General features: G+C 48.2%; 5 protein-coding genes and 1 long non-coding RNA gene across 12 annotated transcripts; 3 read left to right on the top strand and 3 right to left on the bottom strand.

The window, feature by feature from the left end:
* Window positions 1-46,679: 46,679 nt before the first annotated feature.
* On the bottom strand, window positions 46,680-151,696 carry KCNK9 (potassium two pore domain channel subfamily K member 9). 2 transcript variants are annotated; one of them, XR_005240921.2, is made up of 4 exons: window positions 149,095-151,696; window positions 63,937-64,778; window positions 57,062-58,395; window positions 46,680-47,440 (listed from the first exon to the last, which is right to left on the bottom strand). XR_005240921.2 is itself a non-coding variant. In XM_008001619.3 (2 exons), the coding sequence occupies exons 1-2, from the start codon at window positions 149,759-149,761 to the stop codon at window positions 63,937-63,939; spliced, it is 1,509 nt and encodes a 502-aa protein (XP_007999810.2). In that variant the 5' UTR covers window positions 149,762-150,757; the 3' UTR covers window positions 62,798-63,936. The 2 variants fall into 2 exon arrangements, 1 of the variants encoding a protein (XP_007999810.2); XM_008001619.3 differs by lacking the exons at window positions 46,680-47,440; window positions 57,062-58,395 and having other exon boundaries at window positions 62,798-64,778; window positions 149,095-150,757.
* A 4,924-nt stretch (window positions 151,697-156,620) lies between these two features.
* On the top strand, window positions 156,621-160,285 carry LOC140712339 (uncharacterized). Its single transcript, XR_012093870.1, has 2 exons — window positions 156,621-156,734; window positions 159,936-160,285. It is a non-coding gene; the product is annotated as an uncharacterized lncRNA (long non-coding RNA).
* Window positions 160,286-183,205: 22,920 nt separating this feature from the next.
* Window positions 183,206-895,860, bottom strand: TRAPPC9 (trafficking protein particle complex subunit 9). 2 transcript variants are annotated; one of them, XM_073018375.1, is made up of 23 exons: window positions 895,433-895,860; window positions 887,987-888,580; window positions 873,578-873,723; window positions 869,632-869,760; window positions 854,360-854,386; window positions 841,222-841,343; window positions 832,406-832,531; window positions 812,761-812,977; window positions 801,783-801,926; window positions 753,056-753,182; window positions 742,518-742,663; window positions 734,214-734,299; window positions 730,925-731,051; window positions 727,278-727,410; window positions 719,090-719,253; window positions 697,734-697,886; window positions 667,765-667,889; window positions 464,425-464,567; window positions 435,050-435,160; window positions 355,977-356,130; window positions 330,966-331,056; window positions 184,819-185,042; window positions 183,206-184,087 (listed from the first exon to the last, which is right to left on the bottom strand). In XM_073018375.1, exons 2-23 carry the CDS (start codon window positions 888,568-888,570, stop codon window positions 183,920-183,922), a joined length of 3,447 nt encoding a protein of 1,148 aa, XP_072874476.1. In that variant the 5' UTR covers window positions 888,571-888,580; window positions 895,433-895,860; the 3' UTR covers window positions 183,206-183,919. The 2 variants fall into 2 exon arrangements, with proteins under 2 accessions (XP_072874476.1, XP_072874475.1); XM_073018374.1 differs by lacking the exons at window positions 183,206-184,087; window positions 184,819-185,042; window positions 330,966-331,056; window positions 854,360-854,386 and having other exon boundaries at window positions 355,887-356,130; window positions 895,433-895,859.
* Window positions 895,861-946,852: 50,992 nt separating this feature from the next.
* CHRAC1 (chromatin accessibility complex subunit 1) lies at window positions 946,853-952,236 on the top strand. Its single transcript, XM_008001632.3, has 3 exons — window positions 946,853-947,172; window positions 949,897-950,023; window positions 950,648-952,236. The coding sequence occupies exons 1-3, from the start codon at window positions 947,026-947,028 to the stop codon at window positions 950,767-950,769; spliced, it is 396 nt and encodes a 131-aa protein (XP_007999823.1). The 5' UTR covers window positions 946,853-947,025; the 3' UTR covers window positions 950,770-952,236.
* A 3,452-nt stretch (window positions 952,237-955,688) lies between these two features.
* AGO2 (argonaute RISC catalytic component 2) lies at window positions 955,689-1,075,472 on the bottom strand. 4 transcript variants are annotated; one of them, XM_037999843.2, is made up of 19 exons: window positions 1,075,289-1,075,472; window positions 1,023,126-1,023,321; window positions 1,007,949-1,008,069; window positions 997,002-997,183; window positions 994,906-995,042; window positions 994,047-994,181; window positions 993,126-993,213; window positions 992,332-992,479; window positions 991,406-991,525; window positions 991,135-991,257; window positions 986,786-986,919; window positions 984,291-984,475; window positions 982,631-982,790; window positions 979,388-979,478; window positions 976,360-976,554; window positions 974,852-974,986; window positions 971,023-971,124; window positions 967,953-968,152; window positions 955,689-967,692 (listed from the first exon to the last, which is right to left on the bottom strand). In XM_037999843.2, the coding sequence occupies exons 1-19, from the start codon at window positions 1,075,308-1,075,310 to the stop codon at window positions 967,584-967,586; spliced, it is 2,583 nt and encodes an 860-aa protein (XP_037855771.1). In that variant the 5' UTR covers window positions 1,075,311-1,075,472; the 3' UTR covers window positions 955,689-967,583. The 4 variants fall into 4 exon arrangements, with proteins under 4 accessions (XP_037855771.1, XP_072874478.1, XP_072874479.1 ...); XM_073018377.1 differs by lacking the exon at window positions 1,075,289-1,075,472 and adding an exon at window positions 1,055,912-1,056,061; XM_073018378.1 differs by lacking the exon at window positions 1,075,289-1,075,472 and adding an exon at window positions 1,043,770-1,043,888.
* LOC119624784 (uncharacterized) lies at window positions 1,073,952-1,087,391 on the top strand. Of its 2 annotated transcripts, XM_073018380.1 has the most exons (3): window positions 1,073,952-1,078,937; window positions 1,085,948-1,086,060; window positions 1,086,983-1,087,391. In XM_073018380.1, the coding sequence occupies exon 1, from the start codon at window positions 1,074,555-1,074,557 to the stop codon at window positions 1,076,073-1,076,075; it is 1,521 nt and encodes a 506-aa protein (XP_072874481.1). In that variant the 5' UTR covers window positions 1,073,952-1,074,554; the 3' UTR covers window positions 1,076,076-1,078,937; window positions 1,085,948-1,086,060; window positions 1,086,983-1,087,391. The 2 variants fall into 2 exon arrangements, with proteins under 2 accessions (XP_072874481.1, XP_072874480.1); XM_073018379.1 differs by having other exon boundaries at window positions 1,073,952-1,086,060.
* Window positions 1,087,392-1,093,333: the final 5,942 nt, after the last annotated feature.

Consider the following 1,093,333-nt stretch of genomic DNA (forward strand, 5'->3'; position numbering starts at 1 on the left):
AAGTGACTGTTTTTGTGGTACCATTATACAGTTTCTGTCCCAGACAACTAACTCATCCTACAGGGTGAGTGAATTCTTTTCCTTCTCTAGCTACGCAATATTGTCCAATAATTGAGGCTTTTAGGACCCAGAAATTACCAGGGTGATTCTTTTGAGCTGGGAATTCATCAGTAACTGGGTCTGTAGGTACTAATTATCTGACTTCCCATGGCCATTGATCTCCTATTACAGTTCCTCCACATACATAACGTGAAGTGATATTGAGAGACTGGGCTACATGCTCGGCTAATTGCAAAAACAAATTTGTTTTTCTTGGAATTTCTGGTACTGGTACATTTAGTTCATCATAGAAAGTTTGAAACACTGGCTCAAGAGAGCATTTGTAAACCTCTCCTCGAACCAAGATATTTACTCGAGGATCCAGTCCAGCCCCATCGATTCCTAAAGTCACACACTCCCCTGTTTTCCAGCGAGGATCAAGAGGATTGGTCATTACTAGCTCTAAGGGGTTACATTGTCCCTTAGTGCAGGAAGGGCCATTTTTTCCTTTCTGAAGGTAGACTGGATCCTTTTTTTTTATTCAAGTGGCCCAAATGACAGAAGACCAGTATCTACATCCATTTCCACACAGTCCTAATTAATGACAAATGTACTGATTTTCGGTCATGCAGCCTTTTCCCAACTGAAGAGCCACATCCCTTTCCTAACTTATTGCTGTTAATGATGGCACAGGCATCAAATTTCAAGATTATGCATTTGGGGTACCCCTTTTTCTTCTGGCTTAATATTTGTATCATTTGAGTCCCTACCAATCTTCAGTCCTTAATCTTCTTCCAAAAACTGGACATGGGAGACTCAGAGGGGGGGTCATAACACACCTGGTTGGTCGTTTCCTGGGCTACATACCTCGTCCTGAGTGTCATTATATAAACATGTTCCTTTTAAAGTTCCTAGGCACTCGTAATCACTATAGAACAGAAAGATTGTTTTAACTTGTTGCCCTACCTCAGTAACCTGATGTATACACTGACAGCAGTCTTCCATGCAGGGAAAATCAGTGGAAGTTTTTACTATACAAGTCCAAATTATAAGGAAAATGAGTCCCATCATGATTCTCCTTGTGTTTTGGCCATGCATAGAACAGTTAGCTTCCAGGTGTGACTGGAGCAGGGCTTGTCGTTCTCAGTCACTTTGCAGGGGTTGTTTGGGCTCGGTTTTACCTCCTAGGTTTCAGTGGCTGCAGGTTTCATATGGCTCTGGTGGATCCAGGCTGGGATTCCTTCTACCTTTTATAGCCGTGGGGGTGGTCAGGATGATGGTCTGAGGTCCTTTCCACCATGGCCGCAAAGGGGCTACGTTCCAGTCCTTGATCCACACACGATCACCTGGAGAGAAAGGGTGAACTGGGGAGAATAAGCTGATGGGACACCTCTCATTTACCCAAGTTGAGATAGTTTGTGTAATTTTTCCTAAAGCCTGTAGCTATTGCTGTGATTCAATGTCACTTAACTCTTGGGGAGTGTCTGGAAGCTCCCATAGTATAAGAGGAGGCCTATGATACAGTATTTCATAAGGGGAGTATCCTATTTTCTTAGAAGGAGTGTAACTAATTATAAACAAGACCATAGGAAGGGTCTGTATCCATTTTAATCCTGTTTCCTGATATACTTCCCCTAAACTATTTGACAGTCTGATTCATTCGTTACACCTTTCTGGAACTCTGAGGTCTGTAGGTGGTATGTAGCTTCCAAGTGATTCCTAATGCCTTTGTCTTCTGTACCAAGTCAGCCACAAATGCTGGCCCGTTATCTGAGCACATTCGTAAGGGCAGTCCAAACCCGGGAATAAGATCTCAGAGAAGCATATGGGTTACCTCGTAGGCCTTTTTAGTTCTTGTTGGATAAGCCTCCACCCACCCAGAGTAAGTATCCACAAGAAACAGCAAATACTTGTTACCTCCACATTTCGGCATTTCTGTGAAATCCACCTGAAGATCCTCAAAAGGAGCCGCTCCATAAGCTTGTATGCTGGGTGGAACAGTGGGGCCTTGCCTCGAATTGTGCTGTTGGCAAGTAATGCATCGTTGTTCTGCTACTGCTTTGGCAAGAGCTGGCAAGTGTGAGACGTAGAAGTACCAGCCTAAAAAGTTTTTGACCTAGGTGAGTGGTTTCGTGCATGGCCAATATGACTGTGGCTGCCAGCAACTGTGGCACAGCTACTCTCCCATCTGGCAGTCTGATCCATCCTCCTTTTATTAATTGCCCTCCTTCTGTGTGGAAGAAGTCTTTTTCCTTAGAATAGGTAGGTACCAGGTCAGGTGTTTGAGGGAGTAAGGGGGCTACTACTGATGCTCAATAAGGGGTAGACACTGCTTTTTGAGCTTCTGAATCAGCTCAAGAGATTCCTAAGGCCACTGAGGTGGAGGCTTCCTGGTGTCCCCTGCAGTGCATGACTGCCACCCTGTAAGGTTTCCACACTGCCTCTAATAATTGTAGAATTTCTTGTTGAAAATTTATGTCCTTTTCCCCCAGAGTTTAAAAGACTCCTTTCCTTATATAATGTTCCATGCACTTGGAAGGTTGGAAAGGTATATCAAGAGTCAGTGTAGATGTTTATAGTCTTACCTTCATTGAGTTCTAGAGACCGAGTTAAAGCAATGAGCTCAGTCTTCTGGGCTGAAGTGCCCTGTGGCAATGGTTTGGCTTCAATGACAACATCCAAAGTTACCACCACATATCCTGCACATCTTTCTCCTTGTGGGTTAACGAAGCTGCTCCCGTCCATGTATAACTCCCAGTCTACTGATGCCCATGGCTGGTCCCGAAGGTCAGGTCTGCTAGAATAAACTGAGTCCAACACCTCTACACAGTTATGCTCTACCGGGCTCTCTGATACTGGGAGCAGGGGGGCGGGATTTAGGGTGTTACAGACTTCAATAATTATGCGGGCATTTTCACACAGCAAGCTTTGGTACTTGGTTAATCTAGCATTTGTTAGCCAATGATGTCCTTTGGTATTCATCAAAGTGACCACAGCATGGGGTGCCTTTATATTCAGGTTTTGCCCAAGGGTTAGTTTATCTGCTTCTTGTGCTAACAGGGATGTTGCTGCCAGGGCCCTTCGACATGGTGGCCAGCCTTTGGAAACCCCATCTAGTTGTTTTGAGATAGGCCACTGGCCTTGGCCAGGGTGCCACAGTCTGGGTTAAAACTCCAACTGCCATTTTTTCTCTTTCTGATGGAGTGTAAAGGGCTTTGTCAAATCTGGTAGTCCTAGGGCTGGGGCCAACATAAGTTTTTCCTTTAACTTACAAAAGGGTTGCTGTTTTAGAGGTCCCCATTCAAAAGCCTCCCGGTCACCCCACTTTGTAACCCTGTACAAAGGTTTGCCTAGTACTGCAAAGTTTGGAATCCATAACCTGCAAAACCCACAGCTCCTAGGAATTCCCTTACTTGCCTTCTGGTTTTAGGTTCCGGTAGGCTGCGGATAACCTGCTTTCTTTCTGATTCCAGGCTGCGCTCCCCTTTCCGAATAGTGAACCCCAGGTAGCGTACCTGCTGTCTGCATATCTGAGCTTTCTTCTTGGTACACCTTATACCTACAGTCCTCCAGGTGCCGAAGCAGGGCATCAGTTCCTTTTGTGCACCCAACTGCCGTGGAGTGTCCCAGCAGAAGGTCGTCCACATACATGGAGCAAGACGCAACCTAGGTCTTTAGCAGGAAACTTTTGCAAGTCTCGAGCCAGGGCCTCCCCAAAGATAGTAGGGGAGCTCTTGAACCCTTGAGGAAGCCAGGTCCAAGTGTACTGACTGACACTTGACTCTGGATCTTGCCACTGAAAGGCAAATAGCTTCTGGCTCTCAGGAGCTATTCTGTTGCTAAAGAAAGCATCTTTTAAGTCCAGACAGGTAAACCAGCTGTCCTCAGCCAGCAGCAGCCCTAACAATGTGTAAGGGTTAGGAACTGTTGGGTGCAGTCACTGTAGCTTGGTTGACCAAGCGCAAGTCCTGTACTGGTCGGTAGTCCTTGGTCCCTGGCTTAGGGATAGGCAGGAGTGGGGTGTTCCATGGAGACTGGCAAGGAACTACAATTCCATAGGCTTTCAAGCACGTGAGATGAACCTGGATTCCTTCGAGAACTTCTCTGGAAACCAGATACTGCTTTTATCTAATTGGTTGGACCCCAGGCTTAACTTCTATATGAGTATGGGGGCTTGGTTGACCGCCAGTCCTGGAGGATTATCCTCTACCCATACTCAGGGACATCTCTTAGCTAGAACTGGTTTTATCTCTTGGCCTGGCTCAGTTAGAAAAAGTCTCCATTCTTCCCAGGGGACCGTAAGGGCCATGATAACTCCTGTTTCCAGTAACTTCAGCTGTAAAAGAGCCCTGCTTTGTAAAAGAGATGGTGGCTCTCGGCTTGCTAAGCAAGTCTCTTCCCAGCAAGGGACAGCCAGGCATGTGCAAGAAGTGGTGAACTATCTCATGTACCCCTCACCGAGCAGGTCCGTGGTAGAGAGAAAGCCTACTTAGCGGAAACTCCTGTTGCTCCGATTATCAGTGGTTTTCTTGGATAAGGGGGTGCCTGGGGGTGGTCACTACTGAATGTTCAGCACCAGTATCAACCAAAAACTTAATGTCCTTGCCCCCAATTGTAATCCTGATCGTGGGCTCCTTGGGGGCACTTGGGCCCAGTCCCCTTTAGTCCAGTAGCCCTTCAGCCAAATCAAACAAAGCTCCCTTGTCTTTATCTGAGCTCTTTTGTTCCAAATCACCTTGCTTTTCCTTCAGTTGGGGACACTTGTCTTTCCAATGTCCTATTTCCTTACAATAAGCGCATTGGTTACGTTGCAAGCGTGGGCGATTAGACTGGGTATTCTTTCCTGAAGCCCCCTTTCCCTCTCCTTTCAGTGGAATTCCCTTAATGGCCGTGGCCAGTAAGTCGGCATTTGGCCTAGCCTGGCGTTCACCTTCCTTACGGGTTTCTCTGCACCTTGTTACATCTCTATTCACAAACACTGGATTGGCTGTTTCCAGTAACTGAGGTATTCATACTCACAAACCCAGCCTGTTTCTGCAATTTTCTCCTGATATCTTCTGTGTTTTTACTACAGCCATGTTAATCACACGCTGATTTTTTTCAGGGATATCTGGATCTAAAGGAGTTATACATACGGTAAGCCTCACACAGTCTTTAATAGAGTTGCGCTGGACTCTTTTCCTTGGATGACCTCAGAGACCTTATTTACATTTGTAGCCTTTTGAGCCCCTTTCTTTAGACCTTCTATTAATGTCTCACGGTACCATCTTAGCCTCCCCATGACTGGTCCCTTGTTTGGGTCTCATTGGGGGTCTATTCCTGGCAGTTGAATTCTTATATATTCTTGGGGGTTTTGGTAATCAACTGGGACATGCTCCTCTAACCACTTAGTTGCTACCTGGAGCACCCTTTGCCTTTCATCTGTATTAAAGAGGTACATGAGTAGCTGGTGGCAATCAGCCCAAGTAGGGTTATGAGTCTGTATAATAGTTTGGAGCAAGTCGATTAAAGCTTGAGGCTTTTCAGTGTAAGATGGAGTATTATTTTTCCAATTGAGGAGGTCAGTAGAAGTGAAAGGTTGACATACAAAGGCATGCCTTTCCACCATGTGTCCATCCTCATCTACCCTAGTATATCACTGCTCTCTCAGGGGCATTTGGATTCCAGTCTTGGGCCGTAAGCAAGCTGCCAAGGGAAGAGTTTCACGGCTTCACTTCCTCTCTTGTCTACTCTGGGTGGTCTAGGGGTGTGGTTATCTGGTGGAGCTGTAGGTGCTGTGGGCTTGGGTGGGGAGCCCTTCCTCCCGATAAGGAAGGGGTATTGCTGGTGGTACCAGTTTCTGCCATGATTCTTCTGGTGTTGGGTCGGATAGGACTTTTGGTGCCAACTTCCCTCAGTGGGTGGAGCGAGGACCTTCCTTAACTGTCCCTTTGCTACTAGTACTGCTGCTGCCTGTCCTCTTAACCACTGTGGAGGGTCAAAAACTAACTGTAACCAAGAATCTATATATGGGAACTGGTCTGGGTTCCCTGGCTTACAGGTTACCCTGTGCCATACCTTCAAGACAAGGGACCTGTCCAGGATTCCTTCTGATGGCCAACCCACCTCTAATGCTGGCCAGTCTATCTCACACAAAGTTCTAAGTTTTCCTGGTGTCATGGTGACTCCATAGTCTCCCTTAAATCCCTTTTTGAAATTTTTCAATATACTTCCTAGTGGAGTGGGCTCACTTTGCGCCTGACCCATGTTTCCTCAAGACAAAACAACATGCTCACACCACACGCACACCACAAAACAAAGAACGGGTAAAAAGGGCGCATATACACTTTCATAGTTTATGCCAAACCAGAATCAAAACCAAAATCAGAGTATCAAGAAATGTAAGCCAGGTCAAAACCAAAACCAAAGCATCAAGTAATCCAAGTCAAGTCAAAAACAAAAACCAAAGTGCCAGTACAGGCACACTGGGTGATCAGGTCACGCTTCCACTCGAGTGGGCAAGTTCCCAAGACCGGTCCTGTCAAGCAATTCAAGTCAAAACCAAAACCAAACCAATGTGCTGATAAAGGCATGCTGTGGGTGATCAGGCCACGCCTCCACTCAAATAGAGTGGGCAAGTTCTCAAGACTAGTCTTACCAAGTTTCAGATGTCCAGACTCCAAGTGCCAGTTCCTTCTCGGTGTTCAGCCACTGCATTGATCCTCCACAGGGGCCTGCCACACACTGCTCTGGTGGTGTCCCACTGGGGCAAATGCCTACCCAGGAGGCTCTCAGGATCCACATCACTTGGACTGGTCAGAGTCCCCCACAGGGATTTTTCACAGGGCAGGCTTAAGCCACCTAAGGAGCTGCCTCGACCATCTGCCAATAACCTCACTTCCCGGTCAGGGAACCAAGAAATGTAGCAGGACGAGCTGCAGACAAAACTCCTCAGACACCGAGTTATAGAAGGAAGGGGTTTTTTCCGGCTGGGGGCATCAGCAAGACTCCTGTCTCAAGAGCCGAGCTCCCCGAGTGAGCAATTCCTGTCCCTTTTAAGGGCTCACAACTCTAAGGGTGTACGTGTGAGAGGGCCGTGATTGATTGAGCAAGGAAGAGGGGGTATGTGACTGGTAATATGAATGCATGCACCAGTAATTAGATCTGAACAAAACAGGATAGGGATTTTCACAGTGCATTTCTAAACAATGTCTGTAATCTATAGATAACATAACCAACTAGGTCAGGGGTCGATCTTTACCAGGCCCAGGGTGTGGTGCCAGGCTGTCTGCCTGTGGATTTCATTTCTGCCTTTTAGTTCTTCTTTCTTTGGAGGCAGAAATTGGGTATAAGATATGAGGGGTGGTCTCTACCCTTACTAGAAGCTTTAGTTTTGCATCTTGCTTTTAGAGCTATGATCTATTTTAAATTTTGTGAAAGGCATAAAATCTGTCTAGATTCATTTTTTTGCATATGGACATCAAAGTATTATAGCACCACTTGTTGAAGACTTTTTTTCCTTTGTGAGAGATGAGCAACATATTTGTGTGACTCTATTTCCAGGCTTTCTATTGTTCCATTAATCTATGTGTATTCTTTCACAAATATCACTGTCTTGATCACAGTAGCTTTTATAGTAAGTCTTGAAAGTGGGTAATGTCGGACCTCCAACATTTTTCTTCATTGTGTAGGCTATTCTGTTCTTTTTCACATAAATTTTAAAATCACTTTGCCAATATCTATAAAACGCCTTACTAGAATTCTGGTTTGGAAGTACATGAAAGTGATATTTTAAATGAGGTAGAAAAGAAAACCAAACCATACATTTCTACTGTCTTTATATTCACCTATGTAGTTATCTTTATCAGTGTTCTTTATTGCTTCATGTGGATCCAAATTACTGCCTAGTATCTTTGATATCAGCCTGGAGGACTACCTTGGTATTTCCTGTGGGACAGGTATGCTGGCAGCTCTTACAGGTTTTGTTTACCTGGAAAGTCTTAGCCTCTCCTTTTGTGTTTGGAATATTTTTCTATCCAGAAAAATATGAATTTTTGGCTGATCAACCTTTCAGCATTTGAATGTGCCATTCAATTGCCTTCTGGTCTCTATGCTTTCTGATGAAGTCAGCTGTTAATCTTATTGTTTCTCTTACTGCTTTTGAGACTTGTACTTTCTCTTTGGCTTTTGACAATTTTGTTACAATGTATCTAGGTATGAATGTCTTTGAGTTTATTCAATGTGGAGTTCATTAAGCTAATTTACATGTGCAGATGAATGTTTATCAAATTTTAGAAGTTTTCAAATGATTGTTTCTGTCCTTCTCTCTCTCCTATTCTGCTGCTCCCATTATTCATATGATAGTTTTGATAGTGTCCCACAGGTCTCCATAGCTCCTTTTCTTTAACTGGATAATCTCAAGTGATCTGTCTTCAAGTTTGCTGACTCTTGTCTTCTGCCAGTGCAAATCTTCTGTTGTGCTCATTCAGTAAATTTCATATTTCAGTTATTTTCTCCTAAATTCCAGTTTTATTTGGTTGTTTTTCATTATTTTTGTGTCTTTATCAATATTCTCCATTTGGTGAGACATTATCTAAAGTATTAGGATACCCAACATGTTTGCTCTGAGACAGTTTCTATCAGCTGTCCTTTATTTCTACCTATATGGGCATACTTCCCTATTTCTTGTGGGTCTTGTAATTTTTGTTGAAGATTGGACAATTTAAAAATTGGATCTCCCTTCCACTACCCTCTGCCAGGTTTTTACTGTCTTTGCTGCTGCTGCTGTTTTTGTAACTTTCCTAAATTGTGTAAGATTTTTACTTCTTAGTGGTCATGTACAGCTACTGAAGTCTCTGCTGAGTGTAGTGATCCCTTCGTAATTAGAGTTCCTTAAATGCCTTAATCCAATAACCCTTCTAGCCTTTGCCAAGGGAATCTGTGCATGTTGGCAGATAGTTTACCATTCTTCCTCAGTCTTTACCTCCCGTTTTCAAAGAACTTAAAAATCAGAAGTGAGAGATTTAGGACTTTAAGTCTTTCCTGGGCATGCAACATCTTAGCACTTGTATGTGGCCATCTAGATTGACAGGAATATGTTGGAACTTATCACCATATAGACATCTCCACTTTTCCTTTTAAACTGTAGGGTTGGCCTCTTGTTAGCCCCAACTGGTAATGCTGCCTTAGATATCTGTGATGTTAAATAATTGTCTGATTATCAGCAAACACCTTGACACATAGGGGTGGTTACACAGGCAAAATAATATCCCTGAGGCTGGATCTTGTCATGGAGGTTTTCAGATTAAATAGTGGAAAATTCTGAAAGTGGGGCGACTAGGGAGCTCTGAATTGTTCTGCCTTTTCCAGTGGCTTACCAGGCTGCTAATTTTTAGAGCTACTGTAGTTGCAAAGCTGTTGTAGTTTTCAGGGTTATCATGAAGCTGAGAAGGAGGAGGATTGGAATAGGGCAAATTAAAATGCCCCAAAGTTCACTGATATTACTTGAAATCCATCCATTTTCCTTGAACATACACTCCTCAAATTGTTGTTGTAAGCCTTTAGACTGATTTCCAGGGTTTTGAAAGTTTTTTTGACAAATCGTGCCTGAATCACCCCTGGTTTTTATAGAGTAGATTTTCTTTTTTTTTTTTTAATTTATTTTTTATTATTATACTTTAAGTTCTAGGTACATGTGCATAATGTGCAGGTTTGTTACATATGTATACTTGTGCCATGTTGCTGTGCTGCACCCATTAACTCGTCAGCACCCATCAACTCGTCATTTACATCAGGTATAACTCCCAATGCAATCCCTCCCCCCTCCTCCCTCCCCGTGATAGGCCCTGGTGTGTGATGTTCCCCTTCCTGTGTCCAAGTGATCTAATTGTTCAGTTCCCACCTATGAGTGAGAACATGCGGTGTTTGGTTTTCTGTTCTTGTGATAGTTTGCTAAGAATGATGGTTTCCAGCTGCATCCATGTCCCTACAAAGGACACAAACTCATCCTTTTTTATGGCTGCATAGTATTCCATGGTGTATATGTGCCACATTTTCTTAATCCAGTCTGTCACTGATGGACATTTGGGTTGATTCCAAGTCTTTGCTATTGTAGGTGGTTGTTCAGCCTTTGGAAAAGTGCTTATTTTTTGTCTCTTGATATCAAATGTTTTCATTGTTCTCAAAATGATATCCATATCTTCTCAAGTGTCTGGGTCAATTACAGATTATTCCCCATTATGAACAAAATCCAGAACTTTTTATTTCCAATATGATTTCTTTTCCACAGAAAATTCTGGTATTAAACCACAACTTCTCAATGTTCTCTGGAAAAACTTCTCAATGTTCTCTGGAAAAGGGAGGTTGAGGAGATAAAACTATCAAATGTTTAATATGAAGTTTTCAGGGGAAAAAAACACATCTTGCCATTTAAAGAATTATTCAAACTTCATGTGGAACATGTCCATTTACTATTTACTCTATCATAATGATCCCCAAAAGTCAAATGTTATAATACAACAGCATTTGTAGTACTAACAAACAAAACATCACGGAAAAGCCATGTTATATTTAACACTAATAACAAGCCAAGTAATTGATGCCTATAAACGTGAGCTTCTATTGAAAAGAAATTCACATACATTTTTAAATATGCAACCAGAGGAAGTTATCTCACCTTTAGTATGTGCATTTAAAATTTTGCATAGTTTATAATAGAATATGCCTGAAATTCTTAATTTTGTAACTTTTATTTGCTTAACTGTTAAAATAGCAAATACCATGAGAAGAGAAACTTCAGAAGAAAGAAAAAAGCTTTTTAGTGTCAACCACAGAGGTGAAACATGTAATAATGGTTAAATTTTTGAAGTCCACTAGCACTTTACTACAAAAATAAATGTTTACCCTAACCCAATTAGCAAACTGATAAGGAAGTTACCCAAGTGAAACCTTAAATTTCCCACTTACATGATACTATATAATATCACTTTCTAACTTGTTTAAATTTGTGACATTTGATATTTTCATAGTCACTTTATTACAGGACTTAAAAATTAAGGAGAACCAGACTAGCCAACTCCTACTTTCCACTAAGGCAATAGCCTCAACTGAGTTTCAAGACAAATGTTCTCGTTTTTCTCCTTTTATACTGAGCCTAAAAGCTTTTAATGTCATGTTTTCTAAGTTCATGGAATCATTCAAGACTGATTGTTCCATAAAAGCATTCTTTCTCAAATGGGAAATTAAATTAGAAATAAAAGTTAAATCATACTTCATATTTAATGTGTTCAACTATTCAGTGTATTTTGCTGTAGAATACTTGGAAGCCATAAATCAATTTTTTTCTGAGCAATTAAGAAACTCAGATTTATCAAACACTCAGCTTGGCAAAGATGCAAACATATTATAAATAGGAGATTCTAAAATAAGCATCTGACAAATTTAGCAGTAGAAATTTCATGTATCTAATTAAGTATCATAATTGATTCTTGAAGGCATCTTTCCAAACAATTATTCTCAACTTTGCAAATACTGAACACTAATTTTAACCCAGTTATCTCTATACATTTGAACAAAGCCCAAGATCCAGAGTTCTCTAGTAAATTTTTTCTATCAAAGGCTCTTGCCAAAACTGGGAATTCTTTTTTTCTCTATTTCAGAACCTGCACATTTCAAAGCCAAAAAACTGGAACGTATTTTTGTATGTGCACTGGCTATTCAAGTTCATTTGTGCGAAGAAGAAACCACTATTTTGCTCTCCCCTGTACCATGGGGCTAGAAGTCTAACAACTGTATCTGCAGAGTCCCTTACCTCTAAGGTCCTAAATACAATCTGCATTTTGCTAGCAAGTAACACAAAAAGCCTGGAAAGTGGAATTGAAACCACTCCCGTTTCTTCCTCTCCAGCATGTGTGCCTGCCAAATGGGAGCTTTAGCAGCCTCCAATTTCCTTTGTAATCCTGCCTCCGGCCTGTAGAAGAGCTGTAAAACCTGCAGTGAGTTCCTTAAGGACCTAAACCCTGTGTAGCAGCTGCAGCCTGCCTCTCTAGCAGTGAACCTGGAAGTTGTTTGGTCCTTCTAACTTTCACTCCCCTAGTACTGCTGGCAGTTGATAAATGTGATTCCCTAAGTCAAACTATTTCTGCTTGAAATACACAGTGACTTTTTGTTTTCCTGTAACCTGGATTTTATGGTATTTGATGCCCCCAAACAGGGGGCAGGCTGGCAACTTCTGAAGCTCCTGAAGCATTTACAGAGTGAAGCGTCTCCTCCTCAGCCTTCATTGCCACTGCGAGGCATTGTCAGAATCAGAACAACTGAGACTTCCCTAATTTCTCATCTCATAGCTATGGGGTCGGTGTATCATCAAGCCAAACCCAGATTTTAATCCTTCATATTACAAAATAATCACAAAAGTTAGCTTAATATCTACGTCAGGGATCTTATATAAAACTCTAATTCATTCTCACCATCCCCATTCTCAGGATACTATCACTCTCAAATCAATCAACAACTCCCAAATCCTACTGAGCTCCACTGCTGCAGAAGCATCCAAGCCTTACCTGTCTGAGGATTCAAACTTTCCTTGGCTTGGCCGGGCACGGTGGCTCAAGCCTATAATCCCAGCACTTTGGGAGGCCAAGACAGGCGGATCACGAGGTCAGGAGATCAAGATCATCCTGGCTAACATGGTGAAACCCCATCTCTACTAAAAAATACAAAAAAAAAAAAAAAAAAAAAAAAAAAAGCTAGCCGGGCGAGGTGGCGGGCGCCTGTAGTCCCAGCTACTCGGGAGACTGAGGCAGGAGAATGGCATAAACCCGGGAGGTGGAGCTTGCAGCGAGCTGAGATCTGGCCACTGCACTCCAGCCTGGGCGACAGAGCGAGACTCCGTCTCAAAAACAAACAAACAAACAAACTTCCCTTGGCTTAAAGATCCTCTATTGACTTCACCCAAGAAAGGTACCTTGCAAGGGGACTCTGAATCTCTCTACAAAGCACACCTCTACCACCTCTCATTTCTTTTAGACCAGTAACTAAATAGTTAGAGACACACACCCAGGGGACAGAGTTGCACATAGAAAGCGATAGCTTACACGCTGTCAGAATTGCAAACTTTGGTTGTTATATCAGCAGAAACCTAGGGGTGTGTCTAGAAAGACTATAAAGGTATTAGTCCAGGGAAGAAGAAACATAACATTGTACTGGTTTCAAATTATCAATAGAGCACTTACTATAAAAGTCTAGACTTAATGTGTTAAGCAGCTAGCATCAGTTGTTTGGTTTAAACATGAGTTCAGTGTTGGCCTGCATTAAGTGAACTTAAGATGCTAGAACTGCTTTAGTAAAATATAGAAGTAACCCAAAGTCTTAGGTGTAGATATCAGAGCATGGGCTTAATCTTTCATGCCTCATCCCTCATGCCTTGGCCAACCACGTTCTAGAGTTGCTACAGCAATTAGATAAGAGTAGTCGAACAATGCCCCATCTTAATTGTACCACATCTGCCTTGTTTTCTGCCCAGGACTTCTCTCTTGCTGTCCCATGAACGCCTGTGGGGGAGCCCTCTTCTCCACTTTTGGCTCGGGCACAAACCTGAAATTGCAAGGTAGCTACTACCATCTGGCCAAAGGATAATGAAATACAGAACTAGATTCCTATCCCATGCCTTGTGCAGCACGTTCTATGTACTGAGAAGGCTCCAGAAAAGCTTAGTTAGCCCCAGTTTTCAGTAGTGATGAGAACTCTCATTATTCTTCCCATGCCTTGTGCAGCACATTCTCTGTGGTTGCTCAGAAGGTTCCAGAAAAGCTGAGTTAGCCCCAGTTTTCAGTGATGATGAGAACATAACCTCTGCTGCAGTGAATATCAGAGCCCCTTTCTGCCTTTTCCTGTAGTGCACATGGTGACCACCACCCTCTTGTCCTCATTGAGCACTGTTTGCAGCCACTGCAGCCTTCTGTCCTTGTACACACCTCAGACCTCAGGCACCCAGAACTCTGCACCCCTAAAAGTCACCCAATCTGAGGACTGATGGAAAGTCTTATATAAATACTCCAGCCCAATTGCCACTCGGGTGGGATAATCTCGACCCTCTGGTTCTGAGTCCTCCCACAGGGTTAACTTGCTTGACAATGTGCCCTTCATTCAGAATAGGATACTAGGAAATGCTAGTAAAGGAATAGGGAAATAAGGAAAAAGGAAAGGCAGAAAGTTAGCACTTGAATTGAGACCTGCTCCGACCAAAACTTTAAGACGTCTGTTACTGGAAGCAGCTTCAGGAAGTGGATGATGAGAAGGGAGATCTAGACTCGGGTCCCTTGCTGGCCAGACTGCAACTAGGACCCCATTACTGGTAGTAAGTACATAGTGACAACCGCTGGCATGCTGGAGACCATGTTACCAAGGCCCTTCCTGCAGTTAACTGGGACGGACATCAGTAGAACAGAACAGGGTGGACTGTCCTGTATAGTAACTTTAGCACAGGGAACATCTGGCAATGTCTGAGACAGTTTTGGTTGTCACAACTGGGCAGGGGGTCTTCTGGTATCTAGTGGATAGAGGCAAGAGATGCCACTAGACATACCATGATGTACAGGACAGTCCCCCACAACAGGAACAATTAGGCCCAATATCACCCAGTGGATCAGAACCCCAGGTACCTGTCTAATCTTTTGATTATGCTAGTCTCCAAGCTTTTACACTTCCTCTTTACATTAAAACATTTAATTTTATTTAAAATGCAAATGAATCTAACAATAAGACTATGTACTAATCAAAATACCTAACTTTTTAAGTGTTCGTAAATCAGTAAGAGATTCACACGTTAAAATCCCCAAATAGAAAGCAAAATGACACGTGCAGATCTCTAAATGACCATGACCAACAAATATGCGAGAAAAGATCCTCATTAATAACCAACGAAGTGTAAATGTATCAGGATTCAGTTAGGTAAACAAACTACTCGATGTTTCCAGTAGGCAGAGACTTAAAACAGGGTACCTGGCATGGTGGCACCTGTAATCGCAGCTACTCTGGAGGCTGAAGTATGAGAATTGTTTGAACCCAGGAAGCAGAGGTTGCAGTGAGCCAAGAACACACCACTGTACTCAAGCCTGGGTGACAGTGAGACTGAGTCTCAAAAAATAAAAGTAAATATAAAATAAACAGGGGGTGGGGGTGGGGTGGAAAACTAGGTGTTTACAAAACATCTGGGAAAGCTGGCTAAGAAGGTGGTCCACTGCTAGCTCTCAGATGTTGCTCAAAGTTGCTACTGCCACCCAGGCCAGGGGTAGCAGGAAGTCCCTGTCAATGGTGGTATTTACAACCAGCAGCAAGGAGACAGATGCTTCAGGGAAGATACCAGATCAAGGGCCCTTCAGAGCCCTTCCTCTCTCTACTGCCAGAAGATGGCTGTCGCTTCCCGGGTTGCTTCTGAATCTTGCCTGAAGGCTCTTGTGATGGGGTCTTAAACCAGCACAGTGCTGGAAAGGGATTCCAGAAAATGTAGCTTCCAGGTAGCAGTCCCTGTGAAATAGAATAGAGGCGGGTCGGGGTGGGAGGGAAGGAAAGTTGCTGAATGCAACAGGTAAGGTTGCACCTTAAAACAATGACACAATGCCAATCACAGCTCACTTACAAGACGCTGAGGGCTGTCAGTCAATGAGACTAGTTCCCTCTAGAAAGGCAGTGCAAACTCATCCTCTTACTGGCAGGATTTCCACTAAGATAAGACGTGATCACTGAAAATCTGCATATCAATTGACTGACCAACCCAACTCAAGGAATTTCTTAGCATAATGTTGACACAAATTTGCAAAACTATATACAGATATTCCTCACATTAAGATGCAAACCTGATACAGCTTAACTAGGATTTTGATTAGTTGTATGTCAAAAGCATGCAGCCATACGTGTAAGGTGTGTTCGTATTTGACAAAATATTCTATTTACTTCTACGTCTTTTGCCCTCAAGATAAAATCCAAAATCCTTACCTGCAGTAGGGATCTCTGGCCCCTGCTTGGCTGACCAACCTCACCTCATGCCGTTCCTCCTCATTACCAACTATGCCTCAGCCACATGGTCTACCTTCCAGGACCTCTTCCCTTCTGGGGGCCCTCATTCACACAGTTCCTCTGCTGGAAACACTCAATATGATGTATGTCATCCTGCAGAGGCACTTAGGTAAAAGTACATATAAATATGTGCATTAAAAAATGGATTTTTTGAAAACATTCTTGTATTTCTGTATCTGGTTATATTTGCAACTCTAAAAAAGCTTATTAAATTACTTTGCAACTCTGATGGTTAATTTGAAAATCTAGATAAAATTTATACATGAAACTGCAAGAGATTTGAAATTCTAGTGGAAACAGATGCTTTCCTTATGAAATGTTTTTAAAAGAATGACTTGCCAAGAAGGTGATTTGACCAACCCCACAACCTAGAAAACCTTTGAGTCACTAAGTTATGAACTTCTCTCGAAATACCCTAGAGGTAGATTTTGTTTCATAAATTAGCTTCAATATGGTCTTTTTTTTTTATAGTGAAAATGTGTCATCCACATAGAAGGGTTTATAACATGAGTGCTTTTTCTTTAAATACACATTGACTGTCCAGGGTAAACTATAAGCTGTTCGCTAGTGTCTTGAAAGCTTTCTATGTGCCTCCCTTATGAAATCTTCTTTTCCTTCCAGCACCCAAGGAATAAACACAAACGTTAGCACACTGATTGTGGCTTATTTCTGTAATAAATGTAAATCCTCAATAGGGATAACAAAACATACAGTAAAGCTTTTTAAATGAAGAACAAGCACAAGCCTAGATAAGGAAAAGGTACTGGTACCTCTGTTAGACAAAGAGTCCTGTGAGAAGATAAACCAAATGGACTCCTGGGTCCAAGGCCAGCATGACCTTCTGCTTACAAGGATCAGTTTGGTACAGAGTGGACAAGCTGAGTGAGTTCTGGGAAAGAAGGAAACGCCAAAGTTGCATTTAGCTGACTGCAAGAAGGAAGAGGCTGCTCTGTATTTTCAGCTTCTAAGCTTTCCTTGCCTCCCTCCCGTTCTGAGAAATGTTTCTGAACAGAACTCTTCTGTTTTGCCCTGAGTATCCTCTAGGGATTCCAGCATCCAGACCTGAGGGGAGAGCAAAAACTTCAAGAGCTTAACACAAACCAAATACTAAAAAAGGTGGGCCACGCTGACCTGGGGGATTCTGTCCTCTGATTAAAGAGATGGGTCTCTTGGATGGCTCATTGCTGAGACACTGAGAACCCAGAAACCAGGCTGTGAGAAGTCCAAGCTCCAGGAAGAGATCTTGTGAACTCAGCTAGTGTTTACCCCAGCTGACAGCTGAGCACCCAGCATCAACTGCTAATCATGTGGGTGAGCCGGGATCGTGTCCCTGCCCAGTGGAGCCTCCAGGTGACTCCAGACTGTGAGACAGTTAATCTTACGGGTCAGCTCAATTGGGCTATGGGGCTCAATTTGTTTGGTCAAACACCAGTATAGATGTTGCTATAAAGGCTTTTGTATTATGTGATTAGCATTTACATCGTATAAATATATACACAATCTATGTGTATATATACATACATGCACACACATACACACCATATTGGTTGTTTTTTGCAGAGAACTCAGTCCAATACATACACCCGCATTAATCACAACTACAAATGCAGACACAAAAATAAAACCACAATCGCACAAGTAAGGACCACCCAGCTGAGCCCGATTTCTGCAGAACCATGAGGAAGTTATGAATGGTGGCTCTAAATTATTAGGGTCCAGGCACAGTGGCTCATGCCTGTAATCCCAGCACTTTGGAAGTCTGAGGTGGGTGAACCACCTGAGGTCAGGAGTTCAAGAACAGCCTGGCCAACATGGTGACACTCCATCTCTACTAAAAATACAAAAAATTAGCTGGGTGTGGTTGCAGAGACACCTGTAGTTCCAGCTACTTGGGAGGCTAAGGCAGGAGAATCGCTTGAACCTGGGAAGCAGGTTGCAGTGAACCGAGATTGTGCTGCTGCACTCCAGCCTGGGCAACAAGGGTGAAACTTCGTCTCAAAAAAAAAAATTATTAGGAACTGGTGGGGCTTGTTATACAATAAGAGATCATGGGAAGACTCAGATAAAGTGGGTTTTCTTGCTCATAACTGAAAACATCTTCAGAATACATTGTCCACCCTCTTAACTTACTTTTCCTGTGAGGTCTTGAAAGTTGAGGCTTATTTTGTTCTCTCCAGTTTCCTCTTGGAACTCTACTTCATTGGAGAATACTTGCTTTGTTTTTCCCAGACTAATATTCTCTTTTGACCTTCTAAGTACTCTAAATATCTGTAGAGGATCTTGATCGATCAGGATGAAAAGACAGGAAATTTCCTTTCAACCCTGATTCTGCAATGATTCCTGATGTAACCATTAGAAGTTCAAAACAGGACTTTTCACAAGAATACACTAGCACTGAAAACATTTCACCATTCGATTGGTCATTTTAGCAGGACTTGGGGATGGTCACATAAGCATAACTGGTCATCCTTAGGGCTTAAAATGTATTTGTATTGTGAATCTCTACTAAGCATATTCATATCAACTATTGTGCCTTCACTGTGAGTTGGATCACTTATAAACACAAACTAGCCCTTCGTTTTATTTCATACTGTGTCTGAAATCAGTATGTCCCTCCCAGTTTTGTTCATTTGCATTCCCCTGGAATAAAAAGGACGTTAAAGATAAAAGGATAAACAAGTTTGTGAATCTCTTGTAAGTAATATATAGATGAATTTAAAACTGAGTTAGGTGTTTTGTTTAATGAGTTTAAATTGTTTACATTCTTTTCTACTAGGATAGTTATTTTACAACATTGTGTAGTGCTTTCAATTCTGGTGGTTCACGTATGAAAAAGCAAGATAAGTTTAGTTACGGGTAGCCTTCAAAGTTATTTCAGAAAGCTTTTTTCAAAACAATGACAGTATGTAAGCCTGGTAAGCAACGCTATAATTGGGTTAATTATAGCATCTAAGTCATAGAATTTTTGCAAGCATTAGATAATGTGCGTATATAACCTGTGACTCCACATATTATGAGTTAAATCTAGATAGTTTCAATACTGGAATTCCACTCTTAACTATATGCTTGTACAGGGAATTTGTTAGATACTTAATCTGGAATCTAAGAAATCATCTAGATCAAACTATTGCAAAACTTGAAGTGTGCAAAAGCAAACTAAGTTATTTGAGTGCCTTAGTCTATGCAGGCTGCTACAATAAGACCAAAGACCTGGGTGGCTTATAATCAGCAGAAACATTTCTTACACTTCTGGAGGCTGGAAGTCTAAGCTCCAGGGTGCCAGCATATTAGAGCTCTGGCGAGGGCCCTGTTACAAGCTGGAGATAGCCAACTTTTTCTTGTAACGTCACATAGAAGAAAGAGGGCTGGAGAACCCTCTGGCTACCCCTTTGCTAAGGGGACAAATCCCATTTAGGAGGGCTTTACCACCAAAAGGTCTCACCTCCTAACACCATCACCCCTGGGATTAGGTCTCAACATGTGAGTTTTAAGGGGACACAAACATTTAATCCATTAAAGACGGACTTTGAAGGAACCAAGCAACCTAATACGTCCCACCCTTCCATTCCCCACTGGTTTGGGAACGCGTTTGGAGAGTTTATAAAACACATAGAATTCTAATGTGTCAGCCCCACTGCTGACAAAGGCAGAGCGGGAGGATGTGACTTCGTGTCAGAGTCAAAAATTAAGCCACAAAATTAAGCGAACACTCTCCATGGAAGTGTGGGATGGGGACTGGCCCTAAAGGAGCAGAGGAAGAAGGCTGTTCCCCTTCGGCAGACTGGGACTCCCAGGGAGGAAGGGAAGAGTCTGAGCTGAGTGTGTCCAGTTCATTGTTCCAAAATTCACCAGTCAAGTCATTCTCCCTTGATGCAAAAGGACAAGCTTGGTCAAAGCCAGGAGTTAACATTAACAGATTTTTCCACCTAGGAGGAAATGGTGCAAGTGGAGGAGCACCATCACGCTCATGGTCACCTTTCATAGGGAAGTCAAATGACAGCTGCAATGGAGCCTCTGACATGCAAACTCGCCTGGGGTTCTCGGGCCTCACCTTCCTCTTTGCCTCCTTCACCATGTCCTTTTCCCTCACTCAACCTGTCCTGGAAAGTCCTTCAGGGTTCGCTCTTTGGTCCTATTCTCCATTTCCCTCACCTTCCTAAGTGAGCTTATTGAGAGCCTTAAATACCAGAAACAGATTGAAAACTCCTCACTTAATTTTCTATATCTAGTGTAACTTTCATATCAAAATATACTGGTTATATTTATGAATATAAATGCAAAACATGGAACACACGAGCGTATCAAAATACCAATTGTAGGCCGGTCACGATGGCTCACGCCTGTAATCCCAGCACTTTGGGAAGCCAAGGTGGGCAGATCACCAGAGGTCAGGTGTTTAAAACCAACCTGGCCAACATGGCGAAACTGTTTCTATTAAAAATACAAAAAAATTAGCTGGGCATAGTGATGTGTGCCTGTAATCCCAGGTACTCAGGAGACTGAGGCAAGAGAATCACTTGAACCTGGGAGACGGAGGTTACAGTGAGCCAAGATCACACCACTGTATTCTAGCCCGGGCGACAGAGCAGGACTTTGTCTCAAAAAAATAAATAAATAAAATTGTACACATTGTAGTGTCCCACAAGGTCTCTCCCCACTCCTTTTATTATTGACTAAGTGACTACTAGATGATGGGAGTACTGGTGACTGAGAGCTGTTAGCTGACTTCCTCTCTGGCCATTGATCTTGGCTGATGAGAGCCACTTTACCCACAGTCCAAAGGTAAACCCCCTTCCTTGCAGATGCAGAGGTACAAAGACCCAGCCACTGTGCCCCAGTCCAAGGCAACTCTGAGCCATCCAGTTCCAGAGTTCCCTGGGGGATTAGGAGTTCAATTACTCCATCGTTTCACCCTGCCTCTCCCATTGCCCCAGGGTTGTGCTGCTCATAAATTTCCATATGATAATGCTTCCATGGAACCCAATCTGCAACATCACCAGACAATGACCAAGTCAACTTAAATATGATTAGTAAAATACTTTTGGTTTTACAGACTTTTCCGTTTAATAAACTCCTGTGCAACGATTTAACATAAAGCTGCTGCAGGATACGCTGCGACAGAGGAAAGGGAGAGTGCAGTGAAAGTGAAAGATGGAATGCATGAAACACATGAGAAACTTGAGGCAATATCTAAGATGCCTGCTGTGCACCAAGCAATTAGTCTGAATTAGAGAAGAGTGAATTGGGAACAAACATTTTAAAGGCTGCTGTTACCGAGACCCACCGCCGCTGTTAGTAAGATCCAGGACTGATTTTTGTCTGTTTTTATTCAGACATCACATAGGATCATTTTGCTGGGTATAGAAGACAAAGTTGTGAATTTTTCTGTCCAATCTTCCGATAAGCCGAAGTGGGTAGATCACTTGAGCCAAGTTGGAGACCAGCCCGGACAACATGGAAACAACCCTGCTCTATTAAAAACACACAAAATTAGCCAGGCGTGGTGGCATGCACCGGTAGTCCCGGCTACTCAGGAAGGCAAGGTAGGATGACGTGAGCTCGGAAAGTTGAGGCTGCAGTGAGCTAAAGTCATAACACCGCACTCCAGCCTGGGCAACGGGAGTGAGACCCTGTCTTAAAAAATACGATAAAACGCAGGGTGCAGTGCGCAGAGCAAGTGTAGCTTTAACTGAAAATGTTACGACCACTGTTCATGCAAATATTTTCTGACTTTCTTTCCAAACTAAAGGGCATGCCTGGCGGCTAATCCAGTGCTGCATACGCTCAAAGCATTTAGAAAGAGATTCCTGGTGATAGTTATTTTAAGGAGGTATTCTCATTAATTCTTAGAGAAGTCTGGGAGTCTATGGTTTCTATCAAATTTTGACTAAGGTGAAATCAAAGAAATTTAAGGCTATTTCTACCAAAAGCAAGAACATGAGATTAGCTATGAGTAATTGCAAGAGAACGCTAATATATTGGTGTCTGTGATGACATCAGAACTCCTGAAGTCAGATGCACGAGGTTTGGATGTTTTATACTTCCTAGAGTGAGACAGAGCGACCTTTCTACCCCTCTTTAGCCCTTTGACGGTCACAGGATTGAAGATCTGCAGAAACTCCCTACTGTCTTCTCCCACTTGGGCTACATCCATAGCTGCCTCAGTGATCTAAGATTATTGAAGTTTGTGTCCCAGGTTCCTCCTTAGGGTTGATTATTATCCACAGCACTCTCATGGTTTCTATGAGATTATGTATGCAAAGCACTTGAACCATGCCTGGCACACAGGAAGTGCTGCAGACACTTGCTAGATAAGAAGTACAGAAGCAGATGTCCCATAAGACTTCGCTTGATTCCACAGAGGATGATTCCCCAACTGTCTATTTTCCTCTTCCAAAAGGGGGTGATACTTGTTGCCTGCTGTGTGGTAGGTACCCTGGTGCTGGGCACTGAAAGTGTACCAATGACAAAGGCTCTTTCTGCTCCGAGTGGGGAGATAGGCATATGTAGTCGATCGATTCTTAACGTCCTACAAATGTTGACAAATTTGGAGACAGTAGGATGATGAAGTCAAAGTTGCTAGGGATTGTCCTGGTGTTCACGTGGACAAGGCTAAGACAGGGCATTTCACACACCAGACCATGGGTTCCCCCAGAAGTGACATGTATTGCTTCTGCTCATCTATCTTCAGCCAGGAACATCTTTCTCCTCCTCATAAAACCCCTTCCCTCTACCTGACCAACTCCCACTGAGCTTTTGGGCTCTCTGAAGGGAAAGGCTTTTGAAGGCATTGTGAGAAACTAGAGGAACATAGGATATACGTGGCAGGGGCTGGGTGGGGGATGGTCAATGAATCCCCCGCTGAGTCCAAAGGATGAGAAAGTGTTGACCAGGCCCCAGGACACGGCATTCCAAGCAGACCAAGGATCAAGCGCCAGACCCTGAGTAAGGAGGACACTTGGTGCCCTGAAGAGGCCAAGAGATGATTGTGGCCAAGGGGCAGAGAGCCATTGAGGAGCATGTTGGAAGGTGAGGTGGGGTGGCTGGGCCAGGCCTCACAGCATCTTGTAGTCTCTGTGAAAGGATTCAGACAATAGGCTTCCTCTGCCCACCCCTGGCTTCTTGTTGGCTGAGGATACCAGTATCCTGGTCGTGGTGGGAGCTATCGTGGATCAGAGAACGTGGAAGCTGGTGTTGTCATCACCCAAGCAGAGAGGGTCCAGATTGGAATCACAGCAGAGATTTCAGTCCTTACTCCCAGAGTTTGGCACCTCCAATCCCCCTGTGAAGCCCCAGGGTGTAGGCCCCAAAGAGGGTTTGGGGTAAGGGTTTACCTGTAGGATATTGTTACAACAGGTCTGGTTCACCTAGGTGCAATGGGGAGGGCAGGTGACAGATGGGCGGGGGCGGGGCACCTGGGAGCTACCGCTCTACATTGCTGGTCTTGTCCACTGTCCTCTGCCCAGCTACTGGAGGATGCCTGATGCTGAGTGAGCATGCATGGAAATGGGCTGTTGAGCCAGTGAGGGGAGGCATGCCCAGGCAGAGGGAACAACAGATGCAAAGGCAGTTTCCTGTAACCTGCATTCCCTGCCTGACATAACTGATTAAACACAAACTGTTGCTCATTCTTCCCTATCCGGACTTCAAGGGGAGGTGGCCCGTGAGTTGACCTTGCCATTACAGCAAATAAGCATGCTGAGGGGATTGCAGACTGTGCAGTGAGAGGCAGGGAGGAGGAGCACTTCTCTCGTTGTATTTGAATGATGATGAAACACTCACTAATTGTGCTGGGGCCTCCGGATATAATCTCCAAGCAATTATACCCAGCCAGGCCTTCCCAGATAGGCTGTTGGAGGTGGGTGGGAATAGCATTTCTAGACCACCCTCCAGGTGAGGCGGGAACAGACAGGGGGACTGCCTGGTGTCCCTTTCCCTCTGGGCTTTGGTCTCTGCAGGGTCAGTCCCACCTGCCTCCTTTGTGAGGCCTAGACCAGAGCTCCTGGGAGGACTGTAGGCATCTTCCAAGGATGGAGCATCCACCATGGCAACAGCACAGTGATTGACTCTAGGGTGGCTAGCTGTGCTAGTCTTCCTGGGACTTGGGGGACAGAGAATGTGGGATCTTCGATGTTCACACCAGGACAACCCCTAGCAATTTTGACTTCATCAGCCTTTCTCCCGTACACATTCAATGGTGCCAGGCCTGGCTGAGCCTTTCAAAGGCTCATGAGGAATGGTGGGTTTTTGCAGGGACAGGGATGCACTGTCTATGGCACACATTTTATCTGAGTCTGTGTTATAGATAACTGACGGCAATACAAACATCTTGGGGGAGGTTGTTTTCACGTACACATTGATTTTAACATGCCTGATCTATAAATGTCTGTTCTTTGGACTCTCCTTTGAACTAGTTTTAACACTTCATCAGTTTCCTCGATAATTAGATAAAAAGTTTAAATAGAAGTGATGGGAAGATTGGGCATCCTTATTTGTGGTCTTCAAGGAAAAGCCTTCAGTACTGGAAGTCCTAGCCAGAGTAATTGGGCAAGAAAAAGAAAGCTCTGCAAAGCAGCAAGGAAGAAGGAAAATTGTCTCTCTGCAAATGACACAATTTGATAGAGAAAATCCTAAAGACTGCACCAAAAAAAGCTGGTAGAATTAATGAATGAATTCAGTAAAGTTACAGGATTCAAATTCAACATAAAGGTACAAAGTTGCAGTAATGTTGGATAAATAAGTCGAGATCCTAATGTACAGCATGGTGTCTTCAGTTAATACTGTAGTACATACTAGGCATTTGCTAAGTGTAGATTTTTAGGTACTCCTACCATTTTGATAAAAAGACTACTATGTTTTAAAAATCATATTTTCTTGATAGTAGAAATCCTTTCAGTGTATATGTAAATGTATATCAAAACATGTTGTGCACTTCAATATATACAATAAAAATGCAAAATTGGCCAGGTGCTGTGGCTCACACCTGTAATCCCAGCACTTTGGGAGGCCAAGGTGGGTGGATCATGAGGTCAAGACATAGAAACCATCCTGGGTAACACAGTGAAACCCCGTCTCTACTAAAACTACAAAGAAAATTAGCCAGGCATGGTGGTGGTTGCCTGTAGTCCCAGCTACCCCAGGAGGCTGAGGCAGGAGAATGCTGTGAACCCAGGAGGCAGAGCTTGCAGTGAGCCGAGATGGCGCCACTGCACACCAGCCTGGGTGACAGAGCGAGACTCCATCTCAAAGAAAAAAAAAAAAGTAAAAAAAGCAAAAGTCATAATCAGAGTTAGAATGGTAATTGTCAGGAGTCATAGAGGGTAGGGAGCATAGGGAAAACAGGGAGCTGTTAGCCAAAGGGACAATATTCCAGTTATGCAGCGTGAATAAGCTCTGGCGGTCTAATGTATACAGTAACTGCTGAGATATCCAGCTCTTTTCCTAGCTCCAACCTGGGCAGTCCAGCCTTGGTCCTTCAGACAGGAGTGGAGAAGCGTAGTCTCTTGAGAATCTGACCACCACCAGGGAGTCTTCCAATGAAGGCTCTGCTAGAGCAGCCTATACTGAAATTCAATCAACAAGTATTATCCTTAGCAAATTAATGCAGGAATAGAAATACAAATTCTACATGTTCTCACTTATAAATGAGAGCCTCATGATGAGAACTTGTGGACAGAAAGAAGGGAATGACAGACACGGGGTTCTACTCGAGGGTGGAGAGGTGAAAGGAGGGATTGGAGCCGCAAATATAACTATTGGGTACTGGCTTTTAATACCTGGGGGATGAAATAACCCGTACAACAAACCTCTGATATCTCAGACACTGCATCCATGAGATTAAACGGGATGCTATTTTTTAAGAGGAAAATGTTAGACACAGAATAAAAAATTAGTTTTTAGGATTTGAAAACAAATACATGTGAAAACCTCAATAGAAATAAAGTCAATAGAAACTTTAAAAACAGCTTCCTGAAGACATCCCCAAGAAGAAAAATAAGAAACCTAAGAATAGGAAAAGATTATCTCAGGAGAAGTCAGTTCTGGATCCTAGGAGTTCCAGAAAGGGAAATCAGAAGATGACATTGTGAATACATTTTCAAATATGTTCCCAGAAGCGAAGGACATGACTTGTTAGACTGAAAGGGCATAACCAAGTACCTGCATATCAATGCACATCATCTTCCAATTACAGAACAATACAAGCGAAGGGATTGCATTCCTTCCAGAAGAAAAATGAACTCCCATACACAGGAGCAACAATCGGATGCCTTTTAGATTTCCCGATAGCTGTGCTAGATTCGAGAGCAATCTTCGTTCATGAATGGAAGGAAAACTAGTATCTGACTTGGAATTCTATTCCTATTCAAAGTGCTAGTCAAATATGATTAGTAAAATACTTCAGGTTTTGGAGATTTTTCTGTGTAACAATCTCCCGTGCAATCATTTTCCATACAGCTGCTGGAGGATATGCTGTGGCAGAGTAAAGTGCAAGTACACAGTGAATGTGGAAGATGGGATGGGTGAAACACTAAGAAACTTAAGACAAGATCGAAGATGCCTGCTATGCACCAAGAAATCAGTCTGAATTAGAGAAGAGTGAATTGGGAGCAAACATTTTAAAGACTATTGTTACCAAGAGACCTTCTGCCGCTGTTAGTGAGATCTAAGACTGATATTTGTCCATGTTTTGATTCAGACATCACATTGGATCATTTTGCTGGGTATAGAAGACTAAGTTGTGAATTACTTTTTTTCAATGTTCTGATAAGCCGAGGTGGGTAGATCACTGGAGCGAAGTTCGGGACCAGCCCGGGCAACATGGCAACCACCCAGCTCTATTAAAAACACACAAAATCAGCCAGGCGTGGTGGTATGCATCAGTAGTCCCGGCTACTCAGGAAGGTGAGGTAGGAGGATGACATGAGCTCGGAAAGTTGAGGCTGCAGTGAGCTAAAGTCATACCACCACACTCCAGCGTGCGCAATGGGAGTGAGACCCTGTCTCAAAAAATACAAAATGCAGGGCGCAGTGCGCAGGGCAAGTGTAGCTTTAATTGAAAATGTTACGACCACTGTTCATGCAAATATTTTCTGATTTTCTTTCCAAACTGAAGGGTATGCCTGGTGGCTAATCCAGTGCTGCATACTCTCAAAGCACTTAGAGATTCCTAGTGAGAGTTATATTAAGGAGGTATTCTCATTAATTCTTAGAGAAGTCTGGGAGTCTATGGTTTCTATCAAATTTTGACTAAGGTGAAATCAAAGAAATTTAAGGCTATTTCTACCAAAAGCAAGAACATGAGATTAGCTATGAGTAATTGCAAGAGAACGCTAATATATTGGTGTCTGTGATGACATCTGAACTCCTGAAGTCAGATGCACGAGGTTTGGATGTTTTATACTTCCTAGAGTGAGACAGAGCGACGCTTCCTACCCCTCTTTAGCCCTTTGACGGTCACAGGATTGAAGATCTGCAGAAACTCCCTACTGTCATCTCCCACTTGGGCTATCTCCATAGCCGCCTCAGTGATCTAAGATTATTGAAGTTTGTGTCCCAGGTTCCTCCTTAGGGTTGATTATTATCCACAGCACTCTCATGGTTTCTATGAGATTATGTATGCAAAGCACTTGAACCATGCCTGGCACACAGGAATTGCCGCAGACACTTGCTAGATAGGAAGTTCAGAAGCAGATATCCAATAATGCCTCGCTTGTTTCCACAGAGGATGACTCCACAACTGTCCATTTTTCTCTTCCAAAAGGGGGTGATACTTGTTGCCTGCTGTGTGGTAGGTACCCTGGTGCTGGGCACTGAAAGTGTACCAATGACAAAGGCTCTTTCTGCTCCGAGTGGGGAGATAGGCATATGTAGTCGATCGATTCTTAACGTCCTACAAATGTTGACAAATTTGGAGACAGTAGAATGATGAAGTCAAAGTTGCTAGGGATTGTCCTGGTGTTCACGTGGACAAGGCTAAGACAGGGCATTTCACACACCAGACCATGGGTTCCCCCAGAAGTGACATGTATTGCTTCTGCTCATCTATCTTCAGCCAGGAACATCTTTCTCCTCCTCATAAAACCCCTTCCCTCTACCTGACCAACTCCCACTGAGCTTTTGGGCTCTCTGAAGGGAAAGGCTTTTGAAGGCATTGTGAGAAACTAGAGGAACATAGGATATACGTGGCAGGGGCTGGGTGGGGGATGGTCAATGAATCCCCCGCTGAGTCCAAAGGATGAGAAAGTGTTGACCAGGCCCCAGGACAGGGCATTCCAAGCAGACCAAGGATCAAGCGCCAGACCCTGAGTAAGGAGGACACTTGGTGCCCTGAAGAGGCCAAGAGATGATTGTGGCCGAGGGGCAGAGAGCCATGGAGGAGCATGTTGGAAGGTGAGGTGGGGTGGCTGGGCCCGGCCTCACAGCATCTTGTAGTCTCTGTGAAAGGATTCAGACAATAGGCTTCCTCTGCCCACCCCTGGCTTCTTGTTGGCTGAGGATACCAGTATCCTGGTCGTGGTGGGAGCTATCGTGGATCAGAGAACGTGGAAGCTGGTGTTGTCATCACCCAAGCAGAGAGGGTCCAGATTGGAATCACAGCAGAGATTTCAGTCCTTACTCCCAGAGTTTGACTGGCACCTCCAATCCCCCTGTGAAGCCCCAGGGTGTAGGCCCCAAAGAGGGTTTGGGGTAAGGGTTTACCTGTAGGATATTGTTACAACAGGTCTGGTTCACCTAGGTGCAATGGGGAGGGCAGGTGACAGATGGGCGGGGGCGGGGCACCTGGGAGCTACCGCTCTACATTGCTGGTCTTGTCCACTGTCCTCTGCCCAGCTACTGGAGGATGCCTGATGCTGAGTGAGCATGCATGGAAATGGGCTGTTGAGCCAGTGAGGGGAGGCATGCCCAGGCAGAGGGAACAACAGATATAAAGGCAGTTTCCTGTAACCTGCATTCCCTGCCTGACATAACTGATTAAACACAAACTGTTGCTCATTCTTCCCTCTCCGGACTTCAAGGGGAGGTGGCCTGTGAGTTGACCTTGTCATTACAGCAAATAAGCATGCTGAGGGGATTGCAGACTGTGCAGTGAGAGACAGGGAGGAGGAGCACTTCTCTCGTTGTATTTGAATGATGATGAAACACTCACTAATTGTGCTGGGGCCTCCGGATATAATCTCCAAGCAATTATACCCAGCCAGGCCTTCCCAGATAGGCTGTTGGAGGTGGGTGGGAATAGCATTTCTAGACCACCCTCCAGGTGAGGCGGGAACAGACAGGGGGACTGCCTGGTGTCCCTTTCCCTCTGGGCTTTGGTCTCTGCAGGGTCAGTCCCACCTGCCTCCTTTGTGAGGCCTAGACCAGAGCTCCTGGGAGGACTGTAGGCATCTTCCAAGGATGGAGCATCCACCATGGCAACAGCACAGTGATTGACTCTAGGGTTGCTAGCTGTGCTAGTCTTCCTGGGACTTAGGGGACAGTGAATGTGGGATCTTCGATGTTCACACCAGGACAACCCCTAGCAATTTTGACTTCATCAGCCTTTCTCCCGTACACATTCAATGGTGCCAGGCCTGGCTGAGCCTTTCAAAGGCTCATGAGGAATGGTGGGTTTTTGCAGGGACAGGGATGCACTGTCTATGGCACACATTTTATCTGAGTCTGTGTTATAGATAACTGACGGCAATACAAACATCTTGGGGGAGGTTGTCTTCACGTACACATTGATTTTAACATGCCTGATCTATAAATGTCTGTTCTTTGGACTCTCCTTTGAACTAGTTTTAACACTTCATCAGTTTCCTCGATAATTAGATAAAAAGTTTAAATAGAAGTGATGGGAAGATTGGGCATCCTTATTTGTGGTCTTCAAGGAAAAGCCTTCAGTACTGGAAGTCCTAGCCAGAGTAATTGGGCAAGAAAAAGAAAGCTCTGCAAAGCAGAAAGGAAGAAGGAAAATTTTCTGGGTACAAATGACACAATTTGATAGAGAAAATCCTAAAGACTGCACCAAAAAAAGCTGGTAGAATTAATGAATGAATTCAGTAAAGTTACAGGATTCAAATTCAACATAAAGGTACAAAGTTGCAGTAATGTTGGATAAATAAGTCGAGATCCTAATGTACAGCATGGTGTCTTCAGTTAATACTGTAGTACATACTAGGCATTTGCTAAGTGTAGATTTTTAGGTACTCCTACCATTTTGATAAGAAGACTACTATGTTTTAAAAATCATATTTATTTTCTTGATAGTAGAAATCCTTTCAGTGTATATGTAAATGTATATCAAAACATGTTGTGCACTTCAATATATACAATAAAAATGCAAAATTGGCCAGGCGCTGTGGCTCACACCTGTAATCCCAGCACTTTGGGAGGCCAAGGTGGGTGGATCATGAGGTCAAGACATAGAAACCATCCTGGGTAACACAGCGAAACCCCATCTCTACTAAAACTACAAAGAAAATTAGCCAGGCATGGTGGTGGGTGCCTGTAGTCCCAGCTACCCCAGGAGGCTGAGGCAGGAGAATGCTGTGAACCCAGGAGGCAGAGCTTGCAGTGAGCCGAGATGGCGCCACTGCACACCAGCCTGGGTGACAGAGCGAGACTCCATCTCAAAGAAAAAAAAAAAAGTAAAAAAAGCCAAAGTCATAATCAGAGTTAGAATGGTAATTGTCAGGAGTCATGGAGGGTAGGGAGCATAGGGAAAACAGGGAGCTGTTAGCCAAAGGGACAATATTCCAGTTATGCAGCGTGAATAAGCTCTGGCGGTCTAATGTATACAGTAACTGCTGAGATATCCAGCTCTTTTCCTAGCTCCAACCTGGGCAGTCCAGCCTTGGTCCTTCAGACAGGAGTGGAGAAGCGTAGTCTCTTGAGAATCTGACCACCACCAGGGAGTCTTCCAATGAAGGCTCTGCTAGAGCAGCCTATACTGAAATTCAATCAACAAGTATTATCCTTAGCAAATTAATGCAGGAATAGAAATCCAAATTCTACATGTTCTCACTTATAAATGAGAGCCTCATGATGAGAACTTGTGGACAGAAAGAAGGGAATGACAGACACGGGGTTCTACTCGAGGGTGGAGAGGTGAAAGGAGGGATTGGAGCCGCAAATATAACTATTGGGTACTGGCTTTTAATACCTGGGGGATGAAATAACCCGTACAACAAACCTCTGATATCTCAGACACTGCATCCATGAGATTAAACGGGATGCTATTTTTTAAGAGGAAAATGTTAGACACAGAATAAAAAATTAGTTTTTAGGATTTGAAAACAAATACATGTGAAAACCTCAATAGAAATAAAGTCAATAGAAACTTTAAAAACAGCTTCCTGAAGACATCCCCAAGAAGAAAAATAAGAAACCTAAGAATAGGAAAAGATTATCTCAGGAGAAGTCAGTTCTGGATCCTAGGAGTTCCAGAAAGGGAAATCAGAAGATGACATTGTGAATACATTTTCAAATATGTTCCCAGAAGCGAAGGACATGACTTGTTAGACTGAAAGGGCATAACCAAGTACCTGCATATCAATGCACATCATCTTCCAATTACAGAACAATACAAGCGAAGGGATTGCATTCCTTCCAGAAGAAAAATGAACTCCCATACACAGGAGCAACAATCGGATGCCTTTTAGATTTCCCGATAGCTGTGCTAGATTCGAGAGCAATCTTCGTTCATGAATGGAAGGAAAACTAGTATCTGACTTGGAATTCTATTCCTATTCAAAGTGCTAGTCAAATATGATTAGTAAAATACTTCAGGTTTTGGAGATTTTTCTGTGTAACAATCTCCCGTGCAATCATTTTCCATACAGCTGCTGGAGGATATGCTGTGGCAGAGTAAAGTGCAAGTACACAGTGAATGTGGAAGATGGGATGGGTGAAACACTAAGAAACTTAAGACAAGATCGAAGATGCCTGCTATGCACCAAGAAATCAGTCTGAATTAGAGAAGAGTGAATTGGGAGCAAACATTTTAAAGACTATTGTTACCAAGAGACCTTCTGCCGCTGTTAGTGAGATCTAAGACTGATATTTGTCCATGTTTTGATTCAGACATCACACTGGATCATTTTGCTGGGTATAGAAGACTAAGTTGTGAATTACTTTTTTTCAATGTTCTGATAAGCCGAGGTGGGTAGATCACTGGAGCGAAGTTCGGGACCAGCCCGGGCAACATGGCAACCACCCAGCTCTATTAAAAACACACAAAATCAGCCAGGCGTGGTGGTATGCATCAGTAGTCCCGGCTACTCAGGAAGGTGAGGTAGGAGGATGACATGAGCTCGGAAAGTTGAGGCTGCAGTGAGCTAAAGTCATACCACCACACTCCAGCGTGCACAATGGGAGTGAGACCCTGTCTCAAAAAATATAAAATGCAGGGCGCAGTGCGCAGGGCAAGTGTAGCTTTAATTGAAAATGTTACGACCACTGTTCATGCAAATATTTTCTGATTTTCTTTCCAAACTGAAGGGTATGCCTGGTGGCTAATCCAGTGCTGCATACTCTCAAAGCACTTAGAGATTCCTAGTGAGAGTTATATTAAGGAGGTATTCTCATTAATTCTTAGAGAAGTCTGGGAGTCTATGGTTTCTATCAAATTTTGACTAAGGTGAAATCAAAGAAATTTAAGGCTATTTCTACCAAAAGCAAGAACATGAGATTAGCTATGAGTAATTGCAAGAGAACGCTAATATATTGGTGTCTGTGATGACATCTGAACTCCTGAAGTCAGATGCACGAGGTTTGGATGTTTTATACTTCCTAGAGTGAGACAGAGCGACGCTTCCTACCCCTCTTTAGCCCTTTGACGGTCACAGGATTGAAGATCTGCAGAAACTCCCTACTGTCATCTCCCACTTGGGCTATCTCCATAGCCGCCTCAGTGATCTAAGATTATTGAAGTTTGTGTCCCAGGTTCCTCCTTAGGGTTGATTATTATCCACAGCACTCTCATGGTTTCTATGAGATTATGTATGCAAAGCACTTGAACCATGCCTGGCACACAGGAATTGCCGCAGACACTTGCTAGATAGGAAGTTCAGAAGCAGATATCCAATAATGCCTCGCTTGTTTCCACAGAGGATGACTCCACAACTGTCCATTTTTCTCTTCCAAAAGGGGGTGATACTTGTTGCCTGCTGTGTGGTAGGTACCCTGGTGCTGGGCACTGAAAGTGTACCAATGACAAAGGCTCTTTCTGCTCCGAGTGGGGAGATAGGCATATGTAGTCGATCGATTCTTAACGTCCTACAAATGTTGACAAATTTGGAGACAGTAGGATGATGAAGTCAAAGTTGCTAGGGATTGTCCTGGTGTTCACGTGGACAAGGCTAAGACAGGGCATTTCACACACCAGACCATGGGTTCCCCCAGAAGTGACATGTATTGCTTCTGCTCATCTATCTTCAGCCAGGAACATCTTTCTCCTCCTCATAAAACCCCTTCCCTCTACCTGACCAACTCCCACTGAGCTTTTGGGCTCTCTGAAGGGAAAGGCTTTTGAAGGCATTGTGAGAAACTAGAGGAACATAGGATATACGTGGCAGGGGCTGGGTGGGGGATGGTCAATGAATCCCCCGCTGAGTCCAAAGGATGAGAAAGTGTTGACCAGGCCCCAGGACAGGGCATTCCAAGCAGACCAAGGATCAAGCGCCAGACCCTGAGTAAGGAGGACACTTGGTGCCCTGAAGAGGCCAAGAGATGATTGTGGCCAAGGGGCAGAGAGCCATTGAGGAGCATGTTGGAAGGTGAGGTGGGGTGGCTGGGCCAGGCCTCACAGCATCTTGTAGTCTCTGTGAAAGGATTCAGACAATAGGCTTCCTCTGCCCACCCCTGGCTTCTTGTTGGCTGAGGATACCAGTATCCTGGTCGTGGTGGGAGCTATCGTGGATCAGAGAACGTGGAAGCTGGTGTTGTCATCACCCAAGCAGAGAGGGTCCAGATTGGAATCACAGCAGAGATTTCAGTCCTTACTCCCAGAGTTTGGCACCTCCAATCCCCCTGTGAAGCCCCAGGGTGTAGGCCCCAAAGAGGGTTTGGGGTAAGGGTTTACCTGTAGGATATTGTTACAACAGGTCTGGTTCACCTAGGTGCAATGGGGAGGGCAGGTGACAGATGGGTGGGGGCGGGGCACCTGGGAGCTACCGCTCTACATTGCTGGTCTTGTCCACTGTCCTCTGCCCAGCTACTGGAGGATGCCTGATGCTGAGTGAGCATGCATGGAAATGGGCTGTTGAGCCAGTGAGGGGAGGCATGCCCAGGCAGAGGGAACAACAGATGCAAAGGCAGTTTCCTGTAACCTGCATTCCCTGCCTGACATAACTGATTAAACACAAACTGTTGCTCATTCTTCCCTATCCGGACTTCAAGGGGAGGTGGCCCGTGAGTTGACTTTGCCATTACAGCAAATAAGCATGCTGAGGGGATTGCAGACTGTGCAGTGAGAGGCAGGGAGGAGGAGCACTTCTCTCGTTGTATTTGAATGATGATGAAACACTCACTAATTGTGCTGGGGCCTCCGGATATAATCTCCAAGCAATTATACCCAGCCAGGCCTTCCCAGATAGGCTGTTGGAGGTGGGTGGGAATAGCATTTCTAGACCACCCTCCAGGTGAGGCGGGAACAGACAGGGGGACTGCCTGGTGTCCCTTTCCCTCTGGGCTTTGGTCTCTGCAGGGTCAGTCCCACCTGCCTCCTTTGTGAGGCCTAGACCAGAGCTCCTGGGAGGACTGTAGGCATCTTCCAAGGATGGAGCATCCACCATGGCAACAGCACAGTGATTGACTCTAGGGTGGCTAGCTGTGCTAGTCTTCCTGGGACTTGGGGGACAGAGAATGTGGGATCTTCGATGTTCACACCAGGACAACCCCTAGCAATTTTGACTTCATCAGCCTTTCTCCCGTACACATTCAATGGTGCCAGGCCTGGCTGAGCCTTTCAAAGGCTCATGAGGAATGGTGGGTTTTTGCAGGGACAGGGATGCACTGTCTATGGCACACATTTTATCTGAGTCTGTGTTATAGATAACTGACGGCAATACAAACATCTTGGGGGAGGTTGTTTTCACGTACACATTGATTTTAACATGCCTGATCTATAAATGTCTGTTCTTTGGACTCTCCTTTGAACTAGTTTTAACACTTCATCAGTTTCCTCGATAATTAGAAAAAAAGTTTAAATAGAAGTGATGGGAAGATTGGGCATCCTTATTTGTTTGTGACCTTCAAGGAAAAGCTTTCAGTACTGGAAGTCCTAGCCAGAGTAATTGGGCAAGAAAAAGAAAGCTCTGCAAAGCAGAAAGGAAGAAGGAAAATTTTCTGGGTACAAATGACACAATTTGATAGAGAAAATCCTAAAGACTGCACCAAAAGAGCTGGTAGAATTAATGAATGAATTCAGTAAAGTTACAGGATTCAAATTCAACATAAAGATACAAAGTTGCAGTAATGTTGGATAAATAAGTCGAGATCCTAATGTACAGCATGGTGTCTTCAGTTAATACTGTAGTACATACTAGGCATTTGCTAAGTGTAGATTTTTAGGTACTCCTACCATTTTGATAAAAAGTATACTATATTTTAAAAAACATTTATTTTCCTGATAGTAGAAATCCTTTCAGTGTATATGTAAATGTATATCAAAACATGTTGTGCACTTCAATATATACAATAAAAATGCAAAATTGGCCAGGTGCTATGGCTCACACCTGTAATCCCAGCACTTTGGGAGGCCGAGGTGGGTGAATCATGAGGTCAAGACATAGAAACCATCCTGGGTAACACAGCGAAACCCCGTCTCTACTAAAACTACAAAGAAAATTAGCCAGGCATGGTGGTGGGTGCCTGTAGTCCCAGCTACCCCAGGAGGCTGAGGCAGGAGAATGCTGTGAACCCAGGAGGCAGAGCTTGCAGTGAGCCGAGATGGCGCCACTGCACACCAGCCTGGGTGACAGAGCGAGACTCCATCTCAAAGAAAAAAAAAAAAGTAAAAAAAGCCAAAGTCATAATCAGAGTTAGAATGGTAATTGTCAGGAGTCGTGGAGGGTAGGGAGCTAGGGAAAACAGGGAGCTGTTAGCCAAAGGGACAATATTCCAGTTATGCAACGTGAATAAGCTCTGGCAGTCTAATGTATACACTAACTGCTGAGACATCCAGGTCTTTTCCTTTCCTAGCTCCAACCTGCGCAGTCCAGCCTTGGTCCTTCAGACAGGAGTGGAGAAGGGTAGTCTCTTGAGAATCTGACCACCACCAGGGAGTCTTCCAATGAAGGCTCTGCTAGAGCAGCCTATACTGAAATTCAATCAACAAGTATTATCCTTAGCAAATTAATGCAGGAATAGAAATCCAAATTCTACATGTTCTCACTTATAAATGAGAGCTTCATGATGAGAACTTGTGGACAGAAAGAAGGGAATGACAGACACAGGGCTCTACTTGAGGGTGGAGAGGTGAAAGGAGGGAGAGGAGCCGCAAATATAACTATTGGGTACTGGCTTTAATACCTGGGGGATGAAATAACCCGTACAACAAACCTCTGTGACGTGAGTTCACCTCACGTCAAAGAGGGAAAAAATGTCAGTCTGATATCTCAGACACAGCATCCCGTTTAATCTCATGGATGCAATTTTTTAAGAGGAAAATGTTAGACACAGAATAAAAAATTAGTTTTTAGGATTTAAAAACAAATACAGATGTGAAAACCTCAATAGAAGTAAAGTCAATAGAAGCTTTAAAAACAGCTTCCTGAAGACATCCCCAAGAAGAAAAATAAGAAACGAAAAAATAGGAAAAGATTATCTCAGGAGAAGTCAGTTCTGGATCCTAGGAGTTCCAGAAAGGGAAATCAGAAGATGACATTGTGAATACATTTTCAAATATGTTCCCAGAAGTGAAGGACATGACTTGTTAGACTGAAAGGGCATAACCAAGTACCTGCATATCAATGCACATCATCTTCCAATTACAGAACAATACAAGCGAAGGGATTGCATTCCTTCCAGAAGAAAAATGAACTCCCATACACAGGAGCAACAACCGGATGCCTTTTAGATTTCGAGAGCAATCTTCGTTCATGAATGGAAGGAAAACTAGTATCTGACTTGGAATTCTATTCCTATTCAAAGTGCTAGTCAAATATGATTAGTAAAATACTTCAGGTTTTGGAGATTTTTCTGTGTAACAATCTCCCGTGCAATCATTTTCCATACAGCTGCTGGAGGATATGCTGTGGCAGAGTAAAGTGCAAGTACACAGTGAATGTGGAAGATGGGATGGGTGAAACACTAAGAAACTTAAGACAAGATCGAAGATGCCTGCTATGCACCAAGAAATCAGTCTGAATTAGAGAAGAGTGAATTGGGAGCAAACATTTTAAAGACTATTGTTACCAAGAGACCTTCTGCCGCTGTTAGTGAGATCTAAGACTGATATTTGTCCATGTTTTGATTCAGACATCACACTGGATCACTTTGCTGGGTATAGAAGACTAAGTTGTGAATTACTTTTTTTCAATGTTCTGATAAGCCGAGGTGGGTAGATCACTGGAGCGAAGTTCGAGACCAGCCCGGGCAACATGGCAACCACCCAGCTCTATTAAAAACACACAAAATCAGCCAGGCGTGGTGGTATGCATCAGTAGTCCCGGCTACTCAGGAAGGTGAGGTAGGAGGATGACATGAGCTCGGAAAGTTGAGGCTGCAGTGAGCTAAAGTCATACCACCACACTCCAGCGTGTGCAATGGGAGTGAGACCCTGTCTCAAAAAATATGATAAAATGCAGGGCGCAGTGCGCAGGGCAAGTGTAGCTTTAATTGAAAATGTTACGACCACTGTTCATGCAAATATTTTCTGATTTTCTTTCCAAACTAGAGGGCATGCCTGGCTAATCCAGTGCTGCATACTCTCAAAGCACTTAGAAAGAGATTCCTGGAGAGAGTTATTTTAAGGAGGTATTCTCATTAATTCTTAGAGAAGTTGACAGTCTAAGGTTTCTATCAAATTTTGACTAAGGTGAAATCAAAGAAATTTAAGGCTGATATTTCTACTAAAAGCAAGAACATGAGATTAGCTATGAGTAATTGCAAGAGAATGCTAATACATTGGGGCCTGTGACGACATCTGATCTGAAGTCAGATGCACGAGGTCTGGATGTCTTATACTGCCTAGAGTGGGACAGAACGACCCTTCTACCCATCTTTAGTCCTTTGACGGTCACAGGATTGAAGATCTGCAGAAACTCCCTACTGTCTTCTCCTACTTGGGCTATCTCCACAGCCTTCTTGGTGATCTAAGGTCATTGAAGCTTGTGTCCCAGTTTCCTCCTTAGGGTTGATTATCACCCAAAGCACTCTCATGGTTTCTATGAGATTATGTATGCAAAGCACCTGAACCATGCCTGGCACACAGGAATTGCTGCAGACACTTGCTAGATAAGAAGTTCAGGAGCATATATCGAATAAGGCCTCGTTTGTTTCCACAGAGGATAACTCCCCAACTGTCTACTTTTCTCTTCCAAAAGGGGGTCATACTTTTGTTGCCTGCTGTTTGGTAGGTACCCTCGTGCTGGGCACTGAAGGTGTACCAATGACGAAGCCTCATTCTGCTCCGAGTAGGGACATAGGCATATGTAGTCAATCGATTCTTAACGTCTTACAAATGTTGACAAATTTGGAGACAGTAGGATGATGAAGTCAAAGTTGCTAGGGATTGTCCTGGTGTTCACGTGGACAAGGCTAAGACAGGGCATTTCACACACCAGACCATGGGTTCCCCCAGAAGTGACATGTATTGCTTCTGCTCATCTATCTTCAGCCAGGAACATCTTTCTCCTCCTCATAAATCCCCTTCCCTCTACCTGACCAACTCCCACTGAGCTTTTGGGCTCTCTGAAGGAAAGGCTTTGAAGGCATTGTGAGAAACGAGAGGAACATAGGATATACGTGGCAGGGGCTGGGTGGGAGATGGTAAAGAAATCCTCCTCTAGGTCCAAAGGATGAGAAAGTGTTGACCAGGCCCCAGGAGAAGGCATTCCAAGCAGACCAAGGAACAAGGGCCAGACCGTGAGTAAGGAGGACACTTGGTGCCCTGAAGAGGCCAAGAGATGATTGTGGCCGAGGGGCAGAGAGCCATGGAGGAGCATGTTGGAAGGTGAGGTGGGGTGGCTGGGCCAGGCCTGACAACATCTTGTAGTCCGTGGCAAAGGATTCAGACAATAGGCTTCCTCTGCCCACCCCTAGCTTCTTGTTGGCTGAGGATACCAGTATCCTGGTCGTGGTGGGAGCTATCGTGGATCAGAGAACGTGGAAGCTGGTGTTGTCATCACCCAAGCAGAGAGGGTCCAGATTGGATTCACAGCAGAGATTTGAGCCCTTACTCCCAGAGTTTGACTGGCACCTCCAATCCCCCTGTGAAGCCCCAGGGTGTGGGCCCCAAAAGGGGGTTGGGGTAAGGGTTTATCCATAGGATATTGTTACAACGGGTCTGGTTCACCTAGGTGCAATGGGGAGGGCAGGTGACAGATGGGAGCTACCGCTCTGCATTGCTGGTCTTGTCCACTGTCCTCTGCCCAGCTACTGGAGGATGCATGGTGCTGAGTGAGCATGCATGGAAATCGGCTGTTAAGCCAGTGAGGGGAGGCACAGAGGTTGTCACCAGTGAGGTGAGGGATGCCCAGGCAGAGGGAACAACAGATGCAAAGGCAGTTTCCTGTAACCTGCATTCCCTGCCTGACATAACTGATTAAACACAAACTGTTGCTCATTCTTCCCTATCGGGACTTCAAGGTGAGGTGGCCTGTGAGTTGACCTTGTCATTACAGCAAATAAGCATGCTGAGGGGATTGCAGACTGTGCAGTGAGAGGCAGGGAGGAGGAACACTTATCTCATTGTATTTGAATGATGATTAAACACTAATTGTGCTGGGGCCTGGGGATACAATCTGCCAAGCAATTACACCCAGCCAGGCCTTCCCAGATAAGCTGTTGCAGGCGGGTGGGAATAGTATTTCTAGACCACCCTCCAGGTGAGGTGGGAATAGAGGAGAAGGCTGCCTGGTGTCCCTTTCCCTCTGGGCTTTGGTCTCTGCAGGATCAGTCCCGCCTGCCTCCTTTGTGAGGCCTAGACCAGAGCTCCTGGGAGGACTGTGGGCATCTCACAAGGATGGAGCATCCTCCATGGCAACAGCCCAGTGACTGTGTGCTAGGGTGGCCAGCTGTCCTGTTCTTCCTGGGACTTAGGGGATGGAGAGTATGGGATCTTCAATGTTCACACCAGGACAACCCCTAGCACTTTTGACTTCATCAGCCTTTCTCCCATACACTTTCAATGGTGCCAGTACTGGCTGAGACTTTCAAAGGCTTATGAGGGATGGTGGGTTTTTACGGGTTTTTTTGTTTGTTTGTTTCATTTTTTTCCTCAACAGCTGGAGGGGCCCTGCTCATAGCGGCCTCAGTTCCTGTAAGCTACCCCCCATCACTCTAGGCAGACCCCCAATTGACATTCCTCCAGGCCTTGCAGTTGATAAGGGTTCTAACAGGAAGCAGATGGACGTCCAAGTGTTTCCTTCAAGAGAGTTCCTGAAGATACTATTAATAGACATAAAGTCAGAGTTAAGGGAACCAGGAATGGAGAGTGGGGCATCCGGGGTCTGGGAACCTTGGAAGCCTCTTTCCACTTTGGAAGCTGTGGGGTCTTAGGATGGGGGTCTTGCTAGACCCCAGAAAGTGATGGACCACTCCTTGACAAGGCAGCAAGGGACTGAGAGTTCATAGGTATCTTGGTATCTTTCTCTCCACCCTCCCATCTTGTATCAGTGTCTCCCACTGACCAACTCCAAAGGGAAGCCAAAAGTGGCCTGGAAGATGCCATCCTAGAATCAGCTTCCCAGGCATAGAGCAGGAAAAGGTGGGCAGAGAACAGATCTAGAGAAAAGCCAGTACATACACCAGTAAGGTAACCCCAGAGCTGAGCCTTGGAGCCTGAGTTCGAGTGCCAGGGCCAACCAGTTACTTTCTCCAAAGATGCAAAGTATCGAAGAATGCAGGGGCCTGGGATCCTCCGATCTTGGCTTGACTCCTTGCCTGACCTATAGGCAAGTCTCCTCTGTGTCCTAAGCTATCACACAAGGATAATGTCACCTATTGTATGGGGGCACTGAGGAATAAAAGAGTAGAGCATACTGGTATGTGTGTTGGGGAGAGTGGTCTGTCACCTGTTTGGAGAATGAGAGTAGGATTTTTTTCTACCCTTATCAGATTGAATTTGATTCTCTCACAACACATGTAAATTACCTGGCATAGCACCTAATATGAAATACCGTTTTTGGTTTCTGGACCCTGTTGCTGCTTGTGAGATTTTAGACTTAAATAATTTGACTCAACCTCCCCTTTGGTAAATAAGGATTGTTATTTAAATCTACCCCCCAAAATTCATGTGTTAAACTTAATCCCCAACACAATGGTATTGGAAGGTGGGGCCTAATAAGAGATTGAGCCATGAAGGTGGAGACCCCAGGAATGGATTAACTCAAAAGTGAGTCTTGAGAGTGTTTTAAAAGCAAGCTTGGCCCCTGGTGCCATCTCACACACTCTTGCTTCCTCTTTCCACCCTTTAGCCATAGGATGACCCTTACCAGGCAACACCATGCTCTTGGACTTCCCAACCTCCAGAACCATGAGCTAAATAAACTTTAATCCTGTATAAATGACCCAGTTGGTAGTATTCTGTTATAGCAACAGAAAACAGACTAAGACAAGGATCAAAATGGCACCTGCCAGATAGGTTCATTGTGAGGATTAAAGAGATATTTAGAACATGCCTGGAACCTATCAAGCACCACATAAAGGCCAGCTGTGGCTATCACTTTTGTTGTTGCTGCTAGTATTAGGTTTAAATGAAATACCTCATGTAGGTCACTTAGTAGCCTCCCAAAAAACGACTAGCTCCATTTTGCAGAGGAGGCACTTGCATAGCTTTTTTATGTGTTAAACTTAGCTAGACTACAGTCCCAGTTATTCAATTTTCTGGGAAGGTACTTCGTAGGTGTGATTAAAGGTCATAATCAGCTGACTTTAAGTAAGGAAGATTGTCCTAAGTAACCTAGGTGTGCCTGGTTCAGTCAGTTGAAAGGCCATAAGAGCAGAGCTGAGGCTTCCTGGATGGAAAAGACATTCCACCTAGGGATACCACTTTTGGCCCATGCCTGAGAGTCCCAGACTGCTCATCCTGGAGGCCAGCCCTGCAGATTTCATACTTGCCTAGATCTCACAATCATGTAAGTCAACTCCTTCCAATAAATCGCTTAATATATGTTTCCTAATGGCTCTGCTTCTCTGGTGGGATACCTAGCTGATATAACCTCTGAGCCCTTGAGAGGGTGTAAGAAACTTGCCTAGGACTTGTTCTGCAAGAGGTGGAGAGCTAGAATTAGGATTCAGGCCTCCTGACCCCAAGCCCTGCTCTCTCCCATTAACTATAGAAGACTGGCTGTGTGGCCAGGGGGTGGCCTGATCTCCAGGGCTCACAGGTGAGCAAATATTAATTACTTCCCTGCCATTACCCCAAATGCTCCTGAACTTCATACCTCATTCCCTTTCCATGGCCAGCACTGTGAGCTGCCTTCCAGAATAAAAGGCAGAGCCATTGGCTGGCAGGACAGGAGGAAGGGAACAGCCCTCAAGGGCACCAAAGCCCCTGATGGTAGCCCAGGCCCCTGCACCTGCCTGCTCAGAGGACGCCTTCAGGAAAAATCCTTACCCCCAACATGCTAACTTTTCTTTAAAACAAGATGCCACGTGCCCCCACTCCCTTTCAAAAACCATCTATTCCTGGTGTCCCACTGGGGCGTTGCCAAGGCAACAGTAAAAGCCAGAGGCCCAGCAAACAGGGCTACTTTTCTTGATGGTTCTTTGGGGACTTCACTGCTCTCAAAGGCTATGCAAGCCAGCTTCATCTTCTCTGAGCACCAGTGAAAAAAGACACTCTTCCTTTTCTCTTTACCCCAGACCCAGACCCTGGGGGCTGAGGATTCTAGCTGGAGGAGCCAGAGAAGAATTGCGGAGAATCCCAAGTTCTGATTGTAGGGTCAAAGCCAAGAGTGGATTCAGCACCCCCTTTGCAGTTTGGGCCAAGAGTCAGGATAGTGAGGTTCCCCAAGAAAGAATCCAGAGCTGTTAACTCCTTGAAGGTAAAGGTAGGTGATTCTTCCAAGGGGAATGGTAAGAGCTAAGAGCTGCTGTGTCTGGTCACATCAGCAAACCACATTCGAGCCAGCCATTCTGTAATGCTAGGAAGTTAGATCACGGGACAGCTAGGGGTGGGGACTCTCATTCCACTCCAAGGTTGCACGTATCAACAGCAATCACCACCCTAGGGTCCAGCCCTTCTCCAACTCATCCCTATTTGTCAGTGTAAGTTGGCATCTGTACTAGGTACTACAGCATGTGATGGCAGGTCAGGTGAGTCTGCAGTGGATGTGAGAGTGGCTAAGAGGAGCAGAGGGGACACATGGACTGCACATTTCATCCTTGTCATGCTTTATTGACCCCACAGAGCAGGCACGTCAAGTCTGCGCCAAAGCCCCAGTACCTTATTGTCTCACCATTATTAGCCATACTGCAAGAGAGAAATCGAATGAGATCGCTGCATGGGGTATGCGTTCTAACTCCTGGCCTCACAGACCCTGGGATCCTGAAAAAGTGGGGAGGGCCAGCAGGCAGGAGTTTGTTCCCTCTTCGTGCCCCCCACCTCCATGTGCCATTCTACAGATGTCCAACCTGCCTCCTGATTCCGCCGGAGACCTCGGACTGAGCCAGGCTCAGCTGACCTAAGGCAAAGTCCAGGAGGATAAGGACAGCCCAGAGGGGTGAGAGCATCACAGGGTCTGTTGCTGGGTGTTGGGAGGCCTAGGGAGTAGAGGCCATCTTCACATCCGAAGAACATAGCAGGGATTCAGTCACAAGGGCCTCCTGGGCCGCAAGCTCAGATATATTTCTGCCTGAAGCCTCAGCGCTCACCCATCAGCAGCTGGAATGTTCTTCCTGCCCCCGTCTGCTCAAGCTCACTTTTCCAGTGGAGAACGGTCCTGACTGCCAACTGTGTACAGCCACCTGTTTCCTGCCGGGCTCCAAATCCCTTACTGTTTTTCTGTGTTCTATGACACTACTTCAAACATATGGTATAATTATCTGTTACGGCTTTTTCTCACCCCATGATGGACTATAAGTTCCTCAAAGGCACTTGTGTATCTAATATTCACATCCTGAGTCCCTAGAGTATAGTATCTGGCTTATAAGAAGCTCTCAATAACTTTCCTAAATGAGGTGGATCTTTAAGAAGTCTCAAAATTGAGCCCACCTTAGATAAATATGGTTTTGTGTAAAAGGGACTAGGCATGTACTAACCATACCCGTAGGGCTCATCTGCCTTCCATCAAGGTAATACTCCAGCCTATTTGGGGTACAACTTTTGGTTAGTACCAAGGTCTCTGATTTGGCCTTTCCTGCATGGCCTTTGGCATAATAACTTTTAATTTATCTGGTGTTCAAAACAAAGGCTGCCGTACATTGTTGTACCGGTTGTACAGTGCACAGGTGAGCTCAACTAAGGTGACACAAAGAGGTAGAAATAGGGCCAACCCTCCCTAACCTGTGCTTCTGTGACCTGAAGCTGTGCCAGTGCGTAAACGAATGACTTTGTCTTCCACGAAGGTGCCACTGCTCCCCGGACCCTGTGCCCACTGGACAAATCTCAATAGAGGTGAATGCTTCCAGAGTGTATGTCATGCTTCAATAAAAATTAAGTTTTGATTGGGGGCAGTGGGCGGGAAACTTGGATCTAGAACTGCTTCCAGGAAAGGGATGAGTTGATGTTGAATGTACCATAAAAAAATGGGGTATGGGGTGACCTGTAGATTTCTTCCCTCATAGTAGGGCCATCCTCACTTGCTGAGGAGGCCCTTTCCTTGGAGTGGGGGGATTGTCCCAGTAGGAAACCTGGCATCAGAGGGTGCCCAGCGCACATTGTGCGGTGATAGAGCAATGCTCACTCCTAAGTTAAGAAAATACTTTCCTTTCCTAGATCGCTTACATTATCTTTCCCAAGATCTCTGCCTGGGCCAAGACTTGTACCTCGTTCTCCTGATGAGATGCTCTAGTGATGATCATAATGACATTTTGTCCACGTAGTCTAGGCTGTCTGGGTGCAGTGTGTCCAGCAGGCAGGGTCCACCAGGACACAGATGGCAGAGTCTGGCTGGGTAATTTGTGGATGCTTTAATGAAGGGACTATTTTCCAAAGCTCAGCAGAGTATAAGGAAACAGTAAAGGATAGGGCTGTACCCAAGACTCACTTCCTTAGGCCAGGAAGAAAGGGCAGTTCAGAACCTGGAAACCAGAGACAGTGTGGAGAGGGCCTCCTGGCAGAGGCTGAGGCCCTTGCTTTAGAAAATATCCAGACCACAGAGTTGCCACAGGGGAAAGGGAATAAATCCTCCCTCCCTCTTTCCTCCAACCTCCTAACTTCCTGCCAGAGCTCCGCATTGACCAAGCCTACATGGAAGCCACACAGGTTTGTTTCCATGGACACAGGGCAGAGTGGATAAAGGCGGAGAGGGATTTGGAGGGGAGAATAGAAGATTCACCCTACAATGAGTCAGGTTGCTAGAGTCTGTCATTGCATCCAAGCTCACCTGGTTTATTAAAAACTGATGAGCTTGTATTATTAGCCAGTAGAAGGGACAGGAGTGGATCTGGCCATGGGGGTGATTTCACCCAGGACTTAAGGACTCTTAGACCTTGCAAGATGCTTGAATGCTGGCTTCATCCCCTCCAGCCAGCCTGCCTCAGGGACAGAAAGCTCTTCCATCCAGTTCCTGTTAGGAAAGAATAGGGAGAGCTCCAAGTGGTCAATTTGTGAGTGGAGTCTGTCCCCAGAGCCACCCCAGGCCCAGAGGACACATTGCCATAATTAGCTCAGCCTGTGTGAAGGTCCACCCTCAGTCCTGGCTGGGGGTGAGGTCTATTACCAGTGTACAGGTACTGCCCATTGCTGAGTGTCTATTCCAATGATGCATTCCATTACTTGGTCAGCAGCCACAGGATGAGTTGGGAGACCCATGATACCCACTTTGAGATGGACCTGAGCTACAACTCCATGGATCACCTCACTCCATAATCACCTCCTCTGATTGCTAGATTCCAGGTCTCCTGGAATCAGTGTCAGTTCAGAGCCAGGGTCTGGCAATCCCCAAAAAGTCTGATCTTTCTCCTACTCCCAGTGCACTGTGTCCCTAGTAAATAGCCTTTCTCGAAGGCAGCTATGGCCATGAGAAAAATTCACAGGATAAATGTGTGGCAGTGTACCAGGGTCCTTCCTCAGGGACACCAGGTCTCCCTTTCATTCAAGGGGTTCTGGGTCTGTACTCTGGCTAAGTCTGGGCTATTGCAAGGAGCAGCACAAAGGGGCAGGTGCCAGGCAAATAAACACGCTAGAAGCCACTTTCCATGGTAGACGCACAGCCAACAGGAACACGTTCCGGCACGCATACAGCTGAACTAAAAATAACCACAAAGGCAGTGTCTCAGAGTGCCTGGCACATAGCTGCATTTATTACAAGCATTACATACATTATCTCAGTAGGTGCTTTGACTCACAGGGAGATGTTAATAATTCCTCAAAAGCGCCCTGTTTACACGAGAAGCCTGAGGTTCAGCAAGGGTAAGTAGCAGGACCACCTGGCATGTGTATGACTCGGAGGCACTGAGCCTGGAAACAGACCCAGTCCCCGCCCCAGGGAGCACTGACCTTCCCCAGTCCCCGCCGGGCCCTGCAGGGGGGCCAGGTGAGACAGTTGCAGACGGGGGGAACCCCACGGGGCGCGGGCTCTCTGAGTCTGTTTATCAACGCGATTCTTGGTTGGTGAGGCTGACTCATTTGAGCTGCCAGGCAGTGGACTTGAACTTCTCAGGCGATTTCCCCAACTGAGTGACAGACCTTCTAGCTCTGCGGCCCGGCCTTTAAGAGGTTGTCTGGGCTATGCCAGCGAGCCATGCACCTTGAGCTCCATCCAAACCGTTCTCTCTTTGGATGAATGAGTCGGCTCTCAGGCTGACTTGGCAGGATTAGAATCACAGCTGAGGCTTGATTGGTTCCTTACAGCCACCAGCTCTAGACACGTTTTGAAAAACGAGATCCGGATTTTTATCCGAAGCTGGAGCCATTCTAATTCAACCTTTGCCACTGCTGGTTAAGAGATGCTGAGGATCCAGGGAAGGATGAGACTGCCTCACTTACAGAAGGAGAGAGCTGTTGCCATCCTCTGATGGGGCTGCCCACACAGTCCTGTTTTAAGGAGGAAACAAAAAGAATTGAAAGTGAAAATCACATTTAAAATGGAAAAGGCTCTATGGATTAAATATTTCACCCTGGAGTGGGCAATATTTAACCCAGATAATTAAGACCCCCTGCTCCTGATGTAAGATTTTATTGCATGTTGGAGTCTATAGAGACTCCTCTTATTGTTTGGGAAGATGATGTCAGCCAGTCATTAACTCATTTATCATGAACCTGCATGCGCCAGGCACTGACTGCCTGAGGAACGGTGTCCCCAGGAACAAACGTGGAGCAATCAGGATAGGCTGACAACCGTTACAACATAGTGGCTTGAAGGTTTTTTCTCACCGTGTGAATCCAGCGTAGGCCAGCTGGGGAGTCCCCACCTTACCTCCTCTCTTCAGGACCTGGGCTTAGCAGCCACTATCTTGAAACTTGCCTGTCAGTGCAACAGAAGGAAAGAAAGTCCTGGAGGCTCTCTCACAGTTCAGGTTGCAGCCGGGAAGTGATCTGTGCCGCTTCACCTGTGATTCATCGGCCAGAACTAATTACATCACCGCACCTACCCAGGGGACCAGGAAGTGCAACCTTGACACGCCTGGAGGGTGCAGAGGTGGGAGGGGCTGCTGCACAGCTTTGCTGACCACAGGCATACAGGATGGGTTGGTGATGAATGCCACCAGTGCTCCGGGGAAAACGGATTCATCAGATTTGCTCAGGAACCCCCTAGGTTGGCAAAGTTCAAATTTTTCTTTAAGACAGTAAATGCTGTGAGATATCTTGTGGTGTGGGTTGTAAATCTGCACAAAAAGGACTTAGAACACAGCAATGCCTGTTACATTTTTTTGGAGGGTGATGGAGGACCCTGTAGGACCAGCATGCTATGGAAAGCATTTTAGGAGATGCTCTGAGGATTACCAGAAAAGAACTTAGCACACAATGCCTACCACACGATGATAGGAACTACTTAGCACAGGTGATCTCCTATGTCTTATTTGATAACGTCTACTTGACCATTTATTTGCAGATAAGCCAAGTGACCAAGGACACAGGGATACTAAATAGTAGGGCTCACGCCTCTGGGTTACTTGTGAGAATCATAAAACAAAAGTTCTGATACTGCTCATTCTAGAGCATAACACAGAGGTGCTCACATGCGAAGGAGCTCATTTGAAAATTGGCACCTGCAAACTGGAACATCTACTGTTGTGGCTCTTAATTGATAGGATTTTCCACTTGCAGAAAGGGAGAGTAAAACCTTTGAAACCTCACATTCTTTACATGGTGGTGTATCGCTTCCAATCACGACCTCTTTGTCACCGTGGTTTCAGTTGCCCTAGAGCATAACTGCTTTTTCCTCAAGTGTCCTGTTCAGGGATCTCACAACAAGTATGCTGTGTATTCCTGCTGTGGTGTGCTCCTACAGCTCTCATCAGACCATCCCAAATGTAGCCTGCACAGAACGTAGTAAATATCTAACCACATGATGGAGGAACAAATCAAGATATGCAGAAAAGTATTTTAAGTGGCCATTATTTCCCTTAACAGGTGCATGGTGATAACAATGATGACGGTGATGAAGATTCCCTGGAATATGCTCCAAAGTCTCCTGCCTGCCCACTGCCCCCCATTCCTCATTTGGGCAGCAGCACAAGCCCCTGTGTGTTTGGATTGAATGACCCAGCAGTAGGGGGATGGTGGAGAGAGGGGAAGGCGCTGATGTGGGGTTAGAATCTCAGGTGTCCTGATCAGAGTTCTCATTAGGGAGCAAAAGGAAGTTGTGGATCCTGCACTGATTAGCCAGGGACTCGAAAATGCCTCATCCACGACTGCCCTGGGTGTCCCTCTGAGCTGAGTGGGCCTTGGCTAAAATAACAGAAAAGACAAGAAAGGAATTCAGCCATATTATCCCTTGAAGATTCTGGAAAGCACAGAGTTCTTAGGAAGCACTAACCTGGTTCACTGAGGATAGAAACTCTTCCAAAGAGAAGAGAAATAGAAATTGCCTTAAGTCATAAACCAAGAGCCAGCCCTGCTGTGGATCCCCCAGTTCACATTCTTAGAGCCACTGGACCCCAGGATGCATTTTAGCAACAGGCCCTGCCTGAGTTGGATGGTCCCACAGCCTCTCTGAGCTTGTGTCAGGGTGCTGGGGACCTCAGATCCATCTCTGAGCCAGGAAGTTCTCCTTCAGGGCCAGTGCAGGTCATGAGACTAATGTTTGGGGTAGGAGGAGCAGAGGAAGAGAAGGATGCAAGAGCCTCACTGGCTCTCCAGGGCGCAGACTCTGACTTCATCCCATCATTTAGGTTTTTGGGGAATGCTGGAGGACTATTGTCTGCAGACGTGGCTCTGGGGTAGAGCCATGAATGAATAAAGCAAGTGAAAGTCCCTGCCCTCTGCCCCGTGGGGCTCATGCTCCCCTGGGGGAGACACAATAGACATGTCAAATGTTTAGTAGTGGCAGATGGTGATCAGTGCTAGAGGAGAAAGCAGGCCGGAGAGGCACCCGCCAAGAAGGTCACATCTGAGCAGAGACACTGGGACGGGAGAAGGTGGGGTGAAAAGAGCTGCTGGTAGAAGGAACAGCAGGTGGGGGTGCCACGTGGGCACATCTGCACACCATGGAGAGCACAAGCCGGGCACGCACATAGGAGCAAAGCTGACCGGTAGGAAGGACCTGGCTTCTAGCCCAGGCATCCACAGAAGGGTTGAGGAGAGAAAGCAATCTGTCCTTATTTACATTTTAAGAGGATTTAAGACCCCAAGTCACAATGCAGAGAACGGAACACCCCGGAGTAAGTTTTTCCACATGTAAATTAAGCTTCAATCACTAAGAATTAAAATTCTTACCAGGGCTCTGGCCCATCTGTTTCCTGGATGAGCCCTGGGTAGGCGCCCTGGGGGAAGCCAAACAGAGCTGAGCAGGTAAGCAGGGAAAGAGGAGGCATGGCCTCCAAGACAGGCAAAAAGCAACCTGGCTTTGTGTGGCCAGGTTCAGGAACATGACCTGTGGCCATGGTCTGCTTTTGACCAGCATCTCCCATTAATCTCTGGGACAGCTGCTGCAGCATCACCTGAGTGCTCTTTAGAAATGCACCTTCTCGGCCCCATCCTAGATCCAGACTAAACCTGTCTTCATGAGCCTTCCAGGTGGAGCTCGGGAGCCCCAATACTTGGGCAGCTCCTATGGAGCTGGAGGGAGCAGATTTGCCTTTGATATAAAGAACACTGAGCACCTGCTAACTGCCTCGTTTTCCCTTATTGTGTCCATACACACCGGTGAAAAAGGGCAGCATGGTTTCTCATTTTTAACTCAGATTCCTTGGCCATGAAAGAGAAACAAAAATCAGCAAATCTGGTCTCGGTTCAGTTGAGATCAAACTCTTGGTTTGGTTTCATTGCCTTCTGGAAATGGTGTTCATCTACTTTCTGGTTCCTGGATCCTATTCAAGCTGCACAATATAACTGAGTCAGCACATAAAATCCAAGAAGGATAGTCTCGTATTTTAAGGCAAATTCCTTACTTGACCAAGGTTGTTAGGGGAACGGCCTCCGAGCAGGCCTGTCCACAATGAGGAAGACCAAGAGCAAACAGGGTATACGGCCAGGACTGTCGACCTTGCTCTCTGCTTTCAGAATGTGGTTTACAGGCAGGAAGACGAGGCATCAAAGCAGGTCTTGTCCAACCTTTCTCAGTGAAGAAAGACCAAGATACATTTGTAAACGTGCCATAGAGATTTTAATGGAAAAAATTAGAAAAGTGCATTGTACAACACCACATTAAATGATTTTTTTTCTGTAAAGACATTGTAAAATATATACAGGGCTGCGTACCACACTCGTTACAAAAGAAAGATGCAAACCCTTGTGTAAGTTACATACTCTACATGGGCTGGATGTCTACTGGGACTTGTAAACATTGGTGACTAGGTTTTTTAAATATTAGGTAAGCTGTGACAATAATAAATACATCTGATATTTGATGGTTGTCTCATTCTGTTGAAGTTCAGAATGGCATTCTAAGGCCATTTGTGAAGGTGTGCCGTCTCCGCAGACAGAGAAGGCCAGAGAAGATGAACAAAAGAAAACAAACAGAAGCAGTAGGCTCCTTTTGAATTTGGTTCTCTGTGGATGAGTTTGAACCGCTGATTTTTGCCAAATCTGATACAGCTTCCCACCAAAGGCCTGACACCTTGACCACAGTAGGGCCTGTTCAAATCCCACTCACCAAGGTAGGAAGGTGGGTCCCTGCTAAGTGTCCGGGACCAACCATTTCATCCTCCTGGAATGTGAACACATAGTCCCAAGGTGATTAAGCCCATTTCTGCTAGAACTTTCCTGATTTCCATCACCCTCCCACAGGGGGTGCTCTGGCAGGCCTCTGGTAGCATCTTCACAAGAACCAAATCCAGGTCCCGTTACTGCACAGTCACAAAAATGCCCAGCAATGCTGGGGGCTGAAGAGGAGGAACACAAATCCAAAGACCCACAGATATCCAGTCAATGCACATGCACACACATACCACAAATGGATGCACGAGGGTCCATATCCCCATACCGCACCCTCCCCAGGAGGCACCCTATGAGTATATGCCAATCATTTTGACGGGTGTGAGTTCGGGACTAATTCAAGCTTAATTTCTTCCATGCCTGGAGTCACAACAAGTTTTCTTTTTTTGATGTTTTAAGGTACAAGGATACACAGTTGGCTGAAGTCAAAATTACTGTACATCTAAGAAGGATTATCAGCAATTTCTTGGCCTGCTGGGAATGGACTAGAAGTTTTTTCTCCTTAATTCAGTGGTTTAAATTCTACTCATCTTTGATAGCTCTGTCCCGTGTCTGTTTAACTGCAAGCTGCCTCAGCAATGTTTTTGGATATACCTGATATCTTCAAATCTCCCAAGTGGGGCTAACCTGTTTTCTTATTTAAATTTTAATCAATGAAACCAACAGTTTTGCCTAACTGAGTAAAATGTCTATCTAGTGGACATTTCTGATAAAGCAGAAGGTGGACTGAGATGATCTCACAAGGTCCTTCCCCCCCCACCACCCCCCACCACCCCCCACCACACACACACAAAACGGCTGTCAAAATGCTATTTGTGGGCTGAACAAACAAATATATAATTAGCCTTTTTCAGGAATGTGTTCCTCTGAGGAGCTATCAAATTATAGAGAAATCGTGTTAATTGTGGGTTCTGCTTCACTGGGTTCCCACTAATCGTGTTTTTCCTTTCATCATATTTTTCCACCCAACTTCTAAAATTCCAAGTGAGAAAGTAAAACAGTTGCTGAGACTTGTTCTGGTTCCCATTCCTGCTCCCTGCTCCTTGCTCCCTGCTCCTCGGCCTTGCTTCTAGACTCCATGCACTAGGGAGGCTGTGGTGCGTTGGCATCTTAGTCCTATGAAGGTAAGGACTTGATTGTCTAGCTCACCATCCTGGTCCCCTCTGAGGCTGACAGGCAGCACATGCTCATCATGCTCAGTATATAGTGGCTGGAGAAATGGCTGAATCAGCAGCCGGAGTTGCACAAAGGGGCCCCCGGGAGCTGCCGGGCCCACTGTTGCAGCAGCTCATGCCTCATAGATGTGTCATCTGGGAGAAGTGGACTTTGGTTCCCTGGATCATGCTTTCACCCACACCACTGTCCAGGCATCTGTTTCACTGGGGACTGAGTGCTGGGGTCATCAAGGAGACCCCATCTGATGGGAAAGTCAAGGAGACCCCATCTAATGGGAAAATCCATCAGAAGTGCTCTGTGGGGACAGTCTCCCGTGAGAGGAGAGGGAGTCTACAGAACTAATCTACCTGAAACAGGTGATGTCCTTGGGGGAGAGGATCTGGCCCCTGTGTAGGAACCCAACCCAGTGCTGGAAAGACTGGGCCCTGTCTCTCCAAATTCCCCCACTGAAATGTCAGTCCAGTATGTGACTACACTCACTTCATCCTCACCAGTATCTGCCTGGAAGGCACCTGCCTCTTATCTCACCTGGCCATTTCATCTTTTGTAGGAGGGGAAAAATGACTTGCCAAGGCCAAGTGGTCCTCCTACAAATCAGGAGGGAAAGGAACCAGGGTTGGGTGCTTACGAAGGCCCCCGATGTCTACACCACCCAGTGCCTGAGTGGCTAGAAGAGGCAAGGCTGAGAGCTCAGATTTTAAGAGGCAAAGACTCATGGCTGAGGCTTACAAGACCTCCCTCCTCAAAATCAAGCACTGCTCTCTGGATGCATAGAGGTCTCCAAGGAACTGACTCCCCCTTCTGTTTCCCAGCTGGACCCTTCAGGTGCCAGGACCAACCATCACCACATTGAGGGAGGTGCTGGTGACAAGAAGGACAAGCCCTGCTTCCCCACCAACTCCAGATTCCCTGCCACCCTGTGAGTCCCACACAAAGCTTCAGACAAAACCCAGGCACACCCTGGGGGCAGATTCCCACCCAGTGTTTTGGATGTTTTATCACAGCAGCATCTGCAGAACAGGGGTTTCCACCCCCAGTCCTTCCAGAACAGTCCTGTCTTCCAGATCCTTCTTTCACAGATGGGGAAATGAAGGCTCGGGGAGGGGGGCATGTTTGCCAGATGTGTTTGAGCATCGCTGTTGCCTCTCCAGCTCCTTGTCAGATATACCTCCCGGGACAGGCGGCCAGCCTGGGTCACACCACAGTGTGGGAGGGTTCAGCAGAGGCTCTTCCACCCCCGTCGCAGAGCCCTGTCCTGTGCAGGGGCTGCTGCAGGCTTTGTGGGGCGAGGTGGGGGGATGCCTGCGCCCTCCAGCCACATTCTACTACACAATGTACTGCATGCCGTACCCAGCTCAGGTCCACCAGCCCACCCTTCAGGCCAGAGACCCCGCTACTGTTGGTCTCAGATCTGCCCTCTGAGGGCCACTGTTATAGAAAAAAGACGGACAAAGCTCTGTGTGATTAATAATTAACAAAGGCTTCATCTGAACATGGCTCTTGGCTTATGGTTTTGTCTGTGGTGCTGAGCCCAGAGCTGGGCTTTTGAACCGGGTGAAGGAACTGGCAGACTCAGCACATCTTTTTCTGGCTGACTTGGTGCTCCTTCCTCTCTGATGCCTGCCCATGTGAGATGCCCACTCCCCCCACCCCCGGGTATATATTTGATTGACCTGGAGATGGCACCCCCCTCCCTCTTTCTCCTGAGACATGCCCCCCCCCTCCCTTTCTCCTGAGACATGCCCCCCCCTCCCTTTCTCCTGAGACATGCCCCCCCCCTCCCTTTCTCCTGAGACATGCCCCAATCTATGTCCCTTCCTTATGGCAATCTGAGCGACCTGCCCCGCCCCACCCCACCCCCACCCCACCCCACCCCACCCCACCCCACCCCGCGAGCTTCAGGAGAGGTACCTGGAAATGTACAGTCAGGACACCTGACTTGGAGTTCCAGCTTTGCCACTTTTCTGAGCCCTGTTACCCCATATGCCAAATGGGAGTGCTCTGCACCCCCACACCACCACCACCACCCCCCCCCCCCCCACCACCACCACCACCCCCCCCCACCACTGAGCATGAAGAGTGAGAGTGTGCCAATGGGAAGAAACATCTTCACTTGCACAGTGCTACACTATAGGCAATTCTAAGAGGTTTGGGCCCCAGCTGAGCTGAGCTGACCGGAGGCAAGGCCCTTTGCTGGGCCAAGTGGCCCTCAAAAGGCAGTGGGGGGACATATTCTCCCATGAAGCAAAGAGAACCCTGGAGTGAGGACAACCCAGAGGAAGACACAGCAGGGTGGAACAGCTGCTTCGGGCCAAGCCCAAAGGTAAATGCTGGGCAGGAGCAGGCCCTAATCTCACCAGGAAGGGGTGAGCTCCAGGGGCCAGGCCTGTGGGCTGCTCTGCAAATACTGATGACTCATAGCTCAACTGGCTAAGGCCCTCTTCCTTTAGAGCAGGGTACCTCATGTGGTGAGGACGGGAGGAGAGCCTACCAAGAAATTAAGCAAAGATTGCAAAGGGCTGTTGGTTAATTAAGGATCCATATGTCATTAAAAATAAAGCATCTGAGATTCACTTGCAACAGAAAGTGTCAGGGGACAGATTTTCCAATGCAGCTGAAGTCAGCCCAGCTAGTCCTCCCAGTCTGTCCTCCCCAGACCGGCGTTCTGTCCACAGTGGACACTGGGGCGGGGTGAAGTGGGCCTTGGGAGCTTGGCCAGACCCTTTAGTTTAGAAGTTAGAAAACTCAGGCCCAGAGGAGTGGGGTGCCTTGCCCTAGGTCACACAGCAAATCACAAAGAGAAAGTCTGAGTTTTGATTCCACCCACGTTCCCTAGACTTGACTTCTTTCCTGTATATCATCCCACCCTCACCCCAGCCTCTGCCCTCCCTCAGCTTCCGCCACCCAAAGGCCTCATTTCAAAATCAAGCTCATATTTCTAAGTCCTGATGGGGACAGCTTTGTACCCAGAGCTTCTTACCAGGAGCTGCTACCTCTGGGTCACCAGCACTCACCATGACAGTAGGCACTCCTGGATCATCTGACACCCTCAGAGGACCCTGTGCTGGGTGACAGACCCACAGAGAGGTCTCATCTCCTGAGTGTGGGGGGAGCAAGTACCTACAAGGCCTTAGCCAGCTTCAGTCCCAGAGGGCACAGATGCAGGGGGTCATGATCACTGTTGTTCATGAAATCAATCAGGAAACAAGTTCCTCATGCCAAGTAAGCGTAAGAACTTATTTTATACCATGTTTTCCTTTTGTTGGTTTCATACTAGTCTTTGGTAAAACTGGCAGAAGACTTCGTCAGGACAAGACCCCAGGATGCTTAAGTGAAAGACCAAGATCTTCTCCAGAAAGTTCCCCATATGCAAATTTGAGCTAATGTCCACCACCTGTCAAAGAAAAACAACCCCACCCAACCAAGAGGCTACCACAGAATTCAAGTTTGGTGAGACTCCAGGATCTATTTTACGAATTTTATGATGGGAGGACCTAGGAGGGACATCTAGATGGACAGTGCCTCCTGGAAAGCCTGAGACTCAGGCTATGGTGGTTAGAGTGCAGGACCTTAACATAAACTAACTTTGTGGGCACTAGGGAGCCAGGGAAGGTTCTTGAGCAGAAGAATGGCTTGAATGACTTAGGATGTGGCCAGCTTGTGGAGGGCCTTGAGATTTATGCTGTCTGATCTCTCCCAAGAGTGGCAGGATTCCACTAATGGTGGGATGGAATCTGTGCCCCCTGTACTGTCGCACTCCCGGGCCTTGGCCCATGCCTTTGCCTGTGCTGTGTCTCTGCCTAAAAGAGCACCCATTTGGTCCTCTAAGGCTCACCTCAATGATTTCCGAATCCCATTTCCCCCGTGAAGCCCTGCCTGAGTTCCTCAACCAGACTTGATCACTTTTTTTTTCCCCCCATAGTTTGATTTCAAGTCCAATGCCCCCAGAGTAACTTCCTCTGGGAGACATGGGCCTTGCTTTTATGGGAAATGCAAACATGTATAAGAACACTGGCGGGGTGCTTGGCACAGAGCAGGTGCCATTAAATGTCATCACATCACATCTAGTCTTCACAGGCACCCTTTGCAGTAGGGGTTATGTATAATCTCCAATTTAAAGGTGAGGAAACTGAAGCTCAGAGAGGCAAAACCACCACCCACCTGTGAATGGCAGAGGCTGGTCCCAGGCGTGCGAGATGCCAGGGCCTGAGCAGCATCCACACCCCTACGCTGCTCTCTGGAGGCGAGAAGAGCGTGTGCTTGCCTCTCTCAAGGCCCCAGAGCTAGGGGTGGGCAGGAGCCAGGCCACAGAGGCTGGGGGTCCTGAGTCACTCATGGTGCATGTCCCAATCCCCTCGCAGCCTCCACCAGAAGTGTTGCCACAAAAAAACAGTGCAGACCCAGTTTCCTGATGACATTCCCATCACGGGGCCCAACTTCTTCAGAGTGACATCGCAAGTATGCTCCTGTAGTCTGGTGCCATCCCTGTCAGCCGCCTTATGAGAAACGCCTGGCGTGGCAGCTTCCGGCCCTGTTGTATGGGGCACACTCCACTCTGCCGGGCAGGTGCTGTTGAATCACCAACGCTATGATGACCAGTTTTCTTCTCATAGATCTGGATTGGTTTCCAGGGATGGTGCAGAGGTGTGCATTGAGTTACCCTGTTTCCACTTCAGCAAGTTAAGACATGCCTCAATCACGGTGATGAGTGGCCATTTGGGCAAGATGCCAGACATCTCAGTGCCTTTATTCTCGCGATGGTCCTTGCCTCTGGGGCACTGCCCAGTGCTTGCTGCTCCTGTGGCCGGGGCCACAGAAGGTTTGCTCCCCAGTGCGGTCGCTCACGACCAAAACAAGGACTAGGGGAGCCCAGAAGAGGACATTGCCAAGTCCAACAGGGAGCAAAAGGGTCAGGAGACACCAAAAGGAGGTGTGAGATGCTCTGTCTCCACCTCAAAGCTGGAGAGCAACAGGGAGACCTTCCAGGTAGTGGGAACGGCACGGGCAAAGGCGCAGAGGTAGGAGTCTGCACGGACAAATCTTGATCAAAACGAAAGGTTACTTAGCCACAGCAGGGGGACTGCATCACGATAGCAGCACTGAGAAGGCTATAGAACTTGCCAGAGCAAAGATCTCAAGGACAGAGGTCACAAAGTATAGCCCTTAATGGCCAAGAGGCTGCCATAGCAAGTTACATTTTTATGATGACGAATGAGTGGAAGGGCTTGGCAGTCTCTGCTCCTCAATGAGCTTTGGGGGGCGGGTGCCGAATCAGCCCAACTGGCTTGCGGGGACCCTCACATCGAGCATTTCTCTGGGCTTCCCATCTATGTGTAGCTGGACCATCCCCACAGGTGTTTAGGGGAATGAGTAGTGGCATTCGCCCAGCACAGCAGAGGTCCACGTGAGAAGGCAGAAATCCCGAAGCCGTGTTCGGCTTTGGCAGTGAGACCCAGCATCCACGGACGCCTCTCTTGGATGTGCAGTTAGTTCCCCTGACAGAGGAAAACAACATTTAATACGACTTATTTATCCACACTGAAAGCAGTTACCACAGAGGTCCCCAGAGAGCCAAACATCAAATGCATAAATCACGGCTGCTTGACATCAACTGGTTTTTTTTTTTTTTTTTTTTTTTTTGCCAAAAGTGTCTTAATCTGAGGAAACAAGCAGAGGAGATCACGGGACATTATTCTACAAGACCCTGGCCAGGACTCCTCAAAAAGGCCAACATCGTGAAGACAGAAATGGTGACGGGGACGTCCTATTCAGGGGAAGTCTGGAACGAGACAAGCAATTGTGAGAGGCGGTCTTGGGTTGTATTTTAGACTCAAGCTCTTGACATTTTTGGGACAATTGGGGATTTACATACAGATTGTTCCAGACAATAATATTGTATGAATGCTATGTTTCTTAGGCGTGACAATGGCACCATTAGGAAAGTGCACTTGTTCATGGCAGACAATTTCTTCTCTGGCTGAACCACTGAAAACTTGCAGACATGACAACACGTCGTCCAAACATCTGAGTGAGAGCTGGGGAGCAGGGTGGCAAAGTATTGAGGCTGGGGGCTCTGGGCGAGAAGTCTAGGAAAGCTCATTGGACCATTCTTTGTAATTCTGGGATCTTCACCATAGGTCAGTGTGGGGGACCGTGGTCATAGACTTCCTGTTTTCCTGAATCAGCAGCCTCTATCGGGTGTGGTCGAGAAAACCACATAAAATGGATTTATGCTCAGCGCTTTGGGGAGCCCGGAATGCACGTGGCCTTGGTTTATGATAACCATGGTGCTCTCTGCTATTGCCGGTCCCTCTGCATCTTCCCAGCTCCCCATCCCCTGCCAAACAAAGTGATTTTTGGCTTTCTTCTGGGTGGCTCAAGCTTCAAGTGTGCCCAGGGATCAGAACATCCCGGCCAAATGCTTTCGTGGGTCAAATTGGTTTTGTGCTAAGTGCCCATAAATCTTGCCCAAGCTGTCTTGTTATGTTGATGGGGAAGCCCCAGAGGCCCCGGGAGTGAAATGACTTCCAGGAGCTCAATGGAGCACAGCACAACGACAGGTCCCCTGCCTGCCACCCTGTCCTCATCTAGGGTGTTTCCAGGGTCCTGTGCCGGCCACAACTCTGGAGGAAACCCACTTTAGACCCCCAGGCAGCTGGCCCGCATGGGACAGACCCCAAGTCCATACCACTTTCAGAACAAAGTCACAGTTTGCCAGAGTGCCTCACTGATGACAGGGCCAGTGCACTGATAGGACGGGGGCATGTGCCTCTGCAGAGGGCTTCAAAGGGTATCTTGGGGCCTGTCATTTAAAAAAAATTACAAAAAGAAATGGAGCCATAAGCCTCAGTGATGGTGGTTTTTTGGTCATTTTCTCCTTGCTCACCTCCCTCTCCCGGCCAATGTGCACAGACAAGGGAGGCCTCTGAGAAACCCTGTTCTTCCCTCCAACTTCCAGCTGTAAGTGACTGTCAGTGAGAAACAGGACCCATTGGCTTCCAGATATGGATGCGGCAGAGAAAAACGACCTGCCTAGGCTTATCTGTGAGCTTCTCATACTGTCCCGATGTTCTCTTAAGGCCCTGTGCACAGATAAGGAACAGGTGAGCTGAGATTCATCAATCTCCCTCTCTTTGATGGGTGGGGTTTTAATGAGCACCTCCCAAGGAGGCTTTTGTGGGCAGTGGTCTAAGTCTATTTGCCACCTCTCCTGAAAGGATGATGGACCCAGGGGGAATCCTGGGCTGCAAATGAGCTGCTGTGACCATGCCTGAATGCAGGTATTCCCCTCCCAATAAGCCATGCACAGTGGGAGCGTGCAGATGCTTCCAAGAGGGTTCACATTTAGAGCCAGGCAGCCCCCTGTACTTAAGGGGCTGTTGCCAGGGTTTCAAGATGAAGCAGTGCAGGTGGAAAGAGCAGATCTGATACTAGCTGTAGGGATAACCAAGTATCTCAAAACCCAGAGGGGTTCAGTCCTACATAAGAGTCTAACAGGCGGAAGGCCAACACAGCACTTTCCACCCAGGATGGGTACAATGAGGATTATAGCAGGATGGTCTCTAGCAAGTGTTGCCCCCAGGGGTCTTAGAGATATTACTCTCACTTGACTTCTTTTCAACTAAGAGCTCTCTACCTTCTGTCCACTCCAAATAAGAGGAAGGTGGGCAGTGGTACTGATGATCCCTAAGTACCTACAAAGTATGCTGATTTCTAGGTACTGGATGGTGGGCTGACCATGGTTGATTCTGGTAGCACGTGGCTCTTCCTGAGCTCATTCTAACAGAAGTTGAACCCTACATCCAAACAGCCTGCTGTGACTTCGACCCCCTTGCTGAATGGGCATGGTTAACTGGGAGAAGGGTATGAGAATCACTTGGATGAATGAAAGAAATTACTAGGTGCAAGAGGGAGGAAGACCTGGGGCTAAGAAACTAAAATCACCCAGCAACAACAGATCTTCAGAAGGCTATAAACAGCAACAGAATTAGCCAGGAAAATGGTAGAGAAATCAGTGGGAAGACCTAGATTCTACCTCTGTGACCTTTAGGTAAGTGTTCACCTTCCCTGGACCTCAGTGTCCTCCTCTGAAAATAAAGGCTGTTCAGTGAGATGACTTTGGACCAAGCTTCCTCCTGGCTTTGAGGATCTGATTCTAATGCTGATTGAGTGGTAGAAGTTGGGCATCTCTGTTTAGTGCTGTTTTATTAAGAGAAGAAAGAACCTTAAACCTTTAACTCGGCCCCTGCCCTCCCTACTCTGAGATCATTTCATGATATACCTAGATAACTCCTTGGCCAGACCACAGTAGGGAAGAGATGGACCATCTGAGCAAAAGATGAACATCACCAAGCAAACCAAGGTTTGCCTCCATCCCCTAAACACTGACCATAAACAAGGATGTTTAACTTTGAAAGAGAAGACTCAGTGACCATCCTTCAAAGGGCTAAACCAGTAGCAAAGAGAAGACATAGGAGGGAAATAGAGCCAAGATAAATTACAAGTTGCCTCAGATACTTATGTCAGTGGTCATGTGAGGAGAAAAGACTTCATGCTATAATCCTTACTCCTATAGAATAGAGAATGTTTTCTACAGTTCTTGGGAATAGAGAAGCTCGTTACTTGAGGCATTCAAGCAGAAGTAGGGCTCCTATATGATCAACTTGACACAGATAGTGTAGTGTGGAAACCAGCTCTGTATGCGGGGTAGACTCTGTGTCCCTTTAATTGGCTCCAAGGGCCTGCTGCATGCCCCCAGTGGGGAAACAGGCAGGCGCCCTCTTCCGAGGGCTGAGTTAGGACATGGTGGTGTAAAGTCAGCTCCTTGGACTCTCCTGGGCTCCAGACTGAGACACCTGTCTCAGTTCTGTCAACAGCCAGCCTGTGACACTGAGCAAATCACCCTCTCAGTGCCTTGGTGTCATCATAGATCAGATCACACCCCCCCAACCATTTGAAGGCACCTCTTACAAAGGTTTTCATGAGAATCCCACATGTATTCCAGGTACACTCTTCTGAAGCAAAGCCTTCTGCAAATGCATTAGGGCTTTTATACCTCTGACCCCCTAGAGTCAACAATCTCATCCAAGAGAAAAAAAAAAACGTGAAAAGAACTGCTGCTATTCTCTGGACAGATTTTAGAGCCCCAAGTTAGGGCCTCCCATCAAACAAAATCTTAAAACAAGTAAATCAATAAAGACCTTGAAGGTTGAGAACTGTCAACTTTGGCCTAGAGAATCTGAGGTTCGCAGACTCCTTCGAAGGCCCTGTGTCCTGGACGAAGGGGAAATTTCAACATGGGATGTAGCATTAAAGTACATGCACAGCCTTTTCAGAGGAGTCTTGAATGCTCCAGTGTTTCAGCCCATTGGCCCAAATGCTTGGGACTGGTGGCATTCAGATGTTGTCTCCTTTAAGAAATCCTGTAGGTCTACTCTTTCTAGGGAGCAAAGCCTCCTTTCTGGGAGATCTCGTTGGGGCCTTGAGACAGGCCAGTAAACGTGTTCCTTCTGAGTACAGCCAAGGTCCATTTCCATGCAAGAGCCATGAACTTCGTTTACAAAAGAGGAATGGGAGGATGGATGAATGGGTGATTTTTAGAAAATGGCAGGGATGGTAATGAGGGAAATTAAACTCCCCTCAGTGAATCTGGAGGTCAAACTGTCCTTAAATCCTGTTACTATAAGAGCCTCCAATGTGCCATATTCTACAGCCTGATGACTTTGGGGTCATCCCCTATTGAGAGCAGGGAGGAATTTCTACACTACTCAGACAAAATTGTCCCCTGAGATTGGCAAGTTCCCAGTAGGCCAAGACAAAGCTCCTTGCCTCTAAACTCTTCCTGAGACCAATGTGAACTTTCCCCTATTTACAAATCAAATGCAATTAGAGACGATATTTCTTGAAATAGATATGTATTTTTAATGAGGAATGCCCTGTCACTTTTCATTAGGAAAAGGAAACACAGCCACATACTAATACCCATTCTCACCCAAGCATTCCAACACAATAATTATTTATGCAGGTAGGTGCTGCACAAAATCATCAATAAGAGGAAAATAAAACAGATACTCTAGGGTTCCAACAATTTTCCCATTTCCCCTGACGATTCCAGTTGCACGGTAAATTGTTGGAACTGGAGGTGACAAAATTAAAAATGTCTTTTACAAATTAATGTTACTGGCTTTGGATTATTCCATTTCTAGTTTTCTTGTTGATAGTGCATACCAGTTTAACAAAGTGCATGCTTTTTAAAAAATGTTTGAACTGGCAAGCTAAAATGATCTGGGTTTTCTTGCCCACCCGCCCCCAAAAAAAAAACCTTAATATAATTTAGAACCTAGCATTTAGAAAACATGGCCATGACACATCAGGGATAAGGACTGCTCATGAAACATGCTTGATTTGGCAAAAGACGATAAATCTAAAACCTTGTGGGTTTGTCTTTGTTTTTGTTTGGAAGCAGCCAAAAGCAGGCTATGATATATGATGGGAAAGAAAAAGGAATACCTAATACTTCCCGTTTTGTCACAACACATGTGCACACAGAAGCACACACAACACACGCACACAGCCACTCAGTCCTTAGGGAGGAAAAGAGAAAGGAGTTAGGTCAGAGACACCACTAAGGGTGGGCGATTGAAGGCTCTGAGCGTGGTGTGCAGCTTTGGGGTGGGTATCCTCTCAGCTCTGTCTCCGTGGTCTTGGTCTCACATCTGTCCTGGGAAAACCACTGCAGAGATGGGGCAGGTGGGGTGAGAACTGTAAGGCATAGTCTGCGGGGAAGGAAGGAGGAGATCCATGCTTCATGCTCAGATGTGAGTTTCAGAGGAGGATGGGCCTGTATTTCCCTTTGGCCTGCTCTGTCTGGCTGGAAAGGTGGGGGAAAATGAGACCAAGAGACCAAGAAAGGAGGAAGGAGAGAAAGTAATAATGATGACAATAATAATAAATAAATAAGAAAAGACGAGTTGGACCAATGGAAATTAACACCAACTATGACAAATGACTTTTCTGTCCCATTTCCCTCCCCACACCTAAACGGACTTCCGGCGTTTCATCAGCCTCTGGTGGTCGGTAAAGCTGTGTAACCCAGGAGAGATGGAGCTAATAGGAGATGGGAAGAGGCTGTTTTTTAATGTGCTTGGTGAGATCTCCTCGATCTTGTAAGAGATGGAGTGGAAGTAGTGGGGGGCAAGCTTGGCGCTGAAGGAGTTCTGAGGAGCCGCTGAGCGGCCGCCATAGTCCTGCGAGCGGTAGCAGGTGCAGGAGCACACAGACTGCAGGTCCGCGACGTCCGCCTTGTACCTGGGCCGGCTGGGACGTGGCTCCTCAGGGATGTGAATGACCATGCTGTTGCGGTTTCCGGCAAGGGATGCCCTCTCTTCGGCATCCCGCCGCTCATCCTCACTGTTCATGGTCAAGAACCTGAGGACGACCAGGTTGAGGAAGGCCCCGATGACCGTCAGCCCCACCAGGATATACATAAAGCTAAAGGCCACGTAGAGTGGCTTCTTCTGCAGGGCACCCTTGGTCTGCAGGGCCACGTAGTCCCCGAACCCAATGGTAGTCAACGTGATGAAGCAGTAGTAGTAGGCGTGGAAGAAGCTCCACTCCTCACACTGGGAGAAGGCAGCCGCCCCGATGCACAGCGTCCCCATGCAGGAGAAGAAGCCCACAGTCACCATGTTCTCCATGGACACGTCAGTGTTGCGCATGCCACAGCACTTCTTGATGCGCTTCAGCAGGTAACGCACGAAGGTGTTCATGCGCTCGCCCAGGCTCTGGAACATGACCAGCGTCAGCGGAATGCCCAGCACGGCGTAGAACATGCAGAAGGCCTTGCCCGCGTCGGTGCCAGGTGCAGCGTGCCCATAACCTGTGGGGAGGGGACAAGAAGAACAGGGAGAACAAGTGAGGAGGGGTCTAGAGGTTGGGGGAAGCAGGGGTCGACTTGGTGCAGTGCAGTGCAGGGGGACGTGGTATGCTTCAGTTGGGCTGGAACTGGGGGAATTTCCTCTGCAGGGTAGAAGGGCATGGCCATATCTTGGAGGGAGGAGAACAAAGGAGAGCCAGTTTCTTAGAAGTCACATGAGGTTGGGGGATGGCAGTGGGGGTAGGAACATTTCAGTAGGGAGGGGATTGGGGATGTTATAACCTGGGATGGAAGGGAAGAGAAAAACAAGGAAGAATCAATGTCACTTGTGATATGCCACTGAGAGGGGATGGAGGGGCATTCCAGTGCCACCTTGGAGCAACACAAAGGCTTTAAAAAGATAAAAGCAGATTCACTACTAAGAGAACTCCAAAAGTACCAAGCCCAAGGGAGAAACCTCTCTATGTCCACTATGGATTGGCATGAAGAGTAGATTTTCAAAGAATGATACCCGCCATGGACCAGGCACAGTGCTAAATCCTCTTACACACATCACCTCATTCTAGCCTCTAAACAGCCATAATGATTCCAACCTCACTGACAAGAAAACTGAGTTAGTTACTTAATAGCAGGGTAGCTTGATTTCTTCAGAGTTGGGATTTCAGCCCAGAGTTTTCAACTGCCAAGAATGAGGCTCAAAAGCAGAGACTTTGAATCAAGAGAGGCGATTGCAGAGTGAGACATAAATGCCACAAAGGCATATTTTTAAAATGTTTTGTTCGCTGCTGTATTCCCCCATACCTAGAAAGTAAACTATTTAATAAAGGAATGAATACATTTGCACTACTCTATGAATGGAGCCTGGATAGAAATCAGGAAACAACCCTTAAAGACCTTATGTATGTAAGTACTTTTGAAATTCTTGATGCAACTTCATTGCGTGGTTGCTGCAGGGAATCCAAGTGAAGCCTTTATTTTCTCACATTCAAAATGAAGGCAATGATGTTGAATAGGTGAAGTCAGCTGCAGGGTCACCCAGCTGGTCAGTGACAACGTCAGAACCAGGATGGGCTCTTCCCAATACAGCAGAAGTAACAAGGGACTCAGTAGGTTCAAACTGTGGCACTAACACTACCCAGAATAAAAACCTGGATCGTGGACAATATTTGGACTGAAATTTTGAGGGATGTACCCGGTCTTCCAACATCCAAAATCCTGCCCATCGAGACAGATTTCCCTGACGTAACCCTGTCACATGTTCATGGTCACTTAGCTTGCTTCTTTACCTTGGGTTCCATAAGCTTTTCCAAACCCATGTGTCTTTATCTGTTACATGGGATTGGTGGCATTGTATGGATCTGCCGAGATCAGACAGCTCCTAGCCCAGAGTCTGATACACAGTAGGGATCTACCAGACCCCAGGATCCTCTACCACTGCCTCTTGCAGGAAGCTGCCTCTGACTGCTCTAGCTCATGTTTCTTCATCAGGGTTTCATTGCCTGTAGCTCAGTCTGCCTGTCTCTGGTGGTGCGAATATGTGCCATGACCTACCTACCCCCATGGGCCAAACTCTCACTTGAGAAATAACATCACATATTTGCCTCCAGAAGGCCTTCTCCCCATCCTCTCTGGCCCTCAATCCCAGCTAGCACTGAGCTCTGACACCCCTTAGTCCTTACGAAAGAAGAGATGATGTGACAAAGTTAGGCCAGAAAGGACAGGGTGGGGAAAGAGAAAAGCTGAAAAAAAGAGAATATATATATCAATTGAAATTATCCAATCTGAAAAGCAGAGAGGAATAAAGCCTTGGGGGAGCTGCAGGGCAATATCAAAAGGTGTCCCAGAAGGAAAGAGAATGAGACAAGAAAAAGAAGAAATATTGGCCAAAAGTAGCCAAATTTAGGCCGGGCGCAGTGCTTTACACCTGTAATCCCAGCACTTTGGGAGGCCAAGGCAGGGGGATCACTTGAGGCCAGGAGTTTGAGACCAGCCTGGCCAACATGGTGAAACCCCATCTCTACTAAAAATACAAAAATTAGCCAGGTGTGGTGGCATGTACCTTGTAGTCCCAGCTACACAGGAGGCTGAGGAAGGAGAATCACTTGAACTCAGGAGACAGAGGTTGCAATGAGCCATGATTGCGCCACTGCACTCCAACCTGGGTGACAGAGCAAGACTTCATCTCAAAAAAAGCTAAATTTGATGAAAGACACAAACTTATAGATTCAAGAAGCTCAGTGAACCCCAAGCAGGACAAATACAAAGAAAACCACACGCCAGAGTCGAGCTGCTTAAAGTCAGAAAATAATGAAAGCAGCCAGAAAAAAACAATTATACAACATACAGGGAAACAGCAACATAATATTGCTTACTTCTAAACATAAGCAACAGAGGCCAGGAAGCAGTGGAAGCACGGCTGTAAAGAACTAAGACTGCTCACTGGGAATTCCACATCCAAAGACATTTTCAAATTAAGCAAAACCAACAGAGTTCAGTACCAGCATATCTGTACAACAAGATTACTGAAGGCTGCTCTGTCTGGGGAGAAGGACACCAGATGGAAAGTTAGGTCTTCAGGAAAGAAGGCACATCTTGGCAAACAAGTAGGGTAAATGTAAAAGATTGCAGGGGTGGGAATCCTACTCTATCTCCATATAGCTCACCCGTAGAGCTGATACAAAAAAAGCCAGCTGGAATGCTGGAGAATAACAGAAGGTTGTTGGAAACTTAATAAGTGGAAATGTTCCGTATGTGATATATTTACTAGAAGAAGTCAACACAGCATTTTCTGGGTCAAAAACTGCATACCAGGTGCCACAGTCCCCCACCCTGACTTCTGTTCCTGCTAGTAAAAATAAGAAGCAGTTTGCCTTGGCAGGGCTTGGACAGCAGTACACTGGTATGTCCTGTCTTAGGCTTATGTCAATTCTCCTGCTGTCTTACTAGAGCATGAAAACACTTGATCATTGACACCCCACGTGTTTCTCACTGGTCCACTACATCGATGACATCCCTTGGTAAGATACACGCATGAGAGAGTATGGGAGATGAACAGCACTGAGGTTCGGGGGTCTTCCACATTAACACATTTCCTGGGGGCCCAGTGGTCTGGGGAACAGGACCATTCCCTCTAAAGTGAGAGACAAGGCCTTCCAGGAAAAAGGCAGTGCAGGGTATCCTCCCCAGTCCTGTTCAGGTGTTGCCAGCCACAGCCTGCTCTCTACCGTGGGAGCTACAGCAAGTGTCCCTTTGCCCTCTGGTTTCCAGTTGGGTCCATCCAATGGACGGTCCCAGTAGGTCAGAGGAAGGGAAGAAGAGGACTTCGGCAATTAGCTGCATCTGCCAGCAGGCTCACGGCAGCTACTCTCTACAAGTTCCAGGAACTGCACCCTTGGTGTGTTAATAGCTCTCCACTGGTGTTCCACATACCCCTCATTGCTGCCCCCCAACCCTGCCTATGTGTTCAAGAGGAATTTATCAATAGCCCGTTTATTAATCATTCAGTGTGAGAGCTGTATTTCCTGCAGAGACCCTGTTATCCCCTCTGTTCTCTCCTGGGTCTGTTTCACAAATCTGTTTATGATAGAACACTGCAGGTACTGTGTACAAACAGGTCTGCAAATATTAAGTCCACATGTCAGATGTTCCCAAATACCTGTATAGAACACACATACACGGCATCCATGAAGACTTCATACAGAATACACACAGTGTATACTTAGAACCTAATGTGTAGAATAACAGCACATGTGACAGTATATACAGATAGATTAGACCAAGAGGCTCATATAACTACAGCACACCCATATTCACCAGCAAATATTGTCTATGCAGCGTGTGTGCCTATAGAACACACATGACACAGGCTGTGTATGTGCCACACCTATGTGTATGCTGCCGACTGCACACATGTACGTTTTAGTAGCACGCACCATGTCTACAGGTTATATGTAGAAGATACAATAAAGAACATAGAAAATGCATGTATGCTGGATACATGACAGAAGAAGGCCTCTAAGCTCTTCCTAAGGGGAGAATGAGGTACAAATCTAATACATTCCCCCAGCACCTGTGTGACAACTCAAGTCTTGAAAGACTATTTGTTCCCATCTGCAAATGAACATATCCCAATACCTGCCGCCCGGGGGTCAGAAGACGTATTCATTCATCAACTCATATGTTACCCGTTCAGACAACTCCAGAGACTTGACTGTGCCCTGGGACCTGCTCTTGGCACAGGGGATTCCTGCAAATCTCCCAAGGGGCTCCAGCCAGCCTGTACCCAACACGAGCAGGTGCAGATAGAGGCTGGGACATGGATGTAGAAAGGCCACAAGTGACCCCTGGGCTCTGGTCCTGGTCACCTCCCACCCCACCTGTGAGTTCAGGAACCACACATGCCCATATGGATTTTCCCCCTAGGACTCCAGGCTCCTATAATACCCCACACCCACCAGGCACTACAAGGGGTGACCTTCTCCATCTGAGGACCACAGAGGTGGCAGAACCTCAGAAGTCCCACCTACCGCTGGCCACCCTTCCCTCGTCATAAAGGGATCACTCGTCCCTTTGGCAACAAGACTTCTGAAATGGATGTGCACAAAATTCAGGAGGCACACATACAGCACCAAAGGTAGAGATAACGAAACCAGGACTCCCAGAGCGGCGCCGCAGCCTGCGGGCGAGGTCCAGCCAAGCAGCCTCAGTCACCCGAACCACTTTACAGATGTGGAAGATGAGGCTACAGGAGGGAGATTGGATCAACTCACAGCTGCCCTGCAAGAGACCACATCATCCTTACCCAACCCAATGCCTGGCACCCCCTACAGGCACCCAGCCAACAGCAGGGCCCTAAGCCAGAGCCCCAAGCCAGAGTCCCACCAACTGAGGAATGCAAAGGCCACACACAGGGTACAAAGCCCCTGCACACAAGGGACACAGCCAGCCCACACTGCTCATCTCCAGAGCTTCACCGCCTGTTTTGCTGATGTCTAAGGGGATGCGGAGTTCGAGACATGCCTGCCTTTGGGACCTGGTACTGGTCCGGATGGCCAGGAGGCAGGCCTCTGGGTGTGAGGTTAACCACAGTGGCGCTGGTGACAGAGACAGCACTGACAGCCTGAAATCCAGCCTCCAGCACTGCTCGCGCAGCAGCAGCATCCTTGACACCATCCCCTTCCCAAGACTCCAGGATGCCGGCACAGTTCAGGGACCCTGGAGGGGCTTACAGTCAGTTCCGGTCGAGTGCCTGTCCCAGCTTCCTCAGCCCGGCTGGCCCCCCGCATCACTCAGTGCTTCAGGCTCCAGGGTCCTGCTCTACCCACCCACCTGTCCTTCCATGGCCTGCTCAGCTTTGCCGAGAGGTGGCAGTGAACAGGACCAGGTAGGGTAGGTAGATGTGAGTAGTGAAGGAGATTCAGGAAGACCCCCAGCTCAGCCCAGCCCCACGTCCCAGCACACGGAACCAACTCCTTAAGTGGCGCCCCACCTAGGGGTCTGGAGCATCCTAGGTCACCTGCTAAGTGAAGCCAGTACTGAAAGAGAACCTCCAGTTCACCTGACCCACCTCCACAGTCAGAGGCCACTGACACCCGGGGGCCGGTGATGCCCAACTCCACAGGGCAGGCTGGTGATGGGGTTCCTGCCCGACAGATCTGGAAAGGGGACAGTCATTGTAAAAATGACAAAGCCCACTTAGAAAAGCTGACTCTGCGCTGTGCACTATGACTCCTGAGCACTCTGGAAGGACCCCTCTGCTTCCTCATCTGTGAAACGGGGCAGAGGACGTGCATCAGAGAGGAATGAGAATCAGCCCCTCACCGGGCCCCACCCAGAAGTAACCAAATTCATGGGTCCCTCACCGAGAGCTGGGCCCTGCAGCCTCTGAACTGAGCCCCACCTCAGGCTGGTGCGCAGCCCTGGGGGTCAGGTCTTCCAGCCCTGAAGTGCCCATATGGATCCGCAGCCAACGATGTCCGGGCCCAGGGGGACTGACAGCCTGCCTGCTGCCACAGGGCCTTCTCAGCTGGTTCCTAGGTGCCTCTTCCAGCCCCAGACCCTGGTGGAAGGCTGGCGGCTCCCAGGACAGCACCCACAGGCTGCACTCCTCACGGCCCTGCTGGGGAGTCACAGCCATGAGCTCCCGAGGAGAGCAGAGCCCACTGACTCAGCTGTGCAGATCCCAGGGCCCAGCATGGAGGAGAAGGCAGCACGTGGTGTCCCCAGTCACCTTGCTGTGCAATCGACTTCCATCTTCCCAGGCCTGCCTGGAAGTCCCAGCCAATCCCTAAGCCCAGGGCCCAAGGTGGCTGGGGGCAGCTTTGCCGAAGACACGGCATCGCCCAGCCTGATTTTCATGGCCTCTTTAATATACTTAGTGGGTCTCTTTGATCTGTCCTGGGAGAGGCTTTGCAGAGAAGCAGCCTTCATCTCTCTGCTGCAGCTGGCTAACAACACAGAAAAAAGAAAAAAATGAATAGGCTCCATCTTCCCAGAGAGGAGACAGGCAGAGGAGAAAGATCATAAAACTAATCATTTCTACTGGGTCTGGAGCTCCCCAAACCACCAGCTGTGGCTGGAAGGCAGCACTCACTTCAAGATGCCTGTCACTCCCTACTGGCTCTGCGAGATTTCCCAGAAGCTGTGGCGGCCACCAGGTACCAGAAGCTTCCCAACTTCTCCTGTTCTGAACAGCATATTTCACTTAAAGACACTCTAAGCACATGGGACATAGTAGCGCAAGATGCATACTATATACATGTAGAGTAGACCATAAGAGGCACCTATTCTGAGCTCCATATTTTAATTAGATACTCAAAGTATCCAGTGGGCTGTCTCCACTGGAGAAAGGCAAATAGGGCAGCCTGGGCCAAGTGGACTGCAGACCAGCCTCACTCCTGCACTTCAGCGCTCAAGAGCTGTCTGTGGCTCCCCATGTCCCCTCCAGCAATCTAGGTACATCCACACCTGACCATGAGTGACTTTCACAGACTTAAAGGGTAAAACCCCTGCCCTCCACTGTGGAGCTTATTCAGGAGAGAGGTAGGTAGAACAGGGCCTTTACCTTCCTGCCTCTGCAGCATTACTACCCCTCTTCTTTCCACTTGGGAATGCCCAGGCCATTACCCCACTTACCTGATCCCTTCACCAGAACCCATCAAGCTGAGCTTTGAATTCCTACCACAGTGGGGTGGAGTGCAGGAGCTTAGCTCCTGGTGTCAGGCCAGCCCAGGTTTGAGCCCTAACCGTGCCCTTGTAGGGACTGTGGATGGTCACATCCCTCCCTGGGCCTCTTTCTCTTCTGTCACTGCAACCCCAGTCTCCCAGGGAGCCTGGCTGTTCCAGGAGCTGGGGCGGCTGTCCTGAGGGTGAGGGGGTGCCCATGGCTGTCTCCCCCAGCCCACAGCTCCCCGGGACAGACTGCCCAGCACTGGAAGGAGATGGCCATACAAGTATTTAGGCACTGAGAAACTTCCCGCTGAAAGAGAATAAAATATAAAGGACATGCAAAGATTTGTGCTGGTAGGAATTAAAACAGCCACAAATTCCATTAAAGAATGACTCGGGGTAGGTTGGAGGAGGAGCAGGCTGGAGAGGTGAGCTGCCCTTGGGCTTCCTGGCTGGCTCCCACAGAAGTCTGCGGCAAGCATCCCACTCATCCTCCCACGAGCATCGGCCCCGCTCAGGCCCCCAAATGAGCTCAGCGTGATTTAAACCCAGGCATCTGCAAACAGCAAAAGCAAAGTGATGCATGGGTCACATGTAGGGTAGGCAAGAATCAATGGGTCCCAAAGTCTGGGTCTGGCTCCATCTCCTACCTGCTAACCATGACCTTGGACAAGACACCTTAGATCCTCTAAGACTTAACTTTCCCTTCTGGCAAAGGCAATATGGAGCCTCCTCCAGTGGCATGGCACTTTACATCCACTCGACAACGCTTTTCCCAACTCGTTCTTTCATGGATAAGGGATATCTGTGCTGGTGTGTCAAAGGCTCTTGCAACATAACACAACCCCAATCTCTACTGGGTACTACACGCAGGCTTGGTCTCCTGTTCGGTCCAAGAAGGGAATGGTAGTTTGCAGGCAGTCTGATGGTTTCAGCAAAAGCCTCAGGGTTTGGGGCTTGACGGGTGACTCAAAGGCATCTGCTTTTTCCTGCCAGACGTGAGGGTGAGGTCCGGAGCGCCTGCAGTCATTTCACCACCAGGAGGATGAACTCAGCCTCAGAAGATAACATCCCGTCCCCGATCTCAGAGATGGGAAGCTGTACAGGGATGTTTCACGCTGCATCTAAACCTGTCCTACCTGGAGTCAGCCCAGCTCACAGGCAGTTCATTCTGTCCCCGCTGTAAATGTGTTGGCTTTAGCCAGGGTTTCATTGTAGGTGATTAACACCCAACCCAGAGTACACATCCTAATACCCTAGCAAGACTACAAATAACCCACAACAGTTTTTTCAACAAAGCACTTTGCAATTCACACTCCCCTGTGTCTCTTGCTTCCAACTTTCTCTTGGAAGCTACTGCTGATATATATGTCCTGGGGAGAGGGGCTGGAAGGTGACAGGGCTGAGCAGGCAATGGCCAGCTGGCAGGCCAGGGCCTCTCAAAGAGCAGCCGCTCCCGTCCTGGCCCCAGGATGCTGGGCCAGGGTGACTCAATTCTGAGTTTTAAAGAGAAGCTGAAAATATGGATTTTTTAAATGTGGTATCTAATTAGTGTCCAATTAAACATTTGAAAACATGGCACAGGCCAAACAAAATAAGATGAAACAGACCATCTGTCTCAAACGGAGGCCACACATGCTCCAGAAATGGTGAATAAGGAAGAGCGAGAACGGAAGAGACCTGGGGTTGTGGGGGAGGAGGGCAGCAGGAGAGTGAGGCGAGTTGGGGTAAGACCCACAGAACGCACGGCTCCCCATTTTCTTTGCCTTCCCTCTCTCGTGGCGAGGCTGCCTGGGACAAGAACCATCAGTTGGCTCCATTTCACAGATGCACAAATAAAGGTGACATAGAAGCACCTCCCACACTGGGCTGAGGTCAGCCCTGCCCTGCACAGAGAGACGAGGAGCCCCCACCCTGGCAAACATGGTAGTTCTGGGTAATCTAAGGCCCCTTCCCACAATCACCATGGAGAACTTGAGCCCCAGGCCCTGGCCCCTCCCACAGATGGGAATACTGAGGCCCTTGCTCATGCTGTTCACGCAGGGCATGGCCCCCTCGTCTTCCACATCCACCCATGCCCCAGGATTCCAAGGCCCCGACCCTGAGCTGCCCTCAGAGCCCTGGCAACTGGCTTATTCTCAGGCTTGGCACCCTGTGTTCCCTAAAGGAAAATCTGGCAGATTTGGTGTTTTATTTAATGAAACCAATTTCCTCATATGATTTGTTATTAATTCTCAAAAAGAACTTCAGTTCCCTTTTGGTTTCCCTTCATTTGATGCCTTAAGGGGGGAAATGGACTAAATATATATTTCTAAAACATGAGCTTGCAAAGCACAAATTTCCAACAACATTTATGAAGGCCTTTCTCTTCCTCTGCTCCATGTAGGGCCTTGGGTGAGGCCCCCTTGGGAGAGCCCTAGGGCCCCTTCCTGAGGAAGGCCAGCAGCCTGAGGGAGCCCCGGTGCCTGGCCCAGGGTTGCACTGGATGGACATCTCGTCCCTGGTTGACCCATGGTTATCACTGACCCAGCACCTCCCGCAGTGGCCTCGGCCAGCCTGGCTCCGACTGTAGTCAGCCACTTTCCAGCTCTGCGGCTTCACCTCCCATGGGCCCTTGTCCCTTCTCATTATGAGGACACAGCCAAGATTAAATGAAGAGTCTTCATCCCCATTCTATGGATTGGGAGGCTGAGCCTCGGTGCACATCAGCTGTCATGGTTACATGTGCTTCTCCTTTAGTCCCCACAGCGACCTCACCAGGTGGCATCAGGAAACACCCTCTGCTGGCCGGGGCCTCGATGCCTGGCGGGGGCACCCCTGGGGAGGGCAGGAAGGCCTACATGGTGCACCCCGAGATGTCCTCCATTCCTGGCTCATACCCAAACACCAAAGAAATCCGTTCTTAAAGCATTTTTAGCAACTTCACACCTAGGTGTGTCACTAAAACCTAAACAAATACTTGTACCCACGTGTTCACAGCCTAGCTTCACAATAGTCCAAACATCTGTCGATGGACACCTAAACAAATGTGGTCCATGTGTATGACGGAACGTGTTCAGCCTTAAAGAGAGATGCAGTCCTGATGGGCGTTACAGTGCAGATGAACCTTAGTCAGCTCGGGCTGGGCTGCCATAAGAAAATGTTATACCACAGCGCTGGGCAGCTTCAGCAAGGGACACTGATTTCTCCACAGTTCTGGAGGCTAGAACTCCACAATGAAAGGGGGGCAGATGAGGTTTCTGGTGGGGGCTCTCCCAGGCTTTGTCCCCAGATGGTACACAGAGAGACGGTGTCCCCGTATCCCTTCCTCTTCTTAGGAATCCTAAACCTGCTGGATTAGGGCTTCACTCATATGACCCCATTTAACCTCAATTACCTCTCCTAAAGGCCCCATCTCCAAAACCAGTCAGGTTGAAAGTTAGGGCTTCAAGGTGTGAATTTCGGGGGGACACAGTTCAGTCCATAACCTTGAGTGACGGAAGCCAGTCATGAAATAACAAGTATTGTAGGAGTCCACAAACACCAGAACAGGGACGCCTATGGGGACAGAAAGCAGGTTAGTGGTTGCCTAGGGGTTGCAGGGGGAGGTGGTGTGGTAGGGAGGGGCCGTGAAAGGGTAAGGGGTTTCTTTTGGGGGTAATGAAAATGGCTTGGAACTCAGTTCCAGTGGTCGTATAACACTGCACTGTCTTTGAAAGGGGGAATTTTGCCACGTGAATTTTACCTCAATTTTGAAAAAGCATTATTTTTAATGCTTCTAAGCTTTAAAACTCTTAAGCTGAGCCTCAGAGGATAAGGAAGTGGTGGCGGCGAGGCTTTGTGGGTGCTGGAAAGAAAGGGTCTGCTCGCAGGGGCTTGCTACGGGCCTGGAAACGCTCTGTAGAATCCTGGGCGCTGCCACCACCGCCCCTCCCTGGGGCCTCTCTCTCTCGGAGGATGCAGGCTTAGGCCAGCCCCCAATCTTAGAACCAAACAGCAGCACCACCCAAGGCTCCAGGCTCGATCGTCCCACTTAGCCACCTACCCTTCCACCCACTCCAGCCTCCAGGCACAGGCTGCAGACACCAGCCCGAGCCTGCACCGTATCTGCCAATGGAAGGCCCTTGGAGTGGCTTTGGGGTGGCAGCTCGGAGAAGGTGTAGGTGAACTTCTCAGGTCCGGGGCCTTGGGCCTGCCCAGGGACACAGAGGGGAAGACAGCTGCCTAGAAGGCCTTCCGCTATGAAAGAGCCACACAAGCGCACTGCACAGCGTGTGTCCTGAGCAGGAGGCTGACAGCAGAGTGGGTGGAGAAGGCCGGGGTCCAGGCACACCTCTTCTCAGTCCCCAAAATATCGAAGGCTGGGAAATACAGAAGCCTGCAATCACACTCTTGCAAGAGGCTGGAGGTCATCCATCCCCCAAGCGAGTCAGCTTTTGAAAGAGGCTCCTAGAAAGTGTTGCCAGGAAAGAGCCGAATGGGCCACAAGGACAGAGAGCCTCTGCCTCAGGGGCTCCGCTCCCTGCAAAAGGCGCCCTGCGCAGCGCCGGCCACCGGAGAGGCAATGGCGCCCTCTGGCGGTCGCTTGGGCGACTGCAGGGACACGGCCGTGGGTGCGGGTCGGCCGCCCACGATTTCCGGTGACTGCGTCCAGAATCCAGAAATCATCTGGGAAAAGTCGCTAATCTATCTTTCTCATAGATGAGATGTCATGTGATGAATCTTAGAAGCTGGCATCCATCAATGGCCTTTTAGCATTGACAAAAGATAAATAACGGTAACAATAACGACCACCAGATATTGCAGGCTGGTGCTGAGCCAGGGACTGCGCTAAAATATTTCTCCCCTTCCTCAACCCACTGGTTCTGGGGAAGGGGATACCCTTTGCAGGGTCAGTGGTATTCTTTCTGTGGCATGGGTAAGAAAACTCCCCCTAGCCCTGCGCAAAGCATGTTGCCTTTGTAAGTCCCCAAGCCAGCCTGATGTGATCTTCCGCCTCTGCACTCAGAGCCTGGCCCTGGCTGCAGGCCGGGTGCCCACACCTGGTCAGGCACTCGAAAGAAACCTGCATTTTCCTGCTGGCCGCCTCCATCCCTTTCCAGCAAAATTCTCCTCACTCCCTTCCGTTCTACTCTTCCTTCCCACCACTAAATAATTCCTCTCCCACTCCAAAAAAATTTTTAGAAATACTACAAGAAAATGTGGGGAAACAAGCCTAAATTTAAAAAAACAAAGTACAGAGGGGAAAAAATATATAAAATGTGGCTGACTTTTGAAAAGTCTGTGATAGAAGAACTGAAAATCAAGCTAGGCCCTAATACTATCTGTAAGTAATAATTGATACATTTTGTTTTAAAAAAGTGAAATCAAATCAAACTTTAATTCCTGCTTTGTTTCTGCTGGATTCTCATTTAGGGCTAATTCACCTTATTGCAGGGTCTGAGAGGGAACAGGCAGAGTTCACCCTGGAAGGATCTACAGGTCAAAAGAACAAGAGCTTTGAATGCCGAGTTACTGGGAGCTGTAAGTTCCGGTCAAATCAGACCAGGTGAGAACCACAAAACCCGATGCCTCCTGGGAGGTCTGACAGCGGAAATGAAGGTAAGACGTGTTGCATGTGTGATGTCTAAAGCATTGCTTCCTAATAATGGGATCGCCTGGGATTTGCTGCAATGCCCATTCTGCATGGGAGGTGGGGGGTGGGGCCTCTGCATTTCTAGCAAGTGTTTCATTGACACGAGTCACCACAGACCCCACATCATGCAAAAAAAAAGGCCTCAAAAAAGCAAGAGCAGGTAAGATCTGTGGGGTGCCCCAGTCCTTGTTCCTAGCACGTTTTCACTGTTAACACTGAACTCAGTGCACGCTGACAACAGAGTCAGCCCACGCTAGAGTCTGATGGCAGCAAACTGACTTCCACCAGGGCCTCCTGCGTGGAAGGATGCGCATTTTGTCAGGAAGCAACAGAAGCAGGTGGGTTCTAGCAGAGACCGTCAGTGTCCACCCACATATGTGACCTCTTCGTGCTCCTGGGCACACAGCTGGGCCAGAGTCCCTTGCAAGTAGACATGGCTGTGTGACTCAGTGCTGGCCAGCAGGGTTCCAGGCCTGGCCCACTAAAACCTGCCATATGATTTTCTCTCTGACCCTCCCTGTCTCTGCCTCTGCTTCTCTCTCCCTGCTCCCCATTCCCCCTGCTCCCTCCCTAAACATAGAAGCCTCAGAACCTAAGGTGGGATGGCGCCTCCAGCTGTTAGGAGCCTGGGTTCTGAGTGACCTAGAGCAGAGCCCCTGCTGAGAAACAGTGGCTGTGATGCAAGAGAAGAAGTGACCCGTGATGCATGAAGCCAGTGGCATTTGGGGGTACATCTGCTATGCACCTAGCTCATAACATGTATTTAAGATGATTCTGTACCAGCACAGAAGTTGAACTTGGAGAGCAAAGACGTACAGACAGGCCCACCCTGCTTATTGTTCAACGAAATGCGAGAAGAACCTCTCAGTTTGGTACAGTCGTGTCCATGAAACAGGTGAGAAAACTAGGGCTCAGGGACACGAGTAGCAGGGGGGCGATCTGGCAGGGTGCAGCCTGCCGTGTGACACTGACAGGCCATGTGCACATGTGGACACATGCAGAGACACAGATGCAGACAGGTACATACACACAGGCACTCATATAAACAGATACACATGTATCAGACACACATGTATACAGAGACAGACATGCTCACATACACGAATATAAATACATATGACATGCTCACATACAGACATGCTCACACACACATCTGGCCTGAGGCATTTGCCTGGGGTGGAATAGAAGTAATATTAACCTGAAGACTTGAAAGCCTTCCTCACTCCTTACCTAATTATAGTAAACATGCAATAAATGCGAACACTTGTAAAAGGCCTAGAAAGCTGCCTGGCACATAGTCACTCAGTCTCCTAGTTGGCCAAACAATGACAATCAGGACCTCCTGGAGCTGTAAGGATTAAATGATTTCAGCCAAGTCCCTTGCCCGAGGACACACGACTAATAGGTGGCAATCTTGGATTGCTGCACAACTACTGTACTGACCTCCTTCCAAACATGCTGCAGGCACACACACACGCAGACACATGTATACACTCAACAGGCACACTCGGTGACACGTACATACGCAGCCCAGAGCCCCAGCTCTCCCAGGCCCTCCCTTACATAACAGCAACCTGAGGTGTCTCCAAGTCTGCAGAGCAGAGTGGAAAAACCCAGGCTGCGAGGCTCACCAGCTCAGCCCAGCTGCTCTCGGTCTGTGCAGCCTCAGTACCTTGTGTCCTGGTCTCCCATCCCAGACAACCACCACCACCCCAAGGCCTGCAGTGAGCGTGAAGATGACGACACACACAAAGCAAAGGGCATGGCCTCCCTAAAGGCAGGGGCCTCTCCCTGGAGCCTGCAGCCTTTGAATCTGCCCTTTGGTTCCCTAGAAGCCCTTTAACTATTGGCATCGAGCTTGTCACAGGCATCCGCTTCTTGTTTCTTCTGCTCTGCCCCAGGGCATTTGTGCCTGCCACACACAGGCCTTATATATACCAGCAGTACTCCTGACACGCCACATCTCACTTGCTGGTTCACTCCCATGTCCCTCAACCCAGGGCTGGGAGAGCTTAGCACAGCGGACTCATGGGGCTGAGTCAAGGAGCCCCTACTACTTGGTTTCCTTAGGTTGTTGGGTCTCAAGTTGAAATGGCTTCAGGGACCAGGTAAGTGCCAGTCACGGGGAAGGTGATTCCCTGATGAAGAGATCATGTGCCCACCTAAGGGGGCAGCCGACAAGCAGCTCCAGTTACTGGCTTGAGGGAATACGGCTCAGGGAGGCCTGACCTAACCCTCCTGGGAAAGGCAGGCATACAGATGCGCCTGTGGATGGGCCGTGGTGCCCCATGGCCTCCCTAGCTTCTTGTCTGTCCTCCAGATCCACCTTTCCTGAAGCCCCCACTGCCTTCAATCCACCAGTCTGCCAGTGCTGGCGCTGCAGGATGGCACATCCCGAGATGCCCCCAGCCGCTCACCTCTTCAGGAGCCCTTTTATGGAAGCTGCCTGGATTCTCCATGAGGGCAGGGCCCGCTCTGCCCTGCTGGGATGGACTGTCCTGCCCAGAGCATTGAGGATGGCTCAGACCCCAGTTTGTCTCCAGGTCCCCAGGGCCAGGCCTGGCACTTAGTAAGTAACCATCCCCCAAACAGCTGGACATGGGAGGCTCGCACCAGTGCCTCCTCCCGAGATCATTCGCCCTTGATTGAAAGTGGGGGGAAGGGGAATCATTGGGTGAAGGGGAGCAGGAGGAAGACAATAGCCATCAGCCGAGGCCTGCCCTGAGAGCCTCTGTGAGGGGACAAGGCCCCTCCTTGGGTGTTTTACAAAGAGCTTCTGGGGCATCATCTAAAGGGTGTTGCCTGAGTGATCAGTGGGCAGGGACAGCCACCTCCACAGGTGTGGTGCGAGATGTCTAGGGCCAGTGTCAGTGGATTCTCATGGATCGCTGTCTGGGTCGTTCCCCTGCTGCATGAGGACCCCTGAAGGGTAAGGTGAGCAGGCAGTCCTGTCTGAGAACATTCTAGAGCCTGTTTTACTGCCATGCACAGCTCCGTTGCCTGGTACATAGTAGCTCCTCATCAAAAATTGTTAAATAGATAAATGAACAAACAGAAGTGTACAACAAATGTTAGGGTGCCAGGCACTGTTCTAAACAGAGTAACAGGTACTATCCCATATCATAAACAAGAAAACGGAGGCCAGGGTGTCCGCCACCTGGTGACTTGGCAAAAGGTGGATGCAAACCCAGAACTCCATCCCTAACCCGTCACCCAGGCCACCTTGTTGCTAGGACAGAGTCAGATTTTCTACATATGACACAGCAGCACTGCTCACTGTCCCCTGAGGGAAGCCTAGCCCTGCCCCAAAGGGCCAGCGGAGGGGACCAGGGCCAGAAGGAGGACAGCAGCCTTCAAAGAGGAAAGTGGGAATGTCAAAGTAGACAACACAGCTGAGGGCTCTGACACCAGGGTCCTGTGGCTTGAGACTCTCCCAGGGTGTATACCTGCCTCCACAGGAACAAGGGTGACAGTCCTGGGTGGCGGGGGCAGCTCCTCCCCTCATGTCTGGGTGGGTGAAATGGTGTCTGGCATTGCCTGGCACATACAGGCACCTTATCTCAACAGATCATGACTGAGCACCTACCATGGGCCAGGCACTGTGGTGGGTGCTGGAGAGTCAGGACCACGATGATAAAAATGATAACAGTGACAACTTGATGCTAACATTTCAGGCATCACCGTCAGCTCAGGGGAGCCCAAGACAGCTTTAAATCAGCTGCCTCGTCGTCAGAGGGCACAGCGATCATGAGGGTGTAGCGGGGCTTGGGGAGAAAAGCTCTGGGGAAGGCCTTTGGTATCCTCAGTCGGCAGAGGAGAAACAGGCACAGCGAGGCAGCCACTCACCTGGGGCTCACAGGCTGAGCCCCCTGACCAGCATCAGGCTGTAAATGGGAAACCTGGCCCCGGGCTCAGCACCCAGAGAGAAGGGGAGGGGGGCCCACCCACCCAGCTCTGAGGAAGTGGAGAACCGGCCCAGGCACCTCCAGCCCTGTGGGAGGATGCGTTTACAAACAGGAGCTGGCCCCGATTCATCTCTCCAGAGCCATGGAGCCCTTTTAATTAAAGTGGCTGCCCGGCTGTCTGAGGATGAGGAATGGACCTCGGGGCGTGAGAGCAGCCCCGCATCTGTCTTGTTAGTGGTTGGGTGTCCAGGAGCTGCTTGTGCAGGGCTGGGAGACAGCCTGGGCCCAGGGAGCTGGAGGGAGAGGGCTACCCCATCCCAGAGCTGAGCAGGTGGCTGCTCTCAGGGCCACACACTCTGCTCTACCCCTGCCCGAGGCCTCTGCCCCAGGAAGAAAGCGCAGAGTGGCTCAGCTGCACGGGTGCTACAGGGGCAGTCCCTGCCTAGCTGCATAGTGCTTGTCTGTGGCCACCTGATGCTGGCCCGAGGAGCCTGGCCCAGGGAAGTTGGCCTTCGACGGACCACCTGGGAGGAGCACTGGACTCAGAGTCCAGCCCTAAGGTCACATTACAGCAGGGACACTGTCTCCACTGGGGACTCAGTTTCCCCTGTCACAGATTGTCCTGCCATGTGATATAGCTGTGAGGGTGCCACACTGGGCCAGCTGGCAAAGCACTGAACTCTGTTGAGCTGTGCCAGGCATATAGGCATCACTGCCTTTACACTCAGAGCCCTCACTGGTGACCATCTTCCTGAGAGCGCCATGGTGGATATTAAATGAAATCACAATACCAAGCTGTAGGAAGCTGTCCATAGATGTTAGTAGAAGCTGAGTCCCTTCCCTTGACCCCATGGCTCTTCCGATCAAAACCTGTCCCCCAGAACACCACTCCTCCTAGGAGGATCCATGCACAAAGCTGGGGTGGCAGCATAGCATGAAGGTCCCTCCAACCTTTTTCAAACGGGATGAAGGGGACACTCGGGGAGCTCTGGCCCACCTGAGGGCAGCTCGCTCAGCCTCTCCGAGCCTCTGGTTTCTCATCTGTCAAAGGGAAGGGTGTCCCTGCCAGCCTCAGTGGTGACTGTCTTCTCTCCCAAGCCAGCCCCAGGTGGCCCTATGTGTCTTTCTGCAAAATCCCATGTCCCTTTACTTTTGATGCCCCCCAACCACTCTCCCAGGTCAGGGTTTCTCAAAGCATGGCTATAGATCCTTCATGGGAATCTGTCAGGTGCTGGTCAAAATGAAGAGTCCAGGCCCTGGCCCTAACCCTAACCCACTGAATCAGCCCCGTGAGAGCAGGATGATGACACCACATCACACAACAAGCTGGCTTGTGAGAGCGGCAGCTGTATCATGCACTGGGGTTTGGTACACATTTCTAGGCCTGTGAGAGGGAAAGTGGGAGTGCCAGGGGTCCTGCAGTTCAGAAGGAAGCCTATGAGGTCCCCAAGGACCAGTCCCCACAGATTCGAGCTTCTTGGCCCTCTCTCTGCTGGGAGAAAACCATGCCCTGTCAGCACATCGCCCTTGATACCCTTCCCAAAAAAGCCAAGGGTGACAGCTGCTGGGTGGACACTCTTCTGCAGCTGTCGCTGCTGATTCCCATCAAGGCCAATGCCGGGCAGCACCAGTGTGGGAGGCAGGCTGGCACCTCCGGGAGGGACACTTTATGGTCATAATTACTCTAATAACAGGGAAGACCCAGGTCCTGCTGAGCCCACCTCCTGTCTCAACTGTTTGACCTTGGGCAAGTCACCTAACCTTGCAGAGAGTCAGAGACCTAAACACAAAACCAAAAAAGAAATGGAAAAAGCCTGCTGCTGCAAATCCTGATTAATTTATCTCCTGGACTCCCAGCCACTTCTCTTTATTTTCTACTATTTAGATTTTTCTATTTTGTATTTTGTGGATCATAGGAATAATACTTGCTCACTGAAGAGAATCACAAAGTTGAAAGAAATCTAAAGCAGCAGGAAAAAAAAAAATCACCCACAACCCCACCACTCAAGAGGCAGTCTGGGAGCATCTTATAGTCCCTGCTAGTCCTTTTCCTGAGTACCTCTCCTCTATGGCTGAGAGGAGGCTATACAGAAGCAATTATGGAACCTGCTTTTTTCCTACTTATCAGAAAATGTGTATGCTATCATATTTCCGATAAAAATTCTTCATAAACATTTTTAATTCCTCATAAGCTTCAAGTAGATGTGGCATGCCTTCACCTTAACGGGCTAAATAGGGAATCTGTTGGACCCCTATTTACGTTTTAGCCGAAAGCACACTGTTTCTGGCCCCTGGAATTATGTTCGTTCCACGTACAAAGACCAGAAACCAATATGGTGGCCAGGATTTGGGCTGGGCATTGCAAGAGTTTCAAACATGAAGACCACCCTTTATTGGCCCAGCACCAATGATATTCTTCTCATGGCATGCCCAACTGCTAGAGATGATGACTCTCATTTTCCTGGATGAAGGAACTGGCTCAGAGAGGCTAATTACCCTGTCACAGTTCACACAGTTCTCGCATGGTGACACTGAGATGCCCACCTTCTTCTCTGACCCCCAGTACCTCAGCTGTTCTCATGCTGACGTGCTGATGGTCATGGCCAGGTTGGGATGAATGGGCCCTGCCAGTTCCCCTGCCAAAGGTAGAACCACTTCTTAAGCCATTCACCTGGCCAGATGCAGAACCTCTTTTCCCTATGTCCCTTTCCTTTCAGCAGAGGTAGACCCAGCTCCTGACCTAATGCTAAAAGTGCTTTCTGAGGTCACAAAACTTCATCCAACTTCCAGAAGGCCAGAGCAAGGACCTCCAGGAACTCAACTCTTCCAGAAAAGCAATGAGAACACTGGCAAAACCATCAAATCAACTTTTTTGAATTCTGGAAGTTAGCTGAAGTCTTGTAACAACTGGAAAAGTGTTTACATAAGAAAAATGACTAAATTTCAGGAAGAAAAGAAAGTTTTATGGCATTTGAATCTGCCCTGGTCCCATCTCCCTGCCTCCGCTCCAAGGTGACCTGGAACACCCATAGCTCAGCAATCATAATAGCTGTGAAAATAGCATCCTGGTGGCCATGGAAGGGCCACTCCTGTCTGGAAGCTCTGTCCCCAGAGCTCACTCAGTGAGAGGGCAGCATTTGTTGAAAACAATCAGAGGCAATGTTTTAACACAGCAGCTGTCCAAAGTACCATGACCATGTAGGTCTAACAAGAGGCTAACCAAAAGACAAAAAGGAAAAATGGGAATAGGAGATTCAAAGGAGGCTTTGGAAAGCTATGACATACTCCTGGGAGCCTACAAGGCCGTGTGCATGTGCATGGCAGTGCAATTGACATGGCCCCAGTATCTCACCTCCAACTGACCTTGAGGCTGTGCCCAGGCAGGAAGGGAAGGTGAAGACGGAATCATGAACTGCATGTCAGAGTGCTGACTGCATACCCCAACACACATAGGCTTCCTTGGCAGAGATCACAAGACATTTAAGGACATCTGTCCAGTCATCAGCCAACCACTAAGCTGACCAAGTGCCATAAGGATGTTCAAAGCACTAAAAGAACCATGTCTGAAGAATTAAAGGAAAGTATGAGACCAATGGCTCACCAAAGAGTATCTGTAAACAGAAATTTTTTTAAAAAGAAGAAGAGAATCTTGCTCTTTGTGACTAAATAGATAAACCTGGAAGAAATTATGCTAAGTGCAATCAGCCAGAGACAAATACTAAAAGATGTCATCTAAAACAGTCAAACTCATGGAAGCAGACAATAGTGGTTAATAAAGGGCAGGGAAACAGGGAGGTCACAGTCAAAACATACAAAGTTTGTTACGCAAAAAAAACCTTCTGGAGATCTGTTATATAGCACAGTGCTTACAGCTAGCAATACTGTGTTGAATACTTAAAATTTGCTAAGAGGATAGATCTTAAGTATTCCTACTCTACACACACACGATAATAGTAAGGGAGGTGGGAGGAAACCTTGGGAGGTGATGAATATGTCTAAGGCCTGAACTCAGCAGCAGACCTCATCCCCTGGTATTCCCCACACTTCACTGGGCCACTGATGCCTCCTCCACACCCCTCTTCCCAGCCTTGGCCAGACAGAGGGAGAATGTGAGGAAGTTGTGCTAGTACCAACACATGTGCAGGTCAAACACATTTCCTGACCTCACTGAGCACTCACTGCTGTGACCTCCACAGGGATGTGTCCTCGTCTGTGGAATAAGAACAGGAAGTATGTTAGACCACATCCCCATACCTTTAGCTGGAATCTCTCTAACAAGCAGACAAGGAAGAAAGAAGGAAGACATCAAGCTCCTATTCATCCTTCAAAACTCAACCCAAATGTCCCCATCTCCAGAAACCTGGGAAGACATGACATGGATAAGTTGTTCCTCACCTGTACATCCTGTTTATTTCACACTTACAGACATGAAAACAAACAGCTGCAGATGATGAGACCACACAGGTCATGAATTACCAAGCCTAACATAATCAGAATTCCCAATGCCCAGCAAAAAATCTGGCACCCAGCAGGTGCCAAATACAGGTGACTATATGAACGAACAGGAGCTATGGAAGACTTGGTGGGAGAGCCGTTCTTCCAGAATATTTGGCCATGATTAGGCCATGCCTTCACTGTTCAACACCTTCCATGGTGGCATTTAACTCAAACCAGAGCAGGACACAGGGCTGGTGAGGAGAGGGGCACACGGGCTACTGCAGGACCAGGAGCAGAGAGCTTTGGTGGTCCCTTTGACTTTCCCTGAGCCAAGTGCCAGCTGCTTTGCCTGGGGATAGTCCCTACCAGCCTCCCTGGATGCCTCTAATCTAGGGCACCTGCACCCACCCCAGGCTCTGGGGTCAGGCAAAGTCCCAGCTGGGAGTGCAGTTTTCCTTATGAATCAGCTGGCTCAGCACCCGCTGGGGGGGTGGCTTCCCTGGGAGTCCCCAGGTTCCCCAGCCTGAACACATGGTACACAGAGGCATCATCCACTCTGCCTGTTTAATTAGCTGAGAACGCAGGAGGCCTGGAGCAAGTCCACCAGCTCTCTCTGGTGAGTTGCCCCTTCTCCCATTCACCAGTCCAACTCCTGCTGGGCCTCCAGCATCAGCCTCCAACTGATCCCCACTCTCGTGCCTTTTTCCTACCCATGTCCCTCATCCCACCCTCCCCCAGGCCCACGCTGCAGCCCACCCCTGTGCCCCTCACCGCTACCTGCCACAGTCACTCCTGCCCCGCCCCTTCCTGCAGTCTCTGCCACTGACAGGTTCTGGACAAAACCTGAGCTTTGGAGCCCAGGAGCCAGCTGTGCCACCTTCCTCATCCATAAAGCATCAGCTGTTACCACTCACTGAGCACTCGCTCCATGAAGCAGCCCATTGACTCTCACCAGAATCCCCTGGGATGGTTCAAGCATCGTCCCCATTTTGCAGAAGTGGAAATGGAGGCATGGAAGGTGGAGACCGCTAGCAAGTAGTGATGCCAAGATGTGGCCCTGGGTGCTCTGCCTGCATCTGCTCATTTTGCAAGTGTGTCTGGCACGCTGTCTGGTGGGGAATAGTGACCAACACAAGCTAGGTGTCTCCCTTCTCTGTCCCAAAGCACCCATGGAGCCCCAGGACCACAGCCAGAGAAAGTCCCCTGTGCCAAGGAACTGATGAAGGATAAGGACTGGGGCTCAAAGCCATTTGCCCTGCAGTAGCCACGGCTCCCCAGCCCAGCACTGGGGGTCTGGAGTCTGGGCCCAGCATGTGACACAAGAAAAGGCTCAAAAAGCACATTCGTGTCAGGACTTGAAGCCTCCTGCTACTTCTGAAGCCCAGTCTCTGGGTGACAAGACCCCAGCTTCCCTAAGGTGTCAGACTTCATGGCAGGGACCAGGCTGAGGACCCCAGAACAACCTCCCTAGCCTACCCACCTGCTAACTGCAGGGGCATGAGCCAGCCCTAGGAAGACCAGCCCCACTACACAGCTGGCCCTTAACCTTTCTGGGCTCAGTGTCTGCCTCTGCAAGATGTGCTAAGGACCCTAGCTCTACATCATCAGACGAGTGCGTGACTGTGAAGGCCAGGACCCAGCAACAGTGGGGGCCTGTCTGGTTCCCATACCAGCTGCCACCCACTTCCTGCCAGGCAGCCCCAGTGAGCCAATACCTGCCTCACACCACACCCAGCCCTGGCTCATCCCCGGCCTCCCAGGCCACGCTCGGATGGATTTCGGGCCCCCTGGGCTCAGGGCCCTCTCCAGCCCCAGCCAAAACGCCCTGTCTGTCCCCCAGACACCATGCTAAGCTCTGTGAAGTTCTGAGGACGTGATGCATGCGACCTTCCCATCTGTAAAGCATCCCAGCTCAGGCACATCAGCAGCAGGGCTTGTGACTAGAATCCTGGTCTGCCACCAGACTTACCTGCCTCTCATCCTACCCCAAAACACCTCCTGAGCCCCTGACACACTGTACATCTAAGAATGAGCCAAATTGAGTAAGACTGCTGGGATGTGAATGTGCTCGTTCCACAGCCTGTGACACCCCACACCCCTTTCTCCAAGAGAACAGTCCAGGGGTCCTCTCCCTAGCCACCCTAGATTGGGTTGGGGTCCTCGCTGGGCTCCACAGCCCCCTTGCTCATCAGCATCAGAGCCCTTAGCATGGAGCACTGTACTTTCTTTGCTGTGTCCCAGTCACATACCTGCGCCCCAAGCCACTGGGGCCTGTGCATCCTATAACCACAGCCCCCCTTGCCCTGTGGGGCTGGCCAAGGACGAGCCTGGACAGGGCTCCTGAACCTTTGGCAGCTCTGAGTAAAATTCAGGAGGGTCCAAGAACCTGGATGGGGAAAAACCCACCATTTTCATTTCCACCACCCTCTGGCTGAAATTTAGCATTTCTTGTTGCTGCGTCATCCACAGACACAAGCTGTATTTTCATGCCACGTTCTGCGGTTGCAGACGTCTTGAGCGTTGCAGACGTGCACCATCACTCGGAGCTCACTGGAGGTGCCAGGCCCACCAGTAGCTCTCATTATTGAATGCATCAGTCAGGAAGCATATTTTTCACTGAATCACAGGTTTTTAAGAATTATTTTCATACCTGTGTTTCAGTTTCATTGGTGTCTTAGGACCAAATGAGATCACCAGGGAATTGCCCTGCCCAGGGCCTGGCATCAAGAAGGGGTCTAGCACGAGGAGGTGAGGCAGGTTCACTATCCTCTCCATCCCTGAGGCCCTGATCAGGGTGCCTTCCAGTGGGTCAAGGGGCCCAGGGACCTGTACTTTTGGGGGTAGCAGTGGGTGCTGTGGTGAGAACCCTGGGCCCAGACCCTGCAGGAACAGTTCATTCAGCTGCCCCCAGCACCCACTCTCGGGGTGCCCTCACAGCACGGGGCTGCTGTCTGTGGGGCTCCCATCCTGCCCTCCTAAAAGTCATCCCAGCACTTTCCCACCTGCAGTCAAGAGCCTACCCTGGCAGGACACAGGGCTCAGCCCAGACAGTCAAGCCAGCAGATGACTGGAGAGACCTGGGGCCCTGGATCCTGGCACTCCTTAGCCCCCTGAAATGGGCATCATGACCTTTGCTGTTTTGGAGGTGGAGCAGGGTGGACAGCGTCGATGACCAGAGCCTGCTGACATGTGCCCAGCAAAGGTGTGGCACACGGCGGGCCTCTCCAGAAGCTGGTGGCCTCCGGCTCTGCCCCAGTGCTCCAGGCTGCCCTCATGTTCTCTGCAACACACCCAATTTCCAGGATACCTCACTGCCACCTCTTCACTGACTGCTCTGAGCCTTCTCTCCCTAGGAGCCCTTGTCCCTGCCGTGCCCACTAAATGGCTGCCCTCCTGGGGGAGGACCAGCCGACTTTTCTGGTGAGTCCAGTGCAGCTGCCCTGACACTGCTGCAGTGTGGCTGAGGACTGGGCCACACTGGTGTCCAGCAGGAGATAGAGTGAACACTCAGGGAGTAGTCACTGGAAGGGCTGCCTGGCTGGCAGAGCTCAGCTTCTGTGATGCACAGGCCTCCTCTCGGGCTCTGCCATACAGATGTCCACCTCAGCTCAGGAATGGGGGCCAGCCAGCCATAGCCTGGTGAGGTAGGGAGCTCCCCATGACTGGGAGCATGCAAGCTAGGGACAGATACGTACTCATCCAAGATAGTCCAGAACAGATTCCTGCATCAGAGAAGGGAATTTGAAGTGTCCTCCTGTTAGCCACTTCAGCCACTCCTATAATCCCAAGTTACATGTGTGACACAGGGGCAACCCTTCCCGCACCTAAAATTATAAAGCAACTAAATTTCATTCCCCACCAAGAGCAGCCTGTGCGAATGTAGTGGCTCCTCCAAAGAGAACTGCTGAGACTTGGGAGAGGCGAAGAACATGGCTGGGACCAGGGGTCATTGCACGAAGACAACTCTACCCCCACAGAAAAACTTGGAAATGGCACCAAAGCAATAAAATTAAAAACTTAAATTCACTCGTTTGTTGCAATCAAAAACAATACACAATTTTAGTGAGCTCAAAAGCAATAAATGCATGCTTTACAAAAAATGTCAAGCCTTCCCACACATCCTGCTTCTGCCTGGCAAGGGGACAGTCCCTGGAGGCTGCCCACAGGAAGTCATCCTGAAACCCCCGAGTCAAAATAGGAGGACGCACTGCCCTGGAAGGCTCCTCCCCACACACCTGACCAGGCACACCTGGGCAAGGAGCACAGATGCAGGGATTCAGTGGGGAGCAACCACTTCCACCGCTGTTTCTCCTGAGACCTGCACCCAGTCCTGGGGAAGGAGCCGTGGATGGGCCCCCTCCAGCCCCCACAGGGCCTGCTCAGGCCAGGGCAGGAGGGGACAGTACTGTTTGTATGGCTTCATCTAAAGCAAATTCTGGAAGAGGGGATGCCAGGAGAGTGGCGGCCCCCACGGGGAGCCTGAGCAGTGGGGGGTGTTTTTGTTGTATCTGCTCAGGAAACCCCAGAAAGTATTGCTGTTGGCAGAACAAGATGGGGGTAGGTGGCCAAGGAAAAGAACTCGTCTCCTATGGTCAGATAGCTCCTGTCCCCTCCCATGCTCAGGACCCCTCCCTCCACCGAGGCCCAGCCTCTGCATCTGATAAGCCAGTACTCCAAGACCCATGAGCCCATGTGGTCCCCCTGCCTGACCTCCTTGGCCAGGCAAGGAGTAAACCCGCCTGCAAAGGACATGGGCTTCCTCACGAGCCAAGTGGGATTGTCACTCCCCTGTTCCATTCCCATCACTGCTCCACAAAGCAGGGGCTGCACACCAGCACCAGGCTCGGTCACAGCCTAAAATCCAAAAGGCCAGTGAGCCAGGTCCCCTCTGAACGTCCCCCACCATTGGTCTCCACCCTCTGCTGGCCGCTACCCCCACCTCTGTCTGGATCTCCAAGCCATTTCTATGCCCCAACATCTTTCACCAGACTGGGGTGTTCCAGGTGGCTCTCTGGAGGAAATGACCTGAAACCTCTCTCCCCCCGTTCAGGACTCAACTGCAGCAAGACCAACCCCAGGGATCCCAGGACTCACTGGGGAAGGGGGCTGTAGGGACTGAGGGAAACAGGAGCATTCTGGATCCTGAAGATTTCCCTCCTGGGCCAAGGTCACCATGCATGGATAAAAGGGGCGGGCCCAGGGCTTGATGCCTGATGCCAGCCGTGATGCCAGCCCTCAGCAGGGCACAGGTGTCCCCTGGCAGTTGCCGCCTGGATGAGCCCACGGCTCTCCGTTCTATGGCTCAAGTCTAACCAGGCTGCTGGCAGCCCCCACCCCACTGCTGAGATGCATGGGGGTCTCAGGGGCCTCTGCTCCCTCTAGTCTGTGCCTGAAATTCCTCCCCAGGACCCCTGGCCAAAGCCTCTCCCCAGTCTACAAGCCCTGGTTCAACCGCTGCCACCTTCACGTAGGCCCCCAGGTTCAGCTGAGCCACAGCCCCCTTCCTCTGTACCATGGAGGGGAGTAAAGAGGGGCTCTTCCCACACCTGCCCTGGACTCCAGCTCTCTGGACCTGGGGTGGTGTCTGCCTAGATCCAGGCCCCATAAGGGCAGTGACTGTGGTCCCCACCTCTGCCACGATGGTCAGGAACTGGTAGCTGTTGCTGAAATAACTGACCCATGGTCAGGAACTGGTAGCTGCTGCTGAAATAACTGTAACTCTGGTTTGATTACCGTGCTTAGGAAGGGTCAGACCCACGCCCATTGCAGTAAGGGCTTTCCAGGCACTATGGAATATAGGTGCCATTATTGTCCCTATCATCCCTGTCCAACCGATGTGGAAAGAACCAGTGTCCACAGCTTGTAGGAGGCAGAGTGGACATCCAAACGCAGACAGGCTGAACCTGACCCAGAGCAAGAAATGTCCTTAGCATCCTGTCTCAGCAGCCATGGATATTCAACCAACGTCCTCAGAACATTTCTCCTTCCAGCAGGCTCCCATTTTTCCTCCTCTATTATCTGATTCCATTCTGTTCTGTTTCGTTTTTTAATATTCTAGCTGTGACCCACTAACTTGATTTCATGACCCATTAATGGATCATAGCCCACTGCTGAAACCATATTCCAGGGCAGGGTTTTTCAGCCAGAGACAGTTCGGGGTGGGCTCCCGCATGCGCGGGCTTAACATACTGAGTGGGTTCTGAGGCTCAGATCCACACCCTAAGGTGGGTGTCACTTCCTCCAATTCAGAGATGAGGAAACTGAGGTTCTAGGAGCCCACTCAGTGAACCTGGGTAGCACAGGTGGTTTCGCAACCAGGGCCACTCAGGCGCATGGCATCAGACCAGTCAGCCTGCTCCCTGGGGTGCTCCTGCCCTGTCCTCCCCCAGAGCCTCCCGCTGCCCTCTGGCTGCTGCAATCCCAGCATGCCTTGCAGCAGTGCCCACTCAGGCACTGACCAGGCTTGAGGGTCACCTCCGCCGGGCCCTGGCACTGCCAGTGCACCTCTGCCAAGAGCCCTGCCTCCCCCGCGGAGCTGTCCACCCCCTGTTCCAGAGGCTGCTGCCATCTCTGATCCATTTGTGCCTCCCCCCCCACATCCCCGCCCACAGTGCAGACAGACACAGGCTGGCCAACCAAGCCCCCAGAAGGTTAGCGCCAGGCGCGAGGCGGCTGCAGAAGCCCTAGGCTGGTGTTAGACCCACGCATGGGGTGGCTTCCCTCCCGCACCGTGGAGGCTTTTGTTGTCCCAGAATTAATAAAGAGAGTACAAGCCACAGACCACAGTCCCTTCTAGCAGGGGCTCCCACCAAGTGCTCCAGAGTCCAGAGTGGGGCACAGGGAGGCATTCTCCAGGTGCTGTGGGCCCAAGGAAGACCCGGGGCACCTCATCATCTCGGGGCCCCAGCAGCCCCACCTGCAAGAAGGGGTCAGGATCCCTTCACCTTCTGAAGGCTCAGACCGGCCCGGGGAGCCCAAGGCCCACCAGACTCAAGGATTCAGTTCTAGAGGGCAGGCTGCCCACCCATGCCTGCCCATGCCCACCTGCCCTCAGCATGGTCCAGGGAGGGGACTTCAGGCTCCAGGTAGGGAGGAGGGGAAGTTGGCATAGTTGGGCAGTGGAAGAACTGGGACCTTCTCCAGCCCACGGCTTCCCTGTCTGTACATTGAGGCCGGTGCCATCTCCCCACAGGGCTGCAGAAAGGTCTACAAGACAAGGCATTCTTGAAAACCCTGAGCCTGACACAGGGCCCAGAGCAGGTGCTGGGTGACAGTCCCTTCCCTCCTGCCCATCCCCCACACTCTAGGGCCCTGGACCTGCCCCAGCAGCCTGGCACAGCTTGTTTTGCAGACAGCTTCAGCCAGAAGGCTCTCAAGGCACCTGGAGCCAATTAGCCATCTATCCTGAGCACCTGCCCCGTGCAAGGCCCTGAGCGGTGCACAGGAGGAATCCGCCATCGCCTGGCCCCTCCTCCTGCCTGCTCTCTGCCTCCACCCAGCAAGAGGGAGCTTTCCAAGCCTCAGACCAGACACTGCCCTGCAGGTGCCAGAAGCCCAACCCCGAAGACTCCCCAACACTAATGAGATGGTACCCCACCTCCTTAGCCCAGTGCCCCACATCCATCCTGTGCTTCCCCATTCCCAGCAAGCTCAGACACTCCCTGGGAGTCTGACACTCCCCAGGGAGGATGACCACAGCTTCCCCAGGGCCCATGCTCTCTGGCTCCCTCACCCCATGCCCAGTGGCTTGCTTTCCCAGAAGTCTCCCTGCCCCTCTAATTGTCAAGTTGGAACTGGATCCAGTGTTCAGAGACTGAGCCAGATGTCGCCTGCCCAGGAAGCCCTGCCTGTCAGCAGAAGCCACAGGGTCACAGCCCTCAGGAAACACTGTGGGCGCCACCCTTCTTAACTTCGGAGCTCATGGAACCACCTTTCTCTCCAACCAGCCGTGTGCTGGTTCCATTTTGCAAAGCCCGAGGCCAACAACGGACACATTGCCAAATTCCCCCATTTCCGAGTCTCTTCCAGTATCCCGTAGAGAAGACATGTGATCACGGGCAGACGACAGTCAGCCCTGTGGCTTCTGAACGTTGATAAATAAGCAGGACAGAGATTCTAGTGGCCAGGTCAGCATGGAAGGAGGCCTCCAGGGGTAAGCCCCAGGGCTCCTAAAGGACTGTACCATGTTTTTATTGCTGGGAAAAACAGGGATTCCAGGGACTATTTGCTGACTGACTGAATTAATGAATGCATCCTATCTTAGATGAAAGTGCTGGCCATCTTTCCAGGCTTTTGAAATCTTTTAAAATCTTGAATCTAGCAAGATGAAATAAGTCATAACAAACATGAATTCCTACAAATGGACTCAAAATACCCATAGCAGAAACAGAGAGAGCACCAACCAGTACCTCTCAGTTTAACACAATAAGCAGCCAGCTGTGGCTCCCTAAAAGGAATGGCCGTGTGCAGCTCTATCATCTCTAATGAGGCCCCCTGGCTCTCTGTCCTAACACTGGCCGCCAGCCCAAACACGTGCACAAGGTGGGGCGTGCAGTGCACACAAAGGTGGGCTGGGTCCGTCTGGGCACTGGGCTCCCAGACCCTACACAAGGGACCTCTCCCTCCCTCTGTTGGTGGCAGGAGGCTCTGCAGGTCTGAGGCTGGAAGACAGGAGCAGAGAGGCTCAGGCTGGGCTCCGTGAGCATGGGCTTTTAGGGGAGCACCCACAGGGTGGAGCGGTCCCAGGATGGCGACTGGGAAGAAGACATGGGGGAGCTGGGGTGGAGCAGCTCCGAGGGTCCCAGGCTCCCCATCACCAGGAGCCTGGGGCGGTTGGTTGGAGGTCTACGACGGGAGCTACCCCAGCCGTATCTTCATTCAGCCATTCAACAAACAGCCCATGAGCATCTGCTGCTTGCCAGGCACAGCTGTAGACATGTGGGATTCTTAGTGAACAAAACTAGGTCTTTGCCTTTGTGCAGCTCAGATTCTTGTGTGGGAAGGGGCAGGGCAGGAGACAGTGCACACCCAGCATGATGAACAATGAATGATATGGAAGGACAGATGGCTGAATGTGCACGTGCACGTTCCTCTGCAGTGACCCCTGTGGCTAAGGGACAGCTGTGCAAAGGCCCTGAGACACTTGCATGCTGGCCAGATGGAGGAGGGCATAGAGGCCAGGACAGTCAGGTGCAGCTGGAGAGGAGGTGGCAGTGATGATGGCAGGGAGGTCACAGGGACCTGGTCACAGGGTCTTGGGGCCATCATAAGGGCTTTGGCTTTCACTCAGAGAGACAAGGAGTTTCCAGGGTTCTGAGCCCCTAAGGTACTTAAGTTCCACCTTAAAGAAGATCTCAGTTCTCCCCGTTCCACCCTTACCCCCTCTCAGGCGGCCACCCCAGGATTGAAAATGGCGCAGCTGCTGTGGAAGGTACTGTGGTGGTTTCCCAAAAGGTTAAACCTAGAATTGCCACGTGACCCAGCAATCCCATTCCTAGGAATATGCCCAAAGGAATGGAAAACAGGAGTCAAACACACACCTGTCCACCAGCGTGCATAGCAGCACACTAGCCGAAAGGTGGAAACAACCCATCTCCTTCAAATAAGACATGGAGGTTTATCCCTACAATGGAATATCATGTATTCATAAAAACGAAGGAGGTACGGACACACTGCAACATGGATGAGCCTCGAAAACCTAATGCTCAGTGAAGAAAGCCACACACGAAAGGTCGCCTAGCACAGGATTCCACTGATAGGAAATGTCCACACTAGGCAAATCCACAGAGACAGAAAGTGGATCACTGGTCACTAGGGGCTGGGGAGGAGGGAATGGGAGTGACTGCTACTGGGAATGGGGTATCATTTTGGAGTAAAAAAAAAATGCTGTTTTGGAACTACACAGAGGTGATGGTTGCAAGACACTGAATATCCTAAATGCTACCGAATGTACACTTTAAAATTGTTAATTTTGTAAAGCGTATTCTACCTCAATTAAAATGAGGGGAGGCTATTGCAACAACCCATGCAAGATGGTGATGGCTGCCACGTCACCCTGACGTGGCCCTCCAGCCTGCCTCCTGTCCCTCTGGACTGAGAATGGGCCACTAGCCCAGCACACACATTCAGGAACTTGCCAGTCCCTGACTATTGATCATAAAACCCAGCCCCGTCACTGAGCAGCTGTGTCTCAGCCTAGAGCCTGGTGCAAGTGAGATTAACCAGTAGCAAATGCTTCCCCAGCTGACAGATGGGTAAGGACGCGACCCCTGCCCTCAAAGAGCCCACCACCAGGCCCCTGGACTCTTATGGGCAGAGTCGGCTGGCACTGGGTAGTACCAGCCGCCAATGATACGTGCCGTGGGCAGATGAGGGCTGGAGTGCAGCCTCAGGGCTGGATGGGGTGTCGTTCCCATCCCCCCACTGCCTTTCCTGGATTTTAACCTGCAGCTTACATCTTCTCTGTGACAGGTAATCATCTTAGCACACGAAGGGGAAGAAAGCGACTGGACGCCTAATAAATTACTTCTGTTGATTTTCATAATTCACTTCTATAAGCACTCTTTCAAAACCAAACCCAACCCAGCCCAACAATGCAGAGCTAATATTTATCCTCCCAGGAGCCTTCTCTCCATCCCCGATGCTGTGGCCTCCCCTCCCACACCATTTGCTCCATATTTCAGGACCTTCAACTACAGACGGGCCGGAATTGCTCACTTTCACTGAAGATGGATGGACTCCGGTTAAATTATCCTTTTTCACAGTAACTCAGCTGGTGGAAAATGACAGGATTTTCAAGTAGATGAGATCTGGAAAATTGGCCTGAGTGGCGCATCAAAAGTGTGTGTTTAATTATGTAAGCCCTGAAGCCTGGGGCACCGGGAGGCTCCAGAGATGAGCGTGGACCTGTTGATTTGGGGGCTGGCTGCAAGTGGATACTGGGGGTGTAGAACAAGGAAGGATTTAGCAAAATCAGAATCATCGGGTTGGGTTAAAGTCACCCCGAGATGTGCCTTGCACACATGCTGTCCCTCACTGGGTCCCTGCCTCTGTCTTGACTACTGTGGACCTTACCACCCTCCCCTGGGATAGCCACATGCCTGGATACGGTCTTTCCATGCCCGGTCTGCTCCCACTCCTGAGCCCTTCCTCCTGCACTGTGCAACAGATGCACTCCCCTGCTCAAAAGCCTTCAATGGCTCCCCAGTACCTGCAAGACAACAGGGTGTGGCTCCAGGGCAGCACTGCCTGGCTTCCAATCCCAGCCCTACCACTTCTCAGCTGTGTAACCCTGGGGGAAAAAAATTGCTTAACCTCTCTGCCTTAATCATTCATTTGAAGAATATTTACTGAGCACCTAACATGTTCTTAGGTCTGGGGATACGGCAAAGAACAAACTGGTACTGCCCGAAAGTCAATTAATGCTGGAGCAGAGGCTCCTTGGACAAGGAGGAGCAGGAATTCTGCACTCCCCAAGGAAAGAGGTAGGTGTGGGAGGGATACCTAGGGAAGACCCTTCTGTGTCATCTCCCTGAAGGCAGTGGGGGAGCAAGCCAGGCAGCTACCTGGGAGAAGAGAAGTGGCAGGTGCAAAGGCCCTGTGGCAAGAGAGCCTCCCAGGAATGCCAGCCAAGTTAAGATCACGTGGGGCCTGTGGCTGTGGGAAGAACTTGGCTCAAAACTCTCCTGGGGCTTCTCATCTCCCCCAGAGTAAGATCCAAAGCAGAGCATCTGGGGTGGATTTTCAAGGGATCACGCTGGCTGCTGTTTGAAGAACAGACTGTAGGGGTGAGGTGGGAGCGCCTTCTGCTAACCCAGCAGAGCCTTAGCTCACTCACGTTACTGCACAGCTCGGAGTTACTGGCAACATTCCCATCCCTGTGAGCCTCCGTCACATCTCACCCTGAACACGCATCGACCTGGCACACACAGGGGTTTATTAAGCACCTACTATGATGACGAACAGAGCAACAAAGAACCTGAGGGTGGGTGCCGACTCAGGACGGGGACAGGAGCTGAGCAGAACTGGGTCCCCTGTGTGCACCTGGGTGTCTGGCTGCTGCTCCTCTCCCTCCTCCCTCATGCCCGTGTCCCCCGCTATCTGAGGAAGTAGACCCCAAGGAGGGGGAAGGAAGGTACACACAGGGACCCTCTCCCCTCTCCACGCCAGGGTCCCAGAGCATCTGACTCCTGTGCAGGCAGTGGCTGGCACTGAATTGGATAGAGACGGAAGTTTACATCTGCACCAGAGGAAATTCCAACAGCCACACACCTCTGAGAAATGAGAAGTCTTCTCAAGATGTGGCTGCAGGTGCTCCGCCCGGCGGGGAAGGCAGCACGTGGGAGAGAAGTGGCAGCCCCATGGCCTTCAGAGAGCTGAGCCTGGCCATCCTCATTCAGGGATTCTGGAGCAGAGGCCCCCAGCCCCTAGACACCCTCGGAAGTGACGCTGCCATGGTTCAGAATGAGCCTGGGGGGCCTTCAGAGCCCCTCCCAACCCTGATAATATTTGCTCCTATGAATGCTGAAAGTCCCAGAACATCGGGGTGGATGCAGAAGAGTACTGGGCTGCAGGTCATGGAGTGCATTTTCCATCCCCTTCTGCTTCTTCCCAGCTGTAAGCCTAAGGCCTAGGAACTTCCCTCTAGCAGTTCACATGCCAGGTGGGGCTGGAGCGAAGGCACCTTGAAGATGCATTCAACCTGCACGGTCAGAAACATGAGCATGTGTCCCACGCAGCACTGCTCCTCCACCTGTGGGAGTCCCCCTACCCCCACATATCCTCCTGTTCTTGGTCCTGGTGGAGGCTGCTGATCACAGTCCCACCCCCTGACCACAGATGGGCACAGCAACCACACCTGGCCACCTGTGGCTCCTCCCCCTGTAGTCACAGGAGGGGATAAAGTCATCAATCACACCTAGGGTGCAGATTGCTGTGAATAGAGTGGTGATAGCTCCTAGACATAATGTGAGGGTTTGGAGCATTGTTTTCTATTGAAGGGTAGAACCAGATAAGTAGGAAAACTCCTGCAATAACTATTGTGCTAGAATGGAGTAGGGTGAGACTGATGTTGGACCTTCTGTAGCGGATGGACGGAAGTCAAGGATGGAGGCCGAATTGGGCTGACTTCCCAGCTGCTGCCAGAAGAAGACTAATTAGAGGAAGAGTACTGGGGTTGGGGTTTAAAATAAATATTTGTTGAAATTCTCATGTGTTGGAGAATAGGAGGAATCATGCTATTGCTAAAATAAAGCCAATATTGCCAACACAATTATACAGGATTGCTATATTCCCCCTGACCCAAGTCCTTCCCTGCTATTGCTCTAAGGGACTCTTTGATCCGGAGTCATTATCTCCAGATCTGGAGTGGGTACCAAATGCTGTGGTCTGAGTCCTAAGGAGACTCACCCAGTCCTCCCTGCTGCAATGAGAATCACCTGACCTCCCACCCTTGGCTGGCTGACATTCTTTGTGCACCTGGAGCCATAAGGACCTGAAATGTGATCTCCTCCTGAACTTCCCCATCTTGTGAATGCCTTGTGTTACGAGCCTGAGTCTCAAATGTCCTCCTTTCAACACTCCAAAGAGCTGGGGCACAGGATCCCCAGCTTGCAGAGATTATAGAGATAGCACAGCAGAGACAGTAGAAAACACCCATCCCAGTGCTTCCACAAGACGCCGAGCCCTCCCTCCCAGCAGACAGGTGGCCCCAACAACCCTGAATCCCACACAAGGGCCGACTAGGAACTGGTTTTCCCAAGACCGTGCTCCAAGAAGATTCTCTTCCAGGTCTGCTGACTCCAAGTGCAGTGCTCACGCCTGAGCCCATCATGGCTCTGGGATTCTGTGTCCTTGTTCTCTGCTAAGGTGTTGAAGGAGCAACACCTGGGCATCCTAAGGCACATATGGGGGGCTGTGGGCATGCATGTGGGGTCCTTCCCTCTCTGCCTCGTACCTGCACCCCCTCCCTGTAAGCAGAGGGGCCTTCCGCCCATGCTCTGGGGGTGGGGGCAGCCAGCCTGCCCTGGCACTCCTCCAAGGGCTGGATTCTCCTGCCGGGAGCTGAAGGCTGATTCAATGGTTATTTGCTCTGCCTTCCAAATGGGGGAAATACGGACCTTAAAGGCCTTTCAGGAGAAAAAGTGCTGCGTGATGATTTTTTAATATTTTATGGGTCCATAAATACACAGAGCACCATGCAGCCACACGCTGTCAGCTACCACTGCGGGAGCACCCCTTGGCAGGTGGCACACTCCGGGTGCTCCTAGGGCCTAAATTCTGGGGGCCCTCAGCCGCTGAAGCTGCAGGGGCCAGACAGGGGCAGGATCATGGTCCCAGCTTCCTACAAGAGCTCCATCCTCCCCTGTCCTGAAGTCAGAATTCACCATCTTGGGGTCGGGGGCTGGTGCATGCACAAGCATTGTGTGCAGTGCTGACAATTTGCTGCTGTCCCTAATGATGCACCGCGTAGAGGCCCCCCTTCCGCCCCATGCCAGCGCCCCAGCACTCCTCAAATGCTACCAGGCTGTAAATTTGACAGGGTGCAGTGCCAGGCCCAGTCCAGCTGCTCAGGGGTTTACTGTGAGGCTGAAGAAGCATCACGGATGCCACCAGCCCTGTCAGCCTCTGGTTCCAGACTGAAATTCCAAATGGCCGAGAGCCCTCTTTTTAAATGAATTTTATGATAAGATGCCACAGATATATGGCCAGGAATAGAAAATGTTATGAATATATTTACACACACTTGGTTTTATCATAACATAATCAAAACAGTACCTAAAATTTCTTTGTGATGTATTTGCTTAAGCCTAAGCAAAACTGAGGTCCCCTACCTGGAGTGCCTGCCTGATCTAGTCCTCCCCAAGCCCCTGCAAGAGCCTCCGCCCAATTTCCGGGTCCATCGTTCCAGTGTCTGCACTCAGGACTCCCCCAACAGAGAACCCCCTTTCCTCTTGTTCTCTCCAACAGCTCCGGGGTGTGGCTGAGATGCTTCATGGGAATTTGAGCCCTGGAGGGGAGCGGGTCCAGCCCCACCCCCTCCCTCACCCCAAGGGCCTGGACCAGGCTCCCACTGCCTGCTATATGCAAACACTTGTTTAATAGATATTCAAACGCAAATCAGACAACACAAGGGAAAGTGCTTTCAAAACCCATAAATCGCTCTACAAACAGGAGGCGGCATTATCAGCTCAAGAAAAATCCATCTTCCACACTGTCCAGAGGCCCACGCGGAGCTCACTCCTCCCACCAGCCAGCTCAGCTCTCGGGCAACACCCTCCCAGGAATTTTGCTTGGGGCAGCCAGGGACCTCACCAATTCCAAGTCCCTAAACCCCAGAGCCTCAGAGCAGAAGGGGCTGGAGCTAAGGCCCATGTTCCTTTCTTCCACCCAGGGGAAGTAGAGGCCCAGGGTGGGCAAGTCCGTGGCTCAGGGGCCACACAAGTGGGTGCTCAGCCTGGACTCTGACCCCATCCCCTGCCTAGGACCTTGTTAAGTCAATTGCCTCAGGAACAGAGCTTTCCAGTTAGGAAAAGAACGATGCTGTTATTTAAGGAAAAAGAAAACTGTAAATAAGACTGAGAATCACCGAGGAATAGCTGAGGTTTGTCTGAATTTTCTGCCTGTATATCCAGCGAAGGCTCTGGGGAGCGTTTTTAATATTAACATGGAAAACGCAAGCTGCCAGATCGCTGGGTGCCCTGGTGACCTGCAACGTTCGGCCCCTTTTGTCTGGAGATGGCTCTGCCTGGTCAAAGAGCAGAGATGCTGAACAGGACACTGGCCTCGGAGCGCGGCCAGACCCTGCCAGGCCTTCCAAGGACCACAGCCAAGGAGCAGATGCCCTGACTGCTCAGGCCCTGGTATTGTCTGACCTGTCCCCGCCCCGTTCCTGAGCTCCAGACCCTCTGGCTTTCTGGCTGATCCCCACAACCAAACAACAGACCCCTCCCCACCTCAAAGCCCCCTGCGAGGCTCTTCCCTCGGGTAGATGACAGGCAGATTCTGCGGTAGCCCCCAGGCCACAGCTGAACTGTCACCTTCTCCAGGAGCCTTTCACGTGGGTCCCTACGCAGTTCCCTGTGCTAATCCTTCCAGGCACCTGAGGATACTGTAAGATCCACGAAGACGCGCATTACATGCCACACTGGTTGCTTACTCATAGCCTCTGGGCGGGGGAAGGCACATCAGCGGCTTGATCACCATGCTACCCCGGGGCCTAGCTCAAGATGCGCAGACACCCTGTGGCATCAGCTGCAGTGGGCTGCTGGGGCTAGAGGATGGCTGGGTGGGTGCAGAGGAGGGCGGCTAGAGTGGGCAGATAAATAGGTGAGAGAACGGCTGCAGGGGGCAGTGAATGGAAAGATGGGTGATGGACGGACAAATGCACGATGGATAGGTGGTCAGCTAAAGACACAGTTCCAGTGCACAGAGATGGATGGCAGGGGGTGGGCGCTGGTTTAGGTGGCAGAGCTGGAGATAAAAGTCTGGTGTCGAGATCCAAATGGCCTGGTTTCTCCAGGCTCCTCGCCCCCACTCCCCTCCCTCAGATACTGCTTGGGACCAAGCTGACAGTGACGAGGGAATGGGGTCAGGCTGCAGACCCATGTGGCCTCGGGTTGTCAAGAAGCCTGACAGTCCATCTCAGAGAAGTGCCTCCCTCCTTCCCTCCCCAGCCCTCACCCAGACCTCACTCAGTGCCCAAGAGCAGGAGCAGGACTCTGCCACCTCTTGTAATCACGAGGAGCAAACAAAACAAAACACTCCTTCCCCGGCTTGTTCCCAAAATAGCCTTTCTCGCCACCCAGACATGCTGGCTGGCTGGCTCTCTCCCATTCAAACCTGACTAGGCAGATTTTCTGGAGCTCTGAGCTGGGGCTGGGGGAGGAAGGGGCATGGGAGGCTGTGACCCCCATCAGGTCCAGGTGAAAGAACGCCAAGGGCAGTGCCGCCCCAGGAGGGAGGCAGGAAGCTGAGTGGTACCCAGCTCTGGATGGGGGGCGAGTCCCACAGCCACCTTGTGAGAAATCCCCATTTCTCAGCTGAGTAAACTGAGGTTCAGAGAGGGGCAGTGACTCCTTAAGGTCTCACACGTCTGACTCCAAGCAGATGTGGCCAACTCCAAACTGGGCTCCTCCCACACCCCCGGGCTCTCCCTACTCAGGGGCTCTGCCAATCAGAGCCAGAGGAAGAAAGTGGACATGGTGGGCACCCCTAGATCGTCAGGGAAGGCTTCCTGGGAGAGAAGACAGGATTTAAGAGAGGATTTCTGCCTACAGCAAGGGGGAGACAGAGCAATGCCGTGGAGCCTTGGGAACATCCCTGGAGGCCCCCAAGCCTCAGCTTCCTCCTCTGCACAATGGGAAGAAGAGCTCTGCCCCTGCAGGGGTCAGGTGAAGTTCAAATCAGACAGAGGCTGGGGCAAGCAGAGTGGCCCTCTAACGTACACTCAGCCATGAAGCTCCGGGACACTCAAACAATTCAGTACTCCCTCTGTCACCCCTCCTCATGGGAGCAGCAAAGGAGGTATGTATGAGCCAGGTTGGGGTACAGGCTGATGCCCCCAGGTGCAGGTAAATACACCCCACCTAGTGCCCAGACCTGAGTGGCAGCTGTCAGGCCCTCCCTGCAAGCAGCTTGGTCCTCAGGAGTACCAGGAAGAAAAAAAAGTATAAAAAGCCAAGAGCAGCCTGAGCAGAGAGCCCATCCAGCTGGGGCTCAGCCTGGGCCACTAACTCTTTGGCCCCTCCAGCCCACATGCCCCTGAGGTCCTGTGCGCTCGGACACCCCTGCTGTCCAGATGCAGCAAGCTCTTACCACTTCTGGGGCTTCCCCACACCGCTCCCGCAGCCTGGAGTGCCCTTCCCCACTGTCCTGGGCACGCTTTGCCTCTCCCTCACAATCTGTAGACAGGACCGGTCAGGTGCAGACAGATGAGTGAGCAGCTTGGAATGCTGAAGCTTGTCAGATGACACCTGCCCCGGGAAGCCATCGATTCGCCCCAACCTTCCCTAACTGCTTCCCTGGAAATGACTGATGATTTTCTTCTTTACACCAAATTTTGGAGGAGCTCAACCCCACACAGTGCCCCATCTATGCCACAAATGCTTCTTCAATGACCATGGTTGTCTCCTAGGCCTGCAGTTTCTCCTAGTTTCCATGCAGAAGCCTGGCCCAGGCCACCGTGATCTCTCACCTGGACAGAGACCACAGCCTCTCAGGGCCTCCCTGGGGTCACTCTTGGCCCCACAGGCCACACCATCCACAAGAATCATCTTCTCCAACACAAATCAGATCCTGCCCTGGCCCTGCTCACCCTCCCAAGATAGGGCTCTCCCTTGCAGGCTCAGCCCTCCCCAGTGCAGCCTCACCCCCCTGCAGCCCCTTGGCCTCAGTATCCATTCCAAACCCACCACTTGCCCCCTCCACACCTTTGCAGGTACTATGTCCTCCAACAGGAACCACCCTTTCTCCTGCCTGGTCTACCTGGTTGAATCCAGCTCTTCCTTTGAGGCTCAGCTCCAACTTTGCTGGCCTCAGGAAGCCTCCACTTGTCTCTCTTGGGGAAGTGAGAGTGGTGGGAAGGCAGGTGCTAGCTTGAGCCAGGATTGGAATCAAGCATCCTGGTGCCCCTAACTAGCTGTGTGACCTTGGGTGGGTTGCTGAACCTCTCTGAGCTTAACTTCTCATGGGGTCTGGCCAGAAAACCACCACCACTTGAGAGAATTTAGAACAGAGGGAACTCAATTCACAACATGAGTCATGGAGGTGATGAGGAGAGCATAGGAAGCTGCCTTTACCCTTAGGCAGTGGGAGAAGGCAAGTTAGGATCAGGTCACCTGGCCAGAGCAGGAGCCATGGAGGACCTGTGGCAGCTGCCAGGGGCACCACAGTGCACCCTGTCTGCCTGTGGATCTTATCATCCTGCCCTGTGAGCTTCCGGCACTGGTTCCCTGAGCTAAAATCCCCAGAGCCAGAGAGCAATAGAGCCTAGGAAACTGAGTTTCCCACCATACATTGCAAGAGAAGTAGGGGATGGATGGATCTGAGCATAGGGCGTTGACTGGGACACTCCCTTTCCCCACAGACAGAATGGAGATCATTGCTAAGCTGCACCACATGGTCACTACTAAAGAGGCCCCATTTTATTCATAAAAGCTTTGCATGAACTAACTTCCTGTTTCCTCACAGAGGAGGGACATTATCACCCTGGTGGGTAGGGAGGCCTTTCCGGGACTCACCTCTATCCCAGCGGTCCCCACCCCCATCACCCCCGTCCAGGCAGAGAATGTGGCTAGCCCCTGCTCCCAGGACTCTCCCTGTCCGACGGCAGGTCTCCCCGACAGGACAGGTAGAGGAAATGCCACGGTGGGGTTGGTGGAGATGCGGACACATGGGCTGTGGTTTCCTGTTGGGTTTAGAATAAAATCTCAAGTCCTTGGCTGTCTCAGGTCAGGGTCATGGCATGAAACAGGTCATGGCATCCACTCAGATGGATCAGATCAGGGCAAAAACTCTTGTCTTCAATGAAGAGAGAGTTTTCAGAGGCAAGGAAAGGTTGAGGGCACCAAGTAGGGCAGTGAGACACAAGGGGCTAGCAGGGGGCAGCTATTACCACCCACAGGCCCTAAGGGCAGAGGGGAGCCCCGTGAGCACTGCAACCAGGGGCAAGGACCACCTAGTGGATGCTATAAGTCATGGGGGAACCACCTCTGTTGGAAAAGCTGAGCAGGGAAGGTGCACCCATCCCAAAGCCCCATGGCTGGACCCACCTGGAGGCCCGCCCCCAGCTCTTTCCTCCAGAATGCCCCACAACATTGCTGAACACAAGGAAGCCGGATGGCAGCCTCAGGCTACACAGGCCACACCTGACTTCCCTGATGCCCAGCAAGTCCCTGGCTACTGGTACCCCTTTCCTTTTCCGCAGCTCCCCCTCAATCCAAGCCTCACTACCTCCACTGTGCAAGAGATACCAGGGAGGGGAGAGCCCAGTCCAGCCCCTGCCTTCCGGGGTTCAGTCACGCCAAGAAGCAAGATCTGGGTACTGGATGCTATTCTCACAGACCAGATGTGTCCTCAGGGACCAGCTCTGTGAAACCGGCAGACTCCAGAGCCCCAGCTTTGCAGCTGTCAGGCCTGGACTTCCCCACAGTCACACTGCCCCCAAGTGCAGGGCCACTGTCCAGGAAACGAAGTGGCTCTCCTTCTGGGCTGTTCCCTGCTCATGTCCTGAGTCTGTCACTGCCCTGGGACCTGGCCTCTAGAGTCCACCTGCCCCGGGCGCTGTCTGAGGTGCTGACCACTGCTGTGGCTCAGGGTACACGGGGAGGACTAAGGTTTGCTGAGGCAGTTGTGGAAGGGGCACCCCAGGAAAGCTCCCAGAGGGTCTGCGATCAGAGGCGAGTGTGAATACAAAAATTCAAGTTGGGGGGAAAGACAAGTTAGCCAGAAAGGCATTCTGGGAGGAAGAAACAGCCTGCGTCAAGCCACTAAGTCTTCAGGGCCTTGTGAGTATCAAATGAATTCATAGGCAAGAAACCGCTCTGGGACCTAAACACCTGCGTGGATGTGACCCTGACTCTTGGCCGCTGTCAGGGACTTGGTAAAGGTCCCCTGCTTGCTAGGGGTGGCTCCAGGCTGGAGTCCTGACCCCCTGAGACCTGACCCAAGGCTTTCCCTACCCACTACAAGAGCCGCCTTCAAATATTTGAAACAAAGCTCATGCCTAGGACTGAGGGTTCAGGCTGACTTTCCCTCTTCTCTTTGTCCTTTGCCTCAGACATATTGATTAAAAATAGAGAATACTCCCCTCCCCTACCCTCTAGCAGCAGGTTTTAGACCCCTGACCTCTCTCTGGCTTGGACCCTACTCCCTGTATTGGTATGGAAAGACCTCTGGGATTTTATTTTATTTTTATTGTTGTTGTTATCGTTGAGACGGAGTCTCACTCTGTCTCCCAGGCTGGAGTGCAGTGGTGCAATCTCAGCTCACTGCAAGCTCTACCTCCCGGGTTCATGCCATTCTCCTGCCTCAGCCACCCGAGTAGCTGGGACTACAGGTGCCCGCCACCATGCCTGGCTAATTTTCTTTTTTTGTATTTTTAGTAGAGACAGGGTTTCACTGTGTTAGGCAGGATGGTCTCAACCTCCTGATCTCATGATCCACCCGCCTCAGCCTCCCAAAGTGCTGGGATTACAGGTGTGAGCTACCACACCAGGCCTATTTTTATAAGAAAAAGCAAGAGACAGAACAATGATCAAGTATACTGCCTTCTGTGCAAGAAAGGGGGGGATAGGATTATATATATTTGTGTGTATACCAGAAACAATATATTGATTTTTAAAACAATCTCCTATTTGTGATAACAGGAAAAAGTGGGAGGGATGGAGATGGGATGGAAAGAACAGAGTGGGGTGGGAGTCTTAAGGAGCACCTTCGGATTCTTTCTCCACAGAAGAACTATGTAAATGTGTTGCCTATTCAGTAAAATAGCTGGTCAGAACTATTGTATTTGTTTGCTTATTTTTCTGTGACCCCGGGCACATTTCAGAAGGTACATGTTGAGCCTCAACCTCTCTGGAATATTATATTGATTAAATGGAAGAGCCTCTAAAAAGCACTTAGAGCACCCCTTCACAGGCAGCAGAAGCCCCCTGTAATAACAGCCCACAATGAAGACTGACAATGGGCCCGCCGCCCCATTCCTCCACACAATGCATTAAAAATAGGATAGACCCAGCATGGTGGCTCACACCTGTAGTCCCAGCACTTTGGGAGGCCGAGGTGGGCGGATCACCTGAGGTTGGGAGTTTGAGACCAGCCTGACCAATGTGGTGAAACCCTGTCTCTGCTAAAAAAAAAAAAAAAAAAAAAAAAAAAAAAAAAAAAAAAAAATTAGCCGGGCGGTGGTGGTACAGGCCTATAATCCCAGCTACCCAAGAGGCTGAGGCAGGAGAATCACTTGAATCCAGGAGGCAGAGGTTGCAGTAAGCCAAGATTGTACCACTGCAATCCAGCCTGGGCGACAGAGGGAGACCCTGTCTCTAAAAAAAAAGAAAAAAGAAAAAAAAAAAGTCTGGATAAAACTGACAGAGATGTGCTTTTCATTGAGTCGACAAGCATTTATTGATTAACAATAATGCATACTGGCTGTCATTAAAGGACTTAGCCCAGGAGACAGCCCCTCCTGGACAGGTTGTTACGAGGAGATGTGTTTTGCAACCATTCCCATTTTACAGACGGGAAAATTAAAGCTCAGAGAGGTCACGTCATCTGCCTAAGGAGGCCTAAGAACTAGCTGATAGAGGAGCCCAGTTTCTTCCACTTTGAAAGCCCTTATTTCCCCTGTCCTCTGGCCAGGGGAGCATCCTCAACCCCCAGCTTGTGACAGGCACCAGCACCGCTGTACATCATTGACAGAAAAGCAGTGAAAATGCCCAACTCAAAATAACTTTCCTGAGGCTCGCTTGAGAAAGTGGCAAAGCCAGACCTCAAACCCAGTGGGGCTGGATATCAGGGCACCAGCTCTCCAGCCACTCCCAGGCCAAAGTCGCTGCAGTGGGGTCCGATCATGCAGACAAGGTAGAGAGCTTCTACTCCATGCTGACCCAGTCTTAGACACTGAAGATGCTGAATTGGGCCATGTCCCTCTTGCTGTGTGACACACCATATGCCCCACATCCCAGTCTCCACCCACACAGAGCTTACATTCCAGTGTGGGGATCCCCCTACCCCAACTCAGCACTTTGGGCCATTTCCATTTTCCAGGTGGTCAGGCAGGGGCTGCAGGCTCAGACCCCCAGCACTTTCAGGTGGTCAGCGCTGGCCATGGCTCAGGGCTCTTCCCATCCCAGCTGTTTAGAAATGGCCCAAAGTACCCAAAGTAGGGTTGTGGGTGTCCCCTCCCAGGCTTGCCCTCACCACAGCCCTGGGAAGCAGGCAGGGTCCACAGGAAGGGCATGCCCTCCCCTCTGGGGCCTCAGCTTCCCAGTGATAAGAATCGCCTGGAACAAGGTGTCCTGAGTGTCCCATCATCCAGCCCCCAGCACCAGCCCAGGCTGATGACCCAGCTCCAGGGAACTTGGAGTTTCAAGGGAGGTCCCAGGAGAGGCCAACAGAGACTGGAGTCTACAATTCCAGGGCCGAGGCCTGGCTTTGGAGCCTGACACACAGGAAATGCAGGCTGTGTCACTTTGGGACCAAGCTCCCGGACCTCTGAGGATGTCCATTTCTGGGCTGCAAAGGGGACCATTTGACCCGCCTGGGTGGGATGTGGTGAGGCCTAGCCCCAGGAGGTGAATAGAGGCTCACTCCCCTTTCTCTGTGAGGGCCGGCCTCCTGTTCCTGTGGGGAGGGACTGCTGGCTGCTGGTCCACAGTCGGTCCTCAAGCAGTGGCTTGGGGACCAAGGTGTGTCGAGAGGGGCTCAGGTCAGGGTGGTGCTGATGGGACAGAGGCAGCCTCAAGGCCAGGCTGATCTTCACTGAACTTCCCCAGTGCCTGCCTAGCCTGACTGCAGTCGGGGGCCCGCCTCTCCACACTGCTTGAGGAGGATCCTGTAGCCGTCCCACTCCCTGTGGGTCTCTGGGCCTCCCCCTCCTCCTGAGGCCCCACATCCCACTCTACTGCAGGCAGATGGCAGGAGCAGGCCATGGGGTGAGCTGGGAGACGGGTCCTTCCTGAGGCCCCACATCCCACTCTACTGCAGGCAGACGGCAGGAGCGGGCTATGGGGTGAGCTGGGAGGCTGGGGTCCTTCCTGCCCAGGGCTCTACAAGTAAAGCCACATCAGGGACTCAGATGTGCCGAAGGCCTGGCATGCTAGGGGTGGGGTGTGGCCAGGGTGGGGGATGACGGGACACGCAGGTGGCCAGGGCAGTGTGAGAAGGGGACTAGGATGAATTCTTTATGCTGAGCTGTACATGGCATCGACCCTGCTCCCTAGTGGCCACTATATTCATAAGACAGGAACATGTAAAATAAGGAGGCTCAAGTTCTGTGCCACCACCAGCCACTGGCCTAACCCCAAGCACCAGGTCCTACCAGGTCCAGGCTTGGACCCTTCTGCTGGCCTGGACTGGACAGGCCTAGGCTGCTGGGTTAAGGCCTCAGTCAGCCATACCCCAATCCCTGCTCTTCCAGCTGCTCCTGGCCTTGAGGGAGGATCTAGCCAGGGTGGGCAGCCACAGCCATTTTCAACCCAACTCCACATTTCATGAGCGCCCACCCTGAGCAGACACTGTGCCGGCCTGGAGGATTTACCAGGGAATCAAAGAGACACAGTCTGGCCCTCCTAGTGAGGTGCAGGGGACAGAGTGGGGTGCAGGGGAAAGGGAGGAGTGGGGTAGGGGCAGAGGAGGGGAGAAGGGGAGCGGGGCGGCAGGGGTGCTGGAGGACAGATCTCAGGCTAGGAGCTTCCTGACCCTGCAGTCGGTAGATGCCCCTTAGTGTGCAGGGGCTTAGTAAAAGGGAGCAGGGAGCACCCCTGCCTTCACCCCCAGCTTCTCAAAGCAGGGCAGCAAACCTCCAGCCCCACAAAGTGCCCCGGTGCTGTTCTGAGCCCGTCAGTAATCTATGGCATCTCCCAGACACAACATGCTCCCTGGGAGGAAAGGAGGGACTGTGTAGGTCTGAAGAGGAAGAGACCCACCCAAAGCCTCTGCTGAAATGGACTGAAGCTTCCTCATGCACACATGTGCACATGCCCGACATACATGTGCACACAGTGTCCCGGGGAATCCTCCCAGGCCACCCAGCATCAAAACCTGGGAGAGTCCAGGTCTGGAGACAAAAGGAAGACAGGTCAGCGCAAGGGCAACACAGCAAACGTGTTCCTCCCATCCCTTCTGGGGGGACCACAGGTGGTCACACGCTCTCAGCCCCCGCCATCAACACAGAGCACCTCCTCTAGACCCCATCTAGACCCTCACATACCACCACCTTAGCCTCAATCCCTGTAGCAAAAGACAGTGAGGCGACAGTGATGTTTGGTGATGACAGCATTGCTTCCCGCCCGCTCGTTCACCCTGAGGACGCACCTGTGCAGGAGTCCAGCTACTCTGAAGCCACTCTGCAGAGAGACCACAGAGACAGAGGGAGCCCCAGGCATTCACATTTTCCCCCCAGGAACAGACGTGTGTGTGTGTGTGTGAAGGTGCTTTCATGCCGATTCCAGCCTTAACTCAGTGTCACTGCAACCGCCTGAGAGACCTCGAGGAAGCACTGCCTGCCTGAGCCCAGCCAGCCTCCAGAAATGAAAGAGAACGTTAGCAAACGATTGCTGTCGCTTTGCACCACGGAGGTGGAGATGTTTGTTACGTAGCCACAGATAAGTGGAACAAGCTCTTACACAGGAAGCGTGAAGTCAGTCAAGGAAACGAGAAGAAATTGAGAAATAACACATCGGGGCCTGACACCCTGTGCCAAGTCCCTTAACACTCCGGAGAGCCCTGTGAGGGCTTGCGGTTTTCCTACAGGAGAGGAGATAGAAGCAGGGAGAGATCAAGCTGCCTGTCCAAGGCCATACGCTAAGATTTGAACCCAGACAGGACAGACTGACCAGGAGGGGCAGGAACCAGGACTCTGATGTCTGACATTGGGTGACCTTGGTCAAGTCTGTCCTCTTTCAGGGCCTTCGTCTCCTCACCTGCAAGATGGGTATGCTGTGTTTAAAGATTTCTCTGCAGTCCTTTCCCCGCCCTGAATCTCCTTGAGAGCAAACCCTGCTGGTTCCACTCTTCCGCATGAATCCTGCTGCTCCAGGGAGCTGCTCTGTCTCCCGCCCTAGCCCACCCAGCCTTCCCAGCCGGGCAAAGCCCTCCAGAGCCCGCCTCCTCTCCCCTCCACAGCCTCCAGGCCTTCACGTATCACTGCAAGCTGCCTGCATTTCAAGCTATGCCCAGCTTCCTTTATTACCTAAATATGCTCCCCCAAATTCAAGCCCCCCAACAAACCTAGTTTCACCAAATTGAGAGTCCAGAAGAGGCTTAGCCACCAGAGGCTGGCAGCTAGGAACCGCCATCACGTTTGTCAGGTGCCAACCACAGACAGGGCACAGACCCCAACCTCCACTCTACAGGCATATCCTGACCACCAGCAAGTCCAGCCTGGTCAGGCTGGGAGCCGGAAGGCGTGTGACCACATCCCAGACTGCTGTCATGGCCCTCCAGGGTCTTGCCCAGTTCTCCTTGGCCCGAGTCCCCAGTCACTGGGAACTTCTGGTTCCCGAGAGCTAGCTCCTCCAGCCATTGCAGAGGCTCCCTCTGGCTTCATTTCTGGAGCTCGGGCTGGGTGGGGCCACGGCGTGGCTTTTGCAGAAGGGAGGGAAAGATGACCCTCCTCCAGCAATTAAAAAAAAAATCAAACCTGAGGGGTCTGGAGGGGATGTCTCCTTCCTACGACAAGCACAGCAGGCCCAGCAACAGTATAATTCTACACAAGGTAACGGGCCAGGCAGCCACACAGCCGTTGCTACTGCATGTTTGAGTTTTCTGAGTCTGCCGTCACAAATTGCCACGAACTCGGTGGCTTAAAACAACACATTTTCTCTTGCAGTTCAAGAGGTTAGAAGTTGCAATGGGCCTCACTAAGCTAAAATCAAGGGGTTGCAGGGCTGCCTACCTTCCGGGGGCTGTCCGGGAGAGGTCACTCCCTGCTTTTTCTAGGTTCTAGATGCTTCTGCACTGCGTGGCTCATGGATGACCCCTTCCTCTGTCTTCAAAGCAGGGCTGTAGTCCTTCTCACAGCACACCCCTCCAACCTCTGCTTCAATCATCAGCACTCTCCGGACTCTACCCTCCTGCCTCCCTCTTATAAAGACCCTGATACCACATTGGGCCCACCTGGACTGATCCAGGAGCCTCGTCCTTTCTTAAGCTCAGGTGATCAGCAACCTGAGCTCCATCTGCAACCTTAATTCTCCCTTGTTGTGGAAGGTAACAGCCACAGATTTGCGAACATCTTTGTGGGGGTGAAGGAGAAGACATTATTCTGCCAACTGTTAGGTGTCTACTTTGCCCTGGCTCTGTGCCCACCTGCCCAAAGAGCTTCACAGGTGTTCTGTGGACCTTAGCTCCTTCACCAACCACCCTACTCCTGACAGCTAACTCTGTAAAATGAGGTGGTCACACACAAAGGGCTGGTGTCAGATCACCCCACAGCCTGCTGTCCAGACCAGCCCTTCTCAAACTTGAATGTGTACACAGTGCCCTGGGGTCTTGTCAGAATGCAGCTTCCGACATGGTAGGTCTGGCAGGGCTGAGCCTGCACCATCCACCCTGCTGCCAGGTGAAGCTGGCACTGCTGGCCTACAAACGGCATCAGTGTGGCCGAGCCTGAGAAGCTCAGCCCCAAAAACCACCTCGAGAGAGTTAAATGCCTCAACGCCCGCCATACAGCACAACTCCGTCACACAGCACCTGGGAAGTAGTGAGTGCTCCTAAAGCAAGCCAAGCACCCCTGGAGCTGTGTCTTGTAAGGGAAGAACGTGGGTCCCATCTGGGATTTGATCCCAGCTACCCGGTCACCAGCCATGGGCCCTGTGGCAATTAGGTCCCTGTTCTAAGCAGAAGAGAACTGAGAGGGGAGTCACAGTAAATACCTACTAGGGAGACAGCTGCAAAGCCTGGCTTTCCAGTGCACTGGCCAGGTGACAAGAGGCAAGTTCCTAATATCCCTGAGCCTTGGTTTCCCCATCTGTACAGTGGAAGTCATTCTGTTGTGTAGGGTGGGGAACACAATATGTAATCCCGTTACCATGTACTAAGCACGGCACTATGTCAGTGCTGTGTGAGGTGCTTTCTGTCTAGTAAGTGCTAATACAAACACCTAGCAGGAGCCTACTGGGTGTAAATGAGTCAGCCGTCCGGTGGCACTCTCCAAAAGTGCTCAGGACACTGTGGTCATCCCCATTTTTACAGATAAGGAAACTGAGGCAAAGAGGATCCATCAGTCACTAAAAGCTCACAGGCCACTGAGCAGCATGGTCAGGACTTGAACCTAGGCCCGGCTCTGCACTCGCAGCCGCCACGCCATTGCTGAGGCCAGGCTGCTGAGCCCAGGCTGCAGAGCCCAGCACTGTGCATACAGCAGGTACTCAAATCCCTGTCGACTGAACAGAGAAGGTGCTTGGCTGCATGGAAAGCTCTAGATCCATGTCTAGCAGTATCCACTAGTTGGCATGTCACCAGCTCTTTACCAACATTTTTGTCATTTCTTTCTGCTTTTCTTGATTTTTGTCATTTCTTTCTGCTTGATTTTTTCTTGATTTCTTGATTTTTGTCATTTCTTTCTGCTTAACATTTTCCTCATCCATTTTTCAACCTTAAGGCACCTGCCCCCTTCAAGATAAGACCCAAGCTGGACACTGATGCCCTTGGCCTTACCCTGGCCCAGAGGGCTGAGTTTCACCCTTCAGCAATGGTGCCATCCTTCCTCCAGTGCCTATCCCTTACAGCAGCATTGTCACGGCTGCATCTGAGGCCCTGCCCAGGTGAGGCCTGCCCCTCCACCCTGCCCATTTCTCACAGGGCTCCCACAAGGCTTGGTGCAGACCAGACAGCCCAAGGGGAACATTGCTATGATGCAAACCTGCATGCCCAGGACGCAAAGTGGCCCAAGGCCACACCATCTCAGAAGCGCCCGAGTGGGCTGGGATTCTGGCCCTGATTCCCCAACCAATCAGACCAGTTCCCACAGGGATGCACTCCCAGCCGCCTGCTGGCCTTAGCTCCATCCTTGCCGCCCAGGCAGCTCTGTCCCTAAAGCCCTCTTCCATCAAGATGGAACTGAATGGGCTTGTAGAAGGTGTTTGTGACCCTGCCATTGCACTTCTAGGGATTTATCCTAAGGAAAAAATTGGACAAGTGTGGAAAGGAATGTGCATAAAAACGGTCCTCATGGCCAGGCGCAGTGGCTCATGCCTGCAATTCTAGTACTTTGGGAGGCCAAGGTGGGCAGATCACGAGGTCAGAAGTTCGAGACCAGCCTGGCCAACATGGTGAAACTGCATCTCTACTAAAAATACAAAAATTAGCTGGGCATGGTGGTGCGTGCCTGTAATCTCAGCTACTCAGGAGACTGAGGCAGGACAATCACCTGATCCTGGGAGGCGGTGGTTGCAGTGAGCCAACATCATGCCACTGCACTCCAACCTGGACAACAGAGTGATACTCCATCTCAGAAAAAAAAAAATGATCCTCACAACCTTCCTTATAACAGCAAAAAATGAAATAACCTACACCTCCAACACAGGAGAACAATTCCTGATGGCTGACTAAGATTCCATTGCACAGGTGGTTCACGCAGAGTGCTGCACATCCACTTCACTCCACAGCCACACCGCCTTTTACTGTTCCTTGCTTTACTATACTTTGCAGATACTGTGTTTCTTATCAATCGAGTTTGTGGCAACCCTGCAGCAAGCAAGTCTATTGGCACCATTTTTCCAACATGATGTGCTCACTTCGTGTCTCTGTGTCAGCATTTTTTAGCAATAAAGTATTTTTCAATTAAGGTATGTGGTTATGAGTTCAGTGATTTTGCATTTGCTGAGGAATGTTTTGGAGGGTGCAGGGTGAGAGAGGAGGGAGAGGAGCAGAACAATTAGCTCATGGCTTAATACTTGGATGATGAAGTAATCTGTACAACAAACCCCCATGACATGGGTTTACCTACTTAACAAATCTGGACATGTACCCTTGAACTTTAAATAAAAATTTTTAAAAAATTAAGGTATGTACACTATATTTTTAGACACAATGGTACTGCACACTTAACAGACTGTAGTATAATATAAACAATACTCTTTTTTTTTTTTTTTGAGACAGAATTTCACTCTTGTTGACCAGGCTAGACTGCAATGGCGCGATCTTGGCTCACTGCAACCTCCGCCTCCCAGGTTCAAGCGACTCTCCTGCCTCAGCCTCCCAAGTAGCTTGGATTACAGGTGTGTGCCACCACATCCAGCTAATTTTTGTATTTTTAATAAAGACAGGGTTTCACCATGTTGGCCAAGCTGGTCTCGAACTCCTGACCTCAGGTGATCTGCCCACCTTGGCCTCCCAAAGTGCTGGGATTACAGGCGTGAGCCACCATGCCTGTCATGTAAATGGAACTTTTATATGCACTGGGAAACCAACACATTTGTGTGACTCCCTTTATTGCAATCTTCACTTTCTCACGGTGATCTTGAACTGAGCCTGAGTATCTCTGAGGAAGGGCTGCACATGTCATTTCTGTTTGATCTGAGGCTCAACCTTGTCATATTCAGCTGCTTTCTTTTCTAGCTCACATCTATTCTCCATACCTCAGAGACAACGCAGGTTCAGTCTAAGACACCACAACAAAGCAATAGCAATAAAGCAAGCCACACACATTTTTGGGTTTCTCAGTGCGTATAAAAGTTCTGTTTACACTATACTGTTGTCTATTAAGTATGCAATTGCATTGCGTCTAAAATGAAACAATATACATACCTCAATTAAAAGTACTCTATTGCTGAAAAATAAAAGAGTTAATGATCATCTGAGCCTTGAGCAAGTTATAATTCTTTTGCTGGTGAAAAGTCTTGTCTTCATGTGAATGGCTGCTGATGGATTAGGGTAGTGGTTGCTAAAGGCTGGGGTGGCTGTTGCAGTTCCTTAAAATGAGACACCAATGAAGTTGGCTGCATAGAGTGACTCTTCCTTCCACCAAAGATTTCTCTGGAGTATGCAATTGCTGCTTGATAGCAATTTACACAGACTAGGACTTTCGAAACTGGAGTCAATCCTCTCAAACCCTGCTCCTGCTTTATCAATTAAGTGTATGGAATATTCTAAATCCCTTGTTGTCATTTCAACAATGTGCACAGCATCTTCACCAGGAGTAGATTCCATCTCAAGAAACCACTGTCTTCACTCATCCATGAGAAGGAACTCCTCATCCATTAGTTTGATCATGAGATTGCAGCAGTTCAGTCACATCTGCAGGCTCCACTTCTAAATCTAGTTCTCTTGCTATTTCCACCACATCTGCGGTTACTCCTTCAACTGAAGTCTTGAACTCCTCAAAGGGTTGGAATCAGCTTCTTTCAAACTTCTGTTCATGTTGATATTTTGACTTCCTTCCACGAATCACAAATGTTTTTAATGTCATATAGAATGGTATATTCTTTCTAAAAGGTTTTCTATTTGCTTTGCCGAGATCCATCAAAGAAATCTATCTATGGCAACTATGGCATTACAAAATGTATTTCTGAAATAATAAGACTTGAAAGTCTGAATGACTCCTTAATCCATGGGCTGCAGAAAGGATGTTGTGTTAGCAGGCATGAAAACCTCATTAATCTCCTTGTACATCTCTGTCAGAGCTCTTGGGTGACAGGCGCATTGTCAATGAGCAGTCATATTTTGGAAGGAATCTTTTTCTGAGCAGTAGGTCTCAACATTGGCCTTAAAATATTCAGTAAGCCACGATGTAAACAGATAGGCTGCCATCCAGGCTTTGTTGTACCGTTTGTAGAGCACAGGCAGAGAAGAATTGGGGAGAATGGCTGGTGGGTGGAGCAGTCAGAACACACAACATTTATCAATTAAGTGTGCCCTCTTGTATAGATGTGGTTTATGGTGTCTCCAAACAATTACAATAGTAACGTCAAAGAACATTGATCACCATAACAGATTTAATAATAATGAAAAAGTTTGAAACATTGTGAGCATTACCAAAATGAGATGCAGAGACCCCAAGTGAGCACATGCTCTTGGGAACAAATGATGCTGGTAGGCTTGATGACATGGGGTGCCACGAACCTTCAATTTGTTAAAAAAAAAAAAAAAAAAGCAGTATCTATAATATCTATAAAGTACAATAGAGTGAGAAGCAATAAAACAAGACCTGCCTGTGCATTGTGCTAGGTATTGGAAGTAATCTGGAGATGACTTAAAGTATATGGGAGGATGTACATAGGTTATGTGCAAAGACCGTACCATTTTATATCAGGGACTTGAGCATCCATCAATTTGGGGTTCAGAGAGAATCCATTCTCCCACAGATATCAAAAGACAAATATATCTGAAAAGGAAGAATATGGGCCAACAACATCCTGAGTCTCAGAGCCATTGATTTTGGAGGGCAGGAGATCAGATCTTTCTTAACTCATCTGTATTTTCTTATATTTCTTACAATAATTATATAGTATTGGTATGATTAAAATGTTTTTGTTTTTTAACATTAAAAACAATGCAGCAGGTCAAATGTGGGTGGCCTGCCTACCCACCAGCCTCTTCTGCAGCTCTAGAATTTGATGACTACCCGGAGACACTCTCATCACAGGGCAGGACAGGGCCCCAAGCTGGCCTGCGACACACACCTGCAGCTGCATCCCCTCCACCGCTGCCACCCCCAAGCCATGTGGACAGCCCCACTCTGTTCTACATCCTACTCTTCCTATGGTCTTCCTTCCCTCGCTCCTTCCTGGAACCACCTCTATTCTAATAGCAATTATCAGTAACCAGAAGGAAGCATAACCACAATAGCAACCACAGGCCTGTCGGGTGTCACTGGCCCTTCTGCTCCTAGAAGCTCATGTGCAGAGGAGGCGGGGGCTTCCGGCTGCCCGGCCTGAAGGCCAGGGCTTCTGTGGCAGCAGGGCACATCCTCGTCTCTTGCCTGGCTCAGCCCCCATCACTCACTGATGCGCCCTCCTAGGGGACGCCCTTTTGGAACCCTTGGGCCAACATCCTCACCTCTTTATGCTGTGCTCACAGTGGAAGGAACCAAAAGCCAGCCCAGAGGAGGTGAGAGACACCTAAGCCATGAGCTCCCACCAGCAAGAGGCGGGAGGATGAGTCCCTGCGTGGCCGGCATTGAGCCCGTGCCCAAGGCCACTTGCTGACGTTCATTCTTCTTTTTTTAGTTTTTATTTTTCTTTCTTTTTTTTTTTTTAAGATGGAGTCTTGCTCTGTTGCCCAGGCTAGAGTACAGTAGCACAGTTTTGGCTCACTGCAACCTCTGCCTTCAGGGTTCAAGCAATGAGCGATTATCCTGTCTCAGCCTCCCAAGTAACTGGTGTTATAGGCACGTGTCACCACACCTGGCTAAATTTTTTTGTATTTTCAGTAGACTGTAATTTTTTTTCTATTTTCAACAGAATTTTTTTTGTGTTTTCAGTTTCAGCATGTTGGCCAGGCTGGTCTTGAACTCCTGACCTCAAGTGATCCACCTGCCTCAGCCTCCCAAAGTGCTGGGATTACAGGTATGAGCCACTGCCGCACCCAGCCAATTCTTCTATTCATAAGTATTTATTCAAGGCTCCCTTGAGCATGGCAGGAGCACCACTGGCCCTCACCTGTCCTCATGGGGTCTGTAGTCCAATGGGAGAGGTAAATGTTAAAATATTAACGCACTCGCAGTTCCTGTTGTGATGAATGTGATGCAGCAGTGGCTTGAGACTAGGAGAACAAGGGCAGCGGTTAGATCCTTCCTCAGGCCGGGCAGGTGGGGCTGACCCTAGCAGCCACTCAGCAGGTGCTCGCCAAGGCTCGAGGCCAGGTTCCTCACTCCAGTCCCTCGCTTAACTCCCTGCAGCTTGGAGGTGGCTTTCTGGGTTCCACCTCTCTAGGAGAGGACACACACCACCACCTGACTTCACCCAGCTGCCCAGAGGAAGGAGCGGGACCAGGGAAGGGCCTCGGGGCTGGTACAATTCCTTCCTGGGACTGTATCTAGTCACCTGCCGGCCACACTTCGTGGTAGCAGGCTAAGCCCAGTCTTTAAGAGGGTGCTCTGGGGCCCCTGTCACCTGCAATTAATTGTTCAGACAATGTTCTGGGTAACACCACATCTGAAGACAAAATCAGCTCAACGCTTCTGGTCAGTCAAAATCCATTCACTTGGGTAAATGTAGAAAACCCAATAGCCAACACCAGGCTGTATTAAAAATCACACTACAAGATGGTCTCAAAATAGACTCCAATACACAATTCCCATGGCAATGGTCCCTCACCTCAGGCTGTCCCCAAGGGATCCTGGAGCAGAGGGGCATGGCTATGGGGCAGGGTCGGCCCAGCCTATCCAGACACAGCCCCCATGGGGGAGCCTCTCTGTCCACAGCAGGCTTAGGGCCAAGAGCTGGGTCTCCAGTCCTGTTTCCTCTCCAGAGACAGGAGCCGCATGGGAAGGAGCTTGAGGAGTGGAGTGTTTGGGGGTCATCCCCATCCTAGGGCGTGCAGGCTGGGAAAGGCCACAGGCAGAAGGAGTCCCAAGCCCTGGGGCACCTGTGTGGGTTCCTCCCTGCCCAGACCTTCCCTGGCATCACAGTGCAGAAGGCGCTGCGCCAGGTGGGAGAAGGTGGGAGCATGCTGGGAGCAGCCAGTGTTGGGGAAGGACTAGAAGGCGGGAGGAACAACTAAATGAATAACCAGAGGCTTAACCCACCTACCACGTGCAGAATGGGATTCGGGCAAGGAGAACGAGAGGCAAGAAAGTCCTCAATCCTTGGATCTGGGGAGCTAATTGCCCCCTTAGTTGACAAATGAGTGCCCAGCAGAACTGGGCTCAAAACCTTGTGTGATAGAGACAGAAAGTAGGTTAGTGGTGGCACAGGCCTGGGGGATGGAGGGCTGGGGGTGATGGCTACAGGGCACAGGGTTTCTTTCTCAGGTGAAGAAAAGGTTCTAAAATCGACTGTGTCGATGGCTGTGCCTATCTGTGAAAATGCTCAATACCACTGAGTTGCAGAGTTTAAATTAGGGGATTGTATGCTATGTGAACGAAATCTCAATAAAGCTGCTACAAAAATGAAAAAATCAAAAGCCTTGCCAGACCTATGCCAGGAATTGTGAGGGGCAGCTTAGCAGCACTGGATGGGAGCAGGTGAGCAGTGGGGATGCATGCAGCCCACCCGTCCCCTTGACAGGTGTCACCTCACTTAGCATCCCTGACAGTGTGGCTGGTAAAACACCACTGGCCCATTTTACAGATAGGGACAGCAGAGTTAGGAGAGCTTCAAGGGCTTGCCAGGGCCGCATAGCTCGCAAACAGACTGCAAAGAGAAAGAAAATGTGAGCAAAATATCAGCTCTACACATTTGGGATAGTGAGTTAAGCCCCTTTGCAGTTCGTAAAAATGCCACCAAAGAGATGATGGGCCCTCTTCTGCTGCCGTCAGGAGCGGGGTGGGGCCTCTCGGGGTGCTCTTGGATACCAGCCCCTCCCCACCCCTGCAGAGAGGAAAGTTTTCATCCCAGGATCATGCTCAGCCAGCATCCCACCTGCTCCCTGGCTCCTCCAAGGCCAGATTCAGGGACCCCTCCTCCTCCTGGAGCCAGAGCTGATGATGCCTGCAGCCACAGCGGCCCCACCCCTGCCTCACTGCCCTGGCCTTGTGTTGTTCCCGTCTGCCTGAGCCCTTCCCTTCCTTAGACCCTTCCTTCTGGCTCTAACCCCCAGCAGTGTGCCAGGGCAACAAGAACCCCAAGCTTGTTTCTAACAGCCAACCCATGTGGGGTGTGTTGTGGAATGAAGGTTTGCATTCCCCCAAAGTTCACATGTTGGAGCCCTAACCCCTAATAGGATGGTGCTTGGAGTTGGGACCTTTGGGGGTGATCAGGCTTAGATGAGGTCGTGAGAGTGGGGCCCTGTGATGGGCTGAGGGCCCTCACAGAAGAGGAAGGGGATGACCTCTTCTCTTCCTGCTGCCTGCCATGAGAAGACACAGCAGGAAGGTTGCATGTACAGCCAGGAAGCGGGCTCCCTAGAACCAGGCCCTGCCAGCACTCTGCTCTCAGGCTTCCAGCCTCTATCCTGTGAGAAGTCCATGTCTGCTGTCCGGGCCGCCCCGAGGGTAGCCCGAGCTGATGAGTATAGGGGGCCAGGGCCAGGTGGGCGGGCACCAGTGTCTCCCGCAGTCCTCTCTGAGGGGCAGGGACCCAGCTCTCCAATTTCACAGCTCAGGAGCCTGGGGCTCCTTCATGCCCAGGTCACACAGCTAAAGGGAGGAGCCGGGACTCCAACCCAGGCCCCCAGGCCCCAGCCCCCAGTTCTGCCCTCATGCCTTTACAGTGCCTCACGGGGCCAGACGGCCTCTCCCCTCTTCCGTGCTGCCTACACACGTGTGAGAGCCACTGGTGCTGTGACAGGGCCCAGGCTGTCAGTCACTAAAGCCAAGCACTCCAGTGACCCTGAGACCTAGCAGCAAGACAGCGACTCAGCCCGGGGTGGGGCCTGCAAGGCCCACGCCCAGCAAGCACTTCCCTGAAAGCCACACCTACAGGCCATGTTCCCCTGGCCTGGCACCCCAGGGACATGGCTCTGACTCTTCCTCCCCACGAAGCCTTCCCCACTCTGGATCCCCTCTCCCTACCCCTCTTAGCCTCACTGACAAGAGACACAGTTCCGAGTGTCTGCTGTCACCCCCAGAAATAACACTGGCCTTAGAGTCAGCCACAATGGATTCAATCCTGGCTCTCTACTTTTTTGGCTGAGTGAGCTACAGGAAAATTACTTTCTCTTCCCAAGCCTCGGTTATCCACCAACCCCAAAAGGAGCAGCCAGGGAGGAGCGAATGAGGTAATAAGGTCCATGGCAGGCCCTACTCTAGGCAGTGGCTGACCTGGCAACATTCGGGACATGGGGCCGCATGAAGAGGGTGGGAGAGGAGGAGGGGAGACATCCCAGCACCTCTTTGCTCACCCTTCCACCTGCCCCACTGCCTGGGCATCTTGTCCTTCCCAAAATGTATTCCATGCTCTGCAAAGGACTCAGTGTGTCCCATAAAATCCATATGTTGAAATCTTAATCCCAATATGACAGCATCAGCATTAGGTGGGGCCGGTGGGAGGCAATTAGGTCCTGGGGGTGGAGCCCTCATGAATGGGATTAGTGCCCTTATAAGGACAGGCCCCAGAGAACCAACTCACTCTCTGTCCACCACATGAGGACACAGGAGAAGTCAGACATCTGCCCATCTGCAACCGAAAGAGGGCCCCCACCAGAACCCAGCCAAGCTGCCACCCTGATCTCAGATTTCCAGCCTCCAGAACCATGAGAAATCAAATGCTGTTGTTTCTGTGCTCCCCAGCCCGTGAAGTCTTGTTATAGCAGTCAGAAACAAGACACTCTCAGTCCTTGCTTTGCCCAAGCTGACCCCCTGCCTGGAGAGCTTATGTGTCCCCCACTCTCACTTCCCATTCATTCACAACTCAAGTCAACCTTAAGGTCTCCTAGAAGCCTCCTGTGACAAAACCTGTTGGTGTTCACCAAATGTCATAAACCTAGTGCAATTTCCTCCTGGGCACACAGATAAACTACACTTCCCAGAATCCTTTGCACTTAGGTATGGTCATGTGACCAAGTGCTGGCCAATGGAATGTGGGCAGAAATAATACACTGCTTTTCCAAGTCTGAGGCATGACAAATGTCCCACATCTTCCCATGGGCCTCTCCTTTTCTATTGGCTAGTTGAATTAAAGAATGCCAAAGCCCTAGAGGAGGGCAGGGCCACAAGATGGAAGGGGCCCTGAATGACCAACTGGAGCAGAGCCTCAACTCTGACCTGCATTAATGTGAAAGCCAAATAAATTTGTATTGTGTTAAGCCAGTGAGAAGTGAGGGTAGTTTGTTACAGCAATTAGCCTGTGCTGACTACTACTACACATCTATACATCCTTCCCTCTTCTTCCAACAATGAAGTGTCCAGTGGTGGATTCCCCCAAGCCACTTCTAGCCCTTGGTTTTCTGGGCTATCATCAGCTAGGTACTTGTCATCTCCTGCTCTGGTCTATGGGCTCTCTGAGGACAGAACTACAACTTGTGAGTTACTTATTTCTGTTTCCCAGCTGGGGCTGGTACAGTGCAGGCACTCATAAATGTTATCTGATGAACACACCAGGATGTCTCAGAATAGGGCTACCTGGAAAATGAGAAGTTTGTCCTCAAAAGGCCTTCTAGACCCAGCCTGCCCCTGATTCTGAGAGGAGGCACTATATGTGTGTAAGCCATATGCCAGGCACCATCCTAAGCTCTTCTCAAATATTTGCTCACTTTGACCTTCACGACATGGAGGCACAAAATAGGTGAATCATGGCTAAGCACGGTGGCTCACACCTGTAATCCCAGCACTTTGGGAGGTCAAGGCAGGTGGATCACATGAGGCCAGGAGCCCAAGACCAGCCTGGCCAACACAGTGAAACCCATCTCTATTAAAAATACAAAAATTAATTAGCTGAGTGTGGTGGTGCATGCCTGTAATCCCAGCTATTTAGGAGGCTGAGGCACGAGAATCATTTGAACCCAAGAAGTGGAGGTTGTAGTGGGCTAAGATTGTGCCACTACACTCCAGCCTGGGTGACAGAGTGAGACTCTGTCTCAAACAAACAAACACAAAACAAAACAAAACAAAAAAAGGTGGTGAATCACTTGTCCACAGTCTTAGAGCTAGTAGGTTGCAAAGACGGGATGAAAACCTGGCCTGGCCAGCAGGCTGCAGAATGTATGCACCTCCCCCAAAGGCATGTTTCTGGACCTGCCTTTAGTTGCTGGCCGCAGGGGACCCTACCTCCTCCGGCCACCAACTAAAAGTTGATGCTGGGCACAGCAGGTGGTGCAGCAGCTGCACCTGTGCCTGTGCTGGGTGTTAGATGCTTCTCCTATCACCTGTGGGTGTGTGCACCCCTGGGTCACAGATGAGGAAACTGAGGCAGAGGCACTGAGTCACACCAGGAGAAATGGACAATGCTGGACTTGTTTGGGCTCATCCAACCCCGGGGACTCTTTCCACAACACTTGTCCCAGGGGCTAGTCCGACCCCAAATGCCAAGAAGTATTCATCACCCAGTTCTCCTGGGTTGCTGGTTTGTTTAAACCCCAAGAAGCAGCTCAGGGCCAAGAGAGAATACTCTAAATGCCAAGCATTTGACTGAGGGTGAAAAGGTGGACTGGACACTCTTACAAGGAGGAAGAAAAACAAAGGAGGTGTTCCCTGACTCCCCACAGCTGCAGAATAATATCATGCACCCCAGCCCAACAAGACCCCAGGGCTGCAGAGTAATACCTCGCATCCTAGCCTGGCGAGTCCCCAGGACTACAGAGTAATACCTCGCATTCCAACCCAATGGGTCCCCGCAGCTGCAGGGTAACACCTTGCATCCTAGCCCGATGAGTCCCCGTGGCTGCAGAGTAATGCCTCGAGTCCCAGCCCAATGGGTCCATACAGCTGCAGAGTAATACTTCACATCCCAGCCCAACGGGTCTCTACAGCTGCAGAGTAACACCTCGAGTCCCAGCCCAATGGGTCCCTAGAGCTGCAGAGTAATACTTCACATCCCAGCCCAACAGGTCCCCACAGCCACAGAGTAATACCTCACATCCCAGCCCAACGGGTCCCCAGGGCTGCAGAGTAACACCTCACATCCCAGCCCAACGGGTCTCTACAGCTGCAGAGTAATACCTCACATCCCAGCCCAACGGGTCTCTACAGCTGCAGAGTAATACTTCACATCCCAGCCCAATGGGTCCCCAGGGCTGCAGAGTAACACCTCGAGTCCCAGCCCAACGGGTCCTCACAGCTACAGAGTAATACCTCACATCCCAGCCCAACAGGTCCCCACAACCACAGAGTAATACCTCACATCCCAGCCCAACGGGTCCCTAGGGCTGCAGAGTAACACCTCACATCCCAGCCCAACGGGTCTCTACAGCTGCAGAGTAATACCTCACATCCCAGCCCCACGGGCTCAGTCCCACAGCCTGTTCCAACCCATCCAGACCCACTCAACTGCAGCTGGCAGACATCTGCACCCACTGGCACCAAAGGCTGCCCCCTGCTTGGCCCTGGAGCTGACTGGACTTGTGTTCCACACAATCCCTCAGGTTTCTCAGGGCCATAAGAACTCCTTGGAAGCCACTGGAATCAAGATTCTGCCCAAGGTGCAGGCTGAGGCCGCTTTCTCTCAGAGGTGAAGGGATTCCAGGGTGCCGTGGAAGTGTCTTTCCTGATATATATGCCTTGCAGGCAGCTCCCTGCAACTCCACAGCCAGTTTCAAGGTTCACAGGTACCTTCCTCTTTGGGGGTCAAGGCCTGTGGGCTTGGGTGTGCTGTTCTGGCCCCCAGACCTCACCTGGACAGGGTTGAAGACCATCACTGGGCCCCTGATGCCACGTGGGCTCCCATTCTCAGACCAAGATCCTAGGTCTACAGACAACACAGCAGTAAATGGCCTCTCTCCCCAGGTTTTAAACGGGTAAGAAAAATGCAACCTTCATCCACAGGGCACAGCTAAATCCAGCTTTTACATCTACACAGTGGCAAGACCAGGCAGTCCTGCAGAGGCTTGGGTCTGCCCTGGCTGAAAGAACACTGGCTGAAAAGATGCATTTGCGGGTCTGGTTTTGGGGCGTTAGGGTTTGCTTTGTTTTTTTAAAAGCCCACTTCATAGTCCTAAGCATCAGAGGCAGGGTGGGCTGTCCCCTCAGCCCCTTCCCTTCTTCCTCACTAAGAGAACCCCAGTTTTATTTAAAACAACAACGGGCCCAGCTAAAAATACCAGGAGTGGCCATGTGACCCAGTTCCAGCCAATGACAGCCAGCGGGAGTGATGTCAGGTGGGTTCCCGGAGAGCACCTGTGTCCCTGAGGCACAGGTGCAGGCCCAGCTGGCACCTGCCTCTGCTCTCCCCTCCTCTCGCAGAGAAGGCAGGATGCGGAACGGCAGGTGAAAGGCACTCCCTGAGCACAGGGGTGCGGGAGCTGCACGGGCCCAGGTCTGTGATGACTTCCCCAAGGGGCCCTACCAGCCGGGCCTGCTGACACCCACTTCTTGTCACAAGGGAAACCCGAAGTGGTCAGATTTTTCTGAAGTCAACACAGTCTAGCGATCATTCAGCCCAAGGCCTCTGGGTGTGCACGTCCTTGGATAAAGCTGACGGGAGCTTAGCAGGAATCTGTCGAAGTCACCGAGAGCTTAGCACGTGCCAGCATCTCCTCAACTTGTTTGCTGGATGGATGGGAAGACTGCTCAGAGAGGCTACAGAGCTTGCCCAAGGTTACACAGCCTGTGTGAGAGGGTCAGGATTCAAACCCAGGTCTTTTCAAAGAAGCCCAGGTTCTGCCTTCACGGAAAGAGAAGCTAGAGAGGGAAACCTGGGAAACACAGGGGTCCAAGCCAATTCACTCAGCAACAAGCAAGTGTTTACGTCACCAGCCCTTCCTGTGATCCAAGGCTGTGGTGTCCCCAACCCCCACCTCCACTCTGCCCGGCAGCCTGTGCTTCCCTCAGCCTGGGTGCCTTTCTCACACGCACCTTGTAGTATGTCACAGCTGTGTCGCTCCGGAAAGATGGGGCATCCTGGGTGAGGTGAGCACACTCTGTGTGCTAGGCATAGGCCTTCCTGGGTGCATGGTCTGGGGACCATGGCTCCCACCCCCACCAGGTCTCTTCCCCTGAACCACCTGCTCCCACCTCATGCCTACAGGGACTCAGGAGTGGTGCCCAAGGCCAGTGAGGGCTGGCAGCATCCCTTCCGGCTGGCAGCGCCTCTGCCCAGAGCCAGCCAAGTGCAGGCTCCAGGCTCAGCCTTGGCCAGCAGCGGCAGGCACAGGGACCACCAGTTCCAATGTCTGGGTCTTCTGGGGGTGGCAGAGGGGGCAGGCGGGGCCCAGCTTCAGGAAGGAAACTTCCCCAGGGCTACGGAGGCTCACTTTCCACCTCCCCACCCGGATCTGCCCTTCACCTTCCCCAGGAACCACAGCCATTATCCCAGGCCTACAAGTAGCAGCTTGGGGGCTAGCTGGGTCCTACACGCCTCCGGAGGGGCAGTGATCCTGGACAGCAGGAGGGCCACCTCAGGGACAGTCCCGGGCTGGAGGAGGGACAGGAAGACAGATCCTTACCCATGGAGGAGATAGGAGGAGGAGGCTGCCCTAGGCTTCTGTGGCTTCAGTATCTCAGATCTACCCCTGCCCCATGCAAACCCTCCACCTACACAGCTGAGTGAGTGTTCACGGTGTCAGGCACTTCCCCTGCATGCTCCTCATCCCTGAGCCACACTCAGCCCCCTGAGGCTGACACTCTCAGGATCCCCACTTGGCAGGAGAGGAAACACAGACCAGGGAGGGTGCTTAGCTTCTCTGGGGCCACCTACTATTAAAGGCCACACTAGGATGGAACCCAGCTGGTCTCATTCTCAAACTGCAGAGCCATGCCACCTCTCTCTGATCCCAAGGTCTAGGGTGCAAAATCTAAACTCCTCCTTACAGCCTCCATGGTCCTGCCCAGCAGCCTGGGGCTCTCTCCAGCCTCACCCCAGCCTCCTGTCAGCCCCTCTCCTCCCACAACTTAGAGCTCCAGCTTTGTAACTGTCTCCTCAAGCACACATGTGGCTTTCGTGTCTGCTCTCTTTGCCTCGGAGCCAACAGCCTCTAGCACAGCATCTAGCATGGCACCGAACAGGCAGATGAGAACACTAATCATAGTGCCCTCTGTGCATTCATCCTGTGCCATGTGGCCCAGCGCCTTCCCCATGTGATCTCATTTAAGCCTCACAAAATCTCCAGAAGGCAGTCATCATTCTACCCATTTCACATATGGAAATATTAGGCTCCAAGCTATGTCCACTGAAAGTCACACAACGAGAAAGAGGCAGGGAAGGAACCATCGGGCTGTGCTCCTCTCCCCAGCACACCGCCCACCGAAGTTCACCAAATGAAGAAATAGCAGAGTGGCCTTGAAAGACGCCAGCAGATGGAGTAACCTGGGCCAAGGTGTGAGGCAGGAGGCAGGGACCATGTCGAAGGCACCAGCAGCCAGTGCCCAGAGTCCCATGCCCACAGTTCCAGGGGAAGGAGCAAGAAGCTGGGAGAGCAGGGCAGAGTCAGGTGGGTGAGGTCCACACATCTCCTTACTTTGAACTTGACCGGGCAGACTTCCTGGTGCCCCCGAGTGCTTGGGAGCTGGAACAAGGGTTGCTGGCTTTAGGAGGTCACCCCATGCTGAGGGGCTGCAGGCGGCACAGCAGCACAGCAGGCAGCAAGCTGGCTGCTCCCTCTGCCACAAGGAACAAGAGTCTCCGAGGCCGCTGGGGCCAGCTCCCTGGGGAGGCTGGCAGTGGCCAATCTCACATCATGGTGTGGGGCTCCAGGCAACCTGGAGTGGACACCCGGCCTCAGCACTCTACTTGGAAAGAAGATGTCAGTGCACAGACACTGCTATTTAACCAACTGGCATCTTATGTGGCCTGGACAGTCACAGCCATACCTGGAGCTCAGGGAGACACCATGAAAGATGGCCCAGCCCCAGGTGGGGCAGAAGGGCTCCCTTCCTGTGGCCCACCCCGTGGAAGCTTCCGGTGGCACCATGGGAACCAGGCCAGGACCTGCAAGTACCCTGGGATTTGGAGGAAGAACAGCAAGGTCAGCAGGCACCTCGGACTGAGCGGGAGCATGAGGGGTGCAGGGAGAAGCCCGGCTCCATGGGAAGCTCTCCCAGTGGGACCACCCACCTCTTCTCACAAACACCTGCCATTCAGATTCGTGGGCTGCTGTTTTTCAAGGATTTGCTTTTCTGAAAAATCTAGAGAATATTCTAGAACAGTTAAATATAGCTCTCGTGAAAGCTGTCCCATTTCCATGCCTATGTTCATTCAACAAACATTCTTGGAGGGCCTGCTTAGTGCCAGACACGGGCAGGTGGGGGCCTCAGCCCCTGGGAGATGAAGAAGAGGGTCCCTGCTGAGAGGTGCTGGGGGCAAGGGATGAAGACTGGCTTGGAAAGAGCTGAGCATGACACAGGGTGGCAGGTGCTGAACTGGCAGGAGCCCTGGAACTTCAGGGACACATAGGAGAGACATCTCACCTGCCTGGGAAGGCCGCACAGAGGAGGCATCTTCAGTAGCTAGGGATGCCCCACTCTAGCCTGTGACTCGGTCTGCATGGGACAGAGGTGGAGAAAGGGACAGGGGTGGAGAGAGGGACAGGGCTGAGAGGCAAGCAAGAGCTTAGACTTCAAGGGCCATGGTAAGCAATGCATTGCAGGTTGTGGACCACAGGGAGCCATGGATGGCTTGTGAGCAGGGCAGTGACTCGATCTCCTGTGGCTAGCTTGATGCACATCAGCACAAGCCCTGGGCCATCTCAGAAATGCATGCAGCTTAGAGAAGGCCGAGTGGGTGATGTTGCTGTAGTGCAGTGTTGCATAATGCCTGGTGACCCCCCCACACCCGCCCTTTAAAAACAAATGCTTAGGTCATCCCCAGAGGAAGCCAAAAATTAGAGAGGGCTCCTCTGTGTGCCCAGAATGGATCTAGACTGAGCTGGAAAACAAAACCCAAAGGAAAAAAACCAGAGCATTTCCAATGTCCAGGTCTCCTGGGGTGGGGAGGGACTTCAACCAGAGGCAGTAGGGGCCAGGGAAGAGGGCATCTACAATTCCTTTCTAAATCTAAGAAGCAAGATCCCAGCTTTCAGCAAACATCCACCTGATAGGAAGAAGGAAAGGGTCAAAGCACTGACACTCTGCCTGTACGGGAAGATTCTGGTCCCAGAACGAAAGGCTCAAGGAGATAAGAGCAGTGACCCACCAGCTCCAGATATCTCCCCTGCCAGATGAGGGTGAAGAGCAGGTGCCCTGGAAGCCAGACAGAGAAGGAAGCAGCCAGAAAGAAGAGCACCCGCCCCGCCCCTGCCGGCAGCTTCCTCCTGCTCCCTCCCTCCTCCCCTCTGCTGTTCTCACTCTCAGGTGCTCTCCTGCCAAAAGCATTCCCCATTTCAGCTCCATCTCCTCTTCTGATTCTTTTATAGGGGACTCTTGGGACATCCCCAGATGCCAAATGAAGCAGCTAGTGGCCTCTTCCTTCAGTAGCAGTCTGAGGGTTTCCATCACCAGCCAGTAGACTTCAAAGCCAACCTTGTCCATGGGCTCACTTACACATGGGGAGACTAAAGCCCAGACCAGGAAGCCAGGTCTGCCCGAGGGGTTGCAGTTGACCACATGTTACCAGGTCCCATCCAGGATACGTGGTAGCTGACCACAGCTGAGGGCTCAGAGGGCTGTCCCTGTCACAGGAGGTGTGTGGGCAGAGTGTGAAGGGCTGCTGAACAGGCCACCAGAAGGTCCATTTCTTTCCAGGAGCCCAGATTGGATGTCCCCTATGTATTAAGGCAGGCATGAGATGGGAAATGCCGCCACACCTCCTTCTCCCAGTCATCTGCCAATGATGGGTCTAAGTGTGGCCATGCGGCCCACCCTTGGCCGATGGGGTAGAGGAGCAAATTGCTGAGTGGGGCTTCCCGGAAAGTTTGTTAAAAGGACAATCTCAACAGGCGTAACCCTTCCAACCTTTGCCCCCTCCTTATTCCTGCCTGGAACAGAGATGTGATAAACCCAAGTACAAATGCCAGCACACTAAGGGAGACAAAGCCAAAAAATCAAAGAAGCCCAGGTGCCAGGTGGCCCTGGACAGTGTACCCCAGAGACCACACCATCACTTACCAGACATCACACCCAGACATGCCCTGAGAACTCCATGGCCCTGGATGTTTCCAAGTCAGCCACATTTCAGTGTAGTCCTCTTTGATGTTCCTCACACTAATACAACGTTACTTGGTGAACATTCAGTGAAGGCATGAGAGCACATTCTTTTGTGCAATTTAGCGCCACACATTTCTGATAGCAGTTATAATTTTTGACATATTTTCTTTCTGTCTTCTCTCCTTGTAAGCCACAAGTAAATGTGAACCTGTATCACAGCCAATATGAAGGTTAGTATACATGAATCACACACACAACTCATATTTTGGGACTAACTTTATACCTTATTTTTATGTCTTTTGTTATAAGCCATGTCCAAAACTTTCCTAGAAGAAAAACGGTAAAAATAAGCTAAAAATATGAACATGTATATAACAAATGCTAATTTAAAAAAAAAGCAGGCACAGCAATAAGATCAAGGGAAAAAAAAAGGCAAAAGGATCAAATATAATAGAAAAGCTTGTTTTACATAGGCAAGCTTATCTCTGCCAAGAAGAAATAACAACAAACATAAACCTTTATGCATCCAACCACATAGCTTCAAAAAACATAAAACTAAAATTGTCAGAAATACAAGGAGAAACAGACAAGCTACAGTGACCAAGCACTGGTAGAGATACTAAGGGATCTCCCTCAGAAATTAAGTAGACCGAATAATAATTATAGTCAGGTTATAAAGCAAGAGATACACATCAAAATGCCTATAGAGTGAGGCACCTAAAGCAAATGAGTGAGATGACCTGATATAATGATGCTAGGGACTATGGTGAACTAGACAGAGCACATGCTCCATTTAAGGCATAAAAGTTAATAAAATAATGATAATTTAAACACTGTATGTGCTAAACCCAATATGTGTGCAAGCTGATTTAGCCAGGAATCACCAGGTTTCAGACTTTGAAAAGGATTTGATTAACATAACAAATATGTTTGATTTAATAGGTTTGTGTAGAACTTTATACACAAAAAAGAAATAAATGTTCTTTTCAAATGTTCACAGAACTCAACAAAAATTAATCATTGCACTACAAAGAAAAAGTCCTGTAAATTTTAAAATATAGAAATTATGCATTATAAATACGCCTTACAGATAGTGAACACTTGAAAGACATTAGCTATTTTATTTTTATTTATTTATTTTTTATTATCATACTTTAAGTTCTAGGGTACATGTGCACAATGTGCAGTTTTGTTACATAGGTATACATGTGCTATGTTAGTTTGCTGCACCCATCAACTTGTCATTTACATTAGGTATTTCTCCTAACGCTATGCCTCCACCAGCCCCCAACCCCTCAACAGGCCCCAGTGTATAATGTTCCCCTCCCTGTGTCCACATGTTCTCATTGTTCAACTCCCACTTATGAGTGAGAACATGCGGCGTTTGGTTTACTGTCCTTGTGATAGTTTGCTGAGAATTATGGTTTCCAGCTTCAGCCAGGTCCCTGCAAAGGACATAAACTCATCCTTTTTTATGGCTGCATAGTATTCCATGGTGTATATGTGCCACATTTTCTTTATCTCATCTGTCATTGATGGACATTTGGGTTGGTTCCAAATCTTTGCCATTGTGAATAGTGCCGTAATAAACATACATGTGCATGTGTCTTTATAGTAGCATGATTTATAATCCTTTGGGTATATACCCAGTAATGGGATTGCTGGGTCAAATGGTATTTCTAGTTCTAGATCCTTGAGGAATCGCCATACTGTCTTCTACAATGGTTGAACTAATTTGCACTCCCACCAACAGTGTAAAAGCGTTCCTGTTTCTCCACATCCCCTCCAGCATCTGTTGTTTCCTGACTTTTTAATGATCGCCATTCTAACTGGTATGAGATGGTATCTCATTGTGGTTTTGATTTGCATTTCTCTGATGACCAGTGTTGATGAGAAAACTGGCTAGCCATGTGTAGAAAGCTGAAACTGGATCCCTTCCTTACACTGTATACAAAAATTAACTCAAGATGGATTAAAGACTTAAATGTAAGACCGAACACCATAAAAACCCTAGAAGAAAACCTAGGCAATACCATTCAGGACATAGGCATGGGCAAAGACTTCATGACTAAAACACCAAAAGCAATGGCAACACAAGCCAAAATGGACAAATGGGATCTAACTAAACTAAAGAGTTTCTGCACAGCAAAAGAAGCTTTCATCAGATCGAACAGGCAACCTATAGAATGGGAGAAAATTTTTGCAATCTATCCATCTGAGAAAGGGCTAATATCCAGAATCTACAAATAACTTAAACAAATTTACAAGGAAAAAACAACCCCATCAAAAAGTGGGCAAAGGATATGAACAGACACTCCTCAAAAGAAGACATTTATGCAGCCAACAGACATACGAAAAAATGCACATTAGCTATTTTAAATGTGCAAAATGCAAGAACTAACTTAATTTTCTCAACAACCTTGAGGTCTATTATTGTTGTTGTTATCATCCTCATTTCATAGATTGCAAAAGCCAAGGCACAGAGGGGCTGAAATGCATGTCCATGTAATTACATTATAATTAGTAAATGACCAAGACAGAATAATACACAAGCAGTCTGGCTCCAAAACTCATTCTCCTACCTAATCATTTTGCTAACAAAAGTGTGTGTGTATGCATGTGTGTTTTGTGTATAACTTTAAAACACACACTTCAAATAACCCTTGGATTAAAGAAAAAAAACTCACTTGCAAATTATTTACAAACAAATGATAATGAGAGACCTATGGGATGCAGCCAAAGGCGCACACAGAGGAAAACATATAGCCTTTAGTGAATTTATTTGTAAAACGAGAAAGCCTAGTAACTATCAGTGCACGAAGGGAGGAAAAAAATAAATAAACCTAAAGAATGCAAATTAAGTGTGTAATAACAATAAAAGCAAAAAATCAATAAAATAGATAACCTCCTATAATAAAACCAAGAGCTGGTTCTTTTAAAAGATTAATAAATGTTGACAACTAATTCCAAATATTTTCAAAGAATGTAAGAGCCGAAGAAAACACATGTGCATGCCAGAGCCTGCAACAGAGCCAAGTATTTCATCCTCTTCTATGCAGCAACCTGCTGCTAGTTGTCACCTCTTAGATGTGGGGCTAAGGGGCTGGACCATGACAGGAGGCTTCTACTTCTATGCTATGTTTGGTTTTTCTCAAGTTTTCACTATGTAGATTTTCATACATAGCATATATATATATATATATACACACACACACACACACATCGAGGTATAGAAAAATATAACTCCCAGATATGAATACTTAAGCTTCAGCAATCAACAACTCAAGGCCAATCTTGTTTTATCTAAACCCCCATCCACTTCCCCATGTGATTCAGGTTATTTTAAAGCAAATCCCAGACATTTCATTTATACATGCATCATTATCTCTTAAAGATAAGTACTCATTTATTATATATAGTCATAATAATAATCACACCAAAAACCTAACATTAATGTGTTTGTATGTTTAAATTACAGAGGTGTTATATGTTACCAGTTTTTAAATCCAGTTAAGAAAAAGTTTAAAAGCACAGTAGACTTCATAGAACTGAAAACATGCTAAAGGAGATAGGATCACCCATACCCTACAAATAAGGATGCTGAGGATGAGAGCAAAAAAATGGTTTACTTGCTGTACCCCAGCTAATAAAAGGTAGATGAGGGATTTGAACTCAGGTCCCTCCATGACTGCCTTAATCTGTTCTCACACTGCTATAAAGAAATACCTGAGACTGGATAATTTAAAGAAAACAGGTTTAATTTACTCACAGTTCCACATGGCTGGAGAGGCCTCAGAAAACTCACAATCGTGGTGGAAAGGGAAGCAGACACCTTCTTCACAAGGTGGCAGAAAAGAGTGAGTGCAAGAATGAGGAAGTGCCACACTTTAAAACCATCGGCTCTAGTGAGAACTCATTCACTATCATGAGAACAGCCTGGGACTGCTCCATAATATGATCACTTCCCTCCCTTGACACATGGGGATTACAATTTGAGATGAAATTTGGGTGGGGACACAGAGCCAAACCATATCAATGACTGATCCTGGGTTGGATCCACTCCACCGTGGTAGGCTTTCAGCCTAGCAGATGGTCAGATTTTGATAAGTAACAATAGATTAATTAACATGTTTGGACAACAAAGTCTTCTTGACCATAGTAAGATAAACTCAGATTCATACATGGGATTTGGCAGAAAAGCAACATGTGCTGAGTGACTTCTATGTGATGGGCCCTGAACTAGGTGCTTTCATCTCCCTGATCTCGCTTAATCCTCACAGCAGTCCTAGGAGGTTACTGTGGGCTGAATCATGTTGCCTCACCCCAAATTCATATGTTGAAATCCTAACCCCGAGGACCTCTGGATGTAACTGTTTTTGGAAAAACTAAGGTAAAATGAGGCCCTTTGTGTGAGCCCTAATCCAATCTGACTGGTGTCCTTATAAGGAGAGGAGATTAGGCCCACAGACATGCACAGAGGGATGGCTGTATGAAGACACAGGGAGATGATCATCCACAAGCCAAAAAGAAAGGTATCAGAAGAAATCAACCTGCTGACACCTTGGTCTGGGACTTCAGGCCTGAAGAACTGTGAGAAAAAATATTTGCTGCTGCTTAAGTCAACCTGTCTTACTTTGTAATGGCAGCCCCAGCAAACTGAAACTAATCCAAAGGTAGACTGTGGACTGTCTATTTTACAGATGAGAAAACAGCACATCATCTGAGAGTTATGCAATGGGCAGAATTTGAACCCACTTGGAAACCAAAGCTATGCCCTCCACTATACCAGGAAGGAAATCATGGTGACGAGCGGATGGCAGGAGGGACTTGGCAAGAGGCATGGTCAGACGGCAGGCTGAGACACTGTACCATTACTTTGGGCTCATTGTGGGCAGGATGTATTTCCCACCTTTTGACTTTGGCCTTCATCACATGACTTGCTCTGGCCAATGGTATGTGGGAGAAGTGACATCATCACAGCAGTGTCTTGGCATAAAAGTCATCACTTGCTTTTGCTGCTCTCCTGTGCCTTTGCCATCATTGAGTGAAAAACATGCAATGACTTGAAGCAGAGCTTCCCCTATCAGCCTGCAGACCAGTAGTGGGTAAAAGTTGCCTAGCTGAGCTTCAGACTGTGAACAGTGATAGACGGTGGTTGTTTTCAGCCTCTGTGTTTGTGGATGATTTGTTACACGTCACTAGCTAACTGATGCAGGTGAAAAGACACTGTATGTAACAACATAGCACAGACTCTGAAGTCAGACTTCCTAGGCATAACTCCTTTCTGCCACTTACTAGCTACATGACCCTAGGCAAGTTGCTTACTCTTTCTGATCTTCTAGGTCCTCATCTGTAAAATGGGGATACATGAAAATATCTATCTTATAGGGTTGTTGAGAGGATGGAATTAATTGAGATAGTGGCTGTAAAAAAAACAGAATCCCATGGGTGTGCCATAAACAATAACTCTTTGGTTGTGGTAAGAGAATTGAGGTCACACTTATCCTGGGGAGCTCTGGTCAGGAGAACTAAGACAAACCAGTGAGAGTCATTTTGACCTTTTATTTTAAAACTGTTGCCACATCTGCCTTTCCCTATGAGTGAGGCAGTGAACTCCTTATCACTAGAAGGTTCAGTGATGCTGCCATCCTGAGAGGGTGGGACCAGATGACTTCTGAGTTATCTTGACTGTCAGGTGATAATCACTGAGGCTGATCCTTCCTGTATCCCAGCTCTTAATTCCAGGCAGAGGGACAGTGTCTGGGACCACACCCTGGACAGTCTGTGGGTGTAATGGAGACCACATCAAGCTTGAGGACAGATTTGGGTTCAAGTCCTAAGCTCCACTTCATGACCTTGGGCAAGTCACCAGATCTCTCAGAGTCTCATCAGCATAACCAGGTAACCTGACCCTATTTCATAGTCTTGTTAATGGATGAAAGATAGTTGTGGATGGGAACCTGTCTTGTAAACTAGATCACACCCAGGTCAAGCAATTATCCATAGTGATATCATTCCTGGCATAGTGATGAAAAGGTATCCATCTCTGAAATTCTTCCACCAGCCCAGGGTGGGCATATGTGGCAAACGCGCTACCACTGCCTGACCCATACCCATGTCAGACATGACTAATCAATCACAGATGGCACCCTTCCCCATTGAGACTGCTTCTTGGTACAATGTTCCAGTGACCAGAGCCAGTCAGCTGGGCCAGACTGACAAGGCAAACTGTTTCCATCCCTGGAGCTGAACTGGGTCTACAGTCTCCCTTCTCTTCCCCCTCCTCATTTCATGTGTCCACAAGTACACTGCAGATCCCCCTGGACTGGCTGTGTCTGGGGTGAGCAAGGATTTCACTGTGGACACCAGCTTTCCAGCTCCACATGAGCTTGTCCCAGCTGCCTTTCCAAGGCCACCTGAAGACCACTAGGAAAACATTCTGAAATAGTAAGAACATCAAAAACTTTTTTGACATTGCCGAGGGCGGCTGAAGTTGCAGTGAAGCTAGAAGACCCACCCCTGCTTGTACAGCTGTTGATGGAAACAACATAATAACACAACCGAGTGCTGTGCCCTCTGATGTGCTGATCCCACTACAGCCAGCAAACCCTTAAAGGAGGACCTCACGGAATCCACACACACAGAGATGTCCAACAAAGCATTATCAATAGTTAGCCTAAAAAAAGAAAAAATACATTAAATCATTACAAATAGAGGCATGGTTCAATAGTTAAGTGTCCATTCATTCAGTGGATATATAGCCATTAAAATCATTCCCCTTCACTCTGTGGAAACTCAAGGTAATGTGTGATGTAAACTTAAAGAGAAAAGGGGCTCTGAAATGCTGTGCATTATCACCACAGACCCCGTGGGTACCTCCCAACACCTGACTCCACCCCCTCCTCACCAGCCACACCCCACCTTGCTTTGAGAAGCAGAAAGCCCCATTTTCCAGGTTCTCTTGCAGCTAGAGTTGGTCATAAGACATAGTCCTGGCTGATGAGATATAAGTAGAAGCCGTTGGGTGGGTCGTCCAGGAAGGTTCTTTAGAAAGGAGCAGGCTCAGCTGGTGCATGCCTTTGACTTGTATTCTTCCTCTTCTTCCTGCCAGGAGGGATGCTGGAGAGGATGCTGGAGGTGGAGTAGCCACCATGGAACCATGAGACACCAGCCAGAGGACAAAAGCCAAGCTAAGATGACTGAGCAGAAAGCTGGAAAGAACCTGCTCTCTCAAGGCATTGTGGAGCCACCTGTCAGCCCGTCTGCTTGCCCCACACTTTGCAACCAAGAAAGAGAAAACAGCTGTTTGCTCAAGTCCTTGTTACCTGGGTTTTCTGCTAGAGGCACCTGAACACGATCTCTACACGATCTACTCTAATGAAATGATAAAGTCAGCAAGCACCTTTGGGAAATGACAAGAAGGTGAACATGGAATGCCGAAGCCATTCTTGGATGTGATCACGGGGGTCGCAGGAGAGTCATGGGGAATTTCCTCCCTTTCATGAAACACTCTGCCGTGGCTTGCCAACCTTCCCTTTCCCATAGTATGAAAGTTATTTGGGGAATCAACACACATTGGCTTCCCCCTCCCTAGTGTTTGGATACTTATGGCCTGAACATTGTCCCAGACAGACACCAGACCAATTTCCCCAACTGCAAGAGCTCCTCAGCACTTGGGTGCTGTCAAAGAAGTTATCTCCAGGAAACTGCACAGGGAGAGCCTCTCATCAAGGCCAGACTCACTGGGGAACCTTCTCCCAGGCCCCATGGCATCCCTGTGCTGGGCCCTTCTCTGCGGCCCAAGTAAGCTCAGCCTAGGGCCACCCGGTATCAGCAGCTCCCACCCACGCCCGACTGAATGCCCACACCCTGGCACCCATGAGTGGCCTGGCACTGCCTGTTTCCAGACCACACGGGGCAATGCACCCATGCTGCCCTGACACAAAATGCTGCCTAGAGCTTCTGCTTCAAATGTAGAAACCAAGTGTCCACCCCACAGTTCTCAATATCACACAGCTCACCCTGCTCACCTGAGCAGACCAGCCCAGCCCCACCTGAGCAGCTCGCCCTGCTCACCTGAGAGGCTCACCCCAGGCCCACCTGAGAGATTTACCCCAACTTCACCTGAGTTTTCAACCCAGCCCCACCTGACAAGCTCATCCCAGATGTATGCCTACTTTCCACACCTCTGACAAACACCACAGGTGCACTGTGTGCCCATCAGCCGCAGGTAAAGTCCTCTCACCTTCCTGAGTGGGCTGCACCTCACATGTCTGACAGGGCCAGTGACAGCCAATGTCCTTTCACAAGTAGGCATCTCTTCCTGCCAGATGCCCTGCAGACTCACAGAGGCCTGGCGCCAGCAGGTGGCCTTGGGGACCAAGATCACACATCTAAGCCTGAGTGAGAAGCTCCCCACTCAGCAGGATGGATCCCTAACCTGTCGTCTTTCATTAAAAGCAACAGCTTTAGTTCAAAAGGCTGCAGCCTGTCCTGCACCTGCCCAGTGGTCCCGAGGCACAACCAAGCAGAAAGATGTCACCCTAAACTGCTCAGCTCTCAGCCGCTCCTGCTCTCAGGGAGCCAGGAGTACAAGCCAGCATCCAGCCAGCCTTCCCTGAGCACCTGCTATGGGCCTGGCCAGGTGCAGGGGAGCCTGAGACCAGCAGCCCCTGGGGAATCCGGATGTCTACTCAGGAGACTGAGGCACAGTGGGCTGGGGAGCAAAGAAACAAGTCCTTTGCTCAAGAGGATAAAGGACAATTGGGGAAAAGAGGAAGGCAGAGCCGGACACAGGGCAGAAGTTTTGGTCACAGGGCCTGGGCGGGGCTGGAGGATGAAAAGGGCTGCGAGCTAAAGACCTGGGTCTGACTCTGCAGGGGACGGGGAGCTGCTGGGGTCTGGGGCAGGGGGAAGATGGCAGCCATGGGCTTTTAAAGGTCATTGCAGTGGTGGAGTGGAAGGTGATGTCCCAGGAAGCCACAGTATCCCAACAGAACTGAGTTGGGGAAGTCTTACTCCTTGAACGAGCCAGGGCTTGTATTCGAGTCCATACCAATCCAACACAGAGACACCTTGAATGCAGCCTGTGGCCCCCAAAGCCCCCGGCTTGACACCATCCCAGCCCCTGTCCACCGGATGGTAGCAGCATTTCCATCTCTGAGGAGCATTTCTCAGTCAGAGGGGGCCTCAGGTGGCCCCTTGCTAGGACTGGGGCCATGAGATTAGGATCAGGGGTTGGGTGGCAGCAGAAAGGGGGGTGGTGGGGAAGTGGTGAGGGGAAGTTGAAAGTGAATTTGCCAAGAGTGGACAGAGCACAACCAGACCCGGGTGACTGTCCCCTAATGAGCATGCCCAAATGACCACTGTCACAACAAAGCTGCCACTCGTCAGCTCCTGGGTGGAGGAGGCGAGGAAACCTTTCAGATACATTTCCTCCCATCCTTACAAGGACACAAATTCTGAGCTCTCAGTCCCCATTTCACAGATGAGGGAGCCCAGGCTTAAGGAGTGTGCCTGGGATTGGGCCTCCGGGATGAGGCACAAGCCAGATGTGAACCACCCTGCAAGGCACTGGCACCCCAGGCCTGCCTGCTTCCCAGCTGTGTGCCTTCACAAGAGAGGCCACAGAGGAGCCCCTGAAATCCTGCCCAGGCAACAAGTGGCATCATGGCCCATTCACTGAATGGCTGACCAGGGGTAGGGTAGGGACCTGCCCCCCAGTCTCCAGATGCCTGGCCCAGCATCCCTGACACCAACATTCCACCCACCACCTGCCACCCCAAGCTCCAGCCCACTCTACTCCGGCCCCCTCCCTCCACCCCACTGCCACCTACTGGTCCCTCCCAGGGCTCAAGTTGTGATAAGGATGAGGATGACTCAGGGCAGGTCCACCCCACTCACCTAGTACCACCTTCGAGCAGCCACTCCTCGGCCAGGGTCTTCCATCACTCAGGGCTGGTTGACTCCAAGACCCCATGCAAGGGCATGGTTGGGCTGAGGCCAGCAAACTGTGAGCTGGAGGGACTTTCAGGCCCTGAGGTTGCCATCCGCCCATGGTGTCCCGACAAGCCAGGCCAACACACTCACAGATGCGCCTGAATTTTCTCATCTTCCCTGCCATGAATTTTTCCATCAACCATCTCTTCCTTTCTTGGTCCCTAGCACATAATTCTGCTTTGTGCTGAGGTGTCAATGGCAGGGTTTGTATTCGGGACCATACCAATGCAAGACAGGGACACTTTTGCTTAGTAGCACAAAATGGAAGTACATGTGCTCAAAACAAGTTAATGCAGGAAGGGGCTACCCAGAAAAGCTAGTATACCAACTGAGGACATTAACAGAAGTATATTGTGTAGACAAGAGGAGATGATGGTCAGCTCTCCCTGAATGCTTAGACTGGACTGGGAAAGCACACACAGGCTAAAATTGCTCAGAGGAGAGGAACTGGCTACAAATGGCACTATTGGAAGAAACTCGGGAGCCCAGGGCTATCCCCAAATCCCTACAGGCTGTTACAGAACAGGAGGCAGGCCAAGCTCCACTCAGCCCTCCCTTCGAAGGATCATAAGCTACACAGTGAGTGCCCTGACCTAAAAAGGGAGAGCTTTCTATAGGTGGAGTCCCCAGGTGGGGATGGGAAGAAAAAGAGACCCTCAAGACAAAATCTCTTGAGGAAAGGGACCCCAGAGTCCAGGCTCCTTCAGGCTGGCCATGGCAGGGTGCTCCACCTGGAGGTGGGAAGGACCCTCCTCCAATTCTCAGGTCCCAGAATTCCTCTGCCTGTGGGGCTTTCTCAAGAACGCCCACTGCCTTTCTTTTATCAGCCCAGCCTACCTGGGCTGGTTGCCTCCTAGTTCCTGGGGCTCTGCTGAGAACCAGCATTGTATTTCTTTCTCCATGTTTCCCTCATCCTCTGGGTGGCTGGTGTACACACAGCCCGGAGCTGCTTGCTACAGTCTGAGTCAGAGGGGCCAACCCTCTGGGACCAGCTCCCTGGGCCACTGTAGCATGCCGTCCCCACTCCAGGCTCAGCTTCGCATCTGTGGGCTAAAATCCCTCTCATTTTCCAGGTTTAAGCCCCCCATGTTCCAGTTTCTAAATGTACATCTGCTGGTTCCTCCTCGGGTGACCACTATAGAGACAAGCAGCCCCTTGAAGAGAAGCCACCCCAACCCACATGCACACACCGCTCCTCACCAGATCAGAACCCCACAAGAGATCATCTCAACATTCATCTAAACACATCCACCACCACTTCATTATGTGTTACATAATGAGCTCTTTACCACTGGAGGCATTCGAGATGACTAGTGTGGGGGGTTCTGGGGTGCTAGTAATGTTTTGTCTCTTGTTCAGAGTGCTGGTTACATGGACAAGATTTCCTTATGAGAATTCACTGAGCAATACATTTGTGAAATGTGCACTTTTCTATAAGAACGTTATACTTAAATAAAAATGCTTAAAAATCACAAGTAATTGGGATTGGGTCACCATTTACAGGAAGGAGATGGGGCTAGAACATCTTGGAGATCCTTCATGGAGGCCACTGAGGCATTAACACTGAGGCTGTAGTCAGGGTACTGTGCCTGCTCACCACTGTGTGCCTCCCACCAGCACAGGGCTCCCACCCAGCACATGGAAAGACAGGGGCAGAAATCCATCCAATAAGCAAGTGAGTTGAGGACCCACTGAGCACACAAAGGAGAGAGGGAAGGAGGGAGGGAAGAAGAGAGGGAATACACAGAAGGATGAATGGGTGGATAAATAGACGGATGGATGGATGGGTGAGTGAGTGGGTGGATGGGTGCGTGAATAGATGAGTGGGTAGGTGGGTGGGTGGATGGATGGATGGATGGATGGATGGATGGATGGATGAGTGGGTAAATGGATATAAATGGGTAAGTGGGTTGGTGGGTGGATGAGTGGATGGATGGATGAGTAGGTGAATGGGTAGATGGATGAAGGAGTGGGTGGGTGGGTGGGTGGATGGATGGATGGATGGATGGATAAGTAGGTGAATGGGTGGATGGATGAAGGAGTGGGTGTTTGGATGAATAGATGGATGGATGAGTAGATGGGTAGGAGGATGAATGGGTGGATGGATGGATGGTGGATAGATAGATGGGTGGAGGGATGCATGGTGAATGAATGGATTGATGGATGTGTGGACGGGTAGGGGAACAGATGGATGGTGGATGGATGGGTAGGTGGATGGATAAATAGTGGATGAATAGTAAATGAATGGATGGATAGATGGGTGGGTGGACAGATGGATGGTGGATGGGTGGATGAGTGGGTAGATAGGTGTATAGATGGGTGAGTGGGTAGGTGGGTAGATGGGTGAATGGTAGATGGATGGATGGGTAGATGAATGGTGGATGGATAGATGGATGGTGGGTAGATGAATGGTGGATGGGTGAGTGGACAGGTGGATGGATGGATGGATGGATGGATGGATGGATGGATGGATAAGTGGGTGGATGGGAGGATGGATGGGGATAGATGGATGGATGTATAGATGGGTGGATTGATGGGTGGCAGATGTATGGTAGATAGCTGGGTGGGTGGGTGGATGGATATGTGAATAAGCAGGTGCATGGAGGACTAGGTGAGTACACTGTAAATGGAGAGATGGAGGTGTGAATAACCGCTGCATGGAGGAAGAGGTGTATACTGAGGCCTGTTTCACCTACTACTCTGACCTCCTTAGACTCCACTGATGAAAGTGACCCAGGAGAGAGTAGGTGAAGGCAATGGGTATCTCCAACTCCTGGGTCTCACCTGATTCCCACCCCTCCTCGGAGCACCATGCTGGGTGTCTCTGCATACCGAGGTGTCTCTTTGATGTACCCCAGAATCAGAAGAAACCCCACTTCTGCCCCATTTCTTTGCCTCATCCATGAGATCTATAAAGAGGCAGTGCTTCCTACAGGGCCCAGGGCTAAGTGAGCCCAGGTCTGAGAAGGGTCTGGGGGAGAGGAGCTGCCCACAGGCATCTCCTGGCTCACCAGCGTGGCCAGCTACCCTGCTGGACATTACCAAGGAGATCCCACTCCTCTGGGTCCACCCCACGGAGCACTGGCAGGCCCTTCATCTGGGTCTGCTGGGCAGTTTTACCGAAGGGTAGAGCTAAAAAGGGAGAAGGAAAAACATGATGGACTACTCCACAAGCCCAGCCCTGGCCCCAGGGAAAATACCACGGTTGGAGCCTTCGGTAAGGAGATCCCAACTGCATCACAGAGTTCAAGACCTTCTGCCTTAGTGTGTGTGGCCTTATCTGCCTCAGTTTCCTGATCTATAAAGTGAGGGAGGTGAGTGCATGTGTGTGGAGGCTCCGTGCTCCTCTGGCACCAGCCTGTGGGGTCTGCTTGGGGCCGCTTGTATTCTGCAGCCCTTCCAAGAAGCCCACTCTGGCCCAGGCATTGTCCTGGCCCTGCAGGGAAAACACACAGTTAGGGCCTGGAGCAGTAAACATAGTGTTTATTAAAGAAAAAGGCTGGGACTGAGGGAGGCAGTGAGAGCAAAGGCTGGGAAGACTTCTTGGAGGGCAAGCACCTGTAAGATGGGTTCGAAGAGCCAACCAAGGAGCACACCCCCTGCATGTGTTAAGCAGGATGGCAGGGAATGGGTTCAAGCAGCCACTGGGGTTAGCTGCCCCTGGACTGCACCCTGGACTGCAACCAACTGTTTGGGTTTCCAGCTCCCTCCTCCTTGCTCGAGGCCAGACCTTATCTTGTCATCTAGACTGTCCCCAGAGCCTCAGAGCCTTGGAGCAGCACAGGCCAGGCAGGGCCAGGTGCTCGCACAGAGTGTGAACCGTGTACCAAAAACCACACCAAGAGTGCCAGGAAAAAAATGGAAAATGCTGTCTGTTTCACAAAAAGTCTGTTTAAGGTGCCGTTTATGAATGAGAAAAGGAAGCTCCCAAGGCACTCTGTTTCCAGCAGGTACAGGCCTAGGGGCAAGGTACCTCCAGGAGCCCCAAAGCTGTTTCTCAGAATGTACCATGCCCCCAGCCAGTCAGCTCAACTCCCACAGCAACCACTCCTAGCTTCAGCTGGGCCTGAGGTTCTGGGGAAATACTGCCCCTGATGTACGGCTCCCCTTCCTGCAAACTGTAGCAAGAAAAGGAAAAACCCACCTCTCTTTCCCTGCCCAAACCCGATTTTAAATTGTCCTCCACACTCTGCAGATGAGACCTGATTTCTAAGCATGGTTTCTTCTTTTTTAATGATCCTGAAGGTGATAACAGCTCAGGTCACAGGTGTTAGATTGGAAAAAGAAGCGTCATGGAGACTCCAACTCTGATAGATCGTGGGGAGAGGCTAAAGCGCCTACTGTAGGAAGTTCACACGTATGTTCCCGGGGTCCCTTATACAACTGAGCCTTAGCCCCAAGCAGGCCAAATCCAAATAAAACTCCTCCACCCCGTCCAGACCCTGGCCCAGCACTCCTGACTTCCATCACTTCCACCAACAGGTGGTGGGTCGGGGGTTGGGGGGCAGCTCAGACTGAACCCCTAATCAAAAGGAAACTACAGGGTACATACGAGGGTCTCCCATGCAAAGGTTTAGCACTTCACAAGTTTAGAACTAAACATAATCTCTGCGGAAATAGCTACAAGTGACACAGACATCAAAGGAAGCAAATGGGGAGGAATGGAAACACAGCCTGATAAATGATGTAACTGAGTTTACCCTTTGCGGGGCCCAGCTGGACTCCTGTTCTTCCCTGGTTATGACAGTGGTCACCGTGCCCTGGGATCCCCGGAGAGCTGGGGCGGAACTCAGGGTAATATCCCTCCAAAGCCTTTTAGGAAAGCGCGGCCACAGATTCAATGCGAAGTGGTAATTACATACGTTTTAAAAATCCATCTCACAGAGCAAGCTAATAGCTGCATCTGAAAAGAAGCCTTCATTCGTGGCTGCCCAGCACCAGCGGCTCCCGTCCCAGCCTTGGAGACTTGGACAAAAAGTTAAAGCACGCTCAAGAAATAGCTCAAGGTTAGATTAAAAATCAGAACGCCCATGAAGATTAACCTGACTCATTAATATCACTGCCCAATAGGAGACAAATCCTTGGAGGGCAAGGCTTGGGACCGGGTTTTGTTCTAGGCCTAGGAGCACCTTAATTTGCATTTATATTAAAAAAGAAAATAACAGAATTAACTGGAAAGGTGTTTTGTTTCCTGTAAATTTGAGCTCTTCTGCTACACAGCTTCCTACGGCAGAGAGCGGAGGCTCAATCAGGCTCCGTCCAAGAGCGCAGATTCCATTCCTACTAAGCACCAGCCACACTGTGCCTGGTAGCTGCAGCCGACGGAATCTCACCTGGACCTTAAAAGTCAGCCTGTCAGGTAGTTATTGTGAGACATCCCTTCTACAGGTGGGGAAACTGAGGTCAGGAGTTGGGGAATGCCCTCCCTATGGTCTTTACACTACAGCAGAATTCAGATTCCAAGTCAGGTCTGTGGGTTCCAAGTTGAATGTCTTTCCACAACAGGATAGCTATGTTAGTGTGAGAGCTGTGTTTTATTCACACACACACACACACACACACACACAATTTTTTCCCAACCTTTCTTTCCAGAAAATCAGTGGAAAGCCCAAAGAAGGAAGCAAGGAAAATCAGCGAATTCCTCAGATGGCCTCTGGTCCCTTATTCGTACAAGTCCCACAGCCCTGAGCGAAGCCGACAGCCTCCATTTAGCTACACTTCCCTTGACAGCTTCTCTTTGGAGTTTTAACCATGACAGGCATACACCCAGAGCTACCAATCAGAATCAATCACGGAAACAGACCTCAATAAAAACTTCATCAGTCTCAACAATGTATTTCTTAAGGAAAACTGGCACATTTCAGGGTTTGCTTTTAACACCAATCCTCTCCTCAATGTTGCAGCTCAACTCTCGGGATCAGCCAAGCATTTTATGTGCCTGTTTTACTACTGGAAGCCAGCATGCTAGCCAATTTCACCTGTCTTCCATCTTCAACCCGAAAGGCATGTTTAAGGGGCTTGGGGCTTTCTCCTCTCCCCAGGGGTGGCCAGTTTCAGAGGCATATTTCTTATTCTCCAGCTCTCCAGCACACAGGCCCCTGTCCCCTAGAATCACTGCCCTGTGCATCTGCGTGCCACTGCCACAGTTTAAAGCCAGAGATGATGGGAATGACTGGCCCTCTCAGATGCTGGAAACACAGTGTGGGAAGGGAAGGAGTCATCTGTATTTGGGGTGCTGGGCAAAGGGCGTGGGGCAAGCAAGAGCCAAGCTGATTATGTAGATAACAGAAGGACAATTTCCTTCACAAACAGAAAAACCTGCACCAATGAATTAAACATTTAAAACAAGATGACTCTCTAAAAAGTATTTTCAACCAAGAAGGAAAGACAAGCCGTCCTGTGCTGGCGCTTCCTGTTGCATATGGCACTGAGAAATCCTGTTTTTTCAGTATGCAGAGATTTCCAGACAAAGAAAAATATCAAGAGGGAAATTAGAAGAGGAGGTCCAGAGAAGGGAGACAGGAAGAGCTGGGAAGAAGGGAGCGGGGAAGGAAGAAGTCCCTGCCCAGGGCACAGGAGTGTCAAGCCCTGAGGGGTGCAGGAAACAGACCACCCCCACTAACACACTGGTCTTGGCAGGTCCAAGGAGATGGCCCTAGAGAGGCAGCCTGCCTCACTGGGGCAAGTGAACCACAGAGAAACCACCCTGCCTCCTGCCATGCAGGGTATCCACAGCGTCCACCCGGATGAAGGGACCTGCCCCAGCTCCCACAGGTCTCCAAGTATAACGTCTGGGAGTCCTCCCAGCCCCCAGCCCTAAAGGGGACACTGCCCTCGGGACCCACCAGAGACCCTACTCTGTGAATAGCGCCCTTGGCAGTGGGGCTGGCAGGCATCCCTGCAGTTTACCAGCTGGACCCCTCTCGTGACTGAGGCTCAAGTTCCCTGGTTTGTGGGCAATATCTAGACTGGCCTTTCCCATTGTCACAGCCTAGGGAGTGGGCAGGTTCTGCCCTGCCCCCACTCTCCACCTCTACTGAGAGCAACTGAGGGGCTGCCACCCCCACCGCAAGCACCAGAGAGCAAACTCTCTCCTCCCAGGGGCCTGGAAAGTCCAAGCTCCAGAACTGGAACTCAGGGAAAAAAAGGACCCGGGGAAGAAAGATGAAATCTGAGCTCAGCGAAGCCTGCAGGGGGGTCCAGGGGTTGCGGAGGGTCAGTGCCTCCCATGCCTCAGGCGCACTCCCCTGCCACCTGAGTCCCTCTAGGAGCCATGGGTGCCAGGCCAGCCCTCTCCAACTCCCAGAGAGGTAGTAAGTGTAAGGCTCAGAGCCCCGCGCAGCCCAGCCCGCGCCGGGGCGGTGGGTGGGTGGGTGTCTGCTATGGGATTATTCTTAGCGCTCCACTCTCTTCGCAAAAGTGGCGCCTCCGCCCTCCCGGCTCAGGCACACCCGCTCGGGGCTCGCACGCCCGGCCCAGACACCAGCGCGGTGGAGAGCACCGGGTGGGGGTCCCCGAACGGTGAGGCTCGGAGGCGCTGCAGAGGTGGGGGCTCCCTAGAGAGGAGGGGGCGCTGCAGGAAGGCCCCCAAGGGAGGCTGCGTTTAACCCTCGACGCCCTGCACCCATCCCTGCGCCGCGCGCTCAGCCGCCTCCCCGGACTCCTCCCGGGGCGCGAGAGCCCGGCGGCGCGCCCAGCCCTTACCTATGGTGGTGATGACCGTGATGGCAAAGTAGAAGGAGCCGGCGAATTTCCACTGGACGCCGGCGCGGTGCGGCTCCGACTGCAGGATCACCAGCTCCAGCTGCCGGTAGTCCTCGCTGCTGATGTTGTACTTCCCCTTGATCCGGATCTCCTCGGCTTTGAGTTTCTCCTCCTCGCGCATCTCGTGGTCCGACTCGAGGGCGTCGAACACGGCGGCGCCCACCAGCAGGTAGGTGAAGGTGCAGACGATGAGGGACAGAGTCCGCACGTTCTGCCTCTTCATGGCCGCCAGCAAGGAGCCGGCGCGGGGGGCATGTCCCGCAGGCTCACAGCCGCGCGCGTCCCACTGCAGCGCCCGGCGGCCGCCGCCGCCTCCTCCTCCGCCGCCGCCGCCGCCGCCTCCAAGTTGTAAGCGGCGGCGGCAGCAGCAGCAGCAGCAGCGGGGAGGCGGGGGGCGGGGAGGCTGGGGGGGGCCCCCTCCGCTGGGGCCGCCACAGCCACCGCCACCGCGAGGCGGCTGGCGGGGCAGGGGCGGCGCGGGCCCGGGCTCAGCCGAGAAGGCGGACAGGCACAGGAGGCTGCTAGAGCGCCGGGGCCAGGCGTCCGGGAACCCCGACACCCTGCGCCAGACCCGGCCGAAGCAGCCCGCCCCACTGCGCAGGGCCATGCAGGGCGGCCCCGCTGGGTACCGCGCGGGCCTCGCTGCCCTCCGCACCCCGCCCCCCGCTCCCGCGGGAAAAGCAGGGACGGGAACCGGAGCCAGAAAGCGGCCGGAGGGCGGCCGCGGGGCCCGGTACCCCTGTGGGTCCAGCTTGCGGGTGGCGGCGCCCAGCAAGGAGCCTGCAGGTCCGCGCGCCCCGCGGGACCTGCTTCCCCTTTTACCCCTCCTCGCCCCCTCTCGGTGGTGGGGAGGAAAAGTTTGCGAAGTGGCGGTGTCTCTGGAGTCCCCTGCAAGCGGGGAGGGGGCCGAGCAGGTGCAGCGGGCGGGGCAGCCGGCTCCCCAAAGGTCCGCGCGCCTAGCGCCCACCCGGGCGCGCGGGTGCGCAGCGGGGTCCCCGCCGGGCGTCGGCCGGTGCGCGAAGTTTGCTCGGCTCAACCCCTAAGGCACGGGAGCGGGGCGCGGCCCCAGGGCAGCAGGGACCGCGATGGAGCGGCTTCGGGGGCTGCCCGGGGACAGCGCGGTGGCGGTCGGCCAGCCCGCTCCTCCGGGGGCGGCGGGCGCGGCGGCGGTGGCGGGAGGGGTCCCGCGGGCCTCGCGGAGCAGCGGGGCGGACGCGGGCGCATGAGCCGCGCGCGAGTCGGGGCCCTCCGGCGTCCGGGCGTCCCGGGAGGCGGCCGCGGCGCTGGTCTGCCCCGGGCGCTACGTGCGTGCGCGCCGTTGGGAGCCCGAATGTGTGTGTGCGCGTGTGTGTATGTGCGTGTGTGTGTGTGTGTGTGCGCTTGGCAGCCCCGCTCCGGCGGGAGGGCCTCGGGGAGCGGGGGCCGGGCTACGCCGAGGCCGGGCCTCCCTCCCTCCCTCCCGCAGCCTCCAGGGCGCGCCACCTCCCGCCTGGTCCCCAGCCAGTTGGCGAGGCTGCTGTGGCAGCTCCCGCTGCAGACCCAGCGCGGCGCAGGGCGCACGCGGAGGGAGCCCGGGAGGGGCGGCCTGAGCCGCCAGGGAGGGGGCGGGGGCGGAGCCGCCGGCGGGTTTTGGCGGGGGATGGGAGGATAAACGAGGCTGCTTGGGTCCTTCTAGCCCCGCTCCCCAAGAGCGCGAGCAGCCCTGGAGGGTGGAGAGTTTGAGGGACTCGGGGTTGGGGGAGGAAAATGGGATTCAGCCCGAGATGGCAAGCTGGCAGCTTCAGGCAAATCGGGCGGAGAGTGGGGAGCAGAAGGGGAGGGGGCCATGGGCACACAGGAGCGCGGCGGCAGCGGTGCACGAAGTCTCCCGCACCCCCCACACCCCACCTAGCCACCCGGCGCGGGAGCGTGTCATTGGCCAGGGACATGGCCTCGTGGAGTGGTAGGGTCCCGAGGGCTGCCTCGGACCCCTGGCCTCCCAGCGGCACAGCCCGCTTGGGCCAGCACCTGCAGACCTGAGTCGTTTCCCTGGAGAGAGCTAAGGACAGCATGGGCGGACAGTTTTGGAGTCAGGACAGCGGGGAAAGACATCGCAATCCCCCGACCCAGTACCCTCTCTGTTGCTTTACTGAAGAAAAAAAAAAACAAAAAAACAATATATATACACACACACATATATATATATAAATAAAATCACTCTTTGGTTCCCCACAGCTGGGCGCAAGGTGCGTCCTGGATGCAGCCCTGAGCTACGCAGAAGCCCCCTCAGGACCACCTAGGGTAGGAACATGAGGCTCGGGCCGGGGCGCACCTATTCCCTGCTTCCAGATGAGCCCTCTCCAGGCTTTATCTCCTTCCCATTTCAGCCTCCTTTGCCTCCTCCCCCTCCCCGCCCTCTCCGTTTAGGCTATCGAGGGGCTTTCCCTTGACCACCGGCTTCCTGAATCCCGCCTGGAGCAGTGGAGCTCCAAACTGACAGACCCAAGCCTCAGAGACCCCGGGGCTCCCCTTCCTCTCCTGACCCCAGCCAAGGAAGGGATGGAGTGGGAAAGGGTCGCCTGGCGGCGGGTTAGCAGCTGGCCAGGGGGTGGCTGGCTGGGGAATCAGACCTAACCCTCGCGCACCTCGCGGGCTCCAGGAGACCAGCCCCTCTGTGGGTCGCCCTCTGGAGTGGTGCTCCGGCTCCCCGGCCTCAGGGACCCTAGGCCCAGCGGGTCTGGGACCCCAGTGCTTCACCGAGGCCCCCCAGCTTGGACTCTCTACACCCCACTTCCAGGGCTCACGGGTGCCCACCAGGGAAGGGGAGCCCGCGCTGTGGGCTACGTCTGAGCCGTCAGGTCCTCGCTGGGTCTGCGGGCGCGGGGCGAGGGAGCGGGGAGCCCCACCCCGAGCAGGCACTTTCCCCAGATTCATTTTGGAAACCAAGGCCCCCGCGCTCGGCAAGTGAGCCTGGCTGCCGGGTGAGTCACCGCGAGCGGGCGACAAGGATTCCCAGCAGCTGGTAATTAATTGCGCCGTGGCTCAGCCCACGACGGAACCCCAGTCAGGCCTCCCGCCGCCCTGGCAGCGGCGCCACCCCTGAGTCACAGCCGTCGGGCCTCCGCGCGGTCCGGAAGCCGCCTGCCCGCCTCGGCGCCGCCAGGGGGCACTGGACTCCGACCCACGGGGCGGCCGCGCAGCCGGTCTCGCTGCGGGGAAGTCCAGGCTGTCCCCGCGGCAGCGCGGGCGGGGGAGGGGCGCGCCGGCAGACGCGGCGCTCTGCAGAGCCACTTCGATTTGGTTTACGGAACTCTATTTGCATACAGCCTTTCAGGAAAGCGCAACCGCTGTGTGCGTACTGGAAGGACCTCTGAGATGAATTACTCCAAACCCCTTGTTTTACAGATGGGAAAACTTCCAGCAAGACAGGATCACGTGCCCAGGATCCCACAGTGATTCCGATGTGGAGCCAGTCCTGGAAGCTTCTCCCTGGCTTCTGTCTAGCGCTCCTTCGAGGACCCCCGCTGTTTTATGGCCCCAAGCTTAGAGTGCCTTGAGGGGCCACCCACCAGCCCCCAGACGCTGGTTCTTCCTCTCTTCCACCTGTGGGAATAGACCCGTGGACTCAGGTCCTCCCAGGCAGTGTCTGAGCCTTGAAAGCAGAGGGTTCCTGGTCCGCCCGTCCACACCCCGCATGTGCCACCTTCCAAGGCTCTGGACCTGCGGGTGGAATGGGAGCTCCTCGGAGCAAAGCCTGGGGCTCAATCAAGTATCTTCCCTACATCCCCGGCATCCATCCCGGATGGTGTGTGCCACACGGCAGCCCAGAGAGTCTGGCTGGGGGCAGTGCCTCTGGATGCCTGCCTCCCTCGCAGCCCCTGTGGGTCTGGGTGTCCCAACTCTAGCCCCACCTGGAGAAGGATGTGGAACTGAGGTATGGCCTGAGTCCAGAATTCCCCAGGGCCACGATGATTGGCTGGACTTGGACGTGTGAAGGTGCGCCTCAACAATCAGAGTCCTCCTCTGGTTGGTTATAAAGCTGTCAGCAGATAGGTGACCTGAAAAGGGAGGCGGGTCCTTCCTGACTCTTTGAGAACCCCAATGCAGGCACGTGGCACACATGAGAGCCACCCAACTGGGGTGAGCAGGTGTATTCTCTTGTGGGCTTAAGCCACCGTCAGTTGGTCCCAAGCCTGCCAGGTGCTGCTGGTGCCCTTGTGCTGTGTTCACAGCCTGTCTGCGCCCTCCAGCAGCCCCAACATGGGCCTCCCTTGGACCTCAGTTTCTGTGAAAACAGATGTACCTTATTAGCTAATAAAGAACATCATGGTTTTATAACTATGTGCTTGCTGCCTACTTGTTTGCTTCGTTCTTTACACACAGTGGGTGTGCCTGCAGCCCCTGTTCTTACCCAGAGAGGCCCACCAGTTTATCCTGGTCCCACACTAAGGGAGGACCCAACTCCCAGGTCAGTGTTTCTTCCACATCACCGCAGTGCATCTGAGCCAAGGCGGGCTGTCTGCTTCTCCACAACATCCTGATTCCTTGGGTATATTTAACGCTTTGTCACATTAATGCCCACATCTTTGAAAAAGGTAGGGGTGCCCATTTTACAGATGGGGAAGGCTAGAGAGGCGAGTGGGGCCATAGGTGGGTTCACTGATCCTGGTGTACAGCCTGCCCTTCCCTCCACCTCTGCCTGGGGCAGACATTGCTCATTGACCCCAGCACTGTCTTTGGCTGGGGTCTATAACAGCTGAAGAATCTTTCACACAGGGGTATACATAAGGCCGTTCCTGGACTTAACACTGACCTGTTTACTTTCAAGGAAGGTGAGGCACCAAGAAGTCCAGTGGCCTCAAATCACAGAGAGAGGCTGTAATGAGTCTCCCCTTCCTCAGTGGCCTCCCTGCCAGATGTAGAGATTCCTCACTCTGCTCCTAGCTGATTTCTCAAGGCCAGTGACATTTGCACAGTTGATGGTACAGTTGATAACTTTAGACTTCCAGTGTCAGATTCCAGAGAAAAGCACTTCCAAGACAGGCAGCCATGCTCATCCAGGGGTTCCCAGCCTCCTCTTCAGAATGTGAACAAGTGTGTTCTGTGGTTATACAGTTTGAGAAACACTGGGTTAAATAGGGGCAGGTGCAGGACTTCTCAGAGCCTTTGTTCTGCTAACAGGCATGGTGACCCCTAGACGCTGTGAGCAGCGTTTCCCAAACTCATTCAGCTGCAGCATCAGGTCCTGAGGACTGTGCTTTGGGGAATTGCTGGCCCAGCCCAGATACCTTTACTGGGAGGCAGGAGGTCTTGGTTCCGCTTCTGGCTCTGCATAGACAAGCCCTGCACCAGTTCTAGTCCTTCAGCCACCTCACTGGCCCTGCTGCCTGCAGCTGAACCTCCTGCTATCTTCTCCACCTGCCACCAGGGCCACCTTCTTAACAGGCTGACTCTTGGTGAAAACTGTCCAGGAGCCTGTGGGTCAAGTCTAAGCTCAGCGTGGCATTCCCATCCTGATATCTGGCCTCCATGACCTCTCTCACCCAGCCCCTCTTCCCCATCTCTTAGGATTCAGCTCTGGCGGTCTCTCCTCCAGAAGTTTCCCTGCCCCTACAGGCTGGACTAGACCCCTGTGTCCCTGCATATACTCCTGGCAGAACACTTCTATCACAATGACTCATTTGGGGACTGCCACTCTCCCCCAACAGACTGTCAGCTCCTTGAGGGCAGGGGCCACATCTGACCCAACCTGGCCACAAAGGGCCTGCCACACAGTAGGTGCACAATGAATATTTGATGAGAATGAAAGAACAGGGTTTGGTTCAATCATCAGTCATCGTTCCTTGTGAGAGCTCTCACAGGAAGGCAGAAGAAGTAGTTGCAGGAGAGCCAGGGAACACAAGGCTGTGCATATGGCAGAGATGGCCCAGGCCATGACTGAGAGAGTCCCCAAGGTTAAGGCCTTGGCTCTAATGTCTGTGGGTGTCCAATATAGTGAGGAGGGAGGAAAAGGAGCAAGACAGATAGAGGTGGAAGAGAAATAATAAAGCAAAGAGAAAGAGGCTCAAATGGTGAAAAGAGAGGGGAGTGGGACTACAGGTGGGCTCACTGATCCTGGCATACAACCTGCCCTTCCCTCCACCTCTGGCCAGAGTAGACATTGCTAATCAATCCCACCACTGTCTCCGGCTGGGGTCTATTACAGCCTGAGAATCTTGAACAGGGGTACACATAAGGCCATTCCTGGACTCAGCACTGACCTGATTCCTTTCAAGGCCCCAGCTGAGAAGGCAAAGAAGATTTTAAACCCAGTGTGAGAGAAGAGAGGAGCCAGGAGGGCGTGGCAGTGATGGTGTATGCGGCACGGAGAAAGGAGGCCCCTGTGTGCTGATCCAGGTGAGTACATACGTCTCAACCACCTGCTGGATGTGGAGCCAGAGCTGGCGCATTCCCTGCTGTAACTTGAGTCTTCAGAACAAGACTCAGGATAAGACTTCAGGATAAGACTGTGAGACTGTCATTATCATTCCCACTGGCCAGTGACAAAGCCAAGGGTCTCTGAGCATACAACAGTTGCTGTGGGAGGAGTCCTTTGAAAGGCACTGCCTCTGCAGGGCCAGGAGTTGGGGAAAGGAGTGTCCTTCTTCACCAGGCACGGGCCACAAGGGTTTGGGCCAGTGTGGCAACCAGAAAACTGAGATGGAAGACGGAGGAGCGACCCAGGCCCTGGTACACAGTAGGTGCTCAGAACTTGTTTCATTGGCTCCCTGATAAATCCAAAAATGGCAAGAGGAGTCCCCAGGACTCAGTTAGTGATGAGGTGAGCGCCAGGAGGAAGGGAGGCAGGAATCTGGCTCAGAACTTCTGAGAGACAAGGGGCAGAGCCAGCAGTGGAAGAGGGGAACCGAGGCCAGGCCTGACTGAGCTCAGGTGACCTTTGAGTTATTAGACCTCCAGCTGCCCAGGAAGTGAGCGGGTGACTTGTGGACATGAGCCCAAACTGGATGGGGTCTCTCCCTTAGATGCCAAGCCCTGGTGGTCTTCCTGGGCATTTTCAAGCTCAAAGCTTCTTGGTGTGCCAGGGGGTGTCCTTGTGGCCACATGGGCAAAGGTGCTGGCATGGCTGACGCCCACACTGCACAGTAAGAGGATAGGAGGTGGAATTGGGCCCAGAGTGGGGTGGATCTGCCCCAGAGCTAGGGAACTTTTAAGAGCAGGGATTTCATTTGAATAGATGATGAGCAGATCAGTCCCAGACTCAAGATCACATAGCAAAGGAGGGAAAAGCCAGGCCAAGCCCCCCTCCTTCAAGGCCCTCTCCGCTTAAGCCAAGGACGCCCCCCCACCAAGCTGCACACATGCACTTGCCCTTGCTTTATTAGAGGAAATCTGATTAGCGGATATCAGGCTTCTTAATGCAGCCTGAACCACTGCCCATCTCCACGCCTGATCCATAAATAGCTACATTACATTCCCCACGGAGCACAAGCGGCTGCCAGGATCAATCGGACAATCTGCAGAGGCTCTTCTGGCCAACACATCCCAAGAGGGGCTGCAGTGGGTATGAAACCTACGTCGCCATGAGGGTCTCATTAACTGAGGTGAGGCAGGGTTGATACTCCGGGGATACCCTGCTGTTCCAAAGCAAGGGGGTGGGAGGGCGTGGGAGGACAGTGTGTGTCTCTGCCCACAGGCTCTCACTGCGATCCAGGGCTGGGATAAGAAGCTGGGCCTCTTGGGCAGCAGGGAACACGTCTCTGTACCCAGCTCTCACTCTGGGTGCCCTGGGCACAAAGCAGAGGCTTCCAGGCATTTGTTGCTCTGATTAATAAAATAGATGTGGAGACAGCATAGTGACTGGTGGCCAGGAAATGGCATTGGTCACCTTTCCCTCAGTCACCTACCCCCACCCAGTGCCCAGAATAACAGGACATTCGTAGTAAGGGGATGTTTGTTGGACCCAGCTCTCCTGTCTTCTTAAAAATAAAGATAAAATAAAAATGTGCTCTTAAAAACAAAGATCACAGCGTGTTGAGACCTCACTAGCTGTGAGGCCAGGAAAACCACCCAGTCAGGTCTCCTTGTCTTGCACTTGGAGATGCGATGGGATTCGCCTGCAGGGCTGCTGAGGTTATGGAGCCGGAACACCTGTAAAGTGTCAGCACAGGTGAAGAGCCAAAGCAAGGCCTGGACCCTGGGTCTGAGGACTCTCCCTCCACAGCACGAGCCTGTCCCTGAAGCACACGCCTGGCATCCCCAGCTTCTCTATCACCAGAATCCTTGGCTTTCCCCAGATGATCTCTGGAGCCCCCTTGGGCTGTGGGATGAGCATGGCTTCCCAGTCAGGCCCAGTCCCAAACTCGATGTGGTCACTTGTGCCCTGTATGACCTTGGGCAAGTGAGGGACCCTTTCTATGCCTCTTTTCTTGTTGGTGAAACAAGGAGAAAGAGCCGGTCCCCTGCCGGGTGAAGTCAGGATACGAGGCCGCACAGCTCTGGCAGAGGCCCGGGTGCCCAGTGTTGCACTCAGCCAATGTTGATTCTCTTCCGAGTGTAGAGGGCATGCTGCCCTCCTCTCTCCACCTAACTGCCCGCCAGCCAGGGAGTGCTGCCAGCCGCCACACGCTGACGGTGGAGACGCTACTACACAGCCAGCTCCCTCCCTGCGGGAGCTAACTTTAGCCCAGTCACGTGGAGCATTCGTTGTGCCTATGCCGAGAGTTTACAGATCCCTGTGGAAGGTGTTTAAATATTTTTCCTTTTCAGAAGCCTGGTTGTCGCCTCTGCCATTTTCACCTTTGTGTGGCAGAAGGTATTTCTGCAAACGCAGCCGAGGTGGCAGCAACTTCACAGCGTGATGCGGCGTCCCTGCACACGCCGTTGCTATTTCAGGGACGCACAGGTGTATCATTTGTATCATTACAGGCGCTGTCAACTCCCAGAGAAAGGGAAGAGAGGACTGGGTGCATTCAGAGGCCCTCAAAGGCCCCCCCAAGCACTGGCGCTGTCCCAGGATGCCTTCCTGGACCCCAGGCTGTTCTGAGCCATGGCCTTAAGAGCTCTCCACTGCAACAGCATCTGCCCTCAGCACTCGTCACTGTCACCTGGAGCTTCCTAAGGGCAGGGCCTGTATCCGATCCATCTGTGTCCCCCGGCATCCAGCACAGCACCCAGCACAGGGCCGGATGACATTTACCAAACTGAATTACCTCCTGGTGGCCTCTGGAAGTACACGGGCTTCAGAGAGCCTTCACTGCTTCTGAGCTGCTCTCTGCTCCCTTCACTTGCTGGCAACATGAGGTTGATGGGAGATGGCAGGTTTGGGAAATAGAGGCCCATGGGATCATGTTGGGGCTGAAGGAGCCCTGGTCAGCTCAGGCTGGGAGGTCCCAGCAGGCTTCCCGGTAGAGGGTCTGGTATTGGTCCCCAGGCAGGGAAATGGGCGAATTCCCGGCTCACACAGTTGCTGTGAGCATTGAGCCAACACAGGCGATGCCTCTACGATGTGCCTGGCTCACAGCAGGGGCTCATCCAAGTTTAAGTCCCTTCCCATAGCACAAGAAGGCAGGTTGCCAATTAGGCATCTTCCTCATTTGACAAATGAGACTCTGGCACAGAGAACTCTAGGGACTTGCCCCAGGTCACGGAGCTAACTATCTGTAAAAGGGGACACCACGCACCTTCCGGGTCCCCAGAACCCAGGTCCAGGCCATCCTGAGTTCCCCAGGGAGTCTGATGCAGCTCAGAAACCCAGTTCTTCCCACTGGTATCTACAAGGGGTACTGGGGACCAGGCAGCAGAACCTGCAAGGTCCCTTCTCGCATGGAGCAGATATGCTTATGGCACAGATGTGCAACGAGTCAGTTAACCAGCAGGATAAGCTGAGAGGATGATTGCAGGGAGATGATCAAACAGAAGGCAATTATTAGGAGGCAGTGTGTGGTGTAGGGGGAGACCTTTGGGATGCACCTGTCAGGGAAGAGTCCCCAAGGAGATGGGATTTGAGCTGAGGCCTGAATGACAGAGGGAACAGCGAATGCAAAGGCCCTGAGGGCGGAAGAGCTTGGCATGTTCATGAAAGAGCAAGGTGGCTGATGTGGCTAGGGTGTGGGCAGCCAGGAGAAGTGTCACAAGACAAGATCAGAGGTCAGCTTTCCTTGGCCCCAAGGAAGACAGGAGGCAGGGCTAGATTGCAATGGTTCCTGAAGGCACAGGCAGGACTGGACTGGACTTGTGCATTCGCAGAAACGCCCTCTGTGCTTTGTGTAGAGGAGGGTGCTGAGGTATGGAACACCTTGTTGGATGGGTATGGGATCTCAGCACCCACATCCCTGCTGGCCTCTGGGGCACAGGGACCTGGGACCTAGGGAGCTCTCTGATAGTATTTCTGATTCTGGAGGGACAAAGACCCCCAAGAAATGAGTGGCCAGTTCAAGCCATCATGACGGCATCACTGATGACTGTAAATATGTGCAGGTTATGGTGTGCATGGCTCAGGTTCAGCTGGGCAACAACTGAGCGACAGCTGAGCCTCCTTGGCCACACTGACCACCTTCACAGTGTCAGGGTCCACTCACAGGGACCAGGGGCTGCTGGGGTGAGTTTGGTGAAGTTCCCACAGCTGCTTCTGACACCAACTGACACCAGCTGGCTCCCAGTACCTTGGAACAGAAATGGAGAAGTGTCCCTATTTCTCCAGACCTCTCCCATCACCACTCCGATGCCTGAAATCTCTTTCATGGTGGCAGGTTGAGTCATGGACCCTTTTAAAAAAATATCATGTTCCTTTTCTTCTTTTTCAGATGGAATTTCACTCTTGTCGCCCAGGCTGGAGTGCAGTGGCACAATCTCGGCTCACTACAACCTCTGCCTCCCTGGTTCAAGCGATTCTCCTGCCTCAGCCTCCCGAGTAGCTGGGATTACCACCACACCCAGCTAATTTTTGTATTTTTAGTAGAGACGGGGTTTCACCATGTTGGCGAGGCTGGTCTCAAACTCCTTACTTCAGGTGATCCACCCACCCAGGCCACCCAAAGTGCTGGGATTACAGGTGTGAGCCACCACACCCGCCCCTACCCTTCCTATTTTTGATCACAAAATTAATACCTTTTAACACAAAAATTTGAAAAATAAAGTATACATTTAAAAATGACTCCAAATCCTACGGATTTTGCCTCTGGGGAAGTCTGGCAGTACCATTTTAGCGGTTGTGGGGGCCAGCTTCAGGAAACATAGACTTCACAGCCCCAAGTCAAAAGCTGAGTTCAAGGGAGCCATGGCAATGCAAAGGCAATGGAGCATTCAGGGGAGGAGGTCAGAGGAGGCCCCAGAGAGGAACAAGAAACACTGATGCCCCCACCAGCCCAGCTGAGAGGTTCTGTCTGGGCCCAGAACCACCATCCTCTCCAGCAAGCACATCTTGAGTGGTGCTCCTGTTTTGGGGGCACTTCCTACATTCCAACAGTACAGCCCAGGATGGGACCAGGCAGAGATTCCTGTCTCCATTGAACACAGGGCTCAGCCCAAGGCCAGAGACTGGTCTGGGATGTGTCAAGAGCAGAAGCCCATGCAACCAGTCCAGGCCCCATCTGTCCCCAACATGGTCAGCCTCCCTGGGCAAGCCACATTCTCTCTGATCCTGGCTGACTCTGACACGACTCCGGAGGTACCCAGACGGGGTTAGGAGAACTTCCTGAGCATAAGGTCAGAGACGGTGCCACCTCCTGGGACGTCAGGAGGCATCAGACTGGTCTCCCCTGGGTAGTGACAACTCTGCAGTCTGGAGCACTGGTGAATATCCCCCAAATCAAAGCCAACTTGAGCAAGGGCACTTCAGGACCGCCATGCTTGAGGGAGGAGGTGGCTGGAAAGAACACCTTTTGCAAGGAGGGAGGCAATATTGGTCAAGAACTCAGGCTGTGCCCTTGGGCAGACCTGGTTCAGATCTTGGCCTAAGCATCAAGATGTCCTGGGGTGAGGGCCCTGGACTCAAGAGCTTCAGGCTTTTCCCTTGCAGAATGGATGTAATGAAGCCTCCTTGCTAATCAGGCAGGGTGAAGGTGGATGAAAATCTACAATGTGAGCCATGTGCTGCACTAGTTCAGTTTCTGACCTTAACTCAGGAGAGCACAAAAGAGTGGGCCTTGAGTCAGATGGTCCTGGTTTGGAATCCTGACTCCACTGTGTACCTGCTGTTTGGCTGTGGGCTGGTCACTTCACCAGACTGAGTCTTGGTTTTCCTGTCTTGAAGTAGGGATGGGTACATGTTTTCCTCTTGGCAGAGTTCCTGGCACAGGGAAGCACTGATTGGATGTGAGCTGGTGGTGTCTGCCTCTGTCCTTAGCCTTGAACCTCACTCTGTAGCAAGCTACTCTTGCTTCTCCTGACACAAGGGCACCAGTGACGCCTACACGCCAGCAGTCCTGGGGACTCCAAATCCAGCCAGGTAGAGGTGGTAGCAGGAGGATCAGGGCATCAGGGAGGAAGAGAGGAATGTGGGGAGAAGCAGGGGGAACTCCCCCAGTAGAAGGGAAAGTGAGCAGGTGGTCAGACAGAAGGAAGAAATGGCAGAGAAGTCTTAACCCAGAGTGAGGTTCTGTGATTCTGGTCCAGGTGGACACCTCCTTGGTGCTTCCACTCCAGAGTCCTCCCTCTCCCAGACTAGACCTTAGAGTTCAACAACCTCAGGACCAGAGGAGAAAAACACATGTTCATTCTTTCTTGACACAAACATCTGTTAATCATCTATTTGGCCAATTCCTGGTCCAGGTACTGATGATACAAAGGTGAGGTGGGCACCATCCCTGTCCCCTGGGAGCTCATGTTGCTGAGAACATATGTTCATGTTGCCATCACCATGGCCATGGTTCATCATCAGCAACAAGGCCCCCAGGTCAGCTCCAAACACATCCCCTTCCCCCACTCCTTGTATCCTTGGCCAACCTGACTTTCAGCCAACCTAGCACTCATCTCTACTATGGCTTTGCCATCTCTTCTGGCATCATGGAAAGTATGCAGGAAAAAGATTCAAGGCCAGGTCCTGGGGACCACGGCTTCCTTCATCTTTCCCTCTGTCTTCACCCGGGGCCAGGCCTACCTGCTGGTGTGATAGTTCTCTAGCCTCTCCCAGACCCTCCCCATTTTCTCTGAAGGCCTCCTCCCTAATCAATTTCTCTCTACTGGGTTCAACTGCATCTCAGCACCTTTACCCAGGGGCATTTGGCAATCAGACCTGAGCCCTCAAGAGCTGATAAAGAAAAATTATAACATGTAAGGGGCTGCCAGTCAGACAGGAGAAGAGTTACACCTAGAGAAAGAGTGCCCATATCCTATAGGTTTCTGAATCAATCAGGATGGGATAGGTTATGCAACAGTAACAAAAGATTTCAAAAAGTGAAAAATCGATGGCTTAAAACAGCAAAGGCTTATTTCCTGCTCGTGTGAGTCAATGGGTAGCTTTGCAGGTAGCTCTGTTTCCTGGGGTCCCTCCCAGACAGGCCAGGCTCTTCTGATAAGAGTCTCATGATCCCTGGCAGGGAAAGGGAATGTCACAAATGCTGCAATGGGTTTGAAAACTTCTGCCCAGAAATGTCCTACATCACTTCCAATCTTGTTTCCTGGCTGCAGCATGTCACAGGGTCATGCCTGGGGAGTGCAGTTTGGCTTCCCACCCAGCAAAGACCTTGACCCAAGAATCCTGTCCCCAGGCAAGCTTCCCCTCACCTGGGAAGGCAAACGAGACAAGTTTGAGAGTGTGCTGCCTGAATCACCCACATCTCCCAGCTGAGGAAAAGACTTGGGAGAAGACTCAAACCCAAGAACAAATGAGACAGAATAGAGGCCACGAAATGAAGAGAGATGAAAAGAGAAAGACACAGTGGTGAGCAGCAGACCTTGATATGTGGATAAATTAAATCAAAATGAATAAGGATAGACCTGTCTCAGACTGCACGGCGGAAGTGCTGAGTAAGGGCTCCTGAAATAGGAGGTCCAGACTGGAAGGGAAAATTCTGATGATAGGCTCTTCATAAAAGTCACAGCTCAGCAGCCTCTAGGAGCTGAGGGGAGGGGAAGTTAGACGTTTTCCAGAGTCTCATCCTTGAAGGGGAGGGGAGAGGAAGAAAATAAAAGAACTCTAGAAGTGTCACGTTTTTAGACCAAAGAAGAATAATTATGGAAGAAATAGAACATCTTGTTGTGTGAAATAGTTGGCACGTTGTTTTCAGCTAATACTAGAGAAATCTGTGCCTGGTTACATAAGACGGAAAAGGAGGTGGCTTTGAAAGCAATGGGAGGATATGGTAGGGACTTCCTAATTAACAAAGGGGAAGAAATGGAAGGAAGAACAACTTAATCAGACCATCAAAAATGAGAGAAAGGGAAAGGACAAAAAAATGGCAAAAATCAACAAAATATTGTAGGAATTACATTAATTAATTAAAGTTAATACTCTAAATGAAAAGAAGTGAATTCTCCCATTAGAATACAGACACTGTCATATCGGGTTCAACAGGCAAAAAGAATAAAAAAAAGATAATAATAAGCCATGTATTAGGAATACACAGAAAACGGCCGGGTGCAGTGGCTCATGCCTGTAATCCCAGCCCTTTGGGAGGCCGAGGGGGGCGGATTGCCTGAGGTCAAGAGTTTGAGACCAGTCTGGCCAACACAGTGAAACCCCGTCTCCACTAAAAATACAAAAAAATCAGTAGCTGAGTGTGGTGGTGTGCGCCTGTAATCCCAGCTACTCCAGACACTGAGGCAGGGGAATTGCTTGAACCAGGGAGGTGGAGGTTGCAGTGAGCCGAGATCAGACCACTGTACTCCAGCCTGGGGCAACACAGCGAGACTCTGTCTCCAAAAATATATATATATATATAATGTATATATATAATTTATATATGTGTGTGTGTGTGTGTGTATACATATATATAAAATGAAGCAATATATAGCCATAAGCCTGTATGGGGAAAAAAGAGGAACAAATATATAAAGCAAAAAATACTAGGAAAGAAAAGAGAATTTGATAAAAATAAAATTATAATGAGAGATAACTGCACACTTCTATCAGACATGGACACAGAAATACTAGACAGGGAAGCAGCAGCGTGACGTACTGTATGCCTACTGATTGAATCATAGTTTGAACAAATCAGATTTAAGAGGCCATTTGAGGAACAATTAGGGGAATGTGAATGTAAGTGGAGTTTTAGAATGCCATAGGACATTACTGTTCTTTTCTCATGTGCAATAATGGTATCATGGTTATGGGGGGAAGCACCCTTTGTTATTAAAGGTGGATATGTAAGCATTTAGGAGTGAAAGTCCATGAAGCCTATCATTTACTTTTAATACCCCAGTGAAAAACAATATAGCAATATACGCACAGTTATTGGATCTTTGCAATGTATATGGTGTTCATGATACTTGTTTCTCTGCTTTTCTGTACATTTAAAATTTTTTCAGAACAACCAGCTTCAAAGAATGACATCAGAATTGAAAAATGCAACAAACAGATGTGACCATCCATATGATATACAATGGACAGAATACTTTTATTTGTTTGTTTAGAGATGGGGTCTCACTATGGTGCGCGGGCTGGTCTCAAACTCCTCGAACAGCTCCAGCGATTCTCTCACCTCGGCCTCCTGTATAGCTGGGACTATCGGTGCATGCCACACACTCTACCTGGCTAAAAATCAGTATATGATAGAAACTAAAGAACATTTTACCAAATTCAAGGACACAAGAACAAAGTTTTGCACAGGCCATGTGCTTCTGGCCATATCCCATATAAGTAGAAATAAATAATTAAAAGGGAGCAAAACAAGAAAAATGCTTTACTTAAAAATTTAAAATATCCCTATATAATCCTTGGATTAGAGAGAAAATCAAAGAAGAAATTAAACACTATTTGGAAAACAAAGAAAAAGAGAAGCTTTCCTATTAAAAGATAGGGAATGGGCCGGGCGCGGTGGCTCAAGCCTGTAATCCCAGCACTTTGGAAGGCTGAGACAGGCAGATCACGAGGTCAGGAGATCGAAACCATCCTGGCTAACACAGTGAAACCCCGTCTCTACTAAAAAAATACAAAAAAAACTACCCGGGCGAGGTGGCAGGCACCTGTAGTCCCAGCTACTCGGGAGGCTGAGGCAGGAGAATGGCGTAAACCCGGGGGGCGGAACTTGCAGTGAGCCGAGATCCAGCCACTGCACTCCAGCCTGGGCGACAGAGTGAGACTCCGTCTCAAAGGAAAAAAAAAAAAAAAAAAAAAAAAAAAAGATAGGGAGTGAAGTTAAGACTGTTTAGAAACATCCAGCCTTAAATGTCTTTATTAGAAGGGGAAAAAGACTAAACATAACATTATTTTACTACCTGTCTCAAGAAAGCAAAAGAAACAATAAAAGAAACAAGAAAGAGGGAATTCACAAAGAACTGAAATTGATGAAACAGAAAATTAAAAAATAGTGTAAAGAATAAGTAAATGCAAAAGCTGGTTCTTTGAAATGGCCGATAAAATAGAAAAAAACTCTCGTGAGTCCAATTACAGAGAATGAAGAAAGAGACTGAAATTAGACAAGATTAGGAATAAGAATGCAGAGATAACCAATATAACTACAGATACAAGGGAGATAAAAAATAATTATGACAGAATATTATATGCAACTCTGTGATAACAAATTGAAACCTCAAGGAAATGGATGATTTTCTAGTAGAATTACCAAAATCAATTCAAGAAAAAAATGGAAAATTCTAATAGACCAATTATCATTTGGAGAAGGTGATGGGAGATCTGTCAGTGAAAGGCAGTAGAATCAGACAGGCTTACAGCTGAGTTGTACCTAATTTCTAAAGAACTAATCATTTCAATGTTGCTTAAACTATTTTGAGCCATGAAAAAAGAAGCAAAACTCCCTTATTCATTCCATGCATCTAGAATAACTTTAGTACGGGTAATACGCGATAATAGAAACCACACATGAATGGCACTTATAAGTTAAAAGTTTCTAAATAAAATACTACCAAACATTAATAGAATCCAGTAACATCTCAAAAAGATAATACACTACCCTATGAGGTTTATTCTGGGAATGCACTGTGTGGTTGGGGACCCTTGGCCCTGGGGACACTGTAGGATATTGTCACCCCTCTTCTCCCAGCATCTTTTGGCATGACAGAGGCAAGTAGATGTTAGGCAATGGTTACTAGTGCATTGACGAGCTCAAATTAACAAGACTGGAGAGATCTAAGACATCCAATGGAGCCTTAATATATTTTAGGAAATGCCAAGATTTTATACGGAAATTTTACTGGGTTTATTTCCAAAGCAGGCTCTAAACAATAATATTGTTTCAGCATCTTTTATACAGTCTATAAAACCAATTCCTTTCCCTTATGATTTGAAATACACTGTGGGAAAGGCTAAGGCAATTTTCCTGTGTTTGAAGTGAGCAGCACTGTGCACACTGCTATCCTGAGCATGAGATATACCTAATATCACTGAATTCTCTGTAGGGAGAAACTCTGTAGGGAGGCGATACTATGAACACTGAGGCTTGGAGAGGTGCAGTGACTTCCCAGGACATTCAAATGGCAAGGGCAGAGTCCACATCTAAAGGGCATAGTCCAGATCTAAACCCAGATGAGACTGGATGTGACGTCCAAGCTTTCAGTGACAGACATGGAAGCCCTCCACGTCCTCTGGTGACTTCCTGGTTCATCGAAGAGTTCCAGTCCATTTATTCAAGGCCAGGCGGAATACAATAGACACTGAATTAAGCATCAGGAGACCTGGATTCTACTTCATGCTCTGCCACCACCTTTTTGGGGGCCTGGGCCAAGACTTTTAAGATTTCTGCCCTTCTGCAACTCCTTATAAGGCTTGTCTCCCAAGTGCTAGCTGCAGGTCGCTGTCCGTGGTGCTAAAGGCGTTCCTGCCTGAGGGCTCCAGCTTCACTCACTTACAAAGGAGCAGGCTTGGGCGGCTGCCAGGAGCACACGGTGCTTAATCAGCAGGTTTGAAATGGCAAACTAAATTCGAAAGGTGGAAGGAAGGAAGAATTCTTTATTGGTTTGCTGGGTCAGTGCCAACGGATCTTAAAATTCTTTCTCTTTTTTCTTAACCAAAAGCCACGTCTTTGACAATTCTCATCACCTGAATTGAATATCTTACTTTTTGGACAGAGACCTAGAATTAAGTTTCCACTGTGCAGGTGAAGAAATGGAACATTTCCTAATTTCTAAAGCCCTTTGTTTGCTCCTCACAAATCCCATTATTCTTTCCCCCAGAGGGAATCAGTGTGCTACATTTCGTGTTAATTACTTTTTGGTCTTTATCATTTGCTTGTGTGTTTCAACTTGTGTATACATCCTTCATAAATACATTGATTTACTTTTAAAACTGCACTTAATTGGACTCACACTGCATGTATTCTTCTATCCCCTGCTTTGTTCCTTCAATATTATGTGTTTGAGACGCATTCACGTTGTTGCATTTTGACCACTGTAGTATTATTCTATAGAATATGCCATAGTGTATCCATTCTATTCTTAATATGACATATGAATTTTGTCATTTTTTTCCATTATTAGTAATTACGCTATAAACATTCTGGAACATATATTATGTTGAACAAGACTTTGGGTTTCATTAAGGTATGTACCTGGTAGTGGAATTGTTGGGTTCTAGCCTGTGACTAGCTCAACTTTACTAGAAGTGGTAGGGACTTAAGGTGTTCACTATATCCCATTATCTCCTCCTCCTATGGGAGATAGGACCCATTTGCAGTCAGTTGGAGTCATGAAACTTGCTCTGCCCCATGGATTCTGAAGATACGTCACATATCCTTGCCAGGTTGAATATTCTTAGTACAGTGTCAGATCCTCCTCATATTACTCCGTTTGTGACTTGTCTTTCCATTGTTTGTGGTAAATTTTGATGAACAAACGTTCTTAACTTTCATATAGTTGTATTTATCATTTGTATGGCTTGCGCTTTTTGTGTCTTATTTAGAACATCCATTCACTATGCCAAGATAATAAAGATATCTATAATGTCTTCTACATGCTTGATAACTTTGCCTTTCGTATTTACATATTTACCTAGAAAGCATTTTTTATATGGTGTGTAGTAGGGTCCAACATCTCTTTTTCCCTATGGTTACTCATTTTCCCAGCACTGTGTAAGGAACTGCCCTTCATTTCTCCACTGGTATGTGATAGTGATATGTCATGCATCGAGTCTTCACATATGCATGGGTCCATTTCTGGGCTCTCTACTGGTCCATTTGTCTATTCCACACTGTCTAATTGCTTTAGCATAAAAATACATTTTGATTTATTCTTCAGGAGTATGTTGGCTATTGTTGGACCTTTGCATTTCTATATAAATTTTAGAATCAGCTTGCCAAATTCCACCAAAAAAAGTCAAGATTTTTATTGGTGTTGCATTGAATCTGTAGATCAATTTAGCAAGAATTTATATCTTTATAAGGAGTCTTCCAACCCATTTATTTAGATCTTCTTTAATGTCCTACAATAAATTTTTATAACTTTCTCCATAAAGGTCTTGGATATTAAAGAAAGATTTATTATTGGTTTCTGTATTAGTTTCCTATTGAGGTTGTAACAAATTACCACAAACTTAGTGGCTTAAAACAACACAAATTCATTATATTACAGTCCTGGAAGGATGAAGTCTGAAATGAGTCTCACCGGGCAGACATAAAGGTGTCAGTAGGTCTGCATTCCTTATGGAGTTTCTAGAGAACATATTTCCTTGCCTTTTCCAGCTTCTGAAGTTTGAGGCATTCCTTAGCTCTTGACCCCTTCCTCCATCCTTAAAGCCAACAACATTGAGCTAAGTTCTCTTGCTGCCATCCCTCTGACTCTCCTTTGCCTCCTTCTTTCCCTTTTAAGAATTCTCATGATTACATTACATCTACCTTCATAATCTCCCTATCTTAAGACCAGATGATTAGCAAGCTTAATTTTATATGTACTCATTATTCTTCTTTGCCATGTAACTCAGTATATCATAAGTTTTGGGAATTAGGATGTAGACATCTTTCAGATGCTGTTATTCTTCCTACCATGGGTTCTTTATATTTTTTGTAGTTCTAAGAATAACGTTTATAATTGTATTTTCTAGATGTTTCTTGCTATGGTGCAGTAATGTTGTAGATTTTTGTATATCGATTTTGTATACAACAACCTTGCTGACTACAATTCTAGTAAATCTAAAGATTCTTTAGTTTTTGTTATTGATGATATAATGTACACGAGTTTTGTTTCTTGTTTTTTAGATTTTATGCCTTTATGTGTGATTCTCTTTGCTTTTCTATGCTAGTATGGACCCCTTATACAATGTTGACTAAAGTGAAGATAATGAGCATCCTTGTCTTATTCCTGCTTCAATAATGAGAATAAGGCTTGCTGTATGTAGTTTTTATAGGTAGTCTTTTATCAGGTTAAGGGAATTATCTTCTAGACCTAGCTTGCTAAGAGTTCTTTTTGGGCTCGGGGAGTTTTTAATACTGAAATAATGTTGATTTTTATCAAAAGCTTTTGATATGATCATTAAAGGATGATCATATGATTTTTCTAATTTGTTAGTGGGGTGAATTCACTAATGCTTTTTAAATGTGAAACCAACCTTGCATTCTCTGAATGAAGACACCTTGATCATGACACACTAACTTTTTCACACATCATTGAATCTGTTAACATTTAGAAGTTTTGCATTTTAAATGATGCCTGATTTAGCCTGAAATTTCCTTTCTCATGTTCATTCGTCAGATTTTGGTATTAAGATTATACTAACCTTGTAACAATATTTGAGTGTTTACTCTTTTTCCACGTTTAGCACATTTAGAAATATTTTGTATATCATGACAATTTTTTGTTCCTTAAATGTTCATTAGATTAAAAACCATCTGGGCCTACAGTTTTCTTCTTGGAAAGACTTTTACCTTGATTTGATTTCTTTACTGGCTTTAGGATTATGCAGTCTATTATCATAAATTTTATTACATTTTTCTAGAAAATTTATATTTGTTTTCAAGTTTATTGATATAAAGTTCATCATCATTTCCTCTTACGTTTATAATATCCTTGTATCATTGTCTGCAATATCTGATGTCCCTTTTATTTGTAATGTGGTTATTTGTGCCTTTTCTTTTGTCCTTATTAATCTAGTCAGAGTTTTCTCCATTTTACCAGCTTTTTCAATAAACAAACTTTGGCTTTTTTCTATTGTGTGCGTCTTTTCTATTTTATTAATTTATGATCTTATCTTTATTATATCCTTCTCTTTTCTTTGATCTCTACTGCCATCACTTTCAGTTCCTGGGGATGGTGCTTAGCTCATTAACTTTCACACTTTCCTCTTTTGATTACAAGCATTTGAGTTTATAAATTCTCCCTCTAAATACTGACTTATCTGAAGCACTCGTTTTGACATATACTTTTATTATTGTCCATTTTCAATATTTCCTACTTTCCATGGTGGTTTATTTCAACTATGAGTTACCTAGAAGTGTTACCTAATTTCCAAATACATGAGACTTTTATAATTATAAAAAATTAAAGTGATAAACAACAAAAAGGTGATCAATTTCTAACTGAATCATATTGGGTTCAGATAATGTGATCTATATAACAGTCCTTCCACTACATATTGGGCCATAAAATAAATAATAACATATTTGCTTGATGAAAATGTCTCTGTACAGCTGTTGAGTGAAATACTCTATATATGTCCATTAAGTCAAATTTATTAGACTTTTCAAATCTTCTATACCCTTAATAATTTTTGTCTTCTTAATCTTTCATTTTCTGAGAGAGCTGTGTTAAAATCTTCCACTGTAATTATTGGTTTGTCTATTTCTCCTTATAGTTCTGTCAGGTTTTGCTTTATGTATTTGACACTGTATTATTACTTGCATACAAATTTGGAGTTATTATAGCTTCCTGGTGAATTACTACTCTTATCATCATGATATTATTGTATTTATTTCTAGAAGTAATTTTGTTTTTTGTGCCTTATAATTTCTTTTCATTAGGACTTTTCTGGTACATATTTTCTTGCCATTTTATTTCAACCTTCTGTATCCTTATGTTTTAATGTATATTGTAAACATCATAAACCTGATCTTGTGGGTTTTGTCATCTTTCATCTAACAGATTTAGTATATTTTCGTTTATTGTAGGTACTTATTTCCATAACTTATAATCACTTTTTAGCTGTTACGTAACTTCCCTGTGCCTCATTTTTCTCCACTGTAATACAGGGATAATAACAATATCTACTTTAAAGATTTTTGGCTGGGAGTGATGGCTCACACCTCTAATCCCAGCACTATGGGAGGCCAAGGCAGATGGTTCACCTGAGGTCAAGAGTTCAAGACCAGTCTGGACAACATGGTGAAACCCCGTCTCTATTTAAAAAAATACAAAAAAATTAGCTGGGCATGGTGGCGGGCACCTGTAATCCCAGCTACTTAGGAGGATGAGGCAGGAGAATCGCTTGGACCTGGGAGGCAGAGGTTGCAGTGACCTGAGATTGTGCCACTGCACTCCAGTCTGGGCAATAGAGTGAGATTCCATCTCAAAAAAAAAAAAAAAAAAAAGACTTTGTAAGTAAGCTTATCTATATGTATCTCCTAAGAAAGGAATAGAGACTTCCTTATAAGCATACTTATTTTATATTTTATAGCATATACATAAAGGTTTTATATATATAATCTTAGAAGAATGCCCAACACATATGGCTATATTAAGTGTAAGCATCACTATTGGTATTATTGATACCATTAGGGTTGTGGTTTTATTTGCTCTACCGTTTGTATTTCTTTCTGTAGTTTTTCTTCTTTCTTGACTTCTTTCAGACTGATTAGTTTTCCTTATTCCAGTTTTGGGGTTCACAAATTTAGAAGTTATTCATGCTATTTTTCATCTTCTTGATAGTTACCCCAGAAATGGAAACTTGGAAACCTTTTTTTTGAGAGGTTATCGTTCTGTCCCCCAGGCTGGAGTATAGTGGTACAATCATGGCTCACTGTAGCCTCAAACTTCCAGGTTCAAGTGACCCTCCAATCTTAGCCCTCTGAGTAACTGGGACTACAGGCATGAGCCACCACTTCTAATTTTTAAATTTTTTGTAGAGATGGGGTCTTGCTATGTTGCCCAAGCTGGTCTTGAACTCCTGGGCTCAAGCGATCTTCCCACCTCAGCCTCCCAAAGTCCTGGAATTGCAGGCATGAAACATCATGCCTGGCTGAAACTTTCATAAATAAAGCACCAAAGTCCAAGTCTAAGTGAATCAATATCTTTACCCTCCTCCTAAATCTTTGAAATTGAAATTAAAGGACCTTATCACACTTTAATTCCAATAATCCCCTCACCAACATTTATGTGCTATTTTGCTATATACATTAATTCTATTATGCTGTAACTCAACAGTTCACAATTATTATTACATGTACCATAAACGTTTGTTTAGATTTACCAACATATGTATCACTGAATTTGTTCTTCCTTCCTTCTTGCATCTCTGACATTCCATCTGGTATCAATTTCCTTCTACTTGTATTTCAAATTCCCTTTAATGAGGTTTTGGTGGTGGAAAACTCTGCTTTTGTTTATAATACAATGTCATTATTTTTACTCATTGGGAAGTACTTTTGTTGCTCAGCACGTCTGGGTATTATTTCACTAACTCCTAGACCCCATTGTTGTTGGTGAGAAGTCAGCTGTTAATCAATTGCCACTCTTTGGAAAGTAATTTGTCTTGTCTTTCTCTTTTAAAAATCATCCCTTTGCATCTGGTCTCCTGAAATTGTATTATGATATGTCAACTGTGTATTTTAACTGTTATCCTACTAGGAATTTCTTGGATTTCTTGAATCTGTGGATTTTTATCCTTATGAGTTTTGAGGAGTTCTCAGTCATTATTTCTTCAATACTGCATTTTCTCCATTTTCTTTATCTTTTCCTCCAGAAACTCCAAGTAGATATATTTGAGAGTTTCTCACTTTGTCCTCCATGTTTCCTTAAGTTTCTTTCATATTTTCTGGTTTCTGTTTTTAATAACATCTTCAATTCTACCTTTCATTCACTAGTTCTGTCTTGAACTGAGTTTAATCTGCTCTTCAAGTTATTCATTAAATATTTCACTTCAGTTCTATTTTTCAGTTGCAGAAGTTCTGCTTGATTCTCTTATATTCTAGCTCTTTACCCATTTTAGTCTTCTTTTTCATTTCTTGTAACATGTTAAGCATAGTCATTTTATAGTCTATGTCTGATAAGTCCAGTATCTGATTCTTTTTCAACCCTGCATTTGCTGATTTTGTCTCTCCTAGCTCTCACTCATGATGCATTGCTTCCTTGTGTATTTCATGACTTTCTTTGTTTTTAAACTCTGAAATAATCATTTTCCTTATAGAAACTCTTGCAGGTTTTTGGATAAAAAAGAATTCCTCCAAAAATGATGTGTTTATTTCTTTGTCTGGTACCTGTATGATGGAGTGCAGTCTGTCTTTGAAATTAATTAACAACTTAAGGTTTGGAAGAGGCAGTTAGGGAGTGTAATTTGGGACTGCAAATTCATGGGAGGGTCAATTTGGGATCAAACGGTCAAGACAGGGAAGTGTTACATCTACTCTCCTAGTAGGGTGGGAAGAGGATTATTTTTAGTTCATCCTTTACTAAAGGTGTAATCTTTGGGCTCTCAAATTGATGGGAAGCAGTCACCTGTTCAATTCCCCAGCCAGTGGGCCCTGGGGTTTGTCATCTTTCCTCCAGTTCTGGAAGGCTGAAGAAATTGATACTCTGGCTTTGGCAAAATCCCTCAAAGTGGAAGTTGGCATCAGTGCACAGCTTACCTCTCAGGACACAGGTACTGGGCTGAGTATTTCTGACTCTCCTGCCAGGTCATGGATGTACTTACAAATGTGTTTTCAGTTGTTTTCAGTGAGAGGCTTAGCCTAGATCCCTACTCTAGATCTCTAGTCCTTGATGTTGAAACCCTTTTTTGATCAAAATTTATTGTGTCTTAAGACATTGCTTGAGGTCCCAAGAGCCATATGGTCACATACATCTCACTCTCTCCCCTGCTTACTGGGATCAGAAATACCTCTTAACAAGTCATCATTGACAATTTCTTGGCTGGCAGGCTCAGAATCCCCAAATGATGCTTACATGTTTTGAAACCATCTACAGGTCCGGACTTTGCTCTATTGACAGAGCTCACTCCATCAGCATTCCCTGTCCCATTTTAGCACTTGTGTTAGAAAGTTCTTCCTTAGATGCTTCATGTTACCTAATACAGTAAGCCATGCAGGGGAGTAATGGAGCATAGCAATGTGGCCTGTTAAGGGTCCTAGGAGAAGAATGGAATTTCAGGCACATGGCACAGGATATTTCAGGCACAGGACATGTGGATGGAATTAAAAAGAACAGCAATGGGAAGGCTAGGAGAAGGGGCCCAGTATTTATTGAGAAGTTGCTATCATGTGCTAAAAAATCTAGGAGATTAAATCAAACAAACTGGTATGAAAGTGCCCATGAAATAAGTATTTGTGTATCTATTTATTCAGATGAAAAATATCAAGGCTTAATTTAAGTAACTTGTCCAAGGTCAAGGAATTGGCAAGTGGCTGAGCTGGAATTCAGCATCTCAGACATCTTCCTTTGAATCCTTGCCTTCCTTGTGAATTTCAGATGACAGAGCATGACGGTTGCATGATTATGGGGTCACTGCAGGCCTGTCCTGCCCTGAGGGACCAAGGATCAGAAGGGCAACCAACCCGCTCAGCTAGTGAAGTGAAATGGACATGGTCTATTCCTGGTTTACGCTCCACTGGCCTTCAGGAGGTTTCTGAATGCACCAGGGTCCTAGAGAAGCAGCAACCGCTGGACTGTATTGCCAGGTAGCCAGCAGCATGGGGCCCTGGAAGAGGCTGGAGGATACTGTGCTGTCATTGAGACACCTGCCTCAGGTCCTCCATCTCAGCCGTTGCCCACGAACACAGCTCCACAGCCAGAATGACCCAGCCACAGAAATGCCAGCAAACAACACCCTTGGCTCCCCACATCCCATGGTAAAGCTCCAAATGCTTGGAGCACACACAAGACCTGACTCCAGGTCACCTTCTCTACTGGGACAGAAAGGGTGCCCTGGGGCTGGCACAGTCAGGCTGTATTTGGGTCACTTTCCAGGAGGTCTGGGTTATTTCTTTTTTTTTTTTTTTTTTTTAAATTTATTTATTATTATTAAACTTCAAGTTGTAGGGTACATGTGCACAACGTGCAGGTTTGCTACATATGTATACTTGTGCCATGTTGGTGTGCTGCACCCATCAAGTCGTCATTTACATCAGGTATAACTCCCAATGCAATCCCTCCCCCCTCCCCCCTCCCCATGATAGGCCCCGGTGTGTGATGTTCCCCTTCCCGAGTCCAAGTGATCTCATTGTTCAGTTCCCACCTACGAGTGAGAACATGCGGTGTTTGGTTTTCTGTTCTTGTGATAGTTTGCTAAGAATGATGGTTTCCAGCTGCATCCATGTCCCTACAAAGGACACAAACTCATCCTTTTTTATGGCTGCATAGTATTCCATGGTGTATATGTGCCACATTTTCTTAATCCAATCTGTCACTGATGGACATTTGGGTTGATTCCAAGTCTTTGCTATTGTGAATAGTGCTGCAATAAACATACGTGTGCATGTGTCCTTATAGCAGCATAATTTATAATCCTTTGGGTATATACCCAGTAATGGGATGGCTGGGTCATATGGTACATCTAGTTCTAGATCCTTGAGGAATCGCCATACTGTTTTCCATAATGGTTGAACTAGTTTACACTCCCACCAACAGTGTAAAAGTGTTCCTATTTCTCCACATCCTCTCCAGCACCTGTTGTTTCCTGACTTTTGAATGATCGCCATTCTAACTGGTGTGAGATGGTATCTCATTGTGGTTTTGATTTGCATTTCTCTGATGGCCAGTGATGATGAGCATTTTTTCACGTGTCTGTTGGCTGTATGAATGTCTTCTTTTGAGAAATGTCTGTTCATATCCTTTGCCCACTTTTGGATGGGGTTGTTTGTTTTTTTCTTGTAAATTTGTTTGAGTTCTTTGTAGGTTCTGGATATTAGCCCTTTGTCAGATGAGTAGATTGCAAAAATTTTCTCCCATTCTGTAGGTTGCCTGCTCACTCTGATGGTAGTTTCTTTTGCTGTGCAGAAGCTCTTTAGTTTGATGAGATCCCATTTGTCAATTTTGGCTTTTGCTGCCGTTGCTTTTGGTGTTTTAGACATGAAGTCTTTGCCCATGCCTATGTCCTGAATGGTACTACCTAGGTTTTCCTCTAGGATTTTTATGGTATTAGGTCTAACATTTAAGTCTCTAATCCATCTTGAATTAATTTTCGTATAAGGAGTAAGGAAAGGATCCAGTTTCAGCTTTCTACTTATGGCTAGCCAGTTTTCCCAGCACCATTTATTAAATAGGGAATCCTTTCCCCATTTCTTGTTTCTCTCAGGTTTGTCAAAGATCAGATGGCTGTAGATGTGTGGTATTATTTCTGAGGACTCTGTTCTGTTCCATTGGTCTATATCTCTGTTTTGGTACCAGTACCATGCTGTTTTGGTTACTGTAGCCTTGTAGTATAGTTTGAAGTCAGGTAGCGTGATGCCTCCAGCTTTGTTCTTTTGACTTAGGATTGTCTTGGAGATGCGGGCTCTTTTTTGGTTCCATATGAACTTTAAAGCAGTTTTTTCCAATTCTGTGAAGAAGCTCATTGGTAGCTTGATGGGGATGGCATTGAATCTATAAATTACCTTGGGCAGTATGGCCATTTTCACGATATTGATTCTTCCTATCCATGAGCATGGTATGTTCTTCCATTTGTTTGTGTCCTCTTTGATTTCACTGAGCAGTGGTTTGTAGTTCTCCTTGAAGAGGTCCTTTACATCCCTTGTAAGTTGGATTCCTAGGTATTTTATTCTCTTTGAAGCAATTGTGAATGGAAGTTCATTCCTGATTTGGCTCTCTGTTTGACTGTCACTGGTGTATAAGAATGCTTGTGATTTTTGCACATTAATTTTGTATCCTGAGACTTTGCTGAAGTTGCTGATCAGCTTAAGGAGATTTTGGGCTGAGACAATGGGGTTTTCTAAATATACAATCATGTCGTCTGCAAACAGGGACAATTTGACTTCTTCTTTTCCTAACTGAATCCCCTTGATTTCTTTCTCTTGCCTGATTGCCCTAGCCAGAACTTCCAACACTATGTTGAATAGGAGTGGTGAGAGAGGGCATCCCTGTCTTGTGCCAGTTTTCAAAGGGAATTTTTCCAGTTTTTGCCCATTCAGTATGATATTGGCTGTGGGTTTGTCATAAATAGCTCTTATTATTTTGAGGTACGTTCCATCAATACCGAATTTATTGAGCGTTTTTAGCATGAAGGGCTGTTGAATTTTGTCAAAAGCCTTTTCTGCATCTATTGAGATAATGATGTGGTTCTTGTCTTTGGTTCTGTTTATATGCTGGATTATGTTTATTGATTTGCGAATGTTGAACCAGCCTTGCATCCCAGGGATGAAGCCCACTTGATCATGGTGGATAAGCTTTTTGATGTGCTGCTGAATCCGGTTTGCCAGTATTTTATTGAGGATTTTTGCATCGATGTTCATCAGGGATATTGGTCTAAAATTCTCTTTTTTTGTTGTGTCTCTGCCAGGCTTTGGTATCAGGATGATGTTGGCCTCATAAAATGAGTTAGGGAGGATTCCCTCTTTTTCTATTGATTGGAATAGTTTCAGAAGGAATGGTACCAGCTCCTCCTTGTAACTCTGGTAGAATTCAGCTGTGAATCCATCTGGTCCTGGACTTTTTTTGGTTGGTAGGCTATTAATTATTGCCTCAATTTCAGAGCCTACTATTGGTCTATTCAGGGATTCAACTTCTTCCTGGTTTAGTCTTGGAAGAGTGTAAGTGTCCAGGAAATTATCCATTTCTTCTAGATTTTCCAGTTTATTTGCGTAGAGGTGTTTATAGTATTCTCTGATGGTAGTTTGTATTTCTGTGGGGTCGGTGGTGATATCCCCTTTATCATTTTTAATTGCGTCGATTTGATTCTTCTCTCTTTTCTTCTTTATTAGTCTTGCTAGTGGTCTGTCAATTTTGTTGATCTTTTCAAAAAACCAACTCCTGGATTCATTGATTTTTTGGAGGGTTTTTTGTGTCTCTATCTCCTTCAGTTCTGCTCTGATCTTAGTTATTTCTTGCCTTCTGCTAGCTTTCGAATGTGTTTGCTCTTGCTTCTCTAGTTCTTTTAATTGCGATGTTAGAGTGTCAATTTTAGATCTTTCCTGCTTTCTCTTGTGGGCATTTAGTGCTATAAATTTCCCTCTACACACTGCTTTAAATGTGTCCCAGAGATTCTGGTATGTTGTATCTTTGTTCTCATTGGTTTCAAAGAACATCTTTATTTCTGCCTTCATTTCGTTATGTACCCAGTAGTCATTCAGGAGCAGGTTGTTCAGTTTCCATGTAGTTGAGCGGTTTTGATTGAGTTTCTTAGTCCTGAGTTTTAATTTGATTGCACTGTGGTCTGAGAGACAGTTTGTTATAATTTCTGTTCTTGTACATTTGCTGAGGAGTGCTTTACTTCCGATTACGTGGTCAATTTTGGAGTAAGTACGATGTGGTGCTGAGAAGAATGTATATTCTGTTGATTTGGGGTGGAGAGTTCTATAGATGTCTATTAGGTCTGCTTGCTGCAGAGATGAGTTCAATTCCTGGATATCCTTGTTAACTTTCTGTCTCGTTGATCTGTCTAATGTTGACAGTGGAGTGTTGAAGTCTCCCATTATTATTGTATGGGAGTCTAAGTCTCTTTGTAAGTCTCTAAGGACTTGCTTTATGAATCTGGGTGCTCCTGTATTGGGTGCATATATATTTAGGATAGTTAGCTCTTCCTGTTGAATTGATCCCTTTACCATTATGTAATGGCCTTCTTTGTCTCTTTTGATCTTTGATGGTTTAAAGTCTGTTTTATCAGAGACTAGTATTGCAACCCCCGCTTTTTTGTGTTCTCCATTTGCTTGGTAAATCTTCCTCCATCCCTTTATTTTGAGCCTATGTATGTCTCTGCGTGTGAGATGGGTCTCCTGAATACAGCAGACTGATGGGTCTTGACTCTTTATCCAGTTTGCCAGTCTGTGTCTTTTAATTGGAGCATTTAGTCCATTTACATTTAAGGTTAAGATTGTTATGTGTGAACTTGATCCTGCCATGATGATATTAACTGGTTATTTTGCTCGTTAGTTGATGCAGTTTCTTCCTAGCCTTGATGGTCTTTACATTTTGGCATGTTTTTGCAATGGCTGGTACCGGTTGTTCCTTTCCATGTTTAGTGCTTCCTTCAGGGTCTCTTGTAAGGCAGGCCTAGTGGTGACAAAATCTCTAAGCATTTGCTTATCTGTAAAGGATTTTATTTCTCCTTCACTTATGAAACTTAAGTTTGGCTGGATATAAAATTCTGGGTTTAAAATTCTTTTCTTTAAGAATGTTGAATATTGGCCCCCACTCTCTTCTGGCTTGAAGAGTTTCTGCCGAGAGATCTGCTGTTAGTCTGATGGGCTTCCCTTTGTGGGTAACCCGACCTTTCTCTCTGGCTGCCCTTAAGATTTTTTCCTTCATTTCAACTTTGGTGAATCTGGCAATTATGTGTCTTGGAGTTGCTCTTCTCGAGGAGTATCTTTGTGGCGTTCTCTGTATTTCCTGGATTTGAATGTTGGCCTGCCCTACTAGGTTGGGGAAGTTCTCCTGGATGATATCCTGAAGAGTGTTTTCCAACTTGGTTCCATTTTCCCCGTCACTTTCAGGCACCCCAATCAGGCGTAGATTTGGTCTTTTTACATAATCCCATACTTCTTGCAGGCTTTGTTCATTTCTTTTTCTTCTTTTTTCTTTTGGTTTCTCTTCTCGCTTCATTTCATTCATTTGATCCTCCATCGCTGACATTCTTTCTTCCAGTTGATCGAGACGGTTACTGAAGCTTGTGCATTTGTCACGTATTTCTCGTGCCATGGTTTTCGTCTCTTTCATTTCGTTTGTGAGCTTCTCTGCATTAATTACTCTAGCCATCAATTCTTCCACTTTTTTTTCAAGATTTTTAGTTTCTTTGCGCTGGGTACGTAATTCCTCCTTTAGCTCTGAGAAATTTGATGGACTAAAGCCTTCTTCTCTCATCTCGTCGAAGTCATTCTCCGTCCAGCTTTGATCCGTTGCTGGCGATGAGCTGCGCTCCTTTGCCGGGGGAGATGCGCTCTTATTTTTTGAATTTCCAGCTTTTCTGCCCTGCTTTTTCCCCATCTTTGTGGTTTTATCTGCCTCTGGTCTTTGATGATGGTGATGTACTGATGGGGTTTTGGTGTAGGTGTCCTTCCTGTTTGATAGCTTTCCTTCTAACAGTCAGGATCCTCAGCTGTAGGTTGTAGCTGTAGGAGATTGCTTGAGGTCCACTCCAGACCCTGTTTGCCTGGGTATCAGCAGCAGAGGCTGCAGAAGATAGAATATTTCTGAACAGCGAGTGTACCTGTCTGATTCTTGCTTTGGAATCTTCCTCTCAGGGGTGTACTCCACCCTGTGAGGTGTGGGGTGTCAGACTGCCCCTAGTGGGGGATGTCTCCCAGTTAGGCTACTCAGGGGTCAGGGACCCACTTGAGCAGGGAGTCTGTCCCTTCTCAGATCTCAACCTCCGTGTTGGGAGATCCACTGCTCTCTTCAAAGCTGTCAGACAAAGTCGTTTGCGTCTGCAGAGCTGCTGCGTTTGTTATTATTTACTGTGCCCTGTCCCCAGAGGTGGAGTCTACAGAGACAGGCAGGTTTCCTTGAGCTGCTGTGAGCTCCACCCAGTTCGAGCTTCCCAGCAGCTTTGTTTACCTACTTAAGCCTCAGCAATGGCGGGCGCCCCTCCCCCAGCCTCGCTGCTGCCTTGCTGGTAGATCACAGACTGCTGTGCTAGCAATGAGGCAGGCTCCGTGGGTGTGGGACACTCCCGGCCAGGTGTGGGATATGATCTCCTGGTGTGCCTGTCTGCTTAAAGCGCAGTATTGGGGTGGGAGTTACCCGATTTTCCAGGTGTTGTGTGTCTCAGTTCCCCTGGCTAGGAAAAGGGATTCCCTTCCCCCTTGCGCTTTCCAGGTGAGGCAATGCCTCGCCCTGCTTCAGCTCTTGCTGGTCGGGCTGCAGCAGCTGACCAGCACCGATCGTCTGGCACTCCCCAGTGAGATGAACCCAGTACCTCAGTTGAAAATGCAGAAATCGCCGGTCTTCTGTGTCGCTCGCGCTGGGAGTTGGAGACTGGAGCTGTTCCTATTCGGCCATCTTGCTCCGCCCCCTCAGGTCTGGGTTATTTCTAACACTCCCTCCTCCAAGAAGACAACTTTGCCTCCTGCCCCTTGACATTCTTTCTTCTTGTGGCATCCAGCATTTTCTCTGGTAACTGTGTTGTGGGTATTTTTTGTATTTGGGGAAACTAAAAAATATAGAAAACTGCAAAAAAGAATTACAGTCACCAATATGCTTGCCACTCAGAATCAGACCTAGCAGAGTTTTCCATATTGGCTTTTCTAGGCTTCTATATGCATCTATATCTAATCTGGATCTATGGCTGGATCTATATCTGTAGCATGTGTGTACCTGTATCTTCATCTCTTGTGCTTTTGAAGGGAAAGTACGTTACTCAAGTCCCCGGTGACCAGCACCCTCACTGTGACATCAGATGAGATGTCAATTACAACCCCAGTTGAGGTCACTCTCCTACAGGGGATATGTATCCTTTCTACCTTTAAACATGTTGTTATAGACACGTTCGGAGGCATATAAAATTTATAATTTGGGGGGCACACTGTCTACACAAGTGGGGTTGCACTGCGCCCATCATCCTGCAAAGTGTTGTTTCATTCAATGGCATAGTTTTGGGCTCTGTTGAGGTTGACACACATGGATGCTGTTTGTTCCATTCAGAAACAGCCCAAGTGTCCAGGCCTTCAACTACACTGATGCGTCCTGAAGGGAAGGGCTGAAGAGACCGCCCTGGGGTCCCCACCCACTACTGCAGCCAGACCTTCTGGGGCTGCCTTCCCTGGGGAGCCTCGAGCAGATGCTGAATGAGCTCCAGGGACTGAGGGCCACTGGACAGCTGCCCCCACATGCCCCCAGCCCACACCACATCACAGAGTGCTCCCATCATTCATAGAGTGCTCCCATCATTCACAGAATGCTCCCACCATTCACAGAGTGCTCCCATCATTCACTGGGCAACAACAGGAGGACATAGATGGAAGAAAAACCTGCTCCTCAGGCCGGACGCCACAGGGTGACCCTGCTCCCAGCGAGGGAGGTTTGGGCCTGGGGCTTCAGGTCCTCCGGAAGCTCCCTCAGCCCTGCAGGCCTCCTGATGCCAACACGACTCTGCCACATAGGGAGCCAGGGCAGCCACTTCCTGGCTCTGCCTGTTTGGCCAAGTGGCCTTGAGGAAGCCTTGCTCTCTGTCCCCAACACTACATGGGACTTTCAGTGCCCAGTGGATGCCTGACAAGCCTGACATCTGCTGGGGACCAAGGGCTGTTTATCCTTCCCGGGAACTGGAGAGCCAAGGGTCAACACAGCCAGGAGCCTGCCCTCAGGCCAGGACTCTTGCGGGTGGTGTAGACACCCCCCAGCTCTGGCCCTCAAGGGAGATGTGAGCCGTGTGCTTTCTCTCTCCTGTTCTCCCTGAGGAACGCAGGGCCAGCTGCCCACTGTGGCGGCAGCTCGGGCCCAGTCACACTCCTTCACGGGTGATCTCCCTCCCCTGAGGCGCTCCCCTCCACCTCCCAGACAAGCTGCTGGTGCCCAGATTCCTGTCTCAGGGTTTGCTTATGCAGGATCTCGAACTCAGAACCCGTCCCTTCCTGGGTCCGGCTTCTGCTGGGAAGCCAGCCACCTGAGGTGGGGGCTGACGGGCTGGGTGGGGGCCCTGGACTGCACTGGGCCAGCAGATGCAGGGAGGCAGGGAGGAGGAGGAGGCAGGCCATTTATTGAAGAACTGTTCACAGACATGGATACACATAGCCACGGTACCCAGATACCACCCTGGGGCCAGGGAGCACCCAGAAACAGCCCTGGGCTGGCAGCCCAGGCCTGGACATTTGCCCACCATGGGTGGAAGGCTTCTCTTGGTGTAAACCATCCATGACCACCTACGGCACCATCTCTCCTGCCAAGTTGCCCATGGGGGTCTCCAGGAAGAAAACCAGCCTTGGGGGATTCCAAGGCCCAGGGAGGGAGGGAAGCTGCCCACGCCCTCAGGCTGTGCCCAGCCTCATGCTCACTGTTTCTTTCTATGGCCAAAGGGAAGTGGCTGGATGAGGGAGGTCCCTCTGCTGGAGTGAGCAGCACAGCAAGGCTGGGGCCCCCGGTCACATAAACGGATGCAGGGATCCTGGGACCTGGGCTGAATGGGCACCCACTCTGGGGTTTCCTCTGCTCCGGCATAATCCAGGGAACAGTGTGGGAAGGGGTGTGGCACGGGGTGGGGCTGCCATGTCTGGGGGCTTCTGCGTAGCCCAGCAAAGATGCTACAGGAGGAATGGGAGGAGAGGGCTGGGTGGGGGTTGGGGAAGGAGGGGGAGACAGGGCTGCAGTGAAGGCCTTGCTCATCGCAGGGGGTGTGGGAAGCCAGGCTGGGTCACCTCTGGCCCTGCAGAAACAGGGACGGAAGTGGGCGGGCTCAGGCCTGCGCCTCCAGGGCGCGCACGTGCACGCTGGGCAGACAGAACCAAGAGGGTGGCAGCTCCTTGCTGGTGCTGTCCTCGTGGAAGCGGATGCGGAGGAAGAAGTCGCCCGTGTAGAGGAAGAGGAGGGCCCCGAGGCAGGCCGACTGGCCAGATGGCTGTACCTGAGCAGGGAGGAGAAAGACGCGTCAGTCTGGTCAGCAGCATGGGCCACCCAAAGCCCCCAGGAACCTCAGGAACCTGCCTGGACATAGGTGCTATAGGGGAAGTGAGGGCGGCCCAGGCCTGGCTCCAATGCCCCCTCCAGCAGGTCACTGTGCCTCTCCAAGCCAGATTTGTCTTTGAAAGGAGCTGCCAACATTCCCATTCCTGAATTGTTTGGGGGCACAGGGGGTCAGGAGTGTGGGAGGGAGTGAGGGAGAGGTTGGGGCAAAGGGGAACGGAATGACAGCCTGTGTTGGGGCCTGACAGTGAGGGGCTGAGAGGCAGCTTGGGAGGTGGGGGTCAAGGGTGTGGGCTGGAGCCTCTCCATGGGAGGAGCGGCAGGCACGGGATGGGTGACAGTGACATCACAGTGATGCCACAGCAGGGTCCAATCATGGAGTGGCACCCTGTCCTGGGCATAGCTCCCATTCCCTGCACATTTTCCTGCTTCACCAACGCTCAGGGCCTCACTGCCCAGGACAGAGAACGAGGTGAGCTTGTCTAAGTTCCTGCAGTGGGTGGGGCAGGCTCAGACTCAGTGCGCACACGCGACCACAGAACCCCTGCTGCTGTCGTCTGCTGGACGTATGCCGACCCCAAAGCCCACCACCCAGGGAAGGGGGACGAAGACCATGAGGGCCTGGGCCACATGACCAGAGGCTCCCAGACCACCGTGCACACCGCCACGCACCGCGTCGAGGTAGAAGGTGCTGGAGCCCACGAAGGAGATGGTGTCGTGCAGGTCGTAGTTGTGCACGCCATTCTGGTGGTCCTGGAAGGGGACCACGGTGAGGGCGAAGGGCCCTACGCTGCGCGGGCTCCGGTTGGTCAGCCGCACTTCCAGGCGCACGGGGTCGCCTACCTGGCAGGCCGCCGCAGACTCACAGTCACACGGCTGTCCGTCCACCAGCACATCTGCAAGGGACACGAGACTGTCAGGGGCTGGGCTGGCCTGCATGGCCCAGCCGGACTACCCCACCCACTCGCTGATTCATGCATTTCTTTCCTCCTTCACCCTTCAAGGCTGCCACCCACTCCCTGCCAGGCTGGGCACTGGGGACACAGATGCGTGACCAGTTCCTGGTCTCCAGAAGAGGAACCTGGCAAAGACAAGTGTGGTGGTTAGAGCTATAACTCAAGGGGTCTGCACTCCACTGGAGGGGCCTCTGGGAGGCCTCCTGGAGCCTCCTACCACAGCCCACCTGGAAGGGGAGGAGCTCTCTTGTGAGTCAGGGGCTCCTGTCTGGGTGAGCGTCTGACACCGTAGAAGTGAGGGCGTGGAAGGGACCCTAAAGTGCCCCAGGTCAGGGGTTAGGTGAGCTTTGGAGCACAGGCAGGCCCGGGGGTCCCTCTCCTTCGGGGGCTGCAAGACCACACACCCCGGGAGGTGGTGTCTTGATCTCATTCCCCAGGAAGAATGCACAATGGGCTCCGGCACTCCCTGCAAAGTGGCTGCACCGTGTTCTCCTCATCCTGTCGGCCTGTCCAGGGGGCTGGACACACAGCCCAGCATAGAACAGGTGCTCAGGGGAGCAGCACAGTTCTGGGAGCAGTGGACCCTGCCAGGTAGGGAGCTGGGCCTGGGAGAAGGAGCATGGATTCAACCCCTTTTCCCTTCCTTGTCCATATGCTCCAGGAGCTTGCAGACAAGGAGGACGCCTGCCAACTGGGCAGCAGCAAGGAAGCAGCCCGAAGCAAGGGTGGGGCGGGGGGTAGTGGGTGCGCCCCCTCTCAGGGAAGTGAGCTGATGGTCAGGGTGGCGGGTTTGATGGCGAGCCCCGAAAGGCATGTGAGAATGTGGCCGCATTGGGGAAGGGCAGAGAAGGGGCTTTGAAGATGTTACCGAGTGAAAGGCCCTATAGGAGCTCATTCTGGATTTGGGCAAGCCCTGCAGTTAGTGACAATGTCCTTATATGGGCAGAAGATTTGAGGGCGGATTTGCCCTCAAATCCCAGCTTTGGCTGCATCCTATGCTTTTGGATGTGCAGGGTCACCTGCACTGAGTCTGACCAGACCGGGATGAGCCCAGGGGTCCTGAGGCCCTGCCCACTGGGCTATGTATAGTTTCCCTGAGTACTTCCCACAGTGCCTGACATGCAGCAGGCAGCATGAAAATGGGCTTTGTTCTCCCAGCTGGTCTGTTCTGCTGAGACCAGGAGGTAGGACCAGAGGGACCTGAGCTTGATCGCTTCTATCTATGGGGCCCAGGTTATGTCACTACACCGCCTGGGCCTCAGTTTCCTCTTCTGTAACATGGAGCCGACGCTAATGCTAACAGTTGTGATAAGCTCATATCCTTGCCGTGAGGAGCTCAGTCACAGCACGTCCCAGTACCCATGAGCATTTTGAGGGACTCTGTCTTGGGAAGTGCCGTTGGGGCAGTGGCTTTCATCTCCAGCCTTGGTTACCTGTCTGTGCCATGCAGCCCAGCACCGGGAGGCTCCCATCAATCCCCAGCCCTTCTCCCTCCTCTACCTCTGTGCCACCCAAGCCAGGCCTCAGTAAATGTTTCTTGAACAGTGAACCGAACCAAGCGCAGTCTGAGCCACTTGAATAAAAGTGGGGGAGATGGAGAGAACAGATGTCGGGGCGGCCCGGTTGCTGGTTCCATCAAGGGAAAGATACGATTATGTGCAAATCAGTGAAGGGTGGCTGGCTCATTATCGCCCTGCTCTTTTTTTTTTTTTTTTTTTCTTTTTGCAGAGAACTGTGTGGGCTGCTGGGGCAGGAAAGGACTGGTCTGTGGGCTCCTGGGCAGAGCCACCCTGGCCTGCTTGTTTAACCCTTCCTAGCCCCGGTTCTGTACAACCCCTGGGGAAGAGAAAGCTGATGAAGGGTTAGAGCCAGCTCTCCCTGTGAATGCTGCTGGGGGAACCTTTCTTTGCTACTTTCTCTCTAGGAAGAGGGGAAGGAATGTGTGGCACTTAGGTGTGAGGTCAGGGCGGTAGGGGTTGGCAGGGGTTGTGGGCAGAGCAACACCTTGTCAGAGCAGGCGGCCAGGCTGCAGTCCCAACTTTGCCTCTGACTGCCCTTTACACTGGGAAAGACCGTGTGCCAACTGGTGCCCCCTCCATCTCACCTGTGAAACTGGGATAATGATCTTGACCTCCCAGGCTGGGGGCAGGGGTGAAGAGCAGAGAGGACATAGCCGGAGCGGGTGCTCCTGCCACAGGCTCTCCTGTGTGGCCGTCACTGGAGAAGGAGGGCAGCGCTCTGGAATGGCAGGCAGCACCTGTCTTGCCCTCTGCTCTGTCCCCGCTCCCAGGGTGACCAACTATCCCAGTATGCCCAGGGTTAGTTTGGCTTTAGCCTGCATTGCAGGAAACCCTCAGTGCCAGGCAAACTGGGACGGTGGGTCACGTTACCCCGAGGTCTGGCATCCACAATGACTGCTGACCAAGTTAATGCATTTTTGTGCTCAGTGAGCAGCCGTTTCCTTCCTTGCACCACAGCTGGGGCAGCCCCTACAACTCCAGCAGCTCAGATCCAGGCACACAGGCCCCAAATCCCTGACGCTGACTCCTTCCCATGACCCAGAGGAAAAGCAAACCTTCCTATGACGGGGCAGAGCAGAGGTCTGTTTTTGTCCGAGAGCATTAAACTTCCCGAATTCAAAAGGATGCCCTGGTCTCTCCTGGGACCCCCAGGGTACAGCTTAGGGAATGGAGTGGAAACGGGTCTAATGACCGTGATGATGATGGTGGCGACGCTCGCAGCTGTCTTGCAATGAGAATGTGTGACCGCATGGCAGGGCTGTGCCTGGGTAGCGGCAACGCCCCACCACGTCCATTGTTGTCAATTCACTTCTCTGACTCTGGGCCCCAACAAGCTGTGTCCCGTCCTGGGGCATCAGAGGAAGTGGGCTCATTTCTGCAGGGCCCCGCTCTCCACAGACACTCTGCTGAGCAGGGCTGCAAGGAGCAGCTAGGACGAGGGAAGAGAAGCCGGGGTCACCGTCCATCACAAAATGGCTTCCCCGACTCCAACCAGGAAGGAGCTGGGATAAATAATGGGAAAAATTCCTCACAGACAAGCTGTTTTGAAGCAGTTTCTAAACTGCCACCGAGGGACGGGAAGGAACCACATGTGAAAGCGTGGGTGCTGCTGGGAGCTCAGCCCGGCCTGTGGCCACCGCAGGGGCTGGCTCTACTCCTGGCTCCCCCAGCACCCGGCTTCCATCCACGTTCCCCAGGCAGGCCATGAGGGACAGAGCGGGCAGCCCAGGGGCCACGCAGCCTGCCTGTCAGCTTCAGCTGGGAAGAGTGGGTGCTTCCTGGGGGGCCCGCTGCTCAATCACAAGGTAAGCCCTAGAACCGGGACCGTGCGAGGGGTGGACAGTTCTGTGACCACAGCAGCCCAGCTGGCTGGCCCCCAAGAGGTGGGCAGGGACGCCAGTGCATGTGTCCCCTCCCTCAAGTGCTCCTCACCACCCCCGAGAGCACCTTCCCAAAGCCTTCAGGTGGGGGTCATCCGCCCTCCCCCGGAGAAGCCCTGAGTCTGGTGTCTGGGTGTGTGGGGTCCAGTTTTCTCCCACTGTTCTCTGGGGCTGGCCTCTGCCGGGCTTCCTGCCACTCTCCATTTCCTGGTCCACCAAATGAGCTGCCTCCTGGCAGGACTGGTTCCTCCTTCCCTCTCCCAGGCGGGATGGGGCGGGATTTGCACAGCTGTTTGTTGAGGAGCTGTTAGCAGCACAGGCCCCAGGCTCCTGACTGGCTGGAGAATGGATCTTGGGTTTGAGTTACTTCTCTGTGAATCTCCACCCCTCTGAGCCCCGGTCTAGGTAGAAGGAGACCACATCAAGTGGGGTTTTGTTAGGGGCCACTTGATCCTAACCACCATGGCTCCCAGCCTTCCGAGGAGGGGAGGATCTGCAGGAGCAGCGGAGGGGAACCAGGATGGGGATGCTTTGCATTTCGACAGCTTCTCCAGGGTCCTTCCTCGCCTGTGGGCTGACTGTGAACACTGACGAAGCTCCGTGCGGGATGCAACTGAGAGGACAGACGCGGTGGGGCAGACCTTTCCGGCCTCTCCCGAGCCAGGTGCCAGGCAGGCAGTTTCAGCCATCTGACCACGAGGGAGGCAGACCCGGGACCTCTGGGGATGCTGGGTCCCTGTAGGCCTTTTTGCCTGGACCTGGAATGTCCTAGCCAAGGGAAGCAGCGGCCTAGGGAGGGGAAGGGGCTCCTGTGCCCACGGCAGCCAGTGGTAGGGAGGAGAAGGGGCTCCTGTGCCCACAGCAGCCAGTGGTAGGGAGGGGAAGGGGCTCCTGTGTCCACGGCAGCCAGTGGTAGGGAGGGAAGGGGCTCCTGTGTCCACGGCAGCCAGTGGTAGGGAGGGGAAGGGGCTCCTGTGTCCACGGCAGCCAGTGGTAGGGAGGGAAGGGGCTCCTGTGTCCACGGCAGCCAGTGGTAGGGAGGGGAAGAGGCTCCTGTGCCCATGGCAGCCAGTGGTAGGGAGGGAAGGGGCTCCTGTGCCCACGGCAGCCAGTGGTAGGGAGGGAAGGGGCTCCTGTGTCCACGGCAGCCAGTGGTAGGGGGGTCATGAGCTGAGAGACAGAATGACTGAAGGTCGAAACTTGCCTAGCAAAGCCTCCTGAATCCCCAGGTCTTCCTTCGCAACAGCGGGGGTGATGTGGTTGACAAAATAATGCGCGCCCCCCCCCCCCCACTTGCCCATGTCCCAGTCCTGGGAGCCTGTGAGTATGTCCTCTCCTGTGGCAGAAAGGGCTTAGCCAATGTGATGAAATGGAGGTCGTGGAGATGGGGAGAGGCCCCTGGGTCATTGGAGTGGGCCCAATGGTGTCACGAGAGTCCTTACAAGGCAAGAAGGGAGGCAGAAGAGGGGCACACTTCGCTGCTGGTTATGAAGATGGGGGAAGGTGCACGGAGTGCAGGCACCCCAGGAGCTGGAGAACGCCAGCCCAGGGAGGAAGGTAGCCCGCAACACCGATCAGACTCTGGACCCCAGAACCGCACGGCGGGGATATGCGCTGTTTAAGCGATGAACCTTGTGGTGGCTTGTGAGAGCAGCTGGTGAGCCCAACACAGATAGGGGTCTAAGGACACATAAAGAGCCCCCAAGGGGCCCCAGTCAGCCTCGGGGCTACACTTCCCAGGCCGCTGGGGGAGACCCAGCCTGGGTGCAGAGCTGGGCCTGGGGCAGACGGCGCTGGGCAGGGTGCACAGCTCTCTGAGCCTCGGTTTCCTCATTTGGAATGGTCGCGTCTTCTTCTCAAGGATGTGGTGCGAGTGTCAGATCCTCTATGAGAAGTGCCAGACAGAACAAGGTGCTCCAGGAATGTCGGCTTCTGCCCGCCCCCAGCTTCTGAAACCCAGCGCACCCCAGGCTAAGATTCATTTATTTAACAAGCACCGGAGAGGCCCTGAGCCTCAGGCACGTGCTCCTCTGGGCAACCCTGACATTTTGCCTGGGCATCTGACGGGGTCTCACCGTCCACTTTCTCCTCCAGCCCTTCTTCCCCATGCCTTCCCCAGTGGAGTGGCTCCACCACCAGCAGCAGCTCAAGCTGGGTCCTCTCCTCCCGGACACCCAGCTGCAGTCTGGGACACGTCTGGTGCCTGTGCAGTTGGGCCTCTGCTCAGCCTCCCCCGCCCTGCCATGGCTGGCTGCTCCCTCTGCTTTCTGCATGGCCACAGCACTGGTGTGAGGTCCTGGTAGATAGTGTCACTTCCACGCTCCTCCCCTGCCTGGCCCATGGCTTCTGTTTATGCTCAGAATAAAAGAAAGTCTTGATGAAATTCTCACCCCAACTCTGGTCTCCTCGGCCCTACGAGTTTCCTCCCAGAGCCCATCTCCCAGGCTGTGTCCTCCCTGCCACTGGTCCCTGGCCATCCTGTCCCTCCAGTACATCCTTCCTGTCCCCAAGACTCTGCACCTGCCATCCTCACCTCCCCACCAGCTCCATCCTGATGGTCAGGGCTTGGCCCTGCCAGAAAGACTGTCCCTGACCATACAGTAGAGGGTTTCCTGCCCCGCCAGCCACTCGGCCGCATTCGTGAATTTTCTCATGGCCCTAGCATCTGCTCTGAAGCGACCTTGTTTATCCATTGGTTTCATTATTAACTACCCATGTTCTTCCTTGTCAGGAAGCTCCAGGAACACTGACTGGCACTTGGCCGTCTCACTCACCGTCGTGTCCCCAATACCCAGCACAAGCAGGCAAATGGCAGACACAAGTTCCATTTCATACCTGCTGGACACATAGATGGATGAATGAGTGAGTGAATAACTGGGCTTTGGGGCTAGGTGCCCGGGTTTGAACACTGGCTCTACCGCCAACTGGCTGTGCCCTGCCCCATTCAAGCCCCTAGTGCATCATTTGGCACATGAGGGACTGGGGCCACGTCCCAGAAGTGTGTCTCGAATGAGGACTCTAGGACCAGCTACCATGCTCTGCTCTAGGCCCATAATCCACAGTGCGCTTCCAGAGATGACTTATGCAGGAGAACCTCATGTTGTAATGAATCTTCTGGGAGCCGATCAGCCTCCTTCCTCAAGGCATCACATCGGCACTGGTGTGTGTGGCCCCCTCTTCCCTCCTGCCCCTGGCCCTGCTTCTGCTTCACATTTAATACCACCTAGAGTTATGGACATAATTGTGTCTGGCCCAGAATTCCTCCTGAAGTCCCTGCCACATTCATGCTATAGCATATCCAGGCTCTGTTAGAAACATGGACTATAAATAAAGGCTGTGCTCGCCTGGGAGGGGCTTGGCAGGGCACAGAGAAAGGAAGCCATTGGCTAGCCTGTGCATGGGCCTGGGGTCCACTGTGGGGATGAGAACGGGGCAACGCACGCACGCTGGGCAGTGGTAGCTAGGCTGGCTGAGGCTCACAGGCAGTAAAGTATATCTCACTCGGTGCCCACATCCTTCTAGGAGGGCAGAGAGCAGGTGCAGCTTCACTGCATTTGCAGAAGCACACTAAGGTGTAGAGAGGTGACAGGAGCTGCCTGGGCCCCGCACGGGCCCTGTGGAAGCAGGCCTGGGAGCCCTGTCCTGGAGAGTGGTAGGCAGGGGAAGCAGTGCCAGCGGGGATGTTCAACAGGATAAGGCCAGCACAGGCGGTGAGCTCAAGTGCTCCATGGGGACAGGGGCCCCAACTGGAGCCATCCTGGGGCAGGCACGTCCTTTGGCCTCTCCACCTCTGGCTGTCGCGACCTGCTCAGGACTCAGGCTCCTGGAGGGCAGATGTGGGGCTGGTGCGGGCCTTCCAGCCTGGGCTCTGCCAAACACTGCTTCCACTGTGCTCTGGCTGTGTCAGGAGCAGCTCCAGGAGAGGTGAATCCAGGGAGATGCAGAGGCCCAGCCCTGGACAGCTTCCATTCCCATTTCATTCCACAGCTTGGGACTCCAGCCAGAGGTTTCTGTGACCCAAATGAGTCCCAGGAGGAGGGTGGAGGACGTGGGGGAAGGGGCCTCCCCTCCCTCCAGCCTGCCCCAGCAGGGCACTCCCTCTTGGGCCTGACGCTCCCACTGGGCGTGATGCCCCCAGCAGGGCGTGGCGCTCCTCCTTGGTGCTCCTCTGGTTGTCAACTTCTTGAGCACTCGTTATCTTCCAGGCCCGGGGCTCAGGGCTCTGTAGGTATCCCCTAATTCAGTCCTTAGAGCCACCCAGTAGGAGGGCTGGCCCTGTTCCATTTTACAGATGAAGCCCTTGAGGCGGCGAGTGGCTCAGGAACTGGTCCCAGGTGAACAGCAGCAGGTGCTGAGCCCCCGCTGGATTCCTGGGCTCCAGACTTGGTCTGGTTTGTTGTTTTTGTTGTTGTTGTTTTCCAAAAGCTTTATCGAGATAAAAGTCACATACCACACAATTCACCCATTTAAAGTGTACAATTCAGTGGTGGGTAGTATATTCAGATATGTGCGACCATAGCCAGTTTTCGAACATCTCCATCACCTTCAAAAGAAACCCTGTACCCTTTTAGCCATCACTGCCCTGCCCCCCAGGCCCGCTCCACCCCCAGCCCTGGGCAACCCAGTAATCTCCTTTCCAGCACCATACATTTCCCTACTCTGAATCACATATAAATAGAAGTGGAGGGCAGTGAGCTGCGGTGCCTGGCTTCCTTCACAGAGCACGATGTCTCCAAGGCTCACCCGGGTTGCAGCATGGGTCAGTGCTGCGCGCTTCCTCATGACAGAACAATACTCCATGTCTGGATGGGGCACGCTTTGTTCATCATGCATCCACCAAGGGACACGTGGGCTGTGTCCACCTTTGGCTGTTACGAGTGTTGCTGCTGTGAACATTTATGGAGAAGATTTTGCGTGGACACGGGTTATCATTTCTCTTGGGCGTACACCTGAGAGCAGACTTGCTGGGACAAACGGCAACTCTGTCTAACTATTTGAGAAAGCACGAGACTGTTTTCCAAGGCGGCTGCACCCCCATTCCCAGCAGCAGTGCAGGAGAGACCTGAGTGCTCCACGCCTTCTATGGCACTGTGGTTGCCTGGCTCTGGTTCACCCATCCTGGTGGAGGTGAAGTAACATCTTGCAGTGGTTCTCATGTGCATTCCCCCGATCTACCCCGACCTGTCCATGCTGCTGGTGCTCACTGCTCCCCGCGCAGACAGCCCTGCTGTGCCCCACCAGCCTGGGACAGCTGTTTGGAATGGCCCTTCTGTGCAGTCCTCTTTGCTTGCTATGTCCATAAGCCATGAGAACCCTCTAGAACTCCAAGCCCTTGACCTCTATATTTTGGGAGTTTCTCACATTTTGGAGCCTGGGGCCAGACAGCAGGCCAGGGCTGAAGCTGGAAGTCTCTTTCCTGAAGCACAGCAGAACACAGCGTGCGATCAGGCGCCAGACAAGTCAGGGGACACCAGAGAGGGTCAGGACCCAAACTTTGGGCAAACTATGGACCCAGAACATGGCCACGGGCAGAGGCAGGATGGATGCAGGGGTTAGGGAGCCAGGAGACGGGGCCAGATGGAGACCAGACCTCGAGGACATGAGGACCAGCAGGTCAGATGGGCCCAGCATGCACGGTTGCTTTCAACTCTGATCTGCAGGGTGGGTGGGGGTGGGGAGCTGGCAGACACTCCTGGCACCCACGAGACGTTCACTGAAGTGCTGCATCTGTGGAAGAACAGCCCCCACCTATGGACTCGGGTTCAGTCTACAGCAGAGATTTCAAACCACAGTGGACTTCTCAAGAGACCTTCCTGACTGCACCCCAGAGAGGTGTGTTTCCTCCGTCTAGGGTGGTGCTGAGCACAAGTTTCTGGCGTGCGTGTGTCCAGGGTTGCAGGCCCAATGCACAAGTCATGTCCGTCTCACTCAGAGTGGGCTCAGAGGAGCCAGGGGAGGAGAAAATGTGGAAGGTGGTGGGGTGGGGCTACCGTGGGCTTCTTAGGTGGTTGAAGGAAACAGCTAAAATGTCCACAGGGCACAGGGTCGTGTGCAAATTACTTTACAGTGACAGAGGAATGATCTGTGGATTTCTTGTCCAACTGGCTCATCCAACAATCTGTTCACTTGTCCTTCAGGGCATGCCCCTCCAAGGCTGGCTGCTGAAGGCTTATTTTTCCTCCAGAGCTCAAACTCCCAGCGACGTGGCCTCCCTGACCTGGCCTCACCACTCTACTCTCCCACCTTTTGTGCTGGTGAGAAACAGGGGACTAAGTAGACTTCAGGCGCAAATATCTAATTTGGGATTTAAAAATGTAAAGACAAGAACAATGCAGTGGAAATACACGACTTGAAGACCTAGGAACAAAGTGAGTCAAGTTTTTAAGGCTTTATCAAGCCTGCCTCAGCTGTAATATATTTAACTTTTAAATTTCGGAAGACACGCATTTTTCTAGTTGGCATAAAGCTTGGGTGGTCCTAAATTTCAGAACCAAATTTGATTCAGGCAAGGTTTGGCTTCAGAATTAAGCAAGGAGTTTTCTCCCTCTTCAGATGAAGTAAAAGAAGTTCTATGGAGAAATAAAATAGCCAAGACCCAAGATGAGAGAGGACTGCAAAGTCAAGGCTTTCTGCCCTTCACCAACACCAGGCCAGCTGTCCTGTGGGGTTGGGGGGCAGGCAGGCATGTCCCATATAAAACCCTCTAATTTCCAATTGTCTAATATAACCGGCGAACTTTCTCTACTGCTAATGTAGCTGGTTGCTCGCTACTCAATCCCCCAGCCCAGCACGTTTTCCCTCTTTATTGATGACAGCCAAGTAACCGACCTTTTCACTTCGGCTGTTAGGAAGCTCAGAACTAAACATGAATCCACCTAAAGCACCATGTTGGCCTTCAGTGACTGTACTCTCACAGCCACCGCCACGCACGTTCACGCACAGGTCCACACGAATGCGCGCTCACAGCCACTGCCACGTGTGTTCACGCACAGGTCCACACGAACGCGCGCTCACAGCCTCTCCTGCACAACTGCTCTTCCACGTCTGGATCAACTATGCCAATATGGTTTCCCTTGGTCCCGACCTTCTGCATTTTATTTCGCCTCTTTTTTGTGTATCGAGAGAGAGTTTGGAAAAGAAGTAAGAAGCGTGGATAATGGCCAGGAAATGGGGGTGACGGTGCTGTGACAGTGTCTAGTCAAAGAGGCAGTCCACAGCCTGGGATGTATGTGTTGAATCACACAGTCCCCACCCCTCCCCACCCCTGCTCCTTTCCACCTCCGAACCCTCCCTGATTGCTGGGAATGGGCCTTCTGTCAGGGTGCTGGAGTCTAAGGAAGGCTCAGACAGGGAGACAGAGGCTGGGTGAGAGAGACGGAAGAAGGGCTTGCTCCATCTCCACGTCCCAGAGCACTGCTCCCCCAGGAGCCAAGGCAGGCCCAGCTCCGCACGATCCAGCCAGCTACACTCCCGCTGACCCCATGAACACAGAACACAGGCTCTTTCCCCCCATCAGCGACTGTCAGGGCGCGCACTTCGTGAAGCTGGAGCTTTGCTCTCACTCCACCAAATGGCATGCATTTTTAACAGTTACTGAGGGAGCTAATTAGTTCATAAACCAGGACGCCTCTTCCCCGGCATCCTGGGAGGGCGGTGGTGCCAGCCCCGCATGTGTAATTACCCTCAAGTCGAGAACAGCTCCTGAGGAGCTGTTGGGCTCTCTTGGGTAAATAATTTACTTTTACAACTTTTCATTAAAGATTAAAGGGAATTAAATTAAAATTAGGGCAAAATGAAGTTGGAGAGGAGACCTGTGCAGCTTGAAGTTCTCTCATCAGAGGTTCTCCGCTTCCCGAGCTCACCCACCCTCCATCCAGGGATGCCAGGGCCCCTGTGGACGCGAGGCCCGGGGGGATGTGCAGGAGGTGAGCTCTGGAGAGGAGAAGGACTTCCCTTCCAGGAAGGCCTCCTGATTACACCCTGCATGGCCAGGACCTCCTGGGGACGGTGGCCGTGGCTGCCTTGAGGATGGGGTGAAACACTGTTGCCAACACAACACACTGAGGCCAGGGTCTCCCAGCCCATGGACACCCTCCACGGATACCAGGCCAGGATCCTCGGACTCAAAGGCTTTACGGCTTGGATGTTAGATGACGGTGGGCGCTTAGGTGCTGACTCAGGGGCCTGGGTGAACCCCTTCAGAAGCCAGAGTTTCTGCTTCCTTGTCTAAAAAAGGGAAAGGTGGTACGTGGGGCGAAGGAGATGTATTAGGAGAGGGCTGAGCTCCGGGCCTGGCCAGAGAGAAATGCCCAATGAACAGAGAGATGCGAATCGCTGGAGCCCGGCTCCCACACCCAGGAGAGCTGAGGAAGGAGTTGTGGGTTAATCCAGGCCACGCACTTGCAGTGGCTCCGGCTCAGCTCCACCTTCAGCACGCTCCAAGCGATTGGTAGGACAGCGGGTGAGTTGGGGTGGGCTGTGCACAGAGAGCTGAGCCTGAACACAGGCCAAGTGGTCCTGACAGGGGCAGGACATGGGCTGCTGAAGGAAACTAGTACTCCTTCAGGCCCAGGAGGCTCTGGGATTTGCTGCCCTGGCTGGAGCCTCCCTTGGGGACAAACAGAGAGCAGGATGGGGGCAAAGGGGAAGCCAGGGCATGTGGATGGAGTGGGCAGTTGGGGGACCAGGGGCTGGGCTCGCTGCCTTGCTGCTATGTGCCTTTTGGCTAAGACTTCACCTCTCTGAGCTCAAATGTACAAATCTAGAGCACAGGGGTAAACGGAGTCAGTGGGCAGCAGCCCGCCTCCACGTGCCCATGGTGAGCACACTGGCACTGCTTCACTGAATATCCTCGGTGACGTTCTGAGAGGCATTGCCCTGCTTCCTCGATGGACAAGGCTATTTTGGTTTGAAGAGACAGAGCCAGCACTTGAATCCAGGTCTCCCTGGCACCAAGGCTCTGTGCTCAGGGTGGCATCTGCTGCCATCTGTGCCCCTTGCCCTCTGTGCTAGGCTCTTGCAGTCACCGCCGGCAGCACCCCAGCTCCGTGTCTTAAGGCCCTGCCCACGTGCCCCCTCCGTGAGGCGGTTCCCTGATCTCTCAAGGAACACTCAATCTCGAGAAGGTTCTGGCTGCAGAGGCTGTCTGGGAAGCCATCACCTTTCCTCCTGGGCACAGGCTGCCGCCCCTCTCCCTGGGGAGTGAGTTGGAAACACAAGATCAAGTCCAGGCCAAAGGGACTTAGAGGGAAATGACAAACCTGACCATAAACACATCCGTCCTACAGTCCCCCATCTCCAGGCTGAGAGAACTTAAGAAACAGGGCTGAGGAGGGAGGAGCTGCAAGAGAGGTGGGCTATGGGACCGGCAGGTCCACAGGGTCGGGGAGCCTCTAGGGGTGGGGCCCCAGGTGGGCAGAGCCTCAGGGTAGGCAGGGACATACAGGGGATGAAGACACGAGGTGGTCAGAGCCAGAACATTGTGGAGCCTGGGTCCCTAGGTGAGGACCAGAAAGCTGCCTGCAACAAGAACACCATAAGATATAAACAAAATGGGGTTGGTGCATTAGGTCCCCGGAATTTGGGGCTGTTTGTTACAGCATTTAGCTGTGATATTTCCAGGCCACCAGAGCTCAATTAACCAAGCCCTCCCTTTCAGGAGGAAGCACCAGGGCCCCCGTGCACTGCTGTGCCTATGGCCACACTGGGCATCCATGGCAGGCAGGCACTGGGCCTCCAGTCCCTTCTCTCCCAACAGACGCAAGCTGTGTTTTGCACCAGGAACGCCTTGGCTCACGGAGACAATGACTATATTAAGTCCTTCCCCTTCAACCTTCTCTTTTTGGACAAGCACTTCAGACAACTGAAGATAAACCAGAAGAAAAAGAAAGGGGGGAAAAAATGGAAAATATGCCTGCTGGCTGGTAGCATTATGCAAAGACAGCTTTCTGAGAACAGCAGAGAATTTAAAATGACTCCTCTGTCCCCAAGCAGTGTCTCTACCTTTTCAATCTCTCATTTTTCATCTTCTCTCAAGCCTGTCTAAATAAAGCAAAGACTCTCGCCGCCCAGGCAGGCCCCCCCCCCCCCCCCACCGCTCTGTGTGGCTCCGTGTTGAGCCCTTGTCCTCATCACACAATGCCAACCCAGCCTCAGACTTTCTCATCTGCCAATCAGATCGTACGCGCGGGCACTGTCGGCACCCAGGGGATTTGGAGGAATCATGAGACCCTTTCCTAGAGGAGGAAGCTGAGGCCTGGAAGGGAAGGAGCTTGGGAGGGTCAGAGCAGATATGAGGGGTATGTAGGGGTCTGTGGGGGTGTCCAGGGATCAGAGCAAGTGTGGTGGTGTGCAGGGTGTGGGTGTGTGTGCAGGGATCAGAGCTGACGTCAGGGGCTATGCAGGGGCCAGAGCAGGTCATGGGGGAGGGTGGGTGTGCAGGGGTCAGAGAAGATGCAGGGGGTATACAGAGCAGGAGTCAGAGCAGGTGTGGGGGGCGTACAGGGGTCAGAGCAGGTGTGGGGGGCGTACAGGGGTCAGAGTGGGTGTGGGGGTGTGCAGGGGTCAGAGCAGGTGTGGGGGGCGTACAGGGGTCAGAGTGCGTGTGGGGGTGTGCAGGGGTCAGAGCAGGTGTATGGAGATTTGCAGGTGTCAGAGCTGGCATGGGGGGCATGCAGGAGTACTGAGGGGCTGCAGCTGGCTTTCTGTGCCAAGCCTTGCATAGGCTGCTTGTTGGCTCTGCCTGGGCATCTGCCGTTGGCCTGTCCAACGCAGCCTCTCTTCCCTGGAAGCCTTCCTTCCTAGGGGCCTCAGTTGCTGCCCTCAGCATTCTGCACCTGTGTGCCCGTGTGCCACCTAGAAGGGCATTTACGTTGGGGGCAGGGGTCTGCCTCCACTAACAGGCTGGCACTTCTTCCCCCCATGCCCTAGTGCCCAGCAGGCCTGTGTGTATGGGGCCTGTACGGTGCCTCCACCAGGATTTCTAGACCTTGAGCTCTGGCAGTAGGGCCAGGCTTGGAAACCAGGTTTCTGGACTCCTGGTGTGTGCAGCAGGGAGGCAGCAGGAAGAAAGAGTTTCCAGAGAGAAGACATAAAGTGATCATGGATGTAGAAATGACGACTCCAATTGCTCCTCCAAAGCATTCAAGGCCAAGTTCAAGGCTGTCTGGTCACCTCCCCTGTGGTCTCTCACCCCAGTGCCCTGCGACTTCCCCTGCTCCATCTGTCCCTCCTTCCTGCCGACTCCTGGTGGCCTTTCCAAAGCTCGGCTCCTGCAGCACCTGCTCCAGGAAGAGTTCCTGAAGCATATCCAGCCCCCAGCACCCCGCCATGGCCTGCATGGTCCACATGGGAATCTGCTGCTGAGGGGCCGTCTCTCCTGAGCTCCTGGGAGACCTCTGCTATACTAATGGACAGAGGATAGATGACCTTGGCCCTTCAATGGCTTACTGTGTGACCTGAGGTAAATCATTTAACTACTCTGAGCCTCAGCTTCCCCACTGTCACATGAGAGGAATGGGCTGAATGGTTTCAAACAGGGTCACTATTTCGTGTTCTCATCTCTGGGCGCCATGTCCAGAATTTCCTCCTACCATGAAAAGGTGCCATGCTTGTCATGAAGCATGCCAGGAGCCCCTCACATCCCACACCCCCAGACTGTCCTCACACAGCCCAGGGCTGACCCCTGCCTAGTGCTGGCTCAACGCTTACGAGGTTAAACAGACTCGACATGGTGACAGCCAAAGCTTCACATAGAACTACAAAGTCCTAGAGCAAAATGGGAAGGACACGAGGTGCAAAAGGACCTTCCAGTGGCCCATCTGCTTGAACTGCCAGAGCCGGGCAGCTGGATGAGCGGGCGGCGGTGAGCTGCTGCCGCTGTGCTGGACTGGAGGGGCCGGGCTGCCCAGCGGAGAGTGCCTCCCTGCTGAGACTCTGGGCAAGGGGCTTTTAGAAGCAGGGCCACAGGCAGCCTGGAGGTTCCTGAGAACCCGGTTAAGTGAGATGGGCCCAGACGCTCCCTCTGCCCTAGGCTTGGGCTGGCAACACAGAGACGACCAGGGGCTCACAGCCTGCAGGGGAGACTGAGGCCCACACACTCCAAGACCAGGTGAGGAGTGTCCCCCACCCCATCCCACCTCAGCTAGGAGTGGCGGGGGCTAGATACAGGAGGGTCCATAGGAGCCCTGGCTGTCCCAGTGTGGCACAGACCTTGCCTCACTCCTGAGGTACCCACCATGGGTTGCCCGACCTACCCCGCTCCCCAGGCTTCTCTGATGGGGCTGCAAGTATTAATTAATTAATTAATCCAGGGTCCCAGATGTGCACAGGATTCCTGCTCTCTGTTATGGCAGCCACCCTGAGAATGAATGCTGATTTACTAGACCCTGGAGGCAAACCACGCCTCCCCAGGCCTCAGCAGGCTCAGGTCTACCATGCCTCTTTGTCCTCTTCCACCCGAGCCACCTCCAGCAGACAAGAGGCGCCCTCAGGCTGCCGCCCCTGTATTTATTGCTGGGCCTCCTCAGTGTGCAGAGGAGGACCTCAGGGCCAGGCAGCACCCCTGCACTGCACCCCAGCATGAAAAGGCCCATGGAGCTGTGCTGAGCATAGGCTGAGGGGCTCTCCAGGCAGCCTGAACCAGGGAAGAGAGGACTTGCTGGGACCCCCGAAGCTGACTTGTGGCCCCTGCTCCTGGGGATAGACCTCTGGCCTCTCTCCAAAGACTGTATGGCTTCTCTAAATGAGCCTTCCAGCACTGAGGGGGCAGGCACGCCCTGGGCCTGCCTGGGATGAGTCCCGTGGGACCATTCAAACTGCACCTGTCTACCAGGTCCCCACCTAAGCCGGGATTCTACCTGCAGAGCTCACTAACACGCTCAACTGCTTCCATCTCCAGGAATCCATTTGTTCCCTGGAGCAGCAGCAGGTGACATCTGCAGGTGGGTCTTCACTCCACTGAACACAGGGAAACCAAGTGTGACTCCAGCACTAGAGCCCAGAGCCCCTACCCTCTGCCAGGCAGTGCGGTGGAGTCTCTGACCCACCCCAAAGGCTGCAGACAGCCAAGCACAAGGGGAGGAGACTTTTTGGTGGGCTGCACCAGGGCAGGCCAGCAGGGCTATGGGGTCACCCTAGAGAATGGCTGGCTGGCCAATCAATACGCCATTTAAAATGAGCACAGCCCTGCCTGGAAGAAAGCTTATGGGAGGTCAACACAGCCAGCCCACCCAGCCACACATCTGAAACATCCGGCCCAACTCTGTCAGGTGTTAGTCTGTAAATCACAGTGGATTTCTCGGCTGTGCAATGATCAGCTGCCAGAACTAGACAGAAAGCATCTTTGCAGGGTCCAGAGGCTGGAGATGCCCAGGGGCCAGGCCCACAGCACCTGGGATTGACCCCTGCCATGGCACTTAGGTAAGCCTGGCCCTTGCAGACACCAGATCTCCCCTGCATATCCCTGCGGCTGGTCCCAGAGCCATGCCCTGGACTTGCTCATTTCTGATTCTTCCCCCTTCCCACTTGCTTCCAATACCAGCTTGTGGCCACTAGCAACAGGGTGGGGCTCCCCTGTTTCACTTCTAAAGTCACTGACCTCAGCTTTGTGAGGTTCTCTGCTCTATCTGCCTAGGTATCTGGACTCCTATGCCCCAACCCTAGAACAAAGACCTGGACACAACCTATTCTGCCTCCACAAACTCAATCAACACTAGACTACATGTCATCCACCTATCCACCCGGCATCCAGCATCCACCATTCATCCATCCAGCATGCATGCATGCATGCATCCATCCATCCATCCATCCATCCTCCAGCAGACAAGAGGCGCCCTCAGGTTGCCGCTCCTTTGTATTTTTGGCTGGGTCTCCCATCCACCATCCATTTATCATCCACCCATCTATCCACTATTCATCTATCCACTCACCCTTTACCCATCCATCCATCCATCCATCCATCCATCCATCCATCCACCATCCATCCACCATCCATCAGTCCACCATCTACCCACCATCCATCCAACATCCACCCATCCACCATTCACACATCCATCTGCTGTCTATCTACCATCCGTCCATCCATCCATCCAAAATCCACCATTCATCCATTCACCCATCCATCTCTCTACCACCCATCCATTCATCTACCATTCATCCATTCATACATCCATCCACCACCACCTGCTCGTCTACCATCCATCCATCTATATATCCATCCATCCATCTATATACCATCCATCCACTGCCATCTATCCACCATCCATCTACCATCTACCCATCTGCCGTCCATCCATCCATCCAACATCTACCCACCCATCCATCCATCCATCCACCCACCCATTTACCATCCATCCATCATCCACCATCCACCCATCTACCAATCCATCCACCCAATATCTACCCATCCATCCACCCATCTACCATCCACCCATCCACCATCCATCCAACATCTACCCATGCATCCATCCACCCATCTACCATCCATCCAACCAACATCTACCCATCCATCCACCCATCTACCATCCATCCAACCAACATCTACCCATCCATCCACCCATCTACCATCCATCCACCCAACATCTACCCATCCATCCACCCATCTACCATCCATCCAACCAACATCTACCCATCCATCCACCCATCTACCATCCATCCATCCATCTATCCATCCACCATCCACCCATCTACCCATCTACCATCCATCCATCCATCCTTCACCTATCCATCTATCCCTCCTTTCCTCCCTCCCTCCCTTTATTCACTTTTCATCAGATTTCCCAATAGCCGTTCATGCATTTTACTGTTTTACTGATTTGTTCTATTCTTCCCTCAGGGGAAATGCTCCCAGTGCCTGCTGAATTGCTCATCTATCCTTTGAGGTCTGGATGCAGTAAGTCATTGCTGCAAGCCTTCTGTACTTCTTCTAGATTTCTCTACGCTCCCCTGAGGCCTTGGTCATACTCTCCTTGTCTGCCTGAGTCAGATGAGTCCAATTAAGCATTATGTCTGCCATTATTAGCTGTGGTCCTCTGGCCAGCCACCCATTCTACAAGTCCTGGAATCCTCATTTGGAACATGGACTAAGGGTGATTGCAAGGATGAAAGGACTTCTATGAGTAGTGCTGCCACCTCAACACATGACGCTGCTCGGCAATGCCACCCCTCTCCTCGCCTGTGTCGCAGCCATGCGACAGCGAGGTGTCTGAGTGTCTGTCTCCTGAGCCAGAGCACCCCCATTATGGTTGTTTGTGCATCCCAACCCTGCTTCTTGGCACACAGCAGGTATTCCATAAATATTTGCTGAATCAAACTGACTTCATCTCGGCACGTCTCAACCTTGAACGGAGAAGTGCAAAAAGAGAGACCATCCAGTGTGTTCTTAGCTCGGGCTGGCTCTGCGGGGAAAGTTGGAGCCATGTGGCATGAACTTGAAACAGCCAAGGCCCCCCCAGCCTGCTGCTGCTCCATGCCCTGCTCCTGACCTCCAGAGGAGCCTGGCCCTCTCCAGACCCCGCTTTCCTTCCCTGGGAAACGAGGCCATCTAATGAGTGACCCCCACAGCCCTTTCCCCTTCGACTGCCTGGTCTCAGCTGCACAACTAACAGCAGACGTCACCAAGAACTGGTCAGTCTGTATCACCTGGGGCTCCTACATCTGCTCCCAGGAGTGCAGATGGTCTGACGAGGTGCCCCTCAGGAATCAAAGCCAGAGCCAGAGTCCACAGGCACCCTGGGTGCTGCCTGCAGCCAGTCCCTTCCAAGATGCCTCGAATTGGCAGTGCTGCTTTGACTGAGATCACAGCCCCTTCCTGGGGTGACCCACATGCAGTGACTGATCCACACAGGGTATCAAGGCCGGGCCCCTCACCTCACCAGTCACACCAAGGAGCCATCCCAACTCCCGTGGGTCAGCTGAACTCCTCACTGGGCCTGCCTGGCTTCTTTCTCTGTCCATCTGCTTCCTCCTCTCCTTTCACCGTGCTGACCTGAGGGTGCTGCGTGCCAGCCTCTGTTTTCCAGAGACCCTGCCCTGTGACACAAGCTGAACAGCACATCTTCCTCCCCTGGCTGAAGACAGGCCTCCTGCTGGTGCAAAACCACATTTGATTTCCTGTCAGAGACTTAGCCTTGGCCTGACCGCTTACTGACTTTCTGAGCTTCCACTTCCTCATCTGTCAAATGGGCAAAACGTACTAAGAACTCAGTGGGTGGCTACCAGGGGAACCCCTGGAGCTGTGCAGCATATAGAGCTGTCACTGCCAGGGGTCCTGTGAAAGACCGGCCAAGGCCATTGGTCTTGGCTGCCTGGGGCCAACAGGACAGGGGTGATGAGATGGCCCTCGGCCAGCCTTGAGGTCATCTGAGAGGTTGTTGTAATTGGGGGAGCCATGAGCTCCGAGCCTGCATCTGCCCCAGCTCCCACTGCTGACTCAGTGCTGCTGTGGCACCTGGAGCCCTCCAAGTCCTCGGGTAACTTGTGCTGGGTGAATCAGTGAACCTAGGAACACGCAGGACAGACCTGTGGAGGAGCCAGTCAGGGTTTGGGGACGAGGGCGGCATGTCGCAGGAGGAGCCAGCCAGGGTTTGGGGACGAGGGCAGCATGTCGCAGGAGGAGCCAGGGTTTGGGGGTGAGGACGGCATGTTGCAGGAGGAGTCAGCCAGGGTTTGGGGACGAGGACAGCATGTCGCAGGAGGAGTCAGCCAGGGTTTGGGGACGAGGGCGGCATGTCGCAGGAGGAGCCAGGGTTTGGGGGTGAGGACGGCATGTCGCAGGAGGAGTCAGCCAGGGTTTGGGGACGAGGGCGGCATGTCGCAGGAGGAGCCAGGGTTTGGGGACGAGGGCGGCATGTCGCAGGAGGAGCCAGGGTTTGGGGGTGAGGGCGGCATGTCGCAGGAGGAGCCAGGGTTTGGGGGTGAGGACAGCATGTCGCAGGAGGAGCCAGCCAGGGTTTGGGGACGAGGACAGCATGTCGCAGGAGGAGCCAGCCAGGGTTTGGGGGTGAGGACAGCATGTCGCAGGAGGAGCCAGCCAGGGTATGGGGACGAGGGCGGCATGTCGCAGGAGGAGCCAGCCAGGGTTTGGGGACGAGGGCGGCATGTCGCAGGAGGAGCCAGGGTTTGGGGGTGAGGGCGGCATGTCGCAGGAGGAGCCAGCCAGGGTTTGGGGACGAGGACAGCATGTCGCAGGAGGAGCCAGCCAGGGTTTGGGGACGAGGACAGCATGTCGCAGGAGGAGCCAGGGCACATGGGTATTAGGACGGCCTGTTGCAGGGGCCCTGGAAGTGGGGTGTGCAGTGGGCCCAGTGGCCGCTCTGGCAGTGCCTGTCAATACCATCTAGAGGGAGTCCCCCCAGCCCAGGCATCATCCACTTTTGACGCCACCGGCCAGGCCTGTCTCGTTCTTGAGGCCTGGTCTCTCAGGGCCCGAGAGGCCGAGTGCAGAGAGGACTTTCTACAGCACCTGCACTGGCCACAGTTCTCACACTTAGTAGGCGAGCAGTCAGCACTGCTGGCGGGCTTGCCTCCCTATCTGAGGGGGAATCCCTGAACTCGCGGCAAGGACGCTTTCTGCTGGGCTTCCTAGAGGGAGTCATGTGCCAGGAGGCTGCATGCCGTGATGCCAGGAGGATTTTTCCAATGATTAAAAATGTGGCCCTGCCGAGCAGCCTCATTTTTTATTTTAAACAACCATGGCCCCAGGGATTGGGCCTGGGCCTTGTGGAGGCCTTCTTTAGAGAAGCAAGCAATTAGAAGACAAATTAAAAACAAATTAACCTTTGTCTTCTTCCACTTGGAAGGGAATCCCATGACAGCGAGGAGGCCAAGTGCTTGGGCCGGGGAAGCCAGTGTCACCCCTCAGGGCTGGCATGACTGGAGGTGTCCATAGCTGGACTTGCTGGCTGGGGCCGGAGCAAATGCCAGGCTTATGGGTGGTGGGGACAGGTGTGCCTGTGGAGGAGACCACCCTGCGTGGAATGGGACTCACACTGAGCTTGCCCATGTCGTGTGCTTTACATTTCTTTCTTGGTGGTGGAGGCTTCATCCTGTCCATCTTGCAAAGGAAAGAAACGAAAGCTGAGCTTGGCTCACATATTGACTCTGTCAACGTCTTAGCTCTCATACTAGTTAGACCAGGAATACCCCAGGCTAGAAGGTGAGGCCGATGCAGAAATGAGGCCTGGTGCCCTTCTTCCTGCTGTAGGGAGGCCGGGGGCACGGGGATGGGGATGTAGACACAGGGAGGCAAATGGGGTACAAGGGAAGCGCCTCGTGTGTTCGGCCAACAAAATGTTTACGGAGCCAGGCTCCCTGAAGGAGGGGCAGTCCCACGGCAGGAGGACCTGTGCTGGGAAGGCAGGGGCAAGAAAACCTTGTGTCGGAAGGCAAAGATGGTCGAGGCGGGCTGAGGAAGCTTTCCTAGCTTCAGTGTGGGGAGGCAGGGGCAGGGAAAAGGCCAGAGAGGTAGCAAAACCGGGTTATGCCACAAATCAGCCAAGTGAGTTATGGGAATTGCTCCAAGTCCCAGGTGGTGAGACTGAGTCGGGTTTCTGACGCCAAAGCCTGTGCTGCCTCCCCATCCTCCAGCGGACCCTAGCCAAGCATCTGTGGAGCCAGATGGAGACTGTGGAAGGGCAGGGGCAGCCCTGGCCTCCCTGGCATTGAACCCAAGACACTGCATGGGTGAGAGGTGCCTCTATTCTCTTTCTGGTCCACCTCAGCATGAGCAGTGGTAGAGGTGCTGATGGCAACTGGTGAGTGGGCCGGGTGCTGCTCCAGCTCCACCCACAGCCCTCTGAATTAGAAGCTATGACTGTCCCCATTTCACAGATGAGGAAATTGAGGGTCAGAGAAGTTAGCAACTTGCCCAGGCTGCATAGGGAGTGGCAAAACTGGAGTTTGAACCTAGTGGGGGTGCTTCCAAGCTCAGTCCCCTGGGAAAGGGAAGGCAAAGCCAGAGGGGGTGGGGAAGAGTGCCTGCTGCTCACTGAGTATTTATCATCTTCCTGGCATTGCACTGGGCTCTTTACATACATGGTCCCCTGGAATCCTTGCCTCCGCCCTCTGAGATGAGTGTTATCACCATGAGGAAGGTAAAAGGCAGAGGAGGAGGCACCTTGGCCAGGCTGAAAGGCCAAGGCTGGTGTCCTGGGCCATGCCACGCGGGCAGTGCTGAAATGCCAGGACTGCTGGGAATTCAAAGGCGTGGAAGGATACGGAGAGGACGGACTCTGCTTCCTGATCTAGGGCTACAGCGGTTTCCTCTGCAGAGCAGCGAGCCTGGCAATTTTTCAGACGAGGAAAAAATCATCTGAGACAGATGAGCGCTGTTCTAAACAAAGCCAAGGAGCTTTCTGAAAGGCAGCCTCCTCTGGGAAACACCACCGCAGACGTGGGGGCTGGGCTCCCCAGGGGGACACAAATTCTGGATCCAGCTGCCACCCAATGCTCCCAGGAGGGCTGGCACCCGCTCCTGCACTCCCCCAGTCAGTCCTGCCAGGTGTGGAGGCAAGGTGGCCCTGAAGGCCAGATGTGCGGAGGGCCCAGGGCAGCACAGCCTGCCGGCAGCCAGCACCATCACTGTCTCCAAGATAGACTCCCAGACCAGCACCCACCCAGCTGTCTGTGAAGCCGTCCCTGGGGGCTGGATGGACACAACTCCCAGCCCTGCCTCTCCAAGCCCAGGCCCCTGACCAGCACACGCCTGTCATGTCTGATCCCCCGTGCTCATCTCAGCATGAAGCATGCACATGCGTGTGTGCGTTTGTGCGCAGTGTGCTGTGTGTTGTGTGTGAGTGTATGTGGGTGTGGAGTGTAGTGCATATGACCTACTCCCATAGCTTGGAGGCTGCAGCAAGGCCAGGTCTGTGTGGCTGTGTGAGTAGGGGAAGGAGGGTGGACGTGGACCCTTTGCTCTCCATCCTTGGAATACCAGATTCAGAGAGCAAAGAGCAGGGAAGGAAAGCAATGCGGGCAGCAGACAGACAGCTCGGAGAAGGCCAACCCTGGGGAGTGGGCAGTGGGGCCGAGATGTGCTTTGCTTGGCCCCTCCCTCCCAGGGTGGCCTGTCTCAGGAGAACAGAAAGTGACCACACGCTCAGAAAATCATCCAAAAGGCATCCAGCAACTTGGCAAAGTAGTGAAGATTCTCCCCTTGACCAAACTCTCAGACTCCCTGAGTTCTTTCTCAATGAGGCCTCGACTTGTACATTTCCTCGTTAATTTCTGCACTGTCCTTTTGCGAGAATCCTGCAAAGTCAGTTTAACCAGCCTCCACGTCTGATCACCCTCCGTATCTGATGGAGTTCCTCGCCTTCCACCAGCCCTCAGATGACATCTGATCACCCCAGCCTGTCTCAGAAGTGGAAAGCAAGGGGGAGCAAGTCACATCTTACATGGATGGCAATAGGCAAAAAGGGAGCACTTGTGCAGAGAAACTCCCATTTTTGAAACCATCAGATCTTGTGAGACGCACTCGCTGTGATGAGAACAGCATGGGAAAGACCTTACCCCATGAGTCAACCATCTCCCACCAGGCCCCTCCCACAACACATGGGAATTATCGGAGCTACAAAGTGAGATTTGGGTGGGGACACAGAGCCAAGCCATGTGAGATGGGGTGGGTAGCTGGGGTCTTTCTGCCTTGTGAAACTCCTACAGTCTCTGCACTCCCTGGCTTGGTTGCTTAACCTCTTACAATCCACCAAGGAGCAGTACAGGCCTCTCTGGACCAACAGCACTGCTGCCAGGGGAAAAACAGGGTTTTTGAAGACAACTTGGAAATGAATGCCTCCCTGTTGTCTACTTACTTAACAGGAAGGCAATGTCAGGTCCCTGAACAATGTACTGAGCAGGGGATGAGATGCCTGTGCTGGGGGACCTGTTAGTAAAGGTTGGGGGAGAAACAGAGACCAACTGGGCCCAGATATACCATTCATGGGGTGCAGGGCAAGAGCACAGCTGTGGACCCACCTGCCACATTAGATCAACGTCTGAATCTTCAGAAGTTACCAACCAAGCTCACAGCTGGATATGACGCTTGTTTAATCCTCCTGGCAAATTTACCTTTGTGGTGACCAAGAAGGCCAAGTGAAAATGTAGAATTCCCGGGCCCCTCAGAGTTCTGGGCTGGAAAGTGATGATGCGGTGGGCACCAGTTCCCTGCTTCCAGCCCTGGTGTTGGCTTGCCCACCTCCTCCTCCCAACTCCACACCCTGCCCGGTACTATGACCCCACACTCTGACCACAGGCTGGGGACCCAACCCCTCAGCACAGCTCTGTCAGGCATCATGCTCATGGCTTGCTGTCAACACAGCAACCTCGATGACCTTACCCCATCCTCCACTTCCTGGCTCTAGGTGCTGGGTCACCCCTATCAGGGACAGCCCACTGGACAGCGGCCCAAGCCCTGAACCCAGGCCCGCCCCGTTCTGCTGTCCTCTCACGGGACAGGGCCACTCTCCCAGGTCTGACACCACACCCTGCGTATTTCTCAACCCCAAGGCCTCCCGCACCACGCCTGGCTGCCTGCATTGTGCATCTGCTTCTCCTTGTCTCCCCTGACTCCCCCTTGTTTATGCTCTGGTGCCAAGTTCAGAGGAAGATTCTTGACAGAGAGAAACAGATTGTTTCTTTTGCACTTGCACAGGTAAAGCTGTGCCTGGATCTATAGGTGTCCCTCTATAACCCGGCCCTGCCAGGCTCCCAGGCCCAGGGATGCTCTGCTCCTTCCTGGGTCCCAGGCCCACCCTCTGAACCACCCAGCCCTGCAGCCCGAGTGAGGTTGCATGTGATGCCACGTGCTCATTGGAGAAGTGGGAGAAGGCCAGCTTTCAGCAGTCTGCATTCGGGCTGAGGAAGACCCCTGGAGTACCTCTAACGCAAGCAGAGCAGCCCGCTGCAGACGTGCCCTGAAGTGCTGCTTCTGAGAACCCAAAGAATGATGTGTAATTAGCATATTAAGAACTAGTATGCAAATCACAGTGTTTTAAAACAGTTTTTTCTCTTAAATACAGTCACACACATGGCTTAACACTGCAGATAGGCTCTGAGAAATACGTCATTAGGCGACTTGTCCTAGTGTGAACATCACAGAGGGCACTCACACGAGCCCAGAGGTCAAGCCTCTACACACCAAGGCCGTGTGGTGGAGCCCACTGCTTCTAGACTGTAAACCTGTACAGCGTGTGACTGTACTGAAAGCTGTAGACAATGGCAACACAATGGTAAGTATTTGTGTATTACCCAAACATCTAGACACAGAAAAGATAGAGTAAAAATAAGGAATTATAATCTCACGGGACCACCGTCATACACGCAGTCCACCATTGACTGAAATGGCATGTGGCACATGACTGTAATTTAATCCTCTCCACTGCCCTCTTCTCCCCTCTTCTTCCCGCATGTACCCAGGAAACAGATGGCCAAGGTGTGGAGGGCACCTGGGAAGGGAGAGCCCCAGGCAGCTGTCTCAGGTCTCAGCTGCAGGACCTTCAGCCTCTCATTCCACCTCTGAGTTGCCCACTGTTCACCCAGAAAGGAACATCAGGACCAAGTTCCCAGTCTCAGCTGCCTGGTGATGGGAGGTGGAACAGCGCAGTCCAGGGCAGTGGCCACACACCCCATGCCGGGTGTGGGCATGAGGCTGCAGCTGAAGCCAGGGCAGGGCCAGTGCTCACCCTGGCTTCCTGGAAGTGGGGTATGAGTCTCTGCTACGGACCGGCTGAAGCTTTCTTCATTCTGTGATTAAACACAAATAATTCCTCCAGAGGGCCTTAATTTAGCACTAACCAGGTGCTAGATACAGCAATAGGCATTTTCCAAGCAACTCATTTTTGTCTTCCTAATAACCCTGGAAATAGAGGAAAAAGAGCAAGGCTCTGAGAGGGTAAGCCATTTGGTTAAAACCACAGAGGAGCGCAGGGGATAAAACGTGGCTCTGGCTGAATATGAAGCTCGTGATCTTTCACTATGACTACAGGAAGGCCTCGCCTTTGCCATGAATGAAAAAAACCCATGGATTTATCTAGAAAACTAATTCCTTATTGAGTCATGGAGAACTCTGAAAATCTGACAGAAGCTACAGCATCTCTCCCGTGGGGACACGTTAAGCCCCTCCCTCCCTCCCTCCCTCCTTCACTCAGAGCAAATATTCACTGAGCAGTCACCATGTGCCAGGCTCTAGAAACAAAACAACACCCATGGCTTCCAGTCCCTTCCTTCTGGTAGGAGAAGAAAGTAGCAAACAAACAAGCACACAGGCATATGCACACACACACACGTGCACACAGGCACATGCACACACACGCACACACGTGCACACACACGTCATTCAGGTGCTGGTAAGTGGGAACAGGATAAAGGCGGTTGGAGGCTGCCACGTGGGTCGAGCAGTGGCTCAGACCAAGAGGAAGCTGTACAAGCTAAAAAGTGGTCAGGTCAGGCCATGTTCCAGCAGGCCAGTGATGGAGCAGGCATAGTGTGGAAGGGGTCAGGTGTGGTGTTGGGCCTGAGCAGCCAGAAGAGCTGCCTGTTGACAACTGGGGACAACGAGGAGGACTAGGACTCGGGAGATTAGCAGTATCGAGCATTTGATCTTGGCCTTGTGAAGGTGGAAGTAAGTGCCCATTAGATACATGGTTGGTCTGCTGATGGGGGGTCATGACCCCAGGGAGAACAGTGTCCCAGAAGCCAAGTGAAGAAGCGCCTTGGGAGGAGGGAGCTATCAGTGATGGCAAGTGCGATGAGGGCACGGGTGTGGGGACTGTGTTGGCGTGGAGGCCACAGTGACACATCCACTGTCTGGATGGATTGTTGGGAGCTGCAGCCTGGTGTGGGTGTGCTCGAGAGAGCTGGGGGGAAGGAGAGGAGGAATGAGAAGAGGCAGCACCTTGGAGTCTATGTGGCTGTGGCAGGGGCAGTGAAATGCGGTTGTTGGAGGAGGACGTGGGTCACAGGAGACGGTGGCATTTTATGATAGGAGATGCTGCAACATCTTTGCTGAAGAACCTGAAACAGTCCAGAAAGACCAGGGAGCAGGGCAGGGCTGCAAAACTGTGTCCCAGAGGGACAACATGGGTCACCCATGAAGCCATGGATAGGCCATCATCCATCATCCAGGACATGCTTAAAATGCAGGCACAACATTTCATTCCCCTCTAGTGCTGGCAGAACGGCTTTCCCAGCACTGAGTGAGACCCAGGTTCAGCTGAGGTTGCTCTGCCCCCTGTGGTCTGTCCTACTATGGCCTTAGTTCACTTTCCAGAGCATGCTTATGTCCATAAGGACACACCACGCTCCACACTTAATGACTGTGGACCCCAAGTTGGAGGCATCCCTGTCCTGGTGTGTACGTAGGGCATGTGCAGGAAGACAGCTGGATCTGGATCAGCCAGGCAACCGGTTAGAGGAGGTGATCCCTACCCCTGAGCAGCCCATTCCCCACCACGGTCCGGTGCATCGAGTCTGCAAATGTGTTGGGGAAAGAAGCAGCATGCATGGAGTGAGGAAGACGCTGAAACGTGGCAGCAAGTACTCAGTTCTCGTCCCAGAACCACATTCCTGTCTCCCTGCAAGACTGATCTATACACTCTGCCTTCTCTTCTCTCCCCTCATTGTCGCCATCACCCCAGTGCACAGTAGGTCTTCAGGCCATGTAAGACAATCTGTTCTAAAGGACATACTCCGTGACCTTCCTGCCAGTCTCTGAGCCAGCGCTTTGGTTCCTGCATGAGGATTCACTGAACACCTGCTCAGGCTGGAAAAGGACGCACCCAACGGTGGGGCTGCCGCCTGATCCCCCCCGACACACTCCCTCTAGTTGGTTTGTTCTCCATCCCATCGCTCAGAGGGGGACCTCACCACAGGACCTGGGTGAGTGCCCAAGTTCTGGTAGGAGAAGGGAGGAAAAGCCAGGCTGAGGTCAAGAAGACCCACTGAATGGGATTCCTAAAGCTCCCCCAGCTACAGGGTCACGGACGCCCTCGAGGGGTAGCGCTACTGGGTGGACGTGTGTTGGTTTTCATTTTCCTAGACAAATAGCCCACAGCTTTCATCCAATCATCAAAATGCTCTGAGGCTCCAAAAGGTTAGTAGCCAATATCTTAAAGGACAGGGTGGGGCTGGGCGTGGTGGCTCACACCTGTAATCCTAGCACTTTGGGAGGCTGAGGCAGGTGGATCACGAGGTCAGAAGATCAAGACCACGGTGAAACCCCATCTCTACTAAAAATACAAAAAATTAGCCGGGCGTGGTGTTGGGCACCTGTAGTCCTAGCTACTCGGGAGGCTGAGGCAGGAGAATGGCGTGAACCCGGGAGGCGGAGCTTGCAGTGAGCCGAGATCACGCCACTGCACTCCAGCCTGGGCAACAGAGAGAGACTGTCTCAAAAAAGAAAAAAAAAAAAAAAAAGGAAAAGGACAGGGTGGCCTTGGGTGGGAGGAGAGGTGAGGGCAAGAGGATTAGACTTAAGGGAAGAACAGTTTAGAAAAAGGCAAGGAAGGGAGGGTTTTTGTTGGTTTCAGGTCAGAACCCCCATCAAGGGGCTGGGCAGGTGAAACGGCAGCAGGTTCTGGAAGCCCGTGATGACGGACAGCAGCTAGGATTCCCGGGAGGCTGCCAGAGGACCCTGTGTGGGGTAGAGAGGTGAGGGTCTGGGGGCAGAAGCAGGAATCGAGGAGCGGGCACACAGATGTGTGCTCTTGAAATGCCAATCCTGTGCCAGTCTGGCTCTGAGGTATAACCCAGGAGAGCTCTTTCCCACAACTGAATTTGGATCACCCAGTCTGGCACAGAGCACAGTTCATCCCCAGCTGGGGTCTGTGCCAGGGCGGGGAGCTGGCGGCACACGCAGGTAGGCTTCTCCTGCATCTGACCTCACCCTGCTGGGGCTGCCTTGAAGGGTGCAGGTGTGGCCCTGAAGCTGTATCCCTCAAAGTGCTACCAGCACAAACATCATCACCGTATAATTTCCATAGACGTAACAGCTAAAGTACAAAGTAATCCAACAGTGAAATGTTTTGCTTTTCTTTAGTCCAAGGCCTCAGGGAACCTGTCAAATCTCCTTGGCCCCAAACACCAGCGAGCAGAGATGGAAAGAAAGAGGAGTTCTGACAGCCTCAGGCTCCCTCACCAGCTCTGCCAGCCCTGACGGGACGTGTGTCCTTGGGCGTGTCTGCCACCTGCTCAGGCTCAGCCCCTCTGTAAAAGGAGGGGGAGGGCCGAGGAGTGCCCCTGCTCCCGTACTGGGGTCTGGCCACCCACAGTTGGCTCTACACCCCTGTGGCTCCTCATGCTGCAGTAATACCCTCAAGCTGGGCCTGGCCTGGCCTCCCTGTGCCCATCACGATCCTCCTACCCCAACAGATGGCACAGTGGCTGTGTTCTGGGAGCCTCTCTACCCAGGTTGCCTCTAGTGTCACAACTGATTCTCCAAATGCAAGTTGTGGCTCCATCTAAGTCCTTCAATAAATATGTACTGACTTCTGCACCAGGGGCTCTGGAATCAGACCTGTGTTCAGATCAGGACCTGGGAGGGCACATGTGGCCCCAGGTGCACCTCCTTATTGGTAATGACCTAACCAGCATCACACGGGGACTCAGCAGCCCTTCTATGCAAGATGCTCAACACACAGTTTCTACCATTAAGGTCCCTGCTCCCGAGGTCGGTCACTGGAGGGAGATGACAGTTCGGCCTCAGGCTTAGCCCACTGCCCACAAGAGCCTCCCGCCTGGCTCCTCCTAAGAACACCTTCAAGGCCAAAGCTAACGGAATGTCACATCCTTTGGGAAGCATCCCTGTTCCCTGGGGGAATCGCTGTCTTGTGCGTCCCGCAGACCTGTGGCTACAGCACTTATCGTATGTTCTCTTGAGTCCTCACCTGCATGTCTGTGCCCACGACATGACTGCGAGCCCCTGGAGTGCAGCCCTGGCACAGGGCCCGGCTGGCAGTTGCGGGACCATGTCCCCTGGACCGTGCCCCCTGCTATGCCTGCTGAGGATGCCAACGAGGACCCTGACGATGACAAGGCCACAGGTCAGCTACCATGTGGCTCCAGGTGCTTTACGCATCATCTGATTTAGAGGAGACCTGGCTAGGCAGGAATTACTACTACTTATGTAACAAATAAGGCAGCCACTGAGAGGCGTAGGGACTTGCCCACATCACACAGCTAGACAGGGTACAGCACAGAAGTGAGCCAAGTCTGCACGCCTCCAAAGCCCTGCTTTTCCCACTCTGCCTGTGCTTTCTGAGGTGAGCTAAGTTCATCAACACAGGTAGAAAATGCGAACTGCTACCAGAGAAGGAGGATCCATTTCTTCTGACACCAACAGGATGGCTGTCCCACAGAGCATCCCATCCTCACGAGGGCTCCGTCCCAGACAGAGCGGGAGGGAATGAAAGGCCTCCAATGCCGGGTGAGATAGATCCAGGAGGAACACGCTGGCAGGTGCATGTGGGGGTGGAAGGGGGAGGGAGAGAAGATTCCAGATGGAGGGAACAGATGAACCAAGGTGCAGAGGTAGAGGCTTGGGCTTAAGCTGCACCAAGTGGCCTCTCTGGCCAGGCCCAGATTCTGCACAGAGATGTGGAAATAACAAGCAGGACAGGCACTTCATCAAAGAAGAAACACGAGCCACCGATGAGCACGCGGCAAGGCGCCAGTCCTCTCCAGTAATCAAAGAATGCAGGCTGACAGACTGCAGCACCATTCTTTTTGACCTAGTAGACTGGCATAGATTTTCAAGGAAAATAAAAGCTATTGCTGGCAAGAGTCAAGGGAAATGGATATTTTCATACACGGCTGATTAGAGTCTAAAAGCTGTAACATTTATGGAGGGCAACCTCATAAGTAGCAAACAGCCTTGAAAATATACACAGACCCTTTGACTCAGGGTCTATTCACATTGTTAATATGGGCAGATTTATAATATAACATTAATAATACAGCCAGATTTATAATATAGTTAGTATTGTAACACTGAGAAGAAACTAAACACTTCCTATAGTCCAAAAATATAGGGGGATGGGCTAAATACTTTTGGGAACATTTGCATAAAGGAATACTATGCAGCCATTAAAGATCGTAACTTACACGTAGATTTGGTATGGAAAGACAGTGGCTATACATATCAAGTAAAAGCATAGTTTTACATATGAAGTAAAAGCATAGACGCAATACATAAAGGATGCAGTCATTTACTCAGCATCGAGGATCTGGTGCCTCCCAGGTGCTGGACCCTGGAGCCACAGCAGTGAATACGACAGCTGTGACCCTAGCTCTTGCAGTTCTCTGGGCAGGCAGGAAACTGGGGGCACAGGGCAGGCACGTTTTGCCACCCGCCAGTGGTGGGCCGGGCCCTGCAGGCCACACTGACTGCACTGGCCTGGAAGACTCTAGCCATATTTTCAGTGATGTCTAATTTTGAATAAAATATGTACATGGAAAATCATCTGGATAGCTGCACACCTATCGGTTAATGGTCACCATCTCTGGATGGTGAGATTTCTGGTAATAGCCCATTTCTTCTTTGTGTTCACCTCTAATTGTTAGTTTTCTACAATAAGCATGACTTTCATTTTCATTTTAATTCATCAACAGGGGTTATCTAAACACAGAGCTCATAGCTCACTTTTATTCTAATCTTTGTACAGCTATATTAAATGTCTACTAACATGTGACACGTAGCGTTAGGGGCTGAATCGTGACTCCAAAAATTCCCATGTTGAAGCCCTAAAGCCCAGTACAATACTTCAGGGTGGGACTGTATTTAGAGACAGGGCCTTCAAAGACGTACAAAGTAAAATGAGGCCCAAGATGGGCCCAGTTCTCTCTGACTGGGGTCATTATAAGAGGAGATTAAGACAGACACACACAGAGCGAAGACACAGGAAGAAGGTGGCCGCCTACAGGCAAGGAGCGAGGCCTCAGAAGAAACCAACGCTGCTGACATCTTAACCTTGAATTTCTATGAATTTCGAGACTCCACAACCGTCAGAAATAACTTTTTCTTGTCCACCCAGTCTGTAGTGCTTTGTTAGAAAACTAATACAGTAGCCCTGTTATCCTCGAGCGTATGTTCCAAGACCCCTAGTGAATGGCGGAAACCTCAGATAGTACTGATCCTACATACACTATGTTTTTTCCTCGACATACATACTTATGATAAAGTTTAACTTATACATGAGGCATAGTGAGAGACTTACAATGTTAACTAGTAACACAAAAGAACAATTAAGTAAAATGAAAGTGACCGAATGCCAGCACCACAACACAGCATCTGATCTGATGGCAGACACCTCCTAGGTGGCTCAGGGTGGGGAGTGTGTACAGTGTGGATTCGCCGGACAAAGGGAGACGCAGGGCATGACAGGCGAGATGTCACCATGGTACTCTGAACGCTGCACAATTTAAAACCTATGAATTGTTTATTTCTGGAATTTTCCATTTAACATTTTCAATCTGTGGTTGAACAAGGGTAACTAAAACCAAGGAAAGCAAAACAGGATAAGGGAGAATTGCTGTCCTTCCAGATATTTTTAGAAAGAAGCAAATGAAAACATAGAATACAAACAAAAATAAGAGAATAAAAATAAGATTACATAATAACAATCCAAAGGCTTAAAATAAACAGTAACATAGATTTTACAGGTCAGAGAAAATGAGTGGAAGAACTAATATTCACTAAATTTTAGGTACAGCACGAATTACTTTTACATTGATTTATACAAATTGTTTACAACATGCTTTTAAAAAAGAACAAATACATAAAGGAAGCGGTCATTTACTCAACATCTAGGATCTGGTGCTGGACCCTGGAGCCACAGCAGTGAATACGACGGTTGTGACCCCAGCTCCTGCAGCTCCCTGGGCAGGCAGGGAACTGGGGGCACAGGGCAGGCAGTTTTTGCCACCCGCCAGTGGTGGACCAGGCCCCGTGGGCCACTCTGACTGCGCTGGCCTGGAAGACTCCAGCCACCCTGGGCAGGCTCCAACAAAAGCCCTATCCTGAGTGCTGGTCTCCCATCTGCACTGTAGGACCCTTCATTTCCTAAGGTACCCACAACACTGCCAGCCCTTTACTCTTGGCAGCCTGGCTCAGAGGGCAGCGGCGACAATGGAGTCCAGACGCCCTGGACAGAGGCTCTGCTGCCACCTCCCGATCTTGTGTGCTGGGCTGGGACCTCTACCTGAAGAAGACCTGGCTCCTGGAAGCCGGTCCTTACTGTGGCTCCCCGCATTTTGAGACTCACGTTTCTTTCCATGTTTTGCTCCTTTGCAGAGCAGGGAAGGCTCCAGATGAACCCACTGAGGTGCAGGTCTGTGTCTGCGGCCCTACAGGCCCATGCGAGGCGGAGGGAGAGGCCCAGACTGAGCACCCTGCCAGTGCCTAGTGCTACACAGAGGTCATTTCACATCACCTCATGGGAACCCAGCGCGGGGAGAGTATTATCCCATTTTACAGATGAGGAGATGGGGGCTGGGGCCTCGTCAGGGATTCATCTGACAGTCCCCAAACCCCTTCACTCTAGCCATCGCCATGGCCACCATCTCACCCACGCTCCTGGGATCCTGAGAAGTCCCACACTCTGCCTGCTAGCTCCCCAAGGCATCTGTCTTCGGGGTGCACACAGCCACCCCTACTGCCTCGCCTGGAGTCGGCTACACATAAAATTCCCAGGGCCACAGCTAAGCCCAGGTGCACCACTGCAGAGCAGCTTCGTGAAGCAGGTGAGGCTGGAGGCTGAGGTCACTGTGTTCCTTTCCAGCCTAAAGTCCCAATAAGGCACTTCTCCAGGAGGCCCACAGCTTGTGCCCTGGGCCACGTCGCAGCGGCTGTGGGTCCCATGGCAGGACCATGCCTCTGAGGGAGCACTGGCTGCCTCGGGAGTCACGTGGGCTGCACCTACCCGGCAGGCAGGGCTGTGTGGGGTTCATCACCCAGCACGACGCCTGGCGTGCCCAGGTCTCTGCCTCTGTCTCTAACAGGTTTCAACGAAAATCCAAAGTGAATGCTTTGTTCAAATGAAGCCAAAGTTCCCCATGGCTGCCAGAGGCCCCGGCTACATTCCTGGAGTTCGTCCTGAGTGCCTCCCTGGGAGCAGGCAGTGCAGCAGACAGCACTGGGTGGGAATCAGCAGCCTGAACCAGTGACTGCCCCAAAGGGAAATGGAGGAGGTGATGGTGCGAGTACTCCCCGGTGAATGGACCTCAGAGGTCGTTCGGACAGCTGGGTTGCTAGGCTGAGTTGGACAATGACAGCTACTTCCTGCTCACCACGCCATCACTCCCACGCTCCACGCCAGCCTGTGCCCTCCCTGCAGCCCCCACCCTGCCTTCCAGGCATCTGCCACCTGCCTCAAAGTCCCTCACCACCCGTTCACTCCAGCTGGCAGCAAAACCACCCATCAGCCACCTCTGTAGTGCTCTGTGCCTGTGGAACCTTTGCCTGAAACTGACCGACCAATCAACCATGCATCCATTCATCCAGTGACTCTCAACTCAGCTCTTCCTATGTGCCAGGCACCCTTCTAGAAAGAAAATTAAAATGTCTAAAAATAAATAACATAGGAAGACAAAGGGCCTGTTTTCAGGGAGCGCATGTTTAGTGGAGAAGTCAGAAGACATCGAACATCATCTCCCACGTGTGGCAGCGGTCGACCCTACGAAGGAAAACCAGGCCGCTGCAGGGGAGAGAGGGCACGGTGCTGAGCTGGACCAGAAGCGCAGGGAAGGCCGGAGCTGCAGGCTGCTGTGAGTGCAGCGGGAGGGAGACAAGCTCCCCAGGCCACATGGATGCAGGCGAAGGCCACTGGGGAGGCAAGAAGGAGGCCACGAGAAGCTCCCACGCCTGCCCTGAGTGAGACAGAAGTTGGCAAGGGCTGAGCAGAGGGTCACAGACGGACTTAGGGATCACAGGCCACTGGGGCTTCCCTGTGAGAAGAGACTGTGGGTGGTGACACCGAGTGGGGACAGGTGGAAGGCTCTGGAAGGGGCTCAGGAGAAACCGGAGGATGGAGGCTGGGACTGGGGGCGCAGTGGGCTGGCCAGCCTCAGGTAGGGCTGTGTGGGCGTGTGTCTGCACGGATGCGTGCGCGTGTGTGTGTGTGCATGTGCGCACACCCTGGGGCAGCTTTATCTCCTCCCCCAACACAACCTCATCTCCGTGACCTTCACCGTCCACTCAAAAGCGTCACTGCCTAGAGAGGCCCCCTTCCCACTGACCACCAGGGACAGCAGCTGTGCCGCGTCCTCCCTCCCTGGCTCACATGCTTTAGCACAGTGCAGTGTTTCCTTGGCCTCCCCAGGACCGGAAGCAGTACATGGCTGGGAGCAGGTGCTCGATAACGTTTCCCAAAGGAACGAGGGCATCTCCTGGCAAGGCTGAGCTGTCTTATTATCATCAATTATTGAATTTGTCATTTCCTGATGAGGACAGGAAGACTTGGCAAGGGAGCAGAATCTCGCCAGTGGACAGGTGAGGGGCAGAGCTAGGAACGAACTTTGCTCTTCTGGCCCAGCCTTAATCCCTGTGGATGTCACACACTTTTGGGAGTGCCCGGGGGGACACAGAACACACAACATCAACAGCAAAGTCTGCAAGTTCCAGGAACAAGAACCTGAGGGGAACACTCGGATGGTATCATGCTGCCTCGTGCAATGCTTAACCAGAGAGTGGGGCACAGGCTGCCACTAAGGGGTCCAAAGGGGCTCTGGTCCCCAAGATTGTCTAAGGACTAGAGTGGGCCCAGGAGGCATCTTTGGGGCTGTCCCGGGCTGTGGGGCACCTAGCACTGACCTGGGCGGGACTCTGGGGAACCCTGGGCCTCTGCACAGACCTACACCCACCCAGGGGCTCACAGGGCCACCTCCGCACCAGGTGGGAGGACCTCAGCCCCTTCCCACCTGCCAGTCCGGAGGCTCTGAGGGGCTGACTCCCAGTCACAGGGTGAGCTCTCGTTGCTCGCTTCTCTAATAAAAGCAAACTAGATGAGAATATTGGTCTCCGGAGACCGAGTCGAGCCCTGATTATTCATTCCCTTTGTGTCTTCCATTCCTGTAAACATTTCCCCTTTGCACAGGCTGATACATTTGCTTTTCCCAGAAATGCTTAAGAAAAGGCCTCTGGCCTGGGCTGGGCCCAGAGCATGTCGTTCCCAGCTAGAAATCACCGACCACTTTTCTGGGGCACTGGGAAGTCGAGGGGCGCTGGGGAGTTGAGGGGCCGAGGCCACATCGTCAGGGGAGGGGTGTGGGCTGATTCAGGGCATGGCAGCAGCCCAGGGCTGAGTCCCAAGGGGATCTGAGGCCAACCTGGTTTCCCCCATAGATATGGCCTGGCCTCATCAGGTGTGAGCCCAGAGCCCAGGCTGTGAGTCTGGCAGGCTGGGGCCACCCCGGCATCCCCCTAGCTGGCCACTTCCCTCTTGTTTCCTGTTGCCCCACAAGGTGAAGCCCAAATTCTGGAGCCTTCAGAGACCTGCCTGACCATGGTCAAGACGAAGTGCTTGGCTCTCTGTGGCCATCTGTCCTTCCTGCCCAGTACCTGGGCCTCAAAGTGCCCTGTGCCTGGAAATGCCCTCGTCCATTACCACAGATGAGAGTCAACTCTGCCTTTGGGACACACCCAAGGCAGGTCCACTCCAGACAGTGTCTCTGGGCCATGCATCTGACGAGCGAGGCCGCCCCTGGACCAGCCTCCCAGCTTCTGTTGCTTCTGGCTCTAAGTTGTCTTCCTCCTCTCACCAGGCACTTTCAGAGGTCTTGAGCAACAGCCACCAGCCCTGACCAACATCCTTCTTGAGGACAAGAGGACAAGGCTGGAATCTGCCAGGACCACGTGCTAGTCATGGGGGCGTGGGACCCAGCCTCAGTCTCTGGGCTCCCCAACAGGTTCCTTCCACCCTGCAGGCCTCCTGCACAGAGATGCCAGGCTGCAGCCTCCCAGTCAGATGACTCAGTGCACAGATGAATTCAGCCACACCAGGCAAAGCCAACAGGCCCAAACAGGGGACGTCAGCTGCTATGTGATGTCATCCCATTCGTCACAACACGGTATTGATCGGTCTGTCCTCCGTGACCCAAAGAGAGGGCACAACGAATTGGGAAGGACGGGGTGGCACCAGGGTGAAGACACATGCTTGTCACCCAGTGGTTAGCATCGCTTGTTTATACAGGTGATGCATCTCAACTCATTCGGCAAACGGGAGCTTCGTTATAAAATCGATTGCCTAATTAGGAAGGCACAGCTGACCACCCAGGCCTCGTTCGCAGCTGTGTTCTGAACCTGGACTCTGCCACATGGCTCGGAGCCTCTGGAGCTTTGGTCCCATCATCTGCCTGTGTGCACGTGTGTGTGTGTGTGCATGCATGCACAGAAAGGCACATGTGTGCTGGCTTCAAGAGTTTGGTATAGGACAGGCTCCCCAGCTAACAAAAGGAATGATAAATCTTACCTGGGAAACGACTGCATAAAAAGTTCCTCAGGGAAAACAAAAATGATTCTGAGGCAATAAAAGCCAAAGTCCATTGTGCCTGTGAATTACTATAAAATGACAACATGATCGCTTTCGCCTAAACCACCAATTCATGATGTGGGGGCTGTGCCTTACACCCTCTGTAGTTCCTGTGTGCCAGTTCCCAGCTTGCCTGTAACCCCTGCAGAGTCATTCTTGAACTAGCCCCAAACACTGAGGTTCCAGCCACACCAGGCCCTTCCACTCTTGGAACACACCACCAAGGTCCTTCACCTTCCATGGCCTCCTGCTCTGATCATTTTTCAAGACTCAGTTCAACTGCCACCTTCTCCAGGAAGTGTCTTCTCTACTGCATCATCAAAATTAAACACAGTCCTCTTTTCTATGGATTTCCATTTCAGCATTTAGCAGAAAGTACTTCTGCACCATCTACCTTGGTTAGACCATGTGCTCCTCAGGGACAGGGCTAGGCAGGGTCTGACAGAGGCTGGGTGCTTAGAAAATGTTTGCTGAATGAAGGATAGAGAGCTTCATTTTTCTAAAGTTTACCCATGAGAGTTGTTAAAACTCCTTAGGTCTGGCTCCAAATAAGCCCCAGAGGGAACACACGTGCCTGTTTATTCACTGTGTTATCCCCTAATGCAAGCGCTAAATGCCTTGTAGGGCATTGTAGAGGCGAGGCCTTGTAGAGGTGAGGTCAGCGTTTCCTGAATGAGCAAATGAATGAAGGAATGATTTCCTCCTTGACAATAAAGGATTCATATATTTATCCCGGCCATGAGACTTCTTACATAATGTGTATGTTGGTGAAACAAAATCTTATCAAAACATTCAGAATGAAAGAGGCTTCTGCTTCCAGTAAAGATGGAGTAACAAGGACAGATTAATCCTCTTCCTGGAACAAACAACATAAAATAATAAAACAGACAAAATACATGAAACAATGGTTTCCAAGACACTGGTCATTAGGGAACAAAGAATAGAGAGAGAAAAGACACAAATGAAGTGAACCCTAGAATCATCCCAGCTCATTGCGACAGCACAGGGAGTAGAGACCTCTGGGGCACCTCTAAAGACTGTGAGTTGAGAAGCTAGAACTGAGAGTCTAGGAAGGTGAATGCAGCTAGAGTTGACAGGACAGAATACTGGAGAGGAGACAAGAAAGCTGCAGTTGAGGGGGAAGGAGTGATGGAAGGAAGGGAGAGAGAGAGGAAAAAAAAAAACAAAACCTATAGAGATTGGTGGAGAGTTCCCTTATGGATTCAGCAAGACACTGAAAGTACCCAAGACTAAGGGCAAGAAACACTTGAGAAGTTATAGGAAAATGTGCCTGATGCTCACACAGAGCGAGGAATAGTGCCTGTTTCCGTTAGACAAACACACACACACACACACATACATACACACACACACACGCACACATCAGAATTCATAAGGCATTAGGTAGCACATTTAGCTCTTGCATTAGTAGTGGGGAATAATTAGTCCTAGACTAAACACTGCTCTGTTTCTGCCTAAAAAAATCTTAAAAGCAAAACCCAAAAGGATATAACTGTTTCTGAGTAATTTAACTGTATCTTAGCATCTCAAAGATATTTATAGCCAGCACCCAACAAGACAAAATTTATAATGTCTGGCACCCAATGAAAGATTACCAGGCATGCAAAGAAACAGAAAAATATGACTCACAACGAGGAGTAAAAACAACCAATCAAAACAGGCCCAGAACTGACATGAATGTTAGAATTAGCAATGAGGACATTAAAACAGTTATAATTGTATTCTATTTGTTCAAAAATTTAATGACATAGAAGATACAAAAACGATCCAGACTGAACTTATGTCGATGAAATATATAACATCTCAGATAAAAACAAAAAGGATGGAGTTAACAGATTAGACCTTGCAGAATTAAAAATAGTGGATTTGAAGACACAGCCATACAAACTATCCAAAATGAAACACACAGACACAAAAATTTTATTAAAAGAAAACACTGGTAAGCTCTGAGACAATTTCAAGTTGCTGAACACAGCTGTAATTGGAGACCTCTGGAGGAGCAGAGAGTGGAGGGAGACAGGAAAATAATTTTAAAAATAATGGCCAAAATTTTCCCCAAATCCATAAAAACTATAAACTTAAAGATCCAAGAAGCTACACAAATCCAAAGCATAAGACACATAATGTAAACTACACCAAGGCACACTATATTGTAAAATGTTTTTGCCATTACTTTTAATGGCAAATTAAAAGTAATGGCAAAAACTGCAATTACTTTTGCACCAATCTAATAAATACTGCTCAACACCAGTGACAAGAATATTAAAATTAGACAGAAAAGAAAGACATGTTGTATGCAGAGGAACGAAGATAAGAATGACGGCCAATTTCATATCATAAACAATATAAGAGAAGTGACGGGACAACATCTTTAAGTACGGGCTGAGTAGGGCAGAGAACTGTTAACCTAGAATTCTGAACCCAGCAAAAAATCAACTCTTTCAAAAACTAAGGTGAAACAAAGAATTTTTCAGCAATACCAAAGCAGAAAGCATTCAGCAGCAGTAGACTTGCATTATCAGAACTGTTAAAGTCTTTAAAGCATAAAGAAAATAGCACCATATGGAAACATGGATTAATAAAAAGAAATGAAGGTACAGGAAATGGTAACTACATGACTAAATACGTAAGATTTTCTTCTTGAAATCTTTTTACAGTAATAACAATGTCCTGTGGGGCTTATAACATAGGTATAAATAAAACGTATGACAACAATAGTCTTAAAGCCCATAGGGAGGATTGCCACTATATTAGAATAAGGTTCTCATAGTACACATGGAGATGTATAATGTCACTTCATGACAGACTATAAGTCAAAGATGTATACTCTAAACTCCAAATGCGACCACTAAAATAATAAAAGAGTTATAGCTAATAAGCCAACAAAGGAGATCAACTATCTTTGTTCATAGATGACATGTTGTCTATTAGAAAATCTAAAAGAATTGACAAAAAACAAAAACAAAAACAAAAAAACCCTCCTGGAATGAAGAGCAATAATTAGAAGGATGCAGGATACAAGGTTCATATACAAAAGTCAATCACTTTCCTATATACCGGCAATGAACAAGGGAAATTTGAAATTAAAAACATAGTATCACTAGCATCCCCAAAATGAAATACTGTGATATAAATCTAACAAAACATGTACAAGATCTACACGAGGAATACTACAAAACTCTGATGACAGAAATCAAAGAAGAACTAAACAAATGAAGAAATAGTCTATGTTCATGGGTAGAAAGACTCAATATTGTCAAGATGTCAGTTCTTCTTAAGTTGACCTACAGATTTAATGCACTACCAACCACAATCCAACCGTGGACATTGACAAACTGATTCTAAAGTTTATATGGAGAGGCAAAAGACCCAAACAACTACCACAATATTGAAGGAGAAGAACAAAGTCATAGTACTGACACTGCCCTACTTTAAGACTTGCTATAAAGCTACAGGAATGAAGACAATGTGGTATTGGTGAAAGAAATAGATCAATGTACCAGAACAGAAACAAACAGATCATGGGAACAGAACAGAGAGTTCAGAAATACACTCATGTCTATATCATAAACTCTGACGAACGAAGAAAGGCACTAAAATAGAGAAAATATAGCCTTTTAAACAAATGGTGCTGGACCAACTGGACATCCACATACAAAGAAATTAATCTGGACATAGACTTTATGCCCTTCACAAAAAATTAGCTCAAAATGGATTACAGACCTAAATGCCAAATGCAAAACTGTAAAGCTCCTAGAAGATAACACAGGAGGAAATCTAGACAACCTTGGGTATGGCAATGCCATTTTACATACAACACCAAAGGTAGAATCCATGAAAGAAATAACTGGTAAGCTGGACTTCACTACAATTTGAAGCTACTGCTCTGTTAAAGACACTGCCAAGAGAATGAGAAGACAAGCTATAGCACATATTTTCAAAGATTTATTTGGCAAAAGACTGTTATCCAAAATATACAAAGAACTCCAAAATCCCAATGATAAGAAAACAAACAACATGATTTAAAAATGGACCAAAGAGCTGAACAGACATCTCAACAAATAAGAGGAAAAAAAGCAAATAAACATATAAAAAGATGCTAAACATCGTATGTCATTAGGAAATTATAAATTAAAGTAATGATGAGATACCACTACATGCTTATTAGAATGGCCAAAACCTAAAACACTGACAATCCCAAGTGCTGGCAAGCCTGTGCAGCAACAGGAACTCTGTCATTGCTGATGGGAAAGCAAAATGGTAGAGCCACTTTGGAAGAGAGTTTGTTGATTTATGACAAAACTGAAATACTCTTACTAGTATAATCTAGCAATTACACTTCTCAGTATTTATCCAAATGAGTTGAAAATTTATGTCTACACAAAAACCTACATGTGGATGTTTACAGAAATTTTATTCATAATTGCCAAAACTTGGAAACAACCAAGCAACCTTCAGTAGGTGAATGGATAAACTGTACATATCGACAATGAAATAGTAGTACTAAAAAGAAATGAGATATCAAGCCATGAAAAAATATGAAGGCAACATAAATGTGTATTAACAAGTAAATTAAGCCAATATGAAAAAGCTACACGCTGTATAATTCCAATGATATGACATTCTAGAAAACGCAAAACAATAGAGGTTAGGGAACAAAGAAGGATAAACAGGCAGAGCATAGAGGATATTTAGGGCAATAAACCTATTCTGTATGATACTCTAATAGTGGATACATGTCATTAGACATTTATTCAAATGCATAGAATGTACAATACCAAGAGTGAACCCTAGTGAAAACTATGAACTTTGGTTGATATTGATGTGTTAATGCAGGTTCATTGATTGTAACAAATGTACCACTCCAGTGTGGGATGTTGAGAGTTTGAAAGGCTGTGTGTGTTTGTGTGTGTGTCTGCGTCTGTGGTGGGAGGGAGGGGTATATGGGAACTCTGTACTTCTACTCGGTTTTGCTGTGAACCTAAAATTGCTCTAGAAATAGTCTATAAAAATAATGGAATCATGAAAGTACTCAGTGAATCCAAAAGAAGTCAGGAAAAGAGAAAAATAGAACAAAGAACAGTTGGGGAAGGCAGAAAACAAACAGAAGATGATATACTTAAATCTAAGTATATTAATAATCACATTAAATGTAAATGAACTAAATGCAGATGCACCCAATAAAAGGCAGAGATTTTCAGGATTAAAAAAAAGCAAGCACTGGCCGGGCGCGGTGGCTCAAGCCTGTAATCCCAGCACTTTGGGAGGCCGAGACGGGCGGATCACGAGGTCAGGAGATCAAGACCATCCTGGCTAACACGGAGAAACCCCGTCTCTACTAAAAAATACAAAAATCTAGCCGGGTGAGGCAGCCAGCGCCTGTAGTCCCAGCTACTCGGGAGGCTGAGGCAGGAGAATGGCGTAAACCTGGGAGGCGGAGCTTGCAGTGAGCTGAGATCCGGCCACTGCACTCCAGCCTGGGCGACAGAGCAAGACTCTGCCTCAAAAAAAAAAAAAAAAAAAAAAGCAAGCACTTACAAAAAATGTACTTTAAGTATAAAAAAAATAGGTTAAAATTTAAAGTATGGAAAAAGGGTCCAGGTATGGTGGCTCACACCTGTAATTCCAGCACTTTGGAGGCCAAGGCAGGCAGATCACTTAAGGTCTGGAGTTTGAGACCAGCCTGGCCAACATAGTGAAACCCTGCCTCTACTAAAAATATAAAAATTAGCCAGGCATGGTGGCATGCACCTGTAGTCCCAGCTACTCAGGAGGCTAAGGTAGGAGAATCACTTGAACCCAGGAAGTGGAGGTTGCAGTGAGCTGAGATCATGCCACTGCTCTCCAGCCTGGCCACAGGGCCCCCTCCCATGAAAAAAAAAGTGTGGAAAAAGGTATATCATGTTAATACAAATGTAAAGAAGGTTACAGTGGCTATATTAACATCATAGCAATTGATATTATAAAGTTACAAATGCCATTTCATAAGTATAAAGGGGTCAATTCCTCAAAAAATACATAAGAATCCTAAATTACGTACCTAATAACAGAGCTCCAAAATTCGTTAAGTAAATCTAATGGAGCTGATTGGAAACAGACAAATCTACTGTGGTAGGTGGGCAATTCAATATCCTGTTTCAATGATCAATACCAGCAAACAGAAAATCAGCCAGGGCATAAAAGACAGAAACGATACTGTCAAACAACTTGTTCTAATCAATATTTACAGAACATCCTGCTTGAAAATAGTAGAATATAAATTATTTCAAGTGAATATTGAGTATTTATCAATACAGACCATATTCTTGACTAGAATTTAAGTTTAAAAGGATTCAAGTCATACAATGTATGTTCCCTGACAACAATGAAATTAAATTAGCAATCAATAATGGAAAAATACATGTAAAATTCCCAAACATTTAGAAACTGAACAACACACTTCCAAATAACCCTCAGGTCAAAGAAGAAATTAAGTGATAAATTAGGAATTATTTTGAACTGAATAAAAATGAAAGTATAACATATCAAAATTTGTGAGCCATCACTAAAGCAATCCTTACAAGGAAATTCATAGCACAAACCACCTATTAGAAAAAAAACTCTCAAATTTACGATTTCATCTTCCACTTTATAAATCAGGAATAGAAGAACAAACTAAATCCAAAGAAAGAAAAGAAAAGGATGAACAGCAAAATGGAAATCAATGAACTAGCAAACAGAAAATCAATAGAAAAAAATCAATGAAACCAAAAGCTGGTTCTTTGAGAAGCTCAACAGAATCTATAAATCTCTAGCCAAACTGATCAGGAGAGGAAGGAAGACATAAATTATCACTATCAGGATAAAAGAGATGATATCACTGTAGGTTCTCTAAATATTGAAAAGAAAATAAGGAAGTATTCTGAAAAGCTTCATTTCACTACATATGACAACATAGATAAAATGGATAATTTCATTGAAAGACACACACTACCAAAGTTCACTAAAGAAGAGACAGCTGACCAGAAGATTCTTTAATATACCTATAAAAGAAATTGAATTCATAGTCAACATCCACAAAGAAACTCCAGATCGCGATTATTTTACTAGCAGATTCTACCAAACATTGAAGAAAGACACAAACTCTTCCAGAAAATCAGAGGGAATATTTTCCAACTCATCCTCTGGGTCCAGCATTATCCTGATGCCAAACCAAGACAGGAATGTTACAAGAAAACTACAAATATTCCTTATAAACATAGATTTAAAAATTCTTACAAGGTTTTTCAGGATATTGAATCTAACTTACATGAAAAAATAATATTACTAACTAAAGATGATCTTAGGAATGCAAGGTTGGTTTAGCATTTGAAAATGAATCAATGTAATTCACCATGTTAACAAATAAAAAAAGAGAAACCATATGATAATCTTAATGGCTGCAGAAAAAGTGTGTGACACAACACAACATTCATTCCTGATTAAAAATGTAAAAACTCTCAACAAACCAGGACAGGAGAGAGGTGCCTCCACTTGATCAAGACCATCTCTGAAAATCCACAGACATCATACTTAAGGGTAAATGATGTCTTTCCCTGTCAGATCAAAAAATGTCTTATTCTCAGCACTTCTATTCAACACTGCACTGGAAGAACTAGGCAAAGAAAAAATAAAATGCATTAGTTTGGAAAAGAATTAAAATTGTCTTTATCCTCAGACGACATGATTGACTTTGTAGGAAATCCAGTGGAATCTTTAAAAACAGTCACTAGAACTAATAAGTAGGTTTAGTAAGATTTTAGGCTATAAGATCAACATATAGGCCAGGCGTGGTGGCTCATGCCTATAATCCCAGAACTTTGGGAGGCTGAGGCAGGTGGGTCACCTGAGGTCAGGAGTTCGAGACCAGCCTGGCCAACATGGTGAAACCCCGTCTCTACTAAAAATACAAAAATTAGCCGGGTGTGGTGGCGGGTGCCTGTAATCCCGGCTACTAGGGAGGCTGAGGCAGGAGAATCGCCTGAACCCGGGAGGCGGAGGTTGCAGTGAGCAGAGATCACGCCTCTGCACTCCATTTTGAGATGGAGTGAGACTCCATCTCAAAAAAATAAAAAATAAATAAAAGATTGACATATATATATAAATCAACTGCATTTCTATATAGTAGCACAAGCAATTGGAAATTTAAACTTAAAAAATACTATTTACAATAGTAGAAAGAATACAAAATACTTAGGGCTGAATCTGACAGAAGGCGAGTGAGACTGGTATGTGGAAATCCACAAAATACTTAGAGAAACTATAGACGGCTCAAAAAAATGAAGAGATATACCTTGATCCTGGTTAGGAAAACTCAACACAAAGATGTCAGTTCTCCCCAGATTGATCTACATATTCAACATCATTCCAATAAAAATTTCAGCAGGCTTTTTAAAAAAAATAGAAAGTGGCACACTGATGAGAAGATTCATATGGAAATACAAAAGACCTAGAATGGCCAAAATATTACCTGACTTCAAGAGTTTTCACACAACAGCCATAATGAAGACTACGTGGTATTAGTTTCAAGACAGACAAGCAGATCCATAAAACAGAATAAATAGTCCAGAAGTAGATCCGTCATGTACGGACAAATGATGTTTGACAAATATGCAAAGGCAATTCAGTCAAGAAAAGATCATCTTTTCAACAGATGAGGCTGGAGCAACTGAATATACACTCACTAAAATGAACTTCAGTCCCCACTCTGTATTCTGTAAAAAATTAACTCAAAATGAAACAGAGACCCAAATGTAGAACCTAATACTACAAAACTCCTGAAAGAACGTGTGGGAGAAAACTCTTTGTGACTTTGAGCTAGGCCAAGATTTCTTAGATATGACACCAAAAGCACATGCCTTTTATAAAAGAAATACTTGGTCTGGCAGGGTGACTCACACCTGTAATCCCAGCACTTTGGGAGGCCGAAGTGAGTGGATCATGTGGGGAGCTGGAGACTAGCCTGGCCAACATGGCGAAATCCCGTCTCTACTGAAAAAAAGAAACAAACAAAAAATTAGCCGGGTGTGGTTGTGGGTGCCTGCAGTCCCAGCTACTCGGGAGGCTGAGACACATGAATTGCTCGAACCCGGGAGGCGGAGGTTGCAGTGAGCTGAGATCGCACCACTGCACTCCAGCCTGGGTAACAGAGGGAGACTTTGTCTCAAACAAACAAACAAACAAACAAACAAACCCAGTAAAATAATAGGTAAAAGATTTGATAGACGCTTTCCTAAGGAAAATAATATAGATGGCAGGTAAACATACAAGGTACTTAACACTGTGAGTCAGTAGGGAGATGCAAATCAAAACTCCAGCGAGACGCGAATTCACTCATCTCTGTTAGAGGGCCTAGGGTGAAAATCACTGACCACATCAAGTGCGGTGGGGAGGTGGAGGAACTGGAACTCTCATGCACTGCCAGTGGGCATGTAAAATGGCACAACCACTTTGTAGAACAGTTTGGAAGTTTCTTAAAAAAAAAAAAAAAAAGAAAAATACAACGACCACCTGACCTAGCAATTCTACTCCTAGGCAGTTACTCCAAATAAATGAAAGCACACGTCTACACAAAGCCTTTTACACAAATGGTCTTAGCTGCTTTACATTTGTAACAAGCCACAAACTGGAAGCAAGCCAAGTATCTATCAAGTGAGTGGATGAGAACTATTATGGTATATGCATACAGTGGAATACTACTCGGCGGAACAAAAGAGCTACTGGGACACGCGAAAACATACATGAATCACGCTGCATGAACGAACGGTTAAAAAAACAGCATAGGGATCCATTTATTTAAAACTCTAGAAAGTGCAGCCTCATCTACGGTGACAGAAAGCAGGTCAGCGATCGTAGGGGAAGGCGTCGGGGAGGGGCAGAAAGGAGCAGGAGGGAGCTTGGGAGAGATGAATGCGCCCCATCCGATCTTGGTGGTGGTGGTGATGGTTTCATGGGTGTGTACACTACAGAACACGTCAAATGATACACGTTAAATATGTTTCATTTATTATGTGTCAGTAAGACTACAACAAAGACTGAGTCGGTCACGGCATACCAACAGTCACTTTTATTACTAGCAGCACCCAATAAGGCCTTGCCTTTTATATGAAAACGCAGCGAGCTGACAGGCATGAGTGAGTATGGCCACCCAGCACAGTCACAGCCTGGGGGAATGGCCAGTCACCACCTGATTTGAATTTGAGGAGGAAAAATCTTGTTCAGAGCCAACTGAGCTGGTTTATGTCTCTTGCAGCCTGAGCAGGGAGCGGGGAGGCGGGAAAGGTGGGGAGCAGATGTGGCTGGACCCGCTGTACAGTCACGACTCTTTCATCCTTACTGCAGCCTTGGGAGCAGGGGTTGCGGTTGCCACCCTTTAAGGATGAGGACCTGGGGTTCAGAGAGGTGACACCTTCCGTAAAAACCTCCCTGCCAGGCAGGGGCAGAGCCAAGGGAAGGTGGGAACTGGGCCTGCCTGACTGTCCTCCCTTTTGCCCGACCCTGCAGATGCTTTCAAAGTCTAATACAGAAGACGGCCTCACCGAAAGCTTAAATGTAAATGAACCAAGCTAAGGACACTGATATACACAGAATTTCTTTCTACATTGTTATTAGGTTAATAGTTAAAAACTGGTGACTATTTAACTTTCACTTGAAGTTTATTGTTCAAGCTAACACCATTGTTTTTCAACATCCCTGTCTGGGGTTGGTGCTACCTGCCAGTGGGCACCTGGGTGTGTTTCTGTCTAGAGACCACTGGGTGCTCACCAGACCCCACAGGAAGACGGCTCCCAGGCATGTGGCTTTGAGTGATTTTGATTTCATCGCCAGGCCTCCAGGTGTGTCCTGAGTAACATGGGGGTGAAAATCTTCATTGGGCCTCTCTTCCAGGGCTACTGTCAGGACCAAATCGGGTGGGGGCATGGAAGAGCTCTGTAAGGCATGGGGTGATGGGAAGTGAGACTAGGAACCCCACCACGGGCATCTGACCCGGTGGCGTCCTCCACCACTGCCAACCATGGTACTACAAAGGGCACAGACTCAGAACTAGGAACCCGAATTCCAACCAGGTTTCAGCCCAGCAAGCTGCTTCCCCTCTTCACTGGTTTCTGCTGGGGACGATGATGACAACACTCTGAGTCCCACAGGACCGCCTCCCAGATCAAAGACCCACATGCCTCTCTCGGCGCCTGGCAGGGCAGCCCCTCCTGTGGCCCAGGACTCTGCCAAGCTTCAGGTCGCGGGTGGATAATGCGCGTGTCAGTGTGTGTTGGAGGAGGGGAAGGGTGGTGGATTAATTTTAAAATTTAACTTGCTTTCCTTTTTGCCACAGGGAAAAGGAGTGGGAACAGGTTTCTAAAAATAGCCTGGCCTGTCAAAACTGTTAACTATCAGGCAGGGCAAGGATGGCGGCTGCTGGGGAGGGAGAGCGGGAGCTGCGGAGGATCCCAGCCTGGCCCTTTCTGGTGCCGGCACCACCCAGGCACAGCCAGCCAGCAGGCGGCCCATGGTCCTGGGGCATGGCAGCTGCTTAGGCAGTGCCAGCAGACCCTGGCACGGAGGTCCATGGCCACTCCACAACAGCCTGTGAAGAATGGTACCCACCCCCCATCCCCATGTGAGACGCTGGCCCTGGGCACATGCTTTGTTCTCCCATCTCCTTCCTGATGGCCACGCAGAGTCGAGTTACCATCACGCCTGCCTTCGTGGGCACAGGCTGAGCACAAGGTCCCCAGCCCTCCCTCGACACAAAGTCAACTCACTGTGAGCCACAAATCACACAACACCCTGGGCCACCTGCCTTCACAAGAGGTGGGGGGCTTTCAAAACCAAAGCAAGATATTGGGGGCCAGCACAGGGGCCCTGTTGCCAACGTTCTGCAGGTCAGACCCAACCGTTTTAAAATAAAAGCCCACGTGAGGAGCATTTTGTTTTGAAAAAACCAAAAACAAAACATTGAATTCTTTCTGAGAAACATTCTATCCATGAAGATGCAAACAAATTATGGGAGGCTAAGAACACGGCACAGCTAAAATCAGCATGCATGCTCATCTAAACATCAGAGATTATCCAAAATGCACCAGAAATGTCAGTCGGGAACTCTTGTGTGGGAAAGTGCTCCATTCACTTTGGCACTTGCTCACACTCATCTGCTGCAGCCCACGGCCTGCCCAGCGGGCGGGAGACCCACGCCTGCCTCGGAAGCACGGCCTGCCCGGCGGGCGGGAGACCCATGTCTGCCTTGGAAGCACACAGCCAGGTGTCCCGGGTCCCGGGCCTGCACCAAGCTCTGGTGCTGCCTTGAGGGGAGCTGCATGGTTGGGTTGTGAGATGGAAACTGAGGATCCCACGGTCTTCCCTGCCCACTCCCCAGGCCTTCTGGGAGCCACAGGGACGGGGCCCAAGGGTGTGCACGCTGCCCCTTGGTGCGTGGCTGTGTTTGGTTATCACAGCAGCCTCTCCTGACCCATCTTCACATGCCTGTTTAGATGTGGCCTCATCACCCCCAGGATATTTACATTTCAGACCTACTGAACCATACTTTAACACAGGAAGTGGCGAATGCCTCTTTGAGAACTTCCTATAGGCCCAGCATTTTGGGGCCATCTGTTCGTGTAAACTGGCACCCCACCTGTGTGGTCAACAGTGCTGGGGGGACACCCAGACCTCCCTCTTCCGACCGTCCATGTGCTCCTGGCTCTTTGCTCCCGAGTGCCCTGTGCTGGGATGAAGGGTAAATACACCTGTGACCCCGGAAGCCTGTGTGGGTCCCAGGGGAAGGCCAGCTGGGAGGGCAGTGGTTAAGAAAACTGAGAGAATCATGTGATCGAGGGAGGACTGAATGGCAGTCGGGCTGAGCAGAGACCTCGACTCAGGGACCGGTACATCCCTTCTGTGGGCCAGCCTCAGTGGCGCGTTTGAAGGCGGGGCTCTGATGAAGGCGGGCCCTGCCAGCAGCCTTCTCGGGCTCCCATCCCTGCGCGTCCCTCCCGACCCTGGGGAAGGACATTTGGTGTGGATCATCCTTCTCGGTAATGGGGTTATTCGGGGCCTGGCCGGGCTGGGGAACATGACGCCGCGTCGCTGCTGAGCGGGAACAGCAGGTGTCTGTCAATGCATCTGCGGAAAATGCTCACAGCACAATCTCTACATCAGGACACACACACGGGCAAGGACACTGGGAAATTGAATCTTATTACTAATTAATGGCTTTAATGCCTATGATTAGGCCTCAAAAACAGCCTATTTTCTGAAAGATAAGTTTAGCCCTGTTTGAACAGGAACTCAAGTGCTCTGCTGCCTCTGACGCAGAGAGCCCAGCTCCACTAATCACATTCAGAAGTTCCGAGCCCACCACCTAGAGTTTCAGAAACTGCGCTGAGAATGAAAGAGACCGGGGGGCACTTCATTCTTCAGCAAGAGGTGTCACGGTGGGGGCGCGGACAAGCGTGGGGTGTGGGGTTCAGAGACCAGAGCTGGTGCTCACGGGGGAAGGCAGGCCGCCATCTCTGCCCTGAGAGGCAGGCTCCGGGCACTGCCCACAATCCGAGTGGTGGGGGTTCTCACTGGGGTAGTCCTGTCCCCGGGGAGACACTTGGCGAAGCCTGGAGACATTGCTGGTTATCACATCTGGGGGAGTGGGTGCTACCGGCATCCAGTGGGTAGAGAGCACGGACGCTGCTGCACGTCTGACAATGCACAGGACAGCCCCACGGCACAGGACGATGGGCCCCAAATGTCCATCTGTCCAGGTGGAGAGTGGATATGGTTGGATGTTTGTCTCCACCAAATCTCATGTTGAAATCCAATCCTCAATCTCCAGTCCAGCACTGGAGGTGGGGCCTGGTGGAAGGTGACTCGATGTCGGGGTGGATTTCTTATAAACGGTTAGCACCAGCGCCTTGGTGCTGTCCTTGCGACAGTGAGTGATTTCTCGCGAGGTCTGATCGTTTAGGAGAGTGTGGCACTGCCTCCTCCCTCTCCATTGCTCCTGCTCTGCCTTCTGCCATGAGTCAAAGCTCCCTGAGGCCTCCCCAGAAGCCAAGCAGATACTGCCATGCTTCCTGGACAGCCTGCAGAACCACGAACCAATTCACCCTCCTTTCTTTATAAACCACACGGCCTCAAGTATTCCTCGACAGCAATGAAGGAAGGCACAGGGCTTCCAGGGGAGTGCACAAGCCACGCTGGTGAGAACAGGGTCGCAGATCCTCAGGGACAGTCCCTGTCACGCTGCCAGCTGGCCAGCTTTAGGCAACTGCAGCAGTCCACTCACGCTTGCACTCTCACTCTCACACGCAGACTCTCACACACACACAATCACACACACAGGCACCCGTCTCCCCTGCACAGACTCACACTCACACACACACACACACACAGGCGCCTGTCTCCCCTGCATACTCACACACACACTCATATAGGTGTCTGTCTCCCCTGCAGACTCAGGCGCCCGTCTCCCCTGCACACTCACACACACACTCACCCAGGTGTCTGTCTCCCCTGCACAGACTCACACAGGCGCCTGTCTTCCCTACACAGACTCTCACACACACTCACTCACACACACACTCACACAGGTGTCTGTCTCCCCTGCACAGACTCTGACACACACTCACACAGGCACCCGTCTCCCCTGCACAGACTCACACACACACTCACACAGGTGCCCGTCTCCCCTGCACAGACACACACACACACTCACACAGGCGCCTGTCTCCCCTGCACAGACTCACACACACACTCACACAGGCACCCGTCTCCCCTGCACAGACTCACACACACACTCACACAGGCGCCCGTCTCCCCTGCACTAGGGCAAGGTGCTGGGCTCTGGCACCCCTTCCAGCCCGGATGTTGTATGGATTGGCACTACAGCCAAGGCAGGGGAGCATGGTGGTCACAAGCCCAGCTCAGGGGCAGCCCTGACTCTGCCCTCACCCAGCTGGGTGGTTGCTGGCACATTAGAACCCCAGTTGCCTAACACAACAGGACAGGGACAGTGCACAGGCAACTCTGCATGGGATGTGGCTCTGCAACCCAGGACTCAGTACTGCCGTCACTCCTTTGCAGCACGGGTGGGGTGGGGGTGTAGAAGGAGACCCTCGACAAGGATTCCACCATCACTGCGTGGCCAGGCTCCCAGGAGCTACTTGTCCATACCCCAGCTTTCAGCACACATGTCACCTCCCACAGGGAGCCCTCCCTGATTTCCCCCAATAAAACAGGGGCCTGGCACCTATCTTTTTTTGTCTCCGTCAAAATTCGCCCTAGGCTAGACTCCAGGCTTGTGCTGGTACGGAGGCTCCAGGGGTAGACAGCACAGTCCCCCACTCGTGTCTGCTGGGGAGACAGACACTCAGACAGCAGGTTTAGTCTCACTTGAGGTCCTGAGATGGGGGGTGGCCAGGGGAGCAGGGGGACCTCCCCGTCTCAGGTAAGCTCCTGGAGGATACGCCTGAGTGGCATGCTGAGGGTGGAAAGAATTACCCAGATGGCAGCAGGCAGGAAAGGCCTAGAGGCAGAGAGAACAGTGTGAGCAGAGGCCACAGAGCACAGTCTGTGTGTGCTGCACGCGTGTGCACGTGGGCCTGGCATGGTATGTGTGGGGCACTTATGAACACAGATGCACTTGGGAGACAAATACCCCACTGTTCCCACTGAATGGAACAGCAACCTGGGGGCAGATGCCTGGATGTGGGGCTGATGGCGTGGGCCGGGGCCAGGCTGGGGAGTCGAGGCCAACAGTCTAGGAGCCCTGCTTCCCCGTGTCTGAAAACTCCAACCCAACACCTGAAGACCAGTCCTGGGTGTCTGCACTGCACAAAGAAGGAAGCAGGAGCTCCGGAGCTGCAGGCCTGGGACCCCTACAGTGCATCGCAGAGTTGGACCCACGGCCAGCGAGGGATGGGCTCAGCCTGCACCCCACCTAGGGCAATAGTGCTGCTATCTAGTCAGACTTTACATCCTATTCCTGCAGGGACGAGAACCAACAGCAGTTGGAAAAAACATTCACAGGGAAGCAAGAGGAATACAGGGTCTCCATGGGCCATCCTCTGTCAAGGGACGGAGCTGGCAGGTGGCAGGGACAGCTCTACAGAGCAGCTCCTGGCATCTTGGGGCCCACAGGACTAGCTTGCTGCCTGGACAGAGTGATCCGCTGGGTCTGGCGTTGCCCTGAGATGCACACCCAGCAAGCAGTCCAAGGTGGCCCAGCTTCCAGGGAGGAATGCTGTGCTCACATCCAGCCTCTGCCACTGACTAAGCTACGTGCACTGGGCAAGATGCTTCCTCTCCCGGAGCCTGCATTTCTTCTTGGAGTCACCACCAGGACTGAACCGGGGGACTCGGCTGCCCCCTCCTCTGCAGCCGTCTCTTCTAGGACCCCCCTGTACCAACCAGACTCCTTTCCCTGTGTGTTCCACCCATGCCCAGCGCCCGCCCTGACTGTGCCCGCTCCAGCTCATGGGTGTGCCCTGCACTACTTGGTGCCAGTCTTTGCAGGAGACTGCAGGTCTGTCACCCATCCGGGGACTCTTGTACAGCCCACAGGGCTCCACTCCAGCGGCATTTCTTCAAGGAAACCTTCTCCAACCTTCACAGGCTCCTGCCCACCGCCTGCCACCTGGCTCCTGGGAGCCCACTGTGCCTTGTGCTGACCTGGGGCCTGGACTGTTACTGACAGTCACCCGTTTGTGCCACCATGGCCCGAGAGTGCCGAAGACTGGATAGAGACTTAGTCATGTCTGTACCCCAGTGCAGAGTGCAGGAGCCTCAGTTGAAGGAGACACAGCTTCCCTGAGGGCTGAAGTCGCTGGGGGTGGCCCGGGGTCAGAGGCTGTGCCTGTTTAGAGAGGTGGTACGGTACACCGTGGGTGGTACACAAGTCAGCCCACAGAGTCCCAGATCAACATCCGGCTTGAGCAGCTCCAGACAGTGGAAAAAGAGCAGTTCACTCGCTAACCTGAGTCGGAATGAAGGAGGGGGTGATATTTGGAATAAAATAGAAAGTCTCTCCCAGGACTGCAGGGCCACGTGCCCTCCTCTACTGTCATCCCTACACCCTCGAGCTCCCAGCTCCACCCCACTGGCTACGGCACCTCCCGATTCAGCCTCTGCACGCTCGGGACTTCAGACGCAGGCCCCTCCCCATTGCCCCTGCAGGTCTCTTGGGAGAGGCCTCTCCTGCTGACCCCTCCCTGCCCCACTACTCCTGTCCCCCACCCTGCTCTGCTGCTCTTCGTGGCTCTGAGCGCCGCTGGGCAGACCCCACCCATGCGGCTCATGCCTGCCCTGTGCCACCTGCCCCAGGAGCTCCCAAGAGCAGAGGCCTGGCTCCCACTGTGGTCCCAGCACCAGGAATCCTGCCTGGCTCTGTGACCTTGGTGGTCCCCTAACGATGTGCCATGGGGTCAAACAGGGCCTCCTCTCCTCCTCACAAGCTGCCCGCACTTGTCCTCTAGCTGAACCTTGGGCACTCGCCTGCAGACATCTCAAACTATCGCCCCATCTCAGGCTGTTTCCAGAGGTTGCTGTCCATAGACAGGTATGCCAGAAAAAGGGGAGTCCAAGGCCAAATGGAGGCATTCTCGCTTACCAAAGGGAACCGGTTTTGTTAGGCAGGGACTCCTGGGAGCCTCAGTGGAGCTGAGGTGCTGGCTTTTCCACGACAGACGCTGGGCCCACTTCAGGGACACACTTAGGGAAACCCAGGTGTGAACCCTGCCCAACAACTGTGTGCTCCCCCAGGGCAGGGCCATGACCTGGCCGTCCTCTTGGCTCCTGTTCCTGGCACTCACTCTCCAGAAACACTGGTGGGGACCCCGTGCTTCTGCCTGGGGGTTCTTGGTGCCTGAGGCTGTATCAGTCCCTGCCATCCTCAGAGGGGCTGGCGAGGACAAGTGCTCAGTAAAGACAGCAATCCAGCCATACAACCCAGCCTGTGGGAGTCACCTGCCATTCTGCATAAGCAGCAGTGGATGGCCCAGAAGTCATTGGACTTTTAAGGCCGTTCACATGGCAGAGGCTGTGCCATCCTGAGTCACCTGACATCAGGTCCATAGCCCAACACATATCCAGCTCCTTTCCTAAACCTGGGGTGAGGAGAGCACAGGGAATATAAAGATAAGAACCAGCATTTAGTAAGCACTTACTATGTGCCAGGTATTTCTCATCCCTTAGCTTGCTTAGACCTCTCAACTCCCCAGGAAAAAATAACTTATCAGGGTCTTGAAGGGAGACCAGACAATGGGCAGGCACAAAAATTGATTTCACCACCAGCCCAGGTCCCCCACGGGCCCTGCTGGGAAGGCCTGGGGCCCAGGTGCCCTGGCTCCAGCACAGAGCCTGTTCTTCTCTGCAAGGTTTGCATCGTGCCCACGGCCTCATTTATCAGACAATTATGGTGAGAGGAAGGGCACTGCCGAGAAGTCAGGAGAGCCAGGCAGCCATCCTGTGTTTGCAGTTAATTCCCCATGGGCCCTTCGGGAAGATGTCACACTTCTCCTGGACGCAGAGATCTCAAAACACTGCCTATGAGATGAGGAGTCGGGCCAGATGATCCCCAGGGACCCTTCCACCACTAGCAGCCTGTCTGCGTGATTCAAACACAGCTTTTCCCTCGAGCCACACATGGCTTAATTGCTAGGCAATGCAGCTGATAGGATCTGTAATCAAAGCTGGGCAGGGAGGGGGTGGGGGCGGCGGGGAGAAGTGAAGTCATCAGTAAGTGGACACTTTGATGAGTACTTATAGTCATCATTTGGCATCTGAAAGCATCCTTTTCAATTATCTGAAAGATAATCCACAAACTAACCTGAAACCCAGAGTACACAATTAAAGTGTTGGGAAACAATCAGATGTCACGATGCTCTCCTGGGCCAGTGAGCGTGAGGGGTGGGAGGCGGACCTCCGGGACAGAAAATCAGCTGCGCACAAGCCAATTACCACCCTGAGATGGATCCTCAAAATGGCAGAGGGAGGGAACTGGATGCCAGTGTGTGAATGCACAGGGTCATCAGCCCATGGTGAATGCTCACTGAACAAACACAACACGGGAGAAGGCGGCCAGACTCAAATTGCTGTCTTTAAGAATCTCGCACCCTTGGTAAGAGCATGAAATGGGGGAGGCGGAGGAGGAGGAGATGATTTTGCTCAAGAGGCTTCCCTTTGGTGCTATTCACAAAGCTCAGTGCATTTAAGCAGAGCCCTGCTCCGCCCTATCTGAGGGCCTGGGCAGGTCACTTGGTGATACTGGGCTCACCAGCAAAGGGGGAGGAGCTGACCTCACTTTACCTGGTAGGTGGTTGGTTCCCGCCCAGAGACCCTGATCCAATGATGAATCAGACACCTCCCCATCCCCAGCAGCCAGCAACCACTCCTTGAATGCATGTGTCTATGGATTTGTCAATTCTGGACATTTCAAATAAATGGAATCATACAGTAAGTGGCCTGCTGTGCCTGGCATTTTTCACTTAGCATCATGTTTTCAAGGTTCATCCATGTTATAGCATGTGTCAGCATTTCATTCCTTTTCAGAACTGAATAATATTCCATGTTATGGCTATGCCACATTTTATTTATCCATTCAGCAGCTGATGAGCATTTGTGTTATTTTCACTTGTTGGTTATTATGAACAATGGTGCTATGAAGATTTGTGTACAAGTTTTTGTGTGAACATATATTCTCCTGGGTATACATCCAGAAGTAGAAGTTCTGGGTCATATGGTAACTTTAACTTTGTGAGGAACTGCTAGACTGTCTTCCAAAGTGGCTGCACTATTACATTTCCACCAGTAATGGGAGGGTTCCAGTGTCTCCACATCCTCATCAACACTTGTTACTATCTGTCTTTTTTATTCTAGCCATCCTGGCTGGTGAGAAGCAGCATCTCATTGTGGTTTTGATTTGCATTTCCCAAATGACTAATGAATGATGCTTGGCATCTTTTTGTGGCTGCTTGGCCATTATATTTCTCTTTGAAAAAATGTCTATTCAAGTCCTTACCCATTTTTAAGTTGGGTTATTTGTCTTTTTTACTGTTGAGTTGAAAGAGGTCTTCGCATATTCTGGATACCAGTCCCTTATCAGATATATAGTTGGCAAATATTTTCTTTTTTTTTTTATTATTATTATTATACTTTGAGTTCTAGGGTACATGTGCATAACGTGCAGGTTTGTTACATATGTATACTTGTGCCATGTTGGTGTGCTGCACCCATCAACTCGTCAGCACCCATCAACTCGTCATTTACATCAGGTATAACTCCCAATGCAATCCCTCCCCCCTCCCCCCTCCCCATGATAGGCCCCGGTGTGTGATGTTCCCCTTCCCAAGTCCAAGTGATCTCATTGTTCAGTTCCCACCTATGAGTGAGAACATGTGGTGTTTGGTTTTCTGTTCTTGTGATAGTTTGCTCAGAATGATGGTTTCCAGCTGCATCCATGTCCCTACAAAGGACACAAACTCATCCTTTTTAATGGCTGCATAGTATTCCATGGTGTATATGTGCCACATTTTCTTAATCCAGTCTGTCACTGATGGACATTTGGGTTAATGTGTTGTCTTTTCACTCTCTTGGTGGTGTTCTCAGAAACACACATGTTTTTAATTTTGATGAAGTCCAATTTATTTATTATTATTTATTGAGATGGAGTCTTGGTCTGTCACCCAGGCTGGAGTGCAGTGGTGTGAACTCAGCTCACTGCAACTTCCGCCTCCCGAGTTCAAGCAATTCTGCTGCCTCAGTCTCCCGAGTAGCTGGGATTACAGGCGCCCGCCACCGTGTCCGGTGAATTTTTGTATTTTTAGTAGAGATGAGGTTTTGCCATGTTGGCCAGGCTAGTCTCGAACTCCTGACCTCAGGTGATTGGCCTACCTAAGCCTCCCAAAGTGCTGGGATTACTGCCATGAGCCACAGCACCTGGCCATATTTATTTATTTATTTATTTCCGCTTGTACTTCTTGTGCCCTACCTAGGAAACCACCACAAAATCCAAGGCCATGGAAGAATTCTGTGTTTTCTCCTAAGAGTTTTATAATTTTAGCTGTCATAGTTAGATATTTGATCAACTTCATTTTTTTGCATAAGGATCTCTGGTTGTTCAAGCACCATTTGTTGAAAATCCGATTCTTTCTCTATTGAACTGTTTGGCAGCCTTGTTGAAAATTGCTTGGCCGTAAATGCAAGGGTTGGTTTCCGGACACTCAATTTCAGTCTGTTGATCTGTACGTCCATCCTTATGCCAGCACCACGTTGTCTTGATTACTGCAGCTTTGTAGTAACTTTTGAAATTGGGAACTGTGAGTTGTCCAACTTCGTTCTTCTTTTTCAAGATTATTTTTGCTATTCTGAGTTCCTTGAATTTCCATATGAATTTTAGGATCAGCAGCTTGTCACTTTCTACTAAGAAGCCAGCTGGGATTTTGACAGAGATTGTGTTGAATCTTTGGATCAATTTGAGGAGTGTTGCCATCTTAACAAAATTAAGTCTTCCAATCCATGAACACAGGGTGTCTATTTATTTGGGTTTTTAAAAATGTCTTTAATTTCTGTTAACAATGTTTTGTAATTTTCAGTGTACATGCTATGCTCTTTTTGTGTTAAATGCACTCTTAAGTATTTTATTCTTTTCTGTTGCTATTATAGATGGAAGTTTCTCAGTATCATGTTTGGATTGTTCACTGCTGGTGTATATAAACACAATTGATTTTTGTATACCAATCCTGCATGGCAATAGAGACTTTTAAACAGAGCTGTGATTCAGAAATACTACTTTAGCACTCTAAAGAGAAGATTCTGGAGACACTGGAGACACTGAAATCAGAAGGGGGTTGATGTGTAACCCAGGATGAGAAGACAGGGACCTGAGCAATGGCTGGGATTGCTCCAGAGACTGCTTGCTTGTTTGGTTTTTTCAAAGACAGGAGCGGTGGGGAGGTCTGGACAGGGTGTGACCCAAGGTGTGGCTTTCTCAGGAGCTGTGCTTTGAAAGAGGTCAGTCCTGTCAAGGGCGTAATTAAATACGCTTCCCTGGGGAAGAGCTGGTATGCCATTGGTTCTCTTCTGAAGCTCAAGGTCCTGACCAACACTTCCCTGAGTTTATCTGGGAACACATAACCAGATCTGAGAAATACTCTTGCATCAGTTCCTGCTATAACAAATTATCACAAACTTAGGGGCTTAAAGCAGCAGAAATGTATTCCCTTACAGTTCTGGAGGCCAGCAGTCTGAAATCAGGACCACTGGGCCGAGTCAAGGTGTCGGCGGGGCTGTACTTTTTCTGGTGGAGATTCTGTTCCCTGTTTTCTTCAGCTTTTGGGGGCCCCTGGAATTCCTTCGTTTGTAATCCCATCATTCCAATCGCGGCCTCCTCCTCTGCCGTGGGTAGAATCTCCCATCTCCCTCTTAGAAAAATACATGTGATGATGGTGTTTAGAGCCTGGGATGGTTTGGATTTGTGTCCCCGCTCAAATCTCATGTTGAGTTGTAATCCCTAATGCTGGAGTTGGGGCCTGGTGGGAGGTAATAGGATCCTGGGGGTGGATCTTCCCTTTTGGTACCGTTCTCATGATAGTAAGAAGACCTATCTTTTTTGTTCTATAGCAGTGTGAGAATGGACTAATACATAGCCCACCCACATAATCCAGGATAATCTACCCATCTCAAATTCCTTGATCGCATTTGCAAAGATCCACCCCAACCTTTTATGCACTGTAAGGTAACATTCACACCATCCAGAGAGGAGGACATGCATCTCTTTTGGAGGGCCATTTTTCCACTGACCACACCGCTCCTTGTGCAGATGAAGATAACTCTGTAGACACACAGCATCCCCAAAACCACATCCATGGAGGGGCCGGCCCTTACCCTCCCTGAACCACCTGCTGAAGCCATCAGTCCACCGCTGGCTCCCACGACGGTCTGTTTCCTCAGACTGCATTTGCTATCCAGTCTCACGGTGTTCCGTCAGACCCTGGATCCCCAATTCTGTATCACCCCCTTAAAAACTCCATGCCATCTACAACTGTCCACACTCAGTCCGTGGGCAAGGAGCACGGAAGAGTTCCCATGAGCTCTTAGAGCAGCAGCAGGAAGAATGTCCTACCCTGGCCTGGCAGGGGAAGGAGCGGGGCCGGGAAGCCTTGGGAAAGGCCCTGCAGTCCCATGGGCTGGGGGCTCGTCCCCCTTTTCAGAGCCCCACACTGTGCCGTGCATGGGGCCACTGAGACAAATACAACAGAACTGCTGTCCCCAAGGGCTTCTCAGGCCGATGGGGAAAGACAGGCAAGGAAACTGATCACTACCTCCAGAGAGGGAAGAGAAACAGACCACTATCCTCCAGAGAGGGAAGACGTGCGGGGCCCAGAGGGCAGCAGCTGTGACAGACGCGGAGATGGACAAAGGGCAGGACTAGCTCCAGAGGCAGTTAGATTCCACAGACACGTGGAAGGCACAGCAAACAGATGCCACAAGACACCCACATGTGCTAGCACCTGGCCATGTGCCAAAAGATGGAGCAGGCGTTGTGCTGGATGGGCCAGACTGCACTCCTGCCGCCGGGGCGCCTTTGGCTGAGGTCCCCAGCCCGCTGCGCTGTGTGGTGCTGTGAGACCTGTCACCTGTGCCATGCTGACTACACAAGTGGTAGCCACCTATGCCAGGGCAGCATTCTGTGGCTGGCCAAGGCCTAAGAAGCAGTCAGGCCCAAGAACTCAGCCAACAATGCCAGGGATGTGGGTGACCAGAGCTGCTGTCCTGGGAGCATGTGCCCCAGAGACTGAGTGAGACTGAGCTATTGGAAGAGGATACGCGTGTCCACGCCAAGGGGCCAAGAGCAGGGTTTCTGGTGGGTCCGTGCAGAGGTAGGAAGGCAATTCAGAAAGACCAGTTGCTTTCTGGGTCCCCTGTTCCAAAGCTGAGGGGCAGCGCAATGTGCAGCTCCCAGAAAGAGCAGGTGCCCCTCCCAGGAAGGAACCGACAGCTGTTCCTGAGGCGGCCACTACCACTGCCCCAGAAGGCAGGTTTTTCATCTGTGTGGCAAATGGCACTCCAAGACATTCAGTCACTGGCTTGAGGTCCCACAGCTGGTCCATGGCAAGGCAGGGACTGGAGCCCAGGAGAGCCGTCTGAAACCACACTCTTCCCTCCCTCCAGTATCTTCCTGCTCTCCAGTATCTTCTCACCCTCCGGTATCTTCTCTCCCTCTGGTATCTTCCCTCCCTCCAGTATCTTCCCTCCCTCCGGTCTCTTCCCTCCCTCCGGTCTCTTCCCTCCCTCCGGTCTCTTCCCTCCCTCTGGTCTCTTCCCTCCCTCCGGTCTCTTCCCTCCCTCTGGTCTCTTCCCTCCCTCCAGCAGCTGTCCATTGATGGGATGGGTGTTTGCACAGGGACAAGTGTGAGGTGCCAGAGGAATGAGGATGGGGACAGACCACATAATGCCTTCCTCTTCCTGGAGCTTCCTGGGGAGACTCGGCTGGTGGCCTCCCTGCTTAGATGCGTCCTCCTGAAGGTGACAGTCCATGCCTCCTGCTCACGTTGGGCCACATACCCCCGTATCCCAGCCCGGACACCTCCTGAGCCAGGAGCAAAGCCACAGGCATCAGGGCTTACAAGTGAGTGGTGAGTGGTTGTGGCAGGAATCTGGGGCCGGGGGAGCCCATGCCTATGGAGAGGGGCACGTGGCCCCCAAGGAGGCACAGTGGCTGGAGCTCCTGCCCTGCCCCCCTTCCCTTGGTGCGTCCACTGTTATGTGAGTGAAGCAGAGGCAGTGGAAATGCCAGGAGCTGTAACCTGTAACAAGGGGATGGGAAAGTGGGGGTGGGGTACAGTTATCAACCAGGATTCCTGTTCCAGTCAGGAGGCACTGTGACTTTTCGAGTTCTGGGTTTGAACTGCACAGTCGTAGACAGGACCTGCCAGGAATCCGCACGAACTTCTGTGTCAGTTATGCTGTTACCTCCTTTCTTCAAATCTGTTCTTTATCCTGAAACCTCTTAAGTGCCAATTAGCTAAAAAATGGGATTTGCTGAGCATGCAAAGCCTGAAGCAGTGGTCTACCCGTCAACAATCAGCGCCTCTCGGTAACCTCCTAATCCAGGATTGGGCCTGCAGAATCTGCCAGGGAGTCCCTGAGGCCTGTGGACATGGTTCCTGGACCTCTCCTGGGGCTCCAGAGGATCTTCTCCACCCAGATGCTCTTAGCAGAGCCCACTCAAGGTGCTGTGTCCCCCAGGAATCAGCTGGAGCTTGATTGTCTAGTTCTGGGCTTCTTCCTTTAGCCCACTCCTCTTCCCTCCTCTCCACTCCCTGTTGTCCCATACAGCCCAGTACAGAACGGCACAGTCAGCTGAGCACACCCTCTGTGCCAGGCGGGGAACCAGCAGGGTAGAGAATCTGGCCCTGCACAAATGCACTTGGAGTGAAGACTGCCCACCTGACCATGGGGCAGGAGAGACCAGCGAGAAGATGAGGGCACGGGTTCCTGCTCACACCTCCGCTTTGCTGGCCCCACGGGGACTGGCTTTTCACAAGGGGTGGAGGGGAGACAAGGAGAGGAGCTGCATTTGGGAGAAAGGGGTCCCTCAGTGATCTGAGATCCTGGCTATGGGAGGGGTCCCTGGGGCAGTGGAGGAGAAGTGCAGTGAGAGGAGTGGGCTTCCCACCCTGGCTCCCAGCACCACCCAGTGAGGACTCAGGCATCCCATGGCCCTCTGACTCAGTTCCTTCAACTTCGAAATGAAGTTGCTACTAAACAGTTTACAGGATCACTGTGAGGATGAAATATCATAGTGATCGCAAGCTTTCAAATCCTGCAAGGTGCTTACATTACTCCAGGAGTGCAAAGTTCAGTAATACTCTCTTTAACGGGCAAGAGATCAACTAGTATTCATTGCTGATGATGATGGGAATGCTTTCGATGTGGAACATTCTGTTTGGAAAAAAAGACCGTCAGTGCCTCTAGGCTCTGATTTGAGAATTGAAGCTTCGCAGTGTAGGCATCACCAGGGTGTGGAATGTGAAGTGTGTGCATCCATATGTGAAGGTGTGTGTCTGTGTGCTATCGTGTGAGTGCACTGTGTGCCTGTTGTGTATGTCAGTGTGTGTTGTGTGTGCATCCCTGTGTAAACGTGGGTGTATGTGAAGGTGTCTGTGTGCCGTCATGAGTGCGCTGTGTGCGTGTTGTGTATGTGTGTGTGCATCCATGTGTGACTGTGTATGTGAAGGTGTGTGTGTGCTGTTGAGCACGTGTGTGTCATAGGCTCTCATCAGGCTCACAGCCTCTCAGGAAGGCAATGTCCGGAGGAAACTCTAGAGCGGCGAGTCCTGCAGCCTGCCCTGCCCTCCGGTCCCGTGGGCAGAAACTGACTCTGCTACTGCCTAAGAGAAGGGATACAGGTGCTCGTGCCTCTGCTGCACCACACACAGTGCCAGAGGACACAGTCACCTCACGTGGGAGCCCACCCTCTGGACAGTGCAACTGCCGGGAATCCTCAGGCCCAGCACTGCTCTCTGTGCAGGCAGTCAGACCATAAGCCCACAGCTGGAGGGTGTGCACACACAGACCCCAAACACAGCTGGATGCCGACACCGCATGTCTCATGTTCTGCCTATCACTTGTACATATCAGCCCATCAACAAATGTTCATTTCCTTCCCAGTTTACTGGCAGAAGGTTTTCCAGAGAACTTCAAACCCATTTTTCTCAAAGGCGATGTGTGGCTGTTCCCCAGAGTCACTGGAAGGCAGGGCTATTTCTTGAGATGGATGCATCACGCTGTCTAGTTTCTTTTCTCAGAATCTGCTGCTCCACTTTACCACTTCCCCAGGAGGACCGGGCTGTGGCTGGGATTTTTATTTCAGTCACTTTGGCAGCAGTCTGAAATAAATGACATCCAAATGTGTCATTTGAACTTTCAATGGAGTTTACCATAGATGAAGAAAGGTGCTCCCCAATCACCTTTCTCCAATGAATCCCTCGAGTCTGCAAACAACACAACAACTGCTCTCACCAGCACCACCACCACTACCCATCGCTGCCACCACCCACCACCACCGCCGCCATCCATCGCCACCACCCACCACCACCACCACCACCGCTGCCATCCATCGCCACCACCCACCACCACCACCCACCACCACCGCTGCCATCCATCGCCACCATCACGCACCACTGCCACCAAGCACCGCTGCCGCCAACCACCACCACCACCACCAAGCACCACCGCCACCACCCACCACCGAGGCAGCCACCACCCACCACTAAGGCAGCTCTCTCCCCACAGCCTCTTCCGTGCAGTGCTTCAGACATGTTACCGAATCCTCATGAGGTCCCCTGCATGGGAAGGAGTATAAAATTCAACCAAGCAAAGGTCCCCACCAGCCATCATGGTGGGAGCAGCAAGCTGGAGTTCAGGGCCAGGTCCTCAACTGCTGCCAAAGTGACTGAAATAAAAATCCCAGCCACATTCACAGCATGTTTCATGCACGAACTCACTAAGCCCCTTCCCCTGGAGAGGGGTCCTCATGTTGGGGTCCAGGGGCATGACAGAATCCGAGGGAGGTGTCCCTTCATCATGCATCCCACTGGGGTTGCAGTGAAGGTCAGACTACAGCTCTCTCCCGGCCTCCTTTCACTGTCAGATCCACACCGAACCCTGCGGAGACCCCCTGGATACAGAGTAGGCATTCCCCCCGTGTGTCCTTTCGGTATTTTCAGTGGCTTTGTGGAATCAGGTGTGGCATGGGGTGTGCCTGGGCTGCCTCCTGCCTGGAAGTCTGAAAACTCCAGGCCATGCACAGGCATCCAGAGCCCACCCAATCCAACCTCCTTCCAGTGCAGGGCCCCCACCAGGGTAGGAAGTGGGAGAACCCCATGCTCCGCAGGTGGGGACCCACAGACCTGGCAGCCCTGCCGTTCATCAGCTGTGCACTTGGGGTAAGACGCTGAACATCCCGGGGCCCCGGGATGTTCTCTCATTTGCCAAGAAAATGTTTATTGAGCATCCAGTGTGGGGTTGGCACTGTGCTTGGTGCGTTCCTCTGGGAGTCGGGGCTGGCCAGGCTCCCCTACTGTCCAGGGGTGGTGAATTAATGACTTCTGAGTAGTATATATTTCGACATATAAAACCTTTCAAAGTGCAGAGTCCACACATATAAAACCTTTCAAAATGCAGAGTCCACAAGAGGAGTTATAAAAGGAGCCCGTAGCATGAGTGGGAGGGCTGGTAATTCCTGACATGTATTAAAAAGATCAACCACAGACCCAGAGAACACGGCCTCAGAGAACAGTTATTAAGTATAGACGAAAATACACAGAACCAAGAAGGAGGGCTCATAACACACTTTAAAGTACCAGAAAGCCCACTCCAGATTGGACTAAAATGCAAGCCTGTAAGTGTCTCAATGTATAAAAGCCTGGTTAAGGCTAACCTGTAATCACAACGTATCCATATAATCACATAATGATGCCTTCAGAGGCAGGGGTGTGTGCAGAGCATGCTGGAGAAGGAAGATCTAAGCTCTCAGTGTAACAGTCAAGGGCTGCAAAGTGTAGCTCGAGGAGAACAGGGCGTTAATTGAGAGCTTCCTACCTGCCAAGTACCGTGCCAGGCACTAAACATAAGATAAACTCCAAGGGCTTCACTCTTACCATCATCCCACACGGCAGCTGTGGCTCCTGTTCCCAGCAAAGAAGCCAAGGCTCCCAGAGATTAAATGATCACCTACAATCAGAGGGAGCAGTGGCTCTGCCTTTTCTCTGTGTGGTCGTACAGTCTCCACCCCTTCCCACGGGTGGGTCCCGGCGGGAGGGGTAGATTCCCCTCCTGTGTGCAGCAGTAGTGGGATGCGGGTCCTGGCTGGTTTACTGGCTGCGGGGAGAGCTTCCCTGTCCCCTCTCTCATTGTCCTCAGTGGGTGAAAACGCAGGCACATGATCTTGGCCACCTGGATGTCTGCACTTGGGGCTCAGCGGGAATGACACCAAGGACTCGTGAAAACAATATGTAGCAGCTGCAGCAACAGGATTAAGAGTGGAACAGAAGTAGCCTCAGGTCCCAGAGCAGCTCCCCAAGGGTGTACCTGAACCAGACGGCGTTGGGGTGTGACCTCAGCCGGGGTGCGGCAGTAGCCGAGCCTCCTGAATCCCCATTCTCACTCTGAGTGGCTCCGCGAACGCCCTGACAGCCTTCCCAGGCACCTGCTGTTCTGCTGAAGCTGGCCAGAGTCTGTTTCTGTTGCGAGCAGCTAAGAACCCTGATTCTCAAGCAGCAGCAGCCCAATTCACACCAGGCCCTTCCCATCAAAGCTGCGCCGTTTCCCTTAGGATCCCGCTTCTCATGATGGGGAGAGAGGCTCGCTCACTCCTCCGGTGTGCACACGCACGGCGGAGAAGCTTGTAGAAGGCACGGGGGTGTTGAGGAAAATTGTCTTTCAGCTTGACTTTGGAAAAGAGCCAGTGCTTTGATGGGCCGCAGGCCAGGAAGGCCCAAGCACTTGGCGGCCTCCAGAGAGCTGCGTGCCGATGCCCTCGAGACACCTTCAGCCAACCAAGGGCCTCAGAGGCAGGAGCAAGGCTGTCACCAAAAAATGCCCTGCACAGCCCCCACCCACTCAGAAGGACTGTGGCTTACCAGGGAAGAGACAGAAAACTTGGGAAGCCAAGGATTTCCAGCGCAGAGAGCTGGGGCTGTCTGTGGGGTGAGGAGAGACCGGAAAGCATACCCAGCAGGTTAGGAGTCCTTTGAAGAGACACCATTATTGCCAAGGCCATAGCAGTGCAGTTCACACCAGCCAGTTACAGGGATCAGAGACCCAACCCCAGAATCACATTCCTCATGACCCATGCATTCAGAAGAGCCTCTAAACTACAAGGGGCAAAGTGGACAGCTGGCAGCCCTTCCCCTGGCCAGCACAGGTGGCAGCTTTGGTAAAGCTAAGAGTGGGGAGGAACATGAACTTGCTTTACCGATTCCCTTCCATTAATAAAACAGAGGGCCCCACACTGGGCACTTCATAAATGTGTCCTTGCTTAACCACCACCAACAATCCGCAAGGAAAACACGATGAACAGCACAGGAGCTGACAGATGTCCCAACACAACCACCGGCGGAGGCACTGCAGACGACAGTGCGCAGAGATTGAAGCGGGTACTCACAAAAGTTGGATGAACGGCACCAAGTAGGGGTTCTGTGTTACAGCTCCTCTCTGTTTAATGCCCGAGAAATGCTTTCTTTGACTGTGAGCACAGAGGTGAAGAGCCTCAAAGGAAAGCCACAGTGTAGAGCCCACAGGAGGAGCTCAACACAAATAAGATAAATAAAATAATATGAAAAATGAAGCTCTACTAAATGAACAAAGCACAGGCATCGGATGGGTAGGTCCCAGAGGCAGGGATGGGCTCTGGCTGTGCCTTGGATGGGCTGGACTCATAACATGGGGATTTCTCCACAGACAGGAAGGGCATTCAGACGTGGGGGCAGGCACAAATGGAACATGCATCCCTACAGGTGGGTACCTTGATGGCCCAAGAGGAGGGCAGGAGGCGGGAAAATCCTCGCTAAAGTCACCAAGCCCAAGGATCACAGAGGAGTGCAACTGGGTGCGGCCTCACCTTTTATGAGCTATTATTTTTTAACATCTTAATTGAGACATAATTCACATAGCATACAATTTACCCATTTAAAGTATACAATTCAGGCTGGGTGCAGTGGCTCACGCCTATAATCCCAACACTTTGGAAGGCCGAGGCAGGCAGATTGCCTGAGGTCAGGAGTTCAAGACCAGCCTGACCAACATGGAGAAACCACATCCCTACTAAAAAGTGCAAAAAAATTAGCCAGGCATGGTAGCACACACCTGTGATCCCAGCTACTCAAGGGGCTGAGGCAGAAGAATCACTTGAATCCAGGAGGTGGAGGTTGCAGTGAGCAGAGATAGTGCCATTGCACTCAAGCCTGAGCAACAGAGCAAGACTCCATTTCAAAAAAATGAAGTATACAATTCAGGGTTTTTAAAATATATCACAACCATCAACATTATTACATTTCAGAATATTCCTATCTCTCCTCAGCACTATTTAATGTCAGAATATTCCCATGTCCCCCTAAAAAGCAATGCCATATCCACTGGCAGTCATTCCCTCCCCTCCCCACCCCCTCTGACAACCACCAATCTACTTTCCATCTCTGTAGATTTACCAATTCTGGATATATCATATAAACAGATTTGCATAATATGTGGGCTTTTGTGTCTGGCTTCTTTCACTTGGCATAATTTAAAAATATTCCCGTATGTTTTCACGTATATTAGTACTTTGTTCCTTTCTCTGGCTGAGTAGTATTCCATTGTATAGATATACCACATTTTATCCATCAGCTGATGGATAGGTAAACAAAGACACTTAAGCTGGCTGTTTCCACGTTTTGCTGTTATGACAGATGCTGCCATAAACAGGCATGTACAAGTTTTGTGTGGGTGTATGTTTTCAACGCTCTTTGCCTAGCAGTGGATGTGCCTGACTCCAAACCCCTTTGTGATTTCTGACTTGCATCTGACAAAGGCTCCGACATGGATAAACACCAGAGTCTACTGATGGTAACATTTCACTATCAAAAACATCTGACTTGATAACCCTTCTAAGGACTAGGAAACAAATGCCAAATTCAGATAATCCGCTTAACTTGTCCCACTTAGCATTTGTCCAAAAAACAGAGAAAAAGTCACCTTGAATTGTACAGAAGCCATTTCTGAAACTGACAGTATGGTCTTGTCCAAAGGCAGATGCAGCAGTTTGCCCTGAGTGCATCAGCAACACTGACTAAGTGGGCACGGGGAATGGGAGTGAAGCATCCTCTTCTAGGCATGCCTAGAGGCTGACAGTGCTGGAGAGGGAGAAGATCGTGAACTGAGGAATAGCAGGAAAGTTCCCAAGAGCCACCAGGCAATTTCCTGCACCAGACAGGAGGCAGGCTATGAAATCACGGAGTGTGGATGCGACAGCTGGGTGTAAATCTCACTGAAGAAGGGGACCTGGGCAATCGCCTCCGACTTCATTCTCTGTCCCACAGCAGGGCCTTTCTGCGGCCCCAGGATACAAGTCCCATTTTGCCTGCTGGCATCTGGGGTCCTCCAGAGCCTGGCCTCCTGACAGCCCAGCCCTGATCTTCCTGCTGTTCCTGCAGAAGCCCCCATTCTCTCTTAAGTAGTCCCCAGATGACAGCCAGCACAGCCCTGCAGGCACCATCCTCTCCCAGCCACAACAGCCAACCCCCACCTCAACCCCGGTAGCTGTGACTGTGCCTGCCATATAAACGGTGGCCACCACCCCGCTGAGCCACCAGACACTCCACATGCCAGCCCCTGAGGTTGGCGAGGCATGCTCCCGAGCGGCAGGATACTGAGTGACCCCCTTCCTCCCGCCACCCCGGACCCTCTTCCCTGACTCCTGTGTGTGCTGAGAGCAGAGGTTGCTAGAGGCACATCTGGCATCTCTGCATATCTGCCTGATACTAAATCACTGGGTAACTGGAAACATACAGGTGGGGGGAGATTCTGCTCAGACAGGCAGACCTGGCACACACATTCACCCTGTTCCCTCCTGAAACCGACAGAGAGACAGACAGTGCCAGAATAAATAAGATATGAAGCCACCAGGAAGAGGAGGCAATGACAGCTGTGGAAAGAGGGCAACTAATTTTTAGAAGAAGCAAAGAGGATGGGAGAGGGGTAACTGACCTAACAGAGCAACAGAAACTAAACCCTGGGAGGCAACGCCAAGGAGACATGACTGCTGCTGGAGGCAGGGAGGTGGGGGTTCACAAAGCAGGAGCAGCCGCAGGGCATGGGCAGGGACAAGCAATGAGTGCAGAGTGGCACCTGAACGACCATGACGGATCCTGCGAGCCAGGGTCCAGCCGGAGCTGACAAAGTTTCAGGGATTTCACGAGTTGGCTGACATCGTGTAGGGAGCCTGAAACTGGACACTACCGGAGTGTTTACATCTCAGACACTAGCAAATGCTACAGATCAGGGCTCCCCATCCCCTGAGAGCTGGTTGTTAAACTTCTACCAGCACACCACTGTGTAAAACTCTTCTCCTCCAAATGGCCACGGATGAACTGGACCTTGGTCAGACGGTGCAGAAGTTCTATTCTTGGCAGGACTTGGACCAGGAAGCCTCTGGACTCAAGATTCCATGAAGGAGGGATGAAGGCAAAGTCCTGACACAAATTATGGAGAGGGGCAGCCCCCTCCTTGGATGTGGCTCCCTGAATTACAGAGTGGGACGGCCCCCTTCTTGGATGTGGCTCCCTGAACGTTGGCAGTGAGGTCCATGGCATACTCCAGGATCTCCTCTGGCCAGGCCAGAGGACAGAGCAGGCCAGAGCACAGACTTGGGATAGGTGAGGGAGTCCCTAATGAACTCTGGGTGGGGCCCACCACACTTCCTGTTCATGAAGCCCACCAGTCAGCCATCCTGCCCAAGCACAGACCCCAGCACTTCCCATCTGCTTTAGGGCCTCATAGGAAGAAAGGCCAAAGGGCACAGCCATTTGAGGACAACCTTTAAAGTAAAAGAGACAAAGAGAAATAAAGGGGAAGACAAAGAGAAAGGCAGAAAGAATGCAGAGAACAAAACAAACCTTCAAAGAAAGCAGCAATTAATATTCTCACAGAGATAAGAAAAGGCAGTCCAACCATTACAAAAGAACAAGGTTCTATAAAAAGGAACTGAGAACAAGGAAGAGCTCTTGGAAATTAAAAATTAAACAAAAAATGTAATACGCAGATTGGATACGAAATTGTGGACATTTTCCAGGAAGCAGTATAAGCATTCTAAGAGATAGGAAACAGCACAGAAAAGAAAATTAAAGGAGTAGCCAAGGAGGTCCAAGAACCAATAAACAGGCATTCTGGAAGAGAAAACCCAGGAACAGGGAGGTAGAATTAGTGTAAAAGCCATTTTTCAAAGTCCTTGTTCTGGTGCCTGTGTTTGTTTTCACTGAAATGGCCCACTGAGGGCCTAGAACAAATGAGTTTCGAAGAACATCAGGAGGCATTATGTGAAATTACAGAACATTGGAGACTGAAGAGAAGATACTAAAGGCTTCCCAAGAGAAGCAAGCAGGTCACCTGCAAAGGATAAGGAGCTCGGAATCTGGATGGCAGGGGACTTCTCAATAGGATGGAGGGAGCTCATTTTTTTAAAGCTATGTAGTTTTGGAAGCTAAAAGATGAGAGCAACACCTTCACAATTCCCAGGGGAAAAGAATCTAAATCCTAAATTCTGCTGAGTGATCAATTAAATTTGAGGGAGGTTTAAGATATATTTTTTTGGACATGCAATATTTCAAAAACATTTTTTTTCCTATGCACTCTTTCCTGGAAAAGCACTAGCAGATGCGCTCCAGCAAACTGAAGAAGTAAACCTCTAAAGAGAAAGGCAGGGGAAGCAGAAGCAGGATCCGGCACAGACGAGAGCCCAGGGGCTTGCTAGGGATGGTGGAATGTGCCAGGACCATAGCTCCGCAGCAGGCCTGGAGGACGGCAGGCCAGACGGAAGCAAGACAGGAGAATGCTGGAGAGACATCTCCCAGAATCACACATGCACACGTGATGTAGCTGACGGGTTTGGTGGTATTGAGAGGAATTTTGTGGTTCTGATGGAAAGTCCAAGAAAAGTTAGCACCATAGAAAAATAAACAGTAAGAAAATATAATTCTAGAAAAAGCAAAAAAAAAAAAAAACTGTTGAAGGAAGGGAAGTATAATCATAATACATGCTTGGCTTAGCTGTGAAAAACAATCGCATTGTCACAGTAAAAATGAACAGAAGAGCTCTGTGGGGATTTAACCAAGAACTGTGATAGAACTGTAGTAGACAGGGAGAGGTGAGCAGCCCTCAGATGATGTCTAACACTGAAAGATCACGCTACACCAGTGTACTCTATTTGGCATTAATTCAGTCATATTTTCAAGGTAAATGCCTAAGGAGACAGCTTAGCATTTGCAGAAGCGCCTCTGAGGCCGGGCGCTGGGTGATGGGGAGGGTAGGAGTGAGGACTACTGGTCTTCGTTATGTGCCTTGTGGAATGAATTGGCTTTTTAAGTCACATGTATGTATCACTTAAAAATAAAAAAACTTTATAGAAAACTCATCATCAAAAGAAAATGTTAATGAGTTAAATAACAGATATTTTTAACTAGAGAATCCTATATAAATTAGTGTATTTTCTGCACCCTCAAAACACACAAACCAAGAGTAAAGGTGTTGGAATCAGGGCCTAGAATTTGAATCCTTGGAAGAGCTTTGCCTTCCAGGGGTACGGGCTATAGTTAAGGTGAACCTCAGTTTCCTCAACTACGGAATGGGGGAAAACATAAACTACTTTACATGGGTTTGGGGAAGGTTAAAGACCCCGCATGTGTGAGGCTGGGCCGGACGGTGCTTTGCAGACGGCTGCTAGAAGGGTCTGGAGCTACAAGCTCCACGCCCGGCCCTGACAGCCTCCTCCGAACGGGAGTGACTGGCCTACTTCTCCGCCCTCCCTCAGGCTGTCTTCTCAGCTCTCCTGAGCTCTACCAGGGAAGGGGGCTGAGGATGCAGAGGCCGGGTGCCAGCTGCTTGAGGACTGTGCCGCCAGTCTCCCTGTGTCCCCATAAGCAGGGCATGCCCCGGCAGGCAGAACATAAAGAGGAGGCGAACTGGGCCCACTCTGATGAGGTCTCACATCTGCGAGACCTAGAGTAAGTCACGTCCCCTCTTGCACCTCAGTTTCCTCCTCTTAAAATGTCATGACAAGGCAGCTGCTGTGGGGCTGGTGTGGGGACAGTGCAACAAGGGAGGGGGAGCACCAGCTCAGACCCCTCCTGTCCCACAAGCAACACGCTGCAATGCCTCCCAGGTCCACGGCCAGCCCCCTTCTCCCATCATGCTCCAGAGAGAAGGCGCCTTCCAGAACCATCCTCTAGAAGGATGGCAGATGCTGCAGGAATGAGACTTGGTGCTGGCCTATGAGCTGGGAAGGGCCAGGCCTAGAGAGGAGGGAGCCACCAGGCCTCCCTGAGCACCGTTTCTAGCACCTTGGCAGCAGCACTGGGTGGGGAGAGGCAAACAGCTCACCATGAGGCCTGAAGAGCTGACTCTGGGCCCACCTCTGCTCAGCACTAGTTGGGGGTCCTCAGAAAGCTGGTGCCCAGGTCAGCAAGGCAGGCTTCCTGGGTTCTAATGTGTGCCAGGCCGCAGAATGGGCTGCCTGGGGACACAGAATGAATCAGACGTCACAGGCCCTAAGGAGCCCACAAAATCACAGGAAAGACAGGCAGGTAGCAGACAAAAACCACGTGGTGACGGCGCCAGGGCAGAGGTGACAGTGCCGGGGGAAAGGTGATGGTGCTGGGGCAGAAGTGACAGCACCGGGCAGAGGTGACAGCATCAGGGCAGAGGGCTGCAGACAGGAATGTGGTTCACAGAGGACGGACTGCTCAGCCCAGCCCAGGGGTCGGTGAGGGTGCCCCAGAAAGTTCCTGGAAAAGGTGACCCCAGAATTCAGCCCAGTCCAACTGACTCAAAAGTCCCCTTTTCTCTCCCTCCATCTTCCCTCACTGCCTCTGAGCTTGAAGCCCGGCAAGAAGAAGAATCACGTTCCTCCGGCAGCCGCCACAGCTGTTCAGTCCGCCCAGCATCCCTGTGCTCCGTGAAGCAGGCGGTGGGCGGCCAGGGGCAGGCTGTGATGTCAAACAGGGAGAATTATGTCTACTGGGAGAGGCAGCAGGACAGAGACGAAGCCTCGAGCTGGGCCTGTTTCCATGCCAATGGCCTTCCCAGTGGAGACAGGGTGATGAGAAGCCAAGAACAGTCACTGTCGCTGCTCAGAACCCCTCAAGCTGTCAGGGAAGAGGGGAGAAATTGCTCAGCTTGGAGGAGCGGACTGTCTAGCAGGAGGGAGGGTTAGAAGTCCCTCAGGCAAGAGCAGGCCCAGGAAAAGGACCCTGGGGGCCCTGAGGAGGACATTAGGTCCAGGGGAAGGACCCAGGGTCCCCGAGAAGGATATTAGGCCCAGAGGAAGGACCCGACACCCCCGAAGAGGATATTAAAGGACAGGACAGGGAATCCAGAGTTCAGAGGCTCCTCTGGGACTGGCTTTACTTCCCTCAATTCAGATCTCACAGCTCTCCTTCCAGGTAGACAGGAAGCTGAGACTCTGAAACACTAACGTTTCCAGTTATACAGCCAATAAGTAGCAGGGCTAGAACCTGAATCCAGGTCTGTTTTCAAAGCTTTCCCTCCTAAACTCTGCTAGTTAGCCTCAAAAAACAAAGGAAAAGAAAGGAAAAAGGAAAGCAAAGGAAGAAAAACAGTAGCTGTGAGCTCCGAGGGTTGCTATCCTAAAATACTCCCAGAAGGCGCCAAAGACAGACAGAAGGTGTAGTTTCAGAATCCTGCACCCAAGGAGTTCCTGTAAATCACCCAACGTGCTTGCAGAGCAGGGTCTGGAAAACGACGCTGCTAGCTCCTTGAGGACAGACATGGCCGGACACCGAGTTGATGCCGGTAGGGCCACTGATGTCATAGGAAACTTGCATGCTCCTTACTACCACCAATATGTGTATAGCAAAGCAGCCAGCACCTGGGCCTGGCTCTCAGCAGCTTCCCCCAGGTCCTGCTGTGGGTCAGCTGCAATCCCAGGGTCACCTGTAAAGTCTTGCAGTGGACAGTCTGCTTTAGAACATCTGCATCAGTCAATTGAGGGGAAGGGACTGCAAAACGAGGAGAAGAAATGCAAGAGAGCCTTCAGTCCGGATAAGCTCCCATCACTCCCAACTCCCTGCCCATCTTCCCTGTGGCAGAAGGTGCATGTCATCCTCTTATTGGAGAAGACAACGGGGGCAGGGGTAGCAAATAACTTGCTCAAGGTCACAAAGCTGATCTGAAATTCACATTCCTTCCATTTCTAAATCATCACAACTACTCAGCATTCATAACTTTTTTTTTTTTTTTTTTTTGAGACAGTCTTGCTATGTCGCCCAGGTTGGAGTGCAGTGGTGCCATCTCAGCTCACTGCAACTTCTGCCTCCTGGATTCAAGCGATTCTCCTGCCTCAGTTTCCCAAGTGGATGGGATTACAGACTTGCGTCACCATACCTGGCTGGTTAATTTTTGTATTTTTAGTAGAGACGGGATTTTACCATGTAGCCCAGGTTGGTCTCGAACTCCTGACCTCAAATGATCCGCCTGGCTTAGCCTCCCAAAGTGCTGGGATTATAGGCATGAGCCACAGCACCTGGCAAGCACTCACTAACATTCAACAGTCAATCCACAGGTATTTCTGACAGGAGGGACTATGCTACCTGGGGACTCGTGGTGGGAAGGCGGGGTGAGCAGTGGCTCCAGGGGTCACCAGCAGGGGAACACACACAGAGGGCAGGGAGGCTGAGTGGGCAAACACGGGTGAGTTTTGTGCTCATCACTTGACTCTTAGGAACTCACTGACTCTTCACAGACACCTTGAGATCTGATGTAGAAGCCGAGGCCCAGTGAAGTTAAGGAACCTGCATAAGGGACACGGGCAGTGAGTGACGGAGCCAGGCTGGGGACCAGGCAGGTGGATTCCCGAGCCTGCACAAAACTGGCTTAGCCACTGCAGAAACTGGCAAGCTGCGTTTGGTGGGTGCTAAACATACTGTGGGGGGAGAACTGCAGGGCACCAGGGGGCAGCCTTGGTGACCAGGGAAGCTTCTGGAAGGGACGATGTGGAGGCCTGGAAGGCCAGACTTGACAGATGAGAGGGGGTGACCAGGCAAAGCGGGGCCTGGGTGAATTGGATTTTCAGAGCGAGGTGCAGAGGAAAGGCAAGGGCAAGGCGATGGTGTGCACCTTCCGGGTAGAAAGCAGCTGGGCCAGCCAGGTGCTGGTGAGGCTGTGGGGAATGGAGGAAAGGCTGGTCAATCTGTCCCTAGAACATCCCTTGCCAGCCCACCAGATGCAGATTTAGAGCAATGCTGGGCACACTGCAGCACGGGAAGACCTTTGAATCCCTGGCTTGTGGGGCTGGGAGAGACGCAAGGGGGCTGCCCCCATCTCAGCATGGAGATGGGCCACAGGGGCCAACCCAGAGGGGACAGAGGAGAGGTGGAACCCAGAGAGTCCCCTCCCACCTCACTGCTCCTTGGAGAACATCCCACGATTCCTGAGTGTTCTCTGGGACCCAACTGCAGTTCTGGGGCTTGCCCACAAAGAGGAAGACGGAGCCTCCCACAGAGGGGCATTTCATTTGTACATAATATTTGCATCTTAAAATGGAAGAGCACTGTCATGACCTCTGCAATGCCAAGCCACCCTTCCTGTGCTTTGTGGATAAGGACACTGTTTTGGGTCCACCAACTGCTGCCAGAAACAGTGACTTCTCACCTCCTTCCATCAGCTGCTTGGAACCAAACTCACAGCCCGCCCTCACTGCACGCACAGGCACAGTCTCAGCTGCATTTCTGTTCCATTTAATAACCACTCTTTTTCTTTTTCTCCTTTTGCTCCAGATGATATACATTTAAGTGTATATTATCTTGCATTTTTTATGAATCCTTGTGAGCCATATAAGTCCTATCTTCAGTAACGAAGGACATACACACACACACACACACACACACACACACACACACCAGCCACTGCTTTCTGAGCACCCCCAGGGTGCTGCAGGCTGGGCCTGGTGCTCTGTGCAGGTCAGTCCCATGCCTTGCAGGGGCCGCTGGAGCAGGTTCGCAGCGTCCTATTTGGAGTGAAGTCAATGAGGCTAGAGAGGCCGAGACACCTGTTCAGTCGACATGGCTGGGGACAGCAGGTTCAGGCTGAAAATCTCATATATTTCCACATGCCATGCAGCAGTGGCAGTGACAGTTCTGTCTCTCTTTGAGGACAGAATGTTAGAATGCTACTTATGGCAGTTACATCTCAGGAGTTCCTTTTGCCTTGAAAACTGAGAAGTTGATAGACGACCGAGAGGATGAACTAGTGGGAAAGGAGAAGGATGGATCTGCGATTCAGGGCTGCTCCAGGCAGCCAGACCCATGGATCGTCTTCACAGCCCTCAATCAAGCAGCTGCGGCGTGCCCTCCTGGTCTCCCATTCCACAGGCCGGGCTTCTTGTTCATTAACCCCTTACCTGTGGATGCGTCCTGGCAGCGGGCGCCACATGGCTGGTGAGCAGGGCGAGGCTTGGGCTCACGGCTGCAGCTCACCGCATAGCCTTCTCTTTAGAAGGTTTTTCCTTTGCAGGGGTCCTAATGATTTCCACTTCCTCCACTGCTGGGGGCCACTCAGCCATGAGCTGCTCACTCCTCTATGGTATAGATGGTGAAATAGACGCAACTTAGGTAAAAGACTTTCGGGAATACCTCCAGGCTATGGGAACAGACATAGCCACACACAACATGACCTGCACCCTTCGGCCAGAGAGAGACTTGCGTATTCATGTCTTACAAAGTCATACCGAGATCCCCAAAGAGAAACAGGAGGATCACAAAAAAATGTGCTGAATTAATCCATTTTAGTTCTGTCATTTATTCTTAAGCTACTGCGTGTACCAGTATATGCTAAGTAATCGGCATACTTTGTTTACACATGAGTGTAGGGTTTACTATCCTCATTTCATGGATGAGAAAAGAAAGGCTCAAAGACTTTAGGTCATTTGCCCTTGGCTAGTTAGTGACTGACCCCAGGGCTTTCTGACTCCAAAGAGTATTCTTAACAGCTTCCTGCATGCAGGCCCTGTCTCTAGGTGCTGGGCCCTGTGCAGTGATGAAATGATGTGATCCTTCCCTCAGGGTTGGAGAGTCCGATTAGGAGCTGTGAGGATAAGAGAAAAAGACAGGCCTGGCACGGTGGCTCATGCCTGTAATCCCAGCGCTTTGGGAGGCTGAAGCGGGTGGATCAGTTGAGGTCAGGAGTTTGAGACCAGCCTGGCCAATATGGCGAAACTCCGTCTCTACTAAAAACACAAAAATTAGCCAGGCATGGTGGTATGTGCCTATAATCGCAGCTACTCAGGAGGCTGAGGCAGGAGAATTGCTTGAACCCAGGAGGCGAAGGTTGCAGTGAGCTGAAATCATGCTATTGCACTCTAGTCTGCGCAACAGAGCAAGGCTCTGTCTCAAACAAACAAACAAAAAAATAGTAACACAGTCAGTGGTGTGCTGGTATATGTTTAACAACTGGCTGTTGTTGAGCTAACCTGACTTTTAGTATTTTCCAGTTTCTAGGGTGTAAATACTTCCTGCCTGCCTGATTTCTAGTTACCAATGTGATGTTAACTGGCTCACGTAATTCCTGACAATGTGAGCTGTCCAAGCGGAGTGAAGAGTCTTGCTCCTCCGTCAGCTGGCAAAGCTTTCCCTAATCTATGGGAACCAGATCAAATGGCAATGCCTAAGGAAAGCTTTCCTTGTCCTCTTCAGACACAATTTTCTGTGATCCCTTAGTCCCTTGTACACATCTTAATCACAAGACTTATTCTCCAGTACAGCGGTCCCCAACCCCCTGGCCACAGACCAGTACCGGTCCATGGCCCGTCAGGAACCAGGCTGGACAGCAGCGGGTGAGCGGCGGGTGAAGCTTCATCTGTATTTGCAGTCATTCCCATTGTTTATATTACTGCCTGAGCTCCACCTCCTGTCAGATCAGCAGCGGCATTAAATTCTCATAGAAGTGCAAACCCTATTGTGAACTGCACATGTGATGGATCTAGGTTGTGTGCTCCTTATGAGAATCTAATGCCTTATGATCTGTCACCGTCTCCCATCATCCCCAGATGGGACCATCTAGTCTAGCTGCAGGAAAACAGGCTCAGGGCTCCCACTGATACTACATTATGGTGAGTTATAGAATTATTTCATATGTTACAACGTAATAATAGTAGAAATAAAGTGCACGATAAAGGTAACGGGCTTGAATCATCCTGAAACCATCCCCCGCCACTGACTATGGAAAAATGACCTTCCAAGAAACCAGTCCCTGCTGCCAAAAAGGTTGGGGACCACTGCTCTAGCATTTATCATCACTCCTTGGAGGCCCCTGGGACAGGACGATCTCATCAGTGCACAGAGGTGGCATAGGGAAGACAGTATTTCAGAGACAACTACAGATAAATTCCACTGATGAGCACAGGGGCAAAAATTCTAAATGAAGCACTGGCAAATCAAACCCAGCAGTGCACTGAAAGAATCATCCACCAGCACCAAGTATGATTAGTTCAAGGAGAGCTCACATCAAGAAATCTACCATCCAGGCTGGGTGTGGTGGCTCACGCCTGTAATCCCAGCACTTTGGGAGGCTGAGGCGGGCAGATCATGAGGTTAGGAGATCAAGACTATCCTGGCTAACATGGTGAAACCCCATCTCTACTAAAAATACAAAAAAATTTAGCTGGGTGTGGTGGCATGCACCTGTAGTCCCAGCTACTCCGGAGGTTGAGGCAGGAGAATCGCCCCACGTGGCCATTCAAAATCATTACAACATTGAAAAGGGAAAAAAAGTTACAAGTATGCTGATAAATGCCAAAAGACATTCGATTTTTTTTTTTAATTTCAGATTTCAGAAAAGAAAACTCTTAAAATGGGGAGAGAAGAAAATTATCTTATTTATTTATTTATTTATTTATTTATTTATTTATTTATTTATTACTTTTGTGAGACAGTCTTACTCTGCCACCCAGGCTGGAGTGCAGTGGCACCACCTCGGCTCACTGAAGCCTCTGCCTCCTGGGTTCAAGCAATTCTCCTGCCTCAGCCTCCAGAGTAGCTGGGGCTACAGGCATGCATCACCACACCTGGCTATTTTTTTGGATTTTTAGTAGAGACGGGGTTCCACCATGTTGACCAGACTGGTCTGGAACTCCTGACCTCAAGTGATCCACCTGCCTTGGCCTTCCAAAGTGCTGGGATTATAGGCATGAGCCACCACACCTGGCCAAATTTATAAGAACTATTTCATTAAAAAGCAAATATTCCACATATACACATTTTTATGTATTTCCAAATAGAATGCTAACTTTAAACTGTATAATATGCTTTTAAAGTTCAAATGGACAAATAACTATGAAAGCTGTAAAGAAACGTGAGAAAGAACTTGCTTTATCGGGTATTAAAACATATCTTAAAGCCCTTACGACAAAAGGGCATGGCGTTAGCACAGCAGTCCTTACAGTAGAACAGATAATTCAGAAATAGATCTGCATTTACAAAAGAACTAAAGATATTACAAAGGTGGCATGCTAATTCAAGGAAAAATAGATGGTTTTTAAAATCAACTGGTCCTGGCATAACCAACTAAACACCAAGTAAAACAAAATAAGGATCTATCTTACTGTATATGCACAAATGAATTCCAGATGTTTTAAATTTTAAAAATAATAAGAGAGTATGTGTGTGTGTATGTTTCATACATATAAAATCTGGTAATGGGGAGACATTCCTAAGAAGATATACTGGATTGCAGAAAAACGAACAAATTTTATGTGGCACAAGCCATGAAAACAAAGTCAAAAGAAATATAACAGACCAGGAAATGTATCTGCAGCACACACAGCAGTCTTTTCCTACTCCAGGTCACAATCTCCTACAAATGGACAAGAAAAAGTCACACAATTCTATAGAAGGGGCAGAGAATGTGAATAGGGCATCTAAGGAGAGAAATCCACATGATCAAACAAACACATGAGCAAAGCCCAGCCTCACCAGCAGCCAGCGAAAAGCAAGTTAAAGCAGCAACAATGTGTTTCACCCAGTGGATGGCAAATGGCAAAATATGAAGCCCCTGCATGTGCACAGTGCTGAGAAGGGTGAGGCTGAGGGGCTGCTCTCCCAGGCTGGGGCCATGCAGATGCTGCAGCCCGGTACTTGGAGAGTATGTTGGGGCAAAGGTCAAAATGTCAGCATGTGGGTCTCAGAGGAATCTAAGAGTAGCAGGACCCGGCTTCTGTAAAACAAATCCATTTCCTATATGTTAATATATCTCCGTATGCATCGATGTGAACCTGTAGAAATGTGGAAAAGGTCCTTCCCCAGGGTCTAGACTGGGCTTCTCTGAAGGATGGGAATGGAGACGGCAGAGAAGATTAACACTTTTCATACTGCTTTGCATTATTTCACTAGCTCAAATAAGCGGAGATTACTCTTACAACTTAAAAAACATAATCAATGTTTTTAAAGTGCTTTCTCGACTATGAACCAGCACCCATGCTGGGGTTCCATGACGGTTCAGCCACCATGGCGCACGGGACCCATGAGCTTGTTAAGGCTTCTGAGTAGAGATCAGCAGATTCGTGTGCCATCATAGCCTGGTAAATAGGAATCAAAAAGGTAGCAGCTGGAGTTCTCCCCACGGAGCTCGATGGAGAGAAAATGAATCGTGGTGCCATGTTCAGCTATTGGCTGGGCCTAAATTGTTCCTCACTCTGAGAATTCGTTAAGTGGCTGAGCAATAAAGAAGAGAGATTTGAGAGTTCTTTCTCGGCACAATGGCTTTGACCCCTACCCTTTCAGTCATGATGGCTTTATTAGGGACCGTGGGGTGCTGCAAAGAGCCTTGAGGCTGTGGGCAGACCAGTTCATCCAGCTCAATTAAAAACCCATCGCCTGACGCTGAGCTGGGCCAGCCCTGGGCCAGGCCGTGGGGGAGGACAGGTGCCTTCCTCAGTCCCTTCCTCAATTCTGTATTGGCATCTACTCCAGGCCACACGCCAGCACCGAGGAAGCAGACCTGGAAGACTGCACGACCCACTCCGAAGTGGCTCCCAGGTTACTGGGGTCAGTGACACATGAGGAGATGATCTCCACAGCCTTCTAAGGCACAGTCTCCCATTGCCAAACGAAAGGGTTGCCCAGGTGCTCCTGTGCTCCGAGAGAACAATGCCAGGTACCAGCTACATAGGGCAAGGAGACCCTGCCCCAGGCTCCTGGGGAGCTCAGGTGAGGGCACCGACACTGGCAACCCGGGCCTGTGTATTCACACCCCATTGTGTGGTTGAAAAGAGCGCACCCAGGGGTCAGATCTCAAGGAGGTGCTAGAGACGGCTTCCAAAAGGAGAGGAGTCTGACCCGAGAGGTGTAAGAGGGCAGGGGGCCTGTCTTGCCTCCATGCGAAGGACAGCGGAGGGGCTGCCACCTGCCAGAGGCCTGCTGAGTGCACGAGCCCTCTCAGCCATGCCGCCTGCTGCTGGCACATGGAGTCCTCAGATACCAGGACCATGGCTGGCTAGGGTAGCAGCAGTGCAAACATGAGCAAAGCCTTATTCCTACCTGCCAGTCAGTTCAGGCAACCGTCATGCGTCACAACTGTGGCTTCAACAACGGACACTGATTTCTCACAGTTCTGGAGGCTGCAAGTCCAAGACCAAGGTGCCAGGAGGGTGGGTGTCTGGTGAGGGCCCTCCCCTGGCTGGCAGCCTGCTAACCTACTGCTGTGAGCTCAATATGGCCTTTCCTCAGGTGTGTGCAGCTCCCTGGCGCCTCTTCCTATGGGGACAGTAATTCGATTGACTCAAGGTCCCATCCTCATCCCCCATTTCAGCTTAGTTGCCTTCTCAGAGGTCTCATCTCCATATGCAAATCACACTGGGGGTCAGGGCTGCAACATGCAATTTTGGAGGGACACATTCAGTCTGTATCAGTACCCTTCCCAGTGCCCAGTCACCCCAGAGGCACGAGGGGGGAGGAGCTTTGATTGTCATAGGAAGGCAGCGCTTGAGCTGGACCAGGTGCCCAGAAGTCTGACGTGGAGAAAGTGTGTGTATGTAAGAGGGGGAAGCAGGTGGGGACTGAGAGTTGGCATCCAGGCTAAGGGGCTCAAGCAAGCAGAGGCTTGGTGCCCGAATGCAGAGTGGGTTCACAGAAAAGAAGAGATCAAGGTGCCCAGGGTGTGGGTGGTTGAGCAGCCTGAAAAGATGCCACCAAGAGCTTGAAACGCCACGCCAAGGACTTCAGAGGTCCCCTGCAGCCCCCTGCAACCCTGCAACCGTCAGAGACTCAGAGTGATTGAAACGCCGCGCCAAGGACCTCAGAGGTCCCCTGCAGCCCCCTGCAACCCTGCAATCGTCAGAGACTCAGAGTGACCCACCCAGACCAGCAGATGCCCCCGTTTATCCCCAGCCTTGGGCCTGTGCTTCAGGAGCTGCCGTGCCCAGGAAGAGGGGTGCACGGGGGTCTCTCCCAGGTGGAAACAGAGACCTACAGAAAGCCTTGCCAGCCGACGGACAGTGCTCCTGGGGAGCCCTGCAGCAGAGGTGCCAGGTATGGGGCTGAGGCTGAGCTCTGAACATCCCTGGGGCCTGCAGAGGCAACGGCGCTGACACAAAGAGAGGCCTGATGGGCATCCTCGGGATAACAAAATGTGAATGGCTGGGGTCTCACGGCCACGTGACAGTGTTCAAGCCCACACCTGCTCCCTCCCTTCACCCACCCTTGGCACAGAAGGTCTTGGAGAGAGTTGAAAGGCACTGGACTGACTGCTGATAATTTGTGAGACATGCCCATGAGGATCGGGATAAAAATACCCAGGCCTTCTATGACAGAAGCAGGCAGTTTACATGGGGCTCTCGTGTATCATTTCCCCCCATTTTCACTCACAGCCAAAAGCTTACGGGAGGGAGGTGATGTCTTCCCCATTTTATAGAGGAGAAAACAGACTCGGAGAATTTGAGTGTTAAAGAAAGAGGTCAGGCCTTGGCCACAAGGTTTTCTGGGTTTTGGAACTAGCCCTGAGCAGTGTGTGTACAGATCACGTAATTCCGGGAGCTCAGTTTCCTCCCTTGCAAAACGGACAAGGTGAGGAAGTCGCCGGGTCACTGAAGACGCCAAGCTTGTTTCCGGTGCGGAGCTTCAGGGGCCTGCAGGGACATCCAGCACCACAGTGCTGTCATTAACATCTGTCACCCTGTGGCCAAGGCCTTGGGGCTGCCAGGACCACCGGAGAGGCAGTGGAGCACGTCGGGCTGTAGAGGAAACCCACGGCTGAGCAGGGCGACTTTCCAAAGGATGCTCCATGGGAACACCTGTTTCAAGGGATTTAATGGACTGTACCTTTATATGTATTTTATTTTATCTTTTAGAGACAGATTCTCACTCTGTCACCCAGGCTGGAGTGCAGTGGTGCGACCTCAGCTCACTGCAACCTCCACCTCCCAGCTTCAAGCAATTCTGGTGCCTCGGCCTCTGGAGTAGTTGGGACTATAGGCATGTACCACTACATCCAGCTAATTTTTGTATTTTTTAATAGAGACGGGGTTTTTCCATGTTGGCAAGGCTGGTCTCAAACTCCTGAGCTCAGGCAATTCACCCACCTCAGCCTCCCAAAGGGCTAGGATTACAGGCATGCGCCACTGTGCCCAGCTGACTTTACCTTTGTAAAGGGTTCCATGCTATAAGGAGGCGGGGCCCAGCTGGGTGTGATGGGATTCACAGATTTCTTTACCCCAGACCTCCAGGGTTTTCTGTGTGCTCTCGTGAGTGCCGTGCGGGGAGGTGGACGTGACCAGGGAAGTCCGTCATCTTCACAGAGCACCAAAAGGACCTCTCATTCCACAGAGAACACTCAGGGGTGGGGTTGCTGGAGTGGGGGGCCCAGATGACCTGGCCCTGGACGTGGGACAGTGGGACTACAGGACTACAGAGGGGTCTGAGAAGGTCTTACTGAGGGGTGGGGTGGCCTCAGGGCAGAGCTGGAGCCCAACAGGGCAGCCCATGCAGGGTGGGCAGAGAAACGGCTCCTGTCTTTCCTGGAACTAGCCACTCGTCTGGGATGTGCGGCCACACTGGGTCCCGTTCTTTCCCGCTGAGTGGAGGAGAGGAGAAGCGCAGGGCCCGGTGCAGGCGGCACTGGCATCCTGTGAGGATGATGGCCTGTGCTTCCCATGGCTGTGCCGGATGAGGAATGACGGGCTGTGGGTCCAGGAAGTGATTCCTGAGTGCTGGATGGATGGGCGCCAGGGCCAGGTGCGGGCTGCGTGGGTCACATACATAGCCTCAGACCTCAGGATCTGAAACGCTACTCAGAGAATCTCTGCCCTCAATCCCTTTGGGATCAAATAATGTTCCCAAGAAAAATGGAAATTTATTCTCCATAATAAGTTCTGAGAAAAAGGTCACTTCCACCTGCGGGAAATTTCATGGCCCTGGTTTATTTGCTTTGGGCCAGGGCTTCTGCAGGACAGAGCCAGTGACCAGACGCCCTGTGGAGGATACTGCCACGCAGCTGGCTCGCCCAGAAGGCAGAAGGGAGGCAATTCCGAAGCGCAGCCGAGCCTCCGAGACAACAGCTGTGAGATGATGGCCAGAGCTGTGTCAATGCCCAAGCATTTCTGGGGCTTCCTCACTCACAGGTTCCTGGATCTGAGTATTTCCTGTGCAAAGTGTCGTGCCAGGCTCCGGTGGGGAGAGGTGAGCTTCAGATATCACCCACCCGTGGACCAGCCCATGATGATGACGTGTGATGGCAGGGGAGCTCCAGGGCCCCTGTCCTTTCCCAGGTGGGGGTGAGAGCCCATTCAGCCTGGAGGGCAAGGAAGAGAAGCATGGAGAGGTCTTCCTGGACAGGTCTGAAGTAGGGGGGGGCACAGAGAGCCCAGGGTGACCCAACCTGGTGCCTCCTTGGTTCTCCCAGTCTTACCAGGCCCAGAGGGGCAGGCTGTGAGAGGGGAGTGGAGGGAGAGGCTAAAAGCCAGCCTCTGGTGGCCTGGAGTCAATAAACAGGGAGTCCACTGGGTTGTGGTCCTAGGAGAGGTGTGACCGATCGCAGGGGCACTTCCAGAGGACTACTCTGCAGGTGGAAAGAGGAGGGATGGAACAGGAGAGAGAGACAGGGTGGGCCAGACAAGACAAGGCAGGGCTTCTCAGCAGATGGGGGCTGCAGGAGCCAGCTGGGTGAGCCTGGGCCAGCCAGCTTCGGCCCTGGTCAGCTGGGGCTATGGCCTCCTCTCCCGGCAGGGTCGGTGTCTGTGGAGAACAGAGTCCCCCTGTGAGTGGCATTGAATAAAGGCACAACTGAATGAAGAGGGTGGGAACCACGGCAGAGGCAGTGGAGAGGGGCCGCACGAGGGGACGGCAGAGACCTTGCCAGGCCATGTGGGCAGGGCTCGGGGATGGACAGGAAAGGGCAGAGGAGCGTCAGGCTGGCCTGGGGCTCTGGCTGGTGTGCAAGGCTGGAGTTGACGCCGCTCCTGTGGACTGAAGAAGCGGGGGAAAAGCAAGGTTGGAAGGGAAGGAAAAGAACTCCATTCTGGAGATACACTGAACTGTGGACAGAAAGGTACAAGAGGAGGGCCTGGGATTCTGGAGAGAGGTCAGTACGGGTCCCTGTGGAAGTTATCAGTACAGAGAGCAAGGCCCAGAAGCCGGAGGCACACCATGGGGAAGGAGAACCAGTTAGAAGCCCCGAGAGAATGGAACACACACGTCTTTAGGGAATATACGCGCGATCAAAAAAGGGACAGACTGCTTGCAGGTCCATTTTCTGGAACCTGGAGTCACTGCAGTAGCTCCCAATGCAGGAGCTAACACGGAACATAGCCATCACATAGAAACCCTCGCAGGACGCCTCTCACACCTGTTTGCCCATTTCTAAAATAGGGAAGGGATGACACTTGCCCCACAGCTGTTGCAGGATGGTGAGCTAGAGCTCAGGAAGCGCCTAGAGCAGGTCTTGGCCTGGAGCAGGGGCTTGCGGCTCGGGGTAGTGGCTCCCTGTGCCTCAGGAGGACAGGCACCTTGGTTTCTTCACCATCTCAGTATCTGCAGGGCCCAGGCATGTGTCTAGCATGGAGGAAGGCTGAGCCATGGCTGATCCCTGCAATCCCTTTAGAAGGGCTTCTGAAGCTTCTTGCAGCTTCTGAAGACACCATGGCAAGCTGGGAACCCCTTGATGGGGACTCCAGGAGCAGGGGAGCAGCATTCAGATGGGGCCAAAGGAAACAGCCAAAGACCAAGTTTGCTTTCCCAGGAGCTGGGATACAAGCAAGAAGAGGTGGTCAGGCAGCCCCACCTTTTAACCCAGGCCGGCCATGTGCTGGGGTGCTGCCAATGAGGACTGTATGCCTGCACATGATTGATGAGTGAATGGAGGCTCTGAGAAGCCAGGTGTCCTGGCAAAGCCAGCCAGGACAGCAGTAAGAGGGAGGAGCTTGGTGCCAGGCTGTTCTTGTATTGCTATCAAGGAAGACCTAGGGCTGGGTGGTTTACAAAGGAAAGGGGCTTCGTCGGCTCACAGTGCTGCAGGCTGCACAAGGAGCATGGTACTGGCATCTGCTCAGCTTCTGGGAGACAGCAAGGAGCTTTTACTCATGGCAGAAGGCAAAGTGGGAGCAGGCGTGTCACAATGAGAGCAAGAGTGGGAACAAGGCAGGCGGAGGTGCCATGCACTTTCCAACAACCAAATCTTACATGAACTCACCCATCACTGAGGGAAAGGTGCCAAGCCACTCATGAAGCATCTGCCCCCATGATCCAAACACCTCCCACGAGGCCCCACCACCAACAGCGGGGATTCCATTTTAGCATGAGACTTGCAGGGGACACACACACACACACATCCCATCTACAGCAAGCTCCCCCGGTGGGTCTGGCCGCAGGGCTGTGTTCCCCTCACTCCATACCTCTCCCCAGCATGTTGCCCAGTGTGCCCACCTGACGCCTATCTGCTGGGGGTCATGCTGGAGCTGGTACATGGAGGTCCTCAGTTTGTATTGGCTTGTCCTGAACTGGTGTGAGGACAGAATACCCTCTACTCTGCAAGGGTAGCTGCTCTCCTCCTAGCATTCTCTTTTATGATCTGTTTGGCATCTCTGGTCCCCAGGAGCTAATCGAGGAAACCACACTACATGTTACCCTCAAAATAAGCCAGACAATGCGGCCAAAGGCACACCAAAGGTTGTCAATTGAAGATAACCGCTCACATTTTCTACCTAGTGGTTCAAAGACCAAGCTCCATTGAGAAAAGTGATTACTAAGTCGGGAAACGCTTCTTTGAAGGAACATCCTGAGATTTCCCGGCATGGGGCTGGGCGATGCAATTAATATTTGTTGCTTGAGTTCCCCAGGGTGTCTGACACTGGGCTGTAACATTCATTAAGGGCCAGGCCTACAAGGTCAATCGACACATCATTTTGTTTCCCTGAAGCTGATCACCAGTGAGTAACTTGAAGGAACACTGCCCAGGTCTGTCTGGCTCCAGAGACGGAACCCCAGGACTATGCCAGCAGGCCCTCTGTCCCCCAGAGCCCAATGTCTGAGTCTCGGCATGAAACCAATGAATAAGAGATGAGCAATATTTATACAAATACATGCAATCCGAGGGAGCGCTCACCCAATGAAATGACAGATTCATTGGAATAAAATCAGCTAAAGATACCCAACTATTCTATATTTGTAAGATCAAAACTTAGAAAAGAAATTCTTCTTTCCTTCCATATATGTTCTCTGCTTTAAAATTCCTACATTTGGAAAGGCAGAATGGAGGAAGAAAAAAAATGCCCACAGATCAACATGGCAAGCTTCTCTTTCCTTGTTCCTGTACAAATCTTTGTCTATATTTAGAGAGAGTTTCTTTTCTGACTGTAACATACATATGTGTACTAGACTAATGTGTGAGAATGTGTAAATGTACGGAGACGCCCTTCCGGAGGGTACAAAGTCTTTTCTCTCTTTTTGCTCTATGTACCAATCCCATCACTGCTTTGGCGCATGCGCCACTTTTTAAAGCCATCATCTCCTTTACTCTCACAACCACTGTGCAGACAAAGAGGAGGAAGCAGACGATAGGGATGTCAAATATTTGCCCAGGCTCACAGCTCCCAAAGCAGTGGTCTCTGTCTTAGCTGCAGCCTTGTGACCTGTTCCCGTTCCACCACCTGACATGGGTCTCCCACATGTGCTATACTGGGAGAGCTCTGCCTCAATGCCCATCCGCACGCAAACACGAGTGCAATCTACTAACACACAGTCCCAGGAGGAGTGACGTCTGGATGTCCCAATCTGGAGATGCTCACAACCCTGGTTCTCACCAACAGCCTTGGGATGGGCACTGTGGGAGAGAATCAACAGGAACTCTTGCACTCCAGGAGGGAGGGTCCTTCCAGCTCACACACTTTGCGGGGCTATGATCCCAAATATTATAACACAAGAGAGAAAAGAATGGGTCCTGAGAGACAGACAAGGGAGGAAAAATGCAGAAAGAATGGACATCTGCTCCTTACTGTCCCTAGCGATGCTACACACATGAGCTAGGTTTTCTCACTTTCTAGACCAGGAGACTGCGGCTCACGGAGGTCAATGGCTAGCCAAGGTGACCATGAACAGAGGGTCCCGCCCAGGACACCTGCTCTCCAGGGAGGCTGAGCCATCAGGGTTATTGAACAGTGACAATGTGCACGGCAGCAAGCTCCATCACTGGCCGGCTGACTGACGTTTATCCCGCACACAGCCTGTGCTGAATGCCCACGTGCACTGGGCACTCACAGCGACCTTGGGAAGCGGGAGCACTTGCCCCATTTCAGAAATGAGCCATCTGCAAAGAGACAGGAAGGAGCTCCCTGCGGGCACTCAGTGGGCAAACAGGAGAGAGGGCTGAGAATTGAACCCAGGGCTTACAGGCTCAAGTTCACACTCTAAGCTTCTTGTTGTAGGCTCCAAGGACACATCTGGGGCAGAAGACAGCCGCCCACACGTCAGTTGGACTTCTGTGGTCTGCTGTGTCGTGTGTGTCTGACACACTCTGAGGAGGACCTGCTTGTGCCAGGACCTGGGTTTCTGGGGTGGAGGAGGTGGGCAAAAGACTCCCCCGCCATCAACCAGGTTTCTTGATATTTGATCCTAACAGGGGCTACGGGAAGAGACCCACAACTTATACACACTTCCCACACACTCACATGCATGTGTGCAGGCACACTAACACACACACTCAGTCACACATAGGCATGCATAAACACACACAAATCACCTCAATTTAACTGAGAAATCAATTACAGCATTTGCTCCCTATAAGGAACTGGCATAGACCTGGATCGCTACCCAAGTTCCCCACCCCGCTGGGTGCCCCACAGCCTGTGGGAACACCCCCACCGCCATACCCTGTGCACAGCCTCTCCATTCAGTCATCCGCCCCACCCACCCCTTGCTAAGCCCCACTGGATGAGGGGGTCAGGTATCACGACAGGAGGCTCGTTTGCTATGCAAAGCAACTTGTGGCAGTGAAAGCATTACTTTCCTTAATTTAGAGAGGGGAGTGGAGGCCTGGGGGATGGACATGCTCGGAGTGTCTCGGCCTGCAGTGGGGAGAACGGAAGGCTGCCCAGGCCTCTGCCTCCGTGCTCTTTCCACAGTGCTTCCGCCCACTCCGTCACATTGCCTTGAGTAGCCCTATCGTCCTGGCTACATTTCAGAGCGCCTATTACTCAATTATCCCTTCTCCTCTCTGTGAAGTGTCCATTAACCTTGTGTCTCCAGCTTCCCGCTTACCTCCCAAGGTGCCCACAGTGAGCGCCCACCTTTCATGCTGTCACGGGTGTCCCCTGCCAGTAACCAGCTCTGAGAGGGTGAAGGCAGCGGCCACCTCTGAGGGCCTCGTTCGAGCTCACAAGCTTCCCTTGGAAAGGCTCTCCCGGCCCCGTGAAACGCATCAGATCGAGTCTGATACCCTGTGAGTGCATTTTCTAATCAATGAGCAAAACGGCCTCTTTCTTCCTTGGCCTTCCAGTAAAAATAGCTACATTTGCATGATAACATCTGACGACCACCCAGCTCAGAGACTGCTTTTAATACTCGAAATCTGACAAGGTACGCACACCACGCAGACAGAACGCGCAGGGTGTTCATGTGGAGTAGCCAGTGAGACCCGCCGCTCCTGCCAGAAGCCCAGCCGCTGGCTGGTCTGCGACGAGCGGGTATGGCCCGAAGCAGGGGAGGCTGGTGGGGGATGAGAGACCTGTGGGCACGGAGTTGGGAGAGGGTTCAGCAGGTGCACCATGCCATTTCCCCAGCCTCCCCAGGACTCAGCTTTGCCACCTTGAACTCAGTGAGCTCTTTGCCAAGGCAGGTGTCATATTCTGGGGAAAGGTAAATAAAGGTCCCCCCGAGTGAACACAGAGGGCTTCCCTCTGCTTGGGGGGCTCTAAGGCTGGCTGACTTCTCTTCTGCCTCATGACCCTCCCCAGAAGAGCCTCCTGCAGGAAGCAGCCTTGACCCCCAAGGTGGATGAGGTGTCCCTCCCTGCGGGGAGCGCCAAGATGGCCTCCGGAGACCCTCGCCCTTGGACAGTGTCCTCCCTGTGAGTGTGGGAACTTGGGAATGTTATGGCTTCCATGATTATGGCATTCTCTGCTAAAAGGGAGACTCCTTGAGTGGGCCTAACCTAACAGAGTGAGCTCTTTAAAGGCAGAGAAGTTTTTCCAGCTGATCTCAGAAGGGGAAGTCAGAGATGAGAAGCATGAGAAGGATTCAATACCCCATTGCAGGTCTGAGATGGAGGGGCCACGTGTCAAGGAATGGGGGTGGCCTCTAGGAGCTGACAGCAGCCTCCAGCTGATGTCAGCAGGAAGCTGGGGCCTCGTTCTACAGTCACAAGGACCTGAATTCCGCCAACAATAAGAACAATCTTGGAAGTAGATTTTTCTCCATTCCCTGGTGAGAACTCAGTCTGACAAAACACCCTGATTTTAGCCTTGCGATCCTGGAGCAGAGCCTTCATAAAGCCCGTAGCCCCCTTCCCCTAGCCGACTTCCTCTTCCTTAGCTTTAAGATTCTGCTAACAGTGGGGCAGTAATTCTGCCTCAGTTTCTCCAGGGAACATCCCTGCTAACTGCCAGGACAGCAGTGTTTCCAGGCAGGCTGCTGCCTGTGTCCTGCCTTTCCCGCACAGGCCCACCCTCTCTGGCTGATGGCCCAGCTTCCTCTGCTCTGGCAATGGAAGTTGCTGGTCATGAAGAACCTGGCCATGGCACCTGGCTGACTTCAGAGGTTGGCAGGCCACATGTCCCGCAGACTGAAGAAGTCATTTCCTTACTCAAAGCAGAGGCTTGCCCTAAACACAGGCCTTGACTGGTGGTTCGCAGACAGGGCACTGCACTGCCCCTCCCCGGGCGTGGCCGTCCCAGCAGAATAGGCAGGAAAGAGGCATTTCCAGAAGCTGCCGGGGCCACCAAAGAGGGGCCGCTGCTAATGTGCAGTGTTGACTTTCTCATAAGAAGAGCTAGGAGGTGTGCCTGTCACTGGACGGATTGATTTCAGCTTCCTTCCGCTTCAGGAGCAGGAGGGGGCGGGAATGAACTTGAGTGTGGGGGAGGGGAGGCAGGGCCACCCTGGTGTTATTCCTGGGCCTGGCAAGTGGCTAGGGCCACTTCCAGAGCTACTGCAAGTCAGGAGGGATCAGAAACGTGAGAGCCACTGGTGAGAGGTACCTTGGCGGTGAAGGAAACACAGGCTTTCCTGTGGCATGACCTGTGTGCAAATCGCTGCCCAACCCATACCAACCAAGTGGCCTTGGCAACCACGTGGCACTGGGCAAGTCATGGAGCCCTGTGCAGGGCTCTGGAACGAACTAGGGTGAGACTCTCCAGTGCACAGAGTTGTTGTAAGACTGAGGTGAGGTTCTGTGTACCCAGCACCCACCAGAGCCTGTCACAGTGGGAGCTGAGTCGCAAGGGACGCTGCTTGCTTGCTGGTGGTGTGGTTAGTGCCACCTGCTAGACTCGGCCAGGCAAGAACTTCAGTCAAGGTTAGGGATTCTTGCAATGATGGTGCCTATACCAGCTGGCAGCAGAAACCTGATGCAAATCCATGGCTGCAAATGGAGATCCAGGGAACGCTCCACAGACCACAGAGGGCTGTGTCGGGAGCAGTTAGTCTGACATTACTAAGGACCTAAGACAATGATGTGTGTGTTCACTACGTGACATGCACAACTGAGAGACAGAGCTGGCTTCCTGAGGAAGGGAGGTGGGCACAGCTGCAAGGCACGGAGGACCCCCCCACCACCAGCAGGCAGGGGGAAACATGGTGTCTGCTGAATGACAGGGAAGCCGCCCTCCATGATGCTGAGCCCTCAGGACCAGCACACTAGTGGGGACGTTGTTGCCCCATCTCACAGCTGAGGGAGTTGAAGCCAGAGAGGGTGGCTTATCCGTGGTCTACCAGGAGTGTGGGCAGAGTAGCCTGAACTTGGAGTCCTGTCTGGCAGGCTGCAAAGTTCTTGGTATTTCCATCTCTCCTTGCTATGTCCAAGTTCCAGAGAGGGATCTCACACCTGAGAGATACAGGCACTGTCATCATCAGGCCCATTTCAGGATGTAAACTGCAGCTCAGACAACAAGTCATTTGCCCAAGTAGCGGGGCTGTTGCTAGGAGCCAGCTCTCCCAGGTTCCGAGTCCGATGTTTTCCCCACTACCCTGTGGCAGTCATTAAATAGGCGCTTTCTATCCCACTTGTTGAGGATTTATTTTATTCCGGTGCTGACTCGCCTGGACGGGGAAGCCCAGATGCCAAAGGTGAAGATTTCAAAGGTGAAAGCTCCCCCTACGGAGAGGGCATCAGACTCCTTAAGAGGTGTTTCTGTTGACTGGGTTTTTGCTGTTAACGAATGTGACCTTGGGTGAATTACCTCTCCTCTTGGAGCCTTGGACTAGAGCACTGGTTTTTAAATAGGGTAGCTGGAGGGGATAGGGGTGAAAGCACCCCCAAATCTTTACCCATCTGACCAGCTCCTCTGGTCTCCTCACCCACTTCGAGCAGAGCAGCGCTGCTTTTTGTGTGTTTTACATACTGTGTTGTGCACACACTGTCTTTGATTAATAAATTTCTAAAGTCACTGAGCCAAGGAACCCGGCAGGTCCTTCGGGGCTCCGCTGCAGCAAGCGTCCTCGCCGCCATCCAGCCTTCCCTCCTGTGCCCCACTGTGTCACTGTGACAGTGTGCATGTTTGCCCGCGCTGTGCGTGGATGCACGGATGGATGTCTAATATCTATTCATCTAGGTATCTATTTTTGTATCCACGAGACATCCTCACTAATAACCCTGGGGACAGCGGGGAAAGCAGCAAGAAAAGCCAATCAGTGCTGCCGCTGTAAAGCGATCGAGTCCCAAAGGATAGCAGATAAGAGACACCGCTGCCAAATCTGCTTTCTTTAATTAAGGCGGAGATTGATAAGAGCTGTCAGAGTGAAATGAAGAGACTCCAAGCCTCACTGGTTTGCCAAGACATGAGAGGGAAAGCTGAAGATTTAAAAAAAAAAAAGTTTCCCTAGAAAGCCCACATAATCTGTTACAAAAATTCTGAGGACAGCAGAGAGTGCAAGAATTGTAACCCCAGTCACCAGTGGAGGATGTGGCCTGAGCCTGCCAGCTGTTTGGACAGGTTGTATATATCTATATCCACCTACCCATCTATCTCTCATAAATGCTATTTTCCACCAAGGAAAGCTGGGTGTAGCACAAAGGGAAGCATTTCTTTCTTTCTTTTTTTTTTTTTTTTTTTTTTTTTTTTTTTTTTGAGACAGAGTCTCACTCTGTCACCTAGGCTGGAGTGCAGTGGTACCATTTCAGCTCAGTTGCAGCCTCCACTTCCCAGGTTCAAGCGATTCTCCCTCCTCAGCCTCCTGAGTAGCTGGGATTACAGGCACCCACAACCACACCGGGCTAATTTTTATATTTTTAGTAGAGACGAGGTTTCATCATGTTGGCCAGGCTGGTCTCGAGCTCCTGACCTCAGGTGATCCCCCCACCTTGGCCTCCCAAAGTGCTGGGATTACAGGCGTGAGCCACTGCACCCCACCAAAGGGAAGCATTTCTGAAAGAAGAACCAGCTCTCCATCTCAGACCCCGGAGCGGGACCCATCCTGGTCCTGACCCTGTGCCAGGCACTCGATGCGTGTGTTTCCTGCAATCTTCCCCAAGGGCAAGTGCATGGGAAGCTGCTGGGGGGACCCGGAGGAGAAAGAGCTTCCATGAGCAAGCCCAAGGTTGGGCGAGGCAGGTAGGGTCCAGTCCAGGCTACATGAAGCCCAGCTGCTCCCCTGCAGCAATGCAGATGCTACGGCCACACGGGGCAGCTGAGAGAGACTGAAAACTCACACGATTCATCCCAATTCCAGAGAGAACTGAAGAGAGATGGGCGTGGCTTCCCGAGAGTCATTTGGGACATTCTGTGGAATTCCCAGGAGCAGACACCGAGGCTCCACAAAATCTCATCATGCATGCAATTAGTTATGGGAAGAAACAATGCTCTTTCAGGAGGATGCTTCTAACTGGAGATACCTCATTTTGTAAACTAAAAAATATGATCTTTACAAACCCTTGATATGTGCCATCATTGCCAGAAACAATGAGATATGATTGTACCCCACTCCTCCAAGGAGGTCAGAAAGACTTCATATGAACTGCTGCTTCTGTCTCTGTGGGTTTCGTTGTTTTTTGGCTGTTTTGTTAAAAAAAGAAATGATAATGAGGACTTGGGACCTAGCGATCTGGGTTCAAGTCCTACTTGCCTGTGAGACCTGGAGCAAGGAACAGGACCTGTACAGTTGACACTAAGGTTTTAATAGTCTATGCACTGGTGGTGTTAGTTCAGGGAACAAACCAGGAAGTGAACGGAGAAACCCCTGGTAAACTTTAAAGCTCAAGATAATACATCTGCAAAGCACAGAAAGGCTGGACTACAGTTCTTACCATCACCGTGACATACGTGCAAGGGCCCTCCTGCTGTCGGTGTTCACACCAGCTGGGGGACATGCTTCACTCTGTGACACCCTGTCGAGGCAGCACACTAACCAGAGGCACCACCCCCGCTGCATAGCAGCCACGGAGCAAGGCCTTCCAGCTCCCAACTGACAGCCCACCACAGCCCCCAATAGCGCTTCCAAAAGGCCCCTGTCCTCCCATAGCCATTTGTTCGAGGCAAAGCTAGCAACTGGGTGGGACCAAAGAGGAACTCTGAGGGGTACTTCTTGCCATGGCAGGAACTTAACAACATGCTCCCCCACCAACTGCCTGAAGGCTCATGTGCCCAGGGAGGGCCTTGCCTGCACTGCTTCTGTCTGCTCTCACTGAGTGACCTTGCAGAGACCCATGGAGTGGGCCTGGCCCCCTGAAGGCAGGCCTGTCTCCAGCCCAAGGCGTTCCTGAGCTGCAGAGTCCTAGCTCTGTCCAGGCACATCTGCACACCCATGTGGCTGTCCCCTGCCATTTCTCCACACCCCTGATCTCTCATCCTTCCAGGCACCCAACCCAGATGCCAGGAGCCCCTCAGCCGTCCTTTGTGCTCTCCGCTTCTCACTTGCCACCAAGATTCTCCTTCCAGAGTCCACCCAGTCAGCCCATGTCTGTCTGTCCACAGGGCTGGCATGGCAGTTCAGGCCAGCAGGAGCTTCTGGCCTGGTGGCTACACTGTCTTCTCATAGCTTATCCATCTCTAACCATGCTGTCCCCTCTTCCAGCCCAGGCTGCAGGCTCCTTCCACACTGCACATCTGATCACATCACCCAAAGCATTTGATGCCCCTGCTTCCAAGACAGAGTTTAAAGGGCTTGCCACACCCACAGGCCTCCGCACCAGGACCCGTCTCTCTCCTTGTGGAATTCTCCCAGTTCCCCACAGCCACAGCCCCAAGCCCCTGGATGCACTGCTCCCCATCCATGACTTGCCTCTCCTTGTGACTGGATAGCTTTTCCTCATCCTGCAGGTCTCAGCTGAAACATCTCCTCTGCCAGGAAGCTTCCCCTGCCCACTGTGCTGGGCACACGAACCTGCCTTTACCTGCCTTTACACTTGGCACACATTGCTGAAGTGTGACATCCTTATGGCTCTTCTTCCCTGCTAGACTGCAAGCTCTGGGGACCCAGGGGTCACATCTGTCATGCTTACGGTCATAACCCAAAACACAAACAAGCAAACGTGAATAAACGTGTTTATTCCTGGGGCGGCACCAGGACCGAGCGGGGAGCGAGCCTGGGCCACAGAAGGGCCCTTTCTGGTGTGTGCCACTTTCACGGGCTGCTCGGAGTCACTCAAGGAAGAGAACATGGGAGCCTCCCAACCACCCTGACAGGGTTCCTTGGCCAGAGAGTTAGTCCACTTTCTTTCAGGGCCAGGCCTCTCCAGGAAGAGACTGATGCCGTGATGATGGGGCGGGGGGGTGGTGGCAAGGTTATCGAGGAGGCCTGCCAGCCTCTGGGAGGAGGAGGAACAGCCTCAGGAACTCTTGACCTCATCAAAGGTATTTTCCTGGCTGTCCCCGACAGACAGGCTCTCTAAATGAGGCCTGATGTCCAAGGCTTGCCTAGGACCTTAGACACTGGTTTTCTTCCTCCTGCTGCTCTCCTGTCCAGCCCTGCTGTGGAGAGGTCCAGGGCCTCATCTGGATGGTACCAGCAGCGTAGCTGAGGGTCCACGTCAGCCGATGCACAGCGAGGGGGACACACCAGGGGGCAAATCCACACGGCCATGTTGGGGTGGGGGGGATTCTCTCTTTCCACAAGGGAAGGCCCCATTTAGAAGACGCATCTCCTGAATAATGAAAGACAATATCCTAGGATGGCTCAGCCCCGGCCTCTCGCTCAGGGTGTGTCTTTGGCCAGATGCCCTCCCAGGTCTGACTGCTGGGCCTAGTACGGTGCTTGTCTGGGACGTGGCACAGGCCTGGGCCCAGGCACTGGCTCCCTCACACATTCAGCAAATGCTGAGCACCTGCCATGCCAGACGTTGTGCCCAGCACCAGGGACATCCTCAGGGGGTGTGAGCATCGTGGACACGCCATCATGGAGACCACTCTGGAATAAGACTCCAGGCTGGGCAGTGAATGCAGCAGAACAGGATCCAGGTGGAGGGGCCCATGCAGCCCATGCAGGGCAGGGACGGCTTTCGACAAGCCAAGTCCATGCTGTGGGAGGGGACAGACAGGTCACCAGGCAGTGAGGGGCAGACAGGTCGTCACTGCGGGAATGGGAACAGTGGGGAAGAAGTGGCGGGCTCAAGAAAGGTTCTCAGGGGAGTAGACAGTGGGGTCAATGGTTTGGGCCTCTGTGAAGGGATTCGGCAGAGGGTAGACTGATCCCTCCTCGTTAGTGATGCTCAGAACCTACAGCAGCTGCTCCCCAAACGGAGATGCTCATGGCGCATTCCTTCTTCCCACTGTTTGTTTCCGAGGGGCGCCTACCCATCCTTCAGGTCACAGCTGAAATGCTGCTGCCTCCAGCTCTGCTGGGCACTGCCTCCAAGTTCAAAGAATGTTCCAGGGTGAGCAAACGGACCATCCAAAGGGAGAGTGGGCATGGCCCATTCCAGAGACAGAAAGTGCCAGCCGGTGCCAGGCCCTGGGACAGCGACGCAAACAAATGGCCTCTCCCTGCCGGATGCCTGCGTTCCTGGCAGTTTTCTATGTTGTAGCCAATGGACTTCACTTTCTGAGACTGCGTTCCAAAGAAACCCTGGCTATTAACAATGACTTTATTTCCGTAGTGAGAGTCACAGAGGGTGGTTATTTCCCACCGAAAGCACAGTAAATGAAACGTTCAGCTGGTCTGGGCACCACCAGAGGGTCTGTACTAAATTCCCCCGGACTGTGCAGTCCATCCCATGGCCTGGCAGAGCAGGCCCAGGAGATGTGAACCACACACAAGCAGACCTTATTACTGCCACGTCTCTCCTCAGAGAGGGCTCCACTGTGACACTGGCTGCGGAGGCCCTGGCCTCCCCTGCAGGGAGGTGGCCTGCAATGGCCGCTCCTCTCAGATGCTGAGGAAGAGCTGAGGAGTGGGGAAACTTCATTCATTTTTCATTGGTTCCAACAGAATTGATTCTACATCTCCTACAGATCAGGAGCAATCCTAGATTCTGGGAATGTGAGTTGATTCCCTTGAGACTCCAATGCTTAAGCCTTCACGGCAAAGGCACCATGTGAACGGGGCCTGAAAGGAGGCAAAGGAACTAACTTAGCAGCGGTGGATGTTGATGAGGAAGCTGCATGAGTCAAATTGGAGGTCGGCAAGGGTAGCGTGTTCCTGGAGAACAGACCAGAAATGCAGCCTGACCCTAAACCTTAGCGGGCCTTCAACATGCCAATGGGGATTCTGCACCAGACACTCAGGCCAGGAGGGCGGCAGTTTCCACGCGTGGGAGGTTCCTCAGCAAGGCAGTGGCACAGTCCACACTCTCACACTCTTTACTGGCCTTGCCCCTACTCCGATGTGTCAATCAACAGGCACATCCAGCCTGTCCCGCCCACTGCCCAGGGTCACTCATGGAGGCCTGGCTGCCTCTCCTAGGCTTGTCCTTCCCTTGGGCCCATGGCCAGAGTTTTCTGTTACTTTCTATGGCTGCCTGACTCTGACACTGCTGCAGCCAGCCCTTCCAGGGTGCTTGGAAGGATAGGATCTGATGCCTGGGGTCTGGGAGGTACAAAGGGGATATGTTAGTTTCCTACTGCTGTGGCTTAAAGCAAGACAAATTCACTGTCTTAAAATTCTAGAGCTAGAAGTCTGAAAGGGGCCTCGCCTGGTTAAAATCAGGATGCTGGCAGGGCCACATTCCTCCTGGAGGCTCCAGGGAGACATCCACCCCTCGCTTGCCTTTTCCTGCTGAGGGATTTACCACATCCCCTCGTCCCGGCTCCTTCTTGTGGCCCTTCCCACATAGCATCACTCCACCAGCCTCTTCTGCCTCTCTCTTCTCTGAAAGGGCCTTTGTGATTACCCCGGGGCTACCCAGATACAGGCTTGAAGGCAGCTGCTTAGTAACTACCTGCGCCTGCAACCCGAATTGCCCTTTGCCATGTAAGGCACCATATCTGCAGGTTCTGGGGTTGGGTTGTGGACATCTTAGGGGTTGTTGCTCTGCCTAGCACATGGGGGGCACAGGAGCCTGCTGGTGGGGGCTGGCAGGCCTCGCTGCTATGCTGTTTCTTCCCCGTCTCCCCCAGGATGCCTGCTTGCCTGGCAGGAGCGGCTGACCCCTGAAGTCAGCCAGCTCGGAAATGACTGTGCTCATGGTCAACACACCTGCCGAGTGCAGGCTCTGGCTAACCTGTCCCAGGGCAAGGCTGGCTGGGAAGGGAGGGTGGTGCTGCTGACAGCCTCCTCTGTCCCTGGTGTGCTCATGGGCACCTCGTGGATGCAGGAGCTCCTGGCGCAGGCAGAATCTCCAGAACCCACAGTGCCCACAGTGGGGAGCTGATGGGAGGCACCCCCATGTTGGGCCCTGCCCACTCACATGGAGCTCACTGGCCGGTGGGGGACCCAGCCCCCTACAGCACCCCAAGGCCAAGTGACAGAGTCCCAGCACAAAGCCACCACCCACTGGGGAGCAGCCCCGGCTGGTGGCACAGCACAGGGAACCTCTGAATGACACGCCACAAGACCATGTCCAAGTTTACTAGACAGTGCAGGAGGGAAGCGGGGAACCTGGGGTGGAGAGGACTGAGCAAGTGAAGACCTGGGACACAGGAGAGCCCAGATCGTTTTGGAAAACAGCAGCATGAGTCCAGCTGAAAGGCAGGGGCTTCGAAATGAGGAAACAGAACTCAGCAGAAGCCGGTCCACGAGGCCCTTGCATTAGAAAGTAGGAAGTCTGCACTGGACTTTTGGCCACTGGTCAGAGCTGTGCTTTTAAAACACTGTCCTAGCATCAACCTGGCCAATTCTCAGCCTCTCTTTTGACAGCTGCAGGGAGAGTTCATTTCATTGCCTCTTGAAATATTGCTGCTGCTGGCCTTGGGGATTTTTCTCCTCCTCCGCCTTCTTTTTAAAGAACAGTCTAGGCCCAGAGCGTCCCACCTGTGGAAACTTGCTCTAGAATTTCCACTGCTGTCCAGCTCTTTGTCCTGAGGAGAAGCCTTCCAGCCAGGCCTCCACACTCTACGTTCAAAGTGAACAGCAAGAGTTTCTAATGGAAAAAAATAAACCCTACTTCTAACTCTTGTCAAAGCGGATACTGGCTTCGATTGCACAGACATCCCCCACTGACACCAGCTTCACAGCAGCCCTGACAAATAAACACAGTCGGCAGGCGATTCATCACATTTGTGAATTGAATCAACATCGGTTCTCGCCTTCGTGCCCGCGGCCATGATCACAGCATGGCCCCTGCCTGAGAAGGCCGGTCTCCCGTGGAGGAGGGGCTGGCAGGGGGTGGGGAGGGGTTGGCAGGGGGTGGGGAGGGGCGGGCCTGCGGCACAGAGAGCTGTCTCCCCACTGCCCTGTCCTGCTGTTTGCTGTCCTGCCCATAGCCATGTTCAGGGTGCTGGCCGGGTGCTTCTGGGAGGGCATCCTGCTCAGCTGGTGGGTCCTCCCAGTTCTGCATCTACAGTCACTAATGTAGCAGCAGGGCTGCCAGGTCCTACAACTGGGTCTCATTTCATGTCAACCCTCTAATCTTACGAGGATTTTCATTGCACAGATGAGGATTTTCATTGCACAGGCCCAGGCAGGTGAAGGAACAGTATGCGGCAGGCTGGGCCTACCTTGCCAGATGCTTCCAGCCAGCCTGGTCTGCCCAGCCACTGCCCAACCCCAGGCCTGGCAGTCCAGGTAGAGGCAGCTGGAGGGCAGGGACTTGGGCTGTCTTGTTTGCTGGTTTATACCTCATGTGCAATACCATGACTGGCACATGGTGGGCACTCGACAGATACGGACAAGTGGAAGAATACATGGCGCGCTATGGGCATTTGGGCATCTGCTGAATAAACAGTCGTGTGAAGTAAACAAGGCAGAGACCGCTGGCCTCATTTTACACACGGATAAACTGAGGCTCAGAAAAGTGAATTCCCAGAGTCAGCAGGAGGGTGGCAGGGCTGAGACTCAGCCCCAAGGCTGGTCTCCGGCTCACTGTTCTCTGGGACTTCCAGGTGCCTCAGAACCAGATGGGAGAAGGCCTGAAATGTCCACTTGTGCATCAAGTGAACCGGGACTCCTCTGAATTTCTGTCATTCACAGCAGATGTGATAGGCAGAACAATTGCTCCCAAAGATCCTGACCCATGGAACCTGTGGACTGGTGTTCTTCCACGGCCAAAGGGGAATGGAGGTTGCTTATCAGCTCGCTTGGAGACAGGAAGCTCATCCTGAATTATCCAGGTGAGCCCCATGTAATCACCAGGGTCCTTAAAAGTGAAAGAGAGAGGTAGGAACACCAGAACCAGCGAGGGGCCATCAAGAGGGGCTGGCTTTGGTGGAAGGGGCTGGGAGTCAAGGAGAGCACGTGGCCTCTGGGAACCAGAAAAGGCAAGGAATGGATCCTCCTTGAGGGCCTCCAGAAGGAATCAGCCCTGTGACACTTCAATTTTAGCCGAGGAGCCCCACTTCTGACTCTGCCATCTGAAACCACATGAGAATAAATCTGTGTTGCTTTAAGCCACCATGTGTGCTGATTCGCCAGAGCAGCCTCCAGCCACTGCTGTAGCCGATGAGCTGCGTACTCCAGCGCTGGGCCCTTACTTCCCACACGGTGCTCTCTAGCTGTTCCTTGGCAATCTGAGTGTGGCATATCTCGTCCTGTCCTCCCAACTCAGTCTGGCTCTGGGTCTCCAGAAGGCATGGGCTGTGGACTTCTACAGGCTTCAGCGGCTTCGCAGAGACCCATCCGCAGGCAGGCAGGTGACTATGCTCACCCGTCAGAGTCATACAGTGGCTTTCATCAAGGAAACCTCCTTGTCACTAGGAGGACAAATTCGAAGACAGCTGTGGACTCCTAACTCTGTCCCTGCCCTGCTGGTACAGCGCCTTCCCAGCTTCACCTTCCTGCTACGTGAAACAGGGCACCTGAGACCACACCTGGCTGTCATGAAGGTCATGTCTACCTCTTGGCAGAGTGCCTGGCAGGAGAAGGGGGTGGAACCAGGGTGGCCCCCTGCTTTGCCCTCCCCACATGAAATAACTGGGCTCTAAACATGTCACAGGATGAGAAAGAAGGATGAGGCTTTTCTATATCGTCAAGACGTTCCTTCCCCGCTCTTTCTGTGAACAACGGAGGGGCCGTTAATTTTCCAGCAAGGAGAGTAAGCAGAGCCCTGTGCAGGGCGGGCAGTGGGAGAGGACTGCTCTGTGGCTGGACTGGGCCTGTCTGGACACAAACCACAGACTCCAAATTTTACACCTTAAATTAAGGAAGAGAAAAGGCGGGAGAGAGGCAGGGAAGAACAGGAGCGTCGGGAGGAGCTCCACTGGCATGGACTGCTGGTGGGAGTGGGGACTGGAATAAGCTTCGGGACAGTCTGGGGAAAAGAGAACTGTTTTTCATTTTGTGGAAGGAAGGGCCGCCTCATTCACCAGCTAAGCAAGGCCTTTCTCCTGCTTTTTCAGAAGGTCCAGGTTGCTTATAAATGCGACGCCCTTGCCCGGGGTCCCCAGCTGGCTGCAGCAACCTGCTGGCCAGGCTTGGTCTGAAGGCCTCAGCCACCCCCATGCTCCCAGCTCGTCACCCTGTCCCCAGGCCTGGCACATCCCATGTCAACAGCGTGGTGCCCCACTGGGCTACTAGCACCATGTCCTCCACTCCTTCCCACCCGCCCTCTCTCTGGCCCTGCCCGGATTCGTCGTGGTTTCTTGTGTGTCCCAGCACTCAGTCGACATGGAGCTGAGTTTCTCCAATTCCAGGTAGCTAAGGATGATGTCGCCTTTAAGGAGACACTAGGTTTGACCCCTGGTTTACCATCTAATGGTTGTATGGTTGTATGACTTGGACAAATTACTTCTTCTGGGTCTCAGGAATGAGGCTAATGCCACCAAGCGCTGTAGGGCTTGGGAAGGGGGGAAGGAGCTGCATGGGGTACAGTGCTGGCCCAGGCTGGTAGTCAACAGAGGCGCAAACTCTAGCCTTCGCTCCACTGCATTCTTGCCCCAGGCCTTTATAAACACACATGGGTTCCATCAAAGCATACAACATTAAAACTCACTGGAGTGCCAGATGGCTAATAGCTTCCTAATATCCACTTTCCCCCTCCAAAAGAATGGAACCCCAATAGCTGGGCATTAATGGAGCCCGTACTTCCAGGCTTCCCTTGCAATTGGGTATGGCACTGTCACTAAGTCTGGCCAAGGGACTAAGGGAGGAGGTTTGTGCAAATTCCAGGAGGTCTCCTTACACCAGGGAGGGAGCGCCTTCCTCCTTTCCTCCATGCTCCCTGAGGTGTGGGAGCAGCTGTCCGTGCCCCAGGGCAACAGCAGAGGTACAGTGCAGGTGCCTGGCACTGGCAGGTCGCATCGGCTTTGGCCTGTCTGCCACCAGATTTTAATGTGATGGAGACCTGTGAGCTTTACTGAAGCCACTATTATTTGGGGGTGTCTGCTGCCTGCAGCCAAGTAGACCCCAACAGACAAGCTGTGACCTTTGCTGCCAGGCAGGATCCTTGTTGTCAAAGGGTTCCCAGGCTGGCGGATGAGACCAGGAAGCAAGCCCGGGGGTCAGAGAAGTAGAGGACACACTCTGAAAAGGGAGCAGGAAGGACCAGAGCACCAGGGAAGGCTTCGGAGGACGTGGGGACTGGGAAGCTCCAAAGGGAAATTTTGGAGGTTTCCCTTTGGAGGAAGGGGTGGGTGCCACAAGCTGAGACCAAGGCCTAGGGGGCCGGCCTGGCCATGATGGGCCTTGACCTTCATTACGTGAAGAAACACCGCTACAGGCTACAGGAAGGGGAGCCATGTCAGACAGCTCGGCTTGGTGCCGGAAGCAGTAGGGACTGTGTGAACAGTCCCAGCAAGAACTGAGGCCGGCCTGCACTCACGGCTCCCCACTGAAGCTGATGATCAATGATCAATCCCAGACTGAACTGAGCTCTTAGTTCCACCTCCCCCTGCAGCAGCCAGCACCGTGGTAGGGTGGGGACCAGGATAACACTCGCCTCGCTTGGCTGCTGTTTTCCTACCCATGGCCCAGGACCAGGCCCCACCAGTTGGCACCAGCCTGTGAAATGCGGACTCATCTCTCTAAACCGACTGCCTCTAGCAGGACGAGGTGAATTATATCCTAAATCAAGTGGAGGTACTGAATACATTACCTCAGGAAGAAGATGAAAAATGAAGACGGATATTTACAAACAACTTTTAAAGAAATTCACCCACACACACATATAATTTTAATGATCTCTGAAAGAAAAGGCAACCATTTTGCGGAGCTCTAGTTAATCTGTGTCAGCAAACACGATGCAAGCTGCACTGGAAGCTGACTGATGCATTCAAAACTCAGACGCAAGGCCATCCCGGAGCTGCATGTGGAGGGGGCCTGTTCCCACCCCCACTCATTCGGTCCCTGCTGCACCGGGGCTGTGCCCAGTGGGCCACCCACCACGCTGCCTGTGGAGAGGCCTAGGCAGCAGGTAGGCGGCTGACCGTACAGGTAGGCCATGCGTTCGAGACCACAGCAAATCAATCCGTTGTTTTGATCATGCCAACTGATTATCTAAATCTATTAACAAGCTATTGAAGCTGTCTGGTCCAGTCAATCACAACGTTCATTCTTTCAACCATGTATTCAGCGATGACTTATTAAGACATCACTGTGCCGAGACCTGGGCTTGCAACCATCCCTGCCCTGCAGGGTCCCTAGACGCCAGCAACTGTGGGTGCACAGGCAGGACAAAGCTCTGACAACAGGGAGGGAAGGAGGCGCAAGACCATAAGCAGCAGATCAGAGGGTTCCTGGGGGGCAAATGCACCAGCTTTCTAAAACCAAGGGCTTTTGCCAACAAAGCTGAATGCTGGCTGATGGAAGACAGCAAAACCAATAGAGGGTTTCTGAGCAGGGGAAATGCTCTTCCATCCACACACCCCCAGAAGTGTGAGGTGAAAAACAAATGGAACCAATTTCCATCCTGGCTAAGGGATGGAGTCAATGCAATTAATTCAGTCAGAAGGAAAGACACGTGCAAACACAGGGGGTTCTGAAGCCAGCTCATCCCACTCCTTACCCAAATGCACGCCACGCTTGTGGACCAATGAGGAAACCCTGCAACAGTCCCGCCTCAGCCGGCCTGCGATGGGCACGAGCGCCAGCTTCCCCGACAGCCCGACCCGTGATGGGCACGAGCTCCTGCCTCCCCGACGGCCCGGCTTGGGGATGAGCACAAGCACCAGCCTCCCTGACAGTGGGTGGAGGCAACAGAAGCTTAAAGACCCTCCAACGCAAAAAGCTCACTACTACCAAAGCCTCCACTCCCTGCTGCTGCTGCCTGTGCCCCATGTCAGCAGCAGCCCTGGGGCATGTGGGGCCTGGACTTGGTCTGCTGGAACTGGAACAAGGCCCCCAGCCCCTCACACAGGGCCTGTCCCAGAAGCTCCATAGCCTCTTTCCTTGGACAAATCACACCATCTTAAGGGCTTTTTCCGCAAGCATTGGAGGGAGAAGGCACGCAGGGATGGAGGGACAGGCAGATGACAGCCTGGGTCTAGACAGTCCTGTAGGACTGAAGACAGATGTCCACTGTCCAGCCAGCCGCTGGCTCCTGAGCACTGAGTGTGCATCACACACGAGGGGCACTTTGCTCACTCCTCTGCTAGCTTCCCTGCAAACACTGCAGATAAAATACTATCAACTGAAGCCCATGTTGCCTCTAAAGATGACAGAGAATAGACAAAATACACACATGCCTGAGAGGCATGCACACACGCACACAGATACACATTCTAGAGTGTCATGTCACACGGTGATAGATTGCCTGCAATCCACAACCCAGATAGGAAATCTCCCAGTGTTTATTAGGAAACCAGGACATGATATATAGAGTAAACATATATGTGATATATATAGACACACACACACACACACACACATATATATATCTCCAAAATCTGTGTGCATATAGCTCAAGTTGGATCACCTTCTATATATAGACACACAAATGTATAGATACAGCTCTCCTCATATAAATATGCATGTGTGTGTATATATATCTCCCAGCTCCCAAAATAGAAGCCTATATACTTAGATGAATTACAGTGTTTAAAAAGAAAGACTCAGGGGTGGTGTGTGCCTGTGTTCCCAGCAAGCCCTTGCTGTCTTTCTCTTCCCCGTAGGCAGCCTTCCCTCGGCTCAGCGTTTGCTTTTCCATCTCTAGATGCTGCTGCTTCACATACTGAAGCCCCTCAGCAGGTGTGCTGTCTAGCCTGACCGTGCCATATGAGGCTAGAGACAGATTTGTTCAGAATGCATTGTTCTGCAGACATCCAAAGTTGAACAGAATCATCTTGAAAAGCATTTGCCTGGTCAATTCACAACACTCAATGTGGGTGACTTCCCGGCCCCGATTCTGCCTGAGTCACTCAAGGTACCCACTGGCCCCTGAGTCAAACGAGAGTGCTCAGTGTCCCCTTGAACTCTGGATGACAAATCACCAGCCATTTATCAGGCAAAGCCATTCTCAAATCGCATTGTTCAAGCCTTTATCTAGGACACCTGGAGAAAAGATCTCCCGAGACCTCCAAACACCCACTTAGAGGGCCACAGCCAGAAACAGAGCAAATGGGAAGTGGATGATGTGGGCTGGGCCATTAAGACACTGCTCTCTTGACACCAGGAGAGATTCCCTGTTGACACCAAGCATCTGCAATCGTTTGCCACTGGGGCTGTCCCTGTGTTCTGCTCAGGGGTCAGCAGGCGCCAAGGCCACGCCTCTGGAAAAGTCCGCTGTGTGCCAGATACTGCAACAGAAACCGGAACACGGTAGTTGCCCCTTCTCCTCTCCTTCTTTGTTTTCATTATGTACCTTATTCTAGCCACAAGAATGTCTTAAGGAAACTATGGAGTAATTATAGTTTTATAATGTAAATGTATTACATTACAATATGAAACAGATCACATGTTCCAGGTTATGTATTAGAGTATTTGATAATACTCTAGACACCATATGGTGTGTGAACACTGTTGTGGTAACACCGTAAGTGTGAACATTTCTGAGCGTGTCCACACTAGGAAGTGTGCTCAGTGCTCTCTGCCCTCTGCCTCACTGAATTCTTGAGTTCTAGATATTAACGTCCTCATTTTACAGAGGATGAGATGGTCAGGAGGTGAAGCTACTTCCTCACAGTGGAGTCTGCCTGCCCAGAGAGCCAGCTCTGCCAGCATACCTCACTTCGCCCTGGCTCAGCACCAGCAGCTTCCCACCTGGAGGAGGCCCTGAGGTTGGTCCTGTCCGGGAGAGGGCCTGGAATGGTCTGAGGGCCTGAAAACTCTTATCTGCTTGCCCACCAGTGACCAGACCTCCCAGGTCTCTGCTCTGCTTCTCGGTTCCCGCATCAGCTCCCAGGAACACTTGACCCCAACTCTGCATCTCTGCCCAGTTGCTTGGAGCCCTGAGCCCCTTCTCAGTGCTCCCCTGGGGACTAGACCGTCATGAAATTACTCTGACATCTGTTTTCTCACCTCATACATATTACAAATGGGTATGACGGACTGAGAAGAGGCTCAGAAGAATCAAGTAGAAACCAGAATTTTTGAATGTCTACCATGGGCTGATCACAGTGGTAATTATTTTAGGTGCATAACATCAATAAATGCTCAATCCTGCAGATGGCTAGTTCTCATGACAAGCAGGGGCAGAGCCAACACTAGAACCCAGTGCTCCTGACTCACAGAGTTCAGCGTTCTTTCCAGATAGCCCAAAGCACCCGTGCCCCTCATGGGGCAGGAGCTCTTGGTGGCTCTCTTGCCATTGCAATGCCCAAATTGCCTTGTCCTGGGGAGAAACTGAGCTACCTGTGACAACACTGTAATCAGAAGTCATCATAACTGTTAAAGGAAGAGTGAAATGTTAATATCCATGCCAATGCATCTGAAAACCACTGGGCCGTATAATTAGCCATTTGTAGGGACGTAAGTCACAGAAGAAAAACTTTTTTCTGTGTCAATGAGTTGAACAATCAAGTCATCCATCCATCCATCTACAAATGCATATGGCCATCTACCCACTCATCAGCGGTCCAACCCTTTATCCTTTCACCACCAATTGTCTACTAATCCAGTCTTCATCCCTCCACCCAATTATTCACCAACCCATCTGACCATTGACCCATCTAGCTATCAACTCATCTTCCCGTCTACTCAGTCCCCATCCACCTTCCCAAAAATCACTTAATGAAGTCCTACCACACACCAAGAAGCACTCCCGATATGGCAGGATCAAGAAGAGTAAGATATTCTCCATGCTCAAAAGAACTAAGTCTAAAAGAGATCATCACGTAAAAAGAAGCTCTCCATCCACAGATTTTTCACCTCAGGAACTTTCACAAGAATCAATAATGGAGACAATGCACATCAGCTTGGCTCTCAAGCAGCAGATGAAGCCATGGGTTCCTTACACACTGTTACTGTCAGAGCCTAACCTGTCAGTGAACAGAGGAACTTCTGTATAACAATGTGATCAGACAGCGGTATGAACCTCTGCAGAGAGGTATGAACAAAGGACGACAGGAGCCGAGGAGAACAGTGTATCAGGGTCAAGGAACAGCATACTTTCTTGAACTTGACCGGATTCAAACCTAAGTCAGTGTCATTCCAGAACACACACTCTTCCCGTGTCACCATGCTACTTTCAACTGGAATTCAGGAGCTCAGGCCCAGAGCAACTCAAAAGATAGATACTGACCGCAGATGCCACCACCTGCTCCTCCATCTTGACTCGGGGAGCTGTATGAGAGTGACAACAGGATGGTGGTTGGACGGTGGTATGTCCGGAAGGCACGGGACCGGGCCTGCTTTCCACCTAGTACCTATTTCAAACGGGGATGAATGGTCAAATCATCCATCAGAGCAGGTCCCTGAGCTCTGGTCTCCAGAGGAAGCGGAGCAAGTGGGGTACCACTGACACAAGAACACAGCCTGGGAATCCTGGAGAGTGCCAGAAAACCACACCCAACGCCCAAAAGGGAAATGAGCTGGGAAGGGGAGAGGGTGTCCCGTGGACTCATAGCAAGTGTTTACATTTGACGATCTTCGGAGCATATGTACGGCTGCATACAGTACTTGTCGTTAACATTATAGAGGAACCTGAGCTGGCACCAGCAGGAGATCTCCAAAGCCATTCAGTCTCACACAGTCTCTCTGAGGGATCTGGGTGGGCTCTGTGAGGCGCGGGTGGAGAAGGACACTGGATTTGGTGAACGGACTGGCTGTGCATCCCGCAGACACTCCTGGAGGGTCTACCAGGGGAATGAAGGACATCTCTGATATGGTTTGGCTGTGTCCCAACCCAGATCTCACCTTGAATTCCCACGTGTTTTGGGAGAGTCCCTATGGGAGGTAACTGAATCATGGGGGCAGGTCTGTCCTGTGCCGTTCTCATGACAGTGAGTACGTCTCATGAGATCTGATGATGGCAAGGAGGAGCTTTCCTACACAAGCTCTTTCCTTGCCTGCTGTCTTCCACATAAGACGGGACTTGCTCCTCTGTGCCTTCCACCACGATTGTGAGGCCTCCCCATCCATGTGGAACTGTACGTCCAATGAAACCTGTTTCTTTTGTAAAGACATGCCCAGTCTCAGGTATGTCTTTATCAGCAGCACGAAAATGGACTAATACAGTCTCTGAGATCTAACCTCTCCCTCCTTCACACTCCAGAGCACTGGTGTGTACCCATCTTATTTCTGGTACTGGATCATGAATTCACGAGTTGACCCCCACCTTTCCCCCTGGACGGGAGGCTCCTCACAGAGTGCCAGATACACAGTGGGTGCTCTGACAGTATCTGTTCTCCTCCCTGGTCCTGGTTCTGCCACTGATGAACCTCCTTCTTGTGGGCAGTTTACAAATGTGTCAAATGACAGAGAACACTCAGACTGATGATTTCTGCCTGGGCTCCCAAAGGCACTAATGGTATTAATGGTAATGATTCTCAATATTTCAGACAATCCGTTGGAAATCATATGTTTATCTTCCATCAGGCAGCGCAAACCAAAGAACACATTCCATTTTCTCCCTCCGGGCTGGCATGATCTCTGTTCCATGAGGTTACACCAGTTACCTGGGGCTGGCTGGGAGCTCTGGTTGGCAGATATGTGTTTCTGATTGATAACGTGAAAAGGTAAGTTCATCATCCTTTACTCAACAGGATGGGATAGCATCTCTCAAAATACAGGCAGCCCCTGGGGAGAGGACACTGCAAACGGAGTCTCTTGGAGGTAGGCAGAGCAAACTGGCATCTTGAGCTCTTGCTTGCTCCCCGTCTGAGCATTTGGGTCAGCTGCTGACCAAGCCATATGCTACTGTTCGTCATTCACAAAGGTTCTTTGTATCTTCCTTCCCCTAACAGTGAGTCTAGGCTTCCCATGAAGTGTTCTGTGGTGACGCCAACACCTAGCATTAAACCACTCCTTTCTTGTCAGCACAGGGATGCTCCATGCTGAATTCTGGAAAGGCCGCTGGCCCCCTGGCCTTCCCTGTTCCAGAAGGTTCTGGCCAGCCTTCCCAAGACCGACTCCTGTAGCACATGGTGGTGGCAGGAGCAATGTGCAGGATGCCTGCCCTTCTGGAGACACGACAACCAGTTTCCCATTTGCAGTCTGGGTCCTCATGAGAAAAGGAGGAGGGGAGGCCAAGCGATCAGAGGCATTTTCCAAATCTCTTCTCCTTTTTAAAAGAGCCAGAAACTGTATCCCTGTGCCCATGGTACCTATGACTCCTGCATCTTATTCACCAAAGAGAATCCACCCCACAGGTGGAAGGGACTGGGAAGAAAGGGACAGAACTCTGTTCATCCCGAATCACCTCTACCTAGCACAAGGCAGGTGTGTTCAAGAAATGCTTGCTGAAGGAATGAACAAAGGAAGGAAATAATAAATGCAAGGACTAATGAATGAACAAACAGGGCTTCAGCCACTGCCTCCTGCAGGGTGGGATTCAGGCCTAAGCTCCAAAAAACAGGAGGTCTTTGCATCAGTTCCTCCTAGGCCAGTGATGGCAGGACCTGGGAAGGGGCAGGGCAAGGGGTAGGCTGGGGGCAGTGGACTGCTGAGAGCATTCTGTGCTCACTCTGCACACCCAGGGCAGCCCCGGGGCAGGGGCCCCTCGATGGACAAGGGCCTGAGGGCCAAGGTAGGGGTACCTTTACAAAGGAAACAAAGGGCTCTTAGTTTAGTTTTGGGGTTTTCTAATTATTTGCAAATAAATATGTAAATATTTAATATTTTATACTACCAACATATGTGTAGTTATCACATATGTGTGTATACCATATGTATATAATACTATATTATACAAAAATATTATTTAATTTTATTGTTTAATTTTGTTTTAATCCTCAGGGCAAATGGTCTCACTGAAAGGGTCATCCAAACAAAACAATAAAACCAGGAAAATTAACACATCTGACGATGTTTTGTCTTCAACATCCTACAGGAGAAAACTCACCACTCTCTATCTGATTATTGGACCCTGGAAGGGTGTGCGAGGGTTTGTGGGTTCAGAAACCTCTGCAAGTTGAATTCTTCCACACTCTGGAATGTTTTCCACCCCCTACACGACTCTGGAACATCAGAACTGAAGTCATCTCATTTTCTTTGAGTCAGAATCGACAGGGGTGGCTGGTTCCCTGGAGCCTCAGCTCACAGACGCTGCCATGAGTGATGCTTTTTAGTACAGGAAAGAGGCAAGAGCCCATGCTGGGGCAGGCCTCACTCTGCCACCTGCCAGCCATGGAAGCTGGGCACTGGCCAGGCCCTTGGTGTCTGTGTCTGTGCCCTGGGGTCGGGAAGTGACACCTGCGGCACCCAGCACAAGACCCAGCACACAGGATGCCTTCAGTAAGGGCAGTCCATCAACCACCCAGATTCAAACCCTGGTTCCTCCACTTCCAGCTGTGTGGCTCCAGGGAAGGAACTTAACCTCTCTGAGCCTCGGTGAGACGGTAAGAGTAGCAGGGGCGGTAGCTATGCTTGGCATCATGCCTGCAAATGTGAAATCCTAGTAAGCTGCTCTCATCCTCTCCTCTCTGCTTTCTCTTTCCTAGTCAAATCTCACAGAAGCCTTGCTCACAGCTACCCTCAGCAGCATGTGAGGACTTGGCAGTGGCAGGTTCTCAAATAAGCTCAGCAAAGAGCGTGCCAAACGGGCACTGAGGCCAGCGCTGGTCTCCCTATGACCTGCCTGGGAAGCACACTGGCCTGCTCATGCCCCTCAAAATCACCCAGCCTGGCTAACCCCTTCCTGGCTTGGAGTGAGGGCCGATGGAGTCCTGAGCCTTGACATGGGCTGGCTCCTTCCCTTCCTATCAATCGTCTTCATTCAAAGCTGGCACGGTCTCCTGAAGCAGACGCATCAATTATTAAACCATTATTTGTTCATGTCTCTGAGAGGCAGGAGATGCTGCCTCCTCCACAAACATCCCTGGAAGCCAATAGGGCCTACCTGGTCTCCTTGTAACCCAGAGCTGGGCTGCAGATCAAAAGACAAATAAATAAAATAGGCCCAATAATTCTGCATCTGAGATTATCAAGCCAAAATCGCTATGGGAAGTGAAGAGGCAGCAGCTAAATATTTGTTTTCCTCGGTAATCAGGTGAGCAGGCCTGGGCTGTCCAGACCTCCTGTTTAGAGTCCCACGCGGCTCCCACGCTGCCCTAGGGGCAGTGCAGTGCCTGGTGCACAGCTCCGGGGCTCCGGCAGGCAGGGGTACCTTGCCATGTCACTTCCTTCCCTGAACTTCAGATTCAACACCTTCAAATGACAACAGCATCACCAACATGGCAGGTCCACGTGGAGACCCGAGAGGATAAAAAGTAATTCCCTGGCGGCTCACCAGAGCTGTGCAAGTGCTTACGCGATGCATGATCTTGGCTCTGCTCCTGACCTTCTAGATAAGATTCCCCGGAAGGTGAGGGAGTGGGAAGTCCCCTGTTTAAGCTCTTCGGAGGAGTCTTAAGCGGCCAGCCCAGGCCCTGGCGCCTCCCTCTGGGAACCTCTAATGAAAAGCCCCACCAAGGTGGGAGGGCGTCCAGGAGCTGCATGTGGGGCATGTGCTGTCTTCTGCCGCAAGCCCGCTCGACCCCAGCCCCTCAGGGTTGCCCTTGTGAAGGGGCCACTTAGTGCATGGTTTATAAAGCTCATACGGCTGGCAACTGCTTGAGGCACAGGCCAAGCCATATGCCTCTTATTTCATCAGTAACAGGAAGCCTGGGTTCCCCACAGAACTAGGAGGCAGTGAGGCCTGGTAAAAAGCATTTGCATGTTGAGACAGATAGAATTGGGTTCAAATTCTTGATCTTCTCTATCTGGTCTGACCTTGAGCAAGTTCCCCCACTCCGAGTCCCAGGGCCTTCATCAGCAAAATAAAAATGACGCTCTCTAGCTTCACAGGCTCTGTGGCAGGGTGACCGAGACAACGCACACAGCCAGGGACACTGAGCACAGACTGAGCCAGCGCACCGAGCTTCTTTCCCTCTGTGCCATGCTCGCAGCCAGGGCCCCTCAGGTGTGGGGATCTGGAGGAGAGGCCTGTGGGGGAGGGGCACACAAGCACCACAGGGGCTGCAGGTCGCGGACTGAATTTCAGGGCACCTCTTCCAGCCTTTGGCCACCTCTCCCTGCAACCAACTCAGGGTCAAGGCCAACCCTCTCCAAGACTTTTTTTCCTGAAGCCATCTACTATGCTCCCCAGAAAGCAAGACCTCAGACAGCCCTGCCGTTGCTGCCCTTCCTCTACAGCCTTCCCTCTCTGGGGCCGGGAGGCCGGGAGACCTGGCCTTGGGAAGCGAACCTACTATCTCCCCACTGCAGCCGGAGTCTGGCAGGAGAGAGGTGTGGGGCAGTCTCCTCCCAGCCTCCCCTGAACTCATGGGTAACACAGGTCAAGAGCAAAGCAGCTGGACAGCGGCGGGGGGTGGTGTGCAAAACGGATTTGTGAATTTTCTCAAGAGCGATGGCATTAGTTGTGCTGTGAGCACTAATTCCCTCTGTGTAAATAGGACAGGCTTGCTTTCGGTGCTAATTTCCTCCCATGTCAAAACCCAGCACCTGCAAAAAACAGCAAGTGATTGAAGGGAGGGGAGGGAATGGAGGAAAGGTAGAGGCAAAACCAGTGAGGTAGAAGGAGAATGTGCTCATTCATTCAAACATTCATCTACCCACCCATTCATTCTAATGTTGTCTGTCATGTTTCATTCAAGTATTCTCTAAGCTGCTGCTGTGAACCTGATGCTGCTCAGCACAGGGACACAGAGATGACTCGGGCACGCACCTCTGCTCCCGGGAGCACTGAGGTCTGAGAGAGGAGGCAGGGTGATAAGGAGCAACAGGACAATCTTGACACCCTGGGAATCTGGGCTGGGGGAGCTGGTTCAGACAGAAGAGGGTGCCTACCCTGCATTTCGAAAGATCAGAAAGGTGCCCAGGGCACTCCAAGCAGAAGGAAAGCATGTGCGAAGGCAGCGGAGTGTGAGAGTCCACGGTTTCCAGCAAGTACACAGGGATCAGCATGGCAGAGGAGGGAGCGGTGGAGTGTCAGGAGGTGAGGCCAGAGGCTGGCGGCGGCTCATGGGTCTGGTATCGCAGGACACACACAGGAGCCTGGTTTCTATCTTGAGGAGAAAGAGTACCAATGAACATTTGCAGCAGAAGGCCTGTCCCATGGAGGCAAGGTTAGGCATAGCATTATTTCCAGTGTGCTCACCAAGAAACTACATGCCATGCTCCCTACATCCCAACAGCAACCCAAGGTGATATTCCCCATTTTATCTCCACTTGACAGCTGGGGAAACTGAGGGTCACACAATAAACACATGAGGCAAAATGTGGACCCAGTCCAGGCCTGCTCACACCAAGTCCAAGGCCTGTTTACTCTCACAGCTGCCACTGGCCGAGGAAGGCATGGTGGCCGCAGAGATGCCTCACAACAGTCACAGCAGCCACAGGAGCTCTGTGTGGTGCCCTCTGAGAGTCAGGAGCTGAGCATGGGTCCATCTGACCACCTTCTGCCTCCTCCCTGTTTGGGCGGCCCGCTGCTTATAAAGCAACTTCCTCACCAGGAAGCACGAGGCTGGGTGCCCTAGGCTGGCTGCCAACAGCCGCACACAGCCAGCAGCAGGTGGAAAGAGCAACTAGCCCCAAAAAAGGTGCAATGGACCCAGGTGGCCTGGCCAGGGACCCTGCTGCCTTCAGCTGTTATTGACAGGTCACTGAAGAGGCAGCTGTCCCCATCTCTAGCATTCGTCTCCCACCCATTGGGCCATCAGCTCAACATCAGGGCCTTCCCAGTTGTCCACTGTGGATAAACATCCGGAAGTAGAAAGGAAGGGAAAGGAGGCTTCACCAGCTGGGAGAACTGTTTCCAAAATGGCTATTTGAAGGAACCTGCTCAGAAGTGGGACCCAAGTATCAGGGCAAATAAGATGTGACTGGGGCTTTGCCTTGAAAAATGAAATCTCAAAACATTATGAAAACAAGTTTATTAGAGGTCGTACTTAATAAAATTGAGGTTCCCTTTGCCATAAGTACTAACTCTTTAAAAAAAAAAAAAAAGAAAAAGAAAAAAACAAAGAAACAGTCAAGTTTTGGCTGCTTTTTCCTGTACTTTTCTGACAAGCGTTTGCCTGACTTCTGCAATCATAAAGAGGGTTGTGCATCTTTGCATGATGCTTGCTGTGCCTCCCTGAGACCTCCACCCAGCTGCTGAGACCCAGGCCGGCTCCTCGCAGCCCTCTGCCGGACTGCTCCATTGCTCAGGGTGGGACTCCAGCTGCAGCTCTTCCATGCCATTTTTATCAATCTTGAGAAACACTGCATCTTTCCCAAGATTTTTAGTTGACTTTGCAACTGACTCACATCTTCTCTGCACTCCACTGTCAGGTGCGTATACACAATGGACAGTTTGGAAGGCCCTGGTAGATCTGGGGACTGGGTGGGTGGGAGATCAGTGCTAGAGGGGACAGGACACAGGCGAGGGGCTCCCTCCACAAGAGACCGCTCGTTCATGAGTGTCTACACCCACGACACAGCCGGCACCTGCAGGAACTTAACTGCTCAATGATAACGCTCTGTGCCTTCAAGCAGCACCAATGGTTTTGCCGAGGCCAGAGCTGGCAAGCAGCCACTGCGATCAGGACTGTGAATCCGGGGGAGCACAGTCTGCACACCCTCCCCACCTGCTCTAAACCTGTCCCTTTAAACACGCCTCGCGTAACTCCCATCTCCCAGCCTTGCCTCCTCCTACTGTCTCCATCTAGAAGCCGTCTCCTCTGCTTCTGCACGGTGAAATTGGGCCCTGAGTTTCAGGCATCTCTGAGATGTCACATCTTCCTGGATTCTCCTTCCTTTCCCACAGCAGACACTGCCCTTTCAGCACTCCCTGTCCTCTATGCTGTAGGAGTGGTGTGCAGGCCAAGCTGAGGGGATTTTGTTTCTCCAGGGTTACTCCTCCAGCCCTCCGGTTTCCGGCCCGAGTCAGAGTCCAGGTGTCGTCACTGATGTGCACTGAGCCGCCTGCGTCGGATGCCCACATGCCCCTGTGTGGCCGTGTGACCTGAGGGGTCTCCCTGTTCCTGGACTCCTGGCTAGCAGCACCCAGGAGCTTTTAGGCCAGCTCCTTTCCAATCACCAAGCCCAGCCTGCGCTCCCATTTCTGGATGCAACAATCGCTACTGCTCACTGTCCTAATGACCCACAGAGACATTTAGTTAAAGCAGGGCTTCTATTGCTTACTAAGCAAAGCTGAATTTCTGCATAATAAAGTTCATGCTTCCAGAAATAGAAAAGGCATCTGGATGGTAACATGTCACAGCTTCAGAAAGAATGAAAATTAACACTTCTCCCTGATGACATCATGACACTTTCTCCATTCCAAAAAAGAGAATGACCAATGCCTGCTCTGCTCCGACTGCAGACACTCAGCCTGCACACACAGAGTGGTCCTGGTGTCAGATCTGCCCCATGTGGCCAGATGGCCAGAGAAGCTGGGGACATATAACAGTTCAGCCAGGCCCTGGCGCCCAGAGGACGTGGGGTGCCAAGAAGAGAGGTACGTCTGTGGGAAGAGCTACAGTGTGCTCTGGTCACCGTCAAGGGAGCTCTGTGGCCAGCAACCCGGGTTGGGGGACAGCAGGCAGTCTCTTGAAGGAACCACGATGGGAGAGGGAAAGAAACTGCTTTGCTAATTCTTTAAACAAAGCAAGTCCAGCCCCTCTAGGGCCACAGACCCCTTGGGAATATGATGAAAACTATGGACCCTATTCCCAGAAAAATGAACTCACACTCATAAAATGAGTACAATTTTATACGCTTTGGAGATGACCCCTACCTCAACTCTTGGTTCAAACAACTGCTCACTGCAAGGTGAGCTTTCTGAGGACAGGTCATCTTTTATCTCTGCAGCTCCAGTATCAGCACAGTGCCAGGTACATCCAGTAGTTGGAGAGATGCTTGTGGAGTGAATAAACAATTGAATAAATGATCCTTCCAAACCACCCATGGCTGTGAGTGAGCCTTAACCAAGTACATGCCCTCTAGAGAAAAGCCCACATCATCTTCAAAAAGCAGAGCAAGCCCACTGAAGACCAGCCGGGTATGACCCCACACATGCTGAGGCTCTCAGAACCTGGTTCAAAAGGGGTTGTCACAGGGTTCCAAGGGGCAGAGGTGGGGAACAACCCCAGGGAGCTACCTGCCACTCCTGTGCAAGACCTTCTGCTGGCTCTGTGTGCTCCCCATAGGCCTCACTGCTTCATGAGATCAGCTGTCCTGAGGCGCAGCCACACTAAAGACCAGCGTGGACTGGAGAAACAAGTCCAGGGGAAACACAGAGGCTTCTTAAAATCAAAACTACCACAGACATTCGAGTCAATCTACTCCATGCCAAAATCTCAGAATGGAAGAGAATTCCAATTCGGGGTAACTCTTCCTTCCCCACCACCTGCCGGTCTTCCATTTCTCAACGTTTATGGTGACCTCTGAGCTCCCATTTCCTCCAACTGCCCTATTCCAGCCGCTGTGATGGTCCGGAGGCCACATGTCCACATCTTCAGGGATGGCCTCAGCATGCTCAGGCCACCTGGTAAGCTCTGAAGCACCAAGACCCTGGGTCAGATGCTGAGCCTTGGTTTCTGCTTCAGAAATGATGGGCTACCCCAGTCTGTTTCCAAGGCCCCACAAGACGTGCTGTGAGGGGCTGGGAAAACCAGCAACGAACGGGTTCTGACCTCAAGACAATTATAGCCAGGATAAGAAAGCAGCCACGCAAGTGACCGTCCTCCATTGGAAAAAGCAGCAGCAGTGGAGAAAGGCAGGGCCAGAGTGGAGGCGGTCACTGCAGAAGCCACGCTGGAGTGCTAGGTGCTCAGCCCTACTTGCTGAGAGGGGCAGGGAGCAGAAGCCAGCAGGGGTCACTGCGGACTCAGGGACTCACTGTTTGACCTCTGTGGCAAGTGGTAACTCAGGTCCCTCTGCCCAGAGCCCTCCCTGTCCAGTGATCCACTTCCCCCTTTCCCAGGCCTCTTCCCTCCCACAACTCTCTCCCTGCCCTGTGCATACCCACACGGGGACTCCCCGGGGACCCCCATACTCCTCATACCCTCTCTGTGGGTGACTCTGCTTGCTCCTCTGGCCGTGGGACCACCCAGAACCCCTCAGTTTCTATGTGACCTCTGTCTACACTGTGGAACCATATGTCTACCTGCCTGTGGACAGCCCACTCGACGTCCCCAGCTGTGTCCAGGTCAACCAGCTCAGCGGGCCATGGGCTCCTCCAGGACCAGACTCGGACAGTCCCACCAGTATCCCCACAATCAGTTTAGGTTTGGGGGAGAAGTGAAGTTGGGAAAGGAGGCAAGGATGGGACACACCCATATGGAAATTTGCTGACCACTAGATAGTGAGGCTTTCTCCTGCTATGGGCACCTGCCACGTCTGCCTGGCTCCTGCCCATGCTGTAGTCCTGAGCAATTCTCTGAGGATGTGCTGATCAAGAATCTTCAGTCTGTCAGGCATGGCACTCAACAATAGGCTCTGCTCATGCTGGCACCTCTTCCCGCCTCTTTTCCTACCAAATCCTTCTTAAAACAGAGTCCACCTTTCCTCGGTCATATGCCTCCCTTCCTGTGTCCCTCCCCTTAATTCAGTGAATACTGAATGAATCCTGACTGCAGGCTAAGTTCTCTCTGTGCCTTGCACTGTACATAAGCTCTCCCACAATCCTCAAACTTCTAGCATCCACTGGTGCCACCTCCCCAATCCCATGAGATGACCTCACTTCGTACTCACAAAGAAATGCAGCCCATCAGTTGGGCACTCTGCATTTTCCTACCACAAAGCTCACACCACACCCAGGCCAGGCTGGCCTCCATCCCACCTCAACCATGGCAGATTGGAGCAGCATGAGGACCAGACAACCACAGCACCCCTGGCCTGGCCCTGGTCTCTGTCTCCTAGTACACAGGACCCCCACACTTGCTCTCCACTGCCCTCTGAGCCCAGCCAACACCTAACTCTGCTTAGTCTCTGTTCAAAGGTCACTCCTCTGCAAACCCTGTCCAAACCACCCAGAGTGAATCCCATCTCTCTGTCACTCCCTCCCACTGCACACGTGCTGACCCCACACAGCATTTGCTGCTATCGTAATTCTGTGCCATGTGCATGATCATTTGGTGAATGAATGGCTGTTTCCGAGACAGTCACCCCCAATGCCAGGATCTGGGCCTCCCCTGTGTGTCACAGGATCTCCAGCCCCCAGCTCAAAGAGGCTCTAACAGTCCTCACCGCATGCTCAGGTCATCCAACAAACCAGGCCTGGAGCTCAGGGCTGTCTGAAGCCCAAACCTGGCTCTTTCCAGACTTCCTTCAGCACTTCCCCCCAGCTCATCCCTCCTGCACTCCAGTTCCTGGCCGAGAGCTGGGTCCATGGTCTATGGTCAGCAAACAAATTCTAACCGAGTGAATCCCTCACTAAGCACAGACCAATGCCTGTTGCCATCCATGGGCCCTCATGTGGGGGGCAGCCTCTCTCCTGGGTTCCTCGGGCCCCGTGGCAGGTTCCCGCTGAGAGGCCTCCCAGCCCTGCACACCTCCAGGCTGTGAGCTCTGCACCCTCACCTTTACCACCTGGAAATAACTGCTCCTTACCAGGCTACAATCAACAAACACTACAGCCTGGAGAGCCTGGGAGCTGTGGCTGCCAGTGGAGCAGGCATCTCATAGGCTGGTGTCTGCTGGCTTTCTGGCACTTTCCCATGGCAGCCTTTCTATACTTTCTGTCAGGTGGCAGATGCTGGCGGAAGAACTGGGTTCCATTTGTGCTTGTTAGAAATGCTTGTTCTCTGGTGCTGCAAAGATATAGCACTCGAACATACATTTAATTTTCTCAGCAAGGCAATTTTTACTTTCTGCAGAAAGGGTGCTCCTCGCAGATGGAACAATGGTGAGAGCACACCTGGACAGGGGAGGGGAAGGAGTTCTTATTCCTGATGCAGGTAGACCCTACTGCTGTGTCGTTCCCCTGTTGGCTAGGGTTAGACCACACAGTCTAAGCTAATTTCGACTTGCTATTTTAAAGAGAGTAGGGGTATGAGCCAGAGTGGTGGGGTGAGTAGTCTGGTGGGAAGGACAATTAGGAACAGGTAACTAAAGGTGACTTAGGTCAGAGCAGGTGACCAGGATGAGTCAGGACAGATCGGGTGACCAGGGGAACAGATGTGAACTACTGATTAGGACTGGTGGGAAAGTTGTTTACTGAAACTAGAAGCACGGGGGTGAAGAGAACCAGGAAGTTAAACTTTAAAATGGAGAATCAAAGAATAAGAGAGCTGAACATAATGACGTACTGATTCTTTGAAAAGAAACTTGGGGTTCACTATATTTAACATGCTCTGCACTTTTCCTTCTGCCCATTCTAGGCCACAGGAGAGGGGATGTGCTTTGGGGTGCTACAGAATCCATAAATTGAGTAGTTTTGAACAGACCCTCTGAGTCTCTGAGCCTTGGTCTCCTTATGGGAAAACGTGGAGACGCACTGTCTCCCCTGCCTGTCATGCTTTGGTGCTGCGGCGCCCCATTCCCTACAAAAGCAGGGCTCTTCACCAAGAGCCTGGGGGCTCCCAGGTAGACCAAGGGTGAAATGGTCACCCCTCTGGGAAAGAGGAAAGATGAAACTTTGTGTCCATGTGTTTTCATCATTCCATTCCCCAACGAGCCTTGGACACAGATCAGCAAAGCACTACTTGTCTGTCTGAATGCGAGACCATCAGGCGCCTTTGCTAGGCAGATACAATGCGTACATTACCTGATTTCATCTCTCTGAAGCCATACACATCGGAACTCTGGTCCATTTTACAGATTCAGAAACAGGTTCTGCAAGGTCATGGTCACTCAGCAAAAATGGCTCTGCTGGGAGAAGCAGCTAGGGCACTTGGCCTCAGCACCTCGGCTCTTCCTGGCCTGTGTTGCTTCACAAAAGGGCTGCTGCCTGTGTGTGCCCTGCCCCACCAAGTCTCTGCCTTTTCCACCATAAATGGGGACTTGTGAGCTTGTTTCTAGAGAAGGGGCTTGTCCTCTGGGAACACTGATGTCTCAGAGGGCAAAGGTTACTCGGCCGTGTTCTTCCAGTTCTTAGGCTGGCCCAGCCATCCAGTGACGGAGCACCAGCCTTGGGCCTTGGGGAGAGGATGTCGGCAAGAGCTGCCTGGGAAAGGTCAGGGGCTGTCTTTGAAGTTGCCTCATCAGGCTCAAGGTCAGCTTCAAAGGGGCCCAGAGGCGGGGACGCCTGTAAGGATCACTTCCTCTGTCAATTCTGCAAGGGGAAGGAGTGATTTCCCCCAAACCTCTTAGTACCAAGGCCTAAGCTGACCTACATGTGCTTCCAGACCTCTCTTCTTCCTAGGACATTCAATATCTTAAATCTCACTCTCCATGAAGCACTTGCTCTGTGCATACTCAGCAAGTCCTGGGCAAGTCCTAAGTAAGCCACAGAAAGGGAAGGGAATCACGGTGAGGCCAGGGGCTCCCCAGGGTCACAGCACGTGATCCGGCCCCACATGCACCAGGGCGCTGCATTCCCCCCAGGCGCTGTGTCCCTCCCACAACCCAGGTCATTGTACAGACACGTGTGCTCCATGTGGCACCACCTCTCAATGGGGTGGGTGGCCCTTGGTAGCCTCTCTCCATCTCCTGGCACGTGGCAGTGGCACAGGAACACACAACCCCTCCTCTGCTAGGAAGCTCCAGCACCTGCATAGAGGGGAGGGCTCTGAGGCCAGGCCCTGCTCCCATCTCAGGAGACAGTTCCCAGACTACTGACAAAAGCTCATTTGGTGTGTCTTCTCTGGGAGAAAACACCATAGGAATTGGCTGCATTTTATGCAAAGTGGCAGAACCCAGGAAGGAGATGGACTTTGCAGCCTCTCTCAGCTGTCGCCCAGGCAGGGCCTAGCACTAACACACTAACCCCACAGTAGCCTGACACACTAACCCCACAGGTGTGGTCCCTGTCTCCCCAGGACTCAGTGAGCAGGCCCTGAGCCCCCAGGAAGCCTGGGACATGCAGAGATGGAAAGGGTCAAAGGACAGGGATCTGCCCGCTGCCCAGCTGCAGCACAGGGAGGAGGCATGGAGGGCCCAAAGAAGGGGTGTGCCTGGCCCCTCCATACTCTCCAGGCTGCCTGGGAGCACCTCTTTCCCATGGCGCTGCTTCCTCGGCTGGGGATGCTTCACCAGGCCTGCGGTGAAATCCAGAATGTGGAACCTCGAGCACTGTAACAGGTCAGGCTTGGGACCTGGTACCTGGGGGGTGAGGCCCCTTCTACCCGCAGATGGAGTGAGGCGCAATACTACCTAACAGGAGTGCTGCTCCCTCTCGCCAGGCACGGCTCAGCAGGCATTCCCTGAAGGGGCCTCCACCTCCCATTCAGCATCGCTGTTTCTACCTCTGAGAAAGGCTGAAATGGTCAACATGTCAACGTGGGGAAGGCAGGGACAACCCGGAACACCACCGCCCTCACCCCCACTGGCTTTGTCTGCAGCCCTGGCTTGAAGCTGCAGCTAAAAATAGATCGCCACTGAGGGGCATGGGGAGGGGATGTGGAGTGGGCAAGGAGCCACATTCATGCCGGGCAGGCTGGAAAACAGTGAAGGTTTGAGGCTCTAGCTGACATCACCCAGGATGGCCAGAAAGCCCGACAGTTCCCAGCCAGGACTGGGACCAGAGCATCAAGGTGCTGGGGACAGCACCGCCCACCAGCAGGACCAATGCCTCCCCGCCCTGCTAAGCACCCAACATTGTGGCCCAGCTCCACCAGGCCATCACAAAGCCCCTCCCTCTCCTGCAGCCCGAGGCTAGTTCAAGGAGCCATTTATTCAGCTGGCGCCCAGGACTCTTTCCTGTGCTGTCCTTGGATGAGGCATCCAAGAAAAACAAGAGATTCCATTCACTGGTACAGTAAGTCCCAGCTGATCCACATCCAAATAGCCCATTCAATTACTCTTATCTCCACCAACAACATATGTTTTCTCCCTCCACGTCCGTCCTTCAATATGAGGGTTTGGAAAGGCTGCAAAATTCAGGGATATAAAAATTCCTGCAAGATGAAGGTGCCAGGGGTTAATTTTGTTTTTAATCTTATAAAGAAACAATGGAAAACTGGAGAAAGACTGAAATCTCCATCACTTATTTTTAGTACATCCTATCTTTTGAAATTCATTTTCTCATTTAAGGCATGGAATACACCTGGGACACTGTGACATAAGCCACATCCTGTGGATGGCACCAGACAGATGCTGATTCAAATGCCCGGTCTGTGACTTCCTGGCTAGGGGAATGCAGAGCCCTAGTTTCAATCTCTGTAAATGAGTAGCACACCTGCTCCACAGGCCTGCTGGGAGCAAGGGACAGCGTCTGTAGAGCAGACAGCAGCGTGCTGACCGCCAGCAAGCCCTGCAGGGCTGTGGGCACTACCACCCTTCCCAGGGCCATTTTCCTGATCCTGGAGGTGAAGCCTCAGCAAAAGAAAAGGGCTTGGACCCGGACTGGCTCATCTGCTGGGAACAAAGGTGTTTCACGCCAGCAGTTATTCACCTGCACTGATGTGGACACACCCCAGTCGAAAGCACCCTGGGATGGGGGAATAAATATCACCAGGTCCAAGGGTGATGGCATGAGCTCCGTAGGAACCATGTCTCAATGCCGTCTGGAAGCTCACGTGAAACTCTGGAACTAAGAATCCCACAGAGACCTGGGCTTGATTCATATCTGCACTAATTAGCACCGGTTCAAGCCAGCAGTCTAAACTATCTTGATTTTGCTGTGATTAGGTGGCGGCAGAGGAAGAACTCAAGGAGGCCCAGCAAAAGAAGCCATCATCACAACTAAGGCTGTCCCCATGGAGTCTGAAGGAAGCATTTCAGAAGGCTGCTCTCAGGGCGAGAGCCACAGGCAACTAGATAGACAGAGGTGGCTCTCCCCCAGCAGAAGGAATCGGGTCCCACGTCCACGCGTTCTGGTCTGGCAGAAGAGAGACTTTTTCCTCAACACACCTGAGGACTCCTTGAGGAGAGGGACTGTTTCTCTCTGATTCATTCATTCACAAAACAAGTATTTGTTGAAGGCTTACTACAGACCACTCATCCAACAAGCATTTACTTTGTACCCACTTTGTGTTGTTAGTTCATAGAGGGGGTGAAACAGACACAGATCATCAGAGGGGAGTGAGAAAGAGCCACCCCTGGGATGGGAGCAGAGAGAGAAGAAAGCAAAAGGTATGTTTGAGACCAGGCCGCCACTGACCTAGGCCTGGAAGAATGAGTAAGAGTGAACGGCAAGGAAAGCTATGGAGACACGGCAGGGAAGGGAATGTCACAGGAAAAGGCAGGGGCCTAAGGTCAGAGGCCGCCCCTTCCCTCCCCAGACAACTCAGCCCAAAGGCATGGGGTCCCAAAGAACCGAGTCGGTCCAGGGAGGGATGTGGACCCAGGGCAGGGGGAGGAGGGTATCCGCACAGTAGAGCTGCCCCGTGTGTGAGCCACCTGTTGACCCACAGAGTCAAACTCTGCGAAATCTTTGAAGAGATTTAGTCTGAGCCAAATATGAGTAACCATGGCTTGTGACACAGCCCTCAGGAGGTCCTGAGAACATGTGCCCAACGTGGTCAGGACACAACTTGGTTTTATACATTTTAGGGAAGCCTGAGACATCAATCAAATACATTTAAGAAATACATTGGTTCTGTCCAAAAAGGTGTGACAATTCCAAAGGGGTGGGGATGTGGGGGGGAGGGGGCTTGCAGGCTTCCAGGCTATAGGTAAATGTCAACATTTTCTGGTTGACAATTGGTTGAGTTTGTCTAAAAGACCTGGGATCAAAGGAATGTCGGGTTAGCATAAGAGGTTGTGGAAACCACAGTTTTATCATGCTGATGAAGCTTTTAGCTAGCGGGCTTCAGAGACAACAGGTTGCAAAATGTTTCTTATCAGACTTAAAGTCTGTGTTGTGTTGATGTTAATGCTGGGGAGGGATAATGAGGAATATTCCAGCCCCACTTCCCATCATGGCCTGAACCCATCTGTCAGGTTCAATTTTAAGAGCCCTGGTGGAAGAGGAAGTCCATTCAGATGGTCAAGGGGCCTTAGAACTTTATTTTTGGCTTATGCACCCCGTGTGGGGTACCAGAGCCCATTCAGGGGAGGAGGGCATCCACACGGTGGGGAGGCCTGGCCTGGGTGCCAGAGCAGGAGTGAGAGGGGAAGGCAGGAACCTGTGGGATCTCTGGGCTGGCTCCCCTTGGTGAGTGGTTGAGAGCTGGAGAGTGTGGGGAGGGCTGGGATGGAGATGGGAGATTGGTTACATACAGGAAGATTGATAAGTTACAGATTACAGTAAAGATAATGAAAGTCAAGCTTTCCCTGCTGAGGAAATGAGGTACCAGAAAGGAAAGCGGACAAACCATAAGGAACTCTGCACTGGTGGATTGGAATTAGTGGTGTCAGTGTGGGCCTGTGGCTGTTAAGGTGGATAGACAGAGAGATGTTGAGGCTGTGAGTGTTTGTGTGTGTGTGTGTATTTCTATTCATATGTATATGTCTATTTCCCAGCTCCATCCTCTGAGAACACTTGGGAACAGCAACATCCCAATATGAATGACCACCCCCTAAAGTATGGATCTTGGTTGGTGTGGGATCACTGCAATCTCCACCTCTCGGGGTCAAATGATTCTCTTGTCTCTACCTCCTGAGTAGCTGGGATTACAAGCACCCACCACCATAGCTGGCTAGTTTTTGTATTTTTAGTAGAGGTGGGGTTTCACCAGGTTGGCCAGGCTGGTCTCGAACTCTAACCTCAAGTGATCCACCTGCCTTGGCCTCCCAAAGTGCTGGGATTACAAGCGTGAGCCACTGCACCCGGCCCCTAAAGATCCATTTTCATTAGAGGGAACCAAGACTCCTGTGAGAAATAAGTGACGTGAGGGCTTACGTTTGAGATGAACCTGGAATATCTTGGGCCAGAAAATAAGTGTGTGCTCAAAGAATAATGATGGAGACAGGTCAAGAGACACAGAGTCAGCCTGAATGAGCACCCAGAGGTCAAATCAGGATAATCTGGGTATCAAAAATAACTAACAATAGCAATGAATTTCAATGCAATGAATAAAATTGAAAATGATGAATCCATACAAATATAAATAAGCAAATTCAAAGGTCTGATGAGGATTCGGATATTCACACAGTTTCAAAGCACCTTCCCGCAAAATACTTAGTAACAACAAGGAGAGAAAGAGTAGCTTTACAGTAGAAGGAAGCAAACACCATCTTAATCAAATAGTCAAATAACTGTCACCAGCAATGGGACCACTGGAGATTGTGGGCCACCTGACAGACACAAAGAGAAGGACTCAGCTTCACGTTTGTGATATTCCTGCCAAAAAGGTTCAAAACGGAATCTAATCACGCGGACACATCACACACACCAAAAGTGAGAGCCTTCTCCAGAACCGCTGATTGGTAATATCTTAAAGTGTCAAGGTGATGGAAGTCAAAGAAAGACGGAGGAACTGTTCCAGGCCGAAGGAGACTAAAGGTGTATAACAGCTCAACACAGCAAATGATTCTGCATGAGACCTAAATCTTAAATATAAAGGACACTATTGGGATAGCTGGAAAAACTGCAATGGGATCTCGGTATGAGATCATTATGCATCAATAATCATCTCCTGATTTTTATGACAGTGTTGTGGTTACACAAAAGAATGTCCTTGCTCGCAGGAAATACACATGAATAATTTGGAGGTGTCTGGGGCATCAGATCAACCTCATGTTCTAAAATGGTTCAGGCTGGGCACAGTGGCTCATGCCTGTAATCCCAGCACTTTGGGAGGCCGAGGGAGGTGGATCACCTGTGGTCAGGAGTTCAAGACCAGCCAGGCCTACATGGTGAAACCCTGTTTCTACTAAAGTCACAAAAATTAGCTGGGTGTGGTGGTGGACACCTGTAATCCCACCTACTCGGAAGGCTGAGGCATAATTGCCTGAACCCAGGAGGCAGAGTTTGCAGTGAGCCAAGATTGCACCACCGCACTCCAGCCTGGGCAACAGAGCGAGACTCCGTCTCAAAAATAAATAAATAAATAAATAAAATGTTCAGAAAAATTTTACTACCATACTTGCAGCTTTTCTGCAAGTTTGTGCATGATATTATTTCCTTTCTTTCCTCTTAAAAGAGCGTGTTGCAGTGGAATATGTGGTTGGAAGTCAGCAGACCAAGGCTTGAAATCCAGATGGAGGCCAGTAGCTCATCATTATGATTTTGGGAAATATAAATATATTGGGAAAAATGTGAATTTTGAAACCACAGTAACTGTGTTCTGGTCCTTGCTTCGCAGGCTGAATCTCACATACTCTTTGTTCTTTCCCCTAAAGCATAGTAATAACACTACGTACTTTGGAGATGTGTTGTAAAGGCTGTATTATTCACTTCTTCATCAAATATTTATTGTGCATGTAATAGATGCTCCAGGGACACTTCTAAGCTCTGAGAATACACTGACAACAAATCTGTCCTGCATGGAGCTTATATTCTAATGAGGATAGAGAGACAAACTAGAAACAAATCTGTGATATGACTAAATATCAGAGGATTATTATAATGATTGTGCAGAAAAATAAAGCAACTCAGACCTTGGAAAGAAGGGGTGGTAGGTCAGACAGAAGATGTAGAAGGAAAGTCTAAAAAGAAAGAGGAAGAAAATCACCATACTGAATAAAACCAAGAAAATGCAGATCACAAAAGTATATAAAAAAATTATAAAAACAAAAAGCAAAACAGAATGTATGACATAACCAAGAGCAAACATTTATACCATAGCAATGCGTATAAATGGCCTAAACTCACTTATGAATGAAAAAGACTTTGAAGTTGGATCAGAAAGCAAAACTCAATGCTTCATCCAAGAGAACCACATACAAACATGATTCTCAAAGGTTTAAATTCAAATGATAGGCAAAAGTATACCAGCCAAACAAAAAGAAAGCTGGGGTGGTAGTTATAATATCAAACAGGGATGAAACAAGGGCAAAAATCATGAAAGGGGACACAGAAGGGCATCTTAAATGATAAAGGGGACAACCAAAGGACACCAATTACGAGCATCTGTGCGCCACAGGCCATCAGCATTCACACTGCAGATATCATGGGACACGGACATGTCACATCAGTGGACAGAAGATCTCCCATGGTGGAATGGACCCACATCAGCATTAGTTGTGATTCACCTCTCAAACCCCATAGTAGATCAAATAAGAAAGGATCTTAATGAACTACCCCATATCATTAATAAGGTAGCGCTAATTGATACATTTTCAACTCAATACACTTAAAACATAGAACATAACTTGCTTAAAAATTTCCATGTCATAGTTACAAAAATCTTAGCACAAAGAAAACTTGGTAAACTGTAAGTGGTAAAAATAGTACCGAACTGATAATGCCATTACATTAGAAAGCAGTAACAAAAGAAGAAAACAAAACGAAGTCATTACCATAGGAAGTTTTTTAAAAAAACTATCTTTTAAACAACTCTTGGGACAGAAGTGAAACATAAATTAACTGCAGAATGCCTTAAAAATATCAAGCAAGAAAACATTAAATTCTAGAACATGGAACAGAGTAGAAACAGGGACTACTGGAAAATTCATAGCCTTAAAGAATTGCATTTATAATAGGAAATTTTAAATGAATTAAATGCAACCCACAGGTAGAAATTTAGAAAGGCAAAAAGGCACTGAGGGAGGACTATCTACAGCAGATATTAAAATATACTGTACTGTAAAGCTAGAATGATTACAAGGGTAGTGCTCACTCATGGGTACACGGACAGAAGAGGGTCCAAAAATTTCCCTAAACATACGAGAAAAGTGATTGGGAAAAGACAGATTATGGATTAAATGACTTGGGGACAATGAGGTGGCTTTTTAGAAAAAGAAAGGGAGGACCCATGCCTCATTCACACCTTAGTATATTCCAGATAAAAGATTTGAACAGTAAGCCAAATGAGACCATGAACGTACCAGGAGACAACATGGGAGAATGTTTTGAAAACGTAATCCAAATGAAGAAGGTCTTTTAAAGCATGGTTCCAACACAGAAGATATTTTTTAAGAGACTGCTCAGTTTGAAATAAATATCATACAGTGTGACTCACTCCAGTGAGGAATGACGTATTTACGAGGATATTTGTTGCCATCATGTTTATAACAGCAAAACATTAGAAACAACCTACGTCCATCAAAAGGTACAGAGCAAATGAACGAGGACGCATCTGATGCAGAGGTTCAAAAGAATGCGCCAGTTCCACAGGATTGCGATGGCACTATACCTGGGATCAACCATTAAGTGAAATAAATAAATAAATAAATAAATATGGTAGAACAGCTGTCACAGGATACCATTAAGGAAAAGAAATTTACAGACTATGTCTGCAGACACAACCAGAAACGGGACAACAGCAGCCCACAGGGAGACGATTGGGGTTAAGGAGAAGGAGACTTGCTTTTCATTGCATATCCTTTTGTACCTCCTAAATTCTGAAGTATGTTTATGCATATTTTTTCTTTGCAAAACAAATAAAACAAATAAACACTTAGTGCACTGGCTTGCAGGGGCTACCACGCAACAGAAGAAAGGCTTTCCACTGATGTTGGACGTGAGGACTGGGACGGAGGTGAGGAGTGGGGCAGTGCTGGGAGTGGGGCAGTCTCTCTTCACTCCCACACTTACTCGCTGGTGGTCATGAAATGAGCTTTCTGATTTTCAAGTTCCCTCTCCGTAAAACAAGGGTGGTTTTATGTATCTGATGAGGTTGTGTGAGGGCTGTGTAACATGAGTGAATTTAAATGCCAGCAAAGTCCCTGCAGTAGAGACTTCTCAGTAAAGGTAGTTATGCTGATTACAAGTGAGAGTCTGCCAGCTGAGATGTGCCTGTGCTCTGTGGCTCAGTTTCGTTATAACCCGGACACCTGGGCCCACCTTGGGTAAGCACAGGGCATGCTACGTTGAGTCCATTTTTATTAGCTTTTGGCTTATCAGGATTAATAACCTGCTACTTGCCACTCTATGGAGATTTCAGACTTCTTTCCTTAGCTTGTTTTCAGAACCTGAAAACTGCACTCACAGCGCCCTTTCCTCAGCACCTGCAGGCATTTATACTGCGTCTCTCATTTCCTGCTGGAGGGTCTGCCCCAGCCCGGTGAGCCAGAAGGCACTAGGAGCACACCACTTGGCCAAATGCCACACCGAGGAGGACTATTAGAACCTTACATTTCCTGGAGTCTGAATCAAATGATGAAAGGCATGGCCCCATGTCCCATTCCCCTACAGGAACAAGTGACTGCAGAAATTACCCTTCCAAAAAAAGGAGATGTCTCTTAAAGAAAGCAGCAGGCAGCTAGAGGAGGAGTACGAGCTGAGGTATCCCAGAGGCAGCCCCCTTGAGTCTAGCACAGACCGGCACCAAAGGTGTTCAATAGCAATTTGCTGGATGGGTGAACAACTGGGTGAAAGGGCAAATATGTGGGTAGGTAGGTGGGTGGCTGGATTGATGAGCAGACAGGTGGGTGAATGGATCAATGGGTAGGTAGATGAATGAGTTGGTGGGTGACTAGATGAATGGATGGGTGAGTGGGAGCAGACAGATGGTGGTCAGATGAATGAGTTGATGGATGGGTGGACAGGCTGGTGGATAAGTGGGTGGATAGGCTGGTGGATAAGCTGGTGGATGGGTTTGTGGATAAATGAGTGGGCTGATAGACGGGCTGGTGGGTAATGGTTGGATGAGTGGGTAGATGGATGGATGGATGGATGGATGAATGGTGGGATGGTGGATGAGTTGGTGGGTAAATGGTTGGATGAGAGGACGGATGGATAGGCGGGCTGGTGGATGGGTTGGTGGGTAAATGGTTAGGGTAAGTGGATGGATGGATAGGTGGCTGGTGGATGAGTTGGTGGGTAAATGGTTAGATGAGTGGATGGATGGATGGGTGGGCTGTTAGATGGGTTGGTGGGTAGATGGTTGGATAAGTGGATGGATGGATGGAAGGATGGGTGGGCTGGTAGATGGGTTGGTGGGTAAATGGATGGATGAGTGGGTTGGTGGGTAGATGGTTGGATAGGTGGGTGGGTAGGTGGCAGGGATGGGAAATGGATGCTTGGAGGATAAAAGTAAGTGAGTGAAAGTCTAGAATAGTGCTTCAAGATTAGTCTTGACATTACTGCTGATTTGTCTGGGAATGCTGGGTCAGTCCATCAGCATCTCCCAGCCTCATTTTCCTCATGGATAGAAAGAGGATGCCAATACATTGATCACTGATAGGTGATCATATTATTCATCAAAAAGGATAACAGTAATAAGTAAACACTCACAACTGCCTCAGCTGGACCCTTCGCAGCATTCTGGGTTGAGCAGAACTGTCCCCTTCTCCCCAGCACCTTCCCCTACCCCTCCATCAGGCTGTGTGTGAGTGTCAGGGGTAGGCCAGTTGCTCCCTGCACTTGCTGTCCCTCAGTGCCAGGCCCTGCTCAGGAGGATCCAGGAAGCCATGCAGAGCACCTCCTCTCACCCGCCTGGACACAGTCACTGTTTCCAAGGAGCTCACAGTCTCAGGAAGAGGACAGACAAATGGCTAGGTAAATGGGAGAGGGTGCCGCGCAGGAGCAAACAAGGGGGATGAGGGCCTCCTGCAAGGAGACTTACTTCAGGCGGAAGCAGCCACGGGCTGGGGGGACATTTCGTTCCACTTGGCTTCTGTTCTAGGCCATATTCCTGTCCTTTGTACTAGAGTTTTCTCCAGGGACCTGGCTCAGAAAGATGTAGCCCCAGCTCTCGGATCAGAACCCCTAGTCTACTTCTGGCCCCCGGAAACAAACACACACCAGCCCAGCCACCATGGCACCGCATTCTGTGCTGGCTCTGGGGTGAGCACCTCCCTCTCCTGAGCCTGGAGCGCACATCCTCTCGAACTGGCTGCTGCCTTGCAGAGGATCCAGAGTGACCCACAGTCAGGCCGTTCTTATCGGCAGGAGCATGGGTCAGTCAACCACCCTGAAGGCCAGGCTGGCCACAGGCATACACGCTGCACCAGTAAGGCTGTTCTGGGAATGGATCCTCAGGAACTGACCAGGGCTGTCGCAAGGCAGATGCCAGGAATACCCGCCTTAGAGTTACAAACGGAAAAATTAAACAATTAATAAGCAATAAGAAGGGACTGTCTCAGTGCATCTGGGCACATCAACATGGAACTATTTAAATCACATGGAAGAATGACATCTACGCCTAGGCTCAAATCTGGCCTTGGACCGATAGGAGGAGGACGGCCTCATTCACTCTTTGATGGAGTCAGCAAACCCTTACTGAGCACCCACAGGTGCTGAGGATCTCTGCATTCTCAGGCACCCACCAGCAGTGGAAGACACAGCCCGCAGACAGTACAACCTTAAGGAGAAAGGCACCATGCTGGGGGTGGGGAAATGCACAGGTGGAAATGCAGCTGGGCCCAGGCAGGGCACAAATGTGTGGGGCCAGGGAGGCCAAGGCAGGCTGCCTACAAGAACCTAAGTTGGAAGGAAAGGGTTGGATAAGACTATGGGAGGCAGCAGGTATGAAGGCCTGTGGGGAGCATGGCTCATGGGGACAAGCAACTGCAGCTGAGGGACCCTGGAGCCTGAGTCACAGGGAAGACAGACAGGCCCAGGGGAGGGAGGCAAGGCTGAGGAAGGTGCTGCGGGTGGTGGGGGGCCTTCTGAGCCAAAGGCCAGGCTTGGGAGTGCATCCTCAGGGCTCTGTAGCCGTGAGAATGCTCCAGGTAGGAGAACAACAAGCACAGCCACAGGTGGAAGGTCACCCTGAGCACCGTGGAGACCGCGAGTACCACACGAGCATAACCGGGGGCAGGGACAGCAGCTGTGGGACCAGTTGCAAAGCCTCTCCACCCACCAGTTTCTTCCAAAAGCAGTCAGTGCCTACCCCACTGGGGAATCGGGAGAAACAGAGGAGGGGACGCCAGAAGTTACACCTTCCTGACAGGCGCGGTACATGCTCCACAAACGGTTTTTCTTTTGCAGAACAAGATCGCAATTAAGCAGGCTCCCAAATGGTATTTCAAACAGAGATGTTTGCAGCTAAATAGAAGACTCAGCAGTGAAGGTAGACACGATGGGAAAGAAGAGACAGGAGGAAGAGGAGAGAGACGAGGTAGCAGGTGGGGTGGGGACAGGCCCTGCATCCAGACTGCCCAGGTTCAGATGGGACGAGGCCACCCTGGGGCTGCCGCATTTCCCATCCACATGAGGGATGTCACAGCAACCTCCTCCAGGGTTGCCGCGAGGATGCAGAAAGCATCATGGAGACCGCGCCTGAAATGCAGCAGCCACGTCCACAGACGGAACAGCAGGGGCCTGTGAGCAGGGGCCTCTCCAAATAGGGGATTAGGAGCTGGGGCTTTTCCTCTGAATATAGGTTGCTTTCATCTTTTTCCCCCTTCAAAAAGAAGGTAACTACTTTTGTAAAGAAAAACAAACAATCCTCTTTGTCAACCCATGCCCAGAGAAGCCAACTGGGGCACGCTTTCAACCCCCACACCCACTGCCGGGCAAACTGGGCCTCAGGCCAATTGCCACAAGCCGTCATGGTCCCCAGGAAGTGGCTCTCAACTCAGGCAGACCAGGCCCTCAGAGTCACCAAAACCACCCAATTCACCTGCCCCAGTGGGTGGGGACTCCTCCACAGGCCTCAGAAGTACTGACTAACACTGGCCTGGAGCAGATGTTTGGAGATATGGGCTGTGCTGGGAAAATCCACTGCCGGTGCTGTTGCTAAGCTACCTGGGAAGGAGGCAGAGGGCCGGCGGGCAAACCCAGCTGCCAGGGCGGCCTAGGGCACTCACTGCCACCATCGGTATGGCCATCCTACTGTCTGGCTGGTGGGAGCTGGCTTTCTCACTCCCTTTTCCAGGCAGTCTGAGCTCTGAATGTATTCAGTGACTCTCAGCAGCCATTCTACAGCATTTCATATTAGAAATAAACAAAGCTCCTCACGTAATGTCCATGTCACACAATTTGATGAAAGGGCACGTTCTCGGTGTAGGGACACGTCTCTCTGCAAAGCCCCAGAAAGCATCAGGGTGCAGCTCAGTCTCAGAGGCACCAGGCAGAGCTCTGGCTGCTGGCACCATGGGCTCCAGACTCCTGAATGGAGCTGGTTCAGGGCAGAAGGTGCTGTTCAGATGGAAGCAGCAATACCCAGACACCAGGGGATCCACAGCCTGCTCCAGGTGGTCTGTCCCCAGGGAGGCCCGCGGGTTCTGAGCCACATCCCCATGCATCCCAGGACTTCTTCCTGGGAAGGCAGCAGCTGGGGATCAGGCTCTACTCTGTCTCTCGCCTCTGCTTCTAGGACGTCTGCACAAGCTCTGAGGCCGGCAAATACCAGGATCTGTGTAAACAACCTGCTGACTGATCTGGAACCCCAGCCCTCATTAGACTGAGAGAGGCTCTAAGGCAAGGACTGAGTTTATTTTGGGGTGCCCAGCACTGAGGACAGTGCCTGGTGCAGAGTAGTGATCAACAGATGTTTATTGAATGAATGGATGGATCAATCAATCAATCAACATCCTCCATGCAACCTTAGGCCCCCAGCCTCACCTCCCTCTCCTTACCAGCCCACCCATCTTCTCTATGGTTCCAGGCTCTGTCAACGGCAGTCATTTGTCCCCATGAACCATGTCCATCCCCACCTCACTCTTCCAGGCCTTTGTATCTGCTGTCTGCTGTACTCTCCTAGTCATGAAGAGTTTGGACCTTCAGCCATGCTCCCCAAATATGAGAGCACCACATCTCCCTGAGATAAGGCAGAGGACTGTCCCGCACACAAGCCATCAGGTGGCTGCTCTGCCTCCCAGGCTGGTGTTCCCCTCATTCCCACATGTGCAGCCTTCACATCACAGCTCAGAACTGGAGCTCACGATGGGATTTGCTTGGTGATTATTTGGAGAATGTGTACTGAAAATATCCACTCCATAATGTGGCTAAAACCTAAAACCTAATCTGTATTCACTGGATGGCTATGAAAGACAGCACAGACCAATCATTGATGCATCTGAGAAAATACAAAGAGCTATAAAGAGGAAAGTGCTAGCAGTGGAAGAGGCAGGCGGAGGGTGGCACAGTCGTGGGACACTCAAATCCGCATGGCAAACGCTTAGCCCTATTAGTCACCATGACCGGGTCTCTATGGAAACGCCTGGAAGATGGTCCTCAAAATAGACAGTTAGGGAGCACGCTGGGTTTCTGCAGCAGGCACAGAAAGGCCCAGCCCTGCTTCCTGCTCTTCCTACCTGGAGGATGGGAGCAGCATACCCTTTCCAGGACTGTTCATGGACTGAGACGGAGGGGTCTCGGGAGCTCCAGCTCGATGTGCAGACTCGGGGTCCAGTTGTGAGCGTGGCCCTGCTCCTGGGCCAGCCCTGCCCTCTGCCTCCTGCCTTTCCGTCAGACCCTCTGCAGCAGGAACACACTCACTCCAGGATTCAGGCCCCAGAAGCAGGGAGATTCCAGTGGTCCCCCACTGCCCGAAGTCTGGCATCAGCACCCACAGCACAGCTCCCTAAAGGTCACGCCCACCTCTGTGAGCCTGAGGAACAGGCTCTGTACTGGGCTCCTGGGGGTTTCTTCAAACCTCCACTGAGCATCTCCACTTTACAAAGAGGGAAACCCAAGTTCACAGGACTTGACCACCAGCCGAAGTCAAGACTCAGCACAAGGATGTGGCGGAGGCTGCGCCAAGACCCCAGTCGGCTCAGTGCTGACTCCATGCCAGTCCGAGCCATGCAACTGCTGTCATCATCACACAAGAAAGTTGACGGCTTTGCTCTCTGCCAAGATCCCATAAAATATTAATAACTTCTGAGAATCCACGCTGAGGGAATCACCCCAAAACACAGAAAAGGCTCTATGCAAAAACCACTACATATAACTTTTATAATAGCAAACGTTTTGAAGCAATCTAAATGTTCAACAATAGAACAAGTATTAAATTATCTTGTATTCATTTGATAAAATATAGTTCAGCCCTTAACAATATGTGCGAGACATGTTTATAACATGGGAAATGCTTACACTTTTGTCAAGCATAAAAAGGGACACAGAAGTATAAATACAGTATGATCATCCCTATGGACAAAATTAGAATTGGAAAGTAGCAAAAAGACTTGGGAATGCACAAAAATGAATTAGAGGTTGTTTTGGGGATAGGGAAAGGCTATTTTTTATCTATGTTTTCTGATTTTCTCTCATCTTCTACCATGAGAATATATTCCTTTCATGAAGTGATCCAGTGGGAGGTTCAGATTCTGGTGGGAGGTTCAGATTCTGGGGGCAGGAACTCATATTTGAACCTGGGGCTGTTCCCTCCCACCTGTGCAGTGCTGGAGGAGACCAGCTGCGCTGAGTTCAAGTTCCTCCTCTATACGGGAGAACCTCAGCCTTCAGGGCTGTGGAGAGCTGGGAAATAACAACATAAAGACCTCATGCCTGGCCCAGCAGGTGACCTGTACTGCGAAACAGTTGTTTTGAAATTAGAGGCTGGGCCTGTTAGCTCGCACCTGAACTCCCAGCACTTTGAGAGGCCAAAGCAGAAGGATCGCTTGAGGCCAGGAGTTCAAGACCAGCCTGGGCAACATAGGGAGACTCTATCTCTACAAAAATTAACAAATACAAATAACAAATACAAAAATTAGCTGGGTGTGGCTGAAGCGGGAGGATCGCTGAGCCCAGGAGGTCAAGGATGCAGTGAGCTATGACCGCACCACTTCATTCCAGCCTGGGCGATAAGCAGGAGCCTGTCTCAAAACTATATACAAATTCAAAAAGTCAAAAATTAAAGAAGAACCTTTTTCCTTTTTGAACTGAATTAGTGAGCCTGCTCTAAGTCAGAGAAAGAATCAGTCAGGCCAGGTCAAAGCTGGGGATACTGGGTCTGCCAGGGAACGAGGGCCTGGCCTGGCATGGCGGCCTACGGGTGTGATAGAAACTCCCTCAGGCCATGGGGGCTTCTAGGGAGCTGCAGCCTCAGTTCATCGTTGGAGGGGACTCTGGAAGAATGGTGAGGGGAGCCCAGGTCATGGGGGGTGGGGTGCAGGGAACGTGGCAGCCCCAAAGCCCTGGCTGGGGGTGAGGAGTGGGTGAGTCTGAGACCTGGATTCCACTGCGCAGGACCGGAGGGGAGCTGCCTGGGCTGTGTCCTGGGATGAGGATCCTGCACTACACGTGCCCCCAGTGGGCCTGAAGACGGGCGCAAGATGCAGTCAGAGTGAGGAGCAGACAAACCTCACCCTTTTCTCATGCACTGCCACGCCGTGGCTGGCTAGCCAAGGTCTGAACTCTCCAACTGTCCCTGCTCAGATGGTAAACACTGGTAAACTCAACCCAATCACCCATCCCTCCAACCCAACTGAGAGCTCCCTCCTCCACAACACCATCCCAGCCCCTTCCCTTCAGAGCCATCTCCCAGCCTCCCAAATGCCCTCTGTCTGCAGGATCAGGCTGCTCTGGCCCCTGCAGGCTCTCCCCAGGCCTTCCCTGTGTTGGCGCTGTTGTCCTACACCAGGCACCTCCTCTCCTAGCCTGGAGTTCCTCGAGGGAATGAGCAGAGAGAAAGACAGAGAAAGAAACCAGGGAGATTTTCAATGCTCGATTTGTGAGCACTGGTTACATGGCAAGGAATTATTTGTGTTAGCTTGTTTCACTCTGCCAGCATCCCTGCAAGGTGGCTGAGTCACAGCGCTTCACAGAGAACCAGAGCTCAGAGCATAAGTGACTGCTCAGGGCACTAGGCCAACTTGGCAAAACACAGCAAACTTGAGACCAGAAGCAGGTCTGTGGGATTCGAAGCCAAGATCATTTCATGGGGTCTGCGTCTGCTTGTTCCTCCACATCCCAAGGGCCTGAACTATGAGTCACAGGGCGAGGTGCCTGTTCTCCCTCTCTTTGTATATACACAGATATATAAATGTGTGATCCCAAACAATGCTCAAAGAGAAGACTCTGCTCAGAAATGGAAAACCCCCACATGGCTGCTTTGGGAAGAGATGCCATTCAACTCCGCTGACAAGGTCCCCGCAGGCTTCCACTGTGATCTTGCTGCAGTCAGAGACCAACCCAGGTGTGCAGGTGGCCGGCATAGCCATGGTTCCCAAGCAAAGCAAAGATGCCAAGGGCCTCTTAAGTGGTGGAATGCAGTAGGAGTGGAAATGGGTACCCTGGTAGCCATGGCAAGACCCTTGCTCCACTGGGGCTCACGGATCCAGCTGTAGCACTGGGGAGGGGGCTGGAGTCACCATGACCCCTGCTACCCAGTTCAGCTCCTATGCCCTGTGACTTGCAAAGTCTCAAGAATGTGCTGGGGTCCCGTTTAAGGTTTAAGGACTTGACCCAACCCAGACCATCCCTGCATTCCCCACCCTCCTCACAGGGGACGCCTGAGTGTCCTGTGCCCCCTTAGAAGATCACCTTGGAAATCCAAGTTCCAACAACGTCCACATCACGATTCAGAGTCACATGCCCACGTGATGAATAAACATCTCAAGATCCCTAAAAAGGTTCATAGCCTTTGACCTAGGAGTAATGCCTAACTAGAAAACTTGTCTAGTCAGAAAATCGAACCGAAATTTACGTGTTAACATGTTCACTGGAAACAGCCAGATATGATAATAGTGAGATAAACTGTGACACTGCAAACAGGAAAATATCATGCCCCATTTCTGGAAATGGTTCCACACTGTCGTGCTAGGCCAGGCTAGGCCCTGGCCTTGGCAGGTGCCGCCGGCAACTGAAAGCGCACGGCTGGGCTGCTCGCTGTCAGGGCTCCCACAGGGACAGGCTCACCTCCTGAAGGCAGAAATGCCTTTCAGATCTTAGCACTGTTTTTTAAAAGCCATGCATTTCCTCCAGGATAAAGGGATTAATATTCGCATTATTTGCCAGCATGCCTCTGTGCCCACGACAACCCAAACACTATCAATTACCAAACAGAAAAAGCAAGCCTGGGGAAGAAACGACCTGGTGCTGCAGAAGGAGCCTCCTTCCCTCCCGAGGTTCCTCCTGGTGGCCTCTGGCAGGACAGATTGTCCACAGGCTCACTCCAGGTGTGCCAGCAGCTGGACTACCCCTCCCTGGGGAATTTCTTTCTTTCGCCTGATAGAATATATTAAGACAAGTTGAACTTCATTTTTATTAGCCTTTTTAGGGAACCAAAATTTTAGATCCAGATGTGTTTTCTGTTCAAACCTTAATAATTTAACAAAAGTAGATCTGACTGCCAATTGGTTCACTCAACACTCATGTACAGAGCATCACATGTGGTAAGCGCCCCCACCTCCCATCCACCCTCTACACCACCTGAGCTGCCTAACAACCTGCTGAGGCGGGAATTATTATGTCCTCCAAACTAGCAAATAGACCTGCTCTGGTCTCATGATGAAGTCACTCAGCCACATCTGGCGACTGTCCTCAGATGCCCGAAGTGCTGCGTCTCAAACCACTACCCTAACAAAGGCAAGCCCACCTTTCTTTAGTTATGAGACAAAGAGGTGGCCTCCCAACTGCTAACCATCTTTCTATGCCATGCAAATGAGACCTCAAAACCACCTTCTCAAATTCTCCAAGAAGAGACAGTAAAAGACGGCAGCTCCTGGGCCAATTCCGATTTACTGAAAGCAAGAAAAACATGTAACCACCTCTTAATGCCATGGGCCACACTCCACACTGCAGGGCCTCACCCCTCTCCTTGCTGTCCCCCAGACTGAAGAGCACCTGCCTGGGCCTCTGTCTGGAGGCGGCCCCACCATGCATGGATGCCAGGAAGGGGATCCACGTGCTGCCCAGTCCCTGGGGTGGGCAAGGGGGTGTTGAGGATGAATGCCACAGATTCACGGAGAGCCCCTTGTGAGTTTTCACACCAGGGCTCGGGTATATGGCTCCTAGAACTGGGCTGATCTTCCAGGAATAACAGAAATATCGCATAAAAGACTGTAGCTTTCAAAACAGAAGTGATTATAATAAATCTTTGCTTTGCAGGTGGTAGGGATTTATGGTGTGCCAGACACATTTACAAATGTCATTTCACTTTGATTCTGAGCCTCAGAGCAATATGTGAGGTCGCCATGGGAGAGGTCCATGCCGCCCTGAGATGGGGAAATGGAGGCTCAGGGGGCATCCCTGATGCAGCACGTAGCAGGACCGAAACATACATCCAGGTCCCCTGGCTCCACCAAAAGCCTCTACTACACCACAGAGGGGACGGAAGCACCATGAAGAAGGTCTATGCTTTCAGACAAGAGTGCAGTGAAAACCACGGCTCTTTTCTCTCACCCCGTCCCCCTATCTGTTTCCCCAGAGGCTGCAGTGAAACAAGGTCAACAACGTCAATGAAATGTCACCTCTCACCCTGCACTGAGCCCGGCTGTGGGGGCCCAGTAGGCATCTGCGCAGGCCTGGTCCCACCACTGGCCCACGATACCTATGGGGAAAGGGAGTCAGCACAGGCGGTAGGAGGGTGACAAGGAGACAGATGCGGGTCTGGAAACAATAGTGCATGGAGGCAGGGGCTGCACTGAGCACATAATAGACATCATCTCGTGTAATCCCTGGAGCAACTTATGCAGCAGGCATCATCCCATTCCATAAAGGAAGAAACTCAGGCTCCAAGAGGTTAAGTGATGCATTGAAGGTCACATAGCTAACGCATGATAGAGCTGGGATCTGAGTCCAGGGCTGCCTGATTCTGGGAGGCCATGGAACCGAACTACATTTCCAAAAGAACTCCCTGAGCCTCCCTATGAAAAAAGGGTGCTACAGATTGAATGTCTCCTCCAAAACTCATGTTGAAACTTAATCCCCAGTGTGGCAGTGTTGGGAGCTGGAGCCTTTAATTGGTGATTGGGTCATGAGGGCTCTGCCCTCATGAATGGATTAATCCTTTCAAGGATTAATGTGCTGATGGATGACTGGGTTCTCATGGGCGGGAAAATGGTAACTTTATAAGAAGAGGAAGAGGGATCTGAGCTAGCACATGAGCACGCTCAGCTCCCTTGCCATGTGATGCCCAGCACCACCTGGGCACTCTGCAGAGTCCCCAGCAGCAAGAAGGCCCTCATCAGACATAGCTCCTTGACCTGGGACTTTGCAGCCTCTATAAGAAATACATTTCTTTATAAATTACCCAGTTTCAGGTATTCTGTATAAGGAACAGAAAACGAACTAGTACAAAAAGGGGAAGAAAATTAGGGCAAGAAATGGAAGCAGCATGTAACGCGGCAGGGGGCTGAGCCCGACCCAGAGCCTTCACGCCTCCCGGCAGGCACCTCTGCCCACACAGGCATGTGCAGCTTCCAAGCTGTTCTGTGCTGAGAGGCATCCCGGGGCCAAACCAACTTCCTAGTCTTGGCTCTAATTGTCCACTGTTCTCTCTAATTTCCCCACTATTGTCAATTTTTAAAGGGTGTTCTTAGTATACCCAGGGGAGAGGCCAAAATGAACAGAAAGGACCTTTATGATCATTAAGGACTAAAGCTTTTCTTCATCTGAAATTCCCAGATTTCCCGGGCTTCTTCCAGCCGCCCCACCAGTATTCAGGCAGGACCAGTTCATCCCTGGTTGGTGGAGGCCTAGTGGCCTGTAACACAGTGCTCCCAGCTCTGTTCACTCTGGAGCCCCTGGGGCAAGTGCCAGCCTCTGAGCCTCAGTCTCCCTGTTTGTAAATGATGGAGAAAACCTTACTCATAGGACTGTGGCAAGGAGTGCATGGCAGCTCTTATGCAAAATGTGCGGGACAGGAGATGCTCAGCAGTCTGAGGTCCTTCCCTTTTCTCTGTCCTGTGCCGCTCCAATTCTAGAACCCTCCTTACCCTTAGGGCCTACCTAGAACAGTGCCAAGGGCAGTCTGTGCCCTGGGAAGGGCATCGTTTCCAGACTGTAGGGACTTCGCCCCACTCAGCCTTGTACCATTAGAACTTCTCCCCCAGGGCTCTGCTCCTGGGTGCCCCGCTGGTCATCCAACCAAACAAAGGCCCCCAAGCCATCTCAAAAACCCTTCCCTGGGGTTAGGGCTGCTGACCCTAAGACAGAAGGGAGGAGCCCACCAGCTGTCTACCTCCCCACCCCAAGTCACTCTGCACTCTGCTCTTGGGACCCTGTTCCGCCTGTGGCCCTCCCTTCGCTCACGTGCCCCATGAAAGGCCTGCATAACTGCCTGGTGGAATCTCCTTCGGTGATAGATAAAATACAGCTAGTCCCCCTGGGCCTGACCCCACCCCACAGCCAGGGGGGCCCAGGTGTCTTCTCTGGCTCAGCTGTCTGAGTCCAGCGACACAGCTGACTGTGCCCAGGTCATCAGGAGACATATAGGACATTTCCACCTAGAAAAGTGGCTGGGCTACAGGGAAGCCTCCAGAGAACCAAACAGTGAAACCCTCTGTAGGAACACCAGGCCTTTCCTTCCTGCCACTCAGGCGGGCTCAGAGAGGAGGAAGAGTCCACAGGAGGAGCCCGAGTGTAAAATGCAAACCCACAGCCGCCATGATGGTGCCCACCTGGTCCCAACAGCGTTCACCTATGAGGGGCCAGGAGGCAGCCTCTGCAGGACCAGGGGGTCTGCGGGCTGGATGAGGGGGTCTCCAGGCTGAACGGGGCTGGTGGAGTGCAAGGAGAAAGGCTTGCTTTCTCCTCATGCCACTGGAATCATTTCCGTGTGTCTCTAGCCCATGAAAGGGGTTAGTGAAGATTCTCACTTCAATAGAAATACTAAGCTCGTTTCTCAGCAAAATATTTTTGAGTTCAATTTAGAAAGGCACAGTGCAGGGTGGAAGTTCCCAGGTGCAACAAGAAGAAGCCGTCAAATAAACTGCTAAGTGTCTAGTAATGGAGTTCTCTTGGGGTTGAACACAACATTGAGTTGAGGCATTTACAAAACAAACACTTTTCCGCACAAACAGCATGAAAAGCTGTCCACGCACAGTCATGGTGAGTGGGGTGAAAACAAGGGGTTCACCACACCCTGTTCTCTTCTGCCATCCCAAGCCACTCTCAGTTCTGGAAACAGTTGCAGAGCACACACCCAGCCAGACACAGTCAACTGCCATTTCAGAAGGCAGCCCGCTCTACAGCAAGTGCAAGTCAAGACAGAGGCCGAGAGCCGCCTGCTGCACCTGTTTTGACGGGCACTGAGCCCTTCTCATGTCTGCACTATCACCTGAGTGCTGAGCTGCCCGCCCAGGTGAACAAAGATGCCCCCACGCAGAGGTGCCGGCGCAGCATGGTGAGCCCGTCTTTTTCCCCCAAGGTTTCCCGTGATGACCTTCAGCACCCACCCACATCTGGGGTGCCCGGCCACACCCCGCAAGACCTTGTTTGTGCATTTGGAGAAAAGGAGCACATCCACCCAGAATCAATGGGCAGTTGGCGGGTACTCACCCCACTGCAGAGGCGCCAGCTGCAGGTGCTCCAGGACGAGCTGGTTCAGGAGTCCTTCCACACTCGCCTCGCCGCTGCGCTTCAGGGACGGGTGAGTCTTGGTCAAGGAAAACGCAGCTCCTGCTGAGCCCAGAGACAGGAGAACATCTAGAAGTCTCCAGAGACCCTCAGATGGGAAACCTCCTACAGCAGATGTCTCCCCTCTTCTGAAGGGACTGTCTAACCAACCACTATGACATCACCTTGGGTATGTGGACATCAGGAGCATATACAACAGCAAGTGCTTCTCCTTCTCCCCCTCAAATCTAGTAAATTAAACTACTATTATGTAAGCAAGGGAAATCCACTGGGATAATTTTAATCCAATAACTATTCTTGCTGGGGAAAATAAATAGAAATGGAAGGTTATTTTTCCTTAATAAAACATGCAAACTGGTTCACTGTTCAATACAACTCATGAGTTCCTTGACGCACGTCAGTTTCATGCTGGTTTCACGTCGGTCCTGTTATCCGTCTTGATGTAATTACACATATTATTAAGAACGAGCTCACTTAAGAGAGCTCATAATCGAGGAAGCCATAAAGTCTCTCAGCAAGTATCAGTGGATGAAGTAATTAGGTCTAAAAATGTAGAAAACAGAAACCTCCCTTGCGCTAGTATTAAACAGCCAATGTGATTCACAAAACAGATCTCTAAACCTGTTTCCCTTTTCCTACATAAGTTAAAGCCACCATATTAAGTTGCAATAAAAGCGGAAATGTTTAGTTTCTGACATTCTCTAGTGATTGCAAAAGTGGAAAAAACACCCCACCTTCCTTCTTCCTTTCATAAGTTAATTCCATTGAACAAACACATCCAGTTCATCTGAAGCACGCCATGCACAGCGGGTGGGGTGGCCTTGAGGATGAAGGAAGGGCGGGCCACACACCCTGAAGTTGAGAGGTTCACATTCTGGTGAAGGCAGCAACATGAAACCTGAGACTTGCAATGGCCAACCCTGGGGACAGTCCTGTGAGAACAAAGCTCCTGCAGTTTGAGGTAGAATGGAGCAGAGGCTAAGCATTGCAAGCGAGAGGGAGCAGGACGAAACGGAGGCCCCTGGGTCTCTCCTGCTGGCTGGTGGGGGAGTCGGGCTCAGAGGTGCTGAGCAGAGTGGGCACATCCCCCTCATCAATGGTCCAATGCACTAGCCAGAGAGGGCTGTCCAGACAAGAAGGCTGCCCAAGAGAGCCAGCTGGCCACAGCACCACAGCCACCAGCAGCAGTACAGGCTAAGGTCAGCAACATGCTGGCCTGGGGGCTCAGGAACCCCTGCCCACTCCTGTGTCCTATTTTATTTTATTTATTTATTTATTCATTTTTTGAGATAGAATCTCACTCCGTCACCCAGGCTTGAGTGCTGTGGCACGATCTCGGCTCACTACAACCTCCGCCTCCCAGGCTCAAGTGATTCTCCTGCCTCAGCCTCTCGAGTAGCTGGGATTACAGGCACCCGCCACCACGCCCAGCTAATTTTTGTATATTTTTAGTAGAGATGGGGTTTTACCATGTTCACCCAGGCTGGTCTCAGACTCCTGACCTCAAGTGATCTGCCCATTTCCCAATGTGTTGGGATTACAAGCATGAGCCACAGTGCCCGGCCCTATTTTAGCTATTGTGAACTTCTTTCAATTCTCCCCAAATACTGTGTGCTCTCTCTGAATTCCAAGCCTCCCCTCCCACACTCTGTGCATTCTGCCTGGAAATGTCTTTCCCTGCCCTCTTCTCCTTCCTGACTTTATGTCTCAACCTGACCTTGCTTCTCCTACAGGAACCCTCCAGAAGGTGTGCATGCATCCACTCAACCTGCGCTAGACGCGGTCATCTTCCTGTTCTTGGCTTCAGCCTTAGCCTGTGAGCTCCATGAAGGCAGAGACCTGGTCTTAGGGCCTAGAACAGTGTTTGGTTCACTGCAGTTGCTCAAAGTATATTGCCTGATGAATAAATGAACACTAAATGAGCAAACATCCCAGGTGGGAGTGCAGGTGCCACGCCTCATTCAGCAGCACAGCCCGCAGCCCCTCCACACACAGCACAGCGCAGTGGCTATGAGACTCAGCAAACCTTCCTGCACCTGACGCCCGGGGCCTGCTGACGGCTTCTGCACATTCTCAGGCTTCACTGCTTAGGGTCTTCTTGCTCCTGGCCCCAGTCCACACATGCTGCTTGCTTCATTCCACAGCAACCCAAATGTCTAACTCATCCCATCTTCCCTCAGTAGAGAATCTGAGGGCTTGGGAGCTGTGGCTGAAGCTCTGAGGCCGGCAGAGGTGCCCCGGCCCTGAGTAAACAGCTCCTGCTCTCACTGGCTCTGCTCCCTCTTTTCTCTTCGTGGAGCTTGGTGCCCAAAAGGGCAGGTTCTGGAGACTCAGCCCAACTTTGAATCCTGGCACTGCCACTGATGAGCTTTGGTTAATTTACTTAAAGTCCCTGGCCTCACTTTCTTCATCTGTAAGATAAGCATGCTAGCAGTGCTAACTTCACAGGGCCGCCACGAGGAGTGCCCAGAATCATACTCCTGGCCTGTGGGTAGCATTAAGTAAGCGTCGCCTACCGTCAGCATCAGCCTCATCCCCATTCTTCTCCTCTCTCCTGTTCCTCCTCCGTCTCAGAGGAGTTGCAGAAACTTCTCTCCTTGCCCCAGGAATTCAGCCATCATTTCTGCTGCCTCCAACTCCCTTGGGGATCTCACTCTCCTGCAAGCAATTTATCAAAGTGTTTCCTGCACAGATAATTCCCTCCTTAGAAGAATTCTCCAAACGAAATTTTCTCCATCTCATTACACACACGGCCCATGTCTGTTGAATTGATATGGCTACTGATAAATACTCTGCAATGAACTTTTAATTATCTTCTTTTGACCTGTGACAATCCTCATTCATTCAATAGTTAACAGGTAGCTACCTGAGCTAGGGTTTGGGGTTATGGAGCTGACTGTGACCCAACAGACGGCCCTTCAGAACACGGTGACCTCCAGCAATCACACTTCTGGGTTTATACCCAAAGAACTGAAAGCAGGGACTCAGGCAGATGTTTGCAAACCCATGTTCGCTGCAGTGATATTCACAATAGCCAAAGGGTGGAAGCAGCCAAAAGTCCGCCAATAGAGGAACCAATCAACAAAATGTGATCTATCCGCAGAACGGAATGTTATTCAGCCTTTAAAGAAAAGGAAATTTTGAAAACGTGCTACAACATGGATGAACCTTGAGGACATTATGCCAAGGGGAACAAGCCAGGTACAACAGGACGAACACTTATGATTCCACCGACCTGAGGCACCCACAGTGGTCAGATCCAGAGACAGAATGGAAGGTGGGCACCGGGGGCAGGGAGGCAAGGAATGGCAGGGAGCATTTCATGGGTGCCCAGTTTCAGTTTGGGAAGGTGAAAAAGTTCTGGAAGCAGATGGTGGTAATGGCTGCATGATAATTTGAAAATATTTAACACTCCTGAGCTGTACACTGAAGCATAGTTAAGATGGCAAATTTTCTTAAAATGCCGACCTAGGAGGGAGGCTATAATTAGGAAGCGGAGCGACGCTAAGGAAGCCCGGAGGAAGCCATAATCAGGGACAGAGAACTGAGAAATCTCACAGGGTAGGGCATTTGAGAAGACGGCCATGGCGGGAGCTTGGGAAGCTCTTGACAAGGACGGCCCCCCTGCGGCCCCCTCATCCTTCCTAAGCAACTTTGCAGGCAGCTTCCCCCAGTCAAGCATGCAGCCGCCCCGTGTGTTCATTCATGTTGCATCAATGGCCATTTTCTCCCTCAGCAGTCAGGCTGCATCTCTGCGAGAGGTGCCCCTTCTTGGGCAGTAGGCACAGGAAGCAACAACTGGGGATTGGGGTCCTGCCTTCTTGCATCTCCCACGATGAGGATGGAGGCCGCAGCCCCAGGCCTATTTTGAGTGCCAGCAGCAGCGAGGCACCCCTCAAGGAGGCAGTGCCCTGCAGCTCTCTTATCTTTTTGCAAAAGCAAATCCGTCTCTCCCTCAAGAAGCCAGCATAGGTGGAACCCAGTGGGTGCTTTGGATGTCCACGGTGTTTGGGACCTTAGGCATGAGCTGCGTGGCCCCTTCCCAAGCCCTAAGTCAAAACAGGGAGGTCAGGCCCTATGGGCATCTGGGCATTAGGGCTGTCCATTCAGAGCACCCCATCAGGGCTAAGGAGGTGCCCTGCTCCAGGCCCAGGGACATCTGCAGAGGTTGAGCTTGCTCCCTTCCACTGCACCCTTCTCAGGAGAAACAGCCGGGCCCAAGGACACCATGTCCGCCTGCCCAGGGCAGTCCACTCCCAGACTCGTGGTGAAACCAGGTTCCCAGACGTCTCCTGGGAGGGCCTTAGGATCCAGATATGTGGCAGGCTCACAGGCGGAGCGAGGGCTGGCCTGGCTGGGCGACGAGGGGTCAAAGGCCATTGTGAGGGGCCCCTTCCGGGTCTGTTTTCTCAGTTTTCAAATAGGGGAAGGCGAAGGCTTGTCTCCCTGAGGGACTGAGCACTCCTGGAAACATCTGTCCTCGTAACCCAGCACCTAGTTCAGCCGATTCAGGCCCCAAGTGAGGTTAGAAAACATCTGGCTGTCTGTGCCTGAGTGCTGGCGCTCGAGAAGGGACCACTATTCAGCTCAGTGGTTAGGCCACCTGCTTTCACTCCGGCTGAGGCGAAGGGGTCTCCATTCCCCTACCCCGCCCACAGCCAAGTTCCTGAGTAAGTGGCAACCCACGCTCAGTTTCCCAGAAATTTTATTTTCTTAAGAGGAGTTGCTTAGTATTAAGAGCTGATTGGCTGGGAAGGTCTGTGTCTTTATGAGCAGGGCATTGCAGGGTTTTATTTCCATGGATAATGAGTGAATTGTTTTTCTTCCTTTGAACCCACAGATTTGAACATCCCCATTTTAATGCTCAAGGCACCATATTAAATTACTCGTCAAGGTAAGGAATAAGAAAGTAAGGGAATCGCATCAGCCAAGATTAAAGAACTTTTCTGAAGGAAGGGGAGGAAGTGCAGCATGTGCCTGGCATGTCGGAGAGGCCCAGGGACACCTGGCCAGTGGTGAAGGGGCAGGTGCTCAGTCCAGGGGCCTGCACTTCACCGTCCCTGCAGTCTTGCTGGGTGAGGGCTGGAGCTAGGATGTGATCCCAGGGCTGTGTGGTTCCCATGCCTATGCTTCCCCATGCACGTGCTCATACACTCAGGCTGGGCCTTGTGCTGGATGCAGGGCCCCGAACCCAGCTCAGCGGCACATGCTGCACCCTCCTGGAGCTCCTGGTCTGGTGGCCATGGGCCGGGTGGGACTGGCTGCGCCCTGCTCCCTCCTGGGGCTCCCTGAATCCATGAGGCATCATCAAACTCGGGGTTCAAGGGCTTTTTAGAGGGCAGGCAAAAACTGCAGAGCCCACCATAACCCCATGGATCTGCACACTTGTGGGGGTGGGCAGACCAACAGCCAAGAGCTCACATCTCCAGGGTGCGTGCTGCAGGCAGGGCCCGCTCTAGCAGCTTACACGTGCTCAGTGATATAACGTTCATCATGGCATTACAAGGTAGGCATTATCTAATTTGCAGAGAAGGAAAGAGAGGCACAAAAAGGTCAAGAACCTGGCCAAGGCCACATGCCACACAGCAGCCCACTCTGACCCCAGAGGCTGCACTCTTAGCCACTGCCAACGGCCTCCAAGTTACAGAAACTGGGCAACAATACCAGGCCCCAATGTCATGTTTCTGTGTGAATATGTGCGTGCACGCCAGTGTACATGGGCACATATCCATATACAGGCCGCCACGAGCACATGCGGCGCAGCCCCGAGCCCCGCACAAAGGCAAGGCTGCTAAGAAGCTTCGAGGCCCTGCTCCTTCCCGGCCGGGGAAGTCTCCTGCACTGCTGTGCTGCTCTGGCCCCCACCCCAGCGTGGGGCCCTCTCTCCCCATGCAGTACCCAAGGGACATCACAATGGCTCACACCAGGACCCTCCCAGGAGAAGGTCAGGGCACAGGGAGGGAAGCCCCAAGGTGGCCCTGAGACTCCAGCTACCTCTCTCTGGAGAGGAGGTGAAGGAGAACCTGCTGCAGATGAACTGATGATGGTCTAGCTCTCAGGACTGTCTGTCCTCAAGAATCTCAGAGGCAGAGGCCTTAGGGCCCCACTAGGAGAGAAGAGATGCAGGAGAAAATGTGGAGACAGAGGAAGACGAAGAACAGGCCAGAGGGCTGGCCCTGGCCCTGCATACATTACGACGATGACATCTCCCAGTCACAGGTAACATGCACCACAGATTTGGGACAGACACCCACAGTTTATTTTCTTGGAAACAGTACAGTGCATTCCAAAACTGCTCAATTCCAGGGCTCCTAAGGTTGTCCCAGCCTGACCCACACCTGCTCCTAAACCACTCTGACTTTCCTCCACTGCAGAAGCGCATAGCAGCTTGGGCACTCCTCCACTATAGGAGCGCACCACGGCGCGGGCATCCCTCCGCTGTGGAAGCCGCACCACGGCGCGGGCATCCCTCCGCTGTGGAAGCCGCACCACGGCGCGGGCATCCCTCCGCTGTGGAAGCCGCACCACGGCGCGGGCATCCCTCCGCTGTGGAAGCCGCACCACGGCGCGGGCATCCCTCCGCTGTGGAAGCCGCACCAGTGAGCATCCCCCCACTGTGGAAGCCGCACCACGGCGCGGGCATCCCTCCGCTGTGGAAGCCGCACCACGGCGCGGGCATCCCTCCGCTGTGGAAGTGTGTCAAACCACAGGCACTCCTCTGCTGTAGAAGCTGCACCATCACTGGCACCCAGTCATCTATCAGCCGGGGAAGGGGCCCTGGGTGCAGTGTTCACAGCCTCAGTCCACGATGGCACCTCCTCTGGACAGAGGGAGTCCCCAGTGCCCGTTCTGCAGGTGATCAGGAGGATGAAAAGATAGAGGGGAAGGCTTTCAACCTTACTGATTCTACAGACCCTGTGGGAGTTAAAGAGTAACTCACTCTGCCCTCCAAGGGTTTACAAACCGGAGATGTGCCACGTTTCTCGTAGCCCCGGCGAGGGGCTCCTTCCTCTGTGCCCTACAGCCTTGCGAGATTCCTCTCCTGTGGAGCTTCAGGGACTCCATGCTAACTGTCCATTTCCACGTCTGTTTTCATAGTGGACTTGGAGATCCACATCCTCACCGCGGGTTGCAGACCTGGACGCACCCTGCTCTCTCCTTTCCAGGCTCTGTGCCCAGCTCTTCCTGGAATGTCCCTTCCCTTCTTCTGCCTGGTCAACTCCTCTCTTTCAGACCCAGCACAACCATACCCCTCAGGGGAGCCAACTGAGCACAGCCACATGGCTGCCCTGCCCTAGTGGTCTGCACAATGCTCTTTTGAGCCTGATCCAGCAACGCTGCAGTTGGCACTTGCATGTCTCTCTCCCTTGAGGCACTGTGAGCACCTTTCTGTGAAGCTCTCATGTCTCATGCAACTCCTGGGACCAAAAGTAGCTCCATAAACATGGACTAAATAATGTAATGAAAGCACACATGGCAAGTCCACATGAACGTAGCCATAAAGAAAAGGATGGTTTTCATCAAAAGCCGCCCTTCACCGGCAGTGCACCCACAACTCGTCTTCAGCATGAGGAAGAGAGTGGCTCCCTGATGATCTACCCTGGCACACCAGGAGGTAACTGATGCTGTCCCTCGGCACACAGCTGGCACACACAGCCAGTACCGTCTAACACGTGAGAGGACCGAGCCTCGGGAAGGACAAACAACTCGCTGGATTTGAGTGACAGGCAGGATGCTAGCCCCGGACTGGGATGTCGCTTAGCACCATGTGATGCTCACAGAGTGGAACTCCTCCCTGCCCACAGGGGCACCAGGCAGATGCAAGCCTGCTCCCAGATAATTCCGACCAGTCCTGTGGATTCTTCTGTGGCAACTGCTTGGTACCCGCATCCCTGCCCAGAGCCACCCTGCAGCTGCCTCCTCAATCCCTGTTACTCCATCGGCCACACCAGCCCTGCATGCTGTGACACTGCCAGCAGGAAAACACAGTCAGTGCCCTTTATGAGAATTCTTAGAGGTTTTGGGCAATTAATTTTGATTTAGGGCAAGCTTCTAGAAGGTCTCAGGCTGACTCAGGGCAGTCCCCTGCACTTTCTACCAGTCAAGTCCCTGCACCAACAAGACCCTCACCAAGCAGTGTGCAAAGTTGTTTCCCTCCCGAGGGCGGAAGCCCAGGAGTGGACCAATGCCAACCCCTGACGAGACCACTGGTCACTGTGCACACGACTGGGTGATCCTGGGGGATGCTGTCCTTTCCGGGAGGGGTCAGCTCTGCTGAGTCAGTTTGCCCCAAGCCCCCGCCCCACCATCGGCCTGGGCTCAGCCCCACTGCTGTGGGGCCCCAAGCATGCCACCCCTCCTAGGAAATGCCATCCCCTGCAGAGTGTGAGGGGACTGGACCCCGGGAACTAGAGTGCCTGCAGCAGAGGGAAGTGGGGCTGCCGCTTCTCTTTCCCTTGCAGCCACCACAGAACAGAGCAACTTCCTCTTCAGTAAAAAAGACATCAAATCTCCCTTCCTCTGCTCCTGACCAGACCCCTGCGAGCCATGCTGTGACTCACTCCAGTCAAAGGCAGGGGAGAGTGGAAATGTGTGTGCCGTGCTGGCAAGATGAGCTCAGTTTCAGTTTCTGGTTTCAGTGTTCAGCTGTCATCTCATGGCCAACATGGCTTACAGGCACATGAAGTCATGCTCAGAGCAGTGACCAATTCTCAGTGAAGAAAACGTTCCCACTGGCCCATTCTCAATCTCAGAGTCATCCAACCGGGTCCCAGAGTGGAAGGGGGAAGGGAAGACACGTCGGGACATGCCTGAGCTGTGGTGAGCACTACAGCCAAGTGCTGTGCACGTTCCCTTCAACCAGGTGGGGCCAGGACAGCTGCCACTCTCACTCAGGGAAAGAACCAGAAAGCGGAGGGCTCAACAATGTGTCCCGGGCTACTCAGGGACAGAACGGCCATCCCTGGAGCCGCTTTAACTCCAGAGACCAGGCTCTTTGCTGCAAAACGACATCTCCAGAGGAAAAGGACCTCCTCAAGAGCCCGTCTGCCAGACCGGCGACAATATGGAAGTGGAAAAGCATCCCTATTGACGAGGCGGTGGCACACAGGCATGCTCCCGCTCTGTGGTAATATTCTGCAGCAGGAAAGAGGAGAAAGAACATTGTCTATGAAATAATACGAAAAGTTTCCCAAGATATGCAGTAAGTGAAAAAAGCAAGATGCAAAATGTATACCTTTTGTGTAAAAAAAAATTGGGGTAAAAAGGGTGTGTTTCCATGTACTTATTATTTCAGAAATAAATTTTGTAAGTTTCTATAAGAAACAAACAAAAGTGGGCACTCTGGGAGGCGGGGAGGAAACAGGGCAGATGGGAAAGTCTATTTTTTAAAACAATTTTGAACCATGTGCACTTACTTAAAGTAATACAAAAATTAATATAACAAAAGTAAACAATAATGTGCCCTTGATAACACCATGAACAAAACTAAATGCTGACAGTTCGCTACAGGCCTGGGACGCTGGGACACAGCCGCGCTCGAGTGTGGCCTCACCCCGGTCAGAACTGAGAGGCTCTAGGGACGGAGGCAAGTCACTGACACATTTGGGCTCAAAACACACATATTTGTTTTTCTTTCTTTCTGTTTTCCCTCCTGATTCTCTTTGGAGTTTATTTTCACTTTCATGAAATTAAGACCTAGACTATGGCATATTACTCTCATTAAAAAGTCTCACACCAGGCTTTGGAGGCAGGCAGCAGCCCCGTGCCTGCAGAGCAGAGACCATGCCTAACAGGCCCGGTCAGGCTGAGAAGCTCTGCAGTGATTAGTCCGGGGAGCAAGTCCGCCTGTGAGTAATTACCAAGTTGCCAAATGGTGCTGGAGCTTTGGAAGCCATTCCAATAGCATATTTCTATATTAATTTGCTTTCGGACGTGAGCCATAAAATTATACAGCTGAGCTAATAAAGCTAATTACCTGCATGCATATCCGACTTCCTTTCAGCCCTGTAAGCCACCCAAACAGTCTTGCATCTCAGCCTGTGCACAAGAATGGCAAGGCTGGCTGATGGGTCAGTAGTGATTACAGCCACAGTTGTAATACTACAACATACAGTGGCAATGGTGGCAGTGATGGGGGTGGCTACTGTCTCTTAAATACATGGACCCTGGCATTTGGAGCAAGAGGTCAATCCATAATGATGAAGACAATAGTAGTTCCTATCATTATTGCCACCATAGAGAACATTTCCAAGGTGCTTGCTGTGAGGGATGCCCTGGGTATGTGTCCAACCCACATCTTCTCACTGCAATACTCACTACTTTCAAGCTAAGACTTCAGAATATGGTGGGTATGAGATAGGTACTGTTATTTTCATTTCAAAGATTTTTCTAGAAAACTGAGGCTCATAGAAAGAAAAAGAAAGCCAATGCCGCTAGCAAGTGACAGGGGCTAGGCCTGAACCCAGGCAGCCTGACCCCTGAGCCCACACTCTGCTCTCTGGCTTTCAGGGATTATTCGATATATTGTATTGATTCCTCACAGTAAACCTGGAAAGCCATGAGTCCCACTGGACAAAGATCCTGCTGTCCACAGGGCCAGGTTGTACCAGGGCCCCGCAGTTGGCCAGCAGTTGGGTCAGTGTCCACACTCAGCCTGGCCAGTGTTTTTCCAGCCCAGAGGGATGCCCAGCAGAGAGCTCTCCATGGTGCTGAAACAGCTGCCTCCCATCAAGGCTCTTCCTAGTCACTTGAGGATGAAGTTTCCAAATCGTCAACAGGTTTTTACCCCCACCTTCTGTCCCTGCCTTTCAGGAGACAGAGATGAAGACACTGGCAGCAGAACTGTGAAATCACTGCTGGGGCCAACCCAGGCTTCACTGAAGTCCCCTAACCCATGCCTACTGTTTAAGGACTGACATCCCTGTGTGCCTGAGCGCTAAGAAAACCCACGTCCCAGCCCAGCTCATGTTCTCATATCTGGAGCTGCCCACAGGCAGTTTCTAACGCCCTTGCAAAGAAATACAAATTCCTCTCACAGTGTCCTCCAAGCTTGCCACTTTCTGCCTCAGAGATGCGGCTGAGTTACTTGGAGTCCATTACAGTTTGCTCACATGTCCTGCTGGTCAAACACCTGTGAAGGCAGTGAGCCGTGAGGTCCAGGGGCTGGGGCTATCTCTGCTCAGTTTAACCTTTCTCTGCCATCCCTGCTCAAACCAGCAAGGTCAATGAGGAGGCAGCCCCACCTTCCCAACTGCTTAGCTTCTGGGCCTTCCCATGGGAAAATATTACTTCGAAGAACAGAAAACATGCAATCCAATCCACTAAAGAAAGAATTCAGAGGACTGCTTGTGGTTCCAAGCCCTGGGAGAGGAAGGGACAGTGCCCTGGTCACCGCCACACGATACAGGCTCCATAAATGCCTGCTGCTTTTCACTGAGCACCTGTGATGTGTCAGTTACCTACAGATCATCCCACTTAGTCCTCACAACAACTTCAGGTTTAGGAAGCCTCCTTGGGGATATAAGGTAATGCTCCCAAAGCCACACAGCCAGAAGGGGGTAGATTCAAACTCACCCCAGTGGGGACTCAAATTTGGGGTCTGTTGCTCCAAGAGCAGTGCCCCCTTCCCTGTCCAGACTCCTCTCACGAATCCATGTTTCCAGCACAACCAGCCTGAAGTCCACAGTGTGCCAGAGTGACAGGGTCAGGAGCTCACCTTCAAAGTAGCACTAAAGGCACAGAGACTTTTGGGTACTGTGGAATTTTAGAGGCACTTGTGTTGGCCCCTTGAAGAGCCCCTTGGACTCAGAAAGCCTTTTTCTCCTGTGGGGTCACATATGGAAGTTTTCTGGAGGAGGACATAAGGCAGTGGGAACACAGATGTGCTCTGCATTATTGGCTTAGGCCAATAACGATGTCTGCTCATCCCCTGCCAGTGAGATGGTGATGCGTAACTCTAGGAGTAAGTGGCCTGCGCAAGTGGGGCTCCTCCTAGAAGAGGGGCAAGGGGTGGTGACTTGCCCAGGAAGAGGAGCCCCAAATCTGGTAGGCAGGGAGCCCCAGCACAGCACTTGGTAGGCTGCCCCTTGGCCCTATGCCTCACTCCCACTGTAGCGCCAGCCACCCTGGGCTCCAGATACTTGTGGCCATGGCTGATTTCCCAAACTAGAAACTGGTGAGCATCCTGAGGATACGAGGGAAGTTTACTGTCTCCAAGTCCCTAATTCATTTCCACAGAGTTGGCAGGAAGTACAAGTCAACTGAATGAATGATTTTTTTTTCCAGGGATGATGCAGAAGGAACCTGATGGTTGCTTTCAGCTACCACCTATGCAAGGCCAGTTTATCAACGAATGTCCACCCACACAAGCTTGTGTCCGGGAACATTTACTGAGCACCTACTCTGTAGCTGGCATTGGAGGAAGCCATGCTTCCTCGGAGTAGTGGTCTTATGTGTGTGTTCAGCCCACAAAGATTACACAGCATGCTCAACTCAGAGCCACATTCGAGCCTCATGCCCACCACATGCAAGATGCAGAGGAGGTAGCTCTTCTGCAAAGGGGAAACTGAGGTTTACAAAAGTTGCATATGTCATACCCCGCTCTATCCAACAGTATGAGAACTCAATCCCTTCCGTAAGTTAAAAAATCTGGCTTGAAGAGAAAAAAACACACATTGAAAAAACAGAAACAGACCAGGTGCAGTGGCTCACGCCTGTAATCCCAGCACTTTGGGAGGCCGAGGTGGGTGGATCACCCGAGGTCAGGAGTTCAAGATGAGCCTGGCCAACATGGTGAAACCCTGTCTCCACTAAAAATACAAAAATTAGCCAGGCATGGTGGTGAGCGCCTGTCATCTCAGCTACTTGGGAGGCTGAGGCAGAACTGCTTGAACCCAGGAGGCAGAGACTGCAGTGAGCCAAGATCGCGCCATTACACTCCAGCCTGGGCAACAAGAACAAAATTCCGTCTCAAAAAAAAAAAAAAAAAAAAAAAAAAATTAAAAAAACAGAAACAAACAAAAAAGGATATTTAGTTGACCCTTGAACAGCATGGGGTCAGGGGTGCCTACCGCCTACACAGTCAAAAATCCACATGTAATTTTTGACTCCACCAAAACTTAACTACTAATAGCCTACTGTTGACCCCAAGTCTTACAGATAACATAAACAGTCCATTAACACGTATTTTGCATGTTGTATGTATTACGTACTATATTCTTATAATAAAGTAAGCTAGAGAAAAGAAAACATTAAGAAAATCATGAGGAAGAGAGGACACATTTCCTATTCATGAAGTGAAAGTGGACCATAATAAAGGCCTTCATCCTTATCTTCACCTTGCGTAGGTGGAAGGGGAGGACGAGGAGGCACTGGTCTTGCTATCTCTGGGGTAGCAGAGGTGGAAGAAAATCTATACTTAAGTGGACCCACATAGTTCACACCCGTGTTGTTCAATGGTCAACTGTGCCCTGAGCTATACTGGATACTTCCATAATTACCCACAAGAGAGAGGCCCCATCCTATCTTCCTTCTCTGCAAACTGCAGGGTTCAGAGAAGGGTCACTGCTCTGGTTTTCCACTGTAACCCTTTAGAGCAGAAATGAGTTTCACAAGTCAGGTAACCTACACACCAGCAAGAATCCTGTCCCTTGCTGGCTTCCTTCATTCCAACTCGACACCCTTTAAAGGCCTCACCAAGGGCTGAGGGCAGGAGGCCAGGAGAGAAAGCAGAAACAGACCTGTACTGCCCTATATGTACATTTGGAGACTCTTGTGCCTAATTTCCAAAGGCAGGGAGCACAACCCCACAGAACCAAACATGTTTTAGACACACAAGGCCAGGCCAGGAGCAGGTGGAAAGGAAGACTTCATTCCACCATTTGATCAGAGCCATCCGTCCTCCTTACGGTGAAGGTGATCCCGTTGCTCGCTGGGTCAAAACCCTTCACGGTGACCCACTGCTTTCAGGACAAAGTCCCAACACCCCAGCACAATCCACAAGCTCCCGCACAGCTTGCTTTTCCTGTTGCCCTTTCCCCTTTTAGACCCTGAGCCCGTGTGCGTCTGGGTCTTCGCTTCCAGAGATGCGGCTGTTTGCTGTCTTTGCTCGGCTTCCCCTCTACCTGGAGCACCCTTAGCCTTGTCGTTCTGGTGGACACCCCCATCTTCTAGAGCTCAAACATTGCCTTACCTGGGATGTCCCCACCCTGGAAACCAACCCTTCTGTCCTCCCTGGCTGTTGCCGCTGCACCCTGCAGAGCACCCGTCCTGTCCTTGCTGTGTTAGGTGCTGGGGATTCAGAGACCAAGGTGGGGGCCTCCCTATGTTTACGAAGCCCAGCCTCCTGGGCAAGTATTATATCCTATTTATTATCAGTAGTCAGTCTTCCTTATTTATCACATTATTTAATCAATATTTGTACAGAGCCTTTTTGTTTACAAACATTTTCACGCATGCCATCTCAATTAATCTCCATGTCTTGGGAACTATGAGTGTTCACTTCCGAATCTTTGAAAAACCCAGCCAGATGCAAAGCAAATGCACAAGGTTAGTAAAACACCTTCCCTGTCATTTTCTGCGAGGCCATTAGCAGTAAAATATTTGGTAATGTACCACAGTCAAAGACCATTTGAAACCATGGGGCAGCTTTGAGATCCTGTCTATATTTATATGACTGAAGTCTGCCATGACCTGGTTTGGCATTTTAGGAAAAAATGATTGCTCGGTTCACTCTGCTCCTGGGGAACGTGAAGCCAGATGGGAATCTGTGAGGTTCTCTTCAGAACCTGTAGACCTGAGGTGTGTGAGCCTGATCTCTCAAAAAAAAAAAAAAAAAAAAAGTAAGTGCTATGCTCAGAACATTTGGTGAGTATCCAAAGTCTACAGAGCAAAAGCTTGAGCTCTGTCATGGAGAATTTGGTGTGAAGGTTTTCACACTCGACTTGGGTTGAGCATCATGAAGTGGGTGCTCTGGGGTGGGGGTGCCTTCAGACGGATCATCTCTCCCTGCTGGAAAATAGGCTGTTTGCATCCCATGCACAAACTCAGGAGTGAACGACTACAGGTGCAGGGGCTCAGCCCAGCCCCACTTCAGATCAAATAAATTAGCGAATTGTCATAAACAGAAATTACACTAATGGAAAGACTGCTTTAAATGATTAATGAGCCTCTTTGCCATGACTTTGTTTTCTAATTTGCATCATGAACTTTCAGAATGCTGATGCTCTTGCTGCTCTCATTTCAGTAAGTGCCCCCAGCATCTCGGCTGAGTTCCCTGGTGTCAGAGACCCAACTGGACAGAAGACGTCACGCAGTGGGGTGTGCTGCCAAGAGGAGAGGTCTGCAATTGGCTCACTGCTGCAAATCTTGCTTGGGTGAGACTATTCCAGAGTCCCACAATGGAGAGCGGGTGAAATGGACAGAGTTCTGCATGGGGCGATGGGTACTAATCAGTGGTGAGACCCAGGAATGCTGCCATCTCCATAGGCTTCCTCTGGTAAGTGGGGATAATGCGAGGCCATGGCAGAAGCCAGAGGCTCTTGTGCTCTTCCTAGATGGAGCTGAGCACACAGCACTGAGGGCAGCAGTTGCTCGTGCCTCCCGCTCTGCCACGGACCAGCTGGGTGACCTACAACAAGCGAGGTGACCTCGCTGGGCCTCCCTGTTTTCTCATCTGTGCAACGTGGATAAAACTACTTCAGAGAGTTGTTGTGAAAGTCAAGGGAATAAATCTATATAAATTGCCCAGAACGGTACCTGGCATCTAGTAAGTGCCATATGGGTTTTAGCTGTTACTTAAGCTCTGTAATTTTATGATTCGATTACATAAGCTACGCATGCGCACAATAATCATCACGATAAAAATACAGTGTGTATATGTCCAACATGTACCTGATCACACAAACACAACGCACGTCGATCCATGTGCATGTTCACAAACACATGCATGCACACACACGAAGATGGAAACGGTGCCATGAATGCTGGGAAAGGCCCTTCCCCACTCTCATGATCCAGATCTGAAGTCTGTGTTGCCTATGTGTCAAACCCCGACTACTTTCGAAGTCATTCCAAGATGTGCAAGGGCACCAGATTTGGATTTGTGGGAGGCAGCAATCAAATCTGTGCCTTTCCCACCTTACCCCCCAGCCCATCGAAGTCCAAACAGCCAGGGTGACGTGACGGCCTTGTTGGCTGGCAAGGCAGGACGTCTCTCTGTGGCTGGCAGGGCTTCCCTGCTACGGGAGATTAAAGGCCTCAGAACCACGTTATTACAAACAGCTATAAAAGCCAAATTCCCTCAAGGCAGATACAAAATGCAACCCTGCATTTTACTTAAAATGATCAAGGAATCAGCTGTACTGATGGCAAGAGCCATTTATAGTAAAATTCATTTAGAGAAAACTATTTCTCCAAACATAACGATTAGAAAAACACAGTGTGCTATGTTTTTAAAGAATCTTGTTTAAAGACATTTAATTTTTTTCAGGAGATATGACAGAGCTCCATTAGGAAGCATATCTGAGAATAGGCCAGAAGCCACTGTGAGAGGCCGAAGGGTGGGCCCACACAGCCCAGGTCAAGTGCTTGAGTCCCGCCTCTGTCCTGAAAGGGAGGACAGGTCAGCTGAAGGCAACTCCTCCTTACTGGAAAGAAGGCAGTCTTAAAAATGGAGAACAAAGCCCAGTGTGACTGTATTCTAGGTGGGATCATCCAAACAGGGCCACTGTGCTTAAAAATCCTTACGCTGTCCTGCTTGTGAAGCCCAAATAAAACTGACAAATACTGACGCTCCTGTGGAGCCTCTTCATTTTGCAGAGGGTGACTGTTGTCTGTAAGACTCAACACCCCTCGGCAATGCACAGCCTGAGACCCAAGCTGTGCTTGGGCTCCCTGTGCCTGGGAAGTCAGCTGCTCGAGGACACGAGGCCCCCTGTACCGAGGTCATGGTTACACTGTTCACATCCCTCCATTCTCCAAGTCATATCTGTTCATTTGGCCTCTGCATTTCACAGATATTCCACTCCCATCCCCTACACTGGGTATCTAAAGCCGTTTGCCTTGGGCTTCTCCAGCCTGTGCCTCACTCTCAAAGCAGCCAAATTGGTTAAAAATGCTCCTCCAGACAGAATGGAGGAGGCGGATGCTTATCAGCTTGGTGGGAAGAGATTGCCCAGACAACCCAGGTCATTCGCCTTCATGGGGATCAAACTGTTGCACCCAATTCTTCCTACTCCAACTTACACAGCTGGATTCTGATACCTCAGCAAGCCTTGTACCAGTCCCTGAAATGCTCTCCAAAGGGTGATTTGCAACAAAAACAAGGATAATGAAAGGGTGAGTTGACCCTAGGCTTGCCCAAGGCATGCCCCTCCCCCTGCTTCCACCATAGACGGTCTGTGCAGGGCTGCCTCTGGAAAAGGAGCCAAGCTGTGCTGCAGACTCATCTTGTGAGTTGCAGCTCCTTTCACACATTCATCACGGCACTAGGCATAGCGCAACTGAGCTGGTAGCCATTCTGTTTGCTGTGTCATTGAAATGGAAACTATTCATTCAACAAATCATTTTAGGCTGGGCATGGTGGCTCATACCTATAATCCCAGGACTTTGGGAGGCCGAAGTGGGCAGATTACCCAAGGTCAGGAGTTTGAGACCAGCCTGACCAAAATGGTGAAACCCCATCTGTACTAAAAATACAAAAATGAGCCAGGCATGGTGGCAGGTGCTTGTAGTCCCAGCTACCCAGGAGGCGGAGGTTGCAGTGAACCAAGATCACACCATTGCACTCCAGCCTGGGTGACAAGTGTGAAACTCTATCTCAAAAAATAAAACAAAAAACAAACAGTTTTCATACCTATGTGCTAGCTACAGGTACCTGGGCAAGCAAAAGAGAATACACATTATCAGAGCATGGTCCACATCTGATTTTGAGCATCTGGTGTGCCCTGGTGTTCAGTCCAACCTCTGGCACATGGTAGCTCCTCAGTAACAGCTGTTGGATGAACAGGATTCCACCTGACCTCAAGACGGCACAATCTGGCAAGGGAGAAAACCTGCAGAAAAAACTCATTTTCCGTACTACTTAAAGACTGTAACTAACAATAAAGTAGTGGGTGTCACAGGAGCCCAAGGGAAGGGGCTGTTGCAGCCAGGGCGAGATGGGAGGGAGGCTGATGGCAGAGAAGGCTCTGAGGAGCAGACAGTGAGGTCCATTCTGAAGGATGAGTGAGGAGGACCTCACCTGAGGTCAGGTCGTAGCGTGGCATGAGGTCTCCCAGCAGGAAACGGGCAAGGGGGATTCACATTTGCTGATGCCTTCCAGGGCCAGGAGCTATGTCTGCACCTTGCAGGTGTGACCTCAGTTGAAGCAGTCAACGGGAAAATAACAAGTTTTGGGATCCCGACTATCCTTCTAGTTGCACAATCTCTGGTGAGTTACTGAACTTCTAAAATTTATTTATTTTTCTGAAAGGGGTAGATACTACCTGCTTTGCAGATTTGGGGTAAGGAAAATGCTTCTGCTCACCCATAGGTGATCAGAAAGGCCAATGATTCTTAGAACTCATCCTGACAGCAACGGTCTGCAGCAGGTTTTGTCACACCAGCTGCACAGTTGAGGACGTGGCCCTCAGGTCACATGGCCTCCCCTTCTGGATGCTGGAAGTGGCAGGGCCGTCCTACCCCAGAGTCAAATAGAGAAGATTTCTAGATCATGTGGTAAAGGCTATGATCTGCTATTAACAGAGTTCACAGAGAGTTGGCTATGCTAAGGTTCCCCAAGTTCCGTAAAATAGTCCAGTATTGGTAGCTGGAGGGTAAGAAGAAGGTTAAAAGAAGAGGGTTCCAAGGAGCTGAAAGGAAGGGTAGGTTTCATCCAAAAAAGCATTGCTGTATAGCAAATACGTCCGGCTCTCTGGGCCAGATGCTGCCTGTACCAGGAAGAGATGTCCCTGCCCTCCAGGGAAACCACACAGACATTACAAACAAGCATGCTTTTATCAAGCAGGAGAGGTCTGGGTTGAGGGGCTGGGGGGAAGGAGTCTCTTTAAAATCAGTAGGCTAATGTGGGCAAGAAAGCCTAGGAAATGTGGAAGAAAGGGCTTAAGAGATTTGTGAGCATGAGGAGTCCTTTGTGAAAACTTTGATCCTGGGATAGAATAAGGATAAATGCACGAAGACAGCAGAAGCCCTCCGACTTGGCGTATGCATGACAGGGAGGGACACAGGGAGAGTGCTTCCCCTGAGTGTACCACAGGAGCAGGGACTCGCCCTGTGCAGCTCTGGGGAAGCAGAAGCCCTTGCGGTCCCCACTTTGTGATGAGAACAGAGAAGCAGAGAGAGAAGCTGGCCATGACCAAGGTCACCTGGGGCAGGGACTGGTGGGAGAAAGGCAGGGACCTGCCTGTGTCTGATCAGGTTTCCCGGCCTCTCATGGGATACGCAGCCCCAGGCTTGGTGGCAGGTAGTGAGGGCAGCTTGCTATACAGTAGCTAACACACAGCAACCACACAAGAAGTGGTTTTCATAGTCATAACAACAAGAAGAATGATAAATAGGGTTTAGGAAAAGAGATTTCCTAAAGAAAAAAAGGGTATCCGGCTGGGCGCAGTGGCTCATGCTTGTAATCCCAGCACTTTGGGAGGCCGAGGCGGGCGGATCACGAGGTCAGGAGATTGAGACCATTCTGGCCAACATGGTGAAACCCTGTCTCTACTAAAATACAAAAAAATTAGTCAGGCGTGTTGGTGCGCAACTGTAGTCCCAGCTACTCGGGAGGTTGAGGCAGGGGAAACTCCTGAACCCAGGAGGCAGAGATCACAGTGAGCCGAGATTGTGCCACTGTATTCCAGCCTGGTGACAAAGTGAGACTCTGCCTCAAAAAAAAAAAAAAAAAAAGAGAGAGAAAAAAGGAAAAAGAAGAAAAGAAAAAAGGGTACCTAACCCATTAGCTCATCCGGTCCGGCCCAGCACCAGAATGTGAACGCCCCCCGAAGCAGGAAGGCTGACCATCCTGGGCCACCTCCCCCATAACAGGTTGCCCTGTCCACAGCAGGGACAGGACCTCGTGCCCGGCCAGTGCCTTGGGACACGATCCTAGGTGTCTTCATGGTAATTTCTCTGGCCCTGGGCTCCTTATGATAAACCTGCCTGGTCTCAGAGTGGGAGAAGGAGCTGGTCAGCAGGGCTGGGGGCTACTCAGAGGCCACCCACAGCCCTCCAGCACTCTAGGAGGAGTGCCTGGGGGTGCCCACTCACACACGGGGGCTGAAGGAAGGGACAAGAACAAGGAGACTACTAAGTTTAACCCTCTGTTTCGACAGAAATTAAGTAGGGAAGGACATGGGGGAGGGGCAGGAGGGAGAGATGGGGGAAGAGAGGATTGGGAAGGAGAGGGGAAGGGACAGGCGCTCAGAGGCCACCCCTGTCTGAACCCTGCAGATTCTCGGGGATGAGTGGTCGCCTTTGCACTTTCTTCCCACGCTGCTCCCTTGGTTCAAGCCCTCGTAGTCCCTCGACGCTTTTCTCCTGGGTGCTCCGTTCGCTCAGGCCCTCCCAGTTCCTGACTTAGAGCTGCTCATGCAGTGGCTCCTCAACCCACCAGCGTCCCCAGGGGCGCTTGCGTCTTTGCAACCCACTTGTCACACTGTGGCCAGCGTGGCTTTCTAAGACATCAATCTGGCCATGCTCATAGTCTGCCTTCTGGGTCCCGTGCCGAGGACAGCATGCCACATGCTGCGCCCTGGGCCTGGGCCCTCTCCGGGAATGGGCTGAGATCTCCACCCACTCCTGCCGGCCTCGACCTGAGGGAAGCTCCCATCGGCCCCATAACACTGCACTGCAAGTACCCACCTCTGTACCTTCCCTCCCCTTCCACGGGGGCATCTCCACCTCTGTACCTTCCCTCCCCTTCCACGGGGGCATCTCCACCTCTGTACCTTCCCTCCCCTTCCACGGGGGCATCTCCACCTCTGTACCTTCCCTCCCCTTCCACGGGGGCATCTCCACCTCTGTACCTTCCCTCCCCTTCCACGGCGGCATCTCCACCTCTGTACCTTCCCTCCCCTTCGACGGGGGCATCTCCACCTCTGTACCTTCCCTCCCCTTCGACGGGGGCATCTCCACCTCTGTACCTTCCCTCCCCTTCCACGGGGGCATCTCCACCTCTGTACCTTCCCTCCCCTTCCACGGGGGCATCTCCACCTCTGTACCTTCCCTCCCCTTCCACGGGGGCATCTCCACCTCTGTACCTTCCCTCCCCTTCCACGGGGGCATCTCCACCTCTGTACCTTCCCTCCCCTTCCACGGGGGCATCTCCACCTCTGTACCTTCCCTCCCCTTCCACGGCGGCATCTCCACCTCTGTACCTTCCCTCCCCTTCCACGGGGGCATCTCCACCTCTGTACCTTCCCTCCCCTTCCACGGGGGCATCTCCACCTCTGTACCTTCCCTCCCCTTCCACGGGGGCATCTCCACCTCTGTACCTTCCCTCCCCTTCCACGGGGGCATCTCCACCTCTGTACCTTCCCTCCCCTTCCACGGGGGCATCTCCACCTCTGTACCTTCCCTCCCCTTCGACGGGGGCATCTCCACCTCTGTACCTTCCCTCCCCTTCGACGGGGGCATCTCCACCTCTGTACCTTCCCTCCCCTTCGACGGGGGCATCTCCACCTCTGTACCTTCCCTCCCCTTCGACGGGGGCATCTCCACCTCTGTACCTTCCCTCCCCTTCCACGGGGGCATCTCCACCTCTGTACCTTCCCTCCCCTTCCACGGGGGCATCTCCACCTCTGTACCTTCCCTCCCCTTCGACGGGGGCATCTCCACCTCTGTATCTTCCCCTCCCCTTCGACGGGGGCATCTCCACCTCTGTATCTTCCCCTCCCCTTCGATGGGGGCATCTCCAGGGCTCACCTCCTACGCACAAGCAAATCTGTATCATATCTGTCATTAACAGGTGAAGAGTGGGGCGAGAGCTCCCGGCAGCCCCGGGCTGCCCATCGTGTCATTGTAGATGCTGCGTAGACAGGTGTACATCTACCCAGTGCAAGATCCCCAATTTCCTTTGAAATGCATCTACTCAGACCCATGCGCTATAGGTGGGCAATTGCTACAACTATGGATGGGTGTCAAATTAAGCCTCGATGTTCGCACAAAGTCGAAATGTTTAGAAAATATTATTAAAATGTATAATGAAATTATTAGCCAATTCAATCTTTGGTCTTTCCATCTGCTTGAATTCAGGTTTACAATAGCAAAATTCTGCTATTCCTCTGACGCCAGATGTCATTAACAGATGAGAGTGGGGGGGAGGGAGAGGGGAGGGAGAGGAGAGGGAGAGAAAGAGAGGGAGGGAGGGAGGGAGGGAGGAAGAGGGAGAGAGAGAGAGAGAGAATGTCCTTAATGTTAACTCTCTTTCACTAAATGTGCCTACAGGGACAATCAAGCTCTCAGAAACTTCCCATCAGAAAATGCATGGGGCAGGTGTGCTCAGCACATGGTAGACAATCAATAAATATGTGTCACATGAATTATTAAGCAAATATACAGAAAATAGAGAAGTCAAATGCAAAGACATTTTGTACTTTTTTGATACTGGTTTTCAAAGAACACAAGAGTTCTGTGGGCCACTATCATCCCATTTGAAGGCAGCATGTGCTGGGCGGGGACTGCAGGCTGCGGACAAGCTACGGGGTGCAGGAGCTGGCCACGCCACTTTCTCTTTGTAAAGTGGAGTCGCAGTTTTCATCTGCAAGACAGGAGGACGGGATGATGAAACCACCCCAGGAGTCAGGTTGCTGACAACGGCGACACGGCCCAGGGCAGCACCAGCCCAGGGTGGTGTCTGGGAGGCAGCAGCTCTGACACTAGCAGGATGCCCCTGTGTGCCCAGCACAATGAGACCCTGGGAGGGGGAGGGGAGGGCTCAAACTCTGTGAAGTGTGGGGACACAGAGGTCAAAATCCCAACCATCCTAGGGCTCTGGCTTTTATCTGAGCACAGAGAGAGATCATTCAGGAGAATGAATAATCTCCTGCCAGGCACACGATGCACCTGCCCCTTCCTCCACTGGTGCTGCTGGCGCTGAGCTGGGGCTGCATCAGACCCATCCAGGACCGCTTTGCTCTGCACGGGGCTCCCGGCCAGAAGCTGAATCTCAGAGCCCGAGTGAGAGATGCCTCCTGCCTCACATAGAGCCTCTCCAACCCTCAGCCTATCAGAAAGACCCAACAGAAAGACAGAAAGATTACCAGAAACATGGGCCCATCAGAAAGACCCAAGACCCAGCATAGATGCCAGGAGGTAAGCGCCAGGGGTCCCTCCTTTCCCCAGCCTGACAGTGTGGGAGTTGTCTGTGGAGCCTTCTCGTTTGAAGTCTGAGACTTGAGGGGTGAGTACTTTGCCAGCAAACTTACCTGGGTTGGTCCCTGGCCCTACCCCTCATGGCTGAGACTCAATTTCCTCCATGGGAGCCACAGTGCTGGTCAGGGAGATGTGGAGGAGATAAATGGGGTGATGGGTGGGAACCAGTCTGACTTGCTTCCTTGCTATGGCATTTTGCTTGTTAAGAACTGGCTGAACCCTGACTTTGTGCTGAGCTCTGAGGGGAATGCAAGGGAAAGACAACTCCCATTATCCCCACCTTTTTACTTCTCTCTGTACCAGAGACAAACGCCTGTAACTCCACAACAGACTGCTCCTGTTCACTCCGTGAGTCCCCAAGCACTCTGTTTTTCGTGTCTGGTTCACAAAACCTTCCATCTACATGTAAAGTCCTTATTTTCTCACAAACTCTTTGGAGACAGTGGGTCTGCCAGGCCCAAAATCCCTTTAGCTTGAACAAAGGAATTGACCTCAGGTTCTGGAACCTGTGCTGTGTAGAGTGAGGACCCTTTCAGAATCCAGGAGGCCATCTGGAAGGATCCCAGATCACACAATGGAGCAATGTGTGTACCCCCATGTCTCCAGAATGTGTGCATGACTGAGGTCACTAACAGACGTTCCCATCAGAGCTGCCCCCTCCCTGGAGATGGGCTCTCATGCCTCAGTATTTTGAGGCTATTTCCTACCTTTGTCCCTGTAACAAACTTCTATCCACTTCCAGCAGCCACTCAACAGCTTCACTCTCTCTATGAAGCCTTCCTTGAATGCCCCCACTCAGTGGCTTCTGAACCTACAGCACTCGGCAGGGGGCTCTGTCCTTGCTCCCCAGCAGTGTTTAATTTCCAGAGGACACAGCCGCTTCCTATTAGACAAACAACTGCATGGAGACCTTGTCTTTGCATCTCAGCCTTTTAAATGCCTTGCAGAACGCCTGACTCAAAAGGAGGTGCTCTCCAAAGATGGCTGAACAAACAAATGAGGGAACCTGGGCTTCTCCAGAGCGCTGGGTCAGTCAGCGGAGTGTCTGCGAGGAGTCAGGCATTGATCTGAAGTCCAGACCAGGCTCCGTGACTTTGTGAAACACTGTGTTTATAGCACAAAATCCTTCTGAAAACTCTCTTCGCCTATTCAAAACGGCATCTTCATGCCTCGGTAAGCTGTACAATCCGATTTCAGTTTCTCAGACAATTGCGCTCGTGTTTTCAGCTGTCAGTCTGTGAACCCCCCGAGCCCGGCACTGATAGGTGGCCATTAGAACCTGTCACTAACATGAATATCAACACTGGCAAGAAGCATGTGATCCAAAGACTAGAGCACCACCGGCTCCGAGAAGACCTTTCCTCGTCCCCAATCAATACTGCTCTGAGTCGGCCTTTGAAGCGTTAAGAGGTTAAGGAAATGCCAAGCCTTTGGTCCACATCTCCTTGCCACAGCATTTCTGAGCTATCTGTGGTGAAAATTCAATAGCTAAGACCCTCACGGGTCTTTCTTAGAGGTCAGAACCCTGAGCAAAGGTGCCCCCAGGCCCAGGTGGCCCCTGGAAAAGGATATGATTCTCCAGCAGATGCCCAGCTTACTGTGGATCTCCAGGCCTCGGGCTTCCCGCCGCTCTTCCTCCAGCTGCTTGGGGTTTGCAAACTGCCCCTTCTCCCCAGGGGACTCCGGGAAACTCTCAAAGTTGAACTTGTCCACTTGAATAGCCATTCTACGAGAAAGCGGAAAACACAGCAGAGAATTCATCAGCAGGGCAATTTCTGTCGGTTGTTGGAGAATCAGCACATGCCAGCGTGAGACACTATAATGAATCATTATCGTTAGTAATTCATAATGGATTCATTCCAAGAAAATGAAATAATAGACTCCCAAGGTGGCCCTGACTTCAGAGCTGGTTCAACACACAATTTGGAGCTGAAGACACAGTCATTGCTTCAAACCTCTGGGAAGACCTGTGTTACCCCAGACAAAAATTTCAGTTCCATAACACAGCAAGGCAGGGAAGAACCAATGTGCCATAGACAGTGAGCTGGATGGCGACTTACAGTCCTGTGCAGACAGTCAAAGAGAACGCTGACAATTATTTAACCCTGGGGACCCATCGGCCCACTGGGAACTTCCTGTTTATCCTCTGCTGCCTGCCTCCTCCCCCCACCCTTTCCTTCTCAGGCAGGTGGGCGTGCCCCTCCCACAGCCCCCCTCAGCTCTCATTTAGAATGGCTGTATTTACTCAATGTCTGTACCCTCATTGTATCTAGGAAATAATTAGCTTGCTTTTGATTTTATAGGTTCACAGGCGGAAGGGACTTGCCTTGTATCAGATGAGACTTTAGACTGTGGACTTTTGAGTTAATGCTGAAATTAGTTAAGACTTTGGGGGACTGTTGGGAAGGCATGATTTGTTTTGAAATGTGAAGATATGAGATTTGGGAGGGCCAGGGGCAGAATGATATAGCTTGGCTGTGTTCCCACCCAAATCTCATCTTGAACTGTACTCCCATAATTCCCACGTGTTGTGGAAGGGACCTGGTGGGAGATAATTGAACCATGGGGCCAGTTTCCCCCATACTGTTCTCATGGTAGTGGATAAATCTCACAAAATCTGACGGTTTTATAAGGGGGAGTTTCCCACTGCCATCCATGTACAACGTGACTTGCTCCTCCTTGCCTTCCACCATGATTGTGAGGCTTCCCCAGCAATGTGGAACTGTAAATCCAATTAAACCTCTTTCTTTTCTAAATTTCCCAGTCTCGGGTACGTCTTCATCAGCAGTGTGAAAACAAACTAATACAATGACTGAGGGTTCATCAGTCAATGGATAAGAGTAGGCGTTTTGGTCCAGGCACAGTGGCTCACGCCTGTAATCCCAGCACTTTGGGAGGCCGAGGCAGGCAGAATCACTTGAGGTCAGGAGTTTGAGACCAGCCTGGCCAACATGCTGAAACCCTATCTCTATTAAAAATACAAAAACAAGCCAGGCGTGGTGATGTACACCTGTAGTCCCAGCTACTCAGGAGGCTGAGTCAGAAGAATCACCTGAACCAAGGAGGCGGAAGATGCAGTGAGCCGAGATTGTGCCACTGCACTCCAGCCTAAATGGCAGAGCGAGACCCCGTCTAAAAAAAAAAAAAAAAGTAGGCCTTTTTTATTATTGCACAGACTGTGCTGCGGCCAAAATATTCAGCAAAACCATGCTCTAATTGGCCTCTGTGGCTAGTCCCTTGAACAAGCAAGCAATAAGAGGACCTGCTGTTAAGGGGATATAAAGACAAGATTAAACCCAAAGAAGAAGTCTCAGTCTCCAGGACAGCTTGGGAAAGAACTACTGCAGTGTCAATAAATCTCTAGCATTTGGCCTGAGGCATCATGTGTGGGGCTGAGCTCCATAAGAGCTAGAGACGCTCCCCGTAAGCAGAGAATGGTGCTTTTGTTGCAAAACATGGTCTTTTAAAAAATCACTTTTACTATTATTTTCTGGTTATCTAAGTAGATAAATAGCTGGAAGACAGAAAAAGCTTAAAAAAGAAAATAAAAGCATTCAAATATTATACTCTAATGTTAATATCTTTATAGTCTTTTCCCTAAGTATTTGTATTTAACATAGTTTAAAATCACTACATATATATTTATAAATCATTATGTATCACATACACAAAGAAATACACCCACACACATAGTTTGACGTCTTGTTTTATTCCTTTAATATGCCATAAACATTTTCGCATCATTAAAAATTAGTCTGCGAAATATTCTATCTTAGGGTGTATCGTAGCCTACAGAATGGTTCTCCTACTTTTTGGACTCCCTGCTCTTTTTCATGTTTTAAAAAAAATGACTGCTATAGAAAAAGTCCTGACAAACATCTTTGTGCTGAGTGTTTCTGCCTGCACTTATGACTGACTCTCAGGATCTGTTTCCAGAAGTGGAGCCACTGATTGGAGGGTGTGAGGTGCTTCAGGCTCAGAGGAGTCTTCCAGAAGATCATCCCTGAGCAGCACGGACAGGCCTGTCTCCCTCTCTGCACCACTGCCAATACTGGCGATGATCAGTTTTTAATCTCTGCAGTAATAGGCAAAATGCCACCTCACTGATGTTTTAATGTGCAGGTCTGAATTCCCCCTCAGGTTGAACATTTTTTCAGAAGCTTACTAACCATGTCTCTTTCTTCCCTTGTGAGTAACCTACCCATGCAGCGAGAGCTTCTAATTTTCCACCCAGCAAAAAGCTCCTCTTACTTCCCCACCTCAGAGGCGACTGAAGCAAACTAGTGCTCTCTTCAAACAAAAGGTCAGAATATTTCCTAAGTTTTGCTAAAAAGGCCAGCTTAAGTTCACTGCTTGATAATCCAAAAGGAACTAATAACTTTCACCTCTCAGTTGAGTTTCACAATAGTCCCCTGCACCAAGTCCTCTTCCTGTTGAACACAGAAGGGAGAAGCAGCCAGCAGGCAGCTCCCTGGGTCAGAGCACACACTGGATGCTGCGGCCACTGGAACTACATTTGTGTGATTATCTGGGGGCATCTTTCAAATAATTTCTGGTTGAGTAATCATCATACTCTATTACCCCTCTCCAACCTTAACAAAACTGTAGCCAACTCTGCCCATAAAACAGAAAAGGGAAGAAAACAAAATGTAAGGAGCACGTGCTATGTGCCAAGCCTGGCCCTGGGTGTTCTGTGTGCACGCTCATCTTTTTTAACTGACAGCCAGCCCAGGGAAGGCCGTGCTCTGCTTCATGTTACAGATGACAGGCTGCAGCTCTCAGTGTCCAAGCCATCTGGCCCGACACCACGGAGCTAGCAAGCCTCGCTCAGAGCCTGTGTCACAGACTCCGTCCTCTGTGTTTTGTCTTGAGTTTTACTCGGCTCTGCTTTGCTTAGGCAGGACACCTAATGAGAGATCATTTCTTGCTTATGCTGTTTGCAGAGCAGCATGGGACAGAGACCCTGGAACTGCAGACCCTGCCCCCAACAGGCCTCTGCTGCTTGTGTTAACGGCCAACCGCTTCCCACATTTATAATCACCCTTTCCTCTGCAGCCCTGGGATGGGCGACAAAGGCAGCATTCCTTTTCCTGCAGTGACAAAACTGGCCTACCAAGAAATTGAGTGACTCACCTAAGGTCAACCAGCTTCAAGTCCTATTGCCAGAATTCCGAGAGCCAAGGATGAATTCCCCAAACCACAGAGGAGCTCTACCTAATACCTCTATCCACCTCTAATACTTCTATCCACCTCTAATACTTCTATCCACGTGGTCCCAGGCACAGCCCCTAAACCTGAGCCCCCTTCTCCTGGCTCCTCCCCACCAGGAAGTGATGGCAGCCCTGTGACTGTTAACCTGGCAAACTGCAAGAGGTTTTCCCATGGAGGAGTCCTCACACCTGAGGTCACCTCTGCTGGAAGACACTGTTGCGTTGAGTGCAGCAGCTGCAAGGCCTGCATCATAGAAGGTGAGAGCCCCTGGCTGGCTGCCCTGGTAGGTGACCTTGCTCTAAATTCAGTGGCAGCACTGCCAGAACTTTGAATGAGAGCCAAGGCCATTAGGTTTGAGGCTTGTCGCTCCTGTGCAGAGTGGAGCTCCCGATGGTGGTGGGTGGCTGAAGAGAGGTGGACAGGGTGTCTGCCCCACAGGGAGTGCCAGAGGGCATGTGGGGTGGTGGCACTTGGCTGAGAGGTTCACAGGGAGACGACCTGCAGGCAGGGACACCTGGGTGTTGGAAGGTAAGGAAGAAACCCAGGGCCACCAAGGGGCCCGAAGTTGAGACCACCTATTGCAGTCATCTTCCAGAGGGGAAGGGCGGAAGGTGCTGAGGTGTGGCTGGCAGTGGCCTGTCCATTATGGTGGGCATCGGGTGGCAGCACAGTAGGAGATGGTGGCAGGCTTCAGAGACCACCACCTGGGCTGGATGCCCAGCTCGGCTTGGAGGTGACTTTGGGGTGAGGCCTGGCACTTCCCTGAGCATCTCTGTGGAATGCAGTCAGCACTACCTGCACCTAACATGGGAGGGTTTGCAAGTTCTTAGCACCAGCAGCAGGGTCTACTATCACCAGCCCACATTCCATGACCAGCTGAGTGCCTTGATGGCTCCGTAACGACTTTCTCAATGAGCAAGTTGCTTTTCATAACAACAACAAAGCAAGGACACCGTGATGCCACATTCATGCCACCGTCCTCACCACTTGGCCCCCGCGGCCTCAGAAGCCTGCCCACCTGCAGGTGTGGTTTGCATGCGGTGGCACATCCCTCCTCGCCCTGGGTTTAAGCTTAAACACACAGGTGAGGTCTTATGTTGGGGTGAGTGACACATCAGAGAACATTCATTTTCTGATGGAATATTCAATTCCCCATCAGAATGTATCCAAAAAGTGATTCGGAACCATGGCTGATGCTCTGACAAGTCACAGCAAAGTGGTGGGAAATCATTATCTTTGGAAACTGCGTGGAAAAGGTGAGTGAGGAAACCTGCGCAGAACTAACGGGGAAGTCACCTGCCTCGTCTGCAGCGGGTGTTGGCAGGAATGGCCTTTTGGGCGGGCTCCCAGAGGGTGGCGGTGCCAGGCTTGGCCCAGGGGTCTGCCCAGTATGGTAACAGCCTTTGAGTGATGCCTTTTTGCTAGAGTGGGTTCTAATGTTGTTTTTTGTTTGTTTGTTTGTTTTTTTGAGACAGAGTCTTGCTTTGTTGGCCAGGCTGGAGTGCAATGGTGCAATCTCTGCTCACTGCAACCTCTGCTTCCTGGGTTCAAGCGATTCTCATGCCTCAGCCTCCCGAGTAGCTGGGATTACAGGCGCATACTACCACACCTGGCTAATTTCTGTATTTTTAGTAGAGATGGGGTTTCACCATGTTGCCCAGGCTGGTCTCGAACTCCTGACTTCAACTGATCTTCCCACCTCAGCCTCCCAAAATACTGGAATGACAGGCATGAGCCACCATGCCCAGCCTTGCTTCAATTTTTAATAAAGTAAGGACTTCATGCTGAGGACAAGGCATATTACCCGCTGTTCATGTCTGACCAAGACAAGAATCTGAGTCTGGGCTCCCAGTCCAGGATTCTCTGCAGAACAGGAGGGCTTTTGCAGGGAACATCAGGGCAGAGACATCTTCGCTGAATGGGCAGAGGGGACAACAGGCCAGTCCTTGCCACTGCTGTCTGCTGAACCAGAGAGCAATCTTTGGTCCTGGGCTGGGAGCTCTGTGAGGGAAGGGCTGTCTGAGTCACCTGCGTCTCTTCCACACAAGCCATAGCTTCTCTACACCCAAACTTCCTTTTGGAAAATAAGATTCATACTAGCTGGGTCACTGGTCACTCTGTGAGGCAGGGGCTTGTGCGTGTAAATGCACTTGGCACTTTGAAATGCTCTCTAGAGATTCGCTAAAGGGAATAGATTTAAATCCCAGATGGAGGAAAGGACCAGGCCCACACAAATCTTCCAAGGCAGGACTTCAGGGGAGCTTATATTTAGGTCAGTGCAATTACTTTTGTACAGGCCTAGAAAACATACAATCAAACTTTGGCTCTTCTAGGAGGCTTGTCCAACTACATAAACCCCCTCAGGACACTGTCCTCCTGGAATAGTCACATTCGCTCACAATTTTAAACTTCTTCACAAGGTGCAAAACACTGTGGTTTAGTTTTTAAAATCTGATTGAGGCTGATAAATCCCATTTTGTAAGATTTTGTGTAGATTAAATAAGATAGATGGTGGATACAAATGGTCAGCGAAGTATCTGGTACATAAATAGCACTCTATAAATAGTGACTGCTGTCATGATTCTGAATCCCACGTTACAGATGAAGAGACTAAGGAGCAGAGGTGCTAAGATGACCTAAGGTTGCAAAGTGAAAAAGCAAGGCCAAGGAGGGGCCTCTTTTCAAACACCAGACGCAGGGCCGGCCCTCCATCCGCTCCTCGGAACGCGACACTCCACTGCTACTTGATTCTGTTCATCTCTGAAGGCAGAGTTAAATAAAATTAATATGATTATTGAATGCCAATTCTCATGTTTAATTTTATGGCCAAATGTGACAGTAATAGTCAAGAGTTGGCACTAAAAAAAGGTGCTGTGATTTTTGAAGAGTCTATAAAAAAAAATGGTGGTTTTTAAAATACCAGATCATACAATTCAGTCTTTGAACAGCTGATAGCCTCACCAGGGAAGTCACAATGACATTTAAGTACAAATCAAGGAGTCGGATCTCAGGGGACTGGCCACATATAATTCAACCAAACTTTCACTGAGAGATAGTTGTTAGTTATAGGACTAGCTTTGCAAATGTATGTGGTACATCATATGGGAATCTATTGCCTGTGCGGAACACCAGCCTATGCTCTGCGTTGTACGGAAGTACAACGCCACGTGAGAGGGAGGCATCAGCTTCCCGACTCGTCCATCCCGAATGAGAAGGGACTTTGAGCAGACAAGGAAATGGCGTGAACACAGACATATGGATCACACCCCAAGAGAGGATCATTTTCTCCTTCAGCCTCCTAGATCAATTATGATAAAAAAGAGAAATCCTTCCTCATTATTGTTTTCAATTGAAGGGGAAAGATAAGCTGTATTCTGAAAGTCAAAGCTCTAGGTGATCCAATCACAGCACCATCAGGGACTGCACCAACACCAAAGCGATGGTGCCCCTGTCCCCTGAGCCTGCCGTGGGCCCGCCCCGCTGCCAAGCAACAGGCTCTGTCACCACCACCTCCATCCCCGCAGCAGCCCTGGGAGGGAGCAGATTCACCTGTTGCAGAAAATAAGGTCGCTTGCCCAGGGTTACAGAGATGGCAAATGGGAGACGGAGAGTTCAAAGCCAGGCTGGCAGGAGCCAGGAACCTGTGGTAAGTATCGACATAAGGGTCCAGAGAGCCGTCCCTATCACCTGAACTCGGGCACACATGCTGACAGGTGCTTGGAGATAATATCGCTCATTGTTAACAAGCAGCCCAGCACCCCCACAGCCAGCTGTGGCCCATGCAGTTAGGGGACTGAGAGCTCTGCCAGAGGTCCGTGCTGCAAATCAACAAGCTGTGGCCTGGGGCCAGGCAGTCTGCTGTCCTGTTCTTTGCTCCATGTAGGGCTAGAAAAACACTCAATGGGAGAAACTTGAGGAGGTGCAAGCGTGAGGCAGAGCCTGGCACTCCTTCAATTGTGTCAGTCTATGATTCGGAGGCATCTCGTTTTTCTGAATCTTGAGCTCCTCACTGCAAATTGGAGGTTGAGTGGGGCCCATTGTTTCTTCAGTTTGGATTCCGGGAGTTCAGAGAAGGCCAAGGGTTGGGAGTAGAGTGAGCATCAGGGAACGGTGGCCTCTTGCTGCAGAGGTGGCTTCTCCGAAGAGGGATGGTGAGCTCTGAGCACTCTGCTTCCTTGATCAATCGGCCTGGCTGGTCTCCCATGGAGGGAACTTGCGAAGAGCCCCCTACTCTGCACTGGGAAAGCCCCAAATACACAGCATCTCATTTTATGCTTACAGAGATCCTATATCACCACCCTCACGTCACAGAGAGGTGTACTGAGTTCATACGAGTAGAAATCACCCGCCAGTCACCAGAGCGTGAGCAAGACAGCCAGAGCGAGGGGCCCTCCCCAGCCCTCCCACCATGGAGCCAGCTCCCCTTGTGCTTTAGGACTCAGCCAGACACTGCCTTCCCTGAGCAGTGCCTGTTCTCAGCTCGGAAGTGCCCGACGTCGGGAGCTTCTCCCTCCATCCCAGCCAGCACTGCCGTGGGAAGCACAGCCCCTCCGCTTGCACTTCTCCGGATCAATGTTTATTTTAGGACCTTTAAGTACTGTTTTCTTCAGCGCAGAAAATAGTGCTTAAGAAAATGGAATTCACCTAATGCCACTGGCTGCTGGCTGCCCTCCCTCTTCAAACGGCAGAAGGCAGCGCAAGACCTGGGCTCCTGCACCACAGGTCATTTTTAATTGATTTCCTTCTGCAGAGGCCTCCTGAGGACTGCTTGGCCTGCTGGGTCCAAACGGCCACAGGTCCAGCAAAAGCAAAAGCAGGGAGGAGCTGGTGCCCAGGGCCTCATTCCCCACGGCCTCTGAGGCACAGCATGCAGGGCCAGGCCTTGGAGTCAGCAGGCAGAGCTCAGGCACCCACCACTGCTCTCCACTCCCTGAGGGTCTGGCACTGGGGCGAGTGTCCCGGCTGCAGGACTGTGTTTGGGATGGGGCGCTGTGCAAAGGAACGGGCATGGGCTTGCAGCAACACAGACTGGAGCGCAACCCTCTTCTCACCTATTTGCTTTGTGACCAAAGGCAAGTCACTTGAGTGTCCCCAGGCCTTGGTTTTTGATCCACAACGTGGATCTCCTATATTGCAGGGCTAGTCAGGATTTGGGAGAATTGATTTGAACCACTTGGCACATAATTGGTGCTCAAAACAATTATAGCTATTCTAATGCTTTTGGGAGCAATTCAAAAGTTTTAAAGTGGACGATGGCGATGGTGGCACAACTCTGTGAATAAACAAAAATCACTGAGCCACACGCTTTAAATGGGTAAACTGCCTTGTGTGCAAATCAAATCTCAATAAAGCTGTTATTAAAAAGTATTGCTATTAAAGGAAGTTATTGTGATAAAGATCAAACTAGGTAGCTGTTATGAATATGTTTTGTAAAGGTATAAAATGCAAAATAAATACGAGATGTTCTGGGCATTTTTTTCACCCATTGACCGTGTTCATAGGTAACACTTCACTCAAGCTAATATCAGGGTATCTGCGTCTCCACTCCATCCTCACCTTGGTTGTGTCAGAGCTGTTTTCTTCAACTTGCTGCCCCCATGCTACCAGCGTGCGGCCCAGAGCAGGTGCGGAGGACCCCATGTGCAGGAAAGCAGTGGCTCGAGGGCCCAAGGCAGCACGGTCTGCATGCTCCCTGGTTTTACCCTTCGTGACCCGCTCAGATCCCAGGCGCAGCATGGCATTGCCCGGACACTTCCGCCTAGTGCTGGGAATCGTTCCGACACTCTTCCAGATTTACTCTGTCTCTAAAGGTGGGTTTTTGGTTTTTCTCCAATGCTCCTCACTGAAAATTCTGAAGATGTCTGTATTAAGAGTAAAATACCTATCAGATTCTTTACCACTGGGGCACAGTGGCTCATGTCTGTAATCCCAGCACTTTGAGAGGCTAAACCAGGCAGATCACTTGAGGTCAGGAGTTTGAGACCAGCCTGGCCAACATGGTAAAACCCCATCTCTACTAAAAATACAAAAATTAGCCGGGCATGGTGGTGCACACCTGTAATCCCAGCTACTCTGGAGGCTGAGGCAGGAGAATAACCCGAACCCAGGAGGCAGAGGTTGCAGTGAGCCGAGATCATGCCACTGCACTCCAGCCTGAGTGATAGAGTGAAAGTCTGTCTCAAACAAAACAAAACAAACAAACAAACAAAGATTCTTTACCACTTTTCTGCTATTCGTTTAAAGTCTGAAAGACCTGGTTTCCGCCTGGGTCTACTTCTAATCTGCTGTGCCCTTGGGCAAGTCACCCTGTCCCTGAGCCTCCCTCCTGGTCTGTAAAGAAAGGAGCCACTGCCTACACAGTGGCAGCCAGGAGCCAGTGAGCGACCTAAGTGGGCCCAGGGCAGGGCACCCAGCTGGGGCCCGAACAGGGCTCACTCCCTCCTGCTTTCTGAATTGTAATAGAAAATAAACTATTTTGAAGTTTCTCTGCCTTAGATGACAGAGAACCAGAGTGTTTCCTTGCTTTTCCAAAGTGTCATATTCAGCTCATAGTAGGCTGGAAAAATCTGCTACCACAGCAACTGCCTAGGGGAAGGAGCTAGGTTCAGGACCAGCAGCACCTGCTGAGGCAGCTAAGTTATGGTCCACACTTCCTTAAATGAAAAGCTGGTGCACCGACTAAATCTCAGCTTCTCTCAGTTCCTGTTAGGTCCTTCTGGAGTGCCTGTCTGAACTCGAGGAGAGAGGCCAAGGAACAGCAGTGTGGTGGCCACAGAACCTGCTTCTGCCTCCACCACCTCTGCCGCAGACGTGGCTGCGTTCCACACCTGCTGTAACAGGTCTCTGAAGGTGTGGGTGCCACAACGGGGAGGCCACCCTGCCAAGCAGGCGGGACCCTGGCAGCCCCCATCACATTTGTGTAATTTGGATCTTGCAGGACAGCTAGAGGACACTGGCCGCTCCTGTGAAACACAGGCTGCTGGAACCACTCGGCCGTAGTCTCCCGAGGCTCTGCAGTCTCACCATACCACGCGACTTCTCCAGCTAATGTGCGAGGGCAGGCAGTCATAACATCACGGCAGAAACAGGGATGCTGCCCAGGGCCAGATCTGAGGGCAGAAGCTTGGGACAAACCATACTGGGGGTGGCTCAGCAGTATTCAGAGAACAGCTGTCATCTTGCAGGCCCTAAGCTCAGTGCATGGGGACATAAAATGAATCAGAAACAAGCCCCTATCTTTCCAGGAGCTTCAGAAGCCCATGAGAGAGATGGACAACAGAGAGCCAGGCTTTGTTTGTGTAAGCTGTGCTAAGTACTATGATACAGAACCTTTAGCATGTGAGAGGAGTATGCAGTATCAGGCACTGATCCTGCCTGAGAAGCTTCAGGAAGAGCTGGAGAGAAGTGGTGACCAAGTTAAGACATGCAGGAAGGGGAGCTGGCAGATAGAGGGCCGCGGGTGGAGAAGGACCATCCCAGATACGCACAGCATTACTTGCAAAGAGCCGGGTGGACTAGTGCGTGCAGGCCAGCCAGGGACCCTGGATGATCATCGGAGTGGACAGAGGGGACTGGGGAGGGACGCAGCTGAGAGGTAAGCAGGGGCCAGATAAGAAATGGCTATGGGCTGCATTCAGGTGCACACCTGCCCCCCGCTTCCACATCCAGGAGCACACACCTGCCCCCCACTGCTGCATCTGGGAGCATACACAGCTCATCCGTCACCCCCCACACCAGCCTCATGCAGGGGTGTGCACACCTGCCCCTCCCTGCTGTCATGGATGGTCAAACAGAGGGACAGAGAAGCCCACATGGAAATAAATGTCAAAGGCTAATGTTCAGAAGACAGGAAATCAAGCAAGGTAGCACAGAAAAGAAACAACAGAAGAAAGTAAAGGACGTAAACTACAGAGAGTGAGAATATTTAGTTTGCAACAATCACATATGTTAACTCATTTATTTTCATTTCCTTCCAAGGTTAATCCTTGAAATGGTTTGGTTTTCCTTTTTTTTTTTTTTTTTGGATGGAGTCTTGCTCTGTTGACCAGGATAGAGTGCAGTTGTACACTCTTGGCTCACTGCAACCCCTGCCTCCCAGGTTCAAGCGATTCTCTTGTCTCAACCTCCTGAGTAGCTGGGACTACAGGCACGTGCCACCACACCCGGCTAATTTTTGTGTTTTTAGTAGAGAGAGGGTTTCACTATATTGGCCAGGCTGGTCTTGAACTCCTGACCTCATGATCCGCCTGCCTCAGCCTTCCAAAGTGCTGGGATTACAGGCATGAGCCACCACTCCTGGCCTGAAATGGATTTTGTCTTCATAAAGCAGATGAGGAAATTGAAGCTCAGGCAATGAAGTGACTGCCAGGAGTCAAGTCTACGTGGACACACGACATGTCATTCCCTGGGCCAGACAGGCATGGCTGGCAGCGAGAGTTGGGGCAGCCTCCATAGGACAGCAGGTGAGGCATGGCTTCCTCCCCCTGTTCCAAGTGAGAAGTGGCCCAGAGGCCACTTCTGAGCCCAGGACCAGATCTGAGGTTCCCAAAGAAAAGTGCATCTTCCTGCCTTCCTCACACGGAGGCAAGAGAGAGGTAAAGGATGGGTCCAAATCCATCCCATGGACACCAGATAGAGCTGGGACATGAAGCTCAGGCCCAGAGAGCCGAAGGTAGACAGGAAAAGAATATGAAACCTCTCTGGCCACTTTTTTTTCCTGGTATGTCACTAAAGCAAGCAAGCAAGAGAAATTGGCAAGAGTGTTTTTGGCACCCGGATTTCAGGAACACCGTGGCAGCCTCCCTCATCAGGCTCATCAGAAACCACAGAACCAGCAGAGTCAAGCCCTACAACAGCTTTTGTAGAATAGCTGCAGATGGGCCAGACCGGTAAGCCAGCTAAAACACAGTATGAGGGTCCTGGGATGCCAGCCATTCCGGAGGTGAATGAAAATCTACGGAGGGACACCGTGCCTGGGTCATCGGCCTCCACGGAAGTCAACATCCCTGTATAATCATCGCCCCTCTGAGTGGAGCTGAACCTATACAAGATGACCATGTTGCATCAGTCTTTTTCGGCAAAAATCTTTCCATGTTAGGATGCAAATCTCTCTTCCTTCCACACGATACCTGCCTCAGTGTGACCCTGTGACAACATACCACGAGGGCTCAGAAGACATGTAAAACACCACGCCGTGGGCTTCTTCTGGTGTCCCATCTGAACACATGGGAGCTGCATGGGCCTCTGTGGCTGGTACTGCTCGCACTGGTGTCCCCACCCCCACTCACGTTTCACGCAACACTCTGCTCCTGTCACTCCCAAGTTTCAGCCACACCTCCACCTGGCTAACCTCGTCTCAGCCCCACCTCCACCTGGCTAACCTCGTCTCAGCCCCACCTCCACCTGGCTAACCTCGCCTCAGCCCCACCTCCACCTGGCTAACCTCGTCTCAGCCCCACCTCTACCTGGCTAACCTCATCTCAGCCCCACCCTCACCTAGCTAACCTCGTCTCGGCCCCACCTCCACCTGGCTAACCTCACCTCAGCCCTACCCTCACCTGGCTAAACTCGCCTCAGCCCTACCCTCACCTGGCTAAACTCGCCTCAGCCCTACCCTCACCTGGCTAAACTCACCTCAGCCCTACCCTCACCTGGCTAAACTCGCCTCAGGCCCACCTTCACCTGGCTAACCTCGTCTCGGCCCCACCTTCACTTGGTGAAATTCATCATCTGCCGACCTCCTTCTCTCCCCGTGCTTCTAGTGGCTTCCCTGAGGAAGCACGTCTGAGGGGGCCAGCATTGCACGTGTGCAGAGAGTCCTCAGAAGAGCAGAGACAGAAGGTCTGTGTGTTCACCTTTCTAGCACCTGACCCAATGCCTCAGACATAGCAGATTGTTGAAGAAGAGGCTGGGAGAACTAAGAGGCACCCAAAAGCCTCCTGGAGAGAACTACTCAGTAGAGAGCTGACTGGTTTTAAGGCAGTGAAATGCCCCCATTTTGTTAACAAAATGTCTCAATCATACTGAATCAGTAGCTATTAGTTTAAAAATGATATTATATATAATTACATACTTCATCAATTCTAAGTGCAATCTCATTTTCCCTAGATTAAAGGGGGGAAAGCAAACAGGAAAAGGAAATATTCAAATGTGCCTTGCAAACAATCAACAAGGTCCATGCTGAGCACAGGGAGGGGGCGTGGCCAGGGCCCCACAGGCCGTCTTGTTCCAGGTCCCAGAGCTTAGTGCAGGGTGACGGAGCAGAACTCCAGGGTGTGGAGTCACAGAAACCCGGACTTTCATCCAAGCTCTGCCTCAGTATCAGTGTCATCTGGATAAATCAGTCAGCCTCTTGAAGTGTTTTCTGACTGTGAAGGTAAAGGACAATAATGCTAACCTGAGAGTGTAACAGTGAGGTTTAAAAAGCCGCAGGCCAAGCGCTGGGCACGGAGCATGCACCTGATGGCCAGTGGTGGTACCTGGCATCACTGCTTCCCATGGACAATAGGAGCCCTGCACCTGACCCGGCCACATGGAGCTGAAGGGAAAGCAGAGGTCACAGAAAATGCCAGAACCTCCTTAGGAAGGCATTCAAAGTCCCCCAATTCCCTGGGCCCATGCACCTTTGGTTCTTGCCTGCACACCCGTACCATGGGACTGTATCCTGCCTGGGAACCGTCAACGCACCATCATGCTGTTGGGCCCTGGCACAATCCTATTCCAGCCGCCAGGAGGCCCTGCCTTCAACTCTTGGCCTAGGAATCGACTGGTTCTTCAGGGATAAGCTCTAATACATTCCGCTTCGTAAGCCACCTCGACTCCTCCCCACCCCCACCCCCACCCCCACCCCCACCCCCACCCCCGAGAACCAAGCCCTCGCTAGCTATATACCCATCAGTCTGTGCTCACATTTTAATCCATCATCAGCCACACTTGACACTGGTTTCTCTGGAGGCCTGTTTTGTCTGCCTCCTTCGCCACTGGACCATGAATTCTACAGAGGGAGGGAGTGACGTCTTACTCATCTTTCACAGGCCTAGAACTCAAGGGCTCATTACATGTTTGCTGAATGAGTTACTGGAAACTGCCTTAGATCACCTGAATGACTTTCACGAGCAGGGGGGTCAGCGGTGTTCAGTGTGGCCCCAGAGGATGTGGCCAGAACAGATGCGCTGCAGTGGCCACCAGCTTTCTGTTCTCCAGCATGAGGGGCCACCCCACTGCAACTCCCGCCTCCCACTGCCTACAGGAGAGAGCTCCCCAAAACACACAGAAATAGCTCCCCGAGGAATCCAGGAGTGAAACAAAAGCGGGAGAATGTGGAGGAGTCAACACATACAATGAGCTCGCCCACGGGGTGGGGGCGTCTCCCACTTTTCCCTCCACCTTTTCTCCACAGGGTGGAAAAAATGCCCCGTTACAGAGCATCAGGCAGCAGCACTGGAGGCTGAAACTCTAACAGAAATACTGCCTTTCTGCCCAGGAAAAGGGGTGGAGTCTTTGTAGGCTGCAGAGTTGCATATGGAGGTGGGGGAATCTTAGAGGGGAGAGAGCTAGAGAAGCAGACCCTTTAATTCTGCATAGGAACCTGCAGAAATCTTGGATTGATCCCTGAGCAAAACAGACCCAGCCCAACAGCACAAAGCCGTACAGGCCAGGCGTGGTGGCTCAGAAGCCTGTAGAAATCTCGGATTGATCCCTGAGCAAAACAGACCCAGCCCAACAGTACAGAGCCGAACAGGCTGGACACGATGGCTCACGCCTGTAATCCCAGCACTTTCGGAGGCTGAGGCGGGCAGATTGCTTGAGGCCAGTAGTTCGAGACCAGCTTGGGTATCATGGTGAAACCCCATCTGTACCAACAATATAAAAATTAGCTGGGTGTGGTAGTGCACACCTGTAATCCCAGCTACTTGGGAGGTGGAGGTGGGAGCATTGCTTGAATCTGGGAGGCAGAGGTTGCAGTGAGCTGAGATCGCATCACTGCACTCCAGCCTGGGCGACAGAATGAGACTCTGTCTAAAAAAAAAAAGAAAGCCTTAGAAAACAGAACTGGGGTTTGACTACCCAACATACACACACACGTTTCAGATTTACCTGTGAGTTACGCACAGGATAGACCTCAGCAGCATGGGAAAGCCGTGAAATGAGATTTGAACCGCACGTGTCTCAGCCTGACTCCCCAAGAGGCACACAGGTGGTACAGAACCAATAGTGTGCTGCAGCTAGCTGGTTCCCGCTCCCAAGAGCCAACTGTTAGCATCTCTTCTCCACTCTTCATTCAGTGACGTTATATGGATAGCTTGAAATTGGCCAGAAGGCAAGTATTTGCACTACAAAAATCAGCAACTGCTATAATCCAGGGCTGGTTGTTACAAATTAACCCAGTCACACCGGAGAGGCCCAGACCAATGCAGCAGAGGCCTGGGGAGCTGAGCTTGAGGAGCTGAGATGTGAACTCCCACCCAATAGGACCAGCAGAACTTAAGGTCTGAACCTAACTGGACTGAGGACCTGCCAAGACTATACCAGACTCCTGTGGTAAAAGAAAACACATTCAAAATGAAGTTTTAAAAATAGGAATTTACAACAAAGAAATAGAAAATACAAAAGAGAGGCAAGTGGAAAGTTTACAACTTAAAAATACAAATAATTAAACAAACAAACAAACAAACAAACAAAACACCTCCTGAATAGCTTGAACTTGGGAGGCAGAGGTTGCAGTAAGCTGAGATTGCACCACTGCACTCCAGCCTGGGTGAGAGAGTGAGACTCTGTCTCAGAAAAAAACCAACAAAAACACCTCCTGAATAGAGAACAGTAGAATGGAGGTAACGGGGGAGAGGGTAAGTTAACTTGAAGATAGACAAGTCATAAAAGAAAATATTGAGAAACTGAACTGCATCAAATGTAAAACTTTTGATATTCAAAAGCAAATCACGACTGGGGAAAAAAAAATCACAACTCACTGATTAAACAAAAGATTTGTATCCAAGACTATATAAAGAAATCTCAAAACCCAATAATAAGAACTCAAACAACCTAATGAAAAATACGTAAAATAGTTAAATAGACATTTCACCGAAGACAGTTTCAAATAATCCATAAATACTTGGGAAGATGCTCAGCATCCACAGTCATGGGGGAAATGGAAATGTTAAATTATCACAATGGGAAACACCCACAACAGCTACAGTGAAACAGACTGACCACACCAAGTACTGGCAATGACTGGCGTGGAGGAACAAGAACTCTCACACACTGCTGATGGGAGCGCGCAATGGAATCTGCTGGGTTTTTTTTTTAGACAGACTCTTACTGTTACTCAAGCTGGAACGTGGTGGCACAGTCATAGCTCACGGCAGCCTAGACCTCCCAGGCTCAAGCAATCCTTCCACTTTAACCTCCCGAGCAGCTGGGACTACAAGTGTGCACCACGACACCCAGCTAATGTGTTTATTTTTAGTAGAGATGAAGTCTCATTATGTTGTCCAGGCTGGTCTGGAACTCCTGGGCTCAAGCGACCCACCTGCCTTGGCCTCCCAAAGCTCTGGGATTACAGGTGTGAGCCATTGCACCTGGTCTGGTCTGGTAGTTTCTTAGTTATCCACAGACCTATCACATGGGCCAAAATCCTACTCCCAGATATTCACCACGAGCAATGAAAATACGTCTGTGCAGAGGTCTGTTGAGGAATGGTTATGGCAGATTTGATAGCAATAGCTAAAAAAGTAGAAATAATCCAAATGCCCATCAACAGGCAAATGGATACATAAATAATGGAATATTTTTAGAATGAAATATTCAACTATAAAAAGGAACAAACTATTGTTGCAGGCCAACCCCGTGGATGAATCTCCAAACCATCGTGCTGAGTGAGTGATGTCAGACAAATGCAAGTCCTCGCTATGTGATTCCATTTATATAAAATCCGGGAACACATGAGCTAATCTACGGGAGAAGCAGGCCAGGGGCTGCTGTGGGACAGACTGCAAAAAGAGCACAAAGAACTTCTTGGGGTGACACAAACATTTGTTATACTGAATGTGCTGAAAATTCTCTGGGTGTAGACATGTATCAAAGCTGACCAAATTATTCACTTTAAATATGTACAGTTTACTCTTCCACAACAATCCTTCTATAAAGTTGTACCAAAAGACAAGCCCTGTGTAAATGTCTCCCCACCAAAACCACTTGAGAAGTGTGTTGTCTAAAGTCAGAAACACCTGGGTTTGGGCTGGGTGCAGTGGCTCATACCTATAATCCCAGCACTTTGGGAAGCTGAGGCAGGTGAATCACCTGAGGTCAGGAGTTTGAGACTAGCCCGGCCAACATGGAGAAACTTCATCTCTACTAAAAAGACAAAAATTAGCCGGGCATGGTGGCAGGTGCCTGTAATCCCAGCTATTCAGGAGGGTGAGGCAGGAGAATTGCTTGAACCCGGGAGGCAGAGGTTGCAGTGAGCTGAGATCGCGCCACTGCACTCCAGCCTGGGTGACAAAGCGAGACTCCATCTCAAAAAAAAAAAAAAGAAAGAAAGAAAAGGAACACCTGGGTTTGAATCTTAGGCCTGGCAAGAGACTGAAGTTCCTTGACCTCAAGGTCTTTGTGAGTACAATGAAAAACCCCACAGCATCCACCGACCTCAGGGCTGCTGTAGGTACTGAGTGAGCGCGTGGCTGGGAGGTCTGTCCCGGCCCTGGAGGTGACGCATTCTCCACGCCATCTTCATGCTTGTGCACCGGCCACACAGAGTCCTGCCCTCTCTCCACTCCTGTGAGTTCCTTCCTGGGAATCCCAGGGCACTGTACAATCTGTGTATGGCGCTCACAGGGTCTTGTCTCACCCTTTTGTGGGTGCATTTTTATCTCTAGGAAACCACAGGCGCTGCAGAGGAAGAATGCATCACAGTCTGTTGATTCTCCACAGTCCCTTGCATCACAGTCCGTTGATTCTCCACGGTCCCTAAGAAAACACCTTGCAAGCAGCAAGCCCCTCCATGCTGCTTACGGGAGACCCATGCGTGGGTGCGGGAGGGTGCCCGAGCTGGTGCTGTGCGTGCCAATGGCAATCCCATCTTGTGGAAAATCTATGCCTAGCAAATACTTCACAAAATCAGGAATTATCTTTAGTTCTATTTGTTTAAAGAAGCCACTCTCTTAAAAATGTACTAATTAATGAACAAGCTTCTACATTTTAGGTTTTATATACTTTTCTGTCACTTTCCCTGACAAAGTCACAGAGGTAGGAACCATGCCTGTCACATTTTACACAACGACATCCCTAAATTCTTACAAAGCACAGCACAGAGTGGAGGATCAATACATGAATCTACTGAAAGCTTGGGGCCACCAGGATAATAGATAAAGTCTGATACATTTGAGTTAAGACAAGGTGCCTTGAAATAACTTTAGCGCAATGCCTTTCTCAAACACAGCAGTGGTCCCAGGCTTACCAAAAAAAAAAAAAAAAAAAAGCTGGGGGGCGGGCCAGGCGTGGTGGCTCACGCCTATAATCCCAGCACTTTGGGAGGCCGAGGCAGGTGGATCATGTGAGGAAAAAAAAAAACAAAAAACTGAGCTTTCCTGTGCTTCAGGCAGTTCTTGGCTTTGTTTTTTCTCTCCGCACAGAGTCACCATGTTGCCTGCTTCTTCTTCCTGAGCTACAGGCTTCCATGGTCTTCCAGAAGAACAATACTGTCCTCTTCTGAAACCATGTTTCTGCACATACCCGGCTGCTTCAGGAACCATGGCGCCATGCACCTGACACGTAGGTGTGTGGGGAGTGGACTCAGGTCCCTTGGCTGGTCACCCAGCAAGCCTGGGCAGCGCTGGCCAGGTGTTCAAGGAAGGCCCAGTAGAGCAGGCTGAGCTGGGATGGGCCTCTGGGGTCTGCCCTCCCCACCTTTCCATCCTCATCTCCAGCCCAGCCCTCTCTGCCTCAGACCCTTCGATGTCCTGTAAAATGGAGTAAGCACCACCTTGTAGTTGCAGTGCTCAGGAGCAGCACCTGACACACAGAAAGCCATCGGTATACATGTTTGGCACTGTGCGTGGATTCCGCCGCTTCTCTACACTTCTCTGTTATGCACAGGTAATTTAAACATTTAGCATCATGAATGGCATATGCTAGGGGCTGGACAAGCATAACTTCACTTTCCTTATTTCTGGGACCTCCTGGATGCCTAAGAGGTGGCAGCCAAGGGGGTGACACCCAGGAAGAGCTGAGCCCCTTAAGCCTCCTACACTCTATCTTAACGCATGTTTACCCTCCATCCCAACTCCTGGGATGGGAAGGCTTATAGTGTGGGGCAGTGGGGCTGCGCCAGCCGGGAGTTGACGTGTAACGTAAACAAGACACAGCCAAGGTGAGCAGTGGCAAGGCCAGCGCACTCACACATCACGGTTCTCGCCGGTCAACTTCTGCCGTGGTGTCGGTAGGGCAGGTGGGTGGCTCAGGATCACAGGGAAGATAAGGGGGTTAATGACTAGAGCCAGGCCTTGGAAATGGACTTCTGTTCTGCTTTCCAAGCAGCAATGCTAGGCAGGCATCAAACAGATAGGAGATAGTCACACCCTCTGTTTTCAACCCTAGACATCGAACAGACAGAATGGTAGCAGTGACAGATTAACATTCAAAGGCCATCTTGATCCTTCTAGACCCATCAAATCCAGTAAGGAGCAATCCTGTTTAGACCCATGGAGGAGGGAACTTACTTTGCAATGAGACTTCATTTTCAACCAGCCCTAGTGATTGGCCTTCCAGAGCTGGAGCTCCCTTAGAAACCCAACCTAATTCCACCACTATCTTACAGATGAGACCCTCTCAGGGGAGGCTCAGACGGGGAAGGAGGCAAAAATGGGGCCACCCCTAGGTTATCATGAGGATGAAATCACGATGACAGCAACACTGTAGAGTGCTCAGTGTACGCCGGACACCTGCATTAGCTCGCTGACTGCGCCCAGCGGTGCCCCCTTTCACAGGTGTGGAAACAGGCACACGCAGGGTGCCCGCCCTGCTGGAATCAGCCCTCAGGTCGAGGCCCTGGCTGTTGTCCTCCCACCTCCAAAACTGCCCCAAAGGGCTGAGGAAAATAGCTTCTAGATGATTCTAACCCCACCTCTATAACCACAAGCTGTGAGATCCTTGGGAAACACTTCAACCTCATGAGGCTCAGTTTTCTAATCTGAAAACGAGAATATTAACCATAGATAACTGCCACTCACTGAACCCCAGCTGCAGTAGAGCCGAGCACACATGTAATCCTCACCGCAACCACAGGAGCTAGATCCTGACATCCCCGTCTCACAGAGCAGGAGACTGAGGTTAACAACGTGGCAAATCTCCACGACGACAGTTTCCGCAAGGCTTTTCTAGTGGAACCACCTGGAACCACAGCCCTAGAAAGAAGGATGAACACTCTTCCACAGGGGCTGGCACGCACCTTAAGGCAGGTGCCCACTGGGACCCTGTCTGTGGTGTCAAGAATTTTACAGTTGACCTTGAAGACCACCTAGTCCAAAGCTCTCATTGTACAAAAAGCCAAGTCCCAAGGTCACACAAAGCTTTGGACCTGAGCCTCCGGGCCCCGCAGTCTGGAAAGTGCTCCTTTCTCTACATCCTATTGGGCTATCAACTTGGCTGGTCCAGTTTGTAGGTCTACATCCTGCCCGCCGGCACAGAGGCAGGGGTGGGACCAGTGCAGATCTCCACAATTTGTCACCCCATCCTGATAAGTCTGAGGCTCCGACCATCATATCTCATCACAGCGTCATTAGGATTACAAGTGCCACGCGGTAGAAGAGGAAGGGAAACACGAACAAAATGATGAGAAATTAAGCCCATTTCACCCGGAAAAGATGACTCTGATTTATTGCTCTATAGCAGCTGACGATGGCCTGTCAGAGAGATTCTGTGTTGAAAATAAAGAATAAAAATCACCCAGAGTTGTTTTGCCACACATCCAAATTAGAAAATGCTACTCTCCAGATGATTTATGCTTCTATTTTTTCCCTTATTCACAGAGAATTTGTCAAGCATTACAAGAGCACCTAAGAGCAATAATACAATTCAAAAGGAGACAGAGGTCCGCGGAGGTGTTGACGTGCGGCTGAGGGCTGCGTGCTGGCCCAAAGGCAGGGCTTCGGTGCTCAGAAGCATTAACCTTACAGGGAGGAACAAGGAGAAACCAGCCGGGCAGGCCCCGCAGGCAGCCCCCAGAGCCGCTTCGCCATGCAGCCGAGGGAGTCCCGCACCACGGGGCCTCACTCAGGGCAGCCACTGTGGGCAGCCACCATGGGAGACTGTCCCCACCTCACGGATGTCAGGCTTGGCCACAGGTTCTTGGCCACGGGACCTGAGTAGAGTGACATATACCACACCGGATCAGAAGCACGCTGGATGGACTACCGTGTGGTATGGCCTCCTTTCTTTCTCCCATCATAAGTACAAGATAATGTTGGCTGACCTGACTCCTGGGGTAGAAACGTCATGTAGAGACCAGGCGTGGTGGCTCACGCCTGTAATCCCAGCACTTTGGGAGGCCGAGGCAGGCAGATTGCCTGAGCTCAGTAGTTTGAGACCAGCCTGGACAACATGGTAAAACCCGTCTCTACTAATTTACAAAAAAATTAGCCAGGTGTGTTGGCACATGCCTGTAGTCCCAGCTACTTGGGAGGTTGAGGCACGAGAATTGCCTGAACCCCAGAGGTGAAGGTTGCAGTGAGCTGAGATAGTACCTCTGCACTGCAGCCTGGGCAACAGAATGAGACTGTGTCTTCAGAAATAAATAAGTAAATAAAATAAAGCAATATCATGCAGGGCAGGGTCCCAGGCCCCAGCCAACCTCTCGTTGATATGTAATGTAGATGTCAACTCATGCTTAGAGCCAGTGACATTTAGGAATAGTCTGTTACCACAGCATAAGCTGGTAAAAAAAAAAAAAAAAAAAAAAAAAAAATCATACAGCTCTTCTTCCCAGAACGCCCCTGCACCTCTGCTCCGGTACACAAATGCTTTCTCTTCAAGGCATGGTGCAAAAGCCAGTACTTCCAGAAGCATCTCCTCATTCCCAGCCGGGAGCAACGTTTCTCTTCTCTAGACCCCAACCCCTCAGCTGTCTACCCAAGAACTTCCTCCGTGTTTGTTTTTTGCACGATTCTTTGTGACCAAGCTGTGTCTCTCCAGCTGCCTTGAGGACATGCCCAGGGAATGGCGCTCTGAATCGTACCTGCATTCTGTGCCTACTTGCTCCATCTAAAGCAGAAAACTCCACAGCTAAGATCTCTTCTAACATTTAAGGAACAGGGCCTAATTAGCACATGAATATGTGTTGAATTGTGAATGAATCAATGAGTATGGAAACTACGTTAGACGCAGTGCTTATAGAACCAAGTTGCCAAGGGAGATACCATCTCTCCTGCAGGAAGGAAGTCCTGCCTCCCACTGACTCACTCAGCGCACAGCCTTGAAAAAAACAGAGCACGAGTTATAACCCTCAGATGTGGGGGCAGAATAGGACCCATTTGGGCTGACACAGGCCACGGAAACCACAGGGCCAGCGTCTTGAGCCCTTGATGGTACGCCTCTGACACACCGCGGCTGCAGAGGACCCTTCTCCACGTTTTTGCCCAGCTCTCTGCACCCCATGGCCGGGTCTTGCCTCCCTGAGGACCACACTGTCTGCAAGCCAAACCTGACTCTTCTACTTATACTTGCTCAGCATTTTTGTCATCCTTGCTCTTGGCCAGTCCCTGTCTTGGTTTCTGCTCTTCCCACACAAAGTTTTGGGAATCAGTTCATACATATTTGAGATTAATCAAAGTTCATGATCAGTTCTGGACTGCTATGGATTCCAGATGCACCTCATGTAGCCATGTGAGCTCTGGTAAATTACATAACCCATCGAATTTATTTATAAAGCAGCAACAATAATGTTATGAAGAATTAAGGTAAAGATGAGAAATAGTATAGCAAAAGCATCTACTATGCTATGTGGTTGCTAGTAGGTGCCATCTATTATTTATAAACCTACCTGATTGTAACACTATCTTGTCTTTATTTCTCCATCCTTAGCTGATACATTATAGAAATCTCTGTGAGAAGTTATACTCAGCAGAATTCATTTTTGAAAACAAACTTTTTGTAAAACAGGTTAAGCTATGTGATTGCCTTTATTCATTCAACAAAATGCTTTGTGTGCCAACACTAACAGCCACTGTTTTAGGCAAATGCGGCTGAATCCCTGACTTCAAGTCCAGTCAGAGAGAGAGAGAGAGACAGAAGATGAGAGCAGCTGTACGTACAGCAGGAGCGTGCACAGGCTGCCTGGCAGGGGTGTCTCCTGTCATTACAGTTAGCAGTGATAATAATGACAAATATTCTACCACCATCAATGACAATTTGCAGAGACAATGGAAAATCTGGGCTCTTGAAACTTCATTCTTCCAATCTCTTGTAGGCCGTGCACTGCTGACTGGCTTTCCTGGTGCTATTTCAGTGGTACTCACAGTGTAGACAGCGCTTTTTACTTAATGATCAGCCCCTGTCTGAGTCATCACTTCTAAACCGCTCAGTAATTCTCTTTCAATCCTCTTCCACCTTCAGGAAACTGCCTTCCATCCACTGAGGAATCTCCAGGCTGCACATGTGGCCACAGGAGGCCCCATCCCTGCAGACCGGGGAAGGCGCGCCCCTCTGCACTAGACCAGGGAAGGCGCGCCCCTCTGCTCTTGCAAGTAGACACATGGGGCCCAACCCCAAAAGTTCCTTGGTCAGTGTTCACTCAGACAGGTGACACGGCTCTGGATAGGACTGTGTGCTGGCCAAAGGACAAAGAGGACCTGACCTGTAGCCACTCACACTTGAGATAGGCGCCCCAGCATTGCCAAGTCCTACTTGTGGGCTGGGTCAAACCAGGTTAGCATTCTGAGGCTTTGCCAGGACACCTGCTTCCCAGGTTTCTTGTGAGAATTAGGCAAGATGATGTTCACAGAGTCTTCGGTACAACATACGGAGAAGACAGAGGACCACAGGTATTCCATAGGAGACCTGTCACTTCACTGCTTAGGATTTCAGCCCCTCCCTGTACATTATCTCATGGGAGCCCTGAAAGACCAGACAAGATAGCACCGTGCAAGAGAAGGCGCGAGGTGAATGAAAGCCTACTGGCGTCTGCATGCAGGACCTTCTGTCCTAGAACCCCAAAACGGTGGACTCAGGGGTTCTTCAATGTAGTGGCTGCCACGGAAGGAGAGGGGAAAGATTTCTTAAAAATTACACATGCTTTTGTGTTTGGGAGATCTCGCTTATCCTGTCTGCTTCTCAGGGTTACAGGGTGACCTGCCACAGTTCTGAGACCTTTGACTATTTCCTTGACTCTCTGGGTCTCAATTTCCTCATCCATAAAATAAGAAAAAAAATGCGTATCCCATGGCATTCTTACAGGAATTCAATGAGAGAGAACAGACTGCGTGTGCAGACAGAGCCGGGCAAGTCCACGACCAGCGTGTTGGAGTCCTCCCCTCCCTTCCTAACTGCTTGCCTACAAAACAGAGCAAAGAGGATGGTATCTAGCTTCCTTCCCAGAGCTCCAAGCTGGGAAACAGGGATAGGATATGGCATTTTTGTGCAAAGCATCTCTTAGTTAAAATATGCTTCTTCAGTCTTCACTTTCTTTTTTTTTACATTTGTTCCAAGTTCAACTTATTTGCCGTATATGTTGATGACAGTAACAAAATAATTATTTTGCTATTATAGCCTACCATTATTTAGTGTGTTATAATTTAGCACACCTTCAGAACAATCACCTCATTTCATCCATACAAGAACTCTTCCTCATTCACCGATGGGGAAACTGAGGCACACAGATGCCACACTAGTCACCCAAAGGGATGGAGCCGGAAATGCAGTGTCAGGATGGCACGTGACCTTCCCTGCTCCAGTCCCACAATGGGGAAGCCTGCACCATGTGGGGAGAGCCACTCCTGCCCAGGGCTCGGGGAACCTGGTACGAGCACAGGTCTGGAGTGGCATCACATGCTCACGCTGACCTCCACCTCATCTGCTCCACACCTGTTGGCCTCTGAAGACTCTTAGACTCCTCACCTGAGGATTCCTGGCATCTCTGACTCCAGTCCTGCTGAGATAGGGCCTACCAGAGCCCAGGAACGCCACAGGCCAACAAACCGTCTAGCACGCACCATGACAGCTCTTAGTCCTGCTGAGGGAGGCTTTAGAGATGGGAAATCCCAAACACCTCCTAAAGTGATTTCCGAGGGAGGCAGTGAGCTTCTTCATTCATAACATGCATGCTAAGTGCCAGCTCTGCAGGGAGCACGAGGCCACATACTAGGAACACAAAGACAAAGGAAACGCAGCCCCTGCAATCAGGTGTGAATGGTGAGTGGGGAGGTCGACGCCTATCTGCGGAGCTGTGACAGACGCTGTACCAGAGCTGGGAGCCCATCCGGTGGGAGCGTGGGGAAGTCACTGGGCTTAGTGCCTTCTAATGGTAGAGCAGAGCCGCTAGGCCCCTGAGCAAGGGCAGTGCACCTCAGGACCAGGGCTGAGAGCTGAAAGGTAAGTGTGTGGCATGCACAGGGTGAGTGGACACTGCAGTGTAGTGTAAAGCACGGAGAGAGTGGGGGAGTGGGCGCTGCAGTGTGGTATAAAGCACGGAGAAGGTGGGGCTGGACTTCAGGCTGGAAGGGGAGGCAAGGTCAGACCATGCCTTGCTGCGTCCCAGGAGGGGGCTGCTTTAGTCCCCTGTGTCTACAGGACGTTGTGAAACCATGAAACATCGTGTTCTTGGAGAGTAACAGTAAAAACTCTTTTTTTATATTATGGGGAAGAGGCTCAGAAGAGTGGACACAAAACGATCCCAATTTGGTGTGAATGAGGTAAAGTAGACACAGACAGCAATATGGGTATGGGCCCAGAGGAAGGCATTCTCTCTGGGTGCTGGGATTCCGTGTCATCCAAACATTATTTTCTCCATACTTCTCCTTCTTTTCTAAAATGAACACGTTATTTTTGTGGGTTGGACTGACGTCTCAAAGAAGAAAAGAAATTCCCTTCCTGGGAGCCCAGGGCAGCTGCAGGGATAGCGCCGGGGGCAGCGGCTTCAGGAGCAGGCGGAGGCTGGAGGGCTGAGGTGGCGGGGCCAGTGCTGGAGCCAGTGAGGCCAGGCGAGAGGGAGGATCCATGTAAGCCAACAGAGAGACCCCTGTCGTCCACACTGGAGGCAGCAAGGAGAGGAGGGGAAGAGAACTAGAATGAGGCAGTTCTGGAAGTGCTCCTGGCAGACAGCAGGGCGGTGAATGAAAACACTTGGAAGGCACAGTGTGAAGCGGAAACGCGGACGCAAATGTCACGTATTATTACCGCTGCCGCCATGGTTTCTAATCGCGTTAAGCACGGGTAATGAAGCCTTCTCTGGCCAGCGCCTGACAAAGCCATCAGTGAGCAGCTGCCACCAGGACCCCACATGTACGCTGCTGCCTGCTGTGGCGCAGGACGCTGACAGGTGAAACGTGTTACCAGATGCACAGAGACACCTCCTCAGCGGCCCTGCATCTTTGGGCATTTGAAAACAGAGTTCTCCTTGTGGGAGATCAACTCAGCCAGAAAAATCGTTTGGGAGTCCGGCTTAATATTGAAAATGCCACAACCATTGAAATAGGAATAGGACAATGTCTGTAACGATATGAAATTGACAATTAGGGATAAGAAATACATTCCTGAATTGAAACAATAAAGCAGCAGCCTCTCGCCACCCACCAGTGCCCGGCAGGTCTTTGTCTGGGAAGCTGATAAAGCTGCCCCACCTGTGTGTCAACTCAGCCGTCCCTATGCTGAAATCAGATGAGAAAACCACACACCAGTGGGTCCTTTGAAACAGTCTTTTTTTTTTTTTTTTGAGACAGAGTCTCGCTCTGTCTCCCAGAGCACAGTGGCGAGATCTCAGCTCACTGCAAGTTCTACCTCCGAGGTTTATGCCATTCTCCTGCCTCAGTCTCCAGAGTAGCTGGGATTACAGGCGCCCACCACCAAGCCCAGCTAATTTTCTGTATTTTTTAGGAGAGATGGGGTTTCACTGTGTTAGCCAGGATGGTCTCCATCTCCTGACCTCGTGATCCGCCTGCCTCGGCCCCCCAAAGGGCTAGGATTACAGGCGTGAGCCACCGCGCCCGACCAGAAACAGTCTATCTTAAATGCAATTCCTTGAGACACACAGAGATATACCTGATTAATTTTAGAAGGCCAAAGGAGAGAAATAACACAAGTGAATAAAGTGCCACGTCCTCAGCTTCAGCTCCTCCCTTCCTCCCTGCCTCTTGACAGACAGCAGGGAATGCCCACTGTTCTCCAGGCGCCAGGTACCAGGACACAAGGGCCACTCAAACATGACTTTGTCCTCAAAGAACTGGCCAGACAAGTAAGCAGGCGACTCCACCATACTTCGCTAAGGGCTATATTTGGGACATTTGCCATGGCAGCCAGAGAATGGGTGAAAGCCCAGAGTCCAAGGAAGGTCCTGGAAGAGGTAACACCTCTGCTGGACACGGCGGTCTGGGGAGGTCGAGGAGCACAGGAGCCAGGGCTCTGCGGTAAGGGGGCAACTCACAGCCAGAGGTATGGAGGGCAGGTGCCAGCACCTGAGAGGAGGCCAGGGAGTGGGGCGAGCCAGAGAGGGCAGCCCCCTGCGAGTCAGGAACCTCCAGAAGGAGGTGGTCCAGCACACTGCATGGGGCTCAAAGGACAGAGCCTCCCCAGCCAAGACCCTCAGCCCACCCCCCCAGGCCCCATTCCCAGGGCAGAATCTGCTCCCAGCCCATCCAGGTCCACAAAAGCTCCTGTTTGAAGCTGCAGGGCTGCAGGTGTGGAAAGCACCCCTGTTGCAGGGACCAGTGTGCATCCTGACAGCCCTGTGTCCCAGGCCACCCCATCGCTGGCGGCTGCATGCCTCCCCCTGGTCCTTTTGAGCAACCACTCCCACCTTCTGTGGCTCCAGAACAGCCTGGTCACATCTGATAATGGCTTATTCAGTATTGCCCAAAACAGTTGCAGTTCCTAAGTCCTAGAATTGGAAAGAAATCTCTCAGTTCAGGATGGCAACAAAAATGCCTCCAGGGCCCAGGAAGAGAGGGAGCTGGTGGAGAGGCAGGCGCGGGTCTGGTCTGCGGGAAAGGCCTGCCCCTCGGGCAGCCAGGCCGCAGCATGTGGCTCTGCCCAGCTCCAGCTCCTGATCTTTCAAGAGAACCAGAAAGGAGATTGAATCCGAAATTCCTATATTCTTACAATGACAGCTCAATTTTTTTTTTTTTTCACCCTAGGCAACCCAAATATATCTGCGAGCTAGACTGGGCCTGCTGGCCGCACATCTGGGATTCTCGTCGTTTGGTCGGAACACACCATCAGCAGGTCCCCTCACCCCCGCCTCAGAGGAGCTGCCACGGCCTCCACCTTAGACACAAGGAGCGCAGGTGTGTGACTGCCCGCAAGTCGCTCTCACCTCTGAACTGCCCTGGTGGTCAAGTTTTTCTTACTACATCTTCTCCACCATCTCTCTAGACACTGACACGAATTACTAGACAGAGAAACAGGGAAGACATCCGATACTGAAGTTTGTGTTAATTGGGGAGTTTTTGCTACGCTCTGTTTCCAACAAATATTATCATCTTCATTTTCAGTTTCATACTGTGAAAACCTCATAGTGCCAGAAGGAATGAAACGAAACATCATAATGAAATGGGGGGGTGGGATTTTGAAAAATTGAAAAGTAAATAATCCGACATACAGCTAGAGTGTATCTGCTCCCTCTTTCCAGAGGCAGGACGTGGAAAGCGGCAGCGCCAGACTCAGCAGAGTCACAAGCCTGGGCTCAAAGGTGCAGAGGGGCTGGCAGGGACACAGGGCAGGGGCCACGGTCCAGCTAGGCCAAGGGCAGCTCCACTGTTACCCACAGAACTTCCTCCAAGAAGCTATGACCAAACCAGCCAGAGGAGAGCCACAGGCACCTTAGGCCAATGTCCCTCTTCCTCCTTCCCCACCTCATGGCTGGCTGTACAGAGCTTTGGAAATCAGAAGCCCACCACAGCAAAGGTGGCTGGAACCCTAGGGAGGGACAAACTTACTCTCCCACACAGAGGGAGGCTGAGTTCCAGCAGGGCGCTGGGCCAGGGTGAAGGGGAGCTGGGGAAGCGGACAAGGCTGTGGGTGTCCCCTAGCACCCACGATAGTGAAGTGCATAAGCCGGGCACCCACAGCAGCCTATGAAGGGGGGCTGGGGTAGCACCTCCCATCACTGTCCTCAGTGGGACATACCTGGGGAAGACCTACGATTGGTTCTCTGGCAGGCCCAGAACCCCTTGGCATGGGCGAATGGCAATGCCTGTCGGGCCTCAGCGCAGACACTGCAGAACAGGGCACCAGGGCCTGGGGGAGGCATGATCAGCTCGTCTTCAGAGTGGGTGGGCATCCTCCCCGGCCCTCAGCCTTCACAGGAGGCTGCCAGGTGAGAAGGGTGCAGTCCACATGCACTATGACCAGGACCCTGGGGCTGGAGAAGCCTCACAGGGGGACAACAGAGGCCGTCAGAGCAAAAGTGGTTTGTCCACTTCCCCAGAGGGCCGGCAGCCCCTAGCCAGGAAGTGGGGCCGAGATGCTGTCCCAATGCCCAGAAGTGAGGATTCGGGGTGGAGCCTCTTACTCTAGGCAGAGGCTGTGCTCTGAGCTGCAAGGCTAGAAGAGTAGGAGTGAAAAAGGGACACAGAGGGCCCAGTATGGCAGGAGGGCAGGCCAGAGGCTGGGCAGGAGGGCAGTCAGTGCCCTCATCCTATTTAGCCTTAGCAAAGGCAGAGAGAGACTGTGCCAGGTGGTAACATCACCATCCAATTCAACAGCACAAGGAAAGGAATTTTCCAAGGCTAGTCACAGGTATCTACAACACACTGGTTTGCCCAGACAGTATGACTGTAACTGCGGCAAGCCAGTGCTCCCAAACATGACCAAATGCAAGCATTTCAGTGAAGGTCTCAGGGCAGGCCGGCCGAGCAGGAGACAGGCTGGGCAGAGGGCAAATGCCACTCCGCACCCATGGGCTCAGTCTCTGGGCCACATGGGCTCCGGGCATGGGTTTGCCACACTGTTCTGCAAATTTCTTCCTAAGGCAAATGGGATACAGTGCCAGAGCGTATCTGAAGGACCCCATGGAGAGGGTCCTGCAGACCAGTGTGCAGGAAGGACAGAGACACATGAGGATGTATGAAGAACACGGGCTCCAGAATCAAACCCATTTGGGACAGAACCCGCTCCTCCACTAAGTCACTTACCTTCTCAAGCCTTAGTGTCCTTTTCTGTGTTTTACAAATTAGAAGACTCGCCTTACTGATTTGTGAACACTGAACTGGGCTGACAGATGTGACAGCACTTTGTGGATGGTGACTCTGGACGGTAGTAACAGGGGGCGGCCACACAGCAACCTTTCTCTAGTTCTCAACGAGGGTGATGACAGCTCTGTCTGCCAAGCACGGGGGTTCTCCCTCATTCTGGCATTTTACCTTCCTAGGGTCATTTAAGGAATAGACACCCAATAGTTATTTATTGAATCCTTGGGTATTGACCCGAAAAGTGTTCTTATTTGGATCAGAAATTTGGTCATTGGTCATTTTATTTTTAAAAAATCATGAGAATCTTAAGAGCTTCTAATGGAGGCAAGATGCTAGAGACAGAACTTGAGAAAAACCATTCTCAACATACCTGAGAAAAACTATCGTTCCCAGAACTTCTTATTGGTGCTTAATAGGTGTAACAAGAGGTCCACGGTCAGATAAACTGGGGAAGCATGAAACTTGGAAGAGCAGCAAAGTTCCAGTATATCTGAGCAAGCTCCAAAGCCTCCTGCAAATAATTACTATAAATTCTGGGCACATTTTTTTTTTTAATAAGCAATCTGAAGGCACTGGCAGGAAAAGAAAAACAGACATAGTCGAGAGAACAGAGAACAGACACCAGGAAGAAGGAAAACCATGGTGCCAGGTACCCTTCCTTTATGACTTCTGGTCTGAGGACAGGCCGAGTCAGCACCACTTGGAAACGAAAGCCTGGGGAGAGACTCTGCCATTTTCCTTGGCCAAACAGTCTGAAAACAGAGTTTGGACCAACCACAGCAAGGGAAAGGGAGGGGGAGTTCAGGAAAGGAGAGGGCCGAGAGCAGGAGTCCAGAATGTTGTCCACATGATCTGCCCAGAGCTTTGGCTTACTCCTGAACCTGGTGTGCATGGAGCAGAGTCAGTGAAGTCCAGCTAAGGAGAAAAGAACAAAACTGAGATTCGAGATGTTCAAGAGGTAGAGTTTGTTTTGTTTTGTTTTAATTGAAAGAGTCTCACTCTGACACCCAGGTTGGAGTGCAGTGGTACAATGTCGGCTCACTACAATCTCTGCCACCTGGGTTCAAGCAATTCTCCTGCCTCAGCCTCCCGAGTAGCTGGGATTACTGGTTCATACAAACATGCCCAGCTAATTTTTGTGTTTTTAGTAGAGACGGGGTTTCACCATGTTGGCCAGGCTGGTCTGGAACTCCTGACCTCAGGTGATTTGCCCACCTTGGCCTCCCAGAGTGCTGGGATTGCAGGCGTGAGCCACTGTGCCCAGCCGAGGTAGAGTTTTCAGTTGCAGTCCAACAAAGATAAACACCTGCTAAATAATAATTTTTTAAATGAACTTTCTCCAAAGGACCATAACAGAATCCAGAGACTCCACACATAAGATGACAATGCTCAGGATATAATTGAAAGTTAATTGACCTAAGAAGAACCAAGAAATATGACCCATCCTTAAGAGAAAAGACACTCAATAAATTGATATCAATTTGAGGGAATACAGATGTTGCAATGAGCGGACAAATATTTTTTAAGTTATTAAAACTACACTCCAGAACATTATTGAAAATACTCTGGCAATTCAGGAAAGAATAGGAAAACTCAGCAGACAGATAAAAATTACTTTAAAAAGTGGAAAAGCTAAAACTGAGAAATAGAGTATCTTCAATAAACAATGCATTGGATAGGCTTCACAGAAGAAAGTGATGGAGGAAAGAATCAGTAGATGGAAGTCAGGTCAAAGTAAGTCATCCAATCTTAAGAAGACAGATAAATGAAACATGAACAGCTAGGGGAAAAAAAAAAAAGTTTCAGGGACCTGTGGAACAATATCAAATATTCTAACATACCTGTCCTTGGAGTCACAAGAATGAGGCCGAAAAACACATGTGTTCAAAGAAGTCATAGCCAGTATTTCCCCTAATTTGGTGAAAAACATAAATATATAATCTCAAGAACTTTGGCAAAACCCAAGCAGAATAAGGGAAAGGAACTTTCAACTGGAATTCTATATCCAATGAAAATATCCCTCAGAAATGAAAGCAAAATAAAAACATTTTAGATGAAAGAAAACTAAGAGAAATTATCAACAGAAGTCCTCCTTTACAAGAAATGCTAGAAGAAAGTTCTTTGAGCTACAGGAAATGAGTACCAGATGGAAATGAAACTTGGCTATTTAGGTAACAGTGAAGACCATCAGAAATAGTAAATACTTGGGAAAATATAAAATATTGTTTTCTTATTTATTTTAAATACATAGGACTTCTTAAAACAAAACATATAATTATCCTTGTGTGATTTATAACGTACATAGATTTAACAAATTTGACAACTATAGCTTAAAGGACAGGGCCGAGGCACAAGAACTGATGTGGTTGCAAATATTCTATATTTTATGTGAAATGACACAATAATAACTTTAAATAGACCATGAAAATTAAGGTTGTGTATTGTAATCCCAAGAGCAACCACTAAAAACATAAAGAGGTATAGGTAAAAAGCTGACAGATAAATTCATATGTGAATATATAATTCATATATAAATACATACATATATGATATATACAATTAAATAATACAAAAGACAGCAGGAAAAGGGAAACACATGAATAAAAAGTAGTGGGATCATTCAGGAAACAAGTAAGAAAATGGCAGACTTAAAGCAAATACCAATAAATACCTTAAATATTAATACATTCAATACTCTAAAAGACAGAGATTGTTACAATAGATTAAAAAAGCAAACCGGGCGTTGTGGCTCATGCCTGTAATCCCAGCACTTTGGGAGGCCAAGGTGGGCAGGTCACCTGAGGTTAGGAGTGGGAGACCAGCCTGGCCAACACGGCGAAACCCTGTCTCTACTAAAAATACAAAAAATTAGCCGGGTGTGGTGGCAGGTGCCTGTAATCCCAGCTACACAGGGGGCTGAGACAGGAGAATCACTTGAACTCAGGAAGTGGAGGTTTCAGTGAGCCAAGATCATGCCACTGCACTCCAGCCTATGCGACAGAGTGAGACTCCGTCTCAAAAAATAAATAAATAATAAACAAATAGTAAAACAAAAAAATAAAAAGGCAAAAATCAGCTGTATGCTGTCTATAAGTAAAGTACTTCAAATATGAAAACTTAGGCAGGTTTGGAGTGAACGGATTGAAAAAGGCATCCTTTGCAAATAGTATGCTTGCATTACCATACTGGAGTGGTTATATTAACATCCTATGAAACAGACTTCAAGACAAAGAGTATTACCAAAGACTCATCATTGTCCATAACGAAGCGAAGTGAATCCATTAGCAGGACATAATACTCATCAACATATGAGGATACAATCAAAGAACTTCAAAATACACGAAGCAAAAGCTGACATAATTAGAGGGAGTCAGACAATTCCACAATCATAGTTGGAGATTTTAAGATCCTGCTCTCCGCAATTGACAGCACAATTAGAAAAAAAAAAAAAAACCGTCGGTAAAGACATAAATGAACTATGAACTGAGCAACACTTGCAACTCCAGAGCTGGTGTGCAGAGAGCACTGGAGCAAACAACTTCAGATCCACGTCCTCTTCCAGCACATAAGGTGTGCTCACCAGGATGAAGCTGACGTGGGTCACAAGACAAGTCTGAATAGATTTAAAATGACTGAAGAGATACATAGTACACATTCGACTATAGTGAAGGATATATCTCCCTTGGTTGTTAGGGGAAATACACTAAGGTTTGCAATTTATTTTCAAATGCATACACAAAATATGATGGACTAAGAGATGGCTAAAAAGGTGGATATAGTAATAGATACTCAATAAAGGAAATATAGCAAAACAGTAGTGGTAAAATCACTGGTGTACCCACCACCTAGATTTAACTTTGCTGTATGTTTAAAAATCTTTACAATTAAAAACATATCTAAAAATCAACTCATTTTCTGAAATGGAAGACTTCTCAAAATCCTTAAGATACAAATGTGTGTGGAAATCCCCAAGAGGGGTAGGTGGATATGAGGAATTTTCCAACTGATCTGTCCCAAGAACCAACCCCACCCCTTTTAAGGAAGATCTCAAAGAAATCGAGGCTCAAAGACCCTCCTGGTGTGGTCGAATAGGCCCTAGCAGGCTTTGTGCCAGGCAGACCTGATCTTTATTCTAATTTCACTGATTCCTCACTGTGGAAGTACTTCATCCTTCTGAGTCTCACTTTTATCATCTGTTAAATGGGGCTAAAAACTGTGTGCACTCAATGGATTCTGTAAGAATGAAACATGGCCAGGTGTGTTGGAAGCCCACGTCAATGGCTAGTATATAGCAGGCGTGTGAGAATTTATAGTGACCCTCTCTCCCTCGTCCTCTGGAGTCGGGAGTGACATGCTTGGAGCTTTGCTTCTTTGCTCTTTCTCTAGCAGTGCTATTTACCATGAATGCTTATAGGGGAAAAGCAGCAGGAAAAGCAAGCATTTAGCAGGGTACGCCAGTGTCTCAAAGGCCAGATAATAAAGATGTTGGGTGGCAGCACAAGGGTAAAGAAGAGGCAAGTGAAGAGATATGAGAGAATCAGCAGGATTTTCTTCTAAAAAAAAAAAAAAAAGGCCCTGGCCAGGAGCAGTGGCTCATGCCTGTAATCCCAGCACTTTGGGAGGCCGAGGCAGGCGGATCACAAGGTCAGGAGATTGAGACCATCCTGGCTCACACAGTGAAACCCTGTCTCTGCTAAAAAATACAAAAAAAAAAAAAAAAAAAAAAAAAATTAGCCAGGTGTGGTGGCGGGCACCTGTAATCCCAGCTACTTGGGAGACTGAGGCAGGAGAATCGCTTGAACCCAGGAGGTGGAGGTTGCAGTAAGCTGAGATCACGCCACTGCACTCCAGCCTGGGCAACAGAGTAAGACTCCGTCTCAAAAAACAAAACAAAACAAAAAACCAAAAAGGGCCTTGCCTGGGAAAAGAAGGATTTTCACACCCTGTATGAGGAAATGGAGAGAGAAATGAGTTGGTAATTAAATTGCAGGGTTTCCGTGCAACTCACCTGGCAAGTCAAATAAGTAGCATGCTGCAGCAAAACAGGGTGGCATCATTCAAGAAATATTAGCATGATGGGGAACAAAGGAAATGAACTACACGCGCGCTGCTTCTTCCGCTATATTCTCACACTTCAGACACGAGTGACGGGTTCTCACCATTTTCATAAACCACCATGTACTAACCTCCATCAATACCACCAAATAGCATTTACGAAGAGATAATGTGGTTCTGTAGCCAGGGCAGGCTGCAGGAAAAGCAATGCTGCATTATTCAGCTGCCGGCAGTGAAGGACAGAGGAATGACAAATTCACCAGGACAAAGTAGGAAGAAAAACGGACCTTTGTTGTATATGCCAACATCTCCGTTGCTTTAATTGAAATAAAGCTTTGTTTTGTCCTTGTTGAAAAGTAGAATAAAGTTCTTATTCCCCTTGAAATCTTGTATAATTGAAATACAGCATGGGGTCAGGCACGGTGGCTCATGCCTGTAATCCCAGCACCTTGGGAGGCCTACGTGGATGGATCTCCTGAGGTCAGGAGTTCATGATCAGCCTGGCCAACATGGGGAAACCCTGTCTCTACTAAAAATAAAAATAAAAATAAAAAAAATAGCCGGACATGGTGGCGGGCACCTGTAATCCCAGCTACTCGGGAGGCTGAGGCAGGAGAATCGCCTGAACTTGGGAGGCGGAGGTTGCAGTGAGCTGAGATCACACCACTGCAGTCCAGTCTGGGCAATAAGAGTGAAACTCTGCCTCAGAAAAAAAAAAAAAAAATACAGCATATTAAGGGAGCCAGGAGCATGAACAGCACGGGATTTTGAGTCCAACAAACCTGGATTCTTGTCCACGTTCTTTCCACTGGCACCTGCATGACCGTGGGGACATTACTGACCCACCCCGAGCCTCAGTTTCCTCATCTGTGGAGTGCGAATCATGAACCTTGTATCACAGGGTCTTTGAGTATTAAGTTCACTCTTTCATCCAGGAACTACCTTGTGCCAGGCACTGTTTTAGATGCTAGGGAAACAGAAGAGAACAAAATAAAGAGCCCTCCTTACACTGAGTGGGGGAAGATGCTTCATAAAACACACACACACACACACACGGAGTGATGTACAGACCCTAGCATGGTCCCCATGACCCCTGCCCTGGTGTTCACATCCTCCCTTTTGCTTTTCCCAATATAATGGCTTCCCCTTGAGCAGGGAAAAGAGCATCTCAGGGAGCGGTGACAGCAAATGCCAATGCTCTAAGGCGAGAGGACATCTGGGAAGGTCAGAAGACATCAAGGAAGCCAATGTGGCTAAGACAGAGAGGCAGGCAGGAGAGACCACAAATTACCAGGCTGGCCCGATGCCCTTCTCCCCAAGTTTTGTTCATTACGGCAGCCCCTTCCTTTGGGAGGAGCTCCCCACCCCACCTCCACCTTCACCTTCAAATATAAAATTCTTACCAAGGTTTCCAATTACAGCAACAGGGTTAGGGCTAGGACCCAGGCCTCACACACAGGTGCCCCCTTTGCAGCCTTTCCCATTATCAGGGCGAGCCTGTCAACCAAGCCTGCTCACTGAGATATTAAAAAGACAGTAACAGGCTGAGCGCAGTGGCTCATACCTGTAACCCCAGAACTTTAAGAGGACGAGGTGGCGGATCACTTGAGGTCAGGAGTTTGAGACCAGCCTGGCCAACGTGGTGAAACCCTGTCTCTACTAAAAATACAAAAACTAGCCGGGCATGGTGGCAGGTGCCTGTAATCCCAGCTACTTGAGCGGCTGCGGCAGGAGAATAGCTTGAACCGGGGAGGCAGAGGTTGCCGTGAGCCGAGATTGCACCGCTGCACTCCAGCCTGGGAGACAAAGGAAGACTCCATCTCAAAAAAATAAAAATAAAAAAGACAATAACAAACTAATTAAAACAGAAATCTCTGTGAGAATGATCACAGGAGAAAAAAAAAAACAGAAGACACAAATAATAATACTAGTGAATTAGTGAAAACCTGATTTCATTACAGGTACTAAGACTGTAAAGGGTAAAAGAAAATTATGAATAATTTTTTTGCCAATAAACTTTAAAGCCTTAGACATAATACAATTGAGAAATAATTCTAAAGGAGAAAACATGTAACTCACCAAACTTGACTGAAGAAAAAGTAGAAAACATTAAACATGGCGTTACCGTATGACCCGACAATTTCATTTCTAGGATACATCCGTGGGCAATGAGAACATTTCCATATAAAAGCGCACACAAGAGCACACACAGCAGCGTCACTCATGACAGACAAAAGGGGCAGCAACGTAAGTGCCATCAATCAATAAACTGCTAAATAAAATATGCAATATCCATGTGATGGAATATCATTTACCAGTAAAAAGGAAGAAGTATTGATACATACTTTAACATGAACAGACCCTGAATACACTATATGCTGAGTAAAGGAGCCAGTCACAAAAGACCACACACAGAATTCCATTTATATGAAATGTCCAGAATAGGTAAATCCATAGATACCAAAAGTAGATCAATGGTTGCCTAGGGCTAGGGGTGGGGGGAGTGGAAACAGGGAGTAGTGGCTATAATGGGTGGGAGTTTTTGTAGCAGCATAGGTGATAATGTTCTGAAATCGATCATGGTTAACAGCTGCACAACTCTGTGAGCATCCTCAGCACCACTGAGTCATGCGCTGTAAATAGGTGCATCATAGGATATGTTAATTACATCTCAATAAAACTGTCATTCAAAAAGAAAAGAAACTGTTATTGATTATACATGTCTGATATAAATAACTCTGCCCCACCTTCGACACAGACATCTCAGCCTATACACCACATCCTACAGAACAAACGTCTATAAAATCATTCAAGGTAGCACAGCACCCCCTAGAAAGTTTTTGTTCCATGATGGCGGGGCAAGTGGCAAGTCCAGCTTCAGGTGACTGTAGGGGACGTGGGGTGTGTGGCCACAGCAGCCCAGGACAGATTGCGGGTCCACAGTCCAGGTTCTGCTTAGTCCTCTCCTATGGAATGAAGGCAACTTTCATCCTCAACGAGTTCTCATGAGGATTCAAAGTAACAATACGCAGAAATACTTTTTACTTGGAGCTCAGGCTTTTTATCACTCGCCTACGAAACGGAAGCTGAACCTGTCAGCAGGTGATGGCTGTTGATTAACAATGGTTCTCACGAATTCAAGGCTGAGGGAATTGAAGTTCAGAGCAGTTGGGGAACATGTCCAGAGTGGCATTGCTGATTTCACAATGAGTAAACCAGGGCTCAAGTCAAATCTGCTGCTGAACAGGCAGCATTAAGCAAGATAGCCAGTTGGCCGAGGCGTGACTTTCCACAGGATGAATGCTTAAGTTGCCGCTGTGAGGCATAACAGACATCATGTTGACAAGGCTGCACCAGCCAAGGGCCTTCCAAGTACTGGTGATAAAAGCAACAAACCAACCCCCCAAACCTTAGAATGCTACAGGTATGAATCAGACCTTTCCCAAATCACCGTGGGTTTCTTGACATAGTCCTAGAAATCAACAACTTAAATGCTGGTGAAAGCATTTGGCAACTGACAATTCAATCAGGGTACAAGAACAGAGAAAACGGACTGATGCAGTGGTTGCACACCAACCAGTAAGTGAGCACCAGGCTCCGAAGGCCTCTTTGGTACGCACCAAAACCCACTGGCACGCAGCAAGAGGAGGCGAGGCGCGGTGTGGGGAGGGAGCCGCGCCCCCCTTACAGCCACACAAATGAACTATAAAAGGGTGAGGTGGGTCAACTGAGGACAACGCCCTGCCAAACAGAGTGCCTTACCTGCTCACAGTTTGGAGTCAGCCAGACCCAGGCGGGCATGTCCCCACCGCCACCTCCCCACCTGTGACATAGGCCTGGTTATGTCACCTCTCTGAGTTCCACTTCTTCCTCCTAAGGAGTCGGAGAATCACCCTAACGCCTCACAGAATCGGTATGGGAAGGAAACAAGGCCTCTGCCAACACTCCTCACACAAAGCCCGGCTCCTACAGGTGCTCGATGCCTGCAGGTCCCACATTCTCTTAGAAGTGGTCACAGCTGGGTGTCCCAGTGGTTAGCACACAAGTCAGGCCAGTTGGAGCTACCCATTTTTTTTCTGTCACCTTCCTATTCAAAGAACTGAACAAAAAACCATGCCATGAGGGTTCAAGATGAGAAGAAAGGTGACAGTCACGTTCTGCTGCCCGGGGAGCAGGTGTCCTCACTGCCACCATCCTGGCCTTTGCCACTTTCCCCGGCAGAGTGCTCTTGCTTGCAGACAAAGTCCTTGGACCTCCAGCACCTCCTCTTCTGTTCATACCATTAGAATGTCAAGTCCAGAGGGCCAGAGGCACTACATGTCTGTTGCTCATTTAAGGAATAAATGCCCATTTTCCGCACAGGGCACTGAAACTTAGGAGAAGTTGTACCCCATGCTGCAGAGTTAGAGGCTGGGAGGCAGAGGCAGGCCTTTGTTCTTCTCACTATGTGATTACAGACTCCAAGCTCACTCCAACCACCTCTGAGTCTGCACCAAAGGGCACTGACAGGACAGAAAAGGGGTTCACAGAGATCATCTACAGGCCAGAGCGTGAACAGTGGTTAGCTCTTTCCAATCTAATGCAAGCGAAGAAAAACACGCTCTTGAAGCGCTTCGGGCCAAGCAGCAGGTGAATATACCTTCTCATCACTGCGGCGATGAAGCGTTATCCGGGAGGAAGGTGTTCCGGCCTCCTAAATTGCCACATTCCAATCATTCACTCATCAGGCTCACACAAACATGTGTTTTCATCAAGGACACATTTTCTCTTCTAATTTCCTTCTTTCTAAGGAGTAAGGAGTAAGGTGAAGGCAATAATCATCTCTTCAAGTTTAAAAGCTAAAGAAATACTTTACTTTCTTACCCACGACTTAAGCTGTTTCTAACTTCAGTCCAAAATGGCTGTTTTTCTTCCTTTTGCATTTTTGTGGCTAAAGCCCTGATCCACATTACTTTCAGATTTAGATTAATAGCAAATTGCATGCCAGAGACTGCACAAGGGGCTTTTGTGTCCAGAATCTCATTTAATCTTCACCATAATCACCATAATGAAAGAGGAAATCATTTTTAATTATTATTATGACAAGAAGGGTCAGGCTTACTGAGTTCAGGTGACTTGCCTGAATCAAACGGTTAAACAAGTGACAAAAGCGTGGTGTGAACGTGGGTCTGTGTGACTCCAGGCACAGTGCTTTCTATTTCACGGAACTTTTGAGGAAGACTAAAGTAGAATGCACCAAACAGGACCTGAAACGGCAACAGTGCACAGGAGCCCGGCAGCTTGGGTCACCAGAGGGCTCTCCCCAGGGGCAGTGAACAAAAGCCTGGGCAAAGAGGGTACCAAGAAAAGGGAACAAGAGGATAGAAAAAAGACTGAGAGGCGAAGATCCTAGGATGCCTATGTCTGAGAACAAGATACCGCAAGACCAGGCACGTCACCAGAGGATGGCGCCGAGGGGTGCCGGTGGGGCACCTGGAAAGCAGCTATGGCAGTCGCCTCGCACTGCCAGGGTGGTGGCGGCAGTGACAGCGTTGATGCTGTTCTCTACCGAGCACTTCCTCTGCACCAGGCACTGTGCTAAGCACATCACATCCATTCTCTAATCAGATTCTATAACAACCCAAAGCAGCACATTCTATTATTAACACACTTTACAGATGTGGAAAGTGAAGGTAAAGAGGTCAGCTAACTTTCCAAGACCCCACAGCTTGTCAGGAGCAGAGCTGGACTTGAATCCGAGTAGTCTGACTCTAGACACCAAGCCTGAGACGCAGGCCAAACTGCCTGCCAGAGGAATTAAGAGGATGGCAGTTTTGAGTGCCCTGGATTCGGAGGCAGAGGACATGATGGAACAATCGATTATCTACATGCAAAAACACCCACTTCGATCCACCTTGCACTATCCACAACAATTAACAAAACGGATCATTTTAAGATACATAAAACCTACAACTATAAAACATGTAAAAGTAGGCCAGGAGTGGCGGCTCATGCCTATAATCCCAGCACTTTGGGAGGCCGAGGTAGGTGGATCACTTGAGGTCAGGAGTTTGAGACCAGCCTGGTCAACATGGTGACACCCTGTCTCTACTAAAAATACAAAAATAGGCCAGGCATGACGGCGCACACCTATAATCCCAGCTACTCAGGCGGCAAAGACAAGATAATTGCTTGAACATGGGAGGCAGGGTTGCAGTGAGCTGAGATCGTACCACTACATTCCAGCCTGGGTGACAGAGCAAGACTCTGTCTCAAAAAAAACTTGTAGAAGTAAACATTAAAGGAAAAAAATTCCTAGAAAAGACATAGAAAGCATGACTCCAAACTGATAGCTGGACTTCATCAAAGTTAAAAACTTCTTTTCTGAGTGACACTTGAAAAAATAAACTAGATTGAAATTAAATACTTGCAAATCATATATCTGATTAACAGCCCGCATCTAGAACATGTAAAGATCTCAAAATGCAAGAGTGACAAAACAAACAACCCGATTTTATTTAAATAAAGGGCTTGAACACATTCTTCACCAACAAAATCTACAGATGGCAAGGAGGCATATAAAAATGCTTCATTTGATAAAAATATATCACTATATACAATGATATCTATTGATCATCAGGGAAATTCAAATTAAAGCCATAATGATATGCCACTACACATCTGTTAGAATGGCTAACATGAAAAGGACTGACCACATCCAATGCTGGAGACAATGTGGAGAACCACTGATACACTGAAGAGTGTGGACAGATCTCAAAATAATTATCCTGAATGAAAGACGCCAGACCAAAGAGGAATAGTACTACATGATCCATCCCCATATTAATAGAACTCTAGAAAGTACAAACTTACCTACAGTGACAGAGAGCAGATTGGATGGGTGGTTACCTGGGGACTGGGCCAGGGGTAGGGAGTGATGATGAGGGCACAGGGAAACTTCTGGGGATGACGAATATGCTCACTGTCCAGATTGAAGCAATGGTTTCTTGGGTGTAAACATATGCCCCAAATTATCACATTGTACACCTTCATATGTGTAGTTTTTTGTATGTCAATTATACCTCAAAAAAGCAGTTGTGATGGACTGACTGTGCCCCCCAATAATTCTTATGTGGTACCCTACCCCTCACAACCCCTTAGTGTGATGGTATGAGGAGGTAAAGCCTTTAGGAGAGAAGCATGGTTACATGCGATCATAAGGGTGGGCGGTCACGATTGGATTAGTGTCCTTATAAGAAGAGATACCAGACAGCTTGCCTCTAGACCAGAGAGAAATAAATGTATGCAGTTTAAGCCACCCACCCAGTCTGTGGTACTTTGTTACGGCAGCCCCAGCAGACTAAGCTTTTAAAAATCAATACGAGCATATTCTAAAGCATCTAAATGGCCATTTGTAAGAAGAAACTGCCATGTAATCTCAGGACCTGTGTTTGCGTCTGTGTCTTTGGCTGCTCGTGCAAGTATTATTACCTTCACTGCCACCAGCTAACAATAAGGAACAAAGGTAGAGGTGCTCCCGCCACTTGACACTCAAGTGACATCACAGCGTGGCAGAGAAGGTTTGCCCTGGTTTGAATAAAGGCCAATGTTGAGAATACAGATCCACTCCATTGTACACACAGGCGTGTTAAAATAAAAGGAGCCAGCTCTGCAGCTGTCCATATACGTTCACAATTCTACTGGCAATTTAGTTGTACCAAAATATCTCATCAAGTTAATCTGGTAATTTTATTTGTATTGGTCTTACAATTTGGCATGTATATAATTTGGAAAAGCGGTTTCACAAACATAAGTATTATAAGCATAAGGATTCTGTATTTAATTTTATGTTGACGCATATTTAATGTTTTTATTATAGTACTGGTTACAGAAATGGTAGGGATCGAGCACATTTTTTCTTGTGAAAGGGGTCGGATTTCAAAGCCTCTGCCACCAGAGGCACTAGGCAACGGCACCATCTGACCGCTCCTACCCTCACCTCCCCGTTTCTGGTAACAGCGATGAAGGAATGATCAGGGCCAGAAGGGATCCTGCAGGAGCCTCGTGTAGGCCTTGTTCATTGGGTTCTTGAGGTTCAATTCAGGAGCCTGATCATCTCCGTGTGGGGTCTTGGCATGCTGTGACACACAGCACCAGCCGCACAGGCTGGGAAAAAACCCTGGATGGCCCCAGGGGCTCCTCCGAGATGGATCCGAGAGCAAACTTGGTTTCAAGCGCCTACGTTCAGCATCAACACGTGAAGCAAATACAAACATTAAACAGCTCCTACTTATCAAAAAGGGGAAAGGCTCCAACCCCACTGCTGCAAATGCTCTAAGACAGGAAGGGATTTAGGCTCCCTCCCACGCAGCCAGTCCAGAAACAGGCAACGCAGGATTCCTGGAGAACTGCACAATTGGAAGGAGATGAAAAGTATCTAACTGGAAAACAACAACAACAGCAAAAGTGGGAATGTGGGACAGGCCTACTGGAAATAGGAAATCCACCTTTTTCAGCCGGCTATCAACCAGACTCACCTCCAGTCTGAGTTTCCTGTTTGTGAGGGCAGTGCTAACATTCAGTGTCCACCAACGTCAAGGAATCCTCAAATAGGCCCCAGGGACTTCTCTGAGAAACTGAAAGCTCTCTAGTGCTCCTGTGATGCCTGGTGTGGTCTGCCTTGCTGCTGTCCAGCACCACTGCCACAGCGACCCGCCCTCCCTCACGCTCAGTTATGGATGCATCTTGGCTCTCAAGACTCTGTCTCGGTCCTCGTTTCTCCCACCATGTGTCTGGAGGGGAGGCAGCTGGTTAGCACGCAGAGACCTGATGAGAGTGCGGCTGTGCCTAGAACCAGCTCCAACGCTCCCTGTTCGACACACCCACCCCTGTGTGCACAGCACCTCATTCTTTCATGCATTTCACCCTACATGGGATGTTGTTGCTTTTTTTTTTTTTTTTTTTTTTTTTTTGAGACAGAGTCTCACACTGTCGCCTGGGCTGGAGTGCAGTAGCGTGATCTCAGCTCACTGCAACCTCTGCCTCCACCAGATTCAAGCGATTCTCCTGCCTCAGCCTCCCAAGTAGCTGGGATTACAGGTGCCCACCACCACGCCCAGCTAATTTTTTGTATTTTTAGTAGAGACGGGGTTTCACTATGTTCACCAGGCTGGTCTCAAACTCTTGACCTCGTGATTCGCCCGTCTTGTCCTCCCAAAGTGCTGGGATTACAGGCGTGAGCCACGGCGCCCGGCCCATGGGATGTTGTTTCTCAGGTGTGTGTCTCCATCAGCTGCCAGCATAGCGTCTCCTTGATATTGGGCCTACGCCTGACCTATTTCTCCATCCTCCACCACGGTGCCTCGTACATGGCAAATGCCTCCTAGGAATTGTTTCCCATCAGGACAGGCCCTTCTGACTGACAAGAAACAAAGACCTGTGTGCCTGGAAGAGCTCTGCTCAGCTCAGCAGAGCCTGGCGCCTGTGGATGCAGAGGGCAGTGAGCCACTTCGTGCACTGGCCAGGCTGCTTCTGCCCTGGCTCCGCACAGACTCCCCGTGTGACCCCGGGCAGGTCCTGTGCCTCCTGCTCCCCTTTCCCTACAGAGTGGCCTCCCACACCCTGGAGGACCAGCACCTCCTTCAGGCCCTGCTGAGGGGTGAGTTCTGAGGTAAAAGAACCAGCCTCTCTCTTAGTTAACCCACAAATCTGATGAGATTTCAGGAGCTGAAGGGGGGAGAGAACATCAGCAGGGACACTCGATGAGGCCCTGAGGGGCTGCCTTCGAGCGGAGGGACACGGCTTCAGAGGCCACTTCCTCAGAGATGGCAAAATCGCATTCCACACAGAGCGGGCCCCACGCTCTGAAAACATATTTGATCCTGTGACATTTATAAGCCACAAGATTTTCCTCACAGGAGCTAAAAATAGCTAACACAGTTCCAATGAGTCCAACAGCAACAGCCACCCTAGTCCGGAAGCTTGGGCCAGCCCAGGCCAAGAGGGTTGCCATGGAAACAGCAGGCCTGGGAGGGTGCCATGAACAGGGAGGGCTGCGCACCTGCCCCACAGCCTCAGGGGACTCGGGCGACCGAGGTGGCTGTCCTGGACGGGGCACGCCAGGGTAGGTGGCACCTGTCTGAGGGGAACAGCAGGCAACCTGTAACGCTCTAGTGTGTCATGTAGCCTTTTCCTTTTGAAATAAACGAAGGGATGTTTGGCAGACAGCAAGGACTCTGGAGTCTGAGAGAGGCAGGGACAGCAGGGGACCTGTCACAAGCTGACTCTGGGGACTTAGGTAGGGCACGCTGTGTCTGGGTGTCCTCGGGAATAAAATGGGGATGGCAACACCGCACCGCAGGGGCTGTGGAGCGATGTGCTGTGCCTTCTGGTGCCTGGCACGTGTCCTCAGTGCACAGGGCAGCACTCCCTCCACCTCCAGCTGTCCAAGCTTGGAGAGGGAGAGGGAGAAAGGAACAAGCGTCGCCTTCTCCGGCCCAGAAGGCCCGGCACCAGGCACATGTCATGGGGGGAACCCTCAGCCACAGCCGTGGGGCTGGCTCACTCGCTTGCTCAGCAGACGGAGGAGCCCCCTGTGCCATGCAGGTCGCACTGTCCCCCTCAGGCCGAGCCATCAGCAGCGTAAGGGGAGCCCATCACACAGGGCTTGCCAACCATCCCAGCCTCCTCTTAGTCCCCTCCAAAGGTCCGGTGTCTAATCAAACTGACATCGTTTCTGTTCCCAAATGTATCAGAGGTTTCTGCCAACCTTCCAGCTCCACCCACAGCCCCTGAGGAGAGGTTCCCTGAACAAAAAGACCCTGAGTGTGACACGGTGGCTGACTGGCCCACAGAAAGACACTTGATGCAAACCAGGCAGACCCCTTGCGGGCCAGATGCCAATCACAATCACGCGCGAGTCCGCTGGTGACGGGCACTTGGGCTGAAAGGACTCACTGCAACTGCAGGCATGAGGACAGCAGCCGAGACAGGCGTCCCAGAAGGAGGGAAGGAAAGTGGCCACCTTGCCCCTGAGCTTCCAGGTCCCAAGGCCAGTCCCCACAGCTCCCTTCCCCTGACAACACACTCACACCTCTTAAGCTAGCAGATGTGTATCTTTGTTCCTGCCACTAAATGCTCTGGTTTTTTAAACCCCAATGCCTTTTCTTTCCTTTCCCCATTATCTCAGCATGCTGGAACCACACCGTTCCCACAGCTCTGAGCTCAGGTGTCTCCATGAGAAGCACAGTCTTTGCCGACCCCATTTTCCAGGTGGCTGCCCCCACTCCCAGCTCTGCATGACAGCGTTTGCGTCTGTGCCTGCTCTGCAGGCTTACAGGAAGGCTGACTTCTCAACACTTTCTGTTATCCCCACTGCACTCAGCACAGAGCCATCACTCAGTAAAATGTGTCTAATTGGATAAAAGAGACCCATACTCAAAAGCGCTGCTTCCACCAAGAAAGGGACTCCAGGTTCCTGAAGGGAGGCTGACCGCTCTGTAGCCCCAGGAACACGGTGCCTGGGATGGTGGAGGCACCACACTTATTTACAGACACACACCCTGAGGCTGGACAGGGTGTGCAGTTGACTTCCTTAGACATGTAAGAAGTGCCTTTTCCTTTCCACAAGGACAAGGGGAGTTGTGTAGACACTATGAGATGTGACCACTGCCCGAGGGAACACATGCCAGAGATGACAGCCTCACACAGAGCACTGCATTCCGAGTCACACAGGGGAGCACTGCATTCCGAGTCACACAGGGGAGCACTACACTCTGAGCCACACAGGGGAGCACTGCATTCCGAGTCACACAGGGGAGCACTGCATTCCGAGCCACACAGGGGAGCACTGCATTCCGAGTCACACAGGGGAGCACTGCATTCCGAGTCACACAGGGGAGCACTGCATTCCGAGCCACACAGAGCACTGCACTCCGAGTCACACAGGGGAGCACTGCACTCTGAGCCACACAGGGGAGCACTACATTCCGAGTCACACAGGGGAGCACTGCATTCCGAGCCACACAGGGGAGCACTGCATTCCGAGTCACACAGGGGAGCACTGCATTCCGAGCCACACACACAGAGCACTGCATTCCGAGTCACACAGAGCACTGCATTCCGAGTCACACAGGGGAGCACTGCATTCCGAGCCACACAGAGCACTGCATTCCAAGCCACACAGAGCACTGCATTCCGAGTCACACAGGGGAGCACTGCATTCTGAGCCACACAGAGCACTGCATTCCGAGTCACACAGAGCACTGCATTCCGAGCCACACAGGGGAGCACTGCATTCAGAGCCACACAGCAGAGCACTGCATTCTGAGCCACACAGCAGAGCACTGCATTCAGAGCCACACAGCAGAGCACTGCATTCTGAGCCACACAAGGGAGCACTGCATTCCGAGCCACACAGGGGAGCACTGCATTCCGAGCCACACAGGGGAGCACTGCATTCCGAGCCACACAGGGGAGCACTGCATTCCGAGCCACACAGCGGAGCACTGCATTCCGAGCCACACAGGGGAGCACTGCATTCCGAGTCACACAGGGGAGCACTGCATTCCGAGTCACACAGGGGAGCACTGCATTCCGAGCCACACAGGGGAGCACTGCATTCCGAGCCACACAGCGGAGCACTGCATTCCGAGTCACACAGGGGAGCACTGCATTCCGAGTCACACAGGGGAGCACTGCATTCCGAGCCACACAGCGGAGCACTGCATTCCGAGCCACACAGGGGAGCACTGCATTCCGAGTCACACAGGGGAGCACTGCATTCCGAGCCACACAGGGGAGCACTGCATTCCGAGTCACACAGGGGAGCACTGCATTCCGAGCCACACAGCGGAGCACTGCATTCCGAGCCACACAGGGGAGCACTGCATTCCGAGCCACACAGCGGGCTGGCTCCCAGCTTGGCCACTTTCTGGATAAGTGACCGGGAGCAGATCATTTAACCACAGTTACCTGTGTGTAAAATAAGGTTATAGACAGTTGTCAAGCCCCAAAAGCTGTCAGGAGAGTCTGATGAAATATTTAGGTGAAGCGCCTGGTCTAAGACGCCAACACCAACGGAGGGCTTTAAACGCCAACTTCACCGAGCACTTGCTGAGGGCTTCCTTTGTGCCAGGGACTCTTTTGGGAGCCACAACATCCATAAGTCAATGGCCTCCAAGGAAAGCTTGTAAAATCGGTCATTATCCCCATTTTATGGCCAATAAAATGGAGGCTCAGAGGGAATGAGTTGCTTCTCGCCCCACCGCTGGTGAGAGGTGAAGCTGAGCCGTGGACCTTGAGCTGTTGGGCACCAATGCTGGCAAGCCCTCTAGAGAACAGCACTGCCAGGGTCCACTTTCCCACCACCAGCACCCCTCCCCACGGGCTCCCTGGGCACTAACAGCTTTGTTTTAGGGAACAAATGGAAGGAGAACAAAAGACAGAGAACCCAGTGACCAGGACCATAAAGGGGGTCTCATCAGTGGAGCAAGCCACAACTAGAGGCACTGCTTTAGCCAGGACAGCCACTCGGCCACTACACCAGAAGAGAAGGGCGAAGGGAGCCACCCAGGACCTGGCCCTGTGATGTCATCCTAGCAGGGACACAGTAAAGACGCTAACTCAAGACCCCTGTCAAATTCACTCCAGGTAGCTGGAGAACTTCAAAGGGCCAATGAGGCCACCCTGGCCACTGGGTCAGACCACAGAAGACCCAGGAGTCTCAGCAAAGCCTTAAGTTAGGTCACAACCCAAGACACAGAGAGCGAGGGCTGTGAGCGATGGAGGAAGGAGGCGGTGGTAAGAGGCTCTCACAGACTGAGCACATGCGTCAGATGCTTGAGGAGACACTTTATAGAGAACAGCGCATGTATTCGTCACGACGAATCATTTCTCAGATGTGGAAATCAAAGTGTCAGGGGTTCAGTATCTTGCCCAAGATGGATGGCAAATAAATGCCAGATTGGAATTTGAATATAACCCCATCTGGCCTCATCACCTGTGGTCGGCATACTTTGGAGCCTACAGTGCGTGAAGCTGCTGTCAACAGACGATGGTCTGAGCCGCATCCCTTGATGAGACTCCTCTAACCACCGCTGAACCTCTCGGAGCTTGGACACCCAAGCGGCAGAAATCTTTACAAAAGAATAAAGGCCCAGTAAGACTCCTGTCGGGGTGAATCTGCCCAGCATAGCCCTCCGAAAGATTCAGCCTGGCCCGGAGCCCCGACACCCTGTGTTCCAGAGCCCTCTCCCTCTGTACCTGGTCTGAACTGGCCACCCCTCCTTGGTTCTCCTGCCTTTCAATGTCATTCATCCTTTTTTTCAGGCTGACTCTCTGTCAGGCCAGCTCCACTACCACCTGTGTCTGTGCCTTCCACAGGCCACACCGCCCTACGGCTACCACCCACTGCGATAGGGGACCCAGCTGTTGAGTCCGGACTCTGCCTCTCGCCAGCTGTAGGCCAGGACTCACCAATCTCTCCATCCTCAACGGGGAAGCCAGAATCCTGCCTGTTAGCCAGAGTTGTGGAGAGGACAGTGACCATGTGGGGGACACCCAAGCACCCCACCTGGCCCTCAGGAAGAGCCCAAGTGACAGAGCTGCTGTCCCTTCTGCACTCCTGCCACTGCAGCTGGTGGGGCTCAGCTTGCATGGGGGCTCCACAGCAAGTCACAATCTGTTCCCAGTGGTGCCTGCGAGGAGCCAGTAGGGATAAAGAACGGTTGTTGGGTGGCTTAACCCCTAACTTGTTAGGATTTCCCCTCAGGGTCCAATTGTCACCAATACCAAGTTCCATAAAACAAGCAAACAAAGAACAGAACATCTCTTTTTGTAACCCCTTCAGAGCTAGAGACAGGAAGAAAAAAACGAACAAGCCAGATTACAGGACATGAGATCCCAACACGGAATGTCCTTCTCCTGGTAAATGCTGAAGAGGAGAACAGCAGGAAACCCCAATCAGGCAAACCATGTGTGTACTCAAAACCCATGTGTGTACTCAGACAAACCCACGTGTGTACTCAAACCCATGTGTGTACTCAGACAAACCCACGTGTGTACTCAAACCCACGTGTGTACTCAAACCCATGTGTGTACTCAAACCCATGTGTGTACTCAAACCCACGTGTGTACTCAAACCCATGTGTGTACTCAAACCCACGTGTGTACTCAAACCCATGTGTGTACTCAAACCCACGTGTGTACTCAAACCCATGTGTGTACTCAGACAAACCCACGTGTGTACTCAAACCCGTGTGTGTACTCAGACAAACCCACGTGTGTACTCAAACCCATGTGTGTACTCAGACAAACCCACGTGTGTACTCAAACCCATGTGTGTACTCAGACAAACCCATGTGTGTACTCAAACCCATGTGTACTCAAACAAACCCATGTGTGTTCGCAGACAAACCCATGTGTGTACTCAGACAAACCCATATGTGTACTCAAACCCATGTGTACTCAAACCCATGTGTATACGCAGACAAACCCATGTGTGTACTCAGCTGTACCTGCACATTTCTACTGTCTGCCCACTACACAGAGCGGGGATAGCTGTGGGTGCACGGATTCGGGTTCAAGGGCCTTATTTCTATATGATGGCAGTAGCTGCTGCCATCATGCCGGGGGAGGCGTGGCTGGGGCTGCACATGTCATGGAGCCGGTGAGAACGCCACACCTTCTGAATTGGATTGGAAGCACCTGAGGTGCCACAGCTGCCCAAACCACCATCCAAACCGCAGCTACAGACCCAGGCCTCCTGCTCTATGGAGCAGGCAGGAGCCCCACCCTACTGGGCAGGGCTACAGCCACCGAAACTGCAGCTATGGAGCCAAGCCTCCCTGTGCTTTTGTGGGAGCTGGGAACAGGCAGGAACTGCCTTCCCAGGTGTGGCTGCAGCCACCCTCCCAGTGGCAGGACCTGGCCGTTTCTGCAGCCTGCACCCTTGGGGGCCCCAAAAAGGATCCTCCCCTAATCCCTGCAGGCTCAGGGGTGTCTGCTCCCACTGCCTGACCTCTCTCAGCTCCTGGTGCCTGCTCTGATCTCAGAGCGGGGGACTTGTGGTGCCTCTTCTGGGCCCACCCATGGCTGCCTATGGACCAGTCAGCAGGTACTTCCTCCCCTCTGAGGTTTATAAAGGCCCCAGACTCAGCCAGAGCAGCAGAGAGGACGACAGAGGATAGCCAGAGGACAAACAGGGCAGAGAGATGACGGGATGACCAGCTACAGAGACAACCCCTTTGCTGATAGCTGGAGATGATGGGACAACCAGCTGCAGAGAGGAGCTACTCTCTCTGCTGAGAGCTGCAGACATCAGGACAACCAGTTGCAGAGGAGCTACCCTCTCCAGGGCCTCCTCCCTGCTGAGAACTGAACACTCAAAGGATGACCTGCCTACAAAGAGGAGCTATCCACTGTGGTCTCCTCTAGCTGTTGTAACACTCAATGACGCTCACTTCATCTTGTTCACCCTTCATATGTCTGTGTACCTCAGTCTTCCTGGATGCAGGACAAGAACTCGGGCAAAGGCACCACCAGCCACACAGATTTCCAGGAAGAAAGTTGACAGTCCAAAGATCCCAGAACAGTAAGATTCAGTGTCTGTAATATATCACATGCTAAATAGCTATTATAACACATCAGAATAAACTTGATAGCCATCCAGAAGCCATGAAGCCTGAGCAAAGGCACCAAGGTGTAAGAACACAAGTTGTACGTTCTGTTTTTTTCATTCATCCATTCATCCAACAAGCACATAGTATTTGTGGTTTTTCAGTAGTGTCTATCATCTCAACACCATCATATCCTGCCTGTTCCATCTATTCTTTGGAACATTTATCCATGTTGCCAAAATAAACTTGGGGTGAGCCTGAAGCTGGGCCTTGACATGGTGCCAGACATCAGTCCCAATCCTGGGGAACCCACTGCCATTCTCCCAGCCCCACTGGAAGCATGTGGGCACAGTGACCAGGAGGACACATGGACTTTCACAGCAGAACCCAAAGAGCTTCTGTGAGAACCCACCAGAGCTCCCTCCCTGGTCAGCTCAGGAAGGCCTGGTCTCACAGCCTTGAGCACCACAAGGGTCCTTATAATGGAGAGAGGTAGGCAGTACGTCAGAGCCACAGAAGGAGGCAAACTCATGCAGAGGCTGGAGGGAGGCTGGGCCATGAGCCAAGGAGTGCAGGGGCCTCAGGAAGTAGGAGGAGCAAGGGAACAGATTCCCCACAGGCCTCCAGCAGGTACACAGCCTGCTCCTCCATGTTCTGACCTCTGACCCTCAGGAGCGGAAAATATTAAATGTGTGTTGTTTTAAGCCAATAAGCTTGTGGTGATTTGTTATAACAGCAATAGAGAACTCATGCCACCAATGAGAGACACAGGTGTCTTGGCCTGCACATTAAATATCATGTAGCAAGGTTTAATTTTTCATAAGCTTTTGGATACAATACATAGAAATCAGTGATCATACTGGTATTTTTTCTACCCCAGTGGCTCTCATGGTGTCCCTTGCAGCCTTGCACTAAATCGTGGCTGACAATGCTGCATCTCCTCCTTCTAAGCCCATGCTATGGAAACAGTGTAGCAGATCCTTCTAGGAAGGTTAGATTTCACTCCAGGCTTCCCAAGGATGGCTGAGGTAGAGAGGAGTTAAGGAATTTGCCCATTTTCACTGATTTACTGTTTTGCTCACTCATTCCATTTCATCCTTGTTCCCAGGGTGAGTGTGGCTCCCTGTGGCCACGTAGGAGCTTTTGGAGGGATGGGAGACTCGTCCTTTCAGTTGAAGGCAACACAACTCATTCTCCTTTCAGGGCCTCAGGTCACGTGGGCCCCTTTCCCTTCCACTTTTAGATGATCTGCCATGAAATGTTCAGGTTTTCGTGAAAATTAAGCACACCTTCATGCTACAGCACACCTGCAAAGCCATCTGATATATATAACACAAGACCTAAAGGGCATCAGAACCAGTGAGGGATTCCTTCCGAGAACCAATTCTACCAAAAATAAACAAACAAAAAGAAAACAACAAAAAACACCTACAGAGCAAGTCTCAAACACAAGGATGCTTATTTCTATGTTATTTAAAATACAGAAACAATGGAATCAATTAAAATGATCAATGATAGCGCATGATTGGTAAATTATGATACGTACGTAGAATTGACTTATGCAGCTATAAAGAAATTGTGTTTGTTTTTGGCCAAGCGCGGTGGCTCACACCTATAATCCTAGCACTTTTGGAGGCCAAGGCAGGCAGGTCACAAGGTCAGGAGATCGAGACTATCCTGGCTAACACAGTGAAACCGCATCTCTACTAAAAATACAAAAAAATTAGCTGGGTGTGGAGGCGGGCACCTGTAGTCCCAGCTACTCAGGAGGCTGAGGCAGGAGAATGGTGTGAGCCCAGGAGGCGGAGCTTGCAGTGAGCCGAGATTGCACCACTGCACTCCAGCCTGGGCAACAGAACGAGACTCCATCTCAAAAAGAAAAAAAAAGAAGAGGTGCACCTCAGGAGGCCAGGGAATGCCTCTGAGCAGAGAGGATGTCTAGGGTGGGTCTGGGAGAATGAGGCGGGATTCTCCAGACTGACAGATGGACGGCAGTGTCTCCACAGGGTGTGTGGAGAACCAGTTCATCGCTGACTCTGGGAATGCACTCCCTCACAGAGCACTAACTCAACACTCCCTAAGAATCCTCCGCCTTGGAGAAGATTCAGCAGCTATGATCTAAGAAGCCGAAAGCCACGTTCTACTCAGGGCTCTTCTACCAGACCCTGAGAAGGCCACTCTGAGCCTCAGGATCCTCATCTGGGAGGCAGGGGACCAGGGCTTTTGGTTTCTCGAAGATCCCTTCCAACTTTACCAATCCAAAGCTAAAGGGACTTCGGAGGTATTTCTACACAGAAAAATCATTACAAATATGCAGAACAGCATCTCCAAGACGATAAAACACAGTTACTTAAGAAAACATAAAGAGATGAAATGGTAGGAAGCACGGCAACATTGTATACCTTTGAGTCCTCAACAGATTTGGGGAAAAACAATATTTGCTGGAGGTCAGATTTTTAATTTCTCTAAAGTACGATTCCCACCAAGGACCTCAGACCCAGTGCTGTTCATACATGCACTTGAGAAGCTTACGTGACAGCAGGAGAGGAATGCTGTCCATATCATTGCCCAAATGCAACTGATCTATCGCACTGAGCGTAACTGCGACTGTTGCTCTCCTACTGATCCACTGGACTTGGGGCCAGGTGAAGGTGCTGAACTGTCCTCAGCTCTCGGACTGCATCTATTCCAAGTCAGCCCAGGCTGGCTGTAACTCTCTGTGGACTTGCCTGTCTTTGTCCCTCAGTGGGGGGGTCTGTGGGGGAGACAGAGCCCAGCTGCCTTCCACATACTTCTAACCACAATGCAAGGATGATGGCCCATTCATCTGCAGGCCCTCAGCCCCTAGCACAGTGCTTTGCATGTTCAGGAATTGAGAAATGATTGTCCTGTGGAAAATGACCATTTAGGATAGTCCTGTGTTTTCTGAAATGTGCCCTCTGTAACTTGTAATACTGGGAGATTCTCTCCACATGACAATCCTTGAAAAGCCACCTTTTCCCCAGGCTGACACCCTGGGGTGCTACAGCAGCTCCCAAGGCTCCCAGCCACCTCATTAGCTTCCTCTGAATAGACTGAGGTCTGCACACATCCTCCTCAGGGGAGTCCGTCGGAGCTGCGGAACTGGGGCTCACAAGGTAGGTCCTAGGATCTCATTGAGCTGAAAATGATGCATTCATGAATCTTTAATAGTCAGAAAATTTATCAAGAACAAAGAACAAAGGTTTCCAAGGCAAAGAAGCTTTGCTTGCTGGTCTCCAGGAGCCCTCAGGTGACACTGGCTAAGATTTTCCATCCCGTGTCCATTCACATTCACCAACCTAACCTCTGCTTCCCTGTTCCAGAGACGTCCCCCAGTGCAAGGGGAAACATAAACAATGCAATTACTTTTAAAAAGCAGAGACGTATCACACGGGGGAGAGAAGGCTCCATGTTCAGCAGAGTTGGCTACGTGCTGAATGTGGAACAGGTTCACTGGGGAGGACTAATTGGAAATAAAAGCATTTCCTTTAACCTAATCACCAATAAACAGCAGTGACGGAAGCACAGCAGACTGACATCTCGGGCTGACATCTCCCACAGCCTGTGCCGCAAGGACTTCCGGCACAGCACCAGGCCTGTCTGCGGGAGGCTTTGCAAGGGGAAAATGTCCTTGGTACCTATTCATTTTGAAAAACAAAAACTACTACTACTGCTTTTACATAGGACATTTCTATGAAGTTGTGAAGAGTTCTGCTCAGCCAGTGTCTCTGGGCCCCTCCTCTGAGCCAGTCACAGTGTGAGAGGTGGGGGCAGAACAGACAAGGCCTCTGGCTTGACCATCTCTCATCCTAGAAGGGAGGTGGACACAGGGCACAGTCATCCCATTCCACCCCAGAGAAGGAGACCAGACGCCAGACAACCTGCATCCACGCCCTGCTTTGCTGGGTTCCCGGCACACGGAGTGTTGGGAAACACAGGATCACCCCGGGCCCGCCAGCTCCTCTCTCTGTCAGAGTGGGGTGCTCTCCCCCAGGGCTGAGACTTCTCACCCATCAAACCCTGTTCTCTGCTCCCACAGGACGCATGCTACACCCTTCCTCAGCGCTAGCTCCTGTAGCAGTGGGGCTCCTGCAGGGAGGCACGCAGGGCCAAGCTTGGTCCTTCTTCCAGAAGAGCCTACTGCGCACACACTGCTTCTGTGTTTGTCTCAGTCTGTTTCTTCATGTGACAAATGGGTATAAATCTACCCGTTCCTTAGGGCCACAGGTGGCATGATGCTTGGCACACGCTGGGTGTCAATAAATGCCAGCTCCTTTCCAATCCCGTTATAACAAAACCTTCTCGAGAGCAGGGAGAGAGCTGTTTTTCTGTACTGGCCATAGGGGGATGAGTCTAATAAGTGCTCAGTAAATCCCAATTAAAAGAACAAGGGCCTCATTTACATGCTGCGTACGCACGTGCATCAACACACATCATGGCAGGTTTCAGATGGTCATTTCTGTGTGACCTCAGCACCATTCCCAACATATGGTTTAGCACAAAATGGATGCTCCATTAAAGTCTTTGGAATGAAAATACAAAAGAATAAGAGAATACAGAGTCAACTGTAACATGACATATTAACATAGGGTAAGAAAAAAGCAGGCACCCTTTAGAGAGAGCAAACAGTCAATGTAAAGACAAAGTTTTAATAAGCATGGTAGTTTCTCTTTAAATGCAATGGCAGTGTGGTAGATTGCATTACCGTCTGAAACACTCAGGGCCACTTCCTACAGGATCATCCAGCCTCGCCTTGTTGGTTTCTAGCCGCCTCATGACTTGTTTGACTGAGAGCATAATGGAAGTCACACGGGCCACTGGCCAGCAGAACGCTCATGAGCAATCCTGGGGTCCTTCCCCTTCGCTTTTCCCTCTGCCATACTCCCCAGTGTGTCTCAGAGAGGACTTGGGTCACGGAATGGAAGCAGACCGCAGAAGAGCCACAACTAGGCCGCGATGGACACAGAACTTAAATGAGAAACAAGTATTTGTGCCGCTGCACTAAGTCACTAAGATTCTGGGCCATTTTTTACTGGAGAATAACTTGTTCTGCACAGAATGATACAGATCAGGGTTCGAATCACTCAATCCAGTTCCTAGTGTATTGGCCACTCAGCTGGGCATCGGTACAGAGAGATGATGAAGACAGGATTCCTGCCAAAGGGGGCTCGCAGTGGAGAGACTGATGTCTACACAATGACACTAGGCATGTCCTGTGTGGGACATGTGGACAGAGTGCTCCAGGAGCCCTGATCACAGTGGCTGGGGAAGCTAAAGGCATGTGACATGGTGAGGAAATGACTGGGCCCTCCAGGAAGAAAAAGCACAACTGGCTGTTCATGGCCTCATGCCCACAGCACTGTATGTTGTATTACCCCAATATTTTTCCTTTGTCTTCTCCCTCTGCTATGGAATAATAACTGGAAACTGTATAATAAAACAGATTTTAAAAAGCATGCATGGTTTTTTCTTTTTTAAGGAAAAAAACCACAATGGTGGCTGGGCAAGGTGGCTCACACCTGTAATCCCAGCACTTTGGGAGGCCGAAGCGGGCAGATAGCCTGAGGTCAGGAGTTCCAGACCAGTCTGGCCAACATGGTGAAACCCTGTTGCTACTAAAAATACAAAACAGTTAGCCAGGCGTGGTGGGCACCTGTAATCCCAGCTACTCGGGAGGCTGAGGCAGGGGAATTGGGGAATTGCTTGAACCAGGGAGGTGGAGGTTGGGAGGCTGCAGTGAGCTGAGATCGCGGCACTGCACTCCAGCCTGGACGACAGAGCGAGACTCCGTCTCAAAAAAAAAAAACCACAATGGTGCTTCTGTGTGCTCTTTCATTATGTAAAGCTGAGAAACCCGCACCCCTGGCTCACAGCCTGATCATCTCCCCCGTGTTTAGCTGCCTATTATCTGTGTGTCCCCACGTCCCTAGCAAGTCCTGGAAACGGGCCCCCACTATGGAGAGCCTTATGTTCTTTCCCAGGAGGGGATACCCAGTCTGACTCCTGTCTTCCCTGGATCTCAGAGAGCTCCAAGATGACCCTGAAACATGGTGGGAACAAAGCCAGCAGGGACAATGGGACTCGGCAGCCTGGGCTCCAGAATCATGTCGCTGGTGGGCAGGGATATGTGTGCTCACAAAGTCACCCATTCCTTAAGGGAGACGTTGTCTACTCCGGACAAGGCTCATGTGGAGAGGCCTCTTCCCGTTCTTCTCTTCACAATGACAGGAGACTTCCACAGAAGAGTACTCCAAGCTCTCCAAGGAAAATGGAGCAACTACGCCTTATGGATGAGTTGTTAAATACAAGACAGGCACTACACCAGATGCACAAGAGCAAGTCACCCAACTTGTCCTCATCCTGGCCTAGCGAGGGAGGTACTGACATCGTCCCCATTTCACAGATGCCAACACTGAGGCTCAGAGAGGTTAAGGAACTGGTCTGAGATTACATCACATGTCAATGTGGTGAAGGAACGACTCTACCCCCATCTCTGCAGCCCAGAAGCTTATGGACTATCCACAATTTCTCACATGGAAAGACCATCAGCTCCAACTGCACTTCAGACAAACTCCATGCTAGAACAACAGGAGTCCAGAGATGGCAGGAACAGCAGACATGGTTTTGTGTGTGTGTGTGAGATGTGTGAACACAGCCACATTCTCTGAACACACGTGTGCACACTGCACATGGATCGTGCATGTCTAACACAGTCATTCCAAGTGGAAAGATGAGTGAAAGGAATTGAGAAGGTGGCCCCTGATGGGCAAATGCCCGTTCTTATGCTTCAAGATCCAGTGTCGCTGCTTTGGGCACAAGACAGAGGGCATCGTGTCACACACCTCCCACCCCAGGGCGGCTTCTGTGCCCCCCCTTGGATGCCCCCGCCTCCTGTGCTCATTTGTACTGCAGCCTTTGCCTCCCGCTAGACTGGGGCCTCAAAGCCATTGTCCTTTTAATATCTGCATCTGCAGTGCCTGGTGCGTGGCTTGGCTCCTGGAGAAAACGTGATTCAGAGTTGCAATGGACAAAAAAGCAGGGTGTGACAGAAGTCACTGCAGGAGGGTCTCATGGCCTAGGTTCGGATCCTGGCTGGGACACATCCTAGCAGTGCCACCTGGGGCAAGGGGCTTCACCTCACCAAGCCTGGGTCTCCTCAATGGGCTCGCAGGAATATGACAAGGGTCACAGAGGTGACAAGGCAGATCTGCAAACCTGAAGCTAACACTGAAGGGCTGGAAAAAGTGAACCCGCAGAGCACAAAGATGTCAGCAAATGTCAGTGGGAAGCCGTGGAGGGCTCCTTGTCCCCCAACACCACCAGACATTAAGGTTCAAGCGCGGGAAGCCCAAAATGCTCTCCCCTGCCATGGATGCTCTGATTGTGTCTATCTTGGGCAGTTTCCAGTGGCTAACAGATCTTGAGTTAATGTAACTTCACAAAGACTTTCGGAACTAACACAAATTAAATGACTCCATTATGTCAGCCTCATTTCACTTTGGTTTTGCCGCCAACAGTTCTAAGAGGCAAGTACTTTGCTCTATGACACTGTCTTGTTATCCAAGTTTCCAGCCAGTTTTCCACATCGAAGTATTTCTTTCATTATGCAAAAAATGTTGTGTTAGCCACAGTCTAAGGAAAGACAGCAATTTTTCTTGGCCATAAACAGCCTGGTCATAAACCACAGCCTGTTTCCTACGAGACCTCCTACTCTTGCTCCTTCTGCAGCCCACAGTGGGATTAGAGTCCCCTTCCTAGGCAGAAAAGCATCACGTAAGGCTGAAGGGAAGCACCTCGGAAACAGGTGCCAGCAATGCCCAAACAGGAGCTGGGCATCAGGAGTCCAGGTCCCAGCTCTGCCGCCTGATGCTGGTGCCCGCAGCATCTCTGGGCATCACGGCCTTCTGCTGGGAACTGCAGAACTTGGTCCCCAGTGCTGTTCACAGCCTCATTGGCATGTCACATGAGAGAAGATGTGAAAGTCTTGGAAATAAGGGAACCCAGGACATATGAGGCATTTGAGGACCCAAGAATGGGCAGGAAGGAGAGGATCAAGGGGAGGGAAAGCACGAGGGAAGGGAGGAAGCCAGATCTGGGCTGGGAGAGGTGGGTGCCAGTAGCCTGAGATCCTTCTGGCACCCCAGAGAGAGGCCCCTTCATACATCCTGTACCAGAACCCAGACACACGGGAGAAGCGCAGCTTCCCTCCGCCTTTCCCAGGGTCTCACTCATGAGAGGGAAGAAAAGAAAAAGGGTCACGTTTTCCAGGTACCTTGCAGGGTTACAATCAGCTCTACTTCTGCCTCCTCATGGGACCCAGCAGAGGCCCAGCTTGTTGGACTGGACCTAAATGTCAAGGGCCAAATTCAGGGAGTAGGGCTGTGGTAGGGGTGGAGTCAGGTGCCAGGCCTGCAATGCCCAGTCCAGTGCCCTTTGTCCAAGATCACAGTACAGCCTTTCTGGTGTGGCCAGAAGCCAACTGAACCTGAAAGAATGGGGGCCACATGGCTGGACAATCTCTGTCCCCTGATGAACCCACTCCACCCCACCTCTGACTCCTGCCCTCCCCGAGTGAGTGAACGGCAACCCCACCTACCCTGTGGCCCAAACCCTTCCCCTCCTTCTCCATAACCCACACCCGTCCTTCTCCATACCCCACAACCCTAAACCCTGCCAAATTCTCTTCCTACCCACACATCCCGGAATCCACCTCCTCTCTCCACACCAAATGGCACCCCCAGGCCCAGCCACTGCAACCCACCCTTATCTCAGCACCCAGGCTCCCTCCAGTTGTCACTCACCCCTTCCAGGCACTTCCCAAAAGGCCAATCTGATGGCACACTCTCCTGCCTTCTCATGACCATTCCGTGACTTCACAAGAGACCTGACTTCGACCTTGGCTCATGGGCCCTGCTGCCCCTCCAGCCTCACCCTGGACTCTCCTCTTTGCCCTCACTCTCCTCTTTGCCTCCCACCCTGAACAGCCTTAGCCTCGGGAACCCAGTGTGCTTCCCTGCCCCCAACCTCCTGGTCTGGCACAGGCAGTCCTCACTGATAAGCAACCCCCACCCAACTGCCCTCTGCCTGCCCAGCTCCTCCCGGCCCGTAAATCTCCCCTGAAGGCCTCTTCCACCAAAAAGCTGTCCCCAGCACCTGCACCCAGGCTGGCTGGAGGATGAGCCCCTCCTCTGCAGTCTCTGGGGCTGCCCCTGCCTTCACACTCTGCTCTATCCCTGTGAGCCCAGTGCTCTCTGCACAAAGAGCCATGCCTTGTTCTCAGCTGTTTCACCAGCACCCCTGGCAAGATGACAAGCATTTAATATGAGGAATCAATGGCAAGAATGAATGCTAAAGTCCAGATACACACACACACACACACAATTTTTTTGTTGTTGTTGTTGAGACGGAGTCTTGCTCTGTCACCCAGGCTGGAGTGCAGTGAGGGCTCACTGCAATGTCCACCTCCTGGGTTCAAGCGATTCTCCTGCTTCAGCCTCTCAAGGTTGCTGGGACTACAGGCGTACGCCATCACACCCACCTAATTTTTTTTGTATGTTTAGTAGAGATGGGGGTTTCACCATGTTGACCAGGCTGGTCTCGAATTCCTGACCTCAAGTCATCCGCCTGTCTTGGCTTCCTGAAGTGCTGGGATTACAGGTGTGAGCCACCATGCCCGGCCCTAGTTACGTATTTTAAATTTTCAGTATAAAGAACACACTTTAATACCACGCCATACCCATGCCCTCATGCCACCACCAAAGCTTCAGGGAGAACTGAGCAAAATGCATTGAAGGAAACAAACACCTTTGACTCTCTCAGCTTATAAAATGCCCGTGGCCCAACTCGGAGGAGGGGTGAGTCCCAAACTTACCTGGGAGGTGCTTCTGTCCAGAACAACAATATGTGATACTTGTTTTTACCATTGATACTTGTTTTTACCAGAGTTTTCTCACAGGAATAGACTGAAATAAAGATGATGAAAATAACTGCATTTTAGGAGGCTCTACCCAGGAGTGCAGGAAAACACAGAACACCTCTGTATCCTTGCAAATGTGCCTCTCCGGGGAGGCTACGCCACAGAACCCCATTCCCTCTGACAGGCTACCTGGAAAAAGGGCACAGGGCCCCAAAAGCTCAAAGTTTGGGACTCCCCAGACCACGTACAACTCACACGAGACACAATCTGGGCCCCAGACACCACAGCCTTGGCCATGACTCAGTCCAGAGCAACACAAATCACAGATGCCGTGGCCAAAGTGTGTTTTATCTGTACCTCAACGAAGCCTCAGTATCTGAGGCTGGAGCCCTGGGGTCACAGAGAGAAGGACAACTTAGACCCCAAAGAACTTCCCTAAAACATGGAGGATGCAAAATAAATACATTTTTTTCCCCATTGCCAAAATGCTTATAGATGAGGCAGATGGGGAAGAAGAAGGTCAGAGTTCCAGTTCCCCACAGCTGATACTCCACCCCAGACCCGGCCTCAGGCTCCCCTTGTCCAAGGGCTCGGCTGAAGCCCAGCAGCTCCTCTCCTCCTGCCGCTGACTCAGAAGGGACAACCGCGTTCTCGTTCCTGTCCACAGCTACCCCAGGGACTAGGGGGAGGAGGAAGAAATGGCTTCAACAACTAGAGTGCAGGTGGAATTTAAAAGCCACCCTTTTTATATGGCAAATGTTTCTATGATAAGAAAAAGTGCGTGCCAGTTATTGTGGCCCTGCAGAGACAAACGTTTAGCAAGTCCTTGTCATGTGAACAGAGATGGACCCAGTGCAGACTGGCCTTTGAGGCATCATCCAACAGGAAAGGTCTAGGATGGGGGAGCCTCGGAGGGGTCAGGTCCCGCACTGTGTCACCCCAGCGGCAGGGTGGCCATGTGCCAGAGCTCCTGGACAGTCCAGGTTTAGGCCTGCCGTCCCTGCAAGATCTGTGATCACTATCTGCCCTTCATTCTCAAAAATCTACAGTCCTGGATGAAAATCACAGGGCTGTGGCGTCCACCCGCCTCAGCGTGTTCTCACAGTGACTGTGAGGGTCACACAAGGCAGGGCTTACCAAGTCCACCTTCTTACCAAGACCTGACCTGGACGGGGGGCAAACGATGATGTCTGAAAAGGTTGAAATGTTACACTGCTAAGAGAAGAGGGAATAGAAAAGGGAAGAAAACTCACTGAGAAATTTCTGTGAAATTGGAAAATGACGAATGAACAAAAGTAGTTTCTGGCCTGGAGTCACTGGCGCTGACCCTGGAAGGCACGGGTGAAACCACACGGAGTGAGCGGCACCAGGGCAGAGTCAAAGGCGGTACCGAGAAAGGTCTTCCTTCCCCACATGCTCCTTGTCCAGGAATTTGCTAGTCTCAGGACCCTCTGGGAGGCTGTGGAGGAGGCCGAGGTGAGTGCCAGGCCCCAAAACCACCCCAGGGAACTTCTCCACAGACCCACCCCTGGATGTAGAGACACGCACCAGGCCCTTCAAGCCACTGCCATCCCTCTCGAGTCCCTGCGAACCTCCCCACACACCCTGTGGGCCACCTGGGAGGAAGAAATGATCTGTAAGGACAAATGGCAGGTGACCAAGGGCAGAGTGTCAAAGAAAGCAGTAGGAGCTTAGAGTGTGGCCTGATGGCTCCATGGTCCCCCCATCCCCGCCGCCCAGGCCTCCAGGCCACACTGGGTACTGGTCGGGGAGAGGCGGTGAGGAAGGGAGTTTGAGATTACTCAGACTCAGGCTTCTCTCCTGGGCCTGCCATGGTTGAAAGATGGATGGGGAATCGGAGATAGTAAGAGGCTGAATTCACAGCTCACCCAGCAGGCTCATGTATCGGTACTCAGGAGAAAACTGTGCGCTTCTATGAGAACAAGTTACAGATAACACAACGGAAAATGGAAAGCTCGTAGAATCTCAGAGCGTGGATGTATAGTCTCCCAGGGAGGGCAGGAATTCCGGGGATGAGCCTCCGCCACGTGACGGGTTCTTCCTGAGCTAACCCAACATCTCCCCGTTCCAGCAGCTGCAGCTTTGGCAGAGAAGACCCCACCCCTGATTCCGTTAAGTGCCCACCACGAAAACATCCACATGACCTCATTACAACCCGCTGGCAACCTGGAGGGGTAGTTACGACAGTCCTGATTGTGCAGATATGGAAACTAAAACTCACAGAGGTTAAGAAAATGAAGTTACTCAACCCAGGTTGGCTTGAGGTCAAGGTTTTTTCCATGACATTCAGCCAGCTGGGGCCAGGGCCCTGGACCCCCAAAGCATCACCGTAGAAAAGGGAGGTGAGGCACATCCCAGGCTGCCCACTGTGCTGGCCCTGCTGCGTTTGCGCTGTTCATGCTCCTTCTCAGCTCCTACAATGCTCCATGTTACAGACGTGGACACGAGGCTCACAGAAGGCCAGCTCATGTGGAATCTGGGCCCAGGTTTCCACGGTCTTCCACCCTGCCAGGCAGCCTCCAGCTGCCTCTCCCCCTCCGCCCAGTTTCCCAAGGGCTGTAGCTCTGCTGAGGGCACCTCCCACAGGCCATCCCTGGGGCTGCCTGCTCTCCTTCCCATCAGCAGACCTAGATCAGCCGCACCCGATTCAAAGGGCTCCCCCATCACTGCCCCCCTGTCAGAATCAGAGCCCATGCTTGTCTCCAGACTGCCTCTCCAGCTCACTCTCCACGCCGCAAAGCACCGCCAAGAAGGGAGAGCGGTGATTCCGAGTGGACCTAGGACCAAGGTCTGGCAACTTTCACTAGAGGCCAATGAAAACAAGGACTGCCCTAGATGAGACTTTCCAGCAAACTGCATGTGAATGAGGCTCCAGACACAAGCACGGCTTCTGGGCAGCGCCTGAGACCGTGGCCACCACGTGGTCCGGCGTTGCAGACACAAGCACGGCTTCCGGGCAGCACCTGAGACCGTGGCCACCACGTGGTCCGGCGTTACAGACACAAGCACGGCTTCCGGGCAGCACCTGAGACCGTGGCGACTGCGTGGTCCGCCGGGATCGCTGGCCTCCGCATTTCTCTAGCACACAGGTTCTGTGACTTCCCTGAACGGCAGAGCACCTGGAGGGCCTCTTAAACGACAGATCGCTGGGCCCTGCCCCACAGTAAGTCTGGCGTGGGTCTGAGAATTTGCATTTCTAGCAAGTTCCCAGGTGATGGTGCTGCTGCTGGCCTGGGTCCACACTTTGAGAACACGGCTCTGACAGGAGGCTTTCGAGCCAGCAGTGAAGTGGTCATTTATGCTACAGGTGAAAACAGAGAAACCCCAAAAGACAAAGATCAAGGCAAAGGCATCCTCTTCAAAAACCTACAAATCCCTCATTAAAAAATATAAAAATCCATTTCCCTCAACCTGGTAGCCAAAGGCCTCCAGGATTTGGCCCAGTCAAGTTGGCCCCTCACCACCCCCACACTCCTACATTAGTACCAAGCATCAGAGCCCAGGCCATGGGTCACCATCTCCCTCCCATCTTCACCCCACTCAAGCTGCTCAGGCTCTGCCAACGCCCCTCCTCTCCTCATGTCACCTGTCACCCATCCACTGACATCCCCATCAGCTGCTCTCTCTTCTAATAAGTGTCTTCAGAAAATAACCCTCACGTTTATGGTCAACTGATTTTAGACAAAGGTACTAAATCCATCCAATGGAGAAAGGACAGTCTTTTTTAACACCCCATGCTGGAACAACTGGATATCCATATGCAACACAAAAAAAGCTTTTACCTCACACCCGACACAAAAAACAATTAGCTCAAAAGGATTATGGACATAAATGTAAGATTTAAAACTATACAACTTCTAAAAACAACATAGGAGAAAATATCTGTGACCACGGATTATGCAGAGGTTTATGACACCAAAGGTACATCCTATTTTAAAAAATTGATAAATTGTACTTCATCAGCACTTACAACTTCTCTCACCACTAAGAAAAAGACAAATCACAGACTGGGAAAAGTATCTCCAAACCAGGCATTTGACAAAGGGCTTGCAACCACAATGCACGGGGAACTCTGACTCAATCATAAGGCGGCTACGAACCTGGTTTTAAAAAGGGTGCTAAAGGCTCAGGCGCCTCACCACATGGGATCTGCACACGGCTTGTAAGCAGCTAAGAAAATGCTCCCATCAGCCCTCAGGGAGGTAAATGAAAACCACGGGCAGAAGCCACAGGGTAAGACGTACAGGAAGCAGCCTTGCAGAGGCCTGCAAGGGGGACTCAGCTGCATTCCCAGTGCCCTTCATCCTCTGCGGGGATACTGGCACCAGAGTCACTTACTCACAGGCCCCTGGAAGGCAGGATGATGCCCGTTCACTTCTGCTTCTCTGAGAGGAGCAGTGTGAGGGAGCTGTGGAGGGGAGATACAGGGTCCCCAAGACAAACTGGTGAGCTGCCAGAAGTCTCTGCAAGTTTCCAATCCTTCTGGGCCCCAGGACCAGGGCCAATGCTGCCCCAATTTCTCTCCCTAGGCAGATACTGGGTCTGGATTATCTGATGAGTAAGACAATTCTGGCCTGAAAACATACAGGAAATGTCTTCATGTCTTCACCTGATCACTTCCAAACCTCAGGCAGTAAAGCACTTTCGTATTTCTTTTCGAGCCATGAAAGAGAAGAGTGAAGGCTTTCCTGGGGATGAGAGGGCTTGAATGTGCCAGGAACAGGTGTAACAGTCCGTGCCAGACAGGGCTGGGTAAGAGAAAACCATCAAATGAAACGGCTCCATCACATAACTCATAAACACTCAGTACCTGCCGATGGAAATTCACAAGAGTATCCATGAAGTATCTTAAAAAAAAATGCTGAATACGATCAAGCCTCACTCCTCCTCATTCATTCATTCATTCATTCATTTTTGGATAGAGTCTTACTCTGTTGCCCAGGGTGGAGTGCAGTGGCACGATCTCTGCTCACTGTAGCCTCTGCCTCCCGGGTTCAAGCAATTCCCCTGCCTCAGCCTCCCAAATAGCTGAGATTACAGGTGTGTGCCACCACGCCCGGCTAATTTTGTATCTTTAGTAGAAACGGGGTTTCACCATGTTGGCCAGGCTGGTCTCGAACTCCTGACCTTAGGTGATCCACCTGCCTTGGCCTCCCAAAGTGCTGGGATTATGGGCGTGAGTCACCGCACCCGGCCTCCTACTCCTAATTTAATGAGGAATAAAAAAAGAGAAAGAAGACCAAAAACAAGGTTTGTTTTGTTTTGTATTTTTAGTAGAGATGGGGTTTCACCTTGTTGGCCAGGCTGGTCTCGAACTCCTGGCTTCAAGGGATCCTCCCACCTTGGCCTCCCAAAGTGCTGGGATGACAGGTGTGAACCACAGCACCTGGCTGAAGAACAAGTTTAAAATGATCACAGGCATGCAACTGGCAGAACCCCCCACTGTGGTGCCTTGTTAATAAAACGCAAAATGTCCAAGAGTAAAAGAGGTGAATAGTCAACCTGCACATTAAACATGGATGGAGACATAGCCATTTCTTGAATTCTGATGCAAACCAATATTAGGAAATAGGTCACTGAGACAACTGGAAATTTAAACACCGGCTGGGTACTTGTTGATAATGAGGAATTGTTTATTGTTAATTTTAAAGCATAATAAAGTACTGTGATATTCAAAAGAGTTACAGCATTAAATATGAAAATGTTTACAGATGAAATAATATGATTTATTGGATTTGCTTCAAAATCTTAGAGGAAATGGGGAAACAGGTGGGGATAACAGACGAGGACAATCCACCAAGAACTGCTGCTTGTTGAAGGCGGGCGACAAGCATTTGGGGTCACTATCTGAAAACGGCGCCTTCTGTGTGTGTGTGAAATCTGCATAATAAAGTCATGAAGTGAAAGAACGCATGGTGATGGCTGTGTCTGTGCCAGGCTACGCTCTGCAATGCCCTTTCACTCGGGCACCTTCACGGAAGTTGCCCAGGCCTGAGGCCGGTGTGGCTGGGATTCTCACTCCGCACTGGACAGATGAGAGGCTGAAGGCAGGCCGAGGTTTCAGAGAACCAGTGGAGCTGGGATCGCAATGCATCTCTGCTCTGTCCAAGCACTCTGGTTTTTTCCCACAGATAACCTGAGTCGCTTTCTTAATAGAGGGGCAGAGACTGGGGCGAGATGTGTCTGTGGGGCTCGGCGGCCGGGCTCCCATCCCCAGGAGGGGAGTGAAGAATTCTCACCCGCAGACCAACTGGGCGCCGTGGTTGAGGGCAGGCCGGGTGCGGAGGTGTGAGGGTCAGGTCTGACAGGAATGTAAGCACCACAGAGAATTACCTGATACCAAGGTGTCAGGACTTGGTATCTCTTCTTGGTGACCTGAAGGTTGACACCACCCTGTCCCTCTGAAAAAACCTCCTGCTGGGCCAGGCTTGGCTTAAGAACTGGGTAGCGGGTGAGAACCTGGGAATGAAGGGTCCAGCGGGACCACCTGCCCCAGGAAGCAGGGGGCACTGGCCGGATGCTGCCAAGGAGCTTCCAACTCACCCGCCCACTCACCAGCCAAAAGTCTGTAGCCCAGCACATGCCGGATGGAGGACCAAGGTGGTGGGAAGGTTGGACATGAACGGGTGCTGCTCTCAGACAGCTCCACCCTGGTGTCATGGCTCCTGCGCTCGGGTGCACCATCGGCACCAGAGCAGATTAAATATCCCAATGCCCAGGCTGCCCCCAGCCAGTCCAGTCGGGATGCTGGCGGGTGAGGGGAGGGGCAGGCACCCCTCTTTAGTAAAGACCCCCTGGTGAGGACAATACACAGCAAAGTCTACGAACCTCTAGTCCAGCAAGAGGGAGAATCTGATGTGGAAAACAACAAAACCCATCCAAGAGACCCACAGCGTCGGGGAGGGCAGGACAGCGCCCCTCACAGCAAGGCCGGGGGACCAAGAGACCCACAGCGTCGGGGAGGGCAGGACAGCGCCCCTCACAGCAAGGCCGGGGGACCGAGAGACCTACGGCATCAGGGAGGGCAGGACAGCGCCCCTCACAGCAAGGCCGGGGGATCGAGAGACCCAGAGTCAGGGAGGGCAGGACAGCGCCCCTCACAGCAAGGCTGGGGGACCGGAGACCCAGAGTCGGGGAGGGCAGGACAGCACCCCTCACAGCAAGGCTGGGGGACCAGAGACCCAGAGTTGGGGAGGGCAGGACAGCGCCCCTCACAGCAAGGCTGGGGGACCGGAGACCCAGAGTTGGGGAGGGCAGGACAGCGCCCCTCACAGCAAGGCCGGGGGACCAGAGACCCAGAGTCGGGGAGGGCAGGACAGTGCCCCTCACAGCAAAGCTGGGGAACTGAGAGACCCACAGCTTCAGGGAGGGCAGGACAGCGCCCCTCACAGCAAGGCCAGGGGACCGAGAGACCGATGGCATCCAGAAGGCAGGACAGCGCCCCTCATAGCACGGCCAGGGGGACCCAGGACAGAGCTGACCTGAAGTGGGGCTTGAGGGAAAGAAGAGCTGTGGCCGATGTGCAAGTGACACACGCTGACTGCTCTCTGCCAGCCTGGGGTATGGGGATGAGACTCCGCAGACCACATTCCCGCTGTGCCTGTGGGTGCTGGCAGGAAGCCTCAGGACCACAGAGGGAAGAAGCAATCTGCTCTCTCCCTGGGCCTCCCCTTGCCCCTCGAGTGTTTTCTGTCTATAATTCCTGCAGGTGCCCCCCAGTGACATCGCACCTCACTTCCAAGACCGCAGGTGCCCCCTTCTCAAAGGGCTGTGGCAGCTCCATGCCCCTTGAAACTTCTCTAACGAGATGCCAACCCCGAGGGACCACACTCCTCCCTGCAGCTGCCCCAAAACTGGCACACCTCAGTGTCGTCCTCTGCCTGCCCGGGGCCCAGCTACCAACATCACACCTCGGACACAGTTCTCCATAGCGAATCTTCTCTGTTCAGTAACCGGGTGGCTCCTCACTCCTGACCAATGCCGGGAGAACCTTCTCTGCCTCCACTGTCAGTGCCAGTGAGAATCTAGGCAAATGGGGCCCCAAATAACAACCAACTACTTGAGCAGAAATTGGGTCCAGTTACCTCCACAAGAAGGAAACACAAGCCTCGGAATGCCTGCCCTGCACACGAGCCATGACGCGCTCCAGCCGTGCAATCTGGAGGGGGGCAGCTTTGAAATTACCACTGTAACAAAGGGGCACCAGGAGGTAACAGCACCATCACCAATGGCTGGGCACCAGTCATGCATCAGGCATGGCCTCTAACGCTGCTCTGTAGATCAACCTGCTAGGCATGGATTCGATTCCTACTTTACGAAGAGCACTTGGTGCACGGTGAGGTCCTGCCCAGGCCAGCGAAGCCAGCTCGGGACAGAGTTGAGGCTGCAGAGGGCTCCGCGTGGCTCCAGCCCGTGCATGTTCATCTCTGCCCAGCAAGTGGACAGCTGGGAACAGGTCTGCAGACAGGGCGGGCGTGGGAGGAGCCACACGCCCCCGATCTCCCACGCACTAGGAAAGGCTCCAGACATGTCCCCATCACAGAAGCCACCCACAGACAAAAGAGACAAAGACCCAGAAGGAAAACCTCCTGTCGAAGGTTTCTGAGGAACAAAGAGGCGCGTGGTGTGTGGAAAGCCAATCAAGTCATCTTATTTTTCTTTTCTCACAAAAAGAGAAGAATTTCTCTTGTCATCTGAGTCAGCAAACCACTGCATCTTCTCCAGTATTGAATTTCTCGAATCAAATTGCTTCTCCAGGCTGAACGCGAACGTTCCTTCCCTCTGCCTATTAATCACTGGGAGGCCCCTATTGATCCCAGAGCCATCTGGGTCTGTATCGGGAAAACTGTAAAAACTGCTCATTAGTGGAGCCAGTGGGGGTTGCAGAGACGGCTCTGGCCAGGGGCTCCAGAGCCCAGGCTCCAGCAGGCCTCTGCCACGGGCTCCCTAACGGACCTCGGACCTCCATCTCCTCACATCAGCTGAAGGGATGAGGGCACATCAGGATGCTGTCTCCTTGTTTCTAGAAATTACATTTCTGAGGGACTCTCCTCATTTCCTTTCAGTCTGAAAAACAAAGTACAAAGAAAATCCACACAAAAACTCATCTGTAACTCAGACTGCAGAAGGAACACAGAGGGATGAGCAATGCCAACACCGTATAAATAAGCTTCAACAACAACCTGCAAGAAGACTGGGCTCCACACGATTAAGCATCACTTTGATGATTCACAAGGTTCTTTGGAATGTTTGAAGGAATTAAACAAGAAACAAAAAATTAGAGACAGGCGAGAGAAGGAGCCAGATACTTGAGTTGGGGGCTGCTCTGGGCTGGGATAAACAGGAATGTGCAGCCCCTACGTAACCCCCAGGAGATGGGGATGTTCAGAAACCACCTCCTCAAAGCATCCTCGAGGAGAAGTTCTGGAGCCCCCAGGTTGGCCATTGCCTGTGGAGCTCTTCCCTGCCCCTCTCGCAGCAAAGCCATGCCACGATCCACATGGGTGCTCTAGCAAGACACAGCCAGAGCTGGCCACTCAGATCCTCCCGGTGGCCAATCTCCCCAGCAGCCACAGCGTGTGGGTGCTTCGGTGCCAGGTCCGCGGCACCCTCTTAATGCAGTGTCCCTGCAGCGAGGGATGGGGAGCAGAGCCGGGCATCTCAAAGCATGTAATGAGATAACATCTATTACCATACATTATAAAGAGGTTTATGCATACATGAGGGTTGTCATGAAATTTAATTTCAATGGTTTGATAATTAAGCAAAAAAAAACCCCACAATAATTATCATATCTTAATTTTCCAGTAAATGTGCTGGGCTGCCAACACTGTATTTTCCTAGGACAGCTCATGTGGTTTCACTAAGGAGAGACATCCACTGTTTCCGGTTGTGCATGAAAACTGGACAAGGAGGGAAAGCCGATTCCGGGGACGCAGCCCAAGGAACCATGGGCAACTCCTGCAGAAAGGCGGGCAGTGGAGAACAGGTGGCTGGTGTGCAGCAGCCCAGTTCCAGCTCCAGCTGACTGCATGCCCCTGGTGGGTCTCGACCTCTTTTACTCATAGGGAAAAATGAGTGCAAAGCCCACTCCCTGTAGAACTGCCTATGAAAGCGGCGTCTTTTCCAACACTGCCCCAGGGTAGAAATGTAAGTCAATACAGATCAGCTGCTCGACTGGGAACAGGGCTCTGAATGTCATGACTAACGGCAGGGGCCCAGGAAACAGAATCACCAGGCACCAAGCATCACAAATCACATCTGGCAAACGCAAGGTTAACTAATGGTCCTTAATTACAGAACTGATGCATCGCACATGACACAGAAACGCACAAGCTCAGGGATGAGTCACTAATTTCCAAAGGACCTTTTAAAGGAGAGATTAGGAAGGTGGAAAAGTACTTTCTATATCCAATCGCTTCGATATTCCATTGTAAAGTATGAGATTAACAAGATCTCGCTATGAAATATGATAAGAGTGGCACTGCTAATTTCTAAAAACTCTAATATTCACAGTCTACGAACACCTCTTTCATGCTTACCACCCCACCACACCCACCTCCACCATGCTGCTCCCCCTGCCTGCACCGCTCTCCCTGGCACACTGGCCCTGGCCACCTCCTGCTCACTCGTCACATCGTGCTGTAAATGAACGTTTATGCCCCACAAAATCTACATGCTGAACTCCTACCCTCCACGGTGATTACATTAAAGGGCAGGGCTTCTGGGAGGTGATCAGCTCATGAAGATGGAGTCCACGTGATCAGGATCAGGGTTCTTCTAAAGGAAGTTTGAGAAAACCCCTTTGCCCCTCCCACCATGTGAGGACACAGTGAGAAGTCTCCGTCTATGAAGCAGGAAACGGGCCCTCACCGCCCACAGAATCTGCCCCGCATCTTGATCTTGAACCTGCAGTCTCCAGAACCATGAGAAATAATTTTCGGTTGTTTATAAGCCACCCAGTCTATGGTATTTTGTTACAGCAGCTCAGCATTTCCATATTCTCATCACCTCCTCCAGGAAGCCCACCTAGCCACCTTCCTTGGACCCCCAGTCTGGGTTGGGTGCCTTCCTACGTGCTTTGCGTTCTCCTCACACTGTGTAACAATTGCCTGTTTGTGTGCTTTTCTTCCACACCTAAATATAAGTGTAGTGAAAACACAAGCAGCACCACACGTACTCAGCAGCTTCACTCCCCGCAGGGCCTGGCACCTGGAAGATACATAGGAAATACTTGGTGAATTAGCAAACGAAAACCCTGGACATCAAAGGCCCAGTGTGCTTCTCCACCTCACCCTTTCTTCAGCTGGGTGAAGTTGGACTTTACAATCCTGAACCCAACTTACCAAAGGCTGCACAGAGCAGAATGTGGGAAATAAACAGAATTTTGTCCCTGCCCCGGCGTCTCTCACACCATCCCAAGCTTGGCTCCAGCATCATCCCCCCTTGGTGTGTGGAGCAACAGGGCAGAGCTGGATGTCAGACAGACGGGCTTCCACAAAGTGGCTTTGATCAGCTACTCAGTCTGCTTATCTATAAAATGAGGACACTGTTCCCACATGAGAATATTATGAGGACTGAATGTGACTTCATATGGGAAGTGCTCGGTAAATACTATTTCCATCCTCTCTTCCCCCAGGAAGCATGTTGCTCCTCCTCGTGCTGTTGGGGACACATTTCTATCCATAGCTCTTGCACTGGGTGAGATGAGATCACCCCTTCCTACTAGGAGAGAGGAGACGCAGCAGGCACCACAATTATCTAACTGGAGTTGGTCTCTCTCTTAGATTGCAGGCCACCTTTGAATGCCAGTTCTGCAAACGGCAGCATCAAAGCCATGTTAATTCCAGGAATCTGGCTCTTCCTTTAAGAGGAGGCTGTGCTATCTGCGGAGGAAAGTGCTGTGCACCTGCTTCCCTCTCAGGTAGCAGTGAGAGCACTGCTTGCCGCTCCCGCTGATAGAGATTAAGCTGGAGTCTCAGCCCCACTACTGCCTGCACCTCCAGGCAGAGTCCACGCCCTCCCCACTCCAGAGGGCAAAACACAGGCAGAGGAAGCTTCTTTAGGTTTAGCACAGCCTGGAGGGTGGCAGGGGTGCCTCCTCGTAGGGGAAGGGAAGAGCCAGGAGAGGGGTTTAGCTCAGGACTCTGGGAAGGAACTGGGTACTCAAGAGACAAAGCCTGGATGGACAGGGACCAGGTCTGAGGTCTGTAAGGTGCTGCCCGGCGTTGCGAAGTAAGGTACAACCATTTCCCTTCCTCCACCTGCACTGCTCCACACAACCCCTCCACGGAGGCTGAGTGTGCACCTGACCCCCAGGAGGCTGGTGAGGCGCTGAGAGAGGTTTGGGAAAGGGAGGGGAAGGGAATCATGCATTCTAGGGCTCAGGGCTCAAGCCTCCCAAACAGGCACTCAGGGCAGAGTCACATGAATTCATGGGTGTCTACAGCAGTGGGCACAGCGCGGGGAGCACCTAGGATGACTCCCTAGACAAACGTAACCTCACGGCCTCTAGTTCACCCGCCGCTCCCACCCAGCCCGGGACAGCAAGATGCCCTTGTCAGGCAGCAAAAGGTAGCTGCTCTGGCTGGGTTAGACACTTGTCCCAGTGCGTTGCCACTCCCCAGCGAGAAGGGGCCCTTATTTATTCTCCTTGGCACGCCTAAAGCCTGATGCGGGGCTTACCACACAGCAAATTCCTGAAGTATCAATATTTATTGAATGAATATTTTATGAATAAATAAAAGAATAAGCAAGTTAGAAGCATTCAGAAATGAGAATTTAAGCAAAAACTTAATAACAAAAAAGCCTGAAGCACAAGACTAAATTGTGATTATTTGCAGCTGGGACTGTTAATGTCATCAGCCTCGCATTGCCAAGAATGAGTCAAGCTTACTATACAGGACAAGCTTAGCAATTTATAATTTCTTTAAAGTGTTTTATACTAGTGTCATAAGAAGACCAGATTTATGTTCTCTGGGATCTTGGACTACATCAAGGCATTTAGACAAGAAAGAGTAGTCCGAGGGCCGACAGTTCTCTATGCAGCAGCACTGGACCCAGCACTGCCAAAGGCATAGACCCCAGGGGATGCATCAGTGCTCCCTGAAGGCACCTGTCCTCATCCTTAGGAACTTGAGGTGCCGCAGCATCCAGCCACAGCCCTCACGGCTCATACACACAGAAGCATACACCGGCCCCACGCACATATCCACCCCCAAGTGACAAATTCTGTCCAAGGGATCTTGGGAAGGAGGGTTCTATGGCACCTCTCAAAGGCAGGCCATAAATGCCCCCCAAGCCATTGAATCTCTAGCTTCCAGCAGCCCAAGCAGGACCTGCTACAAGGTTGCAGGGCCTGGCTTGACATTCATGCATGTCATTAACAATAATCACATTAAATATGAATACCCTGGAAGCCACCTCACAGTGAGTGCATTAGCATGGAAATGAATAAAGTGGCATATTTACACAATGAAATATTAATAGCAGTTCAAATGGAAGAACCAGATTTATATTTAGCTCCAAAGAATAATGCTGATTTTTAAAGTTTTACAAGGACATATATGATATGGAACCACTTATGTCATTAAAAAAAAAAAAAAAAACTCTCGGCCAAGCCCAGTGGCTCTTGCCTATAATTCCTGCACTTTGGGAGGCCGAGGCAGGCAGATCATAAGGTCAGGAGTTCAAGACCAGCCTGATCAACATGGTGAAACCCCATCTCTACTAAAAATACAAAAATTAGCTGGGTGTGGTGGTGGGTGCCTGTAATCCTAGCTACTCAGGAGGCTGAGGCAGGAGAATCAACTGAACCCAGGAAGTGGAGGTTGCAATGAGCCGAGATTGTGCCACTGCACTCCTGCCTGGGTGACAGAGCGAGATTCCGTATCAAAAAACAAAACAAAACAAAACAAAACAAAAAAACTCTCAAAATAATGTTTGGTTGGAGATATATGTATGTACAATAAAGTAGTAAAACATGGATGTGCAATGATACCATCACCTCTAAGAAGGAAATTACCCTGAAGAGGAAGGAAAGAGAAAAGAAGATGGGATGAGGTGGGCAGAAGAGAAGACTTTAGCTAAATACTTTTATTTTTCCCAATACTTTCTTCTAAAAAATTTCAAATACAAGGTGAAAAAAATTTACACTGAATACCCCATATGCCCATTAAGAGACGCTACTGTTAACATTATACTCTATTTGTGTTAGCACCTAATGTATTCATCTGCCAATCTATTAATCTGTCAGATATTTTATACAACTCAAAGACTATTGTAGATATCATGCCCGGACCTCAAACCCTCCAGTGTGCATATCATTAACAGAGCTCAGCACTGGTTTAGTTTTTCCTTCTGCTATAAAGCTGATACATCACGAAATGTACAAATCTCAAGTGATTATTTGCTGAGTTTTAACAAATAAATACACGTGTGTAACCCAAAACCCGATTGATATATACAACATGACCGTCACCAGAAAATTACCCTTATGCCCTTTCCTGATCAAACCGCGTTCCAGTCTCTCCAGAGGGAACCAATGTTCTGAGTTTTTCCATCATAAACTGGTTCTGCTTATTCTACAGGTTGGTGTAAAAGTAATGGCTGTTTTCACCATTAAAAATAATGGCAAAAGCCGCAATTACTTTTGCAGCAACCTACAGCATTTCATATCAACGGGATCACATGGCATATGCACTTTGGGTAAAGCTCCTTTCACCCAGCATCCTGTTCCTGAGAGCTGCCTGTGCTGTTCTGTGTATGAGTAATTCATTCATTTTTGTTGCAGAGTACCGTTCCGTTTGTAAGAAAACACCACCATTTGTTTGTCCGTTCTCCTGTAACGGACACCTGGCCTCTGTTTTCTGGCTAGGAATACTGTTGTATAGGTCTTCTTGTGACCACATGTTTTATATTATCCTTAAATAAATAACTAGGGTTGAAATAGCTGGGCAAAGGGTAAGTGTACGTTTAAGTTTTTAGGATAGCCCCAGACCTTTTTCCAAAGCAGCTGCACTATTTTATATCCCCACCCACAAGGCATGAGAGTTCCAGTTGCTTCACACCCTCACCAACATTTGGTGCTGTCTTTAACCATCCTGATGAGTGTGTCATGCTGTCTCATCGTGGTTTGGACTTATATTCCACCACTGATTGATCATGTTAACGTTGTCATTTAAAAAAACATTTCATTTCCTTAAAACAAATGAAAGAGGCAGAGAGAGAGAGAGAGAGAGAGAGAAAGAAAGATCTGGGGCAAAAAAAAAAAAAGCAAAATCTAGGATGTGGGTGTGCCAGGTTCAAAGTTATTTTCTGTATGTTTGAAGTCTTTAGCAATTAAAAATAAAAATATTATTCCATCTACAATTCCATCTGTAAGCGGATGTCCCTAGAACCCAGGCTGGGCTCGGAGGCACAGCTTCTTAGTATGGAGGGAGGCTGAGTGGCGAGCGGGTCAGGGGCCCATGGAGGGGCTCCACCATGGAATGACCACATCACCCTGGAGTCACTGAGCTCCACCAGCCTCCGGACATGCCCTGGTGGCCCTGGCTTCGCTCCTGACCAGCTCTCACTTCTGCATCAGCCTTCACTCACCTCTGCTGGGCCAGGGGTCTCCTGAGGCTGACCCTGGACAGCGTTTGGTAGTGCCACCTCTCTTTGCCCTCCAGAGACTGGATTTGAGTGACTGTGCTCCCCTCCTGAAGGTCTGAGCCTGGCCTGTCTTTCTGTAGCATTAATTCCTCAAAGGAATTCCTACTGATGCTGACATGCAGTTCCCAAACTGATGCCAAATATTTCCAGATGCCACCTTTTTTTTTTTTTTTTTTTTTTTTTTTGAGACGGAGTCTCACTCTGTCGCCCAGGCTGGAGTGCAGTGGTATGATCAATCTCAGCTGACTGTAACCTCCGCCTCCCGGGTTCAAGTGATTCTCCTGCCTCAGCCTCCTGAGTAGCTGAGATTACAGGCATGTGCCACCACACCTGGGTAGTTTTTGTATTTTTAGGAGAGATGGGGTTTCACCATGTTGGCCAGGCTGGTCTCAAACTCCTGATCTCAGGTGGTCCGCCTGCCTCGGCCTCCCAAAGTGCTAGGATTACAGGCGTGAGCCACCGCACCCTGCCCAGATACCACTTTCTTAAGAATTTAACAGCGAAGATGCCCAGATGCTGCCGGGTCCTCAAATGCGGGCTCCGAAAGCACATGTTGTTACTTCCTCAGACGCCACCCGGCTTTACCTACTTTGCACTTAGCTCTAATTTAAAACCACTCCAGATTCTCCCACCAAACTTGAATAACCACTACGATATCTCTGAAAGGGAGACAAACTGCCCGTCCTCTCAGGACCCGGAGTGGATTAGCTCCACACCCTCCCAAGCAGGGTGGTGAAGGCAGAGGGCAGCCTGCGGCAGTGCAAGGGGCCATGGGGCACTTACCGCTGGCACTCGCCGGCATGCAGGATGAGCGCCTCGCTACTCCTGGTGCTGATGGTCAGCTCATGCTCGGTGGAGTTGAAGACATCCAGGAGCAGGTGACACTGCCGGGTACTGCGTTAAAGACAAAAGAAAGTTCAGAATCTTCTGACAGCCAAAGAGGAGTGACTTTTCCTTTTTCTCCTCTCCAAAGATTTCCCGCAACTTAAGAGGGGCAAAGTATATCGAAATGCCAAGTGCTCCTGGGCTCAGAGGATTACGGAGACTGGTTCTGAACACAAGTGTGAACTCTAAGGAGTGGGTGTCGCCATCAGGTTCTCCTTGGGCCCGGGGTCCTAGGGACATGTGCTCACAGCCCAGTCATGCTTTTTACCAACCAAGTGGCCTTGGGAAGGTGACCTGAATTCTCCACACCTCGACATACGCTGACGACTGGAACACCTGACCCTAAAGTCTGATCATCACTGACTAAAGTCTGGTCATCTGCGGAGAAACGCAGGCATACAGTGCCATTCAAAGGTGCTGTGTCCAAGTCAGCATCCTCAGTTACCAGGTTCCATGCTGGGCCCCAAAGTGTGGCGACGCGTGTCCTGCTTGTGTGTGTGTGCACACCCAGTGTGAGCTTCTCCCATGCGGGCACCTCTAGAACTGGGGCAGACACTGGGGGGTTATTCACCACCCTCTGAAGCTTCTACTCCTTTGTTTCCTCTCCTCTAGAGGTGACAAGTAAAATGCTCAAGTTCCCATTGTTCCTTGCAGGGACTGGTCCACGTGGTGAAGTTCTAGCCAGTAAGGCACAGGCCCCTAGAGACTTTCCTTCCTAGCCAGTAAGGCACAGGCCCCTAGAGACTTTCCTTCCCAAATACAAACACGATGTCCTGGGAGAAGGCTTTTACCCTTCCACCTTCCTCATTCCCCTTCCTTCCTCCTTAGAAGCAAGCAGGATGCCCAGAAGCTCAGTAACCATCAGGGACACTAAGGACAAAAACCACAGGCTGTGGATGGCAGAGCAGGGTCGGGGGTGCTTGAGAGCCACATCCTTGAGTGGTCGTGGCACCCCTGCACTGCCAGCCTCCCTCTAGCCGTGTGAACTCCACGTGCAAAGTGGAAAAATCCAGCCCCACACGCGCCGTCTGTGTCCATCATCATCTGATAGGTTAACGTTACAGTTGAATACTTGCCGAAAACTCATACGGTATCTCAGACACCAAGTATCACAGTCAGCACATAACAGGTCATCAATAAACGTCTGCTGAGCTCAGTGGATGGCTGCACCCACGACAGGACAGACAGAGATGACAGCAACTGAACAGATGCCATTCTTCTTGGAAGAGCAGGGTAAACAGTTTTAATGGGGGGCGAAAATTAAGAGAAAAAGATCTGTGCTCTGGGTCATTATTAGCCTAGTGTGACTTCAAAACATGGCCTTTCAAAGGGCATTTGAATTCTCAAATGTATTTCTCCAAGTAGGAGGCAAGGCTTCGCTGGCTGTTAAAGGAAAGTCTGGTCAAAGGAAAGGGACAATCGCCTGTGGCTTCATCACAACAGCCTTGGGGGTAGTCCATGGAGCCCCAGCTGCGCTGGAGACGGAGGCTCAGGAGAGGACAGGCATGCTGCTGTGATGCCTCAGGCCCTGGATGCAGAGCTCGAAACCCTTGGCTTTTCCCGATAGACATGGACCTGTATTCATTCCAAAGCCACACATGTCCTCGGCAATTCCCAGAGAGGGGAAGTGAGGCACACGGGGTGCAGTGACAGGCCCAGAAATTCACGCACGCACATACACACTCTCACACACATGTGCACGCACGCACACACAAGTATGACTTTGTCAAAAGCACACAGGGCATCTGTGAAATATCAATTTTTCAGAACATGGGCGTGTGACCTGCTCTCAGGGGGAAAGCGGCAGCATGTCACCATTTCTTTTTCTCTCTCTCTTTTTTTTTTTTTTTTTTTTTTTGACAGAGTCTCACTCTTGTCGCCCAGGCTGCAGTGCAGTGGCATGATCTCAGCTCACTGCAACCTTCACCTCCTGGGCTCAAGTAATTCTCCTGCCTCAGCCTCCTGAGTAACTGGGATTACAGGTGCCCACCACCATGCCCAGGTAATTTTTGTATTTTTAGTAGAGACGGGGTTTCACCATGTTGGCCAGGCTGGTCTCAAACTCCTGACCTCAGGTGATCTGCCCGCCTTGGCCTCCCAAAGTGTTGGGATTACAGGTGTGAGCCACGGCACCGGGCCGTATGTCACCATTTATATCATGTAGCACAGTGTCAACAGGGTGCCGCACACCTTGAGATGACAGTTCCCATCAGTTGAGTCTGGGTTTTCTGGGTGGGGCTGTCTTCCCCAGAGGTTGGGCGCTTGGAAAACATTCATTAGCTCTGACAGCTGCCTACAAGAGGCCTCTTCACTCAGCTCACAGAAAAATGAGCTTCTGAGAATGAAGATCTATTCCTCTGTTGTCATAACTTCATGAAATCTTTAATCACAGCAAAATCTTTCATCAGAAAAAGGAACTCGTAAAACATTTATCAGAGGAGGAAAATTGAAGTGATTTTTTAAAAGCCTGGAATAAAAGGTTCAAATATATTTTGTTTTCACTCACAGAATAGAGTGCTTAGGAAACGGCACAGGAATGAGCAGCATCGATACACAATGCGTTTCTGTCCTCTTGCTCTTCTTTTTTCTGACTCACTGTCTGAGTGTGGGGGCGTCTGGATCTAGTGTTTCTATTCCTTCTAATTGTTGACATGATGATGTATTGGTGGAGCTTGGCTTCCTATCTGTTATTCATAAGTTTCCTTTCCCAGACTGCAGCAGTGGTTTGTGCCATCATAATGTCATTTATTCTATGTACCTTTCCATATGGCTTTGGATGTTTGGTTTTAAGGCTGATGCTCTGAGCATATGGTTTACCTTAATTCTTGTTTGCTTTTTGGGTTTGTTTGTTTACTTTCTGGACACCTCTATCTGAAGTATGGGAAAATCCAAGAAAGCTTCCCGGAAGAGCTGAGACCAGGGCGAGTCTCTGAAGGGGACAGACACGTTTGCCTGGCTTAGAAGAGACAGGGGAACAAAGCCCCGGCAGCATGGAGGGGCCCAGTTATTTTGGGAATCTGGAGTCAGGTTGAGTGTGGGAGACCAGGCTGCCAGCTGAAAAAAAGAAGTCCTTTTTCAGCAGAGAGAGCAGTTATGTATTAATAAAACCAGTTTGATAACAGTGAGTGGACACTATATCCCAAATCGGATATTTTATTAATTATTTCATTCAACAAATACCTCCTGAGGAACTGAATGAGAAAGACAAGATCCCTACCTTCGTGGCTATTATACTCTTGTGAGGGAAAAGGGCGGGACTGACAGGGTTGTTTTAAAAAATAAAATTTGCTGTCATTTTTTATAAAATTAAAAAAAAAGTTGAGAAAGATTGTTGAATAAAAGATTAAGACACACAATCAATACCAGTCGTACACATCAACTAAAAACAATTACAATACAAACTTTTTGAGAAAATACATTTATAATAGCAACACAGTCCACAACGCAGGTAGAAATAAATCTAACAAAATATACACATGATATTTATGTAAAAAAATTATAAATTCGGCCGGGCGCGGTGGCTCAAGCCTGTAATCCCAGCACTTTGGGAGGCCGAGACAGGTGGATCACGAGGTCAGGAGATCGAGACCATCCTGGCTAACACGGTGAAACCCCGTCTCTACTAAAAAATACAAAAAACTAGCCGGGTGTGGTGGCGGGCGCCTGTAGTCCCAGCTACTCGGGAGGCTGAGGCAGGAGAATGGCGTGAACCTGGTAGGCGGAGCTAGCAGTGAGCTGAGATCTGGCCACTGCACTCCAGCCTGGGCGACAGAGCGAGACTCCGTCTCAAAAAATAAATAAATAAATAAATAAATAAATAAATTCATGGAACAACATTAACGAAGAAAAATAAGTGTAGAGATGTACAGGCTGAGTATCCCTTATCTGAAATGTGTGGATCAGATGTGTTTCAAATTTTGGGTTTTTTAAGATTTTTGAATACTTGAATTATACTCATGAAGTGAGCATCCCAAATCCACAAATCTGAGATGCAAAACACTCCAATGAACATTTCCTTCGAGCATCATGTCAGTGCTCAAAAAGTTTTGAATTTTGGAGCATTTCAAGTTTTGGGATGCTCAACCCACGTTATGTTCAAAGATGGAAAGACTTAATATTTTTAAAGAAGTTATCTCTTTCCAAATTTCTATAAACTCAGTGCAACTCAATAAGAAAAATCCCAGCAGGGTTTTGTTAAAACAATGATGTGGGAGGTTTCTGGAAGGAATCTGGCCTACTAGATGTCAGGAATTGTTATAAAGCTATAATCATGAAGACAGTGGAGTAGATGCAGACATGCAATGGTCGAGTTATATGATGGAAACCTATGCAGAGGTGACAATGAATTTAAAAGAACTATATGCCCCACCACAAAGTTCAAGTTAAAACTCCTGGGTAAATAAGTTGCAGAGGATATCATACAATATATGTACATGAAATTTTTAAAATATGTTTTAAAATACTCGATATTGTCTATAAACATCAAATTTAAGAGTGGTCATTCATGCTAAGAGAGCGAGAGACACAGTGTGGAAGAATATACAGAGCTTTAACAGCATATTTTTATTTCTTTAAATTAAAAACATAAAAGCAAATATAGTGAAATGTTAAAAATGGATGAGTCTGTATGGTAGATAAATTGATACCTCCTAGACCTTTATTTATGTTTCTTTTACTTGAAATGTCTTATAAAAAGTTACTTTTAAAGTCACTTAGAATACTGTGTTAGCCTGGGATCCCCCCAGAAAGCAGAGCCTGAGAAAAAGGGTTTGCACCCACTGTTCAAAGAGGAAGCCCCAATAGAAATAAAATACTTTGGAGTGAACAAAAATAAAATATGATATATCAAAATTCTGTGACTAGAGCTAAAGCAGTACTTAGAGAAAAATCTATATCATTAAGTGATTATATAAGAAAGAATGGCTTCAAATCAGTAAGCCTATCTTCTATCTTAAGAAACCGGAACAGCATGGTACGGGTACCAACACAGAGATATAGACCAATGGAACAGAACAGAGGCCTCGGAAATAACACCACACATCTACAACCACCTGATCTTTGACAAACCTGACAAAAACAAGCAATGGGAAAAGGATTCTCCATTTAATAAATGGTGCTAGGAAAACTAGTTAGCCATATGTAGAAAGCTGAAACTGGATCCTTCCTTACATGGTATAAAAAAATTAACTCAAGATGGATTAAAGACTTAAATGTAAGACCTAAAACCATAAAAACTCTAGAAGAAAACCTACGCAATACCATTCAGGACATAGGCATGGGCAAAGACTTCATGACTAAAACACCAAAAGCAATGGCATCAAAAGCCAAAATAGACAAATGGGGTCTAATTAAACTAAAGAGCTTCTGCACAGCAAAAGAAACTACCATCAGAGTGAACAGGTAACCTACAGAATGGGAGAAAATTTTTGCAATCTATCTATCTGACAAAGGGCTAATATTCAGAACCTACAAAGAACTTAAACAAATTTACAAGAAAAAAACAAACAATCCCATCGAAAAGTGGGCAAAAGACATGAATAGATACTTCTCAAAAAAAGACATTTATGTAGCCAACAGACACATGAAAAAATGCTCATCATCACTGGCCATCAGAGAAATGCAAATCAAAACTACAATGAGATACCATCTCACACTAGTTAGAATGGCAATCATTAAAAAGTCAGGAAACACCAGATGCTGGAGAGAATGTGGAGAAATAGAAATGCTTTTAGACTGTTGGTGGGAGTGTAAATTCGTTCAACCATTGTGGAAGACAGTGTGGCACTTCCTCAAGGATCTAGAAATAGAAATACCATTTGACCCAGCAATTCCATTACAGGGTATATACCCAAAGGGTTATAAATCATGCTACTATAAAGACACATGCACACATATGTTTATTGTGGCACTATTCACAATAGCAAAGACTTGGAACCAACCCAAATGTCCATCAATGATAGACTGGATTAAGAAAATGGGGCACATGGCCGGGCGCGGTGGCTAACGCCTGTAATCCCAGCACTTTGGGAGGCCGAGGCAGGCAGATCATGAGGTCAGGAGATCGAGACCATCCTGGCTAACACAGTGAAACCCCGTCTCCACTAAAAATTCAAAAAAATTAGCCGGGCGTGGTGGTGGGCGCCTGTAGTCCCAGTTACTCTGGAGGCTGAGGCAGGAGAATGGCATCAACCTGGGAGACAGAGCTTGCAGTGAGCCGAGATTGTGCCACTGCACTCCAGCCTGGGCGACAGAGCGAGACTCCATCTCAAAAAAAAGAAAGAAAGAAAGAAAATGGGGCACATATACACCATGGAGTACTATGCAGCCATAAAAAAGGATGAGTTTATGTCCTTTGCAGGGACATGGATGAAGCTGGAAACCATCATTCTAAGCAAATTATTGCAAGGACAGAAAACCAAATACCACATGTTCTCACTCACAAATGGGAGTTGAACAATGAGAACACATGGACACAGGGAGGAGAACATCACGAATCAGGGCCTGTCGGGGGGTGGGGGGCTGGGAGAGGTATAGCATTAGGAGAAATACCTAACGTAAATGACCAGTTGACGGGTGCAACAAACCAACATGGCACATGTATACATATGTAACAAACCTGCACACTGTGCACATGTACTCTAGAACTTAAAGTATAATAATAATAATAAAAAGAAAGCAGAAAAAGAACAAATGCTTAAAGGAAGTATAAGGAGGAGATAATAAAGGGCAGAAATGAATTAAAATGAAAGCAAATAGAAAAATATCAATAAACTAAAAAACCAATTCTTTAAAAAGATCAATATAATTGATAAACCTCTAGCCACAATTACAAAGGAAAAAGGAGAGAGAACACAAATGACCAGTATCATAAATAAACGAGGGAATACCACTTCAGCCGCAGACATTAGAAGGACAATAAGGAAATACTACAAATGGCTCTACTCACATAAATGTGACAACTCAGATGAAATGGACCAGTTTCTTGGAAGTCACAAACTACAGAAATCCATCCAAGAAAGCACGTATCCACTGCCAGTAGTGATGGAAAATGGTACTACCATTCTGGAAAACAGCTTGGCAGTTTCTTACAAAGTGAAAAACCCATCATATAATCCAGTAATCCCAGTCCTAGGTATTTACCCTAGAGACATGAAAAGTTAAATTGGTAGCCTGAAAAGTCCTATATGTATTAAATAAATTAAATATATTGTTTTGCAAATCATTCTGAAAAAGAAATCTCTATGCCCAGATTGTTTGTTTATGCATTCTACCAGGCATTTCAAAAAGAAACAATTCTATACAATCTCTCCCAGAAAACAGTAGAAGAAACACTTCTCGAAACATTTTATGAGGCCAGCATTATCTAACACCAAAACTAGACAAAGACAGAAGAAAAAACGACCACAAATACCCTTCATACCAATGATCCTCAACAAAGTTTTGATACCGAAAAAGCATCTGACAAAACTCAAATTTCATTCATGATTTAAAAAAAAAAAACTCAACCATTAATAGAAAAAAAACCCTTAATCTTCAAAAATATGAATGCTAAAAAGTACAGAATTCAGATGAATAAAACCAAAGACCTACACAAACGGAAGTGTACGCAGTGCTCACAGACCGGAAGGTGCAATATACTTACAAATTTTTCCCAAGTTAATCCATAGAGTTAACAAAATTCTAATCAAAATCCTAGAATGACACTGTAGACGTAGACAATCTTATCTGAAGATTAATATGGAAATACAAAGAAACAATAGACAAAACAATTAAAAATGAAAGAAAAAAACACTGAGGACTCAAAGTTTTAGAGGATTTTACCCAATTTTCGCAGTAAAAGACCTACTATAAGGTAGACTAACACAGTAGTAAAGACTTATTCTAGGGTACACTAACATAGTAGTAAGGTACTTACTACAAGGTACACTAATCAGGACAGTGTTTGTATTGGTGAAAGAATATCCACGTAGTTCTCTGGAGCAGAATAAAGTGTCCAGAAATAGAATTACACACAGATAGTCATTTTATTTTTGACTAAGAAGAGAATTCAGTGGAGAAGAGATAATCCATTCAACAAACAGTATTGAGACAACTGGATTCTACTTGTCAAAAAAAAAAAAAAATAGTGAAATAGTGAAAGAAATTTAAACTTCACAATTTATACAAAAGTTACTCAGAACACACAGGTAAATGCAATACAAAACTATATGATTTTACAAGAAAACATAAAAGAAAAAAAAGCATAACCAAAAGTAGGATCCATAGAAGGAGAATTAGATTCATTAAAATTAAAAATATCTCTCTGTGAAAGACACTGTTAAATGAATGAAAAAATTATGGAATTCAAGAAAACATGTAGAAATTACATATCAGATAAAGGACTTGTATCTATAATATATTTAAAAAACTTTCGAAACTCAACCTTAAGAAAACGAATAACCTAATAAAACAATGGGCAAAAAGACTTAAAAAGGTACTTTACCAAAAAGCCAGAAAGACAACAGAAAAGCACATGAAGAAAGGATCGATGTCTTTCTCACTAAGAAAGCACAAATCAGGCCGGGTGCAGTGACTCATGCCTGTAATCCCAGCACTTTGGGAGGCTGAGGCAGGTGGATCACCTGAGGTCAGGAGTTTGAGACCAGCCTGACCAACACGGTGAAACCCTATCTCTGCTAAAAATACAAAAAAATAACTGCGTGCGGTGCTGTGCACCTATAGTCCCAGTTACTCAGGAGGCTAAGGCAGGAGAATCGCTTGAACCTGGGAGGCACAGGTTGCAGTAAGATGAGATCGCACCACTGTACTCCAGCCTGGGTGAAAGAGTGAGACCCTGTCACACACACACAAAAAAGTGCAAATTAAAACCACAGGACGATACCAATACATGCCTATTAAAATGGGTAGAAAAGTTTTTGAAAACTGACAATACCACACGCTGATGAGGAAACAGAGCACTTCTCCACTGCTAGTAGAGATGGAAAATGGTACTACCACTCTGGAAAACACCTTGGCAGTTTCTTACAAAGTTGAATAGTGAAAAATACATCATATAATCCAGCAATCCCAGTCCTAGGTATTTAACCTAGAGAAATGAAAAACTTAAATTCACAAGAATCACTCTACATGAGTATTTACAGCAGCTCGATACATAATCACAAAAAGCTGGGAACAGCCCAAATGTCCTTTAAACAGTGAAGGGATCCACAGGCCGTGATGTACCTGCACAACAGAAAGCAACTCAAAAATAAAAAGGATTAAACTGTTGATAGACTCAGTAACACAGACAGATCTCAGAATGCAGAATGAGAGAAGCCACTCCAAGAAAGGAACATACAGTATTATTCCATTTATAAGATATTCTGGAAAAGCCAAACTATAGAGATGGAGAATAGATCAGCATTGCCCCAAGTGAGGGGTGGATGCAGAGCATGATTCTAAGGGGCAGTGTGGTGAAGTGTTGGGGGTACTGGAACTGTTCTTTGTCCTGACTGTGATGGATACACCAAGCTATCTGTGTTGCTCATAAAAGTTAGAACTCAAAAAATTGTGCATGAAAAAAGTTCATTTTACTCTATGTTAATTTAGAAAATATTTAAATCAATGCAATTAAAAAAACAAACATCATGATAAGCTTGAAGGACCACAGTGCGTTAAGTTTACTCCAATACTGGACTTGTTACTTAATGGCTATAACATCATCAGCAAGTCATTTAATTTCTCTGAGTGTCAGTTTCCCCAGTCCTCCAATGGGGATAACAATGCCTATGTTATGGAATTATTAGGAGGCTCCAGTGAAAAAAAGTAAGTGAAAGTGCTTTGTAAAATCACAAGAAGAATACCACCATAAATATGGGGGGGTGGTGATTATTATTAGCTTGGTTGCTGTCAGCGGAGCTGCAAAACCTGCCAGCCGATGACTCAATACTGACTCAGCTAAAAATGAGTACCCACCAAGGTCCAGCATGTCTAAAAACCATAGTGTCATGACTAGATATCAAGTGGGACTCTCTTTTCCCCAAGTCTGATAGGTATCTCCAAGGCCTGCCAGGGTCCAGACACCAATGTTTGCTCACTCCCAGGAGTGTACTAAAGGGAATTAACACAAAACTAAAACAGGTAGTGATGGCCACCCACAACTGTGTTCAAATTCACGTGATCTTTTAAAATTCTATAAGCCTGCCAATCTTCTTAATCGGTCTTCTTTCCAGAATAGGTAGTCAACATGAGACTGGAGAGCTTTTTCACATTTTAAGAAAGCCAGGGAGCCTAATTCAATCTGAAGTCCTGAGAAAATACAGAACAAAGAATCATAGGGTTTTCTGCTGATGTAACCTCACGCTTACCTCTGCCACACTGCTATGGAGCTTCCTGATCTCACAGAGGACTATGAATGACTGCCCATCTACCAGATCAGGGTTTCTGAAACATTGCACACCAACCACCAAAAACCAAATCCTCGGCTCTAGACAAGACTCAATGAGTCAAAACCTCTAGCAGTGACACCCAGGGACTCTGACCTTCTCTGAGTTTGGGCTTCACTGTGCAAGCTGAACCTGCAGAGTAGGAAGACACTGAAATCTCGATGGGGAAGGAACACCAGCACACAGCACCAGCACGTGAAACACAGCAGCGTGGACACCAGTCAGGGAAGGTTCCAAAAGGAAGCGGCCCCTGCACTCACAAAGGCACTGAGTATGATTCTAAGCAGCAGCCTGCTGAAGTTTTGGGGGTAAATGAGCAGGTCTACTAGGGAGAGGGCTCTCTAGACACTGTGAACAGTGTGTGCAAAGGTCTCAAGCTAAATCAGCACTGCTTATTGGGAGGGAACTTCCAGGACCTTCCTCACAGGGGTGAGGAAACGTGGGTTTTGGGAAGACAAGGGAGAAGGGCTGGGTCGAATTATAGGAAGTTTTGGGTACCAAGCTCTAGAACTGGAACTTGACCTACAGATGATGGGAATCACTAAAAGACATTAAGAAAATAGAGGAAAAGGTCTTAGCCAAAGATGGTGGTACACGCCTGTTGTTCCAGCTACATGGGACGCTGAGATAGAAGGATCTCTTTAGCCCAGGAGGTTGAGGCTGCAGTGAACCATGATCACACTATTGTACTCTAGTCTGGGTGACAGTGAGACCCTGTCTAAAAAAAAAAAAAAAAGAAGGAGGAGGAGGAACAGGAGGAGGAGGAAGGAAAATGTCATGTATGTGTTTTAGAATACTTTGGCATCTACTAAGAGAAATAACTGAAAAGGAAGAAATTGAAGATAAAGTGGCTTTGAAAAGTTGTCACAACTATTCAAGAAAGAAATTAGGAAGCTTGTCCTGGGGGACAAAGGTGACAAGCCTGAGTCAACACATGGCTATTCAAGTACAAATAACAGGTTTGGTGGCAGATGGGAATGTGGGGGCATTTCCCCATCAATGACTGACAAGCAACCCAGTCTTTGTGAAGCGTCGCTGAAGCTTTACGTTATTGAAGACAGGAAGGATAACTGTTTCTAACTTTTTAGTTAGTAAACTTTAAATATCATTTTTAAATGTTCCCTTAAGAGAAACAATTTGGAATGGCTGGAATCAAAAAGATAAATATAATAACAAATACTGGCAAGAATGTGCAGAAATCAGATACTCGTACACTATGGGAATGCAAAATGGTGCAACCGCTTTGGAAAACAATTGGGCAGCTCCTTAAACTATTAAAACATAGAGTTATAATATGATCCTGCAATTCCGCTCCTAGGTTTATACCCAAGAGAAATGAAAACATGCATCCACACAGAAACTTACACACGAATGTTCGTAATAGCATTATTCACAATAGCAGAAAAGTGCAATCAACCCAAATGTCCGTCAACTAACGAACAAAATATATCCATTCAACAGAAAATTATTCAGCAAAAAGAAATAACATACTTATATGTAATTGTGGTCGAATCTTGAAAACAACACGCCAAGTGAAAGAGGTTAGTCACATGTTGTTTCCATGTATATGAAATATCTAGAGTAAGTAAATCTAGAGAGACAGAAAGTAGATTAGTGGTAGATTAGTGGTTGCTTAGGGTGAGGGAGGGAAGTGGGGGAAAGAGAATGACAGCAACAGGAACAGGGTTTCTTCTGGGAGGATGAAATGGGAGGATGAAAAGTTTTAAAATCAGATTGTTGTGATGGCTGAACAACTCTGAATATACTAAAATGTTGAATTATACAGTTTAAGTGGGCCAATTATGTGGCATGTAAATTATATTTCAATAAAGCTATTTAAAAAGAAGACAATTTGAGATCCTGAGTGTACAGGAAGCAGGGTCGCCCAGGAACTGGGGGAAGAGATCCACCAAACACAGTCATGGCGCACACAGCAATGCTTCATCTCTCAACCGACCCACACGCAGTGCCACAGTTGAACAAACAGTTGAAGCTTTGTTACACTGTCTAATTTGTGCCCCCGAGGGATCACTGGTTAAAGAGGAGAGCCATGACGAAGGCACGTTAATGAGGGACATAACAATAACTCCGCAATTGTGCCTCCGGGTGACAGTTACCAGGTCTCTTGAGTTGCATTCATCTAATCAAAATCCATTTGCAGCACATCAAGACATTTGTAAGGCCTCAAAATACAACGTTTAAAACACAACATATAATGATGATTACGTCCAATTTTGCTTTTTGTTTTCTGGGAATTAAGAAAATCCAAATTCACAAGAAATTATTTGTAGAAAAGTACTTGCAAATAACAACCTGAAATCATGTTTCATGCATCACCATTTGGAAATTAAACTCTACAGTGATTAAACAAAGAAACGAAGAGAACTTTAAAAATGTAAAATGCAAGAATTCCAAACATAAGTTTGAAAAGAAACTGACTAATTGATGATGTTGAACAATCTACCTTTCAACATACATTCAATCCCCAAACCAAGTATGGTATGCTTGTTTTTAATTGATGTTTATAAATCAGGCTTTGAAATATATTAAAAAGTATACAGTGCTTATTAATACAAAATCTTTAAATCTGTTCTTAATATTACTATTTTAAAATGAACGTTAATATTTAGTCATATACCAATCTAAAATAAAATATAGATCACATAAAATTCTTGCTTTTAATAGTAATATGCATCAGTAAAACATAAAATAGGTCCTCTCAAGACAGACCTGTGAGCACACACAGAATACTGTGAGGTCATTCGCTAGGAGAGGGTGCAGCTGCTTGGATAACAAGTGGGTGACACATGGAACCTGGGAGCACTAGTTATGGAGTCAGTGTCAGTCCAGACGGAATATCAACCTGTTCCTGTCTTGTGGAGGCTGGGTCCCAGTTCCTGCCCTGCACAGAGCTACAATATAGTAATAATAGGAATGGCAACAAAATGTGTGTTCATCATCTCAGGGCACACAAGCCAACAGGTGAGGGATGGGATGAAGCAGATACATTGAATTGTTAAGTTCCTTTCCAACAAGAGGGCCTATGAATTGACCATAATGGCAATTTCAGGGCAGGGGGTGCTGTGTGGAGCCTGTGACACGGGCTCCAACTTGTTCTCCAGCCTCCTTTTCTCACAAAAGCAGGTCTCAGTGCAGATCTCGCAGCATCTCTTCTTCAGTCTTCCTTAGGGTGCTTCTTAAAGCACAGCCCTATCCCTCTCATCAACCACCACGAGGGGTTTGCTGACTGCGCTGCTTCTCTGCAACTTCCACAACGAAGAGGGTGAGCCCCTTACCTTGCCTGGAATATTCTTTCGGAGGATTTCTGAGAGGTAAAGCAGCCGCTGACGGCAGCATCCGGAGGATTAAATCACTGTCAAAGAGGAAGCAGGGCCACGGCTTGCTTGGCAGACCCAGCCTGGCTTGATGCTGCGCGTGCACGGGACAAACAGCAGGCACAGGGCACAAGGGTCGAGAGTAAACTCCGCCCTCACCTGCGCCTGTTGTGACCACCTGTCACTTCCTGGCCTCCTAAACCTTGTCTACATCCGATGTCTCGTTATAGACACAGAATGATTTTTTTAAAAAACTTGCAAAGTTGATCAGACTTTTAAAATATCACAAAGGAGTCTTAAAGTGGCACTTACGATAATTCCTTTCAACATTTATTTTCTAAATATCCCAGCCACGGACCTGAGAGCTTATATCCCAGTAGGAAAGGCTGGGTATAGGGTGCATAGAATTTCCCCATACATCTATTTCTTTTGCAATTTCTTGTGAATCTGTAATTGTTTCAAAATAAGCCGAAAAAAATACGACATGGGTCTGAATCAAACCAAGAGAATCTAAAAACTGTTTCTATTTTTAGTCATCTAAGGAGGGGAAGAGGGAAAAAGGTCTACAGTCCTGTAGCTCCTTCCAGGGCTTAGAAGCATAATGGAATTGGACCCTTTTTCCCCTGCAGAAATGTACTTATCATGAAAAAAAAAGGAAAGTCTTAGCCCTTGATACTTCAGAAGAGCATCCGTAGACTCCCCCATTTCTACAGTAGGTCAACCAATGCTTAGTATCACTTCTGTGGTTCAAATATGGTGCTCTTGTTATAACAGCAGACTGATACTGTCAAGACATCACAAGACAAATGAGCACTGGCCCAGTTTATTACACTCATTTAAAAAAGTACAGTCAGCAAGGACCAGGAAAACCAATCATGTATATGACTGACATGATCTAAATAAAAAATAGTGAAAAGTGTTTTACATTTATTTATACTTTGTACTTATTAATTTAGCAACAGATTTGCACAACCTGTTTCCCCTACCATTTTCCCCTTCTCATACACAACATCTCCATTTTCCCAGATTCTCAGGACAAAGGCCTTGGAGTCACCACACCTCCTGTGAAATAGCAAGGCTTAGCCTACTTAATGTTTCTTCCAAGGATATCCAGAACCTGACCATTCTTTCCACCTCGACCTGCTCTCATCCCAGAGTTACTGCGGCAGGACTGACACCCACTCCCACCTGTGGCGCTCTCCCATAGCAGCTCTTAGGCATTTCAGAGCACTTCCCACCTGCTACGCTGATGTTTGCTGTCTACACAATCTACTATGTTTATGCTTCTCGCCTATCTTTCTCCACTCAAATATAAGCTCTTTGAGAGCATGAACTCAACTTTACTCATTGCTGTCTTCAGTGCCTAGGACAGTGCTTTGCAGAAAATAGGACGCAAGAAGTATTTGTTCCAAGGAAGGAGAAAGGGAGGGAAGATGAACGCTGGTCAGGCTGCCGGGAACCAGGTCCATTGATGCAAACTTCACTGTACTCTATACCAAGAATTTTTGATGAACAATTTAAAACAATAGACCAAAATCTAGAAATTACTGATGACTTTTTGTAAGTCTTATTTCATTATTTATTTACATCATGAATAACAAATCAAAATTTAATTTTTAACAGTTATAACAACTAAATTTGTGAAACACTTTATACTTTAGATTTTGTAAAACCTTAGATTTTTGCAATTTAAAAAATTAGTTCCCAATATCACACCATCTACAAAAAACATATGAAAGATGGATGAATAAGCGCAATGTAAAATTATAAATATATTAGCAGAAAATCAAGGAGAACATATATATAATCTTAAGTAGGGTAAGTTGTTTTTTTTTTTTTAATGAAGCCCAAATGAAACCAATAAGAACAAAATAATTTTACTAAAAATTTTGGCAAAAGGTGACCAAAATAATTTGTAGTAAAATACAAATAGCAAATTCGGATAAGGTTAAAATATACAGCACACAAAACTTCCTGAAGATCAATAGAAAAAGATTAATACAAATTTTTGAAAAGGCCAAGATTACATATAAGAGAATACACAGAAGAAATGCAAATGTTCAGTAAACATAAAGATGGTTTACCTTACTCAAAACTAAGGAAATTAAAATTATACACAGTGAGATATTTCACATCCATCAAACTGCAAACCGTGAAAAAAGTGAGCTATTCAATGATGTCTATGATAGGGAGAAACGAACACTCTCACATACTCGGGAGGGTAAACTATGGAGGAAGATTCCATATTAAAGCTAAATTTTTAGAATTTATGTTACAAAAGCCACCCAAACATGCACAAAGTTTATATACAAGAATGTCCAATGCAAAAGTGCTTGACACAGTAGAACACAGAAAACAAACCTCACTCAACAGAGAAGCATTTAACACGTTATGGGGTATCGTGTTAATGGACAGAAGGGCATGCGATCTGTAAACAAATGAGGAGACCTAGATGTACTGATATGGAAAGATGATCAACATGTATCATATTTTTTTAATTTGCAAAAGATTAAAATTTTATTTCTATTTTTAAAATAATAGTAACAGGCAGGGCATGGTGGCTCAAGCCTGTAATCCCTGCACTTTGGAAAGCTGAGGAGGGAGGGTCCCCTAAGGTCAGGAGTTCAAGACCAGCCTGGCCAACAAGGTGAAACCCCGTCTCTACTAAAAATACAAAAATTAGCTGGGCGTGGTGGCAGGCACCTGTAATCCCAGCTACATGGGAGGCTGAGGCAGGAGAATCACTTGAACCCAGGAGGCAGAGGTTGCAGTGAGCCAAGATTGTGCCACTGCACTCCAGCCTGGGCAACAGAGTGAGGGTCAGTCTCAAAAAAATTAAAAATAAAAATAATAGTAACTATTATATATACTTAAATGAATTTAAAAATTTGGAAAAATTTGTGCCAAACTTTTAATAATGGGTATCTATGTGAGATGATATTGCAACAGATACTCATCTCTACTTAACATGCTTCCACAAGGCATAATTTTTTTTTTTTTTTTGAGATGGAGTCTCACTCTGTCTCCAGGCTGGAGTGCAGTGGTACAATCTCAGCTCACTGCAATCTCTGCCTCCCAGGTTCAAGTGATTCTCCTGCCTCAGCCTCCCGAGTAGCTGGGACTACAGGTGCGTGCCACCACACTCAGCTAATTTTTTTTTTTTTTTTACACGGAGTCTTGCTCCGTAGCCCAAGCTAGAGTGCAATGGCACGATCTGGGCTCACTGCAACCTCTGCCTCCTCAGTTAGTAATTCTCCTGCCTCAGCCTCCCGAGTAGCTGGGATTACAGGCACCCGCCACCTCGCCTGGCTACTTTTTGTATTTTTTGTAGAGACGGGGTTTCACCATGTTGGCCAGGCTGGTCTCAAACTCCTGACCTCAGGTGATCCTCCTGCCTTGGTCTCCCAAAGTGCTGGGATTACAGGCGTGAGCTACTGTGCCACCCAATTTTTGTGTTTTTAGTAGAGATGGGGTTTCACCATGTTGGCCAGGATGATCTCAATCTCTTAACCTCGTGATCTGCCCGCCTCAGCCTCCCAAAGTGCTGGGATTGCAGTCGTGAGCCACCGCTCCCGGCCAGGCATACATTTTGTACAACAAGTTTGAATGAGTAGCTTTCAAAGAAAGTAGTGGGGAGAAAAAACGTATTCTTTCATATAATTCTCCTACTATTTATAGATAAGGTAATGAGGGGCTCAGAGCATCTGAGAGACCTGTTGAAGGCAGGAAGTAGAGATCCATCCCCTCTAATTTCAAATTCTTTCCTCCCTCCACAAAAACAAGGTACCCCGCCATAGTTATTTGCTATGTCTCTACCATATGCCAGTCATCTGAGAGACTTACTTAAAAGGGGAGACACAGCAAAGACGCTGCCTGTAACACACCTGTAAAGACTGAGAACGAGAGGGAAGAAGGGCGTGGACCCCGTGCGCTGCAGGCTTGCCACGCATCAGGCACACAGTTTCTTACTGGAATCCTCCCTACAGCCTGATAAGGAGGCCCGCTTTATAATAAAGATTCTGTAACTCGCCCAACACAGCAGAGCTGGGATTCCAACATGAGGCAGTTAGCCTCCGAAACCCAGCTCCTCCCTGCTGCATCCTGCCAGTCAGGCCGAGGCCCCCCAGTGACTAGGGCCTGATGCAGCCACAAGCAACACCAAGCTCGTTCCTTCTCCTCACTCTGCCCAAGTCCCTCACCTGCAAAACAGGGCAACACGTTCTCCAGCCCACACTACCTAGCATGTCAAATGTAAAAGGACAGGCGCGGAAGTCTCCTGTGAGCCTCTGAGGGGGATTCAGGGACTACCTCACTTTGCAGAGGGTCACCGTAAGTTCTGAAAAGTGGCAACACCTGAAAAATGCTTCCGAAGGGGACAAAAGGGCTACAGGGAGAGCAGCGTATCTAGCAAGGCACCTGGCACTTAGTGTGTGCTCAAGAATCAGCCAGTTCCTCCACACACACGGAGATGACAGCGCCTCAACACCTACATGCACAGGGCTGACCAGGCCACACAGAGGAAGGAAGAGTGCTAACAGCCTGGTCAATGGGACCCCAAGTGTAATGGATAGTTAATGCTCTTGTGAAAAGACGACCCTGCTCTTGGGTATCTGCTCGGCAGGTAAGGGTCAGATGGAGTTCAAGCCCATCAAGCCCATCACAGCCGCAGCAGCTGTGTTCCACTCCGACCACAACCCCACCTCTCCGTGCACTCCTCCAGGAACCTGTCTGTACTTGGGCTTCAAACTTCTCCCTTCCCCAGCACTGCACTTCCTGTCAAGCCACTCCTCACCCTAAGGGAAGGAAGCCATACTCCCCAGTGATCTAAACAAGCAACTCAATTCCCACTGTAGGTCCTCCGGCTGCTCAACACAAATCTGGTTGTTCTTTCTTCAAAGCTCCTGCCACGTGTCGTTCATACCCCAGATGTCCCACTGCAGCGTTTCTTCAACAATTCGATGGACCACTGACTGCTCATTTCAGCTGGTGCTGCTCAAACAGGGAGTCACAGAGTGGCTGCCTTCAGAGAGCTGACCATGGGTGACAAGGAAGGCCAACAAAGGCTTCAGGATCCGCTGAGGTCAGTGATGTCCTTCGCAAGTGCTGGGGCCAGCTGCTGCAAAGCCACCTGTGTTTACAAGCCTGGCTCATCCCTTTGTCCCTGGAACCTGACACACAACAGAAGTGCACACACACAAGGAAAATGACAACCACTAATTTTCAATTATCTGCGTCGTGTCAGGCACTGTTTATAATTTTTCAGACACTCTATACACGGTTTTTAAACACACAGTTTTATGACCCTGCACAATCAATGTTATCTCCTTTTCAAGATGAAGGAAAAATGAGGCTTAGAGAAATGTGAATGGCTTGCTCAAAACCACAGTGCAAATGAGCAGGAGAATCAACGCTGGAAATCATATACAGGCGCATTTGGCTCTCACTCCTGCTGCGCACTACAATTCTAAATTCTTGTTAGATTTAAAACCAATCTAATAAATAAACATAGCAACTGGAAAAAGATCTACCATGATAAAACTCCGTAGTGCCCCTTCCAGGGGTTAGCTGTCCCCACCACACGGGGAAGTGTCTAAGGTCTCTGTGGCAGGGTGTCTATCAATAATGTCGTAACGATTACACCCCACGCCCTGCTCAGAGGAGTGCATTTTCCTGAGTAGAAATGTCTAAGATTGGATCGTTTATTGTAACAGGCTAGAAAGAAATTGCTCCTCAGGAGAGAGGGAGGCTCAGCACTCAGACAGGGACGGTCCAGCCTAATCCATTTCCATCTCGTCCCTAACAACGTTACCAGGCAGCTCTGTGTAAAAAGCAAATCTCAAAGGTAATTGATCTTCTAAATAAAAGTCAACTGAGACCTGTGTACTCCCTGGAGGGAGAACAGTAAAAAGAAAATAATAATGAGAATAATGAGAATTATTATCATTATTATTTCTCTATAATTATTCTCATTATTATTTTCTTTATATTGAATTCTCTATATTGCGCTTTGGCATTTAGGAAAAAACTGCCCCCTCTGCTATTTAAATGGATTCTCTTATCGCCCTGGTGAGGTGGGCAGAGCTAAGAGGCTCACTCTCCCCTAGGGAGGGCAGGGGCAAAACTGGGGCAGAGAAACACACTCCTCCAAAGATACAGCTCCTAAGAAGGATGTCAGTGGCAGAACAGACACCAGAGCCCGGGACTCCAGGCTCCCAGGTCAGAGCGAGTGTGGTGGCAAGCTTTGGTCTGGGTGTCCCCAAGGTCACAGTTCAGACTGCCTCCCTTCCACTCACGAATGGGCAGGACAAGGTGAGGAATTTAACACCCCCAGCCAATGTCAGAGGGTTCTTGGGAGTGTGCATGGGATGTCGAAGGCAACACCCAGGGCACGCCCTGGAGTGTAGCAGGCTGTGAATAAATAGGACTGCTCTTCCTTCCCACATTCTCATATAGAAAACCATCTTTTTAAAAAATACCAATAAGAAAAACTACAGAAATTATCAATATTAGTCAGAGGAGCAGACGCACAGACTATCCCAGGAGGAAATAACTCACATCCATTTGTATTTTGGTTTCACAATAGAATATATGATTCATGTCATGCCAGCAGTAAAGTAATCTTTCAACATATATTTGGCTTCTATTTGCATTAAAATTAGTCTGAATCTCTGTGCAGGCTTGCAGTGACACGTATGTGGCCAGCTTCATTGTCCATTATGCAGTGGCCTGGAAGCCAGGACATCTAGATGCCAGCCCTGTCACCTGCAAGCTGTGTGAACCTAAGCAAATCAGAAAACTCTCTGGGCCTCGTTTGTGATGCACATGTGTTGAGATGGGCCATCTCTGGGGATGCAGAGAACTCTAACACGGCATGATGCCAGAGCAAAAATCTTCACCCGTGAGCAAAATGAAAAGTAATGAATTCACAAGACACCATGCGTCACGGAACTTCAACAAACTGCAAAGGCCAAGAGCCAAAAATGCATACTAATTCTGTCGTATTCCGGGCCTTGCAATTTACACAGGTCCCTATTAAGAAAAATAGAATTCAGCACTTTGGGAGGCCGAGGTGGGTGGATCACTTGAGGTCAGGAGTTAAGAGTCCAGCCTGGGCAACATTAGCCAGGCGTGGTGGCTCATGCCTGTAGTCCCAGCTACTCAGGAGGCTGAGGCAGGAGAATCACTTGAACCTGGGAGGCAGAGGCTCCAGTGAGCTGAGGTTATGCCACTGCACCGGGCAAAAGAAAAGAAAAATAGAACTTAAATATATATATAAACGAGGTCATCCCTTTTATACAAAAAAACACCTGAATGAATACAGTCTTGGTATTTTACATCCTGTCATTCCTAAGTCTTGCCCACCGTGGGGCAAGGTGCTGAGTCCTGGGAGGCAGAAGTTAAACACCTGGCTCCATGCTCCACAGAGCTCAAAATCTAGTACAAGAACCAGAAACCCAGTGTTAACACTTCTCCTGTTCCTCCCACTGTGGGTGGTGAAATCCTTCTTTCTTCAAGAATTAGTACAATGTTTCATTTTTTGTGATGCCTTTCCAGATCTCTCCAGTAAAAATTAGGTGTTCTCTCCAATGTATATATATTTTCGTACATGAAATGTTAAATCAAGGTTATAATTTACATACAATGAAATACACAAATCTGAAGCGTCTACTAGTCTGATTATTTGCGTACAACCCTATAACCCACACCCCATCAACATATGCAACATTTCATCCAGTCAGAAAGAGATTTTCTCTTCCCTTTAAGGTGACCAACTGTCCCGGTTTGTACTGAGGACTTTCCCAGGGTGAGGGAATTTCAGAGCTGATCTAAAAAATCCCAGGCAAACCAGACAGTTGCTAACCCTAATCCCTTTCCAGTCGATTCCTGCCCCATCCCACCTTAACCCAGAGTCAACCACTGGTTAGATTTCTTTTATCATAAAACAGGTTTTCCTGTTCTAGAAAGGTGCACACATGGAGTCACACAGGATGTTTCTCTTATGACTCGATTCCTTTGACCAGCATCATAACTTTGTGCTGACCCCATTTTGTCGCGTGTCCCAGCAGTTTTTATTTCTGAGGAGTATTCCGTTGTGTGGGAGCACCCCACACTGTTTATTCATCTACCTGTTGAGGGGCATTTGGAATTCTTTCCAGTTTGGAGTTATTAGGAATGAAGCTGTTATGAAAATACTTGTAGGAGTCTTTTTGTGGATATGGACTTACATTTCTCTTGAGAAAATATCTAGGAATGAAATTGCTTTTTTTTTTCCTGTAATATTTATATTTTATTTTCTAAATACCGAGTAATATACATTTTCTGCTCACTTGCTCTAAATAGAACAAAATGCAATCATTACTGGAAGTTATTACTTCAGTAGAGTACACTGGAAAATATTCTACTCCAGTGTAACACTTCCCACAAAAAAGTAAGTCTCACATCTATTATTATTTCTGGTATTACATGAAACTCTGTTCATAAATACACACATGAAATTTTGAAGGCATGCATTGAACTAAAATTAGAACCACTCACATAAAAAGATGTAATCAATGAATAAAATGATCAAATATTCCATTACTTCTGAGAGCAAAGCAATAGGCTAATAGCTAATAAGTAATGAAGTTAATGAGTATACTTGAATGCAGGGATATTTTCTTTAAATTGGAATTAGCAAATACCTTTTTTAAAATTTAAACTTTATTTGCTGGATTACTGGGGAGGAATATGTTTTAATTCATGAGGAACTGCCTGACTGATTTCTAAAGTGGCTACACCACATTACACTCCCAGAAGCAGTTTATGTGAATTCTGGTTGTTTCACATTCTCCCTAACATTTGGTGTTCTGTTCTTTAATTCTAGCCATTCTAGTGGGTATATAGTAGTATCTAATTGGGGTTTTAATTTGCATTTCTCTAATGATTAATAATGTTGAACACTTTTCGGAGATTACAGGTCATTTGAGAAATATCTGTTCAAATCTTCTGCCTATTTATCACCTTTTTAGAATTATACAACTTCATCAATAAGACACAAACGAATGTTACATAAATATGTTACAATTTTTTAATCTTAGAATGTAATTTGCCTTTTAATGAGCTGAAGTTTTTAATTTTGATGAAATTCATCCTATCAACTCTTAGTTTTATGGTTAGCAGTTTCTGGCCCCATCTAAGAAAATATTTGCCCCAAATCAAGAAGATACTCTGCTACATTTTCTTTGAGAAGGCTTGCAGTTAAAGTTTTTACTTTTAGGCCTAAAATTCATCTCCAGTGAATTCTTGGGCATGATGTGATGTATGGGTGAAGGGTTAATTTTATTCCCCCACACAGATGTCCAGCTGTTCCAGCATCTTTTATTAAAAAGACTTTTCTTTCCCCATGAAATTAGTTTTGCATCTTGTTAAAAATCAACTGATGAGATACAATTGGAACTATTTCTGGACTATCTATTATGGTCCATTGATCTCTTTGTGTTTACACCAATAACATACTCTCTTGATTACTATAGCTTTACATTGTCTTAAAATCATACAGTGTAAGTCCTCCAACTTTGTTCTTTTTTCTCAAGTTATTTGTCTATTCTAGGTCTGTTCAATTTCAAAATAATTTTATAATGTCATTAAACAAAAATTCTGCTAGGATTTTGACTGAATTGCATTAAACTTATAATCAGTTTGGGGAAAACCACTATCTTAAGAAAAACGAATTCTTCCAATCACTAAGCAAGGTATACCTTTTTTTGTTTGTTTGTTTGTTTTTGTTTTTGAGACAGAGAGTCTCGCCCTGTTGCTCAGTCTGAAGTGCAATGGTGCAATCTCGGCTCACTGCAACCTCCGCCTCCCGGGTTCAGGTGATTCTCCTGCCTCAGCCTCCTGAGTAGCTGGGACTACAGGTGCCCACCCCCATGCCTGGCTAATTCTTGTATTTTTAGTAGAGAGGAAGTTTCACCATATTGGCCAGGCTGGTCTTGAACTCCTGACCTTGGGATCTACCTGCCTCAGCCCCTCGAAGTGCTGGGATTATAGGCACGAACCACCATGCCCAGACACCTCTCTATTTAAGTCTTCTTTCATTTCTCTTTATCATGCTTGATCATTCTCTACGTAGGGATAATATTTGTAGAAATGTTTTCCTAAGTGTTTTTATGATTTTGATTCTACTGCATACGTTATTTTTTAAATTTAATTTTCAAATTGTTAGTTGCTGGTATATAAACATAAGTGATTTTTAAATGTTGAGTGGCATCCTGCAATCTTGCTAAATTGACTTATTATTTCTAATAATTTCTTTGGTGTGGCAGATTTCTTATTTGTGTACATAATCATATGTACCATACAAAGACAGACATGTGAATAATAATTTTACTTCTTCATTTCCTATTTTAATACCCTTAATTATTTTCTTCCCTTATTGCTCTGGTTAGGACTGCCAGAAAAATAATGAGTACAGTGGAAATGTGCCTTGTTCTTATTCTTAGAGAAAAAGTTATCAGACTTTCACCTCTAAGTGTGACATTAACTATGGGGTTTTTTGTAGATGGCCTTTGTCAGATTGAGGAAGTTCTCTTCTAATCCTAGTGTACTGAGTGTTTCTGGAATAATTAAGTGTTGACTTTTGTCAAATAATGGTTCTTCATCAACTGATATGATCATTATTTTTCTCCTTTATTCTGCTAACGTGATAAATTCTAATGACTGGTTTCTCAAGGGTAAAACAGCCTCATATTTCTGAGTAAAACCTAAATTGTTCATGCTGCTTTGTCCCTTTCCTATATCACAGAAGTTGATTTGATTTTTTGTTTTCATATTTCACATGTATTTACATGAGATTATTGGTCTACAGTTTTCTTTTCTCATAATGTCTCTGTCTGGGTTTCGCATCAAGGTGATGTTGGTATCATGAAATGGAAGTTGGGAAGTATTTCCTCCTTATTTTCTGAAAAAGTTTTCGTAAAGGTGATATTATTTCTTTAAAAAACTGCATATATTTCAGAGTGGAGCCCTCTGGGCCTAAAGTTTGCTTTGTGGGAAGTTTTTAATTAAGAATTCAAAATCTTTAACTGATGTGTGACTATTTATTTTTTCTGTTTCTTCTTCCTGTGTCAATTTTAGTAATTTGTGTCTTTTTTTGTTTGTTTGTTTTTACACAGAATCTCACTGTGTTGCTTAGGCTGGAGTGCAGTGGTACAATCTTGGCTCACTACAATCTCTGCCTCCTGGGTTCAAGCGATTCTCATGCCTCAGCCTTCTGAGTGGCTGGAATTACAGGCATGCACCACATGCCCAGTTAATTTTTGTGCGTTTAGTAGAGACGAGGTTTCACCATGTTGGTCAAGCTGGTTTCAAACTCCTGACCTCAGGTGATCCGCCAGCCTCGGCCTCCCAGAGGGCTAGGATTACAGGTGTGAGCCACCATGCCTGGTCGTCATTTTTCTTTTTTTTAAGAGACAGGTTCCTTCTCTGCCACCCAGGCTGGAGTGCAGTGGCACAATCATAGCTCACTCCAGGGACCCTCCTGCCTCAGCCTCCTGAAAGCTAGGACTACAGGGATGTGCCATCACACCCAGCTAATTTTTTAAAATGTTTTGTATGTTTTATGATTTTTCATAATATTATGTTATTATCCTTTTAATGTCTGTGGAATTCGTAGTAGTAAGGCCACCTCTTTCATTCTCATTATTGGTTATTTGTGTTTCCACATTTTTTTCTGACCACCCTGGTTACAATTTATTAATTTTATTATTAATTGTTTCAGAGAACCAACTGTTGGTTTCACCGACTTTATGAGTTTATTTGTTCATACTCTATAGCACTGATATCCACTCTTTATATTTCTTCTGCTTACTCTAGGTACATTTTGCTCTTCTTTATCTAATGAACAAGAAATATCACTGATTTTAAACCATTCACCTTTTCTAATACAAACATTTACTGTATTATAAATAACAACTAGACATTTTGGGAGGCTGAAGCAGGATTGCTTAAGGCCGGGGATTTGAGACTAGCCTGGGCAAGATAGTGAGACCCCATCTCTACCAAAAGTTTTAAAAATAAGCCATTTGTGGTCCTGTGCACCTGTAGTTTTAGCTACTTGGGAGGCATGGCAGGAGGATCACTTGAGCCCAGGAGTTTGAGGTTACAGTGAGCTATGATGGTGCCAGTGCACTCCTGCCTGGACTATGGAGTGAGATTCTATCTCCAAAAATAAAATAAAATAAAATACATACATATATATATATACACACACACACACTTATACACACACAAAAGTAGGTGGAGTTGATTATAAGAATTGTCCAAGTTTTCTATATTTTTACTAATTTTTTTGTCTACTTATTTTACCAAATACTGACAGAAAAATGTTGAAATTTTCAACTATAATGGTGGGGTTATCAATTTCTCCCTTCAGTTTTATTTTGAAGTTATATTTGTAAACAGTTTCATTTGATCATTATGTACTTTTGATGACTTGATTCTGCTGTCATTAAAAATTGTCCTCTTTTTCTCTTGAAAGCCTAACCATTTGATATTAAGACACCCAAACTAACTAATTATTTGGGTTTACATACGTCTTTTCCTTCATCTTTTCATTTTACATTATGTATAGTTAATGTCAATTTCTTATAAAAAGGTAGTTGGTATCTTACTTTCTTATATAGTTTGACAATCTCCATTTTTAAAGGTAGTATTAAATCTATTTACATTTAGTGTAACTCTGGATACAGTAGATTTGAGTCCTCCACATTGCCATCTGTTTCCTATTTGGCTATATGTTCCTTGTTCTTTTCTCCTCCTTTCTTGATACCTCTTCCCCTTTTTTTGGATTAAGTATTTTTAAATATTCCATTTTATCTCTTCTGGTTTAACATCCATTCCTTAAGTGGACTGCTCCAGAGTTTACATGTATCTTTAGCTGATCACATTTAACTTCAAAAAAATATTATAACAATTTGCATATAACACAAGAACTTCTATTTTCCCACCCATTCTTTGTGCCGCTTTGTTACATATTTTATTTATATATGCGCTATACACTACAGAATTCAATGTTCTTATTTCTTCTTTAAGTAGTCAATTAATCTTTCAAAGACATTTTAAAAGTGAAGGAAACACATCTTTTCTATTTATTCACTTATTTACTATTTATTAGGTTCATCACTGCTTTATAGTTTCTGGTTTCCATTTGCTTTTATTTCTGACTGACGAGCTTATATCAGGCAAATAAAAAACAGGAATTGTGCTCCCTTTGTCTCTTAAACCATGATCTCTTTATATAGTACCTGAAACTTTGGAAGTGTTGGCTTAAGGAACACATGAAACTATTTCCAATACACTCTGGAAAGTGCATGAGCAGAAGCACGTGTAACGTTAAGGGACCCACAGAAGGGCCAATCCACTCTGCCTAGTCACACTCAGAACAATTTTACCAAAATGGTAACATGGGCCAAGGTCAAACAGATATTTTCCAAAAGGTTGAATACAGTATCTTCATTTAAGAGAGAGAACAGTGTTAGAAAAATGTGTGTGCAGAAGCTCGTTGGTGTAAACCACCTGCACATATACCAGCAATGGCGAGGAGCAAGTGCCCTTTACATGAAGTATGGGATTGGGGCAACGGGACTGAAGGGGAAGATCTGGGCCAGATCCTTAAGTACCATGGATGTCATAGGAGGGACTCTGGACTTTATCTCATCAGCACTGGGAAAGTATGTACCAGGGCAGTGGCACGGGCACGTGTGTACCGAAAGGATGACAACGGGAAACAAGGCTGTCAGCAGAAAGACCGACGGGGCAACTCTCTCTACAGTGACAAAGGCGTGCAGTGGACTGCAGAGTCATTTGGTGACATCTCAGAAGTCCAATCCACAGGGCTTAGGGACCACTTAGACTTGGGAATAATGGAAAAGGAGAATTAGAAGACATTGAATCTCAATCCCAAAAGCAGGGAAAAGAACCACAGAGACCAAAAGAAAAGGGAGCAAGGGCCACAGGCTGGGGGGCAGGATCCACATAGCGCTTCATCTGTCCACCCACGCTTCCAAACCTCTGTGTGAAGCAAACCACACGGCAGCATTTTCCTCATCTTCAACTGTCATTTAGAACTGCAGGGGTCATGACGTGAAAGCCAGATATCAATAAGGGGAAAAGAAAAGACGAACTTGGTGACAACCTGTGCCACTTCCAAGAATTATTTATATGGGTAACGGCAGCAGGAGATGAGGGGATGAGAAAGAAACACACACCAGGTTCATGATGGAGCAAATGGAATGCTCAGAAAGGGCCTGAAATACTCTAACATCCATAGCCGTCCTGGCCAAGCCTTCCCCAGGGGCAAGAGCTTTAATGCTTTATACAAATTCAAAACAGAGGTGAGTCTTGGCAGGGAAGGCTCTTACTCTGAGGATTGAAAAAGTGACAGATGATGAAATAAGACGCTAAAAGGCCCAGCTAAACCATTAATTCTTGCTGAAGGCATTCTCCAGGGGTTGGGAAGAAAAACAGTCTTTCCTATAAACTAAAATCACACTTATTATTTAGAGCTGTATCATTTTCAAGGGATTTTATGCCAACATTAACATGGACAACAACATGTTATCTTACGTTGCAGCACACAGGGCCCTGGAGGAGGAGGGGCTGCATGGGATCCCTCTGCCTCCCCATTCGAGGACAGACAGGTAAGCATTTAAATAATACCCGTCCAGCCCACCCTACTCAGATAAGCAAGACCTAGCTGGACAGGAACACCGGGACGAGCTCAGAGGTGAAGAGCACCTGCTTCCCAAAGGCTGCTGGCACTGTGGCAGGAATGGGAGACTCAGCTCCACCTCCAGCTTCCAGATTCCGCTACTCCAACTTTGCCAGAAGGAAAAGTTTTCGTGAGAAACTATCATTCTCCTAACTCAGAAAAGAATACCCTAAGTATCTCTTGCCACCTCTGGGTTTCAAGTGTACAAACTGTCCAATTTCTTTCTCCCTGAAGGAAGACTAGGTCTGGAAAGTAGGCAGGAGAGAAAGCCTTTGCATGAGAAGGGCCTCCGAGGCAGAAATGACCTGAGGCCCAGATGGCTGGGAGCTCCACAAAGTGCCCATCCTACGGGGATGCCGGGAGTGACGCAGAAGAGATGCTGGACTTGTCCAGGAGTTCCTAAGACATGTGCTATCCACTGAGCCCCCACTAACAGGAGAAGCAAGCCAGAATGCAGCCATGCCAGGCTGAGCGGGAAGTGTGTGCACAGTGAGAACCACACGCAGGAATGCTGCAATCATCAGCATTATTATTACGGCATGGCGTGATATGTAAAGCCCACTCACTCACAACCACCTGAGAGGCAGTTCTCGTGTAACACCTGGTTTCCTAATGAGAAGCCTACATCCCAGAGAGGCTAAGCAACTTGGCCCAATGGCACGGATCTAATGGGAGGCAGGACAAAAACACACTGAGGTCAGGATTCTAAACGCAGTGCTGCTGAGACTCTAGAACAAGACTGCTGTGTGGCAGTAAGACATTTACCTGGTTGCTGGGAGAGTACTGACTCGGGTGAAAAATACAGACGGCTCGACTTCTATATGCAGCCCCAGGGAGAGGTTCCTGTAATATCCTTCAGTGTGGCCCGGGCCTCCAGAGTATTTGAAATTCAGGATAGCTTCCAGGGTCTACAAGATGTTGGGAAAAAAAAAAACAAAACAAAACACATACACATGTTAGTAACTCTCTAGTTTGATCCACCAGGAGGCAAGCGGCTTTGCTTAGGAAGAGTCTGAAGATAATCCCAACTAGTCAAGTCATCAGCATTGGCCGACTCACATCCCCGGCGGGCACTCTCTTACATCCCTGGCGGGCACCAACTCACACCCCCAGTGGGCACCGACTCACACCCCTGGCGGGCACCATCTTACACCCCTGGCGGGCACTGTCTTTCCTGTAATGCCCCAGAGTGTACACAATTCTCAGCCTGTACGTGCAAACAGAAAGGGCTTCCAAAACTTACTCTGTGGTTAAATACAGCTTTATTTTATTTTATTTTATTTTTTTGGAGATGGAGTATCACTCTGTCGCCCAGGCAGGAGGCAGTGGCATGAAATTGGCTTACTGCAACCTCCGCCTCCCAGGTTCAAGTAGTTCTCCTGCCTCAGCCTCCTAGGGATTACAGACGCATGCCAGAAGGCCCGGCTAATTTTTGTATTTTAGTAGAGATGGGGTTTCACCATGTTGGCCAGGCTGGTCTCAAACTCCTGACCTCAGGTGATCCACCCGCCTCGGCCTCCCAAAGTGCTCGGATTACAGGCGTGAGCCACCACGCCTGGCCTAACAAGGCATTTTGGAGACAGCATCATTTCAACATAAAATGTTGTGTGAGCATCATTTCAACATAAAATGAGGTGACAGGCGGGGTGGGGGTGCTTCTATCCAGAAGGTAGGGTCACTTGGGCTGACAGTGAGTAAAAGCTGACAAACTCCACATTCAGGATGCTTCCTGGAATCCATCCAAGAGATGACTTCACAGGGCAACTGAGGCATTCCAGGAGGGGCAGGGTGCTGCACAGCGGGGACTGCCCATGTGCTCCTGCTGGGCCCAGTGGCACCCAGTGAGAGGCAAGGAACAGAGGTATGCGGAGACCCCCCCCCCCCCCATGGGGGTGGTGCTGCACACAGGATGGCTGGGGATGGAAGGGGAACATTACAGCTTCTCTGCATCCCCGAGTACAGGGTAACATCAGGGGACTGTGGAGCCTGGGGGGCACCCAAAGTAACCATAGAAACAAGAAGTTCAACCAGGTTTGCCTCTGGACTGAAGGACCCCGCCTTCCCCAGGACCATCCTGAAGCAGCAGACACAGCAGATCCGGCCCATGGGCCAAATCTGGCCACCGCCTGTTTTTGTGTGGCCTGAGAGCTAAGAACAGTTTTTACATTTTTTTAAAGCTTGTAAAACAAAACAAAACAAAACCAGAGAAGAATATGCAACAGCGACCATATGCGGCTAGCAAAGTTTAAAATACTTACTATGTGGACCTTTACATCAAAGATTTGCAGATAAAACCCAGAGGAAAACATAGGAACAAATCTTCATGACCTTAGATTAGGCAAAGGTTTCACAGATATGACACCAAAAGCATAAGCAAACCCCCCCCCCAAAAAAATCAAAGCTACTCAACTGTTAAATAGGGACAATCATTAATACGTATCTCACTAGAGTGCAGATGTGATGAGGAAACACAGTGACAGAACAAGAAGTCGCTCATTAAATAAATTCCTTTCTCCCCCGCAATGTACCCACCTGACACCCTGAGGCAACATGGCTTAGAATCGGAGGAAACTAGTTTCAGTCCCGCTTCTTCTAGGTTTTGTTTTATATTCTTGTAAAGTGGCAAGAATGCATAACATGAAAGTTACCATTTTAACAATTCTAAGTACACAGTTCAGTGGTGTTAAACACATTCATTCTGTTTATCAAGCATCTCCATCATCCATTTCCATCCCCAGAACTTTTGAATCTTCCCAAACTGACCCTCTGAACCCATTAAATATGGTCTCCCTTCCCCTAGGCCCTGGCACCCACCATGCTACTTTTTGTCTTCTTGAATTTGACACTCTAGGCACCTTGCATGAGTGGAATCCTACAGTACTTGTCCGTTTGTGAGTGGCGGATTTCACTCAGCATCATGTCCTTGAGATTCATCCGTGTTGAATCATGGGTCAGAATTTCCTCTTTTTAAAGACTGAGTAATATTCCGTTACATGTATGCACTGCATCTTACTCATCCATTCATCTGTCAGTGGACATCTGGGTTGCTCCTACCCCTTGGCTCTTGTGAACAGTGCTGCTCTGGTTGGACAATGCCGTGACCCTGCTTTCAGTTCTTTAGGGTATATGCCCAGAAGTGGAATTTCTGAATCGTGTGGGTATTCTGTATGTACCTTTTTGAGAAGCCACCATATTGTTTTGCACAGTGGCTGCACCATTTTACATTCCCACCAGTAGTGCACAGGGTTCCTATTTTCCCACATCCTTACCACACATTTGCTATTTTCTGTTTTTGTGATAACGGCCATCCTAAGGGGCATGAAGGGATATCTCACTGTGGTTTTGATTTGCATTTCTCTGGTGACTAGTAATGTTGAGCATCTTTTTATGTGCTCATGGTCCATTTATGTATCTTCTTTGGAGAAATTGCTATTTGAGTCCTTCAAGTCTCATTTTAAAAGCTCACTATTCCAAATTCCCTCTCACCACTCCTCAAGGTGTCTTTCATGACTACATATTGACAGGTTCCCTTCAATATCTGTACTGCCAGAGAAATACCTTCACTGATTCTCTCCACCTATGTAAATATTACTCCTCCTTGACAGCCCAAATAAAGTCACCCCTTCCCCTTACTTACAAATGGCTCAGTAAAATACAGATTTTTAAAAATATTCAAGGATCATATTTTGGCCTCACCAAAATCCCAAATCCTTTTTTCATTCCCCTTACTCCCAAGCACCACCCTGTCATCTCCAAAGCGTTGCTGATTTCTTGTGAACATGTCTTAGACCTCTTAAATTGCCCTTGTCATCAGCAGAAGGTGAGTCTCGACACACACACATACTCAATAAGTCTTTCTGTCAAAACTTTCAGAGTTCAACTGACTTTCACCTGTTTGATCTATTTTTTCATTCATCTTTTCTAACACTTCCTGGGTATCTTCTAAGTTCAGGGCTCTCTGCTCAGTACAAGATGAAGAAGATGTAGTCCCTGATCTCAGAAAGCTCAGTAAATGCTGAGTGAGTCAATGTATGAATAATTTAAATAATAAATAAATGAAGCCAACCAACTAACCAACTGCCTAACATGTATGCAGCATCTTCCTCAAACTGCAGGCACAGTGGTCACGGAAATACACAAACTCCCAGTAATGGCTGTGAAAAGCCAAAATCTGTGAAGTAACAACAAATGTCACACTGGCTTTTTGGTTTTTTTTTTAAGGTAAACTTAAAAGTCACCTACAGAGAGTGATGTAAAAGAAATCACCTGGGGAATGAACAAAAAGTACACACAGACAACTGTCAAAGTAGCACATCACCAAGAAGAAATAGTCTGTGTTTCTACTTTCTGGGAATTCACTGTTTCTTTACTCTGTAGAAAACCACAAAAAAGATAGAATTATGAGGGGCAATATCTAATTTAACAAAATCAAGCACAGAAAAGGTGTATTAGTCCATTCTCACACTGCTGTAAAGAACTGACCGAGACTGGGTAATTTATAAAGAGAAGATGTTTAATTGACTCACAGTTCAGCACAGCTGGGGAGGCCTCAGGAAACGCAGAATCATGGCAGAAGGGGAAGAAGCATGTAGTACATGGCAGCAGGAGAAAGTGAGCGAGTGTGTGAAGGAGGAACAGTCAAACACTTATAAAACCATCAGATCTCATGAGAACTCACTATCATGAGAATAGCACGGGGGATACCGCCCCCATAATCCAATCACCTCCCACCAGGTCCCTCCCTCGACATGTGGGGATTATGGGGATTACAATTCAGGATGAGATTTGGGTGGGTGGGGATACAGAGCCTAACCACATCAAAAGGTTTTCTGAAGTTCACTGTCACTGCCTTACCTCTTTGAGATAAAAACAAAAACCAGAAATAACAAAAAAAAGCCTCCTCAGTCTTTTAAAATTAGAATATTATATATAAGGTCTTGTGTGTGTGTGTGTGTGTGTGTGTGTGTGTGTGTGTGGTCTTATTAATAATCAGAATAATCAGAGCATAAGGGGAGCTGGGAAGTGGAAAGACACAGGATGTCCAAGTCCTTTTCCTCAATCCAAGAGACTTCGTAAGACGTTCCTGTCTGAGAGTATTTTTCAATCCTTGCTTTGACAGAAGACTATTACAGAAATCATTCATAAACAAGGGACTACAACCAAAATGTTTATTTTCTAGGCACATAACTTAGTATTCCAGCTAACATGAAAGGCCTGTCAGTGGGTACCTTGTATTAAAGGCACCTACTCCATGCCACGTGCTGCACTGAGTGACCTACGCCCCCAACTGCAACAGTCATGAGAGCCCCAGAAGGGAAGTGCTGTTTTCATCAATGAGGCTCAGAGCACCCAGGAAGCAGCACAGGCAGGAACTGAATGCAGAGCAACGTACCTGCACAGCCCACTCTCTTGCCATTCAGGCAAACTGTTTAGAATAGCATTCATTCACCCATGTAATAATTCGCCCACTAACCCTGTCTACTATGTCCCAGGGACTATGGCACCTGAGAGGAAGAAGGCACAGTGCCAACCTTGGCGCACCTGACTCTAGTAAAAGAAACAAGCCTTGAGGCCTCTGAGTAAACTGTGACATGCTGTGTCATGGATAAGTGTATTACGATATATGAGAATACAGGAGGAAAAAGGACTACGTGTGCCAGGTGGGTAGGAGTTGTAGAGGAAGGAACAACAAACCAGTAAGAAAGACAGGCTTGGACAATTATCAAATTGAAAATGGATAAATAACAGAAAAAAAAACCAACTATCCTTAAACCTACTTCTTGAAAGTATCAATAAATGTGACAATCCTCTAAGTTGAGATGATCAAGGAAAAAGAGAAGAGAAAAACAAATCATCAACATCAGGAATGAAAATGATTATCGGTACAAATCCTACAGACATTAAAAAGACAATCAGGGAAGAGTGTCAACAATTTTGTGCCAATAGATGCAACAACTTAACATAAAATGGTCACACATTACCAGAAGGAATCAAGGAGAAACAGAAAATCTGAAGAGCCTCATGCCAATTGAAGACATTGGATTCATAATCAAGAATATACTTCCAAAAGATGGCCAGGCATTGTGGCTCATGCCTGAAATCCCAGCAGTTTGAGAGTCTGAGCCGAGGCAGATCACTTGAGCCCAAGAGACTGAGATAGCCTGGCCAACATGGCGAAAGCCCAACTCTACTAAAAGTACACAAATCAGACGGGCTTAGTGGAGCAGGCCTGTAATCACAGCTACTCAGGAGGCTAAGGAATGAGAATCATTTGAACCCGGGAAGCGGAGGTTGCAGTGAGCCAAGATCACACCACTTTACTCCAGCCTGGGTGTCAGCAAGACTCTGTCTCCAAAAACAAACAAACGAGCAAACAGGAATATACTCCCAAAAGAAACTCCAAGCTCAGATGGTCTCTCAGCTGAATTCTAACAAACATTTAAATTAGAAAGAATATCAATTTTGTATAATAAACATTTTTAGCCGTTAGAAAAAAGGAGAAAACTTTCCCAATCTTTTTATGAGACCAATATTACTCAAATACCAAAATCAGATAGAAAACTTCCAAGAAAACTATTCATGAGGCCTATATCCCTCATGAATTTAAATGTAAAAATTATTTTTAGAGTACTAATGAATGAAGTTCAGTAAAATGTAAAATGGGTAATACATCATGGCCATCAATAGCGCAAGGTTGGTTTAATCTTCAAAAATCAATGTCATTTACCATATTAATAGGCTATTGGCAGCAACAAAAAGAAAAGCCGAATGATCAACAGCTTCAGAAACAATAGTTGACAAAATTCAAAACCTATTTATAGTTTTTTAAAAGCTCTCAGCAAACTAGGCACAGAAAGGAACATCCTCATTCTATGAAATACACCCATGAAAAACCTACAGTCGAAACCTACTTAATGATAAGCAATGGAATGTTTTGCACCTAAAATCCAGATTAAGGCAAAGATGTAGCTGTACTAATTTTTATAAGCATTGTACTTGAGATCCTAGCAAGTTCAATAAGTCAAGAAACAAAGGGCATACATGTTGGAAAGGAAGAGGTAAAACTGTCTTTGTTTGCAGACAACATAATCATGTGCCAAAAACATACTAAGAAATCTACTGGAACTCTCAGAAATTGCTGGTGGTACTATAAAATAGTAAAATCCTCTTGAAAAAATAGCTAGGTGAATCCTCCTAAGCTTAAACCTACAATTAACATATTACTCAGCAAAGCAACTCCTACCAAGAAAAATAAAAACAAGTAACCTAACTGCCCGGGTTAGGTTACCTAGTAACCTAACTGCCCCCAACCTAACTGCCCGGGTGATGAGCCCAACGCCATAGACCACAGCAGCGCAGAGGGCCGCTACATCCTACCTGCACTTATGCTCCAGCCAAATTTCACCTTCTCTGAGAAGCCTTTCCGGCATCTCCAAAGAATCAAGTTCTGCCACTCTCTAACATATACCACATGGACACTCTGCTTCTACACTGCTAGAGCACCCATCACACCTGGAGTTCCATACTTTGTCGATAAGAAGTGTAGTCGATTGTTTAAAATGTAAGTATCTACACAAAACATGTATGTAAATGTCCACGGAGACTTTATTCATAATAATGCCAAACTGGAAATAACCTCCATGTCCAACATGAGGTAGGTGACCAAATCACAAATTGTAGTAAATTCATAAAATGAAATACTACTCTGCAAAAGAATGGAGCATATTACTCACACATACACAACATGGAAGGATCCAAAACACCTTATTCTGAAAGAAAGAAGCCAGACACACAAGAGTGCATACCACTGCTTGTATGTATATGAGATACTAGAAAAGCTCAGCCTTTGGTAGCAAGAAGGAGATCAGTAGTTGCCTGGAGTTAGGGGCAGGAGATGGTTAGCTGCAAAGGGGTCAGAGAAACCATGGAGGGCAATAAAAATATTCTATATCTTGATGGTGGTGGTGGTGGCGGTGGCGGTGGTTACATGCGGTATATATTTGTCACAATTCATCAAACTGTATGGTTAATGAGGCTGCATTTTATAGAATGCAAATTACACTCAGTAAAGTTGATTTTTGAAATTGATCCTGACCATTAATAGGCATACAATCACTTGTAAACGTTATTAAAGACTCCAAGTCACAGTGTAGGCCACGTTGATGTGGGACTGGCCATGTCTAAGGGCAAATGTGAGGCCCTCGAAGAGGCTTCAGACGGAGACTTAAGAGTCCTGGGTTCTGCATCAGAAGAAACAGCAGTGAGGTTATTATTTACCATAATTAAAGCTTCACATGACCTGGGAGAAGTCACATCACTTTTCTAGTACTCAGTTTCCCCTTAAAACCTGAGGGTCATGCCAGATGTTGCCCGAGGTTTTGACCAGCTCTTATATGAACAGTTATTCTTATTTTCCTAATGTTCTACAACTTCCAATATAACTAAGACTATTGTCAGAGAAACACAATCACCCTCATATGTATGTCAGCCAATTTAAATGTATATGAAGTAGATCTCTAAGATTTAAAGACCTCAATTGAATCTATCACCACAGATTTCCTTCTGCTCTGCTTCTATAATATGACATAAAATTAATAGCTGTGATGTGATCCACTTAATAAGTCAAACATTGAAGACCAAAGGCTGGGGCTCATTCCTCAAGAGGCCAGCACAACGGTTTACTTAAGGTCAATGAAACTCACAAATGAAAGCCATACCATTACTTTCCAGTTAATTAGCACTTTCAGCCAAAGTCTTTCTTCAGTGTTAATGATGCCTTAAAGATGCCAAGTAACTACAAATTAAGTGATCCATCCACAGCAGTACAGGCGTGGGTTTGAACAACAGCAGCCATCAAAACAGTTTCCAGCCAAGAGGCCCAGGAGTCCCGTGGTGACTGAGAAGAGTTAGGACACAAGGTCCAGAGGAGGGGGTATGTCTAGGGACTGCTAGAAGACCAAGTTGAAAGTCTGGTTTAGGGTACTAAGGAGAGCACTGAGTCAGAGAGTCGAGGCCAGACAGAACCTGGGACCCCCAACATAACTGCCCGGGTGATGAGCCCAACGCCATAGACCACAGCAGCGCAGAGGGCCGCTACATCCTACCTGCACTTATGCTCCAGCCAAATTTCACCTTCTCTGAGAAGCCTTTCCGGCATCTCCAAAGAAACTCTGCCACTCTCTAACATATACCACATGGACACTCTGCTTCTACACTGCTAGACCACCCATCACACCTGGAGTTACATACTTAGTCGATAAGAAGTGTAGTCGATTGTTTAAAATGTAAGTGATATAAAATGGTCGGTGCTGAGATGGTTTGCTCCCACCTCTGTCACCACGTCCAGACCACTGTCCTCTCCCATCCCCTACAACCACTTTTACTAGTTTTCTTTAATGTGTCCACATGCTGTCCACCTTTGTATGCCTTATGGTTTGTTAACTTTCACTTAATAGATCCTGAAAATTTTTACTTAGTACAGACAGAGCATCCTTTATAGAATATTCTTTGCAGGTTATTTGTAGACATGTGTGCCATTCCATGGAACAGATATGCTATAGCTTATTTAAACAATCCCCTATATATTGGATTTTTGGTTGTTTTCAATATTTTGTTATTATGAATAATGTTATAATAAATAATCACAAACATAAGTCACTTTCTATATATGAAGATATTTCTGAAAGATATATTTTTCAAGGGAGATTTCTGGGTCAAAAAGCAAATCTTGTCATTTTAATGGATACTACCCATTTCACATGTTAACAGCTATGCTTGAGAGAGCACTTCTTTTCTCAAAGCCTTGAAAATAAGGTCTATTGTTCAACTTTTGGCTTTTTGACAGTCTGACAGATGAAGAAGCTCAATGTAGTTTCATTTTACATTTCTCTCATTATTAGAAAAGTTGAACACCTTGCCATAAACTTGGTGCATTTTCATGCCTTTTTCATGAATTACACATTCATATCATTTCCCTGTTTTTTTAGTTGACCTTTTTCGTCCAGATTCCTGGGAGGTTTTCTACACAAAGGAGATTACCCCTTGTACAAAATCATGTCGGCAGATAAAGACAGTTTTGCTTCTTCATTTCCAAAATCTATGCCTTTTAAATTTTCTTTCTTGGACTATTGCACTGGCCAGGACTAGTAAATCAATAGATGAGAATAAAGATTCCAAAAATAAACCCACACTGACACAGGTAATTTATTTTTTACCAAAAGCTAAGGCAATTCAATGATAAAATTTACCTTTTCTACACACAATGGTGGAGCAGCTGGACAAATGTGTAGAAACAAATAAGTCTCGGCACTGACCACACATTATTTTGAGGTGGGTCATACATCTAAACATATAACACCTAGAACGTCTAGAAGAAGACATGGAATATCTTTGCAGTCTTGGGATAGGAAAAGAGATCTCACAGAAGACACAAAAAGCACTAAACAGCAAAGGAAAAAATTTTCATTTAAGATAAATTTTCATCTAGGGAAATCTCAAAAAAGTTAGAACACAAAATTTATTCATTCCATCCAAGTTGTCAAACGTACTGAAACACAACTCTTCATAATGTTCTTTTTCTTTTGAGACAGAGTCTCGCTCTGTCACCCAGACTGGAGTGCAGGGACGCGATCTGAGCTTACTGCAACCTCCACCTCCTTGGTTCAACCGATTCTCCTGCCTCAGCCTCCTGAGTAGCTGGGATTACAGGGGTGTGCCACCATATCCTGTTAATTTCTGCATTTTTAGTAGAGACGTGGTTTCACCACGTTGGTCAGGCTGGTCTTGAACTCCTGACCTCAAGTGATCCACCTGCTTCGGCCTCCCAAAGTGCTGGGATTACAGGCCCGAGCCACTGCGTCCGGCCCATTAGGTTCTCTTATTAACCTTTTCATGTCTGTAAGATCCATAGTATGTCCCTCTTTCATTCCAGATGTTAATAGTGTTTCTCTCTTTTGTTGACACACCTGCTAGGGAATTATCAACTTTATTAATATTTTGAAAGAATTAATTTTTGGCTTTGTTAATTTTCTCAAGTGTGTGTTTGTACCCAACACAGGACTTGGCACAAAGCAACTATTCAATAAATGCTTGCTAAGTAGAATTACATTTGAAGATGATTTATATATTAACTATGTATCAATGTCCATTAAATGGATGGATGGTCTTATTAATAAACATGTTGTTTCCAGACTCCATAACCTGGCTTTACAAAGATTTCCCCCACCTCTCCACCCTACCCTCTTCCCACTGACAAATTCTTCCTTGGTTATTGGGTTTCTGTGGACAACTCACATCACCTAGGGAGTCTCTGTGATCCTGCAAAGCCCAGGCTGGCTGCACCTCCTCAATAAATAGCAGAGAGCACTTTGCCTGCCTCTGACTTACCACACTGCAGCACAAGTGCTTGGATCCTTCAACAGAATAAAAGCTCCCTGTGGGCAGGGACCATGTTCCACACCTAGGTGTCTGGAAGAGCAGGTGCCCCACATGCATTCCGTTTAACCGAACGGCAGCATCTTCACAACGAATCTCAGAGAAAGGAGAAAGCTGACGCTCAGTAGGCTCATACTGTGCTCCAGGCACTGTGAGCAGCACTTCAGGAACTTTAAGTCCGACCACAATGCTACACAGGTGTTACTACCTAAAAAGCTCACTACTATTGAAAGCTTAGGGCAAGAAATAGCCTTGCCACAAAGCTCAAAGCCAGGCCTGAGTCCGAAGGTCCTGCTCTTCCAGCAGCCCTATGCTGTCTTCCAGAGAAAAGCTAAGGAGACAAAGAATGAGACTGTGAGCAGAAAGCTGGTGCTGCCCTGAAGAAGCAGGCCTGGCTTCCCAAAGGAAGACCAGTTTCACAGATGCCACGCCATGAGGCTGCCCTGGACTTGGTGCTAAATGGTGCATTCAAGATGCTTACAGTTTTTCTCCTCCTGTATACACAGCTGGAGGAGGGTAAACTGTGGAATGGATGATTTTAATAAATTTAGTAAAACTGAAATACAATCAGCATAAAATTAGACAGCAGAGATTTGTTAGGAATCAGCAGAATTGTCCTTACATTGATTCACTGTTACAAGCCATAAGCAATTAGGACATTTTCCATTTGTACTCATTTAGTTATGAGAAACACTCTCTGGCCATAAGATGTGGACTTTTAAATACTGCTGATCTTCAATATTCTACAAATGTACTTGAGAGCCAGGCACTTCAACAGACTTCTGGCTTAGAGAAAGGAATGCTATATCCTTCCAAAGCTGTATGACTGAAACCAACTCGAGAGGAGACACTAAGGTGTTACGCATGGGGAAGTTGATGGGGACCCACAGCAAGGATGCCAAACCAAGTAACTGCAGAGGGCTAGAAACTGCTAGCAGGTCAGCAAGAAGCAACCCTAACAACCAGTGTGTGTTGGGTGGCCGGCTCCTGCCAGCCAGAATGCTGGGAGCTGCACACATTGGGTCTCTCTCGGGACTTCCCCACCCTATCCGACAGGAAGGCCTTGAAGAGCAACTGTCGCTCGGCAAGGTAAGGTACACTGCTCCAGTTCCCGTAGCTAGTAAACCAAAGAGCTCAGGTGTGTATGAGCCCAAAAGCCACGATTGCCAGGCGCTAACCACACTGAAGGCCACTGATACAGGAAGGGGCATTGTGACTTCACCAGGAATTGGCCTGAAGAAGTGTCTTTCAATGCCTTGCTCCATGTGAGCCCACCGCCAACACCAGGCAAGGCGGTAAACTGAGAACCCCTGCAGGAGAATCCTGGAGTCTGGTCACAGCTCCCCCTTCAAGCCTAGGGGTAGACTCGAGAAAGTCACTTTTCCTTTCTTGGCATCAACTTTCCCGTCTGTGAAATATGGACTTGGACCAATTAATCTCCAGTGGCCCTTTCCACATGACTGGGCTATACCGCGGAACTGAATGCCCAACGCACCCATCACTGGACAAACACTGGCTACGAGGGGTCACGCGGTGGGGCTGCGGAGAGAGCAGAGGCAGCCGGAGCCAGACCACACAGGCACAGCAGGCTCAGAAAGGACCCACGCCTGTGCTCCGAAGGAGCTGGGAAGCCTTCAAAGACTTTTTAGCTAAAGGCATGACCTCAACGACTTCTTTAAAAAAAAAAAAAAAAAAGAACACTCTGGCTGTAATGTGGAAGACAGACTGGGGACAAGGCTAAAGAGGAGGTCCAAGCTAGCAGATGAAGTCACTGCCCCGTGAAGACTGATGGGGACGTGTTCAGGAGGTGGCATAGAGTGAACACTGATGGTCAGGCTCTGCGCACGTGCTGCCAATAAAGACATCAGAGCTGACCAACTGTACGCGGAGTGGGAAGGGAAAAGGGGAGCCATGGTTCTCTTCAAGATTAGATTCTTGACCAAAGAAACGAGAAGAAGGCACTACCAGTTACTGAAGTCGGGGAGAGTAGGGGAGGAGCAAGAGGACAGGGTGTGGTGGGAAGATCCACGACTTTGATTTAGGACACAGTAAGTGTGAGATTCCCAAGGACATCCGAGTGATGACAGTGTGACACACGAATCCTGAGTGGGGAGAAGTCAGGCTGAAGAGACGTGGCTCACAGGGAGACGCTGCAGAGCTCAGAGCAGGGAGCCCATCTGTCCAGAGAGCACGCAGGAGCTAGCAGAGCAACCCTCGCCTGATGCCTGGGGCGCCTCGGAAGATAGGCTGCTGCATGTGTGTTTATGGAAACAAATCATCACTATCACGTTGTTTATATTTTAATTATAGTTTAATTTCTGGGGCACATGTGCAGAACATGCAGTTTTGTTACATAGGTATACACATGCTATGGTAGTTTGCTGCACCCATCCTGTCACCTACATTAGGTATTTCTCCTAATGCCCCCCAGCCCCCGACAGGCCCCAGTGTGTGCCCATCACGTTATTTTATCATACAGTCTTTCAGCCCTCTTGCTGATAAATACTTGTCATGTGACGTATTTCAAATTTTTACAAAATGCATTTTACATTAAGCAGCAAAGAATAAAACAGTCAGCAGCACCCGCTCTGAAAGCAGGCTGCCCGCGCTCATACGCCATCGTCTTTCCTGCCCAGGCCCCTGAGGGAGCGATCTGATCTCTTCAGGCAGCAGCTTTTGCGTGTGGGTTATCAGGAAGACAAAACCAGTTCGTTTTAAAAACACCGAGAACAGTGCCTGGCGTTTGGAAAGAGTGCTGTAAGTACCAGCTAATATTATTATTACTCAATCAGTATTCAACAGTGAGAAAGGAAGATAAGATACTTGGAACAAATGAATTCATCAGTAGAGCCAAGAATAAAGGAACAAATTTCCACATCTGTCCCTACAGATAACCATCACTGGCCCCAATCACCCAGCTATAGCTCAGACCTCAGCACAGCCGCTCGCAGCCCTTCCACATCAGACCCCTACTGCTCCTCCTGTCTCCGGTCAAACACATACCCCCCCCACACACACACACGCGCACAAACACACATATACAGACACACATACCACACACACACACACAAACGCACGCCACACACATATACAGACACACATACCACACACACCCAATACACACACACACACGCACAAACACACATATACAGACACACATACCACACACACACACACAAACGCACGCCACACACATATACAGACACACATACCACACACACCCAATACACACACACACACGCGCAAACACACATATACAGACACACATACCACACACACACAAACGCACGCCACACACATATACAGACACACATACCACACACACCCAATACACACACACACACGCACACACATATACAGACACACATACCACACACACCCAATACACACACACACACGCACAAACACACATATACAGACACACATACCACACACACACACACAAACGCACGCCACACACATATACAGACACACATACCACACACACCCAATACACACACACACGCGCACAAACACACATATACAGACACACATACCACACACACCCAATACACACACACACACGCACACACATATACAGACACACATACCACACACACCCAATACACACACACGCACAAACACACATATACAGACACACATACCACACACACACACAAACGCACGCCACACACATATACAGACACACATACCACACACACCCAATACACACACACGCACAAACACACATATACAGACACACATACCACACACACACACAAACGCACGCCACACACATATACACACATACCACACACACAAACGCACGCCACACACATATACAGACACACATACCACACACACACAAACGCACGCCACACACATATACACACATACTACACACACCCAATACACACAGACACATCCTACACATGTACACACACACCACACACCCAACACACACCACACACACACGCACGCCACACACATATACAGACACACATACCACACACACACACAAACGCACGCCACACACATATACAGACACACATACCACACACACCCAATACACACACAGACACACCCCACACACATATACAGACACACATACCACACACACCCAATACACACACACATAGACACACCCCACACATGTACACACACACCACACACCCAACACACACATCCCACACACACTCAACACACACACAAACGCACGCCACACACATGTACAGACACACATACCACACACACACAGACACACCCCACACATGTACACACACACCACACACCCAACACACACATCCCACACACACTCAACACACACACGCCACACACATGTACAGACACACATACCACACACACGCAATACACACACACACAGACACCCCACACATGTACACACACACCACACACCCAACACACACACCACACAGACACACACACCCAACACACACATCCCACACACACTCAACACACACACAGACATGTACACCACACACACATACACACACACCCAACACATACCTCCAACACATACACATACACACACACACCCCCCCTAGAACTTCCCTCGTGCTGCATGGTGGAAAAGTTGCTGAAAGCTATATTGTTTCACACCTGTGTGCCTGAAATGAATGTCCTTACCCACTCTCTCCAACTAGGAAATTCCTAGTCCTTATTCCAGAAGACTAAGACACTCCCTCTGGGATTCCCTTCCCTGCCCTCAGCTTAGACACAATCTCTCTGGCCTCTGTGTCACCAGACATCTCCTCCATGTCTCCATCCCACCAAAGTGTATTTTCATCATGTGAGAAGCAGAGAATAAAAAGGACAGCACAGGACTGCTGTGAGAATTGAATGAGAAGGAGATTCGCCACAGTGCCTGGCCAAGGGCAAGGATTCCACAGGTGTTGGTTCCGGCATTCTCTTGTTCTCCTCTGCTCACTCATGCTCCATGGGCAGGGCCACACGGGCCTCCAGCACCTGGAACGTGGCCTGACACCCCTGAGGCTGCATCCCAAGCTGGCCTTCAAGTCAGGACAATGAGTAGGACCAGGTCCCTCACTCTAGAGGGTGGAGATGACAGTATTGTGGGGAACAAATAGGCTATGTCCTGTGCATCACAGGTCAGCAACAGCACATCTGGAAAACACCTTCAGCAAACAATGCGTTGACACAAGGTGTGTGTGGATGGACAGGTGGCCCTGGCTCCACCCACACTGCTGTCTAGATGGCAATCAACTGGTGAGACAGAAGCAGAGCACACAGCAACTGATCCAGAGGGAGGCGGCCTCTCCTGATGCAACAACACCCAGTGTCAGGCATGACAGCGGCCAGGGTAAGGTCAAAGCAAAACCACCACAAAGGGAGAGAGGCAGCTGAGCACAGAGGCCTTGGTAGGAAGCCAGATGTGCCAATATCTGCTGAGTCAGTCTAATCCACGTGCTTAGATGGTTTCCATTAGCAGGGCTTGATGAGAGGCCCTCCTCAGAGCCTCCACAGGACGCAAGTCACAGCTTCAGATGGCTCTGTGTCCCTGCTGGACTGTGTGTCCCCCGAGACAGAGCACCCAGCATTTCATCCTCACACCCTGGTACCTGTAACTCACGGGGAGCTCAGTACAGAGCCGGAGAAGGAACGGAGTGAGAAGGGGCCCATCCTGCATCGTCAAATCCTCAGGTCAATGTGGAATGATCCATAAGATCCCATCCGGTGTTAAATCTGTGGTAGCCAGTCCGTCTTTGATATCGTTAGCCCTACGCTTCTGCACCTTCATTAAGGTGCTAATAACATTCTAGCCTCAGAGTCTGGAAGCACCATCAAATCCACTTTTACTGTCCACAGCCTCTCTGACAGGCATGGGGCCACGTGCCCTATTAACCAGGACTACAAACATGAAGTTCATTTACTCAAATGGTAGAGATGCAATTATGGCCTCACCCAAGAGAGCTACAAGAAAAAGAAAGGCTTGATTCACAGAGGACACTTTCTTATTAATGAGGTTGGAGTAAGGAGCCAGGTTTACGTTTGGGAGCTGTAAATATATCAGATAAACAGTGGGAGGATTTTCCAGTACACTCAGTGCTTCCCTGTATTGTGTGATTTTAAAAAACATAATATATAATTATTACCCACTTTTTATAGGTAAGAAAACTTAAACACTGAATGATTTAATGTGCACAACAAATAAATAGTTTAAATGCCAGCTGTATTTAAATTCAAAACCTGTGTTCTAGTCATTAAGCCATGGAGTACACTTGACTACTACTTCTTCGATTTTCACTTCAATGTTTTGATAAAAAACTTGATGTATGAATGTCTGTGGAAGGCGCAGCTGGAAGCTCTCCAGCCCACTCTATTCACTAGGTAGCTGCCTTCCTGCTACGGTGCTAGCGATATCCCTAAGAACTGATGGTGACGGTCAGAGCATGTGGGTTGGGCTGTATGAGGCACCTGATCACCAGGGCTACTTTCAACCCTGGACAACTTGTCAGTGGCCAGTCATGATCTCTCCATTGCCCTTTTCATCGATCTCTTCGCTGAACAATTACACGGTGTGCATGTTCTAGTATGATTCCACAACTCTAAAGGGACGGCAAGGGCTGCATACAGGAGGCTTGTGATCAAGGGAAAACCCATATCCATCTCCCAGAAGCGAGACCCCACCAAGATCAAATGGAGCAATTCTAATACTGACTACGTGGAGGAGTCTGTAGCTGCCTTGAGAAATTTGAGACTCACCTGAAGGGAACCAAAGGAGTCACTATCTCTTCCTTCGTCCACTGCTGATAGACACATGTATGTAATGAGAAGCATGAAAACTCCCTTGAGACTGTCAGCACTGCCCAGCCCACCACCAACTACTCACCACCCAAGCCCCCCAGCCAAGACTATCCACAACAATCATGGCCTAGTGGAGGTACTCACGACCACAGTGCACACCAACACTACTTCCCAGAAGACTGCCCCTCTAACAAAGGGAAACGTGATGGCCTTGCTCACAACATAATCTGACATCCACAGACACTGCCAAGGTCAGTGATCAAGTGGCAAGGTCATCTCTGAGCTTCACAGGAGCACACTGGCAAGCTTTCTATGTTGCCATCCCAACACACATCATTCAGGGATATGACCTACTGTCGAGAGGAAGCCAATTATGATGACCTCAAGAAGGTGGTGATGCAGTCACTAAAGGACTCCTTGGAAGGTGTCCTGAGCAATGGGGAGGCCCAAGTAAAGTGCAATAGAGATGTCCATGAAAAGGGGTAAACAGTCAAGAGATGTCCATGGAAAAGTGGAAACATTCAATAGAGATGTCCACGGAAAGGTGGAAACATTCAATAGAGCTGTCCATGGAAAGATGGAAACATTTGATGCTGGGGCTGGCATTTACCTTTGACAACTACTTAGTCAAGGTAATATCCAAGTATAAATGGTGGACCTCATGGTCCCTGTGACCTCCAAGAACGACCAGGCCCAACATCTCTTGCAATAGCTGAAGAGGAAAACAAGTCCTCAGCCACTAGAGCTCCCTGACCCAGCCCTACCCACAAGACACTCTGAATCTCCTCTCTCTGAGAGTTTCTATCCCTGAACCCATGAAGAAGGGAGATTAGGAGAATCATGTATAATCAATACCATCAACATACTGTACCTGGCAGTGAAAAAATATACACATATATAGTGAAGTGTCCAAATGACTAGAGGCCTATGAAACAATGAGCTATCAGTACAGGTGTTCAAACAGTGTACACCTGCACAGCAAGGTAAACTGAGCGACTTTGCAAGTACTCCCTCCCAACATTAAAGATTAAATGATTTTTTCCACAGAAAGTGAGAATTAAACAGAGGCTAAGAATCAAGTCAGTAACTTTGTTTTTCAACTGGGAAGCCCAAGATCCAACAGTCAACAGACCATACCCCTGAATTCAAGGCCAAGGCCTGCGTTCCACCCTAGCCCTGCCCATCACCCAAACCCTTCTGCAGGGGATGGGGAGAACACTTGTGCCTTGCTCGCCCTCACGGCAACCACACCATCCTGAGCCTCAACCTGGCATCTAAATCTAATCTAATTCCAGCTTCTGGGACAAACGCAGTGGTTCATGCCTATAATCCTAGCATTTTGGGAGGCCAAGGCGGGCAGATCACTTGAGGTCAGGAGTTCAAGACCAGCCTGACCAACATGGCGAAATCTCATCTCTACTAAAAATACAAAAATTAGCTGGGCGTGGTGGCGTGTATCTGTAATCCCAGCTATTTGGGAGGCTGAGGCAGGAGAATCACTTGAACCCAGGGGCGGAGGTTGCAGTAAGCCAAGATTGCACCACTGTACTCCAGCCTGGGCGACAGAGCAAGATTGTCTCAAAACAACAAAAACAAAAATCTATTATGGCTTCTTATCAATGAAAGAAGCATAACAAATCAATATTCAGGACAACTAGGGCAGTTTGAATATGGAACGTTGATGACATAACACTACTGTACTAATGACAAAGTTCATGGGTGTGACAATGGTTATTTAGGAAAGTATCGTTCTTAGGAGTCATGTAAAAATTATTTAAGGAGAGAAATAATATAAAGTCTGCAACTTACTTTCAATTGGTGGCCCAAAAGAGTGTGTGTGTACAAACATACATAGAGAGAAAAAGTAGAGAAAAACTAAAAATGGATATAGATGATCAGTATACAATTTTTTCAACTTCATAGCTGAGATATTTCAAAATAAAATGTTGGGGGAAATACTAACAAATCAAGTCTTCTAGAGTCTTTGACTTTAAAACAATCACTGAAAATGTGTAAAGGACGCAGCCACCTTGCTGAACACAGGCATGCTCCAAGGATGGTTCCGGCTGCTTTTTTTTTTTTTTTTTTTTTTTTTTTGGAGACGGAGTCTTGCTCTGTCGCCCAGGCTGGAGTGCAATGGCCAGATCTCGGCTCACTGCAAGCTCCGCCTCCCAGGTTCACGCCATTCTCCTGCCTCAGCCTCCCAAGTAGCTGGGACTACAGGCGCCCACCACCTCGCCCGGCTAGTTTTTTTGTATTTTTTAGTAGAGACGGGGTTTCACCATGTTAGCCAGGATGGTCTCGATCTCCTGACCTCATGATGCACCCGTCTCAGCCTCCCAAAGTGCTGCTTTTTATAGAAGATTCCTGATCTTCCTGAGAAAGACCAAGGCATGGACATTAGTTCCCTACTTTTTCAGCTGAGATAACTGGGACTCGGCCAAGGTCCCAGAGTTTACCCCAGGACACCCAGTCTTTAGGGAGTCTAGCTGACCTCCCTCACCTGCGCTTGCCTTCCCAGCACGGGGCTGCTCCTGAGTGAATTTCCTCCTGCTGATCTTCTCAGTTATTCAGTGACTCTTCTAGTCTGTGGTCTTTGCTTCTTTCTCATGCCAGCAAACCTCCTTATTTACACAGAAAACAGAAACTTTCTGTCTGCTGAGCCAGCAGTTGTGCCTCCGGGCTTCTTCTCACTGGGCAGCCCTAGATGAACGGCTCCCATCTCAGGGACTCAGTCCCTTTGTCTTCACATGGGAACCAATGTAATAACTTCCCTACTGAACTGTTTTTCAGCTCGACTAGCAGAACAAGAGCCAGGGCCCACCTGTCCCATCTCCTCCATGGACATCAGCTGTCCCCACTCTGCCTCCCTGATGAAGATTAAGGAGCTAGGACTTGGTGAGAAACGCTGTTCTAAACCCTCTGTTGGCTTCTACGTGCAGTAAGAAAGGCTGAATCCAGCATCTAGAATTTCTCCTTCTAGTCTATAAGCTCTTCCACTTTTTATAGTTTCCAGAATATCTTACATAGGCCAATTGGAAAAGAGGGTAAAGAAAGGAAGCTACCTCTCAACAAACATCTCTTGTACACTAAATTCAGTTTTCTTTAATCATCTTGTGGTTTAAGCCTCAAAGTCATCCTATAGAAAAGAGCCCATTACTCCCATTTTCCAGGTGAGGAAGATGAGGCTTAAAGAGCAAGAAGGAACACGTCCCAGACCTCTCACCTTCAGGGATAAACCTTGTTCTCCATTCTTCCTGCTTCCATGGGAAGGACTTTCCCGGCACAGTCCCTTCGCCCTGGCTACCCCAAACCCCAGCCGACCACCGTGAGGCCAGATGGGGCAGTGGCATAACCCTTGAGATTCATTCATAGCACATCTCTCGAAGGAGCAGCTCTGCCCTCCAGCCTGCAGTAGGGTCACCAGGGGAGCTTGTTTGGACATCCAGATCGCTGGGCCAACGCCAGTGTTTCTGATGTACAGGTCAGTGAGGGGCCTGAGAATGTGCATTTCTAAGAAGAGTCCAGGTTCCTGAAGCTGCTGGTCCAGGGACCACACTTTCAGAACCACTGCAATGGAAATGGGGCGATATAGGCAAGTTCCCTAATTAGTGAATGGGGAAAGCATGGTCACATGGGCCCTAGCCCTTGCCTCTCTCCTCCAGTGGCCCTGCCAGCCTGCCCCGAGTCCTAGAGCCTGCCCCATGTGTGGCCTGTCCATGACTGCCTGGGTACAAGGAATTCTACCATGAGGTCTGCCTACAGCCAGGTCAGACTCCAGCCACACCCTGTGGTAAGCAGATCCTCCATTCCTGCCCATACCTGGCAGTTGTTCTAAACTCAGATCATTGTGCCAGCAGGGTGTCAGCTAGGCGCCCTCAAACCTTGGTACTCGCCCTGAAGATGTGCCAAGGTAGACGGTCAAGCCAAGGATGACCCCAGTGCCATCCCCTCTTTCCTCTGCTTCATAGCAGGCCAAGGAAAAGCCACACCCCTCGACTACTGGACAAACATTTGCTGGGTGCCCCCCCTGTGCCAGACACTGTGCTGGTCCAGAAGCAACTGAACGACGACGATCAAAAACAGAAAAAAAATCACAATGGGCTAGGATATGACATCCTACTTAGGCAGTCAATCCCAAGACATCAATCACCCTCGGCCACTGTTCCCCCACAGCCTCTCATGGTCCAGTAAAGAAACCGTGGCTTGGATGTGCAACTTGCCCAACGAATCCCACAACTTCAGTGGCAGAATTTGGTTCCAAACCTGCCCAACTTTGAAGACTGTGCTAACAGACAGCCATGACACCACTGTAAAAATTGGCATTATAACCTGTTTAACTCTCGAGCCCCACCCATGAGCGTTTCTCCAGGGCACAACGGTGCCCCCAGGGCGCAGCACAGAGCCTGGCAAGCTGCCCAACAGAGGTGGTGGGTAAATGCTGTGGACGGAATACATAAATGACGAAAGCAACACCTTCGGCACTGATACGCAGGGCTTTCAGAAGATTACAGCTTCTCGCCTCAGGGAGAATAAGTCCCTATTATAAATGGAAACCTTATAGTCCTGCAGATGCTCTTTATTCTTCCTAATGCACAGCTGCAAAAGAGAAAATTATCCCTTGTGTGCTAAATACGCATTTCTAATTACTCTCACCTAAGACGCATTCACTAAAGACTAAGAATAGCTAACTGATATAATTTACAAAGGAGTAATATATTCTACATCAGCTGGAAAAATTAAGCCAAAGGTAAACTAGGATTGGTGAAGAGTCAATAAGTTATTACAAGGAATCGCTAAAATTGAAAACAAAATGAGATGCAGAATGAAGGCATAGAACTTTACCTCCAAAACCAGAGCCAAGTCACCACCAAGGCATTTGACTTCCTCTTTCATGTGAATCCTTGCCTCTGGTTACCCCATCTCCAGCAGAGATGGAGAGGAAAAGGAGAAGGTGGTGAGGAGTCTGAAGGCCCCAGGTCAGACACCAGTCCAGTGTTGCTGTTCCACAGGCTCTGAGACCCGGGCAAACAACCTGACCCTCTGTGCTTCAGCTTCCTTGCGTACACGAAGCGAGGATGGTGGCACACCTGCCTGCTGGGGGCTGTGAGCATTAAATAAGCACAAGGACCTTGGGTTTAACAAACCCAAGTCCAGCCAGGTGCGGGGGCTCACGCCTGTAATCCCAGCACTTTGGGAGGCTGAGGCGGGTTGATCACCTAAGATCAGGAGCTAGAGACCATCCTGGCCAACGTGGTGAAACCCCGTCTCTACTAAATATACAAAAATTAGCTGGGTGTGGTGGTGCGCACCTGTAGTCTCAGCTACTTGGGAAGCTGAGGCAGGAGAATCACTTGAACCTGGGAGGCGGAGGTTGTAGTGACCTGAGATCTTGCCACTGCACTCCATCCTGGGAGACAGAGCAAGACTCCACCTCAGCAGGAGAAAAAACAAACAAACAAACAAACCCCAAGTCAAGTTTCTTTGCTTCTGCTTGGAGAACATTACACAACCTAAGGAAGATGATGGTGGGTGTTCAGGTCTTCCGGGGAGATGAAACCCGCAGTGTCCAAGGAGGACATGCCCAGCTCAGCCTCAAGGCAGCACAGTTTCAGATCAGTTACATTCCCTTATTCATCCTTTCACCAAATGGTGGTTCTGAGTCAATACCATTCTATGTAACTAAGAAAAACAAAACGCAGTTATCACCAAGACTACAGTTTGAAGTTAGTTAATATTCTAGCAGCACTGGCTTTCCATAAATCAGCTGTACTTCTCAAAAGAATGGTGGGATTCTAACCAGAAGAAAAAGGCATCTGGAGACTCTTTTTTAATGTGGGGCTGGATCTGGAGGGGGTGATGGGACTCTTGTGACACAGTAAGCCACGCTTCTCCCTGAGGAACACCTGGATAAGAGCTGAGGGGTCTTGCCCGAGGAGACTGGCATCCCCTGCCTTGCACTAGCACTGTGCTCTCCAGTGGTGCTTGGCACGGTCCACAGTGCATGAGAGCTCTTCCCAGGAAGTTGGATGCTCTGTGTGTTATCCCAGGTCTTCGCCGACAGCCATGAAACCTGTTTTCTCCTCTGTGAGACAGGGCAACAATGCCTTCTTGGCAAGGAAAGGTAAGGAGCCCAGTGTGGCTACAGCTCAGGCTTTATAGCAAGAAAGAGAGTTGGATGGGGAGGGCGGGCAGGCCAAGGGGCCTTCGCCCCAGACTCCCCACAGCCGCCGACACCCTCCCTTTCCTTGCCCCTTCCTCCCTGTCTCCAGCAGCTTCTGTCACTCTGGCTAGAAGGCAGGAGGTTCCAAAGGGAGCCCCTGCTCTCCGCAGCCTGGGAAGACTTCTGTGATGTTTCTCCTCCAGAAAATGGTTCCCAGACCATTCTCAGATGCCCGTCTTACTTTGTGCTTTGGTGGACCTGGGCCCTGCTGCGTTCAAGAAAGTGCAGTCATCTCACACTTTCTAAATAATCTAGCATGAAGAAAAGGACCCAGAATTTATTCTTCAATGCCTCATACCCCTTTTCTAAATTAGAATTGTCCCATATTTTATAATTGCTCTAAATTGTAAGTGTTAGTAATTGGCCCTTCATCCTAAGATGTAAACTGAGATCTGGGTTCATATCTTAGCTCCACAAGCAACCAACCTGGGCACATTATTTCACGCTCTGGAACTCAACTTTTCTTCACCTATAAAATGGGACAAATATTACTTACTCTGTAGGCTTGTTCTGAGAACTAGCAATGTGTACAGAAAAAGTCTAGAAAGGTTCCTGCGAAACCCACAATAAACTGCTCTTGTTCCTTTCTGTGGAAGCTCTTCTGTGACCGTCTGTCTGTGCGGTGTCCTGGAAGGGAGGCCTGCAGCTCCCCCAGAGATTCTAGCCCAACCCTGCCTGGGCCCCGCCAGCCTCTCCTGGCACAGCCTCACAGCAGGCATGTTGGAGGAGCTAAATATAGCTCCTCAGACTCCAGGGTGGATGGTCACCCGCCCGGTCTGTGCCTCCTTCCATATCACGCACGCACACGCACACACATGCTCCTCGGTGGAGGCCCCTTTCGGAAACATGCACACAGAAGCTCAATCAATCCACCTCCAGTACACAGGGGACAGCTCACATTTCAGTGTGCTAAGAATAGCCCGGGTTGCAATAAGAGCCCAAATGCGAAGGGCATGGAAGTCATTCTCTGCGGAGGCCCTGCTGGCACCAGAAAGCCAGGCATGGCAGCCCGCGGGGTGAAAGGCGGGTCCCCGGGGGCCAGAGGAGAGGCTGAGAGAATGGAGAAGAAAATGAGTGACTGCCTTGGGATACAGGGAAGAAAACACATCACGCATGAAGAAGGGGACAAGAGTGGGCTGGCTGGGCCTGGCGGCCGCTGCTCACCTCTACCCACTTCTCTGCAGGCTGTGTGAGAGCAGACACAGCCACAGCCTCTGCTGAAGGACAACACGGAGAACAACAGGAACAACAACGCCCAGTGGGTGCTGAGGGGCTGGGTGCCAGCCCCGAGTTCCGGTGTGCTGGATCTTTCTTTACAGCAGACGTGGGACGTGAGCCCAGGCCAGCTGGCTCTACCACCACCCTTAGTAGAAAGCCAGATCAGACTCCAACCAGACTCCAGGCACACACCAGTTTCCATGACCTAGCGGAGGTCGGGGCAGAAGTGGATGGCGAGGTCAGGAGACAAAGGGCCACCAGGGCCCAGGTCACATGCTGCCAGTAAGGCAGGGTCCAGCCATAACCACAGGCCCCAGCCAGAGCTCAAACAAGGACGCATATGCAGCACTGGTCGGGCCAGCTGCATCTTCATGAATGGCCCAGCATAAGCTGGGCTGGCCCGAAGCCCCTCTGATAGGCAGACTCTCTGAAGTCCCCTCCTGGACATGCCATCTTTGGAGATGGACATAATGGGCTTGTCCATACCAGCTCTGCACTAACAGCTGCGGGTCCCTGAGTACACCTATCTCCTTGTCTAGAAGACGAGGCAGCCAACCACTGTGGCTTCACAAGGTTGCTGTGAGGACCGTGCCTGGCATACGCAATGTGTCCAATCAATTGTCATAAAGAGGATAATGACAATGATGACAGTGACTCCACCTTCTACAGGGTAACACTCACGTGAGATAAAGACAATCTTACTGGAAGCTCTGGAAGAAACAAACAGTAACTCTTTAAGGGCCTGCCTCTTGGGAGGAAGAGTAGGAAAGTCAGGGGGTGAGGGCAACATTTCTGGACAACAGCCCTATGCCAGGTGCCAGGCCAGGAACATTAGACCAAGTGTGGGCAAGATGGTTGCTTGCAGCCATGCATAAAGTGGAGACCAAGAGCTCCATGGAACACATGAGCACAGCAAGGATCAGAAAGGCCAGGAGCTGTAGCTCGGGTGTGGAGGGACAGGCTTTTTATCTATCTGAAGCCCCAAACACAAATTCTAACTCTCAAGTCTCAAAGCTCTTTCCAGAGTGGGAGACTGAGGCTTAGGGAGCTGAAGTGACTCACCCAAAGTCACAAAGCTAGTGGAGGTGCGGGGTCCACCGTGAAGGGAGGGTGCCCATGAGCCCAGGACGCCCTCTCCCGCATGAACAGCTCTTAGTTGCTTCCTATCACCCATCACCTGCTCCCCTACTCCCAGCTCCAACCAGTACATCACTGCCACCCCTCTCGTTGAAGGCAGGAATCAGTTGTCATTAATCTTTATAATCTTGGTGCCCGGAACACAGCAGAAATTCCAGAAATGTTTACCAAAAGAAAAAACATGAGAAGTTGAGGCAGAAGGAAGGCAGGCCTCCAGGGGTAGTTACCGATCTAACCCAAGGCCCACAGCACATCAGAGGCCCATAGCCACATCTGATTCCCCGCGATGACGGAACCGGCCCCATCCCTTTCATCTCACAGCTAGGGGACTCTCTTGCTGTATAGATATGGAAACAGAAACCCATACAGGTGAAGTAAAGCCCCACGTTCACAGGCCCAACTGAGGGCAGGGCCAGAACGAAAGCCCACGGCTGGGGCCTGCGGGTCCAGAGTTTGGTCCTACGGCATAAGGCCCCTAAAACTTTTGACAAGGAGAGTCATATCAACTGACTCAAAAAAATAAATGCTCCCTTCCTGGCCGAAGTGGAAAATCAACGAGCTGCAACCCAGCCTTACTCCTTGCTGGAGGAAGGGGAGCGCTCCAAGGTTCCTGCCACTGCGCCTGGGCTCCTGTTCTTTCACTAGGGGCCTGCGGAAGGCACCCCGTGGACACTGTGGGAAGAGCCAGCCCTCAGTGATGTGTTTTGCCCACCTCTCATCAAGCATGAAGGTAAATCCCACAGGGCCTCCCTCCGAGACCACCAAATTATTTCCCTGGCATCCAAGGAAGTGGATAGAAGGTTATGTATCCCTCTCATTTGCTCGTCGGTCTTTGAAACTCACATACAGCTGAAAGGGGAAGGTCACAGGGGTCCCTCCAAACACCAAACCCTGGGGTTTCCTTGAGGCTGGAAACGAAAGCGGATCTCTGAGCAGTCTTCCTGAGCATCTGTGTCCCACAGGGCAGGCACTGTGCGGGGTCTTGCAGAGGGTCTCTCACTGAGTCCTCAAGATCATTCTGTGAGGGGCAAGCTTTATTCCTCATTGTAGGGATCAGAAAACGTGTCCAAGATCAAGTGGGAAAGGCTCCTTCAATTCCACCGCAACTCAGTCCCCAAATCGGATCGTCACTGAGCAGACGGTGTGTAACCGCTGCCTACACGCCAAGTGACACATGCAGGTGTGAGCGGCGACTGTCAGGCAAGCCACTGGGGTGTGTAACACCAGGGGCGTGAGTACAGCGGGGGGGCAACAGGGCTAAGCCACTGAGTGTACAAGGGTCACCTGGGGACCCATGTTGACGGTGAGGCCACCCGATCTGAGGTCTGCCATGAGCTAGCGAGAGGATTCGGCAATGGGGGCCTTTGGTTTTCACACCGGGCAGTCATGTGCCGGGGCAGCTCAGGCGTAAAGCCTCCAGTGCTTTATGAGTCATCAAAGCCAATGAAGAAGTCCTTGGCAGAGGATTCATTTGAACCTCCCTTTAACACTTCAGCTGTGGGGAGTCTGGCATGAAATATGCGCATTAGCTACTCTCCAACCGGAGAACGCAGAATTAACGTTTATGGAAAACCTATGTGCTGAGCGATGTGCACACACGGTCTCATGCAGTTCTCACAACAATTTCCTACTTTGCAAATCAGGGGACTGAGGCTCAGAGAAGTATCACGCTGCACCCTCATCTCCAGCCTCTACCAGGAAAGATGCCCAAACCCAACTCCCACCCCGGGTCCTCCCTCAGTGCCCCCACCCCTTAAACAGAATTCCCTCTGATACTGCATACACCAGCCTCCGCGACTCTCTGGGTCTCACGGTCCCCTGACGGGGGCACACAGGACTCAGGACACCCTTCCTGATCCCCAGCACCTCCATCTGGGGCACAGGAAATACTCATGAAATGTCTATGGAGGAAGAGAGACGGGAGATGGAGAGATAGGGGCTGGGGAGGGAAGAAGCAGGGAAGTAATGAGTCACCAGCCTGGGGTCCCACCTGGAAACACCAGATGGGAACAACTTACCACCAAGCCCAGGAGGGAAACAATGCCATCCAGCTTCCAGGGCACACACACTGGGTGGCCACACTGCCCTGCACAGGGGGAAGGGCACCTGCACGTGGCTTTTCTCAGCTGAGCATCTCGGCGCTCTCAGGTTCTTCCGAACATTGTCTTCCATGCTGAAGGAACGGAAGTCACCAAAACAGTCCCTGGTGGCTATTTTTAGACCTTCAACTGCCATTAAGACACAATCTTGTACAGAGAGGGTTTGTGGCCACTCTGTACAAGGAATTAACAAGAAGGATGAGCTCCCACTACAGATAGCATCCTTAACTGAATGAGTCATCAGAGACCACCAGATGTTAGCAAGAGAGAAGTGGCTTCATTCCTGCACACTCCTCCCTCCCTCATGCCCATTAGAAGACCTGAAGGGGTGGTGGAGCCTTTAAAGCCAGGGCACAGGGCCAATGAGACCTCCTCCATGAGTACCGTGACCTCAGTGAGTACCGTGGGACCCACCAGGATGGACACAGCAGCTCCACACTGGGATCTGAACCCTGGGAGTTCCTGTAAGCCCTGCACCATTGGTCGGTCATTTTTCACATGGGTGTATATGAATCCTCAACCCTGGATTCAGGAGCCTTAATGGCTCCAGGTTTCTCAACTGCTTGCAGCAAAAGCGTCTGAGGGGTCCTTCTCCCCTTCCTGACACAGAAGATGAGGAGCCAAGGGTGCTGCATACACCTGCAAGAAACAGGCTTCCTCCTCCCGCCCCATGGCACCCACACAGGAAAACACTGTTCATTCTTCTTTTTTTGCCTTTGAGAACATAAAGCAAATAGCAAATATAAAGCAAATTCTTAGGAAACAGAAAAGTTTGTTCTCCAGAGATTTATAGTAAATAGTCTATAAAGAACATTGATAATTATTTAAGGATGCATCGTAAGGATGGCTGCTCCCCAACGTAGGACAGAGAGAGTATTTGTAGTCCTGGATCCTTGTGGGTAAGAATATGGGGAGAGGACTAATGAGAAGAGCAGACACTAGACTCATTAGTAGTGATTCAGTACTTTTCACTCTCCTGTAAGATCACAGCAGGAGTTTAAATGTGTTTCCAATTCAAATGCATCCACTGTATTTATTTCCATTGTATGCAGGGTAGCAGACCCAGGAAAGGGAAGAGGAAGAGTGTGGAGAAGAAAACGTTCTCCCCTACTTGCAGCTTCTCTCCAGTGATTAAGAAAGGTGGAGTGCCAGGGCCGGCCAAGTGACCACCAGAGGAGGAAGGCAGAGCAGGCAAAGCACCAGGAGTGGCAAAGAGAGTGCAGCCTTCTGCGTTCCAGCTCGAGGGTTTATAATGCTAATTCAAAATTACCATAGCAAATAAAGAACATCCAAAGGTACCTCATCACACAGTATTCTTCCAAAAAACAAACAAACAAACAAACAGCAACTGCAGTCCTTTCTCTTAATGGGATGTAAATGCAAGGAAACCTTCTCTTTAATAAGTCTGGAATAATTTCAGCCATAAATAATGATAGTAATGGCCGGGCATGAGAGCTCATGCCTATAATCCCAGCACTTTGAGAGGCTGAGGTGGGAGGATTGCATGAGTCCAAGAATTAGAGACTAGCCTGGGCAATATGGCAAGAACCCATCTCTACAAAAAATTATTTAAAAACTTAGTCAGGGCCAGGTATGGTGGCTCATGCCTGTAATCCCAGCACTTTGGGAGGCCAAGGCGAGCGGATCACTTGAGGTTAGGAGTTTGAGACCAGCCTGGCCAACATGATGAAACCCTGTCTCTACTAAAAATACAAAAAGCAGCCGAGTGTGGTGGCGTGCATCTGTAATCCCAGCTACTCAGGAAGCTGAGGCAGGAGAATTGCTTGAATCCGCGAAGCAGAGGTTGCAGTGAGCCAAGATCACACCACTGCACTCCAGCCTGGGTGAGAGCAAGACTCCATCTCAAAAAAAAAAAAAAAAAAAACTTAGTCAGGCATGGTGGCATACACCTGTGGTCCGAGCTACTAGAGAGGCTGGGGTAGGAGAATCTCTTGAGCTCTGGAGGTCAAGACTGCAGGGAGCCATGGTTGAACCACTGCACTCCAGCCTGAGTGACAAAGCGAGACCCTGTCTCAAAATAAATAAAAAATAATGATAGTAGTGGATTCAAATCCATTGAATAAAACAAATACCCATGAACCCCTACTGACACTACTAAGTAAAGTGGAGGAAAAAGAGACATCTCTTTCCTACAGAATTCCCACAAATGATTGTAGGAGGAATTATGGAAATAGAAAAATCACCATTTGGCAAACACATAATCATTGAAGGTAAGAATCATCACAGGATTCGTGAGAGAAAGGATGATGAGACAGAACATTTATTTAGTGTCAAAGCTCCTCCCACAGATATTCATTAAACACAGAGGAAAACTTTTTAGTGGAGCAGCCTGGCAGACACCCCCTGACCACGGTGACCAAAGCTACCACCACCAGGACGAGGCTGACCCAGTGGTTGTCCAGGAGTGTGCCGCTCAACTGGCACACATTTGTGAATTTTCCAGTTTTCCTTGTACAATTGATTTTTAGTTTTATTCCACTTGGTTGGAGAAGATACTTGGTACAATTTCAGTCTTTTTATATTTTGTAAGACTTGCTTTGTGACCCAATGTGTGATCTCCCCTGGAAAATGTTCTGTCTGCACTTGAGAAAAATGTATAATCTGCCACTGTTGGGTGGGATGTTCTGTGTAGATCTGTTAGGAACATTTGGTCTATAGTGTTGTTCAAGTCCACTGATTTCCTTCCTCATTTTCTGTCTGGATGTTATCCATTCTTGAAAGTGGGGTATTGAAGTCTTCTCCTGTTACTGTATTGCTGTCTTTTTCTCTCTTTAGTCAGTGTTTGCTTTATATTTAGGTGCTGTGATGTTGGGTGCATATATACTGGTAACTGTTACATCTTCCTGTTGAATCAACCATTTTATCATTATACAATGGCCTTCTTGTCTTATAGCAGTGTTTGCCTTCAGGTTTATTTTGTCTATCAAAGACACTTGTACTCATATGCTTACTGCAGCACTATTCACAATAGCAAAGTTATGAAATCCACCTAGATGCCCATTAACAGTGGACTGCATAAAGAAAATGTGGTCCATATATATGATGGAATACTAAGCAGCCATAGCAAAGAATGAAATCATGTCCTTTGCTGCAACATGGATGCAGCTTGAGGTGACTATGCTAAGTGAATTAGCACAGAAACAGAAAATCAAATACTTCATGTTTTCACTTAAAAGTGAAAGCTACACACAGACATAAAGATGGAAACGAGAGACACTGAGGACTGCAAAAGAGGGGAGGAGGTCAAGGGAAGGTCTGAAACTCTACCTGTTGGGTACTATGTTCACTATTTGGGTTATGGGTTCCACAGAAGCCCGAAGCCCAAACCCCAGCATCATGCAATATATCCATGTGACAGACATACACATGTATCTCCTGAATCCAAAATTTTGTCTCAAAAAGAAATCAAAAAGGAAATTTCAAAAATATTTTCAGACAAACAAAAACAAAAAAAAACAACATACAAAAACCTATGGGATGCAGGAAAGCAGTACTAAGAGAGAAGTCTCTGGCAATAAACACCTGTAATAAAAAAGAAAACCTCAAATCAACAACCTATCTCTACACCTTGAGGAATGAGAAAAAAACAAACTATGCCCAACATTAGCACAAGGAAGAAAATAATAGATTAGAGAAAAAAATACATGAAATCGAGAATAGAAAAACGATTTTAAAAACAACTAAATTTTTGGAAAAGCTAAAACTGACAAGCCTTTAGTGGGACTAAAAAAGGAAGAAGGAAAGATGACTCAAATAAATAAAATCAGAAATGAAAGAGGAGACATTACAATCAATGCCAAAGAAATTTGAAAAATCATTAGAAGATGACTATGAACCATTATACACCAACAAATTGAATAACCAACGAGAAATGGATACATCCTAAAAAAACACAAAACCTACCAAGACTGAATCACAAAGAAATAGAAAACCTGAACAGAACCATAACTAGTAAGATGATTGGATTAGTAATCAAAAATTTCCCAGCAAAGGAAATTCCAGGACCAGATGGCTTCACTGGTGAATTCTGTCAAACATTTAAAGGATTAATTCCAATCCTTCTCAACTCTTCCAAAAACTGAAGAAGAGGGAACACTTCCAAACAAATTTTAGGAGGCCAGCATTATTCTAATCCCAAAGCTAGACAAGAACCTTATTAAAAACTACAGGCTAATAACCCTGATTAACATAGACGCAAAAATCACCAACAAAATATAGAAAATTCAACAACAAAATCAAATTCAACAACACATTAACCAAGTGAGATTTATCACTGGATGGAAGGAAGGGTCAACACAGGAAATCAATCAATGTGGCTATACCACATTAACAAAATAAAGGGCAAAATCACAGGACCACCTGCACTGATGCAGCAAAAGCCTATGACAAAATTCAACACCCTTTCATAATAAAAACTCTCAACAAGTCAGGAACGGAAAGAAATTACCTTGATAAAATAAAAACCATATCTGAAAAGCCCACAGCTAATATCACACTCCATGGTTTAAAAAAAAAAAAAAAAAAAAAAACTGAAGGCTTTTCCTCTAATATCAGGAATGAAGCAAGGATGACCACCCTTGCCACTTCCAGTCAACACAACAGTGGAAGTCCCAACCAGAACAATTAGGGGGAAAAGCAAACAAATAAAAGGCATCCAAATCAGAAGAGATGTAAAATTATTACTGCAGATGACATGATCTTATGTCCAGGAAACATTAAAGACTCCATGAGCTATTAGAACTGCTAAATAAACATCAGCAAAGTTACAGGATACAACATACAAAAATCAGTTACACTTCTAAACACTAACAACGAACTATCAGAAAAAGAAACTAAGGAAACAATTTCACTTATAATAACATAACAACATCAAAAATACTAAGGAATAAACTTAACCAAGGAGGTGAAAGACTTGTACATTGGAAACTACAAAATATCGATGAACAAAATTAAAGATACAAATGAATACAAGGACATCTCATATTCACAGAATGAAAAAATTAATATTGTTAAAATAGCTATACTACTCAAACCAATCCACAGATGTAATCTCCATCTAACTAACGACTTTTTTAAAACAAAATTACAGAAAAACCTTAAAATTCATATGGAACCATTATGAACCCAGAATAGCCAAAACAATCTTGAAAAACAAAAATAAAGCTGGAGGCATCCACTTCCTGATTACAAAATGTACTGCAAAGCTATAGTAATTAAAACAGCATGGTAGCCAGGCACAGTGACTCATGCCTGGAATCCCAGCACTTTGGGAGGCTGAGGCAGAAGGATCACTTGAGCCCAGGAGTTTGAGATCAGCATGGGCAACATAGAGAGGCCCCACCTTTACAGAAAGAAAAAAAAAAAATTGCCAGGTGTAGTGGTGTGCACCTGTAGTCCTAGCTACTCAGGAGGCTGAGGAGGGAGGATGGCTTAAGTTCAGGAGTTGGAGGGTGCAGTGAGCTATGATCCCACCACTGCAGTCTAGCCTAGGCAACAGAGTAAGATCCTGTCTCTAAAAAAATAAAAAACAAGTAACAACAAAAACCTAGCATGGTACTGACTGACAGACATATGAGATCAATGGAATAAAATAAAGGGCTCAGAAATAAACTTATGCATATAAAGTCAACTGATCTTCAATAAAAGTGCCAAGAATACACAAAGGGGGACAGATAATCACTTTAACAAATGGTTCAGGGAAAGCTGAACACCCACAAGCAAAAGAATAAAATTGAATCTTTATCTTATACCATACACAAAAAGAAACTCAAAATGAATTAAAGATTTAAATTTAATATCTAAAATGTTAAAACTCCAAGAAGTAAACATAAGGGAAATGCTTCATGACTTGGTCTCTGCAATAATTTCTTGGATATGACACCAAAAACACAGGCAACAAAAGAAAAACCAGACAAAATGAACTATACCAAACTAAAACGCTTCTATACAGAAAATGAAACAACCAACAAAGTGAAAAGGCAACCTACAAAATGGGAGAAAATATTTGCAAACCATTTATCTGATAAGGAATTAATATCCAAAACATATAAAGAACTCATACAACTAACTACTGTAGTTAACTAAAACATAAATAATAAATGATTAATAACCCAATTAAAAATGGGCAAAAGATTTAAATAGAAACATTTCTCCAAAGGAGACATAGAAATGCCAACAAATATATGAAAAGATGATCAACCTCACGAGTAATTAGCGAAATGCAAATCAAAAACACAATGATCTATTACCTCGCACCTGTTAGGATGACTATTATCAAAATCAAAATGACAAGTATTAGTGAGGATGTGGAGAAATTGGAGTCCTTGGACACTGTTGGTGGGAATGGAAAAAGGTACAGCTGCTATGGAAAACAGCATGAAGTTTCCTCAAAAAATCAGAAATAGAACTACTAAATGATCCAGCAATTCTGTTTACGGGTATTTATCCAAAAGAATTGAAATCAGGATCTCAAAGAGATACCTACCCTTCCACGTTCACTGCAGTATTATTCACAACAACCTTGGTGCCCACGGACAGATGAATGGATAAGCAAACTGTGGTCGATAAATACAATGAAATGTTGTTCAGTCTTTCAAAAAAAGAAAACCCTGCCATATGCTACAACGTGGAAGAGCCTTGAGGACACTATGCTAAAGGAAATAAAGCAGTCACAGAAGGACAAACACTGCACAATTCTGCTTAGTTAAGGGATGTAGTCAAACTCATAGATGCAGGAAGTCACATGGTGGTTTCTGGGGACTGGGGGAGGGGAAATGGACAGTTGTGTTTCATAGCTATCAAGTTTTCAGTTACGCAAGGTGAGTAAGTTTAGAGATCTGCCATACGACATTGTGCCTGTGGTTAGCAATATTGTATTGCACTCAAAAAAATTTTGTTAAAAGCGATCTAATCTCAAGGGAAACATTCTTCCCACAATGGAAACAAAATGAGAGTAAATGCATACATGCAGTAGGTGGCGCAGCGTCTGATCCAGGATGAGCTCAGCACATCAGAGCTCTAGTGAAGGTGGTCCTGCCAGAGTCTCCGGCCACCTGCGCCACACCAGGGGCAGCATCCACCCGGCAATGGCTGGCTTTTGTTTTTTCCAAGCGCGCTGCATACAGAAGCACTGGCAAATGTGACAGTTCATGGGGCACATCTACTCCGGACTTCTGGGACACCGTCCTGTTTGGTTTTAGAAAATTCCCAGGTCAGCCCTTAAAATGAGCTGAGATTGAAATCAGTCAGCAACAGTGGAACATTAATTTCCTTTTCTCCAGTCACTTCTCAGAATCTTTAATATATGATGTGCTTGGGAGTGGGTGGGGGAGGACGTTATAGACACTGCAGTGTCACTTTGACAACTAGTCCCAAAATGCCCTCCCTGTAAATGTCCATGGGGTTCAGTGATAATTTAAATCCACTGACGAAATTTTCTCCACTGATTTGTCTTTCTCTGCATGAGAACCCGGCCCTCACCTCTTCCAGTCCCATGACTCTATGAACTATCCTCAACTATTGATTCGTTCATTATTTATTCATCCTTTCAGCTTCTTTTGTTCACTAGAGACCTCTGGGCCTGGGCTAGCTGTGCACCAGGAACACAGAGATGGAAATGCAGGGCCTGAGCCTACAAGGTTCTTACAACACAGGAGGAGAAGGAACCTCATACACAAAGACAAGCCTGGGCAGGGAGCGTCCTGACGAAACCCGCAAGAAAGACAGTGGAAGGAGGAACTAAGAACAGCCAGGAGAACCAGGGTTGCCAAGAAGGCCTGTGGGGACGAAAGAGAATGTGGAAGACAGACATTCAGGCAAACTGACAGATCTGGAAAAGAAAACGAACACAGGATGCCTTGTGCAGGAAGCTGCATGCAACTCCACATGGGCTCTGGCCAGAGCGTAAACAACCATGACGGAGAAAGAGGCAGGAGCTGAGTCGGGAGGGCCTTTGCGGCAATGGTTCTCAGACTCCGCTGCGTACTACAAACCCCTGGGAGGCTGGTTCTGTGTTGTTGCTGCTGCTGTTGTTTTTAAATCCATCATAAATGAAGTATGATTTCCATATAATAAAACATACATATTTAACTGTCAAGTTCAATGTATTTTGACAAATGTATACTTGTATAATCCATACAGAGAAAAGAAAAAGCCACTCCATCACCCCCTAAACCTTCCTCCTGCCCCTTTACAACCAATCCAAAGCCCTCTCACCCCCTCAGGACGGCAGAGATCTGCTTTCTATCTAGATCTATCTAACTAGAATTCATATAAATGGAATCTAATAGTGTGTACTTTCTGTGTCTGGCATCTTTCACCCAGCATGCTTTGTTGAAATTCATCCACATTCTTAAGTGGAGCAGCAGCTTGTTCCTTGTTGTCAGTAGCATTCCACAATACTACAACTATTGATTTATATATAGTTGGCTACAGGGGTTATTTCCAGTTTGGAGCTATTCTGAATAAAGTTGCAATGAACATCAAAGTACAAGTCTTGTGCAGGCATGCATTTGCATTTTCCTTGGGTAACTACCTAAAAGTGAGTTTGCTTCACTGTACAGGAGCTACGTGTTTAATTTTAAAAGAAACTGAACAGTTCAACAAAGAAGCCACACCATTGTACACTGTCACCATCAGTACAGGTGCGTACCAGCTATCACACGCCACTGGTCTTCTGGGTGCGATGTGTGTGTAGGAGTGTCTAATCGTGGTTTTGACTTGAATTTCCCTGAAAATCTGTGATATTGAGCATCTTTTCCCATGCTCATTGGCCATCTATTTACTTTCCTTTGTGAAATGTTTGTTCACATTTTTGCACACTTCTAATTGTGTTGTTTTCTTGTTACTGAGTAACAAAATTTCTTCATGTATTCTTGACACGAGCGCTACATTTTCAGCGCTAAATGTTCGATTTTGTCCTTTGCCTTACAGTCCTTTCCTCATTATATTTATGATTTCCTTTAAATTCTTAAGCATAACTCTAACAATCATCTCAAAGTCTGTGTATGCTAACACCATCATCCTTATCATTTCTGAGTCTGCCTCCATTGACAGGCTTTCCTCCCAATTACAGTTCCTATCTTCCTGCTACTTTTGTAGGGCACTGTGAGTTTCCAGTTGATGAATGTCTGAATGTTGCTGTCATCCTTTAAAGAATGTCGGGTCTCCTTTTGATTGGCAGTTAAGTTACCTGTGGACCAGCTCATTCTGTCTGATACCTGTTTTCTAGTCCTTTTAAGGCATATCTAGAGTAGCCTTCACTCTGGGGCCAGGCTGGCCCTCCTGCTAAGTAGGGGGTTCTTCTGTGGTCTCTCATCCAGAAGGCCTCAGGTGTCCCGCAAGGTCACTCCCCTGCCTGCAAGGCTCTGGGATTCTTCAGTGTACACCTGCCTGGAGTTCTCTGCCTACCTGCAGGGGTTTCACTCTCCATGTGTTCAGCTTACGACTCAGCAATGGCCTCAAGGTGACCCCCAGCAGACTCTGGAGCTCTCTCTTTGCTGAGTTCCTTTTTCTCTAATGTTCTGCCCCATATTTCAGCCCCTTGGCTTCCTGCACTCTGACCTCCACCCCCGCCACTGAGCAAAGCTGCCATTCTTCACCATTCCCCATCCCTACCCATCCTTATCCATTCCTACCCATTCCTACCCAACCCTACCTGTCCCTACCTGTTCCTACCCGTCCCTACCCATGGGTACTACCAAATTGGCTTCTCTGCCCTCAGAGACCACAGTGCTGTCCTGGGTAGGTTTTGGTTTGTTTTTTGGGAGAGGGAAGATTAGGGAGAAAGGGTTTTGTCTATTATCTGACAACCCTTATTTAATTCATCACCCCCATAATTTTTAGTGGTTTGCAGCAGGAGGGCAGGCCTGGCACCAGTTGCCCCATCATGGCGGACCCAGTGTGCTCTCAGAGATCTTAGGGCAAAGGCCATGCCCGGATGGCCTGAATTCTTAGGCTCTCCAAATGATTCCAAAATTCAGCCAATTTGCAAAAACAAGGCATTAAGTGTGAGGGATCTAACTTTACAGGCCAGCATTTCCCAGTCATACCGTCACAGTCTGGGGAGGCTGTAAACCATCCCCAGCTCCAATGATGATTCAGGCAGTCTGGCATGGGGACTGGGCATTTTTTTTAATATCCTCAGATCATTCAAATCTAATGAAAAGCCAGAATTGAGAAACAGATCTGTAGGCACTGGAGAGTCACTGGAAGATTTTGGAAACAGTTAAGGCCAATTATTTGGTTTCAGACTGAAGTTGGTATAAGCCCTTAATTTACAAATACTCTCTTAGCACCGTGAAAGAGGCAAGGTGTTCACAGGAAGAATGCCATTCCCAAGGCTGCCCGGCAGCCTGTTGTGTCCTCTACTGCAGCTCTTGGAGGTCCCAATTTTAATTTTGATTCTTCTAATCAAGAAGCATTTCGTGAATACCTAATATGTGCCAGACGCTGTCTCAGAGCTGGGGATGGATACACAAGTCTGGTTCTCTGCCCTCAAGGAGCCCACAGTCAAGCAGGAAGCAGAGAAGCAAGCACAGGCAGTGGCACAGTGAGTACAGAGCCATGGCTGCTCTGACAGGCTTGGCAGCACGCCACAGAGCCTTGGACAAAGGTGAGGTGCCCTGTCCAGCCCCAGTAGTCTGGGAGGCTACCCCAAAAGACAGGCTGTCTGAGCTGGGCTCTGAAGGAAAAGGAGGTGTACACAGGGGAATGAAGTGGAAGCACTGGGCACGCGCTCTAATCACAAAGCAACAAAAGTATAAAACTGAACAGGCCAGAAGCCTGGACAGAACGGGGAGAGGCTGAGAACAGAGCAGCAATCAGGGCCCACATTGGGAAGGGCTTTGGAGACCTCTAATCCTGTCATTAACAGAGCACTGAAATCAATACGTCCTGGCGGAACACCTTCTCCAGGCCCGTCCTCCCGCCACAGTCTTGGAGACCAGGCCCACTTCAACATTACAGGGAGCAGGGTGAGAATACAAAAGGGGCCACCTCCCACGCATCTCCACATTTACAACTGCAAATCAATCAAAGCTCACAGCCCAGTCACGCCCCATTCCCTCGCAGGTGTGCGCACACTCAAACGCAAACACGCACAGCCAGGGGCCTCCCTGCAGTTCACCCATCTGACCTGAGGATAAAGGCAACACCTTCCAGGACTAGCCTGACCACCTGGGAGCCTGAGTGTGCACAGATCTGCAGGGCAGGACAGGATGGGGCCTGGGATGGACCTGCCTAAAACCAGGATGGGCCTCCACCTTCCCTGTACACAGTGGGCTCTCTGCAAGGGGCTGTGCCTGTCATTCCCCTCCTCCGAGATCTCTGATGCTTGGTATTCCATCCTACTGGGCATGATCAGACCTTAGCATAATCTCAGACATGTAATAAACCCACGCTACTGAGCATGACATTTCGGCAGGACGTGTGTAACCTGGCTCCTGCCTGCTTTTCCAACTTCACCTTCTATTTCTCTTGCACATGCCTTGTGTCCTGGCCGTGTCCTCCCCAGCCCCAGCGCCTTTACTCCAGCTGCTGCTTCTCCCTGCCTCTTCCACTGGTGTCTGGGTCCCTCTTACTCCTCAAGGCTCACCTTTGACAGCGCCCTCAGAGACCCTCCTCACTTCCCGTAAGCCCTGTTCAGCACTATCACGTTCCTGTTTCCAGCCTTCACAGCACCTGTCACCAGCCACATTCCTGTCCACTTGCTTGTCTGCTCTCCTGCTAGAAGATGAGCTCCTTGGGGAGCACAAACCTGACCTTATTCACTGTGTCATTAACAGCATGCACAATGGCACCTGGCACATGGTGGCGCTCAGAAAGCTTGAGGAAGCAATGGAGGGTCTTCATTCCACCCCCTAATTTGGCCCCACAGCCACCCAGCACCCCGACTGTAACACACTACTTCTCAGTAGCCAACTGTATGAGTCTGTTCTCACACTGCTACAAAGAACTTTCCGAGACTGGGTAATTTATAAAGGAAAGAGGTTTAATTGACTCACAGTTCAGCATGGCTGGAGAAGCCTCAGGAAACTTACAATCGTGGCAGAAGGTGAAGGGGAAGCAAGGGACCTTCTTCAAAAGGCGACAGAAAGGAGAAGTGAGTGCAGGAGGAACTACTGAACACCTGAACACTTACAAACCCATCAGATCCCATGAGAACCCACCCACTATCATGAGAACAGCGTGGAAACGGCCACCATGATTCAATGACCTCCACCTGGTCTCTCCCTTGACACATGGGGCTTTTTGAGATTACAATTTCAGTGAGATTTGGGTGGAGGCACAAAGCCTAAGCACATCACCAACACGTTTTGGTTTTCAGTTACTCCTCTTTGGTGCCCATGGCCTTCTGCGTCCTGTGCTCTCACCTTGCGTCACCACACAGTCAATTCTCACGTACCTTTCACAAGCCAGGTAACATGGTACTCACTTTGGGAAATAACCCTACGGCCATCTCATTCTTAGAGCTCCTAGTTGATTTAGTGTATGTCCCTGTTAGCGTGTGGCATTCCAAACAGAGCTCTAAACACAGCACACTGTGCCTTATCCAAGTCTATACCATAAAAGGCCCAGGAGAAATGTTTGTTGAACAGAACAGTGAAAGGCAATAAAGAAAATTTAGATTTTGATAATCAGTAAAAATAGTGCCTGAGTACTAGTCACATGCAAAATTTAGTGCATACTTTTCTCCATAAAAGAATTATTTCAGCAGGATGCTGAACTAATAATAACTAAAAATATTTCTGCTTTTGAGGAATTGCTCTGTATTTCCTTAAGGGCGGGACTTGCGGGAGGGGTATGCATCAAATTTCTCCTAGTGTCTCCTCAGTGGCCCATGTTGCCTACTCTCTGTCGCCCTTTCAGGTTCATGATTTGCCTGCTCCCTAGCACACCCCTAAATGCAAGGCACACGGGTGGCTCTGCCTCCCAAAACATGCTGGCCCCTGCTCTGCCTCTCTGTTGACACTGTGTCTCCTCTTTCCTGCCAGTGAAAATCCAGTTCCCTGCTGCAGGCTGCAGGCCCCGCTAGAATGGCAGTTCTTTCATGAAGGCTTCCTAGGAAAGATGAATTCCTTTTTCTCTGCATAGCCATTACATTTCAGTTAGCCATTTATCTAGTGCGGTTTTTGTGACTCAATGCATCAAAACAGCATACCTGTCGACAATAACATAGTCACATAATTAATTTTCCCAACTCGACTGTTACATTTGGCAGGAATAACAAATTTCTATGCCAATTATACACTACCCCACAGGACCCTTTCCTGGAAAATATGAAGAATAGCATTGTGTTCATACAATAATGGGTTATGTGAAATGGTCAGCTTTCTTTTACCTTTTCTGGTTTTACAAAGTGACATTCATTGATCTATACCTAGAGTCCTGTGTAACATGAGTTGGAGATTGCAATTTGAAGGGTAAAAAGGAGCAGAAACAGAAAAGCACAGGAGCGACAAGGAGGCATTTTAAATCTGATGAAATATAAAGGCTCTTAGGAAACCAAAAGCTGGGATGACAGTCTTTATCTCTACCTGATAGCACAGGTTGCACGCCAGAACCAGAACTCCTGGAAGGCAGGAAGGAGGTTTTACTTGTCAATTTCCCCTGCAGGTGCACAAGGTCCTCACAGAATTAGAGAGGTAACAAAGCAAAGAGAAATCTACATGCATATTCTAGAGGTTTAAATGCTGGAGGGCTAAGTGCAGGGGCAGGAAGCTGTGAAGAAAAGAAAACTTTAGATTCTTGTCCTGGGAATTGCACAAACACTAGCCAATGTTATCTCAGCAACATTATTAATTCCTGGCAATAGGATCTCTAGGAGGTATTTCTGTGTGACTGGTTTGGACACCAGATTAAAGAAAAATGATACAATATTATGGCCTGAATGTGCTGCTAGTACACAAAAGACTTCCCCCATTCACTGCAGGACTGTAAAGGCCTCTACCCATCCAAGTCTCCTGAAACAATGTTTGTCCATGGGAACTACAAGTGTAGTACCTCTTCTCTACAGTGAGAAGAAATGATCCTGTTATATTCACACAACTGTCATCTCCCCTTCCCCATGAGCACAGACTTCGCCCAAAGGAAAAGGTTAGTGGTCTTGGCAGTAAGATATCATCCCCTGTATACCAAGGAAGACATTATATCCATATGCTTAATACAACTTGTACTGATGTTCCTTACCACTGTTATTTACCTTGCCACAATAATTCCTTAAGCCATGCCTTAACTCTCTTTAATTCTATGAAACATGAGAGAGATGAAGAAGCTGCAAAAGAAAAGTCTGCAGCTAGCAGAGGTTGGTTCATGCGGTTGAAGGAAAGAAGCCATCTCCACAACATGAAAGTGTGAGGTGAAGTGGCATGTGCTGATGAAGAGGCTGGAGCAAGACATCCATTAGACCTAGCTAAGATCACTGAGGAAGATGGCTACACTAAACAACAGATTTTCAGTGCAGATGAAACAGCCTTCTACTGGAAGAAGATGCCATCTAGGACTTTCATAGCTGGAGGGTAGAAGTCAATGCCTGGCTTCAAAGCTTGAAAGAACAGGTTGATTGTCTTATTAGGGGCTAATGCAGCTGGTGACTTGAAGTTAAAGCCAATACTCATTTCCCATTCTGAAAATTCGAGGACCCCTAAGAATGATGCTAAATCTACTCAGCCTGTGCTTTTAAGTGGAATAACAAAGCCTGGATCACAGCGCATCTGTTTATAGCATGGTTTCCTGAATATTTTAAGCCATCTGTTGAAACCTATTGCTTAGAAAAAAAGATTCCTTTCAAATATTATTGCTTATTGACAATGCACCACATCACGTAAGACAGCTGATGGAGACATACAAGAAGGTGAATGTTGTTTTCAAGCCTGCTAACACAGCATCCATTCTGCAGCCCATGGATCAAAGAGTCCTGGGAATTTTGCAAACATTGAAAGTGGCCAATGTATCTTTACATGTACATGTATTCTTTAAAAAATGCATTCCATAAGGCTAGAGCTGCCATAGATAGTGATTCCTCCGATGGATCTGGGCAAAGTACATTGAAAACCTTCTGTAAAAGATTCACCATGCTAGATGCCAGTGAGAACATTCATGATTCCTGAAAGGAGGTCAAAATAGCAGCATGAACAGGAGTGTGGAAGAAGCTGAATCCAGCCCTCATGGATGACTTTCAGGGGCTCAAGACTTTAGTGGAGGAAGTAACTGCAGATATGGTAGAAACAGCAGGAGAATTAGAATTAGAAGTGGAGTCTGAAGATGTGACAACCGACAGACACGTGACTGTTGTTGATGAAATCCACCACGAACAGGAGGGAAACAATGGGAGCAGTAAGTGGGGTGGAGAGTTCACAGAAGCACTTTGTAAGCTCCGGGGAGACCTGAGCCTATGTGAAGGGAGACACTGAAGATGCCAATGGTCATCAGATGGTTGTGAGCTCCTTAAGAACGGCAATTGTGCTGTGTTTAAGGTCGCTCCCCCACGGTCCACACAATGAATATATCTTGAAGTGCAGTGAATTGAACTGAACTAAGTTGATATGAGCTGGGGCAAGACCCATGAGATGCAGAATACAGACAAAACGAAATGTCTCTCTGAGAAAATGACTACCAGAAGTTTTTATTAGGTTTACTCTAGACTACAATTTGTAAATATGCCACTGTAAAGACATTAATCAGTGAGTAATTACATGCAGCATGCAATTCTCAACTAGCAGGAATGTGCTTAACACCTACTCTGTGTAGAGCCTATATAAATTCAATATATAATGGACAAGTATTGTGTTTAAAAAGAAATCTGAAAAGGAGACAGAGATCAAAGATACCTCGCACCAATGGATGGGAACCCATCATCTCAGGGAGCAGTGCCGAGGGGCACAAAGCATGCCTGTTGAGGGGAAGCTGCAGTCTTTTGCCTGCACACTTGCAGGGGAGCTGTCAGAGGAAGAAAGGCTCCTGCATGAGAAGCCAAGCCATCTACTGACAGGCACCCTCTCCAGGTTCCAGCTGTAAGCTTAGGGAAAACATCTGTAAGGACAAGTGACAGGAGTCCTAAATAGGGTAAAAGTATTTCCTCTGCTTGACACATTTTTGTCGCATATCCGTTCAACAGAATGTAAGGAGTCATTCAGAGAAGAAGCAGCGGCTGATGAAAGACTCATTTCTTTCTAATTCAATCTTCTAAGGTTTGTTTTGTTTTGTTTTGAGACAGAGTCTTGCTCTGTCTCCCAGGCTGGAGTGCAATGGCGCGATCTCAGCTCACTGAAACCTGCGCCTCCCTGCTTCAAGCAATTCTCCTGCCTCAGCCTCCCAAGTAGCTGGGACTACAGGCACGTGCCATCACACCCAGCTAAGTTTTTGTATTTTTAGTAGAGACGGGTTTTCACCATGTTAGCCAGGATGGTCTTGATCTCTTGACCTCGTGATCTGTCTGCTTCGGCCTCCCAAAGTGCTAGGATTACAGGCATGAGCCACCGCACCCCACCAACCTTCTAAGTTTTTTTGTTTTTTTGGTTTTTTTTTTTGAGACCGAGTCTCGCTCTGTCACCCAGGCTGGAGTGCAGTGGCCGGATAACAGCTCACTGCAAGCTCCGCCTCCCGGGTTTATGCCATTCTCCTGCCTCAGCCTCCTGAGTAGCTGGGACTACAGGCGCCCGCCACCTCGCCCAGCTAGTTTTTTTTATATTTTTAGTAGAGACGGGGTTTCACCGCATTCGCAAGGATGGTCTCAATCTCCTGACCTCGTGATCCGCCCGTCTCGGCCTCACAAAGTGCTGGGATTACAGGCTTGAGCCACCGCGCCCGGCCCTAAGTTTTTAAATGATCAAATTGGGCTCTTGGCAATAGACCACCTGTTCTGATTTCCCTCAATCCCATGAGAACTACTGTCCATGTCCACTAACGTGAGGACAGAGCTTGGTCTCTGGTTGCATCTAAGCAAAGAAAAGAACTGAAAGGGAACTTGGGGGTATCCTCCTCAATTTCTTCATTTTGCAGATGAAAATCCAGAGAAGAGAGTGACTTGATCAAGGTCACAGGGCAAGTAAAGGGACAACAGAAGCACATGAAAGGAGGAGAGAATCAAACACAAGAGTCTTATTTTCTCTCTCTACATGTGTTATTAACCTAGACCAATCAGAGCTGACGCAGAGAACAGGCAAGACTTGTGAGAAAAAGATGCTGAAACGGAAGGAAAGAAGTCGAGAGAAGCTTGGCTGCCAACTTCAGAGCTCTACAGGGCCGCAGAAAGAGGAACTGAGGCACACATCTTGTCTCCAGTGGGAGCACCTGGCCCACTGGAGCCACGTTTTCTCATTAGGCAAGTAAAACAAGTTGATTTATGTATCGTTTTTTGGTTGCCTGTATAGCTTCTGAACCTAACTTACCTATAGCGTGTACATGTGGATGGGTGGAGACCTCGTGTAGGAACTGTCAGTCTCCTGTCTCAGCGCCTTACAAGCAAGGATTATGATGGATTCACTCTCACAGCCCCAGTGCTATGCGTGGCACCCAGTAATAGAGCAGAGCTGCCTGGGGAAGTGGAAGGCTTCGTGGAGATGTGACATTGAGGCATTTAAGAAAGAAACGGTGGCTTCAGAAAGGATGAAGAGAACACAGAAGGTTTTCCAGGCAAGGGAAGCAGCTCTGTTTTCTGCTGGCCATGAGCAGCCTTGAAGACACGGATGCCAAATGCTACCAGAAGACCAATTAGACCTGCAGGGAACTGAGAGAAGCCACAGTCACCTCGCATCAGGGCGAAGACGCTTGGGCAGGCTGCACAAGTGACAGGAACTTTTACATTTGGAGGGAACCTTCACTGGGGAATTTTATACTATTATGAATTAAATAAGTTTCACTTTCAAAAATGTTCCCATCATTAATATTGCTCTTCCAAATGAATGATTCAAACCCAGCCACGCTTGTCATGAAATCAGGCCACTGGTTAAACAAGAGTGGATGATCACCTGCCTTATGAAATTCTTAAATTGAAATAGCTTAATTCATCCATTTGTATTTTGCAGGCCATAATCACAGTCTAATTAGTTTACCACAAACAGCACTACTCTGGACGCTTGTTCAATCTGCATTCAGAACAACTCTTCATTTGGCACAACAATATAGCTTTGCCTAATAAATTAAATCGGTGAGTATTAACTACCTGAATTATGCATGAACCTTTCTGTGTCAATGCAAGTTTGATTATTTAATTTGTGTAACTATATTGAGTAATTCACCTTTGGATTTCCCTTGCATGTGCAATATACAGGGGATAAAAAATACAAGAAGGAAAAGAAGATTTTTAAATGATGCCGACAAACTCGCTTTCTGAAATGCACAAGCCAACTGGCTGTGCCTGAGTCCAGTTCCCAGCACAAGCAGAACGAGCAGGCCACGCCCAGGGCTCAGAGCACAGTTACGCCTGTCAAAGAGAGCTGTCCTGATCCCCTCCTGAAGCCACTGTGCTCAAGGAACCGTTAAAGAATGCAAGCATAACAGCAGAATTCAGTATCTGCTGAAGAAGAAACATGTTCAGTCGAATGTTGCTGTTCTCTCACCACTGAGTGTAGCAGTGGCGCAGACACCTCAGGGCCCACAATCGGAAGGCTGGCTCAAAGCCCACTGTCAGCCTTCACTGCCCACCCCACCTGGGCAAATCAGCAACTTAAGGCCTCCGTCCCTTCCTCTAAACAGTAAGAATGTTATCCACCTTAAATGGCACGGGTGGAATTTGGCGGGCAGGGGAAGGCACCAAGAAGTAAGTGCTCGGCACAGAGGTCTGAAAAGGCCTCAGTGTTGCTTCACCGAGGGCAGTCTCTCTGGGCCCTGTTTACTCGCACACAACCTATAAATGAGTATAATCTGCATAAACTTAGGTAACTTTGATTGTGGTCTGCAAATCACATTAATATACCCCATATGACCCCATAATAGAGCATCACTTAAATAAACCGTAAGCCACCAAAAATGTTTTCTGCTGATGGGTGTATCAGGCAGGGTTCTCTAGAGGACCCATCAGACATAGTGTGTGACATGAGACATGAGGAGGGGATGTATTAGGAGAACTGAATCCCCAGATCACAGAGGCCGAGAAGTCCCACACCAAGCCGCCTGCAAGCTGGAGAACCAGAGGAGCTGCAGGTCCGAAAGACTCAAAGCCAGCAAGGCCAATGCTGTAGCCCTTGGTCTAAAGCCCCGGGCCGAGAACCTTCAGGGAGAACCCTTGGGGAGAACCCTCTGGGCTGCTGCTGTCAGTCCTAGAGTCCAAAGACCAGGGAGCCCAAAGTTCTGATGTCCGAGGGCAGGAAGAGAAAAGTGTTCCAGCTCCAGGAGGGAGAGGCAATTCTCCCCTCCTCTGCCTTTCTGTTCCACCTAGGACCCCAGCTAATGGACGGTGCCACCCACACTGACGGGGGATCGTCCCCAAACAGTCCCCCAACTCACACGCCAGCCCTCTCATGGACACACCCAGAGGCAACGCGTTACCAGTTCTCCAGGTACTCCTCAATCCAGTCAAGGTGACAACTGAAATTCACCAGCACGAGAGGAACTGAAGTTGTTTTCGTATCTGCAAATACAAATACACTTGGAAGGGCATCTTCATGCATACCTTTTTTTTCTAGTTTTGAATTATTTTAAGGTAGAGGCAACATATAGAAATGTCACAGCACAGATGATATGTGTTGACATGCAGCCTTCTTAAGACATTGTACCAACTTACATTGGCAACAAAAACATATTAATATGTCAGTCTCCATAAACTTTTGTCAGCACTGGAATTAATGTAAAAAAATCCATGCATATATCCATAATACATACACATATATATAATATATACATACATACCTACATAATGATGGCTCAAAGCTATGTGATTTTTCTTTCAATAATCAACACTTAATTAGTAATTCCACGAGGAAAAAGGATTAGAAAAACCAGACTGTTTCTTGCTCCATAATTAGACAAGGAGCTCCTTGAGGGTAGGAATAGTAAGGTCTCGTTTCAAAATTGACCATAGAGACAGAGGAGTGTGGCAGGTTCTCAAAACACGCCAAAAACTGGCTCAGAAAGATCAGGCTGCTCACCAGCAGGGCTGTCCCCTAAAGCCACACACACAGACTCTCCATAGAGCCACACATGGTCAAAGCCATCAGCAGGCCCAGGAAACACTTCCAAGAGGGCTGGAGACAGGCAAACCAGCATTGCCAGGCAGCCCTGGGTGCCAGCCCCTCCACATCTCTTACCTGCAGCCCTGGGTGCCAGCCCCTCCACGTCTCTTACCTGCAGCCCTGGGTGCCAGCCCCTCCATGTCTCTTACCTGCAGCCCTGGGTGCCAGCCCCTCCACGTCTCTTACCTACAGCTTAGGCACTGTTGTGACGCAGAGGGACGGGGGGCACAGACCTTGGCAGCACATGACCAGGAGCAATGGAAGCAGAGTTGCCACATGTGATAGTTCCAGCATGTCGAGCTTTGGTGCCCCATATTATCTCACCTAATCCTTACAGGTAAATATTATTTTTTTCTCCAATTTCCAGACGAAGAAATTGAGGCTCAGATCATGACACCTGCCTGAGCTGAAGTCGAGGCTAAGTGATACAGCCAGTTCAAACTCATGTCTGGCTTATCTCGAAACCCACGGCCTTACCTACAGCCTGTGGTTGTGCCTGATGGACTGAGCTGCAAGAAGGGACTGCTGGAGTCCAGGAACCTCTGTTGGCCAGCCCTCGACACTCAGTCTCGCTGTCACTCCAGTGATCATGCTGCTCAGTCCCTGGCCCTAAAAAACACCAGATCTGCTTTGTCCTTTAAGCCACAACCAGGCTTCTTCTGTGGGCAAGCAGACTGGCAGAAAAGAACAGGCACCTTCCCTGGAAGAGTGAGGAAACATGGGCTCGAGTGTGTCGCCTCCCTCTTAGAGAGCAGCCCTGTGATACTGGAGGAAGCCATGATGTCTTGGGAGGCCCTGATGTGCTGGATAAAGGGGCCTTCCCTGGAGTTGCGCAGTCCTGCCAGAGGCCCAGTGTCTGCCTCTGGAACCCTCAGTCTGCCCGTGTAGATGGGATGGTAATGCCTGCCCCACAGGGTCTCTGGGGGTTAAGTTGATGATACATGCAATACACCCAGGGGTTCTATAAGCAGTGGCTCCTTTCTCTCATTGGGCCTCTCTGGACAAGCAGATACCACACTCTGGCTCGGGGAACAATTCTGAGGATTAAAATGAGGTAACACACACAAAAGCTCTGAGCAAATCGTTAAGACAAAAGCAGCTAAGAGATTTTGAAACACATGCATTGCGTCATGACGAGCAGTAGGGAAAAGACAAGAAACACCATGGCCCAGTGGGGTTGATCCCGGGGAAACAAGGACCAGTTAGCTCTGGAATCCATCAGTGCGCTATGGCACATTCACAAGATCAATGATTAAAATCACACGATCATCTCAACTGATGCAGAAAAAGCCTCTAACGAAACTATAAGACATAAAATAGAGCAGCAGCTGTCAAGAGTCTGGAGTAGAGGCCAGGGTTGCCTATAAGGGAGTATGAGGGGACATTTTTTTAAGGTGAAGAAATTGTTCTGCATCTTTATTTTGTTGGTGTGATTTCACAGATAACTTTCTCAAAACTCACAGAACTGTACACCAAGAAGAGTGAACTTCAGCACATGTAAACTATATTTCAATAGATTTGAATTTTTAACAAATGAAGAGGCAGCCGGGCACAGTCGCTCACGCCTGTAATCCTAGCACTTTGGGAGGCCAAGATGGGCAGATCACAAGGTGAGGAGTTCAAGACCATCCTGGCTAACACGGTGAAACCCCGTTTCTACTAAAAGTACAAAAAATTAGCCAGGTGTGGTAGCACGCGCCTGTAGGAGGCTGAGGCAGGAGAAGCACCTGAACGTGGGAGGCAGGGGTTGCAGTGAGCCGAGATCGCACCACTGCACTCCAGCCTGGGTGACACAGTGAGACTTGGTCCAAAAAAAAAAAAGGAGGAAGAGGAGGAGGAGGAAGGAGAAGGAGGAGAAGAAGGAGGAGAAGAAGAAGAGGAGGAGGAGGAGGAGGAGGAGGAGAGGCAATCCACAAATATACACTAGGAGAACGTATCATATGTCTTCAATCTCTCTATATATTCAATGCATATATATATATATCTTCACTATATGTGTGTATACATAACATAGTGTCACTATATGTACATAAATATATATGCATATGTATACATATCTTCACTAGATACATCTTCACTGTATATCTGACAAATTCTTTAGATCCAGAATATTCAAGAACTCCTACGAGTCTATAAAAATACAAACAACCCATAAAATGCACAAAAGGCTTGAACAGACACTTCAGAAAGGAAAATCTATGAATGGCCAATAATCACATGAAGAAGTGTTCAATGTCCTTAGAATGAGGGAACCATAAATTATAATCAACGAAAAGATAATCACCAGAATGACTACAATTTAGAATGTGATCCCACTGTGCTACAGTGAAGATGCAGAGCACCGGAGCTCTTACCTGCCAGGGGAATGTAAAATGGAGCAACGATTTTATCAAACTGTTTTGATAGTTTCTTATAGTTAAACCCACACTTAGTGTATATGACCTAACAATTCTACTCCTTAATAACTACTAGTATTTCCAATCTACCAATATTTCCAAGAAAGAAAAATCATGTCAACAAAATTACTTGAAAAATGTTCATAACAGCTTTATTCATAATAGCCAAAAACTGAAAACAACTTAAATGTCTATCAATAGAAGAATAAACAAATTACAGTATGTCCATGCAACGGATTCTAACTGAGCAATAAAAAGAAATGAACTACTGATACAACAACTGGGTTGATCTCACGAACATTACACTGAGCAAAGAAGCAGGACAGAAGAGCAGCTGAGATGCCTATTATGTGACACTCTAAACTAGGCAAAGGCAAAAACATCAGAACCGAGGACACCTCTAGTTAGGGTATGAGGATTAACCTTGATGGGATACAAGAGAACTTTCTGGGGAGATAGAAATGTTCTAAGAGGGAGAAGGTTTAATAGAATGTCTCCATCCATCCAAACTGTAGAGTTAAGATGTGTGCGTTTAAATGTGTGTAGCTTTACCTTGAAATAAAGTAACTGAAGCTCATTATCATCATGATTCTCCACACCGTCACTCAGTACAGGATGATGACCTGGGCAGAGATGATAAAGATGGGAATGGCTCAACGCTGATGATTACTGAAGCTGTTAAATGGATGTGTGGGTGGTTCCTCACATTCTTCTGTTTACTTTCTATATGTTAAAAGTTTTCCATAGTAAATGAGTTAAATTTAATCACCTATTGCATCCCTGATACACATCTGCCTTGCACATTCACACATGTGACCTCATTAAGTCCTCCCAACAATCCTGTGAGGCAAGTCCATTGTCCAGGAGAAGAAAATGAGATGTGGAGAGCCAGCCAAGGACCCCCATGTTGCCTGTCATCCCTCCCACTACTGACCAATACAGGTCTTTACTGTCACAGACAGGAAGTGCTCCTGATCACGGACAAAGTCCCAAAGGCATTGCCAGGCAGACGGCAACGGAGTGAGTAGTGCCGGGCAGGTAAGCAGACCTCACTGAGGTCCAGAGGGCAGGAGGCAGGCAGGGCTGCTTTCCTGACAAGACTCCTCCTCCTCCTCCATCCCTCCAGCCCAGGGACACCGGAGTGGGCGGGCCCTACTCTTCACCCCTCAGGACACAGCATCCCCCAAACTATCCAGCAATCAGAACTCCAGTGGTCACAGCCACGCTTCACTGTTCCCTAAGGAAGAAATGCTCAGAAAAGCCACTACTTTGGGCTTCAGGGAAAGTGTATCCCCTTCCAGCTTTTCCCCGTCCCTCTTCCTCATCTCCAAAAGGGAGGCCACTTCATCAACATCTGCCTCCCGTCCACCATGGTACCTCCGTAGGGGAGGAAGGAGAGGCACAGAAGATGGCAGGGTGGGAAGGATACATGGGGTTCTTGGCTGAAGTCACTGCACTTCACAAACACTTACTGGGCTCTCACCGTCAGCTGGACTTTGTTCTGGGCACTTAAAAACTCAGAGGAAGGCAGTCCCCGCCCTGAGGGAGCCAATTCCTTAGGAGAAGACCAGCAAGATCAAGCTGTGAAAGACCTCAGCTCAGTGGAGTCCCAATCTGGTTGTGGGCAATGCAGGCCTCTTAAAAGAAGGGCTGCTCGGTGGAGAGCTCTGGAGGTCCTTCAGGAAGAGAGAACGTCGGGCAGGGACAGGAAGAGGTCAGAGGGCAGGGACTACGGGACCACAGCAAGTAGCTGGGCTTCTGGTGTGTTGCTTGTCAGTAGTATGACCTGAATTCAGATGCTGATCCCTGTAAGCATCTCAGGAAAATTGCTACCCAATTTTTTAGATGAGGGGACTGGAGCCCAGAAGAGAGACATCACTTGCCCAAGGTCAGCCTTCATGTTAGAAGAGATCTGAAGCCTAGACCTCCTGCCTCTGACACACTCTCCCCTGTAATAAAAGGAGGCAGTGTGTGCCCATCAAGAAGGTGACCATCAGAGCCCTGCAGACAGGGCTCGGCCCCAGAGCAGGTGACTCCAGAAAAACACCTCCCTTCTTTGCCTCCTAGGCCCCGTGTCTTATAAAATGGAGTTACCGACACCTACCACACTGGACTGTTTTGGAGGTTAAATGCTATAATGTACATAAAACTACTCACAGAGAAACTATGTTTTTATTGTTACTCTAATTATAAATATTATTTTAATAACTCTTGACTGGTTGGGGCCAACTTAGCAGCAGCTCTGTGTGGTCATCACAGAGTAAAGACAGAGAAGATCAGCCCACAGGCAGCAGTCAGCACGAATGGTCAGATCTCAACTCTGTCAATATGGACAAAGTCCCCACATCCCTCTCCTCCTCCAGCCTGCTTACTGCCACCATGTTGGATGCAAAGGCACTTATTCCTCCTCCATTAGGAGGGTCGCAGCCCCATTGAACTGCCTTCGCCGCCGCCATATAAGTAGTTAGCCAGTGTCATCACTGCCACCACCATTATCAGCTCCAACATTTGTTAAGCATGTACATTATATGCACATCAGTGAAGTGAGCACGGCACAGCATCATCCCCCTTCTTTCCTACAACCATTTTCCCGTAGGAGAAAAGAAGAGGCTGCCAAGTGTTCAGACGCCCCTCTCTGCTGTAGAGCCAATGTCTGTGGTATTTCTAGGGCTGCACACATTTTCACCTTGAGCTGCAACAGTCATAAGGAAAATGTCTTTCTGAAGCTGGACACGGAGCATTCTGACTCACTTCTGCTTAGCTGCCTTTTGTTGTTACTGATTTGAAGCAACTAAACATTGGAGTGAAATCTCTTATGATAGCCCACTTCTAATGCAACAATAATGAGAAGAGCAATGCTATTAATAACAGCTAACAGGAAGCTCTTGCTTTCCTGCAGGCTTTGCACATGATTCTTGTAAGCCTCAGGCCAGTCCTGAGAGGAGGTGCTATCATGACCCCCATTTTACAGATGAGGAGATGGAGAGGCGCAAGCTGTCCAACCACTTTTAAGCACTGTATACATACATAGCATCACTGTGATGAGTCTACATAAGGAAGACAGTTTCTGATTTGCACATGTGGAACACAGTACGGCCTATAAATGTCCACTTGATGACATCACTGCCAAAATGGCACCCCGGAGAGCCTCGAGAAGAGCTGCCCTCCCCCAGCTGCTGTGCGTGTGGCCGTTGCTCATCAGTGGGCCTTCGGTGACACTCTCCAGTGACCACCGTATGAGCCGCATCCTTGCTTTACAAAGTAAAAAGTCCACAGACGCTATTCTTTCTGAAAAAGCCAGGATCTAGCCAGGATCAAACATCGAAGAAAATGAGGTCAAAGAAAGAGTGCAGAGGAGAGCTCCAGGCCTCCTGGGCCAAGGTGTGCATCCATCTGCATTCCACGCTGTGTCCCTCGGGCCGTGGGGACCATCGCCTCTGGGTGCCCATCTGAAACTCAGAAATGACAACACCCAGTTCCTAGGCCACTCATTGTGTAGTCTGAATATGATCACGAAGATCAACCATGGCACCCCAAGGCTGGCCTTGGCATCAGTGCCTAGTGTCACACAGCCCCCACCAAGACCACATCCAAGCTGCTATGAGTTCATCCATGAAAACAACTATCATGCGCTAGTTAAAATTTGTAGTTGCCATAGATGTAATTATATCTGACATAAACATAAAATGTAAATAACATTTATATAATATGTAGAAAATATAACCACAAAATCAGCAGGGTACAATAGTTCACATCTGTAACCCCAGCATTTTGGGAAGCTGAGGCAGGAGGATGGCTTAAGCACAGGAGTTTAAGCCCAGCCTGGGCAACATAGCATGACTCTGTCTCTGCAAAAAATTTAAACATTAGCTGGGCATGGTAGCACACGCCTGTAGTCCCAGCCACTCGGGAGGCTGAGGTAGGAGGATCGCTTGAACTCAGGAGGTAAAGGCTACAGTGAGCCTAGATTGTGCCACTGCACTCCAGCCTGAGTGACAGAGCCAGATCCTATCTCAAAAGAAAAAAAAAAAGGAAGAAAATGTAACCACAAAATATAAATGTTATATGATACATACTTCTTTGTGTATTGAACAAATATCTTCCCATTAGACTGAAAGCTTCATGAGGACAGGAATCAAGGCTCACTTGTTCCACACAAGATACTCAATAAATAATGGTTGAGTAAATGAATAAATTGGTGAATGAACATAATCGTTGCTCTTAGGAAACATGCAGCTTAGTGGAAAAGAATAAAAAATAAACAGATAATCTAATGACTTTCCAACTTTCTTTTCTGGCATCTCACAGAGTTAGGTACCAAGGCAGGTGTGACCAGATGCTTACTCTCAAAGAGCTGACCCCAGAGATCCCAGCCTGAGCCCCAGGGCCAAGGCAGCCCAGAGAAGGTGCCTTCTAATATCTTTTGCTTGCACGCATTTGAGCAGGGCAGGTGCTGGTCAGGGGGACTCCATGGCCAAGAGGCAGGTCGATGTGACATGACGGACAAGGCAAGGACACAGAACAGGGAGAGGACCCTTCCCACTGCGGACATAAGGAGATGCTTCCTGAACATGGCAGCAGCTGGGCCAGGCCCCAGGGATGGGACCGGAAATGCTGAGATGGGGAGAAGGCAATGCAAGCAGAAGAATGATCGCCTAGAAAACAGAGAAGCAGGAAAGCTGAAGAACCAAAGGGCCAGAACAAGAGGAACCTGGGAGAGGAGATGGAAAAGGCTGTGGTGGCCCCAGATAGAAAAGTCCAGCATGGACAATCGTGGTGTTTCTTATGGAAAAAACATGACTTTCCTCAGAAAATCAAGAACTTCACCCTGCATTTGTCATGGAGATAAAATAATTAAGATACAAAGTGTGAAAAACCAGTAACACTAGTAGAAACACTGCAAGGCAAACTGTCTTCAAAGCATGCAGTTCATCTCTATTTAACTGGAAATTACTCTGAAAGAAAGAAAAACTGTCCCGGAATCAGCTTCCAGACAAGAAAGAACGTGTTCCAAACCATCTCTTTGTGCTTTTCTCTGCGTTCAAATGTCCCCACACTGTCACTTGCAAGAATACAAACTTGCATAGAACTTTGGAAGAACTTTTTAGAGAACATTTCATTTTAACAAAAAGCAAGAAGAAAACTGCGAATGTGCTAGTGGTTTTATAGCAGTGCCATGGGGAGACACTGCCATCATGCTCAGAGAAGGACAGGTACGCCGGAGTGGCTGGACTCGAGTTCAAGCCCAGGCTTTTCAGTACTCTTTGACCCCACCAAAATCTTGGCCTCAGGCAGGGATGGCGGAGTGGCAACTGCACTGGATGTAGGCTTAGTGAGGTACAGGGTTGAACACAGGGGAGGGCTTCCAGAAATGGGACAGAAGGCCAAAGGTTGGATGGCCAGGGATAAATGGATGGAAAAGAGCTTCCTAGGTGGGGAAAGGAAATTATTCCAGGAACTGAAGGCAGTATGGGCAAAAACCTGAATTGCAAGGAAAAAGAATGGTCTGGTGGAGGAACTGCACCCACTTTAAGAAACAGCAGCTCAGGATTGAGAATGTGTCATCTTCTGAGGAGCCCATGCAGGAACTGAGAGGATGTCACATGCAGGTACACAGGAGCCACAGCCCCAAACTCAGAGGTCTGTGCTCTAACACTAGGTCAGCCACCTCCCCTCCCTGCTCCCAGTCACCACCAGTCAACAGGGGGCCTGCCCAGCAATGGCTCAAGGCTTTTCAGCTCTGACATTCCTAAAGCTGGATGGATCCTATCATCTCTCCAGCAACTGTACAGCTTTCCAGCCTTGGATGGTGATATGGTTTGGCTGTGTCCCCACCCAAATCTCATCTTGAATTGCAGCTCCCATAATTCCCATGGGAATGATGTCATAGGAGGGACCCAGTGGGAGGTAACTGAATCACGGGGGCAGGTATTTCCCATGCTGTTTTCATGATGGTGAATAAGTCTCATGAGATCTGATGGTTTTATAAAGGACTGTTCCCCTGCACACATTCTCTTGCCTGCTGCCATGTAAGATGTGACTTTGCTCCTCATTTCATTCACCTTCTGCCATGATAATGAAGTCTCCCCAGCAATGTGGAACTGCGAGTCCATTAAACCTCTTTCAGTTATAAATTACCCAGTCTCGGGAATGTCTTCATTCATAGAGTGAGAACAGACTGATAAAGATGGCCAGAAGCAACAAAGAATCTGAGACAAGTTCAGACCTTGAATGGGTCACACTTAGTTCACTCTTGGTTCTGCTCCTTTACCAGGTGTCTGAATTTGGCAAGTTTCTTAACTTGATGAGGCCCCAGAGAAGTAAGATAACACCCCCTGCAAAGTGCCCCCAGGACCAGAGAGGTCACAAGCAGAGACTCCAGCAGAAAAGAGGCACCTGAGGAAGGGCAGTGAAGTTTGTTGATATTTATTACAAGTGCTCTCCCTACACTCAAGGACCTGGACTGTTGTTTTCCCCACTTTATAACAACAGTGGCACACTGGCAACAGAAACATCTAATTGTGCATAATAATAAAAAGGCAGGCCAGGCACGGTGACTCATGCCTGCAATCCCAGCACTTTGGGAGGCCAAGGCAGGTGGATTGCTTGAGGTCAGGAGTTTGAGACCAGCCTGCCCAACATGGTGAAACTCCATCTCTACTAAAAATACAAAAATTGGCCAAGCATGGTGGTGGGTGCCTGTAATCCCAGCCACTCGGGAGGCTGAGGCAGGAGAATTGCTTGAACCTGGGTGGTGGAGGTTGCAGTGAGCCAAGACTGCACTCCAGCCTGGGCGAGAGAGCAAGATTCTGTCTCAAACTAATAATAATAATAATAATAACAGTAGTAATAATAATAATAATAAAGAAGGAGAAGGAAGAGGAGAAGGAGGAGGAGGAGGAAGAGGAGGAGGAGGGAGGAGAAAAGAGAAAGAGGGAGGAGGAGGAGGAGAAGGAGGAGGAGAAGAAGGAGAAGACGGAGGAGAAGGTGAAGGCATCACTTTCCTCAGTCAGATGTTATTTCAGCTCAAAGTTTGCTTTAAGAAATGACACTTTGGAATTAACGCTGTTTCATCAAAAGGCCAAGATTCCCAAGAAGAGATGTTGAATGATCCAGGGGAATCAAGTACATACAAGGTCAGAGAAGGCACATATATAATCAATGATGAACATTCCGTACCATGCATGGGTCCTTAATAGTTCTACCTGGAACTTAACGCTCAGCACTTTGGAAATTGAGAACCACATGAGTAAACTTTCCTTCTGCTTGCAATGCACAACAGCTAACAGTACAAAACACCATACCACACTCATTCTTGTCTTAGTCCATTTGGTGTTGCTGTAACAGAATACCCGAGGGTGGGTAATGTGTAAAGAAAAGAGGTTTATTGGCCGGGCGCAGTGGCTCACACCTGTAATCCCAGCACTATGGGAGGCTGAGGTGGGTGGATCATGAGGTCAGGAGATCAAGACCATCCTGGCTAACACAGTGAAACACCGTCTCTACTAAAAATACGAAAAAAAATTAGCCGGGCATGGTGGCGGGCGCCTGTAGTCCCAGCTACTCGGGAGGCTGAGGCAGGAGAATGGTGTGAACGCAGGGGGGGAGCTTGCAGTGAGCCGAGATCACGCCACTGCACTCCAGCCCGGGCGACTAAGTGAGACTCCATCTTAAAAAAACAAGAAACAAAAGAAAAGAGGTTTGTTTTGCTGTGATTCCGGCAGGTGGGAAGTCCACAAACATGGCACTGGCATCTGTTCAGCTTCTGGTGAGGGCCTTGGGCTGCATCAAGATGCAGCAGACAAGAAGAAATGCCTGAGGGCACGTGTAAAGAGATGGGCATTAGGAGTGGTCTTGCTTTATAACAACCCACTCTCATGGTGACTGATCCAGCCCCATGACGGCGAGAACTCTCTCAGGAGACAGCACCAATCTATTCCGGAGGGTTCAGCCCCCAGGACCCAATCACCTCCCACTAGGCCCCACCTCCCAACACTGCCATGCTGGCGATTAAACTTCAAGCAAGAGTTTTGGTGGAAATAAACCACATCCAAACCGTAGCACCTGTCACACTCACATACCCTAAAAACATGAGTTCTAGTGCTATGGCCAGAGCCTTGATCATGCGTGTAACGACCCTGCAAATGAACTCAAGTGCCAAAGAAATAGGTACAGAACCAGAAAGCTTCTGTTGAATGCTTCAGAGTACAGAGTGCTTCACGCCCACTCTCTCCCTAGGTCCTCACGGAAGGACTGTGGGGAAGGCGTTGCTATAGCCCATGGTGTCCACAGTACAAAGTCTGGACTTCTCCTGTGCCACCAGCCAGGAAAGCCCCTTCCTCCAGGGAGGAACCCACCCTGCCTCTGGAGGTGTAACCAAAGTTTTATCAGAGAGGCAAGGCCAAGATTAACCATCCTATGCCATCCATCCCCAGTGTCTCTGCAGCTGAGAACCCTCCTTCTTCAGCAGCACACTCCACCTGGACCTCTGCTCCTCACAGTCCACTCCCACATCTCAGGCTGCTCAGCACCCATCAGCCTGGAATTCCAGCTCTGGCGCCTCTCCACAGAAGATGGCTCCAATGTCTTCTCTTTATTCTCAGCATTTTGCTCCATACAGTCAAGGTGAAGAATAAAATCAACGCAATTTTTTTTTTTTTTTTTGAGACAGAGTCTCACTCTGTTGCCCAGGCTGGAGTGCAGTGGCACAGTCTTAGCTCACTACAACCTCTGCCTCCCAGGTTCAAGCAATTCTCGTACTTCCCAAGTAGCTGGAATTACAGGTACCCGCCACCACACCTGGCTAATTTTTGTATTTTTAGTAGAAACGGGGTTTCACCATGTTGACCAGGGTGGTCTCGAACTCCAGATCTCAGGTGATCTGCCCTCCTTGGCCTCCCGAAGTGCTAGGATTACAGGCGTGAGCCACTGCGCCCAGCCAATCAATGCATTTAGAAATGCACATTTGATTCCTCTGTAAGACATTTCTCATAAAAACACTTAGAAATGAGGGGAAACTATGTCAAGTCACATGTTCTTTAGGGGCGGGGACTGGAAAAAGATAGTCACCCAAGCGTTTCAATCCGCTATTCTCTCAAGACAAGGCTGCCTTCCCCACACCAGTCCATATGCCTCTCAGTCCGTATCTCTGTCCTCAGCATTGCGCCCCAGGCCCGGCCTATGGGAGGAACTCAGTTAATATGACGTAACTAGCACGCACTGCAGTTTGTAGATATCGGTACCATCTCTGCCTCTCCCAGGGGACCACGCACACCCGTGCTCACCTCCAACTCCTCAGGCCCAGCCTTCTCTAGCACACAGCTTGTCTTCAAAGCAAGCCTGGGAACCAAATCAAATTGAAACGTGCTTAACAAGCAAAGGATGTTGTCAGTGAAAGCAGCAGCTTTAAAATGTTTTGACCCATTTCTTCCTTATCTGAAATGTGAGTTTCTCTCCAGCCCATACGAAAGCCACATGTTTCTGTTATCAGACCCAACAGCCACATAAAAGCCACATGTTTTTCTGACCTGGGCCCAGCAGTGATTTTTTTTTCCTAAGAATTTAAAGGAAGGAAGGACCTGAAACACAACATTAGACAGCAATGTGTTTTCTAAGGATGAAAAATGTGCTGAATAAAGTGGGGAATCATTTTTTTTCCTTGACACAAATATAACTCCATCCCAGCTTGCCCCAGTGAGAAGTAATGCCCAGAAGCATTAGCAGAAAGGGCATCCGCATTTCCCAAATAATAAAGGCAGGTAAGAGGCGAAAGTGCCACCATGTCTTGATATGTTAATGCATTTTAACAACCTAATTAACATTAGGTGGTGACAGATACACAAAAGCAAAGAGGTTAAGGAGTAAAGGAATAAAGGAATATAAATGACTGAACTTGAAAATACTGCTTTGAATAGCCTAGCCTTTGACAAACTGTTATTAACTTCATATTTTTCCAGCCTGATGTTCACATTTTTTCGGCTAGAAATACAGCTTTTGCAAAACATTGTTAAACACATTCTTTTCTCCTTTTGTTAAACAAAATACATCTAAATGGTCTGATTTAGTTCAAGATTGTGTGGTTGGAGGTCACAATTCTATGAATTTCAGACAAGGAGCATCCTCAAACTCAGCTGGTCACACTGATTTGGGACCGCTTTTCTGGGAAGCAATTTGACAGCAGGTAACAAAGGACTTAAAAACGGTTTCATCGGCCAGGCACAGTGACTCACGCCTGTAATCCCAGCACTTTGGGTGGCCGAGGTGGGCGGATCACAAGGTCAAGAGATCGAAACCATCCTGACCAACATGGTAAAACCCCGTCTCTACTAAAAATAAAAAAATTAGCTGGGCATGATGGCATGTGCCTGTAGTCCCAGCTACTCAAGAGGCTGAGGCAGGAGGATTGCTTGAACCCAGAAGGCAGAGGTTGCAGTGAGCTGAGATCACATCACTGCACTCCAGCCTGGCAACAGAGACTCCATCTCAAAAAAAAAAAAAGGTGTTCACATCTTTGGACTCAAAGTAATTCTACTTCAGGGAATCTATCCTAATAATAAGACCAGGAAAATCTTTCCACAGAGATAAACAGTGTTTATCACAACAGTGTTTAATAAAATTACCAATAAATGGGGCAGTATGTCAATGTCTAACATTTGGAAAAATATTTAGAATATTCTGATAACATCATAGACAGTCTTTAAAATTACACTGACAAACATGGATTGGAATGGGAAAATGCTTCTGTATTAGTGCTGAGTGGAGAAGGCAGAGCACAGAAACACACACGCAATTCGGTACCCAGGGAAGAGTGAGAACCACAGAGAGAAAGGAGAGGACAGAAATCTCAGCTCCAGGCCGGGCGCGGTGGCTCAAGCCTGTAATCCCAGCACTTTGGGAGGCCGAGGCGGGTGGATCACGAGGTCAGGAGATCGAGACCATCCTGGCTAACACCGTGAAACCCCGTCTCTACTAAAAAAAAAAATACAAAAAACTAGCCGGGCGTGGTGGCGGGCGCCTGTAGTCCCAGCTACTCGGAGGCTGAGGCAGGAGAATGGCGTAAAAACCCGGGAGGCGGAGCTTGCAGTGAGCCGAGATCGCGCCACTGCACTCCAGCCTGGGTGACACAGCAAGACTCTGTCTCAAAAAAAAAAAAAAAGAAAAGAAATCTCAGCTCCACCGTTCACAGGCTGCGCGGTCTTAGCCAAACCACCTAATGTTGCTGCCCTTCCATTTCTGTTTGTGTAAACTGGAGAAAAGAATATCCACACAAGGGTTTGGTGGGATTTTTTCTCTCTTTCTTCTTTTTTTTTTTTTTTTTTGAGATGGAGTCTTGCTCTGTCACCCAGGCTGGAGTGCAGTGGCACGATCTTGGCTCACTGCAACCTCTGCTTCCCGGGTTCAAGTGATTCTCCTACCTCAGCCTCCCAAGTAGTTGGGATTACAGGCACGTGCCACCATGTCCAGTTAATTTTTGTATTTTTAGTAGAGATGGGGTTTCACCACGTTGAGCAGGCTGCTTTTGAACTCCTGACCTCGTGATCTGCCCGTCTCAGTCTCCCAAAGTGCTGGGATTACAGGCATGAGCACCACACCTGGCCCGGGCTTGGGTTGTTTGTTTAAGAGTCAGGGTCTTGCTGTGTTGCTCAGACTAGAGTGCAGTGGCTGTTCACAGGCACCATCATCCAAGTGACTGTTTTAATAAAAAGCTTAGAACAGTATGCATCATGGAGTAGGCACTCAGAAAATGGTAGCTATTATTATTATAATTGTGCATAGAAAAGGGAATAAAAACATACCATGATTGAGGCTGGGCAGTAGAACCATGGTTAATTTTTTCCTCCAACATTCTTACAATTTTAGCATCTTCTATAGTAAACATGTTATACTGCTATAATGAAAATCAATCTCTATAAATCTAAAACTGTCCACTTAAAAATCCTAAATAGATAGGGTAATAAAAATATTATTAGTGTCTTCACTTTCACTTCCTTTCTGCCTCAGATGGGAACCCAGCTGTTTTAATCCATATATAACGGCCACATCCATGGCAAACAGGCTGAGTGTGTCCCTTTTCTGGTTAAAAGCCTTCAATAGTAGCCTATGGCCTACAGGATGATATCCAGGCTCACCGCATGACACTCTAGGGTCTTCATGATCTGACCCCAGCCTACCTTTCTAAAAGGCCAGCATGGAAATCAGGATGTATCACTTCCCCAGTGCTAATGTTGCCTTCTGAGTTCTTCTGCCCGAGAGCCACCAAGGACAGGGCTGCCCTCTGACTGACAGGCAGGCCCAGGACTGTCCAAGGCTCCCAGTGGTAAGCAGCATCCTGAAAGATCTGGTGTGGTCCTCGGCCCCTCAGCCAGGCGATGCATCTGTCAGAAAGCCCTAGCTCTGGGGCCTGAAACTTCAAAGGGTAAGATAAGGTTTTTCCTCCCTTGGAGACGTTTACTAAGCATGAGTAACTGCCAGCCACAGGGCTAAGCTCTTGTCTGGTATCTTCTATCCTTGGAGTAAGTGTATCAGTGTAAGGCTCATGTTACAGACAGGAAACTGGTATCTAGTGAGGTATGGTAACTTGCCCAAGAGGATAGGCCTGGGATGAGAGTTAGGCTGGACTCCGAGGCCTGTGCTCGCAACGCTTGACGCTGAAAGCTTTGTATCTGTGTGATGTATAGCCAAACCAGGTACAGATTCATGGATAGTGGAGATGGGGTGCAGGGAGAGCACACGCTGTAGAGCTCCACGTTTCTCTGCGAACACCTTTTGCAAACCTTATGCCCCGTGACTCTTTGAAAAAGAGAGTTCCCCAACGCTCGTCTCTGCTGATGCAGTTACACGCATGATGGGGACTACGTGATGAAGGCTCCACGAGCCCACACGCCCACGTCCAGCAAGACCACACCACTGGTGCTTATTTTACACTTTGGGTTCCCTCTGCTAAGTATGTTTGCAGAAAGAATCTTACTGTTTAAAAAAAAAAAAAAAGGCTTGGAAACCACTGGTCTAGACTGAAAAACAGAAATTTCAACCTCTTATATCTTTACCATCCTGATAAAATCTCTCTCTTTAAATATAAACCATCCTTTCTTTTCCATGCAGAAGCTCTTTCTGTTGTCAGATGAGAACCTCCAAAAACTCTCTCGAATGGAAACGCCAGGGAAGCCCCGTCAGGCAGCCTGGCCTAAGCTCTGGGGACTGGGTTCGCTGAAGCTGACGTGCTGGAGGGAGCCCAGGACTTTCAATCCCACCAGGTGACCGATTCTGCTATTCCAGAGTGAGCATCCCTCTTCTGCCCTGCCTACTCACTCAGAGAAGAAAGGGGCAAGTCGCCGACTGCAGGAGCCTGCTGAGGTCCACGCCACCCTGCCCCTACAAAAGCAGATGACAGCCTCTGCTGCGGGGAATCGTGTCCCGATCTGGCGCCTTCCACATGGGGAGCTACAGCCTATCCCTGTCAACGCATCCCCTCTCATTTCTCTGATTCATTGTTAAAAATAAACATTTCTTCTTCAAAGTGCTGGCAGAACTCTCCCCTAAGCCTATTGCTTCCCCCACCCACCCCACAACCCCTTAGGAATTGCTGCGGTTTTTCTAAGGGTAGGCTGGCAGAAGGAAGGAAAACTGAAGCCGTTCAGACTTGCACACACAACTCTAAGAAGACTTCTCCATTTTCTAACTATGACTTTCCCCACCTGAAGCAGAAGGCAACCTAGCAGGTTGCCAGATCCTTCCCATCCTCCTGGAGACTAAACCAGAAACACAGCCTAACCAGGGCTTGGATCGCGTGCGTGAGAGTGGGGATGGTATGGGTGAAAGACACAGGTTTTGAAATGTGCTATCACAAAGAAAGTACAAGAGGATCCCAGAGTATGGAGGATGAAGAAGGAGGGGAGAGAGGAGATGGTGGGAGAGAAAGGAGGACAGGGGAAGACGCTGAGAAGAGCAGGGAGAGACAAGAAGAGACAGAAGAAGGGGGGTAGAAATGAAAGGGGAGCAGGTGAGGCAGTCAGCTGAAACGACACGTCTCTCCAGCAACCATTTCACACTGCAGCCCCACACAGACCCTTTCCTCCAGGACGAGGGCAGCAGCCTCCCCCCACGGCTCTCAGGGGCCACAGCTCCACCTATGCCTTGGTGCCCAGTTCCTGCTGCCTCTGGGAGACTGGTCTCGGGCACCCCATCCTGACCTGCTCCACCCGTCTCTTCCACTGTTTGATCCTTGTCAGTGCACACAATCACACACTGCCAACACCACCTTCAAAACATCCCCCTCTCGGCTGGCGCGGTGGCTCATGCCTGTAATCCCAGCACTTTGGGAGGCCGAGGCTCGGGATCCTGGGTGGATCGCAAGGTCAGGAGTTCAAGATGACCAAGATGGTGAAATCCCATCTCTACTTTTCTAAAAATAGAAAAATTAGCCGGGCACGGTAGCAAGCGCCTGTAAACCCAACCACTCAGGAGGCTGAGGAAGGAGAATTGCTTGAAACCAGGTGGCAGAGGTTGCAGTGAGCCGAGATCACGCCACTGTACTCCAGCCTGGGCAACAGAGTGAGACTCTGTCTCACAAAAAGAAAAAACAAAATCCCTCTCTTCATCCCACACCTCCCTCCAACCACCATCCTGTTTCCCCATTCTCTATAGCAGAGCTCCTGCAAGCACCATCAGCCTGCCATCCTCCTACTCCTCTGAAATGACTCTTTCCAATCTCAAAGCCAGTGGTCAACGTCCTGGCCTTGTCTTCCTGATGTTCTCAGCAGCTGTCATTTGCTCCTAAGTCACGCCCCACGTTTCCGGCTTTTGAGCTGCCTGCTTCTCTCCCCACTCCCTGGCTCTTCCTCCTGTGTCTCCCGTGCCCTCCCCGCCGGCCCCATCACCCTGCAGATGTCGGGGTGCCTCGAAAGCACAGCGCTCTATCTCTACAACCCCCTCAGGAATGTCATCCAGGCCCAGGATTTTAAACGCTGCCTCCAAGCTGCTGACTCTCACACTTCTCCCTCTAGCCCAGACCTCTCCCGGGAGCACAGATGGAGCGCCAACAGGCTCCCGCACAGCCCCGCTGGAGTGCTGAACGGTGCTCACACATGACTCGCCTGAAGAATATGGTTGCGCTTTCCCCACGCTCAAATCCCCACCGAGCTGCCTCCATCTCAGTAAATAAAACAACCACCATCCAGTTGCTCAGGCCAGAACCTTACAAGGCACCCTTGCTTATTCTTAAGTGCATCTCAGGTCTGAGCACTGTCGCCAACCTCCTCTGCTGCCGCCCTAATCCAAGTCACTGTCATCGCTTGTCTGGACAATGCCACCAGCTCCCCACCTCGTCTCCCCTGCCTGTACTCGTCCACGTTTCCCTCTCCACCCTGAAATCCATTCCAACCAGCAGCCACAGTGACCATCCTCACACATGACGAGCAACCACATTATTCCCTGGCTCTCTCCCGCGGGTTGTCGCTGCCAGCCCCAGAAAAACCCACCATCACTGACAAGGGCCTGGAGAGCAGGCTTCAGCTTCCAGCTCCTCCACCACCATGTGGTACCATCTCTGGACCTCTGCAGCAGCTGTGATTTCAGCTTGGAAGATATGGCTTACCAGAGCCCCTAGCTCTTTAGACGGCTATCTCTTTCTCATGGTTCAGACCTCAGGACAAATGCTACCTCCTCAAGAGATGCTCCTTGGTCACTTTGGCTATACCAGCCTCCCTAGTCCTGCTGGACTATATACTCATATTTCTTCCTGGAACTATCCCTTTCAGAAGCTATTTTATTTATTTGTTCACACTCACACTTTACCCTCTCCCCATTAGAATATAAGCTCCGTGACGGCAGGGCTCTAATTGTCTTGTTCACAATTGTATTTTCAGTGTCCTGAAACCCATTTGACGCATAGTAGGTGCTCGGTAAGTATTTGTTAACTGATAGTTATGCAAGAAAGGTGAAAATCTATCGCCTAAGGGGTAGCCATCCTCGAAACCACCTCAGTGATAAGATCCCACCAACCTAGAGATAAATAAGAACAAACTTGGGAAGGGAAAAGTTGTAGCATAGAAGCGGCAAGCCTCATCTCCACTTAAACACACAACGAGGACTGGGGTCTTTTGAAATTATGACTTGAGAGCAGAATATAAATGCTATAACCCTTAACAAAGAAGAAATGGCCAGTACTTGAAGGTGGGGTGGGAAATGGTAGAAAGTCTAAGTGCATAAATTCCCTTATTTTTCCTAACAAGAAATTCATCACTAATTTGAAAATGTGACATATACCGTTTACCAATGTAACTATGCTACTTCCTCAGGTTTTTCACAATCTTTTTTCTTCATCTTAAAGAGACCTTGTAGGAAATCGTATCTCTCATCATGAATAAACGTATCAGAAGTTCAGCAATTCCATAAATTTCACTTCCATTTATGTTTTTCTCTGATACGCTCAAGTAAAATTAAATTAATAGCTTTATTTAAAAGAGCAAGTAGAGTATGATCCACTTTTAGGGGAAATAACTTCTCCTTACTACCAGTCCTTCTCAGCACACATAAATACAGAGGACGGGTCTGTTTGAAGGTTTCTCTAATGTTAATAACATCAATTTCTGGGTGGTAAGGTTTGGGAAGCCTTCTTCTGTAGACCCTTCTGTTGTGCTTGCATTGGTAAAACTGAAAATCATATTTAAGCAAACTGCACTTAAACAACAAACACAGAAATAAAAACAGCAGCTCCACCTCATAATTTAGCAAACCAAGCTCCCGCTGTGGGTTGTACAAGTTTCTCCTCGAAGCCCCTCAATGCACTGATGGGGCCTTTTCTCTTCTCTCCCACTGGGCAGCCCACTTCAAAAGCCTCTTCCCCGCCATGTGTTCCCCAGAGTCAGCACCTCATCCTCTTCTATCTGCATGAATTTCTCTATCTTCCAGAAGTCAGAGATACACTCATCTGAAGCCCTTGAGGCCAGGTGTTTTTCAGAACTGAGACTTGCTTGGGTTTTAGAAAGACTAGAGCGTATATACACCATGGACCAGGCAGTACCCTGTAATCACATGAATTAAGTCTGCAGTCAAATCAATAAATAGTCCTACTGCGTAAAATAAGGGAAGACTTTAAGTGGTCCCATACAAATTCATGCCAGGTTTCACCACTAATGGGCTTGGACACCATCTTTGTGAAAAGAAAAGCCTTTCTTTGGGGAGCTTTTTGGATTTTGCAATAGCAGGTGGAGGACCATGGAGCTGCCTAAGCTGACTTCCTGCCTGTCTCCCTGAGAGACACTGAGCTCCATAAAGATGAGAACCTCGCCTTCTTTATCACAGATCCCCAGAGCCAAGCAGAGGGTCTGGCACACAGGAGAAGTCCCGCACTTGATAGATGAGTAGGCTGGTAGACCTTCTGAGTGTTTGCTTAAAAACGTAAGGGCAGGCGGCCAGGCATGGTGGCTCACGCCTGTAATCCCAACACTTAGGGAGGCCAAGGTGGGCAGATCATGAGATCAGGAGATTGAGACCATCCTGGCCAACATGGTAAAATCCCATCTCTACTAAAAATACAAAAAAATTAGCTGGGTATGGTGGCACACGCCTGTAGTCCAAGCTACTCAGGAAGCTGAGGCAGGAAAATAGCTTGAACCTGGGAGGTGGAGGTTGCAGTGAGCCAAGGTCACGCCACTGTACTCCAGTCTGGCAACAGAGCAAGGCTCCGTCTCAAAGAAAAAAAAGAAAAGAAAAAGAAAACCTAAGGGCAGGCAACGTTTATGCAAATTCAAACACAACAGTGACTATGTTGGTCTCCACTGGCTATTATAACATGTAGGTTGACCGGTTTTGAAATCAGTTGAATGTGTCTGTATGAATTCAGTTTCTGCCCATAATATGGAAATACTCACACCAATATATACACATGGAAACACATTGTTCACCTGGCACCAGACACTGCCTCCCATCCCATGAGCGCTCCTACAGAAGCCCTCCAACGGCGCGCTGCACCTGCTCAGACCCAGGGCTGAGAGAACTCTGCTCTCAGGATGCCCCAGGTTCACAGTGAACCCTAAGTGGAGGGCAAGTTTCATTTCTTCACCTGACATTAAACAGCTTATACTTTAAAAAAGTAACCTATTATCTTATCTCCACTGGCGGATTATCAGGCACCAGGTGACTCATTTCCAGGTCACCTGGGAGACCAGGGGGTTGGAGCTAATCCAATAATTCCAGATTTCCTGGCCATTCCAGCTGTGCAGAGGTCCAGGCCAGGCCCTTACCACACTTCATGGCTAACCCTGAAAATCGTCATCCCCCACCAAGTGTACCCATCCCTGCTTTCAGAACAAAGTACATGAGCCCATCCCAGGATAAGGAGGGTAGAGAGCCAGGCATCTCATTAATGCCCGGCTCCATCATGAGCTCACGGAGCAGCCTTGCCTTGCAGCCTGGCTTCCCACGCAGCTGCTCATGGACAGCGGAGGCCAACAGGCTGATGTGACAGACAGTGGGATATACATGAAACCCCATTTCTAGGCCATATGAATGGGCTGGCTTCTGGGTAGTAAGTCTTAGCTCCAGGAGCCAGACTGGTGTGGCCCTGCTCCCAGAGACTCGAATGCTCCCAGTGCTACAAAAATTAAAAGTCCAAAAGGCTGAGGACTAGCCTCAAGGACTGAAAGAAGACTGCAGAGAGAGAGACAGCAAACCATAATTATATAAGAACAAGTCATAAAAAGCAAAACACTGGGTAAGAAATCACATCCCTTCTTAATGAAAGCAGAGGCACAGTGAGACGCAATAGCTCATCTGAGGCCCCACTACTTGGAGGTGGCAGTCAGGCCCCATGCACACCACTGCAGGCTCTCCCTCTCCTGCCCCCTCACCCTGAATCCCCTGGAATATCTGCCTTCCTGTCAAGGGTCTATCGTACCATAATGGCCTCAGCTGGCTTCATAACACTAGGGCGTAATACTAGACCTGGCTCACACTAAACGCTGAATAAATGTCGTGCAAGAAAGACTGGCAGGAGGATGGATGGGTGAGGCTGAGTTAACTGGAGGGGTCTCCGTTTCATGCTCTGGGAAAGGGCAGCCAGGGCTTTCAGAGTCCCAAGAGCTCCTCCCACGTTTCCAGCTGAGCTTGCTTAAAGGAAGCACCCTTTGAAAACGCCTCTACTTCTTAGGTACCACAATGCTACTACCACGGGTATTTCCTGTAGAAACCAGGAGGTTCTCTTTGGAAGATGATGGAAAACCTCATTATAACGTCGAGGATGGAGCTAATATTTGGAGAAATAATTAACTGCAGTGATCTAGATAACAGGAGAGATGAAAGACAGCAGGAAGTCAGCTGCGGCAGGGGCAAGAGGGGCCTCTGAAGTTGGCTTCAAAGGGTTCTGATCTGCTGTCCCGCCTGCTGCGATGAAGTTACAAAAATAACAGAGAATTAAAAACTGTCCTCAACCCAGGACTGCTCTACCCAGCAGTCTCCTCTCAACTGTCAGTGACTCCCTACTGCCTGGGGACAGAGGCCAACCCCAGCGTGGCTTTCAAGACCTTCCACAGTTGCGCCCACCCCACCTCTGCAGATCCATCTCCCGCCAGCCCCACAGCGACCCTTCGATTCAGCGGCAGCACCCTGACCACCCCTAGCCCAGACCACTGCTGTCTCCTCAGTCTAGAAACTCCTCCCTCCTCCTGCCGGCCAGCTCCACTTAGCCAATTTCCAAGCATTTCCAAAAAAAAAAAAAAACTTTGTGTACCAAAATATTGATGGAAGCCACCATTAGTCATGTACTCTACTAATAAAAGACATTAATCTATTCCTCAACATTTTTTTTTCACTTTTTTTTTTTTTTTTTTTGAGACAGAGTTTTGCTGTCACCCAGGCTAGACTACAATGGTGCGATCTCGGCTCACTGCAACCTCCACCTCCTGGGTTCAAGCAATTCTCCTGCCTCAGCCTCCCAAATAGCTGGGATTACGGCCCCCGATGCCACACGAGGCTAATTTTTGTAGTTTTAGTAGAGATGGGGTTTTACCATGTTGGCCAGGCTGGTCTCGAACTCCTGACCTCAGGTGATTCGCCTGCCTAGGCCTCCCAAAGTGCTGGGATTACAGGCATGAGCCACCACGCCCAGCCACAGTGCATAGAGCATCTAAAATATATAACATTTTATTTTCCAAGTGAGAAAAGGAATCAGAGAGACTGAGTAATTTATCCAAGAGCACACAGCTAATGAGTTCAGGAATCAAACCACAGACTGACTATCCCCCCAAACACTTCCCTTTCCCCATATCCCACCCCAATAAGACCAAAAGTGACGACTGCCTACCTCTGGTGACAAAGGGATGATGAAGAGAAAACATCTCACAGTGTGATCATCTCTGGGTTCCAGAAATGATGGTGACTTTTCAAGACATTTCTGTATTTTTCATATTTTTGTATTTGTTTTAAACATACAGCAGAAGGGTTAAGAGAATGGAACTCAGATTCAGAAAGACCTTGATTCCAGGCTCAGTCACGTAGGAATTAGGAGGGCTTACACCCTCCAGGCTTTATTTTCCTAATCTGTTAAAGGGAGATAATCCATTCACTTCAAGATTATTATGAATCAAGTTAGGCAGCATATATAAAGTACTTAGCACATGGCCTAATGCAAAAAAAAAAAAAAATCAGAAGAAAAAAAAAAAAGCTTTCCAGAATATCCCCCTGCTCATCTTCCTCCTATCAGCCTAAACAAAAACCATCCCCAAACACTCAAAAATCTTTGCCATCAGAGGACCTCCAAAATCTAGGATAAGGACCTTTCCCTGTGGCTTTTGTTCTAGTAGCTACCAACACTTCTTGACAGAGATTCATGTTCTCTGCATTCCCTGGAGGTGCATCCTGTGCAGGAAGTTGCTATGGGGTCCCTGTGAGGCTGGAGTTCTACTGGTGTTCCTTGCCTAGTCTTGGGAATAGTGGATGATTCCCAGCAGTTGGTGACCTGAAGAACAAGCTCTTAAAGTCCAACAACTATTAGAAACAAGGCTTCAGGCCAGGTGCAGTGGCTCCCACCTGTAATCCCAGCATTCTGGGAGGCCAAGGCAGGCGGATTACTTGAGGTCAGGAGTTCTCAAGACCAGCCTGGCCAACATGGTGAAACTGCATCTCTACCAAAAATATAAAAAATTAGCCAGGCATGGTGGCATATGCCTGTAATCCCAGTTATTCAGGAGGCCGAGGCAGTAGAATTGCTTGAACTCAAGAGGCGGAGGTTGCAGTGAGCTGAGATTGTGCCACTGCACTCCAGCCTGGGCAAGACAGCAAGACTTCATCTTAAAAAGAAAAAAAAGAAAGAAAGAAAGAAAAGAAAAAAGAAAAAGGCTTCAGACAGTAAAACTAAAGTGTTTAGCTGGATAGATTTTAGAGGCCAAACCTGACCCCTCATTGGGCAGAGATGGAAGCTGAGTCCTCCAGAGACAAAGGTGCCTGCCTGAGGTCACCTGGCAATGACTGGCAGGGCTAGACTTAGAATCTCAACCATGGCCATACACCTAATTTCTTTCACCCTTAGTCATCCTCATTACTGTTGCTTTCTTTCCAAAATTCCCCCTGGAGTCCATACTGCATCGATTATGAAGTCGGAGGAAGTTCCCTCCAGGACATACCAGCCAGTCCAGGAGGGTTCCATACTGACCCTCTCCCCAGGTGGTTTCCCTTCCCTTGAAGAACTGAGGGGGTCATGAGAGCACACCTAGACCATCTCCACTCTGACTACCTGGCCCATTCTGCCCACTCATCACTCTGGACCAGCTTCACCCTGCGGATTGACTCTCTCAGCAACACACCACTCTGAACTTAGAGTTGCCAAATTCTTTGGCTGGAGGAGACATGGGGGTCACTTCTGAATAGCAATGGGCACCGCTCGCTGAGGAGCAGCTGCCTGCAGGGAGGCGCACCCACAGCACACCTCATCCCAGGAGCACAAAAGGGTGGTCGTCTTCCATTTTGCAGAAGAAACTCATGCTTGGGTTTCCAGCAACAGGTAGACAGCCTGTGGGTGTGGCAGTGTAGACAGGAGCAGGTCGGGCTGGCTCCGAGAGCCACGCACAGTCACTCCATACCTCAAACTCCACGTCCCCCTCACACCTCCTGCCCACCACCATCCAGATGCTGCCAAAGGAAAGGTCAGAAAGGGGAAATGTCTTGCCTTTGGCCACCCTGTTAGCCACAGCACTCCACAGTGTATCCACCATGTAACCCAACACGACTGGTACCTACCAGTGACCCGACAGCTCCACGGGGAGGAAGGGGAGGGAAGGAAAGCGAAGTCCTCAAGAACAGGGCCTCATCCTGTCAGCAATCATATCCGACCTAGCACTGGGCACGGTGCCCTGGCAAGCAAGGTGTCTATGCTGCAACAGAGGCAGAGCCTGCACTCTGGGTCTGAATCCCAGCTCCCCACTTGCCAGCACGTAACTCTGGGCAGCTTCCTTCATTTTCTGGGTCCAAGTTCCCTTACCTACAAAATAGGACCAACAGTACTACCCAACTGGCTCTGTATCAAGAGCATAGCACATGAGGATGTATATCGCACCTGGTACCTTTATTTCCTCACCTGCAGTAGGTACTTGAAAATATGACTGTTGATTACCAGAGTCCATCCATAAATGTTTTATTGAAATAGTAAATTCATAACCCAAGTCTGATTAGAATTGGATTTCCAGAAGCAAAATCCAGTGGTCACTCTACAATAACACAGGGTTATTCCAAACTCTTCTTTCCAAACTCCAAACGATGGTGTGCCTGCCACAGCCACACCTGTCAGGCTACACAAGCAGCAAAGGCCCCCTGAGACCTGAACATCAGAGGTCTGGCTGGAGGCCTCAGCAGGTCTTCAACACCATGGCTGGCAGTTCCTAAAAGCTAAAGCTGGTGCGTGAGTGAGCTGATCATGACGGCAGCTTTATAACATGCACCTGACAGATGGCACGTTGACAGTGAGGGGACCTTCTCTGGGCTGGGACAGAGAATGGCAAATCAACCATCACTGGAGCAAGGCTCTTCCAGCAGAGCTGTGAGGCACTGGTTAGAAAGCTGATGGCTGGCTGTAATCTCGAACAATTACATTAATTAAAAGGTGCATCTTTATCAAGCAACATTTCCCAGGGAGAGAGAGGAGTGAGAAACACAAAAGTGGGAAGGGAGGCCGCAGGAAGGGGACCCACTCCCCAGAAGCCCAGCGTGACCTTTGGGCCTCCAGATGGGACCCAAAGAAACCTGGCTGCCCTTTATGTGCCATGAAAAAATCAACCCCCACCAAAAAAAAAAAAAAAAAACACTTTCTCACGGTCATGGAGAAATACTAGCAAAATTTATTACAGGGCATGACGTGCTAGACACCTGAAATGAGTGACTGAGAAGAGGGTCTTGGGAGAGTGGAAAATTTTAAATGGGGTACTCAGCATCAGCCTTACCTTACTGAGAAGGTTCTAATTCAGCAAAGACCTGAAAGAGGTGAGGACTTCAGCCTCATAGATAACCAGCAAGGAGCATTTCAGGAAGAGGGGTGTCTCTCTGAGGTGCAGACAAAGCCTGCACTCTGGGTTTGAATTCTAGCTCCACCACTTCCCAGCATGTAACTCTGGACAACCTTCTTCATTTTTGGGTCTACATTCCCTCACCTACAAAGCAGGACCAACGGTACTACCTGGTTGGCTCTGTATCAAGAGCATACCACGTGAAGGAGGACATATATTCCACCTAGTACATTTACTCACTTAGAGGGGGACTCACAAATATGATGGGTGATTACCAGAGTCCACCCATAAATGTTTGAAATAATGAATGCACAACCCAAGCCTCTGCAAAAACAATAAATTAGCAGTGCGTCCACATATTCCTTCAATAGCTAAAATACACAGGGGCTGAGCGTCAGAGGGAGGAGAGGAGACAGGGAGGTAAGCGGGAGGGGACAAGGTTACGGAGGGCCTTTCAAGCCATTGTAAAAACTTTAGATTTTACTCTGAGCAGCTAGGGAGCCACTGCAGAGAAATGATACATTTCACTTAGATGTTAAGAGGATCCCTCCGGCCACATGTTGAAAACAGAACAGACTGTAGACAGAAAAGCTGGAAACATGGAACCCAGTGAGGAAATTACTGCAATAATCCAAGTGAGTGCGAATGGTGACCTGAATCCGTGAAAGAAGGTAAGAAGTAGCTGCTTCTAAATACATTTTAGAGATAGAGAAAACAGAATTCTTGAGGAATAGGTATGAAGTTGAACAGAATGGTAAAGAATGACTCCAAGGTATCTGGCTTAAGCAACTGGAAGGATGAAGTTGCCATCATCAAAGTCAGGGAAACTGCAGAGCAGGTTGGGAGTAAACCATCAGTCACGTTGAGCGCAGGATGACTGGAAGACACCCAGCAGAGATACTAGGTAGGTAAGTGGAGAGGAGTGCCTGAAATTGAGAAAATGCAGAAGTTGCCCTCATCTGGTACTGACAGCCACGAGCGTGCAGGAGACCACCGTGAGGAAGTGTGGAAGGAGCAGAGAGGAGGACTAGGACAGGGACGTGGACTGGATGTGAGACACTCCTATGCTGAGAAGTCAAGAAGAATGTGTCCTCGCAGCCCCTCCTGCAGCACCTCACAGTGCACAATCAGCTGAGCCAGCCGATCCAGCATAGAAGTGTGAAAACCTGTCCAGGTCGTTGGTGTATGGCCAGAACAATGGCACAGGGCAGGGCAAAGATGCTCACCCAGGTCTTCAAGGTGCAGGTGGAGCTGTGTTGCAGTCAGAAGGGAAGGGACCTCCTCTATCCGGCTCCAGGTCTGGTTCTCATGCACTGCTGCAGCAGTGCTGTAGCTGACAAAGTAAAGACACCCACCCTGGTCCTCCGTGCAGCTGGCACTGTGTCACAGTCAGCAGAAGAGGAACACCCCCAACCACCAGGTCCTGAGTGCACAGACGCAACAGTAACACGGCCCACAGGAGGAGACCGCTCATCCGAGTCCTCCATGAGAAGCCCTGCCACTGTCTGCAGGGTAAGGACACCCACCTGGATTCTTGTGCCAGCCATAGCTGTGCCCCAGTCCGTGGGGTAAGCACTCCCCCAGAGTAAGGACTCCTGCCTGAGTCCTGGCTGCGCAGCCTGTGTTGCCATTCGCAGGGTAATACACTCGCCTGCATCGTGGGTGCCCCGCCACCGCCCTGCCACAGTCTACGAAGTAAGAACGCCCGTCTGGGTCCCTAGTGTGCAGCCGCAGCTGTGCTGCTGTCCACAGGATAAAAACTCCTGGCCACAGATGTGCCACAGGTGACAGGATAAGAATGCCCAGCTGGATCTTGGGGTGCACAGCCCCAGGTGTGCTTCAGTCCACAGGGTAAGAACATCGCGCCAGTCCTTGGTACCCAGTCGCCGCTGAGCTGCTGTCCACATAAGAATGCCTATCTAGGTGGGTCCTTGGTGCACAACCACAGCCGCGCTGCAGTCCGCAGAGTGAGGAGCCTGCCTGGGTCCTCCATACGCAGTCGCAGCTGTGCCGCTGCTCCCAGGGTCATGACGCCTACCCAGGTCCTTGGTGCGTGGCTACAGACGTGCCGCAGTCCTACGGGGAATGATGCCAGCTCATGTCCTCAATAAGCAGCTGCAGAATAGCCGCCGTCTGAAGGATAAAGATGCCCACCAACATACGCAGTCGCATCCTTGCCATAGTCCGCAGGGTAAAGACGCTCACCAGGTCCTCCGCAGCCAACTGCAGGGTAGTGTCACCCAGGTAGCTCTCAGAGCCGGCTTCAGCAGCACCAAGCAATCCGCAGGGTAAGGGCGCCTGCCGGGCTCCTCGGCAGCTATCTGCAGGGTAGGGAACGCTCAGCTAGGTCTCAGTGCAGGGCTTCAGCAGCGCTGAGATCAGTGGGGTAAACAGCTCGCCCAGGTCCTCCACAGCCATCCACAGAGAAGGACACTCAGCTAGATCTCAGCGCGAGGCTTCAGCATTCCTGCGATCTGCAGAGCCACCCAGATCCTCCGTAGTCTACCACAGGGGAAGACACCCAGCTAGGTCTCCGTGCGCGGCTTCAGCAACGTCGCAATCCACAGTGTAAAGAGTGCGCCCAGGTCCTCCGCAGGCTTCCGCAGGGGAGGACACTCAGCTAGGTCTTTGAGCGCGGATTCAGCAGCACCAGGCGATCCACAGGCTAAAAACGCCCCCCAGGGTTCTTCGCTGCCATCCGCAGGGCAGGGACACCTGGCTAGGTCTCAGTGCACAGCGTCCACAGCACCAGTATCCGCAATATAATAACGCCCGCCTGGGTTCTCCGCAGCCGTCCACTGGGTGGGGACACCCAGTTAGGTCTCAGTGCATGGCTTCAGCATCCCCGCGACGCACAAAGTAACGATGCCTCCTCCCTCCTCTCATCCTCTACAGCCGTCCGCAGAGGACACCAGCTAGGTCTCAGTGCGCAGCTGCAGCATTCCTGCGATGAACAAAGTAATGGCGCCCACCCTGGTCCTCCGCAGCCCTCCGCAGGGGAAGACGCCAGCTAGGTCTAAGTGCGCAGCTGCAGCAATCCCGCGATCCACAAAGTAATGACGCCCGCCCATATCCTCTGCAGCCGCTCACAGGGGAGAACACCCAGCTAGGTCTCAGTGCGCAGCTGCAGCATTCCCGCGATCAACAAAGTAACGACGCCGGCCCAGATCCTCCACAGCTGTGCACAGGGAAGGACACCCAGCTAGGTCTCAGTGCGGAGCTTCAGCAGCGCTAGGCCATTCACAGGGTAAAGACGCCCACCAGGGTTCTCCATCGCCACCGCAGGGTAAGACACTAAACTAGGTCTCAGTGCGCAGCTGCAGGAGTGCCGCAATCCGCAATCCGCAAGGTACTGACGCCCTCCGTGATCCTCCACAGCCTTCGGCAGGGCAGACATCCAGCTAGGTCTCTGCGCAGCTGCAGGAGTGCCGCAATCCGCAGGGTACTGACGCTCTCCGGAATCTGCCGCAGCATTGCGCAGCGGAGACACCCAGTGAGGTGTCTGCGCAGCTGCAGTAGTGCCGCAATCTGCAGGCTACTGACGCCCTCCACAGTTCTCCGCAGCCTTCCGCAGGGGAGACACTCAGGTCTCAGCGAGCAGCTGCAGGAGTGCCTCAATGCACAGGCTACTGACGCCCACCCGGCTTCTCCGCAGCCTTCCACAGGGGAGGACGCACAGTTAGGTCTCAGTGAGCTGCTTCAGTATCCCGGGATCCACAAAGTAATGACGTTCGCCCAGATCTCCCGCAGTCCTCCCGAGGGAAGACACCCAGCTAGGTCTCAGTGCGCAAGTGCAGAAGTGCCGCAGTCTACAGGGTACTGACCAACGCCCGCGTCCCCCACAGCCTTCTGCAAGGGAGACACCCAGTTAGTTCCCTGCACAGCTGCAGGACTGCCGCAATCCACAGGGTACTGACGCCCGCCCGGGTCTCCGCAGCCTTCCACAGGGTAGGAACACCCAGCTAGGTCTCAGTGCCCGGCTTCAGCATCTCCGTGACGCGCAGGGTACTGACGCCCACCCTGGTCCTCCGCAGTCTTCTGCAGGGGAGGACACCCAGCTAGGTCTCTGCGCTGCTGCAGAAGTGCCACAATCCTCAGGGTATTGACGCTCACCCAGGTCTTCCGCAGCCTTCCGCAGGGAAGATAACCAGCTAGGTTTCAGGGCGCGGCTTCAGCATCCCCGCGATCTGCAGGGTATTGGCGCCCACCCGGGTCCTCCGCAGCCTAGAGCCGGGGACTGCGGAAGGAGTACTGCAGTCTTCAGGGTATTGACGCCCACCCGGGTCCTCCACAGCCTAGAGCAGCGGACTGCGGAAGGAGTGCCACAATCCTCAGGGTATCGACGCCCACCCAGGTCCTCCACAGCCTTCCGCAGGGGAGATACGCAGCTAGGTCTCAGTGCGCAGCGTCAGCATCCCCATGATCCGCGGGGTACTGATGCCCACCCAGGTCCTCCGCAGCCTTCCGCAGGGCATTAAAATAAGCAGGGTAGTGACACCCAGCCAGGTCTCCGTGCATGGCTTCAGGAGTGCCGCGATTCACAGGGTATTGATGGTCACCCAGGTCTTCCACTGCAGTATGCAGGGTCGGGACACCTAGATAGGTCTCGGTTCGTGACTTCAGCCGCAACATGATCCGCGCAGTAAGGACGCCCGCCAGCCCACGTCCTCCATGTACCACTGCGACTCTGGCGCAGACTGCAGTGTAAACACCCCTGGTCGTACGTCTGGCCCCGCCCTCAGCCACTCCCTTCCTGGGCACCATTGGAGCCCAGGAGCAGGGCTGTGCTCGCACCGGATCCGAAGCGGACTCTGCATTCAGGCTCACGTGCTCTGCAAGGGGAGGGTGTTGGAGAGGAGGGCGGCTGTGCGTCTGCGGAGCTGTGAAGGCTGTGTTTGCGACTGTAATCTCGCTCACCGGAGACAGGCCCTAAGAATGACTCTGTGTCCTACACTGCGGGTATTTACACGGGGCCTCTTCCGTGCCTTTCCGAGGCGAAAACCTGGGTGGGTTCGGGGGCGTCAGCGCTAAAATCCTATAGGCTAAGTTCCAGGGCCTTCTTGCTTTATTAACTAAAGGACTAGTAACAGCCTCAGAGCGCTCCCTGGAGGACCATTTGTGACTTACTAATTTCTAACAAAAAGTTGAAATTAAGAAATTTCCACCTTTTTATGCTTTTGTACATGGAGTGCTATTTGAACCATTTATGTTTTCTTATTTGTCCTTCCTCTTCTAGCCACAGGCCATCTTTTGGCCAGGAAGCTTTAGTCCAAATCAAAATAAGCATATTTTTTTCTTTGAGAGGAAGTCTTGCTCTGCCACCCAGGCTGGAGTGCAATGGTGCTATCTTGGCTCACTCCAACCTCTGCCTCCCAGATTCAAGCGATTCTCCTGCCTCAGCCTCCCAAGTAGCTGAAACTACAGGTGCACACTACCACGCCTAATTTTTGTATTTTTACTAGAAATGGGATTTCACTATGTTGGCCAGGATGGTCTTGAACTCCTGAGCTCAGGTGATCCACCCGCCTCTGCCTCCCAAAGTGCTGGGATTACAGGCCTGAGCCACTGTGTCTGGCCATTAAAATAAGCATTTTAACATACATTTTTAGGTGCTGATCACAGAAATATTTGAAAATTCTGGTTACTATGAATTTGGGTTGGTTTTGTAGGGTCGTCTTCTTTTTTTTTTTTTTTTTTTTTTTTTTTTAGACATAGTTTTCCTCTTGTCACCCAGGCTGGAGTGCAATAGTGCAATCTCGGCTCACTGCAACCTCCACCTTCTGGGTTCAAGCAATTCTCCTGCCTCAGTCACCCAAGTAGCTGGGATTACAGGCATGAACCACCACATCCAGCAAATTTTTGTATTTTTAGTAGAGATAGTGTTTCACCATGTTGGCCAGGCTGGTCTCGAACTTGTGACCTCAGGTGATCCACCCACCTCGGTCTCCCAAAGTGCTGGGATTACAGGTGTGAGCCACCGCGCCCAGCCTGGTTTTTGTTGTTGTTGTTGTTGTTGTTGTTGTTGTTTCCTTTCTTTTTTTTCTTTTTGGTAAATTCTGCATGAGGAAAGGAATGTCTTCAGAGTTGGGAAAAATATTTATTTCATGATATTCTGGTATACCAATATTTAAATTGCTATTTAGAGTGTCTTATCCCAGTTAAATATCAGATTGGCTCCAGAAAATGCATATTGGAGAGTAGTTTGCTTTTTGTTCCTTGTGGTTTTATATGCTGTTTTGTTGGTTTGTATCTGCCTAGTTACCAGAGTCCAAACTGTAATAGAATGTAGTTAAAACCAGTGATTGATGTAACTTATGATGCTTTGTAAGAGACAATAAATGTGGTATTTGGGGTTGTTGCTGTGATTACTAGTGCAACTCAAAATTATTGCTTCTCTCAAAGTTTATAACACTCTGTGTTAACTTTAATTTGAAAAAATGTATCTAATGTGTTTTCCTGACTACCTAGGTGGAAATGAAAGAAAGAGATGTAATAGACTCATGTGAATTTAATGGAAAATCTTAGCCTGGGTCTCAGAGAAATTGAAATTCTTATAAATGTCTTAAGTTGGTGTTTGGCACATAGTGCTAGACAATAAATATTTGTCCAATAAATCAAATACCAGCCTCCCCCCACCACACACACACACACACACACACAGAGAGAGAGAGAGAGAGACATGAGGGAGGAGAAGACATAGTTTACCATGTTCTCTCCCACACACAACTTCCTCTTTGGCTGGTCAACACACAACTCTTGGTTTGGTTTGGTATGGACCTGCCTAGTTCACTGCTTACTTCTGTCTCCATCTTCTGATTAGAGTAGGTTGAAGGGAGGATAGAAGGAGAGAGACTGGAGAATTGAGCAGAGACAAGTTTTTCAGGAGGCTGGCCTGTAAAGGCCAACAAGAATGGCAGTGTGGACTCGGAGGACACATGGCTGCCTCTTGCACTTGATGCTATCTTGCTGCATGATTCTGGGCAAATACTTTCAAGTTCTGCCTCTCACTCTGTCCACCTGCAGAGCGAGGGGTTGGGCAGGATAAAGCTCAACCCCCCACAGGCCTGCAGCTCCCATTTTGAGGGAGTTGCAACGCTGAGTGTCTGAAGAGCCAGGGTCATGTCTGACTTAACAAGATGATGCACAATCCTGACCAAACAAGCACCCAATGATGAAATGAAGGGATGCCAGAAAGCAGGAATTCCACTAGCAGAAGGAGGCATGAAAGACCTGCCACTCCCCACTCCCACAGCACAAACGAGAGGACCGAGGGACGAGGTAACAACAGAGGGTTAGCAGTAGGGTTTCCTCATACTCAGCCTGAGACACCCTCCTTACTTACATCAGCGCTCTCTTCCAGACCCTCGATGACAATTGTTTAGGAGCTTCCCTTTTTCAGAAGCATTTTGAATGTAGCATGATTGGGGCAAATATTTACCTCCCTGTGCCTCAGTTTCCTCATCTGTAAACCAGGACTAGCAACAGGACCCACCTTGGAGAATTGTGAAGATTTAATGACAGAACTCAAGTGAGGCAGCGCCTCTCACCAGGGGCAATTCTGTCCCCAACCCCACCTGCAGGGGAGCTTTGGCAATATCTGGTTGACATTCTGGTTGGTACAAGTGATTGGGGCTGGAAGGGACCCTACTGGCCTCCAGTGGGTTGAAGTCAGGGATGCTGCTAAACATCTTACATCCTGTACCCACCCCCAATGACAAAGAATTATCTAGAAAAAATGTCATGGTGTTGCTGTTGAAAAGTCCTGATGTGAAATCTTAGAATAGTGCCTAGAATCTAATAAGTAGCAATAAAGAATAGTTGATACCACATTACTAATGATACCGTCATGACTACAAAGCACTCTCCTTAGCCATGATGCTATCTCAGCTGGTCTTCACAATGACCCTCTGAGATGCACACTACTATTCTTTTTACAGATGAAGGTACTGAGAGGTTCTAAGACAAAATGTGACTTGCCAAGAGTTGCCCAGCTAAGAAGAAACAGGATCAGTCTTGAACAGGGGCAGCCCAACTCCTGTGTTCTTTCTACCACTCCACCCTCCCACCTGGGAGAGAGAGGCAGTGTATACCAACAGCTGATTCCTGAGCAACAGAAATACGTGCTTTTGAGCATATCAATGAAGATATCTGAAGAAATAATTTATTGGCATGCATCTCTAAATCCAGACGCTGGACCATCCCTTTGCTTCCTATGTTTATTCATTCACTCAGCAGTTACTTAGCACTTATCCTGGGTACCAAGCATTGTACCATATGCCAGGCTGGAGACGCAGGGATGAAACTGTCTCCTGGGAGGGCAGATCTGTAAACAAAGAATGACAGTAGAATACATGTGCTACACTGCATGCCAGGGCTGTCAGCTATAAGCACAGAGCTATGGAGCCAGAGGAAAGACCTCTGCAACAGCTTGAATGGAACCAGAAGGGCTCCCCGCTCTGCGATGGGTCTTGAAGAATGAGGAGTTTTCTAGGAAGATCAGTGAAGAAAGATGTTCTTGGAAGGGAGAACTATGAAGCAACATGGCATATCATCAGGAATAAAGATGACTGAGACCCTGAGGTCTCTGAGACACTCACAGGCCCTTGCAACAGTTGGATATCTACGTAGGCATTCACGATCTTAGACAAATAATATGCAAGGAGTATGATGGCAGGATGGGGGCAGATGTGAACTAGCTAGGGAAACAGATGAAAGAGGCCAAGTTTCCCCCCAGGTTTTCAGCCACGGTCTGAAATGCAGCAGCTCTGAGGCAGGGAGATGACAACACAGGCGGCAGGAATGCTGCGTCACACACAGGTGCTGCGAAAAGCTATGACACACACCCTCCTGGGGGTGCCATTCCCCAGCCCAGGGTTGGACCAGCTGTAGTTACCCAGCTAACAGAAGAACGGTTCACACCAACAAGCGTACTTCTTAAACATCCTTCTTGTGATTAGGACATTTCCCAGGGTTGCCGCGAACTGAAGCCTCACTTCCTCTTTCTAACCCTTTTAGAAACAGTGTTAATGGCGACATTTAACGACATGGAGCTCCCTGAGTTGACTCTGCCTCTGCTTGCCCCCTGGGCCTGTCATCCATGCTGCATCATGGCAGGGTCCCGCTCAGCAGCAGCCCTGACTGTATCGCTCCTGGGACAGCCCAAATGTACTTAGGCACCACTTGGCCAGCTCCCGCCACCCACCCCGAGGACTGAAGGTTATACAGATACACAGACCTAGTCCACCCTCCGCCAGGTCTCCCCTTTCCAATCCCAGGTCATAAAGTCCTAGGTTCCTGTTTCTTACTGTGATTAGCAGCATATCATTATCATTAGTGGCCTCACCCAGAGGCCTCATCTCAAGGGAAATAGTGCTTGACACATAATAAATGCTCTATAAATATATGGCAAATTGATGGATGAATTGGTAATTTATTCTGAACACTCAGCGCTTCTCTTGAGACTCTGGCTCACACTGTTGAATCTATCTCCCCCTGGTTATCCGGTTTGACTCCCTGGGCTGGTCAGATGGTTCCTTCCTGGCCACAGTACAGGGTCCTTCTTCCTGGAACTACTGGGCCTCCTTATTGTCAAGAAAGAAAGAAATAACTATACTTCATAGAGACACCTGCTTAGGAGACAAAACAGAGCGCCACGTGTATAAACCTCCTGATGTGCCTTATCTTTTCACACTTAGCTCCCTTTGAGCACCCTGTGGACCTTTCTGGAATGAGCTCCATCTACCCTTCTCTTGCCCACCTGGTAAACACCTCATCTCCTCCAAGACCAAGGGGTACCTCCTCTGTGAAGCCTTTCCTCAGCTCCTTCTCCCTGCCCTCCTTATGTCTCCTCTGGGACACTTTCTTTTTGTTTTTAATCACATCTTCATTACCTAACTTACCCTGTGGGGGGAGGCTCCAGGAAGGAGACAGACTGCATGCGGTCTGAATTGCAGACCACCAGAGGGTCTATACTCAGTGACAGAGGGCCAGCGGGCAGCATTTCCAGGCTGGCCACTCCATCACAGGAGACCTCATGTGGCAGAAGGTCTCTCATTTTTCCTTAAAAGCAGAAAGGACAAGAACTGAAAGGTCCAAGCCTATCCAAAGAGCTAAATCACCAAGTCAAATGTGGATTTTGTAATGATGAATTAAAAAAAAAGAAGTCTGGTGCTCAGATCAAACAGCAACACCAATGACAAAGTTCTGGATGATGAATCACACAGAGCTCAGCTCAACATTCAGAACAAAGGCAAGGTCGGTGCTGCTGGGGCGAGAGCCTCTCTGCCTGCTTCCTCATTCAGCTCCTGAACGACGGCCATCAGAGCGGAGGCCCTGGGTCCCAAAAACTCAGCACCAGGTTTGCATTTTTGGGTCAGACAGCCGTTCACAGAAAAGCCAGAAAAGTTGCTGACACGTGCCTAGGAAACTGATTTTGACTGAAGATCAAAAAGAATTTCCCAACTCTCAGTTACCCCAAAACTAGACAAGATGCCTGAGAGGGGACTGCCGGTTCCCAGGCAAGTTCACAGAACATCGGTCCCTGAGGAATGCAGGTCAAGCCAGGCCTCACCAAGATGCCTGCAGGGTGAGTAGATGCCACGGCCTATGGGGCTGCTGGGATGGCCATTCAAAGCAACCATACACGGAGGGGCAGACACCAGCCGTGTTCTTGGTCGGGGGCTGCGGGGGGCGGAAGTGAGGTGGGACAGGGAAACCCAAGCTTTGGAGCGAGAGAAACGGACTGAGGTCTCTTACTGACCGGCTGTGTGACCTCGAAACAGCCACTTCACCTCTGAGGCTCAAACTCTTCCCGTGAAGGAGGAGGATAACGCCAACCTCAAACGTATTGTTATGAGAACAAAGTAAGGTAGCCTATATAAAGGGCTTGAACAGTGCCAAGCTCCACAGAGATATGCAGAAACACAGATCCCTTTCCTGTGTTTCTCCTTGAATAGTACTGATCTTTACATCCCTGGCAATTAGCAAAGTACCTGGCACATAATACAGTCTTAATAAACATGTGCAAACTTTCACATTTCAGTGGCGCCTCTGTTCAAAACAGGAGTTCAGATCCTGAGCTTCACGAGTGCCGGCAGTCTAAGAATCTCCAGGCATAGAGAGGAGATTTTGTGCATGTGTCCTTTCTTTTGAGGGAATGATCCATGGCTTTAAATTAGAGATTCAAAGGAGTCCTTGGCCAAAAATACAGCAAGGACCACCATACTACAGGCACTGAAACCACCACTGGGAGCATAGCCTTCTTCTCCTCCTCTCTACTCTGCTTTCAAGTACCGGTTCAATTCAAATCCCCTCCTCTGAAGTCTCAGAGCACTTACTGTCTGTACAAGGTCTTAGTAATTATGAAATCTCAGATCCACAGGAAGGTAGAAACGGAAGGCTTTTTACGGTCATTCCTTTGTTTATTCGCTAAGTGTTCAGTTCAGCTCCTCCAATGCACCAGGCATGGCGCTCTATGCTAAGACCAGAACATCAAGTAAAATGGAACAGTCCCCGCCCTCCAGACAACTGCAACAAAGATAAAACTAAGTGACTGAATAACTGTCATTGTAAGAGAACCAAAGGATGCTATGAAAGGGGCATGAAGCCGAGCCGTCCAGAATTGGAAGCGAATGTTACTGTGGGAGCAGCCCTCAGTTCCAGCAATGCCTCTCAGAAGTGACACCTGAGAATGGAGGAGGAGGCAGCCAAGTGCAAGGGCGAAGAGGAATGGTGCCTCAGGCAGTAGGTAAGTATGGCCAAGGCTTACAGGCGAGAGCATGGGAATCATTTCCTTGTGGCCAGGCCACAAGACAGCCATGGGAAGAGCTGAGGCAAGACTGGCCAAGGGTGTGAGCTTTATTCTAAGAGAGGTGGGAAGGCATGCATGGTGCACTCTGATTGGGGGTCACGGAGGCAGTACCGAGACTCAATCTGTACAGGACAGAGAGGAGTGAAACATTTAAAGTCTGGCAGTTTCCATCTTGCCCACAATTTAGGCCAGGAAGAGCAAGTATGGGGCTCTTGGTTTTCAAAATGTGTCTGATGGGGGTGGGGTGCAGGGAGATGAGACAGACAGACATGCACATATATATGCATGTAGATATGAGGATACATGTGTTTATATATAGACAGGCTATCCTCTGGGTGATATCTGAACTCAAAATTCACTGATTCATAAATCTGTGGAGGATGAATAGAGAAGGGGGGTGGGCGGGGGGTTGAGAATTTCCCAGTACAGTCCTCTGTTTCCAAATAAGGACACTAAGTCCTAGAGAAGGTAAATAGCCAAGTATATAATTATCAAATAAGTCTCTTAGTTATTTGGAAAACCAGAATCAGAAGCCAAACTGCAGATGCCCAGCCCTGCGCCCATAGGCTCTAGGGGCACAGCCCACAGCCCGTTGTCACGGATCTTAGATCCCTGGCAGCCTCTCAGAGTGGATGGGCAGCACTTGTTCAATTCTGATGAGCTCATTTGGTCCTTCATCCCCAACCCAGTCACACAGAAGCTCTGCACCATACCCAGCACAGTGCCTGACCCAGAGAAGGCGCTGAAAGCGAAGTGTCCATTTGACATCACAGCATTTTGGTAGTACAAATCTTGCATTTGCCCCCTTGCCCAGGGCCTTCCCAGCCCCTACAGCTACTCCTACCCTCAGGCCTCCCAGGTGTGTATGACCAAGAAGCTAAGTTGAAAGGATGAAGCCTTTTTGAAGGGTGGTTGTTAGACTCCTCCACCTTAGAAGAGCATCTTCCTGATGGTGTTTTTGGTTTGGTTTGTTCTCTGTTGTGTCCCAGTGCCTAGAAGCACGCGTGGTGTGCAGAAGGCCCTCAGCAAGTATGCAGGGAATTCACTGGCCGGATGTTCCCCATGACCCATGCAGCTACTATGTGGCTTCAGCGAGAGCAGCGTGACATTTATCTGTTATGTATTTGGGGGATCTGTGAAGGTTTCACTTGAAGCAGCAACATCCTATGACTAAGAATAGATTGAAAACCACTATCCAGAGGGGAGATATTTTTTTCTTTTCCTTATTTCGAGAAGCCTTTTTACTTACTGAAAAACAGTGCAATATAAATGGAGTTTCCAAAAACCAAAACAGAGGTAATTTATAACTACCCAAAATACTTTACTTTTCCTTTCCAATTCTGAAACAAATGTGATTCCAAAATGCCTCTAGGTACATGTTCAGATTTTATAAAAATTACATAATGAAAGTGATGCCTCACAAGCAAAGGGAAGGTGAGGTCGACACAAGCCCCTCACCATCTGTGGGCAGAGCACAGAGACAAACAGAGGCCCCCCAACCTGCTGAGCACCAGGAGGACAACCCGAGTGACTCCAGGACATTCTGAGATGGGGAGGGGGCACTATTAATCACTCCTGGGCAGTATGAACAGGCCCTGTCTCGGACAAACCGGGACATAGGTGAGTCTGGTAATAACCAGCAGCAGGTCATTAAATGCAAGGTCACCATTGGTCAGAATGGATGATGATCATCTGGGAGGGTCAAGTCCTAGCAAAATATGATTGCCACTCAAAAATATGAAGAGAAAACAGACCACGTGGCACAGTGATACAAACATATCTGGGTCTAAATTCCAGGCCTGCCATTTACTAGGTGCATGACCTTGAAAAAAATACTATACGATGTATCCCTCAGGGTTAAGGATTAAATAAGGAAAAAAAATATGAGTGTAATCTACTGCACCCTACTGTGTTCAGAGGGTTGTGGGTATAGTGAGAAGCAGCTAAGGGTCAATGGTGCCTTCCCATTCCACCCTGTCAAAAACTGAGGGATATGGGGCAAGTTATTGAACCTCTCAAAAAATTCCTTTCCTCATTTGCCAACCAATAACCTCTCCCACCTGACAACATCAAAACAGATGACAGACACAGCCCGGTGTTTTACTCTGGACCACCCCGGCCGCCCAGGTCACTTTCCTGGTCTGATGAACGCTGAGGAAAGTCAACAGAAGCTGGGGGGACTGGGCTTTGAATCCTTGTAAAAATTAATTACACTTAAACCCTTCATGCTGAACATGCTCTGTATGCTCCTCCTGATCTGCTTCCACCCTGTGCTGTGTTCCAAGAGGCAGACTCAGGTGACAGTATCAACAGGCTCCGCATGCCCCTGAGCTTCTGGCCAGGCTCAGCCCATGGGAGGCAACAGAGGAGACAGCAGAGAGTAGGGCTGCAGCCGTTGCTCCCCTGACCCCGGACTGCCAGGCTCTGCTCTGCTCTTCCCAAAGAGCCCAGCTGCCCTCCGGCAGCAGCTCCCCCTACAGCAGCTCCCCCTGTAGCAGCTCCCCTCTGCACCCCCTGCAGCAGCTCCCCCATGCTCCCCCTGCAGCAGCTCCCCCATGCTTCCCCTGCAGCAGCTCCCCCTACAGCAGCTCCCCCTGCAGCAGCTCCCCTCTGCACCCCCTGCAGCAGCTCCCCCATGCTCCCCCTGCAGCAGCTCCCCCTGCAGCAGGTCCCCCTGTAGCAGCTCCCCCTACAGCAGCTCCCCCTATAGCAGGTCCCCCCTGCACCCCCTGTAGCAGCTCCCTCCATCTTCCTACTGTAGCAGCTCCCCTCATGCTCCCCCTGCAGCAGCTCTCCCTGCAGCAGATCCCCCTGCACACCCTGCAGCAGCTCCCACTATGCTCCCCCCATAGCAGGTCCCCTCTGCACCCCCTGTAGCAGCTCCCCCTATGCTTCCCCTGCAGCAGGTCCCCCTGTAGCAGCTCCCCTCTGCACCCCCTGCAGCAGCTCCCCCTGCAGCAGCTCCCCACCGGTTTGGGTAACTGCTTCCTCTTGTCCTTCTACCTGGAGGGTCTAAAGCCCCCAGCCGCTGCTAGCCCCAGGCTGCTGCCCATGCCTCCTGGGTTTCCCTTCACCACGCAGGCCCGTGGAAAGTCCCCTTTATTAAACTGTCCCCAGTCACCCCTCTGAGTATGCTGCCTGTTTCCTGTGGGGCCCTGACTGGTCCCCAGTCACCCCTCTGAGTGTGCTGCCTGTTTCCTGTGGGGACCTGACTGATACATCCATTAAAAGTCCCTTCCTTTTTCAGTTACTCCTCAGTTTGGGCCTTAAACCTGGCACAGGCTGACCAGATTCCCTGAGGCTCAGTGAGGTCAGTTCCTCCTACCAGGCAAGCTCAGAGGTCACTGCCTTCAACACACCCATCCAGACTCTTCTCCACCTGCCTCTGCCCAAGCTGGCCTCAGCACCTTGGCTGCCAGCTCCATGAGCACCCTAACCCCATGCTGTGCTCATTGGTCAGTTTGCTGTTGCTGCCCCTGGAACGTGGTGGGGGGAAGCAGGAGCACAGAGAACAATGTACATTCCCCACACAGCCCCCTACCTAACAGCACCTGGAACGAGGTGGGCACTCAGCGACAGCTGCACTGATGCCCGTGAGCAGAGCAAGATGTCCAGAGCAGGTCTCCCTAAGATACAAACCTGGGTGCACACGCTCACGTTTCTCAGGCATGAGAGTCATTCATTCATTAAAAGAGTCCCAATGTATGGATGAGGACAACATAGAACTTTCCTTCAAAACAGAGGTAAAACAGAAAGGAAAGACACTGACAGCAGGATTTGCAACTCACTGGTAAGAACAAGGTAAGATACTTTGTCCTGAAAAAGTGATCAGTGTGACAGATTAACATACAGAAAACAGTGGGCAGACAAAACTCCTTAAAATATTTATGACTTTCGAGTGATTCTGAAAAGAAGCAAGCTCTCCCTGTATGCGCCAGCACACTCCATCAACGGGGACATTTTAATAAGGTGACTCCTGCAGGAGGCTCAGGCACAGGCGCCATGGCAGGACCTGGTGGCATGTTTCATAAAATATTCACAGCTTTCTCCAGAAAAGAACCTCTTTGGGTAGCCCTTCTCCTTCATCAATTTGGCCATGTTCATAAACAGAGGAGGAATAATAAAACTGACACGTCAATGGGAAACTTCGGCTCGCCTTGCCTTGGGCGCGAGGAGATAACGGAGAATTCCAGATGATGGTAGGACAGGTGTGAGGAGAGTAATGGAGAATTCCAGATAATGGTCGGAGCTCCCCTCCAGTAAGCCTCCATTTCATATCAGGCACTGGGCTGGACACTGGAGATGCATGATTTTTCACCCTCTCAACAGATCTGTGAGCTGTCCCCATCTTTCCAGAAGAAACTACAGGTCACAGCAGGTTCATCATCTCCTAGTCTCATAACAGCCTGTCAGATAGAATGGCCACATTCACAGGTGAAGACATTCTACTTAGAGGCCCCACTTTTAATAGGTGGCCTTGCAGATCACGAGCTGCAATTCAAACCCAGGTCTGTCTGATTTGGGGGCTTGCATCATGCTATATCCCAGACATATCACTATTTTTTAAATTCCTTTTTTTTATTTTTTATTTTTGAGACTGAGTTCCGCTCTGTCACCCAGTCTGGAATGCAGTGGCACAATCTTGGCTCACTGCAACCTCCACCTCCTGGGTTCAAGTGATTCTCCTGCCTCAGCCTCCTGAGTAGTTGGGATTACAGGCATGAGCCACTGCACCCAGCCTAAATTCCTCTTTTCTTGACTAAAAAAAAAAAATTCTTCCACATATTGTTTCCTTTGCTTACTTATATATGAGAGAGCAGTTGGGAATTTCAGGGGTTGGAAATATGTCTAATATTATGTGGGGAACAGAGAGATGGGTGAAGAAAGAAAAGAGCACAGGCCCAGCAGTGACCGATGTTCTGTGAAGTTTCGACAAATAGAACATAGTCCACTGGACACAGGTGCTTCATTTCAGGGAGAATGACACAAGCAGCGCCATCCCAGGCAGCATGTGCTGTGTCATGGGGAGGCTGAAGCCTGCTCTCAAACTCATGGCGGCTGGGACGGTATTTCCAGCAGGACCATCAGGAAAGTGTCCAGAAGTAGGCAGCACAGAAGGTGGGCCTTTGAGAATGAAATGACACAGATGTTTGCCATCACTTACCATGGCAGGATGAACTGTTTTCAGACAGCAAAAATGTCGGGTGGTGATTTCTATGTTAAGGATGGGGAGAGAGAGCACCCCTTCCCGGCTTTAGGGTTGCAGGAACAGGCACCTGCCTGACCACTCACCGCTCAGAGGGAGTCCTGGGTGTGGGGAAGTAAGGGAGGAGACGCCAGGCAGGCTCAGCAGGGACCTTCCACTGTGAACCTGGGCTCCGCCTGTCCGTAGGAAGCAACAACTTCCATTTCCTACACCCCAAGTCACAAAGAGGCAGGTTCCTCAAGTTTTGGGGGATAAGTTCAACTCCAGGGAGGGAAGCCCACATGAGTAGAACTAATAAACTGAATTCTCTGCTGCCAACTTGATGAGTGGTGCACGTGGTGTTTTCACCTCCCAACCTTTAATTGGCCCTCAACTCAAAAGCCCCTCTACATGTCCACATTAGAGTCCTGGACACAGTCAAAGTCTGTGCAGCCCGCTCATCCGCGGAACTTCTGGCTCATTTACATAAGAGCTGCCTCAAAGTCTCTGATCAGAACTGATTGTTTCCAGAATCCCTCCCCAAGCCCTTCCTTTGAGTGAGGTGCCTCTTGCATACTTCAGCAGCACCCAGTAGTGCCTCTGGTCGCATGGCTGGTGGCTGGTCTGAGTTCCTCACAAAACTCACTCTGCTTCCGAGCGGGGACTCTTACTCCTGTTTCCAATCCCATCACCTAGACTAACACCTCCAGGTCAGAAGGCACTCCTTACATTTGAGGAGTCAATGCAACACCATCCCCAGGCCATTTTCCAGCGAACCAGTCAACAATGAATGCCTCTATCTGCCTAGCGATGGGTTCATAAGGACGAAAAGAACTGAAGGGAGAAAAAAAAAAAAAAAAAAAAAACCCTCCCAAAAGAAAATATTCCTAACAGCAACTGCTGATGCTGCAAAAGACACATGACACTTGAGGGCCATGTAGTCCAAAGTAGAAATCTGATATCATAATGTCATTAATTTGAGTGTTCTCATCGACAAAAATTTGAATTAAGCTTGATCAGAAAGATGACATTAATGTAGCCATCCTTGGCACTTTGTGGTAAAATCTTTAATCCTAGCACAGGATGGAATCATAATAGGACCATCCGTCACTGATGCAATCATTTTATAATTGCTTTTAGGCCCTGGGTCATTACATCCAAGACTTAAAGACAAAGAAGGAGGGAAGAGGTGAAGTGCCTGCGATTAGGAGAGCAAATATGTGGCACGTGAGGAGGAAGCATATGGGAGCGGGAGGGAGAACTGCAAAGCCTCCTCGGAAACACAGAAAGTTTCTGCAAGAGGAAGGAAGTAAAAGGAGCCAAGAGACAAGAGGAGGGAGGGAATTGTCGATGATCCGGAATATGTGAGTAATAACACAGGACTCAATGAAAAAGATGCAATATCCACGGAATAATACATTCAATTAAGTTCAATCAAGAGTCTGACCACCTCCTGAGAGCTGGGTCTGTGCTAGACCATGGAAGGAAAGAGAAGAATAAAGCAGGATACTTCCTGACTGAAGGAAGCCCACAATGGAAGCAAAGTACAACGGCAGGTAATAAATGACAATAGAGTTTGCTAATTGTAGCAATAAAAAGTGCAGCCATGGGGAACTGGCTCCAGGAACCCCACAAACACCGAAATCCTTGATTCTTGTGTTCCGGTATAAAATGGCACAGTATTTGCATGTCACCCACATTCTCCTGTGTACCTTAAATCATCTCTAGGTTACTTACTTACAACCTAATACAATGTAAGTGCTTTGTAAACAGTTGTTTTTGGTTTTTTGTTTTGTTTTGTTTTGTTTTTGAGACGGAGTCTCCCTCTGTCGCCCAGGCTGGAGTGCAGTGGCATGATCTCAACTCACTGCAACCTCCACCTCCCGGGTTCAAGCAATTCTCTGCCTCAGTCTCCCGAGTAGCTGGGATTACAGGCACCCACCACCTCACCCAGGGAATTTTTTTGTATTTTTAGTAGAGACGGGGTTTCACCACCTTGACCAGGTTGGTCTTGAACTCCTGACCTCATAATCCACCCGCCTCGGCTTCCCAAAGTGCTGGGATTACAGGTGTGAGCCACTGTACCTGGCTGTTATACTGTATTTTTTCGGTTGTATTATTTTTTTTCCTCCAAATATTTTCAATCTATGGTTGCTTGAATCTAAGGATGTGGAACCGGTGGATGCAGTAAGGCCTAGCTGTAGAGTGAATGCACAGAGCAGGGGCTGGATAATCACCTGGGAGAAGCGGCCTGGCGAAGGGAAGAGCGTACAGCCTTTGGAACCAGATTTGGGCCTAAAGGTTTGTTCCACACTTTTGGGCTATGGGACACTGAGGATGCTGTGCCCAGGGCCCTTGTTCTTCTTCCAAGGGCCAGTAATAGTCACCCTCCAAGGGATGGTGTGATGAGTGAATGTGACAGTGCTCGTGAACACCTACAAGAACACCTGGCACACAGCAGGTGTGGATTATGATTATTATTGGAGGAAGGAAAGACTGCATAGAAGGCAGTGCCTGAGCACAGATTGGAAGGAGCTCACGAGCATAAAAGGTGATGAAGGCTGTTCCCAGCAGAGGGGGCAGCAGGCAAAGAGGTGTGACAAAGAACAGTGAGCCCAGGAACTGCACGCAGGATATGAGGGGACAGGGAGAGGCAGGGGCAGGGTGTGTGTCTGTCTGATGGGCTAAGGGGGTAAATTTTTTATTCTTAAGGCAATTAGCAGTAATGAAAAGGTTTAAAGTAGGGTGAGATGTGATCGTACCAGCATTATAGAAAGACCATGCTGGCAGCTATATGGAAGCTGGACAGGGTTTATTTTGCACCTGTTAAAAGAATCCACGACCACCATTCGGAGGCAGAAAATTCATACCTAAAAGTAACGATTATCACTCCCCTAGAGGCACCAATTCTGCATGTGATGTGTTCTCTTCTTGTGAAATTTCAAAGGAATCCAGTTAAGCAGCCAACTAAGCACTCAGTTTTTTTCCTTTGAGAGAAGGTAAGAATTGTACAGAACCTGAGGGAAGGTGATGAGTCATTTGTTTGGCACTGCTGTTATTTTATTGATGCTGATGCCTGTAATTTACATATTTTAGGGGACCATTTTAAAGAGTCACATATATCTCTCCAGCACTAAAATTGATTCATGATGCTATTGTGTTTTAAAGACAACAAATGCTTGCTGTGGTTCTGAGTAGAAGTTACCCCAGGCGCTGCTCAGGTCTGAGGTACACCCTTCTGGCAGCAGCTGACAAGCTAGAGAAGTGATCTACGGTTTCTCAGTCCAAAGGTACCCTAGAGGTTTCCTACAGTGGGGGGAGCAGCAATGGTGGGGCTGAGTGGGCGGAGTTCAGGCTCTCCCACACCAACCACCCAGATGCAGCCAGAGCAACCGGTCACAGGCTGGATCGACACAAATAGGAGGAGATGTCCTCTCACCTGAAGTTCTAACACCGCCCTATTCTGACCCTTGAGTTAGCAGGGTACCGAGGGAAGAGAAGAGTCTTTGGAGTCTGAGAGTCTTACTGACTTAACTGTGCACATCATTTTGACACACTAAGACTCAGTTTCTCCATCTGTAAAGTGGAGATAATATGTTCTTCGTAGACTGGTGTAAGGATAAAAATGAGATGATACATGCAAAGTGCTCACCACACAGTAGGCATATCTTAGTCTATTTTGCACTGCTGTAATAGAATGCCTGAGACTGGGTAATTTATAAGGAGCAACTAGCTCACAGTTCTGGAGGCTGGGAAGTCCAAGATCAAGGCTCTAGCAAGTGAGAGCCTGGTTTCTCTGCTTGCGAGATGGTGCCTTGCGTGCTGCATCCTCTGGAGGAGGACACGCTGCTTCCTCACATGGCAGGAAGACAGAAGGGCCAAGAGAGCTCACTCCCCAAAGCTCTTTTATGAAATCATTATGCCCACTCATTAGAGTGGGGCCCTCATGTCCTAATCACCTCTTAAAGGCCCCACCTCTTAACATTATTATACTGGCAATTAAATCTCAACATGAGTTTTGGAGGGGACAAACATTCAAACCATAGCAAGGCATATGGTGGCAGCTTTTATTTAGTGCTGAGCAGTGAAAAAACAAACATAGGAAGTGAGTGAGCCTCTTAACATGCTACATAACAGAACTCATTGAGCGGCAAAAGTAAGCTTGATTTTTTTTCTCTCAAAGAGAATTTGGAAAATAAATTCTGATTCATCACTACAGTTACAAGATACAACATCAAATGTACATTGTCTAGAAAATAAAAAATAGATTTCTCTCATGCTAAAGAGCTTCAAAGACCAACAATGCATTTGTAATTTACCTCTCAGAACTGAACTATACCGTTTACCTGTAACCACTAGGAATTTGAAATAATTACTGTGTAACTAATTTAGAGCTTACAAAGTCCATACAAATATATTTTCTCATTTTTACCTCATAAACTCTATGAAATGGTCACTATTAATCCCATTTAAATCAGAAACCAAGATTTGCTCCAGGCAAAGCTCCACGAGATGCATGTGGGTGGTGCTTTGATACCGAGGAGGAAGACCCCAGTGGCTACAGCACCCACACAACAGCCCAGTTGCCTGGAAAGGGAACTGGACAGGAAGTTCACCTGAGTCCAGCTAGAACAAAGCAACTACTGCAACACACGCTTCACCCCCAGAATGTAGGTAGCGCCTGCCATTACAGGTGATTAGCACATGTTTAATGAATGAACATCCATCATTTCAACTGTTAGGGCCTTCAAGAGGCTCCAGAGATTCCAGGTTAGTAGTCAAAGGATTCAGCAACATCTGAGTACCTTAGTGGATACCCTGTGAAGTCTCTTCCTAGCCCACAATGGTCTCCTTCTTTGTGAACTGTCGTCTGTGCATAGGAAAGGCCTCTGGTAGCCATGTCTGTCACTAAGGGGCTCAGGTCCCACTGGCCCCAGGTGGCAGGACCAGAGAAGGGCACGTAATAGAAGCTGAGCCAAGAAGATGCCTCCACCTGCCGGTCTGGAGTTGGTGCTGAGAGAATCCTATCAGGCTATAGGTCTCATCTGTCATGATGTGAACTGGGGGCTGAGACAGCTATGGGTGAGGGGCATGGGTTTGAAGCAGCAGAGGAGCCAGTGCATAGAAAAAGACAAAGGAAGGATGAGAAGCCACAGAGCAAGTGACAGCACTTGAGTGACAGTGCACAGTGGTGTGGAGAGTCCGGCAGGCTGGTTCTGAGGACTCTCCAGCCCGGGTCCCACCTGCAGCCTGGCCCTGCAGTGTGTCCTGGCTTCCTGTGAGACACTAGGACAGTCCCTCTTTGACTTATGACAGCGTGAAGGTGATTTTGTTAACTACAGTCAAGGGTCTTCATTTAAATGGGCCCCTTCCAAATGCAGTCTAACGTCAGGCCAAGGCCATCTGAAGTGTAAGCATCTCCAGGAGACCCGGGTAGGCACAACTGTGTCACAGCAAGACAAGGCAGGGGAAAAGAGAAGTGGAAAGCCGGAGTGCACAGCACGAGGCGAGGACAAAAAGAAGGCCAGCCGAACCATGCCAGGCGTGGCGTCCTGCAGCCAGCAAGCACACAGGGCTGTCATCTGGAATGAGTTCAGGAAACTCAGGCTAATTTTAGCCATAGCCTAAGAAAACTGTGATCAGGATGAATTGGCTGAGCAAAAACGTAATGCATGATAAGGCAAAACAGAAGTCCTTTCAGGATGGCCCCTCAAGTGGCTCCACCCAACCCCCTTTCCCGCAAGTCCCCACCATGCCACCAGCACCGCTGACCAGAGGCATCCTCACTCCACGGCTCACCCCACCCCAGCCTCCTATCAGCCCCTCTGGCTATAAAGTGCTTTCTTCTTCATGTGCAACTCCCAGCCACCCTCTAAGGGCCAGCTCCCACAACCTAATGAAGATGAACGTAATCCCTCAAGGCATTTCCATAGCCTATTAAGTCATTAGACCATCACATATATACACACTTGGGTACATAGTAACATTCCCATCTTTGAGGTTAAAAACTGAGGTAACAAGAGGTCGCGTAACATCTTCAGAGTGGCTCAGCTGAGAAATAAACCAGGGAATTTAACCAGGTCTTTAACTCCAAATTCTTCTACCTCATACCATGGGGTCTCTCAAATGTCACCTTCTCTATTAAAACCTTCCAAGTTCATCCAAACCAGAAAGGAACCCCTCTTCCTCTCACCTGGGCTCCTGTAGAACTGTTCGTGGGTTTCTCAAAGTATTTCCCTCCATCTCCCTCTAACCTACTTCCTTCTATACACATCTCAGTACCCTTGGCAAGACTGAATTCCTTCCAAGTCCCATTCAGATTCCAGGACACCACAGTTTCACATAATGGGTGGTCAGTAGATGTTTAGAAGGCGAATGAAGATAAACTGACATAGCACATCCTTTAGGATTTATTTCTTAAGGTAACCCCTGGGTTTTTGGCATGTATGTGTTCAGCACCGGTCTAGGCACTGTGGCAGATGAGAGGCGACACAGCCCCAGCCTTGAGTTAGATAACTTATACCACAAGATGGAAATTAAGGCAGCTTTGAACTCCAACAGAAAATACCTTCAGCTCAAAAATATACTTCAGCTCAAAGTATAGTATAATTTCTTTTCCTTATTTACCAGAAAAATAAACACAACCAGCCCTGAGCTGAAATGATGAATGAGGCGGGTACTCTTCCAGCACCTCTCCTCAGCAACTGGAAGGAGAGATCGTTAGCATTTCCCTGATTAGCAAGCTGAGTTAATTAATACAATATAGAGCGCTTCTCCCAAGACGGAATTTTAAATAGATTTTGTTTTTAAGATTTTCACTTCCACACAGCTTTTCTGCAATACTCTTATCCATCTGGCCTCCATCTATCTATCCATCCAACAACCATCCATCATCTAACATCCATCCAACATCCATCCATCCATCCAACATCCATCCATCCATCCATCCATCCATCCAACATCCATCCATCTATCCATCCATCCATCCAACATCCATCCATCTATCCATCCATCGAACATCCATCCAACATCCAACCAACATCCATCCATCCATCCATCCATCCATCATCCATCCATACATCCAACATCCATCCAACATCCATCCAACATCCATCCAACATCCATCCAACATCCATCCATCCAACATCCATCCATCCATCCAACATCCATCCATCCATCCAACATCCATCCATCCAACATCCATCCAACATCCATCCATCCAACATCCATCCAACATCCATCCATCCATCCATCCATCCATCCAACATCCATCCATCCATCCAACATGCATCCATCCAACATCCATCCAACATCCAGCCATCCATCCAACATCCATACATCCATCCATCCAACGTCCATCCAACATCCATCCATCCATCTATCCATCCAATATCCATCCATCCAACATCCATCCAACATCCATCCATCCATCCATCCATCCAACATCCATCCAACATTCATCCAACATCCATCCATCCATCCAACATCCATCCATCCATCCAACATGCATCCATCCAACATCCATCCAACATCCAGCCATCCATCCAACATGCATCCATCCATCCAACATGCATCCATCCAACATCCATCCAACATCCATCCATCCATCCAACATCCATCCATCTATCCATCTATCCATCCATCCAACATCCATCCATCTATCCATCTATCCATCCATCCAACATCCATCCATCCATCCAACATCCATCCATCTATCCATCTATCCATCCATCCAACATCCATCCATCTATCCAACATGCATCCATCCAACATCCATCCATCTATCCATCCATCCATCTATCCATCCATCCAACATCCATCCATCCATCCAACATGCATCCATCCAACATCCATCCAACATCCAGCCATCCATCCAACATGCATCCATCCATCCAACATCCATACATCCATCCATCTATCCATCCATCCAACATCCATCCATCTATCCAACATGCATCCATCCAACATCCATCCAACATCCAGCCATCCATCCATCTATCCATCCATCCAACATGCATCCATCCATCCATCATCCATCCATCCAACATCCATCCAACATCCATCCAACATCCATCCATCCATCCAACATCCATCCATCCATCCAACATCCATCCATCCAACATCCATCCAACATCCATCCATCCAACATCCATCCAACATCCATCCATCCATCCATCCATCCAACATCCATCCATCCATCCAACATGCATCCATCCAACATCCATCCAACATCCAGCCATCCATCCAACATCCATACATCCATCCATCCAACGTCCATCCAACATCCATCCATCCATCTATCCATCCAATATCCATCCATCCAACATCCATCCAACATCCATCCATCCATCCATCCATCCATCCAACATCCATCCAACATTCATCCAACATCCATCCATCCATCCAACATCCATCCATCCATCCAACATGCATCCATCCAACATCCATCCAACATCCAGCCATCCATCCAACATCCATACATCCATCCAACATGTATCCATCCAACATCCATCCAACATCCATCCATCCATCCAACATCCATCCATCTATCCATCTATCCATCCATCCAACATCCATCCATCTATCCATCTATCCATCCATCCAACATCCATCCATCCATCCAACATCCATCCATCTATCCATCTATCCATCCATCCAACATCCATCCATCTATCCAACATGCATCCATCCAACATCCATCCATCTATCCATCCATCCATCCATCTATCCATCCATCCAACATCCATCCATCCATCCAACATGCATCCATCCAACATCCATCCAACATCCAGCCATCCATCCAACATGCATCCATCCATCCAACATCCATCCATCCATCCATCTATCCATCCATCCAACATCCATCCATCTATCCAACATGCATCCATCCAACATCCATCCAACATCCAGCCATCCATCCAACATCCATACATCCATCCATCCAACGTCCATCCAACATCCATCCATCCATCCAACATCCATCCATCCATCCAACATCCATCCATCCAACATCCATCCAACATCCATCCATCCAACATCCATCCAACATCCATCCATCCATCCATCCATCCATCCAACATCCATCCATCCATCCAACATGCATCCATCCAACATCCATCCAACATCCAGCCATCCATCCAACATCCATACATCCATCCATCCAACGTCCATCCAACATCCATCCATCCATCTATCCATCCAATATCCATCCATCCAACATCCATCCAACATCCATCCATCCATCCATCCATCCATCCAACATCCATCCATCCAACATCCATCCATCCATCAAACACCCATCCATCCATCCATCATCCATCCATCCAACATCCATCCATCTATCCAACATCCATCCATCCATCCAACATCCATCCATCCATCCATCATCCATCCATCCAACATCCATCCATCTATCCATCCAACATCCATCCATCCATCAAATACCCATCCATCCATCCATCATCCATCCATCCATCCAACATCCATCCATCCATCCATCATCCATCCATCCAACATCCATCCATCCATCCATCATCCATCCATCCAACATCCATCCATCCATCCAACATCCATTCTTCCATCCAACATCCATCCATCCAACATCCATCCATCCAACATCCATCTATCCATCCAACATCCATCCATCCATCTATCCATCATCCATCCATTCTTCCAACATCCATCCATCCAATATCCATCCATCCATCCATCCAACATCCATTCATCCAACATCATCCACTCAACCATCCATCCACCCATTCAATCAAGATGTGAGGGGCACATGCCGTCAACAAATACTGTGGAAGTTTCTGAGAATACAGAGGTGAATATTTTTTAAGGGTCAAGGAATAAAACCAAATCACTAAGCAAGATGTTGGGTTCTCTAAGAGTTCTCTATGAACTTTCCCTCAGGATGTCAGGGATGCCTCCACTGAGGAGTAACCCTGAAAGAAAAGTGGGAATTAACTAAGTCACATATTTGTGTGGGAAATTTAAGTGAGGAAGGGGATGAAAGGAGATTTTTAGGGAAAGAACCCAATGGGTGCAAAGGCCTGAGACAGAACAGAGTGATCATAACATCCACGGGCCTGGGTGTTGTTGGACCTTGAGATGCAAGAGGGACAGTGCCAAGGGTCAGGGTTGGAGAAGCAAGAAAGGAAAAGACCATGGAGAACTTGGTTTATCTAAGGAGTTTGAGTTTTATTTCAGAGCCATGGGGAAGTCACAGTCAGACTGTTACTTAAGATACTCTGGCAGTAAGGAAGAGGCAGGAAGGCCAGGGCACAAAGTGCTGCAGTGACCCAGGGGAGAAGTGGTGCAGGCCTGGGGCAGGGCCCAGGCGGCAGCAGCAACAGAAGCCCCAGAGAGGACAGAGTGGATTCAGAGAGATGACCTAGATTTTCCTGCCAATGTTATAATTATAGGCACACTGTGAAGTCATTACCAAAGGCAAACTTGTGTGCCTATCCTATTGTAAACTCAACTATAGGCCCTTTGATGAAGAATCACTGGCTTCCACTTCACCATCACTTATTGAAGGTACCCTCTGGAGAGCTCTGTGCTCCTTCCAGTAGGGGTGAAAGTGATAAATAGGGCAGAGTCATGTGTCTGCAGGTCAGGCTCTTAAAGGGGTCCCATGATCCCTACCCTCTGGTGTTCATACTACTATGTGATCCTCTCCCCTTGAGGATGTGGATGGGTCCTGTGACTTGCTTAAAGCAGAGGTGGTAGGACCTATGTGATTATCCATATATGATTACATTACATGAGACTGTAGGCTCATGTTGCTGGAGTCCATCTCTCTCTCAGTCTCTCTCTCTCTCTCTCTCTCTCTCGCCCCCGCCACCTCCCTTTCTCTCTCCCACACTATCTTTTTTTTTTTTTTTTTTTTTTTTTTTGAGACAGAGTCTCGCTCTGTCGCCCAGGCTGGAGTGCAGTGGCCGGATCTCAGCTCACTGCAAGCTCCACCTCCCGGGTTCACGCCATTCTCCTGCCTCAGCCTCCCGAGTAGCTGGGACTACAGGCGCCTGCCACCTCGCCCGGCTAGTTTTTCGTATTTTTTTTAGTAGAGACGGGGTTTCACCGTGTTAGCCAGGATGGTCTCGATCTCCTGACCTCGTGATCCGCCCGTCTCGGCCTCCCAAAGTGCTCCTCCCACACTATCTTTGAGGATGCAAACAGTCATGCTGGGAAACTTCAATGGGTCAAGGATCTGCAGGTGGCCTCTAGATGCTGAGGTGCATTCTCCAGCCAACAACCAGCTAGAAACCAAAGCTCTGACTCCTATGACTACAAATAACTGAATTCCACCAACAACCAAAGGGAGCTCAGAAACAGATCCATCCCCAGTTGTGCTTCAAATGAGACTGCAGCTCTGGCCAACACCTTGACTTCAGCCTTGTCAGACTCTAAGCAGAGGACCCAGCTAAGCCATGCCTGGACTCCTGACCCATAGAAACTGTGTACTAATTAATACATGTTGTTCTAGGCCACTACATTTGTGGCAAGTTGTTAGAAAGCAATAGGTAACTATTGCATATAGTCGAAATGAACAAAAGTCTCAGATGTAATTCAGTGCCCATATCTGCTATTTATTACCTCTGTGACTTGGGTTAAGAGACAAAAGCTTTCCAAGCCTTAGTTTTCCCTTTCTAAGAGAAATAATGCCTACATCCTGATGTTTCTGTGAGAATTAAATTTTTTTAAGTGTATGTCTAGATCCAACACAAAGTAGAACTCAGTGCCTCTTCTGTACCTCAAAGACCGGGTAATGAGCAAGGAGCGGCAGAGAGGAACAAAGCTGCCTCACATGTCTGAGAAGGGGTTCCATGCTGCAAGGCAAGTGTGCAGCACAGACAGGAGGCAGGTGACTCAGCCGTGAGGCTCAGGAAGCCTCTCTCAAGAAGGGGCACCTGAGCCCATCTTGAAGGGCCCAAATGATTTTGTGAGGCTGGGGCCAGAAACATGGGATCCACAGTCATCCTGAGAACGAGGTCATTCACAGTTTGCATAGATTTAATGTTTGCTGCATGTGCACATCGAAAAGTGTTACTTGGTCCTATACATTTTTATTTTTATTTAATGTGTTGAGAAAGATGCACCCACACAACTGCCAACCTGACATCTCTGTTTGGATGTCACACAGATACCTCAAATTACTGCCTCTTCAACCACATTTCTTAATTTCCCCTTTAAACCTGATCCTCTTCCAGGCTTCCCATCTCAGTAACTGGCCGCACCATCCACCTTGTTGCTGGTCACTGTCCTCAACCCCTCATTCTTCCCCACAAAGCGCTTCAGAGCCCTTTCCACGGTCACGTCCGCCATGATGCCCCACTCTCACCCAAGCTCACAAGTGCTCCAGCCGGACCTCCCACTGCCACACTTGCCTCTTGCTCACATTCTCCCAAGTGGATCTGTTTTTAAGTGAAACTGCACATTTCACTTTCCTGCTGAAAAACCCTTCCCTGGCACCTACTGCCTCTTGATCAAATGCAGACCCCCGACCACCTCCATGGCCTTGCAGAACCCAGCCTTGCCAGCTTTGGACTGGTCACATCTGCTCTCCCTGCCCTGCCCTCACAGCCCAGTCACACCCACTCCGCCGTGGGCATCCAGGGTGCCGACATGCTGCTTCCTCTCCAGCCACGATCCCCATCCCAACTGCACGGCTGGGTTCTTCTTACCCCACCACACCTTATTTATTCCATCATGCCCCGTGTATTTCTTGCACATCACTCATCAAAAATTATAGTTACATAGTCATCTGTTGCTTATTTATTTTCTGTCTTCCCAGGAAAACTATAAGCTCCACGAGAGTAAGAACAATTGGTGTCTGTTTGTTACTGATTGTATACTGGGGCCAAACAGTGCCTGGCCATCAAAGAACACTGCAAAGTATTTGCTGAACGAATGGAAGTCTTGAGTTCTTTGTGAGGAGTGCAGGTGAAGTGGGTCCATCAGGAGAGGCAAGGTTATGCTGTGGTAACAAGAACCTCCAAATCTCAGTGGCTTGCAACCAAGGTTCATTTCTTCACTGGACAGGCTCTGGTCCATGTCTGTCTCACTGTGGACCCTGGCTGAAGCAGCACGTGTCCCCACCAGGACTTTGCTCACCTCATGCTGGAAGCAAAAGAAAGATGGCCACAGCCCCCCATCGGCTCTTTAAACTTCTGCTCAGCAGTTTACATGTGCCCCTGTATTAGGTTCCTATTGCTTTTATGACAAATGATCATAAATTTAGTGGCTTAAAACAACACAAACTGATAATCTCCCAGTTCTAGAGGTCAGAAGCCTGCACACCGGCGTGGCTCCAGGGCTGCGTTCCTGGGGTGGGGTGCAGGGGGGACTCTGCCTCAGCCCCTTCCAGCTTCTGGAGGCTGCCCGCTCTTCCTGGCTGTGACTCCTTCCTGCAGTGCCCCAACCTCTGGCTTCCATAGTCACAGCCCCTACTCCTCTCTCTGCCCCGCCCTGCCTCCCTCTTAGAAGGACCCTGCTGATGACACTGGGCCCACCTGGATGATCCAGGATGATGGCCTCCCTTCTCAAGGTCCTTAACTTCATCACATCAGCAAAGTCCCTTTGGCTACGTCAGGTCACATGTACACAAGGTCTGATACACAAGGTCTGAGCATCGGGATGCGGACATCTTTGGGCAGGGACATCACTGCATCTACCGTGTGCCCTGACCATTCACAGGGGCCAAAGCAAACCACAAACCCAAGCCTGACATCGCCCAGGCAGGGAAGCACAGCCCTCAGGGGAAGGCCCTCAGAGGGGAGGACCCTCACAGGGGAGGACCCTCACAAGGGAGGACCCTCAAAGAGGAGGACCCTCACAGGGGAGGACCCTCACAGGGGAGGACCCTCAAAGAGGATGACCCTCACAGGGGAGGACCCTCATAGGGGAGGACCCTCACAGGGGAGGACCCTCACAGGGGAGGACCCTCACGGTAAGGCCCTCACAGGGGAGGACCCTCAAAGAGAAGGACCCTCATAGGGGAGGACCCTCAAAGGAGAGGACCCTCACAGGGGAGGACTCTCACAGGGGAGGACCGTCTGAAAGGAGGACCACAATCACTCTAGAAGTCTGAAGGCAATGAGGTGGAGGTATAACTTCCCACAGGGAGGGCAGCACACACCTGGTAGTAATCACAGGATCTGCCATAGTAGGGGTGGTCACTGGGAGAAAAGAGTCTTCATTATTTGGCTCTAGGAAATATTAATAAGTAGTTTCATATTTTGTAGAGCTTAAAAAGAAGACATTTGGGTCCAAATGTTGCCATTTTTAGAAAGAAAGTCCCATACCCTGAAGGCAAGTTCTTGATAAAAACTGTAGGGTATCACTGCCCCCCAACCAGATGGCCTCAGAAAAAACCCGGACACTGCTCTTCACATTCTTCAAAGAGAGACGGCAACATCCCCTGCCCACCTCCTCATGGGGCTGCGAGGATAAGTGAGCCAAGGGACAGTGGCAGGAGCTGGGCTGATGGTGATGCGGCAGCCGAGGTCAGCAGGCAGAGGCCCACCTAGAGCTCGGGGGCAGGACACGGCCTCCCTAAGGGTCTCAAAGGTAACTGGCCCAGGGGCACTCAGAGGGAACCACCAAGCTGGGTTGTTTCTAGGAAAGATCACTCTGGAAACATAGGAGGTACCAAAAGAAGTGCTGCTCAGCAGATGGCTGCGGCAACCCAGGGAGAATCGACGGGAGCCTAGTCACCAGCACGGAGCAGGGGCACGCAGACCACGGGGTCAACTCAGGTTTACGAGGTCACAGATCATTGGCATGGAACTCTGGAAAGGGTGTCATCTGTCATTTCAGAAAGCATGGCAGTGTCTGTCTGGGAATGGGGGTGAAGGGAAGGTGTGCAGGGGACCTGTGGGTGACGGGAACATTCTAGGTCTTGAGCATGTTCATTTGTCAAATCTTTCTTTTTTTTTTTTGGAGATGGAGCCTCCCTCTCTCGCCCAGGCTGGAGTGCAGTGGCGCTATCTTGGCTCACTGCAAGCTCCGCCTCCCAGGTTCATGCCATTCTCCTGACTCAGCCTCCCAAGTAGCTAGGATTACAAGTGTGTGCCACCACGCGTGGCTAATTTTTTTTTTGTATTTTTAGTAGAGATGGGTTTCACCGTGATAGTCAGGATGGTCTCGATCTCTTGACCTTGTCATCCGTCAGCCTCAGCCTCCCAAAGTGCTGGGATTACAGGCATGAGCCACCGTGCCAGGCCTGTCAAATCTCATTCTTTACACAATTCAAATGGGGGCATTTTGTGGTATGTAACTTCTTCCTTAGTGAAGTCGATTTGAAAGAGATTGTCAAGCAGACTCGGAGGAAAGCAGATGAGGGGCAAAGCTGCTCTAGCTCTTCTCCTGGCTCCCCAGTGCGGGGTGTCCACTGAGACGGCCAGGGAGGGAGAGGACCAGGCTGGAAGAGGGGACGCGGTAGGCCCCATCTGGAGCATCTTAACCATGAGACACCAGTCACAGGAAAACCGACAGGTCCATTTCAGAACCGGACTCTCAGGCACCAGGTTCCAAACAAAGACGTTAACGAATCAGCCCCCCAGTCCCATGTCAAGGAGTTCTCTCAAGGAACATCGGCGGAAGGGAATTCAAACACCCCATCGTGAGAAGTTAATCAGACACTTGTAAGAACATAATATTTTACCGTGATAAAAGCTCTGAGACAGGGTCCAATTTAGTCTGCAGTTGAATACAAGAAGCACAATGATCCTGAAATTAAATGACATCATCTGTCAAAACAGCAGCTTTCTAATTTGAATTACAGCACTGTGGAATGTTAAATGAAAAAGAAACATTTAATTAGGACAGTGTATTTAGCCAGAGCATAAGTAGCGAGAAGTAGCTCAGTCTGGCTAACTTTACCAAATCTCATCTCCAGGCCCCACAAAGGCAGAGATGTGGAAGGGAAGCCTTGAAATCCTGCAGGGTGGGCCTGGCGTGGCAGGGGTTGGGGGCAAAGAGTGGATTCACGGGCGCTGTGACCCTCACTATTTGGACGACACTGAACACATCACTAATTGTGCGTCCCCAGCTTCATGGCACACCACTGAGAGCCATGAGCTCTCATCCTCACCCAATCCTTTCCCGGATGGGGCTGGGTGCTAGACGAGGCAGAGGAGAGCTGGGTCTGGAACTGGAGTCTACCTTTCTCCAGCAGCCACATCTGGGCATCTCTAACATACGTATCTGGAGACACCGCTTCTTCACTTGCAAACCAAGAGAGAGAAACCCTCCTCTCAATGCACTCTGGAAATTAAAGATGGTCAAGTGCAAAAAGGCATTTAGCATGGCAGTTGGCTCAAAGGCAATGTCTGATCATTGTCTCTCAAACATGCAGGTTTGCAACAAACAAGGATCTGGACAGAAGCTCTGTGAGGCATGCTCCAAGCCTACCTGTGTGATGGACAGGGGCTCAGGACATATTTATCCATTGACTGAACAAATGAATGGATGAATGAACAGAATCATGAATATACATGACCAACTATGTCAGAGTATTAAGAAACAGAATTAAATTTATTTTCAGTGATTTAAATCATACATCATACCCTATAAAATGCATTATCACAAGGCTTTCTTCAATCAGATGCTAAGCCTCTTGAGGACAGTGGCCATGCTTCATCCATGACCCTATCCCAGCAGCAAGGCTGGCACCTGGCAAGGAGCAGGCCCTCAAGAAATATCCAAGGACCTAGAGAAACAAGTATCTCTTGGCCTCCTTGATTTATAATCATGTTAAGGACCTAGAGTTTTTTTAAACCACAGATTTCATTAATAATAAAAGTGCATATTCCAGAAATCATTTCATTTTATCAACAAACATTAAAGGAGATACGTTCTTGATTGCAAAGGCATTCCCATCACAGGAAATAGCTACCATATCCAAAAGCATTGCTCCTATACAGAAACTAGCACGAGCCTAAAAGCATGACACTAAAGAAAATCTGAGTTTACAAATCTGTGTTGCTCCACCAGGTTCTTGCCAAAAATGAGTCCCCAAGAATATAAGAGCTGAGGTGATTTTACGGGATTAACCTGAAGTCATAAATTCTAAGGCATAAATTAACCTGCATTAAGAAAGTATAAGCAGTGTGGTGGCTTTTGCAGGGTGAGTTATAAACCGACAGAGATAGCGTCTACTTGCCTTACTAAAATGATTCATGGTGAAGAGCTAAATGGGCTTTTCAGCCAAAAACAAAGACAGCACAGACAATGGCATATACAAAAGTTAGAATTTACAATTGTGTTAATTTGTTTTTATCAATACCAAAGGCAACAAATGTTTATCTTACTTTCCTGTGGCTCCTTTAGTGGCAGCCTAATTCAGATCACCATGGTACAGTTCAATCACAATTATGCTCGGTGCTGAGACAGCCTAAGTGTGGTTTCATTTACTTTAGAGCAAAGAAAAAAAAATACACACAAACACACACACACACAGACACACACACACACAGACACACACACACAAGTTTTCACGGAAACCAACTCCAGCTCCGGCGTAAGCAAGCTGTCCACGGGAGACGGCTGGTGCTCACAGAGAGACCGCAGTGGGTCACCCTGTGCCCAGCCAGAATGGAGACTGCATGCAACAAGCAGTGACTAATGGTCTGAGGTTGATGAGCAGGCTAAAGGCCAAGGGTGGGGACAAATGCTAGGGTATAAACTGTGTCCAATTTTTCCAAAAAAATCTGGGTGAGGCAAATTCATTCTCGTTGAGAGAAGTGAAGGCAGGAAACTGGCACTATTGAACACCCACTGTGCCCCCTGTACGGCAGATCCTCAAAATCATCCCGTGAGGCAGGGATTGTCAATGCTACACTTTTCAAGAGAAAACTGAGGCTCCCAAGGGGTCGGCATGATTTAGCCAGTCAATGGCGGAGCTTAGATGTGGAGCCAGCTCTGTTCAGCTGCAAAGCCACTGCTCTTTCCACTTAGCCATTCTGCCTCAGTTACGCCCTCCTGGCGATGAGTCGGTCCTAGAAACAGGCCTGCACATGGGAGATCCCAAAGCTGCTTCCTTTTGAATGCAGACAACTTCCCAGTCATTTAAGCTCACCGTTAAGAAGACTCCTCTCCTACAGATTCACTGCTCTGCCAACGAGGTTGATTTTCACGGGGATTTTCAGTTAGCAGAAGCAAAGTCCTTCTTTCTAAGCCTCCAGTCACCTCTAAAGCATATGCTAATTCCCTACTTAAATCTGTTTCTTTAACAACAGATTGGTGTACATTTCCTTTCTGAACAAGGCAGGCCTGAGGTTCCTGGGTGAGGCAGGGCAGGCAGGTATCCATGAGGAGGGGAGGCTGGCTGGGGGGGTGGGGGGGGTGTCTGACCCCTTGCAAGGTGAGGTGGCATCCACTGAGGAGGACGCCCAGAGGAGAGTCAATGCCCCAAGAGAATGAAGTGGACATCTGTGTGTGAAATCTCAGGGCCTGAGCAGGGTGCGGGGGCCTGGAGGTGGAGCCCAAACAGGCCGTGTAAAGAGCCCAAGTAGGGAGAGGAAGCGATCCCAGGGAGGGGCAAGCTGGCCCAGGGCATTGGAGCTAAGGAGGGGTCTGAAGGGTGTCTGCACATGGAGTGAGCCAGCATGGGGGATGGAGCCCGAGCTGGGTGGGCAGGAGGCAGTAGAGGCGATGGGAGACTGGGTACACACAGGAGGACTGAACACCTAAGTCAACATGGAAGGATGGTGAGAGCCAGCTTTCTCCCTGAGAGAAAAGGGAGTTACAAACACAGAGAGAGAAAATTAGAAGAGAGCAGTGATACCGGATCGGAATTGGAGGGGTCTCTGAGAACTCATGTTTTTCGATGCATAGAGATGGACAGACAGATAGAAATGTAAATGCATGTGTATGCATGCACACGTACATATATATATGACCTATTCACTGAGAGGGCCTGAAACCAGTGGCATCCCAATCAGCTACATGCACACTTCAAGCCCAACTGCGGCTTCGGAGCAATCAGGCCCCCTCGAGAGATGACTGATTACAGGGCTGGAGCAGGGAAAGGACAACATTAGCCTGGAGCATCTCACGCCAGAAAGCAAGGAAGACCTCAAAGAGTGATGTCCATGTGTCAGAAGGACACGGGCAGCTTAAGGGGTGCCCACTGGTCAGGTCTGAGACAATCTGGGTATCAAAATAAAGAACTGGGGTGGATCATCACCATTAAACAGAATGAGACCATGAATTCATAGTGCTGTGAAGACAGGCGTGCACACACCAGAAGTCTGATAAGAACAGGATCTTTACATCACTTTACAGCACCTTCGTAGAAATGCTTCCAAATTTCAGAGTAACTTCACAGTGGAGAGGTCAGGCAGACCCCACTTTACTCAAGTGATCATTGTGACACTGTCAGAACTGCGATGAACCACCTGACACGTACGATGGGAACATGGCATCATTCTGTAGTATTCCTGCCCAAATTACAGAACCTGACTCTTGTCATGAGGTAGCCTCAAAGCCAACTTGAGGGGCATCCTCCAAAATAACTGAATTATAATCTTGAAAAATACCAAGGTCATGAACACTGAAGAAAGCCTGAGGAATGCTCCAGATCACAGACTGAGGCTAAAAGAATCAGATGATTCGAAGTGGAACCCTTTCATCTAAAGGCCACTCCTGGGACAGCTGGAAAATGTGAACAGGGTGTGTGGACCGGATGACCATTTCCTTATTTTGATGGTTATGCTGTGGGGTACAGAGAATGCTTTGTGTTGTTTGGAAACACACAGGAAAGTGTTTGGGGTGACGGGGCATCAGGTTGACAGCTCAGCGGATTGAGGGGGTTCTTTGTACTATGCTCGAATCTTCTGTAAGTATGTGATTACGTCAAAATTTTTAAAAATCACACAGAAAAATTGCCAAGCACAATAAATGTTCATTGTAAAAAATTTAGGAAACAGGACAGAAAATTAAAATAATCTATTATTCTCATCACTGAGGTAACTGTCATTAATTCCATATGCAGCCTTCCAATGCTTTTGCTATGAATAGATTTTTAATAAGCTGAAATTATACTGTAAAGATATTTTATAAGGGCACTTTTAAAACTTTCTCAGTGGCTACATTTTATTCCATTGTAAAGGTGTTCAATAATTCAATTAACCAATCCTCTATTATTTCAAATTTAGATTGTTTCCAATTTTTCCTTTGTGATAAATAACACTGCAACACACATCGTTATGCCTGTCAGGTTTTGTTCCTTAGGGTATATTAGTAAAAGTGGAATCATTGGGTAATAGGGTACAGACTTCTTAAAGGTTCTTGATACATAAAGGACTGCCAAATTTCCCTGCAGAAACATTACACTAAACTATACTACACAACTGTATTCAGAGTATCTGCTAAAAAGTGCTTTGAATTTTAACACAATCACCATCTGTCCAGTGTTAGCTGCTTATAAGGCTTTTTCATAGACATAGTTCATCTGGCCTCTGCAACACCCCCTGAAGAAGAAAAGAGTAGCATGAACCTCTAACTACATCCTGAGAAAGCCAGGCTCAGAGGCTCAGTCACGAGCCAGGCCTCCTGGCTGCCAAGAAGTGCGGCTCTGGGGTGGAAACTGCACACCCCTTCTCCTAGACGACCCTGTCCTAGACAACCCTGCCACCGAAAAATGAAGGACTGACTTCTTCTCCCCTCTGGGTTCAAACCCAAGACCTGTTCTTTCACAAAGAACCTTGAGGGAACAAAGGCTTGAGGGGGAGTCGCCTGGTGGTCCTCGCCATCCAGACAATCCAGGGCTCCCAGATAACTCCTCACTCACACACATTCAGTAACATCTCACCAACTTCAAGGTTTAGCAAAAAGTCCACCAAAGCTCTCCCTAATCTGGCCCAAAGCTTACATTTGGCTCCAGCCTCACATCCTACAAGGGTTCGGAGTCAGCTTCTTTCCCCAGGGGACCAAGGGGACCGCTGTCCCTGCACCTTACTGGATGCAGCGTGAACTTTCACAATCAGCCCCCCATGAGGACATCTCTCAGCCCTCCAGCCACAGAATTCCCGCGTGCCCTGAAGGCCACGTAGTCGCTGCTCTCCAGATCCCCCCTGGTCACACCTCTGCTATCACCTTCCATGCTATGACGAGAGAGCCATCTCCAATCCAGTCCCTGTTCCCTGGAAACTAAATAGGGGTGGTGACTGATGGGGACTTTCTCATCTCTGCATCCAGGGTCCAGCACAGCACGGTCCTCCGTCCAAAGGCTGCAGAAGTTGGTGCCTCCAAAACAATGTGCTCCTTGGACTTTCCCTTTATAGGAAGTGTTTATACTCAGAAGAGGAAAAGGCCATTAAAAAGGGGCCGAAACCACATAAGACTTCATTTCTAATCTTGACACCCACGGGTCTTTGTATTTGCCAGAGGCGTTTGTAAAACAGCATCATTTTCTCTCATATTATTTTATTATCACCCAAACCCCAACCTCAGTAGATTGCCATCATCTTCCCTGTTCCCACTGTGAGTCACTGAAAAATGAGATTAGGGCTTTACTTTCACCACTGCAGCTTCACTCCATCAAGCCCACCACCGCAGAGCTTGACACAAACACAGAACAAACAGCAGTCCCCACGCACACGGCGGGGCCTCCTAATCCCTCCAACAAGCACTCATCAAGTGAACTGAAAAGACCTTAGCCCTGGAGACCTAGGTCTAGTGGGCAAGACAGATAGGACATAAGACAATGACAGGACGCTGATGAGGACAGGGTCATGCAGAATGCCCGGGAAAGGTGCAGGTGGGAGGCTCAGAATAACCTTCCAGCAGGAGGCCAATTCTGAGGAGGAGGAGGAAACAGGAAAGGGGAGAAATCCTTGATGGTGGACACAGCAGCAAGTGCTAAGGCAAGGGAGGGCATGTGCACCCAAGGAACTACAAGTGGGATGGGTCATCAGAAACCTCCCTACCAGGAAGTCGAGGACCAGACGGCTTCACTGGAAAATCTGACCCAACATTTAAAGGAGAATTAAAACCAAACCTTGTTAAACTGTCAAAAAAATATAAGAGGAAGGAATGCTTCTAAACTCATTCTATAAGGCCAGCAGCATCACCCTGAAACCAGATCAAGACAAAGACATTGCAAGAAAAGAGGAAAGCTACCAATATTCCTGATGAGTATCAATGCAAAACCCTCAACAAAATACTAGGAAGCCAAATTGAACAGTAAACTAAAAGGATTATGTACCATGACCAAGGGGGATTTATTCTAGAACATAAGGATAGTTCAACATTTTTTTTTAAATCAATGTGATGTACCATATTGATATAACGGAAAAGATCCACATGATCATCTCAATTGATGCAGGAAAAATATTGACAAAATTCAACATCCTTTCATGATAAAACATAAAAATCCAGCCAGCAAAACAGAAACAGAAGGGAAATTCCTCAACACGATAAAGGGTATCTATGAAAAACCCACAGCTAACATCATACTCAACAGAGAAAGACTGAAAGCTTCCCCTAAGATCAGGAACAGGACAGCATGCCTGCTTCCCCCACTGCTATTCAATCCTGAACCAGAGTCATCCTCAGAGCAATTAAACAACAAAAAGAAATAAAAGGCATCCAAATTAGAAAGGAAAAAGTAAAACTGTCTGTATTCACAGGTGACATAAGCCTACATTAGAAAATCTCAAAGAACACACAAGAAGGCTACTAGAGCTAATAAATTCAGGTAAGTTGCAAGATACAAATTCAGCACACAAAAATCAGTTGTATTTTCACACACCAGCAAAGAATAATCTGAAAAGAAAATTTAGAAAGCAATTCCATTTAAAATAGTATACGAAATAATACCTAGGAATAAATTTAACCAAAGAGGTAAAAGACTTGTACAGTACAAATTACAAAACATTGCTTAAAAAAAATAAGGATGACCTAAATAAATGGCAGACATCCCACATTCATGGATATTAGATTTATTATTAAGATGCCAACACTACCCAAAACAAAGATTCAACTCAATCCCTTTCAAAATTCCAACAGCATTTTTTTTCAGAAATGGAAAAAATGACCCTCAATTTCTCACAGAATTGCAAGGGGCCCCAAATAGCAAAAACAATATTGAAAAAAAGGAACAAAGTTAGAGGACTCACATTTCCTAATTTCAAAAGTATCTACAAAGCCATGATAATCCAAACATTGTGGTTCTGACATAATAATAGACACACAGACCAAGAGAATAAGATTGAAAGTCAAGAAATAAACTCATACTTCTATAGCCAATTGATGGTCTTTCATTGTTGTTGTTGTTGTTGTTTTGCTTTTCCCAGGCAGAGTCTTGCTCTGTCACCCAGGCTGGAAAGTTGTGGTGTGATCTCGATTCACTGCAACCTCCGCCTCCTGAGTTCAAGCTATTCTCCTGCCTCACCCTCCCGAGTAGCTGGGATTACAGGTGCTTGCCACCGTGCCCAGCTAATTTTTGTGTTTTTAGTAGAGACAGGATTTCACCATGTCAGCCAGGCTGGTCTCAAACTCCTGACCTTGTGATCCACCCACCTCAGCCTCCCAAAGTGCTGGGATTACAGGTGTGAGCCACCACACTTGGCCAGCCAATTGATTTTCAACAAAGGTGTCAAGTTCATGCAATGGGGAAATAATAGTCTCTTCACCAAATATTACTGGTACAACTGGAGTTCCACATGCAAAGGAATGAAGTTGACCCCTACCTCACCCCATATACATAAATTAACTCAAATAGTATCAGTGTCCTAAATGTAAGGGGTAAAACCATAAAACTCTTAGAAGAAAAACAGATAAATCTTCATGACCTAGACTTATCAATAACACAAGCAAAAGAAGAAACAAAAGAGATATATTGGACTTGATCAAAATTTCAAACTTTGGTGAATCAAAGGATATTATCAAGAAAATGAAAAGATAGTCTACAGAACGGGAGAACATATTTGCAAATCATGTATCTGATAAGGGTTTAAAATTCAGAATATCTAAAGAACTCCCACAACTCAACGACAAAAAAATAACCGAAATTAAAAATGGGCAAAGGCCTTAGAGAGATTTTTCTTCAAAGAAGATATAAAAATGGCCAAGAAGCATATGAAAAAACACTGAACATTACTAGTCATCAGGGAAATGCAAATCAAAAGCACAATGAACTAACACTTCCCACCTAGTAGGATGGCAGTAATGAGCAAAACAGAAAATAACAAGTGCTGGGGGATGTCGAGAAATTAAACCCTTGTGCATTGCTAGTGGGAGTGAAAAATGGTACAACCAATGTGGAAACTTTTGGTGGTTCCTCAAAAAGCTAACCATAGAATCCTCATGTGTCATAGCAATTCCACTCCCAGATGTATACCTCAGGGATTCAAACATATAATTTATCCCAATACTCATAGCAACATTAGTCACAATAGCCAAAAGGCAAAAGCAAACCAAGCATAAATGGATAAACAAAATGCACTATATATACATAATGGAATATTATTCAGCCATAAAGGGAAGGAAATTTTGACACATGCCACAACATGGATGAACTTTAACAACATTGTGCCAGGTGAAATAAGCCAGGCACAAAAGGACAAATACCGTATAATTCCACATACTGAATCATCTAGAATAGGCAAATCTATACAGACAGAAAGTAGATGAGAGGTTACCGGGTGCTAGGAGTACGGAAGAACGAGGAATTATTGCTTCAGGGATACAGAGCTTCTATTTGGGGTGATGGAAAATTTTTGGAAATGGTAGCGAGAGCTGCACAACATGGTAAATGTAATTAATGCCACTGACTTGCACATGTGAAGATGGTTGAAATAACATACAAATGTCACAATACAACTTTTTAAAAGAGACAACAAAAACACGAAGTAGTTGCTGTGCTCTGAGTTAAGAAGCAGTGGTTGGCTCGGGGTTGCTGGTAAGGTAGTGGGAGCCTGGCTTTCCTTCTATAAAGAAAAGCTTAATGGAGTCAGCTCTGTGTTCTAGAAAGATGCATCATGATGATAAAACAAAAGTGATAAATTACTAAACTCTAATCAGGAAAGATGAAATTACAAATTACCACACCACAGTGGGGCATGGGGAGAAAAAAAAAGGAAATGGATTTCTCTCTCCATTTTCGTATCTGTTATGTTTCCAGTAATTGGGAGAGGAAGATAGGTACATTCCCATGCCCTACGAAGGCTTAAAAAAAAAAGACAAGGGCAGTGGTAGCTTGCTTAGGGACCAGTGGGCAGGGGAGAGGGCTGTCGGAAGGACCTGGTCTGGATATTTCAGGTTCCACCGGAAAAAGCAAAGCCACACAAAACCAGGTGACCATCAGATCTGGGCGTGACCTCTCTGACGCAGCAGGAGTCCACACAGGAGGACAGGGACACAAGGCCCGGCCGCCTGGCAGGCACGAGCAGGACGAACTCCCCACTCAGAGCCTGTTGTCTGAAGTGCCATCTTCATGGGGCCTTACTGAGCACATTCATGCATTTACTGCTTGGTACCTACCCATGGGCAAGGAACAGTGTGACACTGGGAAGCACAGAAATGAGTCTCAAACTCTAATCCTGTCCTCCAGGAACTTAAAACCTAGGGCAGTTTGGCTGGGCGCAGTGGCTCACACCTGTAATCCCAGCACTTTGGGAGGCTGAGGCAGATGGATCACCTGAGGTCAGGAGTTCGAGAACCAGTCTAGCCAACATAGTGAAACCTCGTCTCTACTAAAAATACAAAAATTAGCTGGGCATGATCATGGGCGCCTGTAATCCCAGCAACAGGGGAGGCTGAGGCAGGAGAATCACTTGAACTCGGGAGGCAGAAGTTGCAGTGAGCCGAGATCATGCCACTACACTCCAGCCAGGGTGCAAGAGCAAAACTCAGTCTCAAAAAAAAAAAACAACAACAACTAGGGCAGGGCCTACAATGGGAGCGGCCTCGAATGAGGAAAGGAACACCAGGGGAGGGGTGAGAGGAGCAGCCAAGGCTTTGGGGAGGACGTACCGCTTCAGTTGGGTCTTGAAGGACAGGGAGAACCAGACAGGTAGAGACGGGCAGGAGCATTGTAGCAGCAGGAGGCACACCCACCCTAGGAGGTGGCAGGGCACAGGGTCTAGACTCAGGTCCCCAGGCTGATGGGACAGTGGGAGGTCAAGGCTGTGCCACATCCTGGGTACAGCCCGAGTGGACAATGTGCCCATGTCAGAGGGACAGGACCAGAGACATGAGCTGACAAAGGGTGCTGAGGAAGTACCTGATTCCAAACCAGGAAGCATGTGCTTTGCAGACTTCCCACCTAATTAAGAGAATTTAAACCCAAGGTTGAAGGGGGAGGGATAAAACTGCCCAACTAAACTATAAAACTGGGCAGGACAGAAATGACAAGATACCCAAAGCACGACGGAGCAAGAGAAGGCAAAAACCTCTCAGGAAAAAGCGGGGAGAGGGGAAGGGAAGGGCCAGCACCCACAGGGCTCCGGCAATGCACACCCACCGCGGCCTGACCATTTTAACTTGAAATGAACAGGGCCACAATCAGCAAATGGACAAAGCCATACAGTACGCCAAGAGGGCTCACCGCATCCCCTCACTTGAGTCATCCTGGGAGTCAGTGCTCCTCAGTGAGCTGTCAGCAACTCCAAAGCAGAGACCACACGCTCCAGTGACCACCTTGGCCCCACACTTGGCACTCAAGGAGGTCTGTGTAATTAATAAGTGCTGGGTCTCATCATAGAGACGAGTGTCCAAAGTGCGTTGCTCCAGATCACTCTGGAGCAGGCAGTGAGCTCTCCATGGCGGATAACACAGTGGCGAGCATGTCCTGGGTGCCTACCGCAGACCGGCGCTGGGCGGCCTCACCCCACACTGCCCACCCACTGTGATGGCCAGGATCAAGCCACTGTGGCAGGATCTCCCACACCAGCCCCACCCCACACCTGCTGAATCAGGTCCTACATTTTAACAAGACTCTCCAATGGTTTACATTGTCTTTAAAATTTGAGATGCATCTGATTCACGCTTCGGTATTTCGTTTACAATACTACGCAGTAGATATTCGCAGCTCTATCTTATATATGAAACACTAGGGTTTGGGGATATCATTAATTTTGTCCAAGTAATGAGGTTAGCATTTAAATCCATGTATGTTTACTTTGTAAACCATAAACATATACGATTATAATTTTTCAATAAGTAAAACCAAATCCAGGTATGTTTGATTCTGAAATGTGTGCACATAGGCATATCATGTGTTATTAGCAAATCACCATGAGATATTGGCATAATACATGCCAATATTACTGTCATCTTATTAAAGCAATAATTTAAATAGCAGCTGGCCAGACGCAGTGGCTCACACCTGTAATCCCAGCACTTGGGGAGGCGGAGATGGGCGAATCACTTAAGGTCAGGAGTTTAAGACCAGCCTGACCAACATGGTGAAACCCCATCTCTGCCAAAAATACAAAAACTAGCCAGGCACGGTGGGCAAACACCTGTAATCTCAGCTACTCAGGAGGTTGAGGCAGGAGAATCACCTGAATCTGGGAGGCGGAGGTTGCAGTGAGCTGAGATCGCATCACTGCACTCCAGCCTGGGCAACACAGTGAGACCCCAATCTCAAAAATAAATCAATAAATATAAAAATAAAATAGCAGCTAATCCTGGAGTGCACTAAACTACGTGTTAGGCACTGTGTGTGTATTTAACACACAATCTCTCTCTGGGCTCTGGGTCTGTTAAGAAGGGGCTTGGGAGGGGTAAAAAGGATGCCCCACATCCTAAAGGCCCTTTCTAAAGCAGCGTCTTTGCCAGTTCTCTCAGTGTGATGTGCTCTCACTGCATTCCCCGGTCCCTCCATGTGCTTGCTGGAATTTATGGTAATTTTCAGTTCTGGCCTGACTGATCCCAGAAGGTGAGACCAGCTTCTGTCTCGGGGTTGATGCTTCCCTGTATGGGGACAGCAGTTCAGAACAGTAAGCACATTCTGCCGGTCCACTCGGAGTCTAAACCAGCAGAGCCACACAATGGCAGGAATGCATCTGCCATGCTCAGCCTTCAGGAGACAGAAACAAGTGGTAAGCAAACAAACAGGCTGGTGTCAGGATTTTTTCTCCTAAAAAGATAAATTAAATGGGGGGGATCGGTGTCAGATACACAGCAGCATACTCAACCGTGATCTAGGGGGTGGCCAATGTCTGTAGCCTGGGGCAGTGACCCAGGTGTGCAGTCTGAGGGTGCAGAGGGCTGAACCATCACAGAAAACTGTCTGTACTTGGTCAGAGTCAGAGACTCAATGGCATCCTAATGCTCAGAGAACTGGGAGTAGGTCACGCACGATACTTGGAAGCTTTAAGGTTTAGGCACAGAAGTCCACATCACGCCCATTCTAGAAAGAACAGCCAACTAAAGGATTCAGAAGTAAAGGATGGCACAGGTAAGGAATCTTTGAAGTCAAGAGTCCAATGGGCAGAAGGCTGAGGAGGACAGCAAGTCAGGGAACGGTGGGTACCTGTCACTCCTGTTCTCGCTGCTGGGAGAATGTGCCACCCCTGGCCTGGCACATTCCTATCCATACTTTACGGCCTGCTCAGATTCGGTGAAACCCTCCTCAAAACCCTCCCTGGGAGAGTTAGGTCCTCCTCCCACTTTGTATCCCTTTCACCTTGACTACACGGTGCTCATAGGAATGTTCTCATAAATAAAGACACAGAACTTCCGATCCAGCATTTCAAATAAGGGTTATACCCAACAGAACTATGTGAATACGTGCCCCAAAAAGACCCAGACAAAAACATCCATCCAGCATCCTTATATAACAGCGCCAAATGGGAAATAATCCAAAGGCCCATCAACAGCAGAATGAATCCACTGTGGTGTATTATACAGTGGAATACGGTAGTCCAGCAAAAAATGTGTAAACTACTGCCACATACAAAAACATAACACTAAGGAAAAGCCAGATACAAAAAAAAGTACTCATCGTACAAAGCTATGTATGTGAAGTTCAAAACAGGTGGTATTAGATTTGGGACACTTGCTACCCTGGGGAGGAATGGACAGTGAATGCGCAGGGGCACCACGGGAGGCCCTCCGAGAGCTGCTTATGTTGCATTTCTCATTCTGAGAAGTGGTTATCTAACAGCGTTCAAAAGTTCGCAGTTTTGCCAAGGTAGGCAGTATTTCATTATGCTGTATGCCACCTGATGATTTGTGCGTTTTTCTGACTTTGCGCTTTAATTCAACAACAAGTTCATTTTTAAACAAACAGCTACCATTTACTGAGGGAGTGGTATACTATGTTCATTGCGAATAATAATGACCACACCCCGTGAAGGCACGACCACAAGGGGGCGCTTGTGAGCAGGGAGTCGTGAACAGCTGTGTGCCCCGCGAGGGCAGGTGAGGGGGTAAGCACGCGCAGAGGCAGGGGGCAGGTGAAGGGGTGAGCACCCGCAGAGGCAGGGAACCAGAAAATGGCTTCTTGGAAGTAGTCCCATACTCTTCTATGAACCACTCACTGAATCAGGAACTGCTCTCTCCTTTCCCTTAGAATTCAGACATCCCAGCTCCCTGCAGCAGCCCTTTGTCTTCCTCAAACCACTCCTTCACATGTTTATAAATTACACTTAACTTGTTCAGATAGGCTATTCATTCCAGAGATGCATGTCCTCCGATTAAGTGAGACCTTCTAAAGAGCAAGAAACTTCTGTTTTCCTACTGGTGTTGTGTGGTGGTGGGTTTTTTTGTTTTTCTTTTTTTTTTTTTTTTTTTTTTTTTTTTTGGCCTGTATATTTAATACCTTGCTTTCCCCAGTATGCTGGGTGTTATCTGGCATTGAACAAGAGCATCAGAGTGTCTCTTCTACACATCAATCAGCGAATGAAACATAATTCAACAAGGCATCCTCCCATATAGTGATTTAGAGATAAAACTTGTATGCACTTCAGAATTCCACCCATAATCCCTCATGTCCCACTGCCTTTCTGCCTCCCAGATCTTGCCACATCACCCACATAGCTATCTTCGTAAAGCAGAAGTCAGATCAAGTCAGCTCTTCCCTCGGAAACCTGCAGTGACTCCTCAGTAAGTAGTCATTCCTCAGTGAGGTGCTCTTGGCCTTCAGTGGTCCGGCATCGTGTTATCTTTCCAGACTCAGCTTCCACTAGATCCCTCCAGAGATTTATTTCTGCTACAATCACCACCCCAATGGGCTGCATGGTCAATTTTCCCCTCAGCCAGTCATTTCTCTACTACTTTCCCTCGCTATGCTAATCATAGTTAATCCCGAGGAGTTGTCCAAACGGCAGCTTTTCGACACTTCTACAGAGCACTTCTGCTATCTTTTTATAATAATTATTTTGTTCTTCATGCTAACATACTTGTTTAACTATAAGCAACTTGTGGGTAGGAGAACCAACCACATTTCTAACATGGCGTGCCTCATGGGAGAGTTCATTAAAAGCATGGGGAATTCATAAGTCTACTTATTAGACTATATTCTCCCCTTTTCCCTTGTTCACTTCCCATGGTTTCAGCTGCCCGTGGTCAACCATGGTTCAAAAATATTAAGTGGAAAATAGCAGAAATAAACAATTTGTAAGTTTTGAATTGAGTGCCTTCTGAGTAGCATGATGAATCTCTCACCGCCCTGCTCTCTCCCTGCTGGGACCAGCATCCTCCCTTATCTGGCGCATCCACACTGTAGACACTCTCAACCCATCAGTCACTTAGGAGCTGCCTCAGTTATCAGATTTTCTTAAAACCCAGTACACATAGGGTTCCATACTGTCCACAGTTTCAGGCATCTGCTGGGGTCTTGGAACACACACCCCCAAGGATAAGAGGGGACAACTGTATGTCTCTGTTCTGTTTGTTTTGAACCCACTGACCCATGGGTCCTTCTAGATAAATCAGGACTGCACCATGTCCTAAGGGATGTCAGGTTCACAGTTTGTTGTAGTGGTGCTCTAGTTAACAAATTAATATTCATAAAGAGATACTTTGATTTTTAAAATCAATAAGTTGCTAAATGAGAGAAATCATATGCAGTGAAGCAGGAACAACAGATCTTAAGGGACTGGTTAGTCCATATTCAAAATCAACAGATGACTTCAGCACCCCGGCGGGTGGCAGTGGCTACCTAGCTACCTTTACTGTTATATGTCAAGGACAGGGGGAACCTTGACTAATATTAATTAGTGGTGCTGCCCACTCATTTGTCCAGTTTATTCACTGTTGAAACATAAAAGGCACTCCATTTTGGTTTCCGTTTCAGAGTACATTTATGCATTCAAATGCTGCTGAGCACCCTGGGGGAACAAAGCACAGGGCTGATAGACTCTTCCAAGGCAAAAGGGTTAATGGTAACCATGGCAACTGCCTCCAAGAATAGCATCATCTGCAGCAGCATTCATGCTGGGGCAGTCGACAGAATGGTTATAAATATACCTATTAGCAGCCTGAGCTGAATCTTTAAACAGCACTGTTGGGAGGAAAGGTGCCTAAAAATAGCTCCCCACGCTTGCATTTGAAGACATGTCCTCAGAAACACGGCATCTCGTGCACACATTCGCACACGCACAGAAAGAGTTTTCATCTTCATTTTTCTCCAAGTGCCAAGAATTGAACATTAGAGGCACACAATAGACAATGTGACATCTGATGACCTTCCTCTTTCACTGCCAGATTCCAAAAAGCACCCCCAAAAGAGAAAGGGCAGCCATATGCTGGTCCAGATTCAACAGTAGACTGGTGTGGGCCGGCACCGCAGCAGCCCCACTGCCCACATGGCAGTGTGGCCCTGGCAGGCTCCATGTGCCCTGCTCACTGGGAAGGCTGCTCCTGCAACGGACCCACGTGGAGACGACAGGCTGGACTGAACAGCTGCTCCCAGCAAGGGGGTGGCTGATTCCCGCCCTCACAGCCCTGCCAGGTGGACAACCCACTTCTTCCATGCAGTCTTCTCCTATTTCCCCCACTTTTACACTCCAGGGACATCTTATCCATATTTCTCATAAAAGATGGGTTATTTTCCACATACGAGCAGGGTGCTTGAAGTTAGACAGCTGCAGTCTTGAATTTCAGCTTAGCTGCATTATTAGTTTACTGGCCTAACTAAATTAGCCTCTCCAAACCTTCATTTCTTCATTTGTACAGAGGTATAATGAAATGCCAGATGTAGAGGGCTGCTGTAGGGAATAAATCAGAGAGTAAAAGAAAAATGCCTCACATCTGGTAGTGCCCAACTTGTGAGTTTTCTTCCTCTTCTCACTTTCTCTTCTACTCAGGTACATTAAAACCCTCTGAAAAGCAGGGACCACATCACCCAAACTACACATCCAAGTAGCACAGCACCCAGGATAAAAGCAGCTGTTAGATGAGTGAGTGAATGAGTGGCTGGAGCTCCATACTGAGCTCTGGGACACATACGCAGAAAGGAACAGGGCAGAGAATAAAGGGAGCTGAGACAGTGTGCTAGTTAGCATGCGTTTCCCTGATTAGTATTTGTAAGTGCATTATGGGCCAGAAGCGATGGCTCATGCCTGTAATCCCAGCACTTTGGGAGGCCAAGGTGGGCGGATCACGAGGTCAGGAGATCAAGACCATCCTGGCTAACACAGTGAAACCCTGTCTCTACTAAAAACGCAAAAAAATTAGCCGGGCGTGGTGGCGGGTGCCTGTAGTCCCAGCTACTTGGGAGGCAGAGGCAGAATGGCGTGAACCCGGGAGGCGGAGCTTGCAGCGAGCCGAGATCGTGCCACTGCACTCCAGCCTGGGCAACAGAGTGAGACTCTGTCTCAAAAAAAAAAAAGCATTATCAAAAATATTTCATCTCCAGGTGGTGTACAGGCATCCATCAATCAAAGCAAGGCTGGGCAGAAGCTTGGGCATGGTCATGCTAGGGACCCTGGCAGCATAATCTGTGCCCCACTCATTCAGGCTTCAGCTCCACTGCCCACTTCCCTGCCTCCTCTTCACTGATCTATCAGTGGGACTCACTCTTATAGTCTACTTACCAGTCCTTTGATGGCTATATGTGTCAGTAACGTCTCCTCCCCTTTTGGAAATTCTCTAACTTTTCTTCATTTGGGATATTTCATATATACAGAAAAATGCATAACACATGTAACTTGCATGTAAATTTTGCTCATAATGTCCTTCTTAAAATTTTGTAAACATTTAATAGAATCAAACGGATCAATCTTTTCCTTCTTGGTTTGTGCTTTATCTGCCAAGCTTAAGAAACTCTTTTCTATCTCATGGTCTTTAAGACAGGCTCCTACATTACCTTCTAAAATTTTAAACATGTTTCTCATTCATACCTGTGAATTTATCCTAGCGGGTGCTGACTTTGTTAGTGGCATTTCAAATGTTTTCGTATGTGTAACCAAATGTCCCAGCATCATTTATGAAAAGTTCTGACTTTCTCCCACTGATTTATAATGCCTCCATGCCATTCCATATTCCATCAACTCTAAAATTCTTATCAGAAGGTTTTCATAAAACTATGTATGGTCTGCCATCTGGCTGACAACAATTATAAAACTCCAGAGATGGTAAGATGAATTTGTATTTCAGGATAAAACAAAGATGCTTCTTGGAATTACTGACATAGTGCATATCAAACTTCTCTATACCTATAAATCTGATTTGGGACTTTCCATTCTCATTCATTTGTCTATTTGTCAAATAAATAATCTGTATAAGACTATTTTAATTACTGTTGCTTTATAAGCCTTAATATCTAATAGGCCAAGACCCCTTAACTTGGTCACATCCTTCAGTCTACCTTGGCTATTCTTGGCTCCTTCTTCTAGTATATGAATTCTAACATTTACTTCTTAAGTTGATGTTAAAATTCCTGTTGGAATTTTGCCAGGAGTTAGGTGCAATTCATAAATAGAGAGTAAGTTGACACCTTCAAAATACTGTCTTCCAATCCATGAATATGGTATATTTTGCTATTTTATCAGGTCTACATTTACATTTTGCATGTTTATTGTTTTGTAATACTCCTCATAAAGTCTTGTACATGTCATGAGGTTCTTTTCAAGGTACCTCAGGATACTGTTGGTTAATGAATGAGAATATTTTTCTTTTATTTATTTATTTATTTATTTATTTATTTTTAAGATGGAGTCTCACTCTTTTGCCCAGGCTGGAGTGCAGCAGTACAATCTCAGCTTACTGCAACCTCTGCCTCCCAGGTTCAAGCGATTCTCCTGCCTCAGCCTCCTGAGTAGCTGGGATTACAGGCATGCACCACCACGCCTGGCTAACTTGTATTTTTAGTAGAGATGGGGTTTCACCAGGTTGGTCAGGCTGGTCTCAAACTCCTGACCTCAGGTGATCCGCCCACCTAGGCCTCCCAAAGTGCTGGGATTACAGGCGTGAGTCACCGTGCCCAGCTTTAACTGTATTTTCTAACTGGCTTTTATGGATCTAGATGAATGTTATTAATTTTTTATGTTGAATAGAGGAAACCTGTTGAACTTTTTCTCTCTCTGTTTTTGTTTGTTTCTTTTCCCTGAGATGGAGTCTCACTTTGTCTCCCGGGCAGGAATACAGTGGAGTGATCTCTGCTCACTGCAACCTACGCCTCTCGGGTTCATGCGATTCTCCTGTCTCAGAGGCCTCCCAAGTAGCTGGGATTACAGGCACGTGCTGCCACACCCAGCTAATTTTTGTATTTTAGTAGAGACAGGGTTTCACCATGTTGGCCAGGCTGGTCTCAAACTCCTGACCTCAGGTGATCCACCCGCCTCAGGCTCCCAAAGTGCTGGGATTAGAGGCGTAAGCCACCGTGCCAAGCCTCTTTCTCTAATTCTAACAGTTTATCCATAGATTGTCTTGAATTTTCCATACAGACAATCTTCTCTTCTACAAATAAGGACAGTTTTGTTTCTTCCATTCTAATTCATATACCTTTTTTCCCTACTGCAGTAGCTAGAACTGAGAAATTCCAAGCAGGAGCAGTGATGGCAGATGTCCTTGTCTTGTTCATGACTTTAAAGGTAATGTGCCTAGAGTTTCAACATTAAGTATGTTTCCTAGAGATTTCTGACAGACATGCTTTATTAAGCCAATAATGCTCTCTTGCAGTCTATTTAAAAAGAGCTATTATAAATAAATGGTGAACTTTACTGAATTACTCTGTAATAATTTAAATTATTTTTTCCTCAATTAATCTGCTAGTATATACGTAACATCGGGAAATGTTCTGCTGCAGAACCATCTTTGCGTCTCTGAGATAAACTCTACTTGCTTCTGACATCGTATTTATTTTATACCTGGCAGATTTGGATTTGCTAATATTTCACTTAGTTGTTTTTTTTTTAATATGCTAAAATCCTAGCCACTGGTGAACTTTTTGGACCAAGAACCCAGCTAACTGTTTCATATTAGATTTTATTTCCATTTCATGAAATGTTTATCTTACTTTTTAACTCAGAGATATTTTTTATTTTCTCCCTTTACATGTTTTCTGTTATTGCCTAAGTCTTTTTGCTGGCAAGGACAAATCAAAGCCTGACCTTACTGAGCTATCTTGGTTAGAATTCCGGGCCAATTCCCTTTCAATCATTCCATCCTCATCATCTCTCCTGTTTCCAGACTTTCACCTAAACTCAGTACTTATCACCTCACATGGGACAGTGGATATTAAAGGTCCTAGTAAAATACCTGGAATATCATAGTGATTCAATCCAATTAACTGATATATGTTCAATAAACTAGTCAAATTTTCAAAACCAACTTTTTTCAAGGACAAAGAGTTTGGAAATGTTATATATCTAATAAATTCTTGACCAGCTACTCAATTCTTCTATCTGCTGGACTTTCTAAATATCTTCTCTGCCTGGTTCAGAAATGCATTACGTGCTACTGTACATGCAGGAGGCAGCTGTGGGGGCCACCCCAGCATGGACGCCAGTGCCTACAGCAGACACCTATCTGCCCACTCAGAATAGGTTCCAAGTCGCATGTGGCCAGGAACTGAATCCTACACTCAACCTTGGGGAGTATTTGTCAGTGGGAACCGTGTGTGCTGGGTGTGGGGAAGGCAGTATAAGAATGTGACTGTGTGCATGTACACATTGTTTCTAATTCGACTTCTATTTCAGCCAGTTTATGTATCTCCGTTTAAAAAAAAAAAAAAAAAAACAGCATGACCTTGGAAACTACATCTATTTTAAAAGACTTTTCTTAAGTATGACATTTTGTAATTAATTTAAATTTTAAAATTTCCTTTAAAAATGTGACCTCCACCTTAACGAGATGGCTCTTGCCTGCCTCTCTCATCTTCCTATGCTTCTAATATTTCATAATGAATGTAACTCATAAGCTTCTTACAGCATCCCACGGGCCAGGCTCTGAAACCACTTGCTCTGACATTTTATAAACTCTATAACCTTGAGCAAGTTACTTAATATCTATGAGCCTCAGTTTTCTAACTAAAAAAAAAAAAAAAGCAAGGAAAAGAGCACTTATTTTCCAATATGATTTTAATAACTAAATGTGAAAAAGTATGTGAAAGTACCCATTACACAGACGCTCAGTAAAGACTTATTTCCTTCTGTCAACATTTCTATTCAAACTGTTGGCTTGGTGCAAAAGTAATCGCGGTTTTTGCCACTAAAAGTAGCAGTATCTTGTTTTCTTTCTACATTATTGCCTTCTCTCATTTTCCAGTTCCATATTTTACTCTACCCTACAATATTAAACAGCTAAATACCCACTTTGTTGTTCCTGCCTTTTCCTGGTTTTGTTAGACTATTTCTGCCTTCTTAGAACGCACACTTTAGTGTGAACCAATGCAGTAAACCCAGGAAGGCATAAGTGCTGTCACTGGTAAGAACCTCGTTTGATGTCTGGATCTCTCCTCCGGGTCAATCCTAATGCCACGAATCTCTAATATAGATTTAAATGAATTCCTTTGTTTAGTGAGGGCAGCACAAATGCTCCTAGCACACAGGCAGAACTCCACAATTCACAAACGTCTCAATTCTGCAGGTGAGGCTTGTTCCCGGCATGAAGACCGAGGTGCGGTGGCCGGCCCTGGAAAGGCGAGCTGGTCAGACAAGAAGTCCTGTTTCAATGCCTTTCTCATAAGTAGTTATAATATGTATTATACATGGATAACTTCTGGGCAAGAAGATAAGAAATCAAAGCCTGAATAAGAACTTAGCAACATGATTAGAGTTATGTTTAAGTGAACATCACTCCGGCTTAAAGGAGCATAATTACAGTGATAGACAGTGGTAGACAGACAGACACAGCTTCGTGAGTGTTTAATTAATAACACTTCGTGGTTTTAAAAGCATTTTCATATGGATTGTTTTACTTGATTCTCCAAATAAGCCACAGAGAGTTAATTTACAGATGACACCGAAGCCAAAGTAGAGACCTCAGCAAAGCGACACAGCATCGGCTCAGGACAAGCACATGGAGCCTGCGCCCAGACCCGGGGGGTCTAAGGCGTTGCCTCCTCCTGCCAGGCACACGGAAGTGCCGGAAGTGCCGGGCTTCTCACTGGAACTCGGTGGTGGGGGAAGACAGCCATGCACTTACTCTCCTGCTCAAGAAACACTTCCTGAGATCCCACTGTGTGCCAGGTGCTGGCTCCGGCCCCGGGGGCACAGCAGTGAAGCAGACACATCCAGCCTCCTGGAGCCTGTGCTCCGCGCTCCCTTGTCAGGCACACAGGCAGCCCCCACCAAGCAGGATGTGAGGTCCAGGGCTAGGGGAGTGCGCAGGGAGGAGGGACAGCCCTCAGACAGCCGGAGGGAGTCAGATATATCCTGAACATTTTGTATGTAAAAACCCAGATCATTTTAATAAAAAATGATGCTCTTGGTCATTATTCCACATTTTCAGAGCTAATTTCCATTCATCATTCATTCACGGGAGTAAACCACATTTCACTTGACTTTCACACCCACATTCTAGACTCAGCTTGGTTACACTGAACTCTTTTTCATGCCAAGTTTTCCATTGTCAGAGAAAAGAAAATTCCCAGTGTCCTTCATGGACTCACTACCTGCAAAGAAACTTCAGAGCTGTCCATTTATCACCTCATCCTCACTGTCCAGAGTCATTTTAATGTGCTGCAAGGCCATAAATAGTCCACATTGAAGCTCAGGGCACCAAGAACCCCTCTGGCCACATGCCAACATCCCACGGTCCCAACACATCTTCAGTGAAAGCTTCATGTCCCCACTCACCCTGACCCTATGAGGTTCCCCCCAAAAAGCTTTCCTTTCCAGTATGCCTTCCAGCTACCTTGCTCCAGATGAGAGAAAATGCCAAGCAATTCATTTAGAGACTCATATCCCACCTTAAAACAGAAGGCATAAAAAACACTTCGGGGACTGGTGAGCTCATAGTTTTCAGCACAAGAAGAATGATAGAATGAACAACTTGGATAGAGTTATTCTCATTCTTGTATTCAGTTTTTCTATTTGTTGTTGCAATCTGTTCATACTTTATTGGGATTGCAAATTGCTAATTTACAGCCATTATTTATAGCTGTGTTCTATCGATCATGCTTCCTGAAGAAGCTAATGCATTTGGGGGTGGTTTTCTTCTTATGTTCACCGTATCTAAAACAAAAAAGAGCACAAGGGTTTTACATTTCAATGTGTGCTTCGCTGGGCTAAACCAGTTTGTCCTGTGGCACTAACACATATGAAAACGCTTTCCAGGTGGCAGGACGAGCGTCCGAGTGCCCCTGCATGCATCTAAGATGTCACCCTCTGCTCTTGTTCCATCACCCTCTGCTCTTGTTCCATGCATCTAAGATGTCACCCTCTGCTCTTGCAGACAAGGACCAATGGGTCCCATCAGCAGCATGGCCAGCATGGGCCTAGAAGAAAAGCCACTCCCAATGGACCAGGAAGTTCAAAAACAAATGCAGGATCCTTGAGCTCTCAAAAAGGAATAAGAATATTATTCCCTAGGGTCAGGCATAGTGGCTCACACCTGTAATCCCAGCACTTTGGGAGGCCAAGGTGGGTGGATCACTTGAGCTCAGGAGTTCGAGACCAGCTGGGCCAACACGGTGAAACCCCGTCTCTAATAAAAATATAGAAATTAGCCGGGTATGGTGGTGCCTGCCTTGTATTCTCAGCTACTCAGGAGGCTGAGGCAGGAGAATCACTTGAGCCCAGGAGGTGGAGGTTGTAGTGAGCTGAGATCGCGCCATTGCACTCCAGCGATTAGTGACTAGGCTTCAATTCCTCATTTGTGAAATGGGAATAAAATCTCTACCACGTGGGGATGCTGTCTGACTTGAATGTACATCAGTCATCTTCCACGATGCCCAGCAAATATTTACTAATCCCCTTCTCATCTCCTCGAAATGTCTGCTCGCCTTGACACAGCACATGAAGTACAAGTGCAAGCCCAGTGGAGCCTACGTGAGGTGGCTCTCTATATATCATGCATATATGCATGCATGTACGTATGTGTATGTGTTATATAAAACACTCTTTAAATCCCATAGGATTCCAGAGTTGGTAAGAGGAGGAACCAGGAGACCTTCTCAGCCAGAACAGATCTCAAACATTTGTAGCCTCCATCCAATAGCAAGGACACAGAGGCAGGCCATCTCCGATGAGGGATGTGTGTCACATGATGACAGTGGCAGTGGTTATAATGATGGCGACCAGGTCTTAAGGGCTTAGCATGTACCAGGCACTGTGGCCAAGTTCTCTATTATCTTATTTAGGCCAGGTGTGGTGGCTCATGCCTGTAATCCCACCACTTTGGGAGGCCAAGGCAGGCAAATTACCTGAGGCCAGGAGCTTGAGACCAGCCAGGTCAACATGGCAAAACCCTGTCTCTACTAAAAATACCAAAAAAATTAGCCGGGTGTGATGGCAGGCACCTATAATCCCAGCTACCCGGGAGCCTGAGGCAGAAGAACCGCCTGAACCTGGGAGGTGGAGGCTGCAGTGAGCCGAGATCATGCCACCGCACTCCAGCCTGAGCAACAACAGCAAAACACTGTCTCAAAAAAAAAAAAAAAAAAAAAAACTATCTCATTTAATCATTCAACCTCATGTGTATGTATTATCCTCATTTTGTAGACGAGGAAACTGAAGCCCAAGAGTTGGTTGGGATGGATACTAAATAGACTAAATGATTCATCCAAAGGGGCACTGATAGTAGCAGGCAGCAGCTGGAGCCAGGGAGATGAGATCATCCACGCAGGGAAAGGAAGGTGTAAAGATCACGTGGGTGACAACCAGACCCTGGGCAGCATCAACATTCCAGGGGTCCGGGGAGAAGAGGAACCTAGGAAGGAATCAGATGAGCACAACTTCAAGGGTCCTGGGACCCAGAGGCAAGAGGAGGAAGACCTTCAACGCCGCCTCCAGGCTCGGCCACCCTTCTGTCACCGTGTCTTGCAGCTTGTTTTTGTTTGTTTTTCATCAGCGACTTCAAATAAGGACAAAAGAAGTATGTTTGTTTCAATGCTGTGGACACCACAGGTCTGTAGGGAACACTATCCTGAAAGACAGCAGAGCTGAAATTATAAGCGACTTCTACTGGCTGATACACAGAACCAAAACCAGCACGATGACATTTAGCTAACAGAGACGCGTCTAGCTCCCACATTTAGGTTCAAAAAAATCAGCTGCACCGGAACAGAAATGGGGAAGTGGAGATTGACAGCAGGGGAGGGGATAAAGAATGAGGGAAGGTATCTGACACCCCCACTTCTCCTCAAGGGGGGCCAGGAGCACCACTCAGCGCTGATGGGGGGCACAGCCTCAGGTGGCATCCACATCAAAGCTGCTCCCATGCAGCGGCTGTAATCTCAGGCCTCTGGGCTCAGACTCACAGCAGGCCTAGGGTTCTGTCCCCTGGTGACTCTGACCCTGCTGAGCTTCCCTATGGGATGTCCTTCCTCCCGCTCCGTATTAGACTGGGAGGGCTGCTGTGATAAAGGCTGCAAACCCAGCAGCAGAAGCAACACAGATTCCTTGCCTTGTAACTTTGGGCGCCAGAAGGCTGAGATCAAGACATCGGCAGGATCAGCTCCTTGGAGGCCTCTCTCTTTGGCTTGCCAACGGCATCTTCATGCTCCCACGTGCCCTCCCTGTAAGTGTGCCTGCCTCCAAATGTCCCCTTTTTATGAGGACACCAGGCATATTGGACTAAGGCCCACCCTGCTAACCTCATTTTACCTGGATGACTTCTGTAAAGACTCTCCATATAAGATCACATTCTGAGGTGTTGAGGGTTAAGAGTTCAACACAGGAATGTGGTGGGAATGTCATTTAACCCGTAATACTCTTTCAGCTCCTGTGACCCAGAAGGCCTGTCATCAGCTAGCAGCTCTCCTCACCGGACAGTCCAGTGATCTCCACCCCACAATGACGGCAACATCTGTCTTCATGCCAGTGACACTCAAATCTTTACCACAAGCCTAGTTCTCTCTCCTACTTCCAGATGTGACACCAACTGCCTGCTCAACACCTCAGCCTCGATACGCCCCACACTGCTCTGGCGTTCACTTTTGCCCTGGGAAAACAGCCACATTCCATGGAGGCTAAGACCGTGCACTGGGGAGCCGGAATGGCTGGAATTCTGCTCTCCTTGCTTCCCAGCTCTATGACCTTGGGCTGGGTATTTCCCATTTCCTCGCCTAGTTAATGTGCCTTGATAGGGTCCCTTTTACAAAGAGTAAAAGGGGCCGGACGCGGTGGCTCATGCTTGTAATCCAGCACTTTGGGAAGCCGAGGCGGGCAGATCACAAGGCCAGGAGATCGAGACCATCCTGGCTAACATGGTGAAATCCCGTCTCTACTAAAAATAGAAAAATTAGCCAGCCATGATGGCGGGTACCTGTAGTCCCAGCTACTCAGGAGGCTGAGGCAGGAGAATGGCGTAAACCCGGGAGGTGGAACTTGCAGTAAGCCAAGATCGCACCACTGCACTCCAGCCTGGGCGACAGAGCCAGACTCCATCTCCAAAAAAAAAGAAAAAAAAAGTAGTTAACCCATATAAAAGGATTAGAAAAAACCTCAGACAGTATAGTTCTAATACATATTGATTATTCATTAAGTTAACTATGTGCATGAAGGCATTCTCCCAGGAACTTAAGCTTTAAAAAAAAAAAAAAAAAAAAAAAAAAGTGACTCAGGATTAGCTTGTCAATTTCTACCAAAAAACGAGATTTTAATAAGGAATGCATTGAACCTGTACATCAGTTTGGGTAATGTTGCCATCTTAATAATATTAAGTCTTCTGATCCATGAGCATGGTATGTCTTTACATAAATAGGTCTTGTTTAACTTCTTTCAGTGATGTTTTTATGGTGGTCAGTTTACAAGTCTTGCAATTCTTTTTGTTAGGTTTATTCCTAATTATTTTGCTATTTTTGAGGTCATTTGACTTCCTCCTTTCCAACCTGGATGCTGTTTATTTCAGTTTCTAACACAATTATGACCTTTTTGCACAATGTTGAATCTAAGTGGCAGGAGTGGACATCCCTGTCTTATTCCTAATCTTAGAAGGAACCCTTTTTTTCTTTACCATTAAGTGTGATGTTAGCTGAGGGCTTTTCAAAGTTATCCTTTATCCATTTAAGGAATTTCACCTTTATTTCTAATGAGGCTTTGGTTCTGTTTCCTGCTCATTTGTATCATGAAAGGATATCCTCAGTCTCTTGCCTGCAAATCCATTCTCCCCACAGCTCCTAATGTGATCTTCCTAAAATGCGAAGCTCATGATGTCACAGCTTTTTCTTCAGACTACAGGACACTGACCAAACACAGGCCCCTCCTCATTCCTCACCAGTTTTGCTTTACCCCTTGACTTCTGGCAACAAATTGATTAAGATTTCCTAACATACACTCCTACTTCTTCCCTCCATGATTTGTTCTTTCTGTCTCTTCTGTTTGGAATGCAATTGCTATGACCATTCATTTGCCCCATAATTCTTTTTAAATTGCATGATTTCATCTTAGAAAACTTCCCTAAATGTAATGTAGGTAAGCTTCCTTTCTCCTATGCTATCAACACTCTGTGTACATGTGTATCATTACAATTATCATACTGTATTCTAATGTTATGTTTATGGCTCTGTCTTTCCCCATAGACAATCAATTCGTTAAAGGCATTCTCTGCCTTATTGACCTTTGTTTTACAGCATTTAACACAATGCCTTGCATACAGTATGTAACATATGACATTGTTGAATGAATGAATGAAAGAATGAATGAGTGACTCATCAAATCAATCCTTCACTTAACCGGTATAGTGATTTTTCTAAAGTGCAAATTTGATTGTAACATTCAATTGCTAAAAATCCTTCAATAGCCGCAGATACATTTCAGGATCAAGTCCAAATTTCTTCACAGGGTATCAAAGATTCTCCAGGATCTGCCCTGACCGCACCGCTCTCCATCCGCATCTTTTCTAACACACCCTATGCTCTAACTGGCACCCAGAGCTCATTCAAGCCTCCTACGTTTGCTTACGTCACACCCTCTGCCTCAAAGTGCCTTGAACACCCTTCCCTACTATTTACCTGGAACCACCCAATCATTTTCTCAAGAGTCAGCTCAAACATCACCTTTGAGCTCTAGATTTGTTTATACAGCTGTCGACTTTGCTTGGATGTTTTAAAGGCACCCTAAACTCGCCAGATCTAGGACTAAACTCATGATCGCCTCTACCCTACCTCTGCCCATAAAAAGAGAACACCTTTCCTTTCCCATGTGCCCTAGCTCAACTGTGACTCCACTCCCCATCCAACACCCAGGCCAGAAATCTGTGAGCCATCACTGATTTCATCACCTCTCTCCATGTCCTTTTTTTGTTCCCAAGTGTCTCTGAAATCCACTCATTTCTCTCTGGCTCCACCTTGTTCCAAGCTATCACCGTGTTTTCCCACATCTTATACAACAGCTTCTTCACTGACCCCCTCCGCCTCCACACTGGCCTCCCCATCCAGCAGCTGGGGTGCAAATCTCATCATCTTGCTCCTCCCCAAGCACAGTCCTGAAAAGGCTCCCGTTGCTCTGATGATCAATAATGCCCAAACCCACTGTGGTGTTGCTCTGATGATCAATATCCAACCCCACTGTGGCCTCTCAAACTGTGTGTTCAATTCTTCCCCCACCACTGCTCCCACCTCCTAGCCCTCTGCCACCTCTGCTTTGAGCATTTCCCCTCTCCTCCCTTCAACTCACTAACGATTACTCATCCTTCTGATCTCAGCTTGCACTTCATCTCCCCAGAAAAACCTGGTCTTACACCCTTGTCTAGGCCTGCCTATGAAATCACATCCCTTTTCTTCACAGTTTTTAATCTCAGTTTGAAGTAATATCCTCATTTGAATTAAATTACTATGTCTACAGACTATAAACCCATGGAAGAAGGCACCATGTCATCATGTCCCTATTGTCCAGCACATGGCTGGCACAGAGAAGGCACTCAGTAAAGTATTTGTGAAGCAAAATCTTTATCATTGTAACTCTCCAGTAGGAATGGCCAGTTCCCCTCTGCGGGCTCCACTATGCCTTGTCAGTATCCTAGCATAGCATGCAGGGCATCCTGTTAGAATCCTCTGTTGATGTATCTTCTCCTACTAGACTGTGAGTTTCACCTGGACAGTCTTCTTCATGGCAATCCCTGGCACTCACCCAAGGCTCAATAAATATCTCATGACTGGAAGGCGCATTCAAGGGATGGGTGGATTCTGGGGGCTACAAGTGAAAATGACCAAAGGTTTCATGGTAAATACCATAAAAGGGGTGAGGAGATCACGATGGGTTTCTCCACCAGGGCCACTTGGCTCAAAGACAGAGAGGCTTAGGAGAGATGGACTCCGGACTCCCTCCCCTCAGGATTAGGAGCTGCTAATGCCAACTTGGTGAGGCTCCAGAGGCAGGGACCAGGACCCATAAGTGGAAGCTGTGGGTGGCAGCTACGGGAAAGAGCCTGTGCTCCCACCACTGGCACCTGTTACCAAGCAGGCAGCCACCGCCACCACACAGCCCTGCCTTTGCTACAGCTTCAACTAGATTCCTGATGTTCAAGAGTGTTTGCTGAACACCTGTGACATGAAAGCCGGGAACCAGAGAAAGAGATACAGAGAAGACCCATGTTGCAACAGAGGGGAGCTCGCAGATGATCACACAGGCGATCACGCAGGCTGCCTCCAACCCTCGGGCTCTAAGAAATCGGGCTCTAATAAATTAAAAGGACAATCTTGTTTGTTTTAACACGTAACCCTTCAGCCAAAAAGATAAATTTCTTTGGGTCTATTGATATGGGGCCCCCTGGCTGTCAATCAATGTCCAGAAAAGCAAGATAGCTAAACCAATTGAACGTATCATTTGATTTTTCCAACAGTTGCCAAATGGATTGGCAATGCCTCATAGGAAAGGGGCTATGTTCTAACAACAACAAAGATATCATCTCTCTTTTTCCAAAGACACTTGCAAACCTTTAAAATAACTTATCTGAGAGCCACTACCAACGTTCAAGGGCATACCTTGCTTGGGTAGCCATAACAGTCAATACACTTGCTTATGGCCCCCAAGGAACACATAGAGGGGAGGGAGTGGAGGGGTTTGGAATCGGGGGGCCCGAGCTCCCGCCAGTCACGTTAGCTGTGTAAATGAGGACAGTCTTCTTGACTCTCTGAGCCGCAGCTAAATGAAAGGGTACCATGCAATGCAGACAGGCTTGCTGGGTGAATCAGAAGAGAACCACCACAACGCCAGGGTCCCATTCGCATACTCAACGCCTCCCGCCACCACCTGCTTCGTGTAGCCTGTGTACCCTGACGAAAATGATAAACACACAGACATCTGGCAGCACAAACCTGGGGGTGAGGCGACCGGAGCACTCAATGCAACCTGGACATTCACTAGTTATGTAACGTCAGTGCAATCATTTAACATCTTAAAGCCTCAGTTTCTGCCCTGAAAAGTGAAAATAATGGTAATGCCTCCCACACAGGGATCCTGCGAGGCTCAAATGAAAAATGGATACAAAAGTATTCTGTGAAACTTGGGTTATTATCACTGCAAGTAGAAATACTAACAAATTATTTTTTAATTACACATTTATTTTCCTGCTTCTATCGTACAAGAAAAAGACCACATGATTCCTGAAAGAAATCTGGCAATAGCCTGTCTCTGCAGCGGGAGTCTCGGAGTTTTGTAATATTAGAACGGAACTGCTGAAGCAACAGAGCTCCAGCCCTGCTTCCTCCGTGACCTCTCCAGAAACAGAAGATGCAGCCTCAGGCTCAGAGAGATGAAGAAAAATCATCCATTTTTAAGTTACAGCCATGAAGAAAAGAGTACCACCACTGATACAATATGAGGGCTGTCAGAGGAGCTGTGGAATGGAGACATTGCAGCGAAGATGCTAAAATAAAAAGGTGTGAAAACAGACAGAACGACAACAATTTTAATGCAAGAAGGGGAGAGTTTCAAAAAAGCAGGCCCAAATAAAATGAGCATAAAGCCATTGTGCTGCAGCCAAAATTGGAAAAGCATTCCTTTTCCATTCAAAAGCCTTCCTTTTCCATTCAAAAGCCTTCCTTTTCTTCCTTCTGTGACAAGGTGGAGGGGAGGGAGGAAAAGGGAGGGAGGAACCAATCCACCATCAATGAATGACGAAAGGAGTACAGGGGTCTGGGAAGATTCCGGAGCAGAACAATGAGATTCCATGTAACACTGTGAGATGCTAAAGCAAGGGGACTCTCGTTCAATCTGGGGCTAAGAAGACAATTAAAATAAAAACCCAACTCATTTTCAACAAGTGAAACTCTCAGATGTCAATTCTGTATTCGATCATACATTTTCTTCTTCACTAAATTCAATAATCTTTCTTTAAAAAAAAAAAAAAGGAAGGGGTTCTTTTTCTAAGACTAACGCATTTTCACTGTCAAAACATTAGGAAACAGTGAAAAGCAAAAAGAAGAAAAATTGCCTATAATCCCAAAACACAGAAATAACCCTTGTTAACATCTTGGTGTATATTCCCCTAGACATTTTTCTATGCATATATATAAATGCATTTTTATAAGAACAGGATCATATCATTCACACTGTTTTATAACTTGCCTTTTATTTCTTAAGCCATAGATATTTTTCTGTGTTAATAGTCTTTCTAGCCCTTTATTTTTAATGGTCATATGTCATAATTTCATTCCCTGTTGTTGGACATTTATGATGCTTCTGATAATCCTGGCATTATAAATAATGCTATAACAGATAACCTAATATACACATCTTGGTGCACTCGTCCATTTTCTTTTTCAACATGGAATTGTTAGTCAAAAGATTTATATATGACAGTAGACCAAGTAACAGCCCCCCCTCAAATACATCCCAATCCCAAGAACCTGTGAAAACGTGACCTTACATACAAAAGAGACTGCAGATGCGGTTAAGATGAAGATTCTGAGATGAAGGGATTATCCTGGCTTATCCTAGTAGGCTCTCAGTGTAATCACAAGGGTCCTTATTAGGGAAAGAAGGAAGCACGAATGTCAGAGGAAACTGAATGTGCAACACTGCAAGCTCTGGAGACAGAGGAAGGGGCCACAAGCCAAGAGATGCAGGCAGCCTGCAGAAGCCAGGAGGGCAGGGAGACAGACTCTCCCCAAGAGCCCTGGGAGTGAAGGCGTTTCACCCACTAAGACCTCTGGTCTCCAGAACTGCAAGGTAACAAATTTGTGTTGTTTTAAGCCACTGAGTTTATAGCATCTCTTATAGCAGCAATAAGAACCACATATATGTTTAACAAATTTAAATGTTTATTTTAAAAGTACGTTACTTCTAAAGTAAGCGATATTTGATAAATCACTACAACCTTCCCATTCTAGTCCTGCAAGCTGAGCAGCTTCTGTGCTCCAGAGCCATGCAGATTCCCCTGCTGTGGATGGTGGGCAGACTGTCCCCAGAACGGACGTAACATTGTCTTGACCGTCTACTATGTGCCAAGTTCTACTCTGGATTCATCTCATCTCTTCTCCTCAACTTGGAAACATGAACTTATTTGACACGATTTTACAACTTAACAAAACAAACGAGAGCTCAAGAATGTCAAGTGACTTCCCCTAGATGCATGTCTGTATTCATCCATCATCCATCAGCTACGGGAAGAACACCTACGAACATCCAGATGCTAAAGTTGACGCACTGAAGCTGGAGCGTGTGTAAGACTGAGTCTCTGCCCTTGGTGGAACTTCCCTGCCAGGGACAGACCCGGGAAGTGAAGAGCCAGGCTGGGTGCCTAAGTCCCACCTGCCCACAACACGGCAACTCCTCTGCCCACCGCTGCCAAGCCTGTAAGTCTCTTCCTCTGCCTTTTTCTTTTGTTCTTAATACTTAATACCTAAAATTCCACTTCAGGAAATTTAGATTTAAAATGCCTAAATCTATTATCACATTTACTATCACCCCTACCAGAACGCAGGCTCTATGGGAGCAGGAATCTTTCTTCCAGTCATGGATTTATCCCACACACCGGGAATAGTGCCTTGCACATAGCAGGCCCTCAGGAGATAATTGTTGAATTACTGACCACAGCTCATGCAATTTCCCCAGTATCCCACTGTTCTCCAACTCCTTAGACATCTCCCGATGTCTCCTCTGCAAAGGTCTGCCTCCTACCTACCTCCAAATCATGTCCATAAATACAGCACATTAGGCAAGGAAGAAAGAGAGTACTGCATTTTAAATAAAGCAATATTTCATAGATAATGCCAGAATGTCTTCTGAATCTCATCCAAATCATTTAGCTAAAGTAAGGAAGGAAGTCGAGTCTCTCCGCAAATCCAAAGAAAACCGAGCATTACATGTAAAAGAGGAGCAAAAAAACCCCAAATCAAATTCTCAATCCTATTTCTGAAACAAGCCTTGTGTAAGGTGCCCACAGTGGTGCAAAGCACTGTTTCATGAGAAAGGGCAGCCCTGTGTGGCCAAACAGATGAACTGCAATGTTCCACATCGCCTGCCACTGCATCAGCCGCGTTCCTCTTCCTCACACCACCAGGGAAAATAGTCTGCGGCCCCTGTTTTAGAAGTTACTGCCCTATTTAGGCTAATATCCAGAATCTACAAAGAACTTAAACAAATTTACAAGAAAAAAACATACAACCCCATCAAAAAGTGGCCAAAGGATATAAACAGATATTTCTCAAAAGAAGACATTTATGCAGCCAACAGACACATGAAAAAATGCTCATCCTCACTGCTCATTAGAGAAATGCAAATCAAAACCACAAGGAGATATATCTCACACCAGTTAGAATGGCGATCATTAAAAAGTCAGGAAACAACAGATGCTGGAGAGGATGTGGAGAAATAGGAACACTTTTACACTGTTGGTGGAAGTGTAAACTAGTCCAACCATTGTGGAAGACAGTGTGGCGATTCCTCAAGGATCTAGAACTAAAAGTACCATTTGACCCAGTGACCCCATTACTGGGGATATACCCAAAGGATTATAAATCATTCTATAAAGACACATGCACATGTAAGTTTATTGCAGCACTGTTCACAATAGCAAAGACTTGGAACCAACCCAGATGTCCATCAATGATAAACCGGATTAAGAAAATGTGGCACATATACACCATGGAATACTATGCAGCCATAAAAAAGGATGAGTTCATGTCCTTTGCAGGGACATGGATGAAGCCGGAAGCCATCATTCTCAGCAAACTGTCACAAGGACAGAAAACCAAACACCACATGCTCTCACTCATAGGTGGGAATCGAACAATGAGAACACATGGACACAGGAAGGGGAACATCACACACTGGGGCCTGCCGGGGGGTGGGGGGGGGGGTGCGGGGCTGGGGGAGGGATAGCATTAGGAGATACACCTAATGTAAATGACAAGTTGATGGGTGCAGCACACCAACACGGCACAAGTATACATATGTAACAAACCTGCACGTTGTGCACATGTACCCTAGAACTTAAAGTATAATAAAAAATAAAAAACAACATAAAAAGGAAGCTTGAAGATTCTTGAAAAAAAAAAAAGAAGTTCGTGCCCTATTTAATAGTCAGTGAAAGGGAGCAGATACCAATGAACCAGATTATCACGAGTTCTGAAACAAGAACGAGATTCCTAAGCGCTCGCTATGTGCCGTAGAATGTTTCCGGGGCTTAAATTAATTGCCTGACTTCATCAGAAGTGGCTATTTTTATCTGTTTTACAGATGAAGAAGTTGAGGCTTAGAGGGGTCAATGACTGCTAAAATGTCTCATGGCTAAGAACTCACTGACCCTAGAGTCTGCTGGGACTCAGTGTTTCCATCTAAAGCAAGAGCGCCCATGTCCCCCTACCCCCTCTTCAGCAGGGGAGGAGAGCACATCACCTGCAGGCATTTGCTGGGCGCTTACCATGTTCCAGGTACTTTGCACGCACACAACACTCGAGGTTACTCTCACCCCAATCTTACAGATGGAGAAGCTGCAGCTCAAAGAGATGAAGTAGCTGGCCCCGGGCGACGCAGCTAGCACGCCGCAGAGTCAAGATTCATTCCCTGGTCTTTCGACTTCAGATACAGGTCAAGTATCCCGTAACTGAAATGCTTACGACCAGAAATAGTTCCAATTTTTTTTTAAATATCTGCATATACATAATGAGCTATCTGTGGGATGGGACCCAAGTCTAAACATGAAATTCATTTGTGTTTCATACATACCTTATCCACATAGCCCGAAGGTAACTGTGCATGACACTTTTGATAATTTGGTGCCTGAAACAAAGTCTCGACTGCATTTTGACTGTGACCCATCACGTGAAGTCAGGTGTGGAATTTTCCACTTGTGGCTTCATGCAAGCGCTCAAAAAGTTTTGGATTTGGGAGCATTTGGGATTTCAAGTTAGGGATGCCCAATCTGCACAACCGTTCTTTCCAGCGTATCACAGGGCCACAAGAGAGGCACAGCAATGGCTCAGCATCTCGATTCGGGCAATGAGAGGCCTCAGAAGGGGACAAAGGGAGGGAAGGAGAGACAGGGCAAAGGGCGAGGGGCAGGGCGCTACAGATGCAGAGCAGGCCCCCAGGATGCCCGGAGCAGCGGCATGGTGCAGAGACACACACAAAGAGGCCTGGCTGCAGGCGGATGGGCAGCCCCCCACAGCCAAGCCCGAGTGTCCGGCAGCGAGGAGCCCTGAGCTGGCTTTCCCTGAAGGTGCCTCTGTGGACAGAGCTGCCTGCACCAGCCCCTAGTGGACCAGTTAGGACACTAGTCCTGCGGAGTGACTCTGTCTGCCTCGAGTTTCTGGCTTACCACTCCATTTCTGCAAATTATACTGAGCTGTACCAAGAGAATCCAGGTGAAACTGAGAATGAGTGAAATACTGAGGTCTCTCTTTCAAGAATGAGTGATACAGGGGACAGCCACAGCCTGCCACCCTGCTCCTTCCCTCCCCTCCTGCCACTCCCTGAACTCATACTCGGCCTCATGCCTAGGCTCCAAGCCTACTGAACTGCTCGTGTTTCCCCCAAAACAGCATGCGGTGTCAGCCCCCTGCTTCTCCACATGGTGCTTGCGTGGAAGGCTTTTCTGTGTACTCTAACCTAGGCCAGTACTGCTTCCTTTATTGATCTGCTCATTACACTGAGTGCCTTAAGGACAGTACCTATCTTATTTGATCTGTATTTCCAAAACTAAGTACAGTGATTATAAATAATAGGTGCTCAGTAAATATTAAATAAATGAATGAATGATCAACAAACTATATCACCTGTCCACACTGCAAAATAATTCAGTTGAGGGGAAGAGGACAGACTCAAAAGCACGAAGCTCTGTGGGGTGGATGGTGGTGGTGGTTGCACAGCAATGTGGATGAACTTACTGCTGCTGAACTCTTCATTTAAAAATGGTTACAGGGGCCAGCACAATGGCTCATGCTGTGTTCCCAGCACTTTGGGAGGCTGAGGCACAAGAATTGCTTCAGGCCAGGAGTTTGAAACCAGCCTGGGCAATAGGGTAAGACCTCATTTCTACAAAAAAATATTTTTTTAATTAGCCAGGCGTGGTGGCACACACTTGTAGTCCTAGTTACTTGGGAGACTGAGGTGGGAGGATTGCTTGAGCCCAGGAGTTCAAGACTGTAGTTAGCTATAATTGCACCACCACACTCTAGTCTGGGCAACAAAGCAAGACTCTGTCTCAAAAAAAAAAAAAAAAAATTATTACGATGGTAAATTTTACATTATTTGTATTCTACCAAAATTTCTAAAAAAAATTTTAAAAACATAGTCCACACTCTTTCAGGTGTGGAGAACTGCCCAGTTCCTGCAGCAAGATGGCAGCTATACATGCAGAGAGCTTGCCAACCGCCAGTCCCGCCAGCCCTGTGCAGAGCTGCTACCCACTCCACAGCCCCACTCCGGGGTCATCAACCCTGAGCCCCAGAAGCGCAGCAGCTTGGTCCACCTCACGGTGACTTTCAAAACCAAATTCCTCGAGTTTCTAACTTGGGCTGTGAGTGCCTTAAAGTGAGGGACTAGCCTCTCCCAATGCCCAGAACCTAGCCCAGAGTCCCGGGCCTAGGCAGCATTCAGTAGAAAATAACAGTAGCTCCCAGATGTGGAGCAGAGATTACATGTCGAATTTTCTGGATGGTATTGCCATTTTCCCCCAAAGAGAATCAATTCCAAGTCTGCTGCTATCTCAGTGCCGAATGAAATAACAAATAACTGAATGAAGTGCTGAATGAATGAACTTTGGTGGGAAACAGAGAGGGTGGCGGGCAGCTGGACCAGACAGGGCAACGCCGTGCGGCGCGTCTCACATGGTGGCCGGCATCTAGGGAAACGTCTGAGTCCGGAAATCAGATCAGCCTGACTATACCTACAGAACACATCCAGATTTCCCAAGAGTTACTGTAGCCTTTGTTTCAATAAATTGCCTTCTAAGGGAGAGAAGGGGGAGGGGAGAGGACTCCGAATATAATAATTCATTCAGGTCTCCAAACATGGATAAGGTCAATGCAAAAGCCTATTAACTCCATGAGCAAGAAGAGAGTTGCAAAAAGACAACTGACTTACAAACGATATTTTATAAAGAAGGTTTAGCATTAATTAACAAATGGAAAGGAGGAGAAATTTTTAGAGAAACTAAAAATATCTCGCCTAATAAAAGAATTGGTAATTTAAATCGTTCATGAAGACAAGATACAAAACATTTAGAAGGAGTAAAAATCTCTATGCTGTGTATCTTTTATTAAAGTACGTGGCAGACAAATGGGGAGAAATCACCCAGCACCCACATGTACTCAGCAAACACAGCCACCACCCCCACAAGCCAGGGCGGCTCCAGGCAGTGGGGACACGGAGATGCACGAGAGCCACACCTCATCTTCCGACACAGTCTCTCACAATGCCTACAACCAAACCTCACACCACAGAGACTGCGTTTGCTGCTCACTTTACCCCAGTGGCTCCTCAGCACATAATTTGGCTTTTGCCCATAAACTCTATAGAAACCTCGCCTAAAAGCTTCCTAAGTCGTCGACAAATCCACATTGCCAAATTCAGTGGCTATCTTTCACATTTCTCCTGCTGGGTCTCCCTGCTATTAATCGTGTATATCTTTCCTGGACGATGCCTTGGTTTCTGCCACCCATCCTTCTTCCTTCTTCCTCTTCAGGCTCTTCTGTGAACAGCTCTGCATTTTCCCACCCCTCAGACACTGGGATGAAGAATTCGGCAATGGCCCAATTTCCTCTCCCACAGGATCATGCCTTGAGTGACTGATGCAATTCTGTGGCTGTCCTCTCCCCTGCCTGGTACTAACAGCCATGCCTCTGTCTCTAGCTCAGACTCGGTTGGACAGCTAGGCATGGTCTCCTGGGCCTCCGTGAAGCACAGGCCCACAGCCTCAGCGAGTACAGGTGGAACACCGCATGGGCCTGTCACTTCCCCGCTCCATCCACAGCCACACAAGTCAGGAACCAAAATCCACCCTGCCACGTCCTGCCAATCCCTGATGTGTGTCTGTTTGATCACCTAAATGTCCCCTGTATACAGCTTCTCCTGCCCAAACCGAACTCCTGGCTCAAGCCCACATCATCTCTCAGCCCCCACCAACAGCGGCCCCTGCCTCTCTCTAGTCTAGCATGAGCAGGCCGCTGGGATGATGGGGCCACAACACCTGGCCTTGCTCATAATAAGGTAATGCCTTATGTGTAAGTACTTACTATGTACTAGGAAATGTGCCAAATGTTTTAATGGATAAACAGATTCAATGCCAACACTCCCTTTATCAAATGAGTGCTAGGCTGGGCGCACTGGCTCGCACCTGTAATCCCAGCACTCTGGGAGGCCGAGGCGGACAGTTCACCTGAGTGAAACCCCATCTCTACTAAAAATATAAAAATTAGCCAGGCGTGGTGCCGTGTCTGCAATCCCAGCTACTGGGGAGGCTGAGGCAAGAAAATCACTTGAACCCGGGAGGCACAGGTCGCAGTGAGCTGAGATCGCACCACTGTACTCCAGCCTGGGTGACAGAATGAGATTCTGTCTCAAAAAAAAAAAAAAAAAAAAAAAAAAAAAAAACATAAAATAATAAAAATACAAAAAGTTAGCCAGGTATGGTGGTGCATGCCTGTAGTCCCAGCTACTCGGGAGGTTGAGCCAGCAGAATCACTTGAACCTGAGAGACAGAGGTTGCAGTGAGCTGAGATCACGCCACTGCATGCCAGCCTGGGCAACAGAATGAGTCTTTGCTGAAAAAGAAAAAGAAATGAGAGGGAGGGAAGGAGGGAAGGAGGGAGGGAGGGAGGGAGGGAGGAAGGAAGGAAAGGACCATTATCCTCATTTGACAGATGAGGAAGCTGAAGTCCATGGAGCTCAGTTATCTTACCTGAGATTATCTGCAGGCAGGAGCAGAGCCACAGTTCAAACCAAAGCAACCTGCCCAGAGCCCAGGCTATTAGCCACTCTATCCTGGTGCCTCTGCCTACCTCTCCAGAATCATCTCTCACCCCTCACTGTACCCTACTCCCTGAAAACATGTGACCCAGTGAGACCCAACTGCTTCCTACATCTGCAGTTTTCTCTGCTCATGCTGCTGCCTCTGCTTAAGTGCCATGATCCTGCCTCCCTCGATGCCTGGAGCAGCCAGGGCGCCTGGACTGTCCATGGTGTCCGTAACTCCTCCAGAAGCCCCGCCTGCATGCACCACAGCATGCTCTGTATACGTGCACCTAGGACGAGGTGGCATGGAGTCCAGCTGGAATAGCAGCCTCAGTAGGGTAACACTCATTATGATGCCCAAAAGGCATGACAGAAAGCTCCCCAAAATCAACCCCTGTGCAATAAGGCATGCCATCGGGTCCCATGGTTCCCTTCCCAGCAGCCTTGCTGGGCATCAGCAATGAGTGCCGTCACACCAGTATCCAGATGTGAGGTTAGACCAACACAACTTTCAACTGGAAAGAAGAAAAGCCAGAAACGCAATCTCCCTCCAGCCCTAACCTTCTAGGGTACCAACTGCAACACTGATTGAAAAGTCATTCCTCCTGGACAGCCATGCTCTCAGTCACGCCCAGGGTAGAGAACAGAGTGGACACATGGTCCTCACCTCCAGGGAGCTCAAGTTCCCACGGGGAGTCGGGATTGTGAACACAAACAGGAACGTTTGCAAGCCGTCCGACGGAATACGGTTACAGAAGGGAGGGAAGGCATGAGTATCATGAGTAGTGTTTCTAGGGAAATATTTTCCCCAGACATCCCAGGGTCTGGCAACATGTATGACAAGATCCTCCACTCCTCCAGCAGGAGGAATTTCAGGTACCAGGCTGGGGTCTGGAAGGCCACATGCAGCAAGAAAGCAAGCAGGCAGCCCTGTGGAATGGGAGTGCTGGTTTCTAGACACCTGCACCTAGAGCTTAGCCAACTCGCCTATCCGTCTTTCTCTTCCAAATGTGTATACAGCCTCTTCCAATGAAAGAACGGCAGTTCCCACATCTGAAGCCCTCGGCTGGGCCTAGGCCTGACATGTTGCCCCACTCCCTCCCAGCTGAGCCAAGAACTGGTACTGTCTCCACTCCACAGCTGGGGAGGGAAAGCCACTGGTCCTCCACCTCCCAGTGAGCATCATTGCTACTTAGCTTGTTTGAATGTAAAACACACGATTTCACCATTACAGTACTGAAGACCAAAAAAGGTAGCTGAATCAGACATGAGTACTCACTGGCAGCTGCCTGTATTTTCGCAATGGTACCAGGTTACACAGGACACAGAGGAATCTAAGTGATAGTTCATAGCTTAAAAAAAAAAGAAAAAACTCGTAACAATCAGTTTGAGATCAGAGTATGCAGGATTAATGTCAATAACCATGTGACACAGAGCAGAGGAATAAGCAAAGAGCTAAGGCTCTTGGGACATAAGCGGGACACTGACAATTAGGTAAAGGATTAATGGTTGTGCCACAGATTTTTATAAGAGGATTTCAAAAATAAGGGTGAGGTGGTTTAAGGACTGGGATAGGAGGGGGAAAAAAACACCTCTGCGCACACACCACATGCCAAAAGCATATGAGGTACTTTGTACACCACAGCACCCCTCTGAATTCTCACAACAGTCCTCGGAAAGCCATCACCACCTCCACCTGACAAGGGTGGAAACGAAGGTTCCGAGAACTGACTGAGACCATACAGCTGGCAGCAGCTGGAACGGCTCTCAAACCTCTGTCTGTCTGGTAGAAAGACAGCTTCACCTTTAGACATGTGGAATTTATAGGAACACGAAGGCATGTGAATGGGAATAGCTCAAAGAAAATTGGAAATTTAAGAGGAAAGCTCAAGTAGGAAGATGGGGCTGATGATGAGCTTTAAGCTCCTGCTACTTCACAGGCATGAATGTGTATTTCTCTTTCTTTCATTTCTAAAGCAAAAGGCCACACGAAAGCTGACCCAGTACTTCTACAAAGAAATGACAGTAATTAAATGGGAACATCTCCATTTTCTCGATGATTAACTGCAGGGAAAAGCATCCCTCTCACAGGAGGGCTCTGCTCTGAATGAACCTACTCAAAGAGCAACAGTAACTCCGGTGCCCAGAAAATAGGCATTATAGAGAAAAGGAGAAGTTAACGTTTTGCAGAAATCTATGCAGCAGCTGTATGAAATGTGGCTTACGGTTGTGAGATACATGGACGAGACTAAAAAAGATGCCAAGCCATCATCTCCCACTCCCCAAACGCCAGCTTTCTCCTCTATCAGGTCACTTGCTCAATAATGAAATGCACTGACAATGAGGTAGTTAAAGGTATCTAGGTGTCTTATTAGCGTGGCAACTTTATCATTTTGTCATCATACACTTTGATCATTTCAAAGTGATTAGGATGATTTTTTAAATTCGTCAATAACGTATCGAAGGTGACACTGGCATAATGTGAAATCAACCATTTTCACGTGAAGGATTTGGCAGCATTGAGTGCATTCACAAAGTTATGCAACTACCTCTATCCAGTTCTAAAACATTTTTTTCAACCCAAAAGGAAACCCTAGACCCACTTAGCAGCTGATCCCCCTTCTCCCCACGCAGGCTCTGAAAACCTCCAACCTGCACTCTGTCTCTCTGGATTTTCCTGTTCTGAATGTTTCCTGTAAACGGAATCATGTACTCTTTCACTTCCCTTCTCTCAGCCTGTTCTCAAGGCTCGTGGATGCTGAGCAGTTGCTGCCAGCACAAGTCAGGAGGGCTCTTTGACGATTCCTCACTGTCCTCGGAGTGAAGTCTGTTTTCCTTTGGAATTTCTTGCTCTCATGTCTGGTCCTCCCTCGAAGGCAGGGACGGACAGATTGAGGGCCAGGAGAGGTGGCGCTGCCTGAGAGGCCAGGGTCCAGGGGAACAGGCCTGGGGCCAGGCCATCCGGATCTGGGGTACATTTCACTCTCTCCAGCTTCATGCTTTCCCTCCCCAAGATGATTTTTCTCCACAGCCCACAGATCTTTTATGCATTTAATAGTTATTGTGTCCCCTTCACTAAAGTATAAGTTCTATGGGGAGATGCACCAGGTTTTGTTTACTGCTCTCTGCTCCTAGGGTTTTGAACATAGTAGGCTTTTAATAAATGCCTGTTAAATGAGTGACTGGATACTGGAGATTCTGACACAAATCGTTTTCGAGGGGCTGGCAGTCCCCTGGAAGGACAGGCAGATGAGCCAACATGCATGAGGTAAGCATGGGGGAAATATGAGCCCAGTGGAGTCTGTACAACTCTGAGGAAACTGGGAAAAATTCATTTATTTTTAAGTAAATGAAAATAAAATTGCTATTAGCTTTTTACAGTGAACATTGATAATATTTGAAATAAAAAATAGTTACTGAGTGCAAATCAAAACCACAGTGAAGCACCACTTCACATCCACTAGGATGGCTACAATAACACAGCCAGCGGATAACAAGTGTTGATGAGGGTGTGGAGAATTTGGAACCCTCACACATGACTGGCGGGAATGGAAAATGCTTCAGCTACTGTGGAATACAGCTCCTCAAATAGTTCAACAGAGAGTCAGCCTAGGATCCAGCAATTCCACAGAGAGGTACAGACCCAAGGGGCAGGAAAACAGGCATCCAAGCAAATACATGCACACACACGTTCACAGTAGCACGAAGATGGAAACAGCCCAGATGACCATCGATAGATGATTAGACAAACAGAATGCAGAAGGACCGCACAATGACATATTGTCCAGCCGCGAGAAGGAAGGAAGCACTGACACTCAGCACGACACCCATGAGCCTTGAGAACAGGCTGAGAGAAGGGAAGTGAAAGTATATATGATTCCGTTTACAGGAAACATTCAGAACAGGAAAAGCCAGAGAGACAGAATGCAGGTTGGAGGCTTTCAGAGCCTGGGTGGGGAGAAGGGGGATCAGCTGCTAAATGGGTCTAGCGTTTCCTTTTCAGTTGAAGCTGTACCCTCAACCTCCCCAGCTCAGTCTCCTGAATAGCTGGGACTACAGGTGTGCACCGCCACGCTCAGCTAGTTTCTGCATTTTCTGTAGAGACGGGGTTTCATCATGTTGCCTAGGGTGACCTCAAACTCCTGGACTCAAGAATTCCACCCATCTTGGCCTCCAAAAGTGCTGCGACTACAGGCGTGAGCCACAGTGCCCTGCCATACATGAGTCTTTTACATGACTTTCAAAAGCACTTTATTGGAAGCAATAAAATTATTATATAAATTTTCTTTTATTGCTGTTTTAACAAATAGAAGCCCTATCAGGATGATCATTATTTGGAATTTCTGGAAGTGACAGTGGGGTAGGGACAGCGGGAGTTGCTGTATGACCGTGTCCTCTGTGTCACACATGTGAGAGCCATGATGTTTAATTTCTGTTGGATGCTATGCTAGGCACCCTCCATAATCCTCAAATCACTCCACCAAAAGAGACAGTATCATGTCTGTTCTCTAGATGAAGAAACTAAGTTCACAGAAGGAAAATAATCTTCCAAAGGCTGCTCGGCCAATAAGCAAAACAGCCCTAACAGGAAGCCAGGTGTGTCTGATTCCAAATTCCACCTCCTCTTTGCCTGTGGCCTCTCTGAAACATTTGTTGAGAATCTGACACACGCCAAGGGTTGTGGGAGAAAGGTAGAAAAACAGTCTTTACCTCTCAGGAACTCAAAACCCAATTAGGGAAACATATAGACATCCCACTCTGGTCTGTAACAGAATGAGCTACAGAGACTCAAGGAGACATGAAGAAGGCTCACTGGGAAACGGACGAGGATCAGAAAGAGCCTTAGAAAAGCAGGCTCGGGAGCACTCTTTGAAGGAAAGCATGGACGACGTGGTTGTTTTATAGCCCAACATGAGCTCATTCCTCTTCTGGTCACGACGCCCCCATTTCCCTCTGGCCAGCCAGCTCCAGCGCTACTCCTGTGCTGGGGTGAGAATGGCCAGGCCTGCAGCCTCACCACGGATCTCAGACTCAGGCCTAGCCAGCCCCAGCCTCCAAGAACCTCGGGCAGGTGACTGGGTCGTGAAGAGGTGGGTCAGAGGTTTTTCAATCAAGACAGAGAAGTGCACACTATTTTCTCATCATCCCACATGGAAAACACCAGCCTGACACCTGGCCAGTCACATTCCTGCAACCTGGAGCCTAAGAATGATGTCAAGTTGCGAGAAACAGGTTAGAGAGTTGAGAGATGATGTCTGAAACTGAAAACAAACCTCCATCTGCACTTTCCCACTAAACGAGCTGATAAATGACCTCTTTGAATATACCACTTAGAGCTAGGGTTGGGCATTTCTGGGTCTCTGACTAGACAATCAAAATATCCTCTTCAATCTTAATATTCCTATGCATAAACATTACAGAGACCAAAAAAATACCTATCTCACTATAGACAGAAATAGATTGGTGATAGGATATATAGGTAAAGAAAAATACTCTTCTAGAAGAAGAAACAATTACTAAATAAATGCTGCAACTTTATTTATTCACCCATCCATTGAAAAGATTAAAATTTTACTATACGTATAAAATGGAACATCACCTAGGCCACTGCTGAAGACTAAGTTCTCAGGAAGAACATACCTGTAAAACTTCCCCTCTAAGTCATTGAGGGTCTTTGTGATTCTCTATGCTTACAGCTATGTCCTGTTAAATCTTACAAGACTTATTCATAGCAAGAATCCCAAACAGCAAGTATAAAAGTACCTGTCGAGTCAAAGCACACCAAGAGCCAAGGCCCTCTGCCATGGAGGTTCTCCCACTCTCGAGCCCCCAGCATCTGCACTGCCTGGCACTGCATCCGAGGGGGACAAAGGGACCCTGTGGACCCGTAGGAGGAAAAAATTGAGAGAACTCAAAGTCCACATTTCTGAGATGCCCCCATGCTCTACTCCAGTGCCATGCTAATATTTATACTTTTTAGTGCATTAAAGCAGGACTTTGGGGTAGGAATATGGCCGCACCAACCAAAGCACTGTGCAGGAATCACCTGGGGTGCTAGGGGTCAACCGTTCAGAACATAAGGGCTCTGTCTTCAGGAGTATCTGGTGGCGTAAGGAAGGTAGCAAAGTAACAGAAAATGACAACTGCTATGGGTGCTGCATGTACTCGGAGCCAGGCTCAGAGAAAGGCTGAGTTCGTGTCTGAAGGCTAAGCAAACACATAATAGAAATTCAGTGCAGTAATTGCTCCCAGTGAAGTATGTGCCAACTGCTGTGGCCACACAAAGGAAGAACTGTCTCTTTATTCAGGAGGAAGGGCAGACAGAGGCTGTGGCATTGCACTGGACCAAAAAGCATGAGCAACGTGAAGCAGAGCACTCTGAGCACACAGGGAGGACTCCACAGAGATGGGAAGAGATACAATTAAAAGCCAGGATGGTATCAGATTGAAAAAGGACCATGTGTCAGTTTCAACTAGTTCTGGACAACAGAGGGGGTTTAAACTACCTCTGGACAATGGAGGGGGAGTTAAACTATCTCTGGACAATGGAGGGGGGATTAAACTACCTCTGGACAGTGGAGGGGGTTAAACTACTTCTGGACAGTGGACAGGGGGTTAAACTACCTCTGGACAGTGGAGGGGGGTTAAACTACCTCTGACAGTGGACAGGGGGTTAAACTACCTCTGGACAGTGGAGGGGGTTAAACTACTTCTGGACAGTGGACAGGGAGTTAAACTATCTCTGGAAAATGGAGGGGGGATTAAACTACCTCCAGACAGTGGAGGGGGGTTAAACTACCTCTGGACAGTGGAGGGGGTTAAACTACCTCCAGACAGTGGAGGGGGGTTAAACTAACTCTGGACAGTGGAGGGGGGTTAAACTACCTCCAGACAGTGGACAGGGGGTTAAACTACCTCTGGACAGTGGAGGGGGGTTAAACTACCTCTGACAGTGGACAGGGGGTTAAACTACCTCCAGACAGTGGAGAGGAGATAAACTAACTCTGGACAGTGGAGGGGGGTTAAACTACCTCTGACAGTGGAGGGGGGTTAAACTACCTCTGGACAGTGGACAGGGGGTTAAACTACCTCTGGACAGTGGAGGGGGGTTAAACTACCTCTGACAGTGGACAGGGGGTTAAACTACCTCCAGACAGTGGAGAGGAGATAAACTAACTCTGGACAGTGGAGGGGGGTTAAACTACCTCTGACAGTGGAGGGGGATTAAACTACCTCCAGACAGTGGAGGGGGGTTAAACTAACTCTGGACAGTGGAGGGGGGTTAAACTAACTCTGGACAGTGGAGGGGGGTTAAACTACCTCTGACAGTGGAGGGGGGTTAAACTACCTCTGACAGTGGAGGGGGGTTAAACTACCTCTGACAGTTGACAGGGGGTTAAACTAACTCTGGACAGTGGAGGGGGGTTAAACTAACTCTGGACAGTGGAGGGGGGTTAAACTACCTCTGACAGTGGAGGGGGGTTAAACTACCTCTGACAGTGGAGGGGGGTTAAACTACCTCTGACAGTGGAGGGGGGTTAAACTACCTCTGGACAGTGGACAGGGAGTTAAACTACCTCTGACAGTGGAGGGGGGTTAAACTACCTCTGACAGTGGACAGGGAGTTAAACTAACTCTGACAGTGGACAGGGAGTTAAACTAACTCTGGATAGTGGATGAGGGTGTTAAACTACCTCTGGACAGTGGAGGGGGGTTAAACTACCTCTGACAGTGGGGGGGGTTAAACTACCTCTGACAGTGGACAGGGAGTTAAACTAACTCTGGATAGTGGATGGGGGTGTTAAACTACCTCTGGACAGTGGAGGGGGGTTAAACTACCTCTGGATAATGAAGGGGAATTAAACTACCTCTGACAGTGGACAGGGGGTTAAACTACCTCTGGACAGTGGAGGGGGGTTAAATTACCTCTGGACAGTGGAGGGGGATTAAACTACCTCTGCACAGTGGAGGGGGATTAAACTACCTCTGACAGTGGAGGGGGGTTAAACTACCTATGGACAGTGGAGGGGGGTTAAATTACCTCTGGACAGTAGAGGGGGATTAAACTACCTCTGGACAGTAGAGGGGGGTTAAATTACCTCTGGACAATGAAGGGGGGTTAAACTACCTATGGACAGTGGAGGGGGATTAAATTACCTCTGGACAGTGGAGGGGCGTTAAACTACCTCTAGGACAATGAAGGGGGTTTAGTTAAACTACCTTTGGACAATGGAGGGAGGTTGAACTACCTCTGGACAATGGAGGAGACTTAAGAAAGGAACAGCCAACTTGAGTTTTATAAGAGCTACAATCGCAGCAGCAACTGACACTTCCTGGCACTCAGAAATGCCTCACACTGTGCTAAATGCTTTATGTGAGTTTAGAAAGTTTCTAGCACACAGGAAGCAGCAATAACATTACCTATTACTATTATTCAAAATAATTCTCCTAACCAACCTACAAGAAAAGTACTATCATTCCCAAATTTATAGGCGAGAAAACAGAGATTCGGTGAGATTCCTTTGACCATGGTCAACAGCTACCAAGTGCTCAGGTCCAATTATGTGACTGCTGACACTGTCTCTGAGCCACTATACTTTTTAGCTGTCCAGTGTAGAATGAACTGGAGGGAAGACACTGAAGCCGGTGGCCGGTTAAAAAGCTGCACAAAAACTGTGGTCAAAGCCTGAGATCATGGAGCCCTAAGCATGAGACAGTAGCTATGGAGACAGACCCTGAGAAGATAAGCAGAGATAATGCTACTGTTCTATATGGTCTACATTTTTACTAGGTTTTATACTGATTTATGCACAACCTATTAACTGACAACAGCTTTCGATTAATAATCTACAAGACTACTACAAGAATCACAAGGAAGGAGAGAACCAAGACAGAACCGATGCAGTAGTGGAATCACAAACTAGAACCCTTGGATTAAAGACATCTTCTGTGGCGCCGGCATGGTGGCTCACGCCTGTAATCCCAACACTTTGGGAGGCCGAGGCAGGTGGATCATGAGGTCAGGAGATCGAGATCATCCTGGCTAACACGGTGAAACCCCATATCCACTAAAAATACAAAAAATTAGCCAGGCGTGGTGGCAGACACCTGTAGTCCCAGCTACTCGGGAGGCTGAGGCAGGAGAATGGCGTGAACCCAGGAGGCGGAGCTTGCAGTGAGCCGAGATCTCGCCACTGCACTCCAGCCTGGGCGACAGAGCCAGACTCCGTCTCAAAAAAAAAAAAAAAAAGAAAACAAAAAAAACTCTTCTGTTTAGCCCACTCAGTGTCGTACGAAACTTGGTGATTGAATTGCCTTCAGTCAGGGTACAGATCTTCTGGTCCCCGCATACCTCCAGCAGGGGACTTGCTTGTCCCATGCAAGCATTTGCTCACCCTACTCTAAGATATGTCTATAGACCAGGGCATAAACTTAGCTTTCCATGCATTGGAAATATTTACCAGGAAGATTTCATGAATGCGGTACAAAAATATCAGAGACAGTAAACTATGCCCAGCAGTCAGACTAGAATGTGCTTCAGTCCTGGCTCCACCTGCTCACTAGTACGTGAAACTGGGTAAGTGGCTCAGCTTCCCTGAGCCTCTGATGACATCAGCATCTGTAAAGTGGGGTTATTGTAATAATTAATAAAATGGCAAATACCAAGTGTCTAGCATAGCAGATGACATATGGTGGGAGCCTGAGCCACGGTAGCCATTATAATCATTTTCAGAAGATATGAGTTTGTGGAGTAAAGGGCAAGAAGAAAAGTGGAGAAGGATCCGTGGCAGCCACTATAATTATTATTCAGAGGACATAAGCTTGTGGGGGTAAAGGGCAAGAAGAAAAGTGGAGAAGGATCCATGGTAGCCATTATAATCATTATTCAGAGGACATGAGTTTGGGGGGTAAAGGGCAAGAAGAAAAGTGGAGAAGGAGGAAAAATGTTTAGCTTTAAGGATTTTTTTAAATTGAGGTATACACATATTCCCACTTAAAAGTGGGAGCTAAATAATGAGAACGCATGGACACATAGAGGGGAACAGAACATACTGAGGTCTCTCGGAGGATGGAGGGTGGGAGGAGGGAGAGAAGCAGGAAATATGACTAACGGGCACTGGGCTGAATACCTGGCTGATGAAATAACCTGCACAACCATCCCCCATGACACATGTTTAGCTACGTAACACACCTGCACATCCTGCACATGTACCCCTAAACTTAAAAGTTAAAAAAATTAAACAAATTGAGGTATAATTCATATACCATAAAATTACCCTTTGAAAATGGTATACAAGTCAGTGGCTTTTAGTATATTCACAGAATTGTGCAATCATCATCACTATCTAATTTTGGAGTATTTCCATCATCCCAAAAAGAAGTCATGTACCCATTAGCAGTCACTCTTGATTCTCCCTCCTCCTTTCCCCCAAGCCCCTGGCAACCATCGATCTGATTTCTATCTCCATGGAATTGCCTATTCTGGACACTTCCTATAAATGGTGTCATACGATGTGTGGTCTTTTGTGTCTGGCTTCTTCCGCTTAACGATGTTTTCAAGGTGCATCGTGTTGTAGCATGGATCAGTACTTCACTCCTTCTCAGGGCTAATAATTCTGTTGCATTAATCTACAACAGCTTGTCCATTCACCCACTGATGAGCATTTGGGTTGTTTCCACTGTTTGACTATCATAAATAATATTGCTATGAACACTGTGTTCAAGTTTTTGCAAACATGTTTTCAGTTCTCTTGAGTATAGACCCACGGTGGAAATGTGAGTTCATATGAGAACTATGTTTTTTGTGGAACTACCAAACTGTCTTTCAATGCACCTAGGGATTTTTTTTTACTGTAACCAAAAGTCAAAGATATTTAAAAATCTCTTTAGAATTTAACAGACAAGAAAAATGGGGAGTACATGGTGTTGCCTGGTTTCAGTCATCAAATCTCAGAATCCATTCAATTATAATCCAATTTCCTACAGACAACCACTTACCGTGTTTCTTTATAAAACAGTACACACAGCTAACAGGAAAATCAGCCAACAAAAGGATGCCAAAGAAATTTCATCCAATAGTTGCCCCAAATAATTGGTTTTTGAATTATGAACCTCCATTACACTGAGTGTCAGTAAGAGATGTATTATTTCTTTGAGGGAAAGGGAACAAGCAGACATTGGCATCAGAGATGCCACAGCAGTTTTGAGGCTTCTACCACAGAGTTCCTTTATTATGCAATTAAGCAAGCAGCAATGCTGTTCACCTGAAATGCCAGCCAGGTTCTGAAAATGGGTTGGTTCGAGCATGTTTCCTACTTTAAATCATTGCCTCAAACAAAAGAAATGAACACCAAAGAGATTAGAAAATGTAAGGCTCACATCTCCAGAGTAAACTCTACTTGCTGACAAGACCAATTCTAAAAACGGAAAAGTAACTGAGTCTTAAGTATGTGCAGACAATAGCTGAAGATTTAGATGTAAAACAACAAAATCTGACGACATCCACGGGTTTAATCCTGACACTGCCATTGAACAGAATATTTAAACCATCCAGCCTCTCTGTGTGCTGTGCTCCATGCTATACACTCCATGACAGTGTGCAGCCGTGTACCATGACTTCTGGAACGCAGTGAGGATTCTTTATTTGTGTAGCAAACATTTACTAAGGATCAGAAATAATAAATGCAAAACATCTACTACTATCTTTGGCGCATAATAGGCAATCAATAAATTGAAGTCATCCTATTGAACACACACTTACTTGGCAAGGAATGTGCATGCCAGACATCGGGCTGTGCCCTGAGGACAGACACGTAAAAGGCATTCCTTGTTCTTAAGAGACTGAGAGTCTGATGGAAGAGACAGGGAAGGAAGCAATCGCAACTTAGTGTGTGCTCAGTGATGTGACAAAGGAAAACACAGGGCCACTGAACACATCGACAGGCTGAGAGGTAAGGAAAGACAGTCAAAGACGATCTCTCTTGAACTATGAAAGTTGTTTTAATTCATTTTATTGAGAAATAATATGCAACAAAATGTTGCCACTCTAAGTGTATGCAGAACCACCCCTAATAAAGTATTGGTGTATCCACTTGCACAACATGTAGAGTATTCCCATCACCCCTAAAAGTGCCTTCCTGCCTCCTCCCTGGCCATCTAACGGCGCAGCCCAAAGCCCCCAGCAACGAGGGACCAGCCTGCTGTTATGACAGTTTCACTTTGCACATTCCAGAATTCCTTATGAACAGAACCACATAGTGTGCATTCTTTCGTGTCTTGCTTCAACAGACGGTAATGTTTCTGAGATTCATCTGTGTTGGGCATACCGGTAGCTTGTTTCTCTTCACTGCTATGTGGTATTCCACTGCACAGGTGTATTAAAGTTTATTTATCCATTCATCTGTTCCTGGACATTTTGTTTCCAGTTTGGGGCTATTACGAATAAAGCTGCTGTGGGCATCTGTCATGTCTTTGAGTGAACCCACATTTTCATTTTCCTACGGTACCCAGGGGAGAAGAGGAATTGCTGGCTCATCACGTAAGTATATGTTTAACAATAAATAGCTAAACATTTCCTCAAAGTAGTTGTACTATTTTACATTCTCATTCATAGTATACAAGAGTTCCAGTTACTCTATAGCCTCACCAAAGCTTGCAATAATCACTCTTTTTAGTCATTCAAATGGATCACATAATGAAATCTCCTTATGGTTTTAGTTTGCATTTCCTTACTGACAAGTGATGCTGAGCATCTCTTCATGTGTTATTTGCCATGCGTGTATCTTCTTCGGTGAATTAGCTATTCAAATCACTTGCCTATTTTTAAAATCTAGTTATTTGTCTTACTATTGGTTGTAAGAGCTTTATGTCTATTCTGGATACAAGTTCCTTTAACAGATACATGTTTTGCAAATACTTACTCCAAAGCTGAGCTTGCTTTTTTATTGCTTTAAAAGTGGCTTTTGAAGAGAAGTTTTTAATTTTGATGACGTCTAATTTATCATTTTGTCCTTTGTGTTTTATAATTTCTATCCCAAGAAATCTCTACCCACCTCAAGACTGAGAAGTCTTTCTTGAGTGTTTTCTTCTAGAAACTTTAAAGCTTTATATCTCTTATATTTAAGTCTATGATTCATTTTGATCTAATTTTATGTATGTATGGGGTTAAGGGTCGGAGTTAATTTTTGGCATATAGATAATCAGTTGTTCCAGCATCACCTGTTGAAAAAGCCAATCCTTCCCCCTTTGAATTACCTTGGCACATTAGTCCAAAATCAATTAACTATTTATGGATAGGTCTATTACTATTAATGAGGACTTCTATTTTGTTTCCATTAATCTATGTTTATCCTTATGCCAATACCACACTGTGTTAATTACTGTAGCTTTGCTCTCTGGGATATTTTAGCTCCTACGTATGTCATACAAACTTTAGAATAAAGTAATCAATTTCTAAGAAAAAAAACAAGCCTGCTGGAATTCCGATTAGACCTGCACTGAATCTAAAGATCAATTTGGGAAGAACTGTCATCTTAATATAAGGTATTACAACTCATCACCATGTATATCTTTCAATGTCTTTCTATTTATTTGGATCATTTTCTCAAGACAATCTTTTACAATGTCTTGGGAATAGACAATTGTTCATAATTGTCTTGAGAAAATGTATATTTTCTTGTAATTTTCAATGTACAATTCTTACACATCTTTTCTTAAATTTATCCCCAAGTATATAATTTTTGTTTTTATAAATGATATGGTATTCTTAACTTCATTTTGCAAATGTCCATTGATAATACTTAGAAATAGGTTTGACTTTTCTACATTGATCATGTATCCTATTACCTTGCTAAATTAATCTACTCTACTTTTTGTAAATTCCTAAGTATTTTCTATATGCATGGTAATGTTTTCTGTGAATAACGAGTTTTATTTCTTCCTTCCCAATCTGGGCACATTTTTTGTTCCTTATGGCACTATCTAGACATTCAGCACAATGTTAAATAGAAGTAATGAATATGAACATCCTTGCCTTCTTACCGACCTTAGGAGGAAAGCATTCACCATTAAGTATAATGTTGAGCACAGATTTTTGTACAGAGGCCTGTTAGCAAGCGGCCTTCTATTTCCAGTCTCCTAAGTGTTTTGTATCACAAATGTGTGATGCATTTTATCAGAGGCTCATTATACATCTATTGCTATGATCATGGTTTTTATTCTCCTTCATTCTATTAATATAGTCAATGATACTGATTGAAATTTGAATACTTAACCAGCCTTGCATTATCAGAATAAATCTCACTAGATCATAATGAACTACCCATTTCATATAATGCTGCATTCTTTTTCTTTTAATAATTATTGGATTCCATTTGTTAATTTTTCAAGGGTTTTGCATACATGTTCATGATGGACATCGTTCTGTAATCTTCTTATAGTGTCGCTGATGTTGGTGTCAGGATAAAGCTAGCTTAATAATACAAATTGGGGAATGTTCTCTCCTCTGCTTTCTGAAAGAATTTTTATAAAAGTTGTATTTCTTCTTTATAATAATGTGACAAAATTTACCAGTGAAATTCTGTGACCAATATTTTATTTGGGGAAATATTTTTAAATAATTGACTTTATTTTATTAAAGAAAGGGCTATTTAGGCATTCTGTTTCATCTTCAATAAACAAACATTGGTGATGTGCATCTTTCAAGATATTTTTCTACTTCATCTAACTTATCAAATTTACTCATGAAGTTTTCCATTAAAATTATTATCCTTCTAATGTCTGTAGGAAAGACTGATGTCTCCTTTTTCATTCCTGATATTGATATTTTATGTCTTCTTATCTTGGTAAAGTCTGGCTAGAGGTGCATGCATTTTATTGATCTCTTCAAAGAATAAGCTCTCAGTTTCACTGGGTTTTCTCCATTATTGTAAAATTGATTAATTTCTGGTCTTTTTTTTCTACTCCTTTCTAGTTACTTTGGCTTTAATTTCTTCTTTTGAGAGGCAACATAGCTCATGAATTAAAACAAGTCTCCTTTCCCAGTGTAAGCACCTATGGCTACAAATTTCCATTGAGGCAATGCTTTAGTTGCATCCAGAAATTATGAAATGCTGTGTTTTTATTTTTAGCCAATTCACAGTGTTTTCAAATTGCCCAGTGATTTTTTCTTGGAGCCCATGGGTTACTTAGAAATGTGTTGCTTAATTTTCAAATATTTGGGGCTTATCAATGAATCTTAATGCTACTGAGTTTTAATTTAATTCTGTTGTGGTCACATAGCATACTCTGTATGTGATTTAAACATTTAAAAATTTATTGAGACTTATCACCCCAAATATGGTCTAACTTACCAAATGTTCAACATGTATTTGAAAATAATGGTTTTTTGTTGTTGTTAAGCAATCTAGAAATGTGAACTAGATCAAATTGGTAGTGAGTGTCAAAGTCTTCTATATCTTCACTGAAATTCTTTCTATTGGATCTATCAATTATCAACAAAAGAGTGGTGAAATCTCCAACTATAATTATGGATTTGTCCATTTCTCATTTCAATTTTGTCAGCTGTTTGCTTCATGTATGTTGAAGCTCTGTTATTGGGTGTGTACACATTTTGAAATGTCACATGTTCTTCAAGAATTTACCCTTTCATCATTGCAAAATATCCCTCTTTATCCCTGATAATACTACTGGTCGACTTTGTCGTATATTTAAAAAGTTGTTCCTGCTTTCTTATGACAAGTGTTTGCATAATATATCTTCTCCAATCCATTTATACTTAAATCTATATTTTTTATATTTCAATGAATTTCCTATAAACAATTTATAGTTATATCTTGAATTTTTTTTTTTTTTTTTTTTTTTTTTTTTTTTGGCCAGTATGGTAGTCTCTACCACTATATTGAAGTTCTTAGGCCATTTACATTTAATGTAGTTATAGATGTTGTTGAGCTTACTTCTACCACCTTGCTATTTCTCCCATCTCTTTTTTGTTCCTTTCCCCTTCTTTTCCTGCCTTATTTTATGATTGAAATTTTTAGAATTCTATTTTATTATAGATTTATCAGCTATAACACTTTGTATTGTTTTGTGGTTCTTCTATGATTATAATGTGTATCTTAAACTTATCACAATCTATTTTCAAATAATATCATATAATCTTATATATAAGAATTTACCACCATATATTTCCATTTCTCCCTTCCATTCTATGTTTGTCGTATTTTTTCCTTTATATATGTTTTAAAGACATAATAGTATATGGAGGTTTTTGCTTAAAATGTGATCAATATTCCTTCAAAGAAACTTAAAAATTGAAAATAAATTTCTATTTATTCTTATATTTACCTATATTTCTACCATTTCCAATACATTTCAAGATCTGAGGCATTGTTTTCTCTGCCTTAGAACTTCCTTTAAGCATTCTAGCAGACTAAGTCTTCTGGAGAGGAATTCTCTCAGCTTTTGTCTTTATTTGTATTTTTTTAAAGGATATTTTTGCTAGATTCAGAATCCCAAATTAACAGCTATTTTTTTTTTTTTTTTTTTTTACCAAGTGAAAGATCAAATTCCACTGTCTTCCAGGGGCATTTTTTCAAACAAGAGGTCTACAATTATCATCAGTTTTGTACCCATGTAATTTGTGGCTTTTCCTCTGGCTACTTTAACGATTTTTCTCAATATAACCAGCTTTCAGTAATTTGATTAATTGATGTTATTGTGTGTGTGTTTGTCCATCCTGATTGGGGTTTGTTCAGCTTCTTGGATGTGAGGATTTATCATTCTCATTAAACTTGAAAACTCAAAACTTGATGTACTTGTTCAATTTAAGACCTCATGCATGCATTTCTCAGGCTAATTCTCAGTTGCCGTCTCTTTGAATATTTTTCTCTCTAGGATTTTTTCTGCTTTCTATTCCTGGACCTCTAACTAGACTCTTATTCTATGCTCTCAACTATTCTTTCACATTTTCTACCTGTCTCACTGTAACCCATTTTGTGAAGTTCCCTAAGCTTTATCTTCTCATTCACTCTGTCTTCAATTGCATCTAATCTCTTCTGTAACCATCCACTCTGTGTTTTAAGTTTTTGTTTACTTCAACCACTATATATCTATTTTGGGGGGTGGGGGGCGTGGGGAGACAGAATCTTGCTCTGTCACCCAGGAGGGACTGCAGTGGTACCATCTCAGCTCACTGCAACCTCCACCTCCAGGGTTCAAACGATTCCCCTGCCTGATCCTCCCAAGTAGCTGGGATTACAGACACCTGACAAGACGTCCAGCTAAGTTTTGTTGTTTTGTTTTGTTTTTGTATTTTTAGTAGAGATGGGGTTTCACCATGTTGGCCAGGTTGGTCTCAAACTCCTGGCCTCAAGTGATCCACCCGCCTTAGCCTCCCAAAGTGCTGGGATTACAGGTGTGAACCACCGCACTCAGCCATCGCTATATATTTTTTATTTTAGAATTTCCATGAGGTTCTTTTTCAAATTAGCTTGCTTTTGTCTCATACTTGTGGTTTTATTTCTTCTAATGCCATTCTGACCATTTCAAACACGGTTCTTTAAAAGTCTCTTTCCTGAGGTATAAATTCTCCCATCTGCTGTCCCTGTAGATTCTCCCTCATAGTGGTCTGCCTTCTTGTGTAGTTTGTTGTCTGTGGCTATACACTCATGATCCACAGAAATTACTTCCTATGGGAAATCCATGTGTCTGCGGCCAGAGAAGTGTCTCTATGGAGCAGTTTTCTACCTGGCTTGGCTGCCCCCTGCAGGTCTCCTATGGTAATTCTGTGCATCCTCAGGTGCTAGGCCATGGCAGGTTTCCCTGCCTCTCCCCAGTCTGGGGAACAGACTTTCCTGGTCCAATCTGAGGGAAGTCCTTCATGACTCAGCACCAGGGAGCTGCAGCCTGAACTCCCTTCTCCACGTCAGCATAACAGGCCTAATGCTGGTTGGTAAAGTTTATCACAAAGAGGCACTTTGGCTTTAGTTTCTGCTAATCACTCAGATTTTGAATTTCCTCTTTGCTTCAGGTACCTGGAAATCTTGCTTTCCAGTACATACATTTATCCAAAAATTCTTTACATTAGGGTCTCTGGGTTGAAGCAGGCAAATGTTTCAGAAGCCTGCCTTTCCCTAAGAACTTGGTCTATTCATCTGTTTACATATTGTAACAACAACAACAAAAAAATACGGCTTGGGAATGTTGGCTTCCAAAAGTAACTGCCCACTACTCTAAATTCGATTTCACAAATATGTTGGAGAATGGCCGCTTCCCGAAGCTGTTATTTGATAGACAGATAACAGCTTCACTACTGATACACTAGTGTCTGTTAATTCTGAAACTGTACAGCTCTACCTTCATACTATTTTAAGGCGATTTAGTGCACACTGATCTACTGCAAAGTGTCATATTGCCAAGTGTCCTCTCAACCTCTTGCTCAGAGCCTTTCCATTTCATTCTCCAATAAAGAATATTAGGAGCTGGCAGAACAAATCCTTGTGCCATTTGACTTTTAAATCCTATGAGCTTACTTTAAGAAATTTCAAATTCCAAAAATATAGCCTCTTGGCAATCAGGACCCTCTTGACCAGGCCTTGACCTATTACTCTCAGCTGAACACATCGTCACACACACAACTACTTGTGTCATACTGTTCCCCCTTCTCTGCCTGTCTACGTATCCCCCAAACTGTGGCTCACCCACCAGCTTCCCAGTGCAGCCTTTCCAATGCATGGGAGCCAGCACTCTCTCCTCCCAGAGCAGTTTGTCTGTATTACTATAATCAGCTTCCTATTACCTTCCAAAATAAACTAGAAGTCTGCATATATATCACCTCCCTTGTTTCTCACACAAAACTCTGTGTTATCGGAGGAAAAAAAAAAAAAGATGAGCTTGAATTTGTCATATTTTTCCTCCAGTACTAGCTTTCTCTACCACTAAGCCATAATCTCCTTCAGGGACAGAATCGTGTCTTATGTCTTCACCCATTCTTTAATCCAAGAAACATTTGCTGAGTCCACTAGGTGCCAGGCACTGTGTTGGGCACTGGAAGAGAATAAAAGTTAATCCCTGCTTGGAGGTGTTCCCAGTGTGGCTGGGGATGGGGATGGTTGGTGGAAGACCTATGTACAGAGAAACTGGAACAAACTCTACAACCAGCTCTACAACCCCAGCTCCTGACACAACTTACTGAACACACAGGGGAGGAAAGAGGAGACACCATCAAGTTCAATGATATAACCAAAAGAATCCACTTAGGAAAGGGATGAACGCTATTAAAAACTACCAAGTGCAGAATTCCACCTCGATTACATATTCCACACAGCAGCTCTGAGTGTTCACATCGGAATTAAAAGGGTCTAAAAAAAACATTAGCTGGTAAACATTCCTGAGCTTCTGCCAATTAGAAATGGAGACCCGGCTGGGTGCGGTGGCTCATGCCTGTAATCCCAGCACTTTGGGAGGCTAAGGTGGGCGGATCACCTGAAGTCAGGAGTTCGAGACCAGCCTGGCCAAATGGTGAAACCCCATCTCTACTAAAAAATACAAAACTTAGCTGGGCATGGTGGTGCACACCTGTAGTTCTAGCTACTCAGGAGGCTGAGGCAGGAGAATCACTTGAACCCAGGATGGGGAGTTTGCAGTGAGCCAAGATCACCTCACTGCACACCAGCCTGGGTGACAGAACGAGACTTTGTCAAAAAAAAAAGAAAAAAAAAGAGGAGAGGAGAGGAGGGGAGAGGAGAGGAGAGGAGAGGAGGGGAGAGGAGAGGAGAGGAGAGGAGGAGGGAGGAGAGAAGAGAAGATCCTGGTCTGAGCACTGGCCTTCTCTACCCTGTGATCAGGCCTGGAGAACTGACCGCCAATGTCAGCAGTCGTGGGCTGAGAGTGGGGGCAGGGCCACAGCTGGTAAGAAAGCAGGACAGCAGAGAACTCACACAGAAACAGAGCAGACATATCCATGAGGCCCAGTGACATCTCAGAGAATTCTTCTTTTTAAGTCTACACTAGTCTAATTTACCCAAGATATGGCAGGTGGCTCTTTTTCCATTTTAAAAGCGTTATACTGTTCTTTGAAAAGCAACACACAAGGCAAAAAAAAAAAAAGAATTGGAAGAAAGTTCACCAAAAGGTGACACTGCTTGTCTAATTGGTAGAAGTAATGCTCATTTTTTAAACATTTTTATATTTTAGAATCATTAAAATTAGCTATCTCTTAAATACCTTTACTTTTTTTCTTTTTTTTCAAGACAGAGTCTCACTCTGTTGCCCAGACTGGAGTGCAGTGCCACAATCTCAGCTCATTGCAACCTGCACCTCCCGGGTTCAAGCAATTCTCCTGCCTCAGCCTCCCGAATAGCTTGGGATTACAGGAGTGAGCCACCATGCCTGACTAATTTTTGTTTTGTTTTTAGTAGATACAGGGTTTCGCCATGTTGGCCAGGCTGGTCTTGACCTCCCGACCTCGGTTATCCAGCTGCCTTGGCCTCCCAAAGTGCCGGGATTACAGGCATCCTAAATACCGTTTTTATAATGAACTAAAACACACATACAGAAAATTACACAAAATATGAATAAGGTCCATGAATTATTACAAAGCACACATCTAAATCCAGCACCCAGCTGGAGAAAGAACATGCCTGCGCCCACCACCCTCTCCCGTCTGCTCTGCCACCAAGCCCATCCTCCCCAGAGCACCCTCTCTCCTGACTGCTAACAACATTTTAGGTGTGCAAAGATGCAATAAATCAAAATAAACGAATTTTTGATTCTTCAGTTCATGATAGCGTTTCTAGACAGGAGAGCACTCTTTCCACGAGACAGCTTGCCAATAACAGCAGGCTACTACTACCTATGGCCCCACTATGTTCTCAGGCGCAGCCATCAATTCACCTATAGAACAGACCGTTTTTCACAGCCAGAGACCACCACGTACGCCGAGTGTGGTGGAAGACATGGGAAGCATCCAACAGGCACACCGGTGACAGGCACTCCTCACACAGCAACCACAAGGACAGGATGCGCCCCTGCCCTCCCGGGGCTCTGAGTCCAGCGGGACACACGCACATGGAGTTAGAGAACTCGGCAGAGCAGGGAATGCTGGACAGGCCCACCTGCACAGAGAAGGCTGGACAGGTGGCCTGGTCAGGACATAGGTCCAGGTGCTACACCACCACCAAAATGCTGGTGCCTTAAGGGCTGTGGAACTGGATTTCTCTCTCCCTTAACAGCCATGCTCAGGCAATTCAGGCCTAACAGGACAGCTCTAGGAGGCTGAGGACCGAGTCCACCTTGCTGTTCTCCCTACCCCAGGGTGTGGCCTGATCCTGCGAGCACAAGGTAGGCCACAACTCCTGCCAGGTCCCACCAGCCGGAGAAGACGGAGTTCGAGGCATGCCATCCACCCTGCAGATGCCATTGCCCAGGGCTCAGCCGCATTCCCACATCAGGGCCAGGGGAAGCCACCACCAGGGAGGGGCGGGGACCGCAGGGTACAGGGCCGCGGGGTGCAGGGCCGCAGGGTACAGTGTCGCAGGGTGCAGTGCCGCCTGGTGCAGGGCCGCGGGGTGCAGGGCCGCAGGCACCATTCTCGGCAACCCAGTATTATTTTGCAGCTGATGGGGAGATGGGGAAGGGTTTTAGGTGAGAACTGATACAAACAAATATATATTTTAGGAAGCGCTTAAGTATCCAGCAGATACTTTAGCGCAGAGAGGAACTACAGGCTCAGGGTGCAGTTAGGATGCTGCTGTGGAGTCTGGGAGGCCTCGAAGCCTGACCCAGACACTGAGGGTAGGAATTACCCAGCAAAAAAGTCAAGCAGAAGAGGTGGCTGCCAAGGAAGACCTTTCCATGCCTCAGGCTCCTTGTCTGTGAAGCTGGGGTATTGTTACCAAAAGCCACGTCTGTTGGGTAACAATTGTCATACGTCTGTTGTGAAGCTCAAATAATGCAAAAGATAATAAAGCCCTGTGAAAATTATAAATTACTACACAAACTTCAAAGTAAAACATTTTCTCAAACTTAATTTGACCAATTTACAAAGCAAATTTAAACAACCCTATTAAAGAATTTCTATAGCTACAAAATAGTCACTTTACAATTTCTATACATTTTTATCACTGTTCCTTGCTCAATAGAACTACTTCTATCTTGTTTTAAAAGTTATTAGGCTGGGCGCAGTGGCTTATGCCTGTAATCCCAGCACTTCGGGAGGCCAAGGCGGGTGGATCACCTGAAGTCAGGAGTTTGAGACCAGCCTAGCCAACATGGTGAAAACCCATCTCTACTAAAAATACAAAAAAATTAGTTGGGCATGGTGGCGGGCACCTGTAATCCTAGGTACTTGGGTAGCTGAGGCAGTAGAACTGCTTGAACCCAGGAAGCAGAGGTTGACACTGCACTCCAGCCTAGGCGACAGAGCAAGAGTCTGTCTCAGAAAAAAAGAAAAAAAAGTTATTAAATGGCTACTTATATTTAATATTATGTTTGTAATATAAGCAATACAGTTTATAATTATCCTTTTCTTCTTGATTGTATACTTCACCAAATATGAGGTCTCTGCAGCTCTTCATTACTCTTAATTAAAACAAGTAGAAACACAGGAATCCTAAAATGCTGGGATCTTGACAGTGTGAGTGGGAATGTATGGCTGGTGAAACACTTGCCCTAAGGTGCAGAATCATCAGGTCCTCTTCATTATTTTTAACAGTAAAAATTAAACCCAACATTGCAAAATCTTTCCTTTTTTTTTTTTTTTTGAATCAAGCAAATCAATAAATCTATGGATGAAAGCCAGTTAAAAACCATAGCAGAGATCAATGCTTGTTATTCTGATTCCAGTGGAAGTGAGCATCGGATCAACCACACCCACTCGATACTCATCTCTACATGGTACTCTACAGATTGCGTATCCCTTTTCCCAAGTACTTGGGACCACAAGTGTTTTAAAATAATTTGGGATTTCTTCAGACTTCTGAAGCACACAGGTTTGACCTGTACAGGTCCACTCATATGCGGGTTTTTTCAGCCAGACGTGGGTGGAAAATACAGTATTTGTGGGATGTGAAACTCATGTAAACAGAGGCTGACTTTTCATATGCACAAGTTCTGCAAGGCCAACTAGAGTACTTGAGCATACACGGGGGCCTTGGAGCCGATGCCCCACCTAGACCGAGGAACACTGTGTTTGCAATATACATACTGGCTGAGCGTCCCAACTCAGAAAATCTGAAATGCTCCAATCACCATTTCCTTTGAGTGTCATGTTGGTTCTAAGAAAATTTCAGATTTGGGGTTTTCAGAGTTGGGATGCTTGATCTGTACTAAGAAGCTATAGTTGCAGTAGTTCTGAGGGTCCCACATATCTCAGACTCAGCTCAAGGCTATACTTCCTGAAACACAGGTTAACTGTCACATGTCATTGAAAAAAAATCCAGTTCTTCACTTGGACCCTTGAAGAACATTGAAGAGCAGCCACTGCATCTCTAAATCCCTTTTCTACATCCTAACCTTCTTTCACCAGCACAAACTCTGGACCTAACAAAAACATACCAACTTCCCCCTCATCATCCTGGCCTCTCCCTATTGGTGTTTTTTTTCGAGACAGTGACTTGCTCTGTCACCCAGGCTGGAGTACAGTGGCTCAATCACAGCTCACTGCAGCTTCGCCCTCCTGGGCTCAAGTGATCCTCCCACCTCTGCCTCCCTAGGAGCTAGAACCACAGGCACGCATCATCATGCCTGGCTAATTTTTGTATTTTTTGTAGAGATGAGGTTCTGCTATGTTGCCCAAGCTGGTCTCAACTTCTGGGCTCAAGTGATCTGCTTGCCTTAGCCTCCCAAATCCCACAGGTTCTTAAAAGCAGTGATGGGTCAGTGTGGTTGGGAGAGGAACTGGGCTCCTCCCACACCTGTACATCCTCTGGGCTCATTTGGCTCTTCTCATTATCCCAGTTTACTCCCCCAAAAATATCCAGGAGCAGCCAAGAAAATAGCGTTCCCTATCCTGGCCTCCCAGAGATCATGGGAGAAGGAGAAGCTAAATGTGTGAACAGAAATAGAATATTCTTCAGCAGGTTGAGGGTGGGGGAGATTTCCCCAGCAAGAATGAGTGACAGTGTCACTGCCTTCAGGGATTTAAATTTTATACAATCCCTGGTATCTACAAGTAGATACACAAAACATACAGATAATAAAATCAATGCACAAACACAGAATTGAAAAAATATATGACAGCATGAAGAAAAACCCGTGACTAAATGCATCTCTCCTGATCCTGACTGCTGCCTCTGACCCCTCAGATTAAGTAATATCTCCCTCCTCTGAACTCAAAACCACATTACTTCTCAGCACAGCTCTGGGGAAGCTGGGACTCTCTATTCTGCTACATGCTTGTTTCCATGCCCAGCTTCTATCTTTATCCCTACTGAATCCCTGCTCCCTGCAAAACTCCAAACCTCTACAACTCTGACCTTGATGGCACAGCTCTCCCAGCCACGCTGGCCTATCCCTACCTTTAAACATGGCACTCCCCTTTACCAGCCTCTGCCTCGCACTTGCTGGCATCCAGGCCTGAAATGCCCTTGACCTCTTCCTCCTTCAAGTCTCCCTTCACTTTCCCGACTGCCCCCTGTTCCCCAGGGATCTACTTTTGCTCCTCTTCTCTCTTGATTCATTCCAAGGAACCACACACAATTTGACCATCCACAGCTGATTGTCCTGAATTGATACCACCAAGCTGGACCTCCCTCCAGAATTCCAGCTGAAATTGACTTCTTTAGTAGTACACATTCACCTGAATGGCCAAGAGGCAGCCCTGTAAGTAACTTCCCAAATACCCTCTGAAACCAGCCCTCCACCCATTGTTTCTAACCCAGGGCGTGGCTTTGCCATCTGCTACATGGCCCAAATAACACTACAAATGCTTCTGTGTATGGAACCCATACCATACACAAATATTGTTTTTCAACCAAATACTTCTCACATCAATTCCCTCCTCTCCACCCTCACTAAAACTGCCTTCTGCAAACTTGAATCATTTCTCTGCCTGTGCTCTTTCAACAGCTTCCTAAGTGGCCTAACACATGCCTGGCATATATTTGCTGAAAGAATGCCGGAACCAAGGAACGGTTTCCCTGCTTCCTCCTGTACTTCCTCCTGCCAGGTTTGTTTCCGCATGGCCACAGAAGTGACTGCCCTGAAAGTAAGATCAGATACATAACTCCTTGCCTTAAAAGTTCTGCCAGTTCACTATTTCAGAAGACCAGCTCCTCTTGCCAAAGTGTTATCACTGGGAAAAACTAGTGACCGAAGCCTCAAACAAGAGGGGAGGCGTTTTAGAAATCATGTTAGAGTTCTACTGAGCAGTAACTTAAAAATAAGCTTGAAGTGGGTAAGAAAATGCTTATAACATAATTTTAGTAAAATAGAGGACTAGACTGCTCATAAGGTCTGATCTCACCTACATACAGAGATGCATGGAGAAAAACTGGAAGGAAATATGCCAAAATGAGAGTAGCACCCATTTCTGGGTAGTGAGATTTTGGGGAATGTTTTGCGCTTCTCCTCAAGTTTCTAGATTTTTTTTTTTTACAAGGATCATTCATTACTTTGTGATAGGAAAAAAATAAGCACAAATAAAAACAATCTCCCAAATCTTTTGCTTCGCATGTGCAGCTCTTAGCACAAGCCATCTGGTTTTCGGCTCTCTCTATGGTCTTATCTTCCCCTCCTCTCCACACCTCATGCGCACAAACTAAACTCCTCCTCCTCAGCAGCAGTCACATATGCCAGTCCTGGAATAACAGCCAGGTTCTGCAGGGCAGACGCACGGCCTCCATAGCTCTCTCGTCTATCTGAGGCATCGCCACATTCTTGGTAAGTTTTGAAGCACAAATCCTCATAAAGATGTGATCAATTGAACTGAGAAGACAGATAAATCAAAGCTAACAAGTGCCTGTTGGTCACTATCCTATATCAGGAGCTCTGGTCAGAAACCAGAAGTGAACGTGTTACTAAAATTCTATAGAAAACAGCTATAATAACAACCACCACTAATCCAGCCAGGTGCGGTGGCTCACGTTTGTAATCCCAGCACTTTGGGAGGCCAAGACTGGAGGATCACTTGAGGTCAGGAGTTCAAGGCCATCCTGACCAATATGGTGAAACGCTGTCTCTACTAAAAATACAAAAAAAATTAGCCAGGCGTGGTGGCAGGCGCCTGTAATCCCAGCTACTCAGGAGGCTGAGGCAGGAGAAGTGCTTGAACCCAGGAGCCAGAGGTTGCAGTGAGTCAAGATTGTACCACTGTACTCCAGCTCGGGCGACAGAGCCAGACTCCATCTCAAAAAAGTAGCAACAACAACAACAACAAAACAACCACTAATCCCTACTAAGGGATGATGAGCAGTGGAATTGCAAGCAGGAATTAACCGGTTCAGAGAGACTGGGCCCAACTGCCCAGGTATACACGGAAGCAGAGCCTGGAGGAACCAGATCTTACTTGAGAAAAGGTGGTCATTGTGTTACACAAAAGGAGGCTGCAAAGAGAAAGAGGCAAAAAGCTATGCTGAAGAACAAACTGCTAGCTGCTTCTCCGCCATGGCTTTCCCTCCTTCCTCACTCTAGAAAGTGGCTATTTGAGAAGTAGGTTTCTTTTTTTAAACCCTTAGCAAATTTCAAGAACGTGCCCAGTTTCATTGCCCAGCCTTTCAAAGAAAGGTCAAATATATAAGAACAGAGACTAATCGAGGGTAAAGCAAACCTTTGGAGCACTGAAGCGTGTTTTTGCTGCTGCCAAACAGATGCTATACAGTTGAGGGATTCTCCAATAATGGGATTCTCAAGTTCACTGTCCAGGATCAAAGTCACGTCTGCTGTTAATCCCTGTTCTCAAATGGGAAGAACGGGCAGTCTCTAGGAGTGGCCAGATTAGAGGAGGGGTGGGGTTGCAATAGCCTCTACAGTGCTCAGCAGTTGCCCCCACCAAGGCACAGGTGCATTCGTTCCGGCTTTGATCACTAACACAGACAGGAAACGAACTCAAAGCTAACTCTTATTGAGGGCCGACAAGGTGCCAGATGCTCTCATACGCATTTTCTCCAAGCTCACAAGAGCTGTTTGAGACCTATATTATTCTTATTTTTCAAATAAAGAAACTGAGGCTCACAGAAACTCAGTAATTTGCCAGTGGGTGATACTAACAGTGGTGAAGCCAGGTCTGCCTTTAAAGCCTCATATGGTGATTTATGTGCCCACCAAATCTCATGCTAACATGTAATCTCCAGTGTTGGAGGTAGGGCCTGGTGGGAGATGTCTGGATCATGGGGGACCAATCCCTCCCGAATGACTCAGCGTCATTCCTTTGGTGACGAGTGAGTTCACGCGAGATCTAGTTGTTTAAAAGTGTGTGGCACCTCCCAATCTCTCTTGCTCCTCCTCTCGCCATGTGACACGCCGGCTATGGCTTCACCTTTTGCCATGACTGGAAACTTCCTGAGGCCCCACCAGAAGCCAAGCAGACGCTGGCACCAGGCTTCCTGGACAGCCTGTGCAGAGCCATGAGGCAATTAAACCTCTTTTCTTTATAAACTACCCAGTCTCAGGTATTTATCACAATGCAAGAACAACCTAACAGAAAACCCAAATGCTTGAACAGCCCCGTATTTCCCCCAATACTACTATGCTGTCCACAAAAAGGCAGATGTCACTGGCTAATACCCCACAGCACAGCGGAAGGAGCACAGGTCTGAGAGTCAGTAACCCTGAATTTAAATCTCCTCCCCTACACTAACACATCACTCACTCACTTCTCTGGGCCTAGCCACCACCAAAGGGTGAGAAGCATCACTCAGGACTAAAATGAGGATTTTAAAAGATCGTGGATGGTGCCCAGCATGTAGCAAAAAATTGAAAAAATACGGTATCCCTTCTCTTCTTTAAAAATGTTAACATCTTGAAGCTTTGGCTAATCAAAAGACTCTAAATCAGCTGTGTTCATTTCCAATCAACCCCAGGCTTCAACACAGGTTCCTTGAACAATCTATAATTTGCAAATCCAGATCCAGATAATGAAGGCCAAGTAGGCTGAGTAAATTGTCAAGCCTAAGGGTTTCAGAAAGTTAAAGCAAGGTCACAAGAGTGGCACACGTGTATTTCACTTATTTAACTGAAAATGGTTTCCCCACAGCCATGCAAGAGTGATGGGTGCCATATTCCATGGCATGATCACCTCAACGTAGGCAAAAGGACTGTGTTAGAAGAAGTCACTGGCCAACTTCTGCAGTCAACAGGCCCAATCATCCACAGAACAAGGTGATATGTAGAAACCTCCTGGCACAGTTCCTGCGGCGTGTTTTGTAGCAGTAAAAACAGGCAGCATGGTGCAGGGGGGGAGCAAGCTGCCCTCCCACAGCCCTCGCATCAGCTGTGCAGTCAGGGCGGCCCCACTATGCAGCGCCTGGCTTCAATACCTGCAAAACCTGCTCCAACGAGGTTTAAGAACCAGACATAATATGCGATGCACCGAATTAACTGCTTATCACATCATGGGTAACTATTAACTATTTCAACTAATCACATAACAACTAGTAGCCATTATTTATTGGATATTTTCCCCAAACACCCAAGGAATGACTAGTTATTTATTTTTTGAGATGGAGTCTTACTCTGTCACCTAGGCTAGAGTGCAGCAGCACAATCTTGGCTCACTGCAACCTCCACCTCCCAGGTTCAAATGATTCTCCTGCTTCAGCCTCCTGAGTAGTGGGGATTACAGGCATCCACCATCATACCCGGCTAATTTTTGTATTTTGAGTGGAGATAGGGTTTCACCATATTGGTCAGGCTGGTCTCCTGACCTAAGGTGATCCACCCGCCTCGGCCTCCTAAAGTGCTGGGATTACAGGGGTGAGCCACCATGCCCAGCTGAATGGCTGTTTAAATCTTGCAGAAGTAAAACAAGTATTTCACTGGGGAAAGACAGGTTTCAAACACCTCTGCCACATATACCTTCATTCCAGAGTTGCGTGGAGGAAATTTTCTAAATAATCTATTAAATCCCTGGCTCATCAATCTAAAATGTGAAAATGTGTTCCGAAGTGATTTTCTAATGGAGATATTGGCTATTTCCCCACAAGAATAAATTTAAATTACACACTTAGGACTAAGGCCGAGATTCCTGCAGATCTAAGCTTTAATATCATGAACACAAATTTAACCCAAACAGAGTGACCTACCTTCAGATAGGGAGAAGTCTCATGGTGTAGGCATTGCAAAGCCTAGCTTCTTACCTGAGTCAGCTGAATATAAGTATTGGGTATAAATCTTCAAAGTTGAGCTGAAAACATATACTAAGACAAACTGTCCATTTTTTATATCACTGGCAAGTTTAAGAAGTTCATATTTGAGCCAGAAGAAATGACGCTCTCCCACAAAGTTCCATAAGGGCAGAAGGGATCTTTGTACTTTCAGGGGAAAAAAAAAAAAAAAAAAAAAAAGCTTAGTTGGTGCCTACTGCTAGAATGTCCACTGGAAAGACTGCAGCTGGTCCACAGGAGGCCCACTGTTCTAATGGGAAGAGCGTGCACTTTGAGGTCAGGTGGCCAAGGCCACCTCCAAGCTGTGTGATTGTGGACAAACTATCGCTGCAAATGAAGACTGCAATACCTGTCTTTCAGGGCTGGTCTGAGAATGGCCAGTAATGCATGCAAAGCACTCAGCACAGTGCCCAATGCCGAGAAGGCTCCCAGTATGTAGAAGCTAATACATTTTGCCATTTTGCACAAGGCAATGTTCTGGGAAAAGTCCAAGAAACAGATTCAGAAAACACAGGGTCCAGTCCCAGTTCCAGTACTTCCTTGGAGCCACAAATTCTAATCCCAGTTTTAATCCATTCTAAGCCTGGGGTTCCCAGGGTTGAACTCTCTGAAAATTAATTCCATCCATACATTCTGCTGCTTAAAACCCCCATGACCACCCATTTAAAATCTAAAATCCTTAGTATGGCAAAGGCCCCTGTCTATCTTTTCCGCCTCTACATTCACTGTCCTCCTTTCTCTGCCTTCCTACCTCCTCCTATCCAATCTCTCCCCAGCCCGCACCCCTTCACACCCCAACCACATGAAATACAGTCATTCCCCTCCCACAGCATGATCTCTCTTGGATACCAAAATCGCTCAAGTCCCTGATCTAAAATAGCACATCTGTATATAACCCATGCACATCATTCTGTATAACTTACTCTCTAGATTTATTATACCTAATAAAATGTAAATGCTATACAAATAGTTACACTGTACTATTTAGGAACGAATGATAGGAAAAATGTCTGTACATGTTCAGTACAGATGCAGTTTTTTTGTCTGGATACTTTCAATCCAAGGTCGGTTGAATCCACAGCTGTTGAACCCATGGACACAGAGGCCAACTGTAACTGAGGCCCCTGAGATACACAAGGCACACTCTGTGCCGGTACCTAGGGCACTCGATGATTGGAAGGTCTCAAAGGAACCTCAATACCGACTCATCTTTCAATACCCAGCTCTGGTATCAACTGTCTTTGAAGCTTTAAAATTCCTGTGAGCATTTGCATGACTGCACTTACACATCCCTGACCGTGCATTCTGCATAGATCACACCTGTGACACTAAAACACACTCAACGACCCACCGTAGAGATCACACCTGTGATACTAAAACACACTCAATGCCCACCGTACAGACTGCACCTCTGACACTAAAACACACTCAACGATCCACTATACAGCTGGTACCTTTGACACTAAAACACACTCAACAAACATACCGTATAGATTGCACCTCTGATACTAAAACACACTCAATGATCCACCGTACAGATCGCACCTGTGACACTAAAACACACTCAATGACCCACCGTACAGATCGCACCTGTGACACTAAAACACACTCAACGACCCACCGTACAGCTCGCATCTCTGACACTAAAACACACTCAACAAACATACTGTATAGATCGCACCTCTGACACTAAAACACACTCAACAAACATACTGTATAGATCGCACCTCTGACACTAAAACACACTCAACAAATATACTGTATAGATCGCACCTCTGATACTAAAACACACTCAATGATCCACCGTACAGATCGCACCTGTGACACTAATACACACTCAATGACCCAGTGTACAGATCGCACCTCTGACACTAAAACACACTCAACAAACATACTGTATAGATCGCAGCTCTGATACTAAAACACACTCAACGATTCACCGTACAGATCGCACCTCTGACACTAAAACACACTCAATGATCCACTATACAGCTGGCACCTTTGACACTAAAACACACTCAACAAACATACCGTACAGATCACACCTCTGACACTAAAACATACTCAACAATCCACCATACAGATCACACCTGCGACATTAAAACTCAACAATCCACCATACAGCTCGCACCTGTGATAATAAAACATACTCAATGATCCACTATACCGCTCACACCTGTGACACTAAAACACTCAACAAACATATCATATAGATCGCACCTCTGACACTAAAACACTCAACGACCCATTGTACAGACGGTATCTCTGACACTAAAACACACTCAATGATCCACCATACAGATCACACCTGTGACATTAAAACACTCAACAATCCACCGTACAGATCACACCTATGACATTAAAACACACTGATCCACTGTACTGGTCACACCAGTGACACTAAAACACACTCAATAATCCACTATATAGCTCACACCTGTGACACTAAAACACACTCAATGACCCACCATACAGTTCGCACCTGTAACACCAAAACACTGAATCCACCGTACAGATCGCACCTCTGACACTAAAACACACTCAACGACCCACCGTACAGATCACACCTGTGACACTAAAACACTCAACAATCCACTGTAGAGCTCGCACCTGTGACACTAAAACACACTGAACAATTCATGTACAGACCACACCTGTGATACTAAAACACACTCAATGATCCACTGTACAGATCGCACCTGTGACACGAAAACACATGCAATGATCCATGTGTGAACTCCTTTTGAGAAAATATCATTTTATCTTCATATCCACAGCATATAGCAATTGCCAGGAATAGAGTAACACTCAGTAAACATAAACTACATGCATAGGTGAGTGCATCATAGATGAACGCAGGTTACATCGCTGCCCCACAGAAAACTGTGGGATTGATAACAAGTGAGGGGACTGGGAAGAAAAGAGGAGGAGAATAAAGAGAGTGAGGAAGAGGAAGAGAACATAAAGAAAAGGAGAGAGCAGAAAGAGAAGACCTTGAGACAAATTTAGGATAATATTTTGCAAATAAACCGGGAATGAGCTTTGGAATTGCGAATCCTAACATGAGCCGATGTTAACATAAGAGCACTGCAGTCTCAAAACACACATATCCTTTCTTCACTTGCATCCTCTTAAAAAGCCGGTAAAGAGGGCAGGGCAGGCACCTCCTCCTCACTTTGCAGATGAGAGCCGTGAGGCCCAGGGCAGCACGGTGACTTTCCCACGGAAAAGGGGCTGAGGAAACAAAGGCTGAATTCGAACCCCGGGGTGGTTGTGTTTGTGTTTTGTTTTGTTTTGCTGTTTGGATGGTATGCAGCTCTGCTATTGAGATGTGTCTGCCTTGGTATCAAGGACTATCTAGATGAAATACAGTGATGTGGGTTTTAATTTCCTCTTTCCTTACCAGATATGTACTGACATTTGGGTCACAATCCAACCCTTAGGGATATTTCATTTAATGAGCTCCATGTTGCTTTTTAAAGCAGCCACATCTCTTCAAAAGCACAGAATATAAAACAAAAGAGAATAGAACAAAAGAAAACAAATCGAGATTTGTCACGGGGGAGCCAGTATGGGCTAAAGACAAGGGCAGGGCAGGTGGTCTTGGGGGCTCAGGAAGAGCCTTTCCTTGACACAAGGAAGCTTGGTGCACTGGCCATCCAGTCTCCAAGGCTCAGCTTAAGCAACACCCATTCTACCGTCTGCTTCCCCCTCAGAGCATTCACAGCATCCACAGGGTGGCCCTGAAACCGCCTTTGCAAAATGATGACTGAGACAGTGAAAGAGATCTCACTTAACTGACTACATCTTGCTTCTAACCTCCAAGCTGTCCTTGTTCATTCCCGGGCATAGGCTGAACTAACTTTGGGAGAAACTTCATAGTTTAAACAGAGACGGTAACAGCCCTTTCCCAAAGCAGACCTCCTCCTTGCCTGGGGACTAGATTGCCTTTGTAGTACTAACATTAGCCACAAGACTAAAAATTATGGTTTAGGAGTCATGCAGATGGAGGCTACAAGATTCTGACCCTCCCTGAACTGCTCCTAAGATCAGCGCTTGAGATATTTTGCAGACCCTGCACTTGATGGATCAGCTGGCTCCACCCGGATTGATAAACTGGCTTGTCTGATCTTGTGGCCCCATCGAGGAACCAACTCAGCACAAGAAGACAGCTTTGACTCCCTACGATTTCAGCCCTGACCAATCAGCACTCCCGGCTCACTGGCTTCCACCAAGTTATCCTTAAAAACTCTGCTCCCCGAATGCTCAGGGAGGCTGATTTGAGCAGTAATAAAACTCTGGTCTCCCGCACAGTTGGCTCTGCATGAATGACTCTTTCTCTATTGCAATTCCCCTGTCTTGATGAATCGGCTCTGTCTAGGCAGCAGGCAAGGTGAACCCCTTGGGTGCTTACAATCCTATGGTATCAATGTCCACTCCAAGTCCGCCTCCTCTCTGGGCTGAGATTTCCTGAATGGCAGGAACCATGTCTCTCCTCTGGTAGTCTCAGAAGCTGGCCCAGCACCAAGGATGTTCTTGTATTCAGCAAATATTTATTAGCACATTCAACGTGCCAGATACTGTGCTTGCAACGAAGGACACCACAGTGAGACGGAAAGAGGGAGACAGATGACGCCAGCACAGCAGGCTGAACGCGGCAACACCCAGCACAGGGCAAGGGGCGAGTGTGGGACTCCTGGGGGAAGACAGCAGTGCAGTTGAGGTCTGGATCCCCAGGAGATTTCAGAGAGCGAGAAGAACGAGTGGAGCTGGGGAGCTGTGTGGCTCACAGCTTCTCAAAGCACAGTACAAAGCAGGGCTTCTCGCACGTGAACATGCATCCGAGTCACCTGGGGGTCTGTGGAATGTAGATTCCAAACTCAGGAGGTCTGGGAGGGGCCTGAGGGTCTGTATTTCCGACAGGTCTCCCAGGGGGATGCTGATGTTCTTAGCTGGTAAATCACACTGTGAGTAGCAAGAATGTGGACTATCCCAGGTATCCGGATACATGTAAAGACACAGATCCAGGCCTAGACCTTCTGACCTACACAGGGATCCTGTGAAATGCGTATTAACCAACGTCACTGGAGGAAATAATTACGCAGACAGGTTAAGTAACCTGCCTGATGTCATGCAGTTAGTAGGTGACCAAGCTGGAATGTGAACCTAGGGCCATCTACGCCCCCAGAGCCTTTCTTCCTTCCACTGCATCATGCTGCTTTCTCAATAAATATCTGCTCAACTCAGTAAATCACTAAGCATCCCAAAGTCAAAGGTAAATATCTTTGCATCACCAGCACCACGATCTATATCCACAGATCTTCAATTGCTTTACTGCACACTCCTATGAGCTTAAAAAAAAACACTTTTGAGAATACATCCCCAATATGCACATTTATTTAAAGTATACATTAGTACATTTTTAAACGAATGCAAAAATAAGTATTAAAACAGATGAGACGGTAACTTTGGAAGACAATGTTTTGACTGAAAACCATAGGGCTAAAGATAAAAGGAACTGCATACTACATACCCACAAAAATTAAAAATAAATTTTAAATAAAATGTTTTTTAAAAAAGGAATGGCATGGAAACTGTGCACTCTAGTTGGTAAAGTTGCTTCTCACAGGGTGCAGAGGAGCAACCCTGAAAGTGCTTTACATGCACACTGGAGTCAAGTCAACAAAGAGTAGCTGGTGGGACCTAGTTTCTCACAGCCGGAGAGGGAAGGTACGGATAAACCAGACAGGAAAGCTAGAATGAGCCCTGTGGGGCTGGACTTAGTTACACTCATGTTTAACCAGATGGATAAATACAGAAATAATTACAGAGATGTGTAGCTGCATGGGTTTCCTAGCCCTATCCACTGAAGGGGCCTAGAAGCAAGGCCAACCAGGACAAATCCTCCGTAAACTATCACAAGAACAGAAAACCAAACACCGCATGTTCTCACTCATAGGTGGGAACTGAACAATGAGATCACTTGGACTCGGGCGGGAGAACATCACACACCGGGGCGTATCATGGGGAGGGGGGAGGGGGGAGGGATTGCACTGGGAGTTATACCTGATGTAAATGACGAGTTGATGGGTGCTGACGAGTTGATGGGTGCAGCACAGCAACATGGCACAAGTTTACATATGTAACAAACCTGCACGTTATGCACATGTACCCTAGAACATAAAGTATAATAATAATAATAAATAAAAATATAAAAATAAAAAAAAAAGAATTCCAAATAATGTCTGTAGATGCACCCCCACCAGAAGGGGGAGCTCAGTTCCCATCCTCCCAGCCCCTGCCTCCAGCCCTAGAGTGTGGGCTCCACTTAGTGATTTACTTCCCAGGAAGAGAATATAGAAAGTAGACCAAAAAGAGTCACTTTCCAATGGAGAAACCTGGCAAACCTGGCCAGGCGATCAAGGCCAACGACTTGATCACCAATGACTCAGATGGGCACCGCTGCAGTGGCGTCATGAGAAGGGCATGTCAATTCCTTCTCATTATAAGGAAAATATCAGAGAAACCCAAAATGAGGCACAATCTGCAAAATATCTGACCAGCACTCCTCAGTACTCTCAAGGTCATGAAAAACAAGGACAGACGAGCCATCATAAACCAGAAGACACTAAGAAGGCCCAGAGGATAAATGTCATCAAGTGTCCTGAATGGGACCTGGGACAGAAAAGGAGAGGAGCAGATACATGAGTAAAATCTGAATCAAGGATACAGTTTAATGCACAGTGATGCACCCATGCTGGTTTCTTACTGTGTGGCAAATGTACCCTAGTAATGTACAACGCTGACAATGGAGAAAACTGATATGAAGGATATATGGGAACTCTCTGTTCCATCTTCGCAGACTTTCTGTAAATCTAAAACCATTCTGAAATAAAAAGGTACTTTTCAAAAGGATGAGATGAAAATAGATGTAATATTCTTCCTGTGTTCCAATAGCATGTCACCACTGTGCTGTTCTAATGCCAGATGCAGGGCTCACAGACCCAAGCCTTTCAGAGTCCAGAGGGGTAAGAACAATGTGAAGTAGGCAAGCGGTCAACCCAGGCAGAGGCAGGACTGTGACCGGTTGGGAAGCACGTGCCTGTCTAAGACATCCTAAAGCAAAATATTCTGAAAGAGAAAACAGAAACCTGCAGGTTGAATTTCCCAGCCCGTCCAGCCAGTTTGCTTCCTCTAAGCTGAAGTATAGATTGGAAACCAGAATGCAATTTCCACAATGGAATTAATTACAGTTGTTTATGCAGTTTCTTGAGAGAAGGTCTCCTGTCCTGTATTTCCCTAACACTGTTCACCTGCTGATCTGCCTTGATGCAAAAAACAAACAAACAAAACTGCTCTTGGATTCTTCCAAGGATGCTGTCTCCACTGAGTTTTTTTAACAATCATTTGATATTTGACAAATTTTATTTTAAACTTTTCCAGAAAACAGCTCATAGAGTTCTCATTTACTTACTCAATGCCTACTGTGTATACTGTTACAAAATATCTTTGATTCCCCTGAACAAATCTAATTTCAAATATTATATCTCATTGTCATTCATATGTTTTGTCGGATGATAGGTCTTGATATTTAATTTAAAAATACAGTCATACTCTGAGTCATTTTGATGCTGGGGACATTTTTATGTAATACATCTGACTCCCACTCAAACACTAAGTCAATATTCTCATCCTAGAGCTTATGAAGGGAAGAATGGGAAAAGGGGAGCAGCCAGGGACAGGGAGAGGCTGGGGGACAGGATGATGGCCAAGCTTGGCACAGCACACAGCAGCAGTGCCGTGTCGGGCGAGAGGGAGCAAGAAGGCTCAGCTGGCCGTGACAAACCATCAGAGCTATGGCAGGTCAGGGAGGGCTCTGAGGAAAGAATGTGGAAGGTTCCAGCACCACGGGAAAGATTTTGGAGTCAGGCACACCTGAGTTTGCACCACAACAATATCATTTATTAGCCACATTAGTTTACAAAGTATCTGCTCTAAGCCTCAGTTTCCCCATTCCAAATGGAGATATCAACACATTACGGCCGTTTGGTGAGATAAAAGCTCATCTTTTGTAATTAAAAAAAAAAAAAAAAAAAGCCAACGAGTCTTTCAAAGATTGTCCACAATGATCCTCAAGAACAGAAAAGGAAAATAAAACCCCAACTTCTCAACTTCTGCAGAAGCTCTTAAACAATCCCTTACTTTCAAATTAGACAGTAAAAGGGAAAAAAAGCAACATCCTGTTTCTGTTTTTCTACTAGGCACTCTATTCCTGGGTAATTAAATCGCCCCAGTGGTAGAGCTAAAAGTTCTAAAATTTACAAGAAAAGGTCACTTTATAAAAGTAGAAAAAATAACAGAGAAAATCCTTTCACAGAACTTGAATGACATTATTAAACCAGGCAAAGATTATCCATTGATTTTAAACATTAGATGCCTGACTGACGTATTTGTACTACTGCCAAAGTATTGATGCCTAGAATATTCTCTGGTTGCAAGGGGAAAGACACAATGGGCTCAGGCCCTCATTGCCCTATCCAGGGGTCAATTCTAACCTCACTAGTGGTCAAAGGTAACACAACCTGAAGTACTAGCTTCACCTATGAAGTATTCTAGGCAAAGAGGTTTCGTCTGAATCGTCGAGCTTTCGCATACAAATTCTAGTTTAAGGGAAATCAGGGGATGGAGAAACAGATCCAATAAAACAACTAGATAAATCCAAAAGGTAAGACATTCTACAGGACAACTGATCTGGTCTCTTCAACAAGCGTCCAAAAGAAAAAAGTGGTGCTAGCTGAAAACAAACTTAAAAGCAAAATGTGATGCATTGAGTGGTCCTGGATTGTGTACTGGTGTGGACTAATTTGTTATAATAAAATCTGGGGATCAAACGGGAAAAAATTTAAAATCATCTGCAGAGTAGAAGCAATAAAAAATTACTGAAATAGAAAATGGAATAGCACTAATTGAACAAAGCAAGATACAAAATAGTATTTACAGTGATCTAATTTTGAATTACAGGGAAAACACATCCACAGGTATTCATATAGGCAATTCATTAAATGATCCTGAGTGATACACACTCTGGCTTCATGGTTGTGATCTCTGGGCAGGAGGAAAATGAAATTTCTCTCCTTTCATTTTTGTCTCAACGGTATTCCTGCGCTAGTCTGTGCTGATAGTGCTACTGTAATGATCAACCATTTGTTGTTTGTCTGAAAAGTCCCAGTGTCCTAACAGCCTCACAGTGTTGCCCAGTGAGGCCAGGACAGTGGCAGTGCTGAAAGCTTCCACCTGTGTGAAGGCTTGTCATTCAAAATGCGAGTGAGGACTTCGGAGCTTCACTTGATGAACAGCAAGTTTCCTAGCAGGAAGGAAGTGGTGAAAATCGGTGCTTGTGGGAAGGCTGAGCTAACAGACAAGCGCAAGGTAAATTCCGCAGAAGAGACAGAGGAGACCGGCTGGAAAAGATCAAAGGAATTCTGCTGGAAGTGAGAAGGACTCAGCCAAGGCAGTGGCTGTGTGTGGCCATGGAACATCACAATCATCTAAGAGTCCTTTATAAGGAAGAGTGTGCAGGACTTCCCCACTGGCTGGGTACCAGGAGTGGTGGAAGGATCACATATGAGGCCAAGTATTAAGCTGCAAAGATTAAGAACATCAAGAAAACCCAGAAGCCCTCCACACACACAAACTGGAGGAGGACAGGGTACATAAAGGAGATTACAGTGGCCAGTGCTGTCAAACTTGGTGAAAGATGGACAATGACATGGTTTGGATGTTTGGTCTCCTCCAAATCTCATGTGGAGATGTGACCTCCAGTGTTGGAGGTGGGTCTGGTGGAAGGTGTTTGGGTCATGGGAATGGATCCCTTATGTTTTGGTGCCCTCCACACAGTAATGAGTGAGTTCTCGTTCTGTGAGTCCACATAAGAGCTGGTCGTTTAAAAGAGCCTACCATCCTATTCACAATAGCAAAGACTTGGAACCAACCCAAATGTCCATCAATGACAGACTGGATTAAGAAAATGTGGCACACATATACCATGGAATACTATGCAGCCATAAAAAAGGATGAGTTCATATCCTTTGTAGGGACATGGATATAGCTGGAAACCATCATTCTGAACAAACTATCGCAAGGACAGAAAACCAAACACCGCATGTTCTCACTCATAGGTGGGAATTGAACAATGAGAACACATGGACACAGGAAGGGAAACATCACACACTGGGGCCTGTCATTGGGTGGGGGTAAGGGGGAGGGATAGCATTAGGAGATATACCTAATGTAAATGACAAGTTAACAGGTGCAGCACACCAACATGGCACATGTATACATATGTAACAAACCTGCACGTTGTACACATGTACCCTAGAACTTAAAGTATAATGAAAAAATAATAATAAAAATAAAAGAGCCTGCCATCACTCACTTGCTCCTGCTCTTGCCCTGTGACACAGCAGCTCCCCCTTTGCCTTCCAACATGATAGGAAGCCTCCTGAGGTCCTCACCAGAAGCAGATGCTGGCACCATGCTTCCTTGCAGCCTGCAGAACCATGAGCCAGTTAAACCTCTTTTCTTTATAAATTATCCAGTCTCAGGTATTGCTTTATAGCAATGAAAACAGACTAATAGAGATGATGAACAAGGGCAGTGAGAAAAAGATCACTGGACTTTATTGAGAGGAAATCTTAACAGACAATTCCAGTGAACGGAATTTCATCAAAATGCTGAGGATGTCGGCCAGATGCCAGAAGGTTACACTGGGGGAGCTTGCTCAATAAATTTAAAAATCATCTACGGAGATGTCAGTTTAAAAACAGACAAATGGAAAGAAAAAGAAGGAAGAAAGTATGTGTAGGAATACTCAAAGTAGATACAGAATGATCACATTAAGTAGCAATATTGACATCTCCTTTACAATGATTCTAATGTCAAACTTATGCTGCCTAGAAAAGTCTTAGTGTCACCAGGAGTTAAATAAGATATCACTGGTATTCAGAAGATACAAAGATTACCAAAAGCATGGATAAGTCATTCGACAAAGCAAAAGTTATCAAAAGTTTATACTGCATGATACATGAAACCATTTCCTGAAGTCTACAGTAAATGTGTTCATTTATTTTTTGCTTTGTAAGAACAAGAACCCAAACTACAATATGTAGAAAGATTGGAAACATTCATCACTAAAAGCATCATTTACAAAGAGAGTGTTATGTAAATCTCATTAACACAGAATTAATGTTCAAGTGCTCTGATCCAGAGGAAATCGTTAAGATTAAGAACTTTAACTTAAATAAACAGAATTCTCAGAAGACTGCCACTTCACAGCCTACTTGAAAATAAGAGATTTTAAATCATGAATGCACTACATGAACTATTTTAAAAATCAAAGAGAACAACTCAAATGGATTAATGAGAATACAGATGGGCAGGAGGAATCCCCACCCAGAAGCCATGTTAAATGTAGCTCAGCTGCCATCCAGACAGCTGGTTCAGGCAGGCCTGGGCAACCTAATCTGAATCTGGGCTCCCGCTCACCGCCCCTCCTACAGTCTCCATCTCAGCTACCAGAGTCACCATCTGCCCAACCATGCGACCATTCTTGTCCTTCCACCTCACTCTCCAGATGCTGATTCCCACAGAGTATTACTGACATTACCTAGGAGACGTCTCTGACAAGTGGCCACTCTGGTCCACCCCCTCGTCCTCAGTCTTATTTCCAACCCTCACCATCTTCCCTATGACTCACTGAACAGATCCTTCACACATTTTGTCAGATTTATTCCTAAGTGTGTCATTTGTTTTGAGGCTGAAAAGGATGTTACATCATGACCAGATAAGGTTTATCCCCAGAATGCAAGGTTGGTTTAACATTCTAAAACCAATCCATGTAAGTCACCATATTAACAAAGAAAGAAAGGAAAAACATGATCATCTCAAAAGATACATAATAAGCATTCAGGAAAATTTGATGTCCTTTCCTAATTTTTAAAAAAAAATTATCAGTAAACTAGGACTATAAAGTTCAGAAAGACAAAACAATTATCTTCTATGTTACAGAACTGCTTTATAAAGTCAGCCAAAGCCTAAACAACATCTAATTCTTTTTCTGCATGTAGTCTTACATTTGCTTTCTTTCTTTTCTTTCTTATCTTAAAATTTTCCTTAGAGGCTATTATTTATATAGCAATAATTTACTTTATCATAGGATATCTTATGCCTTGAAATGAATGTCAGAAAATTCTCTGTATGCTGTCTTCCTTGGCAGAACAAGAAAAAAAACTTGGATATTCAAGTTTTGATTTACCAAACTAATAAATTCTGGCTAGGGGTGAGTCACAGTATTACTATTTCCTTACGGTCTTAAGGTAGCTCCATGGTCTGCATCATGGAGTCTGGATCTTTAAAGTGGCATTCAGGATTCATTTGTGGTCTCACCTTATATGTTCTAACCTCATCTTTTATGGCCCTACTTCAACAATATTGCCCCAAATACATATATACATACATACATATATATATACACACACACATATACATACATATACACACACATATACACACATACACACACACACACACATATATATTTAAAAAGCCCATTTCTCCTTGTTTTTGCTGAGGCTGGTCCTTTGGCTTAGAATGCCTTTCCACCACTCCCTGTGCCTTTTTGCCTGCCTCCTTCCCAAGCCATCTGTGACCCTTTCGGTGGGAACAAGCATCTGTCGAGCACCCATCATGTGTCATGCATGGGGAAAGATGAAAGCAAAGCATTTCTGCCTTCATGGAGCTTGAAGTCTAGTGGGATGACAGACAAGGATAGTGCCAACGACTCCACCCAGTGATGATGAGATTGCACCTGGAGAAGGCATGCAGGAGCCGTGTGTCTCTTCAGCCCCCAGGAAGCAGAGCATTCCCTGCAGTTGGGTTCTGTGCAACGTGCTTCACCATAAGAACTGCTGTTGACATACTAAGGATGGTCTCCATTTCAACGATGGCCTGAAGTAACCCGTCCACTCTAACAAAGCGAGGAAAAAGGTGAGGTTCATTACAGATCTGTTTGAAGCCAAATACATGTGGGGTTTTCCCTCCTTCATTCTGCCTGTTTCAGTAGTGGAGATATTTCTAGGGGTGAGGGATAGAATTCTGTGTTTGATGTTGTCTCTATTTCAACTGCTTTGGATTTTTTAGAAACTAATAATGTCACCTAAATGTCCTTACCCAAAGCAAACATATTTGCTTTCTGTCAGTCATTCTGAATAGCAAATCTAACTCAATTTTCCTGTTTGGCAAGAAATGCAATAAAAGCACACATTTCCTTCCACTGTCTGGTTTTTTCCTACTGTCTTTACATGGATCATGCTGAACGCACTGGTGGTGGCTGGTCTTAAGAGAATAGCTCGTGAGTCTCACCTAGCACTGCAAAGATTCCCCAGAGTCCCTGTGGACGCTGCAGATGAACTATCTGGTGCTTCTCGATGACAGCATCTTGCAAAGATTTGAGGATTTCTGAGAATCCTGGTGTTCTGCTGCCATGAATCATAACCTGGGAGAATGCTGAAGCAGGGCTGGCGGCTTTATACATTTGCCAGACAAGTGTTTCTAGACCTCCCCCAAATAAGCATGTCAATGCCTAGATTAATTAGATGCTTACATTAAAATTTAATCTCAGGCTGGGCGCAGTGGCTCATGCCTTAATCCCAGCACTTTGGGAGGCCGAGGCGGGAGGATCACATGAGGTCAAGAGTTTGAGACCAGCCTGGCCAACATGGAGAAACCCCGTCTCTACTAAAAATACAAAATTAGCCGAGCATGGTTGCACGCGCATGTAGTCCCAGCTACTTGGGAGGCTGAGGCAGAAGAATCGCTTGAACCCAGAAGGCAGAGGTTGCAGTGTGCTGAGATCGCGCCACTGCACTCCAGCCTGGGCGACAAGAATGAAACTCTGTCTCAAAAACAAAAAAGATTCATCTCAAATGTTTCTTAAAATTCTTTCTCAGGAATTCAGGTATTATCAGTCGCTGAGGCATCCCAAACTAAGCTACTTAGAGAGAACTTACCATGTACCATTTCCATGAGACACACCAGAAGTGTTCATAAGGATGCTTGTGGTCTAGTCCTACAGACAACAAAAAATGTCAAAACAACTTGAAAAATATTTCATCTCTCAAGGCGGCGATCCTCAAAGCATGGTCTCCACATCAGAAGCAGCGGCAGCACCTGGGGGCTTATTCTACATGCAAACTCCCAAGCCCTCTGAAAATGGGATCCAGCAAGCTGCGGCGTAACCAACCGTCCAGGTGATGTTGATTTGGGCTAATGTAGGTGCCACTGCCTTAAGGCGCTGGCATGATCAAATGTAGCAGCCTGTGATCAACAGGAAGACACACTGCAGAGCAGAGCAATTCTTTAGAAGTCATTTCATTTGCTTTCTGGTTTGCTCGCCCAGCATTTAATGACAGCCTGCTCCATGTCAGCCCCTGCAGCAGGCACTGGAAATGCAGAGGTTCCTGTGGTATCCCACTCTGATTCAGGCACACACAGTCTACTGGGGAAACCGCACGTACATGCCATCGGCCCTTGAACAACATGGGTCTGAACTGCGCAGGTCTACTTAGAAGCAGATATTTTTTCAACCAAAGGTGTAACAAAAACACAGTATTGGTGGGATGTGAAACCCACATATTTGCGGGGCCAACTTTTCATATTCGGGGGTTCTGCAGGGCCAAGTGCAGGACTAGAGGATGCGTGGATTTGGGTGTGTGGGAGATCCTGGAACCAATCCCTCATGTATGCCAAGGGGAGACCATCATTTAAAACGCTGGCAGTTGGTGCTGATGTTGTTCAGATAGCATTTGTTGTTCAGCACAGCAAACTGTCACTGACGGAGGCCGTGAAGGGGCCTCATGGATGCACTCCGCCTTTTCGTGGCATCTCTGTGGTGAGGCCTTTGCGGGCGAGCAGGAGTCACTCCCACGTCTTTCCTTGTTTGTCCACACGGTATTTGTTTGCTGCTTGTCTCTTCTGCCGGATGTCAGCTTGGGAACTTCGCCTTGTTCACTGTTACGCCCCCAGCATTGAGAACTGGGTGTGCTCTGGGTGCTCACTGGATGTTTGCTGAAGGAACGGATTACATGAAATGTCACGGGAGTTCTGGGAGACAGTGATCATCATGGAAAGCAAAGGTTCTAAAGTGTCACAGGAACTCAAGGAACAGGCCATCTACCTCTCTCTGTCCTTAACATCTGTGTTAGAATTCCACACGCAGCAGACTCTCTCCACATCTCTTACTTCTACATTTCTTATTAAGTTTTGAAATTGTTGAGCAGATTAAAGGATTCCTTTGAAGCTTTTATGCTTAAACTTTGTAGAAAGAAATTCCCTGTCTCTGTAACTATTACTGGGACAGATTAGAAATAATTTGGAACTGAATTGGATTTGCCATTTTGTAAGCTTTTCTTATCTACCAAGGCTAATAGCAGACACTTAACTCCTTACAATAGCCTGAGAGAAAGTATTATTATCTGCATTTCACAGATTGGAAACTGAAGGTCAGATAGGCTAAAGGGTTTATACTCAACTGCTCTATAAATATGGTTTGAATTGAGAGAGAATGTTTTGTATCCCATAATAAGTTGGGAAACTTAGAAATTATACGTAAAGGGGCAGCATGATATCATAGAAATAGCGTGAACTTTGGATTCAGGCCTATCCTGATTTGAATTTTAACTTCTACTTAGTAACTGCTTGACCTTGGGCTAACTTAATCTTTCTAAGCTGTTCAGTCATTTCCACTTGAATGATGTGAAGTTGTAGTCATGAGGGAAGTAATCTGTAAACACTGTCACCATGCTAAATCTCCCCGGCGTCACATCCCAAGCCTCTGTCTCGCTCTTCTTCTGGCCTCGGCCTGTTCGGCTGCCTGCCATGCCTGGGCATGCCAGCCTAGTGGAGGGGCCGGAACCGTGAATTCTGCCATCGGCCAGCCCGGTGCCAAGCCTGCCTCCGCCGCTGAATTACTGAGGTGATTCAGGGCAATGCACCCAGCAGGCCATGGCACTGTCTTCATCTAGAAAACAGGAATGCTGGGAGTGACCCCCGCCTCACAGGTCCATGGTGAGGGCACACCGTTAATGCAGGGGAAGCTCCAGGCGCAGGGCCCAGCACCAAGTGAGCGTCGGAAAATGCTGGACAGGACACTGTGGCTGCTGCTGCTGTTGGAGGGAGGTGAGGGGTTCCTCCACTCTCTCCTGACTTCCCCATCCCCCCGTCTGCCTGAAGAACCTCGTCCGGTTCTCCGGCAAGCCTTCTCTCTTCCATGTCACCCCACTCCCCCGCTAGCTGCGTCTCCCTCCCTGGCCTAAGCCCTTTCTCTCCTGGCTTCCCTTTGCCCCCACCCCCTTTCCCACCCAGCAAACCGATGATTACATGGATGTCTTGGGAACAAACAGATGACGAAGACACTGCCTGTCCCCAAGGAAAGCCACAGTCCCAACTTCTCACCTCTATGGCAAGAGCAGCGCTGGGCGCCACTGCTTCTGTGGATGTTCTCTCCTCCGGCTCTACTGCAAGATTTCCAAGGGTAGAAGCATGTCTTATGCAAGCCTGTGGCCACACTGCCTCACGCACATCAGGCTGCTGTAAGTGTTCCAGGAATAACTGGCATAATACATGTTTTCCTCACTGCTGATGTCCATTGTGCTGCCCTCAGGCCCCAAAGGGCTCGTGGAAACCATTTTTAAATTTGTAACACAGCTTGATTAAGAAACAATGCTATTGGTTACATATCGTAGGGTTTTTTTTTTTTAAACTTGAATATATTTGCTCTACGTTGTCTTTACAGATTCTTTTGGTCGATTTGCAACTGTAATTATTAAAATATAAAAGCTAGCTGGGTGTGATGGCTCACACCTGCAGCCCTAGTGCTTTGGGAGACCAAGGCAGGAGGTTCACTTGAGGTCAGAAGTTCAAGACCAACCTGGTCAACAAAGCCAGATCACATCTCTACAACAAATTAAAAATTTAAAAATATATATTTTTAAAATTAGCTGGAAGGCCAGGCATGGTGGCACATGCCTATAATTCCAGCACTTTAGAAGGCCGAGGCAGGCTAATCACTTGAGCTCAGGTGTTCAAGACCAGCCTAGGCAACATATTGAAATCCCATCTCTGCAAAAAATACAAAACTTAGCCAGGTGTGGTAGTACGCACCTGTAGTCCCAGCTACTTGAGCCGCTGAGGCAGGAGAATCACTTGAGCCCAGGAGGTCAAGGCTACAGTGTGCTGTGATCACGCCACTGCATTCTAGCCTGAGCAACAGAGTACAACTCTGTCTCTTAAGAAAAAAATATAAAAGTATATAGAAACTTTATAAACATCCCACAATTCTTTATTTTAAAAGCTAAAGTAACATATTTTACACGACGTTATCTGAATGTTGTTGAGATCCCAAAAAACCCAAAGGTAAGCTTTATTCTGATCGAATGAGATAAAACATACCTTACTGTCTTGCTTTGCCTCACTAACGAAGAGAATCTCCAGGCAACCCTGTGGAGAGGGGTTGTCTGGCCTCACTGTCTGGAATATCCAGGTCAAGAAATGTTTACAGAAGGCACGCGTCAAAAGCCCATGGCCATGAGGCACTTACAGTGAAGGGAGCTCAGCAGTATAAGCAAAGGACAACAGTAACAGTGTGGGAGGTGCTACCATCTAGGAGGGAACCGACAGCAGGCGAGGACACAGGATCCAGAGGCCTGACTCTGGGTACACCACTTGTGCAGGAAGGCTCAGCAGACCAGGTGACCTCAGAGCTCACCCAGGAGGACTGAGGAGCACGCCAGGAATGAAAGGAAGTGAGCGAGAAGGCCCAGCCAAGCAAAGAGCCTGAGCGCAGGGCCAGGAATGCAAGAAGGCACGCCTTGTCCAGCCGAGTAAGCAGGTGCGGATGGCTGGCCTCAGGTGAGCACAGGCCACCTCTCACCTTGAAGGGCATGGGTAGCTGTCCAGGGCTGATAGATGTGTTTCATCAGGCAGAGGAAGCTCCCTTCTGTTTCTAGTTTGCTGGGAGTTTTCATTCTAAATAGATGTTGGGTTTTTATCACATGCTTTTTCTGCCTCTTGAGATGGCATACATAGTTTTCCATTTTTAGTTTGTTAATATGGAGAATTACATTTGCAGGTTTTCTGGTTAAGCCAACCTTGCATTCCCCAGATAAACCCCAATCAGTCAATATTTTACTAATAGGGTTAGATAGTAGATGCTCAATTTTTGCTTAAAATGTTTGCATCTGTGGTCAGGAGGGATACTGGTCTGTAGTGCTTGGGGTTTTGTTCTTTGGGGATTTTTTTCCCCCATAATCTCTTTGCCTGGTTTTGGTATCAGAGAAATGTTGCCCTCACAGAATGACTTAAGAAGTATTCCTTCATTTTCAGGTTTCCTGAAAGAAGAATTTACATAGATTTCATATTATTTCTCCATAAAGTGTTTGGTAAGATGTATAAGTAAAGCCATCTGGACCCAACATTTTCTCTATGGGAAAGGTTTTTTTTTTTTTCTTTTGTCTTTTTAAAAAGTTTTTATTTGGCCGGGCATGGTGGCTTACACCTGTAATCCCAGCACTTTGGGAGACTGAGGCTGGCGGATCATGAGGTCAAGAGATCAAGACCACCCTGGCCAACATGGTGAAACCCCGTCTCTACTAAAAATACAAAAATTAGCTGGGAGTTGTGGTGCATACCTGTAATCCCAGCTACTCGGGAGGCTGAGACAGGACAATCGCTTGAACCCAGGAGGCAGAGGTAGCAGTGAGCTGAGATCGTGCCACTGCACCACTCTAGCCTGGTGACAGAGCCAAAAAAAAAAAAAAAAGTTGCTTTTTTTTTTTTTTTTACTTTCTGATCTTCTTTTTTTGTTGACTTTTTTATTTTATTATATTTTCCATTTCGATTTTCTTTCTGAGCCCTCATGATCTTATATGGGAAGGTTTTAACAAAACATTCTGTTTCCTAAGTGGATGTGTCTATTGTGGTTGTCTATTTCTGTGTGTAAGCATTGGTATTTTGTGTCTTCTAAGGAATTTGTCACATCATCTGTTTTCACATTTATTAGCATAAAGTTTTTATAATATATTCTTATCATTTTAATATCTATAAAATCTGTGGTAATGCCAGCTCTCTCATTTCTAATACTGTTAATTTGTGTCTTCTCTGATCAATCTGGCTGGAAGCTGATGAATTTCATTAATTTTTCTTCAAGAATAAGCTTTTGGTTGCTTTGTCTATGTTGGGTTTTTGTTTCCTATTTCATTGTTTTCCACTCTGATCTTTCCTTTTCTACTGACTTTGGGTTTAATCTACGTTTTTTTTTTCTAATTTCTTAAAGTTGAAGCACAACCCCTGGCTCCCACGGGAGCTGCCCATGAATGAAGCTACAGCTATTACACCTACCTGCTCAAATTTCAAGAGACAAGATGTTGACAAGGGGAAGCATGAACCAATAGGCTTGCCAAAGCCAACTGTGCACAGAGCTTAAGGGAGGCCTGGCCCCACCTCCTGGCAAAATGGTTTTGTTAGAATTTCAAAACTGCTTTCCAGCAAGCTATAAGCAGGTGTGGAGTGTTTACAGAGCAGTACTGCACATGGAGGAAATGGAATCTATTCAGAGCCAGAGAGCGCACCATGATAAATGGCTGCAGCCGTCCACACTGGTGTCGACTTCCTGACGGTTCGCAGTCGTTCCAGCCACTTGGAATGCTTTATCCTCCAAGTCTCAGCTGGCTCCCACATCTCTATGCAGCTCTGGAGGCTGTGAGTAAGTTGGATGCCTTCAACAGGCAAAGCCATGGGCACCTCCAGTGACACACAGCACTACTTGTGGTATGCTGTGACACACGGCACACAGTCCAACTCAGGGAAAAGCCTCCTGTTGCCGGCATTTCTGCAGCCCCAGCCCGTGATGTGGGCACCAAGTTTGGGCCCTTCTCAGAAGGGCTCTCAATGGAGGCCCTGCCATGTTCTGGTCACGATGACATGTTTTATGCACATCATATCCAACTCAAAAGGTAGACACTAGCCTGGCTTTGCAGCTGGGGGAAGCCAGACTAGGCAGCACAAGTACCTGGCCAAAGGTCCCCAGTTGATCCGGGCAAAGACCAGACACCCAGCCACTCAGGGGACCCGACACCTACCTGTTCCAGAGGCCCTTACACCCCTGCCTAGTCCAGAGCTGCTCTTGATGCTAACAACCAGCAGGACTGTGACTGACCTGGACTCACTGACCAAATCTCATTTTCCTCCTTACATACAAGAATGAAGTCCCAGTGAATTATTTCCTGACTTGGTCCAGCCTTCTTTCTTTCCCCTGCCAGGCTCTTTTATCATTTAAGCCTTGCAACAACCCTATGAAGGAAGCATTGTCATTCAGTTTTACAGAGGGGGACACTGAGAGTCAGGAAAGCTGGACTGTCTCCTCTGGCTTGCATAAATATTGTTTCTAAGGCGCATCCAATTCACAAAGTCCCTATTTTCAGCCCTAGAAGATTCCTCCCAAGGCATGCAGGAAAGACAGTCGTGAACATGGACAGACACAGTCACTCTAGCTAAATGGAGGAAGGCATCTTTCTGGAAAACCTGAGAAACACATGTTATCTTTCCCACTTCTCAGGGTGCTCCCTAGGAGCAGCTTTCACTGAATTACTTGTTTCCATGACTACACCATTCCTCGGTGATAGTTTTATAGGTTTAGCACGATTCCAATTAAATCACATCATTCCTGCTTCAGGGAGAAGGGCTCTGTAACAAGCTCATGGTGCCAGATGCCCCTACAGCAATAGACGTCCCCACAGACAGCATTGTCAGCCACTTCACTTGCACAGCTCCCGCTCCAGTCCCCAGAGAGGCTCAGCCGTCCCGCAGAAGACAAAACTCGACAACCAGAAAATGCCGCATGATTGCACAGGTTTGAAATTCACCACATTAGCCACTGACGGAGCTCAGGCAAACCCAACTGCTCCCTCTTACTGACGACGCACCCACACTCCTCCCATGGGTGGCACAGCACCTTTGCCTGGAATGCCCTTCACAGACCTTTCCCATTAGATCCTGTCTGCCTTAAGGGTTGGACCACAGAATGAAGATTAGAAGAGACACAGAGGGTGGGCGCCGGGCACAGTGGCTCACGCCTATAATCCCAGCACTTTGGGAGGCTGAGGCAGGTGGATTGCCTAAGCTCAGGAGCTCGGGACAAGCCCAAGCAACACAGTGAAACCCCATCTCTACCAAAATACAAAAAAAAAAAAAATTAGCTGGGCATGGTGGCAGGCACCTGTAGTCCCAGCTACTTGGGAGGCTGAGGCAGGAGAACTGGTTGAACCTGGGAGGTGGAAGTTGCAGTGAGCTAAGATCATGCCATTGCACTCCAGCCTGGGCTACAGAGCAATAATACTCCATCTCCAAAAAAAAAAAAAAACAAAAAAAAAAACAAAAAAAAAAAAACACACAGGAAAAGACACAGATTCACTCCACCAGCCACAGACTCGGTGAACTTGGGCAAGTCTGCCCTAAACTTCAGTTTCCCCACTCACCTCACAGGATATTTACAAGGATTGAGTAAACTTGGGAATGGCAAGCACCCAAACAGTCCCTGCCCCACAGAGCCCAATCCATAAATGTTAGCTCTTTTACTCTCAGTTCCGACATTAAAGCCCTGGAGGGTGCCCAGGCCACTCGAGGAAAGCGGCTGGCCCCCAAGGGCAGATGGGGGTCGCATGGGAGCAATGAGACAGAGAACTGACGAACTGATGGTCCACGGGGAAAGCATCAAAGGCCTTGGGGGCAGGATACAGAGGCGTTGGGACTCTGTCCACAAGTAAAATTCAGAAAAGGTGTAGTGACAGAAGAAGGTGTCACAGTGTAACTGACAGAGACCAAAGTGGGTCACTTGGACAGTGCGACAACACCTCAAGGAGCCTCGGTTTTCTCCTTAGAGGGTAATAGCACCTACTCAAACAGCTCTCATGGGAATCCAAAAGGACCATTTAGATGCAAGTGCCTGATATACAAGAGTTCCTCGGTAAATGGTAATGATATTTTAATCATTACATTTAAATACATGTACAAACATTCATCTATATCTATATACATTTATAATGATTCCAAAGGAAAACAGTGCATTCACCCTTGCAACACTCAATTGAAGAAAACAAAATTCATGCCACAGGCACCAAGACCCAACCAAGTGTGAAGAGTATCTCCTAGATTTTGAAATTTTACCCTAAGCTATAAGAGCCTAGCCTGTGAGAAAAAGAAAAAATCCCCTTATTGTCTAACAGAGTACCTAAAATGTGAGAGATGCCCACAAAAGAAGTATGAGTGGATCACAAAGTGAAGGAAGGAACTAATGAACTTCACATGCCTCTGAAACCCTTGGCAGCCTGGCCTCAGTCTCCTCTCAGCCCTCTCCGTGCTCCTGTGCTCAGGACAGCAGGCCTGCAGCAGCATGCCGTACACACGCAGACCTCAGGGGCCTCTGCACCTGCCAGCCCCAGGTTCGGGAATGCCCTCTCCACTCTGGCCTGCTAGCTCACCCCAGTTTCGTCTTCCTTCAATACTCCATTTGAGCTCAACTTCCTCTCACAGGCCTTCCTCAGTTTCCTCTGTGCAGCCATAGCAATGCGGACTACCTGTATTCTAACCACTTTGTCTGTTTTATTTACTTGTATCTTGCCCACTAGCCCAGGAGTTCCATGAAGTCAAGAGCGCCATGACGCACCCTTGTTTCCCCCTCACACGGCACGCTTCTCAACATTGTCCTCAGTGGACAAGGCTGAGTTACTGGCTTCTATGACAGGCCCCAACTCGAGGGCTCCTAAAAAGGAGGCCCCTGAAATCCATCATTGCGTCCCCTCCCCCTGGAGTACCATAACTGACCCACAACAGGAGCACAATATACGTTGTGCTTTAACTGAGCAAAGAGGCAGAGTGAGGGAGGGTCAGAAGGAAGCCTGAACCTGGGCTCTGCAGTCAGCACTGCGAGGATACAGATGCTGTCCAGATGCCGGAGTTCTGCTCAAGGCCAGAGGGTGGTGGCGCAGGGGCTTAAGGGAGAGTGCCACATCTGGTGCACTGCAAAACGGATGGAGTGATACAGCGGTGGCCAGGCAAAACAAGGACATCCTCTGTGGCCTTGAGGAGGTCCTACTCGGGAGGAAGTCTGGAATGGCACAAGGAAGCTGGAAGGAAGACACGAAGCAGCACAGGGCTGAAAGTAAACTCTGTTGGGGGCTGGAGTCCGAGGATGAGAATGGGCTGTGCAATGAGAGGGCGCCAGTGGCAGGGGATGGCCTCTGGCAGGATCTAAGCACGAGGAGCAGCACCAGAAGGGGACACTAGTGGACGGCCTCTGGCAGGATCTAAGCACAAGGAGCAGCACCAGAAGGGGACACTAGTGGATGGCCTCTGGCAGGATCTAAGCATGAGGAGCAGCACCAGAAGGGGACACTAGTGAGGCTCCTTTCCCACAAAAGCTTCCATAACCCCACGTGTGGACTTACAGCATAACACAAATAAATACACCACTGTAGCTGTGTCAAAGCGCTTTACAGACATGTGTAAACATCCCCCTGCTCCCCAAAATTCCCTGGGCCTGCCTGAGCCAGTGAATCCCTACCATAACAAGGAACACAGATGGCAAAAGGGCCCACACTTGTGAGCAAGCTAGTGTATTCAATGCCATGGCGAGTCAGGCGCGCTGGCTCACGCCAGTAATCCCGGCACTTTGGGAGGCCAAGGCGGGCAGGTCACTTGAGGTTGGCAGTTTGAGACCAGCCTGGTCAACAATGGTGAAACCCCATCTCTACTAAAAATACAAAAATTAGCCGGGCATGGTGGTGCACGCCTATAATCCCAGCTACTGCAGAGGCTGAGGCACGAGAATTACTTGAACCCGGGAGACAGAGGTTGTGGTGAGCTGAGATCATGCCACTGCACTCCAGCCTGGGCAACAGAGTGAGACTCTGTCTCCAAAAAAAAAGTCATGGCAAAAGTCTAGAAGGAGTTCAAACACTCAGACAAAAGCATGCCAATAATCTATACAGAAAATCGTAGCTGCTCTCACAGCAAACAGCCAGCAGAGCTGCAGGATGCCACCATGACACTCGAACCTCTCCACCACTCCACCAGCATTTAGGAATCAACACCTGAGATGTAAATAGGCCCAAAGGAACATCTTTCCAAATCAGCACTTTTCATTCTATCCCCAACTCTGAAAGAATAACCAGAAGGTAAATAGGTGTGAGGGGTGGGATTTCCAGAATTGCTTAGTGGGAAGCCTGGCTAAACCTCTGCCCAAAAAGCAAAGATGCAAACGGACGAAGTCGTCAAGAACAACCATTTAAAGATTTTCAAACTGACCAAAGGCGTGCAACAAATTGCGAAGCATTTATTCATGGCAATCTCATTAATCTTGAGAAGAGGAAGGGTGACTGTGGCATTTTAGCCAGGGGCTGATTCCACTGCTCCTGCTACCCTCAACTCCTTGGCACCCAAGTTCTACCTGGCCAAGAGAGACAGGCAGAAGACTGACTGCTGCTCTGCCACCTGCTAGAAGAGGCTGACTTTATTTGGATCAGAGGGCGGAGGTCCAGGGTTGTTGTCAAAAATAACAGTGGGAGGCCAGGCGTGGTGGTTCACATCTGCAATCCCAGCACTTTGGGAGGCAGAGGCGGGTGGATCACTTGAGGTCAAAAGTTCGAGACCAGCCTGGTCAACATGGTGAAACTCCATCTCTGCTAAAAATATAAAAATTAGCCGGGTGTGGTAGCGCACGCCTGTAATCCTAGCTACTCTTGAGGCTGAGGCAGGATAATGGCGTGAACCCAGGAGGCAGAGGCTGCAGTGAGCCGAGATTGCACCACCGCACTCCAGCCTGGGTGACACAGCGAGACTCCCGTCTCAAATTAAAAGGAGAAAAAAAAAAAAACAGTGGATTTTAGCAGGAAACAGGCAGGGAAGGTGACACTGCAGCTGGCCTAAAGTCACAAAAGTAGTCGTGGGAGATGGTAAAACAGCAGACCCGCCAGAAATTCAATAGGAAGAGCCAGAGCATGAAAGAACACAGAAGGCTTTGGTAAGACCCTAGTTACCCCAGTGACACCGTTTCCATAAACTTTACAAAATTAATCAGGGAAGAAAGGAAGGGGAGAAGGGAAAATAAAAAAGCCTGCAGCACGTTCATCATGAGGGCAGCCTGCCGGACCTGCTTCCTCAGCGCTGCCGGTGCCTAAATTGCCCCAGAATCACACAGACCCTGCTCCAAGACCCTAGTTCCCCTAACAGCTCCATCGACAGCCACTTGAACATTACAAAACGTTACGTTTTCCCTTTGAGATGTTCTTTCAGGTCCTGCACACCACTGTAACCACTGACATCAGCTGGCCTGAAGGACCCCACTTTGCCAGGTGTCTGAGGGACCTCATGGAGACTTAATTCATCAAAGAATGCAGTTTTCACATCCTGATGTTTCATCCCCCTCACCACAACCAATGACCCCAGCTTTTCAGGTCCTCAGCCTCCACGACCCCCTTATAACCCGCAGCCCAAAATTCTTCAGGGAGATGGGTTCAAGAGTCTCCTCCCACCTCCTCATGTGGCTTCCTGCTGTCATTAAACTCTTTCTTCGCTGCAAACCCTGCTGTCTCCATGTCATGGGTCTGCTACTATGCAGGACGCAAATGAGCCTGTTGGTCCCACAATGCTGGAAACCTGGGCAGCTGTGCACATGCACAAGCCCCCACACGCTCAGGACAAACCAGAGAGGGCCCCCAGGAGCCACTGGTCCTCGCTCAATGTGAGGCCTTGTGAATTCAGACCAAAGAAACAGCCCTGAAGTTTGAAAGCAATCCCCAAGGCACATGCAGATCCATCGGAGAATGGTGGAAGGCCTGCTGAACTGACGTGTTTCAGCACAACCTCTAGTCAAATACTGGCTGCCCACAAAGCTCCGGGGCACCTGGGGCATGCCCTGGGAATCCAGGTTAGCAGTAAAAATAGGAAGGAGAAAATCATCAACAAAGCGGAGACGTCACACACTGAGGAAAACAGACTCCACGAAGATAAGTCAAGGCAAGTTTCCAAACTGACGGACAAACAAGAAGAACAGCAACACGCAGCGACAGAGGAGGGCAGGGGGCTCAGCCTTGAACTTGCTACGATCCATTATCTAAAAGATCCAGCTTTCCACAAAAAATTATGAGACATGCAAAGAAAGGGGAACGCATGACTCATGCACAGGTAAAGTTGGCAGCTTCAGGAGGTGCTCCGTTGCTCTGCTTAGCCTTTGCCCCACCATAGACTGTCTCACTCCCAAACCAGCGACTGATCACCGATCCGTTGTACCCCAACCAGACAACAGCTCAGTGCAAAGCAGCAGGCAGCAGAGAGCCCCTGTGTGGTATAAGCCTTCCCCCATCAACACTCCCCACTCCAAAGTCACCGCTGTCTCCAGCAGCCTTTCTGAGAGCTCTAGGGGAGCATGTGTGTAGACGTGGAGAAAAGAGAACGGTGGCTGCTCTCCACAGCAGACAGAGTGCAGCCACACAGTGGGGGCCTGAGCTGCAGCACACACATAATGATGCCGGAGGGCCTGAACACGCAGTCAGAAGGTGGTGAGGATGTGGCTGCAGGAAGGCCGGAGGCGATGTGAAATCCGAGGGGCTCTCGGAGAAAGCCACCTCCCCAGTCCTCCCTGCCTCAAGCCCACCCGACGGCACCTTCTGTACCTGGTAGCTCCGTGCATGTGTTGTGCAGTTGCACACTGGGGCCTCTGCTGCGTCTGCTGGGAAGCTTCTCCCACACCAGTCCCCTTGGCTAATGCAAGAGCCCAACAACACAGTAACCAAGCTGCTGTGCAAACAGAAGCTCTCCAGGAACGGGGCACTCCCCGCTGCCAACAACCCCTTTCTTCACTGCAGAGCTCGAAAGGGGAGAGGACTCTTCCACTAAAACTAGCTTCTTCAAAGTTGGATCCACTGACATGACCTCCATCCACCAGAACTGGCCTATTCCCTCTTGCCATGACCTCATCAGACCCATGCTCCTCCACCCCTCCTCTTGGTTGAGTGACAGCTGCCCCGGCCCCGACGCCTCAAAATCCATTGTATCACTGACTCACAGGTATCTTCGCCAAGCGATTCTGATGTTCCTAACCAGTCCCTGCCCTCTTAAATTTGGCGTGAGGACTGTAAACAGCATCCCAAAGGCTGGTCCTGAACATATGCATGCCTGAAAGTGACGTTGCCACCTGCAGCCCAGTCACAGCTCTTAGGCCCAGTCACAGCTCTTAGGCCCTGCTCTACACACTGTCCCTGGGACGGCTCAAACAGCCAGAGCTTCCCATATGCTGAAGACTCAAAAACCCGAGCACTCGTGTGGGCCTCGCCATGGAGCCAGCAGCTACCTCTGCTCGCGCTGGCCCACAAGCCCGCAGCACGCAGTTTTGCACTCACATTCACTTGTTACCGGCATATCTGTCTTGGCTTCCTTGGGGCTTCCAAACTAACAACTGGGACGGGTTGCCAAAAGATTACGGAAAATGTACAGGGTAAACATCCGAACCGAGGATAAGTATGCAATCAATCAACTTTCCAAATGAATAGGGAAACAGCAGGAGAGACTCTGCTTTAATCACCGCACGCCTGAATTCAGCCCACGGAATCTCCGTGTTCCAAGGACATAAGAGTTTGCAACACCAAACAATGCACTCGAGCTTCACTGTGACTGCTTTCCAAAACATTGTCCAAGAACAAAAACTACTGAGAATCCAGCTTTCAAATACACACAGCCTTTCCTTTCTGAAAAGGACTCAAAGCTGTGCTTCAGAAAAGGCTTTGCAGAAGCCCGAACGGCACGTGGCAGATGCCACCTGCCAAGCCCACTCACCTTCACGTGGCTGTAGTCACCTGCTTTGTTGCTCTCGGGTGGGTTCACAGGTTTGCCCTCCACTCGGGGCCGAACAACCTGCCGAAAAGGGCTGGACAGCGGAAAGCCACTCACACTGATTCCGTCTACAAAATAAGAAAAAAATCAGAAGTAACATGTCAGCTTGGTTTTGGGGTTTGTTGTTTGTGTTGTTGCTGCTGCTGCTGTTGTTGTTGTTTGGGACAGGTCTCACCCCGTCGCCCAAGCTGGAGTGCAGTGGTGCAATCTCTACTCACTGCAACCTCTGCCTCCTGGGTTCTGGTGATCCTCCCACCTCTGCCTCCCTAGTGCCTGGGACTTCAGGCACGCGCCACCACACCTGGCTGATTTTTGTATTTTTGGTAGAGGTGGGGTTTCGCCATGCTGCCCAGGCTGGTTTAGTTTTGGTTTTTGTTTTTGTTTATGTAGGGGATTTTGTTCAGAAACTGTGACTGAAAGGAGCACGCCAGTTTCTGTCCTGACCATTCTCTCTCGTATCAGTTACAACCGCCTGATGCGTCCTCCGTCAGCACAAACTCATATCTGCTGAGTAAAAGTTGAGAGTGCATCACTCCTTAAAAAGGACAGCTCCTTACCACCTGGATGTGACGGCCGAGGCCCGGCCTGCCCTCTGCGTTTGGACCATGCAGAGCCCATCTCTCCCATGAGCCTCTGCTGAGCCACTCCTCAGGCTGGAACGAGTTCCCCTCCCTTCATGCGGCCAGCTCTCTCTTGCCACTTGACCTTAGTCTAAGCGCTACCTCCTCACCCAGCTTCAAGCAGCCACCACTCTCTGCCACAAGACCCTACTTAAACCTCCAAGGAGCCACACGCTGCCACCTGGGTTTTTATCTTACTCGTTATCTATCGATTGATCAGTCTAACCCATGAATCATCTTTAAATCCTCTCTGCATCTCATGTCACATGTCCAACCCAAAAGGAAATCCTGCTAGCTCTCAGAGTGTGCCCAGGGATGGCTTTCGTGGCCAGCACCCACTCAGAGTCACTGTTGTTACCCTCCTGGCTCTTCTCCCCCATTACCTTCACTCCTTTCCCTAAGTCAATTCCCCACACAGCAGGCAGAGTCGCCTGAGGAAAGGGGGCTCACCTCCTGCCCCTAGCACTCAAGAGGAAATGTCAAAGTCTGCACTGGTCTCCAAGGCCTCTGCATGATACACCATTTAACAGAAGAGAAGACCTGGCGGAATGAATGAGTTATTTGACTGCAGTTTTATATATTCTCAAGAACGTAAAGATACTGCCTCCTAAGGAGTTATTTTCAAGGAGCTGCAGCTCCCTGACAGCACCCAGCTGGCATGCAGGAGAAGCCTACCTATAAGTATGGCAAGTATCACAGACTTCCAGCGTAAACCAGGCCAAGAGAACAAACCACCAGAGGCAACCCGTGCAAGAAATCAGGTTAATACCGATTTTGGCTTAAGATACATGGAACAGCAGACACAAAAGAGCAAATGGTAGAAAGTGAGGTTGGTAAGATGTGGACTCACATCGGTATGGCACTTGATAGTTTCTAAGCTTGCCCTCATTTTAATTTTCTTTTTTTTTTTTAAGTTCCAGAGTACACGTCCAGGATGTGCAGGTTTGTCATACGGGTAAACATGCCATGGTGGTTTGCTGCACCTATCAACCCATCACCTAGGTATTAAACCCAGCATGCATTAACTATTTTTCCTAATGCTTTCCCTCCCCTCACTCCACCCCCTGACAGGCCCCAGTATGTGCTGTTCCCCTCCCTGTGTCCACGTGTTCTCATTGTTCAGCTCCCACTTGTAAGTAAGAACATGCGGTGTTTGGTTTTCTGCTCCTGCGTTAGTTTGCTGAGGATAATGAAACTTGCCCCCATTTTACAGAACAGCAATAAACAACCTGCTCACAGTCATACTGGCAATAATTGATCCTAGGCATCATACCACACATGAATGGATATTTAGGAAACTTGATTGGATGGATGGATGGGTGGATGGGTGGCAGGTCTGAAACTCACACTTGGTGTTTTTGATTCTAAGCCTAGGATCCTTTTCACTTTAACACAGTTGTTGGGAAAGAAAAATTCAATAGCTGCATATCTCAAATGAACCCATCTAAGTAACTTCTTATTAAGAAACTAAAGCTTCTTGTGATAAGATGAAGAATATTTACTTTTAATTGATACTAAAACATATATTTCCAAATTCCCAATCACTTAGACCCAAGGCCCTATGCCTAATATCTCTTTGCAAAAATATCAATTAACCAAGCATAATAGAAATAGTTCATAATTTTAAAAAAATAACTTCTCTTAAGCATCATTTGCTAAGGTATATCCCCTTAAGTAGTTCAATTTTCGGGGATGACAAACAATATTCAACTGGGTAAAGAAGAATTAAGCAATTTTCTATTTAGAGGCTTCAAGTCTTCAAAAGTTAAACTGTCTTAAGTTAAAAAATTGTCTACTTGAAAAGTTCATGACACCTTATGCCCAAAATAGCACATGAAGGAACCAGACGTTGTGCATCTATAATAAGAAAAATGACAAACTGATCTGTTTCTGTTGGTGGTGCCTATGGAAGACACGTATGAAGACTGTGATCAAGCACTTAAGAGTAGGGTCCTCCCTGCACTTGGAAGAAACTGGAGGTGCCCAACTGGCCCCTCTTCAAGCACTGCATGTGGGCAGCAAAGATCCACCTGACGTCCCACAAGCAGCTGGGGCTGAATAGGCACGAAACGAACTTCAGAAGATTCTATTCCTCATAACAGGCTAGACAACTCAGACCAGCTCAGCCACTGAGATCAGCTAGAAAACATGGACAAAGGAGTCTTAAAATCCATGCAAGCATCAGAGAGCTAACAAGAACTACAGGGCTACTGTCTAGCAGAGGGGGAAATACGGATACATGAGCCTGACAAACATTCCCTAGAGGTGCCTGCAGATTTCAGAAGAGTTCACCAAGAGAATCTGAGCAGAATCTGAGCAGAACCTTTGACATATTCAAAGGACTTGATGTGAAAAACACTGGTGTTCAGTGTTCCCCGTGGAGAGTGGATAGTAAATCCAGGAAGCTTCAGGTAGGGCCACAAAGTGAAGTGTAGACTGGAAACAAAGCAGCCCTCACTGGGCCTAAGGCCCAGCTTTGTACCATGTCAGTCCCTGCAACTGGTAGGCCATTTTTCTACCAAAATTTATTCCTTGTCACTCCTTGTTCTACCTCCATTTTTGTTTGCCTTTATGCATTGGTAATTCTCTTCCCTCTGACAACCTTATATCCTAATATCCCCCTATTTTTGGTCGCAGTTCAAATGCTACCTCTTCCATAATGCCTCCCCCAGCTGCCCTCATGGAAACCAAGTACATCTTCCTTGGAGTTCCAGCATCTTCTCTATCCTAAGACCCGTGCCTACCTCCTGCTGACCTGTACACAGGCAGAGAGCCTGGTAGGGGGTCAGAGGGGTTGGGGCTCAGGTATGGCTCCCCTCCTACCTGGCTGAATGAGCTTCATCAAGTCAAATAACCTTCTACGAGCTTTAAATCCATCATCCCCTAAATGGGAATAGTGAGAACACATATGCTGTGAGGTTATATAGAAGAATAAATGAATTATTGCACAGGAAGGATTCATCATAATGCCTGGCATGGGGCAAGCATTCAGTAAAAAGAGCTGTTCTTATTCCCACTGCAGCAAATTATGCACGTCTTAGATTCCTTGATGACTATAAACTCCTGGAAGACTGAATTCTTGTCAGATTCACCATTGTGTCCCTCATAGTAGCTGACGCAGGCTCTAACAAATTGGAAGCCCTCAGTAAATAGTAACTAAATGAATGAATAAATTACAGGGTCAAATTCAGTATTTAGTTGACATGCACACAGTTTACACACACACGCTCAATAAAAAATTCCATCATCCCAAAGTCACAGTCAACAACCAACTCCTGGTTAACTGAAATTTCATCAGGTAGATATGTGCAAAGACTTATTTGTAAAGACTCAATCAAAAGCTGTTAAGTTTGAATGAGTTAATTTTCTCTCTTTTTTCCTCATTTCTCTCAGCACCATGGACACAATTTATAAAACCTCTCCATGACACCATGATGCTCGGATGCCTGCTGTGAAGGGTACTAGTATTACGAAGAGAACCATTTGCAAAACATAAACTCCACATTTGTTTAGCATCTTACCCCAGAAACTAGGTCAAGTGGACCTGTAAGCAAGCATGGTATGCAAGACCACTCAGTGTGACTTCGCCCAATAAGTTGTCCTCTGTTGAGTGAAGGCCAGGTGCCCAACAGGGTATTTTTTGCCATTTCATGTCTGTTTGTGTCTGTGTGTCTCCCTGGATCTCCATCCCTCTCTCTGACATATACACAGGGCCTGTAATACAGCTTGTCTAGCTCCTCCCAAGGGAGGCTCCATCCTTAGCAAGCACATAAAAACTTTCATCGCCTGAAGGACCCTGATTCTTCTTTATTTTATTATTATTATTATTTTTTGCCTTGGAAATACCAATCCTATTTTACACTTACAACAATGGTAAATTCTTCATTTCTGGAAATGGTCAGATGTTTTGGCCTGTAGAGGAAAGCAGAGTGAACATCTGGCTTTTGTCTGCCCAGCATTTCTCTTTTCTTTGGGGAGCAGCTCCTTCTTCATCCCATGTGGTTCTGGTTGGATCAAGGTTGGCCTTGATCCTGCCATGGCCAGAGACGAAAACACCCCATCAACAGTGTTTACCCAGAGGACAAACAGAAGGTACAAGAAGGGACATGAAAAGCCCTTCTATGAGATTTGATTTACAAATTCTAGAAGGAAAAGAGTCTGGTTTGTCTTCCTCTAAACCACGTTATAAAGATCCAGCTATGGGCTGAGCGTGGTGGCTCATGCCTGTAATCTCAGTACTTTAGGAGGCCAAGGTGGGTGGATCACTTCAGGTCAGGGGTTCAAGACCAGCCTGGGCAACACGGTGAAACCCCATCTCTACTAAAAATACAAAAAATAGCTGGGCGTGGTAGTGCACGCCTACAGTCCCAGGTACTGGGCAGGTTAAGACAGGAGAATTGGGTGAACCTGGGAGGCAGAGGTTGCAGTGAGCTGAGATCGCACCACTGTACTCCAGCCTGGGTGACAGGGAGAGACTCTGTCTCGAAAAAGAAAAAGATCCAGCTAGGGGCCTGCCTGCAGCCCTCCTTCCCCAACACATTGAGACACTCTGGGCAACACACAACTCTATGAACCTTAGTTTTCTTGGCTCTGAAATGGGAACCAACTAAAAAACTCAATGAGATTTGATGTAAAAGTACTTTGGAAAAACACAAATCAGCAATGTTTTGGAACTAGGAGGCTCTGGGATATGAGCACTTGGCAAAAAAAAAGAAAGAAGTCTTAAAATTCCATCTGAAATTTGCCTCCTTTTTGGACACAGACCTCAAAATCTCCAAGAAACCTCAAAAACCTGCCATCTTCAAGCTCAGAAAAACACTAAGAAAGCTATTCTATGGATTCTTTATAGACTATAGAAGCCTGTTCTCAAATCCAGCTGAAGATACAAAACACAAGAAGCATATAAATTATAAATGGGGACAGAATGTAACCAGCTCAGGTAGGAGGCAGAAGCCAGCCTTCAGAAAACTGAAGCTGAGCCCTTCGCCCATACAGGAACAGAGTTGGAGAGAAGGGGCAGCTGCAGAGGGATGGCGAGAGATGAGATGGAATAAGATGTCGTGAGCAGGGAAGCAAATCACAGGGCACGCCTGGGAAGGATCTCTCTCCAGTTGGGGTGGGGTGGAGGGGAGAAAATTATGTTCAATCATTTAGCCAATTTTTCTGCCAACACAGGCTATCACAAATAGAACAGAGAACAGATTGGGATGGCAATTAATAGGAAGACATGACAAAAAAAGTTACAAACAGATGAAGGCGGCCTAGTAGGAGGACTAAAGAGTTTAGTGGATTTATCAGGACAGAGGGTATTTAAGAATGGTATGAGTCTGGTAGATCATCATGAATAAAACTGAGCTTTTAGAGAGAATTTCATACTTACCATTTATAGTGCTCAATTTTTCTATTAAGAGCAACTCTGTGGGAAATTCAGAAAGACCATTTTGTATGCTAAAATAATACTTCTCTCTAGAATTCAGCCATATCCCAACCACGATGACAATTGGGAGAAATGACAGCTGAAGCAGGATTTGTGCAGGGGAAAGAAAAAGCAGAGTCACAATAAAAACAGCTCTTCTAGGAAGGGGTGAGGGCTGAGAGCCACGTCCATGGCTTGGCACCAGGCGCTCAGTATGCACCGTCCAACTCTTTACACCCTGTAAAGCCAGGCGTTCTCTTACCGATTCTATAGATGAGGAAGCTGAGGCTCTGAGAAGGTAAGTAACTTGCTCAGTATCACACAGCTCATCAGAAGCACAGTCAGAAGTAGACCTCATGACAACTGGATTGGTCACTACCCAGCAAAACTGACCCAAATAATATATTTCAGTCCCCAAACTGGGCTTCCACAAAAGCTCACCAGCCAAGGTTGTTCTGCAGCACATCACCGGGTCAAAACTGTGCACCATGCGTTCCACTAAACTAATCCCAAGGACCCTTGCAGGGGCTTTAGCATCTATCTCCAGTGGTGGGATCTACGTAGGGATGTGTTCATTTTGGTACACTTTTAAAAGAGACACTAATGCATAAGGCTGACTACATTTTCCTCTCTTGTGAGAGGCACCTAAAATAAACGAGAATAAAATACATTAACAAAGGCAACAGGAGGCAACAATTGCTCAGTGGGAGTTTGTCAGGGATATGCTGTTCCAGGTAGAATATATTTTAAAGATGCTTTCTCATTTAGTCATAAAATCCACAGGTGCCAGAAAAGCCCATCTGGTTATCATAAAATATCCTCAAGAAAACCAAAGCAGTAGAAGCAGTTGGCTAAGAAATTAGCCAATACTCATCCTAAATTTCCATAAAGAAAGTAGCATGCTCATTCATTCAGAAACTTTGGAATATGCTTAGGAAAGAAAAAATAATCATACAGGAATAGTGGCCTTCACATACTATTTCAATGGCAACAGTCCATCTTCCCCACGGGCAGCCTCACTTTGAGACTGGTCTTCCTTCTGTCGGATGCTCCCTGCAGTGGGGCCAGACTTAAAGTCCTCTGCCCTCACCGACACCAGAAGCCTCCAGGTACAGGAGGCTGTAACTACCAACTGAACCTGTGAAATGTTCTGGGTGGTTCCCAACTTGTTCTAAACTTAGACTGTGGGGACAATTGCACAACCCTGTGAATACACTAAGTGACCGAATTGTATCTCAAGTGAATTCTATCTCAACAAATATTTTTTAAAAACTAAAGGAGTAGTACAACTGTGTTAGGGTACAAACACACTTTGGGGGTAGGGAGGAAGATAAAGAGAAAAGAGAGATTATATCCAAAGGAATAACAATTAGACCAGAAGCTAACCTCCCAGCAGCAAGGGAAGTCATAAGAATTCATCTTCAAAATATTAAAGAAAATTCATCTGCTACACTAGACTGTGTATACAGCAGAACTTTTTTAAAGAATGATGGTGACAAACACACTCTTTGGCTAAAAATTAAGAGAACTTACCACCAACACGTTCTCACTAGGAACTTCTAAATACTATACTTCAGGTACATAGAAAATCATTTCAGAAGGAAGGTCAAAGATACAGAAAAGAATGGGAAACACAGAAAGCAGTAGGCAAGTAGACACATCAAAACATTGTGCTTTAGTCAACTCCATATGTTTTCTTTCTCCTTTTTTTTTTTTTTTTTTTTTTGAGACAGAGTCTCACTCTGTGGCCCAGGCTGGAGTGCAGTGGTGTGATCTCGGCTCATTGCAACCTCCACCTCCCAGGTTCAAGCAATTCTCTGCCTCAGTCTCCCAAGTAGCTGGGATTACCAGCACCTGTCACCATGCCCAGCTAATTTTTTTTTTGTATTTTTAGTAGAGACCGGGTTTCGCCATCTTGGCCAGGCTAGTCTTGAACTCCTGACTGACCTCGTGATCCACCTGCCTCAGCCTCCCAAAGTGCCGGGATTACAGGTGTGAGACACCGCACCCGGCCTCTTTTTTCTTTTTTGAGACAGAGTCTTACTCTATCGCCAAGGCTGGTGTGTATGGCGCAATCTCGGCTCACTGCAACCACTGCTTCCCGGGTTCATGCCTCGGCCTCCCAAGTGGCTGAGATTACAGGCGCACGCCACCACACCCAGCTAATTTTTGTATTTTTAGTAGAGATGGGGTTTCGCCATGTTGGCCAGGCTGGTGTCAAATTCCTGGCCTCAAGTGATCCACCAGCCTCAGCCTCCCAAAGTGCTGGGGTTACAGGCATGAGCCACCACACCCGGCCTCTATATGTTTTCGATGTACCAAATATTCCCTTGGCCTCTAAAATGTACAAAGCAACATCGCATAGGCAGAAAAGGTCCTTTAAAGTTGCAGCCCTAAAATCTGAGAGTGAGATTTCCTTCTAGGGTCCCAGATAACTCCACATGGCAGTGTACACAGATGCACACTGCCTCCCAGTCATTTCACAGGGAGTCCAGACTGTCACCTGCCAGGGCAAAAGTAAACATTCATACAGCAGCAAGGCCATCTCACAACAGGCACAAGCATAAAATGTGCTCCAAGAGCTAATGTCCAACCAAGACTGCACGTGGTACCTACTGGTAAGAATGATCCCCTTTGCTGGACAAAGACACTGGCCACACAGAAAACCAGCTACAAAGCACTTTTAAAGCACTGAACAGTCATGTTAGCATAAGGATATTACTGCATTTTCTTTCCTTCTAAAGATGGTTAAGAAAAAAAGAAGTGGGGCCAGGCGCGGTGGCTCATGCCTATAATCCCAGCACTTTGGGAGGCCAAGGTAGGTGGGTCACCTGAGGTCAGAAATTCAAGACCTGCCTGACCAACATGGTGAAATCCCATCTCTACCTAAAATACAAAAAAAAATTCAGCTGGGGGTGGTGGCGGGCGCATGTAGTCCCAGCTACTCAGGAGGCTGAGGCAGAAGAATGGGGTGAACCCAGGAGGCGGAGCTTGCAGTGAGCCGAGATCATGCCACTGCACTCCAGCCTGGGCAACACAGTGAGACTCCGTCTCAAAAAAATAAAATAAAATAAAATACAAAAGTAGCCAGGCATGGTGGCACACGCCTGTAATCCCAGCTACTCAGGAGGCTGAGGCAGAAGAATTGCTTGAACCTGGGAGGTGGAGGTTGCAGTGAGCCAAGGTCATGCCACTGCACCCCAGCCTGGGCAACAAGAGCACAACTCCATCTCAAAAAAAAACAAAAGAGGCCAGGCGTGGTGGCTCATGCCTGTAATCCCAGAACTTTGGGAGGCCAAGGTGGGCGGATCACAAGGTCAGGAGATAGAGACCATCCTGGCTAACACGGTGAAACCCCATCTCTACCAAAAATACAAAAAATTAGCCGGGCGAGGTGGCGGGTGCCTGTAGTCACAGCTACTCGGGAGGCTGAGGCAGGAGAATAGCATGAACCCGGGAGGCGGAGCCTGCAGTGAGCCAAGATCGTGCCACTGCACTCCAGCCTGGGTGACAAAGCGAGACTCTGTCTCAAAAAAAAAAAAAAGAAAGAAAGAAAAGAAAGTGGATGAAACTGAAGCAGGTGAGGACTCAGCCACAGGTAAGTAAGGCATTTGTGAGCACTGGCAATCGGTCCTGGAGGACATGCCCTCTTCCGCGGAAATCGTCAAGAGAAGTGGAAACTGTGGCTGGGGGTCTTAGGACCCCTCTGACTGAGACAGGAAATCAGACTTGGATCTGGGCACTTACAACAGGGACCTGCACTGACATCTTTACTAGACCATAGAGTGTTGGGGGCAGGAAACCTGCATTTAAAGTCTGTATCCAAATAGTTTGTCACAGTGCCTAGCACAGAGTAGCAATGGAGAAAAATATTTGCTGGGCGAACGAATGAGCTAATGTCATTTCCTAGTTCCTGTGTGATGAGAAATGCCTCGCAGCCTCAGGTGCTGCCCGGCACATGGGAAGCCCAGGACACCCCTCCAAGGCCATCATTTTCAGGGACAGATGCACAGGCACTCCCTGAAGTTGTGTCATGTGGCAGCCAAGAACTGCATGCCTGCACTGAAAAGCGCCTAATAATGACAGGAATGAATGAGTTTGTGAATTAATGACTTCATGAATGAATAAGTAAATGGCCAGCAAAAAGAGAGAAAAGCAGTTAGCAGTTTGTTGCCGGGCTTTCAAAACCAAAGATTAGTTTTAAAAACTGCTAGTAAATCACTGCTTTTTTTTTTTTTTTCTTGAGATGGAGTCTTGCTCTCTCAGCCAGTGTGGATTACAGTGGTGTGATTGCAGCTCACTGCAACCTCTGCCTCCCGGGTTCAAGAAATTCTCCTGCCTCAGCCCCCCAAGTAGCTGGGATTACATGTGCGGCACCACCACACCCAGCTAATTTTTTTTTGTATTTTTAGTACAGACCCCTCTCTCTCCCCCACCACGTACACACACACACACACACACACACACACACACACAGGTAAACATACACTCTTTCCCCCACCACATACACACACACACACACACACACACACACACACACACACACACAAACATGGTCTCTCCCCCACCACACGCACACACACGTTAAGTCCCTGGAATTGACTTCGCTCTTTTCTGCCACAGCATTTTTACACACACATAAAACAACATTTTCCCACCCTACCCTTTTCACCTATTTGAGTGCTGACCCTTCTGTAAATCTTACCTCAGTAATTATTCCCAAAGAAAAGCCTTCCCAGCCCTTTAAATTAAGTCAAACCCTGATTATATACTCTCGGCATCATATATTCTGTAGCTGGCATTTAGCAGTTACAATTTTTCATTTATTTGTGAAATTGCTTATCCCTCTCACTAGACTTATGCTAATACAGTAGCCACTAGAGAACTGTGGGTACTTAAATTTAAAGTAATTAAAATTAAATAAAATTAATAATGAGTCATTGAGATCAGGGGTCCCCCACCCCCGGTCCGTGGCCTGTTAGGAAATGGGCCACGCAGCAGGAGGTGAGTGGAGGGCAAGTGAGCACACCTGAGCTCCGCCTCCTGCCAGATCAGGGGAAGCATTAGATTCTCATAGGATCACAAACCCTACTGTGAAATGCACACGCAAGGCATCTAGGTTGCGTGCTCTTTACAAGAATCTAACGCCTGATGATCTGAGGCGGAACAACTTTATCTTGAAACCACTGTTTTCCATGAAACCCATCCCTGGTGCCAAAAAAGCTGGGGACCTCTGCTTTAGATGCAACGTCCATGTCTCAAGTGGCCAAGGCCACATGTGGCTGGTGGCTGCAATGGTGGACAGTACTGCACAGGTCATTCCCACCAGTACATAGAGTCCTGTGGATGGTGCCACCCTGGATGCTAAGCTCCTAGAGGGCAGAGACTGTGTCTTATTTTACTCCAGACACTCCCAAGAGTAGCAGAGTGCATGCAATAAAACAGATACGCAACAAATATTTGTGACGAAGATGGAGGAAAAAAAAGAACTATGACTGCTTTCTTTGCTAAAGTATAAAAACCCAGAAAGAAGAAAATTGTGTAAGTCCTGTTACCTGATTAGAGAGAACATTAAGAATTAGTTACTTCCATAATTTAAAACTGTATGACATAATTCAAAATCTTCTATAATTTCTGCTCCCTATTCAACAAATACTTGTGAGTACTTTATATGTGCCACACAATACTACACACACAAGTTAATTCAAGATGGTTCATAGGCCTAAATGCAAAAACTGAAACAATACATTTTCTAGAAGAAAACATATTTCCATGACCTTGATGTAAGTAAAGATTTCCTAAACAAAAATTAGGACTAACCAAGAGGAAAATAATTATAATAAAATTAAGAAACCTAAGAAAAATTACAATACATATATATTTTTTTGAGATGGAGTTTCACTCTTATTGCCCAGGAGGGAGTGCAGTGGCACAATCTAGGCTCACTGCAACCTCTACCTCCCTGGTTCAAGCAATTCTTCTGCCTCAGCCTCCCGAGTAGGCTGGGATTACAAGCACCTGCCACCATGCGCAGTTAATTTTTTGTATTTTTAGTAGAGACAGGGTTTCGCCATGTTGGTCAGGCTGGTCTCTAACTCCTGACCTCAGGTGATCCACCTGCCTCGGCCTCCCAAAGTGCTGGGATTACAGGCGTGAGCCACCGTGCCCGGCTGAAAAGTTACAATTTTTAGTTAAGAAATTTAATTAAGAAAATTGGTAAATTCTCTTCATCAAAAGGCAGCATCAGGAAAGTAAAAAGCCTGGCCACAGATTCTAAGATGTGTGCAACACTCATAGCTGACAATGGACTAATATCCAAAATATGTTGAGTACTCCTGTAAATCAGTTGGAAGGTAAATAACCCAATAAAAAAATGAAGAAAATATTTTAATAGACACTTCACAAAAGTATATATCCAAATAATAAATAAGTATATGACAGACTTGCAACATTACTGGCTACTTGGGAAAAGCAAGTTAATACCACAGTGAGACAACACCACATGTAAACCAGAACAGCTGTAATTTAAAACACTGACAACACCAATACGTGGTGAAGATCTGGAGCAAGAGAGAGTTCATACGTAGCACTGGAATGTAAGGAAATCCCAAGGACCATTTTGAAAATCTGTTTGGTTATGGATCCATGAAAGCCAACATAAACATGAGCTTATGTCCACCAAATACGTGCACAAGAATGTCTATAGCAGCATCATTCATAACAGCCCAAATGTAAAAACCGCCCACATGTTCATCACAAGTATAATGAATAAACTGTGGCATTTTCAGGCAATACCGTCCAGCCATAGAAAAGAACAAATGCAAAACACAATATATACGCATCTCAGAAATCAAGTGCAGAAAGAAGGAAAAAAACAAGATACAGACTTCTAACATGGAGAAATTAAGAGCATACAATTGTGTCACTTTAGGCCAAAGGAAAAAAGAAAACAAAAGAATGTACTTTTTTTTTTTTTTTTTGAGACAGAGTCTCACTTTGTCACCCAGGCTGGAGTGCTGTGGTGTGATCATGACTCACTGCAACCTCCGCCTCCCAGGTTCAAGAAGTTCTGCCTCAGCCACCCAAGTAGCTGGGATTACAGGCATGTGCCACCAGGCCTGGCTAATTTTTATATTTTTAGCAGAGATGGGGTTTCACCATGTTGGCCAGGCTGGTCTCGAACTCCTGGCTTCAAGTGACCCACCCGCCTCAGCCTCCCAAAGTGCTGGGATTGCAGGCATGAGCCACAGCGGTCACTTACTTCTTCTACATGGAACTTAAGTAAAAACAAAACTAATCTATGTTAGAAGTCGTAATTTACAGTTATCTTTGTGGGGAGTTATCGACTGGAGGACTCGAGAGAACTGGAGGGTGCTGGAAATTATTTGTATCATGATCTGGGTGTTTACACAGATTAATATGAACATAAAAATAAAAATTCATCAAGCTATAAACTTAACCTTTGTGTTCATTACTGTATGTAAGTTATACTTCCATAAAAAAAGACTTCAAATACCACTTAAAAAATATCAGGGAATAAATGTAGTAAAATCTGTGGGACCTTTATAGAGAATATGAGGCAATATTTTTGAAAGACATTTAAAATGACAAATAAATGAAGAGACATACAATATTCATAGATAGGAAGACTAACCACCATAAACATGTCACTTCTCCTCCAAATTAATCTATAGATTTGATGCAGTCCCAGTCAATATTCTAACATACTGCTTTCAGGAACTTGACACATTGATTCTAAAATTGATGTGGGCTGGGTGCGGTGGCTCACGCTGTAATTCCAGCACTTTGGCAGGCCAGGGCGGGCAGATCACCTGAGGTCAGGAGTTTGAGACCAGTCTGGCTAACATGGTGAAACCCCGCCTCTATTAAAAATAAAAAAAATTAGCTGGGTGTGGTGGCACATGCCTGTAGTCCCAGCTACTCAGGACGCTGAGGCAGGAGAATCACTTGAGCCTGGGAGGTGGAGGATGCAGTGAGCCGAGATCACACCACTGCACTGGCCTGGGTGACACAGTGAGACTTCATCCCAAAAAAATATACAAAATAAATGAAATAAAATTGATGTGGAAGATCATCAGACACAGAGCATCCAAAAAGCTCCTGAACAATCATCTAGTCAGGAGACTTGCCCCATCAGACCTCAAAACTCATCATCACGGGGAACAGAGAATAAGCAGCAACTAGGTCTGCCTGGAGAAGCCCAGAATTTGGAACAACTGCCTTGAGATTCAGAGAATGAGTAAGTTTTTCAAGAAAACAAGCAGAAGACAGTCTATACCAATGGTTCCCAAACTTTGCTGCACATTAGAATCATCTGGGGTACTTTGAAAAACTGTAAGTCCAGTTAAATCTCCAAATTTAGGACTAGGAGTCAGACATGTTTTTTTAAGATCCCCAGGTGATTCCAGAGTGCAGAAAAGCTGGAGAGCCACTGGTTTATTCTTGCAGTAAATATGAGGGCATGGCAAATCAGAGAAATGCAAGTAATTCAGTGTTCCTGGAATATAAACCACAGGAGGGAGGAGGGGGACGGCAAGGCAGCAGCAAGGGCACACCGTGCAGGCCCCGGGAGAGACCGTCCCGAGGGTGACGGGACACCACCAGAAGTCACCCCACAGAAGAGGGGCAGAGTCAGATTCTGCCTTAGAAACATGACTGCAGTGACAATGTGGAAGATAGTGGAAAAGGGGACAAAATTAGCAGCCGGGAGCCCAATCCAAAGACTACTAAAATGGCAAAGATGAGAAATGACAAGGGCCTGAATCAGAGCAGTGACGCGGACACAGGGAGAAGGCGTGAAAATACTTAGAAAACCAAATTGGCAATACTTGGTGTGATCAACACGATGAGCTAACAGTAAACCAACTGGCAGTGATCCGTAGAAATCCTCCCTTTCCTCTTGGGACGAAAATACTCTGAAATCCCTGTCCTGAACACCTAGCTGACTTGTCTCACGGTGAGTCACTGCCAGCCTGGGCGTAAAGGGCACTAATGAAAACAGCCAGCTCAGTGGTCCGGGAGACGTCGGCTCCGGCTGCCTGCAATGGGGATCACCTGTTGCTGACGAATGACAAACACCTGGATTTTCATTCTATCCTGCTGGTTTAGGAAGTTATTTTCCAACCCAAATTTAAATCAAAGAAGTGAGTCAACCTCCCCACCTACAGGCTAACAGTGGCTAGGGAGAAGTGCACTTACAGGTTATTAGACAAGATGTCGGCAGCATATTCAGCTTAGGGGTGCTGAAAAACTTTCAGGGTCCGGAGGAGCCCCAGCACCAGAAAAGTGCTCCTGAGAGCTCCAGGGAAGCAGGAGCAGGCTGACCTTTCCCTAGGCTGCACCGCCACGCTGTGAAATTAGTGCCTGTGAGTCAGACGGCAGGGAGATGGCACAGGCTAAATATAACGATGGGCAGGCTGTCCAAAGCGTCATTAACCTTTTTCCTTCAGAACAAAGGCGGATAACCCACCGAACACAAGACAAAAGCAGCGCATAATATGACAAATGGCCAATGTAACCCGAAAATAATTGCAGATCTGAATTAAACCGTAAGATGAGAATTGATTTCAGCTCGAAGATGTAGAGAGCTGGGAACAACAATGCTCCCCTCTTGTGACAAGGAAAAAGAGTTGGATAAACTGAAAATTAACTTTCCCTGCCTGATCAGAGAGCTGGGGCCACGGGAAACAGCCAGCCTGGAATGCAGAGCGAGGCCCCCGCAGGGGAAGCGCGACCCCTGTGCTGCCAGGGCTCCAGCAAACACCAGGCAAGGCAACAAAAAGCTTCAGCTGGAACCTTCAGGAACCGCCCAAGGCTAGGGTGGGCTGGCAAGAGTGGAGGGGCCCGGGAGCTGCAGACCAAGGGGCTTCCCACCAGGAGCTCACCGGGAAGAGGGAGCAGGCCCCGGAGAAAGCTGCTCCTTGGAGCTGGCTTGAGGGCACCAGGTCAGCCTCCCTTTCTGTTTCACGGAGTCAAAGCAGAGGGAAGAACAATGAAGACGGCAGCAGTGTGAGGGCACAGAGGGAAGCCCCACGCCAGCCTCCACCCAGACGCGCTTCCCTCAACCCCCTCAAATCAGGAGCCCACAGGCAGGCAGGCAGCTGGGGGTGGAGGGCCGCTGAGCCACGTGAGCACACGAGGCCCTCTTGAGAGACGGAGCCCAGGAACAAAGTGTAAGAGGGCCTCGGATGGGGCCCTCGGGAGTTCCAGTGTTTCCCGGTAAAGAGGAAAAAGAAGAATCTCCAACTGAATGGGACAGAGAGCTGCTCCTGAGGCAGTAAGAAAAGCAAGAGTATTGGAGGAGGATGCACTCACCAGGGGCTAGGAACAAAAAAACAAGACTCCGGCCCTGCCCGCGAGATGAGGGTGGTGGAGTGAGAAGCACGAAGTGCAGGTGTGCTTCCCGCTGCTCGGGACTCACTGGCATGGAGGCCGCATCCACCTCACTGACCTGGAGGGGATGCGTGGGAGGCGCCTGGACAGCGACACCAACGCATGCGCACGCCGCCAGGTCCTCTGCTCTCCCCGGCCCCTGGGCTCTCTGGTCTCAGGAAAGAACCCAAGTTTCCATGAAATCCCTGGCCTTCTTCTTAGTAACACATGTTTGTGGGAAAAACTCAGGCAAATAGAAATTGCAAAGAAAAAAAGAAATATTATGGTATTGAGATTCCAGTCACCTTTGTCTTTGAATTCTGGGCAATTCAGGATGAGTCACTGTTCTTAAAAAATAAGACTACGAATTCCAAAAATTAGTATTTGTTTTCAAGAGCAGTAGCAGATGAGGACAAAGACACTGAATAACTGTCCCAATTTCAGAGTACAATAAGGGGGGAAGGGGCAAGTTATGGAAGTGAATACAATGCGTTCAAGAGCGATGGCTCTCGAATAAAATTCATTCCTGACCACAATGATAAGGGGAAGCATCCGTTATCATAAAATTGTGAAGAAGCAAAATATAATGAAGTGCCAAATAGACATGTTTTTTTTTCACCCTAGTCTCCAATTCTGGACAAAGAACTGAACTGATTCCAACTTCCCACAGGCAGTTTGTCTTTCGCCTGATAAACATGAGGCATTTCAGGCAAAAAGAACTGCATTTTTCTAGCCGGACAGAAGAGATTCTAATGGGAGCTCACGAAACTACTTGACCTGCTACTGAATTGTGTGCTGCAGCGTCCAACGGTGACAGTGCACAGGGGCGCTGGGGGGAGGACTGGGGAGAATTCTGATCCCCCAGGCTATGGGATCTCCCCTACCACTGCATGTCCACATCGCCTCTTGCTCTCCAGGACACCTGGCACACTCCTGGTTAAGACCGTCCTGCCTCAACTTCAGGTGGTTACACTTACCGCCTGCCATACCCAGGTGAATCTCAGATGACACTCCCAAATCTAGCCCGCTTACCTTCTTTTACTTTATTTTTTGAGTCAGTGTCTCACTCTGTCGCCCAGGCTGGAGTGCAATGGCACCAACACAGCTCACGACAGCCTGGAACTCCTGGGCTCAAACAATCCTCCCGCCTCAGCCTCCCAAGCCCAGCTCATTTTGCTTATTTTTTTGTAGCGATGGGGTCTTGCTGCGCTGACTGGTCTCAAACTCCCGGGCTCAAGTGATCCTCCCACCTCTGACTCACAAATCACTGGGATTACAGGTGTGAGCCACCGCACCCAGCCCCCCTCGCCTTCTTAAAGCAGAGTTTCCCATCATACCAGCCTTCTTTTAAAAAGCTGTCAGCAGCTCTCCAGTATCTTTCAATGAAGTCCAAATTACTTCTGGAACTTCAGGCCTTCCACAGCCTACCTGAGCCTGCCATTCCCACAAGGATCCCCTCCTGCTCCTGGGTCCTCTAAGCTGTCCAGACCAGCCTTTATTCAGGGCCACCCTGTCACCTGCATCCCTGCTGGTGGTATCCAGCTCATCTTCAGTCAGGATCTGTTCAAAGACCCTTCATTCAGGTCAGGCGTGGTGGCTCACATCTGTAATTCCAGCACTTTGGGAGGCCGAGGCAGGTGGAGCACCTGAGGTCAGGAGTTTGAGACCAGCCTGTCCAACATGATGAAACCCTGTCCCTACTAAAAACACAAAAATTAGCCAGGCGTGGTGGTGTGTCCCTGTCATCCCAGCTACTCGGGAGGAGAATCGCTTGAACCCAGGAGATGGAGGTTGCAGTGAGCAGAGATCACACCACTGCACTCCATCTCAAAAACAAAAATTGGGCCGGGCGTGGTGGTGCATGCCTGTAATCCCAGCACTTTGGGAGGCCAAGGCAGGTGGATCATGAGGTCAAGGGATTGAGACTATCCTGGCCAACATGGTGAACCCCTGTCTCTACTAAAAATACAAAACTTAGCTGGGTGTGGTGGTGCACGCCTATAGTCCCAGCTACAAGGGAGGCTGAGGCAGGAGAATCGCTTAAACCTGGGAGGCAGAGGTTGCAGCGAGCTGAGATTGCGCTACTGCAGTCCAGCCTGGCAACAGAGCAAGACTCCATCTCAAAAAAATAAAATTAAATTGAATTAAAATTAAAAAGATTTTAAAAGACCCTTCATTCAGAGTTCAGAAAGCAACACCAGATCGTCACAGCCAGACAGCTCTCCCGTCTCTGAACTCAGGGTGAGGAACACTCGGCAGCCTTCGCAGTGTGCCTTCCGTCCCTCACTTGCTAAACGTATGCCAAAAATCTGCTCTGACCAGGCCCCGCTGCATCCTGGGAAAGAAGAGAGCACAGGCCAGCTGCATGGGAGACTCCGGGAAGAATGAGCCCAAGCTCTGCCGCCACAGGACATGGAGGGAGGGGACACTCAAGGGCTTGCAGGAGGGAGGGGCTGATGTGGGTTGGCAGAAAAAGAGAGACGGACATTCCAGGTGGAGGGAAGAGCCCAGATGAAGGGAAGAGCCAGGGTGGGGCATGCAAGGGCCCAGTAACACGAAGAGGCAGAGAGACAGAGAGAGAGAGATTGGGAGCAGATTACATAGAGACTTAGACACCAAAGTGAGGAGCACATTTGTTTTTGAGAAAACTCTAAGACATACCAGAAGATGGATTCAAGAGGGACAGGCTAGTGATGGGGAGAAGAGTTACTAGGCTCCTGTGATGGCTCAGATAAAAGGTGTTTCGTGTGCGTACCAAGGCAAAGAGGGACAGAGGATGGAGGGATGTTTAAGAGAAAAAACAGATGAGCCTTGGGGAAGAACGGATAGACCTCTAACCGTGAGAGAACCATCTGAACAGCCCCAGGCCTCTCACCGGCACTTCCCGGCAGATGATGATGGCTTTTGCCACCAAAGGAAACCCAGAAAGGTGAGCCGGTCTGGAGAGAATGACAATCCATCAGAGTTTGGACAAGCTGAACTGGAGGTGCTTTCGGGGCTGCCAGGTGAAAAAGTCAGAAAGCCAGCTAAAAACATTGACATGGAATTCAGGACCAGAAATAGACGTTTCAGAGTCATTACCATCATGTTAGAGCCTGTGAAATCATTTAGGAAAAATATGGCGTAAGATAAGTATCAAGGACAAAACTGTTAGGAACATCCGTAGCTGGGGATGCAGCAGTGAAGGGAAGTCGGGAACAGTCAGTGTGGCACGGCAAGGGCCAGGGGAGAGAAGCTCCCCACCTACCGGAGGACTGGCCAGTCACTGGCGTCTCACGAGGATGAGTAAGTGGCAACCGCAGAGGGGGAGGGAGGTTAAAAGCCTGATTTCAACAGGCAGAAAAGTACAAGAAGGATGAAAAAGTGAAGGGGAAAGAGTAAGGAGGAGCCAGAGAGAAAGCCACGGTTGAGAAGAGGATTTGGGCATATCGGCTGAGGGCCTGGTACAAAACTGCTCAAAGTTTGGTACACAGCATTCCCCAGAGAACGGGTCAGAAACACAGATCGCACCCCAGCGCCCACGGAAAGGGATGTCGAAGAGCTGGGTGGGCCGAGGAATCTGCGTTTTAGCAGAGACACTTTGATGCAGGTGGTCCTTGGACCGTGACCTAGAAAAACAAGGGCAAGTTCAAAAGACCAAAGAGAAAGGATACCTGATCCGGAACACAAGTCAGACGATTCACCTCTGATGAGAGGAGGACCCCACCTTCCTCCAGAACGAAACAGATGGGAAAACAAGTGTATCCCAGAGGAAAAGGAGGCAGCAGAGAAGGTTTCTGCCTGATGGCCTCTAGTAGATCTTTGAAAAGAGACCATCTGCTGAGAGGAAGAGACACAAGAGTGGGGGAAAGCCTTAAAAAAGTGGCACGTTGACAACAGCCAAAACTAGGCGCACACTTGCCCCTGTGTTGTGATGAATGAATGTTTAGTGGGAGAGCCGTGTGATACAGATATGCATATTTTCCCCATGGTGTTCAAATCATGAGATAAAATGAACTCTACTCACCAAAGTCAACCTATCCCTTCTCAAGATACAAAAGCAGCAGATGACTTACAGGACCAGGTTTGCTGCCCACTCTCTATTACCCTCCTCTCTGACAAGGACTGAAAGATTCCTTACATGAACTGCTATCATATCCCCATTTTTCAAAAAATCAAGTCTCCATTTGTCCAACAGAATTGTGACATTCACTTCCCCGCAAACCAGAAGTTATAGGTACCACAAAGATGGACCTAGAAATACTGTTCTGTTTGTTCCCTAAGGCAGGGGCCCACAACCCCCAGTACCAGTCTGTGGCCTGTTAGGAAATGAGCCGCACAGCAGGAGGTGCGCGGCAGCCTAGCGAGCATTACAGCCTGAGCTCCACCTCCTGTCTGCTCAGCAGCGGCCTCAGGCTCTCACAGGAGTGCAAACTCTATTGTGAACTGTGCGCGCCAAGGATCTAGGTTGCACGCTCCTTAAGAGAATCTAATGCCTGGTGATCTGAGGTGGAAGAGTTTCATCCCAAAACCATCCCCTCGCCACCCTGGTCTGCTAAAAAATTGGTCCTTGGTGCCAAAAAGGTTGGGGACCTCTGCCCAAAGGGAAGGAAGGAGTGGATAACAGCAGGACAAGCTCTGCAGCAGGCAGGGCCCCTGGTGCTGCTGTGTGAGGCCTTGGACAAATCATTCCACCTTCCTGGGACTCAGGTTCCTGTTGTAAACCAGATTGATTAGCTGACATCTACCGTCTCGTCTCATTCTGTGGTACTAGGGATCACTATTTCCCATACTGAAACTGAAATGCCACATTTAATTATCATGTCTAACAGAAACTGTCAGCAGGGAAAGCTGACATTTCTCTTACAAAACCAAAAGCCAAAAAGTACACAGAGAAAGAAAACCAAATTAAATAATTAATTAATTGAAAAGGAAACCAAAGCAGGTAATGCTTTCATCCCACTGTCAAGAAACAGCAACCCCGAAGGCAGTTTTCATCTGAGGCATCAATCCCAATAACATCAAAACACTAATTTATCAATCTTCCCAACAGCTCCCTGTGCTCAAACACGTCCCTCAGACAAAGAGGGCACACGCAGCAGCCTGGCTCGATCTTCCGGATAATTCCTTCATGAAAACCTTCTTGGATAAAATAATTTTTCAATCTCATCAGATGAAAAAGCTATTATGCAAAAGTATTATTACTAAGGTGTCTCCAATTCTTTTTTTTTTTTTTTTTTTTTTTTTTTTTTTTTTTGAGACAGAGTTTTGCTCTGTCACCAGGCTGGAGTGCTGTGGCGTGATCTCAGCTCACTGCAATCTCTGCTTTCCGGGTTCAAGTGATTCTCCTGCCTCAGCCGTCCCAGTACCTGGGATTAAGGTACACGCCACCACACTAAGCTAATTTTTGTATTTTTAGTAGAGATGGGGTTTCACCATGTTGGCCAGGATGGTCTCGATCTCCTGACCTCATGATCCACCCACCTCGGCCTCCCAAAGTGCTGGGATTACAGGCATGAGCCACTGCGCCCAACCTCCTTTATTCTTTTAAAAAACACTTTATTATGAAATATAACACTGATTGACAAAACTGCCAAAAATAAATGTATCGCTTAATGAATTATTATGAAGCAAACACCCTAGAAAACACCACACAGGTCCAGAAGCAGAATTTTACCAGCCCCCTAGAAGCCCTCGATTTGCCCATCCCAATGCTGATGTCCTCACTCACCCACAGGGCCCACCACCCAGACTTTGTGCTAGTCACTTCCTTGCTTCTCTTTGCCATTTTACCACCTAAGCACACCGTGATGAAACTACAGTTTAGCTGTGCCTATTTTTAAATGTCTCATTTAACTCTCTAACTACAGACAGCCTTTTCATCTCTTTTTTGTGGTGTGTGTCTGTAAAATTCACATAATTTAAAGTTTGCCATTTTAACCATTTGTAAATTATGTGGGGTCAGCAGCATGAAGCACATTCACACTGTTGTACAATCACCACCATCATCCATCTCCAGACCTTCATCCCTTTTCCCCCCTGATAATTTACTTGTTGAGGGAACCAATTCATGGACTGCGGGGTTTCCTGGAGTCTGGACGGCCAACTGCGTCCCCACAGTGTAGTTTAACAAGCTTTTCTGCCCTCTGAAGTCCTGTAAATTAGTAGTTAGAGCCAGAGCGCTGATCAGCCTCAGGTGTGATTCTGGACCACTGCTGATTCACAGAAGGTGCTGTGTTCTTGCAGCAGGAGGAACATAATGTGTGGCTGTCTCTTCTTTTGTTATGTGGATGCTTACTGTCTCGACCCATTAATCTATTAGGGATGGCAAAATGATGATATTCGAATTCTATCATCCTTTTCTCAATTGTTAGCTCAAATACTTCTATAAAGAGAGACTCCCTTCATCAACTGTTATTAGATCGTCCAATCGCACGGTCTGTATGAAAAGGCAGAATAAATACTCATTGCTTACCATTTTCAAAATGACAAATCGCTCCCCCATCATTTTCCAAGGGTGAACAATTCTCTCAAGCAGCATTGAGAACTCATGGACTGGAACACAGTTCGCATCCTTACTGATGCTCAAATTGCCAGGGGTCACCTCTCAGGCGGAGCCCTTCGGCACAACCTCAATGCTCTCTAATCGCCCCTTTGCTGCAAGTTTGACAAGATGATCCGAGATCACCTTCCTGCTCTGTTTCCTGCTCCACATCTAGAACTGGCTACTTCTCTGAGAAGCGCTGGTTTCTCTGAGTGAGAAAGTGTGTTTGAAGACCAGGAGGTGGGCATTAGGAACACTCACTGCTGCTGGACGGGTCCGTTTCTAGACTCGGACAGTGTACGAGGCTGGGAGATCGACAGATTTTCAAATAGTTCATGATTCCTTACTGATATTTTTTATTCAAATTCTAGACTACAAGGTTTTTACTTAACCTCATAATCTGACATCAGTTACTTCCTGTCTTCCATATGAGAATCCTAGTTCAAAACTAGATTCAGAGGATAGAATGAGATTATCACAGAATTAATCATTTACTCCACACTGATACATAGTTTCAGAAAAATAGCACTAACACTATTTCTACCAAAACAATTATGGAGAACAGTTTAAAAATTACCTTTGGGGGCCGGGCGCGGTGGCTCACGCCTGTAATCCCAGCACTTTGGGAGGCCGAGGCGGGCGGATCACAAGGTCAGGAGATCGAGACCATGGTGAAACCCCGTCTCTACTAAAAAATAGAAAAAAATTAGCCGGGCGCAGTGGCGGGCGCCTGTAGTCCCAGCTACTCGGGAGGCTGAGGCAGGAGAATGGCGTGAACCCGGGAGGCGGAGCTTGCAGTGAGCCGAGATTGCGCCACTGCACTCCAGCCTGGGCGACAGAGCGAGACTCCGTCTCAAAAAAAAAAAAAAAAAAAAAAAAATTACCTTTGGGGCCAGTCATAGTGGCTCACACCTGTAATCCCAGCACTTTGGGCGGCCAAGGCGGGCAGATCACCTGAGGTCAGGAGTTTGAGACCAGCCTGGCGAACATGGTGAAACCCCGTCTCTCCTAAAAATACAAAAGTTACCCAGGTGTGGTGGTGTATGCATGTAGTCCCAGCTACTCCAGAGGCTGAGGCAGGAGAATCACTTGAACCCAGGAGGAGGAGATCGCAGTAAGCTGAGATCGTGCCACTGCACTCTAGCCTGGGCGATAAAGCCAGACTTTGTCTCAAAAAAAAAAAATTACTTTTGCATATGATTTCCTGTGCTCCCCCTATCTTTTAAATTATTGTGATGGATACTGTAAGAGCAGATTACCATGACATACTATCTTCTCCCTTTGAATGCTTATTTGGTCTTAGCTATACAAGCAACTACATGTTTAATGCTCACCGCAAGTCCTTATAACAACGTCTCTCTAGTTATTTTGGCTGTCCTTCCCTAGTAGAATCCTCAAGAAATCATGAGAATTTAATCCTTCCAGTCTTGCATGTTGACAACAATTTGTCAAAGCCCTGTATACCTAAAAGTTAGTGTGGCTGTGCCTACAAATCTCTGGCTCAAATTTTCATTACATGAGTATCTAGACATAGTCTAGATAGATGCTATTCTATTGACTTCTGGAATACTGCTGCTGTCAAAAAGTCCAATGATAATCTGATTTTCTTTATTTCATAAATCACTTGCTATTTGAGTCTGAAAGCCCAGAAGACTTTCTTTAAGTCCAGTAATATAACTAGAATATTTCTCGGTCATTCTAGGTCAAGATTTTCATGTATACAGTGTACACATTCATGCAATAGTTTCAAGGGTTGTTTTTGTTTCTTTTTTTTTTTTTTTTTTTACAGAAAGTTTTCTGTGAATTATGGTTTTTAACATGTTGTGGTTCCATTGTTTCAGTTTCCTTCTCTGGTGTCTCATAGCAGATGTATGGATGTATGTATGTATGCATGCATGCACGTACGTTAGATCTTCTTTGCCTAGCTTCTAAGTGTGTCACTTTCTCTTTAATCATCTTTCTTTCAATTTTTTTTTCTCCTCTCTTTTCATCTTCTGCTTCCCTTAATGTATCTGGCAGGTATATGTAACTCACTAGAAACCACACTGCTGGGAAAAAAAAAAAAATTCTTCTAATTCTTTCCTGAGTTATATCCATCTCATTTCTGAGTTTTTCTCATTCAGGTTTATGTTATTCTTTTGTACTTTTTCTTCATGTCTTTTAGCTCCTTATGGGTTTTTGTAATTTTTATCAGCTTTTGAGCACGTTCTTGTATGTTATCTCACTGTTTATGTTTTCACTAGCATCACTTTACATAGAGTTTGGTCATAATCCTTTTCTGTTGACCATCTTTACATGAAATTAGTTTTCATGAATGTTTAGGAGATTCAGGACAGCTCTTCTAATTCTAGTAAATCTACACACTGTTTTCTGTGTTTTTAGTTGGTACTCAATAATATAAGAAATCACTTTCTAGACCACTTAACTCTGTTCTCCTCCCCCAGTTTCAGCCAGACCTTCTCTTTCCTTGGTTCTGCTATCTCACCTCTGTTCCTAGCAGCTTCTCCACAGGTGAGGAACATAAAAACTCCTCCACATATCAACTGCTGTTCTCAACTTGGCCCACTGAGCTGTCCAATGAGTATCTCCTGGCTGTTTGGGGATTCCTGGGTGTGTGTTTCCGGCTTCCTCTTGTGCAGACGGTGAAACCGTGTCGTTATTAGTGGTTTGTCCACTTATATTTGGGGGTCTGTGGGGATACTCTGGTATCTGGTTTTGCTGTATATTTTTGCCTATGGGTATCTGGTTTTTCTATTCTAGTTGTTCAGTCTATGTGACTGAATAGTTCATATATTCAAAACCTATGACAGTTTGCCACCATCTTCCAGGACTTCTAATTTTAAACATAAAATTCCAAGAAATCAGAGATTTCAAGTATTATAAGGATCATAGGAAAAGAATATCCTATTTTGTGTGTGAAAAGTTGACTTCTCTTACCCTAGGCTAGTTATATGAAGAAGATAGCTATCTACCAAGTTATCTGAAGATAAGGGAAATAATTTGCTTTCTGATGTTTCATTTAGAAACAATTTCTAAAATTCATTTAGAAACCAAAATAATATATCAAAACGGTGCTCCACAAAATCTTTTTATTGTTATTTTTTATTTTGAAAAACATCAAGCCTACAGAAAAGTTACAAGAAGAGAAATGAAGATCTGTATCTCTTTATCCAAAGCCACTTTTTTAATATAATTTCAACTTTTATTTTAGATTTAGGGGGTACGTGTGTGTGTTTGTTACAAGAGTATACTGTGTGATGCTGAGTTTGGGGAAATGAATGATTCTGTCCTCCGGACAGTGAGTGTGGTGCCCAAGAACTGGTTTTTCACCCCTTATCCCCCTCACTCCCTGCCTTCTCGAGTAGTCCCCCGTGTCTGTTGTTGCCACCTTTATGTCCATGAGGACTCAGTGCATACCTCCCACTTACATGTGAGAATATGCCGTATTTGCTTCTCTATTCCTGCATTCATTTGTTTAGGATAATGGCTTCCAGATGCATCCATGTTGCTGCAAAGGCCATGATTTCATTCTGTTTTATAGCTGCAGAGTATTCCAGGGTGTATATGCACCACATTTTCTTTATCCAATTCACTACTGATGGCCACTTAGGTCGATTCCACATATTTGGTATTGTAAATAGTTAAAGCCACTAATTTTTAATAATTTGACATTTTTACTTTATTTCTCTCTAGATTCACATTTACATTGTATTTTTTTTTTCCTTCACCCTATTAAAGTAAGTGCAGGCAAATTATTTTTCACTCTTTTTTTGAAACAGAGTCTCGCTCTGTTGCCCAGACTGGAGTGCAGTGGTGTGATTTTGACTCACTGCAAGCTCCGCCTCCCAGGTTCATGCCATTCTCCTGCCTCAGCCTCCCAAGTAGCTGGGACTACAGGCAGCCACCACCATGCCCAGCTAATTTTTGTTTTTGCATTTTTAGTAGAGATGGGGTATCATCATGCTAGCCAGGATGGTCTCCTGACCTCGTGATCCACCCGCCTCAGCCTCCCAAAGTGCTGGGATTACAGGCGTGAGCCACTGCGCCCAGCCTGATCTTTCACTCTTAAATGCTTCTGCATTTATTTCCTAAAAACAAGAATTTTCTGCTAAAATTTCAATTTCATTCTCATACTCAATATATTTGTCATTGATACAATAGTATTATCTTATAGTATTCAATTTCCTCAATTGTCCCAAAAAAAAGTCTTTTTTAAATCCAGGATACAATTAAGGATCATGCACAGCATTTGATTGTTATATCTCTTCAATCTCCTTTAAGCTAGAACATTCTTCCCACCTGCTTTCATAAAATAGGAATTATAACATTTACTTTATAGAGTTTTTACAAAGATTAAATAGAAATAATGCCAGAAAAAAAGTGGCTAGCCCAGTCTTTATACACAACATGTGACAATGCTCAATAAACATTAATTATCTTCCAGCTGTCTATGGCCCACATTGAATCCAGGATCCCAGCTTGTGCAACAGCTATCCAGGTTGCTGTGAATTTTTTAAGCGGCATTTAACTTCAGTAACCGTAATTAATGCGAGTCCATGCCTGAGAATCAAATTGGGTCCACATGTGGTCCCCCGTTAGATGTCTCTGAGACTGTTAGACTGTGAGCTACAGGGGGTCGTCTCCCAGTTCCCAGAGGCCACGAATAAGCCTCTGCCACTGAGTTTAAAGCCGCTTCGCTTAAGGGCGCAGCAATGGTCTCATGCTTCCCTAGACTGAACTGCACATAACAAGGCATCCTCCATGGACCAAGCTCTGGGAGGTACTTCGTGCCTACCTTTTCCTCCATAAAACTTGACCTGGTTTCCTCTGTAAGACTTACCTTAGAGATTCGCTGTCTCTTTCTGTCACATGCTATGTGAACAACCAGCCAGAGCTCCTATTCACTGTTGTTAATAAAGGGGCATCTCATGAGTAACCACTATGTGCCCTGACCAGTAATCAGGCAAATCACATTTACAAACCACTTCATGACCATAATTCGAGGTCAGGCCAGTCTCACATTTACAAACCACTCGGTGACCATAATTCGAGGTCTGATTTGGTTTTATTTTAAAAGATAGAAGAAGGTATTCCCAGACTACAAGTCCCAAATTGCAATTTTGCTCAGTTTTTCTCTCTGACCTCAGAAGGGCAGAGAGAATGCCCCCGTCCGCTCTATAACAAAAGGCAGAAGCACAATAATAACAGGGAAAAATAGGTCTGCATTGAACATGTAAATTCAAACAACCAAAACACAAAAAGCCAAGGTTTCCCCTTGGAAGCCTTCCCCACTGTTCCTCAGGAATAAGACGACCCCAGCAGGCCATGCGAGAAACCACGGTCACCATTCCCTCACTGCTACCTGGAGTCCACATGCCAAGACATACCCCTCGTGTAATATCCAGTCCCAAGTATTCCAGGGGCAGGCGCTGGGCACCATTTATTCTGCCAAACCCCCTTCTTGGGGAAAAGAAGTCAGAACCTATGTAACCCTCTGTCTACTGATTAAAAAGAAAAAATGCAGTTCAGTGGTATAAAGGTGTTTACAAACAAACAAAATCCATTTCATCAGACATTTTTAAGTCTTGGTATAATTTTAAATCCTCTTGACTTTTTCATATTCTAATGTGTCCAACCCTAAATCTCTTTTTCTACCTTTGTGAATAATATAAAAAGAACACGTTACCAAGTACCAGCGCTATACAAGAAGCTCGTGCTGGCTATTTGAACTGCAGAGGGTGCAGAGCGCAAACTCTATGGAGGGCGTCTGCCAGGGACTGAGCTGCGCTCCCCCTGCCCCAGCAGGATCTACTGAAGGCCTAACCCACAATGGGGCAGCTTTAGGAGGTGGGGCCTTTGGGAGGTAATGAGGTTTAGATGAAGCAATGGGGGTGGAGCCCCCTCTATGAGATGAGTACCCTTGTTAGAAGGGGTGGACACCAGAGCTCCCTCTCTCCTCCACGTGGTGACGCCGCACGAAGGTGGCCATCTGCAAGCCGGGAAGAGGGCCCTGCCTCACCAGAAAATCACCACAGCTGACACTCTGATCTCACACTCCCAGTCTCCGGAGCTATGAGGAAATAAATCTTGATGGTTTAAGCTGTTCTGTCTGTGGTATTTTGTTAGGGGAGCCTGAGTTGGCGGATAGACTCCACACTGCCTCCAAATGAATGCTTCATAATTTGGCATAATCAATCTACAAAATCTTTTTTTTTTTTTTTTTTTTTTGAGATGGAGTCTCACTCTGTCACCCAGGCTGGAATGCAGTGGCGTGATCTCGACTCACTGCAACCTCCGCCTCCCAGGTTCAAATGATTCTCCTGCCCTCAGCCTCCTGAGTAGCTGGGATTACAGGCATGCGACACCATGCCCAGCTAATTTTTGTATTTTTAATAAAGACAGGGTTTCACCATGTTGTCCAGGCTAGTCTCAAACTCCTGGCCTCAGGTGATCCACCCACCCTGGTCTCCCAAAGTGCTGAGATTATAGGTGTGAGCCACCACACTCAGCCAATCTATGAAATCTTATCTCTAATCAGTCCTAATGTTACAACAAATGTAAACTTCCATGTCTTCCACACTCCACCTCCTTATAGATATCATCAGACTTTGAAGGAAAACTTTATCATCACAGCTAATTAGATGTCTAAAGAATCACAGCATTTTTTACTTGAAAAAATGCAGTAATTCTTACATTCCACTAATTTAGAATGACCTGCTGGTAAATGAGTACAAAATAATAAAGAGTGAGAATTAAATCAGCTAGATAAAAAGTACTTTTATTACTTTCAGACACATACAGTAACTCTCTGTTAACAAAGTGCCCAGGAGATGTCTCAGGCAGCTTGAGTTAATGAATGACAAGTGAGTTACAAACAGCAAACAGCAGGCATCAAGGGATGGGGGTTGCTACACTGTATCTAGGACCCTGACGTGCTAATTAAAATTAGGAAAGTGCTTACCATCACTGAGATCCTGCAGGAGATTCTCCTGGCAGGAGAAATCCAGCTTCACTTTGATGTTGATGGTGAACGTGGCCACCTTCCCAGGCTGCAAAGGGAACTGAGCAAGGGTTTCTTCCAGCTTCCAGCTCAAGAAGTCACCATACAATTTTTCTATAATAATAACAATGACAGTGATGAGGATGTTGTAACTGAGGCAGTATGGGACTTACCAATCCCCTAGAAAATTCTGATGCATTCTCAAAAGCAAAGGAAAACGAAGAGCTTTTAAAATGGATAAGATCAAAGTGACAAGAACATTCCAGAACCAGGAAGTGCTGCAAGGCAATCACCCCTGTTTATGAACAAGGCACAGGGAGGAGGAAGAACAGTTCATCTCCAGAGGCACCCAGCTCAAGCCAAGCCATCTTGATACCTTAGTGAGCAACTTCTTCTCACTGACCAAATAAATGCTGTTTGTCTTATAAACTAAATCAGAGTTAAACTGAATTTCTCCACAATGAATATTTGCTGTATTACATCACCTTAAAGAGAAACAGATCCAAGTGTAGTAGGGAAAGTATATATTCAATATGAGACACCTCTTCAGAAAAAGAGAATACAAAATCAAAACCCAAGCAGGACACTTTGGCTCACACCTATAATCCCAGCACTTTGAGAGGCTGAGGCGGGGTGAATCACTTGAAGTCAGGAGTTCGAGACTAGCCTGGACAACATATTGAAACCCCATCTCTACAAAAAATAACAAAATTTAGCCAGTGTGGCTGCGGATATCTGTAATCCCAGCTACTCAGGAGGCTGAGGCAGGAGAATCACTTGAACCTGGGAGGCAGACGTTGCAATGAGCCAGGATCGCGCCACTGCACTCCAGCCTGGGCAACAGAGTGAGACTCCATTTCAAAAAAAAAAAAAAAAAAAATCAAATTACAGAATTAAGGACAGCACCTTGGGAAAGGCCTCCGGGAAGAGGTGTTTCCCTTGCTTTCTTACACATATACCGTGGTCTTTAATTAAAAATTCTTCAATGTTAGAGTCACATGGCCTTGACTTTGGTGCCTTTTTGACACTGACTAACTCAAGTGCCATGGAGACCAATGATTCCTTGGAGTCAAGGTTTCTTCGTGTATAAAACGGGGATAACAATTAATGCACCAGAGTCATTTTACAGATTCAACAAAGTACTATCTAAAAGCACCAAGAAGACCACAGCACTGTAAGAACCTCAGGCAACACGGGAGGAAGGAGGACAGGAAGGAGACACAGAGAGGCCATTGCTGGTGCCCTCTGAAGTAGCTGTGTCTCTCCCCAGCTCCAATTCCTAAAACCCAGGCACAGTATGACATGCTACCTTGACATTCAGAGAAACTGGGAGGGCCCCAAACGGCCTCACCACAAGTCCTTCCTGACTCTGCTCCTGCAGACACAGGGTCCTTCAGCCAGGCAGGCTTCCTAGGCGTGGAAAGCAGGTGCAGCCCTGTGTATCCTGAGCAGTGGGTGTCAGTTCCCTGCCAGTCTGGGAGGGACTGAAATAAGCTGGTCACATCCTCCCCAGGGAGCCAGGGGCAGCCCTCTGTCTCCATACCCCAAAGCCCGCCTCCCCCAGCCCCTGGGCAGCTGCTCTCTCTGTTCCTGAGTGCAGCCCCATGTGGCCCTACATGGCATGGAATCCTCCTTCCCCAGCTGTGAGTGTCTGTGACCAATGAACTGCTGTCAGGTGCACATGTCCTGTGTCACGTGCTAGGTGTCTGGCTGTCCCCACATGGTAGGGCAAGAAACCCTCCTGACCATCACAGGGGACAGGAAGCCATGAGTATGGGGCCCTCCTCCTACCAGGAAGGGCCCAGCTTCCAGGCTCTGCAAAGGCCCTCCTCTTGGTGCCCCTCCAGCCTAGGAGGCAGGAGCAACTTGCTGCTTTCCCACCATCCCTTTCTGGGAACCAGTTCTCTACGCTGAGCATCTTCGGTCTGAATGGGGAGACAGTTTTAGAGAGATGAAGTCACTTATCCACGGTCACAAATGACAGAATCAGTCTAGAATCCGAGATCCAAATGATTCCAAAGTCACATTCACCTCCCACATGAAGATATTTCATGGTGACGTTCAAATATGAAGACCTGGTCGGAGAACCTAGAAATGAGCCTCACAGGAGCTCAGTGGAAGACGGAGAGCTTGACCAAAATCCTCATGAAAAAAAACAGATACGTGGTGTGCTACCTCCAGAACACGAGGACAAACTGAGCTGCAAAATAAGCAGACATATTCCTGGCCAGACGTGTGCTCGACCACGGCACGGTCCTGCAGAACCGGCCAAGCTCCCTCTGGAGCACACCTGACAGATGGCGTTTATGTCTCCATGTTTCCTTAAAGAAGGATACTAACACAGAGAGACAGATCCAGGGGACAGCGTCCTTGAAAAGTGTTTAGAAACCACGTCACATTCATTTATTTACTTAGTCATTCACAGAACACCTCAAATGTGCCAGACACTCCACGTGTTACCTCACTTAATCCTCCCAACAACCAGTGAAATCATGGAAGGAGGTTAGCATATGTAACAGGTCATTCAGCTGTCAGTGGAAGACTTGGCATATAATAGATGTTCAATGAATATTAGCTGCCCTTCAGCATCACCCAGTCTACCACCTTAGATGGTGTTCAGATGCTTTGTAAACTGATACTATCACAGTATTTTAGAATGATCTGGGAAAAGACAGATGGCTGGGAAAAGGATGATGGAATTGTTGAGCAGTCAACTTTAATGACAGCCTGAGGAATGAATCCCTATGTTCATATGATTTCGAGAAGCTGTGGGCCGGGCGCAGTGACTCACGCCTGTAATCCCAGCACTTTGGGAGGCCAAGGTGGGCAGATCACCTGAGGTCAGGAGTTTGAGACCAGCCTGGGCAACATGGCGAAACCCCGTCTCTACTAAAAATACAAAAATTAGCTGGGCATGGTGGCACACGCCTGTAGTCCCAGCTATTCGGGAGCCCAAGGCATGAGAGTCACTTGAACCAGGAAGGTGGCAGTTACAGTGAGCCAAGGTCATGCCACTGCACTCTAGCCTGGGCAACAAAGCAAGACTCCGTCCCAAAAACAGAAGAAGCTGTGGCCATTGGATGAGATTCTTACAGGAATTTAGTGACAGAAAGGGAAATGGAGAATTGGAGGGAAGTATTGTCCAAAACTCAAAGTGGGAGATGGAATGGGTCAACAAGAATCACCGAAAGTAGAAGAAAGTGCATCACATCCGATTATAGCCACTCTAATTACAGGATAAAAATCTAAACACTTCAGTCAAGCTTTGGGGGCAAAGGGTACCAAATGCTGGTCGCTTTGGTATGTCATGATGATAACAGGTTAGTGAACTCTCTGTTCGGAAACCCGCCTCAACACACAACATTTGGCCCTCGGCTGCTCAGGGGAACGTGTGGATACTCACATATGTGATTTATCCTTTAGAAGGTAAGTCACTCAGTCAGAGAAAGAACAAAGATCTGTCTCCAAATGGGAAAAAAACTTCAAAGCCATCTTACAGCTGAGAAAGCAGAAGGAAAAGGAGAGTCTGACATGAAATCATATCATCAATTGGGTTGCTGCTTTCTTCCCACTCCTTTAGAAGGGCTCTGACGACATCTTGGCTAGGTAACTGACTTCCTTCCTTCCCACCTGCTCTCTCAGGCCATGCCAGTTCTCTGCCTACTCCATGTGACCTCCTCCATGCAGGGCTCCCGGGCACGCCCACCTGGTTCTGCTCGGTTGCCACTCTACGTGTATTCTGAGAATCTACCCTCCCACGAGACACTGGAGTCCCTTTCCACTGTGCTCTTCTGTAGGTGCTGACATATCTGTGGGCAGCTGCAGAAGCTGTGGCTAAACACAACCAAAACTACGGGCCTGGGTTCAAACCCCAGATCCTCACCTTCCTAGCTTGCCCTTGGCTGTGTTACTTTCCTGGGGTCTCAGCTTCCCCTTCTTTTACAAGTAAAGCGGGCAGAAATACCAGTACCTACTTCTAGGGCTGCTGTGAGGGTTAGCGGGTTTAAAACATATAGAGTACTTAGGACAGGGCACAGGGTCCACTGAGTCTCAGTTAAGTGTTTGCTCTTATAATTATTCAGGTTTGGCAAGAACACCACCAACGATTGGGGTTCGTAGGCTTCCATGCCTGCTACTTCCTGCTACTTCCATTACAGGATAGTCCCAATAAGCGTTCAGGTGTTTGAGCTCTCCCTCTGTGCCAGGCACTGTCTGAAGTTCCTATACTAAGGACAGAGGAGGCATGAGCATCAGCCATAGTGCAGAGTAGTTAGCTTACAGCATACCCTTGGCTCCCCCTAAAATCTCCATACACCAGCATTACCCACCACATCACTCGAATGAGCAAGCTCGAGTTCAGAGAGATCAGGCAGCTTTCCTAAGCCTTCAAAGCTACGATGTCCCGGAGTCAAGAGGTGAACCCTGGCCCTCACACCCATTCACCGTGCCTCTGTCCTCTGGCAGCTCAGAACGCAGTTGCTGCCTCTTGTCCACGCAGCAGCGCTCGCACCGACCTGGGCCTCTTCTGTGCTGAGCTAACCTGTCCACCTTCCTTCTACTTCTCCTCCAATGGCACTCAGAGGTGCCATCCTGACGACACTACTTTAGACCCACCTTGGTTTGAAAAGAAGCCTCCCCAAACAGGAGCCAAGGAGTGGGAAAAAGGACCCCATGCAGTATGAGCGCGCAGGGAGGGAGGAAAGAAGCTCGCGTCCTTTCAGAAGTTGACATCTGGTGATGCCTCCAACAGACTCCTCGCATAGGGTCCCTGAATATGCAGAATGCCTTCTCAAGTCCAGACCTCTGCTCCCTCTGCTCCCTCATGTGCCCACTCCAGAAATGTCTCCCCTACCTTCTCTGCCTGGCTGGATCTTCTAGAGCTATTTAGTACCCAGGTCCAGGCTATCTACGCAGATGTGCAACCATCCCACCCCTTGCTCTTAGGCTGGAGGCCCTCCCGCCGCGCCTGCAAACACCAGCACATGCCTCCAGGACAGACTCCAGCACTCTGCACCCAACTGTGTGAGTTGATCTTTCTGTTTGTAGCTATCACTGTGATGTGAGTGTGAGAACTGCATCACTGTCCTTTGGCAAAGTAAGTAGTCATTCTTCAGATAAATATTTATTGAGTGTCTCCTGTGTGTCAAGCTCTGTAGCGGGCACAAAAAAACACATCAGTGGGCAAACAGGCCAGTGACCACTCTCCCAGGGCTCATGGTCTGATAGAGGAGACAGAAATTAGGCAGGAAACTGGACACAAGACAAACTCCCCGGAGAGACCACCATTCAGACACGACCTGAGGGAACAGGAGGGCTCGAGGAGGTTCAAAAGAGGGAGAGTGGCCCTGTGTGACTAACTCTGGACTTGTTCCCTGCGTTCACACGCTCCCTGGCACACGCAATGGATTTGACATTTCACTCAAAACTCCTCACACACAGGGCTCTTGCTATCTTCTTCCTCTATAATAATCTATGGAACATAAAGATTTTAGATGTTTGCTGATAATTTCTTTTATTCTTGGAGCACTAACCCAGTCCTCTGTCTGCTCTGTAGCACTGTGATGAGCCTTGGTTTTTACATTCTATTACTGCCCATTTCATTCATTCAATGGACACTTACTGCGGAGCCTTAAAATATCCTCATGACAGACGCTATGCTAGGTTCTGGGGACAGAGATAAAGAAGATGCAGCCCCTCCCCTCTGGGGAGGTTGTCTCTGATTGTAGGAAGAAATGGTATGGGGGTTACAGGAGAAGCCCCCAAAAGCTGGGACCAGATGAGAGATGAGGCTTCTCTCAATCTAAAAATTTCTGTAAAATGTACAATACCATTACGCAAAGAACAGGCTCAACAACTGCTTGCTGAAGTAATTGCCCAAGCCAGGGGAGCATATAACCGAAAGAAGACTTGCTGCGAAGTAAAAGGTGAACCTGCTAGGGTCCCAGACCTCTATAAAATACCTCATTCTTTTAGCTATCAGTCTAGCGTATCAGTACTGTACAACTAAATTCAAACACTATAATTACAGCACTATCCTTGCCTGTCGGGATGGCTTTTCATTTCTTAAACGTGCTTCAACTGAGAGATGAACCTTGTCAAAATGGACTGTGAATGCCCACCAGGCCTCCCCATGGTCATGGCTGCAGGACACATCAGACACCCAGATCAGCAGGAGTGGCTTGTAATGGAGACATGAAACTAAAGAAATACCACCTGCCAAACACAACCCAGAAGGAAGAGAAGGGGGAGGAGCCAAACATTCAGCATGCTAGTTACTGTGACTTAAATCACCATCACCAGCCATCTAACTTCTATGGGGTACTTCCGTAAAACAGGTACTAAGACTGTACATCTACAGACTCATTAAATCCACACACTGCCTATCTGAATAGGTCCTGCCATCACACCCATTTTAGGGAAGCTGCTCAGGCCATGCAGAAGTGGGTATAGCCAGGACTCAATATTCTGCTCTACAACCCACCCCTTAATAAGTTCACTGGCTTAATCCTAAAAGCCTGTGAAATCGTGCTGTAGTTCCATTTTAAGAAGTGTACTTTTTTCCTCATTTTTTTACAGAGACATGACATACCAAAGACCCCGAACAACTAACTGGGTGTTTGATTTTCAGGAGCTCCCAAGTGGCAGGCCAGACGTCTTCATCCCCTCAGCCCTCCCTGTGTTATTTATTTCCCATCCATGCTCCTGAGGCGCTGAACGTGTCAGGACTCACAGAACTCATTAAAAGGCATTTCACTTTGTCTTAAGATCAGCTTGTTTTGTAAACCTCTCCAGCGTGACCCTAGAAATGTGTAAAATGCTGAACCGTACCAGAAAGCCGCTGCAATCGTGTATACGAGGGGGCAGCAAGTTGAATGACTTTTAGTCATTCAGGAGTTTCAATGTTTTTCTAGGAGACACACCGGTAAATCCATTCACTGTGGTTAGTCAACATGCAGCAGAAATAATACAGGATGTGCAGTTGGAATTCAGTTCAATTCAGTGCACACGTCTGCCTCCTACACTGAGCCGTGAGCTCCTCAGGACAGGGTTCATGTATTATTCATGCGCCTGCATGCTGACTGGCATGTCAATGGGATGTAAATGTTTGATTGTTGAATAATACAAACCCAAGTGAGGTAAGTGTTATTGTAACAGAATATCAGCAAGGCAATGGACAGTAGAAGTGGCATAATTAATTCTACTTGAAGGGCTTGGGAAAGCTTTCAGGAGGCGGCAGTGGACGGAACTGCAAATGAGGGATAGACTGGGATGCACAGAGGACGTCCAGGAGTAAGCAAAGTTCCGAATACATAAAAGTGTGTTTGTTCAAAGACAGCCGGAGTACAAGGGCTGTGCTGGTACATTCTGCACTCCCCAGGGTGGAGCCCTGGATCGCATTCACCTGGGTGTCCCCAGTGCCCGACACGATGGCCACCACGTAGAAGGTGCTCAGTATGGGCTGCTGAGGAGTCCACCAAAGGCAAGAGCAGCTGGCAGCCATAAAGACAGACGGGGGAGCACCAGAGGGAGCAACCACTCCAAAAAGAGCAGAGAGGACATTCCCTCTGCTGCCCCCGCCCTGCCCACTGCTTTCATGGGACACCTTGCACCTGTTCACCACTGAGCCTCCCATGACTCTTAGAGCTCCAGGAGGACAGCGATGACTGTGGTCCCGCTCCCTAAGCCACAATACCTGAAGCACAGTGGGTACTGGGGAAGTGTGCAAGAAAGAAAGGGAAAGGAAAAGGTGGGCAGCCAGCCACAGGATGGATTTCACTGAATGCTGGGCTAAGAAACCAGGGATAGGAAAATGATTTCAGAAAGGTTTTAGAAAGGTGACAAATGAGTTGATATTTTTATAAGATGACAATGGCAGCAGCATCAAAGATAACAGCACCTTACAGGAGGAACTAGCATTTACCAAGCCCTAACTAATGCCAGGTATTATATTAAGTGCCTTACATGTAGTATAACAACCAGAAGAGCTATGGAGTGCTAGCTCCACTAGGAGGGACAATGGTCACAGACACAAGTAACTTGGTCCAGGTCACCCAGCCAGTAAGTGGCAAAGCCAGGACTCTAACAAAAGTCCATCTGATCCTAAATATTATAATGTTGACCATCATAAGTAACTTGAAAATTGAGGGAGGCCTGACCTAGGGGCTTCCGACTAGTCTGCTGGCCTGGCTACCCAGAGCCGGCTGCCGCGGCTGTCCTCAGCTCCATCTCTACCTCTGTCCACGCCCAGATATGCAAGTGGGACTTGGTGTCAAAACTGAAGCAGAGATCGCAGAAACTGAATCCTTCCCCCTGCTCCCCAAGACGCTCCACTCTATGACAATACCAAGAAGTAGAAGCCACTTTTCTCCAAGACTGATTTCTAAAACTTTGCCCTGCCTTGCCGTAATTTTTTTTTTTTTTTTAAGAAAACAACTATATAAAAATAGCCTAATAAAAGCACCTCGGAAACAGACCAGACCAGAAAGTTAGAAAGCCCAGTAGGGTGGGTAGCTCTCATATGGCACTTCAGCCAGCTTATTACCGAACCCCTCGGGTCCTGAGAATTGCACGAGTAACAGGTTTCCCTTTGTCAGCAGGAGCCAACTGTCTCCTCCCATCGGCGCTGCTCACGGCCTCCCAAGGTGCTTCTCGCACTCTTGCCTTTCCTGGGCACTGCCCGTGGCCTCCCAAAGTGCTTCTCACCCTCTTGCCTTTCCCGGCTTCCTTCCCTGTGTAATGAGCAGGGCTTATGCTGACTCTACTAAGTGGCTTCTAGTTCGGATTTACTGTGGTTTTAATGCAAGTATACCTTTATTCATCCAGGGATTGTTATATTGCACCATCCCAGAAAGTCTGAGAACAAGGGGAAAGCTAAGACAGTTTCTGAAACATCTTAAGGAAAAAAAAAAAAAAAAAAAAGGAGGAGGAGGGAAGAGAGAGACAGAGAGAGAGAGAGAGATGAAGCCAGGAAATGTAGACAAAGGCACCTGTCTTCCTCAAGCGGGGCACACATTTGCTTATTTCGAGTCAGCCTTAACAATTTGGATGTTCTGGTTTCCCAGGCCCTGGCAGACCAAGGAAGCCAAACCATCAGTCCTGGGACTGCAACTAAACAGCTACTCCCACCCCACCCACCCTATGCTAAGCACTGTGTTAGGTCCTCCAGAGACAGGAGCGCGTGTTCTGGGATGACCGAATGAGAGAAGGACTGGATCCTGGTAAGTATCCAGATGAGGACACCAAGCCTCCAGCAGTCGGTCAACTGGCTCAAGACAAGTCACACAGCTAATAATATGCGACGCCAAAACCCACGTTCTTGTCATCATTCTAGCTGAACAGAGGCTGTGCCAGACAACCCGCACCGACAGAGGCAACGAGCAACAGCGACACCCACGAGAGAGAGAGGAAAACCACACAGAAACCAAGAGGGCAACAGGCCGGCCTGTTCCACCTATGCAGAAGCAGCAGAGTGCAAGAAGAGATTCGACACTGCACCCCCAGGCCGTGCCCAGGCCAGTAACTGAAGAATGTTCAAAGTCCCACCTTCAGAATCCTACTATTTCCAAGTATAAGGTATGCTCAGAAGATGTCTAACCACACTGCTTATTTGTGTATTAAGTTCTGTAGCTTAAGAGTGACATATTCAAATAACAAGCAAATCCACACACATGGGAACAGCTTATTCCCCTCTGATGTCAAATAACCAAGGTATTTGTAGCTAAGAAATGAGAGATGAAATTCACAGTGCAGAGATGATTTTTCTGTAGCCACAGCACTGTGGAAAGCTGAATAGCTTGGTCGTCCGATTTAATATGTGTTTGCACCTTAAAAGTGGGCCTTTCTGTTTTCCCCCTTCCCTACTGTGGCACAGAACTGGGTGTCTGAAGGGGCTTTGCAGAATCCTACACAGTAATATGCTGCAGGAATAACAAGAGAGCCATCAATTGACAGTGGAGCATCTGTCACCAATTTTTTTCCCCTGTGAAATTTCATTTCAGAAATAATAGTCATTATTTAAATGCTAGCATTTAGGTAAGGGCTATCAAGTGAAATTGGTTACTTTATGTTGATAATAGCAGAGGAATTACTGCTGCTGTGAACCTGAGACATGTAAGAAGCCATTAATATTAGCTTCTATCTCCAGGGATGCTCTGGTACAACATTCATGAGAAAAGCAATAAAGAGAATCTCGCCTCAAAACATTTATGAATTTTTAATTATAACAATACAAAGCCATCATTTTTTGTTAAAATATTAAACAGAAGAATGAAGAAATTAAGCAGTGTGTATGTACATTTATGTATACAGGTATGTATATGTTTCTTTTTGTATCACACTCACATACACATATCTTCAAACATTTGTGGAAAAGCTAATATAGTAAATGTTTCTTAATTTGAGCTTTATTATAATGAAATCTATGACTAAGCAAAAGTAAGAGTTCATGTCTTTCACAATCTACACATAAAAACTTGCTTACAAGTGGCCAGGCATGGTGGGTCACGCCTGTAATCCAGCACTTTGAGAGGCTGAGGCAGACAGAGCATTCGAGCTTAGGAGTTCGAGACCAGCCTAGCCAACATGGTGAAACCCTGCCTCTACTAAAAATACAAAAAAAAAAAAAAAATTAGCCAGGCGTGGTGGCTGACACCCGGAGTCCCAGCTACTCAGAAGGCTAAGGCAGGAGAACCGCTTAAACCTGGGAGGCGGAGGTTGCGGTGAGTTGAGGTTGTACCACTGCACTCCAGCCTGGGTGAAAGAGTGAGGCTGTCTAAAAAGAAAAAAAAAAAAAAAAAGCACTTGCTTACACGTAAATTCAAATTAGAAGAATCACATGCCATCGCTAGACCCTCCTTGTCCAGAAATGGGGTGGGTTATAAACACTCATCTCTGTAGCTGGGCGTGGTGGCTCACACCTATAATCCCAGCACTTTGGGAGGCCGAGGCGGGCGGATCATGAGGTCAGGAGATTGAGACCATCCTGGCTAATACAGTGAAACCCCGTCTCTACTAAAAAATACAAAAAAAAATTAGCCGGGTGTGGTGGCAGGTGCCTGTAGTCCCAGCTACTCGGGAGGCTGAGGCAGGAGAATGGCGTGAACCCGGGAGGCGGAGCTTGCAGTGAGCGGAGATCCTGCCACTGCACTCCCGCCTGGGTGACAGAGCAAGACTCCGACTCAAAAAAGAAAAAAAAAAAAAAAAACCTACTCATTGTTGTATTAGGGATTTGTGAACACAGGGACACACTCACCCCATAAAAGCCCCAGTGACAGTCTAGACTGCTGAGAGGCCCACAAAGTTCTGTCTGACCCTTAATATCGTGCATCCTTACCATAAACTTAAAATGCAGGGGATTTTAAAGGGAGTCTGTAATAGTAAGAATTAAAATAAGTCAAGAAAGCAAAGAAGATGAGAGGAGAAAACAAAGCAAGAAACTTCTTTATCTGAAGGTTGATGTCCGATGAAAAAGCAGTTTATTCTGAGGGAGTGAAGAAGTGTGCAGAGACTAGAGGGGGCCCCTGATGGGACTCTTGGTGCCTCGTCAGGGATGGAAGGAAAAGGAAAAGGGTAAGGACAAGATGTAGGGTTCACAGGCAGGCTCTTGCAGGCACCAGGCATCGGCATGCAAACGTGGTCTGCAGAAACGATGCACACACCAATAACAACTGTTATCTATAAAGCAAACAAGCTCAACGTTGTCCCAAGAGCTTTCCTCATCCTCTGTTAACATTTCACGCTTACGACAACCCTATACAGCTGGTAAGAGTGTTAATACTATGTAAGCACCTACTATGTGGCAAGCATTGCTCTTAGTTCCTAGGTGCTAAGGATGCAGCAGTGAAATAAACAGACCACCACCACCACCCACCCAAAAAGACCTCTTACACTGGTTGCGATTATTTCATCAGAAAAAAATTACATGAAGTACCACAGACCTGGTATGTGGAGAGCACTAAGTGTAAAAGATATTCTTTTTAGTTTGTTGTTGTTGTTGTTGTTTTTCAGACGGAGTCTCACTCTGTCGCCCAGGCTGGAGTGCAATGGCACAGTCTCGGCTCACCGCAACCTCCGCCTCCTGGGTTCAAGCGATTCTCCTGCCTCAGCCTCTCGAGTAGCTGAGATTACAGGCGCCCACTACCACGCGCAGCTAATTTTTGTATTTTTTAGTAGAGAGGGGGTTTCACCATATTGGCCAGGCTGGTCTTGAACTCCTGACCTTGTGATCCACCTCGGCCTCCCAAAGTGCTGGAATTACAGGCATGAGCCACCACGCCCAGCTGAGTAAAAGCCATTCTTACTACTGAGATATAAAATAACTCTATCGTAGTACAAAGAGAATCATATGGGAACCCAGAGAAGACGGTGTTTCATCCCATGTGGCAAAATTTTATACAGCAGACATTTTAGAGACAGTTTAAGAAGCTAAACTCAATGGGCTTAGAATAAAGATAATGCTAAAATAAAAATCAATCCACAACCAAATCCTATACCGTCTCCTATAGTTAACACCCACAACCAAATCCTATACCATCTCCTACAGTTAACGCCCACAACCAAATCCTACACCATCTCCCACAGTTAACGCCCACAACCAAACCACAACCAAATCCTATACCATCTCCCACAGTTAACGCCCACGACCAAGTCCTACACTGTCTCCCACAGTTAACGCCCACAACCAAATCCTACACCGTCTCCCACAGTTAACGCCCACAACCAAATCCTATACCGTCTCCTACAGTTAACACCCACAACCAAATCTTATACCGTCTCCTATAGTTAACGCCCACAACCAAATCCTACACCGTCTCCTACAGTTAACGCCCACAACCAAATCCTACACCGTCTCCTACAGTTAACACCCACAACCAAATCCTATACCGTCTCCCACAGTTAACACCCACAACCAAATCCTACACCGTCTCCTACAGTTAACACCCACAACCAAATCCTATACTATCTCCTACAGTTAACACCCACAACCAAATCCTATACCGTCTCCTACAGGTAACACCCACAACCAAATCCTATACTGTCTCTGCTCTGTCTCCCTCATCCTCCCTACCACCAGTAGCTCCTGATCATATTCCCATGTCCTCAGAGCAGGTCCTCTGTTCACTGATGCTGGCAGTTCGGTGCTATAGGACTAAAGTGACAGGAATTACTCCCTTTGTGTATTTTGGAAACTGATGGTTTGTTTTTGTTAATGTAATTCCACACGTAAATGTATTGCAGCTTGGAACAAGAATTTAAAAAGAATGATAGCTTTCATTTTTCACGTGTAACCCTGTTGCTTTGAAAATGGCTCTGCCATGCTGTCTATTTACGTTTGTCATGATTACAGGTAAAGTCACAAGAGCTGGGAAGGAGGAGGCCTTCGTTCTTGTTCCGGTTCCTCATGCAGCTGACCTGTGACCCGAGGCCAGCCACACACCTCTTCTGCTTTCGCTTTCCCTGTGCATAAAGCCAGGGTGGCCCTATGTGCCCTGTGCATCCTCTGACTGACTGGGGACCCCAACTGGAGAGAACCACGGAAAACTACACAGTAACAAAGACAGACGAGGCGTGGGCAAGCCATGACGGGCAGCTACGCTTGAGGGCTGGGGAGAGAAGACGACCATGTTGATGGTCACGGCGTGAACCACCGCCAAAAGCATCTCCCTTGGAATTCTGTCCCGCTGCCACAGTGCTCCCCACCTTCTACATCATCACTAGGAAGTGCTCACTAGGCCGACCAGGTAAATGGAAAGAGTGGCTTGCCCCGGGGCTGGGGCAGGGATTGGCTGGGAAGGAACACGTGGGAATTTTCTGGGGTGGCGGAAATGTTCTATACTATGTCCTGACAAGGGTTTGCGTTAGACAGAGCCATGTAGTTCTAAACCTCAATAAATGGTACACAAGATTTGTGCATGTCACTGCACATGTATTTTACCAAAAAAAAAAGTGAACTCTAGTTAATGATACATGTGCTACAGCATTTAGGGGTAAAATATACTGAAATCTGCAACTTACTTTAAACTGCATTAAAACAATAAGATGGATTGGGCCCGGCACAGTGGCTCATGCCTGTAATCTCAGCACTTTGGGAGGCCGAGGTGGACGGATCACAAGGTCAGGAGATCAAGACCATCCTGGTTAACACAGTGAAACCCCGTCTCTACTAAAAATATAAAAAATTAGCCAGGCATGATGGCGGGCACCTGTAGTCCCAGCTACTCAGGAGGCTGAGGCAGGAGAATGGGGTGAACCCAGGAGGCGGAGCTTGCAGTGAGCGGAGATCCTGCCACTGCACTCTAGCCTGGGTGACAGAGCAAGAATTCGTCTCAAAAATAAATAAATAAATAAATAAATAAATAAATAAATAAATAAATAAACTAGATGGATTAAAGGATGGATAGGAGGCTGGATAGATATGTAATAAAGCAAATATAACAAAATGTTCATCACAGAACCTAGATGGTTGGTATGTAAGTGTTTGCTATAAAATTCTTTCAACTCTTCTACATGGTTCAGTATTTTTATAATAAAAGTTTGAGGATGGAAATGCTGGGTGATATAGAATAAGTTCCAGATGAAGTCTGAGGCATAAGGAACACCAAGGATGGTTGGGCACAGTTGCTCATGTCTGTAATCCCAGCACTTTGGAAGGCCAAGGTGGTTGGATCACTTGAGGTCAAGAGTTCAAGACCAGCCTGGCCAACTTGGTGAAACTACATCTCTACTAAAAACACAAAAAGTTAGCCAGGCATGGTGGTGGGCACCTGTAATCCCAGCTACTCGGGAGGCTGAGGCAGGAGAATCACTTGAACCCGGGAGGCAGAGGTTGCAGCAAGCCAAGACTGCGCCACTGCACTCCAGCCTGGGCAACAGAGTGAGACTCCATCTCAAAAAAAAAAGAGAAACACCAAAGGCTAAGTTGGCCTAGAAAGGTGGGACAGAAGCTGGACCTTGAAATGAGACCTCAGATGACCAAGAAGCAGTGGAAGGCCTCTCCAGGAAGGGGGCGGCATCTACGCAGAGCAGCGGAAGCAGTGACCCGCACAGAGCAGGGGTGGAGAGGGGAGCACCTAAGGCAGAGCTATGCCCCACATTCAACATCGCAGAGTGGTTCCCACACGCTTGTCTACGTCCTCCACTCAGCCAACAGGAGGGACAGACATGCTACCATCAGCCTCATTCTGGAAATGCGGCTAACAGGACCATGCCACAAAATGTCTTTCCGTCACCAACTACTCGGTACTGAGAACCTGCTATGTGCCAGGCCCTGGAAATGAAGAGAAAACCCAGGCACTGCCTTGGAGAGACTATACCCTGATTAGAGAAAGAGACCAATAAACAAGCCATCACCATACACAGTGGCAAGACCTCCTGTGGCACTAAGTCAGAGCAGCCCGAGGCAGCAAAGAGGAGACCCAGGAGCCCCGGCTTAGGCAGGCTTTCCAGAAGGGGCAGCCAAGCCAGAGCCCAGAGGATAAATGCTCCAGAGCTGAGGAGGCAGGAGGGGTGGGAGAAGTCAGCACGGCGTGCCCGGGGAGGAAACGGTGTGTCCTCACATCTATGGCAGATGGCAGGAGCATCCAGGAAGCCAGAATTAGCTCCTGACAGCAATGCGACTCCAGCTGAGGAGGAGAGGCCGCCACAGATGAAGCCGAGCATGGGGCAGAGGCTCCGCCACACAGGGCTGCAGGGGCCACACAGGGCCACTGGGGCCAGGGGCGACAGCAGCCACTCACGGATTTCTGAAGAGAGAAGCAGGTGAAGACTTTTGCTTCAGAAAGAATGGGCGATTTTGTAATGAATAATGGGCACACAAAGGGAAGGCAAAAACGTTTTCCAGTTGCTAAGCTGGGAGGGCAAGGTAAATTACAGGAGATGTGAGAAACGTTTGCCACGTAGATTGTAATTTTCTGTTATTCAATATTAGCTTGCTTGTTCAAATATCAACAAAACTCTATAACCAATTAATTAAGTTCAGAGTACCAGATGAAGGCTTTTATGCCAGAGAAGCACTTTCTACCTTACCTAAATTGGTCCCAAAAGGAGGATGGGTAGGAAAGCATGAAATTAAGGTAGTATCATTAAATTTCTCAAAGACTAAGAGTATACGAAGTTTTTAAAATAAGACACAAATAAACAACATTTTTAAAATAAAAAATGATTAAATGAACCACATTAAAGTTAAGAACTTCTGTTCATCCAAAGCCACCACTAAGAGGTAAAGGCAAACAAATCATAGTATGGGAGAGGATGGTCATCCCATGTGTCCAACAAAGAGCTCACACCCAGGGTATATATAAAGAAGTCCCACAAGTCAGGAGAGATGGGGAAGGGGAGGGAGAAACAGAGATAGAGACATACGGAGAGAGAGAAGACAACCAATGGGGGAAAAAAGGGCAAAGGCCTCATACAAAAGAGGATATACAAGTGACCAGAACATTGGAAAAGTGCTCAACTTCACCGATCATCAGGGAAAAGCAAATTGAAACCCCAATGCTACACTGTTATATACCTCACTCTCACCACCAGAATGAATAACACGACTGCAAATACCAAGTAAAGGCAGGTGAAATGAATCTATGCCATTAGAAGTTGAATGGTGGTAGCCTTAGGCAGAGAAGTGGGTAGACATCTGATGAACAACTTCAATCCTCATGACAACTCTACAAAATGGTGGTGTCTGTGGCAATAGCAATAGTGATGGTGGTGGTGGTAGTGATAGTGGTAGTGGTAGCAGCAGTGATGGTGATGGTGCTTGTCCGAGGATGGCAGTAATGATGGTGGTGGTGGTGGTGGTAGTGATGGTGGTGATGGGGTGATGGTGGCAGTGGTAATGGTGGTGGTTGTGGTGGTTCTAGTAGTGATGGTGATGATGGCGGTGGTTGTGTTGATGATGAGGTGATTGTGGTAGTGGCAATGGTGATAGTGATTATGGTGGTGGCGATGATGATGGTGATGGTGATGGTGGTAGTGGTAGCAGTGATGGCAGTGGTTATGGTAGTGGTGGTGGTGGTGGTTATGGTGGTGATGGTGGCAGTGGTGAGGGTAGTGGTTGTGTTGATAGTGGTAGTGGTGGCGGTGGGGGTTGGGGTGGTGTTTGTGGTGGTGGTGGCAGTGGTGACAGGGGTGGTTGTGGTGGTTATAGTGGTGATGGTGGTTTTGGTGGTCACAGTGGAGAGAGTTGGTGGTTGTGGTGTAGTGGTAGTGAGGGTAGTGATGATGATGGTGATAAGTGGTAGTGATGGTGATGGTGGTGGTGATGGTGATAAGTGGTAGTGATGGTGACAGTGGTGGTGATAAAGGTAGTGACAGTGATTGTAGTGATGGTGGTGGTGATGGTGATAGTGGTAGTGATGGTGATGGTGGTGGTGATGGTGATGATGGTGGTGGTGGTGATGGTGATGGTGATGGTGATAGATAGTGGTAGTGATGGTGATAATGGTAGTGACAGTGATGGTAGTGCTGGTAGTGGTGATGGTGATGGTGATAGTGGTAGTGATGGTGATGGTGACAATGGTAGTGACAGTGATGGTAGTGATGGTAGTGGTGATGGTGACAGTGGTAGTGATGGTGACAGTGGTAGTCATGGTGATGGTGGTGGTGATAATGGTAGTGACAGTGATGGTAGTGATGGTGATGGTAGTGACAGTGATGGTAGTGGTGATGGTGGTAGTGATGGTGATGGTGGTGGTGGTAGTGATGGTGGTGGTGACAATGACAATGGTAGTGATGGTGGTGGTGATGGTGATGGTGGTGGTGATAATGGTTGTGACAGTGATGGTAGTGCTGGTAGTGGTGATGGTGATGGTGATAGTGGTAGTGATGGTGATGGTGACAATGGTAGTGACAGTGATGGTAGTGATGGTAGTGGTGATGGTGACAGTGGTAGTGATGGTGACAGTGGTAGTCATGGTGACGGTGGTGGTGATAATGGTAGTGACAGTGATGGTAGTGACAGTGATGGTAGTGGTGATGGTGGTAGTGATGGTGATGGTGGTGGTGGTAGTGATGGTGGTGGTGACAATGACAATGGTAGTGATGGTGGTGGTGATGGTGATGGTGGTGGTGATAATGGTTGTGACAGTGATGGTAGTGATAATGGTGATGGTGGTGATGATAATGATGGTGGTGGTGGCGATGACAGTAGTAGTGATGGTGGTAGTGGCAGTGGTAATACTGGTGGTTGTGGTGGCAGCAGTGGCAACAGTAGCAGTACATTAGTTCATTTTGCACTGCTATAAAGGAATACCCGAGGCTGGCTAATTTACAGGGAGAAGAGGTTTTATTTGGGCCCACAATTCCACATCCTATACAAACATGGTACTGGCCTCTGCTTCTGGCGAGGGCTTGAGGAAGCTTCCATTCATGGCAGAGGGCAAAGCGGGAGCAGGAGGTCACACAGTGAGGGAGGAGAGGGGAGGAGGCACCAGCACTAATGAGAACTAACAGAGTGAGAACTCATTCATTCCCATGAGACGAGTACCCAGCCATTCATGAGAGATCCACCCCCATGACCCAAAACCTCCCACCAGGCCCCCCGCTAACACTGGGGATGATATTTCAACATGAGAGGTGGAGGGGACACACACCTAAACCACAGCAAGTAGTAACTTGTGTGAGAACAAATCCGAGTGCTTATGCGCCAAGCACTGTCCCAAGCGCTTCATACATATTCTCTCATTTAATTCTCAGTTAAATCAATGAGATGTAGGTACCATTCTTAGTGTTATTTTACAGAACAGCAGAGCCAGACAGTGCCCTCCCCAGAGGTCTAGATGCCCCGAGCTCAGAGACTCCAGCACCGGAGCCAGGCCACTCCTCTGAGGTCTCAGTTGCCGCTCCTGGGTACTTCTTCTCAACTTCTAGGCCACACTAGTCCAACCTCTTCACAGGCTGCCCCAGCCCAGGGCAGGAGCTGCCTCACTCCTCACACCTCTTGTTGCTTTACATTATCTTTGCCTCTCAAACGCTTCGCACTTGTCAGCCATTGTTCATAGTGATTCTTTCTGTTCTGGTGTGGCCTGTCTCCTGCCTGGACTCGGAATGACATAAGGAGGGACACAGCCCCGACAGCTGTGATCCAGCTTGGCTTGGGCTGCTAGGCCACTAGTTCCCTTATCCCAGAGGCAGTCCGCCTGTGTTTTTATTGTTGAAAATGCAGGTGAGGCTTGCAGTGAAGGCTTTCACACACAGGTTCTGTGATCAGTGAGATCCACCACCGCCTTCCCCTCCCACCCCTGGCCTCCCCTCTCTTGGCCAAAGACCTGGCACAGAAAAGGTAACCCCTCTGCATTCCCGCTGCTCTAGGCGCCTGCCCAGGCCCCTCTGTCTGGTTTTCATTGTTGGGGGACTTTTGGGTGCTGTGTTGCCTACTCTCGGGGAACAGCTTTTCCTTAGTCCTCCCAGAGTCCCACTTCCACTCTCGCCCTCCCTCTAACCCAGCTTCCACGACACTTGTAGCCAATGCTTTATTGCGTAGGGTTGAAATGATTTCCTTGTTTCACAGGGAATGGTTTTATTTTCACTGTTTCTTCATACTTTGTTCGGGGGAGATTTCAAGAGAAAGAGTAGAATAAAAATGCTACTCTTCTGCCATCTTTGTGCAGAAACCATGCCAAGTTAACAACTTCTAGCAGGTTCTATACTGGGCCCTGGCTTCCCAGGGGATGGGACCACCTCACTGTGACCTCCTTAGGGCTGAAGCAAAGCCTTAGATGAGTGCAAGAACCACTCCTCGGGGGGAAGGTAGTAAGATGAACATCAGATTTGCATTTTTAATAACTATTTAGCATATAACAATTTGCCACTTATGGCCTCGCTCAATAAAAAATATACTTGTTATTCCATGTTGTGTGACTAGCACTGAAAGGAAAAAGGAAAAAAAATCCCACCAAAAAGGGAAGGATTCAAGACAAGAAAAAATAAAATGAATGTGCACCGAGAAGCTACAGGTGTTCCTGCTCCACCCCCACGCCCTGCTCTAGGCACACCTGGCCCTCCTGAGCAAGAACACAAGGTGAGCTGCCCCACGGCTCCAGTCCCATGACCACGCACACAAATCACTAAAGGACAGGCCTGGGTCACTCCCCAGGGCCAGGCTCCTTCCAGGGCAGACACGGACCCACCAGGAGAATGGGTTAGACAATGCAGATGCAAAGCTTCATGCTTTACTTCCTACAGACACAGATTTCTGTCAAAATCAGTGGAAGAAATACGGGAATACAAGATACCCTGAAATTCTCCAGAGTGGTACAAGCCCAAATTCACCCTTTCTTACACACTCCAAACTCATCCTCTCATGACATAATTCTTTGCCTGCAAATTCTCCCAAGCTCAGCCCTGGGCCTTCCCTCAAGCTGGAACTAACCAGAGGGTCTGTGGCTCTACCCCTAATAAACTTGGTTTTTCACATTAGAATGTCATTAGCATGGGGAGGGAGCCCTCTGTCAGGAAGTAACGTGCGATCAGTACATCCTCTACCGGAAGCTTCACCAGAACCAAACTCCCATTGTACGCCTGGTTCATCTCACCCATACGTCAGAAGCACATAAAACACCCCCAAAAGCCTGCTGACTTGCTTTCCCTGTTTCATCCTCTGTCTGGTCTCACTAGTCTACAATTTCTCTCACTGTATTACATTACCCAGTTTTATTTCCACATATTACTCTTGATACCTTTCCCTCCTCCTATACAATACACTCCCCCTTTGATCAATGCACTCACTAGCCTCTGACACACCAGGTGTCCTGCCAAACACAACCTCCCTAGTTCAGTCTTGTAATGTATATGCTAAATACTACCTCCCCTATTTATCCAAGAGGAAATCGAGGCACAGTAGTAACAGTTCCCCAAGGGCAAATAGCTAAGCTAGTAAATGGTGAAGTCCTAATTTCAACACACGTCCCCTGACCCCAAACTACGTGAGCTGGATGCATTACAGGTGGGATCCCAAACAGACTCCTTCCAGGCCTGCTAATGCTTCTCTCCCATTCTTTGAAGAAATAGTTCTGCTGAGTAGCTGATGGATGTTGAGGCCTGGGAAAGGGCACTGGGGATACAGAGGTGTGTGCTTGGTCCCGCTGTCCGCTGCTGAGTGTCTTTCATGAAGAACCGGTTTCCCACTGTCATGACGGCACCAAGCTTCCCCGAGGCTCCTGCACTCAAGCTCTCAGCCTGTAAGCCCTCGCCTGACTTCTACTGACTTTCACTGAATCCACAAAGAAGTTTTTAGAATCTCTGGAAATGGAGTATTTAAACTATCTCTTCTACAAGTAAACAATACAAACATTCCCAGGGTCAAAGCTGCTTACGATACCTACCTTTAGTGGTGAGAACTTTCGAGGTGACCTCCAGTTTCTCCAGTGGTTCCATTCCAATATTTTCCAACTTAATGATTAGTTGCTGACTTTCTCCATTGTAAAGCTGGACAGATACATTAGTAGATATTTCATCACCAGAAGAAGGTTGCAATGAATGTGCAGATCTAAAATAATAAGAAGAAATTTAAAGAAGAAATAAGGAAGAAGCCAAGGCCATTTTAGAATTACTCACATAAGGCAGAAAAATCGCCATACTCATGCATCTCAGAAACAGGGGCTAGGAAATCCTGGCTTCACACATGGAGTTCAGTACCCAGCTATCAGGAATGGAAAGTCAGCCGCCACAGGCCTCATGCTTTCCTCATGAGACACGTCCAGGTCTTTGTGTGTCATAAACATGAACACCCTCACTCAGCGTTCATTTCTCATGCGTATGTGAAGCATAAAAGTACTTAATTACTAAGTTATGGAGGATAAAAATTAAACAATGAATTGATTCAAATAAACCATGAAGGCATTGTCTCTCAAAATCTAAAAAATGTCATGCTTAGAAGTGCCTTGGGAAAATCCAGATTTAAGAGGAGAACGTATACCAACCATTCCAGCTGATAACATGAGAGCTGAGGTCAAAGAGAAATGAGAAGCCATCCCACAGACCCCTTCCTACAGGTACAAACTGTGAGGAATGCCCACCAACACCTGGTGTCACATGAGGGCAGCTGGGCCAGGCCCTGGGGTCAGGCAGTATCTGTGGGGCTCCATCCTCACACCAGTCAGGTGAGGCCCTGGACTACAGGACAGGCCAATGCAGCCAAGCCAGACGAACGTGCAGCGCAGAGGCCAGGGCCTCCCTGAGGCTCCTGCACTCAAGCTGTCAGCCTGTAAGCCCTCGCCTGACTTCTACTGACTTCAGCTGAATCCACAACGCTAACTGTCCTGGTTGTGTCCTTCCCAACCCACAGGCTGCAAACAGTGGGTTGGGAAGGAGGTCACTGGTGATCACAGAGAAAATATATCTGGTAGCACAATGGGGACAAATATCAGTGGACGACAAATAGAGGCACGTGACAGGTGAGGTTAAACACACACATGGCTCCCTAGAGAAGTCTGGCCACAGAACAAAGGGGCAGCCAGAGGAGGTGGCTAGAGCGGGGAGGCCGACATGTTCTCCTGGGGCCTGAAGGTTTCCTGAGTACCCCACTGCCTTCTTCCTGCCCCTGAAGGATTTCCACAGAGACACACAATTAGTCCAACATACTTGAGCCAACATCGTGTGCTTAGTGCAACAAGAAATGGCTCATGAAGTCAACTAAGCAGACTGTGGATCACCCCACCCCAGACACTCTCCAGCAGTCTTTCCCATGCCCAGCTCCTCCCGGCCCTGCTCCCGGTCACAGTGCACAGGATCGGAGTTGGATCTGCTTCCCGTGCCATGGGAGCACTTGGTGTCACACACTACTTGGTCCGAAGGACAGAAAAGAATGTTCCAGACTCACACCTCTGCCATCCAAGGGAAGAAATGCTGCTTAACACAAGCCAAGCTCATAGCACTGGGCACGTGTTTCCTGGGGGCTTCCAGATGCAGACTCTGACAGAGGAGCTTCTGCGTCCAAACCAAATCTTGGTGAAATAATTGCATCATAAATCAAGGTGAGCTCCTTGGAATTTAAGTATCTTTAATGCTCATGAGTCAAGAAATAAACTTCCTCTGTCAAGGAAGGAAAATTGGATTTGTGTCCTTACCATAAAGGGCTTCTTCCCATCTTTTAGCAGGCAGCCTTTCTCAAGCAAAAGTTTGTAGTCAATATGGATTTGCAGAGAAGGTATCAGGAAAAAAATAAAACATGGCCAAGACTCAGGATTTTGTGTCTCAAACAACAGGATTTTGAGACAAAACAAAACAATGCTTGACCGGAAAGTCACAGGGCCTGGGCCTGACACAGGCCCTGACGGTCCCAGCTGCAGCGTCCCAGTTGTCATGAGCAGTGGAGCTTGGGTGGGACTCGGGCTGGCACTGAAAAGGAGGTGAGTCCTAAACAGGCCATGGCACTAAAGAGATGGCAGCAGGGACCCTACTCCAGCCAAGGTCAGGCCCCCAGGGAGGGGGTGCAGCGGTTGGGCAAAGGTCAGGTCCAGTCTCCTAGGAGGAGATGGGGACCAGGAGCTTCTTGCAGAGAGAAACTCCAATGTGGGACTATGGGCAAACTGTGGGAGGTAGGAGTAAAGTCTATGCCAACGAGACTCTCTTGTTTAAGGAGATGGCCCCTAATATGTGGTCTGTGTTGGATGAGTCAGCCCCTGGGTCTGAGCAGCAGAGGAAACTGCAAGGGGGAATCACCAGTGTCTGAAGCTTGGCAAGCCTGTGTCCCCCGAGCACTCTGTGGGCTCAGCTGCCCTTCCTGTAGCTCTAGCCCTCCCCACCCCTGCACTGGACCAAAAGTTTTTTCAAGACAGGGACTTTTTTTTTTTTTTTTTTTTTTTTTGAGATAGTCTCGCTCTGTCACTCATGCTGGAGCGCAGTGGTGCAATCTCCACTCATTGCAACCTCCACCTCCCAGGTTCAAGCAATTCTCCTGCCTCAGCCTCCCGAGTAGCTAGGATTACAGGCTCATGCCACCAGGCCCAGCTAATTTTTTTGTATTTTTAGTAGAGGTGGAATTTGGCCATGTTGGCCAGGCTGGTCTCGAACTCCTGACCTCAGGTGATCTGCCTGCCTCGGCCTCCCAAAGTGCTAGGATTACAGGCGTGAGCCACCGCGCCCGGCCGTGACAGTATTTTTATCTCTGCATTATCAGCTCGTACCTAGCCAGGTACCTGGCACACAGCAGGTACTCACTAAGTATGTATTGAACAAATTAATAAGCATCTCAAACTTGAACCACTGTGCAACACAGAAAAGCACCCTAGCAGTAATCAAAATGGGCCTGGGACAGAGTGGCCTGCTGCACACTTCACGGCTGCCTCCCATTGAGCCTCACCCTGTGCAGTGCATCTCTGCATGGCTGCCTGGCCATGGAGAAGGCGGGACAACGCATTTCCACAGGAGACACCATCAGGCCACCTGCTCCTGACCTCAGCCCTCGTCACTGTCAGTGCTCAAGGCACCACTCCCGCCAGGCTCCATCTGGGCACCTCCGACTCCCATCCTGGAATGCTCTCTGCCGCGTCCCACCCACTGCTTACCGGCTCTGCTCCTCTGCATGTCTCCTCGGCAGAGGCCTTTCCTGAGAAGCTCCCTGCAAAGCAGGCCTCGCCATCTGACGCTGCTTCGCAAAGTGACCTGCCTTCTGTCTCTGAAGGCCTGCCTCTTCTGGACATCTCATCTCATCTGACCCGCTGTGTTTTCGTCACAGCACTGAATTCTCCTGCACCACGGTTTATATTTGTTGGATTGGTTGACTCGTTGTTCTCTCTGCGTTTTCTTCCACGCTTGATTATCTGCCCAAGTGTTGTGGGTCTTGTTAGGCTCAGTAGAATACCACATCTTCTATGAAGCCTTCCGAACCCCAAAGACAGGATCAACCTCTGCTTTGTTTTTATATGACAGGGCCAGTCAGCAAATTCAACTCTAGTTAGTCTGAGTACCTCCTTCCAGACTGTGAACTCATACAAGGGGAGAAGCCTAGGTCGAGGGCATTTTTTATTCATTGCATTTTTTATTAATTGCTAGTCCTATAGCACAGGGCCTAAAGCACATGGTAGGTGTCGATAAATGTTTGTGAGTAAATTTAATCAATAAGTCACTGGAATGTTCATATTAGATTAATAACAATCAAAACTCAAAGAATAATCACATTTTATTTCAGGAAGTCACCTTAGAAAAATATATACATTATATACAATTTTTAAAAATAAGAAATAAAAAACAAACATTTTAACTCCAAATCAGTTCCACTGGACCCTCTCCTCCAGCCCCTGGTCCTCAGCAGGACCTGCTGGGATCCACATTCCTCCCTAGGGCCCAGGCTCAGTGCCAGGCTCAGCTGCCCACAGCGGCACATCTTCTTGTTGAGAGGTAGCAGGTACCAGAGCATGCATGCACCCCCGTCACAGCGCATCCACAGGACAATAAAAATTGGGGGTCAGAGGCAATATCTTTGGAAACGATTCTAAACACAGGAGAAAAATGTGGGGTGGGCAAAGAGAAGCAGCTAGAGGACCTGCTTTCTTCACTGCCTCTTACAGCTGGCAGGTACCTTCGGGGAGGCCTTATTAGCAGGACAAATGACAAAGTTAAAGTACCTCTTCTCAAGTTATTTTTCCCTTTTGGTAATAGCTGCCCTTAGCATTTTTTCGCCTTAAGCCACCCCCTGCCCTTTTGCTGGAGCGCTGGCCAGGGCTCGCTAAGCTGGAGCCGGAGCCACGATCTCCTTGATGAGCTCTCCGGGCTCACCTCCAGCTTTTGTTGGGCGGCTGGTGCTCTGTACAGGCCTGTACGCACGTGCCATGAAACTGTAGCTGAAGCTGCTGTCCTTCCTAGCCTAGCGCCCACTGGCTGCCACAGTTCTACGGACAGCAGTGGCAGAATTCAGCAGCCAAAGCCAGAGCTGGGAGTCTGCGCGTCTGGCTGTTCAAGCTAATGGGCTCAGAAGTGCCCAGGCCCGGGAAGTCCTGGTGGCAGGCTCAGCGGAAATCATGTGTCCATCCAACACTGAAGTCTTGCCAAAATTCATCTTTCTAAACAGTGTGTGGAGGTATAAAATCCACCTAGCTTAAGTATGCAATGCAATCATTTTTGGTAAATTTACACATCACTGATACCCAGTGTTTTTTCGTTTTGTTTTGTTTTTGTTTTGAGACGAAGTCTTGCTCTTTGTCCCCCAGGCTGGAGTGCAGTGGTGCGATCTCGGCTTTCTGCAACCTCTGCCTCCCAGGTTCAAGCGAGTCTCCTGCCTCAGCCTCCCAAGTAGCTGGGATTACAGGCGCCTGCAACCACACCCAGCTAATTTTTGTATTTTTTTAGTAGAGACGGGGTTTCACCATGTTGGCCAGGCTGGTCTCGAACTCCTGACCTCAGGTGATCCGCCGGCCTCGGCCTCCCAAAGTGCTGGGATTACAGGCGTGAGCCACAGGGCCCGGCCTGATACCCAGTTTTAAAACACTTGCAGCACCCCAAAGAGATGCCGCAGGAGTACTTCCAATCAGTTTAGTCCCCACACCACTGGCAGCCTCAGGCAGCCGCTGAGCTGTGTCCCGCCGCTAGGGACCTGCTTTCTGAATGTTTCACGTCACAGGACTCACGCTCTGCACCTCTCGCATCTGGCTTCTTGCACTCAGCAACTCGCCTCTGAGGCTGGTCTGCACTGGGGCGCGTGCTCCTTGGTCCCTTCATTGCGGAGTGGTGTTCCACTGCAGGGGCGCACCGCATTCTGCTGACCATTCACCAGCTGACGGCCATCTGGCCCCTTTCCAGTTTTCTGACCGTGGACGATGCTGCTAGGAACACTCGCACACAGGTTTCTGTGTCAGCATATGTGTTCCGTTGTCTTGAGCAGGTACCTAGGAGTGGAATTGTTGGGTCATATGGTAAACTTATGCGTAACTTCTGAAGAAACTGCCAATGTGTATTCAAAAGGGGTGTCCCATCAGCATCCCTATCGGCCTCGCATGAGGCATCCAGCGTCTCCGAAACCTTGCAGCCCTGCTCTCGTGAGCCCCGTGAGCGGGTGTGAACTGGAGCCTCACGTGGTGCCAGTCCAGAGACTAAAGATGTCGACCATCCTTCCAGGTTGCTTACGAGCTATTTGTATACCTTGTGGTGAAACAGCTACTCATATTTCTTGTCCATTTTTAAAATTAGGTTGTACATCTTCTTTTTATTAAGTTTTAAGAGTTCTTAATGTGAATATAAGCTCTTTATCAGATATTTAATATGCAAATATTTTCTTCCAGTCTGTAATTTTCATTCTCTTAATGGTGTCTTTGGAAGCGTAAAAGCTTTTAATTTTGATGAAGTCCAATCTGCAACGTTTTCTTCCAGGGATCCTGCTTTTGGTGTCACATCAAAGAACTCTGCCCAATTCAAGGTCATAATTTTCCTTTATTTTCTTCTAGAAGTTATATACTTTCAGCTTTTACACTCAGGTCTATAAACCCTTTCCAGTAAATGTTGTCTGTGTTTCATTTTATTCCCCGATTATACGTCAGTGTCTCCACCTCTCCTTCCTCTGTCAGAAGACCGCCCTGCCTGCCCCTGTACCTGGCCAGTTCCCCCTCCCCCACATTGAGCTTGGTGTTGCCTCCTGGAAGAACTCTTCCCTGAGTCCGTGACCTCCCCCAGCACGTGGGACCTCCCCCATCAGAGTCCTGACGACAGTGCACTGTGATTACTCCACGACTTGTCAATTTCCCCGCTTGACAGAACTTCCCGTGAGGACAGAGACCAGGACTGTCATGATCACTGCTACAGCCCTAGCACCCAGCACAGCAACTGGCAAATGAAAGTGCCTATTAAACACATGAATGGGATTTAAAAACATTTCAGAAAATCCCGACACATTTTATAAAAATGGCCAAAAGGGTAACCGTTAAGTGTTATTCGTAAGTGCAAAAATTAAGAACAGGCTGGGCGTGGTAGCTCATGCCTGTAATCCCAGCACTTTCGTAGGCGGAGGCAGGCAGATCACTTGAGATCAGGAGTTTGAGACCAGCCTGGCCAATGTGGCAAAGCCCTGTCTCTACTAAAAACACAAAAATTAGCTGGGCATGGTGGCAGGTACCTGTAATCCCAGCTACTCTGGAGGCTGAGGCAGGAGAATTGCTTGAACCTAGGAGGTGGAGGCTGCAATGAGCTAAGATTGTGCCACAGCACTCCAGCCTGGGCAACAGAGCAAGGCTCTGTCCAAAAAAAAAAAAAAACAGAGAACATCCCAAATTCCAATAGCAAGGAAATTAATGGGTATGCAATTTTGAGATATCTTTATGATACACTTTGTTGAAGCAATTAAAATTGAATTTTCTCCAGAATTCGTAAAAGCATGAAGAAAAGCTTACATTATGTGGTTATGCAAAAAGCAACCTATAATACTATATATGATGTCATGTAATCTCAACTCTTCAAATACTTATTTTTAAATAGGATGGATAAAACACTGGAAGGAAATATCACAACAAATCATTTATACTAATTGCTTCTGGGACTCATGAGATTTCTTTTTCTTTCTTCTTTATGTTTTCCTATAATGCTAAAAAACAAATAAGATCAAAACTATTTCTTAGAAGATAAGAGTTGGCTGAGCACGGTGGCTCACACCTATAATCCCAGCACTTTAGGAGGCCAAGATGGGTGGATTGTTTGAACCTAGGAGTTCGAGACCAGCCCAGGCAATATGGCGAAACCCCATCTCCACAAAAAATACAAAAATTAGCCAGACATAGTGGTGGGAACTTGTAGTCCCAGCTACTCAGGAGACTGAGGTGGGAGGATCACTTGAACCTGGGAGGTGGAGATTGCAGTGAGCCGAGATCACAATACTGCACTCCAGCCTGGGCAACAGAGAGGGACTCTGTCTCAAAAAATTAATTAATTAAAACATAATATAATATAAAAGTTTAATTAAAATTCCCCCCCTTATTTTTTTTGGAGATGGAATCTCGCTCTGTCACCCAGGCTGGAGTGCAGTGGCACGATCTCGGCTCACTGCAAGCTCTGCCTCCCATGTTCACGTCATTCTTCTGCCTCAGCCTCCCAAGTAGCCGGGACTACTGGTGCCCACCACCACGCCCGGCTAATTTTTTTTTTTTTTTTTTTTTTTTAGTACAGATGGGGTTTCGCCGTGTTAGCCAGGATGGTCTCGATCTCCTGACCTCATGATCCACCCGCCTCAGCCTCCCAAAGTGCTGGGATTACAGGCGTGAGCCAATGCGCCCAGCCAAAATTCCCTATATTTTTAAGGGAATTCCTAAATTCCCTAATTCTGTTTTTCAAAAGAATTATGATTCCAAGGCTAATTTCACATTCTGTTCTGATCATGGTAAGAAAGATTTTAAGTTTGTTCTAATTCATTTTAAGCAAAGCATATTGATGTTGCTTATCTTAAAGAAATCCTTCACCTATATTCTAGTCATAAGAATTACAGGCTCTTTGTGCCATTAAAAAAAAAAATATATATATATATATATATATAGGACCAAAAAAAACCAATGATGCCTCAGAGCCACTCTGGTCTGTGACCCTCGTACACACTACCTGGGCAGAGAGGTGCTGATCTGTAGTCTCGGCAAAGCGGGAATGACTTCGACTGTGGAGCCACTGGTTTTTATTCCCGGCAGGTTATCCAGCAAACAGTCACTGAACACGCCGAAGACCGTGGTATGGTAACCTGGAACAGAAAATGAGCATCTTCACTCCACTGGCAAGGCTCTGGGTCTCACACCCACCGCCGAAGCAGTGCGAAGAGCACGGGGCTCCTCTTCAGAAGACCTGAGTTCTGCAGTTGCCCAGGGCCCGCCGGCGCTCACCCACACTCCCGCCCTCAACCCCGCGACCGTCACTGGCCTTGTAGGTGATGGGGAGGATAACAGCATCTGCATTCCTGTTTCCCAAGGCTGGCCTGGGTCCAAATGAAAGACTATATAAGTGAAGGTCCTTGTAAACCATAAATATCTCCTTAATAATCAGTATCTCATCCCTTTACTCATTTGCACTTTTCAGATTTATCCATCTCTAAAACGAGAACGTTAATATTATTTCCCAGGATATAATGTGACTTAATGAGTATTTGAAAAATGCTTTAAACCCTTCTGTTGAAAGATGAAAGTTCACGAGCCAATTGTTATTGTAGCCGCTGCTGATAACGGCAGATGTGCTGTATCTGTATAAGCACCATAATTTAAGATGAGCAAATTTCCCGTGTTAAAAAAAGAAAGTCCACTGGTTAGATAAGCACTTGAAATTGTTTAAGCAAAGCTTTAAAATGGCTTTCGAAATTTCACAAGATAATTACTATAAACAACATTCACTCTATAACAAAATTAAACAATACCCCGTGGCTAGATGCCTAGGGTGACAACATTTTTGCATTCATATGAAACTATTCCATACTAAAAGGAGAGGCAGGCACTCCCTCAAGGGCAAATCAGGGACCTTACACAGCCTCAATCAGCCCTGCGCTCACCTCCTGCCAGCCTGAAGCTGCCCTATCAATGTAACTCCCATTCAGAGCAGCCGCGCTTCCTCTAAAGTATACCTCTTCAAAGACATCTTTAACTGGCAAACATTCTCCTCCCCAGAACCACATCCGGCACTAATGTCCTTTCTATAAAACCTGGTATGACGTGGTTTTGTCTGCTAAGCAGCCATTGTTTTGTAATTCTTAATTTAAACCATTTTCCTTTTCTTACCCGTTGCTTAAAATAACTGCCATATAAACCCAAAAGTCTGATGACAAATAGTACATTACAACGTCTGATAATACGAGGTCAGTCCTTTCGACTTGGTTCCCAAAGCGGGCCGCAAATGAACACTCCCTAGTGTGGACCCAGGATAAACAACTAAGAACTGTGTGACTAAGGCTCTGACTCCTCATCTGTGAACATACTAGCTACGGGTTACATGTTATTCGGAATTAAGCCCTTCACTCCTCATTACTCCTCTCTCATCTATTCATATCTCCTATGCTCCACTGCCAGGCCATGGCTATGGTCCTGCCTCTGTCCCTTTCTTCCTGGGTCATCGCTGAAGCTTGATCACTGGTGTCCCTGCCTCCAGTCCTTCCCATCTCAACAGGGGTCCTGGATCCTGAGGATGGCTCTGAACGGCCCACCCAACCACATCTCTCTCCAAAGAACGCAGTGTGTAAGACCCCAGGTCGGCACTCTGCCTCCCTTCCAGCCTGTCTCATCCCTGCCACCCTGGCCTGGACCACCCACTCTGACCATCCCCCAGTCCCCCAAATGCACCATGTTCTCTCTTACCACCACGTTGTTCTTTCTGCCTGGAATTCTCTTTCTGCCCCCTGTGTACTCCCCGCACAGCCCAGCCCCATTCATTTGAATAGTTCCTAGTTAGCCTTCAAGTCTCAGGGTCACTGACCAACCCACTCTCCCCACTGGGTCCATGCCCAGAGTCATTTGCTCCCACGGCCACTCCACTCCATCTTCCCACTTGGGGCAGCACAGCCTCACCTACAATGACACCTGCCTCACCCACCCATAGGGAGCGCCCTTCCAGCAAATGTTTGCTCTTCCAGCCAACAAACACACACTGAAGACCTACTGTGTGCCAGGCTCCACACTAGGCATGGAGCTGCAGCTGAGCCAGACACACGGGGCCAACAAGGAATCTATCACACAGAGTCAGGAAGGAGACCACCGACCAGGGGCCTAGACCAGCGAGCACACATGGAGGAAGGCTCCCGGAGGAAGGGAAGCCTGTGCTGAGGACTGAGGGAAGCCCAGGAGCCAGCCAGGGTGATAAGCACTCAATGCAGCACAGGTAAAGCCTCAGAAAGCCTGGAAAACTGCCAGAACTAAAGAGTCTTCAGAGACTGAAGTAGGAGCAGAGGGCAGAAAGGAGGTTGCAGAGGCCAGCAGGCACCGGACCACAGTGGGCTCCAGAGCAACACTTAAAGACCGGGCCTTGATAACACGGGCCTGGCGACAGCTGCGAGGCTCCCAGTTGAGAGATGTCAGGAGCAGATTCGCACTAGGAAGATTGCTGGGCCACAGATGGGAGGTGGGTCTATTAGCAAGCAAGACCAGGGCAAAAACACCAGTCCCAATGCTTTTCTGACAAACCCTAGAAGAGTTATGATCTGCAAGACAGGAAGGGGCAGTGGAGGTGGAGAGAAGTGGCAGTTCTCAGGAAGCACTGAGGGAGGGGCGTGGGGGTGCTGTGACAGACAGCGAGGGTCGAGGATGACGCATATGGGTGATGGGGATGCCCGCGCTGAGATGGAGGCTTGACGGGGGCAGGGGCAGCTTTGGGGAGGCGAGGTAGGGAGTTCTGGTTTACACCTATTGTATGAGAGGTGCCCAGGAGCCAGCTGGGAAGGGCTGGAGGTACAGGCTGGGAAGAAGCCCAGCCCTGGAAATCATCTGCACATTGGAGGAACTGGAAGACAGGAAGGTCAAGGGCATTGGTGGGATCACCTAAGGTAGCCTGTGGAAGAGAAAGAGTTAACAGGGCCAGGGAACACAGGATGAGGGGTGGGGAAGGAAAGAAGTGGGGTGTGAGGAAGGCCTGGCTGAGAGGGGTGGGCTGCAGAAGACAAGAGAGACCCAAATAGAAAGGCCAGAGAGGCGGTAAAACATCCGGAGGCGCAGGGTCACAGCAGCCAGAGCAGAGAGGCGGTAAAGCATCCAGAGGGCGGGCTCACAGCAGCCAGAGCAGAGGGCATGCCTAGTGGAGGGTCAGCCAGGGACTCAAAGGGCACTGAGGAGTGAATTTAGGGGAAAAAAACTGAAAAGTAGGCCCTGGATTTAGCCCAAAAATATACTGCTTGTAACAGGAGTTTTGGTGAAGTGAAGAGGGCTGCGTCCAGGATGCAGAGGGTTAAAGGCCCCTGCAGAGGCGGAGATTCAGCGTGTATAGACACCCTCTGAGGAGTTCCCGCAAGAAGGAGCAGGAGGAAGGAAGGCTCACTGGAGGGAGACAAAGCAGAGGGAGGAAGGGCGTGGACAGTAGGGTCAGAGCACAGGAAGGACCCCTCCCACCACCACATATCCTGCACCTCACGAACAGGTTTTTTTCATGCTTCCTGAAGAAATACGGTCTTCATTATCTTCTAACTGGTTAGGACTGGCAGGACGGGCGATCGGCTCTGGACCTCACGGAGGCCATGCAAGGGTGCAGCAGACCCTCCTGAGCGGGAACCATGAAGGGACTCTCCTTACCGTTCACAGTGATCGTTCCAGTCGTCTGCGGGACCCCGACGAGCGTCACTGGGTACAGACCAGATTCAGCCGGAAGAGAAAGCGCTGCAGGGAGAGACTCAAACTCCACTCCGCTGGTGAGCAGCCCCTAAAACAAGCCACGCGGCATCATGAGCCCGGACCAAACCTACTGTGCGCTCTGTTCCAAATGTGCCTTAAGACACTGGCTATGGCACATCTGGAACTGCTGGAAGAAAATGACCAACAGTCTTTATAGAAACCCACAGAGAACTTCAGAGACAGTGAACAGTGTAATGCAAAACCACCTAAACACGGTAGGCACGGCGGGTGCTCAGGCGATAAACCACAGATCCACTTGGTTTTAGCCCTGTTTGCTGTATGTTTGATATTTGTTTTATCATTTTACCAAATGGGAATGTGAACACAAAGAGAAAATATTTTATTTATAAACAAAAATAAATAAAAACATGACTGGGCACGGTGGCTCACACCTGTAATCCCAACACTTGGGAGGCCAAGGTGGAAAGAACACTTGAGTCCAGGAGTTCAAGACCAACGTGGGCAATATAGTGAGACCCCATCTCTACAAAAAAATTTTAAAATTAGCTGGGGAAGGTGGCACACACCTGTGGCCCCAGCTACTTGGGAGACTGAGGTGGGATGATTACCCGAGCCCAGGAGGCTGAGGTTGCAATGATCACACCACTGCACTCCAGCGTGGGGGACAGAGTGAGATTCTATCTCAATCAATCCATCAATACAATGTGGAAATATGCCACGAGTTAATATCCCTGCCATACATCTATGAGTTATCAACTTATTTCAGTATGTACTAAGCTTGCTAGTACAGGCACTAAGCTTGCTAGTGAACAAGACGTGCAGATTCCCTGGCCTCAAGACGGTGGCCCATGATTGGAAGCAATGCAGGTATGTCGGCCCTCAGGACTTCTCAGCATTGTAATAGAGGTCCTACTCAGGGCACTAAAGCAAGAAAAAGGAAGAAAAGGCATAAAGGCAATTACTCACAGAAAACAAAACCAGGGTCATAGAATACGCTATGGAATCTACAATGAAACTTGAACTTTCTAGTACATTTAGCAAAGTGATACAGTCAGAAAAAAAAAAAAAAAGGAGTTATTTCTATAGTTTAGCAATAAACAATTGGGGAAAATATCATTAACAAGCGATCAAAACCATCAACTATATTAGAAAAAACCTAACAAATGACGGGCAAGGTCTCACAACAGTTACAGAACACTGCAGAGATAAAGAAGCCCTGGGCGAAGGAGGAAATCCTGGATTCTTCTTAGCGGGTTGGTTTTCTGCAGCGGTATGGTCAAAGCTACCCTGCAACTCTCTCAGATAGGACAGGACCGAGCATCTGAGTAGATGTGCTGATGCTGGGAGTCCGAGTCTCACTTGGGAAGAAATGACACACGTGGATGGAGGAAGGCAAGCACCCTCTGGAGAAGCGCTGGAAAGCAAGGGCAGACGCTACATGCATGTCTGTGGTGTAGATGCAGGGATATACACAAGTGTACATATATGTAGGCATATGGGCTTAGATAGATATGTGCGTTCTCATGCATGTGTATATGCATACAGACTTTTCCTAACTCTGTCTACAGAAAGCACCCAGAAGCAAAGCCACTCTCTCGGCAGTGAGTACACTTAGTGCCTGGACTTGGAGCCAAGGTGTGAAATGATCTATGTGTGGAACAGATGTAGCAGGCAAGGGTGGAAGCCGAGGAGCCAATTGTCTCTAGGCAAATATATTGGCATTTATTTCCTTTGAAAATAGCTAAAGCAATATGGCCAACTGTGAACATTTTTTAAATGTGAATGGTGGATATGCGCGTGTGTAGTATTCCCTGTAACATTTGGTATGTTTAAAATACTTCCTAATTTAATTTTTAAAACTTTGCCCATGAGTTGTGGGCTATCTCCATGTGGTGCTTTTTATTTTATTCCCTGCTCTTCCTCATTTGTTATAATAAGCACATATTGTTTTTAAACCAGATAAAAATGAAAGCTACATTTTAAGACCAAAAAAAAAAAAAATGTGTAAGAAAGAGCAGCAGGCATTTGATACTTTAACCACTTAGGGGGAAATTCTCTAAACTGCTTCTCCCTCCTAAGGCTGAGACAGAAAGCCACAGGAAAGGCCTAAGCCAAATCCTACTGCAGGTCAGTCCTCACCCAATGGAAGGAGAAGCACTCCTCCCAAGTGCACCTCAAGACCACAAGCTGAACATCCAGCTGAGCTTCCAGGAGCTTCCAGGAGTTGCAAGCTGCAACTCAGCCTGTACTCATGGCCAGGCTGTCACATCTGTCCCAGGAACCCTTCCCTGACTCTCCAGGGCCAGGCAGACTCCCCTCCACATCAGGCCTGCAACACCTCGTGCACCCCAACAGAGCCTTGATCACAGTCGCAGCAGGGACCAGGGCCTGACCATCTCTGTCCCCTCAGGGCCTTGCCTGGGGCCTGACGCGTGGCAAGAGCACTCAGCATACCTGCACGAAGAGTCTGCCTCTTACCCTGAACACCAGTCATAAAACCCTAAAAGACAACGTCCACTCTCGCAGCACCATCCTTTGCGTGCTGCTGAAAAGTTACACAGCAGCACCACACAGCAAGGCAGAGAAGACTCGAGGGATGGAACCTACATTGGCATGGGGAGGGTCTGTTCTGAAAACATAGAATCAGCTTAGAGGGCCAGTACAAATCTCCTTCCCCCTGACTAGAGAATTGGGTAAGCATTTCCAACAGAAGAGATTACAAAGTGAATCTTTCACACCCTACACAAAGCATAGAAACGGGATATCAGGATTTCAAAACAAGAGAAAGCTGATGATGGTGGTGTGGTCATTTATCCTCCCATTCCACAGCTTGTTCTTCCCCAGGGCCTTGATCATCTTACCATCTTGCAGTGATAAAATAATGCTGATATCATTGAGTAGCAGGCATAACGTGGACTTTGCAACCTCAACTCATCTCATGTAAGCTTCAAAATGATTATTTCACATCTTATACCCAATCAACTAAGCTCGGTATGTGTTCAAATCAGAGGTTTCTTTGTAGGTTCAAATATGTATTGAGAATCAAGCCTAAAGACACAGGAATAACGAAACATGGTCTTCATTCACAATAAGCTTATATGCTTTGGCAAAACAAACATAAAAAGAGACACATATCATAAGATGTGTGCCTCAGACATTAAGTAAAAACCTGCTTTAATGAGAAGTTTGTGCGTTAGCCCAAAAAGATCAAATGATGGGTGATACATACCATGTTTTCAACCCGAAGTTCAAACGGCATTGGGTTATACACCATCAGCTGAACTTCACACACATCTCCTTGAACCCACTGGAAATCTAGAAAATACACACACACACATCAACAAATCCATGTATTTGTTGGCATTTTTTCACTTTCCACATGGTTTCCAATTATTCCTCTGGCAATTTATATTCTCAACGAGGCAGCAGGCTCTATGATCATCTTGAGATGGGTGAGTCAAAGCTGCTTTTTCCACCGGCTTTCTCTGAAACAAAGCAAGGCAGCCGTCACTGGCGCTTTGATGCCACATGAATGGCGCTTGTCGCCACCTTCAGCGGGCTGCATTCATGCCAGCATCTGTCCAGATGGCACTGTTCTTGGTACAGAGCCATAAGGCACACCGCGCTTCACGGGGCCCAGAGGCTGGCAACACAGGAAGATGGTACTGGGGTCACTTGTGAGTAATATGGAGTGTGATTTGCTCTACTCCCCGAAGACTGTGGGGAGGCGGGGGGCTTCTCCTCCCCACCCACTCCCAGGTCAACTGCAGTTCAGTACCTGTGCAGGGGCAGAATTCTGATGACCTCCAAAACCCCCAGCCTTGGTGTGCACAACCTGGTGTGCATGCACAGTGTAACCCCACTTCCAGTGTGAATATGATGATGAGGCTGGATTGTAAAACAAAGGTGGAAAGATTTTACAGATGTGATTGGGACCCCAATCAGTTGACTCCGAGTTAATCAAAAGGAAGGTTGTCCTGGACGGACTTGTTCTCATCAGGTGAGACCTCACAGGAGACCACGGCCTTTCCTAGAGGGCCTGTGGAGGGGACCACATGGCAAGGGCCTAAGAGCAGTCTCTAGGAGCTGAGAGCAGCACCAGCAGACAGCGGGGAACTGAGAGCAGCACCAGTAGACAGCCGGCGAGAGAACAGGGACCACAGGAAATGAATGAAGAACCACCTGAGGAGTCGTGAAAGCAGGCCCTTCCCTTAGTTGAGCCTCCAGATGAGGACACAGTCCCAGATGACACTTGGATTTCAGTCCTGTGAATCCCTGAGCAGAGGACCCAGCCGAAGCCCACACAAATCATGAGGAAGCAGATTTGTGTTGTTTTAAGCTACTGAGTCTGTGGTCATTTGTTACAAAGCAACAGAAAGCTAATTCAGCATCTGTCCCAATTTCCATCAACCCCTCCTCCCTTTACAATCCTCTCTTAGGCAAACCCGAAGGAATTTCAGAATCAATCCACAGGTGGCAGGCATGTGTTAGGTGTGACGCGCTTCCACACAAGTTATCTCATTACTCAGCATAAGGACCTCCTGAGATAGGTATGATAACCCCTATCACTGCAAGGCAAACACTCAAGGTCCAAACAGGGTAATAAATTGGCCCAGGAACCACACAGCAAGCGAGAGAAGCTGCTGGATTCAGGCCTCTGAACTCAGAGGCATCCCAAGCAGACATGGGTGGCTAACAGGGCGGTGGAGGGCTTTTTCTCTAGCAGATAAGAAAGTCTGTTGACCAGAATTATTCAACTTTCACAGAGCTTTCATAAGCATGTTCTCAAGACACAGCTTTTTCCACACACTCTGCACCAAACACCCTGCAAAGAGATGAGGACTGACTCCACCACACCTATGACATCTGACCCAGAGCTGGCATGTTGACACTGCATGAGTTAATACAGTGTCCACCTGGTAAGCAAACAGCTCCCCTAATGCTTGCACCACCATGTACTCATCTGAGCCTCTGGACAATGCAGTGAATGGCTACAGTCTATGTCAGCAACACAAATGTTACGCCCGTTCTGCAAAAAAGGAGAATCCCCCTGACAGGCTGGCCCGCCTGCCCGTCCTATGGTTCTGGGAAGCAAGAGAACTGAGATTCGAACTCCAGTCTGTCTGGCTCCAAAACCTACGCTCTTTTCACCCTACTGTTTCACCTCTCAGGACTCCGGAAACTCAGGTCTTGTCCTTCCCTCATCCCAGCTTCCATGCCTCCCACTTTCTAGGCCCACTAGCTTCTGAGGACCTTCAGTGGCAGGGGGCTCACCCGCCCTCCTCATTCATATAAGTCAGTGGCCAGAGCACAACATGCTCCCACGCCACCTCCCCCGGCCTCACCCAGCCTGCCCGGGGCCACTGATGGTCAGCATCCCAGCCCACTCCTCACCACAAATGAAGACGGTCACTCTCTTTAAACAAGTGGCTAATGCCTGGCAATTAAGAAATTGCTTGCCCTATCATGGTCATCATGATGATGATGATGATGATAATAAGCCATTTAAAAAATCATTTTCTGAAAATATACTGTACTGAAAAAATAATGTATACTTAGACGGTCCATGTCTACTAAAGGGTAAATCTAAGATAAATCGTTGATTACATAAAAATTTATTTTTTTTCTTTTTTTTTTTTGAGACGGAGTATCACTCTGTACCCAGGTTGGAGTGCAGTGGTGTGATCTCGGCTTACTGCAACTTCCACCTCCAGGGTTCAAGCAAGTCTCCTGCCTCAGCCTCCAAAGTAGCTGGGACTACAGGTGTGCACCACCATGCCTGGCTAATTTTTTTGTATTTTTAGTAGAGACAGGGTTTCGCCATGTTGGCCAGGCTGGTCTCAAACTCCTCACCTCAACTAATCCCCCTACCTTGGCCTCCCAGAGTACTGGAATTACAGGCATGAGCCACCACGCCCGGCCTAAAAAGTGATTTTTGCTGAAAGAAGGCGATAACCCCTTTCCACCCTCAGCATGTCAAAGCACACGGTGGTGGCCCTTCCTCACTATTTTGTCCCAGAAGTAGTGGGAAGGCACAAGAATTAGCATCTCTGAAATGCCCTCGTCTCAGGCCCTGCCCTCCCTGTTGTGGGACACACTGTGCATGCTGTCATCTGTGGACACACAGCATCGGGTGGTAGCGTTTATTGACAAGTTCGTCTCTTTCTGCTACACTGTATGGACCCACATGGCGGGAAAGACTCCTGATTTATCAATGCATCCCCAGCACATAGCACAGGGCATGTAACTGCTACCAAAAATGTTACTGAATCGCTGCCAGCGACTTTAGAAACATTATCTCCCTCGATCCTCAGAACCACCCTCCGTGTCAGCTTCTAATGTCCCTATTCCATAGAGGGCATGACTGCAGACCACACAGGAGCGATCAGTTGTCCACGGCCACACAGTGGGGAGCTGCAGGGCCAGGCTGCAGCACAAGTCCGCCTGACAGCCACAGCCTCTCCAGGCCACCACACTGCCTCTGGGTCAGCAGTGGACCTTGGCACCAAGCCTGGCAGCACCACAAAGACCTATCACAAATGACAGAAGGCCTTCAAGCCGACACACTCAAGCTGAGGCCGGTGTTGCAGCCATCTTCGCATGGATGTAGCTCAGATGATGGCCACACCAGCCAACACACAGAGACTCGGGAATTATTCCGAGTTAAAGTGGAAAATGGTCTCAAACGCTGCCCTCAAGAGTTTCCTCATCTCTAAGACCCGATGCCACCTGCTGTGATGATACCTCCCCCAATTATACACCAAGGTTCATTGAGAGAGACTGGAACTTTAGGTTAAAGTTATGGGATCCGTCAAGCCTCTGGGCAAGCACTCACTGATCAGTACACTGCCAAAAAGATATTAGAAGCTATGGGATGTCAAGTACACTTTCCTACCACACAAGTGTTATAGCTCAGAAAAAAAATCCTACATCATCCACTGAATTCGTCCTCAGCCCAGATGAGCAGGTACTTCTTACTATGGTGAGAAGCCATATTATAAAGGAAAAAGGCCCTGGGCATCGAGTCCTGCAACCTGGCATGGCGCCTGGGGGCTGTGACTGACAAACTGTCTGACCTGGAGCAGGTACTTACATTCGTTCAGTCTTAATTTTCTCATCTGCAAATAGGGAATATAATGATGCCTGTAGCATCAGCATCAAAAGTTTTGAGAATCACTGGATGATGTTTGCTTAAGCCCTCTTCAACAAATACAGACTGTAATTTTCCTAAAAAGAATGCTGGACAATGTCTTTTTATTTGTTTTTTGAGATAGGGCCTTGCTCTGTCACCCAGGCTGGAGTGCAGTGGTGCAGTCTTGGCTCACTATAGCCTCAACCTCTTGGGCTCAGGTGATTCTCCCACCTCAGCCTCCCAAGTAGCCGGGAGCACAGGTGCCCACCACCAGGGCTGGCTAATTTTTCGTATTCTGTGTAGAGATGGGGTTTTGCCATGTTGACCAGGCTAGTCTCGAACTCCTGGGCTCAAGCAATCCACCTGCCTCAGCCTCCCAAAGTGCTGGGATTATAGGCGTGGGCCACCACACTCGGCCAACAACTTCTTAAGATTGAAAAGGAAAAGCAGAGAGGCAGGGCTTGCAATCCATGCCATCAGTGGCACAGGGCCATGTGCTCTGGCATTTGGTTTGATGCTTTGCTGTTATTGTCTTCAAATTCTCAGCGATGTTTGAACAAAGGCCCTGTGTTTGCATTTTGCACTGGGCCCTACAAATCAAATCATCCCGAGAAGGGGAGTCTCACACTTCCAGTCTCCTAAATCACCTTTAGAAGTTTTTCTCAACAAAAGGACTGAAGCTTTCCTCAAAAGTTCTGTAGGAGAGAAAGCTCATCACTAACCCTGATGAGAACAGAAAAGAGCAGCCAGAGACTCTAGAAGGTCCTGGGGGAAGAGCCTCAGCACTCATAGGACAGTGAGTCCCGGGCCAGGGGAGACAGAGGAGCCCTGAGGGTGGCCCGCCCATCCCCACAGAGCTCAGAAGACGCCCTCCAGAGAGGAAAGGTGGAGTTCCCACAAGAGGCCAGGAAACGACGTCCCCAAAACACAGCGAGGACGGGATTTGTACAGCTCTCTCCTGCTTACTGCAACACACGCTGGAGCCAATCATATGGGGCCACCATCAGGCCCTGCCCGTTCATGCACCACATCCACCCAGTGCCTACGCTTCCTGTCACCTCGTGTTCTCCAGAGCAGAGAAGCAGTGGCAGGAGAGACAAGGTTGGGGTGTCTTTCAGAATCAATAGACTAAAAATGGCACTTTAAAAATGCATACACACACACACACATGCATACACACACTCATACACACAGGCATACACACAATACACACATGCATATGCACAGTACACACACACATGCACACATACCTGCATAAACACATACACACATGCATACACACATATACATGCATACACACATACACGCATACACATACACACACACACACACACATGCATACACACAAATTCTACAGTAGACTATATAGTTAGCACTCAGGTTTTCATAAATTTTCCAAAATTCAGAATTGGCTGCACTTTTTCAAGGGCATGACCCCAGGTCTCTTTATTTTCTTCTCATTCTAACAATGAACAGCTAGAACAGCTGGAGCCGCTCCTTGCAAAGCCCACACTGCTCCTCTGAGGGAGGCTGCGTCTGAGCCTCCGGGGGGCTTCCCCAGGGTCTGCGGGGCCCCACCCCACACCCCACTCCCAGTTAGCCCAGTGTTTATTGTTCATTCAAGCTCAATGTGTAAGTAACCAGGTATCCTGCTGACAGGCGTACATTTTTAGAGACCTTTTGTTCACATTTAGTCTCGATAGTCAACTTGTCATGCTTGTGTCTTGCCTACATGAACTGCATGACTGTGGGGTCCAGGTAGCAGGTCTCTCCGACACCCTCTATGCACGTGAGAGGAAACCAGAGGGTGCTCACAGGAACAGGACGCTTGGTCTGTGATGTGAAATCAAGCTTGTCACTAACTGAGTAACTTTTAGTTACTTCTAAAAGTCATTTCTCTGAGTTTGTTTCCTCATCTGTAAAAGGGAGATAAAAATGAAATCTTCCAAAACTACTGGAAACTCCGTAAGGCAACATATGACAGCCTCAACATATGATAGCACCGTTTGAATAAAAGAAATGAGGACCATTTTTAAAAGCACAAGGTTCTTTGAGTACTCCCTCCCTAGTTATGCCCTTTATCTTAGCAAACAACTTTATTTCTTCTGAAGCACTTTATTTTTTAAGGCATTCAGATAATTTACAAATTGTTAATGGAGTTTATTATGAGACCCTTACAGAAGCTAAGAAATCCCAGAGCTAGTAATATACGAGAAATGCTCATCAAGACAATGTGCTGGCTGGACGCAGAGGTCCCCACCTGTAACCCCAGCTCTCTAGGAGGCCGAGGCAGATGATTCACTTGACCCCAGGAATTCGAGACCAGCCTGGGCAACATGGCAAAACCCCATCTCTACAAAAAATACAAAAATTAGTGGGTATGGTAGTGTGCACCTGTGGTCCCAGCTCAGGAGGCTGAGGCAGGAGGATCAATTGAGCTCAGGAGGCTGAGGCGGCAGTGAGCCCTAATTACACCACTGCACTCCAGCCTGGATGACAGAGCTAGACCCCGTCTCAGGAAAAAAAAAAAAAAAAAGATTATGTGCTACATGTAATGCTCTTCTTATTGTCCCTTCTGCCTTGAATTCTGCCATGCCCTGCCAGCAACACGAAATGTACAGTGAGATCTAGGTTCCCCTGTGAGTTCTTGGACAAGACACTTAAACGTCCTGAATCAGTTTCCCTGTCTACAAAATCTATAAAAAGGGATTCATAATAGGTACCCCATCCATTCATTCATGCTTCTGTCACTGCTCCAGCGGCTGGGGAGACAGCAGCCGCACACAGCCTGACAGAATGCTGGCTTCAGGTGATACTGCGGGGCAAAGCATCAATGGGCCAGTGTGGATCTGGGCTGGAGAAAAGCTGGGAAGAGAATCCCGGGCCAGTGTGGATCTGAGCTGGAGAAAAGCTGGGAAGAGAACCCCAGACAGTGCCGCTAGAGACGGTGGGAGGAGTGGCCTGCGAGGCGCTGGGATCAGAAAACGCCCCTCTGAGGGAGGGGGCATGTGAACAGAGACCAAAAGGATGTGACAACAATGACAGAGGGGCAGGGGACGAGTTCCTGGCAGAGGAAAGAGCGAGCCCCAAAGCCCTGGGCCTGGGACAAGCCTGTTTCTTTCCAAGACCCGAAAGGAGTGGCTGTGGCTAAACCAGAGTGATGGTGGCAGGAGGCGGCATGAGAAGCCGGACAGAGAGGGAAGGGTGTGGGCAGGGCAGGGTCAGGGAGCGCCTGCAGTCCGTAACTCAGGGTGTGGGTGAGCTTCCGAGTGCAAGAGGAAGCCTCTGTCCTGGAAAGAAAAGCATAGTGGAAAAAGGAGTTGGAATGCCTTTTTCCTAAATCGGAGTTAAAGGAATTAAGAGTAGAAATAAAGAAACAGAAGGAGAAGAAAGCACTGTATATGAAACGCAGGGCGCCGCGGTTGTGCAGGCCTTCCGCTCATACTCCCTGGAGGCCCCGGCAGTCGCCAAGCAGCGGCCAGCCTCTAGGCCCTCAAGGCTCTGTCACAGGACATGTGGGCTCAACCAGCAGTGGTCCCCAGTGACAAGAAATCACCATCTCCTGCAAGAGGCCTCAGGCGTGTCTTTGTGGCAGCAAGGGACAGGGAGCTTGCTGCCACAGCCGGGCTTCGGGAAGGCCATCAAGGGACAGGGCCGGCGGTGCATGCTGAGCCCTGGTGCAGGAGGGACGAGAGCTCAGACACAGGAAAGCTCAGGAGAAACTGTCCACTCCCAGTCTCTCCCACAGCACAGCTTAACCCCAGGACTGGCTATCCTGATCACCTGTGTTCACAAAAGAACAGAACACAATTACCTCATCCCCCACTCAATCCTGAACACAACCCAACCCTGAATCTTTCTTTGATGATTCAAAAGTCACTTCAGCCCTTGGAAAATCAGTCTACATCTCCAATTATCACTTTTCTGTAGTTCACATAAGTCTCAGTTAACAAAAGTCTTTCTGGTTTCTAGAACTTTCACAAAATTACCTTATACGAAATACATTTTTAAAAATCAGATCTATGGGCAATTGCCTGCCAAAAGCAGCAAATCAAATAAACTTCCATGACAGACTACACACACACACACACGTGCACACATCCACACATGCACATCCACAAATACACATAAACACACATATCCATGCATGCACACATGCATGCACACAGGCACACACACACACATATGCATGCATACACACATCCACACATGCACACATACACACATATGCACGCATGCACACATGCACACACACGTATGCGTGCACACATCCACACAGACACGCACACACACACACACGCACATGCATGAACTGGCCCAAAATTCTGTTCTAAAAATCTAGAAAAGCCATTGGAAATCAGGTGGCATAGCACGGTGGGAAAGCCAGGATCAACATCCTACCTATTTTCTTGTTCCGCTCTTCTCCACGGTTGTGTGCGATAATTGGTGAATAGATGAAGGGACTTTTGGTCGACACGTTCTGGCCCAGCAAGCTCTTCATTTTGTGTGGCCGGAGGCTGGCAGGGAGATTCAACAGTTTCACATGCCTGTTGTTTCAAACAGAACACAAATACTTCAACTGTCTTGTTAGCTTGGTTTCAGAATAAACACAACCAAACATGATGTGTTAGAAAAACAGTAAATCGGTCAGAAAGAAGATAAATGGAGGGAGGAAAAGCACTCCGAGGCAGCAGGACAGACCAGGAAAGCGTTGCAACAGTAACCAAGACTCTCCCAGAGAGGGGAAATCGCTCCCTGGAACTCGGGGAGCAGCCACTTCCCACTGGGAGCTCCTGAACTGGGCCCAAGGGTGGTCTGGAGTCAGAAAGGTCAGCTTGCAATCTCGCTGCACACTTACCAGCTGTGTGCCTCTGGGCACGTGCCTTGACGTCTCTAAGATGTAGGTTCCTTGTGTATCAAGTGCAGGTGGGGCCACCACCTTCCCCGTGGACCCTTGGGGAGGATCCAGCTAAAGACTCCTAGCACGGGGCCCACTGCTTGGCCCAGAATGGCTCTTCTCTCTTTGCCTCTCCCTTTCCCGAGGGACCTGCCCGCAGCAAGTGGCAGCCAGACCCTGACCCATGGGAAGAGATGGCACCTATGAGAAGGTCAATGGCACCCTCTGCTCTACTCGCATGCATGATTGCCTCTCCAGCAGCAGCATCTGCATCTGACATTGCTTCCCACAGCATCCCAGCTGTGGATGTCTGCCAATCTATACTCATGCTCGAATTCATCCAGCTAGCATTAAGATAAATGTACCAATCCATGGAGCCTGAGCATGATCAGGCACTGTGCTAACCACTGCATACGTATTATCTCACTGAAACATCACAACCACCTTCTTAGTTTGGGTACTACTACTATTGTCTCCATGTCATCAATAAGGAAATTCACACAGGAGGGACTAAGTATATTGCCCCAAATCCCCCAACTCCCTCATGGCTGAAAGCAATAACAATAGGTGACACTATGCTCTTAAACCACGGCACTAGAAGGTGCTGTCACCCTTGTGACCAGTTTGGGAAGACGGTGGTTAAGATCTGGAACACTCCTGGACGTCAGACAGAAAGGACGAGGGGTGGAGGTGGGAAAACAGGAAGATGGATAGTGACACTGATCGTGATGAATCTACGGGCTCCCCACTCCCCGCCTCCTGGCCTCCGCAGGAAGGTGAGGCCCCCTGAGGAGCTCTGGCCAGTAGGTTGTGAGTGGGAGCCACCGAGGCCTCTGTGAGACACACTCTAGAGCGATGGGCCAGCCCCCAGCTCTCTCCTTCGGCCGCACAGCCATGGCGATCCTGGAGGCTGGACATTGAGAAGGTGGAGCACCAGACAGATGCAGCCTGGAGCACAGAGCAACCTCCCAGAGCTCAGCTGCCCTGGAGAGCCGCCCAACCCGCATCAAACTTGTGTGAGTGAGGCAGAAACTGTTGTTACAGTAAATCACAAAGACTTCAGGGTTGATTTTTCTGCCACAGTGCACCCTAACCTATACTGTGTAATAACGACTGCCTTACCGAATCCACAAAATCACCACCTCTCTCAGTGAGGAGGGACCTCAGGTGCCTTGTTCCATCCTGCCCTGTGCAAAGCACGCCTACAGCACTCAGCAGACAATCCCCACCAGAGACCCACATCCCAGCCCTGGGGAGCCTGCCATGTGCGTGGTTCTCTCCCGCCACCCTCAGTGACTCACGGCAGGAGATGGTGCTAACCCCGTGCCCTCCAGACCAAGGGCACACCCAGCACATGCTCCCCAGCTCCCTTCACTTTGTGTGTGCCCTTCATTACGCCTTTATCATAAAGGATCAGAACCATTTCATTCTGTATTTGTTTCCACTCAGCTGTGAGCCTGCTGAGGACAGGGGCACCAGGGCCTTATCTGTCTCCAGCTGCAGAACTAATAAAATCATACTTGGCCTATGAAGCTGCCAACAGTAAAGCAGAAGTCTAGGGATAAAGTGTCCAAGACAAGGATGATTTTGACAGAGTCCATTTGGAAACTGCTGACACCATAAAAACCTGACTTCCCTCAGGAGCGGCAGCCATCGGGCCGTGCAAAGCATCGCAGAGCGCTGATCAGGAAAGCGACGCCAGACAAACTGGTCAAGAGGAATGACAGCCAAAAACTACTCACCTTTTGTTTCCTGGTTTTTAATTCATCAACCTTATTCACAGGGAAATTCTCTAAGAAGAGACGGGGTGGGGACTACAGCTGGCCTCTAGTGCCTCGTGTGTGTGACAGTGTGGAGGCCGCTTGCTCCGAGTCTGGAGTAACTGAGCGAGCTGGAAGGGGCGACCGCGCCAGCTGTGGCAGCAAGGTGGGGCCAGCCGCTCCCCTCCTGAATGCCGCTATACATTTCTTATCAGCTCCAAACAGCTCTGGTTTAAGAAATTCTTAAGGAAGGTTATGGCTTGGCCACCAGACCATGTATAGGAGCTCAACGTTAGCTCTCAAAAAAGAAAATATTCAATGAATCCCACTCGCCCATCACTGCCCCCAAATTAAAGACTCACTGGTTAACTGGAAATGGCACTGAAACTGTATTCCACTTCCTTAATAATAATCCAGGACTTACTGTGTGTTCATCATCTACATGCTTATTAAGGGCCTGATAGTCTACTGTTGGCTACTGTGTACACACTTTATCATTTTTGCAGAGAATTCCATAAGTAAGGAAAAAAGATCGCGTATAGTTCTATCAGAACCATCCTCTACTTTAACTCTGGGCAACAGTAACAGGATGTGGGTTCGGCCACCTCCTGGCAGATGAGATCACACTTGGCCACTGCCGTCTCCTCGCAATTAGCCTTGGGCCAAAAGCGCATCTTAGACACTCAATAAATATTTGATCAATTGAATTTTGGAATAGAATTAAAATAGGGATGTATTTTGACTCCTTTTTCATTACCTGCATCATAATTACTTGAAACCATCTTTGCGTGAGCCTAGTTCAGGCTCCCATGCTACAGAGAACAAGTATTTTCCAGTAAATTGCTAAAATAGTTTTATCGTCAAATACTAAGAAAGACCTCAAGGGAAAAGAAAATGGCTCTGATCATCTATTCTAAAACTAAAGTCATAATTAGGAGCCATCCCCAGCAGTAAATTCGTTCACGTCTAACAATTCTATATAGCAGGTCTGATCATTTACTCACCAATGTTGACATTTTTCAACTAACTTATCCTGTAACACTAACAGGAGCTTTAGTCTTCAGGTGCACATATTACTGAGCTCTTCTTATGTCATAGGGGTTGACCTGCAATACCTGACTTAAATTTTTTTTTTTTTTTTAGCTGGAGTCTCGCTCTTGTCGCCCAGGCTGGAGTGCAATGGCATGATCTTGGCTCACTGCAACTTCCACCTCCTGGGTTCCAGCGATTCTCTTGCCTCAGCCTCCCAAGTAGCTGGGACTACAGGCACCCACCACCACGCCCAGCTAATTTTTATATTTTTAGTAGAGATGGGGTTTCGCCATGTTGGCCAGGCTGGTCTCAAACTCCTAACCTCCAGTGATCTGCCCACCTCGGCCTCCCAAAGTGCCGGGATTACAAGCATGAACCACCACACCCAGCCCCAATTTTTTTTTAATTAAACTGGTAAAATCCAGGTTTCCAGGCATAGGATGTTGAAGTGTTTGGTTGATATATGAAGATAGTCCCAGACTTTTTTCCTAAGGAAGCACCTTGGCCTAGTCAATAGCTACTGCCCAGGCTTCCCTTCAGGTGGAGATGAGGAACAAGGATTTAGGAAGAGGGGGACAACCCTACATGTGATGTGGACATTTAACCACTGTACACAGATTCACTGCAGGCCTACCACGGACCAGGTGCTGAGGGCACCAACAGCACGGGCCTGCTCCCCTCGCTCGGCATCAGCAGACACCTACCAGCTCTTCCTGATGCCTAAGAACGTGACTCTGGATTATCTGTTGCCCACCTCCTGCCAAAAGCTCACTTATGAGAAATCGCATTCATGAAGGAGTGTGTGATGCACAGCAGCCCACCTGTTATCCTAGATGCTGGCAACAGAGGGGCTAAGTCAAGCCAGGCAACAGCAGGCCACACCGCTGTGTTCTCTGGGAGAGCTGCCTTCATCCGCTGGTGCTCCGGCCCCATGCCCTCAGTGTGCATTACTGAATGCTAACAGCAAAACAACGTCAGACACCTGCCCAGATCTTCGTGGGGATGTTGCTGAGCATGTTACTCGAAACATCAGAATGTTCTCTTTGAGATAATCCACTAAAGGGGTTTCCCACCTCCTTGCTGGGAAGAGATGCATTTCCCCAGTGTGACTGATACATGCCTATTCTTGAGAGAGAGGGGCTCTTGCAGCCAATCACGCTTCCTTCTTGTCAGTTACCTCAGAATCGTGCTCTCTCCCATCTCCAGCCATTACACAGGACATTATAAATTTCAGGTTCTAACAGAACTTCTCACTTTAATTTTCTATCCCACTGTTATTTTCCCTTCACTCTGGTTACCTGAACTTGTTCTTTTTTGAGAGACAGAGAGAGAGAGAGTCTCGCACTGTCACCCAGGCTGGAGTGCAGTGGTACGATCTCTGCTCACTGCAACCTCCGCCTCCTGGGTTCAAGCAATTCTGGTCCCTCGGCCACCCAAGTAGCTGGGACTCCAGGCACGCACTACCCCATCCGACTAATTTTTTGTATTTTTGGAAGAGATGGGGTTCTGCTATGTTGGCCAGGCTGGTCTCGAACTCCTGAGCTCAGGCAATCCACCTGCCTCAGCCTCCCAAAGTGCTGGCATTACAGGTGTGAGCCACTGCGCCTGACCCAGGAATTTAAAAAAATAACTAAATAGCTACATATCTGCTTTTCTTGAGGGAGTGATGGACCTAATTCATTTGATTTAATTTAACATGTACAAACAAAAGTAAAAACTGACAGGGAATGGTAAAGTGACATCTAATTAGAGGCAAAATTCCCTGAAACTTCTGTAAGAACTCATGTCTGCAAAGAGTTTTTCTGCTTATAAAACACTTTCCCAAACATTTCATTTGATCCATGCATGGGAGGTATGTCTCATCAACCTCAGTTCAAGAAGCGGAAGTTAAATCGTTCAAAGTCACACAACTAACTGCAGAATGTGGGATGGGAATATAAGACTACTAAACAAAAGCCAGTGGCTTTTCCAATTTTACATGAAGGGGGTTTATTGGTACTTGGCATAAATATGTCAATGCATTTTAGTTATTATCCTTCCTTTCTGAAACCTACAGAGATGCGTACACATCAGTATCCCTCACACATCATCATGACAGTCTTAGAGGAAGAAGTGGCATACAGTCTGTTCTAGAAGTATGGCCCACAGCATATATTAGGAGAAAAAAGATCTTGCTTTGACAAGAAAAAGAAAAGGAGGAGGCTAAAGAATTACAAAGGCCAGGCACAGTGGCTCACACCTGCAATCCCAGTACTTTGGGAGCCCAAGGCAGGCAGATCACGAGGTCAGGGATTTGAGACCCGCCTGGCCAACATAGTGAAACCCTGTCTCTACTAAAAATACAAAAATTAGCTGGGCATGGTGGCACGTACATGTAGTCCCAGCTACTCAGGAGGCTGAGGCAGGAGAAATGATTGAACTTGGGAGGCAGAGGTTGCAGTGAGCCTAGACTGCACCACTGCACTCCAGCCTGGGAAACAGAGCAAGACTTTGTCTCAAAAAAAAAAAAAAAAAAAGAATTATGGAGCAAGGACATCACATCTGTCCTAATTCTCCCTACTTTCAAATGGCAAAAACTTAGGAGAAGGGCATGAAAAGCTAATCTGGCCAGCACATTACAGTGTGCACATTTTTATCTACAGGTGAAAATTAGTCTCATATAAAACACGAGCCTGTTTATTAGTAAGAATGGAAGCATATAACCAGCCTTCTGTGTCAGAAAGTGTCACAATTCCAAGGAAGAGAACATGCAGTTCATAAAGCGTGCACTCGCTTCAAGGTTGTGCTTTTCCAAGGTATGCTTTCTGACTTGGGAAGGGCAGCTATTCATCAATGCATCATCTTGACTCATAAGCATTACAAGTCACAAACCGAAACCAGGACTTTTGATCTGGAGCAGTGTGGTGGGATGAGTGAGTCTTGGGTGTCATTTGCTATTGTGTCCTTGTCAGTTGCCTCCTAACATCCACTTGCTGCTTCTCCTGTGCCACTATTCCTAGGTTTTGCTTTAGGGGAACTACATATGGTCTCCTTGCAGCCATGTGGTTTGCAGGGACTCAGTTCGATCTGAGCACATAACTCCATGAGGGGCAGTGAAAAGCAAAAGGACATTCTCCCCCTGAAAGAAAGCAGTGTTCCTTTACAGGTGTTACTAAAAGGCACCTGCTCTCTTTTCCTGGACACAGTAGTGAGAGGATGTGAGGCCTGGAGCTGATGAGCCACTCTGATAGCACCTGGGGCCTGCAACTAAAGCCAATACTGCAGAGGACAGAGCTCAGAAGGAAAGAAACCAAGTTTTGATGAGGTTGTTTGAGCCCTGACTCCAGCCCTACCTGAATTCCTCCCTGAACTTTCCAGGTACATGTGCCATAAATTATTTTTGCCTAAGTTAGTCTGGTTTCTATCAGCTGCTATTACAAAATATTCTAAGGGATCCAACTATTTACTCGTTCAACACACAAGGTCACCTGGGGGCTACAAAGACACAGAAGAGAGAAGGACCCAAAATATCAACAAAGATGCACAGTTGAGTTCCATAAGCGCCACGGAAGATAATGGCATATACTGTTGGCTGGCTGACCAAGCACCAATTTCTGACCCCATTCTCATTCCCCACCTATATCACAGATTCTAGGAAAGCTAAATATTTATTTTCTCAGCCTGTCTTGCAATTAGAGGTGGCTATGAGACACACTGCCTGTTAATGAGATGGGGGCAGAAGCCTACTCGAATCTGCCAAGAACATTTTTGCTTCCCTATTAAGCAAAAGATAGACATCCCTAGACCTGCCCCTTCTCCTTTCTTTCTGCCTGGGATGTAGATGTGTTGTCTGGAGCTGCAGCAGCCATCTGGTAATCATGAGGTAAAGACAGAATGACAGAGAGGCCACCTGTTTCCAGCTTCTTAATAGACTAGAAAAATAACTTCCTATTGACTATCTACTACTAGGTCTTTTGTCCTTTACAGTTGAAATAATTCCTAACTTACAAAGACAATATCGTCATTTCTACCTGGGTGGCTCCAGAAAAGGCTTTATAGAGGACAGAATCCTTGAACTAAAATCGTGAAAGATGACTAAGTATCGTCAGGCAGCACAGGGAAGCACAGGTATTCCAAGCCAGAGATAAAGCCTAAATGCAGGAACAAAACCGGGCACACATTTGGCCCACTCTAAGTAGTTCCACAAGGGAAAGCAGGAGCGCAGGACCAGGGAAATAGGGGGCTCACAATCAAGTCTGGAGACAGGGCAGGCCACAGAGGCCCTGCAAGCCACGCAAAGCAAGTACATTAGAGTCTGTTCTCTAAACGGTGGGAAGCAGAGCAGGCTACGAGATATTCCGGCTCTCCAAATGTTCCAAAGACATTCCCTTTCATTTGACCAGTTGTGCTGATGTTCCGTGGGTTTACCACACTGAATCTCAGGCAGTTCTTCTTCCCAGTTTTCAACGAGACCAGGTACGATCCACGTGATGAAGGAGTCCCCAGGACACTTAGGGGTTACTTCTCTAGCTAAAGTCTTCAGAAAACCATCACGAATATATTTACACAGATGGTGGGTCATACCTAAAATCAGATTTTTGAAAACAACCCATGGCCGGGCGTAGTGGCTCACGCCTGTAATCCCAACACTTTGAGGAGGCCGAGGCGGGCAGATCACAAGGTTAGGAGTTCGAGACCAACCTGGTCAATATGGTGAAACCCCGTCTCTACTAAAACTACAAAAATTAGCTGGTTGTGGTGCCACGCACCTGTAGTCCCAGCTACTCAGGAGGCTGAGGCAGAAGAATCACTTGAACCCGGGAGGCGGAGGTTGCAGTAAGCCAAGATTATGCCACTGCACTCCAGCCTGGGCAACAGAGCAAAACAATATCCCCCTCCAAAAAAAAAAACCACAGTCCATGACCACACCAGGCAAGAGCAATGGCACCAGGATGCCAGGCAAGACTCAGCTATTTGCAGGGAGCTCCGCCATAGGGGCCACAGGACCCTAACAGTGAAAGAGATGCACTGCCCAGGAAAGGCATGCTCACAGAAGATTTGGAAAACAGCGCCCAAATGGTAGACTTTTATACTTTTATACTTTTATACTTTCACCCAATCTGTCTTTTCTAATGTTTTAACAGCCGAGGGACCAAGATGTGAATGTTACAGTACTTTTCAATGTGCTGTTTGAAAACACAGGTGAAAAAACATCTCCAAGAAGAAAACTAAGACGTACTGAGCGCTTCCCAGGCGCTAGGCATGGTGCTCTGTGCTTTCGTGTGCCTCTGCTCAGCTGAAACAAAACCAAACCACCCTGTGTGGGGCGGGGCAATTTTTAAGCCTCGCTTAAAGATGAAGAAAACGAAGTGTAAAGAGGCTGCTTCTTTACCAAGGCCATGCACAAGTGGGGGTGAACCCACGGCCTCTCGCTTCACTCCAGGGCTGCCTGGCGGGCTGTGAGGAGAACAAGCATGCTCCTTCCTTGGTTCCAATGACCTGCAAAGACCAATCATCCCCAGCTTCAGGGACAAGAAGCCTGAGCTCCTGGATATCTACACACAGCACCAAACACCCAGAATGTTCTGTAAGCTTCATAACATTCTACTAGGCAAGGTTTTCTAAATTTAAAAATGATTCAAGTCATGATGTAAATATAAAATTATTAAGAAAGGCTTTTCTAGGCCTTAATCTTTAAAAAATGAATCATGCCCTTAATCCCAAGTCAAATACGTTCGGCGCTAAGTCTTAGTCATAGAAAAGCCTCAAAGGCCCTTCCCTCCACAGCCTGCATCAGTGCTGAGCAAGCACTGGGCACGCAGGGCAGCCACGCCATTCCTGGGCCCTCTGTACAGCGGTGCGGCAAGTCCCTCTGGACATTCTGAGGAGCAGCCAGAGCCACTTCTCAGGCCGCAGCCACGCCGTTTGGATGCTGCTCTTTGCAGCTCTGCCTGATGAACAATCTCAGCAGTGCCCTGCAGAACGCCTTAAAATTGCAGTGTGGCCTGCCAGGGGCTGCAATGCACAGCGACCCTTTCTGCCCCCACTTCTTGGGAGCACACAACTCTTTGGCAAAATGAAACCATTTCATCTGGCAGTACTATACTTGCCTTCAAAGAAATGCAGGGAGAAAGAAAACTAACATTTGTTAAGCACCATACACATGCTTTTACATGTTACTTCACTGAATTCTCATAATAGCTTAATGCTATGGGTTTTCATTCTTAATTGCGGGGGCATAGTGGGGAGATAAGCAAACTGATACCCAGGAGGTTAAGTGACTTATTCATGGAATGCAGCAGGCCTGTGAGTCAAAGCCCAGGGCATGGCAAGACCAAGTGAAGCTGGGGAACAACAGCCAAGCCAAGAGCGTTTTAAAGATACTTAGCATCTTCATCACACCGAATCCTAAGGCTACAGCACTTCCAACCAACAGCAAAATGTCAAATTCAACTGTTTCTTTCCAGTCTTCAAACAAATCTTGCAGAAATTCAGAAATCACCTCACAAGACTAGTTCAATAAAGCTTTCGCAGGTCCTAAGCCTGGAGTGGTTAAGAAAAAACAAAACCCCTCTGCAAGGACCCACTTCGCATGTGCCATAGGGTCTCTGCTCTCAAATCTCACACTCTTAGGAGTGACAGTTACACAGAAAGGATGGCACATGGCAGCAAATCCTGGGAGAGTGGTGAGCAGTGGGTGCCCCGGAAAGTCAGGGAGCTCGCCTCAGAAAAGGTGTCCTGGAAACGGGGCTGAGGATGAGTGTGGAGGAACGAGGGAGCACAGACAGAATGAAGACGGGAGAGGAGACAGCCTGCCAGGCAGAGGCCGTGCAGAGCAAAGATGGGAGCTGGCGAGTGCTCGTGTGGGCGAGGAGCTGCCCTGTTCCCGTGTGGCTGGGGTGCATGGCCTGCGGAAAGGGAAATGACTGAAAGTTTCCAAGGAGAAGATGATGTGGTCATGCCGGTTTCCACTGTGGTGTAGTGGTCGCAAGGCAGGCTTTGGAACCAGGCAAGGCTGGGTGTAGACGGGACTCTGCCATTCAGTGGGCATGGAACTGCAGCAGTTACGGAATGTCGCTGGCCCTGACTCTCTCATCTCTAAAATACTTACTTCCATGTTATAGGGCCGCTTCCCAGTTTAATGAGATAATGAACCTGATACATAGCCAACCAAAAATGGGAGCTCTTCTAAAGACCTGTATTCACAATCAGACTAGAGGACGGTGTCCTGGAGGGCAGCTGCCTTTCCCGCTCCGCAGGGCCCATCTCACCTGACGATGGGAAGCTTGGTGAAGGGTACCGGCGGCAAGGTGAGGCCGCCAGGGAGGGCGATGGGTTCCATGGTCCCAGGACACTTGGACGTATAGTTCTCTAGGCTTTGGGTCACATCTTTCTTTTCTGAAGAGAAGATGAAAACAAAATAAAGATTTATTAGGCAAAAGTCAAAGTGGCTGGCTTTCATTTTACTTGGGGCATTTCATGACAGTCCAATGAGTCCAATCTTCTGACAGAAATTAAGGGGCAGTGAGCAAAAGAGGCCAGAACAAAACAGAAGCCATATTCCACTTATTTGAAAATCACCAGCAACTGCTCCTCGTAAGGGCCTGTGGATAAAAGGGAAATTAAGTTAGTATCCTCCAGGAGACTTCCATTTTCCAAGAAAATAAACCCTCATCAAATTTCAAGAAAGTCTGTAGGCAGGACTAGAGAATCAGTACATTTTATAACTTAACAATACTTTTTCGGCAATTACTAGGTAATTACCAAGCAAAACGCCAGGACCTGTCTGTCCCTCAGGAGTTTGTAATTTATCTGTATGACAGATACTTAGGCAAATAAGTACAAATCAACATTTTTGATGCAAATGTAGAGCTTTGTGAGAAAAGACTGTTGTTCCCCACCCCGCCCCCATCCCTTTCACAGGGAGGGAGGAAAAGAGGACACAGGCGATAATCATGTCCGCTTACTGCCCACGGCACACTCTAGACAGGCCACAGACACAGACCCCTTCTCATCACAGCACGACAGAGCTCAGGAGCACCGCTGTGCTCTATGACTCTGGCTGGCTCAGGAAGGCAGGAACTCCGGTCCCCACTTTGCAAATGAAAAACCTGAGACCAAGTGAAGTTAAACAGCTTGTCAAAGACCATGTACTTGGCCTTAGGCCTGTGGTTTTCTCACTAGAGTGTTTTAAAGAATTAAGGAAAGGATGGGATTACGGGACGGGTGTGAACAAGGGATTCTCTCCTTGCAGCATCTACCTTCTCTGTGAAATACCGAAGTCACTGCTGATGAGGAAGACAGAGGACTTGGAGAGAAGAGCAGCAGAGGGACACGATCACCAGGGATGAGACCTAGAACAGCGAAGTTAGATCCCACTCCAGGAGACGCCTTGGTCTTTCCCTATCTAGTGTGCTACCACCTTAGGGGAAGTCCTTCAACCTTTCTGCATCTTGTTTGCCTACAGTAAGAGGAATGCCTGTATCAGGAATTACTAAGGATAAATGAGATAATGCATTAAAAAAAAAAAACAATGACTGGCAGATACGGTGCACTGAATAAACGGAAATGATAATAACCATTATCATCATTATCATAGAGATGCACTGGAATGGACAAAGTGCAGGTAAATAGCTGCAAAGTGAAGCCAAGTGCTCCACTGAAGCTGGTGACCATAAATAATAAATATCAAGGCAAGGACTTCATAGAGCTCAGGCACATGTATTAATTGGTAAACTGCTACCATAGGAATTGTCTGTGCCTAAGCAAAGTATTCTTCTTTTTTTTTTTTTTTTTTGAAACGGGTTCTCACTAGTCTCCCAGGCTGGAGTGCAGAGGTACAATCGTAGCTCACTGCAACCTCCGCCTCCCAGGTTCAAGCAATCCTCCCACCTCAGCCTCCTAAGTAGCTGAGACTACAGGCATGCGTCACCATGCTTGGCTGATTTTTTAGTTTTTGGTAGAGATAAGGTCTCACTACATTATTGCCCAGGCTAGTCTTGAACTCCTGGGCTCAAGTGATCCCCCCGCCTTGGCCTTCCAAAGTGCGGGGATTACAGGCATGAGCCATCACACCCAGCCTGCATCTTTCTTAGGAAGCCAGAGAGCAGAACAGAAAAGTGACCAAAATGACTTTTGAATACAACACAACAAGGTTAATCTGAAACATGAAAAACGTCTTTAAATAACTTAACCATTCTCAATCTATAAAAATCTCCCAAAGGGCTCCAGCTGATACCATGTATATTATCTAATTTGCCTAATGTTAGGCAGAGCACTTATGGGTGAGGTATCCTATTCAGTTGAAATCTACCACCCCATATGCACTCTCGGTAAATGCTGCTGAAATGAAGAAGGAAAGGGATCTATTTGCAATGCCTCATGCCACTTGCACTGTTATCCAAGAAAGGAAAGGCACCACAGTGTATCATTCGGCTAAGCTCTGAACGGCATTTCTAGACAGAAATAATGTACACACTGAGTAGCACGGGGAAGCTGCTTCACTGCAGCGTGGCCTGACTGTGCCATTTCGTTAGAGAACCCCTGTGTTTGTGCTTTAGGTCTGGTCACCATCCTGTGGAGGAATTTCCTATGTAGGGGTACAGCCTGGCTATCAGCACTCTCAGAGCTTTGTGGAAGGCTAGGTTGGGGGTATCTCAATATTCACTTATTCCCCTTGAGCGTTGCAGGGCACACTTCTCCGGCTGTGCCTGGTGACTCCCTGAAGGGAGTCAAATGCTCATCTTCTGCTGGGACAGAAAAGGGACCGTCGCCTGCTGCAGGGGCAGAGGTGATCTGTGGATATGTAACCGATCATCAGTGATTTTCAGCAGTGCCTACTGCCGCGTGGTGCTCCTGCTAGGCACGGGGAATGGGGGTTGCTTCTTGGCTTTCCCCTACTACCACACGACCCCATCGCCACTTCAGTGGGGTTTCCAGAGTCAAACGCTTATGCCCAATTGTCAGCATGGCCCATCCAGTGCAAAGGCCCCATCCACCTTCTCCTAAAGAATTCAAGTGTCGGCTATAAATTGTTGCCAGATCTATTATTTCATCAGGAATTACAAACTGGTGATTTTCTAATTCTCTAATTCCTCTGCACTTATAAGCTAGAATTTGTCTATAAGGAAGGATTTTTTTCCTCATCAATCATTTGGTTATCCTGGAACACAGACAACACAGACATTAATAAATAGTTGAGTCTTTCCCTTTATTTACTGAGTGGAGAACTCTTGCCCTATCAAACTCCACTAATGACCAAAGCGTTGTTTTGTTTATTGTTCGGTATCATTACATATTGATGGATTTTTATCTAACTGATGTTTCTGTTGTCATCACATCCTTTTTTATTTCTAATTGATACCTAATAATTGTACATATTTATGGGGTACAGTATGATGTTTCAACGCACTTATTATGTAACAATCAAATCAGGGTAATCAGCATATACACTGCCTCAAACATTTATCAGTTCTTCGTGATAAGAGCATTCAAATTCCTCTCTTCTAGTTTTTTTGAAATATACCTTTATGTGAACTATAATCACCTAACCGTGCATTAGTATACCAGAACTTACTTCTCCCATGTAACCAGAGCATTGTATCCACTGCGCATCCTCTCCCCATCTCCTTTCCCCCGACCATCCCCAGCTTCTTCTAACCTCTATTCTGTTAATTCCATGAGACAAATGTTTAAAAATTTCACACCTGGCCGGGTGCGGTGGCTCAAGCCTGTAATCCCAGCACTTTGGGAGGCCGAGACGGGTGGATCACGAGGTCAGGAGATCAAGACCATCCTGGCTAATCCGGTGAAACCCTATCTCTACTAAAAAGTACAAAAAAAAACTAGCCGGGAGAGGGGGCGGGCGCCTGCAGTCCCAGCTACACGGGAGGCTGAGGCAGGAGAATGGCGTAAACCTGGGAGGCGGAGCTTGCAGTGAGCCAAGATCCGGCCACTGCACTCCAGCCTGGGCAACAGAGCGAGACTCCGTCTCAAAAAAAAAACAACAAAAAAAATTTCACACCTGAGGGAGACCATGCAGGAATTGTCTTTCTGTGCCTGGCTTTTTTCACTTAACATATGCCCTCCAGGTTCATCTGTGTTGTTGCTAATGACAGGATTTAATTTTTTTTTATGGCTGAATAGCATTCCACTGTGTATCTATATCACATTTTCTTTATCCATTCATCTACTGAATGGAACTTAGGTTGATTCCATATCTTGGCTATTTGAACAGTGCTGCACTAAATACAGGAATGCAGTCACCCCTTCAACACTGACTTCTTTTCCTTTGGATATATGCTCAGTAGTGGAATGGAAGATCATACAGTGGTTCTATTTTCAAGTTTTTTGAGGAACCCCCATACTGTTTAACATAATGGCGTACTAATTTACATTCCCACCAATAGTGTGTAAAGGATCCCTTTTCTTCACCTCCTCACCAACATTTCATCTTTTGACTTTCTGATAATAGGCATTCCAACTGGAGAAAGGTGATCTCTCATGGTGGTTTTAATTTGCATTTCCCTGATGATTAGTGACGTTGAACATTTTTTCATATATTTTTTGGCCATTTGTATGTCTGGGTTTTTTTTTTGGGGGGGGAGGGCATGTGAGATTATAAGGGCTGATTTTGAGAGATAAAATACATTCCGTTTCTCTACATATTAATCATTATTGTCAAAGGCACACAGATGCAAGACCAGCATATGGGCCCCTGTGCCAGATTAACAAGGTTTTCTTGAAGCAGTAACCAACTCCTTAGTAAAGGTTATAAAGATTATAAAAGGCTTATGAAAGCTATATCTTACGTTCAAGATTAAAATTTTATAGATAGTTCATAAAATTTTGAAAAACAAATTTAATTGGCTTCATGCTATTTTATTAGGGCATACTGTTTGGAAAATTAAGTCTTCTTTCTCAAAGAATGAAGGTTTTCACCTTTTTTTAAAAAATCCTTGAATTATTACTTTGGTCAAATGAATGACTTATTTTATAATTATCTGTGATACCAAGTGTTTTAAACCTCTGACCTTTCCAAAATCAAATTATAAATTATGTCTTTTTCTGACCTAATTAATCCTTTAAGATATTAGGTTCCCTAAAGTCCAAAAGTTATATAATTTGTCTTATTTGGTATAAAAATTACACAGGAAACATTGTCAAATATGAAATGGTGTTTACAAATATGTTATTGGTATGTGTTCCAAAATCAAGGGAAACTCCTATAATTCTGATATGACATAGTGTACATTATCAATAATAATTACAATTGTTATGTTAAATTATTGTGTGCTACAGAGGTAACAAATTTCTTTATGGACTATATCTTTGACTATGGCTGCCCTAAAACCTTTTGTCATCCACAGACAATTGTTGTCTGTTTTGGTCCTCTTTAGAAGGTGGTTTTATAATCAGCTATAAAACTCTACCAGGTGCTCTTGAATACAAGTTTCTGATAACTTTGGAGATTGTGACATCAGAACAGAAGAAAAACTTTCAGGACTCATGGAGAACTGAAATGTTCAGGAATATCAAGCAGAATAGGAATTAACTACAGACTGGACTAATACAAGACTTAAGTAATCTTTTTGACTTTTGCTTAAAACATTGCTGGTCCTTTGTTTTGTTTTTTCAGAGTCAAGGAAACTTTTCTTTTGAGCTATTAACAGCTTTTAATGATTGAGTGTACTATGAACAAAATTTAGAACATATTTGTTTCATTCTACCTAACTCCTCCAGAATTTGGAAACTATTTGTGAGTATTCTTAATACCTAATTTGTTGAGAGTTTTTATCATGAAGGGATGCTGAATTTTGTCAAATGCTTTTTCTGCATCTATACAAATGAAAATATGCTTTTGGTTCTTCATTCCATTAATGGGATATATCACACCTATGTTGAACCATGTTTGCATCCCTGGGATGAATTCCACTTGATCATGGTGGAAGATCTTTTAAATGTGTTGTTGAATTTTGTTTGCTAGTATTTTGTGGAAGATTTTTGCATCTAATCTTCATCAAGGATATCTGTCTTTTGAGATTAATTTTCTTTTGTTGATGGTGTGTCTTTGTCTAGTTTTAGTATACCAAAGTAATGCTGGCTTCACGAATGAGTTTGGAAGTAGTTTGAGAAAAATTGGTACTAGTTCTTTGTTAAGTGTTTCAGCAGTGAAGCCCTCAGGTCCTGAGTTTTCTTTGATGGGAGACTTTTTATTACTGATTCAATTTTCTCATTCGTTTTTGGTCTGTTCAGATTTTCTATTTCTTCATGATTCAATCTTGGCAGGTTGTATGTGTCCACGCAGTTATCCATGTCTTCTAGGTCACTGAGTTTGTTCGCATATAATTGTTCATAATAGTCTCTTGTGATCTTTTATGTTTCTGTGTTACCAGTTGTAAATTTCTCCTTTTTAATCTCTGATTTTATTGATTTGACATTTATTCTTTTTTTCATAATCTAGCTAAAGGTTTGTTAAGCTTTTCAAAACACCAGCTCTTCATTTCATTAATCTTTTGTATAGTTTTTCTAATCTCTATTTCATTTATCTCTACTCTGATCTTTATTATTTCCTTCCTTCTACTAACCTTGGTTAAGTCTGTTCTTGTTTTTCTAGTTCCTTAAGATGCAGTGTTAGATTGTTTATCTGAAAGCTTTCTTCTTTTTTGATGTAGGCACCATCTTTGGCCAGTGGGAGTCCCTTCTGGTTGGTTCCCATTATTCTTTGATCCCATTCTTTCTGGTTCATATCCAGCCCCAGGCCTAGAATAAAATCATTTCCCCAAGGAGCTCTTACTCCCTTTAGTGGAAAGAAGTGTTTAAAGACTAAAACCCAGAGGCTAGAAGTGCTCATTGCTCCTAGATTCTCATTGTCTCTGAAGGGCTTTACAAAGGACAGGCCACCTTACAAAGTTTTTACAGTGGTTAGATTGTAAGTGATTTCTGCTTTAATATTTTTTTTAAGTTTGACAACTAAAAATAAAACATCTGGACTATCAGCTCCTTAAAAGGAAGAAAGTCGTGTCATTACTCACAATTACATTTACTGAGCACTTACTATGTGCCAAATATTGTACTATGTTCTTTAGACTATAAAATCTTTAAGGCAAGGGATTCTGGTATATATTAATAACAAACTTCTATATCTTTTATCCAAAATAGTCATATAATACCCTCTTACAAAATACCTGCCAAAGAAGAGGGGAAAGGCATTATGATCCCCCTGTTAAAGTTCATAAAGATGAACCCAGGAACAACCCTGGAAGTTTGATTATGGATTGGTATCAAATGTCACCAAAAAATAATTATTAATGTTTTAAGTATATTGCAGTTTTATAAGAAAATGCTCATATTTTAGCAATGCATACTAAAGTATATGTTCTCCAGTTCACAGATAGCTGTGCTTTCATCTCTTCGGACCTCAGAGGAGTCTGTGCAGTAGGCACAATTGTCTCTATTTTACAGGCCTCTGGATACTCAGGATTTTCCCGTTTGTCTTTGTAGAACTGGCCTATTCTTTATTAGAGAACTCCAGACATTGGCATAGAATATATATATATTTTTAATGGGCTCTATTAGTCTCCCAGAGAAGGAGTAAATAGGGGGTATGGTTGGGATGGTCTTGAGATTATGTTCATACTAATCCCCTCTCTGGTTGGCTCTGGTCAGGGGTGTACATCTGCCCTAATTCTTTTTCCCTTTGGAAGCTCTTGAGGTTCAGCAATGTTAGCATGAGAAAGAGTTCAAGGTCAGATTCTTTTCCCCTTTGGAAGCCGTTGAGGTTCAGCATAGTGTTGGCATAGGAAAGAATTCAAGGTCAGAATTTCTTCCCCCTTTGGAAGTCTATATGGTTCTGCATGGTGTTGGCATGCAGAAGAGTTCAAAGTCACAATTCTTCGCCTCTTTGGAAGTCCTTATGGTTCAGCATGGTGTTGTCACGGGGAAGAGTTCAAGGTCAGAATTCTTTTCTCCTTTGGAAGTTCTTAAGGTTCAGCATGGTGTTGGCATGAGGAAAAGGTCAAGGTCAGGATTCTTTTTCCCCTTTGGAAGCTCTTATTAAGGTTCAGCATGGTGTTGTCATGGGGAAGAGTTCAAGGTCAGAATTCTTTTCTTCTTTGGAAGCCCCTGTGGTTCAGCATGGTGTTGGCATACAAAGGAGTTCAAGGTCAAAATTTGTCCCCCTTTGGAAGTCCTTATGGTTCATCATGGTGTTGGCATGGAGAAGAGTTCAAGGTCAGAATTCTTTTCTCCTTTGGAAGCCCTTGTGGTTCAACATGGTGTTGGCATAAGGAAAAGGTCAAGCTCAGTATTATTTTTCCCCTTCGGAAGCTCTTATTAAGGTTCAGCATGGTGTTGGCATGGGGAAGAGTTCAAGGTCTGAAATGATATATCTCTGAGATTTTCTTTAAAATAATTCAGCAAATTTAAAAAGCAAGAGATGAAGTAAATGTGTAAAAGTCTTGATAACCACTGAATCCAAGTAATGGATATATGAGGATTCATTTTACAATTTTTTTTACCTTTATGTTTGAAATGTTTCATAGCAACAAATTTTTTTTATATTTTGACAAATTATCATTGCATGTATTTATAGAGTACAAAGTGTTAGGATTTTTAATACAATGCGAAATGATTAAATGAAGCTAATTACCGTATCCATCACCTGAAATAGTCAACATTTTTGAGATAAGAGCATTTTAACTTTGTTCTTTTAGTAATACTGAAATGTACAGCACTCAACTCTTAGCCATATTCACCAGGCTGTGCAATAGATCTCAAAAAAAAGTCAAACTTACTCCTCTTGTCTAACTGAGGCTTTCTACCTTTTGACCATCATCTCCCCATTCCACCTATCTCCCAGCCTCTGCTAACCACCATTCTACTCTCTGCTTGTACGAGTTCAGTTGTTTAGGATCCCACATATAAGTGAGAACATGTGGTATTTGCCTTTCTGTGTTTGGCTTATTTCACTTAGCCTAATGCTCTCCAGTTCCATCCATGCTGTCACAAATAACAGAATTTCTTCCCTTTTTACAGCTGTATAGTATTCCATTGTGTATACATATCACAATTTCTTTATGCACTCATCTGTTGATGGACACAGCAATAAAGTTTAATGGGCTTGGAGAACTGAAATTATTTTCTCATGGTCATACAGAGGAATAGAGTTAGGATTCAGATCCAGAATTGACTGAGTCTTCCTGTTCCAACATATTAAACCTGACCACATGCACTATCCCATTAAGTGCCCATTAGGAGTACACCTGTGGCAACTTCCACTTCTAGAGCAGCTTCTAGCAGAACAGCACTCCCACCAGTAACTTAAAGAGACAGATAAAGTGTCAAAAAGAGGAGGGGGCGCTGGAGAGTGGCCAAGGCATGGAGGACTTGCAAGATTCCAGAGAGAAGGGAAGCTCGCTGAGAGGAGCCCAGCTGCCTGCACGCCACTTCACCCTGGGAGTGGTGCAGATTCTCAACAGGGAGAGAACCAATGCCCAGGGCAGAGAAGCCAGCAGAGTTCCAGGCAGTCTCATGGGGCCAGGAGAGCCACAGCTGGAGCTGGAGCCACCAAGTGAGGCCGACCCTGAGAAGCCAGGTGCCAGGAGGAGCCAGGAGTAGTGAGAGTGAACCTGGAGCTCAGCATGAGCTCCCCCGTCACTTGTTCCCATTCAGTTCTGTAGGACAGGAGGCTGCCAGGTCCATCCAACACCGCCTCAAAAGCAGAGTTGCTGCTCAACTCTAAAACGTGGCACCAGATGGCCTTTGCACACTAATGATGAGAATGAGATGCATAAGCTGTAAAAGGGGCTTCTTGAAAAACCCATCAGAGAGCTGAGGATGCAAAGGAATAGGCATGAACTAAAATCCAGGAAGTAGCAAGCTCTTTCTAGGAGAGAGGGCCCCACAGCTGCTTGTCCCTGGCAGAGTAGCAAGAGAAGGGGGAATTGGGCAGAGAACCGGGAAAGGAGAAAAGGGCTGAACTTGGAAGATACTTTCACCGCCTGCACGTAGGTGGGCGCAACAGAGCAGAATCCCACGGGAACATCTACACGCATTCACCAACGCCTCCCACGGGCTTTTGCAGACGGCACGGTGAGGTACACTGAGGCTGAGGGCAGGCAAAACAGCTAGGAAGACAGTCCCAGGCACTCAGGACCTCCCCTAGATGGCTGGCAGCTGCCATAGAAGTCCAGGCAGGGCAGGGAGCTGGCAGATGCCCTGAGGGGCACTGTGCTTTCTCCAAGTGCAAAGCAGAGGCTTCCTGAGCCTTGGTAGACAACAGAACAACCGAGATTCCTCCTCCAAGACCATGGTTGCCAAAGGTTAGGGCCAAGCAGCAAAGCTTGAAGAAACCCCTCCAAAGCATCAGGACCCTTCATTGAGTGCAAGGCAGTACCCTGTGGAAGGCTGGGGGCAGGACCAAGAGAGAACTCCCAAAATGCAGAAAGCCAGAGATAGGGCTGGAGATCAAAGAAAACTCCCCCAAACTCACAAATCCAGCATCCAGGCTCAAAGCACAAAGACGGAAAGCTGGTGACTGGCTGCAAACCAAACACCAGTCTTTTCTATGCTCAGACCCCAAGCCAAGAGAAGGTCAAATCCTGACCACACCTTCAAACACCTGAAGCTAAAGATGAAACGACCCCCAGGAGAGCTAGGACCAAGGCTACACTCAACTCAGCTACAGAACACACCGGCAATGCCCCACCCCCCTGGTGGCAAGCCTTTTGATAAGGGTAAATATTTACTTTATGCTTTTTAATACAAATCCAAAAGAGGAAGTAGTACAATATTTGAAGGGGGTTATGTTAAAAATGCATATTATAATCTCCAGAGCAGGCACTTTTTAAATAGAGACATGGCTTAAAAAGCCAACAGAAGCTGGATGCAGCGGCTCACACCTGTGTTCCCAGGACTTCTGGAGGCTGAGGCAGGAGAACTGCTTCAGGCCAGGAGTTCAAGGCCAATCTGGGCAACATAGCAAGACCCCCATCTCTACAAATAAAAAAAAAAAGGAAAAAGTAACCAGGCACGGTGGTGTGCACCCGTATTCCCAACAATTCAGGAGGCTGAGGTGGAAGGGTTGCTTGAACCCAGTAGTTCAAGGCTGCAGTGAGCTATGACTATGGGCCACTGTACTCTAGCCTGGGAAACAGAGTGAGATCCTGTCTCAAAAAACAAAAAAGCCAACAGAAAAGACAAAGTAGAATACAAGCCTGTTATTGTAAAATATCTATTTGGTCTTTGACTACATTGCTGGGCATACAACTCCTAAAATCCTTAGAATCTTAAGACATCTAAGATTTTACTCCATGTATTATAAAGCTCTGCTATTAAATACATACAAATTTAGTATTGTATGCCTTATAATCTCCAGAGCAAGCACTTTTTAAATAGAGATATGGCTTAAAAAGCCAACAGAATCTAAGACATCACTTAGAAGTGATGTCTTTTTGTGCACTGAGTTGACCGAAGGCTGACGGTCCCCAAGCAACTTCAGGTTAAGGCTGGTCACCAGAAAGACCAAGGCACAAGATTAGAGGCCTGGGACTTTTAGCCCCACCACTGGGGATGGGAGAGAGACTGAAGGTTGAGTTGATCAGCAGCCAGTGGTCTAATGAGTCATGCCTATGTCATGAAGCCTCCATAAAAACCCAAAAAGACAAGGTTTGGAGAGCTTGCAAATAGCTGGGGGCTCCTGGAGGGTGGTGCACCTGGAGAGGCGCGGCAGCTCTGCGCCCCTTCCCCCACACCTCGCCCTGGGCGTCTCTTCATCTATGCCCTTTGTAATCTCCTTTATAATAAACCAGTAAACGTAAGTGTTTCCTTGAGTTTTGAGAGTTGCTCTAGCAAATTATTCGAACCCAAGGAGGAGGTGGTGGTGGAATCTCTGATTCACAGACAGTCAATCAGAAACAGAGGTCATCACCTGGGGCCTCTAAGCATATCTGAAAGGGTGGCGGGGAACAGTTTCATGGGACTGGACTCTCAATCTGTGGGATCCCACACTATCTTCAGATAGGTGGTATCAGACGTGAATTAGAGGACAACCAGCTAGTATCTGTTGGAAAACTGACTGACTGGTTGTTAATGGGAAGAAATTCTTACACACATTTTGGTAACCAGAGGTCACAGAAATTTTCTGTGTTGGTTGTTGCGCTGAGAGAACAGAAAAAACACTTCGAGTGTGTTTTTCCACAGAACAAAATATATTTTATTCTCCCAAATAAAGGCATAAAAGGAGAAAAAAGAAGAGCAAAAAACAGATATGACAAACAGAAAACAAATACCACGATGGTAGACTTGAATCCATCCACACAAAACTCGATTAAAAACCCAAGATCCAACTATATATACTTTATACTTTCAGGAAACAAAGTATTTTAAAATATATATATATATATATATATATATATATATATTTTATTTCCATAGGTTTTTGGGGAACAGGTGGTGTCTGGTTACATAAATAAGTTCTTTAGTGATTTCTGAGATGTTGGTTCACCCATTACCCTAGCGATATACACTGTACCCAATTTATAGTATTTTATCCCTCACCCCCCTCCCACCCTCTCCCCGGAGTCCCCAAAGTCCATTGCATCATTCTTATGCTTTGCATGCTTATAGCTTAGATCCCACTTTTGAAGGAGAACATACGATGTTTGGTTTTCAGGAAACAACCTTTAAATATGAAGACACAGATTGAAAATAAAAGGATGGGAAGAAAAGATATACTACATGAACACAAGTAATAAGCATAATAAATCTGGTGTGGCAACATTAATATCAGACAAAGGGGATTTCAGTGTAAGCAAAGGGATGAATGGACACATTTCATAATGAAAAAGGAGGCAATTCATCAAGGAGATACAATACTAAATTTGCATGTACTTAATAGCAGAGCTTTACAATACATGAAGTAAAACCTGCTAGAACTAAAGAACAGAAAGATCCATGATTTTTTTAAAGTTGGAGGCTTTAACATCCCTTTGTTAATATAAATAAATGAGGCCAAGCATGGTGGCTCACATCTGTAATCCTAGTACTTTGGGAGGCCGAGGCAGGAGGACTGCTTGAGCCCAGGAGTCTGAGACCAGTCTGGGCAACATGGTGAGCCCTGTTTCTACAAAAAATAAGAAAATTAGGTGGGCGTGGTAGTACATGCCCATAGGCCCAACTACTCAGGAGGCTAAGGCTGGAAAATCACTTGAGCCCAGGAAGCAGAGACTGCAGTAAGCCACGATCGTGCCACTGCACTCCAGCCTGAGCAACAGAGAGAGACCCTATCTCAAAAATAAATAAATGAAATTTTAAAACTTTTAAAGTAAAAGAACAGACAATAATGATATGGAAGATTTAAACAAACTATTAAATAACTTCTTCAATTGACATTTATACAACACTATACCCCTCAACTGCAGAATATAAGTTCTTTTCAAGTACTCATGGAAAATCCACCAAGAAAGACCAAATGCTGTACCATAAAACATATCTCGATACATTTTAAAAGACCGAAATCACACAGAATATGCTCTGACCATTACAGTATTAAAACAGAAATCAATAACAATACCATTTCCACAACGGCTACAAATACCTGAAAAGTAAGCAATACACACACACGTCAAAAATAAAAACAAAAGTGAAATGTTAAAAACATTTCTAACTGAATGGTAATAAAAATACAACAGGTCAAAATTTGTGAGATGTACCTGAAGAAGTGCTTAGAGGGAAATTTATAGCTTTAAATGTTCATATTAGAAAAAAACAAAGATCCCAAACCAATATCTACGTCTGCACTGTAGAAGCTAGAAAAAGACATAAAATTAAATATATAGTAGAAAGAAAATAAGTAATGAAACAGGAAACAGGAAACAATAAGGAAAATTAACAAAGTCAACGGTTCTTTGAGAAAAAAGGAAAAACCCCAAGGAGAGAAACACAAATCATCTATGTCAGGAATAAAAAGGAGGCAGATCGTACACTCATTAAGAGGACAATAAGGGAATAGTGTAAACAACCATATGCCAATACATTTGACAACTGTGGTGAAACAGACAAACTCCTTGGGGGTAAAATGACACAAGAAAAAACTGACAATCTTAACAGTCCTGTATTTATTAAAGAAGTTGAATCTGTAATCCAAACTCCCACAAAAACTTCCATCCCAGATGGCTTTACTCATAAGTTCTATCAAACATCTAAAGAAGAAATAATATCAGTCTTATACAAACTCTTTCAGAAAACAAAGGAGCGAAGACTTCCCAACTTGCGTTATGAAGTCAGCACAACCCTGACACCGAAACCTGACAAATAATTAAAAGAATAAACTCAGACAGTAAAAGCAGCATGGAGTCTTCAGCATTCTCACAGAACTAAAGAGAGAAACAGCAGCGTTCAGGATCCACTGAGGAAGAGAGACCCCCAAAAATACCACGAGTTCTCAGCTAGCACCCCCAAAGCACTATACAATAAGAGTACACTGAAGCCTTTTAAAAACTGCAATTCGTATATCTTTATTAAAGAAGTTGATATACAAATGGATATACAAATGGAAATCTGATATACAAATGAAAATCTGGGTAGTTTCTAAGAAGTGGGGGGTTACTGCAGGAAAGGCACCTAAAGACCTGTGCAGTCATTACTTTTCGGGGAACCTTGCCTGGTGACTCTGACTTGTGCTCCGCTCTGTCATGTTTGGATTTGGTGACGCAGAGGCAGGCCATGTAGTGCACAGGTGGCCGATGCGCCTCATAGGTAGCAGTGATCTAGAAATGCTTTACATCCCCCCACCATGATCAAAGGGCCCGCTTTGCCTGCCACCACCCACAATGCTCCACAACCATGACAGTGATGTCTGACATACTAATGTCTCAACAAGACGAACATCATCAATGATGACTGTCAGATGTGCATTATGGCCGGGTGTGATGGCTCACACCTGTACTCCCTGCACTTTGGGAAGCCAAGGCAGAAGGATCACTTGAGCTCAGGAGTTCAAAACCAGTCTGGGCAACACAATGAGACTTTGTCTCTAATAAAATTCAAAAAAAATTAAATGCGCTGGGTGTAATGGCACATGCCTGGAGTCCTAAGCTACTCTGAGGGCTGAGATGGGAGGATCGCTTGAGCCCAGGAGGTCACGGCTGCAGTGAGTCCTGATGGTGCTACTGCACTCCAGCCTTGGTGACAGAGCGAGACCCTGTCTCAAAAAAATAAAATAAAATGTATATTGCTTATTTTCTCTTTTGGTCACAAAAAAGAAACATGATACAGTGATACAAAAAACAATCATCCAGATTGGGCACAGTAGCTCATGCCTGATCCCAGCACTCTGGGAGGCCAAGGCAGGCGGATCACCTGAGGTCAGGTGTTCGAGACTAGCCTGACCAATGTGGTGAAACCCCGTCTCTACTAAAAATACAAAAATTAGCAGGGTGTGGTGGTGTGAGCCTGTAGTCCCAGCTACTTAGGAGGCTGAGACAGAAGAACTATTTGAACCTGGGAGACGGAGGTTGCAGTGAGCTGAGATCACGCCACTGCACTCCAGCCTGGGTGACAGGACGTCTAAAAAAAAAGACAAGACAAGAATCATCTGACCCTCATGCACTGCTGGAAGGAACATAAAATAGTACATCTGCTGTGACAAACAGTTTGGCAGTTCCTCAAAAACTTAAGCATAGAATTACCATATGATCCAGCAATTCCACCCCCACTACACATATACCAAAAAAACATTGAAAATAGAGACTTCAACAGGTACTTGTAGACCAATGTGCATAGCAGCACCATTCACAATGGCCAAAAGGTAGAAACAACCCAAATGTCCATCGACTGATGAACAGATAAACAAAATGTAGTCTATCCGTACAATAGAATATTATTCAGCTCTAAAAAGGAATGAAATTTTGATAAATGCTACAATACAGATAAACCTTAAAACATGCTAAGTGAAATAAGTCAGACACAAAAGAACAAATATTGTATGACTCCACTTATTTGAGGTACCAAAAATAGGTAAATTCCTGGAGACGAAAAGTAGAATGATGGTTGCCAGGAGGATGAAAGGAGAGAGAATGAGAATTCGTGTGTAATGGGCACAGAGCTTCTGTTTGGAGTGACGAAAAAGTTCTAGAAATGGAAGGTGGTGATGGTTGCACCACACTGTGAATGTATGTACTCAATACCACTGAATTGTATGCTTAAAACAGTTAAAATGGTACATTTTGTGATGTGTATATCTTACCACAGTTTTCAAAATCAATGTAAAAATAATTTAAAATCGGCCAGGCATGGTGGCTCACGCCTGTAACCCCAGCACTTTGGGAGGCCAAGGCAGGTGGATCACCTGAGGTCAGGTGTTGTTTGAGACCAGCCTGGCCAACATGGTGAAACCCCATCTCTACTAAAAATTTAAAAATTAGCTGGGCGTGGTGGCAGGTGCCTATAATGCCAGCTACTCGAGAGGCTGAGACAGAAGAATCGCTTGAAGCCAGGGAGCGGAGGTTGCAGTGAGCTAGGATCACGCCACTTCACTCCAGCCTGGGTGAATGAGCAAAAGTCCATCTCAAAAAAAAAAAAAATTAGTTAATTAATAACAATAATTTAAAATAAAACAATATCACTTACAAGCTCAAAAAAAAGGAAAATATGTAGAACTCTAACAAAATAGGTACATGATTAATTGTTGAGGCATGGTATGTGTCAGATGTGGTATAAGGACTTGGAGCTTTACATAAAAAGGAACGAATTAATGGCATTTGCAGCAACCTGGATGGGACACGAGACCAACGTTCCAAGTGAGGTAACTTAGGAATGTAAAACCAAACATCGTATGTTCTCACTCCTCAGTGGGAGCTAAGCTATGAGGATGCAAAGGCACAAGAATGAGACAATGGACTTTGGGGACTTGGGGGAAAGGGTGGGAGCAGGTGAAGGATAAAAGGCTACAAACTGGGTTCAGTGTACACTGCTCAGGTCTCAGAAATCACCACTAAAGAATGTACTCATGTAACCAAATACCACCTGTTCCCCAACAACCTATGGAAATAAATGTTTTTTAAAATTTTTAAAAAAGGTCCTGGAGCTTTAGAGATGCTTAGTTATGACCAAAGAGGCCACAGTCTAATTAGCATAGTTATAATTTATGAATTAGGGTAAATTGGACACAGAAACTGAAGGAGACAGAGACAAGACTGGCACTGAGGGTGACAGCTTTGGGGACTGGGTGGAGGAGAGCCACTGGCCAAGACAGAAGCCCAAGGTCAGAGGAAGGGGAGGGCGAGCTCGTCAGAAGACAGCAGCTGAGGCAGGATGAGTCTAAAGCACCAGAGGAAGGAGAGACCCAAACTAGGGTAACTAGGAAAGTATACCGGGCACAAGCGGACCCCTGAGCACGATGAACATCAGCAGAGATAACACTCCCAGGTAGAATGTGAAGGTGACAAAGAAAAACAGAGGGCCCAAGACGACATCCTGGGGAACACAGAGGTGAGGGGCAGTGAGAAACACATCTGGAAAGAATGCTAGAGGTTCGAGATGAGACTCTAGAGGCCAAAAGGTGAGATCTTCTGGAAAGAAAAGAAATGGGGGTGGATATGAGAGAAACGTCCGTTGGGGATCACCACACGTGGGAGTTAAGTGGTCAATTGTGACCTTCGAAAAAGCCTTCATCCATGCAGGAATCCAGCAGCAAAAATTCAAAATGGGACAGGGGCAGACGAAGCGATGGCTCATCGCCCAGGAAGCACGTGGTGTTTCAGGCGCACTCAGGCAGTGGTCTGGAAGTCAAGTGCTGCATTAGAGGCTCACCTGCATTGCCTTACTTAATATTTACAATTATCCAATCAGTCAAATATTATCATTAGCTCCACTGTAGGGAAGAGAAAAGTGAGAATCAGAGATATTATAAATCTTTTCAAAGGCCACACTGCTAGTGAGTGAGGCTGAGATTTTAACCCCAGGCTTCTTGAATCTATTGTTCTTTCTACCATATTAAGCAACTTCCTCGGCATTTTTGTGCCCATTTGGGAATCTAAGGCTTGGAAAGGTCATGTTACTTTCCTGGGGTTATTAAGGTAATAAGCAGCTAAATTATATTCAAACTCAATGCTGGCCAGGCGCAGTGGCTCACACCAGTAATCCCAGCACTTTGGGAGGCCGAGGCAGGCAGATCACCTGAGGTCAGGAGTTTGAGACCAGCCTGGCCAACATGGTGAAACCCCGTCTCTACTAAAAAATACAAAAATTACCCGGATGTGGTGGTGGGCACCTGTAATCCCAGCTAACTCGGGAGGCTGAGGCAGGAGAATCGCTTGAACTTGGGAGGCAGAAGTTGCAGAGAGCTAAGATTGCACCATTGCACTCCAGTCTGGGCAACAAGAGTGAAACTCAGTCTCAAAAAAAAAAAAACACCTCAATGCTATACGTTCACGCTTTTTGCTTTCTTCAGTTTGTTACTCTGCCCACCCAGATTGCCCCAAAATGTGACTAACATCCTGAAACAGCCACTCCAACATGGGAAGTTAAGCATCTTACAGAGCAAGAGAAATCAACTCAGCTTTTCTTCACTCTGCATATACATCCAGGTAGCATAATGGTCTACCTAGAAAGGTTGAAAAAGTCATGTGCCACCACTATCAATATTAATGATATGACAAACGAGGAGATACGGAAGAAGATATGTCATGTGACAAGAAAACAAGGCATTTCCTCAACAGAGTGTGGATGAATGTAGATAAAGTTGCAGTGAGCCACATTAACTGCCTCCCATCAATAATTCTTTATATTTGCTAGTCACTGAATTTTCAGAGTGACCAGTTGGAGGTCCTGATGAACAATCATTCAAGTGCACCAAAAGACTGAATATTTTTCCTTGTTCCTTTCAGGTTTATAAACATGTTCTACCAAAATGAAAGGTAATTATGTTAAACCATCAGCTCACTATAAAAACGTCTATTTCAAGCACTGCCTAGAAAAATTTTTAATATCTCTAGAGATCTTAATATAATGCCTAGAAGAAGAAATTATATTAAGAAGAAAGACTTGTACTACCCAGAGCAATCTACAAATTCAAATTACTTTCTTGGGGCTATTCACGTAATAAATTGCTAGATTATATTCAAACTCAAAGCTTTAAGTTCAAACTTTCTCCTTTTTTCATTTTTTCACACTGCCCACCCAGACTGCCCCAAAATGAAAAAGTACAAAGAAAACATAGATATCCTAGAAATATTCCCTATTAAAATACCAATGATGTTTTTGACAGAAATAGAAAAACAAATCCTAAAATTCGTATGGAACCTTAAAAATCCTCAAATAGCTAAGGCAATCCTGCGCAAAAAATAACAAAGCAGGAGGCATCACATTACCTGACTTCAAAATATACTACAAAGCTATAGTAACCAAAACAGCATGGTACTGGCATAAAAACAGACTTGTAGACCAATTAAAAACAAAAAAATAAAGAACCCAGATATAAATCCATGCTTTTACAGCCAAATAATTTTCAACAAAGTTGCCAAGAGCATTCATTGGGAAAAAGACAATCTCTTAAATAAATGGTGCTGGGAAAACTGGATACAAGTATGCAGAAGAATGAAACTAGACCTCTATGTGCCACTATATACAAAAATTGACTAGAAAGGGATTGAAGACTTAAATGTAAAAACTAAAACTACAAATCCAACAGAAGAAAAACATAGGGAAAACACTTCGGGTCATTGGTCTAGGCAAAGATTTTTATGGATAAGGACTCAAAAGCACAGGCCAACAAAAACATTTATAGATAAATGAGATTATATCAAACTAAAAAACCTCTGTACAGCAAAAGAAACAACAGAGCGAATACACAATCTGCAGAATGAGAGAAAATATTTGCAAACTATTCATCCAACAAGGGACCAATGTCCAGAATATAAAGGAACTCAACTTAACAGCAAAAAATCATCATCATCATCATCCCATTAAAAATTAGGCAAAAGATGTGAATAGACATTTCTCAAAAGAAGACATACAAAATGGCCAACAGGTATATGAAACAATGCTCATCACTAATCATCAGGGAAATGCAAATCAAAACCACAATGAGAGATCATCTCACCCCAGCAAGAATGGCTGTGATAAAAAAGAGGCTGTGATCAAAAAAAGGCTGTGAAAAAAAATGGCTGTGATCAAAAAAATGGCTGTGATCAAAAAGGATAACAAATGCAGCGAGGGTGCAGAGAAAGAGGAACTCTTCTGTGCTGTTGATAGGAACGTAAATTAGTACTGTTATGATGGAAAACAGTTTGAAGGTTCCTCAAAGAACTAAAAATCGAACTATCAGATGATCCAGCAATCCCACTGCTGGGATTTCCAAAGGAAAAGAAATCAGGATGTCAAAGAGATACCTGCACTCCCATGTCTACTGCAGCACTGAGTCACAATAGCAAAGATATGGAGTCAATCCAAGTGTCCATCAGTAGAGGACTAGATAAGGAAAACGTGGTATATACACACAGTGAAATGTGATTCAGCCATAAAAAAAGAGTGAAATTCTGTGATTCACTACGACATGGTTGAACCTAATGTCCTAAAGGACATTATGTGAAGTAAAATAAGCCAGGCACAGAAAAGCAAATACTACATGTTCTCTCTCATATGTGGAAGCTAAGAAAGTTGGTCTCATAAGGAGAGAGTAGAGGCTGGGAAGGGTTGGGGGAAGGAAGGATAGGGAGAGGTTGGTCAACAGACACAAAATTTACAGCTGGACAGGAAGAACAAATTCTAGTGTCCTACAGCACTGTGGGGTGACTAAAAGTAACAAGAATTTTTTCTGTATTTTCAATTGGCTAGAAGAGAGGATTCTGGATGTTCCCAACACAAAGAAATGACAAATGTTTGAAGATGGATTTGCAAAGTATCCTGAGTTGAACATTATACATTACGTGTATCAAAACATTACAAAGTACTACAGAAACATATACAATTATTGCATCAATTAAAAATACTAAAATAAAAAATCTTTTAAGTTTTAAAAAAATAAAGATAATAAATCATTAGAATCTGCACATCTAACTATGAAGTAATGGTTAGATAAACTATGATACAGCAGCATAATGCAAATTTATGCAATCATTAAAAACGACATTTATAAAGACTGCAACAACATGGAAAATGTTATGTCACATGGAAAATCAGGATACAGAATTATATTCAAAATAAATTCAATTTAAGGAATTAACCTGCCCGGGCACAGTGGCTCAAGTCTGTAATCCCAGAACTTTGGGAGGCTAAAGGGGGAGGATCACGAGGTCAGGAGTTCAAGACCATCCTGGCCAACACAGTGAAACCCCGTCTCTACCAAAACTATGAAAATTAGCCAGACACAGTGGCATATGCCTGTAGTCCCAGCTACTCCAGAGACTGAGGCAAGAGAATCACTTGAACGCGGGAGGCAGAGGTTGCAGTGAGCTGAGATCATACCACTGCACCCTAGCCTGGGCTACACAGCAAGACTTCGTCTCAAAAAAAAAAAAAGGAAAGAAAGCAATTAACCCAGTTTTTAAAAGAACAGAAAACAATACAAAAGAAATACACTAAAAATGTTAACAGGGCTTGCCTATATAGGATTATGCATATTTTTTTCCTGTTTATGTTTTCCAAGATTTCTAAAAGAAGCATACATTACTTGTATAATAAAAACTATATATATGTAGATAGATAGATAGATAGATAGATAGATAGATAGATAGATAGACAGACACAGATAGATAGATAGGTTTCTGGTTTTTGTTTGGTTTGTTGTTGTTGTTGTTGTTGCTGAGACGGAGTCTCATTCTTGTCTCCCAGACTGGAGTGCAATGGCACGATCTCGGCTCACTGCAACCTCCGCATCCCGGGTTCAAGCTTCTCCTGCCTCAACCTCCTGACTAGCTGGGATTACAGGCACCCGCCACCACACCCAGCTTTATTGTACTTTTAATAAAGACGGGATTTCGCAATGTTGGCCAGGCTGGTATCGAACTCCTGACCTCAGGTGATCCACCCGCCTCGGCCTCCCGAAGTGCTGGGATTACAGGCGTGAGCCACCGCACCCGGCCATAAAACCGGTATTTTTAATGCTCAAAATTGAATTTTCATAAAGGTTTTACAAAGAAAAATCAGCGTTTGTTTATAAATGCCCCATGAGTGAAGAACATAGTATCATAAAATGTCGATGGCGTAAGAAAACTTTGAAGTTCCTTCACTTTCACAAAGGTGGAAGTTTAAAGTAAGGGAATTTATAGCCCTTCCCAGTGTAACACAGATGTTTTACAAACAACAGTTGCATTGACAGCTGACATTTAACGAGGTCTTACTACATGCCAAGTACTAGTCCAAGCACTTTACTATAACTTATTAAATTATTCCCAAAACAGTGCCGTTGTTTACAGATGAGAGAAATTCAAGTTTAGAAAGATCTCACCCCCATTCAGTTCAGTGTGCCTTCTACTTCTCCACCACAATCTCTCATGTGTAATATGCTCAGCCATCTCCCTTTATTCTAAACTTATTTCATATTTCACTTCATATTCATTCGACAAACAAATATTGAATATCCACCCTCTATAAGGAAGAGGCCTATCTTAAATTGCTCAACTGGAGTCCCACATCGTCAAGCACAACAGCAAAATCTCGTAATTCCTTTGTCTGCCTGCTGGAGTCTCAATTGATACATTTTAGGAAATAATTTGAGACAGGCAATGTGAAATTAAATCAGTTCCACAGCTCCACATGGTGGCTCACGCCTATAATCCCAGCACTTTGGGAGGCCAAGGCAGCCAGATCACTTGAGGTCAGGAGTTCGATACTTAGCCTGGCCAACGTGGTGAAACCCTATCTCTACTAAAAATACAAAAATCAGCCACGCCTGGTGGCGCATGCCTGTAATCCCAGCTACTCGGGAGGCTGAGGCAGGAGAATCGCTTGAACCCGGCAGGCAGAGGTTGCAGTGAGCCAAGATCGTGCCATTGTACCACAGCCTGGGCGACACAGCGAGACTCTGTCTCTAAATAAATAAATAAATAAATAATCAGTTCCACATGTATTGACTACTTTCTAGGTAAAAGCATTGCCCAAAATGATTAAAGATAAAAAGTCACTAGACATGGTCCCTGTCCTCAAGGAGTTTGTAATCTAGTGAGGGAATCGGATCGGTAAATTACTCTGAAGGTATAATAAAATGATGCTGAATTGAGAACTAAGCAAGATAATAAGGAGGTGCCGAGGAATAAATTAATTTCTTAATAACAGGAAACAGGGAAACTACAAAAACAGAGCATGCTCCAATAAGAGCAGCATGAAAACCATGTGATACACTTAAAAAGCAAAAAATGTTCAGTGTATCTGAAGGGTAGGTTACATGGATGGAAAAAGTATGCAATGAAGCTAGAAAGATGGTTTGAATCAAATTGTGAATGTCCTTGAGAAAGAGTTGAGACTTTACTAGATAGACAAAGGGTAGGCACTGCAGATTCTTAAGGAACAGAATGTGATTTAGCTTGCTTTCTAAGGAGGTAACCCCGGCTGCAATGCGACGCACAAGCTGGAAGGAGCAAAGCCAGGGAACAGGACATGATGTCAAGAGTTTACCACACTAATCCAAGTATAGGTGTTGAGTGTCTGAACCACAGTCATGACCACGACAGGGCAAGGGGAAATCCCCATGAGAGAAACTCAAGCATTAGAATGGAATTTCCAAGCAATCAATAGGATATAGGATAAGTACGACAACTTAGGGATGACTGCCAAAGTTTTAAGCTTCCAAGGCTAAGAAAATGCTGACACCCTTAACTCAAACGGGAAACGTGGAAGGAAAAGAGAATGAATTCAGCTGAGGATATGGTAACTGCAGGATCCTATGAGACGTTCAGGAGACAAACCCAGCCTTCATTTGGAAACAAGTTCAGAGGTCAGGAGTGGAAATACAACTATGTGAAATCATGAACAAATTTTTGTTATACTTTGAAAATATATCAACAGTTTTGCTCTTGAATCCCACCATAAGTCTTCACAATTTTTATTTTATTTATTTATTTATTTATTTATTTTTTTTTTTGGAGACAGGATCTCGCTCTGTCACCCAGGCTGGAGAGCAGTGGTGTGATCTCAGCTCACTACAACCTCCACCTCCCAGGTTCAAGCAATTCTCCTGCTTTAGCCTCCCGAGTAGCTGGGATTACAGGCTCCCACCACCATGTCTGGCTAGTTTTTGTATTTTCAGTAGATCGGGGGATTTTGCCATGTTGACCAGGCTGGTGTCAAACTCCTGACCTCAAGTGATAGGCCCGCCTTGGCCTCCCAAAGTGCTGGGATTACAGGTGCAAGCCACTGCACCTGGCCAACAATATTTTTTAAATTTATAATCTTATTGACTCACTGTGTAATTCCTTATTTTTAAGAACTTTTTTTCACAACTCAAATTATTACTTTTGATGTATAACTAATTTCATAATTTTTGAAACCAAACTTTCTTTTCCATCTGCTCAGTTTTCTCCCCCATGATGAAGCATACTTCTGTGTCACGTCCCTGACGTCATGGGACTTAACAATTACAGTAAAAGCCCCTTTTTTATTTATGACATAATGATCACAGTTACAACAAGAAAAGATTTTGTTCAACTGATATTCCTGGAACAAAATTCCAGATTTTGTTCAACTGTGTATAGCTGTGGCTGCAAGCCAGCCAAGATTCCCAACCCTGGCTTGCCTCTGTCTACACCACGCTCTGCTCTGCGGCAAATGAGAGACAGTTGATGTGAACAGGGAGGCAAAGAAAGGCAACACCAAAACTGAGGGCCACTGGAAATACGTAGAAAATGCACCACTTATTTCATTTCCTGCCCTTCCCCAGCCCCAAGAAACACAGTAAAATGAGGCGAGGTCCATCTCACTAAGATCAAGGCCCCAGTAATGCACACCCTCACCCAGACCAAGTCCCTATCTACTCTGACACTGATGGATGGCAAACTTTTAACACGCTTTCTTTGGGCTGAGTAGCAAAATAATGAGCAAGCAACAAAACGAAGGGGTAGCTGAATAAATTACATCTGACATTTTCTATCTCATCCAATCCTTGTCTTCCAAACAAATGACAACTGCATCAAAGTTGATAATTAACCTCCTTGGTACAGAAACAAACTAACGCAAGTCATCAGTGTTGAAAGTCTAACCAGGGCCGTGATGATGGAAGGAAGAAGAGGAATTCCACATGCGATAAACTCAAGCATTAGAATGAGTATTCCAGGCGATTAACAGGACATGGGGTAAATAAGACAATTTAACGATGACTCCAAAAGCTGTAAGCTTCCAAAACTTAGACAACAGCAACACCCTTGACTGGTGTCTGACGCTGGCTGGTACAGCCTTCAGAAGGTGCAGCCCCTTGTCAGTGTCAGACACTGAGATCCAACATCCTCTGAGTGAGTGTCCTTAGCCGGCTGCAGGTGACCCAGGATGCAGGGTCAGGCATGTGCTCCAGAGCTAGGCGCCCGGGGCTATAATCCCAGCTCCCACACGCAGCTGCGGAGGCTCACCATGCCTCTACTGCCTCCTGCTCGTACTCTAAGCTGCAATGTGTCCTCTAACCACAATGATCAGAGGAGTTCACGCACACGAAGGCACATGTTACACCAGGCCCAGCACACAGGAGGTGCATAACGACTCCCGCCACACACTCTCGCGGGACCCAGAAACCGACTTCAGGCAAAGGCTGGTCACTTGGCCTCTACATCCAGAAGGTGCTGCATTTGAGGAAAGATAAAACAGGAAGAACATTCTAAGAAGATAAATACTGGCTGGGTGAGTGAGAAAATTAATTAATCAAGTTTGAGCAGGCCAGGACTGTGACATATGAGCCACAGACAGAGAGGATCAGGTCTTGTCAATCCAGAAAGCAGACACAGGGAACAAAGCCATCAGCAAGAGAGAGAACAAACGGACCGCGCCTCATCCAGACGTGCCTCCCTCCGGCTCTGCCACGCAGCGCGTGAGTGCAGGCACTGGATCCACCTGCACTGAACCCGCTGCCTCCTCCACCAAAATGGGCTGCCTGGGTGTCAGATGGGCACGGGATCGGCGGGGCTGTGAGAGTGGTTGTGGGAACAGAGGGAAGTGGAGACAAGGCTTAGGACGGCAGTTAATAATAACTGAGAGGGCTGCGAGATTAACCCTCAGGCCCTCAGGGCTGTGCACAAACAGCCAAGCCAGCACCATGGGCCAGGCACCCTGTGCCTGTGCAGGTGTTCTGGAGCGCCTTCCAAAACAGGTTGGACCCCAACTGAGTAGAGAGTCTTCTTCCCTGCAAAACAGGGTTGTCTGACAGTCAGTTGGGGAGGAGATAAACTCTGAACGTTCTAAAGAGGGCCTCTATATTTTTATTTTATACCAAGGAATATGCCATTTCTTCCCCTAAAACAGATCCCTGCCACTTAGAAGTTGCTAAATAAATATTATTACTTTGAATTAAGCTCAGTGTCTTTTTTTAAATGACAGCCAGAAGTCTTATTTTTCTCTCCCAGATCACCGAAGTGGACACCAGCACGACTGGGTGGCTGCATGGGCCAAAGAACCGTATTCTGTCCCCACGCCATACGCATGAGCAAAGTCTGCAAATTTGGACCAGAGGTCACAGGAGGCACAGGGCAGGTCTTCAGCTGACATTTCAAATGTGTCCACTCCATGACCACTTCCAAAAGAGCAACACAAGCATATAACGTACTGTCAGCCACTGTGACCTCCTTCGTGGGTCACAAAAATTAACTGACTGGATAGTGACCAGCGTCCCTTGGGATGGGACAGGACGGACGAGACCATGGTGCATGGTACAGGTTGAATCGTTTCTCCTCCCCGCAAAATGCATCTGTTGAAGTCCTAACCCCCAGCACCTCAGAATGTGACCGTGTGTGCAGACAGTTCTTCAAAGAGATAATAGAGGTAAAAGGAGCTTTGTTATGGTGAACCCTAATCTAATATGACCGGTGCCCTTATAAGAAGAGGGGATTAGGACACACACACAGAGGAAAGACAATGGGAAGACCTGTCAACAAGACGGCCACCTACAGGCCAAAGGGACAGGGCTCAAACCAGCACCAACACCTGCATTTCAGATCTCGGGCCTTCAGGGCCAGAACTGCAAATCTGCAATATGTCAAACATACGGCAAAATTAAATTTTACAGTATATAATAATTATTTTCTGTCACTTCAACATGAAGTGACAGAGATACTAATAGATTTGAAATTACAAATCAAATCTGAGATTCAGTATGTAATACAGAGCTCTTTAACAAGTGAATGAACATATATGAGTGCTCATTTAATCCAATTCCTACACTTTTTATAAAGGAGAAAAGTGAAGGCCAGGGAGAAGAGAAGGTCACTCGTGGAAAGGCTAAGGATAAAGTCTCACCTCCCAACTCCTCATCCTGCCCTTTGTCCAAACAAACCAGGCCGAACCCTGAGGAAGACCCACAGCCCTTGTGCACCCAGCCTGCATGCCCTTTTCCAGTTTGTTCCAATTCTCAGATTCAGTACTTCCATGTGAAACCCTACCACTTCACTTTGGCTTCAATTCAATCATCAGAAATTCTGCTTATCTTATTCTCACGTGGTCCTGATACAGAGATGCCTACATTTTCATCACTGAAGTCACACTCAGCATTAAGTAAGTACCTGGAACATACCACTAAGATAATTTTTTTTCCCCCCCAGAAATGGAGTTTTGCTCTTGTTTCCCAGGCTGGAGTGCAATGGTGTAGTCTTGGCTCACTACAACCCAACCTCCACCTCCCAGGTTCAAGTGATTCTCCTGCCTTAGCCTCCCGAGTAGCTGGGATTATAGGCGTGCACCACCACACCTGGCTAATTTTTTGTATATCATAGAGATGGAGTTTCACCATGTTGGCCAGACTGGTCTCGAACTCCTGACCTCAGGTGATCCCCCCACCTTGGCCTCCCAAAGTACTAGGATTACAGGCGTGAGCCACTGTACCTAGCCAAGATAAACATTTTTTAAACTAAATTGGTCAGTTAAAGATTAAAGTCAGAGTCAGACACAGTCAAAAATAAAGGTTCCCCCATCCGTTCCCACCTGGCTGTGAAAATCCTGCAGAGAAACAATCTTTTCGTAACTTTAGTCGGTTACTCTGCTGCTAAAACTTTCAATAATACCCTCTGAAAGCCTAACATTTCACCAGAGAGATAGAAACTTTTCTTTCTAACTGAGAGACCTAAGTAAAAATCTGTAGGTCTGTAAGTTAGAAAGAACTGTACAGCCTCATCGGGGAAACTGCCCACCTGCCTAGTGGGTGAAGTAAGCAAAGACACCAGCACTGTTGCGCTCCCACTGTGGCAGGCATGATGCCAGGTAGCTGACACATTCTTTCTGATAAATCCTCCACCTAACAAGGCACAACCTTCTTAATTCTGCAGTTGGAAAACAGGCTTGGTAAAGTCAGTACATTGTTAAAGGTCACATTTGATAAGTACATGAGCCAGGATACAAACCCAGCTCTGCCTGAGCCCAAAGTTCACAGCCCCTGCTGTCCTCTGCTGAATTAAAGCATCATCGTCCCCTTCCTACACACGCAGTAGCCCAGGCTCAGGGACAGTCGGCATCTCAAATACCCATGAATGATATGCATACATCATCAAAACAGAAAACGGTGAGACTCTTTAAGAGCAGCATATGTTGAAACACTCTTTGGAAGTCACGAACAAATCCACATAAGCAACAACAATTACTATATATTGAGCACAGGTTCTCAGTTGAGAACAGGTTGAGAACAGGTTCTTTATATACATCATTTCTAATCCTTATGACAGCACAGGAAGATAAGTATTCCTCCTCATGTTACTGAGGAGGAAACAATGGCAGAGGAAAAAAAGGCAACTGGGCTTATCAAGCATTTATTGAGCCTCTCTGATTAGGCTGGGATTAAAAAAACCAAAAGACCACATTCCAGCTGTCCCGCCTCACACCTCAGTCCACAGACATGAAAACTAATTAATATACATGAAATATAAAAAGTAATGTGTAGACCCTGAAAAAGCCAGCTCCACAGGATGAATCCATCCTGAGTGGCTAACAGGACCTAGATTCAAGTTAGACTCAAGCAGTCATCTGCTGACTAGAGGTCACACACAGACCTTGAGTTCCCGGAAAACCCACGTGTCTGCTTAACTTAGGGTTCTACATAGCTGCCTGTTCCCATTCATGCCATCAACAGACTGTGACCTGCAACAACCAATCAGAACTCAGCAAGTCTGAAACCTTCAAGTACGTAAGTGAACCTGAGTGGGAACCTGGGCAGGAACTTTCTCTGTAAAAGACAAACCTTTCTTTTGTTCTCTGGAATGGGTGGCTTCACTGCATCAAAGGCTGTTCTCCTCAGTTTGTAAACTATTCCCTGGAATAAAGTCTCTCCTCTAAAGTCCTTTTCAGAGAACTCATGTTCACAAATGTGAGAAGCATTGTTATATACACACAGGAAAAAAATACTTTGGAAAGAAAGAAATTTTCTTCTACCAAGAGGTGTCAAGGAAAGGGGCTGGGGGGAGGCAGGGAGCACGAGCAGGGGGCTGGTGCTCCATTCTGGGTAGTTAAAAGCCAGAAGAAACTCACAGTACATGCGTGCAGAGCCTCTGCTCTGGGAATAGCAGCTAAGTCTCCCTCCCAAGCTAAAGAGACGGCCTGGGCCAGACTGAAAGAGCACTGCACACCATGTGGGGCCTTTGGCCTCTGACACTATTTCAGCAGAAGATTGCCGCAGATAAACACCAGCTTTAGAAAGATCACTTTATCACGTGGGTGGAGGACAGGAAAGAAAGGGCGGATCTGGAAGACAGGGCGGTCTCTCAGGATGAGTTGCCATATTCCAGACCAGAAGTGGCAGAGTCCAGCCTGAGTAATGGTGTCTTGGCACTCTGTGCAGTAGATGGTGGACAGGCAAACGGAAAGCAGGATTGCACTGCACTGCTGGGGAGAGGACGCCACTTGGAACCATGTTGTCCCAGAGACAAGATCCTTCATGATGCTGCAGAAGGTCCCTTTTGATACCACCCTGGGATGTTCTATTTTGGTTCACCTAAAACTTGGCAAATTAGCATTTTCCTATAACTAGTAAATCCACTGATATATTTGGGATTTTGATGTACTGATCGTTTTTCTTCACTTCACTACTTTACATGTGTGGTTTCTCTACCAAGCATGCATGTTATTAGCAGGTACTTATTATGTTCCACTACATGGTAGAACATACCATGACCTCTTCAACATACAACTAAAAGTACATGAAAAGCTTCCCTTCATTTCTGCTGGGGTTTTATCCAATCCTTTCTCTCTAGTTCTGAACAAACAAAAGGGATTTGTATAAATTGCAATGGAAACAAATTATACCCCTTTACTGACGAACTCCCACTGGGATTCCTTATAACACAACAATGCATATGCATACCTTCCCTTCTCCCCAGGCCAGATGAAAAATGAAATATATCAAATCAAAGTTCCCAAAGAAACCACATAAGCCATCTGGAGAAAATAAAGCAAGGGCGAAAATGCATGTCAGGAATGAAAAATAGGAAATACATATTTTTTATATATGTTTATATATATATTGCTAAGGCCATATATATGTGTGTGTATATATATGTGTATACACATATACGGCCTTAGCAATACAAAATCACACCATTCATTTTCAGCCAGAGTTCATATTTTAGCTCTTTATGTTCTGCTATATGAAGCTAAGGGACAAAAACTCAAATGTGAAGTCTGCAGATACTTCACAATAGGAACAAAATATAACACATGACGTCAACATACAACATATAGGGCCTTCAACCTGAACCCCATATATTTTAGTCTGTTAATCTATACAACAGGAAGCTTGCAATTATTATGGCCAAAATCTAGCAAAATTCCAAAATCCAGCAAAAATAATACATTCTTGTTTTAATACTATTTTAGAATTTACTGAAATTCAAAAAATATAAAGAACATATATTAAAATATCCAGGATGATAAAAGATGACCAGAAAAGCACATCACAATTGAAAACTCCCCCTAAGTGAAAAGCCAGCTTGGGGTAGGAAATGGAGGGGTGGCTCTGGCCCTGTGTGGTCCTGACCCGGCAGTGCTGGGCTGCGGCCTCGACCCTCGCTCTCCAAGGATGACTGCTGGGCTGAAGCCCATGGCGTGCACATCAGCCTCAGCATTTTTCTTTTCAATAAAAGTGTTTCATTAAATCTTTAACCAAAGGTGATACATTGTTTTGCACTACTTTTCAAACATGTAAGTTTATAAGCCATGAGAAATCTCACTGGGTCACGTCGTGAATCTGACTTGGGAAATACCACCACACACAGAGGCAGGGCCACGAAAGGACAGGACGCAGAGTTCCTCTGGGGGTGACAAGCAGCAAAGGTGACTCTGTACATTTCACTTCCTAACCAGTCAAATGATCAGTGAGGAGGGGAAAGAAGGGAGGCTGGTTTTCAGAAAAGACAAAGACCTAGAGAAGGCCTTGGTGAAAAATACCTCACTAATAATTTCCACTTGTCAAAGCCTGTGTCTCAGACCTGGCGCACACCTCCTGTCCTGGCCTCCCCAGGGTCCCTGCCAAGCACAGACTCCTGGGCCAGAGATTCTGACTTGACAGGAGTGGGGCCCTGCAACTGGCATTGTAAATTCTGAAGATTTTCTTTAAAAATGGAAGCACTGTCCCTGAGAACTAAGTCTTACTTGCACAGAACCACCAAATCCACACCCAGCTGAGTGTGGAGGGCAGAGGGAGAGAGGAACTAACAGTTGTCTGAGCTTCCCAAGCAGAGACAGAGCAGAGAGAATGATGGAAATGGAACCAGCTTTAATCCTCACATACACCCTGCTATGGTCTGTGTCCCCCAAATTCATGTTATACCCTAACTCCCAACGTGATAGGATTAAGAGACAGGGCCTTTGCAGGGGCCATCAGGGCATGTGAGCAGGGTTCTCGGGATGGGAGGAGTTCCCTTGTAAAGGAGACCCCAGAGAGCTCCCTCGCTCGCCCCTTCCGGCATGTCTCTGAGCCAGGAAGTGGCCCTACAGGACATGAATTTGCTGGCACCCTGGTCTTGAACTTCCAGCCCCCAGAGCTATGAGAGGTAAATGTGCCTTATTTATAAGCCACCTAGTCTGCAGTATTTTGTTAAAGCAACCAATGAAGATGCACCCCAGGAGGTGGGTCCTTCTTGTGCCCCTTTTCCAAATGGGGAAAATGAGGTAGAGAGAAGTTACATTACTTTCCCTTGCTGCACAGGGAGTCAACAGACATTTGCTGAGCCCATGCCACACAGTGCTCCAGGCCACAGAGACCGTGCAGGATGGCAGCATGCCTGCCCTCAAGGAGCCTCCATCTAGCAAGGAGGGAGACTGATGGTAGCACCAGGCAGAGAGGGGTGGGCGTTTGGCTCAGAACCGAGGTGCGCAGAAACGGCAGCCATGCCAAGACCCAGGGGAAGCTGTTCATGCAGAAAAACACAAGTGCAAGGTCCCGGACAAGAGCCAGAAATCAAGCTTGTTTTCTCCAAGACACAGAAACAGACAAACCTGGTGGGTGCTGAGTGAACGTGCAGAAAACTGGAGAGAGGTGAGCAAGGAGAACTGAGGAGGAAACATCAGGTGGACCTGGGAGGCTTCCAAAAATAACCTGGCTTTCCTTCCATTTCCTGATATATGTCCTGGGAGCCACTGGGGAGGTTTAAGCAGAAAGGTGCTAAGTTACGAAGCCGTGGTCATATCTGGGATGTGCTGAGGCAGTGAAGCCTCCAGGACTTCCTGATGTACTAGACGTGGGGCCTGACAGCAGGGCAGCCACAATGGCGTCAAGGTTTCTGCCCAAGCAGCAGGGCTGGCAGGGGCACCCTGTGCTGAGATGGGTGGCAGGGTGGGCAGGGTGGACAGGTAGACAGACAGTCAGGCCTGCAGCACTGCAGAAGGAAGAAGTACAGGCACCGTGAATGCAAAGACCATTCCTGAAGCCCTAGGGCCAGATGACATCCCCCAGCAGGACGTGCAGAGGTGGGAGAGCAGGTAGGGTTGAGTAGGTCCTCTGTGTGGGTGCTGAAGTCGCCAGGAAAAGAACAGGGGTGGAGGTGCTGAGGACAGAGCAGGCCAGTATCGGGGTAACCAGCCTCCAACATTTCAACATACGTTCTGTCTATTTTCCCTAAGTGTTGGCCAGTCTGAGAAATAAAGAGAAAGAGTACAAAGAGAGAAATTTTACAGCTGGGCCTCTGGGGGTGTCATCACATATTTGTAGGACTGTGATGGCGACCCCGAGCCACAAAACCAGCAAGTTTTTATTAGGGATTTTAGAAGGGGAGGAGGTGTACAAACAGGGAATAGGTCACAAGGATCACACGTTTCAAAGGGCAACAAAGATCACAAGGCGAAGCAAAATTACCGATGAAGGTCCATGTCCCACTGTGCACACACTGTCTTGATAAACATCTTAACAGGAAACAGGGTTCAAGAGCAGACAACCAGTCTGACTAGAACTTACCAGGCTGGAATTTCCCAAACCTAGTAAGCCTGAGGGTACTGCAGGAAACTAGGGTGTATTTCAGTCCTATCTCAACTGCATTTAAGACAGACACTCCCAGAACAGCCATCTATAGACTACCCCAAGGAATGCATTCCTTCCCCAGGGTTATCCATTATTAATATTCCTTGCTGGGAAAAGAATTCAGTGATATTTCTCCTACTCACACAGTCATCTATAGGCTCTCTGAAAGAAGAAAAATATGGCTCTATTCTGCCCGACCCCACAGGCAGTCAGACCTTATGGTTACCTTTCCTTGTTCCCTGAAAATCGCTGTTATTCTGTTCTTTTTCAGGGTGCACTGATTTCATATTGTTCAAACACACATGTTTTACAAGCAATTTGTATGGTTAACACAATCATCACAGGGTCCTGAGGTGACACACATCCTCAGCTTACAAAGATGATGGGATTAAGAGATTAAAGACAGGCATAAGAAATTATTAAGATTATTAATTGGGGAAGTAATAAATGTCCATGAAATCTTCACAATTTATGTTCAGAGACTGCAGTAAAGACAGGCATAAGAAATCATAAAAGTATTAATTTTGGGAACTAATAAATGTTATGAAATCTTCACAATTTATGTTCTTCTGCCATGGCTTCAGCCAGTCCCTCCACTCAGGGTCTCTGACTTCCTGCAACAGGCCAGGGACTGAGGCCCCCAGTGAGTAAGAAGTAGCCAGCTCACCTGGCAATGACCACAACACAAGGAAAGGCAGGAGCCATCAATCCTAATGGCATACCCTCCCAAAGAGCTGGAGTGTTCTGAAGAAGACTATTTGGAAGTAGCAACAGAAAATGATGCCCGCCCCATCTCTAGGCCCTGAGGTCCTGGGGGCAGAGAAGAAAAACCAGCATGCATTTGAGAGAACAGCAGGGGAGGCAGGCCGAGGAAAGGGCTGGTTTTCATCTCCCTGGATTGCTAGGATGGCATCGTGAGTGGGACGGTAATTTATTGCCTGGCACTGGGCTACACTTGCATTTCACTTCCCTGTCCCTTCCGACTAAATGCGGCAACAGGCCCTGGTCACAGTTTTGCCAGAAACACTCCCACACATTTCCAAACCTCCCTGCTGAAGAGCCACTCACTCCATATGAGAAGGTTAAGGGAACACTCGGGGAGGAAGAGGATGAGGAAATACGGGAGTCAGCTATCAAAAGACCTCGAGTTCCTGCAGTCACCACGGAAGGGGTCATGGGAGTAGGGAGGGACAGGAAATGGGGCTGGGGTGGAGACTCCTGGAGATGGACCACCTGGGGCTTGGGCCGCTGACAGAATGGAGACGCACAGAGATGTGGCCACCGTGGACATCCCGGGAGACCGAGGGGCAGCAGCTGAAGATGCAGGGAAGACTGGACACAGCCCTGGGGGTGGGGCAGACACAAGGGGACAACCCAAAGGGGCTTACAGGACTGGAAGAGTTAAGGAAACAAACACATCCTAGTGTTCAAAGCCAGCTCTGCCACCTCCAAATCCATACTCAGACATCCAAGGTAGGATGGCACCAAATAGAAACCGAGCCTTCTACCTAAGGAAGCTGAAACACGTGAAACTGCCTGGAGTGCATTGGCTGGGGAGGTTGAGGGCATGGAAAGCAGTAGCCAACCTCGGCTTCTCCCAGTTGCTCCATCTCCCCGGCCAGTTTCTCCAGGCTATCCCCAAAAGAACTGTGCGCCCCTCACACTGCGATTGCGCATAGTACCCAACTTAAGCGAGATGATCCACAAATACCTGCAGAAATGAAGTAAAGAGAGCTGCTGCTCCTGTGCAGATTTTCCAGCTCCTCCTTGTCCCTTATTGTCCAAACAGTACTCCTAGAACCCGTAAAAGACATCCTTTGGAGTCCTGAGGGTCTACTAAAATTAAATGCTCAGCTTAAACACCGCAATTTTACATGCAAAAACCAAGATTTTTAAAGGAGTTAGTTACTTTATTTTTTCTTATGCTTTTCACTGACCAATTCACCTCATTCAGAAAGCCTCACATAATGTCAGATCAGTATTTTTCTATCCAAAATGGGAAGAGGGAGGAGGAGAATTTTTAGTATTCCTGTCTAACCCATCTAACTAAACATGTAAGGACGGACTTGCCAAAGAGAAAACAAAACAAAAAGTTGCTTCAGGTGTTAAAATTTCAATCAAATATCAAATATGCTAGAGAGAGATGCAAAGAAAATGAATGCTTCTTCTTGATGGGGATTTATCTCCTGCTTCCTAAGAGTGGACTTGAGATTCACACCAGAAATTAAAATCTTCACCACTGAATCCACTCGGCTGAGTTGTAATGACACTTCCCAGTGCATCGCCGCAGAGCTGAGTCGGCACCTGGTGTGAGATCTGAGGCAGAGGCACGGGGCAGCATCGGTCCCGGGGCCCAGGGCAGGACACATGCCCACGCTGGTGGGCTGGGCAGCATCCCACCCGTAGCTCCTCTGCTCCTCCAGCTCTGGGCCAGGCGTGCATGTTTAGCACGGCCGCAAAGGGCAGGCACCAGCCTCTCCTCCAGGAGCCCCCACCATCAGAGCAGCAGGCTGGGAGGTGGGGAGATGCTGACATGGGCTCCAGGCCATCCCTCTGGGGGCCAGCTCAGCCCCACAGTTCCTGGCTTACCCTTGCTTCCCTCCCTTCACATCTACCTTCCCTTCCCAGCCACCTGCCTGCCTGAGGCCTTTGGGATCCAGCAGCAGACACCAAAACGATGCTTCACAGGCCTGGGTAGCCAGCTCCCACAGTGCATAGCCCGGTCCCCCATAAGAAATCCTATCTATGTGTGCATATGTATAGACGTGTGCACTGACAAAGACTCTCTCCTTGACCAAACTTCAGACAAGCTCCTGTGAGTCCTCTTTCCAACGAGGCCTCATCCTTCAGCCCTGTCCTCAGCCTGCCTAGCCCAGTTTCGGCAAGAATCCTGGGAAGTCACCCTGGGCCTCCCTGTTAGGCAAGTTTAGCAAGAATCCCCTACACTTAATGTCTCTCCTCTTAGTAATTCTCCACCCACTGACCCCTCACTCTGCCCACTGGCTATAAAGCCCCACTTGGCCCTGTATTCAGAGCTGAGTTCAATCTCTCCTCTGTTGCAATAGAGTTGACTCCTACTGTAGTAGTCTTAAGTAAAATCCTCCTCACCATCTTAACAAGTGTCAGAATAATTTCTCTTTAATGGTGTACATGTATATCTCCAGAACTGTGACGAATACAGTGATTTTTACAGCTTTCTCATAATTTTCAAGGTGGTACTTCTTCCTTTTCCTTAAGTCCTCTAGTCAAAGGCTGTTCTGAAATTGTTCCAGGTTCAGTGTTCAATGGGTGTCTTTTCCTTCAAAAAAACATAAACGTATATCATCACCCCACCACCAGGGGCCAGGAGCACTGGGCGAAGAAGAATTTGCCATCAGCAAGTTCAGCAGCTCTAAGAAGGGTATTCACTCACATGACAACTAAACAAAATGTCAGTCAAAGGTGTCATGGCAAGTGTTTCCCCCTTTCTGAGGCGCTGGGAGACCAGGGGTCCTGCTGCTCTGCCACTCACAGCTGACTGGATAACTGGGTGACTGTGGGCAGACCACTTCATTCACATCATAAAGCACAATGGCAGGACACCATCTGCCCCACCAAACCCCAACTAAGTTTCAGTGATAGTCAAATGAGCAGGAGGGAGGAAGCAATCAGAAGACTGGAAAAGAACTTCACATAAAAGAGATACAACAAACAAACCTGCAGAAAAAAATCCAACCTTGCAAGTCACCAAGAAAACGCAAATTAGAAGAGGAAGGCAGCGTCCCGCACACACTGAATTAGCAGCCCTGCTGTGGCCGCATCCGCAGTGTCTCAGCAGCAATCACAACGCCCAAAAAGGCTGACCCAGGAGGCGCCCTCCTGATGAAAACTCTCTCCTGCTAAAAAAAGCCAAAGGCCTAAAGATGTTCACCACAGTGTTATCAACAGTACCAAAAACAACCTGGAAAGCAAGCAAGAAAGGGAACAAAAGAAAAGCATGTATTATTAAAGCATTCAACAATATGTGACTGCCAACGTGTGCCCCTAGCTAGCGGTAGGGCGCGGGGCTTCCTTTGGAGGTGATAAAAATGTTCTAAAACTGACTGTGGTGATAGGTGCACGTATCTGTGAACATGCCAGAAAGCTAAAGTGTACATTGTAAATGGCATCTAAAGGCATGGTCTGAGGGGAATCACCAGACACCGGGAGCAAAGAGACAAGCGGACCCAGAACCAAGCCCTGACGCAAGTGCCCAGCATATGGGAATCAGAAGTGGGGAAGCTCCAGGAGGAGCTGGGGAAAGGAAAAAAGCACCACGTAGAGGAAGCACTGGACTGAGAGGACACTATTGACAGAGAGAAAAAGAGGACAGGAAATGACTCCTGCTTTGGAAACTGGTGACCTTAGCAAGGGAGAGGAGAGGGACGTCCAGCAGAGGGGGCCGAAGGGGGCGCACGAGGGAAGGGCAAGCAGGGGGGCTGAAGAGGGCACGTGAGGGAAGGGCAAGCAGGGGGGCTGAAGAGGGCACGTGAGGGAAGGGCAAGCAGGGGGGCTGAAGAGGGCACGTGAGGGAAGGGCAAGCAGGGGGGCTGAAGAGGGCACATGAGGGAAGGGCAAGCAGGGGGGCTAAAGGGGACGCGCGAGGGAAGGGCACACAAGGGGGCCGAAGGGGGCGCAAGGGAAGGGTACACAAGTGGGCCGAAGGAGGCGCGCGAGGGAAGGGCACACAGCAGGGCTGAAGAAGGTGCGTGAGGGAAGGCAGACGACCCTGGCAGAGGTTCTGCTTCAGAGCGGAAGACTGCTTGGCTTGGCTGAGCTGAGCTGCACATTGTGGTAATTACGGCACGTTTGCACACAGGGAAGCCAGTGGGGTGGGAGAAAAAGAGGCAGCAGGAGGGAGCGGGGAACACGGAGAGGACAGGAGGGCACAAGCCCCTGTGCCATGGGCTTTGCGGCCGTTCCGCAACATTTTAATGAGACACCAGGCCTGGTGAAGTCAACATCTGCCCCCTTCCAGCAGTGCCCCTTAAACCTTAGCACTGCACCAAGAATAGGGGTGGGAACTGGGGAAGGTGAAAAAGACCTGATGAGGGTAACGGGCTGCCACCATGTCCAGGTAGCCCGGCAACGGCTGCACAGAGTGTCAGGCTGCACAGAGTGTCAGGCTGCACAGAGTGTCAGGCTGCAGAAGCCACCTCTGACCAGCGATGCCTCACTCTCACTCAGCTACACGGTCAGCAGATGATTTACATCCTCTAAGTAACCAAGCCTCGCTCTGACTAAGTAATCCTTCCCTTAACTTCCTTTTTGGAAAACGTCTTTACAGTCATCTAACATAACTGGTCCCCTCTGCCACAAAGTCAAGGAGCACCTTTTGAGGGAACAGTGGGATCTGCGGCAGCCTTGGTTAGGAAGACGTCCCTTTCCAACAAACACGCCCACTAAGGTTTAGAAGCAGAGATGCTGAATTCTGCTCTGAAAACAACATTTTCTGAAAGAACAAACTTTGCCTTCTTTCAAAATAATTGCAGGGATTATTTTGGTCTCCTGTATTCAGCGACGTCTGCTGCCACTTCCACCCTCCATCAAGGTGACTTTGATAGAGACAAGCAGCCCACGACAAGATGAGCGACCTGCAAGGTGCAATCATCAGTGACCACCCCAGGCAAGTCCCATTAGCAAACCAGATGAGGAAGTGGCATTTAGACTTCTCCTAAACGGCCATCGCAATGTGACAGGGACAGTGGCAAAGCAGTGTGCAGGTAAATATCAAAGGGAGGTTGTCCATCCATTTAACGGTATTTCTTCACACCTACTGTGTTCCAGGCCATCCCAGGACAAGGCGGATGAGGTCTGCTAGCCTCTCATGTTAAGACTGGGAAACACAAAGCACAGGGTATGATGCAGAAGAGCCGGGGGTCAGGGCGGTCTCCCGGGGAAGACGGCACTGGAGGTGAGACCTCATGGAGAAGTGCACTATTCAAGATCGCCAGGAACAGGCATGTGGGGCTCTGGGGGGGAAAAGGCTTGGCACGTAAGCATTAATTAAGGAAGACAAAGGAACTGGAACCGGGAGCAGATGAGAAAGTAAGGGACAAGGTGGGAGAGAGGGCAGGGCCAAGGGCAGAACCTGCAGGCCACCGTGAGTCCTGGGTTTTATTACAGGAGCAACAAAATATGATCTGAGTTGCAGTTTAAACGGGTGTCCGGAGAATGAAGCAACGGGAGGCCGGAGTGGAGCCAGGGAGAGGGGCAGGAGGCTCCAGAGAGGAGATGATGGCAAATTAAACAGAACAAAGGCAGTCAGGGTGAAAAAGCAGAAGCAGGCTGGCTGGGTCTCTCGACGCATCCAAGGTGCATTGAGTAGAGGATGGCAGAAAAGGTGATTCCAGGGCTGGGCCAGAACAACTGCATGGGTCGGTTGGTAAAGGACAAGGAAGGAGAGGTGACAATGGACAAGAGACACAGGCCCACGCTGGTAGCTGACGGTGCTGCCATTCTCCCCGTACCCCTCCAGCTCCCCACGCTGCCCGCCCTTAGAGACAAAAACAGCCAAATCCATTTGGCTCTTCCTAGCCGTGGCACTGTGCCCATTGATTCAACCAACCGAGGACTGAAAATATTTGGGGAAAAAAATTGCATCTGTGCTGAACGTGTATAGTTTTTTTTTTTCCTTTCCCTAAACAATACAGGAGAATAATGATTTATGTAGGTAGCGTTTACATCATATGAAGTGCTACAAGTGATCTAGAGATGGCTTAGACCATATAGGAGGCTGGGTGCGGTGGCTCACGCCTGTAATCCCAACACTTCGGGAGCCCAAGGCAGGAGAATTGCTTCAGCCCAGGAGGACGAGACCAGCCTGAGCAACATGGCGAGACCTCATCTCTGCTAAAAATAAAAATAAATAAATAAACAAACTATGGGGGAGGATGTGTATAAGTTATATGCAAAAACTATGCCATTTTATATCAGGGACTTGAGTATCCCTAGGTTTTGGTATCCAAGAGAGAGCCTGGAGCCAATGCCCCCCGCCAATACTCAGGGATGACTGCTTCCCATCACACTTACAGTGGGCTGGCATGACCACACAATCCGGTTCTAGCCAATGAGACAGAGAGGTCTTCTAGAGACTCTTAAAAACGTTCGTAACAGCTTTATTGAAATATAATTTGCATAGCAGCTGGCCCATTAAAGGGTGCAATTCAATGGTTTTGAGGATATCCCACAGTCGTGCAACAGTCACCACAATGTACCACTGGAATATCTTCACCGCCTCAACTCCATACACTTTAGCCATCGCCCCCACCAAGTCCCCCATTCCCCCAGTCCTAAGAAAGACTAATCCATTCTGTCCCTATAGTCTATTTTGGTCATTTCAAATCATTGGGATCATACAACGTGTGTGTGGAATTCAGAGCCTGGCTTCCTTCACTTGGCATCGCATTTTAAAGGATCAGCCATGCCACAACATGGATGAACAGTTCACTTGTGGTGTGGCTGCACAGCCCTGTGAGTATTCTCACATACCTTAGATGGATAAATTGTATGGCATATGAGTTAGCTCTCAAAAACTGCGTTTATTTTAGTAAGGCTTTCGTTTCTTGTAGGCAAAGCATGACAAGCAGCTATGGGGAGAGAGGCACTTTATAGCGACAGTTGTTTTGGAAGTTTAAGATGCTTAAACAACCTCAAAGTCTAACAGTAAGTCAGATTCGTGTTGGATACTATGAGACCTGGGATTCTATGCTGCTTCCGCTGAACAAGGAACTGGCAGCCTAATCTTGATCTACGCTTTCAATGGCGAGGTGGAAAGGCCACCTTCCCAACACCTTAGGACTGGGCTGAGCATTAAACGCGGTGGAAAGAGCACGCACTGAAGCCCCGGTTACATGGGCCGCCGTTCCCTGCCTGGAAGAACACCTCTCAGCAGCACCATCCTTTCCTTCCCCTTGCTCCTCCTCCTCTGTTTCCACCTCCCACTCACCCCTTCCCCAGGCCAGTCAGAGCAGTGCTATGGTTAATTATGATATTATAATACAAATTATAACAGCAGCACATCTTGGAAAAGAATCGCATCCACATACAACAGCCCTTTGGGGTGATTCTGCTGTTCCCTATTTCCCTCTCCAAGTCTTCTTAAGGTAACCTTCAGCAAAAGAACCACTAACATCTGACCAAGGAGCTGGTGTCCAGGTCCCCCAGAAAGAAAACAGTGCCATCTTATGATATTTACTAAGCACTTCTTGGCAGCAGACATTGTTAGGTACTTCAAGTGTGTCACCTCCAATCCTTAAAACAATCCCGCAGGTAGATGCAAAAACCAAGATACAGAGAGGGTTTTCAAGAAAACACCATCTACCCAGAAGCCTCCAGAAAGACACTGGACTACAGTAGAATAGGCAAACCAAAAGCCTTCAGATCCCAACAAGACCAAGCCCAGGAAAGCATGTGCAATGCAAACCATCTGTACTCTAGTGTGAGAACATCACACTCCCTGCCATCCTAACCTGGTAAAGTCATTCTAACAGCAGAAATGCTGTGAAATAAGGCACATCCTTAACACAGGTTCATTCACTGGACCCCTCCCATTTCATGGGACCCCCCTTTTGTCACTCCTCAGTCTTTTCACAGTAGCATTAATATGACATATTTATAGTATGCATTTTTTCTTTTTTTCCCCTTCTTTTCATAGGCATTGATATAGTATGCATTTTTAAACCACACTTCACTCACAGTAGCAGAGCCAACATATGGCTGAACCTTACTCGCTTACCTGGGGCTTTTGATCTCAGTCTCTGAAACAGTTTACCTAGCTAATTTTTCCCCTTGTTCCCTTTTTAAGCTATTTGATGTGAAAGCCACGAGTCTTTTCTATTTTCCACAGGAATTGGTGTCAGTAACTATAAACTCATCCTGGAACAGCCAATGCAAGGATGAACATCAGGCAGCGGGCCAGACGTGGTCCATAGGCCACCGTTTGCCAAACACTGCTCAAAAGCCTGATCAAAGGCCACAGCAGGATCTTTAAAATCGCCAATTAGAAGAAATATCCATTTGGTAGCATAGCAGAAGGTGGGTTGAAAGAGACAGAAGACATCATTCATGCAGCCGGCATTTAAGGACCTGTAAGCTACCAGGTGCTGCTCCAGATACACATGACAGTTCGTGTCTTTGAGGAGCTTAGAGGCTTGCTGGGTGGGGAAACAGACCAGCAACTCCACAGCCCAGCATGCTGGAGGCTCTGACAGCGGCAGGTTCAGGGCATGGGAAGCTGGCAGAGGGGGCACTGCAGTCATGGCCGGGATGAATTCCTGGACAACCTAACAGTAATGGAAACAGCATATACAAAGGCAGCAGAATAGCAATGCTGTTGTATTTGGAGAACTGTCAGCAATTTAGTACAGCCAAACACAGGGTGAATGTGAGAGTGGGAAAAGATGAGGCTGGAAATTACAAATATGTGCCATTCTAAACCTTTCACAAAGGAAGGAATCCCTCTGCCCTTTTAAGAGACTCCTGTGCAGTTCATAGGACCGGGTTAGCATGCACCACCCATGAGGCTTCAGAGGATGACAGCTCCATTAATCTACTGCTGGAATGCCATGGACGCTCTGTGCCCACACACACGGGAAGCCTCAACAAAGATGCCCTGTACCACGATCAGAAAAGCAACACAGTCACGGTTCCTAAGAAGATTCCACAAATCATCAAGGTAGTACTTTACCTTGTAAAAAACGACCAAAGTCTTGGGGAACTCAGAGCCTTTCTGTGTAAATACTTGCCCTTATAATGTATCTTGTAGGTTTAATCTTTAGCACATACTGGAGAGTACACATGGAGCAGAAGTCCCCAGATGATGCTGTCTTCAATGCATGTCACCAGTCTAGTTTCACAAATTACAAGAAGGCTAGAAAGACCCTCCTCAGCCCTGGGGTCATGTGTTTTCCGTGCCTGGCTGCCCTTCTATTCCATACTTTATTTCAACTCAGCAAAACGTAGAAATGTTAGTTATCTGTGAATGGCACCATGAGCTCTTCAGAAAAAAAAGACCATCCAATAAATTATAGTATCTATCATTAAAAATAACAAACTGCCACACAGCGCCGCACAGCCCAGCTGTCCAAACGAGAAAACGGAAGCTAGGGAGGATGTCATTATTGATCGGCGGTTACAGTAATTAGAGGCTGAGGTGAGTGGAAAGAACCTTTCAGACCTCCTGACTTTTGTCCTTTTCTCAGACGACTCCAATTAGCCAAATACCATTATATAAAGGCCTTTCAAGACACTGTTATTTGTTCAACAGTATCAAGCATCCTAAGTTCTTCTCCTTTCAAACTAAGCGTCTTTAAATCACTAATTAATATGACTTTAAATAACCATAAGACACTATCCACATTTCATGGGTAAACAAATTTCCCTGTCACCTAAAAACACACAGCCAGGACCCCATCAATCACAGTGTGCGTCCTCTTTCCAGGACAAGGGGCACCTGACACCTCTAGAGGGTTATGCTGACTTTTCATCAAAAATCAAACGCAATTTATATCTAATGGAAACACAGCCCATATGGAAGCATACTGATTTCATTCTCTGTTTTCTCACCGGGAATTAACAATCCACCAAAAACAACGGATCTTAGAAATACCTCATGATCATAGCTCCTCCTCTCTTTTCCCATAAACCGCCTGATTTGAAATCTAGCTGAGTCTGGTTGCAGCTTTGTCAGTCATCCAAACTGAGATGACAAATCTCTCCTAACTCACTCTAAATACCATGGAGAAAACTTCCTACCATGACTAATTCAAACTCAGATTTTAAACATATATTCACCTCCAGTATTTCTGGTAGATCTTAAAAAGAGAAAAAGAAAGAAAAAGAAACTGTCTTCAGGATACTAGTGTGGAGAAGATACACCGAAGAGAGATCACAGCATGGGGGGGAATTAACTAAGGGCTCTGGCCATAAAAGCAATGGCTAGTCATAACCATGTGAGGGAGACAAGGAGTCTAATGGACGAGCCACATCCAACTCAAAGCCTCCGTCCTCACTTAGGCCTGGTGAAGACCACAGGCCACGGTTAAACATGCTGTTTCAATAAGAATTCACATTTACTTATTTTACACACATATGTTAAAAGAGCCTCCAATGTGACCTGTTACAAAATGTCTAATTACTCAAAAATATAGCATACAGATCACCCTTTTTGAAAGATCACATGAGGAAAAGGTACAACCATCACATGATAGGCTTAGAAGTGAACAAAGCTTAATAATATAAACAGGATAAGAAAAAAAGGAGGGGAAGGCAGAGGTTAAAGCATCACCGAGAACCCTTGCTGTATTTTCCTGTAGAGGTTTTCTTTGCCACCTGGAGAAAGATGCTGGCTCTGCGTTCTGGACAGGAAGGGCAGGGGAGATGGGCAGGCACACACCCACCACCACTCCCAGGCACAAGGGTGCTCATCAACAATGCATGACTGCTATTAACAAAAACAGAAACACAGCAACAGAGCAACTAACAAGAGAGCCCTATGTGCTCATCCACTCTCTCTTCTTCCCGGCGGCCACCTCATGGACACGCGTGCAAACATCAACCTCCGAGCACGTGGGGCTGGGAAACACAGTCTACTTCTCAGTGCTGTCATCAAAACAAGACAAGGCCTCACATGCCTGGAGTGGAGACAGTCAGGTTCATCAGCCTGACACAGAAGAGTGGAATGGGTCACTCCAATTATTGGTCCTGCATACACGCTCAGTCATCTCACCATGTCCATGGAAACCACAGGGCACCCAAAGGGGAAGATATGGCCCACGCCCTTGAGAAATATAAACTCCAACAGAAAAACACAATACAGCATACGTATACATACACATACAGTGTACACACACGTGTTCATTGTAAAAAGAACGTGCATTTTATTTTATTTTTATTTTGAGATGGAGTCTCACTCTGTCACCCAGGCTGGGGTGCAGTGGCGTGATCTCAGCTCACTGCAATCTCCACCTCCCGGGTTCAAGTGATCCTCCTGCCTCAGCCTCCCAAGTAGCTGGGATTACAGGCATGCGCCACCTCGCCCGGCTAATTTTTGTATTTTTAGTAGAGATGGAATTTCACCATGTTGGCCAGGTTGGTCTCGAACTCCTGACCTCAGGTGATCTGCCCGTCTCTCACCCTCCCAAAGTGCTGGGATTACAGGAGTGAGCCACCATGTCTGGCCAAGAATGTGCTTTTGAAAAATGCCTGAGGACCCAAGTCAGAATCAACTTTCCCATAAGTAATCATGATGAAGGCAAGGGCTGTGACAACATCACTCACACCTCGGCAGCCATGCGCTTGGCATCTAGTCTTTGCCAGGTCCAGCTCCAGGTAGACAGCAGGCAGAATGAGGTCTTCTCCCATGAAGGGAGACAAGCATGGATCAACTAAATACGCAACTGATGACCGAATTGTAACTGTGGTAAGTGCAGGAAGGAAGACAGCAGAAGCCCAGAGTTCCTGGTCTAGCTAAAGACTCATGAAGGCTTTCAAGAGGAGGCCAGGCCCAAGAGGAGTCACGTGGTGAAGGCGCAGAGTGTGGGGACAGGGAAGGTGCACCAGCCCTACTGTGGGAAGGAAGGTGTGTGCTGAAGAAGTTCAAGATGCAGCAGACGCAGCAGGCAAAGGAGTGACACTGACGGCTCAGGCGAAGGGCTCAGGGCCGTGTCAACACAACTCACCAGCCGTGGGAACTGTGCTTGCTGAGGTGAGGTGCGTGGGGACACTGCCACCAGGAGAGAACAAAGTCCTGGCTACAGGGGCAGATGGATGTGCCATGGGTCAGGAATGGCACCCGAGATTCTAAGACCCTGCACAAACAGAGTCCAGGCTCTGCCTCCTTAGAGTTGCTGGATCGCGGGGAGGCTCAAGAAATCCCAGCAGAGCGGGGGAGGTGGGCAGCACTCCCAGGGGCTGGGGAGAGCAAAAATTCACTACAGCAGGTAACACAAGACCACTGCCCAAGCCGTCACGGAGGCCCAGCAGGAGACACAGGTGGCTCTGGGAGCCCTGCCTTGGCCTGCTGCTCCCTCCCGTCACCGAAACACCAGAGTGCAAATGGGCCATGCAGCCAGCTTCCACGGTGGCCCTGCTGGCCACCTGCTCACTCTGCAGGTACAGCCAAGAAAAGCGCAGTTCAAATGCAGCCCCAAAAGCAACAGCGACCCAATACACGCAGAAAAGAAGCTGCACGTCTGTCGCAGGGGCCCCGGTCAGAGCAGAGATTCACCTGGGTCACCAGAAGTCCTCAACAGCAAACAACAGCTACTGCACACGAGGATGCAAACGGCCACAGTAAGCGGTGTGTGCCTTCAGAACCTTGGCAACAAAGAACCACAGGAGTTCACAAAAGGAGAATTCCTTTCTCATAGAGATGGCCGTGGAAATCACTATAGAGAAATCAATGTTTCCTTTAAAGAATGCTAGCATTTCAATAGGTGCAGCGAGAAGAGGGGCTCTATGAGGGCTGCTTAGTGTATACTGGGTTTCTTTTTTCTTGGGCGGGGGTGGAAGGGACAGAGTTTCACTCTTGTTGCCCAGGCTGGAGTAAAATGGCATAACATTGGCTCACTGCAAGCTCCGCCTCCTGGGTTCACGTAATTCTCCTGCATCAGCCTCCTGAGTAGCTGGAATTACAGGGGCCCGCCACCACCCCTGGCTAAGTTTTGCATTTTTAGTAAACACGGGGTTTCACCATGTTGGCCAGGCTGGTCTCGAACTCCTGACCTCAGGTGATCCGCCCACCTGGGCCTCCCAAAGTCCTCAGATTATAGGAGTGAGCCACCATGCCCGGCCAGAATTAGTGCATTTAAACCTCACAACTACCCTCAGAGATGCACACCCCACATTACCCTGGAGCCAGAGCCTACTGGAAGACAGACAGAGAATAGCCAGGGGAAAGTAGTGGGTGGAGGGCTGGAGAGAAAGGTGTACTGCTTTTAGAAATGTGAAAAGCAGAGAAGCACGAAATTTGTGAGATGGCAGGACATGAGAGTGAGGGAGCGGAGTCCCTGCCTGGACAGCAGCAGTGACAGAGCAGCACTGCAGGGGGCAGTAATGAGCCAACCAGACGGCCTGCAGGGAGAAGAGCCCGTTCCCCAGGGAAGAGTGCTGCCTTCCCAGAGGCTGTGCTCGATGGGAGAGAGCCCTTTGAGACCCTACCCTTTCCTGGGAGTGGTGAGCACCCAGGGCCTGGCACAGGGACAGGAAGTCCCGGCCCTCCCATCGCCAGAGATCTCTCCAACAGCTTCCCAGCTGCACAGGCCCTGCTGGGTCAGCAGAAGCCTTGTCTCCTTGCTGAAGAGAACCACATCACCCAGGGTAGCCTGCATCCAACTGCTGGTCAGTGAGAGAGGAGAAAGGCCCGGCCCCTCAGAACAACATGGGACACGTCTGCAGGGCACGGCAGTGCAGAGCTCCCCATGCGGCTGAGGCCTGTGTCGATATAGCACTGAAGCCCAGCTTCTCCCACTGTCTAGTTTCGCCTCCGTCTCTTTCCTTCCACGGGGCTGATCCCATGAGTACCTCCCAATACGCTCTGCACACATCAGTCTCCACAGCAGACAGCACTTCCCTGAGAACCCAGCCGGCACCACACACTGGGCCAGGGTCAGGGGTACAGGCAGGAAGGCAGGTTTGGGGCGGCTGAGCCCCAAGTGCGTAGGGAAACAGGTCATGTTTCCTGCTATCAAAAAGCAGATAGCACCCAGGAGCAGCATAAGAAGAGAAGATGAAGGCCAAGAAAGGAGCCTGGGAGAAAGGCAACCTTGAAACAGGGGCAGAGACACCGCGTGGCCCCATGAGAGCAAACGTACACAAACCTCATCTTTGGTTCTGGAAGGGAGGATGGAGTCACCCAGTGACTAGAAGGGGCACAAGGGGCCCTGGGTTCTTTCTGCTCGTGCCCGTCTCTGATCCGGGTGTTGATTACAGCGGTGGCCACTTGGTGAGAATTCACTGAGATCACTGAGATACATTCCTACGAGTCGTGTACTCCTCTATGTAAATGTTATGCTTTGACATTTATATTTTATAAAAGGCAGGCTAAGGAAATGGGAGGCAACACAGGAGGCTGAGAAGAAGCCTGAGAGGCGGAGGGAAAAGCCGTGGAGTGTGCTGGCCGGCCGAAGAGCAGGAGGGGATGGCGTCAAGGTGGGAGGAGGTGGCACAGGGGTCCCAGAGAAATGAGCGTGGAAGGAGGGAGCCAAGGCAGGGGGCAGGGATCTTCTCACTGACGAGGAGCTGGACAGTGTCTTCCACCCGCTGAAACCCAAGCCCAGGGTTTACATGAACCAGCATCTAAAGTGCTCTCATTCACAGTCCCTGGAAAAAAAAAATCGTGGTTTGAGCTCACTCACCCTGATCCGACAAGAAGTCCAGCATGGTCTGTAGAAGGAAGGACAGGTGTCTGACAGAGAGGGCTGGGTTCCCCATCCTTCGGGAGGCGTAGACCAGTTCATGGAGCAAACGCATCTGGACCGCAGCCCAGCCTCTATGCGTGCCTGTGATGGAAGTTACAAAACATCACAAAAGTGCTTGGAGAGGGTGCAGGAAATATAGTTAATCTAAGTTGTAAAACTTGGCAATTTGAAGACAAATGCCTCAACCATCAAACTCAAAGAGTAACAAAAAATATTTCCTCTGTTTTTAATGACCCTGGAAAAGGACTTTAAAGTTGGCGTGGTTTTCATACAGCAAAAACAGGTATTACATTATAGCTTCTCTCTTCTGCAAAGACAGGATTTGATTTCAAAAATTACCTGTTTTGAAATAATAAACTTAGAACAAAAGTTGGTTTTCATATATCTGAGTTAGAGACATACTTTTTTTTCAAGAAAATACTCATATTTGAAGGGCCTTCATTATCAACAACCAAGAACATTAAATCAAAAATATTTCTCTAAAATATGAGAAAAATGAAGAAAAGTAGATAGCTAAATTAGAAAAAAAAGTTAAATTCTACAGCTGCTCACTCCAAAATAGTTTAGCATCTTTGAATTAAAGATGGAGAAATTTGGATGCACAGACAGTCGAAAAGTATCTCTTTTTTTAAGAGATGGGGTCTTTCTCTGTCATCCAGGCTGGAGTGTGGTGGTGCAATCATAGCTTACTGCAGTCTGGACCTCCTGGGTTCAAGCAATCCAATCCTCCCATTTCAGCCCCCTGAGGAGCTGGGACTACAGGTATACACCACCATGCCCAACTAATTTTATTTTATGTTTTGTTTTGTTTTTTTCCTGTAGAGACAAGGTCTCCCCATGTTGCCCAGGCTGGTCTTGAACTCCTGGCCTACAGCGATCTTCCCACCTTGGCCTCCCAAAGTACTGGGATTACAGGTATGAGCCACTGCTCCCAGCCAACCTGTGTTAACACACACAGCCCGCCAATAGCTCTAATAACCAATCACACAGACTGGCTAATCATTGCTCCAGCTGATCCAAAACTTAGACCATGAAAAAACACATAAAGGCTCATTCAAACTCCGACAAAACTGCCATGCACTGAAAGTCCATAATAGCCCACGACAGTTGGTTAACAAGTATTTACTGAGAACACAATACTGTGCAGGGCAGGTTCAGGAGAACAAGCAGGGAGATGAAGGGCCTGCTCTCATGGCATTGACACTCTTGTGGGAAGAGTTAGGCCTCAGCCCTGGGAAACAGCATGCGGGTGGATGCTGGGACAAACACAAACAGTCATTGTGAGGGCTGATGGTGCTGAGTGGTGCTGCGTCAGCCAGGGCAGGTGGGCAAGGAGGTGACCTCTGGGGTGAACCCTCGATGAGAAGGGGGCCACACCAAACTGTAAAGCGGAGACAGTAGTCATAGTACAAGTCAACGTTGTGAGGTTTAAGTGCAATAACCCATTTAAAGCACTTCAGCAGTGTATTTATCATAAGTTCTCAATAAATGCTAGTTGCTATTAATATTATTATTCAATGAATATAATCTGGTTAACACACAGGCCAACCTTTGACTCTAGCTGTGACATGACTGATGATCCATCCTGTTCCACTGTTTCACTAAGAATGAGTCCTCTATTTTTTCAGATCCCTGTTGAGGTTATTTATTAAAATTACCTGCTTGTGTGTCAAAATCCCCCCATTCAGGTATGACTTCCTGTACCTGAAGACTGTGTGTTACTTACTATTGTATGCCCAGGACAGGGCCTGGCATGAGATTGGGCGCTCGGCTGATGCTGACTGGTGAGCAAGCAGAATAAGAAGGGATGCTTCCTCCCCAACGCAAATAGCAGGGACCCTTCCTTCTATCCTAACCTTTCTCTGTTTGCCCACTGATATTTGAAGACGCTGCTCCAAGAGTTCCACCACTCACAGCCCTTTCTGGCCTCTTCTCTCAGCACCCTGCCCTGCACAGCCGACCAGTCCCTCTTCTACATTTCCACTGTATTTTGCACAAAGTTCAGCTCATAGGAGTTATCTGGCAGGTACCATAAGGCATCTGTAATCTCATGTTTTTGTTTCTCTCATCGATCCTTAATTTCCTTGGGAGACAGGTTTGGTCTTATCCATTCGAGTGTCCTTAATGCCTGGCAGGGTGCCTGATAACACAGTTGGTACTTAACATGCATGTAGATCAAGATGCAAAGCTGATTAAAGGAACCCTCCCATGTTGTGGACATGCATACAGCTATGAAGGAGAACAGTGATGTGGTTTCTGGGATCTGCTATAAAATACTTCAACAAAAAATAAATAAAGTAAAAATAAAGCCAGTGTGGTCAAATCTTGGTAATGATTTAATCTGGGCATTGGACTCATTATTCTATTCTATAATCTCTAATTTGTATATATTTAAAGTATTTCTTCATAACTTCTCATTGAAATCCTTGGAGCTGATCCTACACACACTTAAAAAAATAAAAATAAAAAAAACACTACTTTATATCTCTGTAGTTTATCTTTGTGACATCTTTTGGAATATAAAATGGTAGTACTTCTCATACAACTGCAGGAAAGGAGAGAAAGACGAGTCCCTGCAATATTCCACATTGTCAAAAGAAGCCAAGACCAAATGCCAAAATGAAGAAGAGATTTTTTTAAAGATTATGAAGCTGAAATCAATGTCATGACTAACCTAGCCATGAATTCAGAAAGACCCAATTTAACTAATCTCAACACTACCATATCTAGAAGGTTTTCTCACATAGGAATTGGGCAAATATCACTTTGCTGATTCTTTTAAAAATAGATAATGATCCAGTTCCTACCACGGGCAATTATGAGTAAGACCGAGTATAAATGTTCTTAACAGTAAATAGTGTACAAGCCATAATTTCTACGTGGCTCAAAGTGCTCTCCCTATAAAATGCGAATTATTTTTCTGAAAACAGATTTGCAGCATATGACCCAGTGATAAAATTTTCAATACTCTTGTAATCAAAAAGTTCACCAATGTGGAGGGTTATTATATATATGAACTATTGCCTTTTAGCAAATCCATCTGCCTTGGCAGTCTCTTCCATTCATAAGAGTTCCTGGGCAAAATTTAATCCCTTGTCCAGGAAAAGGCTTGAGCAAAAGGCATGATCAAAAATCTTCATATACAGCAGCACAAATAAGATTTAAATGATACTAAGCGGCCCCTTAAGCCAGCAAATACACACAGCAGGCATCAGTGTTCCTACCTCGACTGTCTATAGCCAGTTAGTGCAAATGTTCATTTCAAGAAAAAGACAGAATACATTTTAGGACCTGAGAATACAGACAATTTGCCTTTTATTCACAGGTACAGGGTGTTAGTAGATTTCCATTAAATTCTCTGGGAGCTATTTAAAGCAGTCCAGAGCCACAGTGGAGATGGGGTTTAAAGTGACTTTTGTGTTTTGTTAAACACACAGTCAGCTGACATTTATCATTTTTACATTATTTAATCTCAGCCAGTCACCTTCTTTCTCTAGCCTCTTTCACAAAATAATGGCAAATGTCTCCTCCTGACACAGATGTTTGGTTTTTTTTTTTTGAGACGGAGTTTCACTCTCGTTGCCCAGGCTGGAGTGCAATGCCACGATCTCGGTTCACCGCAACTTCCGCCTCCCGGGTTCAAGTAATTCTCCTGCCTCAGCCTCCCGAGTAGCTGGGATTACAGGTGTGTACCATCATGCCCAGCTAGTAGAGACGGGGTTTCACCATATTAGCCAGACTTGTCTTGAACTCCTGACCTCAGGTGACCCGCCTGCCTCAGCCTCCCAAAGTGCTGGGATTACAGGCGTCAGCCACTGCTCCCACCCCCAAACGTTTTTCAGATGTACTTACAAATCATGAGAAGTGTTATAAGGAAGAACAAGAGAATTCAATGAAAAGAGAAAAATAACAGCGTTCGATGAAAGAGAAAAATAAAACAGTTCCACTTAAGACTGAAAGGACCACTGAGGACCTCTCTGAAGAAATGGCGTCCAGCTGTGACCTGAGGATGACTGGGAGTGAGGCGGGAAGAATAGGGAAGAGCATCCCGAAGGAGGTAAGAGGCATCAGAAGAGCTCAGACTGATGCAGTCTTAAATGTTATAGATAACTGGCCCCAGGACAGGAAAAAAGGAGAATGAAGGCGACTCCTAAGACAACTTGCATAGAGCTCAGGAGGCTTGCTTTTACCCTGAAGCCAGCCTGGAGTTATAGTCAAAGGATGCAAGAAAAAAAAAAAAGGAACTGAAAAGCAATTTAAATCTTGCCTGAAGTCTCTCAAAAGCACAGCAAATGGGGATTCCATTCACAAGTGCACATCGAAATCTATTAAAACACACTTTCTCATCACTCTACAAAGCAGTAGAGTGATTGCTTTAAAAACTCTTTCTTCTTCCTAAACACTACTCCTTCCCAATCAAATTTCTCCAGAATCCAGCCTAAATGAGCTTAGACACCCAACTCTCCCCTGCTGAGACTCTGGGATCTAATCTTTCCTCCTCCACCAGTAACTCTTAGCATTTTTTTTTTTTTTTTTTTTTTTGAGATGGAGTCTCGCTCTGTCACCCCGGCTCGAGTGCAGTGGTACATTCTCGGTTCACTGCAACCCCTCCACCTCCCAGGTTCAAGCGATTCTCCTGCCTCAGCCTCCTGAGTAGCCAGGATTACAGGCATGAACCACTACACCTGGCTAATTTGTATTTTTTTAGTACAGACAGGGTTTCATTGTGTTGGCCAGGCTAGTCTCGAACTCCTGACCTCAAGTGATCCACCCATCTCAACCTCCCAAAGTGCTGGGATTACAGTCATGAGCCACCACACCTGGCCACTCTTAGCCTTTTAAAATGTAAGTCCTACAAGTTTTAGGGCTTGTCCAGTTATTTTGTCCAAAATTAACTGTGTTGCTAGGGCAGGCCCTTCCCTGGCCCTCATCCACAACCAAAGGCCAGGGAGGGCCTGCCCTAGCAACACACACTTCTTTTGGGGGAGCCGGGGAGGGGCAGGTCTTGCAAACCCTGTTCACGCTGGCCTCAGGGGATGCTACGGGAAGCATACGAGACCTGACCAAAGATCTCATTTGACTAACAGCCACTAACATTTGCTGAGCACCGTCCGAAGCACCTCCCAAGGACTGACCAATTCAGTCCTTACAACGTCCACCAGTAAACTAGTGTAAACCAGTGCCTCGCTTACGGATGAGAAAGTGGGCACACAGGACTCAGGGACACGGCCAGCGTCCCACAGCTGGTCAGTAATGGCATCCTGTGCTCTCACCAGCTGTGCGACCTCAGGAGTAACACTGCGCCCTGCCTGCCCTGGGCCCTCACATGGCACGTGGAACGTGCGGTCTCCACTCACCAGGCTGTAAGAAACGAGGTTACGCATGTGAAACCATTTACCACAAGGCCACAGCTAGCCTTGGCATGGATTAGAAAGAGATGCCCCGTAGGCAAACGCAGCCTGCAGGCACCAGGCTTAGCAAGGCATGCCCAGAAAGTCCCTGTGGGAGGCAACAGCGCCCCTTCGTCTGAGTGCACCCCCAGCTGTGAGCCGCAGATGGCTGGCAAGCATGGCCCAGCACCCCACACAGGCCACAACTGCACGGCGACCCTGCCCAGCACAGCAGCTGCTCCAGGTATGTCACCTAAAATACCAAGAAACAGCGAAGAAAATGTGAACAATCACCTTTTCCGAACAATCAATTTTACGTAACATCTAATAAGGACAGTTTATTTCAACTTTTAAGTTCAGGGGTACAAGTGAAGGTTTGTTACACTGGTAAACTTGTGTCCTAGGGGTTTATTGTACAGATCAGTTTGTGACCCAGCTATTAAGCCTAGTATCCATTAGTTGTTTGTCCTGATCCTTTCCCTCCTTCTACCCTCCACCCTCCAAAAGGCACCAGTGTATGTTATTCCCCTCTATGTGTCCATGTGTTCTCATCATTTAGCTCCCACTTATAAGTGAGAACATGTGGTATTCAGTTTTCTGTTCCTGCATTAGTTTGGTATGAATAATGGCCTCCAGTTCCATCCATGTCCCTGCAAAGAACTTGACCTCATTCTTTTTATGGCTGCATAGTATTCCATGGTGTACATTAGCACATTTTCTCTATCCAGTCTATCACTGATGGGCATTTAGGTTGATACTATGTCTTTGCTATTGTAAATAGTCCTGCAATAAATGTATGCGTGCATGTGTCTTTATAATAGAATGATTTAAAGAAATATAAATCATTCTATTATAAAATTTTTTTAATAAATAAAAATATCCCTAATTTCGAATTACTATAAAGCCATAGTACTCAAGATAGTGTGGTACTGGTGAAAGAACAGACAAAAAGGTCAATGGAGCAGAAGAGATAGCCCAGAAATAGAACCTCAAGTATAGTCAACTGGTCTTTTTCCAAAGCAGCAAAGACAATCAATGGAGCAAAGATAGTCTTTTCAATAAATGGTGCTGAAATAACTGGACATCCACAAGCAAAAAAAATAACTCTAGACACAGACCTTACACTCTTCACAAAAATTAACTCAAAGCGGATCATAAACCCCAATGCAGAATGAGAAAATACAAACTTCCCAGAAGATAACACAAGAGAAAATCTTGGTGACCTTAGGTATACTAATGACTCTTTGGATATAACACCCAAGGTATAACCCATCAAAGAAAGAATTGATAAGCCAGACTGCATTAAAATTTAAAACTTCTGCTCTGCAAAAGACATACCAAGAGAATGAGAAAACAAGACACAGACTGGGAAAAAATATTTGCAAAAGACACAACTGATAAAGGACTGTCATCCGAATCATACAAAAAACTCTTAAAGTCAACAGCAAGGAAACAAGCAACTCAATTAAAAAGGAGGCAAAAGATCTGAACAGACATCTCACCAAAGAAGGTATCCAGATGGCAAATAAGTATAAGAAAAATGCTGAATATCACATGTCATCAGAAAATTGCAAAGTAAAGCAACGAGATACCACTACACACCTATTAGAATGGCCAAAATCTAACACTGACAACCCCAAATGCTGGCAAGGATGTGGAGCAACAGGAACTCTCATTCATTGCTGAAGGGGATGCAAAATGGTTCAGCCACTGTGGAAGACAGTTTGGCGGGTTCTGACAAAAGTAAACATATTTTTACCATATCATCCAGGAACCATGCTCCTTGATATTTACCCAAATGAGCTGAAAACTTATGTCCACACAAAAACTTGCACACGAATGTTTATGGCTGCTTTACAATTGCCAAAACTTGCAAGCAACCAAGTTGTCAACCAAGATTCATTAGATGAATGTATAAATAACTGTGACACATTCTGATAGTAGAATATTATTCAGCACTATAAAGAAATGAGCTATCAAGCTGAGAAAAGACATGAAGGAAACTTAAATGTATATTACTAAGAGAAATAAGCCAATTTGAAAAGGCTACATATTGTATGATTCCAACTATATGACATTCTGGGAAAGGCAAAACCGTGGAGACAGTAAAAGGGTCAGTGGTTGCCAGAAGGTAACAGGGAGGGACGGATGAGAAGACAGAGCACGAAGGATTTTCAGAGCAGGGAAACTTCTCTGTATGATATCATAATGGTGGGTACTCGTCACTACACATTTGTCAAAACCCAGAGAATGTACACCACCAAGAGTGAACCCTAATGTAAACTATGAACTTTGGGTGACGATGATGTGTCAACATAGGTTCATCAATTGCAACAAATGTACCACCCTGGTATGGGGTGTTGACAGTGGGGAAGTCTGTGCGTCTGCAGGGGCAGGAGGTAAGTGGGTCATCAGCCTCAATTCACACATCCTCATGGTCCATCTAAAGGTGCCAATCATGAAACAAGGGCTGGGGAGACAGGTTCCATCCCATCCCTCCAGGGAACACAGAGGAAAAGGAAATTAGAGAAAGGGAGGGCAGGTAAAGAAAAACTGTTATAAACCTCATCTCAGAGTACACCTTATCCATCTTTGTGTATGACCTCGCCAAGTCTCCTCTATTCTGCACCCCGTCATGGTTTTTAGGGTTTCTTTAAACATGGGGCTTGACATCTGTCCGTGCTGGATGTGCTGATGATTGGACTCATACTGTTAGTGGAGTTCATTTTGAACTTGGATTTTATCCCTTGCTTTTGTCTTAGCTATTGGTGACGGTACTGAGTGCAAGAGGTCAAGAGCAGAGTTCAGGACCCTCTCCAGCAGGCCTTCCCTTCTGCAGGGACGTCTTGGTTCTTGCTCTATGCTGGACACCACTGACATGTTGAGGGTGAACACACAAACTCCCTGCCAGATCTCAGCCATCTCACCCGAGTGCATAGCGCCACAGGCTTTTATCACTTGCCCAGAGTGGTCATGAGCACTCCGCCTGCCCCTGTGGCTCCAGAGAGGCAGGATCTCTTAGGCTCTAGAGACAAAAACCCACAAAAATTGGGGATTCATATGGAGAACTGGATGGGACTTGGGGGATTTTCAACCATGAACACATCTGCTTGCACGCAGGGCCTCAGCTTTTCCTGGCATAGCTTCAGGCCAGACCACAGCAGTCAAGAGCAGAAGTGCCCTCCCCAGACTGCAAAAGCTCCCCTCAGGTCTAGTTCTCTTCCCTGAAGAGAAATAAGAGGCTAAAGCGCTGCGTACACTCCATCCCCAGCCTCCCTTCACTCCCCTTCACTGCCCGCCTGACTCTCCTCCTGCTATATTACTCACTCAATCTGCGTTTTCTCTTCCAAACCCAGTGCCCTCCTTTTAAATGAGGCAGGAGGATCACTTCAGCCCAAGAGTTTGAGGCCAGCCTGGGCAGCATAGCGAGACCTCATCTCTAAAAAATAAAAATAAATAAATGATTTCCAATACCACAGTGTTCTCAGCCACAGATTTCGCAAAGTATAGCTGCCATGCCAAATCTGGCCACCATGTACTAATGTAAACACAGTTTCGTGGTTTACGTGCTGTCCATGGCTGCTTTCACACCACAACAGCAGGGTCGAGTCATTTCCGCAGACACCGTGTGGCCCATAAAGCCTGAAATATTTACTATCTGGCCCTTTACAGAGAACGTTCGCTGACCCCTGCTCGAAGCTAATCAGAATGCATCCTGAGAATCGGATTTGAGGTTCTATCAAATATAAGTGTTGCCTTGGGAAGATGGTTGAACAGTAAGAAGTCTGGGGAGTGTGACTTAGGAGTGACTGTCACAGCAACCATAGACACGTAAGTTAGAAGCAGGTTCTGGAAGGACCTGAGAGCTCTGTGCAAACACCAGGAAGCTGTCACATGTGAGAGGCACCTGTTTATTTCCACTGTAGAGGGCAGAAACTGTCTCCTTTGCCATGGCATCACTCACCCAACACACCACATGGCATGGGGACCGGAGTATAATGAATTACCTGTTGAATCAAAGTACAAAAAAGTCCAATAGATACGTCTTCAGATATTGTAGCAGGTGAAAATAAGGAGAAATTCAAGGTTGGGGAGAGCCCTAACTATCAGAATTATCCAAAAGCAGAACTGGATTCATCATGAAGCCATGAGCACCTCCAGTCAGCAGAGGCCAGTGAAATGGATGCACATGACCACATAAAAAAGATGCTGAAGAGGCCGGGCGCTGTGGCTCATGCCTGTAATCCCAGCACTTTGGGAGGCCAAGGCAGGAAGATCACCTGAGGTTAGGAGTTCGAGACCATCCTGGCCAACACGGTAAAACCCCATCTCTACCAAAAATACAAAAATTAGCTGGGCATGGTGGCGGGCGCCTGTAATCCCAGCTTCTCAGGAGACTGAGGCAGGAGAATCACTTGAACCTGGGAGGCGGAGGTTGCAGTGAGCCAAGATCGTGCCATTGCACTCCAGCCTGGGCAACGAGAGTGAAAGTCTGTCTGAGGAAAAAAAAAAAGGATGCTGAAGAACCCATTTTTGCCGTGATGGGAAATGAACCTAGATGACACCTCAGTCGTTTCCTGTTAGAAGCCTATACCTTCACTAGCTCTAGGCTTGAACCGAAGAAAAAGTGCTGTATGTTCCCTATCTAAAAGCAACCCCTCAAAAATGGTTTCTTTGATTTGTTTTTTGGTTTTTTTTGTTTTGTTTTGTTTTGAGATAAGGTCTTTCTCTGTCGCCCAGGCTGGAGTGCAGTTGCACGATCCCAGCTCATTGCAACCTCTCCCTCCCAGGTTCAAGCAATTCTCTTGCCTCCGTCTCCTGAGTAGCTGAGACTACAAGCACGTGCCACCATACCCAGCTAATTTTTGTATTTTTTGGTAGAGACAGTGTTTCACCGTGTTGGCCAGGCTGGTCACGAACTCCTGACCTCAAGTGATCCGCCCGCCCTGGTCTCCCAAAGTGCTGGGGATTACGGGAGTGAGCCACCACACCTGGCCCCAAAAAATGTTTTTTCTCCTTCTAATCAGACTTTGTCTAATACTGGGCATTATCCTTGTACATATTTGTTATCAGATTGATTGATAGCTTTATTTTTAATACATATTACCCTGCATCAATATTTCACAATAAGAATTTACTGCTGAATGCATAGCTCTGGTATACACATATACCCAAGGATATTTATTCTGGGTTCATTGATTTGTGCTAACCTAACTAAATCTCATGAGTAAAATTCATTAGGTATTTCCAGTGTCTGATTGATGATGACACACCACGCCAATGAACTCAAAGGCAAGAAACGACTCCCACTGATAAAGATTCAAGAATCCGAGCCCCAAGGCAAAGCACCAGTACTTTTTCCTATAATCTGATTAGAGTAGGCACCCAACTCCAGGGCAGGGATCTACTCATTCTGGAGCCACCAGCACCAACCATGATGTCTGCCACTCAGGGCAGGGGCTGAAACAGCATGTGATCATCCGACAGAAAGCAACACCTCAGCGCCAGCAAGGGGACTCCAGTACCTCTGCTGAAATCCTTGGGATCCAGTGACAGACTGTAGCCGGGGAGCGTTTCCAGGAGGAGTTTGTAGCAGGCTCTCCACCCAGGCTCTGCGATGCTCGGGGCCACGCACTGCATAGCGGCCACGCGCTTGAAGAACGCAGACTTGCGATGGAAGCCGATCAGCTCGTAGAGCTCGGAGAGGACACTGTAGCGCTGAATTTTCTCCTCCTCAGAAAGCTGAAGCACAGAGAGAAAGTAAAAAGCTTTTGAAAGAAACGTATAAGTGAAAAAAAGAAGCACACATTAAAAATGTTTCTTCATAAAACAAAGACCTGAGGAGACATCAAGGAGAGGGAATGCCTGGTGAGCAGTGCGGGGCACAGGCCCTAGGGCAGCGCCGGGTGGCTTGAGAACTTCCCCAGCCATGGCTGCAGGTGCAGCCCGTCCTCCTGCTGATAAAGCCCAGATTCTCTGCTACAAAGGTACTTGTTACAAATCTGAGACCTCTACTTTAAGTTCCTTTACAAAAGAAAAGAAAAGGAACAAGAGTTCATCTACACAACCGGATTTTATCAAGGTCTTTCATCAAACACAAAAACTCTTAAAACACAAGAAGACACAGAACCATGTAACTGGGTAATGAATTGCTAATAATACCATTGAAATTAGACTTAAGGCTTCAGGGTTTACAAAAAGTTTTCTTTCATCCAAGACCCAACTGAATCCTCCCAACAACCCTGTAGTGGAGCAATCAGAACTTCTGTTTCTTTCTTTCTTTCTTTCTTTCTTTCTTTTTTTTTGAGACAGAGTTTCACTCTGTTGCTCAGGCTGGAGTGCAGTGGTGCGATCTAGGCTCACTGCAACCTCTGCCTCCCAGGTTCAAGCAATTCTCCTGCCTCATCCTCCTGTGTAGCTGAGATTACAGGCACCCACCCCCATGACTGGCTAATTTTTGTACTTTCAGTAGAGACGGGATTTCACCATGTTAACCAGGCTGGTCTCAAACTCCTGACCTCAAGTGATCTGCCGGCCTCAGCCTCCCAAACTGCTGGGATTACAGGTGTGAGCCACTGTGCCCAGCCGACAACTTCTGTTTCTTCAGCACCTACTGTACGGCAGCAGACTTAAGGTACCTGATTAACTCAATACAACCATCCTGTGAGCTGGCATATAAGGACATTAACAGCTCAGGGACACATTAATCACTGGTGCAAAATCACACAGCCAAGAAGTATCAGGGACAAGACCTGACTCTGGGCCTGGGCCCTGGTCACCGCACAGCTGCCTTCAGAGAAGAAGGCAGGCAGAGCCCACTCTGCTGCTCCAGGAGCGTTGCTTAAGGAAGCACTTCTCTCCCTCCTCTGCCCCAGATGATGAATGTCTCCCTGATGTTTCTGTGAGTTCAGAGCCTTAGCTTGAACACCTTCCAACTTGGGCCTCCAAACCCTCCCTCCATCCCCTCTCCTCTGCATTCACTGCCATGGCCTCGCTGGGGCCCTCGTCAGTCCTCATCTGGAAGAGGAATTGGCATCGTCTTCGTACCACTTCTCCACCTTCCTTCACCTGTCCATACACCCCTGCCAGACTAAGGCTCCTGAGACATGGCTCAGAGGCCATCACCCCAGCCACGGTTTGAGTGTTTGTGCCTCCCCAAAATTCACACGTTGAAAGCCTAGTCCCCAAGGTGATGGAATTAGGAGGTGCGGACTTTACAAAGTGATTGGGTCGGGGGGTGAAGCACTCACGAATGGAATTAGTGCCCTTATAAGAAGAGACCCTAAAGAGCTAGCTCACCTCTTCCACCATGTGAGAACACAGAGAAAAGATGGCGGTCTATGAACAAGCAAGTGGGCCCTCCCCAGACACCAAACCCGCTGGCACCTGATCATGGACTTCTAGCCTCCAGAACTGTGCACAGTACATTTCTATTGTTTATCAGCCACCCAGTCTGTGGCATTTTGTGACAGCAGCCTCATCGGACTAAGACAATCCCCATCTTGAAACCACTAGACCCCTCCAGGACTGTAAAATGGAGCCAAATGCCTTCACGGGCATGCCAGGCCCTCCTCAGTCAGGCCCAACCTGCTCTGGGAATTCGAGGCCCCACTGCCTACCTATGACCTCACCAAACTGAACAACTTTAACTCATTTGTCTGCTCATTCCGTCAACACATATTTACTAGACCCCTACTCTGTGCCAGCCACTCTGTGGCAGGGGATACAGCGGTGAACAAAACAGGCTAAGACCCCTACCCTGGGGGCCTGCATGCTAATGACGGGCGAGTCCCCTGGCTTAGAATCAGTGGGGAGGACGACAATAAATCAATGAACAAAGCAAAAAAATAGCCGCTTTAAGTCCAATGAAATACACTTTGACACAGAATCATGGGTGGAAGCGTATGAGGTGGAGTTCACCAGCTGACGCCACCGGGGCGCACAGGCTCTCTGCTCCTGCGCTCCCTCCACAGCCACGTTTGACTCTCCCTTTGGAGCCTCGGTTCCAAGGCCACCCTCTCCAAGAAGCTGGACCTCACACCCTTCAGCTGGAAACTGCTGCTTCTTTCCCTAAATTCTCCTAACCATGCTGGGCTCCATAATGTCCTTTCTGTGTCTCCCGTACTATTTATGTACATGTCACATCTCTGCCACCCCCACTTTTCCTAGAGTGAAAGCTCATGCCGACGCCGATGATGTGTGAGAATCACCGTTGCTCCACCTGCTCACCAGCATATGAGGATATCAGTCTTTTTTATTTTAGATGTTCTGGTGGCTTTAACTTCCATTTCCCTGAAAACTAATGATGTTGAACCTTTTTCATATGATTACTGGCTACTGGTATATCTTTCTTAGTGAAGTGCTTGTTCAAATCTTCTGACAGGTTTTAAAATTAGACCGTTTGTTTTATTACTGAGTCGTAGGAGTTCTGTATATATTCTGAATGCAAGTCCTTAGTTATACATGTTTTGCAAATATTTCCTCCCAGTCTGTTGCCAATTTATTTTCCTAAGGGAGTCTTAATAAGTGAAAGCATTTCACTGTGATGTTGCTCAATTTATCAGTTTTCTCTTCTATAGTTAGTGCCCTTCTATGTCCTAATCTTAGACAACCTTTACCCGAGGTCACAAAGATATCCTATGTTTTCATCTAGAAGTTGTTGTCTAGGTCTATGGTCCATGAATATTCAAATTTGAGTAGGACATGGCCTGTCCCTTTCCAGGAGTGCACAGTACAGCAGCAAACAGAGGCCCTAGTGCTGGAGGACAGCATCCAGGCAGGAGGTGGAGGAGGTCTGTAAAAAGGAGGCAGGGGTTGGCCGGGCACAGTGGCACACACCTGTAATCCCAGCACTTTGGGAGACTACCAAGGCAAGCAGATCACCTGACGTTAGGAGTTCCAGACCAGCCTGACCAACATAGAGAAACCCCGTCTCTACTAAAAAATACAAAATTAACCATGTGTGGTGGCGCATGCCTGTAATCCCAGCTACTTGGGAGGCTGAAGCAGGAGAATTGCTTGAACCCGGGAGGCGGAGGTTGCAGTAAGCAGAGATCGTGCCACTACACTCCAGCCTGGGCAACAAGAGTGAAACTCCGTGTCAAAAAAAAGAAGAAGAAGAAGAGGTGGGGGTACTTAATGCCTTTATAACAAATCTGGAAATGTCCAGACCTTCAGCTGCACCACTTTGTGCCAAACATGATAAAAGATGTTGGGGAAGAGAAGACAAATACTTATCTTAGCCAGTGCCCTTAAAGAGGCCAACATCTAAAACAAAGGTGACAGCCGGGAGGGTCACATGCCTTGGCCTCCAATGCGTTAGAACTCCCATTGATTCTCTCTAAGATGAAAGGTTGTGATACTATGATCAGTAATATATTATTTCATTCCTCTTATCATTTCAGTGTAATAAGAAATCAAATGATAAACACTATATTGCAAATGGAATTGACATCACTTCAAAGCCCTAAAACGGTTCCTTAATGGGAAAAGCTCGAGTGCAACTGCTTTTGGGCACTAGGCAGACACTTGACTAAGAAGCCGTGAGCCCAGGGAGCCTTGGGACAAAGCCATGTTTGGTCAACACAGGCACCTATGGCACAAGGAGCCAGGGAGTACAAAACGGTCCCAGGCAAAGCTAGGCCAAGATCCTCAAGAAATCTTGAGATGAAATCCCCAAACTCATTTCCAACCTGCTGCTCTTTTAGGGAATATTAATCAGCACATCTTTGTTCTAATCTTTCTACAGGCTGCACAGTCACGAAGCCCGAGTTCAGGGCCCAGATGTTTATGTGAGGTTCCAACGGAAGTGGCTCCAAGACTCCTCAAGACAAGGAGGTTTACTCACAAGGCAGACTCTGGGGGATCCGAATATTAATTCACTACTCCATTTCCAAGTAGAAAGTAAGTTTAGACCTGCTTTATTCTGTTAACAAGAAATAAAGTGATAACATCAGAGGGAAACTCCAGACACAGGACTGTCTCTGGCAGGATGGAGAGGGAGGAATACAGCCTGGAGCTGTAAAGTCCTGAGTTCCAGGGCCACATCTGCATTATCCCTAAGAAATAGGGATCATCAAATCTAATTACAATTGTTGAAAAGACTCAATAAAATAATGCAAACACTGAGCATAAGCCTAAAACTCTCGATGAGTGTTCAAGAAACAGAACTATCACTGTTAGTTAATGCCTTTGAAACCACAGGTTCTAACCCCAAGTTAACCAGCCACAGATGCTCAGAAAATGCCTTAATCCTCATCAGCCTTCTCAAACGTGGGCACTTGCAGTGACTGGAAGAACAAGGCGTGACAGATGCGTAGGGGCAGCCTGGTGGCAGCACTCAAGTAAGTGATGACCGTGGAAGAATGCAGGATGGGAAACAGTGGGCCCCACACAGTCCCAGGTTTGCAAAACACACTCTGCTTCTCTCGCCAGCTATTTCCAGCCATAATTACCTGGAGAGAAAAGACGTCTTCAAAATTATACAAACTTTCCATATAGTTCTATCAAAAAAGTTTGGAAAAAACCTAACTTACTTTCTTACATCCCGGAATAGGGGTATGAGGCATGCACCAAGGATTTTCCTTTAAAAAGCATCTGCCTAAAGTAATTGGATACATTTTCAGTTTTAATCATTCAAAGGTAAGAAAGAAAACAAAACAAAAACATCAATAAGACCCTATCCGTCAAAAATTCATGAAGTAGTAGAGGAGATAGGCCCATAAAGAATCACAGTATTGGGGCCAGGCAATGTGGCTCATGCCTGTAATCTCAGTACTTTGGGAGGCTGAGGCAGGCAGATCACCTGAGGTCAGGAGTTCAAGACCAGCCTGGCCAACACAGTGAAACCCCGTCTCAACTAAAAATACAAAAATTAGCCAGGAGCGATGGTGGGTGCCTACAGTCCCAGCTACTCGGGAGGCTGAGGCAGGAGAATCACTTGAACCCGGGAGGTGGAAGTTGCAGTGAGCCAAGATCGCGCCACTGCACTCCAGCACAAGAGCGAGGCTCCATCTCAAAAAAAAAAAGAATCACAGTGTTGGGAAGAAGATGGACGGAGAGATGGCTGAAACAGGGATGCTGTGCCCTATGCCTTGGACAGGTACCTGGAAGGTTCCTAGACTACCAGGTGTACCCACCACGTGCTAGAGGAAGGACACTTTGTAAACAGTCAGTGCCCTTGGTGAGTGCACCATCCAAAAGAGATGGCCAAGCAAAGGCCACACTTGACCCCTGATCACCCTGGTTCCAGCCTTTGATTCACTCTTGGATAACCTGAAAAACCCACTCCTTTGGCTTCAAGAAATACTGCCTACTTTTACTATCTTTGGGTTTAGTGAGCGAGCGTGTTCATGTGTACTTTAAAGATGATTTGAACTCTGACTACAGCTTTTCTCCACATTCATCTCTCCATACCAGATTTTTTTTTTTTTTTGAGACAGAGTTTCACTCTTGTTGCCCAGGCTGGAGTGTAATGGCATGATCTCGGCTCACTGCAACCTCCGCCTCCCAAGTTCAAGCAATTCTCCTGCCTCAGCCTCCTGAATAGCTGGGATTACAGGTGCCTGACACCACACCTGGCTAATTTTTGTATTTTTAGTAGAAGAGGGGTTTTGGCATGTTGGCTAAGCTGGTCTCAAACTCCTGACCTCAGGTGATCTGCCCGCCTTAGCCTCCCAAAGTGCTGGGATTACAGGTGTGAGTCACCACATCCAGCCAAGTTCTGAGTTTCTTTAAGTCTGTTCTCCATAAAATCTAGTCCCTCCAATGACAACTCATGGAGCCTGAAATTAAAAACCAATTAAATAAGACCATACACAGCTAAAACGTCACCCACCCCTATCACTGCTTTCCTAAACTCCTCTCCTGCCTGTCCAAAATAGACTAATGCCTTCCGCACTACACTCACAAAACACTGCAGATCTGTCTCCTCAAACAGAAAGAGCTCTCTGCAGGAGGAGACCATTCGTATTCCCCTCTGAATTCCCAGCACATCGTGGTGGCAACAGATATGATTGTCATTATAGTTTCTTTCCTATCAAAACACTTTGGGCCAGCCTGGCCAACATGGTGAAACCCCGTCTCTACTAAAAATACAAAAATTCGACAGACACAGTGGAGTGTGCCTATAATCCCAGCTACTTGGGAAGTTGAGGCAGGTGAATCGCTTGAACCCAGGGGGCAGAGGTTGCAATGAGCCACGATCATGCCACTGCACTTGAGCATGAGTGACAGAGCAAGACTCCATCTCAAAAAAAAAAAAAAAAAAAATACTTTGGGATACTTAAATGAGACCTTGGGAGAGAGACAAAAGTAGTATGTTTGGGGTCTAACATCTCTATCCAGAGCTTCCATGAACCATTTTTATATTCTCTGTTCACTGATTCATTCAGAACATAGCTTCTCACTCCAGAAGGATTTATGTTTTTCCGCCAGGAGTTTGTGGTCACTCCTATGCCAGGACAACTTTAAAATAAACCCTCTTTGGATTGGTTTTATTTCCTTCTGTAATGCTTAATAGTGAGCGTCAACTTGATGGAATTGAAGGATGCAAAGTATTGATTCTGGGTGTGTCTGTGAGGGTGCTGGCTGCCAAAGGAGATTAACATTTGAGTCAGTGGGCTAGGAAAGGCAGACCCACCCTTCATCTGCTGCCAGCGCACTTAAGAATATAAGAAGACAGAAAAATATGAAAAGACGAGACTGGCCCAGCCTCCCAGCCTACATCTTTCTCCCGTGCTAGATGCTTCCCCCCCCAGAACATCGGACTCCCTGTTCTTCAGTTTTGGGCCTGGGACTGGCTCTCCTCGCTCCTCAGCTTGCAGACGGCCTATTGTGGAAGCTTATAATCACGTGAGTTAATACTTAATAAGCTCCCCTTTATATACGTATATATCCTATCAGTCCTGTCCCTCTAGAGAACCCTAATACACCTTCCAACAAGATCAAGTTTCCTTACCTTCTTACTTTAAGGACTGAGATACTTTCTATTTCATTCTTTCACTAAGCGTGTCGTTTGGGGGATCTTGGCTTTACACATGGGTCTGCCATCCAGCTCCCAAGTCTGGGCAGGTCTGAGGTTTATTTCCTGTCCTCCTGTGTGAGCACTGAAAGCTGTGACCACAGCTAGGCAGGGCATTCTCTGCCTTCCAAGGCCCACTGACTTTCAGAATTCCTGCTTTTGGGAAAAGGATTTCCTTTTCCTTCTTAAGAGTGAGCTATGCATTTTGAAAGATGCTAGGGATGGGGATGGTGGGATTTTTATCTCTTCATCAGAATTTTAGGGAACTTGTGCTGAGAGTTTTTGGACCACTATATTGCCAAAACAAAAATCACTAGGTATTTTCCAAACTTAAACATTATTTGAAATTTTTCTTTTCTTTTTAACTATTAACATACTCCTTTTTTTTTTCCCATTAAAAAACATTGCTCAGTCCATGGCCCAGCCTGGTGTTCGGGGCCACAGGGCCTGCCCAGTGCTGGTTTTTATCAGGGCAGCCTGGTGCTGAGGTCCGAGGCAGGCCTGGCACTCACGTTGCTCTCCTTTCCCTGGCGGAGGTTGTCTCCCTCCATGCTGTGCTGCCTGGGGCCGGAGGAGGCTGACTCCAGTGGTGCAAGGCTGTCCTTCCCATCCTCTGGCATGCACCTTTTCTTATTTATGTGCGAGCCCTGGGTGTGGCTGTGGTCTCCTGTCTGGTTTCCTGGGTGTGGCTGTGGTCTCCTGTCTGGTTTCCTGGGTGTGGCTGTGGTCTCCTGTCTGGTTTCCTGGGTGTGGCTGTGGTCTCCTGTCTGGTTTCCTGGGTGTGGCTGTGGTCTCCTGTCTGGTTTCCTGGGTGTGGCTGTGGTCTCCTGCCTGGTTTCCTGGCTCCTGTGAAGGTGTGTGTGTGGATGGTGGTCAGGTTGTTTCTTCAGGTGGGCAAGTGCCGAAAGGTCCTACTCTGCCATCCTGCTCACATCACACCTCCCCTAAGAGAATTAATATCAGCTCCAAATCTTCACATTATACATGACACATTTAAGGTGAGGCACATACAGGAAAGAAATACTAGAATAAATCATTTGTCCCCATATATTGTTTGCTTTATAAAAGAAGTATTTATTGCAATTAAATTTGTATAAAAAGAAAAAAGTAAGCCACCAACTAGAATGAAGCCTTGAAGGGACATACAAAATTAAGAAAGGGGGCCAGGCGCGGTAGCTCACGCCTGTAATCCCAGCACTTTGGGAGGCCGAGGCAGGCAGATTGAGACCATCCTGGTTAACACGGTGAAACCCCGTCTCTACTAAAAACACAAAAAATTAGCCGGGCGAGGTGGTGGGCGCCTGTAGTCCCAGCTACTCGGGAGGCTGAGGCAGGAGAATAGCGTGAACCCAGGAGGCAGAGCTTGCAGTGAGCCAAGATCACGCCACTGCACTCCAGCCTGGTGACAGAGCAAGACTCTGTCTCAAAAAAAAAAAAAAGAAAAGAAAAGAAAAGAAAGGGATGAAGCCAAAAAATGAGAAGACAATCTATAAGCTTAATAAAACCCATATCCTACAGATGAAATTCCTGATTCCTAGAACACCTAATCTAAACGTGACAGTAACATAAGAAGCCTTTCTTACTAGGAAATGGCCAAGATAAAAAATAATCAATTAAAACAAAAAAATTAAATTCTAAGTTTTGCCTGCCAACTAAATTTGTCTCCTTCCTGGAAAAAAGGAAGATTTGCTGGTTCTTTATTGTAGGTATCTCATGTTCATGGATTGGAAGACAATATTGTTAAGATGGCGAAACACCTCAAATTGATCCACAGACTCAATGCGACCTCTATCAAAATCCCAGCTGGCTTCTTTGGAGAAACTGACAAGCTTATGCCAAAATTCACATAGAAGTACAAGCGACCCAGAATAGCCAGAACAATCTTCAAAAAGAACGAAGTTGGAGGACACACACTTCCCAACTTCAAAACTTACTACAAAGCTATAATAACCAAGATAGTGTGGTACTGGCATAAGTACCACATAAGATCAATGGAATAGAATTAAGAGTCCAGAAAAAAAAAAAATTACAATCAACTAATTTTCCACAAGAGTGCCAAATGGGGAAAGAATTGTCTTTACAACAAATGCTGCTGGGACAACTGGATATTCATATATAAATGAATAAAGTTAGCCCAGGAGTGGTGGCTCACGCATGTAATCCCAGCACTTTGGGAGGCCGGGTAGATGGACTGTCTGAGGTCGAGAGTTCAAGATCAGCCTGGCCAACACAGTGAAACCCCATCTCTACTAAACATAGAAAAAAAGTAGCCGGGCGTGGTGGCAGGCGCCTGTAATCCCAGCTACTCAGGAGGCTGAGGCAGGAGAATCACTTGAACCCGGGAGGCGGGGGCTGCAGTGAGCCAAGATCGCACCATTGCACTCCAGCCTGGGTGACAAAGAGAGACTTTGTCTCAAAAAAAAAAAAAAAAAAAAGAATGAAAAGAATAAAGTTGGACCCTCTAACTCACATGATGAACAAAAATTAACTCAAAATGGGTCACAGACCTAAATGTAAAAACTAACCCTATAAAGTTCCTAAAAGAAAACAATAAATCTTCATTATCTTGGGTTAGCAATATTTTAAATATATAACACCAAAGACACATGATGAAAAAATAAATAAATTAGACTTCACCAAAATTAGAAACTTTTGTGCTGCCAAGGACACCATCAAGAAAGTGAAATGGGGCGAGCATGGTAGTTCATGCCTGTAATCCTAGCAATCTGGGAGGCCGAGGCAGGTGGATCGCTTGAGGCCAGGAGTTCAAGACCAGCCTGGCCAACATGATAAAACCCTGTCTTACTAAAAATACAAAAATGAGCCATGTGTGGTGGGGTATGCCTGTAAACCCAGCTACTTGGGAGGCTGAGGCAGGGGAATTGCTTGAACCCGGGAGGCGGAGGTTGCAGTGAGCCGAGATTATGCCACTGCACTCCAGACTGGGCAACACAGCAAGACTCTGTCTCAAAAAAAAAAAAAAAACTTGACAAAGTTTGAATGGATATACATGTGGCCAGTAGGCACATGGGAAAAATGCTCAACAGCATCAGCCATCAGGGAAATGTGAATCAAAACCAAAATGAGACATCACTTCATGCCCACTAGAATGGCTCTCATCAAAAGATGGACACTAACAAGTGTTGATGAGGATATGGAGAAACTAGTACCTTCAGACATTGATGGCAGAAATGTAAAATGGCACAGCTGCTTTGGAAAAGTTTGACAGTTCCTCAGAAAGTTAAACCCAGCAATTTCACTCCCAAGTATATACCCAAGAGAACGGAAAATACGCGTTCCCACAAACACGTGTACATTCCCACAAAACGTTTTCCCACAAAATACATGAGTGTTCATTGCAGCATTATTCTTACTAGCCAAAGAGTGGAAACAACCTAATGTCCATCAACTGACGCATGGATAAATAAAACATTCATCTCCACACAGCGGATACTACGTGACCATAGAAGGAATGAAGGACTGATTCGTGCTACAACACGGATGAGCCATGAAAACATGACGCTAAGTGAGTAATCTAGACACAGAAGGACAAACATTGCTCTTGTCGCCCAGGCTGGAGTGCAACGGCACGATCTTGGCTCACTGCAACCTGGCCTCCCAGGTTCAAGCGATTATCCTGCCTCAGCCTCCCAAGTAGCTGGGATTACAGGCATGCACTACCATGCCCGGTTAATTCTGTATTTTTAGTAGAGACGGGGTTTCTACATGTTGGTCAGGCTGGTCTCAAACTCCTGACCTCGGGTGATCTGTCCGCCTCGGCCTCCCAAAGTGCTGGTATTACAGGCATGAGCCACCGCACCTGGCTAACACTGCCCTTTTAGGTGAAGGGCATGTAAGTGTTCATTGGACTACTCCTGCAGCTTTTCTGAAGGTTTGAAGTCTTTCCAAGTAAAAATAAAGTATATTATACATTACAAATATAAAATAATAAAAGCAATCCCTCATGGGGGGGTTTTACGGATTAAATGCAGACACAGGTGTGCACACCCACCAATAGGTCACTGCTGTCACGGCTGCTCAGGCAAGTGGTGCTGACGCTGGTGAGTGCCACAGGATGGAGCATGAGTCATAGCTAACTCCACTTCACGCATCCAACAAACATTAATAAGTGCCTGGTCTATGACAAGTATTTTGCTTCGCACAGTGGCTAAAAAAATTAATAAGATACAGTCCCCACTCTAGAATCTGCATGCATTACCAAACTTTCCTATTAAAAATGTATCACTTTAATATTCAGCTCAGCTCTAAGGTAACCCCTAAGGTAAAGAGCTTAGAATTTCTAAAAGCAGTAAGTGTCTGTAATACGCTCTGTTTATGCATTTATTTACATTCTGCCTCATTCTAAAAAAGGATCTAAAATCAATTTTTTAAACACATACAATTTAACAACAATAACCAAAAAAAAAAAAAAAGATAAAAATCAGTCTAAAGAGAAAATGAGAATTCTAGTTAAAGGAAACCAGGGGAAGGTTAAATCACAAAAATGTCTGCCATGAAGTAGGTGTAATTATTAAGGGTAAGCTAGAGACTCAGCTCTAAGGCTCCTAACAGCTAAAGCAAAAAGATAAAGATGAAGGCCGGGCGTGGTGGCTCATGCCTGTAATGCCAGCACTTTGGGAGGCCAAGTCAAGTGAATCATTTGAGGTTAGGGGTTCAAGACCAGCCTTCATCATGGCCAACATGATGAAACCCCGTTTGTATTAAAAATACAAAAATTAGCCAGGCAGTAGTGGTGGGTGCCAGTAACCCCAGCTACCTGTGAGGCCGAGGTAGGGGAATTGCTTGAGCCTGGGAGGCAGAAGTTGCGGTGAGAGGAGATCCTTGCACTCCAGTCTGGGGAAGAAAGTGAGACCCTGTCTCTAAATAAATAAATAAAAAGGGATAAATATCAACGCCCATGAAATAAGTATTTGCACCAACTGCAGGCATGTCCCCATGCGGGAAGCTGTGAAGCACCATTCTCATCCTGGAGCACCATTCTCAATGCCTTCCTGGGTTAAACAGAACAACCCACAGCACAGATATGGGACTCATTCTCCAGGCTCTGACTTTTCCTTTATTTTAGTCCTCTCCCTCTTTCACCACTTTCTGGGCTTCGAATGGAGATCTGAAACTCCAACCTAAGGACTGGGTCAAAGATTCCCACCGCTTTGCAGGCAGCTGCCATCCACAGCCCAGCAGGGCATGAGAGGCCCACCTGGCTTGCTCCTATCTCTGTAGCTTTGACTGCTCACTCAAGAGAGATTTCCTTACATGCCTCTTTCTCTCTTCTAAAGACAAGGTGCTATACATCAGACTCTTGTTCATTCAGAAATGTCTCAGTTCCCTCCCTCTCCTTTTCCACCTCTAATAAGGAACTTGACTTTCCTCCTTCCCCATCCAACAGCTTCTTTGTGAGAACTATGAATTCCTCACAAACCATCTCTGAAAGCCACGCACCCTGCTGGCCAGACTGGACTGTTTCAGCCAGAGCTAAGCTGCATTCCTACGACTTTCCCCCTTCTAGCTTAAAAAGCCTTTCCTAAATCTCCCCATTTTCGCCTCTGATTTTCAGCTTAAATTGACATAAAGTTCTGAGGTTGCAATTATTATGTGCATAGCTAGCGGGCTTTTCCTGGGTTTCCTTAGCAACAGCTTCATTAAGGAACTGCATCAAAAATTTTAAAGAGGCTATTCTTACATCTGAACAGAGTAGCCTGCATAAAATTTGAAAGGCTTTGAAGAGAAAATTAACCAGGAACAAAGAGGTGGCAGGTCTTAGTCAGCAGTATCATAAGCCAAAATGTTTTCAAATGGCTCAAAATCATTCCTGAATATTTGGTTTGTGGGAGGCAAAGGGTGTTAGATTCAGTGTGCATTAATCCTAGAGTATGTTCTCTAATCTGGTAAAGTCAGATTATTTCCTAGTTTTTCAAACAATTCCTTACTACCACTTTCTCTTACTGTCACCTGCCATTTTTGACTAATTAAGAATTAAGAAAGTGGCCCAGGCGCGGTGGCTCACGCCTGTAATCCCAGCGCTCTGGGAGGCTGAGGCAGGTGGATCACCTAAGGTTGGGAGTTCAAGACCAGCCTGACCAACATGGAAAAACCCCGTCTCTACTAAAAATACAAAATTAGCCAGGTGTGGTGGCAGATGCCTGTAATCCCAGCTACTCGGGAGGCTGAGGCAGGAGAATCACTTGAACCCAGGGGGCGGAGGTTGCGGTGAGCCGAGATTTTGCCATTGCACTCCAGCCTGGGCAACAACAGCGAAACTCCAAAAAAAAAAAGAATTAAGGAAGTGAGTCAGGCATGGTGGCTCATGCCTGTAATCCCAGCACTTTGACAGGCTGAGGCGGGTGGATTTAGGTCAGGAGTTTGAGACCAGCCTGGCCAACATGGTGAAACTCCATCTCTACCAAAAATACAAAAATTAGCTGGTGTGATGAGGGCACTTGTAATCCCAGCTACTTGGGAGGCTGAGGGAGGAGAATCGCCTGAACCCAAGAGGCAGAGGTTGCAGTGAGCCAAGATCACACCACTGCACTCCAGCCTGGGCTAAAAGAGCAAAACTCTGTCTTAAAAAAGATTTAAGAATTAAGAAAGTGAATTTCAACCATTTGGGTAGTTTGGGGGAAACTACCTGATGTGGTACATAGAGCCTGGATTTTAGAACCCAAATGGTTTAAATACCAATGGTGGTATCTACAAGACAATCCCGGATACACGGCAAATTCCTCTCCTCAATTTCTCAACCTTAAAATGGAGCGTAATAAATTACTTTGCAAAGTTGTTGTGATGATTATGGCCAATATCTGAAAAGCATCTAGCTAAACGCATGCAACAAGCTGGCTGCTTTATCACTCATATTATCAATGAGTTTCAGCTTATCCAATAATGGAGAGGCTCTGCTTTTTCATCCTTTTTGTGTGCCAACAGAGCTTATTTTACGGGATTAATACTGCAAGAGCAGGCCTGACTAGAAAATTCCCCAGGTCTACAAGGCAGAGCATGTTCTTTTCCTTGGATCAAATTTACAATTATCTATGTTTATGTTTATCTGCTCAGTACCCATTTCCCCCTCTAGACCTGAAGCTCAGTCAGTGTGAGACCACTGAACACTCAAGGCTAGCAGATGACTGACAGAGTGCCGAGTGCCTGGCCTTTAGTGTGGAACATGTGAGTGAGGGCAGGAGAGAGAACCAGCATGCTTCCCAGAGGCCCTTCCCCTCTGAAATTATGGGCTGGCTTTGGACAAGTTGTACAACCTTTCCTTAGCCTGAGAGTTCTCCTCTACAACCAAGAATAACTGCACTGGAAACACAGAATTATAAGGATTAAAGAAAATACCCAAATTCACAAGCCTGTAAACTGTCTGTTAATGGGTCCTCAACAAACAGGAGCTGCCTGCATCCCTTTGATACAACCAGTGAGGCGTGAGGCAGACATGTTTGCTGAATGCTTTCTAAAAGCCAAGCACACTGCTTAGCCCTTTATATGCATTATTCTATCATTTACAACTTACAGCAACTCTAGAAAGAAGGGCATATCATCATTCCTATTTTATCTTATTTTGTTTTATTTTTTTAGATGTAGTTTTGCTCTTGTCACTCAGGCTGGAGGGCAGTGGTGCCATCTCAGCTCACTGCAACCTCCACCTCCTGGGTTTAAGTGATTCTCCTGCCTCAGCCTCCCGAGTAGCTGGGATTACAGGTGTCCAACACCACACCCAGCTATCATTCCCATTTTATAGACTTGGAAACAGGCTAATGAGGTTACGTAACTACTCCAGGTCGCACAGTGAGGAAATGGCAACTTCAACCTAAATCTGGGGGCCCAAAGTCCATGCTTCTTCCACCTCACCTCTACCTCACTATTTGCCTGTAAAATCCACATGTCCAACCCATAAATGTATAGGTAGACAGTTATTAAATGAGGTGTTTGCTGCCATTTGTGAATTATCTTAGATAGATAATTATCATAAGCCACTCACCTAAACAACTAAAGAAAAGACAGGTCAATCTATATCCCTGCACACAAAGAGAAGGAACTCAGCAGTGAATTCCGTAAAACGAAAAAAATCCTTTCCAATGCCACTAAATCCAGATGTATTATTTATCAGTTTTTATATTTGCACAGGGATTCTTAAAGCAGAAGGAACCTGCAATAATTATATCTCAGTTCCTTTCAAAATTTCCATATTAGCCAAAGTCATTTCCAGGAATAGACACAACTCATCAATTCTACAATGGAACATACTTGATCAAGAACCAAAAGCTTGTTCTATTTCAGAAAAACTACAGACCCTTCTTCTTTATTGTTCTTATAAAATCCCACCAGAACTCATTATCTTGCTGCCTGCTCATCTGGCAAACAAACATGGAGATGAGTCAACTCAAGCCAAGCCTCGTGCTGGGGAAAACTCACAGGGCCAGGGAACCACATCTGCACCGTCCCCGCCCGCCTAGCACTGGAGAGCGCTGTTCCCCTTCCCGCGTGTCTTTGCTGACCTCTAGTGGTCCACAGGAAGAAAGAGCAAACAGCAAAAGGACAGGCTGCTCCAAAGAACAAAATGTCCTCACATTTTAAGTGAAAACATTTTATTTTATGAAATGTGTGTTTCTATACCCACCAGTGAAAACAGATTCCCAGCACGCCCTATTTAGCAGCATTAACTTGCAAAGGCCACTCCAGTTGTTAAGGGCAAGTCAGTCTCAAAGCCCTGCCCCCGGCTCCCAACCAAATTATCTGCAATTCCACTGCTTCGGGCCCTCGGAGGGTCCGTTTAAAAGCACGGTCCACCCTCCACTGTCACAAATACATGTCTCTTTACACCCTCCAATCTGATCATAACACTTGCCCATCGCAGAGTCACTTTATGGGGCAGGCACCAAGACAGTACTGGGCAGGAGGTGTCAAAGCCAGTCCTTTCAGTGACCACATGAGCTTGTTATCCTGTCATGTTACAGACCATAACATTAAGAGGCAGAGACACCGAGTGACTGTGCTCAAGGTTACACAGCTAACAGGTGGCAACGAAAGGGTGTGAACCTGAGCTCATCTGACAGCTCGACTCCACTGCAACTCCCAGCTTGGATTCCTCCAGGGATTCTCTCTTGCCCACCTGATAACTTTTATGCAAGACCTACAACAGGAACTGACCGCAGCCTGCGTCGGGGCCTCTCTTCTCCACATTGTCCCTCACAAACAAAACTGCTCTGACCCCCAAGTGACTTCTGTGCTCAGAGCTCACACCCAGCCACATGTTTACACCCAGTCTCTCTGCTCAGAGGCTCCTCAGCCCCACTCTGCTGGGTACTTTTCAGTCTCCTCGGAGAGCACGTCCTCCAGGAAGCCCTCCACCCTCAGCACTTAGAGCATCCAGCTCTGGAGCAGGGACCACATCCTCACTGGCCCTGCAAATCTGTGGCCCGGCACAGTGCTGAACCCCTCCGAGGTCCCCTGAAAAGCGTGTCAAATGAGAGGTATGATCCAGATGTTGGTTCATTTGCCCGGAATCACCGGGGAGAATACCTCCCCATGGGCGCCCAGGTAACTGAAGCTTCCACTTTGAAATGTCAGGTTCCCACTTCTGCCCATCTTTACCAGAAACTTCAATATAAACTGAAAGATATGGACCTCTTCCTAATGCTCTCCTGATGGCACACTGCACCAATAGTGGCGCTGTTTCCCTTACACAATGTGGCCTACAGCTTTGAGGGACTGTGTTGTCATTTGTTTTTTACTTGGTTTACGGGCTTTACTCTGTTCTGGTCTCTCCCTTTGGTGTGATGCTGACACTTGCCACTTTGGCTTATCGGCCTCCCTGCCAATGTCTAATCTAGGAAATCAGCCAAGATGAGGGGTCCGAGGGGCAGTAAATACACTTTACAGAAGAGGGAACTGAGGCACACAGAGGTTAAACATCTTGCCAAGGCAAGTGAAGCTGGAATGCCGACCCCAGCAGTCTGTACCCAGTCTGTGTGCTCAACTCTCATGCTAAAACGCCTCTCTTTTTATAGACTATGGCTATAAACATTATAAAGTACCAAAATATGGACCAACTCTGAGATGGTGGTGAACTGTTATTTTGTTTCTACTTAGGTTATTTGCTTTTCATTGAAAAAAATTAAGAATCTCTGTAGTCAATATGGCAACATTTCAACATATTAAATCTGGATGATAGAGGCATGAGTGTCTTATTATTAGTCACACATTTTGTGTGTTCAAAAGAGAAAATGATTTGAGAGTCTCTCCTCTCTCCTCCACCCCCTGCCCTCTCACCTGAGCCCCCAGACCCACACCTCTCTCGTTATATGCAAAGCTGAACCTCTCCTCTTTCCCCCCACCACTGCCTTGCAGCTTGCCCTCCTCGGAGCCCAGCCTGACCATCAGGCACCTAATGGAGGAATACTCTATTCCACCCGACCCACAGCCGGCCACTGACCCTTTCCACGTAGACCCCCAAGCACGTTTCCAGTGGGCTGGCCTTCCCGCCAACAGCCCCAGTCCTTTAAAAGGGGAAGCTGTCAGCACTGCTCGCCTGGGCTCCCCAAGGGCCTCTGCAATGGACCCCCTCCCTCTCTCTCCCTCCACTCCATACAAATCTGATTATATCAGTCCCTGATGTTAGGACCTTGCTTTTTTTTTTCTTTTTTCTTTTTTTTTTTTTTTTTTTTTTTTTTTTGAGACAGAGTCTTGCTCTGTCGCCCAGGCTGGAGTGCAGTGGTGTGATCTCGGCTCACTGCAAGCTCCACCTCCTGGGTTCACGCCATTCTCCTGCCTCAGCCTCCCAAGGAGCTGGGACTACAGGCACCCGCCACCACGCCTGGCTAATCTGTTGTCTTTTCAGTAAAGACAGGGCTTCACCGTGTTAGCCAGGATGGTCTCAATCTCCTGACCTCCTGATCCATCCGCCTCCGTCTCCCCAAGTGCTAGGATTACAGGCGTGAGCCGCCGCGCCCGGTCAAGACCTTGCTTTTAAAACCCGCCACTCTTAGAAGCAGCCCCAGATGCTTCACCTGGCCAAGAAAGCCCTCCCGCTCGGACTCTGTCCTCCCTACCCCTCTCTTCCTCTCCCTCCCTCCCTCTTCCTCTGCCTGTCTATCTCCCCCTCTTTCCACCCCCACCGCCATCTCTGACTTTATTTGGTCTCTCCCAGTGATGTGTTCTGTTTCAGGGCATCACTCATGCTGAGCCATTTTCTTCCTGAATGACCTTCTCCCATCCCCTCTTTACTTGGCTATCTCCTATTCATCCTTCAAGGCCCAGTTCCAGTCTCACTGACTTAGAGACAGTCCCTGGCCCCCACACCCTACGCCTCCATTAAACTAAGTTAAATTCTTTTGCCACTTGCTCCCTTGGCACCTGTACCTCCAATTTTTTTCCACTTACCCACTGTTCAATGTCTGCCTTTCCCACAAAACTGTCAGATGGATGAGGACAGGACCCGCCTGCCTCACCTCTTTCCCCCACCCTTAGCACAACACCCTCTTCACTAAGTATCTGCTGAATTACAGTGACCTATGTTCTCATACTCATCTTGTATCCTTAAGCAAATTGTTTAACTTGGTCTCAGTTTCCCTATCTATAAAGATCCAAGTTCAACTAACTAAATATCTAAAATCCTTCTAAGACTATCAATTTTAGGATTTAGCATCATCAATCCACACCGAAAGGTTTTGATGATTGTTTTATTAAAAATCCATTCAGATTCAGATTTAAGTATTATTTGCTAGGTTACCACTGTGTCAAAGGAGCTATATAAGTGCTTTCACCAACTGCCTGTTTTATAAACCCAACACCCCAAACAGGGTTACAAATGGCAAGTACTTCATGAGTGACAATATCAAGACAAGACGCATGAAGTTTGTTGAAGGTTGCCAAGCTGGTAAAACAATTATTTCTCCAAACAAACAAACAAAAAAAAAAAATGCAAAGAAGAGCAAGTTCTGAATTTTGAAAGTTAAATACCACAATGAAAGAAGTAAAATATACAAATAACCACGTTAATTAGAAATCAAGTTAAGATTCAACATTTTTTATCATGGCATGCTGAACCTCGGCAAAACAAAAGAAGCTGAATTCATAGTTAATTCCACAAGAACTAGATTAACTCTACCACTTACAGGTAGACATACACTCACCTGTCGAAGGTTAATGTAAACTGCATTCTGAAGAAATTCTGACGCTTCCATGCTCCGTTTCTGAATTGCAAGGACACGTACGGCCTTGATGCATGCTTCCAACTCAATCACTCCTGCATTCTTATACTGCAGAGTGTAAAGAAAGTGCCTCAGTCAAAAAAGAGTTCAGAGGTTTCTGTCACATTCTAAAGGGTGTGCTACTGGGAGTCAATAACTACAACAGCACTTCCCCCAGCACAGGGCTCCAGACACCCCTCCTGATATGGAGCGGCATCTCATCTTGAATTGTACTCCCATAATTCCCACATGTTGTAGGAGGGAGCTTCTGGGAGATAATTGAATCATGGGGGCGATTTCCCCCATACTGTTCTTGTGGTACTGAATAAGTCTCATGAGATCTGATGGTTTTATCAGGGGTTTCTGCTTTTGCATCTTCCTCATTCTCTCTTTGCCTGCCGTCATCCATGTAAGACCTGACTTGCTCCTCTTTGCCTTCTGCCATGATTTTGAGGCTTCCCCAGCCACACAGAACTGTAAGTCCAATTAAACTTCTTTCTTTTGTAAATTGCCCAGTCTCAGGTATGTCTTTATCCGCAGCACAAAAACAGACTAATAGAGTAAACTGGTACCAAGAGTGAAGTATTGCTGAAAAAATACCTGAAAATGTGGAAGCAACTTTGGAACTGGGTAACAGACAGAAGTTGGAACAGTTTGGAGGGCTCAGAAGACAGGAAGATGTGGGAAAGTTTGGATTTTCCTAGAGACTTGCTGAATGGCTTTGACCAAAATGCTGATAATGATATGGACAATGAAATGAACAATGATATGGACAACGAAAGAGGGCTGAGGTGGTCTCAGATGGAGATGAGGAACTTGTTGGGAACTGGAGCAAAGGTGACTCTTGTTACGTTTTAGCAAAGAAACTGGTGGCATTTTGCCCCTGCCCTAGAGATTTGTGGAATTTTGAACTGGAAAGAGATGATTTGGGTATCTGGCGGAAGAAATTTCTAAGCAGCAAAGCATTCAAGAGGTACTTTGGGTGCTATTAAAAGCATTCAAGTTTTTTTTTGTTTTTGTTTTGTTTTGTTTTGTTTTTTGAGACAGAGTCTCGCTCTGTCGCCCAGGCTGGAGTGCAGTGGCATGATCTTGGTTCACTGCAAGCTCCACCTCCCAGGTTCACGCCAGTCTCCTATCTCAGCCTCCGGAGTAGCTAGGACTACAGGCACCCACCACCACGCCTGGCTAATTTTTGTATTTTTGATAGAGACAGGGTTTCACTGTGTTAGCCAGGATGATATCGATCTCCTGACGTCATGATCTGCCTGCCTCAGCCTCCCAATGTGCTGGGATTACAGGCATGAGCCACCAAGCCCAGCCAAAAGCATTCAGTTTTAAAAGGGAAACAGAGCATAAAAGTTTAAAAAATTTGCAGCCTGGCAATGCAATAGAAAAGAAAATCCCATTTTTTCAGGAGAAATTCAAGCTGGCTGCAGTAATTTGCATAAATAACAAGCAGCCAAATGTTAATCCCCAAGGCAATGGGGAAAATGTGGGAGGTCTTCACAGCAGTCCCTCCCATCACAGGCCTGGAGGCCTAGGAGGAAAAAGTGGTTTCATGGGCCGGGCCCAGGATCACCATGCTGTATGCTCCTAGGGACTTGGTACCTGTGTCCCAGTCACTCCAGCCAAGGCTGAAAGGAGCCAACGTACAGTTTGGGCCATGGCTTCAGAGGGTGCAAGCCCCAAGCCTTGGCAGCTTCCATGTGGTGTTGAGCCTATGGGTGCACAGAAGTCAATAACTGAGGTTTGGGACGTTTCTGCCTAGATTTCAGGAAATGTATGGAAACAACTGGATGCCCAGGCAGAAGTTTGCTTCAGGGGTGAGGCTCTCACAGAGAACCTCTGCTAGGGCAGTGCAGAAGGGAAATATGAGGTCAGAGCCCCACACAGAGTCCCTACTGGGGCACTGCCTAGTGCAGCTGTGAGAAGAGGGTCACTGTCCTGCAGACCCCAGAATGGCAAATCCACTGACAGTTTGCACCGTGCGCTTGGAACAGCCACAGACACTCAACGCCAGCCCATGAAAGCAGCCGGGGCAGAGGCTGTACCCTGCAAAGCCACAGGGGCAGGGTTGCCCAAGACTATGGGAACCCACCTCTTGCATCAGGATGACCTGGATGCAAGACATGGAATCAAAGGAGATCATTTTCGAGCTTTAAGATTTGACTGCCCCCTGGGTTTCAGACTTGCATGGGCCCTGTAACCCCTTTGTTTTGCCAATTTCTCCCATTTGGAATGGTTGTATTTACCCAGGGTGTGTACCCCCATTGTATCTAGGAAATAAGCAGCCTGCTTTTGATTTTATAGGCTCATAGGCAGAAGGGACTTGCCTTGTCTCAGATGAGACTTTGAAGTGTGGACTTCTGAGTCACTGCTGAAATGAGTCAAAACTTTGGGGAACCGCCTGGAAGCCATGATTGGTTTTGAAATGTGAGGACATGAGATTTGGAGGGGCCAGGGTTGGAATGATATGGTCTGACTCTGTGTCCCCACCCAAATCTCATCTTAAATTGTACTCCCACAATTCCCACATGTTGTGGGAGGGACCCAGAGGGAGATAACTGAATCATGGAGGTGATTTCCACCATACTGTTCTTGTGGTACCAGATAAGTCTCATGAGATCTGTGTTTTTATCAGGAGTTTCTGCTTTGGAGTCCTCTCCTCATTTTCTCTTTGCCTGCTGCCATCCATCTAAGACAGGACTTACTCCTCCTTGCCTTCCACCATGATTGTGAGGCCTGCCCAGACACAGGGAACTGTGAGTCCAATTAAACCTCTTTCTTTTGTAAATTGCCAGTCTCCAGTATGTCTTAATCAGCAGCATGAAAATGGACTAATACACCTCCCCACCAAGGCCAGAGAATTTGTTTGTGAGAAAATCTATCCTTTATGGAAGCAAAAGTGATTAGTGGGGCTGAGCGAGTCTATGAATGCCACATAAATGTGTATGCATTCATTAAAATAATATGACCACAGTAGCTTGCTATTTTGCAAAATTTCAAAATATTATCAATGGATACTTTGCTATTCATTTCTGCTTATCATCTCTTGTAGTACTCTAAAACATTTTTAGAAACTCTCACACCTGCAGCTTTAATGCAGTTGTTGTAAATTCATTTTACTTAGTTGCAAAAAATCTGGCTCCCTGTGTGTTCAATGCTTTCTGATTTTGTCTCAGAGTTGCTTGTTCCTACTTCTCAGTTCCTATTATGGTTCCTGAGATGAAGAACAAATGAGGGCGTTTGGAACAGAAAAGGCTTTGTGGAATTTCATTCAACTACGTAATAAACTGGGGAGTATCTCTTAAGCTTCATCCCCAATTCTCCTAGCTTCAAGCCAGGAGAGCCACCCCCGGCCCCTCTTACACACCATATGGCTCCAGACCCGGTAGCAGGGAAAGGAGGAAGGATTCAGGTTCCAGAACTCTTCCAAGAAAGAAAAGTTCAGATGGATGGATCTGCTTCCTTCCCTCCGATGCCCTTCCCCTCCCAAGCCTCCACAGCAAAATCCTCCATGCTAGCTGTTCTGCTTTTTCTTTTCTACTCCAAACCTTCTTTATTTTTGTTATTTTTTTTCCTAGTTATCCCAGTTGGAGTGATTTTCAACTGATGTTGCATAATTTAATTTAACATTAAAGAAAGGTTTATAGAAGTTGTCCCTGTATACTAGTACCTGAAGACAGACAGAGGTTGGGAGGAATAACACACTTTCACTGAGGCATTAGGACATGGGAAAACCAATGCATGTAATCGACAAGCTTTGCTGAGACCCACTAGAGGCCTGGCGTGGCATCACTGCTCATAAACATGCAGTCTATTTGCCAACCATGAAGAAGCAAAGGCACAACTGGTTATCTTTCTCACTAAAATCACATATAAGGTGGGACAAGCAGTTTTATAACTACTATGCCAGAAAGGGTAGGCTTCATTCCTCCCCTTTTCCACACACATAACGTACATGTAGTCTGTGTTATATTAAATATAAGTTATCACAGACGATCAGAAAAAGAAGCTATTTATACTTACTTAAATACCAACACTGAAGTCAGAAATCTATCAGTTGTATATACTGTTTCATGACACAAGAAAAAACTAACATAGGGGCTTGATTCTATGGAAATGCCAATTTTCCTTCAAAATTCTTAAAACATTTTCTATTGACGTGAGAATAAAAGTCATCACAAATTTTTCCCACATATTTTTGGTTAAATTTACATTTTTTTTTTTTTTTGAGACAGAGTCTCGCTCTGTCACCCAGGCTGGAGTATAGTGGCCGGATCTCAGCTCACTGGAAGCTCCGCCTCCCGGGTTTACGCCATTCTCCTGCCTCAGCCTCCCGAGTAGCTGGGACTACAGGTGCCCGCCAACTCGCCCGGCTAGTTTTTTGTATTTTTTAGTAGAGACGGGGTTTCACCGTGTTAGCCAGGATGGTCTCCATTTCCCGACCTCGTGATCCGCCCGTCTCGGCCTCCCAAAGTGCTGGGATTACAGGCTTGAGCCACCGTGCCCAGTCAACTTTACATATTTTAATGTATATTACAAAGAGATTTAAAATGAAATCATGAAAAAAAAATTATTTTTAGACAGGGTCTTGCTCTGTTGCCCAGGCTGGAATGAGTGGTGTGGTCACGGCTCACTGTAGCCTCAATCTCCCACTCACTGTAGCTCAGGTGATCCTCCCACCCCAGCCTTACTGGTAGCTGAGACAACAGGTATGTACCACCACACCCGGCTAATTTTTTTGTATATTTTGTAAAGGCGGGGTTTTACCACGTTGCCCAGGCTGGTCTGGAACTCCTGAGCTCAAGTGATCCTCCCACCTCGACCTCCCAAAGTGCTGGAATTCCAGGCGTGAGCCACTGCACTCAACCCCTTTTTTTTTTAAATTCTTTCCTCCCATCCAAATTTTCATGGCCAGTATGATTATTATTCCTCAAAAATTCTAAAATAATTTGTTCAAGTTAGAAAAAGACAAATTAGAGTTTTGATAGGGCTTTTGATATGTTTTATTCTGGGAGGTTATGTGTAGTGGCTTAGGCCTGTAATCCCCGTGTCTCAGGAGGCCATGGTGGGAGGACTGCTTGAGGCCAGGAGTTCCAGACCAGCCTAGGCAACATAGAGAGAACCCATCATTACAAATAAAAAATAAAAAATTAGCCAGGCGCGGTGGCATGCACCTGTAGTTATAGCTACTTGGTCATCTGAGTGAGGCTGAGTGAGGTAAGAGGATGAGGGTGGGAAGATTGGTTGACTGAAGGAGTTTGAGGTTACAGTGAGCTATGATCATACTACTGCACTCCAGAATGGGCAACAGAGCAAGACCCTGTCTCAAAAAAAAAAAAAAAAAAAAAAATGAGTGGGCGCAGTGGCTCATGCCTGTAACCCCAGCACTTTGGGAGACCTGAAGCAGGCAGACTGCTTGAGCCAGAAGTTCAAGACAAGCCCAGGCAACATGGTGAAACCCCATCTCTACAAAAAATACAAAAAAAAATAGCTGGGCGTGGTGTTGCACACCTGTAGTCCCAGCACACAGGGAGGCAGAGGTGGGAGGATCACCTGAACCTGGGAGATCAAGGCTGCAATGAACTGTGATCATGCCACTGCACTCCAGCCTGGGCAACAGAGCAAAACCTGGTCTCAAAAAAAAAAAAAAAAAAAAAAAAAAAAAACCAAGAAAGAAAGAAACACTCTTAGATATCAAGTAAACCACTAAAATTAAGATAAAATATGGTGCTGAAGTAAGAAAAGAAAGATTTATAGAAAGGAATGAAAAGCTAATAAACAGACACAAGTATGTGAAAGTATTTAGTACAGGTGAGAATTCAAATCAAAAAGAAACAAACATGAATTCAATACATCATGGTGCAACAATGAGGTAATGATCTGGAAAAAATAAATTGTATTCTTATGTCATAATACACACAAAATAAATTACAGATAATCAGATAATTATAGAAATATTTTAAATGCTAATAACAGTGAATACAAATACACGTTTGCATATATTATCTCAGCTTATCTGAACCATAGCTCTATGAGATGACGGGTACTGTTATCATCCTCATTTCAGAGATTAAGAAACCAAGGAAAAGAGTTTTAATCTATCATTAAGAAAGTGTTTCTAAGCAAGCCAGGTGCAGTGGCTAACGCCTGTAATCCCAGCACTTTGGGAGGCCAAGGTGAGCAGATCATTTGAGGTCAGGAGTTTAAGACCAGCCTGGCCCACATGGTGAAACTCCATGTCTACTAAATATATAAAAAATTAGCCAGGCGTGGTGGCTCGCACCTGTAGTCCCAGCTACTCAGGAGGTTGAGGCAGGAGAAATCACTTGAATCCAGTAGGTGGAGGTTGCAGTGAGCCCAGATCATGCTACTACACTCCAGCCTGGGCAACAGAGCGAGACACTGTCTCAAAAAAAAAAAAAAAAAATGGTATTTCTAAGCATAATACCAAACTCCTGGCCTCAAGTCCGCCTGTCTCGGCCTCCCGAAGTGCTGGAATTAACGGCATGAGCCACTGCACTCAGCTGTATTGGCAAATATTTATTAAAAATAATAGCTGGTATTTGTTTATGGAGGAGTAAATTGTTAATAACCTTTTTGTAGGACAATACAGGAATATGTAACTCTTTAAGAAAAGTATAGTTTTTTTTTTTGAGACGGAATCTCACTCTGCAGCCTAAGCTGGAGTACAGTGGCACCACCTCAGTTCACTGCAACTTCTGCCTCCAGGGCTCAAGTGATCCTTGAGCCTCAGCCTCCCAAGTGTACACCATGACATCTGGCTAATTTTTTGTATTTTAGTAGAGACAGGGTTTCACCATGTTGCCCGGGGTGGTCTCGAACTCCTGAGCTCAGGCAATCTGCCTACATCAGCCTCCCAAAGTGCTGCAATTACTGGTGGCATGACTCACTGTGCCAGGCCAAAAAAACATATATTCTTTAACTCAAGTCAACTTCTAGGAATTGTTTCCTTTAAAAAAAGGCAGTCCAAAAAGATGTATGTATAGCGCAGAGAACTGTTTACAATAGGGGGAAGAAAAAACAGAAATAAATAACCATCAGTAACAGGATTGGTAAAATAAATAATTCTACATCTTTTCATTCTCTATTAGAAAAGGAATTTGGAGAGTAACTTGAACATAACCTATGATAAATGTTAATATTATATCCAGGATAGATTTCTATAAAAATTGAACCTAAAGGAATACTGATACAAGAACACAAGAATATAGGGGCAAAAATGTTTGGTAAAGCATTTTTTCTAATTCACAGTGAAAAAGTGAGAAACCCTAAGTATCCATGCACAAGAGAATAATTAAGCAAATTAAGGCAAGCTGTGAAATCTGTAAGAGCAGGCATTTCATCTCTTTGTAGGTACTGTTTATGAGCTGTCTCACAAAATGTCTTGATGAATACATGACTACATCCACATTTTGGAAAACCTTTCCACACTCTCTGAAAGAAGGAAGCAGGATTTTAGAAAACTTTTCCACGTGCTCTGAAAGAGGCAAGCAGGTCTGGAGGCGAGAGTACACCTATGGTCTACGATATACTGCTGAGTGGGTAAAGCAAGCTACAGGATAACATAGTATGATCCCATTTTTGTAAATAGGATATGTGTGTGTGTGAGAGCATGTGTGTGTATGTGCATGTGTGTATGTGTGAGCATGTGTGTGTACATGCATGTGTGTGCGTGTGTGAACGTGTGTGTGTACATGTATGTGTGTGCGTGTGTGAGCATGCGTGAGTACATGCATGTATGTGTGCATGTGCGTGCGTGTGTGTGTCTCATAGGCATAAAGGTAAGGGGGCTATGGACCAAGTTGTTGATAACCAATAAACCAAGTTGTTAGTAAGAGTAGAGAAGGTAGAGGACTTTCATTTTTTACTTGATGCTACTCTTCAGCACAACTTTTCTTTTTCAGTATTTTAGTAAGTACATTTGGAATGCGAAATTGTTTTCAATCCAAACTAAAAAGAAGGATGCCTCCATAAGATAGAATGCTCTACAGGTCACTGAAAATCATGCCATGGAAGATTTCAATAGCATAGAAAACACAGACTATGCCAAATGAAAAAAAATGGGTCACCACCCAGTACATAAGTAAAGTATGCTCCATTTCTTATAATATAAATAATATACATTGATAAAAGAACCAGAAAATAGATACAAATTTTTTTTTTTTTTTTGAGACGGAGTCTTGCTCTGTCACCCAGGCTGGAGTGCAGTGGCGCGATCTCAGCTCACTGCAAGCTCCGCCTCCCAGGTTCAAGCCGTTCTCCTGCCTCAGCCTCCCGAGTAGCTGGGACTACAGGCACCCGCCACCACGCCTGGCTAATTTTTCATATTTTTAGTAGAGACGAGGTTTCACCATGTTAGCCAGGATAGTCTCGATCTCCTGACCTCGTTCGTGATCCGCCTGTCTCGGCCTCCCAAAGTGCTGGGATTACAGGCGTGAGCCACTGCACCCAGTCGAAAATAGATACAAAATAATAACAATCATTATCTGTGAGTACGGGAGCCATGGTAGCCTTTTTTCTCCCTTTTCCAAATTTATTATACTAAACCTACACTGTTTTGAATCAGAAAAAGAAAACATTTTAGGCATATAGTATTATGCATTAAAGAGCAAGACATGAATACTTACAGAAATAAATAATTAAGAGACACTGCAGCATTACACAATATAAAATGGGAACTTCTGATTAAAACAACACAACTGTGTAAAAAATTCACAAAGCCATAAAATCACCTTGCTGTAATAGGAAATTGCCTCTTTATACTTGTCAATTATGTCTTCAGGGCTAAGGCAGTTCTTAGCACGTCCGATCTCAGTACTGGTGTCAGGATTGATGCCATTGGTGGTGAGGGCACCTGCAAACCGAGAGGAAGAAAAGAAATAATCTTTTGCTTTTTCAGTATTATTTCTTTATTAAAGAGGAGCGTGAATAAGATAAAACTTAAATATGCCCTACTGAAATTTAAATAATGTGTTTAGTCTTCACAGCTTATATGCTTCCTATAATAGCCTTGCTATCAAAGTATTCTACTAAACGTTAGTTAACTCAAAGTAAGTTTTCCTCCCTTTTGAAATTTTTTATTGAAGAACATGAAATGTATTACATAAAAGTAACATATTTACAGTAACTAGCTCAATTGTCTTGAAGGCAACGGTGAGGTCAGCATGCATTCTCTCACAGCCTGAAGCTCTTCATGTTAGAAACGCACTACCTGGCATCCTCAAAGGAGATCAACTACGCAAAAGCATTTTCTGAACCATATAGCATATTAAAAAAAAAGAAAATTATAAATGATAGTACGCTTTCTATTTCTGTCATTTTCTATTTCTGACCAATTCCTATCAATAAGCAGAAGCATCTGATTCCCTAGCCACCAAACCCACATGGGCAAGCATTTTGGAGAAACTTCCATTTAAAGAATATAACCAACTACACAGAGAACTCTGGCAGAAAAAAAATACAGATAAAATATTCATTGACTTCACAGAACACTCAAAAAATATTCTCCTAAATCTCAATAGCAGGAAAAGCTGGGCTTCAGTGAAACCACTTGTTTAGCTTACAGAGAGTGAGCATCTCCCACAAATCATGTTTCCCTTGAGCTGCTGGGAGGCTCAGCGATGAGCTTGTCACTCATCTGTATAACCTCATACAGCCAAAGACGTGCATCTCACACTGGCCTCGTTGCCCGTGCAGCTCACTTCTTACCCTTGTTTTCTAATCTTGGTCCAGTTTTTTCATCTGCTTATTGTTTGTTCTCTAATTCTGTAAGCTGCCTCAAAAGGTTTTTTGGAACAAGACAGAAGAATAAACAGATAAGTGGAGAGATGGATGGACAAATGGACGGAGAACTCTAAGAAAAGGGGAACAAAACATTTCGTATGCAAAATCCTCTTCTGGTAAGGAAGAAAGGACTGTAACAGAACTGTGAAGAGGCAGCTGGTTTAGGACTTTGTTTCCTGCTGACTTTGTGAAAATCACAGCAAGAGACAACAGGGAAGAACTATAAATAATAATAGAAAAGGGCATGCTTGGAAAAATATATCTCAAATAGGCACTTTTTAAAGAATAGATCCAAATCAGCAAGACCCAGTGACATCAACTGTGGGTAGAGAATTGCGAACTCCATCCCCCAGGCACCAGGCATCCCTTCGAGCAGAGTGCATTCACACAGGTTGTTATAATGCCATCCGGGCAAAAGCGATATTTTTTCACACTCGGTGGAAGCAGCACCTACGTAAGGAACATCCACATGTGTCATCACCTACAGCAACTCTATGAGAGTATTCTTAGCGTACCCCATCTCTGCAGGTGAGGAGACAAGATCCTAGAGAGGTTAAATCTCCTTACTAGTTCTCACAATTACAGAGCTGGTAACCCCAAGTAGGAGGCCATCTTGGGCCTATGTTCTTAACCACAGAAGTGTGGTGCTTTGTGTGCTTTTCATGCTTATAATACATTTGTTTCCAGCATAAGTTAATATTTAATAAGTGACAAGGGGTCTTGATTTATTTCATTAGCTCTAATGAATTATTTTTACATTGTTGAGTTTTACTCTCTCTTTTTCCCTTGGAGAAATGGTGGTAGGGGTGTAAGAATGAGGTGGGTTTTTCATTCTTCATATGGTATCTCATCTCTTCTCTGAGAAGTAAATGATTAAAGCTTAAGAGGGAAATCCCCTCCAAGGAGAAGGAAAAAGTGTTCCCTCCATCTTTTAAACAAAGGGCATCTCCAGTCATGAGGGCTAATTTGATAAACTTAATTTCTCTTTTCTTTTTCTTTTTCTTTTCTTTTTTTTTTTTTTTTTTTTTTTTGAGACAGAGTCTCTCTCTATCACCCAAGCTGGAGTGCAGTGGCGCTGGAGTGCAGTGGCATGAAATAAACGAAAGGGAGAATTGAAAACCAATAGAGAAAGGTCAACAAAACCAAAAGTTCATTCTTAAAACAACCACAAAATTATGAACTAGCTAAGAAGAGAGGAGAATCAAGTTACTAAAATCACAGCTGAAAGAATAGACATCACTGCCAAACTTACAGAAATAAATTGTGGCTGGGCGTGGTGGCTCACGCCTGTAATCCCAGCACTTTGGGAGGCCGAGGCGGGCGGATCACAAGGTCAGGAGATCAAGACCATGGTGAAACCCCATCTCTACTAAAAATAGAAAAAATTAGCCAGGCGCAGTGGCGGGCGCCTGTAGTCCCAGCTACTCGGGAGGCTGAGGCAGAAGAATGGCGTGAACCCGGGGGGCGGAGCTTGCAGTGAGCCGAGATTGCACCACTGCACTCCAGCCTGGGCGACAGAGCGAGACTCCGTCTCAAAAAAAAAAAAAAAAGAAAGAAAGAAAGAAAGAAATTGTAAGACAATATTATGAACAATCACACACCAATGAATTATATAATTTAGATGAGATAGGCAAATTCCCAGAAAGACACAAACTACTAAACCCAACTCAAGAAGATCTAGAAAATCTAAATAGACCCATAACAAATAAAGTGATCGAATCAATAATCAAAAAAATTCCCAGAAAAAAAAGCCAAGTACACAATAATAGACAAACAGAGAGCTAAATCATGAGTGAACTCCCATTCACAATTGCTACAAAGAGAATAAAATATCTAGGAATACAACTTACAAGGGATGTGAAGGACCTCTTCAAGGAGAACTATAAACCACTGTTAAAGGAAATAAGAGAGGACACAAACAAATGGAAAAACATCCCATGCTCATGGATAGGAAGAATCAATATCGTGAAAATGGCCATACTGTCCAAAGTAATTTATAGATTTGATGCTATCCCCTTCAAGCTACCATTGACTTTCTTCACAAAATTATAAAAACACTACTTTAAATTTCATATGGAAACAAAAAAGAGCCCATATAGCCAAGACAATCCTAAACAAAAAGGACAAAGCTGGAGGCATCACGCTACCTGAATTCAAACTATACTACAAGGCTATAGTAACCAAAACAGCATGGTACTGGTACCAAAACAGATATATAGACCAATGGAACGGAACAGAGGCTGCAGAAATAATGCCACACATCTACAGCCATCTGATTTTTGACAAACCTGACAAAAACAAGCAATGGGGGAAAGATTCCCTATTTAATAAATGGTGTTGGGAAAACTGGCTAGCCATATGCAGAAAACTGAAACTGGACCCCTTCCTTACACCTTATACAAGAATTAACTCATGATAGATTAAAGACTTAAACGTAGGACCTAAAATCATAAAAATCCTAGAAGAAAACCTAGACAATACCATTCAGGACATAGGCACGGGCAAAGACTTCATGACTAAAACACCAAAAGCAGTGGCAACAAAAGCCAAAATTGACAAATGGGATCTAATTAAACTAGAGAGCTTCTACACAGGAAAAGAAACTATCATCAGAGTCAACAGGCAACCTACAGAATGGGAGAAAATTTTTGCAATCTATCTATCTAACAAATGGCTAATATCCAGAATCTACAAAGAACTTAAACAAATTTACAAGAAAAAAAAAAAAACCATCAAAAAGTGGGCAAATGATATGAACAGACACTTCTCAACAAAAGACATTTATGTGGCCAACGAACATATGAAAAAAGTTCATCATCACTGGTCATCAGAGAAATGCAAATCAAAACCACAATGAGATACTATCTCACGCCAGTTAGAATGGCAATCAGTAAAAACAACAGATGCTGGAGAGCATGTGGAGAAATAGGAACGCCTTTACACTATTGGTGGGAGTGTAAATTAGTTCAACCATTGTGGAAGACAGTGTGGTGATTCCTCAAGGATCTACAACCAGAAATATCATTTGACCCAGCAATCCCATTACTGGGTATATACCCAAAGGATTATAAATCATTCTACTATAAAGACACATGCACACGTATGTTTACTGCAGCACTGTTCACAATAGCAAAGACTTGGAACCAACCCAAATGCCCATCAATGATAGACTGGATTAAGAAAATGGGGCACATAAACACCATGGAATTCTATGCAGCCATAAAAAAGGATGAGTTCATGTCCTTTTCAGGGATATAGATGAAGCTGGAAACCATCATTCTCAGCAAACTAACACAGGAACAGAAAACCAAACACCACATGTTCTCACTCATAAGTGGGAGCTGAACGATGAGAACACATGAACACAGGGAGGGGAACATCACACACCGGGGCCTGTTGGGGAATAGGGGGACTAGGGGAGGTATAGCTTTAGGAGAAATACTTAATGTAGATGACAGATTGATGGATGCAGCAAACCACTATGGCACATGTATACCTATATGACAAACCTGCACATTCTGCACGTATATCCCAAAACTTAAAGTATAATAAAAATAAAATAAAATAAAGCCAGGTACAGCTGTCTTCAATGGTGAATTCTACCAAATATTTAAGGACAAATTAACACCAATTCTTCATAAACTCTTCCAGAAAACATAAGAGGAAGGAACATTAACCAATTCATTATATGAGGCTAATGTTGCCCTAATACTAAAACCAGAAAAAGACATCAAAAGAAAACTACAGACCCACATTTCTTATGAATATAGACGCAAAGCCAGGTGCAGTGGCTCACACCTGTAATCCCAGCACTTTGGGAGGCCAAGGAGGGTGGACTGACTGAGGTCAGGAGTTCAAGACTAGCCTAGCCAAATAGTAAAACCCCGTCTCTACTAAAAATACAAAAGTTAGCTGGGCGTGGTGGCACATAACTGTAGTCCCAGCTACTCGAGAGGCTGAGGCAGTAGAATCACTTGAACCTGGGAGGCGGAGGTCGCAGTGAGCCGAGATCAGGCAACTGCACCCCAGCCTGGGCAACAGAAGGAGGCTTCATCTCAAAAAAAAAAAAAAAAAAAAAAAAAAAAAAGGCTGGGCACGGTGGCTCAAGCCTGTAATCCCAGCACTTTGGGAGGCCGAGATGGGCGGATCACGAGGTCAGGAGATCGAGACCATCCTGGCTAACACGGTGAAACCCCGTCTCTACTAAAAAATACAAAAAACTAGCCGGGCGAGGTGGCGGGCGCCTGTAGTCCCAGCTACTCGGGAGGCTGAGGCAGGAGAATGGCGGGTACCCAGGAGGCGGAGCTTCCAGTGAGCCGAGATCGCGCCACTGCACTCCAGCCTGGGCGACAGAGCGAGACTCTGTCTCAAAAAAAAAAAAGAATATAGATGAAAATATCCTCAATAAAATACTAGCACACTGAATCCAGCATGATATAAAAAAGCTTATACAACATGATCCAGTGGGATTCAGCTCAGAAACCTAAGGTTAGTTTAATGTCTGAAAATGAGTAGAATAAAGGACAAAACCACATGATCATCTCAATAGACACAAAGAAAGCATTTGATAAATTCCACACCCTTTCGTGATGATACTCAACAAACTAGGCTGGCCAGGCACGGTGGCTCACGCCTGTAATCCCAGCACTTTGGAAGGCTGAGGCGGGCGGATCACGAGGTCAGGAGATCGGGACCATCCTGGCTAACACGGTGAAACCCCGTCTCTACTAAAAATACAATAAATTAGCCGGGCGTGGTGGTGGGTGCCTGTAGTCCCAGCTACTCAGGAGGCTGAGGCAGGAGAATGGCGGGAACCCGGGAGGCGGAGCTTGCAGTGAGCCGAGATAGCGCCACTGCACTCTAGCCTGGGCGGCAGAGCAAGACTCTGCCTCAAAAAAAAAAAAAAAAGAAAGAAAGAAAGAAAAACTCTCTCTCTTTTCAGATGACATGATTCTGCCTCTAGAAAATCCTTAAAAAGCCACCAAAAAACTTTTAGAGCTAAGAAAGGAGTTCTACAAATTTGAAGGATATAAAACCAATACACACAAAAAAATGTGTTTCCATATACTTGCAATGAACCACATGAAAATGAAATTAAGAAAAGAATTCCGTTTACAATAGCATGAAAAAGAAAATACTTAGGAGTAAATTTAACCCAAAAAAAGTATAAAATGATATTCTGAAAACTCAAAACATTGCTAAAAAAATTAAAGAAGATAAATGTTGAAAAGACATCCCATGTCCATGGATTAGAAGATTTAATCTTCTTAAAATGTCAATATTCTCCAAACTGATCAACAGTATGGAGACTCTCTATCAAATCTCTATCAAAATCCCAGCTGGATTCTTTGTAGAAAATGATCATCTGATCCTAAAATTCATATGGAAATTCAAGGGATCCAGAATAACCAAAACTATCTTGAGAAGAAAGTAACAAATTTAGAAGACCTATACTTCCCAATTTCAAAATTTACTACAACTTACCCGGGGTGGGGGAGGTATGGGTAATGTTTTAATTTATTTTCTTTATCTTTATTTTCTAAATTCTTTATAATGAAGATGACTTTTACAATAAGGAAAAAATATGGTTTTGTTTTTACATTTCTTTTTTCTTTCCAACTTTTATTTTATGTTCAAGGGGTACATGTGCAGGTTTGTTACATGTATAAGTTATTTTTTAAACATGCACACCTACTCCTTGGGGAAAAAAATGTATAAAGAGGTAAACAGGCCGGGTGTAGTGGCTCACACCTGTAATCCCAGCACTTTGGGAGGCCAAGGTGGGCATATCACGAGGTCAGGAGATCGAGACCATACTGGCTAACACGGTGAAACCCCATCTCTACTAAAAATACAAAAAATTAGCCGGGGGTGGTGGCGGGCGCCTGTAGTCCCAGCTACTCAGGAGGCTGAGGCAGGAGAATGGCATGAACCTGGGAGGCGGAGCTTGCAGTGAGCCGAGATCGCGCCACTGTACTCCAGCCTGGGCAACACAGTGAGACTCTGTCTCAAAAAAAATAAAATAAAAATAAAAGAAGTAAACAAATATCTAGTGAAAAATAACTTATAAATAAGAGTATATTTAAGTTTTTCATAAATTGAAAACTTAAAAGCAAAAACCCATCAAGTTCCTAGGGAAATGTGTATAACATATAAAAACAAATTCATTTTCAAAAGTTCTAATTGACTAATGAAAACCCAACAAACAGCCAGGCGTGGTGGCTCATGCCTGTAATTTCAGCACTTTGGGAGGCCGAGGCAGGTGGATCACAAGGTCAGGAGTTCAAGACCAGCCTGGCCAATATGGTGAAACCCTATCTCTACTAAAAATACAAAAACTAGCCAGGCATGGTGGCAGATGCCTGTAGTCCCAGCTACTCGGGAGGCTGAGGCAGGAGAATCACTTGAACCTGGGAGGCGGAGGTTGTAGTGAGCCGAGATCGGGCCACTGCACTCCAGCCTGAGCGAGACTCTGTCTCAAAAAAAAAAAAAAAGAAAAGAAAAGAAAAGAAAACCCAACAAACAAAGAGAAAATCACATCTGATAGTCAACTTTAAACACATGGAGCGGAATAGGCCTAGAAATTACAGCCCCAGTCAGGTACTATGGCTCATGCCTAAATTCCTAGTGCTTTGGGAGGTTGAAGCAAGAGGCTTGCTTAAGGCCAGCAATTCAAGGTATCACAGCTCCTGTAATTCAGATATTAACTCAATATAATGGAAGGAAATCTTTCCCTAGGAGACAGTGGAATTCTGTGCATAAGACAGGATAAACTCAGCCCAAAGTGCACTAGCCACAGTGATGATTTTTTAAACAGAATTCTAAAGTTAGAATATTGTTGAAAAGCTGCCAAATTCTCTGAAAGACAGAAACACATGCATGAACACACATATATATAAAGTCTACCCCATGCTACATATAAATGCTAGTTTATATTTGTTTACTCATGGGCACTAATTACTTTAATGGAGGCAGAATATTTTAACTATGACAGGTAATCAATATTACGTGACTTGTCAAATCTAGTTAACGAATTTACTCTGTGACATCTAAACGCAGTGAAAATGCCTTTGTGTATTTTTGTTTTCTGGAAGTCTTTTAAAAATTCCAGGCTTTTTCAATACCTCTGAGAGATACTTCTACATGACTTTTTCCCTTGTGAAACAAACAACAGACACTGTTGTCAATATTCTGTCATTGTACACAGTGACTGAAGACCGCCATACTCTAGCTAATCCGCTGGACAATGAGGCACTATGCTGGACACCGTGAGTGAACAACAGGAAAAAAAGGAAGACAACAACCCTATTCTGGAAAGGCTTACAATCTGTGTCAACACTGGGGATTTCTTCCTTTAGCTAACGAAATGGAATCAATCAAATACTGTTTTTGAACTTTCTGTAGTCATGGCGCTACTTTTATCAGTGTGATGAGCAGAAAAGTCTTAAATGGCTTTGTTAGGTCAACTAGCAACGACCATCACTGGAGAGTAAGTAATGCAGAAATTAACTGATAGTAATGATTCTGCCTGCGTTAGACCAAAATAAACCTACGCTGAACTCTGCAAGGTGAATGAAGAGATGAGGTCCCTCATGACAAAAAAAAAAAAGGCAAGAAATCAAATAAGCAAAGAGTTTTCAATAAATGATTTCCTATAAAAAGCAATAGAGCATGGTGGTTAAGAGGATAAATCCTGGGTGCAAACTTATGGGGTTGAATACCTACTTCACCACTTACTATGACCCTCAGCGAGTCAGACAATCTTCCTGCATCTCAGTTTCCCCATCTGCAGACTAGGCATAACAACAGTACCTGTCTCCTAGAATCGTGAAGATTAAATTGCTTTAGGTGTAAAGTTTATATATAGCATCTTAAGTCACAGATATGACACCAAAAGCACAGGAACAAAGACAACATTAACTGGATTTCATCCAAATTTAACACTTGGATGCTTCAAAGGACACCATATCAAGAAAATGAAAAGATAACACACAGAATGAAAGAAAAATCTTGCTAATCATACATCAGATAAAGGACTCATATACAGAATATATAAAAAAACTGTTACTGGCCAGGTGCAGTGGCTCACGCCTGTAATCCCAACACTTTGGGAGGCCGAGGTGGGTGGATCAGCTGAGGTCAGGAGTTCGAGACCAGCCTGGTCAAAATGGCGAAACCTCATCTCTATTGAAAATACGAAAATTAGCCAGGCATGGTGGCAAGTGTCTGTAATCCAAGATGCTCAGGAGGCTGAGGCAGGAGAATCGCTTGAACCCAGGTGGTAGAGGTTGCAGTGAGCCGAGATCACGCCCCTGCACTCCAGCCTGGGTGACAAAGCAAGATTCTGTCTCAAAAAAAAAAAAAAAAAGCAAAGAAACTGTTACAACTCAACAATAAAAAGACAAAAAGACAACCCAATTTAAAAATGGGTAACTATCTAAATACATATTTTTTCAAAGAAAATATAGAGATGACAATAATCACACGAAAAGATGCACATCATTAGCTATAAGGGACATGCAAACCCAAATTACAATGAGACACCAGGTCACATCCACCAGGATGGCCACAATCAAAAAGGTAACAAGTATTGACAAGGAAGCAGAGAAATTAGAACTTGCAGTCATTACTAGTAGGAATGTAAAGTGGTACAGCCACTTTGGAAAACAATCTGGCAGTTTCTGAGAAAGTTAAACGTTGAGTTGCCATATGACCCAGCAACTCCCCCTCCAAGGCATACACATAATAGAATTTAAAACATATGAGCCAGGCATGGGGGCTCACACCTGTAATCTCAGCACTTTGGGAGGCTGAGGTGGGATCACCTGAGGTCAGGAGTTCAAGACCAGCCTGGCCAACATGGTGAAATCCCATCTCTAGTAAAAATACAAAAAAAATTAGCCAGCCTTGGTGGCGAGCGCCTGTAATCCCAGCTACTTGGGAGGCTGAGGCAGGAGAATCGCTTGAACCCAGGAGGCGGAGGTTGCAGTGAGCCAAGACTGTACCACTGCACTCCAGCCTGGGCAACAAGAACAAAACTCCATCTCAATCAATCAATCAATCAATCAAACAAACATATGTCCACACAAATGTTTATAACAACATTATTCATAATAGCCAAAAGGTACAAACGATACAAATGTCCATCAACTGATGGAACGCAAAAACAAAATGTGGCATATACACACATACACACACACACACACACACATACACAGAATGGAATATCATTCTGCAAGAAGAAAAGCAAATGCACACTGACACATGCTGTACGGATGAAGCTTGGAATATACAGTAAGTGAAAGAGGCCAGTCACAAAAACGACATATCATTATATGTATGATGCCATTTATATGAGAAGTCCAGAACAGGCAAATAATAGAGAAAGAAAGTAGCTTACTAGTTGCTTGGGGGTAAGGGAAGGACGTAGGCAAAGGAGAGTGACTGCTAACGGGTACACGGCTTCCTGTTGGGGTTATGAGAATGTCCTAAAACTGATTGTGGTGAGGGTTGCACAACTCTGTAAATATACTAAAAATGACTGGATTTTACCCTTTAAATAGGTAAACTGCATTAAAACTAGTTTGTTTGTTTGTTTGTTTGTTTTTAAAAAAAAGCACCTTAGAACAATGTCTGTCACATAATAAGTGCAAACTGCTAATTTTTATTACAGGAAGAAGAAACTCTCCTCAACATGAAAATGGAAAAAGCAACTATGAGTTAACTAAAATTATCCAAAAGATCATTTTATGTAAAGTAGCTGCTGAATGTACATGAAATGTTTAGAAATTAAATTTAAAAAAAAAAAAAAAAGAGGCCAGGCACAGTGGCTCACGTTTGTAATCACTTTGGGAGGTAAAGGCAGGAGGATTGCTTGAGGCCAGGATAAGCCTTGTCAACACAGAGAGACCCTATCTCTATGAAAAAATTAAAACATTAGCTGGGCATGGTGGTGCACACCTGTAGTCCCAGCTACTCCAGAGGCTGAGGTGGGAGAACTGCCTGAGTCCAGGAGTTTGAGGGCACAGTGAGCTAGGTTCGCACCTGTGAATAACCACTGCACTCCAGCCTCGGCGGCAGAGTGAGAACCTGTCTCCCAAAAAAAAAAAAAAAAAAAATGAAATGAAAGGAAAAAAAAAAAAAAAAAACAAAGAAAAAAGAGTTGTAAGAATCATGCCACTTTAAAAATGCAGATAAAGAACACAAAGGCCTAGCTGCTAGAAATGCAGGGAAGGGAAGCTTAGCTCTTAGGATAAGAGTTGGAGGACCCCCCGAAAACCGTGAAACTCTTCTTCTGGTTTTGGAAAAGATGGTGGGGAAAGCTGGTAGGGAAAGAATTTGGAAACAGCTTGCTTCAAACATTATGTCCATTTAAAACTCAAAAATGAAATGAAAGTGATACAATTTTGTGATAGCTTCATGTGAATGGGTTTTCCAGGAGCTGAACACTTTTACAACCCCTGAGAGAGTGTTAGCTATTCAGATGGAGAGGCTGTGGAGAAGCAAATTGCATTGCTCCTAGGAGCTGGGAAGATTCCCTACCAGCACTGTCACTGCTAAGACATTTGCAAGGGTTTAGAAATGACCACTTGAAACGCAGATATGATTTCAGCAGCGAGTCAGTCCTGATACAAAGGTCCCCGCAAGCAGAGGCCAGAAGGCATTAGCAGGAACTGGGGTGGCCTGGAAGGCCAGAACCAGAACGTGGGGCCAGGACAGCATCTCATTCTCTTTACTCGCTCTCCCATTGGTAAAGAGAAGTCAGGTCCACATGTTTCTCATTTGGGACCATGACAGAGGATGTCCTCACACACCAAACACTGGTTTCTGGGTCCTTCCTGGCGGTTTTCACCTCTACAGCAGGACCCTGATGCACCCTTGAATAACAAAGCCCTATAGAATCTCCTCACTTTTCCTCCCAGCACTCTAAACTCAATTTCACCTCTACACAACCCTATCTTGAAAAGCTTCAGAAATCTTTTTAAAATGCCTTATCTCAACAAACGCCTGATTTTCCTTACAGCTCTGAGCTACTTCTATCTGGTGGACACATCTAATTCTCCTACAACTAATGCGATTGACACACTGCAATGCAGTATTTTATAGCAGGCATAACTAGCCAAACTGGGGCTCAGCAACTCGTACTGGTCAAATACCAGTACATTCAACATCCATTTCATTTGTCATCAGCGTTGGCGGGGCTTTCAGCACCTCAGTGGCATAAAGTCTACCCTCCTGACTGTCCCCGAGATGTCTTCTCATCAGCAACTCAGTTCTCCTGAAACCCAAACTAAGCATTTATTGTCCTTTCTCTACACATTCCACAAACCTCATCAGGAAACTTAGCCACTGGCCTAGAGAAAGGAGTAAATGCAAATATTAAAACCAACGCCTGCAAACCTGAGGCAACTTCATTTCGGAGCCAAGATGCACGAGGAGATGAAAGCGAACGTGTTACTCACAAAGTCTGCATAAGCACAGCCATCTGATTTCAATTCTAGGCTGTTTTCATTTTGTACTATTTACCCTGTCATTGTTTCTCATTAAGTCAGAAAATAATAGAGCCCATCATGAAATAATTAAGCAGTGTAATAAAAGAGGTTTTTGCTGTATTAATTACAGAAGATATTACAAAGGGAAAGAAAAATCTGCCTCTGTAAAAAAATAGATTTCTTTTCCTGTTAAGAACACAGAGACGAAATGCAGTAGAGAATGAACTCACGTGAAAGGGAGCACAAGCCACAAATCAGAGCAAAGTCATGATTACAAATGAATTCAAAATTAACAGGACAAACATGCTCAATGCATTCAAAGAATTAAAGGCACAATTCTCCAATCATTCACTTAGCCATGCTAGAGGAAGAAGCCTCCTCGAAGCCTCCTCTTCAACAGATAACATAAAGCAACGGGGTGCCCATCAAGCAAGGACCCATCAATCATCAGGCTTTTAACAGTTCTGATTTAAAGTTACTTAAATCAGAATATTCCAAAGATCATCATCCAGAAATTTTAACCATTCATTCACATCACCATGAAACAAGCACTTAAAAAAATAACCAAAAGAAACTAAACACATAGATCATGTACCTGGATCAATGAGAACTTCCTGTGCCCCTGGAAGAAAGAACAGATTATGGTATTTTATTTGGAAAACAAAACTACTTTTAAAAATAACTACTAAAACACATTTCATAATTCACATAGCCTGGAGAAAAATCTGACTTGTATCTGATCAGAAAAGCAATTCTGAGGAACAGTATGTTACAAGTTTGGTGCCTTTTTGCTTCAGACAGGAAAAGATAAAAGAAAAGCTACTATTACTCATACCCTAAACAAATGGTTAAGCGCCTCCTCACCTCTCTGCCTTCCCACTTTCTATGTTCATGCTCCCAGCTCTTCTTTTTTTTTTTTTTTTTCTGAGACACAGTCCTGCTCTGTCGCCCAGGCTGGAGTGCAGTGGCGTGATCTTGGCTCACTTCATCCTCCGCCTCCCGGGTTCCAGCAACTCTCCTGCCTCAGCCTCCTGAGTAGCTGGGATTACAGGAGTGCACCACCACGCCCGGCTACTTTTTATTGTTGTTATTGTTGTTGTATTTTTAGTAGAGACAGGGTTTCACCATGTTAGCCAGGCTGGTCTCAAACTGCTGGGATTACAGCCATGAGCCACTTGTACCCAACCTCCCAGCTCTTCTTAAACAAATATAAGAATTCCTTATTTCCACAAATAAGCCAAGTGACAAAGGATAACTATTTGCGCAAATGTATGTCAGCAACCTAGAATGGGGGAGAAAAGGTGCCAGAGGCTCTATGGAACTTTTCACAACCCCCCTAAAATACCTCTCTCTCTCTCTTTCTCTCTCTCTCTCTCTCACACACATACATGCACACACCCAACTAGATACTTCATCAAGTTAAAGATTTCCAACTTTTAGAAGCTAGCTTTGTAGTTAATTTAAAATACAAAACCATTAACTTCACTATGACGAAGAAACTTTTGAAAGTCTTGCTGGTCTGCTAAACTACCCAAATATCTATGTGATCCAATTAGACTTCTCTATAGAATGCAATTTCCCATCATGGCAAAACACACCTCAAGAGGTTCTGGTTCCAAGAGTCATGTTTATCATTAGCTATTCTCATTTTTAAACATGTTAAGAAGATTCAAAAAGGTATGTCCCAATAATCTTATGGAAATAGCACATCTATTCAATTGTCTACATAGAGAAGAGGGCCCATGATTATGGTGCTATTTAAGAGCTATTTTGTGTAAAGTCATCTCTGTTTGTAAATGCAGACTAAAAATCACTGCAATCTTGAAGCCACCATGAAAATAAAAAACAGGTGTTTTCCATTGAATAACACCTTTATGCCAAGCATGATGCTTAACAAATACCATGTATGACCTTCAGAGCAACCCTACAAAATAAACAGGTATCAGCCCTCACTGTCTATGGGGAGATGGAAGCCCAGAGGAGCCGAGGGAAGCCACACCATCGCACAGGCCACGACACCAGGTCCCAGGTCTGCACTGAGCAGACATTCAGCTGCATAGAACTTGAGGACGTCTGGATTTCCAGATAATCCTACAAACGTTTTGTTCTGTGAAGAACCTGGCTAAATATATTATACTATGCCATGTCCTTTAGATAGGGGATATGAATTAAACCTTTGATGCCTCAGAGTTATTATCACAATCATCAATCATTTGATTATTAGTATCATCAGCCTCTAGTGGACTGATTTCACATTAACCAAACTTGCAAGAGACTGATATAGGAAAACTGGAGGTTTAACCATTAATGTAATAGGGGACACAAAATGATCAATCAAACCAAATATCAGGGTTCAGTGATCAGCACATTTTCTCTTCAAAGGCCAAATCACCGGCAGGAGGTAAGTAGAAGTCAGGTCCACAGTCTCATTTGGGACCATTACAGAGGATGCCCTCATACACCAAATGCTGGTTTCTAGGCCCTTTCCTAGTGGTTGTCACCTCTACAGCAGGATCCTGGCACCTGAATAACAAAGCCTAACACCACCACCCCTGTCTACAAGATGAAGGGAGGAGGCCGATGCTTCAGTTTGTTCCTGTTCTAAGATGAGTCTCCGTGAGCCTGTCTTTCGTTTTTATTTAGGGGCATTAAAGTGTTCAGATGGGGAACTGAATACCACTCCCTTTCCTGAAACAGAATTCAGTAGATGTATTTTGTTGAAATACAAATCAAGTTCATCTAGAAAACTCCACTTTCTCTGAACTGGAGTTTTCTAGATGAATTTGATGGACTAAAGTTCTGTTACAAGGAGAAACCTGCTGCCTACACAAATGATTAATGCAAACTGCCGTGCACTCTCTGTGGACAGTGCAAACCGCAGTGCACTCTCTGTGACACTGGCCAAGACACAAATGCCAATGCTGTATAACTCTCTCTGTCCCAGCCTTTCCACACGGGCCGGCCCGCTGGCTGATGTATAGATGTACACATGGAACTATAGATATGCTGATACCTCTAAACGCCTGAAGCCAATCTACCAACGCTCAGTCCGACTGCCAGGGGTGTTTTGTTTTGTTTTTTGTTCTTCTGTTTTGTTTTGTTTTTTTTGAGACAGAGTCTTACTGTGTCGCCCAGGCTGGAGTGCAGTGGTGTGATCTCGGCTCACTGCAACCTCCGCCTCCCAGGTTCAAGTGATTCTTCTGCCTCAGCCTCCCGAATGGCTGGGACTACAGGCGCGCCACCACTCCCAGCTAATTTTTTTTTATTATTTTTAGCAGACACAGGGTTTCACTACATTGGCCAGGCTGGTTTCGAACTCCTGACCTTGTGATCTGCCTGCCTTGGCCTCCCAGGGCTGGGATCACAGGTGTGAGCCACTGCGCCCGGCCAACTGCCAGGGTTTAAATCCCAGCTCTGCCACTTACTAGCTCCATAACCTTGGTCAAGTTCCTCAACCTCTCTATGCCTCAGTTTCCACATCTGCAAAACTGGGATGATAATCCAACCTAACTTACCTGGTTGTTGTGAAGATTAAAGGGTTAAATTGGTTTATGTAAAATATGTGTAGAGGCCAAGGCGAGTGGATCACTCGAGGTCAGGAGTTTGAGACCAGCCTGGCCAACAAGGTAAAATCTCTACTAAAAATACAAAAATTAGCTGGTCATGGTGGTGCACACCTGTAATCGCAGCTACTTGGGAGGCTGAGGCATAAGAATTGCTTGAACCCGGGAGGCGGCAGTCGCAGTGAGCCAAGATTGTGCCATTGCACTCCAGACTGGGCAACACAGTGAGACTCCATCTCAAAAAAATAAAAATAAAAATAAATAAAATGTGTGTAGCACATTTTAAGTGTTCAACAAATGTTATCAGTCAGGTGTGGTGGCTCACACCTGTAATTCCAGCACTTTGGGAGGCCAAGATGGGCAGATCACCTGAGGTCAGGAGTTCGAGACCAGCTTGGCCAACATGGCAAAACACTGTCTCTACTGAAAATACAAAAATTAGCTGGGCATGGTGGCAGACGCCTGTAATCCCAGCTACTTGGGAGGCTGAGGCAGGAGAATCATGTGAACCTGGGAGGCAGAGGTTGCAGTAAGCCGAGATCACGCCATTGCACTCCAGCCTGGATGACAGAATGAGACTCCATTCCCCCTCCAAAAAAAAAAAAAAAGTTATCTGTTACAGTGATTTTACAAATCTCCCTTCTAATCATCCTTTGTATTTCGTTGCTAGTCTAAATCGCAAAGGATATCCTTTTTTCTGTGTTTACAAAGAAAGAACTGTCACCCCATGACCTACTTAAACTGGGGGAAGACAGCACTTGCTCCCCACTCCTCTGGTTTCCACAATAAAGGCTTTATCCTAAGCAATGTTGACCTCTCACCCACCCCCATTCCTCCCCCACCCAAGAGGAATGAGTTGTGAGATGAGTTTGTGAGACAAACTGGGCACGTGAACCCCTTCTTTCGCCCTTGGGTGCTACACTCAGGAAGCACAGGGGATGCTCTGCTCCACCATGCCTATGTCTGACAGGGACACGGCCCCTCGTAGGAAGGCCCGCTGTGGCCCAGAGCCACCAGATCTTGGATACACAGTAGTAGGATGCCCATTTTTCTTCATCCCTCATATTCATGGAAAATGTGGGGGTTGTTTTTCGTTTTTTAAGACAAGGTCTCGCCCTGTCGCCCAGGCTGGAGTGCAGTGGCAGAATCTCAGCTCACTGCAACCTCTGCCTCTTGGGCTCATGCAATCCTCCCACCTCAGCCTCTTGAGTAGCTGGGACTATAGGCCAACATTCCCAGCTAATTTTTTGTATTTTCTGTAGAGACAGGATTTCATCATGTTACCCAGGCTGGTCTCAAATTCCTGGGCTCAAGCGATCCACCCACTGTGGCCTCCCAAAGTGCCAGGATTACAGGTGTGAGCCACCATGCCTGGCAGAGAATGTGGTTTCATCACTAATAAGGGCGGCATTTTTATTCTCTGCCTGCTTACTCTTGTCTCGTCTCTCAATTGTTTGTTGAAGAAAACAAGAGTGTTATTATTGGGCCCCTTTAAGCCCCAACATATACTAATCCGCAAATAATTCTGTGGCTTGGGTAGGGTCAAGATGCCTATATAACGGCCATGTCTCTAAACCTGCAGCTAAATTATGGGTATAAGAACTACTGACCCTCCTCAAGTATTTCCTTCATTTCCTAACTGAGTCTTTCTTCACGAAAACATTTTTCCTATTTCAAAGCCTTAGTAATTTCCAAACACTATAAAATGATGACTTCATATAAAATAACAGCTAATGGTCATGAGGTTTTTTATGAGAGGACCACCATGCTAAACATTTTGCACACATTCTAATCCTCACAATTCTGCAAAGCAGAAATTAGGAGCCCCTACTCACAGATGCAGAGCGAGGAGGTGGGGGGCACCTGGGAAAGAACTGTAGGACCTGCGTTCAAACACAAGTCAGCTGAATTAGACTGTTCCATGACACCACACCACCACCCACTAGCGAACATGCAAAAGTGGGTGCAATATTCAGGGAGTTCCAGGTTCCTCTCAGCTTTAAGGTGCTCCAGATAGTTTCTATCTCTTTTATAAATCATGGCTGACTGGTTTCTAACATTGGAGAAAAAGTCCAATTTCACCACTGTCCACTTTGCACATCTGAAATTTTCACGCTGAAATGACATAATAAAAATAACTAGAATATTTTTCCAGGTATCCAAATATAATGGGCACAGTACTATTCTAAAGTATTAAACAACAACAAAATTCAGATGAAGGAAGCCTTGTTTAAATCTTCTTTCACCAACAGGAAAATTAGGACATTAAAAATATATATATGTACAACAGCGCCACCTATGGCCAGAAAGGTCTTTCCAGGTTGCTGGAAAAAAAAAAAGGAACAAATTTAATTGTTGGCATAATAAGAAATGATCAATAGGGCTTTTTAAAACACGATGCTCAGAGACCATAACTAAAAGTGTAGCTAGCACATATTGAAATCTGCTTCAAGGAAGGGACCAGTATTCAGTATTTAATCCAAAAACTTTAACACTCCTAAATATAAACAGAAGACACAGACTCATAGAAACTAATATTAGAACAGGAAGAAAACTCGAGCATCTGGCCCATTCTCTTCATTCTACAGGTAGTGAGGTTGAGACCCAGAGAATTTGTTCTTCTAGCAATCAGTGGCAAACCTTTTTCCTAGTCCTTGGATTTTGCACTATACCAAAAGCCACCTTAATCTATACCAACTCTATAATCATAAAAGTCACGTCTGGATGGGTGCAGTGGCTCAGCCTGTAATCCCAGCACTTTGGGAGGCCAAGGCGGGCGGATCACGAGGTCAGGAGACCGAGACTATCCTGGCTAATATGGTGAAACCCCAACTCTACTAAAAATACAAAAAATTAGCCAGGCGTGGTGGCGGGTGCCTGTAGTACCAGCTACTTAGGAGGCTGAGGCAGGAGAATGGCGTGAACCTGGGAGGCGGAGCTTGCAGTGAGCCCTCCAGCCTGGGGGCAGAGCGAGACTGTCTCAAAAAAAAACAAAAAAAACAAAACAAACAAACAAAAAAAAAAGTCACGTCTGTATATTTCAGTCAGTAAATAGCCTAAGTGTCTTACAAAAAAATACTTCCCAAAGGACTGGCAACTAACTATTGATCATACAATTTTGTTGAAATACAAACACATTTATTTATATATTAAAACAGCATAATCGGTCAAGCACAGTGGCTCACGCCTGTAATCCCAGCACTTCGGGAGGTCAAGGCGAGTGGATCACTTGAGTCAGGAGTTGGAGACTAGCCTGGCCAACATGGCGAACCCTAGTCTCTACAAAAATTAGCTGGGCATGGTGGCACACACTTGTAATCCTGTTACTCAGGAGGCTGAGACACAAGAATCACTTGAGCCCGGGAGGCAGAGGTTACAGTGAGCCAAGATCGTGCTGCTGCACTGCAGCCTGGGCAACAGAGCAAGACTTTGTCTCAAAAAAAAAAAACACACAGGCCGGGTGCAGTGGCTCACGCCTGTAATCCCAACACTTCGGGAGGCCGAGGCAGGCAGATCGCTTGAGGTCTGGAGTTCAAGATCAGCCTGGCCAACATGGTGAAACCGTGTCTCTACTAAAAGTACAAAAGTTAGCCAGGTGTGGTGGCGGGTGCCTGTAATCCCAGCTGCTCGGGAGGCTGAGGCAAGAGAACCACTGAAACCCAGGAAATGGAAGTTGCAGTGAGCCAAGACTGAGCCACTGCACTCCAGCCTGGGTGACAGAGCGAGACTCTGTCTCAAACAACAACAACAACAAAAACAAAACATGATCTATTCAACAATGTCCCCTTGTAGTCAATCTATAAAGGAAAAGTGATGTCAAATCAACGTTTCTACTTTTTTCATCTATTACAGATACAGAAAAAAAAAAAATCAAAATTTTCTCAATCACAAAAAAAGATAAGCCTGAGGCAGGAGAATAGGATCTAGAGGCAAGGAACCTAGCATTGTTTCACATTGACTTCCTACAACTAAATTGAAAGGAAAACCCTAACTTTCCATGACTAAGTAACAAAAGGACCAGAGGCTGCTCCCTTTGACCTTTTCTGCATAGCAGATGGGAAACTGGCTGTCCGCAACCAATCAGACTGATTGCGGGTGGAGTCTTCGTTTGCATAGACATATAACTATGTCTGCTTTTCATCTGCATAGAAGCATAACTTTGCAACTTCACCTTAGCCTCGGACTGGTTCCTTTTTGCAACCAATCAGATGTTTGCACAGGAGTGTGACCTTTGTTAACTTCAGCCTCTGATTGGCTGCTTTCTGAAACCAATCACCAAGAGGTGAGCATGAAGTAGCCAATGGGAAACTTCTAGAAGGTATTTAGACCCAAGAAGATTCTGTAACGGTGCCCTTGAGCCGCTGCTCGGCCCACTTCACCACTGTGGAGTGTACTTTCGTTTTCAATAAATCCCTGCTTTCGTTATTTCGTTGCTTTCTTCTTTCTTTGCTTTGTTGGGCATTTTGTCCAATTCTTTGTTCAAAACACTAAGAACCTGGACAACTTGCAATCACCACCCTCTACCGGGGACAGGCTTATTCCATAAAAATGGCTCAGTATCAATTTGTCAAAACTTTATTGCTATGGTGAGCTCTGTGTGTGTGTGTGTGTGTGTGTGTGTGTGTGTGTGTGTGTGTATGTGTGTGATGGAGTCTTGCTCTGTCACCCAGGCTGAAGTGCAGTGGCATGACCACGGCTCACTGCAACCTCTGCCTCTCGGGTTCAAGTGATTCTCCAGCCTCAGTCTCCTAAGTAGCTGAAATTACAGACACAGGCCACCACGCCCGGCTAATTTTTGAATTTTGAGTAGAGACGGGGTTTCACCATATCAGCCAGTCTGGTCATGAACTCCTGACCTCAATTGATCCACCCACCTTGGCCTCCCAAAGTGCTGGGATTACAGGTGTGAGCCACCGCATCCAGCCACTACGGTCAGCTTCTGAATGACAAGGTTCTAGTAGTTTAAAGGCTTTAGTGGATTATTACAGGGCAATACGAATTTTGATATATAATACATATTCTGTATTAAAAAATTTTATATTCTTCAGCAAGGTAATTTAGGTATTCCCTATCTTACTAGAATGACACTGATTTCATCAAAACTTCATACTGCATTGAAAAACCATAACTGAACCCTTGTCACTTTAAATCATATTCATATATATGAACATACATATATTGAATGTGCATCAGAAATAAACCACCATCTTCATTATTCAAAGATGATGCTTCTAACCAATTTATGTCATTGGGACAGCTAATTATTTTTTAAGACAGGATCTCACTATGTTGCCCAGGCTGGCCTTGCACCCCTGGGCTCAAGTATCCTCCAGTCTCAGCCTCCCAAGTGGCTAGTGGTGCAAGCCACTGAGGCTGGCTTTGACCCACCGGCTAATTTTCATCGAGCCCCTTTTAGGTGCTTCGTACCCATGGTATCCAACTCTCACAACCATACAAAGTATAGAGTATATATACTAATTTACTAATATACTATATACTAATATACTAATTTCACATATGAGAAAATATATTTAGACCATAAAAAAAGCTGACAAGTCCAAAGTCCCACAAAACTTACATATTCATCATCAGCAAAGAGTATAGATTTTAAATTTCTGTCAAAATTCACTAATTCAATCTCCTCTTCCATTCTAAAGAGTACACTGAAGCCAGGCACAGTGGTGCGTGCCTGTGGTCCCACTACTACTGGAGAGGCTGAGGCAAGGGGACTGCTTGAGCCCAGAAGTTCTAGTCCAGCCTAAACAACATACCATAGACATGTGTCTCAAAAAAAGAAAAAAAGACTGCATAAAATCAATTCAATATAACTTTTTCCCTTAGCAAGTATCACTAGATAAAAACAAGCAGTATATCATTAGCAATGGTTGGATTTTTTAAACCACTTCTATTTTGTACTGCAATTATTTATTTTTCTTTAATTTTTATTTCTTTTTCCTTTTTCCCTCATTTAACACACCTGACATGTAATTATTTTTAATGTGCTTTCTTCCCATGCTTACAAAGTTAAGAAAACAAAAATATTACCTTTTTAGGTTGTTAGCTGACAATAAAATATTTGTGACAAGGCACAATTTTAATCTATGCCAACTCTCATATTCTTACAATATTTCTTCTTTTAAGCCCTAGTCAGGCTTAGACCACTAAAATTCATCATGTATAAACTCACAGAGCTTCAGGCAGCCAGTCAAGGGGAGGCTGATTTGAGGAGCAATTAAGAATATACACTCTGTAATCACATCAACCCAGGTTCAAATCCCAGCTCTGCCACTCACCACTGAAGGATATGGAGCAAGTCACCCAGCCTTAGTCCTCTCACCTGCAAAACAGAGGTACTAATCCCTACCTTCAAATGCCTGCTGTGAGGTAAATCTTAGGTAAAGCTTTTAGCATAGCCACTGGCCTACAACAGGTGCTGAATAATGTACAGCTATTTTGATAATGATGACAGTCCAAAAGGTAGAAATGACCAGAAAGAAGAAATACTTACAAGTCCATGATAAGGACTTTCTTTTGGATTAATTACAAAATGTCCTATTAATTTTTAAAATAAGCTTTTTCCATTAATTATAGGCTTACAGGTTCATATACAAGTCTCCAGATTAAGATTTAGTGGCCCCAACCTTTGAATACTGTGAAAGTAAAGTTAAAAAAAAAATTAAAACAAAAGGAGAATTAAAGCAAAAAGTGGCAGGAATTGGCCGGGCGCAGTGGCTCAAGCCTGTAATCCCAGCACTTTGGGAGGCCAAGACAGGCGGATCACGAGGTCAGGAGATCGAGACCATCCTGGCTAACACGGTGAAACCCCGTCTCTACTAAAAAAAAAAAATACAAAAAACTAGCCGGGCGAGGTGGCGGCGCCTGTAGTCCAAGCTACTCGGGAGGCTGAGGCAGGAGAATGGCGGGAACCCGGGAGGCGGAGCTTCCAGTGAGCTGAGATCCGGCCACTGCACTCCAGCCTGGGCGACAGAGCGAGACTCCGTCTCGAAAAAAAATTTTTAAAAATTAAAGCAAAAAGTGGCAGGAATTAAGGAATTGTAGTTTAAACTAAGATAACTCAGCCGGGTGCGGTGGCTCACGCCTATAATCTCAGCACTTTGGGAGGCCAAGGCAGGCAGATCACCCGAGGACAAGAGTTCGAGACCAGCCTGGCCAACATGGTGAAACCCCATCTCTACTAAAAATACAAAAAATTAGCTGGGCACAGTGGCAAGCGCCTGTAATCCCAGGTACTGAGGCAGGAGAATCGCTGGAACCCAGGAGGCAGAGGTTGCAGTGAGCCAAGATCACACCACTGCACTCCAGCCTGGGCAACAGAGCGAGACTCTCATCTCAAAAAAAAATAAAAAAATAAAAAATAAACTAAGATAACTCAGTTTTAACAAGAAATAAAACTTCCCTTTCTCATAGGAAACTGTTTGAAACTACGGAACCTGGATCTGAGCTGTCTAGAGTCTTTTCATAGTATTCCTGAATTCATGTTACTATTTGATAATCAGCAATAATAATATTGGTAATAATAAAGACAGGTGCAGTGGTTCACACCTGTAATCCCAGCACATTGAGAGACCAAGGTGGACCGATCACTTGAGCCCAGGAGCTTGAGACAGCCTAGGCAACATGGCAAAACCTCTACAAAAAATACAAAAAAATTTAGCCAGGCATGATGGCATGCACCTGTAGTCTCAACTGCTTAGAAGGCTGAGGTGTGAGGATCCCTTGAGCCCAGGAGGTGGAGGCTGCAGTGAGCAAGTGAGTACAGTGAGTGCACCACTGCCTCCAGCCTGAGCAACACAGACCCTGTCTCAAGAAATAATAATAATAATAACAATAGCTGCTAACATTACCAAGTGCTTGGTGAGGAGGGTTCTAGGACCTTCATATGTGTAACTCAGTCAACCTTCACAACAACCGTATCAGGTAAGGACTACTGTTATCTTCCCCATTTTACAGATAAGAAAACTGAGGCATAGCGTTGGGCGCAGTGGCTCATGCCTATAATCCTAGCACTTTCGGAGGTCGAGGTAGACCAGTTGCCTGAGCTCAGGAGTTCAATACCAGCCTGGGCAACATGATGAAACCCTGTCTCTACTAAAATACAAAAAATTAGCCAGGCACAGTGGTACACACCTGTTGTCCCAGCTGCTCGGGAGGCTGAAACACGAGAATTGCTTGAACTTGGGAGGCAGGGGTTGCAGTGAGCCAAGATCGCACCACTGCACTCCAGGCTAAGCAACAGAGCAAGGCCCCATCTCAAAAAAGAAAAGAAAAAAAAGAAAACTAAGCTGGGCGTGGTGGCTCACGCCTGTAATCTCAGCACTTTGGAAGGCCAACGCGTGGATCAACTGAGGTCAGGAGTTCGAGACTAGCCTGGACAACATGGTGAAACCCTACCTCTACTAAAAATACAAAAAATTAGCTGAGCGTGGTAGCAGGCGCCTGTAATCCCAGCTACTCAGAGGCTGAGGGAGCAGAATCGCTTGAACCCACGAGGCGGAGGTTGTAGTGAGCCAAGATTGCACCGTTGCACTCCAGCCTGGGCAGCAAGAGTGAAACTTCATCTCAAAAAAAAAAAAAAGGAAAGAAAGAAAACTGAGGCACAAAGAGACTAAACAACTTGCTGCAGGTTACACTGATATTGACTGACATCTGTATTTTTGCTGTTTTGCTGCTGAAACTGGGACCTAAGATATTCATTCCATGAAATACAAGGGAGGATGTTAAATCATCAGGTTGGTCTTCATCTCAAACAACAGAGGCCATTAATTCCTGATGTGAGATGAGGCTGCCACTACAAACTGACTAATCTTGAGATTAATGTCCAAGATGAGATGGCATATCTGTTCCTGAGATCATGCCCATTAACAGATCTGGATGCTGTATTGCCTCGAAGGTAGTCAAATAATTGCCAAGCTTTATAATTTTTTTTTTTTTTTTTTTTTTTTTTTTTTTGACACAGGGTCTCGCTTTGTCACCTAGGCTGGAATCTAGTGGTGCAATCACAGCTCACTACAATTTCAACCTCCTGGGCTCAAGCAGTCCTCCCACCTCAGCCTCCTAAGTGGGACTACAGGTGCATGCCACCACTCCCAGCTAATTTTTTTAAATTTCTTATATAGACAAGGTCTCCCTATGTTGCCCAGGCTGGTGTAGAACACTCAGGGTTCAAGTGATCCTCCCCGCTCGGCCTCCCAAAGTGCAGGATTATAGGCATGAGCCATGGTGCCCAACCTACGAAGTTTCTGTTTTTAAGACAGAATCCCACTCATTGCCCAGGCTGGAGTGCAGTGGTGCGACCTCAGCTCACTGCAACCTCCACCTCATGGGTTCAAGCAACTCTTGCTTCAGCCTCCCAAGTAGCTGGGATTGCAGGCATGAGCCACCACGCCTGGCTAATTTTTGTATTTTTAGTAGAGACAGGGTTTCACCATGTTGGCTGGACTAGTCTCAAACTCCTGACCTCAAGTGATCCTCCCCACACTGCCTCCCATAGTGCTGGGATTACACGCATGAGCCACCATGCCCAACCTACCAAGTTTCTAAATGACAGCCCCATTGCCCTTTCTCCTGTCATCTAAGTGTCATTGTCACCAGATATTCTTCCCCACAGAATGTCTTTCAACAGAAAAAAGTTCCCAAGTTTTTTACTCTATGCAAATCTAAATGAAGACATTTCTCTACTACAGACAAAGCAGTGTTTCAATGTCTTTAAATTTTATTTGCCCATAATTAGGAAACGGAAGAAATAAAATGTGGCCCTAAAAAGTTTCTGGTCTTACTCATCACATCGGTGAAACAGTTTCAACACATTTACAGCTCTTCAAACCACAGTTTAAAAAAATAAAAAGCAAAAAAAAACACCTAACCACCTCCAGTGAAAGGCACTCCTAAGCCGGGTGCGGTGGCTCTCACCTGAAATCCCGGTACTTTGGGAGGCTGAGACAGGTGGATACCTGAGCTCAGGAGTTTGAGACCAGCCTGGCCAACATGGTGAAACCCCATCTCTACTAAAAATACAAAACTTAGCTGGGCATGGTAGCGGGCGCCTGTAATCCCAGTTACTTGGGTGGCAGGAGAATTGCTTGAATCCAGGAGGCAGAGGTTGCAGTGAGCCAAGATCACACCACTGTACCCCAGCCTAGGCAGCAGAGCAAAACTCCATCTCAAAAAAAAAAAGAAAGGCGCTCCTAGAGAGAACAGAGACCTTTTTTTTTTTTTTTTTTTTTTTTGAGACAAAGTTTCATTCTGTCACCCAGGCCAGGCTGGAGTGCAATGGCATGATTCCAGCTGACGCCCTCCCAGTTTCAAGCAATTCTCCTGCCTCAGCCTCCCAAGTAGCTGGGATTACAGGCATGCTCCACCACGGCCAGCTAATTATTGCATTTTTAGTAGACATGGGGTTTTACCATGTTGGCCAGGCTTGTCTTAAACTCCTGACCTCAAGCGATCTGCCCTCCTCAGCCTCCCAAAGTGCTGGGATTACAGGCGTGAGCCCGCACCCAACCCAGAAAACTTTCTTTTAAAGAGAAAATTAAACCTGCTTTCACCTTTCTGGATGTGTTGGAGATTTTAGCACTTGGTTGCTAAGAAAACAGTGAAACTTAAACCACTGCCATCTCATACCAGAGACAGCAATTATAACCATGAGGAGTAAACACAGGTGGTGGACACTAATGGGGTGCATCCAAGTCAGGTCACAGTACAGGACGCAAGCAGCAGGGACCTGCCTGTTTAAACCTTCAGACTTTCAACAGCACCCTCAGCCTGCCTCACTTTCCTCTTCAATAACTGAGATGCTACCAAGAGGAACGTCCCACGACAGAATAATAAAATTGTCTTCAAGAATCATTATAGTTCATCTAAGCAAATCTACATAGACAACATATGGCTTCAGACAGTGTGGCTACAGTCACTAGCTCATCAAGGCAGCCTCTGCATTCTCTGCTGCTGATACGGGATAATACAATTCATGGAAAAAGAAATGCAAGACATTCCCCATCCAATACACACTAACTACCCTTTTTTGTCTGGAGGGAAAAATGTACAAAAATCTCACGGACAAAAAAAAAAAAAATCCTAGCATTTTTGTGTATGGCCTGGAGCTCTGCATTATTTGGTATGATCTATGTGACCTATGCAACATGATGACTTAATCCTGAGCTATTAAAGGCAGGTTCATTCATCAAGGACCAAAACATTCATGTTCATTCAGCATTCATGGGTCTGCTCTGCCCAAGTTTTTTCACTCTTCATTGGTTCTACCAAGCATAAGCAAATCAAACGACTCATTGAAAGAACGTTACCAGCCAATAAAATAAGAAACTGCGGCCAGGCGCAGTGGCTCACACCTGTAATCCCAGCACTTTGGGAGGCCGAGGTGGGCGGATCACAAGGTCAGGAGATCGAGACCACGGTGAAACCCCGTCTCTACTAAATATACAAAAAATTAGCCAGGCATGGTGGCGGGTACCTGTAGTCCCAGCTACTAGGGAGGCTGAGGCAGGAGAATGGTGTGAACCCAGGAGGCGGAGCTTGCAGTGAGCCGGGATTGCGCCACTGCACTCCAGCCTAGGCAACAGAGCAAGACTTCATCTCAAAAAAAATAAATAAATAAGAAACTGCTCCCAGGCCCTGAATCAGCATTAAAATTGACCTCTGGGACTAGTTTCTCCTAATACATAAAATTATAAAAAGACTTAGGCACAGAACCTCAAGTCTGTTATACCAGGAAATTTTACACAATTATTCCAGAAATTAATCATTCTAACCCATTAGTGTATTCAATAAGATTGAAAATATTCAATAAAATCAGAACAAAATGTCTCATACAAGATTTCTGGGCAGGGCACGGTGTCTCATGCCTGTAATCCCAGCACTTTGGGAGGCCGAGGCGGGTGGATCATGAGGTCAAGCAGTCGAGACCAGCTTGACCAACATAGTGAAACCCCGTCTCTACTAGAAATACAAAAAATTAGCCAGGCATGGTGGTGGGCACCTGTAATCCCAGCTACTCGGGAGACTGAGGGAGGAGAATCACTTGAACCTGGGAGGCGGAGGTTGCAGTGAGCCGAGATCGCGCCACTGCACTCCAGCTCAAGTGACAGTGCGAGACTTCGTCTCAAAAAAAAAAATAGAAAATAAAATAAAATAAAATAAATATTTCTGACTCAACAGATTTTACAGTTTATTTAAATATTAGTCCTAACTCAAAGAAAAAAGTAACAAATGAGTCTGCTTTATTTAAAGACTGCAAGTGAGCAGAGGCTGGAAAAAGAGCAGAGCTCACCTGGCCGGTGTCTGTTGGCTGCTTCAGCAGGAAGTGTGCTGCCCTGGAACCTCCGAGCTCCACTCTTCCCACCAGTTCCACCAGGATAGTGATAGATGACAGAAGCTGAACACAATCCTTCCAGGGCAGCTGGGCATTAAGAAAACAAAAACAAAAACCAGCATCATTAGGCAAGTCAGTGACCCATCATTAGCTCAAACTGCAGGGGCTAAGAATGATTTAAACAGGTGGATTATTTGGAAAAGCCAATTTTTCTCCCAAAACAGAGTTCAAACCTAAAGATCACTAGTTTTTTGCAAATGGGAACTTGCCACCTGTCTTTCCCATGCCCATGTCCAGGCAGGCAACACGGAACACTCTCACCACACTCAAGGTTTCCCTGCAGGGCTGAGTGCACACGTGAAACAGGCCAGCCTGTGTTCATCCATTCACATGGCCGGCATTCCCACACAGACTGCGCGGCAGACTGCGCCAGGTTCTGGAGCTGCAGAGATGTGTAACAGAAAGTGCTCTGGACTGAAAATATTTCACAGTAATAGCACCAAAGCAAGACCAGAATGCCTTTCCAGACCACGCGCCCCCTAGGCATCTGCTCCTTTTGAGGCTGTAGACCTCCCTCTTCCTCAAAAACAGCCATATCAACTCGCTACGCAGCCCGTTCTTCTCTCACAGCGTGACAACCTAACAATCTCCAGCTATGCCACATGCCTTATAAGGTGTGCCGCAGTGTTCATCTCTATCAACTTTATCCATTAATTCAGTCTAGAAACTCCTTGATGCTCTTAAAAATGAGGATCACAAAGAGCTTTTTTGTGATATGGGTTACACCTGTAGATATTTACCATGTTGGAAAATAAAACTGAGAAAAGGATTTAAGTATTTATGTATTAATTTCTTTTAAAATAGGCCAGGCATGGTGGCTCATGCCAGTAATCCCAGCACTTTGGGAGGCCAAGGTGGGTGGATCACTTGAGGTCAGGAGTTTAAGACCAGCCTGGCCAACATGGTGAAACCCCAACTCTACTAAAAATACAAAAATTGGCTGGGCATGATAGCACACACCTGTAGCCCCAGCTACTCAGGAGGCTGAGGCAAGAGAATCTCTTGAACCTGGGAAATGGAAGTTGCAGTGAGCTGAGATCACGCCATCGCACTCCAGCCTGGGCGACAGAGTGAGACTCTGTCTCAAAAAAATAAAAATAAAAATAAAAAATAAAATAATAAGCTTGTCATGTGTTAACATTTTTATGAAAAATAATTGTGTTCCAAAACAAAAATAAAATACTGGAGGAATAGCACTGTTTGACATGTTCATATATTTCTTTAATGTCAGAGTTAATACAAGTTAGCTGGATCTTCTATCGGCTTCTACATTCAGTCTGCTGTGATGTCAGGCATAAGTAGCTTCTGGACAACTCCCCTGTCCACTTCTGAGAGGCTGAGCATGGAAGAGACCCATGGCACACAGCACCGTCCTTCTCTGTGTGCCCTTAAGGAGTCCTCCTGATCCAGTCCAGCGCTGCATGGGGAAGGCATATGGACGGTACCAGTCTTTCTGGAGAAGCACCTGCTGCACAGACCCTAGTCTCAGAGCCCACTGGGAAACGCATAGATTCTCCAATCGATACAATAGGGAGTACTTAGGGAGACAGCACTCTTTCAAGAAAACCAAGTAAAACTATGTCTTTCTCAGACTGCTTAATCCTTTATCTGCTTCTCTTTTCTTTTCCATCCCTAATGCTCACTCCCTTTCTTTCCCTACTTTTATTTCTCTAGCCTATTTAAAAAACTAAATTTAAGTCCATTTTAAGTTTTGTTTTTGTTTTTTCTTAAGAGACAAAGTCTCACTCTTGCTCAGGATGGATTGCAGTGGTGAGATCATGGCTCACTGCAGCCTTGACCTCCTGAGCCCAAGCGATCCTCCTGCCTCACCTCACAAGTAGCTGGGATTACAGGCACAGACCACCAAGCCCAGCTAATGTTTTTTAATTAGTTTATTTATTTATTTATTTTTGTAGAAGTGAGGACTCCCTATGTTGCTCAGGCTGGTCTCCACCCAGCTAATGTTTTTTAATTTTGTTTTGTAGAAGTGAGGTGAAGTAAGGTTTTTTTATTTTTTATTTTTTGTAGAAGTGTTGGGATTACAGGCATGAGCCACTGTGCCTGGCCATTTGAAGTATTTCTTATATTTGGCTGGACACAGTGGTTCATGCCTGCAATCCCAGCACTTTGGGAGGCCAAGGCAGGCAGATCACCTGAGGTCAAGAGTTCAAGAGCGGCCCGGCCAACATAGCAAAACCCCATCTCTACTAAAAATACAAAAATTAGCCGGGTGTGGTAGTGCATGCCTGTAGTCCCAGCTACTCAGAAGGCTGACGCAGGAGAATCACTTGAACCCAGGAGATGGAGATTGTAGTGAGCCAAGATCATGCCACTGCACGCCAGCCTGGGCAACAGAGCAAGACTCTGTCCCCAAGAAAGAAAGAATTTGTTGTATTTAGTATGTTCTATAGCACCTCATTAAACTTCTGTTACAGAACTCACGTCATTACTTCATTCTGACTTGTATTATCATAAGTGGTTGACAGGCGTCCTTGTTAAACTGTCAACTTCAACAAAAGAACCCTGCTTTAGTCCTTACTCACACATTGTTCTTTTAACAAGCATTTAGGGAGCATCTGCAACATGTCAGGCAATGGACACAGCCAGTCCATCCTCCCAGGACCACCCCCAGGAGGCGCAGTCCCCAAAGGGAAGACCACACACAGACATCCAATTCCAGCACAGAGTGTCGGCAACATCTCAGGTAGAGCACCTGCTCTGCCAACTGCTGTGGGGGATCGGAGATGGCTGTGCTTTGAAGTAAGATTTCTTCTTGCCTTTCTTTTAATTTTTAAGATTGACATAGAGTTCACACACCATATAATTCACCCACTTAAAGTGTACAAGTCAGCAGTTTTTAGTACATTCACAACTGTGCAACCATCACCACTATCTGACTCTGGAACATTTTCATCACCCCAAAAAGAAACCTTATGCCCGTTAACAGTCACTTCCCATTCCCCCTCTTCCCAGCCCCTAGAAATAGTCGTCTACTTTCTGCTTCTATAGATTTGCCTATTCTAGCCACTTCATATAAATAGAACCATACAATCTGTGGCCTTTTTCATGTCTGGCTTCTCTCACTTAGCACAAAGTCGTCAAGGCTCATCCGTGCTGCAGTGGTATCACAATTTCACTCCTTTTCATGGCAGAATAATATTCCGCTGTATGCCCATACCACATTTCGTTTATCCATTCATCGTGTGACACATGGAGGAAGTTTTGAGGGATGAGTCTAAGAGGTGAAGATCACGGGGAATGGCATCCAAAGCAGAGGGCAAGTTACACTAAGAACAGAGGAAAAGGGAAAGCGTGGGCAGGGCCTCCTTCAGGGGACACATGGCGCGGCGGGAGGAGGGCAGCGGATACGGCAGGGAAGCACCCCAGGTTGCCTGCTCATGGCAACCACCACAGGCTGGCTGCTTTTCCTCCCTCATCCCTCCTTTTTGGGGACTTTCTTTTTCCATTTCCTCTCATTTCTTTTTTTTATTTATTTATTTATTTTGAGACGGAGTCTCGCTCTGTTGCCAGGCTGGAGTGCAGTGGTACAACCTCAGCTCACTGCAACCTCTGCCTCCTCGTTCAAGCAATTCTGCTGCCTCGGCCGCCCGGGTAGCTGGGATTATAGGTGCCACCACCACACCCAGCTCATTTTTGTATTTTTAGTAGAGACAGGGTTTCACCATGTTGGCCAGGATGGTCTCAATCTCTTGACCTCATGTTTCACCCGCCTCAGCCTCCCAAAGTGCTGGGATTACAGGCGTGAGCCACCAAGCCCGGCCTCTCATTTTAAATAACAGTTGCAACAATTACATATCAGATCATCTTCATCAGCTCATCTTACCTCCAAGCCACAGAAAGTCATTCACGGAACGCAGCAGCTCCACTGACATGTGGTAATGTACCAGGGAATCCTGCAGCATCCCCGCCTGCAGGCACAGGTCCCCCACGTGCTTCCGCATGCGGCCTTGGCACCGCTTCTTGTAATGTCTAGAAAATAAATGAAAATGTATCTTTATTACTATACAACTCCCACCCAGAAAGCACTCTGACTAAGCACTATTCCATTCTCTCACTACTAAAAATGCTAAGAAGGCAACTGTAGGCTCTATAATTTTAAGTCAGCAATAATCATTGCCAGTTATGTGAGCCGGAGTTGTCTTGACTTCAAAAATGTACTCCAGGCAATTTTTTTAAAGGTGATAGGTACGTAAGGACTTCTACCATGTATTTCACGTAGGCAATGTTAGAGTTGGATTTTTCTTTTTAGATTTTTCAGTTGTAACATTAGCATAAAGAAGTTTATGTTTCAGCTTTTTAAAAAAATCAACTATCTTCCACTTAATATCAAACTTATTATTATTTTATAAAGAGAGCTAGGCTGCGTCTTATTAGCCAACCATTTGGCTTTAGCAAATAAGACGTTTATCCTCACTATTTCAGGGCAAGCTTTAGGAAAGCGTTCAGAGGGCAGGGCCTGGGGTGCCCACTAACAGCTCTTTAAACATTGGCAATGATACGCTATTAAATAATGCAAAGGCTTCTGAGTCCCTATCAACTCAGAAGCCAAAGCAACTGTACCAAAATATTCCTTTTATCATTTTTAAACACTTCTAATCTTCCAATGTTATATTTCTTAAGACAGATGATTTTTTGAAAAAGAAAAACTGCAGCTGGATTAAACTTTCCCTCATCAAGAAAGCAGTCTTATCAAGAATAAAACTCCTTTGGAAATCCAGAAGATGTGACCTTTTTTAAGTAAATGAATGCTACTGACACATCTCAATATAATGTTAAATCCTATCATGTCTAACTCTAACGAGTTCAACAAACTCTTTGTTGCTCTGGAATTTAGCTTTTCCATTCTACATGTGTTTGGAATAAAGAATAAAGATCATGATGTAAGGCAGATGCAGAAAGAAGGAGAAATGCCAGCCTTCGTTTGTCTCCTTCCTGGCCACAAGGCAGTGTCAGGATGGCCCCTGCTAACAGACCCTCCCCATAAGAAAATACAGCATCTGGCAGGGCACAGTGGCTCACACCTGAAATCCCAGCACTTTGGGAGGCCGAGGCGGGCGGATCACGAGGTCAGGAGATGGAGACCATGCTGGCTAACACGGTGAAACCCTGTCTCTACTAAAAATACAAAAAATTAGCTGGGCGTGATGGCGGGGGCCTGTAGTCCCAGCTACTCGGGAGGCTGAGGCAGGAGAATCACTTGAACTCAGGAGGCAGAGGTTGCAATGAGCCGAGATCACGCCACTGCACTCCAGCCTGGGGGACGGGGTGAGACCCCGTCTCAAAAAAAAAAAAAAAGAAAAGAAAGCATCTGAGCTGCTCCTCCTATCCCAACAGCAGTCACCTCAGCAGCCTCCGCCTAGTCTCGACTCCCCACTCTGCACCCCCTTCCCTTCATTGCTGCTATACACACACAGCCAGAGTGTCCTTCCCAAAGCACAAATTAGTCTGTGTCCCTCCCGCACTGCAAACCTTTCACAGGATGCTCAAGTCAGTCCTAGGGAGAGGCATGCAGTCCACAGCCAGCCCCTCCCACAGCTCTGACCTCCCCTCCTACCACTGTGCCCCTGCACTCCACAGGTAATCCTGCTGCAATGCTGAAGTCCCCCCACCTCAGGCTCCATCTGCCTCACAACTTCAACTCTCTTTTAGGCTCATCTCAATGACCAGTTTCTCAAGGAAGCCTTCCCTGACTCCAACCTCTGCACTTTGGGTTAAGTGTCCTTAATGTGTTTCTAGAACATTGTTACCTTTTTTTTTTTTTTTTTTTTTTTTTTGAGACAAGGTCTTGTTCTGCTGCCCAGGCTGGAGCCCAGTGGCACAATCACAGCTCACTGCAACCTCCAACTCCTGGGCGCCAGAGATCCTCCCCACCTCAGTCTCCCCAGTAACTGGGGCCACAGGTGTGCACCACAACACCTGGCTAATCTGTTTTTATTTTTTGTAGAGATAGGGTCTCCTTATGTTGCTCAAGCTGGTCTTGAACTCCTGGGCTCAAGTGATCCTCTTGCCTCAGTCTCCCAAAGAGCTGGGATTACAGGCATGAGTCACCGTGCCCAGCCAGCTCTTACTCTCAAAGGTAGACAGTGTTTTGCTCACTTCCTTAGTAGGTTATCCTGTTCCAAATGGGAAAAAAATTCAGTATCCAAATGGACATTTTCCTCCACCGGTAACATAACTGTCAACTCTTAATATATGAAAAAGTTTACAAATACTACTGCATATTAGTTTAATACATTTTAAGTTAGACTTAAAAGCAACAACAAAACTTTACTCTTAACCAATCAAAAAAAGCTTTGCTTTAAAACATCCTAAAGAAGTAAATTAGGCCAGGCATGATGGCTCACACCTGTAATACCACCACTTTGGGAGGCCAAGGCAGGAGGATCACTTAAGGCTAGGACTTCGAGACAGCTGGGCAACAGAGCAAGACCATGTCTCTACAAAGGTTCAGGTGATCCTCCCACCTCAGCCTCCCCAGTAACTGGGACTACAGGCGCACAACCCCTTGCTCAGCTAATATTTATATTTTTCGTAGAGACAGGGTCTCGCCATGTTGCCCAGGTTGGTCTGGAACTCCTGGGCCCAAGCAATCCACCTGCCTTGGCTCCCAAAATGCTATATTTATAGGCGTCAGCCACTGTACCCAGCCTACAAAAAAATTTTTTTAATTAGCTGGGTATGGTGGCTCCCACCTGTAATCCCAGCTACTCAGGAGGTAGAGGCAGGAAGATCACTTGAGACCTGGAATTCGAGACTGCAGTGAGCCATGATTTTGCCACTGCTCTCTAATCTGGGCAACAGACCAAGATCCTGTCTCTTAAGAATAAGAAAGGAATACATTATTACATCTTTGCATGAACTTCACAAAAGTGTACACCTGCTGTAGCAGAATATAACCCACAAAATTTCAAAAATGTTTTTCTAGTAGCATCTTCTAAATTAAATAAATAACTTGTTTTTAAAAGTGCAAACATTATGATAAACAATTTGTTTCGAAGACAGGACTTTTACAAAAAGAAGTCATATAAATACTCTTATAGTTTTTCATATGAAAGTCATGATACAATAAAACCATACAAATATTTTAAATTGTATAAAAACAAAATGAGCCAGGTATGGCTCATGCCTGTAATCCCAGGTGGTGGCTCATGCCTGTATTCCCAGGGACTCGAGAGACTGCCATGGGAGGATCCCTGGAGGTCAGGAGTCAAAGGCCAGCCTAAGCAACACAGGAAGACCCTGTCTGTATAAGAATTTTAAAAATTAGCCAGGCCTGCAGTCCCAGATACTCAGGAGGCTGAGGCAGGAGGATCCCTTGAGCCCAAGAGTTTGGAGCTGCAGTGAGCTATGATTGCGCCACTGTGCTCCAGCTGGGTGACAGAGCAAGACTCTGTTTCCAAAAAAAAAAAAAAAAAAAAAGGCCAGGAGCAATGGCTCACGCCTATAATCCCAGCACTTTGGGAGGCCGAGGTGTGCGGATCATCTGAGGTCGGGAGTTCGAGACCAACAGGGAGAAACCCCCCTCTACTAAAAATACAAAACTAGCTGGGCGTGGTGGAGCATGCCTGTAATCCCCGCTACTCAGGAGGCTGAGGCAGGAGAATCACTTGAACCCGGGAGGCAGAGGTTGTGGTGAGCCAAGATCGCACCATTGCACTCCGGCCTGGGCAACAAGAGCGAAACTCCACCTCAAAAAAAAAAGAAACTGGAATTAAGAATTGACAGAAAAATCAATAAGAATCGGATAATCCCCTAATCCATAATGCTCTAAAAGCAAGAATTATGTATACCTATATAACAAACCTGCACATTCTGCACATGTATCCCAGAACTTAAAGTATAATTTTTTTAAAAAGTAAAAGAAAATTTCTTTAAATTAAAAAAAAAGCAATAATTAAATTATAGGCAAAAACCTGACAGTGTCGGCTGAAAAAGGGAGATGCATCCTTTCTGGAAGCTGCAAAAAACACCTATTACACAGCTTCAAACACTGTAACAGAAGGCACCCAAATTGTACTTCCTTTCTGCACTTAACACTAATTAAATTTAATCAAAGATATAGGCTGTATTATTTTCATGACTCTTAATCAGATTAAAGAAGAGAATGGGCCAGAGGCAGTGGCTCACGCCTGTAATCCCAGCACTTTGGGAGGCCGAGGCGGGCGGATCATGAGGTCAGGAGATCGAGACCATCCTGGCTAAGACCATCCTGGCTAACACGGTGAAACCCCGTCTCTACTAAACATACAAAAAATTAGCCGGGCGTGGTGGTGGGCATCTGTAGTCCCAGCTACTCGGGAGGCTGAGGCAGGAGAATGGTGTTAACCCGGGAGGTGGAGCTTGTAGTGAGCTGAGATTGCGCCACTGCACTCCAGCCTGGGTGACAAAGTGAGACTCTGTCTCCAAAAAAAAAAAAAGAAGAAAATGCTTAATATGTTTGTGATTTTGGTACTATTTATATAGCTTATGGAAAACAAGAGCTTGGTATTCTAGTCCAAAAAACAATTTATCTGCAAAGATATTTCTATATTCAAATCCAAAGAAAAGCTAAAGCTACTCAACAACAACAGTTTTCAATTAAAATCCAAGGGAACCTGGATAAAGAGAATGTCTTTTGCAAGGTCGGGGATGGTATTACATAGTTTAAGAAGTCCCTGGGCCTGGTGAGGCAGCTCACGCCTGTAATCCCAGCACTATGGGAGGCCAAGGCAGGCGGATCACAAGGTCAAGAGATCGAGGCCATCGTGGCCAACATGGTGAAACCCTGTCTCTACTAAAAATACAAGAATTAGCTGGGCATGGTGGGGTGCACCTGTACTTCCAGCTACTTGGAAGGCCGAGGCAGGAGAATCACTTGAACCCAGGAGGCAGAGCTTGCGGTGAGCTGAGATGGCACCACTGCAATCTGGCCTGGCAATGGAGCGAGACTCCATCTCAAAAAAAAAAAAAGGGCCAGGCGCGGTGATTCATGCCTGTAATCCCAGCACTTTGGGAGGCCAAGGCGGGCTGATCACGAAGTCAGGAGATCGAGACCATCCTGACTAACATGGTAAAACCCCGTCTCTACTAAAAAATACAAAAAATTAGCTGGGCATAGTGGCGAGCGTCTGTAGTCCCAGCTAATCGGGAGGCTGAGGCAGGAGAATGGCGTGAACCCAGGAGGCGGAGCTTGCAGTGAGCCAAGATCACACCACTGCACTCCAGCCTGGGCAACAGAGCGAGATTCTGTCTCAAAAAAAAAAAAGTCTTTGTATACTTAAATAATGGCTACAGCCCATAATTTTGCACTGCAATATTTTCGGATGGGGAGCCTTTTGACTACATGCCTGATGTAAATACAATAAGAATACTAAAAGGTGCCCACATGGTAGAGTTAAAGCGCCAAAGCAGACAACCTTCAGATGCAAGAGCAGCTGGGTGCAGTGGCTCACGTCTGAAACCTCAGCACTTCGGGAAGCCGAGGCAGGCGGATCACCTGAGGTCAGGAGTTCAAGAGCAACCTGGCCAACATGGTGAAATCCCGTCTCTACTAAAAATACAAAATGAGCCAGGCGTGGTGGCACACTCCTGTAATCCCAGCTACTCAGAAGGCTGAGGCAGGAGAATTGCTTGAATCTGGGAGGTGGAGGTTGCAGTGAGCTGAGATCGCGCCACTGCACTCCAGACTGGGTGACAAGAGTGAGACTCCGTATAAAAAAAAAAAAAAAAATTACCTGAGTGCTGTGGCACACACCTGTAATCCCAGCTACTCAGAGGCTGGACGCATAAAAATGGCTTCAGCCTCAAAGACGGAGGTTGCAGTGAACCAAGATCGCACCACTGCACTCCAGCCTGGGCAACAGAGACAGACTCTGTCTCAAAAACAATAAAAATAAAAAAAATAAAAAATGCAAGAGAGCTCTAAACAGAAAGTTAAAAAAAAGAAAAGAAAAGAAAAAAAGAAAAAAAAAGAAATGCAACATTTTATACTCAGTTTCAGATGCTTTATGGATCATTAACTGATACTGTATCTTGCCTAATGAAAAACTGAAAACAAATTGTTAGTGTTGATTTCTTCCAACTGAATTTTTTTATGTTAAAGTTTGAATATTAAAACATCACTCGATAAAGAAAGAGCAAGAAACCAGCCATGGTGGTTCATACCTGTAATTCCTGCATGGATTACACAGCATGCCTGTAATCCCAGGCAGATTGCTTGAGCTCAGGAATTCGAGACCAGCCTGAGCAACATGGTTAAACCCTGTCTTTACAAAAACATACAAAAAATTTAACCAGGTGTGGTGGTGCATGCCTGTAGTCCCAGCTACTCAGGAGGCTGAGGTGGGAGGATCACTTGAGCCCAGGAGGCAGAGGTTGTAGTGAGCCAAGATCATGCCACTGCACTCCAGCCTGGGCAACAGAGCCAGACCCCATCTCAAAAACAAATAAGAGAGAGAACTGAAAAGTTCTCATTAAAAGTTCAGAAGTGTCTACGTTTTATTTTGCATATGTGCGTTATTTGCAACCACGTCAATGTAAAAGCAAAATGAAAAACCTATCTCCCTGGGATGTAAAACACTTTGATTCTACCTAACTATCAAGGAAGTCAGAGCTTTGTGAAATAAATCTGCAGCACTTAAGCAAGAGAAGTTCTTTTGACAATTTTTCTGAAAGGCTCTGAAACTGATTTACTTTAGTCTTCCAAGTATAAGAGGAAGGTAACATAATTAGGAGAGAGAATATGCATTTATTTAAAGTCTGAAGGACCTGAGTTTGAATCCTGCTGTTTCATTACCAGCTGGGTGATACTGGACTCATTATTTAACCCCTCTGAGAATGCTTCCTCTCAGCAAATTGGGCCTGTTACCATCTGCTTCAGGTGGCATCAGTGCAACATAAATGAAATAGGTAGGTGGGTGGCTAACTGGTGTCTGATGTATAGTCACATTCGTTTCCCCTCTTCTCCCCTTTTAAACTTGTATTACTCCCATAGTCAGGTTTAAGCCTCTGATGATAGGCTGTCTTATTTGTCCTTGTATCCACTCAGTATAGTGCCTTACACTTAGAAGTGTCAAAGAAGAACTGCCTCCAGCTGGGCACAGTGGCTCACTCCTGTAATCCTAGCACTTTGGGAGGCCAAGGCAGGTGGACTGTCTGAGCTCAGAAGTTGAAGACCAGCCTGGGCAACATGGTGAAACCCCGTCTCTACTAAACAAAATATAAAAATTAGCCAGGCATGGTGGCACACACCTGTAGTCCCAGCTACTCGGGAGGGCAGCAGGAGAACTGCTTGAATCTGGGAGGCAGAGGCTGCAGTGAGCTGAGAACATGCCACTGCCCTGCAGCCTGGGCAACAGCGTGAGACTCTAAAAAAAAAAAAAAAAACTGCTTCCTCGATAGTAACTAGCAATGTTCATAAGAGGGTTTTGTTTTGTGTTTTTTATCTTTTGTTAAAAAGAGCTATTCCAGAACTATCCAACAGTCCCTCCCCCAACTCCCCAGCGCCTCTCTCCTCAAGGTGCCCTTCCTGATCTGCCCTTCTGGGTCCTTGGGAAAGACAGTCTGTTCAGCTGGGACTTCATCCTGCTGCCAGGACAGAGGAGGCGAAGCGCAAATCTGGCCACATCATTCCCTTCAGATTTCTTTAGTAGTAGCCCCACTCCCAGCACCTTTAGAAGAAGTGGCAGCTGCACCTAAAACCCCAAACTCCGTGGAATAACATAGAAAACCCCAGCCAGGAGCGGGGGCTCATGCCTGTAATCTCAACACTTTGGGAGGCTGAAGCAGGCACATCACCTGAGGTTGGGCATTCAAGACCAGCCTAGCCAACATGGTGAGACCCCCATCTCTACTAAAAATACACAATTAGTGGGGCGTGGTTGCAGATGCCTGTAATCCTAGCTACTCAGGAGGCAAGGCTGGAGAATCACTGGAACCAGGGAGGCGGAGGTTGCAGTGAGCTGAGATGGTACCACTGCATTCCAGCCTGGGCAACAAGAGTGAAACTCCAATCTCGGAAAAAAAAAAAAAAAAAAGAATCTGGGCTGTCCTCCAGTCTCCTGGTCATGGCAAGCACCCAGGGGTCAGCCCGGGGCCTTCCTCCTGCCTCCATCTGCATTCTCCCTCCCTCTCGCTCAGCTCATCCACATTCAGGATTTTCAACACAGGCTACATACGGCCAACAACCATGTGGCTCTCTAGTCCACCTCCTGCCCCTGAGCTCCAGACTCCCATCCGATTGCCTCTTTAATGTCTCCGCCTGAATGCCCAACGGGCACCTCAAAAAACACTTCCCCCATGGCCTCCCAGTTTTCCCCATGGTAAGAAACAGCCCACCGGTGCCGTGCTGTTTGAGTCACACTCTCAAGACAGATTTCTCCCTTCTATCCATCATCTTTTCCCCACCTCTGTCTCTCAAGTATATCATAGCTTGGTGCCCCAGCTCCTAGCACAGCACACAGCAAGCTTCCCGTAAATGTGTGCTGAGTCACCTTGGGAGGGCACCTGCTAATCAGCGAGGTCTCTCCTGGCACAGGTCACTTAGGAAAGGCACTTGTCTCTCACACAGGAGGTGGAGAGGACAGCCCAGAACAGACTCAAGACTCTCCTGTGGTCTGAACTCTGAATGGCCTGCAGTCCAGGAGAGTACCTGGGTTGTGAACTCAGAGACTCAGCTGCCAGGAGAGCGGGGAGGAAGGAGCCCAGGCCAGGCCGTCCCCATCGATCCTGGGAGCCAGTGGCGGCAGGAAAGGCCCACAGCCCTGGATAAACCAGCCACCACCGGATCCCTGCCCTGCATTTTCCAAGCTGGACAGCTACGACTGCCTGTACTTAATACATTCATGTCTCTTCTGTTCCGCCACCCTAGAATGTGATGAAATCTTTCAGAAAGCCCAGCCTGTCTCAACTGGGACAAAGCAAACGAAGAATGAAAGTGTTGGTACTTGGACCAGAGCACTAAGGAAGAAACAAGGCCCCTGGGCAGTAAGGTGGTGGCAGCAGGCCACAGAATGAGAAACTTTCCCTGAGAGGGATGAAACCACAGGGGACTAGGCCAGCCAAAGAGTGTCCCGCAGTGCTGCCCTTGGTGTTGGAGGCTCTAGATCAGTAATGCACACAAATGATGAGCCACCAGTGAGGGACATTAGCGTCAACAAATGCAGACACAGGCTTGGCGCTGTGGCTCATGCCTGTAATCCCAGCACTCTGAGAGGCCAAGGCAGGCAGATCACCTGAGGTCAGGAGTTCGAGACCAGCCTGGCCAACATGGTGAAACCTGTCTCTACTAAAAATACAAAAATTAGCCTGGCGTGGTGGCGCATGCCTGTAATCCCAGCTACTTGAGAGGGTGAAGCAGGAGAATCGCTTCAACCCAGAAGGCAGAGTTTGCAGTGAGCCAAGATCGTGCTACTGCACTCCAGCCTGGGTGAGAGAGTAAGACTCTGTCTCAAAAAAAAAAAAAAAAAAGGGCAGACACAGCTATGTCTTACCTACATGAGGTTAAATGGGAAATCTTAGCTACGGGTGAACTGCCTCTCTGGTTCTGAATGCTCATTGGCAGAAGCAAAAAGGAAACAGCGGTCACTTATACAGGGCCTTGTGTCTACAAGATCCAAGTGAACTAGAAGGCCATATTTCCCTGACACTTAAACAAATTGCCCTTGAGCCCTCATAAGGGGCACAAAAGATGGGGGTGGGTTTTTTTGTTTTTTTATTTTGAAATGGAGTTTCGCTCTTGTCGCCCAGGCTAGAGTGCAATGGCATGAGCTTGGCTCACTGCAACTTCTGCCTCCCGGATTCAAGTAATTCTCCTGCCTCAGCCTCTCGAGTAAGCTGGGACTACAGGCACATGCCACCACACGCAGCTAATTTTTGTATTTTTAGTAGAGACAGGGTTTCACCATGTTGGCCAGGCTGGTCTCGAACTCCTGACCTCAGGTGATCCACCCGCCTCGGCCTTCCAAAGTGCTGGGATTACAGGTGTGAGCCACCGCGCCCAGCCTGGTGGGTTTTAGAATGGCCTATGTCTCCTTTATGGTGGAAAGTCGCTGAGGCGAAGGAAACGGGAAATGGCATGCTCAAGGCAGAAGCAAAAGAAAAGACGGGCAGCCGCGCCCTCCCGCAGCTCCCCTGGCCACTAGCACACTCCAGCGCCAGCGCTCCTTGCCTTCATGCACGGCCCACGGCCACAGGCGGGAATCACATGCCAGAAAACGTTGGCTCAGAAGCCCAGGATCAAGCAGTTAAGCTATCCCAGGAAAACCCCCGACAGCCGCCTAAATCAATGAGCAATTCACGTCCTCAAAACAAACACACAAAAGAATAAAGGCTCATGTGTCACTAAATGCTACAGACTGAACAAGATCCCCCAGAGCAAGTCTTTTAGCAAACACCAAACGCCAATGGGTTACGTGCTAAAAAAAAAAAAAAAAAAAGCTAAAATTAAAAAACATATTTAAAAAAAACGAAAAGACTCTCCAGTTAACATAAGATTTAGGCAGCAGTGTTTGTTTTTAAAGCAGTGAAGGCTATGAGAAGGCAGCACAGAGGGAAATCTAGCTATTTTTAATGCAACATGTTCCCAGCCTACCTTTTCACACCCAATAACACACTCACAGGGCAGTATGACAGAAAAAAAGAAAAAGAAAAGAAAGAGGAATAAGCAAAAATTAGAAACATGTAAGAACAGAAATAATTTTGATAGCTACAACACTACACGGACAAGAATGGGCCATGGGTTTTTGCGAGGGGCACATGTGAGCTTGTAAGTAAACTACACCTGCACCTCACGTCCCAGGAAGTCCAGGACCTGAAGGGAGAATGATCTGTCAGGGGGCCTATCAGCACGGTCAGTGTGTCAAACCACAACTGGACTTACATCTGGACATTTCCTGTTGAGCTACCAAATACTATCCCATTCCGGGTTGGACACCTTCTCACTCCTACCAAGAGTTGCAGGGGAGAGCAAGGCTCTGCTCCTGCACCAAATCATTCCTTCAAAAATTAGAGAATCGGCCAGGCACTGTGGCTCACGCCTGTAATCCCAGCACTTTGGGAGGCTGAGGCAGGCGGATCACTTGAGGTCAGGAGTTCGAGACCAGCCTGGCCAACATGGTGAAACCCTATCTCTACTAAAAATACAAAAATTAGCCAAGTGTGGTGGCACACACCTGTAATCCCAGCTACTCAGGAGGCTGAGGCATGAAGAATCGTTTGAGCCCAGGAGGGGGAGGTTGCAGTGAGCCGAGACGGCGCCACTGTACTCCAGCCTGAATGACAGAGCAAGACGACATCTCCAAAAAAAAAAAAAAATTAGAGAACCATGGAGAAACAAAAGCAACAACAGGTTACCCATTATGAGAGGAGGATGTATTTTATTTGAGTTCACTGGTGTCATGATCTCACTGAACTTCAAATGCTAACTGACGTCTAATTGCGGTTGTCCCACTACAGTGAGCAAGCAGCTGTATTTGCCACTGTATTTTCAGTGCCTGGAGCCATGCCTGGCATATGAAGGCTCTGAACGAACACTTGTCAGTCACTATCCACTATGTATGACGCACTGCGTAGCAGCACACTCCCGTTCCTCCTGCGGGGTTGTGAGCACAGATTTCAAAAGGCAAAAAAGACCTGGCATTCGAAGGTGGATCTGCAACCTCACAGCCAAGAAGTGGGTGACTGAAAAATGTCACTGGTACTCATGTGGCAAAGGAGGCAGGCATGAGTCAAGGGGTCAGAGCAGGGTTCCTGACCCATGCTGCCTATGAGCTTCAACCCTTCACCCCTTCTCTGTAAAGCAGGGGCAGGCCACTCCCTGCCGACCTCGCAGGTGGCCGCCAAGCTGTGCATAGCATAGAGCAACACCTTATCAGGGATGACTCCCGCAGGTGCCTGCTGGCTGACAGCAGTGTGCGCTCTTCAAGAGGCACAGGAGGCGCAGCAGAAGGCAACGAGGTGAGGTAGAAAGGTCCTGGGCCTCAGAGACAGATCTGGTGCTTATATCAGCTCTGCTACTCGGTGGCTGCCCAGGTCTCTAAACCTTGCTGCCTCAGCCCCACATCAGCCAGCACAGCAACCTGGCGTAGATCACAGGGCTGCCGTGAGGATTAAATACAGAGCAGGTCTACGGCATGCCTTTCCCTTTCCTGAAGCCAAATATGCACATTTGGGTGAAGAAATGAAAATTCCTTCCTTTCAGACCCTGCAAAGCACCACAGTCAAGTGTGACTGAGGCTATTCTATGCTTCCAACTCTGAGGGCTGGACTTAGACTACTGTGTCTCAATTCTGTGATCATTTCTCCTCATACTTACCAGCAACCAGAAAGCCACCGTTTGACCTTAGATAAATTTTAGAAACATGCTGAACACCTACTTTGCAGCAGGCACTGTGGTGGCATGCACATGACATCACTGAATCCTCACCTGTACCTCATCAGCCAATCCTACACAGGAGGAGGGAGAGCCCTGTCCAAGCCAGGAGGCCAGTGACTGACACAGTGACACATCACTTTCCCTGGCAAATGGGGACGCCCTCTTGGCAAACAGTTGCTGCCTAGGCTTGCATCTCATCCAGCTCTGCAGAACAGCCACCATGGCAAGACAGAGCAGCGAGCAGAGAGTGGAAGGAAGTGGAAAGGAAGAGCTCATCTGAAATTCTGATTTGAAATAAAGTTTTAGACTTAATAACAGGCAAGATGGGAAGCCGACCTCTTCCTGCTCTATCCAACACTCCTTGTACACAGAGAGAATAGACATACTTTCCATTTGTATAAGGTAGCTGTTTAGGAGCTCCCAGGTGGTATTTCTGGCATCTGATACCTGCGCTTGGCTGTTCTGTAAGTAAGGAATTCGACACTGTGGCCATTAGGAGAGAAAAAGTAGCCACATATGCAAGGTGCACAGCCTGGCAATCAGGAGACATGGGCTCTGCTTCTAGCTCAGCTAGGACCTAGCCCTTATCTCTCCAGATTCACCCTCTCATCTGTGAACCAAAGGGACGAGACCGAATAAGTGTTCAAACTGTGCTCTAGCACAGTGCTGTCCAACAGAAGGGTAAAACGCAAGCCACATAAGTAAATTTCAGTTTCTAGTTGCCACATTTTTAAAAGTAAAAATGAGCCGGGCACGGTGGCTCAAGCCTGTAATCCCAGCACTTTGGGAGGCCAAGACGGGCGGATCACGAGGTCAGGAGATCGAGACCATCCTGGCTAACACAGTGAAACTCCGTCTCTACTAAAAACACAAAAAACTAGCCGGGCGAGGTGGCGGGCGCCTGTAGTCCCCGCTACTCGGGAAGCTGAGGCAGGAGAATGGCATAAACCCGGGAGGCGGAGCTTGCAGTGAGCTGAGATCCGGCCACTGCACTCCAGCCCGGGTGACAGAGCAAGACTCCGTCTCAAAAAATAAAATAAAATAAAATAAAATAAAAGTAAAAATGAAACAGTTGATACTGATTTTTAAAATATAGTTTATTTAACCTAAGATAGGTAAAATACTATCATTTCAACATGTAATCTATATAAAACATATTAGCAAGAAAGTTGGCCAGGCACGGAAGTTCACACCTGTAATCCCAGCACTTTGGGAGGCCAAGGCAGGCGGATCACTTGCGGCCAGGAGTTCAAGACCAGCCTGGCCAATGTGGCAAGATCCTATCTCTATTAAATATACAAAACTTAGCCAGGCATGGTGGCACATGCCTGTAGTCCCAGCTACTTGCGAGGCTGGGGCATGAGAATCACTTGAACCCAGGAGGTAGAGGTTGCACTGAGCCAAGATGGCACCACTGCACTCCAGCCTGAGAGACAGGCTGTCTCAAAAAAAAAAAAAAATTAGCAAGAAAGTTTATTTTTGCAGAAGTAAGTCTAAAAATCTGGCATGGGTTTTCTTCACAGCCCATCTCAACTCAAACTAGCCTCGTGTCTAGTGCTCAAAAGCCACAACTGGCTGTGGCTGCTGTATTGGACGGAGCTCCAGGAGTCCCACAAGGGGAGCCCCACTAAAAAAAAGGGGAGTGTACATGACAACTCTAAAAGACTCCCCCAAACCAAAGGCTGTCTCTGTCTTTAAAAGTCACTGGTTTTTGTTTGGTTGGTTTTTTAGCAGCACTCAAACAGATTCTGACAGAAAGTCATTAGTTTTAAAAACCAATGGACAACACCTTTCTACTCCTTGCTGCAATAAAATTCTGCCATGTGCTTTCCCTTTCTGATGTAGGGAAGCCAAGGGGCCTGGATCTCTAGGTAAACTTACCTGCTGTCTGTGTCCAGTCCTACAAAATCCTTTTTCTCAAACGGGACACAGAGAAGGGGGATCTTATCCCCAGACTTGTCTGTGGCTCTGTCCAGACGCTTGGACTCCAGCACAATGAACAGTGACTCGATGAAGTCCTCGATTCTCTTCTCCACTGTCTGGCAGTCCTCGTAGTTGGGGTAGAAGGCCACGTCGGTGCGCGGCTGCTCCACGATCTCCCCCTGCAGCCCGAAGACAAAGAGCCGGGAGTCATACAGCGTGGAGCCATAGATCTCCTTCTGCACGTGGAACTTCTCGAAGGTCTGCGGCCAGTCTTTGGCCGAGAAGCAGTCTGTGATGGTGATGAGGCCCACGACTTTGCGGTGGGTCTGGAAGTCGCCCCACTCGTTGTTCTCAGGTGGATAGTGGTGTCTGTAGCGGATGTAGAGGACTCGCTGGGAGTCCCGCACGCTGATCTGACTCACAGAGCAAATCCTCTTATAGATCCTGAAGAAGTTCTCCTCGGAGACGATGCCCACAGGCTGGACCACCACGAGCAGCGTCTGGTGGTCCTCAGCACACTGCATGTAGTCAGGGACGCTCATTTTGAAGTCCCTGTTCAGAGAGAAGAAATGAGGCTGTGAGACGCAGAGTCCTGAAAGCTGACAGCTCACTCTGGGAGGCAGTGACTCTGACCTTCACTAGCCGAAGGCAGGAGAAGCCCCAAGGAAAGCCATAGTGTCAACAGGTCTTAGGGCTCTACACGTGACTGTCACAGCTCTGATCATAATGCTATAACTGTTGACCTTCAGTCCCTCGGCCTCAGCTTGGCGCTTCTGCAGAAATGGGTCTGTTTCTTGTCTTTCTATTCCCACCACCTAACCAGGAGTAGTAAGAGTCAGTGCTCAAAAATATCTGTTGAGTGAATGAATAAACACGTGTGTAATTGCTCCCCCATCCCCTCAACAGGATATTAAGAAAAATCCACCATGCAGTCAGATCTGGATTTGAATTCCGGGCTCCCTGGAACTCTTCAGCTACAAAATAGTGGTGATAATAGAACTTGTCTTGGCCGGGCACAGTGGCTCACGCCTGTAATCCTAATACTTTGGGAGGCCAGGCTCGCGGATCACTTGATGTCAGGAATTTGAGACCAGTCTGGCTAACATGGTGAAACCCCACCTGTACTAAAAATACAAAAATTAGCCAGGCGTGGTGGCACGTGCCTGTAACCCCAGCTACCCGGGAGGCTGAGGCAGGAAAATTGCTGGAACCCGGGAGGTGGAAGCTGCAGTGGGCTGAGATCGCGCCACTGCACTCCAGCCTGGGTGACAGAGTGAGACTCCATCTCAAAAAAAAAAAAGCGGGGGGGCACAGTGACTCACGCCTGTAATCCCAGCACTCTGGGAGGCCGAGGCGGGTGGATCATGAGGTCAGGAGAGATCGAGACCATCCTGGCTAACATGGTGAAACCTCGTCTCTACTAAAAATACAAAAAAATTAGCTGGCTGTGGTGGCAGGCGCCTGTAGTCCCAGATACTTGGGAAGCTGAGACAAGAGAATGACATGAACCCGGGAGGCAGAGCTTGCAGTGAGCCGAGATCCCGCCACTGCGCTCCAGCCTGGGCAACAGAGCCAGACTCCATCTCAAAAAAAAAAAAAAGAATTAAAAGAAAAAGAACTTACCTGATAAAACTATATTTAGATTGAGGAGGTTGCAAATGTAAAGGGCCTAGCATTGTGCCTAACATAAAAGGAGAGATTACTCAAATATACCACCGCTCCTTTATAAACAGGAGAGTTGCCATAACCTCTCTGAGCCAATTTTGTCGGATATAAAAAGAAAACGTTATTACCTGATTCCCCAGAGCTGGGGAAAAATTAAATTAGATGACCCACATGAAAGAATCTGGCTCATAGGAGATCTTCAATACATGTTTGTTGAAGGAATTAGTGAACAAACAAGCAAATGGACAATGGAATGAATGCTCGCCCCAGCCCACTGATGGTCAGGATGGAAACCCCAGTGCCTGGAAGTCAGGGCTGATATTCAACTCCCAGCTCTACACGCATGACCTGGGTGACCTGGAGCAAGCCTGTGCACCTCCCTGAACCCCAGTTCCATCGTGAATAAAAATGAGGATAGTAACACATACCTCAAGGTGTCAGCGAGTCAACATTCTGGTTGTGATAAAGTACCGTGGTTCTGTAAGATGGCACCACGGGGGGAAACTGGGCAAAAGGTATATAGGATCTCTCGGTATTATTTCTGACAAATGCACATGGAGCTACAACTACTATAGTCTCAAATAAAAAGTCTAATTTGTTTAAAGATGAGGGGGATTAAATGAGCTCTCTATATCAAATAAGATGTCTCGACACACACCTCCACTCTCCCCATCAGCAGGCTCACACTTCCTCAGGGGATTTGGCCATGGTCCCTATGGCCAGAGGCAGCTGTACCATGAGCTAATGGGGTTCAGCTTCAGGCCCCTTCCATGGCCCTCTATCTAATTTTGCTTTTTTTTTTTTGAGACGGAGTCTTACTCTGTCGCCCAGGCTAGAGTGCAGTGGCGTGATCTCGGCTTACTGCAAGCTCCGCCTCCCGGGTTCATGCCATTCTCCTGCCTCAGCCTCCCAAGTAGCTGGGGACTACAGGTGCCCGCCACCACGCCCGGCTAATTTTGTGTATTTTTAGTAGAGACAGCGTTTCACTGAGTTACCCAGGATGGTCTCGATCTCTTGACCTTCTGATCCACCCGCCTCAGCCTCCCAAAGTGCTGGGATTACAGGCGTGAGCCACCGCACCCGACTAATTTTGCATTTTTAATTTTGTTTTCTTTTTCTTAAATAGGAAGCCCAAAACTGCATGACCTTCAGGTCACCAAAGCCTGACTGCAGAGATCGTGGCAGTAACCCTCCCAGGTGAGACACTAAGATTACAATGACATAGCCACAAGACCTCTGTGAAATTCTAATGGCAAGCCTCTCACCCTGCGCTGACAGGAGGACTGCGTGTTGGGGGCTATCCCACTCTGACTATGCAGATCCCACAATGGACTGTACACCGCAACCCCACCACTACAAACTTCAAAAATGCACATGGATAGGGGAGTATGGACAAAATTATATTTAAAGAAAAGGAAACCCTAGCCTCCCAACATGTCTTGTTTCTGCCCAGGATCTAAACGGTTCACAAGTATATTATATGTGTATGACTCGGCCCAAGTCCCCAACTCCAGTGCTCACGCTCTCAAGGACGATGCCCCACTCTCTCCTGCCCTTTCCCCACAACGATTCCCTAGAGTCTTTTCTGCACACAAAAACCACCTTGGAAAGAACCAAAATCACATCATCTTCCAACAAAGAGGCATAACACCCCTCAGAGGACATATCAAAATACTGAGCAGGGGAGACTGGAGAGGGCATGTTTCTCAAAAGTAGGCATGGGTTTAACAGAAGTTGAGAAACACTGAAGCCTTCATTCTACAGAGAAGGAGAGTGCGGCCCACCGCAGATGAAGAAAGGGCCGTATTTTAAAGTATCATCTCGGCCAGACATGGTGGCTCACAGTTGTAATTTGGGAGGCCGAGGTGGGAGGATCATTTGAGGTCAGGAGTTCGAGACCAGCCTGGTCAACATGGCAAAACCCGATCTCTACTAAAAATACAAAAATTAGCCAGGAGTGGTGGCACACACCTGTAGTCCCAGCTACTCTGGAGGCTGAGGCAGAAGAATTGCTTGAACTCAGGAAGTGGAAGAGGCAGTGAGTCAAGATCACACCATTGCACTCTAGCCTGGGCAACAGAGTGAGACTCCGTCTCAAAAAAATAAATAAATAAAAATAATTTAAAAATAAAAAGTATCATCTCATCTAAAAAGCAGCATAATCAGCCAGGTGCGGTGGCTCACACCTGTAATCCCAGCACTTTGGGAGGCCGAGGCAGGCAGATCACTTGAGGTCAGGAGTTGGAGACCAGCCTGACCAACATGGAAAAACCCTGTCTCTAATAAAAATACAAAAAAATTAGCCAGGCGTGGGGGTGCATGCCTGTAATCCCAGCTACTCAGGAGGCTGAGGCAGGAGAATCGCTTGAACCCAGGAGGTGGGGGTTGCAGTGAGCTGAGATCGTGCCACTGCACTCCAGCCTGGGCGATAAGAGTGAGACTCCCCTCTCAAAAAAAAAAAAAAAAACCTGACCTCACACCTGTGATCTCAGCACTTTGGGAGGCCAAGTCGAGTGGATTGCCTGAGGACATCAGGAGTTTCAGACCAGCCTGGCCAACATGGCAAAACCCTTTCTCTACTAAAAATACAAAAATTAGCCAGGCATGGTGACATACACCTGTAATTCCAGCTACTTGGGAGGCTGAGGCACAGGAATAGCTTGAACCCAGGGAGGAGGAGGTTACAGTGAACTGAGATCACACTACTGCACTCCAGCCTGAGTGATAGAATAAGACTCTTAACAAAAAAAAAAAAAGGGCCGGGCGCGGTGGCTCAAGCCTGTAATCCCAGCACTTTGGGAGGCCGAGACGGGCGGATCACGAGGTTAGGAGATCGAGACCATCCCGGCTAACATGGTGAAACCCCATCTCTACTAAAAAATACAAAAAATTAGCCGGGCGAGGTGGCAGGCGCCTGTAGTCCCAGCTACTCGGGAGGCTGAGGCAGGAGAATGGCGTGAACCCGGGAGGCGGAGCTTACAGTGAGCTGAGATCTGGTCACTGCACTCCAGCCTGGGTGACAGAGGGAGACTCTGCCTCAAAAAAAAAAAAAAAAAAAAAAAAAAAAAAAAAAAAAAAAGACGCCAGCTACTGAGCCAATTCTGGTATCTGAGACTAAGGTAATACAGGTATTAAAATAGCAAAAATATATATCTTCAACTTGGTAGTTCCTCCATAGAGCTACCATAAAACCAGCAATCCAAGAGATCTGAAAACATGTGTCCACACCAAAAACTTGTACGGGAATGTACATAGCAGCATTATTCCCCTTTTCTTGAGACGGAGTTTTGCTCTGTCACCCAGGCTGGAGTGCAGTGGCAGGATTTCAGCTCACCTCAACCTCCACCTCCCAGGTTCAAGCCATTCTCATGCCTCAGCCTCCTGGGAAGCTGGGACTACAGGCATGAGCCACCATGCTCGGCAAATTTTTGTATTTTTAGTGGAGATGGGGTTTCGCCATGTTGTCCAGGCTGGTCTTGAACTCATGACCTCAAGTGATCCCACCTGCCTCAGCCTCCCAAAGTGCTGGGATTACAGGCACAGCATTATTCTTGTTTGTTTGTTTTCTCACTCTGTCGCCAGGCTGGAGTACAGTGGCGCGATCTCGGCTCACTGTAAACTTCGCCTCCCAGGTTCAAGGGATTCTACTGCTTCAGCCTCCCGAGTACCTGGGACTACAGGCGCCCGCCACCACACCCAGCTAATTTTTGTATTTTTAGTAGAGAGGGAGTTTCACCATGTTGGCCGGGATGGTCTTGATCTCTTGACCTCGTGATCCACCGCCTCGGCCTCCCAAAGTGCTGGCATTATAGGCGTGAGCCACCACGCCTGGCCAGGCACGCATTATTCTTAGTAGCTAAGGAGTGAAAACAACACAAATGTCCATCAACTGCCTGATACACAAAATGTTAAATCCATACAATGGGATATTATTCAGCCACAAAAGGAACAAAGTGCTGATGTAAGCCACAACATGAAAAACTTCTGAAAGCATCGTGCTGAGTGAAAGAAGCCAAATACAACAGGTCACATGTTGTATGATGCCATTAATATTAAATGCCCTGAATATGCAAATCTATATATATGGAAAGTAAATTTGTGGCTACCAGGGACTGTGGGAGGGGGAAATGAGGAGTGACTGCTAATGGGTATGGAGTTTCTTTCTGGGGTGATGAAAATGGTTACACAAGTGTGAATATATTAAAAATCACTGAATTGGCTGGGCTCGGTGGCTCACGCCTATAATCCCAAAACTTTGAGAGGCCAAGGCAAGTGGATCACGAGGTCAGGAGTTAGCGATCAGCCTGGCCAATAGTGAAACCCCGTCTCTACTAAAAATACAAAAAAAAATTAGCCGAGCATGGTGGCATGAGCCTGTAATCCCAGCTACTCGGGAGGCTGAGGCAGGAGAATCGCTTGAACCCGGGAGGCGGAGGTTGCAGTGAGCCGAGATGGCGCCATTGCACTCCAGCCCGGACGACAGTGAGAGACTCCGTCTCAAAAAAAAAAAAAAAAAAAAAAAAAAAGTCACTGAATTGTACACTTCAAAGCAGTGGATTTTATGGCAGGTAATCGAGGCTCAATGAAGCTGTTATTTTTGACACACTAGATTTCTGAAACATTCACTGTTTACATGTTTCCAGACAACTATTTTTCCCTCTACACTACTGGTCTTCCACACAATTAAAAAAAAAAAACGAACAAACACACACAACAAAACCTAGCCAGATCTTTAAGACGGCAATGTTCCTGGACTTCCAATACCATTCATCCGATGCTCTGTTTCATGTTAACAAATAAAGATGTCATAGGTAGCTATGACTACCTTAGAAACACTGGACAGTCACCAGTTTAAACTAGGGCCGTGGGGGATGGAAGGGATGTCACTCCCCCACACCTTCCAACTGGGCCTTGCTTCCAACGTTTTAATTCCTCTCTCTATAAAAACATTTGAAGACAGACAATGCATCCTAACACGGGAAAACTTTCGGTTAACAGACATTCACGTTGGGAAGGTCCGTAGGGGTGGAGGGGCGTGGGGTGGGCTGACAGGGAGAAGACCACAGGCCAGCAGGCTAATTTCCTCTCCCCACGCTTCCCTGGGATAAGTTGGAGTTGACAGCGCGCTTATCCCACAGAGTACCGCCTGATGCCGCCCAGCTAGATCGGAGGCACTTTGAATCCACGAGACAGGAGGGAAAGGGCTAGAGGAGAAGCCCGGGATCGCAGGGCGGGGAAAGCGCCAGGGGCGTGGGCTGTGCAGGTCCCCAGGCCCCAGCCGCGTGTCCCAGACCCCGCGGGCTCCAGGGGGCGTAGCCAGGCCCAGGGGCGGGGGGCTCCAGCGTCGCGGACGGCCCAGGAGGGGGAGTCAGGCGGCGACAGCTCGGAGGCGCAGAGGGGAAGGGGACCCCGCCGCGGGCTCGGGACAGCAGAGCCGGCCCGGGCAGCAGGTGTGGGCCGGGTCCCGGACAGGTGTCCGCCGGGTCTTCAGCGGGTGTGGACACGGCCTTGGACAGGTGTAAGCAGAGCGCCAACAGGAGCGAGGGCGCCTCGAGCAGGTGCAAGCTGAACCCCAGCCGGGCAGCGGACCCGGACAGGTGTGGTGGGCTCGGCCCGGACAGGTGAGGACCGGGCGAGCCCCTCCGCGGGACGCGCCGACTCCGCGGCCAGCCGCGCAGCCAGCCCTCCCCGCAGCCGGCCCGAATTGCCTGACTGGGAGTCCCCCCGCTTTGCACTTACACAGCCGGTGGCCCCGGGCCCGGAGCGGGAGCCCACGACCTGGCGGGCAGCGGGACCGAGCAGCCTCTGCGGCCACTTCCCCGGCTCGGGGCTGGCGCTTCCGACTAGCGGCCGAGCCGGCGCTGCTCCTGCGCCTGCGCGGAGGCCGGGCCCGGGCCCGTGATCCGTCCCGGGTTTTGCGAGAGATGCGAGGGAAGCCAGGGGGCAGGAGCGAGGTAGAAAGGAGGGAGGAGGAGCTAGGGAGAGAAGAGAGGACAGGGGGATGGAAGGGACAGGGGGAAGGAGGAGGAGGGGAGCGGGAGGAGGAGGGAGAGAAAAAGAAGGGATGAAAGAAGAAGGGAGGTGGAGCGAGGGAGAGAAGCAGGGACAGGGAGGAAGGAGACAGAGGGAGGGAGGAGGAGGAGGAGGGGTGAAAGAAGGAGGGAGGGGCATCGCGAGAGAATCGGGGACAGGGAGGGAGGGGACAGGGAGAGGGAGGAGGAGAAGAGAGGGAGGAGGAGGGAGAGAAAAAGGAGGGGAGAAAGAAGGAGGGAGGAGGAGGAGGAGGGAGAAGGAGGGAGGAGGCAGAGAGGGACGGGCAAGAGAGCGGAGACTGGGAGGAAAGTTTCTGCACCTGGGGCGGCGCAGCTGGAAGAAGGCCTAGTCCTGTCTCCGCCGCTTACCAGTCCCTCAGGACGCGCAGCTCAAACTTCACTTCCTCTGTGAAGCTCCGAGGTGGAGGCCCCGCGGAAGCCCACTGTGGATACCCCCGGCACCCCACATGACCCCCACGGTCGTGACCCCCCTTTTCAGGTTGGGTGACCGTGGCGCGAGCGGCCTGGGAGCGCTTCTAGAATCGCAGGGCCCGGGAGGCGCGTGAGGTGCGAGCCCCAGCCTGGGTCGGCTGCCCCTTGTGTGGCGCGCGGTCTTGATCCTCAGCTGGCACCATGGCACTCCCGACTTTGAGGGCCCCAACAATCCATCCACATAAAAGGTTCCAAAGAGGCGACAGGGGCTAGGACAGCTGTCGTTAGTTAGTTCAGTGCCAAGGCGCCAAGCTTGCTAAATGCGGGCAGAAGCCATTTAAGGATTTAAAACCCTCTGGGTTCCAAAACAATAAAATAAAGCTGGAGATGGGGGAGGCTTACAGACATAAGACGCCCAGCACATGAATTAACAGTGGCATCCTCAGCGAAGATGGAAAACAGAGCCGTTCTCCGTTTTGTATGTTTAATGTTCTGTTTGAATCTTTTAGCATGTACATGTATTTCTTTTTCAATTAAAAAATCCTGACCAGGCACAGTGGCTCACGCCTGTAATCCCAACACTTTGGGAGGCCGAGGCGGGTGGATCACTTGAGGTTAGGAGTTCGAGGCCAGCCTGGCCAACGTGGTGAAACCCGGTCTCTACTAAAAATACAAAATTAGCCAGACATGGTGGCGCGCGCCTGTAATCCCAGCTACTGGGCAGGCTGAGGCAGGAGAATCGCGTGAACCTGGGAAACAGAGGTTGCGGTCAGCCGAGATCACACCATTGCTCCAGCCTGGGCAATAAGAGCAAAACTCTATCTCCAAAAAAAAAAAAAAAAAACTAAAAAGGGCCGGGAGTGGTGATTCACGCTTCACGCCTGTAATCTCAGCACTTTGGGAGGCCAAGGCGGCTGGATCACCTGAGGTCAGGAGTTCAAGACCAGTCCGGGCAACATTGTGAAACCCCGTCTCCATTAAAAATACAAAATTAGTTAGGCATGGTGGTAGGTGCCTGTAATACCAGCTACTGGGGAGTCTGAGGCAGGAGAATCGCTTGAACCTGGGACGCGGGGGCTGCAGTAAACTGAGATCGTGCCACTGCACTTCAGCCTGGGCGACAGAGAGACTCCCTTTCAAAAAAAAAAAAAAAAAACTTAAAAGGCAAAGTAAAGAGGACAGGAGTGGTTCTCTCAGCACATACAGCAGCAAGGGAGAAGTGATCTGAACCAGCGCTTTTCCTTTCAGCCAGCAGGCACTTACCCACTCTGGGCTGTGTGACCAGGGCTGTTTTATTATTCACATGTTTTATAAAAGAAGATACTATCCCTCATCCCTGCTCAGGGCTAATGGAAAACCAATTGAGTTTTTATTGAATTATTTTCTACAGAGTCAGAATGAGTTATAAATCAAACACATCTTCAGGGCAACACAAACGGAGCTGATTTCCAGCATGCCAGACAGTCAGGCAGTTTGCAGCAGAGGTGCCCAGGGGCCGAGGAAGAGTGGCTCCCTGACAACACAAAAGCTGCCCAGCGTGGCTGCCCCATAGTGTTACGACTGCATGGAGGACGTGCAGTGGCTCACAGCTGTAATCCCACTACTTTGGGAGGCCGAAGCAGATGGATCGCTTGAGCCCAGGAGTTTAAGGCCAGCCTGGGCAACACAGGGAAACTCTGTCTCTTGGAAAAAATACCTAAATTAGCTGGGCAGGATGGCACAAACCTGTAGTCACAGCTACTCAGGAGACTGAGGCAAGAGGATCGCTTAAGTCCAGCCAGGTCGAGATTGCAGTAATCTATGATCACTCCAGCCTGGGAGAGACAGCAAGACCCTGTCTCAAAAAAAAGTTTTTAGAAATTTTTTTTTAATGAATAAATAAGCAAAAGAGTGTATGGGGTTAACAGAGAATACAGAAAAGATACATTAAAAAGGCCACCACTAATGGAGGTCTGAGTGCAGAAACTAGACTCCAAGCTTACCTCCTAAGATCCAGGCAAGGGAGCTATTTTTAGTGCTGAGGTCCAGAAAGGATACCCTACTTGGCTGGGGTCACACAAGTGGCTGGTGCTATTTAGGGATTCAAATCCAGGGCTGTCAGACCCCACAGACTGTACTCTTTCCATAGGTCTTTTCTTATTCTGTCTATAAGTGGATAAGGCAAGCAACTTGGAAAGCAAGATTGAAAGCTGGCAAAAGGAAACATTGCTTATTTGCAATGTATACACTTCAATCAATTTATGTTGTTGTCTCAGCAAATCTGTGGGGGAAGGAGGGCGGGGACTATTTACTCTGCAATTTTTTTTTCTTTTCTTTTCGTTTTTTTTGAGACAGAGTCTCACTCTGTCACCCAGACTGGAGTGTAGTGGTGCGATCTCGGCTCACTGCAACCTCCGCCTCCCAGGTTCAAGCGATTCTCCTGCCTCAGCCTCCTGAGTAGTTGAGATTACAGGCACGTGACACTATGCCCGGCTAATTTTTGTATTTTTAGTAGAGACGGGGTTTCACCATGTTGGTCAGGCTGGTCTCGAACTCCTGTCCTCGTGATCCACCCACCTCGGCTTCTCAAAGGGCTGGTATTATTACTCTGCATTTTTACCGATGAGAAAACAGAGGCTCAGAGAGTGTAAGAGTCTGCCACAGCCCAGCCCACAACGATCAAATGAGAACATCCAAAGCAGTCCCCGTACTGTCTAGGTCCTGGGGCTTTGCTCCTTTAGTATCTTTAACATTTCCTAAGCATCTCCTCTGAAGGGTGACAATTCATATATACAAAATCTGCCCTTAAGGAATTTATAGACACCTAAGGTTGGAAGGAGTTTCTAAAATAATCAGGTCCAACCTCATACTCACACTCTCTCCCCTCTACAAAAGTCCTAACAGGCAGAAGGCTTTGAAGATGTGGCTATTTGTCTTAGTTGGTTTGGGCAGATATAATAAATTACTAGAACAACACTGAGATCAGGGCGCCAGCATGGGTAGGGTCTGGTGAAGGTCGTCTTCTGAGTGGCAGATGGCTGGCTTCTTATTTTCACATGACAGATAGAGAGCAAACTAGCTGTCTGGTGTTTGTTTGTTTGTTTGGATAGAGTCTCGCTCTTGTTGCCCAGGCTGGAGTGCAATAGTGCGATCTCAGCTCACCGCAACCTCCGCCTCCTGGGTTCAAGTGATTCTCCTGCCTCAGCCTCCTGAGTACTTGGGATTACAGGCATGCACCACCACACCCAGCTAATTTTTCGTATTTTTTAGTAGAGACAGGGTTTCTCCATGTTGGTCAGGCTGGTCTCAAACTCCTGACCTCAGGTGTTTCGCCTGCCTTAGCCTCCCAAAGTGCTGGGATTACAGGCATGAGCCATCATGTCCAGCCTGGTCTCTTCTTAGAAGGGCACTAATCCCATAAATGGGGGTTCTGCCCTGTGACCTAATTACCTCCCAAAAGGCCCCACCATATATGATCATATTGGGGAATAAATTTAAACATATGAATTTGGGAGGAACATGAACATTCAGTTCATAACAAGCTCTACAAGAAAATTCTCCAGTAAACTCAGCCAGAATATGCTCCCTTGAAACATCCAATCAAGGGGTCTCAAAAAATAGGACCAAGCTGCCCTCGGTATCTCATGCCTGTAATCCCAGCATTTTGAGAGACCAAGGAGGGAGGATCGTTTGATCCCAGGAGCTCGAGATGAGCCCAAGCAACATAGCTAGACCCCATCTCTACACAAAATTTAAAAAACAGCCGGCATGATGGTGCACACCTGTAGTCCCAGCTACTTGGGATGCTGAGGTGAGAGGATTGCTTGAGCTCAAGAAGTCAAGTCTGTAGTGAGCTCGATCGTGCCACTGCACTCCAGCCTGGGGGACAGAGCAAAGAGACTGTCTAAGTACACACACACACACACAAAATATTATATGTTATTACTCCCATATATATTATATAGGATATATTATATATAAAATATGTTATATATAATATATTATATAATATATAAAAATATAATTAGAAATATATATTTATATTTATTTACATATAATTATATAATTATAAATATATATTTATATTTATTTACATATAATTATATACATAAATTATATAATTATATAATATATAATTACATATTAATAATTATATAATATTGACATATAGTTTATATATTGTATAATTACATAATATATTATAAATAACACATATGATCTATTATATAGTATATTATATATTATTATATATAATTTATATATATTATTTAATATATAACATATATATGGGACTAATGCCCAAAGAGGCTTGCTGAGGTTGACAATTATCACAGCTGTGAGTTAAAAGTACAGGCTGGGCCAGGCACGGTGGCTCACACCTGTAATTCCAGCACTTTGGGAGGGCGAGGTGGGCGGATCACGAGGTCAGCAGTCTCAGACCACCCTGGCCAACATGGCAAAACGCTGTCTCTACTAAAAATAATAATAATAATAATAATAATAATAATAATACAAAAATTATTAGCCAGCTACTCGGGAGGCTGAGGCAGGAGAATCATTTGAACCTGGGAGACGGAGGCTGCAGTGGGCAGAGATGGTGCCACTGCACTCCAGCCTGGGCAACGAGAGCAAGACTCCGTCTCAAAAGAAAAAGAAAAGTACAGACTAGATTCCAGCCTGGGCAACAGAGTGAGACCCTATCGCAAAAAAAAAACACAAAAAAACCAAAAGGGCAGGCCAGAGTCCCTGCTCCATCACTCCCTAATTACTTGCCTCCCATATTTTCGGTTATTAAATAAGGATAATCATTTCATAGGGCTATTATTAGGATTAAAGAAAGTGTGAGAAGGCAATTTGAGACAGAATGGACAATTTCTGTCACGTGCTACTTGCACAGCCTTAGGGTAAGGTGACCGATCATATAGCTTTACTTTCCTGGTACTGTTCCAGCTTATGACTGCTGTCCTGGCTAACGATGTGCCGGTTGGGTCATACAATCACTCCATTTTGGGCAAAAACCAGCACCTTTCAAGGGTTTTGATCCCCCACCAGTACCATAAAGAGTTTTTTCTCCTTCCCGTGTTACATGACTCCATACTGTCACGTCTCACCTGGGCTTTCTAGCTCACAGGCCATGGAGGGAAGAAATAACTATATTTATTTAGCACAACTAAGAACCAGCTACTTGGTTAGACCGTCACAACTCATCCTTCAAAATAACACAGTGACAGTAACTACCATTTACGAAACTTTTTTTTCTCTTTTTTTTTGAGACAGAGTCTTGCTCTGTGGCCCAGGCTAAAGCGCAGTGGTGCGATCTTGGCTCACTGTAACTTCTTCCTCCTGGGCTCAAGCCGACCTCCCACCTCAGCCTCCCATCACGCCCGGCTAAATTTTGTAATTTTTTTTGTAGAGGCAGGGTTTCCCTACGTTGCTCAGGCTGGTCTGGAACTCCTGAGCTCAAGTGATCCGCCCGCCTCAGCCTCCTAAAGTGCTGGGATTACAGGCGTGAGCCACCGTGCCCGGCCTCATTTATGAAACTCTTATCTGGCAGGCAATGTGCAATGTGCTTGGCATAAATATCTCATATCCTCACAATAATCGTATAAGGAGGAAACTCGGATTCAACCTCAAGATAAGCACCAAAGCTCATTTTAAACCTCACTGCCCTCTGCAAGATAACTATACAAATGCTCCTCGATTTATGATGGCTTGCTTCCTGATGAACCTATCGCAAAGCTGAAAAATCGTAAGTCGAGCCACCCTAAGCTGGGGACGCCTGCACCATGCTTTCAGAGGTGAATGTAAAGTGGGAAAAGGGGCTCAGTGATTGAGCGGCTAGCCAGGATTCCACGCCAGGCCTTTCCATGTTTATCAGCTGCTTTCAGAGGTGAAGAAGCCTCCGAGAGGGTCCCTGGGGTAAGATGGGCTGAGCGTCGCCGCCTTCTGCGAGGACACCAGCCTTGAGAGAAGAGAGGAGATAAGGTGCAAAGGAAGAAAGGCGGGGACGCCGCGGTGTCAGTCGAAGCGTGGGCTCCTTAAGGACAGGGGCTGTGTCCGACTCGGCTCTGAATCCCCAGCGCCTACACAAGCTCTGACACAGCGTACACTCAGTAAACATGGAGTGAATCAGTTCATTCAATGAATGAACGAATGAATGAAACGCCAGAGCCCGCCACAAGGGTCTGCTGCCGCTCCACGCCCGGGCCTCTCACCGGCCAATCAACATCGTGGCTCGTATGCCCTGCCCCCTGATGCCGCGCCCATCACTTGCCCCTCTGGATTCCCTCCGGTTGCGTGGAAATCCCGGAGCAGTGAATTTCCCAGAGGCTCCTCCGGTAGCAGTGCGCATGCTCCAGGGCCGGTAGCCGAAGCATCATTTTCCCGCGGCGCCTAAGGGACGGATTGGAAAGCGATTGGCTTAGGGGACGGAAGCAAGCCCCACCTGCCTGACGCCCGGCTCTTCTCGCAGAACCTAAGGTTCATTTTGGACCGCCCTTCCCCAGTACCACTCCCACCCCGACGTTGGTCCCAATCGGAACCTATCCTAAACAGGGCTAAAAAGAAGAGGGGAGCGACCGGAAGTGACGCACGAGCGCGAGCGGAAAAACAGAGGCCCAGCGCCTGTTGCCGTGGAAACCGAGCCCTCGGCTTGCGTCCCGCGTGCGTCACAGCTCCGGCCGACTACGCCCCGCGCGCGGCCCCGAGGCCCTGAGGCCCAGGGCGGGGACGAAAAGCCGCGCGCTTGTGACGGTGTCGCTGCAGGGCACGCTACGGGGCGGAGAGGAAATTTAGGGCCTGCCTTTTGTACATTAGGTTAGTCAGCCCAGAAATATGTATTCAACCCCAGGCGCGTGCCTGGCATTGTGGAAGGCGACACGTGGGGAGAATTGTGACTGGCCCAGATGTCATCCCCCAGCCCAGTGGTCATTCCTCCCTGGAAGTCCTTACCCATCTCACCTGCTCATTCTTCAACCCCCCGTTTCCCGACCTCTCTTTTTCCTCAAGCCACGCCCTTCCACGCTTTCTTGTCTTTTTTGTGGTGTTCCTTCAGTCTAGAATATTCTCCACCTAGCACAATCCTGCTCCTCCCCTGACATTCTGCTGAAATTGCACTCTTCAGCCTTCCCAGGCAGCTGTGGGCTGTGACATGTGTCAGAGACTGATGAGTTTTCTTTTTACTTTTCTATAGTGCCTCATTTTTTTCCTTTAAGCATACATACATTGATTTTATAATGAAACAAATCGTTTTTAAAGAGATCAATTATTCTCAAAGAGCTTGTTACTTTCGGGAACACTTTTTGGGGTTAACGTTTATATGTATTAGTATACATATACTTTATATATATACTTCTAAATTAACAGAAAATTGACACGCATTGTAAAAAGAATCGTGATTATATCCTTTATCCATAATCACCAATTTTTACATTTTTGCCTCATTTTCGCATTCTTCCTCTTTCTCTGTGTCCCAATTATGTCCTTTATAGCTATTTCCCCTCTGTCCAGAATCATACTGTTTCAATTAGTTGTCAAATCTTTTTTTAGTATCCTTTTATCTAGAACAGGGTCTCAGTCTTTCTTCCTCTTCTTTATGAAAGTTGCAGCTACTAGGATGAGACAATTCTGCTCAGACCCAAGCACACCAAGCCAGGAATGCACAAAGGAGGGCTTATGTTTGAGATAAGAACTGTCTCAAGGACTTTCTAAAATAACCACACAAGAAATTCCTCATGTACGTGACAAGTGTCATGCATTTCTCCACCTACATTTTGCACATATACACACATTTATTTATTTAGAGACAGGGATGTTGCTGGGCTGCCCAGACTGGACTCAAATTCCTGGGCTCAATCAGTCCTCCTGCCTCAGCCGCTAGAGTAGCTGGGACTCCAGGCACGTGCCACCCTGTTATTTCTGTGACCAGGCTTAGCACCAGGCATTCTTTAGGCCGACAGCAATTCAAATAAGATGCTCTCCAAAGAACACTTGCCTAGTAGCGGCATCTCCAAAAATGAATTGATGCCGCTCCAGCTTTGAGCCTCCAGAACCAAAGAAACATATTTCCAAACAGCTTATGTGAACTTCTACATTTGGCCAATAAAAGCTCCCACTTACTCCTGCCCTCTTCAGGTGCACCTGTGGCTTGCCATGGCCATATAGCCAGGTGCACCATCCTTTTTGCCTGCTCCTGAATAAATTAATTATATTAGAGGACATTTTTCTCTGATGTCTTTTTTAGGTTAACCACTCTAATACGTTGGAAGAATACAGGCCAGCTACTTTGTAGAATGTTCCTCAATTTGAGTTTGTATGATGCTGTCTCATTATTAGATTCAGGTTATGTATGTTTTGCAAAAATACCTCAGGAGAGATGGCATCCTTGGTGCGTTATATCAGGAGGCAAATGATGCAGATTTGTCCCATTGTTTGTAATGGTAACATTGGTTGCTTGGTTAGGGTGAAGGGTGCCAAGCTTCTCCACTGCAAAGTTCCTATTTTTTTCTCTGTAATTAAGAAGTAATTTGTATGATACTTTGAGATAACAAAGTAGCCTGTTCTTCATCAAACTTTCATCAATGAATTTAACATCCAAAGACGCCTCAAGAATGATCATCAAAAGCAGCCTAGTAATGACTGTCATTTACCATTAAATACATTGCAAACAGTGCACGTGCTCTGTGACATATTCTGGGAAAGAACATGTTTTAATTTTTTTTTTTTTTTTTGAGACGGAGTCTCGCTCTGTCGCCCAGGCTGGAGTGCAGTGGCGCAATCTCGGCTCACTGCAAGCTCCGCCTCCCGGGTTCACGCCATTCTCCTACCTCAGCCTCCCGAGTAGCTGGGACTACAGGCGCCCGCCACTGCGCCCGGCTAATTTTTTTCTATTTTTTAATAGAGACGGGGTTTCACCATGGTCTCGATCTCCTGACCTTGTGATCCGCCCGCCTCGGCCTCCCAAAGTGCTGGGATTACAGGCGTGAGCCACCGCGCCCGGCAGAACATGTTACCTGATACATAATCGGTGATCAATAAATAGTATTTACTGATAGGTTTCCTTCCTTTGTAGATAAATGAAATTTCTTGTTTCACGGGGTATAATTAGAAGCATTACTTTAATCAGCCATCCTGATTATTCTAATTTTGTACCAGCATCTACCTCAGTACCTGGTATATATTAGCAATTCACTTTTTGAATTAATAATGGAAAATTGTGTACACACACACACATACACACCAAGAAATTATATCAAAAGAGTAATTGTGATAATTGAGCAGTTAATGCTTAACCAAGTATTTTCACCGATTCAGGGCAGTCACTGTTAGAACCAGAAAGCTTTTGAAAGTAAATTCTGATAAATCTAACTTAAGCAAATCAGATTTTATATTACAAAATGAAGTTTAAAAAAAGAAAGGATTCGAAAAGGAAAAAAATTCTGCCAAGGATTACATATGAGAAGCTGCAATTCCATGTGTGACCACCAGGTGCCGGAACAAGCTAGGTAGCCACACTAAAAAAACGAACGTCCTCATCTGGGCTGAATTTGCATCTAATTGCCTCAAATTGCTTCTAAAACCCAGGATTTTTTTTGTCACTTTGTCATTGGAGCTTAGGTCAGTGAGTTCTGGGCAAATCAAGAGTAGGCTGAAGCTGAGGAGGAATTCACAAGCGAGATTTAACTAAATTGGCAGTGGCTTATTCTTGAACTGGGTTACTTAAAAATTCAGGTTATTATATATTACATCATATTGTATTATATATTTTATATGTTACAGACAATATCTAGTAATCCAACTGGAAATATATGTTATTACATATCAAGTTATTGTATTATAATTCAAGTTAACTTTTTTATATTCTTTATAAGGTTATTCTTTTTTATATTCTTTAAAAGGTTATTCTTTATACCTTTTGGTTTTGGTGTGTGGTTTTATTTATTTTATTTTTTTTTTTTTTGAGACGGAGTCTCTCTGTGTCGCCCAGGCTGGAGTACAGTGGCCGGATCTCAGCTCACTGCAAGCTCCGCCTTCCGGGTTTACGCCATTCTCCTGCCTCAGCTTCCCAAGTAGCTGGGACTACAGGCGACCGCCACCTCGCCTGGCTAGTTTTTTATATTTTTTTAGTAGAGACGGGGTTTCACTGTGTTAGCCAGGATGGTCTCGATCTCCTGACCTCGTGATCCGCCCATCTCGGCCTCCCAAAATGCTGGAATTACAGGCTTGAGCCACCGCACCCGGCCTGGTGTGTGGTTTTATACCTTTTGGTTTTTGTGTGATCTCGGCTCACTGCATCCTCTACCCCCAGGGTTCAAGGGATTCTCCTACCTCAGTCTCCCGAGTAACTGGGATTACAGGCACCTGCCACCACACCCGGCTAATTTTTGTTTTTTTTGGTTTTTTTTAGTAGAGACAGATTTTCACCATGTTGATCAGGCTGGTCTCGAACTCCTGACCTCAGGTGATCCACCCGCCCCGGCTTCCCAAAGTGCTGGGATTACAGGCATGAGCCAGTATGCCCGGCCTCTTTATACCTTTTGTATGTCCTAAATATAACAGAGTTAAAGCAAAAGTTTTAAAGGAAAGACTGAGGCTACAGGGATTATGTGAATTTTTTCAAAGAACACAAATCAAGTGGAGCGTTTGGGAGTTTTTAAAATTACAAGTACCCACATCTCTGCGATTTCTCTTTTTTTTTTTTTTTTTTTTTTTTTTTGAGGTAGAATCTTGATCTGTCACCCGGAGTGCAGTGGTGCCATCTCAGCTCACTGCAGCCTCAACTCCCAAGTTCAGGCAATCCTCCAACCTCATCACCCCAAGTAGTTTGTTTGGTAGAGACAGGGTTTTGCCATGTTGCCCAGGCTGGTCTCAAACTCCTGGGCTCAAGCAATCCTCTGGCCTCAGCCTCCCAGAATGCTGGGATCACAGGCAAGAGTCACCATGCCCAGTCCCTTTCCTTCTTTTTCTGAACCAGGTAAAGAGGATTCAGATCAAACTGAACATCAGTGGGAATGGGGCAAATGTAAGTGGCTGGAAATATCCTGACAGGACGGAACTAGGAGAGCCCAGCAACGTGCCTGTGGTGCTCCCGCCAAGGATGTATGCCCTGCGTCTAATCATGGTGAAACCACAGACAAACCAAAATGGGGACATTCTGCACAACCACTGGCCTGTGACCTTCAAAAGCACTGAGGTCATAAAAATCAAGGAAAGCCTGAGGAACCTTTCCAGATTAAAGAAGACTAAAGAGACGTGACAACTAAATAACATGCGTGATTCTGAACTGGATCATTTTGCTGCAAAAATATGCTATTGTGGCCAGGTGTGGTGGTTCATGCCTATAATCCCAGAACTTTGGGAGGCAGAGGCAGGTGGATCACCTGAGGTCAGGAGTTCAAGACCAGCCTGGCCCACATGGCAAAACCCCGTCTGTACTAAAAATACAAAAAAAAAAAAAAAAAAAAAAAATTGCCGGGCACGGTGGCAGGTGCCTGTAATCCCAGCTACTTGGGAGACTGAGGCAGGAGACTCACTTGAACCCAGGAGGCAGAGGTTGCAGTGAGCCAAGATTTTGCCACTACACTTCAGCCTGGGCAACAGAGTCAGTGAAACTGTCTCGAAATATAGATATATAAAACATATATGCTAATGGGACAAACGTAAGTGGCTGCCTTATATGCTTATATTATATATAATTGGAATAATTGGCAAAACTTGAATAGAGCTTGAGGATGCTGTGGCAGCCACGTGTGGATGTTACTGTCCTGACCTTGAGGGCTGTGTTGTGGTTACGCAGAACATCCTTGTTTGTGGAAAAAACACATTCAGCTCTCTAGGGGTGCTGGGGTACCCCTCAGCTACTCACTCTAAACCAATTCAACCAAATGAGCTCTATGTACTGCACTTGCGACTTAAGTTTGAAGTCGTTTCAGAAATTATTAAAAAGAGGATTCCAGAGAAAATCTAAGCAGTTGAAAATATCCCATGATTTTCCCGGCCTGACTCAGAAATACTGAATGAGAACACTGGAGGCGTGGCCTTGAGATGTGTGTTTTCCAAAGCATAGTCAGGTCTGGAAAGCAGCTACTCCCCACGGGCTGGGAGAGGGAAGCACAGCCTGTGCACCCAGACCAGTTCCTCACATCCTCCTTTCATCCACATCACCATCCAACAGCTATGAGAACACAGATCGGTTCCTCTCATCCTCCTTTTATCCACATCACCACCCGGCTGCTACGAGAATTCGTTCCACACAAGTTGCGTGGTTCAATTCTGCTTATGCTGATCTCTGAGGTTTTTTGTTTTGTTTTGTTTTGTTTTTTTGAGACAGAGTTTCGCTCTTGTTGCCTAGGCTGGAGTGCAATGGCATGATCTTGGCTCACTGCAACCTCCGTCTCCCGCGTTCAAGTGATTCTCCTGCCTTGACCTCCCAAGTAGCTGGGATTACAGGCGCCCACCACCACGCCCAGCTAATTTTTTGTATTTTTAGTAGACAGGGCTTTACTATGTTGGCCAGGCTGGTCTCGAACTCCTGCCCTCAGGCGATCCTCGGCCTCCCAAAGTGCTGGGATTACAGACGTGAGCCACCGCGCCCGGCTGAGGTTTTGTTTCCCATTCCTGTCATTAAGCTGCAGGCCTTGTCTCTCCCACTTCAAAAAGAACCACTCTCAACTAAGAAAGCTGAGATCCTCTTTGGAAGTGTTCCTCCCAGAGCACTGCCCAAGGAAGTTCTGGGGTGCCTGGCAAATGAGAGGCTTCTGGGAGCCTCAGTCGGTCCAGCTCCACGTTCCTGGTGCTTTATGTTCCCCTTTGCTTTGACTATTAAGACATAGTCCTGACCTGGTGTGGTGGCCCATGCCTGTAATCCCAGCACTTTGGTAGGCCAAGGCAGGTGGATCACCTGAGGTCAGGAGTTCAAGACCAGCCTGGTCAACATGGCAAAGCCATGTCTCTACTAGACACAAAAATTAGCCAGGTGTGGTGGCGGGCAACTGCAACCCCAGCTACTAGGGAGGCTGAGGTTCCCTAGTAGCAGGTTGCCTGAGTAGCAGGGGAATTGCTTGAACCCAGGAGGCAGAGGCTGCAGTGAGTTGAGATCATCCCACTGCACTCCAGCCTGAGCAACAGAGCCAGACCCTGTCTCAAAAAAAAAAACCAAAAAAAAACCAAAAAAAACCAAAAAAAATACAAAGACATAGGAACTGTGGCCTGTGGTGGGGAGTGGACTTAGGGGGCCTCCTCCCCCTCCCTCACAATCCACAGGAAACCTGCTTCAGCTCTGCCTGGCTGGGGACAAAGAGTGCTGCCTTTCTTCTTTTCTGCCTGGACCCACCCTGCTCCAGCTCTGCCATCAGTCTTTATGCACCCACATATCCCCATAAGCCAGTTCAGGGGCCCCAAGAAGGCGAACCTCAATAGGACCTTATAAGGCTTCCTGATGGTGGGATGCAACACTCTGAACATACTGAAAGCCAATGAATGGTACTCTAAATGGGTGAATTTTCTAGCAGATGGCTTCTATCTCAATAAACCTATTCAAAACGAAGTGCTTGCTGTCTACAAATCCATCCTCACCCACTGCAGTTCCCAACCTCACACCATGGTTCAGCCTTGCTGAACTACTTGTTTTCTGGATGTCAGTCTTTCTACACTGCTGAGCTCTTGCAAATAATGATCTCTTTCTCTTCCCTGCCATGCTCATCTGACAAATTTTTACTTGCTCTTAAACCTTTTTTTTTTTTCTTTTTTTTTTGAGACAGAATCTTGCTCTGTCGCCCAGGCTGGAGTGCAATGGCACAATCTCAGCTCACTGCAGCCTCTGCCGCCCAGGTTCAGGCGACTCTTCTGCCTCAGCCTCCCAAGTAGCTGGGATTGCAGGCACATGCCCGGCTAATATTTTTGTATTTTTAGTGGAGACAGGGTTTCCCCATGTTGGTCAGGCTGATCTCCAACTCCGGACCTCAGGTGATCTGCCCGCCTCAGCCTCCCAAAGTGCTGGGATTACAGGCATGAGCCACCACACCTGGCCAAAGCCAGTTTTTAAAAAGTGAAAAATAAATATAGAGGGGATTGCAGCTTCTAGACATGTTTTCACCATAAACAAATAGAAAACCGGGGGTAGGGGACAGAAAAAGGAACTGTTTTCAGACTGGACAACAGGCAGCTCAGGACTGTTCCCTGAGAAACAAACAAATGAGAAATAAACAAGTGGAGCTTTGTGTTCACTGGGCTTTCTGCCTGGAGTCCATATCTGATCCATGGTACAGAGGGCAGGAACTCAAACAAAGGCCACCAGTGTCACCCAGTTGAGGAGACAGAGAATGGTCAGGAAGGAGCTCGGGAGAGGTAACCCAAAAAGTTGTGTATGAGCCACTGGGCTCACCACTGAGATGTGCACACATGGATCAGAATGGCTGAAATTAGGCCGGGCAGGGTGGCTTACACCTGTAATCCCAGCACTTAGGGAAGCCAAGACAGGAGAATCATTGAGCCCAGGAGTTCCAGACCAGCCTGGGCAGTGTGGTGAGACCCTGTCTCTATAAAATCAACAGATTAGCCAGGTGTGGTGGTGCATGCCCATAGTTCCATCTACGCAGGAGGCTGAGGTAGGAGACTCTCTGGTTTGGGAGGTCGAGGCTGCAAGTGAGCTATGATTGCGTGACTGTACTCCTCCAGCCTGGGTAACAGAGTCAGACTCTATTTCAAAAAAAAAAAAAAAAGCTGAAATTATGACACCGAGTGTTAGGGAGAACTGGAATTCTTATGCATTGCTGGTGGGAATGTAAGATGTACAAGTACTTTGGAAGAAGGTCTGGTGATTTTTTGTAAAATTAAACATATGCTTACTTTTTGCCCCAGCCATTCAGTGTCTAGGTATTTATCCAAAATAAATCAAAACAAACATATGTTCACCAAAATACTTGTCCAAGAATGATGACAGCAGCTTTATTTAAAATTGCTGCCAGGCATGGTGGCTCATGCCTGTAATCCCAGCACTTTGGGAGGCTGAAGCAGGCAGATCACTTCAGGCCAGAAGTTCAAGACCAGCCTGGCCAACATGGCAAAACCCCGTCTCTACTAAAAATACAAAACTTAGCTGGGCGTGGTGGCACATGCCTGTAATCTCAGCGACTAGGGAGGTTTTTTTTTTTTTTTTTTGAGACGGAGTCTCGCTCTGTCACCCAGGCTGGAGTGCAGTGGTGCGATCTTGGCTCACTGCAAGCTCCGCCTCCCGGGTTCACGCCATTCTCCTGCCTCAGCCTCCTGAGTAGCTGGGACTACAGGTGCCCGCCACCGCGCCCGGCTAATTTTTTGTATTTTTTTTTAGTAGAGACGGGGTTTCACCGTGGTCTCGATCTCCTGACCTTGTGATCCGCCCACCTTGGCCTCCCAAAGTGCTGGGATTACAGGCGTGAGCCACCGCGCCCAGCAACTAGGGAGGTTGAGGCAGGAGAATCACTTGAACCCAGGAGGTGGAAGTTGCAGTGAGCTGAGATTGAACAGCTGTACTCCAGCCTGGGCGACAGAGCGAGACTCCATCTCAAAATAAATAAATAAATAATTGGCCAGACGCAGTGGCTCACATCTGTAGTCCCAGCACTTTGGGAGGCCGAGGTGGGTGAATCACTTGAGGTCAGGAGTTCGAGACCAGCTTGGCCAGCATGGTGAAACCCCATCTCTATTAAAAATGCAAAAATTAGGCCAGGTGCGGTGGCTCACGCCTGTAATCCCAGCACTTTGGGAGCCGAGGCGGGCAGATCACGAGGTCAGGAGATCAAGATCATCCTGGCTAACAAGGTGAAACCCCGTCTCTACTAAAACATACAGAAAATTAGCCAGGCGTAGTGGCTGTTTAGTCCCAGCTACTCCTTAGTGCCTGCAGTCCCAGCTACTCTGGAGGCTGAGGCAGGAGAATGGCGTGAACCCGGGAGGCGGAGCTTGCACTGAGCCGAGATTGCGCCACTGCACTCCAGCCTGGGTGACAGAGCAAGACTCCCTCTCAAAAAAAAAAAAAAAATTAGCCGGGGGTGGTGGCACATGCCCGTAGTCCCAGTTACCTGGGAAGCTGAGGCAGAAGAATGGCTTGAACCCAGGAAACAGAGGTTGCAGTGAGCCAAGATCACACCATTGCACTCCAGCCTGGGTGACAGAGCAAGACTCCTTCTCAAAATAAATAAATAAATAAATAAATAAATAAATAAATAAATAAAATAATTAATTTTTTAAAATTGCCAAAAATTAGACATAACTCAAGTTGTCTGTCAATGGGAAGACTGATAAATAAACTGTTGTATATTCCTATATACATTGCATTTATCCTCAGAGCGATACTACTGAGCAATAAACATAAACCACTGATACGTGCAATGACATGGATGACTCTCACCAAGGGAACACTGAGCAAAGGAAGCTGCAAACCATGGAGTTCATGCTGTGTAGATCTGTTTACACAAAGTACCAGAACAGACGAAACTCATCCAAGGTGCAAAAAATCAGATACCTGACCCCGCAGGTCTCCTTCTTGGTTCCCCTGGAAATGCATCCATCTCAGAGACCAGCGCAGCCAGGGCAGGCCCATTTCATAAGGAGAGCTCCCATTTCTTAAAAAGGATGAGTGCGGGGGTTAGCTTGTCCACTCGGTCCCTGGGAAAGTTGTGTCAGGTCCTGGGTCCCAGCTGGGTACCCAACAGTGAGGCAGGTGGACACAGTCCCCACTGCAGGGAGCCCTGCAGCCTTTTCAGGGCAACAAACAAAACAAAAGGTGTTCACAGGACTCATCCATGTGTTATAAACTGAATTCTGTCTTCCCTAAATTCATATGCTGAAGCCCTAACCCTCAGTCCCTCTGAATGTTACCGTGTTTGGAGACACGGCCTTTAAAGTGGTGATTCATTAAGATGGGGTTGTTAGGGGTAGGCCCTAGACAAACGCGCCTGGTGTCATTAAGAGAGGAGCAGACTAGGGCTCACATCTGTAATCCCAGCCCTTTGGGAGGCAGAGGCGAAAGGATTGCTTGGGACCAGCCTGGGCAACATACAGAGATGCTGTCTCTAAAAATAAAAATAATTAGCCAAGTGTGGTGGCACGTGCTTGTAGTCCCAGCTACGTGGGAGGTTGAGGCGGGAGGGTCACTTGAGTCCAGGAGCTGCTTAGGGCTACATTGAGCTATGATGGTGCCAATGCACTCCAGCCTGGGTGACAGAGCAAGGTCCTGTCTCTGAAAAAGAATAAAAGGAGATTAGGATGCAGACATACACACGGGGAAGACCAAGACCATGTGAAGACACAGGAAGAAGGTGACTGTCTACACGCCAAGGAGTGAGGCCTGAGGAGAAACCAGCCTTGCCAACGCCTTGATCATGGACGTCCAGATGAGATTCAGTTCAGGATGCTGCGATGAGAGACGACCCTGGAGGATCCTCATGGGCCCAGTGTAATCACAAAGGTCCTTTGAAAAAGGAGGCGGGAGGGAAGAGTCAGAGAAGGGAATGAGATGACAGAAGTGGGGGCCAGAGAGGGAGCTCTGAGGATGCTATGCTGCTGGCTTTAAGATGGAGGAGGCAGTGGCTCACACCTGAAATCCCAGCACTGTGAGGGGGCCGAGGCAGGCAGATCACTTGAGGTCAGGAGTTCGAGACCAGCCTGGCGAACATGGTGAAACGCGTCTCTACTAAAAATACAAAAAATAAAAAAAATAAAAAAAAAAATAGCTGGGTATGGTGGTGCATGCCTGTAGTCCCAGCTACTCGGGAGGCTGAGGCAGACGAATTGCAGTGACCTGGGAGGCAGAAGTTGCAGTGACCTGGGATTGTGCCACTGCACTCCAGCCTGGGTGACAAAGTGAGACATCTCAAAAAATTAAATTAAAATAAAATAAGATGGAGGAGGGGGCTGGGGGCAATGAACGCAGGCCCCTCTGGAAGTTGGAAAGAACAGGAAGCTGGCATCTCCCCCTGCAGCATCCATCAGAAAGGCAGTCCTGGCGACACTCTGATCTCAGGATTTTGACCTCCAGAACGTTAAGATAATAAACTTGTGTTGGCCACATGTATGTCTTTAACTGTCTGTTCATGTCCTTTGCCCACTTTTTAATGAGGTTGTTTGGTTTTTTCCTTGTAAATTTGCTTAAGTTCCTTGTAGATTCTGGATATTAGACCTTTGTCAGACGGATAGATTGCAAAAATTTTCTTCCATTCTGTAGGTTGTCTGTTCACTCTGATGATAGTTTCTTTTGCTATGCAGAAGCTCTTTAGTTTAATTAGATCCCATTTGTCAATTTTTGCTTTTTTTTCCCCCTGAGACAGAGTCTTGCTCTGTGCCCCAGGCTGGAGTGCAGTGGCGCAATCTCAGCTCAAAGCAACCTCCACCTCCCAGGTTCCAGCAATTCTCCTGCCTCAGCCTCCTGAGTAGCTAGGATTACAGGCGTGTGCCACCACGCCTGGCTAATTTTTGTATTTTTAGCAGAATAGGGTTTTACCATGTTGGTCAGGCTGATCTCAAACTCCTGACCTCGTGATCCACCCACCTCGGCCTCCTAAAGTGCTGGGATTACAGGCATGAACCACCACATCTGGCCCAATTTTTGCTTTTGTTGCAATTGCTTTTGGTGATTTCATTAGAAAATCTCTGCCCGTGCCTGTGTCTGGAATGGTATTGCCTAGATTTTCTTCTAAGGTTTTTATAGTTTGGGGTTTTACATTTAAATATTTAATCTTTCTTGAGTTTATTTTTGTATAAGATGTAAGGAAGGGGTCCAGTTTCAATTTTCTGCATATGGCTAGCCAGTTCTCCTAGTTTTCCATTTGTTAAATAGGAAATCCATTCCCCATTGCTTGTTTTTGTCAGGTTTGTCAAAGATCAGATGGTTGTAGATGTGTGGTTATATTTCTGAGTTCTCTATTTTGTTCCAAAAAGAAAAAAAAAAAAACTCAACATCACTGATCATTAGAGAAATGCAAATAAAAACCACAATAAGATACTACCTCACGCCAGTCAGAATGGTGATTATTAAAAAGTCAAGAACAACAGATGCTGGTGAGGTTGCAGAGAAATAGGAACGCTTTTATATTGTCGTGGGAATGTAAACTAGTTCAACAATTGTGGAAGACAGTGTTGCAATTCCTCAAAGATTTAGAACCGGAAATACCATTTGATCAAAAAATCCCATTACTGGGTATATATCCAAAGGAATATAAATTATTCTGTTATAAAGATACTTGCACACGTGTGTTCATTGCAGCACTATTCACAATAGCAAAGATGTGGAACCAACCCAAATGCCCATCAGTGATAGACTGGATGAAGAAAATGTGGTCCATATATACTATATTAGTCTATTTTCATGCTGCTGATAAAGACATACCCAAGACTGGAAAGAAAAAGAGGTTTAATTGAACTTACAGTTCCACATGGCTGGGGAGGCCTCAGAATCATGGCAGGAGGTGAAAGGCACTTCTTACATGGCAGCAGCAAGAGAAAAATGAGGAAGATACAAAAGCGGAAGCCCCTGATATAGCCATCAGATCTCATAAGACTGACTCACTACCATGAGAACAGTATGGGGGAACTGCCCCCGTGATTCAATTCTCTCCCACCAGCTTCCTCCCACAACATGTTGGAATTATGGGAGTATAACTCAAGATGAGATTTGGGTGGGGACAGAGTCAAACCATATCATTCCACCTCCGGCCCCTCAAAATCTGATGTCCTCACATTTCAAAACCAATCATGCCTTCCCAACAGTCCCCCAAAGTCTTAACTAATTTCAGCATTAACCGAAAAGTCCACAGTCCAAAGTTTCATCTGAGACAAGGCAAGTCCCTTCCGCCTATGAGCCTGTAAAATCAAAAGCAAGCTAGTTACTTCCTAGATACAATGGGGGTACAGGTTATTGGGAAAATACAGTCATTCCAAATGGGAGAAATTGGTCAAAGCAAAGGGGTTACAGGGCCCATGGAAGTCAGAAATCCAGCAGGGCAGTCAAATCTTAAAACTCCAAAGTGATCTCTTTTGACTCCAAGGCTCACATCCAGATCATGCTGATGCAAGAGGTGGGTTCCCATGGCCTTGGGCAGCTCTGCCCCTGTGGCTTTACAGGGTACAGCCTCCTTCCTGCCTGCTTTCACCGGCTGGTGTTCAGTGTCTATGCCTTTTCCAGGCACATTGTGCGAGCTGTCAGTGGATCTACCATTCTGAGGTCTGGAGGATGGTGGCCCTCTTCTCACAGCTCCACTAGGCAGTGCCCCAGTAGGAACTCTGTGTGGGGGCTTCGACTCCACGTTTCCCTTCTGCACTGCCCTAGCAGAGGCTCTCCATGAGAGTCCCACCGGTGCAGCAAACTTCTGCCTGGGCTTCCAGGCGTTTCCATAAATCTGAAATCCAGGCGGAGGGTCCCAAACCTCAATTCTTGACTTTTGTGCACCCACAGGCTCAACACTGCATGGAGGCTGCCAAGGCTTGGGGCTTCCACCCTCTGAAGCCACGGCCCAAGCTCTACGTTGGCCCCTTTCAGCCACAGCCAGAGTGGCTGGGATGAAGGGCACCAAATCCCTAGGCTGCACACAGCTCAGGGACCCTGGGCCCAGCCCGGTAAACCACTTTTTCCTCCTAGGCCCCTGGTCCTGTGATGGGAGGGACTGCTGTGAAGACCTCTGACATGCCCTGGGGACATTTTCCCCATTGTCCTGGGGATTAGCATTTGGCTCCTTGTTACTTATGCAAATTACTGCAGCTGGCTTGAATTTCTCCTCAGAAAATGTGATTTTCTTTTCTATCGCATTGTCAGGCTGCAAATTTTTCAAACTTTAGTACTCTGTTTCCCTTTTAAAACTGAATGCTTTTAGGCTGGGTGCGGTGGCCCACACCTCTAATCCCAGCAGTTTGGGAGGCTGAGGTGGGTGGATTGCCTGAGGTCAAGAGTTTGAGACCAGCCTGGCCAACATGGTGAAACCCCATCTTTACTAAAAATACAAAAATTAGCCGGGCATGGTGTCGCACGTCTGTAGTCCCAGCTACTCTGGAGGCTGAGGGAGGAGAATTGCTTGAACCCAGGAGGTAGAGGTTGCAGTGAGCCAAGGTCGCACCACTGCACTCCAGCCTGGGTGACAGAGCAAGACTCCACTGAAAAAAAACAAAAACAAAAACAAACAAACAAAAACCTGAATGCTTTTAACAACACCCAAGTCACCTCTCGAATGCTTTGCTGCTTAGAAATTTCTTCTGCCAGATACCCTAAATCATCTCTCTCAAGTTCAAAGTTCCACAAATCTCTAGGACAGGGACAAAATGCTGCCAGTCTCTTGGCTTAAACATAACAAAGAGTCACCTTTGCTCTAGTTCCCAAGTTCCTCATCTCCATCTGAGACCACCTCAGCCTGGACCTTATCATCCAGTCGCTATCAGCATTTTGAGCAAAGCCATTCAACAAGTCTCTAGGAAGTTCCAAACTTTTCCCACATTCTCCTGTCTTGTTCTGAGCCCTCCAAACTGTTCCAACCCCTGCCTGTTACCCAGTTCCAAAGTTGCTTCCACATTTCCGGCTATCTTTTCAGCAACACCCCACTCTGCTGGTACCAATTTACTGTACTTGTTGGTTTCCACGCTGCTGATAAAGACGTACCCGAGACTGGGAAGAAAAAGTGGTTTAACTGGACTTACAGTTCCACATGGTTGGGAAGGCCTCAGAATCATGGCAGGAGGTGAAAGGCTGAGATCGCACCAGTGCACTCCAGCCTGGGCAACAACAGCAAAACTCTGTCTCAAAAACAAAAGAAAGGAAAAAAACAAGATCATGTCTTTTGAAGGGACATGGATGGAGCTAGAAGCCATTATCCTCAGCAAACTAACACAGGAACAGAAAACCAAGCATTGCATGTTCTCACTTATAAGTGGGAGCTGAACAATGAGAACACGTAAACTCAGGGAGGAGAACCACACACATTGGGGTCCTAGTGGGGGGTGGGGGGCAGAACATTAGAAAAAAGAGCTAAGATGTGCTGTGCTGAAACCTAGGTAATGGGTTGATAGGCTCAGCAAACCACCATGACCCACATTTACCTATGCAACAAACCTGCACATCCTGCACGTGTAGCCTGGGACTTAAAAAAATAAAATTAAAAAAAAAAAAAAATTCTGTTGTTTTAAGCAACTGAGTTTGCTCAGGCCAAACTCCGAGCCCCTCCAGCGCCAGGCCGACGCAGTCATCAGGCTTTTGGTGGAACATTTGCTGCATTATCAGACGCTGGACGCCAGACCTCGCAATCTCTTGTTAGTGCTTCTGCTTCCAGTGGAGGTGGGAACAGCGTGTTCTTGAAATAAATGTCCTTTTAGAGGGACGTGTCTGAGCCAGAGCAGTTAGGAAAAAGTGGGTCAGTGCTCACCTTTTTTTTTTTTTTTTTTTTTAAACAAGTGCACTGATATCCAGAACTTGGTTTGGGCGCAAAGTCAAGTAAGCTTGGACTTCCCAAGCTCCCGTCTGCACCCACGTTCCAGACACACACCACAGAGAAATGGCCTTGCACATCCATTCAGGAGAGCGGGGCCCGGGGCCACCCCAGGACCAGATGAGGACCAGGCGCTCCTCCCAAGGGAAAGGGAGTTCACAGAGTGCCTTTGTTTTCTTTGCAGCCATCACAAACTTCTACAAATCTGGAGGCTGAAAACGGCACAATGTATAACCCTGCAGTTCTGTAGTGGGGGCCGGTGGAGAATCCCTTTTCTGTGCTCATTTGTATTGTCTGCAGAATGCAGATCCGTGTAGTGTGGGACTGAGGTGCTGTCACCTTGCCAGGGTCAGCAGGGACCGTTCTGAGTGTCTAGGGGCAGCCCCCTACCAGCTTGCAAAGCCGACGATGGCTGACAAGCACACGGCGCCTCCCTGCCTCCTCCTCTGCCGTCGCTTCTCTCTGACGGGCTCTTCTGCCTTCGTCTTCCTCTTCTGGGGTTCATGCCATTCCGCTGGGCCACCTAAGTAACCCAGAATCACCCTCCCAGTCAAGGTCATGACCTGACTCACACCTGCACAGTCCATTTTGCCATGGAAGGCAGCAGGTTCACAGCTTAGGGCTGAGGGCAGGGACTTCCTCACCGGCGGTTATCTGGGAGATCACAGCGAGGAAGCAGAGATGTTAGGGAGACCTTCGCCCAAGTCAGATGGGCTGACCCCAGCCTGGGAGAGGAACAGACTCAGTGGCCAAGCTGGGGCTATTGTCTAGGGAGCCCGGCCTGGGCTGTATGCAGTTCCTCCACACCTCCCTGCCTTGCTGTGGGCCCAAAACTCCACTGACACCTAAGGGGTCTTGGGCTCCGGGATGGCAAGCAATGTGCTCAAGGTGGATTTCGGGCCAGGTGTGGTGGCTCACGCCTGTAGTCTCAACACTTTGAGAGGCTGAGGTGGGTGGATCACCTGAAGTCAGGAGTTTGAGACCAGTCTGGTCAACATAGTGAAACCCTGTCTCCATTAAAAATACAAAAATTAGCCAGGTGTGGTGGCACGCACCTGTAATCCCAGATACTCGGGAGGCTGAGACATGAGAATCACTTGAACCTGGGAGGCGGAGGCTGCAGTGAGCTGAAACTGCGCCACTGTACTCCAGCCTGGGCGACAGAGTGAGACTTCGTCTCAAACAACAACAGCAAAAACAAATACAAGATGCTCAAAGAACACCTGGAAGATTCATTGAAAAATCTTAGGCACATTGTCATCAGGTTATCTGAAGTCAAGATGAAGGGAAGAATCTTAAGAGCTGTGAGGCAAAAGCACCAGGTAACCTGGCCGGGCGTGGAGGCTCACGCCTGTAATCCCAGCACTTTAGGAGGCTGAGGTGGGCAAATCACGAGGTCAGGAGATCGAGACCATCCTGGCTAACACGGTGAAACCCCGTCTCTACTGAAAATACAAAAAATTAGCCGGGCGCCGTGGTGGGCGCCTGTAGTCCCAGCTACTCGGGAGGCTGTGGCAGGAGAATGGCATGAACCAAGGAGGCGGAGCTTGCAGTGAGCTGAGATCCGGCCACTGCACTCCAGACTGGGCGACACAGCGAGACTCTGTCTCAAAAACAAACAAACCAGGTAACCTATAAAGGAAAACCTATCAGATTCACAGCAGATTTCTCATCAGAAACCCTACAAGCTAGAAGGCAGAGAACACTGAAAAAGTGTATGGTCAGCCCTCCATATCTGTAGATTCCTTATTCATGGATTCAGCCAAGTGTGGATTGAAAATATTCAGAGTGAAAATGGATGATTGCATCAGTACTGAACATGTAACTCACTTTGTTTTTTATTTTTTATCTTTTGAGATGAAGTCTCACTCTGTCATCTAGGCTGGAGTGCAATGGCACCATCTCGGCTCACTGCAACCTCCGCCTCTTAGATTCAAGCAATTCTCCTGCTTCAGCCTCCCGAGCTGGGCACACAGTCGTGTGCTACCACACCCGGCTAATTTTTCGTATTTTTAGTAGAGATAGGATTTCACCATGTTGGCCAGGCTGGCCTTGAACTCCTGACCTCAGGTGATAAACCTGCCTCGGCCTCCACAAGCATGAGCCACCACATCCAGTCCTGACTTTTAAATCTTGTTATTATTCCCTAAACAATACAGTAGAACAACTTTTTTTTTTCTTTTGAGGCAGGGTCTCCTTCTGTTGCTCAGGCTGGAGGGCACTGACAAGATCACTGCTCACTGTGGAGGCTACAACCTCCACCTCAGCCTCCCAAGTAGCTGAGACTTACAGGCATGCACCACCATGCCTGGTTAATTTTTGTATTTTTTGTAGAGATGGGGTTTTGACCTGTTGCCCAGGCTGTCTTGAACTCTTGGGCTCAAGCAATCCACTAGCTTTAGACTCCCAAAGTGTTGGGATTACAGGCTTGAGCCACCTTGCCCAGCCATAGTTGAACAACTATTTACATAGCATTTACATTGTATTAAGCATTATGAGTAACCTAGAGATGATTTAACATATACAGGAGGTTATATGCAAATATAATCATGTTATATCAAGGACTTGAGCATTGTAGATTTTGGTTTCTGCTGGGGATCCTGGAATCAGTCCTGAAGGACAACTGTATTTCCGTGGAAAATGCATAGCTAAGTCAGAGCCCGGTGTTCTTCTGCCTATAAGTTGTCTGAAAAAGATGATCCTTCCTTCATTTAGGAAGCTTAGTTTTGCTGGATACACAATTCCTGGCTGATAATTGTTTTGTTTAAGGATGCTGAAGATAGGGGTCCAATCCCTTTTTGAGTGTTCTCTCCTGAATCTATATTGAAGCTATGGACAAAAGCAGATTTATTTCAGGGGTGAAAAAATAAGAGTGTAAATTCACCCGGACCCAGACTCAGGGAGGCTGTAGCCCCTGCTGCTTCAGGAGTGCATGTGATTGCCGAGATACCTGGAACTGGGGTTCCTCCCCACGCCCTAACCTCAGGAACCTGTGAACATATTAGGTTATGTGGTAAAGAGAATTAAGGCTGCAGATTAAATTAGAGTTGCTACCCAACTGATGTTCAAATAGGAGATTGTTCAATTGTTCTAGATTATTTGGGTGAAGCCAATGTAATCACAAAGATCCTTAAAAATGGAAGAGAGGCTGGATGCAGCGGTTGACACCTATTATCCCAACACTTTGGGACGCCAAGGCAGGCAGATCACTTGAGGTCAGGAGTTCAAGACCAGCCTGGCCAGCGTGGTGAAACCCCGTCTTTACTAAAAATACAAAAAATCGCTATAAGCTGTAGGCTGGACTGTTCTGACTGGTCAGCTACTGGTGTCGGAGGGGGTCAGTCCCACCTGAAACATATGGTGGTAAGTTTCCTGAGGCCTCTCCAGTCATGCTTCCTGTATAGCCTATGAAACTGTGAGTCCATTAAGCCTCCTTTCTTTATAAATTACCCAGTCCCAGGTAGTTCTTGTTTCTTTTTCTTTTTCTTTTTTTTTTTTTTGAGACAGAGTTTCACTCTGTCACTCAGGCTGGAGTGCAGTGGCGTGATCTTGGCTCACTGCAACCTCTGCCTCCCGGGTTCAAGCAATTCTCTGCCTCAGCCTCCCTAGTAGCTGGGATTACAGGCACCCGCCACCAAGCCTGGCTAATTGTTTTGTATTTTTAGTAGAGATGGAGTTTCACCATCTTGGCCAGGCTGATCTTGAACTCCTGACCTTGTGATCCACCCACCTTGGCCTCCCAAAGTGCTGGGATTACAGGTGTGAGCCACCACGCCTGGCCTCAGGTAGTTCTTTATAGCAATGTGTGAACGGACTCATACAGCAGGTTTGCTTGCAGCCTATTATAAAAGTTTAGGACCTCCTAAGCTCGAGATTCCTCAGCTATGATGCAAACCTACTGAGCATGTGGCATGCACCTGGATCACTTCCACATCATCCCCACGGAAAATCAGGAACTCAACCCCTTTTACAATAGCTTCAAAAATAAAAATAAGAAACTTAGGAATATACCTAACAAAGGACGTGAAAGACCTCTACAAGGAAAACTACAAAGCACAGCTGAAAGAAATCATAGACAACACAAACAAATGGAAACACATCCCATGCTTATGGATGGGTAGAATCAATATTGTGAAAATGACCAGACTTCCAAAAGCAATCTACAAATTCAATGCAATTCCCATCAAAATACCACCATTGTTCTTCACAAAACTAGAAAAAACAATCCTAAAATTCATATGGAACCAGGTCAGGTGCGGTGGCTCACGCCTGTAATCCCAGCACTTTGGGAGGCCGAGGCTGGCTGATCAACTGAGGTCAGGACTTTGAGACCAGCCTGGCCAACATGGTGAAACCCCGTCTCTACTAAAAATACAAATAATTAGCTAGGCGTGGTGGCGAGCACCTGTAGTCCCAGGTACTCGGGAGGCTGAGGGAGGAGAACCACTTGAACCTGGGAGGTGGAGGTTGCAGTGAGCTGAGAACACACCATTGCACTCCAGCCTGGGCAATGAGAGCAAAACTCTGTCTCAAACAAAACAAAACAAAACAAACACAATGCAATACCACCTTATTTCTGCAAGAATGGCCATTATCAAAAAATAAAAAAATTAGAGATGTTGGCATGGATGTGGTGAAAAGGGAACACTTCTACACTGCTGGTGGGAATGTAAACTAGTACAACCACTATGGAAAACAGTGTGGAGCTAACTTAAAGAACTAAAAGCAGAATTATCATTTGATCCAGCAATCCCACTACTGGATATCTACCCAGAGGAAAAGAAGTCATTATTCAAAAAAGATACTTGCACACACATTTATAGCAGCACAATTCACAATTGGAAAAATGTGGAACCAGCACAAATGCCCATCAGTCAATGAGTGGATAAAAAAAGTGTGGTATATATATATGACAGAATACTGCATATGCAACAAGCTGGATGGAACTGTTGCCTATTATTCTAAGTGAAGTAACTCAGGAATGGAAAATGAAACATCATATGGTCTCACTCAGAAGTGGAAGCTAAGCTATGAAGATGCAAAGGTTCAAGAAGAATACAAAGGACTTTGGGGACATGGGGGAAAGGGGTGGAAAGGTGGTAAGAGATAAAAGACTACAAATTGGCTTCAGTGTATACTGCTCAGGTGATGGGGGCACCAAATCTCACAAATCACCACTAAAGAACTTACTCATGTAACTAACTCATGTAACCTAGTCCCCAAAAACCTATGGAAATAAAAAATTAAAAAAAAAAAAAAAGAAACTTGAGACCCACACAGAAGTGTCTCCCAAAAGTCTTTTCAGACTTTTTCTAATCCACATTTCCAGTTAAAATGGTTATAATCATGGTATGTATATAACTTCATGCCATAAGATGGGATGCCAGGCTCCTAGCTTTTCAATCTCGCCAGCTTGCAGACAGCTTATTGTGGGACTTTGCCTCTGTGATCCTAAGAACCAAGAAGGTTCTTTTACATTTAATTAAAGTGTTTTTCATGCTGTTCAAAGTTATCTATAACCATCATTTTAAAAGCCTTTATGGGCCAGGTGCGGTGGCTCACGCCTGTAATCCCAGCACTTTGGGAGGCCAAGGTGGGCAGATCACGAGGTCAGGAGATTGATACCATCCTGGCTAACACAGTAAAACCCTGTCTCTGCTAAAAATGAAAAAAAAAAAAAAAAAAAAAGGAGCAGGGCATGGTGGCAGGTGCCTGTAATCCCAGTTACTCTGGAGGCTGAGGCAGGAGAATGTTGTGAACCTGCGACGTGGAGCTTGCAATGAGCCGAGATCATGCCACTGCACTCTAGCCTGGACGACAGAGCGAGACTCCGAATCAAAAAGAAAAAAAAAACAGCCTTTATGGGCTGGGTGCAGTGGCTCACGCCTGTAATCCCAGCACTTTGGGAGGCCGAGGCAGGCAGATCACCTGAGGTCAGGAGTTCCAGACCAGTTTGGCCAACGCGGTGAAACCCTGTCTCTACTAAAAACACAAAATATTAGCCAGGCATGGTGGCAGGTGCACTGTCGACTCACTGCAAGCTCTGCCTCCCAGGTTCACGTCATTCTCCCGCCTCAGCCTCCCGAGTAGCTGGGACTACAGGCGCCCGCCATCATGCCTGGCTAATTTTTTTTGTATTTTTAGTAGAGACTGGGTTTCACCATGTTAGCCAGGATGATCTCAATCTCTTGTCCTTGTGATCCACCCGCCTCGGTCTCCCAAAGTGCTGGAATTACAGCTGTGAGCCACCACGCCTGGCCGTGAGATCCTATCTTTAAAAAAAAAAAAAAAAAAATTAGTTGGGCATGGGGGCATGCACCAGTAGTCCCAGCTACTCAGAAGGCTGAGGCCAGAGGATTGCTTGAGCCCAGGTCAAGGCTGCAGTGAGTTGAGACTGCACCACTGCCCTCCCGCCTGAGCAACAGAGCAAGATGCTGTTCAATTACAAATAAAAATATGGTGCCAGAAATGGTGTATTAAAACAGAGAAAAAAATCAAAATAAAATAAAAATAAAAATGAGTGAGTGAATGAATGACATGTAAACATAATTGGGATGAATTCTAAGCACACCGACCAGGATCTGAGGTGCGTCTGGAATCTGTATGGCTCCTTCCCTGCTCCCACTCACTCCCTGCTACTGAGGGATGCTGACTCACGCCCGCCTTCAGGTTGCCAATCTGTAAAGTGACATAAAACAAGCACTTACGTAAATAGTTCCTTCCAAAGTGAGAAAGGGGGCCGGGCATGGTGGCTCATGCCTGTAATCCCAGCACTTTGGGAGGCCAAGGCAGGCAGATCACTTGATGTCAGGAGTTCAAAACCAGCCTGGCCAACATGGTGAAACCCTATTGTCTACTAAAAACACAAAAATTAGCCAGGCGTGGTCACGCACGCCTGTAATCCCAGCTACTTGAGAGGCTGAAGCATGAGAATTTCTTGAACCCAGGAGGTTACAGTGAGCCGAGATCAAGCCACTGCAGCCTAGGTGACAGAGCGAGACCCTGTCTGAAAAAAAAAAAAAAAGAAAGTGAAAAAGGATTGAGGTGGTTCATTGGCAATAGGGTAACAATACCATTTGTCATTCAAGCCAGAACATTTCTGAGAGTGAAAGGGAAATTTGTTAGTAATTATGCTGGTCTAAAGTGACTTTCCTGGCAAACGTTAGACACACAGCTGTTCACACATGGGAAAAATTAATGCATGGATGGATGGACAGATATTCACCTGCTGTGAGCTCCATGCCAAGCTCTGGAGAGCCCTCTTCCCACTGGCTGGCTCTGTTCTCCCTCTGCCCTGCAAGTCGGTTCTGTTCTTCTTTTACGGCTGGGGAAAGAGGAGCCCAGAGAGCTAAAGCAACTGCCTGATGCCACCAGACCAGGAGAATGGACAAAGATTCTTTGCTTGGCCAATCTTTAGTCAACTTCAGAAACTTCTCCAAGGCCCATCTGTGCACTTCCTTGTAAAATCCCGTTTTAGCAAAGAACTCCTCTTTTTTTGAGACAGTCTTACTCTGTCGCCCAGTGGCACGATCTCAGCTCACTGCAACCTCCGCCTCCCTGATTCAAGGGATTCTCCTGCCTCAGCCACCCCAAGTAGCTGGGATTATAGGTGCCTGCCACCATGCCCGGCTCATTTTTGTATTTTTGTATTTTTAGTAGCAATGAGATTTCATCATGTTGGCCAGGCTGGTCTCGAACTCCTGACCAATCCTTGAGGCAAGTGATAAACTTGCCTCAGCCTACCAAAGTGTTGGAATTATAGGCATGAGCCACTGCGTATGGCCGAGTTTTAGCAAAGAACTCTTCTAAGTCAGTTTACCCCACCCTTGATATCCAATTAGATTACTCATTCCCTCTGCCCCCCAGGTGGTGTCTGAGCATCCTGGCCTGTCTTCCGCAAGCATCCTGCTAGGCTGGTTTAGCCCGCATCCCTTACTCCCAGTGCTTTCTCTTAGTAATTTTGCATCTGCTGTTCCCCATCCTGCTCCTTGGCTGTATGTAAATCCTCACTTGCCCGTGCTGTATTCGGAGTTGAGCCCACTCTCTCCCCGACTGCAAGATGCTGTTGCAGTGGTCCCCGCACCTATCATAAGGGGCCTGAACATCTCTGCCTTACTGTGCTCTAACAAGCAGCACTGGATAACCTGCTCTTCCAAACCCCAGATGGAAAGAACGAAACTGTGCAGCAAATCAGCAGCCGCAACAAAAAGCCTTCGGTGGCGGGGGGAGGGGGTTAGGCGGGGGGCCTGCTGGAAGGCAGGGCTGGACGAGGGCCCTGAGGCGTCGCTGAGGGTCCTGTGTTGAAAGGTATCCACAGCTGAGTGGGTTACTGGGTCTGAGGGGGAGGGCCTTGCACGTGCCCCCCAGCTGGGCTGAGTTCAGTCCCCCAGTGCTGGGGCGGGAGGTGCATCAGTGCGGGAAGGGTCTTTACCAAGTGAAAGCATGCCACAGCCTTTAATTCTCCTTGACAGTACCACAGTGGAGGAGAACCCGGGGTGCCAAGAGGGAGCTGCCCCCAGGTCTCTTAGCAGGTCAGCGGCAGAGTGGGGCCCAAACCAGGCCCTTGCCTCCAGGCCCCCCAGGTTGCTGCTGCTTGTGGTTTCCAGCTGGCCAAGAAAGCGCCAAGACACTGATTAGAAACAGAAGGGTTTTACTGTAGTGGCGACCAGCAGAGGGAAGGACAATAGGGGTGTTGGAGACACCAGGAGACATTTAGCAGGCACTGCCTGGAGAGGAATCTGGCCATGTGGAAGACACATGAGTGCCCAGGGTGGGGGCTGATTCCCGAAAGATGTCTAAGCCTACTCACTGCTGGATGCAATTAAGAGATTTGTGGTTTGATGCCAGGTGCAGTGGCTCACGCCTGTAATCCCAGCACTTTGGAGGCTGAAGTGGGCGGATCACGAGGTCAGGAGTTTCAGACCATCCTGGCCAATATGGTGAAATCCCATCTCTACTAAAAAATACAAAAACTAGCCAGGCATGGTGGCGTGTGCCAAGTAGTGCCAGCTACTTGGGAGGCTGAGGCAGGACAATTGCTTGAACCCAAGAGATGGAGGTTGCAGTGAGCCGAGATGGCACCACTGCACTCCAGCCTGGGCAACAGAGGGAGACTCTGTCTCAAAAAAAAAAGAAAATTGTTTTGTGGTTTGCAAGTCAAGAGCGAGTAAGCCCAAGGGCATGAATCCAGGCGGACAGTGGCGCCTTCCTACATCAAAGCCCCAATCCCGGAACCCCTCCCCTCTCACTCCCTCCAGTCACTCTGCACCTCTAACTGCGGCTGGGACTGTGGCCTGGCCTTCTCTCCCTGGTCCTGGGGAACTCACAGGGCATAGAGGAGCAGGACTCCTAGCAGGATCCTCTGCATGGAGCTCACTCCACCACCCACCATCATCCAGGCTGCTCCTCAGGCCCAAGCACCTTCCCTCCTTGGTGAGCTGCTCTTTGTCCTTCAAGGCCTAAATCAATAGGAAAGGTCTGGAGGGGAACATACCAGAAATCTGAGTGAGGCAGGATCGTGGATGGAAGTATGAGGTTTTTCTTTTTCTTTTTTCTTTTTTTTGAGACAGAGTCTTGCTCTGTTGCTCAGGCTGGAGTGCAGTGGAGCGATCTCGGCTCACTGCAACATCCTCCTCCCAGGTTCAAGTGATTCTCCTGCCTCAGTCTCCTGAGTAGCTGGGATTCCATTACAGGCACGTGCCACCACGCCCAGCTAATTTTTGTAATTTTGGTAGAGAGGGGGTTTGCCATCATGCCCAGGCTGGTCTCGAACTCCTGACTTTAAGTGATCCGCCTCCCTTGGCCCCCCTAAAATGCTGGGATTACAGGTGTAAGCCACTGCGCCCGGACTCTTTTCCTTCTTTTTGCCATCTGCTTTTTTCTATACTGGAGAGGTGTTGCTTTGGTGATAAGAAGAAGACTGTAGTGATGATCATGATGCTAGTGAGAACGGTAATGATCTGTCCCAGGTTGGACCCCATCTCTGTTGTCTTGAAACTCCCCTCCCCACCTTTCCCAACGTTCCCCTCAGCAGGCTGGCTTCTTGGGGCTCCTGCATTGGGTCCTTATTTTTGTTATGTTGTTGTTGTTTTAGAGATGGGGTTTCACTTTGTTGCCCAAGCTGGAGTGCAGTGACGCAATCATAGCTCACTGCAGCTTGGAACTCCTGAGCTCAAGCAATCCTCCTGCCTCAGCCTCACCGAGTAGCTGGAACTGCAGACACATGCCACTATGCCCGGCTAACTTTTCCTTCTTTCTTCTGTTTTTTTTCTTTGACACGGAGTTTTGCCCTTGTTGCCCACGCTGGAGCGCAATGGCGCGATCTCGGCTCACTGCAACCTCTGCCTCCCGGTTCAAGCAATTCTCCTGCCCTCAGCCTCCCAAGTAGCTGGGATTACAGGCATGCACCACCACACCCGGCTGAATTTGTATTTTTAGTAGAGATGGGTTTTCTCCCTGCTGGTCAGGCTGGTCTCAAACTCCCAACCTCAGGTGATCCCGCCGCCTTGACCTCCCAAAGTGCTGGGATTACGGGCGTGAACCACCGCGCCCGGCCTAAATTTTCTGTTTTACAAGTCCTTGTCTTTTATGCACAGCATCTGCACAAGCCATTCTCCGACCCTGGGGCTCTCCCTCTGGCCCCAGCCCCCTGCCCCACTGCCAACCAAACGCTGCCAGTTCACACTGTGATGTCTTCAGAGTCCCTGCGGCTTCATCACAGATTGTGACTCCACGTGCATTTCTGTCATAACTTGAATTACACCCCTCACCCCTGTCCTCCACCCCTGGCTTCATAAAAGCAGGGACAGGGCCTTTTCTTTTTTTTTTTTTTGAGATGGAGTCTCGCTCTGTCACCCAGGCTGGGTGCAGTGGTGCAACCTTGTCTCACTGCAACTTCTGCCTCCCAGGTTCAGGCAATTCTCCTACCTCAGCCTCTTGAGTAGCTGGGACTATAGGCACCCGCCACCACACCTGGCTAAGTTTTTGTATTTTTAGTAGAGATAGGGTTTCACCGTGTTAGCCAGGATGGTCTTGATCTCCTGACCTCGTGATCCGCCCTCCTCGGCCTCCCAAAGTGCTGGGATGACAGGCATGAGCCACTGCGCCAGCCAACAGGGTCTTTTCTTTCAAATCAACTTCATTATGACATAATTTCATAGAGTAAAAGGCATCCCTTTTAAGTGTACAATGTAATTAGTTTTGACAAGTGTATACACCCTTATAACCACTTTCACAATCAAAATACAGACATTTCCACCATGCCCCTTGGCAGTCAGCCCCCATCCCCACCCTGGCAGGCAACCAAGGATCTGTTTCCCGTCACTGTGAATGTGCTCAGCCGGATCTAGAATTTCATGTAACGTGGTCCTGCGGAGTGCTCCTCTGTGTCTGGCTTCCCTTGGCACCGTGCTTCTGAGTCATCCAGGTGGCCGTGTGTGCCAGTTGCTTCTCCCGCTGTTGGTGTTCCGTGCAGGGATGTGCCATGGTTTGTGAACAGTCTCTCTGCTCACGGGTGTTTGAGTTGTTTCCAGTCACAGTTATTATGAATAAAGCTGAAATGAACATTCAGGGACAATCCTGTGTGGACGTACCTGTTTGTTTCTTTGGGTAAATAACAGAAGTAAAATTGCTGGCTCCCATGGTAAGAAGGATGGTTAGCTTTTTAAGAACTGCAACCTATTTTCCAAAGTGTCTGGAATAGATCACATTGCCACCAGCAGTGTGTGAAGGCAGCAGTTGCCACACCTCACTCTCTAACATGGGGTACTACTGGATCATGAGTCTTGTAGAGTGCACATCCTGGCTCCTGGCCCAGTGCTGGCCACTGTGGGTGCCCACTCTATTATTTTTTTTTTTTGAGACGGAGTCTCATTCTTGTTGCCTAGGCTGGAGTGCAATGGCGCCATCTCGGCTCACTGCAACCTCCACCTCCCAGGTTCAAGTGATTCTCCTGTCTCAGCCTCCCAAGTGGCTGGGACTACAGGCACATGCCACCATGTCTGGCTAATTTTTGTATTTTTAATAGAGACAGGGTTTCACCATGTTGGTCAGGCTGGTCTCGAACTCCTGACCTCAGGTGATCCACCTGCCTGGGCCTCCCAAAGTGCTGGGATTACAGGTGTGAGCCACCGCACCCAACCTTTTGTTTTTGTTTGTTTGTTTTTTTGTTTTTTTTAAGAGATAGGGTCTTGCTCTATCCCCCAGGCTAGAGTTCAGGGGTGCAGTCACAGCTCACTGCAGCCTCAAACTCCTGGTTCAAGTGATTCTCCCATCTTATCCTCCTAAGTAGCTGGGACTATAGGTGCCCAGCACCACATCTGGCTAATTTTAAAAGCTTTCTAGAGTTGAGGTCTCACCATGTTCCCCAGGCTGGTCTTGCACTTCTGGGCTTAAGTGATCCTCCTGCCTCAGACTCCCACAGTGTTGGGATTATAGGTATGTGCCACTGTGCTCTGCCAGCTTTTGTTATTTTAAATATACCACTGGGCGTGGTAGCGCACACCTGTAATCCCACCACTTTGGGAGGCTGAGGTGGGAAGATTGCTTAAGCTCAGGAGGAGTCTCATACCAGTCTGGGCAACATAATGAAACCGTCTCTACAAAAATTACAAAGATTAGCTGGGTGTGATGGCAAACTCCTGTAGTCATGGCCACTCAAGAGGCTGAGGTGAGAGGATCGCTTGAGCCTGGGAGGTCAAGGCTGCAGTAAGCCAAGATTGTGCCACTGCACTCCAGCCTGGGCGACAGAGCGAGATACTGTCTCAAAAAAAAAAAAAAAAAAAAAAAAAATTACTCAAAGAATACATGGCCAGGGTATAGAAATTCAAATACTAATGAAAAAAATTTTTAATTACCCCTTAATCTGTTGGTCTAGAAACCCATTTTCCAGGCTCCATACTGGGCACCAGGACACAAAGATGAATAAAACACATTCCTGGCTGGGTGCAGTGGCTCACGCCTATAATCCCAGCACTTTGGGAGGCCAAGGCAGGCAGATCATTTGAGGTCAGGAGTTCGAGACCAGCCTGGACAACATGGTGAAACGCTGTCTCTACTAAAAATACAAAATTTAGCTGGGTATAGTGGTGGGTGCCTATAATCCCAGCTACTCGGGAGGCTGAGGCAGGAGAATCGCTTGAACCCAGGAGGCGGAGGTTGCAGTGAGCCGAGATCCTACCACTGCACTCCAGCCTGGGCAACAAAACAAGATTCTGTCTCAAAAAAACCCCAAAAAACCAAAAAAAACACATTCCCATCCCCAGGGGCTCTACAGGTTCCCGGGGCTCCAGCTGCACAGACAAGGCCCACGTAGGGGCAGGCATGGGGTGGGCTGCAGGAGGGGTGCACAGGAAGAGGTGGCCTGAGGCCTGCGGAAGCGGGCAGTTAGTAAACTCTTCGGGAGGAGGAGAGGCATGAAGAAACGGTGTTCAAAGTCCTAGCGTGGAGAGCAGAGGAGCTGGAAGTGGGCTGTGTCTGGTGGATGGGGGTTTCCAGACCCCAAGGCTAATGAGAGTGCCAGTATTTAGCAACTGATCACTGCACATGCCCACTGGGTCCCACTGCCCACACAAAGTCAGGGGTCTCACTGCAGCAGAAAAACATCCACCCAGGATCTGCAGTCATGGAGGAGGCGCGGCTCCCGGCTTCCTTTTGATTTTCACTTGATTTTCATGCTCAGATCAATGGTAAACAAAGCAAGTCTGGCCCCAAATGTGAAATAACCAGGTGGGTCTGGGTCCTTGGACCTCCCCTTCTCCGGCTACTCTCCTCGCTCAGTCACCCTACCAGTCTCATGACCCTACAGGCCACCTATCTGGGGATGCTCACATTTCTATCCCAGCCTGCATGTCCCCCCTGAGCCTCCACTGACCTTCCCACCTGGCTGTCTTATAGCCATCTTGGACTTCTGTGCCCTCATATAACTCTGGATACCTCTGTCCCCCAACCTATTCCTTCTCGTCTTCCCCATTCCAGAAATAGGCACCACCATTTGCTCTAACTTCAAACTAATGAGTCATTCTTTTTTTGAGATGGAGTTTTGCTCTTGCCACCCAGGCTGAAGTGCAATGGCGTGATCTCAGCTCACTGTAACCTCTGCCTCCTGGGTTCAAGCAATTCTCCTGCCTCAGCCTCCCCAGTAGCTGGGATTACAGGTGCATGCCACCACACCTGGCTAATTTGTGTGTGTGTGTGTGTGTATATATATATATATATATATATATATATTTTTTTTTTTTTTTTTTTTTTAATAGAGAAAGGGCTTCACCATGTTGGCCAGGCTGGTCTCGAACTCCTGGCCTCTGATGATCTGCCTGCCTCAGCCTCCCACAGTGCTGAGGTTACAGGTGTGAGCCACCACGCCTGGCATGAGGAGTCATTCTTGATTCCTTTTTTCACTCCTAACCCATCCAATCCATCACTAAATCCTATTGATTTAACCATCCAAACACTTCCCAAATTGTACAGGCTTCTCTGCATCCAGTGCCACCTCTCCATTCAGAAGCATTATCAATTTCTCCCTGAACTGCCTCCTACCTGGTCTCCTGTTTCTATGCTTACTACACCCTAAGTTAAAATAATATATCAGCCAACAGTGTTTTCTGTAGAAATAGAAACATCCATCCTAAAATTCAAGGGACCCCAAACAACCAAAACTATCTTGAAAAAGAACAAAGCTGGAGGAATCACGCTTCCTGATTTCAAAACTTACTATAGACCATGCACGGTGGCTCACGAGGTGTGTGGATCTTTTGAGGCCAGGATGTCAAGACCAGCCTGGCCAACATGGCAAAAACCCATCTCTATTAAAAATATAAAAATTAGCTGGGCGTGGTGGCTCATGCCTGTAGTCCCAGCTACTCGGGAGGCTGAGGCACAAGAATCACTTGAACCTGGGAGGCGGAGGTTGCAGTGAGTTGAGATCATGTCACTGTACTCCAGCCTGGGCTACTGAGTGAGACTCACTGTCTCCAAAAAAAAAAAAAAAAAAAAAAAGAAAAAAAAGAAACAAAAAAACACCTGATTTGGGAGAAGTTCAGACGCTGAAGGAATTGTCGGATATCAATCCGTTTTTACCAGCAGAAAGCTGGGGAATATATGGGAGTGGGTTCTAATGGGTCAATCCCGAGCCTCTAGTTACCAACATAGCTGACTTGCAAGAGAGTCTAAATCCAGCGTGTTAGCTTCAACAGCTGGGATGGCTCCAACTGTTTGCTTAGCTAAGCTAGTGGAATGACATCTGGACTTGAGTGTCCTGCGCCGGTGGCTTTCCTTGAGTTTTAGAGATAATAGCGACCACATTCGAGTATGCTGCTCCGGCCCATTTGACAGATAACCCTGCACGTCTAGTGGTGCTCAGGGTGTCTGTGACAGGTCATGCTCCTGTGAGTTCTGGTAGGGCCCAGTATAACAGTCACAGCACAGGCTGGGTGAGGTGGCTCCCTCCTGTAATCCCAGCACTTTGGGGAAGTCAAGGTGGGGTGGATCACCTGAGGTCAGGAGTTCAAGACCAGCCTGGCTAACATGGTGAAATTTAAATGTCTTTAAATTTAAAGTCTTTACTAAAAAAATACAAAAAATTAGCTGCGTGTGGTGGTGGGTGCCTATAATCCCAGCTACTCAGGAGGCTGAGGCAGGAGAACCGCTGAACCCAAGAGGCGGAGGTTGCAGTAAGCTGAGATCACGCCATTGCACTCCAGCCTGGGCAACAAGAGCAAGACTCTGTCTCAAAAAAAAGTCACAACACAGACGCCAAGGGGTTTGGAGCAAAGATATACCCTCCTCTGCAAATGACTATTCTCCATTTAAGCATTACGCAGCTTCAGATTTGCTACCAGGTACTGGTAGAGAACAAATGCCAGACTCTGGGACCCCAAATGAGGGTGTGACCTGGGCCAGCTGTGATCTGAATCAGGTGGGATGTGGCCCACCGAGCCACACACCACACGGCATTGTCAAGGGGAAGATCAGCCTTGAGCAGCTCCCAGGAACACAGGTAAGTCATGGGAGCAGGGCGCTCCCACAGCAGCCCTTCCACTCCATCACCTCCTTACCCACTCCCCACAGATATGGCTTCATGGGGATTCTCCGTGGGCAGAAGAATGAAGAAAGACACAGACCCAGTTAAAATATTGTTTTGTAAATACGCTGGCACCAGCCAGCAGTGGAACACTGTAGCATAGCAGCTTCATTTTAGCATGTGACTGAAAGGCAGAGGTGAAGGGAAAGTCCCCCAGTGGGCCACTTGCCTGGATGGAGAGAAAGCCAGAAGGGTCGTGGCCGGGCGCAGTGGCTCATGCCTGTAATCCCAGCACTTTGGGAGGCCGAGGCGGGTGGATGACCTGAGGTCAGGAGTTCAAGACTAGCCTGACCAACATGGAGAAACCCCGTCTCTACTAAAAATACAAAATTAGCCGGCTGTGGTGGCACATGCCTGTAATTCCAGCTATTCAGGAGGCTGAGGCAGGAGAATCACTTGAACTCGGGAGGCTGAGGTTGTGGTGAGCCGAGATCACACCATCACATTCCAGCCTGGGCAACAAGAACGAAACTCCGTCTCAAAAAAAAAAAAAAAAAAAAAAAAAAAAAAAAGAAAGAAAGAAAGCCAGAAGGGTTAGGTCTACTCCAGTCAGGGACAGTCACTAACACTTTGAAAGTTCAGGAACTTGGAAAGAACATGTTTGGAGACAGAAAGACAAGAAGGTCTGGGGGCAGGTGTGGATGAACCTCTCGAACTGGGGAGAGATGTGAGGAGATTTGTATTCCATGTGAATGCTCATCAAAGGACACCTTCTACACAAGAAACCTGTAATCAGTAAGTGGCAGGACCTCCCGTTCATACATGTCCATCGGTCTCTTTTCCAGCAGCTCTAAGGTGCTGTGTTAGCGCTTATTCCATCAAGTTTACATATAATGTGGCCATGGCCACATCTGGAGCTGTGGGAGCCAAGTCTGGAACTGATGCAGTAAAGGCGTCTGCAAGGGCCTTAGATATTTCAGTCTTTCTGCTTTGTCATTCTTGGCATGCTGGTTTTAGGCTTCATGCTTATTGCCTCATGGTTCAAAAATGGCGGCTACTGCTCCAGACTTTGTGACTGCATTAGACAAGAACAAAGGGAAAGGGCAGTTTCCACATTTCTTCATCAGACCTCAAAGCTTTGTGTTTTGTTTGTTTGTTTGTTTGAGACGGTGTCTTGCTCTGTTGCCCAGGCTGGAATGCAGTGGTATGATCTCAGCTCACTGCAACCTCTACCTCCTGAGTTCAAGTAATTCTCCTTACAGGTGTAGCCACTGCGCCCAGACAGCTTTGTATTTTTACTGAAGAAAAGATCTTTTTTTTTGGGGACGGAGTCTCTCTCTGTCGCCTAGGCTGGAGTGCAGTGGCACGATCTCGGCTCACTGCAAGCTCCGCCTCCCGGGTTCACACCATTCTCCTGCCTCAGTCTCCTGAGTAGCTGGGATTACAGGTGCCCACCACCACACCCAGCTACTTTTTTTTTTTGTATTTTTAGTAGAGACGGGGTTTCACCGTGTTAGCCAGGATGGTGTCTATCTCCTGACCTCGTGATCCACCCACCTCAGCCTCCCAAAGTGCTGGGATTATAGGCATGAACCACTGCGCCCGGCCTGTATCCTCTGATTTTATAAGGATGTTGGATATCTAATCCCTGCTGAAATAAATTGGGGTGTGGGGGGCAGTGAGGTTTAAAGCAAGGAATGCCAAAGTTGCCAACATATAAAGTTGGAAATTTTATTTGTAAATTCAAATTGAAGACTGGAACAGCACTCACTGATCCCACATTGCCTCATGGCAAAATTGGGCTGCCCTCTTGGATGAGCCAGAGCCGTCAGGTTTGCTACAGACCCCTCCATTCTCTATCACTCACCTGTCAGCTCCACCCATTTCCATTACTGCTTGGACCCTGACTTAGGATACTGCTTAAGAGTTTTGTTTTGTTTGCCGGGCGCGGTGGCTCAAGCCTGTAATCCCAGCACTTTGGGAGGCCGAGACGGGCGGATCACGAGGTCAGGAGATCGAGACCATCCTGGCTAACATGGTGAAACCCCGTCTCTACTAAAAATACAAAAAACTAGCCAGGCGAGGTGGTGGGCGCCTGTAGTCCCAGCTACTTGGGAGGCTGAGGCAGGAGAATGGCATAAACCCGGGAGGCGGAGCTTGCAGTGAGCTGAGATCCGGCCACTGCAGTCCAGCCCGGGCGACAGAGCAAGACTCCGTCTCAAAAAAAATAAATAAATAAATAAAGAGTTTTGTTTTGTTTTTAGAGACAGGGTCTCATTCTGTCTCCCAGGCTGGAGTGCAGTGGCACAATCATAGTTCACTGCAGCCTATAGTCACACGCCACCAGGCTTGGCTAGTTTTTCAGTTTTTTGTAGAGGAGGCTTCTCACTATGTTGCCCAGGCTCGTCTCAAACTCCTGGCTGCAAGTAGTCCTCAGACCTCAGCCTCCCAAAGGCTTGGGATTACAGGCGTGAGCCACCACGCCTGGTCTGAGAGTGATCATTTCTTTTTTTTTTTGAGACAGAGTCTCGCTCTGTCGCCCAGGCTGGAGTGCAGTGGCCAGATTTCAGCTCACTGCAAGCTCCGCCTCCTGGGTTTACGTCATTCTCCTGCCTCAGCCTCCCGAGTAGCTGGGACTACAGGCGCCCGCCACCTCGCCCGGCTAGTTTTTTGTATTTTTTTTTTTTTTTAGTAGAGACGGGGGTTTCACCATGTTAGCCAGGATGGTCTCAATCTCCTGACCTCATGATTCGCCCGTCTCAGCCTCCCAAAGTGCTGGGATTTACAGGCGTGAGCCACCACGCCCGGCCTGAGAGTGATCTTTTTGAGCATATGTTTCTCCCACTGGGTTAGCACAGTGTTTGGCACCTAAAGTGTAAACAGGATTTTTTAAAAAGGAAGTTGCCTATTCTAGTAAACTTGGCTAACATAGTGCATGAAAAGAGAGGGAGAGGCTTTGTGTAAAAAAGACCCACATGCAAATCCTACCTCTGCTACTTATTAATACTAGCTTCCTCAGCCTGATTGTTTCCTTATCTGTGAACTGAAGTCAACAGCATCTGCTCCACAGCATTACTAAGAAGCTCCGATAAGCTCAGGCGTGCAAAACCCCAGACAAAACACAGAAGTTCCCTCCTTCTCCGAGAAAGAATAGCTTAAGTTGAAATGAATTTGGGTTGGAATTAGGAAGGAAGATTTTAAGAGCTGAGGCCACATCTTATTATGTTTGCACAGCTAGAAGTGCTTAATAAATATTTAATGATAATGATCATTTAGCTCAATAGAATATAATTATACAAATTGTGAAAATAAAATTATGCCAGGCTGTCATTACAGATAATGGCCTGAATACAGGGATAACAAGGGGCACACCAGAGCCCGTTGCTGTGACAGCTGCCAACGGGCAGGGAGCTCACAGAGCTGCTAAGGGCTCCATGCAGGGATTGGGGGGCCTGGAAGCTAGGGAAAGGGGTAGGACAAGCAATCTGGGCCAAAGGGAGAGGCTGGTGGGAGCCATACTGTCCAGAGCCTTGTGGTCCAGCACGGTGGACCCATCCCACGGGATGATGGAGTAGGAAGTCATTGGAGAGTTTTCAACAGGAGAACGGCAAGAGTTGATATATGATTTTAAAATGTTTTTATCATGGTAAAATATTTATAACATATATAAACATTACTATTATATATTAACATATATTATTATATTGTTAATATTAATTTTATTATTTTGTTATAATTTTATTATTTTGTTGTTATTATTTTGAGATAGGGTCTTGCTCTGTCACCCACCCTGGGGTGCACTGGCACAATCACAGCTCACTGCAGCCTCTACATGTTGGACTCAAGCAATCCTCCCACCTCAGCCTCCAAACCTCTGCCTCCTGGGTTCAAACGATTCTTCTGCCTCAGCCTCCCAAATAGCTGGGATTACAGGCTTGTGCCACCACGCCCGGCTAATTCTTATATTTTTAGTAGAGACGGGGTTTCACCATATTGGCCAGGCTGATCTCAAATTCCTGCTCTCATGATCTGCCCACCTCAGCCTCCCAAAGTGCTGGGATTATAGGTGTGAGTCACTGTGCCCCGACTAAAGCAAAATTTTTTTTTTTTTTTTTTTTTTTTTTTTTGAGACGGAGTCTGGCTCAGTCGCCCAGGCTGGAGTGCAGTGGCGCGATCTCGGCTCACTGCAAGCTCCGCCTCCCGGGTTCACGCCATTCTCCTGCCTCAGCCTCCCGGGTAGCCGGGACTACAGGCGCCCGCCACCTCGCCCGGCTAATTTTTTGCATTTTTAGTAGAGACGGGGTTTCACCGTGTTAGCCAGGATGGTCTCGATCTCCTGACCTCGTGATCCGCCCGCCTCGGCCTCCCAAAGTGCTGGGATTACAGGCGTGAGCCACCGCGCCCGGCCTCTTGCAAAATTTTTAAAGGAAAGACTGAGGCTACATCTCTGCTATCTGCCAACTAGATACAGGGATTATGCAAATTTCCTCCAGGAATACAAATCAAGCGGAGGGAGTGACTGGGATTACAGAGGCACATCACCACGCTCCATGCTGGGCTTTTTCTGGTTTTTTGATAGTACTCATCCCAATGGGTGTGAGGTTGTATTTCACTGTAGTTTTGATTTTCATTTCCCTGATGACAGTGATATTGAACATTTTTTCATGTACTTATTGGCCATTTGTATATCTTCTTTGGAGAAATACCTGTTCAAGTCCTTTGCTGATTTTTAAATCAGATTGTTATTGTTGTTGAGTTTTCGAAGTTCTCTCTATATTCTAGATATTAATCATCCCTTATTGGAGGTATTATTTGCAAATATTTTCTCCTCTTCTTTTTTTTTTTTTTTGAGACGGAGTCTTGCTCTGTCGCCCGGGCTGGACTGCAGTGGCCGGTTCTCAGCTCACTGCAAGCTCCGCCTCCCGGGTTTACACCATTCTCCTGCCTCAGCCTCCCGAGTAGCTGGGACTACAGGCGCCCGCCACCTCGCCCAGCTAGTTTTTTTTGTATTTTTAGTAGAGACGGGGTTTCACCGGGTTAGCCAGGATGGTCTCGATCTCCTGACCTCGTGATCCGCCCGTCTCGGCCTCCCAAAATGCTGGGATTACAGGCTTGAGCCACCGCGCCCGGCTATTTTCTCCTCTTCTGTGGGTTGCCCTTTTACTCTGTTGATAGTCGTTTTTTTTGAGATGGAGTCTTGCTCTGTTGCCCAGGCTGGAGTGCAGTGGGGCAATCTCAGCTCACTACCACCTCTGACTCTGGGGTTTAAGCAATTCTCCTGCCTCAGCCTCCCAAGTAGCTGGGACTACAGGCACATGCGCAATCACACCTGGCTAATTTTTTTTTTTTTTTTTGAGAGGGAGTCTCGCTCTGTTGCCCAGGCTGGAGTTCAGTGGCACAATCTTGGCTCACTGCAACCTCCATCTTCTGGGTTCAAGTGATTATTCTGTCTCAGCCTCCCAAGTAGCTGAGATTATAGGCATGCACCATCACACCTGGCTAATTTTTGTATTTTTAGTAGAGACAGGGTTTCACCATGTAGGACAGGCTGGTCTTGAACTCCTGACCTCAGGTGGTCCACCCGCCTCGGCCTCCCAAAGTGCTAGGATTACAGGCGTGAGCCACTGTGCCCGGACTTTTTTTTTTTTTTTTGCGACAGAGTCTTACTCTGTCAGCCAGGCTGGAGTGCAGTGGCATGATCTTGCCTCACTGTAACCTCTGTCTCCTGGGCTCAAGCAATTCTCCTGCGTAGCTGGGATTACAGGTGTGTGCCACCATGCCTGGCTAATTTTTGTACTTTTAGTAGAGATGGGATTTCACCATGTTAGCCAGGCTGGTCTCGAACTCCTGACCTCGGGTAATCTGCCCGGCTTGGCCTCCCAAAGTGCTGGGATTACAGGCGTGAGCCACCATGTTGGGCCTGGCTAATTTTTGTATTTTTAGTAGAGAAGGGGTTTGACCATGTTGCCCAGGTTGGTCTTGAACTCTTGACCTCTGGAGATCCACCCATCTTGGCCTCCCAAAGTGCTAGAATTACAGGCGTGAGCCACTGTGCCTGGCTGATAGTGTCTTTTCATGTACAGATTTTAAAATTTTTCATGAAATCCAATTTGTCTATTTTTTCTTTTGCTGCCTGCGCCTTTGGTTATCTAAGAAATAACTGCCAAACCCAGTGTCATGAAGCTTTTCCTCTGTATTTTCTAAAATATTTATAGTTTTATAACTTTCACTTCAGTCTTCAATACATTTTAATGTTTGCACATGGTATTAGATGAGGGTCCAACTTCATTCTTTTGCATATGGATATCCAGTTTTCCCAGCACATTTGTTGAAAATACTTTTTCCCATTGAATGGTCTTTGCATCCTTATTGAAAATAATTTGACCATATGTGCAAGGGTTTGTTTCTGGGCTATCTATGCTATTCCATTGATCTGTATGTTTGTCTTTATTTTTTATTTTTTTTGACGTGGAGTCTTGCTCTGTCGCCCAGGCTGGAGTGCACTGGCGCGATCTTGGCTCACTGCAAGCTCCATCTCCCAGGTTCACGCCATTCTCCTGCCTCAGCCTCCCGAGTAGCTGGGATTACAGGCGCCCACCACCACGTCCGGCTAATTTTTTTAGTCAGGATGGTGTCGATCTCCTGACCTTGTGATCCACCCGTCCTGGCCTCCCAAAGTGCTGGGATTACAGGTGTGAGCCACCGTGCCCGGCCGTATGTTTGTCTTTATGCCAGTACCACACTGTTTTGATTACTGTAGCTTTGTAGTAAGTTTTTTTGTTTTGTTTCATTTTTTGAGACAGGGTCTTGCTCTGTCGCCCAGGCTGGAGTGCAGTGGCACGATATCTCATTGCAACCTCTGCCTCCAGGCCCCATCAACCTCTAGGCTACAAAAGGTAAGGGTCTCTTCTGGCCATCGCACAAACTGGTTCTTTCATCATGCTTGATCTGAGAATGCCTCAGCTTTTATTGAGCTTTTTTCTTTCTGAAATCTCTCCAATGCAATCAGAAGCAGCTGGCCCATCCCACAAGCTTTGTGGCCACCATTCCCACCATGGTGGCCAGTTGTGGCAACTTTGCCTTCAATGGACACTCCATGCAGGCAATGACAGGTGATGGTTTCAGTAACTACTTTGCCAGGGCATGCTGTCAGTAACGGCTTCTCTACATACCAGCGCAATCAATTCAGATAAACAGCCCCAGATCCTCATTTTTGTGGGTGTTTCCAAGGACCACTCCAGGCTCCAAGTATGAATGTTTCAACGCTCAATCAGGAAAGCAGAAACTTCTTAGCTATTTCTATTTTTATTTTTTTGAGAGTGAGTCTTCCTCTGTTGCCCAGGCTGGAGCGCAGTGGTGTGATCTCAGCTCACTACAACCTCCGCCTCCTGGGTTCAAGCGATTCTCCTGCCTCAGTCTCCCAAGTAGCTGGGATTACAGGCATGTACCACCATGCCCGGCTAACTTTTGTATTTTAGTAGAGACGGGGTTTCACCATGTTGGGCAGGCTGGTCTCAAACTCCTGACCTCAAGCGATCTGCCTGCCTCAGCCTCCCAAAGTGTTGGGGTTACAGGCATGAGTCACTGCGCCTGGCCGAGAATTGTTTTCAAGGGTATTGTCAGCGCTGGAGGCGCATGACTGAGAAGGAGGTGTGTGACTGAGAAGGCAGAAGTGCTATAGAGCAAAAGGGAGGAGATGCTACCTAGCGATCACGAAGCTGGGACTGCCCCTGGCCCGGAGCCCACACTCGCTCCAGAAGGACTCCAGGGCTGCCACTGTTGAGCAGACACTTAAGAGTGAAGCTGCTCAAAGCACCACATGTGCAGGTGGTGATTCCTATAACCCCACTGCAGTCACTACCCAGCAATCAGCAGGCAGATAAACAGGCTTCTTCCTCCCACCCCACAGCAATCTTTCACAGGAGCCTCCAATTTGCAGAACCTACCCAGAAGCCAGCCAACAGGGCATTCTGGGAAGTGCAGAAAACTGCCTTGCACCACCCTGGGATGCCCATGAGAATGGTGCAGAGGCACTGTCGTGAAGACAAAGTGAGCCCCTAAAAAATGGATCTGAGAATGCCTCAGGATGAGACTAACTCACTGAGCTTTTTCCAGAGCCGGGAAGTTCTCAAGGATAACAGTCTTGAAATCTGCCATTTAGGTTTAAAGCTTGCTTCCTTTTTAACATTTTTTTTTCTTTTTGTAGAGACGGGGATCTTGTTATATTGCCCAGGCTGGTCTCAAACTCTTGGTTTCATGTATTTCTCCCGCCTCAGTCTCCCAGTGTTGGGATTATAGCTGTGAACAACCACACTGGCTTTTTTTTTCAAATGGTAAGCACTTCTTTTCCAGTCTGGATTTCCTGCTTGGCTTCTCTCTCTACTTCTCAAATTATTAATAACTGCAAACATCACCAGCCCATTCTACAAGCTGAGCTTCTCATCCCTATTCTCTCTTTCTCCCCTCCCTCCCTCCCTCCTTCCTTCCTTCCTCTTCCGTGCTCTTTCCTAATGTTAACCCATCCTGTTCTCACACATACTCAAAAGCCATACAAAAAACAATAGCCAGCTAGGGAAACAAAACATCTACCAGCTTCAAAATATGTCATCACTATGGCTTGTTTCTTGTGTGGACCAAAGGACCCTCTTGTGTAGCTGCTCTTGTGCAGCAGTTCCCTGCCCGTCTTTTGTGAATGTCAAGGGCTTTCCCACTTACAGAGGCAAGGCTGGGAGGGAGAGGGAGTCTGCAGCTCCACCTCCTGCTTGTGCAAACTGCCAGGCGTCGGCTCTGCATAAGGCACAGTGCAATTTCGTCATCACTCAAGAACCAGTGTGTGCTTTTAAAGTGGATCTGCTGGCCGGGCGCGGTGGCTCAAGCCTGTAATCCCAGCACTTTGGGAGGCCGAGACGGGTGGATCACGAGGTCAGGAGATCGAGACCATCCTGGCTAACACGATGAAACCGCGTCTCTACTAAAAAAATACAAAAAACTAGCCGGGCGATGTGGCGGACGCCTGTAGTCCCAGCTACTCGGGAGGCTGAGGCGGGAGAATGGCGCGAACCCGGGAGGCGGAGCTTGCAGTGAGCTGAGATCCGGCCACTGCACTCCAGCCTGGGCGACAGAGCGAGACTCCGTCTCAAAAAAAAAAAAAAAAAAAAATAAAGTGGATCTGCTCCCTTCAAAACCCTTTTTTTTTTTTTTTTGAGAGGAAGTCTTACTCTGTTGCCCAGGCTGGAATGCAGTGGTGTAATCTCGGCTCACTGCACCCTCCACCTGAATTCAAGTGATTCTTCTGCTTTAGCCTCCCGTGCAGCTGGGATTACAGGTGCACACCACCATGCCCAGCTAATTTTCGTATTTTTAGTAGAGACGAGGTTTTGCCATGGTGACCAGGCTGGTCTGGAACTCCTGACCTCAGCAATCCATCTGCCTCGGCCTCTCAAAGTGCTGTGATTACAGGTGTGAGCCACTGTGGCTGGCCTGAAACTTTTTTTTTTTTTGAGATGGAATCTCGCTTTGTTGCCCAGGCTGGAGTGCAGTGGCGCTGTATCTGCTCACTACAACCTCTGCCTTCCGGGTTCAAGCGATTCTCCTGCCTCAGTCTCCTGAGTAGCTGAGACTATAGGCGCGCACCACCATGCCCGGCTAATTTTTGTATTTTTAGTAGAGATGGGGGTTTCACTATGTTGGCCAGGCTGGTCTCGAACTCCTGACCTCATGATCCGCCCACTTTGGTCTCCCCAAAACTTTTTTTTGAGACAGGGTCTTGCTCTGTTGCTTAGTCTGGATTGCAGTGGCACAATCACTGCTCATTGCAGCCTTGACCTGCTGGGCTCAAGCCATTCTCCTGCCTCAGCCTCTAGAGTAGCTGGGAACACAGGTGCATGCCATGATGCCCTATTAATTAAAATTTTTTTTTGCCGGGCACAGTGGCTCACGCCTGTAACCCTAGCACTTTGGAAGGTTGAGGTGGGAGGATTACCTGAGGTCAGGAGTTCAAGACCAGCCTGACCAACATGGCAAAACCCTGTCTCTACTAAAAATACAAAATTAGCCTGGCATGGTGGCACATGCCTGTAATCCCAGCTACTCGGGAGGCTGGGCCAGGATAATTGCTTGAACCTGGGAGCCAGAGGTTGCAGTGAGCCGAGAGTGCGCAATGCACTCCAGCCTGGGCAACAAGAGCAAAATAAATACATAAATAAAAATAATTTTTTTTTTGAGACGAAATTTCTCTGGTTGTTCAGGCTGGAGTGCAAGTGGCGCTGGTCTGGAACTCTTGACCTCAGGTGATCCGCCCATCTCGGCCTCCCAAAGTGCTGGGATTACAGGCGTGAGCCACAGCACGCAGCCGGAGGTATTCTTTATTTTTCAGTCTCCCTCAGACCTGAAGGTCAGCTCTAAGAGGGCAGGGACCACGCAGCCCTGCTCACTGGCTGTACCCTTGTGCTTAGCAATGCCTGACATGTATTTCTGTGCTCAATTATGTGCGCCAGGACCTGAGGTCACAGTGGTGAAGATGACACTACACTTAACACCTTCCAATTCAAACCTTTGCCAAAATGTGCTCCCTATCTCCGTAAATAGCTCTTTACCAAGGCCTTTCTGATATCTCAGTAAGCTGTGCTGATATTCCACATCAGCTCCCTCTTGAAATCAGACCCCAAACCTACCACTTCCCATGATCCTGCTAAAAGTTAAGTTGGTGGCCGGAGGCGGTGGCTTACGCCTGTAATCCTAGCACTTTGGGAGGCCGAGGCGGGCGGATCAGGAGGTCAGGAGATCAAGACCATCCTGGCCAACATGGTAAAACCCCGTCTCTACTAAAAATAGAAAAAAATAGCTGGGTGGCACGTGCCTGTAATCCCAGCTACTCAGGAGGCTGAGGCAGGAGAATTGCTTGAACCAGGGAGTCGGAGGTTGCAATGACACGAGATCGCACCACTGCACTCCAGCCTGGCGACAGAGCGAGTCTCCGTCACCAAAAACAAAAACAAACAAAAAAAACCCAGTTAAGTTGGACCCCTTACTCTGCCAAGGGCCTCCCCATTCATTCAGAGCGAATTCTGCAGTCTCCACGGCCCTCCCTGGTCTGGCCCCAGACCATCTCCTGCCTCTCTCCTCCCAGCTGCTGTTCCCTTGGTACCGCTGGCCTCTTGAGGGCCAAGTTCCTGGGTTCTCCTAATCATCTTCTACCTGGTCTCTGTGACTCCGCCCTTAAGCGCACCCACCCCCTCCCAGCCCGCAGTTGCAGGGATCCTTTAAAAACTGCCCGGGCCGGGCGCGGAGGCTCAAGCCTGTAATCCCAGCACTTTGGGAGACTGAGACGGGCGGATCATGAGGTCAGGAGATCGAGACCATCCTGGCTAACCCAGTGAAACCCCGTCTCTACTAAAAAATACAAAAAATTAGCCAGGCGTGGTGGCGGGCGCCTGTAGTCCCAGCTACGCGGGAGGCTGAGGCAGGAGAATGGCGCGAACCCGGGAGGCGGAGCTTGCAGTGAGCTGAGATCCGGTCACTGCACTCCAGCCTGGGCGACGCAGCGAGACTCCGTCTCAAAAAAAAAAAAAAAAAAAAAAAACTGCCCGGGACTCCTTTGCTCAAACCCTACCACGACTTCCCATTTTTTTTAGATTAAAAAAAACCCAACAGGACCTAGCCCCGGGCTGCCTGTCAGACCTCAGCGAGCACGCCAGGCTCTGCACTCCGTCTCTCGGAGCAGCCCCGAAGAGGCTGTTCCCATCAGGCTCCAGGACCTCCTCCGGGCAGCTCCCCGCCCTTCACCCCCAATGAAGGCGCCTCTCCCCATCACCCCGCAGCGCAGAGCGGTGCAGCAAGCCCGGCCCCGCCGCATGGCCCGTGCTGGTCTCTGCTCTTCCACCGGCCGCGTGGCTACCGGCGCAGGACGCATCCGCTGCCGCTTGGTCGCCCCCCAAGAACTTTGTGCTTCAGGAAAGCGTCACTTTTGCCCACGGCGGCACGCCCGGTCCTAGCACAGCGCAGGCCCTTAACACACAGCACCGAGCGACGAGGCCCGGACTCAGAGGGTTTTGCTTGCCCATTCGCAGAGCCCTCACCCGGATCAAAATCGTAGTCCGCGATCGCAGCCCGGCGACTCCCAAGAAGTGCGCGCCCCCGCAGCGCCCCGGCCCCCGCCCCTCACTAGACTCTGGACTCCTGGCTCCACGTCAGGTCACACACTCGGTTGGGGGGGGAGGATCCGAAGGGCGGCGCATGCGCAGATGGGGCGCGCGAGGCATCACGGAGCTCGTAGTCTCCCGGACTGGCCGCTCCCGGCCTCGCAGCGGCGCCTCCCCACACTACAACTCCCACGGGGCAGCGGGCGCGGCTCCCCGCACCCACCGGCTGGCCTGCAAGGCAGCCACTTAGCGGTCGGGCCTGCCGGCTGCCTCCCGCGCGAGGGGCGGGAAGATGGCGGACGTGGTCGTGGGCAAAGACAAGTGCGGGGAGCAGCGGCTCATCTCGCTGCCTCTATCCCGCATCCGGGTCATCATGAAGAGCTCCCCCGAGGTGTCCAGCATCAACCAGGAGGCGTTGGTGCTCACAGCCAAGGCCACGGTGAGTGGGTAGGGCGGGGGTGTGGGCCGCCCTTACCCGTCGCGCCCCGCCCCGCCGGGCTCTGGGCACTGCCCATTCCCCTTGGTCCCGCGCGCCGCCGGCTGCCCTTGCCGGGCTCGCGCGCGCCCCGCTGTCCCCGTCCCACGCCGGCGCGCGCCACGGTGCCCCCGCGCCCCCACACTTTCTCGCGCGTCTTCGCCCCGCCCATCTCGCGCCGCTCCCTCCGGTTCTCGAGTTTTTTCGCCCCGCCTACCGCGGGCCTCTCCCGCCCTTTCTCTCCTTCCTTCGCTCCGCCCGCCCCTCCCTTCCTTGTGCACCTTCGCCCCGCCCACCCCACTGTCCTCCCGCCATTTCTCGCGCGCTTCCGTCCGGCAAACCTGTAAACTCCCGCGTTCCTCTGCGCGCCTTTCGTCCCGCCTACCTGTGCGCTCCCGTCCTCCCTCGCGTGCGGCGCGCAGTTTCCGGCTCTAACCGTGGGCGTCGGCGCCGAGTGGCGCTTTTCTCGTTAGGTCTTTTGGGGGGCTTTTTCGCCCGAGATTCCCACTCCCGGCGTTCCTTTTCTCGTCACTGGCCTGCTTCGTGCTTTGGGGACCCTGACTCCTCCAATGTCCCGTGAGAGGTGCAGCCGGGCGCTTCACCCGCCACTCGAGGCTTTTTTCCCCGTAGGTGCGGTGCCAGCTCCAGCGGTCCGAGGCTTTCGAGCCCACCCGCCCGCCACACCTGGCCCCTCGTCTTAAGAGGCAGCACATACCCCAACCAGAATTTAAGGAAGTCCAGGGAACTTAGTTTTACAGCCTGTTTAGCATCCTCTTGGATGCAAAATAGTTAATTTTGTCTTTTTTAAGAAATTGCATCTTGATATGTTAGGCCAGATGTTTTCCTGTTCTGAAACTGGGCCATGTTTCAGCTACACAGTTAAATGCTTTGGCTTGCCTTGGATTCCATTTTCCAGTCCCTACTTGTAGTTAAGAATATGATGTTCCGACAGTATTGGACTAGAACTAAGGGAAGTGGGAAATTACAGGTTTCTTGCCCGCTTTATATGAGAGCCATGTTTTCCTAGAGCCCAGGGAAATAATTGCATATTCAGCAATTATTGCACCTAGGCCACAAACAGCCAGAGGGAAAGTGACCCTGGGGTCATCTGGCGGCATTTGTGTTTTCCTGTACAGTTTCATTCTATTGGTATTAAGGAATGAGGATTTATGCAGGCACTTCTGATCCCTTATTTTTTGAGATGGAGTTGCCCAGGCTGGAGTGCAGTGGCGTGATCTCGGCTCACTGCAACCTCTGCCTCCCGGGTTCAAGTGATTCTCCTGCCTCAGCCTCCTGAGTAGCTGGGATTACAGGTGCTTGCCATCACACTTGGCTAATTTTTGTACTTTTTGGTAGAGACAGGGTTTCACCATGTTGCCCAAGTTGGTCTTGAACTCCTGAACTCAAGTGATCCGTCTGCCTCAGCCTCCCAAACTGCTGGGATTACAGGCCACCATGCCTGTCTTTCTCATCCCTTATTAACTGAACTAGATGCATTAAAGTCAAAACCTTGAGAAAGGCTCAGTTCAGCCTCTGTAAAAATGAAGACTTGGCCCTGCTATAAGAACTGGGGTGCAGGAGGGAGAAGATGATCAATTCCGGTTGTTGCATTAGGTCTGAGGATTGTACGTTAGTTTCTAGAATAGAAAAGTTTCGGCAAAATGTGAGTTGTGGTCACTGTAGTTGTAGGTGAACCACCTTAGAAACAGTGTATGCAAATAGAAGACTAAAAATGTATTACTGAGCCAAATAGAATTTTTGAATGGCTTTTTGCTTCTTTCTTTCTTTTTTTTTTTCTTTTTTTTTTTTTTTGAGATGGAGTCTGGCTCTGTCGCCCAGGCTGGAGTGCAGTGGCGCGATCTCGGCTCACTGCAAGCTCCGCCTCCCGGGTTCCTGCCATTCTCCTGCCTCAGCCTACCCAGTAGCTGGGACTACGGGCGTCTGCCACCACGCCCGGCTAATTTTGATTTTGTATTTTTAGTAGAGACGGGGTTTCACCATGTTAGCCAGGATGGTCTCGATTTCCTGACCTTGTGATCCGCCCGCCTCGGCCTCCCAAAGTGCTGGGATTACAGGTGTGAGCCAGCACTGCTGGCCGCTTCTTTTTTTACTCTAGAGGTTGGCCATTAAACAGTTATGATTAATCTTTTTCATAAGTTAGACATCTAAAGCCTGTGGAAAATGCCTGCTTCTCTGCCAATTTTGATACCGGCTTTGCTTTCTTTCTGACCTCATGTTTTTCTTTTCCCCAGTGATTTATTTGTTTCTTTTTTTTTTTTTTTTTTTGGTGAGACGGAGTCTCGCCCAGGCTAGAGTGCTGCAACCTCCAACCTCCACTTCCCAGGTTCAAGCGATTCTCCTGTCTCAGCCTCTCAAGTGGCTGGGATTACAGGCACCTGCCACCATGCCCAACTAATTTTTGTATTTTTAATAGAGATGGGGTTTCACCATGTTGGCCAGTGTGATCTCAAACTCCTGACCTCAAGTGATCCGCCTGCCTCAGCCTTCCAAAGTGTTGAGCCACCACACCTGGCCTCCGCAGTGATTTTTAAGAAACCAAGATAATCTGAAGTCTTAATGTAATTTTAAGCCTGATAATAAGGTATCAGCAATGTAATTTTACAAAATTAAGCTCTGTGGTACATTTTCAAAGCACACCTTTTATTTTCCTTTTTCATTTTGTTTTAGGAGCTCTTTGTTCAATGCCTAGCCACCTATTCCTACAGACACGGCAGTGGAAAGGAAAAGAAAGTACTGACTTACAGTGATTTAGCAAATACTGCACAGGAATCAGAAACTTTTCAGTTTCTTGCAGGTACTTAGTCTTTGAAACATTCTGGTTAAAAAATGATTAGTAATCAATAGCTCTTTCCCCACCCCTTGCGTCCCTTCTGCTTTCATGGAATTAGACTTTTTGCTACTCTTTCCAGGCCGCAAAGTGCTATGAGCTGTCACAGGAAGATACTTTTAGTCTTCTCTGTTTGAATGTGTGTGTTATGTGGTCCACCTAGAACAACAGTGAAGCCAACAGCATTCAGAAGATGTTGGTTGGCCGCCTGTGTTGGGCAGTCCTTTACAGGGACCCTTCCTGCCACTGAAGGGAAAACTCAGGGTGGGTCCACATGCCCATCGTTAGAGCTTAAGTCTGCCCTGGGGCTAGCCTAGCCTATCTCAGGTAATTGGGCAGGGTTGCTTATAAAAGCAGCTCATAGAGACACCATGGTTTGTACTCAGTGGAATAATGGAAAGAGGCCTATAGCATTTGTTAGGAGACAATGCTAGTTTCTGTGATATTTTACCCAGAAATGTAGCCTGAATTTCATCTTGTTTTGGAACCTCTTGTAGAGGTCAAAGCAGGAACTAGTACATTTTGAAATGTGCATTGCTGTGTTCATAGTCTACCATAACCAATTGCTGATGTAAGCTTTATGTTTTTAAGATATATTACCAAAGAAGATATTAGCTAGTAAATACCTGAAAATGCTTAAAGAGGAAAAGAGGGAAGAAGATGAGGAGAATGACAATGATAATGAAAGTGACCATGATGAAGCTGAATCCTAAACCAAAAAAGTGCTTTAAAAACCAGCCTGGCGAGGACTGCCCTGGACCCGCTCCACTGTCTATAAGTAAACACAGCACTGCCCGCTTTTAGCGTCTTCACTTCCTCACAGACTTCCAGTGCGTGATATTCTTTCGAGGTATTCTTTCCAGGCCAAGATTGAGCGCCTCATGCACCTGCGCCACAAACAGCCAGAGGGAAAGTGACCCAGACAGCAGTCCCACCTTGACAGGCCCACCCTGCAGCTCAGGCACCAAGAAAGCAGCCGATACTGGCAGCCATTGCAGCTCCAAACTGCAGAGGCAAGGCCAATTTTAACTTTTCAGTTTACAGTCGATTTTGAAGAACTTCTATGTATCAGTTATGTAAATTCATGTATGTATATTTTGGAATCAGTTCTTATAAACAGCTCGATTCAGTTTTAGCTAAATATATAGTTTATAGGTCGTATGTTATATTTGAATTTTTGTCTTAAGTTGACTGTTCAGATATTTTTCTACTGTAAAGAAACATACTTTTCTATTAAAGATCTGTACATATTTTTACAGTAAAATGCTTTATGGAACTAGTTCTAGAGCCCTCTGTGGCTTTAAGGCCTTGCTTACTGCCTGGAAATTTTGAGAAACTTAAAAATAAGCATTCTAACACTTTTATTCCCACAGAAAAATTCCAAGTCAAATTATCAAATCAAATACAAAAATAAGTCTTACCTCTTGTATAAGCATGTTGTACTAAAAAAATGTTTTGAAACATTTTGTATATTGAAGATCTCTCTCATCTTACTGTTCTTTGCTTTAAATTCATGGCACTTGTTTTTACTGTCTCTAAGAGAAAACCTATCATAAGCCCCTTTTTTTTTTTTTTTTTTTTTTAACCCCACATAGGGTAAATATTTGGTTCCTCTCATTTCATTATCTTTTTTTTTTTTTTTTTTTAAAGATAGATTCTCACTCTGTTGCCCAGGCTGGAGTGCAGTGGTGCTATCTCGGCTCACTGCAACTTCCACCTCCCAGGTTCAAGTGATTCTCCTGCCTTATCCTCCCGAGTAGCTGGGATTACAGGCGTGTGCCACCACGCCCAACCTATTTTTGTATTTTTAGTAGAGATGGGGTTCACCATGTTGGCCAGGCTGGTCTCAAACTCCTGACTTCGGGAGTGATCTGCCCGCCTCAGCCTCCCAAAGTGCCAGGATTACAGGCGTGAGCCACCATGCCTGGCCTTCATTATCTCTTTTTTAAAAATAAAAAAGTTTATAATTTACATTCAGTAAAATCACCCTTTTTAGTGTCTAGTCTGTGAATTTTGACAAATGCATAGTTTTGTAACCAATCGATAGGACAGTTCTATCACCCAGGACATTCCCCTGTTCCCTGTACTTAGTCTCTTCTCCTGCACCCTGGCAACTACTGGTGTTTTCTGTCCCTCTTGTTCATTAGCATTTATTTTAAAATAAAATATTTTTAAAAATACTTTTTGGTGTAGAGTTCTGAGTTTTGGCAAATGCAGTCAAGTCACCACCACCACCACCACAATTAACAACTACATCACCCTCTAGAAAATTCCCTTGTGGCCAACTCCTTCCCCACCTTTTACCCTAGCAACTGTCAAGCTATTCTGTGTGCCTATAGCAGGTGTCAGCAAATTTTTTTCTGGAAAGGGCCATGCAGTAAATAGTTCAAGCTTTGTGGGCTTTTATAGTCTCTGTTGCTGCTGCTAAACTCAGCTGTTGTAGTACAAAAACAGCCAGGTAATTAATATATGAAGAAGTGCAGGCGGCTGTGTTTCAGTCGAGCTTTATTTCTGCAAACTGAAACTTGAATTTTGTGTAATTTTCATGTGTCATGAAATACTATTTTCTCCAACCATTTAATAATGTAAATACTTGTTAGCTTATATGCCATTAAAAAATGGCTGGATTTGGCTTCCAGACCACAGTTTGCTGACCTGTCTTTTCCAGAATGTCATATAAATGGAATCATTCAGTATGTAGCATTTGAGTCTGCAGTTTTGCTGTTTAGCAGAATGCATTTGAGATTCATCTGTGTTGTCACAGGTATCAGCAGTCCATTCCTTTATATTGCTGAGTAGGATTCCATTGTATGGATGTAACTGTTTATCCATTTTCCAGGTATATGGATAATTACCCATTTAGATGGTTTCTAGTTTTGGTGATTGTATTTTTTTTTTTTTTTTTTTTTTTTTTGACAGGGTCTCACTCTGTCACCCAGGCTGGAGTGCAGTGGCATGATCATGGCTTCCTGCAACTTCCACCTCCTGGGTTCAAGTGGTTCTTGTGTGCCAGCCTCCTGAGTAGCTGGGATTACAGGCACAGCATCACCACACTTAGCTCATTTTTTTGTGCTTTTAGTAGAGGTGGAGTTTCACCATGTTGGCCAGGCTGGTCTCTACTCCTGACATCAAATGATCCGCCCACCTCCGCCTCCCAGTGATGGGATTATAGGCATAAGCCACCACACCTGGCCTTGATGACTACAATTAATAAAGCCCTGTAAGTATTTGTGTACAGGTTTTTGTTTGTGTTTTCTGCGATGGGGTCTCACAAACTCTGCTGCCCAGGGTGGTGTGCAGTGGTGTGATCTTGGCTCACTGCAACCTCTCCCACCTGGGTTCAAGCCATCCTCCCACCTCAGCCTCCTGAGTAGCTGGGATTACAGGCGCTCACCACCACACCTGGCAAATTTTTGTATTTTTAGTAGAGATGGATTTTCGCCATGTTGGCCAGGCTGGTCTCGAACTCCTGAGCTCAATGAAGTGACCTGCCCACCTCAGCCTCCCAAGGCGCTGGGAGCCACTGCGCATGGCCTGCGTACAGGTTTCGTGTGAACATAGGATTTCATTTTACTTGGGTATATGCTTATGAGTGGAATGGGATACAGAAGTTTATAAGAAACTGCCAAACTGTTTTCCAAAGTGGCTGTGCCATTTTGCAGTCCCACCAGTAGTGAGTGAGTTCCAGTGGTTCTGCAGCCTCTACAAAAATTGGTATCAGTTTTTATTGAGTTTTGAGAGATTTATATATTCTTAATACAAGTTATTTGCCTGATAGGAGATTTGCAAACATTTTCTCCCAGCCACTTTCCATTCTCTTAATAGCACCTTTTTTTTTTTTTTTTTTTTTTTTTTCCGAGACTGAGTCTTGCTCTTGTCACCCAGGCTGGAGTGCAATGGCACGATCTCAGCTCACTGCAACCTCTGCCTCCCAGGTTCAAGTGATTCTCCTGCCTCAGCCTCTCCAGTAGCTGGGATTACAGGTGCGCACCACCACGCCTGGCTAATTTTTGTATTCTTAGAGACGTGGTTTCACCCTGTTGGCCAGGCTGGTCTTCAACTCCTGACCTCAAGTGATCCACCCACCTCGGCCTCTGAAAGAGCTGGGATTACAGGTATGAGCCACCGTGTCCGGCCTGAAGCATTCTTAAGGCACCATAAGTATTTACGATCCGATCATTCAGGGAACGCTTACCCTTTCAGTTCCTCTTTGAACCAGGTGCCAGGTTGTCACAGTAGCTTCCTAACTGGTTCCCTCACACTGCCTACAGCCTTTCCTCTTTTCAACTTGCATACTGCTGTCAGATTATCAAAACGATTTTATGAAGATGAATCTTTTGCTCCCGGTTGCAAGTGTTAAATCATTACTGCTTCTGGCCATTCAATAAATGATGGTGAAATAGCGAGAATATAACAGAGGCCATATCAAGCGAGTATATTGCTGTAGATGAGTTTCTGTGTATTCTTCCGGTTTGACCAGCATGTCCCAGGGCCACCGGGCACAGAGGTGCTTAGTATACTAAGAATTCTGTAGTAAAGGGTTCTAGATACATTAAGAAAAAAGTAAATCTTGATTTTTGTTTAAGACTGTGGAACAAGATAGATCAGAATATTAAGGTTAATTACCTATGTGTTGTGACTAGAGATAATTATCTGAATTTTCACATTTTCTATAACATTGTTCTTAAAATTTGGAAACCTGAAATCAGGACAAAACCTTGGCCTGCCTTAGCAGTGATGTACAGCCTAGGGATTTGCTGCCATTTGGGGCTTTCTTAAGAAAAGGAAAACCCTGGCCCGGTGCAGTGGCTCACGCCTGTCATCCCAGCACTTTGGGAGGCCGAGGTGGGCAGATCACCTGAGGACAGGAGTTCAAGATCAGCCTGGCCAACATGATGAAACCCTGTCTCTACTAAAATACAATGGTCAGCCGGGCATGGTGGTGGCACAGGCCCGTAGTCCCAGCTACTCAGGAGGCTTAGGTGGGAGAATCGCTTGAACCCGGGAGGCAGAGGTTACAGTGAGCTGAGATTGCACCACAGCACTCCAGCCTGGGCAACAGAGTGAGGCTCCATCTCAAAAAAAACAAAAAACAAAAAAAAAACCCTTTTCCTTTCCCAGCACGTCATCTTCTCAGGGTAGACAGCAGCAGAAGTCAAAAACAGCCCAGTCAGGGTGAGGCCACCAGGGATTTGAGAGCAGTGCCAATGTTTGTAAACCTAGCCAGGATACAGTAACAAAGTGGCTGGCTAGGCCGAGAACCAGGACAGTGCCAGCTCAGGTTCCCACACTCAACACAGAACTCAGGACCTTGCTCGTGATGGGCTTAGCTGAATGGCTTCTTCATCCTTTCGCATGCTGCAAGAGCAGAAACAGCCAACTATCCGAGACACCATGGCTGTTCCCACTCGTCCAACTCATGCCTGTGGTTCTCATCCCCGAAACCCAAATCCTTGGGTAATGCCCAGCTCTGCCAAGGACATTCTTCAAGGAACAGCCCCGTTTGTGGAACAGGGCTCTGGACTTCCATCCCTGAAGGCATGCTTCTGCCTCGGGAACTGGAATCAACCTGTCAGAAGGAAGCGCCTAAAGAAGTACGTGAGGAATTGAAGATTTTTGGAAGAGGCAGCTGTAAATAGGAGGACTTTTATTTCATTTTTTGCTGACATACTATGAGGCAAAACAAAATTGACACCATACAAAATAACTTTATAAAATATCATTCACATCATATTTTATCAGATTTACAGCATTCTGTGCATGTTAGGGGTTATGTAAGGAGGTGAAAAAACACTATGCCAAACTTTTAGTATTAGTTTATATACACACAGTAAGAAACAAAACAAGTAACTGTTAGGTTTTCCATGAATTTATTGCAAAAATAGTGCAAACTACTTAACCTAGTAAGCTGTAAAAACAAACTAGAAAGGACCCAGCTAAGCTTAAACACGACAATAGATGCTCAGTTTCTCAGCATTTAGCTTTCTTCACCAGTTTTATCTTGACAATCAAGACCACTCCCCATCTGTTCAGTCTTGGGTGAGTGCTGAGGAATAGAGAAATGTGAAGACGGGCTCTCTGGAGAGACCAGAGGCTCGGGCTGCCTGATTTCAGCAACACATTTAGAATCATGCTACTTCCTCAATTGCAATTTTTCTGAGGTCTGTGTTGGGAGGGAAAAGAAAAAAAAAGGTGACATGATTTTTAACCTTGAGCTTAGAAATAAGTTATCCAACCTCTTGATGACATGGAGAAATGAATTAAGAAAGCAGCATGAACAGAAAGGATTCAGAACATTATTGTCTGCTTATAAACATAGTATCCGCCTCCTCGGGTGTATTTGGCTAAAGTAATGTTCTAATATAGGGCAACCTTCGAGCCAGATATTGCAGCAATTGTTATTTTTTATTTTTTTAAGGATACTATATCCCTACAAGAGTAATTTTAAAATTTCTTTCAACAGTCTATTGGGGTCCAAAAAGCATATATCTAAACAAAAATAAAAGCAAAACAAAATGCTACATGTAAAAGCTAAAGAAATAAAATGCAGCATATTCAGGTTCTTTTTCTTGAGGTACCTATATAAATTTAATCACCTGCCCCAAAGTCCTCTCATTAGGTTAAAAACACAATGCGTCCTGGGGAGCCAATTGCCCAGCGCGTCTTATTACTGAGAAAGTGCAAGAATGCTGATCATCTTCTGCAGCATACTGAAGGATGATTTACTCTTTACAAAATAGAGCTTAAGTATCAACCTGATGGAAGTTAGAAAATTAAAAACATTTAAGTAGAATCATCTATCTCTCTTTTTATTTTTGAGATCCTGCAGCAAAAAGCCTCCCAAATCAACTTTCAAAGTTCTGCCATTAAGGAATGTTGGTTCTCTTGTAAAATTCAGAGATCTCTTTAAAATAGTAAAACTATAGACTACAGGAAAGATCCCTAATTTTTATTTCTTATTGGTATAAAATCAAATTCTTAAGACTCCAAAATATTGTTACCTCCAAAGAATTAAGTAAAAAAAGATCGCCATAGTAGGAAAAGTCTAGAATTGTAAACTGCCAAATATAAAACATGGTAAGTCATCAACCTATCTCATTTTCTTACCTGTCAGAAAGCCTCCCTAACTTACAGGCACACAGGGCTGCTGCTGAATGCAGGCCTCTGCCTCCACAAAGCCATGAGCTCTGGCTCGCCCCTTTCTGTCCATGGCCATTAGCACCTCCACCAGGTAGGTCAGGAGAGATGAAATCGACAACAGTCCATTTGCTGCTTATGAAATAAACTCTTAGAAAATGTGCCAGAGGAAGAAGGGGCATGAATGGCTAGAAAAGCAATGATGAGGGTACTTGGGATTTTTTTTCTGGACGCCCCTTCACTGGCACAGAAAATGAAGTGATAAGCTATAAATATGTGCATAGAGGAGTTTGGACTTTATTGACTGTAAAATGTGAAGTTTGCTCTTGGACATTTTTTTTCTTTTCACGGGGGGCAGTCGGGATTATAATACACTGCAGCAGTTGGCTGGGGGAAAGTCTATCAAATTCCATGACCAATTGGACGTTTCTCCCCACCTGTAATATAAATAAAATATGTACTGTTTCATACTGATTTTTTTTTCCAATGCATTGGGGTTCAACATAAAAGGCACAAATAAATAAAAATATCATTAAATAAACGGAAATTACAATTTCAAGTTTCATGTGGAGTTGTATCTCACTGTTTGGTTACTTTTTCCAATTAAATTTGACAGACTTAGTAATAGCACCCAACTGTTTAACTGAGGTAGATCCACATTGTAAAGAAAGCTGGGTCCCCTCCATGTTATCTCTTAAATTTATGATACTTTTATCAAAACACAAAAATCCATTTAAATCATCTGCAGAAGCGATGGCAGGCGGTGCTACCTGAAGAAAGCTTAGAACACGAGCAGGTTTGCAAATAAGACCTACGCCCAAACTGCACTCTCCGTCAGCCACACAGAAATCTCAGACTGGAGGGAGAAAATAAAAAGAAACATTAAAAAAAATAACAAAAAAACCCTGAAAAAGTCGCAAGACTTTTAGAACAGGTCTTTTTGACTGTCACAGAAATGCACAATGGTCCATTTTCATCAAGCTATGGCCACAGCCAAGCTAGACAAGAGAGAAAGAGAGACAGAGAAACAGAGAGAGACAGAAAGAGAGAGAGACAGAGAGACAGAGAGAGAGAGAGAGACAGAGAGGTGGGTCACTGAATGCTTCCCTTTAACTCCAGAAAAAATAACTTGAATTATGATACAGCATCTTGATCTGAACAGTTTACACTCACTCTGCCTAATATTTTTGCATACTCTGAAACTCACAAATTTAACATCTGATTAAGGCTTAATTTAAAGTGGCATTGCCACCTAGCATCATGCAAGCGTGGACATCTTCAAGACACACAGCATGGTATTCAACTAAAGACAATGACATGAAGCCTCAGAATTGTATTTAGCAGGTACTATAATTTTATAATTAATTTTACAATTCATGTAGCAAATGGAAAATCATACAGAGAGGTCAATGTATATAAATAAGAGTTTATACAGAAACTGTCAATTTACAAAACAGCACTGCATGGTTTCTATATTGCAAGCACAAGACATGGTCACATGGTTCCACTGTACAGGTAGAAACACGCCCATAGACAATACATAGAAAGTACCACCTGAAACGAGGCCCTTGGAGCTGCTCAGCTTCTTAGAAAATAGTGAACTTTCAATGGTCGTAATACATTTTGATTCAAAATGTCTTCTAAAATGTTTTCATTGTGGGGGAAAATTAAGAAGGGGCAAAAATCCATCTATGGAACTTTTGAATTCATTTTTGGTTCTTTTTCAATTATTTTATAAAAATAAAATAAAACTAGAAAAATTGATAAAACTAAGGGTTAAAACCCCTCAATATGTGTTAGGTAAGTAATCTGAAGTGTACCAGAGGTAAGAAAAAGCTGGATTTAGATACTACATTCTTTTCCTGTATTTAATGAGTAATTAGCCACTTTGCTGCACAGAAACTTATAAATTATTCTCTCAAAACTGTTTTAAAAATAAAAACTTGCCTCTACAGTTACAAAACATGAATTCATACCTTTAACAACTACATTAAAATCCACTATCAAACTCAGGCCCGGAATTTCAACGCAACGCCACCCTCCATACTGTAGGATTTGAGTCGCGCGTGTCTGTCTGGCTTTGACGAGGAACTGGGATTGCCGCCACAGTGCTCCCTCTGCAGCCTGTGCCTCTGTGGAGGGAGAGGCCATTCCTTGCCTTTCAGGATGGTGGGCTGGGGAAGAAAGAGGGGAGGGCCAAGAGGAGCCACCAAGAAGAACTTTCTAGGTATTTAAGAAATAAGTACATGGGATTACTTCCCTGCTTAAAATCAATAAAATCACCCCTTGACAGGGAAAGGTGGTTTCTCATTAGGCCATTAGCCAAGAAACTGCTCAATACCTGGCTTGAAAAAGCTAGAGAGAAAAACTGCCCATTAGGTAAGTCAAAACTGGTGTCCTATATGCACAGCTCAAGGTGACATCACACCAAAGTAAGCGGTTTCCCAGGAAGTCACAAAACAGAGCAACAGTAATGAAGAGCATTCCAAAATAAGGGTCACAGGACTGAATAGCACCTTACAGCTGAGGACTTCACACACATTCTACAAAGACATGATTCCAATTCCTTTTTAAAAAATCGACTTCCATTACAATAAATATTCTTGTCGAGTGACTATGAGAACAAGACCACCAGGCTTTGCAGATGGTCATGGTCAACGTGGAAGAGATGGGTCTTGCACCAATCTCCTGCAATCCTGGCAGAGGTGGACTTGGTCAGGGTATGGGAAAAACCACACGACTGGAACCAAGCGTTTTCCGCAATGAGACCAAGTGAGTCCCCCGCGGCTCCAGACCACATGGCATCACAGTTTACAAGTCAAGGGCTGAGGAGCGGAAAGCAAGCTTCCAAGGCTGGAGGTCCATGCCTGCCTTGTGGAATGGCACAGGCTTAGTTCCCCAGAGAAACACAGCCCCAACATGATTCTGAAAGGACACTGAGGACCGGACTTTAAAGGCACAGAATCTGAGACTGGGTCTTCCAGAATGCAATCAGGCTGGCACTGATGGAGACAGAGGAAGGCCTGGGCACCACTGGCTTCTTGGGACAGAGGGACCTGCCCTCTCCCACCCAAGACTGCACACACACCTCCCAGAGTTCAAAGGAGTCCCGGACCCCTACACAAGCACCCCAATCTATGAAGTCGCTGCCTTGTGCCCCGCTGGTCGGTGCTGTGGGGTGTTCTTGGGATCAACTCCCTCATTTTAAGGACCTTGAAGCTTCAGAAAGAACTGAATGATAATGGCCCCAACGTCCAGTTCCTGGAGACACTTGGGGGAAAGAGTTAATATTTGGTGTTTTAGCTTTAACTCTGAACTACTTAAATCCAAGGAGGTTTTAAATAGGAGATAATTCAGCCTCTTCCTACCTCCCAAAAGGGGGTTGGGGGGTGAGGCGAGGACTTAACCCTTTAGTCATACTACCCACAGCATTTAAAGACCTAACACATCTAAAATTTCCACACCAACCAATAAGATAGAAATGTGTTAACAAAAGCACCAGGAATCTTCAGTTCTCTCACTTCTGAGTAAATTCTCACAAACGCGAAGCCGGTGGGAGAGCCCCAGCGTGGCGTTCCGGAGATGCGCGTGCAGGATCCTTGTGGTGGGTCGGCGTGCCGCAGCTCCCATGACTGAGTCGAGGGGCGAGCAGCCACGCAGTGTCCCCTCAAACACCCTGGACCAGATTCTGACAGCCCAAGGCCAGCCCAGCAGACCCAAGCAGCCAGTACCCTGGGTCAGCAGGCAGTGGGACACCCACGAGTGCCCAAGCCTCTTGAGGTCTGTTCGCACGGCACAGTCTTCTGGCAGAATTACAAAACATTCTGAGAGAGACTGCAAAGGACACTTAGCTTTTCCGGAATTAAAGCACGCGACGTAGCGTAAAAAGCATCGAAACCCCAAACAGCAGTGTTAAAGGCAACTGCTTCCAGGTAGTGATGTAGTAGAACCGCCGGGGCCAAACTCAATCTCTGATGAGCAACCAACACAAGAGCGGGGCCACCTCCAAACACCCAGATGCCTCCAACTGTAAACCATCAGCTGCCAACTCAGAAGTAAACTCATGGAGAAACTGGGGCGAGCGCTAACCTGAAGATCGGGGAACATATGGAACCCAAAGAAAGAAGAGAAGGAGGCCCAGGCCCGCAGCACAGTGTAGGGGAAAATGACATTTCTGACAGCAAAGTGGTTAATCACAGGGAGGGGTTCAGAGCCTCCCCGGACCGACTTCCCGCAAGTCAGCCTCAGACGGTCCACTGCACCACTAGTGGGAACTTCTACTTCAAAACACCAGCTGTGGGCCCTGTGTTCTTTCAAACAAAGGGTCCTGGATTTGAACAGAATGCTTTGTTTTCAACCCTTAGTTTGTTTTGCAGTAGGGAGTGAGAGTAACCCAAGGTCCCAAAGTCAAAGGCCAATTACATCTGCATTGTCCTTGAAACCATGCAACTATTTTAAATGTATTATTTGCACGACAGTCGGTGTTGAAGCACCTTTGTGATTTTACAGAGGGTATAAAAGGGAGGAGAGGACAGAGGAGGCCATTTTCAACCCATTCGTAAAGCAGAAAAAAAAGTGCTTTCTTATATTAAACAGGAAAGTGAAAAGCCAGGCAGGACACAGGCTGTTTCAAGCTTTTGCCACACACAGACCTGTGCAGGCTCCTGCCAGCCTGAAGGACAGCATGCTGTCCCGTGCAGAGAACCCTCCCATGCCACTCGTGCCAGTCGTAGAATCCTAGAATCTCAAAGCTGCGCAGCAGGGAGGTGACCCTCGTCCACCTGACACAGCAGAGGAGGAGGGGCTGCCCGTGGGTCACAGTATGGCACACACATTTTCAAGCCAGAACTGAACAGATAGATGTTCACAATTCAGTTTATTCAGGCAACATATTGGCTGTTTTCAGTGTGGACAGCTACACTTAAGAGCAAACATGATGATGTATTGAGAATTCAGAGGTAGCCTTTATCTGCATTTTTTTTAAACTAAAAGGTATTTAGGAACCACCTTCTGTAGTGATTTGGCTAAGCCAATACATTCACTTTACACAATAACATGGCAAAACATACTGAAAGAAGCATAAGCGAGGGCACCGTAATGGCACTGGTGTGACTTGGACACACACACAGAATGGTCTGGGCTGAAATACTTCTTGCTGGGGGTGACACAGGGTAGCCTGACCACAGAGTGACACACGGGGGCTACAGCACACACTGCTACTCTAGCAAAACAACGGGCACAAATGACAGCTTTGACACAACAGTGACCTCATGGCTTTAAAATGACTCTGACCACAGAGACGCAAGGAGGCCCTTGCGTCCTGGTAGCAGGCGGAGCAGATGCCTCCCATCCGGACTGTCCCAGGCTGGGTGGAACTCGAAGACCATGCTTTGGAGAGCCATGGTAAGCGACGAGGAATCAAACAGACCACAACAGTGTTCACAAGACTGCAATGAATCTGCTTAGGACTAAATCATCAGGCACCAAGAGACCATGTTCTCCTAGTATGTTAAAGATCTAAAACTTCCCTTCAAAAGAAAAAGAAAATGAGGCGAACTTGTCCTTCATAAATGGTCAACAGATACGAAGCTTAAGGGCGGAACAGAGTTAAGTCCACACAACTCTAACACATAATACTGAATACGAGGCAGTGTCTCCACAAGAGAGTCGCGTGGTGCATTCACATCACTTCTCCTAACATAAATCTATTTACAGTCATCTCAAACGAGTACAGCAGATGCAAAGTGGGACATCGTAAAAAGAAGTTGTCAAAAAATCAGTGCAATTATTTTGAGTTGAAGATTTTCCTTACAGAAAAGGGTCAGCATGTGTGTGTGTAACAGGGGCACCCCCAAGACGAAGTCACAGGTGCAGTGCGTCTGCACCGAAGAGCATCACAGCAGACGAAACTGCTGGCACGGCAGCGAGAGCGCAACTTCTCAGTCACTTTGGGGAAGGACTTCAAACATAAATAAAACACTCGAGTTCTGCAAGTGAGGCGCATGAGCACTGAGGGAGTTTCTGTTTCTATTTATTGTACATTCCTTTTCTCATGAGCGTGAGAGATGGGTCAGAGAGAGGTCACAGGAAAATGTCGTATGGCTTGTCTGGGCCACTGGGATTGTCCACTGTCTGGATTAAGTCGACTTCTAAAGCTCCTCCTAATGGAACTGCCTTATGTGTAGAAAAATGCCCATGAAAAATCCTTTTAACTGTCCAGCGGGTCACAGTCCCGCTGAAGGACTCAACCAGTTCCCAGAGGTGCAGGGAGCAAGCCATGGGCCACCAGCACGGGCAGCCGAGAAGCCGCCCCAGCCCTAAAGGCCTCCTGGGGACACTCTGGTGTCCCGGCTGCCTGACGTGTGGCCGGTCTATCCTTAGCATATTGTATCAAATATATAATTTGACTGAAAAACTGCCTTGTAAAAATAAAATTTAAACCATCCCGCAGATCAATGTAAAATTACATTGCTGCATATATAAGAAAAACAATTCATCCAGAAAAATCACATTTGTGGCTTTCAAAAATAAATCATCCAGCAAACTTGAAGGTAAACATTAGGTAATTTATAAAAGTTGGGGAAATCATTTCTATCACATCCATTAGGTACCACATGCACTGGAATATCTGTGTCGGCCAAACCAAACCAGAGCAGAAAGGAAAAAATAAATAGCAATATTTGCATTTAACAGCAATAAAAGTAACAAATAACAACAACAGTAAAACCCCCCACCTACTAACCCCACTACAGGAACTGAACTGACATGATCTGTTCTAACAGGCGCTGAGTCACCGGGGTAAACATCAGTGAGAGCGGTTTGGGTCAGCCTCAAACAAACAGGGCGGAGGCCACTGCCCGCTTCCAACAGTTCCCTCTTGGGCAAGCTGTACAATGGGCACGCATCGTTTGTGGTTCTAGAGTGCAAACATTCATTCAAAGGAGTGTGACACCACCACCGAAAAGCAACATCATCTTGAAAAGAAAAGGGAGACCCTAATGTGCTATAAAATGTCGCATGTAAAGACTGCTTGAACCAGAGAAAACCAAAACCTAAGGAAAACAATCCCTTTCTAAAAGTACAGCTATGCCCAGTTTTACAAAATTTATCCAAACCAGGAAAATCTGAGCTTGGGACACACAAACAACAGGATGGTGGCTTCGCGTCACCGCAGGGCTCTCACACACGAGGGCAGCTTTCCACGGCTCCCCTGGTGTTCGTTAATAGATTCGTCATTACAGCAAGAACTTGTCAAATGTGATAGGTTAGTGGTAAAAGGATGGGAGTACATCAATGTTTTTAAAAAGTGAACATGTAAAAAATACCAGGAAGAGTCCCAGTACAGGAATCGAATCAGGAGACCTCTTTTAAAGAGATGAGATAAAAATCCCAGTTTTTCTTTTAAACAAACCCAGACTTCTACAACATAATTTTCACATTCAGTTTGCTTAAAGCAAGGCACACCTTACTTAACAGTGGGATGGGGACAAAGCCAGCGAGTGGGCACCCCTCAAATCTCAACAGGCCCGGGCGGGCAGCATTGGATGGGGAAGGATGGTGAGGCCCCAGGCACCCACAGGATCAGACGATCAGATGCCGGGGAAGGGGCCGCCTCTGGCTTCCACGTGAACAGGGCTGGGACTTACCCTACTGTACTTTGAGGTTTTACACTGTCTCAAGATTTATCCTAATAATGCAGGGATTGGTAAAAATTTGAGAAAACAATTGTTTACCTGAGAAATTGTAACTACAGCCATTTAAACTCTGAATCATCAGACACGTACAAAGGTATTCAGCTGACCCAGCTGGAGATGTTTGGTCTATTAATGTTTTTAGTATTAAAAGTTTTATAAAACAAGCATAGGGCTATAAAAAAGTACCCTTCTCAAAGTACTCTGGCCCACTAAAAAGAAAACTTTTCCTTCAAAATGATAAAAAAAAAAAAAATTGTAGTCCTACTTTTCTGCCAGCCCAGTCTGTCCCAGGCATCTGCTCAGGAAGCGCCTCCTCCCTGCCGGGCGCTGCCAGAGCTGGGGCCTCAGACCCCAGGGAGCCCAGGGCTGCAGGCCATTGCTTAGACACAGATGCCCAGGCCAGCCCTGAAGTACCACACTCAGGAGGTGGCAGCAGGCCCACAAATCTGCATTTTAAACAAGAACCACCATCCCCCAGACAGAGAGCCTGATGCAGGTGCAAGAAACACACCTTCGAGACACATAGTTCCAGATGATTCTAAAAATGGCTGGAAACTAATCTAATTTCCAATTTGAAAAGTTACTAGTCACAAGATTCCCTCCTTAGCTTGAATGCATCTGTTAATTTAAGCTACGAGCATGTCTGTATCCCTCTGAAAACAGGAGAAAGTGCCACTTGCCAATAAAACAACAGGGAATTGCGATTTCTTAGAGTGGGGGCTTCTGTCATTTAAAAAGATTAAAAAACAAAATACAGCCAGAAGAGACTAATGCCATTAATAAGACACTCACACACACACAGGGACACACGCGTGCGTACACACACACACACCACTCTGAGTACACGTCTTCACAAATAATAGTCATCCCTTTGTCATTGCCGCCAACATCCAGGCGAGGTGTCCGGCGACCCCCCACCCGCGGCCTGCTGCCCCTCTTGCTGCCTCCGAAGCAGCTGAGCACAAAGGCGGAGGGGGTGCCGCTCAGTAGGAGGCAGCTCCTTTGGCACCCCACCCCACCACAGTGCCGAGGTAAGTGTCGCTCAGGGCCGGGGAGGGAACAGCAGCAGGAAGAGGGGATCTAAGGAGCGCACAGCAGCACTAGGGGAGGCTCGCCTCCTTCCTGACGCCTCTACACGGAACGCGGATTTGAGTCTTACTAAAACTGTGTACAGAGACAAAAAGCGCACTCAGCACAAACAGAGTTGTCTGTTGTTAGCCTTCAAAATTGTCCGCAGTGTCAGTCTTAGTGCAACAGTTTCTAGACTGGCAACCCCACGCCTGGAGCCCCACATGCAAACCCCAGGAGAATGGCCCATGCCTTCTGCTGGCCCTGCCATCCTTGGGCCTCCCAGGGCCAGGCAGGCTCCTTCGCTGTGACTGACGGTCTCACGCCCAGCAGAGCCACCACCGACAGCTTTCTACAAATCTCAGTGCATAGATCTATGAAAGTCATCGGACAAAAGCGCACACGGAGAGGAGTGCGTCCCGACACACGAATGTGTTTCCCAGCAATGCAAGAATAAATAATTTCCACTTGTGCTTCATCAGCTGAGTGAGTGGCACAGGGGGATGAGGCGGCAGGGAGGGCGGCGAGCGGCGCGGAGAGCATACCCGCCCCTCCCGAGGGTACACGCTGCACAGTCTCCACGGGGGGAAGCGGGTTGCTGTCACATTAACTGCATATTCCTGTCCTTAAGCACTAAGAACTGAGAGGCGGTCTCGTCTCCAGGCTCCAAAACACTCTTGATATGCTAAACAGATCACAGAAGCACCCCATAGTCAATAAAATGAAAAAACAGCATCTATCTATCACATTAATACTGCAAACCAGATATATATAATTTTCTCTTACATTAAAGACATAACAGTGAAAAAGGATTGTACTGTATTCATCACCACAGACCCGTATTCTTTAAAAACTTTGGAAAATAAATGTCACAGTCCTATAGGACAAATCTGATGATTAGACTGTCAGTATATTGTCTTTTTTCTTTTTTTAAATACATTTTTATTAAAATGGCACTTGTCTGCCAACCTCTCTGGACCTGGAAATGCTGTAAACACACGGGGCCCACCTTCTGCCACTGCTCCTTAGTTCAGGCTGGGTGAAGGGCAGTGCTGGCAGAACTCGGCACCTGCGGAGGCCTCTGCATGGCCACCGGCCCTCGGTCAAGGACCCTGGGTGAGCCACGCCAGCGGCACACGAGCATCGCCCGGAAATCAACTTTAGTGACAACATCAGAATGTTCAAGGCTTTAAAACCACAATTGTGTTTTGTGTTGCTTTCACTCTCAGAAGATTCACAGCTAGTTTGAGCCCATCAATTTCATAGAGAATCATGTATTAAAAACAAGTAAGTTGAATGACCAAATAAATTAAAAATGTTTTAAAGCCCTGAGTTCATAGACTGGTTTTAGATTTTTTAGGAAACACGGGACTCTATTTTAATAAGCAGCTTATAGATTTTAGCAAACCATATTTCCTATGACATTGGGTTCTCATACAGGTCTGCAGTTCAAAATCCAAGTGTGAAATCTGGGACGGAAGGCATTCTGGAAAACGGAGAATCTACTAAAATCAATGACGTCTCATGTTCAATGCTGGCTGTCACGGAAGGGCTGGCCATCTGTTGGTCTGAGTGTAGCTGGTCTCGTGAATCCCACTCGGTACACAATCGCTAAACACTAAAACATGTCAAGCAAAGTACATGGTGCGCAGAGTGTCTTGGTGAACCTGGACCGCCTTGGCCAGTGCTTGGTGGTCTCGCCCGTTACTCTGCCCAGAGGTATGGCTTCCTTCAGCACTGCAGGGATGAGAGAGATAGAAGATGAGAATGTGCAGCCTTCATGCACGATGGGGCGGTGCGTCGATAACTAAGTCGGGATGGCACGGCAGGAACCTGGGGAAGGGGAAAGTCCCACGCTGACGGCCATGCCACTAATAAGGCCTTCTAGGGTGCTGGCTCCAGCTGCTGGGGCTCTGCTGCTTCCCCGGAAAAGCAGCTGCCAACACCCGTGGCAAAAACGACCGCTGCTGTGGCCTCCCGCCGGGAATGCCACTCACCTGTCATGTTCCTTATCCACCAGGTGGTACCTGGCCCGGAAGGCCACCAGGTGGGCGTAGTATGCTGGCGCTGGGATGGACACGGAGCGTGTGCAGCGCACGTAGGTGTGACACAGCTGGTAGGTGAGGATCTGCAGCTCGTCCGAGGAGAAGCGATTGTCGTCCCAGAGGACGTGATAGTGCGAAGGCCTGCTTGTCCCCTAAAAGCAGATCAGAAGATTGGACAGTTGGACTTGCATAAAATCTTGAAAAGGATACTGTGGAAGAAGATTTATATTAAAAATGCATCATAGGCTGGATGCGGCGGCTCACGCCTGTAATCCCAGCACTCTGGGAGGCCGAGGCGGGTGGATCACGAGGTCAGGCGTCTGAGTTCAGCTTGGCCAACATAGTGAAACCCCGTCTCTACTAAAAATACAAAAACATTAGCCAGGCAACTGTGGCACGCGCCTGTAGTCCCAGCTACTTGGGAGATTGAGGCAGGAGAATCGCTTGAACCAAGGAGGTGGAGGTTGTGGTGAGCCGAGATCCTGCCACTGTGCTCCAGCCTGGGCAACAGAGAGGGACTCCTCTGTCTCAAAAAAAAAAAAAAAAAAAAAAAAAGCATCATAACTACATATAGTAAATGGCCCCATATGTGTAAAACTGTACACATTTATTTACACACAGAAAAATCATAGCAAAGATATAAAGCAGGCTGGGTGCGGTGGCTCACGCCTGTAATCCAAGCACTTTGGGAGGCCGACACGGGCAGATCACGAGGTCAGGAGATCGAGACCATCCAGGGTTTCATGCAGGTGAAACCCCATCTCTAGTAAAAATACAAAAAATTGCTGGGCGTGGTGGCAGGTGTCTGTAGTCCCAGCTACTCGGGAGGCTGAGGCAGGAGAATAGTGTGAACCTGGGAGGCGGAGCTTGCAGTGAGCCAAGACTGTGCCACGGCACTCCAGCCTGGGGGACAGAGTGCGACTCCGTCTCCAAAAAAAAAATATATATATATATAAAGCAATATGAAAGTGGACGTAACAAGGACAGTGCCATTTGTGTATCTTACTTTTTATATAATTGATTTATAACAGCAAGAAAAAGACCTCTACCAAAAGTTACACATTAGGCCAGGTGTGGTGGATCACGCCTGTCATCTCAGCACTTTGGGAGGCCAAGCCGGGCAGATCACCTGAGGTCAGGAGTTCGAGACCAGCCTGGCCAACATGGCAAAACCCCCTCTCCACTAAAAATACAAAAATTAGCCATGTGTGGTGGCGTGCACCTGTAATCCCAGCTACCCAGGAGGCTGAGGCATGAGAATCACTGGAACCCGGGAGGCAGAGGCTGCAGTGAGCTGAGTACGTGCCACTGCACTCCAGCCTGGGCGACAGAGCGAGACTCTGTCTAAAAAAAAAAAAAAAAAAAAATGACACATTAGCAGTAACCTCGTAGAAGTGAGAGTGTGAACGTGAGTACCATTTTACACACCTCCTGCGGCTGGAGATCCTTTGAAATGAAAGCAGCACTAGCTGCTGACCGCAGGCCTCCCTGCCGCCGCTGCCTGCCTGCCCGCCTCACCGCCTGCTCCACCTGCCAGCCTCCCAGGCCCTTCTGACAACAACCTGTCCAGCACAGTCCCTGCTGCCTGCTCTGTGTCTAGCCCTATGCTGAGGCCCCTGGTGCTGGTGGGCAGTGGAACGTTCGTCCCCGATGCTCCACTGCACCTGCTCTGGCACCCCTTTCCTGGTGTGTGACTGGTGGCCGTCCCGGGGCCTGGGGGAGTGAGGGCATCTGTCTCTGTGCGTCTACGAAGGACACAGCAGCAGTGGCAGCCTTGGGCCATAAACAGCTCACCACAGAAGCATCGCCCGTTAGAAAGACTTTGGGTAGAAAGTTCAAGGAGGAGTTTGCCCAGGAAACACGCCCGGGAGGCCCTGGTGGTTGAGGCTCCCCCACCAGAAGGGAAGCCTGAACAGAGGGCACACAGAGGCAGGGCATGGCCCCAGGCCCATCTCAACAGCCCTGGCAAAGCAAGCCAAAACTGGGACAGGCGCTTTGCGCCAAGAAGCACCACAAACCCTGCACGCACTCCATCGCCTGCTTCTCAACAGCAGAACCCACTCTCAACCCTTCCAACAGCAGAACCCCCTCTCAGCTCCCAGGCTGCAGGCTGGACCTGGCCACAGGCCACGACTCACCAGCCCCTATTCCTTCTCTGTCAGGCATGTGAATAACGTGACATTTAAAAATCTTTCCAATGGAATATTAAAGGTATGTACAAAGTTCATAGCAAATCCTCAAACTCTAGGGTTCAAATCCTTTAGGAAGGGATATTCAAGTCCTTACTTATACTTTGAAAAACCAAAAGCACCTCTGATCAAGCTCTCTGCAGGCAGGGATGGCACGTAACTAAGGTTCCTCCTGTCCCCAGGCCGAGGCTCTGCAGAGCCGGGGTGGGGCAGCTCCTACTATGGACGTGGTGCTCCTGCACCTGCTCCCGTCAATGCTCACAAGAATCGCCTTCGACCAGATGGGGGTCCCCTCATGAAGGAACCCAGGAGAGCCTCAAGGTGATAACCAACACCATGGCAATCTTCTCTGAGTGCCCAGTCCTTGGCTGGAGTCTGGCCCTGGCCAGTGATTGCGCGAAGATGGCGGCAAGGCTGACTGCGCCAAGTGCTCGTGACCCAACACCGAGGCTGCCCCACGTGGCCCCTACGGCAGCTTCCCAATGGCCTTCCCAGCTGCCACTCCACGGCAGCCTGAGTGCCTCATTCCTGCTCAGACCTCACCAAGCTCCAGCCACACCACACCCCCGGCTCCCCACGGGCCCTGGTGCTCCCTGCTCCTCAGCCCTACCAAATGGGATTTCTTTCCCCTGGGAGGTCCATACTGACCACCTCCCAGCCCCCCACTCCCACCTCAGCACCGGGCACAGCCTGGGTTTCCTGGTTCCCTGGCTACTGGCTATCTGGGCCCTACACACCACGTCCCACGTGCCAGCCAGAGGGCAAGTGTTTGCTGAATGTGGGGATGACATGGCAGACGGCCAAGACTGTCCAAAGGGGGCTCCCGTCCTTACCTGGATGCCAGCGTGACTACACAGGTAGAAGTCGAACTCGGTGGGGTGGGTGATTTTCGTGTCCACAGTCGTGCCTGCTGGAATGTTTCCACTTTTCCCAACCTTCGGCAACACAGGCATCTCGTTAGACACGGCCAGGGACCGGCAGAGCCAAGCAGGCGAGCCAGGCAGCCGCGCCGCCCGCTGGCCAGGGTGCCCTATTTTGAAGTTTTTAAATTGGCTAATACAGGTCCTCAGTAGTATAATGTTAAATACAATTTAACAAGTGCTAACCGCCAAGTTAAATGAGTGAACGTTCTATGTGGGCTGGGGTTATTTCCCACCACCTCTCATGAAAGCCCACGAGTTAAATGCAGTCTTCACTGCAGAACGTGCCTTTCATGCCTTAAGAGTCCCTCACTACTGTTGGTGCTGTTTTGATTGGAGGTCAAGATGGAAAGTGTCACCAACATACAAATCCAAAGCTAAACCAGGTGACTGGCTGCGGACAGGCCCTCATCCGAGCACAGGCACACCAGTGTGAACGCTGTCAGGAGCCCCGTGCTCTCCTGGTGGCTTGCTCCCCGCACCTGAGAGAGCAGGGCGGCTCCATTAGAGACTATCTCAGAGGTCAGGGCGGTACACAGAACCATGCAATGGTTTAATTACAAGGTCACAAGCATGGACCAAAAAGCCAGCCGAGATGCAGGCACGGCCACCACAGCAGCAAACCCCCATCCCACAAGCCCCGCTCCAGCATTTAGCAGGTCCCTGATGATTTTTTTTTAGTTGTACAAATTTTAAATATATATACAAAAAAGAATCTCCAGTGTGCTCCCTTCTTTGCAACCTTAAAAAAAAAATATATATATATATATATAAGAGACAGAGTCTTGCTTTGTCACCCAGGCTAGAGCACAATGGTGCTGTCTCAGCTCACTGCAACCTCTGCTTCCCAGGTTCAAGTGATTCTCCTGCCTCAGCCTCCCAAGTGGCTGGGATTACGGGCATGTGCCACCACGCCCAGCTAATTTTTGTATATTTAATAGAGATGGGGTTTCACTATGTTGGTCAGGCTGGTCTTGAACTCCTGACCTCGTGATCCGCCTGCCTCGGCCTCCCAAAGTGCTGGGATTACAGGCATGAGCCAGCGAGTCTGGCTCTAATATCTCTTTTCAAAGTAGGTTTGGATTTTGTTCATCTGCTTTATTTCTTCTTCAGTTTCTACCTCATTAGTTGCCATTCTAGGATGGAGAAGTGGCATGTAGGTGTCACCAGGAGTAAGCTGACTTTGCGGCCCTCCTGCCTCCTGGCAACAGAGATCTGGGGGTTGCAGCGGGGAGGAAGAGGACAGGGGAAGGCACCCAAGGCCATGAGCGCCTCAGCCTTCCCTTGACTCCTGGGGACTGAGGTCTCTTATTCCCATCCTTCCTGTCTTTAGGCTTATTTTATCGCTTTCTTGTTGTACAACAAATTCATCTAAATCTACAGACTGCACTGTTTTAGCTGCATTGCATAAGCCTTGACAGGACATTCTCGTTTTTGTTAGGTTCTGAGTACTTTGTGATTTCTATTCTCGTTACATGTTTAATGCATGAGGTACTCAGCAGTGAACTGAAAGTTGAAAACATTCTTCAACTTCGTTTCTACTGTTGATTTAAAATTTAATTGTATAATGATTAAAAAAATATGGCTTGAGACTGAAGTTTGGAAATCTCCTGAGACTTCCTTTGTCCTGGTAGAACTTTTATAACCTTCCATGTGAACCCAGCTATTTGTAGGGAAGATTCTGTCTAACTATTGGATCTGGCTTGGCTTGTTCATTTCACTCTTCCAATTTTCAAGGGTTTTTTTTTGTTGTTGTTAAGACAGGTTGGAGTGCAGTGGTACAATCACAACTCATTGCAGCCTCAAACTCCTGAGCTCAAGCAAGTCTCCTGCCTTGGCCTCCTGAGGAGCTGGGACCATAGGTGTGTGCCACCATATACAACTAATTTTTACATTTCTTTTAGAGATGGGGTTTCACTTTGTTGCTCAGGCTGGTCCTGAACTCTTGGACTAACGCGAGCCTCCTACCTTGGCCTCCCAAAGTAGTGGGATTATAGGCATGAGTCACCATGCCTGGCCCCATGTATTTTATCCTTAGTTTTTCATTTTGGTCTGGAAACAGTATAATAAGAGCTGTGTAAAAATACCCATCTTTGATGGTGTGTTCATCAATTTCTCCTTAAAATTCTGTTACTTTTTGCTTTACTTTTTTTTTCTTTACATAATTTGGTGTTAGGTACATTCAAGCTCATTAGTTGCTACATCTTTTTGGTGAATCATTCCACTTATTTATTTTTGTTTTTTGTTTTTCTTTTTTGAGACAGTCTCACTCTGTCCCCCAGGCTGGAGTGCAGTGGCACAATGTTGGCTCACTGCAATCTCCACCTGCCAGGTTTAAGCAATTCTCCTGCCTCAGCCTCCCGAGTACCTGGGACTACAGGTGCCCGCCACCATGCCTGGGTAATTTTTGTATTTTTAGTAGAGAGGGGGTTTTGCCATGTTGGCCAGGTTGGTCTCGGTCTCCTGACCTCAGGTGACTCACCTGCCTCGGCCTCGAAAAGTGCTGGGATTACAGGCATGAGCCACCACGCCTGGCCTGGTGAATGATTCCTTTTACTGTGATAAAATACCCTTTTTCCTCATTGTGATGCTTAAGTTCTGTTTCGCCTTCCATTTGCACAGTAAGCCTTCCCTGTGTCCTTGCAGGGGCATGCCCGTAGGGAGTCTAACACTCTAAGTTTCTTTCCTGGGTGCCGAGTGGATGTTAACCCTTTGCCTTCTGGCCCTGCCCTGACCAGGTCAAGGTCTTCTGGTTCAGTCCAAGGCCTCCTTTCTGGGCAGGTCTCTTTCCTTAGGCAGCTACCCTGACGTTAGACAGTTAGGACAATGTGGATAGATGTGAGTTTATTTTTACTTATCCTACTAGGAACACGGAGAACACTTTTAACCTGGGTGTCCTAGCTTTCGTCAGCTGTGGAGAATTCTCAGCTGTTCTGTCTGCAACTCTTGCTCCTCCACATTCTCCTTCCAGAACACCCGTGAGATGAGCCGTGGTGCTTCAATGCCGCCATCTCTCCTCCCCACAAGCACTGCCTTCCAGGCCTGCCACAGGGACCTGCGGGGGGTCCGAGTTCGCACCACTCTGCCAATTCTCTACGACTGCACAGCTCTGTGCTGCGGTTTCCAATGCGGCCCTTTTCAGAGCCGCCTCTTTTGCTAATCTATTAGATTAGTGACATCTTGTGCCTAGACCTAGCCTAGGCCTATGGGACTTATAAATGAAGACTTTTTGGTGGGGCACAGTGGTTCACACCTGTAATGCCAGCACTTTGGCAGACCAAGGCAAGAGGATGGCTTGAGCCCAGGAGTTTGGGACCAGCTTGGACAACATAGTGAGACCCTGTCTCTACAAAAAGTAAAAATAACATTAGCCAGTGTGGTGGCACACGCCTCAGTCCTAGTTACCAGGGAGGCTGAGGCGGGAAGATCCCTCAAGCCCAGGAGGTAGAGGCGGCAGTGAGCTATGATCGCACCACTGCACTCCAGCCTGGGTGACAGAGCCAGACCCCATCTTAAAACAAAACAAAACAAAAGAAAACTCACCAAAACAACAACAAAAAAGACTTTACCAAATCAAGGACAGCCTTCTCTAGTGCCTAAACCTGGATCCCCCGAAGTCCCTTGGAGGACAGAATCGCCTGGGACAGCGGCACTGTGGCCAGCAGGTTCTCTGTGAGCATGCTTGGGGTGTGGGGCTGAGGGGAGAACCGTGCACCGTGCCTGGAGTCGTGCAGAAACTCACCCGCTCGTTCTTGTCCGTGCAGAAGAGCCGTGTGTGGTGCCTCTTCTGCACCACGATGAAGGTGATCCCGGGCTGGTAGTCTTTTTCCAGCTTGATACAGGCCTCACGGATGGCCAGCAACTCGTGGTGGAGAACCTAGGGGCACGGACGGGGAAAAGGTCGTGCTTAAAGATGGCAGTACATGTGAGCAACGGTCCCATGCATGGGTTCTGGGTTTAGAACTCCCAGCTGTGGTGATTCTGAGACAATAAGCGTGTTCACGGTGAGGTGAAAACACAGGAGGGCAGAAACCACCCTCTCTGCAGGGAGGCCTGGATGCAGGAGGAGAGGGCTTGGCACTCAGGAACGGGAAGAACACTTCCCCTGGAGGGCCCAGGAGGTTCTGTGTGTGCAAGGGGCACGGCCAAGGCCAGGGGTGCAGGCTGGGCTCTGTGCCGAGAAGGCACATGCAGAGGCCAAGTTCCTGCAGAAGCTCAGGGAAGGCTCCAGCCAGGAAGGGCTGGCCGGTCAAGGTGTATCCATTCTGTCCTCCCAGGAGGCCATGGGCCTCGGGAACGAGCTCTGCTTCCACTCTGGACTGGAAGGCAAACGCGGGAGCTAGGCTGCGTGCCATCCAGCCTCCTGATCAAGGCGGCCGAGTTCCTGAGCTCCTGGGGCAGCCACCAAGGATGTCTTCCCACCCCACTGTGTGGGGCTCCTCCCCCAACAGGTCCGTGACAGCTTTCTTCTGCTTTTCTTGTTAACACCTCCAAGGGAGCGACCGTGTGACATGGCGAGAGGTAGGGAGGAATCGGCTCTAGTCAACGGGAGAAACACTCAGGGCACCCATCGCCCAAGTTCCAGGCCACGATGGACTCATTCCTGCCCACAGGTCACCTTGATCTGGGGGTGCTGCGCAAGCTCTCAACCAAAGACAGCAATGAGATTCCCCTTGCCCCTCTGTGATGGCTTCCTTGCCTGTCCAGACCCGGCAGTGACCCACTCTCCACATGGCCGCCAAGATGCGGCCATCCCTCTCTCCACATCGACAGTGGCCGCATCCTGGCGACCCTACCTTCAAAAGAGCTGCCACCTATCCCTCCTCCTGGCCCTGCCTCCACACCTCTCACACTGCAGACAGATGTCCCCAGATGCAATGAGCTCCCTGCCTCGCAGAGACACCCGACAGCTCTCCACAGGCTGCAAGGCAAAGCCAGGCCCTTGGGAAGCCCCCAGATGGAGCTCTGCTCTGTGAGCCAGCTAGACTCAAGCATCTCTCCCTCATCTCTTGGTCCCCAGGCCCATTCCCACCCCTCCTCCTCTCCCTCTGTCCTGCCTCAGTGTCAGGGTCTCGACAGCCCCATGTCCCATCTCCTCCCCTGGACCCCCTTCCACGCTGTGATTAGATCAGCCTCGTGGCTGAATGAAAGCCACATCATTCTTGCCATTCATTGAGTGTGGTTCTGCTGCACAAACAGGTGAATTCCAGACCCTGGAGAAGGGGAGAGGAGGCTCCAAGAGGCGCTCACCTGCTGGAACTGGCCTTCGGAGACGCCGTCACGGTAGAAGATGATACGGGTGGGTTTGAAGCGCGTGGACTTGTAGAACTGGATGAGGAGCTCGCGGACCATGGCGGCCAGGTCCTGTATGATCTCCTGCCGGTGCTGCTGCACGCGCACGGTGGCGCAGTAGCGATTGGGGTGGGCGTCCATGCTGCCCACCACCTGCAGGATACAGGCAGTGAGTGTGGTCAAGGGTTCCTGAAACTTTCCTCTCCTGAGCGTGTGCCTGGACTCTCGGGAAGACGGGGACGACAAGGGTCCCCACCCTGGAACTCACATCACAGTCAAGTAACAATGGCTGGCTGGGTGTGAACTCACAGCCTTTAGGCTTTCGGTGTCTGGCAATAGTGTTCGTAAATACTTCCTGAAGTATAAAAGTTTGCCAAGTTACATAGTTAAAAAAGGAAAAAAAAAACAAACAAACAAACAAACAAAAAACCAGCTGGGCACAGTGGTTCACTCACACCTGTATCCCAGCACTTTGGAGACTGGGGCGGGCAGATCACCCGAGGTCAGGAGTTTGAGACCACCCTGACCAACATGGTGAAACCTCGTCTCTAGTAAAAATACAGAAAGTAGCCCAGCGTGGTGGTGGGCACCTATAATCCCAGCTACTCGGGAGGTTGAGGCAGGAGAATTGCTTTAACCCAGGAGGCAGAGGTTGCAGTGAGCTGAGATCGCACAATGGCACTCCAGCCTGGGCAACAAAGTGAGACTCTATCTCAAAAACAAAAACAAAAAAAACAGATTAGAACTATCCTCTGCTTGGGATCAGATGTGGCTGAATTAATCAGTCCAAAGAAGGCAATGGGTGGGAGTGTCCCTATTTCTTCCAAAGAAACTACGAGCACATCAACATAGAGCATCCCGAAGGCACACCAGCCAGGCAAGCAGCCACTGGAAGGTGCCAGCCACAAAGAGGGCAGACAGAGGGAGCCCAGCATGGCTCTGCGGTTCTTCTGTCGGGGGCCAAGTGAGCGTGAGGGATGAGGTGGCCCAGCCCATGGAGGGAACTGGGTAGATCTCCGCATGCCGCTCCACCCTCTGGCTGGGGAAGGCGAGGTCTTTACTTTGAAAAACACTGATGGAAATAAAACCTCTCATGTCACTGAAAAATAGGAACTGCTTCTTGGCAATCTGCCTCCCTCTTCGTAAATCCTTACAGAACAAGTTCTTCCCCAGTTAATTCTCCCACTATTCCACATCCTTTGTCCTGCCTTGGGCTATAATTTTTCTCTTAAACCAAGAGAAAAATAAACTCTGTAATGTTTCCAGTTGGTATAAACAGAAATACATTAACATAAACAGAAATCTGTTCCTATTGATTGAGAATTGTGGGGCCCAGGGGATAAACACGCAGATTTCTCTGTTTCTGAAAACTTGAAAAACAAACAAAAAACAACAACAAAAAAACAGCCCAAGGCTCCAAGAGCCAGAGATATAATTGAATGCTTTATAACATTTGTACAGAAAAAAATAAAGTTAATGGGGACCAGGTGAGGTGGGGACAGGGGAAAGCCAGCTGCAGGACCCTCGGGGGCTCCCCTCTGTGCTTGGCTCCCTCCTGGGTACACTGGTGCCCAGCTGTGCCTCGGTGACGGCCATGCGGTGCTTCGCCATCAGAGGAAAGGGCCGAAAATGACTCAGCATGGCCAGGTGCGGCGGCTCACGCCTGTCATCCCAGAACTTTGGCAGGTCGAGGCAGGTGGATCACCTGAGGTCAGGAGTTCAAGACCAGCCTGGCCAACATGGTGAAATCCCGTCTCTACAAAATACAAAATTCAGCCAGCCATGACGGCGGGTGCCTGTAATCCCAGCTATTCGGGAGGCTGAGGCGGGAGAATTGCTTGAACCCGGGAGGCAGAGGTTGCAGTGAGCTGAGATTGCACCATTGCACTCTAGCCTGTGTGACAGTTACTCTGTCTCAAAAAAAAAAAAAAAAAAAAAAAGAAGAAAAAAAAAAAAACACAAAACACAAACCACCACCACCAAAAAACTGACTCAACAAAGTGAGCAGTGGTGTATGCGTGGGAGTGGTGGGGTTGTGATCATCGGGCCAAGCGGCAGGAATTAGTTGATGCAGTGTGCATTTCCTAAAGGAAGTGTGCCCTGAATAACACCAGAGCACATACCAGGTTGCTTTTCTTCCACCTGGGGCAGCTCGAATGACTTCCTTGTGTCCCAGATAGATTCTCCTGTTCCATATTCTCTCCCAACTAATGAAATAATAATGGTAGCATTTTCTTTTTTCTTTTTTGAGAGAAAACCTCACTTTGTTGGCCAGGCTGGAGTGCAGCGGCACGATCTCTTCTCGCTGCAGCCTCGACCTCCTGTGCTCTGGCAATCCTCCCACCTCAGCCTCCTAGGTAGCAGGAACTACAGGCGTATGCCACCACCCCGAGCTATGTTTGGAGAGATGGGTGTTCGCCATGTTGCCCAGGCTGGAATGTCAGCATTTTCTGAACATCTACTCTGTGCCAGGCACCATGCCAGGGGCTTAACCACATCATTTCCTAATTCTCCCATGAGGTCAAAATTTGTTTCCTCATTTTGCACCCAAGAAAGTTCTGAAACATGAAGCTCATTGTCCAAGAGAAACAAGAAAATAGAAGCAGCACGGGCCTGTCTGAGGTTTGGGGCTGGGTCCAAAGCCAGAGTTTTCATGCCGTGGGGGCATGGGGTCCTCATACCCCAGGCTAGCACCGGCCAGTCAGGCCCCCATGTGCAGGGGGCCTCCTTGCACCTCAGATCTCCCAAAGGGCTGGGATAGGCATGAGCCCCTATGCCCCACCTCTGACTGCTTCTTGGAACTTACTTTGTGTCATTATAGTGTCCCCTCCAAACACCTCTCCCCCATACTACCCTGGCCGTCCCTACTGCTTAGTGTGACCCCATGCCTTTCAGGAAGGACCCCTGGCCACACTGTGGCAGTGGGACCTCGACAGGGTCCCACACGTTGTCAATGGAAGACCCATGGAAAAGTGCTGACACTCACGGCGGCAATGGAGGGTTTCTTCCCATCCCCAGCGGGGGGGTGAGTGACGTCCGCTCCCAGAAAGATGACGGGCTGCTGGAACACTGGTGGCCTGCGGAGAGGAGTGGCGTCAGGGGCCACGGTGAGACACGCCTGGACCTCCGACCCCAGTAGGTGCCATCATCACCTTTTGGAGGTGGTCAGTGTATCATGGTAATACTTTTGGAAATAATCCTTATTTTTTAACAGGAATACTAAAAACCTTGCAGATTAAATGATACAAGATCTGAAATCTGCCTCAGAAGAGCCGGGGGTTGGGGGGCTTGGGTGGAGTGTACTCCAGACCAGACAGGCCAGGGGCTGATAGCTGCTGAGGCTGCGGCTCAGGCCTAGGAGGGCTCATGCTTCCACCTTCGACTCCCTCTGCAGCCACACCCATGCCAGGGTTTCTCCCATCACCCTCGGCACCACCAACGCAGGGGCCAGCTCGCTCTTCGTTGGGGTGGAGGGCTGTCCCGAGCATGGGCAGGCGCTGAGAGGCAAGCCTCGCCTCCACCCACTGGATGCCAGTAGCACCCCGTCCAGCCTGACACCCCAATATGTCTCCAGACATGACCACATGTCCCCTGGCAGCAAAACCACCCCATGGAGAACTTCCAGACCCCGAGTGTATCCCAGCGGTGACCCTCGGGAGTCAGCATGCACGGGGGCAGGGACAGGCTCGCCAGGAAAGACGGAGGTGGTGACAGCACCTCCCTCCCCACTCTGCTGCCAGGTTGAGAGTGCACCGCCCTGCACCCCACCCAGCCTTGCTCGGCTGTGCAGGCAACATCAGGAAGTATCAGAAGTGGCCGTTCTGCTAGCCCTGCCTGTTGGAAACCGGGGAGATGGGGCCCTCGCCTCTGCTGCCCTCTCCCCACATCCATTTCCCCACGTGCTTGTGACTCACTCCCCGCCCACACCCTCTCACTCCCATCGCCTGCCTTCCGGCAGTGCTCCCTGTCTCAGCTGAACCCATCACTGCTTGCGCTGGCTCCCAGGCCCCTTCTAGTCAGACTTCTCACGGCCATATCAACAAGGCTCCTCTTCCCAAGGACACCGATGACCTCTGCATCACCCAGACCCACGGCCGAGCCTCAGGCCTTGCTGCGCCTGGCTTGCTGCGGGACACACGTCCTTTGGTGCCTAGGGCCCTGAGGCCAGCCTCCCTGCCCCAGCCTCTCCCATCTCCGCTGCTGGTTCCTCTCTCTCCAGGCCATGAACTCCAGCCTTCTCCAGGGCCCAGGGCTTGGAATACCACCTGTCTGCTAAGGATTCCTGGATCCTGTCTCCCCTGACACCAGCCTCCTGGTTCCCACCATCCACTCATCACCCGCACTCAGATGCTCTGCTGAGGCTGCGGGGTCCAGTTCACCCATGCCTGGTGCTCACCCTCCCAACAGCCTCCCCGTCTAATGACGACGGGGTCTCTCCTGCAGCCCAGGCCAAAGGCCTTGATTTTTCCTTCACGCACAGCCCAATCCCACCTGCCAGCAAGCCCCAGGACTCTATCTTCAAAACATCTCAGAGTCCAGGTGCTCCCACCCTGTGCCCCTGCCCTGGCCTGGCCCAGGTCACCAGCCCCTCTCGGCTTCATGGAGCCAGAGCTGGCCATACTGTTAGTCGGGTGCCTCCAACAGCCCCAGCTCACCCCAGCTCACCTGAGGGAGCCCTGGTTCCCCAGCGGCCCCCAGGAACTGCACGTGGGCGGACCTGTCTCCTGTCTGCTCTCACGGCCCTCCCATGGCTCTACTGTGCACCTGCCGCCTGTACGATAGGCTCATGACCTGGGTGCCTCCACCAGGACTTCCGGCCCGGTGCTGTCCGCTTATGGCCCAAACTCTCTGCACACAGTAGGTACTCAATAAATACAGAACCTGTTGACTGAGGAGCAGCACTGTCAGTCCCCAGCCAGCTCGGGACTGGTCTTTGCTCATTCCCATGAACCTGTCTCACCACAGAGCCCGCACCCATGCTCACAGCCATTCCACTGGGAATCCAGGTTCTTCCCATGTTATCACCCTGCTCCCTGATGAATTCAACAGACTGTTTCTGGGTGCGTGTCACTCGGTGGCTCTCAAAGCCTGGTCCCCCGTGTAGCAGCATTGACACTGTGTGTGTCCACTTGCTAGCGGTGGGAATTCCCAGCCCCATCAGTCCTGCTGAGTAGGACACTCTGGGAACAAGCCCCGCTGGGCTTCGAGAGCTGCTGAGGTGTGAGGACACTGTGGTGACCCAGCACAGGCCTGTGCACACAGCGGGGGCTCACCACCGCCCCACTTTCCAAACACCAAGGGTCACTGCCTTAAGGCAGTTCGATTTAGGATTCTTAACTCTGTTACGGTGTTCCAGTGATGCAGATTTAGCGCACTGCCTGGCTTAGGATGGCTTTATCAGCTGAGCCCCACCATTGACTGGGAGATCCAACAGGTCCACGCCACAGGGGCTGCCTACAGCCTCCAGTTCCCTTCTGCACAAATGCACAAATAATCTGACTCTACGTATTCTCTGTTGTTGTCGTCCAAATGCTAAGACAACTGCCAGGGTTGGCAAAGATGCCTGTCATTGTGTGGTGACGTCTTTCTTGCCTACATCACAGGTTGGTGGCTTTGGAGGCGGGGAAGCAGCACACCATGGCCCTGGCCTAGAATAGCTGGACGCGTAGCCGGTCAGGAGGTGCCAGAAGAGGGTGCAGCTCCATCGCCCCCAACTCCCGTCCCCGGCGGTCAGCCCCAGACCTCTGAGGCAGGTGGGGGGCCAGTGCTTGGCCACACATCCTATCCTGGTCTGGGAGCTGCCAACGTGTGCTCCCATGAGGAGTTTTTCAGTCTAAAGTCCAGCACGACGCAGCATCCATGACCAGCCTGGCGTGGGAAGCAAGGGGGTGCCCTGGTCCACACAGTAGCTGCTGCTGCTGAGCCAGGGAAGCCCATCTCCTGGCCATCCGAGGCATGCCCTGCTCTGCCTTACCCACTGGGATTCGAGGCACGAATTTCAGTCTGGAAACCTGGCCACAGTGCTCAAACTCCTGCTGACGTCCCTGGTCCTCAGCAGAGCGTGAGCAGCCAGATCTGTGTCTAACATCTTTGCTCTGCTGTGGCCAGGACGGTGCTGGGCCCAGGTGAGGGGACTCTGCCCCCATGTACCCTGCACACCGCACCCCACCCTGCCAGGCATCCCACCATGCCCTGGTCCGCAGGCGGAGGTAAAGGGGCCGGGCCTCACCTGCCCTGGGGCAGCAGGATGTTGTTCACGCCTCCCAGCTTGACGTTGATCTTCAGGCAGAGGTTGGACAGCGTCTGTGGCGTGGTCCTCTGCACGTTCTTCATCTGCACGCACTGCGTGGCCATCCCCAGCACTGTGTCTCCCACGCGCTTGACCTCGGCTAAGGGACATGAGAGGCACACACACAGCTCTACTGGCGCCCCTTCCTCAGCTGGCCCTGGGAGCGGCAGCTGCCACCAGCCCTCTTGCCCCCATCTGGCAAGCGCAACCATGGCAGCTGTGCTGAGCTCTGAGTGTCCCCTCTATCCGAGGTCGGCGATAGAAGAGGGTCACTGGCCCCGACGGGGATGCCAGGCTCCTTGGAGTCCAGACTCCAGCACAGCTGTGTCCGCCTTGCCCAGGCCGGGCTTCCCCTCCCTCATAAAGGGAAGTTGAGTGAGTCTATCTCATCCCTCCAATTTAAATGCCTCACCTAGGGGCCTAGGGACCTAGGGGCCCCAGGGCAGGAGAGAAAGAGCCCAGCTAAAAGGAAGGACTTGGCTCTTCTGCTCAGAAAGGCCACTTATACTGGCCGGGCACGGTGGCTCACACTGGTAATCCCAGCACTCTGGGAGGCCAAGGCAGGCGGATCACCTGAGGCCAGGAGTTCTTCCCATGTTATCACCCTGCTCCCTGCCAACATGGCAAAACCCCATCTCTACTAATAATACAAAAATTAGCCGGGCATGGTGGTGTGTGCCTGAAATCCTAGCTACTCGGGAAGCTGAGGCAGAAGAATCGCTTGAACTCAGGAGGTAGAGGTTGCAGTGAACCAAAATTACACCACTGCATTCCAGGCTAGGAGACAGAGCCAGCCCTTGTCTCAAAAAAAAAAAAAAAAAAAAAGAAAGAAAAAAAGGAAAAAAAGGAAGGTCACTCACACCACGGTGCTCTGGCTGCAAGCAAATGCTTCGGTGGTTAAAAATAAAAACACTGGCACCCTCAAAATCCTTGGCAGATGTAAACCTGACATCAAAGAGCTCCATGGACCCACCCCCCGCTATTCCTGGTCTCTTTCATGAAGCAACCGGTCAGCTGCTCACTGGGCAGGTCTGGGGAAATGGTGACCCCGGGACAATGTTACAGGCTGTCAACACCAATAGCTTTTTCTTCCCTTCTTTTTTTGGGATGTTGAACTTAGAGAAATGTGGCTTTTACATGTCCATAATCTGTCTGTGGTTGGGCGTGGGGCCCTGTGGGTGACCCCCTGGCATGGACTTTGGCAAAACGTCACAGAATTCTGAGGTGGGCACAGAGGTTACACACGGGCTGAGTCCCGGGCAGGAGCTGACCCTGGTGCAGCGCTCTGTGCGTTAAACAAACGCTCCTCCATCCAGCCAACATGCATGCTGTGTGATGGATGGGGTGCCCACCCATGTGCCAAGGCCTGTGCCACCTGAGGTGCTGACTGCCCACGACCACGGCATCATACAGGACGACGGGGAGGCCCCGAACACAGACTTGGCAGTGATCAGAAGCCACCTCTTCTTTCTCAGCCTCCTGAAAGGCCCAAAAGGATCACCTTTCTCAGTGCAGCAGAAACACAGAGGGGCTTAGGCAGGAATAAACACCATGGAGACCATGACGGCTCCCTGCAGCCAGCGGGAGCGCCCACACCTACCGTACACGGGCGTCTTGCCAGGCAGGATGACCACCACCAGCTGCAGGCCTGCATACGTGTTCTTCAGGTGCCGGAACATGGGCTCCACGCTGTCCGCACCCTGCGCATATTTGCAGAAGCACGGCTGGCCCTGGATAGGCATGCCGGCGTCTCTCGAGATCTTTCTGAGCTGCTCTGTGAAGGACCTGCAGGAGAAGGCTCAGTTCACTACGGTGCACTGGGGAATGGTGGAGAACTCAGGCCGACCAGAGGCTCTAACACAAGGGCATCATTTTTACAAAGCCTAGAGCACTTTCACTGAGGTCAAAGTTGTTCTTTAAGTCCTGGACGAGGCCAGAACTCAGAGCTACATCTCCTAACACATACTGCCTCATGAGAAAGGTTAAGTGTGCTCAACATACACGTAAGTGCACTCGAAAGTCACTTGCAGCTAACTTGCTACCGTAACACAGCAGCCTTTAAACTGTGCTCACGCTGCCTTGCCGCTGTGGCGGCCCCGGTGCGGACGCAATGCTGCCCCCGTAAAGCTGCCGAGCAGCCCCTGGAGCTCCGGTGAAGGAGGCCAGCGTTCTCCCCATGCGCAGACCAGCACTGTCACAGGGAGGGAGATTTTCAGCTCACTGTCCTTTTGGATCTTTTCCCCCAGTTGTTTTGATGGGCACAACCTGGACTGTATGACATCATCACGAGAGAAAATCCAACAGCCCGCAGCCCGAGGGGTGGTGGCAGCTGGCGATGGCCGGCCTGGTGAAGCTGGGGCGGGGTGCGAGGCAGGGCAGCGGCTTCTATTTTAAGCTGAAGACTAAGAATCATGTCACCTTCTACAATAAGGGCGAGGACAAGGCACTCCAACGCAGCCAGTGTCCAATTTCCTGTACATTAGATCAGGTCAAGAAACACGTGTGTGTCCACCCATATCTTCAGCTCCAGGCCAAAGTGAAGCAAGGGGCCAAGGACAGAAGAAGGGGCAGGAGGCGACCCCCTGTTCAGAACTAACCGACTTCAGTTTGCTTCCCAAACATCCTCTCTGGGCTTCCACCTCCTCTGCCAGCAGTGTGGACAAGAGGTGGCCTCAGAAGGACAGATGGCCACTCGCCAGCAAGACATCAGCTCCCAGGGCCGTGCCCGTTCACAGCCAGCCCTTGCTGGAACTGTCAAGGGACCGGCTACACCTCACAGGCTGGAGTTCTCTCCTGCTGCCCCCACAGAGCGGGGAAACAAAGACTTTATGTTCCCTTTGAAGTTCAGCAAAAAGGCATGAGCCACCCTGCTGTGTGCTCCCGACACAGTCCCGCTGGGCCCGTACCTGGCACGGCTGTGCTGGCCAAGGCGAGCGTCCTGGGTGAGGGCAGGCCCTTCCACGGCACTTGGGCTTCCTAGAGGGCCTGGCGCTCACCTGGGCAGGTGGCAGAGACCTGAACCAAAGCTTTTCTCCTCTTAATCACTCCCCTTGTCTGGGAAGGAAGATAATACTCCCAGCCTCTCCACCTCTCTACTTCACCATCTCTTCCTGATTATTATTATTATTATTTTTTTGAGACGGAGTCTCGCTCTGTCGCCCAGGCTGGAGTGCAGTGGCAGGATCCCAGCTCGCTGCAAGCTCCGCCTCCCGGGTTCACGCCATTCTCCTGCCTCAGCCTCCTGAGTAGCTGGGACTACAGGCGCCCACCACCTCACCCGGCTAGTTTTTTGTATTTTTTTAGTAGAGACGGGGTTTCACCGTGTTAGCCAGGATGGTCTCGATCTCCTGACCTCGTGATCCGCCCGTCTCGGCCTCCCAAAGTGCTGGGATTACAGGCTTGAGCCACCGTGCCCGGCCTATTTTTTTTCTTGAGATGGAGTCTTGCTTTTTCACCCAGGTTGGAGTGTAGTGGCGTGATCTCAGTTCACTGCAACATCCGCCTCCCGGGTTCAAGCGATTCTCCAGCCTCAGCGCCCCGAGCAGCTAGTATTATAGGTGTGGCACCATCATGCTTGGCTAATTTTTGTATTTTTTGTAGAGATGGGCTGGTCTCAAACTTCTGACCTCAAGTGATCCTTCTACCTCAGCCTCCCAAAGTACTGGGGATTACAGGCCTAAGCCACTGTGCCCATCTCTTCCTGATTCTGTCTTCATTTTCTCCTTCTAATTTACACAAACATGGAGCTAAATTTTTTTTTTTAAAAATAACTGGAGTTCTTTGAATCCAATTCTCTCTTTTGCCCCTCCTTATAAACTTCCTTCGGATCCTGTTTGGTTTCGTCTATGGTCTGCACTACTTCTCCATGCTCACTGCAAGGGTAGGTCCCAGGAGTGAGAGGGGCACTGATAGGGCAGCATGTCTTGCCCTGGCCCGGGCAATGGTATTTGACAGGGAAAGGCTGATGAACGATGACACCAAAACCCATGCCAGTGCCCTCACCCCCCCCAACCAGAGTCAGTCCTGCAAGTGGTCACTCGAGCTGCCCATCGGGCAGGACCCCCAGGCCGGAGCTTCTGCCTGTGGAGGGCTTACTTCAGATGGACTTCTGTGCACTGGCGCTGGGGGGCAAAGCACGCGATGGCCCACACCTTGATCTCGATGCCCGTGTGGAACTGCTTGTTCCGCATGTCCCAGACGCCCTGGACAGGCGTCGCAATCGCTTTATTCTGCAAATGGCAAAAGGCTCCGGGTGAGAAAAAATGGAAAACATATTCCTTCAACCTTAGACTTTGTCACTCTCACTGCTGGTCCCCCTGACCAACAATGGCTCCTCAGGGAAAGAACTTCTGTGTTGTTTCCTGTCTCTGAACTGCCTAGTGATGCAGACAACCGGCAGGAACGGTAGATGGATGGGCTGGTGGAAGATGGGTGGGTGGATGGTTGATGGGTGGATAAGGTAGGTGGGTGGTCGGTTGATGACTGGTGGATAAGATGGGTGGGTGGATGGTTAATAGGTGGATAAAGTGGGTGGGTGGATGGTTGATGAGTGGATAAGATAGGTAGGTGGATGAAGAGAGATATGCATAGATGGATAGATGGATGGATGGATGGATGGGTAAGTGATGAACAGACAGATGGGGGCTAAGCCAGGAGGAGGGAGGCCCAAAGCTCTATCCAACCTCATGAGTAGCCTGGAGAAACAGAAGTGCCTTGCCATGCCACAGGAAGGTCTCCTGTTCTATACTGAGCTTTCCCTCATTTCCGCTCCTCTATCATCAATGACGTGGGAAGGGGAGATCAGAGCTGGGACTGAGCCCGTAGCTTTTTCCACTCAGCATGCCACTGCCTGCAGCTGTGTCGGAAATGGGAGCTACTTCCACTTGAGAAGAGAAAGGCGAGCTGTGCAAATACGCTGTCAGCTCTCAGCTAGAGAGGACCAGACCTGAGCACTGTCACCTAAGGAATGTTTGAACCGGCTTCAAGTGCTTCTCAAGAGAAGGGTGGGCCAGGAAGGGTCCTTTGTGGGACGGACAGGCACTCCTAGGCCTGGGGGCATCACTAAAGGATGCGGCTGTGCCTGAGTTGCTGTCATTTACTCTAGAGATTTTTGTTTTTTTAGCAGAAAACATTTTTCGTACAAAATCTTTTCTGTAGAAAACATTTCGTACAAAATGCCTGCTGTAGAAATCAGACACGTGATAGAAATAAATGCTTTGCTTCCTATATTTTTATAACTTCTGTCTGTTCCCACCAGCCTCCCTGTGTGCAAGAGTCTCACAGACAGCCTGGGGCTCCAGACGGGGAGTGCACACACACACACACACACACGCACTCACATGCACACACACGCACACACACACACAGACCCTTACTATACAGGTACTTCTCAACCTCAGCACAACTGACATCTGAAGTTCAGTGATTCTTTGTCACCGGGCTGTCCTGTGCCCTGTAGACTATCCCACTCACCCCCGAGTTGTGACAATAAAAAATGTCTCCAGACACTGCCAGATGTCTCCTGGGGGGCAAAGTCATCCCCGGTCGAGAACTCCTGCTGTACACACTGCTTTCTGAAGGATATTTTGTTTTTTTTGCACTAACAATGGACCAGGGGGTAGGTAGGGCAGGGGACAGGAATGTTGCCTCACATTAAAATGTTTTAGAGATCTGGAAAAATGTATTCATGTATTAACAGAAGCATTACAAGCTCAGTCAGGTGTGGTGGCTTACGCCTGTAATCCCAGCTGAGGTGGGAGGACTGCTTGAACCCAGGAGTTCAAGACCAGCCTGGATAACATAGTGAGACCTCGTCTCTATAAAACATTAAAAACCTAGCTGGGTGTGGTGGTGTGGCTGTGGTCCCAGCAATTCGAGAGGCTGAGGTGGGAGGATCACTTGAGCCTGGAAGGTGGAGGCTGCAGTGAGTTATTATTACGTCACTGCACTGCAGCCAAGGCAACAGAGAAAGACTCTGTCTCAAACAAATTACAAGGTTGTTTTTTCTTTTTTTTTGAGATGGAGTTTTGCTCTTGTTGCCCAGGCTGGAGTGCAATGGCACGATCTTGGCTCACTGCAACCTCCGCCTCCTGGGTTCAAGCGATTCTCCTGACTCAGCCTCCCGAGTAGTTGGGATTACAGGCATGTGCCACCACACCCGGCTAATTTTGTATTTTTAGTAGAGAAGGGGTTTCTCAATGCTTGTCAGGCTGGTCTTGAACTCCTGACCTCAGGTGATCCGCCCACCTTGGCCTCCCAAAGTGCTGGGATTACAAGTGTGAGCCACCGCACCCGGCCTTTTTTTTTTTTTTTTTTTTGAGACAGAGTCTCACTCTGTTGCCCAGGGTGGAATGCAGTGGCACAATCTCGGCTCACCACAACCTCTGCCTCCCAGGTTCAAGCAGTTCTCCTGCCTCAGTCTCCAGAGTTGGCTGGGATTACAGGCGCCTGGCTAGTTTTTGTACTTTTTAGTACAGACAGGGTTTCACCATGTTGACCAGAGGCTGGTCTCGAACTCCTAATCTCAGGTGATCTTCCTGCCTTGGCCTCCTAAAGTGCTGGGATTACAGGCATGAGCCGTGGCACCCAGTCTACAAGCTCTCTTAATCCCTATACTCTGAGATTTTTGCAAGGTTGCCTTACACAAGCACTTCTGTTTTTCAGACAACCACTGCCCTTGCCCTTGCTAAGAGGGCTTCCAAGAAGCCAGCAGGGCTGTGAAGCGGCGCTGGGTTCAAAAGCCCCGTCCCCCCACGGGGGCAGGCACTCCTCTGCCCTCCCTGGGGTCTCCTCCCCGACTCATGAAGGGGAATCATGCGCTCTTCCTCCTGGGCTTGGGCTGTGTTTATACAGCACCTGGGGCCTGGGGGGACAAGCAAGCCAGGGAGGGCTGAAGGGCCTCCTTTCAGAGAGACAAGGAATGGCTGTGCCCACCACCAGGGACACAGACCCCTACACGATAGGGTCCCACGCAACAGCGCCAGAGGACAAGACACGCATGCACAGCAACACAGAACGGCCAGCAGCCTCTCAGTGAGCTCTACGGAAATATTAGCTAGAAAACAGCGAGGCACAGAAATACAGGTACTGCTATTATTTTCACAAAAAGGGGTGAATCATCCCTGGGTGATTTTACAAAGGAGAAAGAACACCAATTGCTTCCTGAGAGGGCAACTGAGAACTGGGAAAAAAGATACTTTTTTCCTCTAATTCTTTTAAATCTTCTGAATTCTGAAACATTTAAAAAACAGAACTTTTTTGTTTAAAGTATTTTTTATGTTTTGAGACAAGTCTTGCTCTGTCACCCAGGCTGGAGTGCAGCGGTGTGATCTCAGCTCACTGCAACCTCCGCCTCCTGGGTTCAAGTGATTCTCCTGCCTCATCCTCCTGAGTAGCCGGGATTACAGGCACGCACCACCACTCCAGGCTAATTTTTGTATTTTTAGTAGAGACAGGGTTTCTGGTCTCAAACTCCTGATCTCAAGTGATCCACCTGCCTCAGCCTCCCAAAGTGCTGGGATTACAGATGCGAACCACTCACTGCACCCAGCCCAGAACCTATATTTTGAAATAAGACAGGAAAAAACAAACAAACAAAAAACAAACCAAAACCTCGTTCCAGGTCTTGAGGATGAGAGTAAAATTCCGTTAGGTAGAAACTAGGGTGTAAAAGGTTAGGCAGACCCTTACACAGATGCCAGGTGCTTAAGAAAGTCAGTAACCTCTGACACTAAGGCCCTGCAGAGCCCTGGTGTCCCTCCCAGTGTGGTCACCTCTGGACCCTCCCACCAGACGTGGTGTGCTTGCACCTGAGGGTCTGCCCAGGAGGAAATGAGAGGAGATGCCGGAGGGCTCAGTGCTCAGGACACCTTTGGTTCCACACTGATAAAAAGGAGAAGTTAAGGGCTGGCCACAGTGGCTCACGCCTGTATTCCCAGCTCCTTGGGAGGCTGAGAGATTTGTTTGAGCCCGGGAGTTAGAGGCTGCAGGGACCTATGGTCATGCCATTGCCTTCTAGCTCGGGTGACAGAGCAAGTCACTGCCTCAAAACAAACAAAACTAGAAGTTAAATTAGCAAGCACAAAAAACTGTTACCAAACACCCTCATAGCAAAAGTTAAAGAATACAAAAGCAGTACAGGCTTCTGGGAAATAATTCGACCCTCGGTGAGCATCTGTCATGCGAAGAATGCGCTCTCTAAACTTTCATGGGATAATAAAAATTATCTTCTGAAAACATTAAGGGTAATTCTGAAAAACTTTAAAAAGGCCCAAGGAAAGTCATTCCTTTATGAAGTCTCACGCCTTTTACAGGCTCAGCCCAGAGTAGAGAGGATTCTCCTGCATGGAACACAGGCTACACTGCGGCCGATGGCTCAGAACCTGAGAGGGGTCGCGGGGCAGACATGCCCCGCAGCCACACGGTCCCCGCTGCCCCGCACGTACCCTGCCCCCGTAGAGGATGGAGGGCGGCTGCAGCACCCGCCCAGTCACGTCCGTCATCTCATCTTTGACCATGATTCCAAATTCACGGACGTATGGATCTGTGTTGAAACTTGCGCTTCGCATCTGGCAAAGGGGAAGAAGAAAACGCACGGAGTGGGTGGGGGCCTCCCATCTCTCTAGCAGCTGCATCCGTTCCAAGCATCAGAGGTTTCTGTGCCAGGGCAACCGGACTGGACTCCACAGGGCGGCCCTGCCCGGGACTGACGCTCACCAATTTGCTGATCTCTTCTTGCCGATCGGGTGCCGACCTAGCAGTCGCTCTGATCATGGTTGAGGTCTGATTGTCCGTTAATTTTTTAATACATCTTTGTCCTGCCACTATGTTACAGACCTGCGAAGAGGACGTACAGACAGGCTGTCAGTGCCACAGTGGTGTGACCAGGGGAGCGGGCAGGGGACTCAGAGGCTGGTGGCCTGTCTCTGCTTGGGACCGTCTCTGTCTCATCCCTGGGCTATGAAGCGGCATGAGGGTGTCTGCTGTGGGGGCTGCTCCACGGCCTTCCACTTCACAACAGAAATCCCTGCTAAGTAAACCCCATGTCGCGTGAACACACAGACCCCACGGCCTCTATGCCCAGCCCACCAGGTCAGCGGGGCTGTGTCCTGACACCAGCACTTCTGGGCTTTCTCCAGTCTTTGGTGGCTGCGGGCATGAAAGCGGCTGCAGGTGTGAAAGACCTATGGGACAAGGCGCTGGAGCTGCCCAGCCCTACTGAACGACAGCAAAGTGCCAGAATCTAAATACCAAGGGAAGAGTTACAGCACGTGGCTCAGGGTCGGAATTTGACCCTTTCCCAAGGCAAGGATTTTTTCAAAGAGTCGTGATGTTAGAGGAGAGTGAATGACGCAGGCGTGCAGTGACAGAGCACCTGCCTCCGGCTGCAGGGCCCGCTGGGCGCGTTACACACAATCTCAGTCAAGGCTCACGCCAATCCCACAAGAGAGCTGCGGACCCCATTTTACTGAAGGCAAAACCGAGGTGCAAAAAAACCCATTAACCCACCCGAGTTCCTGCAGCAGCAGCAGCAGTGCCATTTGTACCTGACTGGGGCCTCAGCAGTTTCTGGAAGCTGCATGCTCCAGCCCGGAACGCTGCCCTCCCAAGCCCCCAGAGATCACAGCGAGAGGGTGACTTGCCTCCAGGGGAAGGTAGGTGTGTTTCTGCTCCTGTCCGACTTGTAAACATGGGAGGTGGGGGTAGCGCAGAACCAACTTGTGCCTGTCCTTGAAGTACTGGGCCACCGTGCACTCCACCGTCTGCCCACTCTCCTGCTGCAGCGGGAATCTGAGGAGCAAAAGGGCTGTTCAGGCCGAGGTCATCCCGGGGTCCCTTCCCCCACGCTGCTTTTCATTTGGTTTTGCTTTTTAGGGTGACGTGTGAGGAGCAAACATTCAGAGCACTTCTGGGAGTGAAAACCACGTCATGTGCTTTGGGTTATTTGGAATGTTCCTGAGCCCCTAAATTCTCATTTTGTTTCTGGGGTTGGGAAACAAAAAATACCTACAGGCGTCATTACTCATAAATTACGCACAATGTCACAATGTCACAGTGTGTGTACAGGAGTCAGAACGAATGGAGGCGTCCAGAAAGGTCTGTGCGTCTTCCAGCAGACCGTGGCGACCCTGGAAGCCGTTGACATGCCGCGCGTTCCCAGTGCCCAGAAGGCCTGAAGCCCCCAGGACAGGACGAGGAAAGCAGGCCAGGCCGGTTCGGCAGCCAGGGCCTCTGCACGGTGACGGCAGAAGACGCCTCACAAACTTAGGTGAGGTTTGGAATATACTGAGCCATGTAAGGGACAATTTTAGGATTGAAAAACAGCACGAAATGGTTCTTTCCGGAGAATGGGCACAGAATGATGGCTCCAGAGTGTGCCCATCGGGGTGACCTCGGGGGCCCCAGCCAAGAGAGTCTGAAAGGAAGGGCGTGTTACGTTTGGTGGCTGGCGGGCCGCCGGGTCACATTGCAGACGCGGTACTTCCTCTTCATCTGCCCACAGTGCGTTATCTCCACCTTTAGACCTGGGGACACAGAACACAGGCATCAGCGTCTGGGCTGTCCCGACCTGAGTGCAAGCGCCGCTTCCCGAGAATCAGTTTTCATAGGAATGTGGCTGTGGACTCAAGTTAAGGGGGCTCCAGAGGGCTGCAGGGCTCCCCTAGGGAGGCTGACCCACAGGTCACCCCCAGGCCACCCCAGCTGGGTCCATCTCACCTACAAGAATACCCCATGGTGAGGGGCAGGCTCAGCTTAGAGCATCGGGTGTCCACCCTCGTGCTATTCTGTGCCCCCGTGGGTCATTGTGGTAACACGGGGTACTGCGGATGGCCCTGCAAATGGCCTTCCAAAAGGATGGGTTCAGTAGGCAGGGTTTGTGGAGCCAGGGGCGGGCACCCACTCTGTTGCTGATGGGTAGAAGGACCCCAGGCAAGTCCCAGACCCCCCAGTCTGAGTTTCTTGGAGTAGAAAGCAGGCTGACCGGCTACAGATGCCTGCCGGGCTGTGTAAGGTTAAATGAAAACAAAAGAAAATGCATCCTAGGTTCCAGCGTTATGAAACGCTGATCACAGCCGCGCTGCTGCTTCTAGTCCTGATATCATGACTCAGACGAGACTGACTCCCCAAACTCAACCTCACCCCCACTCCACGGGGTTGTATTTATTTAGGAAACCCCCACTCCTGCTCGGGGAAATGGGTCTAATTCATTTCCGTGCTACTTCATCTGATGGCTAAATTCCGCCACCCCCATCTCCCTAAACGCACATAAGAACCAGAACCGCAAAATGCGGTCCTGGAGGCAGACCGGGAAGGGGCCTCCCAGCCCTTAGCCAGGTGTGCTCGGACAGTTCATTACCTTTAATTTCTTTGGTAAACTTTACCCTTTGGGAATCTGTCAGAGGTTTTTGTTGTTCTTCAATACTTTTAAAATCCAAAACTTCACAAACAAACTCGATTACTGGCTGTGCCTTGTAAAATGCTGTTGCCGACACTGTAGGCGAGAAAAGACAGAGGCAAAGGCCTAAGCATGACTGCGGGGCTGCTGGACAGGCCCATAGTCCTGGAGGGGCCTCACAGGCCAGGCCAGCCATGGTGGGGACACCCGGCCGGCGTTCTCACTCCCTACCAAGGCCAGCCTCGGGCCTAGAGACGGGCAGGCCAGCAGTGACAAGCCCAGGCCCGAGCTGCTGACCCTCCCTCTGGTCAGGGCGACACCCACTAAGAAGCCAGTGTGGTAGGATTTTCTGGGGACCTTCTGGTGGAGACATTTCTGAAATTCACCATTCCCTTTTATGTAATTCTTTTTCAATAAATGTATAACTGAGGAAGATCAAATTCTCATTCCTTTCTAGAGCTTTTCATAATGATAAACTCCCCAATGAGAAGACCGATCCTTTTCGCTGGCCTTCACGCTCGTCTTTTTCACAGAGAGGGCAGCAGATGTCCTGCATGGAACAGCGGGATCCTCAGGCCCGCCTCAGCCCCTGACTACAGCCTCTGAGGGCGTGACCTCCTGGCGGCTCCACACTGGCCTGAGAGCCACCGCCCTAACCCACCCAGCACTGCAGGTGAGACCGGCCAGGTGTCACGCAGCAGCGCCGGCTCTGACAGAGGCCATGTGTGGAGCTGGCCACAAGCCACCCCGCCACCGGGGTCCTGACCCCCAGCCCATGCCCAGCCCTGCCCTGCAGTGAAGATCCCACGGCACTGCTTACCATCAATATTCAGCATCATTTTCCAGAGAGAAGGCCGGACGGACTGATGGAAGCCAAACCACACTTCTCGGCCCCCGCCAAGAGGGTTGGAGCAGCCCTCAGACGCGGTGAAGAAGGAGCGGCCCACGGGGGTGTACCTGGAACCAAGAGACCCCACCCCACCACCTGTCAGATGTGTCTTCCAGAAGGAACAGTGGCCTCTGGGTGGGCTTTGTCTGCGCCCACCACACCCTCATCAGAGTTCCGTTTCCCCTCCTTTTAAATCCATGTTTACCACGCGGCACTCCAGCCTGTGTACATGGCCTGCTGTGCGGGACGCTGTAACGGCAGCAGGCTGGGGGACCTGTGGCCTCGCTGGGGAATGGTGAAAGATGTTTAAAAGCACCGCACAGGTGGAGCACAAACCCCCAGGACCTGGTGTGTTTCTGGTCCAGGCTCCCTGTCCTGGCTTCGTCTCGCCTTACTGTCCTCACTGTCTACTCTTCACTTCACTGGGCCTGTGTCCCCAAGTGCAGGTGGAAATGGGCACCTGCCAAGTGCCAGCCGCAGCCAGGCCCAGCCTCAGCCGTGGGGAGATGTGCCGCTTCTGGCCGTGTGGCTGTCCACACATGACCCAGCATCCGCCAGCTCCTTTAGCCGCGGGCTCCCCAGGCAGGCTCCGAGGCCCCGGAGCTGCCTGCTGTGGCCTCCCCCGCGGGAGGTGGAAGGGCCAGCATGAGAGCTTCACAGCCTCTTCTGGGCCTGCGAGGGATGCTGTGCTGGCCACACTGGAGCCACTCGACTGAAGCAGACACATTCTCCAGCACAGCAGCCTCGCCTGCTGCATGGGCACCGAGGGGTCTGGTGGCCCGGGAGGCGCCGTCACTAATGATTCTGAAGGGAAGACATGTGGTGGGCCTCGGCGCTCCCTACCTGTGGGCTGTGCTGACCCAACCACCTCCGTGGCCCTTTCACTCTCCACCTGAGACGCGCTAATAATCCTGCCCCGGCTGCTCTTCTTATCCCAAAATGAAAACGGCAGTTTCCACCCTGATTATAAAGTGAATGGAAGTAATCCAAAGGAATTCAGAAAAGAATCACAGTCATCTCTGCAACTCCATATTGAAAAAGTAGATGCCATTTTGGCAACCATCCTTCTAGACTGTTTCTCCACATATCTACGGCCTTCCTCTACCGATAGTTCAAAGCAGAGACAGATTACACGTGGGGGAAGGTGTGTTCCTGCTGGGAGCGACAGCGTGTCCTGTATTTAGTCACCTCCTCCCATGCCTGAAGACTGAGAACACCATGGTCCCTCTAAAAATCTTACACATGACCTCGAAGCACCTTCTCTTCCATGAGGGAAGCCCCAACGCTCTCCTGGACTCTTAAAGCTTTGGTCAGTCCTGGGGTGTGTGAGTGTGGGGCTTTGTTTCGGTTTAGGCTTTGGTTCGAAAGAGACGAAACTTGAAAACTCAAATTGTTCCCAGGCACCAGTGTGAGGGCAGGTGTTCCGGGGCGGGAAACTGAGGGCTGATGTGCTGAGCTGGCCTTGCTCCTCCAACAGCGGGGGACTCAGGAAATTAGCGCAACCCTCTGCCCAGCAACCGGGCCGACTGTGAGCCCTTACACTGTCCCTACATCCTCTCCCAGCAATCGCAAGCGTGGCAATTTGTGGTAAAAGAGTAATCCTGAGAATAAAGACGTCCCCAACAGTCACAAAAAGCAGTGGTGACGGTCCCCAGAGCTGCGGACATGCGTGCAGCACGAAACTGGGAACAGCATGACTTTCCTATCACGAGTCCCAAGTGCAAGGGCAAGAGAGGAGCAGAAAAGTGCTGGGGGCAGAGGGCTGCACGGAACATGAAGGCACCAATGTGCGCACAAACAGGGAGGCCACACTTTCGGGCCGGGCTGAGAATGCTGGTGACTTATGTTTATATTAACACTGTTTCCACCTTAGCATCATTTGTGTTATCTTCATCATAGAAAACCTACGTGACCATTCCCACCCTGGTTCCGAGAATGAGCCGTTCCTCGGACAGATTTCACCCTGAAGGGGACCCTCGGAGCCGCAGGGGATTCCCCCCACCCTTGGTCCCATGTGGCGCCCTCACCTCATGGACGGCAAGTGCCTCATGACCACGTCCAGGGCCTGGATCGTCTCAAAAGGGACGCTGGGCAGCCGCCCTGAAAGTGCATCGTGTAACGCCTGCAAGCTCACGCAGGACACCCACTTGATGGACACCTTGAAGATGCGATCCTTGCCTTCTCCCGGCAGCGTGACCTCCAGCTCCACCTGCGAGGATCCAAGGCACACAAGGTTACTCCCTCCTGCGAAGCCCCAGGGAGGACGCAGCCCAGCAGTGGCTGGCTTCCAGACGTCTCCTCCTGGGTGAGGAAGTCCCTGCCCAGGCCTCTAGCCAACCACCGGCCACATGTGACTATGGAGCACTTGAAATATGACCAAGGAACTGAATTTTAAACTACTCACTTACTTTTGATGAATTTAAATGTACAGAGTCACGTGTGGCCGTGGCCAGTGTACTGACAGTGGTCGAAAACGTATCCTCTTGTTTCACCCTCAAACAATGAACTCACTACCTCCTCCCCAGTCTCTGAATGGCCCCTTCCCTCACCCACAAGTTGCACCTAACGCCAGATCATGCTGCTGTCACCTGCAAACCCCACTGCGCTACTCACAGCCCGCAGTTAAATCGCGATCTGGGCCTCATACCTCCAAATACGTGGACATACACAAGCCCACTCAGGTGACGCGTGAAGCAACTTCGCTATTTGCTGATAATGCTTCCCAGTGTCTGAGGAACACCGACATGACAGGTTACGGATGTTATATACTTTATCTTCACATGCCCAGTGACCCCAGCAAGGGAAAATTCATTCGCCACTTTTGTTGAGACAGGGTCTCACTGTGGCCCCAGCTGGAGTGCAGTGGTGCAATATTGGCTCACTTCAACCTTGACCTCTTAGGCTCAAGGGATCCTCCCACCTCGGCCTTCCAAGTAGCTGGGACTACAGACGCACACCACCAAGCTCGGCTAATTTTTTAGTTTTTTTTTTTTTTTTTTGAGACGGAGTCTCACTCTGTCACCCAGGCTGGAGTGCAGTGGCCAGATTTCAGCTCACTGTAAGCTTCGCCTCCTGGGTTTACGTCATTCCCCTGCCTCAGCCTCCCGAGTAGCTGGGACTACAGGCGCCCACCACCTCGCCCGGCTAGTTTTTTGTATTTTTTTTTTTTTTTAGTAGAGACGGGATTTTACTGTGTTAGCCAGGATGGTCTTGATCTCCTGACCTCGTGATCCACCCATCTGGGCCTCCCAAAGTGCTGGGATTACAGGCTTGAGCCACCACGCCCGGCCAATTTTTTAGTTTTTTATTTTGTGGAGATGGAAGTTCACCATGTTGCCTGTGCTGGTCTCGAATTCCTGGGCTCAAGGGATCCTCCCACCTTGGCCTCCCAAAGTGCTGGGAGTACGAGCGGGAGCCACTGTGCCTGGCTGACTCACCTCTTTTCATACATGAAAACGCAGAAACCCAGACTTAAAAGAATAGCCCAAGGCCACAAAGCCATGAAAGGGCAGAGATGGAATTTGGACCCCGAAGGCCTTCCCACTCCATGTGTGACGCCAGGGCCCCAGGTGTTCAGCACCGGCCTCTCCTACCCTGCCCAGGGCCCACTGCCTCTGCTCCGCTCACCTGAGGTGCCCTCCCTGATTCAGGACCACAAACCCTGCTTGCCGGCATGCCCCAGCCCAGTGTTGTTTGGTGGCACCAGGCACATTCGCTCGCTCACCCACTGCCCACCATGCCCATGCCTGGCTCCCATCTGCTCACACTTGTCGCCCAGGCCCTGGCTTCTTGCCACACCTTGACTGAACCTCACGGAGCAACGACCAGACTCTGTGGATGTCACCTGCCCACCTGGGTCCCAGGTACACACCCTTTCCACCTGGACCTGGGCTGGCTCTGGCAGATGCCCACAAGCACTCAGAGCACTGTCGTGCCCAACGGCCCCAAACTGGCCGCGCCCCGAGGACCATCTGCAAAAGATGAGGGTGGGGAAAAACGAGCAAATCCTTCCAGCTGGATGGACTTCAAACATCGAATAACAAGAAAAGCAGCAAGCCACAGAAGGGCACCGCAGCACGATTCCTTCCGGAAGTCAGAGTCACATGCACAGGGGATACAGCACAGCTGAGGAAACCAACAGAGGGAAGGGCCAGCTTCACTCAAGTCATCAGGACAGCAGAGCGGGTGGCAGGGGGTGAGGATGTAATCAAGGCTCGGCCCATGGGGGATTTCAGGGTGGGAGGAGGGAACAGCTGGGCCTGGGTGGGGGGTACAGGATGTGGTTTAATACCACTCTTTAAATGTATGTACATAGCTAGCCCTTGAAAAACATGGGTTGGAACTACGCAAGTGGAGTTATATATGAATTTCCTTCAGCCTCTGCTACCCGAGACAGCGAGACCAAGCTCCTCCTTTCTCTCCTCAGCATGAAGACAGGGGATCCTTTATAATAATCCACTTCCACTTAATGGATATTAAGTATATTTTCTTTACCTTATGATTCCTTAAATAACTTTTCTCCAGCTTAAGAATGTAAGAATAAACTATATAGGGCCAGGCACAGTGGCTCATGCCTGTAATCCCAGCACTCTGGGAAGCTGAGGCAGGTGGATCACCTAAAGTCAGGAGTTCAAGACCAGCCTGGCCAATGTGGCAAAACCCCATCTCTACCAAAAATACAGAAACTAGCTGTAACCATATCATACATTGTGGAATAATATGCAGCCATAAAAAGGAACAAGATCAGCCAGATGTGGTGGCTCATACCTGTAATCCCAGCACTTTGGGAGGTTAAGGCAGGCAGATCACGAGTTCAGGAGTTCGAGACCACCCCAGCCCATAGTGAAACCCTGTCTCTACTAAAAACACAAAAAAATTAGCCGGACATGGTGGCATGGGCCTGTAATCCCAGCTACTCGGGAGGCCGGGGCAGGAGAATCACCTGGGAGGCGGAGGTTGCAGTGAGCCGAGATCACACCATACTCCAGCCTGGGTGACAAGAGTGAAACTCTATCTCAAAAAAAAACTCAACAAAACAAAACAAATACAAAAATTAGCCAGGTGCAGTAGTGGGCGCCTGTAATCCCAGCTACCTGGGAGGCTGAGGCAGGAGAAACATTTGAACCCAGGAGGTGAAGGTTGCAGTGTGCAGAGAGAGCACCACTGCACTCCAGCCCTGGGCAACAGAGTGGAAAAAAAAAAAAAGAAAGAAAGAAGAATAAACTATATAATACATGTAACATAAAATATGTGTTAATTTACAGTTTATGTTATTGGTAAGGCTTCTGGTCAACAATAGGCTATTAGTAGTAGTTTAAGTTTTGGGGGAGTCAACAGTTATACACAGCTAGGTGCAGTGGTTCACGCCTATAATCCCAGCTCTTTGGGTGGTTGAGGTGGGAGGACAGTTTGAGCTCAGGAGTTGGAGACCAGCCTGGGCAATATAGGGAGACCCCGTCTCTGTGCTCCCAGCTACTCAGGAGGCTGAGATAGGAGGATCGCTTGAGCCAGGGAAGTCAAGGCTATAGTGAGCTGTGATTGTGCCACGGTACTCCAGCCTGGGCAACAGAGAAATTGTTTCCAAAAAAAAAAAAAAAAAAGGGTTATGAATGAACTTTTGATTGCATGGGGGATCAGTGCCTGATATGTTTGGCTATGTCCCCACCCAAATCTCAACTTGAATTGTATCTCCTAGAATTCCCACATGTTGTGGGAGGGACCCAGGGAGGTAACTAAATCATGGGGACTGGTCTTTCCCGTGCTATTCTCATGACAGTGATCCAACTGGTTTATCAGGGGTTTCTGCTTTTGCTTCTTCCTCATTCTCTTTGGCCGCCGTCATGTAAGAAGTACCTTTTGCCCTCCGCCATGATGGCAAGGCTTCCCTAGTCACATGGAACTGTAAGTCCAACTAAACCTCTTTCTTTTGTAAATTGCCCAGTCTTGGGTATGTCTTTATCAGAAGCATGAAAGCAGACTAATAAAGCACCACTAACCTTTTTTGTTGTTCAAAGGTCAATTGTATATGTATTTCTTTTTCATTAGTGGTACTTCATAATAAAATTCTAAATAAATCATACACAAGTAACAGTAACTGAAAATGCACATTTGACGTAACATGGCAACATGGCAGGCACTCCTGCACTCACTGGTTCCCCCCTTTACTTTCTTTCTTTTTTTTTTTTTTTGAGAAGGAGTCTTGCTCTGTCAGTTAAAGAAACAGCTCTGGAGGGGCTGACTCAGCCTCTCTGGGCCATGAGGGGCAAGTGCCCCCGTCAAACTGTCTGACTCCAGAAAGGGAGACAGAGTCTCTATGGGCCCAGGAACCGGGGCTTGGCTGGGCATGCGGGGGACGATTCCAGTTCGGACTGGCAGCTACCTGGTCCCAACAGGAGTGGCCGGTCACTGAGAAGGGAGTGCCATTCCCCTTGGCCAGAAACAGCACACCCAGGTCACAGTGTGCAGGTGGAGTAAGCTTGGGAGTAGGAGAGTGCGTGCATTTCCATCTCACACACGCCCCAGCCAGGAGGTACTTTAGGCCCGAGCACATCTGCGGCAACAGCACTCAGCATCCAGCCTACAGTGCCAGGCCCTGGCACGGATCGGACGCCTGTCAACGCCACCCTGCAAAAACCTCTGTAGTCAAAACTGACGGGCAATTCCAAGGGGTCTATTTTCTCACAGCAAAATACACTCTAATTTGTAAATGTATTGTGGTCTAGCCTCCGCTTGGCCCGCAGAGAAAGGACACCAGAGTCACCCCAGGCTCTGTAACTGTCTGCCCATCCCATGTCCACGGTGGCTGGCTGGTGCTCACGTGTGGCAGCTTAGGGCCTCGTGGAGATTTTACGACGGCCGTCATGCCACGGGGGCAGGAGGCACGCGGCTCTCTGAGGGACAGGCCCCGTGTGCGTCTGGGCTGCCAGCAGCAGGTGGTCCACACCTGAGACATTGCTGCCTCTCAACAGCCCAAAGCACTCGGTCCCAATGACACGACATCTGAAGGTCACTCCCAGCATGGCTGCCTCGGGCAGGTGGATCCGTTGGCCTCCTGCACACAAGGGCACAAGCAGGTGGCCCCACCCACCTCACAGGGCACTGTCGTCAGTTGTGTTGCAGTGCTGCCATCTGAGAGTGGCCCAACTGCCATTTTCTGAACATGGATAATAGAAAATGTCAGCCTGGGACTCCGATCCAGGGCCTGGAGCATGGGGAGGCCGCTGTGACATCCAATCTCCCCAGACAAGCCAAACCCGCAAGCTGGCCTCCCTGTCCGGAAATCCTCAGGGTGAGAGAAGTAGGGCTGTCATGGGGTCATTCCCATTTCGGTGTCTTCACACAACTCAGCAACAAAGGGAAAGCAGCACTCTAAAGAATGCAAAGAGGCCAGCCCGGGGCTCATGCCTGTAATCCCAATACTGTGGGAAGCTGAGGTGGGCTGGATCGCTTGAGCTTAGGAGTTGCAGACCTGCCTGGGCAAAGTGGCAAAACTCTGTCCCTACAAAAAGAAAATTAGCCGGGCATGGTGGCACATGCCTGTAGTCCCAGCTACTCAGGAGGCTGAGGTGGGAGGCTCACTTGAGCCCGGGTGGTGGAGGTTACAGTGAGCTGACATTGTGCCACTGCACTCTAGCCTGGGTGACGGAGAGAGACCCTGTCTGGAAAAACAAAAGAGCACAAAGAAACTGTGTATGGAGCCAGGGAGAAGGCACAGAGGCACAGCTACCTTTCAAAAGGCTGTTCCTGCACTAAGCTTGGCTATGGCCCTGGCTGAGCCCATGGCCTCCCCGTCCACTGTCGCCGAGGAGGGGCAAGGGAGGCGCTGCAGGTGTGGCACGTCTGGCTGGCCACAAGGATCCCAACCTGGACGTAGCCTCCCTGGGGCGGCAGGAAGAGCGACCACACCCACTACACCTGCTGAGCCCAGGCTGAGAGACAGCTGCCAGGCTTCGTACCACATTCCCCTCCCACAAGGGGCCGTGCAGCTCACGTCTTATTGAAATGTGCCAGGCGCTGAGGTCTAAAGGCATGCTGTGACTCTGCAGGGCAGCAGCTCTCCAATGCAGATCACTAACCCCCAAAAGACCTCAGCACCAAAACCAGTCCCACCCATCGTGTCTGCAAAGTGTAGTGGGAATTCAAAGTCACCTGGCAGATGACAGAGCAGGTATAGGGAGTGGCTGCTCAGCTAGCGCTCGACACCACTTCCTGACCACCTTGTACTGGGGTGGGCTTAAGTCAAGGCACCTGGCTCGTTCGAGGGGACCCTTGGCCCCAAGAGGTAGCAGGTCAGCCCCAAAGATGCTTGGGCCAGGCCCAGGCTAAGCAGGCTCCCCACCGCACACTGCCCAAGCGGAGCCCCCCATGGCTTCCTAGGCCTCTCCTCGCCCCCCGCCTCCTCTACCCGAGCCTTCAAGTGCAGAAGCTTCACTGCTTCAGGAGCCCTTGGTCTCCCTTGCTGCCAGACACCCCCATCCCAGGTCAGCAGACAACAGCCAGGCACTCCTGTGGCCACAGCATGGCTGAGCTGGGCACAAGGTGGACAGGCAGGAGTGCCGCACTACTATCTCCTTCAACAGAGAACTCTGTGCATGGCTGTCTTCTCCCAAGGTACGCTGCTTCCAGGCAGGGTCTACTATTGATCTGAGCTGTGGGTCCGCCCTAACTTCCTTCTGGGAAGGAGACACCTGTGCCATCCACCACCACTCCCAGACCGTGTCAACCCAGACACTGAATTCGATCCTCCAGGGAGATGTGGGAATACATTCTCAGGTTCATCTTCCACCAGCCGAATCCCTTCCAGGCCAATGCCACCTGCCTTTTGTTATTTAGGGAGTTTATAGTTGTCTCCGAATGTTCCTAAACAGTGCTCCTTCTGGCCACCTTTCTAAATTTTCTACTCAACTGAGCAAAGAAGCTCCAGGGAGCTGCAGACCTTCCATGGGCCCCGACAAGGGGAGTTATGGGGCTGGACCCAGAGTCAAGAACAGATGACACAAATCATGCCTTCAAAAAAGGACCCAGGAGTTCAACCCCAAATGCTGATCAACTTGTATAGTTTCCTGTGTCTCCATCTCCAGTTCTGGGAGGTGAGGGAGTGTGGCTGGGCGGTCCCAGCGTCTCCCGGGCCTGGGACAACTCGTCTCTCTTTCCACACAGGGGCTGGGACAAAGGCAGGCAGGCTAACATTGCAGTAGGAGATTTAGGAGCTTCGTGTGTAAGGGCGATGTGACACGGGCCCTCTGCACAGAGACCTGGGCCAGATCTGCCAGAGTCCCCACGAGCCTCCAGGGTAATGGAGCACCAGAACAATTCCGCTCTTACCACACGTGCGGCACGAAAAAGTACTTCACAGAAAAAAGAGAAAACCCAAAGATGACATTGGGACATGATGCGAGAGGATGGGCATGGGGACACCTCCTTACGCAGGCTCTCAGACAGAAGGGGTTAATTTCTGTACCCCGCAGAGATCCTACAGAACCCCCAAACCAGTAGGAGAAGCATGGTCTGCACCCAGGGAACCCCCATGCTAACGAACACAGTGGCTTCGAGTAGGTTCTCTATGCCCTCTGGGACCTGAGTTTTTTTTCCCCTTTTTTTTTTGAGATGGAGTTTCGCTCTTGTTGCCCAAGGCTGGAGTGCAGTGGTGCGATCTCGGCTCACTGCAACCTCCGCCTCCCAGGTTCGAGCGAGTCTCATGCTTCAGCCTCCGGAGCAGCTGCGATTACAGGTGTGCTCCGCCACACCCGGCTAATTTTGTATTTTTAGTAGAGACGGGGTTTCACCATATTAGTCAGGCTGGTCTTGAACTCCTGACCTCAGGTGATCCGCCCACCTTGACCTCCCAAAGTGCTGGGATTAAAGGTGTGAACCACCGCACCCAGCCAACCTGAGCTTTTCATCTGACAAAAGAACAAGGATGGTTGGGATGAAACTTAAGAGGGAGTGAACGTCTAGTGGGTGTAGGGTTGCACGTATGAGGACTCATGTGGGCACCCCAGAAAAGCACTCTGACCATCAGCAAGGCTGACAGACCAGGGCCAGAAATCTGCAGCTCTGCAATTTAAGCTTTGTTCTTTATTTTTAGACAGAGTCTCACTCTGTCGCCCAGGCTGCAGTGCAGTGGCGTGATCTTGGCTCACTGCAACCTCTGCCTCCCGGGTTCGAGCGATTCTCATGCTTCAGCCTCCCGAGTAGCTGTGACTATAGGCGTGTGCCACCGTGCCTGGCCAATTTTTTTTTTTGTATTTTTAGTAGAGATGGGATTTAGTCACGTTGGCCAGGCTGGTCTCATACTCCCGGCCTCCAGTGATTCACCTGCCTCGGCCTCCCAAAGTGCTGGGATTACAGGCATGAGCCACTGCACCTAGCCTTAAACAAAGAATTTTAAACCCTCGCTACTCAACGTGTGGCATGGGGCTAGCAGCACGGGCACCGGCTTGGGCTGGTGGGAGATACACCACCTGGGGCCGCAGGGGACAGGCACGGGGCAGGGATGTACATGCTCACTGAATTCTCACAGAGCCCCTGGGAAGTAGTTTTTATTGCCATCTCTGTTTTACAGGTGAGGCAGTTGAGGCTTGGCCAGTTGAGGTGCCCCAGGTCCCACCACAGGAAGGGCGGAGCCAGGCCTCACACTCGTATCTAGTTTTACCCCAGAGTGTGTGCGCAGTTAATTTCCACAAAGACAGGTCTCGAATTTAAATATCAAATACCATATAGACTCCCCAAGCCCCTTTTCAGAAAAACTACCCTGATGCCCGCCCTGTGTGTAAATATAAATATGTACAGACAAAACTGTGCACAAACTCCTCATGCTTGTTTTTCTTATAAAACTTAAGTAAAAACAAATGCAAATTAAGCACAGAACTTTAAAATGACTACATTTCAACTCCACGGCACGCTAGTTGGCAAGGGGTGATCACGTTGAACTGACGGGCGTTTGGTCTAGGACTCGCTCCCATTGAGAAACCCAACATTCATTACCCTGGGCTAGCGGTGACAGTGCACAGACCACTGTCCCGTTACAGCCACGAGGTCACTTTCTGCAAAGCCCCATATCGTAACTCGGCCTCTGCTCAGCCACAGCACATTCTCGCCTTGTCAGAGCATGGCGACGTGGAGGGGCATCACTGGGCATGGAGACTGCTGGGCCCTGGTGACCATCCAGAAAGGCTGAAAGGAGCTTATTCATTTCAAGATTATCATCAAAATGAAAAGCTGGCTACTCTGGAGGCTGAGGTGGGAGGATCGCTTGAGCCTGAGAATTGAAGGCTACAGCGACCATGGCTGAACCATTGCTTTCCAGCCTGGACGACAGAGCAAGACCCTGTCTCAAAAGCAAAAGGAAGAAGACTGAATGTCTGTAGAGAGAGCTGCTAGCAGGCCCCTTGCTCTCCCACTAAAATAGACATCCCTGGCAGCAATCTGAGACCCTTTGCACACCGAGCTGGCTTCCTTCTCAGGGACTCAGGGTTGCAAAAGCAAACTGTGCACGTTGTTCCCAGAGGGAATCAGCCTTTCATTTTCATAGTTGTTACATTCCTGGTTTCTGATGTGTTCGCTTCTTAAAGTATGTGTAAAGATTATTATTTTTTTGAGACTGAGTCTCACTCTGTTGCCCAGGCTGGAGTGCAGTGGTGCGATCTCAGCTCACTGCAACCTTCCCTTCCCAGGTTCAAGTGATTTTCCTGCCTCAGCCTCCAGAGTAGTTGGGATTATAGGCACCTGCCACTATGCCCAGTTAATTTTTATATTTTTAGTAGAGACGGGGTTTCGGCATGTTGGCCAGGCTGGTCTCGAACTCCTGACCTTGTGATCTGCCCACCTTGGCCTCCCCAAATGCTGGGGTTACAGGCATGAGCCACCATGCCCGGCCTATAAAGACTATTTCTGAGCCGGGTTTCTGCTCCTCTTCTACTTACAAATAACATCCGTATCACTCTGGAGCAGCACATTTGTTGAAAGACACTCCCAAGAAGTGACACTTCTGGGCAGAAACTTTATTACTTTTTAAATAAAGCCATGATAAGGATAAAGGTAATAAAAGAAGGTGACATTTTAATATACCCACTGCTTCTGGGTTGACTAATCACCATCATTCTAATTTCAGATGAGTCACCGGCTAGAGCAGAATGTTAACTGGGCCTCACTGCCATGTGTCTCTCTCACAAACCCCTACATGAACGTGCTTTTCCATAGGCCTTCAGGTGGAGATGGAGTCTCATTCTGTCACCCAGGACGGAATTCGCAGCACACTGAGAGAGCTCACTTAGCCTCGAACTCCTGAGTTCAAGCCATCTTCCTGCTTGGCCTCTGCAGATCTTTAGAATACTGGTGCTTACTCTAGGCTCTTGTCTGATGGTGGTTTGTGGCTTGTGTTTTGTGTACTTTGTACTGAAACTTTGGTGGTTTCAACAAGTTCTCTGTATCTGTGTCAGGACCTAGATAAGTTAAACCCCTATCACTGAAAGCCACAATACAAAGAAGGTAGTTTTTGGCCGGGCGCGATGGCTCAAGCCTGTAATCCCAGCACTTTGGGAGGCCAAGACGGGCGGATCACGAGGTCAGGAGATCGAGACCATCCTGGCTAACATGGTGAAACCCCATCTCTACTAAAAATACGAAAAACTAGCCGGGCAAGGTGGCGGGCGCCTGTAGTCCCAGCTACTCGGGAGGCTGAGGCAGGAGAATGGCGTGAACCCGGGAGGTGGAGCTTGCAGTGGGCCGAGATCTGGCCACTGCACTTCAGCCTGGGAGACAGAGCAAGACTCTGTCTCAAAAAAAAAAAAAAAAAAAAAAAAAAAAAGAAGGTAGTTTTTATGGACCTCAGGACGAAGCGCATGGCAGTGAGCTGCTCTCTCCTCCTCGGTGAAATGGTTTCGTGTATGAGAACAGGCATGACGGACTTTATAACACGTGTCAGCTTTACTTCACCGTACATTACTCCACCAAGGGCACCCCATGGAGCTTACCTTGTCCCTCCCAATCGGAAGGGGCATGGCCGTGTACAGATTCTTCCTGCCGTCAAACACGGGCTTCCGATCCCCAAAGATCTGTGTTTTAAAGTGCTGGACCATGTGTTCCACGATTTCCCTGAAACAAAGACAAAAGTCAGGCAAAATGTCAATAAAATGAAGAAAATGGCATACAAGGATGATATTTTTCTGACTTTTTTTTTTTTTTTTTTTTTTGAGATGGAGTCTTGCTCTTGTCGCCCAGTCTGGAATGCAATGGCGTGATCTCAGCTCACTGCAACCTCTGCCTCTCGGATTCAAGCAATTCTCCTGCCTTAACCTAGCTGGGATTAATGCCACTACGCCTGGCTAATTTTTTTTTTTTTTTTTGAGACGGAGTTTCGCTCTTGCTGCCCAGGCTGGAGTGCAGTGTCATGATCTCGGCTCATTGCAACCTCCACCTCCTGGGTTCAAGGGATTCTCCTGCCTCAGCCTCCCGAGTAGCTGTGATTACAGGTGCCCGCCACTATGCCCGGCTAATTTTTTGTATTTTTTTTTTTAGTAGAGATGAGGTTTCATCATGTTGGCCGGGCTGGTCTCAAACTCCCGACCTCAAGGGATCCATCTGCCTCAGCCTCCCAAAGTGCTGGGATTACAGGCGTGAGCCACCGCGCCCAGCCCTCTGATGCTACTTTTAAAGCAATTTTGTAAGACCTGTGGCTCCTTTGGGCAACAGGACTTCCAACTTCTATACAGAAGCAAAGCAGACCCATGAGTGGGTTTGTGCTCATGCACTGAGTGAAACACGGGAGAACCTGGTACGCGCTGGGCACTTTCCATGCCCCATACAGCAGATGGCAGACATTTCCAGAACCCCTGGAGCTCCCTGGAGGCACTGACGAGAAGAAGAACAGAGCTTGTGACACTTGTGTTCCACGGAGGTAGGGTCAGGCACCATGCCCCCGCACGGCTCCCCACTATGTGCAGACTGGCAGGTGTGGCTCGGCTTGTCTGCGGGCCTCGCTGTGGCCACTAGGATTTGCTGTGTGACCCCAGTCAAGGGGATTGTGAGACTGGCTTGGCCTTCTGTGCTCCTCTGATCACCAGAAGAACGAGTCCTGGGTGCTGCTGCCCCTCCAGTCCAGCCTGACCCAGGGGCCCAGCCAAACCTCAGCCCACTTGCAGAGCCACGGTATGAAACGGATGCTTGCTGCTGGGAGGGGCTGAGGTGTTGGTGTTGGGGGCTCAGGCATTCCAGTGGCAGAAGGCTGCTAGATGCAAGGAAGCTGCTCTGCAGTGCTCCATGACCCCCACCCTCCACCCCCCAACCCCCACTTCCCCACCGTGACAGAGAGGCCTCCAGAAACACATTCTGCAAACCTCCTGCTGGCCTGAGCTTTGCTCCAAAGAGGTGCCAGCTGGGCATAGCACTCTCCTGGCATTTCAGGTGGTTGTTTTATTTTATTTTATGAGAGACAGGGTCTCACTCTATCTTACTAGAGTACAGTGGCGCGATTACTGCTCACTGCAGCCTTGACTTCCCGGGCAGAAGCAATCCTCCCATCCCAGCCTCCCAAGTAGCCGGAACTACAGGCAACAGGCCACTATGCCCAGCTAATGTTTAAATTTTTTTGTAGAGATGGGGCCTCCCTTATGTTGCTCAGGCTGGTCTCGAACTCCTGGGCTCAGGCAATCCTCCCACCTTTGCCTCCCAAAGTGCTGGGAGTACAGGCATGAGTCACTGTGCCCAGCTCAGAGGGGTTCTGAGGCATTTTAACTCAGCTCACTAAATGCCTACCCTCTCACGCCAGGCCTGAGGAAGTGCAAATATGAAGAGCTGGGGTCCCTGCCTGCCCACAAAGGCCCAAGTGAGGGAAACGCAGAGGCCCACGGGGTGCTCAACATCTTGGGTTTTTTAACCAGGAAATGCCAGCTCAGGGGATGTGGTAAAGAGGGAGAGACGAAGGTGGGGGCGGGGGAGTCGCTGACAAACCTCCATAGGGAGGTAGGAATACAGCGTGGCTAGAATGGTCTTTCTCCTGGGCGGAGTCTCGGTCATCTCTCAGGAAGCAAGAATCTGCCAACTCCTTCCACTCCTTTCCCAAAAGACGAGGCAAGCTGGCCCGGAGGGCTTTCCTTATTCAGAATGGCTTTGCTGGGTCCACCTCCAACATTCCCAGGAAGAGGGTCTCAAGGATCCAGCTAACCTGCCCTCAACAGCTGCGGTCTGGGGAGTGCCCGTGGCAGATGCCCAGAGCCTCTCAGTGACATCTTTGAGGGATCCACCAAGCTGCACCCGCCTCTGACAGTGCTGGGAGATCCAGCATGGGCAGGGTATAGCCCCGAGGGCCATCAGCATGGCCCCGGCATCCATCCCTGCCATGCCCATCTGGCAGCCAGGGCACAATCTCACCTGGCACCTCCCTGACCTGCTCTGGGCTGCCCAAGACAAGGTGTGCCCTGCAGCTCTTGCGAGAGGACAGCTCATTCCTCCATGCTCTCTCCAAACCATTACAAAGGGTCCGCAACCTTCGGAGGACCTCATCTCCCTGGCCAGGGCAGCACAGTCAACTTGAGGTGCAGATGGCTCCATTGGAGGGAAGGTGGGTTCTACTCATGTTCAAAGAACAAATCATTCTGGCCTAATTCAAACTTGACCTGAACACAGTAAGACGGCACACACCCTGACTCATTTTACGAGGTTAGCAAAACCTTTAGGTTGAAACTAGACAGGAAGAGTACTAAGAAATCACGGGCCAATCACTTATAAACAGAGGCAGGAACAAGCTGAATCTAGCAACATGTTCAAAAATAAATCATCATGTCAAAGTTCAGCTGATACCAGAAACAAAAGGTTGAATTTAACATTATAAAATTCATTAACATGAAACAGGTTATAAACCTAAAAGCTATAACTGAAAAATATCCAAGAAAGCATAAGAGAAAAATGTTCCTAAACCTTGGGATAGACAACAATTTCTAAGAAATGTGTCCTTAAAGAAAAAAATTCATAAACTAGGCTTCATTAAAATTAAAAACTTTTACCCATCTCTTAAAAAAAAAAAAGAGAGAGAGAGAGAGAGACACCATTATAAAAATGAAAAGACAAGGCCAGGCACGGTGGCTCACGCCTATAATCTCAGCACTTTGGGAGGCAGGTGGATCACTTGAGGTCAGGAGTTTGAGACCAGCCTGGCCAATATGGTGAAACCCCATCTCTACTAAAAACACAAAAAGTTAGCCGGTGTAGTGATGGGTGCCTGTAATCCCAGTTACTTGGGAGACTGAGGCAGGAGAATCGTTTGAACCCAGGAGGCGGAGGTTGCAGTGAGCCAATATTGTGCCGCTGCACTCCAGCCTGGGCATGACAGAGTGAGACTCCATCTCAAAAACAAACAAAAACAAAAAGAGCCATCAACTAGGAGGAAATATTCCATAATCACACAGACACACATCTAACAAAGAACTTGTATGCATAATGTATTTAGGAAACTTCTTACAACTCAGTAAGACACATAATCCAACTTAAATGAGCAAAGATTTGACCAGGCGTGTGGCAGAAGAGGATACACAAATGGCGGGTAAGCACATTAAAGCGTGTTCATCACTAGGCTTTAGGGAAGTGGAAATGAAGCCGCAGACATCCAGTAGAGAGGCTAAAATCGGAACGGGTATCAATACCAAGAGCTGGTGAAGGCAGAGGGAAAAGCTCTTTTCTACGAGGCTGATGCGACTACTTTGGGGAAAAAGTGTGGCAGTTTCTTACAAAGGTCCATGTCTATTTACCACCCTGTCCAGCAACATCTGACACAAGAAAAATGAAAAAACACATCCACGCAAACATTTGCATACAAATGTGTACACCAGCTCCAAACCTAAAAGAATTCAAATCAATGTCCATCAGCTGGTGAGTGGACAGACCCACACAATGCAATACTTGAGTCACCACTGCATGCAACATGACGGGTGTCTTAGAAACACGCTTGGGGAACAGAGCCAGCCACCAGGAGGAACAGGTATACCATGATAATGATTCCATGTATAGGAAACTCTCTGACAGGCAAAAACAATCTATACTGACAGAAAGCAGGTCTCCGTTTGCCTTGGGGCAGGGGACGACAAGCTTAACTGCAATGGGGCAGGTGCTTTGGGGTTGTTAGCATGTCCTATTGATTGTGGCGGTTCTTACAGGAGTGTATACATTTTTTAAAGATCATAGGCCTATATAAAGGTATGTCTAGGAGATACTGTGGGTTTGGTTCCAGACCAGCACAATAAAGGAAATGTCACAAAAAAACCAGTCACACAAAGATATTGGTTCCCCAGTGCACAGAAAAGTTCTGTTTCCACCATACTGCCATCTATTCAATGTGCAATAGCATTGTGTCTAAAAACAAAAGTACATTCTTTGATTAAAAAATACTTTATTGCTAAAAATGCTGACACAGACATGAAGGGCACTGATAAGACTTGCTTGGCACAGGGCTGCCATGAACCTTCAATTTGTTAAACGACGACAACAAACAGTACCTGCAAAGGGCAATAAAACAAAGCACAGGCTGGAGTGGTGGCTCATGCCTGTAATTCCAGCATTTTGGGAGGCTGAGGCAGGCGGATCATGAAGTCAGAAGTTCGAGACCAACCTGGCCAACATAGTGAAACCCCGACTCTACCAAAAATACAAAAACTTAGCCAGGCATGGTGGCGGGCGCCTGTAGTCCCAGCTACTTGGGAGGCTGAGGCGGGAGAATCGCTGGAACCCGGGAGTCAGAGGTTGCAGTGAGCCGAGATCATGCCATTCCACTCCAGCTCGGGCGACAGAGTGAGACTCCATACATACATACATACATACATAGCAAAGCACAATAAAATGAGGTGTGCCTATACTTAAAACAGGTACATTTTGTTGTACGTGAATTATATCTTGATAAAAGTTGGTATCTGTAAAAATCAATGTAACATATTAGAGAAAAATTATGACAATCGTAGCCAGGCGGAGTGGCTCACGCCTATAATCCCAGCACTTTGGGAGGCCAAGGTGGGTGGATTACTTGGGGTCAGGAGTTTAAGACCAGCCTGGCCAACATGGTGAAACCCTGTCTCTACTAAAACCATAAAAAAAATTAGCTCGCCGGGCACGGTGGCTCACGCCTATAATCCCAGCACTTTGGGAGACTGAGGTGGGTGGATCACCTGATGTCAGGAGTTTGAGACCAGTCTGGCCAACATGGTGGAACTCTGTATCTACTAAAAATACAAAAATTAGCCAGGCATGGCGGCAGGTGCCTATAATCCCAGCTACTTGGGAGGCTGAGGTAGGAAAATGGCTGGAACCCAGGAGGCGGAGGTTGCAGTGAGCTGAGATCATGCCACTGCACTCCAGCCTAGGCAACAGAGTGAGACTCCATCTCAAAAAAAAAAAAAAAAAATTAGCTGGGCATGGTGGCACATGCCTGTAGTCCCAGCTACTTGGGAGGCTGAGGCATGAGAATTGTTTGAACCCAGGAGGCAGAGGTTGCAGTGAGCTGAGACTGCACCACTGCACTCCTGCCTGGGTGACAGAGCGAGACTCCTTCTCAAAAACGAAACAACAAAAACAAATAAAATTCAACATCCACTCATTTTTTTTTTTTTTTTTAAACAGAATCTTACTCTGTTGTCCAGGCTGGAGTGCAGTGGTGCAATCACAGTTCGCTACGAACTTGAACTCCTGGGCTCAAGGGACCCTCCCAACCAGCCTCCTAAGTAGCTGTGACTATAGGCACATGCCACCACAACGGCTAATTTCTAACTTTGTGCAGAGATGAAACTTTGCCATGCTGCCTAGGCTGGGCTCAGGCAATCCTCTCACCTTGGCCTCTCTAAGTGCTGGGATTACAGGTATGAGCCATCATGCCTGGTACTTACGATTTAAAAAAAAAAAAAAATTAGAGAAGTAGGGATAGAAAGAAGTCTTAATCTGGTAGGAAATCTGCACAGAAACCTTCTCAAAGTCTACAGCAAACCAACTTTCCCTGACGCTCGCAACATAACGAAGACACCCAAATCACCACTTTTGTTCAATGCTGCGCTACAGGTCACAGTTACCACCGTAGGGCAAGAAAGGGATTGTAAGGAAGAAAAAAACTGTCATTACTGCTGGACATTAGGACTGTATTTGCTGAAAATTCAGAAGAGGCTACAGAGCAAAAGGGAGCTTCAGAAAGCCAGAGCGCTGTCTCCTGGTCTGGGCTGCGGGCCACGCACAGAGTGAGTGCCGCCTGTGCCCCTCCTTGGATAAAGATGCACGCTGCCCTCCAGTGCACCTTTCTTCACTCCTGTGTTCTCAGTGAAAGAGGTGGCGGAAAAGGAGTGGCAGAGTCAGCCATCCAACAAACATCTCAGTGATGATGCCTGCAAGCACCGCCTCCTGCAGGGATGGGTCCCCCGGCTTCCCCGTCCTCTCCCCTCTATGAAATCCAGGTTCTCCACAAAGATTTGGTCCCTGGCAGTACACTGGCAGTTCCCCCCTCCTTTTTTCCCTATGAGACCATCTCGTGGCCACTCTAAGTTGCATATCCCAGCAGAGGAATTCCTGAGTGACTTGGTGATACACAACCGCTGTGTTTGGAAACAGTTATTTAATTGTAGAATGTAACATAATGGCAATACATCATTGATTACATACTTCAGAATCGGTGGCCACCCTGCACCTTGGCCTCCCTCCTCCTTCTAGTTCTAAAAGAAAAGACCTCTGCCCTGACCCCCACCTGTCTGCCCCACAATTAGAGAGCGGCAGCCAAAAGCAGTGTGGTCCTCCCCATAGCAGGGGTCCAGCTGAGGTGCGGGTCCTCCCAGAGCCACATGCACAGGGAGGATGGAGGCAGGCATGGCGGTTCTGAGTCCCAACCTGTATTCACGAAGTTTTTTTTTTGTTTGTTTGAGACGGAGTCTCACTCATAAGCCAGGCTGGAGTGCTCTGACATGATCCCAGCTCACAGCAACCTCCACCTCCCGGGTTCAAGCGATTCTCCTGCCTCGGCCTCCCCAGTAGCTGGGACTACAGGAGCGTGCCACCATGCCCAGCGAGTTTTTGTATTTTTAATAGAGACGGGGTTTCACCATGTTGGCCAGGATGGTCTTGATTTCCTGACCTCGTGATCCACCCACCTCAGCCTCCTAAAGTGCTGGGATTACAGGCGTGAGCCACCTTGCCCGCCTCAGCCTCCTAAAGTGCTGGGATGACAGGCGTGAGCCACTGCGCCCGCCTCAGCCTCCTAAAGCGCTGGGATGACAGGCGTGAGCCACCGTGCCCGCCTCAGCCTCCTAAAGCGCTGGGATGACAGGCGTGAGCCACCGCGCCTGGCCCAGAAACTTTTTCTTTGAGAGTCAGAAACACTCCGACTTAAAAAAAAAAAAAATTCAGTAAAGAGATATACCATGTTTATGGATCAGAATATTTTCGTCAAACAAATCCATCCTTTTAATTTCAGTAAAAATCCAGAGTGGGATGTATTTTTGTTTGATAGGATTTAATAAACTCATCCTAAAATAGAAGTGGAAATCTGAAGGACAAAGGCTGGCAGTATTCTTGAGGAGGAGCACCTGGAGGGAAGCAGTGGCGCTGAGGCAGGCAGAGAGCTCGGGACAGAGCCCAGAGCCCAGAAACAGGCCCAGGGGATGGGGGCGGCAGGAGAGAGAGCAGGACACACTTCTCAATGACTTATGGCAGGCAGCTACACACCCAGGATTCAAGGAAATACAACTGAGCCCCGCTACTGGAGACTCCTCTGGATGAACACTCACTGTCGCAAGCCCCATCCAGCACTCGGCATGATGACTCCGCTCACTGACTGTCCTGTGGGCCCCTGGAGGCGGGGTCAGGTCCAGCTCGTCCTGCACACCCAGCATGGTGTGCGGTTTGGGCTGGGCAGCTCTCTCAAGAGAAGGAGTCTGTTTGGTCGTGCCAGCGAGGCAGTGCCCCGAGGGGCTGCAATGCACACCCGTGGAGTCGGCCGGCAGACAATCCTGGCCACCACTCAGGCATCCACCGCCCAGAGCGAGCATCCCTGGCCACCTGCCGCAGCCCCCGTGCCTCGGGGCCCACTGCTGAGGGTGAGGAGGGGCCGATCGTGGACCGCATGGCTGTGGCAGCAGGATGGCACCTTGCTGCCTAACTCTAACACAGGTGGTCCCTTCCGGCCTCAAACACAGATGACCACGTACTTGGCAGTGAATTTTCTTTCTTTGTAAAACTGTGATAAAATACAGATAACATAAAATGGACCATTTCAACTGAGGATTCAGTTCAGTGGCACTAAGTGTGTCCATGCTGTCGTGCAACAATCACCACCCTCCGTCCACAGATGTTTTTCATTTCCCCAAAGTGAAACTGTACCTGTGAGGCACTAACTCCCAGCCAGCCCATGGAGCTACCTGGGGACGCTGCTCTCGGAGTCCCTGAATCTGGTTCTTGGTTTCAATCCAGTGAAAGCACTGGAAAGTGAGCGAGTGTCCCTGCTTCTGGAAAGCCGGCTCTGCTGGCCCACCAGGTCTCAGGCGTGCTCTTGACTTCCCAACAAAGATGACAGCCCAGGAGCCCATTTGCATGCATTCCATCCACCAGTGGGCCCCTAGCCTCTTAGAGCGTGACCCATGTTGAAACGAAGGAAAAGGAGAACCACCGCCAAGCTGTTAGTCTTGTTCTGCCAAGTCCTAAGCAGGGACAACTCCCTCCTCAGTCACCACCCAGGACGAGGGCAGTGCCAAGCAGCACCCCACACAGGGCCAGGGCCACCTCGCAGAAGCCGGAGCGTGCTTGCTAATGCAGGGAATCAAGTGCCTGCCCTGTTTGCCTGTTTGCCCTTTTGTCATAACTCTGACAGGTTCCCTCTTTTACAAATGTCATCCTTTCATTAATTTCTAATTACACAGTTTTTGCCTTAATACATTCTCATCGAAAGTTTCACATAATGATAAAGCTAAAAGTCCCAGCCTGGGCAACATGGAGAGACCCCATCTCTACAAAATATTTAAAAATTAGTGGAGTGTGGTGGTGCATGCCTGTGGTCCCAGCTACTTGGGAGGCTGAGGTGGGAGGATCGCTTGACTCCAGGAGGTTGAGGTTGCAGTGAGCCATGATTGCATCACTGCATTCCAGCCTGGGTAACAGAGGGAGACCCTGTTTCAAAAAGAAAAAAAAAAAACCCAAAAAGCTAAAAGTCTGTTTCCACTACCCACTCATTTCAATCTCTATTCTAAGAAGTAATCTTATCCTTTCCAAACCTATGCTAAACACATAGCTATCTACAAATACAGTGCTTTATTATTTTTATACACACAGTATCAAACCCATACTTCTGAGGCTCCCATTTTCCTATTCTGTGTCTTTGAGATCTTTCCTCCTAACTGTATACAATGTGGCCACCAAGTCTAGAACTACAGACCGGTAATCATGTGCCTTTAGCGTTTACCACTTAACCACCTGCTACTTAGTTTCTGGGCTTGGAGGTCAACCTGGGAGCCCCACTCCACTGCTGCCGAGCGCCACACTGCATTCCCCAGTGCAATCCTCTAACCCGTCGCTTCCTACTGATATTCAGATGGTGTCTTTCGTTGTTCTTTTTTGTTCAAAGTAGTCATCCTATACATCTCCTTGAGATACAGAGACTGAGAAGGAGAACGGGTGTGTCGGAGGTGTTTCTGCTTTAATACCCGCACCAGACTGTCTTCTAAAGAGGCAGGGCCCACCTGCACTCCTGTGAGTGGCTCATGCCCAGAGCCACAGAGCTCCAGGTGCGAGGCTGAGTGTGACGCAGCCATGCTGCCCGGCCCTCCGCTTCACAGCACAGGGCAATCGCGTCTGCTAGTTCTTCTGGGGCCACTTGACGGAGCTCAAGACCAACAAGGAGGAAGAGGGGCAGGGGAAGGGAGACGAGCCCATCTCCTCCTCACAGCCCACCCGTGCTTCTCAGCACAGAGCATGCGGGCAAGGCCCACATGACTTCAGCAAGGCTTAGGTTGTGTGGGCCTTGCTCCCATGCTTTCTTGGGGCTGGCTCAAGACTGGCTGTGTTGTGCAGCCACCTCGGTGCCCACAGCTGTACAGGGCGCTCCTGAGAGGAGGGGTCTTGCTTGCACCAAACCCCACCCCGGCATCCCTGGGAAAGGGGCGGACTGTACTGCAGGGCCTGAGGGCACTGAGGCTGCTTCACTAGGTAGCTGTCAGAACGTCGTCACGAGGTGACTGAGGTGCAAGAGCATCTTTCTCACGACCTTGGACAAAGTCTCTGTGTTGGACTCATTAAACATCAACCCGGGGCACTGCACAAGGTTTGGGAACTCACAACTAAGACGCCATCCCTGCTCTCACAGAGGCTGCAGTGTGGAAAGACAAATGGCTAGGAGATGCCAGGCAGCAGGACGGAGGAGCTCCCCGGGCCCAGACTCATGACGGGCTCAGGGCCCCACCTTCGTCTCCCTTTGCACTCAGAGCTCCCCTCCAGCGGCACTGACCATGGGCACCATCCACCTCCCCACTGGGGACAGGAGCCACGTCTGCCTCAGCCACCACTGCACCTCCAGGACATTGCAGCTGATGCGTGAGCAGGCGTCTCAGGAACGTGGGTCATGGGAGGAGGGAGGAGAGTCCTAGGAGGCAGGCCAGGGCTCCCACACAGGTCTTGCGAGCACAAACATTTTACTTCTGGCATTTTCCTATGCTGTTTTGATTGATTACAATTTTGAGATAGGGCCTAAAGGTTCCTAGGTCTAGGCAGCACCTCTCAAGCTGGCTCACAGCCTAGCAGGCTGGCCTTGGCCCCGCGCATGCAGTTGGTATCTGCTGCTTACCAACTGCGTGACCCGACCCTGGCAGGCGAAACCACCGACGTGTAGTAGCACAGTCCTGGAAAGACACCACGTTCTCATCACCCTCAGCCTCTTTCTGGTGTCAGATGACAAAGCCTTGGCCATGCCTAGTTTCATAAAAGAAAGCTGCTTGTATACTGTGGTCGATGGCCTAAGGGCCCACCTGCCACTGCACCAGTCAACAGCCCAGAAAATATGGGCCAGGCGTGGTGGCTCACACCTGTAATCCCAGCACTTTGGGAGGCCAAGGTGAGCAGACAGCTTGAGGCCAGAAGTTTGAGACCAGCCTGGGCAACATGGTGAAACCCTGTCTCTACTAAAAATACAGAAATTAGCTGGGCACAGTGACTCACGCCTATAATCCCAGCACTTCGGCAGGCCAAGTCGGACAGACCACAAGAGGCCAGGAGTTTGAGACCAGCCTGAGCAACATGATGAAACCCAATCTCTATTAAAAACACAAAATTTGCCGGTTGTGGTGCTGCATGCCTGCAATCCCAGCTACTCTGAGTGGTGGCTGAGGCATGAGAATCGCTTGAACGCAGGAGGTGAAGGTTGCAGTGAGCCCAGATCATGCCACTGTACTATAGCCTGGGCAACAGAGTGAGACCCTGTCTCAAAAAAAAAAAAAAAAAGGAAAAAGGAAATGTGTATACTGCTTCATGCCCTCATTCTGGTTCTAAGAGTACCCCCTAAATCATAGATTCACACAGGGTTCTATCCCAGGGAAATGCAAAAACAAACCAGCAGTCCCTCTGATGGAGAGCCACACAGCAGTGAGATATACTAAAAGATCTAGGAAGACCTTTAGTAAAGAAAGCTGCTTAACCCAGTGGTGCACATAGTTTTTGTTCAGAAATACATGTTCCAGTAAGTGCATATTTAAAGAACCTCGTAGAACTCTCAACATACTCTGGACATGTTGAGTGATTCCAACTGTTTAGTTTTACAGATGTGAGAACTAAGTTCCCAGACATTCTCTCTTAGCATATTCAGTTTTGCAACCATCGCCATGGCTTAGAACATTTTTACCACCCCAAAAATCAACACCATACTCAACAGCAGTCACTCCCCACCATTCCAGGAAAAGAAAAGTTTACACAACAATTTATAATAGCATCCAAAACCACAGCACACTTCAGATTCATAGTGACCACAATAAAAAATTCAAAGGGGCTTTCTAGCATAAATTGATGAGTTGTTTATATTTATTATTCTATGTACTTGGAAACACAATAGATCCAGAATAGCTAAAACAATTGTGAAGAACAACAAATTTGGAGGAATTACTTAATCGGATTTCAAGCCTTACCACTTAACTATAGTTAAAATGACCAAGAGTTCCTGGCCTAAAGACAACACAGAAGATAATCCAGAAATAGATCCACACACATATTCAGGTTGAGCACTCCAATCTGAAAACCCCAAATCCAAAATGCTCCAAAATCTGAAACTTTATGAGCACCAACATGACGCTCAAAGGAAATGCTCACTGGAGCATTTTGGGTGTCAGGTTTTCAGATCTGCAATTCTCAACTGGTAAGCATAATGGAAATATTCCAAAATCCAAATAAATAAATAAATAAATGAAAACTTGAAACACTTCTAGTCCTAAGTATTTTGAATAAGGGATACTCAACCTGTACAATCAAATGATTTTTCTCAAAAGTCAAAAGGTAAATCAGTGGGTGAAAGAAAAGTATTTTCAACAGACCACTACCTCACACCACACATAAAAATTAATTCAAGATGGATCACGGACTAAATATGCAAGCAAAAACTATAATTCTAAAATAAAAACAGGAGAATATCTTTATGATCCCTAGGTAGGCAAAAATTTCCTAGAGAGAATATATTATGTAACGGCTGTTTTTAAAAATTTATAAATTAGACTTCAACAAAACTAAAAAGCTCTGCTCATTAAAAGAAAGACAACATTAGGAAGGTGAGATGACAAGTTTTGGACTAGGAGAAAATATTCCCAGTATAGACTTGTATGATGGTGGTTTTTAGGTGCCAATGTGTCTAGATTAAAGAACAATCCAGAGAACTGGTAAAGCGTGACTCCTGGGTATGCCTGTGTGGCTGCTTCCAGAGGAGACGGCGTGTTAGTCAGGGACCGGGTGGGGATCTGCCCCCAGTGTGGGTAGTGCCATCCAATCACCTAGGGGCCCAGATAGAAAAAAAGGGAGAGAAAGAGTGATCTCTTCTCTCCCTTCTGGGGCTGGGACACTGTCTTCCTCCTGCCTTGGACATCAGAACTCCAGGCTCCCTTGGCCTTTGGGCTCCAGGACTTATAGCAGCAGCCCTGTGGGTTCCAAGTCTTTGGCTTCCCTGATTATAAGGCTTTCAGAGCCCCGCTACTGACACTCTAGGCTCTCCAGGTTATAAATGGCCTGCTGTGGGACACCTTAGCCTCTGCAATCATGTGAGCCAATTCCCCTAATAAATCCCCTCTCATATCTATAGATATATGTACAGTCAAGTGTGGTTTAACCATGGGGATATGGCCTGAGAAATTCACTCAGGCAATTTCATTGCGGTGTGAACATCATAGAGTATATTTACATACACCCACGAGGTAGAGTCTACCACACACCTAGGCTGCAAACCTGTACAGCATATGACTACTGAACACTGCAGGCAATTGTAACACCATGGTAAGGATGTGTGCATCTACATATACCTAGGATGGGCCCAGTGGCTCATGCCTATAATCCCAGCACTTCGGGAGGCTGAGGCAGGCAGATCACTTGAGGTCAGGAGTTTGAGAGTAGCCTGGCCAACATGGTGAAATCCCATCTCTATTAAAAATACAAAAAATTAGCCAGGTGTGGTGGCAGGTGCCTCTAATCCCAGCTACTTGGGAGGATGAGGCAGGAGAATCGCTTGAATCCAGGAGATGGAGGCTGCAGTGAGCTGAGATTATGCTACTGGACTCCAGCCTGGGTGACAGAGCAAGACTCCATCTCAAAATAAAAATTAAAAAATCTAAACTCAGAAAGGGTAATGCACCGCTCTACAACGTTACGTGGTCTATGATGTCAGTAGGTGACAGGAATTTTTCAGCTCCCTTACAATCTTTTGGGACCACTGTGGTATATGTGGTCTGTCACTGGCCAAACGTTGTCATGCGGTACATGACTGTATCTCTATCCTATTGGTTCTGTCGCTCTGGAGGACCCTGACAAATGTAACATGCATCTAGAATATACTAAAAACTCTCATGGATCAATAACAAAAAGACAAGAAACTCGGTTAAAAAAAAAAAAAAAAAAAACAGGCAAAATACTTCAACACTTTGCTGGAAATAATATATCACTTAATCGATGAAAATAATATATAAACACACGGAAAGACGCTCAGCTCATCAGTTACCAGAGAAATGAAAATTAACCACAATGAGAAACCACTGTCCACCCACCGAAACACACAAAAAACGCCTGACCACACCGGGCGCTGGTGGGGGTGGGTGGCCTCAGAAACACTCAGCGGAGCTGACGGGAGGAAAACGGATGGGAACATGGGAACACCATTTATCTGACAGGTTCACATGCAGCTAAATGCACACCTACCCTTCGACCCAGCAATTCTACTCCTAGGTACTTATCTAAGAGAGATGAAAACACCTCCATAGAAAGAACTTCAACAAGAATGTTCACAGCAGCCTTATTCATAATGGCCACAGCCTAGACTGCCCATGTGTTTAAAAGGAAGATGAAAAACAGACTATGAAATAGGCAATAGAGTATTCTTTAGCAATAAAAATAAGCTATGAATACACACAATGGCGCAGGTGGGTCTCATAAATTCTGCTGAGTAAAAGCAGTCGGAATTGAGGCTGTGTCACTAGACAGACCCGGAAACTAATCTATGTGACACAGAGCAGAACACTGTGACTTTAGGGGCTGGGGTAACTGGAAGAGGGTATGAGGCAACTTTCTAGGGTGATCAGTATATATATTTGTCAAAACTCTTCGAGTTGTACATTTACGATGAGTATATTTCACTATCCTGAAACTGTGTCTGAATACAAAAACTTTATATATATTTTTAAAATATATTTATATATATTTATATATTCATATATTTTTATATATTTACACATATTTTATATATTTTTAATATATTTATATATTTTTTATTTATATATATATATATATATATATATTTTTTTTCCAATCCGTAGGTTTGACTCTGAAAAACTGTTTTTGAAAAACAAATGCAGCTGAAATGTTCTGGAAAAAAGCCAGGTGGGTCTGCTGAGAATTTCAGAGTTGATTAGTTTAAATGCCATGTCTGTCTACACAGACCACTTACACAGGTCATGAAGGATGAAACGTAATACCTGTTAACTCTCCTTGGGCACTTCTCTGGCTTGATATCCAATTCATAGTGATAGATGTCAATTTTGGGGATGTCCATTTCGAAGAAATTGGCCTGTAATTTGATTGTTCTCCCGGAGGTCCCAAAGTCGGGTCTAGGTGGAGGCTTGAAGGCATATCCTTGGATGGGGGGTGGCGGCGGTGCAGGAGGCGCAAGTGCTGGAATGGCAGAGAGAACACCCGTTAACAGGGGAGCAGGCTTGCTCTGTGGCCCTTCCCACCCCTCGGCCCCGAGCCACCATATGGCCCCCCTCTGCTGTTTCCATTCATGTCCAGGCCAATATCGCATTCCACAGAGGAGGCGTCTCAACATTAAGCCAATAATTTACTTAAAATGTATCATAACAAATCATCGGTGATCAAATGTGCTATGTCCATTTCTGTTCTTTCTTCCCGTCTCAGACACTGGACAGATGAGGCAGCGTGAATTACCAGCAAGGGAGACAAGGCAAAGAGCCTGAAAGTGTCAAGGTGGTGCCCTTCCCTCCTTGCTATTTAAACCATTCATTTACTCAGGAAATGCTTTTTATCACCCATAAGCAGCAGAAACTACATCCCAACTCAAGTTTTCAGTGGCTCCATATTAGTAAAGTTCAAAATGTAGATTTAGAAAAATAAACATTTTTCAATAAAAGAATACTTTCAATTTTCACTCAAATGTCTGTTTAAAAAAAGACAACCCTTTTCCATTTAAAACAAATCACATGTACTTCAATCCCTATTGACATTCACCAGAAAGAAAAACTACTCTACTAAAAATAATATGAGCTGTTCTTACTGTATTTCTGACCTAGAAAAACTCAGAGACTCCTTGAATTATTATTTTTTTAAATTTTGTTTCCTATGAGAAAACTAACATGCTTTCAAGGTTATTAAACTCACTGAGTTATACCATTTGGAAGTGGTCATGGCAGCGTGGTCTTCCACCAAGCTGTCATGACTTCACAGATGACACATCTACAGACTTCCACGACACTCCACCCTTCAATGGCACACAGCGGGTGCCCCTGTGGGCTGGGCGCCACGCCCTGGGCCAAGGCTACAAAAATAAACCAAGTCAGGCTGGGCGCAGTGGCTCACACCTATAATCCCAGCACTCTGGGAGGCCGAGGTCAGTAGATCACCTGAGGTCAGGAGTTCGAGACCAGCCTGGCCAATATGGTGAAACTCCATCTCTACTAGAAATACAAAAATTAGCTGGGTGTGGTGCCACGTGCCTGTAGTCCCAGCTACTCGGGAGGCTGAGGCAGGAGAACCGCCTGAACCTGGGAGGCAGAGGTTGCAGTGAGCCGAGATCATGCCACTGTACTCCAGCCTGGGTGACAGAGTGAGACTCCATCTTGAAATAAACAAACAAAAAAACTGAGTCCTCAAGCAGCGCCCATGTTGCCACTAGGGACAGTTTCCAGGTGTCAGTCATCCACAGGATGACGTCTGATGACTTTTCATAAGCTCAGCAGCTCACCAAGATCCTTCCCAGCAAGGACCCTAATCGTGACTGGGAGTGGACATTGCAGTCCAGGTGGGCTCAGTGGAGCCAGACACTCCCTTGAGGGAGTCTCTCCATACGCCACACTGGAGTAGAACAAAGCGCTCACCAACACGTGGCCCCATTCTCAAGTGGCTCCAACCACCCAGTGAGATGGCTCCCAGGAAACGTCCAGGACAGAGCCCAGGAATCCGGCCCCATGGCCAATCTCGATTCCAGGGCTGGGCACGCTCCTCTCAGGGAGGAGAGTCACTGTCCTTTGGTGACTCCCAGCTTACAAGGTGCTCATGCAGTTACTGAACCGAGCCTCACAACCACACCACAAAGGGGCACACTGCTGGCTGCGAGAAGGTTTGGGGCTGGAACACGAGCGACTCGTAGGTGAAGCAGGGCTGCCAGGCCGGCTCCAAAGCAGGCCCCTCCCAGCGGCCCCCAAACAGAGTCCTGGCACAGACGCAGCTCGGGCCCAGGGCTCAGGCTGACCCTATTTCTCCCAAGGAGCCTCCCCCGAGACCTCCTCCTCCACAACACCTGCCGTGAGAGATGGGAAACCTGCACACAGCCGGTGGTACTAACCCCTGTGAATAAAGGCAATGGGAAAATGCAGCGGTAATTCACAAAATGTGCAATTTCCTAAAATAGTTCTTTCTTGCTTCTAGCTTTCAATAATGAAAATACTGATATTTCACGTGAAGGCACGTGGAATATAAAATGACAAGTTAAAGATGCAAAAGTTTTTCAGGCAGAGGGCCGGGGAGGGTCCACCTTCCCGCACCTTCAAGAAGGCAACTCCACTGCCGAGGACGCCTCTGCAGGCCTGAGACCTCAGGGTGCCTGAAATCCACTGTGATCACTCACAGGGAGTCCCACGTGTAAGCTGCAGATACAAGCTGGAGGATCAAAGCCAAAGCGTGCGAGAGGAGACAGAGCAGAAGTGTGCAGACACGACCCCCATGCACGAGGAAGGAGGGGATGACTGGTTGCCCCCCCCCGGGCTGTGAGCCCCTGGCCCCGACAGGTGAATAATGCACCAAGGTGGAGACCAAATGTGCAAGAGGCTACAAGACATGGATGGGCCATACACGCACTCGCCACATTTGACACGGATGGTTTTAAAGGGAATTCTAATACCACCTAGGGATGCACTCTCCATGTGCTCTCTGTTGAAGAAATGAAAGCCCGCGAGGAGGGGGCATCTGGGATGCCTTCACCAAGAAGATGCCACCACATTGGCATTCCCGGAGTGGGTCCTGGTTGCTGCTGCCTGCCCAACAGCCGAGTCCCAACTCCCTGGCCTGCATCCAAGACTCGACCTCACCTCCCCACTACTTCCAGGCCCACTAGGAGCAGCCATCCTCCCCCATCTCCTCCATCCTCCAAGGATGCTCCAAGGAGTAATCGAGGTTCCACCTCTCTGTGGACGCTCTCTCCGGACACCCCAGGGGCACCTCCTCCCCAGGCCACAGGCGGCACGCCCCGCCACATGTCCTACCCACCAACCAACCAAACAGTCTTATTTTAAATGGGCTTCCAGTTGCTTCCATAAGTGTTAGTCTTGTCTCTGCATTGAAGGTTGAAACCTTTGGAAACAGAAAGGCAAATCCTTTCATTCAGGAATCCCAGGATCCTAGCACAGCGCACCTCAGCCACACTGCAGGCTCGGCTCCAGAACACCACAATGAAGCGGGTCACGCCAATGCTTTGGTGTCCCAGTGCATACAAAAGTTCTGTTTGCACTATACTGTAGTCTACTAAGTGTGTAATAGCATTGTGTGTAAATAATGTACACATCTTAATTTAAAAACACTTTATTGCTTAAAAAATGCTGATCGAGACACTAAGTGAGCACACGTTATTGGAAGAATGGCACCAACAGAGTTCCTCAGGCTGCTACAAACATTCCACTCGTGAGGGAAGGAGGGAGGGAGGAAGGGAGGGAGTGAGGCAGGGAGGGAGAGAGGGAGGGAGGGAGGGAGGGAGGAGAGGATGGAGGGAAGGAGGGAAGAAAGGAAGAAAGAAGGAAGGGAAGGAAGGAAGGAGGAAAGGAAGAAAGGAGGGAGGGAGGGAGGGAAGGGAGGAAGGAGAAAAGCACACATTCTTTGTGTAGGGCAATAAAGTAAAGTGTGCCTGTGGTTGGAAGGGACCTCAGCTGCTCCTGGGAGGGGCGATAGCTACCCAGAGCCCAGGGCTGGCAAGCCCCTCTGCACTTAAGGCCATACCCATTCCTTGGAGAGCGAGTTCGGAGAGCAGAGCCCGGAACCCAGCGCAGCGTCACGTACACAGCCGTGCCATGTTCACTGAATCGAGATCACTCAGCACGTTTGTTTAAGATTCCATTTTTAGAGCCGCATCTCACACAGTGAAAGGGAAACATAGTGAATGAGTAATCGGCTTCCTGTGTGAGCAATTGGGTCACGGGGAACAAAAAGTTTCAGTATACACAGCGGACGTCAGCAGAGGCGGGCAGCAGGCGAGCCTCCTGCAGGAGCAGGTGGTCCCCCGAAGAAACCCCTTTCGGAGTTGGCTCCTCCCCGACTTTTCAGGGAGGGATGTGGGGAGCAGACTCTGTGCCACCTGCCCTGAGGGCTATCTAAGTAAGGGACAGGGACGGGTGGAAAGTTGGTGCATGAAGAGTAAAGTGAAGGCCTGCCGGGATCCCCCGCAGACGTGTATCCTGAGGTCGGGGAGAGCAGCTGCAGAAATTCAAAGTCATTAAATAAATGAACAGCCCAGCTCTTGCGTGAAGCCGCTTTAGCTACTGGCGAGTGAACCCCAGGCCCGGGTCAGCACCCACAGGCTGTGCAGCTGTGGCCTGAGCTTGGGTGGCAGCCTCGCTGTGAGGCTGGCACAGGGGCCCATGGCTGTCTCCTAGGAAGCCGGCCCAGTGCTCAGCACCCATGTCTCAGGGGATATAAACGGTTAAAGATCTGCCACCCAAATGACACGCAAAGCACTTTCCGGAGCTCCAGAGTGAGTCATTATTCAAAGCCATGCTTCCCGACGGTCCTCCTAGAACTCTGCATTCATGACACTGGGCATCAGCCAGAAAGTGTGCAGGCCAAAGAAAGTGAAAAGGATAGCTCAGGGCTGCTAAGCACTTCTGTGCCACACCCTGGGCCAAGTCAGGTGCGGAGCAGCCACCGAGATCCGTGCCGTCAGCTCGAGCAGCAGAAAGGACGGAGTGATGGCTCAGTGAGCACAGACCAGAGAGTACATGCTATTAGGCTGTACTCTCCTGCTAAAATCAGGACACGTGGGTGACAACTCACCTGTTGTCTACACAGGCAAGCCTCCCTTAGCGCCACGCAAGTTGATGCTAAACACAGTCACGGCAGCTTTTCTGGTGAAACGGATGGAGACGGTCTCAGAATGTGTGCTGGGAATGCAGACGGAACATCTGCTCCTGTCAGCAGGAGTGCAGACAACTGTACGCTGCCTGCCGTGCCAGGCCCGGGCCACCAACGAGCCCACGGTGAGCCAGAGCCAAAGCCAAAGCCTCACCCAGCCCATGTTCACAGAGACGCCTCCGGCCCAGGTGCCATGGCTGTGCAGGGATGGCTGGAGCTGGGTCCCCAGCTAATGTGTTCTACCCCCTCCCCTGGGTCTGACTCCCAAACAGGGGCAAACTGACCTCAACAGGGGCTCTGGAGCTGCCCAGGTCTGTGAGGACACACCAAAAGTCAAATGTGACAAGATGGGGAGGAAAAGGAACCCTCATGCTTTAGGGGTCCTAGGTCCCTGGCTACAGAAGCCGCTCAAACACAGACGCCGAGGAAGCGGAGGCACAGGTGAGAGTCCCAGTTCCCTGGCCACAGAACCCGTCTGAACACAGACGCCGAGGAAGCGGAGGCGCAGGTGGGGGTCCCAGGTTTCTGGCCACAGAACCCGTCTGAACACGGACGCCGAGGAAGCGGAGGCACAGGTGGGGGTCCCAGGTTTCTGGCCACAGAACCCGTCTGAACACGGACGCCGAGGAAGCGGAGGCACAGACACGCCCCACGCGGAAGGGAGTCAACAGAACCCACCTCGCCGGCGACCGGTCACCCCCTCCGCAGGGGGCGCTGTTCTCGCCTCCAGCCAGAGCTCTTCAGCGGGAAGGAGGAGTACACCCTTCAGCCCTGAGCAGGAGCCATGGCATCAGTGCTCCTCAAAACCAGGGGCATCGGCCCAGGAGCCAGCTGATGCCACCGACGGGGTCTCAATGTAGCAATGGGCAGCTGGGGCACAGGCACACAGAATCCGTGCCGGGGAACTCTGGCAATCGACCGGAGCCCTGGGCCCCTTCTGCCCTGGGGACAGACCCTGCTGCAGCCTCAGGACCTCATGGGTCCCAGCTTAGGCAGTGGCCCCTGCCCCTCCTGCTGTGGGCATGGGGACACCGGGTGTGGCCACCCACCACCACTCCCTGGCTGCATCCGCACCCTGAGAAGGAGCTTTTGCCTTCACTCCCTTCGGCCCATGGGAAGGCTGGGTCGGAATGAAGGAGGGAAGGAAGCTCTGGGTGCAGCCCCAGGTGGGGGCAGTCCTCAGAGCGGGGGCAGCGGGGCTGTCCTCCAGCAGCACTTTCGCACTTCTGTTGAGCACTTCTGTGTTCTGGGGGCGCAGTTCCTGGAAGGCTTTCGTTTCTGTTCTCCCTGAGTAGAAATTATTGGAGCATTTCCAAGCTGTCTCAGCCTAGTTCTTGGCAACACCAAAAGAATGGGCCAGGGGAGGCAACGTGAGCAGGGCAGCAGTCACCCCAAAGGCAGGGGCTGTAGAAGGTGCTGGGCGAGGACCCCAGAGAAGACTGGAGTGCCGCTGTGGAGGCCGACACACGCAGCCCACGTCCCCAGATCAGACTGATGATCACCTCGAAACCACTCCCTCCCCTCTTTTGGTTTAATGAGTAATAGCCTGAAAACATTTTACCCTTATTTTAGTGAGAAATACAGTGTGCACAGGAAGAGCATGACACATCCGTACAGTCTAGGACTCGCTATAAACAAACACCTGACTAAGCTTCCTCAGATGACTAACCATCAACATGGAATTTCCTCTACAGGGGGTTTTTTAAATAAATGTCTGTGGTTCAAAATGAAACTGCAACCACCATTATCTCTTTGAGAAACAGTCCTGAAAGCCACTCCTGTGCTCTTTACGAAGAAAACTTTTCCCCATAAATTTTGAATACATTTTCCCTCACAAGTCAAAAACACCTCCTTTGATCCACCATCTGTCTTTACTCAACAATACTAGAAATACTGCAGTAAGGCCGGGCGCGGTGGCTCACGCCTGTAATCCCAGCACTTTGGGAGGCTGAGGCGGGTGGATCACCTGAGTCAGGAGTTCGAGACCATCCTGACCAACATGGTGAAACCTCGTCTCTACTAAAAATACAAAAATTAGCCAGGCATGGTGGCGAGCACCTGTAGTCCCAGCTACTTGGGAGGCTGAGGCAGGAGAATCACTTGAACCTGGGAGGCGGAGGTTGCAGTGAACTGAGATTGCACCATTGCACTCCTGCCTGGGCAACAAAAGCAAAACTCTGTCTCAAAAAAAAAAAAAAAAAAAGAAATACTATAATAAATACAAGGAGGAATTAAAGGAATACTGGTAAAATCTAAGTTATCTCCTACAGAAACATTCCCCAATCGAGGCAGCTGATGAGACCACAGCATCTCAACCACCAGTCCTACCAAGGCAGACCCGCACGCTGGTCCAGGGCTGCTCGAAGCCTGACACGCTCAGTGCAGACGTGAAGAATGCTTTACGAGGCCGGGTGTGGTGGCTCAAGCCTGTAATCCCAGCACTTGGGGAGGCTGAGACGGGCGGATCACAAGGTCAGGAGATCAAGACCATTCTGGCTAACACTGGTGAAACCCCGTCTCTACTAAAAAAAACTAGCTGGGTGGGGTGGTGGGTGCCTGTAGTCCCAGCTACTCGGGAGGCTGAGGCAGTAGAATGGCGTAAACCCAGGAGGCGAACCTTGCAGTGAGCTGAGATCCAGCCACTGCACTCCAGCCTGGGCCACAGAGCGAGGCTCTGTCTCAAAAAAAAAAAAAAAAAAAAAGCCTTATGTGTACATTTCTCTGACTCTTCTCTGCAGCCTTTTCTGGTTTCAACTCTAGATTTCTTTCGTAATTCTGACTCTGTATCTGCCTCTCCCACTAGAATGTAGGCATTGCAACATAGTAAGGACTGTGTCTGTTTTTGTGCAACTGTTGACTGAATGAATGCACAGATGAATAAAAGAATATCTTGCTGTTACACCGACTCTTAGTAAAAATGCCTCATGGGTTTATGACTCAATCCCAACTGTTTTTAGGACAAAACCATGAGGCATTCATAGGAAGGCTATTACTCTACCTTTTACAAATAGTCTTTACCGTTTGGTTATTTTATATTTTATCCTTTTTAGTAGAGACAGGGGTCTTACTATGTCACCCAGGCTGGTCTCAAACTCCTGGCCTCAAGCGATCCTCCCACCTTGGCCTCCCAAAGTGCTGAGATTCCAGGCATGAGCCATGGCACCCGGCCTGTTTCAACTAAGAAGCCAGCATTTCTCTAGCATCGACATTACTCCAGTACAAGACTTCCAGCACATTCTCGTCTCTTCTCAGGTCCTCTCTCTTGGACTCGTCGTCATTGCACAGCTGAGGAGCCAGGAGCTCCACGGGGTGAGGTGACAGCCAGGGCACCTGGGCTGGGGCTGTGATTTCCAGCTTGCCCCTCCGCCAACATCAGCCATCAAATCAGCTGACTGCCCTGACACAGGTCCACGTGACATCTCTTGTACTTCAGAAAGAGTATTGTTCTCCAAACGGAATCCTTTTTCACCCAAAACATACAAGAATCTGACCTACCTATCACATGTATGTTCCCTGAAAATACATACACCTATTATGTATCAATAAAAATAGACAATAGGCTGGGCGTGGTGGCTCACACCTGTAATCCCAGCACTTTGGGAGGCCGAGGCGGGCGGATCACGAGGTCAGGAGATCGAGACCATCCTGGCTAACACGGTGAAACGCTGTCTCTACTAAAAATACAAAAAATTAGCCGTGCGTGGTGGTGGGCACCTGTAGTCCCAGCTACTTGGGAGGCTGAGGCAGGAGAATGGCGTGAACCCAGAAGGCGGAGCTTGAGGTGAGCCGAGATCATACCACCGTACTCCAACCTGGGCGACAGAGGGAGACTCCATCTCAAAGAAAAAAAAAATAGACAGTAACTTTTTTTTTTTTTTTTTGAGATGGAGTCTTGCTCTGTCGCTCAGGATGGAGTACGGTGGTGTGATCTTGGCTCACTGCAACCTCCGCCTCCTGGATTCAAGCGATTCTCCCACCTCAGCCTCCCAAGTAGCTGGGATTACAGACAAGTATTACCATACCCAGCTAATGTTTGTATTTTTACTAGGGACGCGGCTTCACCATGTTGGCCAGGCTGGTCTCAAACTCTTGACTTCAAGTGATCCACCCATCTCGGCCTCCTAAAGTGCTGGGATTACAGGCGTGAGCCACGGTGCCCGGCCGACATACACTGATCTGCCACCTTCATGCCTCACATCTGTGCTAAGCAGCTAGGAAAGTTAAAAACAAAACAAAAAAACTTTGTGCCCTTTTACAGTAACTGATTCATCCTAGATACCTAGTACATTTCTCAATACCTACATAAAATGTTTACTTCCCTTTTTAACATGTATATTCACATTTTAAGTTCCCATAATTGAAGAAGCAATGGCCACCACCATTGCACCAGGCACAGTGAAGACACCTTCAGGCAAATCACCTCCTTTAATCCTTACCATGCGCAAGGCAGGCAGGATCCCTATCCTTACAGATGTGGTCCGAGGTGTCCGCAAGGACACTTGACAGGCAGAACTGGGACACACAGCACTCACGGCTACCAGAGTACGCAAGCCTTGCCACCAGGCCACACTGCCTTAAACTCTTTTGATAACAGCTATGCTTAAGTCAAACAAAAGGAGCTGGAGGAACCAAATGCATAACAATCCATCCTCACCAGGTTCACTCAGTTCCCTCAGTTCCATCTGCGAGCACAGGAGCACCTGCCCACCAGTGAGGTCTGCCGGTGCCAAGCCCTGTGCTAACCGTTTCCTAAACTCTACCTCAATGCACAATGCCACTCACCCTACACTGCCTGAGCACCTCCTGCTCCTGCTCTCAGGGCGTTCATCTTCAGAAGAGGGCAGGAAGAAAACCCATCACCACCTCCCGGAATGGGCAGGGAAGCCACTGGTGGCACTCGGGTTGGCCGGAGGGGGCATGCCAGTTAAGGGGACAGGAGAGAAATAACTCAGTCGGAACAATTTTCTGAATATTCGAAGGAAAAAAATAAGGCGAGCTCCCTCTCACATCTTATTACAAAATAAATTTCAAATAGAAACTGTAAATAGGTAGTACTTTTAAATGGAACAAAAACATCCACAGAAATATTCTAAAATTTAATAACATTTTATAGTTTTGGGGTGGGAATGCTCTTTCTGGGATTACAGGCGTGAGCCACTGCGCCTGGCCCTCTTTCTTAGAACCAAAAAGAGGTTGCAAAAGATTTCTGGCAGGGCGTGGTGTCTCCCACCTGTAATCCCAGCACTCTCGGAGGCCGGGGCAGGTGGATCACTTGAGGCCGGGAGTTCGAGACTAGCCTGGGAAACATGGTGAAATCCCATCTGTACAAAAAAAAAAAAAAGAAAGAAAATTAATCAGTCATGGTGGCATGCATCTGCAGTCCCAGCTACTCAGGGGCGCTGAGATGGGAGGATCATTTGAGCCTAGGGAAGTCAAGGCTGCAGTGATCCAAGATCACGCCACTGCACTCCAGCCTGGGTGACACAGTGAGACCCTGTCTCAAGGGAAAGAAAAAAACTATGTGTGTGTGTGTGTGTATCATACACACACACACATTTCTCTAATTGCATGACAAACTGGGAAATTTGTTTGACATCATAAATACACAAACCTAAAGGTATAAACCTAAATATGCAGTTTATATAAATTAATGAAATCAAAAACTCCAACAGGAAATGATGAGGGATATGACTGGATAGTGCGTATGAGAAAAAATGGCCACTCCCATCCATGCGGGAGGATTTCAAGTATGTTTCAGAAGCCTTTTAAAATTACAAGCCTTCTGATCTAGTAACTCAACAACTAGGCATTTGTCCTAAGGAAATACTCAGGCATCTACACATGAAAAGACTGAGAAGGACTGAAAGGTCCATCAGCGGACAATGGGTTCAATGAACTGAGCAGAGTCTAGTGACACCGTGCTTCTCCATCAATTACGTGGACAGAGTTCCATATGTTGATAAGTGGGGAAAAGTTTCAGAATAGTGTTTGATGCAATCCCATCTGTCCTGTATTATACACACGTACACATTTGGTGTATGAAAGGGAAAACTTACGGAAGGATTATAAAACAAAATATTTATCGTGATTACTCCTGAGTGGTCAAGCTATAGTCTTTCTACTCTTCTCTATGCTTCTATTTATTCATTTTATATTTTATTATTTTATGAGACAGAGTCTCACTCTGTTGCTGAGGCTGAAGTGCAGTGGTGCGATCATAGGGCTCAAGCGATCCTCCTGCCCCAGCCTCCTGAATAGCTGGGACTACAGGTGTGTGCCACCATGGTAGGCTACACATATATATATATATATATATATATTTATAAATATATATATTTATATATATATTTATATTTAATATTATATTTTATATTTATATTATATATATATATATATTTTATAGAGATGGAGCTCTGCTGTGGTGTCCAGGCTGGTCTCAAACTCTTGGGTTTAAGCGATCCCCCTGCCCCAGCCTCCCAAAGTGTTGGGATTACAGGCGTGAGCCAATGCGTCTGGCCTGTGCGTCTGTATTTTTTAAGTAAGTTTATTATATTTGTTATTCAAAACTAAATTATTCTTAAAAAATGAACAAATTCTGGGAGGAGGATGAGTGTCAGATACATCATTCTATTTTCCTCTGACATATCCCTAAGTTAAAGAAAAATAGAAGCTGGCTGGGTGCGGTGGCTCACGCTGGTAATCCCAGCACTTTGGGAGGCCAAGGCGGGCAGACCATCTGAGGTCGGGAGTTCGAGACTAGTCTGACCAATGAGGTCGGGAGTTCAAGACCAGTCTGACATGCTGAAACTCCATCTCTACTAAAAATACAAAGTTAGCTGGGCATGGTGGCACATGCCTGTAATTCCAGCTACTTGGGAGGCTGAGGCAGGAGAATCGCTTGAGCCCTGGGGGTGGAGGTTGCGATGAGTCGAGATGGCACCATTGCACTCCAGCCTGGGCAACAAGAGCAAAACTCCATCTCAGAAAAAGAAAAGAAAAGAAAATAGAAGCTTAAGACGTAAGCACAGATAGTCATTATGCCATTTAACAGATGCCCGGAGAGATTTAAAAAGCGCCCAATTCAAGATCTGCAGTGAGCCCATTTGCCCAGCATAGTCTCACAGATGAACAAAGTGGTCTTACAGGTGAGGCAGCACGTCCCGGTCACATGGAGGCTGGGAGGTAGTTGGTGGAGCAGCAGGGGAGAGGCAAGTGGCCGGGGTGGGGGACGCGCCCATGTCATCGCATGGCTGCTGCGTTTTTGTGACCACTGTCTCATCCTGCGGGACACAGCCCTGTCCGGGAGAACTCCCCTGGTGCCCGCCAGCCCAGGGGGACCTGCCTGAGGGTGCCAGCCAGCCAGCCAAGGTACAGACAGGGACCCTGGCCCTAGAGTGTGTCCCACTGCTCTGCCCCGTTGCTGGTGAACATGTTGTTTGAAATAGAAGACTAAAGCCACAATGTGGGTTAACATCATGGTTAAAGCGAACTTACGCTGGAATTGTATAGAAGGAAAAAACCACTCATCAGAAGAGCTGTTTCGTTCATTTATAACCACGCCCTGCACGGTGTAGGGAGGGCCTGGCCAGCTCCGGCAGGGACGTCCCCTCCCTCCTCACACTTGCTGGGCTGAATCATCTGCAGAGGTGGCAGGAAAACCGCCTCATTTACATACACCCTTTCCGGCAAGCACAGCCAGGGATTCCAATTCCCAGAGCCTCCCAGCCTCTCCAGCGCCAACGCAGCACAGCGTGGACGCAGGGTGGCGTGGGCAGCGGTGGCACAAGGTGCTCACACCCAGCTGGAGTTGAAGTCTGGCTGACATTGCTTTCTCTGACTCCATTTCTGGCAGTAGGCAGGGACACCGAAGGGGGGCTGGGCGGGGCCACCCTGGCCTCCCTGCCTGAGTGGGGGCCCTTTCCAGGGGGATGGCCTCCTGGCTTCAAGCCTGAATCTCGACGAGGGAAGAAGAAATGAGCATTCAGAAATCCCAGGCCCACTCCTGTCACTTTCAGCCTGATCTACAGGATTAGCTTCTGAGGCCTTATTTAAGGGAAAAGAAATCAAGAAAAAAAAAAAGACATCAAAAATGAAAAACTGCCATCTAAGTTCCGTCCCACAGGGTTACTAACACATCTTAGCCTTTCTGCCTGTCTTGAAAAGAATAAATGTCTATTTTTATCAGCGAGGCAGCAAAATCCATCAACATCTCCTGTTCATCTGCTGAAACGCACACGCCCGTTCCACTCATCGCCGGGGTGCTGCGTCATCTGCCACCTGGGAGGACCAAGAGATGACCCTGCCCGCCAGGGGCCTCACAGCAGATGCCAGTGCCAGTGCCAGCGGATGCTTGGGCTGCGGGAGGCCCTGACCCTGGTGGGGCCCCATGCTGGGCTGTAGGGCGCACGGCTCTCCTTTCTGGGTGCCAGGTTGAACACTGAGCTTACTATTCTACAAGATCTAACCCAGGAGGGTGAGAAAGGAGGGGATGACGCAAGACAGCAAGAGGGACTGGGGTCCCACAGAGCAGCTCAGCCACTGCCGGCCTCGGGGTCAGGAAACAGACAGCCACACGAGCGTCCACGACCCGTATGGGAAGACGCCTGAACCCCAAGACGGTGTGTTCTGTGCTGGAGGACAACTTCCAGGGCTGTGGTCAGGTGTTCTGAAGCCACAGCACCAAAAAAAATTCTCTTTGGCAAAGGCAGCAGGACTCAACAGGAAGCAGACGTTTGTGTTCCATTACCTGAGGAAAAGCAAATGCTGCTGACATTTCTACCCAGAGACAAGAGTTTACATCTCTCCTGCTTCGCAGCCACCTTTCCTACCAGGAGAATGCCTAGCCCTTCTCCAACCTGTGCCAGGCCTGACAGTCAGCTCCTCTGGGAGTGCCTCCATTTCCCTGTGTGTATGAGCCCACGGTGCCATCGGACCGCCGGTCCACTATGCGTGGCAGCACCGAACCCGGAGCTGCAGCTCTTCCTCCCGCTTGCCGGACAGCCCTGTGTGCCAAGCCTGTCTGAGCCCGGCCAGGAGGAAGCGCGTGCTGGCTGCTCTCTGCCTGCTCTGGCACTCTGGCCTGTTGCTCCTCTGCCTGCCACCCCCCAGCCCTATTTCCTCCTCTGAAAACTGGAGCTACACCTGCCCCAACGGGACAGAATTACCTTAAATGGCACAAGACAACTGTGCACAAGACAACTCTTCTCCAAAGCTTTCAGGGCCCAAACCCGGCCACCTCCTTGCAGGACCCATGGCGACAGTGGGCTCACACCACCAGCCTCCCCATGCGTTTTCCTGCCTCTGCTTTTGCTCAATCTGCTCAACGACAGAAACGCGACAACAGAGGCCACTTTCTCCAAACCCAGCTCTCCCTCCTTGAGGCTCCCATCCTGCTGCTCACGCGGAGGCCACGCTACCCTGCAGTCCGCAGCTCATAGGCAGAGGTGCAGGTCTTCCCATCAGACCCGGAGCCCAGTGAGGACAGGGTCGGCCTCCTCATCTTGCCACCTCACAGTGCCCAGCAGTGTTAAAATCCAGCAGGATGCACCCACTCGGGAAGCAGTCCCCAGAGTGAAACTGTCCCCACATCTGAAGTTTCTGCCATCCCACCGACAGGCCAGCATCTAAGGGATGTGCACTGAGCATCCATGACGTGGTGGCGCCGCTGTGGTTTCTTAACCAGAACACAAAATTCCGTGACCAGGATTATCACCCGCTCGTTTCATACATGAGACGGGGGAAGCCAAATTAACCACTGGGGCCACAGCAGAAACACGCGTGCTAGAATCTGAAACAAAGTCTGTTGGATTCCAAGGGCTCAACATCTTTTGGGATGATGAAGACGAAGCCTGCCCAAGAGCAACCAGAGTTGAAAGAAGAAAAGCAGGAGGGCCTGTGAATGCCCCCAACCCCCCAAAACCTGCAGCTCCGGGACCGACACTCCCAGGTCTGGGTTTTGAATTTACACTACCTAAAGGGTCCAGGCCACCACCTAAGTGAGAAATTTAACACGCTCATCTGGGGTGCTCAAAGCCATCTCTCTAAATGAGGTGCCTGGTGTGCAGACATCCCTTATATGGTTTACATCTTTTCACCTGTCTGGAAATCAAGATTCTTTCATGATTTTTCTGTTTGTTTGTTTTTCCCCAAGACAAGATTCTCAGAGACTCTGTCTCCCAGGCTAGAGTGCAGTGGCGCAATCTCGGCTCACTGCAACCTCTGCCTTCCAGGTTCAAGCGATCCTCCTGCCTCGGCCTCCAGAGTAGCTGGGATTACACGCACCCACCACCACACCTGGCTAGCTCTTTATTTTTCGTAGAGATGGGGTTTCACCGTGTTGGCCAAGTTGGTCTCGAACTCCTGACCTCAAGTGACTGGTTCTCTCAGCCTCCCAAAGTGCTGGGATTACAGGCGTGAGCCACCGTGCCCTGCCCACTCATGATTTAAAAGGCAAATGGACACAAAGACACACATAGAAAACGTGATGGCCTCCGTGAAGACGAGACACCTTTGCAGGCGCACTGTTAGAGCCAGAAAGAATCCAGCCAGCTTGCTGAACCACAATGCATTCCTATATGTGAGCAACAATTAGAAAAGTTATTTTTTACAAAGATGTCATTACAAACAACAAACGCTGTAAGGCACAAAAGTGGGACACGTAGGAAGTCTACTCGAAAGACATGTCCTTTAATTACTCTTGCGTTTAGCGAGGCCTCTGCTTCCTGGCCTTGTGTTAACTGTAGCCTCTGTTCAGACTCCTGCAGCACATGGAGGAGTCAGCGTCATGGGGTCTAAAAATCCAAAACACGGGGCCAGGCGCGGTGGCTCACGCCTGTAATCCCAGCACTTTGGGAGGCTGAGGCAGGCGGATCACCTGAGGTCAGGAGTTCGAGACCAGCCTGACCAACATGAAGAAACACCATCTCTACTAAAAATACAAAATTAGCCAGGCGTGGTGGTGGGTGCCTGTAATCCCAGCTACTTGGGAGGCTGAGGCAGGAGAATTGCTTGAACCCATGAGGCAGAGGTTGCAGTGAGCCGAGATTACGCCATTGCACTCCAGCCTGGGCAACAAGAGCAAAACTCTGTCTCAAAAAACAAGAAAAAATCCAAAACATGCTCTGTTTTCCCATTCGGAGGAGAGTTACATCCTTCTGGAAAGAGGCCTCCATGTCTGCTGGTGCCACGTCTGTCCTATGTTCCCTCTCTCTGCTCTGCCTCCTTCAAACCCCTGTGAGTGGGTCACCAAGACCCCGTAGGATTGACGGGAAGGCAGAGGTTGCGGTGAGCCGAGATCACACCACTGCACTCCAGCCTGGGCAACAAAGTGAGACTCCGTCTCAAAAAGAAAAGAAAAGAAAACAAACAAACAAAAAAACTCAAATTGCATCCAGAATCTGTCAACTTCACCTCCACCATTTGCATGCAGGCCAGAGCCATCATCTTCTCCCAGCTGGATCACTTCACAGTGCCTATCAAGGCCCCCTGTGTCCACACAGCAGCTAGAGATACCAGGAAGGACGACCGGGTCATCCCTCCACTCTCAAGTCCCCCAGTGGCATCTCACCTGCACCTGGAGGCAGTCAGTTTCCCACAGGTTCTGAGGCCCTCCGGCCACAAGGCACCCAACATGCTTCCGCCCCAGGGCCTTTGCACTTCCCGTCTACTCTTTCCTCAGATCCCTGCAGTTTGCTCACCCACTCACCTCCTTCAGGTCTTTGTTCCATGTCACCTCCTTAGAGCCTGCTGACTACCTTGTCAAAAACGGTACGTGCCCCAGCAGCTCCAGGCCCCGCTGTGCTCACCTCGACAGTGCTTGCCGCCTGGCACGCTACATCTCGGGTCCTCCCTGAACTAGGCACACCCAAAGAGAAACGTCTCTGTTTCTGCCCCTGGTCTATCCTGGGGCTTAGAATCATGCCTGGCAAGTGCGAGGCTGATGCATATGAACCATGTGGTGAATGGTCTCCAGGTAGGTTCTAGTTCTCCCTTCGCTCCCCAACCATGGCACAGTCTGGGGCTGTCTGCCCCAGCCTGGTTGCTTCTTTTTCTGGAGCAACAGAGCATGTGGCTGCCAGCTAGAGTCGTCTCTTGGTGTTTGCCTAGAACCTGAACACATCCTCCCATCTACCTTATATCAGCTCTAGATTACTTACAATACCTAAAACGAACACTATATAGTTATTGTACTGTACTTTAAAATTTTATTGGCCGGGCGTGGTGGCTCAAGCCTGTAATCTCAGCACTTTGGGAGGCTGAGACGGGTGGATCACGAGGTTAGGAGATCGAGACCATCCTGGCTAACATGGTGAAACCTCGTCTCTACTAAAAAATACAAAAACCTAGCCGGGCGAAGTGGTGGGTGCCTGTAGTCCCAGCTACTCGGGAGGCTGAGGCCGGAGAATGGCGGGAACCCAGGAGGCAGAGCTTGCAGTGAGCTGAGATCCGGCCACTGCACTCCAGCCTGGGCGACAGAGCGAGACTCCGTCTCAAAAAAAAAAAAAAAAAAAAAAAATTTTATACTATTTTTTATTGCTTTTTTCCCCCAAATATTTTCTACCCCTAGGTAAGGCACCCTGCTTTGGCAGGTTTACGTGATAGGCAGGTCAGCGGCGGGCCAGCACACAGAAACCACACAGCCTCCTCCTCCACGGTCTTTCCCCTTTGGGTTGAAGATGCCCTGCAGCCTGAATCCCTGAATAGCTGCATGGAGCAGAGCAGCTAAGCCCACACAGCTCTGGAAATTTACATGAAGGGAAAATAAGCTTCTTCAGGGCTTGGATTCCTGCAAGAGCCACTGAGTTTGCATTCATTTGTTTTAAGAACTTCATCCACCACAACGATCATATCCCTCCCTCCCTAGTCACTAGGTTTTCCACATGAACACATGAGGGTCCTTTTTTTTTTGAGACAGAGTCTTGCTCTGTCGCCCAGGCTGGAGTGCCATGGTGCAATCTCGGCTCACTGCCAGCTCCGCCTCCCGGGTTCACGTCATTCTCCTGCCTCAGCCTCCCAAGTAGCTGGGACTACAGGCGCCTGCCACCACGCCTGGCTAATTTTTTGTATTTTTAGTAGAGACGGGGTTTCACTGTGTTAGCCAGGATGTTCTCAATCTCCTGACCTCGTGATCCACCCGCCTTGGCCTCCCAAAGTGCTGGGATTATAGGTGTAAGCCACCGTGCCCGGCCGAGGGTCCGTATTTTTTAACAGAGTGGAATAGATGTTAAAAATAAATATCATGAAGAGGAAGTTTAGCCTCTATTGATGTTATCTCTTCTGTGACATTTTCTTATTACACATCAAAATATCCCCAGCCTACATAGCTATAAGGTCATGTTGGCAACACTGTCATTATAAAGGGAAAAAACCGTCCTCTCCCCAGTGATATATTTGGAAATCCAGCATTTCGACTCAGCATTTCCTTAGGTAGAAGAATACTCCCACATTTATCTTAAATTACAATCACCGTACATTGTGAAAAGAAAAACTGTTCCAATGTTAACAAAACAGGGCACACGTGGAACAGTAAACTGTACATCATGGTGGTGTTAGAAAACAGTCAGAACAGACTCCGTGAAATAAGCTTTAGCTTTAAGTAAAATCTCCCTGTAAGCTTCAGCAGGCTTCTGCAGCCCATCCTTGTGGCTCAGGCTAATTCAATTGCATGGAGATTCAACTTTAATTCCCCGCACTTGGAATGAATACAGCTCCCTGAGGGATACTTAAAAGCAAATTTAACAAATGACAGAAATCAGAAAATTTCCCCAATTTGTCCAACCAGCTATTTGAAATGTCAATTCTAAACACTGGCATCCCGGAGAGGTACCATTTTTTTCCTAGTCAGAATAATTAATTAGGAGTAAATTGCTGAAAATCAAGCAGACAAAATATCCAGGAGTGTTTGCTTCTTTGATCAATTCCTTCCTGAAGAGAGACGAGCTCACAATTTAAAACAAATCGAAATGGTGCTCTACTTCCTCAGAGGACTGAAGAAAAGTTAACGACGACGCCTGCACGCATGTTGGATTGCAGGCCGTGCCACGTGCAGTGTTCTGGCCACATCTTTTAAATGACATAATTATGGATTTCCTTCTATTATTTGCTATCCGAAAGGCAGGCCTGCTGCTGGCCCCAACTTCAGAGACCAGCCCAGAATTGGTGGGGGCCTCAGACGGTGCGGGTTGACTCAGGCCCCCACGGCGGCGTGGCGGAGATTACAGATGGGGTCTAATCTGGCCCTGTGGACCTGGCTCAGCAGACGGTGGAACCCCAAATCTCATCGGGAATTCTGTCAACCAAAACACACACCTCAAAGCAGAGGGTGCGGTGCCTTCAAGCCCCACACTGGGCTGCGTTGGCAGAGCTGGGATGACAAACGTGCATGAGAGGAGGGATCCAGGGCCTGGTTTTTCTTCTTGTTAAAATTCAGATAAATTTACCACCTTAGCCATCTTCCGGTGTACACTGAGGTGGCCTTTAGCATATCCACGCTGTTGTGTAACCAATGCAACCACCCAATTCCTGGGCACCTTTGTCACCCCCAAAAGAAGCCACGTGCCCATTAAGCCGTCACACCTCGTTCCCTCCAAAGCCCAGCCCCTGGCACACGCACCTGCCTTCTCTCTCAATGGCTCTTCCTATTCTGGACGTTTCCAGAGGTGGAGTCGTGCATGTGGCCCTCTGTGCCTGGCCCCCCTCACGCGGCATGTTGTCCCTGAGGCTCATCCGCGCTGCAGCTGTGTCTGCGCGCCAGTGGGGCCGGATTTAACAGACTCCCTCAAGAGGGGCTCACTCCTGCCCCACACTGCTGTGGCCCCTTCCACAGACTCAAGCTCAGCCACGTGCCTTGCCTGGCAAATGGCACAGGCATGACTGTTCCGTATCCCTCAGGGCTTGCAAAGGTGCCAGCTGCTTCTGCTGTGCCCTCTGCGGGGATTCCTTTCTCCCGGCCGGGGATGGGCTGCCCTCCCTCAGGATGAAGGAGCTGCATGGAGTGGGCCCAGCATCCAGGCCCATGAAAGACCCCATCCAAGGTGACTGAGAGGCTAAGTTGGCCTCTGACCAGATGTCCCTCTGGGTCATGCAGTCCCAGCAGCCCCGGAGGCTCAGACACGGTAGGAAACGCTGCCGTAGGCCACAAGGCCTTGAGGTGCACCAGGGAAACAACGCACTGGCGCAGATACACTCTCAAGCTCATCAGAGCGAGTGAAACGTGCTGTGCGCTGTCGGAAAGCTAGAAGCACCACGCTGGTCTCTGCTCAGCGGCACCTTCCATCCAGCTGGGAGTTCATGTTCAACAACTTGAAAATTACATAAGCAAAAACGCTTAGCGATGTTGAAATTAACGCTAATTATGTGTACAAATACCCATTCAAACAAAGAGACAATAAAAAGGCTTAAAAAATATATCAGCAAATGAAGGAGTGACCAGGCTGTCTTCAGCCTGGGCTGCAGACAGACGGGGTGCAGGGCTCTGGGGTAGGGAGGATGCATGGGGATCCCACGCCAGGCGTGTCTGAGGCTGTGCAAGGCCACCACATGCTGTCTTCTAGGGGAGGGTCTGCAGCTTTCACAGGGGTACCCAGCAGTAGGTCAGAAGCCACGCCGGGACCCAGCTGATGAAGACCCATCCCCCTGCTGGTCCAGGGGTAGCTCTAGTTCCCAGCCATCGCTCTTGACTATAAACTTGGACAAGAAAAGGAATGATGACAAGTGGCTGATGAAGCTAAATTAAAGGTACTCTCTGCAGGAAGGGAGGAGAAAGCTACAAACCTGCTCAAAGGCTTCCGAACTGGCACGGGGGCCAAGCGAGAATGGGGGCGGTAACAGCTGCTGGGCAGGAAAACTGCCGGGTGGGATGAGGCTTAGCAAATGGACAAGTCAGTTAGTACCTGCAAAATGAAGCACGGTGTCAAAAACCGCTTTATTTTCCGCACTCTGCTCAATATTCCATGCCTTCGAGGCTCCAAATATACTCAACATGACCAGTGTTATAAACAAATTATGCAGACTAAGTTGCTTTCTCATAATTATAAATCAATCATGCTCACAGTAAAATATTTGCAACTCAAAAAGGTTTACTATAAATAAAGTAAGATTTTTTTCCATAATTAAATGTGCCAAGAAATACCACTGAAGTATATCCTTCCCGGGCATCGATGACATTTTAATTTGTCTGAAGAAACCAAGTAGATTCTAATCCCTAAGGAGGGGACCCAGGGAGATGCCTCTACCCATTTCCAGCACAGGAAGACCTTGCAGGCAGGAGCGTGGAGCCCCCACCTACCGCGAGAGCAGGCGAGGAGCACACAGTTCACTTAACACTGTTGACAGTTCTTGGAAACGGCAAGTTTAAGTGACATGATGTTTAACAAATATTTTTTTCCTAATCAACATTAAAACAAAACATTATTCAAGAACCTGATGTACTTTGTTTTGCTTAAAAATGCAGTTTCCAAGAACCTCTCCACAACATTGAGGACTCACTAAACATTCTCCAAAAGTTGATGCTTTCAGCACAATGTGAAGAAAAAAAAACAGCCAAACTAAGCCTATACATTCTGACAAAGTTACATACAAAGTTATCATCCTGGCAAGGCTTGGAAGCATAGCAAATTAAAAATTCTATAATTGGCTGGGAGGGGTGGCTCACGCCTGTAATCTCAGTACTTCGGGAGGCCGAGGTGGGCAGATCACCTGAGGTCAGGAGTTCGAGACTAGCCTGGCCAACATGGCGAAACCCCGTCTCTACTAAAAATACAAAAATTAGCCGAGCGTGGTGGCGTGCGCCTGTAGTCCCAGCTCCTCGGGAGGCTGAGGCAGAAGAATTGCTTGAACCTGGGAGACGGAGGTTGCGGTGAGCCGAGACTGCACCACTGTACTCCAGCCTGGGTGACAGAGGAAGATTTGTCTCAAAAAAAAAATAATAATAAAAAATTCTATAATTTAAGGCTGGGCACGGTGGCTCATGCCTGTAATCCCAGCACTTTGGGAGGCCGAGGCGGGTGGATCTCCTGAGGTCGGGAATTGGAGACTAGCTTGACCAACATGGAGAAACCCCGTGTCTACTAAAAATACAAAATTAGCTGGGCGTGGTGGCACATGCCTGTAACCCCAGCTACTCAGGAGGCTGAGGCAGGAGAATCGCTTGAAGCCAGGAGGTGGAGGTTGCAGTGAGCCAAGATCATGTCATTGCACTCCAGCTTGGGCAACAAAAGTGAAACTCTGTTTGAAATTTAAAAAAAAAAAAAAAAAAAAAAAAATTCTATAATTTAAAAATGAGCCAGGTGCAATGGTGTCCACATGAAGTCCCAGCTACTCAGGAGGCTGAGGCAGGAGGATTGCCTGAACCCAAGAATTCAAGGTTGTAATGTGCTATTACTGTACCTGTGAATAGCTTCTGCACTCCAGCCTGGGCAACCTAGTGACACCCCGTCTCATCCCCATCTCTTAAAGAAAAATTATGTGCATGTGTGTATACACATACACACACACACACACACACACACACACGTATGGAAAAAACCAAATGTCCACTGACAAATGAATGGATAAACAAAATGTATTCCATCCATACAGTGGAATATTACACATCCATGAAAAAGAAAGGGGCACTGGCACCTGCTATGACATGGATGAACCTTTACAGCATTGTTAGGCGAAAGAGGCCAGACAGAAAAGGTCACATGTATGACTTCAGGCACATGCAACATCCAGAACAGGCCACTCTATGGAGATGGGGCGCAGAGCGGTGGTTGCCAGAGGCTGGGAGGGGGCCACAGGAAGCAGCTGCTCTTGGAGCGCAGGGCTTCTGCTCCAGGGGACGGAAACGTCCGGACCTCGATGGAGTGATGCACGCCCAACATCATGACGGACTTAACGCAGCTGAGTTAGTCCGCCCAACATCATGACGGACTTAACGCAGCGGTTCGTTTTGTTCCACATACTTAACAAACATATGGAATATCTAATCAATAATCAATGAATCTGCTCAGCACGTAGCTCCTTTATACTCCCCCTGGAGGAACTGATACCTTCCCCTGTGGTCTTTGGTGAAGGACACATTGAATGAATGAATTGTCAGCAACAACAGATCATTTAGACCTTTAACCACCACTCCTAAACACACAGTGGTGATCTGGGCTTGTGAGCTCTGTCTGGAGAAAGCAAAGCTGTTGTTTTTCAGACATTAGCATTAGACAGAGATAACCTGTGAGAGGTGGATGTTACACTTGGCACTTCTTACGCTGCCATTGATTACCATTCTGCCCTCTTTCCCCTCCAGCATGCTCCGGTCTCCTGTCACATCCCCAGGGCACGCAGCAAATCTGCAGAGCTCTGGCAGCACAGTGGCTACTTTCCCTGGTCTCCTTCTCTGTGCAAATCACCACAGTCCCAAGGACATCAGCCATGTCAGCCTCTACTGTTTTCTCCACAGTCGTCCGTGGAGACCCCAACAGACAGGTCTGCAGCTCCTCTGCTTCGCCAGCCCTGTGCCCCCTCCCAGCGCTATTCAGGGCCCTGAGCTGCCCGCGGCTGGCAGGCAGGCATTAAGCAAGCAGGAGACTGGGGCGGGGACCTGAGCAGACACCATGGACGGAGCAGGTCCAGGCTGAGGGAAGGTCATGGCTGGCGGCACCCTATGCCACCTGGGACTGCATCCAGTGCCACCCAGGCAGGCACCAGCCAGGACGACCACCTGGGACTGCATCCAGTGCCACCCAGGCAGGCACCAGCCAGGACGATCAACAGGGAAGTGCTATTCCCCAGCCTCTGCTGCGCAGGCCAAACACCTGCAGTTTGGGGCCACTGATCCGACACCCCTAAAACGCCCTGAGTCAGACGAAGGCAGTGAGCAGTGTCCCTGCCAGATCTAATATTTTTCAGCTGCTCCAGGGCAGCAAGGGTCACAGAACAGCATCCTGGCAACGTCTGGATACCTGAGTCACAACGTCTGGATACCTGAGTCACAACGTCTGGATACCTGAGCCAGCCCCGTGGGGTGACGGGGCACCCCTCGCAAGAATCTGCAACTGTGTAGGGGGCCCATGGTGAGGTCCTGCTCCTCCCAAATACGCCACAGGCCGGCCCCACCCACCACCTCGGTTCCACCACTGGGTCACTGCCTCACCAGGCCTAACACCCACGGGACCCCGAAAAATGTCTGCAGATCCAGCAAGCATCTCTTGGAGGCTCAGCTGTGCCAGGGGCCTGGAGGGGAACAGGATGCTGCCTCAGGGCCTCCCAGTCCTTCCCTGCGGGCCCCAGGCTTGTGTACATCACCAGAATGGAAAGGAAAAGCCGGCGTGAGCCAAGTGCTAAGCGGCTGCAGAGGGGACTGCGGGATCCTCAGCTATTTGGCAAAGTTCCATAAGAAACCCGTTTTGAGCCAATCTTGGAAAGAAGGAATTTCCATGAGCAGAAACGGGGAACCCAGGATGGGCACCGCACCCGGCAGCGCGGTGGGTGGGCAGTGGGGCCTGCCGGGTGGGCCGGGGAGATCACACGGGCTCCAGCCCACACTTGGGGGTCAGCCTGTATTGTCTAAACAGCTGGCAACCTTGAGACTCTGCAAGTAGGAGTGTGGCCACAGCAGGTCGGCATGGCGGCCCAGCCATCACCCAGCCCGCTGCTCCTGCGCCGGCCTGGCCATCAATTCTCCCTCTGCTACAGCTGCGGCCTCACTCCCTCAGGAATCTGCCATCTCAGTGAGGCCTCCCTAACCACCCTACCTGAACACACCTTGCCCTTCATCCTGACTCTGTCTGCCCATTCCCCTCCACCCCAGCTCATAAGCTCTCCGACAGCAGGAATGCTCTGTTTTGGTTGCTCCTTGCTCTTCAGCATCTAGAAGAGGGCCCAGCACAGAGCAGGTGCTCAAGACATCAGTTGTACAAACAAATGACTGCCCAGAAAAAGACAAAAAACAGACTACAACGGCAGACACGGGGGCCCACATCTGTAATCCCAGCACGGAAAAAGACAGACTACAACTGCCAGGCACACGGGCTCACACCTATAATCCCAGCATGGTGGGAGGCCAAGGCAGGAGGATTGTTTGAGTCCAGGAATTAAAAAACAGCCTGGGAAACAGGAAATACAGCAAGACCTTGACTCTACCCAAAAAAAAAAAAAGCCAGGTATGGTGGTGCATACCCGTAATCCCAGCTACCTGAGAGGCTGAGACACAAAGATTGCTTGAATCAGGGATGCTGAGGCTGCAGCGGGCTATGATCAGCCACTGCACTCTAGCCTGGGTGACAGAGGGACATCCTGTCTCAAGAAACAAAAACAACCCCCAAAACCAAAAACCAAAGACAGACAGCAAAGACAAGAGACCAGGAAAGGGAGGAACGTGATCTGGGCTCACCGCAACCTCCGCCTCCCGGGCTCAAGCGCTTCTCCTGCCTCAGGCTCCCGAGTAGCTGGGATTACAGGCACCCACCGCCATGCCCAGCTAACTGTTTGTATTTTGTATTTTCAGTAGACATGGGGTTTCACCATGTTGACCAAGCTGGTATTGAACTCCTGACCTCAGGTTTCCACCCACCTCAGCTTCCCAAAGTGCTGGGATTACAGGTGTGAGCCATTGTGCCTGGCCAGAGGCTTTCTTAATAAGGGAATAACTTAAAAACTTCTCCACAAAAAGCACAAAGAGAATTCCAATCCTCTGAAGACACTGCTCCTGAAAGCGGCCTATTTTCACCATGAGCAGGGAGCCCGGCTCCCGTACCCGCAGCCCAAAAGAGAACACAGGCCCAGCCCAGGCTGGCTCCTGAAGGCGACGGGCCCCTGGGCCCCACTGCCTCTGCACCAGAGGGGTTAGGAGCCCTTGTCCTGCCCATGGCCAACCCCCCATCTGCTCAAAGCAACGGTCCATCCAAAGACTTTGAAAAAAACACACAGTCCCCCAAATCCCTCACAGACTCAGCCAGGCAGCCACTCCATGCACACGAGATTTTAGATTCCAAATCAGATGGTCTTCTTGGGCGGTTTTATTCAAACATGTTTGTAAATCATGACACAATTTAATTAAAGTGGAACATCTCTCCAAAACACTCTGGGATTAAGCAGACACGCGCGTGCGTGCGATCATTCGAGAGTTAAACAGAAGAGGATCTAGGAGCCTTCTGACTTCGCGGTTCTCTAAGTGTGGTCTGGGGAGCTTCAGGGGGGTCCCCAGGGCCAGAGCTGCTTGTTTTCCCGGTGCTGACATTTGCTCCGGGGGCTCCGGCGAAACTGCAGGTGCATCTGCACAGTGCCAGGCGGCGGTGCCCTCAGACACTGGACTCACCACCACAGCACATGCACAGTACAGGGACGGAACTGGCTACCTCAGAATGTCCTGGAGAAGGCAGCAAAAAGCATCAAGTTTATTCCACATTGACTCTTAAGCCTTTTCTTTTTTCTTTTTTTTTTGATATGGAGACTCGCTCTGTTGCCCAGGCTGGAGTACAGTGGCATGATCTCGGCTCAGTGCAACCTCTGCCTTTCAGGTTCAAGCGATTCTTCTGCCTCAACCTCCCGATTATCTGGGACTATAGGTGCCACCACCACGCCCAGCTAATGTTTCGTATTTTTAGTAGAGACGGGATTTCACCGTGTTAGTCAGGATGGTTTTGATCTCCTGACCTCGTGATCCGCCCGCCTAAGCCTCCCAAAGTGCTAGGATTACAGGCGTGAGTCACTGCGCCCGGCCGAACTCACGAGAGGTCTTTTAGGTATTTGGAAGCATGAAGCTCATGGTGGCGAATATAAGTTTTCCACAATTCTAGTTTTTATGTTAAAGCTTGAATTTTATGATTGCAACAAACACCGTCAGCCATTTTCTTTGAAGTGCAGGTCACTCTGTCTGCTTGGAGAAGAGATCTCTGCCCAGCACCCTACTCCAGGTCACAGCTCGAAAGGCTACACTCAAGTGCCTGTCCTCAGGGTAGCCTCACACTTAGGGGTATGTGGGCATGTGCACGTCCCAGTTCCTCACAAAGAACATTCAAAAGGCTTAAGAGGTTGGGCACGGCCAGGCACAGTGGCTCACGCCTGTAATCCCAGCACTTTGGGAGGCTAAGGCGGGCAGATCACCTGAGGTCAGGAGTTCGAGACCAGCCTGGCCAACATGGTGAAACCCCGTCTCTACTAAAAATGCAAAATTAGCCCGGTGTGGTGGTGGGTGCCTGTAATCCCAGCTACTTGGAGGCTGAGGGAGGAGAATCACTTCAACCTTTGTTTTTGAGACTCCATCTCAAAAAAAAAAAAAAAATTCTGGTGAGTTCAACGGTATTCGTGAATGGGATGTTTTGATGATCTGTGCTACTCAATGTGTCACTACTGCAAGGCCCGTGTAACTCCATGAGCCAGTGTGTTCCAAACGCCTAGTGCATGATAGATAAACCACATGGAAGACAGGATCCATTCGGGCTGCAATTCTACACTGCGGCTGACTTTCAAGAAACAACCGCTCTTTCTGGCTGGGCGTGGTGGCTCATGCCTGTAATCTCAGCACTTTGGGAGGCTGAGGTGCGTGGATCAAGTTTGAGACCAGCTTGGCCAACATGGTGAAACTCCATCTCTGCTAAAAATATAAAATTAGCCGGGTGTGGGGGCTGTAATCCCAGCTACTTGGGAGGCTGAGGCAGGAGAATCGCTTTTGAACCCAGGAGGCGGAGACTGCAGTGAGCCAAGACTGCGCCACTACACTCCAGCCTGGGCAACAAGGGCCAAAAAACTCGGTCTCAAAAAAAAAAAAAAAAAAAAAAAAGAAAAGAAAAAGAAACTACTGCTTTTCAAGTTTTGGTGTAGTAGCAATAAATACCCGTAATTATCTGAAAAGGCTTCGAAGATAACCCTCCCTTCCAGTTACATAGCTGCATGAGGTCAGATTTTTTATTTTTTATTTTTTTTGAGACAGAGTCTTGCATTGTCGCCCAGACTGGAGTGCAGTGGCGCGATCCTGACTCACTGCAACCTCCACCTCCTGGGTTCAAGTGATTCAACTGTCTCAGCCTCTCGAATAGCTGGGACTACAGGTGCGTGCCACCACACCCAGCTAATTTTTGTATTTTTAATAGAGACGGGATTTCACAATGTTGGCCAGGATGGTCTCGATCTCTTGACCTCGTGATCCGCCCGCCTCAGCCTCCCAAAGTGCTGGGATTACAGGAGTGAGCCACCAGAGCCCAGCCAGATCTTTTTTTTTCTTATACTTAAACCAAAACAACATATCCCTGGCCGGGCGCGGTGGCTCACACCTGTAATCCCAGCACTTTGAGAGGCTGAGGCGGGCGGATCACAAGGTCAGCAGATCGAGACCATCCTGGCTAACATGGTGAAATCCCGTCTCTACTAAAAATACAAAAAAATTAGCCGGGCGTGGTGGCGGGGGCCGGTAGTCTCAGCTACTTGGGAGGCTGAGACAGGAGAATGGCATGAACCTGGGAGGCGGAGCTTGCAGTGAGCCAAGATTGCACCACTGCACTGCAGTCTGGGCCACAGAGCAAGACTCCGTCTCAAAAAACAAAAACAAAAACAAAAAACAAAAAAACCCAACATATCCCTGTCGACGGAATCCAGAAGCCAGCTGATGCTTTCTATTAAGGCAGACCTTAAGGAGATTTAGGAAAAATGTAAAACTATGCTTCTCTTCTCATTATATTTTGTTGTTTTAGAAGAAATTATCTTTCATAAAAACATTTATAAGAATACATATTTAATATAATAAAATGACATTTATTGTATCAAATGTTTTTTAAACTCCTGTTTTAATTTGTAATACGATAGATATAACCCACAAAAACAAATGGTCTTTGGGGTTCTCAATAATTAAGAACGTAAGGAGGCCCTGACCGAAAACGGCTGAAGAGCTGCCGTCTGAACATCCCTTTCTGGGAGTGGATTGTCATCTAGAGTATTTTCTTAAAAACACAGCAGCCCTGCCTGAGGTTTCTTCAGGAATAACGGTAATACTGACAGAATCATCGACAAATGGAACTCTATCCACAAGACCACTGCAGAAATTTGGGTCTGGTTTCTATCAGACTATAAATACAGCTGGCCAGGCATGGTGGCTCATACCTGTAATCCCAGCACTTAGGGAAGCCGAGGCAGGAGGATCGCTTGAGTCCTGGGGCTTGAGACTAGCCTGGGCAACATGGAGAGACCTTGTCTCCACAACAAAAATGTTTAAAGTAACCAGATGCAGTGGTGCATGCCTGTGGTACCAGCTACTCGGGAGGCTCAAGTGGGAGGATCACTTGGGCCTAGGAGGTTGAAACTGTAGTGAACCATGATCATCCCCTCTGCACACCGGCCCGGGCAACAGAGCAAGACCTTGTCTCAAAAAAAAAAAAAAAAAAAAAAAAAAAAAAAAAAAAAAGCCAGACGTGGTGGCTCACGCCTGTAATCCCAGCACTTTGGGAGGCTGAGGTGGGCGGATCATCTGAGGTCAGGAGTTCAAGACCAGGCTGGCCAACATGGTAAAACCCTGTCTCTACTAAAAATACAAAATCTTAGCCGGGTGTGGTAGTGCACACCTTTAATCCCAGCTACTAGAATCACTTGAACCTGGGAGGCAGAGGTTGCAGTGAGTCTAGATCGCGCCACCACACTCCAGTCTGGGCAACAAGAGCAAAATCCCGTCTCAAAAAAAAAAAAAAAAAAAAAGCACACAAAGAAACCTACCCTGAAGTTGGGTGTCCTCCTATCCCCAGCTCTAACCCGGCACTGCACACAAGCCCAGCAAAGTCTGGGCACATGATGGGACCAGACTTCAATGCACTGATGGCTGCAGCGCCAGGGCCTAAAGGGCGAAGATCAATGCGCACGCCAAGGTGACCAACAGAAGCAGAGGGCCGCAGGGCACCCCAAATGGCTGTGAAACATCCACCTTCTGTTTCTGCTATAAAGACACATGCACACGTATGTTTATTGCAGCACTATTCACAATAGCAACGACTTGGAACCAACCCAAATGTCCATCAATGATAGACTGGATTAAGAAAATGTGGCACATATACACCGTGGAATACTATGCAGCCATAAAAAAGGATGAGTTCATGTCCTTTGTAAGGACATGGATGCAGCTGGAAACCATCATTCTCAGCAAACTATCGCAAGAACAGAAAACCAAACACCACATGTTCTCACTCATAGGCGGGAACTGAGCAATGAGATCACTTGGACACAGGAAGGGGAACATCACACACCGGGGCCTATTGTGGGGAGGGGACAGGGGGCAGGGATAGCATTAGGAGATATACCTAATGTAAATGATGAGTTAATGGGTGCAGCACACCAACATGGCAGATGTATACATATGTAACAAACCTGCAGGTTGTGCACATGTACCCTAGAACTTAAAGTATAATAATAAAAAAAAAAGAAGAAACATCCACCTTCAACTGTGTTCCCAGACCCCTCCCTAAGAGCAGCCTCTTCCGCTGTGATGTAAAAGAGAGGGGTCCCCGTACGGAGGCTGGAGAGGAGCTTTACAAAGGTCTTTCATCTTCTTATCCAATTGGCATCATGCTCCACAGAAGCATATGGAAATCGACCTCAGCTATCAGGAAGCCGTAGGAGTAGCTTCAGAAAATGTCCCAAGTGTCAGCCTCAGGGGTGGGGCGCTGCAAATCCCCTCAGTGATCTGTACCCTACAGAGTCAGCCGCACAGGGTACACCAGAGGGAATCAGACCGAAAGAGACTGAAACCCACGATGTAAAAGCAAAAGCAAAGGGGCCAGGCGTGGTAGCTCACGCCTGTAATCCCAGCACTTTGGGAGGCCAAGGGGGTCAGATCACCTGAGGTCAGGAGCTCGAGACCAGCCTGGCCAACAGCGAAACCCCGTCTCTACCAAAAATATAAAAATTATCCGGGTGTGGTGTTGAGCACCAATAGTCCCAGCTACTCGGGAGGCTGAGGCAGGAGAATCGCTTGAACCCGGGAGGCAGAGGTTGCAGTGAGTCGACATCACGCCATTGCACTCCAGCCTGGGCAACACAGCAAGACTCCGTCTCAAAACGAAACAAAAGCAAAGGCAGGACTCAAGTCAATATTCATCTATTCAAAACAGTGTCCTAAGAAAAACACATTCAACTAATTCCTTAATGAAAACACTGGGAAATCCAAACCTACTAAATTCTGAGCCAATCTTTTCCTTTTATTCCTTAATGAAGTTTTCTCTACTTCAGAGAAGTCCCCTAGAAGTCCTGTACGTTTGCATAATTATGGCAAAGCCATACAAGCTACTCTCCTCATGTCTTCAGCAACCTGTTGTAGTGACAATGCAGCCCACACTTTACTAAGGCGTCCTCCCGGGTCTGGGGTCCAACGACCAGACCATGAGCACACGAGTCAAGGTTCTAGAACCTGCAGGCACCGCCAGGTCCAAATCCAGGATCCAGTACTTACTGCTGTGTGACCTGAACCCCTCTGGGCCCCAGTCTCCTCACTTCCAAGATGGAAGGATGGCAGGACCCAAAGAGTCATGAACACCTAAAGCCCTTTGCCAGCGCCTGGCAGTCAGCACTCGCCATGCCCTTGGTAACTGCTGCTGCTGTGACTGAAGTCATGAGAACTCACTCTAACCACTCAAGTCACTCCTGTAGCCTCAGACTCCATCCGTGTGTCTCTTGGTACCATCTTTTCATCCCACCCAAGCCTGCGGCCACTGCCTGCTGACACTGCCGTTCACATATTCACTATCCACAGCGCAATTCCACTAACTGTTGTATGAGTCCTGATTTGCCAAACACAGCATTTAAAACGTTCCACTTTTGAAATAAACAAAAGCAGGCTGGCACAGTGACTCATGTCTGTAATCCCGGCACTTTGGGAGGCCGAGGTGGGAGGATCCCTTGTGCCCAGGAGGGTCAAGGCTGCAGTGAGCCCAGATCGTGCCACTCCACTGCAGCCCAGGCAACAGAGTGAGATCCGGTCTCAAAATAAAATATTATAAACAAAGTAAACCAAAATAAAATAAACAAACAGGGAGTGAAATAATGGAGACAGCCCCCTGGCCAGACTTGCAAGACTCAGCGCCAACGGCCCAGAGCACACATAGTCAGCACCCACTCCGTGCCCACCTGCCCCGGGCCCTGGGCCCCCAGGCGGCCCTTCTCACGCCACGGTGGCCCCGGCCCAGGCAGTGTTTCCCCCCGGCACACAGCCCGCTCAGAGTACTCTGAAGGGTGGCAGGCTCGTGAGTTCAAAGCCACAGAACCAGCATGAAGTGGGGCCCGCCCCACTGCCTGGCCAGGAGCTGACACTTCAGGGACAGAACAGAAGTGGTTGACATCAGGTAGGAAATGGTGGCTTCTGTCCACTACAGCCAATGTTTAGGGGATAGCCACAGTGAAATGAAACTTTTACCATGCTCAAGGTGGTTTTGCTTTTCGGAACCAGACCACCCTCCTGCCCATCCGGCTTCACCACAGCCATGCCCCTTGCGCGCCACAGACCCTGCCCATGGTCTGTTCTCAATTAAACACACGATTGAGTTGCAGCACTCCTGTGTTTGCTCTGTCTCTTTGGGGCTTTGTTTAGAAAACAAACTTTGACAATATCCAAGCAAACGATGGGACCAAATACCTGCAGAGTCACTTAAAAGAACAAAAGATGCCTGTTCCCATTCCAAGGGCATTTTGTAAGAAACATGCTTTCCGATATCTTTCATCGGAATCAACACGTACCCTGTCATCAGTGAGCCCCGAGCCAAGAGGCTCCCCCTCAGAGCACGTGCCTTCCTCAGAACAAGACAAGGTTTGCACTGAGTCCTCCACATTCTTGTACAAGCACCCTTGTAACCAAGCCCCATGAGGCTCCCACATCCCACAGTCCATGCCAGACAAGACTCCTCAGGAGACCCCAACCGCCATCCCACCTGTACCCTGCTTTATCCAGGCAGCACTGGCACAATCTTACCGAAGATCATTTTGAGATTCCTACAGGAGAGGCTCACTCCTCAAAGGACCGATGACAGCTCTGCCACCCATCGCAACAGCGAGCCACCAGCACCAAGGGCTTCCTATGCTCCAAGAAGACTTCCCATGCATTAATTCACTTCACTCCCACAGTGTAATTCCTGTTACTAATTATGACAACAACAACAATTATTAACTATGGTAACTATTACGTAATTAACACAATCACTTATTGATAATAATTGCAACGAATTATAATCAACAATTGTTTATAAGAACTAAATTATAATAAAATGCAATGCATTATGGTCATATTCTGATGGTTATGACACATAATTTCATATTAGCACATAGGTATTATTTATAATAATTAACAATGACAGCAGTCACTATTATCATCCCCATTTTACAGAGGAGGAGCCAGGCAGAGAGGCAGCAGCAGTGGGCAGGGCCTGGGTGAGAGCCCAGGGCCTCGGTGCCAGAGCCCCTAGAACTGCCCAACTGCAGGCTCACAGAACAGGAGAGCCTCAGGGGGAGACAGCTCACTGCCCCCACCTCGCTTGACCTTGCGGTATGGCCTCCACCCAGCAGGGACTGAGCACAAGTGGATTTATAAGGAGCACCTGTAAGCGGCCCTCAAGAAAGGGACACACGTCAGCACTGACTGCGTCCAGCGGAGCCCTGTGTGTTTTCACCAGGCAGCCTGTCCATCCCCGCCCCGCTCTCTACCCCCACACACCCTCCAACCCCGCACACCCTCCACCAAATGCTTCCTGCAGCTCTGCTCTCTGCAAGCAACGATGCAGGATGCCGGGATGCAGCGGGAGGCAGGTCCAGCCTCCGGCAGTGAGAGAGTGGACCCCCCTCATCCCCAAACACCTTGTCAGACACTGGAAGGAAGCACTCTGAAAAAGAGGGTGTTCTAGGCATATATGTAAGAGAAACAACAACACAACTAGCAGCTAACACAAGTGCTCGCTGCACACCACGCTCTCGGGCGTACTGACCTGCTGAATCTCAGCGACCCTGTGAGAGCAGCGCCATTCTTTTTTTTTTTTATTTTTATTTTTGAGATGGAGTCTCGTTCTGTCGCCCAGGCTGGGGTGCAGATCTCGGCTCACTTCAACCTCCATCTCCAGAGTTCAAGTAATCCTCCTGCCTCAGCCTCCTGAGTAGCTGGGACTACAGGCAACTGCCACCATGCCCAGCTGATTTTTTGTATTTTTATAGAGACAGGGGTTTTCACCATGTTGGCCAGGCTGGTTTCGAACTCCTGACCTCAAGTGATCCACCTGCCTCAGCCTCCCAAAATGCTGAGATTACAGATGTGAGCCACTGCGCCAGGCTGAGAACCACCACTGTCCTGCCCAAACGAAGAGCTTTGATGCCACACCAATGTTGGTCACGCAGCTGGTAGGTGGAGAATAATCAAGAACTGAGCACAGCTGCCCATGGGCGTGATCCTGTCCCACAGGAGCCCACCCTCTGATCTGTGTGCTGCCATCATCCTTTTACTTTAAAAACTGTTGGATGCGGGCCAGGCGCAGTGGCTCACGCCTGTGATCCCAGCACTTGGGAGGCCAAGGCGGGCAGATCACAAGGTCAGGAGATCGAGACCACCCTGGCTAACATGGTAAAACCCCATCTCTACTAAAAATACCAAAAAAAAAAAAAAAAATTAGCCGGGTGTGGAGGCGGGCACCTGTAGTCCCAGCTACTCAGGAGGCTGAGGCAGGAGAATGGTGTGAACCCAGGAGGCAGAGCTTGCAGTGAGCCGAGATCGCGCCGCTGTACTCCAGCCTGGGTGACAGAGCGAGACTCTGTCTCAAAAGAAAAATAAAAACAACAACAACAACAAAATTGTTGGATGCTGGGCATGGTGGCTCAGGCCTGTGATCCCAGCACTTAAGGAGGCTGAGGTGGGAGGACTGCTTGAGGCCAGACGTTTGAGACCAGCCTGGGCAACATAGTGAGATCTTGTCTCTACTAAAAAATAAAAAAGCCAGGTGTGGTGGCACACACCTGTAGTCCCAGCTACTCAAGAGGCTGAGGTGGGAGGACTGCTTGAGCCTGGGAGGTTGAGGCTGCTGTGAGCCGTGATCACTGCACTCCAGCCTGAGCAACAGAGTGAGACTGTCTCCAAAAAAAAAAAAAAGTTGGGCCGGGCGTGGTGGCTCATGCCTGTAATCCCAGCATTTTGGGAGGCTGAGACAGGTGGATCATGAGGTCAGGAGCTCAAGACCAGCCTGGCCAACATGGTGAAACCCCGTCTCCACTAAAAATAAAAAATTAGCTGGGCATGGTGGTGGGCGCCTGTAATCCCAGCTACTTGGGAGGCTAAGGGTGTGCTAAAAATAAAAAATTAGCCGGGCATGGTGGTGGGCGCCTGTAATCCCAGTTACTTGGGAGGCTAGGGCAGAGGAATCGCTTGAACCCGGGCGGCGGAGGTTGCAGTGAGCCGAGATTGTGCCACTGCACTCTAGCGTAGGTGACAGAGCAAGACTCCATCTCAGGAAAAAAAAAAAAAAAAAAAAAAAAGTTGGCCAAGTGCAATGGCTCATACCTATCATCTCAGCACTCCGGGAGGCCAAGGCAGGAGAAACAGTTGAATTCAGGAAGTTGAGGCTGCAGTTAGCTGTGATTATGCCACCGCACTCCAGGCTGGGTGACAAAGCAAGACCTTAAAGAACCCAAAACTACTGTAAATATACCTCCCCAAATAAATAGTACTCAGGAATGCTCAAGACAATTGAAAAAGAAAGACAGAAAATCATAAATGTGGCTGATCCCAACTGTCTACCCATGTATAGAAAACGTGTGAGCCTGGGCAACATGGTGAAAACCCGTCTCTACAAAAAACACAAAAAATCAGCCAGGGTGGCGGTGTGCACCTGCAGTCCCAGCTACCTGGGAGGCTGAGGTGGGAGGATCTCCTGAGGCCAAGGCTGCAGGGAGCCGTGATTGTGTTACTGCACTCCAGCCTGGGTGACAGAGTGAGAGAGTGAGACCTCGTCTCAAAAAAAAAGAAACATATTTCTTGTGAGTAATATTACAGGTGATTTTTTTTCCTTTTATTTCCACATCTTCTAAATTATTTGAAATGGGCATGTCTTTCCATCATGATGGAAACAACAGTTTTTTTAAAAACTAGAATCAAAAAGCAACTCTGCCCAAGGAAAATTCTGCGTGGAAACCCCACGGCGGCATGATGGGAGGGGTCAGGGCGGCTCCTCCGAGAGCAGCTGCTGGCTGCTTATCCTAGTGGCGGCCGTGGCCTTATCTCTGTGATGCAGACAGAGGCTGCCATGGAAGGAGGGGGCCCCCTGGCCCTGGGCTGCCCACACACATACAAGACACAGCCACACCCGCACCTGGCAGCCACTGTTGCCAAGTCGCTAGGGATGGGCTGTGGCGCAGGCTCGGCAGCAACCCTAATATCCACGGGCAACACCAGGACCGGCTCCCTAACAGGAGCTGTAAGTGCAACGCGAACAACAGCCGCATTGACCGCTCTGGACCACTAATGACCATCCACAAACCATCCACTGAATGTCTTACCACTCTGGACGCAAGGACACAAGAGAAATAAAACAACCACGCGGTCCAGCAATGCTGGGGCCCAGAGGCGTGGCTCAGACCAAGGGGGTCAGAGAGAAGGGAGCAGGGAAAACAGACCTGGCGCCAGGGACTGGGCAGGCCAGAGGCTTAAGGAAGCCGCGGGAGGCCTGAGGCTAAGGCCTCGCGCTCACTGCACTGCAGAGCACAGAAGAGGACGGACCTCCCCCAGGCAACTCTTGAAAGCAGCGTTCCAACTGCACTGGAAGGCCAAAGACAAAAAGAGCCACACACACGTATGAGGGTTCCGGTCAGAAAGTCTGTCTCGCAGGGGAGAGGGCCGGCAATTCTCCACACTCTACGGGCACGCTAGGTTTCAACGAATAAGCAGACACACTGTGGACAGTGAGCGCCAGGCTTCTTAACACCTGTTAATGTTATAAGCAATGGAGGAGGCGAGAAACCCTGCTGGGGTGGAGGTGAATCTGAAACGCTGGTATGATCCCATGGTTTTTAACAAGAATGCAGTGGATAAGCATGTGTGCACACACATGCTAGTGTGGACGTGTGTGTCTCTTGCCTGCGTCCAGACCTGTGTGTTCTAGCATCATCCTCCAATAATAGAACAGGAGCTCAGGGATGAAATGGGCTAGTGCAGGAAAAATACAGGGAGCCCGGAGCATCTTGCAGGTTCCAGAAGACAAACAGTCAGAATGTGAAGAGGCACGCTGAAAAGATGCGGGGCCACCTGAAGGGGTCCCAGGTCAGGAAGAAGGGAGGAGGAAGAGGAGCCTTCAGGCAACAGCACCGGCCACGTGGGAGCCTGGGCGGGAGGGGGCTCCAGAAGTGAACATGGAATATCCAGAAAATGGCCATTAGTCAAATGGACAGATGTGCCTAAGAGCTGCAGGCCGGGTAAGAGGCCTATAGCAATGCCAACCTGCCTTAGGATCAGACAAGATGATGGCAACAGGGGAAGCCATCTATAGGAGCCCTGCACCACTCTGGACACTCTTCTGTAAGCCTAAAATCACTGTCAAGTAAAATGGTAAGAGAATATTTATGAATGAAACGACATGACTCAAACGATGGAGGGTGCGGAGCAGGAGAGGAGGACGGGCTGAGTGACGGTCACGTGAATGTTCCTTCTATTTTCTCCTCCACTTTTAAGTATATTTGAATTTTTCCACAATAAAAAGCCCTTTAAAACTTCTTCTTGGCTGGGCATGGTGGCTCATGCCTGTAATCCCAGCACTTTAGGAAGCTGAGGTGGGCAGAATGCTTTGAGCTCAGGAGTTTGAGACCAGCCTAGGCTAACATGGCGAAACCCTGTCTCTACAAAAAATACAAAAAAATTAGCCAGGCATGGTGGCATGCATCTGTGGGAGGCTGAGGGAGGAGGATCATTTGAGCCAGGGAGGCAGAGGCAGTGAGCTGAGATTGTGCCACTGCAAGCCAGTCTGGGTGTCAGAGTAAGACCCTGTCCCCAAGATAAAGAAAAAAAAGGCCGGGCGCGGTGGCTCAAGCCTGTAATCCCAGCACTTTGGGAGGCCGAGACGGGCGGATCACGAGGTCAGGAGATCGAGACCATCCTGGCTAACACGGTGAAACCCCGTCTCTACTAAAAAATACAAAAAACTAGCCGGGCGAGGTGGCGGGCGTCTGTAGTCCCAGCTACTCGGGAGGCGAAGGCAGGAGAATGGCGTGAACCCGGGAGGCGGAGCTTGCTGTGAGCCGAGATCCGGCCACTGCACTCCAGCCTGGGTGACAGAGCGAGACTCCGTCTCAAAAAAAAGAATTTAAAAAAAAAAAAAAAGAAAAAAAAAAATTTTTTTTCCTCAAAGTCTGCAAATTCAACATAAATCTGGTCTCCTTTTCTTTTTTCTTTTTAAAAAAGAGATAGGGTCCCGCTCCATCACCCAGGCTGCAGTGCAGGGGTGCAGTCATAGCTCACTGTAGCCTGGAACCCCTGGGCTCCAGCAATCTCCCTGACTCCTGAACTGTGCCCATCCATGCCAAAGGAGCAGAAGTTCTCACCAGCCTCTCCCTCACGTCACATTTGCTCCATCTCTCCGCCCACAGTTGCCCTCACAGGTGCCATTTCTGATGATCTCCAAGCCACGTGCCAACCGTTTTCCACCCTGCAGCCAGTGGGTTCGCTGTCTCCCACACTTGCCCCTCCTTGGGCTGGAGGACGATGGCTGTGCTCTGGCAGCCTCTGGCCGCAGCAGTCCCTGACACCCCACGCTCGGGGCCACATTCCTGCCCCTCCTACTGGACCAAGCACTTGCTTGCGCTGGAGACACCTGCCATTTTCCAGGGATTTGTGTGACTGCTCACAGACTCACATCTGCGTTCATGACTCAGACCGTGAGCTCGCAGGGCAGAAGCCAAGACTGTGTCCATTCACCATTGTCCCCAGTCGCGGGCATGACCCCAGCGCATAGCTGTCACTCAACACTGACTCAAAGAACAAGCTTCTTTGACATATGAGGCATCCAGGATGGAGTCTGGGTACCGGACTCCCTTTTCAGCCTTGTTCAATGATGTTTACCTTTATTTTATTTTATTTTATTTTATTTTTGAGGCAGAGTCTCTCTCTGTCCCCCAGGCTGGAGTGCAGTGACTGGATCTCAGCTCACTGTAAGCTCCGCCTCCCGGGTTCATGCCATTCTCCTGCCTCAGCCTCCCGAGTAGCTGGGACTACAGGCGCCCGCCACCTCGCCCGGCTAATTTTTTGTATTTTTTAGTAGAGACAGGGTTTCACCGGGTTAGCCAGGATGGTCTCGATCTCCCGACCTCGTGATCCGCCCGTCTCGGCCTCCCAAAGTGCTGGGATTACAGGCTTGAGCCACCGCGCCCGGCCCTGATGTTTACCTTTATTATGTTCATTTAGTCATCCAGGTTCCAAATATGCTGTACATTCTGGCATGAAGAAATGAACACACCTAATATCTATTAGGTGATCTGGGCAAAACATCTTAAATCCAACATTTTTTTCAGTCTGGTAACTAATCTGCTAGGAATGGTTTAGTATGGTTCACTTTCTAAAAGTTTCAGATGATAATAACAAGTGTTGATGAGGATGGGGAGAAACTGAACCCTTCGCCAACGGCTGGCGGGAATGGAAATGGTACAGCCACTGTACAACAGCTCAGCGGGCCCTCAAACAGTTATACACAGAGCCACCATCTCACTCAGCCCACGAGAAATTAACACACACGTCCACATGAAAACCTGTACACAAATGCTCACAGCAGCACTGTTTATAATAGTCAAAAGATGGAAACAAGACAAATCATGGATGAACTGGGACATATCCATCCACTCAGATACTTGAAGACAAAAAGAAATGAAACACTGATGCCATGTGGGCCTTGAAGACATGTCGAGTGAAAGAAGGAGACACAAGAGTTCACTGGCTGTGTGGCCTCATCTGTAGAACATACTCAGAATAGGTCAATCCAGCGAGACGGAACGCAGACGGGGAGTTCCCAGGGGCTGGGTGGGAGGGAATGGGGGTGACGACTTAACGCACATGGGGTCTCCTCTTGGGGGAATGAGATGGTCTGGAAGTAGACAGCGATGACGGCTGCACCACACGGTGAATGCGCTACATGCCACTGAACTGTTTATCTTACAATGGTTCATCTGATGTCACTGCCACATGTCCCCCTGGCACTCCAGCCTTGGCCTGTCTCCTGAGGGCACACAGGGAGGCACTCAGCCTCCAGCAGCCAGTCAACGGTCTGACCCCGGGATGGACACGGGGCACGCCTGGACCTAGCAACACCCAGAAGGACAGGGCTGGTGGGAACAGAGGGCACCGTCCTGCCGAGTGCCCTCTGATGTGGCCATGCTTCCCTCCCGTGCACACCTATTACCTGTCTCCATCAGAGCTACGGGATGCGGCCCCATGGCCCCTCCCTCCATAATGGCCACCGTCATCACCCCTGCCAGGCCACAGACGCCACCTCCCACCCCAAACACAGCCCTGGGAGGCCACTTGTCACGGAGCCACAAACCACAAGAAGAGGTCCCAGGGCGGGATGGCTATGGAACTTTTCAATAGGGCAAGTGAGTTTCAACATGCAGATTTAACTCTTAAACAAAGAAATGACCAAAGGCAGTAAGCCTTTAGTGAGTAAAAGAAAACACATGGCGAACACTGCAAAGTAGACACAAGGGAACCAAGATGATCCCGGGGCAAGGAGGTCACAGTGGGGGATGAAGACACGTGGACAGGAGAGCCCACCACAGGGCGAGATGCACTGGGAGCCAGGAAGATGCAGGGTGAGTGCAATGGACCGTCCCCTCCTGGGTTTCTGGAACCAAGCTTGTACATAACAGACACTCACACTGGCTTGCATGGGTGGCACCCACTCTCCTCAGGCCAGCTCCGAAGAGCCCCTGCCCAGGAGGTCTCGACCGGGTCACTCGGCTCCGCTTCCTCTGGAGCCCTGCCTCACTCTGGGAGGCAGCCCACTGGGGCCAGCCTTGCCCCTGTCTTCAAGCACACCCCAACCAGCCAAGCAGGGCAAGTCCCCATTTGTAGAAGTGAAGCCAGAACATCCACACTGCACGCACCCCAGGGCACAGAGCCGGCGTGCTCGGCGCGTGACCACCTCAACCTGAACGGGGATGGACAGCGGCAGAACAAACCCAAACCTGGAGAGCCTGCATCCAACCACCCTCCAGCTCCGACCACCGGTCTGCAAGAAAGACACTCGGGACAGAGAACACGCCGGGCTACACCCAGGAGACGCAGCTGCGGGAGACGGCAGCACCGAGCAGCCAGTGTCCCCAACAAACAGCAAGGCTGGGGGCTCAGGAGGAGGCTCTGGTCCTCGCATTCCGAGGCCGCCAACTGTGAACATCCACACCAGTGAGCAATGGGCAACCCTGGCACCGTGTGCTCCCCAGCAGGGAGGAAGGCTTGGCCTTCAGATGCCGGACACTATGGGGGGCATAAAAGGAGCAGAGAGGGAGACAGACACACACCCTTGTCATGTGGTGACATCTTCTGAAACATCTGTCAACAAGATGATGCCACTGGGGTCTGCAATGAGAAACGCGAAATGGGACGGGGCTCAAAGAGAAGCAGCATCAACCACGGACAGACCACGCTGGAGGCAGGGGACGGTGCATGGCACACACCCCTCTCCCGCTCCTTCCAGTGGTCCTCTCGCCCCGGCGCATGCCGTCCATTGGGACCATCCCAGCAGCCTCCTCCAGGAAGGCCTCTCTGCTTCCACCCCACCCTCTTGGTCTGTTTCTAACACAGTAGCCACAGGGCTCCTTTTAAAGACTAAGTCAGCTGGCATCCCTCCCCTGCTTGGTCCCTGCTGCATGTCCCTGGTATTGACCCCCCTGCCTCAGCCTGCACCTGGGCCCTGGCTGCACCCTCCTTCGCTGGAGTGCAGCGGCGCGATCTCAGCTCACTCCAACCTCCGCCTCCCGAGTAGCTGGGATTACAGGCGCCCGCGACTAAGGCCGGCTAATTTCTGTATTTTTAGTAGAGATGGGTTTTCACCATATTAGCCTCGAACTCCTGACTTCAGGTGATCAGCTTGTCTTGGCCTCCCGAAGTGCTGGGATTCCAGGCGTGAGCCACTGCGCCCGGCCCAGTCCCACTCTTTCTTGGTGGGTCTGTGCTGATCACCAGGCAACTCGCCCCTCCCCAGCCCCAGCCCCTGACCCTGCCCGACCTCACCCCTCCCCAGCCCCAGCCCCTGACCCTGCCCGACCATGGTCTTTTATCCTACGTATCCATGGGGTGCTTTACACCTGGCGCACTGCTGAGTCCTGTTTTGATGCTGCCGCCAAGCCCTCTCCTCAATCACAGGCCATGAACGGGCCTCACCCCAGCCTGGTTCCCTCCAATGGCACATCCTTTGCGAAGCTTCCTCGGGGGAGTCCAACCGGAATTCCTGCCGACTCACCATGTGCATCCCCGACCCAGATCCTGTGTTCACCAGACAGTCCTGAAATGGCTAGGCTATGTCCACAGGGTTACCCTCAAGTGTTCCAGAACATTCCAGGAGAATGCTCTGCACTCCTCAGGGGGGCTGCACAGAACAGGGACCACCCCCCAGAAAGCTTCCAGGGCCAACAGCGAAGTTAAGGTATGATGAGTGAGCGTCTCAGCACTGAGAATCCATCCACACCTAACGTGACCGTTCTTACAGTGAGCCACGCATTTTAGCATCTTGCAGACTGCATACTTCACGCAGCAGCAGCATGCACAGGGACCAAAGCGTGCCCAGCAACGTCCCCTGCCCCAGTCACCAATGGGGCCACTCGAGCCACCACGGCAAAGCCATGGGAAGCACGTGGCTTTCTAGTTCCACCGGCTTCAGTCTGGTTCGTGGCCCGGGGGGCACAGCTGGCGCCCTTTCAGCATCGCTCCTGTCTACGAGCGGGCAAGGAAGGTCCCAAGTGCTGTTGGGGTCCGGTGCACTTGGGTCTGTATGGAGGTGAGCTCTGAGCAACACAGGCCATCTTCTAGGTCCCCAGCCCGAGCCTCTCAAGACCGCTGTGGACACCAGACAGATGAATGTTATTTATCAGAGATAAGTGTTTTAAAATGTTTTCTTATCCTTCCCTGCTTGCAAAGTAAAGACCCAGAGGTCAACAAAGAGGATCAAAGGGAGGAGGAGCACCCGCCCTACTGCCAGGCAGAGTAACGCCCTCACCACGGCGGGAGTAACAGTCACCATCAGAGGGACCTTCTGAGGGCCCCGCATGTGGGACGCAACTGCAGGTCGCCCGCATCATCTGCTCTGATCAAAGCACCACCACCATGAGGATGAGGTTTTCACTCTGTACGAAGAGGAGACTGAGGTTCAGAGAGGTGAGGCGAGACGCCCGTCACATGGCCAGGATTCTGCTGAGGTGGGCCTGGCCTGAGCCTGCGCTGGGGTTGATGTCATGCTGAGGCGGGCATCCTGCAACGTCACATGAGCCCCCAGCCAGTCCCCAGAGCTCAGGCACCTCCACACACAGATCTGCTCCAAGTCACCCCCACATCACTCTTGGCATCTTCCTTGCTTTCTCTGCATTTTTTACTCGTGTCACTCTATTAACTCCTTTGTCCCTGTAAAAACAGCATAAAACAAATGATGCCCCGGCTTGCCAGCTTGAGGGGCAGGGGAGGCCGCCATCCCTCAGGGCTTCCCCAGGCTTCTCATTCCCACTGCTCAGCCTGCACACGAGCATGGGGCCGTGCTCAGACTAGAATGGTGTCCAGGTCTCCAAGCACGCCAAGCGCCACACAAAACAGGGCACTGATCACCCTACAATCATAATGGACTCGGACACCCACCCCAAAGCAGGGGCTACAGAGTCCCCATTTACACCCAGTGCCCACCAGCTTCCCGCCCTAAATAAGCTCACTTAGAGTAAGACGCCAGAGAGGCTTGGGAACGTGGGTCCCACGGGAGGGTCCTTTCACCTTCAAAGCTCAAAAACAAACAGGGCAAAGCACCCTCAGGTCCTCCGACCATCGGAACAAGAGCGCTGCTGCAAACCCCTCCAACCAGTCAGCATGATGTTGGAAAGACAAACTCACAACAGTTGTATTATCTTACTCACGAGTCAAGCCTGACAAACATCTCAAATGGCTATGACCTGTGAACTTTGGTTTTTGATCTTTTTAGGTACAGCTGCAAGATGAAAGTGTCTAGTGGCTGCCTTCTGGCAGCAGAGTACCCTAACTCTCTAACGACAAAAACCCAGAGCTGAAACACTCAGCAATGACACGGCAAAGGACAACGCTGCCCTGAGTTACTACCCCAGTAGGATTTTCCCAAGATGGATGTCAATTACAATAAGAGATTCGGGTTAGGAGCCACCTGAGTTTCTGAGTCTGGTTGTTTCTAAGCCTTGCTACAGTTCTGTTTGTTTTGGGATACAGGTCCTTAAAAACAGGTATTGGCCAATTTGCATGGCATTTACTGAAGTGCCAGTAATCACCTCCAGAAGTCCCCTTCCGTCTGGTAGTGGACTAGTGGTGTTCACAGCAACATGAAACCACAGGGGGCACCGCACACAAGCATGGCGGTCACTTGTCAGAACTCCATGCTTCATCAGTAAAGGAGAACCCCACAAAGTCCCCTGTGGGGCACCCAACACGCTATCTCCCACAGATGCGCTGACCCCACTGTCTTGGGGCTGTCCTCCATGCTTCTGGCATGGGCTCCTCCCTCCCTCAATTCCACTCCCATGAGGATGCTCCAGGGCTTCTACCTCCTCTCCCCACCCTTATTCCAAACCCAGTGGGTCCCAAACCTGGCCTAGGTCACAGATGCTTCTAAGAAATGCTCAACTCTGTGCTGGGTGTACAGGCTCACACCTGTAATCCCAGCACCTTGGGAGGCCAAGGCAGGAGGATTACTTGAAGCCAGGAGTGACACCAGCCTGGGCAACACAGCGAGACCCCCATCTCTACAAAAAATCATCCCAGCTTCTTGGGAGGTTGAGGTGGGAGGATCATTTGAACCCGTGAAGTCAGGGCTACAGTGGGCCGTGTGGGCCGTGACTGCGCCACTGCACTCTAGCCTGGGCGACAGAGTGAGACCCCATCTCAAAATAATAATAACAATAATAATAATAATAGGCCGGGCATGGTGGCTCACGCTTGTAATCCTAGCACTTTGGGAGGCTGAGCCAGGTGGATTACCTGAGCTTAGGAGTTCGAGACCAGTCTGGGCAACATGGCAAAATCCCATCTCTACTAAAAATACAAAAAAAATTGGGTATGGTGGCGCATGCCTGTAGTCCCAGCTACTCAGGAGGCTGAGGCACAAGTATCACTTGAACCCAGGAGGCGGAGGTTACAGTGAGCCGAGAGTGTGCCACTGCACTCCGGCCTGGGCAACAGAGAGAGACTCTGTCTCAAAATTAATTAATTAATTAAGAAATTAAAAAATAATAATAAATGCCTAACTCTGGGAGTCATGGATTTTTTTGACACATCAAACAGGAAAAGAAACACTGCAAGAAAGAGTAGGAGCCAGGCTCTGCCAGCCTATGTGACCTTGACTCTGGCTGTCACTGCAGGCCTCCAGCACCTTCTCTTCTGTCCCGGGTCACGGTATGCAGACTAAGGATTCGTGGGGATTCGTGGGGAACGTGCCACTCCCCTCCAGCACAGGCACCCGTGCCCCTTGGCCGGGGCCAGGTGGGAAGGCAGAAGAGTCACTGTATGAGGGAAGTCAGGTTGGAGAGGACGCTAGTCATCCAGGCCAAAGTCCCCACTTCACAGGTGAGAAAACTGAGGCCACGCAAGCAGATGTGGACGGGGCTGGAGTCTGACCAGACTCCTGTCTGTCCACCTCGATGACAGTGAGAAGAGGAAAAAGGCAGGGGCCGGGCACAGTGGTTCACACTTGTAACCCCAGCACTTTGGGAGGCTGAGGCAGGTGGGTCACTTGAATCCGGGAGTTCCAGACCAGCCTGGGAAACACAGGGAAAACCCCGTCTCTACAAAACATTAGCTAGGCGCGGTGGTGCACACCTGTAGGCTACCTGGGAGGCTGCCCAGGAGGGCTGAGGTGGGAGGATCTCCTGAGCCAGGGGAGGCTGAGGCTGTAGTGAGCCTTGACTGTGCCACCGCACTCCAGCCTGGGCCATGAGAGTGAGACCCCGTCTTAAAAAAAAAAAAAAAAAAAAAAAAGAAGGAGAAAAAGAAAGAGGTAGGGCTTCCAGTTCCTGACGCAACCCACACAGCCTGGCTCCTGGCAGACAGAGGGAGGCCTGGCCCGCCTCCCACACCCTGCTTCTCCCAGCTCACCACGGGGACGCACGTCAGCACCCTTTGGAAAGAACCAGTGGCAACCTCAATGACACCACACTCACGCCCATCAGATTTTATGAGGATTTCAGGAAGTGCAGTGCCATGAGGGGTGAAACAAGTTTAAAATGTTCAAGCCTGTTCGTCTTTAAGCTATACGCAAGCCCCAGATTTAAAAAATGCACTGAACCTGAGAGGCCGCCCATCCACCCTGCTTTGCGCGGACAGGTCTTGTGTCTGCCTGTCGTACCAGGGAAAGCTTACGGGTGCCCACTGCCCTGGAGAAAACTCCCAGTGCAGATGATGAAGAGTCTACTCACCCTGGATACAGCTCCATGGAGAGAGAAACCAGAGGGGCCTGGTGATTTGGTCACAACGTGTAAAGGACCGAGAACAAAGAGTGGTTTCAAGTTCCTAAACTTTTGGAGGAAAAAATTAGAATAGTGGCTACAGCGAACAAGTGCAGGCCCCTGACCGCAGCAGCAGGCTTAGGGCTCTGAATGTGTGGCGTGGGCCAGCAGATCCCCAGTGAGGAGGAGGCAGCAACCACAGGGAGCGCAGAGCTGGCCACAAACGATAAGGGCAGAGGTAAGTGAAGGAGGGAGCCGTTCCCAACCCAACACTGGGGAGAAAAGAATCCCTCTTATTTGAAATAATTATGAGATACACTGGGCAAGATTCTCCAGTTCTCTTCCATATTTGCCACAGGTTATACAGCGTCACTTCTGCTGAAAGAGGACCACAAAAAGGATTCTGCTGCAACTGAAAATTAAACATGCAAAGGGACCTGCCCCAAAACATGCTTAACAGCCTGGCAACATGTCAGGACTCCATCTCTAAAAAAGTGAAAAAACCTTCGCTGGGCATGGCGGCACATGTCTGTAGTCTCAGCTACTAGGGAGGCTGAGGTAGGAGGGCGGCCTGTGCCCAGGAGTTTGAGGCCGCAGTGAGCCATGACTGTGCAACTGTACTCCAGCTGGGGCAACAGAGAGCAACCCCAATCCTCAGAAACAAAACAAAACAAAACAAAACACCACTTAAATGTGTCAGAATTAAAACCATGAGCAACTGGGTCTCCAAACAGCCCCCCTCAACAAAATGGAGACCAAAAAACAAAGATTTTGAGCAATGGGGTTCTTTCTAAAACCATTAAAGAAAAAATGGAGCAGGAGGGGAGGCATGAATGCTCGGAAGAAAAGAGATTTTAAAAGACGTAGGTCGGGTACAGTGGTTCATGCCTGTAATCCCAGCACTTTGGGAGGCTGACATGGGCAGATCACTTGAGGTCAGGAGTTTGAGACCAGCTTGGCTAACATGGTGAAACCCCATCTCTACCAAAAATACGAAAATTAGCTGGACGTGGCGGCTTAGTCCCAGCTACTCAGGAGGCTGATGCAGGAGAATCGCTTGAACCCGGGAGGAGGAGGAGGTTGCAGTGAGCCAAGATGGTGCCATCGCACTTCAGCCTGGGCAACAGAGCAAGACTCCGTTTCAAAAAAAAGGCCGGGCGCGGTGGCTCAAGCCTGTAATCCCAGCACTTTGGGAGGCCGAGACGGGCGGATCACGAGGTCAGGAGATTGAGACCACCCTGGGCTAACACGGTGAAACCCCGTCTCTACTAAAAAAATACAAAACGCTAGCCGGGCGAGGTGGCGGCGCCTGTAGTCCCAGCTACTCGGGAGGCTGAGGCAGGAGAATGGCGTAAACCCGGGAGGCGGAGCTTGCAGTGAGCTGAGATCGGGCCACTGCACTCCAGCCTGGTCCACAGAGCGAGACTCTGTCTCAAAAAAAAAAAAAAAAAAAAAAAAAAAAAGACATAAATATAACAAGTCAAATGCAGGGAGAAGAGAGAGGGCGGGCTAGCTTTAGAGGTGGAAGGCAGAGACCCAAATGTGTGTGTGAACTTTTGTTAAAATTCAGGATCCAAAGCACCCAACTGTAAACACATTTCTGAGAAAATGAGAGAAATTGATCACAGACCGTTAACTGTGATAACGGCACTGGGGCACATTCGAAATGTCTCCATTGCTTTCGACACGCATACTTAAATAGCGAGGTAAAATGACAGGTCTGCAATTCACTTTGGAAAATGTCCACAGAAAGGGGCATATTTGAAGCAAATGTGGAAAACCTTGATGACTGCTGAAGCTTCGTAATGGATAAATGGGAGGGTATTAAACAAGTCACTCTACTTTTGTGTCTTTTCAATTATTTCACAATATTAACTATTTTTAAAACTCAAATGTTACGTTTTGAAGATTCAGAATAACGATTCATAAAACAAAACCACCTGAGACGGGACCATGACAGGAGAGCAGTCACTGCACAGCTCAGACAGAATAAGCCCGACTGGCATTGGGGACACTGTTGAGATGGAAACTAGAAGTTAAAAAATAATTCTGCTTCTTCAAATTGTACGGGTTTTAGGAGTTTGGAAGCATTTACATCTTTTTTCCTATACACTTACTTAAATTATTCCCCAGGGTTTATCAAAGACCCAAGGGGGACTCTGCACACATACCCAGCCATACTGCGATGGCCTCAGCCATGTCTGCTGCCCCATGGGTAGACCGTGATATCCTGCCATGGCAAATGGGCACCAGTATTGGGAGAACTGGCCACAGCTTCATGGGGACCACTGAGGGTAGGGAGAGAGGGGGCAGGAGGAGTTAAATGGCTCTATAAACCATGGTGAAGGTCAGCTCTTCTCAAAGTCACAATCCTATTTAGACAACTGTCAAGTTTTAGATGTCACAGAGGTTACTTTGTGGCAAATCTGCGAGGGGTGTAATACACAGGAGCTTGAAAGCCTAGCAAAGTCATAAGAGACAATACCCTGGGGGAGGCGATCACCAGACACAGTTCAAGGCCTTTGAATGGTTAAAAAACCAAACAACTGCCGGGCGCGGTGGCTCACGCCTGTAATCCCAGCACTTTGGGAGGCCGAGGCGGGCGGATAACAAGGTCAGGAGATCGAGACCATGGTGAAACCCCGTCTCTACTGAAAAATAGAAAAAAATTAGCTGGGCGCAGTGGCGGGCGCCTGTAGTCCCAGCTACTCGGGAGGCTGAGGCAGGAGAATGGCGTGAACCCGGGAGGCGGAGCTTGCAGTGAGCCGAGATTGCACCACTGCACTCCAGCCTGGGCGACAGAGCAAGACTCTGTCTCAAAAAAAAAAAAAAAAAAGAAAAACCAAACAACTAATTTGTTCATCAACGAAGGTTCAAGGTTACCGGAGAATCCACCCATCCTAATAACTCAGTTCAAAAAATGGAAAAAACAGTCACGTTTCTAACTTCAGATTCTAAATAGCATTTACATAAGTAACAGCATTTGTTTGTGATTGGTATAATGTAGAGCTATTGTGAACTGTTTTTTAAATTAGTAAGTTGCCTAATAAGGGTGTTACAATTGGAAGTAGCAAAACTATTTGTAATTTTTCTTTTCTTTTTTTTTTCTTGAGACAGAGTCTCACTTTGTCCCCAGGCTGGAGTGCAGTGGCGCCCTCTTGGCTCACTGCAACCTCTGCCTCAAGAGTTCAAGCGATTCTCCTGCCTCAGCCTCCCCAGTAGCTGGGACTACAGGCGCGTACCACCACGCCCAGCTAATTTTTGTATTTTTAGGAGAGACAGGGTTTTCATCATGTTGGCCAGGATGGTCTCAATCTCTTGACCTCGTGATCCACCCACCTTGGCCTCCCAATGTAATTTTTCTATAATTCAAATGGAATGTCTTATAATTCCAAATTAGAAAATATAAGATTAAAAAGAGTCTCAATGAAGACTATTCCAAAAATTCCTTTTACACAAAATTAAAAGCCTTAATGTGTAGCATAAAATTGAACTGCACCACAGACTTATAATTACAGCACGTTTGTACAACCTGAAACTTGGGTTCATTCCCATCCTGCCATTAGCTATGAATTATCCTGCACACACATTTATTCTTTCAACCACTGTCCTGTTCCAGAGGGTCCACTCCCTACCAGGCCCACACCACAGCAACAATCTCCAAACAGCAGCGAGCGACAGAAACAAGCCTGTGGATCCTGAGGGCCAAGGTACGCTGACAAATGAAATCGACAAGACAGCATCCCAGGGCAGAGCACACAGTCAAGTACAGCAGTGAGCTGGGGTTCTTCCTGAAGCCTCACTGTCAATGACAAGTAGGCGGGCAGGTGCTGGTCCAGTCCAGCCCTAACAGAGACTTCTTACTGTGGGTCTGGGTTATAGGGCCTGAAAGGCACTGCCCTGAGGAAGGCACCCAGAGAACCAGCTCGGAAGTCCGACTGATGGTCCTGACACTCACTCACTGCCGCGTGACCTTGGTGAAGTTCTCAGCTTCTGTGAGCCCTGGCTGGCTGTCTTCACAAACACCACCAACCTCCGCAAGCGGAGCGAATTAACTAACACGCAAAACACAACACGGAAAGCTTGACCTTCCTCAAGGCTCTTCACTTTTTCTGGGCCTCCAACTTTTAAAACTGATAACCTGAACAAATGTAGTACTGTCAGTCCCGTGTTTGCTGCGTTCCTCTATAGGAAGGAGCTGGAAGGTCCCAACTCACACAAGCGGATGCCCGGTCCCTTCTCACGAGGGCGCCTGGCCACTCAGGGCCTCCAGAGGCCAGCATCTGCTCCAGGACTGGGGCCCCTCCCAGGTGTAGGGGGAAAACCATTCTTCAAACTGCTGATAGCCCTCATGGCTTGAAAAGTTGGTCAGACTCCGCCTTGTTGAAGCTTTCTAAATGACATCAGAAAAAAGACGCGACATTCGCAAGGCACAGAGCCAACAGCCTCAGCAGTGGGGGCATCAATGGACTCAGGTGGGCCAGGGGGCCTCCCCGGCCGCACAAGTTGGGGCCGGTCTGCAGCAGCGAGGGCAGCATCGGGAATGCGAGCCTCCTCACCGGCCGGGTAAACATAAGCCCCGAGCCCGGTGAGGCCTGCGCCGCCTGCGCCGCCTGCGGCCCGACTGGGGCCCAGCGGACAAAGGGGAGCAGGCGGTGCCCCGTCCCAGCGGCCAGGCCGGCCGGGAGAGCCAGGAGCCACGTGCCTGGTGGGAGCACGCCAAAAGCAGTACAACACTTGACCGTTTTCTTGGCCCAGCAAGGAAACCGCCTTCTACTCTGCATTTAAAAAGAAAAACAATGCGTTACTGCTTTAAGTTTTTTAGAACTTTTCCAGAGAAAGGCCGACTAGCAACAAGGGGTGCTACAGGAATCCACCTCGCCTCACCTCTCCTAGGAAATTGTAAAAGGAATTAGCACTTGAATGGGGAGGCCGGCGTGTCTGGAATGAGAACGAGCCGCGCACGCAGTTTGAGGGTTCCGGGGAGCCGCGTCCTCCCCCTTCCAGGCGGCAGTCCTAACTACAGGAATTGGCCAAAATTCAGCATTTCCAGACTTTCCTTGGGAAAAGGGGCCGAAGAAGTGCTGGCAACAAGAATCTTGGACCACAACGGAGCGCGCCTCAGACTCGCGGCGGCTGGGGTCGAGACCCGCGCAGCCCCCTCCCCTCCCGGCCGTGCGCGCCCCGGGCCGGGCGCCCCGAGCCGGCCTCCACCCCCTCGGGCGCTTAGGGCCGGGCCGGGCCGGGCTGCGGCGCCCCCATCCCCGCGCGGGCAGCGAGGCCGGGCCAAGTGGGGCGCTCCGGGCCTCGGGCCTACACGCGGCGGCAGCCTCGGCCCCGGCCCCAGCCCGCCGGGCCCCGGGCGGGGGATGCGAGGACGCTGGGACGCGGGCCCGAGGCGCGGGAGGGGCCCAGGCCGCGCGGGGCGCCCCGACGACTCGCGGGGGCCGAGGAGGCCGGGGCTGCGCGTCCAACGCGGGGCCGAGAAAACGGCCGGCCCGGCCCCGCCGCCGCCGCTCCCCGAGCCCCCAAGCCCGGCCCCGGCTCGCCCGCCCCCGGCCCCCGCCGCCCCGACCCCGCGGCCCCCCGATCCCCGGCCCCCGCCGCCCGCGCCGGGCCCGCCAACCACGGGCAGGAGCGCGCGAACGGCCGGGCGGGCGCCCCGAGCGCGAGGACTCACCGGGGCCGGCTCCCGAGTACATGGTGGCGCCGCCGAGGGGCTCCGGGGCCGAGGGGCGGCCGCGCGCGCGCCACGGGCCCCGACGCCGCGAGCCGCGAGGGAGCCGCCGGCCGCACGATCCGCCCCGGCGCGGCCGCCTCTCCAAACAGGTTTACCCGACGCGGCCGGGGCGGCGGGCGGAGGCGGCGGCGGGAGCGGGAGCGGGAGGGCGGGGGAGGAAGGCGGAGGGGGAGGGGAGGCGCGGCCGGCGGCGGGAGCGCGCTCGCGGGGGGAGCGGGGCTGGGCGCGCGGGCGGGGGCGGCGGCGGCGGCGGCGCCGGGTCTGGCGGGGCCTGGGGCGGGGACCCGGGGAGGGGCCTGGGGACCTGGCCAGGCGGTGGGAAGCGCGGGCGGGAGCGGGGACGAGGGCCGAGGGGCGGCGCGGCCCGTATGGCGCGGGGGCGGGCGCGGCCCCGGGGACCCTTCCCCGCCGCCCAGAGAAGCCGCGTCTTCCCGACGGGGAGGAGCCGGGCGCCCTGGCTGTGCCGCCGGAGCGGGGTCGCCCACGCGCCCTCGCCTTCCCCGCCGCCCCCGGGGTGCAGGAACCCTCCCCCGCTGAGCCCCTCAGCCCCCAGCCTGGCTCTTTAAGTTACTACAGAAACACGGAGGTCGGGAAGCTGCCTCCCAGCCCGGAGCTTGAACTTGAACGCGGCCGGCCGCTCGCGCAGGACCACACCGCCACCTCCCGGCGCGGCCCCAGAACCCAGCTCCTCCGTTTACAGCAGTTAGAAAGTCCAACAAGTTTTTAGTACGTTGTAGCTGGTATCAGGGATCAGATCAGCGGACACGCCCATTCCAGCAGTCGGGGCCTCCTCGGACCGTCGTGCGCCTCCGAGCATTTCTGTCCCGTCCCTCTGGGTCCGTCTGTTTTTCGGCGGCTTTCCTGGAAAAGCCAGCCTGTGGTTACCTCCTTTCTCCCCTGAGTGGTGGAGGATTAGAAGGCAGAGGGTGACCCACAGTCTACAGTGACTGGTCGCCTTTTTCCAGATTTCCCGGCACATTCCTTCACCCCGTGGCATCGGCTGTCTGCATATTGGGTGCAAGGCCCTGTTCCGGGCGAAGAATAAACAGGAGTTCTGACTGCCAGGAGCTCCGCAGCCAACAGGTTGGTCCTAACTAGTTCTGTGCAGTCTTGGAGGACAGCCCTGAAGAAGGGCAGGAGAACCAGCACTTCCTCCAAAAACTCAAAAGGACATCAGTCTTCACCACGTTGCTGATACAAAACGTGCTCCTGAAATGTGTAGTTAGGAGCACCGGGAAACCCGGGTGGCAGTGTGCATGGCATTGTTCATCACAGCCTGGACTGCACGGCACTGAATACCACCGAGGGCAGGATGGAGAAACAGTGGTCATCTTCACAGGGTGGAATCTAGCCATTCACAAAAATTCCAAAGCAGGCAAAATTAAACTGCATTGTTTAGGGATGCATCATTAAGTAGTAAATAATTGACAGAAGAGCAAGAAGGTGGTTACTCTAAGTGTCAGAATGGTGAATACAGCTGGGGTGGGTGGGCTGTGACCCCAGCAGAGCCCTGGGGGATTTGGAGGTGCCAGGCCTGTTCCTTCCTGCAGTGCTGCCCTGCATTCGGCGGCCATCCCTTCAACTGCACTTTTACGTTGTATATGCTTTTTCCGTACCTTTGCTGTGGTATTTCATGGGAATTTTTAAATAATCATGAATGTTATCACTTTCCTGTTGATGAACCACCGCATCAGTCTCCCCAGTTCGCAGCTGCCCACCCCGTCTCCCTCACACATCCACAAAACTCGTTTCTGCCCGGAATCCCTGAGGCCCCCTGCCCTGCTGTCAGCGACTGTACGCCTCGGCAAAGGCCCAGAAGGCTCTGTCGTCGCTGGCTCCCCTCAGCCCGCCTTCTGCTCCTTTGAGCGCTGTGCTGGGGAACTTTGTTGCAAGGGTTTAGTTCCACAAGGCAAGATAATGTCTCTGAGGGCTTCATTGTGTCACTTCTCTCTGGATGGCTGACACCGTGGCCCTCTGCTGGTGGAGGGGTGCCATTGCTGTCTGCCCCATCTCCATCCCCAGGGCCCGGGCAGTCACTGAGTTCGCCCTCTGGGGCACGGGGGTGGGGAACCGGTGGGGGGTTCCCTCTGTCTTTTCCTAGATAAGCCCATCCTCTCCAGGTCTCCACCCTCCACACCTGTGTTCAGAAATTCAGCCCGATTCCCGCATCCCATCTCTACCCTCCTCCCAACCTGCTTTTCTTCTGGTGTTCCTCACTCAGCATGGCTAACACATCCACCACCCAACCGAGCAGAGAAGTGCGGCCCCCTCTGCCTGCTGCCTCTCCTGCCATCAGTGAACCTGCTTAACTCATCTGACTGTGCCTCTCGGTGCTTGCTGGGACATGTCTCCAGCCGTTGCTGCTCTCTCCCCCAGACCCACATCCCACACCCGGATGGTGACCGGGCCGACTCTGGGTCTTCTGGGCCCAGTGTTTCTCCCTGATACAATTCCTTCCTCTGTGTTTTAGGATCCTGATGCTTTGATAAGATGCTCTAATCACAGCCAGGGACATTTGCAGCAGCCTGGACTGCAGTTCTGCACGCTGGGTGCACTCGGTCTAAGGCACCAACTCCCCATGAGAGTGAAAGAAGGGGTTTGGGGCAGTACAGAGCAAGCTCCTGAGGCCACAGGGCTGACCAAGCCCTCGGCTTTGGGGGCACTTTGTTTCTTCAAGACTAAAATGCAGGCACTGGAGCAAATCATTCGTTCCTAAAACATGTTCTGCACGTGATTAAAGAAGCTTTGGGAAGTCAGGTAAATTGGGAAGCACTGGATCAAACAACAACACATAAGTTTATTGTCTGCAGGTCTTCTCAGAGCCTTTAGCAAAGTGAGAAGAATCATGCTTCTACAAAGAGGAAGGAGGGCATGAGAGAGTATGCAACCTGCCCCAAACCCATTTAGCCACAGAACCTTTTTTTCACGAGGTACCTCAAGGTTCCATGGAGCATACTTTAGGAAACATGGAGGTAGAGGTCTTCTGTGATCCCTTCCAGCTCTAATAGTCTGTGATTCTTTGAGTAATATATACTTTGAGACAGGATCACCAAAGCAGAAGCATAGTGGTGAAAACACAGCTCATTGCAGCCTTGACTTCCCAGGCTCAAGTGATCCTCCCACCTCAGTCTCCTGAGTAGCTGGGACCACGGGTGCGTGCCACCATGCCTGGCTAACTGTTAAAAACTTTTGTAGAGACACGTCTCACTATGCTGCTCAGGTTGGTCTTGAACTGCTTGGCCCAAGTGATCCTCCCACCTTGGCCCCCTCAAAGTGCTGGAATTACAGGCATGAGCCACCACACTTGACCTTATTTTTTTGTTTTTGTATTTTTCTAGACAGGGTCTCACTCTGTTGCCCATGCTGGAGTGCAGTGGTGCAATCATAGCTCACTGCAGCCTCTTTCACCTCCTGGACTCAAGTGATCCTCCTACCTCAGCCTCCCAAGTTGCTAGGACTACAGGAGTATGCCACCAGGCTCAGCTAAATTTTGTAGAGATGATGTTTCACCACATTACTCAGGCTGCTTTCAAATTCCTGGGCTCAAGCAATCCACCAACCTCAGTCCCCCAAAGTGCTGGGACTACAGGTGTGAGACACTGTGCCCAGACTGTGTGTGTGTGTGTGTGTGTGTGTTTAATTAAAAACTAAGCAGGTGGCCGGGAGCGGTGACTCACACCTGTAATCCTAGCATTTTGGGAGGCCGAGGTGGGTGGATCATGAGGTCAGGAGACTGAGACCATCCTGGCTAACACGGCGAAACCCTGTCTCTACTAAAAATATAAAAAATTAGCTGGTTGTGGTGGCTCGCGCCTGTAGTCCCAGCTACTCAGGAGGCTGAGGAAGGAGAATCGCTTGAACCTGGAAGGTGGAGGTTGCAATAAGCCAAGACTGTGCCACTGCACTCCAGCCTGGATGACAGAGCGAGACTCTATCTAAAAAAAAAAACAACTAAGCAGGCCATGTGCAGTGGTTTGTGCCCAAAGTCTCAGTGCTTTGGGAGGCCAAGGTGAGAGGACTGCTTGAGGCCAGGCGTTCCAGATCAGCCTGGACAACACAGGGAGACCCCATCACTACAAAATAAAAATTAAAAATTAGCTGAACATGGTGGCACACATCTGTAGTCCCAGCTACTCAGGAGGCTGAGGTGGGAGGATTGCTTGAGCCCAGGAGGTCGAGGCTGCAGTGAGCTATAACTGTGCCACTGCGTTCCAGCCTGGGTGACAGAGTGAGACCCTGTTTCAGAAACAAAACAAAAACAGGCCATGATACCCTCTTTAAAATCTGCCAGTGCCATCCTCCACTGGGTCTGCCAGCCGGGCCCCCTTGGCAGGATGGGGTGGAGGGGCCTGGACGTGGTGTTCCCTTGACTGGTGAGCAGGTCTGAATGCAGGCCACACCTTCTGCTTCTCCAGGTAACCATCTGTAGACAAGAGGTACTTCATTTTGACCCTCTGTCACCTTTCAAATTGCATTTTTCTTTTTTTTTTTTTTTTTAAACAGTGCCTTGCTCTGTCTCCTAGACTGGAGAGCAGTGAGTGCGATCTCCGCTCACTGCAGCCTTCGCCTCCCGTGTTCAAGTGATTCTTCTGCCTCAGCCTCCTGAGCAGCTGGGATTATAGGCGCATTGCCAGCACGCCTGGCTAATTTTCATATTTTTAGTAGAGATGGAGTTTCACCATGTTGGCCAGGCTTGTCTTGAGCTCCTGACCTCAAGTGATCTGCTTGCCTTAGCCTCCCAAAGTGCTGGAGTTACAGGCGTGAGCCACCATGCCCAGCCAAACTGCATTTTATTTTTGTTTTATTATTTTTTTCTTTTCAAACTGTATTTTTTTCAGGCAGGCATTGATCTCTGCCTTTTAGTCTGGCACACTTACTTACAGCTCCCTAAATTTAACTGTGAAGGTAGTTCCTCTTCAAAGGATGGTGTCTCACACACGAGGTGTGGGTGCCCTTGCCTTCCTTTGCCTCAGCCTGAGGACAGCTGGTGTTTCTTTTTCTTTCTTTCTTTTTTTTTTTTTTAGAGATGGAGTCTCACTCTGTTGCACAGGCTGGAGTGCCAGTGGTACAATCCCGGCTCACTGCAACCTCCACCTCCCGGGTTCAAGCGATTCTCCTACCTCAGCCTCCTGAGTAGCTGGGACTACTGGCATGCGCCACCATGCCCAGCTAATTTTTTGTATTTGTAGTAGAGACGGAGTTTCACCATATTGGCCAGGCTGGTCTCGAACTCCTGACTTTTTGATCCACCTGCGTCAGCCTCCCAAAGTGCTGGAATTGCAGGTGTGAGCCACCATGCCCAGCCCAGCTAGTGTTTCTAAGCCTGACGTGAGGACCACCCAGGGCACAATGAGAGGTGCTGCCCCAAATTGTTTAAGGTCAAGAGTTACAAAGTCATCCAAATGCATCTTCTCCAAAGTCCTTGGGAGATTTGTGTGGATGTGGTGTATCCATCTTGTAGCATTTTCTGGAGTTAAAAGAGAAAAGCTATCTTTCACTAAGGATGGTGGCTTACACCTGTAATTCCAGCACTTTGGGAGGCTGAGGTGGGCAGGTGGCTTGAGTACAGATTGATACCAGTCTGGGCAACAGAGTGGGACCCTATCTATACAAAAAATACAAAAATTAGTGGGACATGGTTGTGTGCTTGTAGTCTCAGTCACTCAGGAGGCTGAGGTGGGAGATCACCTAAGCCCTCAGGGAGGCTGAGGCTGCAGTGAGCTGTGATCGTACCACTGCACTTTAGTCTGGGTGATAGAGCGAGATGCTGTCTCAAAAACAAAGCAAAACAAAACAAAACCTATCTTTCCTACGGGGAGAAACATTAAGTAAATATTGTCAAAGAAGCCGAGCATATACTGATGTAAACAACTGTCAACTTTTAGCTTTTCCACAATGACTCCTTTATACTATCATTCTTATCTAGCATCATGTTTCTTTGAAATAATATAGCCGGGCGCGGTGGCTCACGCTTGTAATTCCAGCACTTTGGGAGGCCGAGGCGGGTGGATCACAAGGTCAGGAGATCGAGACCATCCTGGCTAACACGGTGAAACCCTGTCTCTACTAAAAATACAAAAAACTAGCCGGGCGCGGTGGCGGCGCCTGTAGTCCCAGCTACTCGGGAGGCTGAGGCAGGAGAATGGTGTAAACCCGGGAGGCGGAGCTTGCAGTGAGCTGAGATCCGGCCACTGCACTCCAGCCTGGGCAACAGAGTGAGACTCTGACCCAAAATAATAATAATAATAATAATAATAATAATAAACTGATACATTGTTTAGCAAGGATTTTGGCTATAAGATCAATATTTTAAAATTAACCATAATTCTATATACTGACAATTAAAAATAAAAAATTATTTATTTTTGAGACAGAGTCTCACTCTGTCACCCAGGCTGGAGGGCAGTGGTGTGGTCTTGGCTCACTGCAACCTCTGTCTCCCAGGTTCGAGCAATTCTCGTGCCACAGCCTCCCAAGTAGCTGGGATTGCAGGCGTGCACAACCACGCCTGGCTAATTTTTGTATTTTTAGTAGAGACGGGGTTTTGCCATGGTGGCCAGGCTGGTCTTGAACTCCTGGCCTCAAGTGATCCACCCACCTCAACCTCCCATAGTGCTGGGTTTACAGGCATGAGCCATCAGGCCTGGCCTAAAAATAAAATTTAAATAGAATGAGGCTGGACACAGTGGCGCGTACCTGTAGTCTCAGCTAATTGGGAGGCTGAGGCAAGAGGATGGCTTGAGCCTGGGAGTTCAAGGCAACAGTAAGCTGTGATCACGCCACTGTACTTCAGCCTGGCCAACAGAGGGAGACCATCAAAAAAACTAAAAAAAAAGAAAGGAAAAAAGAAAAGTTAAAAATGGAAGAACAAATGAAAAGAAAGATGTACAGAACCTCTGCACAGAAATCTGTGAAACATGACTGAGAATATCACAATGGAGGGAGACGGCAAGCTCATGGATTGGGACGCTGGGGTGACAGGAAGCGGCACGGCACTGACGTTGTGCTTTGTGTTTTTGTTCCGCCAACACTAGCCTGAGGAAGGTAGATGTCCCGCTTCTGTGAAGAGGCAGCAGGTGGGGTGTGCAGCTCTGGAACCCAGTCCTGGATACCCTGTGAGCCCACTGAGACTGGTGTGGCCTCCTCATTGGGAACATGGCTGGTTGTGACCAACAGTGAGAGCACATGTGTCCCGTTCCTGATGAGGGCCTGGTCCCTTAGTGGATACTCTGTACATAACAGCCCAACACTCTCCTAAGCTCCTCTGTTTCAAGAGCCTACATTTCCCAGTGGCATCACACATGGAAGAGGGCCATCAGAATTGAGAAGCATCAGGATACAGTCCAATCACATAACAGGACAATTTCAGGCAGTGGGTGGGAGGAGTCACTGTTTCAAACATTTTGCCATCATCTAAGTGTGTGTTTCCCCCAACAAAATGCGTATGTTGAAATCTTTACATGAAAGGTGATGGTATTAGGTGGGGCCCTTAGGAGGTGATTGTTTCATGAGGATGGAGCCCTCACAATTGCGATTAGCACCCTTATAAAAGAAGCCCTGTTAGTGGATCACTTGAGCTCAGGAGTTTGAGGCCAGCCTGGCCAACATGGCAAAAAACCATCTCTACGAAAAATACAAAAATTAGCCAGGCATGGTGGCGCACGACTATACTCCCAGCTACTTGGGAGGCTGAGGTGGGAGAATCGCTTGAGCCTACGAGACGGAAGTTGCAGTGAGCTGAAATCATGCCATTGCGCCCCAGCCTGGGTGATAGAGCAAGACCCTTTCTCAAAAAATAAATATAAATACATAAAATAAAAGAGGCCTTGTTTGCCTGGCACTTATAATCCCAGCTCCTCAAGGGGCCAAGGCGGGAGAATCGCTTGAGAACGGGAGTTGAGACCAGCCTGGGCAAAAATGCGAGACTCCATCTTTTTTTTTTTCTTTTTCTTTTTCTTTATTTTATTTATTTATTTTTTGAGACAGAGTCTCCCTGTTACCCAGACTGGAGCACAGTGGTGCGATCTCAGCTCACTGCAGCCTCCACCTCCTGGGTTCAAGCAATTGTATTCTCATGTTTCAGCCTCCTGAGTAGCTGAGCGCACCAACACACCTGATTAATTTTTGTATTTTTAGTAGAGATGGGTTTTTGCTATGTTGCCTAGGTTGGTCTCAAACTCCTGGCCTCCAGTGATCCACCAGCCTCGGCCTCCCAAGTGCTGAGATTACAGACATGAGCCACTATGCACAGCCAAAACTGTCTTGAAAAAAAAAATTAGCCGGCGGGGCATGGTGACCCATGCCTGGTAATCCCAGCACTTTGGGAGGCTGAGGCAGGTGGATCACCTGAGACCAGCCTGGCCAACGTGGTAAAAGCCCGTCTCTACTAAAAATACAAAAATTAGCCCAGTATGTTGGTGTGGGCTTGTAATCCCAGCTACTTGGGAGGTTGAGGCAGGAGAATCGCTTGAACCCAGGAGGCAGAGGTTGCAGTGAGCCAAGATTGCCCCATTGCACGCCAGCCTGGGTGACAGAGTGAGACTCTGTCTTGGGCGGGGAGGGGAAAAAAGCCCATTGCAGTGGTGCGCACCTGTGGTTCCAGCTACTTGGGATGCTGAGGTGGGAGGATCTCTTGAGCCCAGGAGTTCAAGGTTATAATAAGATGTATCACACCACTGTACTCCAGCCTGGGTGACAGTACAAGACTCCATTTCTAAAAAGAATAAAAATAAAAAAAGAGGTCTCAGGTAACTGCCTTGCCCCTTCTACCGCATGAGGATACAGGGAGAAGCTGTCATCTATGGACCAGGAAGAAGGCCCTCAGCAGACCCTGAATCTACTGGTGCCTTGATCTTGGACTTTGCAGACTCCAGAACTATGAGAAATACATTTCTGTTGGTCATAAGCCGCCCAGTCTATGATATTTTGTTATAGCAGCCCAAAGTGGACTAATATACTCTTATTGGGCTCACATATAGAGAAGGGAAGAGTCTTGTTCTGTGTTTCTTGAAGAAGCAGAACTCGGCACGGGGCCATGGGAAGATGACCTAACAGCCCATGGGCTCCTGCACCGCCTCCTAAGAGATGCATTTCCATCAAAAGGCAGACACTGGCACAGGGCGCTTCTCTGGCCCAAGTACCTGTTCGAGGCACTGCATGAGTATTTACTCATTCGAGCCTCAGAACACTTACCCTCATCCTCTGATGATAAACTGAGGCAGAGGGATCCCACAGCCAAGCTGGAACCCAGTAGCTTGGTCCCAACATGTACAGTGGCATGATCACAGCAGGGAGTCTGTAGCCAGTCTCTGGGTTTCTTCTGACTCCACCGTACACTGAATGCACTCGGCATCGGCAGTCTTCAGTTTTGTTTACATACCCCCAAATGTCATTTTAAATGTTTTTTTACCCCCCTTACATATTAAGTTGACACCTAAAATATTATGTACGTTTAAATAGTTACAAAGAATACAACTTCTGGAACATTGTAAATATTGACACTTAAAAATAAAACTGTCATATCACTTTAAAAAATGTAACCAGATGGAAAAGAAAAATACCATATCGATTTGATATCTTATATAATCCAGTCAAAACAGTGTAGTTGTCCCTCTGTATTTGTGGGGGATTGGTTCCAGGACCACCAGTGGATACCGAAATGCACAGCTCAAGTCCCTGATGTAAAATGGTGCAGTATTTGCATATAGCCTACATCCTCCCACGTGCTTTAAATAATCTCTAGATTACTTTTTGTTTGTTTGAGACGGAGTGCCGCTCTATTGTCAGGCTGGAGGGCAGTGGTGCGATCTCGGCTCACTGCAACCTCAGCCTCCTGGGTTCAAGCGATTCTCCTGCCTCAGCCTCCTGAGTAGCTGTGATTACAGGCGCCCACCACATGCTTGGCTAATTTTGGTATTTTTAGTAGAGATGGAGTTTCACCATGTTGGCCAGGGTGGTCTCAAGCTCTTGACCTCTTGACCTGAGGCTGCCCGCCTCAGTCTCCCAAAGTGCTAGGATTACAGGCGTGAGCCACCGTGCCCGGCCTAGATTACTTCTAATACCTAAAACAATGTGAAATGCCATGTAGTAAATAATTATACTGTATTGTTTAGAGAATAATGACAAGAAAAATGTGTGTACACCTTCAGTACAGAGATAACCATCATAGGCCTGACTACATTTTCCATCCACAGTTGGTTGACTCTGAGGGCATGGAGGACTGTACCGGAGCCACCTCTTCTTTAATATTTCACATTGCTCTTTTCCTCACAGAACCCATTTTCCATTTTAATTCTTCCACATATTTTTATCCTAAGGAAATTCTTTTATGTTTGAAAATCTTATTATGCTATATACTTGTCTACAAGAAAAAGTATATATAAATTGAAATCTTACATTTTTATTTCCTGTGAGACCAAGTGTTAGAAAAAATTCTTCTGGGTTTACTTATTACAATTGTCAGAATACAACTAATCAAACACAAATGTATTACAAAGTTTGAATAATCTTAGTCATGAAAGTGTCCCTCGTTAGGTATACATTTTTGTTGGAAATAATCTCTTAAGGAAAATAGTGAACCTTTCTTTTTTTCATTCCCAGGTTCAGGAAGAACCGGATGGCCCGTTGCTGGACTCAGAGCTCTTCAACAATTCTTTTCCATCCCCCATGTTTGTGAATGTCAGTGCTTACAGCTGCGGTCCCAGGAAGCATGGGTGAGAATGGAAGGAAATTCTGTTACAGTGACTCAGTGCTCTGACCCCTCCCAGGCTATCCTCCAGAACTAGCATGGTGCTCTCCTACCGACAGTTCTGGGTGAGGACCCACAGCTGGCCACTTAGTCGTCCTGCCTCAGGGTGATGGAAGCTACAACTGAAGTCACCTGGCTTTCAAAAGGATCTTTTGTGGCCAGGCACGGTGGCTCATGCCTGTAATCCCAGCACTTTGGGAGGCCGAGGCGGGTGGATCACCTGAGGTCAGGAGTTCGAGACAAGCCTGGCTAACACGGTGAAACCCCATCTCTACCGGAAACACAAAAAATTAGCCGGGCGTGGTGGGGGCGCCTGTAGTCCCAGCTACTCGGGAGGCTGAGGCAGGAGAGTGGTGTAAACCCGGGAGGCGGAGCTTGCAGTGAGCCGAGATCGCGCCACTGCACTCCAGCCTGGGTGACAGAGCGAGACTCTGTCTCAAATAAGAGAAAAAGAGGCCAGGCGCGGTGGCTCAAGCCTGTAATCCCAGCACTTTGGGAGGCCGAGATGGGCGGATCACGAGGTCAGGAGATCGAGACCATCCTGGCTAACACGGTGAAATCCCGTCTCTACTAAAAAAAAAAAAAAATACAAAAAAACTAGCCGGGCGAGGTGGCGGCGCCTGTAATCCCAGCTACTCGGGAGGCTGAGGCAGGAGAATGGCGGGAACCCGGGAAGCGGAGCTTGCAGTGAGCTGAGATCCGGCCACTGCACTCCAGCCTGGGCTACAGAGCAAGACTCCGTCTCAAAAAAAAAAAAAAAAAAAAAAAAAGAAGAGAGAGAGAGAAAAAAAAGGATCTTTTGTGACCCGAATTGAGTCTGGGTGTCTGCAGAAAGGTGTGATAGATGAGATTACTGTCCAAAAGTCATCGCTCCCTTGCCTTTACAGTTGATTCCTCAGCCCAGTGGTGCTGAGCTCAACCATGTGACTACCAGCGGTGGACAGGATGTCAGCAGTCCTGCCCTGAGAGGCTTACATGCAGTTGCCCCGTCTGGCTGCGGGGTTGGTCCCAGCTAGGGGGCCTAGAGAAACCTTCCTCCCTGCATCTTCCTCAGCCTGGTCGCCGAGAGAATGTGAAGCCAGGTCCATCTGGAGGCAGAGCCCCCCAGCCACATGCAGCTGCATCACGCAACCGCCAGCTAATGCACAGAGGTGTCTCGAGGTGAACGTGTGCTGTTCCACAGTGAAAGCTAACTGAGTCAAAATCCCAAGGGCCTTTTAAAACATAGAAGTTGACAAATTGGTGCCAAAATGTAAATATAACTGCAAGTGAGTTAGAAGAGCCAAAAATAAAGTATCTTGGAGAAAAAGAACAAAATTGGATGACTTGCAATAGCCAATTTAAAGACTGACTACACTTGATTTCAAGAGTCGTTATAAAGCTACAGTAATCAAGACAATGTGGTATAGACCTAAGAACAGAGGAGAACAGTGGAACAGAATAGCAAGTCTAAAAATAAATCCACACATAAATGGCCAATAGGTTTTTGACCAAGGTACCAAGGCAAGACAATGGAGAAATATTTCTTTCAACAAATGGTGCTGGAATAATTGGATTTCCATATGGAAAATAATGAACTTCAACATCCACCTCACATCCCTCACACTAATTCAAGACAAATCATAGACCTGAATATAAAACTAATATGGTGGGGCACAGTGGCTTATGCCTGTAATCCCAGCACTTTGGGAGGCCCAGGCAGGAGGACTGCTTGAGCCCAGGAGTTCAAGACCAGCCTGGCAACGTGGCGAAACCCCGTCTCTATAAAAAATATATAAATTAGATGGGCTTGGTGGCATACACCTAGATCCTAGTAGTTCATGGCTGCAGTGAGCTCTGATTATGCTACTGCACTCCAGCCTGGGTGACAGAGTGAGACCCTGTCTCAAGAAGAAAAAAAAAGGGGAAAAGTCCCAGTTACTTGGGAAGCTGAGGTAGGAGGATCGCTTGGACTTGGGAGGTCTAAGTTGCAGTGAGATAGCTTTTAGAGGAAAATATGGTAAATATCGTGCAACCTTGGGGCAGGCAAAGATGTCTTAGAGAAGATGCAAAAAGCACTAAGTAGTTGAAAAAGTGTTAATTTGAACTTCATTCAAATTAAGAACTATTGCTCATCAAAATATACTGTTAAGAAAAGAAAAAGACAAGCCATGGACTGAGAGTGAATATTTGCAATACATATAGCTAACAAAGGACTTATATCCAGAATATATAAAGAATGACTACAAATCAATAATAAACAACTTGATTTTTAAAAACCAGCAAAAGGCCACGTGGAGTGGTTCACGCCTATAATCCCAGCTACTTGGAAGGCTGAAGTAAGAGGATTGTTTGAGATCAACAGTTCAAGACCAGCCTGGACAACACAGTGAGACTCACTGTAAAATAAATAAATAAAACAATTTTTTACAAATGGGTAACAGCCTGGGTGACATGGCAAAACTGCATCTCTACAAAAAATACAAAAATTAGCCGGATGTGGTGGTGCATGCCTGCAGTCCCAGCTACTGGGGAGGCTGAGGTGGGAGGATCACCTGAGCCCAGGAAGTGGAGGCTGCAGTGAGCCATGACTGAGCCACTGCACTCCAGCCTGGGCAACAGACTGAGACCCTATCTCAATAAATAAATAGTTTTTAAAAATAGGCAAAAAATTTGAACAGACCTTCACAAAAGCAAACAGTTGGCCAGTTGTAGTGGGTCATCCCTGTAATCCCGCCATTTTATGGGCTGAGACAAGAGGATGCCTAGCTGCAGTGAGCTCGGATCATGCCATTGCACTCTAGCCTGGGTGACAGGGTGAGACCCTGTCTCAAAAAAAAAAAAAAAAAAAAAAGGAAAAGAAATAAAAACATACCTACCCAAAAAGACTTGTACACAAATGTTTACAGCCACTTTATTCATTCAGCTCCGAACTGGAAACAATCAGATGTCTATCAATAGGAGAATGGTAAACCAACTGTAGTCTATGTACACGATAGAATACTATTCGGCAATTAAAAATAAAATTATACGCCAGGCGTGGTTTCATGCCTGTAATCCCAGCACTTTGGGAGGCTGAGGCGGGTGGATCACAAGGTCAGGAGTTCAAGACCAGCCTGGCCAACATGATGAAACCCTTTCTCTAAAACTCCCCAAAATAGCCAGGTGCAGTGGCAGGCACCTGTAATCCCAGCTACTCGGGAGGCTGAGGCAGGAGAATCACTTGAACCCAAGAGGCAGAGGTTGCAGTGAGCTGAGATTGCGCCACTATACTCCAGCCTGGGCTACAGAGTGAGACACTGTCTCAAAAACAAAAAACACCACATGGATGCATCCCAAAAACATTGTGTTAAGTGAATGAATCCAGACACAAAAAAGCACACACTGTATGTTCAATTGATGTGAATTCAAGAACAGGCAAAAACTAATCTATGTTGTTGGAAATCAGAACGGTGTTTGCCTGTGGGCTGGGAACTCTCCATGAGTATGTTCTGTGTCTCAATTTGAGTGATGGTTACACAGGTGTATGCATTTGTCAAAATTCATTAAACTGTGCATTTCACTGTATGTACATTTACCTCAATGAAAACAAAAAGAATTTTCTGAGGCTGATATCTAATATTAATTTAAAAGGATCAAGTTTAACCTAATATGTTCAGTAAGGTGTGAGGAACATAAAAATATTGTGAAATCATTTATGTCTTTGCCAATAAATATATATATTTTTTGAAACAGAGTCTCACTCTGTCACCCAGGCTGGAGTGTAGTGCCATGATCTTGGCTCACTGCACCTTCCACCCCCACCCTGGGTTCAAGCGATTCTCTTGCCTCAGCCTCTCGAGTAGCTGGGATTACAGGCGCCTGTCACTGCACACCTGGCTAATATTTGTATTTTTAGTAGAGACAAGGTTTCACCATCTTGGCTAGGCTGGTGTTGAACTCCTAACCTTGTGATCCACCCGCCTCGGCCTCCCGAAGTGCTGGGATTACAGGTGTGAGCCACCGCGCCTGGCCAAAATGTTTTTGTTTATTTTTGTTTTTTGCTCTAGGCTGGAGTGCAGTGGTACAATCTCCGCTCACTGCCCTCCACCTCCCGGGTTCAAGCAATTCTCCTGCCTCAGCCTTTGGAATAGCTGGGACTACAGGCGCCCGCCACCACACCCGACTAACTTTTGTATTTTTAGTAGAGACAGGATTTCGCCATGTTGGCCAGGCTGGTCTTGAACTCCTGACCTCAGGTGATCTGCCCGCCTCAGCCTCCCAAAGTGCTGGGATTACAGGGTTGAGCCACCTTGCCCAGTTGCAATAAAATGTTTTTTAAGTAAAAGTTATATTACTTCTTTAAATATTAATACATTTTTGTCAAAGTTATAACTGTAGATTTAGCTTATTCAATTTATGGAAAAATATGGCATCTGATATCTGATTTGCAGAGCCCGTCCCCCTTGTCAAACAAGAAAGCCAGATAGACTCACTTTCTGTTACGGGACTTCATTTTTCAATTCAAATAAATGTGCTAATACACATATCCAGGATTATTATAGAAGCCACGGAGAAATACAAAATGTATTTGTAAGATAGACTGCTAAATACAGTCAAGTAAGGATTAAAATGATATATAATTAATGTATCTATTTTACCATGTTACAAGAGCAAGAAAATAAATCATACTGTATCCACTTTAACATAATTTATAATAATACAATATAATGTGTGCTTAGAGTAGAAAGTTACGAAGTAAGGAGTATGCTAGAAAGCATGATATTCATTTGGTAAATGTGTGTGAACATGTATAATGATTTTTTTTTGGCTTTGGGGATTTATTAAATGAAAATCAAATATAAAAATCAGAAGTAACTCCATCCATGCTGTTAAATATCATGACCAGATTTTCTTATGAATGTAAAGAAACCAAGTCACACACTGCTTAAAAAACAATCACTCTGCAAAGGAGGGCCTCACTGTGTTTTTTTTAAAGAAAAAGTATATATATGTTTGTGTGTATAGATAAACATACACACACACATATATATACACACCACAATCACTCTGGAAGCTCACATATCATTTTTACTTTTTGCTGTTAGGAGTAGAAAATATGAAGCATTTGATAAGATGAAATAAGATGAGGATTGACCAAAGTTACAGCATTTTAATACGGCATATTAAAATGATTTAATAAAATCAGTTTTAATTACTTCATTAATCAGTGCCCACCCAGTATGATGTTGGACAGAAGCTTTATCTGGGTTTTATCCAGTAGATCTTGAAAATGATAGTCCGAGATAACACTCCAGTTACATTTCAAATATTATAATTTTTAAAGAGACAGGGTCTTGTTCTGTCACCCAGGCTGGACTGCAGTGGGTGATCATAGCTCACTGTAAACCTGAACTCCTGGGCTCAAGCAATCCTCCTGCCTCAGCCTCCTGAGTAACTGGGACTACAGACATGCACCACCATGCCCACTTAATTTTTTAGTTTTTTTTTTTTCAGATGGAGTCTTGTTCTGTCGCTCACGCTGGAGTACAGTGGCACAATCTTGGCTCACTGCAACCTCCGCCTCCAGGGTTCAAGAGATTTCCCTGCTTCAGCCTCCCGAGTAGCTGGGACTACAGGCACGCACCACCACACCCAGCTAATTTTTGTATTTTTAGTAGAGATGAGGTTTCACCATACTGACCGGTCTCAAACTCCTGATCTCGTGATCTGCCTGCCCCAGCCTCCCAAAGTGCTGGGATTACAGGCATGAGCCATGGTGCCCGGCCAATTTTTCAGTTTTTAGTAGGAACAAGGTCTTGCTATGTTGTCCAGGCTGGTCTCAAACTCCTGGCCTGAAGTGATCCTTCTGCCTCAGCCTCTCGAGTAGCTGGGATTACAGGTGTCAGCCACTATGCCCAGTCTGTTTGTTTGCAGAAAGATAACAAATTAAAGCCAGGCATGATTCAAAAGTTTTAAACAACACACAGCCCTCCTCATTACTGCTACACCTGGTCATTGCTGAACCTGGTAAAAGCCTGAAAGCCAGGACACCTAGGGGCTGGGTTCCAGCGCCAAGGTGACCTAAGAATTTAAACTCCCAAACCCCCATTTCCAAGTGAAGAGATTAAGCCCTCCTGCCTTAGAGGGTCACTGTGAGAACTGAGGACAGTGCCTGGCACATGTGAACTCAGTGTTAGCCGTTGTCATTGAGAGAGAACATGAGGGACAACTAAAGGACAGAGGATGTGTCACTTTAGGTGGAGATCAGAGCCCTCTGGGCTGGTCATTCCAGCGTGTACAGTCATCTGCAAAGGGTTAGACCTTCTGGACGAAAGACCTTCGGGGCACATCACCAATGCCTTTTTACTTTGGCATTCAGCTTTGATTTTACTGGGTTGTGTGGATGGGAAATCCAAACAAATATGGCAATTCTGATATTGTCAGGTATCAGATAATTTCAAAATGTAATCTGTGTGGTCTTCATCCCTGGGGAGAATTTGGGAGAGGCATTAAGCCTAGTGGTTGTTACAGTCCTAAACGTGAGGCAGACCCAGCTTCCAACCCAGTTCTGGCACCTACTAACCACGTGGCTGTCAGATTACTGTGTAACTGTTTCTTCACCTGTGAACCAGGGATAAGCCTCGTATCACTCAGGTGGTATGAGTTGAACCAGAGGCTGCTGCTGACAGCGTCCTGTATACTTCAGTGGACCACAAAAACACCAAGCATGGGTCTTCCCATAACCTGCCCGACTCTTCTCATCTCAACCTCAGCCCATCTCCACTCCTACTATGGCCAAATCCACACTTCCTTCCAGGCCTCAGGCAGTACCTATAGCGTCTCATTTTGTTCTGGAACTTTGACCTTAATAGGCTAGAACGGTCTCCACCCTTTGACTCCTACTTTGTAGCGCACAACCCATGGTACCTAGTCAGTTGCAATGTATAACCCCAGTATATAATAAACTGTAATACTCAAACTCTGGTGCAGTTAGCTGGTGTACAATCTGTAGTGCATCGTTAGCTGTACTGTATGACCCTGTATATAATAAACCGTGGTTGTTTTTTGTTTTGAGACAGGGTCTTGCTCTGTCACCTAGGCTGAAGTGCAATGGCACAATCATGGCTCACTGCAGCCTCCACCCCTGGGGCTCAAGTGATCCTCCCACTGCAGCCTCCCACATAGCTGGGACCACAGGCACACACCATCACACCTGGGGTTTTTTTTTTTTTTTTTTTTTTTTTTTTTTGAGGCAGAGTCTCGCTCTGTTGCCCAGG

This window comes from Chlorocebus sabaeus, chromosome 8, assembly GCF_047675955.1.
Source record: "Chlorocebus sabaeus isolate Y175 chromosome 8, mChlSab1.0.hap1, whole genome shotgun sequence".
Lineage (NCBI taxonomy): Eukaryota > Metazoa > Chordata > Mammalia > Primates > Cercopithecidae > Chlorocebus > Chlorocebus sabaeus.

Bases quoted from the DNA above. Each gene is read 5' to 3' on its own strand.
- KCNK9 (XM_008001619.3), bottom strand. From the start codon at position 149,761: ATGGCCCTGCGCAGTGGGGCGGGCTGCTTCGGCCGGGTCTGGCGCAGG. The intron at 64,779-149,094 runs GTAAGGGCTGGG...CCCTCCCCACAG, and splicing joins CACGGTCATCACCACCATAG to GTTATGGGCACGCTGCACCT.
- AGO2 (XM_073018376.1), bottom strand. From the start codon at position 1,033,319: ATGGGATTTCACCATGTTTCCCAGGCTAGTCTCGAACTCCCGGCCTCA. The intron at 991,258-991,405 runs GTGAGCGTCAGT...CCCCTTTGCCAG, and splicing joins AAGAAGAGATCAGCAAATTG to ATGCGAAGCGCAAGTTTCAA. The intron at 971,125-974,851 runs GTGAGTTTCTGC...GTGTTGCCGAAG, and splicing joins GCACGGACAAGAACGAGCGG to GTTGGGAAAAGTGGAAACAT.
- TRAPPC9 (XM_073018375.1), bottom strand. From the start codon at position 888,570: ATGAGCGTCCCTGACTACATGCAGTGTGCTGAGGACCACCAGACGCTG. The intron at 873,724-887,986 runs GTAAGTTTACCT...TTTATTTTCTAG, and splicing joins GGACTGGACACAGACAGCAG to ACATTACAAGAAGCGGTGCC. The intron at 854,387-869,631 runs GTGAGCTCTGCT...TCTTTCTTCCAG, and splicing joins AGCCAACAGACACCGGCCAG to GGGCACAGGAAGTTCTCATT.
- CHRAC1 (XM_008001632.3), top strand. From the start codon at position 947,026: ATGGCGGACGTGGTCGTGGGCAAAGACAAGTGCGGGGAGCAGCGGCTC. The intron at 947,173-949,896 runs GTGAGTGGGTAG...ATTTTGTTTTAG, and splicing joins TGCTCACAGCCAAGGCCACG to GAGCTCTTTGTTCAATGCCT. The intron at 950,024-950,647 runs GTACTTAGTCTT...TATGTTTTTAAG, and splicing joins AACTTTTCAGTTTCTTGCAG to ATATATTACCAAAGAAGATA.
- LOC119624784 (XM_073018379.1), top strand. From the start codon at position 1,074,555: ATGAGAACGAGCCGCGCACGCAGTTTGAGGGTTCCGGGGAGCCGCGTC.